General features: G+C 37.1%; 13 protein-coding genes, 5 long non-coding RNA genes and 1 other non-coding gene across 40 annotated transcripts; 9 read left to right on the forward strand and 10 right to left on the reverse strand.

Moving 5' to 3' along the window:
- Nucleotides 1-129,441: 129,441 nt before the first annotated feature.
- LOC126874616 (dual specificity calcium/calmodulin-dependent 3',5'-cyclic nucleotide phosphodiesterase 1-like) lies at nt 129,442-230,624 on the forward strand. Of its 2 annotated transcripts, none has more exons than XM_050636881.1 (12): nt 129,442-133,072; nt 207,746-207,901; nt 208,466-208,676; nt 209,625-209,738; nt 213,723-213,776; nt 217,306-217,555; nt 218,191-218,448; nt 219,500-219,669; nt 221,748-221,993; nt 222,695-222,921; nt 223,009-223,104; nt 223,654-230,624. In XM_050636881.1, the coding sequence occupies exons 1-12, from the start codon at nt 132,889-132,891 to the stop codon at nt 223,776-223,778; spliced, it is 2,091 nt and encodes a 696-aa protein (XP_050492838.1). In that variant the 5' UTR covers nt 129,442-132,888; the 3' UTR covers nt 223,779-230,624. The 2 variants fall into 2 exon arrangements, with proteins under 2 accessions (XP_050492838.1, XP_050492830.1); XM_050636873.1 differs by lacking the exon at nt 213,723-213,776 and adding an exon at nt 211,416-211,568 and having other exon boundaries at nt 129,447-133,072.
- LOC126874631 (maltase 1-like) lies at nt 161,105-171,366 on the reverse strand. The gene is made up of 8 exons (XM_050636905.1): nt 171,176-171,366; nt 167,894-168,081; nt 166,926-167,195; nt 166,244-166,495; nt 165,711-165,896; nt 165,066-165,267; nt 162,480-162,822; nt 161,105-161,915 (listed from the first exon to the last, which is right to left on the reverse strand). The coding sequence occupies exons 1-8, from the start codon at nt 171,333-171,335 to the stop codon at nt 161,780-161,782; spliced, it is 1,737 nt and encodes a 578-aa protein (XP_050492862.1). The 5' UTR covers nt 171,336-171,366; the 3' UTR covers nt 161,105-161,779.
- LOC126874640 (alpha-glucosidase-like) lies at nt 180,068-283,802 on the reverse strand. Of its 2 annotated transcripts, XM_050636918.1 has the most exons (9): nt 194,266-194,410; nt 193,827-193,999; nt 190,658-190,995; nt 188,140-188,265; nt 184,242-184,652; nt 182,632-182,887; nt 181,983-182,178; nt 181,118-181,258; nt 180,068-180,244 (listed from the first exon to the last, which is right to left on the reverse strand). In XM_050636918.1, the coding sequence occupies exons 2-9, from the start codon at nt 193,993-193,995 to the stop codon at nt 180,154-180,156; spliced, it is 1,728 nt and encodes a 575-aa protein (XP_050492875.1). In that variant the 5' UTR covers nt 193,996-193,999; nt 194,266-194,410; the 3' UTR covers nt 180,068-180,153. The 2 variants fall into 2 exon arrangements, with proteins under 2 accessions (XP_050492875.1, XP_050492883.1); XM_050636926.1 differs by lacking the exons at nt 188,140-188,265; nt 190,658-190,995; nt 193,827-193,999; nt 194,266-194,410 and adding an exon at nt 283,796-283,802.
- Trnat-cgu (transfer RNA threonine (anticodon CGU)) lies at nt 210,291-210,362 on the forward strand. The gene has a single exon. It is a non-coding gene; the product is annotated as a tRNA-Thr (tRNA).
- On the reverse strand, nt 227,225-236,725 carry LOC126874738 (uncharacterized). Its single transcript, XR_007692997.1, has 2 exons — nt 232,451-236,725; nt 227,225-232,378 (listed from the first exon to the last, which is right to left on the reverse strand). It is a non-coding gene; the product is annotated as an uncharacterized LOC126874738 (long non-coding RNA).
- LOC126874646 (uncharacterized protein KIAA0513) lies at nt 231,963-245,700 on the forward strand. 5 transcript variants are annotated; one of them, XM_050636967.1, is made up of 10 exons: nt 231,963-232,152; nt 237,309-237,583; nt 239,750-240,033; nt 240,337-240,378; nt 241,836-241,940; nt 242,301-242,461; nt 242,568-242,754; nt 243,202-243,424; nt 243,496-243,590; nt 243,965-245,700. In XM_050636967.1, the coding sequence occupies exons 2-10, from the start codon at nt 237,312-237,314 to the stop codon at nt 244,009-244,011; spliced, it is 1,416 nt and encodes a 471-aa protein (XP_050492924.1). In that variant the 5' UTR covers nt 231,963-232,152; nt 237,309-237,311; the 3' UTR covers nt 244,012-245,700. The 5 variants fall into 5 exon arrangements, with proteins under 5 accessions (XP_050492924.1, XP_050492896.1, XP_050492914.1 ...); XM_050636939.1 differs by having other exon boundaries at nt 231,964-232,152; nt 243,982-245,700; XM_050636957.1 differs by having other exon boundaries at nt 231,964-232,152; nt 237,312-237,583; nt 243,982-245,700.
- On the reverse strand, nt 245,400-249,046 carry LOC126874706 (uncharacterized). Its single transcript, XM_050637058.1, has 5 exons — nt 248,532-249,046; nt 248,352-248,472; nt 247,726-247,874; nt 247,512-247,658; nt 245,400-247,429 (listed from the first exon to the last, which is right to left on the reverse strand). Exons 1-5 carry the CDS (start codon nt 248,619-248,621, stop codon nt 246,122-246,124), a joined length of 1,815 nt encoding a protein of 604 aa, XP_050493015.1. The 5' UTR covers nt 248,622-249,046; the 3' UTR covers nt 245,400-246,121.
- Nucleotides 249,197-315,531, reverse strand: LOC126874626 (LON peptidase N-terminal domain and RING finger protein 3). Its single transcript, XM_050636895.1, has 9 exons — nt 313,215-315,531; nt 268,289-268,407; nt 266,438-266,560; nt 260,411-260,605; nt 258,019-258,118; nt 256,438-256,637; nt 254,234-254,535; nt 253,748-253,955; nt 249,197-253,395 (listed from the first exon to the last, which is right to left on the reverse strand). Exons 1-9 carry the CDS (start codon nt 313,783-313,785, stop codon nt 253,039-253,041), a joined length of 2,175 nt encoding a protein of 724 aa, XP_050492852.1. The 5' UTR covers nt 313,786-315,531; the 3' UTR covers nt 249,197-253,038.
- A 48,108-nt stretch (nt 315,532-363,639) lies between these two features.
- On the forward strand, nt 363,640-364,421 carry LOC126874726 (uncharacterized). 2 transcript variants are annotated; one of them, XR_007692994.1, is made up of 3 exons: nt 363,640-363,787; nt 363,977-364,115; nt 364,237-364,421. It is a non-coding gene; the product is annotated as an uncharacterized LOC126874726 (long non-coding RNA). The 2 variants fall into 2 exon arrangements; XR_007692985.1 differs by having other exon boundaries at nt 363,977-364,421.
- LOC126874679 (uncharacterized) lies at nt 363,738-370,278 on the reverse strand. Of its 3 annotated transcripts, none has more exons than XM_050637000.1 (6): nt 368,986-370,278; nt 368,508-368,914; nt 368,333-368,432; nt 368,148-368,249; nt 364,501-364,656; nt 363,738-364,049 (listed from the first exon to the last, which is right to left on the reverse strand). In XM_050637000.1, exons 1-6 carry the CDS (start codon nt 369,274-369,276, stop codon nt 363,984-363,986), a joined length of 1,122 nt encoding a protein of 373 aa, XP_050492957.1. In that variant the 5' UTR covers nt 369,277-370,278; the 3' UTR covers nt 363,738-363,983. The 3 variants fall into 3 exon arrangements, with proteins under 3 accessions (XP_050492957.1, XP_050492949.1, XP_050492967.1); XM_050636992.1 differs by lacking the exon at nt 364,501-364,656 and adding an exon at nt 367,569-367,724; XM_050637010.1 differs by lacking the exons at nt 363,738-364,049; nt 364,501-364,656 and adding exons at nt 366,997-367,086; nt 367,569-367,724.
- On the forward strand, nt 365,547-371,116 carry LOC126874713 (uncharacterized). 6 transcript variants are annotated; one of them, XR_007692966.1, is made up of 6 exons: nt 365,547-366,239; nt 366,312-366,831; nt 367,021-367,647; nt 367,938-368,011; nt 370,277-370,370; nt 370,447-371,116. It is a non-coding gene; the product is annotated as an uncharacterized LOC126874713 (long non-coding RNA). The 6 variants fall into 6 exon arrangements; XR_007692963.1 differs by having other exon boundaries at nt 366,312-366,405; nt 366,499-366,831; nt 370,277-371,116; XR_007692965.1 differs by having other exon boundaries at nt 366,996-367,647; nt 370,277-371,116.
- Nucleotides 371,085-394,594, reverse strand: LOC126874604 (paramyosin, long form-like). 2 transcript variants are annotated; one of them, XM_050636853.1, is made up of 16 exons: nt 394,141-394,594; nt 392,684-392,740; nt 389,995-390,081; nt 389,700-389,866; nt 384,425-384,662; nt 384,093-384,212; nt 383,844-383,993; nt 383,569-383,715; nt 383,009-383,225; nt 382,284-382,411; nt 381,757-381,869; nt 374,993-375,188; nt 374,410-374,538; nt 373,234-373,605; nt 372,329-372,787; nt 371,085-371,845 (listed from the first exon to the last, which is right to left on the reverse strand). In XM_050636853.1, the coding sequence occupies exons 1-15, from the start codon at nt 394,252-394,254 to the stop codon at nt 372,395-372,397; spliced, it is 2,628 nt and encodes an 875-aa protein (XP_050492810.1). In that variant the 5' UTR covers nt 394,255-394,594; the 3' UTR covers nt 371,085-371,845; nt 372,329-372,394. The 2 variants fall into 2 exon arrangements, with proteins under 2 accessions (XP_050492810.1, XP_050492817.1); XM_050636860.1 differs by having other exon boundaries at nt 371,085-371,864.
- LOC126874731 (uncharacterized) lies at nt 372,794-373,283 on the forward strand. The gene is made up of 2 exons (XR_007692996.1): nt 372,794-373,117; nt 373,201-373,283. It is a non-coding gene; the product is annotated as an uncharacterized LOC126874731 (long non-coding RNA).
- On the reverse strand, nt 375,935-380,009 carry LOC126874695 (paramyosin, short form-like). The gene is made up of 3 exons (XM_050637024.1): nt 379,845-380,009; nt 378,746-379,735; nt 375,935-376,695 (listed from the first exon to the last, which is right to left on the reverse strand). Exons 2-3 carry the CDS (start codon nt 379,061-379,063, stop codon nt 376,117-376,119), a joined length of 897 nt encoding a protein of 298 aa, XP_050492981.1. The 5' UTR covers nt 379,064-379,735; nt 379,845-380,009; the 3' UTR covers nt 375,935-376,116.
- A 12,861-nt stretch (nt 394,595-407,455) lies between the features above and the next one.
- LOC126874566 (treacle protein-like) lies at nt 407,456-445,690 on the forward strand. Of its 3 annotated transcripts, XM_050636804.1 has the most exons (11): nt 407,456-408,038; nt 431,755-431,983; nt 432,499-432,942; nt 433,880-435,152; nt 435,654-436,981; nt 437,816-438,684; nt 439,269-439,491; nt 439,993-440,092; nt 440,170-440,206; nt 442,799-442,914; nt 445,309-445,690. In XM_050636804.1, exons 1-11 carry the CDS (start codon nt 408,018-408,020, stop codon nt 445,487-445,489), a joined length of 4,821 nt encoding a protein of 1,606 aa, XP_050492761.1. In that variant the 5' UTR covers nt 407,456-408,017; the 3' UTR covers nt 445,490-445,690. The 3 variants fall into 3 exon arrangements, with proteins under 3 accessions (XP_050492761.1, XP_050492762.1, XP_050492764.1); XM_050636805.1 differs by lacking the exon at nt 445,309-445,690 and having other exon boundaries at nt 442,799-443,072; XM_050636807.1 differs by lacking the exons at nt 442,799-442,914; nt 445,309-445,690 and adding an exon at nt 440,580-442,072.
- Nucleotides 445,691-445,711: 21 nt separating this feature from the next.
- Nucleotides 445,712-687,647, forward strand: LOC126874592 (FH1/FH2 domain-containing protein 3). 4 transcript variants are annotated; one of them, XM_050636840.1, is made up of 20 exons: nt 445,712-446,149; nt 515,333-515,442; nt 602,925-602,983; nt 617,270-617,337; nt 622,070-622,175; nt 637,314-637,827; nt 639,413-639,675; nt 642,683-642,814; nt 644,327-644,663; nt 645,343-645,973; nt 652,167-652,325; nt 653,371-653,553; nt 655,626-655,745; nt 658,926-659,060; nt 659,971-660,113; nt 661,466-661,733; nt 662,121-662,244; nt 673,215-673,382; nt 680,087-680,173; nt 686,010-687,647. In XM_050636840.1, the coding sequence occupies exons 1-19, from the start codon at nt 445,985-445,987 to the stop codon at nt 680,140-680,142; spliced, it is 3,741 nt and encodes a 1,246-aa protein (XP_050492797.1). In that variant the 5' UTR covers nt 445,712-445,984; the 3' UTR covers nt 680,143-680,173; nt 686,010-687,647. The 4 variants fall into 4 exon arrangements, with proteins under 4 accessions (XP_050492797.1, XP_050492785.1, XP_050492791.1 ...); XM_050636828.1 differs by lacking the exon at nt 680,087-680,173 and having other exon boundaries at nt 645,343-645,974; nt 652,165-652,325; nt 661,463-661,733; XM_050636834.1 differs by lacking the exon at nt 680,087-680,173.
- On the reverse strand, nt 662,259-665,679 carry LOC126874668 (protein mesh-like). Its single transcript, XM_050636988.1, has 5 exons — nt 664,677-665,679; nt 663,832-664,067; nt 663,529-663,716; nt 663,138-663,453; nt 662,259-662,907 (listed from the first exon to the last, which is right to left on the reverse strand). The coding sequence occupies exons 1-5, from the start codon at nt 665,092-665,094 to the stop codon at nt 662,713-662,715; spliced, it is 1,353 nt and encodes a 450-aa protein (XP_050492945.1). The 5' UTR covers nt 665,095-665,679; the 3' UTR covers nt 662,259-662,712.
- Nucleotides 687,648-688,231: 584 nt separating the features above from the next.
- On the reverse strand, nt 688,232-804,098 carry LOC126874697 (FK506-binding protein 2). 2 transcript variants are annotated; one of them, XM_050637039.1, is made up of 4 exons: nt 803,782-804,098; nt 699,805-699,968; nt 692,153-692,277; nt 688,232-690,052 (listed from the first exon to the last, which is right to left on the reverse strand). In XM_050637039.1, the coding sequence occupies exons 1-4, from the start codon at nt 804,012-804,014 to the stop codon at nt 689,864-689,866; spliced, it is 711 nt and encodes a 236-aa protein (XP_050492996.1). In that variant the 5' UTR covers nt 804,015-804,098; the 3' UTR covers nt 688,232-689,863. The 2 variants fall into 2 exon arrangements, with proteins under 2 accessions (XP_050492996.1, XP_050493007.1); XM_050637050.1 differs by having other exon boundaries at nt 692,165-692,277; nt 803,782-804,090.
- LOC126874744 (uncharacterized) lies at nt 800,375-865,382 on the forward strand. Its single transcript, XR_007692998.1, has 3 exons — nt 800,375-800,648; nt 861,433-861,529; nt 863,956-865,382. It is a non-coding gene; the product is annotated as an uncharacterized LOC126874744 (long non-coding RNA).
- Nucleotides 865,383-887,159: the final 21,777 nt, after the last annotated feature.

Below are 887,159 nucleotides of genomic sequence, written 5' to 3' on the forward strand. Positions count from 1 at the left end.
TGAATTTCAACGACGGATAAATACTTTCCAATCCCATAAAAGGGTAGAAGCGAACGAATAGCCAGTCGAACGCATTTTTCGTTCTCTCTGTTGGAAATATATTGTTTAATAAACTGAACATATATATTCCAATATAACAAGTAGAACAACACGTAGACGTAGTTTCTAGGAACGAATGAAATAGTTTATATATATATAAATTTTAATCAAAACATTTGCTGCGATTCAAAAATCATTTTATTTCATAAATTACTCAGAATTTTGCAAGGATACCGTAGATAAATCTGTACGATTAAGGCGCGATTTACGATTAATTTATTAGGATTTATTAATTTATTAGATCGAGATCTATTTAAAATTCGAACGGAGCTAAATTTTCAGCGAAACCTATTGTGTATTCGAAACAATATGCATATATGCAGAAATAAGGAACGTCCCGAAGGGATTTAGTTGCGCGTCGCTTTTCGAGGGAATCTCGTTCAAGGAATTCTTATTAACCTCCTTGCGATCCAATTGCAAGCTTTTAATTACTTTTGCTGGTCTAATATTCAGTTGGCAGCTCACTCAATTTACGGATGCAAATTATTAAACGTTATACGTTTAAGAAGTCCGGCATTAAAATAACGACAAGCAAGATGCCGAGTAATTAATTAAACTCGACTGCGCCTCGCGGTGAGCCGAATTTGCATTTCGTATAAATTTCTTCTGTCTGTAATTGCGGCATTTACGTTAAATTAGGGCATTTAAGTCGTTTTTAAGTGACTGGAATTCTAAGTTCGTCCCTCGGCGAATTTTCTTTGATGATAAATTGTAGTCCATGGTTCGTTGTTTCAGAAGTTTTAGCAGTTCAGTCTTATTTTGTACGTTAGCTTTCCTTGCATACGCGTATGCAGTAGTGTAGGATCTTTACTACAATTAGTTTATTTACAATAAATGGATTAAATAGATGTTGGTTAAACAGGAAACGATGCTTGTTTAACGTGAATTAATCCCAATAACGTATTATAATTAAGACAACTAGATAATTAATTTGCGACTCTCGTTACCACTGATCCACAACACTAGCAACACTATTTCCCTGACTTCTCGATTCACACTCTCTGACTTCTCAACTCACAATCTGACGTCTCAACTAACACTCTGACTGTTAATTCGTCTTTCTCCCTTAGCGTCTTGTCTTTTGTCTTAGCCCCACCACATCGATATCTCTTAGGTCTTTCGTCCACGATATTACAGTAGATGTATATAGTTTACGAAAAATTATTTCTTTATCTTGTTTGAAATTTATTTATAATAATTTGCGAAAAATGCACAGATATTAATTGCTACCGAACTTAGTACTAACCTGAATGTTACTTTACGAGCCTATCTGATCGTGATGGGATCAACGTTATTCCATATAATTCTGCGTATTCTATATACAGGGTGGTTGGTAACTGGCGGCACAAGCGGAAAGAAGTCGAAAATATAAAATAAAAATTTTTCGTTTGAGGCTTTGTTTTCGAGAAAATCGACTTTGAATTTTCGCTCCGCACGCGTGCACTTTATCACGTTTGGTTATAACGGATTTCACTGTAGATCGTTGTCTCGATGGAAAAATGTGAAAAAAAAGAAAAAAAAATTGTTATTCTATATTTTCGGCTTCTTTTTTCGCGTAGAAACACCCCCTTTCCGCTTGTACCGCCAGTTACCAACCACCCTGTATATAATTACAATCAAATGCATCAACATTTTCATTTTCAGCCTCATATTTTTCATGAAATTTTCAAAAATTTCTTCTTTAAGTTTCTAAATACAATTTTTATTACAAGCGCGTAATATTCCCATGCGTTGTTTGTATTTAATACTTTCTATATTAGAATTTATATAAATTTAATCTTCCGAGTTGAATAGCACGCATTTGCAACATTTTACCGTGTGGCCTTATAGAGGATAAAGAGACGACAGCTTGATATCGTGCAAGATAGTTCAGACCGTAATTCGCATTCACGTCGAAAGGACGTGCACAAGTGAGCAATTTTCACTTTCGACGCTTCTTTCTTTCTCTGTGATCCTCTCTCGCCGAGTCCTTTGGTGTGGTGCAATTAATAACACAGGGTCAAGCGGTGGGCTTTAACGAGATCTACCGTGCACGCGTTTTCGCGAATCTTCGCCAAGCAGTCGCAATTTTTTCGGGTGCATAGTATAACACTTTTTCTATCAATTTCACATACTTCCTTTCCTTTCGCGCGAAAGCACACAACGTAAAACTTTGAATATGGAAAACAGGACGCAATGAGATTATTAGAACTTTGATCGCCAGAAAACCGAGTAACTGTAGAGGATTAATCTTACCGGATATCACGAATAACAGTCTAATTGTTTGTGAGCAATTTATTACAGTTATTACTTCGACACAAAGCACAAGTCCAGGTATAATAAGTCTTACGAAATAAATACGCGCGTGTCAAGAAACTCCGTATACGCGTCTGATGCGTCTGTATGCTTATGCTGCGATCGCTGAACTCTCTCGCTCGTCATTTCGTTTGTTTATTTATACTGGTCGGGCGACAGTCGGAAAGTTTGAACTCGACTGCGTTTGACGGTTGAAAGTAGCAGCGACATTGTTTTGCTCGGAGTTCATTACTCCTTGCAATACCTGTGACCTAACGGTCATGGTACTCCGAAACAAAACAACAATAGGATTTGAATTTGTCCTGCTCGCGTGCCACTACGTAACTATGAAAATTATCGATAATATAATATACGTATACAGATATTTGATTTTCAAACACGAGATGCTTTAATATTATACATTGTTTTATTGTATCTTTTTGTTTCTCACGATTCATATTTCTTTCATTCGTTGTAAAAGAATGTACGTACACATATGCGCGATATTACGAGCAGCATGAAGCATGTTTCAGCGAACGCGAGCGTTGAAGTTGTTTGTAAAATACAAATTATCTGAGGGAGCAAGAGGAAATAGCGGCAATAAATAGGACGATTTTTTGATCGAACAAGCGACGAATGAATTGTGTGGAGTGGTTCATATTCCATGATGGAATCTGGAACGCTGGAATTAACTCGAGGAGCATTGATCATCGCTTAATGGGATTTTTTAATTAATTTGTGTATTAAGAGCAATTATAAAAAGCACAAGATATTATAATATAGAATATATACGAATATTGTTTAATATTGTTCTTCTTTTTATATATTTATTTACGTATTTCATTATCATCGTGAGTTCAATATTTACAATTACACTGCAATTTATGCAATTCCATATTTTCATATTAAATTCTATAGTATTTCCCTCGCAAAATGTGATATGGACATATTCGTATACAGGGTGTGAAATTTTTCTATTCTTGCTATTAGACAGACAACTTTTACTGTACCATTTTATTACTATCAGGTTGTCCGGAAAGTTTCGTTCGTTTCATAAGGTGATAATAAATGAGCAACAATTTCTGTTTTATATTATTTTATTGAATTAGGTATGATCCATTTCGTTCTATTTCTATTATCATGTTCGTGTATAATTCAATAAATTAATATAAAACAAAAAACATTGTGAGTGTATTATTTCCTTATAAAACGAAAGAAACTTTTCGGACAATCTAACATATAGAATATTTCAGTGAGTCTTTCTTCGTTTACTCCGTGTCATTTGGTAAGAGTAAATAAATTTGAAAGATTGCAAAAATTGGTAAACCATACATCGAAATAAGGCTGTCACTCGGTCATTGATTTATCTTACAATGACAGGATAAGTGTGAAGAGTTGCCGAGGACGGTAATAGGGTATGCAATTCATACGATCACCTTTTACCATAATTTCACACAAGGGATGTTCTATCAAGGATGAAGAATGATCTCGATATATCGCGGTAGCTGAATTATTGAACGCTGAATACGCGATGCTATTGCATTGGAACGCTACTCGATTGATTGATTGTCGAGCATGTATAGGTCCACAGCTGAATAGTTATAAGAATTTTGAAAATTTATCACCCAATATTTGTCGATCTTGGGTTCACAATTAGACTTGCAATTAAAGAACGACAATCAAACCAGACTATTATTGGAAATCCAGAAATATGAACATCTACGTATCTACTACTTATTGTACTATACTTAATACCATCTAATAAATCCTTTAATTTTAAATTACCTAATTTTTGCTGCTTCTTTGACATTCAGTTTAACGATACTATCTAACTTCTTTTCCACGGTAATTAAGAAAGTAACAAAAATAAGAGAAATAAAAGAAGAAGTATTATATCTTATCACTGTTAATAAAAATCATATTAACATAGTACCTCCACGCTGGTAATATTAAACTTGGCAATTTAAGTTTTAAAGAAACGATATTTCCACACGCATCGATCTAATAATTCATCTTGATACTAATACTAGCGCAAGGAAACGCAATAACGTCCGAATCTCCAAATTTTCTACCAATTCATAAAATATTATTATATTTCCCCAAAGCTCCTAACGAGCAATATCGCGTCTCTCATTCTTTCAGCTCGATCGTCCCGGTTCAGTTACCTCTCGCCTCATGGAACAGAACCTTGCACAGATCTCTTTATTACGTACCCTTCATATTTCATCCTATCAAGGAAAAACGAAGAGAAAGCACGTGCGCTGGTTCGATTAAATCGCAAAAACAGTGAGTATGTGCGGCTATCCGGGTAGGCGGTCGTCGCACGAAAACGAGATACGCGGTAAGCAATCCAATTCGCAAAAAGCTTCATTTATCAGCCATAGTGAGGCCGGTAAGGGAAGAAGGACAATCGCACGGGGAATGAATTAAGGACCATTCGAGTATTTCTTTTTTTTGCTCTGGTTTCAGTCGCCCACCTGTCTCATCGATTTCATTTCACGAGTCATTTAGAAGCTGGCGTTGTTTCGCTCGATCACGAAAAACGGGTCGAGTCAACGCAATTTCTTCTATTGGCGACGAAATCACCATCGATAGATAAGAAATGTAATCGCATCTTATCTATAAGCACTTCTTATCCCTGGTCGGTTGTGTGGTTTTCATATACTGTATCGAGTTAATAGGATGAAATCAATGGATACCATTTAATAACGAACAGTCTTTTCGATTAGAATATTCAATAAGTGTATGAAATATTATTTAGTAGGAACATTTGGAATTATTAATTAGGTTCCATAATTCTTATAAGAAGACTAATTGACTTTATCGTAGCAACTAGAAAGCGAATCTTTTAAATCAAAACGATATATGAAAAATGTGTAATGACGTGCATAACTTTGATTTATATATATACTGTATAGCAGAAACGCAGAAATCATCTGATTCTGATTGAAGATATGAAAATAATGTTACATTAGCTACAGTATCTACTTTTGATGAAACATTCTTTACGTTAATGAATTTCATCGTACAACGAAAGAACATTAACTCCAAAAGTTTCAAGCTTTAATTCGCATAGTGTGATGATGCAACATAATCTCGAAAATAAACCTTATTTGATGCATATTATTTTACTTATTATTATTATTTGAATATAATATGAAACAATATCGTTCAAAAGGAATACCAAAAAACACGAATAAAACAGAACATAACCGAGTTATAATAAAAGTCTAGGAGGCACAAGCTCTTCATTCGCAACCAGGAAACGTGGTTTGGAAAGCTCTGTCCTGAAAATCGATTGACCGCCAAAACATGCACGAAAAGGAATTCTTGGAACGTTCTCTGATTGGTGTTCGTTGCTTCGGCGAGAGTTGCTTTTAATTGAGTGTCGACTTCAAACCGAACTCTTTTGTCGTCGTTTCGAATCCGTTTTCATCCGTTTGCGAATCCAATTTAGGACGGAAAGGGATATTAACGAATGGGTAGGTTTGAAATGTTGCGTCGCGTCGCGTCGTCCTTCTTCTCATTGCGTAACACCTGTCTACGTTATAGAATAGTTGGCTGTAGATTCGAATTTTCTGCCTTTCGATTAGTTTTACGTACAGCCATTATTACAATAATTCTTATAAATAGAATCATTTTTTCGAGATTACTCTATCAACTGAAAAATACATGTTTAAATAACATTCAGGAGGTATCGTTATCTGCTTGAAAATAAATAGAAATATTCATGAATTAATGAAATTTAATTTCGATGTAAATAAGAGAGCAAGTATATATTTTATTACGAAAAAACATACTTTTCCTATCAGTAGTAGTGTTATGCTGTGTTTAAATATTACACAAGAAATCCCAGAATATGTAAGTTAATCAAGTGAGGTCTATTCGTAAAAGTACAATTCTGTGCAAGAGCAGCTGCTTTCCCTCGTGCGAGGAGTTATTTAAATTCACATTTTGCAGCGACATGCAAATAGGCTCACTTTCCCATCCGTGCGTATTCACGTTTCCACCATTGCTGCAAATCTTGTAATTACTCTTCCATGTAGCCGTATACTTTAATCGAACAAAATGCACACTGTACCATTGCTTCGCGACAATTTTTAAATTTCATTCATAAACGTAGCGTTTAATTTCGTTGCAGCATCGTTGTCCAAAAATATTCATTTGGTACAATTAGAACGGATTGATACAAAAGTTTCGTCAAACGTTTCTATACTTGTTTCGCTACTCGACTCGAAATATATGTATTTTTTATTTTTATATATCTTGTTTATTATTTTCATCATATTTCTGCTATACGAAGCATAGGAAACGAAGAAAAAGACGTAATAAAAATCCGACTTAAAATACCTCTTTGTCTTTAATTTTGATCAATCTTTGCCAAGATTAATTTATTCTATTTGTCCGAATAAAATTTTGTTCATTTATTTTAACGAATACCGCATGCCTCTGAATTACTCTTAAATCCCTCTCGCTAGATCATTCTATGTCTGTATCTTTTATTTCGGTATTGATTATGCACTTTAAGGTACCTTTCGCCTGTCTGCATTTTATCAATTTCACATTTTTTTGACATATTGAAATATGCTATCAGGGCTTCAAATTTTTTCCCTGGCTCTTTCAATACCGTGTATCAAAATACATTTTCGAGCACATATTTTATACAAATTGTTTTTACATAAGGGCGAGGGAATAGCTTTATCTGGTTGCTCCATTTCCATTACTTGAAGCGGTATGAAGAATGTTCCCTTGAAAAGTCGTTTAGTACTGAGGAGAGTGTTACGCGATGGGAGCAGCTTGTGTATGGGGACGTGAAAGAAATTCCAAGGTCGGCACCATATTTTTTTAAAACAAGCTGATGTATTTTTATCAATGACACGCGATACCTGTTAGCCGTATATTTTAAGCCCTAACGAATAAACTGAAGTTAATAAATTGGATCCTCCAATGATAGACGTTTATTGAAACGCACGTTGCGCGTTATCTTTTACAACAAAACCTATCTGTGTAAAAATCTTCTAATAACGTCGAATGTTTCAAGCATACACGTATGTTCACCAATATTATTCCAAAGCGTGTAACGTCGAAACTCATTAATTCGACGTAACTCTTCAATTCTCTACTCTTCGATTGTTTCAATTAAAAGTCATCGTCAGGAGCATTAATCTAAAACTCATCTCGTTCATGATATCGTAGCTACCATTTTACAACGCGAGTATCAGCTTTTGGAAATCAAAACGATCTCGTCCTGTTCTCTGCCTCTTCTAAAGGGAACTAGATCATCCGTCTGGTTAGTTAACTTCTCTGTGAATTTGCCAAAACATAGCGGAACGCGATACAAAGCCATCGTCTGGCAAACGCGTCCTTCCGGATCAAAGTAATCCGCCGCTTGGATCTCGCTGGATTTCCAAACGTTTCCTTTCACTCTGTCGCGATGTCGGCGAGAGGGGAAATGCGATATGACTTCAAAACCGTCGTATTCGCAGTCCATTTTTAGCGTTAATAGCACGACTGGAGGTCAGCTGAAATGCATGAAAGAGAGCACTTTCATACGCGAGTCCTGAATACAGGTTCGAACGTTTTGTGAGCCCTCCTTCCATTTCGCGCCTCGTTTTCCCTCTCCCCTTCCTCTCCTTTCATTCTTTTTGTTTTTTTTCCCTTCTCTTCTTCTTTTTTTCTTTTTGTTTTACGTCCCACGCTGTCGCAACGAGATCGCGATCGCGCGTACGACCAATTCCGCGCGTATCCGCTTGGGATGTCATTCAAAAAAAAAAAAAAAAAAAAACCCTCCGTGTCGATTCTCTTCCTCCGTGGAACAAACGAACTAGCGTCGTTATAGATCGACATCACGCAAATCTGATCGAGGAACGGTTCGAATTTACATTCGGGAAATCGTGTTTGTAATTTGCACGAGCGAAACTGTGAGTTCCTTCGATTTTATGTTTGCAAATTCGTTCTTTGTTTGCGCGACACGAACACGTTGTTGATCTTGAACGAGTTGCCGACCATGGGCTTTTCTATTGTGCGCGTAGAGGGTGTTTCGCTCTGCTAAGAATATAAAAGCCACTTGAAGGGGATGGCTTCGGACGGAATCGTCGCTGGAATGCTTTTAGGGAACGTTTTAAGTCTACTGGTATCCAAGTGGATCACGTTCACGTGTTCTAGTTATTCTTAAGTTACTCTTTATCGAAGCAAATATACATCTATTCCAATAAGTGCAATAAGTTCTTGCAAGGGCGAGAATTTGAAGAGTTTATTTTGAAATATTACGCTCTGTGTCACCTGTTGGTATTGTCAGTGCGAATAAAGATAGAGAATTCGCCTCTTCTTAGAGCCGTTGGTTACAGAGACGAAAAAACGCGATACAATGCCTTGTGAATGTATATACGAAAGAAAGTTTTGTTTGAAAATCTTAGGCTGAATTAGAACTGACGTATGTGCCTACGCATGTTGTACGTTTAATTAAAACATGTTGCTCAAGATGATGGTATATAAATATAAAAGAATATACAAGATAACAATATAAATATGAATATAAATATCCATTACATTGTTAAAAAGAACAGACGAAGTCACGATGAAATGCTTTATCATCTAGCGCTTCCCTCTCGATAAAGAAATGTTCTATTTTTAATTAACTCGTTAAAGATAAGTAGCCTATAATTAAAATTATGTGATTATGCACTATTGTATAACTGCTCGTATGACGTACTTGATAAAAAAAAAAAGTATCTGATAATTTTACCATTATTCACATTATTTTGTATAATTTCACCTTATTATTTCATATACAGGTCTATAAATATGTAGGACATTTTTGGAAAATCGATTCTACGTGTCGGGGTGGTGAAAAAATATGTGCAAGATATCGAGAAAGTTATAGTGTCAAATGTCGTTACCAAATACGTACGCGGATTATCATAAGCAATTTTATCCCTAAAAATATTTCTCATGCTTACTAACATTTCGCAGAATTTTTTCTATCTACGAATCTTTCCTTCTATACGAGGAGATATCAAAATACGAGACACGAGGGTCACCTACACTTTTACCTAAACATAACTTTACCTAAGCATAATTTTTCGTATAAAAATTCGGTATACCATTAAATACACTCTATAAACATTTATAAACATCCATAAACGTCTGCAACCTTGCTTCATCAAATTAATTTTAACGTAGTGTACCTCATAAAACCGCGCCTTTATCTACCCTCTTAACCTACTCTCCCTTTCAAGAGAACTATAAAAGAAAATCCTAAAGTCTGGCGGATCGCCGTGGAATCACGCCGGAGACGCGTTTCACTGCCGCAGTTTCGATGATCCGGCTCATTTTAACCGTCCGGTTTTTCGATAGATCGGGAGAGCGCGGGCTCTTTCACGGGCGCGCCTAATCGCGCCGCCCCTTTTGGAAACTCATTGAGCCGGATTTTATGCAGCCGTCCGCCAATGGTCGTTTCATGGTGAGATGCGTGGAATAAAATCGTGGCCCGCCGGAAAAAGAACGAGAAATGAAACGAGAACCAGAATCGTAAAAAAACAAAAAAAAAAAAAAAAAAAGAAAAAAGGGAAAGGAAAAGAAAGTAAAACGAAAAGATAAAACTCGATGAAATTAGAGAGGAAGAAAGAACGGAACAGTGGCTTAGGCTATGGTTACAATGGGTGCGTATTCGGAGGATTTAACATCCTGACGTTGATGTAATTAAATATGTACGCAGTACTCCCATCCTTCAAAAGTCCCAGGATAGTTACTCTATTAACTTCAAAAGTAGAACGAATAAAGTACGTAGTAAAGAGAGACGAAGAAATAACGTTTCTATAATAAAGAAATTATACGCTATTAACGTACTAACGATTTTAGCGAGACACGGGTTTTACTTAAAATTCGCATTTTACGTCACATATGAAAATTTCATTGAAGATAAAAAATGTCCTAAGACTTTTCAAGAAAAATGTACGCACATAGATCTCAATGAGTGAGTACGTTATAGTGTTCGGACGTTTCATTCGTCCGAATATGCATCCCTCGTAACCATAACTCTGTTGGGTAGCAGTTCGTCAATTCGATCAGGTGTTCGCTTTATTTTCTGTCCCCGAAGACACAGAAGATGCGCTTTCACCGGCATCGGTCTAGGAATAGCCAACGGCACCGCGTCATATTATTATCGTTGCCATTAAAACATCCCCTTTAGTTAGCATTTCACCTTGCAACAGGGACAAAGTGTCGTCGGTGTGTGTTGGAGGGTACCCGCGGCAGAGAGCCGATCTTACACGCCACTGCTCGACAAAGTGAACCGGCGTCGTGCACGTATTAATATCTAGGGCCCACGGCTGGCACCCTCTCTCTGTTCCTTTGCCACGGGGTCGCTTCTGACGTTCAGCAATCTTCGTCGTTCGAGATATACGTTTCTCGGGGTGATCGGTAGACGTCGGGGGCGGCGGGCGGGCAAAAGGGCGGCCAACGTGGCCTCGGAATATTATTTCGATTAGAAAATTCGCGTTACACCCGCTCGATCTCTCTCCGCCGTGTCGTTGAGCGTATTTGCGGCGAACCACGATAACCAGGATGCTTCATGTTCTTTTTCTCCCCTCGGTTGGTCGGTTGCTCGATCGGAACGGAATATCAGTCTTCTTGGAGGAAATTGAAAGTGAGAGATGGTCGACCTCTTGGATGATTTAGGATATCGTTTTTCATATGTCGTTCGCACAGGAAATTTCGAATATAACGATTCACGAAAATAGTTGGACACTTGTCATAGGAATTTTTGGCGAATACCGTATACGCGTTGTAGCGATAATTTTTGAAATTTCGTCCACTGTGAGATTATCGCTTTTATATTAGTATTATTTGATACCAATTTTTAAATGCACAGTCGACCCTTCTATGAATTCTACGGTTAAATCGTTCCGCGTTGTATCGGAACCGTGTTTCCGAAATACTGTGTTATGAGAGGGTTGAGCATATGTAAGAGTTACAAGACGTTTATTACAAGCATACACTTAGTAAAAAATTAATATTACGAAGTAGTTGTTATAAATAAAGTTACCTTAAATAGTTGTTCTAAAAGCGGTCCCACTAAATATCAAGGCTCGTTAATATAATGCATAATTGATCGTTTAAATTTAAATAATTATCTGGCCCTCGTGAAGACTATGTTTTATAGCTTCTGCGTACATTTTCGGATTTGTTTCAAATTTTGATAGTTTGACGATGATAATCGTGTAACGTTGCATGTGATACAAAATCCAGCATGCCATTCAGTAAGTCACTGTATACTCGTTTATTTCTTCTTCCATTTCGTGAAGATGATTTTTCACAGTTTAGAAGACAATGTAACATTTAAAGCCACATCTATTTTCCAAATTAAATATTATACGGAAATTTATACGTACAGCTAGTTACTGTTGAAAATATGTAAACTCGTCGATCAAAATTTCATGGATATCGATTTCTAATCCATCTCTCTCGATGTTTGCGTTTGCCCATTCTCCTCGCTTCATTATACATTCTCTTAATCTGTATCTTCGCATCACGATATACATGTCATTTCACGTAATTGGTTTGTGTTATATCGCCAGGAATATTGAAATTATATTATATATTTCGTATATATTTACATATAAAGTTATATAAATATAATAAAATAATACATATAACAGTATACTAGAGTCATGCAACGTTATAATCACAGGAGTAGTTCAATTTTTCGTTGCAATAGCTGTTTTATTAAAAAATTCTTTTAAAGATTCAACCTGGCTCAGTTACGTGGGATAGCCTGTATAGGAGCGCCTTGCAACTTTTTCCAGCATCTTTCACAATCTACGACAGAAAGTCCTTGATACATTTTTTCAAAGAAGTGTGGCGCGCCAGGTATTGGAAAGGTTCGACACTGGTTCAAGTTTGTTCTTTGAAAGTTTCGTCGGTGTTATAAAAGTTGATACAATGATGCGACAGATATATCGAAATACAAGCGCAACGTGTTTCCCGCAACATCGAGTAATTGCGATTCACGAGAAGTGGGTATAAATAGTATGTGTTTTTCGAGCTCATGGACGATTTATCTATCATTGAAAGAACTTTGCATTAACGTCAATTATTAGACAATTTTTGTTATTTTCATCATTTCGTTCTATTAGCACTTAAAGACCATAATGCATTATTTCAGTACGTGTTTTTTCTTTAAATTAGTGCAGACGAACAAGTGGAAAAAATGGAACGTTTTGTTATTGTTTAATACTAGATGAATTGCAAATAATATTACGATATTATTACAGAACGATTACGGGGCGACAATGTGAAAACAAATTTCATCTACGACGATCCTTAAGAGTTCATGCAGTTAGAGAGAAATTAGAGAAATTAAGAATTAACGAAATTAATGTACTTTCAATATAAATATGCTTCAACTTCTTTCACCAGAATTCTTTAATTTTGTAAACGGCGCATAAATTTAAATCACGTTTTGTATTTCACAATTATAAATTATTTGTAACTTAAGGTCAGCTTTGGTAATGTATTCAATTAGTTGATGTTAGTTCCTAGATATGCGTTGCTACAGTATATTTCAGTTTACATTGCCTCTATTATACTCTACGTATTGCATAGCTAACGGTATGTTAAATTTCCCATTATGCCATTCACCGGTTAGTTAGTGCATATATTAACATTGTCATGGAATGTTACTATTGATATCAAACATTTAATATATTCCAAGCTTAACTGACAGCTTTCCAGACACACAAATGTTTCAAAATTTATAGAAATCTCATAAAGAATTCAATATTATATATAATATCGTAATTTATGCATTCGTCATGTCATATCGTGAAATAAAAGTTGCTCGAATGATCGTTGTTTATGCGTTAAATTTCTTAGCTCGTATGAACGCGTACAACCTTCTAACAAGTACGTAACAACTTTCCAATTGGAACCACGTATGACGGCAATTTATTTTTATCGTTGCAATAAATCAAAGAGAAGACCGCTGATAGCGATCAATGATACAGAAATGGCAACGACATGATGTTCCATATTTTGTCAAGTATCAATGATATTCATTGTTAAAGTCGTGATAATTATTTTCAATGTTTTTTTCGTCTAAACGGTTGAAACGTTCGGATATACCGAAAGAAAAAGGTTTGTTCTTCAAACACCATCGTATTTCTGTGACAGAGAAAATCCCTTTTTACGGATATGTGTATCGATTATAAGAAATCCGCTGTCATTGCGTGAACTTCAAAGGGACGGTGAAAGGAAACGACTCGAAAAACGTGAATTGATATTTCGTTTTTCGTATACATTTCATTTGCAGATGTTTAAAAACTGCGTTTCAACGTTTTCAACATTTTTATGTCGTATTCCAGTTCTTCCAGTTTCGCATTAATAATTATTAAACTATCAAATATCAATATACGAACATAGGTAATGAAATTACGTAAGTTACGAAAACTTTCTCCAACCATTCGTGAATAAGTTCGACCGTAACTTACAATTTCCTTGATTTACATATTCCAGTTACCTTTCATACGAGACATTCATTCACAGAGTACAATGCGTATTTGTTCCATACTATTTTTGGCCACAAAGCCCATTGTACGAAGCACAATACCTAATCATAGAATTTTGTTCGCGACTGAACGATTCACCAAACTTTCGTATTTCACTGCGTGGTAATTTCTACCTGGGAGCAGATTAGAGAATTGTTTCGAGTTTTCCCGGTTATAGCCTGACTAAAGCAGGGTTTGGTACACGACAGGTGGTCGGTTTTCCATCTGAATCGGAAAACGACTTTACAATGTGTTACACGGACGACAGCATTTCCGACAGTTGACTTCCATTTGATTTGATTCGCATGTCGTGACAGATTTTGTCGATGAATTTTCAACTACTTGCGCGTTGTACGAATTGATTAAAGGAGCCACGATTCTTCAGCATTCAAGGGCGCGAATTGAATGTCAAGGACGAGGAAGATATCGAGGACTCGAGAGAGCGATATTTTTAGCGAATATTTTTATTGACCTATATGGAACGATCTATTTCCATCTTTATGTGGACTTACTTGGAAATGTTTGTGAAATTGATGAAAGAAAGACGCGGATTTAGACGGATTTTGCAAGAACACATTGAGATTCTACGCGAATAATTTGGAGGATTACTTGCAAATGATGTTTGGAATGGATTTTACACGAAGAAAAATCTATTTCTGTGTGATAATTTCTGTATAATAATAGAACCTTATTTTTAAATTGTTCAATAAAATAAAGTAATATATAATTTAATCATATTTTCGTATCAGTTTCATCTGTGTTTGAAATATAAATTTGAATAACAAAAAAGCGAGAATTAAAATACTGAATTCAATACCAAGTTTTATTCGAAGGATCTTCGGCTTTTAATAAATAAAAAATTCTATTTAATGAATCAAAAATTAATCTAATTGTCATGATTTCAAGAGGAAAAATCACAATTTCAGAAAATTATAAGATGGACCAAACGTACGCTTTATTCGCAATTTACTCAAACACGAGAATGATCTAGCAGCTTTAAACGTATCCTAGTGCCAAATAGGCTTGGAAATGCTTATGCAGTTGTTTCACCGATCGAACGTCCCAGTGTCTCGAGCAAGTAGTTTGACGGAAGCTTATATTCAAAGTATTAAGGAAACTTAAGGAACCACGTGGATTAAACGATTGAATTTTGTTTGACTAGCTTAGAATTTTAGTCCGCTTGTTTCTGTAAAAAGTTCTTGCATAAAGTTCTTATGTGAAATGTTTGGAAGTACACATTGCCAAATATATGTATTTTCTAGCGAAAGTTTCATACGTTCAATATGTTCGCTATTATTTATTTTGTCTACGAATTATGATAGTATAAATAGTATAATTAGCATGTGTATCAAAGTATCGATCTTCTTAACGTTCTACAATAATATTCTAAAATTTAACTACACTGAATTCTATTATTAATTTAAATATCGCCTAACAAAATTTAACGTTTAATAATAATTTTCTTATTCAAATTCAACACTAAAGTGGAAAAACGCGGAACCTTTGGAATTGCAGTTTTGTGTTGTATAGTAGCTTCTACAATACGATGTTTTTACATTCAGTTATTTCCAACTCATTCGAGAAGAAAATCTTCGAGATTCGAAAGGAACGAAAATTTTTTAAAATCTCGTAACTAAGATCGGCTATCCAAAATCCTGTATCGGTGTTACATAGGTACAGGCGGATTAACACAAGTAAATCATATATGTATAAGCTCATCATAGATAGGGCTAGATTCACTGCGGAACACCTGCAACCTAATTATAGCCCAAGTTTCGCTTCGTTATAAATGTACAACCCTGATGTAGACTTCGTGATGTAGTAATCGTGACGCGAATATGTTTAAACAGATCCATTATCTCGATCAAGTTTATGATAATTCACGATCGAATTTGCTACAGATCTCTTGAAGAAAGTATTCAGATCTGCACACCAATATCCTATTAAAATTTAATTTTGCTCTCATATAAGGAAAAAAAAAAGAAAAAGAAGCAAAAAATACAACTTATCACTTTCTTCCCCTACGATTCTGCGCGAAGAGTTACTCGAGGATCGCGGAAAGCTCAAGGAACACGGTGTGAACGAAGCTTTAAACCGATGCGCGTCGCGGCGGCTCAGGTGGAGGCGCGCGTTGCGCACGCACGTCAGATTTTCGCGGGGTTCCCCGCGTCAGCCGCGTTCCGCGCGTCGCGTCGCGTCGCGTCGGCCCCTCAGTAGGCCACTGTCATTCCGTCGAGTTGCATCTTGCCAGCGGAGTACACTTTCTCCCGCCCACGCGAGATCAAACCGCGCGAATCCAAAATCACCGCGAATCAACGGCGACCAAGTCGAAATTTTTCCCGCGCAACTACGCGATCTCCAGAGTCTGATCAACCCTCGGTTCTTCGACTCTGTTGCCATCATCGCCTCCTTTCACCACTGTCTATAATATATATATCGCTTTTTTCGTCCTCGATCGTCGCATCGTTTGCGATACGATACGCGTACATACATGTGGATCCAACAACGGTACCCTTGAATCACTTCCACCGTTGTACGCTCGAGATGTTGCGGTTTACCCCGACCATCCATCGTTACCTCGTGAACTGCTACAACTCTTTGATCGTGTGCCGTACATTGCTTTTCGAAATTCATGCCGTGGACTGAGCCACGCGTTCCACGTTCGCTGCTTTTCTTCCGCGTTGGTGGCTATCACCGGAAATGAAAAAGGACGAAGAAGAACGTTTTTCATTTCGTTTCATCTTGGTCGTCTCTTTTATCTGATCTTTGTTCGAAGAGATTGCTCTTTTTTTAGTTTTGTTGTTGTTGTTCTTCTTCTTATTATTATTTAAGTTGTTATTTAAAATCGTGCGTCTTTTTGAGGATTGTCGTGTCGAGAGACGATTTTTCAAACAGTATGAAAGTGTTGTATACGTAGACTTCTTTGATGATTTCTTATAGTCGTACGAATCGCTTAAAAACTATATTGACTCGATAATTTCATAAACGGAGAAAAAGGTGACGATCTGACGAGCATTATCTTCGAAATTCGCTGTAATTATACTTTACTTCGCGGATATCTTCGATAATCTTCCGTATATAAACTGCTTTAATACAATAGTAATCTCAACTTCATAAGTAAAGAAATAAGAAAATTTATCTTGCGATAAGTAGTTTTATGAAAGTAAGATATTCAGTCTTCGTGATGTGAAAATTGACTGAACGTGAAGTTGATCAATTCGGCTCCTAAGAGTCTTGTACATATATACATGTACATACAATGTACAGACTATCTACAAAATGTCATTTTCCACCTCTTTTATTTAGAAAGACTTACCCTCTATTCGGTTCTCCTTTGTGGCAGCAAAGAACAGAGGCTTTTAACGTTCTCTCGGGACAATAAATTCCTGTGATCCACGTTTACTACGCTTCGGCATTCGTGTAATTAAAGATTCAGAAATTAGACTGCTGCGAGCCATTTCCTAATCCCTGAACGAGTTCACCGGTTCTTCAGTGAAACGCAAAACCTTGTAATTATCCTGTTCCTTAAAAGTGACAGTTCGTATTTGCGCACCGTGGTATTTCAAGGAGAGACTGAAAAGGCTCGAAATATGTAACACAGCTTTAATTAGACAGTGGTTCCTTTGTCTTTGGTTACAAGACGGAAGCTTTTAATCCGTTTATGTTTGTCTTGGATCGGATCGAGTTCTCTCTTTGTTCGCTTTCGCGGAGAAAACTTGCCTAAAAGGGGGAAGATGGATACGAAGAACACCGAAAAATCCGCAGAAACTTTCCTGTCCATTAAACGTGACGCACAGGTTACCCGGCTTCTCCAATTACCGGGTTAAAAACATTCTTTTTAAAAATTTAAAAATTTTCTTTTCTTTCCTGGTTTCTTCATACTCCACAGAGGAATAGAAACGTTTCAACGTATTTCTTTCTATCTTTTTCGTTTCTTTACCCGAGTTCGATTGGTTTAATGCAGAACTTTCGTTTAACCTCTCGATATTAACTTTTATTTGATCCATAGAACTTCGATTACTAGTTTCGATATCCAGTCTCGTTTTCTTCGTGGTCTTCGATGGCTGATAAAAACTTTTCCTCTTTGCTAATCATTAGGTTTCGGATTATTAAATGTCCAATCGTCTAATAGTACTCTTACATAATTAAGTAAATTTAGTGGTGTGAACATTCGAAAGACTCTTTAGGAATATTCTGCTCTGTGGAAATTAGTCATACAACTTTTTCAATTAATATTTGGCTTCCAGTTTAGTCAAATTTCAATCGTACAATAGCGTTTTTACATAATTACAATGGTTTCGTGCCATGACAATTCTGCAGCAATCTCACACGACATTCTGAATTAATATTCGACGTATTTATTTATCGTTACTACTTATGCATATTGGTTACAATACTTTCTCAATAAAACTTTAACGTGTTCATACATCCTTGTTATAATATAAAGTTTGTAAGTCAGTTACGTATAACAAATCGTTTAGTAACTCGTTAACGTGTATAGCATCGAACGAGAAAAGCGAAAATTCTTCGCGAATCCTGAAATTCGCTGAAGTCTTCCTCGAAGAGACAAGCGATTCGAACCGATTTAAATAAACCGAGAAAAAAATTGCTATTTGAAATACGCGAACGAGGATTCTGACAGAGAAACGCGGCTTTCGAAAGTGGCGGACGGGTGGAAGGCGATTCAAGGGTGTCCATTGTTAACGATGTCAACAACTGCTCGAGCAAATCACGAAGACTCGTGTCGCGACGCGCCTCTTTGGCTCTTCCATCGTGCAACGGATCTTGCACGAAACGGGACCGTGTATTCCTTCAATTACTACGATTCTCTCTATTCAACCACTCAGAGAAGTACAAAGGAAACTAAAACAAGCCAGAAACATGAAAAATTCGTCTTAACTGGCGCTTATTCCCCGTGAAAGTGATCCTTCGGTGCACGAGGCTAGCGTAAAGAGGCGTGTAATTTCACTGACTTCTCATTTTTCGTTTGTCGAACAGATATTCGTCGTAGCTAACCTGGATGATTTCGCAGTGAACGCCGAAGTGGAAATTATTGCCATTCGTTCTTTAAAATAAAATATGCGAATTTTCCACAGATACGCACGAATTTAGTCGATGTTGCTGTCGATCGCGGTCCAGTTTCAACAAAATGGGTTCATCGTCGTCGTCGTATAATGATTAACTCCGTCAATTTTTGTTGATCAGACGAAGCTGTTCCTCGTGGATCCTTGCCGCGGTTTGAGCAGCGAATTTCGATAAAAAGAGAAAAGTAAAGAAGTGGCGCCCATTGGGCGTGCTGCAACATTGGCTCGGTCGATTAATTTGATTAGATATAAATATCGCAGGATGTGCGCCGGCTGATCTGCATGATTTTCTGCGCTGCTTGTCAAAGGTGTCGGCTGCCTCCTTTTTCACTGTCTCTTTTTCTCTCCGTCTCTGTCTCACGCTCTCTGTCTTATGTCAGTATCTCTCTGTCTTCCCTTCCCTCCTGGTAAACACGTAAAATTCGTCCCACCTCCGCCACCTGTACGGCCCCGTCCTCTCGATTCCTCGAATACGACAGATGCGCACAACGTTTGGAAATAATTCGTGCGAGCCAGAACGTGCGAGATCCGAGATCGATCGAAGTTGGAAAGTTTCGTGATGCAGTGATCCGAGGGGATCGCGATACCACCACTCTCAGCCGAATCCGAGAGAAATGGACAAGGACAGGCATGGGCAAGGTAAGTGACGTCTCTATCGTATGCGTTTTCCTATCCAACTTTCCACTGTTCTTCCAAAGTTCTTGATTTACTTGCTTAACCCTTAATTACGTTGCAGTTTCATCGTCGAGTATGTAGTTAATTTAGGTTAATTTAGGGATTCTAGCTGCATACATTATGCGTAAAGACGAACTCTGAATGTCAGCTTTCGGTTGATCCAGTATTAATTGTTAGATGAATTATTAGTTCCTGGTGTACTAAGGTTTTTGCATTTTAGAGTTAAGTTTACAGTTACTTCAGCAGCTCTAGAGAAAAAAAGGAAGCACCATCTTTCGCTTTATGTTATATTTGTAGCAGTGATCGTGCATTTCTTGTGTTACAGAGAAAAAAAGAAAATAGATTACTTTCTTATTACACTATTACTTATTACTTATTATACTATACTATACTCAAAGTCCGTAGTTGAGGGTTAAAATGCTTTTGTAATACACAAGCATCGTCGCAGATACTGTCATCCAAAAGTTTGCAGTTGTAAATTATTACGTATATGTAAATTACGTATACGTGTAAATTATTGGTATAATTGTGGTTAAGACGTTATTAGGAGAGTTAAATAATTTTCAACTTCTCCGTTATATAAACTACGCGAGACTCAGGAAGAAGATCTCGTTAACATTATACTCCGACTGCTATGAATTTAGAACAAGAGTAAGTAACTCTAACTTTTTGAATGACGTTATATGTCAGAGAATCGGTAGTTTATCGTTGCAATATAATGTTGCAAATGAAACGCGTAAAAATATATTGCATGTAACTCGCGCATGAGGATCTTAAATTACACGAAAGATGTTTCAACTAAATTACAAGAATCGTTGAATTCATAATGTTTCGAGACGCCACCATTGTTTCTGCTATATTGAATTAAATTACACGTCTGTACCATGTCGAATTAAATTACGTGTTTTTATCACGTCACATGACTGGAACCATAAAATGTAATCTACATAAGAATATACGTACGATCGGCACAGGCTATTGTGCATCTTTTTGCCAAACGACAGCGTAATACATATTGATGATGCGAAAGGCGCTTACGCTTGTTACATGCAGCTCGTAGAAGTATCACGGTGATGCTGGAAATTTTGGTGAAATACAGAAAGATACAGCTGCGGCGGATGCGCTAAATCTAGAGCTCGTTGCGCCGACTGGAAAGTCCTCTTTGCGTTTTAATTGAAAATACGTGTTAAACAAGGGAAAATAATTTCTGTCTCTAGAGACTATTCGGAGCTAGAGGGAGAAATTATTACCATCTTGAATCACGTACCTTTTGTTTGAGAAGCCGACCTTTCAGTTATCGCAACGTGAAGAGTGCATCGTGAAAATATACTGTTATTATCTCGGAGAATGAATTTTTGAAATAAAAATCAATTTTAAACTACGACTCTGATACACAACAATGTGATTATCGGAAATTATTCGTGCAGTATATTAAAAATTTTACATCTCCAATTGTTTTCGCGATATTCTATCATTATAGTTGGAAATGTTTGAAAGAAAAACGACGTATTTATCATTTTTATTACTCGCAAAGACTTTTAACCGATATGAGCAACTAAACGTACAAAATGTAAATCACCGTCATTTCATCGACAGAAACTTTTGGTAATAAAAGAGTTACGATTGTGAATATATATAATTGAGGGTTTGAAAAAGATAATATGGTTTTGAAGGAATTCCAAAGTATCGGGAAATCTCGTTTACGGTTTGAAGAAGTTTGAAACAGCGAGTCGAAGCTCTTTGCTCTAGTAAACAAAATAGTTTAACGCAATAATGCCATCGGAGTAACACGACTAACAGGACAACGTTTGCGTGAAAAAATTCCAATGAAATAAATAACTTCAATTTATATTCCTAACTTCCTTTGACATGGTTATTCGAGAAGAAGTTTCGCTACGGTTCGTTTTTAATTAAATTGAAATACATAACGGTATATGTTGGCATAATTAGAAAAAAGTAGAAATATTCAACTGTTTCTTGTAGGGTCTGGTATTCCACAATTTCTCTTGCGTTTGACACTTTTATAAATATCCACCTCGTGGAAGTTTCAAATAAAAAACTGACTTCGATCGCTCTCGAACTATAACGTGACAGGTTCAACGTGAGTTTATTGAATTCGCAGAATCTCCGATTCCGTTACAAATATTTCAATCACGCTTGTGTGTAGCGCACATTACGCGCGAAAAGCGAACTTTAACCTGCTGTAATTGAAGTTTTATTCGTTTGGGCGGAAACGTAGATAGTTAAACATTTCTCTTAAAAACACGTATGACGGTCAGAGATCAACGAAGAAACTGTTCACTTGGTGACAGTATGACAGTACTAGACGAAATAACATTTAACACGAAGATCTATACAGGGTGGTTGATAACTGATGGTACAAGCGGAAAGGGGGTGATTCTACGCGAAAAAAGAAGTCGAAAATATAGAATAAAAATCTTTTTTTTATACAGTGAGATTCGTTATAACGAGACGCGATAAAGTGCACGCGTACCGAACGAAAATTCAAAGTCGATTTTCTCGAAAACAAAGTCTCAAACGAAAAATTTTTATTCTATATTTTCGACTTCTTTTTTCGCTTAGAATCACCCCCTTTCCGCTTGTACCATCAGTTACCCACCACCCTGTACATGGAGATATAGACGTATGTATTCTTGAAGCATCACCAACGAACGATGTTTTCTTGCACGTCGTATTTATAAAAATCGCATTTACTAAATAACTTAATGGACCTTGAACTTCCAAATAATAAACTGTAAAAAGAACACTAATAACAGTAATAGCAATATAGAGAATACACGTAAACATTAGCGTAGTAGAGTACGTCTTCGAACATCGTACAAATTTCCAAGTCACATGGTATTACTGAGGGGATAAGTTGACCAGGTAATACAATCTTTTTAAGCTCTTCAACTCTAACCCTGTCCCCAATAAGTGCACATAGGTATTCTTTACGTTAAAACATATAGCACAGCTAACAAATTCTGGACAAATTCTTAGACAATTTTAAATTTTACAAATTTTCGACAATGCCAGATTCGTTTAGAAACAATCATTCATGTTGAAACGTGTACGTAGAACATCAACGAATCAATCAGAAATTTCAAAGTCTTCTTAAATCTGTCCCTCAAGTTGTCAGCCACGTTAGATTCGACTAAGAGCAAAAATCATTTTCTCTTGGGTGTATAGTATTTTATAAAGCAAAGTGCATCGATCACGGATGTTTAATTTTTAACTTCGTAATAACTTGACGACTCGAGTCTGGCTCGAGCTGAAATTCTATTCTATGGACGGTACTTCGCGAGAAATCTTTTCCGCGTTGCGAACTTTCTTCGCCTCTTCCTTTACACGTCGTATAGACCTCTGTTATTTACTTCGAAGCTCTAATTCACTTAAACGACGACTCCAGGTTAAACTATTGACCCCGGACCCTTCCACGCGAGATTTCCTATAAATAACCGGTACTTTTTTTTTTTAATCCGATGAAATGCATTTCTTTTGCATTTTTTCCCTCCTTCCATCCTCCTTCCAATCGTGGCTACTTTGTTTTATTTTTTTAACGATGTTTGAAGTTTTGGTTGAGTAGAAGATGCCGTATGTATATCGTTTTTATTCAATTGCGATACAAGTTACACGAAATTATACCAAAATGTAGCTACTATTAATTACGTTAATGCAATTAGTATATATATTAGGCTATCGTTGTTAGATTAGATACCGATGCCACCAATATTACCACATAATTGTTTGTGCAACTGATCCTGTCAATTCTTTATTTAAGAATAAATTTAATAAAATATCTATTGGCTCAAATCCGACATAAATTAAACGATAATACTAAATTATTGTTATCGTACAATAATTAATATTACTACGTAAACGATCGTAATATTAATTATGACACGCTACCCTTAAATGTACAAGATACGTACGTAATTATATGCGTGGCATACGAGTTTGCAATTATATGCATAATACGAGTTTATTATTGTTGGATACTATCGATACTGTTATGTAATTGCTTGTCAAATTTATTATGTGAATTTACGCTGTATATATCTTACTATGCTTCGGTTTATTTTATTAAGGCGAAACTGAAATGCAAGAACGGAAGCAACTACAACAGCAGGATTAAAGAGAACGCAATTCTTTGTAACTTACAACGTTCCTCGAACTTGAAAGATCCGATATACTTGTATTTATCCGGAATATTTTAAACGAAATGATCAATTTGTAATTTAATATTCTTTTTACAACAAGGCCACGTTATTTCCCACACGTCGACTTAATTTATTTCATCTCCAGATAAAACACGGATTTAACCAGAGCATGTAAACGTAAATTAAGATGTAAACCAGTTAACGTCTAGATACGACGGCTGATAAAAGGAACAATGGAACGAGTCAAGCGTAACGCTTTCGAACATACGTACTTGCCATCGGAACTTCGATTCCGACATTAACTTCTCTCGAATCGACGCAATAACGAGTTTGTCCCGTCGAACCAAGATTTAATAGACTAAGGTCAATTCATTAGTCGAACAGTTTAACTCATTCTGGGCAGATGCTGAATGCCGCGCGATGTTAGAAAATCAATTTTCCAATTCTATCGAGAACAGCATAACTCGGCTGTTGGAACTGCGAACTTCCGAGCACAAGCGTACTAACTGGATCGCGTTGAAAAGCTTTCATTTACGATCTTGCGTATAACGTTAGATGCGTTGTGTAATTGCGACTAATGCTTACAAACTAAAAATAAATGAAAGAATCGCTATTACGAACGATCCTATTTATAATTAATTTATAATTAATCAAGCGGATAGAAGCAAGTAAAACGATATTTGTTTGTGCTTTGGAAAAGAATTTAGAAAATATATCATCACGCGATATTTTGTAAAAAATTGTATTAACTCGCGGTTCAAATCTCTCGTCTTAATCCGCAGGTTGATTCGATTTCGCTCGATTCTATCGTTTCACGGTAGCTTAATTGTAATCCAACGAGCTTCGTTAAAAAATTGTTTCAAATTAAATGCAAATATCACGCGTTGTTTAAGTCTAAACGAGGTTTCAAACGTTCTCTCTTCCTTTCACTGCGTACTTTATTTCTGCAATAAACGTAACAAACGTAAAACTACCACGAAACAAATAGCATCTATTTATTCTACTTATGAACATTATTGTACAAATTTTACGTACAAACAGCATCTATCTATTCTACACGAAATCCTAACAAGAAACCTTTAAGTATTCATTAATAATAACAGCTGAACCAGTCAACCTTTAGAAAATATATTAACTTGCTTATGCGAGTTATTGGACGCATGTAACTCGAATAACACAGGATGCATCGTGAAATACGAGCTCAATCACAATGGGGTTGCATCGGAACCGAATAAAAAAGAAAGTTTAGAACATGTTTATTGTGCAAACATTTCTGTTATCTGACCTTGTTCCCAAGTTACAACTGTATTGTGGTAATAAATTTCATTTCGGGCTGCCATAGAGCTTCGTATTTCGTGTCGACTATTTGCGAACGTTCTCATAACGTTCTATGAGGCGTTCCATTCTGTTCTTTTGACGAGGGAGTGCTACGTGTCGAAAATTTCTAATAGCGTCCTCCGGGACTGGTTCAAATAACTCTACCGGCATAAGAAAAGTCGTAACACGGAAATAGGGTGAAGCAGAGTAGACGTTTACGCAGACTTTCCTTCCTTTATTGTTTTTCTAGCGAGGTGAAATTGCTGGACAACTGAAGTTCGCGAAGCACACTGTACGACCGATTAACGCGAATCCTCCACAGTCAAATCGCGTAGAATTGGTTTTAATCCTTGACAATTTGTTAACGCGAGACTCAAACAGAAAGCGAATCGACGCGACGGTAGAATTACGACTGTAGAATTTTAATTCCACTGTTACTTGAATTCTTTTGAAATTCATTCTGGTGGAATCTCTCTTTTTCGAATATTTTCTACCACGTGTGTTGGTTCTTTGATCTACAACAGCGATAAAAAGTAGCGATATTTATCGACCAAACGACAAAATTATTCGATTAGAAGACACTTAGAAGCATTAGAAAACATAGACAACAATGCATTTGGCAGTTACTTGTTCAGAAAGCTGCTCGATTCGTATCTGTGTGTATGAATACGAGTGTACGTATCATTTAGACACTTTTTACCACGTTGGAAATCGTTTCTTCTAAGATATATTTCATAGTTTTGTAAAATAGTACAACAGAACTTCATTTATCTAAACTCGTTGGGAGACAACCAGTTTGCTGTATATAATTCGAGTTCATATAATAAAAGCTCACTAATTGTCCTCTCTAATTATAGTATTTCGTTCGCGTAATAGAAGCTCACGTTCGGACAAGCGAATTCAAGCAGCGAAAGTCCAGCTAATCGGACATTGACTAAAATCTAGTTCCAACGAGTCGAGCTCTAGTCTGTAGCTTTGGGACTTTTCTTCGCTTTACGACTTTCCTCGGAGAACTCGTTCGTTAATTATCGCGACGAGTGGAACGATAAACTGCAACAACTTGCCATCGTCGTGGAGAAAACTACTGGTAAAAGCAACGCGTACTAAAAAAGTCGCCCGGTTGATGGAAAAACTTCGAAGCGAATGTCGTTGCTCACGCGCCACCCGATTTATTTCCGGTCAACGGTCGAACATGCAGAATGGTAAAATCGGCAGTGACAGCCGCTTTCTAAATTCGCTGCAATTCCATTTCGAGTTGGAGGCGAAGTTAAGGCGCTTTTGTCCGACGGTGGTTGAATCATGGTCCATGTTCCACGATAGCTTAGAGTGGATCCGCGAATAAAGACAGGTTCGATCAACGTTCATAAACTTACAGTACTTTCGGCCATCTGGAAAATTTCCTACCGATGGTTTCTCCCTTCTTCGGAAAAGTAATTTACCGGCCAAAAGCGTGCAAGGGCGTATACGTTCGCAGCAGTTACTACGTGCCTGGCATTGAAATTTTTATCTTAACTTTTGAGATTTATGACATCTTTTCTTCCGCGAATTGGCAAACGTCCTCTGTTTCGGCGGTGAACGTGGACAATTTTTGGCTGCGCTCGCTCTGGCGGATGTATTGCTTGAAATAAAACACACAGTAAATGTGAAATGACCTAGTAAGAAGACATCCTAAATCTATAATTTGATGGAAGTTCGGTGTATGGCAGTTCTTAAAAATATTTTATCAGCTATTCTTTCAATGAAATTTGTCGATACAGTAGATACATCTGGACTGATATCTCGAAAATCATCATAGCTGGTGGGTTGGTACGTGGTCGAATTTTGTATTTTTAGATGACAAATTTGATTACGTGGATAGGTTCGAAAAAGAAAAAAAAAAAAACACTTTCGATTAATACGGAAGAAATAACGTTTTTAATTTTTAAAAGATTTGTTGTTAGATATTTATAAATTTTCGTGTTAACTCGTGGGAAGAATTATTGGTTAAACTGAAATATGGAGTGGACATGGAATGATTTAACGAGTCGTCGATTGGTCGTCAATTTTTATGAAAATAAATAGAATTTTATGAAAAATCATGTAGAGAACATATATCTCTTTTTCGTTACCAATCTTTCACATTCAGAGGAGTGAAAATTGCGTTCAAAGTTGCAGATAGCAAATACAAACCTGTTCAGAACATTACAACACTTTTTAGTAGGTAAAAAATTTGAAAATATTGACATTCTCAAAAATAGCTTAGAAAATTATTTTAAAGAAAAACAAGAGAACTTTTATCGAGACGGAATAATGGCCCTACCAGAAAAATGGGAAGAAGTTGTACAACGAGAGGGGGATTACATTTTTTCATGAAACTGAAAGGTATGTAAACAATTTTAACATATATAACCGCTCGAAAAACGGCACGAACTTACGGGATGACCTAATATTTGTCTAGCATTTGGGAAACTATTATAGTTAAAGAAATAATGCGAAGAATCAAACTTGGGAAGTTGGAAGTTCTCCTAACTTTGTTAGCAACGTTCAAGTTGTTGCTTGAGTGGATATGGTTGTTCTCTTTTCTTCGTAAATAGTTAGCATTGCCTTCTTATCTAGAACATCGTTCCAGGAAGGCGCAGAATTTTCTTTCTGGTTAGAAAGAATCGTCGAACTAATGGAAGTATAGTGTGACTCTGAAACGATATAAAAGATCTTTGGGACAAACTTTCTACTTGTGACGTGATATAGAGCGAAGGTTTCGATTTAAGGTACAATTATTCCAATGTTGGCAGCTTTCTTGGGTAAAACAATTCCGCTTAAATTATTGCTTCGTTATACGAGATGTCACATAAGACTTTTATCAATATAATCGACGTAACGTAATCTATGCGTATGAAACTAGAGACGCGTTTTTATTTAATGCACCTTTTTGTAGAGCCAAAGAGAAGCTCTCTTCTCTCTCTAAGATTCTCCGGCGAGATACAGACCACCGCTTAAAAGTATGTGGATAGTTGCTGATTTTTAAAATAATTCAATTACAAATAGATTAATAAATTATCATTATTTTTCCATAACTCTCGCAAATAACTTTTACGTTAGAAACTTATTACAAATTTTGGGATTATTATTTTTTTCTGGAACAAGGATTCGATATATCTCATGTTACGATAGAAATTACAATTTTATATAATACGATTAACTAACTAACATTTTCTACGTATTTTTTCCACTCAATCGCTGATAGATTTTTTACTCACAAGCGAAGGTCTAACGTAGAATAGCTATGTGGTAAGAATATTATTTCTTGTTTTAGAAAATTTTCCGTAGTATTGAAAAACTTTGGAATTAACTGAAATATGAGGCGATTTTAAAACGAAGGGGCAAAGTTCTAGGACGAAGTTCGTATTTGTCACAAAGAGAGAATGAAAAAGTTTCCTTTCCGATTATTTGCAAGTTGAAAGTTCCCTTGGGCAACGTGATTCAATTTCGATCGTTGCTCTAATGAATATTCCTACTTGGATAATATTGATTTATATAAGACTTATCTTAAGAAAATTCAACGTTCCAATTTTTCAAGAGTTCTTTTGTTATTGATAGAATAAATCTGGCATTGTTACAGCGCCATCGTATTTATCGTATTGAAGTGAGCTATAAACGGATGCTGTTACTATTGTCTCGTGCTACAATTACTCCATTTATACGGATAATTGACAGGCGTAATTGCTCATTGTTGGTGAAACAATTAGTTCGATATGTTATTTCATTCTACCGATTACAAGGATTTTTCTAATTGAACATGACTTTTAAATTAAAAATACATGAAAATAAATGATAGATATTATTCGTTTGGTTTAAACGGTTTAATTCCACTTGTGTACCAAGGAAGGTAAAATAGAAACTTGTCTCTTCACGAAATTGTACATTCACACGTTATTAAATTATTTTCTATTTCATTATATATGTTGATAACTCACTACAAACGAAATATTACGAAACGAATATACATGTACGTACACCTACAATTAGTTCCGATTGTGGTAAATCACCAACACGTGTAATAAATAAAGAAAGTTTTAATAATATGCAAATACAATTCGTTGAAATAACATTCAGTTTAAATTTTACTTTTGTAAAACGAAGATCTACGACGAATCTATATGTAGCCGTGCGAGGATCGCGTAAAACATAAAATTCAACGTATTAAAGGTAATCTTTCACGTAAGATATGAAGGTCTTAAAGTATTACCGTTTTTCAGATCCCCTATTCAGCTGCATTGGATATATCGTACGGTAAATAAGTCCTTTTATAATAAAAAGTACACGACATTATTCGTTTCGTGCTTTTGTAATTATTAGCCCCATGCGTAGCGAAGAATATAAAAATATTTTATCTCTAAAATATTCTTTATTCAGATACAATACAATGCCTTCTTGTATTACCATATTCTTTAAATCTTTGTATATTACGAATAATTAATATTACGTTTAAGAGGCGAATTTTTAGAAAATGAGCTCGTAAAACAAAATGATGAATTTATATAACAATTTATGTCAGAAATTTTGGTTCCAATTATTTAATATTAGACACGTCTGTGGGTATGTGAAACGACAATCGAAATTTCCTCCTGATTAAAAACGTGATATATAATTCGAATTTTCTGTATTCCATAGAAAAGCAATTTTAGAATTCGATACGTTGTCAATCAAATTCCAGATCAAAATTATCTTTCTACGGTGGACAACGTGTCGATTACTGTCACATCGTGTCGCGATTAAAAGCGCAGCATCGTTGTACGATTGTTCCGTTCGGCGCTTAATAAAGCCATTATCTCACAGTTTCCTTGTCGTGGTTAAAATCAAGCATTTTTATCTGACCGCTGGCCTGGTCGAAACGATAAATTTGTCCACCGGCGACGAGCAGCTTGGATTCCTTCCTTTCTCCGCTCCGGCCATTTAATGATCGGTTTTCCACCGGGTGGCTCCATTCGCCGCTTCCTTTTCCATTTGGTTTCATTTTCAACCAGGTGGTTATTATCGTCCCGTAGCCGGAGAATTTATGATGCAGACGTTGCCGAGTATGATTTTGATTAATCGCTATCGTACCAACGACGACGTTTAATTTATGAATAGAATGTCCGTACGCGATGAGACATGTAATTGGAACGAGTGATAGACCGCGTTTAATCAAGAACGAGGGAATGCCGGAGGAAAAATTGAATTTAGTATCTCACGATTTGATTGGTTTACGTGGGATATGTACATATATGTGTATATGCTAATTAAATCTTCATATGTAATATGCTAGAGTGTAAAGTATTCGAAGTAAAGTGTTCGCAATAGTATTTCATATTTTATACACTGATAAATATATAACAATTTTATTCGTCTTATACGTTTGGACGAAACGGATCTTCGTTTAGGTTTCTTCGCTTTTTTAATCACGTTTATGAAAATACGAAATTGCATAAAAATCCGTTATTATGAAAATAATACGTTCAAAGTAACATGCTGGTAATAATACTTAACAGATATAGAGATTTGTAATAAAGTGTATTAGATCGAATGGTAATTACACGTATAGTTGGTAATAGCAAATTAGAAACATATAGAAGACATACAGAATTTCAGAAGTTCCATAAAATATCTGAAAGAACTTTCTGAACATCATGCGATCTATGTAAAATTCGTCTACAAAAAGTTACACGATTACATTTCCATGTTTATGAGAGAAACAGAGTTGCAGAAAAATGAGTTTTGTTACCTTTTTCTTATTATCTCTTTTTATCCGCAAGCACGAAACATAAATCGTTTCAACTGATAACTTTATTTTACGCATGACTTTTATTATACTCGATTTCACATCTACTATATATACGTTCATTTGCACACTGCTGCCTTTTAATAATAATTGAACACACAGGAAAAACGAATGCAACGGTTTCACGTGTGCCGTTTAATTAAAATTTGGACAATCATCGATCGAATAACGATATACTATCAATTTTAAATAATATTTGTATGGTATAAAAGTTATTGCCTTATACCGTTTTCATTGTTATTTTACGTCCGTGTATTATACGTTTGTCGATCTGTAAGCACCGTTATATCTTTTATCGATTATCCATGAACTTGGATTACGTAAAACATCCAGTAATCGAATCGTGATTTACGTTCGCTGATAATAATTAGCAAATGATAGTAAAGGATACATAGATAGCTATTGAGTGAATTCCCACGAAATTTCGTGTAGAGGAGACTCGGTGCATTACGCGAAGTTAAGGAGAGATTTTAGATCAGCATATCGATCGGAAACTACGTCATGCAATTTGTTATTTATATTTTATTTTTATTTATTTTCGCCACGTCACTTCAATTTATCCGTTCCAGATTTTCTAATCGAATTTTGTTAATATATTTTACGGGTACAATTAAGAAACGATATTATTAAGGTAAATTGTTTGAAGCTTTATTAAAAAATTACAACAAAACTAGAAAGTACGAAGGAAACGGCAACGGTTATTACGCGAGATAAGAATAGATTGACGATCGATAAATGTTAATGCACCATTTTAAAAGCTACACCATTTTTTCCGATAAAAACTGACAATAAGAAATTGGGGATATTTTCCTGCACAGTTCATTTCAATTTTATTTTGTTTCAATAAATTAATCGACTTTTCATATCAATTCAATACACTCATTAATATTTGTTCTATGTATATACATTCATCGCGTTCTATTCTCCTTGTATTTAGTACGTTCGTTGTAATAAAGTTTCAAACGACGTATTTTTATATAATATTTCCCTTACTAATAGCCATAGAACGTTCGTTGATAAAGTTCGAATGGAAAAATTTACGATATTCTGTATAGATGTGTAGACATTTAAATATACAGCTAACGTTGTAACATTTCAGGAAATTAACGCGAAACTGGCATATTCAACGGTACTTTCGCTCTGGTAATAAGAAACAATTAATATCATCGAGAAATTGCTCTAAACTTGTTCACACAACTCAGATAATTCTCATAGTTTATACGAGAAAATTATGGATGAGACGCTGGAATCTCGAATTTCATGCATCCACAGTTGTATGTACGGTCGTCTCAAGTTACCTCTGCTTTGTGGGAATTTCAACACCACAGTCTAGGTATCATAGGAACTCGATCTTCATAATTCCAAGGATATGAAAACCGCATCAGAACATCACGGAATCGTATCGATATTGGACTAGCACGTAATTTTTGGCTCTAAAATTACCTGTATCCAAACCTCGAAAGTCCTAACGCGCTAGTCCCAAAATCCCAGACGGCAGAACCCGTAGAACGCAAATGCTCAGATCCCAGGCCTTGAATTATTGAACTTTGAAACCTCAGGTCTCGAATTATAGAATCCCCAAATCGCAAATTTCACATGAACCGGATCTTGAATCAAAGGACTTCGGATGTCTGATCTTAAATTATAAATTGTAATTCTTAGATCCGAGATCATAGAATTCGTAGACTATTATTCTGTATCATACACGACTGCTATCCTATCATAGAATCTTCCATAGATTTTCGAGCATACAAGTTTCAAACTTCAGATTCTCAATCATAGAAATTTCAAACTGCGGACTTAAACTTCGTGCCCTAGATAGATAGATCTTTGAAATTTGAAATTTAGAACCACAGAACCTATAAATGTACTTAAACCATAGAATCTTTAAATCCTGGACCACGAGTTGTCAAATTTTCAATTTACTATTACAAGAATCTCGGATTACAAATTTCAGATCAAAGAGCATTTCAAACTCTACGTCCTAAATCACCTAATCGTCCTAAAGAACCTATCGATCACGTATCTTTAATCATATGATCGGGCTGCGAATTTTTATGCAAATTTATATGTTTACGAATAGATACAAGCAAAGAAATAACATCTAAATAAACAATTTCTTCACATCTGCTAAAAATTATGAAGACCGCTGTTCTTTGGATATAAATTGGATTCTATGCACTTTTCTGCACTTTCAAATTTCGCATAAACCCATAGAATCTACGATCTACGTTTAATAATCTTCAAGTTTTTTATTTTAGACTATACGCATGTATATAGTCCTTGGAATTTCGAGTTCCTAAACTACAAAAATTTTAGCAGGTTTAAATTTTACACGTTCTTCAAGAATTTCATATGCAAACTCTGTGGTCCGAAGATCCACAGTCGTGTTGTTTTTTCACGCGTTTTTTTACAACATTTTTCCCATGAATATCAAGGTTCCGCAATATCAGGTTTGCGGCGTTTGAAGTGCAGAACGCCAGAAGTAAGTTAGAAGGGGTCATACGATTCTGAGTAGGTGCATGAAGTTTGAAATGTGCGGTGTGGATTTTACTGCTTTAGTTCTGTACGTAGAGTTTACGCTACAGTTACAGAATCATAAAGTCCAGCCTCATACTGTCTGAAATTATTGATCTTGTATATAAAACAAAATTTTATATTTTTTTATATTTAAATTGCCATATAAAAAGTTTATATAAATTTTATGTAATTTTTTAATTTTATTTTCATAGCATAACCTTATCGCAATTATATGAAATTACTACTGAACGATACAAAATGCAACGTACTATCCAGAGATGGAAAGAAGTCTCGCGGGACGGTGCAGGAGCAAAAGGTTCTACTGTTCTCTATCGTCCACCGTCACGCGATATTACGATGTTTCGTTTGTATATCTGACATTTTCGACCGATACGCGCGCTTAACTTTACCACTGCGTTGAAGACTGTCTATCAAAAACGATGAATCAAGTACGCATTTCTTTCCATCTCTGTGCATGGATCTAATTAATCGCAATATGTAAATATCATAGCGTTCAAATACTTTTTTTAGCCACTGTATATTACAGACGCGAACTAATCTAAAACATTATTCCTAACAACTCACCAATCTGCATAACACAGAAGCGTCGATCACCATCGACGATTTCCATCAAACCGAGAAACAGGAAAGGAAAGGAAAGGAAAGGAAAGGAAAAACCAAATGAAATCCTCGACGAAATGCATTTGGTTTGGTGATCAGTTCGGAAGGTGGAAACGAAAGGAAACTGGCAATATGTTATTCCCATCAGAGACAAACGTAAAGTCATTCCGTTCCCTCGTTTGCACCTCTGCGACCGCCGCAGGCCTTCGCGAATGATCGATACCCTGTATTTGAATACAGTTTGAATCAAGCCGGATTGCGTCTATTAGATTTACAAAGGTTTCAGACTTGCAAATAGAAGGAGAAAAGGAAGAGGTGGAAAGAAGCAGGCGGTTAGAGCAGTCGGCTCGTGCGATTTATTGGATAGTCAGCACTTCTAACGCGACTCGATAAGCCGGAATCAATGGCCGGGCGAACATAGCTGCTGACCATCCGTCGGTGGATGTCGCTCAACGAAATTCGTTTCCGGAATCGGGATCGATTCGACCGAGAGAACGCCTCTTCCCTCGCTGTTTTCGTTCCTATTGTCGACTAAACAGACCGCATTGAGTCAACTATGTCGCACAATTTACAACATGTTGCAACAATGCTGCTTCTGCGCGGTGTACACGACTGGAAATGATTATACCAATTACGAGACAAGAATAGAATGGCGAAGACAAAAGTCCATTTAAAGTGCGAGGAAAAGTCACGTACGCAACCTAAACCGTTAAAAGTCGGTAATCCACTGGAAAGTTAAGCTAAATTATGCCGCGCAATGCCAAGTTTAAAAATACTTGCTTCGATAGTACACGGGTATACCGTGTATATATGTAACGCGACTCGCTATCTTTCTGCAATTTGCGGCCACATAACGAAAGATGTTTTCGACTATACTTTCACAGTGTCGAGTGTAAAGCGACGATAAAAAAGTTTCGAAAATACTTTGTTTCCATAGCGGAACCAAGGCCACCTCTCGTAACGCAAATAGAACCATACGTTGTTTTTCTTTTTTTCATGAGATTGCAGGGATCTTTACGACAAATTCAAAAACCATATTATACGATATTTTGATTAATTCAATATCAAGTTTACGGGTACGCTTTATTTTAACGTTCGTTCAAACCGTATATCGCCTTCCGCGATACAACATTTTGCTCTTTTGCAGAAGTTTGAACGACCTGTCGTTATTATAGTGGCTGAATGTACAACTCTACATGCTGTAGTAATTCTCTCTCTTTGAAATGTAAGTAATTCCGAAATATGTCAACGAGTGAAATATTATTCCCATTATTGTATATCTAGTTTATTAAGTTAATAAAGATGTCATATAATATGCGTTTTGAATTCGCCGTAAAGTCTGCTGCAATCTCACGGACAAAGCATATAGCTCTATTTATGTTATCCGTGGTGATCTTGGTTTTGTTATGGAAACAAAGTATTTCCGAAATTTTTTTTTTTCGCCTGTTTGTAGTACGCCCGATGCTATTAAAATACGGCTCAAAACATTCTTTGTTACGTGGCTGCAGGTGGCAGAAAAATATTGAATCGCGTTACACGGGACGTTCTCTACATACGCAACAGTTTACATTGAAATTTAAGCTTATAGTTTATTACATTCAAGTTTTGGTGTCTCGTGTGCTATACTTTTGTGTATTGTATATTTCTGAACTTATCGTAACACGGCACAGCTTATCTTAGCTGTCCGATGAATCTCCGGCGTAGGCGTCCTCTTATCTGCTAAATTATAGCAAAACCTGAACGTAACTCGGCCCACGATTCGTGGCAATTTTAAGGGAACACCCAACAAATACTCAAATGACAATTTCTTTCGACCGCACGAAGAGGGTGGATTTTTATTTCTCTTTTATCATTTTTTAAATTATAGCAAAACCTACACGTAACTCGGCCTGTGACTCGTGGCAATTTTAAACGAACACCCAACAAATATTCAAATGGCAATTTCTTTCGACTGCACGAAGAGGGTGGATTTTTATTTCTTTTTTTATTATTTTTTAAATTATAGTAAAACCTGGACGTACCTCGGCCCACGACTCGTGGCAATTTTAAACGAACACCCAACAAATACTCAAATGGCAATTTCTTTCGACTGCACGAAGAGGGTGGATTTTTATTTCTTTTTTTATTATTTTTTAAATTATACAAAACCTGAACGTAATTCGGTCCACGACTCGTGGCAATTTTAAACGCACACCCAACAAATACTCAAATGACAATTTCTTTCGACCGCACGGAGAGGGTGGTTTTTATTTCTTTTTTTATTATTTTTTAAATTATAACAAAACCTGGACGTACCTGGACCCACGACTCGTGGCAATTTTAAACGAACACCCAACAAATACTCAAATGGCAATTTCTTTCGACTGCACGAAGAGGGTGGCTTTTTATTTCTTTTTTTATTATTTTTTAAATTATAACAAAACCTGGACGTACCTGGACCCACGACTCGTGGCAATTTTAAACGAACACCCAACAAATACTCAAATGGCAATTTCTTTCGACTGCACGAAGAGGGTGGCTTTTTATTTCTTTTTTTTATTATTTTTTAAATTATAACAAAACCTGGACGTACCTGGACCCACGACTCGTAGCAATTTTAAACGAACACCCAACAAATACTCAAATGGCAATTTCTTTCGACTGCACGAAGAGGGTGGTTTTTATTTCTTTTTTTTAATTTGTAAATTATAGCAAAACCTGAACGTAATTCGGTCCACGACTCGTGGCAATTTTAAACGCACACCCAACAAATACTCAAATGACAATTTCTTTCGACCGCACGGAGAGGGTGGTTTTTATTTCTTTTTTTATTATTTTTTAAATTATAACAAAACCTGGACGTACCTGGACCCACGACTCGTGGCAATTTTAAACGAACACCCAACAAATACTCAAATGGCAATTTCTTTCGACTGCACGAAGAGGGTGGCTTTTTATTTCTTTTTTATAATTTTGTAAATTATAGCAAAACCTGAACGTAATTCGGTCCACGACTCGTGGGAATTTTAAGCGAACACCCAACAAATACTCAAATGGCAATTTCTTCCGAGTGCACGAAGGGAGGTGGTTTTAGCTTTGACAGGTCGCTGGAGATTCTGTGATTGGTAGTCGCGAGGAAAAAAAAGACGCGGAAAGAGAAAAGCGAATCATTTCGTTCTCGAGGTAAAATGGAGAAAATCCTGCAAGGGAAAAGGCAAGTGGTTAACGTTACGTAAAGAGGTTTCTAGACTGGAGAGGTGTTTCCGATTGTAGAAAGACGTACGGAGGATTATTGCATGGTTTTGTTCGGATCTCTCGAGTGTTGTTGCGTTTCAAGTTAGATCGTTGTAAGTTTGAATTTAGGCTGTTGAGAAGATTATCATTTGTCGAAACGTGATCTTCAATTATTAATCCACTACCGTAGATCGATTATAGTTTTCGAATAGTCGTGAGTGGTAATATATTAGTGTCCAAGAAATGTCGGCGATCTTCCAATACCGAGCCTTATGAATTACGCTAAACGAAAGATTCGATCTATCGTAGAATAGAAACATCCAAAACGTTCGAATATTCCGAAGAAACTGCGATTGAGCCATTTTCGATATTACGGTTCAAACGTGTCCCGGTAATAAATTCACGCAGAACTCGGTTTACTATGTTTGAAAACTTTTAAAAGCTCGACAACTTTAGGAAAAACTCAATCAAATCCAAGAATATACCTATTCGCATCTAGATGACGATCGCAGAATCTCAGGAGCGTGGCTTTTTGTTCACGGAAATCAAGAGGACAGCGAACGTGACGAACGTTGTAATTTAATATGACACAATGGACGAGCGTTTAGTATAGAAAAAATGTAATTGAACTATGTTTTGTAACTAACAACGATAATTCAGCTTTTACTTGCGCTTATATCTGCAAGTACCAATTTTAAACTTTTTTCTTCTCTGTTTTCTTATTTATCTTTCTTATCTACCTTTGTACTCTATGTTCTCGCACTTTCGGCTTTCTTTCATGCTTTATCGATATAATATCATCGTAGCCAATATAGCCGGGTATCGTTACAGTGCTAACGCGTTATGCTAATAAAATCCAAAGCGTTTGCAACACAACAGACACAATTTATTCGTAAAGGCTGTCCAAAAGAGTTCGAATACTTCCACGAGCCCCTGTAGAGTCTCCGCAGATGCGATTTCTTCGTAGCAATAGAAAGGTCCATGGTTTTCGTTGGACGTGAAATTGCATTCGATATCTGAGTAGCGCGCGAGGTTTGTCGATGAGGCGAGACGAATAGGATGAATCGAGGTGAATACCGCCGGGAGGGCCGAGCGTAGGACAGAAAAGATTGCGAGGAGAGCGTTAACAATAAAAATAGAGCGTCGCGCCAACAGGGGGAATCGGGGCTACTGGATAGCGATACGAAAAGTAAGATCGATAACTTCTTTTTAAGATTGAATCGAAGTGACGAGTCGTGATACTGTGATAGTGTCCGATCCGGACAACTGGTCAAACGTTTGACGGGAATCTGTCACGGCGAATATGCGAGCGAACGTTCGAGGTCTTCTGGAATAATCAGTTTTCCGGGTTTTACGTCGATGAATCGCGAGTGTTTTAAAGATGGAAAGTTTCTAGAAGTATTGACGTTGTCAGGTCCTTGGAGGTTCGACGAATGGTCGGGTATTTTGTAGTTGGATGTTCGCGATTCGTGTCACAAATACCGGAAAGACATTTGCGTCGTAAGTAGACTAGAAATATTTTTGCGTTTAGGGTAAATCGAAATGTAGTTTCGTATATACAGACGTATAAAAATTCATGCGGATTATGCAGAAATAGTAAGCACGATCCTGCAATATATTTCAGCAATTTAAATCGTCATTTGACCCATGCGTTTTCAATGGCAGGTCCGTATAATTTCACAGCAATTGGATACAAATATGTCGCATGAATGCGTAATTGGGTATTTCGAATTATCGACGATAAGAAGTTATCACGCAATCGCTTGTGCGTCTAACCCGGTATTATTAACGCAGCTGTTATTGTCTCGTATCTATTCACACGGAAAATCTATGAAACTTTTAAATACCAAATACCGTTTGTCGGATAACAGATTTTCATGGGTGTTCTATCGATTGAACAGACGATCGTTAAATAAAATAAAATAAAATTTCATCGGCGAGTGTTAGTCGATTGGTCTGGCTTACATATCGAATAAAATGAAATATAATTCGTTTAAAGTATATCATTCAAGAGAGAAGAAGAATAATGAATTTCCTATGAAACAAGATGTCTGGTTTAGTCGTATTTCCGTATGTCGTGAACTGAACTTCCGTTATCGCGGACCATCTAATGCGCGGCATTTAATCGGAAAAACCTGCGTTGGACAAAGCTGCGATGTGAAATTCTATTTAATGCTTTGAAAGTCGGAGTGCTCGGTCTGTTCGTGTCGCGTTAAATCGATAACTTGTTGAGTTCAAAGTTGGAGTGATTTTATAGATACGAATGCTGTGTATTTTATATTTTGTTTTTAAATATATCGATGTAATCAGTTTTGAAATTTTATCGCTTTAAACGGTTCGAGGCTTTAATCGATATCAGAGTTTAAAAAATAGTCGATGCTTGTACCTCTTTCTATTTTGTAGTTCTACGAAAAATTTTGCTACGATTAGCCCAAACTTGCTACGCGTTTATAGCTAGTCGTTACATTAATTGTTGCATTCTAAAGTTGTTTCTTCTGTTCGTAATTAGGCACACGTTACGTCATTTTACGTTTTACGGAAAGAAAAGTACAATTTACGATAAGGAATACTGTGACTTTACTTTGAGGAATTAATATTACAGTCATAATATACATTGTGAGAGACAGAAATAACATTCTTGATTCACATTATTCTCACTCTCGTGGGATTAATTAATTTTAATTGCCCAATGCAATTAAAGTTCTTCTCTTTCGTCATTACGAGCGATATCTATACTGTTTTACGATGGCCTAAATCTAATTATAAAATGACGATGATACAGTTACACAGACAGATCATACAAGAATATTTAAAATATTTCTGCTACTGAAACCTTCGTCTTTGCGTGAAAATATTTAAAAGAATTCATTTCTACCATTCTGAATCCATTGCTTTAAATATTCAGTTTCACGTTAAAATAATTAAAGGTATCTACTTTTGATACAGAAAATTCATTACTTTTAAGAAGAAACGTTTCATCTTCTTGTTTGTTTATTATAAGAATAAAGACGTATAAGAGTAAAAAGCTAGAAACACGTATTAATGAATACCAGTGATTTCCTTTTTCTTCTGTTTACGAGAGAACTATATCGAATATTTATAGTTTTATATTATTTTTCTTTTCACAAGGAGAGGAAAAAATCTGACGAGAATAAAATAAAAGGACACGTATCGAAAAATATCAATCGTTTCATTTTTTCCATTCGAGAAGCAATTGCATAAAGTACATACATAGCATATATACCAAACGTTTGCTATATTCAAAAAAAAAAAAAAAGAAAAAAACGAAGAGAAAGGATATGTGTCAACACCTTTCGCAATCGCTGTATATCGATAAATATCGATGACTTCATTTGTTCCATTTCTAAGGGAGCTACATAAGATACTTACACAATATCCGTAAGTAGCTTTGCTCTGCCTCTTCTTGTTTTTTCTTTCTTCTTATACGAACTTCACATTTCAATTTCCAGAGTTCAAGAAGCGCTTTCTTCGCGACGAGCGATATATCCACGTCGTATGCAACCATAAAAATCGATTTTAATAAGTCAATCATAAAAGAACAGGTGGTCGTATTTTCAGGGAAGATTGAAAAGCGGCGGCGAAACTGGAAACCGGTGATCTTCCCAACGAATGCGGTGAATACTAGTAATTTCAACTTTCGTTGAGAATTTCCAAGACTTCGCCTCTCGTTCTAGGAAAGAAATCAGGGACGTCGACTGTCGAAAGTTTGATATCGCATGCTTCGATTTCTTAACGATTCTTGCAACTTCATAATTAATGGTTCAACCGTGAATTACTAATTAACGCTCTCTCGCGTATACAGAGTAAGAAATTAAGAGATTCGAGATTAGCGAGAAGAGTTATACTTTCGACATGCCAAATAAATAAAAATAATAAATCATTGATCTCTGTGAAAACGCTGGGTTGCCAGACTTTTATCTTCAATTGTTAGAATTCAATTACTCGCGCTTCTGATTTCATCTTCTATATTTCGAATTTTCACATGGAAATATATATTCCATTACTTTCAAATACATGTTACGTATGATAAACGTTTAATTAAACGTAACACGAGCAAACAGTTAATCAAAAATAACAACGAACGACGATCGTAAACTTGGAACAACGCAAATGCATAGTTTCACAAATCTTTCGTTCAAATTGTCCATCTACGTATTTCTCAAAATTTGTATTTCATCAAGTTACAAACGTTTTAACGCACCGTAAACGATGCCAACGTAACTTTGCGACACCAACGTGTTCCTTTTTCAATTACCGCCACGATACGCGACACTTTACAACTCTATACGCACAATGTTAGCAAGCATATCTTATTATATTACTATACCAATTATTAAAGGGGAAAAGGGACAATTAAAGGGTGCAGAACGTAAAAGGTGCTTTATCGTGAAATATTAACTGGCGACAAAAGACGTAAACCCTGCAATTTTCGGGACACGAAACAGAACGAGCAGCGGAACGACGATCGTCAATCTCCATTAGGAGATGAGGTTACAGCGAGGAGAACGATCTTTCTGCTTGAACTTCACGCGTGGAGTTCAAGGTCGTCTCATTAGCAAACCGAAATGGAACGAACGACACTCAAATCGAGAAGAATCATCGTCGAAGGTTTCGGGATTCAGTGGAAACTCGAGCAATTATTTTCTAATCGAGCACGTCAGGCTGAGATTGAATTACAGTAGAACGGTTCGGAATCGTTCGGAGTTGAATCGAATGGCAGATTAACACGAGAACCAAGGAATCGCTCATAATGAATACCTTCGTTTCATAGATTTCTGTGAAATTCTTAATTATATTCTTAAATATAATGGAAAATACAAACGTTCCATTGCTGTATCTACATCTAAAAGTATTATCACACAATGAAAGTGGTTTTTACAATGCGAACGGTGCAACACTTACGTACGTTGATAACGACGAAGAATACGTAACAGCTGAAACTTCATAATGTGGGATGGTATGACGTCAGGGAAAGACGTGGCTGATTGTTTATAAACGTTGTCAGGATATGTTAATGTTGTCAGGGAATGTTGTGAGCGTTACCAAGGTTTGTTAAGGGGGAAAATAAGCGTGGTAATGCTGTCAGAGTCGAATTAATCGTGTTCGAGAGAAGTTCATCGTGTTGCTGTGACGTAGAAATAGTGATAAGCGAATTCGTGAAGTGTGATGTTATATTCGATTTTGTGAGAGTGTTACAATATTTTGTTTATCATACTGTCTTTTTTGTTAATTTATAATAAACATTCCTACAATAATAATATGATTACTTTGCTTCCAAACATGTGAACAATGAAACATAAATTACGTTTAACCACGATTCTTGTCGGCTTAATAAATTTCATGACAAATATGTAATTGTTTTTCTCTAAGAATCTGTCAATCTTCGTAAAAAGTACCAACGTTGGGCACAATTTTTGTTTACCTACTTTTCCTGCTTATCGAGGAGACTCTTAACGGAAACAGATTATTCTCGAGAAAATGAGAGGAAAGAAAAGCTTGACGCGGCCATCGAATAAACCGGCCAAATTTCTTCTATGGTCCGATGAGAAAGTCTCGTACAGAGATTACTTGACTGAGGATAATTAAAATGTAAAATGAAGAGTTCAAGTAAAAAAAGGCACTAAACAGGATTACTCTACTATTTCGTTCGTATTTAATGAAGAAATCGAGAACGAAACCGTCCCGCTTTCCGAGAAAATTACCTTTTACTCGAATCCGTGATCGTGAAAGCTTTCGAACATTTTCAGTTCGAGCACGTCGTAACGCAATTCGAACGTCCGATGCAAAGCCTGCATTTTAAACACACTCGGCTCGTTATAGTATTTTCTTAAGACAACAGGGATTACCCTTTTCGCTAACGAAACTCGCGATGGAAATTCAGACTCGCGAGCTTTTCAGCCGCAATATGAATAAACATATGTTACCACGGGCTGAAAACAAGCATTTTCTCGCAATCTCCGCAGGTAGTTCAGCTTATGAAACGTCAGTCGATGTTGAAACAGCATTGTAAAGACTCGCTGTCCCTGCTTTTAGTTTCGTCGCACGGCGACAGCTCGATACAGAAATTTATACAGAGATGTTCTTCTCTAACCGAATAGAATTTCAAAACTGATAATAGTTGACTATAAACGTATTGTATTTTACACTGTCTGCCCCATTTCCAGTATAAAATCGATTTTTTTTCATTTGTCATAAATAACAATGAAAATTATTATTATCGTGTTTATGACTTACAGTTTTCCATGATATCGCATTGTTTTATCGTTTACTCCTTAACGAGTACAAAATGATTAGAAATTCTCCAAACGTGATCGAATTACAGTGAAACGTACGCAAAAATTCTTAGCACTTACTTATTCCTTAATCTCTAGCTCGATCTCTTAATTATTGACTTGGCAACTAAGTGATTGCGAATTTTGTCAATACCATCTAATGACAAAATCCGTAACCAGTTAGTTGCCAAGCCAATAATATTCAAGTGGAACGGAATAAAAAGAATCTCTGTTCCGCTGTACAACAATGTAATTCCTGGATTTAGTTGAAATAAAGCAAACAGCCTTAAACGCGCAGCACGACCAACTGTTTTCGCAAACTATTGAAATTGAAACTCGCTATCCGTGTTTGCTCGTATACGTGGTACATAAAACTACAAAGACTGGACGGGCCGTGTTAACGCTGCGAGTACAATTGACGGGTCTGTCATTTCTTTCGTTACGAACCGTTGATTGAATATTAAATAGGCGAACTACAGACAGCTTGTTTTCGAAGGCTCGTTATTTTCGAAGTTGCGTTGACGTTGTGCAACGAAAATATTCGTGCACGATTAATCTCGAACGTGAAAACGAATTGCTCTTTAATCGCGTCGAATTAATCGAATCGAATTGAACTTTAACTGCGTCGAACGTTAACATAAAGTTGCCGGATGAGTTGCAATTTTCGAAGTTTCCATATTATCGCCAGTAATATTACATTCTTTGGCATCTAATTAAGGATTGTTTAACGTGTTTTGCAGGTCAAAGGGAAATTTTTGAACGAGAGGGAATATTTATGAGCTGGTTAGTTTACATAACACGAAGAATAATGTATAGTACGGATATAGAAAATAATGGAAGAACGTAAAACGAAATGGAATGAGTAAACAAGAGAGGACAATGGAAGGCATAGAAAGGATGGTTAGAAATCGTTACATTAATTTGACAAGATAAAATAAGAGAATATGACCAAATAATTAATACGTAATTGATAAAATGATAGGCTATTGATTTTTCTATAAATAATATTTACAATTTTACGTTTGTATCGATTATATTGTCGCGTATTAAATAGGATTTTGATACTAAATACGACACAATCTTCTTACAACCATTGAAATTTTGTCAATGATTATAACGAACGAGCATTATTGAACACACGATGAGTGCATAGAATCGGAAATCATCATTAAATTCCTTGCACAGGCGTTAAATGTACTAGCACACGCGTTAACCAATATAACGTACCTTTTCCAATTAAGGTCGAACAAAAAGCCTTTATTCAACTAGTAATTTCTCTCGTTTCGTTAGTTACAGTCTCCGTAGCGGACAGGATTTTTTTTTTTTTTTAATAAAACGAATATGCGTGCTGAAAGACTTGGAATCTATATCCGAATGCCTTTGATCTCGCGAACATATTCCGTCTATCCTGCAATTTTCAATCCTTACGCTGGTACGAGCTACAAGATACCATAGCGGTATACGAGAATCAAACGTTTAAACTTACGAAAGTTATCTCTATAATTTCATTTTCTTCTATTCCGAATTCTTTTTTTTTTTTTTGCGTAATAAAATATTCTATCTCGCTGGTTCTACAATCACGAAGCAACAGCAAACTACGTAGTTGGTAATATTCGAGCTCTCAGAGGAATCTTTTACATATGTAAAACATTGCGAAATCTCTTTAGCATCGAAGCATGAAAGTCGACATATCGGTACACGATGCAACGTATAAAAATTGAAAGCTTCTCGTTCGTTTTGTAATTACGCGAAGCAGTGCATTTACGAGAGACTACACTATTGTGTGCCAGCGTAAAAGAAACAGTCGCGTTCGATCGATCTCGACAAAAACCGGTGACCACCAGTGATTTCTATTAGCCGTTCCACGTGTTTTGCAACGGTCGTTGGTTGAACAAACGACGCGGTTCGCAACGTTGGCCTTTAATAAATATATGCGCAAAAAAACCAATTAAGCGCATACTGGTTACAGCGATGGAAGCACCCTCGTGTAAAAACTAAGCTTCTTAGGGGGCTAGTCGGCTTTGTTCTACGATTATTGGATTACTTGTGCCGTGTACCATCCATGGCCCAGACCATCCGTATTCATACGTGGCTGATCGTACGTCGAGTTATTCTCCTCGTTGTCGCTTTCCTTCGCTTGTTCTTCCACCCACGTGAATGGCGATTATCGTACTATCGAAACGAGGCTTTGGTAGAGATTCGGAAATTCATCGACGTTCAGCTGACTGATTTTTCGACTTTCATCGTTTCGCGAACGCTCGCACGACGATTTATCGATTAATAATTGGGCCGTGAATCTTGATGCGTTTATGGGAAACTCGAAGCAGCGAAAATACACGGAACGGATATAATATGCAAAAATATGTAAAATATTCAAAGTAACGTGTTCGTTGTAACGTTAAAAATGGAAAACCTCGAGTTAAATTGCAAATGTAAAGATAGTACACGGATGATCGCTTCATATTGGGATTAAATTTCCAACTGAAATTGTAATTCACGTTGAATCGTCTAAGTGGAATACGTTGCATTGAATTCCCTACGTGCAATACGTTACATTGAATTATCTTGCTATAATAGTTCGATGTGCTATAATAGGAATGGATGAAAATTATCTATAGTGAAAGCTCGCTATTGATTGCTTAGAGTAGCAGCCTCTAGGGTTATCTCTCCAACACGTATCTTATGGGACACGATCAATTAGAGACAGTCGTTCACCTGTGACATACACTATCATCGATAGCTTTAACAGAAAAGGCAAAGAATATTTTACGTTCAGAGATAAACATAGAAATCAGAAAATAAATAAATAAATTGCGAACACGAATTCGACCATGCGAATTTGTAATTTCCGTTCTGTTCAAATAGCAGATAGATCACTCGGCCACGATAACGATCCAATTAGTTAAAATTTCTTGCAATCTTAGAATCACATTTTACGATAAAGCGTAAGAATCATATTTCACAGAAAATAGCAGCGGACCTCAATTCGCAGCTTTTCGCACGATTTATGAAACCTACGGAATATAATATCGATCGGTCGATAGAGAAGATTAAACAAATCATCTGCAAATAATTTTCTATTCTAGTTAGCTCTCTCAGATAAAATGACAAATAATTTAGATTGCTAGTTATCGGTGCTAGTTTCGAGTTGTCTATCGTAATGATAATCTAACACGTGCGCCGGTAGTGGTACCGTTTCATTAATAATATAAATCATACGCTGCAAATTGTCGTCGTCCTTGGTCTACAAGTCGATAATACATTCTAATCGGAAGCTGAAGCACACGCGAACTTCCGTGCATTGCGGTTTCCACGTGCTACAATAACTCTATCTGCTTCTCGATGGGTTGGCCACACAACAGTGTTCCGTTATTAAGTTCGGCGAATTATATTATGAGATCGATAATACACCGTCTGTTATTATGGACTAGATAACGAAGCAATTATATCGTATAGAAGAAAGTAGATTTGATGTTTGAAACGATACGCAATTAGCGATATTGCATTGGTCCAGTCGATGGTCGATGCACGTGATGCAGGTTGGTTGGTTCACGGAGCAGCAAGTTGTTTTCTCGAAATATTGCGAGGAGAATCGCGCGAATCCTTATGTTTTCATGGATAAACAGAAAAGCATTTCAAGACTATGACACTATGTCTAATGATATTTAGTATTTATAAATACTTGATTTCATAATACACAGGGTGTACAAAAAAGTTGGGAAGGAATTAGTACTCGTAAAAACAAGCAAGAAAATCTGAGTAAAGCATCAGTTTCGGAATTACGAGACGTTTAATGCATAAAAGTAGAGCGTATAATAAAACAGTTGCTTCGTTGGATGAGGAAACTGCTGCCAAGAGATAAGAGAAATGCCGGAGGACGTATTGAACATACACCGCAATGGTAATGTTCTTACTGATAAAATACCTTGTAACTCGAAAGCTAGTGGCTTTTGAACCCATGTCGAGACATTTTTGTTGCTTCTAGCCAGTGCTATGCGCTCCCAAAGTTTCTGTCCAATTTTTTTATACACGCTATATATATGTAGTTCATGATTCATTTATATTTTAAATAATTAATATTCCCCCAAATATATTGTCTAACTTTTCTAAGTCTCCCAGCAAAGGAAAGATTCTTTTCTGTCCTTTTAATTCAAATCTCTATGCAAACTAATATTCACGAATCATGCAAATCGCAATCTCAAAATAAGAGCGTTACTTGAGCATTCGCGTTTTCAAGGTAAAAGAACAAACGATCTGAATGTTAAGAAATTTTCGATACAATTCAGCGGCACCGATCTGATATGAAATTCAAATGCGCTTTGTGTAAACGCTCGTATCTGTCGTTATTCACGTTTTTCCTGAGACAGTTTATTTCTGAATTAGTTAAAGCTATATCTACACATGTCTCGCTACTATTGGGAAATCTGGGTTAGTAGACTTTCTTTTAAACTTACTACGTACTCGTTATTTAGTCATACAGAAGTACAAAAGATTCAATTTGCATTTTAATTTGATCTAATTTCCAGACGCTGTATAGACGAAGATGTTTATTACTTTTGTCGATCTCTTGAAACTTCGTCTAAACTTTCCATGTAGAATTTAGGTGTATTGCGTTTCTATTTCGAACGTTTAAACGATCTGTAGCTACGACGAAAGTAGAATTTTTTTAATAAATTAAAGGAAACAGTTGTTGAATGAGTATTTGACTTTTACTTATACATATTAGGTTGTCCGGTTCTCCTTCTTTTACAGATACGTCTTTTACAACAACGCATTTCTATACAAACATGAAACCTAAATTATCGAACGTTGTGATCTTTAGTTTGACAGAACAAAATGGATCATACGTAATTCGATAAAATAATATAAAACGGAAAATGCGTCCATTATTTCCTTATAAAACGAAAGACACTTTTCGGACGACCCGATGCATATACTTCGATTACATACGTGCATTTATCCATATCGTGTCTCAGATATTTTAAATAACGGCGTTGTTAAATTCTAAACAAATTGTTGTGTACATTTTACGCACACTTTATTTCTATTTTTAGCCCCTACGTTCTATAAGGTAGAAGTATCGATACGTTAAAGAAAGCAGTCTCCAAAGAATGCTGTATTTTTGTACTATATTTATTACATGCACATTGTATATTTTAATTTACCAGATAAAGTAAATAATACCTAGATAAATATAACACTAGCGTAATACGTTCTTTGCCTATTCATTACGGAACAATAGAAAATTATAATACTGAAATGGAAAGTAAGGAAGCAAAAGGAGGAAGCACAGTAAGATCTTTATTAAGGGGAATATGTAATGTTGAATAACAAGACTGTTATTTAAAATTTAAAACGATTATCTCGCATCTAAGATTCTCTTTGAGGTTGTTCTTCCGTGAATTATACATCTTACACGCACAAAGTGCTAGAAAAAGAGTCAATTCTCGCGTAACCAAGGATATCCTTATATACTAGGATAAGGTGTATAAGGAACAAGGTGGTGCTCCGTCAAAGGCTTTCAGCTTGCAAAAAGATACTCTATTATAACAGTAGCTTTCATCTTCGATAAATTAAAAAAGGTAATATCGTGATCAGAGGTAGCTTAATTATTACGGAAAGTTACGAAACTATTTAACCTTCGGAGAGAAAACGAACAAGACCGAATTGAAATTCATTAAATGTATATAAAAAAAGGACGAAGTAATGTCCAAACGTATAATCGTATAATTATTTCTGATCTTTTGATCAAAGCAACTTTGAAAAATTAACGAATAATGTAAGGTAGGTTAGAAGAACCTGCCACAATGAAGCGCGCCATACATTTCTCCTCATTGTACATCATCTTACTATTTATTGACTGATTATTTCATTTCAATTTTATTATTTTAATAGGAATATTTAATTAGCAGGAAAATAAAAAGAGTTAGGATCATGGAACACAGCGGTACTTATACACTATACATCATCTTATTATTTATTGACTGATTATTTCATTTCAATTTTATTATTTTAATTGCAATATTTAATTAGCAGGAAAATAAGAAGAGTTAGGATCATGGAACACAGTGGTACTTGTACACTATACATCATCTTATTATTTATTGACTGATTATTTCATTTCAATTTTATTATTTTAGTAAGAATATTTAATTAGCAAGAAAATAAGAAGAGTTAGGATCATGGAACACAGTGGTACTTGTTCCAAGGAGTACGATGAATTTATGAAGAATTTATATTCGAATTTCTACGAAATAGTTAAAATATTTTACGCGTAAACTAGGCAAGAATTTATGTAATAACCGCGTTATACGGATAACCACGCGAAAGACGTGGTTTCTTATCGGAAGTTTACGACGTTGTCTCGATGGAACTCTACAAGTTCGACAAGTTCGGTGACATTTCGGGAAATAAGATTGCGTTTATGAAGTCTTCGAAGCGTGGACATTCTTTTAACAAAGAACGTTGATACGTGGAAACACAAAATGCGGAAAGCTCGCATCTGCATCCAAGTTTTCATTCGCTTTGTGAAACCTTGAAAACACGCTTGCCCCACGACATGACGGATTTTCAATGTGTATATCGGTTCGTATCTGAAAGAATTCGATTTCTTTGTTCTTGTGAATAAAGTTATCTCGCGATGTTACGTCGTGTAAAGTAAATTTGAACGAGACGAATTTTGCTTGGTAATATTTTGTGAATTTATCAGAACGATCTGAACTTCCAGGAAGATTAAATCGGCTGAATATGATTTTTACTAGTTTATTAATCGAGAAACTTTTCGAAAAATAGGGCATATAGGCCTATGGGAAATATATATACGCCAAGTGTATTTTCTAGTCAAATAGTTAAATTGTTATGAAGTTCCTATTTATTTCGTACAAAAGAAGATAAAATAAAAAGGATAAAGTTGGTTAAACAACTATTAGTTCGATATTGGTTCTTTTATAGTTAGTTACCAATTCGAACGTTGCTAATATTAAAAAAATTGTATAGAACTAAAACTTCCGATGCAATTTTATCTTATAGAATTTTTTCGTAGACAGCTTTTCAATTAATAGATCTATAAAAAGTCATATTTAATAAATTTAATCTTGTTCAAAGTTCAAACTTTTTGCGGTTTAATAGTTTATCAAAGGTTTATTAAATGCTTTGAGAGTTGATCCATGAATATTCGAGAGCTGCTTGAATATATTAAGATATAATAAAACGTTCTTGTACTATTTTCTTAACAGCCGAGAATGATTCAACATATTCTAAGATCGAAAGAGTACTTTAATATTCTAACGTATAATATTTTCTGAATTTCAAATATTTTCATTGAACAAGTTTTTTTAAGATATTGCTAGTCAATATATACTCGAGACGAAATCTTTTCAACTTCTTTCTGAATACGATAAGAGAATTAACTTAGAACTTCAAGATTTTATTAGAAGAGTTCGATAGAATTGGAAAATATTTATCATATTTCCACATATACGTAGATACTATCTATACAAAAATTTTACCACGATATATTAAAAATCCTGTAATCAATTTCGTAATACTTATTCTATTACAGTAAAATTTCATAGATAAAATAGCACTTCGAAGATTAATTTATCCATTTTAGTGAACATTTTTAGCGAAGGACTACTTTACCAAGATATTTAAAAATTCTTTTCATATATCATCTAAAATATCCATCTAAAATATCAATCCACCAATTATATTTAACATTTTCAATAAATGGCTATCTAATTAAGAGTATAAGCTAACTGGAATTTCTTATTCTATCATCCACGCAGTTTCCAATACTTCCCTTCTTACGGACGAATAATTACTACACAGCCAATTTACGTTACTTCCATTACTTGTAGCGCATCCTTTTGTACCCACTAATGGATACTATCGGCCGATGAAAATCAAACTTTCAACGAAAGCGTGTCCAGTGTCTCTTTTACCAAAGTAGTTACAGCAACTTCCTGTAGTGTAACGAAGCACGAACCTAATTATGGTTAATATCTCTATTAACGTTAGGAGGTTCGATCAGATCGTTCGGGTAACATTCGTTTCGCTTTCATGTTCCGGAACTCGCATGTTTTCGTAAACTTCCGCTTATAATACAGACATAGTATCGAACAGATGCCAGCGAAACTGCGATCAAAGTGACAAAATAAATCTCAAGATGGATACCAGATGGATACAGTCGTAAAATGATCGAGCTAATTCAGAGCAATTTGATGCTTGATACGATCATTAAAGACAGCGGCTGTATCTCGTTGCATCGTACGTTTATCAAAACGTGTTGTCGGGAAAAGTTCATAATCTTGTTTTATCTATGTCAGATCTCTTTAAACTTTGATCTTTTGTTGTACAATTTTTCGTAGGTTTCTAAATATTCAATGTCGAATTGTCCTCGCTCACACACCCAATAAAGAGATAAAACATTCGATGAAATCATTCAGTTTTTCCTCTTGTCTATAGTACACATCGTTATATTTCCATCGTATCTTATTGTTTTAGAAGAACAGCCAATCGCGACAGAAAAGGTATTTCCTCTTAACGAGTCGATCTTTTTCTTCGATTTTCTACGATTTTCTACGAATATCTTAAGAAATGTTCCATTCCTTAGATTTGTACAGAACCAATAAAACGCGGCGAAAATATAATTTTAGATCGTTCAAATTAAGATATCAATTTTCACACTGTAATTTATTCTTCGACGTTCATTTCTTCTTCTAACGCAGATGCTTCCGGGGATAGTTAAGATCGTTTGATATCAACTTGCTTCGCATACGAACGTCACCACCGTCTTATGGAACGTTCTATTCCCTTCGAGGAGATATCCCAATTTCGTAGAATCGTTGTCTAATTTCCATTGTTGAATCTATTTTTGCAAGCAAATTACATCGCCTTCCAGCCAAACGTTTATCGTTACTTTACGGAGTTACTTTACGGAGAAATAAGGAATTTCGAAGGAATCCTCGTTCCACCCTAGAAAATGGGTTTTTAAAGTAATTTCGAAGAACGAGAAACAGAAATATACCGGTAGCAACACGGGATGTGACTTTAACTTCATTACCAACTTAAGTATTCGTTGCTTAAACGGACTGTAATTTGTTTCGACAACCGAGATATACATTGTTCTTGGTAATAAGACGATGGAAATTTGTTCAAGTGTCAAAGTAAAACAGTAACCTGCAGGGAAATAAATTGAAGAACTGTTTTGCTCACTGGAAACAACAGAATTTGATACGCGGTATTTCTACAATATTAAACGCAAGGCTCGTACCCGAGAATTTCCATAAAGATACGTGGGGCTCTGTTGTACTAAGCAATCTCAATTTATTTTTGTATTTACAGAGGAACACGCCTAACGTTTATTCCCGGTACCCTTATCCGCTGAAACAGAATCCTGGATACATTTATAAATGGACGTCGAATAACCTACGATCTATATCTTCGATTATAATATATTAATATACATACTGTTACTAACGACGATCTTTGAAACTTTTCCACTGTTATGCAACGTCTTTGATTCGATGTTTTTTCACCAGAGTCATTAGGATTTGCAGAATGTTAGTTAGAAGAGTTGACTTGAAAAATTCAAGATCGTGGATTTTTTGTTTTCATTACAGAAAATTAATGGAGAAAAAGATGGCAAGCTGTTGTCATCGATGATAACGTTTTAAGAAATGTTAGGAAAAAAGATGAGCGAAAAATAGCAAGAGAAACGACGTTTCAGATGGAAGTCATCCATCCTGCTATTATCCATCATTTGGTTCAAATAGGAAAAATGAAAGAAGTAGACAAATGGATCGTGCACGGGTTCGATAATATAGCGAAGCTTAGAAATATGGAAATAACCACCTTCGTTCGAAGAAATAAACAGGATACATTTTTATTTGTGACGGATTTGACGGATCTCGTACGAAAATCGGGAACGTTGGAAAATAGAACGCCTAGATAAAGATGCAAAATGCAGTATGTGTCAAAATCACTGCTTTCTTCTATTTAGATAGTCATCTGCATAGATTATCCATTATAATTTTCTACAACGTGTAAATGCAGTTGGACCAAAAGTTTGCTGTGAATTAATAGATGAAATTTACAGGTGAAATTAACTGAAGATTTATGCATATACATATATCATATGAATATCGTGATTGAAAAATATGAGTCGTATTTTTTATCTTTCGTACAAGAGCAGCTTTGAAATTCGATATATTGTCAACGTCATTTTAGAATTGCACGTCAACCGTATGGTTATTAACGACAAGAACAGATCATTTCTACTGTACAAAGTTAAATAATTTTTTAATAATTTTAAATCCTTGTATTAAAAACATAACATTTCTCGTAAGAAAACTGATTTCCTTCCGAACGTATTTTTCAGTCCATTTTTGTTTACATTTCAAACACATGATAATTTCGAAGTGAATATAACGATTCGACCAACAAACACGACGTAAAACAAGATCTTCTGAATAAATCTGCAACGATTCCCCCCCATTTTCTATAGCTGCTTTTTAATTTTTCTTACAGGAAGCCCTAAATTTCCTCCTAATCGATATTCCAAGAAACAATCATTCCATCAAATTAAATTCTGATATTCGATATTCCATCCTTGGGGACGATTTTTCTTAAACTTTCCGATCCTGCGTTCCCCTTACTTTATACGCGATCTATTCCGAAACTTTCACACGTAGTCAAACTAAATATACAGAATGTCGGATTGCGCATGTCGTAATCGTTCGTTAGAGCGATCTAATCAGTTTATGGTAATTCCACTTGAACGAAATTCCACTTGCTAGCAGAGGTGAATCGCGAGGTCTGACGATGACGAGTAGACGGGAATAAAGCTCCTTGCTACAATGCTATCCGCGGTGCCGAGCGTTAACGACTATTAAGCATCTAATAGTTTGTACGAAGTAGCTGGCTTTACATAGCGATCTCGTAACGAGTGTTTCCGCTCTTATCTTGGCCACGTCGCGTCGTTCGTTGAAACTTTACCTTTAGCCTGATTCGCTTTATGTTCGAAATTCTCTGGCAGTGTATTTCCCTAGATTTATAGCGGACCGTTGTTGTGCGTAGCTGAAATTCTGCTGAAAGCTCGCCTCTAATTACGAACGAAGGTCGAGATATAGCGATATATCTGACTAGTGTTTCACTGTTACTTGTGAATAGTAAATTGCCATTTGTCGTGTAACGCAGTGGTGTTTAGCAATACGTGAAATCGTGCGGTGAATAATAGTTTGGTGTACTAAACCCTTAACGTCTGTGTGAGACGAGCACAGCCAACCAACTATTTTTCTACTACGTATAAAACTTCGGTTTTCCGTATTTCAGCTGCCTATTTTGTTTAACTCTGCGAAACAAAAGATAGAGAAGATCTATGGTATTGTATAGGATAAGCATCGATCAAGTGTTTTGGCAGTAAAATTTAAGAAATGTTGAAAACTGCAGTTAACCAGAAATCACTTTGATCTGTGAACGACTCATTTATACAAACGCTTGTTTCTTGTCATTTTCACAGATAAAGTTTAATTTATTGTAATTTACATATTCCTTTTAAATGACGTCTTGCGTTAATTAATAACACATTAATTTTGTGTTTATGTACAACATTGTTTAATACACGTGTCTTTATAGAAGAAATCATAGTCCTTACCGTACTACGATAAAATCTTACGCTTCCGTTACCTTTGGTGAGAAAATAATTTTCTTCGTAAGAAAAAATCGATAATTTTCTCTAGGTTTCCTTCCTTGGCTACCTAGCTGGCGCCAGTATTCCTATCAAAGTTTCTGTGCTTGAAGAGTCTCGACAGTAGTTCATGTCGGTAAATTATCAGCTGCCGGACGTCTGACCATGTCTTACCGCTTCTACTAACGTTGCACATTCCTTTAATGTTTGCATTACATGGAACCTAATGTCGAAAGAAATTTGAAAAAATCGCCATCAACGATGATTTATACCGCTATTTACGTTGGAAAAATATTAGAGAAATTCAACGATTACAAAAATTAAGTTGTAGCAGCAAAAGATTTGTATAACATTCTATGCTTAATTTGATGCCATAAACATCATGAAATATGTAGATAAATATGTTATTTCTTATAAATATTTTCTATGGATATCTCGCTCGTTGTAGTTATTTTAATCTACACTCGGAAAAATAAAAAATTACGCGCGTACCAATTCGATAAAACTCTTAATTTCGGAATAGCACAGAATATTATTGGTGTTAATTACGTTTGGGAAATAACGTGAATAGAGATGAAGCGGCGAACCAGACCAAATCAAACGTGAAAATTGTTCAAGAGGGAAATATGAAAGGAGCCAATAGTCGTGGAGCAATTTTAATAAAAGTCACATCGACCATCAACGACGAGTCTCATTTACGGGCTCCGAAGTTTTGAAGTATTCGCCTCGGCTTTTCTTTACGAAACCTTGGCGAACACCAAGGCTGCAATAATCAGATTCTTGAGAGGGTTCCTGTCACCACTCAAGGAATAACCACCTACGTACACAAAGAAGGAACAACCTCAGCCTACATCTCGTTGCACGTCCAATAATATTACTTCAAAGTAGCCTTTACTATCGCCTTTGTAAATTTCAAGCACGAACAAATTATAAGGTATAATTCTCGCATGAAATAATCACGTATTATGTACATTATCAGCACATTTGTTACCAGCCATGATTTAACTTTAAGCTTAAAAGACAGAAAATCTCAGACAGTTATCGTTTATAATAAAAATATACTTAAATGAATGAAGATATATTATTAAATATATTGTACGAGGAAACGTGAAACGCTTTCTGCTTATTCGTTATTCGAATAACTCAATAACCAGAGCGTCGAACACTATGATAGTTCACTTAGCAATACCAAATATCATTTGGTGCATCATGTGACTCACACAGTTTGCTTATCCAGTTGGTAATGCACATGGTACGTGAGTGTACGCGATATTCGCCATACTAATTGCACACGGATACATAAACCTCTGCAATATCAAACTCTACCCATTTGCATCGAATATAATGGTGCATAGTGCATGTTATGGCGCGTATACGCGAGCGAGCGGTGCGTATCTGCCAAGGGGCATACTAGGAAAGTCATATACGTTTGTTTGCGTATTGTAGATCAAATGTGCCTGTATCGTGGAACGTATCACGTTGCGATATCACGAATCGCGAATGTACGGAAGTACGAGAGCTTGTACAGCTTTCAATAGCATTAATAACGCGTCGTGTTGCAAGGTTCACCAATGTATCTATCTTACAGGACGAGTCCTTTCTTCGACAGAAAACGTAGTAGATTCGAATGTTTGAGATGATTTAAGATCGTTTGAAGAATTCATGTGATTGAAGAATGTGATATTATTAGATCGATGAAATTCAGATTCTTCGAGATTTCAATTTCAACTTGTTTTTGTGGAACTTTATTTCGCGTTAAGGATATTTGCAATAATAAAATTTCATGTCCATTGTCAGGCGATAAGTATATGAAAAAGTTCTGACAACGTTACAAATTATAATTACGCGGAAAATTAGCTTAGATTCTAACCGATAACTTCTCTCCATAACTAACTATTCTTAAAAAAAAAAAAGATTATAAGTTAAATGAAAGTACGGTGAGAAGTGCGAATAAAAATGACGGAGGAACAATTATTCGTAAGAGGTTGACAATTTTCCTATTTCATCCGCTGGTTTTCTTAAGCAATTAATCTTTTCCATTATGTAAATGTACTTCGGTTTAAAGTAATTAGTTACTACGATGATAATTGATACTTCTTTGATAATCTGAAATTACCTTCGAACAATGTCCGTGCAAATAAGATTAAGATTGGGAAAGAAACGCACGAAATCCTAGAAAAAGAACAAAAGCGGAACGATCTGCTGGTAACAAGCCGCTTTATAGCTCTTCGAGGAATTACGCGATGTTTATTGCCATTCATTTCCATGCCTTTTCCTCGTTCTGGTTCTTATCTTATTAGTGTCGTCATTCCTTAACGAACGAGAACGAGAAGAAGGAAAAATTACTATGTAAACAACAAGGGCTTAATGGATTCCATCGTCTCGGAGATGAGGAAACTTCAAGTGCAATTAACGTTTTACCGTGAGAGATCCTTTAAGTTTTTCCAAGTACGTTGTACCGCGTGCGTTTCCTCGATAAGTCATTTTACTGATTTCCCAATGTTTCTCACGGACTTTATAATCATTTTTCATTGGTACACGGAGTTTTCGGCAACGTTTCTTCGTTACCATTAAGAAATTAATTTTGCAATTTGAATTGTTCGTTTTCGAAAATGACAGTAACAAGTAACAATAAGTTGCAGATGCGTCAAAGATATTTGCATTTTTGGTTTAGTTTAAACTTGCTATTTTTATTTGTTTCTTAAAGGAAAGGATTATGTGCTTTATGGCTGTGGCAGATTGCTACTCTCGTCTAATTTTTCATCTAATAAACATATTTAACCACGCTTCTCTTTGCCTTCATTTCATATTCCATTTTGCATTATAAATTGCAAAATCATCAATTTACTACAAGAATTCGTCATTTTCTGGATAATGTACGAAATATAAAGTTGTCACGCTTTATAATATGTAACTGTTTGCAGGACTACGGTTCGTTTGCAGAGGAAACAACGTAGGTACACGTCGTTTGCGGGTGTTTTGGAAAAGCAAACAGGATCGGTTGTAGAAATTTTATCGCATTTCGTTGTTGAAATGTCGTTTGCGTGGTGATTGCGTATTTGCAGGATAGAATCGTGTTTCGATGGAGTAAATTTCGCAATTGGTAGTTACCGCGGTTGTTATTGACTGAAGCGATTATTTTAATAACCGCAAGCTTGTTATCTGTTCAGAGAGATTTTATTTCGTTCTATATTATACACACGAATTGTTTTTTCGAAGCTACAAAAATACTAATATTTTTGACAGGGAGAGAAATTAAAAGAATTGAAATTAACAAAAATTGAAAGATTAAAATTTCAGTAGATATTTGTTTCAAATATTACAAAGATTACTCTAACAATAGGTACTTTGAATGCTTCAAACATTTTTGCTTATTATGTGCACTTTTGTATTTTTAAATTTCCTATAAACAACTGCGATCTAGCTATGGGAGTTTCGCGAAAGAATTATTTGTTAAAATCCTTTCGTTTGTAAAAAAGAAACGTTACCATTAAATCGTTGATTCGTTCGAAGTAAACTATCACGCGAACAGCCAATTTCAGCTGCATCCTTTGTGCTCTAAGTAAATAGTTAACACAACCATCTTACACAGCTTCCACTTTAATGTCTTTCAACGCGATAACAGGTGTTTGCTTTTTATCTCTTCTATCTTTACACTCCCACACTGGTTTTCTTGCACGTATAATCATTACAAAATTTTTTAAGCGAAACAAGCTTCAACCGCCAATTATCTGGAAACAATGGAAGTAAGAACGAGAAAAGAACTCACAGAACCAATGAAACGAAAAAGACCAGTAATTCTTCGCGATATCATTAATACGTTATCGATTAGATGGCTCGCGCGAAGAACGCTGGACGCAATTGTTTTTGCTCGCTACAATTCCTCAGGTTGCGCCAATTTTCTTCGCGAAGGATGGAAGGAAAGTCACGCGGAAAATGCAGACAAACTGAATGCACGTCGATAAGTAACAAAGACAGTTAAAAGTCGCTCGAGTGTAATAAGTACAGCGTTTCTTCGCTGTGTTTGGCACTTGTCCGAATCAGAGGAACAACTAGATACGTATGCGTGCAATATGGGTTTCTTGGATGACCTAATTACGGTATTTTCATCTTCTAATGAATTTATTTATGCTTAGGGAGCATTGCTTGAGAAATAGCTTTTAAGAGAAACATTGAGATCTGGCATTGATGAAAGTTTTGTGTTTAAAAATTTATCGGAAAAGAATTTCTCTTCCTTTCGTATATCAATTTTTAATCTTAAAAATTATCTTGTTTAGACTGTGAATAAGGTCTGATTTGTCGTTAAATTGAGACGAATATTGCACTATATATTTTTTAAAATTTCGCGGAACTTGAAAATTTCAGATTTTAAATGTAAATTGTTACATCTGTCGTTGGTCTGTACTTACAGGTGGAGGTGTATATAGAAATAATTTCTTACGATCTCTAGTAATAGAAATAATGTCATCGCACTTTGACTATGTTTAAAATATCGCCGCTACTAAGATAGTCAATAAGGTATTCATACGTGAAATGTTAAGTGAAAGAACGCGTGCCAAGAAAAGTTGCCTTTATGTCGTGTAACAGTCTACTTCGGATCATATGATTTCTGCGTGTAACAGAACGCGAGTCTCACGTTGTCTCCATATTTCATGGTTTCATGGGATAATTTTGACTTTTATTATAGCACGTGTTCTGAACAAGGCGAGAAAAGAGCCACTCAAATACCAAATATTCATGAAAAGTTAAAACGTCAAGTCAAAGGTTCTGGAGCTGCTCCTCGTTTCGAAGCTCTTCTATGTAAATTCTCTGGTCGCGTAAACGAACTGAAGAAGGATCTTATAGGTCACACGAAATGTCAGCTACTCATCGTGCATATCATGGAATCTGTGAGATTTGTTTTTTCCAACGATCAGTTTGATCGAATAATTTTTGCTACTTTCAATTAAGACACAGGGTAGGCTTTTCCCCGAAACTGTAGATTCTTTGCATCGCTATAAAAATATCCGATGCAAGTTTTTTAATTTTTGTGTTTGTTTTTTAATCTTTGTCTTTTGTATTTTATTATTTCACCGTTTATGAATTATCCGTCGTAATTTGTCTGACTGGGGGAAGCATCTTGATGAAAACAATTTAATAACTGCTTTCTTGTCGGTTTTTGAGGAAAACGGAAACGATTTAATAAATCTGATGCATTTTTGAACGAATAATAAAACTACGATTAAGCTCGAATTAGAAAGCGCGTTTCTCTCGTTTCAACGGTTCCGTATATCAGACGCAAAAAATGAAAAAGGAAGAGAACTTAATACCGTAATGGAGCGTAGAAATATATCGTGTAATATATGAAATATAGATACTGTGAAAACCGACGAATTAAAATTTAAATACGAGCTGCTCAAATTAACAAATTGTAGTTTTTAATAATGTCCCAATTTCATTGAAATTTTACTTTCTAATTTATGAAGTTGATTAATATGGCTTGCGTGCATGCCGCATATTAACAAGCAGTCGTTTATTATTCCATCTACCAATAAACATAAAAAATGGAAAAAATGTAATCCTACAATAAAGGCAATATTATACGAAACTCGCGACTATCTTATGCAAATTAATTTTTACAAATTTATTCGCTGATTCTTTCGCAGGATTTAAGTTTCCTTGAACCAACAGATGGTCTGGTTCGAATGTTTGTACGAAACGGAATATCTTAAAATTTCTTTTTCTTAAACCCAAGCATTCTACTGCCAAACGAGAAATTTCACCGCACTGCAACAGCGTGCAATATACCTCGCAAGGGTTAGGAGTACAATGCACTCCACTCTGTTTGACCTAAATTCGCGACTTCGAACGAAAGCGTAAATATGCTGCTCAAAAATAATTAGACGAGCATTCGGCAAGCACTTCGATGATTACTAGGCTAACGATGTACGATACTTGAAATATGAGAATGATATCTAAACGAAGATTAAATAAATATTATAACGAACACTTTGCTTCCAATATTTTATACACTTTCGCATATTATGTGCATTGCATAACGGGTTAAAGAAATAAGAAACAAAAATTTGTATTTTCTATGCGTCATGTTCAATGTTCGTTAAAGATTATACGAATTGAAACACTCGTACTCTTGCACGTTCATCTTTCGTAGAATTACTTTATGCGGCTGAAATATTATAAAAACATCAACAGACGTAATTCTAGCAGTACAACTGCAATCTCAATTCTAATTAACATCCAAGTCTCCGAATAACTCATTCCCTTCTTCTCTGAATCCTTTCAATGTACGAAGCGTAGCCGTACAATCTCTGTAAATATCTACCGACGGACGACCATCGACATTCGTTGTGAAATTATCGCGGCCGTGGATTAAGTAAGAAGAAAGAAAAAAAAAGAAAGAAATAGAAAAATGGGGAAGGAAAAAAGTAAAGGGACGAAGAAAGAAGAACGAAACGGTGACAGTGAACGAAACGAAACGAAACGAACTGGCGCGATACGACGTCCCCGTTGTGGTCGACCCTTAGCCTCGTTGCGGCTTCGAGTCTCCCAACCTCCGGGGTGTAATTTAATTCAAGGGTCGGATGAGTGAAGATAGATATAGGTGCACGAAAATGAGTATACCGAGTGGGCTGAGAAAGGGGATGCTGGAGATTGAGACGTGGTTGAGTCTCAATAGCGAACTAGGCACCAAGCAGTAGGAATAAACTTTTAGATGCATAAAATCTCTTTTCTCAAATTACTTTAGAACGACCAGTCTTTCTTGTTCCAATTTCTTTAAATTTCTTTTTCCCATTTATTTTCCATTTACTTATATATACGTACAAATTTGTCACGGTACTTCCAAAGCAGACGTTACGTACATGTAAATTTTCTTACTCGGGACATGTTAATCTTGTTATCAGAATGTCTGATTCCGTGTTATTTCAGTTATTTGAAAATTGTTTGGTGGAATTTAAATGAGAAAATGATGGGGGCTCGCGTGTAATAATTCGTCGCATTGCTGCAACTCTTGCAAATAGTTTGAATTTTCGCTATCGATCGCTAGCTTTGCTCTGTAAATACAAAACTCTGTCGATTAATTGTTAATTTAATAATTTTGTTTAACTATAGATTATGCGATGAAACAAAAATACAGAAAAATACAGAATATATACAGTTACTAGTTATCGACACATGGTATTTGTTTGCGATTCCAATAAACCGAAATAATTGAAGTGATCGAACCACCATGACCGGAATGTAGCGTATTTTGTGGCACCATAAATAGCCATCGTAGAAAATCGAAGGTAAATAGGAACACCGTTAGGAGAATTTCATCGTCCCTGATGCAATCAAGGAAATTTGATCGGTTCACGGATCGCTTGGGTGTGCAGTTTTTCCAAAGTTTACCAGGAAACATACCTCATGCGGGGTGTCGATTGAACTATTGGTAAAACGAGTAGCCAACAACCGTTTCCAACCAGAAAGTTTCGAGGTTCAGGCTTTCGGGTTAAAGCGTGCCACTTTAAGTTTAACCAAACTAGCAAGTTTTGTTCGAGAACTTCTAGCAAATTTGTCTTTCTTCCTTATATCGATCGATGTTTTATTCATGACGAACCGTCAATCGGAATAGCGTTTCACAAATACTGAAAGATTTCATAGATGGAAGATGAAATTGGTAATTAGAAGAAGAGCAGATTAAGAGGTAAATACAGGCGGTGTTTTACATTTGAGAAGTGTACATTAACATAATTAACGAGCATTCATTCGTATACGATAGATTTTAGATCGACGAATAATACATTTGTTTAATAATTGACAGTTAATATAACCGTTGAAATCGACTATTACATTTAATTGTTAATTTATTTTGAAATAACGAATCTACGTGTAATTTATAGGAAAATGAATTTATTGATTATACAACGATACTCGTAAATACGTAGACACAGATTTATGCATTTGCATGAACAATACGTACGAGTCACTAAATGATACGAATAGACGATAAACTAACGATCAGAAATGATATTTGCTATTTTTTTTTTTTGTGAAATCAACGGATTGTATCGGGTTGTTGGAAAAATTCACAGCGTGTTTAAGGGAGTTAAACTGTCTTGAGAAAGATATGATCAAATAAAATGCTAAATTATAATCTTTATCGGACATTAGAAGAAACTACTGACAAACATCCCGTTAATTATAAAGATTTTGCTGTTGATCTTGTTCAATTTCATTCGCTGAACGTATCACATTTATCGGTTATTTTAGAATTTTTGAAGAAATTCGAGTAAAATGTAGTCGAAGGGAAAAAGAACAAAAAGCTTTACGAAAAAGAGAATTTGAAATTGAATTGAATTTGAAAAAGAAATTGAAAGGGACGATGCATATATATTACTCGATACAATATTAAATTCTTGAATTTCGCTTTGCGAACAATTTAATTTCTGTTTTTATCGATGATCGAGAATTTCGATTCGAGAATGGTACGCGAGTGAAAATATTGATAAACATTACTCGTCTTGCCAAAACGAGATAGTTATTTATCGGAATACTGAAATGAAAAATTAAGACAGGAAGTTCGCTCGAAACCGTAAGTTAATTAAAAGCAGAGTTGTTGCCTGAATTTCAACGCTTTCGAATGGCACAAATAACTGGGCAATACGACAAACGAGTTTATTTTGCGAGGCGTGAGTTCAGACGTGCTTTCAAACTTTAAACAAAGCATATCAAACGATCTTCCGAGTTAGTCGAAATTAAGAGTAGAATTGAATACTAATATAATTAATACGATTTAATATAAAACATTTATGTATGTATTATAAAACATTATGTATAACATTTTGTTTGATTTACAAAAATGGTTTTTCTAAATTATTCTCCTTGGAATAGTATATTTTATCGAACGAAAAGGTACAAAAATGTGTCCATAATCATTTATACATCATTTATAAAGCTAACGCAGTTGTCTGGCATGGAATTAAATTTTTATCAAATCAACATCATCTGTTTTACGTCAAACAAAGTATGTAAATCGCATCGATCGATTCCACGGAGAGTTATCCTTCGCGATTTCATTCTGTTTCCGGTCGCACGGCGTAATATTCGCCTTTTAATACCAGAAACATGAATGAATTCTGGAGTGGTTTCTACCTCGCTTTTTCCTCTTGTACTTCACCTACTAAATTGCTAACGATCTAATCTCAGATAATAGCTCGTTTCTTCGTTTCCCATTAGCAAAGTAGGCACAACACGCTGTTACGGTTAACTTTTTAATATGCATGAACATGCGTGTACATACTCTTATACTCGTATAGAAATATGGTGGAAATACTTAAATAAACGATAATTATTTCGATACAGGAATACGGATCAATCTATATTTCTATGTTTAAGATTAAAATTACGTTTGGATCGACCTCCTTCATCGCCTTTAGCCTTCATCGCCTTCATCACAAAAATATTTCTAGCGATTTATACCATTTTATAATTTAATATTCGGTTCTTAAGGAAGCTAATACCAATATAATCGCGTTAGTGTATATTTCGATAGGCGAATTAAATATTAAATAATTATTAAGGATAACGCAGTTTGGATTTGCTCGGGACGCATTGCAGTCGGAGAACGAAGCCTATAGAAAGAGTGTTTCACTTGCTTTCAAGAAAACTCGAGAAAATAAGAATATCAAACTTCAAACGAACGAGTGCTAGGAGCTAAGAGAAGCCATCGCCGTAAAGCGTTTCTCCTTTCCTATCATGTTCACGATAAGCTACAAACATTTTATTCAATCGTGGGATTTGTCACGATGTCATTAACAGAAGAGCTTCGGGATTCTTGATATATTGATTGATTGATGGAATATGATAAGGTTTCTCATTTACCATGCACCTGTGCCCTTGTGCACGAAGATTTCAAGATTTCACACTACGGAATTCCTGCATTTAGAATTCAAGAGCGAAGAATTCCAAAATCTCGTACTCGGGACTCCAGACTGCAGGATATTAAGATCCCAGATTTCAGTAGAGCGCAAGACCGCAAATTCCAAATCCAAAAATTCGAAGATTTCACCCTAGGGAATCTTTGGATTTGGGATAGAAGACTAGAAACCTTCAACGTTCGAAATTTAGGACCTTTAACAGGATACCGTGAGTCCAAATGCAAAAGTTCATAGCCTGTGAATCGAAATCTTCTATACTTACGATAATTATACCTGAATGCACGTTTCGTGATCCATGACGCGGAATTTAGTATTTAGCGTCAGAAGATGCGAAGGCTGACGGCCAATTTGACGTACATACATGATATATCTTCTAATTTATCTCGAATACCCTTCAAAGGGGCTGTAGAATTCCAGCTGCCACAGCTCGGTGGTGACCTAATTTGAGGTTAATAACTCCATAATTGTAGAATTCAGAGACCGACAGTTGTACGGTTAGTCTGGACATATTGTACGTCTCAGAGTTCAGGAATTCTAGCACCTAGTGGCGGCCACTGATCAATTTTGCGGTTCGAGAACCCTAAAGATCTACATCATGCTGCAGGAGCAGGTGTAGATTCCTGTATATCACAGGATACGTGGTTAACGTTAGCCCTTGTCTCATGACTTTCGAATCAAAATGATCGAGGTTTAAGAAAGTTGCAGCCGCGTCTTATGACCCTAGAGACGTAAAGTTTCTATTCTCCCAGTCCAACAACGAACTTTCATCGGGTGCTCTATCTTTGAATTAATACTTAACCCAGTCACATAGCAATTTCCTCGCATTAAACGTTCTTGCGCATACGTGAATGGATAGTAGCAGGCTTCGTCGAAATTTTTATTCAGACGGTTTGAAATTCAAACTATGTTTCTTAAGTCGAAATTCTCGAAATCGGTCGGCGATATGGTTCAGACACGATTCGCCAAACTGTCGACTAAACCCGTATTGTTCGACAATTTTCAAGGAAACCGATGTTCCGTGAGCTGTAAGAGCTACGCTCCGCCGGTCTTAGGAGCTTTTCCACCTTATCGGTTTGCCACCCTTTTCATTGTCGTTCTCGGCTTGTCTACAAGGTAACGCGCGTTACCTCGTCGATCACGTAAAAACAGAAGCTTCAACATCTTTACGATCCTCCGATGCTCCATAGTTATAGCGTTTACGCGTTGATCGTCACGGCGATCCGAGTTGGTAAATTTTTTACAACGATTGAAACAGGATGAATTTCTTGGATTAAAAGAATGTTCAACGATGTCAATGATCTCGATAATTTATATATATAGATTATGAGAGAAAAATTGTGCAAATATATACGATAGAATATTTTGCACGAATTAAATGTTATGCTGCAATACATTTCAAGCTATCGCGGCTGCCAGGGCAAAATATATATATATATATATATATATATATATATACATATATCTAAAATCGATATAACAGTTAACGTATTAACTAAAGTTCGATGTTGAAATTGTGCAAACATATTTCTCAATGTTGGTAAAATTTATGAATTATAACTTTTGGATCTGCCTTCGTGCAATGTCCACGCAGCCTGAAAGTGTAAATTCGCGATTAATCTGACGCAGCCAGGCGAATAAATTTCTAACGCGGTTTGAAGAGATAGCCTGCGGTTATATGATTTTGTTTGGTATTTCGAGAGCAGCATAAATCGAGAGAATGCATCGTTTAGCAATGCTAGTTTCGATATATTTGGATGAACTTAACGGGAAAATCTACAATCAAGTAATTCTCAAAGAAAATTATTCTAATTATCTCACGTTATAAAAGCTTCAACATCTACATACATACAATCTTATTCAAATTTTCGTAAATCTATTACAAACTAAAACTAAATTTTCCACATCGTTCGACCTTAATCTCCGAAAACAACAGTAAGAGAATTTCCTCGTAACTGCTATTTGAATTTAAAATTCGCCAAGCCGTTTCACAACTTAGTCTAAACTTCTTAGTTTAAATTGTCTTCCCTTTTTGGGGATATTTTTCAGCTGCGAGGAAAGTTATTTCCGATCACAGCGTTTCGAGGCGCCGAGGATCGGTTGGCGCTCTTTATCCGTTCTGCAACCGCACGCGGTTCACCGTGCCAGCGATACTGAAATTTAGTATAGGCGAGTCGCTTAAGTGGCGCGTTTCGTGCGCTGACGGATCGATAGCCCCGAAGATGGAAGATATGCAAAGCGTCGTTCACAATGAAACTACGCCGGAAGGGTGCATATTCCGACCACGGAAATCGCGTATTACGCGACACTGCTTGAAAAAGATAACTACAGAACCGGGATAGACCGATTCTGTGCAATGACGAATGGATCGCGCATAAGTTTATGTATTTATATATAAATTTAGATGCACGGGACGTACATAATACACGAAATGCGTATGATGTGTAAAAGTATACAAAATATTCAAAAAAAAAAAAAAAAATCAACCGTTACAATAAAATTCCATTTATGTGAGTCTGGTGGGGATCAAGTAGTTCATTTAACTGCAGTTCATATAATAGGAGTTCACGTCCAGATAAGTGGATTTAATCGACGGAAATTCGTTTAACCGGGCACTAACCAAAATTTCGTTCAACTAAATGGAGTTCGTATAAAGGCAGTTCTATTGTGCAATATTTATAGCGAAACGAAATAAATCTCTGCTTGGTTGTTTCATAAAAAATATGAATTTGTAGAAATGTTCTACTCGTAGTATACAGGTTTGACTATTGCGTGGGAGATTCGAAATTGAATCTTAAAATATTGAAGCTTAGCTAACCTAATTCACTCTATTTTACGGTGTACTATAAAATTGAAAATTCGCTTAAAAACTAGCAGAATATACGTGCGTGTGAAATTGTATTTCGTTGCTTATGTCGTGGACAACAACAATTTATAACGCTCGAGAAACATCGTATTGCACAGCCATATGCGACAAATCTCCATTTCTACGAAATAAAAGTTCACTTCTTTCCTGGTAGTACGACGTTCGTCATATTTCGTCCATTTATCAAGCGGAAGTTTTCCAATGAATGCTTCTTCGGACGAAATAAGATGCAGACGAATCGGCGTTTTTCTTGGCTCCGAAATAATACACAAACGTCAAGGAGAATTAATTTTTGGCGCTAATGCGCTACTTCACTCGGCACGGCGCCTCTTCAAAGCACACGTTAAATACTGTACATGTATCAGGGTACAAGACGATTGAAGTCGCTTCAAAAAGAGTTTCGTATAACCGGAAGCTGAACAACCGACAGCGCAAACAATGCCAAGAATCGTTCTCGATTCTGCTTTCGTTTCGTCACGAGATATAGGAATTCGACAAATTATTGCATCGACTTCTCTTCGATCTTTCTAGCTCTGTATGGTACAAATTAATTAATTTTTTTATTAATATGATACAGGTTAACTACTAAATAGATTTGTAGAGTTTACAGGTGTTGTAATCTGTTAAGGACGAAGATCATAATATCATAAACGGATTACGGAGTCTTACGCATTTTTATATTTTTATGGACGTAATTAGAGAAACAGGATATAAATAAATAGAAAATTGTTTCATCTACTAAATATCGTAATACCCTACTTTACTTTCAAGATACTATACTTCGAATATTTTACATATTTTTGCATTACAACTCGTGAATTTCTTGGATAAAAAAAATGTTCAACGATGTCAATGATTTAGGTAATTTATTTATATAGATTATAAGAGAAAAATTGTGCAAGTATACGCGACAGAATATTTGGCACGAATTAAATGTTATGCTATAGTATATTACACAATATGCATTATATTGATATCGGTAGTCCAATCATAAGGACCGAACTTACGTTCGTGTACACGAATTGCATATAATTGGAGAATATTGGCGCGTAGATAGAAGGAGACGTCAAAGAGCGAGCCAAATTACAATCAGAGTCGAGTTAAGTATCTCGATTCCGTTCTAATTGATTCTATTGTAAAATATAGAGCCGAGGTTCTATGTGAATGCTAAATCTTAAAGCGAAATGCCACTTACATCCTCCTATTTCGAGAGGTGCGGACGACTGAAACCTGCTTTCATTTCAGTTGAATTTACTGCTTTTGCCATACTCCTTTCACTGGCTAAATATTATATTTTTTCATCATTATAGTAATTATCTTAAATTTTGTAAACCGTTGTTCGTAGAAATTATAATAAATTACTTAATATTTTATCGACTTTATACCGATTTTCGAAAACCCTACGAATTTCTGCTTGCAAGAACAAATTACAAATTACAACAAATCTTTTCGGGAATTCGTTTAATAATGCACTTGGAGACGGATATTAACAAACGAAGTCGATAAAAACGAATAAAGTGTATGTCGTTCGGAAGCGGTAATTATGATGCCAGCTTGACTTGCAAATTATAACGAGGATCGTTTTCCATCGCGCGGTAATCAATTTCAAATTATCTCGGTAGTCTCGAACGATCAATTATTTCACCGAGATACCCACTAAGGACAGAGCGTAAAACTTCCTGCGAATCGAGATATTTGATCGAATTTGGATTTCTCAAAGACTCGGGATTCCGTATAGTAAAGAGAATAACATTACGCTAAATTACATATATTCCGATCGTTTTTTTTAAATAAAAGAAACTCGATCCATTCTTTGTTATAAAATGTTGAAATAAGATTATTATTATTATTATTCTCAAGATAATAATCGAGATCAAGATACAAGATTATATTTATAGTACAATGCGCCTTCTGGCGTAGTTTCTGTTCTAAAGTGCTTGTCTTTATTACGTTGTAAACAAATTTAGACAGTCGTTCAAGTTCAAGTAAAACGTATAAACAGCGTTCGCAAACAAGCATTAAAGTTGTATCGCGAATCGAATTGCAACTCCAAGTGCCACGCTGGGTCGCCGTGTTCTATGAATACGAAACGCTGTAGCCCGCATATCGTGATATTTATTACAGCATCAATCCACGATACAACTGACCAACGTGGCCATAAAACCTATCTAAACCAGAAGAATATAATTTCATATTCGACGGTTTTGTTTGAGATATAAAGGTTTGTCATCGTGCTTACTACACTTGCAATTTTCGCTTTTTATCGCCGTGGTATTAAAGATATCGAGCAAATAAATTCGATAAAGTAAAAGGAGAAATCTCGCTATTTCAAATATCAGTTTTAATCCTATCGGCAAACGGTCTAGATATTTCAGCTTGTGCACGAGTTTGCATTTCGGTTGTTAATCTATCGATCGCGAAGGCCAATTTTCATGGAATGGTGACTTCCGTTCAATTTCAATCATCGCTGTCTTTACACGAAGGAGACTATCCAGCTGGTAAATCGGTTCGGTTAGAGAGCTGCGACAAGGCGGCGGAAACAATACATTTTATTTATCTGTTAATCAAATTTTAATGATTTCGTGATATTTGAAGGATCATCCATTTTTTCTAATCTTACGATTATTGCGGTGTTTAGAGGATCTTTTTTTTTCTTTTTTTAATGAATTATATTTACGGTTAGTTTGAAAATATTGTAATTTTGAAGAAAGATAGAAAAGTAGTTTTTATTACCAATATATATGTTTTTAATTGTACCGAATATAATATCTTGAAAATTAGCGAACGATTTGATGAAATGCTATTGAAATTGAGTTCAAAGCAGTTGCATGTAATTACGATAAATGTCTGCGAGTGCGTCTAAATTTTGTAGCGTCGATTTCAGTTTTGCGATAAAATTAATGGAATTTTACAAATTCTAGTCATCCTTTGATTATCCTGTTTGACGTAGAATCGTAAAAGAGCACTGTGTGACTTATAATTTGTAAGCTAAGAGTTCACTAATATATTTGGTACACATTTCAAAGCTACTCAAAAAGTATACTGCTAGTTTATAATTTATCGCGCAGAAGTCTACGACGTGGAAATTATCACGGAGAACATATTCCTGCAGAAAATTTTTACGTTAGTAGAGGTTCTTTGGAAAGGTTCGTAAAGGAACTTTGCGTTCCCAACGAACAAAGCGATCGTTGCGTCTCACGAATAGGTTCAGCGATTGCATCCGTTCCAAATATCGGGCCTAAAATAATGGTGCCTACGCATTATTTCCGCCAATTGCATCTTTCGTGTGTGCGTCTAAATTTATGTGATACTTATAGTACGATATTGGAAAGCAGCCTACTATCAGTTTCGACTATAGCGTTGGCTCACGAATAATTTATCGTACTGTGAGCTACTAAAATATTATAATACGAGAGAGAGAGAGAGAGAGAGAGAGAGAGAGAGAGGGAGAGGGAGATAAATAATTCATAATGCTTGTACGATGGTTAAGTTTTGATAAAGTATATGGAAATGGACCAAGAAATTTTAAGTGTATTAAAGAGATAAGTTTTCTATCGAATTTTTCACTTTGTTTCGATAGTTTCGAAGAAAAAGTTTCTCGTCGGATCTCTCGTGACTCGTAGCTACGATTTTGTTGATATTAGTTCTAATGCTGGATTTTAAACTGTCGCCTAGGCGATTTACATTCTTCGGATGTTTTTGCATAGTTCTGTGTTTTTCGTGCTTACGAACCTTCATATTAAATTCCCAGCTTTCCACTTCATTCTCCTATTCGCTCTTATTCTGTCCTTCTAGACGCCTTTTTCTAACGGGTGCAAATCTTTACATATAAATTCGGGACTTAATTTATTTATTTAGTATATTATTGGTTTCGCGTCTTCCGCTTCTATCCATCAATCTCGGATCGCTGGTGGTGAATTGTTAATGTGACGAAATAGGTTTGTGATAATAATCCTATTCATGTTATAGAACCCTTCATATTTAATTCGATTCCTGAATTTCTGCTCTCATTTCGACAAGCAAAAAGACTCTTGATATTTTATTTGCGATTGGATTAAAGATAATCGAAATACGACGTAGAATACCATATTTAAGGAAACTCAAAGTTACCAAAAATCCTCAGCACCATCAACAGAGAAAAAGAAATTCATTCGACGCTCATGGACAGCCATAGATCAAGCATCCCACATTTTAATTCCCAAAATCAACAAAATGCTGCGTTAATATGCCGAACATCCACTTCGTACCAATTCAAACGTTTTTACTTTCAGCTGCTCAGAAAGAGTAACATCGTATCGTCGATCACGAAGGACCTAAATCCATTCCATTTCCATCGCACGAAGCCTTACAAATCCAATCATCATCCAACACCAATCATTCTGTCGAACAATTTGCAAAAAAAAGTGAATCAGCGAGCAATCAAGCAAGCTGGCCGAGCGAAGTAAAACGGTTCATCAAACGGTATTTCGCGGGATTGTCCCTGGTGGATTCGTCGAAACGCATACATCGGTTCGGCGAAAAAATAATTATTCAACGGCGCGGTGATCCATTCTGAAAGCGTTTCCCTCTCGATTCCAGGCCGGAACGTACGGAAGCTTTCACGGATTGGCTTTCGCCATCTGACTCGTTGCGCGGCACGCTTGCGCGGCTTTCAAGGCGAGCTTTTGAGCTTTCGAGTCGCACCGCGAGCTGAGACACGTGGAGTCGTCTATCCTTTCGCCGAGCGGATTTCACGTTTTCCGCGTGTCGCTCGAAACCGCCTCGTGAAAACGATCAAAAACCAAAGTAAAACAAACTAAAAGAGAAAAATAGCAATCGAGTGATTTGAGCAAATCGAATCGTTAAACCAGTTCGTTAATTTCTTCTCCATGAATCGTTCGAATAAAAACGCTCCGACGTATTGTTGACATGTGATTCGCGCGCAATCGGTAGGAAATTGTGCCTCGCGATTTTCAGAATCAAGCCAGACGTGAAGTACGAAAAATTGCAGTGAGTGTTTTAATTGGTGAATAAATACGCGGCACGCCAAGTGTGCTGCCAAATTGTGTACTCTTTGGCTGTTCGGTGTATCGTAGCCCTCGTATCTCTCCTCTCGCGTTTCGTTGGCTGTGTTATTTCTCTATGAAACGACGATAAACGTATCCAAGATTCCGCTAGAGAAACGACCGCGTCGTATAAATGTCACATGCGCGCGACTCTGTTTGTCAGAAGATGCGCTCTTCATCTTCAGCATCATCATCTTCTCCCTTTTCTATTTGTTCGTCACTGGAAAGGGGATTTCGCTTTTAAACTGGATCGTTGTCTTCGCGTATTGTATTTCTGATTGCAGGAAATGTAGGTCGATGAAGGTGTTCCTCTTCTCTTTAGCGTCCAATAGCTTTATACAGGCTGTTCGAAAAGTTTACGATTCTCTGTTAAATCGTTTACGCACGTAAACGATCTTCGTTCGAAGGAAATAAAGAGTGTTCGATATACATCGGTGTGAAAATCATGTTTTCTTAAATTATAAAGAATCGTTGCTTATCTATGTTTATTTATGGTGTTGTTTCCAAAGCACGATACATAATTCATTAGCTTAGGTCGTTCTATACGTACGCCTTGGATCTAGGTTGACATATATCTTTGAAACACACGTGTGTTTCCGTCTTGCAAGATGACAGATTGAAATTACGAGATTTTGAATAGAAACTTTCGCAATGCTTCATGTCAATCGCACAAAGTTTCTCAATATAGAAGTAGGTTTTATTTATTAGCACGTAGAATTAGTAACACTACGTAAGGTAAATTTAATCAACGGTGATAAAAGACGCGAGATAAATTAGTACGAAAGTCGTTTAAATTCTAAGTGTATGGATCAATTAAGTTTTCGAGAGTATGATATATTTTGGATGTATACACGTGTTTGAAACAATAGATTTAGCACAGGTTAGACGATTTTTTGGATCAACAGTGAAAGTTGATGATATGTCTGTTGTTGATTTGTTTGGAGTTCGAAAGGTAGGCCATGAATATTAAATAGGTTGATTCTAAGGGAAGGATTCTTTTTAGTCGAACCAGTGATAGAACATGCCAGTAGAATTCTAACTTTTAATCTTCTTGTCCAGCACTCTTAAACCCACTTTTCCATAAATTAGAAGCGTTTAGATATCAGGATCAAGGAATTTAAAGATGACGGAAGGAAGAAAAAGAGAAACGAATAAGGAAGAAAATTAAAAGAAGGGCAAGCCATAAAACGTAGAATTCAGAATGCAAAGTAGTAAAGTGGAAGTAAGCCGTTTGACCTTTCCGCTATGAAAATGCAAATTTCTCATGTAACAGGGCAGCTCGCAAGATTGTAAAATTTCGAAAGGATCTGTAACGAAATTTTTATATTCGTTCAGATCATAGCGCTGTTACGTTTTACGCTTATTTCATGCCTCTTGTCTTAATTTGTAACGCGTGTACCTTTTTACAGACATGCTCCAGTTATTTCTTTCCTTTTTCAGACTATCTGTTCTTTCTTATTGATATTATTAGTATTTTTTTTTTAATATATCGATTAAAAATGTACGTATAAACACTCGAATAAAACAAATAAATTTTTAGATTATTGTACAGTTTTTAGAATATCAATGGTATCGTTTTTATGTATTCTACGACGGGATTTCAGATTACAAATTCTGTTAGCTTTCGTCTTCATTCAGTTTTTTCTACATATTTCTTAATTTTATTCCGTATAATGTTGCAAAAACAGCTTATCCTATAATAGCGAAAGGATTAAATACCGATGCTTCGAATCACATTACCTTCCTTTTCAATTATTCATATTTCGTTGTTTTATTCGTTACCGTGAAATTAATCGATTTACCGCGGACAAAAACCGAATGCAATTTACCAAATGCTTTCAATTAAACAGTGGTATTAGGAGGTTTCATAATTTCAAGAAACGTATCTCATCAAGGTATTTTCCCTCGCTTTTCCTCATTCATTCCCATTTCGAAATTACCTTCTGTACATCCAGCTAATAATATTAAATTACAACTCGAAGTTTCGGAGATCATTTCTGACACGTTGACACATTTTGAATTTATTTGTTAATAATTAAATTAATGTTTCCAGTTATTACGGCGTATTCATTTTCTTTTATGAAATAGTTAAAGCATACAGAATCATAAATATTACGTTGCTACGTGACATGTTAATTAATTTTATCAATTTAAAACTAAACACATCAAATACCAAAGTTTTATTAAAAATAGGAGACGTGCTAAAATTCTTGAACAGAAGCGCAAGAATTTTATTAAAAATGTAGGAATATTTAATATTAATTAAACTTACTGAGATCGCGGTTGTAAAAATTTCTACAAAGATTGTAGCGTATCTGAGACATATACGGTAACTTGAAATCTATGCTGCAGCGCTCATTTTTGCCAAAGGACTGTGTGAAGTCATATTTCTCGTACGACGAGCCTTTAATTATACTAAAATTGATACAAAATATAATACATAGATACATTTACGTTATGTATAAATTACACAATTATTGATTTAACTTCAAAATATCTAGAATTACATTTTACGTATATCTGTATATCTGTTGGATCAACTACGATCTCCGGCGGGTTAAGAGAACAGACAACTGAAAACAATGTATCTTTGACGCATAGCCAACGATACGTATTTGAAAATCCATCAGAAAGAAAGGATAGAATTTGCCCGAAATCAAAATTTATTCTGCGTACTATCGTCAATTTTTTTAATTAAAATATAATACATAGATACATTTACGCTGTGTATAAACTACGGAATTATTTTAAAATTTAACTTAAAAATATCTAGAATTAGATTTTACGTATATCTGTATATCTGTCGGATCAACCGCGATCTCCGACGAGTTAAGAGAACAAACAACTGAAAACAATGTATCTTTGATACATAGCCAACGATACGTATTTGAAAATCCATCAGAAAGAAACGATAGAATTTGCCCGAAATCAAAATTTATTCTGCGCACTATCATCAATTTTTTAATTAAAAGGAAAGAAGAAAATTTGCCATTCTCGTCTATACGGTGTATAATTCACTATTGCTGGACCTCGGGGGCTCACCACGGTAATCTGCTCCACTTAATCGTGGATTTCTACCGAGTTCGGTGAATCAATCGGCACGCCGTAAAACACCGACCTTGTTTCAACGTTCGAGTTTCCCTCGGTGGATCGCGGCACTGATCTACCGATTGAAAGTTTTCGAATCGGTCACTGATGGAAACGAGTCTCGAGTAATTCCACTGGATCGTTTGTAAAGTTGGTAGTAAAATTGGAGAAAAGTTTGGTGATATTTTGTATTTTTAGAATCGGAATGTTGTCAAGTTGTGTATGACTCTTTGCCAGTCATTGAACAGTTTCAAGGATTCGATCGTTTCAAGTAGATTCTTCGAGTACTAAGTTGTTCGGAATTAAAACAATTTTTTAAAACGTAGAATGTACGACTGCCGGATGATACTTGGCGAATGACACGCACGGAGTTGTATATTTCAATTAAATTTCAATACTCTTTTGCCATTTCGTCGATATATTTATTAATCTAGAAATTTTCTCTTTAATCGCTACGTATAATGTTCCAACTAATCCGTGGATTTTTATTCATCAGAATCGAAAAATGCGAAAGCGTACAGAACGTATAGAATATACGAAAGTATGTAAAATGTTAGAGGTATGACAAATATTTCGCGATAAATGGTAACAAATATTTATTGGATAAAAAGAAATATTTATTTGGGTCAAATAAGTACCTGCTTAGGTACCATTTTTTAATTGCGTTCGTAAAAATATAAATCTACATGAACATCCAGCAGTCTAATTGTAACGTTGATTTTACAAATTCCCTTCTTTTTATGTCAAAAACATAATACAATATTAGTATTAATTATCAGAAACTCTTTCCTGGACAACCAAATACTTCGAAAGCGTCTCGCTGTTGTAATCGAAAATCTCGTTTCATTCGATTTTCGTTCTTATCAGAGTCACGAATGAGATATCGAGTTGTTTCGTAGCGGGCTGATAATTCGATGACGCTAAAGTAAATCGATCGAGCCGATATGTAATTCTCGTTCCGATTCCGATCACATTCCTTCAGGAAGGACCGGACATGACTTCTAATATCCTCCGGGTCACGTACACTCCGAGAATTTCACTTCGAAGCTCAATAGGTCGTCCGTTTCGTCCTTGCTAATTGAATAGGTTCCGCGAAAACGAATGATTCGACGATGATCGAGAGTTCGTGAGGATTTTTCGATTAACTCCGACTATCCAGGCAAAGTTAGAAAGGTTAGATTTGACTGGGATATTTACCACGCCAAGGGAAATGGGATTTTTATTGCTAGTTAGCAAGAAGAGATTGAATTTTTGTGTAAATAATGCCAAGCTATTAGATAGGTGATTTTGATAAATAACTGGATTTTTTTTTTTTTATTTATAAGAGACAGACTTACAGTTAATTTCGCTACAGAGTGTTATATTCTGTTTGGGGAAGAAGTAAGTAACAACTGATATAAATAAGTAAATTATTTGTATAGGAAAAATACTGTATACTGTATGTAAATTCTAATTGTAACATGATCTTATACTTTCCAACTATGAATAAAGGTAGTATCTCGTAAATAATTAATCCGTGACAGATCGACGTAAGCTTTTACAGTGATTAACATTTTAATTGATGATATTTTTCAGAAATAAAATTTTTTCTTTTTTTTTACAAATAATAAATCGATAAAAACAATCCGATACATAATGATTATTGAACGTTGAAACATTACGAAAGAAAGAATTTAGCTTCGTATTAATTAAACGAACTTTGTGCAAACACTATAAACAAGATTTCTGCATATATTTAATCGCCTTAACTTACGTAAATTCTCTTAACGCTTGTTGTTTTTCATTACTTATGTATTTCCACTTTCGTATAAACATCTATCCTCTTTTACGAAAAATAAACTTGTTTTGACTCGAAATATCTCCGATCTCGTTAATTAATTTGCAATACACAAACGTAATAGCCATTAAAAGACACGAACACGAAATATGCGATTTAATGGTACAGCAGACATTGTACTCTGGTTTATGTTACTAATAAACACACGTATTGCTTCTTTAATTACGTTGTTTAACAACTCATCAATTATATGGATAGTAATTTAATTTCGTTGAAATTATGACGGTCATTGTGTTATCGAATAAACCAAGTTAAATGGCAACAGACAAGATGCATTATATTATGGAAGCAATAGTGGACACGTAACATCAAAACGTTGACAGTATACTCGACAACTTTGTGACTACGTTTGAAAATTATGTCCGAAACTCAATAATCGCTGATAGATAGCATTAAATATTTCGTTATATCTGTTTCACGTCTCTTTCACACGAATAACATAATCTCTATGGTGATAACGATCCATCGAAAACTAGAACATTCGTTAATTATTCAAGACGAACGTAAAATTAATTTCTATTTGATATCCGCAGCAATCTGAATAATCTCAGATCAACAAATTAGACTCGAATAGGTCGTGTTTCTACGTGTCGTTTAATACGCCTAAAAGTATGAGAAATTTGAAAATAAAACAGAAAAATGTATTGGAAAGAGAAATCGAAAAATTCTTAATATTAAAATGAATAATTCCACCAAGATTTTTGTCGACGGATGAAAAATAATACGCAGAATGGCAAGAACCGCGTCGATGATTCGGAAAGTGTTTGGAACTGGAATCACGGAGTTGTTAATATCAAAACGAATAAATTCCCGAAGATCGAATAATTTACGAGCGAAGATTAATTTGAAGAATGGGAAAGAGTGTGAAGGATCGAAAATGTATTTCTGACAAACGTCACAAAGTTATGTAACATCGAAGTCGATCAATTTTTACGAATATTATATACGCGACAAATGAAAAATAATTTGAAGACTGGAAGAAAATGTATCGATGGTGGACCTTCATAAATTACTTTATTTCACCTTTTTCAAAAAGATAAATGGGATTACCTCAAAAGAAGCAAGAAAGAAGCAAAAGGTCTTTGAGTATAAAATGATCCAATAAAATACTTTCTTGACTATACGAACTACTCCTTTTTACAACGTTTCGCTGTGAAAATATGGCATGTTCCTTGGGAGAAGTTTTATGCTTTTTTTTTTTTTTTCAAGCAGCCGACACTATTACCGCAGATTCAGCGGTTTCGTAAAAATCCAAGCATATTTACCGAGGGACGCTTTTCCTCTTTCTCGCCGGAAGGAAAGAGGATATTTCTGATCTTGTCGATTCTCCGATGAAAAGATGTTTGTACTGCGTTCTGGCTTATTAGATCTCGTTTGTCAACCAGAGTTCTAGCTTCTAACGCAAATCGAGATACGTTGAGATCGGTTTAATTTAATTAACTCTGGTCGACCAGCCACGGTAGATAAGCGGCTCGCTTCTATTTCTCAACCCTTTTCTTATTTTACACCGTCATTTACTAGCGTTTGTTCGAAATTGAATTTCTTTCCTCCTATACCTTTCTTCTTCTTGAATATTCTTTCGTTCAAAGGTTTTCGGATATTCTCTGTTTGTAATAAAATTTTGGGATTCGACATAGGAAGAGATAAATTACACGGATATTGGCTTTGGATCGAACGAAATAGAAATAGATAATAGCAAACTATTATTAAAATAATAGAAAATTTCTATTCAAAAGAAATTTCAAATTTCACGCTTTAAGAGCAAAATCTTTGTTCTGCGAATAGCAAACATGCAGAATAAAAATCTGGAAATTTAGATAAATTCCAACGTAGAAACGTTAAAAAATCCAGCCAGTTGAAGCAATTTCTATAGCTTGGTAATTTAAAGAGAGGCAAGAGTACGAAAGCTAAAGAGCAACGAATCAATTAAATTCTACTTTGTTATTAGCATCGCTAATTAACGCGGCGATAAATTTCGTTGGCAAAGGAATTTCGGAGAACGTTCCACATGCTCGGTATACATTATACATTATAAAATAATCACTTTGTGAATATCAAGCACGAACAGGGAAAAAGACTTGAAATATAAGTAGAAAAATGTAAAAGGAGCGTCTGGTTAAAGCGATTTCTATATCCTCTGTAATTTAAAGCGACACGAGAAAATAGCTCGTTTTTCAAGTTTATTCGTTTTCCGGTTAAAAAGTAACAGGGAACGCAACTTATCTTCTCGAGAGGGAAAGAGATAAAAAAACTTAACTTGGTTGGCGAGTAATTTAACGCTAAGACTGCTTTCACACGAAGATACGCGCATGACAGATACGGACTACACATGTATACAAATGGCAGCGTTCACACGATAATTCTCGCAAGACGTAGTATCGCGATACTCGTTTCGTGTCTCTTGGCAACGATACTTTTCGACAAACGAAATATTAAAACAAACGGCGACATTCACACGGTACGTAGCTCGCCGTACGCGTGTATGTATCTTGATACGCTTATCTCCGTGTGAAATCAACCTAAACGTGGAACCTCCCCTTGCGAGAGAGTTGATGGGCACCGATTAATAATGTCGCATCTACCTGGATATTGCAATTAAAACCGTCATAATAGGCACGGCAAAATGGATTTACACGATCTATCCTGAAATTTACCGCGGCTGATTCAATAAGGCAATCATATAAACCACTAGTACCGGAAGTCCATAGTACGAGTTACGCCTTGTATCGATGAAACATCGAATATTCCTGTTTACTAACGTACAGGGTTCGATGTCTGACCGATGGGAGTGCCACTACATTCCTCCATCTATGTATCCGTGAAACGTATCCTTAATTTTCGATTCGTGGTATACAACGGTTGAACACAACGGTTTCATCGATCAACCTGTTCGAACATGGAATTTCCTCAAATTATTCAGCCTGGAATTTCGTTGTTTTATATTCATCGTAGGCGAATGCTTCTTCAAGAAGAAGTTCAGGGGAAATCGATGAAAGAAACATTTCGCCAATTTAACGTTTGCTACTTGATACGCTCACTTCGACGCAAAATTTACAATTTTTCTTAATCCACCTTTTAGAAAGCTCGTCTATTATCTTTTTCGTTTCGCGTAGAATCTTTTCAGTGTATCTTAGTGACGTTTTCAAAAAATCCACGTAGAATCCGATTCGCCCGAGAAACTTCGTGCAATTGTTGGAAGAAAAATTAAAAACGCGAACTACTCTAGGTAATAGTGCCAATAAGCCAACAAACCGAGAACTTGCGAGTGAAAAGTTTCAATATCGGCGGAAAACTCATCTTGCAAGGTATGCCGAATGCAGTTAGTTTGCGAAGCAAACGTTCCTTGAAATCCATTCTGTGGTTGTTCGATTCGTGGTGACGCGGTTCAAGGACGTTTCTCGATTCCACTCGAGGTGACGGGCGGCATTAATCAAAGAGAGTTTGTGCGATGGAAAGAGATTCGACGGAAGCGACGGCGTCGGCCACTCGTAGGGGCGGAATTTTCGCAATGGTCGATCGAAGACGCGATCGACGCGGCGAAAGGTGAGAAACCAACCGGAGCCAAACCTCGTTCGATGCACCACCGTTTCCCTTCCACGATTCGGATACGTCACGATCGCGGAAGTGCACTCGACGCGGCCACTCGGTTCCGGAGTCACGTATACCACGCGAGCTATTAATTCACCGAGGCCTCTTAAACGACCAGCGAATGGAGAACAGCAAGACCGAGGCAAAGAACGGGGACAGAAAGCGGTGTCGAGCAACGGGGATGAAGATAAAAGCGAGGAACTGGAGGAGCGTAACTAGACAAGGATAAGGAGGATCGTGAAAGAGTTTTAATCAATTTACCAACTGATTCGGTAATTGATAAAATGTGACGGATTTTTTTTAAAGGAAGATTCGTGAATGATCAGTAGACCGCGGATTTTTATGTATTTACAGGGAACTTGAATATGTAAAAATCTACAGAATGTATATTGCAGGATTTTATTATTATTTATTTATTTAAAATGAATTAAATAGGAAACGATGGTTATTTAACGTGAACTAAATACAATAATGTGCTATAACTAAGACAATTAAATAGTTAATTTACAACTGTCTTCACCACAATTCCACACTCTCTCTTGACAACGCTGATAACATTCTGACTTCTCAATTCACATTGATAATGTTAATTCGGCTTTCTCCCTTAAGCATCCCTTTGTCTTTTCTCATAGCCCCACCACGTACGTGTTTCGCAACCGTTTGTGGCCAGGGTCACGTAGACCTTTTTCCCGGATAACTATTCGACTGAAGGATCGACGATACATTGATGGGCCTGTCGGCACTTAGGCTTTCCCGCGACATTGTTTATGGTTCACCCGATATTTCTTAGGTCATTCGTTCACGACACTACAATATGGTATACAAGAATATATAAAATGTTTAAAACGATGTAACGTTTAGTGGGTGAGATAAATCTCTGTTTAGGTTCTATTTCTTTCGTTGAGTATTTTGTTAAAAATAATTTACTTAAAATAACTCTTTATGCGGGGACTGTGACGCGATGACGTTAAACGCGTCAGATACGTTCAAGGTTGGCGAATCTTAATTAAGCAATATTGTCTCGACTATACAATTGTGTTACTAATTTATTTACTACCACTTAATTACTAGCTATTGTAATATTTAGCGGGAGAAACGAGAAGTAGCTTTGTTGATCGGTATTGTACGTCGGTTTCCTCTAACGTTTCTATTTTCGTACTGGAATAAAAATCGATTCGCATTTCTCTTCGAACGTTACCTTTACAAAACCGTCTCTTATCTTCGAAAACGTAAACCGGCCCGTAAGCCGTGTCTGGAAATAACGGGACATCGTTGTCGAATCTGCCATTCCCATCGCGGTAAACGTCAGTTTGGACTTTTTCGTATTAACGTTCGAGGACCAAAATGTCCGTACTTTAATCTAATTTCTGACGAAACTGTTAAGTCACGTAACATTCTAATTTATTATTTGATAACGAGTATTCGATAAATCATAAATAATTGCAAATAATTTTAAATAATAGAAACGATCGTAAAGAATCCCAAATAATGGAAATAATTGCAGTATCTAATTTCTACCTACTAAAAAATTTCACTTAACCGAGTACAAAAATGAGAAGAAAAAAGGAACAGTCAGAAGGAAAGAAAGCTCGATTTTATCAGCAGCTTACTCGAAACGACGAAGAAGAAAGAAGCGAGGGGAAAATTGATTTTTTAAATAGAAAAGAGTTGGCGAATGCAAATTGTCCCAGACTTCGTATCCGATGACATCTCGAGGGACAAAGAGGCGAGGAAAAGACGAAACTTGTTTGCCGATAGAACAAGACGAACAAAGGGAGAGGTATAGAAATTACACGCGAGAGAGATCTGGTTAAATTCGACCTTATGAGCGTCGAAGAAAAATCCAGGATCAAACGAGAAGGAAAGGTAAAAAGGGAAGAAAATCGAGCTTTAGGAACGGACATACTTACGAACGGATACGATTCGAGCAGGAACGTGCAATACGATGAACGAGCAAATGGAAGAAACGAGAGGGAGGTAACCGTTGGGAGGGTGAATCGGAAAAAGCGAAATGCTAGAAAATGGAAGCGGGGAAGAAAGAAAGTAAAAGGTTGAGATACGTTGAAGGAGGGAAAAAGAAAAACTGTGAGGGGATCACTGAGATTGCTGGCAATTTATCGGTGAGACGTCACCGTTGACCGGGATAGGGGTACATAATCGGTCGGATGCACCCGTACAATCGATCAATTTGCAATTTGCAAGAATTGCAGCCCGTTATGTTTGTTTCACGGCGTTGCGGATCGTGATAATTTCCATTAGGCACGCATTACGCGTGAAATTGCTACGACAGCCATGTCCACTGACGACCGCAAATACAACTCGATCGGAGATGAATTTTCAAGTACAATGGCGTGTCGCGTGTATCGAAAACGTGGCCAAATATCCATTATACCCGCTGTTCGATATATCGCGATTGTTTTATATTTGATTAAATTACGATACGTTAAAGATCATGTTACCTATACGTTATGTTATCTGCTTTTAAATTTTAGTAATTTGTTGCTTAAATTTGTATCACTAAAAAGGAAACACCCAGCAGATCTCATAGAGGATATAACCTAACAAACTCGAAGATGCTAGCCCGCTGGGGATAGCCACCCACATGACAATGAAACAGCTAAAAAATTCTACCAAATGTCCAAATTGGACAAATTGTGAATGTGAAATATTAAATAAAAAAAAAAAAAATTTGTATCGAAATGCTCTTTTAAGATTTTCCTATTACAAAACGAAGCATTTCTTGATAAACGTTTGAAACTTCCAACAATTTTGATTATCTTCCGACAAGTTTATAAAATACACCCTATTAAAGTTCTTTTAACTTTAAACGATGCCATCCTATCGCTTTACCAATTTTATTTTCTACTACTAAAATTCCAGGCTGGAATTTGTAAAGATCGTTGCATCATTTCCGAGTAACTCATTTACTTATTTCATCGGGATCTATCCATTTACGAATGAAGAAGATAATCTATAGATCTAAAAGAATTTCTTTTTCACGATGCTTTTCAAAATAACGTTGTTTTCTTCCTGTTTGGTATCTAAATACCAATATTAATTAAGATTTTGTATCACCTCCCATTTTTTTCAATTAGATCTCCTACTCGTATCAATTACTTTGATTATTATCGACTGACGCAAGACACTATAACATTTTGACCAATTCTCTTTTGTTCTCTTTAAAAACTTGACGAAGTTGTCTATCCGTTTAGTATTCGTTTATTGATCCAAACGAAAGAATAGCGTTAAACGCGATACGTACGTTATCGTCCATACGAATTTGCGCAACCAGCGCGATTTGATCGAAAGGATGATACTTTTGTCGTATTTTCAAAGCTATAATTACACGGCGGATGTTTATGCATTTATAGAAATAATACTATAAATATACTAATAATAATAATATACTAATAATAATATACTACTAAAAATCCCAAACCACGATGATTTTGCAATCATCCTTCTAAAAGGATGATAGGCGTATCTGGTTCACCACTTCGTAGTACATATATCATCCGTTAAACCACGCTGACAGCGGAAAATCCAACTTTTATGCCACGGTGTATTTCACCGCGTAATTCACACGAGATATCTAAACGCGTAACGTGCAAACAAATAATAGTTGCACACGTCGAAGTGTGAGTCTAGTCGGAGGTTTCATTGGCGTATCACGGTCCACCAAGCGAGATTGAACTTTACCCTTTGCCGTTTTTGGCAACTATCCGCTACTATTCTCAACGACACAACAAGCTCATCCCCTCCCCGAAGGTCGACCGTGACAAACTGTGCGTCGTTATACCGCGGCGATGCGCTTCGCAGCGATTTTTGCTGCGGCTACTACCGTGGCCCTGTTTCTCGAGAGCAAGTGTGCCACCGGACGATCTCTGGGAATTTAACGCCACCAAAGTTTTCACGGAACAGCGGGAATTTTTCATCCGCTCTCCCTCGTGCTTTCTTCGGTTAACCGCGTGTCACGCGTTCGAACGAACGACTGTGGTATCTGGGTTTCGCGTACGACGTTATTCGAGTTTGCTTTTAAAAATCTGCCCGCTTCGCGTCTTTTTTCTATCGCATACGAAACAGTCGGAAGTTAATCAATTTTTTTGCTCTCTTCTTCTTTCGATCGATTTATGTCGAAATTAATGATCACGGTGACAACCGAGCGAGAGGTTAATAGGCTCGGAATTCTTGAAGGCGTTGGCTTTGTCAGAATGTTCTCGAATATTTATTAGGTGGCTAAGTTAATTTGGCGCTTGCAGATTTACTTGTTCCTAAGGACTTATTTGAAAGTCAAATATTTTCTTGGCTTGGCCGCAGGCGAATGAACGGTAGTAACCAAGATTGGCAAACTAGTCACGTTATGACGTTATTTAAGTTTGTTCCTGAAAATCTTTTGCATACGAAACAGTTCGGAAATTGATCTTTCTAAAATTTTCTCTCGCCTTCTTATTTTTATTATTTTCTTTTTTTTTTTACTTTAATGTTCCACGTAAACATTTATAGTTGCGATAACGATATTGTTTTTGAACTTTCCAATTTATCTGTGTAATGTCAAAAAACTGACATCTCAGTTTTAAAATCGAAGCTCTGAAATATTATCCAGTTATCCTTCACACGCATGCACGTATATTCAATAACATAAATAAAATAGAAACATTGATAGTATTCAAGCGACACCTTAAAATTGCGTATTTTATCACCGTAGTAAATGTTAGCACCTTTAAAGTCTGAAATCGAATGTGGAATTTATTATCGGGCTTCTTACGCGAATTCGCTATTTACGAGCGAGAGGTCGACGTTTCATGCGAAAGTTTGTATTAAAGCTCGCAGGAAGATGGCAATTTTGCTGGCCGCGCTCAAAAAGCTTCTTCAATTTCTCAAAGAGAAACGACGAAACAGAATTTCTAGCAAGTTCACGTACAAGCGTTTCTCTTTTTATCGGAAATAAATTCCAGACTTACCAATTCCACGAATCGGTGGTTTATAAAATTTCCCTCTTCGGTAGACATCTGCCTTGATTCGAAGTTCTTCGACTGCGCTTTAACTTCTCCAACTCTAAGAAAATTCGTCATAGTTGGATTTTCAATATTTCCAGCGTTGTATCTTTCACGGAATTCGCTATGCGTTTGATAATCGAGGTGATATGATCGTGGTTTGAATTTGATCGCGTGTGGTATAGATTAGAGATTGTGTGTACGAGTACTTCATGATCAAAAGTTGAAAGAAAGTGCAAGAGACATCATGAGTGAACAGAAATCAAAGGGGCCACCACCTCCACCGCTTCCGCCCCCGTACCCGCATCAAAAGCTCTTCAAGAAGTGCAAGAGTGCAACTTTTCAACTGGATGGTGCGACGTATACCATAGGTAAATATCGTCGGGAATATGCCAACTTGTTATTTTCTAAATTTGACATTAAGTTATAGAAAATTTGTGAATAATAATTAATATTTATTTCGTAAATTTAGTATGCGTGGAGATTTGAGGTTTTATTCGAATTTTAGTAACAATTATAAAGATACGTTCTTATAAAAGAACGTATCTTTTAAGAAATATTTTAGGACAGAGTTTGTATAGTTTATTATTATTAGCAGTAATAGAAATATACTCTGCGTTTCGTGAAAAGTTTAACGAAAACTGTTTCGAGTAAAAAATGATTGGCACCGAATGAAGAATTTCCTCTAAAAAAATGCAGAAGTACCATGTTCTCGTGAAAATAGAAATCCTTTTGTATTTATACAGGGTGGTTGGTAACTGGTGGTACAAGCGGAAAGGGGGTGATTCTACGCGAAAAAAGAAGTCGAAAATATAGAATAACATTTTTTTCTATTTTTTTTTTTTAATTTTTCCATCGAGGCAACGATGTACAGTGAGATCCGCGATGAAGTGCACGCGTACCGAGCGAAAATTCAAAGTCGATTTTCTCGAAAACAAAGCCTCGAACGAAAAATTTTTATTTTATATTTTCGACTTCTTTTTTCGCGTAGAATCACCCCCTTTCCGCTTATACCACCAGTTACCAACCACCCTGTATACATTTTTATGAGAACATTGATTACTTTATATGGAAAAGATAATAGAATTTTATTATCTCTTGTAAGTAAAATCAACCAATGATAGTCAATGAATATTTCTAAATATTATCAATTAATTTTTATTAAATTTGTATCGCTCTGAGTTGACAAGTATATTGATGCCAAAATGAGATGATGATAATGGCAGGGCAAATATAGAACATCGGGACACTAATGGATTGTTATTGGTTGATTGTATTGTTCGGCAGAATCGCATCGGATTGCTAATGTCGTAAAGAGCTCTTTAAAGTCTTCAGCAATACCATCCAAGCCAATTACATTTTCCTCTTAGCATAAGTACTCGCTTTACTGTGAGTACAGCGTTTTCTTTGTTTGATCAGAACTTTTGTCGTTTTCGACGTACCACTGTTTGGATCATTTGCCATTCTTTATTGCAATTCTTTTGTCTTAACACGTTCCAACAGCTATTCCGTTTGAAGCGCACTATCCAAAGAACCTCAATTCGAAACATTTTGAATGCACGTGTGCCACATTTGCACCAGTTCACGTTATGTAGGAGTGTATCGCGTGTAACTTGACGTTGTGATGTTCCTTACGAAATGATCCGCGGTGAAAAATGTAATAATTTAGAAAACAAGTTGTTGATTAATCAGTTAGAAGATAATTAATTAAATCGAATACGTATATGTAAATACTATAGAAATATTAACCATAGTGAAAAAGCGACGAGTTATATAAATGTGAAAAATATTGAACTGCTTTCGCGAAAGGTAGATATTCAGTTGGTGAAATGAAGCGTGAGATGTGAAAGTTGGGACGTAAGTAATTCGACAGAGATTGGAACACAATCGTCGAACCTTAAAGAGCTATTTGAGACAAAAACGTGATCGACCATTCGTTTTCTCTCCGTTGGATACAAATTGGAAATTTATTATGATTCGAAGTAATAACTTATGAATGCGATTTCTTTCTATTCTTCTCGAGGCTTAAAATTTCAAAACATTCCTTTGTACCTATTAGGATAATTTTTTATGCGTAGAAAATGTTTTAAAAATTCATTACCAAGAATTGACGTCTAAAAAATACAACGAGCGAATAACAAATCTACGTGTTATTTAATATTGAAAAATAATAAAACATTCAATCGCGTTTGTTTCACTTTATTGATCGCTAAAATAAAAAGATACGCGTCGAAGTGAAATTTCATCCACGATATTACACATAAATGTAATTTGCTTTGATAACAGCTTTTAAGTATTAAATAACACAAACAGTAATTCGATAAAAGGAGATAAATTTCAGGTAATTCTAGAAACGAAACGAACCGCGAATCTCGAAAAATTAATTTTTTCTAATTTGAGGAAATCCGAATCTTTCCCGCATTGCGCAGTTGCCCCGTGCAACCGTTGACGCAGGAAGCATGCAAAATCCTGGAAACTTCACGAAAAATTCGCATTGATGTTTTCACGCTCTACTTACGACGCCGCAACGTCATTTCAAAGAATTTCAAAGAACTAATCTCCGTTAATTATGGAGTGCTAATTCTTTCATCATGGATATCTACTTTCAATTCAATTATTTATATCAATAATTACTTAATTAACGAATTCGTACGTATGTTAAAATTATTGTATATTACGCGATATATCCAAAAATAACTTAATTTTAAGTCTCCTTTGAATTATACTAATTATCATTCTTATTAAAGGAGATTCCAAGTTTCCATTTTTTATCACAGTGGAACCTTAATTATTAGAATATTGGTCGATAGAGTGACAATAATCATCGGGATATCGATTAATAAAAAATTTAGGGATCGAGTCCCTTGTAAGAAACATCGAAAGACAAGGACAAAAATTAAAACAAAAGGTTGTTAAATTACCATTAGAAAATCTTTGTTCGCGTTTAATATTACAATTAAAATAATTCAAACTATATAACTTTCAGCGTATCTATCGACCGATTTCTGACAATATTTGTTTCAATTGTTTACCTTGGAAGACTAACCTGGATCGACGATACGATAATGTCCATTTGTTAATGTATGCAATACCGAAGAGACTAGCGATCGCGCGTTTACCCTTTCAATAGAAGCTACGTTTCACCGATTCTAATACCCATAAGACCTCTCTGTCTGTCTCTCGAGGAAATCGTTCCGATTCAATGAATGTGTATCTGCACGTCAGCGAAGAGTATGGCGAGATTCACTACGTTCATTGATCCGTGAACAAAGCCCGCCAAGTCGTTCGGCTTGTTCTTATCGGTCTCACAGCGGGATGTAAGCAAAAGAGAAAGTTAGAAAGAAACATACAAAATGCCGGTATTCTTGAGAGAGATCGATCAGACTTAAGTCACGAGGAATACCGAGTTCGAACAACAACATCTTGATCCGTTGCATCGACGTTTTCTTTTTTATTTCGAAGCTTTGAGCATTGGAAAGAGCGAGATTAATTTTTCTCAATGTAGCAGATGCTTGATTCGTCCGTAAAGGAAATTGTACGAAATATTGAAATTATTACAAACGTGATTAGAAGAATCGTAGATTAAAATTATAGTGGCTCATGGAAGTGTGTTGTTATTTCTGTATTTCGAGATAGGATCGCAATAGCTATTATTTTATTCTTTGGATAAATCTATCATATCATTCTGAACCGAAAAATCTTTATTGCACTTTCTTACATGGACCAGAGATAAAAACAAAAGAATATCTTAAACCTATCGACTATATCTAGAACTATCTTCTAGTTACTATTTATTGTAATCAGCGCATCTGTATATGAATGGCGAGCGCGAACTCACGTTGTCATTTTCAACAATGTGTTTAAGCACTTGTTATGGAAAACTTCTTGATTGGCCCCGTTCGTAGACTATGCGTGTATGTGTAAGCGATAAATAATTATTGATAATTACTGGTGAAGATTAAGATATTTGTATAGCGATGTTTATATTCGATCACGTTTCTGTAATTCGACGTGACAATTGTACGTGAACGTTTAGTGTATAATAAATCTTTTTTCTTATCATGTTTAATATTTATCGACAAATCAGGGAATCCAACGTTGACGTTACGCACCAAGTGAGTGCAGCAGAGCGCACTCTTCAAGTAAGAGGGAACGAGGAGCGAATGTAGAGGATTCAAAGGCAAATAACACGGCGGGGGTTTGTTTATTTTTCTTGGAGGCGAGTCGAGAGCGCAAATAGCATAAATGATCTAACGTTGCATCGAAATTTGCAACAGAACGGAAAATAAGGTGTAGTGAAGCAGCTCGCACAAAAAACCAGCTCTGAACCAGCAGAACTAACGTTTAAACGAATTCATATTTACCTTTGAAATTACTCATGTATAAAAAATGTCATTAGAAAATTCTGGTTCAGTATATCTGCAAAAGTCACATCAAACGTTGAATGTTAAAATTGAAAAAGATTAAAAAAAATGAATACATTATCTTCATTTTTAATTGTTATTTGTTATTCTACACGTTATTATTAATTCTTATATTTTTATAGTTACTGGATTACTACCATCGGTCCAAGTTTCATGACGACAAAACCACTGCCATCCCTAAAAAGAGTCTCCAATTCTTAATTCATTCTCATCTATTTATTGTTTCTATATTTCTACAATTACTAGATTATTGACACAATTAACTTTTAAGAACAATAAATATGTTCCTATCGACAAAATTATTTTTCCAACTTTTAATCCGTTTTTATCTTACTTATCCTTCTTATACTCTCATTATCGCTAGATTATTTGCCAAAATTCAAATTCAATTGTAACGAAACTGTTTCCATTCCTAAAGGGATTTTCCAAAAGAAGTCGAGCTTCGCACAAAGCCGGTTAACCGTGTTAATTGCTAGAAGCTGCACGGTGAAAAGCACACTGGCAATCGCGACAGCAAATTACGCGTGCATGCTAATGCGGTGATAAAATTTCGCGTAGCTTAACCGCAATTTGAAAATGTTCAACGCGACTCCTTTCGGTTGTAATACGATCGTTATCTTAAATTCTCAAGCAAACGCGATCCCACCCTTTGTTCGTCTGACGACCGATGCAACGGAAGCGGAACGGTCGCAATTACGCGGTGCAATAAGCGTGAGACAAAAGATGAAACGGTCCTTTGCAGCCGATGACGATCCACTTGGACGAGATTTCGAAGAGAAACGCCGCCGTGATAACGGGGACTTTTGTACGAGAAACAGAGCAACGAAGGAGTCTTTCAAGTCTTAAGACTCGCGAGATTTTCATCTTGCTCCGTTGGGAAAGAAATGATTTCGACCAGTTGAAAACAAGTTGGACCACGCTACTTCCTCTGGTACTCGTTAGAGAATGTTACGCGTTCCGCTGCTAATGAGTCCGTATTCAGTGGAAAACAAGCTACGAATACGACGCTGAACGCTGATTATTAAAATACCAACTCCTACGACAAAGTTGTAATTTAGTAGTTGGATTCCAGAGTTGCTGTAGTTTTAGAGACATATTTGCTCTGTTGCATTTATTCGCTGCAAAATAATGAGCGTTACATATAACAACGAATATATTACAATACGATTATTATTAAACTGTCATATAAATATATAATAATATTGGAAATTTAACCATTTGCATGTGACATGCAATGATTCTATATTGCGAACAAAGTAATATATAATGCCCTGGTTATAAAAAATGTATATGTATCGGAAATAAATTTGTTGTCCTTCGATTTCTTCCAACGTCGATAAAAATAAATAAAGATCTAACGTTATTCTTATTTGTTCATGATTCGAGGAAAGTAAGCAAAAATATTTAGAAGACGGAAGCCTTTAAAGATGAAAGAGGAAATCATTGGTCTAAGGAAACTTGAATTCTCCACTATATAGACGCGTGTAGCGTGTGCGAATTAAACTATTTGAAAGCTTTACTTTCTTCGCTTCTGACATTCGTTTATTATTTCATCGAGCCTGCGTACGGAAGCGCCTTTTTCGTGAAAACAGTTTGTTGATTTATCAATTCCACGAAAGGCAATTTTATTTTTATGACTAACGATCTTGTAAACTTCCTTTAATTTCACCGAAGGCGTCGTTTCTTCAATCGTACACGATTATTCAATTGATCGACGACACTTGCCGCTTCGTAACGCATAAAGAAATCGTAGAAATTTGTCAGAGTTGTTCGTACATCATGGTGTGTACTTTGCGATAATACACCAACAAGCTGACAATAAATCGCCAGATTAAAAGAACTTTCGAATGTTAATGCATTATGCATACAAGGATACTCGTTAAGCCTGCCACTCTCGTTGACATCGAAGAAATATTGCCAATTAATTATACAAGTTGGAATAGATTTCACGGAAATAAACAGAGAACAAGCGTAACTCTGTTTCGTTTCGCTTTCCAGCTTCGTTTCCTCACGGAATTATAAAAATGATCAATATTTACGGACCAGCTAATTTTAAATTCCACGAAGCGTAGCTTATAAGTCAAACAATTCTACTGGAAGGAATACACGACAGCTACGTTGTCTTTACGTATTAATTAATTGCATGCAAATATATTAATATGATTTCCATATGGTTACAAAAACAGTTAATGATAAAAGAACGTTTCATTGAAAAGTAATGATACGTACAAATAACTTCTGCAGCCACTGTACTCAATGCAAATAAAGATATTCTATCTTTGCCTTAAGTTCAAAGCATGACATTTCAAATATCGATCTAACCTTTAAATTTTGACCTAAATCTTTGAAAGAATTTTGCAGCGAAAAGTTCTCACACTGCTAATCAAATGTCAAAATGATTTATATAATACACACACAGGCGCATCTTGTGTACCGGATATATCCTTAAAATTTTTCATGACAAGTGCCCAAATACTTTCACGAGCCACCATATATGAAAAATATCAATTTTATCTAACCATAAGGCGTATGCACTGCTTTAATTACGATATGTTTTCTTTTTTCTAAGAAGAAATGCGAATCGACAGAAGTGGCCAACAAGCTCTCGAGGTTAAGCTGGTTTTCATCTTTTCCGCGGGTTTCATGATTGAAATTCGCGATGCATGAAACGAGACTCTGCTTTCGTCGTAATTAACACTCGCGTTACCGAGCTGCGCGTTTTCAGATACGTCAAGTTCGAAGTCACTGCCCCCTAACCCTTTCTCACTGTTTTCCGCTTCCGGTTTCAAACGATCATGCGAGAACAAAATTTATCCGGCAATTTCAACTTATTCGATCACTCGTTCCCTTGTATCAGATTCATAGTTTACTAGCGGTGTTAAAAAGTTCATCGCCACGAGAGGGCTCATTGTCCTAATAAACGAAACTTCGTATTACAATGCAGCTACAATTCGTGTTTCGCATTTGACCGCTAGGAATTTGATAATTCTGTGTTACAAATAGCTGAGAACAACGAGTCAGACATGGAAGTAGTAAGAACAGGCGTCCCGCTGCAGTAGTCATTCACTGAGCTGGTCAGACAGTGGTATAAGTTTGCTTTGTTGCATAATTGATGCAGCAACTCTGATCAATGAACGTAAGCGTGGAATATCTGGGTCGTTGTGATGCCAATGAAACTTACCAACATAAATAGGATGAATAGTACTTGTACCATTGAATTAGATTTGAACGATTTCGATTTAAATAAATTACAAGATATTATTTGTATATGCAAAGCTTTCAGATATATCTTAATAAATATCAATGGAGGCTTATTTAATCGAATGATAACTTTTCCAATTTAAATTGCTTTTTATATGACAAGCGAGATATTAGTCTGTAATTTGTTTCATTGGAAATTTTAGAATTTAAATAATAATTAAGAAATGATGGAAACAATCGAATGAAAAATATCATTATTTTTGTGGGCGCATCAATCGCTAGATATAATTGGTTATTATCTAATTATTCTCACAACGTGCTTTCAATTTATTTCTTTTAAAATTAAACAATAATCGAGTTATTGAGAAAAATTTAATTATTTAATCGCTCTTTGCTCGTAATTGTTTGTAATTGTTTAATTTTCTTTATATATTCCGACTGAGCTCTATTATATTCATTAAATATTCATATGTAAGAAATCAGATAAATCCTCTACATCTTTTGACGTAATCGACTATATTTTTAGATTTGTATTCTTTGAGTATTGTTTAAAGACGTTTCTGTAAGGGTCGTAGATTCTCGAACTTATATTAGATGTTCCTCTCAAATGAAGTTTATACAATGAGTGTTCCTAAATATGTCTGACATATACAAAGCATTATTCTAGAATACAACTCTCGTTATCTATTGCTTTCTGCACGCAAATCCAGCCTAGTCACGTCACCTTCAGAATGGGCTTAAATATTGATTTCCAATTCCTCTTGTGAGTACTGCGCTATTCTTAACGTTTATAAATATATCGCGTTACTCTTCTGCTGCACTATGACATAAATTTTTACCAATGAATACGAAAAGATTTCTCCCTACAGCTCTTACGAACGAATCTGGATTTCTTTCGTGTTTGCCTTCGAAATGCCTTCCTTTTCCAATTTCAATTTTATGCAGATATATTTTTATTTCTACATATATTTTCTATACACTGAATCTGCTTCAAGTATATTATCTTATATGCTTGCAGCGATTCACGAATGTGCTTATATAATTAGATAGAACATTTTTATGAATAATAAAAATTGAAATTTCATTAACACAGTAGTGAAACGCAATTATTATAATTAATATTTATTCTTTAAAGTTTCATTAGGAATTAATTTTTCTTAATGGGAAGTAAAAATGTTGGAAAAATCCTTATCTGAATATTCGAAAGGTACTTATTGAAATTATTATTCCGCGTACGCGGTACTAAGTAGTTTTAACGTAAATTATTCGAAATTTTCAAGTTAATATTACGTAAAATGTGTATGATAATTTCGTTTGGAGCACTTTGCACGCAGATTATAAAACACTTTGAATTAATGAGGTATTAAGGTATGATAAACGTACTATGAAATTCACACTTCCATAACAGAGGATCTACCTCCACCAAGCTTAAATCAGTAAAGGTTAATGAAGTACTAAGAATCCGGAGAGGTTTAAATATTAGACGGGCAATCTATCTACCAGGGGCTACGCGCTGAAAAGTCTTTAATAATAGGACCGCTTAATAGACATTACGCGTGAAGGGAAATAACCTCGATAATTAATCGTGAGGTGTACGAATTAATAACTGAAATTCCTGGTAAAAAAGAAAGGAAATTTTATTTCAAGAAAGCGATGTTATAAAATAGTCGATATATCGTAAATTTCTACAAATTTCTCCAATTATTCCAGTACTCGCGTACGTATTTCTTTGATTGCTTCATTTCTAAGAAGAATTGAATATAATAAAATTATGTTATTCGATTATTTGACCATTTCCGGTATCTAAAAGTTGCAGAAAGTATACAAAGTATATTCAAAATGTTTATAAACGTTTCGTTAAAAATTTATGACCGAAATGTGAAAAGTGAATCGCGCGATAATAGTTTTTCCTTTAGTTCGGAGCACAGCAAGAAGAGATGGCGCATGTTTATGTCATCTGTATGTATAAGCTATGTTTACTATTTAATTTGCATAATAATCACGTACGAGCGGAATAAAATCAGTACGCTATACGACAGAGATTATTTCAACATCAATTCAAATGCATCGTCCGGATGAAAATATAAACACTTATAAAATGTAGACATAAAACAATTTCATGGCAGCAGTTTCATGATTATGCAAGCAGAAATTACAGATAGGAAACTTTATATCCTTTACATAAATACGTATTCACGTATTATGGAAATAAAAGTATTACACGCACGAAAATCCTACGTTCTTCTCGGAAAAGATTTGTTTAAATATTTCTAGCGAATTGAATTTCAAAGTAACGACTACATCAGAAAACGAAATGGACAGAAACTTTTGTCTCATTGTTTAAACGTCAATATTATCTGAATAATTAAATACATGTATGATGACTAACAAGAAGAGCAATTAAGAACTATAGAAACAAAAAGAGATTATTAGCCAGAGAAAAACGTTGCTCTTGAAACGTTAATGTTTGTTAGTATGTACAGGACAAGAAGAAAAATGGAACAAAGTAACGTGTTACTGACTAAGTGGCGTGAAAATATACAAACTTAGCCAGCATGAAGAACAAAAAAATGCCTACGTCTTAACTAGCAATGATTATACATATGTTGAGCAATTGCTCAGGAGAAGGGAACATTGCGGCAGTATTAAGCATTAAAATTGCAGGTCGCATTGCCGAGACAAATGAATACCGCCAAGATATCACGATATAAATTATCGCTTAGAAGCAACGCGACTGCAAACCGAGAGTGCAGTTTACGACAGACGCAATATTCAATGCATTGTCAACGGAATAATAGTAATCCATAAGTTGCAAGATTATTCATATCACGTTATTTTGTCACTTTTTATATAAAACATTTCTATCGTTAAAGCTCGATACGATAAAATCGACGATATAATGTTTTGATACAATAATTGAGCGAAGATATCAATTGCCGTTATCAAATCTAAGATTGAAAAACGTATTGGCTATTTATTTGAGAATAGCGATGAAATCGGAATCAAAAGAATAGGAAAGTAAAAAAAGAAAAAAAAAAGTAGAGAAATATTTTAACGAAGAAATTTTCAAGTTTTCTTTAGTTTCGAAATGATAAATGGAAAATTTTAATTAAGCGGGCCAGATGATCTTATTGCGTTTGATAGTTTCGATACTCTTGAAGCTCTTGTTCTTTCCGAAGATTCTGCTCGTGCTTGGTGGCATGATTTATGACCTTGTAACTTAATATGACTTTTAAATGTTCAAGTTTGTTCAAGGTATAAAATAATTTTGCATCAAAATAATTTGTTTCTCTCAATAAGCTCTGTAATTTAATATTTATCGCCAGGAATCACGAGAATCTTATTTACTAATTGCCACTTAATTCTGTGTATAGATGTTGCAGCGCTGAATGCGCTAATAATCTAAATAGAATTTACGAAGTTGGTAGGAGAAAAGTAGTTGCAGAATGCGGTTGTACGAGCAAACCACTTTAACACTACTTGCATGTATATGCGTATCGCTGCAGTCACATCCGCATTTTCGACGAAAGTCGTTATTTTCCCGTTTGAAATTTAAATCTTTTCCTTCGTAATATTCTTTCAACGAGACTTTCTATACGAAGAGAAATATCGCGTACAGAAGCAATACTTGGCATGCAGCTTCTACAAGTATTGATTGGAGCGTATGGAATACGATAAAGTCAATAGGTTCAAACGATCAATATACATCATGAAAATTAATCAGTAAGGTTAAGGGAGTCGAGAATTTGCAATTTTATTCGATACTCGTTTAAATATTTTCTGTCTTTCACAGAAAAATAATGAAAAAATGTGATATGTTGTCAACCAATTCCAAATTATATTACTAATATAATATATTCATAAAAATTGTCCATGGTAAGTGTCTAAACACTCTCGTGAGTAACTGTATTTCATATTAAATTATTTCCTTTTAGCCATCAAGTAATACGAACATCACAAAGTGATCATATTACTCCTATGTGGTTTTCATTCGTAATATAGTTATTCTAATTTGCCATTTTCTTTATGCAGTTCAGTATGGTTTCTATACTGTTCGTATATCGAGAAATTCGCTTCTTTTTTTTGCTTAATTACGCGCCAAAGAATTTTTTGTCTATGTAAGTAATTGGAAGTTGAAAAGATTTTTGCATATTTCCAGCGAAATTTGTTCTGTAATGTGTTCTTTATGCGAGATCGTTAGCGCGAGCTACGTAGTGAGATAAATGTTGGATACGAAAAACGGAGGCGGAGAGGCTATTGAAACAGATGGTACTGTCGTGCCATGGTGCTGGTTCAGCGGGAAAAAAATAGGATAAAAATGACTGGCGGAAGAAAAGTGCAGATTTCTACTATTTTTGAGGCAGCCTACATTACCAGATTTCTCGGCTGTACGATTTATTGTCATCTTCAGGGTAATTTTTCCTCGTGGAAGAAATCGATAATGGTAATAGGCATGAATGATCTTCGAACCTTCGACTGTAACGTATTACACTCAATGACCGTACTTTTCACTGCGTAAATCGGCTACGATTTTGATAAATTGTTATCACACTGACATTCATAGTTGTCAGGAATAATATTTTCAAACACGAAAATACGAGCCGAAATTCTAGAAAGTAAGCGTTATGCATTTGTAATGAACTTTTACCCTTTTGTACTGAAATGTTTTCTACTTTTTAGCGAAATGTGTTGAATCGAAATATTGTTGTTTCTTAATTAAGAGAAACGCATTATGTGTTTTTTTCTGTATAAAATAATTCACTCAGTTAATAGACTTTTCTCTTAAACTTCTCTCTACTTCGAAATTCCTCTTTTCCTTAAATTAGAGGAAATAGATTATTTTAAAGAATAATTTATTTAACCAATAATATAATCTTCGTTTTGCAATGACTCGATCGATATTCAATTTTTTTTTGTTTTAAATAAAACGTTTAAATATATTTTACGTAACGTGGATTGTGACGTCTAGTTAATAAATTTACTGAAAATGTCTTTCAATTTTATGTTTTAAGAATTAAAACGTGTGAACGTATTTCATCGAATTTGTATAATTTTATACAGCTAACAATGTTGATTTGAACGTCGTACTGATAAGTGCGTATCGAGTATCATTTAAGTTTGCGAATTGATATAACCAGCATACGTAGACTAACATTGCGTTCGTAGACTAACTCGAAGATTCGAGATCAATTCACGAACAGAGTGGGTGGTTACTTGAAACTTGCAACTAGTTCAGGAACTGTGTCTGCCCTTGTGGAATAGAGCAGAGGCAAGATATCGTTCAAGTTGGTAACGTCGTTAAATGGACATGATTTTATTATAGATATCTGAAATCGCATGAGTTATCTCTTGTTACAAGCTACGTTGTCAAGTTAGGATTAGCTTCGTGTTACAGATTTCGATTAACTAGTGTACGAGGCCTATAAAAGAGTTTTGATTATATTCTAGATAATATATTTCGTGTGTCTCGCAATTACGAAGTTGCGAATTAAATTTACAATAATTTATCACGCGCACCTACGAAATATGTACGTTCGTAAATACAACAAGTACCTAGTTAATTAATTCAATGCGATGAATTACTTTTCTCCGGACCAGTTAATTTTAAATTAAAATTCAACCAATAATTAAAGTACGCGTTATCCGACAGCCACAATTGTATTATTAAATCTGTTTATATCAGCCGTGTTTAATAGAACCTCTGAAATTAATTTCTGTTCCAAGGCAAATCTATATAATAGAATTATAGAGATCAGATGGTTAGTTGTTTGTTAAATCGCGTGCTTACTTTTACTATTATAATACATTGTACTCTGCTGTCTTACAAGAAACGGTACAACTATCTTTTTATAACAGCAAATGTAATAACATTATATTTCTCGAGTCACGATATATATCACGTTTATGCAGTAAGACTCTATTTACAAAAGTTCATTTTCAGTTCTATTCTCAAAGTAGAACATAACGAACTATATGCTTCTTTTATTATATTTATTATTCAATTCATATCATTTTGTTTAACACTAAAATTACCAACGACTAAATTATAAAACTTGTACCACAGAAATCAAAACGAATGGTAGCTATACAAAAATATACATAACACAGAGAATAAAATGTGCCATTATCCAATATACTATATCAAAGAATATATAAATTGCTGAAAATGCATACATAGTACTAGTATTCTGTTCATTATTATCGAATTTAAAAAACTATCACCTGCGCGGTGCTTATAATGATTTCATGGTTGCAATTAAAAAAAAAAAAAAGAGAGAAAACAAAGAGAATAAAGACACGACTAAACAATATGGTAACGCTTTAGCTTGTACAAATCGATTTTCAGCTGTGTCGAGTTAATTTTTATTTTTAGCAGAAACGTTACTCTTTACAACTTTTGTATCGGCGTTTCATTGAATCTCTATTGATATTCGTCCAACGTGTTAGTCAAGAGTTACTTTGGTCCCTGTGATAGCGAAACCCGGTATAAATTGCAGCGAAATATGATGAAAGTGGTTTGGCTGGGAATCAAGTGGAAATAGAGGTCTACTGACAAGACGAATGGCACTACGTACGACAACTGACGTCATTCCATCTGGACGCTTATGCCCATGATGGATTTTATATAAACGAATTTCAATTAATCCCACGTTTGCTGACGAATGAACGACAATGCATCAACATTGTGTATGAAGCGTAACAGCGAGGTAAAGTGCACGAAAATCGTAGAACTTTTGTCAGTTGGCGCGGCAAGCGCGAGTAACAACGATCACATTAAGCGGTTTTGATATGTAAACTTGTGCTGCTTATTTATGCCATATTTTAACTCACCTGTACTCGGATCGTTGGTTACGTTTCTGTTTCAGAAAATCGAGGAATTAAAATAACAAACGATGTACGTAAGCGCTAACAAAATAAAAAATGATTTTATACATGATAAGGTAATAAAATGGCTTTTTCCTTTCTATTCGAAATTTGTATTTCCGACACTTTATTATTCATTATCTCTAAATTACCTTTTCACGGCGACGAGTAAATTTTCGATGTTAATGTTGAATTTTTTCGTCACGGTCCTTAGTACTCGTTCGCGAGAACGTCTGTTTTAATTATTTACGGTAAGTCGAACGCGAGCTTTAGCGTTCTGTATGCAGGCGAATAAACAAAGTCGCGTCGTTTGCGGGGTATTGTTGTGCGCATCGTTAAATGCAAATGCACAGGAGAAGCACAGATTTATAGGCATGAATGTGACCCCGCGCCTTGAATAAGAATTTCGATGATAAATACGTTTGGTATTATTCCATGCTGATGGCGGGCATCTGTTCTTATTAAAGATACAGGAAATTCCACAAAAATAGAGTCGCAGTTCTATGATCTTGGAAATGCTCTTACTGCTGAAAAATTGTACAATGAGAATCTTCGGATAATATGTAACATGATAAGCGATGTTGATTATGATAATATTTCTTATTGATCTCTTACGAGGTTTATGTAAATCCGGTCAATGAAACGTTTTTAAACATAATTTCTCCACAGTATCTTTTTTAACATCACCAGTTTGCTAGGAAGAAATAATGAATTTTAAGATACGTGCAAGGATCCACCATAAAAGTGAACTATTTTCCAGGATTGAAGTACTATTGTAAAATCAAGCTACTTCTATATATATATTTTTTAATTAAATCTATTTTTATATATATTTTTCTATACCATATCGATCCTCTAAACAATATTATCTTTTATAAATAATTTATGATTCTCGAAATTGACCATCTGATTTGTTAAATCACCGACTGATTTATGCCACGAAATCTCTTCTATCTGGAAAATTCCGTAGAAGAACGTGCAGTCAGAAGTATTTGTGGAAACTTAACTATCGCTTTAATTGACTTATGAGTGTTTGTTAGCCTGAAAGCCGAAACAATTTTAACGACTATAACTTCCTTGTTACGGCAATTTGGGAATCGCAAGAAACTCGAAGCGAAGGGTAGTTTGCTACACATTGGAAAAGATACACAATACACAAGCAGGCAACGTCGTTGTCGCAGCCATAACGACGTTAAACTTTAATGGGCTAATTTACTTCGAACAAAGATGTCTGTTACACCGCAATATACGCTTTACAAATTTCGAATGGGTATCCATCGTCCATGGAATTTATTTTGTAATGGAATCGGTTGTAAAAGATTTTTTGATATGGAAATATTAGATAAAGATATTTGAAATTATTTGTACAGAAGAAAAATCCTATTTTATGGGATTATTCTTGAAAACTTTCGTCTATCGTGATAGAACTTAGAGCGCTATAGAAATTTCTCTTTAGTATCATAGAATTAGAAATGTTATAAACTACAAATTATTGCAATAAGGATATCTATAATTCTTTTTACTTCATGTATTTTTAAAACATTCAACTTTTTTCGCTACTAGTTGCATCTATATATCATCTCGCCAATATAGATGTACGTTTATTCTAATTTTCTTTTTTTTTTTTTTGGAGTACTATTTTGAGTACTAATTTTTGTTTTTATGTTGATGTTATGTCTTATCAGTTCGATTGTATTCAAACGTTTTTTCTAGATCTCTAAGAGAAGTGGAATAGAGTAATTTAGATCTCGAATTCAATCCGTGATTTACTTTCTTTTTGCGACCACGCAATTTGTAAGATCACAGTGAAAGACATGTAAGTTTAAGTTTCATTCAAGACCTACGTTTAGGGGCTTTCAAGCAAAGTTCAATCGTCTTGAAGCATCGAAGTTAAATGTAGATTTTATGCACGCTGGTCACGAAATCTCTGCCAGTTTCCTTTTCCTTACAGAGTTACTAAAATTATACAGAACGTTTCCATATCTTTTTGCTTCTAACTAATTATTAACAATTAAACGATAATTTCTAAATAAATTTCAATGTTTTTCGATAGTTAATTAAATGTATGCATTTAATATTAATATCCGAATCGTTTTAATATATATAGATGTATATAGAAGAAATTAATATACATAATATATATAAATTGATAATAATAACAAGATATAAAACTTTAAGCTTTCGTGGATTATCATTAGAATATTATCTAATTTTTGTCTCACTTGTGGGAAATTTAAAGACGAATGGAATGCACGTAATACGCAAGAATATATAAAATAATAATACGATTCTCAGTACAGTAAATCTACAGTATTCGTTAAATGAAATAAATCTTTGCCAAGACGCTACTCTTTTCATTCTTTTCGTAAGGATATGAATTTGCATAAATAATCGCACTTCGATTACAATAATTTCAGTAGGGAAACGTAAACATTTCAGTGGAAATTCTAAAAAGTAAATTTATCATTGCAACGTCTTTCATCGTAAGACGTCTAAAAATAAAACGTAGTATAAGACACGTAGCGATAGCTACGAATGTCGGGAAAGCTGAAGGATCTTAAATGAAAACGGTCGAGAAGGAACGCCAAATCAAAATGTCGGTAATTGTGCCTCGAAGGGGTAATTTTTCCTTCTTGTTTTCTTATCGACTGTTTTCCTTTCAGCCCTAAGCGGCAAACTTCGCTGTTGGTAATCCTATTTTTGCTACTACAATCGCTTCGAGTACTTTTCTGTCCTTATTTCTTCCAGTTATTGCGTTAACGCAAAGTCCCTAAAGGGCTTCTCCTTCGCAAATAAAATATGTATCAAAGTTTACGATTATTATGCAGCAATAATCGAGATATAAGCAAAGTTATCAATGTTAGATCAAGATAATGAAAAAGTTCAATTTCTAGTACTAATTATTGTAATAAATTTAACTTGTTTTCCTCGCTATCCGTCTGATTTACAATTAATAGATGTATTTCGATAATATAATATTTAATAGTTGAATTCTACGAACGAAATGAACATGCGATGCAAAAGGAAACTAACGCGTCGTGGGATTATCGCGAGTCTTTTCTTATAAAGAAAGTTGCTCGTGTTACTCCGTATACATCTTTGTAGGTCATCGCTACTAGATAGAGTTATTACTTAAATACACTTCTCTGCAATGTGAACAGTCTCATCCTTTTTCTACAAAACGTTTTCATTTTGATTCCGTACATCGATCTTCCTCGTACGATAGAAAGCGTCTGTTTACTTTGCGCTGTTACGTTTCTTTTTATATAAAAATACGTTTAAAAAAATATGTGGAGTATGTGTACGATGACCAGTTGTTAAGTAAAACTCAAATAACGTCTGACATTAAATAAAAATGTATTTAAAAAAAAAAATGTAAAGTAGGATTGGTATACTAAATATTTAAAAAATTCAGCAATAAATCTCGACGTAGCTCTACTTCTCTATTATTTAAAATTAAGGTTTAAGAGTAAAATTTAAGATGCAGATAGAATCTTAAATTTTCATTCACCCTTTTCATACGTACACTCACGATATTTTACATTCTCTCCACTTCTCGAATTATTTTCCTCAACTATTTCTTAGCAGTAATTTAGAATTACAACTGATTACGTAAAGCCATTCATTCTAATTTCTTATGCACATTTTATTCTACTTAATGCCTTGGGTTGCTTGTGCGGGTTACCACCACAAACTCTCATTACTGCCTCGTTTCGTTACTAATATTTTAAATATCTCCGATCGAGTGTCTCAATTCGAAATAAAATCAGAATGTTAATTCAGCGAAAACAAAATTTAAATATATTCATCTCAAGTAGTTTAAAATCTGCACAATGAGAAATATTGGAAATTGATATCTTAGTCTACCAAGACTCATATCTTGGTGTAATTGTTATAATTTAAAAAAGCTAATAACACGAATATATATTTCATTAATAATTTTAATATTCCAACTTATCAAAGTAAAACAAGTCAAAACATGACGTATAAAAGTCAAAATATAAAATCACGATGCTGCCCCTTCTCCACAGACTTCTTCATTTTCCAGCTAACTGCAAGAGACGATGTTTCAACGCCAGATGCCTTATTTGCCGGATATTAAATGAGCCTGATCTCCGATAAGAAAGATCATTCTATCCGGAAACATGGCACAACAGATTTCGATAACGGTTCATTACGGGATTTGATGCGACGTACGGTCGGCCTGTACGTCTTGGAAGGTCTTGACATCTACTTAGTAGGCATTTCACGGAGGCTTTGTCCGATAAACTCTGATGAAGGCCTGAGCACCGCAAATTGACGCTGTTACGTGCAGGTAACAACTATTGACCGAAACAGTAGGGTCGCATCTAATTACCAGAGTGTTCGGAACAAGCTGTATTCGCGGTGCTCTTAGACTAATTAGCGTAATGTACATACTGAACTTAAAGCCGTATCGGGGGGCACATTTTGCGGAGTGGCTTTCGCTTGTCTCGTGTTTTGTATCTGACGTATCTCACGCGATACGCTTTTGTTACAACCGTGTCATTCGCCGCGTTTGTTTCCTCGAACGAATAAAGTACTGTAACCGAAGGAAGCAGCAACGAGCAAGTACAAATGCAAGCCGAGAAAATCAATGAAACGAAATTTGTGGGGCTCTTTTTGTTTCCTATTCAGCAGACTATTTGCAGTTTGTATTTAAAAAGAAAGAAAGAAAAAAGATAGACGTTTACATTTGAAGAATAATTCTGTCGGATATGAGAGAAGTGTTTTTGACAATTTCTCGAAATTAATTTCATTTCTCCTTTTATTTTTGTTCCAAACTTTTCTTAACTGGCTTTTAAAAACATGTAATTTGATGGTAGTAATTATTTGTTTGTTCAAATATCTATTCCACACAAAATTCAATAAAATTCAGATGCATTATGGTAATATCAAAGTCATAATGTCATCGAAGTATCATCGTCTTTGAAGTCGTCCCAGTTAGTATCTCTGCTGATACATAAATCAATGAATCTACATATTTTAGGTATACAAGCACGGTTGAATAATCTCAAATATATTTTCGACCTTCGTTCGTTGATGCTCGAGAAAGAACACAGTAACAGAAAGAAGAAGTGTGCCAGCATACGTAAACACCCTATTATTGCCATTCTTATCTTTCCACTGGAGCGGGTAAGGTATAACAGAAGGCGTCGAAAAATACATAGAAACCTCGTTGATATATCAAAAACTCCCTCAAGAACGGCTACAATAAAATTGTTGAAAACAAGATGCGAGGCAGTATTTTCGTGTACACTTGAAAAGACACGTGTTAGCCGGGAAAAGGGGGTGACTATGGTTGCCTTTAGGCTTACGTTGTCAAAGTTCAAACATGACGGACAGGGGTTAGCCTTTTGCCAGTCGAAGTTTCCTTTCTCCTAACCTCCTATCGCTCTTCAATCGATACCACCCTATATATGTATATTGTTAGTTTCTCCTTCTATCGCGGGATAATGGTTGTATAGAGTTGCATGCAGACAAGCTTCAACTGTTAATAACAGAGTTCTCTGTTCCCTCTCGAGAACTGAAGGACTTAGATACTCGAATAAATACATCAACAGGAATATGTTCGTGTACTGTACAGTACGCGTAGAATGAGAAATTGTATATTTTTTCAGTGATTAGGTATTTAAATATCGATTAGTGCAATCCAAGTAATGAAATACTTTAACCTTTTTCAATCGGTCGCTGCTGATCGAGTTGTTATTAGCTGTTGTATAGAATCTAGTTCTCTATTGGAACATTTTATGTATATGTTTTACATGAATTATTGTAAAAGTTATATTCAACATTTCGATTTTTAATTTATGCTCTAACACATTTAAATAAGTATTACGTGTAGTAAAAATTCTTCCTTTTAAATCATACGGTATGAAATAGTGTTGAAACGTAGGTATTTATTTTTTTTTAACAATTTAAATTTATTATCGCGAATTTGATCACTTTTAATATACCGCTAGAAAATTACCACATTTACAGCTCAGAATCGAAAGGCATTCTTTCCCTCATATGAGGTAGATGCACGGGTTCTAATTATCCTAATATGCATACGGATCAATGAGCAATGACCAGCTACAATTTGATTGCACTAAATTAATCCCCAGAAATAAGACATAAAGCTGAACAAAAAAAGTTAATCGAAGCACAAAATATGAAAATATTTTGAAATCTATTCGCTATAATGTAAAAAACATTAATAAATTAATGTAAGTCATAAAATAAAGAAAAATTGCCAGTGTCGATTCTTCGAAAACTTTGTTATGCAAATACGAAATTATTCTGTATTAATATTTATTTTGTTGGCCATAATCATGTGCAGATGAAGCATGATGCTTGAAGTGACGTTAATCGCGAGTACGATGATTATTCGAAACGAGAAAAGTTGGATTGCCGCGTTGGAGTTTGTTTTAACGAATTTGAATATGCTTTCTCTGGATCATCTAATTATGGCGAAGCAAAAATCTTGACAGTTAGAATAACGTTTAAAATCATACCATAACGCGCTAGAATTTATTCAGGAATATCGTGATTCGTTCTAAATATTGTTTTTCAATTTATACGGTTTTTCAGAAAAGCTGGCTAAACGCATCTTTTTTAATTAACACGTAATGCTCGAATAAATGCAATCGTATTCGGTTGATGAAGAATTCTGCATAATTTCTCATTATACTCAGGAGCAATGATTTATTTTTATTAACTTTTATTATATTTCCTGTGTGCAGATAAATCTCATAAAGGCTTGAATAATTTAAAAATGTATAATACGTATCAAAGTAAACGAGGAAATGTTGTATCAACGTAGATCTACAAATTAAATTTAAAGGGGATGGATCATTCCAGGTCAGACTTTTATTCCATCTTTTATATAAAAATCTTTTGGCTTACAATTAATTTTTTTGCATCCATTTTATTCTTTCTATTTTGTAATTTAGATCAAGTTACTTTGATAAATAAAATAAACGTGTACCTCTACTTTAAAGTTAATTACGAATCTGTGCTTTCATTTATAAACCACCGGACAAATTGCGCTTGTAAGAATAAATTACTCTGCATTTCTGCAATCTTATTAGAAATCTGCCTTAATACACATTTCGTACAATTTATCAAATGTCGAATGATTTACTCATAAAGGTCTATACGAAGTGAACATTTCTCACTTGTCTTATTAATTATTTACTTGCTTCAAAATTAGATGATCCTTTCCCCAGATCATCCGTAGTGTTCCAAAATTAGTTGCGCGTCTTCGATCCGGTCATTGTGTTGCGGAGTAAAAACCACAGGCAATTAAATTTTCAAGAAAATTAAATTCTCTATGTGTATTTTTAAATATAATAAGAATTTTCTTAATCTAAACGTTGATATTTCTACATTCAACTTTACTTGGATATTTATTGAGATAGAAACGAAGCGTATGTAGTATAAGAAAGTGATACTAATGTGTTATCTATCGCCAGATTAATTTCATGCTCTTTTATGTGAAATTATAAAAGATATCTATGCAAATAAAAATTAAACATCGTATCCAATCCATACTAGCGAAATGAAAAGTCAATATTAACAGAAACTGTTCGTTGCAATTATACTTAAACATAGTTCTCAATATTCCAAGTCTATTAACCTGTACAATTAAATCGATCGACACTTGTACTACTTCCTTCGGAGAGTAATTTATGACGAAAGTTTTCCGACTTGTCGAAGAAAAATATAAATTTCCTCAATTCCGACCACATATTTATCTTCATACCATTCATCGAAATTATCGTTAACCGCGTAAATTCCGATAGGAAATCGCTACTAGTATACAAATGATTTCCATTGTAAATGATGTTGAAACACCGCATTATCCGATAAACGCAATAAACTACCGATAAGCGCTATAGATATATTTTGGAATTTACATTATTACTCGGCATTGAATTATACGAATATTAAAACAATAAATACTATTACTTGCTACACAATTTACTCGTAATATATAGGAAACTCTGAATACAGTTAATTTGTGACATAATGTTCGTTCTTGGTATGTTATAACAGTTTCATACCATTTACAAAGGAATTCTACAGAAATTCGATTAATCGTGTTACCTAACGCTCGCTGTGTACGACTTTGTTCATTAATGTCGGTAAAATAACGACACAGTGTCAAAAGTCATGGTTACAACGGCTGAATTTACGAGCCATTACATACTGAGACTTAACGAGTTCGTTATGGTTGGTACTCACATCGAGCGGATTGATTTACAGTGAACGCGAGCTAATTGGAGCCACGAAATTAGTTAGCTGTTTGAGATATAATCCAGAGAAATTACCCTCTCACGGGAGTCAATATTTAGAACAAACGAGTTTTAGTGAAATTCCTTACGTTTATCTCTCGTTATTTTCAATTTATAATTGATAATCTTGTTACTTTATAGTACAGTGAAACGTTGCGTACGAATTTAGTTTTAGTAGACAGAAACAGACTGTTTACACAGAGTTTCCAGTGTGTCTGGTAGTTAATTAGTTAAGTGTGCTGCTTATCCTTAATACGAATGTGAGAAATTATGCATATCGATAACAATTCATTATGATATTATCGTTATGCTAAAAAAGTACTATTGGGTGAAAAATGGCAGTAAAGAACGCAACAAAGTTAACGTTACGTCAATATATGAAATCTTATACAAAGTTTTATTACTTTCTGTCAGATGTACATTTATCGCTTGCAAAATTAGCTGAACACAGGAGAAGAATTACGTCCTTGTAACAAGCAAAGGTTTTATCTTTGTAAAATTATAAAACAAAAAGAGGAGGGGGGGGGGGAAGGCGCGAATATTTTATTCTTAGGGTAAACACTGATTTATTAACAACCTGTTTGACGTTCGGTATACGTTGTTTTTGTTTACTCGACTCGCGTTTAGAGCTTCATTAATCGCGACCCTCTCTTTAAAAAGTTCACGCGAACAATTAATCGCGAAATAAAAGCCATTCTCGCGATAAAATCAACTTCGCCGCATTGAAACTCGTTTCACGACTCCCAGTGTCGAACGTTCTCAATAATCGTTTGCATTTTTAGCAAAGAATAATTTCTGAAAATTACTCTGTGTCATCGAAAACGTTATTATTATACGTTATTATTAAACGTTATTATTTCTATGGTATTTAAATTGTGTCACGTATGCATTGAAAAATGTGTATATAACTGGTTTTCCTTTTGTTACAGGTAATTATTTCTACTTATACACAGCTAGAATTGTTCTGGACTTCTTAGAACCTCGTCAAAATTCATTCAAGTATGTAACACATGATTCCTTTATGTGTTTCACTATGATTTATCGGACTCAAGATATTCTTTCGAATCTCTAGTTACACAGTTATTAATCAAACGATTTTACTTCAATTTCGAGCATCGATTTGAAATCGTTGCAAAGTTGGAAGTAAAATCGAGACGATTTCAACTATTTCTCGACTTGAAAGTTTCTCGATTTTATTTCCATTGTCGTATTTATCGAAATTGGTCCCCTAATTCAATTGACTAATTTGGACGAAGATTGAATATCGTAAATTAATTAGTGTAGTAAAGATTTGGTTTCATTCGCTAATTAATAAAATATTCTGTTAAGAAATAATGACAACACTTAAAGCTCTTTGTTCGTGTTTCAAGAGGTACGGATGGAATTATAAGAAAAACAGCAAGCATAAGTATAATGTTTGCAAGCTCGAGAAGCTACGTATAAAGCGACATTTCCTCGAAAGAGATCTGAGAATCGGAGTACGTTTATTGTCTTATTTTCACTTAAAATACCAGTGAAGGATAATATCTTCTACGTGGAATGAAGAAAGTCGTTAGAAAGATCGAATTGAATGACTGCGACATAACAAGAAACTCCGAAATAAAGCTTTTTACTCTTTACTTTTAGAAATACACGTCGTATCCAACAAATAACAATTCTTACTTCTCATCAACCTGGATTTCTGCTTTTACAGCAACATTATCGTCAGAAAACTAAATACCCTTAAATACATATAGCAGAAATACGTCGTTCTTTCATGGAAAACAATTTGAAACGTTCATATGAATACTAAAAACCAAGTGGAATTACAATTTGCATTGTATCGAAAAAATGAATTATCAGCAAAAGGAAATATCATAGAGATGAATTAAACACAATTAGTATCGTATTATTATTATTATAAGGCGTTGAAGGACGATACATATAATAATAAATATAATGGCAATGAAGTGTTAGTTCGAGGAAATATCTTTTAATTCTTTCCAACTTTCGTATCTCGTTGGCTAATGGCGCAAGATTAACCGGAAATGCTGCAGTCTGTGGTAATTTCCGGTGGAGGTCGGTAAAGAAGAGAGTACGTAGAGATTGATCGTTGCCTCCTGTTTCAATCGTGGTTCTAGTCGGAACCCCGTAGAAATATACGCAACGATATTACAGGGAACTGCATGGAAATTGTTGATAATTTCTCGCAAATTTTCAATCGCATTTAATTAATCACGTTATTCGTTCGAACGCAAAAGCGAATTTTCAAATCGTACTAATTGTATCACGACTGAATCTGAATCACGACTGAAGTTTCATTTTAACGAAACGAACAGAATTTGCATCGAAACGAATTTTTGCGAATTCTAGAAAGTACGTGTCTACGTGAATTAATAATAAAACGTCGGTATAATTCGTTCGATACAATTCTTCTCGTGACTAGTTCTCCTTTCGCTCTATTTTAATTCATAGACGGACATTTTTATGGTGTTACGTATACACGCAACTAGGTGTTGCGTGTACCACTCAAGACTTATCTATTGATTAATGAACCCGCGTAAACGATAACGTAGGAAAGAAAAGCAGAAATGTTGGAGCACGCTAGGGAAGGGACTGGGAACGAGGGAAACAATGCCCCCGCTTTTTATTGAAATTTACAGGCAAAGATACTTCTTACGGTCGTGTAATCGATCTTCATTTAATAGAGAAACGACTTTGAGAAAAATCAGTTCCCTTCGAAGAAAAATTACCGAGCCCACTTGCGACGCGAACAATTTCAATGATTTTAAATGAAGATGTTATTGAGAAATACGTTTCTTATCTTTTTAAGACATTAATTTACTGAATATTGTAACCTTATGCTCTGAGAAACTTAATTTCTCTCTTTACAATATTATCATTATTTATAATATTACTATTATTCATAATCCTATTATCTTATAATATTATTTAAAAACAAATTTTTATCCGCTTAAGAATAAAATAATAAAGTCCGAGATACGTCTCGTATGAATTTACCATAAAGCGAAAATCGAAAATGTCAGTAGTCGAGGAAGAAGTGTATTTGCAATGAAACCTAGAATTTCGTTGTCTAAAAGGTTTCGGATGCGCTATCGAAGATTTCAAGCTAAACGACGGCGGAAGATCAAATTAGACACGCCTGGTATCGACATAATACGATCAGGGTGTACGCTCTGCTCATGGTTTCAAATTATTCGTGCGTTGGCTCGTAATTCTCTGCATGACAAAGATAATAACACGGTACGATCAGCTCAATCTATAACTCTCCGTACAGGAAAGAGATTGACATTCGATCACGCGTAAAAATGTATATCGTTTAATATCATTGGCGATAGAAAATTATACAAATTTATTTGGAATGTTAACAGTTCGTTTCGTTCTATCATATAGCACTAATGGGAACAAATATGAACGCAACTAAGTAGGGCGTTTCAATCTCTAAATATCACATTGTAATAAGCACTTTACTTTCGGTATTTTCCATATTCTCGCCTACTACATATGCATTCTGCATAGTTGTATACATTTAATTTCCTCATAAACGCATAAACATCCTCACATCTGAACGTCTGTTAAACCTACGTTATTTAGTTTCCTTTATTATTCGTAATTAAATGCCTACCTATTCATCCTAGAAAGCTATCGTAAATACATTCCTACGTGTAATTCTATTTCACCGCGTATAAATTCGTTTGTACCTGGAGCGGCCGTTCTACAAAACGCAATTTACATCTAGTACCGCGCTAATTCAAACCGCAAGTTTAAATATTGTCTTTCACCAGCAAAAACAGACGGTATTATCGACTACAAGCACACATTGTTACAACCGTCGCCTTCGATTAATTCGATGTCATCAATACTGTCTCTTGAATACATATAGTAAAATCAGCACAGAGAGGAAACTGCTGTTTTCGAATGACTTCGCGTTTCAATTATTCAAGCCCGACACCTCGGCGAAACTGCGCTCTGTAAATTCAACCATGTGCACATGGAAATCTATCCTTCTGTTTCGTGAACGCGATGAAGAACGCAAGGAATTCGCGTGAAACAAACCGACCAACTCTATCGGGACTATACGTGGTATGATGGCTTGCAGTGGCAACGATGCCGATACACAATAACGCGTTAGGTATGAATGTAACGCGTTATCGTTGAACGAAAGCTCTATCATCGTAGGCGCGCCAATTCCTGCTGTTCTCGTTAATGGAAGTAATCGCGAGTCGAGATACGAATGAAACGCGGACGCTGCTTGACGTTTAATATTTATGGATTCTCATAAAGCTTTGCTCGGTTATAGATTATGATCCTTTTTGTCCAGGACGACTCAGCTCGTCGCGTTTACAACGTTATGATCCAGCGGTATACGAAGGATCGGACGCATACACGACGCCTACGAGGGTGTCGTAACTTGAACGAATCAATGCACCATCGCGCTCGCCTTCCAATGCGACAATCGCTCGCGCGTCACCGCTCTGTCTCGTCTATCCGATGTACGCAATAAAATTTCTATCGGCGGTATCCTGTCGTTGGTCAATAACATCGATTGGCTGTTTCTGGTTGGTCTAACTGAATTTCGACGATGAGAAAGCGCAAACAATTTTTTTCTTCCTACGCTTTTATCGTTTTTTAAAATATATATAGCAAGTTAGAGGGAATGACACGAATATACAGGATGGTTGGTAACTGGTGGTACAAGCGGAAAGGGGGTGATTCTACGCGAAAAAAGAAGTCGAAAATATAGAATAACAATTTTTCTTTTTTTTTCATTTTTTTTTAAATTTTTCGAACGAAAGTGCACGCGTACCGAGCGAAAATTCAAAGTCGATTTTCTCGAAAACAAAGCCTCAGACGAAAAATTTTTATTCTATATTTTCGACTTCTCTTTTCGCGTAGAATCACCCCCTTTCCGCTTGTACCACCAGTTACCAACCACCCTGTATATTGTAGAATCGACGATACATAAAACGTATCACAAGTGGAAAGCGTATCTTTGTTAATTTCTCAAGTTTAATGTCGTTTCGTGATCGAACAGAAGAATTTTAATAGGACGATCGAAAATGAAACGCAGGCTGTTAGGTTTGCACATAGTTGATAAATCGAAGTTAAAAAGAGCGAAACCTGTTATTAATTATACCGTACCTAATTGTACTTGTCCGACGAAATTGAAAGAATCAAATCCGTGAATTTATGGGAGTTATGTCGGCGTAGGCGGCTACCATTTCGGGTATTAAGCTGGGGATACGTTTTCACTGCAGCAAATCTGCACGGTCAGAGGTTTTCGGCTCTGTTTTATGGCAACGACTGGCACGAGAATACTTAAAGCGCGTAAAACCGTAACAAGCCGAGCTTTAACCATAATCGCTTAAAGTTCTTATGATCTAGCGAAGGAAACAAAGTCGCAGAAGCTTCCTAAATTCTAAAGCTTAACTTGCACGATTTTAGCGTAAGCAGTACGTATTTCGGTTGCAATAACCCTTAGGAAAGAGGGATATACATATCTGCTTGATAAATCAACTGATAAATCTTATTTCTCAGGATATTTTCAAGCAACGTTTTAACAAAATTATTCAGACGTCAGAGTCTCGACAAATTAAGAGTGTACGGTATATTTCAATATTTTCTACGGAATTATTCAAAGGTCGTAGTCTCGACAAATTAATTTCTCCCACGATCGCCTTGATATCTCCATCTTACCGATGTCACGAGTTAATCGAACATTACTCAAAAGGGAAATCAATCGAGATCTCTCTCCCACAGTTACATTTAATATTGATGTTGACTGAACGAAAATTAGTGTACATTGGCGAACACATAATCGTAATCGCTTTCACGGACGTACATATACACACAGGTAATATGCCTACTATACACGTAGGGCTGCAGTAAGTGCGTCAATTCCACGTGATTTACATAAATACACGTATTTAAAGCGTTCAATAGAATTAATAAAGTGCAGAAAATCCTGTGTAACTTTACTCGATTATATTTATGAAGCAAACGTTATCGAGAATGTCCAATATTTCAAGTAAGGGAAATAAATTGATATCGTTGATCGAAACGATACCATTCAGATAAAAATTGATCGAAATAAAATGCAAAGGGAAAAAAAAAGAGGAAAATCGTAACCATTCCGTTGATAATTGTTTCGCGTTGTTTGAATCGCAAACAATAACCACTCGTATTTAATTGCAGCACTCGTAAATCACTTACGAGATTTATTTCACGCTTCACGATAGATGAGGCCAATTTGTGTATACCTCTTACCATTTTTATTCTTTTATTTTTTGTATCCTCTTATACCGTAACAATTGTATTTACACCAGGCATATGGTTGCACCAGCACTTATTGTACAAATAATTTCCCTGTATAAATCGATCGTGCCTGCATATTAATTTGTATAACATAAATTATCACACGATAATTACATGTTATTTGTAATTATATCTGGCACACATTTATTGGCAGCATTAATATTCGTATTATTGTTGTTCAATATTATTAGTATGTACATCGCTATACACCTCATTTTGATAAATTAATTTTACCACATTGTTTTAATGCTACATAAATATCTACACCATAATTGTATGATTTATTTTTCACGTTTGTTTTCCTTTCTTTGGTATTCGATATATATATATATATATATATATATACGCTTACCATAAATGCATAAACACGGTACCTGGAGCTATTTCGAAAATGTTCAAGCCTTCAAGCGGATACCCGTACTTAACATGCGAGCAACGAGCCGACATAAACACGTATGCTTATTCTACTTTGAACGGTGCACTCGGAACTCCGCAGATTTGCATGTTGACTCACGTGAAGTCTTGACAGTACAGTAGATTAGCCAGGTCGCCGTCGACCTTACAACATCCACTTGGAAGACACAGGGCGAACGATATTTAGAAACATATTACACGTTTCTTTCTACCTGATGTGTGGATCAATACACGAGATATAAAACGTATCTCGTTAATCTACTCGCGTTCATTTTATTTTGCATATCTTAAATCCGATATCGGGTAGATAAATGGCGCGTAGAACGCGCGAGTTTGTCGCATGCGCATTGAAACGCAAACCTGCTTTTATCGAGCAAAATATGTGTCGATTCCAACGAAATTGGATAATTTATTTTATTTTATTTTATTTTCGGTACCGTTAAGATGAATAGAACAATCAGGATAGACAATAAGACTAAAAGAGGCAAAAGTACCATGTCAAATCGTTTGAATAAAATTAAAAAACAAACAAAATCGACAAGATGATTTTGTTATATCTTTTTATATCTGATTGCATTATTTTTAAAATTACCATTACTCTATTGTAAAGATAATTGGTGATATAAATAGTGAGATACAAATGTAATTGACGTATTCAGTTTGAACTTAGGGTAGGGAAAAATTGTCATTATTTTGACAATCTTTGTAGAAAGAAAATGCAGGATTAAGAGAACTTATAAAATATATATTTCCTGCTTGGCGTTGCAGTATCTATTTGTAGAGGAAATAATTTCAACAACATACATCGACCAAGTAACGAGAAAATGACATTGCAAATATTTTCTGTAGTAAAACCTAGTAAATCTTCGTACTTGACGTACAACCATTATTGCAACACGACAGCTCCAATTAAATAGAAGTAACGACGAGAGAAGACTAGTGATCCTCGTTTGAATTGCGTAAGTGACATGAAATTAGGCCAGAAACCAGCACATCGATGAAATTGTTTGAATCAAGCCGAGCACCATATCCAAAACACGAATATTTAACGAGGCAATACTCTCAGTCTCTGCACGACTTTTTGACATTTTTTTTTTCTTGCGAATAGAGAGAATTCATAAAAGTCTCTACAATTCCTAAGAACATTCGTTAAAACTGTCCCACGTATTTTAGCACGCTCAGCAATGGATAAAGTGGTGACGCGGGAAATTTTAATATCAATGACGCCACATGCTCGTAAATTTATCTTTACGCTTCCCGTTTAGAGAATTAATTACACTTGGAACATCTTTCCTAGTCTAACATATTCGTACATTATTAAAAACACCGATAGATTTGCTAATTACAATATCAACAAAATGTAATCGATAAAACCGTAACTCTAGAGATTCGATCTGTTAATTGAAAAAGACAAATTACTTTTCCCACATATTTTTGTTCTCTTCTTTTAAATGCACCGCTATATATGTACTGGAAACACATTATCGTATTTACCTTCGTTAACCTTTAACATTTTACCAAACAAGGAGTTTCTGATCGATGAATAATCTATTTAACAAGTTAACCCCTTAAGGAAGAAATTGCATTAATATAACGTTACTTTCTAATCGAATTACGTTATTGGATTCTATTGAATGTACATTGTAATTATGCAAAGGAATATCGTAAATTTTGTTAACGAAAAAGCTTCATTTTCTACACAATACCCTCATGTTCTATGGATCAAGAGAAAAAGAAAATAATAAAAGATTACTTAGATAGTTTTTAGCGTTTTGATCATCGATCGATCAATCATTTGCATCCCTTATTTGGAGAATAATACTTTCTACTCCAGGAAAATTTTTCGAAATAAACGCGAAAAAATATTCATCCACATTTCTGTGGTTCTTTGCTGCGTACTTCTCTCGTTTCGAAGCGAGGTGTTGGATTTTATATTAAATTCTCTGGATGTTATTCGCATTTCACGATTTTTTTTCCCCAACCCGTCATTATTCGATATTACTCAGAGTTGGCCATTTGGATCGTTCTTGGCTTGCAAGTTCGCGTTCCTCGGGGTTGATAGGTTGAAAGCACAACAGTCGTTCCGTTTATGGCCTATGCATCAAACGTGAAAGTGCTTTCCGTGCAGACAATATTGTAAGACGGCTTTTAAAGAATATTAGTGTCTCTTGTTTCGCTGGATAAGCCGTGTAGATTTTGAGTGCAGCAAGAATAATGGCAAAGCAACAGATTCGAGGCATCGAATTGTCGAGATGTTATGTAATGAAAAATCGTGAACATAAAATAGAAAGAATGAAGAGATATAAAATAGGAAACAAACTATGCTTAGCTGATATTTTTCTTGTGCAAGAAACACATCTTTTGTCGAATAAAGATAAATGTAGTTCTACTTAAAAAAATGACACTCAGCTCGAGGAAAACTGGAAAAAATGAACTTCGAGAAAAAGATCAGGCATCGTAATATTTGTTGTTTTCCACCAACTAACTTTGTCCTGACAAAATCTGCATTGATAAAAAAAAAAAAAAAAAACAAAAACGAATTCGAGATAAATGTAACAATGTGTATATTTGAAAAAATCGTACTTCTATGCTATGTAGATTTTGTGCTATTTTTTGCACGGACTTCAGAACATCCTAATCTAGCGTAGATGTGTAAATGCTGTGACGCGAAATTTTAGGAAGATGATGCACAATTTTAAACTTACGTAATAAAATACTGCGCGACTAAAATTTCAATTTCAAACTTTCAAGCTAGTCTTTATCTTGATTTCTTTTATCTATATCTCGTATTTTTCCTAATTTAATAATCAAAATGAAAGAACAAACAGTTGTTTGATTCTTCACTAAGCTGACTGCTCGGTTTAATTATCGTAAATTACTAATACTATCGCCCTTTATTTTATTTGTCGTTTCTGCATTTAATTATTCCTTTCCTCCCTTCACCCTTCTTACGACCAGAATAAAAAAGATTATATCCGATTTACTGTACATTATCAAAGATTCGATTTTTAATCCTCCTCGAACAAAGAAAATAGACGTAGACAAGGAGGTTCCGTATAATGGCACGTTTAATCTACATCGCTACGTTTCACTTCCGCTTGTTTAACGAGTATACAGGTATTAATTGATAGGTACATAGTGGCCGCAGTACTTTCCATTAAGCGCGACCTATGATAAATGGAGGAACGATGCATTATCTAGGATCGTGTCTTTTACTGACAGCATAAAAACATTGACGTCGTCATTACCTGGATATCGCGGTGCCTCGGGTTACGATCGTTTGGCGTTTCCAACCTCGAGGATTCCCCGTCTAAAAGGCTAACCTTATTTTTACAAAGCGCAATTCCATGCAATCTATACGATCATACGATTGCATACGGCGATTAGCATATGGAAAAATCGAGAAAACTCAACGTGGTTATGTCACGCTTGTCAGGCTTGTAGAGACGTGTTTAAAATGAATTAGGAATTGTCGAGTGGCAGCAGGAATAGCGTACCGAGGAAATAAGGAGAACTTGGTAATCGGATTTGAAATTGACAATAGAGGAAGAAGTTGGATTTTTTACAAAAATCGTATATGCAAAATATTATAATTGATCGTACAACTGACGGAATCCTTGGACCATTTCTCAATTATCCTATCATGAAGTTTAATCATTTTTCTGTTTGGTAAAATAATAAAATGTAATAGAAAACTCGTAATTTCTAATATAAATAAGGAAGAAACATATTTTATATATATTGATTAATAAAATTTGGAAATCTATCGTTTTGTATCAATAGAGACACAAATGGACAAAATATCCCCAAATACATATGGTGGAGGATTAATTTAAAGAACTTATTACAAAGTAAAATAAACTAATCTAATTCTGATCAAAATCAATATTTATTATATCTTTTGTATGTTGGGCAAACGATATTATTTCCAGACCCTTGAGACAGCTTTGGTAAGCTCAACGGCTTACGCGTAGTTTATTTTACGATCCATTCGTCAGAAGGAAACTCACGCGCAAATATTCGACCATGCTTTTAAATTATTCTACCCTGCGGGAAGCGCAGTTTTCCGCACCCGTTAAACCGAACCCCGAAGATAGTTCCGGTCGATATTTCCACTCGGAGTACCTTTTCACGCGTTCCCAGCTTCGTTAGTAAGGATCTGGGAACTTCATCGCCAGAACCCTGGACCGACCATCGGACAATTAAGGAAACGAGGGCTCGTTTCTTATCCTCATGGGGCAATAACACACCGATGGCGCTTCATTTGTCCACGATACAAAGAACGTTTCTTTCATTTATGATTCAGACATTATTCGTTTCTGTTACAGCCATATACATACTTCGATTTTATTTCTTTCGAAGTGAGCAGCTTTTAGATTGCTCTGCTATCTAAACTTTTGCTATCGGAACAACTCTTTATTATCATTTATGGAATATAATGGCGTAAAAAGATAGTTTTTCATTTCTAAATGGAATGATTATATATGTATATCTTTGTATTTCATTAAAGGATTCAAATGGCTTTAAAGTAATGGAAAGTTAACAGAAGAAAATATCGTAAGAAAACTATAAATAAGTTCGTGTAATTTCTCTCATTCATCTATCAAATAACACATATTTATAGAAATTCTATATGATTTATAACTACAATATATCTAAACTACATACCTAAAAAAAATTAATGTTTCTTCATATGTAGAAAATTAATGTAATTAAGTGGTAGTGTATTTTAGTTCCTAATTCTATCTGCTATACGTTTATTGCGATATTCGAAGAAATAGAGAGCGACCTAACCTTTTATAAATATTTTATAATAAACTATATGCATATTATGGAATATTTATATATTAAATAAAATATTTTATAAGCTATTTTCATTTGTATATATATGTATTCATGAACATATAAGTAATTGTTTTGACATAAGTATTCTTTCCAATAAATATTTTCTGTTCGAGTTGCTATTCATTGCAGCACTCTGTATACTAATCCCATTTATAAGACGCGGAATGATATATGTACACAACGCAATGAACACAATCGGAAGCGAGATCTTAATCTTCAAATTTCTCCGTCTAGTTGTAGTTCTAATAACCTGAATGTGTTACTGTCACGGTGATACATTTCTTATTCACTTCGACGTACACACGAGACATAAACATACAAGTTACATTGTTTATTTTTTCAATCGACCAATGTAGATGCTTCAAATGTGATACTCTTTTAAAAATAGTAACAAGGTCGAGCGTAAGAAAGCAACGAAAGAAACAAACAGTATATACACAGTATACACAAAGGATTTCAATTCTTTTTCGATAACATGCAATCTTACTTATATAAACTTACTCAAACACATTAAATTTTAGCTAATATATATATATAAATATAACATCATTAATGGTGTCGTATTCATCATGTAACTAACTATAAATAAATTTGTAAGAAAATAAGATAAAATATTGTTCAATACCGGACAAAATGGCGAGCTGGTGATCGTGGATATGGAAGGAATATGGAACGTGGAGTACTACGGCTTGGAGCGACGTAACTCGTACTACATTGCACATTAGTCAGTAACTTATTCAGAATAAGACGTATTTTCACACCTCTCGAATAAAAACTTTCGTAAATATGATTCACTGTCAAGTTTAACATAGGCGAACGACGTGACTGGCTTGCCTGAGGACTCGTGTAACAGTGAGATTATTGGCGCGCTTTTCTAAGTTCGGGGCCCCTCGGCTATAGTCGGACGTGACGTCATCGAACTTCGGATTCCTCCGGATTTCGCATCGTAGAAAATGATAGGGCGTTAAATGCACAGTGGTTTATATTATTTAATAATATTCGAAGATTTACCGTACAGGATTGTTATGTATATATTGTATGAACTGTTTAGAATATTTTCATTTCATTAGCACGAGATTTCATTATAACGAGACACGACTGTCATGATGATATTGATAGGATTGAAACCAGCGTGAATATTTATATACAAGTTACAACCTAACCCCAAACATAGTAAAAAATAAACACAAGGTATGAATAGTAATTTTAAATGTAAATTTACAAAATGATCTTACTGAATATTGAGACCTATTAATATACTGAACAACTTTTACGATCTCTGCAAAATGTATATTTACGCTAAATATCTTATATTATAGTTACTATTGGGTTGGCAACTAAGCGATTGCGAATTTTGTCATTAGGTGGTATTGACAAAATCCGCAATCACTTAGTTCTCAACCCAATATGCATACTTTTAGATTTGTTCCCAACTTTATTTATTTTAAGTTAAAATTATTATATCTGTAAAACTTATATAAATTTAATTGTTAACAGTAAATTATCAAGTATCTGCAGATCTACCGGTATTTAAAATGTATAATTAATTGGAATTTGAAGGAAAATATACTTCAACAGTTTGCAACTTTCATAGTAACATTGTCCATGCACATTGAAACGTGGTACGAGATTTAATTAATGCATTACTTCGTTTAATTAATATTAACGTACGTAAATTTTCAGTTATGAAACAGCAAATAATACAACGCTAGCGAAATCCTTAACTGATATTATATTCTGTCATGTTTGAATGTTTTATATGAAAAATATAGTTTTGAGAAGAACGAATGCAACGACCCAAAACAAGTGGAGGATCACGGTAAAGTTATTTCATTTTTAATTTTATCTTGGTTATTGCATTAGTAGAATTGTAGCTGTGTAAACCATTGATTTAACGAATATTATACTGAAACACAAATATATTTTAGGTTACTTGCTACTTGCAATTAACGTCATCAATTATTATTCCACGATAATTTGACCCATCTCTTCATTTTCTTCAAACGATAATGTTACAAATACTACATAAAAGCATTTCGTATTACAAAACCTTGGTAATCGTTAAGTGTAATTAAGAACAGACGTATTCATTTGATATTGAAAATAATTTTTACTTAAAGCTTCGATAGAGGTAAGATTCAATCGTAGAATTTATCTTGAAGAAAAAAACGAGACATTGATACTATTATCGCGAAGAGAAAACCTCCCGTGGCTTAAAGCTCTTTCACAAAGCTTGGAGAAACTCATTTTTCCGAGCTTGTACGCGGCTATCCGACCAGTAGAGATTTCCAAGCTCGATAACTTCTTATTCACATCATTCAGTCACTCTGAAATTCATTATTGACATTATAATAAATTCATGATATTGAAATCTCCTTTTTTCATGTGTTAATCTAGATGCCCGTGTAAAAATGGAAATTCTCTAAAAGGGGAAGTGATCATGATTAATACGTAAAAGCGTAAAAATATACGAAATGTACACTGAATATGAAAATATACAGAATAAAATATTCATTACGATATTCGGTAATCGAGACGAATTTTTGCTTATGTTTAACAAATAACAAATAATGAGGAACTATTCCATTGAAACTGTTGGTTATACCAATGTATTAGATAGATAGACAAATTTTGTCGGTTCTTGCATTACATGAAATAAAATATGATGGTGTTCAATAGAAACTAATTCTACAGAAGAGTAACTACAGACGTCATACTCCAATAATATATAAAAGGACGATGGCTTTTTGTTTATTTTATGCCAATAATCGAAGTGGGGAAATATCAAAGAATGAAATCATGTGTGTCGTCGTACGAGTTCAAGAAAGGTAGAGGTACAAACTTGCAACGGCATTTATCCAGCGTATGGTAAAGCTATAAATAAAAGAACATGCTAGTGATGGTTTATTTGTCATCGCCCTGAGAATATTTCGCTTCAAGACCAATCGTAGCTAAATGTCAAACGTACTTACTGATGACTTCATAAGCTCTAAGGACTAACAATTCTCTGCAGAGGGATCAGTTGAGAAATAGATGGAAAGGAGTCGTAAAATTAAATTGTTAATAAGAAGTATGAGGTCACATTTTTTAAATAATGGAAAAGTTCAATGCAACTTAACTACGATCAACACTAATACAGCGAACAATAAAACATTAACACAATGCATTTTCTTATCGAACTTAATATGACTGTATAATAAGCAAATGTAGCCTAAAGCTACCGCAGTTACCCAAGGTTTATTTGAAAGAAAATTGAAACGAAGTAAGTATGCATATTGTTTGAAGAATAGTATGAGATGCATTTGTTCCATTCACGTGTAAGACTGCAGAAATGAGAAGTTGTGAACCCGACGAAATTAAGCATGAAACGAAAATTTGCTTTGAAAATCAAATATATGGATATGACAGTAAGGAAGGTAAGGTAGACATGTACAAAAATTGATATCAGAAGTTATTATAGTATAATGGAAGAAAGTAAGAGATGAATTAAAGAAAATATTATATTACTTAATACCTTTTTTAGAGGCAGGAAATCTACAAACTTTTATTGATTGGGAGAAATTAGACAGGAAGGTACATTAAACTGGTAGGAAGCTATAAATTATGTATATTAAACCATATATGAATTTACAAGGATCCTTTTAACAGGTTAATTCTTTCCCGTCCTTGATGTTCAATGTCTAACGAAGGAAATTATTCATGAAGCGAGATAAGAAGTAGTTATGAATTAAAACCATGCGTGTGCGATTTTATTCCTGTGGAAGAAGTATTATATGTAGAGACGAATAGAATGTCAGAGACGCATGCGATGAATGTAAAATAATCCTCGCATCTATTTGAATAAGAAATTTTCTGCAGGACTTGGCTAGATTATGACTGACGCAGTTTCTTTTAATTTTCAGAAATATTAAATCATATACTGCAAAAATCAAATAGTTTTGCCCTTCTAGAAAAATAATTTATAATCCACTTGTCATATTATACACTTCAACGCTATTTATATAAATTTATAATCTTCACAACCTACAATTTCTTATAATACAATAAAGTACAAAATATGTGCCAATAAAAACGAATGTAAATACAAATGTGATATGTCAGTATCAGGAATGCATTATATTCGAAGCAAATAACCTCTTCTAGCAGAACAGAATATAGGTACGTAATGGTACAATAAGCTTGATAAAATATTATTCTTCAAATCAACATTAATTGCAACGTAATATTTTCCCAAGCCATTCAGTTTTACCGAGTCACTAACAAACGTTTCGTAATGGAAACAATCGGAATTGAACGACGCTCATGCATATCATGCATATTCAGGACGTAGCGCGATAAAAATGACGAAACATCCCCGGTTCGACGTTACTTATATTCCCAGTACGTCCTACGACGATATATCAACGTCGCTACACCGTTCAACGAATTTTTCACGCGGAAAATTGCTTCCCCTTTTACGCATCTTCCCGATGTTCTTCACGGTGCTTCCTATTTCCAGTCACATAAATACCTTCGCGACCGAATCAGCCATTACTCGAGCGAAACTACTGGAAGCACATCTCTGTCTCACGGTTAGAAGCAGAGTCTTTGCTGACTAATTTACTATCCCTTTGGAGTAAGCTTTATGGATATTTGAAGTCATCTCGCTCACACTCGTCCTAAGGCGTATACTCTAGATCGTGCAAAGATGAAGATGGGCCACAGTATGGAATATAGCATAGAGAGTGTGTGGGGGAAGCATGAGGGATATCCACGATAGCGTCGTTGGTGAGGCATGACGAAGCAAGGGTTTGCCACTCGAGGTTGGAGCTAGTGTCGACGGGGAGTTGGAACGGTTCGTTGGACGCGGTGAGACTCCATATACTTCCCTCTGTGGGCTGAGGTTTCCGCGAGCGTAACGCTACCGTGTAAAACAGATGTAGCTGCGTACTGCGTTTGAATTTGAAATGTTCCCTACTTCAAGTCGTAATATGAAGGGGATTTACGAAAGGCGTCTAACCGAGGTACTCGAATCGAGGATTTTAGGCGGCCGACAGAGAATATCTGAAGCCTCTGTATTGGTAATTACGCGACCCAGGTCGATTTATGTCTGACCTAAATTAAATCCTTCCAAGCGTAAATTTATCTATCGGTATAAGCGGAGGAACGCGACATGTGGAGTGTAAAATACATTCTGCCTTTAAAGGGTTGTTCTGTAGAAAGCGATAGAAGCAAGAGCACTGTCACGTGTCGGTAGATAAAAGATTAAGTTCTTCTGCCGTGTATATTAGAGTACATTAACGGAGGAATCTATAAATGTGACACAGGAATCGAATTAAGGACATTACCCGTGGAAAAAATTCTCGCTGCTAACTCGAACCTTTTATCGAACTCCCCCCCCCTCTCTCCCTCTCTCTTTCTGCAACTTGCAATAAAGTTATTAGCATAAAAAATTTATCCATTAAACGTAGGAAACGCTGTCATTTTTGTCAAAATTGATGAGTTTATAGAAATTTAACAATAGTACTAAAAAATAATACATTAAAAAGATACATTAAAAAGAAACTCAACCGTGTTATATATGCAAATAAGACTAATGATAAAATGTTAGAAAGTTATGGTCCTCGAGGGACCTCGTGTCATGCGGGAGAATTCAATTTCTGTTTCTCATTGAGTTGCTATCCTTCGAAATATGTACCGAATTGTTCGTTATCCGGTCGTTCTGTTTGCATTAGACCTAGAAGGGGAGTTAAGGACACTGACGAAATAGAGTTAATCGCGCTAAATTTACATAAACCAAGAGGATCGGGTGGAAGGAGATGTTAGAGCGCGGTTAGTGGGCGGATAACTATGGCGACCAACGCGAAACATTTTATCGCAACACAGTGCTGAAACTATGGAAGTACATCGGCGCGAAACGTTGGAAGTGTCGAGAAAGTCGATAGCTGCGATCAGATTCACTGCCAAATTTAAATTACATTTGGAAAATTCACTCGATCAATGACGCAGTTTTACAGGGGAGACTGAACGATTGTTAATTTCAATTAAATCGAACGTGACAGACGCCTACAAATGGAACGGAGCATACTGTTAAAGAAGGGAGACAAGAGAAGACAAAGAACACAATTAAATGCTAAACATTTCCCATTACGCGTTTGGAAATAAAGTTCAGTTTTCAGCCCGAAGAGATGGGAATAATTCGCGATAGAAAAAGAGAATGTGGAAGGGTGTTATGAGGCTTAGTGAGTGTCATAGACGTCGAGGCGCAAAGAGAAATCACGATGGCGGAAGTGACGCGTTGAAGGGAAAACTACGATAATGAGAGGAAAAAAGGAAACGAGTAGATGAGAAAAAAAGAATCTCGGTAGGATCGTGGAGCGCAAACAAATAATTGGATGACTGAAATGGGAATGAACTTTTCTAATTATTCATGCGGTTGCGTGTTGCTCGTCTGCGTCGCTTTAGGAATTAATCATTTTTATTTCCACTCGCCGAGCGCACAAGCGATTAACTCTCTTCTTGCGCGTCCTTGTGCATTGCTCTATTTCCCGTTGAAAATTCCCAGACTCGTTTTATGGCGTTCCGAGTGAGCGAAATTTCTAAAAGGTTACGGCGATAGTGGCGGGTTACCTGTCGGCGTAAGATGGGAACAGTAAAGGTGAAAGGGTCAAACGAAGGATAGATATCTATCTAGAGACGATGCTAAGAAAGACCAACGCGAGAAGATCGAACGATCGAATATCGCATAAACGAAAACGTGTAAGGACAGACTTGAATTGTCTTCTCCCTTCTTGTGTTCCGTAACTTCGTCGTGCGTAAAAAAGGTACACTATATGATGATATATGATTAATATACAACGTGTCACAACTTTACCAGCCAAATGTTGATGGAATTTTCTATAGGCATGAATAAAAGAACATGTTGCATAGGTATAGGATGTTTGCCATGTTCATTAAGAAATACGAAATATGAAAAGAATATTGTAAGACAAAGCTAGATCCATTATAAATGTAATCGTTGCTGTTAATACGAAGTTCATTTTAACTTTGCTTCGTCTCAATGAATCGGTCAACTCTTTGTATCAGTTCGTCATGTATATTGATACTTGTTTAGTATATCGCTTTTACAAAATTACTTACACGTAAAAATATAGAGGTACGGAATTAAGAGGAATATTCGCTGACCCAGAAATTATTCTCTCCGTATTTTCAATTTTTGTCAAAAATAATTCCAGTAAAGCTTCAAACGATCTATGTTTATGCAACATCTCCTTAAATCCATAATTCTATGGAACTTCCTGACAAAATTTGATCGAAGAAACTGAAACATCTGGTAGCGTATAAATATATAATACATAATTATTATAAGCATAGTATATAATATATACAGATATATAATAATGCAATTTTCTACGCAAGATCTTTCGCTAAAATATCGAAATCTACCGTCTGTTTCTCAATGTATACGCCAAACACCTGGTTCACGATCAATCATCGCAATATCACTGTTTAATCCTAAAACGAAATAATCGTTCCATGCCATCGAGCTTTCTCCCTTTGGTAAACCGACAATCGGCCGCATTGGCATTTGTTAATTCACTTACGACGGTGCTTCTATGTTAATCAGTGTGCCCGAAACAATCTCCCTCGCTTCGACCAAACATCCCCTATCGAAGTAGTGTTCGCCGTAGGGTAATCGGTGATCCCTACGACTTTTCTCCCAAAGAAACTGTCTTCGATGTTTACCTGGGGGCGAATAGTACTCACGAGGGTAAGGAAACTTGTCGAATTCGCGGATCGAAGAGAAAAAGCGAACGAAGATACGAGCGGAACCGATGACAGAATGAACGAACGGACGAACGAACCAGCAAACAGAAGAACGACAAGGATGACAGAAATGAGAGTAACGATAGAAAAAGAGAGAAATCTGGGAACGGTGAAAGGGAGGGAGAAGAATGATCGACGTGCAATAAGATGGAAAGAGAAGAGAAGAGAGGGGAGAGAGAGAGAGAGAGTAGTGAGAGGGCGACGTAGCGGGTCGACAGGAGGGTTTGGAGCGGCGTGAAGAGCGAGAGGAGGAAACTCGACGAGAGGTGGAGGTTTGGAATGGTTCAGTTGTAGCGGTACCGCGGCTCAGGTCGCACGTGTGTCTCCGTTTTCGCGTAGATCGCGTTCGCGTGTTGGCGTTCGCGCGTGTATCATTCGCTCCGTCCTGCTCGCTCCCTTGCTCGCTTCGCGTCGATCTTTCCCTCGTGGCGTCATTCGTGGGTTCAGCCGGCACGTCCCTCTTGTCACACGAGTCTGCCGCGTGACGTCTGACCAAGCACGCGGTTCTTCCACTCGCGCGTTGCGCACCTCTTCCGTTCAAAGTTCCCTATCACCGAACCGCAATCATCGCCACTTCGATGGCGATGCAGAATTTTTCAAATGTGATTTGATCACCCGGTGGATTGTTCGGGATCTCGTCGAGCTGACACAATCAACGAAGAGAAATCGAGGATAAAGTTTGTTTACCGGTGGTTGGATTTTGACAGGATGGATCGTTTGACGGATTGCCGGGACGACGAGTAACGTGATGTAGAAACGGAGAAGTCAGTCACGTTGAGTCTGCTGTTTGCGAAATTGCGAACGGATTTCCGTGCGAACTGTCGAATAGCGAAAAGGATAATCCTGGACGGGTTATTAATAAAAAGTGACGCAGCCACAGGAAGAGGAAATGCTCGATCGAAGCGGCAACGACGCGGATAATCTTGGATAAAGTATAAATAAATATTATCGAGAAGGCGACCAAACTTGCGTAATCCTCGCGGCTAGAGTTTTCAGGCTCGAGCAGGTGCGTGCGACGGGCGCATCTGGTTAAATGACACCTGTGCGAGCGTAGTCGTGTAGACGCGTGAAACGATCGACGAATGATCGTCTCTGGATCCCGATAATCAGCGAATGCGAAGTGATCGATCGTTGTATGAAAAGGTGCGCGCCGTGCGCGTGCCGGCTTCGCGAGAGTGCCGGCGCGCCGGTGCACGAGCGGGTAAACTGAATTTAACGTTATGGTAACGTGAATCGATCGCAGAATACCTTCACCCCTCGCCATCACGATTTTCCGTGTCCGTGCATGCACGTAACGGCCATCGTAAAAACTCTGCGAAGAAGGCGCAAAGGTAATTGAACTATCGGCCCGTGTTCCCCCTCCCCCTACCATTTCCAGGCTAAATTACCCCGGAGAAACTTTGTCGACTTTCTATTCGTGATAACATCTCCAGCTTGCACGAGCAAATTCGAGTGGTTCACGCGGTCTCTCGCGAAATTTCCCGTGCGTGCACTTCTCAGTGGCGAGATCCATCGGATCGATCCGACCGGTCAGACTTCAAAGACGAGTACGGCAAAGAGAAAGGGGTGAGAACCGCATACACGACCGCACGTTAGGTTCACTCGGAAGAATCCTGGCGACGGACACGTGTTAATACGCTGTCGGTCGTTTGGAGGTGATCAATCAGCTCGAAGAGTCTCTGTACCGGGGAATCGAGTACGTCTATCAAAAGAAGCTGGTAGAAGATTAATGCCTTACCTACTTAAGGTTAACGAGCGGATGTGAACGTGTATATTCAATAGCGCCGATTAAGGTTGAATAGTAATTTGCTTATAATCGTGCATCTATAACGATATAAATAAAATTAATGCCAATAATATATTAAACTTGGAATTCTCGTCGATTCGTCGAATTTATCTTTCATCTATGCGGTATTCAAAGTAGCCAACTTTCACGTACGTCCCTTTGATCGAAGAAAAATCGAGAGATCGTTCGATGCATAACTGATTCCGAGAAGCTGCGCGTATTTGCCAGAAATTTCGGACACGTACGTGTCAGGAAAGATTACCAATCGGTGGAACGAACGAGTAGACTGACGACGAGGATTCTCTTAGGTCGTTTGCTCGCGGGGATCGTTAGCTTGTAATCGACACTGGGGTCAGCGTTCGCGGCATAAATTTTTGTGCTGGCGGAAACCTTATCGAGCTGCGTGCAGCTTGGAACGTTCACGAAGGTGTGAAAAAGAAGGAAAAAGAGAATAAGAAGGAAAGTTGGTCTGTTTGTCTGGTCGATAGAGCTACTGGTATATTTATGTTCCACGAGAGCCCGAAGATTTACTAGAAAAATGATGAAAACTGACATCGATGGCCCTTGTAAAGATAACGTAGCACGTTGCTGGCGCGTTCGAAATGTTTTAGAATCCACAGGTCGATAAATTCAAGATCGACAACTTTGGAAACTAGTAGAAACTTCCTCGAGACCGAAATCATCGGTGGTTGAAGAAATTGGCAGCAGTTGATCGAAGGAGGACGTAAAGAAATTCTATCGAAAAGTAACGAAACGGAGAATCGTATTTATTAGTCGCTGCCTTAGAAAGAAACTTACGTGGTATCGGAATTAAAAGATACCGTGCATTCGCAGGCGTTCCACCAACGTGAAATTAATCGGATTACGAGCCGACGTAGTTAGTAAACGAGGAAAGAACGAATTACGACGATTGTTCAGCGGACAATTGGACTACTTGTTTCGGTGTAATTCGAAGAATCTCGACGTAAAGGGATAGCGAACGGGACGCGAGACGCGTTGAGAAAGTTACCACGGAGAAAAGAGAAGGATGCTCGTAATCCTTCGCTGGAAATCAGCACGGCCGAAAGCAATTCCAGAAGATAAACAAGTTCGCTGGGAAGCACCGGATGCAGCGATTGTCATTGAAGTTGATCAAACCTCGGAATAGTTTAATGGCCACGATATCAGTTAAACGGGCGAAACTCCTCTCAACATCTCGTTGGAAATACACTGTGGTTTAAACTTTTTAATAGAAGTAAACAATCTTTTGAGTAAAAACTAACTAAAATAAAAAGGAGAAAAATCATGCGATAAAATAGAAGCAAGATAAGAATATACAATTAACAATCGAAGCTATCAAATGGTTTTGAGGACACGGGAAATCGGCGTTAAAGAGGAAATCAAATCAAACGCTGGAAAGTATGTGAGAAATACCAAAGAAAATGACACGTGAAACGCGGTAATCCGAACTGGAATAGAAGCTGGCATGCAACAGTGTGCCTGAAGGAGTCTTCTCAAGTCTCTTCAGGGACGTTGAACAAATTACTCGGGCATACACTGGGAACGCTCGAGAGCAAGAGGAAAGCCATTATCAAACAATTGCTCTACAAAGGGGAACCTTCTCTATTTTCTTGTACAAAACCTTCCAGCGTAAACGTGACGTTCGTGTTACGATCGAAATCCGCGAGATCTTATATATACTGAAAGATCAAATAATCCTTTCAATCCCAAACTTTCGAACTTTAAACGACAAGAAGAAAAAGGTAGTCGATTAAAGCTAGGCCGGTTCACGCGAGTTTCGACGATTAACCGCAATTACAGCTACGTAGCTCGTGTTCTAGCGTTTTCAGACGGCCAGCGACGAGTGGAGGATTTCGTGAAACGAGTATATCTACCGGCACGACGTGTTTCATGGCCTGGAAGTAATCCGTGGGAGCTTTTCGAAGCTTCGAGCGCCAGCGGTATTGGTTCGTTAAAGAACCGAAAGAAGTTGGGGCGCAAAGGTAAACAGAGGGGAAAAGGGTAAAATCGAAGTTTCGTTGGAACGTTGGCGAGCAAGGGAAAAATCGTGTGTCACGGACGAGCTATTTTGTACTTTGTCGAGTGAACGGTGTGCAAGTGGAACCGGATGTAACGGGGGTGTCAGTCAACGGCAATGACGAGTATCGAATTCACGTTGTCAGGCTGTCGTGATAAAAACTTGACAACGATAGTAAAAGTCTGTTGGAGATCGTCGCGTGGCTAAGTAGACTAGAGGCGCGGGCATGGTGCGGAAGTAGGTTTTCTTTCTTCCGGCTTCTGCTAGAGAAGCGCAGTACAAGTGGCTCCGAAGAGGACGATGATGTCTAGACAAAGCAAAGATCCCGTGCAGAAGTGCCACTCGGACCCAGGTGCTGCAAGTACCGGCAGTACTCCTTGCAGCCCTGGTAAGCGAATTTCTCGCAGAATAGTGCCAGGAATTCCAAGCTCTTCCAACACACGCAAATGTGTTCTCACCTTGGACGGGTATAGCTACGTGATCGGTAAGTACCGAACCACGATAAGACTCGACTTCTATCGTCCAGCCAGATAGAGCAAGGGCAGGTGGAGAACGAAAGAGGGAAAAGGCTTTGCTTATCTTTCGTTCTTGATGGCGTGGCGCGTACGAGGTATTATCGTCGTTATGTTATACGACCCCGATGGAACCAACTCTTCCATCTAGTCAGAATATTCTTTTCTTTCCTTATTTTTTATAGGCGATATGATTACGGCAAGTCTTCTCGTATTTTTAGTGGTTCGATCGAACGAGCTACAAATCATCCGGGATTTTTTTTTTATTCGATAGCGTCTGGATGTTACGGCGAGTTTCCTCAGGGCGAAAGTCCGCGTAAACTTGGACGACAGTTGTGGGTCAACGAGAATGCCTGTTTTTCTTTATTGCTGTATTCCGTGCTATCACCGGCATTCCTCTGTCGCTGTACAGGCTCATTTGCAAAAATAATCAAAAGTTTATTACTCGGAAAGTACACGCAAGAGCGTCTCGTCCGAGAGTTTTGCTTGTACGAGTGTAATTATTCTCTGGTACCCAGCACGCTCGGTGACTGGTGCAACGTCAACTTCGTGATTTCAACGACCTCGTAAATCGTGTGTTCTTGCTTATACGTAATCGTGCCGCGTCTCGTCTTTTGCCCTAATTAAGCGAAATACCCGTACACACGCTCGAGGTTCAAAACGGGTAACCATGGTCGGAGGAAAAAAGGGAAAAATACCGGGTAAGCTTAATTAATTGAGAAACGCGCGAGTGGCTAAGCAGAGAAGCGCGAACACCTTTGAATTTCGCGAGCCGTGTTTGTACGTGGATTTCTCGTTGAATCGAGGTACGAATACGGCCGGTTTATTATCATCGGCAAAGAAACTCGTTGTTAATCGAACGTTATTATGTGCATTTCAATATTGTACATATTAAATAGAACTGCAGAGATTACGAAAATTCGCAGATTTCGTTCGATCCTGTTTTTATCGGATAAATTATTATTTACTCGGGTTTGTGTAATATTTAGCATTTCATTCTCATATTCTGTCAACTTTTATGCTCCAAATGATATTGCAAGATATGTTTAATTTTGCGGCTCAAAAGAGTGATATCTTTTGTGCACGTTAATGAAAGTTGTCTATTTTCCGATAAATTTTTATGTCATTGTGGATCCCATCATGTCCTTTTATAGTTTACTATAACGAGTATGTTAGTATACGAGTAAGTTAATCATGTCGTTTTATAGTTTACTTCTGATGCACATTCATATCGTTCTTAATTTAAACATTTTTGTTTAAACACGAATACGTAATCTGTCGTAGTAATTAAACATTTATATTTATTTGACCAGTGTGTTCTGACCGGATTTTCTCACATATTTCTTATTTATTATATATTATATTATACATTATACAGATACTTATAAAAATAACAAATAACGCGTCTATACCATTAGCTTCATAAATATTATATTTTATATTTCGTACAATAATAATGATCTAATAATCATAATTATCTTTACTTTTTTCAATTTCAACATCTGTCGAACGCAAACTCTTCGTGAACAATTCGCAACCGAGTTTGAAGATTATTCGGTGTTTCTCCTTAAGTTCGAGAATATTTCCAAACTTTGTGTTCCGCTATTCGTAAATGGAATACGGCTGTTTATAAACACAAATACTCATACACATGGCAAACAGCACGTTTCGGCTTTTTCCCTCTTGCCTTCCATTACGTGACATACGACTTATAAGATAAAACTGTAATGTCACGTCAAAAATAAAAATATTAGGTTGCTCGGAAAGTGCCGTCGCCACATTTTGCTTCTATATTTTCAAAACGAAGTTTCCACAAATCACACGCGGTTGAATCGTATATTTTCACATAAACAACATAAGCTACGAAAAAACGGTATTTCATTTTTGGGTGAAATTATTTCGTCTTGAAAATTTGATTAGCAAATTGTTCCCTCGCACGATACACTGCCGAGAATTATAAATATTATCGTACCGTGAAAAGCTGTATACCAAGTTCTTTCATAATATAGAATTGAAAAATACATTTCCTGACCGATAGATTGCTTCGATTTTTATAGAATTTTTTGTCAGGAGAAACGTTCAACACTTTCAATCAGGCAGTAAATACACTAGGAAAAAGAATATTTGAAAAAGAAAAATGAAAAATTCAGCAGCGATGGAACAAATGAACCGCCAAATAACTGGAACAACGAAGGCTCTAATCGTTGAATACAATAAATGTTACAATAACGAATATTACATGGAAGACTAATCAGTGGAAATTATTGTTGTTAAGTTGAGAGCCAGATTTCCATCTCATCGTATACATTCCTGCCGTCTACATGGTCGCCAAAAAGTACGTACAATACATTTTTCGGCATTGATGCCATCGTACCGTTGCAGTTTAGATCGCCGATCGAATTCAGCCGAATACAGCGACACCCATTGTAACCGAATGACCCATTCTTCCTCGGTGTCAAAAGTTATCGAAGGCGAGTAGAAGGCAACCTCGTTTGTCGAGCTCTTAATTCACTCGGAGTTCATTTACATTGAACTTTGTGTTCGAAGCAAATCTATTTACGACACGGAGCAATGTTGCTGCGATGGTAACAACGTCCTCTCGACTACGACGACCACGACCACGACGATGAACTGCACGTGCTCTTCGTTATAAAACAAGCAAGCAAAGTGGAGACGGGAAACTCGAGACAGAGAAGCAAGAAAGAATAGAAAAAAAAATGCGAAAGAAAGGGGAGGAAGGGACATTTACATCGCGTGCTACGTAGCGCGCGAGAAATTACGGGGAAATATTTTTAACGAAAGAACTTGCAATGCGGCGCACGAAATTACAAAATGCCTGAAAGCAAGTGATTTTATCATTTTTACTGGCTTCAGGTTCTCCCTCTAACACCGTTCTTGTACTTTCTTTTCATCCGTCAACCGTTTGAAATTAACCCACGTTTACACGCCGCATTCACTTCCCTCCGAGAAGAATCACAATCGTGAAGCCCTGTTCGCTTCTCTAATTGTTCAATTTTTTACCTGGTCTACCAAGTACAGAAGTTAGGAACTTTTCTGCTTTACGATTGTTCCGATCGTGAATTATGAATTTATTTCTTCTCACCGAATACCGTACTGTAACTGTAAATATTACGTGGAATAATTTATGTTCAGGTTATAACATTCGACGATGTATTTATCGTTCGCTTTTATCCGCATTTGTATCGATATAATAACAAGAGTTATAACAAAAGAAGTAAAATAAGTACTGTATAACGTAAGAAACATATTGCGATTTACGTGTTTTGTCTGTCGTCCGTCTTAATATTTGTATCGTAAACATTTATTTACGATTGCTGGGATTTAGTATTGTTCCACTCATCTAATTTCACGTATATATTCTAGGAACGTGTTTATGCACAAATTATTCTAATATTGTGTTTTTAATTATTTCATGTGAGCGAAATTTGGTATTTGTCCTATCATGATAAATAATACGATAAATAATAGGATGAATTTCTAATAAAAATGGATATGATTATGCGATTTGTTCTAAACGACTAACGAGGTAATTTACTAAGACATTAGGAAGAATAATACAAGTATAAAACATGGGTAGAAAATTATCAATAACATCGTTAATCATTTATATGAATCCATTTGTCTCATCAACTTAATTTTCTAAACCAACATTGGAAAAATGAATACTTCTAATAATCAATTAACGTATTAGTTAACAATTAACCCCTAATAATCAATTAGATGTAATAAACGTATTACATCTAATTTGTAAATTCCATATTGTTAATTTTTATTTCGTAGGATCCATCCAGATATTTTCAGAAATATTGTGTCAGTTATAATCCATACATCTACCATTAATCGTCTGTTCTTTACGTAACAATGGGAAATTGCGTTCAGTCCTGTGACATTGCTACTTTCGAGACTAGAGTGTTTCCGATAATCTTAGTTCCAGCGGCCGTGATAATGTCAGTACGTCCGAGATTTTTCTCAATACCATTTCTCTTTTGTTTTAGTGGAAAATCTCCCTAGAATCCCCATGGATTTGGAGAATGTCATTGGACGTTTAAAAACTAGCACAGACTGCAAAATCGAGTATTCTTTGCCATTTATTTCCTGTTTTGCTCGTTTTTCTCGATTTTCTCGATTTTCGCAACGACCTTTGTTCCTTTCTTCGCTTCTTCTTTCCCGGAGAGACTTTTCTACCAGCGGAAATCCAAATAGAGTACTCTTCTCCTGGTCGAGAAAGCAACACGCGAATTCACCATATATCCGAATACACCCTATTGCATCCAATTGTTGACGTAAATACAAGTATTTTTCTGCGATGAAAGTTTCGATGGAATAATTAATTGAATTATATAAATTATTATATTCGATATTCTTAGTATTCGATACAATATGCGACGTTATCTAAACATTAATTTTGAAAAGAAGATATTTCAGAGTGCCTTATGACATTAACTTTAAATTTTTCATTCTTTTGCACAATTAGAAATTCAAAGGAATTATGAAAAATCCAAATAGCGCAGCATTCTTAAGAGTTAACGCGTCTGCGATTCGTTACAGTCCGTTTATCCTCGAATAAGTGACAGCATCCGTCATTAGTCGAATGATTACGTTATTACGAATCGTTTCACGAATCGTTCTCGAGGTATTCCTTTCTCGCAGTCGAGTTTGTTCGCCAATGGATTTTTGCAAGTTGAGTCGCTGCAGCTTTTCTTCGAAAAAGCGAGCTTCGTCGTGCATTCTAGCTTCTGGTAATATTATCTCTTCCTTTGCACCGATACTATGTCGTGATATTGCACGTGAAAAGTTCGGTTAGCGTACTCTTACGAAAAGATCTAGAGTCGTGCGACACGGTGAGACAGCCTTGATATATGAATATAATTTCTCTGAGCATGGACGTGGTAGAGAAAAATATTCTTGTATCTTTGATGGATAACGAAAATTCATGTTACGCTAGGATTTATGTAGTTTCTTTTCAACCATGCGTATGCTGGTGGGAACATTTCGTCAAACGTCTATGTTTAGCACGATATAAAGTATCTTTTGCGATTAAATGAACATATCAAACTATCAATCGAGATATATCAATGTATCAAACATCAAAATCGATCGTGAGAACTTTTTCTTACTTTTCTATCATTACACGATGACTTGTGAATTTTATCACGAAGAAATAATCGCGGTTCTGTTTACGAATATCGTTGTTTTATCGCTTATTGTATGGTCCATGGTATACATTTTTTCTTTGAATATATAAACATTTCTGTAACTATTTGAAACTTCCTGCAACCAATTTTCAGAGAAAGAATTTATAAATATTACACCGTTTTTGCTATCGAAGGTAAAAGGGGCAGTATACGAGTACGTGGAATTTACTCAGTTGTTTATTAAGAGTTATATAAGCAAGTGTAATTCTCACGTCATGTATCGTGTACTTGCTTCATTAGTAACCTCATTACAGTAAAAAGTCTATTTCACATATTCTTCGAGTAGTAAGTGTGAGTGAGCTGTCGATGGCGTACTTCGAGTAAACTTCTTCTTAATCAAATAGAACAAATAAAAGAGGAACACCGTGATCTATGAATAAATAAATGAAATTCATGGTTCTTTGCCTCCAGATCATGCGATATGACTATTTAAGGGACAATTAGTTTATTAATATTTTTTACTTTGAGGCAATTTTCATTTAATTAATCATTGTCTCCTGTTCATTGACGTATACATTTAATTGCGAACAAGAACGGGCCAATCTGAATATTTAACGAACTGAGCGAGTAATTCGTTGTCTAAAATGTTTGATTTGCAAAAATTGGATGCCTCCATTTTTGTATAATTAATACAGCTTGTTGATGAAAATTAATTGGTATAAATTAATGCTATGAACTTTTATTTAAAAAAACGTGCCTTAGTTCATGTTTTCTCTGGTACTTGCTTATTATTTTAGTTGCTAGTTTAGTTAATAAAATATTTCCCATTCATGTGTACCCATAAAGCGGAAATAAATTACTATTTATAGTTTATTTAATAAGTTACAAGATTCTATAAAAAATTAGCAGAAACGCGAAACATCTTCTATCTTTGAAATAAAATGAAAACGAGAGAAAAGTTTTAAGGAAATGCAAATTGTAATAAAAATTATTCAGATGCGTGCTGCTTCTTGGAAATTGAAATCGGAGTTTCCAAGTTCCCAAACTGTGGTATCTCTAATTGTTAAATTAAATTTGCACGCCTGGCCATTTCGGGTCACCAAGTTTCTGAAGTTTCAAAGGTGGCACGATCTTCGATCGAATCAGAAGTTCCTCTAAATATATTCGTCAGCTACTTTCAAGTCTTATTATAGTCCTGTCATTATCCGTGTTTCGGCCGGCAGCCGAACATGAAATTTTTATTAATCGTCGTCATTAAATGATACGCGTGTCTTTGAAGAGAGAAAGGAAAAGGCAGTTGGCCTAAACATGTTCAAGAAGGACGCATGTATATGGTTGAAATAATAATTTCTCTACTGGAGGTTCCGCTTTGTCGAAAAACGATTACGTTGCTTACAGCCCTCTTAATTACGCCATATCGTTAAAGAAACCTCCGGGCAATTTCACGTGTGTCGTTCCGATCAACTCTTCGATCGAATTCCTTTTCAGCAATCACGTGATCGGGTTGCGTTTCGAAGTAGAAATATTTTCTTCCTTTCATTAGCAAATAAGCTAAATCAAATCGATCATTCTGATCTATTCTGATCTATCATAATCTTTAATACATTTGTTCGATAGACTACGATTTTTGTTCAGGAAGAATTTGAAGACGAAAAATGCATAGAACGCACATTTGCAAAAAATATATAAAATAATCAAAGTATCGTATTCGTTAGAATCAGACTGCTGGTATTTATGCATTTATGACAAAAGTAAAAATGTGCAGGAATCTAAGCGAATGACAACAGTATGACGAAGGTAAAGTACGTGTCAGTATGTTTAGAAAATAGTACATGCTCTTATATTCTTCAAGTTTCGATGGTTTATCTTCTTACAAAAAAGATAAATTTGAATAAATATCGACAATCTAATAATTAATTTCTAATATTGATCAAGCCCAGCCATTGTTAGCTTATAAACTTTGTACGAGTCAAGCCTTTCGCTAGAAATGTTATTGGATAAATTAGATATTATTTGAAATACGAACAAGCTGAACATGATATAGCAGAATAGATTGAATCTTGAGTTTTTAAAAGCACGCACCATCGTTTTATCATTTTCAAACGTGTTATATATTCTTAAGTGGCTTTAACTTGGCGAATTTGAAACAAGCCTGCGCGAATTGTTATAGATAGTCAAATTGCTATACAGAGAAAAGCAATTAATTAAGATGGTTCGCCAGTGAGAAGTCTTAATAGAAATAAGCGAAATTTGGTAGTCCGAACTTTATTGTGAAATTAAATTATTCACGTTGGAAGGAAGTGGGCTCGCTATAGATACGATCCTGTATCGTTCCATTATTTCTATTCTGTTCTCTAATTTTCGTAATTAACGCTCTCATTTACTTTCACGTGTAACATCGAATTTTCTTCTGTTATGAGAAACGTTATTATGAAACGAGTGGTCATTGTCATACTTGCTACAGAGACATGCAAGAAAGTAATAATAACATCTTGCGATATTAATAAAATAATTACGTAATAATTAATGTAATATTAGTTCAATTGTGTAGGAGGAACCTGAGAAAGAGATCAATGACGAATATTTTACGTGCATGCAAAGTATCTTAAAAATAGAATTATCTAAATATGAATAAATTTCAATACTTAAGAAAATATTGTTACAAATGATGGAAGAATTCCACGGAGAACAAACACGTGCGTTATAGCGTCGAGAGTAACGTCACGATGTCTATGAACAATATCATAATTACAATGAACCAATCGTACATTCCAACATACCTGTAAATCGTGTCTCTTCGTAAAGCGTTTTATTGGATTTCGAAATTTTCAATTGCGTCGCTTTCGCGTCTCTGTGATCTGCGTCGCTCGAAACGTAATATACTAAATATAATACACTGCCGTGTAAAAGCATTCTGCGCAGCATAAAGGAAGGTACAAATGAGAAATATTCCACGTAATACGTAGAATGCTGAGAGGACGCGATATATATTTTTAGAAGAAAAAGGTTCTTCATCAAGAACGGTATCCATGACAATAGAACGCCATGATTTTTCTTGTGTCGGCCAGTCACTTTACAACGTCCACGCAGAAATTGACCATCTTGAAATTGAGTCGCCACCTAATGGTTCCTTAACCCTCCTGGTCGTTCATTCCCTCTCCTTTGGACCTACAAGGGTGTCGATTGGCTGCCAAAAACTTATACCAGTTCCCTCTTCTTTCCTTCCTCTAGGTCGAGTTCTATAAAAAAACGAAGTAGCCCTGGGTGACCCGGCAGTTTCGCTTTCACAAGTAACAGATTATGTCTTCAAGGAGAAGATCCTCAAGAGAGAGGCGTCGTCCCTGATTTGAAAGAAATCTGGCCCCCATTTCGAGCGCCGTCGAATTTCATGTAGATGTTTTGATTATTCCGATTGTCTGGCATTAAGCTGTGCTTACTGTACTCGTATACGATCGCCTTGGAATATCGTGCGCATAACTTCACCTGCTGTACTAAATCGCACAACGATTATACATGACGATAATAGCAACAAACAACGTTGATTACGAGTAACAATAATAGATGATGATTTCTACGAATTTATCAATCGTCAACAATTTGCATATATCGATTAAATTCATACATCGTGACCATCGATTCACTGAATACGTCCGGATACTTACCTATGATCGGCAGTGTATGTTTCTACTTATAGTGTAGGATATACTTTAGCGTCTTGATGAGTGACGCTTCAAGGACAGCGCGATCAATTCACCAAGCAACGAGTATAGACTGATCGGATTAAATTAAAGGCTGGCCTGTTATTCGTGGACAGTTGTCTTGACCCCGGACGTTATCGTCGGATTCAATTTAGAGAGTTGATGCAGTCAAGTGAAACTATGCGCACACAGAGGTTAAGGCTATTAGTCCACAAGGCAGCGTGTACATCGTTATATTCTAGTTTTGATGCTGGCACGAATGCTGTTTCGATGTTAATCGATTTTCGTCGTTCGAAAGTTACATCGATCTAGCAAGTGTAAGTGTAACGTAGATTTAATTATATGTTTGAACTGTTTCTCTATTGAATGGACGGTTCAGCATCGATATTTTGTTGTTGCATAAGAGGGCTGGAATTGTAAATGTTCGACTCGTTAATTTTGATTCATCACTATGGGACGTCGAACGAATCGGAGCCGGGGGAGGAGTTGAGAAAGTTTTAATCAACTTTTCAGATGAACACACGAGAAAGTTTCTATGAAGCGGATTAATCGAGTAGTGTTGCTATAACGCAACGAGATAACTATTAGACTGTAACGTGTGAACGATTGAGAATCATAATGATGTACGTTAGCTACCAATTTCCACAAGGTGGCGTGTTCCACGTTTATGATTATAAAAATTTCATTATATCTTTTCCAAGTTATGAAAATGTATCGGGTCAAAGTTATGACTTAATTGATACTCAAACACGCATTCTGAAATTCTTGAATTATACTACTGTGCTTTTTTAGCCCGTCGCACACGTACGACGACTACAGTGAAACAATATAATAAATTTTCTTTGAGTTTCCGAGATTTATGCCACTTAAGTATCGTAACGTGAAATAGTCGATGAAGGGAATAACTTGATACAATCGAAGATACAAGTCTTTCGAAAATAGATGATAAATAAATGATAAATGTTCTGTTACGTCAAACTGTGATACAGTTTTTGCTTTTTTCGACGCTTAAACAATTTACGATTTCACGCTTCAAGGGTAGCAATCAATTAAGCGCGCGTAGAAATTAGATATGGGACCGAATTAGAAATTCCATCTATTCGCGATGGAAGCGCGGGCAGCATCTCGCGCACGACCATATGACTGTGTCACCGTTTCATTTCCTGGCTACGCGATGAACGCAATATTGCCGAACGCCTGCCCCAAAAAGCGTTATCTGCGGTGACGATTCTAATAATCGAGCATCGATTCGCGATTGCCCGTATATTGTCGCTCGATTGTCCCCGAGATTCCATTTAACGCCAAGTTTGCCACCTATTACTACTACATTTAAATTTCGATAGCTCTACGTGAAAAGCAAGGAATTTTTAATAGCGAGTATTAAAACTTTATTCACTACTTTTATTATTTTTTTGCCTCAACCAGGAAATTAAAATATGAATTTATTCATCTCAGAACATCTTTATTTATGGATCGTCGGTGTTTTAATACCGGTGTTTTAATAGATAATTAATATCTTTATTAAAATGAATTATATCATATTCGTGTCATATTTATGAAAAACACAACGAAATTGCTACAGAATACATTTGAGATTGTTCCCGCCAAATATGTATAATAAATCATTATTGTATTATCTTATCAATTTCTATCATATTTCTCGAGAAAAAGACAGTAGCGAATTTCAGTCTGTGAGTTTTTGCGGCCGCATGTAAATTACAGTTACACTTCTCTTTATTACGATGCGGAGTAAAATAAGAGCAACCGCTAACAACGAAACTTCACGGCGAAATACCAACGAGAAAACGTTCTGCAGATATTGCTTGGTTAAGAAGAAAAAGACACGGAACTGCAGCGGCGTGCAATTCCTAAAGTCACGACTGCATCGTAACTTACAGTCACGTTAGATATAGTGCCTATTCGATAGTAGCTCGCGTAGATTAAATCGTAAAATCGGTATCGCGCGTTAACGAGATATTCGTCAGGGAAGACATCGAATTCCACGTAGAATTTGATACACGTGGATATTGTATTTGACAATATCCCGTACTTCGCCCTTTTTTTAAACGTTACGATGTTCTGTGGTTGGTAGCATGGAATTGCACCGTGTACCTGTGTACAGTGCCTCTTGCAATAAAAGTTATTCCATTGAATGAGACTGCGTGTAGTTAAAAAATTTATTTGAAATTTTTGATACTCTCATGAATAGACTGTGAATGTGTAAAGTTGTTCCATTGAATGAGACTGCGTGTAGTTAAAAAATTTATTTGAAATTTTTGATACTCTCATGAATAGACTGTGAATGTGTATCTATGAAAAAGAAAGTAGGAGTACAAAGATACGCGCGGTATGCTAAAATATGTTAAGTTTCGTGAAAAAGTGGTCGAAGATTCCGATACTTTCGGAGTCATTGAGAAAAATTTATTTTAAAGCGGGTAATAAAAATAAATATTCAATATCCTTCGATATGCTATTGGATACGATATCGAGGAGCTACAAATTTCAAAAACTGTATATATAATCAGATTGCGCGGTTTGTACGAACGTATCTTCCGAGCCGAAATTTTTATCGATCGCGCCCTGATTAAATTTTTGAAATATTATTCGATACATAACGATAATTGCAATTAGCAAACCTATCGACGAAATGAAAATCTATTAATCATTTTCATTATTCCCTTCATTATCCTAATATCGCACTTTCAATTCAAACGATCGATAAAAAATTAGATTTCGCTATAGAATATTGGATGATATAATTATAGCAATGAAATCTCCTTTTATCGTATAAAACACGATAACATCGCTATTTTGCAATTCCGCTAATTCCATCACTTTGTGTTATTTATACTCACTGGATGAATATTCTCGTTAAAAGTGGTTAGAAGGAAAGAATCGTTAGCAAAAATTAGAAACGATAATACAGAAATGTGGCTGTAGATCGTAAGGCTAATGTTAATTCTGTAAGCGTAAAGTCCATTAATTATAGTGTAATTTTATTGAAACGTAGCCAACGTTGAAAAAAGAGATGCATTATGGCAATTTCGTTCGTTAGTTCGTTAAATCATTCTATTATACCGTAATTGTACTGATAACTTCATCCTGCAATTTTCGTTCATCGAATCGTTTGCACTCTTATGCATCCAGTCCTACGCAGGCTAATTTCCTAACCGGAACGTAGTACGATCAGTATACGTTTCCATAATATTGACTCTTCAATTAAATCGCAAGATAATTACTGTTTTTTTTTTTTCGATAATAATAAATAGGAGTATGTCTTCGATCAATTTATTAGAATTGTCACTTCTGACAGATTCCCTTGAATTTTCGAAACAAATAATTTATAGCGGACGCGTACGAAATATTTAAAATTGGAATCGGAGAGAGAAATCAACAATTAGCAACAATCTTTTCTTGAATCTTCCTCTAATTTCTACGTTGCGTAATAATGTTTTCGCGTATTCAATTCAGTTTAATTTCCTTTAATTCTTTGGCGAATCGAAACTCGTTATTGGACCGCGTGGAAGGTAAAATTACCAGGAACTTGATTCCTGAGATTGCCGCTGGTTCGGCTGACTCTGAAGAAGTTTAAGATGTCAAGTATTTTTCAACGATGTTTCTCGAAACTTTGACATTTACTAGTCTTTAATTAACTTTTAAACGAGAAATTGGCGGGTTAGAAAATTGGATATTTATAAAAAATAGCTTAATTTTCCGATAGACAAACTAAAATATTTGCTTGGTAATTGTTTAGAATTTTGTTAGCTATCTATTTGTTGTATTAATATACAATTAGTATTGAAATGTTCTTTCAATTTAACTTAATCCTTTTCGGATTCATTTACATCCTGGCCTAGATTCTAGAAATATACCAGACATGTAGCTAAAGTTACAATTCCCTCGGCATAACGAGTTTAATTTACTTCAAACAAATTATTCGTCGAAAGCTTCGGCGAATGTTCAACAAATATTTTTTAAACTCCAATTTCGCTTTATGCTCTCATACGCGCTAAACGTTATAAAGTAAATCAGCAGATTTAGTTTACCGTTCCCAATGGTAAACTTTCAGTTTCACCAGTTCCATTTGGGTTCGCCATTTTCAATGAATCCTATCGGTCTGTATATTCGTTCTACTCTCTATAGAAGGCAAGCCAAATATATACTTATCGCCACACAAAGTGTTTGCAAGCTTTCACTAATTTTTTAACAGAACCAAGATAAACAGCTGGAAAGTACATGTTACATGATATATTGTAGGCATAAACGATCGTATGAAAAGCACGCGGTTAACGTTCCTGTAAACTAATTAAAGGATAGGGTCTGTACCTTTCATTCGAGTTCCCAATTATACAGGGTGCTTAAAAAAACTTGGCGTCAAATTTCCGTAGCACGTAATACTGATCAAAAAATACTCATCAAAAAATGCTCATTTTTCAAATATTTTATTCGAGAAATGCTCGTGGCCGATTTAGGCCCACGTTCGTTAAGATCCTCTTGCCACGATCCAACTTTTTGAAACAGCCGGTATAGCGCGACGTTTCGTGTTCCATTTCTCGTGGCTCGAGGTGTGGATTGAGGTGTCGACAGAAGCCGGTGAAAAAGTCGAGCGAACGAGAGGAAGACGGAAGGAGAAAAGAAGGAAACCTATAGAATGGAGGAAGTTGCAGAAAAGGGCAGTCGTGTAATCTTTCCCGGCGCAACGTATTTCGTGTATATACATACAGTGAAAAACGCCTTCTGACGTTCTTGCTGCAAAAAAAAGAATGGTATTCGCATTACAATATACTTTAACCCGCGCAGAACCGCCTTTCCCGCCGTAAAAGATTACCAAATTTCTTCCCACCGTAGTTTGATGTTTTTCCTTGCTGTTTAGTGTTTCACATAACAAACGTGTTTTAACAGCTTGCATCGAACCGCGTAAGAGAAGTCACAATGGAGAATACTCCAGCTTCGAACGAGTTTCCGATCGCATGAGAAATAAGCTTTAGTAGTTCGTTTCGCCCTTTTCTCGCGTGCTACTCGATCATCCAAACATTTTCGATGCACCGTGTTCTAATTTGTTGCGGTGTTTGGGGAATTTAGATTGAAATATCGCTGCAATTTGAAGTTCTTATTATTCACGCTTGTATAGACTCGACCGAAAAATAGATCGGAAATTTATGCTAGTGAAAATTACGAGAACGTTAATACGAAATAGTTTTCATGAAACACGTCGGTTTCAACATGACGGATTGGATGATACAATGACGACATGGTTGAATAATTAATAAATACTTTTCGTGTATATGCTTCGATGCGTATACATATTGCATATACAAAGCAACGAAGCATAATGTGGGAATGTAATATGGCATGAGTAATTCCTCTCTTAATTACTTGAAAATAGAGCGTATAAACTTTGTCACATTTCAAATCAAATTACAAAGCCGTGCGATTGTTACTAATTACGGAACTGTGCATTGGAAAAATATAAGTTTCGTGCTAGATTTTACAGGCGAAAGTCTCGTGTTTAATTTAATAATTTGCAACTCACCGATCATATTGTACGTCCATATTCGAGTATTTCGTGATTAACGTCATCAGGAATCTTTTTTAAGCCGCGAGACAAATTTCTTTGTGACAGTTAATGATAATGAGAAAATATATTTTCTAATGTCTTCGCGAAAAAGATATAATGCAGTAAAATGTCTAGGAAAAATTACGAATTGATCGTTTTCCATCATGTTCCAATAATTTCTAACGTTACGAATTATACATATAAAATATAATATACATTATACGGCAGGTGTGGACAATAGCTTTAGTTTCTTTTTATATCAATAACAGTATCGATGTTAATTCAGAAAAATTGAGCGAAACAAATGGATAAAACGTAGATTTTAAAATCGTGTCTGAGTGAAATGAATCGTTACGATATTTGATTATTTTTATTTTCTACATATTCTTTTATTTAATATCCTGTGTAGAATTGGATGTTTGGCCAGGTGGTCCGAAAAACCATATTGTCCGAAAATAATATGTTGCGCGTTTTTAGTAATTTAAACAAACTTTACTTCTCGTTTCGCTCTTTCGACGATACTAGAAATTAATCAACGCAATAAAAATGTTTTATTTTGATTTTAACATTTTCTAAAAACGTTAAACGTGCATATTGTGGTTACTCATTGAGCGTTCATTGCACATATATCGGATAGTTTTACAGAATTTCGATAAAGTTTTAATACAAAGTCTACGTTATTTCACTATTATACTGAATTCACTCTAGAAAGGCCAAAAGCAACGATTAGTTTCGCTGACAATTATAATTCACAAGTTTTTTTACTTCACATAAACTTTTCACTCCGAAGATAGTATTTCTTAAGATAAATGCTATGAAAATTACGCAATATAAACGTATACGTAACAAGTATTCAACGACGAATGAATGGAGTTGGAAAGTATTAGGTGTAAAGTAGATTGAAGAACAATTATTTGAATTTCACTCTGTAGCTAGTATATATTTATATAAACTTGTTTAGTGATTGACAGGCACAACAGACATTGATTGATAAGAGAAAAAGAGAGTTGATTGGAAAGGTAGAGATTGCACGAACGAAGATTGACTGATTGGCAAGATAGAGTGCTGATTAAATACTGACCATCGAGTCTGTCGTTTGGTAGGTTTATTATGTAGATGGAGATGTCTTGCTTTTAAGTATTGTTCTAATTGATGACGCTCCGGAGATGCTAATTAGCCACGCCCTTTGTAAAGATAAACAGAAACTGTTAATTAGCGCTAGATCACTGGAAGGCTACCTTTAAATCTTTATAATTAAATTTTCGTTTACTTGCAAGATCTGCAAGATAGTAACGTATAATCATCTGCAATTCCCATTTTTCTGATTGAAAAAATTAACAATTCTTACAAATAGACTACCTGTTGTATGACTATAACACAGTCGTAAATAAAATACAATAAAACAGCTGCGTGATATAATCTTATAGCGAGATGAGATGATACAAAAAGAATTTATTTTTCTTAGAATAATATATATACAATAATACGTTATATGCGATATACTTACTTGCAATACTATACTTATATCTTGTTAACGCTATACTGAAAAACTACACGTTCCAATTACGATTTCGCTCCTTAGAAGCAGCTAAAACAAGAACGAGTAGAGAATGATCGCTCTGGTATTCTAAAGTTATTCAACAACGTTAAAAGAATAACGCTGCATCTGTCAATTAAACGTTGTGTGGCGATAAAACGATCTCTAAATTTCTCAAAAGATCCTTTATCCTCTCGAAAATTGTGAAAAACAATCCAGCAAATCAACGATGGATAGGAGAATCGCATCCAGATTTGTTTCGTCTAGACTGAAAATAACTTACAAGTAGTTCGGTCTGATGGCGACCGATCGTTTGACCCCGATTCGAATCAGGCTGGATTCTGTTCTCGAAGAGGAGCATCGTCCGCGTGAATCTATCCTCGGTTCGATGCCTCTTTATTATTACAGAAATAACGCGACTGCCAATTTAGCTGTGTCCATTGTGGTTAGACGATGTTTGCCCACCCATTTCCGCGCTTTTCTCGTTAATTGGATAATATTGAATAATGCAAGACCTCGAAGTAGAAAGCTTACGCCATTTCGCCTCTTCGTTTGTTGCTGATCTGTGATGCGTTCAAGAAATCACGAGTATCTCTGACATCGATATTTGTCAATTTCTAGAGTTTTCTCCTGTCGTTCTTTTCATGGAAGCAATTTAGAGCTTTACGAGAAAGTTATTTTGCGATACAAAGGTACTTTATTGGTTAAAGAGAAACCGTAGAATTTTATACCGTAGAATTACGATTTTTCAGGAACGAATAAACGAGATTACTTAACGAAGAGAGAAATTCAGTTCCTAGTTTCTTCTGTCTTTGTAATTAATTTACATCTCTGCAACAACCTGTACGTTATGCAGGACGAGATGTCGGTATCTGGGAATACGTATTAGTATAAATAATATCTGTGTTTTCTTATCTATGACTCGTTTGAAAAATTTTACATTATACGATTAAGATTTTGTCACTTAGATATAACAACACGAATGACGTCGAACTGTGATTAACTTATTACGCGATTAGATCCCGCTTTGCTAATATTCGCGTGGAAAACTTAGTATTTACACGTCTCTGACCTACGATACGTTCAGGAAATCGTTTGTACTTTTAATATTAGCAAATTACAATTGGAAATTTAAAAAAGAAGATTTATGAGAGTTTCCTTTACGAGATTCGTATTTGTTCCCTTCGAATGTTTACGTCTCTATCTCGCTCTCGTTTCAACGAACAAAGCGACTTTCTGAAACAGACAAGATCTTTAACGTAAAAAGAGTTCACGCATATCAATAGTATCCTTTCATATGTTCCTCGATCTTAAGTAAATTAGATAAATTAGAAGAATATTAAATAGAATTTTTTAATTTAAATATTTCTCCGCGTATTTAAAATATCCGTAAATATCTGTAAAAAGTTTTCAATCGATGCATTATTCCTTGTCAGAAGCGTACGATTATAAATATCTGTGCCATCTAAACAAGAACAATATGTGTAATGATGTATCGAAGGTTCAAATCAGAGGACAGTCCCAGAAAAGACACAAAACAGATGGTACATGGCGCAGGAGGATTGTAACGCGAGAGATGCCAGTTGTACGACCGATCGCGATGTGAACAATGCAAGGCACGTAGAATCCTCTTTCAAATTTAGTCGTCGGTCGTCAACGTGTTCGTTTTGTCGGGCAATCAGAGTTCGGAACTTCCGTGGCCGGTTTAAACAACCAACGGAGTCTCTTTCACAGCGGATTCGCATCGAATAACGTGCATTCTTCCTTCGCGTTCAGAAGACTGCGAAATTCGGCTCGTTTGTCTTCGACGACGCCTGGCATGTTGAAGAAAGGAAGCGGATGTGACGGTGGTTGAAAGCGCTGCTTTCAACGAGATCGATCGAAACATCGTCAGGGTGTTCGCGGAAATTTGGAACGATGAAATTTGCCACGGTTTTGCGTTATGAGCGAAGCGAAATAAACTTACGAAGAGCACAGAAACGAAACACGATAAGTATATTTCTGTTGATTTTTCGATTTTAATGTCTTGTAAATTAATTTTATTTCCAATTTATTTTAAGATACCTTATTTCAGTCACAGAGCGTTACAAAAATCGTAAAATGGAAAAATAGAAATTTATCGTGCTTTTCTCGCGTGACATTCGATTAAAACGAATTTCTTTCTATTAACTTTCGCTTTTGCGATTGTAGAATTTCCTGGTTAAGAAATGAATCGATCGACAGGTTAAACATCTCCGTATACTCCTGTGCTCCAAGCTGCGCGGTTCGTTGCATTTTCTTCGTTAGAATTTCGTAAAGACGTTTACATGAACCGAAGATAATTTGCAAATGACTGAGAAACGTTATCTCGCAATCACGCTAAGAATCTCAAAGCGTTCACAAACGTCAGGGGGATAACTCGATCTAAGTAAGTACACCAACACGATCGTTCTCTCCGATCGTTTCTCTCCTTGCGCGGTTGCGAGCTTCGCGAGTTTCCTGTAGTTTTCTTCGAGAATCGCAAACAGTATAGAACTAGTTTCCCGATATTATCGTACGTCAAAAGAAGTATGTGAATAGCGTGCGCTGCCGTTCGTAAGAATATTTCGCTTACGATTTCTCCCGAGAAATTACAATACGAGGAAGCTTCAACGAAAGTCCTTTGAAGCTCACCGAATTGTCCGCGAATGCTATCTCGTGTTTCCTTCAGAGAAAAATTCGTCCGTTTTTAGAGAAAATGAAAAATTCGCTTTGTTCTAGCGATCGTAGTTTCTTAGGAAAATAGAGTTACGTCGGATCAAAGTATATATCTGCATCTGAATCGTGTAAAATACAATGGTTAAGCAAAATGGAAATAAGAATTATAACAGACGTTTTAATTGAAACGAGAGATACTTGTAACAGCTAATAACGGTATCTCTGTGGATGCGAACGCATTAGAATTTCAATGACTTTTCCTATCTTGATCTCAGGATTTCGCTATTTGATCAGGCAAAGTAATTTCGTATTCGATGACGACAGCCTTTTGTTAATCGGTGAAAAAGGGAGAGGGGAGGGGATAAGCTCGACATGCGGACCGAAATTAGTTTCCAATGGAACGCTTTTCCTCGTTCGAATATGAAATGGCCAAGAAATACGAAGGTCCGCGAGAATATATTCGGTTAACATATAGAAATTGGATGAAACTAACTTCCTTTTATCGGTTCCCGAGAGAATTACCTTCTACTTGCCTTTTACTTGCCCTCACCTCGCGGGAATGCTCCGACAGAAAAAGAAACGTCGCGTTCATCAACGCGAAACAGTCCTTCGAACTGCCATGTTACTTCTAATTACTTTCTCGTGGTTACTTTCAACCTTTCCATGACTTTGCCCGCTGTTCGTGTCTACTTTACGTACCAATCATTAGTCAAGAGCCGGCTGAATTTCCACTCGCTTTGGATATTCAGCATTTTAATATTAGTTTGTCATGAGAAGATTTTAAGATTAATTACCCTGGTTTTACATTTATAATCTGATTTTATTATTCGTTATACAAATTTGATTACTGTTTTGATATCTGATTATATTTGATTACAAATTTGATAAATCGTCTGTGCACGAACGAAATTCTCCAAACGTCAATTAACAAATTTTAACGCTTTAGATATATCAGCATAGGGGAAATTGTTTTCTCCAAGCTCGAATTTTATCAATTAATACCAGCCATTAAATTTTATCTCGTCGTCATCGCAAAATCTCAAGCTTGTAATATAATTTTGTAATATAATGTAAACTTTTCGTAACTCATTAAGCTGAGACTTACGTGTGTAATTATTTCAAACCCCCCATCATCGTATACAAGCCCCATTGTAAAAGTTTCTGTCACGTTCAAGACCTTACCCGTTCCAAAGATGATATTGATAAAATTGTTGTTAAACGCGTTGATCCGAATAACATTTTCATACAAACGAGTGCTGAGAAATTCGGGGAAACTTGCGTGATCCTCTTTCAAACGACGGTACGGCTTATAATATGCACCGTAGGTGGTGGCGCAACGAATTGAATTTAGGCTTGCGATGAATGCTCATATCCCGCAATTCATCGGCATTGGTCGATTCGAATAAAAGCCGATGCAGGAAATTATGCTTCCAGAATCGCGGGTACGAAATCATTGATCTACCAGTAAAATGCGTTCGAAACGGGCTCTATTCAGAGATAGCATCGATAGTTCAAACCCGATGCATAATTCATACCACGAAAACAACGCGGTGAACCACACATTCGACAAAAGTCGACACTCTTCGTATTTTCTTTGTCACTTTCGTTTTCATTCTTGACAAAGTGACGCGTCTTTTAAACGTTTCGTGCTGGGAATTCTATCCCAGCACGAAAAAGGATATTTCCTTTCCATTCGGATGTTATGTTAGAAAAATGTATGTTATCGATATTTTTAGTTATTACCTTCGAAAGTTGCGTTTTATGTTCTTAATTACGTTTCGATAATCGGCGCTAAGACTATAAACGGAGTGCCTTCGCAATAAATGGCAATGCTGTTCGAGAGAGAATTGTATTTTTTAAATTAATTAGGATATTTCAATGTACAACGAAAATTTCAACGTAACATTAGTTATGCAGACTGTTAAATCTGCGTAATAACTAAACCAACATTATTCGTTTCCTTCGAAACATTTTGGACTTTTCTCCGATTTTCAAAAAGCTTGTATACCGTCGAATTTATCAGGTTGTTCCCTTTCTCAACTATCTCGCGTTAAAATATTGCATCGAGTATCCATTCGAGATCATATTCTTTCTGCATGATAGAATTTTGATTCTCAGTTATCGTATAATTTCGATATTTTTCAAACTTTATAATACGTACAAGAACGACGGACGAACAAATGGTACGAGATTATTCTCAAATATAAGAGTTAATTAATCGTTACTACGTTACTATACCGATAGAACACCTACGCAAGTTTCAAAATAGTCTCCTAATCCTATGTAAGTACAAAGGATATCTTGACTCGCTGTTCATTTGTCATTGTTGATGTCACCTTGTTAATTTCACCGACGAATTGGCGTGCCTCTTGTTAATCTTTTACTTAAGCATATTTCAAACAAGGATTAGTCGAAGTTACATCTGGAAACTCATCGCCCGCGAAACAGAGAAGCAACGATGAGATCGCTCGAGGTTCCAAACTTGGAACCAAGTGTTCGCAAGTACGGAAACTTTCCCGCTTCTTCCTCGGGTGGCCATTATTTGTTGCGTTCTTCTCCGCGCTCGCCGGTGACCTGTTATTGTTTCGTTGCGCCAGCACACGGCTAGAACTGCGGTGTTTCCCCGCCACAAACCCGATCCACGGTAGAGTTTTACGGGGTATTTAATTACGCGTCGACGTAATTAAGTTATTGATTAATTTCGCCAGGCGTTCTTACTAACAGAGGGGGAGAGAGAGAGAGAGAGAGAGAGAGAGAGAGAGAGAGTAAATCGAGCCATGGATAAATGCGCCTTGAGAACGCAACCGGAGTTACTTAATCGCCTAGTGGCGGGCAAATTTCCGAGCACGACTCGTTACGAATGAAGCCAATTTTTCATTTATTATGAAAACTACGCCGCGTACATCTTTTCATAGCGAAATATTTTATCTTAGTTACAGTAGTTAGATAAATAGAGTTAATCGATGTTAAAAGGTATAGAATTTAAGACAAATGGAAAAATTGGTGAGAAATAATAGTCTTTATATTGGTAATCATTCAATTAAGTGGTAATTGATTTGATTTTGGTGTCAAATATAGGGATGATTATTATAGTGGTTAAGGTCGATTTAACTGATTAATAGGTAGAGATATTAGAAATGAGAATCTCTCTTTCCTGTACTCTCGTATAAAAAAAAAAAAAAAAATAATAAATAAAAGACGCGACCTATACATAATACGTATATCATGTTCCTTTCCTGTAACCTTCAAATATATAATAATTCTTTGTTTATTGTAAATAATTCTTTGTTTAGTATTTTATTATAGGAAATTTATTATATTATTTATTTATCATTATAGGCTATTTATTATAGGAAATTAGGATGTGCATAATATTCAAAAATGTATAAAACATCCAAAACGTAAGTACTCGTAAGATTTAGTAGGTAAAACCAATCTCTATGTAGTTAATTTCTTTTATTATAGATATTCATAAACATGTGAATTTGCATAAGCGTTCGCAGTCTAAATACAAGGTAACTCTGCATCCTTCGAATATTTCTCTGTATTGCCTAGAATGATGCCAGAGATACAAAATATTTCGATACCGAAAGATACTTGAAATATAGAGCTACCGACTCTGAATATTCATTTTTCCATCGTTCGATGCGATACGAGATGTATTTCTTTGTGCCTTTCTCATGCAGGCAACACGTTCCTGTGAACGGCTACGTAGGGTTTTTGATCGCACAGCTCTGAATTCGTACGAATGTCACACGCAACGTTTTCAGTTCGATTTAACATGTTCCAGAGAGAAATTGAAAGCTCGAGGAATATTCGTTCACTGAGAATTTTTCGTGTTATCCGATACACCCAAGCTGGTTCTTTGGCAAACGTTTAGAGCAGTTGCTATCATTTCGTCGATTCTAATGCCGTCTGAGAAACATTCGCGAAATGATCGTTGATAAACTACAGTTACGCGTAGGACTTATCCGACAAAGTAGGAAGGCAAAATAACGATTAACAAAAAACTAGTGAGAGATAAATACGAAATTAGAAAAACAAGCAAAATATAAATGACAATGTGCCTCTATCTCTTGCAAATAGCTTACGTACAAATCGATTAGGGATAAAGTATATCACCGTAGTGTAACAGAATTTATCATGTTGTTAATTAAGATGGTACCCCATTGGGGGTAGCCACCCACATGATAATCAAACAGCTAAAAAATTCTACCAAATGTCCAAATTGGACAAATCGTGAATGTGAAATATTAAATAAAAAAGAAAATGTTGTTAATCGTTACTCATAAAACGATTATTACGTAAAAATTAAATTGTCACGAGAAAATAAATCAATTAATAAGAAAGAGTAATCCATCATGGTAATGTACTTTACCTTTGTAAGATATAAACGTCCATTTAAACATTTAACCTGTGAAATTACTTACATAACTATAGTATGTAATATATTAGGATCTTTGCTACAATTAATTTATTTACAATAAATGGATTAAACAGGTGTTGGTTAAACAGCAAACGATGGTTGTTTAACGTGAATTATATACAATAACGTACTATAATTTACACAACTAAATAGTTAATTTGCAGCTCTCGTCACCAACGCTCTCTCTTACGCGGACCACATTCTCTCGACAACATTAGCAACACTATCTCCCTGATTTCTCGATTCACATTCTTTAGCTTCTCAACTTACAACTCTCTGATTTCTCAACTAACTACTCTTCGACTTCTCCACTAACACTGACAGTTGATTCGTCTTTCTCCCTTAGCATCCCTTTGTATTTTGTCTTAGCCCCACCTCGCACGTGTTCCGCAACCGCTTGTCACGTAAACTTGAGGGTTATATGATGAAAACAAGATAACTGAGCCGTAACACGCACAATTTTTGCACTTAATAGCCACAATTGAGTTTACACTGATGGGTATGTATAAATCAAGTACGCGACTGGTCTAAGGGTAGAAACCGGTAAAGATACGTCGACTATTCTAAGGATAGAGAATAAGTAAGTCTTGTGACGATGTTATGACGGAGGAAAGCTAAGGGTGGGTGTGTCTAAGGACACGGGAGAAAGTTGCTAACGGAAAAAGTGAGAAATACCGAAAAAGTGAGAACAACTAACTTTGCCGTGTTAAACCGTAGTAAATAATAAATGTAAAAGAGCACTTCAAATAAAAGATACTTGTTTGGTCCGAAGAACCTTAACTATGAAAATGCCAAGACCCATGGTGGGTCCTTAAGACTACTAAGGATAAGCGCCAAGGATGTGTAGACATCTAACTACCATCCTGCCCTCCGATGTGGCCTGGTCTCCGATGTGGATTGATGTTACACGCTCGTGGCCAGGGTCACGTTGGTCTTTTCCGCGTAACTATTCCATTAAAGGACCAACGATACACTGTTGGGCCTGTCGGCGCTTGGGCTTTCTCGCGACATTGTTTATAGTTCGTCCGATATCTCTTAGGCCTTTTGTCTACGATACTACAGTATGAATCGTTATTAGAAACGTCAATAAGAAGAAGATGGAAACATACGAATTTATAAATTGTTCGTTAATTTCTGCAAACATACTGCTTGAATTTTCATAATACGTTGTACACGTACAATGAATGGATAACATTAGAAGGCGTTAAAGATCGTTTGGTGGTTTTTTGCATCGTATAGTCGTTTCACGGTTACTGGTAATCGAGCGGGGAATATCGTGGCCGTTCTCAAAGAATCATTAAAGTCTGTTGACATCTAGCCAATGTGAGTGGGTATTAAAATTCTTATGCACGCATTTACGAGCAACGTCGATGGCTGGCAGATCGCGATGGCAAACTCTGCCGCGTTGCTGCCCTCGCGGTATAAGGGCCATAAAAATTTTACGTTGGTTAAAACTCGGATACCAGCGACGCTTTCAATTCCATTCTTATTTGCTCGCTTAACTACTCGCGCGATGAAATCTTTCAATGATTTTGATGCAGCCATGAACATTTTTGATGCCCATATTTTTCAAATACAACGAAAATAACGTAAGTGGCTCTAGAACCAATTAGTTGGAGATTGAAACTGATTGTAGTGTCTGTTTATAAACAAAAAGACATTTGAAAAATATACTTGTCGCATTAAGTAACCTGCTCCTTCACGAAATCGGTTAGAAACTCATAAAACTATAGTTAAAGTTTACAACTTTTTAATATATGAAACGGATTGTATTTCTTGAATACGGTAATAATGAACATAAAGTAATACAGATTGGACTCGAGAATTCAAATGTAATAGTCGAATTAACGTTGAAACAAAAGATTTCCTTCTTTCGATTTTGACTTTTTGATTGGACTGTTTCTTCGAATCGATTGTTTAAATATTTAATTGCAAAGTGACTAAACTACCGATTAACACTAGAACTACCAATAATTAACACGAAACTACTTCTATCAAAAACAGTCAAAATGACTGGTCTTTAAAAAATACGTAATAATAGAATATTTTTATATTTATTGATTTATTACTTTCTTACAGAAGGAATTCCATGTTATGTAGTAGATTTTTGGTATTATTAATCCATCTGCGATCCCTAAATGAGGGTTGGCACATTTATAAAATTCTAGAGCCAGTCAATTTGATTGGTATGGCAGTTCTAGTATTAAGTATCTCTTAAGTTTTATATACAATTTCAGACCTGTTTCTATCACTTTAATCACAATAATTGTATCTCATTATGATGTTAATAAAATTTCAAAATATTTTGTATAACAAGTATAGTATATTATACAATATAATATTTTCATAGAAAGTTTGTATAAGCGTTCACTTTAGCGAACAACTGTGTAATACTATAATCTTATCACAGTAGATAATAAAGTGTAAAAAGCCCAGTAAATTTTTATCGAGTTTCAAAAATCGAACTAAGGCTTGTTTCGGTATTTCGCGTGAAATATAAAACCCGAATGGCTATAAAAGGTTACTACCTCTTCACAATACCAAAGACTGTTCATAAAGCACACACTATAGGGAATTGTCGAATGTACTTTTCCTCTCTACTTACAGTTGAACAATTTGGCAAGGAACGTTGAAATTATCTTGCTGAAAAAGTCGCTTAAATCAGCACATTAAAGAAATGTACATGTTAAATTTTGCGTACGTATTCTTGCTATTTACCAACGATCGACACTCCAAGTCACAATACTTTGAATTTTGACGATTGGTTATACTTTACACGATTGTATTGTATCGATATTACAAAATATTTATATTATATACATTTATTTTGTATACTTTTAATACATATTTTTTACACCAGTGGTTGTACAATGAAATTTCAATTTTCAAGTTTAGCCAACTAGTTGAAATTAAAGTTAATTCATGTAATTTAATTTTGATATATACGTAATTCTAGGCTAAAGCCATAACTACGAACTGTGGGAAAATAACTCGCCAAAGTCTATTTCATACTACCGCATAATCGATAACAACATCTGATAATTCCAGTTTGCAAGGAAATTCTTGAAAGAATGAGAAGCTGAATGTAAGGAAATCACTTGAAGTAAAACGATTCCATCGTTGAAACTCGTGGAAAACTGAGTGAAGATTTAGCGAAAGAAATATCAGGTTTAACAGAAGAGTTTTATCAGGATTCGGTTGGCCGAATTCCAACAACGGAACGGTAACAGTAACAACCGTAATTCCTTCTGTCGCGTATCCCCGTTCGTTCATCGACCATTCTGTCTCAGCAGGTGCGAATCCGGCCACATAAATTTCTGCGTGAACGGACCGAGATACGAGGGCGTAGTGACGTAGGGCGTGGACAGATTGCGGTGGAAATCGGACGAGAGGAGAAGAAGAAGAAGAAGCGGAGAGATCGATAACGGATCGGTTCGATCCGATAGCCGTCCTTTTTCTCGGTTAACGCCGTGGAACTCGATTTTCTTTCCAGCCGATCTTCCTCCTAAGGAAGCGTTGTAAAATGACACGCAACAGGTGTTTAATAAAGTCACAGAGCCGCGATATTATGTATTATTCGCACGCCATCGACGGGATAACGCGCAAATCATGCTCGTTGTTACATACTTGTGTATTCGAAATCGCATCCGAGTGGAGGAGTTTTTTAAGGATCAGGGTAAATTGAGGCATTGAGATGACAAATCTCGGATTGAAAATTATTTCGGTACAAGTCAAGATTCTTGGAATTTGGATTTAGTCGCGTATTTCGCTCATTTTTTTTTAACTATCGTTTCGTTAGTTTCGCATAATTCATTTCGTTATAATTTTATCCTCCGTTGAGATTCGACTGAACGAGGTATAACGAGTTTTTTCAATAATTTTAGAACACTACGTTATGAATGACAATGGCGAATTGATTTACAGCACGAAATTCCAGTCAATAGTCTTTAATTTCAATTATCGTCCTTTCATCTTTTTTTCTTGTTGTCCCATACTACATGAGCATGGCTTTTTGTGAAGCTATGCTCATTGCTGATAATCACTTTTAGTACTTTTCTGGAATAAACTATCAATATCGTAGTTAAGATACTCGAGGTACTCATTGTACAAAAATTAGTGATACATCGACCTTAATAAATAAATAAATAATGTAATAAGTAGTAGTCTGATTTACGTGTTACTCTTCTTTGTACTCTTACGTGGCGTGGTTCGATACAAGTTCTCTCTTTCAAAATCAGATAATCTACGATTGATTTGTCGATAAGTTTTGATTTCTTTGTTTTGCCTTCCCAGGTATATTTATGGGTATGTTTGTGTTCGTAAAGTCCATTTGTTATTCTTAGTTTGTTAAACATACAAATGTCTATTAACGGCTTGCCATTGCCATTTACTTTGTTATTGTTATCATGAAATGGACCAGTTTATCGCCGTCTTTTCATCCTGTGTGTCTATAGAAGCCTCCTAAGACGATGATATCTCTGGTAAATACAATGTCTATTAATTCTTTATCCAATTTCTCAAAGAATTCTTCTCACTAGTCTTTCCTAGGCTCATATGTTCCACGTCGCCCTCTTCGCGAAGTTGAAATGTTCTGTTCAAAGCATTTAATTAATCGTTACGTTGACAATACCTGTCATGTACCTGTATGATTTATTTCTAACGATCGTATGGCCTGTGAGTATTTTAAATTTGTAATAATTATACAACCTGTAAGCATTTTTCAAGCGAAGAAGATCAAAGATGGCAAAAAGAAAATAACAAGACTTCAGTTTTCTCGGACATTTAGAAGCGGTAAATAGAATATTTTACCTGAGAAAATGTAAATGTGTTAATGTGAGTACAGATTTTAAATAATATTCTTCGAATATCATTTCGACAGATACGTTCGGGGAACGTTCCCAAATCTTTTTACTTTCGTTATTACACCATTCAGGGACAATAATGCAACACGATGTAATCGCTGTCCAAATATTTATTTGTATTTCGTAGAGCGTAACATTTTCCAATTTTAAGTGCGTAAGCATCCTTACAATTATCGCATTTACTTTTCAAGTTTATTTACGACAGAAAAACGACGGTCTAATGATGCGGGAAAATTATCGGTAGAATAACTCACTCTACTCTGTCTCGTGTAATCCGCTAATCGGTGTATTACGCTCGACAACGCGAGATCTTATCGCGTTAATCGCAATCGTAATTATTCGTACAATTCAATTACAATTTGATAACATGTTGATCGTTTGGTTGTAATTTTTTTACGCGTTAAATACTTCGCGTTGTTCGATTGTTAAACGTGACAGATATATATCACTTACGTAACATATTTGTACTTCTTCGAATCTCGATTGTGTTTTTAATAACTCGTTACGCTTCGTTCCAGTATTTTCAGTGAACATCGCAGTTCACTTTTATAGAGCAGATCCTGAAGCTGTTTTAGTTGGAATCAAGTCCGTCCTGAAGAAGCGAACTGTAACGTTCATGAAACACGGGAACAAAGTACAACGCGCTAATAAGAACGCGATGAAATTCGGCAAACCACAAATGCATCATCGAATAAGCTTAAAGTCTAAAATTCACATATCACATAAGTCTACGAGTAAGTACAAAGCAGACAAACTGTTTTTATGTTTTACCATGGGAAAAGGGAAAACAACACTGCGAGTAGAAGAGATATGACTGAGTAACTGGCTAAACTAGCACCGGACGAAATCAGAATGACGGCTGCATGTCCAGGAAGTTCGATTACCGAGTTATTAACCTGGGTGCTGAAAAATAAATTATTCTTATGTTACTAATGCTGCATTCGATGATTGAAACAATTAATAACAATCGAAATTAATAAATTGAAATAATTAAAATTAATATACAGCGTAAATAGTGGTCTGAAACATGTAATTAATGCCAAAGATGCCCTCGTTAAATTGACTTACTAACGTAACGAACGATTAGTCATTGACATTGTAAAGTGCAATAAACACATGCGATAAATATCCCGTAATTTCTATATACATTTACAGATACATTCCAAATTTATCGATATAATAACGATACGTGTGTCCCATTGTCATATTAATGAAATTTCAAAATGCTTCGTATGACACACATAATATATTTATAAAAAGTTTCTATAAATTCTCGAAAATTTTCACGAGCCACTATATGTATGTCCTGCTACTTACATTCGTCGAGAATGTTCTGTTCCTCCGGACTTAAATCATACTTATACTTTATTCAAATTATATCGATTGATTAGACTTTATTCAAAATGATCTTAATGTTTGATTAGAATATACAAGCAAAATTCCATTCGAATAATTGTTTTCACTTACCCTGGTTGTTGATTGAAGTTCGTGCTACCGAGTAGTATCTTAGTTGACTTTTCGCTCACCCTAGTTGAGCCCAATTGCGTCAACTTCACCGAAGTTTTGTTATTTGAAATATTGATCAAAAGCGATACAGTTTCTGTTTCGTTTTCTCGCAGGACGGCGAGCACATATTTTGATATATCTTTCGTTATGAGAGAACCATGTTGCAGCACATGATTCTTTCGTAAATCGATTAATTTAGTGTAAAGCTGATAGGGAGAATTCTTCTCTTTCTCCTCTTTCTGTAAATTGACGTCTTTGAAGTTCTTGTTGACGGGTAGCCATGTTTTTGTGGTGTTACTGAAACCTACGAATAGAACTTGAGCTTACCAACTGTTACATACCTACGTTAAGTATAATATCTAATGGCTTAATCTAAGCTTTCTGGATTCAAGTATTTGCTATACTATATATTGTTTCACTCATAAATCCCGTAATAAATAAGTAAATAAAATTTGACAAACGATATTAAATAAAAGTGAACTAATTGATTCTTAACAGAAAATGTCACTGCAATGTAACATTGAAATAATTAAGCAGTTACACATATATGTAATTTCCGCCGATTTGTTTACGAGCTTGTCTAGAAACGAGAAGGATTGACTGCTAAAATAAAAATGCAGCTGCACGTTCCAGTAATTTAAATATATCAACAAAACGCAATTCAAAACGTATTATAAATTCACAGTCTACTAACATTTGCAGTAATAAAACATGCTGCATTTATGAATATGAGACCATTGAATATGAAAGCTATACCTTTCTTTCTCTTGAAATAAATACAATTTAAATATCGGAATTACCCCTCAATCATTATTGAACTGTAGGAAGGAATTTCAAATTCACCGCTAATCCTACAAAACTAAAAATTCTCCTAGCGATAAACGGAAGTAAAAGGTAGTAGATAGAAGAAGTTGTATCACTTCGTTTCTAAATAGATTTTAAACAAAACAAGATCGAACACACACACACACATATATATATAGTGGTAGATCTTATATCCATTAAATTTTATCATGGAACGTTTCATGTCTCAAGAGTGTGTTGTCGTAATAAAAACTTGTTATCAAAATCAATCAGAAAGTGGTAAGAGCCGAGCTCGATTGACTTCCTTGTCCGCTTGATTTAACAATTCTAGATGTTTTCTATGAAAGTATTCGAAGTGGACGTCTGTGAAAATAAATCCACCACAATTAACAAGTGGAGGGACAACATCCCCGAGGAAATTGAACGAACAACGCAACGAATATGTGAAAATATTATGGAAAAGGTAAATGGAAAAAACACATCTGATTTTGATATCATACTTTGCACATAAATACAATAATCCCATGATAAAATATCGATAAAGGGTATGTTAGATATAAGTTTTATCAAAAGTTAAAAATTCGAAATATCTTGCTGCTTTATACTATACTGATCATACGTATACTATTTGTAAGTGAAATATATATGTCGGGTTTACATTAGAATTAGGGTTAGGGGCGTGAAACGAATCTTCGTTTGGGTTACACGTTGTCGTTATGTAATAGAGAAGACACTGACTAGTGCAAATACGATTATTATAGAACCGGACAAGTAACCGTGGTAGTTAGGTACTCGAGAAACTATTGACAATGATCCTAGGTTCAATAACGAATCCGCGGTCGACGCGATGATAGATGAACGTACTCACAAAATCTAAGTCGAACGCGTACTATTCACTGGTCATAAGGGGTTACTCTTTTTCATCGATGAGATCGCGAGCGGGAATGACTTTCTCGTCCCGATGATGCCACAGAGGAAAACTATATTGGGGTGTGTCTAAGGACACGAGATCATCGGATTCGTCGAGAAAAGCCTTCGTTCAGAAAGTAAGGGAAATTGGCGTTGCTGCTAATTGGTCAATCTCCATATCGGTGATTAGAAAAAGATGCTAGCCGCCCTCGAGGGAAAGTTGCTAGTGGGAGACGCCGCTCGTTGAAAAATAGGTCTCCCCTATTTTCCCGTAGTTGGGACAAAAACTGTTTGTCTGTTTGAAGGACTTTAGTTGACTAAATCTTAAGATTTATATCGGGCCCTCGAGCTAGCTGAACATGTACTGCGGAGACGCATCGATATCTGGCAATCATCTTACTCGAAGAATAGGATCTGCGTGTGGCGAGCTTTGTTTACTGTCGAGTGTTACAACTATTTTCTTTTTAAGGAGAGCTATAGAATTATTCCATGCCTTTGTTAGACAAAGTGTTCATCCCGTGACCGCGGCTACGTTCGGCGACTGACTGTCGCCTCGAGCCCAAGCTCATTATCACAACTCTCGAACAATTACAATCTGATTGAATAACTACAATTGTTCAATTACAGCTATAGTAGACTCTAGGTTACAATGTTGCGGGTTTATCCAAAATTCCAAAGGCTCCGGTGTTGTTTCATCTCCGACATATATAAGAGATGTTTTTAAATAATTTCGTTTTTAAATAATTTTTAAACGAAGGAGGATACATATAAATACGTATCTCATCCTATCTTCTTTACATTATCACAATATCATAGACTAAAATGTGTATTCACCTGCACTGGTAGTGTTATCCCATTGGAATGGTGATCGACAGCCATCGCGAACGTCGTATTTTATTTCAGGTATATCCACCATGCCGATTTCTTCTCCATAGTACGTAACCGCAACTCCGGGCAAAATCATCTCCAGCATTATCATTTGATCCGCCCTATCAGGATAACGTGAGCCAAGACGAACTCGATCGTGGTTTCCCATCTATAGAAATATAATTATGTAAATATACTTTCAATGGAATAGACTGGCGCACTAAATCCAACCGGATATTTAACATTCAGCATTTGTTCAATATTCTTTATTCTATGATATTTATCTTCGAACCCTTAAAGTTATACATGCTTTTCAGTGAAAAGCGTCAGTTTCATTTCTGATCAGACGCGACAAAAATTGTACACAGTTGATATTCTTTTATCAGTAGTTAATTCGAAAGTATTACGTAGTCGAAAAAATATTGTTAAAATGACAAATTTAAGCGAATGTTCAGGATTCTAATCGCCTTCTTATCTCTAAATTAACAGAGCAGATTTTCCTTGTTCCCCAACGAATCAGAATTTCTCGTTGTTTGTCTTATTCGTTGGAAACAAGACGCGTATTCAACGTTATTAAAGACTCTTGTGTGACTTGATTAAAAACTTACGTACCACCCAATTTGCGACCGCATTCTGCGGCATTTTATTTATCCAACTATCTATAACGTTCTTCAACTGAGTGGCGTTGGAATTTGCATCGGCGTCCGTTATAAATTTGAAATTGAATGGGACGTGCGAGCCGTAGTTGTAATACTTGATCGTGTTCGATAAAGAAGTATACGCCTCCGTCAGAAGCACCTGTAACATTAAATGTTAACACGGAGACGGGCTACTTGGGTAATAAGGTTTCTGCGATAGGACCAAATTCGAATTAATTGGTTTAAATGTTGAAAATTTTATCCGTGAAGTATTCTACGCTTTCTACATTCTGTTGAAAATAAAAAGGTGCAGGATCGAATATTATCGAAATCTCGGTACCAGCGAAGCTATCGAATCTCATTGACACATTCAAAGATTAAAACTCGGAAGATTAAAACCCGAAAGAAGAAACTAAAATATTAAATATTGCGAATTGGCAAAATTGAAATAGAATATAGTCCTCAAGGCAGATAAAATTATTCAAAAATATATTTGCTTTCTCTTACTATCTCGTCACGATCATTCTTTTCCGCATATTCGTCCACGAAATTTCGCCAGCTCTGTACTAAATAGTAAGTTTCATTCTGGTCCTTTGTATAAATGTGATCGTAATAGGCGTGATTAGTTTCATTGAGGCTGGGATCCACGTGTTCAAGTTTTGGTTCGTTTTTGGTTATGTCATTCAGCTCAAACAAGTGTGGTACAGCATCTATGCGGAACCCGTCAATTCCCTTGTCCAACCAAAATTTCATTATGTCCTGCGAAAATAAGACGACCATATATGTTTCGCGCTGTTAGAAATAATTATTTAAAGATAGAAAAATAGATTCATTGAAATAAAAACGGTAAGCTTATGACAATGACGCGATCGCATCGTTCTTGCTATAATCTAGCAGATACTAATAGCCAACGTGGAAGATTCTCGATTTGTCATGAAAAATATGTTGGATAAAATGACGTAATGATCTTTCTCAATTTCTAAATCTGTGTACAAAAATCAGCCCATCGATCGTCGATATCGATGCCTATCGATCTAGCGTTACTTTCTTTCTATAGACTATAGGTTGTAGTAAAACATAGAATAGCAGAATCGAGAGCTACTAACAAAAACGGTAGTCAGAATGGAAAGAAATTCGCGGTCTCTTCGAATCAATTTGAATTATATTAACGTAATCGATCGAGCTATACCTTCATCTCTTGCTGTACGACCAGGTTTCTGTAGTTCAAGTCTGGTTGTGAGGCTAAGAATTGATGAAAATAGAATTGTTTCCTTTGCTTGTGATACGTCCATGCTGATCCATTGAACACGCTGACCCAGTTGTTAGGCGGTGAAGTCCCGTTTTCTCCTGTTCCATTGACCCATATATAGTAATCCGCATATTCTTTTGTGTTATTGACGCTTTTTTGGAACCAGAGATGCTGGTCAGACGTGTGATTAGGAACAAGATCTAAAATAACCTGAAAAATGAGGAGAAAATTATCCGTATCCTTTACGATTACTAGCGATTTTGTAAGTCCCTATGAATATATCAAATCGACGGATGGATTGTTTATGTTGGAAAAGCTAAAAATCGTGAAGTACCAACTATTATAATTATGACGGTGCACTGTCTTATATTACGCCTATTACATTATACCGTTATATTTTATTATATTATATATATATATCATTTACCAAAGTAATTTTGAATTATTTATATGGATAAAGTGAGACACGAATCGGTAACCGCGATATTTGAACGAGTGCTGATAATTCAACAAACTCGGCTATCAAAGAAATGCTTATTAGCATTGAGACAACTGCTATTCATTGATATTATAATATATTTTGTCTCACCGCTATGATAACAGGTATTTTCAGATTTTGTCAACATAATTTCTATGGTAATATTATTGCTTTATTGTACTATGGTAAATGTTTGTTATTGTCGCGTTGAAAATATGCTGATATGCATCGCAATTCGATGTTATACAAACGAGCAATAAATTACAATCGTTAACGTAACTTGTCTTTAAAACAAACTCTCGTTCTCCACGTTCTTCGCGCGTGTTGTTTAATTGCTTGACACGATTCAACGATGTTGTACGATTCGATTAAGATCAACGATCAAATGTAATTCATTTATCGCCATTCGCAAAATTTCATTTCGCTTTACCTTTAAACCAATTTTATGAGCCTCTACCAAAAGATTCTCGAGATCTTTTAGAGTACCGAAGACTGGAGCGACGTCTCTAAAGTCTGATATGTCATATCCGAAATCATTCATAGGGCTTTTATTGATCGGTGACAGCCAGATCGCTGTTACTCCAGTAGAATTGAAATGCTGAAGTTTGCTGGTAATACCTGTGAGAAAACCAAGTACAATTTTATATCAATTCCAACGATTATAGGAATACAAATGGAGGATATTCTTTCGAACGACACTGGTAATCGATCAGGATGAACTTTGATAGATATCACGGAATGGGGTGGATTTAATTACGTTGATTAATTACATTATGTTAATTAATTAAACGAAATATTAACATAGAAACTACATTAATATCATTCGGTCTTCGAGTTTATCAGACTATACCGTTCTAACATAAAAGTCGTATATTCGTTCAGCGATATAAAAGTCGGAAAATGAACTTATGATATTTTTCTTGCGTAGTCTTCAATCGATATCAATTACTTCCTACCAACAATATCTACTAATTCTAAGTATATATGCAAGACTGTTTGATCAATGTAAGATCAAAGGTCAAAATTAAATTAAAGAACTTCGTTTCAAATACATTTTATATATTGGCAATAATTTAGAATCGTGGAAATATTTATGAACAGTAATGCATGCTCAAGCAACATTTCGATAAATGTTGCGGATAATATGATGAAAAAAATAACATTGTAAAATTCCACCGTTCGATACACAGAATAGTATGAAATCTTTTACCTTTTTCTTTTGCATCGTATGATTAGATAAAGTTGTGAGATATGAGATATCAGTGGATGTTTATATATACAACTATTCGAAAAATGTCATCTTATCTATAAAAATATATTTATGAAATCGATAATACTATAGATACTAATACAATATCGTGTAGACTAAAGACGAGCGATCGGTACATTGATATAGGGAAATTTTTTTCGAAACGTTGACCTTGACATTATATTTTCAAGCTTATCAAAAATGATAAAGTGTATGTTATTCTAAACAATCACCATTGAATAGTTTCTCCATCTTAGTGTCGACTACCAAATATGCATACGTGTTAAAGAAGAAGCTACGTTATAATAATAGCTTTTACTAAATTTTATGTATTTACTATGTCATTTGTATGTATTTTACTATTAATCACATTGATGTAATTTGTTACGATTCCGAGTATCGTTTTAATATTTAAAAAGACACATCCAAACATAATTTATTAATGTCGTAATCGATGTTGTTACAGGTAAGTGAAAGACGCAAATAATCGTGGCGTCATACGGCAAAGTAAGTAACAATTTAATGTAATCTTAGAACTCATTAACGCGTTCTAATCTCTATATAAAATTAGAAACGAACCGATACTTCTGTGTAGTTCGTTGTATGCCGTAAAATCTATCAAATATTATACTTGAAAAATCGAAATTGTTGTATAATGAGAAATTGTAGTATATTAGAACAAAATAAATTGCTTTAAAACGACTAAATTTCGACTGTAGTTAACAGACATTTCTAAATAAAATTTGCTACACTTTATTTTACGTTTTGCCCATTAGCATGATTTATCATTAAACGTCGTACAATTATTGTCGTGTGAATCTCTGATAATTTGCAATCTAAATATCAATATTAAATATATAAATACTGGAAAGCTAGATATTTCGTTAATAGATAGTACATATTTGTAGAAAGATGAAAATGGGAAAAATGCCAACTACAGTCTGACACGCGATTATTTAAATTAATTCGTTTTTTAAATAAATAATCATCGATCCTACCACTATCTCGTTAGTCCACCGTCGTAGGAGACATTTTCTGGGATTCGACACATCCTTTTAATTACTATCGAGCATTCGAAGACCGCACGTTACATCACGTACATGAAAGAAAGGAAGTATGATGCTAGAGGTGCTATTAAATATTACGGAACTGTTTTTATCTTTTGTTATCGTACGCCGTGCTATTCTTGCGAAACGTGTACAGAATTAAAGAATTAAAAGTAAAGGATGTTACTTGAAAAAATACACAAGGATGTTTACAGAGTATTGTTCCATTTATCTAGTAAGAAAAAACTGTTCAACGTATAAATCTCCTAAATATTTTATTGCTTACTACTGCCTCATTCTTATTTCCTTCGTTACTATAGAAAATCACTGTTACTTTTTACTGTTAACTGGGAATAACCGCTGATATCATAGTAATTAGGCGAGGAATCGAAACCTTGGATTGGTTCCAAGTTGCCAACACTGTACACGAGATGCCCAAGTGTTTTATGCATCACTTAAAATATCGTTAACCACTAACGATACTACCGTTAGACACTATAATTAATTTCAATATTAATTGTACGATCAGATGAATCATTAATTTATTTGTTGGTTAATTAAGCGGAACTAACACTAACCATTAACAAAATTATCATCACTATTTATACCAAGAATTCATAATGTAGATTTATACAGTCTTTCGATTTCTCTGTTGGTTTCCACCGACAATTTTTCAAAGGAACACCATTTACACCTGTCAGCTTCGGCCATTGTAGTTTGCAATTATGACGATACAATCCTCAAGAATCTCGTTATTACACTTCGTTAGATGTATATGTCGCGTTACGAAACTTCCTTCCATGAACACTTGAATCGCGATCTTTAAATGACCATGTCTTTTAATAGTTGATTACTTTTTTAGGTAGTTCGCAGTATCGTACACTTAAATATATTTTCTATGGCTTAGACGTTTCAATTTTAGCCTTATTTGCCGGCTTGAAATCTTCTACGAACCTAATTCTTATTCCCTGAGCATAGTGTGTAGATATGGTGTGAATAAAATTAAAAGATGTGACAAGAAATCCGAAATTTTAGTTGTCCAAGCACAGAGTAAAATGATCACGAGAGAACAAATCAAACGTTACAAGAGAGAAGAATGGCTACAGGAAAAAAATCTATAGGAAGACTAATAAACAAGATCGTATAAAAATTTCAGAATATTTCATACACCACTGCGTCCGTATCCAAACTTTTCCACCAGTTAGAGTATATTTCTCATTAATTATCGTTAATAATTAAATCACGAATTTATTCAAATTACATCTTATTTATTCTAGCTTTTCTGAATCGCGATTATTTCACATCTGTCTCGTCTCGATATTCTTTAAACTGTCTGAAATGATGCAACGAACGGTTCGCGTGCCACGGAACGTTACCAGATACCTGAACATCCTAATGTTTCCTACGGATTTCCTACCTTTCAAGTCTCCAATGCCATCGCCGTCTGAATCCTTGAGACTCCGAGGATACACTTGATAGAAAACCGCATTCTTCCACCAACCCTTGTTCTTGATCTCGGCGGCGGCCAGGCCGACCGCAACGAGAAGCACAACCACCACGAAGCTGATGTTCTTCATGATTTGAATGATGCGGCGCGCAATCACTCGGCTTCTTATATGCCAGATTCGATGGTAAAAAAGAGCAGCGTATCGCATGTCCTTATCAACAGAGCATTGAGAAAAGTCGAGATAAATAACATGATACCAAAGAAAAATCGCGCGATGATCGAGCAATTTGAATTATATGACGTTCTACCTCTTCACGGTTCGTGTATCTTTTACAATAGGATATTTTTTGTAATTACATCGATTAGAATTTGTCGAATATTTTCTCCGTCGTGATTCTAAGTAATTTCACTTGGAACTTGCGCTCGGCTTTAGTTTTCGAGATACTCGTAAAAGTGTTTTTCATACTTTTTACTTTGCTGTGTAGCAGGGGAACGGGTAGGTTTGTGGAGGAATGAAAAATAAAAAAGAACGAGAGAAAAGAAAAGAAAGTTAGAGCGAGGTTTATAAATGGACATGAATATGGCTTGCATATGTTTGCACCGCTATGCGTTTAAATATGTATGCATTATTGCGTGTTTGTATAGTTTCAATTTGCAAGTACAGGAAAATAAAGAAGGAAATCGTCGTTCAAATTGGCTTAACTATTCGATAATTTGTACAGTGACTCAGTGACTACAGAAAGTATTTGCACACCACTGTGTTTATTATCGCACTTATATGCTAGTTGATTAGATCCAACTATAGTAAACTTCGTATCATACAATAGTACTTTCATATAATTGCAACAATTTGATACCAAGGAAAGGAAATGTAGAACTTAAGAAAAAAAAATGCTTCGTTAAAAAATACGTGTATGTGCAAAAATATTTTTTTAACCACATACTTCAGTAATCTATACTTTCTTTATTTAATATTTTTTAGTTTGACTTTAGGTTTGGGTTAGCTTGGGTTAGCTTGAATTAGTCTTAACACTAGAATTACCACACCAGTCAAATTGACTGGCTTTACAATTTTATTTTAAAATTCCTACTTCGTGTTATATTTTTTTTCGCAATGATGTAATGACTTTCGCAACGATAACTAAAAGAATAATAGAATGAATTTTATTTTGTTTTTTATGTATTCGAACTGAAAATAATCTTGTATCAAGGCTACTTATATCAATACCAGTCAAAATGACCGGTACTCGTCAAAGTATGAAAGGATCCTGCAATCTGTTTATCGAGCCCCAGTTAATCAATTTCCTCGTTTCGTACAACTTCGCACACGTATTTTTCAAATTTTTACCGCGTATCATTCGATGTGATGATATCAGTTATCAGAAAAATTCCGGATCGATCGCTAGATCGCTAGATACTAACGCTAGAAATATCACAGCAGTCAAAATGACTGGCTCTAGAATTTTATAAATGTGTCAACCCTCATTCAGGGATCCCAGATGGATTAATAATACCAAAAATCTACTACACGACATGGAATTGCTTCTGTAAGAAAGTAATAAATCAATAAAAATAAAAATATTCTATTATTACGTATTTTTTAAGAACCAGTCATTTTCATTGGTTTTGGTAGGAATAGCTTCGTGTTAACTATCGGTAGTTCTAGTGTTAAACATTTAAAGATTATTATTATTAGATACTATCTTAAAAATTAATCTTAGAAATAAAAAATTTAGACACTATTAGGTACGAAGTACGTAAGATGTTTAAAACGTTAGAAAGTTTGAAGGCTGTTAACCTGTGATTGCTACGTCAATTGCAAAGTCGAGCAAGCTTCACATTGTGCACGATTCAGAGAATTTTAGTCGCCCGCCTTACGCTAAATTTCGCAACGAGGAAACAGGAGATTCGAAGCGGGATTCCGCGAAATTCGAAAGAAAAGTTGTGTTGCGCGGAGATTTTATAAAACTTGCACTTGTTGGCGTGTGCCAAGAAAATTGTCGAAGGCGGCAAAGAACGAGAAAAGAAGTTGCCAGCTCTTTTTGCGCGGTGGGTAATTCGAAGTTGTACCAAAGTTTCCTCTGTCCATATTGCAACGAAAGAGCATGTTTTCTATTGCAACCAACGAACCTCGCGTCAAAATTGAGAAGAATATTTGGAATTGTTGAATTTTACAAACAGAAACAAGTAGCAAGCAATTGGAACGTACAGTGGGAAAGACTTGTTATGCCAATTCACGAGCAAAATGCTACTTTATTTTAATTTCTCTCGTTGACATTAGTTGCAAGAGGAATGCGGCTGTTTATGAATTTATGGTAAATTTAGACGTATAAACATATCCGAGATAAAGTGATTACTATAATATTTATTGTGTAAAACAAGCCTTTATTTAGATTCTATTTCTGTACGATCATAAAGATATGAAATTGCACAGACATCTAGTTATAAGTAGCTGTTGATACAGATGGATGATTATGAACTTTTTTAGTTTCCAGTTCTTAGTTATGATTACGTCGTTTTAAAAAAGTCTAGCTCGGATCGGTCAAGTTACTTTAAGCGACTTGAGATCGAGTCACTCGACTAATGAAAACAAGCGTAGGAACTTGAATGAATTTTTTGCATCAAGTAAACAATAATTTGACATCGGTAAAGTGTCTTAATAATTACTTCAACTCATATTGCTACATTATCGTAATATTATTAAGAACAACGATCAGTGTTTACGGATCAAGTAGTTGTAGATCAAATGATAATATAATTTTTTCTACGACTAAAACGAGGAAATCAAAATAGGATATTCGTTGTAGAATATTCTGAGAATCCTAAAATTAATGATAATATACGGCGATTATTGAAAAAAGAATTTTCGATGATTCTTTTCTAAGTTAATCTTGTTTCGTCCTGAACATATGATCAGCCTTCAGAACGAACCTAAACCCAAGAAGCACAAACGTTAAATGGACCAAAATTCGATAACAACGATCGTGTACAAGATTTTATACAAATTTTCTTTTCGTCAAAATGAACAAATTTTTTTACATAAGAAATTCCAAGTTACTAAATACACAAGGAAAAGTTATATTTTATAACGGGCATTAAGTTATTTTCTGAGCTTCTTTAAAAGAGAAATGAAGCTCGTGTATAAAAACGGTAATTGCTTATGACTCAATCAAATGAAACACAAACCTGAGATGAAAGAGAGAAAGGGTAAAAGTTTTTGTCGCTATTCTTTTTTAATACGTAATTCAGAAGGTGGTAGTTATCTTTAACAAGCGATCTTGGAGCCGCAGCAAAAACATATTATACTCTGGAACAAATTACTCGCTGTTCGCTCTTCTATTATATTATAATAACTCAACTTTTTTAACTGGCAATCGGATCCAATGATATTTGCCGGAAGTGGCTTTATAACAAATCCTATAAAAAATAATCAATCGTATCTGCAATGAATATTGCGAATTGATTAAACTGTGAATATTTGTATGTTTATGAGCAATGTGAAAGTGCGAGAACGTACAGAAAAGTCTAGAAATGTATATTGCTGTTTTAAAGGTTGCCATATGTTAGGATTTCAATAGAAATAATGGCTTGCTTAAATAAATAAATATCTCATTCGTTATATTACTCCTTTACAGTATTGAAATTGTAACTGTGGGATCCTGTTTTAAAATTAAACGTTTTAACGATACTATTTCTTCTTCCTCAGGAAAATGTACAAAAACAGTTGTTCCGTTCGAAAAGCAAATTGTGCTGCAAACTTTTAAACGGGTGTATATGCGATATGCAACGATATATAAAATATTTCAAGTAAAATACTATTGTAAAATATTGATTATATTTAGTGTGTGGGACAAATCTATCTTGCATTTTTTTAGCTATATTCAAAAAATCTATATGTATATGTATCTGTAGTCTAATGATAAAGATGACGTCAGTCTGCAATCTATATCTTAAAATTCTATACTAACGGAACACGTGGCAAGCATATTTATTCGTCTATCTTGGCTCTTATTACCTAGAATACACCCTATATAGATTTTACGCTTCTCCCCTTCTTATTAACGCAGAAATGTAGTAAGTTTATTGGTTTTAAAACACACTGCTGATGTAATACTTAATCATACTTGTGCAAGATACTATTTTTAAATTATTAATGATTAGATATGTATAAGCTTTATTGTTTCAATTTCTATAAGACGATCTTTAAACATTTCAGATAGAAGACGGTAAATATATAATGGTGGAAAATGTACAGTTTGAGATGTTTCCAGGAATATAATTTTTTCAATGTTTCTAATGGACAAGATCATTAGAACAATCTAATATTTAGTAACTTTTACACATTTATATTAGGCGTGAGCATTATTTAGATGAAATATTTGAAAAATGATTATTTAAACGGTTATCGTGTTACTTGGGCAGATGTTACTTCGAAATAATTTATTTCAACGAATAAACGATCTTTCTCGGAATAATTTTATCATTTAACTATCATTAAACGAAATAGATTTTTATTTTAGCTAGCATTTATACTTTTGAATAAATATTTCCTGAAATGATTTTCAGGAAATAATTTTCCAATAATTTTCCTACCTATTATCTCACAATCGGATACGTATTACACAAGCATAAGTGAAATTAAAATAATTTCAGGAGTAGAACGTTGTTAACACGCACGAATGTACGCCGATAGTCCTGTCAGGACAAAATAATTTATTCAACATCAGCAAATTTGCAACATAGCGATCATAGTTTCAATGAGTCGAGAAAGTTTGCGATAGCATTCTGAGCACGCTGATGTTTCTGATGTTTCGTCGCTATTAAAAGTATAATGGTGTCACGGTGCTTATGACGGGTAATGGTAGGTTGTATTTCCAAAATTCGAAAATGGAATATCATGTACACGATACTCATGCGTAGTCGAGATACAAAATGATATTCATATGTAGATGAGATAAAAATCGCACAAACGAATTAAACGTACAACGAAATTCCACGATTTTTTATTATAGTCTTCTAGGAAATATACGATAATTTTAAAGTGGATTTTATATCGAAATGATGAAGTCGAACAAACACGCAATGACACTTATAAAAATTAATTGTTGAAACGTATAAAATACGATTTATTTAGTATTTACTTTCGTCAGAAAGGAATTAAAAGAAAATTATCTGTATAGATAACGATCTATTAGATCAATGTACAGGTCTATAGTACGCGTGTTACAGGAAACAGATGCAGATCTTGCAAAGTTTCAATCATTCGTTGTGCATAATCATGAAGCTACAGCGGTGCAAGCATATTCTTTGTTTTATTTTGAACTTGATACGATAGGTAAAGAATTAACAACAGGGAGCCGTTCTCTTGTTATAATTTTGAAAGTATAAAATATTAATTATATTATTTAATATTATAATTAATATTATAATAATTTAATAATAATAATATATAATTTAATATAATAATAATAATATTAATTAGAAAATTTTTAATAATTATTAATTACAAATATTTCGAAAACATATATGTTTCGATTAAATTGCACAATGTGTCAAAATACTTGTGCCTGGTAGTATTTCATTTACTCGCGAAAAGAATACAAATTTCCGAATATTATCATTTTTCTTTGATTCGACGATATGTTATCTTATCGTATCTTTCGAACAATGTTCATTGATATAAAGTAGATACCGAAAGCAATCGAGAAATACGTACATTGAAAACATAATCCAGCGGCGCATATGTATATTTTGGCAAATGACGTAAGTTTATTCAGCAGCGTACTGAAAGTTGTTAAAAATCAGAAAACCGTATAAATGTGCGGGATTACGCCCCATACAAACCATTCGTAGCGAACAGTGATATTTTTTACGTTTTAGCCGGAGAGCAAAAGGATAAACAGGTGATCCTGTTACACGAAATAGAATTTAAGCGAAAATATTGGAGCATCGCGCATGATTTTATCTCTGGCTGGCGAATTTTAGCTTCTGAATAAGAAACTTTTCGATTTGACAAGCGTATGTTAGCAAAGGTAGTGAATATTTATTTTACGACGAATAGTTTATTATGTTATTGATAGGTAGAGCGTGCAGATTTTTCTGCATTTATGTGAAATTCAAAGGTATGAAAATATATAAAATATACAAAGTATTCGTAACAATTTTTAAGTGAAATAAATATTCAAAGTCTATCTGTTCATTAACTTTGATGTAAATATTTCAATGGTAACATTTTCCAAATTTTCTTGTAAACGTTACTATTAAAGTAGCTTTTAATTTTCACCGTTTAGTTTAATTTCTCATCGAAAGTTTAAGAGTTCCAATAGGGAGAAAGAATCGATACGATCGATAAATACTCGATTCGTTACAATATAAAAAATGTGTACGTGCGAGGAATAAAACGAAATTCGTATGCAAACATCGTTTTCCTTTGCTTCGTCTAGATTGCAAGATTGAATCAGTTGTTGCAGCGACTTGCTTCCAAAATTCTCGGTGTTCGTTTCCCAAATGCATTTGCACGAAAGAAACAATCCACTATGTTGCTTGCATTATTAAATTTTTACGTTTCCAACGTTAATTTCCCTTCAACGAAACAGCACACGTGTATAACTCTAAAACGCCCTAATTGTGATTTTCATTTCGTCCTACGATTCATCCTAATTACGACACATTCTATTTTAAAGGTATACTTGTCTGTATTAGAATAAAAAGTAAATTTTCCTTTCTGCGATTCTGGTTTGTTCTCTCTTTTAAAGTTTCTCTGGCGCAAATTAATATAGAGGGAAGAACTCGTTTCATAAAACATAAGAAGCAATTCTAAATAATCAAACAGTCGCGGCAGCTCGATACGTAGGAAACTTTGATACATACACATTGAAGTTGCGACGACGAACGAATGTTATGTCTTTCGCTGCACAGACAAGTTATATAAGAGTTTCGGAAAAAACCAGGCCCAAAATTGGGACATTCTTTAAGTCATTTTTTTTTTTTTTTACGATCTTAACTTATCTTCGTATGTCCAAAAAGTAGTTGGAAACAAGCCATTTTACAAATTCAGATCAGCGGAACCGTATCTGAAACAAAGTATATATCACGTTATGGTATGAAAATTAAGAGGAAATTGCCGAATGTTCTGAAATTTAGCTAAAATTATTTATATTAATAATCGGACAAATTTTGTGCATAAAATGCTGTGTATGTATAAAGAAGAAATATAATTGGCTAAGAGTTGTATTAAAAAGTTATACACAAGAATGGAACAGCTTGTTGCGAAAAGTCAGAAACACCCAGTATAGAATTATAATATCGGTGCTCGGCAGTGATAGTGACACGACTGAAAGTATTTCAAATTCACTGTTACTGAGTTTACATTATGTTTGTACTCTTATCATGTAAAACGGTATATTTATAATTCCATCAGCTTTGCATCAGAATGCAATATTATTGCAAATGTCACTACCAACGTGGTCTTAGTCTTGCAACAACACCGGCTTATCTTCAGTTGTTTTGTGACGCTACAAGTGGAAGGTTGTACTGCATTCGCAAACAGTGGCATACCTTGTGTTAAGTCAGCCTTACAGTGTCGTTGAAATGACTCACGAAGATTTCCTTGTAAATTAAATAAATCCTCTAAAATTTACGTGTTTTGAATTGTACCGCTATCAACGACAAACAGCGACACGATACATCGATATAGATATACAAATTTCGATCGACTTGAAAAGTTTCGTTCGTCTTCCTACTCGACCGTGTTCGCTTTAGGACAGCTTTCTTCGTCGAAACGATGGCGCGTTTTCGAGCACCCAATTTCGCCGGTTGTTTCACCCGGCCTGCATGCGGAATGAAGCTCGAACGGCGAATTTTTTAACGGTGAATTGAAGGAAATGCCCCAAAGCAGCGACCACGGCCGCCTCTCGATCGGTCAGGAATTTTGCGAAAGTTGACGAGTGAAATTCTTACGGGCTGAAACACGAAATCCACCATGGATATTCAGCGACGATTATAATTGGCAAGCTGATTGACGTGGCCACATCGATGGGGGAACCGATACGCGGCCGCTTCCGTTCACGCTCTTAGGCCAGTTTTACCTTCGGGTAAAAAAAAGTGAAAGGCCGGTTAATCGAATCTGGTCCTCGATTCGTATCGTGAATTTCGGCCAATTTAACCTGTGGCTGTCTCTTCGGTGAATGTTTCGACGTGAACGTTGACTTTTTAGCACGTCGACAGTTTGGAATTCGAAGGTTTTTGATTTAATAGACTTTTGGTTGGAGACATTTGAAAGACAATTAAAAGATTCAAAGGGCAAGCGATACGAGTAGGAATATTTTAAATCTGAGGAAATTTTGATGAAAGTTGGGTTTTATCGGAGAAATCGAAAGTATTTGAACATTCATCGAGGAAAACTTTTATGAGCATATAAGTGGAGATCTGTTTCACCTAAGAAATATCTTAACGAGTAATATTATTTTATATGTTTCTTTATGTTGCGCGAGTCCTATATATTTTTCCATGAAATTTTTATATTATTTGATTTAAATTAACGTTAGTTTAAATTAAAAATAAATGTCAATAAAAGCGTAAGCGATCGCAGGCTATTCGTAATAATAATTCTTCTTAATAATCTTTTTAAATAAATCTGTAACTGTTGTTTTCCGTACTTACCTCGTTTCTTGGAAAAATGCACTCGTATTACTTTTCCATTCAGTCTCACGATTAATAGCAGGGTTTATATTTTTATAATAATCGCGATAGGCAACGATAAGTTTAATGGTCGTTAAATCGTGGCTGTGTGATAAATTATTGTAACTGGATTATTTTTGAAACGTTGGCCATTGTACTATTGTTAAGATGTAAATACAACGATTTGCAAGAAAAAAACTATATTTTTCAATTATTTAGAGGTACATGTTTGTATTCGAACTTAGAAATCGTAGGAATCTGTTGTAGATTTATATGTATCCAAATTTGATACCTGGGGCAGTAAGGATTATCACTGCCGTGGCAGGAACCTTTACTTTCTTGATGTCCGTGACCTCGTACCTATATTCCCAACAAACAAACAAATTTACAAAATTAATATCATCGCAACAATGTTTAACAAACGGATGTTTAAAGCATCGATTTAAAGACATCGTCTCTAAAAATAATGCAATAGGAATTTATATATAATAAAATGGAAATTAATTTAAAAGAAAGAAATATAGTCAAGAAAAGAACTAATTTGATAAGATGTCGGAATAAACGTTTCTGCTTAATAAGGTAGCAAGTAATAGGATAATTTAATTAAAAAAAAAATCAGTACATGATAGCAGAAACATGAAATAATTCTGTGGATTAAGAATTTAACAGGGAACAGAATAACATCAGAGTCACTTAATCCAACTGCGCTCCTCGGATTTTCATATTACAATCTTGCTTTCATTTTAGGGGACAGAAAATATTTCGAACGTTTCAAGAAAACGTTTAACATACAATTGTTTGATATAAATCAGCAGTTTTTCATATTTTCTTCGAACTTGAGATATCTTTTAATATTAGAAAAGTACAATTGAATCGAAAATGATTAAAAGAACGCAGCAAGGATTAAGTAAATCTTTTTATTCTCTAATCTCAACAAGTTTGAAAGATGTTACGTTGCTTATTTAATCAATTATTGTTAAATACGCAATTTCTCTTCAAATAATTGAAGACATCTTTCTGTCTCATTCGTTCCCTTTCTACCTTTCCTTTATCTTTTTCTTTCAATTTGAAGAACGACGTTACAGTTTGCGAATTATTTCCAGTGCTTTTCACATTTACCACCGTGTTGGAAGAAGAAAGGAAACTATGAAACGATACTCGACGCAATTGCATAAATTTAACATGGCAGCGACGCAATTTAGATAAATAAAATTGGAGAAATTGTACACTCACTTAGAAAGCACAGCAGAGTTAGCAGTAGCGTAAAACACTTCCAATTTCTTCGGTGCTTTCTCGAATACTGACAGATCCACTACGTCGTCCTTATCCGAGTAGTTTATTATGGTGTAGACAGATCCATCTAACATGGTTTCCCTGAAGAAATTATGATATTCCATATGTACAGTGTATCGTTAAGAAACGAAGGCACTTTTAGTACCATGACTCATCGTATTGCAAACGCCGATGATCGCGATCAAGTAATTGCACGCTATCGATTAAATGGATAAATTAAACCTTAAGAATTTTATATTTTATAATCATCGAAGCTACACATGGCACAATATTCTAACGTGATCGAATCGATTTTCAAAAATCAATACGCGATCGTAAAGTCAGCGTTTGCAATCGTAGAACTTTTATTATTCGTCGAGCTCTTTATTCTCAGATTCTTTAATTTCTGAATTATAAGCTTGACGAAGAAAATTCTTAATTTGACAGAAAGACTTCCGACGTTAATAGAACCTGTGATATTTAAGTAGTAAATTTTAAGTAATAAATGTAGTAGTATACATAATGCTAAATGCTAAAATATATTCTTCTAGTCTTTTAATAGATGACCCAATCGTATAGTCTGGCAATTCCATGAAAATTAGTAAATATTACTGCTAATTATTAGTTCAGCATTATTTTGTAGTGAAATTGAAATATTTGTATTACAAATCGACCAAAATATTTGGACATTTGTAGGTGACAGTGTAGATACATACTGCCACGCTATTAATCATAATTTTCTCGCGTTTAGCAATATATTCGACGAGCGAATCGTGGTATATAATGGTCGTAGTATCATCTTGATTTACATGTTCACTATCCTTACCTGGCAAACGCAAAAACGTTTTCACTCAACAGCTTCGTAGTTAAGTCGGCCTTTTTAAGGAACGGTGACTTCCTCAGCGTTGAGACTTTCTTGTAGAGGGTATAGAACGAGTCCTTGTCCTTCTTTTCGGCAGCCAGATTGACAGTCTTGTAATTATCGTTGACTCTCAGCCAAGTATCGGAGTTCGTGGAGAATCCTACAAATCGAAATACTTGGTCATAGTTTTTGCGATTATTGGTTCTTTTTTTGTTCAGTTAATTGTAGTTAGTTAATTAGAGTTTCTGGAATTGGAGCTTCCTTTTTTGAAATCTCACACGAAGATTCATCTCAAACGTACCAGTATTTACGATATTTGTACAGGCAAAGGATACAATCTACAATTCGCATTTTGCAAAAGATAACATTTTCTTTACTACATTCTGTATTATTATTTTATTACTATGACACGATGAAATTGATTTTAAAATAATTGATAGATGTGGAATGAAATTCCAGTTTCATCTGTGAGAGTGAAACATGTTATGGCACGATGGAGAAATAATATCTCAAAAATGATTCGACAAACGTACCAGGGTTAAAAATGTGAAAATCAAGGCTCATTTGAAAATTTCTTCATTCGCATGAAAGTTATATCTTATTGGAAACTCACCGGCAGAAACGGAGTCATCCCATTGGAACGGTGTCCTCGCGGGATCCCTAGACGCAGTATTGTAGTTTAGTAAACCAGCCATGCAACCCTGCGGGTCCTGTGTCTCTTCCCAAGAGATCCAAGTGTCCGACATACCGATTTCGTCACCGTTATACGTCACACTTACGCCAGGTAATAGAAGCGTCATTACGGTAAGGGCACGAGCTCGTGGTTCTCCTACTTTCGACACTATTCTTCTTTGATCGTGGTTTCCGATCTGCACACAAAATTTTAAGGTATTCAAAAATTTAAAATATCCGTCGTTATTTCTTTTTTTTTTTCTTTTTTTTTTAACTAACGGTAATCGTATTGAGTTGAAGATATTTTAGCTTAAATACATATAATGTTTGGGGATTTTCTACTTTTTTCCTCGATCGTTCTATTTCTTCCAACAAACGCTTTTTGTTGATTTTCCTCGACATAGAAATATCGATTTTAAGGCTTGAAATTTTAGGTTTTCGATCGAATGCCCGATGCACACACGAGTTCGACAAAAGCTCGATGCGCTCATGGAATTCGAAGAACGCGAGCGGAAAGAGGCTCGTTTCGTTCTCTTCCAGGCGTTTTGTGGACATTTTTCAAGCTCGTTCGCGCGTTGCCTCCGCCGTTCAATCGCGCAGCTTCGAATTCGAAACAGTTAGGTGCTATCAACCATTTTTCCAATCGAACGACGTTCGACCAGTTTTATGCGTTTGCTTCCAGAGTAATTTGATTTTCCTTCGATCTACAATCACGTCGTCCAACTTCCCGGCAAGCAAATACAGACGAAGAGAAGCGAATCGAGGAAGGATTTGGCGAAGAAAATTTTCCAGATCCTCGCCGAGGTTGGAGAAGTTAACATCCACAATTGTATGAGCGCGCCCGTACGTGTATGCGTGTGTGTGTGTGTGTGTGCGAGTGAGTGAGAACATAGAAATGCCAAAATGGAAGTTTGTCATCCTGTTACGAATTTAGAAAAATGCGATATGAGCGAATATGATAGGAGTAAAATTATTGAAATAAAAGGAAAATTAGTTATAGAATTAATAAACGATACAGGTGCTGATCAAATTTTAAGAAAGCAACTGTTCTAATTAAATTCTTCTTCTTGAAATAAGCTAGGAGTGATAGGATACTTTCTTGTAATTTTTAATGCTATCATAAGATAGAATTACGATTATAAGGGTTGACTAGATTATGATTGAAAAGGATGAACGTACAAGTATATAAATAGATCATTTTTCCTGATCGTACAATATTTTTCCTCGCTTATTCTTCCTCTAAATTTATGATTATATTATTATATTATATTATATTTCAGCCAGGCAATCTTTCGGTGGATGAATTATTTCGAAAGAAACTGCGAACTATGATAATTCCAGTCCAGAAAATTTTGAATTTCAACATTAATAATTTTAATAAATTTGAAATGATAAAATCACTTAGACATTGATGAAGTGCATTGAACCATGTAGAAATCATTTTGACTGAATGTACAATATTTTGAAGGAAATATATGTGTAAAGTTTTATGGGGATAAATGACAATCTAATAGAAAATTAATCGGCTTTCTGAAAATATTAGTAACTTACCACCCAGTTAGCAATGCTATTTGTCGGCATGTTCATCATCCAAGTATCAACCACAGATTTTAAGGTTGTTGCGTTCGCTGTCGGCTGGACGTTTTGAAACAGGCCAAAATTGAAGGGGAAGTCTGCTCCATATTTATAATACTTTATCGTCATCGACGTGTTTGCGTATGCCTCGATGAACATGTATTTTGGTTGTTTAAATTCATTCAGGACGTTTCTCCATCCAGGGATCAAATCGTAACTTCTTTGCAGATGCATGGTATATATCCTATCGGTGTAGTCAGGGCTATTAGAATCGTTGGTTTTACCTGACAAAGGTTCATCTGGGAAGTTCATGTCCTCGGCAATAAATGGCAAGGCATCTATTCTGAAGCCATCAATGCCTTTCCTTAACCAGTATCTCAAAATTTCCTGTAATATATCAATAAGCACAGAGTTAGACCATGTTATTTGAAAAATATATCATTGGAAATAGTGTTTTTACGTATCCAAGAACGAAAATATTATTATATATATATATGTTAATCTTAAATATTATTACGTGTTGAGATAATATATACATTATGCATGTAGATCACAAATAAAAATCATGATAAATCATGTTTCTAATTTTTACATTGTTTTTTATCGTTTCGTCCAGCTACGACGATGACACTTTTTACGAATTCAAAGTTCCTCCCATCGACGATTATATTAACGACTGTGTCGTACTCTTGAAAGCCATATAGTCCGCCAAATTGTTTCAGCGAAACGATTACGTTGAGCCAGAGAAAAAGGCGAAAACAAATTGGCGTAAAAGAAAAATACGAACCGAACGAACGTTCCTTACCCGTGGAAAGTGCTTTTACAAGCATAAGATGATGATTGTTTTACAGAAACGTGTCCTCTTGGATATAAATCTGCTTTATAAAAATCGACTGTATACATATATCGAAGCTACGATCGTATTCAGCTACGTAAAAGAAGATTCTAATATAAAGAAATAAAATTCTTTTTACTTAGTAAATTCTGTAATTTTTCTAACGCGAGCTGATTTTCTTTTAACACGGCTGATATTAAATAAGTCAGTTTCTGAATGGACAGGTACACGTGCTTACCATCCGATAATTCGATTGATTGTGTTCGTTTCTACCTTTGTACCAATACATTTCCCCGGTATACTTTTATTATTTCTGATTCGCATGACTATTCATGAGTTCAAGTCTCTACACGTTATATTACATTACTTCTATGTTCGTATGTACTTTCGGTACTTCGGTAAATTTCTCCCAATTTATACGTACTCGTAACGTTTCTATAACAAAGATGTCGGGTTCGTTAGATTTCCGCGCTAAAATGTCAATATCGTACTGTTAGACTCTACAAGTAATCATAGGTGAAAGATATAGTAACGTATGGTTGATTCGTATTAGTCAATGGTTGCGAAACATATGTCGATATCCGAAAGATTTCGCGGCGAAATTGGTCATGAGTACTTCTATTATAGATTGCCATTTATTGGCTCTCACATAATATTTACGATCGTATCTATTGTTCATGTTTGCTTTCTTTTATATCAAGCAATTCGATCATATTGATCTATTAACAAGTTAACATAAAAATTAGTTTATTTTCGTTAACGTGTATAATTACCTAAAAGTCTTTGAATTTTGAAAGGACAAATAAATAATTTCATGTACGAAAGCTCAATTATAAATTCGTACGTCTGAAGCTAATAAGGATAAATGAGGTTACACTGTAATAAATATTATTTCTTATTCGAATATCATAAATGATCAATTTTTCATTTAATTACAGATGACTGATATTCAGAATATTTTTTAGCGCATAGTTGAAAAACCTAACTGTATAATGTTCTTGTATGTATTCTACAACTTCTTTCTCGCAATCGCGCCGTGTTTCCCCCTTCGGTTCATTTAAATTCGATGAAGCAAGTACCACGTATCCCTCGATTTCGCATATTTTAAGCCATGGTCGTTCAAACCCGACATAGCTATAACATTCGCAACCGTAGTCAGATTTATATTTTGCTGGATAGTGGAACGAGCGGCTTCAGCCCTACTTGAATTTCAACCGTGGCTGACTGAATTTAACCGACCGTGTTTTCGTGATGTCCGTCGAATTTCATCGAACGAATTTGTGCCCATTAAAATTCAAATTTACCGCGGAATTCCGAAAAAAGTCACGAGACATCGCCGGAATCCTGGATGGATTCGGATTTCATACCAAGTTCAAATATTTTTTCAAAGATTTTCTGTCGTTTCATGCATGAAAGTAGCGAATACTGAAGACGTTGAGGTATAAACGACTCATGAAGCTAATTAGAACAATTACCACATATTATACCTTTACCTACGTGTATTATGTGAAGCTGTTTGAAGTTTAATTAGCAATGCGATGGGACACGACTATCGTGATTGTATATGGCGAAATTTTAGATCAATTTGGAAATGCATACGCTTAATAAAATATATATTTGAAAAATTTCTGATTAAAAATTCCTAACATTAATCATATTCTCTGATAAATTAAAATATGACCAAATATTAAATACTAACAGGAAACATGCAATAAAGATGAAAGAGAAAGGATTTGCTAATTCTATTGAAATGACGTAGACGTCATGAAATTCCACGATGTTGACGAACTGTGACTCATATTCCTTAGAAATCGGTTCGGTTCGTTCGATAAAACAATCGGGATCACGTTGAACCAATGGGTAGCACGTCGAAGCAACGAATATCTTTATTTCTCATCATTTTCTTGTTTTCGAGTGATCGTGCTTCGAAAAACCAGCAACTTCGGCTGAAATGATTGAAGGTTCGGTATTGTCTCGTGGGAAATGATAAAATCAAAGCGGGTAATCGATATCTGTTTGACCGTATCTTGGTCCTTGATTCATTACGATGTTAATTGTTAGGTCTCCGGTTAACGGTTAACGATGACGTTGAACGAGATCTATCATTGTCGTAAATTTGCCAGGCATTAAAACAACGATAAAAATAAAAAGGAGAGAATAGAAGAGCAAAAAACGGAAAATATGTTTGAGGATAAGATCGTCGAGTCGTGTTAAGTTCGTACAATCTTCATACTTGACACACGAAGCATCGTTCGAAGAGATTGGAAACAGCTCGTGTTTATCGTGTACAGACGGAATTTATTTCCCTCTTGTTAACAGTTCCGCGTAATTCATTACTTTTACGAATTTAAGATAATACGATAAAGAGAAAATCCGATATTGTAGCTTCGATGATGCAACATAGATATCACTATCTATAAGTAAATATAGTCATGAAAACGTACATAATAGAAAAACTTCTTATAACTATAAGTATCGATAAAGTGGATAAAAAATGTCTCTATCGGTATAACAACTTCTGTTACAACAAAATCCATTAAAATTATTACAAGTGTAAGAGATAATGGGGTAAACAGATAATGGGAAATTTACTCAGATTTAAACGTAGGTTTAAGGGAAATTACAGACAGTCTATAGTAGCCTACAGTCTACATCTACAGTAAGAGAGACACAGTCTTATTCTGTATCATAGACTACATATAGTTCAATTAAAAAAAAATATATTCTTCTTGTTAAAACTATATTTCAACAAAAATATTGGATAAATTCGCGTTAAATTTGTTTTGGAAGTTGAACGTGTTGGAAATTTTGTATTTCGATGTGTTTACTTCGTTCCAAAATAGTGTTCAACAAAGTTAAAATAAATACTATTAATTCAACTAAAGATATCTGTGATTAAAATTAAAAAAAGATATGTAAATCCTAGTGAAGAATATCGTGATTACTTTAGTAACCGAGAATACTTTATCAACAAGTTCAACAATTTTACCTATAACGATAGATTTAAATAGAACTACGTACTTTTCAAACGATACTCACATGCATCTCCTGTACCACTTGTGGATTAAAGAAGTCCAGATCAGGTTGTTCCTTTGAGAATTGATGCAGATAATACGCCTTACGTTCATCTCGCCATTCCCACATTGAATCACCGAAAACGCTCACCTGCGCGAGAATATGTGTTTGTAAATTTGCAAAGTGCATAGAGGATGAACAAAGATTGCATAAGCTCTTACCACGTTGTGTCGAAACGAGTCGTCAAAAAATTGTTTAATTAAGTTAAATTAAGTGTAAAAAGTAATTTAAATATTTCGAGCAACACCGTGAACATCATAGCCTTCAGCTATGATGCGAGCTTGCCTTTTTCAGAACATGAAATTACATTTTTAAACAAAGATGGAATTCTAAATGTCATACTTGACGAAATTTCCGAATCGCAGTTTGAAAGTACAGCGAATTAAAAATTCTGGTCAATATTACTTTCAAAATTGTTACAGTGATAGATCAGTGGCATTGTACGATCGTAACGAACATTATCGGGAACTTGTCGTTAAAATTGATTATCGTAAAGTTGATCGTTCGAAAGTAACTAGATATTCGTGCCATTGAAGTTTCAAATGCCTAACAAAAGAAAGATTTAATTGTCAGTTTCAATTTCTACGTTGTTTGACTATTTTTATCTCGAAACGAGACACGGCCATTAAATTTTATAACTGCAGGTAACAGCGATACCAATCGATTTGTATCAGTTTTGGTTGTTGTTGAATGATCTTTTCTGGTCGATAACGACAGAATAGAAACGACTGGTAGTTTAATTGAATTCATTCTGCGTTTACAAGCGAAGAAGAAATGTAAATTTCGACGAAAAATGCATTGCTTACGCGATGAAACGATGTAAACAGATCTTTTCACGAGGAAATAACGAGCAACGCGTAGGTACAAAAATTTCTGCAGACTATCGCCGCGCAACATTGTTTTGATATTTTACCATTTCTGTTCCGAGGTTCTTGATATGCAGTGTACTATTTCATACTCTTCACCTACTACGAGTCTACCATAAATCGCGAAATCTTTGGAAAAGTTTCGCTACAAACTTATGAAATTGTCGGCCATCATTTCTACTGTCGCTTCTACTTCCATTTTTCTCTGCCTTCTCAAGATCATTTATATTCAGCTATTCGAAAACTTCTTTACGTTTTTGACAGTGAATATATTCTACGCTGTATTTAATAGTATCGAAAGGGAATTAATTATTACGAATTTTTACCAAATATCAAAATATTAATTTTAACCAAATAGTACTCTTGATTCGGTTCTGAAATTGATTAATTAGAAATGTTTCGTTTAGCCTTTACTGACACAATCAATTTCGCTATGAAGTTTCCGAGCAACCAAATAATATCAAAGTTTCATCTCAATGAAATTGTTAAAAGTAATTATCCTCTAACTTTAATAGATCGTGACAAGACATTCTCACATCGTAAAGTCCATTTCTAAATGAAGTTATAACATATTTTCACCTCTGTTGCAAACATGGAATGAGTGCACTCTATCTGAAACTTTTATCGAGTGTACTTCAAGTTCATTCCTAATCATAAGAAACGCTGCAGATCGGCAAAACTTTTTGACCAAGAAAGTACAAAGGTTTTTTTTATATCTTTTTATGTATATTTTGTCCCGTACAGTTACTAACATTGCAAACATTTTTTTTTTTAAATTCTTCGTTACACGAATCGTACAAAATGTCTCATGAATATTGTTTGCGCGGAAGTAATAGGCGTATCGACGACTGTTTCACGTGAAAATATTTCGACCGCGTTAATTAACGAAGAATGCGACGCAGAAAAATTCGAGAACATGCTTCACTGTATTTCTATTGAAATAATATTAGATAACTATTTATGGGGCAAGCCAATGGGGCAAGTATAAAACCGAGATACGTCGGAACGCGAAATATGTAAATACTAACAATTTAATTTTTTTCGAGTAATTAAAGCGGCTCGAGCATCGAGCAACGAATACCGGCAGTTGTATTTCACGAAAATTACGGGCGCAAAGGTAAGTTTTAAATTGAAAAGTCTGAAACGACGCGACGGGTGTGTTTAAAATTCAACGGGTATTATATCATTATGATAATAAGAAGAAAAAAAACCAGATGGTAAATAATGATAGTCAATATTACTATTCACAATGGTTGTAAATAACTTAACTATAGCATTATCACAAAACAATAATGTTGAAAATGACAACGTGATTTCGTGCTCGCCATTCATATGCAGATGCGTTAGTTATAAGAAATAGTAACTAGAATAGATAGACTTAAGATGCCTTTTTGTTTTTATCCTTAGTTTTTGTAAGCGCGTGCAATAAAGGTTTTTTTGGCTCAGAACGATGTGATAGATTTATCCATTCAATAAGATAATAACTATTGTGATCCTACCTCTGAGTATAGAAATAACAACAAATAATATTCAAATAAAATTTGCGTGTTGCCTATTTGATCCATCGTAGTTTTTGAGGGCTGAAGAACGTTTTAAGTAATTTAAATTGCACTTACCCAATTGGATGGTGGGACACGGGTGCCATTTTCCAATACTTTTCCTGGATGCCAGATATAATAATCACTGTAAGGTTTAATTCCCTTCAAGCTCTTCTGGAACCATTCGTGCTGATCCGACGTGTGGTTCGGGACGAAATCCAGTAAGACCTTTATACCCACTTTGTGCGCTTCTCGGATCAGGTCTTCCAAATCCTTTATAGTACCAAATGTGGGGTAGATGTTCCGGAAATCTGAGATATCGTAACCGAAATCTACCATAGGGCTGCTAAAAATGGGCGATAACCAAATTATGTCAACGTTCGCATCGACCAGATGATCCAACTTCTCTATGACACCTGTAACAGAGAAGATCTCGTTTTCTTGGTCGAACTCTATCGACGAATAAATTATATTCGAAAAGAAGACAATTTGATCGTGTTGAAAATGACAACGTGAGTTCGTGCTCGCTATCCGTATGCAGATGCGTTAGTTATAAGAAATAGTAACTAAAAGATAGTCCTAGTTATAATCGATAGATTTAATCGATAAGCTTAAGATGCTTTTTTGTTTTTATCCCTAGTTTTCGTAAGCACGTGCAATAAAGGTTTTTTGGCTCAGAACGGTGTGATAGATTTATCCATTCAATAAAGTAATAACTATTGTGATAAATTTGATTGTGTAAATTTGATTGAATTATTGACACACAACGATAAATCTGCTACCGTTTTCAAGCTCCTTGCACATAAATGCTTGATACTTTTTGCGAAAAATATTTGATTTCAAGTTTTCTAGAAAGAATTATAAAAGCTACAAGCAAAAAGGTTTCCTCGAGCAGAATTGTTTATAGATAATATACATAAAGATCAATTTCCAATGTTTCCGCAATTCAAGTTACCTTTGAAACATGACATTCGTTAAATGAAACATTGGAAAAATGAAGACTCGACATATCATTTAAGCAGAATGTTTTAGTAACTTTAGGACATTGCTTTTAAGAAAGAAGGAAAATTTAATGAGGATACTTATTAATAACTCAGGTATTACTGATTTCTTTTCGTGTATAAGTAAACATCTACCATGCTTTTACATTATTTCTCTCTTGATTCTTCTTTTCTAACAAACTCTCCACTCTTTTACTATACAGACCTACATCCTTCTGGTCTTGTTATCTGACAGTTGCTCGTTATCAGTGTAGCTTATTTTCCTTTCAAGATTTTTATCCCAAGAAAATATTGTAACAAGAAACATTTCAGTCTACATTTATAATCGTTATTGCTGGTTAAAAAGGAGCTCAGACATACTGAAACAAATTTATCTCAAATTTAAGTTACAATAAAATGTTAAAGTTTATGAAAACAATGTAGATTACTCAGATACCTAGAATAAGAAGCTGAGCTTTGTAGAAAAATATAATACGATTATCTATCGCTTCGTGAATTGAAAATTATCCCAAATATGCCTAAATTCTTTGATGATTTTCAATTATTATCCTTTCCTCTTCGTTTGTAGTCTAAATTCGATATGTCGATTAAATTCTAGTCTTGGTGTTGATCATTTTTGAAATTTTTTTTACGTCATTGAATTCTTCATTCGATAGCAATAAACTTTTTCTCGAAATAATATCTTCGTTGAATTATCAGAATCAGCTTAAATATCGTGACAACAAATAAAAATAAATAGAACAAAAAATTAACGCGGAAAAATATACGTCGAAGTTTCATATATGTAACATTTCATTTAGGAAAATAAAAAGAGAACGTGTTCGTTAAATTTCAACTAACGGGAACTTGAAAATTATTTTCCAATGACGTCGCTTGCGACATTAACTCAGAGAGGTGTAAATCTTTCGTAATGGCTGGAGCATTACAAAAAGGCTGAAACTCTTTTCCGGAACACGTCGCTCTTAAGCCGCGTCAAAGCGACCAGAAGAGGCGAACGCAACGGAAGTTTCGTTAAAATTTATTTTCGCGTTTAAGCGACATTAACTTCTTCCGCAGAGTTCTCCACGTGCGATTGTCGCGCTTCACTTTCCTTTTTCTCGGCTAACGTTTGCATTTTTAGATTTCCTTGTTAATTACATCCGTACCGTACTTGTCTTTGTTCCTTGTGGTTACATAATCGCGCGAACAAATCGAAAGACGACGCAAAAAGGAAAAGCAATTATGCATCTGTTTACGAGCCGTGACATGTAGATCGACCGCGTAACAAAAGTTTCGCCTTCGATTATCCTTTGTAACTAGGGGTACATTCTCTGACTAAAAAATCATTTCCTACGATTACAACAGTTAGATTTCATTTTCGCTTAGGTAGACTTATTTTTACTATAGTAGTAAAATAATACAAAGTTCAATAATCGAGGCTTTTTGAGAAAATAAATTACTAGTAAATACTATTAGTTAATTTCACAAATTCTACCTTGTAAAATTATATATATCGAACAAACGATACTTATTATGTGACCACAAATTTTTAATTTTATCTATATATAATAAAATGATCGACGTATACTTGATTATGATTATATACGTAATAATAAACGGCTTTCTATACTCTTCTAATATTTTCATAATTACGTATTAACATTGAATAATAATAAGTCGGCGAGAGATAGAAAAAGAATTTTCACTTTTTTGAATATACAACGATGCACCGAGACAGTACCACTGTATCCATCTTCTAAATGGAATTTTATAATCTTTTGTTAATCATTCGATAAAATTTTTAATTCCCTAAAAAGAATAAAGTATCGAGGCACTTGGATCGAAAAATGCTTGCTTTTGTAAAACTTTGTAAAGCTTTGCGTACGAGGAACGTATTGTCTTTCATACACTAAATTTCGTGAAATTAAAACTGATATATCTCTTGAACTAAACATCTTTCTGCTCAAGCACCTCAGTACCACTTTTGTAGAGAATCAAAGAATACCTGGTTAATAAAAGATTGTAAAATTCCATTTAAAAGGAGATATTAAGAAAACATGGCAAGGAAAAAGGATCTTATGGCAACGAACATAGAATCTTATCGTATCAGTCAACTTTTCCCTCTACATTTTCTCCTACCTTTATGTACGCCTCTGTATATTAAACAATCAATGGGATCATAAGTAATGAAAGAAAAAGGAACTCGTAATTACAAAATACAAGAACATCTTAAAAACTGAGACTATCAAGAAAAAAGAGGAACGTACCTCTAAGATCACCAACGCCATCTCCATTACTGTCCTTGAAACTTCTGGGATAGATCTGATAGACCGATGCGCCTACCAAACTGTTGCTCAAATATTGTGCGGTCGGTTTCCATGAGTATGAAGCGACCAACGGCAATACCGTTAGGCAGAATACTATTAGCGCCCTCATGTCCCTAAGCACACAAAACGTTGAATATGAAATTAGTCGTCTAATCATTCGCGTGACTTCGAGCTTGGTGCACTCTGCACCACATCGTAAACACGTAGTTCGGTATTCGTAGCGTGATACCGGTTCCGGTTGTTCTCGTGATAAACACGATATATATTGAAGTTTAAATAGTTATTTTTCAGAATAAATTACTTTTTGCAATATGTTGCTTAACAATGTACAATTTGTCGTTTCAATATGGTGTTATTTAGCTTATTTCGAGGTACTCACAGTAATTAAGACACGATCGATTATGTCCGCCTGGAATATTTCGCCAGCGTTATAACGATCGACTGTGATGTAGTGCAGGATAGCTTCCCTTTTATACCACTTCTTGTTATGTAACGCATAATTGTCTAGAGTTTCAGTGGCAGGGTACACACATTCGACGATCAATCGTCCTTGTTAACTTTTATCGAAACGTGGTCGATTTGCTTTTCGTCTGTGGAAACGTCATCTTATCGTGGAAACACACATTTCGTCAATTAGTGAAGTAAGTAAGAATATCCACACGATCTATTTAATAAAATGTTTAGAATGTAAACTTCATACGATAAAAGGGTCGGAATTTCTCTTCATTTTCTTTGTATTGCAACGAAAATGTCCAAACATAATTTACTTATACCGCCAACCAATAAACATTACGATTAGGATTGGGACACCTATTGGATACATTTATTGGAAAATCCTGGAAAATTGTACTTGTATTTACTTAATATTTCACGTTTTAAGTAATAGCAGAGCATTATCACTACTTTTAGTGCTTAGTATGCGTAACAATAGGAGTTTTGAATAAATATCCGTAGTCTATTATTAATAGTTCTATTTGAATACGAACAAAATGTGTGGTTTAATCAGTGTTTGCGTTGCTTTTAAAAGCAAGCGTTAAAAATATTCGTATAATACCGATGCTTAAAATCTTGTTTGTAGAAGGACGATCTTTGACAAGACCATCAATTTATTTTCAAAGTAAAATGTATTTAAATCACTGTTTTGTCCGATGAAAGAGCATACTAATTTAAGAGACAAACCTGCAATTTTAATGTCGAGAGTATTATTATTTCCCATAATATTAAATTTAAGAAGCTTGTTACATCAAAGTGCACACCTATTATGAATATTAAATATAAAAAATATACGTTTTCTAAATGAGATTTTTAATTTACTACGATATTAGTATTACAAAAAAGAAATGCGGCATAAAACCATACACAGCTGTAATAACGGAAGATCAGATAACAAGAAACATAATAAAGTACCTTAAAGAAATAAATATATTCTCCAAAATATAAATAGATTTTAATATAAAATATAGTAGATTTTAAATAGATTTTATCTATTTTCCATCTATATTCATTGATATTCAATATTCTACCTACATTCGATACAACAACCCATTAAATGTTTTTTTAATCTTCTTATTATGATCGCAAAGATTATGTTAATTGTAGGAATATTCACATATTCTAAAATATAAGTATATGTAAACAAAAAAAAAAAAAAAACTAAAAACTATGAATTTTTTATGCATATGTACACATAAATCTGATCTGAATATATTTCGTACTATAGACATCCAAATATTATTATCGTACGATCAAATTGTAAATCAGTTAATTAGCATTTATGATACGCGATGGTCTGTGCGATTCGAGAATTTCGTCAACATAAATTGGAACGACATTAAGATGAGGATTACCAATAGCATCGCGAAATACATTAGAACTCATTGATGTATGCGATGCGTTAGCAGCTCCACGCATGTTCTGTATTTCTAATAAGACAATTCAGGATTTAAGAGAATCCCGATTATTTATTATATTAGCACCGTATGTCAAGTCATAAATTTAGATTCGAGAAATCATAAAATCTTAAAACCTAATTCGCTGTAGAACTCACCAAGTAATCGATATGTTAATTCTATTCAAATTAGAGTTTTATCTTTTTTCAATTTTATGAATTATGTCTTTCGTTCTGTCGACGACGAAGAAAGGAAAGGAAAATTCATACAGGTGGCAATTAATTCTGTAAATACGGTATCTTAGAAAAATATTATTATTCGATAATATTTCGCTTACAAGTTGTTTTCGCTATTAATTAGAGATAACATCTCAAAGATAGGCAATTGTCAAAAAGAAGAGTACCTTTCGACGACGTTGTTCAGAAATTGTGTTAAATATTTTAGTATCGATAACGAACTTATTCGTTTAATTCATTTAAACTTGACATATACATGATATTATCTCTAAAAGAAGATAAAATTGCAAAAGGGAAATTGGTAAATTTTTCATTAAATTCATTAAATTTTTCGTATTACAAAGTCGCAAGAGTCATATTTCGTAACGAAATATTATTATCGCCTTCTGACGATAATAATCGATATTAATAAATCGATGATAATAATTTCGTTACGAAATATGACTCTTGCGATTTTGTAATACGAAAAATTTACGTTACGAAATATTATTATCGTCTTCTAACGATAATAAACTTTATTTTCATTCTTCGCGTGGGTTGATACAATTATGAAACAACGAATTGGATATATAACGTTTTAATGATACAGTTAATTAGGTAGCTAACACTTGGATATCTTTTATATCAATTGTGTTAATCTCGCTATTTCGATTATAGACAATGTCTCGTAATGTTCATACTTATCGTCAACGCAATTATATTCTGTAATTGTCTCACTTTTCTCTTGTCGAATTTTAATTTGCCAGTATTTCATAACAGTAATGCTTTTGTGTTGTACGAAGTACTTCAGGAACAAAGAAATAACATATCGCTTTTCGCTTACTAAATTTTGCACTATACATAGACAAGTAGCCTTACGCTGTATTTGTGTTCATTATGTCCTTCCTTACTATTTAACATATCCAACTGACCGTATTAGAGGTACTTTTAACGATAAGTTAAACGTTGCTTTCCAACAATTTGTCTGTTATCTAAATTACAAAATGTAATTCTGAAGAATAAACATATATGGAATTTACGGTACATTAATTATTACTTTTCAGTAACTTATCTATTCGTACAGAATATCTTACTTACCTGTGTAACATAATTGTTCATATATTATTTATGTTTTCATAGCACGAACATTGTTTAAGATTATTCGGAATTTTTTCAGTATGTTTACAAGATCAGTTAAAGAACACTCGTGATCATATTAAAGTTACATTGGATAATACCTTAGCTTGAACTGATAAAACATCGAAGAGCATGCTGATCTTCGTGTAAACGTGTAATCTGATACATTTAGAAAAGAATTACGGATCATGGCGATCAAATCTGTCTAATACTATATAAACATTTGCTATCACGATTAAATCGCACGAACTTAACGAGATTTTCTAGATAATAATTCTAATAAGTGTCACATATCTATGTATGCACATATGTACCAAACTATTATGCACGTAGATAGAATGTCTAGTTCTACGTAGACTAGATATATAGAATATATACCTAATTTCTTACATAAATAAACGTACATATACGAACGACGTGTAGTTTGGTACAAATATTTGCAAGCAACAATTGGATTATGCGTACTGATTGTGTAAGTACATTTTGTATAACTGTATGCGAACCACCAGAGACATCCACACAAAAGCAATACCCTCAAAAGTCCTCGCTTAACTATCTCGCCCATACAAATACCTTCTCTGACCTGACCTTTACTGTCCAGCGTTTAGTGTGTGCAGATGCTTTACCGATAAGCGTACTAGTCGTACGAAACGCAGCTTCGTTTCATTTTTTTTATCTTTGTGATTCCTCCTTTTTCTTTCTGCGTTACGAAGCTATATATTGTTTAATTTCATCGTTATTTAATCTCGTAAATGGACCGCGGATAATTTTGCAAATTCATATTTTCGTAAATTTTATAATTAGAAAAAAGAAAAAAAAGAAGAATGGAACTTCAATTGAAGTGATACTTGTATTATGCCTGTGTTATTAATTGCCAACACTCCCCTGAACAAAACGAAAATTACATAGTTGATAATTGGAGATGGAACGTCAGTGTCATTACCGAGATCAATTTAGCATGATAACAGAGGAACAAAGGCTTAATAGATGTTATGAACCTGCACAACACATCAATCCTTTACACCAACGACAAAAGGAGTATCCAACAGGCTGTTCATAGCTTATTTACCTTAGCTGTGAGCCTGCTTAATCGAACTGTACGAATGGAGAATTAATTAAACTAGACGCTTTGTCTGCAGTACCCAAAAGACGTCACAATAATAATTACTATTTAGTCACGAGTCATGACTCAACGCGAATGACAAATAATCGAACTTTAAGTCTGCCCCGTGAATAATGACTCATATTCTAAGAAAACAAATAGCTGGAAAAAGAATTGAAAGTTAAAATTGAGAAATATATTGAATACAATGTTGTAGGTTTTCTGATTTTTACGTTATTTAGTGATTTAAAAAAGGTGTACTTCGATATAACTTTTGAAGTTGTATTAAAGTACACCTTTCTAAGGTATAACTTCAAAAGTTATATTAAAGCTGGAAAGAGAATCACCCTATTCGATGATATTTTAGCAATATCGTATTTATGACAGTGTATGTACAAAACTATAGACCAATTTATGTCATGTGTGTCGACGTCGATAATTTTACCATAATTGCGTAACCATAATCGTGTTTCAGTTAAGTCTTAATTTAGTTTGTTTAATCTTAGTTCATCTATTGCAGATCGTTGGCCACATTTTTCAACTAAAAAGGTAGGCATTGAACGATTTGAAAACTTCCGGCCTCTTAAAGGATATTGACTTTCTAATTTTGAAATTGACGGAGATCGATCAATATTTTTTAACGTCTATACTTAAGTCTAAAAGTTTTGAACATGGAAAACTCAGAGAGCTGATATATTTAAGAAATTTGTTAAATCTCACGAGTTTCCCAGTTTCATAAACTTCAGGATTTACGACAGAAGGTCTACGAAACAGGAATGAGAGAAAATAACCTATCTTCGACCCCGCTGCTTAAATCTTCGATCGTCAGGCGCCGAGATTGCGGGACAATGCTCGGTCTGCTCCGTGGTAAAGCCAAGCATTCGCGTATCACCCGAAGCGGTAAGATACGCCACAGACCACCACAATGACCTAGCAATGTCTTGGACAACCCGAGATCGTGGAACCGCAAGCTCACTATCTACAGAGATGCGGAAACCACTTTATATAACTCAGAAGTCGTCAGACGCATCAGTAACCATCCCTATCCATGGAAGTTTGAAATCTATGATTTAGTAGCTTGGTAGTCTTGGAATCTACACTAAACTAAGATCACACAAGAACCTATGGTAAAGAAAGTAACAGGTTACCTTGAAGCTATAAAACCTGCTTTACACAACAACATCTATGAGGCTGTAGAACCTTCAACTTTATCGTGTCGTGAAACTCGCCATAATTAATCCAAGAAGCCTGTGATCTCAGAATTTATTACTTAGAGTTAAAGGACATAGGGCGTGGTTACATACGGTCTTCAAGATGAAAAATCCGCCTGAAATAAATCTAAGAACGTAGTATTTCGAGTTTCACTATAGCAGAATTCCGATTTTCCGAACGTTCGACTCGAAAAATATCAGCTAATAAAAGAAAACAATATACTTAACTATATCGTATAATATATAATACACTTAGAATCTGCACCGATATACGTACATGCATCGTTCAAATTTTCAAGAACTGCGACTGAAACATTTATTATGCCTCACGCTGATCGTACATCATAGCATCATTGATAGCTTGATCTCATTATCCGTCTAGATTTCAGATTAATAATTGATGGATACATTGCTCGATATTATTTGGCAAAATGATTGCTATTTAACTTTAGAATATCTCGTGACGATTATGATTATTATTACAGGGGATTAATAGTAATCCTTTTAGCACATTACTGATGTATCTTCTATGGATACACAGTCCCACACGGTTATGGCGCCAACATTTGTCCATCGATGAATAATCAAATTTGCATTTTGATTACAAGCCACATGTTTCAGCTATTTGAAATGGTTTGCTTTATAAATTAAACTTCCAGCGAACTGTCGTTGTGATCAAAAAGTTAACGTATTCTTTTAGTATAGTATTTAGAAAAACAGAAATTGTGATGTTTGCAGTCATTTTTTTTATTAAAATATGGATTTTATTGTCCGTAATTACATCCTAAGCGATGTAAGAGGAAAATTAGTACCGGGAAATGTTTGCGAAAGAAAGATTTGAACGGTGACTTTTTTTAATCAGAAACTTATTTCAACTCGCTGTTGTGATTAACTCTTAAGAAATATAAGAAAAAATTAGTGAAACGAAATATTTATATAGGAAAGTTCACAACGATTATCTCTCCTATTAATTACAAATTTATTTCAATTCATTACATGGTGTATTCATATTACACCATGTAATGAATTGAAATAAATATATACAACCTGCCAGTTGTTCTACTTTAAGCAGCTTTATATTAAAATTGCCCAGACTTAGTTTCCATGTGATTGTAACAGGAATACGACGTTATTGAGGTCGGTTGAAAGTTACATAGAACAGGCGTAATTAGTTAATCTCATTCGCCGTGTCTGTGAAGCATGGTTTGTCTATGGCTATGCGAACACCACGTAATAAAGCCTAACATATTACTTGTAAATTATCTTTTATTGCGTAACAGTGATTCATACTGAAATACGACTAACAGCTGTTTTATTAACCCCTATAATGCTCTGTGACTTGAAAGTCACGCATGCATCGTCCATGTGCTTTGCAAACAAGATAGGGCTTTACCTTTTACGATTGTTATTTTAATATATTTTGCGTTACATCTCTTCCACATTAATTTCTTCTTATTTCTTTTTGTCATTTTTCTTCAATACCTATCAACACTCTTTGATATCGTAAACACCTAATCTATCAAAAAATATTGTCTTATATTAATCGTCTTATTTGTTCGATTCAATATCTTTGATAATTCTTCTAATACAGTAAAAAATATTTCAAACTTAAAGCATGAATCAAACATAAACTTCAAACTGGAGATGATCAAACTGAAATTTATGCGTTTCAACTTTTTCATCGTTATATGTATTGTTACTATTGCTTGTGTATGTATATATGTATTAAGTTTCTCATTAAAATTTTTATCGGTCTCGTTTCATTAATCGCTGGAAACCGGACCGCGATTGAAAATCATCATAATGGAACTACCTGGTCGAAATATTAAAGTCGCTAATATCGGTCGCTAAATTTTTGTGGTACAGTTGATATTCTTGCATTCTATTCAGTGTGGGACAATGCATAGTGTTATTTAATGTTATTGAGTTATAAACTCAATTCTAATCCCGTTAACAAAATTGTGCTGTCAGTTTCTATTCGTACTGGCAATAAATAAAATGAAATTTCCATAAAATTGCATTAAAGGAAAATATTATACAGGAGCATGAAATTAATATGTAGATGGATTTGACAAGCTCTACGTATAAAATCAATTGTGTTTATATGGTTCCCTCTGTAATCGACGTTTGCAATCAATGTCAAAATTATTACGTATTTACGTATACTTATTTTTAAATACTTCTATTACTTTTAATCGAATAAAAATAATTTCAATCTTCCAGTTGCTTTCAGTATTTGATATCTCTTTTTAAAAATCATAGGGATAATATAATCTTTATTATGCAATAACAATATTGTAACACACTTGGCAATTCTATTATGTAATAATAAGAGGAAATAATTTCCATCGTCTGATATTATTGACCTCTGATATTATTAATATTAAATTTCTTTTTATATTTACTTGTATCGGTTCGATTGCTTGCCTGATATGACAACTGAATAATGGCATTGAAATATAATACACATTTATATCTCTATTTATTTTTACATATCTCCCGTTTGTCATGCTTCAATCGTAGTGTAATACCAAATATGAAGCACAAGGTATGAGATACGATAAATAAAATACATGAGCTAAAACGTGAAAAGTATGTCGTTCGAAACGCTGCGCTGTTGGAAATAATAATTAATTTTCAACTACACAGGCAACGTTGTATTTACCTGCCAAGCAAGCAAAATTCGATAAAGCTTCCTTTATCGAACGATGAAAATCCCATGTGCAAAATATCAGCGCACGCATCGCGAGCCTTAAAAACTTTTCGGTTTTACGAGACATTCGGCACTCTCAAGGGACATAAACGCAACTGACGACGATCCATTAAATCGGTGGACAAACAGATGGGGATACAATTTCACAGTCTTCCTCCTGAAACTAAAATTGAACGGTGGAAGTAAAAGCTGTAATAGCTATTTTTGAAAAAATTAAAAAAGAACTTTTTTCCTCGAAAAGATAGTTTGTATGAAGATCAATATCAGTAAATATGAAGGAAAGTGTTATCACGTGAGAGAACATGTTCGTAGATAAATTATACATTTCGATTATCCCATCAGGTAAGAAAATCTGTACTGACACTTACAGCCTTTTTAAAGAAATTAAATAATGGGCTTACATTCTTGCTTAAAATATATAATTCCTTTTATAGTTTTTTGTAATTTTTTATTGTCAAAAGGTCTTTGAAATATTAAAATAAAAATATCGTAAAGCTATATAAAGTAATATAGTACAGGTAATAAATAAGTTTTGTAATAGTTCGTCAATAAATAACATTTTGGTAAACAAAACCATTGTTTACTATAAAATTTTAGTTTCGTCATTTGTAGCCCTATTTATTTCCATTCCAGCACCTTACAATACAATGGATAATTTTATCTGTGTCGGGCAAATTCGTTCGCAGGATGTTTACTAAATTCTCTTCAAAAGGTATAAAGTATAATGCATCACGTTCTAGTTGCACTTTAGTATCCCTTTAGATACAGATTTTTTACACTGTATTTCCAACTAATGAAACGAACCAAGATTTGGTATTATCAAAATATACTTTTATTCAGATAAATGTTTTGTTCCATTTGTGAAATGAATTGTTACTTAATCTTAAATAATATTATTTGAATAATACTGTATTTGGAAACTAAACTGTCTTGACCTTAGACTTGTAGAAAGTAGTCCGTGAAGTCATGTTCACAGGACTATTAGCTGTTTAAAAACAAAACATGAGAATTTTCACACATTTTCGTTCCACAAAATTTATTAGTCAAATATGTAATTATACTCGTGCAAAAATTGTTTGCCTCGATATAAACGACACTTTTCTCAATTCTACGTAATATATGTAGATATGTATACACGTTAACAACAAACGCATTTTCATTTATATTGTCCGCTGAAATAGTAATATCGGTTTAATTAACGTAACACGCCGAAAGCGCAAATTGTTTAGCATAATACAACGACTAAAGTGTTTTCGACGTACACGTTATAGACTGGTTCTACGTGACGCGTCGAGCTTTAAACCAGATTCACTACGTGCCAATGCACTTTTTTAAACCGCACCTTTTGACAAGATCCCTCTGAAGCTGCACCTTTGAAAATTCAATTTCCTCGACTGTAAAAAAAAAAAAAAGAAAATTGGAAAGAAATACTCGTTTTTGTTTAACGTTCATAAAGTGCAAAAACGTATCTTTTACGCGTGCTATGCCGTTGACAATATAATTATTATTTAAGACTTTGTACATTCATATATTACAATAGAAATTAAAAGTGTCCAAAATTTATTGTAATATATCTGTCAAAAATTTTGAATTTTATGCAAAATTTCATCGATCGATAAAGAAAGTAAACACTGGTCAAAAATTGCAATTTCATGAGGTAGAGGGTTGGCCAATAGATACAGCCGATTACTTCATGCTTTTATACGCAAAAAACGACTGCAGAGAAGCGCAAGGTTAGTTTTAAAGTAGAAGTGAAGTGGCCGTCTCAAGAGTCAACATCCAGCAGACAGAATGTCTGGAAACCATCTTACTCGTCTAGAAATCCTTACGTTCAACTCCAACTAGTATAAGTTCACGTTCACATTTTGTCTTTTCTTTCTCTTAATTACTTACAGCAGAGTGATAGATGTGATATAAACAAGTAATGAAGATGTAACGAACGAGTTTACATAAATTAGATTCTATAATAACACCGAAACTAAATGAGCGAAATTATGTTTATTTGAATTTTAGACTTCGTTACATAATCGAATATTTTAATAAAAAATTTATGCGCCTTATATAGATTCGAAAAATTTGTATATATTTTTTCCCTTTCTTCGCAACCTTAAATCACTGTCCAAAAATTTGCAGATCATTTCAATTTTTAATAATTTGTATTTAAAAAAAATTCGAATAAAAAATCATTTCATTTGTAACAAATTCCGATAAGCACTAAACAAATGTCGTCTATTTGGACGCAATTACACGATTTCAATCACCGATACTAACACAGTCAGTATTGAGAACGTGCATTGATTCGTGATAACTGTAACCGAGGATGCATAATAAGTACTATAGAACCACATAATTGTATTTTCATTACACGTGCCGTAACGGACAGAAATTTGCATGGATCCACGATTCATTGGAGCGGAACTTGATCGGGTCACTATCGTCAGCCATGAATCACGAAATTCAAGCGAGCCATGCTGGCGACTCAATCTTGTCGATTTCCAGTTGGTACAATTTATTGAATGCTTAAGTCGAGAGCGACCTACTGCGTCTTTTCAGTCATATGTTTAGATTTAAAAGCAGTTTGTCTTGATCGCTATCGTGGAAACAATTAAATGTATTTATTACGGTTATTTAAGCGCCAATGAAAATTTACGAAACCCTAGAAGAAACAGGACATCGATAGAAATGCGACGTTTAATTGCCGAAAAGTAAATCTTTAAAAGAACTAGATGTTTATATACTTATATTATTGATAGCATATAGCATTTTTCTAAACTACTGCTTGCTTTTTCTATACTATAATTAATTATACGTAACTTGATACATATTTTTTATTGTAAGTACCGAGATAAGGCTGAAACGTTTACAAAATGAAAATAACATAAAGAAATTCACGTGGAAAATCTTCGAAAATGTTTCTTATCATCGAATAAATATTTTTCAGATTCTATAGGATCAAAGGATATCAGGTTACGGGTTATCGATGCTGCTGGTTTAAATTCAGAATTGATTTTAGAAGAGACTGAAAGAATAACTTTCAAACGAAATATTAAATTCAGAATATTCTAAAAATCGCAGAATCCTTCAGCTTATTTTTAACCAGTTTATTAATAGTTTAATAAAGGAAGATGAATTGAATTACATCGTATACACATATAGCGTATAAAATGTTCGCTCTAATTCTATAAATCTTAGCTTCGTAGAATACGCGTCAGCTGTTTTCAAAATCTCATTCAGAACAAGTTATTTCAACTTGTCTATTTAGGCATTCAGTTTCGATAGAGCTGAATTAATAAACGGATACTGGTTTGTATAGAAAATTTCATTGAAATATCGAAAAGAGTTTCGATTCAACTCAATTTTTAGATTTACACGAGATGTAAATTGAAATGGGCACGTTACTCGTTGACCATCGCACAAAAATTAAATCGATGAGGATTATACTGATTATACTTTGAATGAACATCAAAGTTCATGCACTCGTTGAATCAATGTTAGTATGAATCAAGTGTATCAGTATAATTTATTCATATCAAAAAGAATCAACAATCTTTCTGACAATTTCTTGCAAAGTATTAACATAAAGCACTTGAAACAGAAAGAAAAGGAAACTTAATTATCCAAAAATTCCATTTTCCAAACATTCCTGCTTCTACTATTAATATTCTGTTTAAAATTTTCACCTAAAATCCATGGCATGTTCATTTTAAATAACTTTAGACCAGAACCATAATCGTTGGAACTTTTTTAACTTTTTGAGCATTCCTCTTTGCTCTTCTCCGTTTAAAAGAAAGTAAAGCAACCTAAGACGCTGCGATATGTCAGAGCATTTCTCGTTGCTTTCTTTTAAAAGTTTTGGCATCTTCCAAAATTTATTAACAAATTTTTATTAAAGAAACAAGAACGGGTTAGTTGAAAGTAAAATGAGTTCGCGAGAATGACTCTGATTAATTAGAAACGAAGTAAACGTTATTACGAACATGATTGCGAGTTGCACGCTCCGAAATAGTAATACTTAGGTTGATTAGGTATCCGGCGCGATAAAAGTAACCACACGGGAACCTGGAAAAGTAAAACTGTTAATTAGGTACAGGTAATACATCACTAGAAATGACGCTAGAATTTCATTTCATTGATAGCACAAAGTAACAGCGTAAAGCGATTCTATTTTGCAATACGGTAACTCTTTTGCAGCCCTAAAAATAATCCGGTTATAATGATGTTATCAATTTCTTGTGGCGCGATAAATTTCCTCTGTTATCCATTGCACGATTGCACAAAAGAACATTGTATAACAGGAAATTATGCGATATAACATGTTAGATACTTAACACTTAAGATAATTTCTATATCAAAGATAACAAGTGAAATGTCGCTAGCAATTGTAATAATTCAAAAATATTGTAAGATACGATGATGAAAAGAATAGCAGAATGTTTTCTAGATTTAAAATATCTAATATAATATAAAGATTGCTTTAAATTGTTATATTGATTTAAAGCATTATAACATTCTTAAAATGTTCTATCTAGTATTTTTTCATGTTGAAATACGTTGAAATATTTAAAGTTATAAATATTCTAAATTAAATGAAGAAAAAAATGCACAAAGAAAATGACGAAACCTCAAGTTTCCCTAATTTCTATCATATTTCTACCTAATTTTCCCATAACTACTATCAGATGCAATGTGATAGCATTGTAAGCCGAGCACAATTGATTGGACTGCTGCAGGCCTAATTTGTTATCCACAGACATCCAGCACGAATCGATAGCTCTTCCACCGAATTCCGCTATGCGGACCTGTTGTTTTCACGTCTGTTTGATCAATCAATTAGAGTGATTATCCTGACGGTTTGTCGCTTTCGAATGGACTCCGAATTATCCTTACTTCTACTTAATCATCATTCATTCCTCGCGGAAATATTCCCATTAATTATAATCTTCACTGACTTGCTAGAACGTTTTCCTCTTGATACACGCACCGACAATAAAATGTCGTAAATATTCACTTTCATTCACTTTCAATTCTTTTCTTAGTGGCTTGATATCTAAATAATCTATTTTACTTTATCCCTTTTTCTGTACGTGCGATAACTGCTTTAAGATAAGAATATTGTATTATCAAATATCGAAATATCATGAGCAAGAAATTTTCTAATTATTCTAATAATTAGCGCATAATATATAAACTCTTATAGAAGAGAAAAAAAGTAAATAGATCGATATAACATCTTGAAGTAATCCTTCGTTGTTCAATGATAAAATAAAAAATAGTATCTACGAAAAAGGATATTGCGATAATCATAAAATGAAATTTCAATTTTAAAAGTATTAATTTTCCCCGTCTTTAAATCATCGAGGCTACTATACATATGTATGTTATTCCTGAATTATATAAAATTAGCAGCATCTCCCTCTTGTTATCATTTGAAATAATACTACATACATAATCAATAGGCAACAAAACGAAGACTAAACCGAAATAAATGTACCGTTATAAATTGACGATAAATCGATGAAAATTTACATTAATAAATATATGTTACATTAATATTGCATTAGTAGTAATTTATACTTGTTCATTGAATTGCAGTTGCATCTCCACCGGATCGAAGAGTCACGAGAGACGATATTGCAGTGTCCTCACCCGGTGCAACTCCAAACGTTAATGCAACTACAAGCTGCACTAGTACAACGTCGTCTCGATTGCACAACCCTTCCTCGCCTGGTCGGAATGGCCAGCTATCGAGTAAGTGACTCTATAACACGATTGTTGTATAGTATATTAAGACCTTTATAGGATTACTTTATAAGGTTAATAACATCATAGTGATTAAATAACGAACATTTGCAATAAATTTCAATAAATCTTGCGATGTACATAGAAAGTTCCGATGCTTTAAATTGAATCAGAATTTCTATACAAAATCTACACATTTGATAAATTTTATCACATATGTTAGAGTCGTAAATTTCATTCGATCAAGTATATCGATAATAGATAGATTTTTCATTTGGAATACAGCTTACAATTAGTCTCATTGGATTATGATAATTGAATTACGTAATTAATTTCGATATGACTATTTCTATACGCGTAGGAAATTGCGATAAAATATATTTAAAAGTCGTCGTTCGGCCAAGTTTCAACGAAATTTTTATAATCACATTATCGGAGCTCGTGTTAGATCCAGAAAGGAAAGTCATCTTCCTTCAGCGATGATCAAGCGTTTCGAATGTAGAATTTTTTCCTTTGTGGGATGTACGCAGTATCGTGTAATTATTTAATATATTCGTGTCTTTTATGTTCCAGAACAAGGTACATTAACGATAGTACGTCGAAGTTCTGGTAAGAGTAAGAGTATCGGCGGAAGTTTCGAAAGTTCTCCGCCGCCGCACAGTCCTGACACTCTTTCGTCAAGCCAGTCCGTGGACCTTGATGAGATCCTTGATAATGTCGATCTAACGACGGACTCGCTTCCTGCCGTTGACACCCCCGATGCTTGCGACAAGGCTGCTCTCAGGTATGGCTTCCGCGATACTATTTTCCTCTATGCCAGTGTTCTTCCATCCTTTTCGAAGCGTATCTCATATATTTCTGTTCCATCATTTCGTGTCAATTTACATAATTGCATACGTTCGTAAATATCAAAATACATATGGGAAACGAAATAAAATGTAAAAAGCCATTACAGGTAGAATAACAATTGAATCGAGAGGTAAAATAATATTTAACTGAGTACTTAAAAAACATACAAAAATCGCGTCCTGGAAATTGATGGATTTAATTTAGAAGAATTAAGTTGGAATCTAAAAGGAAATAAAAATAGTTCCTTTTTAAGATGATTTCAACATTTTTTCGTTATTTTATTATTTCGTTATTTCAAGAACGCAATTACTAGAATACACGAAGTACGTTTCGATGTAAAATAGAAATGAATTCAATTTCTCTTTTCCATTTGTATGCAGTATTCTTCTGAAATATCATGGTGCGCGGTTAATATAACTACGCATTGTTTCGATGATACAAAAGTACGAATTTCAAAGCTTATTCCCACTCGTGCAAAATATTAAATAACGCAACATTTTTCAAGCTTTTTCAAGCTTTTGTCTAGAAAATGCTTATATATTTTGAAAACATAGCTACGAATTTACGCACACAATCACAACATTGATTTTTATATTGTGTAGAATTGAATTCAAAATATAACGAATTATGACGTGTTACTTGTGTTTGATATCATTATTTTCATCCTTTTTTTATTGTATACGTTACTCGATACGTTGTATGCATTAAGTAGGATCTCTTACTGTGACAAAATATTATATTTTAAGTAGAATTAGACCATCAGGAGCAAAAGAAGATTGATATAATCGTTTGAAATCTTATCTTCTATAACACGGTAAATTTATTAATAGTAATAGTGATTTTCAAATATTTATAACACGTAAAATATTAATTTCTGTTACAGATTGAGATGCTTACTGAGGCAGCTTCAACATGGCGAAATATCTGCAGAATTACTTCAACGAAATTTACACTACGCGGCACGCGTACTCGAAGCTGTCTTCCTCGATGAAACCAAGTAAGTTTCGTTCAGAATGTTAATTGATAATCTCTTCTGTAAATTTCACCTTTAATAATATCGTGTTAGTTGTTTCCGTTATAGCTACATGCAGACCACAACTTCTTCGCGAAGATTTATATTTATATCTTGTGTGTACCATCAAAAAATTTGAAATTTCATATTAAATTGCGCACATCTACCCCTAAGTATATTCATCTAATCAAATTTAATAATTTGACTTCTAGGCAACACGATTAATCGATCATTGACGAATTTGTAATTTATTCGTTATTATTGCTATAATTATTATTATTGATGTCTAACGATTAATAATATGTTTATCAGGATTTTGTATGATATATGATATTTTGTATGACTCACGACCCTTGAAAACACGACATTATATGAAAAAGTAATAAATTATATCTTTGAATACGTAAGTGTAATGTATTATATTTGTATATTGTATATATTATTTAAAACGATAAGAATAACTATGTATTCGTAATTTTGATAAAAATATAGAATTGTATTATGACTACGGATTCGAGCAGTAAGGATAACAGAAATGCCTCTTTAGCTCAGTGGTAGAGCACTGGTCTCGTAAACCAGGGGTCGTGAGTTCAATCCTCACAGGAGGCAATTGAATTTTTTCTTTTTTTTCTTTCCGTATATCGCAAAAATTTCTCAACATTCGTCGACGAAATATTCATCATTTTTCACAACTGTTTTAACAATTCTTTTTATAAATGTTGTATCATTATTTGAGCTGTTTGTGATCGTATTTCTCACGCAGTTCTATATGTCTTTAACATTCCAAATCGTCCTTTTTACGCTTATATTTACTTCGCATTATCATTACATTGATTTATTACATTACAATGATTTATAGATCGAAGTTGTTTCTTTATATTAGTCAAATAAAAAGTCAATATGTTTCATACTCCTGACGTTCTTTTTCATTCTCTTCTTTTCTCATTTTTCTCATTTCGTTTAAATGTCGAAATTGATAAAATAACAGCGTTACCCACGTCGACAAAGCAGTCAGTCCAACTTGAGGCTCACATTACCGTGAAAGCCATTCCCGTCGAGAAACATCCGCATATTTTTTAAACGATCTATGCAATTTTTCAACACATCCAACAAGACGAGAAAACCATAATACGACGTGCAAACTATTTTTTAATGCGACGTATTTTCTACTAAGATTATCCATGAATTCTTACCATAAACTCGATACTAGCTGGCGACTACGATATAAAAATACTCAATTTAAAATACAGCCATGATAATCTCCTATCTATGTCAATTTCAACTGACGTTCCTCGTTTAATTTGAATATTTGCGTATATCACGATTAACATATTCCAGCAGCAACGACCGACGAGAGGCTTGAAGAATCCTTGAGTCTGCACCAGTCTACAGTTCGAAACTACATAATTCACCTAACCGTGATCTTTCCAGAGTCTATATCGGCGCGACCAGATTCTTGTTAACCCCTCGACCGTGTAATAATTATTTCTTAGAAACAGGTATCCCAAGGGGAATAGCGACATCGATTCGAACCAAGCTAGTCGGCTTATGTCCTCTCCGTATGGCGGCGCTATAATGCTAATGATTATAAATAAAGAAAAAGTGTAATATTCTACTGTTCTGTTCCCTACTTGACACATGCACTAACAAGCAGTACCGCAGGGTGAATTCAGGAGGGGTTGAGTGCTCTCGGTCATCGCGTAGGGGTGCGAGCCTGTCATCTGCATCCCTGGGGAGCGGCTTGGACTCGGATGGACAACAGGGCCACGCGGTGGTAACCCAGAAACGGAAGCTTCGCACCCCCGTATGGGCAAGGTTGCGAAATATTCACATTTCCGACCTCACACGACTTGTTCACCGCCTCTACCCCCGCCCCCTTCTTCGACCCTTCGAAAATCAAACATCCTTCAAGAACCTATCAACCCAGACATCCGCCATGTTTCTGTCGTTCTCTCCCCTTCACGTGTTGACATCTTTTCTCGATCTCATGGAGCTCGTTGTTAAGGGTCACGATCATGCGTCGTCTGCTCTGATCATTAGCGTCTAAGGGGAATCGAACCTTATCCCGTGAACCATACCGAATTCCAGACCGATTCGATCGACCGGTCTCCGATAGTGAAAAATGAAGGCAACGAGGGGGGGGGGGTGAAAGCGAAAAGCTGACACAGAATGTTTTTCTTCGGTCGAAGGATCTTGAGAAACGATTTTCTTATGGGTGTGAAGTTGACTTTGTTTTTTCATGTTTCTCTCTTTTATTCTTTAGTGGTATTATAATTATCTTTTTTAATTATTTTCCATTATATCTTTATAAATAATTGTTATAATTATTGTTTCTTATATATTTCTCATAACTATCTGATTTTTTGTAATTGATTTTTTCACTATATTTTTATATTGTAGTATTTGAGTTCTCGTAACAATGATTCTTCATTTATTTTTTCGAACCTAAAGATAAGAACCCGTAATATACAGAATTATATTTATTTCTCGGAAAGAAGTTTATTCGATGAAAACCGATTTCAATGGTGAAGTTCGCGTTTAAGATATTTTTAATTTACCGCCCGATAATTAAATCCAAAGTGTGAGATTTTCCAATGCGATTTCGCTCCCCCAGCGTTGCACCGCAGATCTATATACATACATACATACTACGTTTTCTTCTAGTCAACATATATGTAGTTTTGGCTTTGTACTAAATAGGTAGTGTAGACATTTTGCACAGGAATTAATGTGTGTCGATCGTTAGTCAAGTTTATAGTATCTTCGGAACTATCGTATCGTTCCTTACCAATTTGCACATATCTGCAATGCACGAATGTTAATATGTGATAAGTTTAGGTTTAGATAAGGTCTAGCGACTATATAGCGAAACTATATCATGCTGCGAAGTTAAAACTGATGACATATTAGTTTTAGATTTTCTGAATAAACACACATGCAAGAAATTACGTTCTACCTCCTACAGCCAAATTTCGATATCGAAAAGAGATCAGTCAAAAAGTAACGATAGACGCGATAATTTTTTTAATTTATTTCATTTTATATCAAAATTAACACTCGTTCGTACATCATTTTAAATAGGATCTCATCGATTTGCAATCGTGTTCAGACTTTTTTTTTTATTAACCAAACATTCGCGAGAACCAGGAAACGTATAAAATAGCTTCTCGAAAATTCATAACGGAGACACAAAAAGAACAGCTGTTCGCTGGTTACGTGGTACACATAATTGGATTGCGAATGATCAAAGTCGGTCTATCACGAGCGTCAAACACATCAAAACACAGCATGACGACTCTCTCTACCTGCCTGGCCTGTCTCTCCCTCTTCTCTAGCCTGTTTTTAGATCTTTCTAGGTGTAACCTGCTCACTTCTTGGATATCTGCCTGTTTACCAGCTGTATGCATCGCTATCTCAAAAAAAAAAAAAAAAAAAAAGAAAAAGAAATATACGTACAATCGAGTTCTTCCCTCTGTCTCTATGTATGTGTTTCCTGCGCCCATCTATATGAGAACGTGCATGCGTGTATCTATATATACATATATAGGGTGATGTGCGTTGAGAAATCACTTGTCGTTTGAAACGAGCTATTTTAATGGAATGCTCGAACGTCCCCTGTACGAACTGGATGACGGAATCGTCATCGAGACGCGACATTGTGTAAGCGCTTCTCAACCGTAAGAGATAAAAAGAGGAAAAAAAAAGAAAAATGAGAGAAAAGAATGAGATGTCGCTGATAGAATGGAACTGTACAAACTTTTGTCATTTTCTTTCTCTCTCTCTCTCTTTCGTCTTCTATTTCCATTACTCTTCTATCTTTCTTTCTTATTTTCTCTCCTCCTTTACTTTACTTCCATGTATCGATATACACGCACGCAGGCGGACGTTCCGTGCTTTAGATACGGCCTGATGAATGTGATCTATCGTTTAATGTGACACACGTTTTTTTCTTCATGTTTCGAATTATAGAGACGCCGAGCGTGTGGAGTCAACCGCTACTCGCCGTCAGGGTATACGACGTAGGTTCGTTCAAATGTTTGAATACAAGAAATCGCTAAGATTTCATTCACGTTCACGATGTGCATCGCTGTCAGACACGTCTTTTCGTTTCGTCACGTTTCTTTTGCGTTTCTCGTAGCGCGGAGACACGGCAATCTTCAAAACTCGCGGTAAGAACGCGTTTGAAAGGGTGACACGACGCCATTCTCTGGATAAATTGAATAGTTCGTTCGAGAACTCGGTTAAAGCGCCGTTCCATTTATTTTCTAATATCTTCCTCGATACCTACGTTTCTCAAGTTCGCGATTTTTTGGAATTTGAAAGAAAATTTCCATTAATGTTTTTATTCCTACTACAAAATATTTCGTATTCCCGATTGGTAGAATATTTAAAGATTAATGTCAGATTTGTTTTAAAAATAATTGTGGTATAAATATATTTATACCGTATCGATATCACAGAAATTTCCTAAAAGAACTATCAAAATGATTTGACGATAATAATAACAGTAATTAGTCTAGCATTCGCCAAAAAATTACATTCGAAGTACGTATAAAAATTAGATATTACAAAATAAATAGTAGTTTCACCGTCGCCCTTTCAATAACTATTAAAACACAGCCATGATCCATATTCTGCATGAATCCTCATCCATCACTATTTGTCTTGTTTTAGTAACAATCGCTCACGTAATATAAATACACTCGCCAAAAGCTTTAATATCACAAGAAATTACCATTTTTACCAAATTACACGATTACCACTTGTTCATGTTAAATTATAGTACGCATGGATATGCCAATTAATCGTATCTGATAAAGGAACTGTTTCCCCATTCGATCAAATGTAAATATTTTTTGATCGTAATATTTCGAACTATCGTAGAAAACCTTTACGCGATAAATGTTACCAGTATTGATAAATCGATATTTTATTATTCCAAAGTTTTCACGCGTCGATACCGTGCAATATGACGTTTCGTTCGATCTTAGACAACAGCATCGGTATTTATTTAATACAAAAAGATTTGTATCGATCCGACGCAAAAGTAATGGGAATCAGCACTCTAAAAAATGAAACACTGAATTGGAAGATTGTTTTTTTTCTTTCAAGGCAGTAACGAGTTTGCGTTCGATATATTTTCCCGCGATTTTCCTTTTATCGTTGATACTTGAACCTAACGAGAAATCGAGTGAGTGTTTCTAGTGTGCTTAATAAATTAAAACCTTTTACGGAGCTCGATCGTTTCGAAGTACAAAAATTTCTTTCAAAAAAATATTGCTTTCTATACTTTGCGATGTTTCTTCGAATTTTAATTGCAACGTTACATCTGCACAGATTGCGTCAATTTCATTATCCAGCAATGAATAACGCAATTTAGGCAGAAAGATTATTGCAAGTCATGATTATAATGAATTGTATCGTTACGATGGATCCAACATTATTCGAACGAACCGATATTCTGATAAACGAAGCAGCTAAAGACTGCGATACACTCATAAAAACCCATATACGTACATATTTGATTACATTGACGTATCTAGTTCGTCAGAATGTCGATTCGTCGATATATGCACCCACTACAACGATAATCCTAGAACAACGAAACAAAAAGCAACGTACCGTGGCGGGGGAATAAATTCTATTATTTAGGATATAAATTCGTAAAATATTGTTTTCAAATTGATATTTTAAAATGTTGCATCGATTTAATAGAAATTGTATTTTAATCAAGGAATTTTTCCGTTATTAAACGCGACAGAACTCTTATTCCTTTATCAAACATAATTCCTCTCTGTTCAGTGTTATATTCTTTGGAGAAGATTCCATCACAGTTCCTATTAACTTTACCGAGCTCCCTCTTAAAAGTATTAAAGACATTAACGACCCACTGTATATAGCACCAGTAACTTATAAAAACTTGCGAGGACTTTCTAATTCCTATAGTTCCCTTGCTGTTTTTGACGTTGAAGAAAACTTCTTATGCTTTAAATAAAACGAGTAGAGATTCCGAAGGTTAGATTCCTAATGCAGTCGATGCAGAAACACATCGTCATCGATATTCAGACGCAGAAATTTCATTAATACCGTACATTGCTCGATTTACACGGATTCACGTCGCCGCTTCATTAAAAATTTATCACTATACATAGCATATTTTTAGCCACTTTGAAACACTAGTGTGTTTGCTTGAACCGCTTTTGCATACTACCGTCTTTTTCCTCGCTGCACATTTTCTCTATTCTACTTAACTATTCAAACAGTTTCGACTGTATTATTCAGAACAAACTCTAGAATTATGTATAAATAATTTGGATCACTTTTGGAAGAGAATAAATAGAACGGAATAGATTTACAACCTTAGAGGCAAATCCTTGGTACAATTAAGCACACTTTCGTTTTAATAATAACGCTATCATAATATCCAAGAGCGAGATAACAATCTGGATTCATTGATCCAGATTCTGTAAGAATAATAAATCGTTCGTAATAATAGAGACGTGAAACCGTATTATATCTGCTTTCAATGTAAATCCCATTATAACCTCGAATTTGAAAATTAGAGTTCCAAGTTGTATCTAAAGAACACTTTGTCCATGAAACAATACTCCCAGCTTACATTGTCCAATGAATATTCGCTAAAAATCCAATGTCTATCGTCACGGAATAATTCGTTGTCGCATCGATCTTCCTCAATCAATATCAAGCACGGGCAAAAGTATGACAGCAAAAACTAATATCTTTTCAGTTCGTTTGTAGGCACATTACGAAAAAAAAGAGTAACAAAAAAACCATAAAACCTAAAAAAAAAAGCCATAAAATCTCTCTAACAGTAGTTTCCAAAAGTACGATAAAACCGATAGAGGTATCCAGGAAATAAAACATTGCATCATAATCAAAGACTGCAAACCACGATGCTCGGTGTATATCTAACGCCCTGTAACAAAATAAAAAATAAAAAGGAAATAAAAGAAAAAGAAAAATTGTGTCATTCACAGCTTCACACGCACCCTGTCGAGCAAGCGTCCCGTCACGATCCGAAGCAGAGATAAGCGTAAGCTACGACTACCATTTGCTGTTTCTTTGCTCCTTGACAAAGTCCGCGAATGGTCGTATCCTTTATAATAATCCAATCGTACGTGTTTCTTATTTCCCCTTTCTTATTAAAGCTACTCGAATGACACATGCGATAAAGAACCAGAAATGGCAAAAGGGAAAGGTACACGGTAGACGGTAAAAATTCGCCAAACGAAAAAAGAGAAAGATATTTAAATAAAATACCGAAACCACAAAAATAGATTGGTATCTAGCAAATTACGCAGAAATTAAGAAAAAAGACAAAAAGAATTAAGAAAAGGTAGGAATTACTAGCAAAAGCGATTATTAGCGGATGTTCGAGCGTAAGCCTACTCTCTGTTCTCTTATGAAAGATTAAAAAAAAAAAGAAAAAGAAATTGTAGGGAAGGTAGGAGTTGTCCACTGTGATTCCAAGTTGTTTCGCGATCGTCTCTGGTCTCGCCGCGTATCACTCAATCAGAAATATTTTCCTTAGGCGGCTAGCGGACGAGGACGACGAACTGTCGGAGGTACAGCCGGATGCAGTGCCACCGGAAGTTCGCGAATGGCTGGCTTCGACCTTTACCAGACAGCTTGCGACCACGAGGCGGAAGGCAGACGAGAAGCCAAAGTTCCGCTCGGTCGCGCACGCCATCAGGGCAGGAATCTTCGTCGATCGGATTTACAGGCGGGTCACCAACATCGCGTTCATGCAGTTCCCGCCGGAAGTGGTTAGAGTGCTCAAGGTATGCCGGGTGCATTCGATACGAGCTTTATCCGACGCCTGTCGTGCGAAATTTGCGCGCAAACATGATTGACGATGAAGCCAGATTTGTCAAGACTTTCACACACTTGTACAGACTTTTGTTCGTACTTTTTCTAACACGTAACGTCGTTTAGGGATCTTTTTTTACAGCTTCGAACGGTAGATTTTTGTATGAAATTGACTTTTTATTTTCTAGCGAGTTTTGATTTTTGATTTTATAACGCGTCTTTGGGCAGAAAGTAGCGTTTTTGCAGAGACACCGATAGATTCTAAAATTTTCTACCATAATGTATTACTCCAGTGCTTTAATTTTTCTTTGCTACGTGCTCAGATTAGTCATTTGCTAAAGCGTATATAGATAGTATAATACTTTCACGGTGTAACACAAGAGAAATTCAGACAAGCCGTTAAATATTTGAGATATAATACATAAATATAGAGTACGAAATTTGACAGCTTCATAGCATCCTGAAACTGATCTCACTAGCTGATCATAGCTATAGGTCGCTTGTCTCTGGAAGAAGTCTGAACTTTTATGTCGTTACCACGATCTGGTAGATGATATTTATTTTTGTGCCGGAAATACCCAGTGAAATTTATATATCTCTGTTTAAGACTTTAGACGATTGGTCCTTTGACGTATTTTCGTTAAACGAAGCCGCAATGGGAGCTCCAGTGAAATATCTCGGCTATGATCTGTTGAATCGATACGGCATGATCCACAAATTTAAAGTCCCTGCAACAGTGTTGGAGTGCTTCTTGGGAAGAGTCGAAGAGGGTTACTGCAGGCATCGAAATCCGTATCATAATAATCTTCACGCAGCTGATGTCGCACAGACTATGCACTATATTTTGTGTCAAGTAGGACTTATGGTAAGTCGATCAATTAAAAAGTGTATCAGTGACTTAACGACATTCCATTGTTTATCATTATATCGCGAGTAGGTATATTGGCATTTAAATTGCGATGAAAATAACTTAGATAACTATTAGTTGAACCAATGTGAATTATTTAAAAACGAAGATGAATTATTATTATTATTTAGTATATCGTTCGAGATGAATATTTCAATATGAAATGAAACAATTTTCGACAGTCTTGTAAGAAGGAAATTCAATATCGCTACTTTGCTTTGATATCGACAGAATTCAAGAAACGTAAATTTTAGGGAAAAGACATTTTAAAATTTATAAAGAAATTTTCGTGAGCCATACCAACGACGTTATAAGGCTGACTTAATACAAAGTATGCCACTATTTGCGAAAGTAGTATAACCGATCACGAAACAACCGATGATGAGCCAGTGTTTCTGTAAAAGTAAGACCATGTTGATAACGATATAAGTAATAACATTGTCCTCTGACGTAAAACTGGGGCGAAATTACAAGAGTTCACACGATAAAAGTACAAACATAATGTAAACTTTGTACGCGAGAAGAGTAAATTTATCGGTTGCGCAAAGCAACTATGAAAGCAAAGTAGCAATATGTGGAATTATTTAATTAGAAATCGCGACATTGCAAACTTACTTCAAGTGGTTTATCGTAAACAGCATTCCACACTGGACCTAACAAAAATCAAACGTAACTAATCAAAAGTTGAAAATCCGAGCCAATTCACGCTCGAACGGAGAAAACCACTTCACCCACTAGTTTCCCACCCCCGTCGAGTTCTCGAACCAGACTACCACTACATCGAGCTGTTTCTAGTTTAAAAGTTAGCTGGCACTTGTGCCGCTTGACGCGCGAGTCACTCGAGAATCTGCGCGCAAAACGAATAAATCGAGGTTTGCGGAGGGTGAGAAACAAATTTCGCTTTCGCTCGATATCCTCGATAACGATTTTCAGATCACTTTCTAGGAAAATTGTTCATTTGCCACGGATTACAGGCGCGCGAACAGTCGAAACGCTTGCTTGTTTGCAGAATTGGCTGACCGACTTGGAGATTTTCGCCACGCTGGTTGCGGCGATTATTCACGACTACGAGCACACTGGGACCACAAACAATTTCCACGTAATGTCCGGTAGCGATACGGCTCTACTCTACAACGATCGAGCCGTCCTGGAAAATCACCACATCTCCGCGAGTTTCCGGTACGTACGCGGAAAACGTTGGTCCCGTGTGTACGTTCGATCCCTTGATGATTGTCGGCTATTTTCGTTGTAATTTGTGCCCCGTTATACCGCGAACAACCGTCCTCCCCTCACACGTAAATCTTGCCATTCGACGAAATTGTAATTGATGCACGACACGAAGTGCGAAACGTTAACGCTTTGCGGTTTAAATTCCACCGGATGCTTTATGCTGATCGATTTGCGTGAAGTTTGACATGTCCTATGGTGTTACGCGGTTTATCGATATTCATGTATAATTTGATATTTGATTCTCTTGAATTATGATTTACCAACCGATAATACGGTAAAGCCTCCCTTGTCCGAAATAACAGGGAGCCAAATCTGTTTGGACGATAGAATCTAATAGAATCCGAATTTTCGGATAATGTAACAATCGGTTCTTTCGTTTGAAATTTCATTGATTCAAATGCAAATTAAGATTAATGGTAAATTAAGATTAGTATCTTTAGACGTTTGTGAATTCCTCCTCTTTTCGACAGCCAAGTCACGTAATTTTCTCGTTATAAATAATCGCATAGAGTTACGTTCTTCTTGTACTTCGAATCATCGAAACTCCTTTTCGAATACCACGAACGCTTTTGCACGAGAAGTCAGCTTTTCATTGCCACTTTCGTTTGCCGTTTCCATTTATGTAAAATCGTTGCTATTATCGTCCTTATCGTAATGAAACTGTTTCATTACGCCAGTATATCTGAGCTTTTTCTACCGTTGCCAGCATCAGAGGACTACGTGCTTTAGATAAATTCCAATTTTTGTTTCGTAATATCCGTAACTGTGGTTTTTCCAACGCCATGTATTTTTATTAATTCCGTTGCATTTACAGCACCTTCGTGTTTTTAATCATGCCGTATTTCGTTTTATTTGTCGTATTACTTTCATATCGCATCCTTATAACCAGAATTCAATCAATCGAATAAAGCAAAGTATACATTGCATGTGAGCACTAATAAAATATGCAAATATTTGAAACGGAACAAACCGTTCATTTACTGGGAAATATTGTGTCCGGATATTAGGGTATTCGGATAAGGGATGTTCGAATATGGGGCGGAGAGAGGCTCTACCGTATTAGCTAAGAATTGACAAGTTACAACTTGTACATTATAGATTTCTCTTTTACAATCTCGTAACTTTTTACTAAATAAAATACTAAAATAACTTGTAATTTGTGAAATGTAATTTTTCTTTGTTAACTATATCACTGTAATGTAAGGGTAGTTTTTGCTACCTGTAAATTACGTAAACTTTGATTTGTAAAATTTTATTAATAATATTGTGTCGATAACGCAAGAGGGTTCACATTGATATATTTTTATTTGTATTCTATGGCTATTGATATAAAAATTTAAACGATTAATGGAATACGGAGAGAGAATTATGAAACGTGTTTTAATTATTTTAAAGTGTATTTTAAAGGAGAGGATATATTGAATCGCTGTTGATAACGTTATAGAGGGTTGAATATCATAATATATTTTCTAATGTACTCAAATCTTAATAAACGCGATATTATTCCGAAATTGTATTTTATGGTCTTCTAGCTGCAGAAATATGCATCTAAATCTTTTTTATCGGGGCTATTACAATAAAACTGTAGTTATCTAAACTCGTCGCTCGGTAAACAATTTATACAATTGCAGTTTATGTAATAGGAGATCACCAATTTTCCACGCTACCAATTATCTATCGTTCACATAATAGCAGTTCACGTTTAGATAAATAAATTTAATTGACCATTAATTAAAATTTTGTTCCAACAAATAGTGCTGTATCGTATATATTTCTTTTCGTGGGAACAACATTTTGATTGTTGCAAATTTGTTACATAACTCAAATTACTCAGAAAACAGCTTAAACATTTAATTATTTATTTTCTTGCAATATCGATGAATTTTTGTAAAAAAAAATGAATTAAAATGGATTAGAATTCTCATAGAAATTAAGAAAAGTAATGGAATTTTGCTGCAGCTGGAAGGTCAGCTAATGATATCAAGAATAATTTAAAAGACAGATAAGTTTATCAAGATATATTTCAGGATATTGAGGGAAGATGAATGCAATATATTACAAAATCTATCGAGGGAGGAATTCCGAGAATTTCGTTCGTTGGTGATCGACATGGTACTCGCAACCGACATGAGCTTTCATTTCCAACAACTGAAAAACATGAAAAACATTCTGAGCTTGGCGGAGCCTAGCGTTGACAAAAGCAAAGCTGTCAGTCTGGTTCTCCATTGTTGCGACATCTCGCATCCGGCCAAAAGATGGGATCTTCATCACAGGTAGAACTTTTGCTCCTATTGTAAGCAACTGAACGATTGTTGTGCAAAAAATTCTTTCCCTGCAATGACGTACAAAATCTATTATGTACAAAACATTATAATGACAGAGATAAGTGTACCCAATTCAATTAAATTTTATTTCTTCGTTATCAATGACAGAAAAGTGCTTCTTTTTCCCTATCTCTTACACAATTTGTTATTTAAAATGGTATTTACAAATTTTCTTTACCAAGAACTTCCAATAGATAATGGGAAGTTTAATTTTTTCTCTAGTATCCAATTCAAGAATTATTTTCTAAATTTCAGAGGATGGAATGAGAAACATTTTTTATTTTCAAACGTTCTAGCGTTGCCTAATATTCGACTGTAAAAAACACCAGTTACTACTTTCAATTGCAAACATTTAAAACTTAGTTTCACGTTACTTGTTTTACAAGTTCGATCTTTTCCAACAATGTTATTTAAATCATTCATATTGTCGAAAATTGTTTACTCCATGAAAATTATCTTACTTTAATCGTTCTAAGAAACTTAGTACTTAACGTGGATGACCATCGCGACAGCCAACGTGTTAAGTAAATACACAGTCGCTTTCTTGAAAATTCCCTCGCAATTCGCCGTTATTTACGAGGGAAGACGTATCGAATAAAATTTTAAAGCTGGGCAAATAAAAAACGATGACGTTGTTTCTTTCCACTCAGATGGACAATGCAACTATTGGAAGAGTTCTTCCGGCAGGGGGATAAAGAGAATGCTCTCGGCTTGCCGTTTTCTCCGCTATGCGACCGTAACAATACCCTGGTAGCTGAATCGCAAATAGGATTCATCGAGTTTATCGTCGAGCCCAGCATGCAGGTGTGCAGCGACATGTTGGAGACGGTTCTCGCTCCGTTGAATATAAAGGAGAATGTGGACGAATCGAACGACGGTGAGCGAAAGCCTATCTATGTCACGCTTTAATGCGTTTCACTTGCCCCACTCTGTGAAATCTATTCAAATGACGAATAATTCATAGGATCCGTTGGAGAAAGCAAGAGATTCAAGATCGGTAAACCTTGGATTCCTTGCCTCGGTGACAACAAGAAAATTTGGAAGGAACAAGCTGTTCGAGGTATCTTCATCAAGATTATTTTTACATTTCTGAGGAAAAGAGCGGCCACGATATCAGGACACGGAGAATTAGGCTCTCTTGTGTATTTTCAAATATTAATCATTAAAATTCCTTCATGGAGCTTCGTAATTTTATGAACGTAAAGGAAAGAAGAGGTTTCCTCTTAAAGACAAATATTATAACGAGTAATTTACTTTGAGTATTTTGTATACTTACGCACGCTATGTATGATGTGAAAATTTGTCACGTTTAAATTTCTCGTAAACATTCATAGTATATCAATAGTAATAGATCTTCTGCGAACACATATCTCGTAAAATTGGTGTCTCGGTAAATACTCAGTAAATATCTATTCATGTAAATATCATTCGTGTATTCAGTAAATATTATTCTTTCTTTCTTTTCTGTTTAATTTGAGGTCGAGGAAGAAATAGAAATAGAGATACATGTGGTAGGATAAAAACAAACAGCGACCTTTTATATCCTTACTGAAATAAATCAAATTTATCATTACTATATCATTTTATTTGTTATTTTACTTGTCTACAGACGCCGAGGCAAGAGCGCAAAAGGAACAAGCGCAGAAGGAGCAAGCGCAGAAGGAGCAAGAGCAAAAGGCGAGCAGCGAGAGCCGCGAGGACAGCGACACGACGCAGCCAGCGTCCGAGGAATGAAAAATCCAGCGGGCCGTTCTATTTTTCAAGAAGATATGTAATTTTAGGCTACGAAGAAGCTCGTGATTCCACACACAGCAGAATATCCACCGCGTTGTGTCTGTCTCAGTGACACGTCTAAACGAATCGCGCGTCGCCAAGAAAGTGATTTCCCTCGACGATCGAGCGAACGCGCGAAAGGTCAAGTGTACGATTAAAAAGAATACTCCCACGACTATTTATACCGTTTGTTCACCACACTACAAACAATTCTTCACCGATTTCGCTGTATTTCGACGATCACTCCACCTTTTTATCGATCGACCAAAAATTATCGATGTCTGTACGCGTCTTCAATTTCTCGTCTTGATTTTTCTCGCGGTCGAACGTAGCCTTTGCATAATCGATGCCATCGACAGTCCTTGCTCTTATTCTCGCTCTTTCGTTGCCGAGAAATCTTCGCGATTTGTAAATACAACAGAAGCTTCGCGGGATTTTTCTTACGCTACGCTACTGTCGAGCAGGTCGCGGTCTTTTCGTAGCTTTTAAGCTTTGAAAGTGACGCCTTAACCAACGATGTTCGATCGTCGAACACGGTGATACTAAACGTAAATCGTCATCGAAAGAAATTCAAATTTTAAGAAGAAGATGGCTCAAAATCTTTTTGTTTCGTTTGTGTGAGTGTCGCTCGTCGTATTTTCTTAAAAGTTTAAAGTACATAAATATCATTCGTGAATTCTTGGAAAATTTACATTAAAAAGGGGTCAATAAAGGGAACATTCCTTCGCAATTGCTCAATGAGAACGAAGATTAATTGTTGACTTTCGATCGATGAAAAATTCAGTAAATGTAGGTCATAGTTGAATTATAATACACAATGGTATGACTTGTACGTTCTTTATAAAGTTAGCATACTATTCGAGGATCGTGAGTTGTCGCTTAGTCACATCAGCTTTTAACAAACGATATCTTTGCGATTTTTGTTGCATCATCATACAAGTAGTTTGTACTATCTTTTGATCGAAGGTAGAGCGTAACGCTCATCAAAAACATCGTGTCAATGTAATTTTACTCCTGAACAAACGTATAATTAAAATTAGAAAATTGTTAGGATTATAACTAACTGTACGATGCGATTCTGTAATGAAAGCAGGAAACCTATACTGACAAATTTAAAGCAGTTTAGTAGCTACATGTTGGATTATAAGGAAAAAAAGAAGCGAGCAAGCGATTAAGGCGTTACTTTCTCAGCTTACTTTACGCGTAAATATTACTATCAAAACGTAGAAATATAGTTGGTCGAGTTTCCATCGTAAGCGTAGCCTAAAGTTACCAGCTGCAATAGGCGGCAAAAATCAAGTACACGTTGACACACACATACATCTACACATGCAGCAAACAAACATACATATATAAAGAAAAGAAAAGAGAAAGAGAAGATCGTAAACGTACTTACAATTAGAAGCACAATTGTCTGTTCGCGATGAAGTGGTAGCGCGTGTGAAAGGACGCTAACATCAACACGTCGACGGGTTTTCCATAGCGTTTCACCATTGGAGCGCTGTCTTTGTCCGTACCTGTTTTTTCTTACAATTAGTGTATAACTAAGAGCATACGTTTTTTCATAGGAACGAAGACTTTCATCTTTGAGGGAAGAAAAGAAATAATATTGAATTCGATCATTGAACGAGCTATACTAACTACTAACTGCTCATAATCCTCGTTTCTCATAAAATCCTTGAAATTCATAGTTTCTTAAAGTATCGATCATTTGCTACGAGCACTGAGCCAATCTCTTGTTCGTAAATAATATTCTACGTTTATAGGGAGGCATGAAATAAAAATTATTTGCTATTTTCATCTTTTTTTACAAAATCTTTGAAATTTCTAATTTATTGAATTTTTTTAAGGATACTATAAACCCTGACTTAAACTCACGAACATCCGTAGATTTGTAAGTGCGAGTGTTTTGCGTATAACATTAGGGTATCTGAGAAATATTACGCAACATCGATCATGCTATTCGAGTTATGTTCAGATCATCTATTCAAATAAAAAAAATAAAAAGGGTAAAAAAAGCTTAGGAGGCTGCTCGCGCTAATTCTAATGGCATACATTTCCTTCTTTGTACTTCGTGGATTTAAAGGATACGATGAAATCTCTAATCGAGATTCAATTTATTAATATATAAATCTAATTCTAATCGTGTTATATGTAAATTCTCTTCGCTAATGACCAAGTCATCATAAGGAAGAATTTTCTTTTTCTTTTTTACAAATACGTAATATTTTTAACGCTGGAACTACCAATAGCTAAAGTATAAAACTCGTACCAAGCAAATCAACATGCAGGATATACAGGGTGGTTGGTAACTGGTGGTACAATCGGAAAGGAGTTGATTCTACGCGAAAAAAGAAGTCGAAAATATAGAATAAAAATTTTTCGTTTGAGGCTTTGTTTTCGAGAAAATCGACTTTGAATTTCCGCTCGGTACGCGTGCGGCACGTTATAACGGATCTCACTGTAGATCGTTGCCTCGATGGAAAAATTAAAAAAAAAAATAAAAAAAAATTTTTATTCTATATTTTCGACTTCTTTCTTCGCTTAGAATCATCCCCTTTCCGCTTGTACCACCAGTTACCAACCACCCTGTATAAAGATAGATATAGCGCAGAAAGACCACTTTATCAAAAATCATTGAAATCCTTCAAAATAAATCATTTTAGATCTATGTATAAAACTATCGTGAAAAATTACGATCCGATCATTTTCACTACTCTGCTAGTTCTTACGCCAAAGACACCCTAATATTTGAGCAAAACATATTTTTCATAGCTTTACCACAAATAACTTGATCGAGATAATAGTACGAAGCTTGTAGGATTGATAGACGCAGGCTGGCTGTCGCACAAGTGTCGAATTCCAAGCGAACTTCATACGAGGAGAACCTGACATTCTTCTCGACGGGATGTCGCGAAGTTAAAAGCCTTCGGGCTGCGCTGAGCCCAATCTTCGATACGCTCGCGCAATACGCGTCAGGTTCCCGCGACCAGAAAAGCTTACACTTGCCTTCTCGAAACTTCGACCGGCCGATTGGCACGGAGAAAGGCGAAAAGTTGCTTCTTTTCCAAGAAGGTCCGATTTCTCCAGTTCGATTCACTCGTGAGTTTGCACTTATAAAGTTTCCGAGAAACTTAGGATCCCTTACGAAATTGCTGAGAGTTTCGTTCGAAATTCGAGACAGATCGCTGCTTTGATTCGACTTCTGCAATATTTCTCTTTTAAAGTAACTTTCATATTATTCCATACATTGATTAATTATCTGTACAGCTTGAAACGCCTTGTTAACTAAAATTGATTAATCGGATCGTGTTTCACAAGTTAGCCGCGTCGAGGTGCTTCTTAGCATTTTTCAATCTTTGCTTCGATCTCTGATATTTACTTACGCTTTACTCGAGAAATTTGGAAAAAAAAAAGAAAAAATACAAGTCCTAGTAAAATTTACACGATATAAACGACTGAAAAATCGAACACCATTTCGAACCACGTGACGTCTAATGGGTAAATAATAAATAAAGCGACCGACGCTTAACGAAAAATAAGAGAATCGATGAAATTGGATGAGAGAACCGATTTTTAAACGCGATAATCGGATAAAAGAAGCGTAACGAGTAGAAATCGGCGATTGAAGGAAACGAACGAAACGAGAACGGACGAGCATCGAATCAGGAAGAATCGGACTTAAATCTAGCTGTGTGAGTTAGATTCATAGGGGTGTAACGTCGTTGTACATACTTACATTAGATGTGTATTCGTATACACGTAAAGGTGCAGCTTTAATGTATGTAAATGTAATGTAAAAGGGATATCACTAGCGTTTACTTAACGTGTGCTATGTTTCGTGTACATGTACATACATACATAAACGAGAAAGGGACGGAGTAGGTGTGTTTCTGCACATTTCAAGCGCAATGTCGCGAGAAACGCGAACTGGTAATTACGAACGCGTCTAGTTTGTACGTTCGATCGAACATATCGGGGAATCGCATCGTTTTATCCTGTTAACTTTGATCGATTGAACGATAAGCGAAGAGAAGAATCCTTTGAAATCGAGGCTCACAACGTTCGTCGAGAACGACGTAATGCGATGTGAACTGCATTATAGGATTTAATAAACGGAGGAACCTTTAGCGCGCGTACATTTGTAAGGAACATAGAGAATGCATAGGACAAAGTCTTTCGCTCGAAGATTAAACATATCCGTCCTGTATTTATTTGATTTCTCTCCTTCGCGTACGTGTCGTGTTTCATTGGCGTAGAATTTGATGCTGCTTGGTACGGATGAGATATCGCATCGCATTCTGCTGAATTTCTCGGATACTATGATCTAAATTATTCAAGATAGCTTGTACCAATGAAAAATAATCGAATTCGACGATATGGAACTAATCGTACGTAATTTCTGAAAATGTACCTGCTTTACAATTCTACAAATGATTTTTGAAATTTACAACTGAAAGTGCTTGTACAGAATTGCATCTAAGATAGTTGAACTAGTGCACGTTACGATTGAATTGAAAATTTCGATCCCTTTCTATTCGAACGTGATGATAAACGATGAAGTCTTACGAACTATATATATCCCACTATAAATATATTTCAAGCCAAGCGAAAACGCTTTAATTTAAAAACTTTCTCGAAGCTTTTTCATAAAGTTTTCTCTTATGACCGTATGGGTAAAAAGAAACGAAAGATTTAAATCTCATCCAGGCAATTAAAACTAATGGCCGTCAAAAGAAAGAAATGTAACATGTTCCAGGAACACGACCCGTATCTCCTTCATGTGCGAGTAAGTTAATTGTACATACGTGGAACAAATCGTGGGCGAGATCAGTTGCCTGTTCGCAACGCAACAAAGGAATATTCGCGTGTTTTTTTCTTTAGGGCGATTTCCCAAGTAAGACTGTGCACGAGGTTCGAATTCGTTGCAGCTGGTCGTTTCGAAAGCCAAGCACGCTGCTCCAGCGATTTTAATGTGTTTGCATGCTCGCATTCGTCGCGACGCGAACGCGACCACGCACTTGCCACTTTTGCGTTACGTGCTCAGCACGAAAGTTCATTTTCCTTACTGCAGCGGACGAGGGGCCAAAACGCGTGATAGAATTTAAAGAGAAACAAAAAAGAAAAAAAAAAACAAAAAAGAGACAGTACATTTGGAACCATGCTCGTACCAAGAGAATATTTCAATAGGAAACGCGCGAGCGAAAACGCTATGTTAAGTAGGTACGCATTGTATGCTGTCTACTCGATGTTTTTGATTTTTGGTTGATCGTAGTACCACGGTAAACAAATTATGATCGTACAAAATTGAATAATAATGGTAAGACACGTAGTTTAAGATGGAGAGAGCTCGATACAGAAATTATCGTAAGGGGAATTAATTCTATCGAACATTAACAGCCATTGTATTTTGTTTTCTCTGAAAGGTGCGTAATGTTTAGAAGGTTAATGCGTTTTAATAAGAAAATTTGTAACGAAATTAATATTTCGTTGGTTACAATTTCAAACTCGATTCGTCGATTATACTTCGAATATTTATTATCTAAATCTTGAATCAAATCTTCGATGAAATTGAATTTACATTATGACGAATACGATGTACGTTTCGCTAACAGCTGTTTCAATTTCTAGCAATCAATTCTAAAATTCCAGCATAATTTTACAAAATTATTTATTTACTTACCGCAGCTGAACATTCCATATCTACTTAGTTTCATAAATTATGATACCACCTGCTAAGAATTTCTCAATACTTTCTTCCAGTTCAGATCAACTTATTTCACCGTGATACAGCCATATCTCCGCGTTAAGACTTCCCGCCTAAATTTATCCTACAAAAATCCATCTCGTTCTTTCGTCAAGTTATTTCATGCACGTTTCTCTATCGAGCTCTTCGAACTCTCGTTAAAACGAGTCCTCTTCAACGTCATTCGTATTCGCGTATTCGCTCGCGTCGCTCAGTCTCACCTTAATCGTCTAACTTTTTTCAAACAAATACTGGCCTTTCCTAGTAGAACAGTGAAAACAAATACGTATCAAGGCCACCTTACGATTCAAAACATAAAACTAAGAGCCGCGTAACGCGTACTTGATACGTATAACCTATTGTAACGCTTTGCTCTAGGTGTACCTAGTAAATAAAATATAAAAAGAAGCGTAAAGAAAACAGAGAAGAAAAAAATATAATAGCCTGAACGCGACACGTGGCTCGTGTACAGGAGGTCGCGAGAGAAGGATCGATATTGCACGGTAAAGAGGCTTGGAACAACAATATTCGACCAATAATCGTAATTCATAAGATAAGCTAACTCAAAGATACACGTACATAAACACTCACACGCATACATACAATGTACACGTACACCGGATGTGCGCATAAAAGAGCACCACTTAAGCCCCAAAGTGTGCAAAAGTTCGATTTCCATTGGTTTTCATAAAGAAACGTTATATAATCGATAATACAATCGATTAAACATACATTATGAGGAGAAAATATGGGAATCGAACGAATATTGTACGCTTTTTATTCTTTCCTCCAGTTTTTTCGTTCGTCGTTCCTCCGTTCAACGTTCGTTTAATCGGCACAATTAACCGCAACAGATGTGTACATAATCGATAAAAGAAACCATACAGCACCGTGTCCGTTTGATGTGATGTAATTAAGTAATAACGTCTAAGTGAAACAAAGATATGGTACGGGAGAATATATATTAATATAAATACAAAATATAAAGTATAAATACACGTCGTGTATAATTAGTACTGTATTCTGCATAAATTCACCGAGAAATAAAAAATACTCGATTACTCATCGTAATTAGTTATTCAGCCCATGAGAACCTTTTCGCCTTGACTTTTTTTTTTTTTTTTTTTTTACTCCACTATCGGCCACGCCGACAACGCGGAAATTCTTTTTTTGTCGGTTTCGCTAGTAAAATATGCAAATACGAGGATGGCGACCGTATCGGTAAATTAACAACTTTCTGCAAAACTTTGCCAGTCGTTGTCAAGAATATTCATCAAAGTGTAAAAGAGTAACACGCTATTTGCGAACGCTATTTTCTGTACAAAATCGTGGACGAAATTTATATTTTGTATAGAGACTCTTGCACCTGTTATATTCGAACTGGAGTTCCACCGAGTTAACTACCGGAGGATAATGAGCAAGATGAAAAGCATCATTATCTTTTAATTAGTTCACTCGACCTCCCCAAGAGGTCCACCGTATCTCTTAAAGGTATCCTCCGCGTAGAAAAAGAAAAAGCAGATAATCTTGATCTCTTCTGATCTTCTTAAATCTTACTTTATCGGCGTGGCTAGAGGCGAATGAAACCCTATAAAACCCTATCCAATGGAAGATGACTTTTATATGGTACAATTGGCTCTTTCGTCTCTCGAGAGTAATCCCATGGATCCCAGATGACATCGCGCGGAGATGAATGGATATGGCTAGAACCGAGCCATCGCAACGTTGAAGTTCCTCGTGCTAGTTAATAGCAAGCGAAGGAGAAACATCGGCTGCGTATCGGTTTTTGACGTACTTGTAACAAATAGAAAATCCCGCACAGTTTGGCCAGCCAATAATTACCAACAGTCGTTTTCTTGCATCTGTATCCACTGTATCGCAGAGAATACTACATTACTCGTAGAATTACTTAACGAAGAAACCAACCCGCAACCGAAATCCACAAAGGAAATCATCCTTCTTCTATTACCAATTTCGAAGATACGAACCTGTCTTTAATTTTCCAAATTGCGAATGCTAGAAGTCCATAAATATTTATTCTGAAAATTAGATTTCACTATCAAACGAATTGTTCAACGTTATGACTAAAATTCTATTGATAATCAGTCAAAATGTAACCAGGCCTGCGCTTTAAGATAAGTAGCTTGGAAGAAAATGTATCAATCTTTCCACAAGAACAGTGCTCTCTCTCTCTCTTCGCGCTTTATAATAATTTACCACCTCCGGTAATCGGTAAAATATTATTTTCAAACTCGATACCATTAGTCGGTGCATTGCCGTCTGTTACCAACAGAATAAGCACTTCGCATCTGTTGTACCGACCATTTCGAGCTACGTAAGAAAGGTAAGTAAAACTGTATTGATCGCGCGGTACGCATGCGTACGCGCTAATCGGATCACATGTTGGAAGAGTAACGCAAGTCGAACGGGCCAGCCAGTGCAAGCAACTGCGCTACGTTCGGTGTGTACGACCGAAAGTTTAAGTAGTAACGGCGTAAAGAACCGTTCGTGATCAGACACGTGTTTCGAAGTGATCGCGGAGGGGAACCGCGTTCGATCAGCAGGCCTAATCGCTCGTGTTACCACACGGTATATTCTTCATTTATTAAATCGTTGAAATATTCGTCGGACACTTCATTAACGCAATGAAAACATCTTTGATGTGGGTGAACGACTAAGCTGCTTCGAACAATCCACTGTTTCTCTCCTTAAATCAATGTGAAGCTCTCGAAATCCTATCCTTTTTCATTTTCATTCATCTCGCGCATCAGACATTCTTCTCATCCCCGTTGTTCATGGCGTGGATAATACTTCGCTGCAATTAGAGAAACAGTAAGTAATTGTTGTTTGATTGCAAATAGTCGATCATCGATGGTAGAACGCTTACTATGTTCGTTATTTAGCTGTTTAAACGAGATCGTGGTAGTTAAAGAGCCGCATTATGGTACACGATGAGTAGATCGAGCTTTGTGAACATATGTTTTCTGGAATCGTAAATCGAGCAATGGCCCGTATGGTGCGGAACAGCCCGGTATAGATAAAGCTGCATTGCGGCGATGTCCCTCCGGAGTGTACTCCTCGACGTGCTTTCATGCATTCGTGAAATCCTACGATCGTTTGTCCCTGATACAAATACGTTTGACGTAACGTTGAAGGTGAACGACGAACGTTTCGTTCATTCGTATCGATCAACGACGTATAGCACCACTTGATCTATACGAATATTCTATAAATGAAACATTTATTGTTAGTACATTTTAAAATAGCGTTTAGTACTGCCTTATGCGTTTTAATTTACATTGTCTATGCCTGAACAAATTTCATTTAATTTTACTGGTCAAATTAAGGCGATATTTTATTGTTATTAACACGAAAATGGTTTACTTTATTTCGTCTTCTATCTATTAATTTCATTTTATTGCCATATGATGTGGTATTGATAGTTGAACAATTTCGAGATGCTCGGACAAAGGAAGCGTCGATCGAAGCATTGGTCAAATTACATCGCTCATACTCCGAGAACCTTGGCGTGCTTGTTGCTCGATATTACATCCGCTTCCACCCCCGCAATTCCTGCTGTCTGCGTAATTTCAAATTCTTGCGGCATCCAACTTTCGATGGAGATGTTGACACGATCGATGATCTACTTTCGCGTTCTGAAAGTGCTCTATCTTCTTTGTGGCATCACGATTTTCAAACAAACCTCACTCGACTGATCTATCAAAAGATACACAGGACGATAATAAAGAAAAGAAAAAAAGGACAGCGTTTAAGAATTTCTATTTTCTATAAACGATTCCATACAGATACAGATTTAAAGGAAAGATCATTTTCTCCGATGTATGAAATTTCCAAAATTCTGTTACACATCCCCTTCCTTATGGAACAAATTTAACAGCAAAGTAGAAAATTTGTTATCGTTTATCTTTGCAACAAAATGTCTTTACATTTAAGGCAACAACATTTTCTACAGATATCGAATATATATTCTTAATTATTGTTTTCTTTTTCTCTATATCATAAACTCCCTGCGATTCGTAACGTGTGCTACTATTAGCATCATTACGTTCTGAATAAATGGAAATCATTAAACATGTGAAAGATATTACGCAAGCGATAGTTAATCAGTTTCCAGATGCGGTTTCGGTCAGAGTGAGCTATCAGCAAGGACATTCGCTATTGTTTCGTATCACGACCGGTAACGGTAAAACGTCTCGTTCATTGTGTAACATCTGTGTATGCATATATAAATTTAATGAGAGCGTGATAAGGAGACTGGAGTAACAGATGGTTGCTGATCTTGCAAGCGCAACACCATAAATATTAAAGGTTAAATCATGCCACGTGTGAAACGTTAAGGATGAGAAAAAAGAAGTTTCCTTCGAAACTTTAAAACTGTATGAAGTTTTACGTAACTTTTATCGTCTCGCCTGTTCATTCGTATTTTCCCTCATTATACGGTTTCTATTTAGAATGAAATCTTACTTCCATTCGTAGAAGCAGAAATACGAGTATCTACTAACCAGAGGTAAGAGAGATACTAACGATAAGAACTGCTTGTGCAGATAATAAATACGTAATGTTCCTTTCTTTTACTATATATAAATATAGTTTTCCACTGTTTTCACAATGAAGAAGTGTATTAATTAAATCGTTTCGCAACATTTCATTAATTAAATTGTATTTTAAATCAAACGTGTAAAATCGAGTGTGTGATATAAAGATCAAAGATTGATTAAATAATTTTTATAGTACGTAGTACGAAATAATTTTGAATCGTATACTTCGATTGGTATAAATTTTCTCTTTGTGGAAAATCCGATTTCATAGGTTTCTATCAAACGTTTGAATCTTTCCACAAACTCCTGTACGTCATCAATCACTTTGAGAATATATTTACGTATTGATTACCGCAGAATAAATTGCATGAATTACTATATGATATGTACGTTTCGTATATCGATGCAATACATGTTACGAATAATAATAATAAAATAATTTATGATAAAAATATAAGCAGTCGATAGTACGACGTTTGTTTATATTTTACTTGTACATTTTTCTCCGTTTATCAAGCCGTGCACTTATTTTATTTATGTTTGCTCGCTTCACGTTTGAAGGTAATCTATCATGAATTTCAAACACATTTATATTTGCCCACGTGCATTTAGTTTGCTTGACGTAAATTCCTATTCAAAGACCTTCCCTTCTTGCAGAAATGATAAATACGTTTATCACCTTTGCACCGATACGACTGATAAAACGATGCTTGTCAATATTCAACATAATAATGTTTTTTTCAGTGTCACTTGTGCGAATTCATATGATACAACCAGGTGCTATTCCAAATAGGAAAATCAATAACACAAATTATTGATACCTGTGTACATATCGGAGCATAATTTTCCTTCAATGATGGATTTCGAGTGAATTTTTTACGGGATACGAAATTTCAATAACGATCGAATAATAAAAAAATATATTAAAAATAAATAACGATAGATTTTGCAATTTATTTGGAATACGTGTTGAATAATCATATTCGAAGAGTTACGTGATTTTCAATCATTAACATGGACACTATAAGAAAAAGTGTTGCAACCAAAACTTGTTATTACGTAACTATACTAAAAAACATGGTTGCATGTTTAACATAATCACAAACAGTTATTACGTGAACCTTGACACAAAATGTGAGAGAAATTCTGACAACCATTAATAATTTTCAAATTATTTTCTTTCTTTCGTTCTTAGCAATAGATAATTATTTTATGCTTTTAATAATTCTTCTCCCCCGTTCCATTGTTTATAAATTACATACAATATCTCTTATTACGTTGATTTTGTAAATTCTGATATCATTTTTTTTACAAAAACAATGTTCGTTTAAGAATAATTTCATTAATCTCGAAAGTACGTATTTCATTCGTTACGAGCTGATGTTACATTTTTCGTACGAAAAGTTCAGCAAATGTTTTCCTGTCGACGTTTATCGGTTCGCGTACGATGCACCGTACGTACCTAGTCGACCTACATACATTTTCAATGAGCTTTTCGCTGCTTGTCAAAATTCAAACAATGCTCATTAGGTGACAATTTTTGTCGAACAGAAGATAATACGCTCGCACAAAGTTGCAGATAACATATTCATGATTTGAGTCGCGAACTTCATTGCTCATTACGAACGCAGATGCTTTTCAATGATATTACGTCAAATTGACTGCAATACGGCTCGATAAAGGCAATGGATTCTTTTGATGATTAGCGATCAACCATCTGGAAAACTGGTATTGATTAAAGTTTGTTACAATGTTCAAATTTAGACGAAGGGTTTTTTGAGTTGTTACAGTTTACCATATCGAATATAGAGAATGTATTCACGTGGTTAATGACACCAAATGGATGTAGATTAATAACGTAAATAGCGTTTTTAATTTCAACTTTATGTACTTGATACTATGTATTAGATTGTATTAGAAGTTTCTTTCGATTTATGAGCAAATAATAGACGCACATCGTTTTTTGTTTTTGTCGAATTACGTACGATCCATTTTGTTACGTTGAGATAAACACCGCGACATTTCACAGACTTGGTTTCACGTTTACATGAAGGTGCACTGTTGTAAAAAACACGTTTACGAAAGAAAGACACTTTTTCGGGCAACCTAATATTATTGTAAAATATTGTTATAAAACATCGCATTATATCAGACATCAGAAGAACGAAGTACACGCTGTTAAACCTGTGGACAGAGCTGAAGAACTGTAATTTTCATGAAATTTGATATTAAATACGTAGAGTGTTTGCTGCAAAGAAACCTTTTTACTTCAAAATTTCAACAATTATCGAAAAACGTCCAAAAGAGAATCTGTTATTTATTTATTGGAAATAAACATTCGGATACTATCAAAGTCATTTATAATTCCATTTGTATATACTTAATTTCGTCAATCCCAATACGTACGTGTTTCGCTTCAAATTCTTCTGGATAAATTTTTCTTCTAGTACCTTTCGTTCGTTCTAATTTGTAGTTTGCAGCCTGCGAAATTAAACTTCTGCAAAATTGAAGAAAAGAGAATTTTCAGAAATTTACGAATACAAAAGCTGACTTGAAAAACAGAACGAAGGATAGTGAAGGTCGAAAGCACAAGCTTCTGTAACGTCAATTCATATCAGAGACCAGGCCATACACAACGGACAGGATGGCACCCAGATACCTGCATATCCCTGGCGCGCACCCTCAATAGTCTTAAGTGCCTACCAGGGGCCTTGGCATTTTTTTATAGTTAAGGTCGTTCGGACCAAGCGAGTATTTCCTGTCGTAAATTCCGTCTCTTGTCCTTAGATACCCCCACCCCTAGTTTTCCTCAAACACAGTATCGTCAGTAAGACTTCACTTATTCTGTATCCTTAGAATAGTCAATATATCTATGTCGGTCTCTACTCTTATAAGTCGCGTACTTAATGTATCGTTGTAACTAACTCTGACATAACATGGTTGGAGTGAATTGTGACTTATGTTAATTCAGTGCGTGTTACATTGTGATTGCTGAATTCATAATAAAGGTTGATTAAAACCAAGTAAATAGTTGTGTTACGACTCAACTATATTTTATTTTCACCAACCAACCCAAAAATTACGTGACACTTCCATCGTTATACTCGTTGGTAGAAGCTGAAGAATTGCAATTTGCATGGAGTCTAATTTAAATACTTACGACATTGTTGTACTTGTCTGTTACAGAAGATGGTGGATGTAACTACGGCTCTGCCATCCACCGGTGGAGCGTCCCTAATTGGACGCACCAGAGGTGCACTCAGATCCGTCAAGTCTGCGTTAGGAGGCAGCGGAGAGTATCTTCAGGGTTTGGGTAGCCGAATAGGATCCGTTCTAAGTAGCAGTTTAGAAGAAAGTGAATTGACCACGACGCCGTCGACGTCGCCATCTTCGCCACAAGCACCACCTCAGACTTCCAATCCGGAAGAACAGTTGGCTAGAAGAAAATTAAGGCTCCCAAGGTAAGCTCCTGTCTCGTGAATCTATTGCTAAATAATTCTACAGCAGCACGAATAAGGTGTATTAGAGGTGTGAAGAGTAATTGGGCATCCTCTAAGCTTACTTTGATTTTATTAATCTTATTATACGTGAGAAATGAGAATATATTACGAGAAATATATATTTTCTTTTACTATTTAATTTTTTTTTTTTTTTTATTTATTTGTTGAAATTACAATCAATTCTCGCGTTGAGAATTTTCAGTAATTTTTCTGGCGTGGCGCAGTGACATGGCTGTTTATTTACAATAAGTTAATACTTATTATAGATAGATATAATTTATAATCTATAAGTATTATAAGTAAGTGCATATGCTTGATTTGGATAATTAAATGAATCTAACGTTTAGGTCTAGCGGGTAGTGCCTCTTCAGCCTGCGAATCTGGTCCGTCGTATCGAGTAGTCCAGTGATTAGGGGGTTTCGGTGTTTGTTGACTCTTTTGCTATATCTGTCGCTATATTTTGCTATTTCCTCTTTGACTGTAGGTATCTTGAGGTCGCGATGGATGGTTTCGTTGGTAACATACCAAGGTGCGTCTATTAAGGCTCTTAGCGTTTTCGATTGGAATCGTTGTAGTATTTCGATGTTGGAGTTGCTTGCTGTTCCCCATAGTTGGATTCCGTAGGTCCAGACAGGTTTTATTACGGTCTTGTAGAGGGTAATTTTATTCTGTATGTTTAGTTTGGAGCGTCGGCCCGTGAGCCAATAGAGTTTTTTTAGTTTGTCCTTTAGTTGCTTCGTTTTATCTGAGATGTGTGTCTTCCACGTTAGTCTCCTGTCCAGGGTCATGCCCATGTATCGGACTGTGTCCCTGCTAGGAACTGTTGCATTGTTGATGGTGACCTGGGGGCAGGTTTGTTTTCGGAGCGTGAAGGTTACATGTGAGGATTTCTTTTCGTTGACTTTGAAGCCCCATTTGTGAAACCACTTTTCCATGGAGTCGAGACTTCGCTGGAGAGTGGATGAGGCGCGCATTAACTGAAATGCAATTTACGATGCATAATAGATGATCGATAAGGTGCACTAGTTTCACGTACAAGAAAATTGGTTTGTTTATCGTTTCTTCTGTACGTGACGGTAACAAGTGACAGCTTGATAAGTATTGCGAATTTAATGTTTCATGCATTTCAAACAGTATCTTTGCTTTTAATCTTCTGAAAAAGTTGTCTTGCGTCAGAGAGACATTTTTTAATAAATTTCAAATAAAATTCTCGTGTATTTGCGTTTGCATTTTATATATTGTATATCGAGGTCATACGGATATCGATATTTTGGAAATTTCCGTTCATATTCCTGATAAATATTCTTGATATCTGTTACGTCACGTACCTAGCCCAGGCCACACGCCGCGGGCAAGATGGCAACTAGATGTCTTCGGATACTCACTGCGTACCCTCAATAGCCTCAAGTACCTTCCATAAATCTCATAGATTTCCTAGTAAAGGTCCTTCAAACCAAACAAACGTCTATTTCCGAAGAATTTCTAAAGACTATTGTCTACCAAGGCTGGATAAGGGAAAGTTAGTTTTTCTCACGTACGCTGCAACTTTCCTCCCACTAACCACTTTCTCTCGAGGGCGGTTAAGACCCTTCGTTTAACCAATTAACAACGAAGCCTATTTCCCTCACTCTCTTAACTAACATCGGCATCAACAAATCCGATGGTCCCGTGCGCTAGACACACCCATCCTTAGCTTTCCTCCGAGACAGCATCGTCTCCCAAGACGGTACTGATTTTACATCCTTCGAACAGTCAACATCCTTTAATCGGGTATACACACCCGCAGATCAGTCACTCGCTCATCTCGTACATACGCACCAGCGTAACTGTCTTCGTTATAAGTTGTTGGAATAAACGGTGAAATATAACTTACTCTACTGTGTCATATTCATTTAACCACCTCTGTTATCTTAACCGAAACAGGGGAACGACTACTTCGCGGCGTCGATTCACCGAATCGTAGCGAGAATTTACGCCTCTCGCTGACGCGTTTTCCTCGCGACCGCGTCTCTCCGCGAACGGTCGTAACAATATCTTTTAAACGTAAAATACCTTCGAGAAATATTCTCGATTTTTTTAAACGTAAAATATTCCTTGAAATCTCACAATTTCTTGTTTTATACGTAGGTTTGGCACAGGATTATCGTACGAAGACTACGAAGCAATCGCGAGGCATAAACTGGAGCGTCAGGGTAGCGCCAATATGTCGAGGTGTATGAGAAAATATCCTCCGGGTATGACCTACGAGGAAATAGCCTCGTCGCGATCAGCCGGAACCAAAAGACAAGAGCATAAAGTAGAGGAAGATAACAGCCCCGATAGGGACAGTGAAGAAAGCATAGAACCTCTTGAAGAAAGAGATATCAAGGCCACAGGGCCTGATCCTTTCGATAAATTGAATTACAGGGGAGGTGAGCAGCTACAAAAATATTCTCTACTTCGTTAAATATTATAAAAAAGATTGTATACACGAATGTTCATTAATTACGTATACTTATATTTTTATGAATTCGGTGTAACATTGAAATTCCCTTCTTTCTAAAAGAATGCATTTTTAGTATTTTTTTTAATCCTTGAAGTAATATAGGTATCTGTTTCTCTAAATTTCGTTATTTCCGAAACGTTTATTTTCGCATGAAAATATATGTACAGTAAGTTTATTTTTAGAAAGAACGTTTTTATATAATATATTTTTGTTTCTCTTTGTCATGAAGCGAGGGCCCCGACCCGCTATCAGACGGTCGTTTTTCGTTTAGGTAAATGAACGTTGAATTGTATGTAAATGTGTATGTGAACCTTCACAGGTTTCGTTCGTTTCTCACAAACCCTCCGTTTCCTTTCGGTGTTTTCACCGTATCGACAGTAAAGTTGCTATTGAAAGCAAGGACGAACCTAGGTTATTCAAACTAAGAGTAATTTACACGCTATTTGAATAATCGAATGACTTTATCTTCGTACGAGAACAGATCGATTATCATTTTTTTTTTTGCGATTTGATTTCTTTTTCAAGAGATTACTTATTTTTAATTACTTATCTCGATTAAACAACAAATTTGTCGAATAAAAATATAACGATATCTTTCTGTTTCTCTTTCGTTTCCAATCTCTGCTGCGCAAGACTATTCTCAAATTTTCCATTAATCGATATTCCGATAATCGATCGTCCCGTTAATCGGCGTTCTGATAACGCAGGTTCCGCTGCACTTCAAACTGTTTTACGCTGTTCCACGATTCATTTTGCACAATATGTATAAGAAATATACGAAACACGAACGAATAACTGACATATCGCAACTTTTCTGTCGGTACAAAAGCAATAATGCAAATAGATCCCTGGCTCCTACAGTTTTGTGTTTCTTGATGGAAAATCGTATCGTTGTACGCTTTCACGTGAACCTTCCTGTGTGTAAATATTTGGTGTCATTTGATATAAAAACTTAGACAGAACCTCGTACGTGCTTTCTAGTTTCCCAGATAAAACTGAGTTTTGACTTTGATAAATTCTGAATATATTAACATTCCAATGAAAATAGGAGATAATGGTTTCCTTTGTAAATTTAGTTACCGAATATATATTATTTAATAATTAATAATTGTTTATTACTCAAGCTTTACCTAAGATACATAATAATCATAGAATATATTTTCTAACGTGTTCTACTTTAAAAAGATCGTTTATTAGAAACTTCTGAACCTATCTATTAATACATTTTCTTTGCCTAGAATTTACATTTTATTCTCCACGATAAAAGATAAAATCTGCTATGTGGTTTTGATAGGAAATTTAATAAAAGTATCTCGAGAAATAAACCAAAGAGACCGTCGTTCGTAATTAATTGTGAAAGTGCGTCTACAATCCTGTTACTTACACGTATTAAATTAAAACACCATCTGACCCAATTGAAACTTAATTGCCTCTTTATTGTGTACCTTTGTATGACTTACCTCTCTGAAATTTAGCTTGTTCGATCAGGTTTAATCCCTATAGTACACCTGTATAGTATATCTGATTACAATTTCTGATAGTACGATAGCATCACTGTATCATCCCTGTGTGTTCCCTGTCTCAAATATTAGATTAGACGTATTCTCAGAAGTGTTGAAGCAATACAATAACGTGGCACACGCACCAGTCTCGAGTATTAATTAGGGGAGCCGTAGATTAACGCTTCCACCAGATTAGGCGATTGTTTCCTGTAGAATATTATTTCAGATATGCCGCCTTGTAGCAGCGACTCCATGAGCGATCAGGATGGTTACGGACCTAGTACGAGTTTAGACTCGAACATGGACGGCCGTAGATTATGGCAGAGATCAGGTAAAATTTATTTGAATACTAACCTGTTGATCTGGTCATCTGTTAACCAGAAATTTCTATAACATTGTAGAATTAAAAGTTAGCAAAGACAGATCTCCATCGAATAGGGTGTTTTTAATAATTCTTTGAAGCATAAATGTAATTACAATTTATAATTCGGTATAAATATAATTTATACTATAATGTACATACAGTAGACGAGTTAAAATATAAAGAAGCCATGAATAAAGAAATTATTATATCTAAGAAATTGGGAATTCGAGCGATGAGTTAACTTACTTTCGTCACCAAGGTTTACGAGTTAATTATCCGAATAATTTGAAATTTAAATAAGAAATAATTTTGGGTCTTGTAATTTAGGTTCGTCGGGATCTGTCCAATCTTGGGCTTCTAGTTTATCAGCTGATAGTCAATCTGAGGAAGCTGCGGCGGATTTTATGAAAGCTTTTGTACCTCTTTTATTCGATGCACCGAATAGCATCGATCAGGAGCAAAAAGCAAGTTTCGGCCAAATGGTTCTTGTACGTGTTCAAATCTATTACGTGTATACATATTATCTGTTAAATTTTATATAAATACAATGGTCGTTAAAGAAAAGGAATAACGTGCCGATTTCATTTCACACAGACAGAATCCGGTAGAATATGGTTCTCCAGAGTGGTGAACGCGAGGAGAGCACGCCCCTGTGTAACAGAAGCATCGTTTTATTCTTTAGCTCAACACTTTGCGGTGGCTCTTTTCGAATGTCACGAGGCGGATGATTTCGCACCTGCCAAAAGTCTCATGAACATGTGCTTTACTTTTTACCACGAAGGTATCTAGATCTGTCTTTTATGTAATTTTCTATATTGCAGACAGTGTAGATTACGAATAGTGAACGTCGCAATTATACATTTCATATATATCAAAGTATACGTTGCAAATAATTTAATCGGATTTAATTAGTCGAAGAGTCAAGATTGCAGCCATATCGCGAATACTTGTACTTGTTGTTGAATTTTCTATACTGCAGACAGCGTAGATTACAAATAGTGAACGTCGCAATTATACATTTCATATATATCAAAGTATACGTTGCAATTAATTTAATCGGATTTAATTAGTCGAAGAGTCACGATTGCAGCCATATCGCGAATACTTGTACTTGTTGTTGAATTTTCTATACTGCAGACAGCGTAGATTACAAATAGCGAACGTCGCAATTATACATTTCATATATATCAAAATATACGTTGCAAATAATTTAATCGGATGTAATTAGTCGAAGTGCCAGGATTGGAGCCATATCGCGAATACTTGTACACACATTTGCGAGTACAACCCATATGGACGTCAATGAGATTCTGGACGGCGGCTTTCTTCGACGCGGTTCAATGTGAAAGAGCTTCGAGGCCAGTTCCTCCGAGGCCTGAGTCTCTGGATCAGGAGGCCATCGCCATCGAGGATCGAAAGTTTCAGGCTAATATCGTCTTTGGACAATTAGGGTAAACAGATTCGACAGAATGTTCGATGAACTCGTGTTTTATGTTATCTTTAAACAATTTCGTTTTTTCAGGACGTTCACGTGTAACATGCACGCCTTTGGCCTGTCACGTACTCTGTGTCTAGAATTTCTTAGGAAACAATGTGTAATCGCTAATCTAACGAAAGGTAAATTCATCAATTAATAAGAACAACGTAGAATCAAAGGACGCTCATTATGAGTACTCTTTATCTGAATTCTAACTTTACAAATACCTGAGGTGTATACTTTGTGCAATTATCGCTTTGACATTATTATGCTTTGAAGTATTACTATTAATAGTACTAAATACCGATGTATGTATGTGTATAGTACCTATTATTACTATAGCATATTACTGTACGTACACGAGTATTTAATAGCCACGATATTAGACGTCAAAGCTATACGACAATGTAGTAGTACGTATTACTATATATGCGTGCTGCTTTATGATAAATAAAATAAAAAATCACTTCTTTCTTTCTGTTCTTCGTAAAAATAGAATATTTCTTTTAAACAGAATGTACATATTTACAGAGCAAGAAAATATGCTTCGTGACAACATAGAGAGAATGTTCGACGAGACCGAGCCCTGGCGGTAGTTTTGCTGAACATGAATCTAAGGATCCATGGAAACACTTTGTTGAAAAGGTATCTACTTATCGAACTGCGATTCGCAGGAGAAAATCGTTGCAAAATTGTCAATTAAAATACCGAATTCAGTGGAGTATAAATGAACAAAGATGTCAATTTTATCATACAACAAACACCAAAACAAATGCGGTTGTGATACCATCTGGCGCAGCTAAACTCAGCGATATATGTAAATTAATGAATTTAAGCTGTATACTGTTCCTACCATTAACTAAACAGAACTTGTAAATCGAATTCTACGAAGACGAGAATCTCCGTGAAACTGTGAGAAGGATTTCGCGATTGAAATAAATCTGCTGCAATTAAAAATGATTTGCTATATTTAAATATTAAAATAATTCTATTATTATTATTATTATTATTATTATTATTATTATTATGTTGTTATCATTGTTATTATTACGGAATCATACTTGCGATTTTGTTTCTAAGTAGTCTCCGAAAATTTCAAATTTCTTCTTCTAGTTCCGATAGGTTAAATCTCTGTAAATATACATATTATAAACAACGTATTTCTCCGTGAAAGTTGAAACGAAATTGTTGAATTTGCTTAGTTTATTTGTCAGGCTTCTATGTCCAAATCGAACTTAAGTCATAAGCGTAAACGGACAATAAATTACGTGGACGAATTCGTGTGATATTGATAATCGGTTTGTAGCGATGATCGACGTGAACGTTATTTCTGTACGGGCAAAGGGAAATTTCTGTAAATTTCGTGATCTTTAAAGGAGATTGCCAAGAGCGCGACATTTGCGTAGCGAATTTTTTCAAGCAACACGTTAACGACAAAAGTCTATTGAAAGCAAGACACTTTTAATGTGGATATATCGCTTGTTTTATAAATTCAAATAGCATTTCTATATGTTACAAAATATCGGAGCTTCCTTGCACGCACACAACTGAACTAATATCATTAGATCGTAATACCGTTAGATCGTCCTACTATATGAAAAATGATAGGCTCGTAAAAAGAGATATTTATGATCTAGAACTTGCAATCTATCGATTTACTAATATTACCTATTAGGTGATAAATAATTGTATTAGTTGACAATATTATTATACTTGAACTGACATTACAAAAAAAGCTGAAGATGAAAAGCTGTAAAACCTATACGAGTACAGAAGTTTATAATTTACTACTTGTCACTTGTGAATTCACTGATGTAATATAGCTAAATTGTGCAAGAAAGCTCGGATCATAGTTAGCAGAGTATTCATAGGCGACGCTTGTAGAACGTTTGGTGAAAAATGTTAGCAGATTTCTCAGTTAAAGATCGCTGATTCTATTCTAGAGTAATAATGTCGCAACTGACGATGAAACGTGTTAAAATGTGAAGATACTTCTCGCTTTACAATTAATCATACGTTCAGACTACTTTACACACGCTATCTTGTATAATTTCTTTTATAGATCTTTATGCGTAGAACAAGCTGCTAAAATTTCGTTCGACGATAACTCATGTAAGTGTGTTTGTATTTAAAAAGACATATCATTAAATACAAGCATCGCTGGATAATTATTTTGTATATCTGTCCGCATTTCCAGTGAAATTGTTAATGCGAGGAAAGATAATAACTAATAAATTTCTTCAACATTGAGATGATTTCTTATGAAAACCGTTTAATTTTACCAAAAACATCAAAGTTCGATACTATAATAAAACTAAATTGACTTACCACGCTGGTCTTAAAATCTCATGGAGGCAAATACGTATAATTTAGCAATTCAGATAATCAGTGAGATTCGATGTTAATTGCTTCGAATATAGTAATATTTTTCAAGTTAAATGCATTGTAAATAAGAAATCATAATTTCTTCCTATTCTATCGTAACACGCTTATAAAAATTCTCTCGTCTTGAAATCATATTATTTGCCGTGTAACAGATTATCGCGTGGTACAATGCTTTTAGACGTGTATTTTAGCTTTCGCTAATATTTATTTTACCAAACATATACACGTACAGTTGTTACAATTTAAAAAATATTCTCCGGAGTAACACGACGACAGTGAACACACATCAATACTTGTAAACGTTATCGATCATTTTCCTCGATTCGTATCGATTTACCTCGGCCGTTGAGTTAGAGCTCACGCTTTTACCACGCAAACTTCTCATTCCCAGCGAACGTAGAATGCTCATCTTATCCATTTCCTTTCCAGGAGGCGATTTCTTCTGTTCTTTATTCGGTAGCCTTGGCGTTGGATATTTGTTATAAATTCCATATCTTTCAAAATGTTCTGCCTTCTCCTCTGGCACGATAACGTTACGATTCTTATTTAACTCTGTCGATTTTTTCAATTCTGAATTCAACGACATTAGAGCATAGTCGGGCGAGACGGATCCATACGATAGTTCGCCTTTGTTGGCAGAATCTATCGATTTCGCGGTGACGGGCTCGGATTTCTCTGATAATCGATCAAGAGCCGCTTTAATGTGACCACTCTTCAAGGCTCTCGGATGGTCTGTCATCTTGCGACTAATCTCTTGCGTGGTCGTGTCACCGCCGCAAGATTTCGTCTTTTCGATACAACTGAAGCTATAATCGAATATACTTCTTGGACTACGAATGTTTTTCAAGCTAGCCTGGATCAGATCTACCAGATCGAAACTGTCATCCTTGATAGGACAATGATCGTTCAAAAGATCAGCGCTCGTACTCAAGATCGTAGACTTGCTATGACCGATTTTCTTCGTTTTCCCCCTGGATTTTGGTTTAACTTGCACCTCCTGGATCGGACGCGCAGCTGGTTTCTCACTTTTATTAACCTTCGGTGTCGTTGAACTTTTCGATTTAACGTTATTTAATTTCTCCTCCAGCGTTTTGAGACTTATGCTACTGGCCTTCGTGTCGATCTTTCTAGCCATTTTATTCTGAACTTTGCTCGATTTCGTTTCTGCAACTTTGTTACCCATCGAATCTTTGCTGTCCACTTTGGAATTGACCTTAGTAGCGACCGAGTAATCTTTCAGCGCCTTTATATTCTTCTGTCCGGTTACTTGCAGCGATTTAATGGCAGAAGTTCTCCTCTCTGAGATTACTTTTTCTTTGTCGATTGTAATTTCGTTAAGACGATTGTCGGACGATTTTCTCGAAACAGAGTTCTGCGCGTTCTTTCTACGAGATACTTCAGCCGTTTTCTTCGTCTGATTTTCTGGCGGAACGATCTTCGATGTTAGTTTGGTATTCGAACCAGAGATTTTCATGGGATTTTCGATTTTTTGATACGCTTTCGGTGAATTCTCCGATCTCGCATTCACTTTCGGTAAATTTTCAATTTTTGGGTTTGCTGGTCTTTGTTTTGCGTTTAAGCGATTTCGGAGCATCTGGAACAACCGATCGTTGCATCGATGATAAATCAAAGATGAATATCGCGCGCTTCAAAATCGGTAACAATGACAAAATTACTTTTTGATCGTTGGTTGATTCTTGCGCTTGAGCCAATTGGAACAATTGTTTCCAGTTATACGTGGTATTAGATCCGTCGTATCTATTCCTTGTTAGTGGTCTGTATTTTTTGTACAGTGTTTGCCACACGCAATTGTCATCGAAGATCTAAATATTTGGGAAGGAAGAAGCAGAAAGGGTAAGGCTGAATATTAATTTCTTTGATTTCTGTTACCTCTTTAGAGACACGCGACAGGGATATTAATTTGATGATGTCTTGTACCGAAAGATATTTGATTAATTTATTAATCAGACACCTTGGCAATGTCAATAACGTGTTTCTCCCGGAAGTGATGTTTCTTACGTGCTTTAGCAAATATTCGCCTAAAATATCGTATATAAATGGTAATACATAGAATTGGAACGACATGGAAAATTAAACTAGTGAAAATAAAATAGAAAATTAAAATAGTGAAACTAATATTTTGTAAAGAATTGTCAAAAAAGAAAAACCGAGACAAGAAGCATTTTACTTTACCTTAATTCGCCGCTTTTCAAACGTTGAAAAAGTCGAGCGATCAAATAATATCAATTTAAACTTAAGTGACATCTTCACGAACGATTCAATGAAAAATTTCACGCTCCTAACCCAATAAATATATTCAACGTATACGAATATCAAACGTCAAACGTTCAAAAACGTCAAAAAAATGAAAAAACTAACAGAGTATTTACAGAGAATAAAATATTTTTTAATGAATTATTCTTTCAAGAGCTACTAAACGTATCAGATAAACATTAAACGTTAAATGACAAATTTTCCACAAAAAGTTACTCAATAATGATTCCTCGACTGTGTACCAAAAATACGTCGAATTTCGTCCTGCAATCGATGGTCTTGCTTGAAATCAACGAAACCGGAGGTTCGTACGATGGGTGTTTTGTGAGGACCGTGCGAGATTCGCCAAAGATAGAGTGTCACCTGCAAAAGGAGCGAAGTTACGAGGCAGAATCGCGAGAACGCGATTTATTCGTCAGCACCTGGTCGTCCAACACTCTTAACCCGTAATAATCTCTGCTTGGTGAAGGCGCTACCGAATACTTTTCCAGGTATTCGAGCTTACCGCTCATACTCGACGTGTCCGAATCCGAAAAGCCACCGCGTTCGCCCTGAAGCTGCTTCGTAATTGACACTTTGTCACGAGTAAAGTTGCAGTCGGAAATAACAATAAAATGAAATTAACCAAAACCAGTTCTTTTCCTCGTGTTTCTACCCAAAGAAAAGATACATCTATCTAGCGATATTTTGAAAAGATTTGTTTGACGAGGTGATAGGCAAACAGAAACTTTTCGTTGGAAATATTCAAGTAATTTATTTATTTTGTTTCATCTTATCTCGTTTTATTCGGTTCTTCTAATTTCTGTAAATAATGTTTCGTAAGGAAAGTGAAGAAGATTTTTCGTTTCTCGCGTTTTATTATTTTCGAGAATTATTGATCAGTGATATCCCATGAAATGTATTCACGTGAAGATTATTTCCAGAAATCTTGTTATTCTTCTTTTATAATCTCTTTTTCTCTTTAAATCAGTCAATCAATGTCATACCGATTATAAGGTTATAGGCGACATTTCGTTCGGTCAGAAACTCGGCCTACGTTGAAAGTCGAACAAACCAGGTCAAGGTAAAACAAAGTATCCTCGAAACATTTTGATTTCATCGATATTTTTATTACAATAATTCCATATGAAGAGATGAAGATAAATATAGAAATGTCGAAGTAAAAATGGAAAGTTGCGTGACATTACATACTATTTTGTAATATTATGTTATAACAATATACAATAGGTAGGCTATACGGTAATATCACAATGCATGATTCACAACTTCGTAAAAGTCTAGAGAAGAGAATATAAATTTAAAGATACCAGGGACACACCATCTCTGCCCCTTCGATTTTTTTTTTCTTGAAGACGAAACGTTACATTATTATTATTATTATATCGATTAGAAAACGTGCGATGAAAAAAGTTGTTCTCCTCTTATTCTTCCTCATCTTCGTCTTCTTCTTCTTCTTCTTTTTCTTCTTCTTTCATACTCACACATACACACATTCTCGAGTGAGAGAAATTGGAAATATATTACGTTAGGTGTATGCGTATCGAATAATGCCAATTTCGCAGTCAATTGTCGTTATTCGCTTTCGATAATATTATTATCGACGATACTAAAAGCTAATAGTGGTGTACTCGCTTCATAGTGATAGTACTCTTCTTAATTTGTAATAATAATTAGAATAATCATAATAGTAATAATAATAATATTAATTCACGATAACAATAAGAATAATCAATTATCATGGACAACAGACGCGTATGATTCTTTTCTTTCTTTTTCATATTTTCTTATTCTCATTTCCTCGTTTCTTCTGTACGTTTGATTGCATGACTGATATGACGTTCCCTAGCTCTTCTGATGATCGTTATATGTGTCTCTCGAATGACATTTAAAAAATTGCATGAAAATAAATTACTATACGCTACCGTAGTCGAGAAGTCTTATGAGCGACGGAATAAACTTAAAGGCTCGTATTCATAACACTGTATTATTACTAAACGATACGCCTTTGTTTCACGGGCAGTTCGCCACTATTGGAAAACCACGTTGGAAATTAATCGTTAAAAATATTATACTCTTGAATATACTCTTCAATTATCGTGCAACGACAGAATAATTTTCAGCTTGGACGCAAATTACAGTTTACTCGATGAGAATAGTTGTGATTATCAACGTTACGCTTCTAATTTTGATTAAGAGATAATTATCAATTCTCAACGATTGCTTATAGTATATAGATCCTCTTTTTAGAATTTCAATCTTTTTCGACAGATTTTTATAAATATAAATCGTTACGTTAAAAACATCAACGACGAGATATTGGAAGAAGATTTAGTCGAAAGAATTTCCTATTAATATTTATGCTAGATTATATTCGTTTTCTTCTTCTTCTTTTTTTCTTTTTTGTGGAAAGAAAAGGAGTATAGTTTGTTCTATTAGAGCGTTCTGAATACAGGCCGGACAGTATAAAAAATTGAGTTTCGTGCCACATGAAGAGCGCTTTGCCACATAAACTGGTCGTTGTTGTAAATTCCTTTTCAACAAGTATGGCTCATTACGAGAAGCTGAGTGAAAATAGAACGTTCCACCTAAAATTTCTCGTTTCTCCGAATTTAACATCACCTAGATCTAACTCGATCGCTATATTTATCAATTTTCCTCGGTATCTATCACCATGGGACGCGTAAAAACATTTCAGTTATCAAACATCATTGGACCCATTAAACGTTAATATAAGTGCAAACAGAATATATGACTCATAATAATTAAAAGATCATTTATTCAAATGGCTCTAATCTTGAATAAAAATTCTATAAGTTTCAAATTATATCAAACTTATTTAGTTTTCTTTCTTTTTGTCAATGAAATTTGTTTCGTTCCGTAAAATTGTAATTTTAGTTTTATACTCGGGCACATGATCCTTTAATTATTTCAAGCAACACATTCGTGCTATCTTTCTCAACGTATGTCAAAGTTTGTCAAGTACAGTTTGCTTACTTCTGATTTAGATACTAGAAAAATTCATTTTGCATAGAAAGAAAAATACGCTGAAAAAAAAAATTATTCGACTTTCGTAAATATCAAAGACAAAAGCTCTTCACGCCCCAAAGCTCAAGATTGGCCAATTCGAACGAGCTAAAACTGGATGCGCGCACGACAGAGTCTAAAACACGCCGCTCTAACCGTGCGTACATCCGACGAACGTTTTGTACTCAGCAAACTCACGACGAAATACATATGTACGTCTCGCTTCTCGTTCTATCATTGTACCATCGTTATGAGTATATATTCGCGCGATTCGTTTCGAAGATAAAAAGTTCTCGTCGGGTACGAACAACATAAGCGTAAACGACGACGACGTGCGTACCTCTGATTGCAACGTATAATATGCTCATGTATACATAAATGTGTGTGTATACATATAGATGTATGTATATATAATATTATCTGGAAGAACAGATTTGCGTATTGCAATAGCGCGAAGAACACGGTCACGCCTTACCGAGGTAAACGATATCCCTCCTTTCGTCTCGGATATGTGACTCTATCGTCTACTTTGGTCGATTCATCGATGATTGGCTAAGAGTTTGAACATCCTCGATTCGATATTCCTATCGACGCTAACGACGACTTTCGAATATAAAACGTGTATTTGTGAGAACCGATCGGCTATCGATAGTCTAGCTAATTTTGTAATAAATATCGAGAATATGATGATCTTGCGTTATAGCTTGCCCGAAATTAACTTATCGTTCAAAAAGTAGGAATGAGTCTCACCGTATTGTTTGACAGGTTCCGTGTCAGCTACACTATCGATGGCACGCGACAGATACGAAAGACAAAGGCTAATAATTTTTAATTTATTGCTAATAGATAGATTTAAAAGTTAGGTAAGTTTAGAAAAGGTTAAAAGATTAGGAATTGCTTACTATCTATAACTAAATTTCCTAGTATAATTTTACCAGATGATTCTGAAATTGTCGTACAGCACGGAACGTGTCAACTCTGTGTTATTTGGTCTATTTCAAAGAGACCAGTGAGAAATCAGTGCTGTCAAGGAACTGAAGCGAAAGCTGTCACTTCGTTCGTTGCTTCTCCCTTGTTATATGCAGTATAGGAACAATAACTGATACCATGTTACACGTATCGTAATGCATACTAGTAAGTATAATCGATTCTCTTAAGGGCATACTGATTTTTATGCGTAGAGAAAAATACGAACAAGTTTCGTTCATTGACAGCACCGGTCCAGCTACACCGTCATCAATCTCTTGTCAGAAAACACAAACGTCACAAAATATGCGTCGAAGCACGTAGCGAGATTGTAAAAGAGCGGGTTGCTTGTAATATTGCTTAGAGTAATCACACGCACGATCGAATTAATTCTGGACGAGCTGTAACGCGCAAATCGACGAGATCAATTTCTTCGTTTACATCTCTCGCTTCAACCCCCCGTTCTAACTAGGTTCCGTTAGTGGAACGTAACGACTACTCGAATGACAACGATGTTACCCTTTGTTCGATCCTAGTCTCGCTTCTTCTAATTGCACCATCATCGTTCCGTCGATAAGGCGCTTGGCTGTGTAAGTTTAACGAGTACCCAATAAAGAGAGAAAGAGAGATAGTACTCGAGTTAAAACGCAACTAACGGGGTTAAGTATAAGAAGAAAAGTGGGGGAATCGATGCACACGGAGAACCTGGTTGCCGATCGACCGAGCTACAGGTTTTCCTCGCCTCACTTCCGGATATAATGCGTGTATATTAAATACCGAGTAAAAAGTAGTAATCTTCGATAAGCTATTCTCCAAGTACTTTGTACATCGAATGAAAGTCGAATCTGATTAAATCACCATTTCATGGCGAAATTATCTGAACGAATTGTCCTGAGAGGACATCTTTCCAATTTCTTCTTATCCTTTGTTCCTTTAACGTTACTGTACCACCGAGACTGTCGTGTCTGCGAGGCCACCCTCGTCTCGACATATGCTGGATGAAGTGGTGGTTTCTTCCGATGGAGCAGGGGCGACAGTTAATTGCCTTTGCTCCATATGATCGAGAGTCTTTTCGATAGCCCTTAATCTCTTCTCCAGACTCGTCGTACCGAGAATTCCCACTTGCAGCTGGGGACCAAGCGGTAAAATCGCCAACAACCACCAGGTCCACGATGGACCGTCCGGCAAGCGCGGCCAATCTTCTTCGGTGTCTGGCATTCGACCGAATACTCGCTGTATTTCTAATTGCTGGGACAATGGCACCGTGTCCCACCATCTTCTTCCTTTCGTTCTCACCTGGAAATATCAAGTTTCAGTAAGCAGAGGCAGTCTATTTTTATCGTTTATAAACTCCTAATTGCCACGATCTATATATTTTCTGATACCGGTGACGACAAAACTGACCGATAATAAATTGAAGAGACGCTCGATAAAATGGCAATTGGAATTAATTTTAGGTTAATTTTAGAATGAAAAATTTTATTGAAGGTTGTATAACGTTAGTACGTGTTATATATTATGTGCATTGTTATTGTATGTATGTTACATATTATATCATTATTATATTACTACGTGAGTTAATAGGTAAGTCTTCGAGCGGTAAGTTATTAACTACGATCGATTCGAACATGAATTATCGATGTTTCACCTTGTCGTGAAGCTCTAAGAGATTCAAAAGTTGGTCCTCCTGAACCATCGCATCCCTCAGGAATTCTACTTGAGCCGTGTCATAACCGTCCCTTTCTCCTCCAGAGAGAACCCTGAATCTTCTGCCTCCGACTGTGCTAAGAATGCTGCAACCATCTTTCAGCAGAACTCTATCTCGAATTTCAAGCATAGTGCCGTATTCCGCGTATCTGTTGCAAACAAAATATCGCTACTAAAATTAAGTTTTCGAACACGATAGATCGAACGGACAATTTGTTTTTTTATTTTAACAAGGACCATTTATCGAACTCAAGAACTGTCTCATAGTGTGGCATTCTTAACGCTTGTTAAGAGAGTAAAAAGGATAAGAAAAGTCTAATCTTCGACTATCCTCTTACTTTGTAAGTAAACAAAATGATCGTTCCACGTTACCACTTCTTCCGCTGAATATAAAAGAAACGAAAAGAAAAACTAAAAGGACAATTACCTCTTCGTCCCCGTCGCTTCTCTGTTGAGACACGCCGCGATACCAAACTGACGAACGCCACTCTCGACGCATCTCCTCACCATCAGCCTGTATCTCGGCTCGTAGACGAACAGGGGACAGGCGACACAAGGAAACGCCGTGGTACAAACAAAAACCGCGATCTGCTCGCTGCCCAGGAGGCCAAGTCCCTGGACCAGTTCTAATCGGTGGCTGGCTGCCCTGGAGGCGTATTCCGCCGGGGCTACGGTCTTCAAAGCCCTCTCGACGAAGTCCGTCACCGTCTTCTGGCTGCTGGCCAAGTACTGAAAAAGCAAAGGACACTCTGCTAAGTCAACCAGAAACCTCGTCGTCCTTCTCCAGAGATGCCATCAACGTCTCGCTGCTGAAATTCGTGATTTTTTCATGAGAATTTCTCAGCACCTTCCTCCTTCGTGACAAGTTTCGTGGCCATCTCCCTGGAGAACTGGCATTAATAAAGAATAGGATGTTTCAGAGAGTTGCACTTAGAGTGTTTTGTTTGAAATTAATCGAATTCCGGTGTCGTTTTGATTAGACTGACTACGTTGATTCGATGCACTGCATCCTTCATCTTTATGAAATTTATATTGAAATTATATTTATTACATTGCATTGTGATAACGGTCGTGTATTAATACGCACGTTGTTGAATAAAGAACATTTTGCTAGAGTAAAGTCGTCGATCGAACTTTATATCGATTGCCGATCTCGAGGGTGTTGTTAAATTTACCTACGTCATAACGTAATAGGAAGAAGCAAACAAGTACCGCATAATGAACGAAACGGTGTATAATTAGAATGACAGGAATCATACTATTCATCAGTGAATGCAATAGCGTTCGCTAAATTGTCAATCGATATAAACAGCCGTGCAGCATATTTGGATATAAAATCACATTTGAATTACAGAAACCCGACAACCAGTGATATCTTAAAACGTCGTAAGGGTATTTATAAAATATTCACTCGTCGTTTCTTGAATTCCAGAATTTTTCCATAAAGGATTAATAACTTCTCCATACATAGACTGTAACAAATATAGACTGTGTTCGATTCTATTAACTCTTCTGAATTACTTGTGTAAATATCACGTAAAAACTTGCGCAAAAAGTATTTATCATGAATCACACCGACCAATTAAATAAAACGAAGCAACACTGATAAACGTTTAGCGTCGCGTTAAGGAAGAAGGAAGGAGAATATGAAAGAAAGAAGCAGTAACAATGCGGGAATAACGGTCGCGGTGTGTTATGTAATAATGTAACGTAATACGAGGTAGGAGGGGATCCAGGAAAGATACGGGATTGCCAGCCGCAAAATTTATTTAACGTCATTAACGACGATGCTCACAGGGACAATTGGTAATGATGCCACGAACGCGGAAGCTCCTAACGGCGGCCCTGGTGACCACAAACAATAATCATTTCAATCTGCAGCATCGTTAACCGCTAGGAAGCATTATATCTCATTTATGGACAGGTGTTCCACGTCCTGACGTTCTTTTGTTCCACGGAACATAATTCGAAATCGACTTTTTGTCTTATGATTCTTTGTACTCGTTATATAGGATGTTTCAAATTTCGTCAGGTAAATTTGTTCAATATATTCTATAGATTTAAACGAGGATATTATACATATAAATACAAGGAAAGAACGACGACACATGCAAACCAGCTGGCTGCTGAAGCGAGCAAAGCTCTGATAGAAAGAAGACTAAAAAGAAAACACCCCACTGGCCTCATTAAAGAAATAAAATAGTCAAACTCGAAGATGGTATCCCGCCGAGGGTAGCCATCCACGTGTTATTTAGCAATTAAGTTAGAACAATTTAGCAAATGTCTAACTGGACAAATTGTAAAGTACAAATTAAATAATAAAAAAAATATTATACATATACAGGCTGGTTGGTAACTGGTGGTACAAGCGGAAAGAGGGTGAAAATATAGAATAAAATTTTTTTTTATTTTTTTTTTAATTTTTTCATCGAGACAACGATCTACAGTGAGATCCGTTATAACGTACCGCACGCGTACCGAGCGAAAATTCAAAGTCGATTTTCTCGAAAACAAAGCCTCAAACGAAAAATTTTTATTCTATATTTTCGACTTCTTTTTTCGCGTAGAATCATCCCCTTTCCGCTTGTACCACCAGTTACCAACCACCCTGTATATTCATACTATACTTACATCGACGAGAGACGTAACGCACAAAGGGCAGGCCGAGGAATAATCCAAGCAACGATCCAAACACATCCAGCAATACGTGTGCCCGCATGGTGTTGTTACGGGTTTCCATAAGAGTCGACAGCACAGAATGCAATCCAACTCGCCTGCCGTGCCACCGGAAAGGGGCGGTAGGAGAATTTCAGCGGGTCTCGCTTCGAGCCCTGTGAAAAACAAACGTTTTGGTTGATTACCGTGTGTTATATTCTTATCGCGTAATTCTATGCTTTAAAAGAATTCTATAATATTATTGAACTCAAAATTATACACAAATGAAACGTTATACGTAATTTTAGAAGAAGAAAAAAGGAATTAGATTTCAACAGAATTGAACAGTATTGTATTATTGTACTATTTCATATTATTATTATTATTATTACATCGCACATCGCATAAGGTTTGTGAGGATTTACACGACATATTTGGACATTCGCGTAAGTTTGAATTTCTGCAATATTTATCGATATCTCGTAAGGATATGATAAAACTTCGGCGAGATAAAAATTTAATATTTCAAAACGGTAAATGTCTTTGGGTAATTGAATTCCTCGAATCAACTTATATCTTTTTAGTTCTTAATTTTACACGATAAGAATTGAATCTTTTAAAAGGGATTAATCGAAAATTTTCGAACGAAAGCTAAAAAGTAAAAGTTTTCGAGATAAATTAATTAGTTAACTAGACAAATAAATGATGCACTTTTGAATCTTTAGACGTGGATAAATGGTAACAAAATTTGAACGAACAGGATGAAGAAAGCGGGAACTTTGCACAAGAAATTAACAAGATCGTAGAAATAAATGAAAGATTTCGTGTCGCGTTGCTCAAGCGTTGAATGAACTTTACTTTTAAATAGCTTGGGGATTCGTTTATCAATGGTAGGCATTCAACCGCACATATCGTGGTAAATGTGCAACGTTAGTTATTAATACGAAATGTCAGATAGAACGTTATCGGGTAACCTTTTCAGGCTGCAATTCATCTTTTATAAAAACATAGCCATATTCGACGATTAAAAATCTGCTCAATTTGTAGAGCATTAAAATTATGTTTCAATACTGACGAAGATACTTGAATAAATAAAATACTGGCAATATTCTAACATTTTAAATCTTACGCAAATTTAAATAATTAAAATATTTCCTTTCTTTTTTCTTCTAGTCGATACTTCTACGTATAAATACTACCGCTACAAATATTATTGTAAATGCTCGAATAATATAAACTACGAACATTCTCACTGAATTATTTGAAGTATCATTATAAAATTTAGATAACATTTAGATTTTTAAATAAGAATCTAACTACGGATACTTATGAGAAATTTAAATGTATATAATTGTTTGCTTATTTAGATAAAACATAAATGTACAAAAAGTAGAAAATACTTCAAATACTCTACATAAAGCAAAGTACTTGCTTACACTATGAAATATGAAACGAGTTTCTATTTAGAATTCGCGTAAACGTCCGCAGCCTATTAACGATTCTCATCATTCTTCTGTAATTTGCACTCGATTTAATGCTACAGCCTTTCCAACTTACTTTTCAGCTTTTCTATGTCTTGGTAAAGACGATCTAGGCCAGCCTGCAGCTTCATGTTGTTTTGTGGTGCTGTGGTTGACAGGAGCCTTCTGCTAACAGTCTGCAATGAATCAACAAGGATAATTGGATTAAGCGCGAACTTTAATCTACAATTATTAGGATTGACACGATTAGAGCTTCTTTTCTTTGAAATACAATTCATCTTTATTCGCAACGGGACGCCGTGAGCTTGCGTAACGTTTAATGGATCGTTACGCAACCCAACAATCTGTTCGGAACTTAATTCCTCGATATTTCGTTTCGCCTGTTTTTCTTCTCGCTGTTGCAATTACATTACCATTCGTGCTTAACTCGAAAACCGTGTTTTCCCCGTATTCACGCGTTCAGGATTTTTATCGAAAATTCCGTTATTTCGTAATCTTGAAACAAAGCATAGGAACAGAGATACAAGAACGAACGTTGCTTTTCTGTTATAAATTTTAGTAATAGAAAGAATATATATATAAAGAGTATAATTTATCTTATCGTAATTTATATAAATCACTATACAAAGTGAGAAAATTCGAGGATTCGTAATTAAACGTGGTGAATGATTATTATTATTGGTTAGCGAACACAGGCTTATCCCGGCCACAAGATTAATAGTAATTGAAACGTCGGATTTATATAAGTTCCAGCCGCCTAGCCGCTTATTAACGCCGCGATATCCGTATTTCTCGTTGATCTATAATAATTGCAAATTGATTGTTAATTACGTGCTTCCCAAGCGGCAAGAAGTGCACGTGTTGTTACAATACAATCGGACGCGAACAGATACAACGACGTCCTCCCAGGAAACAGAACGATTAACCAAGATATCTGAGCGGTAATCGAGAATATGATTAAGATATCGATTGTTGTATTGCTGTAGTACGTGCCAGGAATTAAACGGACAAAAAAATAATTGCAACCTCCTGAAGTAGAACCGTGATTAAATTACTCTGTTTTCTCTATTACGATTTGATATTTGCTTCGGTGAACTATGTGCTTGAGTTGAACATTTGCTTTCGATCAGTTGCTCGTCAACAATTTGATACCACTTTAATTATAAAGGATTACATTCGGGAGATTGAAAATCTAAAATAATTAAATTTCTTACGACGACTGGAAAATTCAGTTCGTTAAAATTGTATCGAGAAACAAGAAGAAATTACACGAACATAAATGACTTTTGTTTCAACATCATGAGTGTATATATATATATATATATATATATGTATATTTTGCTCTTTATTCGTTTTCTTATCTCATCGACGTTTGTCACAAAGCAACGATCATAGAAGGAAAATCCGATTTCGTAAACATAGAACGCAAGAAGAAAAGCACGAAGTTATTTGATAATTCAATCGCAGCTTCGAAGTCAGCATAAAACTGTACCTGAACGATGATGTCACTTTTAAAATGGCCATTCAGTTATCAAGAAGTATATACAGCTGTAAGTACTGTGTATTAAAAGAATGCAACGTCTAAACCATGTTACGTAAATGAAGAATCGTTTAAACGAAGAATAAACACTGTATGAAACGGTTGAAGTTAATTCAATTTTACATCATTTATTTTCATCGATATAGTACGAAGTTAAAGTCACACAATTTTAATTCGGGGCACAACAGCGAATCCTGTATCTTATTAAAAAGTATATTTTATATCTCCATCGTGTGTGTACTGTATCATAAATATTTTTACTACTTTGCTTAAAATCAAACGCAACAATTTTTAAATCGAGCGGAGAAAAATACCGTGAGTTACGAAGAAAATGATTAATAACGTTATAACAAAAAATTGAATTGAACATTAAGGCTGCTGCGATTCCCGGACATTTCTTTCTTTCTTTTTTTTTTATTAGACAGTATTTCGCTAGCATTGCAGCTAGAATCTTATCAAATCTGATAATTCATGAGAATATACCGGTAGTGACACTGCCACGCACACATATGTATGTGTATACTCAACACTTGGACTTCAAATTCTAAGAATTCTTGTTAACGATAAATTCCTGAGAAAAAACTCGAGCATTAGAAAGCTTCAAACGTTTCTCACAGAAACGTTCGCCATTGCGAATAATCTACAAAATCCATATTTTCCGGCGTATTGGAAATCAATCTCGCAAATAGTTCGCATATAATTTAACTTCGAATTTTATTCCACATAAAAATATTCTAATTTTGTACAATTTTTATATCGCGTAAAGAAAGCGAAACTCGTTATTGAAACAGCAAAGAAGGAAGAGGAAATACGCTTACGTTAAACTACTATTTCCCCTCGAATTGAAAGATATTCCATAAAATTGGAAAAATTAAAATAAACCTTAAATTGTCTACCCTTGTTTTCTAAAATCTCACGAGATTCCTACCTGAGTGAACTCCTCTTCGCCACCGCTGCTATTATCCTCACAGTCCGAGGCATTCAATACTGTTCGACGATTCCTCTTCGGGTTCATCAGCTGATGACGACTCCTCGTGCGCGATGCACCCTCGGTTAAATTGTAGGGGGTGCGAGATGGCAGGCCGTAACGACGATGTCCAGATGATAACACTTTGTACAGCACCTGAAGACCATACGAAACAATGCCTTTTGTAATTCTAATGCGATGGAACGATGAAAGCCGCTTCCTCCGCGAATTGTTATCGAGGATTGGCGCGTTGTGCGACGTGCCTTAGACGATAGAGACGTCTCTTTGTTGCAGGCCGATGTTCCATGCAAATGTAGCCCGTAAATCCTTGTAAACGAGATATACGTCTCCTTCGGCGCGAACAAGAAAAATTATGCGACATAATTACAATATTGTCTCCAATGCATGTTGATTGCGCGCAACGACTCACATAAGATAAGGGGATGTCGCTTTGTAAGTACAGTGCGATCCAAAAACATCGAGTCACGAGAGGAATAATACGACAAAGGATAAGAAAATGAATTTAACTATTGTCGTGGATAAATATGTGTGATGGTATTGTGCTATATTCGTAATATAAAAATTAATTTATCAGCAACTTGGTTTTCGTGACATTATCATAAATGAGTAAAAATGATGTGGATCGTTAGAGCGAATATCTGGTATATCTCGTTAGCATTTAATATTATACTTTGAATCGTGCGTAACAAAATGAAGGAAATGATTGTATCGTGGCTTTCAATTAACTGGAATATCGCACTGAATTTTCATCTCCTATTTATGGAAATTGATCGTTGCGGAATCGAATCTTTGCGCGAGATTAAGCGGTTCGTGAACGGTAGTCAACGAGAAACATAATAAATTTTATACTTTGTGTTTCGCCATACAAGTAGAACGTGAGATTTTCTTCGAGTAAACGGCGGTACACTTCGATTTCTGTGATGGATATTATGTAATATATCTCCTACGATTATCCGTAATAACTTCAGAAAAACAATGCACAACAATTGCGCAGCAGCGATTTATTAGATGCGATGGTTCCACGTATTTTACTTTTTCTTCCTCAACTTATACCGTTAAACACAATTTTCTCACACAAACCCAAGTTCAAGTACTTCAATAAATCGAACATTTGCTTTTTTCTGATATCAAAACATTCTCTAACTGAACCTTGACTTCTTATCTGAACATGGTCTAAGAAAAATAAAGAAAAGAAAAAGAAGAACGTTCAAAATAGATTCTTTCCATTAAGGCGATACTCGTTTATCTCGTGGTATATCTTTTCATTCCGCTAAGGCTCTCACGTTTTCACAAAAACAAGATTGCATAATGACGTGCAACACTGTTTTCAAGCATTTACAATCGTTAATTCCTCTGAACGCCTTCGACGAGCGAAGAAAACGCAAGACAAACCAAAAGTACACGATTCGATTCCGGATGATCGAACATCCGCGAGTTACAAAAGAAGAGTAAGATACAAGAAAGAGGTTAGGAGCGAGTCTAGAAAATTTCACGTGCACCTTGTGCAACTTCCTCGTGGTTAAATCGTATCCGGGCACAATAGGAGAACATTTTCAACCAGAAGAAAGTGGCAAACGTGCGGATGTTGCTTGCCATACGGCTCGAACGCCGCGCGAAAAGAATGATTCCTCGATCTTACATAAGTACCGGTGCAGCTTGCGTCAATGATTGTACCAGCCTCTAGGTTACATAATGACCGTTCGAAATTCAATTTGTCGTGCCTCTTCGATTCGTTCGACTCGTTCGACGAATTCTAACCCCAGGTCGCCCCCGTGGCGCCATTAAATCGGACGCTCTGGCGATAGTTGGCTCGATTGCATAGTCCACGGTGGTTTACCGCGCGAGATTAATCTCATGCGGCTGGCATTGTAATTTAGAACTATCCGTATGGGATCTTACGAAATTGTTTGATTAAATATCATGATTGGAACATTTATTAATTAAACTTGTTCGTTATTGTGAAATTTCAGGGTTTTCGGCGCAACGAAAGTTTGGCCATCGTGCTAGCTAGGCTATTTTGTGTAATTTAGAAATGATCTTAGTGGTACGTTTCATATTGATAGCTGATGTTTCGTTAACGCGTGTTATGCTTCGGTATAATCGATGGGAAAATTCTAATGTTATGTTTGCTCAATCGCTTAAAGTATTCTATATAATTACGAAATAGCGTTTTCCAGATGAACCACAGACTGATGGAAAAGAAGCAACGGTGGAATACCCGCGATAAATTTTGATTCTGCAGCTGTACCGGCTTATTCTCGCGTCGGAAAAAACAATAGTCGCGATCCAAAGAGCCAGACGTCTCGAGTTGCTGTGAGTGATTATCGCTGGCCTTGCCTCCAATGTGGACTAGCCTTGGGTCACTCACCTGGAGAGCCTTATTGGAATTATCGGGTTGTCACATGGTCGACTGATATGACGTTCAGGAGGTCAACAGGGAAATAAATTTGTTCTTTTTCTACTTAGTTGAAATTTGTTTTCATTGGACGCGTAGGACGCTCGTAAGTTTATTATATAACGAAGAATCGAATCGTATGCGTGGCTCGGCCTAATGCCCCAAGGTATTCATGAATGTCAATTCACAGAATATTTATCGTCTAACTTAGGCTATTCATCTTCACGCCCACGAGACGTGTGGATGTTTCGTGGAAGAATGATATCGTCGAAATTTACGAGATAATTGTAGAAATCAATTTAGATCAAGACGCAAAGAATCAAACGTCGAATTCATCTTTCGTTGTTTTTCTTTATAGTTTGAATGGTAAAATTCGTATCTTTGGGTACTTCTTTGAAAAAAAGAAAATAATAACACGAAGACAATAGCATTAAAATTGAATCTGTAAAATCGGATCGTTTAAATATCAAGAATGACGAAAAACAAATATTTTTTCCAACTCGCTGCATGCATCGATCTACAGATTATACGTAATTCCTATAAAATGATTTTACGTGAGAAAACTTCGATTCGACCTGAATAAGAAAATTCATTTTTACGATCTTGCTGTTCGAGCATTTTGGCTCGTCCGAACTTTCCAACATAATTTCATTAGTGACTTGATTAATCAGATATTTCTCAGAAAATGGAGAAATGATTGTGTAAAGGCTGCCTAGGAGAGTGGTGTGTGCGTGATGAGGTCTTCGGTTAATGCCACGCGGTATAATTCTTACAGTCATCACGATTCTTTCTCGCGAGAAATCAGATTTAATCGAACTTAATTAACCCGTTGATGCCAGCTTGGACTTGTAAGTTTTTCAGGCGAAGGTGACTTCGTCGACACTCCATTATACTGTAAATTATTATACATCTCGTAAGGTTTTTGCGCTTTTAACCGTACACTTTACACAGACAGAATCCATATTAATTTCATTCAATAAATTTACATAACTTTATTTACAACATATGCGAAATTATTCATCTAATTAGGCCGACTACGTCGCAGAAACAGAACGAAGAACGACCGCCATTGTGACTAATTAAAAATCAATTCATTAGTTCCGTTTTACACTTTCGAAAGAAATATCATTTTATAAATCTGAGAATATTGAGATATTATAATACGTTAAAAGGTGTAAAACCAGTTTCTTTATTATATAATATATTTTATTTAATTTCCAGCCAGTAAATAATGTTCCTCGTATATCTTTGAACTAATCAAATATTCATATATTTGATTAAACGTACGATCCAATAGACATACGAAGTATCCTATTCTACATACGTTTCTGTTGAAAATGACAACGTGAGTTCGTACTCGCCATCCATATGCAGATGCGTTAGTTATAAGAAATAGTAACCAGAGGATGATCCCATTTACAATCGACAGATTTAATCGATAGGCTTAAAATGCTTTTTTGTTTTTGTCTCTAGTTTTTGTAAGCGCGTGTAATAAAGGTTTTTTTTGGCTCAGAACGGTGCGATAGATTTATCCATTCAATAAAATAACAACTATTCTGATCTTACCTCTGAGTATAGAAATAACAACAGTTTCAATTGCAGAGCTTCTTCTTTTTTTTTTTTTTTTTTTTTAAGTTTACAGACTATAGCAAGGATCTTTTCACACTGCTCCGCTTTAAATCTTCTTTATCGCCAGAGCGAGACATTCAATACGTAGAAACTGTTGTTATGCTATAAAGTTACTATAAACATTTACTAGAAAAATTACAGTATTGTGAATTTTATTCTCATAAATCTACGAGACATAAACTTCATATCTATAATAATCACGTTAATACTAGCCGATGTACATTTCTCTTCCAATTATCATATTCTTTGTATTTTCCACGTATTCTCGTGACGCGCGATAGTTTACTAACGACACAAAGGAGAGGGAAGAAAAAACGATACGAGAAGCGAGGAATCGGCATGAAAGTCAGAATCGAGAGGAACACGCGTCACGCAACAAACAGTACGCTCTCCTCGAACAGCGTGTCTATTCGCGAGTAGTTATCATTGCCCCGGTACGGGTCACTCACCTGACGACTATCATACCGAGTCATTAAGCTACACCGCTAGCAGCCGTACCGGAAATGCCGTCGCGCACAGACGTCCATTTCTTTTGTACACGTTCGTGACTTCGTCGCGGTATCTTGATCTCTCTTTTGCTCGTTTGTACTGTTCATCCGCGAATACTTATCCACCGGTCGTGCATCGTTCGCGACCATATTAAAATGAGAATAAACGCTAACGGATCCCTCGCCAAAGGATTTCGTTCCGTGTGGAGAATTACACGCGGATCGAGTCGTTGACTCTTTCGGGTCTAACGTCGGACGCTTTTAAAGCAGTGTTACGCTTTATTTATGCTACTCTTTTCGCGTAGACAACGCAATTTATGTAACATCGTGTCGTAATTTCATATACGAGCGTGCTTGATTAAAGTAATCACTAAATATTGCATTGGAACAATAATTAAGGTAATGTAATCTGAAAACAATTTAGTGCAGTATTAATCTAAATAATTGAATTCAAATAAATCTATGTAAATAAATAATATGGTATTTTATCTAAATAAATGATGGTATTCTTGGATTCTCGTTCAGTGAATATTATTTTTTCTTTCCTGATGTTGAGATGGACATTGTAAATGACTAGTTGAAAGTATTGCATCGTAAAGATAAGACGAATGTAAAAATTCTAGCGATATTTTTAATATTTATATACATTAATTTAATATTATTTACCTATCGATTAATTTCTATGAACGTTACTTTGTGATGTTTTTATATGGAACTACTTTTAGTATGTAGAAAGTTAATTGTATTCGTACGTACGACGGTGGAATTGTTTACAAAAATTTGTCAAAAGTAACTTATCAGTAGAAGTATATAAATATCGTTAACAAATTACAGCAAGAAAATTGTTGCAAGTAACCTTTCTTTATCAATGTCGAAATAAAATTCACTTGTCCTCTGTTGTTACAGCTCATAGTACATGTTATTCTAAGGTTATAAGAAAACGCGTAGAATTAACCGCAGAACATAACGTGATGTTTATCGAAGTTTATCAAGAAAAGCGTGGAAAACGCGTAATAAATTAACTCGATAACAATCAACAGAACGATCGAGATAACAGTGAACGTAGTAAATGAGTTTCTTTTTGTGCATTTTTTTAAATATGTAATAAACAACTTTGTAATTTCATCTTCTATAGCCACTAAAGAAATCACAATTATCACAGAAAAAAATCTAATTTATCTGATAGACTTTGTTGCATCGTTCAAGGATGACTGATTTTATTTGTCAGTCTCCTTCTTCAAATTATCATAAACTCTTCGGCGACGATTGATTGCTAAGATCTCGATATTGAAATAAAAATGATAAGAATGTTATTGCAGCAATTGTACGCTGTTTTTCTCTAACAGAAATTACGTTAAAGGGTCGCGCAGGTTTTCGCAGTGGAACAAGGCGCGAAAGGTGAACGTTATCCGCAGGACGACGTAACATTTAGACTTAATATAAAAATCGACATACCTTGATCAATTCGTGACGCACAGCTTGAGGATTCTTGTCGATAGCTACGCTAATACAAAGGGCAAACAGCGCCTCCTCGTGTCTGCCAAGAGCCGACAAAGCCACCCCTCGTCTGTAATGACCCTGTTGACAAATGACAAAGCAGTAATTAAAATCCGCTCCGTTTTAACTGGTGATTGATATCTCATAAAGTGAAAATCTTATGAAATTTTTATAAAATATTCAGAATATTACTTGATAACCTGTTCTACTCACACGACGAATATCAATAGAAAAATAGGACAATATTATAATAAAAGCTTGTCAAATGCATAATACTTCCTGAGCAAAGTATCTCGAATAAACAGTTATTTTTAATTTCCTCTTTTCACCTTAACGGGACTGACATAAACGCGTAATTTGTGTAGAACGGTACCAACATACAAAACCAACTACAAAGATCTATGAGATGCATAGGCGTAGAAACAGGAAGAACTTTATCGATGAATCAACGTTGTTTTATCGAGGAATTAATGTTGCAAGAATGCACGGCGTGATGTTCATTCATTTTAATTGGTTCGTTCATGCAAATATAAAATCAGTCAGATCTGTTTTTCTCTGAGCTTAAATTATTCAGATGTGTAGAGAGAGAGAGAGAGAGAGAGAGAGAACTACGCATGTAAATTGCTTTACATAAAGGAATACAAATGATTACTTTTATTTCATTATATCGGCGGATGATGCATATGGTTTTTTTCCTTATGCTGCACGATATTTCCATTGTTAGCAACAATGTTATCTCGTGATAATACAAACCGTTATCAATTTACGTCATTACTATAAATGATATAGCTACCGCGGCGTTATCGATCGGAAAAAAATTCGTTCGTCATATCGTATTTTGAGTAACATATTAGCGGATTTAATGGACAGACACAACATTAAAATTGATCGAAGTATTTTTATCTCATGATTATAGGAATAACAGAAAACGGAGGTAAGTTTACATATTAATATCATTTTACGAATAAGAAACATCGAAATATTATTATTTAATAAACTATCTAAACTTTCTAAAAATAATTTTTTATCCTTAACATTACCAAAAGTTAAACTAATGACAATTTTTAATATTTACCATCTGATTCGTATCGTAAAATTAATTCAGTGAAATATACGTAAAATTAATGAAACTGAAAGAAAATTCTTCCTACTTGTCACGTTTCTCAATAGGGTGGTTACTTTGAATCAGACATCTAATCTAACCCTCGGATCTCGGTTGAAAATAATGTGTCACGCGTGGCTTGGTGAGTTTGGGCCAGGATTGGGTTAAGGGTAAAAGGACAATACGTAGCCAGACATCTGATCGAACTGCGTGCCAAGTAGGAGAAACACACTGCCTCTTATGTTACAGTCATGCGAGAAATTTCAATCAAATATGCTTGTACGCAATCGTTATTTTCAATCTTACATGTCACATCTTTTTTAGCTTTCATAGAAATGTTTGAATATTAAAACAGATCGCATGACAAAAGATAAATATGGCGAAAATATCTTCCGACTTATATCAAATAAAATGCACTGCAATTAAATAAACAGCTTTATTCATAATTCAAGAACCATGCGTCATAACTTATTAATATATTATACGTGACACATTATTTTCATTGACTCGAACGTTATCACGCGTTTCTAAAAAGGCGCACGCCAAGAAATCCATCCAATTCTATGACAAGTAAAAACTAAGTTGACATAAAACATCAAATAAATTATTTTCTCGTATACACGCGATACAAATTATTTGCACGTTCACTGCTCCTTTGCACGCTATTCTAACGCGATAATGTACCATGACAAAAAGGTGTTTCTCACCTTGCCCCAGTCCGGTCGTAGCCTAACAGCATGATCAGCATCCGTAAGGGAGGCTTGAGGCCTATTCAGCAGGAGCAAAACGTGAGCCCTGTTGCTAAGATGGAGTGGGCTGTTTGGCGCTGAAACAGGAGGAAACAGGAACGTAAAGCATCGCTAGGATATTGACTCCGATGAGTACAGACGGGAATTCTCTTGGCAACAAGATGGTCCCTTCTGTTTCACCGCAATACCTTTTCTCGCAGATTAAATTTCGGGGAAAGATTTCACCTAACAATCGAGGAAATTCTTGGACGAAACCGATGTTTCTAAAGCCTCTAAAAATTCTGTGGGGAAGTTCAATTTGATTAAACAATTTCCTTGTCACGACAAATATCTTTTTCACTTTTGCATAAGCGTAAAACGATCTCCCGCTGAATACAAATTCGTGCAACTCAATGACGCTCTCCAAATCTCGACATCGTCCTTATTCTTAAATCGCTATTCGATAAGCGTTCGCGTCATTGAGATTTCACGACGAATGTTGATTGCCCGAGAAGCCATTTCAATCGTTTGAATAATGTATAAAGCGGATCGTAAATTAAGAAATTAACCAGCCGTCGCAGAATCGTTAATTATTTTGTACTTTTTCGTAAAGAAAGTAATAGCGTGCTGTAGATTTCTTCGTTGCCATAAAACTACAAATCGCGAATGGAATAGAGTAATGATAATAATCGCCTAAAAAGGCAATTCGTTTATTTATAGGCTATGCCAACGAGGAACATTATGCGATGCAAGCGTCGACGTTTCTCTCCCAATTTATTCGCAGAACATAAAATTGTTTCACAAGTTCTCAGAATGTACCGTATATTTGTAATTTTATCATTCTGATCTGGTTTCTCATTATACGAATATATATTCCGTTTTGAGAGAATATTTAAACAAAAAGTAGAATTTATATCTTTACGACTATCGTGAGTCACATTAAGGTAGAAGCAATCCTATCTGAACATCGACCAAAAGAAATCTTCTCCACGCAAGAAATATATCATCGTTTCTTCGTCGTCCTTAAAGTAACATTTAAATTTGCGTCATTCGAAGATTATTGCTGGACGTTGATGAAAATAAAAAATAAAAAAATAATACAATTTTCTTCGCGTACGTACGATTAATACGAAATTATGGAATTGAGCAGAGGCATTAGACCGACTCGGAATTAAAGAAAACGATTTCGATCGCATTACTCCTCCCATAAGCGCCGATCGAACGAATCAGCCTAATGCAACGTTTCATCCTATAATTTGCTCAAGGTAAAGTTTACTATGAACCAAACGCTCGTGTAAGCCGAATGCGCGTAGTCACGCTGGAACATCGTCATGTAACTTTCTCGAAATAGGTTTGTACGCGGTCACGATTTCGATGGCATCCGTTCCTCTTCGAGACTGTGCGCATATGAACGAAATATTCACCACTATTCCATAATTACGACGGTTCGCTGTGTGATTGAAAGTTCATTTATTACGCGTAAAATATCATTTAAACGAGAGCTACTAGCTACTCCTCTGTCCGTCGTTATAAAATCAAGTGGAATGAAAAACGGTAAATACGGTAAATTAAAATTGAACTTATATGACGCGGTAATATCACTATTTAACTTTGGTCGATAAAAGTATCAACAAATATCTCGCTGTAATCCAACCATTCTGAACTCTCTACTTTCTGATCAATATTCTCAACAATCTTATCTTATAACAGTAGATATATCTCTTTCAATAATAAAAAAAATCTCTTTGCCAACATTGAAGATCATATCAATGCTAAGGTTCCAAGTATTACAATAGCACAGATCATCACACTTGGCGATCAACTTAAAACCAAACCAAATTGCTCATCGTCAAAATTAAATATCACGTTAATTTCGATCTTCCAAATGATACCATAAATCATCATAAAACTCGCTATTGCGGCCATACTAAAACGTGCTACAAAAATTCATCGTCGCGACCCTATTCTGTCTTCATAATCGTAGTAGGTGACAAGGCAATCCGGTGAATAGAGTATTCGTATATCGCAAGACTAAATGTCGCACGCGCGACAATCCGCAAAACGCGTTTAAAGAAGATTTACGATGTCGACAGACCTGCGGTCAGCGTTGATAAATGAAGGTCGATGAATCGGTTCGACTTGGCATTGGTGGTGATGGCGCGTGCCGGAAATTCGTCCTCGACCAGGCAGGGGCCTCTACCCGCGGAGGCAATGACATTGCTCACAATGCCAGGATGCAGTCCCGCCTGTATCGTGCAAATCGCATGCTCGTCACTCGCAACCAACGCTTTTCTTGACGGTACCGTGGCAGCTTGTTGCTCGTTTTCGTTCAACTGACACCGATTATGACAGTGAGGGTTTAGCGTGAAGAATGGCGATTTTACGGTCGAACGATGAAGTAAACTGGCCACCTTGCAATTCTCTTTTTCACGCTGGGTATAAACTTTGCGAGTTTACGAGTTTGCTTCTCGTTTAAAACGTCGTGTTTTAGTAATAAAGCTTAAACCAGAGATTGTTGACTTTTTCGAATTTTTTCGCTAAATTAACGTCCTACTTAGATTTCTGCTTGACAAGAATGAATTTACGTAGAAGGAAGTTGACGCAATGTATTGGCATCGTTGCATTTAAGGAAAATAAGCTTCTAGAAGAAAATATATTTATATATGACTAAAAAGCACGAAAGTTTACAGAAAGATAAATTTAATTAAATCTAAAAACACTTGTTATTATTTATTCACCTCTTAAAGCAAATGTAATAAACGCTGGCAGACCACGTATTCAAGTGATAAATAAATTAAGTATCAAAAGTAACAGAAACGCGTTTCTCAGCTGTGTTGGAAATTTTCATTTTTAGCTCACGTATCATATCAGCAAAATAAGACTGCAATCCGTCGTTCAATTTTCCAAAAATAATATTTTCAGTTATATTTAAGTAATATGTGAATAATATGTAGCAAACAAATTTAAAGACAAATGTGCGAAGTAAAATAACATTTTAATCTTTAATAACGTGATTTATAGAGGGATTAACCTCTCTAAGTGGCGAAATGCATAAAACAACGCTTATACATTGAACAGCGCGTTCCAAATGCGGTTTCGTAGGCAAGAGGAACGTTTACATCCTTAACGAGTGAACGCGGCTCATAAATTCTCCGTTAAAAATTCCATATTCTTCTGAAAAGGAAGAGCCAACATCGAAACGACGTTTACAGCTTTAAAAAGGAAAAATGTTCAACTTCCTGTAGTCTACGGAAAACGATTGAAAAAGAAAGAAAAATACATAAAAGTAGAAAGACATAAAACCATCTTCTTCCATGAGATCATCGTCGAAATTTATTTTCAATCGCTTCTGGAGGTATTCGAGAAATACAACAAGAGCATTACGTTCGAAGCGAACATTTTGACAAAATATTATCACCTTTAATTTTTCTTTTTTTTTTCGACACGATATACCTAATAATCAAACCCCTAAAAATTCAAATGAACATAGAATATTATTTTATTCTTATAAACTCGTGGCGAGAGTGCAACACGATACGGAAAGAAGTCAAAGTCATTAAAAAACAGGGCCAACCAGTTTCGATCTGAACCGCTCTGCTGCGAAGAAAGACAAAGGGCCTTCTGAGCGCGTCGCACGAGAACAGGATGTCGGGTTCAATCGATAGAAGTTCATTCCGAGAACAAGTTACGAGCTGCAATACTCCACAACACTTCCACACAGACGCAAGTAATAATCTGCCCACGCGAGTACCTCCCGAGGAGAGGCAAAAAAGAAAAAAAAAAAAGAAGAAACAGAAAACCAGGTCTGTCTAACCGTTCAACCAAATGCACGGAACATCAGCACGTTTTTTTCCAGACAAATAAGCCCTTATGAATCTTATACGTATCGTTCAAGTGTTCCTCGACTGTGAAACACATGTAAAAGAGATTAAAGGCTGATACAAGCAACAACCTTTACCCTGAACATCTAACGAATAGACACGTGATCGGCCAATGAACGAGATCCAGATGTTCGTTAAATTGGCCCGATGAGTCAGCAAAGGAGCACGTAAAAGTGTCACTGGAATTTTGGACCGTTCTTTGAAGCATTTTTTGTGTGCATGCAAAAATAGAAATTCTGAAATGCCTTCTGATTTACGGATACGAGGAAAATAAATCTTAGTATGGTATTTAGGATGATCTAAAATCGTATTCGCACGTAGCAACGTTAAAGATATATTTATTTTCTTTGCGCGCTGTTTTTAACAGAAGAAGGCTTATGACTTGATTGAAATTGGTCATAAAAATGATCAACTGCTCACAACTAATAAGATTATTCGTTAATTCGACCGATCGTATTACACGGTATTATATCTCTATTTCCTGGCTACAGAATCGAGATGCAGACCGAGTAATCGATTACACACTTATTCCACTTAATCAACTTGATTACAGCTTAAAGAGGTTGCGTTAACGAGTTTAACAACTGCATGTCTGCCGATTTATTTCTTCTCGGAATAACATGTGTCTAGAGGTGCTCGGAAAAAAGAGACAATCTCTATCTTCGTTTAAAGCTACGTCTATGTAACGGCTGAATTGACGTAACTTCATTAGAAAGGAAAGATACAATTTAGAACATAGAAGTAATTCGATCAAAATGTATCCGTCTGCTTTCATCGCTACTGAAATATCCACAGCAAATCGATATTAGTCGATATCGGTATCAATGATTTAGGGCTTCACGGTCCTCGAAGCCTTTCACTGTCACTTTTACAAATTTGCTAAATTTAACCCTATTGAAACTTTAACTGATGATTAACTCATAATAACTAACTCGTAGCTAACGACATATCGCACCCATAAATGTACTCACGTACACTGGATCACGTACATAGTCGGAAAAAGGAGTTAACGTTTGTGAAAAAGAAATTCACTGATAAAAGAAACAAGACATTCGTTGGTCGTGGTTGAGTCAGACAAGAAGAAGCGTCGTTCACAATATTTAAATCGAATGAAGAGCGTGAAAGAAACCTACTGTTGCAAGAAATAAGAAGCAAGAAAACAGAGGAGGCAGTGTCGATAATTAATTAGACGACCACGATATCGATGAAAGTCGAGCTATCGCAGAAGAGTGCGTTCATCGAATAATGGACGCTTCAATAAAAACGCTTTGGTTTATATTAGGAGTGGAATATACATCGCCACGATCAACATCGCCAATAAAACCGTGAAAAAAGTTAAATAAAGGAAATGCAATTGCTTGGAAATGCCGTTAACCGACAACGGTATTATAGCGACGACACAATCTGTAAAAAAAGACAGGAAAATAAAAAATAGTAAGCGGTAGCGGAATAACAAGATATACTTGAACATCGTTAATTAGCATAATGTAAATTTTTATGCACATTTATATTCAGATGAAAACTTGTAGTAGAATCACAATAGAGATTTATTTCATTTATTGAAGATTATAAATACTTTACCTTGGATATTTTATATATCATCGAATATCGTTCACGTTTCACATCTTTGTCGCATTTTTCATCTTTGGATTTCCCGTAAATGCAGCAAAAATCATTTCATTTAAAAATCATTTCATTTATTGAAGATTATGAATACTTTACCTCCGTTTAAAGCTATTTTATATTATATATTTTATATATCATCGAATATCGTTCACGTTTCACATCTTTGTCGCATTTTTCATCTTTGGATTTCCCGTAAATGCAGCAAAAATCATTTCATTTATTGAAGATTATAAATACTTTACCTCCGTTTAAAGCTATTTCATATTATATATTTTATATATCATCGAATATCGTTCACATTTCATGTCTTTGTCGCATTTTTCATCTTTGGATTTCCCGTAAATGCAGCAAAAATCATTTCATTTATTGAAGATTATAAATACTTTACCTCCGTTTAAAGCTATTTTATATTATATATTTTATATATCATCGAATATCGTTTACGTTTCACATCTTTGTCGCATTTTTCATCTTTGGATTTCCCGTAATCACAAAAACATAAACAACAATGTCGACTTCGCACAATGAAGTAACAGCTGCTAAACATTTTAAAAATACAGAAATTAGCAAGGACCAACGCAAAGGGAAACGATCCAAATAAGAGAAGCATAATCGAGTAATAAACTCCTCGAAGCCAAGATATCGAAGCCAAGAGAACAGTCTAAACTACAACAATGCAGTAGAACATGCATCAGGATATTCGAGAACAGCAAGATCCCGAACTACGTGACCTCAAACTTATAGAATACTCTAACCCATTTCTGAACCATCAAACTTCAAAGTCCATACTCCTAAAGTTACGAGATTTACTTTTATAACAGGAACATAGAATTCCAGGTCCACGACCTAGGGATTGTGGCGCGTGTCCCGATAAACCACTGATCCGTGGGACCTAATAATCCATGATCCAAGCGTCATGAGACCTGTCCTGATCTACAATTGAAGCGTGTGACCTCGTAATCCATGCCGTTGGAATCTGCGGCCAATTTCTACAACGTAGAATCTCACGATTCATGACCACATAGTTGTGAGGTCCATCTGAAGCCATTCGTGAGTCAAATATATCCTGTATCTATTCCATCTATTCTTTCTATCCCTGTTCTATGATCGTAATCTCCGAACCTCGACACCAAACTTTGAACCTCGGACATTAAATATAAAGTCCAAGAGTCTGAACTTGTTTTAGATGTCCAGAATCTTGGAAATCTGGAATCTGAGATTCTAAATCCAAATTTAAATTCGACTAGGGACCAATAGCATCTTAGATCCAGAAACCATAGATTCGGATTCATAGATTCAGGATCCATTGTCTGGGATCAAAGTTCAAAATAACGCACATGATCCGACAATAATTTGAGATAACATTACCAGGATGAAAATTTCAAGCGATTTGTATCTCGGAACAAGTCTTATAATAGCGGTGTTGCGAATTTTAGAATTTCATAGCTCAAAGATGTTCCGATATTGGCTGTAAGCCTTCATTGTAATACATGGCGATTCTTGTCACGTTGGATACGTCTGTAGCTACTGACTTGACTGCATAACAGGTCAAATCGAAACACACGAACCGTAGTTTCCTGGATAGGAGTTTCAGTGCAATAAAACTTATTGCATTGTGATTATCATAGAATTCGTCGTAACTCCAATTGTATCTCACTTCGTTGATTATAAACTTCGCCATCGAGTTAAGTAACTCTATGGAAACTTCAAGTTTAATGCAAGTCTATGTGAACTTTGTTTCCAAGTTAATCAACTAGTCAACCAAGTACTGCGTCGTTTCTCCAATCGATAAAATACACTAAATTAATCGAAACACGTAAAGCGCTGCTCTACTATCTGCAAATGCAAACATAGTTGTCCCCATTTTGCACGCAAACGTGTGATTTCAGAAATATCGCATCAAGACGAAACTTTTAAAATCGATCGACGAACGTTAGTATCATTTATACTGAATAATCACCTATTTTACAGTCATTAGAAAAGTGTCATTAGCGTAGTTCTTACATATATTATTTTATCATCGAAGAGAGTAAAATTATTTTCAAAGAAAAGTAAGGCTGGTAAGACCTCGGTTAACGCTCTTGTAATTATACTTGACGATATCACAAAATACACTTAATTGTGCCGAGACTGACGAGGTCAAACGTAGGATGTGTCTTCATTTATCGTGAAGTACGAAGTTCGCTCGATTCAAGATTCTTTGAATCAACCTGTAACGATATTTATTTCTTCCTCCTCAAATAGAATCCTACATCATAGCTTTAATGCCGGATCTATGAAGAATATCTCCTAATGAGCGATGCTTCGTGCAAGTTCTTCAATTTTAAACAAATCCCCTGAAATCGTAATTTCTCAAATAAAAGATACAAAAATTCTCACCACGTTACAATCTAAATTTTCTCATTTCTAATCTCCGAATTTTGACACATGCATGAGAAATTCGAAAGTACGAGGAGATATAAAATGGTCATAATATACAGAAATACGCAAATTATACAAAGTAGAGTACCCGTTTTAATTAGATTCTACTCTTTCGTGTTCGTAAAAATATGAATTTGCATAAATATCCGTAGCGCGGTCGTTACCATGCAGGAAAGTGCAGCTATGAAATATATCGAAGAAAGGGACCACCTTTCAATGGTCGAAAGAATGAGACAAAACGGACAGTCAGAAAGACGTGAGAAAGAGATAAAGGTCGAGTTCGAGAAGCGAGTTAACAAGCCGCCGTACCTCGAGCAACAGCAGCAGCAACGACAAGCACGGCGATGAAGTACGCGGCCGGGTGACCGACCTTTACGTAACGCTTGGCTGTTTGCGCCGGAACGGCTGACGTCCATTCGATCCAACGGCGATGCGTCGCCCGATGCAGCTGCACCAGCGTGTCGAGAGAAGACCAAAAGACCCTGTTTCCCGCGATTTACCCCGTTCCCCGCGGCTATGACCATCGTCTGATCAAACTAGTGGACGACTACCTGCGATCGCGCTCTACTATCGCGAAGGATGCGTTTAACCGTGTCAAATTGTTCTTTTTTTTTTAAATTGTATATCTTTTTATTGTTAACAAATTTCTCGAGCTTGGGAAACGTACTAAAAAAAATTATTATCGATATGCAGTAGATCCAGCATAAATTATGCATGGAACCTGTATACGTAGAACCAGAGTAAACGATGAACGATCAACGCCGTGTGTTGCGTACAACAGCATGCGCAAACGTTTCCTAAAAATATATTCGCCGACCATTACGAGACACGTACATACAATTGATTTAAGGCTTTCGTACGATACCATAATTCAACTTCGACATAACGCGAAAGCAGTAGCAGCAGGTTGGCCGTGCGTAAGACAGTAAGGCGCAGCGTGCATCGTATCAGCGGCACATATGTACTTACTATTCCCTCCTTCCATTCTGGCAACGATCAATAATGCTCCACGTGTCGACCGGTGGAACGTGCGTTGGGACGACGACAGTGTCCCTTGACACGCCACTTGCCAAAGTATTCTCGCGTAATTCTTTTCGCACGCGTCAGTTTGCATCATCCGCGGAAATCGCGCGACGCGCGTACAATGCGTACTCGACGCGCCGTTTTGCATAAGACATCTCCGCGATCTCTGTGAATCGTGTCACCCAGCCAATTTACCCAACGCCACTGGCACCTCCTGTTACGTAGAGGTAGGAATCGCCACGTTTCCCGGATGCTTTCGCGGGCCAAAATAATCGCAAGAAATCGAAAGCCTTACGAAACCGTTGCATACTGGCGGAAACGCGACAAGATTTTGCGATGAATGTGGAGAAGCGTGGTTTCTTCTTTCTTTTGTACAGTTTCGACATATCCGGTGTTGAATTTTAGTTCTACGTCGCTATAAGTAGATCGTGCACTTTCCTGCAAATTTATATTTTTATGCAAGCAACTAAAACGAATAGAATTTACATAGAGATCTGCACTATCGTGTAAATATCAAAGTACTTTATTTTGGGCGTTCTTTACATTTTTACGAGTTATATAGATTCTGTATATTTTTACGTGTTCTTCTATTCATTTAAATAAATATCTGCAGCCTAGTTATGAGATTAGATTCTGTATTCTGATAAGATTAGGTTAATGACAACCTGCTTTATACTCGTTTTTCTTTATACATTTATCTGCTACTCCCAGGGTCATAGATGTATCATGCATTGGAGTACGTGACAAAGATGTATAGTAATGATTATTGGGTCTGTTAATCGTGGATGTCATTGTTATTCTTCCAGTGCAAGGAAATTATATATCGCTTCGCTAAATTTGCTGACGGATAGAAAATGATATTATCGAAACTGACTTGCATTTTTTAACGTTCGAATTACAGAGGTTACAACGTTAGACAATAATTTCAGTGAAAGTTGCTTAAAAACTACTTTATATTGAGCGTGTATTTATAACTAGCAACTCCTAAAGTACATACTTCGTGATAGCAATTATTACGAATAAATATTTTGAAGTAACATCTCGCATCGAGTAATTATGTGTCGTCGTAGCTGGGAAAATTATTAGGTTCAGAGATTAAAAATAGAAAATAAAGAAGAGGTATCTGCTTTTAACTTTAACAATAACAAGTACTTCGAATAAGATGTCACTTGTAGAAATTGTAAATTGTAAATTTTTGAATTAAATAAACAGGATCAAAAGGTCTGCGATATTTGAATTATTTAAAATAAACTGCAGCTGCTCAGAGAGTTGGAAATTGGATCGAATGCTTTCTGCATTTCAAACAACCAGATCAAACTTTCACAAACATAACGAAATGTATGCATAATCAATAAAAATAGCAGAGATTGGCAACGTTGTTGCAACGATGAACGACTATGATCGTGCAATTCCTCGAAGCAAAGCACGGAAATCATTGTTTGCCGTCAGCTGATACGTTTCACCAACGTGTCGTGCTAGTTGTAAACGGTAACATTATGTAACGACACTTTGCAGGTGTAATAACCGATACATTAGCCGACCACGATTGGATGTCTTCTGATCGTTTTACAAATTGAATTCCACTTTACATCATTACGTTTACCACTGAAATAACCCTGGCGACTTCTAGAAGCACGATACTATTTGCTTCCACGTGACGTAGTAGCACTTTCGAAAATTACCGGCGACTTAGCTATTACACCTGACATATTTCTCCCGCCACTTGTATTTTATTTCTCGTGTTTATTTTCTTCCTGTTGAAGTGGTCACCATTTCTAAGAGAAAAAAATCTCTACAACCTAACCCCAATCTGTTTAGTCTTCTAGTAGTTTTTTTTTTTTTTTTTTTGGAATAAATTAATTTGAATGGAAAAGAGAAAGGCGGCTGGCAAATGTATTTGTGAAGGCATTGACAAATTAATTTTCAGATATTTACGACGAGAGTTAGAAAAATATTAAGAGATAATTGTTAGTAGGGATATAGAGTTTTAGGGAGGGTGTTGGAGTGGTCACCATTTCTACAAAAATTCCACATCTGGTCTTTTTAGGTTTTCTCAGGCACTGAAGCCATTGACAGCGTATAGACAAAAGACCGCGACGAAGGCAGACCATAAACGGTAGACAGGCGACGTTGGCTTCGGGGTTTTCAGCTATAGGGTAACACTGCCAGCGTGCGGATCTGGACCAGCTCAAATTGTATTCTTACTTATAATTACACTTCTGTATTAAAATATATTTGCTACCTTATAATTTATCCACGAGTTTCTCTATTTATACATCAAATAACCTCAATACTTCCTATGCCAACAAAAAACCAATTATTTCATAAAGCAAATTGTGAACGATAAAAAGGATACCACCGCCGCCGTTAGCGTACTTCGCGTTCATTTCCAAAAATTACTACGTTTCAACCGATTTGTTTATATCTAAAGAAAGGCGAAAGATAGCTATGTCTTGTAATCTTGCTTTTACTTCTATCGTGAGTCATAAGAATAATACCGAAACACCCCCTGCAACGTCCCATCTAAGAGCATCTATTATTATATTTTCAACTTTTCTTCCACGATATCCTGAAAATCCTATGCAGATAGAAAATTGCCACAATATCATCTGTCGTTTTTCTGCGAGTGTCCTCAAAACAGCGCGATAATCGAGTATTATTTTCACGCGTGTTAGAAGCCAAAGGAATAGAACAGGTAGCTTTCTCCAAGCCAAGAAAGCGACGATATCCGCTGACCGGCCTCGCTGTTTCGCTTTGCACAGACACACGGCCATTTTTCACGGTCAAGTACCGCCCCGCTGATGCTTTCGTTCGATCGAGTTTCCTGGCTGTCTCTGACCTACTCTCCCGGCCTCCTTGACGCCGCCACTTCAGCTGCAGTGTTCTCCACTTCTTCGAAGCAGTCGACGCGCCCAGATAGCCAGCCGGCGAACAAAATGTAAATGAAATAACCTCGTCCTTGCCTTGCCTTCGCGATAGAAACGAACGTTCGTGAAACGATGGATAATTTCAGAGGTGATTCCGGCAACGATTTTAGAAACGATTTCGATGGTAATTTTAGAATCTGTTTTTAGGGAAAATCTCAGAGGTAACTGCGGGGAAGATTTCAGATATGAGGAGAATTATTGAAACGAAAGTAGAAGCTCGTGAAAAGTGGTTAGGCAGCGAGTTAATCGCAGACTCGCCTTAAAGTCACGTAATTCCTTGGAAACCCAGATTACTTCCTATCGGTAATGACTTCCTGAAGAGGGGACTTTTAGGAGTGGTTGGCGACTTTTCATACTACTTGGTAGCAGGCACCTGATTTTTGTAAAATTTCTTTGTTCCTTCGTGTTAAAGACTGAGAGTTCGAGATACAAGAGTCTGTAGGAATAAAGAATCGAGGCTTGAAGAAGCTGTCTGGGATCCTCCTATTTGAGGTTGATAGCTCGAAGTGAAAGAACTTCTAAAAATAAACAAGAATGATGCTCGAAATGAACGAGTTTGAAGTTTAAAGAACTCGAAGAGTTCAGAGCAATAATATAACGTATATGGTCAAAGTGTGCGAACACACGTCGTACTTTTCTAGTTACCTCATTCAGATTTGTTACGATAATTTTCAGCGATCTTTTAATTCGTAAATTGATCTTTCGTAAGGACCTCGTAACGAGTACGTATATTCATACATTATCGTTTTACGATAAATTATTGCGTAGAAACATAGTCGGTGAAAGATTATCGCGCATTTATACCTAATTTGTACGTATAGTTTATTCTGATTTCTAATTAGAAAAACGTGTATTTAGAGAACATTTTGTATTTCATGTAGAACATACATAATTACGTAGAACAGCAATTTGCTTTCACCATAATGTATCTACGTCAAAGAAACGAACATTAAAGCCTCTCTCTTACTAATAGCCTTGGCTTCAAATCTTCTACTACCACACTATTTTCACCCTAAACAGACAGTTTTACGCTTTTTGTTTACAAGCGGTTCTAATTTTACGCTCTTCCATATTCCAATTTAAAGAACAAATCTCCTACGGAATTAACTTTATAAACCACCGCTATTAATCATTTCTCTAATCTTCCAGCAGTCCTCGATCTTCCACTAAATCTGCCCGATAAATTCTGAACGCGGCGCAACCTATCATCTCCCAATCGTCTACCAATTTCCAATTTCTTAGTTACTCCCCGAGGTGTATCGTCCAGAGTAGAAGTCGTAAATCGTCGGAAACTCGCAAGAAACATCGAATGAGATGAAAATTATTTGTTGAAGATTTCGACGTTCTGTCAATTAAAGAGAAATTACATTCGTCGTTCTCACATGTAAAGTTACTTCACCAATTAACATGAAACATGCGTGTTTTTGTAACAGAGACAACACTGTCCTTTAAGTCTCGTGCTATTAACACTAAACACTAAACACTAAACACTAAACACTAAACACTAAACACTAAACACTAAACACTAAACACTAAACACTAAACACTAAACACTAAACACTAAACACTAAACACTAAACACTAAACACTAAACACTAAACACTAAACACTAAACACTAAACACTAAAACTAACACTAACACTAACACTAAACACTAAACACTAACACTAAACACTAAACACTAAACAAAGTGCTTGGTACTTCAGTACTTTAGTACTTAGTACTTAGTGTTTAGTGTTTAGTGTTTAGTGTTTAGTGTTTAGTGTTTAGTGTTTAGTGTTTAGTGTTTAGTGTTTAGTGTTTAGTGTTTAGTGTTTAGTGTTTAGTGTTTAGTGTTTAGTGTTTAGTGTTTAGTGTTTAGTGTTTAGTGTTAATAGCACGAGACTTAAAGGACAGTCTTGTCTCTGTTACAAAAACACGCACGTTTCATGTTAATTGGTGAAGTAACTTTACTTTACTTTGCTTTAGTACTTAGTGGTAGTAAAGCTTCAACGAGATCGTCTGACTCTTCCATGAATACGAGACGGACCTGATATACGTTTATGTTTCTCGATATGGCAGTTGTCAATCGATAATGATAAATTAAGGAGCGCTATAAGTTTATTTACCATTAAGCAGCAGTATTACTTCTATTTGTATACATACACATACGATAGTATAAATAGTATAAATAGAATAGAATGAAAGAACAGAGCGTAAAGGTGAACGCCTTTGTTTACTAGTTACGTTACGAGTGAAAAGCGAGTTCGTAAGATCGAAGCGTATGTCCTCAACCGTCCCTTCATATACAATTTATATACAAAATAATAAAAATTGTGAATTGGTACTTAAGGAACAGGTAATCAAGTCGCGATTATCAACCGATATAATTTTGATACGTAACCTATGTCGATAAATTACAAAATATTGTCTTAAGACTTATTTACCATTAATGAGCAGTATTATTTCTATTTGTATACATACAGATACGATAGTAGTATAAATAGAATAGAATGAAAGAACAGAGTGCAAAGGTGAACGCCTTTGTTTGTTAGTTACGTTACGAGTGAAAAGCGAGTTCGTAATATCGAAGCGTATGTTTTCTACCGTTCCCTTATTACAATTTATATACAAAATAATAAAAATTGTGAATTGGTACTTAAGGAACAGGCAATCAAGTGGCGATTATCAACCGATATAAACTTGATACGTAATCTATGTCGATAAATTACAAAATATTGTCTTAAGGCTGAACTTGCATTTTTTTAATCCCCATTCCATACTCCGTCTTTCATCATGTCGTAAACTAACGATTCAACCAATTACGTTCTAACAATTGCATCCACAGCGAACGTTTCACTAAATCCCCTTGTGTTCGTACAGATGTTGAATAAATTCGAAGCAGCGACAAATGTCGATGACTCGACGAGCTCCAGAGAAGAGTCGCACACGTCCCTTCCACCGTATATCCGCCACTCTAAGATGAAACCGATTAATTCCGTTCGTTCGTCGCCGGGCATACTGGCACTACGTTTTATGCGTAGCGCTCGTCCTTACATAACGCTTTTTATTATGTAATTGACAGAAACGTCGACCCTGCGCGCCTGCGTATATACCACGGGCGAAAGTGTCGCCCGGTGTCGACGTCGATTCGAGGAAATCGCGCTTCTTTTCCAGCCGATCGATCCTCGTGCCAACCTCTCCTACGCTTTCACGCTATGCATCGATATTCGGGGTACATTATCTAAGCATGCGAACCATTGCATATATAATTCACTCAATCTCTTTGATAGCCATCGAACGTATGTTCAGTGCAATATTTTAGATTTTTCGGAGAAGTGGACTTGAAACAATGGGAAGCGAAACAACTGATAGGAAGATGACAAACAATTACGAAAAATTAAAAATTACGAAAATATAGTAATTACTGACAGGTAATTATCTAGACGTATTGTCTATGTATTTTCATCTAACGTATATAATTTATAATCTAAATATATGCATATATCACCTGAAATAGCTGCTTTACTCGTGACACCATAATACGTATTATCGATAGAATCTAAGCATGTACGTGAGTTTCAAGTACATATATCGAACTCGAAATGAATCAGAGACAATAGACCTACATGCATCTGTATAGTGGCCATATCAAGATGGTTCCAAAGAATTTTAACATATCGAACTAAATGAAAATTTGCCCGCGCTAAATTCAAAGAATAGGACGAACAACGTGACAATTGTCGATCGACTCTTTCAATCCATATAATGTTATTTTCGTCGTGCGCGACCGAACGTACTTCGCTTTTCGCTTTTTTGCATAACGATGCTTAAGAAAGAATTGCTGTCAAATTTCAAAAATTCATCGTTAGTGGTCATTCCTGTATCAATGCTAATCGGCAATTTTGCCAGCTATCGTTCTATTTTATCTTAGAAATTCAAAATGGAAAATAAGAGACGACGTTATTTTTGGAACAATATGATACTTTGGTCCGCTCGATGATAACGACGATTAAACGTTCGTGGCAATTTCCTCGGACAGAGGAACAGTAGATCGGACGTACCTCGAAGCGGTGCTCTACGTTAGATAATATAACGATGGCCGAGGCAGCTACGGCTGGGGCTCTAGTGTCAACGTAACCATTTATATAAATCTATCGTTACGTAATCGGCCGGTCGATCTCCACAACCAAATAGATTCGGCCCGTGCTGCCGTTACGCGACGCGCACAGCGCGGCCACGTGGTCTATGCTGCTTCTGCTGTTACCGCTATTCTTTGCTCGATGTTCATCCTTCCGTGTTTTCAGCCTTTTCTACCTTCGATCCATGTTTTCTGTTCTTTTTCTTTCCTCCGCTGCTCTTTATTTTCTTTTCCACACATCGCGGATCGGTGATAAAAGGATCCGAGGAAACGTTCCGAGGAATAAAAATTCCTTTCCTACAGCTGACAGCCTTTGAATCGTAGGCGTAAACCAGGAAGCGTCGTTTGTTTTGAGATAAGCGAAGATAGCATAAAATCGGTGTATGTATTTTTAGAATTCCTGGTATTGTATACAGGAAAATGCGGAATTTTATTTTCTTAGACTTTTATGGATTTTTTTATCGCGCTTGTAAGTTCGAAAGGTAGCTTTAAACAGCATATTTAGCAAATCCTTTGGCATCTGTCTTCAAGCGTATTCTTCGTGATTCTCGATGAATTTGGTTCGTACTTTCTGAATGAATAAATAAATTAGATCTCTGACGAAATACTGAAAGCTCTTTTAAGTTATTAAGGAAAATACGCGCTGTCTTATTTCTATATCGCGACATCCTCTCACCTCCCGCTCCATGTTCAATTTCATGAATGTACACTAAATACAAAAATATATGTTAGAAAGCGGAATATCAAAGAAAATGATCGTATAATTGCCAATGGAATTAAAAATCCTAAAAACTGACTCATCAAATAAACAATTATCGACAAAGAAGTAAGAATAAAATGAAGTTTAAATGGCAAGAGTAACAAAGTTATTCATAAACTTGAAATTCAATTAACGCGGAAATTAAGGGCGGAAATGGGAAGTGCCGAAAAGTGGGAGGCAATAGATACGAAGTCGTCCTATCAAAACAATTTTCATCGATAAAATAAACCGATCATTCCGCTCTGTATATCAGCCGAACGCAACGCCATGAACCTTTGTTCTTCGACGGCGATTAACGACTTAAAATTGATCAATCAAAAATGAATCTCCCGTTACGTGAGACTGGCTTGACAACGCAACGTTATGAAACGTGCTCGAACGCACGGCTCGGCCTTATCGATAATAATCGCGATGCTGCACGTTTCAAATATCGCCGCATGGTCCAGAAAAATCATTCTATAGCTACCGGTTACAGGTGTTTACGTGCCGTAAACTTGGCAACAAGTACATGGAAGCTAGCTATGTATGTACCTACGTGAAACGCGATTTAATCTTGTCAACTAGGGATTTAACGTGAGAACGAATAGACCATAATCGCGTTCAGACATTGCGTTCAGATCGAACGGGAGTTTGGATTTAGGTATTAGACAATTCCGAGAGAAATGTATCGTTTTGAGCATAACGTTAAGTAAGATATATAAAGCATTGGTTTTCAAATAACGATATACACGGATCCTAGCATTAGGTCGTCCGAAAAGTTTCTTTCGTTTTAGAAGGAAATAACGGATGCACAACATTTTATCGAATTACGTATGAGCCACTTTGTTTTATCAAGATAAAAATCACAAGGTTTGACAGATTAGGTTTCATGTCTGTACAAAAATGCGTTGTTGTAAAAGACGTATTTTTAAAGGAAAGACACTTTTCGGACAACCTAATACTTGCGATTGGCGATACATTGGTCGAATGTGGACCACTTGTTTTATACTTACGTTAGTTGAAGATGCCGGCGGTGATAGCGAAAGATCTGTTTCGCTTTAAGGTCTAAGAGTTGGTGTGTTAGACTATTGTTAAGAGATTATTAAGAGACTGTTTGGATTATCGTTAAGAGTACTTGGGAGGTTAAGTCTTTGACAACAAATGCATGTAACGGTTGAGCACCACTGATCTAATATTTACATGCAAAATATTGACGATGCTTATTGCGCATAATTAAGATGACACTCGACTCGAGGCTATCGAATCATCCGCTTATTCAGTGTTTGAATACGCGCGTAAATTTTTCGAACTGGCTATCTTCCAGATTCTGTCCGCTCGAATTTATGCAAACATTTTTTTCTTAAATGCTGATGTAACGGTGCTATCTAGTCTGTCTGTAATTTGTGCTACTGATGGTAGTAAATATAGTCGCCGAGTAACTGGCCAAACCGATATGGTAGAAATCGTGTTTCACTCGTTCTCGTATCGGTGGCAGGGAAATTCATCGGACGAATGAATCGTGGCTAGGATAGAGATATACAACGTTTGCAAATATATCTGACGAATTGCAAATTAATCCCGTCGACCTCATAACGTGGAAATAGATCCTACGTGTAGGGAAATTTACGAGGGTAAGTACGAGCGAATCCGGAGGAATTTAGCTGGCAGCACTCGTGAATTCACGTTGAAACGCCGGAATCGTCCGTAAAACGTTATTAGATACGGTCCAATGATGTTTAATTAATACCGCAGGGAATGCGAAACGATGCATTTCATGTTTTATCGTATGTTTCCCGAAATCTGCTGCATAATCACGAATTTACAGTGAAATATATCGCACGTTCGCGTAAAATTGAAAAGAATTGCCGAACGCTCTAAAAATGGTATTGTTTTCCATTGTTTGACGCATCTTACGTAACACGTGTATCAATAGCCGCGAGGTGTTACAAAAGAAAGGAAAAAGAAATCAGCTTTTATCATAGCCAGCGAGCGGATGATCGGCAACGTGGTTCCGGTTTCGACATTCACGGTTGCAGATACGTATGTACGTAAGTACCTCGACTGCGATATTTCTTTCCGCTCGATGTAACGATAAAAAGGGGAAACGTTATCCACGACGGATGTCGTGGTCGCTCGCACATGCCCCCGAAATGAAAACCACGTCACAACAGACCTCACCCTCTTCTGTCATCCTTTCTCTTGCACACAACTTTTTCTCTGCATCTAGCACACAATTTTTCCAGTCACGTTATCGCGCCATTATCAAAGGGGGTGGAGAAATGCACTATCATAGTCCAAACTATGCTTGCTTAACACCGTTATACGTATAACGTTGCATAAAATTCATTTTTGAAAATGCTTGTAAAAAGAAGTCATCTGGATAAGTCCGAATATCATTGTTTTTATCGGTTATTATATTGCTTTTAAATTTATATTTATTCACTATCGAATAAAAAGGAGAAATTACATTATCGAACGTAATACGATAAATATTATTTGAAATGAAAAATGTTGTGCTACGGAGGTTTCTGGAAAGAAAACAATCACGATCTTTATGCAAATAAAATAATGATTATCATTTATTCGCTTCGAACGCAGCAACGAAACAAAAGAGAAAAGATAGAGGAAAATATACCGAACCCACGAATAGAGAATCTCATCGAGAAAACGAAAAGGAAAAGATTGTAAGTCGTGATAATTTTTTCACTTCAAATATAACAACAAACAATACGAAAAAAAATCAAGAGAAGTAATCTTGAAAGAATAAACCAACACGCGTAATAAAACCAATATGAGCAAATTAAATCGAAATAAAAAAAAAAAAAAAAGAAGGAGAAAGATTGCGTACGAAGAAGTCGCGTGGCCGGGAAATGATTTCCCCCGCGGAGAATGCAACGATAAGGGGAAAAGGAAGGAGCGGTATCCGGCGCGCGTGCTCGCGTCGCCGAAAATAAATCGCAGTCTCCGATGCCGTGGAACCCACGGCCGCCGATAAATGGCAAATCGCCAAGAAAGCGCGAAGTTTACATAACAGAGAAGTTTGACAGCACAACGAGCACGTGACCGCGGCCGGCCTTTATCTTATCTCGGCAAATATGCCTGCACGGCGCGGCGTCTACGACTCTCTCTCTTATTATTCCCTTTTACGTAACTGTCCCGCGTGTATCGACCGGTCACCGGAGTTATTCGCAGATGCTTCGTCCACTATGGACGTTCAGCGCCAACCACCGACAATCCTTCAACCTTTGCTCCTCCAACCGGTTGTTCTCACGGTGAACGCTCGAACCACGTACGACTCAATGAACCGAGTGCTGACAGTGCAAGTTCAAGAACGATTTGTGGAACGTTTGGCAAATATTTTATTAAGTTCTTGGAAAGATATTCGAAACTTGTTGTAGGTTTCGTTGTGACAATTTTCATGCGATTGATCGTTTCGGACTTTTCCATTGAATCGACGATACTTTGAAATTGATAGGATGGAACGAGATCGTCGTTGATTAATAGAAACGCGAAATGTGATAACAGGAGAAGAAATTTGAATTTTATACATGAAATTCAAATAGAAATTTGTTTCACCTACTAGATACGATAACAAGTAGCAATTAATATATTATAACAAGTAGATTATTTATGGAGCGATTATTATAGTAAGTAGAATATCTAATTACTTTTGCATATAATGCACAGTCTATTTTCGCGTCAGTTTCCCATAAATATGTAAACATCCGCAGTGGAACGATAACACGTACGAGAATTTCGTAATCTTTAGGTAACCTTTGATTTATTGCTGTGGTTAATGTTTCATTCAAAATTGGTTGTTTATATTAGCTCAATAATATGTTTAAATGGAACGATACGAAGATGTTCGAAATAATTGGAAAATTTCTTAAAGGAAACTTTAAAGAGTTAACGTTTATATATACAATTCCTAAAATTAATCATGAAATAATACGATTCGAATTTCAACGAGAATACTGTTAAGAAATAAAAGCCGGGGCTGTGTATTAATAACGTATTTCATAATCTTCTTAGATCACTGTTATTATACAACTTTTGTTAAACAATGAACAGTTCAAGAGCACTGTACGAACTTTAGAAGCGGAGTTTACGTAATAGCCGTTTCGGCACTCTGGGCGTTTCCCGCCAAGTTTCGTAATGGACTGTTCCTTCGCTTTTCGTTACAATGCCGTCGAGATTTTCCCTGAATTTTAAGTAACCAATAAAACAAAGTTCACAAATAATAATACAACATACTTTCTTTTATCCTTCAGACAATCTTCTTTACTTACCCTAAATTTTTACCAGCCACGATATATATTCTGCTGCTTTTATGCTAACGTAATGTCGTCCGAAAATTCGAGTGAAACGACTATGAATGAAAGAATTCAAAGACAAACAGCGTCGTGTTATCGATTTCGGTAAATAAGACAATTCGGATGAAACATCTCAAATGAAGAAGCCTTTTTCGCGTCACGCTTTCCTAAAAATAGTAAGAGTTATTGATTTATCATTGTTACGCTTCGTACGATAAATATAATGAATTAAAAGCCAGTTCTTTTTTTTTCATACCGAATCAGCGATTCATATTATTCGTCCTTTATACATTTCGATAAAATCAGCGAGAAAGAATTCGATGAAGTATTTAAATGTCGGAATAATCCGTAGTCGAAACACGAGATCTTATATAATCGTGGAGGTTTTTGAGAACGACGTTAATAATCCGACATGTGATATAATATATGTATAGAACTGTGATCCATTGGAACGACGACGTTTTAGCTGCATCGAGATTTACAGCTAAAAATCACGAGTCGAGTAATAGCTTCTCTTCTAGATCGTTGAAAATCCCTAATGGTTCTCAATTCGGCTTGGCGCGGCACCGATGGGTGTCAGTTCGAGATATCGATTGCGGTCGTATTTATTACCGATTACGTAAAGCCAACGCGGCTTTTCTCTACGCTTGTACGGGTCGTACGAACGAATATCGCGTACAACATCGGCACAAATCTCTTTCGTACCGCTTTTGTCGTCGATGTGACACAGATATGTATAAGAGCGTTTCTGTCTTGTTACTTTTTCTATTCTATTCTATTTTTAGACGATAGAAAAACGCCTCTGTTCCATCATGTATACACGATGTTCCTTTACCTTGTCCTATAAAATTCGTACTTGGCTAACAATCCTGTTATTTGTACAATTTATCAGCTACTTCTCGATATATATTACACTTATCTTTGTTTTAATGTCGGTCAGACGAAAATTAAATTTCACGCTCTAATGCAATTTGTTTTTTAATAATTTAAATTAGACGCAGCAGTTACCTTACATAATACGACAAGCGTGCATATTCTTGTATTTTATCAATTGTATCACGGAGATTTAGCAAGCTAGGAAACGTACACACGTATAATCTACTTAATAGAGTTTATTTCGGTTAAATTTGGTGATCTCCTAAAATAGATATTCTAAAGTGGCGATTCTCCTCGAACTAAAACTGTAATCGCAAGCAATTATAAGTTTGGAGATTATTTTCAAAATTATAGAGATAAAAGTAATATTGGAACCATATCGTAACTACATGTAACTACTAGCTGTCAAGATTCTTTTTTTATGCCCAAACAGAAAGTTATATCTCGAGGTAATTAATCATAGCGATATCATCTATGTTCTAAGACGATAACTTTAGCTTTCATCTCCATTTGAAGTGCTAAGCTTAAGTAACCCTTCAATTTTTATGCTGTTTCGCTATTACCGATTTATTCAATTTCAATTTCCGAAAATTTGAAATCGAAATTTTTTATATACTACGTATAGCTCCGCTATAAATGCATAACAAATTAATTAATACATAATGCAGTATCAACGATTGGAAAAAATGACCAGGCAAACACCTGAATAGCGCGAACTAAATCAAGTCGTTACAACACGTCGTTATAGACATTAATTACCAACCACCTACTTGACTCACTAATTACGCTCGATTTAATTAATTTCTAGAATTGCGCATACATTAGAATCTATGGCAAAAAAAAAAACATCTAAATCATTTCAACCGCTAAACGCGTTAGAAACAGACGAATCTCATTTGTTCCTGTTCACTAGTCGCTTGAAATTGCCATTACACTTTCATCTCGCTACAAATTAACAGCTCGTTCCTCGTTTCCTGCATTCTCGTTCGCCAAAGGAAGTCGCCTAGCAATTTGTGCTCTCGGGCCACGGGGACCCATGTGTTTCACTTACGTAACAAGATACACGTGTTCGAGTTACAAGCTGACCACACGTCGACGAAACGCCTCTGCTAATCGCGACACGTACGTAAAGCGGCTTCGACAATTTCGAGAGTCCCCCCCCCCCCCTCCCCATGTTCCATTTTCCAAAGTTCTCTTTTCGCGTTGATTCCGCGCAAACGCAGGTCCCTTCTCCGTGCAGGTCGCATGTAACGGAGTTGCTCCATGCTGACGGCATATTGCGTCATCGCATCGCCAAAAAGCGCGGAAAATGGGTTAACAGGTGCGTATAGACGAGTTAGACCGATGATATCCACTGTAAACGGAAAGGAAGGACGGTAATGGTCGCTTACGACGAATCGATCTCGAACACGCTGTATTTTTCTATTGCAATAGCGAAGGAACGAGATAATGGAAGAGAAAAAAAAATGACGAGGGAACAGGCAGAATCGCCAATCACGATTGTTGGCACAGTTCTGGTCGAGAAGCGATTGAAAATTGCACGAATCGAGTTCAATCCGAATAGCTTTCGTCCAATCGAATAGCGGTCCTTTCGAAACCGCGAATGCTAATTAAACTCGTCTAATTGATATCGTATCAATTGATTGATCGGTAAACTTTCCTTCGCCATGTGCAGTTTTTCTCGTTGTTTGAACGAAGAGGCTGATGGCGATTCGTTTCGAATATCGGTGATCGATTTGCACGAGAAACGAACACGGTGAATGGTCGGTAGGTTTAATCGACTCCGATGGTTCGGTTTGATGGTTTGGTCCGGATGCGGTCGGTAATTAAACGCTGAATCGGCTGAATGCGTGTTTGACATTGTTTTATATTTAGCTTTCTATGCTTATTCAATTTTCTATTTCCTATGGTAGCAATAGACTTTATCCTGATTTCCTGCTAGCCCTTTCTTAAATTTGTTTCACTCGTTAACTGTCTTTTCATTATACACCGTTTTGCTTCCTTAATTTTCTCCTTTCAGTTGCTCGTAATTTATCATCTCATCAAGCTTCAGAAAGTTTCTCCTTTTCTACAAACGCATTCAAAGGCCCATAATCAGCGAGCTAATGAAGTAACATCATCACCACGAGCTTTCTAGCAATCACCCCAAATACGTATCTCCCTCGTGAATAGTTGGAAAAAGTGATTGTCGCTTCAGTTCTACTCTTCGTAAGTGATTTCCTTGGGTTAGGGCTTCAATTCTTTCAATCATCGAGATTTGTTCGAAGACATGAATGTGCGCGTAAAACGATCCATTGCGTCGGCGGGGAATGTCGATTTTTCATCTCGTTAGAAAAATCAGTTTCAAATGGCTCGTACGTCACAATTTGCGATAATAGTTTCAGAAAGTTGAAGAAATAGTAACGAAGAAAATATGGAGCAAATCCTTGCAATTCCTTCCCATAATGGGAATATGAACTCAGTGGAATTTAACGATACTTACGAATTAAAAAGAAATGACAAACGAATAAATAAATAAATTGAATAACGTGACAATAAAATAATAACATCGTATCAAGTTGATTCATTCTTATCTTCACAAAATCGACGTTATACGCTTTAAAATACCGACCTAATACAAATGACGAATCAGAACAGGGAGAGTATGCGGTTCGTTCTTTTTTATCGTAGGTCAATCGCCCTGGGGTCGCTTCGATTAGAAGGATCAGTCAGGATGTTAGCTTTAAAATAACCCACCGTTATTCACCGTGGACAGCCAGTCATCGGATTAAAAGATGAATCACGCATCAACGCGCGCGCGTTTCGCGACCCGACCAATGAGTAAGAAACTTCCACGGACGTCTTACGTAATTCGATTCGGTTGTAACGAGTGGGCGACACGCGCTCCCACTTTGTCTGACACGTTCGAATCCGAATCGATTTGCTCGTTTCCGCACGGAAAGTCCTACGACGTGTTCTATTATTTGGCTTTCCTCGTGTTTTTCCTTCCCACCCATTACGATATCGTGCCGTACACCGTAGCAGAATGTGAAATTTCGGCTATTCAGAAGTCAATTGTTTAGATCTTTGTTACGTAGGACAGAACGTAAGAAGAAAATACGACAAACGCATTAAAGCACCAATTTGGCCCTCCTTAGTATCGCGTCGTGAAATATTGCGTTCCGTTTGATAGAATTCAGCGCGCTGCTCAAGAATCCCGAGAAAATGTTTATTCCAAGATCAACTACGTGTTACGAAAGCTAAACAAAAATCTTCAGCAATGTTATTAAATCGTACTGACAAAAATAAATGGACGAATGTTATGACAATAATCTTGTTTTGTAAGTGGCTTGATACGGTGTTGACGAAAACTCTTGCATAAGATACACGTTTGTTTCCGCGTGCACAACAATTCTAGTTACGACAAATAGTAACCCGAATCGCATCTGCAGGCACAAACATACCGCGGAGGAACGCCGCAATTGCAATAGAACTCGAGCAAGCTTCGATTAACAAACGGTCCCTTCCCGAACACAACAGAAGATCACGAGCATAGCAATGAATCTTTCGTGTAACCAAGACCTTCGACCGCGTAGTTCAGCCAGGGATATCGATTCATGGATAACGGCTTTAATTCTAAAACTCACGGTATATGTATTTCTACGAAATATGTATTACTTCTTGGAAGCGTCAAAGAAGCATACATCGATTTATTCGGCACGACGAGCAATATTTACGATAATAATATAGAAAAGTTGGAACCACGAATGATCGATACAATCGTAGAGAATTAACGAAGCAGAAGGAATTTGTTATTCCTTTCGCTTTAGAAACGAATATTTTGCGACGCAGTGTCGTTTATGTAAGGCTATACGATAGCGTGCTATGTTATTGAACAAACTAAACATTGGTTACTTAGTATGTACACTGTTCGTAAATATCCGGACGCTATGACCAGTATGGCTATAATAGACAGTTTATAATAACGCGATGATCTGTATTAACAGAATTTGAATATGACCCAAGTACACGAATGAATGTCGAATAACTATAAACAGCATTCGCTAATCTAAATTAATAGTTAAAAAGCATAACAATGATATATGGGCTTATTTGCCAAATAGCTGTAACAGAGGATTTCGAATTTTCTATTTACGCGTTAAAAATGCGTTTCAAATGAACGATACTTGGAATATTTCTCAACCACTATAAAATACTACAATGCTGCGATAGTTCTCGTCTTTCTACACTTTTTTACTTCGATAGAATATTTCACGAGTTTTTACTGCAATTCGTCGATGGTTCGCCTGCCTAGTTTTTTTCTCGTTGGAAAGATCGTAAATAGCAACCGTAGTCTACACACTCGGCATTCAAGAGCTCGGAAATATTCCCTAGAGACGGATAACGATCGACGTCGATTAGAAAATACGCGAATCCATCGTTTAAACGAGCGATGGAAATCTAGAAAAAGCAACATTTGTCTGGTAGCAGCGTGATCAATGGATTCGCGTTCACCGACAATACGCGCTCTTGGTGCACATTTCATAACGCCCTCTCTTGGGTAACAAGCCCCCAGTCTGATTGATCAAGACAATTTTCAGTCTCCTTTTGCGACATCGATCATGAAATACTTGTATGAATATGACACTTCGACGTACAGCTAGCGTTACAGAGTTTAATCGGGTCAACAGTGTACGTTTGTAATGCATACGTTGCATTATTTTATTACTGGTAAAGAATTAACACGTTGTAGATATCGATAATGATTTATCGTGTAACGATTAACTACGAAAGTTAAGTATTGAGATATTTTTCAAATATGTATATTCAGGTAAAATCCTTCGTTCTTGTGTAAAGCTTCAGATAGAAAAAGATTTCTATCCTTTGTAAAGAAAACAGTTCATACGCGTGCTTTTATGCTTTTAAAATGACAAAGAACCTTTGTTTCAAAGTAAATACATATATTTGATGAAAGTACTGAATTATTTTCAGAGTTGTTAAGCGCGTTATGTTTAAAAAATTCATATTATCGATCATTCAATGAACTTGTTTGCAGCGTAACATTCTGTCAATTTCGTCATAATCTCACAAAGCTTAGCCTCGTTTTAAGAGAAACAGGTATATATACAGGCAGAACCGACTTTCGTTTTCTGCCTGAAATTCTTCATTCATGTCTATGTTGCGGTCTATTCGCATTCATATAACTTTACCGCTTACTAATATCATATGTATACATCTGTATAATGTATCACTCACGTAGAATCTCTACATATCTCGCCTTTTAAAACATCTCTTTATTGTTTCGTAATTCTACTCCGGTAGTCAGAAGGCATTGTAGATTTTGTTTCGATATGCTCAACTAATATCCCTTTAAATCTAATTTCTCACTTGCAGCAGCGACTGCTCAGTGACTGATGACTACGTAAGTATTTCTCAAGTAACATATCTTATAAACGAGCGTGTGATATTCGAGATATAGTGTTTTTAATGGATTTACAAATTTAATTCTTCGTGTGATCTTTCAACGTTCAAATCTCACAGAGGACTAACTATTTAAATTAATTAATTCGTTAATTGGACTGTTTTTTTTTTTTTTAACAGGGAACTTCTACGAGTATGAAATTAGAAATTAATTAGAGATAAATCAATTCCAGTTTAGTTTCTGTCAGTAGAATTGCTACTTCGATCGCTGTTTTCCTAGACGATGATTGACATATCAAGATGATTCAGTCTGATAACAGTAGTGGAATAGAAAAATATCTGATATTTATAAGTATTCTATTATTTTCCTTCCATTTAATAAAGAAGATTAAGTCCGAGCGAGCTTAAGATTCGCTGTATCACCCTAACTAGGAAATATTCTTCCTGAAAAACAATCTTATTCATGAACTACACAATTCCCAACTTAATTGGATACCGTCCTTCTATGATATAATCGCAGATAACATTCAACAACGATTATGTAATGCGATGACGTCACTGATGAATATTCTGTTAAAAAGGATTGAAATCAGAACAAAGAAAAGATGCGACGTATTTTTCGCTGTCTTAGAAAAAAAAATCGAAAATTGACCGAGTCGTTTTCGTTACGAACCCTTCAATCCGTAATCATTCGTCAGATTCAGCGAATAAATCGTGACGGATAACCATAATCATTCCGGAAAGATATATCGAGAGAAATTGTACGTACGATCATAGTTTGAAAAAGTCGACGATTTTCTCAACACTTTCGCGAGTAAACGCGCGTTACCTCGAGAGCAGCGGGAAAGCATCGCCGCTACTTTCGCCTTGACACGAATCACGTACGCCGGGACGGATTAATTTCGTTCGATATAATTATATAATCGAAACGCGCTCTCGCGGATTTACAATACCGCGGTTCCGACCGAGCGTGACGCGTGTTTATCGTAGCTACGAAGGCAAAACTCGGCCTGGCTCTCTTGGCCACGTGGGCAATGCTCGTGGGAGAAACCCGTGCACACCAGTTCATCTAGTTGCGCTGCTGCGTCTTAGACTCGAACAGTCGATGATTCGAACACGACTAAATAAACGCTACGACAAACTGGCCAATTAGGTGATATCGCTTGGGACATCAGTTTTCATTGGAATTTTTCGTGCATCTTTATTTGGCAGGTTGGAGAAGAGTCTTCTATATGGAGTACAAAATGTTACGAAAGAGTGGTTTTGAACTTTGTAAGATTTTAGTACTCGTTAAAGCGGATAAAAATTATTAGACTGTATTATCCTGTAGACAGGTTTTTAAAAAGGAAATTGTACGGAAAGTTTATGAAATTTCAATGTTCTGCAATTGATTAAATAAAATACGTCGGAAAGATAGGATTTTAATGACCAAGCATTTTCATTAATATGACATAAAATATAGATTATTCCCATTTCTTTAAAGTAATTTTTACGATCTGAATTAACCTACTGAGCTAACAGGTTGCCATCGATTTATAGTCAATTAATCGATAGGAGATGCGATTCATTTATTCGACTAATCAAAATATGTAGGAAAATGGTACTTGTTAAAGAATTTTATTTGAAATTTCTAATTAACTACATGTGGTCTTTGTAATTATATCTTTTTAAATACATTTTCCATGCCTCAAGTATTTAAACTTAATCCTCGAATGAGATCTGTGGCAAAAAGCCGACTCGGCATAAAAACAAACACAAGAACATAACAATCGCTGTCAACGTTACGAAAGCAAATACAATACCACGAAACATTCGACGCTTCGGTACATTATACGTCCTCGAAGCCTAAATGAACAACTTTCCGATGCAACGAACAAAAGGGCTGAAAATATCAATAACAAGAAACAGCGAACGAACGATAGTTTATTCGTAATAGAACGAAAGCGGCAGAGACAATCGGAGTTTCGATTGACGGATGGGTACCATCGAAGCGGAATCGAGGTCGCGACCTACTTTCGAAGACGGAATCTCGACGAGCGTCTCGAATCTTTTCCTCCTGATCGCTGCTTTGCCATCCAACTTTATTACAGTAAAAATAAACCGCGCTTACAATAGTATCAACCGGCAAACGTTGGTTAAAGATGCCCAAAATTTATTTCATTTCTTGTCTTGCATCACCGAAGTTTTGAACATCGAAGAAATCGAATATCTTTCGAGAGTATTTGTGGATACGAGAGAATAACACAGCGTCATCGTATTATGAACGATGTTACAGCAAGATAATCGAATGCATGTGATCCGAAAATTGCCTATGAGCCGAGATGACAGTTAGTGAACTGCGGATAATGCGTAAGATACAGTGGTGTGCAAAAGTTTTGGACTTTCTTGTGAGCTGGCACAATTTATGTCATGGCGATTAAACGAATCGAGCGTCGATAAAATAAATATGATAGGTGTGTTTGCGGCGTCGAGATTATTATACGTACGCTTTCGAATTACGTACATACAATGAAAAGCACAACGATGGAAAGAATGTTACGGCGTTTTATCATACGCAATCGGAGTTGTTTCTTAACACGAACAGAATCACATTTTTTTTATATTTTTCAGGTTAATGATTTTTAATTCAGATTAGTGACTTTTGTATTTTGGATTTATACTGAATTTATTAGTTAAATGTTAAATATTAGTTTATTAGTTCAATTTTATATTAACTAAACAGAAGGATTATCGCCCTACGTCAATGTAGGTACTACTGCAGAAATCGACAAATAATATTATGTTGTAATCATTCTTTCGAAACGATGATTGACATATGTAGGTTAAAAATATCTTACATACTAACTGGATACGTTGTTATCATGAACAAACTTTTTCTTCTTAATTTTTATTACAATAATTTCTCTATGAAATGGCACGTTTTGTTTATATTTATGAAAAGTTCAAAACCATTAGATATCTTCAGATCTTGCAACAGTTTCTACTCTAAACAATAACTAGTTACAAATTAATTTGTTTTCAAACGTAACAATGGTAACAATGATTAGTCATCTACAATCACTGTAGAGTACCTAATATTTTTAAGATCGATGGACTAAATTTAAAGTTGCGTACATTTGCGAACATACGGCGATCGTGTCCCAATACTTTTGCGCGCCACTGTACATCAAAGAGCGATCCACGCAAGAAAATATCATATACGAGATGTGTTACAGGTTTACATAATGCTATTTGTAGGGACGTGACAAACTTATTGAGAAAACAAAATGAGTCAGAATGCGCGCTACCTCGTTGACTGCACGACGATGAGGTGGCGAAATGTCGTTGGCATGATCCTTTCTTTGCACCAACATGTAAAGTGGAAAGTGGTTTTCTACAGTGATATTCAAACGATTTATTTACGAATCTATGTCGACTGACATTTTTCGTTTGATTGGTTGTCGTAGATCATTGTTTTCAAAAAATAATATGAAAACGTAGTGTGAAATTTTATATACGACCTAATTAGCATATATTCCAATTAAAAAAATGTCATGGAATTTAATTCTTTCAAAGAGGAGGTACAAATTCTTTTATAAATTTATGCTACACTTTCTCGTTTCGATAGGATAATCAGCGTCCTTAAAAGTCCTTAATCCGCTCAACTTTTTTATTTTTTTAAATATTATAACATTTATGCCAGATATGTCAAAAGATATGCACGTCAATGTTGTCATTCTTAAATCAATCCACATCAATTAATTCTTGTGCCTATCTGAATGCGTCTTCGTACGTTCTATTATGTAAAGTCTTACATAAATATCGTGTCTTATATGTTGTGACCGTAGCAAGAAAATTTGTAAACAATTTAGTACGAGATTGCAACTATAGTGACTTTCATGAAGATTACAGAAAAATGATTGTAGAACGAGGTTTGGAGGAAACTCTTCTCGCAAGAAAATATGTGTCGCATTCTTAAGGGCTTATCATATGTTTTTACGACGAAAGAAATTACGTATCAGTCGCAACGTCGCAGTGGGAAACTTATGTAAGTTATCGTCGTATCGTGAAAATCTCATTAGGAAAACCAAATGAGTCAGACCGTATTTTCATGCTCCAACGTACATACGTGCGCATGGCCACATACCACGAAAATACGTTCCGAAGAAACGACTCACTCTTTTCGTATATCGAACGATATTTTCGTGCGATTGCAGATCGACGTTCTATTTGCTGATCACGCAACGGATACCTGCATTGCTAACTATTTCAAACAATTTTTATTCCACGGCTCGATACATAGAATTCGCTTGACAAGCGTTTAGGGATTTGTATTTTCATATAACAGAAGGGAATAGGTAACTTAGTAACAGTTTTCGTATGCTTTTATGGAGATTGTTCCGAGTATGAAAGACGCGAGAACACGACTAAAGGTCGAGTTTCACATCGACATTCTAACTAATTAAATAATCATTCGATTGATTATTTCGCTGCGAAGGACATACGCGTCTTCAATTATCGAGTATAATCGTTTGCTTGATATATTTGCTTGGCAACTAAGTGATTGCGGCTTTTGTCAATACCACTTAATGACAATATCCGCAATCACTTAGTTTCCAACCCAATATGTACGCTTTATCCTACATGCGTTTTCTCAATCAACATAACATCAACAAACATAAAATTATTTTTATCTTTCGTTCATTTAGCACCGTAATTAATTACAGAAAATATGTAAATGTTTTCGTGCGTATCTTTTTCCTATCGATAAAAAGAACGAACACAGACAGACTGGAACAGAATTGCACAGTCATAGTTAAGGTTTACTCCAAAAAATTCCATAACGCGTGAGACAAGTATTCCAAGATTCAACGATAAGAGATTAAATCGAAAGCATAAATTATTCAAAACAACTGTAAACGAAATGAACCTTGATACCCAGAACGAGGCAAAGGTGCAGCCAGAGAAGAATTCCCGTTAGTCGAACTAGAAAAGCTTCTCGAAACGTAAAGATCGCGTTGATCGACGTTGAAAGCCGGATACAAAAGATTAATATCTATAGAGGAGGAGACGGTCGCGAAATTCGCGAGTCCTCGTTTCCATTGTCGGCTGCTCGGCCTCCGGTTGATCGTGGCCCTGACACGACTGTGTCGCGTTCCCGTTGCTCTCTTTGCGAATCACTTGAACACCACGGGTGCGTCCTTGGTCCCTGGCGCTCTTTAGAATTCGCGGCCACGTCCTCCCGCCGCCGTCTTTCCAACCGAGATAAAGGTAAGAAGGAGCAAAGCGTGCCGAATTTGGCAAGGGTCCATACACGCGCGGCCGACTCGCTGCGACTCGCGGCGCGATGAAGTTCCGCGTGCCTTGATTCGTTCCTCGACCGATACCACGAACGAAACATATAGATAGTTATCGATGTTGATGTAACGAAATTGTGAGATATACCGACGAATAACGGCGTCAGGTTACTAATATAATAGTACTTTGGACGCAGTAATTTATTTACATAGATAGCCTCGATTTGATTAATGCGTCATTGTGTTTGTATTAAAAATACAATGACCCAGTGAGAAGGAACATTGCGTTAACGTAACATTACATTTGTCATTTTTATTTCCAATCGATTCATACTATCGAATTCTATTAAGGGGGTATTCTGGTCTAGAGGCATGAATTTCGGGCGATTTTTGAAGCTCTGTACAAGCGAAATAAAAAATATTTTTGCTATCCTTCTTTTTAGCATTTGTTTATTGATATTTCGAGATTACGTAGAAAATTCAACGAAAAAAAAAAACTCAATATTTAAAAAGTTATGAGCTGGCAAAGTGGGTGCTGCCAAAAAAAAATGGGGTGTCGTGGCGTGCATGATATCAACCCTTCTGGTCATCCGAAACAAAAAATGCGAACGGATTCTTAATTAGTATGGATGCCGCTATCGTCTGAATCTTGGAAAAGTCAATACAACATTTTTTCGCAAAATGACGGCCGTTTGAAAAAAAATTTCTTATTTCGCACGTTTTTTTGACAATTCCGAACGTTTAAAAAATAGTAATATTAAAGATTTTGAGCTGAGCGTGGTCCGGACGATAGAGGAGTATATAAGGAATATTCAGACCAAATTTAAAATAAATCGATTCATTAGAACTTCAGATATCGTGGACGCCAATTCGAAAAAAGTAGTTTCGAGAAAAACGTGTTTAAAGTTTTGAGACGTAGGTACTCGGTCAGCGTCTATCGTTCATTGTACATTGGTCCCGGTCGGACCGGAGCAGATGCTGCGTCAGAAAAATGGCTGTGACTCATAAAATAATTGAAATTTTGAAAAATCCTCTTAAGGGCATATTCTTGAATGTCTAAACTTTGGAAATATGGAAAAAAAATTTTTCAATTTTTTCAAATTTCTAGACCAAAATACCTCCTTAAATTCCTATTGTCAATATGGAGAGAAATTTCAAAAATTTGATCAATGTTTCTTTTCGTTACTACTTCTCCTTCTATCTGCGTCTTACAACGTTACGAAGTTCAGAAAAATTGGAACACACATTTCATACTTTTACTCCGAATATTTAGATGACATATGTCACGTTCTAAACAAACACATGAGACATGTCATGATGCCATCCAAAAAGTATAAGCGGATTAGAGATGTTCGTCTAATAAAAACGTTCGCTTCTACTGACTGTTATATCTTGTATCTTTCTATGAAGACTTGTATCTTTTCGTTATATCTCTTCCGTACGTTATATTCGTTTCTCAAAGTCAGCATGTCGTCAAAAGTCATCATCGGGTTTCTTAATTCACACTCACCCAGCTTCCTGCTTTAGTTTGATACATACGCCCTACTCAAGACTCTGAAATGAAATACGCGGTTCCAACGTCGAGTTCAGTCGACGATTCTCTCGTGTCTCGTATTGTGAGAAATGGCTGCAAAGAGCTGCTAGGGAACTGGAGCGAAGAAACGCGTGAAATTGAGCCTCGAACACGATTCCCGCTTTCTATGGAAGGCGCAGCGTGCGTGGAGTAAATGGAGAACGAGTGAATCGGCTTGCGAATTGTATGTCGTAGAAACGCTTGGAATTTTGTACTGAATGCGATGAATTAAATGGCGAAACAGACATAGTATTCGACTATACATGTAGGAATGTTATATTATAAGTAAATAGAAAAGAGTATGATAAATACAATATCGTTGCACTCACACGAAATCGAATATAATACCGCGTTTCGCGTATTCGTTTCTCACTAATTCTACGTCACAACAACACAACGAACTTCATTCGACCACGATAAATTCAACTCTGACAGCATCTTCCATGCTCATTTTTCCCTTGACAAATCTTGGTAACGCTCACAACACTCCTTGACAACATTAACATATCTTGACAACGTTTATAAACAATTACCCCTCACGCCACGTCCTTCCCTGACGTCACACCATCCCACATACATATATCGAAATATTAATGTACATGTAAATAGAAAATTTACTATTCGATATTATAAATAAACTATTTATATTTCTGTTCATATAAAAGTTTGTTGTTTCTAGAAAACAAATCTAAAATAACAGCGAAATTGATTTGCAATAAGGAATTCAATTATCGTGGACAACCCTCGTTGAATGTTTACTTAGTATATGGAAATGGAGCGAAACCGTAGCAGTTGATTGATTGCAGCAAGCGATTCGATACAAAAAACAATCATCGAACGTTAGCCTGCAGTCCAAATATAGATTAGAACTATAGAAATATGTTGATCGTAACAAATGTTTGCACAATAACAGAGAACCATTGTACACTGATCTTATATTTAGCGGGTAGAATAATATTGTGCTACAGAAATGCGTATGTGAGAACTAATTACAGCAGATGGTTTACACAATTTTTTTAGAAAGACTTCCGATAATTTGTTGGGTATCGAAACTAGAACGAAATCAGAAGTGAACTTTCATCAGACTATAAAATTAAATGATACAAACTACAGTAACAGACTGATCATAGCAAATAATTCAACGTCGAAATACGCTTCTCTAAAAGCTGTAATTTAAATCAAACTAATAAATAAATAGCCAATGAAAGATCACAGTTTAATGAACGAATTAGAACTATATATATATACAGGGTGGTTGGTAACTGGTGGTACAAGCGGAAAGGGGGTGATTCTACGAGAAAAAAGAAGTCGAAAATATAGAACAAAATTCGACTTCTTTTTTCGCGTAGAATCAACCTAACCCCAACCTAACTCTTTCCGCTTGTACCACCAGTTACCAACCACCCTGTATATGTATACATGTATGTATGTACTTTTTACTAAAATTCTTTACTCTTCTCTTTTATATTTTTATGTTTCCTCGCGTTTAACATCTCCCGAGCACAAAGTGACCTAAAAAGCGAATCATCCTGTCATAAATCACCTACATAACCATTCGCCAGCTTCCTTCCTAGAAATCCTATCAACGAGCGAGAAAAACATCTCAATAAAAATAGACATTTACTGTATACTATTCCTGATACGTTATTCCCTACACGAATTGGAACAAAGAACACGATTTACGCGGATCGACGCTCTCTCGGCCGCGAAGATACAGTCAGTTCTCACACGATCCACGATTTCGCGAACAATAGCCATCGAGAACGTGCTCGTGTTTACTTTACGCGCAACAAAGTCCGTGGGAACGACGTAGTAATCTTGTACTGCTTATCAACCGCGAAAGAGAGAGAGCAGAGACTGAGAAAAGGAAAGTAAACGTACGATAAACGTATCGAGATTGATTATTGTTATTACATAATAAACCTATGCTTACACCTTTACAGAGTTACGATGTTTCCTCTGTCGTTTAAAATTAAACTGTCAAATCCAAATGACGAATTTCCTTTTTGTAGTTTTATTTCTATGTCGATGTTTTATGGTTCGTTTAATTATTATTACAATAACATAAAAACATATAAGATCACATTTTGTGTGACAAACGTGGGAAGAAAGATAATTTTTTCAGGGAGATGAACTTGTTCTCAAATGGAGTTACGAGATTCCTTCAGATAACTTTAATAATCATTTGTTTTATCAATAACTTAATTCGCTTAATCCGTATTTTATAAAGATAATTCTTCAACGATGACAATCAGTCGGTAATTGTACAAAATTAATAATTACAACAAAATTCGTTCCGTAAGAAATTGTAAAAAGTATGTCATTCGTAATCTCTTTGTGATATTCGATCTTTCAATCTTGCACAATATTTTATATTTATATTTATTTTATATATGTTCTTCAATGATTGTCGTTATTATTGTTGCTAAAAGTAATCTTAGATCTTGTTAGCGCTATCGTTATCTCTTCAGAATCGTTGTTTCATACTTTAAAGGGACAAGATTATCTGAAATTAAATTTTATTTATTCGAGTTTTATATTAAATACTTTTCTTTCATATTTAGGTAAAAAACAATCAAACATTTATTTCTGATATGTCATCGTTCTCTTCACATTTTATCATCAGTTTTGTTCCTATACCAAATATCTCACGTTCGGTATAATTTTTCTGCTTCGAAATAATATGTTTTCCGTGAAAAAACGTGATACCATTCTCCGTTGTTCTCGTCTGTCATCGGACGTGCCACGAGCACATGCTATACACATAAAGTGTACAGCATCCATTTGAACGATAATTATAGCTCACTTTGCAGAAAGGAGATACCACGATTCTTCACGAAAATACTCGCAAGACAATGGTCACTCTTGGCAAATGCTTTTCGTTATGTATCTTCCTTAGAGTTCACGAACAATTTCTTTTCCTTCGATCTAACAACCATCGATCAACCTTATCACAACTAACGAGAGACAATAGTAACTTGAACATTTCACGCGGCAACGTTCGCGGCGATTCGTATTCAAATGATTCGCTTTAATTAGAGTGTGATTGCTGAGAAGCATTCTTTCCTCACGCGATGAAATGTAAATAGTAATTAGCTTCCTTTACTAAAACTACACGCGAACGTAATTGCCTTTTGTGACTCAAATCATAGATAAGTATGATTAGTTTCTTTTGTTCGTTTCATTCGATCGTGAAATATTAAATATACACTTTATAGCGCTACGTTATATATTCAAGGTAGATCAGTTCCAATCGTGAATCAATTGAGATTTAAGAAAAAAGTAATTTATTTCGTTTAAATGCGAAACGTTATTCGAACCTATTTAATTAAACAACACGATCTTTGTAGCTATTTTCTTTTCTCGAATAAAATATTGCCGATCGTTTGACTAGTCAATTAGAAAATAAATTACATCGCATAAAACAATTGGCGTAATTTTACATAATCCTACAGTGATATTTGAAGGAAATGTAAGAAAAGCGATTATCTTATGATTTATAATACGCATAAAGAATTTTACATGATTATATAACTCTCGAAATAATGAACTCATTTCAATAGATAAATGTACCTACACATTTTAAACGTATCACATAATCATATACAAATTACTTCCGACATAAATGAAGTTTCGTTTGCTGATATCTGATTTATTGATTTACTTCTAGGAACGCGAGATAACGTTATTGAGATAAAGAATCTTCCAAGTATTCTGCCACATCAATAACCGATTATATAATATCAAACCATATTCTTGTCATCGAGAAAGTAAGAAGAACAGAGGATTACAAAAATTGTACAATTTCGCACAAAAAGTAAAGAAGAAGAAAAATTATTAAAATTCGTATCAACTTCGTTTACAACTGGTTATACTAAAATGGACTAATTGTAAGACAAAATCGATTTGGCGAGCACGCAACGTCTTCGAAGGAGTTCAAGACGAGTTTCGTTCCTTGTTCATTTGGTGAAGAAGGGAAATTAAAGCGTGCACAACTGAACCAAAAGCCAGGTGGACGGTGCAGGTGCAACCAAGCAAATAAGCTCTCGAAACAACCACTCGCAAATGACTTATGCCTTCGACTACGCGATTCGTTTTTGCTTCTTTAAATTTAGTTTCTGCGTCGTTGGCGCTTACGTAATTTTGACTGCATACCAGCGATCCACAGGTCGACTCTGTCCAGTAATATGACCATACGATGGTTCATCGTGGCCATTAGCCATCGTGTGTCGTGTCTCGGGAATAAATTAAAGGCGCGCTACACATCACACGGTACAGTGTTCAGCATCACTGGTTCAGGGCATACACGGAAAGCTCCTTTTATAGAACGCAGCATATTTCTAGCTTGACACACCACGAATTCGCTTTGCCCCGATCGATACGCTTCGATTGGTACAATATTTCTTTGCTACCTGATACTTTGAGCAAAGTTACTGCGTTTGATTATTTGGCTTGCGATGATAATTTGGAACGAAAGAGTCGATTTGCGAATTTTATATAATGAAATAAAGAAAAACAGAACGTCTATAGGAAAGCCGATGTTTCTAATGTCAAATCGTATTTTCGTTGATGCCGACATTTATGGTATCCGTATTATATATTATATAATTTCTGAGTTCTAAGTAGTATCTACGAATTTGGTTAAACAATGCCTCTTAATGCGCTTTGCTAAAGATTAGTATCCTAGAGGTTAAAGAGATTACGTGTCTCAAGTTGAGACATACCTGTAAACATGTTGCAAAACACTATCGCATATTTTCTTTTCTTACATTACGTAACTAAATCGATTAGCTATATTACTAAATTAAATTTCTTAAATGCGTTTATGTTTAACATCTACCAAATCAATTTGACTTTTTCGAATGAAATGTATGACGCTCTTTCAATATATTATTAAGCTCTCAGATATAAGAAAATAATATTATAATTGGAAAATTATTAGAAAGATTATATGGTAAAATCGCGAATATGCAACATAGAGAAAATTGAATTCTGTTCGACGGAGTGAAAAGTTCCGTTGAAGCGTTGCCTCGTAAAGTGGCAACAGATGTTCGCCGCGCGTTTTCTCACGGTGGTACTTCACAAACCGTGGAACTTCTCTTTCTGATACCGTTGGCAAACGATTACCAAGAACAATGACGCGTAGTCGCGATAACACGTAATCCATGCTCCATGACTAATCGTCCTTGCCGAGATCGTCCTCGTTATCTTCATCATCGTAGATTATCTTTTACACAGAAGATCCCGTGGTACGGACAGTGTGTATATGAAAATAAGAATCGCTTACGATTAAATTCTACATTCCTGGAAATGGAATGCATTTATCAGCATATAAACGATAAATCAATTTTTAATCAATAATACCGGCAAATAAAGAGACCTATCTAATTTTATTCCTACGATATAGATAAGTAATGGATTTATTAAAATTTAGGTTCCTTTTGTTTTACAATTTCATCCACACATATATAGTATGTAATATTGTGCATATATATTGTGCAAAAATCTGGTATAATTTTCTTTTTTAAGTTCCTTGGATTACGTTACGTATACTTTTAGAGAATTCAATCGGGATGTTACATCAGACCTGAAAGAATTAATCTCTTGAAATTTGAAATGTTAATACTTGGTTTATCTTTAAATAACAAAAGATCGATTCTTTAATTCTCTAAAGCATTGCAGGAATCCATTCTATTAGGATTATTCTTAAATTTTCCTGCTTTTTTTTTTCTTCGTCTTCTACATAACGTAACAGGTAACTAATTATTAGAGCGCGGGACATGACCAATAATTATACTGAATACTTTTCTCACAACACCTTATTTTACAATGCAACAAATACATTTGTATTAGATGAATCACTATGGCTTTTTTCTCTCCTTAAGCACGATCATGATAGATTATTATCGTACACTGTTTCTTTTCCCCTTGACTGAGAAGTAACATTTAAATGCCGTCAATGTTTCATACATGTACCAAAGATACTTAGTACTACGAGTACATGTTTCTTTCTCCATAAAAGTCGCTTGATTGCAACAAAAATTTGTCGTTACTTTATTTTCCATTTCTTCTTTAACTGGTAGTTTGGAGTTGCATCTGTGTTGGTCTATTCTCTCAATTCAGTTCAAAGCAGGTTATTTAGATTATTAAGGAAATAGCGAACACACTTTCAAACTTTAATTCTAGAAAAAAGTCGGGAAATTCATTTCTTAGTTGTTAATACGTACTTAGATCACGAGAAAAATGATAAAACGATAAGACAAAAATTAATCACTGTACAAAATTCCGCTTTCCATAATTTAATGTCTCACGGCAATTTTCTATCAAAAGTTTAAGACTTGGTGATTTTTCCCACAATTTTAGAGGAACAGAGCAACATACCTAAAGATTTTACTAAAAATCTGAGTCACGTATTTCTTTTAGCGATATTGACACTCAATTTGAAGAGGTAAAATACTGTACCTCTCCCTCTTCCCTACGCGAGTACATGTGATAATTGCTTTAATAAAAAGAGAGAGCAGAAACAGCGAAAAGATAGCTATTCTTATCGTAAGTTGCGCGATAATGTTATATAAAAGTTTATATATTAAAAAATTTACCAAATAAAAGTTATATAATTACCATTATATAACATTATTGTATTATCTATTTTATTTCGCTTACGAATGAACGAAGATAGTATCACAACGAGACAATTGAGGCTTAATATTCTTCGCTAGTATTCAACCATCATGTTCGAAAACATAAAAAAAAATGTTTTCCATGTCTGCCCCTTTTTAATTATGTTTCATAAATTAACAGTTATCGCCGTTGTTCTAAATAGTAATACGAAAGAGACGTTTTGTTATTTCAAATATAAATTAATTCCCTATTTAAAAAATACAAATCTCTTAAATCTTTATCCCTAAAAATACATTTAAATAAGAAAAGAATCTTTTCTCTCTGCTCTTGTACAACATCCCTGGAAAGATTGATGGGAAATACCAATCCTTACATGTTTTCTATCTTCTACGATATTCACTAGCCACTCCTAATTCATCGCCATCTCTGAAAATATGTATTCACATTCATTCACATTGCTTATTCCTTCCACTAACAATCTACATACATATGTAACATCTATATACTATTTCCTTATATTATTCTTATATTTTCTTCTATATCGGAACTACCGATCTATAATGTGTAGCTAAATATTCTGCAATTAAAAAATATATGTACACAAATACATAATAAAAATAATCCTTTCAAGTTATTATTTAATTTCGTTAAAAAATTAATTCAGTTGACTACAAACCGCTACATACTCAACACGACGTCGACTAATAATCAACTAAATGAGCCAGTTCGTAAACAGGATCGTGTCTGTGTCTTATTAAAAGTCAACATTGACTTGGCCAAAAGCGTCTGCGTATTTTTAGCAACAGCCAGAACAATGAGAATCCGAGATCCGGTTATTTCGACCATTTGTCCGATTTTATTCAGCGTTAAGGAATTTCGAAAACGCGTTACTCCGAAATTACTTCGCGTGCAAGCGATCATCTCGCGGCACGTGTCGCGTCCGTTTCGAATTAACGCGTATACGCGATACGCTAGATTTTCCGTGGATGAGTCGGTTTGTTCCATGCAGAAAGTCTTTGTGTTCGCGGTACATGCACCGTGTCCCACCGAACGGACCGATGCGACGCGACGTTCGGAATAATCCCGACGTTCGCTCTTTCTCTCTCTCTCTCTCTCTCTCTTTCTCTTTCTTTCCCTTGTCTTTGCTCGTCTCCCTTTCGTTCTCTTTCTCTCTCACGTACCCACGTTATATAAGAACCGCCTCAGACTGGCCGTGAACTTACCGACGTCGTCGTCTTCGCATTCGAACGCAGCCGTCTCTCCCTTTCCACGCGCGAGACCGTTCGGTGCACTCGGCATGCACCGAAGAGGGAGAAGGAATGCGATCGATTCAGTTATTCTTTCCAGTGGGATCGAGAGAATCGCTTTACCTGCCTGCTGCAGCCGCCGCTTTATCTTCGCGGGAGAATTCCTTCAACAGGGTTTCACCACGGTGTATTTGCGCTCGCTACGTTCGAAACGTCTTCTTGAGAAGAAATGGAGCGTAAATTGGGCGTTTAATATAATATTGATAAAATTCAGAACGATGCATTTTGACGACTTCGATTGGTTCGCTTAATTTTTCCTTGGACGTATTTTCTTTTCTTTTGGAAATTTATTTATATGTACATTGTATCATTACGGAGAATCGTGCATTTAATCGTTAATTTTACGTTTGCCTATTTGTTAATTTTTATGAAGCATATATATGAAGTATATTGGTGACAATAGATTGAACAGGTTACATAAAATAAATCGATCATTACTCGTCATTTATTTTTAGAGTAACGGATTAGAGGCGAATGCATCCTAGATACAGTTCGAATGAACATGTTCATAAGATGTTTCCTTTTGAAGGGATACTATTGGAAAAATTTCAGGTATCATATGCTTTGTAATTCCACTATTACGTTAAAAGGTATAAATACGAAAGATACAAAGGAAGTGATAACGAGCAAACAAAATAACGTAAAGACGCTATTAAACAATAAAATTTAGAGAGGAAAATATGTTTTTCAAATATTCCTGAAACAACAATCGAAACAATATACCACCCATTGAGAAGAATTTAAAAATGGAATTAGTCAATTCGTATTAAGCAGTGCATGACATAAATTGAGAAATTCCATAAATATCTTTGCTACGTTGTTTTCGAAGAAGACACGACGATCGAAAACATCCTGACTCGACGATTGTCGCAAAGTCGAGACCTACGATGATTATAGCATAACGTCATGGATTAAAAAATAGAAACGAGTCTACGAGACGTTCCGACGTCTGGGAATCTGAACAAAGGACGCGCATTGAGGTCGTCAACCAGAACTTGAATCGGAACGATTAAAATCCACGTATGCGGGACGCGAGAATAAGAACTGCATTTGCCCTTCCTCGTGAATACCTTTCTACGTGGATCGCTATAAGTTAAATCGAGTAGCCAAATGTTTATTTAGACGCGTTTACTCTTCGAACAAAGGCTAATAAATTTATAAATTTGACTGATACAGGCACAATAATTTTTACGAAATTTTAATAGCCGAGAAACAGAAATTTCTTGCTTTGGAAGTTCAAGACAGTTCAAGTCCACCGTGTATTCAAATTAAATAAAACACTGAGTAATCAGCTTATTTTTAGATATCTGATTCACTCTATACCAAAGTCTCTACTTATTTTAAACATCGTAAGTTAAAAATATCTTAACAGCTGCTGATAAATGTATATTATTTTGAAGAAGTGCAGAAAAACCTGCGACATGCTATTTAGAATTTTTCTTACCTTTATGCTAACTGTACTTACGAATTTCTGTCATAAACCATCTTTCTCGAGCACTCTTTTACGAGAGTAAAAGAGAAAAATTGAGCGGTCAAGAATATAAAAGAATAAAATCCGTTCCTCGGGCATTCGAATGCTCAATGAGTTTAAACGACGAAGCGAGAGAAGACGCGGTGTGTCGGTAATTCATGCGCGGAACAAAGAGGATCGTCCGAGTGCATATGATTTACGGCGTTATTTGTAAAAACGTGGAATGCGTTTCTGTCATAAAAAAACTTTCTATAATGGGCGAGTAACACGACCAACGTTATCCACAGATTGAGCACGTAGTAAATATTCGCATATGCGAACGAAATACCATTCATGAAATACCAGCTACGTTTTGTCAAGTTTAAAAAGCATCCGACCGAACCGTATCATTTTCTTCTCTTTCTTTCAAGTCGATCCGTTTAAAACGATCGTGCTTTTATCTTTGCGTATCGTGCTATCTTTGAAATCGGAACATGCAAATTAATTCGATCTTCTGCGGTTCGTAACGCTATCCGGATTCGCTGTTTCGTAATGATCTTTATGTAACTACTTTGTAATCCCTGGTGAGAATTTAGTAGCACGAGTAAACTTTTCTTGTACGCAAATCGCGTGTCTCTGCGACTGATTGCATAAAAAGGGAGACAAAGGACAATCACAGTTACATCGTGCGGCTAAATCGAAACGTGTCTTCCAACTTATTTGGTGTACGTGCCATTTTCTGTATACTAGTGCAGAAAAATCGTTCTTTACATTGAGATAAAAATAATCCACAAAATTGTTACTTGATCGCTATAAATTAAGAACTCGGTAAATACTAATCTGTTTATTTTCGGAACAGCTAATCAACAGTGATTGAACGAGTATTTCGATATAGATAGTTGAAAAGGCTACCTTTTATCAATCCCAATTTTAAACCATTTAAAAATAAATGATAAATCTGTATGAATTATCGACAAAAGAAAGACAGCATAATGAAAAATTAGAAATATTTTTGTAATATCTAAGAAGATTACAGAGACGTACGTTTAATCTTCAAATAAAAAAATGTGTTGCATGTATAGAATTTGTTGACAGTGTGTTGAATTTTAAAATTGTTCTTGTATAGAAAATAAAAAATGTAACTTCAATCTATCCAACTATATTATGATTTACGATACAAGTGTACACTTTTGAGCCACTATTTACGTATACATATATACAGATGCTTTCTCACCCCAAATTTAATTACGCGAAAAGTGTCACGAATAACGATATAAAAAATAACGAAAGAGCTACTTCATATAGAGAGAGACGAGATTCGAGACGCAAGAAATTCCGAAAGAAATACTCACCAAGATGGACTGCGAGGTTGTACCTCTCGAGGGCTTGACCCAGGTGTCCCTCCTTCATCAAAATGTCACCCTCGTGTCTTGCCCTGCTGGCTTCTGCCTCGCGTGGCCACCACTTTTCCACCAGTCTCTGCACCAGCACATTCGTCTCACTCACAGCGACAATTTTTTGTCCGCACACGCGACAGCTCTTGCCCGGTTCCACGCAATTCTTGCAGTATGTATGGCCGCAGTTCGTGGTCACTGGTTGACACAAGATTCCCTCGCAAAGGGGACACGCGAACGACGTCTCTATCTTTTTTCTGAAACCCGTGGCCGTGATCGCGGTTCCAGACAATTCGTCCAGCAAAGCGTTCGCCAGATGTTTTAATCTCTCCGGTAATACGGAACCCTCTGACAAACATCTCGAGTAAACACCGATAGATTCCCTGATTCGACCACACTTGGCCAAGGAATCCCCGTAGCCTACGAGCACTTCAAAACTCGGCGCCTGCTGCTTCAAGCTACGCTCGTACATTTCTACAGCGAGACGATAGTTGCGCGAGGCGAAAGCTTCTTTTGCCAACTCGGTCATATTCGTGGTGATATACGAAGCGCGACAGATTATTGGAAAAATCCTCCTCTGCTCGAGATCGGTCTTGTTGCTTTCGGAGAAACGACGCGCGCGTCCGAACGATTACGTGCACACGTCGATCGCGGGGTAAACTGCCCGGCACGATCCGCTGGTCGATAACTTGGAGAAGAAAATTCTCAGAACGATGCGCATTTTACTTTATCCATCCACTTTGAAAGATCGTACGATCTTTCTCGTTTATTTCGCTCTTGTTTAATCTCTTGCTTTAAAAAAAAAAAAAAAAGACAACGATCGTATCGATCGGTCGACCGAAAAACACGTCCCGATGCAACGAAAACACTTGACGCGGAGGATTATCGGATCAATTTGCGTGTTTATCGGTAGCCGCATCGACGCCTCGTCCGTTTGATAAGTCGGTCGTCGGTCGCACGTTTGACAGCTGGCCGACCACGCGGTAAGAGAATTTACGGCGCACAGAACGCAGAAACGGTGCTACGCACAGCACGACGGCGCACTGAGGACTGCTGGCTCGGCTGTCACCGCTCGCTCGGGCCACTGTCAGAAACGTAAACCAACCGGGCAAGCAGCAGGCGAGGGGTGGCCGGCAGCGGTGGTGGCGGCGTCGCGTCGGTGCAGCCGTGGTGGCAAGCCAAGCGGCGGCGGCGACGACAGCGCCGCACGGCGGTACATACACCTTCGACTCTTCACTGCCTCTACCTCACCAACTGTTTCGTGATAGCACGAATCGTGCTATATCACGGGTCTACGTTCTACGTAGGCGTTCGCGTCGGTGTCGAGCCACACCCCCACTACGAATCTCAGGCATCATCCTGCCGCCACTAAGATCCCCCTTGATTCGTTCGGCTTAACGCCTGGTCTCTTCTTAACCTTATCAGAATGCCCCTGTCTTTTTAAACTGCTCCTCTGATCGATCAAACGTCACGTTCATGTTCGAGAAATTGCAGTTTGAACGAATTCGTTATTCCTGAATGAAATTCGTTATTCTTTATCTCAGGGCGAATATTTTCACACTCGCAGGGTTGGATATCCTTTGAGCAATCATCACCGAGGCAGTGACCGAAGAACCTTCTTTATACAGTCCTTATTATAATATATCGTCGAAGTTGAGTTCATCTCGCGGTCGACATAGTCTCGGAGTATCAACAGGCTCCTCCGAAGCGCGTCTTCGTGGTACTCGAGCGTATCGAGCGGCGTTGCCTGACCGCGCGTCCTGTCCCCTTAGCTACCCGCGCTTCGACGAGCCCGAATACCGCCGAGGCATAAAGCTTCTTCGATAAACGAACGAGCGAACGCGACACGTAACCTTCTACGCAGATCGTACGCTAAAACAGGTTGTGGCTCGTGGCAAGGGCGAAGAGACGCAAGGGTGGTGGGCTGTTTAACCAGGACACTTGTTGTTGGTCGTCGGTTATCTTCCTCTGGATCGTCCAAGGCTTTCGTTCCGTGAAATGGATTCGTCGAAGGGTCTGTCTATTGTGAAGTTACGAACGGTGGCACGAACACACGAGATGTTTGTCGCCGCGGTAAAATCGTGGACGAGGCAGCGGGATGCGCGACCGCGGCGAGCTTACATAAAGAGCGTCGCGTCAGTGCACAAAACGTGGCGGGAGCGAGGCGAGTTTCGATTGGATCAATTATTCCACGGGCGAGCCTCGGCTCTCCGGGCTCTAGGAATCTTACTGAGCATGAGCAGTAACGTTACTTGGTCTACGTCGTGGTATTCCGTTTTACCCAGCACCGAGAGCAGACCTGCGTGCGCTGCTCCCCTCGGTGTGTATCGTGCGTGAGTCGGTGTGCACCGGCCAACCGACCGCTGACTACGCAGACGCGCTATAAACGCATTGCCTGCTTTCTTTCTCTTTCTCTCGCTCTTTCGCGCGCTCGTGGCCACGTTTGCGCGATGCAACCGATGCATTCAAGACTGCCGGGTCCGCACGCGTGTTCTACGAGCCAGAAGCTACGTGCGTAATATGTACATATTGTACAATGCATGCAAAGATCGTACGCTGTCTTTATCTTACCCTTTTTTTTATTTACTCATTCACGATTAAATAATTGTACGATTGAATAATGCAAGAATAATAAAACGTAATGTAAATTTATTTTAATAGTGAAAATGTTATTGATGATCCCGATACCATTCGTACGATCATGATATATATAGAATTGAGTATATCTATTATGCAGCTCTATTTTTTAAACATTACATTCGTAATTGTGTTATCGACGTATAACAGATATAGATGAAAAGTGAGTGAGAAACGTAGGAAAATATTTCGTTATAAGGCGTCTGGCGCTAGCGAAGATACGTATTGGGGAAGAACGGCGTAATTTCGAGCTGCAGCTAATTATTATACTTATCATTGTACCGAGATGCGCTTATGTATAATCAATGTATTAGCCGTGTATAGTTAACGTTCTTAATTATGGGGTAAGCTAAAATCGATTTTGTGTCAGCTATTTGTCACTGGCATGGCAAACAACGAGTTAATGTCTTGAACCTTGCATATGAAAATACGTAAAAGTAACGAAGGTCACTTCAACCTATAAAATCTATAAGAAAGAAAACATTCGCTATAAAAAGCGCATCAAGCAGACATTAAAATTCTCATCATGACAGGATTATGAAGCTATCTATGGAGAATCCTAACAGAATAACGCGCAATGCATAATTTGCCTCTTGTGACGATAAAACCTGAACTCCTGCTCACTTATTGATTGATTTATTTCTTCATTAATTTCCACGCATTGCCGTTATACGATCCGCGAGAAACATAACAATTCACTTTCCGATTATTATCGTTTTCCGCACGAGCGACTAGACTGTTTCATTTATTTAGCATTTTCCTCTCGACCGGGAAGCGATGTTACGCCCGGTTCGTTGCATTCGTTGTCAACTATTGCCGATCGTGCTGAATTTTATTTAATCTTTTATTATTTGATCTTTCTTGTTCGATCTGCAGCTTTCTTTTACGATCTGGCTAATATTACGAACCAAATTTTACAAATCACAAGTTAAAAATTATTAGCGCTAATAAGTTTCTTGGATAACAATAAGAGGTTTAGTAATCTCAAATGAAATTCGACAAATAAATTTTAAGTTCAGAATGTTTACAAGCGCAACATCTGTCGTGTTTGTTTAAAGTTATTTAACATTGTCTGCGCCAGTTTGTGGCAGAAAATGGCGTTAATAGCCGGGACATGCTGGCAAATAAATATCGATAATCGTCTAATGCGGACGACAAACTGTCGCGTCACATTTATGGAAATCACCGCGAGATTCGATCGTCTGCACGAAAGCCATCGGATTTCAAGCGATTTAGGGGAGGATAGTCAGAGTGCATTAATAGGGATCGTCGAGAAAATTGTTTCGAAAGACGAATAAGGCGTTGGCCGATGATTGTTATCTGTACGAAGATACAACATCTCGATTGCTCTACAAACTTTCCAATTTCGAAGCGTGGTTCAGCGATTTATCGCGACTTTTCACACCTTTTAATCCGTCTGCAAACGAAAAACACGAAGTCCACGATATTTACCGTTGTTATCCAATCATATTAATCCTCATACCGCTAAAGATTGGATAAACGTCAATCTTTCATCTAAAAATAGATAAAAATAAACAATTTTTATGAAACTTTTCGATAAATTGAATGAGCATGGACTCGGGTTAAAGTGAATTACACGAGTGCCTTCTTTGTTAGCTCGTAAAAAGTGTAGTTTCAACGAGATGAGCCCTAACCTTCTACCTCTGTTTGTAATTCAGCAGCGCAATTGCGCTTAATGAATCCCGGTCTCCTACGTTACCCACTTTTTCTACGGTCGTAAACACTGCGACACGAACACACTGCAATAGACAAACCCTCAATTTTCTGTCGTAAAAAAATTCACAACCGTGGCTTGGTAACCTTAATTAGCTCTATTTTCTCGCGTCACGCCATTTTTCGCCGACGTGCGGATGCGTCATTGGCTGCTTTCGTCGCGTCCGCAGATCAACGACGATCAAAGTGGAATCGATCGCATTGTAATCGTGTATATTATGATCAGTGCTTACTTAATTTTTAATATTAATTAAGTGCTCTCGTCGTTTAACTATTTTATACCTCCTTTCTGTCATATATATCATTAGCGACATATAGCGAAAAATATCAATCGAAGTAGAATAAAGATTCACCGCTAAAGAATAAAAATCCTTTGTAAAATAAAATTGTACTTTTTTATTATGGAAGATATATTTTACTATTAGATATATTTCTATATCGAAGACTGGACAATTTTGGTCAATATCGATTCTTTTTCCCATTTCTTGTATTCACTGTTTTAGCACAGATCGAATGAATTACTTCTAGAAAGAGCAGTTTAAAATTGGAAGTAGAATCGATTGAAATATATACCGAAGAACGTGACAAAGTTCGCGGCCGGATGTAACTGATAAACATAGTTGAAATGATTTAGACAAGGATTTACATAAATCTATACGCATCAAGATCGCTTATAAATATGTATATGGTCGGGCATAGGTCAATTTCCTTGCAATAGAAAATTCCTAATCAGTATCCTCATTCGCTTGTCCATTCAATTCTCCACAAAGATTGAACGACCAAAAATCTCTGTTGATTCATAAACCACTCACGAATCATCGCCACGTTTTCATATGTTCTTGCTCGAGTAGGTACCGACCAGTCGGCGACGCAGAAATTCGAAAAACGGAATACTTAATCTCCACTTGCATATACGCATTTGTCTGCTGGCTTACGTAAGGTATTTATGTCGTACAAAGAGTCACCTTTGCCGATCGCAAAACAAATTGTTAATCATCGAAATACGGCGTATCTTGGCGTTACGTAAATTGGCGTTTACGCATGACATACACCCGCACACATTTAACGGGGCCGTCGTACGACCGTCTCTTTTGCCGGTATTCTGGAAGGACGACGAATTTTATTATGCGCCTTGCGAACGTCGCTGCCAGAAATCCTACTAGCTCGTGTCTGAACGTGGCCACGCGACTCGAGAATCTATGATTACGTCACGCTATCTCCGCCGTCTGTTCGCTTTCGCGAACCACGATCCTCTCATGAGAATAATAATAAACTTCGTAAGAATGCAACGAGGTCGCTTTCTTTCGGAAAGAAGCACTCAATTTGGAAAAATCGACGACGAGACTTTCCTAGATAATCACTTTTGTTTATCTAATCACTGCGATCCAGGAATTTTCATACTTCGATTATGCTCTTATTTCGATACATAATAGACGCGATCATCGTTCGTTGTTCATTCTTTAATCTATGCAGAGAAATTTTGGAACATTTGAGAAACATTGTATGTACGTATACCTGTGTTGATGTCAGGGATTTTAGTGTAAAAATAGTTGTAATTATTGAGATTGCGATATCTGGTGTCGTATTGCAACATCGAACCGAGACGTGTACGTTTCCATTATTGAACGAGGAAACTTATTTTTCGGAAGATACCTTTGCCTCGTTTCACACGTTTTATGTGTTTTTCTGATTGAATTAATCTTATTCCGAGAAATGTTATCAAAACACCGTTTGTTATTATGTATCTGAGAAAAGCTTGCGTGGACAAAATCGCAATTTATATTATTGCCGGATGTTTACCTACCACTCACGGTTAATTTAGCAATCATTACTCAATTACAAAATCATCGAAAAGTTTTCCGCCAAAGAAGACAGAAGTAAATTATATTATTTAAGAAATGTAACGAACAAAGTATAAGCGAAATTTATTCGCTATCGATGGTTCTTTTAATGATTTTAATCATTGATTACGTATCTCATAAGGAATATATCGTATATCTATTCGCGATCTAAGTTGTTTTTACTATAAAAGATTTAATTATTTTTATTAATAAACCGATGAAAGATTAGCGGATCGAGAGATTGAATTTTTCGAAATGAAAGTAATAAGGATAATTGCGAAAATCTCGCAAAAGAAGAAAAAATGGATCACGAAGGAGCTCGGCCTCTCTTCAAAGCCTCTAATTTATTTCTCTCGCTAAAAAAGTCTAACCGCTATACCAGTTAATTTCTCTCTCTCTCTCTCTTCCTTTCTCTATACTTAGTCATAATGCACCGACTCGTTCGTTTCATCTCCTTTCTCTCCAGTTCCACTCACGAACGAGCAGAAATAACGGGCATCGATCGCGGTATCAATATTTGTTTAATTAGCGGCGGCTGCTACGAACGAGCATTTCCATACTTTTTTCCTTAGCTAAGCGACCAATCGACCACCCCTCTGACGTAATCATGCCGTGAAACTCTCGACATCGTTCCACGACCTCATCGAGAATTTCGCAATTGTGCCTTACTCGTGGCGTACTTACACGCGTCGATTCGCTCGCGATTTATGGAATAGACGCGTCGGTTAACCAGATTCGTGGACGTTTCGCGGCGGATGAGAGAATGTCCGTTCAGCGGACCGACTTTTGGAGAGACGAAGTTGCGACACTTGGCAAAAATGTGGCTAGAACCGCCTCGCTGGACGGCTATGTTTGGAACTGTTACATAAAGTCTCCTCCGTCGACCGATCTATCATGAGGAGGCCTTATTAGATCAACCATGGAAAGCCATCCGTTGTAACGTAACTGCTGGCCAGATATATTTATTTACTTATTTATTTAACGGTCGCCAACCTTTTATATCTAGATGCACGAATGCACGAACTGAAATGTAAAACAGCGAGCACACGATTTTTACAATTTCCTGTCAGCTAATACGCTTTAAAAAAGGTTACGGATAAAGTCGACGGTTTCGCTAACGCTATTCGCAGTAGAACATAGTCTCTTGATAGGATCGAAAGTACCTAAAATAGATCGGTATGAAGCGATATGAAGACGTTTCCTCCTTCTAACGAGTATCCTAGGGGCGTATAATTTAAAAAATTCCACAATTTCTGGACCGTTAACGAACTGATTGAGGTTTTTAAAAATTAGTATCAGGCTCGCTACGATTCCACGGCATTCAAGAACGAGCATATTCAATGTGCTAAAATATTTTCATAGTTATGGCAAATTTTGGTATCGGTTTATTGAACTCGAAGGTGATGTATTTTAAGCGTGTCTTTCCACTCATTTAAATATACGTGTGTATAATAAGTACGCGATTGCTGAATATCATTGTCGTGTCTTGTTTCGACTCATCGGTTTTATATAATTCGTCTTGATATTGAATTGTTTCGATATTCGTCGCGATACAGAATTAGTCCTGCAGCATGAAATCTATGTTTCTATTCACGTAGACTCGTGGAAAATTAAAGTCCTATTAGATTGCGGATTTTTACGAAGAGAATCAAAGAGATAAAAGCTATATAATTTTATCTACTAAAAATTATAACGAGTGCTCCACTTCGAATATTTTATTGAATTTTGAAGAACCTGTTTGAGAGGTTGTTTTTTATACATTTATAAAAAATTTAAATGGAAAAATACAGGGAATACACACGATACGCAAGAATATTCAAAACTTCTTACGGTATTCGAATGGATAGAATAAATTTCTATTTAAGTTCCACTTGTGTAATTAGGTTCATAGAAATACGAGTTTGCATAAAAGTGCGCAGTCTAATTATTAAAGTCACAAACAGTGGATTCTACGCCGGGAAATCCTAATGACGCGGCAAGTTCAACGACTACATAACGCTGTTTATCATCGCGTGACGTAGCGTTTCCTCGAGCGTGCACGAGGAAAAGCGCGAACGGCTCAACGTCGCCGTGCCGATCCACACCAAGAGGAGGGGATCGTCGATCGAGTCTCACGTCGACGCTTAAAAATAAAAGCGGTAAATACCGACAAGCCTTTATGTAATGAATGAGCGTGAATTAACAGAGCAACACGGGATCGAGCGTCGTTGTCGCACGAGGAGTACGCAGAGAGCTTTCAGTGGCGATCGGGTCGAGTCAACGGTGTGGTGCGGCGAGAAGTTTTATTCTCGGCGTGATAAACAATTCGTTTTACTGGGAGCACCGATCGCTGGTGCGCACCACAGCTCGTAGAATCAACGCGCAGCTTATGTAATATATTTCAGATAGAATTCGCACCTTACATAATTGCGTCGCCATAGATCGAGTCAAAAGTTTGCGCGTAGTCTTGATCAATATCCGTCCGTTGTTACGTCGGTGCTTCGGCCACGAGGCTTCAATGAATGCGTAATTTTTCCATGGCGAAATTAATTTCAATTTTTAATTAATCTTTACATACAACTTTTTACGATTCATCGTGTTTACAATGAAGTGGCAGAAGCGTGGAACCAAAGTTGCGAACAGGGATGAAATCGCGTGCTGAGATAAAACGATAAATGGTAGAAGTAGAAGAGTGGGTAGAGGAGCGAGTGTAGGTAGAAAAAGAAAGACGTAGCGGGGAATACGAAGACGAAAACGCGAATCAATCGATAGGAAACGATAGTAAATAATAGTAAAAGAGTAAAGTAGTCGTATGGTAATAAACTGAAAGTATAAAAAGATAAAATTGTAGAATAAGGAAACGATAGAAGCTTCAAACGGCGAACGTATAGGACAATACGAACGAATTGTCGACTCGAACTAATTACAATCGTGATAGATGTTACTTATCTGCGACGTATGTAAATATTCTCGTTTTAAATATTATTTATTCGATAAAAGATAGCATCTGGATACTACGAAAATCGATAAACAGTGAGGATACGTGACACGAAACATGATTGAATCGTTCTAAGAACAGATTGTTTCCTGTGAAAATTAACGCAGTTCGATGCCGTGACGTAACAATAGTTACGTAGATAAAACTCTTTGGCCGGGGACGTGATGTTTAGCGAAACGTAGCTCGTCGAAGTTCCCGATACGTTCGGACAATTTTTTAACATTCTTTGTCTTACGATCGATAAAAGTAAGGTAAATAGGAAACAGTGATCTGAGTAACCAGAAGAATTGCCGCTAAAGCGAATACTACCAGAATTCGATACCGTGCAAAAAGTTGTGCTGAATCACGATTGACTCGAATTCAAAAAAAGGAGAAAAACTGTGGGGTTCGAGGCCAAAAGCACGTGTAACTTTCGCTCGCCAAGTAATTAATTATCAAGGATGCGAGTCTGTTTACGAAACAGCCGGCTTGTCTAATTATAAATTGCGCTTGGATGATATTTGCGTAGGATCTTATGCGTCTCTAGAATTCCGAGTTACGCTATATCAATCTCTTAGAATGCTATATAATCCTGAAATGAACGACAAAAATAGAGTAATCAGAATTATAAAAAGACTTCTGGGAGAACTTCTTTTTCCTATGACCTTATGCAGTTACAAAAACACTTACCAAAGCTTTATGCTTCAAGTAGAATAAATGTCAGAAAAATAATATGTACCGCGATACATAATGCAACACATTATTGCACAATCAAGATCTAAATAAGTGAGCAAATGGATGAATACCGTGCAAAATGAAATTCTGTGACTGTAATAAAGTTTCTATTTCTTCCATAGACAACGACAAGCATGAAACGTTTGAATGCGATACAAGATTCAAGTAATTCAAGCAGATCATAGATTTTATGTATTACATTATATTCGAAACCTTTCACCGTCATCTACAGGACGAATTATAACGCAGCCAAATAATTATTGTAGAAACGCGCGTGAATAATGATTTCGCGAATACTCTCTTACATAAGAGTATCAGTTTTTGTCGACTCGTACTCTATTCTGCATCGCATCGTTTGCCTTGCCTCTATGTACAGCGAAATTACAATGTTTAATATTAATGAAGCGATTATACACGTGATCGAGAAACTCTATTATCGTGCATCGATTTCTCGCTATATTAATCGAATACTCGATATTTATTATATTCGATCATTTGAAATTTTCGATATCGTTGTTAAAACGCGGTCATACCATCGATATCGTAAATATCGCGTCTCGGTACTGACATAATTATCAGTATTAATTGATTCGTCATTATATAATAGGCAGATCACTGTTTACACAGATTCGCTTATATCGGAACGCGAACCACGTTATGCTCTACAAAGCGTACTTTATCGTATCTTTCTTCGGAAATGTTTTCACAATTATATATAAATCCCTTCACAATGTTACTAGCGTACGACACAAACTTCTTATTTAATGTTAGACCAATCAGATTATTTTGATCCATTGACAGCTAGTTTACTCAGTTACAAGCTTGTAGTTTCGAAGAAAAATGAAATTTTTCGTCTTCTTGCTCGGAGGAGACGAGATAACTCGTTACTCGGACTTTTAATGCGTTAAACATAAATCGACCTAAGTGGAACTTATTTGTCTTTATCATCTTTTAATTCTATAATTACGGAAGTTCCTAGTTAAAAAATGACTCGATCGACAGGTTACTAACAACAGGTTATTCTTCGATTATTTTTTTACAGAAGAGAAAATTGTTATTTCTACAGTTAATCGTAACTACTTGGCTTTCCTCGCAACGAAGGAATTACATTGTAATTTTCGAAACCATGGATCTATAAAAATTACTCGCGTTACTCATGTTAATTCACGCGAATCGTAATGATCGACGTGAGATCGAGCATAAAATCAACTAACTGTGAAACGGCGTTGTTGTCGATTATAACCAGCGGCTGGTGTCTCGTCTCTGGAGCTGGAGCTGAAGCTCGCTGACAAGCGGATGCCTCGAATTCCGCGGGCCGCCGTTAGAAACGTTACAAAATTCGCACTTCCTCCGGGTTAAACACGTGCTAGCGTCGCACGCCGATCGCCGGCCCGCTACCGCGACCACGTGCTCGCCTGTGCTCTCAAGACTCTGCTGAACTTTACATAATACGACTTAGCCGCACGCGTGCGCCTTACGCACGTGAGTGAGCCACGTATGTACTTTACTTACATGTAACTAACGCTAAGAACACGATAGGCCGATGTATGACTGTCTAGAGAAGTTGCCGCCCGCCAGTTCGAGTCTTTGGCCCGAGAATCCGACCACGGTTTATGTAATCGGAGATTGTGTTAAACGGAACCCTCTGTTTCTTCTCTTCGTTTTCTTCCTGCGTCGTTGTCGTCGTTTTCTGCTCAATTCGCATTCCATCGTCTTCTACCACCGTGGCGTCGTCTTCGACTTGGATAACCACGAGAGAAGCGAAAAGGGGAACGATCGAATTTTGTATTCCGTAGAAAAGTGGCGAATTAAACTGTAGCAGGAGAATAAGAGAAACATAGATCAGACAGTTTGGTTTTTACGTAAGAGGCACTGCTGTTTGTGGGGGAGTGAACGGGAGAATGATGAAACCGAATGAGTAAACGTTCCTGGGATTAGTCTGACTCTGCGCCGGTGGTTTAGATTGCTGTTTGGCTAGTAGTCATCGTTAGCTATTTGTCTTTCGTATTTCTTGCGATAGAAGGGTGAATTAGTATTCACGTATAAACGTGTAACTATTTATGCCATCAAGTTTTAGATCGAATAGAACAACATTTATTTGGTATAGCCGCCGAAGTGTAAACGTAGAAAATAGTAGTAGTCCTTGAGATTACAATTTTAATTGCATTCCTTACGTTCATAATTTTCCATTTGTAATCGATTTACTGAACGTAGGAATTGTTTTAAGTTTGAAATAAATTTCAATGAAAATCTTCAATTAAAATCTTAAAATCTAATACTCTGCATAGCGATTGCAATAAACTTTTTCTTTAATGCAAGCAATAATAATTGCGACAGATAGAAATTGTTGTGATAATTGTAATAATTTTACCAATGAAAAGAACTGATGAAATGTATTACAGAAACAAGTAATATTCAAAGGAATCGATTGCGTAACATGATCGATTCGAAATTTTGTGCGCGTGTACGCTATCTGGCAGACTATGCCTCCTAGAATAGATAAAAAGAAGCCGCGTCGTTCACTATGTAAGTGTAAGGGTTACATTAATTGCAATTGCATCGTAAATATTGATTTCAATGTTTAAATATTAATTATGCTTATCGAGGCTTATTTGTCAAGACATTTGCTATCTTTCGTTTTCGTCATTTTATCAGTTCAACATTGTAGTTGTTTCGTGTTTTCTGAGAAAACTTTTACTACACTTATCGGTTTCACGGAAATAATACTATTTATATTTGTTTTCTATTTCTGATTCTGCATACACACGATATCGGTCATATATACTACGAAACCTACTGATATTTACTATAAATTAAATACCTTTCACTGATTCTACCTTCTGGTTATTTTACTATAAATTTATCATTAAATTCGCATCATATGTGCTTGATGATGTAGAATCTAAATAAAGTAAGATTTGTTAGCTTTCCAATAATGTAACGCGTAGATACGTATCTTACTACTTATAACCAGTGTATTTATTATGTCAGTATGTGTATATTTCTTTCGTATAGAGTATATACAACCTCTCGTTCCGTCTCGTAATAATAAAGGAAAAGTAATGAAAACGACCTCGACAAAGGAAAAGAATTTTCAAGATGTTTCCTTTAATTTCTGTCGCCCTCCTTTTTCTTTTTTCTTCTTTTTTTTTTTTTCATTTCTTTTACCAAGAGCGATGTCAATATCATTCGATCTATTATACCGATGACAAAGTAACGAACCGCTTCTTTCGTGAAAGTCACGATAATGAAATCTGACTAATTTAAATAATCTCCAGGCTATCTCCTTCGTAATCTGTTATTTCTTCTCTTATCAAGAACTCGATATTTTCCCTCATTTCCTTGCCTCTTTATCATCTTCTTTTTTCAATCTTCTTCTTTGTGGCGATCTGACCTGCCTATTGCTCGCGAGAGAACTATCGATACCGACCTGCTCCATTCGTACGTATAAGTATGATATCGCGATCTTTGCGTCTGACTAGTACAGTAGAATGTGTCACCGGCCGCTTGCAACAATAAGAGTATTCACGCTGAATGGCGTTACGAAACTGGCGCCCACTTTTTCGACTTTCGCTGCCAACGCTGTCATTTTATGATTTTCCATGGAGATGCCTGAGAAAGATACTACTCTGGATCCCTTTCATTGAACGTTCGCTGACTGCTTGTACACGTTGGTTTCGTAGGCTAGACGCATTATTTATGTAATGCCATACATCGTATTGTGAGCGTTACGTAACACCACCGTTACGTAACGTGTTTTCCAAAAGTGAAGAAATAAACTTAGATCACCGTGATTTCAGCAAGAGGACGCTTGAACGCTTTGATCTTCGCTTCTTCTCGTTTCTTTCCCTATTTTCTTCACCGACGCTCGATTTGGAGAACGATCGCGATTCCCGGTTACGCGTACCGTCTCTTTCCACTCGTGTGAACAGCGTAACTCCAAGTTTTCGTTCCGTTTGGAAAAAGGTTTCGAAAAGTCGGATCATTCTAGCGGGGAAAAAGGTGTGCAGGATGTAACGTGTAATTGCACGTTTCATGTTCGAACGTGACTTCCGAGATACGAGGAATTGTTTTAATAAGAGAAAAGGTTTAATTACCGGATGTTTCAATGAAAAAGTTTAGTAACGTTTAAAACAGGCGTATGCATTCACGCGGGATTCTGTTAAGAATATTCTACTTGCGACATAAACCCAGTTTGTTCTTTTTAGTATATATGTATGTTTTATTGCTTAAATTGTGATCCGCTTGATATATGAAACACAAAGAGGACAACCTTGAAGTTTGGTCTCTAAAGAATTAAAAACTAATCATACTATATATAGCAAGATCGAGAAGTTTTCGAAAAGTAAAATAAATCAGTTTGGTTTTTGAATGACTCATACGTAAAATTATACATTCCCTTCTTTGCATCTCTGTTCTCCTGGAATTATTTCCGCAGTAACCTTCCAATTTATTTATATTACCAACAATGAATTATTCTTCATATTTCTTTCAATCGTTCTTACGATCTATCGTTATTTCTGTCTGCAACATTTCTGTAATTTCTCCCGACTCTCAATTCTTATAACGAACAATATACAAAAGAATCAACGTAAAAATCTCACGTTTAAGTAAATATAAGCTTTTTCTGCAACGATTCATAGCCGAACGAGTGAAATATTCGTCGCAATGGAACGAGACAAGAAGCATCGATAACAGTGTTATGTATTAGCGTAGAATTCGCATAACGATTGGGAACACTGAAGCCAATTACGTAAACGACAGTCTGCCAGTTTAAGAAATTTTTCTTGCCGTTATCATTTGTACGTGCATAGATGTACGAGTGAAAAGCAACACAGAGAACGATTATTCGCCTGGGTTCGGCGACGTAACAAATAACCTCGCGGCCGCTTGCACAACAAATAGGTGCCTATACCTATCTTCGTAATAATGCAGTTACGAAAATGGCGCGATTACGTCTCCTTAGGCAACACTGATTTCAGCGTTAACTCTCGATACCATGATATTACGAACATTCTTTTTTACACGCCTCTATTTAGATTGCCTCGGTAGCCGATTTCACGAAATTCGATTGCGTGTACCTGCTATCGTTGTTTTGTTACTAGAGTTTCTTTTTTCTATTATCGTATTGCAGTCACAGGTACGCCAGTTGATGAATCGAGGCAATTGACAAGATATTTTCCTTTTAATTATTTTGTGGCAAAATACTTGTAACAAAGAAACGAATGAGAAATATACAGGCTGGTTGGTAACTGGTGGTACAAGCCGAAAGGGGGTGATTCTACGGGAAAAAAGAAGTCGAAAAATAGAATAAAAAAATTTTTTTTTTAATTTTTCCATCGAGACAACGATCTACAGTGAGATCCGTTATAACGAGACGTGATAAAGTGCACGCGTACCGAGCGAAAATTCAAAGTCGATTTTCTCGAAAACAAAGCCTCGAACGAAAAATGTTTATTCTATATTTTCGACTTCTTTTTTCGCGTAGAATAGCCCCCTTTCCGCTTGTACCACCAGTTACCAACCACCCTGTATATAAATATATCTTTTACAAAAGATCATTTAAATCCACAAATATGCACCGCAGCAGATCAATCAAATTTATATAAAGGATTATAAATTAGCCATTTTGATCGGTCTAGTAAAAAATTGAATTTTCTTTCTTTTAAATAGATATTCGATCCTCCATCGTGCCTGTTAACTTAAGTTAGCAAGGTAGCTAAATTTGTAGAACAATAAATCCTTCGAGTCGTCGACTTATTCTCAGAACTTTTTGGAACGATTGCGTGAGTTTTACGTTAGGCGGTTTTAAGAGGAGACGCGATGCGATTGGAAGCACGCGGTAGAAAATTTCGGCACAGACCAAGAGGAACGTAACAGTCGAAATATATGTCATACATGGGAACCAAGGTCGAAACAAAAATTCCAGGTATGTAGGGTTCATGGTTGTCGTACGGATTGCGCTTAAGTTGCATTGTCGCGACCGCTGAACTTTGCGCAACTTCAATAGGCACACGATACAACATCGACACGACAGAAACGCTTCCTGCTATCTGTGAATAGAACGCAGAGAATTACGTTCGGTCGCTGGAAGTCAACCGCATAGTGCTCGCATTGCACAGGTATACTGGGTGTATCACGATTTAATCGCTGCATTCGCTGATCCGACTTTGTAACTTTTAACGTACCGGTTACATAGATTTATCCGCGTGGACAGAAATTTACGAGAAGTTATCCTAGATTATTGCTATTTCTTTTCTTTTTATCAATATTAAAACGAACAACAGATCGAACGAAAAAGATGATTTAAACATCTTTCGTATCAGTTCAATGCCCTTTCAGACTCGATATATCGAAAGTAAGTGCCCGCCGTACTATTATATAAAACCTGTAAAACAGTCTAGCATCGGTAAACTATCTAGCAATTCGCCATCTAGAACTGTAAGAGCTAAGGACTATAATTATAAACTAGTAAACCAGCAATCTCATCAAAATAATATACAAGAAACTTGACTGCACGTCTCGATGAATGAAGTAGAACATATTACAAACTACCGATAATATTTCTACAATTTTTATTAAACAAGTAATCCGATATTCGATCTGGAACACAGATCGCAAACGCTATAATATCGAGTCATCGACAAGACTTAAGCTTCTCGCATGAATAATGCAACTTACGTGTGGTATCGGTTGTTGTATTTCGCGTGATTTGTATTTATTATATTTACTTGATCGAACACAGTTCGAGAAGATACCGATCGAGGGGCGAAAGAAAACTGTGTAAGATACAACTTTAGAAAATTGAAGAACAGTGAGTAATCTTGAGTTCGATGGTCAGTAAAGGACGATTAAAGAGGTCAAAGTTCACGGATGAATAACGAGCAAGGAACGAGTCAGTGGTCGTCGAAGGTGAAATTTGGGATATTTCCTGTTAATGGTGATGAATTTAGAACGTTATGAATGTAGAATGTTAAAATTAATATTTAAATATGATATAAACAATCCTGGACACAAATTCAACTAAATAAGCATAGTAAAGATCATGTCGATGTACAATATGAATTTTTTACGATCGATGGACTGGTACGCACGCAGCATATCTCTATGTGATTTGCCAACGAATCCGCTGACGTGAATATTTTCACCGCGCGCGGCTTTAATCACGAATTCAAACGGTGTCCGTTGTGGATCGATTCGAATTAGTCAGCGGCGCGACATTTTCCATCATTGTTGTCTACATTATGTCTAGCCATGCCTGTCGATTTTAACGGAGCTTCTTGACGTTCGCCTGTCGTTGTTATCGTCGACTGTTAAGATATAACAAGGTCGATGTTCCACGATCCCCGGGAACGATAACGGTATCGCTGTAGTATCATCCGCTCTATTGGGATCCCGTTATCAGCCGCTAGATCTGATCGTTCGATTCGCTTGATCAAAGTTTGCCAAGGAAACAGAGGAGGTTCGATGTTGGTCGCGCGAACGCCACGCGATAGTGGCCGTGGCTTTCAGCGAAGCTCGTCGCGTTACGTAAAGGTCCGTGACTAGAGGCACGTTGCTCGCGGCTCTTCCACGAATTTTGTGGATCCGAATCATCCAGCCATCCGTGCTCGATTTTAGAAGCCGATCGCTCGATCGTCGCGTCGATCGACCATCGATCGTTGGCGTAACGCGCCGGCTACATGGTTGAGCGACCAAGAAAATACGCAATCTTGTGCAACTCGGTTGCAGTTCTTCGAAAAACGGCTAGCTACCGTTAATCGAGCTCCCTTTGCTTCGACGATCATGCGCTCTTATACAACGCACGGCGCTGATACCGGCCGCGCCGCTCTGCGACTCTTATGTAATCGACCGTTTAATGTTTGAACAAATCGTACGATGTAGATTAAACGTGGCTCATTAGGTGTATTCACCGATGTCTGGCCCGTTTGAAAATAAGCGAATTTGCGGAATCGGTATCGAGTATAGAGGATTAAGGGTGACACCCGAGAATTGAGATTGATTTATTGCCCCCTGATGAACTGCTTCTGCAAGATTCGTGTAATCTCACGATACTCGCACGCTATTGACGGACTAGTATCGATAGTCCGATGAAAATTGCGTTTTCGTTCGCTTTTGTAGTAATGCGATAGGTTAAAGTTAAAACGGGTTACGTCGGCTATCGTGATTAATCATTCCGTCGATTCGGTTTCATAATAAATAACCGTTCCTAATTATAGCTTGGTAACGGAAAAATTCTGTCGGTGTTATACGTTTATTATTGGTAAAGTACACTGTTAATAAGTATACTATGTTAGTATGCATCCAATTCTTTGAAAGGCAAATTGTAAGAGCAACGACGTATTGTGTAACGAAGCGATATGACTTTCTTCCTGCGGCTAGATATTATGTGTACCACTTAATTAAGAGAACTCGCGCCGCGACGAATAGAATGAGATTTAATACACTGAATATCGTTTGTTCGCGATTTTTATTTAGTTTAAGTAACACTAGTTTCACAATATTGAATTCCATGTTCGAGTTACTCAGCAGGAGAGTTATAAAATACGATATAATGTAATCGTCATTTCATAATTGCTAGGGATACGTTTTACCGTTTATGTAACTGGGATGAGCGTCGAGCAATCAAAAATCTTGCGTAAGTCACCGCTTGTATCCCATTTGGACATTTATTCGGGCCGATGAGTTATCTGGATGCTACGATCGACACGCGTAATTTTCTACGTATTATATACCTGAGAGTTCCCATTTCCGACCGAACTTCTCCATTTTTAAATTTACTCGACTCGCCCGACCTTCAGACGAGGACACCAATGAAAAAATTCGCGATAAAATGTGAGCGAATTTTCGTGTGTGGCTCGATCGAAACGAGAAGGTGAGGAATATTAAAACGCCCACGCTCAAGGAAATGTATAAATTACGCTCGACCAGTTAAAACAAGTTTTTAAGGATTACTTGAACTTTGGAAACGAGCACTTCAACCACAAAATTGTATTATTCATCTTCAACTTATCTTTGCATCTACGACGATCTCGTGTCGATTGTTCCTTCTTGTCCAGCCGAGAATTGGTGAAATTTACGTATACTTGATAAATTTTCTCAAAAACGAAGTCTCTGGCGCAGTCATTTTTGTGATTCTCGACTTTCGTCTTATTTCAATCCATAGAATCTCACTGACCGCATTTGGTACCATGAATTACGTTCTGACTACCTCGTATATTATGACGAATATCCAAATACTTTTATGAGCCTACCGTGTCACAGAACATACTCTGCAATCTGCATCAAACGCTCAACGATCGAAACACTGCCGAAACATGTTGGCCCACTTTTGAAGCGAAAATTTCAAACTAGTGGACATCTGACAATTATCCAAACTCCAAATCGCGTGTGTGTCACGAGCAGAGACGGTCGTTCATGCACAGAGTGCAGATGACAAATTCCGGGATCCAGCAGCGGTCACGTAGAAACGATGTGCGAATTCAAAATGCTGTGCGTCTAAAAATAGATTTACGCTGAAAGGAAATGGGATCGGACGAGGGCAGACATAGTGGCTGGCGCATGGAACAATCATTCCAAAGAACAGCCTCCGTGCAAGTTGAAATCCTTTACCGGGAACCAGCCATCACGGTTTAATAAAATACAATGTCCGCGGTGCACGAAACGCGCTGCCAGTGAAGCCGTGCAAGGTGACATTTTAATTAAGGGAAAAGTGCTCTTATTCCCCATTTATTACTCGCTTCGTCACGACGCGATGCGTAAACGGCGTTGCTTTGAGGAAACACGCTACATTTGTGCAGGGATGTTGCTCGGTATTCGCGTTCAAATACGCAAGTATAATATATGCACTCTACTGCACATATGGTGTTTGCATAATGAACGTTCCCTTACTGTCAGTTAGTAAATTATTGTAGGTAATTTCCTTGGTCTACGGTAGTTTGAAATTTTTATACGATACTTTTGTGTACATCTCTATAATTTATAATGTTTGTTAGTACAGTATTTGCAAGTAAGATATGTATGTATATATATATTTAAATATATGTATACACATTGCTGAGATAAAAGGTCCGGAAATAGGAGTTCAAGGAGAATCGTGAAACTATGACATTTATTTCGATTTATAAAATATAGTCCTATTAAACTTACTACTGAACATGTTTTGTAGATAATTTAGACGGAAAAATACCTTCAATGCGATATATTTAAATTATACATTTTTGGTCGAAAACTTTCGATAGTCTCGTATTTAAGCACGCATTTTTATTTTTTGCGACAGAATCGATATCTCTACGTTATCCTATTTAGTTTTATACATTAGTTTTATACACGGTAGATTCTATTTATGGGAACTTGTTGAAGCACAAACAGTTCATATAGTTGCAGATCATATAATATGAGATCACTAATTTTCCCCAATGGTGTTCAAATAAATAAATTCCTACTGTAACAGGATTTTCATATAACACAAGTATTAAATTATTAAATAAAGATGATGCATACACATCAAAAGCGAATATTCGATCAAGTTGTGTTTCACGAAATTCGAATAGAAATCGCAAATGATAATTGGAAAATGTTCATTGATCTGAATTTGGAGCAGCCGTTAATGCTATCATGCTAGAAATAGTATACCATGGCAAATGTTTCTTTACTTTATGGTTTGCTCTATATTACAGGTTTGTGTTGTAATCGTGGAATCGTGTTCTGATGCTAGAATCTATTGTGGGAAAGATTTCAATTTATATAACGAGCAGATATTGCCGGCAGATAAGCGTGGCTCGTAACATTTCGTCTCCCTGCTGGAAATCTTGTTGGGCGGTGGGTGAACGTTGAAGAAGTTGGAGGCGTTTCAAACGGTCGAAGTCGTAATTTTTGTAAAGCTCGACGTAAAAGATTTCCTTTGATGCGTTTAGCTAAGATAACTTCTAACATCGCTATATTATATAATCTCTTTTAATATTTAGATTTTCAACTTATACATTACGCAATAATAATTACTGTGTAACTAATATACGATGCCATTCATCGCATAAGTATTAGTAATATATGTATATGTAATGAAGAACGTATATGTTAAAATGTGCATACAAATTTTCTCAATTTCCGGTGAGACTTGTCTCGCAAATGTCTGGTAAAACTACCTTCACGAATCGTCAAACCGTGTGCTTTTCCTGTCATGATTCTCGATGTAACGCCAGTCGAATTAAATTTACATTGACAGGCCGCGTGGTAACGTTAGTTTTTACGCGGTTGCGGATTTCTTAGCCGATTTCCTCGGTGATAGCGAGACTAGAGAATTGCTCTGTACGCTTAACTCCACCGTGTACCACTGGAGAACGAACAAACCGAACGAACGAACTCGTGCTAAATTGGATCATATTACGTAAGGTTACCCGATTAAAGAACCTCAGGACAAATCCGTGCGTCGACTTTACGAGTTTCAATTACGAACTCCAGTGTAAATGTCGTTCTCCCATGAGAGGCACGAGAAAAAGAAAAAAAAGAAAATCATGAACCGAAACTGTCAGATTGCACTGTTAAATCTTGCAGACGTTTTAATCGCATATTTTAAATTTTGTCCCATTAGTAGCGTGTCAGCGTCAACGTTGACGTTTACTTCGTTAGTCACTTCGTTCAGGCCTGTAGCCTGCTATAACTACGTTTATGATTGCCAAATTTCATAATTGGGACTGACCAACGGTAACTTACTGTTGGTAGCTGTACCAATACAAAAGACATTTTATGACACGAATACATTGATAATTAGATTATATAGATTTCTATACAAATTTGTTATTCTTTTTATGCTCACAATTAAGGAAATAGCACTAGGAAATAGGAATGTGCTTATTAAAAATTATAAGACGTACTCTACTGCGGATATTTTATGCATTCCGTATGCATCCTGTGTTTTGAATACAAATTTACAGTCATGTTACGTCTACCATGAATAGTCTATTCCTAGTCTATTCGTAGTATCCGATTTATTTTCATCTTGAATCGGAGAAACAGCGAGTATTTTTATATCTTGATGCCTAATTTTCCTTTCATAAAACGCAAAGTCTTCGATTTCCATTCATTCGGAGAACCCATTGACCTATTCGACTACGGATTCGAATTCAATTCACGTCATTCGCGCACAATTATGATATAAAACACCGATCATCCACGTTCTGCAGTTTAACGTTCGTGTAAATGTTCTAAATGCGCTTTCTTTTTCTTCCATGCGGATTACCACATCATATTCTTGCGAGTAACAGCAGCGACAGCGACTCGCAATTTTCTTGCGCATTACGTGCTGGCTGCATACCACGCCGGTCTCCCGAATGTAAAGTGTCGTAACTAAAGTCTTTCACCAGCGAGGGAATTAATTTCTTAAGGGGAGCCGTAACTTTTCTATTGTATTAATACTCGAATTTATCATCGCTGGGTGGCTGTGAAAATCGAATTACATCGTTCGGTCGTGGCTGCACGTTACGCAAGTGACAGATATTTTCAGATTATAATACTCGAATACCGATATCAATCAGAATAATTCGAGACAATCTATAAATACACGTAGACTTCAGAACGTGACGCGATGAAAACGATCGCGACGAGTGTATTTTTATGTCGTCGTCGTATTCCCTCGTTCGGATCTTACGAACTCGTTCTTCAGAATTTTCATCGTATTTCTATCAACACGGAATTACTTCGGATCTGGTTCTCTTCGGTGGAAAAGCAGAGCAATCATGGTCAGATTATCGAATTAATTAGTTTCGTTAATGCGTCTGGTTTTAATTTTTTCGCCGTGTGTAATTATCCGATATGCTTCGAGATTGTATATTTTAGCCTTCCAACGAGAAAGTGTTAACGAACTGCTCCTCGTTAGCGAACGAGCGGACATGTTTCGATAGTAACGTTGAAATATCAATTCGATCGAAATTACAATATTGGATGGATTTGTTAGCTGTACATTTATGCAGTGCAATAAAATCACATTGAGATTATCGATAGTGTTGATAAGTAATTAGTAATTAATAGATTTTCTGTGGCAAAATTTGATACCACACACAAAATGATAGTAACAACTTCTTCAAGGATTAATTCAATTCATTTGAAAAATAATATTTTTCTTGTGGTTTAACGAGTAGTCGGTAAATAAACAAAATATATATGGACGATCACGTTCTCAACTTATTTTAAAGAAATCAATTTCACTCGATTTAAGTTTCAGACATTTTTCACAATCTACCAAATACTGGAACATCTTTAGTGACACGAAGACGTTGCGTAGAATTAAAATAGATATCCGTTCGGTCAAACAAAGACGCTATCATTGCTACGTCTGGGGATAGGCGTGTGCACGCGAGCAGAAAGGAAAGAAGAAATCGAGTAGATGCGCATTTTGCAGGCTGCACCGCAAGTGCATCCTGGTGGTTCGATCGTATGACTCTGACCTTGTCTGGATGTTCACCCCACACGTTTGGTTCGTTCGTTCGTTCGTTCGCTCGATCCTGGTCGAGTCGACTTTGGGGCCAAGATAGAGCCGGCTCTCGCTTATGTAATTCGAAACGGGTCACGGCCAGGCACTCGAAAAACCCGCCTTTCTCCGTCGACATTTGAATCGGACGCATTGCAGAACGCTGAATATTAGCGTTTCTACTAGAAACTTTCGCGATGATGTACCGTATCGCGATATTAATCGTTAGATTATCGTGTACATCGAATATGAAAGATCAAAGATCGATGAAGATTTTATTCGAAAGCGAAAAATATTGTGCGAAGTGGGTGATATTTTAAGGAACGATGAAAATAATTGTTAAATGATCGCGTAAGTAACACGAGTATTTTATCCAAGTGAAGGAAGTTAATAAAAAAAAAAATGGAATAAAATTCATACGTTAAGAGATAATATCGTTCGAACTGTTTCAAATAATTACACGCTTCTTTCCACGCTGTAATACAAGCGTCGAAGTAAATTAAAAATCTAACATTTATTAAATTTATAAAATTTATTTAAAATGTAAAATCGCGTAGAACGAACACGGCATCGTAATCTGATGTAAGCAAATAACTACAATACGTAAGAAAAATTTCAGTTAAGTTACGAAACTTTTAACCATTATCATCGGCAAAAATCTAATTTTCTTTACACAACTTCTCTTACCAAACTATCGCACATGCGACAAAAAAGCTTGAAGTTAGCATCGAGCATGAGAAAAGAGAAAATTAATGCAGTAAATTCAAAGCAATTCCCTCGAAGTCGATTATGAACTTCCTTCGTGCCAATGTCATACTGTCGGATTAATTTCACGAAACCTTAATCAAAATTTATCGTTCTTCGACAAAATCGATTTTGTTCTGCTTATCTTAGCAACGCGTACAACATTCAAAACACTGTGTCTACTTTATAAACAGTCTATTTAGCCAACTCGTCCAAGGATACGGCTCCACGTTGTTCTACCGATATGATATGTCACGGTGCTGTTCAACCGCCAGCGACGGGAAATTGCGTTTGTCGACGTCGACAGTCGTTGCGTTAATTCCCCCGCATTGCAGAATCCTTAACGCAACCAGTCGTTTGGCAAGAACGTGTCGGCTGAAAATTAACATTGTGTTACCCGCAATGAGGCATATCGATCGGTGGATACCACGAAACGATCACGATCGTCTTAACATGAAGGCAAGCAGCAACGCAGGAACTGGTTTTACGTTTACGGGATATTATCTGATAAGTGGAAGACAGTAACACACTGGTGAACCTGAGGAACCCTAGATAAGCCTCTATTTTTAGGCTTACGAATTCCGGTTGCGTTATGTAAAGCGTACTTTCTTTTCTTAAAATCTTTAACAAGAGACTACGTGTTATACTTTTTACCAATACTAAGTTTCGGTTGTAAATTTTGAAACGTCGTTGTTTATACTCTGTACTAGATTTCTTCTTTTCATTTATAGTATCGTAATCGTTGTTCAGACATTAATTTTGAAATTTCTTTTGCGATATATCTCCTGCTATGCGATATTACTGTTACTAACGATGACATATCGACGTAAAGTCAAATCTCTGTTAATAGAAATGTTTCTTCAAAATTAAAACGATTTTCAAAATTAAATAATTTTGTCCTCCGTTCATTTTCGATCCAATTAGGGTGTTTCTTTTTCCTCTTTCGACTTTCTAATCTTTAGGAAAATAAAAGGAAATCGTTCGTAGGTCTAAAGAAACGAGATTGCCGTTAGATAAGTACGCCCGTAACACGACCTAATAGATTTTCGAGTATGGAATAAATTAGCGTTTCCCCGAAGAAAACCTATACTCGCTCCTTGACCTGAGCTCGGCCATGAAAGTGGCGCTATCATCGTGGTGGTAGCGCGTTCTCTGTTAGCAGTGTTCCTCGAACAACGGAACTGATTATCCACGTGCATCAAAGCGAGTCGACGATGGTGCCACGCACGATGTTACAGCGAAGGAGCAAATCTTCCACTGAAAAGAAAAGAGATAAAAGCGGTAGGTAAATTGGAGAGCGTCTGGAACCACGCACGGAGCCACGGTGAGGATGATTTTTTAGAACGAAGGGATCGTAAAACGCCGGTTTTACGCTTACGAAATAATTTATGTAATCCAAAGCTGGGGGTCGCGGTAAAATTAGACAACCCCGTGTATGATCATGGCCGGCAACACGGCCACCGTCATCTCTGTATTTACGAACGCATCGTTGCCCTACGAACGGATACAACAAGTAACGTTTTACGATCGAGTTTTGTGGAACAGCGAAACAGACGTGCCGTTTGACACGAGAATAAAAAGAAATTTTCGTACAGCGTAAAAAAGAGAAATTATGAAACAATGAAAGACGAGGTTCGTAGTTTGAAACGAAATTAAGGACAGATCGACTGTATGACACGAGAATAGCAGATTTATTAGCTTTTAACCAATACGTAAGTAGTTAATAAATTTAGATGTATGCATATAATGATTCGCTAGAAATAGATCTATTTCTCGATACATTGATTTAAGCTTTGTTCGCATTATGGCTTCTTCGATCGAATCAAATTAATTTCTATTGGAACAGTTTCCTCTTAACGTTAACCAAACGGATGGTATAACTCACTTTTATAACATATTTTATGCTAATCAAAACCGGGAAGAAGTTTACAACATATAATAAATAACGACAAGTAATGAATCATATGTGCAATTATCCAAGCAGATATTGCATCATAAAAATAGATATTATTACAAGGTAGCGGACATAAAAATTTTATAGTTTCTTTTCAAACGACAATACGACGCTGCATTTCAACATTGTATTTCGCTTGTGCAACGCCAATTCCTAACGCTAAACAATCGAATTATATCACCCACATATTCAATGCGACGAAACGAGCAACATGCAACAAATACACGTACTAAACCAATTTTCTACAAAATTTGCCACTCATCTCCGTGTCAGAGATTAGATAATTGCCTCGGCCGAAGAAACAATCGTATCTTTGCAATAATCTCGATGATAACTGCTTGCGGCGAAACCGCAATTATTCCATGGCGCTAAACACGGCATGGAACCGATCGCCAAATGCCTCGAGTACCTACGACGATCCGTTGCAAGCCATTTAGGGCGCAAAGTCGATTGCAAAGTAGATTTTCTCGCGGACGTGTCCCTCTTTTGCAATTGGGTGGCGTTCGGCGCGAAACAATAGACGACGATCGCCATCGCTTGATATTTTCAGAAAAAGGATCGTGGGTAGATGATCGTGAAGCCCGTTTCTTGCGTCACGACTCTGTTTGTACAATTTTAACGACATCGTCGATAAAACGCCTTGTTACGAAACTATCCAACAACGAATACGAGATATTTCGAATTTTCTCCTCGAATTATAATATTTCATATTAATTGAATTATAATATTACGTTAATTATCTAACGTATCGAATATGGTAGAAGTTCGTTATTTTAGCTCATCAAGGGATATACAGTTTACATAATTGGAATTCCCTGATTCTTTCTGCTACTTACTGATTTTTCTCTTTAAATATCAAAAGTTCGCGCTGGAATAAATGAATTCGTCTCACAAAAACGTCTTAACTGGAATCTCGTTCTAAATAAACGGAGCTATATCGTAGCTTTCTTTTTCCTTAAACAAAGGATCGAAGAATTAATCTACAGACCGTTTCAATTCGAATCTGCGCTTCGTTCGTGATTCCTCCACAACGAAGATCCTGATACCGAATCTCAGTCAACAACGTGGTGGCTTTTACCTTAGACCCTAAGAATACTCCACTCCAGAAGAATATTACAACGCCTCGAATTTCATAACGACTCCCCAACGGTTCCAGCAGCCGTGGCAGAATCCGTTGCACGTAACCTTTCATGCGCGTTTCTATTGTCGACTGTTCGAGGCTCGATGGTGACGAAATCGGCGTGCATTATGCCGACCTGCGAGCGGTTAACCGCGAGTAGGTGCCGCGAACCGAGCCGACCTCGTAGACGAACCTCGCGATTGCCATTACGAAATGTACCAGGATACGCGCTCCCGTGAGAGTCGGCGGGCTCCCTATTTCGTCGCTATGAGTACCTAGGTACTACGAGAAGAGGATTTCGCAATGCCAGCGACATGATCGCGATCGGAGTTAGTCGACTCGCTCAAAAATACCATGATTTGATGGAGCCGTGGGCGATCCACGACGCCGGAGCACGCGAGAGGACTAACCGGGAGAAGGCAATGTGTCGAAACGTTTGGTTACTTTGTAATCTGCGAGAGATGAAAAGGTACGAGAATGGATTTCGGAGTACGCGATCGAGCTCGGCAAGGCTATTATCGAAGATTACTGTTCTAACTACTTGATCTTTGTTCTACTTGATCGATGCGATTTGGTATATTAACGAAAATGATTACCGCTAATTCAGATAATTAGATGAAAGTTATTTCCAGCGAAGATAAAAGTTTTATCCGCGAAACAAGAATTTGCGATACCTGAGGATATCCGTATTATTTGTGAATTTATTGTGTGATACTTTTTAGAGGAGTTTACGAAAATTAATTTACTTTTCCTACTTATTCTTCTTCTTACTTTGATTTTAAAAGATCTTCGAAATTTAATTATAAACTTGTACCATAAATGAGCTATTGAAAGAAAAATATACGATTCTATGCAATTTAAGCTATATCTATGTGTATTTTGATAAAGAAAATCAAGGATCATCGCGTGACATGATAAAATTATCTAGATTCTACGAATGCTGTTAAACGGGGGAATCTTTGACGTAACGTATTGAGGTTGTTTGATGTATAAACAGAGAAACTCGTGGATGAATTGTAAGGTAGCAAATATATTTTAATACAGAAGCGTAATTATAAGTAAAAATACAATTTGAGCTGGTCCAGATCCGCACGCTAGCTGTGTTACCCAATAACTGAGAACCCCGAAGCCAACGTCGCCTGTCTACCGTTTATGGTCTGTCTTCGTCGCAGTCTTTTGTCTATACGCTGTCGATGGCTTCGGTGCTTGAGAAAACTAAAAAGACCAGATGTAGAGTTTTCTTAGAAGTGGTGACCACTTCGACATAACGTTATGTCTACGACCGCTAATGCTAGTTATCTCGTAGGGGTTGTAACGTGAAGTTTCACGAGCAAGCAGACAAGTTATCGAAAATAATAAAACTGTGAATGCTAGAAATTTTTCTACGTCTGCATAGAAACGCTATTTATCATACGAAATTACCATACGAAATTATTAATCAATAACCGCTGCCTAATTTAAACGATTTTTAAGCAAATTTTAAGATTCAGCACCAAGTAATACATATTTTAAACCAACTACGATGTCTCATAAACCACACGAATCACGCGTGTTGCAAATTTTGCAAACTTTCTCTATTTCGAACATCGGGCTGCAGTTCTGACTTACGAAACTGAAGATAATCGTTCGAGATAAGAGCAATCCGCGAGAACTCGCGTGACATGTGTCGCTTTCGATTGCGTATTACACGATCGTAAAAGGGAAATACAGTTGAATGCGTTCAGAATCGCAATGATTATCAGCGGCGACTAATTATACTCGTGACGGATCTTTTCTTTCGGAAAGATGTATCGTCGTTCCCGATGAATGTTAATTGGGGAATGACTGATTAGATATGCTCTTACGTAATACAGCATATGCGTGAACATATGTAAAAGATCCATGATATTTCAGTGGTAGCAGATTGAGATCAGATAAAAGACAAAAGAAAGAAGGAGAAATAAGATTATCTTGCCTTAAATGTCTGATTTTTTGTTCCAGTGTTTCTGTAGACCGTAGACCGCCATTTAGCGGTAGTTTACGGATGATTTCGGAGCTACTTTGTATCATCGTCTCCAGCTATCTTGAGTTACATCATATACGACGTTAAGTGTCAGTGAATCACTTTCCGTCCACTGATCAACGGATGACCTCATTTGACTAACAAGTTTATGAGTCAAACCGTTGTATTAAGGCAATCATGGGATCGCAGACGGTCCTTTTTAATCTTTGTCCGCGAATGTTCGTAGACGGTCGTTCGTTCGAAAAAGAGGAACAAATAAAAAAAAAAAAAAAATTAAAGAAAGAGAATAGAATTCGCGTTGACTGTGTATCGCAGGGATACAATGTTTTCTTCTATGGTTATCTCCAACTTATTGATAATATATTGCCTTTACGTAAGCGTTCGGAAACTTTGGAAAAAATTAGTACACCGCAGACATTGTTTTGTACGTTTTCTGTTTTTAACGTACTGTTATCTTCTTCCTTTATGTAAACACAAATATCGTTCCGATAAAGAGGAGAATTTAGATAAAAAAAAGCATCGAATAAAATTTTTGTTATTCAGACTAAGCCTTCGTTGCGACTAAGTTATGCCCTAATCTCGCGTTTATCTGTTGCAAATATTGTATACTCCGTTATTGAAACGTAACGCATACGACGCATCTATGATAATTGTCTATGAATTAGTCACGTCTGAAGCGTTTCCTCGACGATTAATTAACAGTTATCGAGAGATTCCAATTAATCTCGTTCACTTTTATTAATTCGAAATTATTCATTTCCTATTGCTCTTTTTCCCTCGTTCGCTACTTTTTCCACTTTTCGTTCTATTCGTCAAACGAAAGAATACACAATTATAAAGATATTGTCCAGAATCAGCGCGAACGACGATCTAATTTATAGATCATGCCCGTGCACCTTCGTAATGATGTTCTCGATTTTTTATTACTCGTGTGTCTGTTGCATAATACCATCGAGGTTTCTGATAGCCAGCCAGTTTGTGTATCGCGATGTCTCGCGTACTCCCATGTACCATTATGTAACGTCTATGCCCCACTGAACGTGTGGCATTACCATATTACGAGACTCTCCTGCTCTCCCTTTTTGTTATTCTCTCTCTCTTTCACTCTTTTTCTCTCTCCCTTCTCTGCTTCTTCTTCATTCGCGATTTTTTTGCATTCGCGTTTATTCTCTTTATTTTCTCAAGGAACATTCGTTACAATATTTCGCGTGCCTCTTTTTAGGCACGTACGACGAGTCGAGTGAATTTTAATTAGACTAAACTCGAATTTTTTGCTTCTGGCTGTTTCCTGAAAACTAGCTAAGTAATGTATACATAGCGCCTTTTCGACAATTCAAGCGTACACGTGTTTAATTCTATGCAGACTTCCAACTTCATTTTTTTTTTTTTTTAAGAATCGTAATTGAATTTTATGACACGATAGAGTCGTCGTTGAATTGTGAAGCAGATATGGTCGATTTATCATAGGAACAATTTTTTCCACCACATTCGTTGTATATTGTTGCGATGAATACTTCATTGGTGCGCTTGATGGATATTTGTTGGTTTCGGTAGAAACTTAGAAGGACGATATGATCTAGTTCTATCTTTTACAACTGCAAACGCCAAAACGACCCAGAAAATATTTACACAACAGAATATTAGATCGTCCTTTCAAATACTTTCAATTTTTAGAACGTTTCCATTTTCTTAATTTAACGTTCCCGAACGAAGGTCATATGATTTTCGTAATACTCTTTCCATTCTTCTAATAATACTGTAATAAATATTACAAATAAGACTATTGAGTTTTATCTTTATTTTGAAACCAGAAAATATAAATGTTGTTACTTTAAACTTCCAGTAACTGTTTGACACGAGTACACATTTAATAACCACGTACGAATAAAGCACGTATTATAGTATAAGTTGATTATTTACGTTTTTTGAAATATTTTATACAGGGTGGTTGGTAACTGGTGGTACAAGCGGAAAGTGGCTGATTCTACGCGAAAAAAAAGTCGAAAATATAGAATAAACATTTTTCGTTCGAGGCTTTGTTTTCGAGAAAATCGACTTTGAATTTTCGCTCGGTACGCGTGCACTTTATCACGTCTCGTTATAACGGATCTCACTGTAGATCGTTGCCTCGATGGAAAAGTTAAAAAAAAAATTTTTTATTCTATTTTTCGACTTCTTTTTTCGCGTAGAATCACCCTCTTCCCGTTTGTACCACCAGTTACCAACCACCCTGTATAACTGACTCAAATTGGAAGTTTCTGTAGATTAGTACGTCAAGCAATTTCAATTGGTGCAAAGTCTAGTCAGACTTACTGCAACGAAATGCTCGAGCTAACGCAATTCCGCAGTAAGACTTGTTTTGGAAACATAATTACAATCTACGAATGGCGTACGAGGTTATTTATGTAGTAGCTAATTGATGTTTAGAGGGATTAAAGTATACGAATCGAGACGATTCGTTGTCTGTTTACGACTGAACATTATTCATCTTGTTTATTTATCTGAAGCGAAATCCTTTTCTTTTTCTTCCATTAAATTCCTGTCATTCCTTGGATACAGTTTCTTCGATATAGAATCTTATGAACACCGATCAGGTTTCAACCCGCTGTTATCGATTAATTCTTCACTGAAGTGGAAAATAACCTAACAAAAACAAGGTAAACTGCAACATTGATCGCAGCGATGCCGTTTCACGTTTTTACCCCGCGCTAAGTTCGTCGTTGTAAACACGTTGTTGTCGGAACGTTTAAATAGAAAAACTAAATATTTTTGTAAACTTCGAACAATTTTATACTCGATAACCGGATCGGTCTACGATCAATTTGTTTTTAGAAATGATCTTACATATATACTTCGTCTTAAAGATTTTCTTCTTATAATTATCGTTCTATGTTACAAATTAGAAAAGTTCGACAATTTCTTGCATCGTTTAAAATGTTAATTAAAATAAATAATAACACATATATACATAAAAATAAAAAGTACAAAATATGGAAAATTTCAAATGTTTCGATATATCTTGTGTCGAAGTGGTTATCACTTAAAAAAAAAAAAAAGAAAAAACTCTACATGACCTGCTTAGTCTTCTCGTAGCTTTTTCTAATAAATTAATTTGCATGGAAAAGAGAAAGGCGGCTGACAAATGTACTTGTGAAGGCATTGACAAATTAATTTTCAGATATTTACGACAAGAGCTAGAAAAATATTAAGTGATAATTGTTTGCAGGGATGCAAACCCCTAAAACTCTACATCCCTGCTTGAAAATGACAAAATTGAAAAATGACAAACTTGAAAAATGACAAAATTCTAGAAAGAAAGTTTCAATTAAGAAAGATAGCATTAATAATTAGTAGAAAGTAATATGTATTTCTCATAAAGTAAATAATATCGCTGTTGAACTGCCTTCGTTTCGTGTTAAAAGCTTTTGAGACATTCTTACTGGCCGTGATACGCGGTGAATTTCTTCCCCTCGACGTCGAAAGTTCAAACTGTTGAAAGTCTGCATTCTGCAACGCAACCATTGCCACGCGCATATGTCTATGAATCGTGAGTTTCTCGTATTATTATTGTTGCGTCTATATTTAGTCGCAATTAATCAGCTGTCGGGTGTATCCGCTTCAGCGGTGTTAATTTTTAACAAACCCTTGCAAAGAATGTCGTGCTCTGCTTTGCTCCGTCAACGTACTATGAAACCGCACGATTCACAAGCATTCCAATTAATTATTCCCATTGTGTTTGTGACCGTGATACAGCTCTACGAATAAAAGTAATTGAGAAAATAAGAGTGTTGTCACGTGTGATGTAGTACCGTCGACAAGAAAATAAACATGAATTCCAATAGTATCATATAAGCGTACGAGGAGAACATGAATGAGAAAAGACAACGTTTAAGTTAATTAGTTGTATATATGCAAATACAGTAGCACGTTGATCACGCGGGTTTTCCCTTCTCAGATCGACAGTTTATAGTTGTATGAATCATTATGATAAGTTATTGGCGACTCATGGCCAGATGAATCACAGATTGAATTTTGTAAACCTTGAAATTAATATAAAACAAAAATAACATTTTTTGAATAAGAATGTAATAATTTTGTTCAGCTTTAATTCATTGTTTTCCAATCTTTCTTCTATAAAGTTCAACAAACAACTAACTAAATTTCTAATTATTCCAAATTTTCCATTAATCGATATTTCGTTAATCCGTACTTTGGTAATTAAAGTTCTACTGTACATCTTATACGCGTATAGAATTAATTAATGTACGTGGACAAGGTGTAACTATATGTATCGTAAAATTTCTAGCAATTTCAATATTTCGATGCTCATTTCCAATTGCGTTCTTGATTAATATATCGTGTCATCGAGAAATTATACAATATGTAAAGAGAGTGTAGCGAACAATCGAGTCGTGTTTCTACGGCTTTCGATATCTCTGCTGCACCCCTCTTTATCGAATTTTATCTCAGCCGTGCGCGAATAATGAACTCGATTTCTATTGTTCCTTTAAATGTCCGTAATCTATTGTTCGGGTTCCATGAAAGCACGCGAACGCCTACGCGTTCAAGAACCAGCTATGAGTAATAACAGCCAGGGTGTATTATGTAAAATGACCTATTTCGATCATGGATTTCGTTTCTCCGAATTTCTCCAACGTTTTGCATAGTCCAGTTGATGCATTATAGAATAGTTCTAGTAGCAGTTTGCTTTAATAACTTCGAACGATTAAGTAACCAGAAACATCAGAATAGTCCGTTGTTCGGTTCACCTCTTTCCTTATTTTGTATCATCAGTTTATTAAGACAGTGACAGAATTAAAAAAAGTAAACTTTTTCGGAAAATTGGAAACAGAAATACCTGTAGGACAAAGTGATAAAACACCTGGAATTATGAAAATATCTAATTAAGGAATCGAGAAGTTAATCAGCACTTGTAATCTAAGCTACACCGTGCTAATAAACAGATAACTTTCCAAAGATCACAACTTTGATAATTTTTTAAAACATATCCGACGATTAGCATCGTATTGATCGACTTGATAAAAAGAAAGGAGATTTAATTCACATCGTTCAGCAGTGTAAAGGTCCAAAAAATCGACATGTCACGCCCGAGGAACGAGTCTATGCTGTTGCAAATTGATTAGATCGTTCTTCCGCCTGTCAGTTCCGCGAAGATTCTTGCCTTTATAATCGACGACACATTCACGGACGAAGAGCGAAGTGGATCGCCAGTTGAAGATTAGCAAAGTAGACGATAAACTGTAGGATCGATAAATTCACGGTCGTGGTGTCAGTACGCGCGTTATATAAGCGATACAGGACGTTGCCTCGATCTATCCTTGGCAACTCGACCAAATGGACGTCGAATCGCTAGGCATTGTTCGTTAAGGGAACCGTCGATTTTTGAATCGTAGACGAGTTAGCAATTGAGACGACACGTTCGTTTCTGAATTTCAACTTTCTTTCGCCTCCTTCTCATAACTCGATTTTCATTCAGCGGCCTCGCGAATTGAAAGTTCCAACTAACGGCAGGTACATGTTGTCTGGAATATCGTAATGCAAGGAGAACTTACGTGAGTCCAACGGTAAGTTGTTCGATGTTGTGTTACTATGAATGAAATTTGTTATTTCTCAAAAGTTGAATACTTCATCCTTCTTTATCGATTCTTATAGGGGAGAATTTGATTAACATATAATTTATTCCAAGTAGATAATTTTGTTATGGAAATGTAGAATGCTCGAGAAGGACAAGAGTGCAAAAGAAATATTGTTTATTTGAATATTGTATGAGATTTTATGTAATCTATACCGCGAAGAGAAAAAAGATAATGTCGTAATGTTATCTTCCACCGGAAAAATAGGGCTGAAACGATTATTAAAAATATGATACGTGACCGAAGATAATTTTGTTTCATTTGAATTTATATGCGCACGTAGAAATTATTTATAAAATGTACTAATCTTAAAATATACCTAACTGATCATTTATTACGCAATTATACATATAAATGAATAATTACGTAACAAACTGATCTACAGTTAATTTAAATACATCTCTCGACACTTAATTATATTCCCATTTTTATTCTATGAATTATTTAACAAGTATGCAGTTCACCTTAGCTCTAGTATTAATTTTTTAGGTAACTATTTTCTTTCGCGCCCAATAAATAATCCTTCATTAACATATGCTATTCTAATACATTTCTTATAGTATACTTTTCTTACATAACAAACTTCGAAGAACGTAAAGTATATCTCTGTTCTTCGTCGTACGTAAGAACCCCGAGGCATCGTCTATATAAATACAAAAAGATAAAAATCAATGAAATAAAATTTATGCATAGTAAATAATTGATGGTTGTCAGACGTATCTCGCAAGTTTTAACGCGACACAAACGAAAATAATTGACAGTGGAAGCGAAATTTGGTGCGAAATACGACTTTACTATTTGAATCGTGCCGTGAGTTATTCTCATTGGATAGAGCGTAATTGCAAACCTCTTCGAACAGTAGTCACGACTAGAAATTTGTTACAGTTTCGCAAGAATTTCCGTGGCTCCGTAAACTTTTCAGTCGTGCCGAAGAATGGAAAAGGTTACAAAGCCGAGAGATTACGTAAATTAATCTTCCAGGACGTTGGTCCTATTCGCCATGTTATCCTTGACGACGATTTTATCGATTATTTGACCTTACGGCACATCTTTATCTCTTCACGCCATTGTAATGACCTTTATCGTTGGCCGATGCTTACTACCATCAAACGATTTCTCTCACATAACCTGCGTCTATAGTTACTCGTAATTTACTCCATTCATTATTTATAGACAGGATCAATTAATTCCCTCGTATCCTCTTTCATCTTATTGTACCAGGCGATTGTCTACATCGTAATTAAGCAAATCGTATCTTTTTAAATCCATTGTACAGAGACAATGATGCGCGATATCGTGTTACTTGGCAGCAAAGATTCATCGCATATACATAATATCTTTATTGATTTCTTTGTCTCTTTATTAAAGGCCATTTAATCGGAGATTTAATCCGACACAGTCCGAGTATCTTATCAAGCTATCGATAATCCGTGTAATTTAAGCGATCAACTATCATCGAGAATTCTTTTATATCGATATCGAGTTTCGCTGCAAAACTAATTCGGTGTTAAATAGGAATCTTCGTTTCGTTGCAATACCAAGCCATCGAAATTCATTTCCCAAAGAAAAGCCTTCACCCGTCATTGAAAGAACATTTATTTCGTAGCAGTTATACTGTCGACATAAAGTACTTATTCTGCTTGATAATGGAACACGTGGATACTGACATTAATTAACATATTAATGATTGATTTATGGAATGCGTTCTTTAAGCGAACTAACTACGTGAAATAACTGCGCTCGGTTTGCACGATATTCACACTCTCATAGGCGTTTGGAAATAATGCACATTATTCGCGAATTAACCAGATACGCTGGTATCTTATCCCGTGCAACTTGGATTCGGTCTGCGGCCGATAATCAGCAGAAACAATTTATCGGACATCAACGACGCAATCGATATGGATTGCCGTGCAATCTGTTGCTGTACAGAAACCAAGCTCCTGGAACGAAACTTGGGCAATGAATCCATCGCAATCGCATTGTAACGCTATACACGGGTTTCGCTTGAAGTTGCAACGAAATCGAATGCCATTCAGGTATTGCATCGAGTCCAGTCACAGAGCAATGATTTCGAACTTTTCGCCTTTTCATGAATCTATTCATGAGCCGATCGAAACGATGCGATGGCTGCGATTAAACTCGTTGGCCATGAATCCGTGTAATTGTACCGTTTATACCAAATGCTGCTTAAATATAAACCAATTTCTTTTTTAATTTTATAATTGTAACAGCATACCTTATATGTATTAGCGTCTCTTAAGCAGGTATTATAATTTATCGTTTCGTTGATTGAAAATTGCAGTGGTTTAAAAATCTATTGTTACGTAGTTTTCGTAAACAAATGTTCTGCGTGTGTTATTATGTAAAATTTATCGAATATTTTGCCAGTTAGGAAGATGTATCGCGATAGAAAATAAAATTATAATATAAAATAACGAGATACAGAGTTCAAATAATTAATTGAAATTTTTTAACATAATGAATTTCTAACATATATGCGTAAAAGAAAGGACTTTTCCAAGAGACTATATTTGTTCTATATTCGTATTTCGTTTCAACTTTTTAAGAATATACAGTGAAAAGAATTTCAAAGAGGAAAGTCGAACGATTGCAGGTGTTATTTGAGAAATTGCAAATACAGCTCGACATTTTGATGAAGAAACGTTCTTCTCATTTATCAAGCACTTTTGTAGGTCGACAGAGTTTCAAAACGATATTCCGTACCTGTTAGTTATGGTAGGCGATGAATAACGTGACAGTTCGTGTAACAGTGAATTGCGTCGTTACTCTTCGATAAATATCGATACGATGCTTTAAAATATCACTCGTAATAAGTAAAAGAGAATAGTCTCGATTATGACCTTATAAGGATGGCATGCAAAATATTTTATTTCTCGACAGAACGTTCTTACCACATTATGTAAGATTTCCTTTCGTTTTTATTTATACTCGAATTGAAATTTAATCTGTTTTATACAAATCGATTGCTCCAACGAGCTATTAAATTTCATTCAAAATGGCAAACAAAAAAATACAATTTATATTCGTTCACTGCGTCAATAGCGATTAAGTATAAAAGAGTGTCTCGATGGTCATCGTTTTTTCATAATGTTTAACTCTCTGTTTCTTGTTTTCATATATTACATAAAACCTTTCAATTTTACAATCTCATAGATAACATTTTAACTTCCCGAATGAATAAATCGAAATAAAATGATGCGAATATACTACGCATGTTTCGTGTTTGCGTAATTTGTCCTTCCATATAGTATTGATTTTCCCTCTATCTCCTTCGTTTGACGTTTTATTATCCGCAAATAAATTTATTTTTACCGAACGAAATTTTTATGTTCAACGGAGAAACTCTTCGAAATGAAATACCATTGATCACGTCTAAGCAAGGCATCGTCACTTCCATTCTAACAGCAGTTCCTTCTCTCACAATTTACCAACTCTCACTCAGCAGTTGATGCATTTACAGTAATTATATTCTCAAAAATCGGAATCCAATAGCTCTGACTATTTTCTTAGTTGTAACTTTAAATACTGTGTCTACAACTATTGTGTTGAACGCACACAAACTCCACAAACCTCTACGAAGAAATGTCGTGTGTCTTCCAAATTTCCTATCCGTGAAACACGTCCGCCATTCGTCTTTCACGTTGAAGAATCCTTTTTCACCGAAACTTTCAGAAACGAATCCTGAACATTCAATGCGTTTACGTATACGCGGTAGGTGTGCATAAGATTACGCACCCAGTCCTCGAAGCTTCTGGCAAGGGCGTGGCGCGATTAATTATGGAACACGCATAATGCATGGTATGCTGGTCCAGTCCTTGCTGGACGCGTGCTTCTTCGGTTATCACCTTATCTGAATCAACCACATTTTTACGAATGGTTAGCTTAATTACTCGCATACCTGAAACTTACGTACTGCAGGGCATTTTTATTTCTAAGACTTATTAAGAATTAGAAGCCGGCTATCGAATTACTAGGTTTCTATATAAAAACCTCGACTGCAACTAAAGGCTATATACGTAATCTAATTTGAACTCAATTGAACACTAAATCGTGATTAAGTGTCATACCATTCTATAGGAAACGAATACATATTGTGTATCTATAGATAGAACGAGCTAACTGTTCCTTCTGTACTATTGACCCACAATGAAAACGTGATAATAATAATACTGCATGAATATTTGAAAGGATGGAATCTAAAATGTGAACAAGAATCGTTTGGTCACGGTACCTGGAATTAGAGTACAGTGTATGACTGATTAAACTATGTAGTCAACGTGATTGTGAAATGTTTCAATATTGTCTATGATGTAATTAGATAAGTTTGAAAAAAATAGACAGAATTAAAATAAAATTCGACCAGGATATGGAAACAAGAATTATTGGGAAATCAGAACCGAAATAATTATAAGTGGAATGGGAAAATTGATCGCTTTATGAGATTGAATGTATATTTCATATGTATATGTATATGCTGTATATTTCAAATAATTTTTATCTATAAAGCTACTTGTAGCGTATGTGTGTTACTTAAAAGTTTGCTAAATCATCGTCTAACTAACGCCAGTGAGCAGCAAATAAATTGCTAATAATACGCTTCTGGTTGTCAAAAATTCCAAAGATAAAGTTCCAAAAATAAAATCTCATCGTGAATACGACTTTATATTCTCTGGATTACGAAACTTTTCGAGAGCCATTAATTCTTTCATTCAAATTCTTTCATTCGGACCAATCTTTAATCGCGGCCGTATTTTTTCTCATGTCAGAGAAGTTCACGCGTGAACCAATGGACATGATTCCGTGGCAAGAACCAATCCGTGAAGCAACAAGTAGACGCGGTAAAATTAGAAGATAAATGAAGTAAGGTGAAGGATGATGTGTTAGGTACAATGTTGCGTATCAAAACTGTTCTCGGTTGTTTCGTGTCTCGAGTGAGATACGACCGGCATTTCCTGCACCATGAAAACGATAATGACTGGAATATAAATTTTAATGTTTACGGCGCACGATGATCTCTGTTTCACGAAGAAATGAAGCTTACCTTTATCTTCTTGTCTTTTCTTTGTGTATTACGTGTAAACGATATTTCTTTTGCGTGTTACACGTTATAAACGAATAATCTGCGAGTTGAATTTCTTCCGATCAAGCTAAGATTCTTCGGTTTATTAGAAAGGACGGAGAACTCGGAGAGTTCTCGTTTCCCGAAGTATCTTAAAAGAAGCTACGAGGAAAAAGTGGTTGTACGAGTGATTCTAAAGAGAATTACCTACGATCCAGGTGCAGAAAGAATTGCGCTAGTCTTACATAAATCTGCGAGGAACGGAGAGCGAAGAATTCTCTCTCTGATCTTCTATCATCGGTTACGGGATCGTATTAAGTGTTCGTGGAAATTGATCCATATTCCTCCATGGGTTAACTCGAACAGAAAATCAGCTGTCGTGGCTATCGAACGTAACGTCGATATTTAAGTCACGTCGTTTTGTTTCACGCTTGATCCAACGAATTCGTAACGAGGGACGCTGTAACGCCTTGTTACAGAACTACCGCTCACGTAACAATCAGCAAGCGTGTTGAGTAACACGTTCCTTCGAGTTAGATGTTACGAGGTGAGCTTTACATTGGTGCCCACGGGCGTAAGAGCGACGCGTAACCTGCTTTACGACTATTATCGTCTTACAGAAGAAAAGGAGGGGGGGGGGGGGAAGCGAGAAGAAAAGAGAATTTCGACGATGTTACGGCGGAAACGTTAGAGTCGTTTTCTTGATGCGCTCACGACGATTCTTGGAAGTTACGTAACGCTATAATTCGGTGAAAATACCGTAACCGAATTTGGTGATACGTAATTTCATAATTTTTGCTGCAACGAACAATATTTTTCTGTTACAATGTTTTTCTGTCGTGGAAGAAAGACACAATTATATTCGAACCTAACAGACTCATTTTTCGTATCAGTAGCAGGTAGATTCCCCAATGCCCTTTAGTGAAGAAAATAAAATCGGCATACGATAAAAATATCGTATTTTCTGATTTACTCGTACAATTGCGAGCAATGCAGTGTCACTTTCGAAAGAGAGTGACATGATATAATGTTACTTCCTCCAACCGATAGATAGGAAACATTATCCTCGAAACACGTTGTCGAATTTGCATTTTGCGATAGTACGTTGTCGCGATATTATTTGTCGTGACATTAAGTAAGTTTATATAGATATGGGTTATTGCGTAACGGTATTTAACGACTCTTACGTTATCGTGTATTAGGTGATTTTCAGTTTGTACGTAGAAACGAGCCCGTAAAAATCCTGCCGAGACGCTATTTTGATTCGAGTGATCGAACGAAATATATTCATTCCATAATAACAATTTTCTGTCATGTTGTCAGATAATTACATGGATTAGTGACTTTTAAAAAATATTTCTCTTAGATAACATAATCTATTAGGGTTAAATTCAGAATCCCAATACGTATGAACTCTATACATAAATAAGTGCACAAAGTTCAATAACGTCAAATTCGAACAGATATATGAAATTCGATGAACTAAACACAGTTCTCGACAAATCATTTCGCTGATATTAATTGTACAATATCTCTAGTTTAAGAGACCGCTATCAGTCATCGTCAATAACTAATATTAGCTATCATTCGGAATATTGTATGCTTTGCATGCGTCAAGTATTGCATCAGCGTAAACGCGGTTTAACAGCGATACCCTACGCGTGCATCCGGTGTCGTTTCGAAACCGGTCGCGAGCCGCTCATTACCGTCATTAAAAGGCCTCGTTAATGAGAATCTCCATTGTGCTTCGGTGTGCACGCACAATGCCTTCTCTTTTTGTCGCCGATTTGTCAATCGACGCGACACGACGGCTCGCTTTTTATCGACGTCTCGCGTTGTAGTCGACGGTTATATCAAAACGGATGCGCAATTTACAACTTTTTCAACTTTACGCCGCGATGTCGAAACGCGGCGAGGGAACGCATCGATGGATCGATAGGCGATCGAAAATGCACAAGTACGTTGCCACGCTATCTCTGTGCTTTTCAGTTCCTTCCGATCGTTGCACAATGGCTTTGCGCAATACGATGGATCGACCATTGAACTTTTCGGATCGAATCAAAGACAGAAGCGTAGGCGAACGAACGATTATCACGATCGAGCGTGACTCGATCGAGTTTCTATTTCCAGATGGATTTTAGATTTTTTTTGGATTCCAATGACGTTACATAACGGCGCGTGTCAACGTGGCGTGTTAACTCGATCGAGCAACATTTGTCGCACAATAGAACCGGTGAACATTGTAGACGTTGCTTTTATATTTCCGATCGTAAAAACTTTTACGAATCGTTGCCACTGTTTATTGTGCATAGTCAAGCACGATCGAACACATTTCTGGCAGCGAGTATTAACGTCAATTTTTCAACCGAACCGGTTAAGGTGTCGCAGTGTGCAAGTACACGTGCATATTATATAAATTAAATGGTAATACGTCCATGAATCTTGCTTAGAAATACCATAACAGGTTTTCTTGGATGAGACTAGCAAATGTTGCAACAGGAAAATGTCGGTGATTCGATGTAAAAAGAAATTTTAATTTATTCGTTATTTGTTACGAAAATGATATACGCATGTGTAAAATTGACTGAAGCAATAACGATTAATTGAATAACCATTATGAAATATTTCTAACTCACTAAAATCTTTGTTTAATCAAATAAATCGAAAATACACAAAATATAAACGATCATTTGCTCGGAGGATAATTTGCTTGATCGTAATTTTAGATTTCCATCTATACACGATATAAATACGATTTCAATGTATCTAAATTTGCAATTACGTTCGAAACTAACAGGCTGAGAATAACACCTCTGCTATATCGACAATAACATCTCCACCGTATATCCATAAATACGTGTACTATATGGAACATAATAGGTGCACCCATAATACGTAGTTATAATGTGTACTACCGTAACGATAGGTTAAACGCGTCAATTAGGCGAAACTTTTTCGCGTCGAAGTACATAAATTTTCCTTAAAGGTGAAAAATCACGTTTCGCTTAACGTTAGTTTTCTATCATAAGTCACAGTCTTGTGTACCTACCGTGGACGATATTTTAACGAGTTATCGAGGCGCGGTTGCATGGCGCATAAATCAGGCAAATCGTGCCGATCTCGTCTCTTATCCCGCGTTTACGATGCAGCGAAACGAATTTCAAACGGATCGGATCGTGAGAAGGGCGACGAGCACCGGATTTGCCGCTTGTCGGCTTAGAAAGGATTACGTTATCGTAATTGAACGTTGCTCCAGATATGCTAATAGAGGACTGTTCGTAATTATTTAGCTGTGCTTGCAATAGACTCCTACGTGAATGTTATTCGATCGAGCTATGGATACCGCCATACACCTTTTACGCAAACTATATCTGGTTTAGTTATAAAAATCGAGTATTTAACATACTTAATGCATTTTAACCATCTTCCATTTTTTTTTATATTAATTTATTCTTTTTTCAAAAATTAAACGTAAAATTCAACATTATCATGAAACTACAATTATAATTTTTTAATTTTTTACCCATTATGGGTATCCTAGATATTTTTGTACGTTTACGCGTGTATAAACGTCGGTAGTCTAGTTATAAACAGTCCCTTACAATTTAGATCTGTTATTTATACGCTTGTCTTTCCTTTTTAGAATGCAGTTTTCATATTTGAGTTACAACACTATTGAGCAAAGGAACGATCGTTCGAATTATATATGCGTACGCTACAAGCGTCGTTGGACGTGGAAGCGTGCAATCTATCACTAGTGAAATATTTGTCAGAGTAATTGAACAAAGAACGTAACAGAATTTTTATAGCGATCTCGTAAGAGCCTAGACGTTATCTTCCTATTATAATAGGTCACGTCGCAACAGCTGCCAGTCGCATAGAAAATTATTCACAAAGGACAGATCTGAATCACGAGTTCTCCGGTAGACAATAAAGCAGAAAGATTAACGTGTTACTCATTGCCAGAGATATTAACTCGTTGCTTTATGACCGCAGCCTTTTATTCCTGAAGTATATTACGCTGGTTATCATTGAAAACTAGCCCTTGTCTAGACTTAGGTATTTAGATGTGTAAACATCTTGAGCGGAAAGAACAAAAAGCGTATCGTAATCGCTGTGTACGAAGGCTTAAACGTTTACCTATACGTACGTATGTAAATACGATATAGTGCATTAATGAAGGTAGTATGAATTCTCTATTAGCAAGCTAACACCTTATTACTTTACTGTTACCTTATTAACAAGTATATTATACGACACAAGCTTGTAAAATTGAAAATAGTTGGTAAGTGATACGGACAAGATGATACAGTCACGAAGCTTAACGTAAACTTTAAGAAAATTAGCGGCTGTAGATTGTTCCAAATTGAAAAAATCTTTGAACGATATTCGAAAAGCGTTGAAAACTTTTCTGTAAAATCACAAAATATAGATATTGAGAAGAGAATGCGGTATGAATATAACTCGAGAAATGGGATCTGAATAGAGAATCGTTTGATCTATGCACTTTCTTCAATTTCTCATGAATACATACAAACCCACAGTATTGAATATTCCAACATATCCATGCCGTCATATGACAAGCACAAAAGTGCAAATAACACAATCCAGACAATTATCTTTATTATTCTCTTCTCCTCTCCAGCTTGGAAACTACAGCGTTGAAATCGTAACAGTTTCGTTTTTGCGTAATAAACACGCTTGGTTGTGTAGCAGCGCATGATATCATAGGTAAGTATGCAACGATTGCGTTCTCACAATTGGTCGTGGTTAAACAGTGCAACACACGGTCACAGTTTACTACAATGGGGAGCAAAAATCTGCACGTGAAAGTATCCCGGCTTTGACTTGTCACTTACGTAAGACGAGTGGGAGTAAAGAGCTTTAAAAGCGTACGACTGCGTATTGTTCGGAAAGACACCTATGGCGAATCGATAATAAAAATAACGGAATTATCGTGGCCTCGTTGTCGCGTGGCTGGTTTACCAGTGCTGTCCGACGTTCTTTCAATTAGGTAGAGAATAACTTCCCACATACAATGTGATCAAAAAGTCGAAGACAGACGAAACCGTACGATAAAAATCAAATTGTAAGATTGTTATATAGAGAACGAGATATTAACCCTTAAAGAATGTCACGGAGTAAAATTAGTTAAAAAAACCATCGTTTCATAATAATATGCGAACGATAATATTTCTACTTTACATCTAGTGTTGGATAATAATAAAACGTTTAATTCCACTTGTTTAATTTTACTAATTTTTTAATTAAAAAAACGACACGTTACTGTAAACTTTCGATTATGATAATTTTTAAGGGCTAATATCGATATCGTTTTTTCTGTGTATATTTGGCTTGGATATTTGTGTCACTTTCATAGAGATAGTTGTGTGAGGACGACTTGTTTTTAAAGAACGTTGAATTACTTCTCTTTTCTCGGACTCATCAAAGCGTCTAAGTTTGTAACAGGAAAAGAGGCGCTAAGGGAATGATTTAATGGAGTCTTGGCTCAGAAGGTATACATTTCGCTTTACTCGCAAGGAGGTTCTAGGGGAGCTGTCTTCTATATCAGTCAATTCGGACAGCAGTGATGCAACAATTCAAGAGCTGTTCTAATTGTAAGAAACAAGCAGACACAATACAGTAATGCATCATTGTAATACGAATTCAAATAATTATACGGTGAAACGTAAATGCCCAAAGGTACATCCATAAACCTATCTCGAAGAATAGTGTTCACTGTAAAACTTTTCAACGGGGAAATCATTCTTTTCTTTTTAGCATTTTATCTGCGATACTTTAATACTTATCCATCGTCAATTGACAGAATTAGGTATTATAGCAACGATATACAGACGAAACGATCGTTGGTACGTCCGAGTAATCAGTTTAACTGCGTTGCAATGCAGATTATGGTGGTTGCAGAACCACAGCTTTCGACAAATCCGATTAGAAAACTCTTAACCCCGATGTTCTTGCGACACTCAGCTGCATCCGACGCTGAAATTACACGTAGTCGCATAAATCAGAAGGAACGAGACATTTATAGGAATTATAGAACTTGCCGGTTGATTCGATGAATGATACATCGAGCAATAATTTGGATAATGAAAAGCAATTTACTATCTACGACACTAGCGTTGTATTTAGGAAAATGAAATTTCTGTACATAGCCTCAATCGAATAAATATCTAATCTAATTTATAATTAAAAACGAGAGACTACGATCGTAGATCGCCCGAAAGAACTTTCTACGAACTTCTCGAGCCCGTTAATAAACAATCTTCTTTATCAAAAAATTATTATAAAATAGAAAATACGAAAAAATGTTAAAACAATGAAAGTCATTTCACACGATCGAAGATCTAAGTATCGTTTGATAGAAAAATACAGAGATAATATTTGTTTTGTATCGAATGTATTTATCGAACGAATACTTTATTTGTCGTTTAAATTCAGTAACGCGATGTTTCTATCAGCTGGCATTGACAGCTGCGGTCACTGTTTCATAATGAGAAACACGTAAAACAAAATGAGTTAATTTTTCACTGCGTGTCTCTATTGAATACGTTTCCATATTATGGCGCCTACCTGTTTTATAGACGCCTATGTACGCGAAGATATACGCGGAAAAAAGACAGACAGCGTTCAAGACAGATCGTAAAGTAAAGTAAGGTAAAGATCGCATGTTGTTTTAAATGTCGGTATCGTGTTCTGTCGGGCGGTCGCGTGCATCACTGAGATTAATCAACTCCTACGAGCTCTGCGAGTTTCCAGCCGTGGTAAACGTAATCATTGTCGTGTAAGTTAATGATGGCACAATCATTATCGTGGCAAAGTGGTACCCGCAATGATCATAATTATTCCTTTCGTTGCGATTTCTATCGATATGTCACTTGATCTTGAACGAATTTCGACGATTTGTATTAAATTTGTCGTTGATTTGAATCATTAATAAATTAGAAGCTAGCAGTATATACTGTTCTATGTATGGCCTTTTTAATCCTTGATAAAGTAAACTACGGAAATTACAAAATACTTATGATTAACAAGATGAAGACATTTTGAAGAAAAGCAATATTTTCTTTGTAGACAACGAAAAGAAATTGCGAATAATAAGGAGACCTTTGTATGATATTATAGTTCGTACAGTCTGTTTAACGAATATTAATAAAAGAAGAATGAACATAAAAAGTATGTGTAACATATAATCTCTATAAAGCGAGATAATCTCACTTAATCATTTTACTGTACTTACGTTAAGGCGTTAATCAAACGAATCAAATTTATCCTCGTGATTTTCCGTTTACGACGGAACCTGCTTTCTTTTCATTAGTTACAATCAGCCAGTGCATGTACGACGAATTACGCGTCTGGAATACCCTAGTGCATTTACGTAGACTCAATAAGCAAACAGAATAATATTGTACGCGTTTGCGTTTAGTGCCAAAGAAGCAAGTGGTTCGCTCGAGATATTGAGTGGCGTAGAATTGTTATATAAAGTGACCATTAAGAAGTGTGGACGTCACTTAAACTCATCGCCAGACAGTTTCGTAATGTTTTCCTTTCGTGTTCAGAGTTGATAATTTCGCATTTATCCCCTCGATAAATTTACTATGCAGAAAAACAATGGAATCTCCAAAAATAGATTGCTTATAAAAATAGTATACTATAAGACGTTGTTAAACGTATTGTATAACATAGCAATGAAGCTAGCATATCATAGCGTGAAATCTATTTATTTATTCATATTGCGTATGATATCTATACGTCGATGAATATAATACGTTAAAAATAAATTTTTTAATCAGGAAGAAACCAACTGTATCTTAAGAAAACGTAGATTTTTGTAATTTTCACACAGAGGTCGCTTCTCTTTAGGGAACTATTTCCCCTACTATATCCTACTCGTCTCTATGGTTTGTTTATTTCAAATGTAATTTTTAGGGAACGCTAACCAAACTCGTTTTGCGAATTATCAGTGACCTCTGATTTAAAATACTATTAAACGTATATAATATAACGTTTGTTAATAAATAACATGTTGGATTCTATACAAGTAGTTTATCAATATCGTAAGAGATAAAAATCCTCGCTTCGGAATCACATCATGCAACCAAATAAAAAAGGAACCTATAATCGTTATCCCATTAATCGTTATCAGACGTAAAACAAAGGAATAATTACAAAACGGCGTAATCAACGACGAAGACGCATCGGGTTACGTGATTTCTGTGGTAACATTCATTAAATTCTCGTTACGTATTTACAATGTCTGATCGATCATCCGCGATCGCGTAAAAATCTGTGCTGTAACTTTATTGCATCCGTAACGTGACTCGCTGAGGGGGCACGCGCGAAATCATTAGTCTACATTCAGCTGGGTGAAACAACGAGATTAGAGAACGAATCGAACGCGAGTTCTTTCCTGTAAACTTGCCCTTCTCTATTTGCAAGAAACAAATAAACAAGATTCCTATAAAAAGCACAGGACAGATAATTAGAAGTCTCTTATTCCTATTGTTACGTCACGAGTATCATTCCCCTTTATTTAAAACGTCTTATTATTTCAAGATCGAAGGAAGCTGAGGTTTCGTCATTTTCTTCGTGCTATCTTCGTCTTCCTTCGTTTAACTTCAAACGTTTGCGATATAACCTCATTTAAAAGACAAAAGTCACGAGGAACTTCAAATATCTGAACAGAATGTTCGAAGCAAGGATTCTATGTATCGGGTGAAAAGTTTTAAACTGTTCGAATGTTTCAGATTACGTGGTTTTTCAAATTATACGGATCGTATTCGCGATTTGATAACTACAGACAGACAGATTCATTAACACGCCTGTCGTCGAAACAAGACTCGGGACTCCCTCTATACGTCTTTCTTCGTTGTGCGCATCTCGCGGATCTACTTGTTCCTTCGTCGCTCTAAATTTTTGCTTTCGTCGCATAATCGGAGAACGCAGCGCCGCGTTACCTATCGATCGTCTCCATTAACTAGTCCGTTACACAACGAACTATAACTATTGCCAAACAATAGATTATGCCGTGGCTGTGCGCCGTCAGTCGGCGCGTAGGCAGGGTAGGGGTTTACCTTATGCAAGCGTTACATACATTTGGTTATATTACTGACATTACGTAAACGCTGCTGATTACAAGGCGCGAGAAGGGAGAGAGAAGTGTTACAAATTGTCGATATTCAGGATATTCGTCGATAGCCGGTGTGTATCTGGGTTACGTGAAGAAAATAAACGAAACTGGTCATGGTGCGGCTGACTGTTGCACAATTCGTGGGGTAAAAGTTGACCTCGCGTTTCGCGCGCTCTGTTTTCCCCGCCTGCTAACCGCTATAGGGGACATCTATGATCTAACTATCTAATAACATAATTTCGATGCGTTACAATTTTTAGCGAGTAATTGCTATTATTGGAATATGATGCTCGTTGAAAATTAAAATAAAAGTTACGTTTCTTCGATCACATTATGATCGATTTAATAGGTTAAAATTAACATATCGGAATACTTATAGGACCTAAAGGAATTTCTTAATCTTAGACGGAGACTTTTCCCGAGTATTCGAGGAACGAATAGAAATTATCCGAACGTTATGTAAATTCGAACGAAGACGCGGCTATTAAAATCCCTAATCTACTTTCAGGTATTACGTTTGAGAAAATTCGCGGTTCTTGATAAACGAACAAGCTCATTGGCCAACGTGTATCCTTATTTTTGTTTGGCTTTCGTTGGTAATCAAACATGATGTGCGAGAGGAACGGAATCGCTGACTTTGAAACGTTCACGGCACGTTACGAAACGGGTCTTCTTACCTTGTAGCGTCGCATTATACATATAGGAGAGGGTCGGTACAGCCATTCGCGCGCGTAAGAGGTTGGTTACATGAGCGTGTAAATATTTCGCTTACGACGAACGGTTTATTCGTTGCGTTATGCGCACCTCTCCCGGTGCCTTAAACCTCCAATTACGTAAGCACCGCCGTTTGATGTTTATGTAACATCGTACCACGTTACCGACGAAATCGGTCATCGTCAGCATTGAACGAGGAACAACTATCAGAAATAATACCCGCTTCTGCGCTTCGTTCAACGATCCACTGATCATCCGACTAGCGTCACCTGGTACAACGTACACGTACTAAAGCATCGAACGTATGATAACAAGTATGTTTCTTACCTTTTTCAATTTAATTTTATTTCCACCAGTAGTCATGTATATTTTGCCTGTTTGACATTAGGAACTCGCAGTTTTGTCGCACGTACGTACAGACTTCCTGTCTCAGGTTCTGAAATACCGACGTGCACAAAAATCGCAGTGTTTCTTACGCCCTCTGCATTTTTTACGGTGAACACAAGGCAAAGATGATAAAGTCGGCATAGTCCGGGAAGCAGTAAATATTTAACGACCACTTATTTTCGCATCCTAATTTCGAGGTTATTTAGACAGAATTATTTAAGAAATGAAAAAACTGTCTAAGGCTTTTTACCTTCACCATACCTGGGATCGGTAAGACTAGGAATTGGAGCGTAAAAAAATCGCAAAAGCGTATCGAACAACTATGTTTTACTCGAACTAAATAATTATGTAAAAACGGTAAGGCATGTGACATTTTGCTATATGTGACAACCACTGTGCATACTAACGATTCATACACGTTCGTATGTATTATAAAAAAAGGAAAATTACGTTTAATGTATATTGTCACTGATACAATTAGTTATAAACTTGATTCGTGATTACTATATTGTGACTGCTAATCTTGATTACGTATTATGTTATTAGGACGCACTTATATCGACTCGTCTTGTACCATGGCACGCAAAGCTGTACAGAAGGAGAGGGCGTTGGACACGAACTGAAATGACATCAACTTGTTATTTATATATATAACATTCGTAATTAACCTGTTAATCAGAGAAAGGTATTGTAATCGTTATTCGAATTGGTAATCCCTCGAACATAATACCTTTATTTAGGGCTCTATATATTTTTGTATGCTTTCCGTCAAACTCTAATTACATATGCGACGTTTACATTTGCAGTGTCGAAAACCGAATAAGATGAATTTAGTAAGCTTTAATATTATGATCGTAGGAGTCTTCTGTTCAATGACTACCTGATTAACAGGTTAATTCGTTCCCTTCACAGTTTCTTCTCTGCGGACCAGTGCATATTATATATTTATATCCAAGCAGAGAATAAGAATGCAAAGAAATATAAAAATATATACACTGACAAAACATTACGTAAATATCGATAGTCTATTGACTATTATAATTGACAAAAGAGACATTGATTTCTCTTACCGAACAAAAGAAACGCAAATTAAGTTCCGGCATAAAACAACCGACAGAAAGTGTTACCGGTTTTTGATGAACCAACACGTTGAGCATGTGCTTTCGCACTTCTGAAGACTGTTCGTACCAGTCTATGTCGTATACGCTTTGCGAGACGTTCACACTCTGAAAATTATGCAAGATTAATTATACGCGACAAAAATATAATTTAATTTATAACGCAAGGAATTATGTACAAGATAGAAATATCTTGACGCAACATTGTAATCAATCGAACAGCTTCGACGATGGATATTTTATTGCGTATTTATTATATGGAAGTCTATGTGTTTTAAAGTCCGACGACAGTTGGAAATAATTTCCGGTGAGGAGGACGAGAAGTTCCATTTCGATTCGGCCTGGGTTTGACAATAAGTCTGTGTCGATGTGTTACCGAATAATTCGAAAATATTCACGGGATGTTTTTATCTGATGCATGAAACTTTTTACAGTTACTATCCTTACAATAATCACATACAGATACTTACAGCGTCTTGCAAATAATCAGCTGGCCACGCATACATGAATGTGAGGATGAGACAGAAGGCACTAGAGTTAACGAGCTCCATTTTCGTAGTTATTGGAGAATCCTGTTTACAAATTGAATCACCGATTCCTTATACTATACACAAAACACCAGAAGATTCACATACCATTATCATCAAAATCCCACACAGAGCTATGGTAAACGTTGTCATTCCCAAGACATAAAGTACTATAAAGCGAAAACAACCGACCACTTCCTCCGCGTATCTAGACAGAGAGAAATTACTTAAAACGAAGACAAACTTACATCAAAGACTAACTTACATCAAACAACATAAAACATTATCTTTACCTTCTTAAAAATAATTCTTTCTTAATACAAACGATCAACATACGAATATTCGTAATTTTCTCAATTTCCACGACTAAACATTCGAATCTTGCAGCGGCGAACCACATTAAGAGCGCACCAACTACGCCTATGCATAAGTGTGCAGTGACGGTGAGGCATACGCTGCTGTGATGTAAGTAGATGATAATATTTACTGGTGTATAATTAACTTCAAACGGATATTCTACATTGACCAAGGTTGGAATAGGTAAGACCAAAGGCCCAAACATAAAAAAGGTTAGCGACGTATAAACAGCCACTACATAAGCACTATAAAGGACGTTGCATTTTACTATATGTGCGATGAAAATTTCTCTTTCGAACTGCTGCGCCTCGTTCACACATTTCACCATCTCTCCAATTATACGCTACAACATGTTTCAAACATCAATGCTTCCGACGCGAATTAATTGCTGAAGGGACGCGAGGTTGAACTTACTTGCAGCGAGTCGCGCTTCTTCCAACATATACAAGTCTGAATAACTAGTTGCGTGGTGTATATCGTTAAGGTGATACATTTGAAGAGAGCGTCCAAGTAAAAACTTATATCGTCTAAGTACAAATAAATCGAGTACAACGAAGGCACAAGAATCAGAAAAGCGTTGATGACAATACAAATTTGTGCAATTTTGTAACTGCCGCGGCTTCTGCCGCTATTGTCAGCAGATGGCCAACAAAAGCTTAAAGCTACACTGAGCCGAGTAAACTGGATTACATCTTCCGGTGTTATTTGTTTCGACATAATCTCAACAAACTTTTACATCTAATGAATCGAACTAAACACGTTTCAATTCGCACAGTAGGAAGATATGTCCAGGTTCTTGGGAGCCAGGTAGTTATTACTTTTCTTTGAACGTAACTACGTAATCATACCCTTACTGGTACAACATTACCTTGTATGCAGGTGCGAATCAATAAATGATACTGAAAATACGCAGGAACAACTCGTGTTTATTGGAAAGTACGGAGTTCTTATACTACTGTTAGGTGCTTCGATGGTAAGAATTATTAATTGCATTATGCATTTGCACGTTTCTGGTTACTAGAGAGGCACAAAGGCACGTTATTACGTACAGCCGACAATATTCAAGTTGCAGAACCTTCTTCGAAAATGCAACGTGGCATATGTGCACGATGCCATATATTTAGTATCTTGGGCGATATGTATAGCTAAGACTAAAATAATAACAAAGTTTTCCATCTAAACATCTAGTAGTTGTATCGACTTATATTTCTTTGAGGATGAGTCTGGATGATTTCTCATGACATCGTTGTAAAAAACGGGTGATCTGTGATTACAAGCGTAGTCAACGCGAAGACATTTGATGCGGTCCTCTGTCTGCTCAATACCATCTATGGAAGAAATAATGGACAACCCGTAACCCTACACAACGGGTAATTAGAACACTATCAAAAAGCGTAATGTAAGTAACGTGGCTGTTATAATATCCAAAATTATATTACAGTAATATTAACGGTTTTCTTCGTGCGCATGCATCCTGAAAATAATGAGTTTTAATGTATATTTTCATTGAAACAACTAGTTTGGAATTTCTTTCTTTATGAGTATCCTTTCATCATATTCTAGTCTTCACTACATATTACGTATTTAGGATATACTAGTGGTCTTGTACCATGGTACGCAAAGCAGTACAAAAGGAGAAGGCGTTGGACACGAACTGAAATGATATCAACCCGTTATTTATATACGTATTATTCGTAATTAACCTGTTAATCAGGGGAAACTAGATAACGTGTCACTGACATTGCTAATCTCTTGAACATAATATCTTCATTTAATATTCTCTATATTTTTCCGCGAGCTTTCTTCATATTTCTTCCTATTAACCTTCCTATCAATTATCCTGTATTTACATTTACGCGATCCAAAACCGAACAAAATGACATCATTATGTTTTAATTCCACGACCGTAGACTTTTTTTACTCAGTTACGACCTGATTAACAGGATAATTTATTCATTTCCCAGTTTCTTGCCTTCAGACTCATTACATACTTATAACGGGTGTATGTAAATATGCAACAAGTAAGAATGCACGAAAATGTGTAAATATATACACTGTCAAAACGAATGATAGTACATAAATATCGATAATCTATTCACCATCATGATTGACATTGGAGATATTGATTTGCCTTACCGAACAATAAAAACGTAAATTAAGCTCTGGCATAAAGCAACTGACAGAAAGTGTCACTGGTTTCTGATGGACCAATGCGGTGAGTATGTCCTTTTGCATTTCTAGTGGTTGTTTGTACCATTCCATATAGTATACGCTTCTGGAAACGTTAACGCTCTAAAAATTAGACAATATTATACGTAATTATGTACATAACGAAATACGTAATTATACATAACAAAACATAATTTGTTTGGTATTGTAAGTATTTTTGCAACTGACGTTTCTTGTCGTAAAATTGTAATCAATCGAATGTCCACGACGCCATGATAAGTGGACGTTTACTTACTATTTATCCGTAGAAAAAAATACGTTTCTATATGTTTCCAGGTTCGAAGATCGTTAGTTACAATTTCGAGTGCAAAAAACACGGAGGACAATTTCGTAACAGATTGCATCTCAGAGTGAGTTTGTATCGATATGTTATTAAATTTGGAAATATATTTCTTAACGCAAAAATTCACGTACGAGATGCTTTTATTCGTTTCATAAACTTTTTCTTTGCTACTTGTCATACAATTATCGCACACAAATACTTACAGCGTCTTGCAAATAATCAGCTGGCCACGCATACATGAATGTGAGGATGAGACAGAAGGCACTAGCGTCGAGGAGCTCCACTTTCGTAGTTACTGGTGAATCCTGTAAATGTCCTAATTTAAATTCTACGAAATTGTATCACCGATTCATTATACCGAACAGAAAATACCAAAAGATCCACATACCACTATCAATAAAATCCCACATAGAGTTATAGTAAACGTTGTCATTCCCAACACATAAAGTATTATGAAGCGAAAGCAACCAACCACTTCCTCGGCGTACCTAGATACAGGGAAACTGTTTATAACGAACACAAATGTCTCTGTTAAATCACACATGGTAAAATATTCTTCTTACCTTCTTAAGTGTAATTGTTTTTTAATACAAACAACTAACATACGAATGTTCGTAGTTTTCTGAATTTCCACGACTAAACATTCGAATCTTACGGCAGCGAACCACATTAAAAGCGCACCAAACACACCTATGCATAAATGTGCAGTAACAGCGAGGCACGCGCTGCTGTGATGCAAGTAGATGATAAAATTTACTGGCGTATAATTCACTTGAAACGGATACTCCACTTCCACTAGGGTTGGAATCGGTAAGACTAGAGGTCCAAATATAAAAAAGGTCAGGGTCGCATATATAGCAACTACGTAACCAACGTAAATAATATTGTATTTTACTATATGTGCCATGAAAATATCTCTTTCGAAATTCTGCGCCTCGTTAACGCACTTCACCATCTCATCAATTATACGCTACAACATATTTTAAACATCAATGATTTCGACGCGAATTAATTGACGAAGGGACGCGAGGTCGAACTTACTTGCAGCTTGTCACGCTTTATCCAACATATACAAGTTTGAATAATAAGTTGCGTGGTGTATATCGTTAAGTTGATACATTTGAAGAGAGCCTCCAAGTGAAAGCTTATATCGACTAAATACAAATAAATGGAGTACAACGAAGGCAGGAGGATCAGGAAAGCGTTGATGACAATACAGATTTGTGCTATTTTGTAACTACCGCTGTTGTCAGCAGATGGCCAACAAAAGCTTAAAGCTACACTGAGCCGGGTAAACTGGATTACATCTTCCGGTGTTATTTGTTTCGACATAATCTCAACGAATCCCCTACGTCTAATGAATTCGATTAAACACGTTTCAATTCACACACTAGGAAGAGACGAGTAAATTCTTGGCTGCCAGGAAGTTATTAGTTTTCTTTGAAAGTACCTATAAAAGCACGGTTTTTCCGGTGTAACGTTGTCTTGTATGCACGTGCGAATTAATAAATGATACACATAATATGTAGGAAGACTCGTTTATTGGAAAACAGTTAGTTCTTGCGTTCTTAGATGACTGGATGGTGATTATTGATTGTATTATGCATTGGCACGTGCATACTACTAGACAAAGGGAAGTAATTACATACACGGAGCAATATTCATGTATCAAATTTGTCTTTAAAAATACAAGTTTGCATATGTAAGCCATATATTCAGTATCTTGTGCAGGAGTATTCGCTTCGTGGAAAACTAAATGTAAAACAGAAAAATTCTCTATCTGAGCATCTAAAAATTATATCGATTTGTGTTTTTTTTTTTTGTAAATGATACTGAACGAATTGATTCTTTTTAATGATATTGCTGTGAAAAACAAGTGTTTTGTGATTACATCTACAACTAAACCTGTTCATTACCATAGACGCAACAAATCGACGCATTAAAAAAAAGAATTAAAATTTTTATGTATATTTTCATTAATATAACTGATTACGAACTTCGTTAGTGATTATCTTCTTATGATTTCTAATCTTGAGTACATATTTTGTATTTAGGATACATCTTCTCCAACTCGCCTTATATCATTGTTCGCAAAGGGGTACAGAAGGGAAAAGCTTTGGACACGAAGTGAAATTATATCAATTCGTTATTTATTTATTATTCTTAATTAACCTGTTAATCGAAGAAGATTAGGTGACGATATGGCAATCGCTTGAATATGATATCCATATTTAGTGTTAGGTTTGGATTAGCGATATTTTTATTTTTATGTATTTGTATAATTATTATCGTCAAAGCTGTAAATTTAATAGAATTCTGTTTTTTGTTATAGATTTCGCACTGACACATCACTATGGGGTTCGATGCCATGATAACTTCCTGCAAGCAAAGGATAGCGTTAATAACGATACTTCTTGCATCTAATGGTAAATTGCATACATTTTTATTCCTCCGATCATCCAATCACATTTTTTTAACGAATTTATGTGCTTCATTTATTAGACTAGGATAACGTCTCCTTGCATATCGTGTCTTCGATGTGATTAAAATTTTATATCGATAATATTAATTGATATAATTTGGATAAAATCAGGATTTGCTCAATATCGATATTTGTAAAAGTTGTGAAAATAAAAAATACGAATATGAAATGGCACGAACGTCCATAGGCTAATATTAATAAGGCTATGATAATAGGACAGAATATGTATCTTATACTTTAGTAATTAAAGTTGAGAATTCCATACCACACATGCTGTAGTGTAATAAATAAAATTTGTGTTCTTTATAAATATAGCAACAGTTTATTAATTTCATTCGTAGTTAAAGTTCTATGGTTCGTTAGTTACAGTGATAAAATATTACGATAATTATTAAAATATAAACACGGTATTAGAACGGTATTTTACAATATTTTTTCTTCCTAAGATATTTAGCTTCGAAAAGGTTAAACTTTTCTCTATCAGCATAAAACGTATTAAAAAAGGAGGATAGATTAAAGGATCATCGTAACATTAAGAAATAGAAGAAGAATTACAAAAAAACTCGATACATTTCGATAGGATGTGTTACAGGAATATATCGGTATTAGTGTTTAATCTTTATCTTGCAAACTATGGAAGGAAATGTATTCCATCGGCTTCGTACGTACGTGTTTCAGTTTATTTATTAAATTATTGTTTGACACAGGTTATCGTGTATGTCGTACAGTGAGAGTTGTGTGTATGGGCAATAATACCTATCTATAATATAATAGTAGAAGTAGAATTAAAGTTAATCCATTTAAATACAAGTGCGACACGCGCGATCAAAGAGGCGTAAGGAGAGAGAGAGAGAAAAAGTTAAATCTACGTCTCGCGTTTTTCATTTAATTTCTTTTACTTTTTTCCTTATTTATTTATTTATATATTTATAATATTATATTTCCACTCCTTACGCTTCGTGATGCTGACATAACGGATACAAGGAAGATATAACGAATCGTTGTTGATTTTTTGCGTGTATAATATTGTATAATATGTATGTATGTGTATATATTTTCATTTTTTGGGTTGATAATCCATCTAATCGAATAGCGACGGTGTTATGCGTTTTAAGATGGTTGCTTCCTTCACGTTGCTTGTTCATTAATGCTTATGCCCTTTCGGTTTTTGCATTTATTTGGTTCGTTACGACGGGTACCGCGTTTCGTTGGCCAAGTATTTTGAATTTGCGACGGGTCGTTGGGCGTTGTCATAATACAATTAAATAAGATGATACGACATTTCGATACTGTTTCTTTTCCTCGTTGCTTCTTCCTTACGATGTTCGCGGTACGGCCCGTTGGAAACTCTTCTCGGCTCTTTCAACTAACGATGACGTATAGAGGCTCTTCCTTTTCTTCGTCGTTTGCTCGTGACACCTGTCACACAATCGTGGAACTGTATATTTTCGAAAATATAAATTTACTGAATTATCCGATGATCGTTTGAAATCTCACGATATTTCCTTAATTGTACACTTAGATACGTGGTGTAAGATGATGGTAACATCAACTGGTATTATTGGATTGTAGGTAGGTAATCAAAAAGCAAAGAATCATGAAACAATTTTGTGTAAGTTATTTTTAATTTTTCATGATTTTTATCTTGTAAAATATAGAATACAAAATAAAATCAAATAGTGTAAAATTAATTGATCTAATTGAAATTATGATCATAGGAGTCATAGACGAACATTAAGGTAAATAACAATCGATCAACAATCGTGTATCGTGTATTTGATTATTTCTAAAATATAACTAATAATGTAGTTGAAATGATCCATTGTTTCATCTTATTATCTTTTATCTTTATTTTAGATCACATTCGCCAAAGCTTACATAACTTATTCATCAAGTACGTACGTTTCTAAAGACGACGAGGTGGCGTTCGAAGTGGCAAAGGATGGGGTGTCGATGGCGATGGCGTTTTTACAGGTCAGACCTCGTCTCCTGGACGAGGTACACCTGAGAACCGGGCACGCTGGAGGTGGTGACGAAGCTGCGGTGTTTTGCGCGGATCAGAGTCAAGTTGCTCTCAGCGGTATCAGCACGATCTTCAGCAGCCTCCAATTCCCTTTGGAATCGGCGGACCCTGGTCACGCTCTGCTGGGACATGCCTTCCTGTTCTTGCAGTTGCCTCTTGTAGATGTTCACTTTCTGGCTCGCCTTGTCCAACGATTCTTGTAACAACGCAATGTTCTTCGCGTCCTCCTCTACCTGAATCATCACCTCCTTGATGTTGCGTTCCTTCTTGCGGAGAATCTTCACAGTCTCGGCATGTCGGCGCTTCTCTTCGTCAAGTTCCAGTTCTAAGTCGCGGATCTGTTAGAAGAATAATCGAAAAACGTTGAATTTGCCTCGTAAAAATGAAATATTCGTGTGGCAAGGTAAAGGAATAATTTATAAAAAATTGGATTGCATGCTATAAATGTTTAACTGTTTCTCTGTAGCATAAGTGTAATTAAATAGGTAAATTTTGTAGATATTTCATTAATGCTACTAAAAATATTTGGTACCAATCAAAAAGGATTTTTTTTTAGAATAATAAATTGCAGATGATCTACAAATCTAGTTGGAGTAACCTTTAATTAAAAAAATTGGAACTAGATTCTTACAGCCTATGGAAAAAAGAATGCAAACATTTTTCATACGGTGAATAGTCGTTTATAATTTCTGTTACGTATTTTAATGAGTTTCGTTCTATTGCTTTCTGAAAATAACAATGTCGTCCACAGGAATAAATCAAATGGAAGGAATCTTAAACTCACCCTAGCCTCGAGTTTGCTGATGATACGCTTGCCACCGACGATAGCGTTCGCCTCGACTTCCTCCAATCTCACGGACAGGTTCTTCACTTCAATTTCAAGGGACTTCTTGATGGCCTCGATCTTGACGATACGTTCTTGTTCCTCGTGCAGGATCTCCACGGTGTGCTTCAGTTCGGTTTGTACCCGTTGGTATCGCTCGTCGCTCACTCTCAGCTCCTTCGTCACTTCTTCGTAGTCTCCGGCCAGGGTAGCCAGTTCTTGCTCGAGTTTCGCTTTCGATGAAGCGATGTTCACATTTATGGTAGTCAATTCGTTGATGCGACTAACCGACTCCTCGTATTGCTGCTCGACGGTTCTCTTTGCACGGAGGGCCTTTAAAAATATTGTTAGTTATGTTATCTATTATCATGTGGAGACGAAAGAAGAATAGGCATAGTGCAGACAAGTGGTAATGATACTACATGATTTGGTTTTTTAAGTAAACGATAACTCGTATTGGTAATTGAAGCGTTAAGCAGAATATGCAATTAATTTTCTTCTGATTTATGGATACTGTGTTTGTTCCATTTTTTAAGAAGATCTTTCATATTAGATTAATTTTCCTTGCATTGTTTTGTTATAAATATTGGATCATAATATTAAGAAAATTAAAAATGTCGATTAATTCGTCAAGACCTTTTCAATAATTTCAGTATACAAAGTTTAAGAATAGACGAATCAACTTAGTGGCAGAGGAATCAAAGTTTTATGCAACTGGTTGGTACATTTGAAGTTACTGCTTAGCATCACCGTTTAGTCTGATGTATTTATAACTTGTCTAACATCAATTGCTCATTCAAACTATCGAGTGGAAAATCCTGCCGTTTCGTTTTATCCATTTCATCATTCCATGGTTCGTCTATCTAATCTGAATTTAATTTGTTTTATTCCTTAATTTAGAGATAAAAATATCAAAATAATAATAAAAACGTCGAAAATTTCTTTACAACAGAATGCATTGTGAAAGGAACAGCTGGAGATTTTGAAATTAAATTCAATCAGAATTTTAATTCACTTCGGCCCGAAATCTCTACTTTACCATAAAATTGATTAATTTAGTAAGTAAATATATGTAATGTCAAATGAAAAAATATTGAATTTTTATGATAAATTATTCACAGTAAATACGATACTTACAGATTCGTAATTGCCGCGTACTTCCTCTAGCTCAGCTGTCAACGATTGCAGGCGTCGTTGACTGATACCCAGTTGGTCTAGGGTCACTTGTAATTGGCGTTGAACTTCGTCGTAGTGGGCTTGGAGTTCCTACAAGATAATAACACAGCGTTTAAAATACACAGTATTTTGCCAAATAAGCGTCATTATTTTTTTAACTGCCACCTATCACTCATATAACGCACAAATTTTCGTAAGGATGTCATTACTACAGGTGGGTGAGATTTCCACATATGTATCGACTCAGAACTAATTTTATCGATACATTTCGTGTTAGGAATTAATTTCTTTGGCAAAACTCCAAAACTAAATTAAAAAGACGCATTAGAACATTTTATTAAAAGTATACGCGTAACATTGAATCACCTAAATAGAATGGTTAAATAATCAAATATACCAAGTAAAATTAAATATCACCATTTTGTATTGATAAAAATCTGTTCTTTAACTTCAATTTGTCTCGTCGTATTTAACTCGTTAAATGTCAGATAATCAGCCAACGCATTAACATAAACTTCTTTTTATTCTATCAGGTTCTACTTACAGTCAAAGTGAGCGATTGCTTCTTGATGGTCTTCTGTAAGTCGATGTTGTTCTTGTTGGCAACGTCCAGAGACAGTTCCAGTTCGGTGATCTGGATCTGCATCTTCTTCTTCACGCGCTGCACCTCGGACTTCAATTTCGTCTCCGCCTCAACCACGCGGGCATTCAGCTGCTCGATCTCGATACTGGTCTGTTTGCTAATTTATTTCATTCCGTATGAACAATACGATTACCCCTTTCAATCGTTTTAGAAGGTTCAAACCAGATTATTGTTTCCAGGTGACAACAGCAAGAATTTTGGATCGTCGGAAGATACCACGTCTTTCTCTCGTTGGTATTGTTTGCGAGAAAACCGCATCATCGGTGAATATCCAAGGTTAACACGTTTAGAAATGTTTGACATTTTACCAGTAACGTATTTAGTAATGCAACGAGTGTTAGATTACCGGGATGTTTTGAAACACTTTGGTTGGGCATTCTTTGTGCTTTATCTATTTCGATGCAGGGTTAGTTCGGCTGCTTTAATGCATAGTTAGTTTGGCAACGGATGCAGTGATTTCGGAGGCATTACCATATCACAAGTGGAAAGTGTATTTATGTAACAAGGAAGATGCACGTAATTTACTTTAGTGTTTCTTTGACGTCTAGAAAAGATGATGGTTATTTCATCCGATATCGAAGTCAAAGAGTTACGAATTTGCAACTACTCTAAATAAAAATCGAATTAAAAAATCTCAAAATTGAATAGAAGTCGGAGTCAACGAATCTAAATCTAGAGAATAAAAAATATTTGATGAAAAATTTGATGACGAATATTTGATGAAAAGAGATGATTGTTATCCTGCATAGAGGTGAATTTTTCTTATAAATATGCGCCGATGTTTTAAACAAAGCTTCAATACCTGTAAAGGCATAATGAATAGAGAAAAAAGTAAAACAAAAATTCGTCTAATCAAAACATTTTCTTCTTCAACAAATTGTTACTCGCCTAATCTACAATTACAAGCTTCTGAGAATCAAACGACAGTGCAATTACTTCTCATTTATCGTTTATTCTCTTCATTGTTCCGTGTCACATTACTCTTACCCACACGGTTAAACTAATCTACTAGAATTTCCATCCTTTCAAGCGGGCCTGATTCCCAGGCATCCGTATAATCGTCTCGGTCTGGTCGGGTGTCGATACCTCTTGTCCAGGTAGTAGTTGCTCGACTTCTCTTCGTATCCTTTCAGCTCCCTGCTCAGGCTGTTCAACGGCGCGGTCAATCTATCCTCATCCAACAAATTCCTCGTTCTCTCCTCCATTAACTTCAGATGATCTCTGCAGTCCCACGAATAATTCGCGGAGGCAGTCTCCCTCTGGTACTTTCTAATATCGGCCAATTCTTGACTCTTGTTCAAGTTCTTCAGAGCTTCCGCCGTTAAATGGAACTCAATCGCTCTAGCTGATTTACCACGCAGACTTCTTCCATGATCGAGGGCGTCCTGTACCTCGGACATGTGTTGCACGTCTCTCAGCGATCGGAAATCGATGTCGGCCATTTCACGTTGCAGCTGTCTAGCCTCAGCTTTGGTGCGTGCACTATCCACGAGCAAGGGCAACGGTTTTAGCCGGAAATCTTCAAATTTTCGTGGAAATACTTCTCTAGTCACGTGGCTGGCCTGCGCCGTCTTCGACAAACTGAAGTCGGACCGATTCGCTATCTTTAAGAAGACGAAAGCACCAGGTCAGACCCGTGCTCGCATAAATCACCCCCACGATCTTCGCGGTTGATCGTCGATTTTGATCGTCACGTTCGATCGACGCGATTAATCGCGATGATTAGAAAAAAACAGAAAAATATGTCGAGACGAAGAGCGAAAGCGATTAGAAATCGTGGTTTTCACAAACGCGACCCTTTCCTACGATCGTTCCCTGGTCTGAGGGTAGTCTCGACTGAGCCTAAACTTAGCCGCAGCGGTCCAGAATTCGAAAGTGACCGATGCACACTCTCGATCGACTCTCTCTAGAGACTCGAGAACGACTGCCAATCTGAGCAAGCTGCTAGCTTCCCGGCCCCGGGACACACGGGACGCGAGATGGATTTTTTAATGTACGCGCCGCGAGACTTGGCACCCTTCTGAGTTGCGTCTCGATTCGTTTCATTGCTTCCATTGTGAATTACGGAAAGATCTAACTGCCTGCCAGATGTTACCGCTTCCGCGATATATATCTATTTCCTTACACTGAATCGGTAAATATAAGAGCAATGGCGGAGGCTTAGGTTGCACGGTATTAATAACAATAAGAAATTTAGGAATTCCCGCTTTCTATCGCGCAACTATAATAGGTTTCATTTTACGCCGAAGATTTCTTGCCAATGACTCGCTCTGACCGTGTTAAATTAAGATTTGGTGACAGTGGGGCGGCAATGGAGCGTCACAGGCTCGAGTTATTGGGCTGACAATGAATTATAGAAGACTTTCTAAAACTAGAACTTTCGAGAGTAATACGATCGGTTTCTAATCTATATTTCCGTTTTTATGCTTCGAAATTTTTATTCCAGTGACGATAGGATTTTACCTTTCGGCTGTATATCATGTTCTATTGGATAAAATTTCAAGGATAAACAGAAATGTTAAAGATATATTTTCAAACGGAAGAACATTGAAAAGTGATTTATATAAAAACGTTGACTATATAGGCAGTATATATATGTATTATCGGAAACATATATTATAGAAGCAAATAAATAATATCTGTTTAAATTTATCTCGTGCATTTAGAATTAAACAATAGCGTAAACAGTAACTTATTTGTTGAACAGAATACTGCCAACTCTTCCATTCCACTATATTGCACAGTCTTGAAATCCGAAATACGTCAAACATCACGTTTTAATGTGTTCAAAGATATTGAAGAAAATGGATTGTACCTATAGATATTTGTATCGCAAAAATTATATAACTTAGTCTCTGTAATCGCTATAATATTTACCACTGAATCAATTATTTCAAGATTATTCTGACGTATCTGATTTTTAAAAATTATAAAATTATAATTATGGAATTTTTAAAAATTACGTACTTATATAACTATCTCTGTAACGTTAAGTAATAGTACAAGCAATGCAGTTTTTCCGGTACATATATTAGATGCAAATAATCAACTATCTATCGATCATTATCGATCAATCTTACGTTTTCCTTTATCTTTTATAAACACTTCTAGCTTTTTCTAACTCCAAGTTCCTTGTTCCTCTTTTATAAAACTTGTTATTGCGACGCACTGCGTTACTTCACAGTTTAACTTCAACTTTTAGAAGAATCTCACTGCTTACAGAACGATCGATACGTACGTCTGGCCGCCGGAAGCAAACGTCAAAATCCAAAAACTTAAAACTTAGCTTAAACCAAATCTCATCGTACGCCCGTCACTTCCAAGCCAATTCTCAAACAAAGAAATCCCATTCACTCGAATTACGCATGCCCCACCCAATTCACCAAATCGATTTTCAACGACCGTGACTTTCCTCTCAAGAGGAATTCATTCTTACGCTCGTTCGATTGACAGAAGTATGTTTAAAAGACGGCAGCAGCCTCGCCGAGTATTCAGCGTCGTATAAAGTCCGTCTACGTTGGTGCAGTTCCTTCCGTGACGCCAAATTTAGCGAACGAAAAGGTCAAGCAGTCGCGAAGGCGCCTAACCGCGCGAATCGACCGCTTTTCCACGCTCGAGTCGGCCTAACTTTCGCTCTCCGATCTAGTCTCGTACCTTGAACTGGGACAGATGATCCCTGGCCTCGTCCTCAGCATCGATCGCCCGTCTGATCAGCTCGTGTCTCGAGTATGTTTCGATCGGTTTGCCCTCCCATAACGCTCTACCATCTGACCAGGGTAATTCCGGTGGTTCTGTTTTGCGAGCGCAATAATCGCGTGGCAGCGAGGAACATCGAGCTTGCCGATCGATGTGATCCAGCATCGGTTGATAGAAATTGATCCCGTAATTGTAGTTCTTGTCGTAAATGTAGGTGGGCCAGTGCTTCCATTTTGGCTCCAAAGGCACGTGCATTGGCGGCACGTAGCTTGACATTTTTGTTTGTCGCGGTGTTTTCGGTTTCTCTAGGTAGATAGGTTTTTTTTTTTAATTCACTCGAGGATTGCCTTTAAGCGTTCTTTGGAAATTGTTTTCTCTTTAAAGGATTCTTCACAAGTTTTACTTAAAGAGTTGTTTGAAAGCTTCTTCTGATTGGCAAAGGAGTTCGTACGAAGAGAATTTCTTGGAAGATGATCGACGTCTCTTCTTCTTTTCGAAGCTGTTTTCTCTGTAGGAAAATTTCCGTCAGTTTTTTTCTAAAGCAATTTCTGACAAATTTCTCTCGAGTAGAGTATCATACGATTCCGAAGCTTTTATAGGAAGTGTCTTAAAATATTCTTCGTTTTTATTTTTCTTAGGAGTATTGCTCTCTTCGCTGAAACTTTTGTATTGATCGTCTTGTTTACCGATTAAATCTTTCAATCGAATAAAAATTTGAATTCTAAATTCTCCAAACCTATATTTGAGATTTATCTATGCTTGAATTTCTCCTTCTGCGAATTCTGTCTTTGCTATTATTACAATGTATAATATCACAAGTATCGATCTTCACTGGGAGATATCGACCACCGACAAACTGCTTCTTCGAAATGTACACTTTGACGAATTGGCGGATCTATTTTTTCGAGTATTTGTATGGGTATTGTTAATGTTTCATCCAACATCTACCTTGAATAGAAAGGATTGTCGTATTGTATTTCTTTCGGTGTTTGTGGAGTTAAATGTGTTAGATACAGGACTTCGTTTTTATGGGAGATTCCCTGATTTTTTTACTCACAGATTTTTCATTGTCGAACGATCGGAGGTGACAGTTGCTACGAAACGGTCGAGAAAAATTAGGCCGGTCAAGCGCGCTGCTATCTTTTGTACTTTTTCCTTACGATTGCCACATTGAGAACGGCCAATCAGCACCACTCGGCTAATAATTAGATCGTGACTGATCGGTGTTGAACGATGTTTATTAATAGTAGGATTGCGTACTCTTTATGCATCATCCTCAATTAATGACCCCAAATAATCTTTATGTCATTACAGAACGACGATACTCTTTACGATACCGTTGAAAATGGTTGATAATATCGTTGTCAATTTTTCATGTAGGTAACGTCGTGTTTTTTTCCTTAACGATGTTCTTAATTTTGAGCCTTATTACATAGCGTGGTAATAGCGATATTATTTCTTTGGAGATGTAAATATGTATCTTTTCGAAATAGTCAAATTTTGTAATTGTAATTCTTTTAAACACTCCTTTTGAAAAAATATTTTTCGGTATAGAAAAATAGAATATGTACAGTATACAACATAACTTGTCATAGTATTGTATGTATCTTCTTTTTAAATGATTTACATTTATCGTATTTTGTATTCGTTTCTCCTAAATGTTTTTATTTTTATTAATACTTTTCATCGGATCCCGTTTTCCTCTTCAGGTAAAGAAACATATCGTTTCTTGTTTTGTAGCACGTGGTTCTTACAAACCCCATTCACAATGACATAATCAATATACGTGTGTATCGGGCATTTGGCATTTCGATACCGATGAGACTCGAGCCAAACAGAAACAAAGTTGTCAGGTCTGATCATCGTTCGATGACGAATCCCGTTTGTCGATCCATGCTGATTGAATTTCCATTTTCGTTTAAATAAGTAACTAGATCACAACAGGATATTCACTCGAGTGTTTTCGATCGATACAAAAATACCTTGGATGATTAATCGATGCGGCTGATCGATGACAGAATTAACCGTATCTTTATTAATAGGTGGATATCATTGGTTAGTTATACCGGAAATAAAGCCAACTGCATCAAGGCTAAGTTAAAAATTCGCATATCCGTATAGATACTTTTCAGATCTACGTTCGTACGAAAAGTGTTTTGAAAGTAATATTGGCTTATAGATTTTCTGTAACACTTACATAACTCGTATGCGTGTTAAATAATGGTCGTGCGTAAGTGTGACATAGATCATACAACTTTAGAGGATAACAAATAGTATAATATTTGAGCTGTAATCGAGTTGGAAAATGAGATTTTCGTTTCTACTGGAAATTTGATCTCTGGTTGAAGTATTGAATTCATTTAATTATTAAAAATGATTAAATTTATCATTGATTTTCTAGAATTACCGTTTTATTGCTATAAATAACGCATATGTTTTCTAACTTTATATTTGATCACCGGCTGTGGATATGACCCAGAGATACTTTTAGAACTGCATACTTTGTCAAAAATGTCATAAAATATTGATTTATCGACTTCAAAGAATATGATTTCATTGAATAGAAATAACTCTTTTCTGGCTACTTCTCATTTAAATTCTGGTTTAACCTTCGCTATTTTAGAATTAAAACGTTTCGCATGAATCGGTTGCTCTACTAATAAAAAAGAGGAAGGACTTATGTCGTCTATCATCGTACGTATATGACACGAAAGCGGAGATAAGTCTCTTAATACCAGGGTTCAATATTTTCAACGAAGAGATAAACGGAGATAAACGGAAAGATCATTACGTCACGTTAAATATGTCACCTGGAAACTATATTCTCTATGCGTTTGCAATAATAACATCGTAGAATTAAACATCGGTGTTAGTACCAAAAAATCGTAAATTATTAATATTGCAAATTATAATGAAATTTGAATGGGCAATTTAAGGAGAAGCACAACAAACGCAATTTAATTACTTACCGGATGATTTCGATTTCTTCATCCTTCTCAGTCAGGCGGCGTTCGTAATCGTGACGAAGTTGAGTCAACTCAGCAGACAGTCTTTGAGCGCGCTGTTCTTCGATCTTGCGTCCCTGCGATCAATTTTCTTTTACGAACAATTCTATATTTCGAACTTTTCAACTTCCTACACTATAGCCAAATGATTTCTAGAGGATAATATGGGAAAATGATATTTCTGATTATCATTCCACTACTATTTTGTGAAATTATATCAGGTCGTATAATTTTCTTCTAAATTAATAGAGAAATTATGATTAACTTAATTTCGAAATGGTAATATTTTATATACTGAGAAAATTTATATAGTGAGAAAAATTCGGCTGTAAGATAATAAGCGACGCTTCTAATCATTAATTTCCTACTAATCAAATTTAAGTGCTGCTATTACAAATCCATCAATTATAAGGACAATGTATATTATAAAAAATTTAGAAATTTAAAGATACTGAAATAAATACCGCTTTAAATAAATAAATTCCACTTACTGCTTCGGCTTCTTTGTAGGCGGCAGCGAGTTCCTCACGCTCGTTCTCCAACCGACGGAGTTCGAGTTCCAGTTCGTGAAGTCTGCGGTTCATATCAGACAGCTGGTTCTTGGCATCGTTCAAGTCATCTAAAACAATAACGCAGTAGTTGATGTAAAATTATTTCTATACTTCGTTTATGATATTTTATTTACTTTTTTAAAGGTAAGAAATTAACTACACACACGTTCTTTCCATTTACTTGATACGCAATAGCGGGTAAAAAACAGTTTAAACATAGTATTTGTATAAATATTAACAATTTTGTAACTTTGGTGTATTCTTTCCCTTTTTGATTATACAATCTATTTCGAGATATATGTATATTGCATTTATTTATTATTTTTGTCAAATTACGCTATTCTTTCGTATGTTCAGCGTTTAAACTTTTTTTATCCGCTACTGTAAGTCATCAGACACTTACTATATTTAATTTCAAATATAATACGTGTTACGCTAGATTTACAATAAAATCTTTGAAACCGAGTACAATTTTTTCGTATAATACAAATAGTTAATGGATGCCATCGATATTTTGTATTCTCAGCTTTTACTTATCCCTATTTTAATCTTATTAAGTGCTTGATGATTTACGGACGTGTAATAATATAAATGTCAGATAAATATAAAATAGAGAATAGAAAATGGAAAAATATCGGTCGATTGAATCTTATGAAATTGCTCACCTCCCAATTTCTTGTTTTCACGGGCCAGTTGGTCTTTCAGCTCGCGAGTTTTATCGAGTTCGGCGTTGGTGCGCTGGAGTTCTTGTTGTTTGTTGCGGAGATCACGTTGGCTTTGTTCATACATTGCCACGCTTTCATCCAAGCGAGCCTTGAGTTCGATATTGATCTTCTCCAAGTGTTCCACGCGTTTCTGCAGTTCGCGAGCTGTTCCATTGGCCTTAAAAATTGATAAATTCATAAATAAATAAAATGCTGATGACTGCAATTGGAATATCATGTTACGTACAAGTTGCAAATTGTGAACTTTAAACAGATTAAAATGTATTCAATCTTTTACGAATATTTTCACCTAACTCAACGTTTGCCCCACAACAATGCTTTATTTATACATTTTGTTCCGTGAAAAACTATTCCAAACGAAATCGTGGAGTTATCAGTCGTATTCGACAATTGTATTGAAAAAAGAAAATAATATAATTTAGAAGTTGATTTAGTTTAATTTAAAAGATGATTTATATGTGAAAAAGTAGCATAGAATAGTAGAAGTTTTGAAATTGTACCTTTTCCAAGTCGATGATCAGCACTTCTACTTCAGATTGGAGGCGGGATTTCTGCTTCTCGAGGTTGTTGATCTTGACGAGCAGTGTTTCGATCTGCTCTTCCTGTTCCTGAATGCGAGCTCCGTATTTACGACGTAGTTCCTCTACCTGTAAAATTCAGTCGACCTTTTACTCCAAAGGTCCAAACTAACAGAAACTCCGTCTATATATATTTATGCGCTTCGAAGCAACGATTGCTTTTGCTTCTAAAGTTTCGAGTTGTTCTTTTCAGTTACCTCTTCGGCACGAGCGTTAGCTTCGGTTTCATACTTCGATCTCCAAACTTGCACTTCACCGTTTGCTTTGACCAATTGACGTTCAATGTCCAAACGAGCTTCCGATTCCTCTTCCAACTGAATGCGAACGGATTCCAATTCCGATTCAACCTGTTGACAGTTTTATTACATTAATGAAATACAATTTAAATGTAATTTAAATGTGTCACGTTTATGTGTAATTTTCTAGAGAATTAAAAGAACATATACCTGATGTAAGGAGGCCTCGACCAATGAACGACGACGATCCTCATCCTCGAGACGACGGCGAGCATCTTCGAGCTGACCCGCCAGCTGAGTCTTCAGGTAAACAGCGTTCTCGATGTTAACCTACGATAAGACAAATTATTATCAAATCATTAAAAAAAGCGTAATAAAAAGGAGCTAGAGATACAACACTGATCGTGTTATCGATAGTGCCAGATAATTTTAAATCGTGAGGGCCATTTTCCAGAAGTTCGGAAAACTTCTTTTCTCTTTGTTGAAGCAAGGCTGATGCATTTGTATCAAGTATGAATTTCGATTAATTTGAAATTATTTACCTTCAAGTCTTGCACTTCCTTCGTCAATTCGATATTTTCCTGTGAGATCCTGGTTTTGTGGTTGGTGATGTCGATGACGGTACGATTCAATTCTTCAATTTTCACGTTAAGCTCGGCTACATGCACTTCGAGTTTTTCCACAGTTTTTATTGACATCAATTTTTCTTTCGTCACGTTGTCCAGCTGGGCGAGGAGTTCGTATACCTCTTGTTGGAATTTCGATTTTTCCTTGTCAGCTCTGCAAATATTGCCAAAATAATGTATTAGTAGAATTCTGTCAGACGCAGACAAATTTTTGCCGGAATTTAATCTTTTATTTCTTCGAGCAGCGTTGTTTATATCTTCCAATGGAATGTTTATATTATATTTCTACATATTACATTTCATATTACTACTTTCGTCGACGATAGCTTTCTGACCTGTTTCCCTCAAACTTTTTACGCTATTCTTACATCTATATAAATCATTTCAAACCAGGAGAAATCCAACGAAATTCCACAAGGTGTGATCGTTAATCGCCATACGCCTTACAACAGTGCCAACAAAAGCAACGGCTGGAACCTTTCTCTCTAAACAATGTCCAAGAACAACATCTTACAAAAATACTTCATTGAACGTACCCGACCTAAGATGTATGTTTCGTCCATTTATCTAAATCATCAACCGTTGGTTATTTCGAGCTCAAAACTGACATCTAAACTCTCCATTGATTACCATTAATCTTAGAAAGACGAGAAAGAGACTTTCTCAAACCCCTAAGAAAACTAATAAGAAAATCAAGAAACAAGCAATTTCTTTCTCTTGCGTGTGTAAAACATTTTCCACTCGCATTCCTACGAAACGAATGAAATATTTTTTCGCTCTGCGATTACGCTTAGGATGAATACTTGTCGTCAAATGTCCTTTGCTCGAAACGAAAAGATAGAAAACTGACGTTAGCGTTTATAAATAGAATCACGACTTATGGTACACGAAATATTCGAAGATCGTTTCTATCATTTCAAAAGTATCGATCGATGAATTCGCGTACCATTTTCACTGTCCTACGAATTTCTAAACTTTCTCTAAATTCTCAATAAATACATCGTATCGTTTTCCTTTACATAACGAACTTCTTAGCCAGAGATCAGCCGAATCTTTTACATTTATTTTCGTACGCATGACAAAAGAATAAAACATCATGAACGATATACAGTTGCAACCGTAATCGAATATTACGGTCCACTTAAATGTCCAATTTGTGATCGATATTGCGATCAAATCACCTCGATTGAATCTTCTCCTTTCCTCTCTGATCTTTTAAATACGAAAAGTATCTTGTTCCTCCGCATCCTTCTTCGCGTGTATGTTGACGAATCTCTACGAACAAGATGGAAATAAAATACAGAGACAGACGAAGAGATAGGGAGGATCGGCTAGCGGCGATATCGGTGGTCCACCTACACGTAACACACAGAGGGTGTAAGGTGTCGGCCGATTCCGAGGATAGTGGGGATCCGGGCCGGTCGCCTGTACTAATATGGCGCGGCAACACAGGGTTGTGGATTGCCGCGCGACTCGCACGGTTAAAAATAGTCATAAGCCGAGTAGCGGCCGTGCGAGCAAAGCGTCTCGCGGGGGGAATCAGCAGAATAAAAACGTAAGAGCAAGAGGAAGGGATGTAGCGAGAGCTAGAGAGCGTGAAAAAGGGACAGAGAGGGACGGAGGGATAGAAAGTCGTAAAGGGGAAAGTTGCGAAAGTCAGGGCAAATGGTGGAGGCAGTGGCGAAGAACGAGAAGGAAACGAATAAATAAACTGGCGAGCGTTTATGCATTTATGGGACGTATAAAAATATGGAGAACGCCTATAATACACACAAGTATATACAAGTGGATCATTTCAATTTTTTACTTTTACTCTAACTTTAACTATTCTAATGCAACGTGAGAAAATATCTTGATTCGACTTATGGTAATTAACTTTGCCGTGATTAAAAAAAAAATGCAAGATAAATTGCTTTAGTTTATCTTGATATATTCGTTATAGATACCAAATTAATCTATGACGATGAATAAGTATTTGCTTAGGTTCTGTTTCTTCGGTAATGTTCATGAAGGTATGCGAATTTGCGTAAACGTCTTTGGTATATGAAAAGTTTGAAAAGGGTTAGAAGTTGTAGAATGACAATACAACGACGAGACAATGAAAATAACGACAAGAAACCGAAACGACGACAAGAGAATTAAAGTTACAGTTTCGATTCCGGGATCGGAAAAAAAGTTGGAAGCCAAGGAATTCGTTCAGAAACGAGGTTATACGTTTTGAGAGAACGGCGGAGGGAGTGTACAAATACGACGGGAGAAAGAAGAAACAAGACCGCGTGTGTGTAAGGAAAAGATTGCAATCGAAGTAGTAAAACTAACAGGAGAGGGGTTTATAGGATAGGTAAACGAGAATCATGAACGGAAAGAGTTTACCAAACTGAAAAAGATAGAACGTATATGCAATCTAGGAAAGAAAAAACGAGGAGAAAAAATAAGATTGATGAGAAAAGAGCAGAACAAGCGAATAACAAGAAGATAATGGAAGCTGTGTAATAAAGAGAGCGGCGAAAGCAGCTCGAAAGATGGGGCAGGGCTATTGTAAAAGGCATTTTAAACGCCCTTCTTGTACCAACAGGTGGAAACTTTTTGCAGCGCCATGCAAATACTCTAAATACCTCGTGTTTCCCTTTATCGTTATTTTTTTCTTTTTCTCTCTTCTACGAAGGTAATTGAAAGAAGATCGCAAAAGGAAAAGGAACCGAGGTGGAATTTGCATCTTCCTGAAAAGTCACGGAAGTCGATGAAACGGCCATTTTACGTTTATAACGTCGTAACTAGTCTTCATTTATTATTTTCCAGCGTCGTTAATGGCGACTGGGCTGTTCTATTTCGCTGCTTGAAATATTAAGAGGCAATTAGCTGTTGCTTCGTCGCGATATCGTTGATGTATAAATGTCGTAATTGCTTTCGCTGGAGGGTACATTTAGAACGGAATCCCAGTTGGGCTCTCTAATTTCAGGCCGCATTCTTGATCAACCATTCCACTTGTGCGCGCTAATGCTACAGAAATACGTTCGAAAGAAGCTTCCTGATATTCCACGCCACGGAACATGATTTTTTAATTTCAGAAAGTACGGCGAGGATGCGGTTTCGTCGACTAAACTCGAGGAAAAGAATCGTTTACGTTCTAAGCTCTAAGTTGTGTTTGTTTTTTATTCCTGAAGTATGAGGACACCGACGAATTTTCGAAGAAAATTGTACGATCAGAGTCAGATTTAAATAAGTAATATGCTTCTGAATACAAATTTGTGCTGGAAAGTAGTTTGATTAGAAGTAAAAGTAAACGTGTATATTGAAATTTATATGAAGCGGTGATTGGTTTATTTTTAGTACATTGTGAAACGAGAATAGATGAACTTCCTCAGACATTAATTTACTAATAAAGCGAGATCAGGAAGAGATAATCATTTTTCACTCATCTTTTACGAACAATATATTATCGCGAGCCAAGATTATGTCGTCAATAACGCGTTACTGTGAAAGTATTCTATACGCTCAATAATGTTCATCTTATCTTCTTGAATCGTGATAGAATTAAATAGAAACGAAACGTATACATAGTATCAGTATCATTCAAGAAATAAATGGCGTTTATTCCACGTTACGCGATATATCCGATTTGATAAAATCCCAATGAAGCGTCAGTCTTTGCAATAAAGTCAGATGTTTCTCCATATCAAACTTGTGTCGAATATGTTACATATTTAATATACTCAAAATTGATATGAATTTTACGATCTCTCCTACAAAACTTTGACTTAATTTTCACTCTAATCGTCGAAACATGCTCCCGACTCTAACTTTAAAAAAATTACAACTACATATTACGTGATAATAAGAATACTTTTTCGAAAAACAATCCTCCGCCGTACACTGTAAGACCTTAGTCAAACATTGGCAACCAAAGAGAAGAGATTTAAAAAAGTTTCGATTACTAAGCTTCCTGAGACTCGATAGAGACCACAGACAGCGGACACGAGAAATAATAGACAGCGTCTAGATGACAGCTCGATAAATTCTCGAAACGGAGGCGTCCTTGTAACGAGCGATATCGCGCATTGGGGCGCCGGGACGTCGAAAAGTTGGTTATGTTTAGAAGTGCTGGGGGAACGAGTCTACGCGTATTTCAGGTGCGAGTAACTTCGTTGTTTGGCCAGAGGCCAGTATCGTCGAGCATAATTCCCGCAATTTTCGAATACGCTTTCGTTCCGCGCGATACTTGCTATAATTAACGATCCAACAGTGAATCATCCTTGTTTTCCATTTCGTTTCTTTCCACATTTTAATCCGTCGCCTTTCCCTTCTTCTTCTGTGTTTCTCTATCAGTTCGATAATACACGAGCAACGAAACTGGGTTTCGACGAATCTTCGAACTTCCGGTGAACTGTTTATTGACGCTTTGCACGGCGTTCGCGCGCTTTGACCTCAAAGAGTGGGATCGCGAGGCCGCGATTTTATTTTCACAGGTGTATATAATTAACCACGGTTTATTGGTGTTCCTATTCCAGCGTACCTTACACCCTATCGAGATTCGACGCCTGTTTCGACTCCCTCGGACAGAATGTTATCGCGTTTCGTTTCGTTGCTCGGATTTAATATGGTTTTCAGTGGATTCGTTTCAGCAGAAGGTAACGTGTACTCTCGAAGCGTTTATATGGAACGTATCTGGTCAAATAATGCCTAGTTCGGTCGAGTATCTGTTATTTGATGTTAACTAAAGCTTGGGAATCAAGTTTTTATCGAATGTTTGAAACTATTGAAGTTTCAGATATTAGAGTTATGGAAAATACGCTTTTACGCAGCAGCGATGTAGCTTGGAATTGTGGAAAACGAATTACTAGAAATACACGACCAAGTATATTTTTGGTTAACTTTGGATTATTTTAGAAGCGTCAGGTATAATTTGTATAGTATCTGGTCATGTTTGTGTTCAATATGATGCCGTACTGAAAATAGAACGAAGATATATCAAAGGTAATTGAGTAAATGGTTATGTAACTGTTTTGATGAATGCATTAGACTAATTGCTTTGGTAGGTGCGATGATACGAAGTAGAAGATACGTATTAATATACCGAGGAACAAATATAGAGAATATAATATTTTCTACTAAACTTTTGACTAACCTGTCGTGCTTAGATATATAAAAATAAATTTTTTTGAAGCATTATAACTTTGATTAATTTGCTGACCTGGCGCGTGCTTTCGAAAGTTGGTCGATTTGATCTTGGAAGTCGACAACAACTTCCTGGTGTTTCTTGCGCAGAAGGTGCGCGGTTTCCTCGCTCTCGAGATGAACATCTTCGAGTAGTTTGCGCAGCTTGGCCAGTTCCGTATCCCTCTTTTTGTTAATCTCGAACTGTTTAATTTTAATAGAGATCGTTAATATCGCGCTATTAATGAAATTTAATCGAATGAAAGCTGTAAATCTAAGAATTACACGATTATATTACGTGTTTCGTTGCAATGATTCATTCTGAGACTTACTTGAGATTCGGCGCCACCCTCTGCCTCTTCGAGACGTTCGGACAGCTGGATGACTTGCACGCTCAAATCAGCGCGCTCGCGTTCAATCTGCAAATCAAATAGAAAAGATTGAAATTTGTCAGTTAAGAGACATGGTGATATATAAATGAATATTATAGAGATTTTAATTGTTTTTAATTATTTTACGAGTCAACTAAGCATTAGTATTTAATTAGTTTCTGCGTAATGAGAAACAAAAGCTTGAATTTTGTCCACTTATTTTTGTTGTTTTGCTTTCCCTTTCGTGGTCGTAATCCTCCGTGTCAATAGACGATTTTTCTACCATTATACTTTAAATTCAATTTAAATAAAAGAAAAAACAAATGTTTATAACGTAGCAGAAACTTTGTGAAACTAAAATTTTTTATTGAGAAACGCTTATCATTATCGATTCGGTAATCGTATGGTGAATTTTGATAATCTCTGAAGCTATAGATAGCACAGAATGAAAATTTTCAATTTCTGCAATTCCTTAGCTCGTCTAATATTTAAAAATAACTCTTCGCGTACTGAAATATTCTATTTACGAATTCTTGGACCACTCGATCCAAACATCAAACATCTCTACCACTTCAAAAAGGATCAAGGATCGATCATTCCATTTCTCTGATAATAAACGTAAGAAACCTCGTAAAACGTTCCATAACGCGTCAAGAAACGTACCACTGATGTAAGGAATTCGAACCATTGCTAACTTTTATACGTCGTGTATGAATTCACCGAGATGGCATTCTTGTTGATACACGTCGAGTGTAATCGAGACGCGCGGCATTGTTTTGGAAAGAGGCCTCGAGAAACGATGTGAACAGCTCGGTGCAAGCTTGACGTCAGGTTTCTTTGGACCGCGAATAGAACGATCTAATTTCGTACGGACTGCCTCTATATCGGGAGCTTTATTCATATTACAAACGAGGCGTTTATCGAGAAAAGAGAGTCGCGCGACACCACCATAACTGTTAGTTCTCTAGAAACCATTAACGTTCACCATGGTTCTTGAATGCTGATATTACTTATTGTTAAAATGCGACTTGTTGTCCCGAAGGAACGTGTAGAAAAATATTAAAGGAAAATAAAGAACTTATTTTAACCATGACTCTTTAACCTTGCCTCTGATAATAGAAGATTTATCGATCGTCGATCGGAAAAATAGCTTCCAGTAGGAAAACCTAACTTGATGGAATTTGAAGTTGGGTAAATTTTGGATTGTTCGAGGATAAATGATTAAATTTGTAACTATACAAAGTGGTAGAATTTAATATGAGTTGTTTTGATAAAAAGTGTATTATTAAAAATCTATTATTTGGTAGTTTCAATGTTTAGGAGACTTTATATCCTCGTATCAGGATACTTGTATAATTAACTACACGTGTATGGATATTTGAATATCAGGAAATCAATCCAAACGATAATCGTAATCGAAGTAACAAGAAGTCGCAACATTATGTAATAAGAAACGCGATCTAAGCAACGTGGGCTGTTTATTCTCCACAAGAATAATTAACCGGACACTTCATCGGATGATACGCGTTACATACGATCATAATTTCTAAGTTTTTACGGTTTCGAAGCAGGGAAAATGTCGCTGGCACCGGTTCAAGTCACGTATTACAAATAGCATTACGAATCTGATTTCCTTGAAGTTTGATCGCGCAATGAAACGCAAAGAATCTTCCAATTTAACGCTCTATTTAAACAGGGACTACCATTGTTTCTAGAATATTAAACTCTACTACTCTAAAACGCATCAAAAGTTTACATTCTAAATATCTTTAGAATCTTCCAAATTTTGATACGTAAATAAAGAAATTTATTATCTATAATTAATTTGAAAATTATATTTATCTATTTTGTGTCATGTTGAAAGACAAAATTATTCGATGATTAATCGACGAATGATATTTTACGATTCGAAGTTTTAAGTTTTCTTAGTATCGTCTTTTAGCTTCTTCTCTACGAAGTAAATTTCCGATAAAAGTATCAGGTTTTCTTGGTTCTGTCTTTTTAAACAGGTAGACGTAGATACTTGTTGGCCGAACACGAGAGAGGAATGCGAGTTCGTACGCTGAAGAGGCGCGCATCCCCAAAAATAGCTGCGACTCGAGAGCTGGACATTTCGACCTACTGCTCCCCACTCTATGATGGAGAGCAGGCCAGCCCCGCTTTTTTTGTATCAGTTTCAAAATTCACAATACCCGGATTACATAAAGTCTCAGAATTGACGTTTACTTCTGGCTGTTTTAGTATTTTTATCTATAGAATCTCGACGTGTGCTTAACTCGAATTCCTTTCGATATCTCGATATTCGAGAAAACGGAGAACGTCTTGATCAAAATGTTTTCTCTGTTCTGTAAACTAACCGCGGTAATTATTTACCCACGTGAAAAAATACGAGTTACTTTTTGCATGCTAGGAATTATTCCTCACTATCGGAATAAGAAAAAGGCAAAGAAAGATAATAATCACTCCCCGCTATTAAAAAAGAAAGAAAGACACAAAGATAATAAATAGTATTCTACTCTAATTCGAAGCAAGGAAATCACACGTTTCACTAGAAGAAACGATTCAACATCAAACGATCAATCGATCACCGCTAGAATAAGAGCTCACAGAGGGAAACTACTGGAAGAGGATCGATCGAAAGAAAACTCACCCTCTGACGCAGCTCTCTCTCAGACTCCAGGTCATCCTGCAGCAGGCGGATTTTGTCCTGAAACGAGAGGCAAAAAAGGATTAGAGTGTATCACGGACCACGTTACAGAGGGTCGATGATTTACGTAATCGGCCGACGAGAATATCCAACAGACCGAGGCTCGGAAGGTATTTCAGAAAGACGGACAGCCTCTGAAACGGGCTGACTCGCGGAGGGAACAGGAGGATCTTCGTTTTCAGCGACCGTTCATCGGGGTCGTTTCTCAACCGAGGAACCAAGGAACGTGCACTCGTCTGTACGTGTTCCATAACGAGATCAATGGCAAACGGTTCTTCTCGAGTTGAAAGAAATAAGAAAAAAAAAAAAAAAAAAAATGAACAATCTTACTTGAGTCTATAGACGAATACACGTTTCCTGGTTCTGTTCTTCGAGTTTTCCTCCTTCGTTGAGTTTTTTCGTTGAAGCCACGAGATTGGCATAATCAGGGTAACTGAAGACGAGCCATAATAAGATCCGGATGAGATACATTGATCAAGGTTCTCGATGAGAACGCTTTGTGGATCATTCGAAGATGTCACTCCTTCGTGGCACGATCGTCATTTAGGGCCGATATTTACGACTATTTTCGTACACGAGCAATTTGATAGCTACAGAACCGTCTACGACACTTTCGTTCCTCGTCAGGGTTGGCACTAATATCCCTTATGGTCACTGAACTTTCTCGCGTCTCACTGTCCCCGAAATCGGTCACTGCTCGACATTTCACCTTTTCACCAGCGATCACTTCCTCTACGTGATTCGTCCTTCTTCTTGTTCTTTCGTCGCGTCGTTCAAGGAAACATAAATCGAAGGACTTCCTCTGAGAACCCCGGCGTTTCGATCCTCTTCTCGTTCTTCTGTCTCGCTCTCATCGTGTTGCATCATCTGGCAGACTTGGATGAACATTCTAGGTTCGCTAAAACCTTGGATTCTTCGGATCAACGAATTTAGACCTAACGAGAGGTACGTAAGACGTCCTATCATATATTATATTTCGCAATAGATACTTTCGACTATTACCAGTGAAATACCTTAGCTATTACGTGGATGGAACATTAATAGTTTTGTTCGTATGTTACAGCCATCCTCCCGTTCCCTTCCTATTCTTAGTAACTAGTTGTAAGCGATACTTCTACAACATGGTAACTAACCAGCTTTTCAGAAACTAATCTTTATTAGCGATCTATTATATTAAAAATAAAGAGATGAAATTAAGATAAAAAAAGTTGAATTAAAAGAGATCATATTTGATATATAGAACAGTATCTAAAATAATAATAGTTTAAATAATTATTTATGGTCATCGAAAAGCAACGAAGAAAAACGAGGTATCGTTGTGCTCTTAAACGTCACTGTCTTATATCAAGATAATTTTGAAGAAAAACGAGTAAAATAGCGTTCGTTTCTGCGGAACTTACCTCCAGTCTGGAGAGAGCGCTCAGGTCGGCGCTGTATTCGATGCTGACATCGGCAGTACCACCGCCGGTGGAGCGGTACGTGTACTTGGAAGCTTTAGCGACCGCTGAAGACATCCTGTTCGCTAAATTCACTCGCTATTTTCACCAAGATAATTTGTCCCCGTATGGAGCCGAGAGATTCGTTTCTTCCTCGGTCTTTTCTCGCCTAAAAGCAGCCTCTTACGTCGATGCGTCGGCTGTTACAGTCGTTTAATTTCTTTCAAACAAAAATATAATCGTCGTAATATAATTTTGCTACCACTTTTCTTCCTCCTCGCCGCTTCTTGTTCGGCTTGTTCTTCGTCTTCTTTCTTATTCTGTTCTTCTTCTTCTTCGGGGTTTCGGAGCCGACCAGCGCCCTACTCGTAGTGCGCGACCCGTCGTCGTTCGTATGGCGCGCCGGCGGCTCCATGGCTTCGTCAAAATGACGGTTCCGCGCAGGCGCGTTAGATCAGCGACCCCCACCAGGAACATGCGACGACGACTCGTCATCGTGGTCATTCCTCGTCCTCGTCGTCCGTCGAGGGGAACCACTAACCAACGACCACCACCGTTACTCGAACGCCCACGTTTCCTAGCGTGTCTGCCAAACGGCCTCCTGCTTAGGGAAACGGCTATGCCGTGTTCAATTGCATTTTATCTACCCTTTTCCTTATCTTTCTCTTCTCTTTCTCAGCTTCGTTCTAGAAACGTTACGTGTTTTGAATGTCCTGTTTAGGTTTGCTTGTTCGTTGTTAGGTGTTTCTCGTGTATGAAAGAAATAAAACGGCTGAATTTTATTGGGATATGGATATGAAATGGAATACATTGTAGTGATTATTGAGATTTAAGTGGAACAGCATGGAACGATATATTGTGCGATATATTGCATTATAATCGTTGGTTTGGTATCTGATAAATCTAATGTTATTATCGTCGTTGTTGTCATTATCATTGGGTGGCTTATGATCTTGCACTACATTAATTGAAACATCGTGATTTTACTTTTGTAGAGTTAAATGTTAAGTATTTTTTATAATAAACGACGTATCGACGAACAATGGCGATTAATTAACGAGAATTAATTTCTGTTTTCATTTAGAAAAAGGCAGTCATTTTTAGAATGTAAATAGTTTTATAACTCAAGTTACACATGTATTGATAAGTTCAGAAGGGAATGTTGACAATCATCGATAATAAGGGAACAAAAATGTTATAATGAATTTGTTGTCGAGGAAAGAATTACGATGAAATAGCCAGGATTACCATTCCATAAACATCTCAACTGTTGATATATTAAAAAATAATAATATACATATTTCATGTCAGTAAAAGAATTGATTTAGAGTGTAGCATTTCAGCCAGTCATCGCGCTAAAAACAGTGTTTATAAATCACTTGTTCAGATCTCGTTCAAAAATCGTATTTTTATGAAGTACAGAATATTCCCAGGATGAAAAAGAATAGAAAAATATGTAGTATTGCTGTGTTATTGAGCTCAAGCCAGCAATTTCGTTAATGCAAGGTTGAAGTTTGCATATTATCTTATTTTCAGTTGTAATCTACTTATTATAATACAGTGCGTCACTTTGTAAATTTATTGCGTCTTACGCTTATTGCGTCTCATATTGTTCCAAATATTGAGATATCAATATCTGCTATTTTTCTTGGCATGTTCGCAAAATAACATTCGATAGTTAGATACTATATGTTGTGCCTTTCTCTACTGCAATAAACTGACACTAAAAATAATACCATATAGCGAGAAAAAAGCATTTATCTTTTTTTATAAAACAACGTTTAAGACGATAAAAGATTATCTCTTCCAGAAAAGATTTATTTCAGGTATGGCACAATTTTTCTTTCGTTTCGAAAGCTTTTCGAAATTTAACTAAGAAACATAAATACCAACATTCTGAAAACGTAAACGTGACTAACATTCGGCTTATGTACGAAATATAAATGTTCATCATATACGAAATAATGCAGAACTGTTTTCAGTGCAATGAAGCTTCTAAGCTCAACAGGTGTACCGTCTCCGATCGAAGATTGTTTCTCAGTACGAAATTATCGTAGCTCTGGACGAGTAGAACCAGATTCGTCTCCTAGCGTCCCACGCCTCGCATTTCGTAGAATTATTCGCTTAACGTTCGACCTCTGCAACCGCGTCTCACTTCGTATACCGATTTAGATATGCCGTACTTGAAAAGCTGCAGGGTCATCGGTTTCATTCGTGGATCGATGAGCGAGAGTCGTTGACATGTTCGAATCTATAACAACATGGGCGTAAAAGAAAGTGCTACGTAACAATCGCGCTACGTCACCGACCAGTGTCATATGAAAGCCAAAAATCATTTTAGAATCGTCGAATCATCCACGACTATTTTTACGCGCCCACTCACCGCGTCAGGAGCACGTTTTATAATTTTACTCGCCCTCGAATCAAATCAAAAGCGAATTGTTTTATAAATAACAACGCGTAATAGTTGATTGAACGAGGTTGATCGATCGGTCAACAGGCGATGAGAGAGTTCACGATGCAGAATCGCCGTCTCCAAATCGAATTCTTTAAATCTGTCGAAAGTTCACCTTTATCTCGTACAGCTGCGGTAAAACGTTGAGCTTTTCGTTATTTACACTCACAGCATCGTTGACGTTGCGACGATGCCTAACAAGAATACCGAGCGTGTTTCCATCGACGTTGGCATTGCGATCTCCGGTTCTTGAAATTTGTTTAACATTCCATTTGCACGAGAGATTAAGTAGGAAGAATTTTTTCGATGACGATACAAGAAACGTTATCGATGAATCGTATCTAGTGGTACGTTATTGTTCATATTGATTTACTTGTTTATCAATAATCTTCTAATGAATGGTAGAGTATGAGGTCGAGCAATGTGCGACATTAGTATACCGGTGTTTATCTCTTTATTTTTATATCTTTTACTTACACATGTGTTATTTTTTATATTATTTGGTGAATGAGTCATTTCGTGTAAGGCAAATTTGTGTAGTATAATTAGGTTGTGGATGCTTATACAAATACATACTTTTAGAAAAATAAAGAAAGAAATATAACTGAAATAAGAAATTCTACTTTATATATATATCACCTTTATATTATCTACAAACACACGAACATGTACAATCTAGATATAATAATTCAATAAATATTCTATCTGACTACTGTAGATAGAGTATATTCAGAAATTGTTGCCACATTTGAATCTTTTGTAAACAGAAATTGATAAAAGGGAATTCCAAGGTGAAAGAAGTAAAATAATCGAAGTAACTTTAGAAACTAGAGACACTACTTTAGGCAAATAATAATTAAACCATTAATTTAAGGAAAAGAAAGAAAATAAATATCTTTCTCTGACTTTAGCACTTTTTAATTAATATTACGTAAAACCATATGATCTATAGTGTGTAACATCAAAAAAATGTTTAGATACTCGCCACTAATTTTACATAAACATACATCGACGTGATTCCGTTGTATCGATATCTCTACGCTCAATCATTTACCCATTCTACTAGCCGGCCGTCTGAAACAGGAGCTTCCCATTCTACTAGCGTTTCCCCCACCACCGCCGCGAATTCCTCCCGTATTTATATCTTATAATCCATTTTCCTTCACTCGAAACAGCAACAGGAGACAACTGAACCACCTCCTTTCCCTTCCAAATTCTCCAATTCGATTTTTCTCACTTTCATCCATAAATCATCATCCGCCCATCGTTTTTCCTCGATCGAGAAAGATACGAACAGATTGTGCAGCTAGAAAATACGTTAAAACTCGAGAAATCTTTGTCAACCGAGAAACTTCCAGTTTTCACCAAATTTCCTCGACCTCCCGGCTCCTCCCCCACTCCCGTCGAGTGTCTATAAAAGGTCGCCGGGCAATGGTGGGCAAAGATGTTCGTTCGGCCTAGCCGGGAGCTCACCAAGTAATTTGAGATTGGCCCCTTCTCTTCTGCGTCCTCTTCATCACCTTGCTCCCACTCCGCGTTCTCCGACGATGGCCACGTGGCTCCGCCTGGCGGAGAATTCCAGCCACCATCGAGAAAAGCGCATCGGAAGAGCTTGGACCAGAATAACTGGCTCTCTTTCTCTCTCTGTCTCTGTCTCTCTGTCTCTCTCTCTCTTTCCCACCGCCACCGACTTCTCGCCCCTCCGGCCACTCTTCCATTCGAAAGAGAGTTCCGAAAGCCATCTCAGCGGCCTGCACACTACCTATCGCGTCGAAACTCCCTCGTATCCGTGTTTGCAATTCGCGGCGGCATGTTTCGCCGGATATGCGGCCACGATCCCTACCGACTGTTCCTTTTTACGTCCACTCTGTTTACGGAGGTTGTGGAACGGCGTGGAAAGAGAACGGTATTTATCGAAGAGAAATTTTCGACAGGGACGATACGATCTTTTCGAAGTTTGTAAGTTTTTATCTTTGCATAAACGGGCGAATTAACGAGTTGAGAGTAATTTGGGGAGTAACTCGTCGCAAATAAACTTTTACGATATTTACTAAATTAGCTGACGTGTAATGTGGTCTTTGGGAGAATTGAATTTTAGACAGTAGATATCATCGCAGTAAGGATTTTATGAAAGGGAAATAGAAAACTTAGTTTTCCAGAAATCCTAGAGTAAGGAACGGTAATTTTCTACAACTGAGGCAGGAATTTGAAGGATATTTCAGATATCATACTAGGTATCGTTCGTTATTATTTCACATATCATCTCACATTAATTACGGATTCAAAGGATTCGTAGTTCTTCGAGTTATCCCTTTCAGATCACGTGATTCGCGTGAAAAATTTCTCTGCTTAAGCCTGAAGCAGTCCTTGTGTTGTAACTGTTACCGAAATATAATTGTTGCTATATTCCAAAGACTGTAAACCAAGTTGAGATGAAAACTAGGACACGTAGTTTTCAAACATAACATGTACGCTACAAGATGTAACCAACAAGTCTTTGTTCTTCGTTGTCGATTTTGAAATCACGTGGAAACGAAACCAAGTCTTATCAAACAAATTTTCCAATAAAATTACAACACAACTAGGTTGAAGCTTGTAGTATGATGGAAGAACAATAGTTAGACTGTTACTAACCGGATATTTTTACTTCTAGTGACAAAACTCAGCCTCCTAACCTTCTGCCTAAAGTCTCGCGAATAAACGAACAAATCTTTTATTTTCAACAAAATATTCCCACGAACGCTCAGACCAATTAAAAATAATTTTTACAATTTTATGCATTAAATGGCGATCCACTGGAACCAGTCACAAACCTAATTAATCCTGTCCAGTTAAACGATCGTTGCCCAGCAGGAAGTAAAGTTTGAAATGGAATATAACCCAGCTTCGTGTATCAAATGGACGTACTTCCACAACCTCACTGTTCGGCGCCTAAGGGTTTAATCACTTCGAATTGTGTTTCAGAAAATTATTCGGGGAATCGAAGCGATCTTAGACGTTGTCAACAACGTGATGTATGTCACGCCGAATGGAGTCGTTATGATTTTTCTTGGCCATCATTCGAAAAGCTGGACTCGCATTAATTTCGGTTCGCTGGTACGCGGTTCGGTTATGTAACGGTGTTAACGAATGTCATCGTGATTAATTTGTCACGTTGGTAAATCGCTCGATGTTCCTATTCCTGAATGTTTACGAATTAATTCGAGATCGTGAAAAGAGAACGATAGAAAAATACCGTGTGGTTTCTGTGTTTCGCGTAAAAAAGGTCTATAATGATGTTCGAGTCGTCGGATGAGCACACTGCCCCAATTTTCTAAATATACCCACGGTTTCGCTCTCTCGCTCGACTGAATTCCCTTAAGTATCGCAGGTTGAAAGTTCTTGACTTCTCAATTGTGAGTTTAACGTTTGTAAACAGAGTCGTTGGATAGCTTGGGAAACATTGACCACTTGAGTCGATTATACGGTGATCGATGTTCTCGATGATCGAAACTCTTGGTGCTCCTTTTACACGTTGCTATTGAAGAGCTTGGTACTCACAATGTTGCAAGTATATTTTGTATACTCATAACGTTGAATGTTGTGTTGATGGTAGTTGCCAACTGAATTACGAAACAGACATTATTTGTACCTATCTCTTTTTCTCATTTTTACTAAAACTAAAGCAAGAAAAATAATTTAGGGTTTCAATACTATCGATATTGTTTTGTACCGTTATTCGTAGTTTCACTTTTCTAAATAAAAATTAACCTCTTCCGTGTTAATAAAACGACAACTTTCCGGTTACAAGCTTCAACGTAAAACAATCAGAGTGTTCATCGAGTTTCTCATCGAACTAAGTTTCAGAATTCGATAACATAGCAATAGTTCAATAGCAACCGAACTGAAATATCGTATTCGATATATCTCCGGTTATACCCATTACTATTCTATAATTACGGGCGTCGATCGAGTCAGGAAGAAGGCAACAGGTGGACTTTAAAACGCTCGTTAGAGATTTCTCAGTAACGATCTTGGTACTTTTTACGATTTAGAACAGCGACTTTTGAGGATCCGAATCAAATAGCTGTTCCTCGTTTAAAAAAATATTGTTTGTAAAACTGAAAAAAAATATTAGAAGCCAGAGTAACACTAAATCATGTTCGTTCGGTTAATAGCGTTGAAGATGAAAATTTGTTTATCCGAAGATCGAATTGTTCAGGTGAAAAGCGGATCGATCTTGTCCCATTTCGTTAACGTGAATTACGCAGGGTATCGACACACGGTATTCAGGTCGACAACGATCATTAACTTGTTCCGTTTTGCGCACAATACCATCTCCGAGAATACCTTAGAAAATCCATAAACAATGTGATCTGGCCTGATTCGAAAGATGTAAATAGGAATCGCATTTTGGACGCAGACACATTTGTAATCCCTGTTGTACGCGTTAAATTGATCGCGCATAAAATGTCATTCCCTGAAATAAGGTTATTAATAACAGCTAATTGCTTGAAAATCACACACTCTTTTTACTCAAAAATAAACGAATTTTATCCGAATAGACGAAGAGAACTATTTTGTATGCATCGGGCTAATAGATTTTTGCTCGCGTGAGTGTAGTGTGCCAGAAGGGAAAACATTGTATCCTCAACGCAAAGTGGAAATATGAAAGGCGATACAGAGGCCGGTATCGTCTGCTCGAATTTACTGCCGTGCTACTTTCTGATCGGTTATTTTAAACGATCCGAATTCTGTTCGGGACAGAAGCTTCGGATGTGAAGGAAACTAATACGATTCGGTTTATCATTCGATGAAGATTTATTTTATCTTTACCGCAGGCGACTGATGCGTTTAAGAAATTGGAGGAAGACATTGATACCGATACGTGTCCTTTTATACAGGGTGGTTGGTAACTGGTGGTACAAGCGGAAAGGGGGTGATTCTACGCGAAAAAAGAAGTCGAAAATATAGAATAAAAAAATTTTTTTTTTATTTTTTTATTTTTTTTTAATTTTTCCATCGAGACAACGATCTACAGTGAGATCCGTTATAACGCGTACCGAGCGAAAATTCAAAATCGATTTTCTCGAAAACAAAGTCTCAAACGACAAATTTTTATTTTATATTTTCGACTTCTTTTTTCGCGTAGAATCACCCCCTTTCCGCTTGTACCACCAGTTACCAACCACCCTGTATATCATTGCCTTACGGGGATATAATATATTTACTTTTTAAAGTACATAGTTTAGTTAGATTTTCTATAGGTGGTAAGTATAAATGATGTAGCGTGTGAACTTAATGCTAATAGCATTAATATTTTCAAGTTTAGTTCTTTTTTACCTCTAATTGATATTATGCATGAAAATTGGCCTGAGGGAAATAAGAAGCATATTTTAAAACTGAATGTTATTTCAAAGGTGTGGCGTTCCATTACTTAAACTTTTACTCAGAAAATAATTATGATTATTAAGTGTGTAGAACATCATATATGATATCATTAATCTTAATCACTCAGAACTGTTGATTTCTCAGGTGAAAAGTAAAATAAAAACATTTATCAAAAAGTTGTATTACACTTGACTTTGATTTGCTTGAGAAAATACATTCCCCAAAAATTTCCAATGAATCATCCTAACGTTTCTCCTTTCTGCCAAGAACGACGCTCATAATTTTAATAGAAACTGTATTCGAAACTTATTGTAGTCAAGAATTTTACGACGTTCAGGAAATTTTGTTAAAGATCGATTCTTGTTATTTTTAAGGAAATAAAAAAGGAATAAAAATACCCAAGTAAAATACATATATCTAACTCGTAACATGCAAGGTAATACCGATCGTGAATATTTTATGGGAAACATTTGTAGAAAGTGACGCATATCGAAAGGAATTTTTTTAGCAGCATCCCTTGACTGTTCGAATAAAGAAAGAATCAGAATCAGAAAATATGGAATGAACGGCCGATAAACACGTGACGCGACTTCCGCCCCGTGACAAGGGAAGAAATATATTGACTCATCGTTCGAAATCGTCAGGAAAATTTTTAGTCGATGCTTTTCGACATTACCGGGAGAAACTCAAGATGACTAACTCGCTCTATTCTTGTCCGAACGTTACACACTTGTATCCAATGGGAAAGTGGGCTAGAACGTATGAAATATCAATCCCTCCTCGGTCTCGCGTTAAACTTTGCACCGTGCTTTCTCGGTTTTCATTTGTGTATTTTTTCTTCACTATATCAAGTTTTGTCTCGTCACTTTCGTTATTTTTTGTTTAGTCGTTATTTCGTATCACTAGAATCGTTGAATAATATCGTAATTTGATTTCTGTTCGATATTAAATATTTCAAGTTTCGTCTTTCATCAGAGTAAGAATATGTAAATTAGTGTTTGATTCGTTTTCTCACGCAATTGTTTATTTTTCGCCTTGTACGTTCCCATATTTATTTCAGACCTATTATTGGATTGGCAACTAACTGATTGCGGATTTTGTCATTACCACCTAATGACAAAATCCGCAATCACTTAGTTGCCAACCCAATATATTCATAGTATCTACGTAGCCAAATCAAAGCAAAGCGTTTGCGACAGATTAATCGACGATGCTTTCAATTTATTTTAGATCAACCAATTTCCGTAATACCGAGACGATTTGTTATCATTTTCGATGTTGCTTGCTCATGTCCATTCAATTAATTTCCTTTTTCAATTCACGGTACTTTGGACTAACTTCATCCATAGTTTCGAGTTCATTGATTGTATGCATTTCTCTTCTTATTTCCTCGACAACGTTCCTCGTCCTTCTCACCTTTCACAGAATCCAATAGTGTTCCTTCACTCGATTCCATTCGACTGTCAGTAGAGTCAATAGCATTTGCGATGACAAAGTGCCATCGTCCTAAGTGTACCCCTCCGTGAAAATAGAAAGTGATCGCGGTGTTGTGTCGAGTCCTCGCTCGTCTCTTCTCGAGTGGCTGCTCGTCGATATTTTTATTGCCCGTTCGCTGCGTATTTATACGCCGGTGCTTCTATATCGGGAACGAAAATATTTCTAGGTGGATCTGCGAAGAGTGAACCCATGCAAGAAGCGGTGTTCCGTCGCCGCCTTCCGCGATTTCGGCGACCTGATTAAGATTAATCTGCGACACCGGTCAGACAGCCACGGTTCGTTTTCACTGCCACCGGAAGATTTGACACGATTTGTCAAAGTTGTTACCACGAGTCTGACACGGATCAATATAGATTCGACGCATCAGTTGGGATTAGGATGGCCGTGCAGGCATTGGTATAAGGATAGCTCGATATTAGTAGCGAAAAGGGATAGAAACGCGTGCGTGTATGCGTCTACGTTGATTATTTTTGAGTTGAAATATTAATAGCCACGGTATAAGAGATACGTAAATAGAAAACGTGGAGCGCAACATGGGTAAATACTTTTGAGAATGTTTTCTGAAAACGCTTTTAAAAGCTTTGTCGTGGCGCCACCGTTACCAAGAGTCGTGAATTTAAGCTCCTGGAAGCTTCGATAAAACCTCGACCGATAACTTTGTAGTCGGTCTCTGCTTTTCAGCTACTGGATATGTTGATTACTGTATTCGAGCGAGTCTGGCGCTTATTTTCTAGCGTGTTCTAGCGTGTGTCGAAAGTTGGCAGCACGACACCAGATTCGCGATGTGAGTGCCCGGAGAAAGACTTACTCTTTGCTCTATGTATAGTAGATCTACCGATTTAAGTGAAAAAGCTGATATGTACGTACATAAAGTGAAAATTATAAACAACCGAATATTACAGGGTTATCGTCGTTCACGGCCGATTCATTGTTATTTACAAAAGGAGTTTTAGCAACTGGAAAGTTGTTTTACCTTTTTGTATTGTACTATAATTTTCTAGTTTTCCGCTTTCTCTTGCGATTAATTAATTTTCAGATATACAATTTCAATAAATAATAGTATGTTAATAATTAAATTTGTATATCGTCTAAGATATCGTAAAATCAAGTTTAAATACGCTCGAGTATTTTCATTTCAAATCAACGATCCGCTTAATTCAGTCCCAATACCTACCTCATTTTTCATCTCTGCTTCCGCATCGAAGCTGGAAACAATATAGTAATAATAACAAAAACAACAACGATAACATTAACGTTACGAGATTAATTCCTTATGAAAGGAAGAAGGTATCAATTAGGCAAATCCGACCATCCTACGACCAGCTGATATAGCGGAGCAATTAAAATCCCCGGGAATAATTCAACAATCTGACAACGAGATTTCCTCAGGATACGGGACGTCCCTCGTTATCAACGCCACTTTAATAATCGTTGCTCCTTCAGACTTTAATCAACTCGCATTATGCACTGGCTAATAATGATCTCGATGCACGAGATCCTTCCCTTTCCGTCGAGTGGCGCGGTTGGATTTCCACCTCGGGTCACCGGTTCGGTTTCGAGTAACCCTCGAACTCGAACTGTAATTAGCTTTCGAAATCCAGCGAAAGCTGCAGTCTGACTGGTTCGTACTCGACGAAAAGGAAACGTCCTTCGTCTCCGAGTAAAACAATCGTCGGCGCTTTGATTCGCTCGACTTGCTGCCGGTTGTCGCACGAACTGCCATTTCACTGTCTTTATTTCGTCTTTTTCCCGTTCGTCCGCTTTATCTAGCCAATCCGTGGCTTCATGGTTTCAAGGATACTTCAACCGATTCCTCTGGGCAGAAGTTTCCATTTCGAGGAGCAGTTCCGCGGATCTGTTGTACAAAGAGACAAGGTCTGTAGAATCCAGTCGCCAGAGAAACGTTAACCGTGCCGGCGCTGTCCTCGTTTCCTGGACAAAGACGGCCGTTTTGCCAGCAGTTTGTCTCCACCGTCCGCCGGATTCCTCCGCGGAATCCTTCGGAGAATTCCGGAACCGCCGCGTCCGACCCCTCTCCATCTCAACTCCTCGTGGAATATTATACGCTTGCACGGGCACGCTACTGTAGCCGCGCTTGTACGTGGTTGGCGCCGCTTTCGTTATCGCACGAGAACGCCGTCGACGAGGAAACTTCGCGGTTCACGCTTTGGCGAACGATGATTGGCAGAGGCTGTAGAAGTCTTTGTGTCGCTGGTTGATTGTCTTTGGGTAGCGAGTGAAATTAGGTAGATGGAATTCAATTTCTTCCTAATTTTCAGTTTTACAATACTTGGATAGAAGAGTATACTTAAACGTAAATTTTTATTCAATCGAGGAAAATTTAAATTGATAGAAGAAATAAGAACGATTTTCTTAAATATATAAACTCCTACTACCAAGATATAACGTTACATTTCAATCCATTTACGTGTTATTATCAAATGATACAATATTGTACCATTGTTAAAAGCTAATACACAGCTTGTTCTTCGATATACGTCCAGCGATGCAACCGGTTCCTTCACTTCGAATTCTTATTAAAAGTGTAATCGCTTTTGAGTATCTCCGATACTTCGGAAGAATAATTCCCTTCTCTTCGAAATCCTCTCGAGGAACAACTCGGCCTATACAAAGTGCTTACAAGGAACGATTCCCTTAAAAATATTCTTTCGTAGAATAATTCTCCTCCTTTCGTCAAAGAATAGCTTCGTCTACCGTCGTAAGATATTCTTCCGCGGAATAAACCCCTTACCTACTATCATCCTTTCTCGAAACATTCTCTCAGAGCATGATTTCCTCGATACTTTTAGAGGTACAGGAACGCTCGAGTCGAAGGAAAAGGAGGAATTGTATTGAAAACTAGAAGGTAAACTCCATATTTGACTTGGCAGTCGGTGGATCGTTTGAGTTAACTCGATAATAGCCTCTTTCGTCCGATTCGACGTCAGATAGCATATCACCGACAAAGATCGTTCGCATGCTACTGATTTACCGCGGTCCAGCCTTGTTCGTTCATTTTAAAATTGCGTTGATGCAACTATTCCACGTACAAGATCGATTATACTCACTCGAGAAGATGTCTCGTGGAATGTTTCTTTCATAAGTTCGAGGGTGGTTTTTATTTTGTATTTACTACATACCGCACTTGTTTTCTTATTAGTAAAATAATTGAAATCTCTAAATAATTAAAATAAATTAAACGTTACACATTAAATGTTACAATTAAATGTGAAGATAATTAAAATGTTACACATATACTGCCAAAGCAGATTTGGAGAGATTCGTAAAAGTTACCAGTCCTCAACGTGATTGCAGTTGTATGTATCAAGAAATAATAAATAAAATCTATACGTCTTAATAAATTAAAGCTAAAAATCTAAAGCTAAATTATGTAATCTTAATCATCATTATCATCATTATTAATTAATCGCCATCGACAGACATATCTACACTGTGCGCATAGATATTATACCAATTACTGTTCGGAGAGAAAACCTGCATACGTTCATCGGGAAACAACGTATCGTTGCTATTCAACAACACGCACTTAGCATTCGCAATATAAAGAATCTAACCTAAAGAAAACACCGTAGAATCTGTCGTTCACCATCGAGTTATCATCGAGGTCGGTAAACACCACTTTCCCAAAATTTCTAAACATTCGAGTTTCCTCGCAAGATCGAAGCTGCGACCGTCTCTTTGGGCGGGTACGGAAGCATCAAGGAGCCGACGCGGCCGAACAGCGAGAGGACGTGAAGCTATTCTTAAAATAGGGCTCGACTGAACGAAGCGAATGAACGAGAGAAGCCGATACGTATATACGGAGGGTAGGGCGAGGCGCGGGACGTCAGTACGCGTTAATCAGAGGAAGATGGAAAAGCACGGTCGAAAGAGGAGCGTGTAACGAAGGCTCGGGAAGAGAAGTCGGAGAAAGAGAGGGAACACGGCGTGCCTCGCGGGTCGCCGGCTCTTCTTCAGGGTCCGAGCTTCGTCCGAAACGAAGCGCCTCCGTTCTCCTCCTCTTCTCTTATGAGAACGTGCCGTCGGGGACGACGCTTCGTCGAACCGTTCGTCGTTCGATCGGTTCTCCACGTTTGGCCTCACTCGTCTCTTCTTATCCCTCTTTCGTTTAATCCTTCTCTAGTTTCCTGTATCTCGCTCTATCTGTCTCTTGTGCCTCCGTCTCTTTCTCTCTCGCTTTATCTGTCTGTGTTCTCGCATCTTTCTCCACCTCGATCATTCGATTCACCGGTTTCTTCCTCTTCTTAGCTCCGCAGCTTCCTTCTTCTCTTGTCTTTTCGGCTCGAACCGCGTGTCACGGTGAAGCGAACGTGGTGCACGCTGCGGGTGGTGGTGCTGGTGCTTGGTGTTGGTGGTGGTGGTGGTGCTGGTTGTTTTGGTGTCGTCGATGGTGTCGGTGGTCGATGGTGATCGGTGAATCCGCCTCGAGCGATCAGGAGATCTCACCCTTGGAAACCTTCCGCTTTCGCTCGATCGAGGAGGGGAGGCTGCTCGAATCATGGCGTCCTACAGGAGCTACGTAAGTGTTGAGACTAGGGTTTCAGCGAAGTCGTTTACCGGATATCGTAATTCGTTTATGTGATAATTTCGATGCACGTGCGTACTCGTACAGGCCGAAAACCGTGGGTTTGATCAACGTTTTTGGGCGCGGTAGGTTCGGGAAACGTAATTTTACCGGCGGTTAATTGGGAAGTTCGTTTCGGCCGGGTGAAACGTTGTTTACGCGACGCGGTGTCTTCATTAAATCGACGCCGGTCGCAAAACGACACGAAGTTATAATTGGTGTTCCGCGGTGTCATCGCACGAGATGAATTTTCGCAAACGCGACGCTGAAAAAGAAGCAGAGTAACGCCGCTCGGCTGTACCACGCTGAAACGCGTTCTCCCTAATGTTGTCGAGCGTTTTGGGAACCGGGCAAGTAGAAAACGACGAGTTTCCTCCATTTCGTTGTCGCGTTCTTCCGAGCAAAAGGCTGTTTCTGTTTTTCTTTCCCTTTGCTCCTTTTCCTAGTGAAATTTTTAACGTCTCGTTTATATGGTTTATACGCATTCCACGGTTTCAAAGCGGTATAAAATGTGACGTTTTTAACGATACATCGATGCTGAAAGAAAATGTGAAAAGATGTGAAAGATCGGTACTATTTTTTTTTTTTTTTTTATAAATTCTCTGTATATATCGCTTTCCAACGAATCAAGCCATTCTCGAAGAATGATCCAATATTTTGTTGAAATGCAACTGCAGTCTCTTCAGGTACTTAGTGACGTGTATAACGCGAATTAAAATATAATTGTTCGCTAAAATGTAACTTGAAACCAAATATTTTTATATGCTTATATATTTTTTAGTCAACGCGATGCATCGTCATAATTGCATTCGCGTGCAACGACGCAAAGTGACACTAGTTGCGCGTTATCTCGTATCTAGAACAAGAAACAGCGTTTGCTGACGATGATTCGTGTTATCTTGAAAAAGTAATTGAGAATCTAGCCGGTTCGTCAGATATAATAATTTTAAACTATTCGAAAGCCTAATATTATCGCTCGATTTTGTTGAGAATTTAACTATTGAAGATTGGCGTGACCGTGTCGTATGGTGACCTGCATAAAGAGACGAGATGATGTTTAGTATTTATTGTGCATGGTGCAGATATTATTAACCCGTTGATGACTGTGCTCGTGTCTGAGGCGAGCTATTCGTGATTCGTTTGTAGACAGTGTCGTTTGTCTGGTTTGTTGTCGAACTGGTTGATTAGCTTGGCAATTTACTGCGCTGAGAAGGGAGAATGAAATAGGTTTTATCATAACCAAGGAAATATTTCATTATTTTCTATAAAAAGAATGCAGCTGGAGGAAAAAGAAGAGCTAGAAAAAGAGAATTGAATTTATTATAAAACTTCATGCTTTTAATTAAATGTATTCTTTTAGTTTATATAATACAAGTTAATTTACGTAAAAAATTAATTTACAGTTAAAAACACTGTTTGAAAAATAAATCGTAAACACAGGCATTTATTGCTTCCTTTCGAATAAACACCGAATGAAATTCAATTTAGTTATAACGTTCTATCATTCTCACGATCAGAATGATTTCCTCTTTGTCGATGTTTCACAAGTTTCATTGTCTGACAAAAATATACGAATTTATGCTTATTTCCCTCTTTATCTTCGGTATAATTTATATAAAATTATACTTTTGCCTGGAATTAATAACGCAGTATTTGTCCAATATTTATTACAATATATTACAATTGTTTCGACGACCTGTGCTTGATATGTTCCTTGATATTTTGAGACGATAGTTCAACCATGTCATACAATGATCAACAATAATTGATCTCGATCAAGATGATCTACTATGTACAAATACCCTCTATTTTGCTCCCATCCAATGTTTCAATATATCATACAACTTTATTACTTCGTCAAACTATATCATAAAACTCGAAGACGTTAAATCTTAATATAAAGTAATAAACGAAGTAGCAATAAACCTAACGCAAAACTGATCCAAACTAACAGTAATCCATAATAAACCGAATATAAAACAACGAACATATCGTATTACTCGTATATTCTATGTGCCTCGTATACTAAAGCGAGAAGATTTTGAGAGCCTGCATTTAATCGCGTATTTCGATTCATAGATCATCGTCATTTTAGTTTCACGATTAGTTACGTCATGCGTTTTCATAACCCGAATGTTATACTAAATTTCTTATAACGATAAACCTAAGATACTAGGTTTTATGAAAAATGACAGGCAACCTACAACACTGTGGCCCTCAGTTAATAAAATAATGTATGAAAAATTTAATTTACCAATCGTAAGTAGAAATTCCCAAATTTTAAGCAAAGTAAGCGACGAACAATTATTTTGGATGTATTTGATTCTTTGTGGTCGTTGCACCTCACGCGTAATCTATACGCGACTCGACCGCCCGCTATAATTATGCGATGTAAATGAAGTCCATTAACGTTATCGTCCGAAGGCCGTGGTCGCACGCGATCCTCTGTTTCACGCAGGCCGCGTCGCTGTTTACAAAATACCTAGAATTTAAGACCACCGTTCGCCAGTCACGCCGCTGACGCGACTTTGCCCCTCCGTCGTTTTTCCGATTTCTTTCGACAGTGATCGCTTGCACGTGTTACACATATTCGTGCTTCAGGGATCGAGCACACTGACCTCCCTCATAAGATCATTAAAATCGCGTTTCATTATTGCATGGCAAAAATATTTGGACATACTCCTCAATAAATTTACGGATATCGCTGAATGATTTTCTTGAGAATATCAACAGCATACAGATACGCGCACGTATGTACATACAGTTCGGATCTTATATCGAGTTTTGAATTTTTGATTATTTGCTCTCGAGTTCTCAACGAGAAGTTGCTGGGTTTGTTTTATGATTTCTCGTATGATTACTATTTCCAGGAAGCTGTAAAAATTGATCGGCAGGCTATTTCTTTTCTCATTTGCATAGTCGATGTTCTAGCGAAAAGAAATAACTTTGTTCCAAGTTATGTTTCCTTTTTCTAGTTATATTTGAAGTACAATATAGGACACTATACTTCCTCGGTGGTATATTTCAGCAACTCACAGCAGTCTCTGTGTTTGTATACGTTTGGAAAGATGCTTAACTAAAACGATGAAATATTCCATTTACTATACCATAAAACAGGTAAGCCAATCCCCTTTTCCAAACACACGTTTCCATTAATTTGCCAATTATCTCGAAATATTACTCGAAGCGAAGATCGCCCTAAAAATCAGCAGTCCCATCGTAAATGTCCGAACGCGGATCTTCGTACGTAGATACAGTGTGTAAACCGCGCAGTAGATAGAGTACGGTCGATGGTCAGACGGTGTTGGACGTCGTAAGCCAACTTGCAAGGGTCCGATAATAATACATAGATCGGCTGGCAGCGGCGCAGAGGTAAACATTTACCGAAGAAGCTCGGGCTCGGCAGCCACAGGGCACGAATTCCGGGTGTGCACCTCACGGAAACGCGTTCATACGTCGGCATCAGGTCGCCTGTGCCGTGGCCAGCAAAATTAGCCGGGCCTTTCCCAGACGACGTATGCCTGCCGGCGGTCTACTCATGCTAACCTTTCATCTGCCTATACCTATATGAATACGCACACCATACGCGACACGCATACGCAGTGTTTCATTCAAGCAATTAGCGTGTTTAAGCTTCGCGATGGGTGTTAATGTAATTAATTTTCTTTTTTTACTTGATCGAGTAGAAAGAAAACGAATAGATATGTCTTCTTAACTTATAATTTCGTATAATCCGTTTAGTATGTATAATTGATGTATTTGTATCGAGATATGAATAATTTTGTGTGCTAACTAGATTAGCCGTGTAGTAGTGACACGCGTATGTGAGTATGAATGTATGGAAGTATGTGTGTGCACAGCAACTGTTCCGTTAGCAGTGTGATATGGAAGATGGTGAGACAAAGAGAGCGGTGAGACGCGTGCAAATGTATATCGACGAAGATCCTGCAAATCGTTTATTAAATAAATCTAAAACTATTTTAATATAAATTCTAAGTGTAATCGTAGTGTTCCTTTACTTTTATTTCTGCGATTAAGATCCACAATTCTCAACAACTTGAATCACTTTTTTTAATTTATCATTTCATATCATTTGTTTAATTAGTAGCCTATAAAAATTGAAAGAATGTTACCCGTATAAAACGTGAAACGTGAAAGAGTAAATATCGAAGAAGGAAAATCTAGAAAAAGATTATTGACTAAACGATTGCAATTCCCTAAAGAAACAAATATATTATAACGTATATTTAGTACTTTGTGTACATTTTTGAATATAACATTCGTATCTGATAATAATTTATCCATTATACGTATCTATCATAACGAACACTCCGAAGGGAAGCAGAGAATCAAAAAAATAATCCAGTCAATTGCTTATGTCGCGCGATTTACTCTACCAGTGAAAATATCCTGTATATTGAGTGTGAAGTTTCAAAAAGAGCTGATAGGTACCAACCTATCGACCGTTCCTGTGAGATTTTCGTTGCGAAGCCCGATAAAGAATATCCCTGGTCGTTTCGGCCGACAGCTTTAAGAAAGCTCTCGAGGGAACGAACAGTTTTGCTCTCGTCTATTGGAGTTCTTTAAACACGGCTGCATCAGGGGATGAGCCAAGGGTGTACGATATCTTCTCCTTTTCGAACTTTCCAGAGTGAGAGTCGGTCGAAGAGGATTTCTGCGGACGGGTGAATCTTAATGTGCGCGATGTACTGGCTTTGCTACTGGATCGTAGATGAACTCGCGATATCGAAATTTATTGGATCGGTATATAGCTTTCCCCTTTTCGTCTCTTTCTCTCGATAAAATAAATTAGAAACTTTTCAACTAAATTATTTTCACAGATACACGAATTGAATATTTGAGTAAGGTGATCGTAAAGTAGTTAAAAAATATTTGTTTCAAATATCTCGTGAACTTAACCATTTTCTGACCACTTTGGTCCGATACTATTTACGCAGATCGATGAAAGGATTCTATCCGAAAAGATTATACAGGGTGGTTGGTAACTGGCGGTACAAGTGGAAAGGGGGTGATTCTACGCGAAAAAAGAAGTCGAAAATATAGAATAAAAATTTTTCGTTCGAGGTTTTGTTTTCGAGAAAATCGACTTTGAATTTTCGCTCGGTACGCGTGCGGTACGTTATAACGGATCTCACTGTAGATCGTTGTCTCGATGGAAAAATTAAAAAAAAAAAAAAGAAAATTAAAAAAAATTTGTATTCTATATTTTCGACTTCTTTTTTCGCGTAGAATCACCCCCTTTCCGCTTGTACCACCAGTTACCAACCACCCTGTATATTTCCATTTAAATTAATAATGTAACAGTTGAATACATCGCCGCACTTGTAAAACCTGCACGTATATGCTTGTGTTAATACGCGATTTTTTACACCGACAATGTTTTCTTATAACATTTTTCCTACCTGCGCTAATAAATGTGTTACGACTTTAAAAAGGCGAATGAATTTCTCTGCAGAATTGATTTAGAAACTACTTCGAACCGATACAAAAATACTATAGGATCGATATAAAACCACTTCAAAACCGATATAATAACGGGCTGCAGAATATAACCGGAATCGATATCAGGCAAAATCTTTTTTATTCATAAGAGTTATGACATTATTTCGATTATATAACCGTTTCAAGAAGGAGAATCGATATCACGAGCGTTTGCAATCTCTGCCAGTGGTTGACTTCAATGGAATTATTTTACGTAATAACGACAATTTCGTCGATCGGCGGGCATCTCTAAAACGGCGTAAGTAAACGATGCGAGGTACGTCGACGATGGGACGCATGATAAATTTAGCCGGGGTACAACGTGTTTGCGTTCCACTTCCTAGACGCGAAATCGAACAAGTTGGTCTTTAAGATTGCCCCGCGACATTTACACGCGGCGTGAACTTCGGGCAAATTGAGACATTTCATTTCTTGCGATTCGTCAACATCGTAAACACTCGACTCGGAATTAATTACGATCCCTCATACGTAATTAATAATATTTATGTATTTACGGTGATATTGAATCATCTCGTGTATTTGTTGCGATTTGTAATTCGCAGGTGGAATTAATCGCTACCTTGCAGAGAAAAGAGATAGAAAGTTTCTAAGTAATAGTCGTAAATATCGAATGTATAATTTCTCATTTTTAATTGTCCAATTTTTGTGATATTACGTTTCACGGTACAATATGATACGTTTTTATCGATATCTCGTTATGTGCATATCTCGTGTATCATATTTTGTAAATCATATCGATACAACTTTGTTATCGCGCTTTCTGAATATTTTCAGAACATTTTAGTATTTTTTGTGCCAATTATTAGCTGCAATTGGTTCGAATGAATTTGATTTAATAATTTATTACCTGATTTCGAGATAAATAAAATTTAATACGGAGTTGTTACGCAATGTTGGATATGTAAAACATTTTAAATCCTCTTCTCCATATAGAATTACAGTCACTGGCTTTTCAATTTATTAAATGAATAACAAAATCTAGACAGATAATAAGAAGATAAGTTTACACGTAACTCACTGGGATAGAAGACGCTACTCGATATAATTATTTGTAAATAACGATAATTATTCGCATTATTATCTTCATATTTATGACATTTAACGTTATCAAACTATGTACGTTGAAAGGCGAGTTTCCAAACGAGCTTAGACAACATATTGAAAATATTACAAGCTTGTTGTTCGTGGAAAGAGCAGAAGGTAAGAAACAGCGATAAAAGAAAGAAGGGTGTGTTCGAGGAGGGCGATCTTCATCGCTGTCCCCGAGGCGACGATAAATCTCGCGAATCTGCGGGGGAAAGGGTGACGGTGAGAAAGGCCGGGCATTACAAGGATGAAACAACAAATCGTGTCGCGTTAAAACGCAAAACCCTCGTAATATCGCGTCGAAGCCAACGGCGTCGCTTAAAAATAGTGCAACTGGAACGCACCGTTTATTTCCAAGCTTATTCGAACATCGTTGTGGACGGATGAAACCGGCGATTAAATTAAAGGGAAAGCGAGAAACGAAAGTTGGAAAATCGGTGTCGTCGCTGGGTGGAAAATCATAGGGTAATATCGCTCGTTAATAACTTTCTCTCTTCTTTCAAAAGATAGACACGCGCTTGAAACAGCTTGAACGCGATTAAACGTCAGAAGGAAAATCCAACGTCACGGTGGATAAGAGACGCTTCGAGACGCAAGAATATGAACAGGGGAAACGAAGGGGAGACGAAGGCAAGGGGAGAAGTGGCTCGGGCTGAAGATAGAGAAAAAGATTTAAAGGCTCTTCTGAATATTTCAAGACGAGTTGTTGCCACGGCAAAACGTTGCCGCGGGACGATTTAATTGAGCGTTCTCCTCTTACCCTCTCGACGCTCCGTGCACAGCCCCTCCGGAGGAACGTCAACTGGAAATGCATATGCATCCGTGGCTCGCGAGCAACCGCTGTGCATCCAATTGCAGTCGGCGTTAAATGGAAAAATACACGCTTCCCTGATCGCTTCGATGTTCGTCGGATTCATTCGCACCCCATGGTTTCGGCTGAAATGTCTAGAGGGTTACCTAGGATACGAGCCTGATGTATTTTAAATGCAATTCTGGTACTCCTGGTTAATCCTGTCTTTACGTTACGAGCTAATATCGGGTTGTTTAATTCATATACGTATTTGAGCCGTTGTTGCAACAGTTTCCTAGTACGAACATAGTTTAGGTCTTAATAACAATTTGTCAATCGTGATAGCCGTGCTTTATTAGCCGATGCTAGTGAAATTTCAAAATGTTTCGAACAACGAATAAAATATGTATAAAATGCTGTATGATAAACGTTCAAATATTTTTATGATATAGTACATCATAAAAAGGAATAATTAAAAACAATAACTATATCAACGATATTATCCATCAATAAACGTCAAATTTTCTTCTCCGTTTCTCGAAAAGAACATCGCACGCGGCTCTTCGATCGATAAATCTCAATAAACAAATCGAGGTACCATTATCCCAATTGGCGCGCCATTCCTTAATATTCTAAACGCTAGCACGTTCACCGTGTTACACAGCTTCTGACAAATTGCACGTTAATACTAGATGCTTGTGATAAAAGCGGCATAGTGATAATGCCCGGGCTTTTCATTGCGCCATACCGGGACAATAAATTATGTTCGCCGAGAGGCTGGCCAGTATTTGGCCAGTGCTTTGTGTTCATGTTGAACGTCGACGATGCATAATCGACTAACGAGTCGAGTCGCATCCACATTTGATGCCTCGATGTTGCTATCGGATACAGGTGTTTCCGATAGCCGTGGTGCAGCTCCGATCCGATCGCATACATTTCACCCTACCATGGAATTTACGCGGAACAATATGCTTAGCTAGCATGGTCGCGTGGAAAATATTTTGGCTCGTCCGCCTCGCCGAGTTAGCAGCCATGTTCATTGTCTCTGGTTTTCACAGTAGGGTGGAAGTACACGATGTTCATGCGAGTGGAAGGAACAGGATACAGAATTGTTAAATGATGGTTATTGCGCATCCTTCGATTCGTATTTTATTCAATCATGTTTTCCGTATTATCGTAAAATTTTCTCAAGTTTGAGAGAGGTCTTTTGCCTCATATTTTACGTTGCATATAGGAAATAACATAATGTTTCGTGAAAAATAAATTTTTATCGATAGCTCGTAACTTTTAATTTGCATCTTAAAGTAAAAAGCATTTTAAATTGCATCAAATTACATGTATTAGTTTCGAACGTTGAATCTACAAATTCGAGTTCCAAGGTACACTTTTTTATAAGTACCACACCTAAGAAGAAACACAAGAGTAGCAAGCTTCACATTCATCAAAAATACTCGAAACCACCACTCCAGAGAAGTTATTTTTACGTTGAAAAAAAAAAAAAAAAAAAAAAGAAAAGGAAAGGGAAAGATACATCAAACCTGCCACCTTATGTTCGAAAAATACCAGTTCAGTCTTCAGATAACTTAAGGGAGGAGCATTTGTTGTTTGATTTAATGCATTTCTCCAATCGAGAAAGCGTGCTTCTACCAGGAAGTATCATTTCAAATCCGTTCACTGTATTGTTTAAGGCAGCGCACTATAGTCTGTAGTATTCTAGAAAATATCGTTTCTCCTTCCTTCCGTTTGCTCGTTGTTTCTGTCCGTCCTTGTTTCACTGTTTCTCTCTTCTCGTACGTGTACACTTGAAGAGAGAACATGCCTGTGGATACTCCAGAGGGAACATGGACGAAGACCTCGCGGCTATATTTAAACGGACTCGTAGACATCGCCTCGAGTCTCTTTTTTCCATCCAACATGCCACGAAGAAGCATCTGCAGCTTGGCTTCGAAAAACTGCACAACTATGACAGGTCGCGTCCTCCTGGAAATCGCGGAAAGTCCGCAGAGAAAAATGTGACACAATTTTCTCGCTGTTTCACTCGTGTTCCCTGACTCCAGACGTCATGGAAAGCTGCGAAAATTCTCCTAGCTTTATTTATTCGCTTGTACGTTTCGTTTGCTTTTCGATAGCAATTTGAATTTAACCTTAGGATTAATTTCATTATGAATTGTACATTTTGATGAAACTCTGAACAATTGTTTATTGCATCACCAATTCAAATCAATGATCTTTTCAGAAATTTTCTTCTACAAATTTAGAAGATTTTACAAAGGATACAACATTCGTTTGACTTTTTTTTTTAAGTTTTCTGTCATCTACAATTTGCAATCACTTAAATGGTAGAAGCGATTCGTGATCATGACGAAAGAGAAAAGAAGTTCTTATTTGAAATCACAGTTACTAAAAGGAAAATAATAGAGATCCTTTTGTTATTGCGTTATATTCCTTTATTCTTTGCAACACCGTTTACGTAAATGAAATAAAATTCAAATATACATAAGATGAGAAAGACGTGCCAAATACGATACTGAAATAAGGCAATAAACTCTGATAGTGATCAATCGGATGTACTTACAGCCTACAGCTGTTAAAATTGTATATAAGAAATATTTGTTGCTCAAACAAAAATGTACCTATAATCTTCCCAATCATCGTTAACAATCCAAATTCAGAATTAAATGATTATCTCTCAACGATCATGACAAACTATAATCTAAAATAAATTGCAATTTTATCGAATTACCGTTTCCTCTGTTTCTTTTCAGACAAATAAAGCAATAGAATATGAAAGATAAATATTAATATTACTGCTAGTAGACAATATCTTTCGCGGAAAATTTGACAATTCAGAATTCAACGGGACACAGAACATACAAAACGTAACGTTTTTCTGTGAAATCGGATTGATGCAGTGCAGCGTGCATCGTGCACGTTGGTCGATGAAACAGGCGTTTGAAAACCGTGGCGGAAGAAGCGTTCAAACGTCGCTGTCTTGTTAGCGACGACCAATATTTGCCGCCAGAAACGACAACAACGCGGTCCGCAAACACAGCTGATCTCGCAGATCAATTGCCCGCATTGAAATCAATTTTGAGACTCGGCCCAACTACGGATCGGCCTATTGCGCGATGTCACTGAACCTAGTCGTTTGAATTATTATATCTATCTACCGATGATTTTTCTACTGCACGAATGGTAAACACATTCGAATAAATGGAATTTTCTGAGTGGATTTTCGTAATTGTGATTGGCAATTCGAGATTAAAATAAAGTGGATAAAATTGGAAATGGATAAAGTTGGTGGGCTGTTAACTGAATTGGACACGTTTCGCTAAACTGGTTTGTTGAACTTTTCAATGCATTAATTAAAGATGGACTTTTTCCTTCTTTAAGATCATAATGATATACCAGTATTTATGTATTTATATATTGACACTATCTGTGGTGATCGAACAATTTTTGGTATTTGAATTATATGTGTACAATTTACAAATATAATATATACAGTACACCAGTATCTCCATCATACAAAGCTTAATGTATCCGAGATAGATTTCAAATGTCATTGAGTACACGTGTACTCACCTAATTCGAATTAATGGATCTGGTTATGGATTTACATAGCGTTAGCATAGGATGTGTGAAGTGTTATATAAGTTAATGTAACTCGAGATATCATCTTTGCATAATCTGATTCGCTATTCTTTCTAGTTTTGAATAGCTCGTCGTGTGCTGTTACATGCGCTGGCAAATTTTGTCAAATTAGCTAGAAAACGATTTGATTGATTAAATTCGTTACTCTTCGTGCCACTTTGTAATAGGCAAGGGAAATGAAAATTTGTCCATATTATTCGACATGATAATCATTCTAATTATTAATTACGAGCTTCGTCGGTTGTTATTCGATTTCTTGACGATTACTTGGTCGCACAATTCATTTAATTTACCATGTAAATTTATAGATAATTTATAAAATCTAAGGGACGAAAGGCGGCGAACGTCCAAAAAAGAGAAAAATTGACATCCATAGCAGCGGTAACCAATTTGCAACGAATTCTAGAAAGAGTTCGCGTTTAAATTCCATTAAAAGAGACTTAAGTGCATTTCTATTTATACGCAGATTCTTGTGAACGCCGTGCCGGGGATATTCAATCTTTCGTTTCAGCCTGAGCTTTCAGTTAGTATTAATTAAACTCCAAGCCGTTGTCATTCTGTCGTAAAATAAATAGCCCGAACTAAAAGCTACGCGTGACTGCGCTAGGTGCCACTGAAATTGGCAGAGCACCACGAATCGGTGCGAGTACGTTGCTCTTCCCATGACTCGCCGAAATTCGAGCCGACCACTTTCTATTCGTTAACTGTGCGTTTTGATGGAACACGATACCGTAAGTTTGCCGTTTGCTACGTCTGTTGATTTTCTGCGGGAACAGGATGTGGATGTTGATCCACTCAGCTCTGTATTTCCGACCAAAGGACCTAGTTTCTTTCCGCGTATCTACGATGCATAGTCAGGAGACGTACCATATATTTGCGTATCTTCGAATACCTTAATATGCATATATAATCTACATTTCTAATTTCTAAAAAAAAAAAAAAAAAAAGAATCTCGGTTTCTATCGCACGTACTTTGCGCCTAGTTCTTAATTTGCTTGATCGATATTCGAAGAAAGCTGTATACACCTTTTGACAGTGTAATCAAATGTCAAAGAATTCAGAATGGATGATTCAGAAAATTATTTCTTTGGTCTCATATTCTCTAACTTTTTGCAGATAATGAACACAAATAACTACATCATGTGCAATGGTATTTAAGGTGTGAAAGTCATAGTACTACGTGTGATAATTTATCTGAATTTCTCTCATGCTACGGCAGGAGTTACGTAGCATTCGTAGTCTAGTTTAGACGATCAAATATCTCTAGATGATAGGAGTAAAGTCTAAGCTGGATCGAAGATATTACGTAGCTCTTAGCTGAGTATCGTTTTACAAATATTATTGCAACTAGAAAAACTTAGGTAGACAGTAATTACCAGGTCCCACCACCTAAGGGCAATTACATAAAGAATTCGTAATCCGTATAGTAACTTCTCAATAATAATCCTATGAGGATAATATTGATAACACTATATTTAATGACGTGTATTTCACAATATTTTGGTGACTGACAAAAATTCAACGATGACTGAAAGACTTGTCACGGACACCTTACATTTTTGGCAATTTTGTTTCTTCATATAAATTTTGTTAATTGCACTATAAACTCTTACTTGTATGTTAACAGTATTAACAATATTTATTTTATATAATATTAGCAATAGCATCAAAATCATAGTAACTTATAGTTTTGGTGCATTTTTATTTGTACAAAGTTCTAACATTTTACACCATTTTTATACGAACACCGATTATAATTTCCACATATTTTACTTCTTTTCTAACTTCCCTGTTCTTGCTGTTTTATGGCCCCTATTTTCTCGCTGTTTTCCCTTTTTTATACTCTTCGTTGTTTTATGCAGACGCTTTAATAGACCATGTCTGCAAATATTTGTCCTCGAGAGGTGGATTGCCAGCTACATATCTCCCTGTCTCTCGAATGATCTTGCAAGTGGACAAGTCTCAGATGGTTTTCCCTCGAGTATGATGCGCCACGTTTGTAAATTGCAGATCTCCCTTTGCAGTATCGTGCTAGAATTTTCTTTGCTAACCTTGAATAATAACTGGCCAAAGTAAACGAAACAAGAACGGTGCATACGCCAAAGGCAATAAAAATAAAGCTCCAGGTATAAAAAATTAATTTGTTGGAACTGAGTTGCATAAGAAATATTGTGGGACGTTAAATGTTACAGCGCACAAAGTTGAAAATATGCCGGATAGAGGTGGACGTTATGTTTCTTCTCCTCGTGACAAATAAATAATTCAGAAACGGTAGCAGCAATGGAAACATTGGATAACATTAAATATTAGAGTTCGTGAAGTTGAAAATATTGCGAGATAGAATCGCGGGGAAACTTCTTATCTGCTTTGTTATTTATGAACTCGACCAGGTACGAGATACGATGTATGTTTTCTGCTTTCTTTTTAAGTTATATTCTAACTAACTAGACACTAAATAAATTATACTTTAAATTATTGTCAATAAACGATTAAATTAGTACACAGACGTTTAAGCATTTTAAGCACTAACGTCTACACAAACCTTTTATTGTTTCAAGTATATAATTTAATATAGATATTACACGTAAAAAAACGTTTCCATTTTTCATAATCGATGCGATAGATGCAACATTTCACAATTTGGAAAACTTGTAACGTAAGAGTTCCATATAATATCTGTAATTAATTTTCATATTTTCATTTCATCATAGCGGTTAAGGATTAATCACTTCCCTGCAGTTTCTTATTTAATTTCTACATATCCACGGTTCAATATTTAACAAAAATTAATTGAATTTTTAATACTTTCAAATTTTTTATCTAGTTTCATCGAGCAAAGATCTTTTATAGTTTATAATGTATACCTTCAATTTTAGATCGTAAAACTTTAACTAGGATTAGAAATCCTAAAATATTCATAGAAAGGAGAAACAATTATAACTTAGCAATTATAGAGAATGACAGTATGATCGGGCTCACAATGAGTGATTTATCGGTTTGTAACTGCATCGAGAGACTCGACATCCCTGATAACCGGACTCCATAAGAGTCTTTGGCCGCAACTTCCGGCAACTTATACGGCACCGGAAGTTTTCCAATTACGCGGCGAAGCCGTTGCTGTTTCCCCGTCGAAGCGTTTAGTTCTTGACATTCTCTCGTCGCCACTTTCGCGGCGACGAAGGCTTCTCATTGAAAGACTTTTGCGTCGAGCCACTCGCCAGGATCTCGAGAAACTTCATTAAATATCTTCAGCTTCCGATGACTTGCCACGCAACTTGCGACTGAAATTAATTGGATACACCAATACACGATTTTCGTAATGGATTTGCATGACCACACAGTCAATAAAATTTTCTCTGCAATTGGAAGGATTTTTAACTTTAATATAAAGCTTTATCGCCATTAACGGTTTAGTGGCGAGGCACGTTAGTTGATATTTTCTGTGAAATAATCATACTGTGATATGTAAATTATGATGTATAAAAGATATATGCAGCAATCGAATATAATAATAATTATTATTATTCTTAAATTTTCATATTAATATCTTGATCGATTTAAAAGATACTTCTTTCTTATAACGAAAGAAAACTTTCATTTGCGTACGAACGTACATATTAAACGTGAATATGCTGTAAGATACTAAAAAATTGAATGGAATATAAACTTTAATCTGAAGCTTTAATCGTGATAATGCGTCTGTTTCGATACAGGTGGTTCGTCTATATTTTAGGATTGAAATACGTTTTATTTTGACTAATTTGACTAATTTTCGGGAATCTACTGCGACTGCAGAAAGAGAAACGCATCGATTTATTTTGTTCACAAATAGAGTTAAAGATTGCGTAAGAACGAAGACAAACCAGGAAGTGAAATTGAAGGTGCATACGATTCTTGCCAAAAATACGCTTCGCAAATGTCATACGGGATTCACTTTCGACATACACGTGTCACGCGAACGCCCAGAGAGGCTGAAATCGTTTCCTTGATTCATGCATCGAAATACTGAAAAAGTTGGCCACCACCCAACGCGTAAAACGTGAAATAACAACCCGTTGAAATGGATCGTCGAACCGGCCTAATCGGCATTTTGTAACGTAAACACGTTATCGTTTTCTTCATACGCTATTTTTATTCCGAATGTTTCTTGCATGGAAATAAGATATACCTTTTTGCAATAGAATAATTGCCATTTTCGACCAATACTTTGCATAGATTTCCTGCGAACTCGTCAGCTGTAACAAGTATATAGAATTATAATTATAACGTATCCTGAAATCAAACATCAAAGTGTGCTGCTTAGGAACCCATGAAATTGTGATAGGCAATTTCAGCGTTCATTCAGTCTAAACCCAGAAGAATCACGTATTTTCTTCGGACGAATAATACCGTGGTAAATTAAATTTCCTGCCTTCCCGATCCCATTTCCTCGGTGTTCTTGTGCTCGTAAAACGAAGCATTACTTTCGACATATTAATCCGCGCGTGGTCGGAAACCAGAATGAAATCTGCGAGCGAAATTATTTCTGTAGAGACGACACGAAAATTTTCTTCATTCGTTCACGAACTGTTTTGTATTAAATATGCGACAAATTATATTTTCTGTTTTTTTTGTTTCTTTCGCTTCTTTCGATCGTCGAGCGAGCCATCTCAAAGGGAACTATGAGAATCTCAAAGGCAGAGACGGGACAAAAGCTGTTGAAATGATATTTCTAATGAATATCCACTGCTTAACAGAGAGAAACATCGAAAAAGAAAAGAAAGAGAATCTTTCACTCCTATCAAAAGTTAATTCATAATACTACCGGAAGGACCTTTGAATTTAATCGACAAAAGTTTATACAATTCAATAAATGGAGTCTTACTGTATTTTACCAAATAGCACAGATACTTTAAGGGAAATACGATTTAAATAGAAAATGATGATTGAGATTCTACTTCTTCGCATTTCTTCCTCTCTTCTATTTCTATCGTCGAATAATCCTGCATTTAATACCGTCTAACGTACCCTGTCTGAGGAAAAGATACGAAGAAGCCACGTTGCATCTCGAATTTTTCCTCGTCGCAACATTTCATCGAATTCACCTTTATGATGGAATACATAATGCAATTTCGTGGAGACGAGCCGAAGTTAACATCGGTTGATGAATTACATACGAACCGGTTGACCGAGAAAGACGAATACAATGTTTCCTCGGTATGTTGCATCGAAAGAACAGCAGAATAAATACAAAAGGCAAACTAACGCCAAGCAACGTGATGGTTTGTTATGGAAGAGAACGCGTCTGTCCTGGATAGAAGATAGATTAAATTTATATAACCAGCTTTCTGTATCTGAGTTGTCTGAATACAACCGACTACACTAATAACCCTTTCAACCGTGTGACGTACGTACACGTCGTAATATTAAATTTGCAATTACTTTGGCGCGTTCACGCGTACGCTGTGTACCGGGCAACGAGCTTCCAAGTTTTCATATCGTTCCGCGATACCAAACGGGTAAATTCGATAAAATGCAAATGTTTATTAAATCGTGAAGTGGCACAGTTGCGTTTCTCATACGGAATGCGCGGTGTTTTTGTAAATAACGTTGAACGAATTATAACTGGAGCGTTACATTGCGCAATGTGCTGTAATGTAAAATATATTTCAATGTTCGATGCGTGGAAACGCAGAATTGGTTTGATAAAATATGAATACAGCGTTTATTCGATTATACGTACGTCGCCCAACATCCAGCGATAAGTGGATCTATCATTTTCCATCGTGTTTTTCGTCGTAAATATCGTATCATAATCTTTTTCTTTATAAAAATTAGAATTTGCGTAAAGACCCGCTAGCCGGTCTATCAATAAGAAACAAGAGACATAATATTTTATATACCTTCGTTCGTCCCCTCGTGAACGATGTATTTTTGTCTATGACCATTTACTTTGGCCTTCAACAAGCGCCTGTTATAAATGGTCAAGTATCGACGTCACTTCGTAATTTTAAAAAGACGTAGCGGCGTTTTCGTTCCGCGGAGTTCATGACAACTGGTGGCACGTCGTAAATTATAATAATGCGACCAGTCGACAGAGGTTAAATCAGACTGACACTCTTCAATTAGTCGGCCTCCCCTCGAGCTGCTATCTCTCGAACCGCATCGGGCGCCCACATCCTCATCAGTAACGCGTCGATCGCACAGATCTGATACAAACACAATCCTTGCTTGTTAAAATACAAACATTTGTTTCTGAAAAGTTACACGTGTACAACGCGAATTACGCGATAATTTTCAATATATATATATATAAATTTTAAATATAAAATATTATTGGATGATCATATAGAAGGAAAATAAATGCTCAAATGTTGTCTGGAAATGTTCTCAATTATATTTATTTTACTCATGCCAATAGGCAATCGCAATTTGTACGGATGATGTTGATGGCCTCGTAAAAGCAAATAAACGTGGCTCTTTCTTTTCATTAGCCGGGAAATTGCAACGAATCGAGGTTTCTCTGCTTTTCAGCGGAAAATATCACATCATATCGGTATGATCGTTGAAAGGTAAGTAGTAAATAACACCAGGTAGTTAAATAAATTACGTAAATATTTCTGATGAATATTTATACCTGTTACTTTGTTCCACAACACAAGAAATACAAGCAATGAAATTGAATTCTCTTAATCAAATTATTTTCATTATAAAACGTTTAAATCAAAATTGTAATAGACGTTATAATCAATACTATTCTAAATTAAAAAATTCACGTACTGTAATAATAATTTATATATAATATATTTTATTTATATATATAATAATAATTTATTATCGCAGACTGTACGTGAATTTGTCAGCAATAATTCCACTTTATTCGAAAATATCGCGTGAACGATAGAAATCGGTTTTACTGGCATTTACTCATTCATCGAAGCGTTTTATCAAAACCCATGAATGTCACGAATAGAGATAGAGTTGAGTTAATAGTTCTTGTCTTTTACTAGCGACAAGATGTATTATTATGTCAAGAAACAGTGTCTCGATTGGAGTAGATCCTCTGCCACCCGAACCTCCATTATTCCAGCACTCTATTATTCAAACACACTACTATTTGGAGATTCTATTAGTCGAACATGGTTCCACATAAGTTTCGTTGCAATATAATAGTAATATGTGCAAACTATTCAATGAAAATTTTAATCGTTACAAAAATAAACAACTATCGTAACGTGAGATTATCAAGTAATTTAAATATTTTATGTTTTTAGAGATACGGTAACATCAATTTTTTAATATCTGCGAAACTATTTCTACAGAATGCGCCACGTATGGACATCGGGATATTACCTCACAAGATGACACAAATGTGTACTAACTTTCTTTCTCATTTTTGTACATACAATTCACCCAGCGTGATCGTTCGTAAAAGCAAATTATTACGAAACTCACGTAATCAATCAAGTTTATAAATCTTCGAATAATCCTCCCCTATCCAGCGTTTCCAGAATGTATAAGGGGAAAAGACGATTCTAACGAAAATCTAAAGTTCCAAGAACTATCTCAACCAACTACCCTTATCCCTCTTGAAACACCAAACATTTTAAATATATAACATTGGACTGCACACGATTTGCAAACTCTGCCAATCGATCCTTGTCGTATTAAACGAATCGTCTATCGATACGTGGTTTTCCTTTAAACTAGCAACTTTAACTGGCAAATATTCAATTACACGAAACAAAAGTCGGCCTTTGGCGGTAAAACGACGCGTGAGAAACGATCGTTTCGCGGCCGTACGATTTATCTATCGATAAAGCGGGATCAAGGGTAGAAAGCTGGCGTGCAGGGTTTGAGTAGGGATGGCCAAGCTGTAAACAGCCATTTTTATGGACGATAAAGCAATATCGAAAGATTTCCCGGTCGAGCTGCTTTCAATTCGACCAGCCCAATGGAAAGCTTTTCGCCACGCCGACGAAATATCGAGAAGGCTAAATTGACGGTAGGAAACCCTGGATTTCCGTCAAGGGAGAGAGACAGAATGTAGCTGCTCTGATGGATTAGTTGATGGACGGTGACTATCGATGGATCGTTTATCGATCTTGGACAAATTGGATGAGAACGATTTTGCCGCTCGATTTTCGCTTGATTTTCATCGATTTTCCGTGCAAATTCTACGAACGCCATTCGTATCAATTTTCCACGTTTTACAATTTTCATCCACTTTCATTTTCTTTCATTAAAAGGTTTTTACGTCTTGACTGGTATTTTTTATTCTTCTGCTTCATTCCGTCGATCGTCTCAGTCTTTCGAAAAAATCGTTCATTCGTAAAGAGATCTCGAATTATCATTCCTGTCACACCGAAACTCATCTACTTTTTCGTACGTTCTATCTTTCGGATTTTTCTCCATTCCGGTCACTCCACATCGACCGTTCTCTACCACTTTTTCGTTTATTTTTCCCTTCTCGACGGAAATCCAACGAATTCCCAAGTAGTTCCCGGGGAATTTCCAGAAACCTCGTAAATGAAAATAGAGGCTTGTCGCGTGCGTAATGTGGTCCCACTCGGTTCTTTATCGTTTCTATGCTTCAAAGTTTCTGACAAGGACAAATCGTGTCGTCGTGGCCGGTGGCGCTTGAAATTTTTAGCATTAAGCGTGGTGTAGATATTAGCCGCATATTTCGCCAATGTCCTCGAATATTTTCGGCATAGGAATCGATCTCTAAGCCTGTTTGACAGCAAAAGCTGTATTTCACGGTGATTTGCAAAAGTCGATTGATAGGTGGCTGTCGATCATTTGCTTCGAGAAGACAAGGTTGAAATGAACTTTTCTATTATGGGACGAGGTTAAGAAATAGTAGGCGGATTAGGAAAGGCGTGGATTTAAACGAAGCGTAGTTACATAACTTGTTTTGTCTTACAATAAGAATACGATCAGATACAATAACGATCAGTGAATCACTTCATAAATCATTTAATCGAAGATTAAGGATATGAATAATTCGCGTCTTATATTGTAATATCAAATGTAATTATTTATTATCTGTGACTATGCAATATCTGTTTAATCTGTAAATTATGACAGTGTATTGCACGGTGGTTGCATATTTTTATTTCTCCTACAGGAATTATAAACATATTTAGAATTATATAAGAATTTTTTTAATACTTTTGCAGTATTGTCGTATCCGCTCTGACAGAGCGTGCTTCACACACAAATTGATCAATATTGCTTCGTTCTCCGTATACGTCAACATTTCCTCGTATTCGAGCATGAAAAAGAGAGATTTTACATTCCGTGCAATATCTGTCAAAAAAGAATATTTATTACCTTCCAACTTCAAAGAATATACCATTTGTATTTGCTTTCGTCAAAAATACGGAAACAATGAAAAACAGTGAATTTTTCAGAAAAAATCCTGCATTACTAAGCATTAGAAAATTTATTACAACGAAGAATCCTTTGATAAGCCAATAATATTATACTAATCTGTGAACCTAATAAAATGCAGGAATTTAACATCGCAGAAAGAGAAAGATCGCAAGTTTTTCGTGGAACAATCAGCTTTCGAAATTAAACATCCGTCGTAAATGTATCGTAAACGTTCGTCGAGGGAGGAATGAGCATTGCGAAAATAAATTTCCACAGTTGGTCGAGCACGTCGAAAAAATTTCATAAAAATTTTACCGTGTCCGGTGAAACAAGGTGCTCGCGATTTCTTGCTTCACCTTGCGATCGTCCAGTAAAACCACGGTAAAGCCGATAATGGACGTCGTAACAGGTTCTCGTTCGACTTCTTGGCAAACCTTTGCCTTCTGAATTTAGCCAAAGACCGTCGAGGCTGCTTGCCAAAATGTTTATGGTGACTTCTTGAACTAATATCGAAGTTCGGCAACGAGGCGCAGCCCTGGAACCGTACACGACCGGCATTTTAAGATAGCTAATGAACTGCTGCCACGTAAGAAATTGATGTTTCATCTTGCAAGGTTTGGTTAGTAATAAATATGTATCGATGGAATTTTGATACCGTGTTTTAGAAGGCATTGAATATCTCTCAGTTACGTTTATTTATTCATGAATAGATCTCGAAGCTCGTTCATTATCGATTCTAATTTATTATTATAGAATAAAATGAAACAATTTGAAGTTAAACAACTGTAAGATTAACAGTGAATTTAAGATATGGCTATGTTACATCAGAGATCAATTCCAGTATTATTTTGCAATAGCAAATCGAAGAAACACGAGGCTATAAAAAAAAAGATAAGTTATTGTACTTGAACTTAATTAATTGATATATAAATGCTGTAATAAATACGGTGTTGTACAAATACTTTTTGTAGCCACTGTACATCAGGTATCTAACGTTAACAGGAGAAATAATCGATAGAAGGTAATCATAGCTTCTTTTTCGTAAACGAGACTTAGAATACTCGGTATTAGCAACAGGGGACCGCAAGCCAAAAAGCCGGAGACGCGATAATAAGGCAGATACGAACGAATCGAAAGGAGTTATCGTTTCCGGCCGTTTTCGACACTTCCGCTGAAAAGAATCGGTTTAGCGGTCTTAAGGAGCGTCCGTTGTAATTCCATTATCACTCCCCCCCGAATAGCATTAGCATAATAACGAACGGCACTTTTTAAAAGTTCGAGCACGAAGGCTCCCCTCACCCCTTTCTCATTCTCTTTCAGAGGGGATCTCATCTGAACGCGATAGCGCAAGATGTCGGAGCTTTAGAATGTAATTGAATTTAAATTGAAATTATGATCGCGCGGGTGGTATCGCGTAAGCTCGCTCGAGTCGAGGTTGCGCGGACTCCACGTAAACGCAAACTTGTAAACTGTACGAAAAATAAACATCGGTCCATACCTGCGGGCTCGGACAAGGAATAATTAATTACGCGAACGAGTTTTAATTACGGAAACATCTAGCAACGTTTAGATGCTCCGTTCAACGATCCCTGCACGTGGTTCGTTGGTTCGTCTAAAATGAAAATTTTAAGAAATACGAACAATACGAGAATCGTGTGGTGGAAAATTACTTTCTTTCAACTTCGTGAATGCGGAATGCTTCGTACATGCGAAACACGTTACAGATAAATGATCATGAATCGATCTCGAACCTCCGTATGAATCTTGTTCAGAATAGTTATTGAGCTCGAAGGACTTCGAGTCATGTGATTTGAGTATCGTAGAAGCTTGAAGGACACGAGATATTTCCAGTTAAACAAACAGGTTTGTATTGGTAAAAAGATTTCAACAACAGGTAACGAGTCATTCTGACGATGAGTTTGCGAGTTCTCGAAACTATATTCTTTCTGTTTATGAAACGATTATCGATATTCGCTATCAGCGTCAAACGAAACCGTTGAAATTATTTGTCAAACTTTATACTTATTTCTATTATGTTGCCTTTCTATGCCTCGAGACATACGCAAGTGTAATCTAAAGAATCTCAGTTTGATAAATGAAGAATATGAAGCTATAAAAAGTTTATCTTGGCTATGTTGTGCACAATTAGCTACGATGCTTCGATCAGTACGTAGAATGATTCTGATTATTTTTGAAGAAGTAAGAATAACAGGTTTGCGTTTAACCATTTGTATACAAAGTTTAAATGGTAAAAAAGGATGCGATTATTGACTCACCCGTTATACGACAGAGAAACAGGAAGGTTATTCCTCCCGGTTAGGTCGGGCCATCTATTTCAAGCTTAGGGCAATTCGCCAAATTTATGTTAATTGTACGAATTTTCATTTCTTGACTTCGGCCATCCGTGCATGATGTATATTATCCTCATTCGGGTTACTTAAACATGTTCTTTCTCTGTAAGATGTTCTTTAGATATTCTGTAGATATTCTTCATCAGATGTTTGGCTATTCACAAGTCAGAATGCAGTGTTTTTAATACCATTACTCACTCGAGGTACACTTCACAGTTGTATTTCCCCTGTTAAATTCTTTCATTGTATTTATTCATATTCCGCGAAACATGATCTACATATTACGATTGTCATTCAAATTTTTACGACCGCGTCTCACGTGTATTCTACACGCTTTTCATATTTACATTATTCAATATCTATATCTAATATCTATATCTTTCTAACATTTACTTCCAGTATCTGCATTCATTTGTATCTCAGGAAATGTGAATGTTGCAATTAAAGAAAAAATTACCATTACAAGATAAACTGTCCTTTTTCCGTTTCCTGAAAAAGAATCGCACGTGTTACGCACGCCGCTCCATTGTCATTCACAATACTTCACTGTTTACCAGTTGCGTAATCGATGGCACGCAGTTCAGCAATAAAACGCACGGTGACACGCGATTCTATCGCGGCGACGTACGGCGACGCATAAATCTGTCGTGAAAAAGAAATCGAGCCGTTTGCCGACCAATCTCGATCGGTAATTTTACTTCGCAAGCGGCACCAAGTTCGCCGTAGTCCGATTGTTCCCCGGCTCGTGGAACGGTCGATCGAACCGGCGACGTTTCAAGCATTCGGCCCGCTTTTTCATCGCCTTCGATCGATCGTCGCCGTCGTTGTTGTCGTTCGTATAACGGTGCCGTGGATAAATGCAACGAGATCACGAGCATTCACAGAGAACTGAACGATTCACGGTTTCCAGGGTGACACTGGCGCCTACCGACCCAGAGGCAATGTTGGCATCGCCGCAGGTACATTTGGAAGAACGACCACGTCGACTGGGAGCGGTCTTCCGGGTTGCAGGAACAGCTACTCGTCGTCCATCGGTTCCGGTTCCAGCCGAGTGCACGGCAAGGAGAGGGTTTCTGGCTTCGGAAACGCGTTCCTAAAGAAAGACAAGTTCGAGGAGAAACCTACCTTTAAGTATTCCGGTAAGTTGCTTTGGATATGCTCATTATGACGTGTATCGGTCTTCGCTTTATCGTTTCAGGTTCTTGGCATTTGTTGGCCATTATTATGGTAATTGAGAGAGCGATTTTAGTATTGTTGCTAATATACTTTTTCTCTATCCTACTATGAACGATAAATAAAATAAATCTGCGTAACTTTCCATAGACATTTAGATTTACAACCATACGTTCCCAAAGATTCGAGTAATTTTTTTCTAAAATATTAATCTATAATATATATTCGTTCGATGTTTCCCGAGTTTATATAATAAATACAAAAATAGAACGCGAATTTACGTAACGACCTAACACACGGATAGAAACTTGTTTATTTCCTTATATTGTGTACGTATTTTTTCATATATGTACTTTCATTAAAATTTTTTTTTTGTTTTTTTGGTATAGGTTTTGTATTTCAGTCGCCGATATTTCGCGTGTTAAATAATTGAATAAAGAAAAGTTAGAAAATAAAGAATCACAGGTCGATGGTTTTTCAGCTAACAAGGACGCGGACAAAAACAGACTGCATCCCAGTAGGTCGTCGACGGAGGACGTAGGGGCGAAAAGTCCATTATCGAGCAGCAGATCCTCACTGTTCGAGAAGTACTCGTTTCCAGCTACTAAAGCTTCAGAGAGGCCCGCCTCCGTTTTGGACAGATATAACCGTGCCACTTCCCGCGAGAAGAGCAGAGAGCCAGACGGAGTATCGCGATACGGATCCAACACGTATCCCGGATCGAGCTTGGCTCGAACTTATGGAAACGAAAGTAGAATCGAGAAGAAAGAGAGGTCCGATCATCCGCCGGTTTCCTACCGTGGATTACGGCCGAACTCTGGGAGAAGTTCACGCGAACCTAGCCCGGAAGTCAACGTCGGAAAATCGAACTCCTTCAGAATGTATTCGAGAGCCCCATCCTACGGTCGATCCAGTGCCACTTCTAGTGAGTGAATTTCCTCTTTTTTCCTTACATTTTGTTAGAAATTGGATTTTATTATTCAAGTTGGGAATGGAAAAAGAATGAGTTTCGGAGAAAGTTCTATGGCGGAATATTCTTGGTTTTTATATAAATTTTATTATTACTACGATGATATTATTTTCTGTGTTTAGAGCAAGCAAATACAGTAACATTAGTTACAGGTGAATGATCTAAGACGAGAACCTGAAATATTTTCGAAACCGTTAATTATATCGAAAAATGGTTCGGACAAGAGTCGAACGATTTCAAACGGAACATTGTATCGTATAAGTAACAGTTTTTATATTTCCAGTCTTAGATGACTTATTCTGTATACGTATACATGTAATGCTATTGTATGATAAAATATATGCGTACATGTACAGTGCTATTATACGAAACCAAATTTATGCCCGGTGATTGTTCGAATGCTCGTCTTATAACGTGGAAATAATAAAATTTCTATTACGAGAACGGAGTGTCATTTAAATTCATTTTTGCCGCAGTTTTGTCGTTCTTTAATCGTCGAAGAACGTTTGTTTACGCGAATTCTAAATTTATAGACCTACGATATTGGCAGAAGCACGACAAGAATCGGTAAGTAGTAGTTCTTAAAACGGAATGAGAAGCTTTTCACGCGATATTTATGGCTACAGATTTTCGCATTTGAAAACAATGTATCTCGCGAGAAATGTAACTGATTTGTTCAAAATTAATTTTCCGCTCAAGATCATACTTAAGGTTATATTTAAAGTCTCTATTTTTATTCTGATCATTTAGAATCAAGCATTGCGATTAAAACACATAATTTTAAATACTAAAAAGATCATGGTCCCTCTTATATATGTATTAGTAATGTTAGTAGTTAAGAGAAATATATTTTGCTCAACGAACGATTCTCAACGTACGAAAACATTTGCAGGTGCCTCCGAATCGAGCTCGGCGCCAATCTCCTCGAGATTCGGCTCGACAGCTGGTAGCAGGTTCCTTTCATCGAGAAGCAGCAACGACCGAATACCGGCAGCCATAAGCTACTCCGGATCGGACAGGTTCCGAACTTCAGGCAGTAAGCCTATGCCGGCAAATTTAAAGGACGAAGACACCGTTAAATCCAACGTGGAAAGGAACGCGACTCAAGAAAAACGTTCCACTCCTGTTAAATCGGAAGAATTAAAAGTCGACAACAGACTTCAGGACAATGAGACCGTTACAATGGTTACGAGAGGTACGTCGCCCAGTCTACCGGCTTCTTCGTCCTTTGTGAGGAGCAGAAGAGCCGACATAGGCATCGCGAATCAAAGGGAAGTCGCGCGAGTTCGAAAGAAAACGGAGACGAAGAATCAAGAAGTTCAGAGCGAAAGGCTCGAGGATGCTTCGAGATTTTCGCGATTTGGAGGCGGTGGACGAATCTCGGGGACTCCGTGGTCAACGTATTTGGACAAATTTTCCTCGAATTCGAGCGGAAGTGGCGTGTACGCCAGAGGATTTAACGGAGGCACGACCAACTCCAGAGTAAATAGCTTCGCGTTCTCGAGATCGAACGACGCTTCGAGAAACGACTCGACTTCAAAATTATCGCCTAGTTCTAGTCAAGAAATCCACGGCAATAGGAACCAAAATGAACAGAGTACTAAAGCGTTCGGCGGTTTAGGTTTCGCGGTCACGAAAACGGATTCGAAAGCGTCTACGGGTAACGATCCAAGCAATTCCAATCAGACGGAGGTTAAAGCGCACAATGGCGAGGTTCGTCCATGTAGCGTCGGCAAGATCGAAGTGAAAACCAGTCGTTTAGCGAATCCTTCGGTTTTAAAGAGAGACAACTCACCGCACCAGCCTGGTGTTGTCAAGTCGCCAGATTCCCGCGAAAATACTTCCAAGAGCGAAGAACAGCAAAGTAGTAGAGAAAGTTCGACGTCGAAGAGCGAGGATAGCAGCCAGAGAAGACCATCGATACCGAGATTAGGTCGTATCGCAATGAAGAACGAAGGCAAGGTTACGAAGTCATCATCGAGTTCGTCGACTAAGTCCGATGGATTGCGGGAAAGAAGGAGCTCGACACCTAAATCTGACACTAGCTCGTTATCGAAACTAGATGAATCTTCTAGGATAGTCGAGGGTCACTGCCAAGGACAGAGTAAAGAAGTCTCCGCGTCTAAAAGCGATAGTGTTTCTTCTACGAAAGATTCTTTCCAAAGGTAGTTGTTCAATTTTTCAAACGATTACAATAGGACACACAATTTTTACAATACGTAACATCGTTTCAAATTTATTCGTTTCGAAATATTTTCAATTTTTCATACCGCTGATATGTTTCGATATTGTCAGATAAATAGTAGGAAAGTGAAAAGGTTTTCTCGAAATATTTTGTATTCTTAATGTCAACGAAAATAGTTTACACGGTTCCAAGTTTGAGCGAGGATGCCAAAATTAATTGGTCATTCAAGATATTTCTCTAATATTATATATAGATTTCTTTCTCGATATTATCGTACACAATTGAGGCAAATTTCCACGGAAAAGCAGAATCAACGTAACGATATCAGAAGCCAAACGACGTAGAAGATTTATTTTTGTTGACTTTAGGCGACCAAGTCTTGCACAAATCAATTCTGCTTCTTTGATTCCTCTCCGTTACATCTAAAAATACACTATTTCCACTTTCTGAAACGCTTCTTCTTATTTTTCCGATTAAATAGCAATTCGTCCCAAAGCCGATCCACAACACCCCAGTCGCGAAGCGGCTCTACGAAAAATCTCTGCCGCCAAATGACACGGACCGATTCGTCGGAAGGATCCGCTGTAAATGTGCCAATTGGCAGATCGAAATCGACGTCAGCCAGTTCGGTGACGAGTCAGGGTGCAAAAATAAAGGCGACGCCGCCACCATCGCCAGGGAAATCTTCCGCATCGACTGTCTCTTCAGTGAATCTGAGGCAGGGCGGATCACCGGATGCTCGTGGCAAACCACCTGTACCGAAGAGCGATGCCACATCGGTGTCCGCATCTAAGAGCATCGTGCCAGTTAAGTACGTGAACAAGGATTTTCGAAAGTCGACGTTAAACATGGAGAATGGCGACCCGTCGCAATCAAAGTACAGCAGGAAGAAGAAGAATCAACGAAGCATGTCCGTCAGCTCTCAAGATTCGCAGTCCGAACCGAACTCCGAACCGAATATCCATCGTCCAGCTGCCCCCTCGGAATCGAGCTCGAGTTCCGTGAAATCGAATAGATCGAGGCTGAGAATGCCATCATCCGGTACGTCGTCGAAGAGCATCGGTAGGAAAAGCGAGTCGACTAGTTCGTTGAGGCCGGAAAATTCGAGGAGCAGCTCGAAATCTCCTTCCGGGAAGAGAAGCAAGCAAGACGGAAGCTCGAGTTCCAGCGGCGTTAGCGAGTCGAATTCTTCGAATTCGTCGAGCAGCGAGGAGGAAGACGATAATAAACAGACAAGACCAGGATCGAGACGTCGTAAAAGGAGAACGTCAAAATCTCCTTTCTGCGAGAAAAAAGGGAAGATAAGCGCAGGGTCGTCGAGGACGAGCGTTTTGGCGTCATCCACCGACGAAATGTCTTTGACGATGGACAAACCGCCCAGACCGCCGTCTAGTCCCAGATCGAAAAGCGATCGTTCAGGGAAAACGGAGGAGGCTAAATCATTCCTGATGAGGGCCCTCGCACCAGTGACGAATCTTTTCAAGAATAAGCATCAAGATTCCAGCGAGTCGGGTAAATCAGGTGGTTGGCTGGATTCCAACGAGGAGAGCACGGACGCGAAGAAGTCAGAGCAAAACGGTACGATCGCTTTATCGAAGAGTCTATCGAAGAGCTTCAGTTTCACGAACTCGGAGAAGAACGACGACAAGAGACATTCTAGCGTGAGGATCAGGCGGAATTTTTCCGGGGAGCAACCGTGGTGGATGGATCCGAACTCCGACAATGTTCCTGAAGGCGTCGAAACGGGAAGCGTGTGCAACGAAGATATCAGTCAAGAAACGACCGTCAGTAGTACCTTACCTGACGATGGTAAGTCAGCGTTTCCAAATTTTACATTTGAAATAAATTTTCGGTTAAATGTGGTTTTTTATTTTGATACACGTAAACGAGGGATTTGGTTTGAGAAATTGGATGGAAGCTATATTTATCTGACATATAGTGTTTACGTGCTTACACATACTATTCCGAATCTTATGAGAAAGAGCTTTCAGAATGTAATATATTATTACGATTTCAAAAGAAAAAAAGAGACGGGCGGTTCATTCGAAACTTCGTCTAAACGTTCGTTTTTAACTTCCGTTGCAAGTTTGAGGATTTTATAAATGTTACAAGCGAGTGAAGAAAGATAACACACATTTTCTAAAGTTTCCTTTTCACCTCTGGTCGTATTGGAAAAGCTACTAAGAACCCGCGTTCATAATTAGCGAGGGAAAAGTACAATTATATCAAAATATAATAAACATAACCACGCGGGAAAAATATAACAAATTTATTTCTGTTGAATTGTCTACTTTTACGTTATTTAGTTATTAAACAAAATATATTAACATATTAAATAGTTATTAAATAGCTAAAAAAATGCAAAATCAAATACAGAGATGTGGAATTGGTGGACAGCAAATTGAATTTTTAAGTTGTTCCTTTACAAAAGAGAAGACGTAACTTATTGTTTCTACCTTAGAGGCATTACATATTTTCGCAAACATCGTAAATTACCAATAGTTCGTGTACTCCAAAACGTCTTATTTCTCCCTCTGTAAATCATTTTTAGACGTATAATTCGATCTTCTCAGCTTCGAAAGCAAAAACATAGTTAGTGCGATTCGCGTAGATAAACCACTTCCCCTAATTGTATGTTCCCAGGCAAATTTAAATACAAAGTGTGGAGACAAGAATCAGAGGAACGAGCTTGGTGGTTAGATTCAAACGACAGCGCGGCCTCGGAAGATGCGAGGAAACAGTCGACAACGATTTTAAGACAAGAATCAGGAGAGAAGGCTTGGTGGCTAGATTCCAATGATAACGTCCCGTCGGAAGAAACGCAGAGACAATCTTCCGCAACAGTTTTAAAGCACGATTCGGGAGATAGGGGTCGTTGGTTAGACGGAAATGACAGCGTCCTTTCGGATGATGCCAAAAAACTGTCGCGACCGACGATATGGAGACAAGAATCGGGGGAAAGAGCTTGGTGGTTGGATGCAAACGATAGTGTTCCGTCGGAGGAATCGAAGAAGCAATCGTCTATGGCGTCTCCTGTTTCGAAACGAGAGTCGAGTCGTTCCAGTACTCGGTCCAACGAACGAAGAAATCGACTCAGGCACCAGCAATCCGGCGAACAAGCATGGTGGATGAACGACAATCCTGAGAACGTACCTGAAGGAGTCGAAGTCATTCCTGTCGCTACAACGCCTACGCAAAAAAATAATAGCTACAATGATGAAGTGGACGACAGTCAAACGTACAACAGAAGTATAAATAAAGTCAGGCATATCGAGTCTGGTGAGAAGCCATGGTGGATGGATAGCTCGTCAAACGTTCCTGACGGTGTCGTTAAGATTCCTATAGAAACGTCGAACAGCACCTCCGATTCCTCCGAATCGTTCGAGAAAATCGATATTGGCGTTAACCCTGAACCTGAGATATACGCGAAGAGAAACCTTTCTAGATTCCCTATCGAGTTTCCGCCACCGCCGCCCGATGAGCCGCTTGGGGATCGCGCCAGTCCTGAAGGGGTAAACTGATCATATATCGTATATTATTCATTTAACGGTCCCCTAACTGACGATGCTATAGATATAGAACTCGATAATACGCTACGTCGTAAATCTTTAACGTTGCGTGCCTTACATCGATGAGAGAATGAAGTCTTTAACTTAATTGATCCTTTGATTAAGAAATCAAATGACTTCCGTGAGAGGCTCTAAAAAGGATAATGTGTGAAAATTGTTCTTACATTGTGCCGTCTTTAGGATATGCGCATTAAATTATCGTGTGAATTTCTTCCGTCTAATGTAATATTGTATACATTCGTAAATAATCTTTTCCTTTCTTTTCTTTATATATACTTTAATGTTAAGTATCTTGTTAATTATAATTGCTAATATTCTCGTTAACATTTTCCAAAAGATGAACACTTTCATGATCGAAGCCACTGATAATATACCAATTTCCTAAATTCGCTTCAACAATAACTTCGAGGGCATTTCAACTAAAGTAAAATCAAATTATCAAACAAAATAGCTGGGAAATATTCAATTACCATTCATGAATTAAATGTTACTTTATTTTATTTCAAATAAGCCTATGTATTTTGCAGGTGGAGAATCCTCCAGATCCGCCTGACAACTATGGCGGACGCGATTCGCCTTACGACAATGTTCAGACGACACCCCGAAGATCGTCGCCAAGGAAACGACCTTCCACGTTACCATTGTTCATCGGCCAGCACACCAACATCGACGATTTATTGGGCGACGCGACCACCTTGTGTCCAAGCCCTGTCTTGTCTCGAATTCGTAAACGCGAACGCATCGGCGAGGGTGAGTTCTGAATGAATGTAACACGATTTAGGTTCGATCGTAGACGTATGCGAACGACTGTTATTTGAATTACCGATTGTGTGCCGGATACGGTCGGTGTAGAGTTTAGAGCAGTTTGAGACTAGGGTTGTTAACGAGAGAACGTTGTCCCTTTGAAGAGAAGCAATAGCATCCATCCTTTTGGGAATTGCGGTAAGCTCGATGGATGGGTGCTGAATCGTGGATAAGCCCGTGCACACAGATACGTATACTATTTAAAGGGCAACTGATAGGATTAGAGAGTAGTTGGTACGAACACATTCGGATGATTGTAATTCCCCTGCTGAAAAGAAATTTGGGTTAGCGGGTAGCCAACCGTAGCTGGAGATCGTTCGTAATTGTCAGGGATATTGAAGAAGATAGTTTCAGATCTGCCTCGTGGAAGGCAATTGCAATGTTCTTGTAATATCGACGTACAAAGTACGACGAATGATAGATATATTTGATATATTGTCAGTGTAGATTCGGCAGAAGAGAGTTCAGAATGCGAAGAGATAGACGCCACCCAAGTGATCATCCACGACAGCACTCCGCAGACACCGGTGATACAACGACGACATCGGTACGTTTCATGTCGATAATCGAACGTGAATTCCGAAACTCGTGGATGCTTGATTGTAATTAAGCAATTTTCTTCAGGGACAACGAGAGACCTCAACCCGACGGCTACATTCCGGTAAGTTTTTCTAACAATTTTGTTTCTCTTTCGCTTTGTCAACATTACGACGTCAAATTAGAGGTGACGCTGTACCATCGAACAAATATGGTATTCTTTCATTTACTTTTCTTCATTTCAACCATTTCTCTTATCACGAATTCTTTGGAAAGTTTGAAAAGCGTGCAGGACAATACGGTATACACTATACTGTTTGAAGTTTCATCACTTTGCCGTTCCACGCGAAAGAACGGAAGGGAACGCGAAACAAGCAACAAAACTTCCGTTTCTTCGTTTCTTCTATAGCTTTCCAGCGAGACGCGGTTCTTCGCGCTCGCTATTCGCGTGCAATTCTTTTCATCCTGATCAGTAGCTGAAGGAAAGTGGTGTGTAGGTGGCCGTGGATAGGAGAGCGAGTACTCGAAAAAGCCAGACAAACAAAGACGAGAAGAGGGTAGACGACATCCCGGAGGAGTGTTAGTGCGCGCGACATTATTGTTTCTCATGAGGGATGTGCGAAAAGAGACCCTCCTTTACTCCAGACTCCCTTTCCTTTCCTTTTTTTTCCTTCCGTTTTGCACGCAAAGTGCTAACAACAAAGAGGTCTTCTGGAATCACTTCCCCTTTGCTCGCAACTTTCGTCGGTCGTCTCGGAACAGACCAAATTCTCAATTACGTCGCGGTAATTTGCAAAATTCCGTGAAAGCTTGTAAACTATTTTAAATGCTATTAGAAAAATGATCAGTCTCAAATAATATATAATAATCGAAAAAATAATCCATTTACTTTAAATTTCGAACAAAACTAGAAAGCTTCGCGCATACGTCTTCGAATAACGATATTTTACTCAGACCTTATATAGTGTCTATGCCAAAACCATTGACGTAAAATTCTAAAACTATGGGTTATAGAAAAGAATTAACTTACAACAACAACGAGAACGAGAAATCTTTTGTCCTCTCGTTTCTCAGTCGACGAGTCACTCATATTTTCCCGGAGCACTATAGAGTTTTATCGCAACGGTGGCACCCTCTTGCACGAGCTACCTCCCATCACGTTTCTATAGGTCCAGCAGCCCCTTTTGTGAGCTTGTCACCCTCGTGGGGTTTCGTAGTAGCGGGACAACAATGAGCACAGCCGTACTTACGGTTACGCTCTACGTGCTGCGCCAGCTGATTATTTTTTCACCGCACAATTACCAGCCCTGCCGTTTCATTTGGTTTCTCCGTACCCACGCAAACCTCTGTCTCTCTTTCTCTCATGAAAAGCTCCATCCTTGAAAACAACGAATCGCCGAGTGGACCCATGTTCCCTGACTATCTTTGCGGAAAATCGAAAAGAGAGAGGAAAAGAATAAGATAAGTACAGCTTAAATGGGCTCCATAGAAGACGGGTCAGTCTGACCGGCTGGATAAAGTTTGTTTGACGATAATATTGTCGGTTTTTGGCTGTTTGGGTTAGAAAGTAACGCGTTCGTTTGCTATATGGACGTGTGTTTCTCGGTTTGTTCAGCGCGTCTTAAATGGAATGAACACGCCGTCTGTTTTCTAATTCCCTTCCTTATCGCAGAAATCCGCGATTTTCCTTGCAAAATTTACCTACTCCGTGGTTACTTCTCCTTTTCGAATTGTACACGAATTGGCCGAATTGGCAGAAGTAATTCTACGCGCAAAGAATGTCCACGAGCTTTTGTCAACTGAAGAGCTCATAAGAAAAACGACTTAGGTCCATGCTTGTTTTTCTTCAAGAAATCAGAAAACGATCTAGTATTTTTATTTTCAATTTTTTAAAATAAGATATCCATCATGTTAGGTAATTTTTCCTCTATTCTTGTCGTAATTATATTGTAAAAGAATTATATCCAAATAAATTATGGAGTTCTGGCCTTTTTGTATGAAATACTTTGAAATTACGCAGAGCGCTTATAATCAAATGTTTCTGTGCAATAACTGAAACAGCAATTATATAAAGTGCGATTAAACACATTAAGAATCTTGAAATGAATTTATCTGTATGATTACTGTATTTTTTCTCGCTTGCAATAATATTATTGGAACATTTTCAAGTACCGATAAATTAACGTAATACTGATATTAATCTGCAATTATCTCGAAATTTAGATGTGTGAACGTTTATTTCAAAACATCTAGCACGAATGAAGTATTACTCTATGTATACGTGTATCTAAATTAAACATTACATCAGCGAAATAATGAATCATCGGTTGGTTCATTAAAAAGTAAGATATAAAAGATCATCGTTTAAATTGCTTCTGGACGACGATGATGAATTAATCTTTAATAAAAAATCAATTAATAATAACGATTTGTTAACGTATATCTAAAATTACACTGTCAGTGATAAAAAAACGTAATCATCTACACATAAACAATAACTGAACAAATCGTCTTTCAAACATTTTATATACTTTCACCTTCTGAGAAACGCACATCAATATTCCTGGCCAATCGATATTTACACAATTCATAACAGGAGATTAATTTAAATTATCACACCAAATTGTTATCGGTACATAATTTTATTTATGCAACAGCGGTAAACAGCAATTTTGGTAATAAAGACAGCAAATATTGTCTTACGGCATCGTTCCAGGGTGTCCTTTGTAGCCGGGACGGAATAGGGAGGGGGTTGACCGCACGGCGGCGCCACTGTCGCCTTAGTGGCGACAGGTGTCCGTGGCGTTCAGTGTCGCGGCGGCCGCTCGCGAGGTAAGATACATTGTTGATTGTGTATTTTTTCTCTCATTTTCTCTCTTATCCAGTTTTATGATTCCGCGTTATTTTCGTTCACGTATCGTCGATTAATGTGCATATCTTGACGAGTGTCGTACGCGATTACGGATCAAGGTGACGCGCGTTTCCGTGCGCGGGAAGCGCGCGTGTCGTTCGCGCTCACTCGAGCTGAGTTTTTGTCGCGCAGACTCCGGTTCGACAGTTCGTTTACTGTATATATCGTTGTTCTCCTCCCGGCTCCTGGTGCAGACACTGCTCCAAAAATCGAACATCAACGGCTGGCCGTTACGATCGAGCGATGTCGTTCGATAACTGACCAGTCAGTGCCACAGGTAACGTGAAATTTATTCCATCAATTCGACGTACGTTTGAAAGTGACATTGAAGGAGCTGTCAATTCATTACGAATACCATACGATGATAGCATAAATGAAACTTCTTTGTGAGTCACAAGGGCACTCCAATCGATATTTCTCTGGAATGTCTCGACTAGTTCGGATAGGTTACCGCTGCTACTGGGGCGTGTTATTTATTTTGGAGGTTAGGTTAGTTATGTAGCTTTTAACCACAGGTCTGGTTTACGAAGTTCTCTCGACTTTTTTGTCTGGATCTAACGTGTACGATTGTCAATTAATTGTTGTAGTTCGTAAACACAAGAAACGTATAAATTTGTTGATACGATTTTCGGGGATTTTCGATTGATTTTCGTTTTAACGATCATGTTGTATAAGTTTACCGACCGTTTTAAGTTTCACATTTGTACGTTATAAATCTATTGCGCTTAATTTTTTCTTACATTATTATGAAAGTAGTCGAATCAAGCTCAAACTGTTTACCGTTTCGAATGCTTTCTGGAAACAGTCCGAGTTCCACGGCCGTTCCAGGAATCCTGTCAAAAGAGAATTTGTATTTCTAACGAAAAGTCGACTCGCATATAAAATAGACAGAGAAAGCAACGCCGGGTCGGTGAAATTCCTTTGATAGCGGCATACCGGCGAGCATACCGAAAAGTTGGCACCGGCCGTGGAACGGTCGAGATTGTCGCCGGGTCCGCGCGAAAACATCGGTCCATCGTGGATTTGTTGATGCAGACGAGTTTGGAAATCCTCTTAAGCACGATCTTACGTTACGATCGCATCTTGATCGTGAATCTTTCGTCGACTACAGGCACGATTACATTCGTGGCATGGCGCAGACTCGTTTTCCCTTCTATCTTCCTCCCCCGCGTTTCCCTTCTCCCTTCTCGCCATTTTCTTTCTCTCTTTCTCTTCCCCTCTGTCGTCTTCCATCTCTCTCTTTCCCTAACTACTATCTTTCTTTCTCGCTTATTCGGTATTTCTCTCTCTTTATTCTCCATCTCTCTCCTTTTTTTCTGTCCTGTGAGCACCATCGAGCCGGTTCGCAGAAGAGCTAGCCCATGCAACGGGTAAGAACAATGCGAATAAGAGAGGATGACAAGACTGGTTGGCATGCGTGGATAATTGACACTTCGTAAATTTGTTCCGTACGAACGTTGATTTTCTCGCGATTGCTCCTCGAATTGACTGTCGGTGTGAAACGTAGAGATGAAAACGTGAGAATCGATGTCGTTTGATCCATTTTTGTGACACGAACGAATCGGCGGGGCACGGTATTGCGATTCACTGGACACCGTGTAGAAATTTCGCGTCATGCGCGGAGCGTGGAAGATCGATGTTTTTGTATAATACTTCTCGCGCGCGAGATAGGTAGGACGCGACGAATCTTATATGTTGGTATACGTAGATGTATTTGAATTGTGTATATAGAAAATCCGGGGCAATTAGTGTGTTTCGTAAATATTTTCGTAGATTTTGTTTGTCAACACTGTTCCCTATTATAGCGAAGAAAATGCGTATGATTTATTAATTTTGATGGATATCGGAATTTTATGGGATAATTTGGTTCATCGCGTCGTAAAGTAAGGTTGAAGAACGCACGGTATGTCAGAGCGTTCGTAACCTTGAAGGTAAATGAAAATTACCTCTTCCGATCATTCCACTTTCGGCCGACAAGCCGACAGACGAGTGAAAGGAAAATCTAAAGGTCATCGACCGTTTGAAAACGACGCGGTTTCTTATTCACCTGGTCACCGGAGTCAAAGGTTGTTACAGTTTCTACATTGTCACTTTTGCACGTACGAACCGTAAACGTCGAATACGATTTATTCAGTTTATTTTTTATTATTTCATAACACGTTCTTGAACATGTATTTTTACAAAGAAATTTTAAGAAACTATGTAACTAAAAAAAAAAAAAGAAAGAAGATATAAAACTATTTATATTTTCCTTGTTAATATTTCCATCGTAATGTCAATGATATTCACGTTACCATTAAAAACCCACTTTCCAGATACTCACTTCAAACCGATCGATCGATGGAAGAGCGCGAAAAGCTGCAGGGACAAAATAGCGGCACTTTTTCCTCCGTCACGAATCTCCATCGTCGCTCAGACAAAAATAAATCGGCAGCTTTCCACGGTCGCTCGCGGTGTGCCTCTCTTTTTCTCTCTTTCTCTCTCCTGTTCTCATAAAACAAACTCACGAACGGATGAGAAGTGGTCGGAGTAGAGAAAGAGAATATCGGTTCACCGCGATCAAGGTATTCACGTGAGCCTCTGTTTCGTCGTCGAGCCGGTAGACGCGAATGGAACGTGAGGAGGAAGAAAGAGACACGGGGAAAAAGGAACAGAGGGCTGGCGTGAACGGTGGAGACAGCGCGTTAGAGAAAGAAGGAACGAGAGCAAGGTTCGTTTTCTCGGTTGGTTGTAGCCGGCGACTCGAATGAAAATAAATCGGCGGTACGACGAACTGGTTCGTGCGTTCGCGTAAAGCGGTCGTGCGGTCCGGTAAAACAGAGACAGAAGGAAAGAGAAAGAAAAGACGTGTATAGAGTGCGAGTGAGAAAGAAGGAAAAGGACTCTCGCGACGCGAAACAAGCCTGTGTGTTGCCTTCTTTGGATCGTGGAAAAAAAGACCCTATCGGACAACAATCGGCCGTTACGGTCAAGATACAGAGGGCCCGCGAGATGTCTCTGACGTGCCGAGTGCAGTATCTGAATGACGTCGATCCGTTTGCCTATGCGAGCTCCTATCCGGAGCCACCTAGGCCGCCTGTGCACACCTTCAGCGCGACCTTGCCACTAATTAACCAGCTCGCAGCGGTGCATCGACTTCTACGGGCGCCTCATAGGGTGAGTTCATCTTTCTCGCTCCGCAACGACAGCGTTCCTCTTAATTCATCGTTTATCGAGAGATCGAGAGCGAGGGCGAATTAATGTTCCATCAAGCGGCCCGCGGCGCCGCCATGCGGTATCTATCGCGAAAGTATAATTCATAGGATTTTTTGCGCGCCGCTAACGATGTACTTGATTGCTTAAAAACCAACACTTTTCATTTGCTCTTTTTTCTGTCCTTTCTTTTTCACTCTTTTTCCCCCCTCTTTTAGTTTAATGGTTCGAAGTCTCTTACACGACCATGCTTGCGTTAGATGTTAGACTTAAGCGAGGGGGAATTCAACGACCTACGTAGGTCGGTTAGAACGAACGATGGCAGATCCAGATTCGAGTGGCACTGCTGTGGAAATTTATCAAAAGCGTTGTTCAAATTTCGATGATTCCATAAGGATTGGTATTATGTTCTATATATCTTATGCAGAGTTCTACGTATGACGCTGTCACTTGATAACATATTTGATATTTTAAAAGATGCAACATAGTAAAATTAATTAATTATTCGATTCTCTTTTGTCTAACTGTAAAACGACAACGTTGTCTGTTCCAAACATTAACATCCTGTTAAACGACAAATAGCGTACTGAGAATACATTATCACTACGTAAAAGTGTTAAATTACTATGGTATAAAATGACCACGAACGCAACCATTTGATAAAGTCCATTCACAGCTATTAAAGCGTCTTACAAAGAAATCGTCGAGCATGTTCGTCATCTATCGCTTACGTTCGCCTCGATAAACGACGTAGATGAATAGCTATGGGAAGAATGCCACGGTAGGTGTTTAAACAAATGTTTTACGATAACGGAAAAATATGGCACGGCTGCTGGTATGGTAATGCGAGGAGATCCATCTGTAACGGAACCTCTTTGAGGGCCGGGGGGACAGAAATTATTCTCATCGTCAGACAGGATTCTCGTTTAATGCTGCCACTTGCTGCCAGTATCAAGGATTCTCGAGATCGCAGAAATTTCCCGCCAGGGACAGGTTTCCTTTTTACTCAACCCTCCCTTAACGTCTGCCTCGACGTGTAATACGTACACGGAAATATATTTATATCCCCGGACAAAATCGCGCCGGAGAGGGATGAATTTTCTTTCCTTGATATTAATATTTATGAAATCCGCCCTGATACCAGTCGGCGTAATGTATGCTTGAAAATTTCAAATAGCCCGAGTTACCGCACCACGGTAGCACCGCGGAGGAATAGTCGAATGAATTTTTTCATTGAAGTTCGCGAGGAAGTACTTACCGATAACTCTAGCTCTATCAGGCCATTCCATAGTAATGTTGTTTCTTACTTTGCACTTTGAATTTCTCAGATAGAATGTAACGGTCACTGTATCAGGGTATGCATATTTACAGTTGACGATTAGAAAAATTGCAAATAGCACCAGTATATAAATGCGCAATGCTAATGAATCAAAAAAGAAATTTTGTTCTATCGATGGAATGCAACGATATAGTTCGAAATGGTAGATAGAACGTTTTAACTAAGGAACATGGTAAAGATCATACAAGTATAACAAGAATACGCATTAGATATGGAAATTTCCTTCGGTTAAACTTGAAACAAGTTTTCTTGAGACATAGATTTCAGATTGTACGTTCACATATTTATTTAATCATTTTCTGAAACAATCTTAAATCCTAAAAGAATGTAACAAATACATTACATCCGCGCAATATTATGAACTGTTCGAAAACTTGTGGTGAAATCACTTTCGAAGTATCTCTACTCTCCGATGCCCGGAGCACCGATTAGATTAATTCCCAATCAGAGTACCATTAACCAAACTACCCATCCTGAAACTTTCTTCGAAACCACGTCTCTTGGTATCACGATGCGGCTCCCCGACGATTTAAGACGACTGCTGATATTACATTGAATCAGTGGAACGGAGGAGGGTCGATGCGATAAATTATATCGTCGAGGGAAAAATGGACGGAAAGTGTGGCCGGATGCGAGGCGAACGATCCTCGTGGCGTTTGCCGAACTTCACCTTGGGCCGAGTAATTCTTCAAAATTTATTATTAGATGTTCGTCGCGCGATATCGAGGCAGCGGTTGCACGCTTCTCAAAGTCGTCTGGTCGGCTAACTATTATAAATCGACGTTATTAAGCACCTAGCCAATGGAGAAATATATGCTTGGCGTATTACGACAGTAAAGAGGGATGAGAGAGGGAGAGGGGGAGATCATAAATTTCGCGCGCGTAACTATATTCATTAATGGCCAGGGGATCTTGTGGGATCTTCTCCGGTTGTCGTTCCCTCAGTTGCTGCTGTTTCTCTCTCTCTCTCTCTCTCTCTCTCTCTTTCTCTCTCTCTCTCTCTCTTCCTCTCGCGCACCAAGAGAATCCGATTGCGTATAGCTGCGTGGCGTTCGTGGCTCCGCGACCTGGCACGTTTACGTGTTTCATTCATTGGATCGCGCGAGCGTGCTTTGCGTAAACCCGAACAGCATATATGCACATACATACATACATACATAGATACATGCAGCCGCGATCTCGCGGATAGCTGCGGCTTCGTGCATTCGCCACCGGCTTATCTTTCGGTGATTGTTACTGTTCGCTCGCCGCGTACTGCACGGTAATTAATACCGGTGTAGGCACGCTGAATGTGTAACGAACGATGCCGCACGATTGATGTTGCATAATTTTTGCCACGGTATGCGGAGAGAATTTTAAATTCGTCTAAGTAAGAATTATTATACAGAAAGCGTAAATTAATAAGCAAGAAAGAAAGAGTAATAGAGAGACAATAGGGATAGAGTGTAGTAGACAGCACGCCTTCCAGATTATTGCGATAGAACTTAAAAGAAGAAGTTAGAAGAGAGAAGGACTTAAAAGAAGACAGTACTTGGATCAAAAGAATAAAGGAAGAATGCGTAAGCTTAAAACTGAAAGGAAACAACAAAACGAAGAGGGACAATGGTATCGTTCTTGAAAGAGATCGGTTGTAAGGTACGCGTGACAGCGAAAATAGGATTAAAATGGGGAAAGTCTACAGGGAAAAGATGAAAGTTATGAGAGAGAATAAGAAAAGTCAATACGTCAACTTTTTTACATTTTTCCAAAGGTCCCAACCTATGAGCGTCAGGTCTGTTCGTAAGTATTTACTATGATTCGAACATTCCTCTATTAGAATGTCTCGAAACATTCATAGATCGCGCTATATACTGTCTTTGCATACGGCACAAATGTAACTCATGGACGGAGAATAAAAGATACCAGAACCTTCGATTATTTCGCTCGCGCAATATTCCAAGAGTGGGTCATTAAGTATAAACAGGTTTCCACTCCAATTTATCATCTCGCAAGCGTTTTCTTCCTCCCTCTACAGATAAGATTTGTTCCTATTAAGCATCTACAAACGTTTCGAACGAATAAAACTCCGATATTCTATTACTCTTCTTCGATTGGCCTGGCAATTTTCAGCCCTTCTACAATTACCGAATTCAAAGTTTTTTCTAGTTAGGAAACAAATCTTTCTCTAGTTAACGTCGCAAGAATGTGTTAAAACAGTTGATAATCCAGTTTCTCGGAGACTCTAGATTTCCAAGGTCTCCGAGGCAGCTCATTGTCATCGTACGTAGAACTCGTTGGGCGCTGGTCCGTTACACGGTGTCGCCTATCATTTTGACAGCCAGCGCTGGAACTGAGCTCGTGAGAGGTCCAGGTCGGTCGGCTGTGTCGCGGTCGCGAAAGTGGTTTTACGATCATGTCCAGATAGCTTTGTCGTCGTGACACCTTTGCGGTGCTTGCTTTGACACGCTGACGCGCTTCATTCACCTAATCGTGCACGCGTGCTTTCTGTAAACTGTCCGGTGGGACACGTACATGCACGCGTGTCCATCTGGTGTAGTTAGAATCAGGGACAAACAGCCGGTGACCGAACAATAGACGAAGATATAGACACTATAGACGGTGCTGGAGCGGAGAATGGGCGAACAATGAGAGAAAACGAGAGGGGGAAATGGACGGACAAAGAGAGATAGAATAAAGGAGAAAAAGAGAAGGGTATCCAGAGTAGAGAGAGGTCAGGCGACACGAGCGCAGAAGCGCAGCAAGCGTGCACGTGGTTCCTTTGTTCGTGGCACCGTTTCTGAAACAGCCCTTCAGCCGCAACTATTCTCATAGAGGTCCCGGTGCACGGTTAAATGCACGATTACTGCAGTATCGCTGAAACCTCGGTCGGCCACCTTCGTGACTGCACCACTTTGACCCAATTGCGTCGTCGTGTCGCAATGTTGAACAACACGCGGCTGCCAACGGAGGGACCGGTCGGTCGGTCGCGCGCTATTCCTTCCGCATTCAACGGGCCAGCCACGACCTGTCTCGGGCTACGTTCGTATCCGACTCGAAAACGCCACTCTTCCAGCTTGACGTCCTCCGGATTAACTTGCATGAACTTTCACCGATCATATTTAGCACTTCTCAACAGCGTGCTTTTGGTAATCCTCACGCGTCGACCTTTTGCCGTTAGTCCTGACTTTTTATGGTTTCGAAGCGATTTTCTGTCACGATTGTGAGTAGTTCATTTTGGAAACGTTGTCTTTCGCGATAACTATTTCACTTGTATTTCATAAGATATATGTGCCGTATTATTGCTTTGGTTAGCTGGAAGCCTATGCGCGATTAATTGATGCAGAGATTGGCTGTAATTTCAGTCTTGATCATAATTTTCTGCTACTGCTACCGAAGAATCTGTTACAACTCTTGCGTAATACTATGTAAGACTTTATATTGAAGCGATGATAGACATTTACGTTCTTCAGCAAATACCGTTAAATACATTTCTTCTGAATTCTACTGCAACAATTTTATTAGCGTCATAGAATTTTAATAAAAGACCATTAATGTTACACAATTACTCGTACAATCTGAAGCATAGAGTAATCATCGAACACTTTCTAAATTTTACATTATTCTTTACGAGCAATGATCGAGCAAAAAACTATCGATGTTCTCGCAATCTAGACGCTGCTTTATTTCCACGAAACCTTTTCTCTTCCTCACCTTTTTCTCTCTACACGTCGAAGCGGATTCGATCGTGAAGAAATTACGATGCGGTTAATTTTAAAGCTGTTTCGGACGTAGCCTGGTGCTTCTGAAAGATTCGAGTGTTCCGAAAGATGCTGGTCGGTACTCTTTGGGCCCTCCTTCGGCAGTTCGCCGACATAACGGGACCGAGAAGCGTTACCCTCACGGCAAAGGAATAAAAAGTACGTTTATGGTCTGAGCATTATATACCTATAGGTACCGTGTGCTGGTGTACCGGTTATCTCGCGAACGTTGTTGGGTTCTTTCCGTGTAACTCTTTTACCTGTCCTTTGCTGCGGTTAAATTCGGCCTCGCCCTTTCCAAAGGCATCCTTGACGCAGCTTCACGATGCGTTTAAAGCGGACCGGTTCAGACGCGGCTAAAAAATCCGCGATTCGAACAGAAGAAGTTCTTTCCAACCAGTTTGCGTTGAGACGGAAAGGATAAGTTTTGTTTTCTGTTAATTTATGGCATAGATATTGTCTAAATATATCGATTATTTTGACATCTGTTTCGCATTTTTCATATTTTAATTTGTATTCGTTTCAAAGATTATTACGAATGTAATATAAATAATGTAAATATTTTGTATCATTTCGTTCGTAAGTTTTGCGTTATTTCACGATGAGAAATCCGTGCCCATAAACGGCGTGTATCGAACGGGCTTCGCTTTTTCGCTTATTAAAAGGAAGACGGTTATTTTCTACAGTGTAGAACGGTGGCCACGCATAAATATTTGGTAAACTGACATCCTTAGGAAGAGTCGGTGCAACAGTGTGCACGTACGAGCTGCGAACCGCCTTTTATATTCTTTGACGTTCTCTTTCATAAAAATCCTCTTTACCCTCGCACATTCTGTCGCGCGTATGCTAAAGCAGTGCCGTGCTCCGAATTTATGAGCGAAGCTGTACTCAGGAACCAGAATTTATAGTGCGCATTCTCTCGAATTTATTCCTCGGAAAATGTAACGAGACGCGCCGGTGAATTTACGCGTGTTCTCCGCCGCGATTTTTAACGCGAAACGATAAACATCTTGATCTACGATCGAACGCAAAGGATAACTACGTGGAAAGCCAAACGATCATTTTGCTTTCACCATGATCGATGCACTTTGTCTCCTGTATCGTATTATCCTTGCAACGAGACTCGATGTCCCCCTTGTTAATTATGTCACGATTTCGTTCCATTCGCGGTGGAAGAAAGTTTATCGTTCGTTCGCGACTTAGGCGCTTTATATTCTGTAACTTGCAATGATTCAAACGTTATTTGCTGAAATTACGGATAAGTATTCTTCTTTTTATGGACTCTGCGTGACAAATGTTTTGATTGATTTTTAACGAGGAATTCATATCGAGATTTGACGTGGAGTATTCTTTCAGTATCGTAAAATGCATTTTGTAGTTTCTTTCGATGAGCCAGATTATAAAAAAAAAATTCGTAAAATACGTGTAAACTTTTGTGATCGACTACATAGGTTTCCTTGGATAGTTAGATATTCATTTTTGTAGGTTTACAGATATTATGATTTTAGCGAGTATCAAAATTTTATAGTTAGAAGTAAAGATATTAGTAGATTGATGAAGTAAAACTTCTCGGTTCCTTCACTACGATATCCTTGAAACAAGAACCTCTCACAATCCACTGAATAGGATAATGGTTATTCTGCGCTGATATATTTATGTACGCAGATATTTAGATACTTTATATAGGTAATTACTTGGCAGTTAGTAATGCATATTTATACCGAAAGTTCACTCGGTTAGTCACTTGGTTGGTAGCTGCAATATAATTCAATTCATTACGGTAGTTTACTCTAACAAGCTTAAGACCTTGGATAGTTAATAAAGTAAATTACATTTTCACGTATAATCTTTCGATCTCTAACAATAAGATATGTGCTCGGATTTTAATTAATCCTACTAAATTCATATATTAAACTTTAAGTAATCTAATAGATTAAAATTAATTCTATCTGCTCGTACTACTCCACATACGTAAATACGTTATAATATTATATAATATTTAAGCGATTCGTAATCGCTGACGTCTCTGGAAATTTGTGATATGTACAAAATAGAAAATATCTCACAGTATCTATCTTCCTAAGTATATAAAATTTGGTAAACATTCTTAGTCTAATCTAGATCTCTGCCACTTAAAAAAATACGTAAGGTCTAAGCTTAGTAACTCGAAATGTTCCCGACATTCTAAACCCAAATTAACTTAGACGCGTAACCGCGTTGACTCCTTTCCAACGTACTTACACACGATCACCGGCGATTCAACACCCGAGTCACGGTCACTGAAGTGCTTCAACCTCGAGCAGGCTGCGTATCCACGAGGATCGGCCTTTTTCACGCTACGACAACAGGCGTATCCGCGTTACGTAATATTACAATTAGATCGCGAGTGACGCATTCCAGCGCTTAGCGACTCGCATAACTCGTCGACAGCGAGTAACCTCGACTGCCTCGATTTGGTGGCAAATAGAGCATGCTCGTCTCGTCCCGTGAAGATCAGTACCGGCACACCGGTTTCAGGCAATCCATTTTTACCCTCTGCATTCCTATTGAATGGTAATGGAGAGTTACGATTGCGATTTATGGCGGCGTTATACTTGGGAGGCTGCGAAATTTCGGTTTTATGGTCGACCGGCTTATCGCGCCGCACGGCAATGGACTGCGAAGTGCAGCACTGGTGCCGTCGTGCCACCGAATAACGATACCAGAAAGAGACGTAAATCACCACGGATGCATTGGGACCCGTCCGTCTCAGAGGATCCTCCAGTTTTTTTTTTCTTCTTCATTCCTTTTTCGCTTTGTCTCTCGTCGGTCTACGTACAGCGCAACTACATTGTCGAACTACAATACGTATGCGCCGACTATACAGAAACTTGGCGATCGTTTGTTAGTGTTTGGAGATGTTAGCGGATATAGAGAATTTGTCAACAAATTTGATCAAATATATAACAAGCAATTACGTATTAGCGAAAAACGCACATTTGCATCTATAATCGTTTATGAACGTTTTACGTGATGGACGAATTGTAGTAAAAATTTAGAAACACTGGTGTTCATGCGTATCATCTCTGTTAACTGTTCCAACTGTTCATAAACGTTCGTGCATCATTTCTGTGATGGAGGAAACACCCAACAGATCTCATAAAGGACATAACCTAACAAACACGATGATGGTACCCCGCTGGGGGTAACCACCCACGTGTTATATTATTATACCGCTATAATATTTTACCAAATGTCCTACTGGGCAAATTGTAAAATTTAAATAAATAAATAAAAAAAAAAACTTTTGTGATGGTGCAAATAGCTTCTCGGTAGATACGTAGCTTTAGATGATCAGAAAATGGAATTTTATTCGCTCGCTAATATATTTGTTCTAATTTATTCGAATAACGACAGATGATGAGGCGGGATTTGGGATATTACCTAAATGTAAGTTGGAATGGTTTAATGGTTCTTTTTGGGCGTCGAGTTATTTCGAACGGCTGCGAGTTGCAAGGGAATGCTTGGGGTGGGCACCTACAATTAATGGATGGATGAAAGCAGTCTAGTCGGGGTAATAAAAATTGATTCGGAGCAGTGATTGTGTGTGACAATGGAATTAATAGGCTCAGTTGATGGATTTTTAACACGGGTTAAACGTGATACTTTGAGGGGATTAATTGTTCGCTGAGATCTTTCTCATTCGATGGAGGGTGGCTCGGTGAAACTGGAAAGACTGACGTACTTTATCCACCAGATTATTTCTCCTAATTGAAATCGAGACACTTTAATACGAGGATAGCTTCGACGAAATTAATACGCGACAGGAAGTAATAATACAACCGTCAGGAAAAATGTTCTTCTACGAGATTCGATCAACCTGTATACTTGAAAGAAAACAAATTATTAGAATTCGTAGTGCACAAAATTTCACGAAAGTTAGGTTTCTGCCGATCTATATAGTATACTAAAATTACAAACGAGAAACGGTTCGATGGAACTATAACAATATACAATTTTCTCTCGGAATTTTATGTCAGTACATCGTGCATAGACTGGACGTGCATATAATACTATTTATAAAATTTGACCTAAATATCTTTACCTCAGATCTGGCTTGCTTCAATCGGTGCTAAACAATGAAGCCATTCGGAACGAACAAGCAGACACGAAGAGTTCTTCAGAACTCAGTCGACGATCTACGATATTTCGTTCTTTTATTCTTAGCATCGTACGATCGTTACAAGAGCGATTGTAGTCGCTCGAGTTGATAAAAATGTGACGCGAAAAAAGCAGAAGCTAAAACAAACGTTGCAAAACGGTTCGAGGCGTTGTTTACGAACGACTTTCTCCAGAACAATCGGACCCTACTGCGCGAACCGATCGAGCTCTGTACATCAAGTTCGCGCAGTCACCGTTCCATCATCGTCTGCTGATATTTTTTACAAGAACATCGCGCTCGATCTAACGGACAAAAGGAGTCGCCCTGACGATGAAAAGAAATATCACTTGCACCACGACAAAGAAACTTTCTTTGCTACAATATTGACAATGCCTTGATCACGATTCTTAAGGTGACAAGAAAGAATATAAGTGGAGAACGGAAACTAGAGAATAATGGGCAGAATGGGATGGAATATTGAAATAATGGGATAGAATTATATAAACGAGGATTAAAGAGGATACTTCTGTATTGGAAAATTGGAAAATTGGAATTTTTCTTTTGTTAGAGGTGAACGTCAACTGTATGATTATTATCGATGGAAACGGATATTGTTAGTATATCGTTATATTATTTTCGATTTTATTTTTATTTCGTCCAATGTTTGAGAAATATTCAACGAAATATTTTGATACGATTACGCGTGTCGTTTGTCGGCTCCTGAGAGCATTCGATTTCATAATCGAAACATGGTTTATGTATATTGAAAGAATTTTCAAATTCAATATTTTTTCAACAAAATTTTGAAGAAACGATTCTGCCTTTGGTTTATTTTTGTACATCATTTCGTGCAATATTCCACTATGCCTCTTACTGGGTGATATTAATCCTGTGGGACTATAAAATCAAGTTCTTTTTTATATTCTGCTAGATCATAATAACTTTGCGAATACTCAAGAGATTTGCGAATAGATCTTCTACATAAATAAATAAATATCTGACGGAAAAAATTTATAATTTCTATCATTCTAAATGTTAGAATAGAATTTTGATTATTTAAACTGATCATAATACGTATTGTTCGACTAATTGAATAATTTTGTCTTCGCACTTCGCAAATTTTAAAACGTCTAAAAATTGTCACGTACTAACGAGTATATGTATTTTCGCGCCGACGTAAGGTGAAGAAAAAAGGAAGAAAGGAAAAAGGTGGGTTTAACGCGATAGAAAGACAATGCACTTGCTTTACACAGCCTACGTGAAACTGGGCGCATAAATCGTCGAACGAAGGTGCGCAAAGAACGCAAATAACTTTTCACATGGCTCGCCTCTCTCAGTTTTTCTCAGTTTTTACGTTCTTTCGCGTTTCCCAGTAACAACCCACGGAAAGCCGGATCTCGTTGACTGACAGAACAAACGAAAAGTTCGAGAAACGACGCGCCAAAAGTTTTTCGTGTAACGAAGAAAAGTAATCTCACGGAACGTTGTTTCAATCCGGTTGTTTCGTCGAAATTGTAAATAACGATTTCTCGAAAATTGGCGAAACTTGGTTGGACACCACGCGTTTCCACGGGTCAAATTGATTTAACTTGAGGATATTTATGATACGAGTTAGAACGCCAGCCGGCGTAACTCACGGCTGAGATTTGTTTTCGTTGCGATTTTCGAACTGCACTGTACGATGGTCTTTGTTACGTTGCTTGAAAAATTTGAAACTTGCAAAAATTAAGATTTCTCTTCTTTGTTTAGGAAGTTGTGGATTACTTCGACAAAAATTATCTAAAATAATGTTATTACAATTTTAAATTCTTTTAACATTTTGAACTTGCAAAGATCTTTAATGTATTCGTGACTTCTGAACTTTCGCTTTTCTTCTTATAATTATCATTTTTGCGTAAATCGAAAGTTGAGAACTTAATAATTTCAGACAACTGTATTAATTAACAAATAGTAATATCATACTGTTTCCTCTTTTTAGATATAGTTTACCGATTGAAAATCATACCCCCTCCATGTAGCTGTTCAAAAAATTCACACAATATATTTTCAAAATTTGTTAGCATAATCTGTAGATAAATAACTAGAGAAACTCGCAGAATTTTTAATTCTCAAGTTTCGTAATTACTTTTCTTACTGCGAATATACAATGGAAACGGTTGCCTTATAGTCGATAACTATCATAAATCATGGTAACAAAAGTAACAATTAAAATGCAACTGATTAAAAATTTTTTCAGAAATGTATATTACTGCTTTCGTAATAATATAGTTAGCTATAAATAAACATTAGTCAATGATCCCATATCCCAGCGTATCCTTATCGTTATTAATACTCTTTCAATTCTGGTTTCTAAGAATACAGTCGAAATTTCTACCGGACCAGGACTGTCTGTACAGTCGCGTGACACCTGTGACATCGTTCACAACTATTTTCGTACTACGTTTCACTCTGTGATGTGGGGCTTTCCTCGAAATTTCGGTGCCTGACAATTTCCCTAAAATATCTTAATGTTATCACCGCGATATCTTCTATTGAGAAAGTAGCTCTGTTTGTAGAATAGCCCTCGAAAATCTGTAACTAGCTCAACAATCGGTATTTCTATGAACTTCTAATTAGTGGATAAAACACTCTCGTATGATTCTAATAATTTGATACTGTGAAAATGAAATGTACATGGAATCTAGTTGAAAAAACAATTCATCGGAAAATAAAAGCGTGTGCTAATGCCTTTTGCAGTCGTTGTATTAAATTGTCCGAAAAGTGTCTTTCTTTTACAGACTCGTCTTTTACAACGATGCATCTTTATACAAACGTGAAACATAATCTGTCGAACGTTGTGATCTTTATTTTGATAGAACAAAATGGATCATACGTAATTCGATAAAATAATATAAAACGAAAGATGTTGTGCATCCGTTATTTCCTTATAAAATGAAAGAAACTTTTCGGACGACCTAATATAATTACCTAATTGCCTTAATTACAGTATCAATCGGTGGATTTTTGTATACCTTTAGTCAACTAACTGCTATAGACCTCTGATGTATTCCGAATGTTATTTCTCCTCGTGTACGTACACGCTGCTCTACACGAGTGTCCAGTTTCATTGAAGAGTGTGATTCTTGACGCGACGGTGGAATTTGTTTCGGGAAACGTGTAGAGAATGGACTTTCGGCCGAGCTGTCGCTCGAGCAGACCCTCGTTGCTCGGTTTCGGAGCAAATCGAGTTAACTGCTGGCACTTAACGCGCGGCATTGTTGAAACTGGATAGGGCAACGTTTTCTATGTATTTCAGCTCACTGACTCGCTATACGAGAAAGTATTGTCGGTGTTTTTGTAATTAGATATTACAGTTTTATTTTTGCACTTACTGAAAGTAAAAAAGTATTTGATAATTGAGCCCGCTTAATAAACTCCAACTAGTAGATTTTGATAGAATTTAGCTAAATCGTCTGTGTCTTTCGGGTCACTTTCGACCCAATCGTATTCTTTCGTCGTTAAAAAAGTTCCCTAACTTGGAAAAAAATGTAAAAGAATTGCTATTACCGCGAGATGTTTTACTCCAATTTTACAACAAAATGTTGATTAAAGCGTTAAAAGCTTCATCGAAGCGGAATCTAGATCGAACTAGATAGACCACTGAACGTGCTTTGAACTATCTACGCGTTCCACTAAAACGACAAGGCACCTAAAATTATTCAAACATACTTGAATCTTCGTTATTCTCGATTTCAAGCTAATATTCTCTCGGTATGCGTTGAATCTGGACGAGCAGCGACAGGTAAGAAACAGGCCGCGTGTTTGGTCAAAATGTTTGCCCTGAAAAAACGTCCTCCGAATGACCTTACCTCAGGCTGTTCATAAATATTGATAAAATGCGCTTCCTGCCGAACGACAGGAGTCGAAAGAAAGGGTAGAAAGGGTGGGAGATGCAGAAGGTAGCGGAAAGGAAACGAGCGAAAAAGAGAAGCAAAACCGCGTAGAGTTGCGAGTTGCAACAGAGTCCAGCGACCGATCGAACGATAAAGGCGTTACCGCATTATATTTTCGAGAGCGTGAAATTAATATTCATGAAGAAGCGGTATTGCGAAGGGTAGAGAAGGTAGAAATATGACGGACAGGTTATGATCGAGTAATGCGGTCGTGGAACCGTTCGCGAAATTATTGCAAATTACAGATTTTTGTACGGTTCCTGGCCGAGATCGGTATTTTTGGCACAGTCGCGGTAATAACGACCTTGTTCGATGCGAGTACGCGGTTCTTCGTGTTGGATCGATGACCTCGGTGTGAGATCATTTTTTAAAAAAGTTTTAGTATAATATCGAATCGAGAGAGATCTAATGAATCCTCGCTTTTCTTCGACTGAGTCGTCTTAGCCGTTGATGAAAAAGTTACAGGTTCTCTTAGATTATGCTTACTTCTATTGGTTTATATTGCTTTATATTCCATCGGGTGTTAAGTTGATTTGATAATACTCGGTGTGAGACCTTCTGGAGAAACTTAAGGTTGGGTATAATTTAATGAATTGCGATCTTTTCTAGAACTGGCCTTTCAAGGTGTCTTGTTGTGGGAAAAATGTTAGGTTTTCTAAGATAACGGTTATTTGGATTCTTGTAAATATCTTATCGCGTCGTGTATTTTGTTGAGCGTTAAGTCATCGATTCGGTAACACTTTTATGATACGTTCGCTGTATTCTATATAAATCTTTTATTGCTTTTATACAGAAGAAATTTTTGCATATGATATGATAACGTCTCAGATGTTTCCAATTGTGAAACGTTTTATTCTGATACTAATGATGAAATAGAAACGTACAGAATTATGTGACGATTGTTGTTATCGGATTTTGGTTATTTCGATGAAAAGATTACGTTATCGACACTGAACTCCTATCCGTATTAGTTACAAGGTTACGTCAAAGAAACTACCTTGATCGATATAAATCAAGCAAAGTGTCCTTGAGTTGCTATGGAGTAAGAGTTCTATGAAATAAATGATTTTAAAACTATTCGACATACTCCATTGAACAGAACACATTTCTTCTCAATCATGTTTTTGATAGATAGGATTAGACTCAAAATAGGTATTTATGATATAGTAACATGTACAATAACTTAGTTAGGTAGTGTTATTTAAAACATAGTGTTCTTATTTTTCCCTTTTTTTCCCGGTTAATTTATTTATCGATTTATTGACCAATTAGAAGCTACAGCTATCTGCTAATTCATGACGCAAACATTAATAACCTAAATACATACGTATGTAAATAAATATAGATAACATATTATCAAAGACAAGTTTTAAATTATATTGAGTTATCTTTTTAAAAAGCAGTAGTTTTCTAGTCCAGATTATTTCGATAATTTGTTATACAATTTTTGAAATAATTCTCGAAAGATTTAGATCCTAAAATTACGTGAAGATACAATTGACTTTTCTATTTTCTCTATGAGAAACAAACGAAATATTGGAAATGATCATAAGAAGTGGAACGTACGTACGATATATTGGAATGACAGACTGAATTTCTGTATGCAGTATCGCGGTGGTATTGTGCCAATATTTGAATAAAACATTGGCTGTCAAAAGGATGTCGAAGGAAAGAATGCTGGAAGGAAAGGAAAACAGCAGGAATTGTGTATTGGTTTTCACCTTGGTTCATTCCTCGACTTTATAAGAAGATCACCTTTTTGATTTTATCTTACGAGGTCACTCTCACCTATTGTTAACCCAAGATAACCTGCGCAGGATCATAAACTAATAAGAATTTTCAGAAATACGAATAAGAATCGTATTTAAAAGAGTGAATTTTCGAATCAAAGTTTGTCAGTTAGTAAGATGTTACATACACATGATTACTAGCGCGAAGAGTTATGGTTAACGATTATAGACTTCATTTTTACTTGACAGTAATATCCCAAAAGCATAACTGCGCTTGGAAGCGAAAACTCCTAAAAAAATAATGAGGAAGTGAAACCAAAAACCAGGAGAGAGATCGATGTGATTCGGAAGGCTGTAAACCTTAAAGGCTTTCAACGACTCAGCGGGTTGCATCGTTTATGATTCCTTGCGCCCTAAAAGTCGTTTTATCGTCTTCGACGAACGTGACTCGAAACACATCGGTCGCGTGAACGTTCTTTCCCCGAATGAATATTTCCAATGATCCGTGAAATCTCGGTTGAACCTTTCTACGGTATCGGACGACGATTTTAATAGCTGCCATGAATCTGACCCATCGTTGCCCCGTTTCGTATCCCCGACGTTTCGCCAGGCCGATCGTCCATCGTGGGAATTCCCGTTGATCCGTGAATTTTCTGCAAATCAAGACCAGGGGGATGGCCACGATCGAGATTTATTCCCGCAATAAAACGGCCGGAAAGTCTTCTTTCTCCGAGGTGTTTTCCACGCTCGGCTGATCGACGGGACTCGCGCAGCGATTTCGCTGGAAATTTTACGCGGTTCGTCGGTCCTCTCGATGCCGGTTGCATTGTCTCGTTGTTAGTTCGGGAACACAATTAGCGCACCAGGTCAGGGAGCGTCATGCTGCCTTAATTCAGGTCTAACGTCTGTCCGCCAGATTGTTCTCTTCCTGTACGCTGTACGGTATTCGTGCGTGTTGTTTTGTGTTTGCATTTCCGTGGCCACGGATCGCAATCGTCTGGGCAGCCAGAACGAAGTTTCGCGTGTGGGTTGTATCGTTTGTAACACGATATACGCATGTCGATATGTATTAAGATTTTCTCTTTTTTTTTTTTTTCATTTTCACGTAAATCACCGTGGGGAGAGCTTTACCGTGGTAATTACAACGGTGTAATTGAATCTCGCAATCGGTGGGAAATTTTGATTTAAATCGTATCATCGAGCAGCGATTGCATCGAAAATCGTCGGTGTTCTGGGATCGTTGTTAATTTTCCGAATGTATATTCATTGTACCGGAACGATGTTATTTCAGATAATGACGTGGTTGATAAATCACGCGGGGTCCATCGACGAAGAGGAAGCCATTCGACCAATAATCTAACTTCTTGTCTGATGCAATCTTGTATGATAGAATCTTCTATTTTTGATGTTTAGTTTAGTACGATGGATGGGGCATCATCGTTTTATACTTACGAGACTCACCTTGAAACAGGATGGTCGCCAGATCGGGAAAAAGTTATCGACATAGTTTCACGTGACGACCGGTACGAGCTATAAGAAATCGTACGTATGCCGACACGTGCATTCCACCAGGTAGCACGTGTAAATCGATCGATCGACAATTTCTGTATCGGCATGACTATTTCTCGATAGAAATTTTTTTCTTACGCTTTCTTAGTATTGTTTTGCAAGGCTTCTTTCTCAGTTATCGTTCGATTGTCTATCCTATAAAGAATATTACGGTGTTTCTATCGATATCGTTGAAATATATTCCCATGGAAAGAGGGATCTCTTTTCGTCTCACGTCTCGTTCCCTCAATTCTATCCTTAAAAATCGATTTAATCATTTTTCTTCGGTTGGAATGTTTCTATTGAGAGCGTGCTAACCCTACTACGTTCTTTCGCTCATTTTTCATTCGATTGTATCGGGTTATTCGAAAATCTCGTAACGAAATTGAAGAAACGTTTTTAAGTAATGTTGTGTCCAGCTTCGACATACATATATCGTAATGGCTATCTAGAAATTGCAAAATATTTTATTTTCTCGTCGAATTCGTATATGGAAATTCGTATATGGAAATTTCGAAACACATTTAAAAGGTTAAACACTTTAAGAAAGAAAAAAGTGGGGTAAAGAAAAATCCCTTCGGCACAGAGAATATACAGAAGTGTGTCACAACTCGAAGCTGTAATTTCCATTCTTTTATGTATTACATAAGGGAAAACGAATATACAAGTCACTTCTAGTCGTTGCGTGCACACGTTATTCGCGTGTACGTGCACGTGGTCAGCAGCGTGAAGGCAAAGTCCAATCACAAAGGGTATCGCAATGTTGCGTTGGTGCGTTCGTCGTAATGAAAAATACGACAATGCGTCTATCTTTCTGGCCCTTCAATTAACGTTCCCAATGTGCGCTGCCACATTCGTGTCGCGGTAGCAAATAAAATCTCCTACTACTTGCTCGTTGTAAAATGGATTATAATTGGCACGATTCCGAATTTTCCGGCGTCGTCGTCGAATCGGTTTGAAAACGCGCGCGTGGCCATCGATTTCTAGCGCGGCGCGGCGCATAATTAATGGTAGATTTAATTGGAGCTCTGGCGCGTATCAAAATTACGCGGAGCGTGGAATTTATCGCGCGGTATCATACAAAGTATCGTTATTTTCGCGCATGCTGCAGAGGGACACATTCGTTCGACGTGAAAAATAACGATGAAATATCGAGGCGAGAAGTAAGTAAAATTGGAATAATTCCGTATCCGATAATTAATCGAAATATGCCAGCTTCATTTATCTCTGCAAATTTCTGCAAGTTTTATTTCTTTTCATCCTTTTTTCAATAATACTCGGACCTCTGCACTTTTGTATCTTTTCAGCGATTTTCACATATCAATGTCGTAAATATCGAATTGATGAGAAGTTGATTTTTGTGATTAACCTGTATATACACGCAGCTTTCAATTTTGTTTCGTTCGATTACGTTCCGTAATCGCGTAAAAAGCCAATTTAAAAGGAGTTTGCATATAAGTAGAGGTTAAACTTTGGAATCCTCGTGGACGTGGTCTGTCATAACTAACGCGAATAATCCATACAATTTGCTATTTTATTTCTTTTTACGTTGTCATCCATGTTTATGAATGAAAATAATAAATTACTAAGTGCGAAATAACGTATTCGATAATATGATATATAAATTACTACGATATAATGTATTCGATGGAAAATGTTTTACCACGTAGTCTCGGTTTATTTTTACTTGTATATTCGATTTTTAGCTCTGTTATAAATTACGTCCCACGCTTTACGTACGTATAATATTCGTCATTCGCTCAGAACGTTTCCTGTAACGTTACATATATTGTCTCATCGCTCGAATATTTTCACGCGGTCTAGTTGAAAAAAAAATTGTAATTTATGTAACAAAGAAATTTACGATCCGTAAATTGCGATATTTAAGATCGTTCCGCTAGAGGTTAACAAGAATCTCTAAAAATAGCATTCTTCTAAAGGACAATTGATGCAGCATCGATAACAAACCCATAATACTGACGTCAGGACCAATAAAATCGCCATCCTGTTAAACGGCAAGCACCAGATGCACCAGGTTCCTTCGTCTTTGTCGCTCGGACGGATCAGAGGTGATTGGACATCAAGGTCGATTTATTAAGCTCTTGACTCGCATCATGTTACTTACATGGAGAAAAATCGTTAACAGTACTGTTTGTACATCCGTCTAATCGACGAATTTAGCGTTTATTATATAACGTTTCTCTTCGTTATTTGTCGTGTGTGTAATAATCGTCGAGTCGGCAATTTCATACAAAATTTCACAGTGCTTAATGAATAAATTTAAAATTATAAATAGTATTATCGAAGTACGTAGATCGAATACAATCGTCATAACAAAATTATCATAAACGTTCGTCCGAATACTTTCAATTTCGAAAAATTAAAATTAAAATTCCAGACAAAGTTCAACTGTTCAAAGAATTAACTTGATTTCAACTATAGATATCTACCATCGTCCTGATCAAAATTTATGCGTCGATATTTATAAATATTCGAGGAAAAGTTGTTTCGTATTTAACATAGCGAACTATCCTATTTAAGCGAAAATGTCGGCGGTCATAACGCACGAATATTTGCATAGAGCTCCCTAGAAGGGAATAGATCAATGGACGTTAAGCAGCAAATCGACAAAAGGAAATCCGCAGAAACAGGAATCCGCTTTCGAGTTCTCCCTGTTTCTTTTCAGTAAGAGGTTTACGGAACGACAAGTAATTAGGTTGGCTCGCGAGTTTCAGTAATAGTCGCGGTCTCCATATAGTTTCAACATTTAAGTTTCTCATTACAGCGGACTCGTGGTTAGTCCACTATCGCTCGAGAAGTCCGTGACGTTCTCCAGCATTTGGACACGTCTGGTACATGTAGACACGGACAAGTGTACGGTTATTAAAGCGACGAGTATTCGGACGTTCGAGTATGCAAATAGAAAGGTCCCTTGATAGCAGTGGCTTTCGTCGAATGCATTAAACGTTCATTAAGGAGTTAAATCGTGTAATACGAGATCGGTTGAGCCAAATACGATTTAGTCCAAAGGAAAATTGGAAACAGTTGACAAAAAATTCTCTACTTTTTTCCTTAATGGCATAGATCGACGTGTTTAAATTCTGAAATTCCAAATAATAATTTGTAACTGATGGCACGATCGAAAAAGGACTGATGATATATAAAGAAATAAATAGAATATATGAAATAAAGATTTTCTTATCGGACTTTATGATAAGGATTCGCACAGGTTCGATCGATTGACATGTAATTTATTTAGAAAACTACAAGAAAATACATAATTACATTGATAATACGCTTTGCGTTACCGAGTTTCTCTTTGCTAGATTACCACACACTTTAAACAAGAACGTAGATAATTCAAGGGAAAGAAAATAGAATGCAATCGATTATTCTCAATCGTTCCTGATCATTTTGTTTTTGCACAGCATTGACTTGAAATAACATGTATCGAGAATGATGTTAACGAATCTGGTTATGAAATAACATCACTATTTACGTTTGCACTTATCCTAACAGTTCACAATTTGTATTTTTTTTCTTTTTTTATTTTTTACTGGAAGAAAGAATCGTGTTTTGACAATGAAAAATGTAGAATTTTATCGAGAAGAGATTTTTCTTCTAATTCTTTTTGCACTATAAGAGAAATATCACTAAATGTAGAACACGATATATTCTATGTATATAGTACATGGTTTTTTGACTGTTCCATTTGTGATTGTACATCGTTGTTTTTGGTACACCGACCGAACTGTATCGCCAACTTCGTCTATGGAATTTCACGTCTCGATTTGAAGATTCAGAGCATAATGCATACTACAAATCGTTTCATTTTATGGGAATATTTGTCCATTTTTAGAAACGTATTGTACAAATGCTTTAGATATTACGCATCTGGTAGTCGACCTAAAATTTTTGCACGATACTGTACATTCGAATATCTTGTACGCTGCTGTGCAACAAGATTGTAAGAGACCAAAGATCGAAATGGTCAGGGGATCGAAAAAGTGTCATCTTTTCTGTCCATAGAAGAAAACTGGTTTGGATTTCGTACAGCGATCGCATCGTCAGACGCGAAAGTTGAACAGGTGAAGGCGATCTAATACATCAAAATTCCTTCTCATGTTCGTCCTCCGCTTGGGAATTTCCGCTAAAGCAAGTCCATATCGAACGTGCTCCTTGACCTTCTCCACGTTGTTAGTTTCGTTGGTTTGCCGTCGGCTAGGATCGATCCAATTCACTTTACTTTATTTCCGACTTCTGGGAATGAAATTTCGTTCCTGTATTGTTTCGAAACTGAGGGATTGATATTTAGCCGTCGTTAAATGTCACGGAAGTGTTACGTTGAAACTGTTGAGAATAATGCCAAAGTAGTAAATCGTTTTTGCCCTTACTTGAACGATATCATTTGAATATTTTCTACATGCGAAGACCCAGCAAATCGTGGAGTTAATATTTTTATGAAAAGTTAAATGTCTAATTTTTATGTTAGAAATGGAAATATTTGTATAGTAATCGACAATTACTAAGAGCTTCAAGTTACGTTTAATATACTTATTCGTAAGTTCAGCTACGTAATTATATTATACAAAATTTTATTTCCATCTTTTTCTTGTACTTCGAAGCACCAGAAACACAGATTTTCGAATGTTCACTTCGAATAACAATCGCATACGAAATTCAATCGAATTTGATACAAAGATTTTCCCTATCTATATGCTCACCATTGTGATAATTTATATTACTTTGTAGCGTTACGTAATTAGCTTCTAGCAACTCAAGGACGTACAGAAACAGATGCTATTATAACTACATTTAACACTCTGTGGTGTAAACTTCAAGCAGATGCTGTAAATGAAGTACACGGTAATGGTTATACCGAGTCTCGTTTGTTTAAATAACTTTCGCTCTTTAGAAACCTTGGCTCGCTCGAAGGCCACGGAGCGTGAAATAATCGTGAAATAATCTTGAAAACGTAAGAAACGAATTTCTCTTTCGCTGGTATCTGGAATAACAAATGATGGAGAAAACCGTCATTGCACTTAATTTATTGAATATTATTTTACATCGTTTGAATAGATTTTTACATACATACGCACGGTATATAAACGGTGAAGCATCGTTAAATTAGTAACTTGTTGAAACTTAACCGATGTATTACTTGATCTATTGATCTTAATCTCGTCAAATCATTTCAGCATAAAATCTACTATGTAAAAAAATAATGATAGAAACAATGCAGAGATTTGTTTCATTCATCGAGCGTTGCGATGAATATCGTACAATACTTTGAATATTTCATATAGTTTTACGCGTTATATGAATTCTGTACATTTTTGTAGCTTTAAACGAAACGCAGAAACATCCGCAGTATAATAACGCTATCGTTCAAGTGTCTTAATTTTCTTTCGTTTCCTCGAAAGAGAACTACTTCTGGAATACAAAGAGTAACATCTCTGGTAATGGCAAACATTTAACCAGTTAAACACCTAATTACCTTTTTATGTACCTAACCTGCCATATTTTTACTATACGCTGCCTACATACATATATACAGTCGCAAAGTCTATCAGCATTAAACCTTCTTCATAGCGCTCCGACATATCCCATAAACATCAAATGCCACATTAAAACCTACTTATACTAAATAGGTACATAAAACTCAAAACCTTACCTACCAATCTTTTACATCCTATATACCTTCGTATCTTCGTGCCTCGCTTCAACCCGAACAACCGATCGCTCAAGAAACAGAGTACCATTCGAGGGCAGTTTTACGCGAAGTAATCGACTCGATAACCTCGCAACGTTCCTGGCGAGGCGTAAAAAAGAGGAGGGGTGGTCGTAAAGAACGAGAAGCTCTCGTTGGAATTTCCAATTTTCCCTTATCGTTGCTTCGCGGTGCGACTTTTACTCGTTCCGAGAAATCCGTCCTCCGACGACCTCCCGTGTCGACCTCGATCGTCCTCTGTGGCATCGTGGTAACGTCGCCATTCTGGGGACGTCGCGCGCGTTACACGTAAAAAGAACCGGCCTCGGCTTTAATCTCGTCGATTCGAGGAGCAGCTGGGGATGTACGGGTGCGGGTGCAAAAGGTGCATGCAGCGGCTTGTATACACGATCCTGTACACGAGCGTTTGCGCGGAGGTAAAGAGGCTCGACAGACAGCGGCGTGCCGCTACGTTCTTCGCGATACACGCATCGAGCAGGTTCATAATCACCTGGCCATGCACATACATATCGAGCGACGCGAGTTAGGCCGTTTCTCTCTGGTTTATAGCTAGTTTCGTGTAACCACCAGGGGCGGTGTAAACGTGGTTGGTGCGCCTGGCTGCGGTAGAGGGACTGTCGGGAGAGGATCCACGACGTGTATTCACGGCTGCAAGAGTGCACCGTCGTTCTTACAGCCTGGAATATATTATGTGCACTGTATATCGCTGGCACAATGCCTTCTGTATGGTATAATGCGCGTACGCGATAGAATCGGCGAGCTTACGCGCGCTATATTCAGTGTCATACGGATATAGCGTATTGTTAGTGTAACGCAGGCCGGATCGCTAGGGATGGGATCAAGTTCAACGTGTACTCGCAAATCTAAGTCAATTGCAGGAACCAAATTTTGGTCCATGACTTATGCGGCTAGGTGCAACGACGAAGTGGTGAACTATCGAGCGATCGCTGCCGATTAGTTTTACTTTCTATCGATCGTTCAGCCTCAGTACACGAAATTGGAACGTCTATTCAGATTTAACACGCTAACTCGTTGATAAATTTACGAATTTACACGAATATTCACGGTTCTCATAAAAGATTCTGATATATTTCATAAACTTTTGAAACACAAACGACTTGCACGTTATTCACTGTTCTCCCAATGCTATTTGATCCCATTGCTAGAGCTCGCGGGCAGGTTTCCGTCCCGGCGCAACCGAGCTCGCTATTTTTTTCACGAACGTTGAATGACGATACCGGCGGTGTATTTTAGAAGCATCGTTTTAACCCAGCGACGTATAACGTAACACCTTCGCGCTCGGTGAATCCTCTTGGAGCAAGGCGGATCTAAACGAGCGGCCGGGCTATTTCTAGACCCTACATTTTCACGCAAAATGTGTGCAACGTGCGACTAGCGATGCGCGCGGGGGATCGTTAAATATTCTGAAATAGAACGAATCGAAAGAATAAGGCAGCCCGTATCCGTTGCTCGCGGAATATTCTCGACTCGACGTAGCTTTGGCTATCGATATAGCGTCTTGAATTTCGAAAAGTCTATGGTTCCAATGATTATACGTACAGTAGACATCGCGATGGGTTGGTAAGAAACGTTACATGTTTGTTAGGCGTGAAATTTCGTGTCGATTGGCGTTAGAAAGCAAAGGATAGAATTAAATGGGAAGGAAATGGTAGAAACGTGGAGTTTCTCGTTTTGACAGTGCTAGTGAATTCGTTTGTAGCATATAAGAAATGAATTGATTTAAAGTTATCGAAGAATGAAATTTTTTACATTGTGTGTTTTAATCTATTTTCTTCGTTGTTGATTTTCCGGTTGACAAGATGTTCAACAGGTGGCAATGATTGCAACATCTGTTCTTAAGTTATTTGTGACAAAGCGATATTTCAAATAACGAGGCAAACGTTAGTAGCTTTTAGAGCTATAATAGTACGAACGAAATGATTTTTCCTATCATTTAACTATTTCCTAATTATTTCCTAATCTAAGATTCTCCCTCTAAGCCTCTGAGGTCGTTTAAACGGTCAACGCTGGAAAAGTCCATACCTGTCAGATAATAAACGACGTAAATGTGAAAATTAACAGAAACTTTTATTGTTATCACTCGCGTCGTTTCTATATCTCGATCTATGGAATACAATCTAGCACGAGGTAACCGTCGAAAATCTCACAACCTGTGTTTCAACTGAAAGCGACGAAACGCATTGTGGAAGGGACGTGTTGGCCGTGTACAAGCATTTATTTAAATATATTGGTTACATCGCGGACGAAAGGCTTACAGAAACGTGCCAGCACGGAACGTCACAGGAAGCGGGTCGTTAATCTGTGGCTACGATCTCATTTCCACTAATTGGCTGATAGGGACGCTCGATACGGACGATACCGGGCTACGTACGCGGGCGCACGTGTGCAACCGCCACAAAGGTTCTAACAGAGGGAAAGGCTGCGGAAAAAAGGACGAGTAAGAGGTGCACTTACGTACGCGCGCGTGCTGTACGAGATTTTCAGAGAGCGAAAGAGAGCCCTCCTCTCTCGTTATATTCCTCCTTCTACTCTTCGTGTTCCTGCTTCCCTTCGTCATTCTATTCTCTCAGTCCCTTGATCGTGCAAATTTCCTCGAATCGCCGTTCTATCGTTTCTCTTTTTTTCCCCTCTTGTCGCCAATGCCGCTTTTCATCCGACAGTTTCAACCCCCGCGCGCGCGATATTGCTCGAACGTGGAACACTGATACGCGAAGATGGGAATTGCAAGTCGAAGTCGAGGAGTGCGACGAGAGGACACGATGAACGAAGGCACTACGTGGATGCAGGAAAAAGCAATTAATTTGAGACGTTTGATGTTTTGAACTCGAGTTCTGCTATCTGTTTCGCTTTGCTCGTACTAATCAGGGCTCCTAATTACGGATAGGTTCGGTTCGTTGATAAATTGGAGCTTTCACAAGACGAGAGAAGGTCTTGTTTCTGAATATGCCAATTATCTAGGAAATCGGAAAATCTCGCAAAGACCATTGGGATTTTTGCTACGATGGAACATCAAGTGGAATGGTGTGGTAGAAGGGGAGAATTTCTGCTTTGTGAAAGATTAGTTTCATAGAATATTCGTTGTACAATAGCTAATACGAGTTATTATCAAGGGCTATATATAAGTCTTATTGACATTTGGAAGTTTTCGAAGTCTTATTGGCAGGTGGAAGAGATAGCACTTATTCTAAAAGTTTACTTAAGTCTCCTAGTTTAGCCTATCTTATTCTAGTTTATCTGTAGTTTAAATCTTTCTAATAAAACAGGGACGATTAAAGAAAGCTGGAGACAGTTCCAGCTTTTTATTTAGCGCTGACGCCCGAACACAAAAGAAGCTAGACTTCTATACATCCACTTTTCTTCCATTACCTCCGTTTCTTCTTCCCTCATCTTTGTATCTCTCCCTTATTTCCCTCGCCCATTTCCGCCTGTTTTCCCTTCCTTGGTCCATTGCCTTTCACGCGACTTGTTCCTGTTCCCTTCCACCCTCGAATCCCGACGATCTACTGGTAGATTCGCACCGTGAAAGCCCGTGGGATGAAAGGAGAAGGAGCAAGAGGGAAACAGTTAGCGAAACAGAGAGGGAAGGCGACAAGGGAACACAAAAGGCGAGGCAAAGAGAGAGAGAGAGAGAGAGAGAGTCTCTCAGTCAGTGACGAGGACGTCCTTAAAGGATAATAAGCTCGTGCGACGTTAATAGCTGCCGCACAAGAACTCTCCGCTGAAAGGAGACGTGTCTACGGACGAGTGGATTTTGAACGTCCCTCTGCTAGATTTTGAAGAACGTCCCTAGAAACGGGAGTCAAGCCTGAAGAGACTGATTGTTAAACAGTGGGGTTGAACGACGTGACAAGTTCCGAAAGGGACAGCTAGTCATACAAATTCAACTAATCATTCCTGGTCATTGTTTCACGCCAGATCGACACCTGACGAACACGTGCAGGCACAATGCATACGAGCAATCAAGCTCCGATTCATCTGCGTACCCTAGCATCTGGTGCAATAGCACGAGGAAAATTTAGATTATCTTTGTATATCATATGACATAGCATAGAAATGATAGAGAAATTGATTCTTAAATTGATTGATTTGTAAAAGTACGACGACTAAAAAATATATTTCAAACTATATAGATATTTGTAATAATTGTTACATCTTTTGTCGTAGAATTAATTTTTGCCTCAATATGTTCTCTTAAATGTTACTTATTGAAGGTGGTAAACTTGCGCATGTGTATTAGATAGAACTCGTACGATTTCCCGGTCGATTTCCCGGTCGATTTCCCGTATTGGAAATTCCCGCGTTTCCCTGAAGAAATTTCGCAAGTCGCAGTAAAATCGTAGAGAGACGTGACGATCTGGTTTCTCTGTAGCCAAATTGCCAATTACCGTTAATTGAACGTAATAAAGCAGTGAAATCTTAATCGGCTACGTATTCCCCTGGCATCGTGGCCAGGTGTCACCGATTTGTAAGATAACAAGGAAGAACGCGTGTGCCGCATATTTTTCTCACAGCCAACCACTAGCAACCGACCAAAGTTGACTGACTAGTCAAGCCGATTTCTCGGCTCTCGGCCGATCGATCAGCCGTTCTCGTTCACACGCCGCAATTTTCCTCGCACGTCGCCTTTTTCTCACCTCGTGAAAGGTTAATATATAATCACAGCCGTTTTACCGGTGACTTTTAACTGTACCATGACCAATCACCATACAGGAATTTCTGGTATCAGCGCAGAACTCAGGAACCGCAATTTGTCCCCATTATTTCATACTCGATTCTTCTTGAAATGATTCAAGATCTTGCCGTGTGTTTCCAGCTTCTTGTTCGCTCTTCAAGACTAAAGATAGGCATTTTAGATGAAAAATAAAAATAGGTATTCGGGGATGTGTCATCATTGACAATCTCGAAGTCGTTTCGAAGGAACGAAAGAAACGACGATTTATCAATACGAAAAATCCACGCTGTCGAGATAACATTAACAATAGCGGCCGTCTTCCTACGACGGTTTCTTCTAAATACGCGCTGCTGTTATTTTTGCACTGGTATTTGTCATAATTATACGGTCACGAGTTAAGAGTGACTAACAGTTTCTCAAGAGAGAAAAAGGTCGGGTTCGATCGTCGCTACAGTACCACACTGGCATGCTGCGTTTGTTCAAGTAGAGTACTATTAATTAACAGACGCCGTTTGGTGCTGATGGAGATTCATGCGAACCCGAGAGAAAAGTGTAGCGAATATTGGATTGAATAAATCGTTAGTTTTTCAGAGAGCGATCATCGCTCCTGTTTCGTGCACGCCTGTTTAGAACGAATAAGTATCGCGGCTTAAAAATCTTTTAGCGCGTTGCTTCGCTCGCACTTGTTAGAGATTTATTTCTTACAGGTGCCGAGAGAACGTTTAATTTCCACTGTTCACTGAGTGAATCAATTTACGCGTCGTTACTTTTTACGGTAGAGAAATAGGAGAGATTTTGTTTCATCTATAGCCTCTTGGATTCTCGAACTCATTTAGGAGATCAATTAGGAGATGATTCGATCCGGATAGTAGGAAACTCGTTTCTTGTAAATAGGTGCAAATTAGGATCGAAATGCTGTTTAAAATAGCACAGTAAACTAACTTTCCTTTCTTGAAAAGAAAACCTGTAATTCTTTTCCTCTAATTGCTTCAAGTATTAGATGAAATAACACGTTCCTACGTATACCTACGTTAGCGAATTCTTTCAAGTGCTATACTCGTTCAATAACGATTTTTACAAGCGGAACGAGCGGTTCCGACGAAATTTATTTTTTACGAAATTCAATTATCGCCTGGTTCATTCCGATTTTGGTTGGCGTAATTCGACGCTGTTTTCATTCAAACGGTGGAAAATGCAGGCACAATGTCGACCAAATGAACGTTGTTCCTCTCATTTCGCACGCTGATTTCCTCTTTTCATGGAATTATTTTCTGATAATCCATAGTGACAATAGCACGTGTCGCAACAGAAATAAAATGCTTGGCTTGCATCCTCGGTTTCTATATGTCTCAATTCAGCTCCATTTGACGGACTATTACCCAGGAAGGCTATCATTTTCCATGTTATAAAGAGCTGTCATTCGAAAAACAACATACAACTTACGGAAATTATGGCAATTTTTCAAATTGGATTGCTTCATATCGATCGCCATCGATACCTAAGTGGAAAGTGATTCTGCATTTATTGCGTACGATACGACTACAAGTCCTTGGTGTAACAAAGCTACGTTGAAAGGTAGTAAAGGTTTTAAGTAAATCGCGGGTTTTTACGTATTTATGGAAGATTTAAATATGCAAGAGTGTACAGAATAAATATGATACGATATTAACAAAGTATATACATCAATTACTCGAGGTATATTTAGCAGAAGAAACAGATCTTTGCTTTCCTTAACTCTGTTCCGTAGTCAAGTTACAAGTAATTCACACGTCACGTTAAAGATTTAATGCGGTGAATGGAAAAGTCGAGTTGACTCGTTATTTAATGTGTGAACATCCTGAACGTAATACGTTTAGTTAGTAGCGAGGATTCTCGTGTTTTCGATTTAAAAATGATCCAATTAATACCGTGACACCGTGTTTGTTCGGATTTCTATTAGAATAATCTGTATATCTTGGCATTTACATCGACAAACCGATTTAACCTAAATACGTATGATAGTAAGCATAATGATGTAAGAAAGAAACGTAACTCCGCGGATGCTGCACCGACAATTCGATAAACGTTTGAAAGATTGATTGTTTCTTTTGTAATCAATTATTGATTAGGTTGACGAACGCGTTATTAACTGTCTGTTTGATGAAGTAACAAAAATGTGATTATGCGTTTTGATCGTGTTACTGCAAGAACGCAACAACCTATTAAGAATCGCCTTTCATGAAAATCTGTCCAGTAAAGTTTAATCTCTGCGTGTAAAATATAATCGGAGTCGAAGAATTTGATAGTATCCGAAACACTATTAACGCGTTTTGCTTCGTGTTTGCAATTTCCTGTGGTCGGGTTCGCGCGATGTAAATCAGCGGGAAAACTCCGTAGGGCGAAGGGCCGAGGCAAAGGTTCCTGGGACGTGTTGTCGAGATACAAGTCGACAGCGTAATTTGATTATACAATGGCAAAGGACAGCCGTAGACAAGCATAATTAGATTTTTCAGTAAACCAATTTACTTCAGCTGCAGATTAGTATTGTGTATAAGTGTTCCGGGTCACGGAAATTGTCGCGCGTTCCTCGAAGAAATTTCGCGTCCCGCGTAACTCCGCAGCCAGAAACGGCTCTCGATGTCCGAGTTCCGGCAATCTCTTGAAATCGTGGCGGCGAACTAAACCGGAGTAAATTGAATAGCTCGAGAAATTGCTTAATGCACCGCTGAAAAACGTGATCGATTAAAACGCACACATTGTTAGTTGCCTTTGTACAGCGCGCGCCGTAGTAACGAGAAATTTTGCGATTAATCAGAGTCATATAACATCGAGGCTTTTCTACTTCACTCTGACGAGTGTACTCATCTTCCTCGATATTTCACTCTCCGTCCCTTTGGGTAAAAACGCGAAATACGTCAAATAAGATCTTAATCAACGTAATTCCTATTCGTAGTAAAAATTCTGAATTTGTGGCATAGGAAAATCGACAATTTTTTTGGGCCTCGAGAATATTAATCGTCGAATAAAATTCTCGAGGTCCTAGAAATACATGCAGTTCCGTTATATACAGGGTGGTTGGTAACTGGTGGTACAAGCGGAAAGGGGGTGATTCTACGCGAAAAAAGAAGTCGAAAATATAGAATAAAATTTTTTTTTTTAATTTTTTTAAAAATCTACAGTGAGATCCGTTATAACGAGACGTGATAAAGAGCACGCGTACCGAGCGAAAATTCAAAGTCGATTTTCTCGAAAACAAAGCCTCAAACGAAAAATTTTTATACCCTGTATATAACCCTGTATATAACGTTTCTAAATTTTTAACGTATAGCGTAAATTCAACGAAATGTCAATTGTAAGCAAAACCGAAGCATCTGAGAGTCATCCCACAAATCCTGCTTTTTCGAACGATGAAATTCAACACATTCACCCAGTCTATTGGTATTCCTTTCCCTGTTTCGCAAAAACACGTCGAAAGCGTTTTTCGAGAGGACGAAGAAAAAAAGAGGATCGTTCGTAGACAACGATAAGGCAGATAAACATGATTACTATGTCCGGAGCGTAAGCTAAACAGAGGTCGATTTTTGCGAGCTTCCCGTAAAATAGAAATGGCGCTGTAAGGCGTCCGGATTGTTTCGAGGCCCAGGACTTCGATGTCGATAGTCTGGTGACGCGAGGCGTCTTGAGCGGACGGCCGCGTTTCAATTTGCCGATTTCCAAAGCTCCGGCGGATCGAGTTGCTTGATCTCTGGAAAATTGGATACGTGATGGGACTTCCCGGGATTCACTGGGAAGTTTACGAGCGATCCTTGAATCTTTACTGCTCGCTACGAAGCGGTTCGCCCTGCACCTCGAGCGCCATTCTTCTTCCTTCTTACGGAGAATAGACGAGAACAGGAGAGTAAAGGAGAGCATAATCAGTCGAGGAACGTTCCTCGATTTCCCCGGTTGAGAATTGCGTCTGCATTTTGACGGCGTTACGCTATGGCGGTGGTATCAGTTTGTTTCTTCAACGCGATCCAGGTAAATGTTTTTCGGTAAATGAAACGACGCCTCGTAAATCGAGTATCAAAACCGAAAAAGAGATTTATGTTGCGATAAATTTGCGAAATTGTTTCGGCTATTTAGGGATTGACAATCCTACGGGATCCTAGGAGTACGATTCTACAGTGACTACCAAAAATACTTCCACATTGTTGTATTTCTTATGACGTTTAAATTTAAGTATACGCCGATTAAATACAGAGCAAAATATATTATATTCTGCTTTCGTATGATTCCCAAAATTCGATAATACGAAAGTAAAACAAGAAAAAACACGTTATTGAAAATTAAGGGTATTACGAATCATATATCGTGTATATTTATTTGATAAATAAAAATGAACGAATCGAGAGGTGGGAAGCATTCGCAAGCAACGAAAACAGAACTGAAAAGCAAAACGACAATGCCATCTGTTTCATTCTTCGTTTCTCCCTTTCCCTGGCAACACCTTATCCTCTGTCTGTATCAAACCGCTGTAAACAAATTTCACCTAAACTCACAGTCACGAACGATCTCTTCCGAGAATCGCTCTATCGTTACGCCTTTCTTCGATTTCCAAGACGTGTAGCGAGGAAAACCAACCCCTCGAAGGACAAATCAACAAACCCTGATCGCATCTCTCAGCCAAAAACCTGAAAATCTAGTTGAGGCCTTATAGCTCGACTCCACATCCAATCTCATTCGCAACCAAATTTTACGATCGTTCTGTCAGGAATCGGCACGTTGCGCCGCTCCACGAAACGCCGCGTTGCGCCGGTATGCAATTTCAGACTAATCTCCTAGCGCGTTTTCGAAACGCGTTTCATCCCGTCTAATCAGATTAGTCCGGTTTACCACCAGTGGCTACGTGTGCGTGTACGTGTGCTCCCTTTTGAACAGTTTCATCGTGTGGCTGGGCCAGAGGATATGCGTTGCTACGATGAAATTGGACGAAGATTATTAATTGCCTCTGGTGTACCTGTTTCTTCGGAGCTCTGCGAATATTTAGCTTCTTCGAGTGTTACACGGGCCTGGGTTAGACGAGACGGAACGTCCTTAATGACCGTGGCTGCGCACACATAGCTGCGTTCTTGCACGTTGGATCGCATCGGTCTCGTATTCGGGTCATCTAGTTGGCCGCTTTCTCGCTCGAGCAGCCAGCTAAGGTTCCAGAGAAGGTGTATCGCCGCTATCTTTGCCTCGTTATTCTCTTCTTCTCTTTATCCCTTCGCTTCGTCTCTGTTCCGACTACCTCCATCCTTTGTCTGCTCGCTTGGAGAATCAGAAAACGTTCTCTTGTTCTCTCCTTCTGTTCCGTTTAGTCGGTTGGCTCGTCCTCTCTCGCTCCATCTCTATTCCTCATCGCGAGATTTATTCGCGACCCTGCCGAGCGGATATCTACGAGCAAAGGAAGTCCTTTATTTCTGCGGCACGACGAGTCGAGCGCGCACGTGAATGCGGCTTTAACGTCCTGAAGGGACGCGGTTGTGTTCCCGCGGACATGAATGCGCGCAACATAAACCGGCGGCCAGCTTTCTTTCGTCGCTCTGGGCTTTCCTTCATTTTTATGGCTCCGTTATAATTGTGTAACAGGTTCCGTTCGATTATTATTCTTCTCGATGCGGAACTGTAGCCAACAAGATTCCTTAAATAGCGAAACAAATTGACAATTGTCTCGATCTCTATTTGCATAATGTGAAATGTAATTATCCTGTTCTACAAACATTTCATTATTCAAGTATTTTTATGTTTCTGTTAGTTGAGACGTGGGAAGCTCTACCGCTTCAGATTGCTATTGAGCGCAAGCAGTTCCTTTAACAATGTGACTTTCTTTGACGCCGGAACCCGGTGCAATTTATTCAAAGTTGTGCCAAACGAATTGCTATGAAACAAAGAAACCATTCCGTTTCTCTTCAACGGCGAGTATTGTACGCATGAATGCGAATTTATGCTACTGCCAGACACATTTATATACACCGATGCAAACGCCTCGCGAAGGCCACTGTCACCTCTTCGTTGCCGACTTTGAGGATCATCTTTTGCCTTTGTTTTCTTTTTCTTTAATCCGCTGCGAACTTCAGACATACTAATTTTAAGGTTATTGCCACCTTTCAAGTCGTAGTTTAAAAGGCCGAAAACTTGCCGAGGAAAGAATGCTCGTTTTAAGAATGTTCCCTTTGCGACGAACTGGTTTGTGTCAAAAGGGCGAAGTTGAAACGATTCGCCCATATGATTGAAAAACTTAAATACGTTTTCGAAACGAATTCTTCAGTACGGAATTCTTTACTCCTTTCATTCGTGAAATTTCCTTTCCCTAAGATTACTTTTCCTCGGGGAAATTTGCTTGAGAATCACGGTTTGGAGAATGGTCCGATTTTGCGGACGTCCAACTTGAAATGTTAATACTGTACGAAGCAATCGAATAGGCGTAGTAGATGGGTGATTTGCGTGTGATACGTCGAATATTTTTCAAATAGAACTCTAATCGCGCATAATTCGTTTAAACGGTAGGTACTTAATCAAAGTATGTAATTTCCGTATTATTCGATGCACTTTCTCAACGACTAACTACATTCGTTGTAGGATTTATACGAATGATCGATTTTAGAATTCTGACATTCTTGTAATAAAGCTATTACGGTTCCTTTTGAACAATAATTTATGCATTAAAAAATTACGTAGCTGGATAATAACAGCACTAGGATCGCTAGCGAAATATCAATCTATGACTTTAATTAAAAATTCGGTGCATATTTTAAAAGAACACGAACACGGTGAATGTAGGTCAATCGCTTAATTATGAAAAGCTACGCATATACATGTAGTATAATTTTAAATATAGTCCTTAATTAAATTTACTGAAAATTAGCATACAATCGCATATTAGAACAAAAATTAATTAGAATGATATGGAATTTTTAAGTGCGGATTTTTTAATTAAAAATCAACTCGTAGTAATTTTCATCGAACGTATAAGAGAAATGCATCACTGGAGCTTCGCACTTAAACTTTCATGGAAAGTACAAGAATTCTACCGGAACATTGCTGGTTGGTGCAAGAACGTTGATGAATACACACTTTTAACCGCTTCTAACCATAACAACGTATGTACTGCCACGAGGCTACGAAGGTAAACGATTTACCTGAAATGCCTTCCGTGCATGGTCTTCGATATTACAATATTGCCATGGCACGCAACGATGTTCGCGTTTCAAAATCGTTCGTGAAATCATTTATTCACGCGGTTTCTTGCTCGTGTAAATTAGTCGCAGTTCATGGTCATGCACTCGGCTGTATAGTCTCGTAAAGGACGGATGATTAAACTTCGGTGAAAAATAACGGTGTGGAATGAAATTAAAATATGCGAGACGTTCTCGTTTTATACGTCGGGTATAAAACAAAACTGGGTACGTATTATTAAATTTATCGCTGGACGAATTAATTTGCGAGCCGTGTTCCTCTGCTAAATCCTATTTTGTTTTGTAACTACACTGTTGTTACAAATGCAAATGGCTGGTTCGAAATGCGTATGCAAAATTTATAATTTAGAGACGTAAAAGCTTGTACTTACTCAGCGAATAAATCGTTGTTGTTATTTTCGCTAATGAATTATTGATGGAAATGTTAAATTATAAACATAAGAGCTTTCCCTCTTTGCTATATTTTGTATTTTGTGTGTGTTTTATTTATTGCCTACATATTTAAATAAAATAAGTTCGTATAATATTTTGAATTTATAAAGAATTTTGTATTTATCGAACGTGCAATGTATCGTAAAGTAATCTTTTCATATAGATTCAAATCGTTCCAACAAAGAGAAATTTGTTGTTAAATAGATTTGGATTGTCATCGCGGTAATCGTACAATGCACGATGAAATTTTATTTTATTAAAAAATGTATTAACGAAAAGGTAATCGTGAATAGCGTCTCCTACTTCTCAAAACGCCTAAAACGTATAACTAAAATACAGTAGCTCGTAAAATATCGCTTCGAATAGGTACTCTTATGAATAACTCTACGCACGTATATAATAAAGCGAAGAGATTTAAAGAAATTGAAAATCGTTCTGCACAATTTTGTAATTTTGCTTCGGCATATCGCCACAATCGCACGTGACTTTCCACAATGTACATTATTGAAAATTATTTCAAGTGGTTACGAAATTGCAAGGAAATTCATGGACCGATCGATAACCTTGTGCCGCGGATTGGAAAAGAAAAATGGGGAAAACAATCTGGTTGGGCAAAGATGGACACGTGTACGTTTTAAATTGTGCCAGTAACGTGTCCGGCGGAATTAATGAACTAACTAGCGAGCACAATGGATGGCAGAATGCAGAGTATTTGCCCGCTTATGATGCTAATGCTGCCTCTTTACTTTGCATGACAATTACCTTGCCTAACTCTAGGCTCCCCATGGGGGTAGTATACTGCTCGTTCTATATCATGGCCCGCCTACGCTTCTACTCTGACTACAGTTCTTGCCCTCAAACCCTCGCGTATCCTTGCCGTATTAAGCATTAAAGTAAATATGTACACAGCAAATTTTGTTCTTCTAATTGTCACCATGAATATACACTCTTCGCGAAACGAAAAGACTATTCTGACATTCCTGAATGTTTCTTCATTTTTATATGCTGTTTGACAATTTCTTTTTGTCTAATTTAGTTTTTAATTGGCATCAGCTCTTGGATCATCAGTGATGGTCTTGGTTTAATTTCGTCCTATTTTTGTATCAATTAATGCTAAGTACGATTGACGATTAGAGATATTACTTTGGTATTTTACGAATTAATGGCATCGATGGTTCGACAGATGTTACTTTTGATCAATGGCGAAGGAACGAAATACTATTCGCATGTAACATCGAATATAATATGGCAATCTTCGAACGAGCGAAATCTTGTAGGGAAAACAGGTTAAAAAGTGGAAGAAAAATTATAGAGGAACGAAATGATGCCACAACTTGCACCAGAACAATGCTTCATTTTAAAGATCTCTTAATTTGTGACCTAAGTGAGATGCAATTTATTGCGAATAAAATGAAATTAAATTGCTCGTAAAGTCTGTAGAATTTTATGAGCATTTATTAATTAAGAATGTAATTACGCTTGCGACGTAAGAAAGTCGACTTATGTAAAGATCGCCTTTTGTCTGGGTTCTGCATGAGAGGTAGGCTACGCGGGATGTCAAGATTTACTCCTTTTATACGTGTGATTTTTATTTCCGTCTGACGTTATTATTAATTCCTGAACCGTGTAATTATAGAAAGAAGAAATGTGCAATATCACTAGCGGCGAGATTCATCTTCTCAGCGCATGTATTTACATAGAATTATTAAGAAAATACCAAAAAAAGAGCCGTAAATTGAAGAGAAACAAAAGATATTTTTTTAAATGTTAAATAACAGAGCTTAAAGTGTAATAACGATATAGATTGCTTCGAAAAATAGTCAAGAACGTAATGTAATATATGAGTCGTTCTTTGATCAAAAATTAGTTTAGATACGGTGTTGAAAATCGATAGAAAAATGAAATTCAGTTAGGTAAAATTTAATCTTTGCGATTGTGGACGTAATAGAATGTACTTGAAATACAAGTATAACGATGTATTAAGAAATGGACGTATATAAATATTACAAGGTACCCAACGATCTACGTGCAGAGTTAATCTCATCCTTCTCATTTAACAGGTTAACTAATATTACATCCCTAATTCGATCGATTTCTTTTCTCACCCTAGATAAATCCGCCAACTTTTTTAAAATATAATCATTTCTCACCATGAGACGAGTATCGTTCCACAAATCTACCAACTATAATAGAATATTTCCCGTACGAAACGGTTTCCATTTAATAAAAAGTTAATTCATCCTGATCGACGACGAGAAACTTGGCGAAAGTTTCACGATTTGCTCAACGATTACCAATTGGGAAAGTGATTCGTAAAATCCGCCAGGGACTTGAACAAACGCGTGGCGAAAGATTCGAAAAGTTGCAAAGCGGCTTACACGTCGTACCGGAACTAATTGCGAACGACCGTCGGTACACGGCAAGGAAAGAGAAAGAAAGGTAAAAAGGAAGAGAGAGAGAGAGAGAGAGAGAGAGAGAGAGAGCAGATGGCGTCTGAAAGGAACTGGGTCGTTAGCCCGAGTTTAATGATGCTGAAGGACGAGGGACCCGAAGTATCCTGCGAAGGACGAACGTCGACCGTTCTTTTATTCCTTCGAACAAACCAATGGACGAACGAATGACCTCCGAGCGAATCGATAATTCGGCCCGATATATCCCGACCAGGGTGGAAAGAAAAAGAGAAAAGGGGGGTAGGAAAAGACGGAGAAAGAGGGAATGGAAGACAGAGAAGAGAGGCAAAGTCAAGGAGGATCGTCGGCGTACGAGCACGGGCGAGCAAAACCGACGACGAGAGAATTCGATATCGGTCGATCGTTAAACTTGACTAGAGTTATCGAACCAACAAGATGGGGGAGGAAGAGGATATGAAGGGGTAGGAGAATGGGAGTGCTGCTACTCTCGGTGATTCGATCGATGAATATAATTCGTGATTCGACGTTTTGCTCGTTTCATGGTCGTGATCTTCGAGATTAAACCAGTGTTCGCGAATAGAGAGCGCGAGATGGTTTTTAAAATCGACGATCGTGTGTTCGATGATGCTGGCGTGTTTCACGTTCAAACTTTCGTGGTCGCGTGGAGAAGACCTTTCTTTTTGTCAACGCCCCGAGCGTCGAATTCCCTCTTTTTTTTTTTTTTTTTACATGGTGAAATTATAAAAGCTGGTCGTATCGGGAAGATGGCGAATTGGATACGGTCGCCCATTCGAGAGGGTAATTGATGGGCTCGATACTCGGGGCGATTCGCGGCTTTAAAGCGCCGAGTGTAAGGACTGAACGCGTGTCGCTGGCTTAAGCCGATGATCAGATCGAACGCATCGATCGATGTAACCTTGCTGTCGTTTCGTGTAATGGATCTGTTCGACTTCGTTGCAGGACGATCGAATCGCGATTTATCTCATCAAGATATTTCTGTGTACCAGAATTTCTGTTTCGTATCCCCATTATTAACACGATTAGATCAAACCTTGAAACGTTCGAACTTTAAACGTATGTAAAATAGAAGATGTATTTAAGACTCTGTATGCTGTTTAGGCTATTCATATTTCCTATACTATACACCTATACTTCTTAAATGTTATATTTTACATTCTAGAAACGTTCTTATTGCTCCTATTATGAACATACAATGGATTTCACCTAGAACTTAACCTCGTTTCAGAAGAAAATTATTGGTCTTTGTAGAACGGAAGTATGGATCAATTAATAAATAGCGTAATACTATATTTGAAAGTGTATCGACGTATACCGTGATATTATTGGAGAATTTATTAATTACAAATTATCGTCGTGTTAGTAATTTCCTATACTATATACTTTAGATATTTCTTTTTTCTTCGTTATCTAGAGCAACATCTTTCGCTCGGTACTTTTTCACCCTTTGTCGGTTCTCTTTATTCTATCCAAGTCTTCCCGACCAGAAACCATGAACGACTTCCTTTCTCTTGATCTTTCTCCTTTATCCAATTTAGAAGTTCGAATGTGCCACGAAACTTCTGAAAATTTCCTGTTAAATATTGAACTATTCGGTGAATTTGTTGAATCACTCAGAGACTTGCCTCGAATACGTAAAACTGCACAGTTCCTGGCGGTTACGTTCGAAGGTGAGTTCCTTTGCCACTTGACACGGATACAACAAGCTTCGAAATGAAGGCAAATTTGCTACGTTGCTGGCATAAAGATTTTCGAAAATTCCCCTAGCTTTCTTTCATGCATATTAAAATACCCATTTGAAACTTTCGCGATGAGAAAATCGCGGAGAAAGTAACACTTTAAGTATCCGAATTACACGGCTATGTGTTTCTCTGTTAAATTGATGAGAATAACAGCGAAACTACGATGGAATATTGGTGGCGATAAATCTACAATTTCAAAACAAGCTCGGGGGCACTTCGATATGAAAATTCTTCGTTTATTATCATTGATGCTCTTACGTTGCTACATAGCCGGTGTTTGCTCACACGCAGGCCCGATTTATGGTTTCTCTCAAGGTTTTTCGATGAGATTACGCACGCTTTGGTGAAAGGTTTCGTAATCGATAACACGTTTGCGCCGTATACTTGGCATCATTGTCCTTTCCGCGTATAAGCAACTTTTAAATCAATTTATTAGAAACTAAAGCGATGTTAATTTAAAACGATCAATTTACTTTCTAGCCAGTTTAATTTCAGTCCTAAATACGCAAAACACAGAATTCCAATAACAGTTTTACAAACGATAGATACCAGTATTTCCCTTCTTCGACCACAAATTAACTCGCTTTGTATTCCATTCACACCACGTAGACAGCGTAGAATAATTATCCCACCCTAAGCACGCAATTCTCGCACGCTTCACCAACCTAAATAATTTCATCCGACAGAGGAACGAAAAGAACCTCGTATTCGATCGTATTCTCTGATTCTCCGTGGCAAATTTCTGCACCGTAATGACCAATTTAATTTACCGCGCACGTTACCATCGCGCGATCAGCATACGTTGTAGCCCGATGCATGTTCCCTTTTCTATTCGGCCACGAATCGATTTGTCTCGTATCTGTCCAGTGGCACGTTAGATCTGGCTAATTAGGAATAACGAACGCGAATCCGGTTAACGGTTTGGTTCGCACTTACGCGCCACCACGCTCTTTACGATCGAGTCGCTCTTTCTCTAATTGTTTAACATCGTGCCACGCCGCCAACGAGCCTCGCATAAGTCGAATAAGTCGCGTTATTCGCACGAGTCTCTCGCACCATCTCTTCTACGTGCCCCTAGCCTCTTTGGTTTTCCTTTTCTCCTCTCTCAATACCATGTGCCATTCGTTGGATCCTCGAACGCGACACGTCGTGCATCTTGAATGGTAATTTTCGCGTGAGAAATAATCGCGCGCCCTTTCACCAGATGCTTTCGTGCAAAAGTACTAAACCCTTTCGATCGGGTGGAGAGCACAGGGGTTGAAATGAATTTCCAGCGATGTTTGATGCGGTTGGAATATAGTATGTCGAAGAATGCGTGCCGCATTTGTGGTGTGTGACGTTTAAAGAGGTTTAGTGGAATCTACTTATTACGGTGGCTCGTATAATTATTTCCCTTGTATGAGTCATTTATTGTTCGAGCACAATGGTGCGGTGTCTGCCCCGCCCAAGTTTGTCGCGCGAAATACCTTTGTCTAATGCCTTTAATGGCGTTTAATGACTTCTAGAAAAATGATTTTCGTAGATTTGTATTTTTTCGTTAATTTTTATGGAGAGCTTTCAACAAGCTTGAACGTTCTTGACGTGTATTAACGAAATCGTTCGAGGTATAAAAAATATCGGTATTATCACGTACGCTTGATTCTATCTAATTGATTAATATCACTATCCATAAGAAGTCTCAAATAAATCTTGTTAATTCAAATTAGTCGACCTTTTACCCACGCAATCTAAATTACGTGTCAGATATACCTAAATAAATGTCCATATTTGACAATTCTCCTGAGGCTTCTTGTTGCGAGGATAAAAACAGTTCAACGAAAAACTTATTTCACGCATATGGTAGCGTTCCGCTAGAAGACTGTCAGAGACCAATGGAACAATGTTGATACGGAAAAAAGTGGGAGCTCTTGCGAAGGGAAAGGCAAACGGGGACGTGATTTTCCGAGTATTGTCAGAGACACCAGATACGAGCGAATGATATGGAAAGAAATCTTTTTTGTCTGCTATTAACTTACAATACCTACATTGCGAAGAAACTCTTAAACCTACTAAATAGACATTTTTTATTTTCATGAATTAATTAGGGATACTCGATGTTGTTCCAAATCCTTTATTACAGCTTCATAAATATTTAATTACGAGATTATTGATAATTCAGTACATTACTGTATGTGTGCTGAAAGCACGATTAGTTGTCATTACGAGATCGCTATGATAATTGACTTAAGATCTTCCCACGGTACTGTATGTCTACTCGGTGGCAATGCCGTGTCATTGTTACGCTTCGCAGTCTAGGGGAATTAATTATTTTATGGAACGTCATAGTTTTCGGGTCACATACATAGCAGACGGGTACATGGAAGCGAACGCGACTCCATTGTTCCCCGGTGGCCTCCCGATTCCAATTTGATCTTGTTTTCAACAATGAATGAAAACAACGCCGCAAACCGACGTAATTTCATCCGTTGATAACGGTTCTATTAAAACGAGCATCTTCTAATTACCGCACTGTACGCTATGTAAATAAAGCCCGAAAGTACCGGGGTCGTATCATAAATAAAGAAAATTGTCTGGCGTTGCTTTCAGGAAACTGCAACCTCCAAAGTTGAAGTACCAAGAACAGGAAAATTACTTGGCTGGTAATTACGATTGTTCGAAACGGGCCGGTTGTCACGGGCTTCTTTTTAATTGCGTTTCAATTAAAGTCGACGGAAGTCGTTTTTTCACGCTCTTTCGAGATTTTCAGGAAATTTTACGTTTTAATTCCGCAATAGTCGGAATGGTTAAAATAACCGATTCATAATTTTTCATAATAGATCTCTGTAGAGATTCATAACGGTGTATTTTCGAGAATTAGTGCAACTTTTTATCGTTATCTTTCTCCGCGTTTCAATATACGGATTCGTATAGAATGCGATAGATACAGTGACGTTAAAAAACTACGAAGGTAAGGAAAGAATTTCAATCTTGAGCATGTGAAAGCGAGTAAACTATCATTTGCTTCCTACATGCTTGAAATACCTACCATGCAACGTCTCTCACATGTTTGTCGTACCTTCGGTTGCATTTTTCTTCATGCAAGTTTTATGCTATAGTTGTTAGTAATTCTAATGTTAAACGACGATAAATTACAAGATTATTGGCAAGAATGGCTCTTGTAATGTAAATTTTCTAACGATGTTCACTTAGAATACGCTATGCAACGTTTTTCTCACGCTATGATAACGATATTCTACTATACATAGAATGGAGAACAGCGTTAAGTTTCTGAAGTTCTAAAGTTTGACTTTGATAACAGCGATCTAACTAGAAGAAACTCCGAAGTGCTTAACACGTTTGTTAGGTACGAGTTTAAGGAACCTGTTTAAGAGGATTAAACTTAGTTTTAGAAGCGAACTATGTACGTCGGCTGGTTATCCTAAATGTCAATGTACGGAACTATCCTATTTTACTTTACAATTTTCCCTACTTTAATTTATCCTGCTCTCCGACTTGTGAAATGTACCTTTACTCGGTGGATTTAACCAACGATAAGCTAATGACGTTGATGACTTCCAAGAGAGGTAATATGGGTAAATGAGTATTTTATATTCTGACAAATTTCGCAGAAGCAACTTAACCATGTTTCTTCGGAGTAACGAACGTACGGGTTGACTTGACGAGAGTAAAAGTTGACTGACAACTTACAGAGATTGATCATTCCGAGGTGAAAAGGTTGACTCGGAGGTACCAAGGTTGAAAACAACTTGGTTGACTAATCGCATAGATAAGAGATTACCAACTAAAGCATAGAATACCGATTTTTATCTTCTTCCATACAAAATAGTTCCCATTCGTTTCGTCTTCGTTGACAACAACTTTGCTGCTATTGTTCATATTCAAATTGACACCGTGAGAGATACTAATTACGCATAAATTATTTTTAGCTAGCAGAAATTTCGAAATGGAAACGTGTTACTTTGTTAAATTTTTTGATCATTAGATTCGCAAATTTTTCGTTGCCGCAAAATACAACGAAAAGAGAGAACACGAATGAGAATAATCCACGTCATTAATTATGAAATATTGATTTTTGGGGTTTCGAAATCCCACGAAACTTTGTCTATTGTAACATATAAAGAAAAAACGAAATAACGAAAGATACCTAAACAGGAACTGAATTTCTGCAATTTCGTAGAATTTGTAAAACCTCAACGATCGTGAAACACAAAAAGAAAAGATACAGCAAAAAGATAAGCAACGAAAATCGAAAATAACAACCAAGTTCTATCTCTGAATTTTCGAACTTTCGCCGCAATTTACATTCCTGTCTTTTCTTCTCGCCCACGTGTCGGCGAACTTCCCGTCACGGAGTCACCAGCACCATTCGTCACCCGTGTTGAAAGAATTCTCCGCGTTCTAGGTTTCAGTCCGCCCATTGTCGCGAAACTGGCTGACTGCAACGTTTCTAGTCGCATAGTTTTACGGCCGCATACCGCAACCTAAGTACGTATGATTCGTCGCGAACGCTCAGTCCCGGGTATTATGTAAGGTTCCTTGTAATATCTCGCATAGGCACGGTTCACCTTGAACCGTGCACGCTTCTAAGGGTTTAAGGGTCAAACGCTTCTTCTCCGCCGAAGAATAAGAGCCGTGCCCTCTTTGGTTACGATTCAAGGACCCGTCCGACGACCAGATTGCCGATCCATTTTCTTTCATTACGATCCTTTCATTATGATCCATTTCGCGTCGTTACGTTGTATCCTTTTTTTTTTCTTTCCTTTTATTTTCGTTTGACGAACAAAGGGCGGGAAGTTGAGAATTACCGCGAGATTTGTTGCAGGGATCTTAACCCCTCGGTCGTCTCTGTTGCTTCTTAGTCAAGTTATCGCTTCGGGGGCAGGCGGGGGATTATCTCGAGGAGACTAGTCGTTGAGCAAGAAAGACGTAAATCCTGATAAATTTTATTGGAATTAATTGACGGTATTGTTGTACCTGAACTGATAGTCGTGTGCACGTTTCGATCGGCGGAGAACGTATTAACAAGTTGGCTCTCGTTGTTAGTGGCACTGACTGTGTTTATGAAGTCTGTCGGTTTGATAAATCGCTAATGGTAAAATCGAAGTGTTACAAGTGTTTCGTTGAAACGTAAGTAGTTAGAATATCCCTTGTGTAAGGTGGATTAATCGTGCGAACAATTCTACTCGAAAATATTAAATGTACCGCGATGAAATTTTATTCATGATTTTCTTCAATAATAGCTTTTGAGTTGTGTTAGAAGAACAAAAATCCTTGGTATCTGCTTTGATACCTAGTTTCATTTCCTCTACGATCGCACATTAAAATTGACAATCGATGTTTTTGTAAAGGAATAGGAGCAAAATAAAGCGACTTGAAAGCGTAAAAAAGAAACAAAAAAATTGGGCAATATCGAAACGTTACAAGGATCATTACATATATAACGTGCTACAGAACATGAAAAGCTCAAATATACGGTGCACAATCTGAGACTTTTAAATCGTATACTGGAACAACATTTTGTGCCTGCAGCGATAGGATCGAGCGTGCGGCGCGATATTAAAACTGACAATGGAACAAAACGATGTATGCTGTAGATCGCGTTTCGATTCGGTCGCAATGACTAAGTGACTCGTACGTGTTAATTTATCGCGCGATCTACATCCAGGCTTTTATAGCGCGGCCTTCGTGCATCGATTAATCCCAACTTCGGAAAGTAACACTGGACAATGAACAGGTATTTGTGAGTTTATTTGCATCGAATGAGAGAACACTTAGAAACAGGCGACTGATAACATCGATAACAATTTACCTGCGAATAACATTCTGAAGCGTTAATTATTTCTATTCTACGAACGTTTATCTTCTTACAACTGGTATAAATAGCATAATATATAGCATATGGTAGTATAATAAAAGAACGTAACGTTACAAGTGTTCGACACGTATAGTACAGGGAAATAAATAAAGAAATCATGCGATTTTATTTTGTAATTTTAATTTGTATTTTCTGATTTTTGTATTCGACAAACATTTCAATAGATTAATTGGTTATCAATTATTTGCATCATATATAAAATCTCTTTATCATGTAAATGAATGTGTATTTGTGCAAGTTCGCATTTTCGTGAATACAATTAAAGAAATAAAACATACAGAGACATGTCCCTCCTATTATATATTTATCCTTAAAGGAATCCCACAATTGGTAGTACAAATTTTGCAATATCTGTGAAATCTTTAAATATTGAAATTTTTATGAAATTGTCTTATTATTAGCGCAAAGTTTGCATCGTATTGAGTTTGCATTTTGAGATTTCAATACAAGTATTAAACAAGCTTCTTTCTTTAATCCGTTTCGTTATTCGAAACAACGTCAGTCACTTACATTTGTTAATTTGGAAAAATAAGTACCAAGCAACGTTGATATTCTCTTAATCGTGTTTCTCAATTGTGATAAGCTTAACTTAAGCTGATAAAGCTTCGTTGTTTTTGACATATTATAGCATGACTGTTTTATTCTCACGTTTCCTTCAATTTTATCATCGAAATAGAAGAACGATGTTGCGGATAGTCTTTCATCAAAGTGACTATCGAATTTGTTGGCGGGTGATATTGATTTCGGCGATACGCTTGTATGTTTTCTATCGATTCTACGTTCGTTTCGTATACGTTGTTATCGGTCCCTTAAACAGACCCTAACGAGCTGAACTGCGATATTTGTTATACATTTGCACAAACAGGAAGTAAAATGGAGACCGTGGCCGAATGCTAATACTAGTATAGTTATACCGATATAGGTACTGACAGTTGAATTTTCGATTATCAATATTATCAATATGTACGTTCTAGTATTAATCATATTTCTGATATTCTTGTTTATATTTCAAATTTTCTACAATTATATTTTATTTCTAGTGCTTCTTATTAATTATTTTTATTTATAATTTACATATTATTTCTCTAAATTTTATAATTATTAAATTAAATTAAGTATTAAATACTTTATTTTTATTAATAATACTTAATCGTCAAAGTAACCCACGCGGAATATTTCATAATCTGGGATTAATTACGTAACTTTGATCTCTAGTACTCGAAATCGCTTACCAAGGTTCACAATACATCTTTGAATCTCTTACGCTGCGAAGAGAACAAGGTCATACCTCAGAAGTTCGATCCGAGTCAATCTAAATCGAGCAACTGGAGCAACGAATTTATATTCCGGAAACCGTGTTACCGACCTCTGATCACGATCCTCGATCGCGGAGCTGTTAACAACCTCGATGAACTCGAGAACAAAAGCTACGTCTGTCTTTCTCTCTCTCTCTCTCTCTCTCTAAGATTTCGAGTAAGCGGAGCTCATATAAATGAATAACATCGAACTGCAGGATCGTGCGATGATCCGCGTACACTAGCGTGTGTGCATTGTTCCTGAGAGCCGGGCCAGGGATCAGGAATGAAACGATCAAACGAACGTTGGTTTCACTTCCATATTCATACGATAATAATTTCCTCTCGTATCGACGACTGTCGCCATTGTTGATTCTCTGGATCGACCCTGCCGATTCAATGAAATTTCAGTAAAAGCACGCAATTCTTGTTTATCAATATCGTCGATCGTAAGTATTTGTGTACGTTACTACGTTAATTTGAATCGAATACTCTGCACTGTTTCTGTTTTCTTAATTAGTTTATTATAAATCAGTTAACTCACTCGTATCGTATGTGTCTTACATGTAAAGTACTGTAGCGTCGTAAATATAATAATTAGTTTATCAATAATAAATGGATTAAACAGAAAACAATGGTTACTTAACACGAACTAATCGTAACAACGTATTACAATTAATTAACAACTCTCGTCAACACAGATTCGACTCTCTGTCAACAATGCTAACAACACTATACTGCTCTTACACTTATACTGCTCACTACACTTCTCAACTCATACTGCTGTTAATTCGTTTATGTCTCTTAGCAACCCTTTGTCTTTTGTCTCATATCTTTTGTTTAAGCCCCATCATGCACATGCTCGGCAACCGTTTATAATTCGCACGACACACCCCCCCTCCCCCAGGCCCTTCGTCCACGATGCTACAGTACTAAATATAAAGTAAAATTTATTAGAGTTCTGCGATAATCGTAACGAGCAAATGGCCCAATTTGGTCAACCTACTTAGCAAGTAAGCGATTGCAGAACGGGTTAAGTGATCGTTTACAAGCCGAAATCGTTCTGTGAATATGATAACCGAGATTGTTGCCAGGTGACTGAGACGAGATAAAACGCTGATTTCGGTACATTAAGGCGTTCGTTGGGTATACGCGAGCTCTGTGCCAGCAGCTTTCAAATCTGAATAATTTTTTATTTCTTGTTGTATCGGTCGTAAACGATTTCGTGATATATGTGGCGTTATGATCGTTGGCATATCGTGTAAAAGTGTATGTAGCGTCGGTGGTATTTAATTTATCTGTGGCATTTAATCAGTTTACACACGTATATATCTGCGATATAGACGGGTGTAGATTATTTTAGTCATTGACCTTTATGGATACAAGCTGCGATATCTTATGTTGGAATATGTAAGTACTTATGTATCGTGTAAAAGATAAGCTATAAATATATATTTTCGTTATTAGTCGTTTTATCATATACATATTTAACTCATTTTTACCACTAAAAGAACAATTTGTATATACCTGCCAATATTATCCGTGTTTTCAATGTTCTCTCTGGTTACGGTAAATATTCGTAATTTACTTATCACCACTCGCGTAATACTCTGCTCCACGTTTAATGGAATATTTATGGTATCGTCCGACGATAGTCGCCGCTATTGTTACGATACTTATTACGATACGCGATACCGATTCCAATTCGCTGTTCAACGAAGCAAACCGTGATTTACGCGTTCGTGCGTTTCCACTGACATTGAGTCAAACTGTTAATTAAATTATATTTTTACGCGTATTTCGTAGCTTTGTAAAAGGCACCGCTTCGCGCTTTGCCAGTATCGGAACGTGCTCCTCTATTCATCGTTAAGTTTCATAATGCTAATTAAACCTAATTAACTGCAGCGTATCGTATTTCTATAACATATTCTAAAGGTGGAAACAGAGTCGGTGAACCATAACGCGGAGGTCTTTCGAAGGAACAGGCATAGGGGAAAGGGAGCTGAAAGGGATTCGTAGACGAAATGACAGGTGTTTGGAGATTGTTTTAACCCTTTCATTGCTGCAGCGATACGGTCACTCATTGCGAAACATTCCCTGTATATATTGTAGTTGACTATAGTTACTCGTTTCGAGCTATGATATTTTACGTATCGTCTTCAAAGAGAAAAGGAACAAATTTTACTTTTTATTTTTACAAGTATATAAATATTCTTCTTATACATTGTATGCATTCTGTACACTTTTGTGTATTTATATTTTTCACAAATGCATGCGATTCAATATAAAAGTTTGATGAATTTTACAGACTATTTGACAAGTAATTCGATAAATGTTTCATGAAAATTCTGATATTCGTCGTGTAACTAACACCGGAGCACATTGGAGCGCTTTCGTGCTCCATGGGCCATTGATATCGAATGGCGGGGTTTTAATCACGCGGTATCTCGCGTCCCTTGTAACAGAGACCTTTAAATAAAAAGGAAAACGCTCGAGTTACCCGCGATTTCGCGGGACTAACTTTTGCAATTTAATATTTGTCTTCTACCGTTGCAAGTAGCTCGCCGCTTTTATAATCCCCCGCTAATTACCCCGGGCAAAATAAATCGTGGAAAAAGTTCCCCGTTTTTCCGTCTTACTCGCTGGGATTAAATTAGCATAAAATCTGCCGCGAGAGAAGGCTGCGTTGTTTAATCAGCAAACGGGGAAAATATTTTTCATACCGCGTTTAATAGACACTCGAATGAAATAAGTAACTTCTTCTTCTTCTTCCTCTTCGTCTTCCTCCTGCCCCTTTTTTTCTTCTTCTTCAACGATCGTTCACGGTTCGTTCGGAAATCCGAGAATCATTTAACGAGACGTCTTTTATAAGAGACGATAGTTATTTCTGTGAAAATTGTATATGAATAAATTGATATCGAACTTGCCGAGTACAAGAGTGGATAAAGTTCTCGGATATAAGAGTGGTACTCTTGGTTACTGTATCAGCAAGTGAGAGAAAGAGAACGAGAGAGAGAGAGAGAGAGAGAGAGAGTTATAGGAGGGTTTTTGAGAGTTTTAAAAGTCAGAAGGATACGGCGTGGAGGAAATTGATAGATAGTTGAAAAGTAAGATTATTGTACGTGTGTTGGAGAAAGTATACGTTCAATCATAGGAGTCTTTTAGGTGATCGTGTATGCGCATGAGGCAAGAGTTTTCTTAGACGTGAATGGTGATATAATGATCGAGTAGAATGATCAGGAACAGGACTATGAATTCCTTTTATTATGTAACTCATGGATATAACTTAACGTTCTTCTAAAAAGTGGTGAAAATATACAAGTGATAGAATCTCTTTGATTTTATATAATAAAATTTTCTTAACGAGACTAATCGTAATAAACTGGAAAATAAATAATTACAGAAACGTAGTCTAAATAGACATTTTATATTTTACATTTTTAACTTAAATTGTGTGCGGATTATTCGCATCAAATGTTTATTAAAATATTTATGCCACTTAGTACATCGCATTTATCTAAAATAAATTACTAACACAAAAAAATCGTATTGACATGATATTTTTGGTCTTGGAATTCGGTATTGCTTCTTCAAAATCTAAATTATGCGACAGCTTAAAATCGAAAAGGGAGAGACTCGTGGTATATTAATGACATATGAAGTTTCGTTTGTAGGCGATCGTGCAGCTTGCTTTTCATCCGCTGTAATGTTCGGTGACGACATTATAAACGTATCGTGAATCGGATGGAGATAGCTATCTGCTCGATGGTTCTTCAGGCGAGAAATTAATTAGAACGTCAAAATTAAATTTCGCCAATCGTTCTTGCGATTCTTTTTTTGCCACTAACTCTATTAGATCGTCGGTTGCTCGAACGTCGAAATTAAACGGCACGTTTGATTAATATTCCATCGACTTTAATTAGGTTCATGGCTGTCATGTGTTTTACGTTATTGTTGAAATATTGCTGAAAATAATGATGCGATATAAATAACAATTTTCTAATTGCTTTTCGTTTATCAACTACGTAGCTTGTTACGACTATAGTCTATGGATAACAACGTGATTGTATATTTCGAGTATAACATACCGATATCTTATTAGACACTTTAGAACTCTAGAATCTTAAACTAGATATTTAAATGTGTTTATATTCCATCTTCTGCGTACAAACATTTGCTCTTGTGTATAAGCTAAAATAATAATAAAATGTTATTTTATTAATATTTGTTAAACCTAGAAATTGAAATTGGAAACTTAGAATCTGAGAAACAGAGTTCGTATATCTATTAAATAACCGAAGAAAGTGTGTTTCTTCTACTACTACTAACTTGTCGTAGAAACTAGCAAGATAAGTTAGTTTTCCAATCTCGAGATTTAAAATGAACTAAACTTTTCTTTAAATTTTTCACTTCTTCAACTATAAGCTATCGACTCAGTTTGGCTGGATATTGAACATTATGGATTCTTGAACACTTTAGCAATACTTAACATATCTACCAGCGAAGCATAGTTCGTTTAAAAGTTTCTTTTGAAGCGTATTCGGCCACCCAAAGCGCACGCCAGCTGCATAACGCTCGCTTAGAGTTGGGGCGGAATTACGCTTGGTCCGCGCGCAATGTGAACCGACCGAAAGGCGTTTTGCTCTTCTTCGTCGATCGTCAGTCGCCGAGCGTGAAATTTTCGGACTTCGCCATCGATTATTGTCGAACACCCTCGTCAAGCTTTATAGTTTTACTCCAATGAAATCACTTTAATAAAGAAACTTAAAGAAGAAAGAATTTTGAAATCATATACGTATCTTGTATATTTGGCGTTTATCTATACCTCTAAATTAATATATTCATAAATACATTATTATTTCATTGTTTGGTATATTTATGGTTCGTACAAGAATTACTAATGAACTCTGCTTTAAAAAAATAATATGATATTATATAATTTATGAGTTTCCAATTTTTATTTCTTTTAAGCTACTTAGTTTCTTTTTATAATAATATTCTAAAAGGACGAAGAATTGTAACTTAACGATTTGGAAAATAATTATCTCTTTATCTTTAACATTTCCTGCATTTCCGTTATCAGAAATTATCAGATATTAGTCGATATTGAAATAAGCATTAATAATTGATGCCATTTAAGTTGTCAAGTGTACAGTACCTTGTTCTACTGCTTGCCCGTGTCTCTTCCAGTTCTTCCTTCATATATAACTTCTTTTTAACTTCTTTTTATCCATATTCGAGAAAATAGTTTTGTTTCAAGATCAACGAAAGTTATTCGCTTTCAAAGAGGAAATCGACGCTTTCGAGTATTATAAAACAAATAAAAGCTCCCTATGAAACATTGGACGATTGTCTACGTCTACGGAGCATGAGGGACCTGTGTTCCGATATTACTCGGTATTCGAGACCGGTCGTCATAATCCGCGCGCATGTTGCGGATCGTGTGTCAGGAAACACAAGACGAGAGTCGATCAGACTTTATAATCCCCGGTCACGGTAGCGAGAGAGGCCGATTTGCAGCATCGAGAGAGTCCGATTTAACTTTCCTCCGTGCGGAGTACCAAGGGAAAATCGGCGACTTTCTCGCGCAAGAAATCGTATTCAAACGGCCGATGACAATAAAATGCCACCGTCCGTAAATCGTGCGTTAAGCGATGAACCGACCTTTCTCTAATCGGACGTTTCGCCATTATCCACGCCGTGTTCTTTTCCATATATGGAGAAACCATTGCACCATTATAGAACTCGTTGACGGTACATATATTAAGTTTTTATTCAATTTGTAAGTCTCGTTGGCACTTGAGTGATCAGGTTGTATATCGAACATTGAAAGTGGTTTTTGAACGTAATAGTGGAATATGTATTTTTACTCGAAAAGGATGTCGAAATGTAAGGCAAATTTAAAAATATTACCTATGTCTCTAGGTTCTAATTAATTAGTACGCTAACCATTTTTCCAGGTGATTTTTTTACCATTCTGATTTTTACCATTTAGTTTCCTCGCCATTTAGAGTGCGTAGATAATAAAACGAGGAAGAAAATGAGATGTCTAATTACAGCGATATATAACTACGTAAGTTGAGTTTATCTTTTGACAATGACGATTCTTGCAAATGTAAATAGATTATATAATTTATCTTTAATAAGAATGGAACGCACGTGAAAAGACGGAAATCTCGAAACGGGGAAATTATTACGTACAGGAGATTGCCGATTCAACTGACGGATTAACTCGTCTTGCCCGGGTTCATGGGTTGAAGATAAATTCATCAATTCGTCCTGCGTTTGAAAAAAGGATTACCATTGTTCAGACAAATGTAGTGCGCATCAATTTACTCTCTCCTCGACCCTAACGACGCTACGCCAAGAGTTTCTCCGATTTAAAGAAAGTTTCATGCTTTCGTCGTGTCAACAGTCAAACGATTATTTGTTTGAAAGTTCAAGCGAAATCACAGAAATGATTGGTATTTTGTAACAATTTTGTAATAGGGTGATCGATCGATCGAAATAGACACGACACGTTGCGTTATCGCCACACTTCATTACTTCTTAATAGCTCGTTGATCGAATCACCGATCAAAATTGCTCCTGCGCGGAACAAATTTTTCTTCTTCGTCATAAAATACGATGTAACACGATACGATGATATATCGTTAAAACAATTAAGTATTAACAACTTGTACGAATCGCGCTTAAAATATAAAATATATAAAATGTACCTTTCATACTTGTATTTTTCGTACGATGGTTGAGGTAGGTTAGGGCACTGATGGTTTCTTTTTTGTCGTTAATATAACATAGATGATCAGTTTTTACATCAGTTGGACGTATAAATTTCGATAATTTCCACCTGAAATGTAATTTCTAATTTTATCTCATTAAATTGCAGAGAATACGACAAAACTTTTCAACATTTCCAAGTTTGATATTTCAAGTCGTATGACATGACATCTCATACGATGTTACCTATGTCGTAAGCCGTACCTCGTCCGTAATATTAGACTTTTCTGGATGTATCCGCGGTTTTTGTTTTAACCACACATAAATTCCAAATGCTGCACGAATATGATCGAATATATCTTATATCATTACGTTCTTAATTCCAATAACTACCAGCTAATTTTCTTCTATTCAACGTACATCAAAGAAGTTCAAAGCAAATCTTACAAAAATTGCATCAGTTCGGTATCGATTTGCTACCTTGTAGCATTACTCCAATTCATTTCCAACCTATTTTTTCACCTTCAAACGCTTAAACAACGATTTATGGAATACAGAATGATATCTAAAACATCTTTTTGCGGTTTCTTTCCCTTACAAATTCCGATTGTAATATATACAAAGTCGATACTCCCGTAATATATCACGAAAAACCCGTGTCGAACATTATAGAAATTATTTCACGTAGAAATGTTCACTTTCAAAGGAATTACGTACCTGTGTTCTTTCAAAATAAATGTTTCAAGATCGCAGAAACTTGCATGATGACTTCATGCAATCGTCTACATGCAACAGTTGTCGACAAAACAGTGTACAAGTAGAAAAGAAACGAGCGAAAGGGTGCGTCGAATGGGAATTAATTCGAACCAGGTCACGCTCTAATTTCATATTCAAATCGCCGGTTAAACGAGCCGCGTGGTCTTGGAGATCGTGCCCGATCTCCAACGTCGCGAACTTCGTTTCGCACACCGGTGTATCGCGGCCAACATAATTAAAGTTTCAACGGAAACCGGAGCTCGGATGCAACCGGATCGATGAAAAAAAAATCCTCGCTCCCGGGACGATCGATTTAATTCGTGGAAACCGCGACGGTCCTTGAACCGTTGGCCGCCGGATGTCTTCGTGGAGAGGCCCATCGATCGTCAAGGACACGGCTGGTCGAAAAACTTGTCGTTTCGGCAATGCTTGGTTAGTGCGTAGGAATCGTCCCTCCAGACCCTTAAATCTTTCGACGTTGTGACGCGTCCTGCATACGCATACCATCGGCATCGAGCTCTTAATGCAAAACTTGCATGTTCAGAAAGCGTGAAATAATAAATAACTTTCTTGTGTTTCATCATGAAATTTATTTCGTTAATTTTATTTAAGATTATTTATATATATTTGGAAATTATTATATTTAATATATTGCGATATTAACAACGCGACAAATATTCCAATAATCAGAGATACCGTAAACCTGGATTCGTATTCGTCGTTATAATTTCTGTTGTCGTAAAAGAATCATATAATCCGGCGTGTATAGTAGCATATTTTAATCAAACGATCGTAACATTCATTTTTCCTTCATCGGTGTTATTAAATGGTGTAATTACTATCGGTATTTGTTTTCTATCGAGAAAATTATATATATATAGCTATAGTTATATAACGCGAATGCAATACATTTGACACGACGAATCGACTACAAATATATCCAGAAATAATTGAACATTCAAGAAGCTATAAGTCGACATTAGGCAAGAAATAGTGAGATAGATACGGTTCAGAGTTCAGACAGAGAGACACGCGAGAGAGGCTTGTGAACAGAGGGAAAGAGAGAAAGGGCGAGCGAGAAGAGGACGTGGGTGAAGTGGAGCCTCTCGAGATGAGATGCCATGCCTCTCGAGCCTGTGTTCTTTATCGCGCAAGAACCTGTGAAGTAGGAACAAAGGAATATTCCCGTGGTAAGAATCCTCTTCTCTGGTCGAAATACTCGAGCCAAGAGCCGGAGGATGACGGAAACGATGGTAGGGGGTTGGAGAGTGGCTGGCTGGACGTTTCTAGGATATTATTCCTACCAGTTCTCCGTTTCACCCTGTTTCTTGTTCCGCCACTCCGGTTTCGTCTCTCGTTCGTTTCTGTTTGTTGTCCTCCCCGAATCCTCTCACGTCTCGCAGCAACGAGAAACCGGAGAAACTGTAACGCTCGTTAAATATTTACGAACGATTTACGAGCTTGGAATTTTGCTTATGATTAATTCAATGGTGACAGATTTCTCTTTTTCTCACTTGGAGGAATTGGCGAGATCAGATGAGAAGGAGAAAGATAGATAGCGTGTCGAACACCGACGCGAGATGATTAATGACTTATGGTAATTTGTACGTTCGATTGTGCAATCCTGATAGAATGTAATCGTATTATTTACGCGATGTTACGTAACGGCAATCGCCGTGCGTTATTGCATGGAAATGCTTGTTCCTCGATCGGATCGCTCAGTCGGCTAGCTTTTATCACCGATCTCGAACGCAGATGTGTGGAGTCTGATTAGAAAAGAATCGTATTGCTCTGTCGATGATTGGGTATTTTTGTTAGTGCATCATTTGAATCGATGCGTTTTCCAGGTATAATTACTCAGATGATAAATGTGGTTTATACGTCGCTTAGCTTACTTTCTATTAATCCTTCGATGATGAATCGTTCGCGAATTGAATGCGGACACGTCGTGTTCTAAACAGCTCCGTTTTTCATACGCATTGTTATAAATTTTATTTGTCTGTATTATATTGTACGATTATTTCTTTCTGAACTTTACAAGTCGCGTTACCGACGCTAGAATTACAATAATAAATGCCTCGAAGGAAATTTTGAATACTTCGGACCGCGTTTCTTTAAATCTTCAAATTAAGAACATCGTCTCTTCTGTTTCGTCGATTATTATTTTACAAACGAAGGGAATTCAATATCTTCCGTCAAAGTTCTTTTACAAAATTTTTGTCAGTAAGAACCTATTAAATTTTCAGAGAAACAAGTACATACTTTGAGATCGGTAAAATTTCACAATTGAACAAAATTTAATTGTTCGTTCGTCGAATATTCCACGTTGCGCGTTATGCTGCATTTTTTCTTAAAACTTTCTTTAAATTTTTACAGAAGGGAAATATTGAAATTAAAAGTATTGTATCTTTCCTTCATCGAATATTTGGCCGGCCACGTGATATCGGTGCGTCTTCCCCGAAGACGAGCACACGGATGTCTAATTTTATCTCCACTCGAGACACGGCAAAAAGAACACGACCAGAGATGTCAGTGTAATCGGCAATGCTCGAATCGAGTTCCCGGCACCGTTCAATCATTCATGCGGTAAACAGGTTCCATTGAAGTCAAAAGCAAGCGCGCCATTCTCCGTCCACCGGCCGTGCAAAAATCAAGTCGTATTTATGCAAGCCGGTGCGTGCTGCTACCTCTCGAGAAATCGTCCTTCCTGCAGGTGCTACTTCGAGGAGTAAGGACAAGGGACAAGGGAGGAAACGTTTGATTGGTTTCGCGTAGAATCGACGAACTTTGTTCCTTCAACGGAAAAAACTTGTTGAAATAGCTAGACTACAGGAAATGTAAATTTAAATTGGGAGTTTTTGTGAAAGGCAACGTTGGGAACTTGAAAAGTATACCTCAGTATAGGGCAAATATTAGATAAATGTAATTGGTATACGAACACGTTCTTAGATATAACAAATTTTATTAAATCAACGTAAATACGTTATCGAATTAATAATAATAATATCTTTCCATTGCTTGCACGTTTAATTCACCTTCGATTCATCGCGATAACAAGAAAAGTTTTATTTTCGAAAAAAATTCTCTGCTTCGTCTGCAAAGTAGCATTGCGATAAAACTGCTCGTAACTTGCAGGGCGACATTCGATGCGACACAGAAAAACGAAGCGCTTGAAAAATACTGGTAATTAGGTGAGAATTTTATCGCGAGGTGAACTCACCGCGGTTGGTTAAACAATAAATTTTGTTCGTCGAACTTCATTAAACGTTCTCCGGATCACTTTTTGAGCGCGTCGACGAATAAGTTCTCAAGAACAAGTAACTTTCTATCTCCAGAATTGCTCTATCTAAACCCCAAACCATTCGCTATTTCCAACTCTGCAGTAGCCACCATCTGCAGACGTTTGAAAACAAACTTTTGCCTCGTTCGTTCAAGATCATTTCGTAAGAAGAAATGCAGTTATAACACGGACTCTTCGTACGCTTTTCATCGGATAGGAAATTTTCATTCGAACGCGATCCAGGTCGATCAACTTGGTTTGCTGGGCCGTCCAGCATTTCGTCCCACGCAACTCAGTGTTTCACGCGTGTTTCCGTATCAGCTACGAACCGATATATAGGGATTCCCGGTTCTCTCGACCAAACTTTATCAAGACATTTTACGAATTTACAAGGTGATCCATGCAATTGCTCGAAGCTATGTTCTTTTCTCAGTGCAATTTGAAAAATGTCAGAGCGAAAGTTGAATGGTTCGGAGAGTTATACATTTGTGGGACCATCGTTATTTTGTAAAATATCTCTCTTTCATAAATATTCTCGTCATTCTACGTAAAAAGCCACTCAAGTAGATGTATTATAAATAGGAAAAAATTATTATATGAATATAGCTCGTTGGAAATTTTATTAAAAGAATTATAACAAAAATACGAAATATGAAGTGAATGATAACAGACTTAAGATATCGTAAACTAAATGAAGAAATCGTTATGTTTAAGAGATCGATGATCCACACTGACGAGTTAATTCACCTTCCTCGGTTAACGGGTAAATTAATCTTCAAATAACTTATAAAACTATTCTGATAAAGTTATCCGGATAAACCAGGGACACCCAGTATAACCGAAGATAAAGAAATTAAAAAATGCAGTCACCCAAACGGACGAGCGAACGGATAATTTATGCGGTTTCGCGGTCGCGCGACATTCCGTTTAATTCATCGAAAAATGTTCATAACGACACGCCATTAATTCCAATTCCCGTCATATTATTTACTCGGTCCAAGGATGTATCCGTTCGTTCACGGTACACCGGCTTCCAAGCGAATATCCATCGCCGGAAACATTCGTCGCGGTAAACAACGGCCGGAATTATGGCGCGAAAAGCGGCCAGATACGCGTGGATGCTTTACCGCGAAAATTTTGTTCTCTCACTCGTTCGAAATTGGTCAACCGATAAAACAGTGCTGGAGCTATGGACCACAACTGTCTACCCTCTTTGGTCGTAGTACGTATGTATTTTCAACGGAGTTGTAGGTACACGAACACATCGCCAAAACAGAATTGCCGTTGGCTGTTTCCACAGTTTTCATTATCTCGTACACGTATAATAATTCGGACAGCTTCTGTAGAAGTTTACACGGGCCATGATCGTGTGTAGGTTAAGTTAGCGCGGAGTTACGACTAGCGATAGACTCAAGTATGTGCAAGTAAGTTGAAGCGAGAGGCTTCTATTCTATATGCGTGTATCTAAACGCATGTGTACATACGTGATTAATAGGCATATCCGTGTTTTAATTTGCGCAACCGTGAAATTCATCAGAAATTCTCCGTTACAATGCACAGAATGCACATAATATACAGAAGTATTTAAAGTATTCGCTGATGTATAGCGATATAAAGTATATTTTATTCATCTATTCATGAGTTTATTTTAAGGTGGTCTGATTAACAATAAAATCATTAGCGACTGCCAAAAGTGCGTAATTAGTGGTGATTACATGTTCGTAAGATTAAACGAGTTAATCAGTTACATGCAATCGACTAGGTTTGTCTGTTTAAAAAATCACTACAATGTTCGTTATAATATTCGATATTCAGTGGATGAAACTAATCTATGTGCGTACATTCTACATCTCTAGCTATTTATATTCTCAAAAATATAAATTTGCATAAACAGCCACAGTTTACTTAACGTTCGAATTCTGCGAAGAGAATCTTGAGTATCGCGTTTGATTCGAATTAATAACTATATATTGAAGTTGATTCTATCGTTAGCCATTACCAGCCGGAATCTTCTTCGGTTCTAATGGGAATGCCCATCCTTTTCGTTTCGCCCAACGGGATCACCTCCTGGCGTGGATGCACCGCCAGTTTTCTTCCCTGCTTCTCGAGCAACTGGACTAATTTATCGCGCGATTAAGCGAGTTCTTTGCTCGTACTTCTCTCCTTCCTCTTCTTCTTAGCGTTCCTTCGCTTCGTCGTCTTTTATCTTCACGCGTTTCTACGTGAATTTGCTGCATGAACTTTTGGGGGTTGAGGCTGATCCTCACTAGAATTTCTTTCGGATTTTATTTGGAGCAGGCAGATATTTATCGCGGTTCAAGTTAGTTATTAATGCTAGATTTTGATCCTTCTTTGAATTTACACACGGCCGGATAAAATTGCAAGTTGCAAACGATACTCAGTTTTTATTCACGACCTCCATGAAGTTCTACGTTCCGAGCATCTTAAAATTTCCTCCACACTTTTCTAAATCTCTTCAACCGCAGAATCGTAAAAGGCAAGTTCATTTACGGGTGATTCGGGCAGATGGTTCCATAATTCGTCGAGCAGTTTTCATAGTGACGTTCGCGTGGTAAGACGTACCTATTTCTTTGTTTACGAGTCGAAGGGACAGAATAGTTCATTGCTTGGGCGATTGCGTTTGTCGGTTCTCGTCGCAGAAATCGGGAACATCGTCCGTAATCGTCTGTAATAACAGAGAGGACGTCGTCATAGTTAATCGTAGCGATCGATTACTTCCAAGAAGGTGAAATGTAAAGAACAGTTTATCTCGGTATTGCTTATTTCGTTCAATCCTGCTTAGTCTTGTAAGGTAACAGAGCAAGGAAATAGTCGTCATGGATCATAGTTATAGATTGAAATATTATAGTTTACCGTTGCAAATATGTAAGAAACGGTAGAAATGCAAAAATTACAAAAATAATAGAGCCTTAACCCATTAAGAGGCAACGTTGCGTTAACGCAATATTTCATTTGTCATTTTTTCAATCAGTTGGTATTGTATTATCGAATTCTGTTTTTTAAGCGACTACGAGAAGGAATTTGGCAGTTTTGACAATTTTAAGAAATCGAACTATCTGTAACATTACGATAAGCTGTTTTTAATAAGTTAATATATCACAGTAAATCGTTTTGGAAATATTCGCGACGTTCGAAGGTTCTGGAGCCATTGTGAATAACCGAGGTGTCCAAAAGTTCCATAGATATTTAGAGTATCCAGCAACCATTGAAGCTCTACCTCGAGGAAGATCGACATACCTAAAGAACCTCTGTGGCTCTGAGATTTTAGGATGTCGGTATTGATGTATTATATATATTTACCAAATGTGCAGCTGGTCAAATTGTAAAGTACAAGTTAAATAATAATAATAAAACAAAAATATATTATATATGCGAGACTCTGGTATCTAGCATAGTTTGGTATCATAGTAACACGTATAACTATACTCTGCACGAGAAATTAATCGTTTTGCAGATTATATGCGATTTTATGTATCAAATGTTTTTTCCTAGGTTCCTGATATTTGTCTTTCTCGTATCAATATTTTTTTTATTCTTTAATTTGTACTTAACAGTTTGTCCAGTTGGACATTTGATAAATTTTTCTAACTTAATTGCTAAATAACAAGTGGATGGCTACCCCCAGCGGGATACCATCTTCGAGTCTGACTATTTTACTTCTTTAGTGAAGTCAGGTTCCTTTTTAGTCTTCTTTCTATAAGAGACGTATCAACATATCGACGTTACTCGTTATTGGGTATTTCATTGTTTCTCTCTCTTTTGTATTTTGTATGCTTGATCTTTCGAGAACTTTTACTACGGTTAGTGGTTCGGGTACTTTCTCTTTTACGTTCTTGTGACAACGATACGATGTCTTCCTTTACCGTTCCTCATGATTGAAGAGGAACGCATTCCCGTGCCCACGTGTCGCCCACGTCGCCATTGAACCGTGCTAGGCTCGAACGCTCGCAAGCTGTTCTAGGAATCATTCGCTTATTGGCGATCGTTTCAAATTCAAATCAGTTGCCGTCTGTTTTCCGCGTGGTGACGATTATTAATTACCGACACAACGGCTAGGTTTCAAGCTATTTTTACGCTGCGTTACTCATTTCATCAAAGGAATGATACAGTGTGAATACATTAAGGCTATGAAGGTTTCTATGTTAAATGTAAAATACGGATGTAATATTCAGTGGCTGTGAAACGAACAGGTGTTCGTACGCCATTTGACTCGAACGACTATTTTCTGCTTTAATCGTTTAAATACGATAACGGAGCATTATACATTAGAAAGTTGTGCAAAGAAAATTTTTGAAAAAAGACGATCGTCATAGGTGGAAGATCGATTTATGATTCTATTTTGCTACGTTTTCTTACGTTTGTTTATTACTTATACAGCTGCTTGTTGCAAATTTTACGTGAAATTACGGATATTAAGCACGACCATGTAATACTACATTTAATTTATCAATGATCTTGAATGAATGTTGAATCGCTATTCAACGAGCTTCATTAAAATTTAATTGAAATTTAGCGGAAGCTCGGCGATTCGTTTCCAGTCGATGTAATCTTGCTGTAAAAGTTACTTCATCATAATCGAATCGTAACTCGATCAATTATAACTCGGACTAATTGCCGACAAAATCTGACGAAGTTATTGGCGGTAGTGCGTCGTTGAACAATGGTGGCTGGAAATCGATATTCCCGTATTTCCATGTGTAATTGCTCTACTTCGAATCAACTGTGTGTTACGTAAATCCGTTCATCGAGTTTACGTCAGAAAGGGCTTTTAATAATTAGGCCAGATCGCGACAGTGTTTGATAAACGACAGATTTCTGGCGTAACGACTCAGAACAGTATCGCGAGAGTATAATCGATCGAGGTTGATGTTACGACGATCGTTAAATGGAATAAGAAGCGTCGTTTCAGACTAGAGCTCGCAAATTGATTTCCTGCCTTTACTCCTGGCTGTTAGTAAGAAACATCGAATATTTAAGTATAACGATAGAGAGAGAGAGAGAGAGAGAGAGTAATGGCTCACTAATTTTATACTTCGTAATACAACGTTACAGAATGTTGTAGCACGATACTATAAATGTATACTTCGAAATATTTTAATTATCTGTTTAATTAATTTCGACGATTTCAATCAAAATTTGGTACACTTTAGTGGACAAAGTAAACATTCTAAATTTGAGATTATTTTTTCCAGACTGTTACGATTATTCACGTATCGTATTACAGATACAACAAATATTAGTAACATTGATTAAATAGAACGATAAACTTTATTACCCGGAACACTGGTACGTGTTACACGCTACAATGAAAGCAAAGTAGCATTTTCTATTTCGCCACAAATCTTTACCGACTTAATAGCCTTCAATAGATAAGGTTATTTTCAATATTGAAACTTAGTTATCCGATTTCTGCTATCGATTTATCTATCGACAGGGTAATTGTGTGAATGGCCTGTAACGCGTTATTCCATCGTGTGTACAGTTTCGCAGCAGGTGATGGCGAACAAAAAGAAGCGAATCGTGAAAGTTTCACATAGGCAAACAGAACGGCTCGGCTATCTCGGTTAATTGTCTCGGAAAGCTTTCGTTTATCTTGTCTCGGGGGACTTCCGTCAAATCGCAGGACGTCCGTGAATTTTCATTATGTTTAGCGATATACGGTTCTGCATAAGCTCGCGCGGGTTCTCGGAAACGTTTCGTTATTTCGGTCTCGTGGGAACGAGTCATGCGACCCTGAATTTACATAATGGAATTGTAACGTTTTCGTAACGAATTTAATAGCTCTTTAATTGTGATTAACTTTGTTATAATGATTATATTTGAGTTAATTTAATAAACTAGGCTTTGTTTTGGGATTATTCGTTAATAGTATACAAAGACCATAGAGAAAGAGAGAGAGAGAGAGAGAGAAAACGATTGATAATGATTGGCAATGAGCCACATTTTTTATGTTTCACAAAAAAAAACAATTTTAACATTCAATATATTCTTAGATAATAGTTGTTAACCATTTACTATAGCTTTGGTAATAAGCAAAGTTACCAAAAACCTTTGCTCTGAAAAAGTAACAGGGATAAGTAAATTAATCGTATAAAACTTATTTTTTTTTATATATATATTTTTATTCTATAATCAAATACAGAAATTTCGAAACAGCTTCGTTTGACCTCTCGCAATATCATTTTTGTGTTGTTATTGTTCCCTATATTTCGTGCACGAAACGCGTCGATTACACGGATGAAGAGTGACATTGGGACAGGATATTTGCCAGTTGCTCAAACGAGTTTCTGCAAACAACGCGCTCCCTGAAGGATAGGAAATGGAATCGCGCGAAGCATACGTCAGTCAGGGAAAATCGTAGCAACGTCCAAAAGGGAGGGTCAGACCCTGGTCAGTTTGCCGCATCATCGAGTCGACGCTCAACGGTTCACGCTTCCTGGAGTCGACATGCGTTACGTCAACACGTGTTGCTTGACCACTAGGAGATTCAAGGGTTAATTATTACGCGGCTTATCTGAATTGTATTGTACGCGGAGAGAAAAGTAATTTTAGGGAAGAAAAGGAAAAGAAAAGAAAAGGGTACGATCAAATAAGTGGTTCAAAAGGATAGTTTATATTCGAGGTTTTAATAGAAATTAGTTAAAATTATACGTTCAATACATAACATGCATAATATGTTGATAGAAGACAACATTAAACTAGAAAAACTTTAAGCTAGAAAAATTTACCGAATGTCCAGCTGAACAAATTATAAAGTACAAATTAAATAATAATAATAATAAAAAAAAGACAACATTTCGCGAGTTGATGTAGCTCTTGGGAATCTTAGAGCACAATTTTATAACACGATTTATAGGATTTAAAAACTTCTCAGTGTTTAGATTTCAACAATATTTGTGTTTCAAATACTCTTTGAAAATTTGCAACGTTTTCACGGATCAGAGTTCGAATTTTTATATGTACATCCAGAATGCAAAGATAGAGTCGTAAAAGAAATGTCATTAGGTTATCGAAGATTTCGATCTTTATCGGATTCGTTAATTGTATTTCTAATTTGTTTATAATATGTTTCAAATTTTAATCGCTAGAACTTCCACAATCAAGTGATTGGTCTTTATCCCTGCGTAATTCACATTCCAACGCGGCTCTATCGCGTTAACTTGTAATGGAGATAGCGCGGTTGTGTCATCGTGTGCTACATTACAGTATCGGAAGAAGCCTTACAACTTTCGCCATCGATATCGACATACGACTTAGTTAATATAGAACGGCGAACGCGTAAATCCTATACTATACGAGTAACCATATTCTTACATAAAACTGACGATATAATTCCACGAAGCTAAATTAAATTCTAATCAGCTGTGGATTTGAAACGAAATAAATTCGATAGAAATCCGTATTCGACGTCGTTTTCTTCGGTCGATTAACTTACATCTTTCTATTAATTATTAATCAAAACTAAGTGTCAAATATACAATAAGAATTTCCACGTTGCTCAAATATTTTGTTTTATTTTTTGGTAGTTTATTATCGAATAAACTCGATACAGAATTGATCCGCATCTCTTACTCACAATCTATCAATTATTATTATTTTTTTATTATTACTTAATTTGTACTTTACAATTTGTCCAGCTGGACATTCGGTGAATTTTTCTAGCTTAATTGCTAAATAACATGTAGATAGCGGGATACGATCTTCGAGTAATCTATCAATTATAACAACGAATCTAAAAATCCTGAAGGAAGTTTAGTCGCGTTAGAACGATATTCTCGCGTGGCAGCTATGATTGTAGTTGATCTTTTGATAGAAAACAGACGTTCCGTGTCGCAGCGAAAGAAGCAGTCTGGAGGCTGCCTCCACTTGAAACGCGTCGACGGCGACGCATCCGTGAAAAGTTTCTTCAGCGTAGATTTGCGAGGACGTGTGGCAACATTGAACTGTCCGTAGGGAAGACATACGAGACCCGTGAGACTTTAAGTGGCTAATTAAACAACTTTCCCATGATGCGTAGATCGGATAGGAAACTATCAGAGCGTGGTAAAACTGGATTAATGTTATGATTAATTAGATCCCTGATCTCTCGAAGGATTGACGTGTACCTACGAGGGTACTGTTTTCACTTTGCCATTTGATGTCGGCAATGTATCGATCGTAGAACGCGCTGGATCTTCTTTGACCAGATTTTCTCGTAGAACAGCGATCGAACGTTAATGCAACTGTTTATGTAACCTCGAAGTCGACGTGCTTGGTAACTCGCCTTATAAAAACGTTTATCTCACAAAGAGATTCATCGTCTTACAAACATGTTTTCCTATTGAAAATATTATTTTGGATTGTTATCTCGGATGGATGGGTTATCATCCGTAATGTATTATTATTCTCTATCCGTATTTATAATGATTTTTCATATGGAACACGTAGAAAATTGTTGAAGGTTGTTAATGATGAAAGATAAATTTATCAAAGATATTGAGCGCTCGTTATTTGCTTTAATGTAGCGCGATGTTCATTTTCTTGAAACATAAGAGAAACAGCGACGAAAGAGAAGGACACAGCCAACAAGTAATTTCCTTGTCGAAGCAAGATACTGTTGGCCGTTTTAAAACCATTAATTTACAGACTTCCAATTAATTAAGCATTTCATAGTCGAGTAATTACGTTTAATCGGTATTAATCTCAAACTGCTAAACTAGTTTTTTAAATATTCCGAGTATATTTACTCGGCCCTCGTCCATTCCATTTTTCTTTTAACTCATTCAACAGTTTGTATAAATATATATATATATATATACTTTGTTCGTATACAGAGTATAACAAATCTCTGTTTCTTTAGTTGTATTCATGAAAATCTAAATTTGCATAAACATCTACTTGCAATCTACTTATAATCTAATATTACGATTCATCGTCCTTTCTCTAAATCGATTACATCCGATCACTTAAATCCATCTCACGTTTCCTATCCACCATACAATTTCCTTTTCCCATCAACTCAAAGTTTTACCATCGTTTCCTTTCTCCTTCAGCCCGTTAACATTCTTACGCAAGCGACGCAAGTTCAGCAAGCAGAAACAAGCGGAGTGCCATTGTCCAAGATGACGATGCAGTGGTCGCTTCCGGTTGACCAATTTCGTTGTGGGCTTGAAGGCCAGAGATCGTAGAGAACGCAGCCTCCCGTCACGTGGATTACGTAAGGCAATTCGCTTTCCACCGAATGCGGGACGCCTAGAAACAGGAGAAATGCAGCGCGTGCTCGAACGAGCCTCTGCATTATAACCGGCGCTCCGTTGCCGGCAGACTATTTTGAAGCTGTGATTTTTAGAAATATGGGTCAGCCGCGTGCTTCCTGTCCCCACTTGGCGCACGCCGTGTACACGCACAATTTCGTTCTCTCGTTTTGTTTCAAACTCTCGCTCGTTTCGCTTCGATTTTCTCCTATTTTCGTTCCCCTCGTTCTTCCACTTAGCGAGAACGCAGGTCTGAAAATTTATCGTCAAGGCGATTCTTATTTGTTTTCCGCCTTCGGAGTTCCGTTTTTATCGTAATCGGTTTCCCTTGTATATTTTCTTTTTCTTATCGATATCGGTCTTACGAATTTCACTGTTTATTAACCTATTCATTAACTATTAATTTATTAACTATTTCATTATAGAAAAACGTTCATGAAACTCGAAAATGACAAGCTTAAGCCTACACGATACCAAATTCTTTTGGTGAATAATTTTCACGATACCAATTTCTATTCTTCTGAATAAATTTAAAGCAACAAAAGCTCGTCTTAAAGTAACAATAAAAAAAACCTCATACTATCGATTAGAAACTCAAGTTAATCAGCATCATTCAATTATTCGTTTAAAGAAGCAACATGAAAACAAATCGATTCACGCACAAACGAACGCTCGTCGCCAACTTATTTTGTCATTAGTATAAAAACACTTTCTTCCTTTTACGCTAGTCATTCCAAGACATCCTGTACATTAGAGATCGAGAAGAAAATCTCATTTCAGTCTGATCAATCGTCTCTGAGCTACAGAAAAACCAAAGTGCCACTGAACGTTAATTAGTAGCGTTTAAACGATGGTTCGACGAGACATCGTTGAAAAGAACGCGTTACAGTCGCCGCGGAAGCGGACAACAACTTTTCCAGCGACAACGATCACAAATATGGTGGCCTAGGTAGCTCGACTATTTTTAAAGCGACATTTAGCTTTCGCCTATGGCTTCTCAACTGGCTGCACATTATTTTTCTCTCTCTCGTCTCCTTGTTTTCGGCTTATCCTCTATTACTTTCTCCTCTGCACCCTCCATTTTCCCCCCTTCAACCGTCCTACCTTTTTTCTTCTCTCGCTGCTACGCGTCTGTTTCTATTCCTCCGCATTTCCCGTAATATCTTTCCGTTCGTATCCTCGCGCTGTTATTTCTTCTAGGCTGGCAACATGCCGTGGAAACAGATGGATCTTAATCTTGCAAAGCGGCGATGTCTCGAAGAAAGAATCTACGGCGTAGAAAAGAAAGGCTTCGTTTCAGTTAGGATTATTTACCTTTCAGGATTTATCGTCTGACGATTTGGTGGTTGAAATCGAGAGACAGCGTCGAGACGCGATTCGATGGAAGATTTTCCGTGACGTTTCTCGAGTGCAGCGATTGATTCGTTTATATAGAGAAAAAAAATAATAACACCTGTGTTCATAAATTTTTTGTTTATAAATGTTTATCGATGACCAGTGTTCAGTTATGTACGTAATTATCGTTCGAGAATATTTTTTACGAATTGAATGAAACTTGACTCGGACCATTTAATTGTGTATTTTATTTCAAACCGCAAATATATCGATACACTCAATTAGACTCTGTCTCTGTCTTATTTTTTAACATATAACTGTATATGTCTGTTTTTTTCATATTTCTGTACACATTAAAATATTATATCTCCTTTGATCTACGACAAAATTACAGTTAAAATTAGCATAATTACTTTAAACGTCCCAACGTTTAAATCCCCTTCTTTCAACTTTAATTTCATCTTCGCTTATTTGATCGTTAAAAACCGAATAGATAGGTGAACAAGGAAATAGAAGATATTTCGAACGATTTAACGATTTAATGAAGTGGTATCCATGGTCATTATTAGTCCCGGTATTTCTAATATAATTAAATTATATCTATAATTCACGAGCTTATGGCGTTTCTATTTTCGAGACAACACGATGATGTAACCGGTGATTTAATACGCCGTGTGTCCAGCGAAACGGGACCACCTGATGCCAGATGAAGAGATTATCATGTTGCATAGACGGACACGGAGTGCGTGGACCAAATGATCCGCAGATAAATTTAGCAGATTAGCCGCATTAGCCCGGATTGTTGAACCGTAAGGCGCCCATTCGTTCGTTGAACTCATTCCTTGGATGCTACCAAGAAGCTGGATGATGAGAAAAATCCAGATTCTTCGCTTTAGTAACCCAATAAGGGTTAACGAGACATCGGATACACAATTTTCTCATTTTTCCACTCGATTTATATTGTTGAGATATCTACATTTTCGCAAAAAGATTGCCGATCTTCCAGCTGTTACAATTTCTTCGACCATAATCGTGCAATAGTCGTACGCACAGAGATGCTATTACACTAGGCGGAGCGAGAAAATTAAGTTGGACATTTTCTAAAAAAAAACTTAGAATATCAGACACTTCTACGTAGCTTAATACATTTTTTTACGATTTAAACTCGAGGATCGCATGATTCGCACGAATTTAAAGACCGAAATTCCATTTCTTGAGTCGTAGTCGTTAAAATGCAAATCTGCATAAATATCCTCAGTCCACTGATCAAATGCAAAATTATGTTCCGCTATCGTGGCCTATATCGCGCAGCAATAAACCGTAGACGAATAGTTTTTCGTAGCGTAGTTAAATTTCTGTGGCCGCAAAGTGGCAGCAGTTTAAAATTAGGCGACGAGTACGGGAGCTGTTCCCGCCCCTGGATCGCGAAACATAAAGGCTGCCTCTTTGCTCCAGGCTACTCTTGCAACGACACGTTATTTTGGAAGCGGCAACTGTTACGAGGAAATTGACCGATGCTTAACTGGTTATCATTTCCGACAGCTGGCAACCTTCTAATTTGACGCCACGTCGTAAGTTGTAATGTGGCTATCGTGACATAACGCTGACACGTTGGCTGCTTGTCATGTATTAAGTAGAATTTTGATGTTCTTATTTGCATACGTGCTACGGTAGATACCCAAGTAATTGAAAAAGAAGTCTACCGTTTATATAGATGAAATTTCGTTCGAATGTTAGAATTGTAATAAATGCGTGACGATACCTGTTAGTAAATTTTTGAAACAGTTTACTACTACTAAAGGTTATAAATATAAGTTTGAAAGCTAATGATAAGATATATTGTACAATTGGTAGCGTGCATCGTCTCGAGTTGTACAGTTTGGAAATTGTAAAGAATTCCGTGATTAGTAACACTTTATAGCGACAACGATTATCGAATTCATCGATTTAACGATTTCATTTGTTTATTTGTTTTACAGCTTGATGATACGGCGCTCCAGCTGTATAAAGATGGCGATTACGGCGCTTATTTGGACCTTGAAGCCTCCATCAGCGAGCAACAGGAAGAATTCGAAGGTTTCCAGACCAAGTGAGTCTTCTCGTCATTCGACATCCTTAATAACAAGCATCACGCTTTAATTACTTTAATTACCTACTCCATCCCCTTACAAATGTTCTATAGAATCAGTTAGATAGGGATTTCAATGTAAATTACGATTAAAATTAATACGGATAAGATAGACAAATATTTAGAACATTGTTGTAATTTTATAAGTATACGAAGATCATCGCCTCATATCGTATCATATTTCAAAACAATACAGTAGATGCTAGAACGTAACGTGTTTTATGATTAATCATGAGTAATTAGAGGAACTCTGTCGGAGACAAATATTTTGTCGAGCTTGCAAGATGCATGGAGAACTTGGAGCCCCGTCTCTGGTACCTTTGATCCCGTGGGATTCGATGTGCTTTACCTACCTCGTGTTGGGACAACTGAATTATACAGCAACTGTTCCTAAGATATATGAACAAACTTTGCAGGCATGTTTTTAGTAAGCGTGAGGACGAAAAGATATCGCGTAAATGTAGTAGAGTTAAGGTCTTTTAACGTTGCATATTGAGCTGAATAAACTTTCCCTCCGATATAAACCGAGGAATTCGTATTTAAGGGATCTATTTAAATTGCAAAGTTCCATTGTCTGAAATGATTTGGAATACAATACTCGTAGTTGTGTATCGTTTGAAATAACCAATCTTTCCACTTTCTACATAAAGCACAATCCAAATATGTCAAATGTTTGGACGACCTTTTTATCGGAATAATATAGTTTTCTCTGTATTTGATACTTAAATCAAATACGTTGATTAAATTTTTGTATCGGAGCATCGTTAATTTGAAACGGAAGACGGGCGTACGAGTTCACGAGAAAAGACTTGCAAGACAATGCAATAAGAAAAAGCTCGTTGCCAGGAGCCGTGTTATATGAAATTAAATCAACAACACTAAGGCAGTATGACGAATCGTGTAGATAGGGAACCGTGAGAGATTGATGACACTGATCTCGAGCTAGGCTATTGACATACTACTGTGAATTGGAAAGAACGCCATTGAAGAAAAAGCGGGTTTCATTGCTATTTTGACTTGTTTTCGTCGACATATATTTCATTCAGTCGAACTTAATATGTTCTTTACTCTTGTTTGACACATTTCTTCGCCTTTCTCCTTTTCTTTCTTTCTTATGTCAATCATTAACAGTAACGCGATTGTCAGCAAGAAATCTAGATTTCAAGTTCGTAATTACTTGGGAAAAGATAAATCTGATAGAACAACTTGCCAGCGTAATTAATTTGGACTAATTGTTTGCCAAAAGAGACGTTTAATAGTTTGACGAAAGTAATTTTTAGGATTTCGTTTCTTCGATTCCATTAATCATTGATATATATTATTAGATCGCGAACGTTTTTACATTGACGGGAAATTTAAACACATAATATACAAATATGTCGATTAATATACAAACACAAGTTAACTATGTTCATAAAAATGTGAAATTACATCAATATCCACAGTCTACATACTGCAGTATATTGTAACTACAAAATTGATTAAAATTCAATTCAAATAATTCAGATGTAGCGGAGGTAGAAGAAAAATTAACATAATTTCAATCAAGTCTCTCTATAAAGAAGGATGAAGTTTACTATTCGGACATCTCAAGCCTGTATCTTCCTATTTAACCATGTACAATTAAACTAGTCACGCTCTCCATTTCTTACCAACTCTCTCGTAAAATTAAAACGATAATCTGCCTGGTATTTTCAATTTCCTATATTAATTATCTGTCTCACTGTATATTTCACAATCAGCCGTCATCCGTTGCTTCGATAGTTGACGACGAAGCGTAATTAGGTCGCAGCATGATATTATCCATCTTCGCGTTTCTCCTTTTCGCAGAGAATTAATTCGGAACTTTTTGTTCGTACATCCAGTAGCGGAATACATACCTTTTATTCTTCTTCTTTTTTTTTATCTTTTCTAAGCGAGATTTCGACGCAGACACACACGGAGGTCGGAAATTGCGCGTAGAAGCGAGTCAGGGAAAACCAGGGAAAACGTAGATAAGCATCTAAGATTAATTAAGACCGGCTCGAGAGAAATTAGTCTGTTGGTGTTAATTTCCCATTCTGCCGATACGCGATCTCAGGGACCTTGACTTCACCGATGCTTTAAACACGCTTTCAATAATCGACACAGCTGCCGAATGACGTTCTTAGTTAATTAAGAGCACTTCGAAACACGGGAAACGCGGAATCTCGTTGCTTTCACTTGGCGTTCGAGTTTCTCGGAGCAGATATGACTTGCTGTAATGTTCGTCAAGCAAACGTTCCATTCGAAGTCGATTTCAGGATTGGTTACTAGGCTGAAAAAGGCTTACATCGTAGAATCGCTGTGTGCTGATGAAAATGTTCTATGCCGTGTTAATGACGGGTGTGAAATAGTAGGATGTAGTAACGAGGATTTAAATTGAGCTCTTTGTGTTCTTTGTTCCCCTGAAGTTGTTAAGCGTAATTATTTAGACTATTTTTCTTTTTTAATTACGAACAGCGCTGTAATAAGGGGACCCTTGGGTTAGAAAAAGGTAGATGAGAATTGTAGATTTTTGATACGATTGCGAGTCCTAGTGTAGACGAGAACTATAGATTTTGTAAGATAATCTTAAAGCAATTAGTTTTCACTTAAATACAGTCTTTTCTGACTTTTTGTTTTATACGGTATTTCAATGTCGTTGACGAAACAAGAGGAAATCCAGAAAGCTTGTAGTTAAAAACGAATATAACGTTAGATCGAACGTGACTTGTTGTGTTACGATGTTTAACATTCAAAGTATCATACTGTATACTGTTGTACGAACAAAATCATCGCAGTATCATTTATCCATTATTCGTGCGATTGAAGTGCATTTTGCAAAAAATAAGTAAACGTCCAGACAACCACCAACGACGTGTCTCCGAGTACTACGCGCGAAGTCCACATCGATTTAAAATCTAACGTCGATCCGTAGCTTCCAAACTAATTGGACTTCGTTATAGCTAGTTTGTCAAAAGGAACATTCTCTCTCGATGTTCTTGGGTATCCATGCGAAATGGAAAACTGTTCACCTCCGCGATAAGAAGTCGGTTCGTTCAACGAAAGCATGCCGCTTTAAAATCCGTATCGGATTCGCGTTAACACCGATATCGAGAGGATCGATACGAGCAGAACAAAATTTCGCGAGGTAGACGATCGGCAAGGCATCGCATTTTCGATTATTCTCGTTGCATAGTCCACGGATCGACGACATTTTCAACGGTTTTCTGGCGAAACCTACGCGTTCGTTCATTCCTATATCACAATGGCTGCTGAAAGACGCGCCAGAGAGAAGAAGAGAGATCTATCGTGTTCATTGTGTGCAACACGCTCTATACTCGCGAGGGATTGACTTCCTCCTTGCGGCGAATCGATATGAATTACTCATTGGATGAAAATTACATCCTACGAGGCCGTGTTCTCGCAGAGAACTTGCGCAACCGTGAATCCTCTTCGACTTACCTCACGATTTTCGTGATTGTACCATCTGAATTTCGCATTTTGTCGGTGTAATAAATTTATAAAGCGATTTGTTTCGTAGTGTTTGTAATATAGAGTTACACCAATATCTGATCTTGCGAAGGTTGTCTTGCGATCGGAATGTACGCCTCAGGCTCTACCCTTCAAACAACCGCTTGTCCTTAAAATGTTTTCTATGGATGATCCCAAATTTAGGGTGCTTTCGGGTTGACATGGGTTCACTGTTTCCTTAATAAGTCTTTCGCAACATCACGTTACTTCGATCATTATCGCGTAACTCGAGACTGAAACTTTTATCTACTCTCCATTTGCACAATTACATCTATTTCTTGAAACGCTGAATTTCTCTGAAACGCGTTGTATCCTCTGTTTGTTGATATTCGACGGCAGCATCGTCGGCTGACACTTTGCGGAACACAGGCCAAACGTTTGATACGCAAACAAAATCATATTTATAGCAAGGACGATCGCAGATGCGGCGAAATTGGGAAAATCCGCGCGCAAAAATCTGGCAAATATTATCGGAATAAACAGTATTCGAGACACAAATTTGCAACGCGTGATAGGAAAGGGGTGAAACTAGAGGGTCGATGGCAGACGATTGACGAAAGACCGACGGAAAGAAAGGTAGGAAGGCGAGCTGAGGTTAAGTAAATGTTTGGTCAGTGGTACTCGTTCCAATATTTGAAAGGCCGGAATTTTCACGAACCGCAAAACGACGTCATACGTTTGCCTCCTCGCCACACCTCGCCCCCTTTTTCCCATTCTCTTCCGATACAACGGCACCGAACCGGTCCGATCCTTTTTTTCCCTTTCTCGTCGATGCCTATGCCCATGCCCACGTACACCAGTCGAACCCGGCAACGACACGGTCCATGGCTTGCCCTCGGTCAAATGGAAACGCGTTCCACGGTTTTTCCGGCCGCGACGCCCCGATATTGGCTCCGTGGTTGGAGATTTGTCGACCGGCTGTGATACCGCGTACACCATGCTAGACCGCGCTCGATAACCAACCCTACGACTGATCATCCGCATTTTATTCCGTGTTCAGCCGACCTCGAGAATAACTAGTAGTCAGAGATGGGATCTGAAACTTGCGGATCACCTGGAATCTCTGTACGTTTCCGCTCTTAAGTATTAGGATACTTTCTGGCTTGATACGCAACGCGATAAATAGACTGCGAATGATAATATAAAAGGAAATACATGAAATATCGAAAGTAAAACACAAGTTAGATGATTTAGTAGATGAAACGAATCTTTATTTAAGTTTGGTTCTTTTCTTTTTGTATCGTATCGATAAACGTGCAAAGAATCGTTGGTTCTTGGTGATTGAATCTGAAATATTTTCAATCGCATCGAGTCTGTATTGTACAATATGCGAGGAAAAATTCGAACCACTTGGAACACGATTCGAAGCTTATAACTGTTTGGAATTTGACGATCTGATGCGACGATCCGTTGTACGTCCGATTTTTACGTGTTTTCCAACGAAATGGCAAACTCGTGAAAAGATCGTGCAGGAATGCGGGTTTTCTGGGTGGGGTGTCGTGATTTGTATTGTGTTTAGCGAAAAATGGGGTGGGTTTGGCAAAGGAATGTGGTGGAGTTTCGATGGAGCTTTCGATAGCGATGTTTAAATTGTGGTTTGTTGGAGCTAGGAGCGCAGATTTTATTGCGGTTTTATCTGTGAGATATTTTCCAAACCTTTTATCGTTTTGTTTCATTTTCATGGTTATTTTATTGGGTTTTGTTCATAGTGGTTTTATCGTAAGAATCTTCGTTGTGGAAAGTGGCAGAGTTTGCCAGATCGATGACTTCCATTAATGTCGCTTTTGTGTTACGTTAATACTTTATTTTGTCTACGTTTGAAACAAGTTTCATATTCTAAGATAAACAATTGCTTTGAAGCATCAATGAAATTTAGAGGATATAAGACACAGATTTTATTACGCAACGATTCGTTTTTAAATGTAGTAAATCGTTCTGTGTATATTATTTATTAAGTTTATACGCGGAAAACCGTTATAAATCTTGGCAGCTGTCATATTTCTGATGCAAAGTAGTGCTAAGAAACATCACAGTTTTACTACTAATATACAACATATTACTGTGTCATTTGGCACGAAGTAGACAGAGTTTATTGCACGTAAAATTAGCAAATAACTTATATGAAGATAATACAGTTTCTATTGAAGTAGTTTATACGTTGTCAATATTTTTCGACTATTATCACAAGGTATTCACCTGACCTCCCTTAACATTCGTTGATCAAATCAAAGTATTAGGTTGTCCGGAAAGTGTCTTTCTTTTACAGACACGTCCTTTACAACGACGCATCTTTATACAAACATGAAACATAATCTGTCGAACGTTGTGATCTTTATTTTGATAGAACAAAATGGATCATACGTAATTCGATAAAATAATATAAAATGGAAAATGTTGTGCATCCATTATTTCCTTATGAAACGAAAGAAACTTTTCGGACGACCTAATACAATGCAGTTGCATGCCATTCTCTGTGTAGATTCTAAATATTTCGAATCGAAGGTTTAATTTTACACGGTGACGCTTACGTACTGATTGCGATTCGTCAACGTTGCGTCAGTAATGAAACTCATCTTATAACGAGATAAATCCATCAACAGAATTACGAAGTCTATTTATTCAAAGTTTCAACTAAATCGTTATCTCAACCACAGGAAGATCTTGGACTTCTCTCGTCAGTAGCGATCGTGTAACACAAAATTGCAGGGTCGTGCCCACACACCGCGTCACCCAGTTCCCATGAATCGTTCGTTGCAACACGATTAGCCACCCACGCCGATCCATTCTCTCCTCTGATTTTCCCCGTGAGGCTTTCAGTGAAAATTACGAAAATCGAGAGTTAGTAACGTAGAAAATCCGTGATCTATTCGACGAAGAGGAGAAGATGGCGTGTCTCGCGTAGGTAACCGATCATTTGTCTTCTCGTCGTAACGTTTCGCACCGGACCGCCTACGTTTCAACTCTGCTCGCGATATTCGTCTACTCTCTGACCACCGTGTTTCACGAAAATTAATTCCGCCGAGCGTTGGCTGGTGTTCCGCGCGTATAAAGAGCCGTAACAAATTGCCAGTCATTCACCGTGGCTGAATCCGAAGTTTCTCTGACTCCAGGCTCCCAAGCTGGTACCGGAAGTTGGACGTTTAGGCAGAAACACCAGTGGACACAGTCCGCGCTTTGACAATTTCGAGTTTTTGGGGTTGATGTGGATGACGAAACGAGTTGGGATTAAAAACTTTGATCGTGAATGTTTTTATCGTGCGTGAGTCAGAATTCGTACAGGTGACGAGCAATGGAGAATTGAGAATAGTTTTACGTTAGCTCTTTGGGAATTGAATTTTCCGAGGCGTTGAACGGTTTCTTGGATTAGGTTTCATATTTTTATAATTTTTCAATAAAATCGAAGAGCTTTTTACACGTATACTCTCGACTCTAATATCACGTGTATCAGTTTGTCGTTGATTTTTCAAGCTTTCAAGCAATTATTGAGATTTACTTTCAATTCATAGTAATAAACAGCGATTATAAAACACGCGTGTCCATGCGAGGCACACGAAGACGTAGGTTTGGAACGCCGAAGAGGCGCAACCTATCGTTAGTAGTGGAAGGTCCCGGGAGCCCATCACGAGTTCCAAACAGTTTTCTCCCGTGTCACGTCTGTGCACAGCGCATGGGAATAGGTTGCCGCGAATTTCTGGAACACGCAAGCAACGGAAAATTATGGCGATCAATCTCGCGTGTATTAAGAAGACGCGGAGGGCGACTAGATCCGACGTAGAAAGCGGAAAACTCGGGTCATGATGGGTTAATTAATTACATTTGTCTCGTCGTGCAATCTAGACACGGCGAATTTCAGCCTCTGCCTTCTGTCGCCTAAGATCGTTAACTCATTAACAGATTAACGAACATCGTTGAAGTTCCGAGGCAAGAAATTCACAAGTTAGGCTACTAAAATAGGGCAAGAAGACGGTCTGATCGTGTTACCACTTCGAGCAAGACTAATGCTCGTTGACGGTGAAAACGCGCTTTGTTCTATTCGGAACGCACAAAAGAACGAACAGTGTCTTCGTCGGTGAAGCTTGTAGCAAAGATGTGTTCCTAAGGAAAGGCTATTTCCGAGGTGGAACCTTAAAACTTAAGAGAGTAATAAACAGCATGCTCTTTAGGGCGTTAGTTTTGTTTGTTCTGTATTCAGACTGTAACCAATCCATTTTTTAAACCATTTCATACCCAACAATTTCTCCTTTGAGATTTGTTACCATTAAAAATCATATCAATCGTAATCAACGATACGTGATAGGCATTTAACGAACGAATAAAATTTATCAGTGAACCACTCCCATTGGTAGAATGAATAATCTTAACGTTCACGAATAAAAAAAGAAAAAATTGTTCAAAATACAAAACAGCTGGAAGCTAGAGAAATCCTCAGCTCCTGCATTCGTTGGACCAAACTCAGACTCTACGGTCCCTTCGTTAATAAAGCTCGTGTCATTGTCCTATCTCTTTCTGTTACGTGTTGCGTAACCCGTTTGAATGCACGTAGGTACACTGGCCACGTATAATTATAATGGAAGCTATATATCCGCGGGTTGTGGAAGGGTCGAGAGGGAGAGCAGGGTAGGAGAAGAGCGCGGATAGTGGGTACTCTCCCAGGGGTTCAATAACCAAGCACAATAAGTCGCTAAACGTTCGGCGTAGACGGTACGATGAGTAATCAGCTTCCTACGTATCGGCCCCGGGGATCGTTAAGGTGTGTACAGTGTACACACGTCCTCGAACCGAGATACCTTATATATTATCGGCAAGGGACACGAAGAAAGGAGAAAGGTACATCAGGCGGGAACGATTGTGCGCATCTATGGATTGTTGTTGCGTTTCGCGTGGTCGAGGTATTCATAGGCGGATGTAGTTACTTGGAAATGGAATTTTTGGCAGCTAGAGGATAGGATAATTATTACGAGTATTATTAATGTCGGTTTCGAGAAGTCGAGAATTTGTCCGAAGAACGTTATTGACAGCTTTGTCACTTAAAAGCTACTTTTGGTAAGAAGTTTACTTTATGATAAGTTTACTTTAAGTTTAACTTCGGATAATGAAGTTGTAAATCGAAACATGAAATGGGGTTGCATCTATCGATCTAGCCACGACTAGAGTAAGTATTAGTGTAGTATCGTAAATATAAAAATTAGTTTATTAATAATAAATGGATTAAACAGAAAACAATGGTTATTTAACACGAACTAATCGTAACAACGTATTATAATTAATTAACAACTCTCGTCAACACAGATTCAACTCTCTCAACAACGCTAACAACGCTATCTCGACAACGCAATCCGCACTCTCTGGCTTCTCAACTCATTACTCCCGTTAATTCGTTTATGTCCCTTAGCAACCCCTTGTCTTTTGTCTTAGCCTCATATCTTTTGTTTAAGCCCCATCATGCACATGCTCGGCAACCGTTTATAATTCGCACGACACACCCCCTCCCAGGCCCCTCGTCCATGATACTACATTAGCTCGAAGGGGTCGTAAAACAGAAGCATATTAAATTTCAGATTGCAAACGACATTCACGAATCGATATTTAAAACTTAATATTCTTTTCCTGCTTTTCTTTAACGTGGTTCCTAACAGTTGGACATCGAATAAGATCCAGGGCTTGGGAATCCCGTGTTAATATCGAATATATTGGAAAAATGACATCTCGTATGTATCCACTTGATATGTATTATTCGTCGACTTGGTGCCAACAGATGTTCACATCTTCGAGTCTGCACAACATTCTCGAACGAGAAAAGGACTTTGAAATACGAGTAGAATACATTCTGCACATTCGAAATATTTTTCATCACGAATCCAAGATCCTCACAAGGTGGAATTGATAAGTTGCCAACGAAATGGCAAAATGTCATAGAAAATAATGGCGTACGTTTCCTAGGTTGTGATATTTCATAGACGTAAAGGATATACAGGGTATATGTATACTTATGCAAATCTAAGTATATAGCAGTGAAGTCGAAAATTATTTATGATCTCACTTTATGCGTATACCGTGTATTATGCGCAAGGATTTGTAATAAAAAAAGATTATTCTACGATATTTTGTATATCGTAAAGTAACGGAAAGAATTGCTAATTTACGCTATTTAGTCTGTGCTGGAAATAATGGTTTAAACGTACGACGAAAGAAGACGCTGGAAAAAAAACGGGCTTTGTATGCTCACGGATTACATGGTGATTTCATAGGATTCAAAGAAACGTATATTATATAACATACTTGTTTGCGGTTAAAGGAAGACGAGTTTAATCTTTTTGTAACACGATGACTTCATCATTTGAGATCACGAAGCAAAGTAAAATGTCACGGTTGGAATTAGCACATCAAAGGAATCAAAACAACCTTCTCCCCTAAGCAAAAATCGTTCAAAACAATAATTTGAATATGTTGCTCGAAAAATTGCAAACTGTTTTATCAGAAGCCTACAGTATCATCGTAAAAAAGGAAGTAAAATGCTGTTATCCCGGCAAAAAATAAAAATAAGTCTTCGAATATTTTGTATTTAAGAGTCACTCTGAATCATGAAACTGCAAGTGCGTGTTTTCTATTAAGAAATCTTCATTTCTTGCATACATCGTTTACCATTTGAACTGCTCATTTTGTTTCGGACCTAACGGGAATGTTTCGAATTATTCCCCAAGCAAATTACCATCGTGATTTTCTCGGTTTTTATCCTTTTCGGCGGACGGAAAGAATTCACGGACAAGTCGCGGTTGTTATGGAAATTTTTAAATGGCACGACCACGAGGATATTATTATTTGCGCCGGTACCTAACGAACCGTCTCGAAAAACCTCTAGCTCCGAACAAGGGGCTCGTTTCGTCATTTGCATTGGCATTTTTGTCGCATGTTGGCCGAGGAAACAGTTTTGCATGATAACGGCCGTCCCTTCGGTAGGACACGGTTACCATGATAATCTATAGGAATCGCGTTGTAAAGCAACGTCAATAAATCGGCTCATTAACGTGTATCGTCGTTGTAGAAGGTAAACTCGAGCCGCGTTGTCACGCTAATGTTATTAGCGAGTGTTAACCGAAGGACGTTTCCAACGATTCACGGTTATAATGAATGAATGGCCACGAATTTACGCGCTTCCTCCATTAGCCACTTTGAATCCCCGGCTCGTGGCCGTGTCACTCTAGTTGTAAAATCTCTAACAAGAGAAACACGCGAGACGCGTTAGGTGTTGATTCGAATAAGCCTTTTGTGAGAAACGGTAAATGGATTTTACACTAACTTAAGGTTGACAAGTTAGTATAGTAGGCGGGCAGGTATGCAGGTATTCTTTAAAAAGAATGCATTGGTGGTTTAAAATTGATTTTCAATTTGATTAAAATGCGGGATTTTTGTACAAAAATTTTTATTAGTCTTATTATATAGTATTATATAGTACACTTTATTATATTATGCTATATACACATTATATTATAGTATTATATAGTACACTGATTTTTATGCGACTTTGTACGTATCTTTGCGAACGTAATCAATGAAATTTAATATATATATGTAAGACCATTTCACCTACTAAATATTATGATTAGCACTTTACTTTGAATATTTTAGGTGCAGTAGCTACAGAAGGTTATTTCTCAATGAAGCGTTTTTTAAATCACGTTCTACATTTTATTTTCTATAATAACAAACTTTCGTAGTTATTTGAAAGTACTGGTAAGTAATACGAAATCTACTATATTTAGATTCAATTAATTAGTACGTGAATGTTATAACATATACAACGCTTATCTTATTCGCGAAGCAATTTTTATCGTACAATATATTACAATTGTTAAATCGGCGCAAGACACACCAATACGAGTTCGAATACCTGTTACGAATTTTAAACAAAGTCGTAAAATCATACACGTAATATACTTTTTGTTCCACCGATGGCAACATCTCGCTTTCTCTTCTAACAAGCAATGCGCGTAATATTTTCTCGTCAACTCGCTCGATATTTATTTCATCCAACATCGTATCTGTAGAGGAACGATTTCACGCTGTTGCGTTTACCTAATCGCGTTCCTTCTAACATTCCCCTATTCTGTATCATCCGGCGAGAAAAAGACAAGCAAAAGAAAAACGCGGTCCATAGAAATACATACTTTTAAAGGCGTAGCGATTTGCAAATTGTATTCGTAGACGTTTATAGAGAGCGTGGCTCATTACGATAAACACTATGATCGAGCCAGGCAAAAATTCTGATTTCCGCCTTTCGTGAATACTCTACTTTCTTCGACGGTCACTCGGCATATAACGCGCCATTGGAAAGGGAGCATTCGACTATTGTTCGAACTATGGTTCATTAGTCGGATGGTTTACAGTGATGTACTTATAGCGTGTTTCGCGGAAGTGGAACGAACCTAAGTGGACGATGGCGAATTTTAACGATCGGATCGAATCCTACGATAAGAAGACTGATGGACGAACTATGAATTGGTTAGTTACTACGTTTTGTCAAATAGGTATAACTGGTTACGAATCGACAATTCTTGGACAGCTTAGGATTGGTAACAGAAACGTTTATATTGCAAAAAAGATGTTCATTTTTTTAAAAGTAGAAGGTGTAGCCAAAATAATGGAGTAATTAGATATAGATGGACTTTTTACTTGATTTTATTGATCGAGAAATTTTTGGTAGGGAATATTTTGGAAATTATTATGGAAATTATTATTAAAATATTAAATCAGAAAATAAAAGATTCAGAAACATTTGGATTAACGCTATATGTACATACGTTTCGTCGAGAAAAATTACGGTCCCCGAGCGTTGACTGAGCCGATTATTTCTCAGTTTATATACGATCAGGTTCGCGCCTGTTCTTTCGCTTCTGTTCGTTTCTTTGTCCAGCGATTGGGGAAACGGGGTTTTACAAATTGAGTCCATAAGCGATGGCAAACGGTCTGGAAACGTGAGTAACGATCGGATAGGTGCGACAAGAACCGGGTAATAGAAACGTCGACAGTCAAATGCCACTGTAGTAATTGTCTTCGTTGGAAGAAAAATGTTTCGAGTGTTTGAACCGCTTAATTACTCGTCGTATTGTGTACGTATTTACGGACAATAAATATGGTTTCTAAACACGTTCGTTACTTCCCACTGCGAATGCTATTAAAAATTTTATTAATTTTAAACTCAGCTTAAAAGTGAACAAAAACCTATATATAAAGCTATATCTAAGCCGTATATGATACACCTTTAATTTGTATTTTTGTATACGACAATTTTTATGTACAATGAATATTTTTTCATCGTACTTATGATTAAAGTTTTCACGAAATGATTTGATCTTCAGAATTTGAATTAATCTCAAATTTTCAAAAATTCGATAATATGAAAAATTCGAAATTCGAGTATATGAGTAAGTAAAACTTAGTTTACGATGCTTTATTGCAAAATCAACTTTTATCGAATCTCTTAAATACCTTCACTGTCTCGATTCGTTCGAATACTTCGCGGATAATTCAAAATCGATTCGATTACTGTCTTTGTGAGATATCTAACTCTGGATGGCGACTTGAAGCGCACCGATACACAATAGAGTTAAACGAATTCAGGTAAATAGACTGATCGGAAGGAGATCAGAGTACATGAGAACAGATCGATCTCTCGAGGATCGTTCGGACAAACAACTACCCAAACTATCAGAACTGTCAGTCTAACTGAAGGTTTCATCACTTCTCTGTACAGAATCCGATTATTGGATTTGAGTCGCGGCATAATCGTATTACAGACGCTAATCAAGCGATATCTACGATTGATGTCGATCCCACCACGCTTACGGAAAGCAACTGTATTTTATTTGAGAAGCGAAAGAAATTTCTTTTACACATTTATCATAGTTAAGTAAGCTAATATTCATCCTGAATGGGACACTTTGTGTTATTTAACTCTGATGTGGTCTTTAAATTCTTATATCTAATTAATCATCTTTTTGTTTCACGAGTTAAGACAGGAAGTCATGTATATCGCGATAACAGTCATTTCATATTTTCCACAAATTTAAGAAATTCGTTAACAATCGTTTAAGAAAGCACAGGGAGAAAATCAAACGTTTATAACCCATAAAAAAATTATTTATAAATTCTTGCACTAATTATAAATGAATTAAGTTGAATTGAAAATTATGCTACGTACATTAAGATTGTTCATTAAGATTGAATCCCGCAGTCGATGAATAAAATGAACGAGTGAATTTTTCTATCGTTGTCCAGCAATTCGATCAGCAAATTAAAAAGAAAAATGCGTAATTGATTGTAAACTAGGCGATGTAATTAGTTTCTACGTTAAGTTAGATCGATGTTTATAAAAATTATCGGCGAAATCATTTGCAATCGTGAATAACATTAAACGCTATAAAATTGAGACTTGAGAACGCAAAAGGATTAATGTATAATAAAGATTAATTTATTGTTCATTTTCACAAGAGCAATTGCGATATAACGTTGTTTAAAATCAAAATATGTTAAAGTGGAACTTGTAGTAATCGTATATTCGTGTTTTAAAATTGATATTGCAGGTATACGTTTTGCACGCAAGGATGTAGCTCTAAGTTATCCGGAAATGTATATTATTATGGTTTTCCGATATTCTTGGTGCTGTATTATTTCGATATACATAGTCATACGTTGTTTCGAACCAAGCAGTACTTTGTTATTTTAAAACATGTAGTGCTATGTTATTAGAAAATGCATTATACTACATCGTAGTGAAATATATACGAATAATATTACATTGTACAGACACACGTGATCGAAAGATTTCCATATAAACACGTGTTAGATAAAAGCCTCTAAGGTTAAAAAATTAACTCGACGTTTTTATTAATCGAATGTTTGTAGAAACTTAACAGAAACGTTAAATAAAGATTCTATCGAGCGTTATATAATGCAAGATACACGTTAGTCACTGTGAATAATTATATCATATTATTGGTTTATCAAAGTCTATTAAAGTTGTGCTTACTACGATGCATTATTAATCATCAGCAAAAACTTTCATTAGGCGAACAGGTTGACTTATCGTAGAAGCAAAGTGCGTAATAAAGAAGATCAAAGTATGAAGAAATAATCGTTATAAATCATCGACGTAAATAATCATTATCGTTATTTTTCATTTGTAACTAAAGATTCTCATACCTTTTTTTCCTTTACATTTCATTTTTTCAGCATCCATCTCTCTGATTAAATATTTTAATATCCTTGTTGGTTCTGGTTTAAAATCGAGAAGAAGATAGCGAAGATATTCACAAAACATCAATTGCACAATGTAATTAGCGTAATTAGCTTTTCTCTACATTTCCATTAGATTACATAGCAAGCATGGCACAGAAAATGTCAGGATGCGACGTCTATTCTTTCATATCGATTTTATTCTTCGTTATCCAGCAAAGTAATGAACACCAATTAAGGGCCACACAGCAAGAACATAATAAACCAATTTTTATCGATTTCCTAATTTCCATGCTAGTCGACGGCTAGAAGGGTGTATTTTAATATATTATATTTACAAGCTAAAACAGCTTAAAATTGCTCGTCCATTGTACTTCATTTTTAAATTGGCCGACTTTGCGGCATTAATCGAATCCGGCAAGACTTGGCCGTAATAAGGGTGAAAGTCGATCACGATAAAAATGGATCGTTACCCTAAAAATTCCTCAAGTTTCCGCGGGTTTACGGGCACGTGCATTCCCATGTAAAATGCTCTGACTTTAATTTCGCTGCTGGGAATTCTTTAGCCGGATTACTTGTCCCCGGATATCCTCCGAGATTCGCGGTTTTCTGTCGGTGAACGCGTTCCCAGAAGAGGCATGCATCGTCGATTAAATTAATGAGTTTTGCCGCCCGCGGCACCCGCGGAACGATGACTCACATATACCTGCCTCAAGAATAGATTTTACGTCGCTCGCCAGGCGACGTGTGACGAAACGAAACGAACGACAAATTCGAAAAGTAAATTCGATCCTGGTCTTGGATTCGTAATTTGCCAGTTGATTAGCACCGATGAACGTCAGGAAGTAGACACGTGTGATTTTTACTTCACTTTTTATCAGTTAGTCTGAACGTATGAATGTTTAGCATACGAATATTATATAGGATTATTTGCATAAATATACCTATCTTGAAAAGTAGAAACACATAACAGTATGCTGTTAACAATAAATGTTTGATCCGTGATTAGTATTCTGTTGTTAGTACAAACATTTCTATAGTCAGTGTATTTGTATGTTCAATTAATGTTGCTTTTATAATTTTATAAATACATTTGTTGTAATACAATGTTTTAAATATAAGGTTTTTAGATTTATACATATATATGTATACCAGAAGCTATTTGTGTATTCCTATTAATTTTTTTATTCATAAATCACTTAATGATCAGAGATATTTGTCGATAACTTTTTTACTTACCGCAGGACAAATAATCTATTCATTGAAAAATTGTAACATCTAGAAAACATTGTTTATTTATGAAGGATTTACTTATATGTGTAGTATTATTTACAAATGGAATAATTAGCTTCTAACGAGAATGTTATTCGATGTGCATTTGTGAAAATCGTAAAGATACAGGTTATCGGAAAATATTTGATATTTATAAATTTTATATATCAAAGCAGGGAAAGAAATTCAGATAGATGAATATAATCGACGAGTCTTACTTTTCACGTTACAAACAATTTAATTTTGCGCTAAACGTCTCTACGATAATAATGGAAATCATAGAGTTACATAGAGTTCTCGTAAAATTCTCGATGACTAAATTACCTTCAAAGATTGAATGGTCGAAAGTGAAAATACCCGAAAAATTCTATTTCGATTTCAAACGAACGAAAGTTGGAGGGATCGAATCAAGAGGGAACCTATATGCTATTTCGTGGTTCCTGTTCTTTATTGCAAATGAGAAGGAACGAGACGAAACAAATAACCGGTCATGGGAAACGCGTTTTCGTTCACGAGCTCCTCCTAGTTTCCCTCCGGTGAAAATCGAAGGTTTCCGAATAGCTGGCGATCCGGCTCGGAATAAATCTCATAACTAGGTTTACAGATCTATTCCCAGGAGATCGACCGGCGGTCTGTGCCGTTCGTTTCTCGTTTTATAAATATCTACCCGCATTTCTATCCGTGATCCGAGCGACAATGAGTCAACCTCTATTACCGTTTGTTACCGGATTATCTTAAATATAAAACTAACGAAGAATTCACTTCGCTGTAACTTTCGTAAAACGAAAAATCATTGATAACATTATGATGGTGAAATAATTTCTGCAGTGTAATTCGTAGATCGCAAATGTTTATGCATTTATATATTATATCAGTAACTTATGAATAAATATAGTAATAAACGTGATAATAATGCGTAATGTTGAAGAAAAGAAAAAATGTCGTATCTCTAAAATAATAACGAATAATGTTGATTTAATTATGACAGAATAATACGCTCTTTGCGATAATACTAATTTCCTTGTGTTGTTGCAGTATAATCGATAATTTGATGTATCATTACAAAATAATCAAGATTTAATCAGCACGAAATTCCCTCTTCATAATCCTTTTTCACGATGCTTTTGTTCCACGGTTCATTGCATTTTAATCAACGAATTAACGAGGTGAATCCTCAACGGAATAAAATATCGATATCGCCGATATTGTTTCCTGCGATCATCCTGTCCCATGAAAATACTAAGTATATCAAAATATCAGCCATATCAATGGAAATTATGAATATTTCATTATAAAAATAGAATATTCGCGGAATCTCACGGATATATCATACGTAGACGATAGAAACAAAATTCTAGAGTAATATCAATAACGTGTAAAGTAAGTACATAGTATATAGCGTGTAGTTTGACTTTTATTAAAAATGATAGATTAAATTTAAGAATTTTTACTAATTTATCTCGGTTCGAATAATTTCTTAAATTCGAATAATTCCTATTCGTTTCATTTCCTCTCTTATCTTACTTATGTTTTCTAAAATATTCTAATGCTAATGGACGATATATTCTGTAAATTACGTTTCTGTTAAATGCGCAAAAATCCTTGGTCTACTTACAACCTTATAACACTTAATTTCGCACACGCGTTTTCATACGTTTGATAACTTGAAGCGATTCTGTGCGAGTGTTGCGTTCAACGTGCGCCAATTTAAATTGACCGTGACCAGTTAATTGATGTTTTACAGGGGTGTTACACCGTCACGACTAACACGTGATGCAACGCAATTATACACCTGAGAATATTGCATAATAATAGCGACGGTCGTCACGGTCTGTCGTCTCTTTAATTTAATCCAATTCGATACTGTTACGCTGTTCTTACGCATACGGTCAATGGTAAACACGAAACATCGTCACTGCTTCTTACGATCGTTTAATTACGTAATTCTCGTCTCTTTATTGGTATAGCTACACGTGTACGATGTTTATCGAAAAACGGACGCTTTTTCTTTTTCTGAGAAACTTATACCGTTGCATAGAGTAATAAAAAATATCCGAAATCAGAAAGAATTCGATATTTATCGAGAATGTTTATGAAAGTATGGAAACTTTGTAACGAACATAAAAATACTTTGGTTTACCGGGCAACATAAAAAATTTGTAGAATTTTATATTTTTCGTAGATGAAATTTATAAAGAATTCCCTATCGTATATTGTGCTGAAATTTTGTTAACGTATTCGTTGTTACTGAAATATGATCATCTCCTCATAATAGTTTTCATGGGATAAATCTTTATTCTTCAGAGAATATTCAAAAATATTTAATAGTAATTTTAAAGAATATTTACTGTAACATACGCTGTTTAGCGGTTTGTTTCCCTTCATAAGTCCCTTTTTTCGAAATGCATAAAGTTAAAAATAAAATAGTCGACCCGTTAAATGCATTACCTACAATTTTGCAGTAAACGTAGATATTTGAATTGACGTAAAATGTGCGTCAGTAGCGACGAATGTATTCAGGTATAAAAAAATAATTCCCACCTAACTCGGCCAACGGTTTGTAATATTATTGCAGACATCGTATTTTAGATATTTCATTTATTTTTGTATATTTTATATTATATACATATTTTCATACTTTTCATACAATTTCCCATAAATGTATAAACATCGTCTGTCTCTTTATGACAAATAAATTGACAATTTCAAAATATTTGATTTCCCTCGGGAAAATCATACATTCTCAATTTCTCGGCTCAACTAACTTTTCAATATCGAACGTTTGAATTTAATTTCCGTTTGACACGAGATTCCATAAGTTTGCGCTTGTATACTTTCGACTTCTCGTTAGTACACGTGCGGCCAATATGTTCGACAATGCAGCCACTTAACTGCAGCTGATCAATCGGTCGCTGGAAGTCCAATTTATTTGAGACACGTGCCGTTTTAACTTCACTAGCACTCGATAGGTGGAAGGTCGTCTCTGAAAGTTTGCAGTTTGCAGTATCGCACGGAACTTCCATGGTCGGGTTCAAATCTGTTGAAAAGTTTGAAATCGGAGGAGTTGCCGCATCGGGAGCACACTCCACGCCGGAATTTAACGTCGATTTTGTATACTGGATACTTTCGTGAACTTGCTTCATAAAGCCGTGTCTTTGGTGCGTTTATACGCGCCCGAACGTTTAATACTTCGCGCCTTTGGTGTTTTACAACCGGCTTATATCAACTCCCCTATTATTTTCTTTTCTGTCTGTTTTAACGTGCTTTGCGTGCGCTTTACCAATGCTTGGAATTTTCTTTCAGATATTTGTTTCATGTAAATTTCCTTTAATGAAAATAGTTTGGGCTCTACTCTTCCTTTCGGACGATATCGTTTGAAATTTTAGTTCGCCGTAATTAAATTCTTTGACATCTATATACTTTTCTTAAATTTAAATTTCATATTTACGTATTATAGTATCGTAGATATTCTATACCATTCACCTAAATTCGTGGTAAACGTATAAAGATTCAAAGAAATTATCACTGATATACGAAGTAGGAATATTGCAGGAAAGTGAAGCTAATCATCGTTATTTCGTATTTTTATTCCTATCCCTGTTCACATTTTAAAGAGAAATTGACGACCTTATACTTATATGACGTCATTTTCTAATTTTCATTCGTAAAATATATTCGAATCGTTCTGCAGAGAAAGCTCCGACATTCTGTAGTTTTCAAATTACGATATCCCGGATTATAATCTTACTTCATACTGAATAAATAAACTCTCGTTAGAGGTTCCAACACGTGGGATAAAAATATACAATGGCTGATAAATCTATAATATATATATACATATATTACCTCGTCTACGGCGACACTACGATAAAAAAGTTTATTAGAAGAAATCCAGTAAAAAAAAAAAAAAAAAAGGGAAGAGAATCAAACAATATTTGTTCATAGAACATCAACGTATTAACTTAGTCGCAGAGTAAAAATATTTGAAAACGTGTGAATTATAGAAACTTCATTTTAATCGCGTTTTTTCCGAGCATAGAATAACGTGTTATTAAAAATGTTTAAAAAATCCACTAAATATATAGATTTTATTTAATTATACAGTTGAGCAGCGAAATTGTAAAAAGTGCAGCAGTGCGTAAGACCGTAATTGTAAAAGGCTAATTCAGCCGCTTCTCGAAACATTGAAATATTCCAAGTGGCATTATAACATTAAGTTTCATCCTCATTTGCATCTGCAAGTGGTATAAAAAATAAATAGAGTTATTCTGCGTGCCCGAGTCCCATAACTCTCCTTTACTCGTTTCTTCCTTCTATGCCGTCCCACTTTCTCTCTTATTCCTCTTGATGCCTCTTTTACTTTTCGCTCGCTTTGCCTCCCTTTTATTTCACGCTTCGCGTACATTCTGATCTTGTTTGCATCAAATAAATCCTCGATAATCAACAATTCTTCTCTTGTGCAAATAAGTCTGTGTAAACATCTACATTAACTTTCGGTACGTCCTTTTCTCACGAAAGAGAGAAATCGCTTTATGTTAATTCAAAGTATTTATATTTAATAGTAATTATAGATCGCAGATTATTTTATTATGCAACAAAGCATTATATTAAGTTATACATTATGTGAAATAATAAGCTATTTTAAAACACCGTGTGATAGCGTTTCTTAAATATTTGACGCACGATATTCCTATACCATAACTTAGAAAATATACTGAAAGAGGTAAAATATGGTTTATAAGGTAAGAAGGCAAGCAAAACATCTTTCACGTCGAAGAATACGTATTGACAAAGAAGAAAAGATATGAAAACAACGTTAAAATGATGGATGAAATACTAGAATACTAAAGACTCGACAACTTTACATAAAGCCAGATTACTCGCTTAATCGGTCTTCGTTTACGAACAACGTAAGTTGCAGAATTTTCATGACTACTCTGTTGCGTCACAACAATTTTCCATCGAGACTACTAGAACAAAGTTAAAGTTGTCAGACGTAGACCGAGCACCGACATACGATACAGGTGGAGAAGTTGGAAACTCGAGTGCGCGCGTTGTTTCCGTGTTCTGGTTTTCAAGATTTTTGGATCTTCGTACAGTCGTGGAAATAAATAGTTCTCGGGATCAATGGCTGGCCGCATTGGCCGGTAATTACGAGCTGTTACCACGCGAACGGAATGGTTGGCTTGGTCGGGACGAGCAAAGAGAGACAGAAGAGAGGAGAGGAGAGTAGCGGATCTGCGAACGTTCGCTCGTTACACAATTAAATTTACGATCGAGTCGAACGCGATCGGACGTTACTGTGGCGTGGTTACCCCAGACCGGATATAAATTGCGGACCGCCCTGTTCGGTTGCCTTCGATCGCTGATCGACGATTAAACTCGATGACATGGCTTCTCGTCGTGGGCGAACCCTAAGCATCATCTTGCCGTCTCTTATTACCTATTATTTCAGAGTTATCCGATTCATCGGTTTATACTTCATCGCGCGTTTTCAACCCCCTCGCCGTGTTTCGCTTAATTTGGGGTAACTGATTGTCCTTTATATTTCCTTTTTTAATAGATACTAGAATTATCGACAACAACTAATCACTACATCGTATTAATATAGATGTAAATATTCTTATAAAAAAAAAAATAGTAAATTCGTTAGCTTCAATTATTAAAAGTATAAAATATAAAATAAAAGAGAAATCTAGTTTAATTATTTTCTATATCAGAAATGATAAAACTGTTGCTTGAATTCCGTATTTGAAAGAGTTACATACGCGTAACAGATTAAGAAAATGAATATCACGGACAACGAAATCGATTGCATCGTTACCTCGAGTTACTGTATTGAATGAAATTCAGACGAAATATGGAAAACCGAAGTCGAATTCTATTTTCTCGTTCAACGAGGACTACTGCTTCTTTAGCATTTTCAAACGAACGGAGCAACGAAGAAACAAAAGCCACGGGAATCTTTACATTCATCAAGGCGCTGTTTATCAGCGCCGCGAACGGATGTTCAGAACGTAACGATTTCAAAGGCTGATTCCACGATGAAAGAACAAATACCGGGAACGACTATCCTAAGGGGTTAATTAAAATAAGGAAACTTTGGCGGATCGCATAAGACGAGTGGAGAGAGAGAGAGAGAGAGAGAGAGAGAGAGGGAGGCTGAAAGTTCAACGGAATTTCTTGGTTGCTATCTGTGTAACTTGATGCGCAGTCCCGTGCTATTTTATAAAAACTTATCTAACTGCTCCGAGGTAAAAATGCACGTGAGCGAACGCGAATATTCTCTGATCTCGTTGTATTCGCCCCTTGCGACGAACTTTATCTCGGTATCGGGAAAATTCTATGGTTTTTCGACCTTTTGCAAGCATCTCGACTTTTAAAATTCGATCGTTCCCATGGGACGTCGATATCTCGGTCTCTGCCCGAATTGCTCGTTGTTACGAAATTACGATAGCGGACAATTTATAGTATCGTGGAAATAATTCGGTCGAGGTTTGGAAATGTTGGATACAGTAGGTATTCTTCCTTTTGCACTCCGTTTTAAAAGTTATCCTTTCGTAACCTAAGAGAATCATCTTCTTTCTATGGATATCGAGCGACGTATAGACTTATCTATAAATACACGTAGCAACGTGTAGTAAAATCTGATCATCAATCTTTGATACGCGTTTTAAATTAATCCGGCTTTTCAGAAGTCGAACCGACTAATCTCACTCTTTGTCAGTTCCTCGGTTTTATTATCCAATTTACTGAAATTCTTCCTTTTCCTGAAACACAACCTGCGAGATGGTCTCGTCGTGACTATATAAAAAACACGATAAAAGTGCTGTTTCCAATTGTTAGTTAAGTTATAAATTTACGTACTATTAGCGTAGATTGACCAATATGACCTTACACTTGTACGAGTATAAGCCTTTTATAAGGATTTTAATATGTAACTTTAATTCGTAGTCTATCGATTCCATTAAAAAGATAGCAAGTGCTGCTTCTAATTACTAATTCATCGTTAATTTCTATACTTCGAGCAAATTCGCATATCGTTACTCCAAATCGATCCAAGTATCCACATGCTTCTAAACGATAGTGTATAAATACATCTTCGTCGTTAAATTTTCTTTCGTGTCACGTTGACGTTTAAATCAACTTCGTGAGAATCATCGAGATGTATTTACGTATGTAAATGGCAAGGTCCCTAACTGGATACGGAGGCATGGTTTCGTCTATGATATGTATCCGTGTAAGCCATTGCATTTATGCAGATGTTGTGCTCGGCCTTTGCTGATTATACCTACGTATAGACGCCTGGCTACTTCGCTGATGCGTATTTCGTGTACACACGGACTGGACGTCCGCAAACGGAAACGTACGGTCGCGTGTACGATGGTTTCCACGTATTTATGGGGATGCATGGCCAAATGCATGCCTGTATACATCGCTGTTCATCCAGGGATGTACGGAAGTGGCATTCTGTCTTCGTAAATATCACCTTGCCGAAAAATATTTTCGTGTTTACACCGGTGGACGTTTATTGGTACCGTTGCGGCAAGTATTATATTTCCCATTGGACATTTCGCTTTTATTCTCTCGTCCTATGAATGTTTTGGGTCAGTTTTGTGTTACGAATGAAAGTTTGCTTTTTTTTTTCTTCGTGAAACGACCGTTTTTTATTGCATTGTCTTGTCTCGTGAGAGTTGATTGTTGGACAAAAATTCTGTTTTTTCTCTTTCCTTTTTTTCTTTCTCGTTTCTGCACCGAACTGTCCCGAGTTATTGGAAACGAGGACCGATGGCTGCATTCCGCTTGGATTCTACAGAAAAAAAAAAAATAGTTGCTTCATCGTTACATCCGTCTTTTTGAAAATAAAAGGTGTTTTACGTTTCAGATTTAAAGAATATTCAGGAATGTGTTTCTTGTATTGAAGGTTGGTTATAGCTGGACGTTTAGATATTACTTTTAAAGAATTCTTAATTATTGCAAATAAGAACTACTTTATTAAATACATTTTATCAATCGGTTAACAGTAATATTTTATAATAAAACATTGTTACAAACATAATCACCAATATAATATTTTATTATTTTTTGCAACATTTTATTCAGACATTAAGATAGATACAAATGAACTCATGTGTCTGTAATTATATTCTTCTTAAAGTTTACCAGTAGAATGCGGATATCTGCTTGTTTAAGGAATGAAAATATGTTTTATATGTCAACTGTCGTAAAGTATATTTTAATTTTCATTTTTGTTTATTTTTTACATTTATGCTCATCCTTATACATTTTCATATATTTATATTTGTTATGAAAACATAGAAACCTGCCATTTATTTGTCAGTCGCACACAGTTATTTATTTACTGTATTAAGTCAAGATATCCATGGTTTGCATTTAAACGTCGGATTGGGCTCGTCAATTTTCTATATCGACGTTCTGTTTGCAAATGTCATGTTACGCCGCAGCATACGCAAGAAAAGTTGTTAATTATGCCAACTGTCCGAACAATTCCACGAAAATAGAGTTCTTTGTGAGCTTTTCGAATCAAGTATTGCCACATGATGCTTCTACGTTTGCACAGCATTTATCAAAAAGATTCTTTACAATTTGCGATTATTTATCAAATATTTAGTACACGATTTACATGTAACTTGAAGCGTTTTGAAACTGAAACTAGCCTTGGACTCATATTGTACAAATCGTTCAGAAGCGACATTTATCAACTTCACAAATTAAAAAGCAGAGAAAAATAATCATTATGTATAATGAAACATGTCTACTCAGTATAACGTCATTAAGGAATTAAAAAAAAAAGTGGAATTGATCAGTTTGGCTTTTACGCGATTTATATTTCAATTGTATTGCGACTACTAATTTTCGATATTTTTTCAACGTATTTACATACATTTTAGATATCTTGGTTACTACGTAAAATTTCATTGTACAAATAATGATAATCCTACGTATGATTTGTTTCGCAAGATGCTTGGAAAACTTGTCATAATATTTGAGAAAGATGTAACAAAAATACAAATATTTTAAGCAGCATAACGTTTCCGATAAAATGAGAATTGAAGTAGTAAGCCGAAACTTATCGATAACAGTGCACACGTAAGTACATTGAATTTCGTTCGAAAGTCCCAATAATTGCGCGTCGGTGCAGAGCTTATCGTTCAGAGTCCTGTTAATTGCTGTCAATTTAGTTCCCTTCGCCGTTTTCGATTTTTCTTCCTTTATCCACAAATAGAAAAAAATTGGAACTCTATGTCGTCAGCAGTAAATCCGTTTAAATCATGTTTTTTTCAATTTGCCAAATCTGTTACCCCGTAAATATTAAAAATAACTTTTCATTATCCTATTTGTATTTTATTTCATTCTTTCAGAAGCAATTTCGTTCTACTTTAATACATTTTAAACGCTTTAAACATTTCTTCCATTCAAAAGCCAGTAAAAAGCCGGATTATCCATCGGCTCGGAGGACTCAACTTTAACATCTCACCTTTTTTCTCGCCGAAAATCCTTTGTTCTTCATAGCGTTTACCCTTACTCTTTCCTTCTCTGTTTACATCCCCCTTAACCCGTCGCGTTTTCAATCGGACCGAATATCTCCTCTGAAAAACAAATTCGCCTTTTCTTTGGTTTTCTAACAAACCGCCACGATCGGGGACGCTCTCTCGTCAAACGCGTTCGTTCGTTTCTTTTTCCCACTTTCGACCAAGAGGGAAACACAGCAGGAAAGGCGAAGGGCGAGACGAAAGGAAGTGGAGGGCATCGATGGAAACGAGCCACGCGGGGAGATCGTATCGGCTTCACGCCTCGTAAACGAAAGCTTCACTCTGCCTTTCGTGGTTATCTGACAGATTCGAAGATCGCATACATCCCAAGGATGCTCCTACGTGTTCTCTCGCCTTAAATTGCCACCGTCAATCGACCATTACAAACGCGATACTGCCACTGCAAAAAACTACTATTGTTACATGCTACATTGCTTCTTTCACCAAAGTGTGTTTCGCGATTTATCGACGATGTTCCGTAAAGAAATTGAATTGTCTTTGCAATATTTTATTGTTGTACGTGATTGTCGTAATTGACGTTTTCGTTGTGTGCTCATCGCGAAAAGGATAGACAGCGAGATCCGTTTAACTTTATCGCTCTACGTAATTAATTTCTCCCATTACTTTTAGGTAATTTCAATTTCGAAAGAGAAAACAAATTTTTCAAAGTATAACATCGTAATATTTTTCCCTGTGGTTTCCATACTTCAACGCATCTAAGATTCTCTTTTACTACACTCTGCTCTATTTAGCACACAGATGACACGTTTGTGTTCATTGCACAGCGGACATTTAAGTCTAAATGTAGGTTTAAATAATTTCTACAGGACATAAAACCGCCGGTGACCGGCTGTTTCTCACGATAAAAGACCTAATGAATGTCAAACGAGGTTTTGGCGTTGGTTCTAAACTTGGCTCTATACAGTTCCATGTCTTTGCCAGATTTGCACTCTTGATGAACGTGGGGTTGGTCGACGTTATGGTCGCTAACGTTGTAATCCTCCAGTGCAATTTCCCAGGGAAAAAGGACGCGATTGCGGAGGCAAGAAGAGACTAGGTCACTGCAAGTTCCGCCCTTTAATCCGGCGGTCCTTTGCGAGGGGAACGAACGCCTGGGCTAAACCCTGTCCCGCTAACGGGTTAAAGATATTTCACTCGAGTCCGTGGCAAAATTTCCTCTGTCTTTTTCCTCATTGTTCCATTAAATGACAACATTCCAAACGACTATATTCGTTGCGGCAAATTATATTCCGGTTAAATATTGCAGCAAAACTATTTTTCCTTTTTTCCTTTTATTATTAAATATCAAACAAGGAGACATATTATTATTATTATTAACAAAAACTTGATTAGCAACCGATTTAGCAATGAATAAAGTATATTAAAAAATGTAGTTCTATGTAATAGAAAAGTACAGTATTTCATTTGTAAAGACCTGTACAAGAAACTGTATAGAATTTCTATAATATTTTCTTCTTACTTCACGTTCATTTAAAAAAGATATTATTCTCCTATTGGGTTTAATTTTGAAAATTACAAACGAATTTTCTATGTAATTGAATATAATTTAAAACGATAGGCTGACGTTATAGATTTGAAGAATATAAAAACACACAATGTAACAATACTTTACTATCAATTACATTCATCTGAACCGTCGATAACATGGTGTAACTATGAAACCACATAGCCACGTATCCATAATCTTACTTCCTATATTTGCTTATCGTTATTACAATGTGCGCACTCTACTATAATATTATTCTACTATAATCAAATAAACTATATATCAATCTTCCAGTCATTATTTCTTTCATCAAGGCGGGCAACTGTAATCAATCTCTTAACTTTTCCTTCGAGCAAAGAAAAGTCAAAGAAAAATTGATCGACGGCTAATCGATTAATTCCCGTCGTTAGTTTCGAAACTTGCCGAATAGGTTCATTGTTAAAAAATGATCTCGTTAGCAGCATCGCACGGTGTTTTTACCGAACACGAAAATGGTTCGGCTTTTATTTGCTTTTCATCGCCGAAATATTCAAGCGGCAGTACCTTTAATGAGCGTGATTTTCATCCTTTCATTGTTACCGGGAAAGATTACGCCGGGATGTTGAAACCCACTTAGAGTTGTTCAGGCATTTTTAATTAGTTTAATTTTCAGCCTTTTAATTGGTACAAGAGCGCGGAGCTGTTCCGGAAAATTCTGGAAGTTTGCAGTCTCTGAACTGTCTACTCGGAACGAGTGGTTTCCTCTGCTTCCTACCGGCCTATCTTCGCGTGCCTTTCATTCTTCTCTTTGGCCTCTCCTCTTCGTCGCTTTTATTTCATCCTTGTTGGCGGTTTTCCGCCTCTGAAAATTTGTGTTACGCGGAACTTTCCACCCGAGCAAGAATACCTGTAATTTAAGAAGTTTCTACGTCGATGAGAAGACGATGAAAACAAACGGAGAGAGCGAGACGAAAAGGAGAGAGAGAGAGAACTGGCGCTAGACCTTGCAGAAAAGGTTTCCAAAAAGAAATAAAATTTCCAAGCAAAGTTAAACTCTCTTGTTCTTAAAGTTTCTGCCCGGAATTCGCTATCTCAATCTCGTACCTCTGCTATGTTAATTTTCTTAATTTTCTGTCATACTATTCGTTTTTCAATAAAGAGAACAGACGAGAGTGAAAGACACAGGGTAAAAGTTCGTGTACTCAATGGTGAATTTCGATGGTAAAAGGAATCGACAAGAGTGATTAATCGATAAGTTTGCAGAAGAGAGTTCGTGATTTTTGTAGTTTGAAGAGATATAAACATTCTCTCGAGTAGAAAGGAATATGGTGTTGGCTTTCGACTCTTTAATTAGCCTTTTCGACTTATTTCTATCTTTAAGAGATTCAACTTTTTATTAATAGTAATTTTAATCAGTCTGTAGAGACGTCGCGTTGTTCGAAAGTCTCGTAAAACGAAAAGTTTACGGCGACCTATCGACAATTTCCCGCTGCAATTAAAAGAGCTGTTCTTAAAGTCGCTTGTCGATTCTATGAAAACGAAAACCTAACATCGATTAAAAGTATTACGAACGAAAATTTAATTTATTAAGAAAGTGAACGCGCAAACTGTGATTATCAACTCACTAAGATTTAAGAACACGTGAAAGGGTTAATAACTATTTTTATATGAAAAGCTTCGACCAAGCGGGAAAAATCGAACTGAAACTTCAACTTTTTCCATCTTACTTTCCCCTAATTCTGGTAGTAGGTATAGATCTTAGCGGAAAGATCAGGAAGACAAAGTTCACGAAGGAAAATGCAGGAAGAAGCTCGAAGAGGTAAGAAGAACGCGTACTTGAATTTACGAATGACAATGACAGTAACGCGAGACGCGAAGATTCAATTCGGTTCGAAGTCGTTGAGCTACGTTTCGCTTCTCGGTTTAACGTAAATAATTTTTCCGCGAACGGATGATGCTGACGAAGAGGAAAAGTCGAGAGGAGAACGACAATGAAACGACTCGTACGAAAGTTCCGTGTAACCGGTTCCCAACTAGTTCGAGATATTCACGGCAGACTGTTTGCAAAGTAGTTTCGACAAATTCTCCACACACTTTTTAACGTGATTGCTGTGAAAAGAAGAAAGGAGTAGCGTTAGCTCGAAGCAAAAGTTAGATTTAGGATATTTCGAGCAAGGAGACGCGTTTTATCGAATTAGTTTGAACTTGTTTAACTTTGTTTGACATTTTACATTTCAAACTTTCACGACGATTGGATGACATATTTGTCATTCTTCGGATTTCAATCGTGCTTTTATCACATTGTTGCGCAAGAGTGTAGTGGTGATTAAATGTTCGAGCAATGTATCGAGAAACATTCTCGATATATTTAATAGTCGTTTTTACAAATTAAAAATTTTCTGAAGCCAACTAAAATTAAAATTAATCTGTTGTAAGATTATTTTTGAATGGCAGACGAAAATCGCATAGGTTCTTATTTCTTTGAAGGAGAAGGAACATTTTCCTTTCTACTATCCTCACAGCAATCGAAGTCTTTTTCTAGAACGAGACGTCTAATGGGTTTTCCCGATTTCACGATCAACGATCATCGTAACGTGGCTGTGAGAAAATTCTAAAATGTCTGCCAACGGCAAACAATTGGTATTTTTCTATAGGTCGATAGCTAAGAGCACGTACAGTTAGTCAATAGCGAAACAATCTGGAATTATTCTTAATTGAAAAAAACTAGAATCGTATCTTTTCGAAGAAATGTGACAGGACATTTAATTCATATTTTTTTCAGGTTTGTTAAATTCATAAATGTTCATTATTTAATAATACTGTCTGCGATTATGATAATGTATAATGAATATAATTATACATTTAATTGATCGACGGTTTACCCCAATTTTGGTAAATTTTAATTAAGGCTGGCATTAACGTTGGATTTCGTTATTAATATATTTCATATTTGTTACGTTGAAATCATCTATTGTGCAGCAAATATCAATTTATATCATACGTTAGTAAATTATGTAATGTTTTCTTGCGAAAACAATTTATAACTAAAATGTTATTTAATGAATTTCACTTAATTATTCGATTCGCTGTTTACTGTCTCTATTTTTCATTCGTTGCTCCCTATTTACTTATATTACACTTTTGTCTGTGTCGTAACCTGGACTTTTTCATAATCAAATCATTCAACGATGTATTATATCAAATTAATGTTATACGTCAAACAGCAAAGATCGTTGATTTAATCGAAAATGACTGAAATTGCAATTTTTATCCAGCGGCGAACGAAATTTTCGATTGATGAAAAATCATTTCGTAATAATCGATTCTACTCTCGAGCACTATGCAGTTCTTACATAGTACTATAGAACGTAATAGCACATTCCAAGTTTCTATTGTGCGATAATAATTATTCGTAGATTGATTGTCGAGATTCCGAAAGCAATGAGCACTGCTGAGAAATTAGCCACAATGTCTATTTAACGTTCATCATGGACTTAACTAGAATGGACTCTCGAGTCGCACCATGAAATTACTAGAAATTGGATTTCGAGTCGTACTCGCGGAAACGATTCAAATTGGATTTCGAATTGCATCAGGATGGTCGACCGATACTCGATTTCGAGTCGTGCCGCGAAATTAGCCAAAATCCGTGTTCGGTCACACCGCGAAATTATTCCAAATTCGAGTTCAACTGCCATCGCGAAATTACTCGAAATTATAGGGTAACTGACAGTGCAAAATCGATTAACATACATCGGCGAATCGTATTCTACGTTCACAGTGGTTCTAAGTAGAAGAAATGTATTTTTAAGCTCTGCGCTGCAAACAAGAAATAGAAACAAAACTTTTCAAAGTACAATCAATTGAATTTACGAGTAAACACTTCCATATTTATAAGCTTGTCACCGTACAACATAATTAGTTTAGTTTCACAACCAAAATATTAACTTTTCCAATATTAGCTTTATAAAATGCTCAATAGAAAATTCATTATTCATTGACGACTCACGCAACATGGAACGTGTTAATAAGGATGGAACACTAAATTCAAATATTATTATTATTATTGTCCAAAATTTCTAGTCTTTCTCGATTAATCGATTAAACGAAAAAGAAAACAGTGATATGCGTAATATACCTAATCTCAACCTTTTCTACGTTAATCTAAATTTCACGTTTCATTTATGGCAACGATTAGTCGTGCCATGACAATTTTCATTCACATTCTTAAATTCTTCACTCTCGCAGTCTTAAATTTTTCCCGGTCCTTAAAATTATCCAGGCAAGCAAATTGTTCCAGCAATGTAACAAATCATCAAATGAAATTTATTCGAAGAAAAGTTCTCGCGATATCTACGTTCGTTTGACGCGCCATCCCCGCAGCAATTCCGTCAGGCACAATACGCGATTGTCACGAGTTTTAATTAAATGTGACACGCTGGATGCTACTGATCCTACAGTTTAGTCGGACTTGCACGTTGAAAAAGGGTCTTCTCTTTATCTGCATCCCTCTGTTCCCACGACTGACACTTCATGCAGTCCTTTTCCGAACCGCTTCCGGAAAAACCCTTGCGTTTGAACGCGATATATGTACGTACACTCTTTCTGTATAATGTAGAATAATCCCTCTCCATGTTGTTAGCCCCATGTCGTCTTCCTTCCTCTCCCTCTATACTTTTTTTGTTGCTGTTTTTTTCTATAACTCGTTTTATTCCGTTTCCTTTGCCGTTTGTCCCCCGGGCTTCCGTTTTTTCCCCCGTTCTATCGCAGCTTCGTGTCCCTTTCCTTCCAGTTGTACACTTTCTTTCTCTACTTTGCATTTCGTTCTCAGCTTCTCCTCCTTTTTCTACTCGTTCTCGACGTTAAGTACCAAGAGACTCTCTGTATTTCAATTGAGTTGCAGAGACTGGGTTTCTAGATTTATCCATTAATCGCTCGTCTCGTGTTTGACAGCGAGAAAGAAGTTTATATGGATGTACGCGTTAACGTGTGCTTGTAAGGAAATGACATATCTTGCGCTAGAACTATAAAACTTGATATTATATATAAATTTAAATGGAAGGTATATAAGAATATAGATGTAGTACAACGTAAAGTTTCTGATGTAGATTATATATTTATTTATAAAATAATTACGAATATAGTTACGAATTTTGCTCATGTGTCTATCTACATTCTTATTGTACTGTTTAAATCATTTGTTTGAGATATCGTTATTATGTAATCATTGATACTTTAAATCATTACATTTGTTTGTTTCAGGTAAGTAATTCGAAGTCTTTACTTTCAAATAAACCCACGTTTGGACATTTACATCAGGTATATACAGCTCCAAGTAAGTTCTTATTTCAGATGTTGTAATTGAAGAAATGAAATTTTTTAACACAATACCGATTCGATGACTAGGAACTATACCATTAGAAACTAATACCTGAGGAACAGACACTCTAAGAAACGAAAGGAAACTAAAAAAATGCAAATTTTCTAGCAAACACTTATTCGCTTTACTAAACTACTATTAGAAAAGAATTACTAAGCTACTAATAGAAACAGATATCTAAAAAATAGAAACTATAAAACATGAGTTAATATTATCTCCGTTATAATGCTAAGAATTGAAAAATGTTATTAATCTATTTCTAAAAAAAAAAAAAAAAAAAAAAAAAAATAAAAGTCCAAATTGTCCACCATTAGTTATACGTTTCATCAACCATCACCGTACATTTCATCACACACGCAGGCGCACACATTGTCACGACACCACTATATCTACTGCGGAATATCCAACGAGAATTTCCACGAGAATCGGTGGGAAGTTCATTCATTCACGGACAGCTCGCTCCGTTCTCGGTCGGTCGTTGGTTTTTTTTCCTCCAGGCCACTTTTTGTTACCTTTTTGTCAGGCTCTTTCTCCATTTTCCACGTTGTCCCATGACTCTAATTCGCGCGCACGTCGCCCCGGTGAAATCTCTTTTCCAAGTCTGGCTAGTTCCTCTCATGGCATAATACCCATGGCTGAATTTGCATCGGCCCGACATTTGTGTACACACGGCAGACACCGAGACACCGCAAAAACCGCACGCTCGAATCGGGTTCCACACGTTTTCGCACGCTCCTCCATCTACATTCTATCCCCTTGAAATCTTTACCGAATCAAATCAATTACTTTTCAGGGTAAACACGGCTCCACATTTTTACGAATCTTCTTACATTTCCTTTTCTAAGCTTGTTCGTCTTTCTTCTTGATTACATTAGATCGAAGCACGAGAAAGAATTTGATTGCAGAAACATGTTACGAATTGTACAGTAGTTCTAATCAATGTTTCTGTTATCGGTATATCGTATAGGTTCTGGCTCCGAGATTTTGACAGAACGAGAAACGTATCGAAATGAGAATCGAATAATATTGTATTTTTAAGTGATATTTGACCATTCGGTTCAATCCATCGCATTATACAGAATGCGTGAACTGTAGGTATTTAAATCTATGGGCAAACAATTTATATGTATTGAATCAATTTCTGAATCGATGTGTGCTTGAATATACAATATGTGTATTGAATTTGTACACTTACTATCACTTAATTCCAATCAAATGGTTCTATCACGAATATTATGCACCCGATCCGTTGGTGTCGAGTTAAGCTTGGAAAATTCATATGAACTGGTCTCGTCACACATGTTTCTACACAAAGGGTTAATTACGAATCTAATCCAGCAATAACACAAAATCTACAGTGATAAAATAATTCCAACGAAAGCCATGTAAAAGAAACGATTTCTAAATACTTCATTCTTCTACGATATTAACTTTATTCTGATCGAAAGCGCGATCTGTTAGTATTCCAATTAACGTCCAAGAAAAAACGGTTCTGGACTGATTTTAAGAGCGATACGAAATCATTTTCTCAAGGTTTCCAAGCGAATATCACTAATACGCCAGCGACGTCAACTGGATGACCGATATTCTTGCATATCGTTGAAGCTCCCGAGGGAAATCTCCGCATTCCGACGATCCGTATTACCGTCAAGTTCCACACGCCGCTTTCTCCTATCTCCCCCCTCCCCCTCCCAACCCTTCCTCCTCCATCCGCCCCCGTGTTTCTTCTCTCTTTTTTCGTATTTTTTTTTCCTCGGATCATCTTTCTCTCTCGGCCTCGTGGAATTCATTTGCATGAAATCCTTTTGAAGGACGAATTTTCGACGGAACAGACGCGGAAATATCGCTGGCGAAAAAGACGACTCCTCCCGTAACTTCTTATTTTTGCTCGAGTTTCAGGGACGTGTCTCGAGCCAGTTATCATTTTTATAGAGTTTCTTCTACCTGGGGTGAACGTTGAACGCTGTTTCGATTGGTTTCCTCGCATATATGCTTTGAAACGTTGCTTTTCTTTTTCCCTTTTCCTCTTATATTTTTTTTTTATCTGCAATTTCTATCTTCTTCGTGTTTATCGTGAATGAATGGATCGTCGAGAGACTTCCGTTTAACTGAAAGCTGCGAAACGAGTGGAATTATTTCGCTGATGGGAAGATACTTGTAAATTACTTGGGATTTTCCGGTTGAACGTTCGATTCGATTTGAATTGATTGAAGCTTTATTGGATTTCCAGCCGGAAATTTGCTTTGTGTTACTGTTTGGTTAGATTAAAGTACTTTCGGTACGCTGTAAGCGCTTCACAAGGTTTTGAGTTGAATCCAGTTATCCATTCTATTATTTTCTCTTTCGTTTTCTTCCTTCTTTCTTTTTTCTATTTTTCAAGGGATTATTTTGCCAAAGAAGATTTTTGAAAGTAAACACGAGAAGAGTTTTGCAAAGTATTATTGAATATGTTCGTTGCTGAAGGATGAAGTGCATACGTACGTAGTATTTCACTTTACATTTACCTTCCAAAAGCTGATCCGTAGACTGTGAAAAATGAGATTTCTATGCAATCGCTTCCTATTCACGTCAATTTTGTTGAAGATTCCGACATTTACCAGCAGCTCTTTAAATATGAATTTAATCTCGAAATAAAAATGGACGATCGAATTTATACTCGCAATTACCTAGTCCGAAATGTGATATCGCGATATATCAGAATTTCTAATTACAGTTCCCAGTTTCAATTTGTAGCTTTAAATTTTCTATTATCACTCGTAAATCCATTTTTATAACAAGCAACGCGTTCAAATTTTTTCGTCTTTTGCTTTTTTGATGGAATTAAACGTCCTTGGAATATTTTTATGGTGCTGTATATAAAGTTACTTGTATTCTCAAATATTAAATTAGACGAAAGATGAAGATCTGTAAAACACCACCTGTAGCAACCTATAGACAGTTATGGAAGACCACTGTTTTAACGTTTTATTTCGTCAACAGGAAAGATTTCAGCGAAACATTCGATCTTTTATGTATTTGTTTCGTTGCGCGATTCTTTCTATGTGGCTGGTGGTGGATGTCGCCAATTTTCTGCGATCATCAGTGGTCGGTTAGGGGTTTGGTTGCTAAAAGCTCTTCGAGCTGGCAGAGGTGTCGATAATCGAGCTAGGTAAGGAGGCTGCTTCGGGAAACCGAATGCCGCTGGAAATGCAGAACGTACACGTTTGCGGTGCGCGGTTCGGTTCGCTCAATTTTCGTGGTCGCTCGACTTTCCACCGTTTAGTACTGTTACAAATTGTCTGATTGAAACGTGAGAAGACCTTAAATCAAATTGCAACGATCCATGAGCTAATCAGTACGGGAATTCTGAAATTGTGTCATGATATTTTTACTGTACCGATCTTCATTAGTCGTACTTCTTTCGTTTAATAAAACCTTGATTTATTTAATTAAATAAAGTATTCTTTCGTATATACCAAACAAATACACGATATATAAATTTTCTATGTACAGAAATAGTTACGAGTGTAGTAGCTCGAATTTATATATTGATGCTACCGGTGTTCTTTCGATGCAATTTATCGTTGCAGAGGAATGCTACGAATAGCCGAAAATAAATCGATCACGGGTTAGGTTTAATATGGAAAATTGATTTCGAGCAGCCATATGAATCAATATCCTGTAACAAGTTGACAGTGATCAACAGTCAGGTCTTTTTTCTATCAAACGTAACAGGTGTAAAGCAACGCTTTTTATTACACAAATGGAATTTTTACCTTTGATGGCTATCATTTTGTTAAAATACATATTTCTTCGTTTCATTCCATTACAGGCGATGGCTTCATCCATGGCTTTTTTCATCCATAAAGCAACGTGATGCTATAAAACAAGGCGAATCGTGGAAACCATAGAAAATAACACATTGCGAAATATATGAAATAATTTAAGTAATACAGCACGTAAGAATTATTCAGCATTCTCTCAGAACAACTCTGCACCGCTGAAGCAAGTCACAGATTCGTTCCACCGTATAGTAACAGTTATACTTACAATGGTTGCCAATGATCTACGAGAGGCACCGTTAGATCAGCGAACGGTGTACAGGATTCAGCTTCGAATTACGACACGCAACGGACACGCGTGTACGCTTCGAGGCGGCGTTTTCACGGTTTACTCCCGCGCGAGTGTCCGCTCGTTACTCGTGCGCACCTGCAAGACCGACGAGATTTCGCGGTGGATCGCGCCACACTGTCAGACTATTGGCGTAACAAATTAGATCGTTACACGGTGTTACAATCCTGCTTGGAATTCAATCGGGATACCATTTCCTGCGCTTCGTCACCGACCAGTCCCTGCACCGACCTATTGATCTGAATCCGAGCCATGGCAATGGCTATTTCGCGTCAGATAATTTATCGCCATCGCCATAGTCTGTTTCGCGTCCGCGATACGTTAGTCGAACAGTTTCCACGTCGATGCAAACGAACGTTTTCATTGGGAAGAATTTATGGATTTCGTTGTTTCTCGAGGCTATAGACTGGATGCCACTTCATTAAATTATTCGCCTCGTGCAATTTCACGCTCGATCGATTCCTTACGCGAGTTTCGCGGGTGGCTCGTGTCTCTGGATATCGATACTGTGTGTTTCTAACGGATCGATCAGCGTGAATTAATGTTGAAACTACTGGTTGCCGGCTGTGTTGCTTCTTTTTTCATAGCTTTGTGTCATAACTTGGTTAGGCTGTTAAGCTGTTTCACATGGTTTATGTAAATAGGTATCTACATGTAGGAGTAATGTATCAACGTGCTACCGTATTTCCGATTATTTTCTCGTTTATCTTAGAACTGGTCGTATTTTTTCAAAAAATAATAATGTTTCTTTCGTTAGTATTGCAACGAGACGAGCAAGTTACGATTGTGTGCGTGAAATTTGCAACAACATCGAAAATGTAACACACTTCGTAAAACGGTTTGTAGTAATACGTTTCATAAAACAGTATTATAAACGGAATACTAAGTTCATTCACATTTTCTTAAAAGAGCACACGAGTATCTTATTTCTTTATAAAATCTATCTAATCAAGGAGTAATTTATTTCTCTATAACTATATGTATATCTTCCACAAAAAAATCAAATAAATTTTTATAAATGACAGACTGTTTTCGAAATGATAGACGAACGAAAGACTAACGAGCTTGTTACTCGTCCCAATGTAACAATAATATGGTCCCCAAAAGGTAAAGCAATTTACTGCTCTCGGCCGATACCAGAAGTCTCAGAACATCCTATGTGCCAATAAATCAGCAACAGACACACAGAAATCAAGAAAATGTAACAGACAACGCACAACAATGAACCTTGCATTTCCACGATTCTTCGCAAAGAAATGTCGATTTTCCGGTTACCGCTGCGTCCACTCGATGCCGCGAATCCCGTACATCACGCGCGGCATGCGTTCGCCATAAATCAGCCGAGCTGTTTATCTCGACGATGCCCGGCGACTTTTATATCTCTGGTATCGGACGATCTCGATCTTATCGCGGCGAACGCGCAAAAGTCCGAGCGACGCTTAAATACCCCGCCTCGTATACTTGGTACTCTCCAGGACTCTGCGTCTCGATGTGTGTCTCGACAGTCGTGAAGAAAGAGAGGTATAAGAAGAAGAAGAAGAAGAAGAAGAAGGCACGGAAGGTAGCACGCACACGGCGAACATGCCGGAAGCGAATAGCCCTTTCAGACCTCCGCGATCGATATCAGATCCTCGAGATAATCGGCAATTAAGCTTACGAAAGGACTGTACACCGTGCCGGTGGGTCGTTAGGCTGACCCGAGCGTGGCAGCCAAGGGATTCTGGGAACACAGACCAACGACACGTCTTCATTAGCCTTTCATGAACGTTACTCTCGTACCTCATCCCTTCTGTATATGTACGTGTACACGTATATATGTATACGGGGTGTTTCCAATTTTTCCCAAGGTAAATTTATTTCGACTTATTTTCTCGAAAAGAAGACTTCCAATCAGAAGATTGGATTTTCGATTTTTTCTTTATGGCGAGACTTCAAAATTAAATAATTTCATTGGCACCTTGTTAGACCGAAGAGATCGAGATTTAGGATCGAATATCAATTCTGATAATTGTCTCGCCTACCAAATAACGATATTTTGGATATTTTTTCATGTTTCTGTATATTATGTGTATTCTTTGTATTTTTGCACCTACAAATTTTACGTAAACGCGCGATAATTCGCACTCTGTTCGATGAAGCAGAACATTTTGCTAGATAGCCTGAGACTTTTGCACGGTCCTGTACGCATGTCCTCTCACCCTTTCACCCCATTTGTACGGTTATCCGCGTGTTGCGGTACGCCGAAGCCTACTCGCGTGTCCCACTAGCACATCGTGCCTGTCCACGAGCACGTTGTTCGAACCGGAAGCTAGCAGGAATCGGTCGGCATCGTTGGTGAATCCCCACCGATGGCGATCGAGCTACGCGTGTTATCCGGTCGGCTCCGAAAAATAAATGAGGCTAATGGAAATTGATCGAACCGGGACGTGTTTTGCGATCCTCCGAGCTGTTTTGCGCGGCCTGATAGATGTACCTCGTTAGGCTGGGAAAAGAACATCCGGCCAACAGCGTCGCTGTTTCAGAGAGATATCAGGTGGTGGTAGTTCTCTAGGGACTATGGGTGGCCGAATGGGGCGGAGAACATTGGCTCTTTGGTGAAAAGGTTCCGAGGGAAATCGAGCCATTGCGCGCGCGACCCGAGGGTGCTCGATGTTTGATCAGTGATTTGGGTTAACGAGGAACACCTGCCAAGTGAATCGAGTGGTCGAGTAATGGCGAATGGGTCATTGGTTCCGAACGAAAGCATTGTTCTTGATCGCGTGGAACTATTTTTCGTGATAGGTTTTAGAGTGCTCTTTAATGCAACACTGCAATTTGGATTTAATGTATTCTCTTCGAGTCGAGCTTGTAATTAATTTGCCTGAATTTTCATGTGTCTTTAAATACGATGGTTATATAACTCGTAGAAGTACTAATTCTTTCATTCTCTTAACTCTTTGGGTATACACGTGTATCGCTTTTTCGGTTACAGTTAATTATTTGTTGTAATCTATATCTGGTCAAACGTATTCGCACACGTGTCATTATTTCTTTTACAAATTCGGTATTTAAGAAATTGTACAAATATTATTGAAACAGATATGAATTAGAATTAGTTTGTTAATTAAGTATCCTGAAAATTATATTACGTATAATCGTTTATCTACTTCTATACGTATATTTATTACTTTGATGATGAAATTCGGTCGTCAAATCTTAATTACATAGTATTTAGTAGTTAGAAATAGATTACTCGTAGATATAGTAGCTACAACGTTAATTAAATACTTCCAGAATAATAATTTTCAGTTTCATATATTTGTATTAAATTATCTTCACTTAAGCTTCAATCCCAAATACATTAATTTTCCCATTGCCTTCGATATAAATTCCTGCGCTAACAGCACACGCTTGAAATTAAACAAAATTCCAAGGCACATCGCGCCTACGAACATCCATCGTCGATCAGTAAAAACGAAGCATATCGGAGACGGCTCGTGGACCGGTTCACAGCTGTAATCTAGGCAACGTTTCACGAAACTCGGCCGGTTCTCCGGATGTCGCCATTTGTATCGTTTGTACCTCGGCTCCCTCGGGATTATTCCTGTAGCAGACGAGACTCGGTATTACGGCTGCGTGTCACGATTTATACTGGCACCGATAAGCCGCCTAGCAGATAAGCGACGGCCACGCTTTACCCCCGTTGTTGCGATCTGCTGAAGTTAGGAAGCGCGTTTGACGATTATCGACAGGTGTATCCGATTTTACGGTTCGCCTCTCTGCGAGCGCGTAATCTCGCGCGTCTAGTCGCAACGAATAAAAATGTATCCGTGGCAAGTTTGATCGGACTCGGAGGAGAATTGGTTCTGTCGAAAGATACTGTGAGTTTGGTAGATGGGTCCTGACTTTTCTATCAGTTCCTTAGGAATTCCAATTGGATTCTGATCGTGAAAGCTGAAATCTTTTTGAATAATTGTACACGTTTTATAGTCCATGCTATGTTTTAATCGTTGTATATTACTATCAAAGAGAGGTAAGACATTTATTAATACGTTAAATGGTTTATCCATTATTTAGAATTTTCTCTAATCGTGAAGTTGTGAAGACTGATAGAAACTAATCAATTTTAGATAAGTCGATTTTAAATTACTTTCAATAATTAATATTAATAGTCATTATGTTATTATTAATAATTCTTTTCGATATAGATATGACGTATTACACTTTCAATAAAAATGATACAACGCATTAAGAAACTAGACGTCCATAAGTAAAAAAATCATTATGTCAAAAATATTGGCTATTTGACACTTTTACATCCGATTTTACTTAGGCTTAGGATTTTACTTACGACTGTAACATAAAAAATTATACAAAATAACCAAAGTATTCTTTACAATATTTAGAGAGTGAAAGATATTGATTTAAATTTCTTTTTGTCGCTGATAACCAGAATTCTGAAGAATCCTTCGACCTAAAAACTTCCCCCAAGTGTCCAAAATGTGGACACAACGCCCTATAACATTTTTCGACACTTTCTTGCTCTGACCACTATCAGACGAAAGGCACCGCGTAAAAAAATATTGGCTTATCAGCAGAAATCTCGGGGTGAGTGTTCGGGGCCACTACAGAGTCTCGGTCCAATAATTCCATTGTCGACTGTATCGCAGTGTTTCCTGGTATATCCTCATCGACTCCGGTGTTCTGCACCGGCGATATCCCATAATGGTGGCGTTACGAGAAGACCAAGAGACTGTATGCATCGACAAGCGGCCGTCGGTATCTGGATAACTATATTATATGGCGTATACTTATACGGAGAAAAGTGCTTCGGGATAACGGTTCGTTCTCTGCGATCAGCGGTACCTGCCGTTCGAAAAAGTCATCTTCAGGTGGAATCGAGAGATGCGGTGGTGGCGTGTGAGTCGGAAATCGTCGATGTTATTCCACTATACAGTTAAACCAAACGTTAAACGATTGTGAAACTGTCATCAGCCGAAACTTAATCTTCTAAAATCTTGCAAATCAGTCATTTTAATGAATCGAGAACCTGTTTTTTCATTTTCACCTTTCAAACTTCGTTTTCACTACTTTCTTTCCACTTGTTGGATTCTTCCTATGCTCACCTCGAGGTTTGCTGATCACTTCTACTTTCGTTACCTCCTACAACTTCTAGTACTTATACAATTAGTTTAATTTCATTTTTGAATTATCAAACAATCAGAGTTATATTCAAATCAGGTACGTTCGTTTAAAAAAAACGCAACAGTGACGCAAAATAGTTGCCAAAAGCTGCATCACTCACAAAGGATATAACCTAACAAACACGAAGATGGTACCCCGCTGGGGGTAGCCACCCACATGATAATCAAACAGTCAAAAAATACTACGAAATGTCCAAATCGGACAAATTGTGAATGTAAACAACTAAATAAAAAAAAAAGCTGCATCATATTTGCATTTGTTTAAACGTCGTACCAATTCCCAACGTTGTCTTCGAAGCAGTTACTTTGAAAGTTAATTTCTGAATCTGTAAGTAGCATTTTGTGGTAATAAAACAATTTCCAATATTTTACTGACAACTGATAATTTTACGATCGTTCGGTCTTCGACGTCGTGTCTGCTACAATCAGTAACCATAAAATATCCGGAGCTTAAAAGACGAAACTTGTTGCAAATACAGGTATATATTTGCTTTGACGTAGTATCGTGAGCAGCTAAGCGTTCTTAACGTACAGTATAATAAATATAGCGAACACGATCCCGGAAGCGTCTGTTCAATTTCACTTGACTGCTGTCGGATAGACGTCTGACAGTTGACAGCTTACATTGACGTTTCTGTGCACGTGAATACTATGCAACATTTAGAATAATATTCTATTACATCTTAATACCTTCGACATGCACGTACTTACATGGTTGTTAACTATAAAACTTGCCGCGATATCAGAGATCGTTTTTCTTAGTTTCCCTATCATTTCCTTTTTCTTTCGTTTCTATATTTTAGTTCGCAAGAGATCAATGCAATTTTGAGAAATACATCTGGCAATGATCTTTCTCTTTGGCAACGTCGATATTTGTACGATATTAATCGATATTTGTTCAAATACAAAGAAAACATACAGCGATGAAACCATTAACCTTTTCTTCATCAACGCTGCATGTTTCGTGCAACGAGTAAAATTTTACTTTAATAAAGTAATTCGATTAACCAAACAAATTTTCTGCTTCCTTGATAAAATCATCCGAAGAAATGTGTTCCCGTTGCTCAGAATTAAGGAAAAACCACTCTTTCACGCAGAGTAAACGACATTCGATCTCGAAAGAATTAAAAAATGACCGTAGATAGCAGAGTGTCCAGTCTGCTTTAAACACGATGGAAGTTAACTTTAGAATCAATTAGCTCAAACTTTCCCGCCATGTCTCAACCATCAAAAGCAAACCAAAACTCACTGAACCATGCCCTTGGAATTAGAATAGGTCAACGCCCACTCACCTCTGAAATTATAGTTGCAACGAAAAATTCCATCCTCCCGTATCCCTCGAACATTCCGCAAATATTATATTTCTCGTGGGAACTGCCTCGATCCGGTTTATTGGATCGGAAGAGGTTAAGGGTTACACAAAAGACGAGAGACAGCGAGCAGCGACAAGCATCGGCGGGTAAAATGGAGCAGCAGTTTGCTTCCGGTTGGCAGCGAACGTTGATCCAAGTTTAACGATGGATCGGAACGAGTCGACCGATCGACTCGTCCTTTTCTTTCCTCTCGTCTGTTCTATCGCTCTTTTCCCTTTTCCATTCTTTCCACGACGATTCGCCTCGGTGTTGACCTCCCGTGGCGTGTTCCCACGGTGAACCACGTCTTCTAGGTCTGCACGGCGTTGTTGATTGCGATACCTACGCCTTCGCTCGCAGAGCGCACACTCGTCCGCCTCTAGGCTAGGTCAGTACCGTAAACGGCTTACTTACACGCTGACACGCACTCGCGTGAGCCACGTGTTCCCCAGCGCCGATGACGCTGAACAAGCTGCACGCCAACGCAAGAAAGGGGAGAGGAGAGCCACTGACCTATGACACCGACTCGGTCAGAATGCTTATCGTTAGAGAATGGCAGACCGAGGTTCGACTGTAGGTCGAACGGTGAGGCAAATATTTGCGATTCTGGATGGGATTCTGATGTGAGGATCGATTTAAGGATCCTGTGTTTCGCAGGATGCCACGGTTGACAGTTTTCAGCTGGACCACGAAGATTTTAGACGAGGGTTGTGTGGGTTGTAATGGGGACACGGGGAATTTGAATGTAAGTAGAGGCTGAATGATTGATTGATTTTGGCGAGAATGTTCGGATTCGTGAATGGTAGATCTGAGTTTGGAGAGTTTAGTTTCGCGTTAAAGTCTGACTTTGAAGAATTTTATTTAGCTTTCTAGATTTTCTTTATCTAGATTTCATAGAAAATAATCAGGAGATATTTCTTTATAAAATGCAAGAGATTGTTACCAAATAATGTAGCTAAAGAATAAGGTAAAATAGGTTCAAAAGATGGAATAACGGTATAAAAAGGATCAAAGTATAGAAAATATGGTAGCATGACTGCTACCAAAAAAAAAAAAAAAAAAAAAATAACATTCAGTCTTATAAATAAAAGTCGGGCCATAAATAAAACTACGAATAAAAGATTGTCGTATGATTATTCGTTTTACATTCTTTGTCGGAAACGTGCAACAGGAGAAACCACGAGAGCACCACAAATTTATTACAGAGCACAAAGTCTTTGTACGAACATTGTTGAATCGTACGTTGCGAAATTGTAGCAGAACAAACGTTACCTGTTAAAGATATTTCAAAGGCTGTGGCATTCGGTAAATTCTCGTTTTGGAGTTTTGCTGGTGTAAAGCTGTCACAAGAAAAGGTAAACCTTGGGTGGAGAAACAATGTACCAACGCGCGAAATCCGTGTATGCGAGGGCGTCGTTAACCAAGCCGGTAATCTGCTCGTTTTTATTCATAGCTGCAATGCTCCAGTTATTACTTCGGTAAAATTTGGTTTAAGCAAGACTTAAGAACCAGAATGGTACCTAAGCTAGATTAGTATCGTAAACATAAAGGGTGGCTCGGACCAGCATGGAACATGCGTACCCTTCTACGAGTAACATGTGTACAACACCCTAATGAATAATATTTGCAACATCTGGTAAATGTTGATACACGAAACACACAGTCTTCGATGTTCGTGGTAGCAAAATGCTGTTCATCGTTACGTATTGTGAATACGATTTGATCACTCTGATAATTATTATTTTAATTAAATACGTGTAACTGAGTTTGTGTTAATTCAAAACTAATTCAAAAGTCTTTGAATTTTTCAAATTGCAGAATTTTATTTTACGAAACGAGAGGATAAAACGTGTAATACATTTAATCATGCTACACTTCTCATCATTGGGAAATTCCTTAACTTTGAGATTTTTAACTTCATCGTTGATCTTAATAAAAAGGAATATACCTATTCCTGCATGAAACTGAAGATGTGCGTGTCATAATTTACAATTAGACGGTAGATTCCAATTTAGAAAGTTTAATAAATATAAAACTAAACGCAAGCACTGTATTTCTACGATGCATTAAACGATAACACATAAGGTTTGAAAAAATGAAACAGGATTGCAAAGTTTGACAACACGAATATTCCACGCTATACATCGTAACGAAACGTGCAAACTACGCGACTGGTTAATAAATTTTGTTCGTTACTAATAAAGTTTCCTTATTAATACCAATTCTTTGCTATCGATACGTGCTCGACTATAGGAAAACTGGGTGCGGTGAATATACGCAATTTACCGATTGAAATTTCGCGCTAAAGGTAAAGTTGGAAACCATATAGCTTATCAACTACTTTGAGAAAATTAATTTACTCCACGCGAGATACACTTGCGTTAAACTGAAAAAGAATTATTTCCACCTGCGACTATGTTCATGAATATCTCCGTCCACGTAAATTCCCGTAAATAAAATCCCAACACTGGCGATATATCTTCATTTCCTAGGATTATCCAGAATTCCTGATGTTCTTCTTGCTTACAGCTTTCGCTGCTGGAAAACATAGTCGATGGTAAGGTAAAAGATGCCTAGGAACTCGTTGGCTGTGCGACGACTCGGAATCGTTGGCAAAAAAGCACGTAGCCACGGCTCGGTAGATTTACTCTTATCTGAAACATACACGGTTTATCGATGTTCTAAGTTTCCGTGAACGTGCACGTTGGCAGCACGCGCGTGCATGCAACCCGACCAATTCAAGCCACCCGCGATTGTTACCGAACGTTACGATGCTCGGTCGAGGCATCGTTATCTCCTAAACGCGAGCTTCACCTCGTACGATGCCTTCGAAAAGACCGCTTCCTTGGAATTCTCGCGCGACGTTTTCCATTTCCTTATTTCACACGTCTTCGTATTAGGGATAAGGCGAGGTAGTATCAGAGAAGAAGAAGACGACGTGTAGCGATTGTTTATACAGATCATGTATTTTTATGCAATTAAGTGGAAGATCGAAAGAAGCAAAGAATAAAATGCGTATAATGTACAGTAAATGGCTACAAAAAGGTATTTTTACATAGGTACCGTTATTTTCCAATGAAGCGTTATTCCAATAGGTTCTACGTTTCATTTACACAGTATCATTTTATTTGTAGTTATATGAAAGTATCACTAGATGACACGAGATTTAATACACTTGAACCTAATTAATTAGTGCATGATCTCATGGTTGACGAAAGAACAATAAAAATATCCCTTAACATTAGTGACCTAATTTTTATTCGGAACTCATTCATAACAAGTAAAAACGGTGTTATTGTATTTACATTGTAATTAAGGTTATCTGCACATTTTTCTGTTCTAATTAATATTGCTGCTGCAATATTTTCCCATGTTCGTTCGTCAAACAGCCTCATTAAACAGCCACGATCTCTCTATCGTCTGCATCAGTTTCTCTATTGTAATTAAAATACATTATTCCCACTTTTTGCATTCAGTAATCGCAATATACTCGCGTCAACGCGAAATACAAATAAATCCGCGGCATATATTCGACCTATTTCTCGAATTCCACGTTCTCACTACGTCGGATTTAGTGTTCCTTGTGGTTAAACGCAATCCAGAGTGCAGCTCGCGAAGAACTTGCAGCATAGTTGCAAACGTAACTCCGACAAGGTGGCGTAGCTTTCCGAAGCCCCGAGAAAATCGAAATAGTTCATCGACAGTTTCCTGCCACACCAGGAAACTTTGTTGTAGAAGAGGAACATCCGTGAACGTTCGAACCGATTCGAAATTCGTCTTTCCTGTGTGGGCGTTCTACCTCATTTCGTTGTTTCACGACCATTATCTCATGAAAGTTGCCCGAAATTAAGGCAGAATTGTGCGCTGGCTTTTCCTCTATGTGCAGTTCGTGTTCTTGCTTTCGATTTTCGATTTCTCGCACGAAGATTGATCGATTATGTTTGACGAAAGACAATTATCACGACATTGTACGATCGGTAAAAGCTAAATTTATCGATATCAAGGGACTGGATTTATCAGTGTTAAAGAATTCCAAGGGTCGAGATAAAAAACGTTTAAAAAGCGCGACCCACATTTTATGCAACACAGTTTCCATTAAAAACTTTCGCAATTTAAAAGTCAAAGGACTTTGACATATAGAGCTGCATCAACGAATGTCACTACTTGACGCTTTAAATTGGAACTTTGCTATGCCGATTCCGACGACCATTTCTCAAGCTTCTGGATATTTAGGAAATTTAGGAGAAGGCTTACCCAACAGAAAAGAGATTGAGAATCGCTCACAATTTCGTGTAGCAAGAGTGGAACTTAGAATTCAGTAAATTTCCCAGACCACGATACTGGAGATTTTCGCGGACCAGGTTCTTCGAGTAGGTATATCATATACGACAAAGCTCGCTTGAGTTTCCTCATAGTATAGTTTCCTCTGTCACATGCTGGGAAAACCTAGTTAATTACATCATTCTCATACCACGTTTTATCCGTGTTTACGTATAAAATATTCATGTAACTTAACAAGAGATCATGCAACAAATTCAACTTTACTTTCATCTCGATTAATTCACAATCCTATTTTATGTCCTCGCAAGCCTCGCTTTGAACACTCGCATGCACTATATAAATGTTCCACCAACTTGACAACAGTCGAATTTAGTAACAAATTTATCTCGTTTGTATCACGATCCTATTTTGTAATCTCACATCGAACTCGGCAATGCACAAACATTGTCTATAGGCAGTTCGTGTAAACGGTGTACAATATCGATCAATCGCAACCAAGCTTTGTTACACCCAAGCATGACAGAGACGAGTAAGTCGACTGAATTTACAACTTGTTCGCTGAACGCATTCAACCAACGACTGTCCTATGTACGTATGTACATATGGGCGGTATACGCTTATTTGACATACACTCACTAATAAGAGCAATTAAAGATAAAATCGTGCAAATTGTCGCATGTAAAACACCGCATCGTATATGAACAGTTTAATTACAGCGTACTCATTGTTAGAGAAATAATTGCAGCTTACCTGATCCTCTATTGATCAACCGCTAAACTACAGGTATTTACGCATTTATAGAAAATTTACGACCGCGATTATGCGCAAAATCCACATAATATTAGAAAATTATACAAAATACCCAAAGTATGGTACGTTATTACGACATTTTGGTGAAGAATTGAGAGAAATCTCTATTTAAATTCCACCCTTTTGACCGTGTTAAACATAAAAATATGAATTTACACAAACATTCGCGGTCTACTAATAATCAATTGTTCACCAAAATGGTGCGTTCCATGAAACGACGCATACTACCACCGCAATTCGTAAATCAAAAGTCACTCGAAAGAGCAACCAACAAGGCGAACGATTAATTCTCGCCTCGTGAGATCCTTTTTCCTAAAACATAGGGACAACTGAAGGAAATTAAAGCGAAAACCCAAACGGGCACAAAACCACGGCACGGTTTCGCGGCCGCGTCTCCTCTTCCTGGTATCTGTCGCCGTTGCCCTTGTGGTCGTTTCGCGTCCAGTTCTGTCTCGGTTGTCTGAAGAGAAGCCGTTCCCGTAAGTGGGACAGTCACCTGAATACTTTGTGGCAATCAAGAGACGGTCTTCGGCCACGGGACACACCGCAAGGCACTCTACCACGGAAAGAGACGAAGAGAACCGTGGAACTTGTAAAAGACGACAAGATGCACGGAGGCGAGTTGGCGGAGACGAGAGAAAGAGGAGAAACGGAGGAAAGGGACGCGAGAAACGCGTTCACGGTGCTCCTGTCTGTCAATGTTCAGTCGCCGTTTGGGATTCGCCAGATGTGCCTGGACCACGGAAACCGATTTTCCGCGATCTACGTTGTCGATCTTCGCGCGATAGAAAGGATCGTGAATTCATTGTGCGAAGCTGGCTATGATCGGGCTCAGAGCGGCGAGACCAGGTCCTCTACGTTTTTTGCACTGCGGAAGGGATTTCTGTCGTGTTTGCAGGTATACCTTTAGAATAACGATTCTGTTCCTCCTTCCGATCGATTGTCGTACAGCGATGTATTTCTTGATCTAAAAAGATGATTAAAATTCAAATTTTCAAACGACGATTTAGATCTCCTGCGATCTCCAAATTTTTGTATTTTAATTTTCTTGTTAACGAATAAGGAAGATTTATAATGCTTGAAGATGTTTACTGTAAAACTCGCATCAAAAATCACACCAGTAATAATTTTTTTTAGAAATTGAGATATTCTTTAATGTTAGGGAATAATGTGATTCGGCCGAAAATGATCAAAAGAATACAGCATGGGTAAAAATGAAAAAAAACGAGTGTTTTTTTTGTTATATTATTCGAATTGAAGGATGTGGTGTTCCTTTCTGTATCTTTTATTTGTTTTTCGATCGAATTTTTTTCATTGAAGTTTCGTACTTTAATCGTCGGTAGTTCTAGCGTTAAATGATTTGAGTAGTTGGACAGAAATATGATTATATAATAGTTTGGAAATTACGTTTCTTGGACATCCACTGTTTAGCGGATGAGAAGCACGGTCTCTTGGGGAGCGACTAAGACCGCTGAACGAGACAGAGTTCCTTTTGTGGGAAGCTGAGCCTCTTGCAAAAAGCGCGTCTCTCGACTGCACTCGATTGTGTATTAAGCGATCAAACGATGTAGATGATTGAGACGTTACAGCGATCGTGTTATAGAAGATGGTAAACATCTTTATATTTAAGATTAATAGGTACGATAGGTATCTCGATATTAATTTTAGCCTGTAATTAATTGGTGATCCTCGATAAATACGTATTTCTATTTATTTTCTCTTTAAAATATTCGATAGAACTATGAAAAAGTTCTAGATATAAAATCGAAAATTGATCGCGTTTGTCTTGGCGAAAGCTATCCTTTGGCTTTCAAGCAAAGAGTACTCCATCGATTACGGAGCGTCTGAAAATCGTGAAGGAGCGTTTCAACGAGTAGAAGCATCTCAAGTTCGATGTGCAAGCCATGTTGTAACCGAGCTTGGTGTAACCGGTTATTAAAGCTTACGCTTTAATGCGCGTTTCGAGCCAGAGAAAGACGTAAGGGAGTCGAATGATCGATCACGAAATGGCGTGCTTTCCGATATTGGACGTAGTCGAGGGATCGGACGGGGGCGATTTTCGGGAGAAACAGAGAGAGAAGGAGAGAGGAGAAGAGAGAAAGGGAAAGGAAGACAACGGTTGCGCGTAATCACGTCTAGATCGAGGCTAGAAATAATTAGTTCGGTCGTCATTAGAGATAGATTTATAGAGGCGAAAGGAGCATTTGGTTCCTTGGTTCGAGGCGTTCTTGCTGCTCCCGATTAAACGACCCTGTTGGAAATGCGGAAGAGGCTACGGTTCCATCGATTAATTTGTAAAAAGTACTTTACAAGGCTGATAGATTGCTTCAGGTGAGTGTCAATCAATCAGAACGAGAGATGTATTCGAGATATCGAGACTTCGTTGAGTTCCTTCGTTTGACTCGAACGAGGCTCGTGGAAAAACGCGGTGGCTCTTAAGGCGATTCTTTTTCTTCGTTCGCGAAGCAAGGTGGAACTCTCTGTGATGATTATGAGTTGTTAGCTTTTTTTTTGAAGGAAAAAGAAAACAAAAATAACAAAATGATATAAGATGAGGAAACGTGCGTGATTTCTGCTTTCTGGGAAATTATAGCGTTGCCTGATTAGTGTTTTCTTGGGACTAAATTAATACCGTGTCGAATCATTAGCTTTTTTTATATGTATCTCAGCTTTCTTCCTACACAGATTTTGTCGTTATATCGTTAGTTAACTTTCTAGTTCGAGAATGAAGACCCTACCAAAAGTTTTGATCTATATAATTTCAGTAAGTGTAATCGAAGATCTTCTTTTTCAACTAATATTAAATACATAGGAAAGTATCGTTCATGAAAGTATTTGGCCAATTACTTAGAAGAAGAACAGAAAACAATAGTACGCCCACATTGTATGTTTTATATGAAACGTTATACCGCGCGAAACGCTAGCAACATAGTTAAAAGAAATAAAATTCACGTAGAGATTCGTCTCATTTACCAAATGTTATACCGAGTATTCTACTTTGAATATTCTGTATATTTTTGCACGTTATGTGCATTTCACGCATTTTTGTATCTTCAAGTTTCCCACGAGTGCATAAAAATCACCAGTCTACTTATTACATCTCCTGATTAAGAAGAAAGCAAAAATTTCAAGCTCTTCGTTATAACAAGCTTCGTTTTACAACTTTAACTTTGTCATTTAACTCCTTATCTCGAGAACAGCCAGTCATCTACTTATAATACGGTCTGTCAGGACGTATCTTAAAGTTTCTTGCAATCCATGCTCCATAATCAGGAACTGTCGCTAAAAGATATTCCGCCATTGTACCTGGAACTTCGTTTCCATCCTATCGGTTTCCCACAAGATATTATGTTCATAGTATCTGACATAGCTTCGCATTCGAATGAAACTACGTAGTCATTCTTTCGAATACTTTCTTACAAGTACCAGTACCCGGTAATTTTCGACAAATTACCCTTCTAAAAGCGGCGATGATCGGGGTAAAGTGCGAAATCGTAACTAATATACGTCGTTGTAAGAGGCACGAAATTTGTATAAGAAAAGTCGAAGTCGTGCAATTTTCCCTGGTAAAATGGAGCTATTATCGGATCCTCTGCAGGGATTTCTTTACGGTCACGTAACTACGATCGTTAAGAGAAAACTACTCGTCGAATAGGTATACTTAGACGGTCAAAGGTCGACACGATCGAAGCTGGTACGCGAACGAAACACGTAGTTTCCGCCTGTTAACTTCCGATCGAGTTGAAAAGCCAAGGAATTATTTCTTCGATAGGACGCTTAACAGGCGGCAATCGTAACCTCCAATAATCCTCATATCTCCTCCTCTGTACGATCCTCGGCTATCATCGATCAATCGTTCCACCAGCTACCGTTCCTTTTATGCCTGTCGATCACGGGAACGCATAAACTCACGCTAGCGGATTATTTACGACTAGATAGGACGGCCTATTCCTTGCGATCGCCGACAAGAAGATCGACAAACCTCGATTGTCTATAAATCTGTTTTGAGCGGCGCGTTGCCTCTCTCGTGCTCGCGTACAAGCAAAATAAATCTTTGGAAAATGTAAATGCGATTTTGCTCGCGTTTGCTTCGAAGATTAATTGCGATTCCGTTGGTGAAATTCTGCCCTTCGGCCAATTTACGTATATCATATCACGTAGTTAAATTTTAAGCGGTAAACTGTAGATTATTAACTGTCTATTTCTTTTTATTTCTTTTTGTTATTCTTATAAATTATAACTGTAAATAATGAAATAAATCTTGACAAAGAATTATTCGAGGAAATTGTAGAACGTTTTGTATTAATGATTTACAGTTTAAATTTATTAATTCATGTATAATTATGCTTGTTCTGTTACGTTCGATTATTTTGAATATCTTTGGCAGTACGTCGAGGCAAAATTTAAAGCTGTAAGTTATTAACCATCTATTTTTCTTTTCTCCTGTTAACTTTGTAAATTATAACTGTATATGATAAAGCAACAGTTTAACAAGGAGTTATGTAATAAAATTATGTAGGTAGCTTTGCTCCAATGATTTATACCTTTGACTTATTAATATTCAAGTCTCTGATCTATGTCTGCCTGTTATCAAAATAAGAGCGTCGCTTTGATAAATAAATATAGTTTCATTTTTTCAAATCGGCAACGTTATACATTTTAGAATTCGCTATCAAGCTTCTCCCAAAACAGAACGAAATAATATTTGAATTCTGCCTTGCAATTCGCTGCAAAAATATTTTTGCCAAATGTTTCAAAACAAACAGGCCAGTCGCGTTTAACCAATCCATTCGACGAAATCACACATAACAGTAAGCAATATCGTTCGCAATCAAACCAACCGAATATAAAACTGGTCTACCAACGGAGTTACCAGTACACGGAACAAGCATCGAACTCGTTGACAATATCATGAAGCTAATCGACAGCGTTGCACTCGTTTTTCCGTCACTCTGTAACTTTCGTCCGATTCACTGACGAGCCATGCCGGTTGTTTCTCCATTTTCGACCGCGATCCTGTATCCCATTTAATTCCTATCATCGCGAAACGACATCGCCAATTTCTGCTAGCTGTGTCGTTTGCCGTCGTCGCGCTCGAGGAAGCCAGCTCGTTTCCTCGAATATTTTCAGCCATGCTGTTACACTATTGACAATAAAGTTACCATTAATATCGGACCGTGTCTGTGCGCCGCGATCACGCATAAAACAGAGGCTCGATAATTATTTTCCATCGATAATCGATACGTCTGCCGCGGCTAATCGACTTTCGCGGTGCCTCCGCGTGTCAAATTGTCTCGCGAAGATGGGAAAAAGCTGAAGCTTTTCCAATGGGAACGCGATTCGAGAACGTTTGAAAAGCGAGTCCAAATCTCTTCAACGATTTTTCGTCACTTTTTATAGCTACCTTTTGTTTACGATCCTGTGATTTTTTATTTTGTTTTGCGTAGCAAGTTTGAGGAAATTGTTTCGCAAGGTACATTAGTTCGATAAAATGGACTGTTTCAAAAATTGATTTATTTTTAAATGGAATTTTATATGAAAGGGAAAGAATTATATATTGGATTATTTCTAGAAATCTCGTATCTATTCCGTGGAGTATCGAAATTGTATCGTAATTATTTTATTTTCCACAGCTTTGACCCTATACGCGTTCAAATCGAATATTTGTTTATCAGATTATAAATACATATAAAAATCTCATATCCATTTCTGTGAATTTTTCCAAATTAATTTCCTCAACCAAGTGGAAATTATAACACAAGTAATCAACGTCGAAAATGTGTCGCGATCGTTTTATTTATTTTTTTTTTTCACAGTTTTGATCTTCTACCTACTCGGATAAAATGTTCGTATAATTACCGGTTATAAGTCTGATAATTTCATATCTACTTTGACGAAGTTTTAATCGGAAACGAATATCTCTGACATTTACAAAGTCTCGTCAACCGTATCTTCAGATTTCTAACTTTTACAAATTTTATATCAAGTAAATCGTAACGTTCGTTTTTAATCGTGAAATGATATTAAAAACGAAAAATCAACAACGACGTCCTTATCACGTTTTCTCCTATAATCGCCATATGCATATATAATTATCTCTAGCATAATTCGGCGCAACGTAACTTTTTTACATCGCAATCAACGTTGGATCATTTCCGCGGCATATCACGATAAACCAGTTTTTTCTTTTTACGCGATGCAGCTGCTTTTCCTCTACATGTTTTTCGGGCAAGGTGAAATTAAGTATACGGCCGTGGCGCTTGCAGCGATTAGAATGCATCGTTGGTCGTAAATCAGGCCGATTTTTATCGTTCCTACCAGAGCGAAGATAAGGTGACCGCGGCACGTATCGTTGTAACAATTGAAACGTGCCAGATTATAAATCATCCACGCTTCTGGTTTTTAGACTTATCGAGTAAAGAACATGTTGTTACGAAGAGAGGCGTGACTCGACAGTGCACGCAGCAGGAAGGCATGCATTTCACTGCGACCGTGTTCGTATCGGTGAAATTTTCGTGGCAATCTTATCGTTCTCGCCTTGTACCTCCCTTCTCGTTTCGAGATACGTTACCGTTTCTACGCTAACTTCATTAGCGCAAATGCGTGTAAGGAAACGCACTTGTGTTTCCTTTATTCGCGGCGATGCTGACTTTCGTGAAGCAAAGTACTTTCCTGAAAATGATCTCGTTTAGGTAGAACTTTCTTTTTTACCCTTTGCTTCTACAGTTTTAAAACATACGGAATTATTATTCTCGTGCTTTTTTAACGGGGTTTTCAAATCTTAAGCACGAGCTTGTTAAATAACGAAATAATTCGCCGAGATTTGACAATCGCGAGCGAATTCTTTTTTCAGAAGTTTTCATTCCCTGACATCTCGCGCGAATCTTTTAAATCGATCATTTACTATGCACATCGTCCGCGTTATTTACACGTTTTCAAACCAGAGAAAGGAGCACGGAGAGAAACAGGTCCGTTTCAAATAGTCCTCAGTCTGCCATTCATGAAACACTTTCGCGAAAATAAAGATATACGCTCTTTCTGACGGAAGAAAGTCGCGCGACATCAGAGCGGTTCTCTGTATGGTAATATCTACCTTCCGTGTCGTTGGAGACGTGGTGGCTGGACAGGAAGGTATAAAGAAGGTGCCATTAAAAGAATAGCTACCTTCCGATCTGCCGATTGTTGAACATTACAGGACCAATTCTGAGTTTCTTGATGCATTCTCGTTCACTCGCTTCCTTCTCTTTAACTTGTATATCGGCAACGATGTATATCGCCGAAGCAAAGTGCCTAATCAGCCATCAATATCCCAACGGTCCTTCCGCCGAATGTTCAAGAAGAAGACGTGAGTGGCAACGGTCGCGGACGCCTAATAAACGCGTAGATAGCGGGGATATTGAGGGGCGACAAAAAGAAAAGAATCGAATCCGATCGACAGTCGAGTTTGAACCAGGAAACGAAAAAGTTAAGTTGTAACCGGGCAGAGAGATCGATTAGCAAAACCGAGAGCGATACGCGACGCGATCAAAAGAAAACACTTGTTAATACATATATTGTTGACCTAAACACCGAGTGATTATTTAACGCACTACGATGAACGATGCCTTATTTTCATCGTCAGTTTCAAATAGCTTCAAAGATGATTTATTCGTTTCGAAGGAAAGATTTTTCATAATTTCTTTTATATTGTAATCTTTGAACATGTGAAACTTACATATGGTACCATATTAACTTCGCTATACCTTTCAGAGAGATCATCCGAATATTTTTCTAATTTACGAATATAAAAGCTTCTACAAGCCACGTACATCTCTCGTTACAGAGAAGAATGTATACATATAATAAAATTGTACGACAAAGTTCTGACTGGAACCGTCTTCCACTCATTTTGGTATTCGTGTTCCGCTGCTCGAAAGGACGGAAAACAAGTAGACGGTTCGTGGACGTTACAGTATGAAAGGAAACGAGGTAACTGGGGATTGCAGTGGAGTCGACTAGCCATGGAACGACTGCAAATACGCGAAATTCATTCTGGAGGGCGATCCGCTCGGGGCCAGGTTGCCTCTTGGTTCTCTTCTCCTCGGGAAAATATTCATACGTGGCATCCGGGGACGAGAGGCCGCTAAAAACGCAGACAGACGCCCGATGTGGACGTCAACGTCGACGAAACGTGAAAATATATTTCCTGGGGGGCCTGGTGTCCGACCGCTTTTCATACGCGACTAGTGCTTTCACGACGTTAAACTGGTTTTCGCGGCCATCGGTATCCTTGGTCGTTGCGCTGTCAAGATTCCTTGCCGGCTTCATCTTCTTTTGACTATTTAAATGCACAGCCCGTGTTGGAAATGTCGGTTGGATAGCAGCCATTGGAAGTTGAAAATATGTAGGTGATGTATATTTTGTTACTTCTTTTCGTGGTTCTCTTTCGGTTTGTTGGCGCTCGTGCTCGTAAGACCATTTTTAAGACTGGAACCACCGATAGTTAAGACGAAGCTATTTCTACCAAAACCAGTCAAATGACTGGCCTTTAAAAAATACATAATAATAAAATATTTTCATATTTATTGATTTATTACTTTCTTACAGAAGGAATTCAATGTTATTTAGTACATTTTTCGTATTATTAATCCATTTGGGACCATGATCCTTAAACGAGGGTTGACACATTTATAAAATTGTAGAACCAGTCATTTTGACTGGTGTGGTATCTCTAGCGTTAGTATCTAGCGATCTAGCGATCGATCCGGAATTTTCCTGATAACTGATATCATCGTATCGAATGATACGCGGTAAAAATCTGAAAAACGTGTGGGAAGTTGTACAAAACGAGGAAACTGGTCAATTGGAGTTCGATAAATAGATTGCAGGACCCTTTTACACTTTGACAAGTAACAGTTATTTTGACTGGTATTGGTATAAGTAGCCTTGAGACAAAGTTATTTTCAGCCTGAATACATAAAAGACAAAATAAAATTCATTATATTATTCTTTTAGTTATCGTTGCGAAAGGCATTACATCATTGTGGAAAAGATATAACATGAAATAAGAATTTTAATATAAAATTGCAAAACCAATCAATTTGACTGGTGTGGTATTTCTAGTGTTAACACATCTTTTTTACTTGTAGATAACCACGATTCCGTATTTATGAGAAATTTGTTCTCTTTTACTTCCTACATTGTTTTACAGTTTTGCATCATATCGCATTAGAAACGTAAGATATAGCATTAGAATTTGCAAAAATTGATATTATTATATAACTGAGAAACAATACTAGTGAAACGGGGTACTTTGTACTTTTAGAATAGAACAATAGAAGCTATCAGAAGTTTCTATTCGTTTTTAATGATAGAAGATCATCGATAACCCTACACGTTTTTATAGTACGTAATTTTTACAGCGGTAGCGTGCTACCCACTACTTAAGTGATTTTCTACAACGAAGTGTAACGATAAGATAAATCTTGAACGTTGAGCGTTTGGCGTAATAATTAGCCTTAAAATTCATCAGCTTTTAATTACCGAAAGCTGTTAATATTTTCATCTTCTCGTAAGATTCCCAATTATTTCTTCAAAACTACGCAATTTTTATTCTATTAACCTCTTGTTTTTAATCTGAATACCAATCTTATTTTTTCAAATTTCCGTTCGACGAATTCTCACGAAATCTCGCGCTGCCTATGAATCCGCCGTCTCAACTTCTTTCCGACGCAGATCAGAAACTTCCCGATGCAGTTTTCTTTCGAAAATCCTACTTTGTTTTTTGCAATCACTCGAATTCTCTTTGTTCTGCTGGCCTCTGAAAGAAACCATTCACCTTCTGCTTATTCTCACGATTCTCACGGTTCGTCGGTGATTTTCCTCGGAAAACGATCGGAAATTGAGGGTGCACCGGGCAGCGCGCGTCTGCAACTCGTAACTTTTACCAGTTTGATGAACTTTTCCGGCGCACATCGACGAGTAGCCTGTGAATTTCGTATAATTCGAAAGTTTTTGCGCGTTACCGATGTATTTACACACTGCCTGAGCGCAGTTTGATTTTCGAGGTCGAAAGACGAACAAAGCGTAGATAACACACCCACGCGTTGATGTTGATCGTCCAGTTAGAAAACACGACAGCTATTAAGCACTTTCACACTTAAGATGGATTTTCACATGGAGTTTTCGCGTTTGACAGATGCTCGCTTTGAACGATTTTCTGCGACATTGGCTAGCAGAATGATTAAAATAATCAATTTCGGAGTTCTCATAGAGATATTATAGATTTACAAGAATGAATTTAAAGAATTTCAAAGGAAATTGATTAGATCGAGATCCGTTGAAAATTATCTTTTGACTTACTAGAAGTTCCATTGGTTTAGTAACGTGAAAATTCGACAATTTTCAAGCTTCTCATCAAGTTTCAATAATATTCTGTCAAAAGAAACTCGAGATTGTAATACGAATGGCTTAATTTATTCCGATAAATTTCTGCAACATGATACGTTCGCAAGCGAATGCAATACGATTTATTGATGTGGATAACATCAATTTGAAAAGAATTTCCAGGAACGACGTACATGCGTGTTCTGCCCCTTCAGATTGGACGTTATTCTGAAAATTCTTATAAAAACCATCTTTCTGTTTCCTATGAAAATGATATTGTTGTTTAATCTTGAAACGAGTTAAACGATTTCCAGAAACAGAAAATTGTCCGATTCGTTTATTCGCTTTTATTACGTATTTAAATTAATGGTACGAAATGAATATATTCGTGAAATATAAAATTAAATTCAATTAGTAAATGCAATTATACCTTTCTTCGATTAAACGTGTAAGGATAAAAGTTCAGTTTCAGATAATAAAATATATTATATAATACGATAGCCGTTACAATTCAACTCTAGCGTGAGTATAATTCAAATCAGTATCATCCTTTTAATTATATGTTCATATACATATGAATATCGGTACGCAGTGACCGTTTGAATTTTGCAATTACACTGTGTGTTATAATTTCAAGCGTTAACTTCATTAACCGAAATATTACCATATATTTCAAATGCAAACAGGTAGGCAGCACACAAATGAAAATTTTGGAACGGCGTACGATTTCAATCGTTTAGATCGTGTAACCGTTATTACCGTAAATATCCCGGCGGATGATAATTCGTGCAGAAATCAATTTTGCAAGAATTAAACGCATTTAATTTATTCACTGATACGTTAACTTGCCATGTTTTCAAGCTCGCTGATATTTTTAATTTATTTCTTTTTAAACATTTTCTAACGCAACGAATTCGATAGCGTAAGCTATAATTAAACGTAATTAAGTCGCGAAATACTCAATTAAACCATTGAAAAAGATAATCAAGGTGGATACTATCGGCATTCCTGCTTCTCGTAACATTCGAGAAAGAATCGTCGTTGTTCACGTGAAAGGAAGCAGACTGTCTTAACGCGTAAACCAAACACGTTTACGGGACAGTTAAGTTGTTTTGACTGGTGCTAAAACGATTTCGGTGTTCTTGCGGCGGAAAGACGTGACGGTGAAAGAGACCGGCGCCGATTAAGAGCAGGCTCGCAAGGTTAACCATTGAATTCGACGACTCGCGTCCAGGCTGGTTCACGCGAGAAAAACAAACGCGTCGCGAGAATCCCGTTTCCAACAGCGGATCTCGTGGAACGCGTTTTTAACGCGATTGAATTCCAGTTCGGCTTGTTGAGAAACGGGTTAAGGCCGCGACGTTTCGCGGTGATTGACATATTTTCTGCAATCAGTGCATGAATTTTCTGTTGAATCTTTTAGTGTATGAAAATGGATCGTTTATCGCGCGCATTGACAATTTCCATTAAGTGAAAAAATTCATTCGATCATTAACAAGCAACATGTACATAGTAAACTATTGTACTCGTGAAAGTACTTAAACATTTACCATGCATTTGTATGAATATATTATATCATGTATGTTATACATAGCTTACTGGAAATTCATCAACAGCGCTATGAGACACGATCATCGCGATTAAAATTTGAAATCACTTTGATAATGTATTAGGTTGTCCGAAAAGTTTCTTTCGTTTTGCGAGGAAATAATAGACGCACAACGTTTTTTGTTTTATATTATTTTGTCGAATTACGCACGATCCATTTTGTTCTGTTGAGATAAACACCGCGACATTTCACAGATTTGGTTTCACGAAGGTGCACTGTTGTAAAAAGCACGTTTGCGAAAGAAAGACACTTTTCGGACAACTTAATATATAAAAGTTGCAAGTCACTAATCGCAAGTATATTTGACAGAGAATTAGTTGTCTTAAATATATAATTGGTAGACGTAACAGAATCGTACAAAATTCCTATAAATAATCAAATACTGGTTCGTTCCATAACTAGAAACTGCTATAAATATTAAATCGAAGAAAAGGGACGATTACAAGACATGAAAATATTCCAGGAAATCCGCCTTACATCTTTGATTTCAATTTCGCAAGGAAATGTCTACTTCTTTACGTCGACGACTATATCTTTTTCTTCACTAGCGAAAAGAAGGAAAAAATCAATTTGTCGTCGTTGTCGTTCACAATGCCAACGCAAATTCAACAGTCTGCCTCCGTCACCCTGTCGACACGTCTCGAGTCTACGTTCAACAAGTTGCTTTTCTACGACTTCTTGGTCCCCTCCTCGAAACGCCCTTTCTAATCGTGTCAGCAATTCAAACGTCGAATTTCTTTCGAGGACAAAGAAATTTTGTGGTGAATAGATACGAGTAGATCGCAAGGGGCAATGGCTCGCGTGATAACGGGCTTCGCTAATGGCGCTACATCCGGAACACGTGTTCCGTTCACCGAGCTCTCATCTCCTTTTTGATACCTTCCACGTGTTTAACTGTATGAAAGCATTGAAACCGGAAGGAAGGACGAGCGAGGCGCGTGAGACATCGTCTCGTGGCCAGCTAAGAATAACTCGTAACGTATTGCGATCCAGACCTTGCAATATCGTGCGTGAGATTGAGATTTTCGTGTACGAAAAGACTTTAATACGGGAAGAAGCGTCTACTGATATGACAGATATATTAAGCCGTAGTAAATAAACTTTTTACATTTATTTTATTTATTTATTATGTTATTTATTATTTTTTCTTTTTTTCTAATATAAAGCAATAATATTATACGCACGTATCACGTAATAGATCATTGAGACCTGCTTTTCCAAAATCGTAACATCGAATATAATTAATATTATGTCCAATAACGAGATATTCTCACAGAACCGTCGGATACCGGCATATTTACTTCCGTTCTAAATTTACAAAGAGAAATTTCATTGAAATTAACAGCTACTTGGCAAATTCCAAACGATCCATTGATACATCGTGAATAGAGAATTATCTTTGAAACATCCTTGACCCAGACGTAACACGGCGAACAAGTATTACATACATTGTTCCTGAAAACGATAACTGTAAACCTACGGAGAGAATTGTGGGAAAGATCGCAGAGAATCAGCTTGAGAGCGAACTTGCTAATTGTGATCCTGTCTGTTTATGAGCAGATCCATTTTCATTCTGGTACGTTCAGAGTCTAAAAAATTCCCAATTTCTATTCTATCAGATTTCGTTTGTTAATGGAGGAATTTTGCAGTTTTTATTATATTTTTTACGATTAATTTTATAACTATGATTTTATCCGACATATTAATTCTTATTGTGTTAAACGAATAAACGTTATGAAATTAATTATACGGAGAAAATTTTATGGTAATATTACGTTGAATGGAACAGGTCCATTCGTGATTTTAAAACTTTATACCAATTAAAATCCATCATTCCTTGCACCCTGTGCATTTTGTTCGCCAAATAAATCAAATTATTCGTAAAATATAAAATTCCACGCTATTTCGTAATCGATATTCAAACTTCCCGAAACTCAACCTTGTAAAAGGTTTTTTTTTTTTTCATAAAACGAGCAAATATTGCCTCGGTCCATCGATTTAATTTTCAGTTCCACCTCCGTATTTTCCTTTCTGTTGAAAACGAGTGTATTACCAGCCGCGAGTTTACATTTCGACGGCCAAGTCTTTCGAACATACCGCGCAAGTCAAAGAAAAATGTCGGCCAACAAAAATGAAAAAGTAAAAGCAATACCGAGAAGTTTCTCGCGTTCCTCTGGCTTTCGAGATCAAAGATCTTGATCGTGCGACCTGTATTCGATTTTATTGGCGATCATGCACTCCATTAATTGTCCCTTTCGTCGAATCAGCAAAAGAAAATCTAACAAAGGATACGTTGATCTCTGATTAGAATTTTTTGTCAGTTTTGTATCGAGAGAAAAGACGGACAATACAGAGGACTATAATTTATGGATCAGGTCAGGCCACGGATGTATCGATACCAGGGATTACAGCTGTCAAGTGATTAATTGTCGCTGTATTAGTTACCGCTAGTGCGTAACGGCGTCGATTAATTTCCGGTTCGACGCGCCTCCTCGACTGATGCCCTACCGAAAAACAAGCTTTGGTATATTGATAATGGCGTGCCTTCGAACAGTAATTATCGAAGCTACGCGAATAATCGCCTGGTCTTTGGACAATTTATTAACGACCACGACTCTGCGATTTTTCAACGGGAAATTTCAAGATACAACGTTATTTTATGCCGATAGTAATTTTCGAATATTGTTCGAACGAGCGTAATTTAGCGTCTTTTTATCTCGTTTTACGTTTTATTCGTTTTAGAAATGCAATGCAAAAATTAAGTGCGAATCCTAACGATAGGAAGATTAAAAATTTGATAAGTAAAAAATCGTTGAATTTTAGAATATCTAAAATAATTATTTTGTTTCGTGTTATTGGATTAGTAAGTTCTTAAAGAGGATTATTAACTTTCGAAACTCAAATATTTTCCTTTCCATTGTATGCAAACAATGAAAAGTATGAAGAAAGTTGCTTTTAATACGCTTCTTTTCGTTCACTTCACAAGCAAAATTAAATAGGTCGAAAGATGTTTTTATTGTAGCAGAAAAATTTGCAAACAGAAGAATAACTATTATAAATTGTATTGAACATTACTCTCGAATAATGTCCCAGAAATATCTTAATTTTTATCCGCTTCTTTTCTCCCGAAAACTCTTAAATTTACGATATTCTTCTTCGCTGTTGGAAATATAAACATCGACAGTTCTAAAAATTGTTCTTTCTTCGAAAATCCGTTTAGTACGATCAAACAGATGCAATAGAATTATATAGTTCAATTAAAAAATTAGCGTGTTTCGATCATATTATAAACTCCGTTAAACGACAAACCTTAACAGCGCGACAATTTCTGGAGAATCACCTTCTAAAGTGTCTCGTTTATCTCAGACACCTCTGAAGAAAGGGATCTTTGAAAGATCGAATAGAACCGCGCGATTTGCTGGATTTTGTCCCGAGTGACTCGTTGAAAACGAAGCAGAATTGATTTTGGTTGGATTCGAGGAAACGCTGTTGTTTTCGATAAATAATGTCCTTGGAAGAGCACGCAGTAGCTTGCGTAATTTATTTAAATTGAGATTTCACTTTACACCAGCTTTCTAAAGGAGGTTCAGAGAAACAATTAAAACGTTCAATCAAGTACAAAAATTAAGACGGTAATTATTTCTCTGTTAATTTATTTCGTCGAGCGCTAACGACGTTATAGAAATTAGCCAAATATCATAAATTAAGATTTCATTAAATTCTCATCCTCTCGATCAAAATTATTAAAAAGTGTATTATAAATTTTAGTTTAAGTAGCGTGTGAATTAAAAGACGACAATATTTGCCAATATTAATATCTGAAAAATAAATCAGATGGAACAAAAAAATGATTGGTTTTTTCGTTCGAATTTTATTCGAACAATATCAAGCTAGAATTATCGATGGAATTTATTTGCACGTCCATCCAATTAGAATGATTTATTTGTCAACGCGATGTATTGTCACGGCAGAATGTTAAGAATAAGCTCTGTACTTTACAATAATTCACGCGTTACCGCGTGCTGCACGTTACGTGGGAACCTCTTTTCAGGAACACAAAAGAAGTTTGACACGAGCTCTAAAGTGTAATCGCCTTTTGTGAACGAAAGAACGGCGGGGCGTCGACGTTGAAGCGGTAAATTATCAAAAACAATGAAGGGAAAAGGCGCAGTCGACTCTGGGACTGCGTCCAAAATAAGATCAAAACGTAAAGTTTCCAGAGAAGAGCTGGGAAAAAACGACGAATTAAAAGAGTTAAGAAGTAAAAAATATCTAACAGAGCCCTGGCTAATAGTAGCTAACAAAATATCTCGTTGGAAATATTCATTTAACGTCTTAGAAAATTACTCACAGTAATCAACATCAATTTGACAAGAGACTTGATTAATTGTTTAACATTTAACACTTTTTCCAGGTTCTAAATGAAATAATTCGAAGTTAACTTTTAGACAATTACATTTTATTATAGTATATGTACCATAGCTGAATATTTGTACAACATCCATTAAAAACGAACAATCGTCTTCAATTGCATAGGAAATTGCGTATACATGAATTGCATGATAAAACCGACAAATAAATTTTCGGTTATCCAAAAAGAAAACAAATCTCGCGCTCATCAAAGTGCAGCTAAATCTATTCAGAACTAATTATAATTATTTTCAGACAATCGTCGAGTCAATATCTCCGGGTCTGAAACAGAATTTCTCTGCTATATATCTGTTCGGTCATATAATTCACAAATCGCTAACTAATTGCACTGGATTTATCTCTAATTGAATCTGTGTTGCATCTACATTAGCGATCGAGTTGCGAGAATTTCAAAGCTTACTGTTTAGCAATGTTCGCGCCACTATAATCGTTACTTCAATCTTGCGCTTTGACTCCAAATTTCACGTAGCTGAATGTGATCTTTGCCACTGCTGTTTCTAAGCATAGATACGTTCTATTATCTCTAATGAAACTAATTGCAACATTTTAACTGCAACTTTTAGATATTTTTTCTATGAACATATGCTTTACATCTGTAGAAATATATCTTAACATGCCGAATCTTACTGAAAAGTTAATTACTAATAGCAATATTTGACAGTATTCGATGAAGACGCGATAGAGCGTCTAATCCTTTCTCGTTTTGATACGTCAGTCAGTTTCCTTATTTTTTTTTTAACTACGTTCTGTGTCTTTGTACCCACTGACTCTTCGATTCGACTCAGAAACACTCACTACGATTTCATCTTAGACTAAATATTTATTGTCCATGGCAAAGCTGGGCATAACAAACGTTTCGGCTGCATTAAATGTCACAAGAAATCTCTATGAAACCTGTACTCTAAACTCTAAACGAATCACCCGTCTGCAACAGAAACTCTGAGATACGTATCGCGTCATTTTAGCTAACAACCGAAGATTAACGATTTGTTCTATCCAGAAACATCCGGCTGGCCACAGTGAATGGTCTGTGGCATTTGTCCTTTCGCCGAATCTAAAAATAACATAAAAGGAGATGCACGAGTACAAGTTATTCCATTCAAGTTTGATCTTATTTGAACGAAATATTTGGAAAAAAGGTAATTTGAAAATACATTAAAATTGTTGGTGTAAGTGTGTTCTTCGAGATCGCAGGAAAATTAATGTGACTCGCAGCCAGGTGAATAAAGAGATAAACCTTGTGATTTATGGAGATGCCGTTTGGTGAGTTTGGGAACTGTAATTAGATTCGAGTGTCCCTTGGTTTTTGTCCTTGTTCCTTCTTCTTGACTAGTTTTCGAAATCGAGTAGACTATCTATTTATCTGGATATAATTTGTTAATGAAAACGATTATAACGAAAAATTGATAATTTCTTTAGAATTCAATACGTCGTCGATCAATTCTACGTCGAAACTATGCATCAATCTGATAAATTTACCTTCGTAGACTTTCCGAACAATTAAAAAATATTGATAACGCTGATTATACAGTGTAATTTTAATTAAATTGAATTAATATAACAATTAAGCTAATACTGTTCGTTTTTTAGAAAACATTCTACCCTAGAATCTATTATCTATTTTTTAAAGGCTTGTATCTTCGAATTTATTACGTTATTTTCTTCTTCAACTATTTTATATTACGATGAATTTCTTCAGCCACTAATTAACATAAGAGCGGAATAAAAATTAACAAAAATGAATTTATACAATTTTTCCTGGGTAGTTTTTCTTTGTAATTAATTTTGTGTGTTCTTCCGTTCTGCGGTAATATCTTGTTAAGTACAAAGTCATTTGGGATTCTCTACATTAAGATTATTAAGGAAATGAGACTATGTATCTGGAATGTAGAAAGAAAGCTTTTAACAGTGGAATTGCAATTCGCAAGTAAATTTGTAGTAAACGATATTACTGTATAACGTAATTTCCTCTTGAAATGTAGAATATGTTGAAGCATTATTACGCTGAGAGTAAAATGAATTAGTTCAGTGTGAATCCGTGAACAGGACGGAAAATATTTTTACGCGAAATTTAACTTTCTTTTAGATCTAACTAGATCCGTTGAATCGTCTGCTGACCATGTTCTCGTAAAATATTTTTCGACACGATTTTCAAGTGAATATTCTACTAAAGGAGGAAACGTTGAATCGCGGAAATTCGACGTCGCCAGAGATATAGAAGCAACACAGATTCACGGAATATTCACGGAAATAAAGTTTATTTATATCTTCACAATATCTGAAATAGACTGTTGAGGTGCGATAGATTCTATTATTAATGCAGTTTGCTATAATCTGAATCAGCATAACTACATAAAGCCACGTATTTGTTGAATCTATTTCACCTAACTATGGAATTAAATATAGTTCGAAAAAATGATCGACATCGTTCTTTTACAAAGACCACTTGAATTATAAGTTGTAATACTTTCAGTACGTTTTTCCTATATTTTATTTCTGTTCAACATTTTCCAATTATAAAATGAAAGATACGTTTCGCGTGATACGAATTCCAGTTACGGTATCCACGGTGCAAAAACTAAGATAAATCCCTCTTTGAAGTAACACAATTAATTCTGTATAGTCAGTATATAAAGTCTTGCTGGTTGTACAGAGGTAAATGTATAACTTCGATTTTCGAACTACTTCCTAAATGCACGCATTTACGTGTTACAAATGAGCCAAGCTTGCAACAAAACACAGAAGGCGAATACGGCAGAACAACGACAAAATACTGGTTCTCCACCTCTAACATCTACTGTCACGTAGACGTCTTTTCTAAAGTAATTTCGCAATCGCATTATACGATAACGCGGTAACAATCATCTGACTGTGTTATACGAGTTACGACAATTATATGGAATGGCATTGCAGTTCCATATTCTTTAAAATAACTAATACGTAGCTGGATCACAGCTTAAAATGAAGTAACATTGAAAGCGATGGCACGAAAGCGATAATGGTTTCATTTTCTAAGGTTTAGCTGCGACGAGGTGCGTAGGTATGAATAATACGGATGTAATTATCGGGCAGCCGTAAATTGAGGAAGCAGTAACAGTAAATGTTGCATATTACACGGTATCGTTGTTTGTCACGATCGATCGTCGTACATAATGATGTACTTTCATGGTAATTATTGACTACCCGTTGCCAGTTTGTAAGATTAGGCACGTTACTGATAATTGGTAGCGTTATACCTATAGAATTTCTCTTTCTTAAACAAAGGTTTAAAAATAAACGGCATTCTCTTAATGGTAGAGGATACGTTAGCGCCTTGCTGCGATAAACCTTTCTTCAAAGGCATTTGTAACAGTGTTAAGAATGATCCTGTTAAGACGCGGATGCTAATGAGTTTCCTTTGATTTTCTCGATTTGTAGAACGGCATTTAGGATCTAATATTCATACAGAGCTATAATATCGCTATACGATTTCGTTCCTTTACAGTGTGTAGAGTATTTTATGTTTTCTTTGCAATAGACGCTTCGTTTAAACGTCTTCAATTAAACTGCTTAATTTATAGTTGCGGAAATATGTTTGAGTTTATTAGTTTGTAACTGGAAATGGATTTTAGTTTTATAGACATACCTTTGTATCTTTTTTTTTTTTTTGGAATTATTATTAAAGCGTGAAAGATGTTTACTATCTTTCTTTGTGTATTTATTTAACATTGTGTTTGCAAGATGACTTGAATTTTCTTTAGAGATATCACGACATTGTTTTAATTTATACTTTCGTACAACATTCGTACACTGTTATGGAATTTCGACCCTGAAGAGGATATTCAGCAGTCTGTTTTGACATTTTTCTCTTTGTTTCTTTTAATTATTGTTATTATCAGAATAAAGAGAATTCTTGCTTTTCATTAAATATTTCTTTGATATTTATGTCTGCAAAGTGGAATTTCCCTTCAGAGGCTTCGTGATATTCAATATCTCGGAAGTTTAAAAAGCTTGCGTCTTCGGACTTACATTACGCGACTCCTCAATCTTTCAATTACAGAGCAATTTTTCGAGAAAACACTCATCTCTTAAACGATCTGCCACGAAACGAGACTGAGCTAACAACTTACAAGAAGTTTCTTAGTTTATTAATCTTACGCGGAATTGTTTGCTTCGTCTGTTTGCAAGAAGAAGAACGCGTTGCAACAAACCAATTTTTACCAAAGTTCCCGAGTTTTCCGTTTCACGTCGCAATATCTTTATCGTTTTCAAACTCGATTCCAACAGTTTTATTTCTTATTAACCACGTCGAAGAGACATTAAGCGTAAAAGAAGCATACTCTTGGGATTTTCTAATATTAGCCTTAAATTAATCGTCGCAAAAAATCTAACGAGCTTCATTAATATAATGAACATACTGCATTTCTAAAAAATATTTTTACGATGGATATTTTTTTTTTAATTGATATTCATCGTCGACAGCGCTAATTACGAAAAACTTAGTTCATTTCCAAGACACGCAATTTATTTTTCATTAATTTTTAACGGCAGAATAATAGCAACATATCTTTCACTAATCTTGTTTCTTTAAAAGATCCAAATACTCCGTTAGAAATTAATTGCGCCATTCCAACCAAAGTATCGCTATTAAATAATATATGTTCTTGTGGTGCGTATATCTGTCATCAGCCACGCAAGATTAAATTGGTGCGTGTAGCATAGATTACTGCAACTTACGCAACAGAAAATAGCTCGAGAAAATCAGTGGTTCGAATACATTTACACACATACGTTCACCCTTTCTTACCAAATAGGACACCAGATACATCCTTCTTTAACGAACCATAAAATTCTTAAACAAATCATTCTTGACTGAAGTGCAATCTTATTTTAAAACCTCTGTTCGTGAAAAATACTTGTTGAAATTGATACAGTTGCAAATCATAGAATTATATCACAAACTGATAATAATCGTAACAGATATCGATATTCAGCAAGCTAACGATTGCTGAATTCCATTCATCGTGTCGTAGACGAATAAATCTAATAGATATCGCATGCAAATGATCGCTGAATATATTGATAATAAAAGCTATCAAATAAAAATAAGAAATTTGCATATCTTTTAGAAATGGCTTATTAACGTTATAAAGTACAAAAATCACAATTGTTCACGCATTATTTATAACACTTACACCTGATAAAAATTTAGAACGATGCAGATCATCGTTTTTAAACAGACGATCGATTTCACGGAAAACAATCTTTCATTACAGACTTCATAGTCAGAATTTTAGTAAACTGGGTCGGCGATCGAATCAATTTTTGATGACCATAAATTGCGACCGGTCGTCGCTTGTTCGTACATTTATATTCCTGCTTCAGTCAGGCCTGCATACGGTCGAGAAGCATGGACGATGTTTTATGCTCGATCAATGCCGGCCTGGTCTCGATTCGAAAAGCGAAATTGTTGGGGAGTTGGCGCCGAGAGATCGCTCGACCTCGACGTGCCCTAAGGGCCTTGCAGTGAAATTGCATGCGTAATTACTGGAGCGTGGACGATACCACAGACTGCGTTGCATATCCGTGTTAAGTAAATTAAACGCTGCCACACCGGCGTCGCGTTCGCGCGAATACGCACGTTTATATTATGTTCCCATATTCTCTGTACGCATGATACAGATGCTATAGATGCGATGCATTCGTGGAGAAAGCTATATATGTAGATACGAAGGTGAGAAGTGAATAGTAAACGTGAGCGTGAAACGTTGCTTAGATTTAAACATCGATTAAGAAGGATTGGGAAGAATAACGTTCTCGAAGCAAAGACTCTGATCGTGATTCAACTTATTTAAATGCTAGAATAAGACATTCGGAAGAGATTCATCAATCGATCTCCGAGTTTATAAAAGTTTATAAAACCTCGATAATCTCGAGAACCGGATGACTGAAATTTCGAAAGCTTCAATTTCACATGTTGTTAGCTCCAAAAATTCGACGTTTTAAATTAAGATCTTAAGATTCTGTACTGTAAATGCTTTGCATATTTATATATATCCTGCGAGCTTTAGCATCTTTAAGTTTCCTAAAAATACATAAACAATCGTAGTCTAATTACAAGCTTCTCAATTTCCCGAATGCCGCCCATCGAGCGCAAACTCTCATCTCTGAAGCACACAAAGTGCACCTCGAGCGCCCTTACTCCATCGCCACGATATACCCACACACGATTCAACTGGTAGCGGTGTTCCGTGAATCGATTCATTAGTGCTTCGTTACGCCTCGACTTATTCATTCATCGTAGCACACCGTTATCCTGTTACGCAATCGCGTGTCCACTTACACTTTTGGCAAACTGGCATTCGTTCACCGACCAAGCCTCCTCCAGCTGGATTTTCCGCGAACGACCCACACGTGCATCAAACCGTAGTTGCATTCTCTTGTTCCTTCTCCTCGAGAATGCACGCGTGCACCGACGAACAGACGTCGTGTAGCGCGCGAGCAACGCGTGTAGTGTATATACGCGTACATTAGCGGCCAGTCAGCGTTTTGATCTCCCACCAGTTTCTATTGTGGCGAACGCGGGGACCAGGCCGGCAACAGACCATCTTGGTAGCAGCCAGTCGTTGCCTAGACCTCGAGGACGTCGCGAGTGTTCTCTCTCCTTCAGCGAGGACGTGATCGTGCTCTTGTGTTTTCTCTTCGCTTGTCCTTATTCTTATCTGTCCTTCGAACGGTGATGCTTTGGAAATCTGTGCACAGTGTACGCCGTGATTGAGTAACAGTGATCCAGCTGAGTGCACCGCTGCGTTTGGGTTACTTGGAGGACATGAAACTGCAACCACGGGATGCCACCTTACTGGTAAATTATTCTGGATCGTTGTGCTGACATTGTTTGATCAGTTTGATGGATATATCGCCGGGTTAGGCGATAGGATGTTTCTGCTTGATTGGAAAGTTTGCCCGATGTCTCGAGTTCACGAGAGACTCGTGCTTCCAGGATGAATTAATAAGTAGTTACTGTGTTACTTTGTCGAGGGTTTAGTCTTTGTCGGATATGCCTTGATCTAACATTTGCGTTCATATCGTATGGTGAAAAAAAAGATAGGGTTTACACATTTTTTTGCAAAATTAACGTTCAGTTAATTGCAAAATTTAAACTGAGTTATTGTTTCTTTTCTTAATGAGAAGATCGAGTTAAGTGGTTCCGGAAAATGCTAGGTTCTCTGTAAGAATAAAGTTGTAAGGTACTGTTGAATTTTTTATACGGAATCACTTAGCTAGGATTATGTAATGAGAATTAATTCATGATACACTTTGCGGCATAGAATTATCTACTTGCGGTAATGAATATTCTAAAATATTAAGGAGAATTTTTTTACTTTTTATTGCTTTTATAACACTACATATATAAATTGTTCGACACCTACGTTCTGTAATTTTGTTCTTACGTTCCGAAGCATGCCCTTCATTCCGAATTACTCGTGTTGGCAACAGCGAATATTCTAGTAGTCTGATACCTACGTATATATGTATAAAACATTTCTTAAAATATTCAACTTTTGATCAGTCTAATAACTTCATATCCAGAGCAACAAGATAAATAAATTTACGTAGCCTGAACGACTAATTCGACTAAAGCGATTTAAAATCAGCATAGTACGCAGACTGGCTCAGCTAAATCGAATCACCGAAGTATACGTCTTATTTATTGTTGTATGGGAAAATTTCTCAGGACATAGTCACGCTATTTCAAGGGACACGAGTAATGTTAAAAATACATTTTTCTCGAGCTAATATCCTTACGAGATTCCAAGACCAACGATAAATAAGGCAAATATTTAGCTGATTCCATCTAGCTGGGCCACTCTGTATATTGACTTAAATCTACTATTAATCCATACTGTTCTAACTTCCACTTCCATAACAAAAACATCTCTATATCATAAACCATCACGAAGATCTACCGCTCCGTCGAGCTACTCCAAAATTCCATAACAAAAATATGCTTCCGGCTGGTCGATACGCTAAAGATCGTCGAACGGAATTCCCACGGAGTCCGTGCGTGAAATATTTCCGGCTGCATCCACGGCAATTATTCGGAAAGCGCGCGGGGGCGAAACGGCTCGGCGGCGCGAAACGCGGCGCAGCCTCATCTGCCATGCAACAGGTGCAAGGGTGCATTTGAATAATTGGAACGAACGGACGAATGGTCACGTCGGAGGGGCATCTCGGATGGGATCGATCGAGGTGCTTCAACGAATTCTTCGCGAATATCGAGATCAACGCTGTTCCATAATTTTAATCTCGTTTCGTTGGCTAGGGCTCCTCTTGCACAATTCAATTAATACACCGGTGCTCGCAACCTCACGATCACTTTAATTTTGTAATTTTTATACAGAGATATAGGATAGAACGCGAGAAGAAAGAAGTCTGCAAAATAGAATAGTTCAATTCATGAAAGTTATCGTTATAACATTATTTTATTCTATACGGAATTCACTTTTTGTATAATAAAATATTCCATTACGCTGGTTCTATAATCATGAAACAATCGTAAACGCCAATTTTTTTTATATTATTTTTTTATTTAATAATTTATATATCCTTTTTGTATGGTACAACAATAATAAAAGTAACATTACAAGGTATAAAAGTTGAAGATTTTTCAGTGATGTTACAGTTATGAGACGTAGTTTACCATCAGCGAAATTTGTCAAGTTGCTAGTTAGAAATTGTTAACACCAGTAGATCTTCTTATATAATCGAAAGAAGTCGGATAATAAAACTTTTACAAATTTCACAGTGTCCAATTATCCTACTTGACGTAAAATTACAAAATTATAAAAGACGTAAGATGATATAAATTGACAGTTATTTGATCATTCCATGCAGTATGGAATTCCAAAGTTGTAAAACAAAAATCTGTAGCTTACTATTTGTCGCTTATCGATTCAATAGTATTACCAGTTGATAAATGATTGGGTAAGGGAGCTTTAAGTTCGAAAAATTATCGCCAGTGAAATTATTTCTTGGAATTGTACTTTCCTTCTTTCGTCCGTGAAAAATTTATTTAGAGGAATCGAGGCTACATTTTTCTTGCCAAGAAGCGGCGCAACTAGTTTCAACCGATTTGGAATTTGTTCCCTGGCCCGGTTTCCGTGACTTTCAGTCGATCGATCGAAACGTTCCTGAATGGAACGGATCGATCATTTTCCTGCGTTCGATATGATGGATATAATACGAGCAACCGACTGACAGTTTTGATTTAGAGAGTACTCTCTTTCTCTTTTTCTCTCTCTTGTGTCACGCTCTTTTTATCGGACTAGTCGGGGAAAGTCGATCGCTTTAGATAAAATCTTTGAATACCTTTTTATTTCCTTTTATTGAAATTGTTGTCGAGATATTTAGTAAATTTTACGTAAAGAATCTTGGTTCATTAAGGATCAAACATAGGAATAATGCGACAAAGTTGCGTATGCTACATGCAACGGTATCGAGGGATGTAAATGAAATAACTTATACATCATTTTGTCGAAGTATCAAAGAGATATTGCAATATTTTAGATAAAATATCTTTTAGGAATTAAAGATATTTAATTACGCGATATAATATAAGATACGAACCAAGATATACAAAATATTTTCTCGATCGAAGGATAAGTACGTACGTATGTATTTAGTTTTTAAAAGTACATTATCTCTTTTTACAAGTACATCATTGCATAAATTTTAGATTTACATTTGCCCAATAATTTGACGATGCGAAAATATTCTTCAAAATACATCTTCATGATTTTGTAGATACTAAACAATAAAGCACCTATTCGACAATCTTCAAATATTTTCTTGAATATATTTTTCTGAACATTGTTCTCAAGCTTTCACCTCTTGCCAAACCCTATACACACCTATACATCGAAGCAACTTATATTCGAAAAAGGACCTCATATCGCACCATAAACAAGCTAAGAAGGCAACAAGATCGTTTCGAAAGGAAAGTTCCCATTGTGTCAACCCTCCGAGCCGAAACTTGACGATACTCGCAATCACGAAACGGTTCACGATTCGATGACACCCGGCCACGATTGTTCGTTCCTTGACTTTCACTCGCGTGTGTATCGTCGATCACGAACCGTGACTCGACTCTTCGAAAACTCGCCGAACAGTATTATTCGTTCCTCGTTTTTCATGAGATTCGCCGAAGTCGTACGAATGCCGGGTTTTCTGCAACGTCGTCGAAAACGGAACGGAAGCGTGCCGTCACGAGCACGCGTCGATCGATCATCGATCAGGTAGCCGCGCTATCCGTTGAATCCTGATGATCGAACGATGAATCGAATGAACTACCGGGTAGCATCGGATTTGTCCCAGGTAACAGTGACAATAATTACGCTGCGCTTGAAAAATCAATCGCGATGATGAGTTTCGCGACAGGTAATGAATATTGATGTCCGTTTCGTATCGATGCGGAAATGCATACATACTTTTTGCGATTCTAAGATTTGATTGCCGAAAGATCGTTGCTGGATAAAAGGAAGTTTCGCGCTGTCGAAGTGTAATGCGAGTTCTTTCAAATTGAAACTGTTTGGAAGGTAAAATTGTGAAATTTACGAAAGAAAAGTCTATACTTAATTCGTAATTTCTAACTAGTCGATTCATTAATACAATATTATTAGTTAGTAAGTGATTGTGCGAAAAAATCCAGGTCAGCTTTCTACTAATGAGAAAATGATAATAAAAAGTTGGCTCGGAAGAGTAAATTTAATTATCATGAAGCGAATCCTCGAAAGTTAATAATACGTGGCGAGACGACAGGGAATAACGTCTGTGCAAGCATAAATCCACGGTAATCGCCATTTTCTAGCGTTCGATTCTTTTCAACGCGATCACGGGCCGATCGAGTGCAAAAGAAAACCCCAGCGTCGCCCGTTTCTACTTCGATCGTCCATTATTCGATTCCAATCCGCCGTGATTGTTGCTTTTGAACGAGCTGGAAATCTTTTCACGTATCACCGTCGCGTTTCGTTCGTCACCAACGACTTAAATTGACGTGAATTGTCATCGAGCCGGCGTTCGAATCGATACTCGTGGTACTCGGCTCTGGTCGTGTGCACGTGGCAATTAAATTTTAAAAGTTCCATCATATTTTTCAAACATTCTCTGTAAAATTCATCAGAAACTAGAAACACTTTTATTACTTGTGAAATAACGAGAATTCGATGACAGATTCGTCGAGTACTCTGCATTCGAGATTTAGGAGTTTCAGAATTTAAACGATGTAGATAGGTAACGGAGTAAATTGTTCATCTTCTGAATGACCTAGTTTACCTACGAACGATTAATCTTCCTCGCTAATTAACAAAAAAAACCATACAAATTCTGTACGAATGTCTCGGAATAGCTCGTAAATCATTTTCTCCGAAATCATTCTTTCCTTACTTCGACGAGAGCCACAAACCAAAGCCGCAAACATCTTCCTACATCGCACGACCGTCGTTACCTTAACTTTATCTTTCGCGATAAATATTTCCATCTGCAGATGATACGCTGAAAGCTCGAATTATCGCCGTTGACGATCCCAGAATCCAGCTGGTGGTGTCGACCGGGAGGCGTCGACTAATTATAAACGAGGGAATTAAATCGACCGCGTAAAAACATGTCCTCGGTGCTCGGGGGCAGACGCGTGTGCGCCCGTTTTCCACGCACGTCCGCATTCTCCTCGTCCACGGTAGCGACCGAGCGTCGTCGATTTAAATACCGCCGTACCAATTAGAGGGATTAATTCCTAAGTGATTTATGGGCTGAAAAGGGGAAAGACAGAGGTGACCTTACGCGCGCGTTGCCTGGCCTAGGATTCTTGCGTAATCGTTCGTTCATCACCGGCGATTATTTATTCCCGCGCGTTAATCGACCGTGTCCTCTGTTCGTGCCGGTGAATTCCGGATATTCGAGGGATTTGAACCGACTGGTTCGTCCTAACGATAATTAATTCGTCGTTCGACGGTGTGTAAATCAGTGACTACGGCCTTGTTCGAAACCGACCGGTTCGTTCTGCACCAGGTTGTGCCAAGTAAAATTGTTTCTAGAGGCAGTTGAGGTAGTTTTTGATATTTAGCGTACTGAATATTTCTAAGTTGTCCGTAAGTAAGACAGTTGTTTAGGGATGAAAATAGCTGAAAATAGATGGAATTCATTGCCATGGGAGTTTTATAAACAGAAAAGAGAATATTCTCTGCCATTATAGTAGCATGATGGTAAATGCTCGCGAAAAATGGGAGGAAATATGTCCTCTGACTGATTATTGGCATCTGCGTACAAATCTAGGGCTTCCGAACTAATATCGTATCGTCGAACGAAGTCGCTGACACTATGAAGGCCGATACTCGTGAGCAAAGAATGGAATGTGGAATCTTGTTTTCAAGCGCTAACTCTTGGCAGATCTTGTAAAACGCTTTATTTCAGTGCTTTGTTGTCTTACATAATTTGACGCGTAAAGGTGAAATGAGAGAAGCTACTCGAATAGTGATCGTTTCGTAATCGAAGTGAAGATCGTGGAAGTGATACGAGATAAATAATTCAAATTCATGGCTTATCTTTGAATTTATGAAGCGTTAGTTTACTCTATCTTGGTTTTCTGGTCTACGTGCTAGGCTTACTCAGAGTAGTTGGAGATTCTGAAGTAAAAATGTTAAAACTTATCTTGGAAATCAATCTAAAGGTGAGTTTGTTAAGATTTCAGCATACCTGATATATCTACTCTTAAAAAATATCTTGAATAATTTTTTAGATTAAAAAACTGCGTCCCTGAAAAGTTGAATATCTTTCCATTTTTAATATCGAAGGAATTTACATCATTTATCTCTTTCAATTTTTAACTTCAACGCTGAAGAAATTTGCATATTTTATTTTTCTTTATTTTACGTTTTAATATTGAAGAAATGTTTAATGTTGAAGAATGAATTTTCAGATTATTTCATGCAATTCAAATACCGAAGATGATATTTTTTTAAGAATTATAATGTATTCAATAATAAAACGTAATACAAGACTATGTGTTATTTTCAAAATAAATCTGTCCAACTGTCGTAAATGTCGCTTCAAGTATCGTGATCCTAATTAACATTTAACGGAGCCAACATCCTTGCTCACGTAATATCAAAAAATTGCCAGAACATAACGAGTTTCTGTAACGTCTACCGAGTTGTTTTTCTCGATGATTCTAATTCATGCAATAGTATAGCATTTCCATGCGTTTAACACGGCTAACGGGATGGCAATAGCCAATTGGCAGGTTCACGCCGTGACAAAGGGTTACGAATTGGCCGAGGTTCAAGAGCCTTCGTCGAATTTTGTCGAAAGTTTGTTGAATAACACACACGAGAATTCTTCGCACTTTGACTGTTTTCCTCACTGACAATGAGTCAAATTATAATTTGAGTTTTGAGCAAAATTCATATTGAATCAGCGTTGCTTAAATTATCCGCGCGATAGGTGTAACGTATGATTTTCGCGGTCTCCGCAAATTCGAGTTGATTCAAGAACAGAGCTACGACATGCCTCGAACGTGACTCAGGTTTCGCTTAAATTTAGCCCAACTTGCACTTAACTCGGGTTTAACCTAAATACTCGGATTCAGACTTAATTCGAAGATACTTGAACTTCGACTGAAATTTAGATAGCGAATGAAGGAACTCGGCGAGCACGAAGCGAGTTTAAGCCGATTTACGACGAAATTTTCATGACGATTGTTCCACAGATTCGTTAAATGTGGCATTAAACAGGAAAACCTGTCATTTCATTGGCTTATATGGCCTGCAGCGAAATTGTATTGTACGATAGCATAGAGACAAATAATAATAGCGTATTTTATTAAGAAGTCTTATAATATCTATATTCCCTACCAATTTATTTACAGAATTTTACAACTTTAATTGAAACAGTCTGGATTTGGAAATTTTCATCGTACAACGGAATCCTAAAGATTTTTGCAAACCGATCGTTTTGAAACTATAGCAAGAGGTTACTCGAAACTTTCAGGAATAAATGTTAGAATATCGAGGCCGTTCTGCTGGAAATTTCTCTCCCTTCGATAAGTTTCGAGTAGTTACATTATAGTTTCCGATAGGCCAATTAGCCCCTGATCCTCGAAAGTTCTGGCTGCTCCAGGTAATTCTGCACGACGCAGCGTGCTTCATGCAGTTTGTATTCGCCTGCGGTTTGACAGCTTGGCATTTTTAATCACCAACGAAATTATGCTCGACTCGTTGAACACACCGTGTGCCTGATAGCTGGGTGGCTTGTTCATGGCCTGAGCTTCCGGTCCGCCTTTCTTCTCACTTCTTACGAGTTCGAAACAAGGGCGTTGAACCGTTTCGGTCGATTCTGTAAAGCACGGATAGGGTCAACGATGATTAATTTATCGATCTGTTTAATTGTTATATCGATGATTCGGTCTTACAGGACTATGTAGAACTTATTGATTATAATATTTATTGCTCTTTGTGAAATTTGTTTTCATATGTATGGTATTGTATTGGAAGATTTGAAACACTCGTTGATTGATAATTGCTTGTCGTTCAAACTTAAATTTATGCAAAGAACGAGTCGTTCGATTTATGAAATTTTTATTTAATAGCAATCTGGCTTGTGAAAGTTAGAATTACTTTTAGAGCTTTCTTTCGCAGTAATCCACCAATTACATAATAATATTAGTAAATTAATAAGTTACAAATAGTGAATTGTATGTTATAGCGCATAATTTTACAATTCACAACTTGCTGTAATTCTATAAAAACAATTAATTTGTTTTAATTTGTTAAAATTACAAAGAAATTACAAGTTTTTTTATTATAGAACTTGTTATTGCGACGCGAAAATGTATTAATTTGTAATTCGTGATTTCTAACGTTTCACTAATAATATTTATTCAGTTGTTTGTGCGAGGAAAAGTGTTCGGGAAGTATAAAGAATTTAATTTATATTTCAAGAGTCTAGAACTTAAGACGTAGAGCCTAGTCTCTAAGTAACTTTCTTCACGCTACTTTTGCTATTACTAGCTAGAAGTGCCGATGAATATGATTGTTATTGACAAGAATGAGTTAATTTTCTATCTCCTTTCTTTCCTATTCGTTACAGGACACTTAAACGTATTACGAAGAATGCGGTATAGACGGTCTAAAAAATATAGATATATCTATAAAAATAAAATACTCGATATGGTTTGATAATTTAAAGATGAATTTAAAGAAAAGAATATCACGAAAAAAAAGAGTAGCGAAATCACAGAATTAGTCGCGACATAAAAAAATGGTAACAGAAAGTTCTTATGAATATGATTGATAATAGACTAGATACCAATTACGCAAAGTGGTACATATAAATATCGACAGTGGTTTTGAAAAAGAATACAATTGAAACGAAGCATTTCTAGTCACTAACTTATAGCTGCATCCTTAGTTTCTCTCAGATATACCTTGAATTATGTACATATGTTCTAACGCTTTCCTTTAGATTATAATAAATTATATTTACGTATACGTGCATGCTATTTATAAAACGGGCATAAGTATTTGTGGGAAATAGACAGGAAATAACAGATTCTTACAATCTAAGGCAAAGTATTTCTACATTTATTATTGTAAGAACACGTTACGGTTTATAAAAATGGGAGAAAAGAACTCATTTATTTGATTCTTATCTAATTGGATTAACATCGTTATAGCGGTTCCTTTTACATACATACATACATACATACACGTGTTATGTACTTAAAATGCTTGTATTTCATGTTGTAATATGATTATTCCACGTACGGGACCGTCCTTATTTCTACGTGTGAACCAATAAATCTCAGCTCCAAGCCACTATAAACCCATAAGAGACATCGTCTTAATATCACCTGAAGTAGCTCTCGCAACATGTAGTCACCTGATCTCTCTTAACCGTTAACATCTCGCCCAAGCATCCCGCGACTCATCCCGGTAAAAAGACGCTTCTGCCGCGTCTATTTAACGCCACTTCATAACGCTGAAGAGAAATTGGCGCGCGGCAAAGCCGTCGCTCGACGCAAGAGTATCGATAATCGGTACTGGGTGGAAACTTCGCAGACTATCGGTCGCTCCGTTGTCAATTGAAAACCGCTTCGATCCGGAGGTTATCGCGACGAACCTCTTCCTTCGTTCGTTTCTTTTCTCTTTCCCAACCCGTTTCCCTCGATTCCTCCATCGTCGCAGCTTTTTCTTTTTTCCCCTCTCTTTTCTCTCTTCTGGTCCAGTTGCGTCCCCTCGGCAGAGTCGCGATTAATGCGCCATTAAAGGAGATTGGAAATCCTTTCGTCGGGGACTTTCGTCGTCGTGCTTACGGACGGCAAAGTTCCCACGAGCATCGACACACACCGTCCAGGATTTTGCATTCCATTTGCAAGGGAACGTTTCCCCACGGCCACTTTTCATTCTCTCGCGGGTGCACTCGGTGCTGGCGAGCTGCGCCGCACCGTCGAGAGGGTGAGATCGCATTTACATGGAATCTCGAGTCGATCTCGAGGAGCCGAGGCAGCGATACGATCGGCTTGTTTTTCCGGGGCAACCGCAGCTCAACGAGGTTTGTTCGAGAGTCGACCGGAGATCGTTGCCAGCCGGATCGAGCACGCAACAACTCGTCGTCGCTACTCGTACAGAAATTTGAGAATGAACCGTGAATGGAGTTGCGGGCGATTTTCGGCGGCTCGAGCAGTTCCATTGTTCGCGTGTAGTTTACGTTTGTGGAGTGTCGAGAAATGGTGGATTACGTTTGTTCGGTTTGCGGGACAGCTGAAACAATTAACGAGGATTTTATGTCGAGCTGATTGCCTGTAAATTGGCTGGTTTGCGCCAAGGTGGAGTAGATGTGTTTCGCTAAAGAGTTGTTTGGTCAGTGTTTACACGTCAATTGAATTTACATACAGCGCTATAAAGAAGAAGACCGCATCGAATTGATAAGACAAATGAAACGACGTTCGTTTTGTTAACAATTTGTCGTACAATTAAACGTTGCCTGTAGGCAGAAATTCTTTACGTATTTTTAAGCTACGATAAATGGTTCATGTTGTCAAATAAACATCAGGAGGTTTAAACGATCCTCTCGTATACAAAGCAACAATTACGGAGATAGTGCTGCGTCCGAATATTAATGTGTGTAACTGTATTTGATACGTTCACTGGGGCAATTTCATTCTTACTTTACAAGGAAATGAATCGTATCAGATTTGAAAGTACAGGAAGTTAGGGAAGATTCCTTGCCTATATCTGTAACTATCATTGATCAAGTAATAACCCCGGCGAAAATGCAATCTACTTACCAAGCTTGACAGGTTACCATTAATTTCAGGTAAAACCTTCATTCTGAATTTAAATGAAATTTAGATCTCGCGTGCGGCCGGTCTATTCGATTATGATCAAACTTCAAAGTCTTACGTGAACAGACGTGGCAAAGTTCTGCTAGAGAAATTCCCGTGATATGCTCCTTTGGAAGGGATATTTGATGGGGTCTTAAGGAGAACGAGACGGTTAATGACATCGTTTGAAAATTGAGATGATATTTGCTAAAGGCGGTGCATCTAAGGATAAGGAAGTGTATTATAATTGTAAAAGAGAAGGTTATATGATCCTACAGCTTCTAGCTTATCGATTTTATATCGTATTATAATTTATCAACATTGTCGATTAGTAAATTATTATGTAACAGAGCGTAGAATATTAAAAACTAATAATATAAAAAGCAAGTTTAAGTTAGTATAAAATTAAATTTTGGTACGGTTCTTTTTAAAGACGATCCCATATTCTTCACATACTTTTTACCGAAATTTGCCATAAGAACGACTATATGAAAATCGAATTTGTTTAACCAAGCAAGAACCAAGACGTCTTTTACTCTGTACATTATTTACATAAGGTCTCCGAAGCTTGAACCACTTGCCTCTGTAAAGAAGTATTCAACAGTCTGAGATCGTTCGAAGGTCACTGTATGTGTTTGCGCATTCCTTTTCCTGGTATCGATACGAAAATACACCATTTTATTCAAAGATAAAGAATCTGTTTCTCGATGTAAAGAACGTTTCTTGTATCCCTTCATAGTCAGAAAGAGGAAAGAAATTTTTTCAAATACCACGACTACGAGGATTTATTCAATTTTTATTCATCACCGTAGAAACGGTACGAAATAACATGTGCCACGTTTCTAATGAAAATGATAAAACAACGTAACACATGAAAGTATAACCAGCTACTATCAACGTCCATGAAGTGAACTTTTATAAATCTGTAATCTAATCTATAAACCAGAACTTCGCAAATCTGTTTTTAACACTTTCGTCCATTTCGTCTCGAAACGACTAGACTCAACGACCATTTTCCTTTCGTCTTTTTCGCTGGAGAGAAATCTTAGTACGTTTATACTTCGCCGTTCCGCAAAGCCCACGTTAAATTCAATCCGATTCTTCCCCTACCCTCCACCTACGTATCTTTCGAATAACTTTCGAAACTTCCATCTCGATTCTCGCGAGATCGAGATTCTACTTTCCACGAGCACACGAGCTTGCCCTGTTCGTCCATTGACGTCTGTTGTCGGCCAATTACCGCGGAACAATACGCGGCAATTACGCGAGCGAAGATTGAACGCAACGCGAAAAAGAGAACGAAACCGCGGTCTGTTTACGTGGAAACGTAAATGGCGGCGAGGATGTCGTCGGAAGCGAGTCGACTGCCGACATTGAACTTGGCCCCGTGCCGGAAAGTTTTTAATTTATTCGAGCAACCCCTGTCCCCGTGAGTCAACTCTCTTAAGGGAATCCAAGGAGTCGTTCCACGGCTTCTTTTCCCTCGATTCACATGGAAATGGTTTGTTTACGGGATAACCGGGGCCGCGAGGCAAGAACCAAGCTAGGATCAAAAGTTTTGCTGCTGGGCGCGGTTATGATCTCCGGGATTGCTTAAAACTTTGTGATATTTTTCAATCGCGTCTCACCGAACTCCGTAATTCGTGTATTAACGACGCGCCTTTAATCTTCAACGGGTCGATGCTCTTTGATACGGAATAAATCGAGAAATGGAGATTGAATCTTTTGAATTATCTATGCTCGTGATTTAGGATGGATTTTTCTAAATGCGAAGAACATTTTTTAATCTATATTTTTGTCCATAATTTCTTAAGATATGTTTCATGGTTTTCGTATAAGACAACTTCTTTCCAAATATATCTGTAATTATTTCGAATCCCGTTGATTCTGTATGGGGTAGGCGTTTTTAGGTGTCAACAATCTATGGTATAGTCTTTTAAAAGATGCTGATAGTTTCAATGCGGGAAAGATTTTTCTAGATGTAGAATATATACGCACAAGATGTGGAATACATGTATATATAAATATTATGGTTAAATTTCTGCTTAGAAAACGACATTCCATATACATCAGTCTGGTAGATTATTCTACATAAATTCTATGCTCTTGAAAGCAACGATTCGAAATTAGGTGGAGATGCACTTGTGAGATATGTAAATCGCTATTGGAATGATTTATTTATGAAGTATGTAATGCATGCATCATTGTGATTTGTTTCTTATTAATTAACTTGTGATATTCTTAATTATTAACTTCGATATGCTCGTTTATGGAATACTATAGCTCTGTTATGAGTAAAGGAAACGAGTAATTATTCTTTCACGTTGCACACACTTTCCTGAAAAAGAGAGTAGGCACTTTAATTCGTGGAAATTCATTTAATTAGGTAACCTATACTTGCACTCGTTTGAAATCAAAAAAAAGGAAAAATTATTCGCATTTTTCTCATTTAAATATATGTGTCCATAAATAGAGATATCTCTGATTAGTAGAACACGGTGCAGCGAATTTTTAGAAACTTACAGTGATGATCATAAAATATTAAATTACATTTGAAAATTAAATTAAATTAAATTAGATTGAAAAATCAGATTACAAAGATCATTATCAAACTCGGGAAAACGAATATGTTGCAAGGATAGAATGGTCTACGATATATAATACGATATAGAACTTATTCTTTAATTCTATTTATTCCATTTATTTAATCATTTGCATAATCCTCTTTATATGGGCATTGAAATTTTGGCCAGATTTTTTATACCCGATGAAAGAGATCTATTTCTTTCAATGGCTAGCTCTAAGGACTAAACTTTAGTACGTAACAAATCTAAATCACACATAGCTTCAAAGTCTTAATGTACTGCAGATGCAAGTGTCTCCAAGGACCGAGAGCTAATATTGGAATTTGTAGATTGGAAATTCTACAGGTGCTGGAGGTATTTGGAGTCACCGGAGGTATCAAAGCTACGAGAGGCATTTAGGATGTACGCAAGTTCTACCCGTACCTATGTGAGCCATCCAGAATGTGTTCAGATTCCAGGATTATTAAACCTCTATGAAATATCGAAATATTTCTGCTGTCGTGGAAAGAAGGCTGGTCGCAGCTTTAAACGTTGCAAGATTAATAAGTAGCCAGCATTTTTAGAATCACGAAGGATTTAGGTTTCAGGAAGCATTAGAGTCTCCCAAATTCTCCAAATTCAAAGGTTGTCGAGAAAGGTTTCCAGAGTCTAGCGACGCAAAGGAGCCATAGTCTTCAAGGTTCCAGGGTACCAAGGTATGCCAAGGGTGCTCGAGATCCTAGGATCGTTGAAGCATTAATATTGCTAAGATTACAATGTACTTGAGAATTTTGATGCTTGAGAAACAAACGTTAATGCCTTCGTTACTCTCGATTATTGACGATCATGGATGTTTCTGACCCCCGAATATTAGAACTTCCGTGATCCACTTGGATCGGACTTGGAGAGCCTGAAATCTGGGAATACCTGATACAATCTCGCAATTAGTAGAAGTTGTGTTGACCCGTGATGAGAGTAATCTGTGATTCACATACGTCTATTATATTCTACGAATATATCAAATTATATTATGTCTATTTTATTCCTGAATTTTGGTATTGCTACGATCAAACTTTACTTGGAATTGGACTAGCGATAAAATGTTACTTTCTGCAAACTCGCGTACATACAACACTACTAGACAAAACCATGGAATTATTTTCTTAATTGTACTTGTACTAAATTTCCCGCTAATCTGTATTAATTCAAAATTAATGTTATAGTATAAATTTCAATAGTAACTTTCTTTAATTTGATAGATTCTCGTCGAACAAGTTGCCTAAGGTGATAAAAAATCTATGCTGTCTTCTCGTTAAATTTTTCAATTTTATACTGTACGTATCCAATGCTTCCAAACTTCTGACTAACAGAGAAATTAAGAAAATGAAAAAGAATCAAAATCTCAATTAAGAAACTTTTCCTTTCTTATTAATTAACGATAATAAAACCACTACTTCCCCAATATTTCTGTAAATAATATCTTTGACATTACACACTAGAATTTGGACCAGTTTTACATACGCAACGTCAAACGAAATACATATGCAAGAAGTTAACCAAATGTAATTCCTAAGCACAATGCACACAGCTTTACTTTTGTCTCGCAAGAATCTCACCCCCTTCCTAAACACTCCAACGTTTCTAGTATGTACAGTTGCGGCGATGCACACAGCTCGGCATTAGAAAAACGATTTCTCATCACGGCTTTGAAATTTTCATGAAGACAGCGTACACAATCGCGCTTAATCGGGGATCGATCTCCGGAGACCCTCGCGCTCGCGCTAGAATCGCGGCCGGTGCAGCGTGTTCCGCGAACGACGGGGCATTTGCACACGACCACGTCGCCCCGTGTCTCGGTCTTCGCTACGTACGTGTTTAGCTTGTGGGAAAAGCAAAACGCGTAATCGCGCTCCGTCTCGCTCGTTTAACGAGCGGAAACATTATTAACGCGCGCGTACGTAGCCGACTTTTTTGCCCCGGATGTGTTTGACGCTCGCTCATGCCGCCGCGCCGGTGTCTTCGTCTTCTCTCTTTTCTGGTCTCCTCTTCGTTCTCCCTGGCACCCCTCGTTCTTTTTTCCTTGTTCTTCTTTCTCGTCTTCTCGTCCTCGTCTGAAATCCTTTGTGCACGCGGTCGCCGTAGTTTCTCAGGGACGCGTGGCGTGGGAAGGTTCGCAGGGCCTTAAAGTTCGCCGCGACTAGCCAAGGTGCACGAGGCAGATTCCGAGCGGAGCCACTCTAACCCAATTCGTGTCGCGCCGAGTCGCGCGTTCTATACGCCGCGCCGGTGCAAGCGTTGTGCAAGCGCTCACGCAGCCTCAATTAAGTAATTACCGACCGGCAGGCTCGATTAATTCACAACGAATAATTAGTATCGGCCTATCGTCTAAGAGGTAATTACACGATGTCCCGATGATTTTTCAGCCACGGGCACCCGCGGCGTTCTTCGAATGCTTAACCCATTTTTTGACGGGCGTGTTATTGGTTAGTACTACTGGATCAGGAAATGGCCAAGAACGTGTTGAAAATTGAGACACAGTTGGCCGATATGAAAGATTTGCTAATATGGTGACGCATAAAAGTACTTGGTCGCTTGAAAAATACACGGGGAAAACGTAACAAGTCTATTTTTGTTGACTTTATGATTCTGACATCACCTCGCTATGATTAGGTTCATCCATTAAGTTCAGAAAGTACAATTCTCCTAAAAGTAAATGACGCATTTATGAAATTTTGCGAACGATATCAATTTTATAACAATCGACGTTTATTTAATTATTCATAATTCTAATTCAAAGAACAGCGTTTGCTTATACTATTTAAATTATAAATATATAATATACAAATTTTGAATAGTTAATCCTCTGTCAGTTTTGCATTTGCGACTACACGATGATTAATGCCATTCTCTATTTTTCTCTGTTACAGCCGAAAAAATTCGATCGTCCTCAGGACACAGCTGTCTGTGAGGGTGCATACTATCATAGGTGAGTACATCCGAGACTCGATTCGAATCTAGCCACAGGCTCCCACGATCCACTTGGATGGATCATCCGATTCACGACGATTCACCGACCTCTAACCAGCATCGCTGGGTCAAATCTTGCTCCACTTACTGCGTTTCGGTCCGATGATCGATAAAGAATCGTTAGCCACATAGGAAATATCATTTTCTCGAATCATTGACACTGATTCATGAATCGTCCATATAATAATGATCAAACGTGAGAGGTTAGATGTACATAGATATATCCGAGGTTCAAGAGATTGGGATTATTAGTTGTAAAAATAATTAAAAATTCTTTTAGGAATATAAAAGTGAAACTGTTTAGGAAATGGAATATTTTTTGTTTTTTTACTATTTGTTTGAATATTTTTTTTAGTTTTATTGAAAATATTAATATCCCCGATAAAATATAGTCTTTATTCATCTTAACTTTTGACATTTTATTAAAAAGTATTAAGTTACGATTTTAATGAAAGTTCATTTAATATAACTCCAGTCAAATTTTACCATACAAGAACGGTGAAATATTTCGCTGATAAATTTGAAAACAATATATCTTTTATTCAAGTTGTACGTGATTTCAATTTTTTGATCATAAAATTCATATCACGTTACAATAAATAGGTATATTTATGTTAGTCATGTATATTACACGGATAAATATATATCATATTAATACATTGCAATAGGTAATTTATAATTACATAGAAAAGTTATACGAATCGATAATTTTAACCGTATGATTATCGCTAGGTTTCTGCAAACGATTTTCCTGCCATGTTAAATCCAACTAATTATCGCGTAAAGGATATCGTATGAAACAACATCGAATAAGCTTTCGTTCGTTTTTACTCGAGCATTTGCAATATACTAGACGATAAACATTGTATATGGATTCAGTGACAGTCGCAGTGAATTTTATTGAATCAGGATCGAAGGATCATTAACTGAAACGTTTTGTCCTTTCGTCATTCATAAATAGCGGATAAACAAATTACACGTCTGAAATCCGCGTTCGTCAACAACCAATGACACGGATCGTATCATATTGTGTGATTATCGTCCACCAAGGAGACCCGAATCAATTTTCGAAAGAGAACGAGTCACGAACCCCTATAGCCGGCTCGAGGAAAGATCTAATGTAACGTTACTGTCCGAGATATGTAATTCTTTTTGATGAAAACGTCGCACAGAGTAATGACCAGTGTATAAAGTGCAGAACAGTGTAGCGGCGACAAAAATCGGCCTAGGGCTTCGCTAGAGAGTACAAGCCATTAATCACCGTGACAGGTGATGGTTAACCACGCAATGTCGAATAAAAACTGTGCCCGCTGACCGCGATGCAGTTTCTTTTTCAACCCGCGACTCATGCAGCGAATGTGACTTCGCAATGGAGAATAATTGTGTAAAGGCAATCGTTGATTATATGAACACTTTTCATTTTGAATACGTGATCATACAGTTGATATTAACATTCTTCTTTCATTGTCGTTGATGGAATAATTCGATGGGAAAATAGAGTGGTAGATACGATATATAGTTAGATATATTAACCGCTGTAATTTATAATTCGTCATAGCAATTTATTTTTATATAATATACCGCACGGATTTATTTATGCAAGCATAAACTGTATTAAATAAGCGGAATAAATAATAAAATATAATATTAATCGTTAACTAATGTGTCGAAATTAAATATCGCTAAAAATTGTATGTCGAAGTTTCAATAAGAAATTGAGTATTTCGATCATAATATTTCATCTTTTAATTATTGTTAGATTAAACTGATTGTCATGGTCTCAACGATCTCATTGTTGTTTCGATAAGTAAAAAGATTTTCATTTTCTATATGTAATTGCCGAGCAGAATTTTGATTTAATCTAAATAGAAGTGAAACTACATTTTCTCGTTGTCAAAAGCCAACCTCTTTCATTTCCTAGCAGTTCGAAAAAAAGGTAGAGGAGAAATAACAAAAAGCAGAGAACCCGTACCTTCCCCAATCACAGGATGACTCGCGAATCCAATTTAACGTTCTTTTCACCATTACAAAGCATTACGTACCAACGACGAATCCTTTTTCCCGATTCAACCAGGAAAAGTATGTCGGAAGGCCGAGTGCTTAACAATACACCCCGTTGAAACGTAATTGGAAAAGCGATTACACGAAGTTAACCTCGTCGAAATTACTAATTCCATTAAGCAATTACAAACATTCTCGAATCGTTTCCGCACATTCTACGCGATATAATATTTTTGTGGCAACGCATTCGTAATTATTTCGGATTTGTCGCTATCGTTGTCTACGTCATCTTCGTCGTCGGGAGCGTCGTCGTGGAACGACTGAGGAGAGGCGTTCTCGACGCTCGGGGCGGTTGGTCGGCCCCGTTAAATCATAATATTACCGAGGAAAATTGAATCGTGCGGCACGCGACGAGATTTCCCGCTAAAATCACCGTGAAAATGGGTCTTCGCCGGTTCTTCGTGCTGTCGACGAAAACGTAGCCGTGTCGCCTTTTTCTGGCGCACAGAGAAAGAGGGGAAAAAAAGATTGATCGCCGCGAGGCGATCAAGCCAGCACCGGCGAAACATCTTATTTTGTCAATCCCCGGGAAAAGACGGCGGCCGGTCGGTCGAGTTGAAATTCAACGAGGCGGGAGGAAAAAAATGTAATAAATGATCGGTTGTTACGACGGCGCCTGGCGATGCAGAAGCGTGATTCTATGTTACTTTTTGTCCATGTTAAAACATTTTCTCTCCACCAGATTTAAATATTAAATCGCAAATGTAGAGACGTTGGATTACCTTTAGATGTTAAACGTAGAAGTTTTTGTACGTTTTGTATATGATTTTATCTTCAACATTTTTTTTTTTTTTTTGTTAGTATTTTATATAATTCGAGCTTGATTTATGTAAGATCGTCGCGGTATGTTTTTTTTCTCTCCCTCTTCATACATCTTTTCTTATGGAAATTTGAATATTCCATTTCGTACATATTATATTCATATAATTTTTAAATATTGCACGTAGAATCTTTTACACATATAGTATGTATTTTTATTTCCAACTTACCTCTTATTCGATTTCCATTATCGGTGATCATTATCATTCATCTTTGTCTCATTTGTACGTTCTTACAAATTACATAACACTTTAAACCGAAAATCGAACTGCACGAACTTTCCTTCCATCTACTGTATATACATATATTCATTAATCTGTTTTTACAACACAAAAACGAGTAATTAAAGGAACGGAGGCGAGATGTTTCCCAAACGAGCGTCGTAATCTCGCAATTTGGAGTTCGTAAAATTCGGTTAAGTGAATTCTGGTTTCTTTTGAAACACAACGCTCACAATAGCCGATTCTCCTCATTATTTTTTAACGAACAGAGAGAGATTTATTTCCCAATATATTCCGTACGAGCTCCTGATCGTCGATAAAAAGTTGTGGCGCGAATTTTATCGCAACGCGTTGTTATTTCAGTCGAGAGCGTGACTGCGTTGCCTTTCGTGCTGTAGCATATTGTGCCGATCTATGTGTGTGCTTGTACAAGTGTAACCGATCTAACTAAGTGTAATCGTGATTGTCCTCATATTCGAGTGCATTCAATCTTGAGTATGTTGTTGCATCAAGCGCGTGCGTCGTGAAATTTAAGTCTGTCGAATAAGAATTACTCAAACGAACCTTTATACATACGTATCGCGTTTTCCTTTACACCAAAACCGTCATCTTGAATCTTGAGTTAAGAACGCTATTTAAATACTGTTAGTAACTGATTATTATTCGATAATATACGATTGACAATGTGTTAAGACTGCTGCGTTCGTTGGTTCATTTCTGATTGACAATTGCGTTCTTCTATGTTGAAATATCTTTTAGGCTTGAAAATGAAATGGAAAACTCTTCATTAATATATATATATATATATATATATATATATATATATATATATTAATATATATATTAATATATATATATATATATATATATATATATATATTTTGAAATCATTAAAAGCCTTTGTTGAAACGAGAGTAAGAACGTGACGTAAAAGTCAAAGAGCGCAGCAGGTTTAAAACGGATCTTTGATGAAACATTTCGAAATTTCTAATAGAATGCATAATAGGAGAATATTCTTTGATTTTTATTAATTGTAAATTTAAAACATAGAACTATCTCCGTGTAAATGACGAATCTTGGAAATGCAAATTTGAAAAATAATTCTGTAACAAGTACTAGTTGCAATCTTCATATATGGTGATGAAAATCTCAATTCTACTATCTTGACTTATTTATAAAGATAAGATAAACGTACAAAGATTTTAAAAAAAAACGCCCAAAGCATATGCACGCAAAATTTGTTGTTTTAAATTTACTATCGATGTAAGCAGGAATGTACACATAAATTCCAGATTTAAACGTTTGAAAATCTATTTACTAGAATCATTTTTATTTTGAACAAACTTAAACTGAACGATCGAAAAATGTAAAAGTTCGTTTACGATGAAAATATCAAAATAACACACTAATATATCGTTTGTCGGTCTTTTGTCACAGCGTTACGCGCATTGACTCGTGGAGAAGTTGACTCAACGGCAACGTTGCGTTTTTAGTAGAAAAATTCTTTCCTCTGAAACAGACGGTAATTAAACGGACGTTAAAACGTGATAGAGTTTCTTAGCGGGTGCTCGTTCAGCTTGTTATTACGTTTGAAATCGGTCGTCCGGCTACCTCTAATTACATGCGTCCGTCTGAGAGAAGCTAAGGAGGTGACGAGTAATTAAAAGTGATGAAGTTGTTGTCTAGAATGTCGGCGACGAGATGGACGTACGGGTTTTTGCAAATTGAGTCGAAGCATCTGTCGCTGTAATGAAAAGAAACGTGTTAAGTTACGAACAGTTTGATATGTACAATGAAGCAATCTTAGCAAGAATCTAAAGGAAACTTGATGACTTTCTTTCCCGTAGCACTTGTTGCTAGTTAGAATATATATATATATATATATTGAAAATTCTTATTACAATTTTCAAATGGAATAACTTTATTGTAACAAAATACTCGTTAATTTAAATAATTTTCTACTGTTGTTTAAGGACTTTAAATTTAGATGTTTGGTTTTCTTTCTTATTTATTAAATGTAATAAAATAATTTATCATCATGGCCTTCTTGCACAATTGAAGTAACATCACTCGTAAAATTTTACAAATTGCAGATTGTTAGGTTACAATAAATGAAATTACGAGTGTATAAATGCTCTCGCCGTAGCAGTGACAATTTAATAAAACAAATAAAGCTTTACACGTTAATTTTACAAATTACAAACCATCTAATTGCCCTGTTGTTCCATTTACTATAAAACAGCAAAATTGTGCAATAGAAATTTATAACTTGGATACAATTTATCGATCCTTGAATGTTATTAGTCATTGTATAAGAGAGTCCAGCATTGCATTGTAATCCAAACAAACAAGGTTGTTGACTTGTTCAAATTCAATATACAGAAATAAACAATTATCCTTTCCCTATAAATTAACAAGAAAAATACACAATATCTTTGGCATTTATCTTTACAATATATATAAATAATCGCTAAACTTTCGAGTAACTGATTGAAATAACTGGCTATCTCAAATAACTCTATCGTTGGTTGATACAATTATTATCTGCGCAAGCAAAAAACCACAGAGTATCGACGACAAAGAATCCTTCAGAATGAAATTGCTCAATCGAACAACTGGAACCGAGTTCCCAATCGCTTTCCACGGTCCGGGAACAAAAAATCGTTCAATTATCGTAGAATTCGATCCTGCACGCGGTCTCGCTAAACCAATTAAGCAACGCTGGGAAATGAGTCTACCATGTCGATCGCAGAAACAGAAAACGCTAACTAACCGCTGCGCGATTCAAGTTTGGCAAATCGAACGACACGAAAACCTCGGGCTCGCGTCTGGTCGTCCCGCAGAATTCACCTGCGGGCCGTAGCCGTTCGTTGAACCCTACGAAGTTGGTGGAGGAGAGATGATCGAAGGTCCAGAATAAGCGGCTGAAAAAAAGAGGAGAACGAAAAAAGAAAAGGGCTGAGGAAGGAGGAGCGGAAGCCGACGTGGACTGTGTCGCTTTACATATTTTAACGGTGCTTCGTGTACCTTCGTCTCTCGCGAAACCTGTCGGCCCTTTCGCTTATTCTCGATATTTCGTCGTTTCCTGGCCGCGTCTATATTTCAACGGCACCACGGCCTGTCCACCCTCGATGAGGGGAACGGCTGTCTTTAATACGGATGATTAAAGCAACGTAAATCATCGGAGGCGTGTCTACTGCAATTGTTCGATTTCTTTAATTGCTGATTCGTGACACACGGGATTGAATAATTCCAGTGCCTTCGAGCAAATTGAATCCTTTAATTCGCGAGTTGTGCAACTTTCTTCGTCTTCGTATTTAAGATATAGCATGGTGTACTTGCATTCTACCTTGTGGAACTTGTTCAGATTTATTGTATTATACTTGTATTCTTATAATTGAAAGATTTGTAATAATGCAAACATAGGCTCAATATTTAAATAATATCTGTTAGAAGAGAAAGAAAAGTATCGATGTCAGATTTAAAAGCGCAAAGGTTTATTACTACGAATATTAGTTGTCTATAAATTTCAAGTACGTTTGAGTCAGTAATTTGATTTTCATTGATTTTGAATTGATTCTTCTTGGTTTACACAAGTTTTATTTAGAAATTAGTGAGTTTCGCAAGACTAGTCTGAAAGGAAATTGAAATTGAAATTAAATTGAAATTTACAGAATTTATTCCCGAGTACTTTATTTTTTCGTCCTTTCGAAAGATCTTCTTTAATACTTCGCTCCCTTCTTTTCGGTCGCAGAAAAAAAGGATATAAAATATATTTGTGCGGTTCTACTAATTGAGTACACCATTCATTTTCTCTTTCGCACGTTCCAGATTCAATTTTCTATCATTCCGTTTTTTTGTACGTTTCATAATTATAGGACAAATATTTTTTTCTCGCGCAAATTACACAGAAGTTCCTTATAGGCAATAAATTGGACATACTTTTTTTCTCTCCTTAATTCGTCCGTTGGGCAAAAACAATCGTTTCACTGGTCATCGATCGACGAGTGGGCAAAATGGCCTCGTGTAATGATTTGCTCGTTTTAATTTTGCCCTGGAGCAACGCCAGTTCCTCTTGTAAAATTTTCGATCCCGTTATTAGTAATTCGCTCGTTAATAATCGAGTTCTCTGCGGTCTCGTCCATTGGACAAGGCCACGGAATTTAGCGTGTTCGCCAAACTCATGTTCAAACAAAATTTTCTTAAATCTAAATACGAACCACTATACACATCAGAAACCAGATAGAATCATCGATTCCTAATTAATGAGCAAACTTAGAACACCTTTGATACGAACGACTAACTAAGATAATAATCGTAAAAACCGCGAATCTTTCGTTGAAAATGATGATAGTCGATATGGATTATCATAATTACTAAGGAGAAATTTTGATCCTTTAGAAAGTTAGTACGATATTAGTGGTGTTAGTTGTAAAGAAGCACAGATCCTCCGCTGGAGATTACGTTAATGTAATTTTAATATCGTTATAATCGCATAAATGAATTGTATAAGTGGTGGTTTCGATAGGTTTGCCGTTAATATTAGTAATTATAAAAATTGTAGATCTCCAGTAGAGATTACGGTAATCGCCGGCAATTAATGCAAGAACAGAAGAAGACTCGCTGTAGGAAACGCTTCCAAAGTGAGCTATGTTTCGCACGCATCACGCGACACGTGGAATCGGATTTCGTACACCCTCAGCAACTCTAGTCTGGTCTATCCGGCCTTGAAATAGACTTCATCTTTACCGTTTTCTTGGCATTCTCTTTGCATGTTAAAATTCTCGTCAATTACGGAGATACTTTGCGAATTTATTTGTCTTCGCTGTCGTAAAGCTCCGCGTCGTTTGGATATGCGATGTTAGCGATTTAATTTATTCATTTTCTTTGCTTTTTCTTCCACGTGGATTTGGATAGTTGATTTCAAAAATATAAATAATTACAACCAATTGAATATCGATCTACATATTCCAGCTATTTTTACACTAGAAGATTTCAAAATATAAAACGATTAATCGATCCTGAAAATTTAATTTTTTTTTCTTAAGTTGTCTTCCATTTTACCGAATCATTTTCCATGAAAATTCTTATAGTATACTCTTTTTCGTTTTCCTCTTTATCATAGTATCTTCCTGTAACTTAATTTTTTTACATTTTATCTTTATTAGAAAATTTGTTGGGAAATACTTGAATATTTATTCAGTTTGTTCGAAAATGTTTAAAATATTCCTGTCTTAATTTGAATAATTCTTTTTGCAACTGCCTCTCCTTTGTATTTTAGTCTTCAAAAATTTATTTGAACATACTACAATTTTAAAATTAGGGCTATATTCTTGTATCAATACATTCGATTAATTAAAACCTTGTGTGGTATAATTACGGAGTTGGTAACTGGTCGTTTAAGTGAGCAACGAGCATGTTCGCCGCTGCTTAAGATCACACCAAGCGTAACATAGTCGACACCTCGCGTTTTGCGCGCCATTTTCTTCCTAGCGCCACTCGCAAAATTCTTCGTCTTACAGGCAAATAACTGCTATAGAAGTTCTCCATTTTTTGCGTTTTCGACATACTTAGCCTCCTCCGACAGAAATAGTCCGTTTGAAATCATCGTTCTTTCTTTAAAAATACGAACATGATTATAGAGAATGATAGTAATATCAGTCGAGAATTTGACGATTTCTGGTAAACATCTTTATCGCCATATTTTCCATGTTGAAAATTTTCCTATTTGAAAGAAATTTTAGAAATTTCGGCATACACCTGTCGGATGAAATTGTAATCTCCGACTTTTCTTATTCTTTTGAGTATTAATAGCGACGAATTAAAAACCGAGTGACGTTAACCAAAGTGAATTAGTCATAGCGAATTAATGAAACTACGCAATAAAAACCGTGATTCGACGTCCTTTTCAGCTTCACCTGTAATTATCATCGACTAGCTAATTCAACAATATCAAAGGAAATCAGAAAACTCGCGGAGACCATAACGATTACCCCAAACTCGTATACAAGGACGTTCTCGCTTTCTCGATTTTTAGTGTCGTAACGACGCACTGCACTGGCACACGCTACCTAACGTAGAAACTCAATGGAAAAAGGATCCAGCGGAGTTGCAACGCGGCGTTACGAACCAGTGAGCTTGCTTAACGTCTCGAACAGAGAGGAACCGACGTTCGTAGGGTAAAAAGAGACAGGTTTCTGCTTATATGGTCACTGATTACGAAGGGGCCAAGGGCCCGAGGGCCTTGGGACCGCTATTCTTAGAAGATGGGTCCTTCCACCTCTCTTTCTCGAACTCGTTGCTTCCTTATCTTCCTTCTTCTTCGTCCTCTTGCCTTATGCTCCTGTCTACTTTTCTCTCTCGAGCTACTCCCTCGGCACACTGCTCGATTCTGACTCTTTCGTCTCGTACGCGGCCCCTACAGCGATTCCTAATTACTTGTGCTCGCATACGTCCGTCTCTGTTTCACCCTTTACCTCTCCCCTTTAGGCCGTAACAGGCCGGCATGCATAATGCATTTAAAGATCGCGTGATAGCAGTCGATTATGCGGTCGCGCGGGTCTCCTTTTCCGCGAAAGGAGTCGCGAATTGGGATCCGTAAACCGTGAGTCGAAGAACACGAGGGCGTGGTCGCGCGAAAGAAAGAAACACAGACGAGCAGATAAGACCGTATGAATGAAAACGATATTTTCTTTCGTTCGAGCAAACGAGACCGGTGATACGCTTTGTGTCGCGAGCTGCCGCCGTTGCAATTGAATTTTTGCGGTTGAATTTTTCTCGAATCGCGCGTATACGGGTATAGCGTGGATTTTAATTCGAGAAAGAACCGAACCGAAGGAATAAAATAAAATAGAACACGTTTAGATAAAGGCAATGTAAAAACGAGAAATGCCAACTGGGTGAAATTCGAGATTAGAATCAGAAAATCTTTTTACCACGGATATTTAAAAAGCTGAGCGGTGTGCGCCGACGACACGATGGAAGTTTTGTATTTGCGGTTAAAATGCGCGGTTACGTGAGTTCGATGAAATTTCTACACACAAATAGTTAGTTACGTCAATTGGACGAAAGTTTAGTCGGAATTGTTCGGTTAAGTCTGTCGGATGGAAATTCTACTGCTAATGTTATGTCGATTTGACGGGAAGTTCTGCTTGGAAATGTTCGGTTGCGACGTTCGACGAAAGTTCTGCTCACAGATCCTTAGCAGCCGTTTCAATTTGGCAGAAATTCTACTTACATTCCAGTGGTTGCGTCGCTTGTCATCAAGTTTTGCTTACAGATGTTTCGTTACCGTGACATAAAGAATATTTCGCTGATAGTTGTTTAATCATATAGTTCGACAAGATCTTACGTTACTCCGATAAATCAATAATAATAATTTCATTCTCGTAACACGCGTAATATCGTAACTGATCGTTTGGAATCAAATTCTAAACGAGAAATTCGTTTTTTTACGGATATTCGTTGAAACTTCCATAAAACAGAAATACCCGTTTCAAAATATGCAAATCGAGTACATTTGTCAAGAACGTCCGAGATTTTCACGCGTTAATCCGTGACGGCACTTCCTGTTTCGCGATAAACGTTCACGTCCCGTTATTTTGTCAAGCGTTCACAAAAATTCAAAGGAATCTACACGGTCGATAACGCGATGTATATCTAACGCGTAAGCTTCACGGTCGGTTCTATGGTAATTCATGCCGTATCGTTGGAGAGATAGCCAAAGTCGAGGACGAAAACCGATAAATTCTCAGAGTCGAAATCCTTGAACGGGGCGACTCGTCCTTGCGAGTTTGCGAAATTACGCAGAGTCGTGGGTATGGAAATTAGCTCAATTGCACGACCGGCTCGGGTTTCATAAAAATCCGGCAAGGTTCGCGGTTTGCGTTTCCCTGTTCCTTTTGCACGCCACTTTCCATTCCACGTCTTTTTCTCCGACGCTTTTTGTCACTTTATGGCGGCTGTCGCATACCATTGACGATTTTATTTAATCGAGAGCGAACGACGCTGAAAGATATTCCTCGCCGGCTCTAGAAGAAATAATCAAATAATCTGTGCGTTAGGAAAAACACTCTACGTGAGAATTTATTCGATGAATTTATGTTAAATTATATTTTCTTAATAATTTGGATCGTTCTCGTCGCTAGATTAATTTTAATCTCTCCCAAACAACTAGAAAATATTTGAATCTTAATTAATTTTAGTTTTACACGTTGATTTCACGTACGAGTGATCGAACTTTGAAACGTATTTTCGAATTGTAATGCAAACCACGGATTTATTTGTTTCGTTCTTTCTTCCTCGGGATCTTTTCTTTTTTAATATGAACGTACTTTTCTTAGCATGAATGTGATATCGAACGTTGAATAAGTCATTGAATCTTAATGACTTTTTCACGCCTGTGGAATTAATCAACGTCTATTTTTTCTCGTTCGAATATGCGAAGTAATTCTGCATCCGTATAATTCTCGCATTAATTTTGCCAAACATTAATCACCCTATGCCATCTGTCGTAATCCTTCTTTGACATAAAATCGTATTAACGACAACTTTTAATATCAATAAAAAGAAACCAATTCATCAAGTCAGAAACAAAATAAGATTTTCAACGTGCACGATAGAATTACAGATTTCTAAACGATTCTTTTTATTAAGCGTTTAAAACCTCATACAGAGATTATTTCAACTGTACAAGGATTTTGCAGAAAAATTTGATCCCTGTCAATATTTTTGTTCGTCGCTGTACCGATTTGGATACCGGCCAATCGATTACTACACCGTATCGTAATCGTTATACTTCTCTCTGTTCTCTCGCACAATTTATCACAAACGTAAAATATTCTCCTGCTAATTATAATCGCTATTAAGTAGCTCGTAATCAGCGTTCGTAGCTCGTAGTTGCAGTTCACGATAATCGAACAGCAACCAGATTGTAACAAGCTTGCGTCCGGTATAATGGAACGGTCAACGCGTCGCAGATGAAATTATTCGCCCATTGACACCGATACAAGCAATTATCAACATTCGTGCTGTTCGATAGAGCGTGCATCCGAGCATGCACTGCTCGAAACCGTAGAATCAGTGTATCACGAAGCGAGAATGGAGATTGGACGCGTAAAATTGACACGGACAGTTTCCGGTTTTCCTTTCTTTATTCCACGACGTCGTGTATTTCTTCGATTTTTCCCAGAGATAATGTATTTTCCGATTTTTCGCCGTACGAACACCGAGTAACACGGTCTCTGTATCCCTCTCTGCCTCTTCCTCTCTCCTTCTCTCTTCACCCTCTCTTTTATGCACGTTTATTCTTACTTCTTTTAACCTGTTTTCCCTCTTGCTCGCACTTCCTCTGGATTTCCAGCAGGCTGGAAAATCTCTCGGCGACCGCCGAGTCCCGTGAAATTCAATTTAGTGCGCCGCTGGTGAAATGGAATTCAATTAGTATTAGTAATACGGTCGAGCCACGATTGAAAAAGGATGATAGAAGCTCGACGAAAGAGCGTGAAACGGCGAGTGGGGGTATAGCTGGATAATAGAGGCGGAACAGTGAATTCGTCGTGTAAAATTAATCGCGGACTTAATTACCGGTTTTCCTCTAATTAAACCCGATAAATGATTTCAACCGAGGAGAGGAATGGTCCCCATTGAATTATTGTGCGACGATGTGAAATCGTCCGTTGAGATCTTCTTGGGAAAGTTTAAGCCGGCTCCGCGTAAATTATTTATCCGTGTTTTTCCTTTTGTCAGTTTCTCCGCGGGATACATTTTTCTTCTATTTCGTTCGTAGGTAGTTTTCTTTCGCTTAGATCGGATTAGAGATCGAGTAAAGCAGGGAAAAGGATTTGGGAGAATGATAATACGAAGGGAAGAAAAGCGCGTTCAGAAACCTAGCGAATGATTTAATCGGACGCGAAGAGAAGTTGATAATTAACGGGTCCCTACGGCGCGTCGACAATGCTTAACGTTGGAAACAAAAGCGCCGCCGGTGTACCTAGCTGTTCCTGATCTTCCTACGCTAAACGAACTTCCGGGTGGCTTGTTCGCTTTTGCGCGCGCCTTCAGCGCAAACCGTCGACCACTTTCGAGGCACCGTTAGAGCGTAAGCAGCTGCAGTCAATTTCCTTATCGACCCCGTAGAAGAACAATCACATCGTTTTTATAAAAAAAAGAAAAAATGGGAGAGAAATTTTCATCCTTTATAGAAGTATCGAAAAATAAGTCGAGAAACAGAAAGCTAACTGTATGGGTGTAAATATTAGGTCGTTCGAAAAGTTTCTTTCGTTTTATAAGGAAATAATGGATGCACAACATTTTCCGTTTTATATTATTTTATCGAATTACGTATGATCCATTTTGTCCTATCAAGATGAAGATTACAACGTTCGACAGATTAGATTTCATGTTCGCATAAAGATGCGTCGTTGCAAAAGACGTGTCTGTAAAAGAGACTTTTCGGACAACCTAACGGTACATATTTTCAGGTTAAGTTCGTGATATTTTCTAGTGGAGAAGTACTTGCTTGAAATGGGGAAAGAACGTGATTCATAGAAAATTAATGTAAATTAAGTATAATATACGACGATCTATTTCTCAAGATATATTATTGTGAATTTGAATGATCTGGTAACGTCTGGTTAATGTATAGTTGCTGAAGTATATAATACGGTGTTTCGTTAACGTCTCTATTGTTCTCGCTAATAAATGTTCAAAGGAAAGAAGAAGGTGATTCACATATAAATTTGTAAAACGTAACATAAAATACTCGCTCCTTTATATCTCAACTTACTTTTCTTCGACCTCAAACAATCTACAGAACAATTATTCTCTCATTAACGCTTCTTATATCGATGTTATCTCCTTCTTACGAATTTTGCATTTTTCAACGTGCAGCCGTTCTGATAGTACTCGATCGCAACCATGTTAACAAGTGCCTAGTTGTTTAAAACGTAACTACCAGTCTCCCACAACATCATCACTACGAGAAGCAAAGTACAATAAGAAAAGAGCGGAATAACCGTTTGCGCTAAAAAAGAAGGCCGACTGACCGACTCCCACCCAATACCCATCCTCCAGAGCCGCAACAATGCTGTCCGACCGTACGGTATTATTATAATAAATGGTTGCGTGTTACTTGTCTGTTGCAGAAAAATTGCTGAACAGCGAGGGCCGCGAGCTACGACGAGCTCTCTTCTCCCTCAAGCAAATCTTTCAGGTGAGTTTACAATTCGCGATACCTGCGGGAACGCGGTAGGAAGAAAGACGGGGTAAGAATACGAGAACAGAAAAGAGAGGGCGATAGGAAGGGAATTGCCAACAGATGGGAGACGAGCAGAGATAGAAGAACGAGCGAAACAAGGAGGAAGAGAGATACGAGAAGGAAGAAGATGTAACTAGAGGGAGAAAGAGAGAAACAGGGGCTATTTTTGCACGATCTACTCGCTCCATGAGTAAATATTTGCATGGCGGTTTGAGCGAGTGCATTCTCTCCTTCCTTCTCTGTTTCTTTCTCTCGTTGGTTCTTCTACTTTCTCGTTTCCTTTCTATTCTTTCTATCTTGACAACCGTGGCTCCTTGTCTCGCAAATTCGTCGTACCTCGCTGTAGGACATATGCACGGCGAATTTCAATAGACTTTTCCACTGTGACTGTAATCTAATTTTGGCATCTGATGTTTACTCAGGTAACTATGTATAGTTAACAGATATTGGCGGAGACAACAGCTACTAAGGTAGAAGGCGATAAAATAATTTTGCAACACCACGATTTTGTTTTAGCCAAGATACCAGATTTTCATATAAATTTATTTTTTCCTTCGAAATTTATTAGATGTAATAGTAAATACGTTTCCTTATTATGTACTGTTAGTTAGTGAGACACGAGATACAATGCGAAATATGGTAGTGCGTAGAAAATATTATTCGTAAATATTAGGAGAAACATAAGGTTTTTGGTTGTAGGGATAGAAATGTTTGCAACTGATGGAGAATTGGTGAGTCGATTTGTTGTTCCGTGTCGATTCAGTGAAAATTTGGTCGGATACGTTTTAACCGGTGCATTCATCAGGAAAGATGCGATTGGTGGCATTTAATTAGAGGTAACTTCGTGCCGATGATTTATCGAGTTTTAATTTATCATGTATGAAACGGTTCGTAACTGCTACTATGTAAGTTAAATCACCATGAATATGTATGGAAGAACGAAGTGAAAAAATATAACGAATTTTTTTCTGTTGGACGTTTTTCGCATTTATTATTTATTTTCTAACTAGAGGAATGGAAGGTGAAGAGAAATTATTTTCGCTCGTTAAATATTATACTGTTCTTTATTCAATTATTAATACAATATATAGCATTAATATTACAATATTTTAATTATTTTACTTTATTACGCGCATCTTACAAATATTTGTACCTTCGAATTTTTCATAAATGCATAAACATGTATTAAAATATTTATCGTACCTATTCGAAATCTCCATAATTTGAAAATCTCCAAGACATAAAGAATTCTTCTATACAGAAAATTCTATATTTCTTTCTGTACGATAAATTGTCCAAGTTAATAAAAAAGGAAAATATTATAATCTCTAAACAAAAAAATTATTGTTTCTAGGAAAACTATAAATCTAATTACGGACCACTGATCGTAAATTTGAAATATAAGAGAAAAATTTGGTTCATTAGCGATGTCAACGTTAAATCGATTGTAATAGGAGAATAGCTTGACTATCGTGCTTTATGAAACAAATCGTATCTGCGAATCCGTTCGTTTTTTGAACGTGGACCGTTTCAACTTTCGCGACGATCCTTTTTCTTCCGCTTCCGGAACAGCAAGGGCAAACTGGACGTTGGTAGAGCGTGTTTATTCGAGTCGGACTTTTCTTAACTTTGTTCGCTGTAATTAAATCTCGCAATTAGCCGAGCGGGAAAGGAATTTTTCTCCGTGACTGCAAGTCAGAAGACCGTTCGTTAAAAGAAATCGCATTATACCGGAAAGTATCATTCCTTCCTCGTAAATGATGGATGAGTTTATCATTAAATTATATTAGAGAATGGTGAAGAATGGAGCGGATATCAAGCACGTGGATAATAGACAAGGTAGATCCTATTAGGAGCTATCCTGATTGTCTTATCGATTACGTGTCTTCGTTTCATTTAGATTCTATTTTCTTTTCACTTGCGTCGCAATTGCAAACATGTACTCTGTAATGTACGTATATTAATGACATTAATTAGTACCAATAACAATATATTTATTGATAGGAATTTTGGTGAAATATTATGACAACGGCAATCGGTATTATTACGTACCTATTAGATCCCAAATTTATTGGTAAAATTATTGAGAAGGATATTATATTAGCGTTGATTGACAAATGTGTTAATAATAGAGAGAAAATTGTGTTATTAGGTGACTGACAACAGCACAATGACCTGTAAGTGAATAACGACAGATTGTTCGATTGCAAATGTATTTTATATTTATCGTGAAACGACTGTCAGAGTGGTAGCTAGAACTACAGCGAGAATCAATAAAAATTGATTCATTGTTTTTTTTTTTTTCTATGTGGCTTTCAAATTAAAGTGGCTGAAAAAGGTATTTGCACACTGCTGTATTTATTATAGCATTTACAAATCACAATTCATTGAGAAATAAAAGTACGTACAATTGCCTTTCGCGGACATCGTATACGAAATAGTCCTTCACCAAAATGTTCTGTTTCCTCCAACATCTGCAAATGGCAAGAATTTCAAAGCGAATGGTCTCACCGTAAGACCAAACTTAAAACAAATCTCACCCCCAAATCAAATTTCGCGAAACGCGTTCTTCAAAGGGCAACGTTTAATTATACAATAAGATTATCATATCGTAAAGATAAATTGCTGCAGCCGAAGGCTGACGCACTGGAACGAGAAGGTGCCTAAAAACAATCCTCCGACTCTTCCTCAAAGCTATACCTTATCGTTTCAATTATCGAGCCAGCTAGCTACGAAATTAATTACAATGATCCTTCCTTTACCCAGATAGTCCCTGGTATCCTGCCGTCGAACGAGATCTCCACCTCGACCGACGAACTTTATCCGTTGAAATCGCCACGGCAACGTTCAATTTCGTTTCTTAATCTTGGCTAATCGGCTCAGCGTGTTGCGTTCGATGGACGACGCGAAATTCCACCATCCGGGAATCCGAAGGTCTGAAACGTGGCCACGAGCACGATCGGGCTTCGACAAGATCGCGAAACGATCCACCGGCAAGCGAAAACGCTCGCACCGATCAGTTTAATCAAACTTTGTAGATTTTCCATTATGTCCGCGACTTGCTCCCTCCAACACCGTAACTAACTCCATTTACCTCGTCTGACCTGCGACTGGCTTAGATGGAAATGCGGATAAATCGCCCAAGCTCCTTCGTAATCGGCTATCGGAAGTTCCAGTCGTTTTATTTCTTATCGTTTTGGTGGATCTCTTGTTCACTTGCATCACCGGATCGCTTAATTGTCAATACTATCGGTTGTGGTTCGGATGATAAAGTGATACGATAGTGGACACGTGAAATGTAGCAAAACAAAATTTAGGTAGTTAGAAGATTGAAATGACTTATTGTAGAGTGCACATATATACAGGGTGGTTGGTAACTGGTGGTACAAGCGGGAAGGGGGTGATTCTACGCGAAAAAAGAAGTCGAAAATATAGAATAAAATTTTTTTTTTTTAATTTTCCATCGAGACAACGATCTACAGTGAGATCCGTTATAACGAGACGTGATAAAGTGCACGCGTACCGAGCGAAAATTCAAAGTCGATTTTCTCGAAAACAAAGCCTCAAACGAAAAATTTTTATTCTATATTTTCGACTTCTTTTTTCGCGTAGAATCACCCCCTTTCCGCTTGTACCACCAGTTACCAGCCACCCTGTATATATAGTATCGTTCACGTTCATTCGTACGATAGGTACAATCTTTGTGCTTTGGCTCGTTTCTACTGTAAAAATTAAATAAGAGTTCCTTATCGTTGTTAACCCATATGATTCTTCATTGGAACAACGAACAATGTTTCGTGAGGTAAAAATTGTAGCTGGTTGAAATTTAAATTATTCGAGCAACGTTATTCGTCTTTAAAAATCGGTCGAATAATTATAAATGATGGTATATACATGTACGTATTCGGTAATTGAACGTGGAATGTTTGAAATTGTGAAACAGCATTTTTGGAGATTGAAGTTAAAGAGAGTGGAAATATCAGTGTGCATCTTTCCGAAAACAAATTACTCGTACTTATGGTTACTTATCACAAGAAAATGGCATAAATAATCATTAATTTAATATTAGAATCGCAAAATCGATGGAAATGACTGGCATTGAATTTTTCATTTTTACAACGAGTAAAAACAAGCAAGTGTTTTTGACAATGTTAATGCTTACTTTTATTAAGATCGAAGCATAATTACATGTATTTGTATATTTTCACTATATTGTTTGAATTCTGTTTAACTACGCATAATATATTTAGGGATACATGTTAATGACCGATAATTCCAATGTTAATGACAAATTTCGTAATATTTGAAGAACTTTACTCTTCTAGCTAATGGAATTGTTTTGAATAAACTCGTTTCTCATTTCAGTTTTTTCTTTCAACGAAGATGTTATTGAACAGGATTCATTTTACACTTTTCGCGAATAAAGTCATTGAAACTTGTATCGAAAATGTTGGTCGTTAAATACGATGCTATCTGAAGGATTATCCTTATCCGCGATGTATCATAAATCAAGCCGTGAAACGTTCGAACATTTCCCAAAAGATGGACCATAAATCCAGAGACGCCGAGCCATCGATTAGGTGCTTCGTTTCAGGTTGAATAAATTAGAGATAAGCGATGATCAGAGGTATAACGGACATCTATTCGGCTGGTCGAATGCTATTTACCATAAACTTTGGTTTTGCAGGAGGACAAGGACCTGGTGCACGAGTTTGTACAAAATGATGGGCTTGCTTGCCTCATCAAGGTTGGCAGCGAGGCCGACCAGAATTATCAAAATTATATACTACGAGGTGAGTATACTGACAATTTGTCGATAGACCTGCAACGTGTTTTTGTGCACAGCGTGGCTTAGGCTTCTAATAGCGTATGAAGGTTCCTCCGTGTATCATCCAGGCTATACTTTTCGCGGGAATTCGAGTCGACTACAACCATAAATATTTACGATGCAAAAAATCAGATTTTTTACGAATTCTTCTAAGCCCGCCGTATCTTACCTTTGATCAGACTGAAGCTTTCTTTTTCTTCTCTTTTTTTTTCTCTTTTTGTTAAATTAGGTGTACCGACTAAGTTTTGTGTTCTATTTTTCCGTAATGATTTGCCCCATGAAACAAAGACACGAGTTATTTTAACATTTGAATTATTTGAGATATTTGAAATTGTTAGACATTGTTCACATAGAAGATTAATCAATATGCACATATATGTATCATCAATGATTTCTTTGTAAGAGGAGCTAGTGAACTAAGAGACGAACATTTTGACGATCTAACAATTCATTATAGCAAGCTGAATCTCAGACGCGACCAGGTCTCGACATTTCTCGCTAAACACGAGAACATGGTACGTCTGCGACGCATCCGTAAACAGTGATAAGATAATACCTGGGTAATGCAACTAACACTTAACGAGCTAACATCAACGGATTCGCGAAACCGAGCCCCAAGCGAGCGACAACATCGTCTTCTCTCGTTTTCCTCTTCTCGCCTTAGAACATTCTGTCGAAAGACGCGCATTTTCGCGTAATACGTGTCGTGGTTTGAGGAGGAAGCTGTAGTATTAGCTCGAATTTAGACTCAGAGACAGTTTCCTTGATGTTAAAATTCAATTCATTTTTGCATTTGCATTTGGTAATTACACTTTAACGCATATGTGTACGCGTGAACGATAAAGTTAGTCGTTGGGGAAATTAATTACTAACAAAAGCAAAGGAAAGCAGACCAATTTAGTTTTCTAAGAAAATGTGTATTTAATTCTAGAATCAAGTAGAGGTTCAGTTTTCCATTAACGATTAGGGTACATAGTATTAAAAGAGACGAGAGGAGACATTTTCAAATTAGCATATGTCCTATAACAAGGATCAATTATAGTCCTTATATTATCCAAAATGTTTCTGATCACTTGTTTCTATCATTGTTAATACTCGTTGAATCCACATACTTCAACGTGAATTTGTACCAACGAAAAATCATACGTATTAGGTTGTCCGAAAAGTGTCTTTCTTTTACAGACACGTCTTTATACAAACATGAAACCTAATCTGTCGAACGTTGTAATCTTTATCTTGATAATACAAAATGGATCATACGTAATTCGATAAAATAATATAAAACGAAAAATGTTATGTATCCATTATTTCCCTATAAAACGAAAGAAACTTTTCGGACGACCTAATAGAAGAGAGAATCTATTTACATCTATTATTTACACCTATTACATGAACTTCGCTATATAGTTTCCACCAAGTACGTCGTAACTGAGTGATAAAAACTCCATAATACTCCATAATAAGTGATAAATATAGTCAGATAGCTGCGACAATGGACGTCCACACGCGAAATTGCGCTGTTAACGTAGACTGTTTACAAAAGCATCTGCGCACGGATTCGTCTGCAAAACCGCGACGCGTAGCAGATTATGAATGCACCCTTTGATCGTGTTTCGAGTGGTTCGCCGCGGCGCAGGCCGGCTCGAGTGCTTCGTAAACCTTCGCTTCGGGCGAACAACACCGCGAGAAGACCAATTCCGCGTCAGCTGGCTGCTCGGAACGGAACGCAGTCCACTTGTGCCCTTCTCGCTCTTTTCCCGGCTCCGATAACGAACCAAAGTCGCCTCTCGTCTTCGATTACCGCGGGACTTGTCGAGTGCATTGTATACCGAACGAGTCCTCCGGGAGTCCTCGAGAGACCTTCCACAAGAAACTGAAACTCGTGCTATCCGGAGATACTGCTCGCACGGGAGGGATGATTCTTCTTCGTCTCCGTAAGCTGTTTCTTTTTGAAGGGGAAAACTGTAGTCTGATTCGATTCCGGGAAATCAGTAGAAACTGTATTGCAAGTGATTTTCTAACGTTTAGCTCGATGATCGAAATAAAAGTACGCTTGTTAAGCGTAACGATATTACGTCGATTCCTACTAATGGACGTATTACTTTTATGAAAATGAAATCTCTCAGAAGAACCTTGTTTATTACTATCGTTATGTGCCGAATAAGAGAATACATCGTAGCAAGTTTGTACGAGAGTCAGTGAATTGTTTCCAAAAACTGAAAATCTAGTGTGCTGTGTCTAGTTTGCTATGCTGTGTACTTGGTGCATAGATATACAGGTACAAAGTACAATAGCATCGTAGAGAAAGGAAAGAGCTATGAACGGACACTTTTACCGTATTAGAAAACTGAAACACCGTTCTAAAAGTCGAAGTTCTATGTTCTTTTACCTCTCACAAACATCGACGCAATTATTCCTGGCCCTCCGTGCAATTCTCCTTTAATTTACGTTGTTCCTTATACCACTTCGCAATTATTCCATATTTATCAACAGACGTCTGTCCTTTTATTTTATTCTTTTCTACCGATTAACCGTGGTAGCGTCCTTATAGACGACTTCCTTCCTTCGAAGCGAGTTAAATTAGGTTCGCAGCGATCCTTTTACGACTGTTTTCAAGAAGAAGGAACACGGTGGAAGAGAGAAAGGGGGACAAAGTGGCTCGGTAGTTGTTCGGCCGGGTCAATTAAGATTAAACGAGTATCGAGCAACAGAGGGCGCCCGGATAAGTAGCAGGAGTGGCAGATAAAGTAATTCATAAAACAATTTGGCAGTTAGGTTTATCACGCGCGTAAATCAGGCCTTGGTTTCACCCGTGTCTCTGACGCTTGGAGGAAGCCACTTGGGAGGGCAATGTTACCTGTCTAATTTAAAGGGTGGGGGCCTTATTGCGTGTTCCTTATCTCTTGGTAAACAGGAAATTTATTACGAGCAGGCTTGAACGAACATCCAATCTTCTAATCCACGATGCTCGTGGAACGCGAGCACTATGTCGGCATCTCGGCGTGTCAGTCTTGGTTGATTACAGCGACGCTTCGCCACGCTATTGGCTCGTTAAAGTGCCGACTCTCTGACAGTTTCGGTTTGCTCGGAAACGTTCCAATGGTAACTTTGATAAGATGCTCGCTCAACTCAGGTATAACAGATAGCAAGCTCTACTCATATGTGGAATGGATATCTGTGTTAGTCAGTTTTGAAGTCTTCCATTCAGGTCACTGATGACCCTTAACTTATTCATCGCAAAGATCAGCTAAATCTTCATTCAGTTGGATTATTTCTGAGATATAAATATTTCTTTCTTTACGGGTCTTCTGTCTTTTAACTTGGGATTTAGGTTATAATAAATCATCGTGACTTTTGTCAAATACAAGTATATTTAGTATTCTTGTGAGAGATAGTAATTGCGTAAGTGAGTAATGATAAACTGCTTTGAAAATTATTTGCAGCGTATTAAGGACAATTAACTGAGATAATAAGTACGCAATTAAGGACGCAAATGATTACTACATCTAAATAAAGTACCTGTCGCTATAGAAAATTACCGTTAATTATTAAATAGTTGTTCTCAACGTAGAAACTGATGTCTAAAAGAATTAATACTTGTGCGTTGTAAAGAGTAATAATAAATATGGTAACTTCATAGCCTCAAACGGAAACGTTTGTGAAATTTCATAATTTATCGTATTAGGATTATTAAAGAATATCTTTACGACCAACTTAATACTCAACTCAACAACTCAACAAAGCGCGAAAAGCAATTATTATATCGTTTATCATAAATTATAAATTATAGTTCAGTAATTTATATCATTTCATATATCATATCTTTATATCTTTATATCTTTATATTATATTTATATCATATCTTTCTCAGATTTTAGTTTAAAAATATCAAATATTTTAGAAGATTCCATCGCATGAAAGTCAAATCTAATAAATAAGCAAGAAACCAGAATTAATAAACCAACGTTAGTTAATTTCGATATTAAAACACTTCGATCAATACAAACGTAAAATTATACATACCTTCAAAGGATATTCACATGTTCAAAGAATTTTACATTCGAAGGGTGACATGCCCTTAGCCAACACATATTTCTGTCATCTAAATGCGGCAACAATTCAGAATAATAGAACAAGTAGATCGTTTATAACGTAGTCAGCCAAAGCGTATCAAATCTTTTGGAATAAAATCTTTTTTGCGAGCCTTCGTCTGAGCAGTAATTCCCTACTGAAATTCACTGAATTCCGTCAAGAGGAGCTTGAAAATGTAGAATTTTGCGACGATCGTTGCTTTAAATCACAGCCGCGCGTTCTCACAGCGACAGCAGCATATAAATCAAAAGACATGTTCGCGATAAAACGAAAATAGGAATTCATCGAACCGATCGACGCGATGAACGTAAAATCCCGTGACTCCATGGCACATTTGCATATCTGCATTCGCATGGCGTTCCCGATATCGATCACTTTGATATTTGGAAGCAGATGAAGTATCCAAACTTGAAGGAACCAAGATTCTAGAACTGTGATTTTGGCTCAAATTGTTATTGTCTATTGTGTATTAAATATCTGTTTTGCAATCATTCTCAATGAATAGCTGTAAAAAATCGAAGAAAATTTAATCTCTAATAACGAACAAAATTCTTTAGTAGAAAACGAAAAGATTACTGGAAGTAATTTTTTTTCTTTTTTTTAGCATAACACGAAAGAAAAATTAATGGCCAAAAGTAGTATCCGTTATCTTCTTATAGAATGTCATCTTTTACAAAATATTTTATTATAAATTATATCCGAAAAGTATGCCCCAATTTGTTTTAGTCTTACAGAGACCAATGTTTCATCGCGTGTCTATAACAAAATCAATTTCGTCGTATCATAGTAATGATATAGTACACGCTCTAATTATATAATTGTTACTCGCAACTCTATAATTAAATTATATTCTGTCAAAAATAAGCAAGCGTTTCTCAGTGTTTCATATACCTTTTAAAGCATTCTATCTACTGCAATTTAGTTTTCGTCTGTAGCAGTATTTAATTGCTCGTATTTAAATGAAAAGATAATCCGCACGAAGAACACCATGTAAAGTAAATTACTCGGAGATAAGCGAAATTTCAGAAGTACTTGTTTTCACGTTCGCTCGAAACGTTCATTATAAATAATTATTACGGTAAACGGAGTTAAATGATAAAATGTTAAACGCATTTTATTCCGTATTATTTCGTACACAAATTCACTGGAACCATTATAATTTGTAACCACATAATACAATCTCCCTCGCGTTTCGTTCTCTCAACTGCTCGTTACACGTTCATCTAACCTTATCGCAATCTAATAAATTCTACCGCTAAGTGCAATTTCAGTCAAAGTAACTTAATATACGCTACATCCTCCGTACCATACATCGCTGGTACCCAGCCACTTGTTATCCTTCGTTACTTTATATAAATCGCGATAAAGAGATTCCTTTAAATGTCAGCGAAACAAGATTTCTCTTGCATAGACTTTAAAGTTCTGAACACCACGTGATGAATATTTTTATTGTAGTTATATAAAGAATACAAAACGTTCGTTAAAATGAAAATCTCTGTAGCTGTTATTTGAACGACAGAAGAAAGCCGAGTATGGAATGAAACTGTATATGAAAATATTTGTGAAACTGTATTTAAAACTGTAAGGCTGTCGCAGAGCGTGGATGAATCGGTAGACAGCGGTTTTCGAAGTGACGCGGTTCCTACGTTTTTCCGCATCTTCAAGCCTGCGATGTACTGGTGCAGGTTAGCAAGGAAGGAACTTACGTACACTTACATACCAAAGATATTGCGTGTATATGTGCACGCTATCGATGGAATTGCAACACCGCATAATGCGTAACATTCACCTACTTTTCTGCCAGGGAACAGATTTTTATCGATCCCCTTGTTTGATTCGAGAGATGCGTCCGCGACAGGAGAAACCAAGTTTCCGGGACGCGCGCACCTGGATTATGATTCTAAATCACCTGGGAAAACGTTTTCTGTGCCGTTGGACGCAATGTCGTCGCAGTTCCCACCTATATTTTTTCCTTTCTTCTGCTACTCCGCCAGCTTTTTGCTTTCATTTTTTCGTTCTTCCTCGTTTTTTCTTTTCTCTCTCTCTCTCTCTCTCTCTCTCTTGCCTGTTTTTCGTTTTGTTTTGCTTCCGTTGCCGACGAGAGGAAAAACGGGTAACACGAGGGTGCTTCGCCCAACGACTGGACGCTGTCGCTAGATTTTTCGCGCGGAAAATTATGGCTGCTCTTTGGATATATGCTGATGAAATTGTATAACATACGCGACTAACTAGTACTCTTGTACGTTTTAAATGGTTGTTTTCTCGAGGAGCACATCGACGTCGTTTGTAGAGCACCTATTTTTATGTACGAGAATTGAAGGAGATAATCGAATATTGCTTTTTACGATGTCAAACTTGGGATTAAAATAAAGAGAAAAATTCATAAGTATATACATATATGGTATAATATAATTAAATTCATATAGTCAACATAATAAATGTATTGAAACATTTTTAAAAAATTGTTCTATTTAGGAATATGCTTACGTCAATGTATATTATAATGTATAATGACGTCTATATCGTTATAATGCATAATAATTTATTATCTCAAATAATGAACGATATATTTCCTAGAAATGTCGCCTATAATCAAAATAATAATTTTATGACCAGTTAACCAGAATCATGAGAAACTGATTCTACACCCTTATGGCATTACCTGTTGAACTACAATCACACTACAGTGTGTAAAAAGTCGTGTGATTCCGTGAATCATCGATCGTTGATTATAATATCCCCATAGAGCTATACCGATAGTCGATGATTACGCGCGCGATCTACGCTCCCGTACACGCTTCTAATTAGATTTCGCGGCGTAACTTATGGCCGGTGTAATGATAACGGGCCGGATAATGCCCGCAACCGTGGCGCGCTTAAATCGCTTTACAATTATTGTCATTACCGGCGCGATTGTGCCGATGAAGCGGCGCGACGTTACGATTGCGACGTCGATGCTTGAAACGTGACGTTAACCCGTGCCAGTGCTTCTCAAATTCTTCGGCACATTTAGTTTTTTGCCATTGCGTTTGCAAGCTCTTGGGATCAAGTTAACGAGATGGGAAACAATAGAATTATACAAAAACAACGGATTTTTTATACTACAGGCTTTAGAATTATTACACTTTTTAAGAATTAACATTTTTTTCAAAATCGATTTACGACTTCTTAAACACCGATTAGTTGTAGAATTATCAAACTCGTCAAAACGACGGATTTCAGACTATCGTTTTTACGATTATCAGGAATATGCAGATTTTCTTCGTAAAATTGATGCTGACTTTTTTTGAGAATAAACAATGGGATAGAAATACAACTGTACGTATCTGTATTTTGTAATTCGTAACGTTGTAATTTTTTATCGTTTATATATAATATATTTCGATGCACATAAAGGGGGTAGTTTTTTTCTTTCTTTAGTGAAACGTTTCTAAACAATTGCGATAACAGAAGTATCCCCCACGGCCACAAAAGCCTGGTTTTCCCAAATTTCTGTGTGAGAGACACTGTTCCAAATGGTCAATATAGTTACATGTTAACGTTAGCTTAATATTCGACACGACATGCATATAAATGCTCATTATAGATCGGCCCTTTATCTTTTTATCCATTAACGCGGCTTCTGGCCGGCTTGCATTAGCTTGGCCTATTTTTCCATCGCACGCAAAACGATTTTCAGACGGATTGGATTAAAAGCGGCGACATAACTCCCACTAACAGGAAGACAGTCGAGAAATAACGCGGCACCATGCAAATTGCTAAATTTACGCGGTCGTGTTGTTACGTTAAATCACCACGGTCTACCAGGCCTCGGACTAGCGAGGGTGTTAAACGCGTAATGTCGTGTAACGTTTATTATTAGCATAATTACCGCATTAGCATACTCTTTTTTATTGGCTGGCCCAACAATAAATCTCCGGCTAAAACCAGCACCACGACAGATAACCACGATCATCGGGTTATCGCGTACGAACGATATATTCTAAATGACGTTCCTCTTTTCTTATTCTTCCTTTTTTCTCTTTGTCGGTCGGGTGTCGCGTGAAACGCGAGACTGGAAGCGGTCGCGGAATTAAATTTTGCTAACGTGCCGTGTTTCTTATCGGCGGAATTTATGAGTGGCCACCCTGGACCGTGATAAATTTTCTTTCGAGATTATGCGCGTTTTCTTGCTCCTTGCGCCGGCACAGCTTGCGGAACAATTTCGATTTCGTGAATGGATCATAAACGTCGTTCGTGTATTTATTCGAACCTGGTTCAATTAGCATCGGTTTCTAATTGGAGAACATAAAGACAGGTCCATGTTGCAGAAATTAACGGCAGTTCGAAAGAAAGTCAGTTCCGCTCGAAAATACTCTCGGTATCTGCTGAAAAATTTTCATCGACTGTAAGTTGGCTGTCTCTCGCTTTTCCACGGAGTTACTTCGATACGAATGCCCGATACGTTACGGAAGTTTCGTTTGAATTGCTAAACGTTTCAAACGCTTATTACCGCACTGATCGTAACTGGTAATAAAGTCTGATGACTTTAGATTAGATTAGAACTTTAGATTATTTGCGGATAAATGCAATTCGTTATATGCGAATATCGCTCGAGCACTTGCAACGTTCGTGCTAAAATCAGAAACGTATCCTTCGTTTTTTTTGTGTTAAAAATATGTTTAATTTCGTGGTTTCGTAATTTTAATATACCGAGTAAATGCTTGTACAAGGCAATACAAATTTTCGGGGAAAGAATTTAATATTATAATTGATGAAATTCTTATTACAACATGCTGTTATATATGGATTCTTCATAAATCGCGAAATAGTAATCATAAAACTTTTAATGGCTCCTAATGATATTTCAAGTTTATTTCATTTGCTCTAGGTGTGTTAACATTTGTGGACGAGAATTTATGTACAAAGTGTGTGCAGATCTTTATCGTCATACATAAATTTATAGTACGTAAAGCATTTTGTTTGTCGTGTTCTTCGCAATTTGATAAATGTCCATTGAAGTTCGATTTTTGGATTTACGTGGGAAGAAAAGCCACTCTTTATAGTCGTACAAACTTCGTCTTTCGATGTAGCACTAAACAGGCAGCCAACCGGTACTCCGAACTTCCTGATGTTTAATTTAACAGTCGCCCTACCGAAACTTTCGCCCGAACGAATTTCACGAGCTGCTTTTCATGCCATCGCGTACTCTGTTACAGCAGTGAACAAATCTAAATTTAATACCGTAGCCAGCCGCGAAAAAACAAAAGAAATGTGAAATCTACGAAATGAAAATTGAATTTTTATTGCATACCGTATAGAAAAGTGTATAGTATTACCAGGGTAAAATTTTATGTTCTCGCTGAAACATCTATTCGTTTCAGCACGTATAAAAGTAATATTATAATATTATACGCACAATACGAATCGACGATATTGATTGTTAATTTTCTCTGCAAATTACATTCTATACGATTTTATCGAAAAAATATTACAATTTTATTATATTATCGATAATGCTATACCATTGAAAGAACATCATAATTTTAGAAAAATGGAAAACTCGTTTCTCTCCTGGGACTTTTTAAATTTAGGTAATTGGTTCGCGGTGAATATTCAACAAGTAATTCTTTCAAATACGTACGGAGTTTAAGCAATGTTTTAACGTTATTAACTTAACGTAATTTGATTTGCATATCGTGTACATTTTTTACATTTTTAACAATTAAGAGAGAGAACTACTTTCTTAACAACTAGTATGGACTACTTTTTATAAAGACAGTTACATTTATAATACACTGCTCAGAGCAATTAGAAGATCGTTCTCCGCGTCACTTTGATTGTTATATTCACCTTGAGGATATAAAACGTTTGAAATTACGTATAATTTTATAACAAATTATATGACGATACAGAATATGTATAACGTTTTACGAGAGACACGATCGATTTTTCGAAGAAACTTGAAGATTCATCAGTCAAGAACTCGTTCATTAGAGATCATTACAATTGACGGATAATTAGTTGAAAAAGTACGATGGGCCAAGTGGTATGAATGCCGAGTTCGAGCAATCGGTCAGAATAGATTAAAGGGAAATTACCGGCTGGCTGATCTTTCTACGGAAGAAAAGTTTCATTCGATCGACACAATAGTTCCATTATCCGACAGTTCACTAACGCATTTTCGCTGATTTAACCCATTTACATCGGAAAACGCGGTCAGTTGCCCAACACGAAGTGTCCTATGTAGTGGTAAATGTGCATTAGTTTCCATACATTCACGAATCCATCAAAGATTACATTTCCAGCTGTGGATGATAATGGATTTCTTATCAAATTTACATATAGCAATTTGAAGATATTCCGAAATAGTTGTTTCAAATAAGTTTTTATGTCTTTGTTTTAATACTTTTTAATATAATATGGTTAGCTGAGGATTATATCCATGTAATTCTGTTCACTGTTATTCTTCAGAAAATATTACTTAGAGTTTATTATTATAAGACATTTCAAATTATTATACATAATAAGATTATGACTTAATTCATTATAAAATAAAAGGGGCTTGTAAGAATTTAAATACCTGACTAAATTCAAATTCTTATGATCTTGATTTATACTACTATAATTTTCAGTTCACTATATAAAGGTATATATACATGTTAGTCCTTTTAGTGTTCACTGAAATAAGAAAATGTAATCGAAAAAGACACTAATCGTTTATGATTTGAACTAGGATATGTATGTTTTACGTATAATTTTATTTCTCTTATCACTCTTTCATTAATTCTCTGAACAATATCTTGTTTCTTTTGTTTGGTTCCAATTACATTTGTATTTAATACAACAAATAAATCACTGTTTTTATTTTTTTTGGCTTTGATGGTGAAATTCCTACGATAAAAATCTTATTAAACATAGATTTTATTCTCTGTGGAATGTTCAATAATTGAGTTATATGTTTTTGTTTGAGATCGAAAACAATATTAGCAGTAATATTGTTGTATATATTGGAAAAGTTAACCAGCGAAATATTTACGATATTGCTGTGAATTCTTGTCTCTCTGTGGCTCTTCACGAAGTCGAATTATAACGTGAAACATCCTACTGTGCAGTCCAGAAAGAAATAAAAAACTCCGGATTTACACGAATTTTTCATTGTTGTAATTTAATATTTCATTCGGTGACTTTATTGGTATACCAAGTTCTTTTCAATACAATCCAATTCAATCATAAAGCTGCAATAATATTTCTCATATTCTGTCGATGGGAAACGTTGCATAGAAACTGGAAAAATATACTGGAAAATAATCAAGAGTAGTTTATCTTGCAAACTTCTCATGTAATTACTTTCTAGGTTCATTTACATTGCTGTAGCGAACTGAGCAATTTCAACATTCAGTTTTATGCAGAATCAGCAGCTAAAGGATGGTTAAAATGAAAAGGAGCTGCGCTAAAAACCCACATCATCGTGTATGTGTGCGCTATTTTTCATTGATAAAGATAAAGTCGGTAAGGGATGTTATATAAATATGTCAATGTGAGACTTTGTTTGGAAAATATTCTGAATATTTTGCATCGGTAAAATTAAAAGATCCGGCTCCAGATGGGCTGTGAGACTTTGATAATAACAGAGTCAAAAAATCATAAAGTCCAATGAGATCTTGGAATTTCAGCGATCCCAGAACCGACAGAACTTTGACATTATGCGCAACGTGTATCTTACAACCTTGGCAATTTCAGAATCAAAGAGACTTTCGTGTCATCTGATTTTTAGGGTCTTGGTGATTTGAAGATTTATGCGAGACTCGCTGTTAGGTGAATCTAGTAATAATGGTGAATCTGGCAGTGATAATAATTTCGTTAGTTTTATGGCCAAGACAAGTCCAAATGGAACAAATGACTATCGTCAAATTTTTTGTTAATCGATGTTCTCATAACTGATTGTTCTATCAATCAGCGTTCTGATAATTGTGGTTTTATTGTATTATATTACAAATAAGGTGTATCCTACCATTTTTGATCGTAGTATCTTTTCAAATATTGCTGTAATGCCGGAAAAATGGACTCGACTACCGTTTTCAGTTTTCATTTTATTTACACACGTCATGTTCAGGATTATCAATGAAATTTAATGTAACCGTTACATCGTGTGATAGGGGATATTCGTTTCCTTCACTCGCAATATTTTTGCTACGTACATGAAATGTCGATATCTAATACGATACGTAGATACATAAATATCAGTGAGGAAAATCGAGTCCAGTATTTTATGAAAACATTGCGTTTCGAACGGGTATCGATACTTGCAACTAACAGAATAACGACGCGACCCGACGTCGGGACTCTATTTTCATAAAGTACACTGCGCTCCTATCTCGCTTTGCACCTATCTTTCGTTTCCATTTTTCAAACGCAGCAGCGAATCTCGTAAACAAAGGAAAATCTCCTTTTTCATGTCGCATCGTGTCCTACGTTTACGATTTTGACATTTTTATAATTATCATCGAATATTTGTATCGCTCACTTTGTCAGAACTGATATATTTAAAACAGTGAAAGTAAATTCCGCACCAACTTTGTTCACGGTTATGAAATTTTATAGATATTCGATGTTTAAAACAAAATTCGAAAAAATTAATATTAATCTCCTGTCAATAAATATATTTTTCCACAGTGTTTAGGCAAATCATGTTGTTTTTGTGCAAGTCTAACTTTTTTTTATCAATCTCATAGTTCGATAGATTCGAAGACAAACATATATATAACATAAACATATATAAACAAACATATATAAACAAACATATATAAACAAATAAACACATTATAAACAGCTCGTCAAATCAGATATTTCATACCTCTTTCAATAAGAATAAAAATTCTTATCGAAGAAATTCGAGAGTAAAATTTCGTTTGATTAAATAAGATTATTCTCGGTATCTGTAATATAACAACAATAGAAGAAAAATTATCGAAGAAATAGCAAATACTTGCCCATCGAGTGAACATTGCTTTGTCGTCGATAAGGCCACGATTAGCTGCGCTTCTATCACTTGTACACTTCGACAGAGAACTAGTTATACCACCATGACCCAATAATTAATTGTCGCACAGCAATGCACCGAGCTCAATTAGAACTCGTACTAGTTATACAGCAAGTAAATTACAACTTTTGACATGACCACGTAACGTTCGTTGCACGAGTTGATAATTTGTTCGCGGCTAGTTATTATTGTGTAATTTACCGGATTTCCGGCGCGACTACCTTCTATAACAGGTGGCGGGTAATTTTTGAACAGAATAGGAGTCGCGATCAATAACGAAGCAGATTTTAGTAATTCTAATCCTAATTTCGTCTAAGAAAAAAGAAGAATCACAACACAGTTCATTGAAATTTGCCACTTCCTCTTTCGTATGATTTTATCTCTAGATTTTGCAATTAGTTATGACTTATGGACCAATTAACGCCCGCTGTATCGAAAGAAGTACTCTCGATATATAGCATCGCAATAATTCCAAAGTTCAAATGAAACTTGGTAATTTAATGACGTAGAATCTTTGTAAGTAAATTCGTGGATTTTAAGATCGATAGTTTTATAAAGAAAGTAACGTTTGATAAAACAGCAATGTTTCCTTTTCAAACATTGGAAGATAGTAAAATATACCGAAAGATATTTTAATTTTCAAGATTCTGAAACTTGACATTTCTTTTTAATTACCCAATTTATTTATGTCGTAACTATAGCCTCAGAGATTATTATACATCAATATCCTTCGAATTAAAGTAAAAGCTTAAAGAAATATTTCTCTCCCACCATTATCTAAGTAATTCGCCGAACTTTGTAAATATACACTGCAAACTTGGCAACGACATGAACTAATTTCAAGTCGCTCTGAGGCACGCGTTAAACCGGTGGTAAACGTGGGCCGCGAAATCCGGTAGCACGAGTCAGGCGAAAAATCAATTTCGCGGACAACACGAGGCGTCGCCTGGCAAGTGGAAAAGAGAAAAATGACAAAAGTCGATCTGAACCGTTCGGAGATTGATGGATTTCATCCTGGTGGTCGCGAGAGTGGCGGCGGAGAATGCGACAAAAGCTTCTCATTGGATATTTGCATCGGCTGTCAGAGATGTGGCGATGCTTTTCCTGCGCTCCCGTCGAAAACCAAACAAAAAGGAGAGAAAAAAGGATTAACGTAAAAGGGGAAAATGGAAAGGGTGAAGGGGTGAGAGCGTGAGAAAGTTCCGTTGTTCTAGGAAACAAAAGAACTCTCCGCCGTCCTGAAGATTATGATTCATGCGAAATTGATGAACCGCGAACGACTACGCGCGCGTGTATATTTAACTCGCGCGCAGGGTGCCAGATATTACGCGAGCGTTAGGGTCGTTCAGGCGAACCTTTGTTTCATTCATGAACTTTCCAATTTTTCGGACGAAAACCGCAGATGGAAAATGTACGGAAAGTTTGTTCGTTTATGGAATTGTTTTACGTTGAATATGGATTTGGCTGCAGGGACTAAAATTGTTTTCCGTATCGTGCTATAGGTTTTCATATAGGTATGTCGGGTCGTTTTGGGAAGGCTGTAGTTCTCCGTTGTTTCTGTAAATGTTTCGTTTTTGTTTGTTTGTATATCTGTGAAAGTAGACATATGAATAGAATAATACGAGGGAATACATTTTCAGCATTTTATTGGCACAAATAAGAACAAAGCTTGAGAGTGAATTTAATAAACAGATAGTTTAGTGAAAATTTATTTACTATAGGAATTTGATGTTGGATATTTGTCTATATAAGTTAGAGTTGTCCAATGGTAAAAGACAAGAACTCTGATATTAAAAATCATTTGGTATTTAACTACTTGTATATCTCGGTACCTCTAAACAGGATTTACAAACGCGGAAACTAATTCAACTTTATCTTTAATTCTTCTCCATTTGACACTTCTCCATCGTCTTCAAACAAACATTCTTCTCTTTCAAATTCTTACACAAATATAAGCTAATTAACAGTTTTATGCTTTTAATCGTACAGCTCTCGGTCAGGTGATGCTCTATGTGGACGGCATGAATGGAGTGATGGAACACGGTCAGACGGTTCAGTGGTTATACACGTTAATAGCCAGCCGCTTCCGATTAGTGGTGAAGACTGCACTGAAGCTGTTGCTGGTATTCGTCGAATATGTGGAGACGAACAGTCTGCTGCTGGTCAGGGCCGTTAGATCGGTCGATACATCCAGGGGTATGATACCCTGGACGAACGTGATGAAGTTGCTGAAGGATTACGACGCCGCCGACACGGAATTATTGATCTACGCGACGACGTTGGTCAACAAGTGTTTGAACGGTATACCGGACCAGGACACTTATTACGATCAGGTGGACTGTTTGGAGGAGCAGGGGATCGAGGGCATCATCCAGAGGTACATGTCGAAGCAAGGCACCGATCTTGATCTACTCAGACAATTCCAGATCTACGAGGCTGTGCTGCATCACGAGGACGGGAACGATAGGGGCTCGCCTATTCGTCAGCTGGACGATAACATCAGGTATCGATTTGAGGCCTTCGATCGCTTCGTTTGCCCTTCTCCCTTCAGCAACTTTGTTGATTTTGGTATGTAACGTGTTCTGGATAATACAGGTAGAGAAATTTCGTGTGGTCTAAGTTGCAAGTTCCGGAGGATTACGTGCAGATAGAATCTTCGAAAGACCGAGTATGACAATCTTAAATGATCTTACTCGCTCATGTAATATATAGAACATAGTTTTTGAAGATAAAACGATCATGTTTCCAAAATATAACGGAATATCAATCTGTACGAGTAAAAGCAGTTGAACTCGCAGTATATGTAGTGGTAGAACTCTCGGACTATTCAGACAAAATCGCATTCGCGGGCATGTGTTTGGATTAGTGCCTAATCATCGTTTTACCGCAATAAATTTCAAGTTCCGTTTTATCCGAGCACGCTAACAAGTTGACCTTTATGACTCTCATAATTCTCGCATTAGCTCGCTCTTCTAGTTCTCGTTTATTAATTCAATAACCGTACATCTACCTATTAAAGAAAAGGATAGATTTGAATCATTTATTTTAAAATTGTAATATTCTTAAGTCAATGCGTGTCATCTATCGTTCCTCTTAACGTATGAACGATCACGTTGTTATACCGAAATCCCTTGTTCCTATACGTGATAATAAATGACTCTTCTAAATGATCGATTGGTCATCGCGAGGTGGATGAAGCAAATTGAGAGCAAGGTATCCATCATTGTAGGTCGCGTTCGTGTGAAGAAGTCAGTTGTTCCAAAGTAGCCCCTAAACTAGAATACAATCACTAGATATATCGCATGTCCATAGTTGATTGAATGTTCAAACGCAGATAGGTATATTGCTTTGAATTCTCCAGTGAGTAAAAATTGCTTCATTTTACTCTATAGACTGTGCAGTCTGAATTTTCAATTTTCACTCGTAGTGGAAAACGAGTGGCAAATATATTGTATTTAATGTTTTGTCCATTATCGTATAAATGAAAAATCATGATATGTAAATACAATAAATAAATTAAATTTTCAAGAATATCCTTTGTCGATTCTGAATGGTATTTAATATCATTATTTTATACCTGGAAAATGGTATTTCATACACAAAGTATTTTATGTCTCGATTTTAATGTTTTAAAAAATTTGTTTTTCTATAAAATGGCGTTACCTTAAAGCTTCGAAATCCAAATATATTGTTCTGCTCAAATAACGTCATGACCAAAGAAGCTATTTCGACGACAAAATCACAAAGTTGGAAAAAGATTAACAAATTATGCAGTTTTTCTGGTTAGATTATATCCCAATATATATGTCACTTAAATTCGAAGAGCGACTGGTAAATTTTCATTTTTCGCTTGGCATAACACCATGTAAATTGGCGAGTTACGACGATCAATATATTCCAAGTGGATTACACAAATATCGCGACTCGTATCGCCAATCAAGTAGTACGAATCAATGACTAGGCAATGTAAACGTCAAAATAGAAACTCGCTCAAGATCCATCGTATAATATTTCAAATTCACGACACAACATCGAAACATGAAAATCGTGAACATAATAATTCACTCTGAGACACTTTTCTCTCGCAGGAAAACGCTACGAAACCGGAAGTCCCTGGTGGATTCTCACGAACGGCGAAAATCCCGGCGACACTCGACGGGCACGTCTCCATTGTCGATGTCCTTGAACGCGCGCCTAAGTCCGCGGCTCAACCACTCCTTGGGTATAAGCTCACTGAACAACACGCTAAACTCAAGTTTGCCCGACGACGACGACGAGTCGAGCAGTTCTCAGAGTTCGCAGGGTCATCTCGGCGAAGTTCAATTGAATGGCAGCTACAAGGAGAACAAAGGTGAGACACCTTTTTTCGTATTATTTTACGTTGACTTTCCTAGATCGGTGCTGACCATCGATAAGATATCTCACTTCGTCTTTATCTCTGTTTTCATGATAATATTCTATAGCATTGACATTTCACGCGTCCTTTGTCTTTACGTATGTCTATCCTGCTATCATATTTTTATCACGTGTATCATATACGCTACATATTTTTTATTTTATATTCCATTCAGTAACATACGTATACTATATTTGAGTACTTAACTGCACTTGCTGTCTGTACGTGCAGTATTTATTCTAGTTAATTCGTCGTATTTTCGTACGTTATTATCGTCTTTTTAAATCTTTCTGTCAAAAAATATTTGAAGAATAGAAAAATTCAGTTGGAGGAAAATGATCCAAAGAACGTAGAATTTGTAAATGTTATCCAATGCGATACAGCGATGTCGATACTTGTACAGGCTTCTGACAGCTGCAGTAACGAGTCGAAGAGATTGCAAGTTTCTTTAATTACGCGAACTAAAAGCAATCAATTACGTTTTCAAGTCGTACATATTTCAAAACATAGTACAAAATTCGCGCAAAGATCATACAATGCTCTCAGCATTTTCTTTCAATTAAGTGTCAGTAAGATTCACTATACGTGAACAAGATACATTTTTAAAACATTTGTTTTAATCTTGTCGCTTACAGTTTTATTTATCTCTTTAAATCTTTTTTCTAAAATGTCTAAAAACAAATCAACAGCCGCGTTTGTAATTATTTCCAGAAGTCTAGCAACTAAGTTTCACATCATTAAATTGTGCAGTTCTGCACCCTTGCTAAAGATTAGTTTTGTAGAACCATTTAATCTTCATTTGGCTATAAGTCAGGGCACAGACTATTCTTCATAATACCGACTCTACCATGTTGGGAGTCTCTCTCCTGACAACTGTAACGCATTATTACCTAAAAAATCAAAAAATTTGACAAGGGTCATTTTCGTTACGAGTCTCTCAATTGGTCAGCATCGTTCCAGTATGATTTCTCCTTCTCTCTCTCTCTCTCTCTCTCCCTCCTCTCTCTCTCTCTCTCTCTTTCTCTCTCTTTCTCTGTTATCCCGAATGAAACACATTTTCACTTTCGTTTGGCGTGTATACGCATACGGGTAGTCGATGTACGTCGCAAATCCGCTCGTTAACGATTCGACCGCGCGATGAATACGAACTTCGACGCCCACGAGCGGCGATTTCCGCGTTAACGGATCGTCCCTCTCTCGGGAGAGAGACCTTGCGGTTTTCAGTTCCCCCGTGCGTTTCGTTGCGGATGCAGCACGCGGCGAATGCGAACTGCACGCTAGAGACCGAGCGAAAAGCGTAGTTTCGCTCGAAGGGGGCCGTGATTGAGCACGTTTAGATCGTCGCATCGTCGCGGAAAACGACTAGTACGGATCCACGCCGATCGGGTCAAGTACGCCGCGTGAACTCGCTTCACCGGAAACGGAATGTCGATGTCGCGGCCATGAGTAATCGGCTGATTCAAACGGTTATGTTTTCACCGTTTTCATCGTTTTGTGTGCACGTTTATCGCTATTCCGAGGAAGTTGCCTTCTAACGCGTCCTATATCGATACAACGTATTTATTACATTTTTATAATTTTACTTTACCTTATTACGTTTTTATAACGTTTTATCACTTGCATTCGTTGTTGTTAGTAGAAGAAGGTTTAGCACTCTCGTTGCTACCGACGCATAAATTAAATTTTGTTAATTGTATTGCATTACAAAATTTCAATTCAATCGATGATCCAACGTTCTTGGGTTTTTCTTGTAAGTGCAAAAACAATTCCGATAAAGAAGATACTTACATTTGTATATAGCTTCTGAGGAAGGAATAAAGAAACGAGGTTAAAGAAGGTATTAGATTGCTGCGTAAGTTGTGTTTGTTAAATTTTTTTATACAGACGTGTTAAAAATTTGTACACATGCTAGAAGATATTTGGTAGAAACATTGTCTTTGTTATTTTTATTATTTTATTACTAAGAAGATATTTGCATAAAAAGACACAAATGATCGAAGCAGGAACTGTAGTAACATTATACGAAGTGAAATCGGTACAGTAAAACATTTTTATTCGGCATTCACGATTGGTGTAGGTGTTACGAGTGTTTGAACCTGATATTATTGATTTGTAAAGTTCTGTAGAGAAGATAGCAATCTTGAAGACGATACTGGAGGAGGACATCGGACAATGATTAATAGCGTTGAAATAATCTGGTGGATCGAAAAAATTCTGCCATTCGCCATTTGTAAGATTGCATCGAAGCTTGGAATTTACAGTTGAAACGTTGTGATTTATCTTCGTAAAGAATGATTTGCATCAAGACTGTCAAGAATGTATATGAGTAGGCAATATTTTCATCCGCGTTTATCTTTATTATGCTTCAACTTCATCCACAATTTTCAAACTAAAAATTGTCACTCGTACCACTTTCTCCCTAAGCCGCTCGTATATCGCCGTTTATATAAGCCACTAACGAGGAATGTTCTTCGTTATACAGAACTTACACGGCAATCGAATAAAATTGCACAGAACGGCAAAGTGAAACAGCGTTATACGAACGTTCACAAAATTCTGCGTGAAATTTTCCAACCGATTCGCCGGCAGTAACGTGCATGGAATAATCGAGGATACGGTGTCGAGCGTCGCATCAACTATAGGGTCGACGAAATAATTGATACACCGCGTATTTTTGGCGCGAGCTCGAACCGCGAAGAAATGACACGCGTGACGAGCAGAATTTATCGTGACTGTCGTCGAGGGACGTTTCGATTCGTATCGCGATCGATAAATCAAAATGAAAGTTCGGCGGTAGTGTGATTCGACGCGAACGAAAACGATCGCGCGATAAGCGGTTCGGTGTCGCGTAACCACGCGCCTGGTAAATAGTAAATTATAGTTCGACGCGGAAAATGATCGGCCGCGTGTATGTATTGGCGGCGAACGGGCCAGGAAAGAAGTGATTTATTGCGGCTTTCAGTGGACGTTGGCGTGACACCGGCGTTAAGACGTCGAAGGGAACGAGCTGAGAGGCAGAGGAGCTTTATCAGGGAGCAGCAAGAGGCCACGGCGACTATGCGAGCATCCGTGGTACCCTCGGACGATCAGGAAAGTCAGTAATAGATTATTATCGTTTCACTATTACCATTAATGGGGAAGTAATGAGAATTTCGTTTAACGTGTTCGCTTTATCGGATTTTCACGGTATACGAATTTCTTGTATGATAAAACGAATAATATTCGTACAAAGTTTACGTCTCTATACTTTTATTGAAGTTTACGGGAGAATTTTTGCTTCTCGGAGGAAATTGATTTAAATGAATGATTCGATGATTATATAACAGCTAGGTAGATACAGAATTTAGCAAAAACATGTGGAAGAGAAAATAATCTGATTGAGATTTTATGTGAATAGATATCGTAGATTTTATATCTTAGATCATCGAACTTTTACATAAACATTTACCAAACTGAAACACAATTTGGTAATTTTTACGAGAGTCTGAAATGGATTTTTAAGCTAACAGATTTTATTGGAAACTTATTATAATCGTAGGTTTTATAATGGAAGATAGGTTCCATGTCATTCATCGTAAAAGATTAAGGAATGTTAGAAAAGCGCGAATTTGGGAGATTTCTGAACAGATGCGAGAAAGTTAAGAAAGATGTTATGAGGATAGGTCAAGGTTATAAAGCGCAGTGTATCGGCAGGAAGTAATCGATACACGCAATTTATGAGATACGCTGCTGTAATTCTGTTTTAAACGCTATATACTGACCAGTGTTATAACGATCAATTCTACACACTTATAAAACAATAAAAATATCTAGACTCAATTTTGTTGCTAATTTTATTTCTATCCAAAATTTTATTTCAATTAAAATTTCATTAAATACATATTATAATTGGGATTTTGTATCAATGATTATATTTGAAGAAATGAAAGATATATTTTGATCGATTATTAATTTATTTATCTAGTTATTAATCTTATTTCAATTACAATTTTATTACATACTATGATCGAGATTCTTTATCGAGAACCTAATCTGAAGAAATAAATCACGTAGAATTTAACCGATAGTTTGAGAAATTGTTCATTTTCCGTTCAACAGAAAATGGTAGCAAGCGTTAACGAGTTATAAACGAGTCTTGGTATCGTTTTAACTCGTGAGAAACCCATGTTTTCAGTTGTGTAACTTTACCAGGCTTTTAAAGATGTTTGTGTATAGTTCTCATGGGCTGTTTGAAGTTTCTCTCGACTAGTTTCTCGGGTGGTAGTTGGAGGATCAGTTTCTGTTTGCATTTTTAAGCGATCCTCGTCAAACCTAAGCTTTCGATTCTCTCCGCGTAACTCGGTGAACATCGATTCTACAATTTTTCGAAGATTCGACTGTAGAAGCTTTCGAAACTTATGATCTCTGACTTCAAAACAAAACAACGAAGTTAGAACACTTTAGAATTGCAAAGAAATATACCTGTAAACAAGTTAATATAGTACGCGTATAGTCAAACTATTGTCTGCAATTCCAAACAAATTATCTACTAAAACGGTAATAAGCAACGTAGAGAGTAATAAATTAATTAATTGGAAATAATTGAACGGCTTTTCGGTTGCTGAAGGTCCCTATGCGACGAACGGCCTGCGTTACACTAACGGCACGTCGTACGAAAGAAATGCGGACTCGCCGTCGAATAAGTTATCCAGGACAAACAGCAGGAAAGACTTGACGCCTCTGATGAATGCTGCGAACAAGCTTGACTCCGAGGAGAAGAAACCATGGTACGGCAAGAGCCCGGACGAGGGTGTCGAGTGCGACGAGGGTAATCACACCGACGAGGATGAGGATCGTCGAGTGGTTCTACAACTGAAGAGGGAAGGAACCGTCAAGGATCTCACACAAAAGCTGGCCGCTCAAAATCTTATACCGAGCAGCCCGGTCGAGGAGAAGGTTTCCAGGTAATTTCACTGTACGATACGTAGAAAAGATTAAGACTCGTTAAGGAAACACTGTTCGTACGTTTCGCTTTAAGATGGATCAGAATCCGTGATTTCTTCTTTCTCCTATCAGGAAGATAAATATCGTTTTGTTAACATTTTCCTGAATACTACAGACCCATATCGAAATTAGGTCTATGTACATAAATTAGAATTAAAACTTTTCAAAAAGGATCTTGAATCAAAATTTCGAAGCTGATTAAAAATTAATATACGAACAGAAGGATGAAGTATTTAATAAATTAATCCTTGCGAGTCTAGTGGAACAATACACCCAAAGATAACTTTTAGAAAGATTGCTAGATTGTTATAATCTTTCTGGTATTAACGAAATCTCCTGGTATATACGATAATAAATGGGATTATATATTCTGTTTTAAAGATTATGCTTAACCCATCTTTTCTTTCAAACTTCAGTGAACTACCATTGATGTTATTCTATTACCGTGGTCTCTTCTAAAAGAAAAACATATCTTTAAATAGCGAAACCTACAGACGTCTTAAAACATAACGTCCGCGTTCGATAAAGAAAAGAGAACGAGTGGAACTCGATCTTCTCGACGTTTCAAGCCTCACCACCTAACGTATCCCCAGAATTCAAACCCTTCGTCATCGCAATGTTCTTCTTCTTCACCCTCAGGATAGGGGACATGAGCGGTCTGATCTCGAAGGCGAAGGAGGGTCTAGCGAAGTCCAAGTCAAAAGCGGACGTGCTGAAGTCTCCTACCGGCGACAGCCTGCCGAAACTGCAAGAAGCGAAGAAATCCGAGAACGAGCTGCATTGGGAGGAGTTGGTTAAGAAACTGAAGCGGCCACTCGAACTCTGCGACCTCGACTTCACCGATCTGAATTCCGACGACGAAGTTGACGTTCTTGGACCTGTGAACGTGACCAACGGCGTACCACCGCCACCACCGCCCATGGTTCCGACTCCTGGTGGCGCACGGGCACCACCGCCACCGCCTCTAGGGGCGAGGCTACCGCCACCCGTACCGCAAGCGCCTCCACCGTTGTTCGGCGTGAATCTCAAGTCGCCGAGGTCACCGACCGCGGTCGACTCCAGCAACGCTCCAAAGAGTCCACTGCCGACCTTCACTAAGAAGAGTAAGAAGACGGTGAAGCTGTTCTGGAAGGAGGTTAGGGATGACCCCATCATACTGTCGAGGCTCGACAAAAACAAAATGATATGGGACGAGCTGTCGCCAGTACCTGTTGACACGCAGAAGCTCGAACACCTGTTCGAGAGCCGCGCTAAGGATCTCATCACGAAGGTGAGCAGCTCTCGTTCTTTGAGCTTCGTCGTTGCTCTTTTCTGAGAGAGCTTGTTTCCTGCGGGTACGGCTATCTATACGGGATTTTCCCTCTGGGGAGATCTTATATTTCTTCCTCGCGTCGGTGTTTCATATGTATGTAGGGTGATTCACGACAGTATTTGGACACTTGTCATAAAGAACTTTTAGGGATATAATGCGTGGTTTATACAAAACTTCTTGGAACCTTAGTAGCTGAACGTGTTTTGTATAACTCGCGTAACATGTTCATGAAAAGTTTCCAGAAGTGTTCAAATACTTTCAATACTGTGCTTCGAATATTAGAACGGCATGCGGACGTCTCGTGGGCTCTGCAGTTCTAGAAGTACGTATATGAAGATGCTACTTTCGAAATAAAAGAGGAAGATAAATATCGAAGTGTAAGTAAGGGCACGACCGAACTGTCAGGAATTAGAAAATAAATTTAGAATAGAAAATAAATTTAGCGCTAGATGTAAGATCTTTTCGTGGCAACAATTTGTCTATGATTTAACATGGAAATGGTCAGTGTATCTTACCTGTGTATATTCTTGTTTGTTGTATGTATAGAACAATTTTGTTGGTGAATACTAAACAAAACAAAGGATTAACACAGTGTAACTATAATAACATTAGAAGGATTTTATCGAAACACGCGTTACTCTTAAATCAATTGAGCCTCTCGTTCGCTTTGAAATCTGTCAGGCCAAACATACTATATGCAAAAAAAAAGACAATACTAGTTCACAGCAAGCGGTTTCCACCAATACAAAGCGACTGGGAAAAAAGAGAGCCTTTTCAACCTTTCAACTGAGCACTATCGAAACTGATGTGCCGAATCCCCCTTCTGCCAACAAAAAGTAATTGAATTTCCATCGAGCTTCATAACTTCGCCATTTTCAACAATACCTTCTATACGGTTTATTTTCGTTATTTCTGTCGACGAAAAGCTGCGGCATCGTCCTTCTAGTTCGCGGTTCCACAAAATTTCACCGCGCCACGCCATCAGACAGGAAATTTAATTACCGCGCGGGTATTCGATGGAAAAAGCGACACCTTTCCGACGTCCCATGAATCTTCTTGCTTTTTCGTTTCGTTCCCGCCGTTGTCCCGACGAGAGGAAGCGAACGTTGCCCGACGTCGACGATGTTAATCATTCCCCGACGCCTGATTCTTGAGGCACACGTGGTGAACGGTGAACGTTCAGCATCCGGTTCGCTTGTCTCTACCGCGAGAAGCTTTTCATCGCGCAGAAATTCCACAGGCAGCCTATGCACAATCCAAAATACACAAAGCTACGTGGTTGGTTAACCGGCTGCTTCTGCCACCGTTAAAGGGGATGAATCCTTTGAAGTAGCGAAGTCAGGGAGTTTTTGGGCTACTCGATCCTTGATTTTGATGATTTTCTCTTGGAGATTCGTTGATTTTAGGGCTCGACGAAGTCATTGCGTGTATCCGTGCGTGGTTTTCCACAATATCTTTAACGCGTGTAAAATTGAAACAATTGTTTCTGTCAATTGAAGCTGTTTCTCTTATTTTTTACATCATTTTTTTCCAACGAAATTGGCTTATTTCTCTTATCTTAGTAATTTTTTAGTATTTACCAATTTTGATAGCTATTCACTGTTACGATATTATATCCGATCGGTATCAATACAAAATATTGGAACATTGCACCTAACTTGCATTTTACAGATTTGTATTTTGAAAAATTAAAGTCAGAATCACGGTTGAAACTAAATTTTGTCGAATCATGACCATAAGTTTAAGCTACGACCAGACACGATGTTATAAAATGATGTGTTAAAAAACAACTAACTCGAGAACTATCTTTCGCAACTAAATTCTCCGCCACTCGTTTACAAGACTTTCAGCTGCACTTGCTTAAAATAGAATCTTTTATTCTCACCCGGGAATTCATTTAATTCGTGACCGTTGCTTTAATTAGCAAACATTTGCCGAAATTTTCATCCAGCCATTATCCAATCCCAAGAAACTTACTCTCCGTTCCCCATACGCCAGTAATTATTGTCTCGTTAACCTCTAGTCGAGAATTCTTCTTTTATTTTCTTCCTTTTTTTCAAACAGTTTCTTTCGAGATATTTTTGAATAAAGAGCACCTACTAACCACGGAGCCAACCGTTAAATACAGTGGAGGAACGTTTCGGTCGGAATAGAGCGCTGCGAATTGCATTAAATACACAGTTCTTCTTCGTTTTTTCTCGACCTCTTTCGTACGTGTCTCGGCGATAACGGAAGGAATTAAAGGCTTGGTGAACTTCGTTCGGCTTCTCTTTTTTCGTCTTCCTTTAGGCGTTAAAATCACAGGGCACCGTTCAAACCGTGGCGTTTAGACGTTTGAACGCGTTCACGGACCACGTGCTTTAAAGAGAATTTTAAAGGATCAAGAATAGTTAGTTATTGCGTGGAGAAACGTACGATGTACTTGATTCAACTGTGCTACTTAAATGTAATTAGAAAATCGTTTGTGGATGAATCGAGTATCTTTATAGTATTCAATTTATACAACACATACAATTAACATGTTTAACTATTTCAACTATCTTTCGTTGTTACTTCAGTAAAAGAGACGTGTGATCGAGGAAAATCATCTTCTTATTATGCTTTAAACCCGTTGTTTGTTATAATATGCTTGTATGTTCTAAGATAGAGATTTTAAATACTCGGATACACGTGTCATTTTTAAAAGAAGGTAAACAAAAATTTCATTTATGAAAATGAAGCACATTTCTACAGTAGCATTTAATAACGCCAGTTCTTTGAAGTTTTTCTCTTTATTCGTTGACAATAAACTCATAAATTTTGCTATAAGAAGAAAGCATTTGTTAAACGTTACAATTTAGCACAAACGAAACTGCTGCAACAGAATATAACAATCTGCCTTTTGCACAAAGATATTTACGCGTGTCTCCAGGTTCCATTCATTAGAAGTGTATCATTTTGCTTTTTTCTTCATATATTTTGTATATCCATATGTGACATCTCACGATATAAATATCTGTCTCTTATTTATGCTCGTAGAATATAGCGACAGAGTTTAATCGGAGAAAACTAGGACAATGTCTATAACATTGCATTCTATTTTCATTTCATTCATCATAACATAGTGTAGTAGGCACATCTTTGCATCTTTAGCACCATGTCGATCCCACCGAAGATAGTTACACTCTCTACCAGCATTTAACCATCTAGTAGAACGCGACAGGGGTCCCGCTTCGGCTTCTCCGGATGCCTTTGACACGGATTACGCGTTTAATCCGGCACCGTTTGCAACAGAGTTACTCTCCGCCGGTCCTTTAAACCGCTTTACCCTAAACGGCTTTATTTTCGATCGCGTACGGAGCAACAGAACAGAACCGAGACTGGCTGTCTGTCGCGGTGTCGCGGAATCCTCGTATCTGTCGATCCCTACGGGAGCTTTCGTGTTTTACCAAGCAAAAGGCAGATAAAAAGAGAAGGTTTTTCGAAACTTTAAGAAAATAAAAATCCCTTTGCACGTTCGTATTTCCTTCTCACCCTTCCTCGCCTTTCATTCGCCGTTTTCACGCGTGTTTTTCGTTCGATTTGCCGACTTGATAGACAAAGCTTGTTGCTGCAACTTGTATTCTGATACGACGACAGTTCTCGATCTTTGTTCCTTTTTCTTCTTTATTAAAATCGATCGTTTGACGAATCGTTAGGAAGAGACGATCTTGCGGTATATTGTACATTTTATATTATTAATCAAATTTTTCCTCGTGAAAAGCCTCGTGGAAATTCTTCTCAACGATCACTGAAAGATTCCACGTGAACGACACGGCCGTCGCTAATTGCTGACGTAATTACATGCCGGGTTTATCAGCTTTGCCCGGCCGCGTTCCACGTTTTGAATCGCGTCGCGAGCCAATGGACACGCACCGCGCCGACATAATGTGATCCGCCGCTTCTTCAGACGCCTCCGTTTCCTTCCATCCTTTTCTTTCGTCGTGCTTTCTCCGAGCCTTTTCCTTTTTGTCAGCCCGACTCTTTTGAACCTTTACATCTACCTCGCGGAATCCGGCAATAATTAGTGCCGGATAAAGCGTCCGTTGAGACTTCCGTAAAGACGAACGAGACAGAATGAAGGACAGCTTTGAAAAAGGAGATGTGAATCGGGAAAAATTATAGGATGTTGAAAGTTTAAGAAAATAGACGTTGGATAGATTAGGCGGGAAGATTTTGGATATGCTTCAGTGGATTAATTGTTTCTTCTCTGTTTTAATTTTATGGAAATAATTTAACGAAGCTCGATGGATATAAACGTTTTCGTCGGTAAGAAAGTGTTAGTGAACACGTTGGCTGCCAAGCGAATTTTACATGTCTGGCATTGGTTATTACTCGTAAACCTCATGACGTTACTGACAAGTTCGCGTAATGCCAATCGCTCTTGACCTTTTCATGGCGTTCAACGTGTTAAGTAATGGTAATTTTCTTGCAAATAACCATTTATTCTAAAGCGGCTATTTCCTTGATAATTGAAGTTTCTGGTAAATGGTTTTCCGTTGTTGACGAAGGCTGGAATTTGCAGAAACACAAGTTGCACTTTTATCAATTATGAACGACTATATGAATTATTTCAGGCAGTTATTCATAAAGATAAAAAGTTCTTTCACCACGAATGGAACAATGGAACAAGTATGAAACGAAATTACGTTACTTACGAACTCGTGGTAAGAATGCATTACTAATTGAAATTCTTATCAATATTCCTTATAAAATCTACGAAGTTAGAAGACACTATGAAGATTATTCTAGTTGACAGAGATCAATTACCGGGAAAATTGATATTCGCCTTAAATATTGATAAAGAGAGTTCCATTTTTTAATTTCCACGGTTAAATTGTAAGCACCGAGGTCATATATCCCAATGATTTGCTGTGAAAAGAGAGAGAAAATGCTCATAAAAAATAATAACTGCGTTCACGCTGCGTTCTATCTTCATGTTACATCATGTTAAACGCGCGCTTGCCACGAGCGATTTCACGAGACGATCATGCACACGAATGATTACGATCTTGATACAATATAATATTACAGGCTCCATTAGTCTAATGAGAAGTAACTTTAACAATAACACGTCGTAAATTAATACCGTTCGCAACAGTAACGAAATATCGTGATAACGATCGCGCGCAATAATAATAATAATAATAATAATAATAATAATAATAATAATAATAATAATAATAATAATAATAATAATACGGTGAATAGTGGTTGGGTGGTGGTGATGGTGGTTTAATGCAATACGACTAATCTTTTCTTGTATTATTTGCAATATTCTTGGTGCTCGCACGAAAAATGAACGAAATGGCATGCTGGAATTTTACAGGAGGTGAGTCCTAATTTCTTAACTTCACTTAACGCCGGTTTTTGCTAACTCCAAACTTCGTTTCTACGCGCTTTTTCATTTTTCTCCGCGTCTCCTACCATTTTCTTCGTTTTCTCCACTTTTTTATTTCCTTTTTAATTTACGCTTGGTACTAATGAACGCGGTAATGTAAATTCATTTACACATTACTACGATCGAATCACTGAAATAAAATTATCCGTTGTGTGTATGCTGGTACTTCAATTCTGTGCAGATTGTTAATTGCTAATTGGCTTTCCTTCAAGGGGTATTTCAAGTGATTAATCTCGGCGCGGTAGCTATTGGATCGCCTCGTCTCTGCTAATTATAACGCTCTTTTTCGATTTCTCTTCACCCTGTATTTCACCTCTGTTTATCCTTTCGCGTAATTTACAGCGGTAACGTAACAGTAACCGGTGGTGTTTGCTTTGAACTCGTTCTACTAATTCCGTTTCCGCTGACGGTGTACGATATTTTTATATTTTACCGATTGATCAGCATCAACAGCAAATACGTTTTCAGCGCATTTTCATCCACCTGCGCGCTTCTCTTTCCCTTTCCTTAGCGAGCAAATATTTGACCTGCACTGGTTTGTTAATGTATAAAATTTCAGCTGGAAATCGCGTTTCTCCTTTATTCGTTCCAAAACCATTATGTGCACGGTGTTTAATTAAATTTTATGATTTTTGAGTGTTCAGACATGACCATCGAACGTCATTTAAGTTGTAGCAATGCGAGCATTATTCTTTACCAGTGGCTAATTTGTTTATTTTTGTCGTCGAATAGAAACAGCAAGAGATGAACAAAAACAAGGAGATCATCGTGTTGGACCATAAACGATCAAACGCCATCAATATCGGGATGACCAAATTGCCTCCACCAAGATCTATTAAAACCGCGATCTTGAAAATGGACGCAACAATTATGAACAGAGAGGGTATCGAGGTAAGGTCGCATGATTTATTTATTTTTTTTTTTTGTTTGTTTCTTCTCATTCCTTTTATTTAATGAACGTTTGCAGCATTTACAATAGTTTCAGTATCTCGTTCTTTTGGCTATTACGTTCAAATAATATGATAAATAACGAAGAACATACAAGATACCGATCCCTGTTAGTGTGACATTGAGCCAAATTGATTATTAGCAGATTTCTTTTTATCACAAGATTTTTCAAGTTACACGAATTAATATTTCATAATTTTGAATGAAAATAAGTAAAAGGAATTTTATCCTAGACTTAATAGTATTCTGTTCTATCAAGCATGGATCGAAATATTAGAGATTATTGTCAGAGATTGGTTTCAGTGTGTTTGCAATTATGACAAGATAGTAGATAAAATATGCTTGGAAACGACCTCTGAAGCATTCTATACGATATCTAGTACAATTAACTCGATATAATTCGATCTGAATCGATTCAAACAGGCATGATCATTACATTCGATTCGCTATCATTTCACGAATCTAGTCTTTAATAAACATTAATAGATATTTATTAATTTATAGAGATGTATATATTAGAATTCAATATAGTAATTTTTAGTAAATTATCTGCACAGTCTTATTTATAAATAATTTATTTTCTTCGTAAGAATGTTTCCTTTTTGTTGAGTTACGTTCAAATAAGTTACACGAACAAAATAATATAAGCTATTTTCTCTATAAGAATATTATTACTTATACGAAGAGCAATTTATTTAAAAATATTATATGGTATTGTGTCCAAATCGAAAGTATTTTAACATTTCCCCATTGATTTCTTAATTTTTTCCTCGAAATGAAATGTACTTCAGAATCCCGATTTCGTTAAAAATCTCCCTTAAAATTATGACTGTAAAAGTCAAAATTCTTAGTTCACGGTCGACCCTGTGATTCAGTTGAAACACACGTACGTTCTTTTTTCGATGGTTTTTCTAATTTCTCTAATTTCCTGTTCATTTCTCTTCTTCGTTCGTTTCCTATCCTTTGTCCTCGGATCCATTCGCAACAGAAACTCTTAACGATGCTGCCAACTGAGGAGGAGAGGTCCAGGATACAAGAGGCGCAGGCCGCCAATCCTGACCTACCTTTGGGATCGGCCGAGCAGTTTCTTCTAACTTTGGCCTCTATCTCGGAGTTGCCTGCCAGGCTGAAACTTTGGGCGTTCAAGTTGGACTTTGAGAATTCGGAGAAGGTGAGTCTTTCGAGCTTAACGACTGCTTATCGATGACCAAGTGGTTCGTTGGCTCGCTCAGCTGCAAATCGTAATTCCTCCAATGATCAGCAATTTTCACATAAATTGGACATTTTGGATTTAAATTAATCCTATAAATAATACCATATTGAACAAATATTTAGAAAAAATGACAGACTATTAGAAATATACGAAATTAAGGATATACAATAATGTTTAGAAATGAAAAATATTGAAATTTAAACGTATAAATTTTATCAACATACCGGTTGAAGTCTTTGAAGATGATTGAATGGTATTCATTCGTATAGGTCATCGAACATCAATTTTGAAGAAAAAATAGGCTGTCGAAAATTGAGGCGGAATTTAAAAATGTTGAACTTTAAGTACGTATAATTCCTTTTCCATGTACAAAAATAAACCATAAGTAGTACCTTAATTTCTTCAACGCCTCCGATATCATTTCGTCTTCTTTAAAAGGCCGCGAAAAAGATCTTCAATCTTATATGATAATTCATTTAACGAGTTCGTCTATTTTAAAACGATCATGCACTTAGAACGACGGAACCTACTAACGTTTATAAAAGATCCAACGAGCTCGTTAACGTATTGAAAACACTCGATTTTAATGATAGGAATAATAAGAGATGCATAAGCAATGATTAACAAGGAGACAGGCTACTCGAAATACGGATCGGTTGATTATTGGTCTGCGGCTTGTCGAATCTAGTCGTCAGACGTACCATAAATACGTTTCACCGTGAGAAACTGCATGACATTTCGAATGCAGATTCTATTAAGCATCGTCGAATACGAATGCGTGTAATAGCGTTCGAATTGGCCCGTTATTTCTCACGAATCTCGTCTCGAATTCCGCGGGGATAGTCGCGAGACCGCGACGAGGAAAAACGCCAGGTATGCGGGGAAGGAAGTCGCGGGGAACGTTCCTCGCATAATCACGTGATTTCTTCGCTGGGAACACGGCGAATTCCGATACACGATCGTGTGCCGCATCGAACGTGTGCGCCGCTTCCTTGAAAAGCAGCAGACTGACACCAGCCTGCAAAACGCCTTGACCGTGACAGAGCAAGAATTTTATTTCTCTGTTAGTTCGTCACGTATTATTTCATATTTCCATTTTTCATATTTTAATCGTATTTTCTTTTTTCTTCGTTCTTTCTCTCGCTATTTTCGTTCTTCGTTTCGTTGAATGTATTTTTGACAACGCAAATACCTACTTCATCTTTTATCAAGTTTTTTGTACTGTTGTCTAATGAAGTGTATGAGAAATTGTTCGTTGCTTTCGTTCGTAAAATTTGTTCGATTTTCTTTTGTCTCTTGCACGACTTCTTTTAATGCAGGTATTTTTAAATTTGATTCGATTTTTAGAAATCTAATTTCCGCTGAAACAGACAATCACAATCGTATTTGTCTGTATTACGCGTTATTAATAAAGATTATATTATAAAATTATCAAATTATCGAGAAAAATATTTCATGGGAAGGAATATATCTAATGGAATCTTGTAGTTCTTTCAAAATTCATATGATTGTCAAATCATACCTGTAACTAGATATATCTGTAACCATCGGTAGAGGATCAAGATCGATGTCATATTTCTATATTAATAGTATAAATCCTTTGAGTTTTTAATATCATAATTCAATGATACTTTTGAATCTTTCTCATAATGATTTCCAACTCCATGTGAATTCTTACGGGTAACCAATTTCTTCCTTTCACAATACAGACTTACTCTACTTTTTGTACTTTCTCACAACATTGCATCCCAAATACAATACATATCTTTACATATTTAACAAGTATTACGCTCACCTTACTTCTGTAAATACCCTTCAAAAAAAAAAAAAAAAAAAAAAGAAAAAAGAAAACGCAAACACTCGTATGTCACATTCGTAAAAAGAACAAAAAGGACCAAAAAATATGCAAGAAGCTTACTATTTGACGAATGCACAAAAATGGAACCGCAGACGAGCACAACGAACCAGCCAGCGTGCCAGAGAACTCGCGGCTCGAAAGAAATAATCGCGAACCACCTTTGTGACTTCAGGAAATTGCGGACCCTTTGATGGATCTGAAGCAGGGAATGGAGACCCTGCGAGTGAATAAAACGTTCCGCGGGATTCTGAGCACGCTCCTTTCGATCGGGATATTCCTCAACGGAAATGAGGTAGGTATTGAATGCCAGCCAAATGATATCCGCTTAATCCGTCAGTCGGAATCAGTCGTTCGCGCCGAATCGATATCCATCAGCGTCGATGATTTTCGTGTGATCGTTGTTCGATGATTTGGAAAAAGGGGCGAGTATCGGTTTAAACACTTTTCTTGGACAGATGCCGTGTTCCTCAAATATTGTAAACACTTGTAAATAATCTTATTTGACCCCCCCCCCCGCCCTATCCCTCTCATCCAACCCCCCCCCCCCCCCCAAAGTTACACAGCACTCAAAAAGCAAGCTACCGAAGCGTCCTGTTTTGCAACCAAGTTTTCAGGACAGAAAAAACAAACAAAAACAAAATCACATAGAAGCTCCGCTCCCCCAGCGGCTTAAACCTAAAAATCATATTAAACACGAAAAAGGTAAAGCGCCGACACATATTATAGCATGGCTACGTCGTACCGTTGCGTATCGGTACTTTTGCCTAAAATATCACTACAAAAATTCACCGTTTATTGTGAACACCAAAAGGTATTTAAAAATTTGTATCTTGGGTTTAATAAACATCTTTAAAAAAAAAAAAAAAAAGATGCCGTGTTCCTCAATATGACCACCATTGGTCAGTTGTTTAGATCTTGTTCTTTCACACCAGTGTTTATGGATGATGGTCGATGTACTTTGTAACATCATGCTGATATTACGAGTTTACATAAGTTTTTCCTATTTTATTATTTATTTGTTATTACCCGAAATATGAAAGTTAGCATTCTTTGTTATGTTCATGTACCTCTGTTGTGGACATTTAATTCCTTTAGAATTTCTTCTTGTCATCAATAGTAACACTGTTATTCCAGGGACTCGATCCTTATGCAGTTTGATAATTATTATTTCAAGTAATTAATATAAATATCCAGCCAAATCATCCTTAAGTATTTGCTTCAAGCGATTATAATCACAGATATCAAACATATGAAACAATTCGTACGCACAATTTTATGAAAATGCATCGATCTACCTTCGAAGCACCCAAATATAAAAAGTAATAAATTTCAAAATTGAATGCTACAAACATATCGTTGCGATATCTACAAAAAAACAAAAAAAAAGGAAAAACGAGGTAAAAAATATTATTTGAAGTAGATAAACGATGCTTCTAGCCACACGAGGCCGTTTTCATGTTCCGGATAGCCGGGCATACGATATGAAATATAAAAATGGAGCATTCGCACGAATATTCGTGACGAACACTTTGCGATTCTATTTCGATCTTGGACGATTTCTTTTCACTCGTCATCGTTTGCTTCCGTTCGAATATATTAAAACCGTGGTTCTTTGAATGGTGCACTAATCATTTCTTATCAGCCGCTCTCGAGCGTGTTTTTGCACGACACGCTCGATCATCGAAATTGTCGCGTGGCTCAGATATTTGCCTCTCACGTGAATTCGACTCCTTCTCTCACGTTTTACAGTGAATTAACGGGGGAAATTATGAGTGAAATGAAACTCGTTGCTCGAAATTAGGATCGTCGTGATGCAAATAATATGAATTTAATCGCGATAATATTAGCATGCAAATTCATAGAAAGTAGCTAATTACAAATGCTATGCTGCAGATTAATGTCCATAATGAAAGTTTATTTATTCGCTAATTTTTCAGTCACAGAGCTGGAACATTATACAGTGGAACTTTACTTATCTAACTTGTCATTTATGTAAACGAACTTGCGGTGGTTTTGTTCTTTGTAATAGAATTTATATCTTGCAATTTTATTTGTAAATAATACAAGATTGATAGACGAAATATAAATATAAAAACGTATAATATTGCGACACGATTAAACTGATTTTTGAAAACCAATATGCAACAATAAAAATAGCTGATAATCTTGTGTTCTTCGAATTCCTCAATTTCTAGATTATAAATCAAATTTAAAGTACTTTTTAAACTGACGAGAAATAACAGTATATATAATATGTATATGAACGAAACATTACACCTAATAACAGGAGTCAATGAACTTTTATCGTATTATACGTATATTTTATTCTACACGTACTACAAAACTTCCGGAATTTTTCACACGTTTGTTTATCTACGTTTCATGGAGGAGTATTATAACTACACCAAAGAGTATCTTATTCATACGATTGAAAAGAGTTTACATTTATAATTAACGAAATAACGTGCTCGTAAATTTTGTTTGATTCTACCTTAATAATATGTTACAGACGAATAACATCGGAACTTTTAAAAATTTCACAGTCAATCAGCAATTCGCATTCCAAAGAGCTGGAATTCTCATTTGATTTTGTAATAAACAAGTCACAAACGTTCGCATTGATTAGTTACACTTTGATTCTCGAAGCGAAAAATCGTAAATTAATTATCGTGCTAACAAGCATCCAGTCGTCAGGTAACGTGCACTCGTACTTTACCTTCGCAACGAGATCTCTCAAATCGATCCGTCATTCTATTTTACTACGATTTAAATAAATCAGTCTAGCGTAAATTATCGGATAACCGCGAGTTATTCGATAACAACCCCGGGGATTCGACATAAATATTCTACAGATATTATTTGATTTTCCAGCAGCATACGAAATTCCATTAATTATTAAAATTAATTGATTACATTTCGGTCTGTAATCGCGATCGTTCTACGATGTTGTTACAATAAAATTGTAGTTACAAAGAGGCAGTGAAATTTGATCGAAGGAAATAATAAAGAAAAGTTCAACGCAAAAATATAAAAAGCTAGAATTTAACCTGAAACCCTTTTATCGCTTCACGGACAATCACAATTTGACACCAAATTAAATCTAACGGAAAAAAGGCTAAAAAGAATCTGGCCAAAGAATCTAAACAAGCCAGAATCTCATTCAATTGTATCCGCTCGTCGTTTCCATCGAATCAAAAACGAAAAAAGGAAAAGAAATAAAAACAAAGTATAAACGAAAAAGTAACGGCAAGTTGAAAGGAAGGAATCGACGTGGCAGAATTGGATATGCCGTCCTCGTCGAGTTAGAAGCGCGTGGTCAACATCGATTCCGGGTTTTCGCAGCAATCACGTTACGCGCGAAAGTGGCCAGAAGCGTCGGGTGGAAAGCCTGTACTAGCGAGAACGTAGAAGTTAGCCAGAACGATATTCCGTACGTTGTGTAACGCTGAAACGTCGCTTCGTTCTTTTTTAGGTGAAGGGCTTTCAGCTGGAATACCTCGCCAAAGTACCTGAAGTAAAGGATACGGTTCACAAGCACTCGCTGCTTCATCACCTTTGCCACATGGTGATGGAGAAGTTTCCGGATTCCACGGATCTCTATTCGGAGGTGAGAGGCAGCTTACTTCCGCGTCGAAGGAACCGGATAAAACTTTAGTCTCGTCGCTTCGTCGCTATGCACGTTCGCTAGAAACCGAATAACCAGCGCTACATTTGCGAAATCGCGAACGGGAACTTCGTGTCCCAGACGAACTTCTTCTTCGACTCCGGAAACTATTACGAATGGTGTTTCGTGAAATTGTAGCGCTCCCCAGGAATTTCGGATTTCCGGTGTAATTGCGGTCGCAAATAATTTATAATTGATGTTTGTTGTTGTTACCGAAGTAAAGTTATTTTAAGCAATTTGAGTATACTGGTATTCGGAAGTGTAGCTTCGATATTTTTTTTTTTTTTTATTCTGTTAAAACGAACGCAACATGGCTGAAAAGTTTAACCAGGCTGGTTCGATACATTAAAGACATTTTTACAGGCTGTCTTGCGCAATGGAAGTAGAACTAATGAAGTTCCATAAATTACAAGTTGCAAATTACGAGCATCAATGAACGCTTTGCCTTTATGTAGCACTAACGAGTTTAACGACAAAACAAAATTAATTATAGAAGCAAATTTCATAAATTCGAAGCTATTTAATTATCTTATTTGTTGCGCAATTATACAATTATAAAAGAAAAGTCTTTTACATAGAAATCATATTTTGTCAATTTTCTAATATCATTAGTCACATTATCGTGCAAGTGAATCCAGATATAATTATTCGCAAGTTCTCGATTACTAAAGGAAGATAAAAGTCTTCCTGCGTTTTCTTTAAAACTTTTTCTCCTATGTAGCGCATTTCCTAAGAGAAATTGTATTTGTATCACTTTTCCACCGAGTCGTTCGTATATTTATTTCATGCAGAATAATTCATACACGTGTCGTTTGAAAATCGAAACCAAGGAAAGTCTATGAATCTTGTTCAGATCGGCGCTGTGACAAGAGCATCGAAAATCGACTTCGACGAGCTCGCGGCGAACATCGGGAAACTAGAGAGCGAGTGCAAGGCATCCTGGGACCACCTGAAGCTCATCGCGAAGCATGATGGTTCCACGATGATGAAAGTCAAGTAAGTACCAAAGTCGAAATTGTATGTCGTCAGACGAGATCGATTCGATCTAGGGAGATCGTATTTCCTCGCTGGCCTTTAGAAGGGAACTTCGTTCCACGAAGTTTTGAAGTTTCCGAAGATTCGTACAATGTTCGATAAATTCGCGGCAGACTTTTTTTCTCGTGGCAAAACTGGCACAGTTCCAAATGGCACCGCCATTAATTACCTAAAACGTATTTCTTCCTTCCATACTCCTGCTTCCTGCTGGTCCCCTTTAACCTTCCTCCTCCTTCTATTTTTCCCCCTTTTTTTTATTTTATTTCATCTTATCCCGTTTCTACTTCGTGGTAGATTTTCGGAGCCTTTATCTGTTCATCCCCCTCCATCGAGCTTGTCCTTATCTAAGTCGGTTATATTCGGTAAGCTCTTCCTCGCACTTTTTATTATTTTCTTTTACCCTTAGTTAAGGTTATTAACTTGTGCGTTGCTGGCGAGGCAAGATATTGATAGAAATGGAATAGAGTTCGTACAGATCGATATAACATTATACGATATGATAAGAATTTATTTGAAAAATTTATTTTAAAAAACGTAATATCTACCGGAAGATAGAATCAACCGATTGCTAATTCAATTAATTGCTACAGCTTTTTAACACAAATCAATTCACCGTATAGTTAAGTTTATATCGATAAAAAAATTCTGCAGTAAGTGTCCGAGTACTTTCCTCAGCTACTGTGTATCGCAGTGATATTTTGTTCAACGGTGAAGCATCTGGTTAACGTTGGTTGGCGTGGCCGCTGCGTTAATTAAGTGTAACGGGACGGCCTAAATGTCGGGCCGGGTTAATTCGTTTTTGCCTGAAACTCGTTTAAGCGATCGTCTACGCTGATCTCCAGTCTTCTCGAACGTACTGGAGTAATGGAAATGTTTCATGTAAAAAATGATCGTCGGTGATTGCCTTTTTGCGAACCTTGATATTCGATGCTGTCAGAACACGATGATTCGTCGGAACGATGGGACGGGAAAATCCGCGAATTCAGCGTATCAAAATTATCGACGTCGCGTTTTCGTTCATTTCGATCAACATGATTTAGAAACATGAGTTCTGCTATTCAAATGCAAAGATACATGTACATGTAGTTAAAATTCATTTTTCGTTTCAAATGCATCTTCACGATACAAGATATTGATTAGAATTCTTCTATCCCGCACCTATTTCATCGAAGCATAGAAACTATCGATATGGTAAACATAGCAATAACAATAGTCTCATAAATCAATATAAAAAAACTTATTTCATTGTATACGATGCAGCAAGTTACACATGGCATTAATCTCCGATTTCTGAATACTGTTTGTCGAAGCAGAATGTCAGACTTCCTGGCGGACTGTGCGGAGAGGATAATCGTGCTGGGCATCGTGCACAGGCGGATCATAAATCGATTCCACAAATTCATCTTATGGCTGGGAATCCCGCTGCACAGGGTGCAAGACACGAAGCCGAATGAGTTTTGCCGGATCGTGTCCGAGTTCGCGCTCGAGTACAGAACCACCCGGGAGCGGGTGATACAACAACTGGAGAAAAAAGCCAATCACCGTGAAAGAAATAAGACCAGGGGAAAGATGATCACAGAGGTGAGTTACAAGCGGTGCCTCGGCTCCCGGTGCTCGTATTTTTCTTGGACCGGCGGCAGAGGCGGCGACGGTGGCCGCTGAAAATCTTTCAGAAGGGCCGGCCCCACTTTCCTCTCTCATCAAATACAGTTATCGGAGCGTGAACGGCATTATGGTGCGCTCCGGCGAGGGGAATAAATTGCTTTTTTGCCGCGGGGAGAATCAATTTCTTTTCTTGCCTACCGTTGCATTAATATCCCGCTTGTCTCCGTTTTCATTTCTGTCGCGATATCGTCGAACGTACGCGGATCTCTTACCCAACTGACGCCCCTCTCCTTCTTTCCATCCCTCGTTTTTCAACCACTCAGCCTGTTCACGTGAATTCGACATCCACTCTGATCGTTACAGGTTGGTAAATTCAGGACGAAAGAGGATCGCGCGGACGCGGAGCTCAGGCAACTGCTCGGAAGCGATATCTCCGACGTCGAGAGTATTCACGGTACCCTACCATGGAGGAGACAGAGGAAAGACGGTGAGTTTCCTTTCTACTGTTGCTTGCCTTTCTTCTTCTCCTTCTTCTTCTTCTTCGAGCTCGCTTGTTCTTTCTTTTCTTTTTTTTACCGCCTAACCCATATCTTTCTTTTTCTTTTATTTGGTAGATGTATGCTATTTTATTTGCTTACTGGGAATTCTTTCGATGTTTCTAATCTGTGATCATGCTGAATGTCGAAAGAATAATCGGAGTTGTTTTTTCATAAGTTACTTGCATTTTATGAATTATCGAACGAACCCTCCACGCGAAGGTTCAGTTTCGCGAAGTTAGTTACAGAAGTTCCATTTTCAAAAAGGTAATTTTTGCAAAAGGTAGATACCTACGTACACTCCGTTTCATAACTCAGTGGATATTTATTAATTTTAGGAGCAATGTTTATTTAGATAAATGTTATACAAGGTGTTACTTGCATTACCAGTTAGCAACCAACTTAGTAATTCGTTTAACTTAATAGCCTAAGTTGCAGGACCTTTGTGGCCTCGAACCGAATGCCGAAGGCATTATGTTGTCATCTATCTTAAACATATGACGTCCTGGAAAACCATTCACACATCCTCTTCTGGTTAAATCGCGGATCATCCACGTTTGTGAGTAGGGTTCGTATTCGTAGCTTCCTGTGCCATTTCCGGCATTGAAACCCACCTATACGTAGGTTACAATGATTAATTAATTTCAACCGATTAATTATGAAATAGAAACTTTTCGAGTTACGACAATAAATCTATCTTTAGCTAATAAGCAATTATGTTCTTGAATAAATAATGAAATTTTTATACCAAAGAATAACAGAAGATTCGTCTAATGTATCAATATGTATTTAGCGCAGTCCTAAAAAGCGAAACGTGTATAAAAATTGATTCGAATGAACTTACGAATGCCGAGATTCCGCCTTCTCCATTCACAGTATCACCGCCAGCTTCCGTGTGGCTGGTCCATTGAATATTCAGATAATTAAATATCACGTAAGTGTTCACTTCGTCTGTGGCCAAGACCATTTGGAACGTATTCGTTTTGTAGAGGGAATTATCGATACCACCGACGAACGACACATTTTTCCATGTTACTACGACTGCGTGTTTAGGGTCGAAGGCTTCGGCTCCAATCATTCCTTCGCGAATATCCCATTTGAGACGTTCGCGCATTTCCACGCCAAATTGATCTGCTCTGTTTTGCAAATCTTCTTCCACTCTAAAATTCATTTTCGTAATCGATTCCTACGTTATTCAATGTTTTATTTAATAATTTTTGTAATTTTGAACCTACCTAAAGTATACGCCAGGTCTCCTCTGGTCTATGTCTGTTGGTGGAATTTTTCCTATGCGACATTTACTGAAAAATATTCCTATAAAACTAGGATCGTTCTCCTTTGGCCAATTTCTGACCGGAAACACCAGAGGGTAAGTATAATGCATCGGAGGATCGGTAAATTCTAAGTAACCATTCACTGATACCTGTAACGTGTGATGTATTCTTTAGACGAACACTTGGGGATTTATTAATATTGGCAGGTTAGGTTAGCTATTAATTACTGATACTTTGATAAGCAGATGACAAAGAGCAACGTACTCTGGTGTAATTGAATCTGAGCCCGAAGAATGGTAATTGAAAATTGAAATTCTTGTGTACTTGTGGCATCGAAGCTTGGATTTCCCTTTGATAATCGCCATCGTCATTGTTACCACCCTTGTCGACGTACCAATACATGAATTTTGATCGAATTTCTTTCAATCTAGTCTCCGTTAAAACATAATTTAGAACTGAACCATCCGAATGAGGCGCGTATCTGTCTGCTTCCGATAAATCTGTAAGGATACAGGAGTTCTGATATTTTGGTATCGATGTTTGATGTCACGTGCGATAATCTCGAACATTTGCATCGTTTAATAGTTTAATTAATAATTTTGTACGAAAATGAAAATACTGTTACTGGCTTTTGTAGATTTTCTGTTAATGTCGCTATTATGTCTTTAGAAACAAAAGTCGTAGAAACAAAAACGAGATGTATCCGTGTGGATCATAACGCGATCATCTAGCTTAAGCCAATTGTAATAGTAGAAAAAAGGGAATAATTTTAATTCAGATATCATAAATATATCATAAATATATGTGGAAGGAAGATTGAAAAAGCGTGTTACGAAACTGACAACGATACGATCCAATGATTTATCTGATAAAACAGATAAGATTTGATTCGTTAATTGAATTAAATAGCAAAATTACGTATAGTACATCTATCAATCAGGTATTATACCTCTAAGAGAAAAATGTGCCTGGGTTACGTGCAACTTTTCTTCACGGAAAAATTCTCTTAAAATTTTAAAGATATCCTGTCTTGATTTATTTTTTCATATTTTTTACACAAATAAAAAAAAACAAATAGTGGTCACGCCCATTGGTATCGAGACACCTACCGTATCTCGCATACTTTCTATTTCTTCTTCCGGCTATTTTTTCGGAGAAGCCATCGGAAAGTGTGATTTCATTCTCAGGTTTATTTTTTTGGTCAGAATTGTTAACGGCATTGAACGAAACTTCTTCTACCCCTTTCTTCGTTTCGTCCTTGTCATCGTGATTACCTTCATCTTCGTTCACATCCACTTGTCCGGATAAACTTTGCTTTCTTATCGGAGATATCTGTCCGGTATACTTATTACTTTCGGCGTTCGATTTTTTATTATCCATAGATTGGATCTCATCCAGACCGAACGCATTCTCGAACGATTCATTCTCAGTTTGCGCTGATATCTGACTGCTCAGTAAAAGGAAGAGACAGCAGAAAACGATCGACTTTGGAAAAGCAAAAACACCGATACAAAACTCGTTTCGCATTTTTAGCAGAAGTAGATTGCACCGATTTGTTTAATTTACTAAAAGAGACTGAACCTGAACTCAGGTAGCGACTAGTAATAACGGAACTGATATCAGTAATATTGTGATAAAGCGCGTTTATCTTCTTGCTACAAGTGGATAAGGTAAGGTTGAAACTCGAACGATTGAAACGAACGAAGTCGGTAGTTTCTTTATTATTTGCCGACTCGGAATGTCTTTTTTCTTGTTTTTTTCTTTTTTGCGTAGTGTTGTTATTTAATTCCATAGTCTTAATTAAAAATCACAAAGTTATTATACACAATGTTTATTGTATTTTTGGAACGATGTGTTATTTGTGAAATAAATGTGTTTCAGGGCACTCACTTTTAAAGTGTGGCAAAAAATCATGCTACTATTAGTTTCGTAACGTAAATGCGTTTACAATAAAAAATGGGTATAATAGCACGCGTAGGTACTACGTGAAAAATAACGTAAAAATAAAGAAGAGAAAATTGCTTGCTAATTGGATTCTCTACAAAATGAGATAACAGAATTATAAAATATATTTCTCAAATACCATGTAATTTATCGCGTTGATATAAAATTGCACAATGCCTAATTTTCATGAATATTTATTAAAACACTAAATACAAGAAATTATCAGGCTTCAAATGTATTGATCTATACATGCATTGTATAAGTATACTTAAACAATACAGTCTTTCATTTTCTTTCCTTAATCTTTTTATTTTTTGCATTCTAATTCTAATTCTCATCTTCTATATTGCAATAAGGGTTTTACAAAAACCTTAAAAATATATTTGTTTATTTTTTTTTCTATTGTTACTGTATCTTGTATACCAGTATTTTCACAAATGCTCGTGAAAGAACTATGTTATATATTTTATGTTGCACAGTATTCTAAATATTTTCGATTAATAGCGCGTACTACAAAAAGAAGAATCTACGAAATACTTAAATTGTAGGATACAGAAAAATATTCCTATAGTTTTATTTTCAAGTTATGATGACATTTTATAATCCACCTAAGTGATTTGAGTATAATATTGCGGAGACGATGCGCTCGATCATTGAACTGAAACATTATTCAGAGCATTTTATTTGTAATAAAATAATCTGTTCCGACTGATATGTAGTATTTTTCAGTATTACAAAAAGCATGCAGATCGTCTTAAGAAGTTCTTTGAAAAGTACATTGAAAACCCGCACTTAATAATTGATAAAACGATTGATACGCGTATTACTGTTATTGATATGTTATACTATAGCAACAAAATGTAACAAACAAGCACAGAAAAACAAAGAGAAAGGTGTTCTACAGGAAAACTCTTGCAATTTCTGTTGCTATATCATTCGACAAAGATGGACCGTGTGCTAAATAACGTAGTATCACGCGAAATATTTGCTCGATTCGTTCTTCCATCGGACATCAAAGCGCAATTTGCAACATAAATCCGTTTTCTGTGTGTCGCATCGTTCATCGATCGAAACATTCTAATATCCTGCCACCGACAAGTTTCATATTTCTACATTACGCGACGTCTGGCTCCGCGATACCGTAGAATACAGAACGGGGCAATAGAACGAAATAATACCGTCGCTTGTTGTGCTCGATCGAAGAGCAGAAATCACTGCTACGTTTTCATATTTCTTCTTTTTTTTCCCCTCTGTTCTTTCGCCGAGCCCCATGGAACAAGCTACTAATTTCATTTGCATGTACGATAGAGAAATTTATTGCGCTCGTGTGTAACTCGCACTATCATACGAGCTCGTTACGCCTTCGATGGCGAATTAATGGCGTTGAAAAGTGATGAAAGTGGAAAAGAACGTAAAACTAAATGAATGGCACTGCGCTTACGGGTTTTATGGTAGTAATTGCGGATAAATAAAGTACATTTTATCTACGGAGTTAATTTTCTCCCGGTACTTTATAATTTCAGAGTTTCCTGCGATAAACGATTAATCATTTCATTGCTTAATCGATGTGCAGAAAATATAGGAGGATTTAATTGCTTTGAGATAGAACAAGGAAGTCTGTTTAATTTGCACGACATTAAAGAATATCCACACGTGGAATACATAGTCGTATAATTTAAATGAAAATAAAATATAAATATAATTTACGAATATATTTCGAAATACTTTGAAATCATAAATTAATTCGCGAATTCCATAAGCGTCTCTTAGTAAACTGTACCCTCAAAAAGCAAAATTCTGCTTCAATTCTTTTTACCTAAAAAATGAACATTTTCTTTCCATCTCGATAATATCCTTTCTTTTCTCAATGACGCATTCTAAACAGAGAGGGGAAAAAATTCTCATTTTCAGGACCTTTCGGATTTAGTTGGCCCAGGTGAAAGAATGGCTAGCTAGCCAAAACTCTCGTGGTCCTCCTTAGCGGTCGGAAATATAACGCGTCGCCTTAAAAGGGTGGCTCCGCGGCGCAGATAAGAACAAAGTGCGAAAATTTCTCCTCGTTTCTGTAGCGTTGGAACCGGTGGCGGCACACGAGATAAATGCCCTCCTTAAGCAAACGCTCTCGAGGCTAGATTCGAGGATAGCGTCGGCTCGTTTGACGGTGTTACCGGAAAATGAAAAGTAACGGCATCGAGATTTCAGAACGCCGCGCACTCTGCGCCTCGAAAGAAACGGCGAGGATCGCGTTTAGAAGATAATCCCGCGTGAAAGGGGTTTACGTTGTTTCCCTGCCCACCTTCAATATTTTCCTTCGTCTCGCATTTTTGTCTCATTCCTTTTTGCCTGCTCTTTCTTCGAGAAAGCTTTCCGCTGAGTCTTGTTTATGACAAATCGTCTAGAATTTCGTTATCTCGCCTTGAGATGAGTTACGTGATATTATATTTTCGGATGTATTGATACATACTACTTGCAAATGAAATTATTCGCGTAATTAATATGGGTTTTTGTGTACGTAGAACTTGTTGTCGATTAAAAAATCTTGTTCGTATGGATCGTGCGTTTATGCGCTTACGAATACGAGAGAAGAAAATACGCTGTGCTGAAGTCTTACGCCAACTACATCAGAAATTCTGTTTATGGTGTTGCTTATTTATGGTTGCTCCTGATTCGCAAATTTGAAACTACTGCAATAAATAGAGCCTCGTTCTAAATCTTATAAAATACGCATGGAGATAAGCCAGGAGAGAAAAGAAGCGAAACGAGAAGCGGCTTCCTGAAATATTAATAAGAAAATAGCAGAGAGTGCGAAGTTAAGCGATTAAAAACTTATTCGTTGATGTTTCTGAAAGAGTTATTACTTTTGGAAACAAACGAAGAACTTGTTAAAGGTATGAATTATTTCAAATTATGAGTTTTTAACTAAATACTTCTTTAAAAAAACGACCAACGAGTCGATGAAAATTAACATAATACCAAACGTTTCTCAACGCGTTCGTAAAACTGTAATATTTCTTCTCGATGAGCCACGTAAGATTTTAGTACAGCACTGTACATATAAAAGAGATATTATTTGAACGCAATATGCAAAAAAATGCCAGTATCGTATACTTCGATGATATCTGCTGCAAGAGACAGCCAGAGTAGCACTTGTCTGACTAGATATTGGTATATACTACTGTCGTTCTATCTTATCGGAGATATATGCAGCGTTTGTAACATATTGCAAAAATTCTTCGCAACAGCTTTGCGTTTTTTTACATTTTCATGTTTTCGTTAGCGTATGTGGAAATGAGAAAAGAAAATATGCATAGCAAAAGTAATAGCAAGATTAATTAGACAGCTGCCAAGTGCATAGGATGTTGAGAATGTGGAAAACGGGATGAAGTTGTCGCATTCGTGATGAAATTTTTTTAAATCATACAATATATTACGGAAGCGACGAGATAACTTAGTCGACGAGATGGAATTCGGAGTTAGTTGTAGATAAAGCTACGTAAAATTTGAGCATTCCTGAAACAAGGAAGAATGTATAACAAGACATAAAGGGTTGCCGCAAATATGACATTATCATTTTGCTATATCAAGAGGAACGTAGAAAAGCGTAATTTTCAGACATAACTGTTTACGCCCTCTCAGCGAAATTAATTAAAGAAGTGAAATTTAGTTTGGGCAACTAATTTCAAACTACAATCAATTTTAATGCAGTTTATACAATTTTCAAGTTGAGAGTTTCGTTATTAAAGTTAGAAAACCATTTATAGCGTACTGTCGTTATCCATTCGTAGCTCTAAGAACATGTCTATACTTGTTACTGATAATAATCATTTATTAATACATATTATCGTATTATCCACATAATGACACAACTTATACTTGTATTCTCAATTATCTTTATCCGACTATATACTAGTTATTTGAAATACGATTCTTAAAATGAGTTACCAAACATTTTCCCGTGACAAATCTGAAATTCTGTACAAAACAAATTATCTTCCTATTATTATACTCGATATACGCTAGAAAATTCTAAACGTCATTATTCGCAATTTCATCCTAGGCACTTTTCCACGCACTATTACACGTAAAACGGCACAAAAATTCCCATAAAATATCAGGACCTGTTGTTTACGAAGCAATTTCGTGGGACAAATTCCAAATTCTATACAACTCGACGAAGCAATTTCGATTACCTTGCGGGTGCACCGGGCCGAGCAATGCTATTTCCGTGTCGATTGCGTGGCTGTTTTATGGCAACTTCCAATATTTCAGTTACGGAATTAGCTCTCGGGATACACCACAGAAGATGATCACAACAGTTTTTGTGGAAATCGATGAATAACGAAAAGCAGATATCTTGCAGGTCACGGAAAATCATCTCGTATTGTCATCGCATCTTCTTCCCCTTCTACCTTCAAAAAAAAAAGGCGTTGAAATTCTTATGCTTACCGTGAACTGTACACATATAAGGGTCTTAGAGGGTGGAACCACCTCTTTACGGCTCGTAAACTTGCCAATGCCCGTGCATTACCTGAGATCCGCAGCCATCATAACTTTCCTTCCTTTTATTCCCTTGTATGCTCCTCTATAAAATATCTAAACGCCCCCGTCTAAGTCGAGCCGCTACTTCACTACGTGGACAACATCCCCTCTGTCGCCTATGACCCCGCGAGTTGAACACCTAGATATATCATGTGAATTTTTCCACGTGGTCCTCTGCCGCTTCAAGGATCACGATTTGTCGCGGCAGATTCTCTCTCAGACGGGTATCTTCCGACCCGTTATTGCATTCATATCCGCGGTTTCCTTGAGAGGGTTGTATTTACGTCGAGATTGCTGAAAATGAAAAGCTAAGGGAAAGGTAAGGGTAGCAACCGTGGCTTTTCTTTCCTCTTTTTGTAGATATACCTTTTGCTGCTATATACAGTTATAACGGTTCAGGTAGACCCGAGGAATTTGGGAGATTTTTTAATACGGTACACGAGGTGCAGAATTCAAGGAAGGAGGAGAAGATAATACGAAAAATTTAATTGGTATTATTTAATTAATGTATGAATACGGAACTTTTATCCGGTCACCTGGAGGCAGACAGTAGATTCCATTTCCAAAGTGATCGTACCGGTTCATGTATTCTGATGTATTCGAGGAATAAATTTTTGTAGAATTAAATCTTAGATTTGTGTTTTGAAAGTATCGGGGACAGAAGGTTTGTGTCCATCAATAGGTACTAAATAGACCTAAGTTGTAGGTATAAAATTGAATAAAAATACGTATGGATTTATAAAATGAAAAACAAATATTCACAGAAGTTTTATTGATCGTATAAGTTCTATTTCGTCATTTTAAAGTTTTCAAAATCCCAAGAGTCGTACCGTACGAATCGTTTTAATCCTAGGATTATCGAAGTCTTCAAGATGCTATAGTGGACAAGGTCCTAAGACCACTGACGCGCCATGATATTCGAGATCTCACGGTTCTCGAAGTGTCTGGATGCCCGAGATTCCTAGATACACAAGGCGTCAGGAAACACTCAGCAAATAAGCAGAGGTTTACCAGTTTCCTAATTCTCTGGTTTCCTAGTCTCTTATTTGGCGTATTCATAGTTCTAAGTATCATTATAAAAAAGCTAAAAAATTCTGCAAACACTATGGTAAATGATGTTGATGTTGATGATAAAATACTGTTTCCATGAAAAGATAGTAGATGCTAATTACTAACTAGCCATTACTTTTTGGTAAAATTCTCAGATTGATATCGCAAGTTCACCAATGTTTGGCTTTATAAACAGTAGCATGTATGCACACAATACTTGATAGAAAAATTTACGTATCATCAACCGTCATTAGAAATTCTCGCAGTTATGTCACTGCAAGGATGAAATAGTAGACAATTTCCTGCTAGATAGTTGTAAAGTTAAAATCGTTTAACCTCCTCGAAAATAAACAGAGTGACGAAAGTCCAGTAATCTGCGACATTGAAGACCCACATCGGGTTGACCACATCGCAAAACTTGGCCCTTCCTTTGACCCTGCTTCATGGGAATTCCCACTGCCTTCTCATCTCCTTCTTTACGGTTCTTCTCGTGAGCAACCTTCGTATCGGATTTACACAGCCGCCGAGACCGCCAATGGAAGCTTCTTTCAGGCGAGTTTCAAAGAAGCTCTCAAAGGAACTCACCGTGCTTTTGACGGTTCCGAAGTTTCTGCCCCGTGGACCGACAGTATAGAGAGACTGTTCCGCCAAGAGTTGACCGGAGAGCCACTACGAAAGAAAAATGACTTCGTCTCCTTGTATCGACTGTTCGAGTAAACGTCGCGGTACCTCTGTGTTCGACGAAAATATGTGTCGAGAATCGTTAATAACAGAGAAGGTTTAAGAACGTTGGCATATAACATTTTAGTATTTCGACTTTCGATGGATTGTGATATTGCGAAGATTGGGACATGTTTGTGATGTGGGACATATTTTGAGATTCGATGATCAGGATGGAACCTTTCTTTAGGTCTTCAGGTGTGTTTGTACGTCTTCCTTAGATGTATAACGTAATACAACGAGAATATTGAAATAAAAGAGAAGTATAAAGAATAGAAGATTCGAAATATCAATGAAACTTGAATAAATTTACATTAATTAAGATTTACATTTACAATCATCTATGGTACTAGCTGAGATTTAGAATAAATTTTCTGACGGTAGAATTTGGAAGTGGAAGTAGTACGAATGTAAAATTGAAACGACAGACTACGACAGACTAAGAACTTACTGTTTATGTTATCTTCTTAAGATAAATGTATTTTGAGAATCGAATATTAATTATGTACTTACACGTATGTTGCGAGATTGAGAAATTTATAACAAGTAGAGTTGATCAATTAAACCTCTATGAAACGTACATATTAAACGTTAATATTGTTTTCGATGAATGAAAACCTCGTTATTATTAATTCCCGCATAAATCATCGGTTCCTCTATAATTGCATCTTTAAACAACCCCGTTTCGATGACGTAATTTTCCACATGGTGACACATTTACCCAGAATCTATCTTTCATCGTTCGTTCCATAGGAAGTTCGCCAGAAATATTCCACTCCCTAATCGGATTATTCTCAGTTTGCATTCGACGCAGTTCGCAGGCCTGAGGTTTTAGCCACGAACTTTCTTCCTATCGGAAGTTCATCGCGTGCGCTAATGCCGAATCTTTCTAACTAAAGGAACAGCGTTTACCTTATGATTAATTATAAAGTAATAAAAAATGATAATCTTTCGTGTAATTAAATTTCATTCTTAAAGAAAATGGAAATTAACTTTTGTAAATAAAATTGCTACACTAATGAAATTAACTGTCCTTTGAACTAATTTTCATCTGCATTACTTTTAATATGAAATATTTATTATTTGAGTCGTTCCCCAAGATTTTCTCTTATAATATTCAAATAAATTTTACAGATTTAAATAAAGATTAAACTTATAATAGTTTATGAACTATTAATACGTATTATTGTTATATCTAGTACTTTTCGGAAGAGATAACAACAAATAGACAAAGCAACGATTCTTTAAGCCCGTTAACTAATATAAAACAATTTATAACTCCTTAAACTCTTTAAATGAAATATTAACAAAGGATTGGGATTCCGCTGTTTTACGAATTAAGTTCAAAATTCCAACGTCGAAATTGTAAAGAGAACACGAAATGTGGATTTCAGGTCGCACATCGCTGGCCCCGTTGCTTCGCGACGAAAACACCAACGGGAATCTGACTGATGGTGACGACGAGTTGCTGGAATCGCTGGTGAAAACAGCAACGAAGACACCGGCAACGAGAACAACGCCGAGGGAACGCAAGAGGACCAGACACGCCGATCGTAAGTCTTGTAAGTGTGATCCCCGCACCCTGCACTTACCCTCCATTCTTCCGCGCTGATCGATCTATCCATGTTCTTTCTTAACAAGATCGATCGTTTAATCGGTTCCTTGCCGATTCATTTTCGGCGTCTTCGCGTGACGTATTTATGGACCAATCTTTTCGAGGACTTCTTCGCGTAGAGATCCATTTTGAAAACGATCGGTATTTTGCGTACTGTACACGCGTTGTTGTTGAACTCGTTTAAACGATGATGATTAAGAAATAATTATACGTGGGTCGACGAGAATCTGTTGACAATTTTCGCATTACATTGGAAAATATCCAAATATCCTAAAAAATTATCCTAACTAATTCAAAGGATTAACTTAGAAGCAAAAAATATCTATATAATTTTTTATCTGCGTAATTAATTGTTCATAAAGTGTACAAACAACTTAAGTTTCATCGAAGAGTATTAATATAGAGTTTCCAGATGATGTACGTGTTATCTTTGCGTCTCATTTCAAAACTCGTTACTTCTGCGTTGTTATTCTGTGTGTTATTCTTAAATTTTCTCACGAAGCATCGATCTCATACTCGTATTTATCGAGTTAGGAGGCGTTAGGCGATTTCTAAAGATATCTACGAGGTTCGATTGAGCGGAAGGTTCGATGAGCAGGTTCATCGATTGGAAATCTTCCGAAGCGGGAATTCATTTTTCATCAGGAGATCGTGAAGCTCGATTTACTGGTTGGGTTGATTAATCGCTCCCCGGATTTGAGAAGCGTTTTCCCGGAGATTCTAGTTTTCTAGCGGAAAACGCAGATTTCGATACGATCGACCGTTGTTTGCAGATAAATAATTGGCAGGTTCGGGAAGTGATTTCTGGAAACTCGACCAGCGATTAATCTACCGGGATTCGACCAACGAGACAGTAATTCGTTGACAACTTCCTCGTTGTATTGGAATTATGGCGTCATTTGTCATTTTCATCTCTTTTATTGTGAATTTTGAATTAAATATATTACAAAATCTGAACGCTTAAATTTTTATTAGAATTGTGTTTTTAATAAAATAGAATTTTTTAAAAAATATTTGTTCAAGTTGATCGATTGTCGATGTTTAAGCATAGGAATAACTTGTCGAGTAAAAGATGAGAAATAGAATAATTTCTCGTACATTGGATTATGGCGTGTCCATTTGAATGCTAAATTTTTTATCTATTTAGATTATATCAAAAGGTATGTCGAGAATTAAATGTTGATTTTTCTTTATTTTTTGTTTTTTTGCCACATGTGAAATTTTTTTTTTTATTTAGTTGTTTACATTCACAATTTGTCCGATTTGGACATTTGGTAGAATTTTTTGACTGTTTGATTATCATGAGGGTGGCTACCCCCAGCAGGAACATGTGAAATTGTAATGAAAATGAAACCTGTGAGAAAATGAAAATTTTTTGAAATGGTCGATTTGTCTGAATCTGATTTCTCATATCCAGTGACGATACGATCTATCACAGACAACAACAGACACGGGCTTGAAGTTGCACTAACATTAATTAAGAAAATATCATAGAAGTTCGTAATCCTCCTCGGGATTCCTTCATTTGTATCCTCGGAGCAATACTTCTCCGTTGAACTGTTCTTCTTGATCATGTTTATACATGATTACTAGAAAGTCAATTTGTGACTATTTAATTTAAAAAACAATTTCATTTACTATTTCTATTACTTAAGCAATATAGAAATATTTATTCGACGTATTATATTCGATCTGTTTTTGCTGATTAACTAGGGAATTAACTCATCGATCATGTTACCAATCTTTTGAACATAATAATTGTTTTATTTAAAAATATTTTTTTAAACGTTGTTTTATTTGCGTTGAAAATAAATTATATTTATATCTGTTGACACAAAAGTTTCAACACGTTAATATTTATGAAATAGAAGAAGAATTTTCTCCGAATATTCGAGAAATTTTCATTCAGATATTAATTCGTAAACAAAGGAAACAAATTGATTTCTAATACTAATAACGTTTCCTGATTTTTCATGACAGAAGCACTCTATTAATTTCTGTTGTAACCAGAAAACAGACAACGCCAATCATAATTTCGTGAGAGAAGTTATCTGTTTGTGAAATCAAATAAATCTGTCTCCAGGTTTAATGCCGAGCTTTTAATCCTTAAAAGCGTCCGGTAAGGCAGGCAGGTGTTGACAAGTCGAAGTGAAACAGTAACGAAATCGATTCCTGAAAATGTTAGCGCCAGTATTATTCCTGCTTTATCCGTGGAATAATTTATACGTCTGCAAATGGAATCCTCGAGTAAATTCCTCTAAAACGATCTAGAACGATCGGTCCATAAATAAAGATTCGCGAGACGCATCGATCTGTAAGCGGAAGTTCGGAGGCGAAATTCGAAACGCCCGCGATCGAAGACAACATTAACATTAAACAAACTTCGATCGTTCGTTCAATTTTCTTCGAGCACCTTATTGGCACCGATCTTCCTTCATCTTTCCTTTCAATCTCGCGTAACTGTACATATACGGGGTATGAAAAAGTTTCAGCCATATTTATAAGGTGTGATTTTACGCATCAAGGTAATGAAAAAGGTTCAGGTATTTATACGCAGCAATTCAGTTACGACCAAGTTGTAATTGTAAATTAAAAAGCAGACACCCCATATTGGAGAAAATGGATAAACCACAGAAAGGATATTTATCTCTAATTATTTGTTGCAGTCGTCGAAAATTAGAAATTCTGATCACTGAACGATTTATGGCCCTAGCTAGATACACTGGCTCGTGAAAGAATTTCAACACTTATCACAGTATCAAACTTTTATATATTGCATCATATAAAATATTTTGAAATTTCCTTAATGACATGATTGTATGGATGTTTGAAACCAATCTGGAAATGCATACAGAAGTTACAAGACATTCATTGTAAATATATATTGAGTAAAATAATTATTCTACGACATAAATAATAATTTTAAGCATATAATAACCATTAAAGATAGTCCCACGTAAAATATCGAGGTTATTGAAGTAACTGTTTAAATACTTTTACCATCTCTGCTAAATCTATACTTTCAGATTTCTTTCAAACTCTATCAATATAATCGTTTGGTCTCGTTACAACGTTAATGAAATATCAAAATGTTTCGCATAATACACATAATACGTATATTTAGAAGAGATGTCTGTAAGTGTTCAGATACTTTCACGTACCGTTGTATATCGTTTCCAATTATAAAAGATATTCGAAGAAATTGTTTGTTAAGAAGTTTGAGTAAAACTTGTATATTTCCACCGGTGGGAATAAATAATCCCAGTTACGACAAAGTTTTGATCACCATGCGTCATGCAAGCCACGTAGGTTTCGCAAGTTTTTCAAGCAACATCTGCGGTGGCAGTTTTTTAAACGGCTTTCCACGAAAATGAGACGCCCCCACAGTTTGGTGAAAGTGTCATTTGCATTTTATATTGCGGCCATTCACAGTTTCGGGACACACGGTTCCCGGAGCGTGCTGGTCGCACCGTTTTTATAGTTGAACGCGTCAACGTTTGAAAAATCCACCGAATTTTCCTCGTATCTCTGTTGAAAACGTCTTTTTTCGGTTTATTGCCGGGTGTTTTAAGAATTTCGTTTTCGACGTTACAAACGAGTCTGCGAAAAAAGAAAAAGAAATGTAACGAAAAGGAACGTAATGCGAAGTGGCGAATAAAATGTTAAAATGTCTTTCGAGGTGTGACATTTTTTGCTGTGAAAATGAAATATAACCGTGACACTGGCCACGCGAATCAGTTTTTGGTATTCTCGATTTTTATGAAACTTCATATAGAAAATAGAGAAATATTTGACTTCCTTCTAACGCTTGTATTCGAACGATGCTGATAAAATATCATTCCCGGCAGTTTTTAAACAACTTTTTTTTATGTCCAGTTATTACATCAAAGTTGGAATATTTACACCGTTGAAAAATATTGTGTAAATTAGTATTCGTATAATAAGTATTTGCATATAGTATATTCGTAATTCCTACATAGTTTATACAGAAAAATTAAAAAACTTAGAAACAAACTCATATAGAAATATTTACATTATCAATATTGTTATAGTAACACCGGTAGCGTATACAGAATTAACCTTCGTAGTAGTAGATTCATAAAAATGAAAGATTCTAAAGACTCAGATAATTCAGCAATACGTTAAACACGATAGACTATGCGTAGAAAGATGTAACCCCAGACAAATATTCTGATTCTTTTCTTTTCCACAAAGAAGATTCAATTATTATTACCATATATCACCGATCAATACTGTAATTTTTTAATCGAAAACAAGGGTAGATTTTTACCAACGAAACGTATAAACGTTTCCAGCATCGTATAACGAGGTATTTGCTGCATGCACGCGAGGGTGCAAAAGGATAGAAGATAACGATTAAACATTGCATACATACCGCAGTAAAATAAAAAAAAAAAAAATGCAGACATATCGGCATAGAGAGAAGTTCGTAGTGCGTGCTTTCTGTGAAAAGGATATACGGGAGGAAAGCAAATAGGCTACGATTTCAATTCCTATGCCACACGTCGCGCCGTTTCGAACGATCGATGGAAGAATGAATCTCGTTCGTGCCACTCATAATAAAGTCAGGATTTACACTTTATGGATCTGTCTCTTCTTTTTTTTCTTTTTTTCTTTCACTGTGCAGCCGACAGACGCATAGTTTGGATTTTTTTCCCGTTTCTACAAATATTTGTTCGTATATCTGAGGGAAAAGCGACAAACATTTCAATCAGAAGTATCGTTTGGTACTTGAGTCGCATTTATAGATGCTTTAAGCAAAAGAGTTTAGTGGAGCGGAAATTAAACGTACGTGTTCCTGGAACTTTAACCTATTTACCGTTGATACGTTCGTAATAGAATATAACGCGGAGTTGATTTGATAACATTTCGTTACGCGAACTATTTTCTCTCGTTTATTACGTGTGTAATTTTTTATCAGTTACTTTCATTTGATGTTGATATTATAAAAATTATCGAGATCTTTCTTACATAATAACCCTTTTAACAGAGTAAATATTATATAGTTGTATAACATATATGTTATCGCAAAATAATGTCCAGTTTTTAAATTGAAAAGGAAAGTATTGTAACAATAATATCAGTCTATAAAAAATATAGTTGAAATGTTAAAAGCATTGATACGATATATATAATTTCATAAAACACGTAAAAGGAAGAAAATGATATTATTTCGAAATAATTTGCATTTTTTAAATTGAAAAGAAACGTATTATAGCAATGATATTATTTCCTAAAAAATGCAGTTAAAATGCAAAAGGCATTGATACAATAAATATAGTGTATTCATAAAATATATAGAAGGAAGAAAATAATATTCTCTCGAAATAATTTCCAGCTTCTAAATTGGAAAGAAAAATTTAATAACAACGATACTAGTTTTCATAAGAAGTTAAAAACGCAACGATTTAATGTAAGCAGCAGTCATTAGAATACACAGCGTATTTGGTCTTGTTCGAGTTAAGCTCGGGGCTTACGGAGGTTTCTGCGCCCCATCTCCATTGGCGTAATATAAAAACACCACTGAAAACCTCGTTATACAAGGAAACATACATTAGCGAATATATTTCCCGTGGAAACGTGTTGATTCTCTCCATCCGGCAGCAAAACACAGAAAATTACAAACATACGCAAAAGACTTGGTCCATAATGCATCAACGATGTTGCATTAACAGTGAACACGTTAGGGGTAGTTGCCGCACGTACAACACATAGAGTATTAAATAAAGTAAATGATATAATAAGCTAAGAAGAGAAAAAGAGTCAGATTGGGGAAAAAAGAATGAGACAAGGAAACTAGTTGCGTTGAGGGAAAATAACTATTGCCATTGTGTTAGCATGCGTATATGTAATTCAGGAGGCGTGCTTTACACCCGGTGAAACCTCCATCCTCGTTTCCCCTTTTTTTCCTCATTTCCTTCCCTTTGTCCCGAATTATCCAGTTTAAGGTGGCGTAGCAAGGGGTGTGGTGATGGCTTGACTACACGTACACACGTACAGGCACAAACGCACGCAAATACTAACTGTGCGAAAGTTTTAACTCGAATCTACCAAAAGGAAATATTTTAATTTTCCGAATGGATATAAAAATTCTCATTAAATGCTATAATTTGAAACATAAAAAGTATTATTGATTTGAATAATTATTGTAATATTTTTTCTCACTCTTTTGTCGTTCTCTTGAGTAAGATAAGTCTACCTTCTCGTCTCTTGATTTCGATGTTAAAATATTTAAGAAAGAAACTTTAATATGAGTTTCGCCAATATAAGTTTCCTAATAAATCAAATAAAGAATCATTTTTGGAACTTTCGATAGAGTACAGAAATACATTCTTCCAACCAAATAAAGGAATAGTTTTGGTGACACACAATATTACAACGTGGAATATTTGCTGTCATTGTTTTCGTCTATGGTCTTTAAATATAATTAGCTGCTATTGTATCTCTATCACTACATGAACCGAGGCTTTTGTACAGCGTAATATACAATATACAAGTGTATAAATAGCCGCGTGTATGTGTTTGCGCGCGTGTGTAAGGTACGTACGTACGTGTATAAATATAAACTGGTGGCGGTTGCTAACGGGGTGGCCTAGCCTTCTTCCCTTCCTCTTTTTTTCTGTCTGACAGTGAAGCGGTCGCGCACCCGGGAGAACAACACCACACCGGAAGGGTACCAACCCTGAAGGGCTACCGATCGTGACCGACGCGATGAAGGTTCGCTGGTTTTTCGATTAAACGCAACTTTCTTTTTCTTTATTTTTCATCCTCTGCGTGTAACGCGTGTCTCTGTATCTATCATCCGTTCTTCTCTTTTCAACCGCGTGTTTCATATTTTCTTTCCTTTCGCCTTGGAATGCCTTCTTGCTTCTTTCTGTCTGGGTATGCTTTGCTTGTCCTTTGCAGCATGCGACACGAACGCAATATTTTAAGGTTGACGTTTTATCTGTTGATTGGAACGTCTCTTGGCGAGACTCGCGATTTATTCACGGTTACTCTTCGTTTGCTTTGTGTTCGATGACGATATAATTTTGCTGGGCATGCCGAATGAAACTTTTAATCGAGATATCGAGGTCTGTTTGAAATTAATGGTAGATGGACAGAAACGAAGGTCGCGATATTTATCGAAGGTATATTGGCATTACACGGCGGATGTTTATGCAATCTCATATTTTTATAAACGTAATTAAGGAAATGAAATATAAATCGAAATTTATTTCGTCTTCTTATAATTTTATATATTGTTATACATTATATATTGTATACATTTCTATTTTATAAATGCGTGAAAATCTGCAGTCTATTCGTGACCGTTCATTTAGATCAGTTGATTTTGAACAGACCTTAGGATCTATTAATATTCGAGATGTTCTGTCGGAGATATTTTGCATGTGCTACATATACATACATGTTACGTTCGTACAATTTCATCGTATTGATCGTACGATCTACATTTAGATGACTTTAAATATATTGGAAAATTTGGTTAAACGTAGTGACGTCCGATTACTCGTAGACGTCCGTCTGTCTCTCGAATTAAGTCAAAAATATACTTTTTGAAGATTAAAATTCATGTTCCATAATTTTGTGGAGGATGATTAAACGTGTTGGTATATAGTGACGTCAAATGTATTTAAAAATATTTTAAATATGTAATACAGAATACAAAATCAACCATAGTTCGCTGGATACTGGTCGATATAAAATGCTCGATACTAACCAACTGATTACAGATTGATTCGCTCTAAACTGTTTCCAAAGACTGATTACCGATCACTATACATCACCAACACGTTTAATCATCCTACAATAATTGGTGACCCCAATGTGATTCATGTGCCACTACAATTTTAATTTTCACAACTACATCTCAAGACCTATCATCCTGTAATTTAAATCACAAAGACGAGTAAGCCTGTTACTCATTCGAAGGTTAAGTAAAAAGTTGAACCGCCATGTGTTACACCTACGCCTTTGTGGCAGAAGTTTCTTTGGCTTGTAGGGGAATTGCGCGACCTAAATGCATTTACCTCGGACGGACTTTTGCCCTAACCAAGGCAGTTCTTGCCTTTGCAAATTCACCTCGAAGAACAACCTTATCGGTAAAAACTGTTCGGTATCCTTAATTAATTAATAATCCTGTCCAAAGCAAAGTAAAATATTGCATACTTCTTACTGAGATTAATCGAAAGTGAGATACTCGATCATAATGTTGATCATGGAGTAGTAAAAGGTTTCGTTATCGTTTCAATTTATTTGTAAATTGCATGTCGAATGCGTTATTGCTTCGTGTTCGTGTTCAGACACGTACTTAGAAATACTTCGAAATACGAGTATGGATATTTCATGTTCCAATAATTAAGTTGGTTCGAAAGACAGGATAAATTGAAATAAACGACAGAAGAGCGATTCGATCTTAATTTATCTGAGTGTACGTGATGAATTCTTGTTTCGATGGCTCCTTTTAGTCGCACCGTATGATTACATACGTTGCACGCGCTTCTATCATGCATTTGTATAGAGAGAAAGTGATAAACCCGTGGAATGTTGAATAATTCAAGCGGCGCGCTTGTCGAAGATGTTTTCAACGACGTTTGATTTACACAGGCAGGAAACGATGTTAAAACATACTTATCTGCTTGAATTTCATTCTAACAAAACATCAACAATAGCGCCTAAAAGCGATAATAAGTTTAGAGAGAAAAGTAGACGCCTCAGTTTACCTTAAGAAAATCAGAAAGCAATTATAGTAATCGAAAAAATCATTGAAAAATATTACGATAACGTCGTTTCGTTGGAGCAACGACAGCGATGAGTATCAAGAAATAAGGGGAACAAATTGTCTATATCTGTATATACAGGGTGGTTGGTAACTGGTGGTACAAACGGAAAGGTGGTGATTCTACGCGAAAAAAGAAGTCGAAAATATAGAATAAAAATTTGTCGTTTGAGGCTTTGTTTTCGAGAAAATCGACTTTGAATTTTCGCTCGGTACGCGTGCGGTACGTTATAACGGATCTCACTGTAGATCGTTGTCTCGATGAAAAAATTTGAAAAAAAAATAAAAAAAAATTTTTATTCTATATTTTCGACTTCTTTTTTCGCGTAGAATCACCCCCTTTCCGCTTGTACCACCAGTTACCAACCACCCTGTATATAGAATTATATTTCACCATAAGCTACATTGCTTTTATAATGAAGCAAATATTGAACTCAATTACCAATGAATCAATCAATCCACTTAGGGTAAATGTGGTTTAACATTATCAATAGCTGGATTACGTAGTTATCTTATGTAATGCGATTCGTATTGCCATTCGTATATTTATGCAATGTTAATATACAATGTAATACGGCGTTCGTATAACTATCAGTTTTACCTTCTAATCATTTCATGAAATAATTCTGCTTGTGAATTACGTAATAAGCGTCACGTACGAACCCGAGGGAATATATTACGGAGTCTGTTGATACCCCTAGTTCTGATTAATCCTTACAGTGTATTTGTTGCGAAAGGGAATAATGAATCGTTGGAAAAGGAGATCGGTCGCCGGGAAACGCGACGAAAGCAACGACGATACGATGATGCGAAGAGAATCTCGTTCGAAGATGCCATCCGCGTGTTGATTAATTTCAGACTTCGTGTTAATTACTTTCGGAACTGATAATTAAATTTTAACTAGCTTTATTTATGGTGGTAACCAGAAGAAAGTAATATAGGTACGAGAGAAAATAGGTCTCGAATAAATATTAAACAAAGTAAAATAAACTTTCAATTATTTTGTGAAATCACGATAATCAATTACACGACGATTAAATTGATCGACCGTACATATTTTACGTTCTTTGATCAAAGAAATAGAATAAGATCTCTGATCAAAGAAAAGAATAAATACCAAACAAAGTAAAATAAACTTTCAATTATTTTGTGAAATCACGATAATCAATTACACGACGATTAAATTGATCGATCGTACGTATTTTACGTTCTTTGATCAAAGAAATTTATCATTATGATCTACATCTGATCAATGGTCCTAAGTATTCGGACACTTTAGTCGTTACATATATGTTAGTAAAATATATAAATTAATGAAAGTAACATTTATCATCTCACAAATTCACCAGAAATCTATGAAAATAACTTGGAAAAGTAATAACACTCTGTATATCAAATTAAATGTTCCCAACCTTATTACCTCATTAAATGGCATTGCACATTGTTGTTGAAGAACATAGCAAAATATCGGGGAGTTTTCGCCTAGAGCTGTGTACATCACTCGTACAACGCACACGCACACACACAATCAATCGAATTACCATCGTTGTATGATACGATGGTGCACACTTTTGACACACATACACATACATATACGTATTATGCACATACAGGCATATCGAAAGAAGCAGCGAGCGAACTAATTTCGTTGGTATCGATCCTCCTTCCCTGTCGCGACAAATATTTGCTAAGTAGCTCGGATGGAGTGCGGCCGTGGACCGATATACACGATAAACACGGTTCGGCGGTGTCTCGTTAATAACGTGATCACGGAGCGTTCTGGTGCGTCCCGACGCGCGCGGCACACGCGTTACGCCGAATAAATCGGAGTTATATGGATCCCGTGTTTGTCAGACGATCGAAGCACTAGCGATTCGCCCGAGCAACATTAAATTGGAAGTCAACGACGCGCGAAAATCGGCCAATTCGGCCGATCACAGGACCTATTATTACGAAAAGAATGAATCTACGAATTGACATTCTCTAAAGAGTCACTGTTGAACGTGTTGTGTGGTTATTGTTGGCGGTAATATGGTGTTCTGTTTCATGTACATTAGCCATTAGGTGAGATTCGACGTGTACTCATGAATCCGAATCAATTTCAATGGCATCGCTTCGAAAAGTTTATTTTATGGGATTGGATGATCGCTGGCACAAAGTAACGTTTCGTCTCATTTTTGTATTACAAATGAGCAGCTATTGTACTACTAGGAAGAAGCAACGTATGCACGTTATATTGTATATAACTGAATAATTTGCAGTAAATTCGATTTTTCTCATTCGAGTTACGCAATGCGTTTGTCTAGATGTCTATCGATAGTTGCATGGTTACCTTTCGTTTCTTTATTCGATTAGTTCCTATGTTATTTCATCGTGCCATCGTGGATAGAATCGATCGACTTGCCCAAACGAATTTCAGATTTCGTGTTTGGAATGCATTGAGAATAGAAGAAGTGAAAGCAGCTACTGTTGATCAATCAAATTGGTTATACTCAGGAAGTGATTACTTTTTCAGTATAATCTTCGTTCGAAATTTTGACAAAATTTTAGGAAAATAATACTTCCATGGAATTATACAGGTATGTCTTTAATCGTAAAGCAAATACATAATATCGCATCAAATTCTCTTCGAATGTTCATTAGTAGAATAAATTTGAAAATGTCGATAATAATTCCAGTGCTGTTGGTATGAATATTTGGAATGACAATTTTGATTATGACAAAATTATTAAAATATTTTGTGCACGCGAAATCAAAAGAAACCTTTCGTATAATTTCAACGATTTAAATTAACGTCAAATTCATTATAATATATTTAGTAGGAAATTCATTTTCCAAATTCAGAGAATACCTACATCTGGTATACTCGATGAAATCGTGTTTCTTTGATAAAATATTAAATATTTCAAGCGATATCTCGATAATAACAATCGTCAGCTTTGAATTTGAAAATTATTCGATTCATAGGTGGCGAACGCGCGTCATAATTTTCTAAATGCATTAACCAGCATTCGTAATTATATATGCAAGTGCGAGTTGTTCATTTTCATTCCGTTAACTGCGAGTTCGCGTCATGTTAATAACAAATGTCACTCACACTAACACACATGAATCAATTTTCGCTTGATCAATTATTGTGTGAAACGATTAAATATCTAATATTATAATAATACTTCCTAGTTGTAGCACTAGCACATATTATGGTATGGATCGTGATTATCAAAGACACGTAGGTATCGTTAATAACCATTCGTTTCTTCCATTAAACGCTTGTGTCATGCAAGGTACTTCAGCCAAACCTACGAGATAGGATCCTCGGCGATCTGGAATGCCTTTGACCCATGGTGTAAATAATGGCGTGAAATGTTAGCTTAATTATTACTATTTCCTTTGGTTCTATCGCATGCAAAACTATTATTTGGAATGATATTTTACGTGACTTGTACAGCATTATAGTTTGAATGTTTTAAATTGACGAACATTACGTGTAAAGTAAGATTAAAATACTTTTCCTCCATAAATACTATTCAAGTATATGAAAATAATGATATTGATAATACTGACGTATTGAACGACATGTACGGCTGTTATGACGCTTGAAAAATGTACATTTATTAGAATAAAATGTAAAAATTCTAAATGTAAAAATATCTATGTATAATAAAAAGTTACACGAAATGTTCTAATATTTAAAATTACCTGCATCTTTTGAACTTACTTCTAACGATACTACTGCTTCGATGTAGACAAATATCAATTGTGTATAATTCACAGTGCGTAGAACGCTGAAGAACGGCCTCTCGGAAGAGGAGAAGAAACACATCGCCACCTACATCAAGGGCTACTGACTGTGATAAAACTCGAAACCTGTAGCTCGTCCACGAGAAGAAAGGAGGGATAGTAACACGATCATCGAATGTTCGGTCGGACGTTGATCACACGACCAGAACATTGTGATTTCACGGAGGCGCAACCAACGAACACGATGAAACAAAAAGCCTCTCTATGGAAATCGCATACACCAAGGTTATATGTTAAAAGAATTATATATACATATACATATATAGATATATATACACGCTTATATATATATATTTCTATCGAACTTTCTGTACGTTGGCAGAAAGCTATCGTTTTTATGAAATTCGTCGGTGAAGACGAAACTCGAGGCCTTCCATTCTATTTTTCGATCTTATCGCTTCAAATGTCGTTCGTACTTTTCCAAATACGATCAAATACCGTAGTTGAGCAAACCGTACTGGCCTAAAGCTTTATAGTTACAGACGATCAGAGTTGAATTTCGCAATTTTGATACCAAAAGGTGTTTTCTAACCAATTAAATTGGTCAAGTTTTATCAATTTAATAGATTTTTGATTGTACGAATGGTGAAAGATGACGAATAAAAGTAACAAGTTTTCTATCGGTTCATAAGTTGATACGTGCATATGCGTTAAATGGTAAATCATATAATTTTCGTTATGTATATTTTTTAAGAATTTTCCTTAAGAAGATGTACACATATCGAGAAATATTTTATGCACTCAACTGTTCGCAATCGCTAAAAATGACCGATGGTGTAGCACAACGAAAGAGAAACAGATCAGGATGATCAGTCAGACGGCTCACATCTCGTTTAGTACGACTGCTGGCTTGTAGGCGACGAAGCGACGAGCTTACGGGTCAGCGTTTCGCATCGCGAACGAATGCAACGACTTTTGAAACTTATATCCTCTCCATCTTCTTTGCGCGGAAAAAAGCGGCATGAAAGAAGGAAAAAAAATGGAGAGAGAAGTTTTCAGATGCATCTTCCGCGGTGACAGTTTCTCGCGAATAAATGCTCGTACGCGAAGAGGAGAAAGCATTTCTCGAAGCAATTCGCTTTTGCAACATGGAACGAGAAGATTATTGAAATACCCGCTGAGATGTTTCTGCATTCGAGCAAACACTTGAAAGTTCGAACGACAGCGATGAAAAATCGGACAATCTTATCGAAACGTGCCTCAAACGACACTTTTGATCCGTCGATGAAAAACTTTGAGTTCTCTCTTCAGGTTTAAAGAAAGTTCCGAACGAAATTCAATGAACCATTCGATGATACGAAACCGTATCTTTCGTACGTATTTCTTTTTCTCTCTTTTTTTTCTGTCGACGAAGGAAGAAACTAGGAAACGAACACGAGAGAGTTTATGAACGTGAATAGCGATTTTATTTCTGCCGATATCGTAGGTAGTGAATTTTGGATACCTAGACGGCGAAAATTTGTAAACGGTGTGATTTGTTCGGCGAGAGGAGAAACTTAATTAATTTAATCATCACCTTATTATCGCGCTGCGTGATGTTGCGCATGCGCTATTACTGTAATTTTCTGCGGAAATGATTCTTGAAATAAAATTGAAAGCAGCAATAATGAATCGTCTTGTTTATTTGGTGTTCCCCATTTTTGTTCCTATCCTTCCATGCAATTTGCGAAATTGACCCTCGATTAATGTAGCATAGGATTCCATCATAGATGATCTACAACGGTTTGGATCGAGTTAATTAATTCTCGAGTACTTCGTTTTAATTTGTATTTTATTTCCAACAAAAAAGGTCGATGTTTACGTAACGTTTCTTCGTTGTATGGCTCCAGTCACCAAAACGTGCAAATTAAAAATAATTCTGCATCGGTGTTCTTACATTCTTTATCTTTATTTATCCTTATTTGACTTGTATCTTATTTATCCTTATTTACCTTCAAAAGCGGACGAAATAAAAATAATTTCAGAACAGTTGCATGATACCTTCAAGCACGTACTAACAAAAATTTTCTGTATAATCATAACGTTCGTAATAAAGAATTTACGAATTTCTCGAAACGAAAAAAGAAAGGAATAATTTCATTCGATTCGTCGATACAAGAGGTAAGACAAAATTCAGAATCGAATGACGATCCCTTTTGCTAAAATCTACTGACTAGAAAAAGGAAAAGGTTGGTGCGGTATACGAATCAAACAAATTCTTTTATATAACAAACTGTGCTCGAGACACACGATTTATTATTAACCTTCGTCCAACTTTAACAATATACAATATAATGTAGTAATAAAAACGTATCAGTTAAAAGTGTAATAATGATAGATCGTCGATCATGGGAGAAAAAAGATCGCGTTGCTTTGCGACCGCCACTCATCTCCACCACGTAACATCCTCGAGGTTATCTCGCGGCTTCTACTCTATCGAGTTCCTCTCCACCAGTCTTGGATACGTTTCTCGCGTGAAATTCGTGGCTGAGAATGCCGGCGGGGCTTGTCGATGCTGGTGAAAAAGGGGGTAACTGTGTGTATGTGTGTACAATTAAATGTGTGTCGTGTGTGATACGGCATAAAAGGCGGGTAGGGGCGGGGGTGGACAAAAAGGAAGAAGCTTTTTGAGAGAGGGACAGAACGTTTTCGCGTGTGATTTTTAGCACCGTTACATCGATGCGCTTAATTAATACGCTAACATCTATAGTCGTGTAGAAAAAACACTTTCTCTGTCTCTTTCACATTATATCACCCTTCTTCTCTTTCTCTCACTCCCTGCCGTTCTTTCCCTTCGTTTCTTTCTATCTATATTTGTATAATTATATTACGTTAGAACAGCCTCGCTTCGTGTCAGGTTTTCGATCGCTCGACCAGTCATGTCTTTACGCCACTCGCGAGTTATCACTCTCGGAAACGTAAATTCCCGGTTTATATAGTTGGAACGTGTCCCTGAAAGCCGTATATCTCCGATGAAAAATGCGCCAGAGCATCCTGAAAACATCCTTAACACGCTCGTCCTTTTCTCTTCTGTCTTATTTCTTCGTCTCTTTCCCATTCTTTTACTCGCGCGTTATTATTGCGTTGACAGATTATTTCGTCTTTTCTTAGAAAACGTGTTCATCGACAGAGGGATAAACGTCCCGAAAATACAAGAACATTCGAGGACATAGTCGACACATCGCAAGAGGTAGTTTTCTTCCTCCTTTACCTCCACCGATTCTCTTAGAACTTGGTTTCGTTCGTGTAGAAAGAATGTGCGACATTCTAAGCCTGGCTTTGCGATTAATTCTCGCAATCCTTCCAATTACTCGAGCAAGCTCGTACAGACTCGTAATCTTCGAGTTTCTTCCTTGGACAAGAAGAGGAATCTTAGTAAGACGAACTGAACTGCCTTTGCACTTTTGATACTCTTTCGGTCAATTTCTCGGTCGAGTCCCTCTATGGAGTTCCTATGGATACGGAGTTCTCAGACGCTTTCCTTCGTTCCTTCGATCGACGACTGGCCACTGTCCTCCTTTCACGAGAGAAATTCCCTAGCGAAGAAGAGATCCGTCCGCGCTTCTCTTTTTTTTTTTTCTTCCTCAAGCTTGAAAGATTCGCGTGCACCGCGCAGCAGACGCGTCGAAAAAGCGGATGTTCGTGTTTCAACACAGTCCACGGGACAAACGATCGATCAATCGATCGATATGACACGGCTGCAAAGGGTTCCGTGTTCAGAGGTATTCCTCGCGGATCGGACAAGGCTCGACGAGATGATTCCGCGCGGATGTGAACACGTGGTGGCGCGAGACACGATGCCGTCGGCGACGCGGTGCTCGGAGACGCGGCGACGCGGTACGAAAACTTCAGAGCTCATCGTGCTTCGGCCCACTGAACTCGTCGTGGGAGATGAAGCCGTTCTTGTCTTTGTCCTCGTGCTGGAAGATCTCCTCGACCAGCTTGTCGTGGTCAACCAGCATCTTCTTCATCTCCTCGTTGTCGCTGGCTCCGCCCTGCTCCGCCTCGATCATTTGTTTCCTCAGGTACTCGCTCACCTGTACACAAACAAACATGTCAGCATCGAGCGGTAACGCAGTCATTTAGACTCTGGTTTTCTTTTGCTTTTGCGATGTTAGTAAAGAGAAACGATCGTGCGAAGTTCTTTTTGAATCACTCAGAAATTGGAACGATCAATTCTATTTTTTATAAGTTTCACAAGTTGAAGTGATTTTAATAATAAGGTCCAAGGTAAATTAAAAAAATTTTGTTTAAATACTTGTAACGTTATTATGTTTCTTCATTCTCATATTTTGGACGTGACCGATATGGCTTCTGGATGATTTGTACGACGCAATATTTTATATATATATCTCATACATAGAATCCAAAATTCTGCTTTTTTTTAAATGTATTTGTTATATAAGGCAGATAAGCCTATTTTTATCGATTTCATGAGTTTTATATTGCTTGGTTACTAAAAGGTACTATTTCAATTAAACATAGTAATAATCAATATATTTGGAACATTCAAGAGAATGGTAAATGTATATTGAATTTTAGTTGGTAATATGGAATGCGAATTGACAGTGTATCGAATTCTAAGTTCTTCTAGAAAGGATGTAAAATTTGATTCATCACGTCTTAATTTTCCAATCTCCAATTTTCTATTAATGAGTCATGTCGGAAAGAAGCTAAGCGTTTTCAGCGGATGTTGAGTTAATAAATGAAATAAAGATAAATTAGCGTATTCAATTAGAAAGAAGCATGTATATCGAGTTTCTTGTGTCGAAGTTAGATTTTTTCTTAGAAGATTGAATTTTTGTTTTCTGTGATACGAAACACGTTAAGCAATTAAATATAGCTTCGAAATGCACTGATTACTTCTAATTAAGTCATTTAAAAATTTATATTCAAATTTTTCACTAGTATTTTTTTATCGTTATTTAATGATTTCAATACGTAGCAAAAATAATTCAAAGGAATAAATGGGAAGAGGAGAATTTATCAGTCGTCAAAGGGATTTATTCGCTCCAACATTTCTCTACATAAAATACAATTTGAAGCTTTATAACAGTGCATTTCAAGCTGTCTTAAACAGGGTAAGCATATAAATTCGGTGCGCGAGCGTGCTTTTATTTATTTAAAAACTCTTTTCTTCAGCAATAAGCCAAAAGGGATGAAAAATGCTCGGAACTATGTTTTTAAATGTACTTTGACGCAATATATCCACGGCTAAAAAGTTGTCAGTCGCACAATATTTTTAAATGATTAAAACGTATCTATATACGCAAGGGAATAAAATACGAAAAAAGGTAGCAAAGGATTAGTCGCGCACGTTTGTTACACGTTGAAAACAGTAGGGCAAAAAAAAAAAAAGAATATAACGTTACGAGCTTTACATCCCTTTCCCTCGACACAATGCGCACATGTTAATCCTTTGCACTTGCACGCCAGAGATAAAGCCAGCAGCAAGCGATGCCCGTGATTGGCCTTTGATCCATACAAATTTTATGAGACAAGTGGAATCGTCGAAACTATTTTTTCCATCAAATTGTTCCAGCATATTTCGAATAGGATTCGATAATCCTCGACCATCGCATTATTGATTTAGCAGAATCCCCTACAACTCGAGATGCGTTTCGTATTATACGAATTCCGTATTATACAGGGTCCATGGTGTAAGGATTACAACAAGTATGAAAAGAGTTTCGATATTATATTAGTATTAATATATATAATTTTAGTTATAGATTAACTATCGTGAATTACGAGCACGAAAAGAATGTAATATTTCAGTATTTAGTGAGTGAAAGGAATCTCTCCTTAAATATCATTTGAGCTTTTAGCTGGATCTAAAGAGTATGAATTTACAGAAACATTTGCAGCCTAATAATTGGAAAGTGAGAAAAATCTACAGTTTAGATTTACTATCTCAAGATATTATATGCACGTTGCTTGCTTTAACGAATAGAACAAACAAATCAGTGGTAAAACTATATCCATTACATAGTTCACGCGAAATACGAGCTTGCGCGTTAAGAAGTTAATCTATAAATTGAATTTATCGTTTTAGTAGATTTGTTAAATATTTTATTCTATTTATATTAAAGCCATCACCATGAATAACCCTTAGAAAAAAATGAAAGAGATCTTGCCATTGCTCTCACCTCCTCGCGGGACAATTGGTTGTCATGGTCGCTGTCGATCTCTTTGAACACGTTTGCGGTTGGTGGAGAGTCGCTGATATTGATCAGTTCAACTTCGAATAGCAAAGTAGCACCTGCAGTCAGAAATAAATGATTTCGTTAACGATATGTTATGTGATCTTTCAATTGAAATTTTATCATGCAATTTCATTCTTCTTTTTAGTGGAACTCCAAAGCGAACACACCTTAAACACACTAAAAAAAACATATCGATTCCTTTCTAAATAACACGTTATCGTCTTCACCGATTGAATGAATACAACAAATGGTCGATTTTATGTTCGCACGAGAAAATCATCTAAACATTCTGATTATTTATGACGATCAATAACGAAATTCTTACATTTTTTTATTAGAAATCTCCTTAATATCGAATATATGTAATTTGTAGCAAATTTCTTCTTTTTTAACGTGGTTGATACCAATCGACGATATGACAAAATTTATTAGCCGAGTAACGTTTCACTTCCTCTAATTTGATATCAACCTTTAATTATTTCAATTTCTTTCGTTTTGCTTGATTCGTTTCTATTATTACCCCTTTAACCATTTTGTTCTCAAATACACAAATTGTATCAATTTACAACAGGGCAAACAAAACGTAGGAACTCCTCCACGACGTTAAACAGTTGCTCTTAAATAAAACCGGGACTTCGACTATTTTCCGAGACTGGAGCCTCTAAATTCCCTTCGATACGACACTGCACTCAGAGAGGCCCTTTCCTCGAGCCTATAGAGCGCAGACCTGCTAATAAAATATTTCACGATACTGCTAGAGTAACAGCCCTCGTTGTCGAACACGTTCCAAGAGGTTTCCACTCAGACTTGCAAACGCCTCGTTGGCAGACGGTAGCATCCGTTTCGAGGACACCGGAAACTATCGACGAAATTCTCATCCGTGATACCGAATTTTTGGCTAATATCGTTTAAACGTTCTTGACGTTTAAAACCAAGATAGAAATGGAAGACGATAAAAGTAGAAGATGAAAAAGAGGAATGAGATTTCTCCAAATCAGTCGCCTTGATCTTCCATTATATTTCACTGATCCCGTGCAATCACCGACATACCTTGACCGCATTGATTGACCGAAACCCAATAAAAATCCAATACGTCTCTGTCAATACTGACGAAAGACGATTGCCGTGGATTTTCTATTATTTGTTCGTCCACAATCTATACGCTTCCACGTGGATGAAAAATCTGTCTCGTGTCTCTTTCCTCCGGATGATGTATAACGGATACCTTACTTTTGACGTGTATTACTAATTTCGTTCAAACGAAGATTGAAGCCAAATTCAGAAGTGGGTTGCGACCTTATGTCAAATCAGAAGTATTATTTGCGAATAAGCCGAAATGGGCAAAGATAATCGAACTTTAAATAACTGATATATGTATATAATAACATTAACAATAGAATGCGTAATAATACAGATACCAAAATTAGTTGAAACAGCGAGAAAGATATATATACCAGAAAAGCATTCAATTTTACTATTTATGAGATTCGTGTTATAACGTAGAATATGTTGTGGATTCTTCGTAACTTTTAGGACCAAACAAGATAAACATGAAGCTTTCGGTAAGATACTAATGGTTTTCCAAATTGACCACATTTTCTCTAAGTATCCAAATATTAGGTTATCCGAGAAGTGTCTTTCTTTTACAGACACGTCTTTTACGACGCATCTTTATACAAACATGAAACCTAATCTGTCGAACGTTGTGATCTCTATTTTGATAGAACAAGTGGATTATACGTAATTCGATAAAATAATATAAAACGGAAAATGTTGTGCATCCATTATTTTCTTATAAAACGAATGAAACTTTTCGGACGACCTGATATCCATAGGATGTCCATCCTGTACAATTTTTGCACGTTCAAATTTTTCACAAATGCATAAACATTCCCAGTTACGCTATACAACGCTATATTATCAACGTGACAAAATATTCACCATTCCACTAACAGATTAAGCTATTTACGATGTACATCATTTTTATTAAATAAGAAATTCCTCTCTCTGATCGTTTAATCGTTATATCTCAATAAATAACCTATCGGTTATGAAACGTCTTATGAACGTTTCCGTTTACGGGATCGTCTGTTGTAACGCGATCATGTAATAAAACCGATATTAGAAAAGGAAAATGAGCTCGTTAACAGTGGCGTGCACTTAATTCTCAGAGTAGAACGACACGACCGATCAATTTCATCTTGACGATTCTTACGCAACCACCGTTGACCCGAGCGAACCGTGTCGACGATAAGAACGACAAATCTGTCCGTGTTATAATACAACGTTCTGAAACTGACAAAGTGGTACGATTATTCGTTACTACGTTATAACGCTTGTATGTACAATAAGATTATAGTTAAGGATAATTTGTAATTAGTAGCCTGTGCACGTCTCTGCATTTATGAGAAATTTAGAAGTGTAAAAATTTACAGAATGAACATAATACGAAGAAATGTATCAGATATGCAGAGTGAAGCATACGTTCTAATATTTCGTAGGTGAAACGAATCGCTGGTTAACTTTCATTTTTTATCGCTGGTAAAAATATGAATATGCATGAACATCGGCAGTCTACTGATTAGTTAACAAGATTTATAACTACAAGAGCCATTAGTTTGAGGAGTAAATTTATTTCAACTGTGCGTGTTTGCAGTACCTGAGATCAATTACATATTGTAAAAATAAACGTGAACGATTTTTGGCAATAAACGCGTTTAAACAAGTATATAAATATATAATGTCCTGAATGGTAATGTAATTTCACCGATAACGATATGATCTGTTATGCGGCGAATTCCCACGAAATTCAACGAACACCCAGCACGCGGTACACTCGCCTGCATCAGCGCATATTTCGTATTAATTATACACGGTCCTATCGTGATTAAACCGTAACCTAATGAAATATACCGCTTAATTATTCACTACTTAAACTGGTTGTAATTAATACAGCAGACAATGTATCTCGTCTAGTGGTGAGCCCCGTGGAAATTTAGTATTTAGTGACTGAGCGGATTGATCAGTTAGAATTAGTGAAATAATGGATTAGAGCTCAAGGAAAATTTACCGAACGACCACAATCGCTTCTCCCATGACTAAAATATGTAAAGAACCTGTAATAAAAACGTATATCCGAGATTCAAATTTTTCTTAATTCACTATCCATGCAATAATAAGGACAAATTTTTCTTAACTTAATAATGTCCACTTAATAATAAAATTTCATCGAGAAGCCTGTTCCACGTTTTATATCAAGTTGTCTTTTTACACGGAATTAGTAGGTGCACAACATGTTTTGTTTTATATTATTTTATCGAATTATGTATCTATTTTGTAATAACAGAACAAAGTGGATCATATACAATTCAATAAAATAATATAAAAAGAAAAATGTTGTGCATCTATCGTTTCCTCATAAAACGAAAGGAATTTTTCGGACAATCTAATACGATTTCCACGTGGAGCGTAATCTTCTGCGAACCTTTCCAACGTTAATTCACCGAAAGAGACACTTGCGTAGAAACGATAGGTTTCAGAACCTTGCTCATTTTCCATATAACCCTAATAAACTCTTGAAAAGTTCCTTTTATTTTCTGTAGCAGCAACATCGACGACAGATGGAATCAAATTCCTTTTCTTTGTACGCAACTTCCTCCTTTTCGTTTTTGCCCTTCGGCGTTCCTCGTGCCGGGAGAAAACGATTTTCTTTCTGAATCCAAGAAATCTGAAACCTCTTTTTACCTTCCGAACAATACTAGGGCAAACTATTTTCGTTCGCGGCTTTCATCCTCCCGGAAAACTGAAATACGAGTTAATGTTATATGGTAACCAGACAGAAATAACGGAAAAGTTAATCATTCCATTGTTGTACTGCAGGGAAAAGAAACGGAGGTAAAAAGGGAACGGTTCAAATTAATCTGTGCTTAAACGAGTTCAATGGCGCGCGACTGACCGTTTAAATTGTTCAACATTTTTATCGCAGCGTGAAAAGAGAGTATCGTTGCGATAGGATTGTTCTCTGGCTCGTGGTCAAATTTACGAGGGATCGCTATTATCCTGGTTGGAGATTAAAATGGAATTGTAAATTTATGAAAGACCTCAGGCGTTACAGTTAGGTAGTCTACTGAACAATATATACCGACCTATTCCCTCCTTGGTATATAATCTTAAAACTAGCTATTAGACCAAAGAACATATTCTTTGTTTAATCTTAGATTACCGTTGAAAAATAAAAAGTGAAGAACTGTTCGTGATATTGTATTTTTTTTCCTCATAATATTTAGATTATATACATATATTTACGCAAGAACAATTAATAAAACAGCGATTAAGTTTGTTATTCCAATGTAGCTACATACTTTTAGGAGGATCCCGGAAGAGATCCAAGTGATTCGATTCGGTTATTGAATATCAATATTCCAATGAAGATCCTTTTCTTGATTCTGACATGACACAATCTTGTCGTTCTACAATAGCGATTGTATAAAGCCTCGTTCATATTAATCGACTTGCGTGAATTCAAGTTCTGTACACGTCAAGTAATTTGAGTCAAACTGTTTGAATTTAAGTGAACTTAGTTCAAATATTAACCTGAAATCGTGCCAAAGAAGATGATACTTATTGGAGTATCGTTATTAATAAGTAAAACCTCGATTTAGCTTGGAAGAAAGGATATTTCTAATCGATTAAAATAAGTTCTCGTTAGTAAAATTAGTTTCGAGCTATTAATTCAATTAAACCGACTCGATACAAATAATTTCAGGTTTAACGAGAACAAACAGTAGGAATTTTAAAGTACATAAACGATAGATCTAAACTGGTGAAGGAAGTTGAGTAATCTGGACGAGACATAATATTTTCTTGTAATAACTAAAACAAATATTAGACATTCTATATTTTTCTATGACTATTAAAAGTGAAGGTTTCATTTCGAAATTTCGGTATCGTTATGTCTCGTTCAGATTAGTCAACTTCTTCACCAATTTAGATCTATCGTTTATGTATTTTAAAATTCCTACCGTTCGTTCTCATTAAACCTGAAATTATTTATATCAAGTCAGTACATCTCGTAATATCTCCCATAATGTATAACAATATCAAGAACATCATTGTAGTATCGTAAATCTCGTCGAAATATAATGATCTTCTTGAATTGGTTAATCGCGAGTACTAATCGCGATACTTATTCCATGTCTACCTGCACCTAATTAGCTTTCCCTTTCCGTAGAAGATAATCGTCTCGAATGTTCATTGAATCGCGTCGAATATACTGAGAAACGTTGAAAAATTGAAACGAAGCGACTATGAAGAGGTTCGACAAATATTCCGGTCTCGCCCTGCTATGCCGCCAACGCAAACGTCGTGTTGCGCAAATATTTTTCACAAAGGAGACGAGTGAACCCGTGTTGGCCGGCGAAGAAGTTAATTAACCATAAAACGCATAAACCGCAGTTAACCCACCCGCGTTGCAAAGCCCTCGAACATTGTAACTTCTCATTACACGTTCTTCCGCAACAAAGAACCACAGACAACAGTCTGACTGGGAGAAACCATGAAAAATTCGCGTGGTAAATGAACGAGGAGTCTGCGTCGTTTCCAGAACGATTACGGAACCCTTTCAATTTTCGTTCTGGAAATTTAAAATATAGCATAAACGTGAAAAAGCGAACAAAATTTTTCATAATATAAAATATATTCACACTTGAGTCGGAATAAACCATCTCCACTTTGCCATTTTTTTCAAAATTCAGTATACACTTTCTTTTATATCAGAATAATAGGACTCTGTTTGCATTATCTTGTAAAACTTTAAAACTGATTTCTCATAAAGAATAAAAAATAATGTGACTCTTCGCGTTCCTTCTTTTGCAGTCTTTATCCACAAATCATCAAATAGAATATATCTATGTATTTAATTGTGACACAGGTTTGGTATATACAGGATGGTTGGTAACTGGTGGTACAAGCGGAAAGGGGGTGATTCTACGCGAAAAAAGAAGTCGAAAATATGGAATAAAAATTTTTCGTTTGAGACTTTGCTTTATCACGTCTCGTTATAACGGATCTCACTGTAGATCGTTGTCTCGATGGAAAAATTAAAAAAAATTTTTGTTTAATTTTTATTCTATATTTTCGACTTCTTTTTTCGCGTAGAATCACCCCCTTTCCGCCTGTACCATCAGTACCAACCACCCTGTATATTCATTGTGAATGGGATATAAAAAGTAAATAATTATTTTAGTAATTAGGAACTTGTAAAAAAGCTCAGGCGAAGTACAAGCCATCTAGGGTTAAAAGTCTTGATCGAGTTATGATAAAACAGATTTAATGAATGAGCAGGAACCACGGTAATAACCCTAATAGCTTCCTTTCCTTGCTTCCTTCCTTACTTCATCCCTGGCTTTTTTTCTTTCTCCTTCCATCTCCTCGTCCTTCTTCTACTTTCTCTCCGTTATAAGTTAAATTTTCATTTTTCTAATCGCTTCGACGAATTTAAATTTTGAAATATTTTTCCATATAATGAGCTCAGTATCACCGAGGATAGTTACTGCGCAGAAAAAATTATCTGCCCGCATCGAAACCTTTTCCACCGAATATTATCGAGTGAACTTCATTCTTCGCCAATAAAAGCCCTCCATAAAACATGGGATCAGGATCGAAGGTATATGCATATTCGGGGCTAACTTTCGATTTATCTAACGCGAGAACGTTCGCAAAGAAGAAAAGAAAAAAATGAGCGAACGAGCGTCGCTGTTGATCCAGCCGGGTCAACTGCGATGGCTAGTGCTCGATTTAATGGTTGACGTTTTATTGGATTTCCGTGCAATTGCATTTTTTAGTCTGATTTCGTTACTAACGATCCCCTTTTGTATCGATTCGTCCGTTGGTCTCGTTCGTTTACCTCCGAGAATCGATGGGACCCACGGATAATTTGAGGAGAGTTAGCATTAAACTGCAACTTCTCGCCGTGAAACCGTTGCAATTTCGTCCTTTTTATGTTCGCCCTTGTTTCTCGTTGACAAGCCTTTATCGTGAGTTGCTGAACGATAGAATTGATGCAATCAATTTCAGCTCCCGATACTTTTTACTTTATCTACCGCCAAATGACACGAAAGATGATCGATATAAATTTACGTGCTTTCGTATTGACAATTTTTATTAGTCGTTTTTAATACACGAATATTAAATGAAACAAATATACGTTTGATTTTTGGTGTTTGGTAGGTTTCCGAATTATTCTGATAAAAAATGTAATTACTGAAACTAGGCGAATTCACGTATACTTGATAAATTTTCAAATTCGGTTTTCTAGAAAATGGACCTTCCAACGCAATTTTGTTATATCCGATTTTTCACTCGTTTCGCCCCCAGAATCTTTCTAATTCCACTTGTATCAGAAATTTAGACTCGCCGTGTATTTTACTCGTACGCGAGTTCCCATATTGGATATCGAATATCTATTAAAACGATTGTTTATCGTGACCTTGGAGAAAAGTAATTTCTATCCGATAGAACGAAGATGATAAGAAACTTCAGACACAGCGAACGTCGTAAGAACGTCGACGAAGAAACAATCTTACCTCCAGGAATTACGTTTCCGGCTCCTTTCTCCCCGTATCCGAATTCCGGCGGTATGGTCAACTTCCTCTTTTCGCCCACGCACATATCCACCAATCCTTGGTCCCAGCCTTTAATAACTTGGCCAACTCCCAGCTGGAATGTGAACGGCTGATCTCTGTCCAAACTGTAACAGACAATAAACGAAGTACGTTTTAAATATTGTTTCGCTAAAAGTTCACGACGGAATGTGAACGATTCTTTTTATCGAAAGTCATAATCGAACACGTTGGTGGCATTTCAGCTCGTTTATCTTTGTTTCGTAACTCTTATTAACGTAAAACTTATTAACGACATTTTCTTAAAAGCCATATTCATTAACTCCACCTGTCATAAATTTTTCACTCTTATTTTTTTCATTATGTGATAGCGTTTAGGTTCGTAAAAGTAAGTAACTGGCTTAATTCCATGTTTATTCTCTCTTCTAGAAAAATGAAAAATCTTTCTTATTATTCTCGATTCTTTAAAAAAAAAAAATTGATACCCATAACGATCCTGTCTGATTGTGGTTAAAGATAATGATCGTTATTTCAGATTAAATTCACTGGAGATTCGATATAGATTTTCATAGTAACATAATATGCTGAATTTACGCTGAATTTCAAGGTCTTCGATACCGGGAGGCAGGTGTATGCCTGTCTACCATCGATATTTCCCGTGAAAGAGATCGCGTCGTGGAAGTGCAATCCGATGCAGTCTCGTAAAATCGGGTTCACGTATGCCAGCCGATCGTTTCACGCGTTCCGGCAACGAAAATTGACAAGTTCATCGGCTGACTGACGCAGGAAGGCGGAAAAAGCGGAATAGAAAAGCGGAGACCGTGAGAGGGAGAGAGAAATTCGTCGAAACGAACACGAGAACTCAACGCAACGATTGTGTGGAAAACGAGGTAACGATGCTGTAACGTGAGAAAAAACGAAACCTATTAATATTAAAATGTGTTATTAACGAAAAAAGAAAAGAGCAACGTATTTCACGATAATTAATTTTCACTACATGGCTGTTTACGTATAGCGATAAAATTGGAAGTTAAGAGCCTACTTTTAAATTTAAAATTATTTACGAAATAAATCCGAATGAATGTGAAATATCGTTCGAATATGCGAACAACCTGTGTGACGATTAATTCCAATATCCATAGATCGTACTATATTTACGTAAAAAATGTCTTTGAATTAATTTCTACGTAAAATATGGCAAAGAAAAATGTACAAAGAATCGAAAAATTGATCGAATATTGATACAACAAGGTCGAAATAAAAAAATTTTAAAGAAGAAAGAGAAATGCGTAGGTTGACGGAGCTCGGTATAAAAAATCGATGGAACATAAGGGAGGAACACGTCCTCGGACTCGTTTGAGGCGTCTCGACGTGCGTCTCTGCCACTGACTCGAAGGGTTGCAACGACGTCGCGCGCACACGCGAATGCGGATGAAGTTCTATGTGCAACGAGTAACTATGTTGTGTCACGAGAAGAATTTCAAGCAGAGAACTACGTTGATATGCAGATATGTCGCTACGAGCTGAATGTCTACACACGCGTGTATAATGTTAGAAATACTTCAGCAACGTTTCTTCCGCTTTATTTTCTCTTCCTCTTTCTGTTCTTGTTGTTTATGAAGTTTTAACCAAGAAGAAGACAGGCTTTTAGGAAATTACAGGACATTGCAAAAAGAAACAAAAATTTGCAAACTACTAATAATTTTGAAAACTTTACTTTTTATAATTACGTCACTTTTTCAATAAATTAACGATATTATAAATATGACTCTATCGTTGATATCAGAATAACTGAAGGCGTAAAAATAACAAGATGGGTCCATATAAAGAATAGAAATAATAATTAACTTTAGTGAAGGTATCAAGACATGGACATTTTTATACAAATTTTTCTTTCTATCTATAAATTTCTATGAGTAGATGAATTACTCGAATAAACGAGGATTAATGATTGTATCAGTCTATGTTCCAGCGATCTGACGACATTTAAATTTCGTTCAACAAATTTAAAATGAAACTCTATCCTCATTACGAGCATTCAATCTCCATCGATCAATCAAATCATAGTTATTATCACATTTACCTTGGCTTTCCAATGAAAAGTTACGATAATCCTAACGATAACTATCGTTCCTGCAGTAACTTCAGCTACATCGAGCCGGAACGTTGTTCGACTATCGACACGACTCCCATAAACTCTCTTCGAACTCAAATAAAACTAATCGCGTCAAGTGTCAGCTGTTTGCTTCTTTTTCGATTTTCGTTTGCTTCTCGCTTTACATTACAGTTTTCCATTAAACGAAAATCCAAGTAAAGATCGAGGATTTCGATTTGAAATTAATGGCGCGACATTTCGAACGATATTGATTCTCTTCTTTGCTGAATCCTGTCAGGGAATGAATTTTCTGATCCACAAGATTTACAAGATCACAGCGTTTCCGGTTTCCCTGATTCATCCTGGTTCATGTTGGAAGATTGAAGCTCGAAATTTTTATCCAAGTAACGAAAACTCGTCATGAGGCCTGTACTTTATCGAGAAACGTGAGATAACTAAATCGCAAAAGATATAGAACCGTTGATCTCGTTAGCTGGAAAGTTTTCAAGAGAAATGAAGTTGAGTGAAATTTTTGAGTATCAAGCGATCCAAATACGCCACTAGTAATGGAGAATGGTCAATTTTGAACTTTTTAAATGTGTTTTATTCCACTTTTTTTTTATAACACACAGTCGTCAAACTTGTGAAAAATGTAGTCCAAATGCAACAAAAAATTTAATTAATTTTTTTTACAAAATTACTCAATGCAAGATAATTGACAGTTTAATTATATAACGATAATAATTGTATAGCCTCGGTATTCTAAAATCTCTAAGGAAATTTTAAGATATAAAATCACGTACATCGATTCTAACGTAGCAGATAAACAGCAAAACATGATTGATTATTGGAGAATCGAGGTATCATCGAAAAGAAAATATCGAACACGTCGCTGGGTAAGAATAGATAGCACGCGTTTATTCCTGGTAAAAAATAGGTGACACGAAAAGAATGTCTCGATGAAAGGAACTTCGAGATCGTTGGTTTTATGCATCGAAAGTTCCGTTTAGCGACGAGGAAAATAGAGTTTCTGAGAAGAGATCCAAGACAATTTCGTTCAAATATTAATAGGTTATTTGATATGACAAGTTGGACCAACAAATTCTTAGTCTATTTATGAACAAGTATGAATTTAGCAAAATTTTAAATATACCTCCACTGATCAATTTGTACAGATAAAATATACTTCGAAATAATTAAGTAAAAATGAAAAATTGTAAAGATATTCAAGCATTAAATTAAAATATTCAATATGTTATCGTTCTCTTTTATAGAACGAAATAATCTTTATGTCGATACTTCCAGGCAGAAAATAAAATCCAAGATCGCATTATGATTACATATTTGTTAACTTAAAAGCTAAAAGTTTATATGCTCGAAAACGATTATATTCTGCTGCTCTTATCTTTATTTGCATAGTACTATCGTTGTTAATTAGCGAGCCCAGCTCCACTGGAACCTATTAATAATTCAAAGAGCAAATATCAACAGTAATGAGCATTTACGGTTTACACGAAGTTCTATTACGACATGACTCGTACAAAATTTGAATTGGTCAATATTTATGGAAATCATAAATTCATGTAAACGATATTTTAATCGAAGCTTTTATTTTCGATGAATTTTATTAGAATTCAAAATAATTCTTTTTCAAAAATTCTCCTGTAAAACCCGAATCCCACATACGAACTTCATCTCTTTACTTAAAAAATTAATGGTTATTTACCGCGTCGACATTAAATAATCGTAAATTGCAAAATAAATTAAAAAAATAGTCCGTGTAACCTTGTCGCGTTTCTCCATTTCTCAATTTAGATAATTGGTGATTAATCGTTGATGTTCTAAACGAAATCAAATAATTTCCAAATAGTTGTATGATCTTGAAATAACGAAGACCTTCGCAATCTCAACCTTCCTTTCATAAAATCAAAATCGCGTGCTTTAACACGAAAGAAAAAAGGAAACCATTAATCAACGTCCTCGAAAATTTTCTGCTTATTAGGCTTTATAAAGGTTTCACGTGAACGAATTGCCAGTCATTCGCGAAACAACGTTCGCGGGTTAACTTATCGGAAGTTCGTTAGGGAGTGTAATTTTATTCGCGAAAGTTTTGTTCTACTAACCAACCACGTCCGATATCTCGTCGGTGTTCTTACGCGTGAACAAACATATTATGCGCTCGAGACATAATCAGTCGGAATCCTTCTAACGCAACTCGTTACCGCTCGGCGTCGCGACGCCGGGCGTGCAGAATAATGTGGCCCAAGTTTCGAGGATAATTATGTTGCGTAAGGGTAATTACACCGTGCCGCGTGGGGAATTTCAAGTTTCCTGCACTTTCGCGTATCCACGTCGTAACAGCGTGCGTTCATGCATACAACCACGCGAAGAATATATTTCGGAGGGATCGTAAAGGGTAGCAGTCATTTCTATGAACACAGGAGAAACATCTATTTAAAAAAGCGCAAAGTACAAAGCAAAATAACACGATTTACTACGAATGTATGTAGTATCGTAACGTTTAGGCTGTATAGATGTCGCTGCTGGGTACGGCCGCTTTTCTTCTCATTTTTGTATCGTGGAAGAAAAATCGGAATCCGGTCACCGGGAATTCGAACCCGGGTTCCGAACGTTCGTAACCTAGAGCGCTAACCACTGCGCTGCCGTCGTCCGACATTAGTTAGTGTCGAGTGGTGATATTTGTTATCGGGTGCCACCACAGGCCTTTTTTCCACAATACTACATGTATATGTTAAGTAAAAATATATTATGATTAGTTCAGGTAAGACAATAATTAGAGTTACGTGGTGTGCAATTCATTTATTTATTACACGTAATGCATTTAAAATTGAACAATAGCGCTCTTTTAAATTTATTCCTCATTATTCGTGAAACCTTATTACGTTAATTACGTAATTTTTAACGAATTTCGTGCTGCTTCAATTGTTTTCCCAATTTTGTTAACCATTCAAATCCTTCACAATGAACCAACCTTACCGATAGCTTCCACATTTCCGTATAATTATTATAATGAATTATTCCAATGAATCTGATTCCTGATACTGTTTTGTTCGCTCAATATCGTTTCTATATTAACTGATAATAATACGAACAAGAACAAAAGAAATTTTTACGTTGCGTCATAGGGAAACGCGAATTTCACGCCGAACGTATTATATTGTCGAAAATCGAATGACATGCATTGTATTTAATACCATGTGCAATGGTTCATTAAAGAGTATGCATAATAAACGTAGCTTCCCAAAATACGCGTAATTATTTATCAGCGCGATGCACTGACCCCCGTGTTAAATTTGTATCGGCAGCTGATTTCCATGAAAAACTAATAATTTGCTTCCTGCCTCTCGATAATAAAACTAACGCGTTATCGAAACTTCCGATTTCCTGTTCAAGCAACGAATTTAATAAACACTCAGCCTTTCTATAAACTGCATCCTAGTTTGTACCGCTCAATACTTGGGCTTCAGACTTGGCTATATAGTATTTGTACGATTTAATCGTTCACATCTTTTATCATTTCGTTTATCAAAGACGACAAAACACTGTCGCAATTCTTGAAATTAAACTAAAAATAACTACAAATATCCCGCGAAAACGATCATTCTTACGAGATCCACAACTTCGTAATTTAATTAGATACGCTTCTTCCACCACGTAATTACAAGATACGTAGCAATTGTAACGAATGTTTTATTCCCAAAAATTGGAAGAGTCGTTTTTGTTTTTAACCCTTCGATTTGTTAACACTTTGCCATTCGCAGAAGCTGGAGAGAAAATCTATTGAGTTACTTTCCACTTGTTCGATAGTCACCATTCGTGAAGTCATTACGTGCCAACCCAACAATTCTTCCGTGTAACTGAAATCTTGTTGCCCAGTTCCTGTAATAAACAGCAATCTGGTCAAAAGCACGTTATCAGTTACCGCTACTCGACGACAGGAAGTTGGTCAGTGATCAGCAGACCCCAATGGGCGCGATAGATTCAAGTACCGACGACCGTTTAATTATTTCATTAACAAGTAACGTTTTACGACCTCTCGACCAGAGTAGACCGCCACCACAGGTTTACTACAGTGCTCTTCGTAATTACTGACTTTTACTATCGTGACAGCGGATCGCATATTGAACTGCCGGCGACAAGAGACGATTTCGTTGGTCACGTTTGTCGTTATCTGCCACGTTTTACACAGTAATTTCGCGAAACTTCAAACCGCACTTAACCGTGCTTTAAAGGAGTTGTTACGTCGCGTCGCAGGGAGAAGCTCGTGAAACCGGGCAAAGTGTTTGAAGTAACATCGAAACGATTTTAAATTAAAGTTTCCTTAGGGATCGATGTACGTTATTACTTTTTATAAATATCGAGAAACTTCGATCGATTTGTAATATCGATATGTGAATTTTATCAAAGTATTCGAAGTAACGATGAAGTAGAAATTAGACTCATTTTATAATTTATTTTACTATCAACTATATGTACTATTGTATACATGTAACATAACCCAACCTTTTATTATTATTAAGTACACGATTAATATCCAATTCCCATGAAAAAAAAGACTTATTTCCATAAGCATATTTATCCTAAGAAAATGACACAAACAGAGATAAATTCTAAGATAAGCAGCAGAATGAATTTAAAATAATAAATTTTAATGTCATGTTCTAAATTTTTTGTTTAAATATCATTGGTTGTGTTAACATCAGATTTTTTTCTGTAGGTTTAGAAAACCCTTCTTCGTTTGTCTTATCAAAAGTCAAAGAATCCGGAGATAACAAGTTTGTCAAGTAACAGTAGAATTAAGTATATCTCCTCTAGAATAAACAAGTATCCGGATATTTACGAACGTTATTGTAGTTCTAAAAAAACGTTGTTCGACTGCTGATAGCCGAATGGCGTTTTTCTTTTGTCCGTATACGTTACTTCGAATATTGGAATTGTTTCCTCGCAGCGAGGTTCCTGCAAATCTTTTTATACTATTTACAATATTTCTGTTGGGTAGAGTTAATTGGTTTTGGATTGAATTCGTTAATCCGATAGGAATTAATACGATTGCTTGGAAACAACAGCGATCCAACGGACAAATAAGAATATAAGGCGTTTTCATTTGGAGAAAAGAATTATTGAATGTTCGACGAAACTTGATAAGTTTGCTCGTGTTTTTCGTTAGCGTCCCGAAGAATTTCTCAATTTCACATCATCATGACTTCGTACCTTTGTGGTCCAATCTTCGTCTCAATGTGAATTGTTTCATCGTAAAAGATAAAAAGCTATTTATTGTTTCAGGAAAGACTTCGGCATAATACGTAAATTAAATCAGGTACATGTCAAGCAAGAAATCACGCATACCGACAACGATGTTTTTATGTTTTTTTGAAAGCGCGGAAAGTTTTTGACGATAAAAGAACACGACTGAATGAAAAATAATTCAAAGAAGGGTTAGTATGCAAAGGGTACGTAAAATGTGCAAAATAAAGCCCTTCTTATTATAGTTAATAGGTGAAATAAATCCATTTTCATGTGTCACTTAACATTCATAAAAATATCAAATTGCGTGAACATCCACTATCTATTAATTATCAGATAAATCCAACCATAGATTTATTGTATTACTTATTAGGTTGTCCCAAAAGTTCCTTTCGTTCTTAAAGAAAGTAGTACACAACATTTTTATTTTGTGTTATTTTATTGAATTATATTTGGTCCATTTTATTCTATTACTACAAAACATACTTAATCCATAAAATAATACAAAATAAAATATGTGCATCTATTATTTCACTTATGAAAGGAAAGAAACTTTTGAGACAACCTAATACATATACACATCGTGGTCAATCAAACTCCAAAACGCGACAAGAACATAGTTAATTAATTATACGAGATTTCCACATGAGAATAGACAACCCATAGACGCACACACGGAGCGTGTTCTTGTAACGTGGTGCTCGGTCGGTGAAAAATGAAAAATAATGAAGCTAGGAAGAAAAGGGTTCGATCGACAATGGAGCGGCAGAGAAAAGGGAAAGTCATAATGGGGGAGGAAAGGGAGAAGGAAGGATACAATGAGGCGGCGGAGAAAAGGAGAAACCGCGATGGAATCGCGGAAACGAAGAACTATGTTCCAATGAGGAGCAAATATCTCGAAACTAATTTCTGCGACTTCTTTCTATCGAGCATGCGTCTCGCTTCGAGACGCGACAACCGAGATGATGCGACCGTCGATTCAGTGTGAGATAGAAACGACATTGATATCGATAATTATGTTTATCCTGTATGTTCTGACTTATTCAGGATAAAAGTAAACTGATCAATAATCTCATATCCTCTTAGCGTTTTCTTGATCATATTAACGATTTATATGTCGTTTCTGATGGTAATTTTAAGTAGGTAATTTATATATCTTTTCCACTTTGCTACGAGATATTTTATATCTTCAATATCAAGAAAAATGAAACAAATAAAAAACATTTAATTTCTAAATCTAAAACATTCCACCGACGATCGTGCAAGTGTTGATGTACGATATATCGAACAATTTCTTTCATGTGTGTTTAGAAATATTGAATTACGGTCTATTTGTAATAGCAATAATAATGATAATAATTATACTTTTACTTATAATTCTCAATGAGAATTAATTGTAAAATTCATTCAAATAAAAACAAATCGAATTATACACTAAAGCATGATTACCTGGTGCAACTGATAAAATGGTCGAGTTAGTAAAACTGTAGCATGATTAAAAGGCGACCAACATATCTGTGATATGCAAGATTTCAAGAGTATTTGGAATTTTATATGAACACGCACACGTAGAACTATTGTTCTTTGACACGCGACAACGATGATGATTCGACCGTTAAAAAAAAAAAAAGAAAAAATAAAGGATAGCAATTGGTGGATGAATAAATGAAAAATACAACGACTCATCCGTGTGCCACGATGAAAAATCGTAAACGTTTCAATGGATGCTAGAAACCTTTTTTCTGTCGATTTGCTCGTCGAATTAAATGTAATTGGAACTTCTATAAATCATCTACGCTATCGTGCAAATAACGTGCACGTAATAAAATTATGTACCTTGCTCGAAATGTGTTGATATGCGTACGCAAATTTGGTATCACGTGCATCAGGATTACGATATGATATATCTATGTGTATTTAATCCGTGTACGTAGTTCAATCGGCGTGCTTTAACGTTCATTAATATTTAACATATCGAGTATCTTTAATATCATTACTGCAAAACTAGCCTAAAATTGTCAATCCCAAGATATAACAAAAATATACAAGAAAATCTGAAAAGAACGTTTCAGGAAAATAACCTTCCAATTAATTGAAATAATCAATCCGTGCATAGAAAATGAATAAGAAGAACCACATTTTTTTTTTTTTACCAAAATCAAATTGCGAATTGACTTCATACTGCAATGATCGCATTTTCTTCTATTAATAAATACAGATATTATCTACCTTTAAGCATTCGAGAGTTATACTGAGTCGAGTTTCATCAGTCAAGGACGAAGTACAAGAGGCAAGAAAAGATGGAAGAAGGCGAGACACGTCCAAGATCTTGACGTGCAACGAATGAACATCCTTCTTGTCGGTGGATGTACCAAGAAGCAAGCTATGCGAAGTCACAGAGAGAAGGGAGAAGCAAAAAGAACAAGCGAGAGACGAAGAAATCCAGCAAGAAGAAGAAACAATTGCTCTGGGACAGTTAACTGTAGCAGAAACAAAAAATATCCAAGAATCAACCCTCGACGAAGTCCTTCGCTTCGTCTCGAATATCCTTTTGCGTATGAGCTCCGGCGGATAGAAAAGTTTCCCGCGTATCGCGGTACGCTCTTTAAATATTCAAATGGAAGCACCGCTAGCAGCTGCTATACGCGGGATATTGCCAGTTTACGAAACCCTCTATTCGCTGAAGCAAGTCCTATGAGACGCTCGATGTTTTTCACGCGAAACTTTCGAAACTGCCGTTTTCCCGACATACCGTGTTTCACCGAGATCAGACCCTGTCATACGGGTTATATAAATCGATGTTAATAATAAATACGTCGAGATTAGACGCGTTCTAATAGACTATTTCCAGGAGCAACTTGAAAATGGACACGTGCTTTTAAGATAAGATAGGATTATTCGAGTCAAAAGGATATGTCAGTTAAGCTCGAGAGTAGTAAATTTAATTTTAAGAGTTCATTGGCTCGAGAAAACAAATAAATGCTTACCGTAGAAATCTTCTATGTTCATATCGCGTATGTCATGTAAAACATTTTGAAATTTTACTAGCAGTGTAACGAGGTACCAGTTAAACTAGGTAAAACTTGAAACTAGTCTGAAATGTATATGAAAAATACGAAATATTTATCATAAATATAAGATAAAGATAAAGATTGAAATTTAAAATGTTGAAGCTCTAGTGGCTCAAATAATTGTAGCTTACTATGTTTTCTATTAGCAGAAATTAAATATTCAAGTCCTTAAAAGTAGCAAATATTTTTATCCGTACCTTTAGTTATTCTTCGTAACTTTGGAATGCTTTATCCGTTATATGAGTTGATGAGCATGAATTATATATGAGAGTTTAAATAAACTACCCGGGAAACAATAATATAAATAGCTGGCAAACAATTGGAATGATGGATTAGAACTGCGCTTTAAATGCAGGGAAATAAATTGGTATTTATGTTTCGTGAGTGAAGTTGTTATTATGCTACGTTTGTAAGTATAGATTATGATTAAGAGTAAATTATGGACGCGATATAATAAATACTTGTATTAAACGTAAATAAGCTTTTAAGTTTTGGTAAGTTTATGAAACGATACAGAAGAGATTGAATCATTGTTTAGTAACTTAACAGTAACTTAATACTACACGTAAGAGCTTAGAATATATACATATAATAAAACGTTTAATTACAAAAGAAACTGAACTTATTTCTATAGGAGTTCTCGAATTTTTCCGTTCCAATTTTACTCTAATTTTGCTTTAACGTAATCTTACTTTACAATCAGACAATTAAAATGCGTGTAAAAATGTTTTCACTCGAATTAAATCATTGTAACTCAAATTAGCTTCGTGAATATCCATTTATTGTTTCATAAAATCTTTTTTTCTTTAAGTCACGCAAAGAAAAATTGTGTTACCGTAAACGTGGAAGTATTAAAAGGAACAACTACGAAGCGGTATTCGAATTATTCTCGATGGATCGTGAAGCGTCGTCGCGATTCAGTTGCGCCTGCTAGCATTGATACGAGCCGGAGTGGAAGAAAAGTATGTCGTAAAAACAACTTTACCGTGGGTGTATATGACGCAACTCGGTAAATGGAATCGTCGTTAACGATGGGAATGTCATGCTTTTAAAAACGTCAATGCGCTCGACCTAATTCTCTCCTTATTCATTGTAAACCCGTTGTCTCACCCCCCTTTAATTAGAACTGTTTGAGTCTGCAAATGACATCGACCAGACTAACAGTACACCGGTGTTTATGGTGCGGCGTGCCACTCACAAACTTCACATGCATTTCTACGAGAAACATACAGATAATTCTGATAAACTCGTTCCTAGTTTTATATCTGCAGTAGTTTATTCGTGCTTTATATTGGAGTTTTGTTGCGCGTTGACAATTGATGATCGATATGGTACTCGTTGCTAGACGAGAGCAATAGGAAATTGGAAAATTGATTATTCTTTTGTGGAATTTTAATTGAGTGGACTTTTATAATTTGCTGTTCCGCAAGATTTTAGAACGTAAACTAAATTGTCTACTTACATGCTACAGGAGTTCTGTAGTATGTTTTACAGGTAAACATGGAACTAAATGCTTCGTTGAGAAGTCATTACAGAAATGTAGAATATGCAGGATATGTAAAAATATTATAATCTTGTAAGCAATATTTTTTACGACAATTGCCGTAGGATGGTGATTAATAAAATGTCACTAAGTAGCTTGTAGTTCGTTAATAACAATTTTAAACTAACAATAAGACACCTGTCTGGTTAATACAACTGCTGTACTACTGAAACAGTCGTCGCCTAAGTAGCTTAAGTCTGTTTCCAGACAGACATACACAAACACCGTGAATACTACGTATCACGAAGACGCAAAAACTCTTAGCCCTGTGCTTACTTGCTCTGACAATTCAGACATTAAAGCGCTCGCGAAATCCCTTAAAATACGGACAGACTTTTCGAACAGAACTTACAAGCACTGTTTTCACTTTACTGCCTATGTGTACTTTGTCACTAATAAAGCGAGAGTTTTAATACTGAGCATTTATTTTTATCGTACCATGTCCTTATCGCTTCTAATTAATATTTCAATCAATTCCATGTATCAGACAAAATAATTATTACAAGACAAATTTTAATTCCATTGTCTGATGATTTTCTGAAACTACGTAATAAGTTCGCAATTAGATCGAAAATCACATTCTACTGTAACATGTGTGTATATTCTTCTATTTCTTCCAGCGAAATGTATTTTCTTCATTCCACTTTCCTTTATAAAGATTTTTGTCATTACGATTAAAATTATCTTTATATTAGAAAAAAGAAAATGTCAAATATGCTTGAATTACCACTATATCTTTTCAGTGCACGTAACACACATATCGTATCTACGTTTCAAACCTTTGTAGTCCACGAATGGGCGCACGAATAAAGAACGAATGCACATACGCTTCGCTCTGTACGGTGAATTTATTTCGCTTGAAATTCCACTTACAACGAGACTTCGCTACACGCATGGCGTCGTCATTAATTTCACGATTAAACAACTGACCATCTTCTGGGCAAAGTTGGAAAAGAGGGAGAGGAGACAATGTCGCAGAGTCGCGGAGAAATATTGAAATGGGGGCAAGGACGAACATGCGGAAAATCAGTCGAGTTCCTCTGCGATGGCATTTGCATACACTCGTGCGCACAGGTGGACCGTGTAACGCTTCGAAAAACATAAATCGTCCCGTACATGGTCGAAGGAGGAAAATTACACCGTAGGTAAAGTGAAACGAAAGAAAAGAAAAGAGAGAAAGAGGACAAAGAGCAAAGGGAAAATGGATTTAAACGTATTTGTACTTTAGAGTGGGTATTGCGAGTGCGTAATCCTTCCACGTTTCTACGACTTTTGTGATATTTGATTTATATATCGTATACAGTAGAGAGTATACTAATTCAACTAATTAAGCACATAATAATTCCATGTAAAGTGGCGATTGGAGTAGGTACTATCTATATGAAAACACAATAATTTCCTTTGCTCTGCAAGATATTGCTGTATTCGTGTATTCAATGACCATTTTGATATGGAACGTAAAAACTTTGGACAGAATTTCTTTGAATGTTTGTACGAATTCAAACAGTTCAGATTGTAAAATCTCTCGAAACGTCATCACTGTAATATGAATGTAAACAGCTGAACGCCAAACTCATCTAACGCAACATACACGTGTACGTTCAATACATAAATCCATATAATGACACTAAAATACTTTTGTTCGAAAGAAGTCCCAGAATCGCTCTCACAGCTCACTCGTATTTGTCCTCATGCTACGTTAAAAGTTACAATCCAAGAACAAAGGATTACGAGAAACGAAAGAATGAATCGGAGGAAGAAAGGAAGAAAAAGGTGAGTGGTGAATAAAAAGGAGATATTACGAAATACGATCTTAAATTGTAAAGGACGAAGCGATAAGGAATCAAGAAAGTAAAAGAAAAAACTATCAAAGAATTCCGTTCTGCCGGGCCATTCGTTGGCCGTCCTACGACTATCGTTGTTAACATATCAAAGAGCTTGCAGCGATATTTAAATTTATTCCTCCTACCTTACCCGTTTAGGGCATACAGCCCCCATTCGATGCTCTTACGTATCGAAAGCATGCTACAAGCATCTATAGTTGGCCGGTATATTCATAGGAAGATGGCTAGGACGTTCGAGCTTTTCATAAAGAGCCAAACGGTTTCAGTGTGTTTCAGCCAAAAGCTCGTTTCTCTCGCGATATCCAACCCCCGTTTCACTCTATGCGCTATACCACCCCCTCGTACACCATACTCGTGTGTGCGGATCGGCTGAAACGGACCAGGTGCATTTTCCATTGTCCTCGAGCGTATGATAGATTGGCTAGAAACGAGGGCAAGTGTTCTATCTCGTGCATTCTCTTTTTTCCGAGCTCGGATAAAATGTCTTGCATATCTTCGAAATATTTTTAAACCCGGAAGAACTTCGTTTTTTGCGACTTTCCGGCTTAGTTTTCAACAGAGGACTTTATAAAGCCAGGATATTCTAATTTGCATAGATACTGGGACACGATATGTATTTGATTTGAGCTGTAACGTCAGTTAACTCTTAGGGTAGGCAATCAAATTGCAGCCGTTATCCAATAAGAGTATAATTAAGTTTGAAGTTCTAATATCGGGCATTTTTATCGATATTTCGATATGAAAATATTCAAGTAACGAGAATCGGAGCGTTTTTCTAATATTTTCAATTGGAGATAAACTTGCTGAAACAAATATGAACGAATACGTGCGTACAAAATCTAAAAGATCGTATATTTTTAATAGAATTTTCATAATAACGAAAATATCAGCGTCCTATGGTTGAAGAAACGGCGATCAAGCATGTGATATACTTCTAACTAATCGTCATAAATATTTCGCAGTATCGTAAAGCGTTTAATTAAAAACCACTCGAATTCAATAAAGAGTCGGCAAAAATTCCAACCACCGTTATTACCAATTATTATCAATTTCGAGCAGTTCCAGCTTCATCGAGTTGCAACCCTTCAAAATTTACCAAACATTAAATTACCCCCGAAAAAAAAGAGTAAAGCAGAAAAAGCAACGAAATCTCAATTATCTCACATTACCGTGTACACGTTTTTCTGTTACATTCCACTAGACTCCTTGCGCCACGTATTTCTCCTCTCGAACACGGTTTCGCCTCTCGGCATAAATTATTTTCAAGCAGCATCCACGGATACTGGTGGATGGGGGTTGGTCGAAGCGCGTAGGACGGACGCGAACGAAAATTGAGCGCGTGTAAAAGTGGCGCAACGTTGGTCGCGCGTATTTCCGCGGCACGCAGAAATTGCATTTCAGCCGGTCGTCAATTACAGCGGAAACGAGGTCGAAATTTTAAAAGCTTCGAAACAGCCGAGGGACGTCAATGGCGGGGTTAGGTGTAACGAAATAAAGGCGAATAATTAACGCCAGTCGACGTCACTCGACGTACGTTAAACAGGTTATATCGCTTACAACGAGCCGGGACGTTGTTACATCATTTTTAACATCCACTCGAGAGCCTATCGACTTCCTCAAGGGATCCGGCTGCCCGACCGTTCTTCGCAGCAAGAAACGACCGGCAACGAAGGAATTTACTGCGCCATTAAGTGTCGCGCACAATGCTGAGCCGACCAATAACGCTACACGGTACAGGTCATCAAGCTTTCCGCCTTTCCGGTCGCGAGTCTTGGAAAATATTCCGCGAACTCGCGTAGGCCGCGATCCCTGACATTTCCAGACGGTTCGACTGTTAACGTCGAATGTCCCGTAAATTCCTTCGCTCGTGTAATATCGCATTATCGTTTAACATTCGAGAACACCCCTGCAACGACGCGTCGCCTGGCGACTGCACGTCTCTCGCTTACGCTTTCGATTAAAATTCTGATTCTGTCGTGAGGCGTCGTTGCGTTTCACACGATTAGAATAATGGCCCGCCGTTACGGGTCGGCTCTTTGCAACGAGTCACTCGTAGAATTACACTGCCACGGCAAACGGTCGCTGTTTTGCCGGAGTGCGTTGTGGAATATTTTAGAAGCAACGAGCATTACCGTTTCTCCTCTGCGGAAGCTAATGTTGATTCGGATAAATTTAAATAAAAATTGTTCTTGGTTTATTTTTAGAATGGCGAGTTTTGTAATCTTCGGTTATCGAATCGAAATTTCTTTCGAAACTTTCAATTTTTTATTTTTTTTATTTTTTTTTATTTTTTATTTTTTTATTTTTTTTTTTTTTTTTTTTGTTGAATCGATGGACGAATTCCGTGTATAAGCAGAATGTATTTATTATTCAGGTGTCGTATATATACATATGAATTATTCTCCTCTCTTTCCATCTTCCACTCTTCCAACCATTCTCCACTCGTTTTGCTTTGATTGGAACTCGTATACCTAACGACATGCTTAGTATGCATTGTTCAGTGTACGTGTAACATGTCTACGTTGTTTCTCCAAACATTTCGAATTTTATTTTCAAATGGGACAATTGGCGATCAGGAATGAGCAGCATAAGTGATTTTAATTATGCTTCATTTTTAATAGCGTTTAACTAGAGTGAATTGCCCGGTTATGTTAATATATATATGCGGATATTCTTCGATCAAATCAGTACAGACAGCTACGGACAATTTGCTATTTATCACACACTGTTGCAGTTAGAAAACTAAAATTTCCGTGGTGAAAGGTTATAGTGCACGATGTAAAGGAAAATAATATAGCGACAAATGGTCTGTCTGAATGAATTCTATTTATGATCGACGAATTACCGATGACTTTTCCTAAGATGACAAGCAATTTCGGCGGCAGTATATTCTAAACGGCAATAACAGAATCTTAGCGCAGCAAACTGGATTTGTGACTAATCGATGCGATGTACTTGTCTGGGCAAACATCGCGCCAGCTTAATCCTAACGGAAATATAAATAAGAATAAGAAACATGCCTTGGAAAGAACAATGCGATTCTATATCTTGCGTTCGTCGCTAAAGAACCATCCATTAGTTTCTGTTCCCACGAATTCTCAAACGACTCAGAATTTCTTTAAATAGGAACGATCCCTTAGAATCAATCTCCTCTTGGTGCTGCAACTATAGAATCACTCGGCTAAGTAGTTTTCCTGAAGAGCCCAACTAAATGCATTCCTTTCATTCGTCTTCTCCTCGATTCTTCCTTTATCCTCATTGAGAACAGCTGTCGTGTCGAGCAAAATCAGCGAAGAATTAAATTTCTGTATTTTCGGGTCTAATCGGGATTGCGTGAAATGACTGAGATAAACTGAGTTCATATTAAATCGCGATAAACATTGTTAATTTACAGCCCCGTAAAAACATCGACAGTTCCTGTGACGTTATAACGATCGTCTTCAGAAGAAACCTGCTTCTTCCAGACTGTCGACTTTTCTTAATGCTCTTCAATCGTGGAAAGTCGCTGGAACCTCTTAAAGAAAAATTGTTCTCCTATAATTTCCAATGTACTTCCTTCAACGACGACCAGCCATCGGAAACTTTTTTCACGAGGACAAACTTGTATAGGAATTAACGATAGCATCAAACTTAATAATGTACGCTTCTCTTGATATGTATTGGGACATTTACAGAAACTGAAGTAAATCTTAAAAATTATTCGGAAATTGTAAAAACTTTTTAGAATTATTATTTGATTTAAAATGTTAGACTGTAGATAATCATAATACTTTATATATAATTATTCTAATTATAATTACTCTAATATATAATAATTTTAATGCAATAATAATTAATAATAATTTTTCTTGTTACATATGTCCATCATTATTTAAATCAATCTCGACATTCACGTTATTACTGTATTTATACATGTTACAAACGATCTTACAGTACAGAATTGAACGTTTCCAATTTAATTCGTGTCAAATTGTTCCAATAGAATTGTTAAGGCATAATTATGTATTCTGATTTGTTATAAACATTTTAAGCAAGACGATCCTATCCAAGAACGTCATAAACATTCGGAAATATTCAAAAATATATATCAAAATCGAAATGACAAGCAATATAACTTGGTGAAACGGAGAAAAACCGCGACGACGACAGTCACGACTAGGACCGGTCGATCGCAACGACGTGAAGCGCAAAAAGCAAAGCAACGCGTAACGACCATCGTATCGCGAGGATGAGAGGCGAGAAAAGCGTAACTTATCGAGTTTTCCGGTAATTAAGTTGAAAATCGTTTTCATTCGCCGTGCACGAGGCCACGGTTTAACGTTTGACCCGGTTGAATAATTCCTTCGATTCCAGTGTCGCGTCGGACAAATTGCGAGACAGGATTTAGAACGACCCGCTGTGTATATCGCGATGCTGGGACGTTAACGCTTCACGGCTCTCTTCCCCTCTCGCTTTTTCTCTTTTTTCAATCAATATCTGCAAGCCAGGGAAACAATCATTTGCCGCGCTCGTCACCGGACCCATTTTTACACCTGTTCCGAAACGCGCGCACCTGGAAAATCGGCGACCGACGAATTTGTTAGTCCAGTCTGAATACGGCGATGAATTCATTATTCGATTTACCTTTGCCAAATACCGGCAAATATAGCAAAGGAACGAGCTATTAACGAGCGGCAATAACGAGTCGAGTTCTGCAGGCTTCTCTACCCTTTGCACCCCTTTTTCGCGCCAAGCAGTGGCGGGAAAATTCGATTTGCAGCATAGTTTTGTTAGTAATTATACGAGCCACACAGCGGTTGATTACGAACTTCGCGTTAACGTAATGAGTTTTGAATGATTCCCAGGAAACCGTGCGACAAGTCGCAGAAACTACAAACTGGTAGATCTACCGTCAGTGGAGTGGAAACAGAATCATCCCCCCAAGGGAATGGAACGAATTTTAAGTCGTCGTTTCTACGCCGATGACAACGTGGCGCGCTCGTGAAGCTCGGAAACTCTCTCTCTCTCTCTCTCTCTCTCTCTCATCTTTGCTTTGGCGAGATGGCTTTGTGAGCTTCGAATCAGACGTCGCGCCGAGACATGACAGACACGATGGTCTCTGTACCGACGTACGGGGATGAAGCTTTTGGACCTGGTCAAAGCGCACTTGTCGGAACCTATGTACACATAGAAAGGGAACGGATAATGGGCAGGAAGATTGGGAACGTAATAGGGATTTATTTAAATCGGATGACATCGACCAACCATCGCAAGAAATATTTCCTACATAATTTATCTTCCTTTATCTACTTTTAAATACATGTGTCCTTTCGCTGATCCAACAATAATATCATCCACTCTCTACTTTTAATCTCAAACTTTTTAACTACTTTTAAATATCTTTCATTATCTATCTAACAATATAATTACCTATTTTCTACTATCTGTAAGTAATATACGTTTAACTATTTTTAAATATATTCTTTCGATGCCCTAATGATAAAAATATCAATTTCTTACTGTGTTTAAGAGTTCGGCATTTTTACCTACCTTTAAATATCCTGCTTTTACTATTCTAAGATTATCCACCTTCTACGTTATCCTTCCGACTCATTTCTAGTCCCTTTATCACATTACAATAGCTGCAGGAAATTCCAACGATAAAATCCACCATTTACAAAGACGGGGCAGATGCCACGAGCACCGAGGAGTATTTCCAATATGAAGAAAGACGGTCTTCCAAAGCATTCCGGTATAAGCTAAATTGCATTTGCAAAGCGTCTACCAGCTGTTATGCCGTTCCCTTCTGCTCGTGGACGCCTTCCTGCAGGAAAAGGAAACTCGCACACGTACTTCGTACAGACTTGACGTACGTGTTCCACGTGACTATGCCGTTGCTCGCGGATCTGCGATTCGTACGTGAATATTGCGTTGCAACGCCGAGTCTGACGTGCGTCACAAAGCGATCGTTCAGCGTCGACCGTACGACAGAAATACTTATCATCACCTCCTCAACCCTCGAATAACCGACTCTAGCGAGTCACGCACGACGTCGCGATACAACTTAGCGGGTTGAGCTACAATCTCAAGCTCGCTATTAACTGCTCCGTTTCAAGCAAACGCGTGTATACTCGAGTTGCTATTTCCCCATTTGTTTCCAGCAAACGCGTATGTGCAATGGCGAAGAAATCGTCGGGGAACGTTATTACGAACGCGATCTTGGGAATCTGGATGATATTACGGTGATTTAACGTTCGAAGTGCTTAAGCGATACAATTAAGAATTCATTGTGAACTTCTCGTGGTTGAGAAGGGAATTCTTTGCATGCAAAATATTTGGAGGTTTTGGAAGAAATTTGTAGAAAAATCTTTCTTAACTGTTGAGAAACGACCTGCTTTTCATTCGATGTTCATTTCGAAGGAGTTTCATGCAAAAGTGCATAATAAACGATTGTCGTTAAACCTCATGAAATATATAGATATATATCTAAATTCATCCAATTTCTAAGTGACCCTCAGAAATATTAACAAGGAGGAAAAATAAGCACCAAAAATATATTCATTTTTTTTTTTTTTTTTTTCATGAAATATCCTTCTGTGTATCGGAAAATTTGTCATCCTAAATCTTTGCCCTAAAATCCAAGATCACTGCAATCCACGCGTCACTTTTGTTCATATTTAACTCGCATGTGTTGTCCTTTTTCAAACACAAACGACCATCGTATTTAAAACTCAAACCACGAGAGTCATAAAACAATAATCTTCATCATACCAATACAGCTGCAGACACAAGATTTTGTTCGACGAATCAAATATAAGTCGTCACCTGTCGGTTGGCCGCCATAAATCCGCTAATAATTTAAACCGGGCTAATTTTTGCCACCCAAGCAAAAATTCAGCACGCTCCGCGCCGGCTGGCGATGAAAAATAAAACAGACGCCGAGCCGTTATAACGCTCCTCCTCAGTCGCGACACATTGGGTGGCGATGAATTTCACGTTAATATAACGACAAAAGCTGTGACGCCTCTCGTCCCTCTGGCTCGGCGTTAAGCGTAGATTAGATTCTCCACCTACTTCGTACTAACTGTAACGCGTGATAAAGTGAAAATATCTCAGGCGTCGAGAGGATTGGTCCTATCAGGGCGCTGCTAGGATAAGGAAAAAGAGACCATTTCTCAGCGGCCACCTCTTGTTATCTGCTAAGACTCCTGGAACGGCGACACCGTGTAATAACCGTGGCAGAAGCTTCTATGTATTTATAAGATATTCATAAGCGCGTCATCTCGATTTCTGTAGTCGACAAAAGGCGGACCTATGATTATCCCGATGGCCGCATAAAGAATTCCGGATACTGCGACGCGCGAGAAAAGCTTCTTTGTTTGGTATATCTGTTCGACGAACCATCGATATTTTCGTCTTTATAATTGATCTTTTAATAGTGCAGTCTGTCACTGTCAGATTATTCCCGAGATAACTGTCACGCGAAACTAGGACTTAAGAAATAATAGAAATTCGCTGAATCAAAATTCGCGCCGGTTGTATCGTATTATGGTAAAAATAATTTTTAATTAAGAGTCAAGATTTACGTGGGAAATTTAATTATGCGTATACTGTTTTCTCTTACCAAGTAGTGCTGCATTTTTAATTAAATTGAATAGTAATTTATGCACACAACGGCGAATGTTGGTCCGCGGGTAATGGAATTTGTTCTGCATGAATTTTTAATTTCGTTTTAAACAATCTACGCGTTCATGGATTCTCTTGAAAGTCGCAAGAAATTCGAAGACATTTTTGATTGATACGAATATATACCACATTATATTGTGTTAATTAAAAAATAATCATCTCTCATAAATACGTTGATATATCTGTACTTTACCACATTCCTTATAAAGGAAAATTCTTGTAAAGTGGCCTACCTAAAGGAAATTAGAGTCCAAAATTCTCCCAACTTTTGCTCGAAAGTGAATTCTAAACGGGAAACTGCAGCTATCCACAAAGAGAAAATAGTCGAAGAAGCCCATCTAAAATGTCAGAATAAAAACAAAAGGAAAAAGTAGCCTAGCAAAAGCTGGCAGGCAGTTAACGGCACTGCGGCAGAACTCGCGGTAAGAGACAAAGGCCTGGGCAAACGACTGAGTGGCACGCTGTAAATTTCGCCTACGCTCGGTAGGTGGTTTAATGCAGATTTAGATAGGTCGACCGGGCGCGCATGCGGCTTTCAGGTCTTGGAGACTTAGCCTAATTAATTTATAGACTGCTCCCTTATCTGTTGCTGCCGACGTTGTTGCCAGCTGCATCGCGTTGTTCAACACGCGGCCATATACAAGGTGTTTCAGAAATTTGGTACTAAACTTGGGCAACGCGTATTACTCTGCATACTGACAAAAAAGTCGTAATGAACATGAGTCCAAGTATCATAATTATCTACGAGTATCTGATCGTCTTCCACCGTGTGTAGATAATAATTTAATTACAACATTATTTACTTTCTTTCTTGTTGTTTCCACTTAATTTAAAAATAAAAAACACAAATCTACGGATACAAATATCATTTTTATTCTAAATGTAAATGTCGAAAAGCTAAATTACAGGACTCCTGAACACAACTTTCAATTGAAGGAAGTTTCTGAAGCGCCCTGTATACGCTGAAGATACCTGCAAGCTAAAGGGCACACGAAGTGAGCCCTCTGTGAAGTAATCGTACCAGTTACTTCACCCCCTCTTCACCCCTCGAGATAACATCCAGCTTGATGCATCCCTTCAACGGAACGTGTCTCGCGTAACCAGAAATTCCGGCACGTTACCCGTCCATCCGTGCATTCGCTGGATTTTGTTGCAGTTATTTGCCGAAAGCAAGGCGAACTAGTCCGTATGGCGTGTAAGATGAAAGTTGCACGAGAATCGTGTAACAGTTTGATGGGACTGTGTACCAAAGCGAAGGTTCTTGGGTAATGAGGTTTTGAATACAAAGAGAATTAAATTAGTTCGAACGGTTAAATATTGGACTGGTGAGAAAGTAATAGTTTTAGAAGAAAGGATTTCGTGAAACAGTTTCACAGTTCAAAATAACATATCACTTTCTAAGTATGATACTCTGATAATTTATACGTTTGAACGTTGTTGGAGATAAATTTTGAAAAGAAAAAGCCTTCCTGATTTCCTACGTGCGTGTAAGAAGATTATATTCTTATACGTGAGAACGTGTCGACTTTTCTGTATTTAGCAACGATGCTTAGGAGAGGATGAAGTCGCACGAGAGGCTTCTCTCGGTGAATTGAATTAATAGAAGGCTGTTGACACCTGATTGCCTCCAGGTTTCGCTAGAAATTTAATTGGATCTGACTAGTCTTAGTTGATTGGCGATTGTCACCTGTTAAATTCGATTCCTGGTTCACTGACTCGTATATCACTCGTTTAAAAATACCCATCTTCCAATCTATACTGTTTTGGTAATATTATTTAAAAAACATGGTATTTCAATGTCTCTATGAACTTTTCCATTTCTTTTTTGCTTAATAAATTTCTAAATTCATTTATCGAAAAAGAGCTATATGTAGATTACTGTACCTAACAATTAATTGCGAAGATAAACGTAAAATATATTTTCAGTAGGTAGTTGTGATCTTCGTGTTATTTGTATTACTGTCGCATAAGCTCTAATACGTTGATTGTAGGCAAATATAATTGGATTTATCGGCAAATCTAGTAGATTCGTGCCTGAGATGTAGGAGTGGGTATTTGCTATTAACACAGTGATCTAGCTGAAGGAATCGATGATTAGACATGGAAATTGCTTGAAATAGACGTTTCATGGTGTAGGTGGAAACTGCCCGTTGGCGAATGTGCATGATTTTATCGGAATTATGCACTTCTCAAGTGTTCCACTTCTCGGCTCTTGTCATGAGTAATTATAGACTTCGGTCGTTCAAACTTTTCATACTTCTGAGATTCGCATTGTCCGGCCAGTATCAAAGACTTGGAGTGATTTTAATCTTTAGTACGAAAGAGAAAAATTAAGGAAGTCAAAATGAAAGTTATATGAAAGAAAATATGTTGATTATCTTAGTAGCTCTAATGTTAATGTAATTTAAAATATATTTACAAACATTTGTTATTTTCTTTAAGGCTATAGTGTACGATGATCGAGCTTCGAACAAATTCAAGTTTGTATGTATTTTCTACGTGTGTATGTGTATTTTAGAAAGCTGGAATATTACATTAGAGTCAGGCAATCGAGTAACACTCAATGTTATTGATCGTTTAACGCTTAATACAGAAGTCAGATGACGGAATCTATCCATTTCACCGGTAAATCGAATGGGGGCGATGGTATCTCTGTTTTGCAATATCTCTTGCTAGCTTTGGCCGAATCGATACCCATGTTTAGTACTAAATTGAGAGTAATTTGTGTGACGTGTCAACGTGTTTAAGTCAAATTTACGGTAACTAGACTCTTCAAATCAAAACTCGTAGTAATTTCTTTCTCTCTATGATATGTTACCTTACTCGCATTTGTAATGACGATTGTAGTATAAAGCGACAACAGTTGAAAAGGCAATTGATAACATGTTGAATTAAAAAAATTGCTCTTCCATAAAAGATGAGTAAATTTTTCAATTACAAACCAAATTGAATTGAACTTCTTATAATAATTTACACATAAGCTCGCCAATGTACATACGAAAAAGGCAATAAATAAACTATGACGAGAGATTCATCGGTCTAACTGATTTTCATCGATCTAAGCTTTACCGGCTCCTTTTAATATTCCTCGATTATTGGCGTCGCAGTGGCAAGTGACAAGCCTTAAGTAACGAAGCTCGTTAGATCATCCTGACTCCTCGTTGAACGCTGTTAATTACATCGCACAGGTAAACACACGAGCAAATGATTTAGTTTATCGTTCAACGTAGGCGACGACGACGACGATATCCTCGTTCCCGTCGATATAATTGTGCCTCGATGTTGATGTATCACGACAGGATGCAAGGAAGTGGAAGCGGATGAAAAGAGGGAAGGATTTCGAACGACGTCAGTCCTACGGGCAATCGAATTTCCTCGGCGAATCTTGACGTCGCCGGATAGACTGGCTCCAGGCAAAACAGCTACTCAAAAGCCTCAACACAGGGAAACACGAGGGTGTGAACGTGGCTGCACAGCTCTTGGAATTGAGTTTTTAATTGGCGAAGAGACTGGCCTCGACGCGACCTACTTAAACTTTCGCCTGGCGTTTAAGTTTGAATGAAAAGCATTTTAGACCTTCGCTCCTCTTAGGTGTCTTAGGTTTATTGTTCCTTTAGCAAGGTTTTCTCGTAGCATCGAGCGGAGTTCAGAATTTGTTGAATCACGTTTTTGGGGAGCATTACTAGCGAGAAATTAAGTACGATGTTTCGATAAATATTGCTTCGAAGAATTGCATAGTAACTGGAGTAACTGGAACAGGTTATGAAGATCCAAGGGAGAAAATAACAGCGAGATTCTTTCAATATAATTATGAAGTAAATAAACGGACAAAAATGTGTTTTAATCGATTCTCCCGCATTTTTGATATTGATAATTGTGACACGTATAATGACGCTTGAAATATCAAATGTGTAGTACCATAATTGACAACTAAACGATTAATACGCTTACTAATAATTTCAACGTATCTGTTCGAACTTTCCTTCTTGCAATGTGCTAAACAAATTACTATAGAAATTTATACAAGTCAAAGCAACTTCTCACCTTCTCCGTGAAACCAACCATTAATTCTCACACATGTGATAACAAAGACACAAAGAAATTGATCATAGAAAGGGTTCGTTATTCCGTATCGATCCAGACGACGAATCCTGGAAACGAATAGTCGACGATCGATGGAGAAATAGCAGAAAATTGGTCGGTTCCCGCGAAACCGTCGCGTACCTCGTTACGGGTAATTTTGGTCCGGAGTCAAATTCTCTGGCGTCGATAAAGGAAACAGTAGGGGGAAATGGTAACGATCTTGGTCGATACGGTTTCTCGATCGCGTTGGATCCTCGATTTCGAAGCCACGACGTGGCCAAGTGGCTCGTGCATAGGAAGCAGTCGGCTCGGAAATAGGGTGCGGACCGTCGTCGTAGCGTTGCGGCCATACCAGCAGATAGCGTTGCATATTTCATGGTGCACCGTAACGTAATGTACGCCTCGCATGGGAAATCCTAACGCGGCCGCGATGCCCAGTTTCCATCGCCATGTCCCGTAATCTAATCTGTTTTGTCCTGCGGAGAACGTCGGCGTGAACTTTATACCAATCTACCTGCTTACTTGGTAAACTTGTTCCCTTTAACGTGTCTACACACCGTAGGTCAATCTACTTTCGTTGAAGTTTTTCTAAGAATTTTTCAGGAATATTAATGTTGCGCGAGGTAGCTTATGGTTGCATGATAATAGATTGCGTGAGATTCATACTTAGGATTTTCACGAGGTTAATTTGAATTTAAAAATAATTTTCATTACGATATGAGCAAATAAGTAAGATACTTAGCGCGTTCGTTATTCAGATCATGAAATTCGATCGGAGTATTGCTTATATCGTTCCTTCGTTATATTTCTTAATGTAAATTTTAGAATTGTAAAAGTATTAATGTCGTTAATATGCTGAAAGATATATTACCTGTTTGCGCGTAATGTTTCCCTTCGAGTATGATAAATAGAACTCTACAAATAATCAGGAATTTTCAAGAGTAATAAAGGTATTTTCATATAATAATAAACATAGATGTATAGAAATTATTAGATGTGCTGTAATTTATATGAACAAACATAATAATATTACAGTGAATGACAATTATTGTATATCGTAGAAATACGGGTACAGAGAAGACATACGATAGAGAACAATGTTAAGCAAATTGTCCATAACTTTGTAACAGTATAGAAATGATAAATTTGCACAATAAGATGCTAATTGCCAGCTTTGGAAAGATATAAAAAATGTACCTGATTGTTGATTATTTGATTGATTATTTTGCACTTCGATTATTTGATTAATAATTTCTATCCTGTATCACTGTGTACCAAAACTAATTCTTATATTTATATCAGATGCAAATTTACTTCTGACACGTTACGTGGATTCGTTCAGTGTTAATGATTTGAAAAGATTGCTCAAAATACACGGTTCAAAGATCGGCGCTACCCTTTGCACTTATTGCATACAATACCAACTCCGACTAAACCTAATCGCTTTGTTCATCCTTAAGGCGGAATCGCAATACCGCATTTCCAAGGCCACAATGGGGCAAACTGTCTCCAAACTCGGCTCTTTCTCTACTCAACAGCCCTACACAATGCCTGCAGCGTCTTTTGTCCAACCCAACAATGATCAAACACCTTCAATTGACTTCCAGCCGAATTTCCCCGACCCTGAACGTATTCTAAACCCCGGTTCCTCTCCCTTATTTTCTCCCTTTGCCGGTGATTCCCGCGTGCTTTTAAAGTAACGGGGTAAGATCTAGGCGGTGGCACGCGAAAGTCAGTCACTCGGATTCCTTTAGGTAAAACGATGCTGTTCATCGTAAATCGAGAGCAAGAGATCCAATTTCCACACGCAGCATGGCCAAGCATTTCTAGTTTCGTCTTGAGGACGAACGATAGCCGGCCCCCGATACGAAAGCTCGGTTGGTCTGGTTGAATTTACGACGCGAGCGTGCCGGCGTTTAATCTCGCCAATTGAATGTAATCTTGTAGCCTCTTTATAAGCGGTTGCCGGAGATTCGACGAATCGAAGCCGCTCGAGACGCGGCCCCGAGAATCTCGTAGCTACGTTTCCCCGGGGATCATCGGCCCCTTTTCGTCTCGATATCAAATTGTAACGACGGCTCCGGCGAAGAAAAGGGAACCGGTAATGGATTTCTGAAAAGTTTCCGCCCTACCATCGACGAGAAGCTAGAGTAGGAGCGGCGGGCGGAGGCCTTTGTTCACGCCGGGCCAAGTTTCGACTCGCAGAATTAGTGGCCCTTTAATGGGTCCCGTGCGAGCTACGCGGAACTTTTCCTCATTCACGGCAAAGGAAAAATCCGAGACGGCAAGTTTCGCCGGCCGATCGAACGGTTACGACTGGCAAAAGACGAGAGGCGAGATATGGTAAAGGAGGGAAGAACGCCAGATATTCCAGGGACGGCACGGCAGTAGCATGAGCCGTTTTTGATCGGACGAACAGCGTAATATGGGTTTTATTAAAACATGAATGTAACGTGGAATTTTTAATATTTTCTACATTTGGATATTTATTCATTTATTTGCTTCGGTGAGAAATCAGTATATTTGGTTTATTGTGAGACATCGTAAAGTGTTCTATTTAATCACGTGTTTATAATTAAATGAAATTAGTATTCTTATGTCGCAATTCAAAATAAAAATTGCACGTTATCTGTTAATATAATTTTCAACGTGGTAAAAATCTGTATTCGAGTTCACGTGTGCGAACGTTTCAAACGCGTCTACCTTCCCAGTCGCAGAGATCTTCAAGAACTCGATTTTCTTGTCGCTTATTTATTGCCATGAATTTTGAACGAGATTGCTCGACGCCCTGGCGAAGTCTATCTTCCTATCATGAATATTTGAAATTCAATTCGTGTTAATAAGTGTTACACAATTTCGTTTCAAACGGCTATGTATGTTAGAAAATTTACAATCAGAAACGTTTTAGCAAACTGGTTTTCGATCAACGTATTCGATACAACAAATCGTTGTTGCGAATTTTTATCGAATTCTTTGATTATCTATCGGTTAGTACGTTCCAATCGAAACGAGTTTCAAACAAACAGGTGTCAAGGATCGTTCATGTAACTGGAAAGGGAGAAAGCACGACGTCGAATGCGATGAACAATTTGAAGCTATATTCTCGAACGACTGAATCCCCGATTTTGTATTACGTCAGAATTGATACGCGTACGATATGCGAGTTTCTGAATTGTAATTTAATAGTTTATTGTTCCAAGCTTGAATGCAATTTACCATCACGCCTCGTTACATTATGAAACGTGCTCATCTTTTGTAGCCGCAAAGCCGATATCGCGCGCTGAATTTCAAGCTTATCGGGGATGAATACGAACGAATCCATTCCAAGTCTTTTTCAATTCACGGAAGTCTTTTCGCTTCTCAGTAAGCCTTGAATTTATTAGCTTTCGTAGACTGCTTTTCATAAGAGTGTATTGAAACGACAGCACTTATCAGTCTATAAAACACGGTTTTCTACTTTTAAGACAAGTAAACATGTAAATTCCTCTTATTCAAATATTACATTCATATTAGGTTTCCCCTTATTTATGTAATAATTTATTTTATAAATTCCTCTTATTTATTACGATAATAATATACAAACGTGAATTTTTATCGGATTATACATGTATAATGGTGAATTGCAAATTTTAATCCGTAATGTTTCTGTATTCACTACGTGCACGTGTATTCTGAATGAAAATATAGATTGCATGGTTTGGATTTGCAAGAGAGTCTTTTTAGATTTGTCCACACTCGTTGAAAGCTTTTATTGTTCAAAATTATACAGCGGAACGTCCCAACAAATATTTCACGAGTTATAGTACTATAGATTGTAAATATATAACAATGGCAACAGTCTACATTTAGCACAAAACTTTAAACGCGATATTTTTATTTTAAGAATTTATTAAATTATTATTAATTATTAAATTATTTATTAAATTATTAAAAGAGCAATAGAACATTCTTTTTTTAGTTGTCCACGCTTATCGAATCGCACAAAATTTCCTATAATTCTCAATACTAATAAAACAGATTAATTCGACAGATACTTTAGGAATTCCAAAATACACTCATAATACAAAATGTTAAATACAATGCAAGTTTTAAATTTAACGATCAGAAATGACACATATTCTTTTTATATATCTTAATATAATAATCTTTTTCTATACGATCATTTCGCTTTTACCACACAGCCGCATTAAATTTCACGAGCAGAATCTCTATTTCCTTCAAAATTAACAGCACAATCCCAACAAATATTTCACGGTTTACAGTACCTACGATAAACTGGAAAAACACATCTCGTACAAAAACGCGGAACACAATACGCCTTTCAAATTTTACGCTCGAAAAAGCTTCTAAACTTTCTCATTGAACATTTCTCGAATGCTTGAAGATAAATTTCGCATAACATAGTGAAACGCGGAACGTACAAGAACGCAAAGAGGCAAACGCGTGAAATTTTTACTCGCTGTGAAAAACTGCTGGTAAACAGCCGCTTTTTATTTGTACGGCCACGATCCGGCACCGGAGAAAGCTCGCGTTCGGTTTCTCACAAAACAAATCGTGCGCGCGTTTCCAGAATTTGTCAACTCTTTTGTCTATTTGTTTTCATTGGGCCGGCAGAAACGGAACAGCCGGTGAATTTCATAAAGCTGACTGATGCGTGGTTTCCTCCCCTTCATTCAACTTCAACCCCTCGCCGTCCTTTATCGCATCATTAAATTTATATTTACCGCGATGACCACACCGGAGGAAGGCAACTATACAACGTCGTTTTCACGCGACGAAACAGCCACCAAACGAGATCGGTTTGCACACCGAACCAAACATTGGCTTTCGCTTGAAAAGCGAGCCACGCCGTTCGTTTTGGCCGCGTTCGTTTCCCAGAATAAAACTACGTTTCCTCTACATCCTCGTATCGTGTTTTCCTCTTACGCCTAGATTCGGCTTTAGCGAATGTTTCGACCTTTCGGATACGCGGCTCGGATGCTCGACTATAACGTGCTTCGATGGCGACACGCGAAATGGTATTGACTCGCTTTTGTCCTTGCTAAGTGTTGGCTTTACGGCTGCTATAGGACACAATGGGGTGCAGCATTTTTTGACTACGGATGCTTCGGTTGTTAGCAATTGTATCGGGTTTGCTCGAGTTTTAACTGTCGAGCACGAGTATTTTCATGGATTAATTCCATGCATTTATTATGCACGTTGTTCTGTTGGGAATCGTGTTAAGAGTAGAGTTATTTTCATTTCTGCAAATGAAATATTCGTGAAATTTGAAAAGATTTTTATCAAAACGGGAAGAATGATCGTCATAAAATTTATTGTGTTTGTTGTAAATTATTCTTCGATCTAATTTTAACAAATATTTGTAGGAATAATAAAAACGAATAAATGAAATGTGTACTCTTCGAAATAAGAAAAACGTCAGATTTTATCAATAACGAAAATTCGCAATGATAAGCTTCATTTTCAAACAGCAATGATACGTAAAATCAAACACAATGATATATACACGAAACCAAATAACAACGATACACTAATTACTCAAATTTGTTTGCGGATATAATTATACGCAATAATTACATTGTATAGTTAAATAGATAACAGCAAGTTATAACAATATAACAAGCAATAGCAAGATATTTACATTGGAAAATTGACTTTCGTCTACAAGTATTTCACACAAACGGACCACACTACCAAACTGCAAAAAGCCTTAATAATTGCCCTGTAAGTACGTAAACTTTTGAAACCCCACGTCATCGGAATCCAAACATCGTGTTCACGTTCAATACACAATTTGCTTAATATATGCACGACCGCGTGCACATAATGCTATGTCGTCAATTGATGCGCGTATGCTTTTGCCGCAGAAGCATCTCAAAAGAATTTGATCGTATTTCTCTTATCTCGTGACGATCGACAGCGTTTCATCGAACATCGTATAAATAGCTTGATAATATTTTCTTCTAGAAATTTTTCTATTTTTCGCGATCGAATTTTTCTATTTTCTTTTCTAAAAGACACGAATATTGTTTACAATAACTTTACTGTTTTCTTTATCAAGTTTGTGAATATACGAGGTGCCGAAACCGAATACGTATCTTACTTATAATTTTTCAATACCAAGAAAAACCAACGTCGATAATAAATTTTTATTATTCTCTGATTTTTTCCCTTTCGAATGTCTTCCCTGGGCTAAAGCTAATAAAACTAACTAACCAATTCGTTCGGTCACAAAGCACATTATGAAAAGTACAAATGCATCGCAACAGAGCTTTATTGGACAAGCCGATAGTAGAAAAATAGAAACATAGATTTTTCAGTCATTTACTTGGTCCAATTTGTCTGTTCCAATCGGGTGAGATTTAAAATTCATCGAGTGAAAAGAAACTCATTCATCTTTAGAGAATAGAATTATTTTGTCGTATGATTTTTCAAAGAGAAGGGAAATTACGAATTAATTATCGCGGATGGATAACAGCGATCTTCGGGAAAAGAGAACGTTTGAAACAAAATATATCAAGCCGCTACGTAGATCCCATAATCAATGCATCGCGCTTCGAAACGGAGCATCGTGAAAATTTTAAACGTTCGCACCATTAAACCGAATAGCAATCGAATAAATTCTACACACTCCCTTGGCTCTCTGCCTCCCTCATCTCCAACGAATATTATTGTAGGAGAAACTGGGAACTCATATTAATTAGTATATATCACGATGATATATAAAAGACGGGCAATTAAACGAGAATTGTTGAAATGTTTTTAATCGCTGTGCGCTCGTTCCTATTTGAAATGTCGATCGCTTTTGATTCGATCGTATCCGTCGATTAAAAAAATAATAAAAAATTATAATCGTCGAACGTCCGATAAAAATAATCTTGTAAATCAACCCATTTACGACCATCATTATTAATCGAACGTATTTTGTCGCTTGTCGATTTGGTTTCAAAGCAATTCGCAAACGTTTCTGCGTTTCAACCACCGTCGAACATAAATCCAGATAAAATCGTGTGTATCGCAAAGGCTTCCTTCTCACTCAACTACGTCGCCTCTAAAATGTCCATTAAGCAAATGATTATTGCCAATTCAACGCAAGCGTGGTCGCTCGGTGTGTTTCAATGACGTAACGTAGTGTTCAGGATGGACCACTATTTATGGTGACTAGAACTGTACGTTACAAACGTAACCACGATGGATGGGAGGTAAAATTTGTAGTCGACGAATGAACTGAATTTGCAGTAGCTATATGGAAAGAAGATTCTAATTATCGTCATGTTGATATATAACGATGAACTGGTGTAGTTTAATTGGTAACATCGATCGGTATAGGTTCTTGATGAAACAATTGGAAATTCGTGACGGTGCATTACCTTCCCAACATATGGCTAGGATTATTTTTCAAAAGGAAGAAATTGAAGAACGTATAACGAAAACAGCTGTGGTCCAAGTTTGTCTTTTTTCCAGGAAATCGATAGAATACTTTAGCATTTTTAATCGTCCAATAGACTTTTTCTTAAACGAAACATTTTGCAATAGCTACAAAAAGTATTGGCATATATCTTCCTTTCCAATAAAGCCATCTTCTATCAGTTCTCTTCTTCTTCGTATTCTGTTGCAGTTTCACGCTATCAAATGTAACGTTGCGCCAATAATTTTTCTAGCCGCTGTAACAAGTAAAATTCGTCTTTAATCCATACAACAGATAAAAATATCTACCAGCAGATCCAAATCGTCAATTCTTTCTTAAGTGAATCGTCTTGAAAGTGGTGAAATCGCCACCACTGTCATTGTATAAGGGAGAATATTAATAATCTCTGTTTAATATTGACGACATCCGTGAAGACCATTGGGCGCGTTCAGAATGGACTGCGTGAATGTGCGCGCGTCCGGAACAATGGCGATTTAAGCGCGAAAAATGATATTCCTCCAGACACCGTAAGTCAAGGTATCCGTGAGAAACGCAAGGCGCAATTTCGCCCGGTAAATCTGCGACGCTCGTAAATCGCTTTATGGGGAACTGCCGGCCGTGCTTCAACCAGGGATCCGCGATCTGGCGAACGCCTCGTCTGATATACGGATACTTAATATACCCGATCTTACGACAAACTATACGTTCACGTCGATAGACACGCGCTCGTTATTAACTTCGATGAAAGGGCCCCGCGTGGGTAGGAAATAAAGCCGTCTTTCGACCTCCAATATCCGATAACGATCGTTCGTTTAGTGACCACGGTTGTTACGGCGAGAACAAACATTTCTTCGGTGACTGAAACGTATGCAAATTCACAGGTGGTCGCGATTTCGCGAAGAGTGTATCGAAAGCGCTATGATTAACTCTTTGTAGCCTCTCAGCCAAGCATTTTAACGTTACATTCGACTAAAGTCGATAATTAAAAAGAGAATTTACGAAGGGAAATGTATAATTATATGCTTGTTTGTCATGATTGAGGAGCGTTGATTTTTATTACATTTATATTTACATTTTATAGTTTTTGTAATATCGTAAGGCGTGGTATTTCTTGAAACGGCTGTCGTAATTGCTTGGAATGATAATTATGATGAAAAATTCATTCTTTGAGTGACTCGTTAAAATTACTGAACCTTTTTCTCAGAATGAAATGTTCTTGCAGGGTCTCTTACAAAGTAAAAGAAGAAAGTCGTCGATTATTTCGAAACCTTGTTCCCACCTTCATGTTTGGCGCTTGATTTCTTTTTAACTGTATCAATGTTCAAGAAGATGTACATAAATCGACTATATGAGAATATCTTAGGGAAAAAGAAGATATTATTGAATATAAAGTTTCTGCTTTTTTGTATACGGCCTTTTTATATGCTGCGAAAGACTGTCTATTTTTGGATATCTAAATTTCCCGTAAACGCAGAAAAATTCGCAATCTACATATTACGAAATAACTAGATCAAATAAGCTGCTGGCTTAGAAGTCGAAGAAATTGTTAACACTCGTAAGAAACTTAAACACGACGAGATCTGTTTAAGAATATTTTTTCAGAAGCTCGGCAATCCATAACGGAAGATCACATTATAAATACGATGTCAAATAAGAATTCTTTCGCGGACCTGGGTATCGAAAAATACACTTGGACGGATCGGGATATCCTACGAAAACCGTTCGAGATATTTCCCCTCAAACATCGTAAATCCTTCCCGAAGTGAAACGGCAAGGAGAACTTTACGAGTCCATCGTCGTAGAAAAGGACAGTGCCAGTGAAATAACGTGAAATATCAAAGATGGCCTCGATACGAACGCAATAAGTCGGCCCAAGAAATTGCATTATCTCTAAAGAAGAGGTCCCGGGTACGTAGTACCGACACCGTTCCACCAAAATGGTGCAGTATGGCGTATATGAAATTTCCATATCCACGGCGAAAAGTGCCATTGCATCGTATTGGAGGGAACGAGAGACCGAAACCGGGAACAAGAAACAGAAGGAAAGAGTGCAACGAGGGAGATGGAACGGCTAGAGGCATAGAAGAGCATAGTCGTCGAGGGAGAAGGGAGGGTGGCGAAACATTTGCAATTCTCAGGGACTTTCGCGGAATATCCGACGGGAAAAGGTAGCGAGCACAACCTCTGCCGTATGAAATCTCCCTGGAGATCGTGTATCAGACATGGATGCGAGACTGGTACGTTCCAGCTGCTTCTGTCTTCGAAAGGGTAATAATCGCGAGGGAATCAACCTAGACGAGACGAAGCTAAAATATATAAATCTGATTTTGTGCAGAGAGAAAGAGGAAAGAAAGATCGTGTACACCATCGTTCATAAATATGTGGACAATTTTTAATTATTGTAAATGTAGAATGTCCTGTATACGCGATTATTTTACAAACCTTGTTATTTATTTTATTTATTTATTATCCTAAGAAATATTTGAAATAAGGCTAGCAACGGGTAATGTTCGTAAGTCTTATCGAGTGCCTGCGAGATTTCGAGATGAACTTTATTTCCCTTCGCATCCGTAACTTTAGGCAATAAAATGTACTTCCTCGCATGAAATCATTGACGCTAGTTTCGGCATCTGTTCCTGCCCGGATAATCATATTACAATTGGTAGACATTGATCGAAAGAGGAATTTGTCGTTTCTTTTTAGGCAATTCGCACGATCGAGTTCTATTTAATCCGCACTGAAATTAGGAATATTGAAACTATGAAAGAATTTGCTCCAGTCCTCTAGATCTAGATTCCACGATATTATGAAACTTGAAGGAACCGAAGTATTTTATACTAAGTAGCTTGATAATATAAAAATTTAATTTGTATAATGAACTTCTGCAATCTACCTCTCTATTATTCATAAAGTTTATGAAGTTTCAGCTGTTTCTTACAGATAAACGCGAAACTCTCTAGACAAACGACGCAGATATACTCTTTGTTTCGGTTTAAATTTAGCAGAGCAGTTGATTCCGGTTATGACAAGAAGCAGACAATCGTCGTTAGAGAAACGTTTCATAATTTTGAAAATATAGCAAAAATACCTATCAACCTCATACTTACTGATTTACAATACTTATGAACGATAGCGTACAACTAGCAAGAATCACGATCCATGCTCTTGCTTCCTTCGAGGAGGCTGCGTTTTTTTAGCTCTGCCAGGTTTCTATTGTCGCGTATCAGGAGGAACACGTTCATAAATAATATGAAGGTTGTCGTACAAACGATGAATCGCCTCTTGTCGATGGATCGCAGGGGCGACAGTACGTTTACGACTGACACTCGAGTAGATTGTACCTTCTGAAGGATTGGCTCTAGCGAAGGGTTGAAGGCGGTGACGAACGACCATTTTGACGCGGGTTCGAAATGATCAGCCACTGGATCATTACTTACGCCAAAAGGTGGCATGAGGAATCACTGCGTAAAACCCGGGCTTACCTGTAACAAAAAGACAGAAAGGGGTTAGCGATAGCTCGTAATGCAGTGGGTTATATATGAAATTAGTTTATATGTAGGGGTAGACAAAGGTAAAATTAAAATCTGTAGATATTTCTGTGCCACCAGAGTATCGTTAATTTTCGTAATGTTACACATATAAAATATATGTCACAATAATCCCTAGTTCTTGTAAAATATGATTTCACCTTGTAGGATTATGAAGTTCTTTCGTATTCTCTCTTACCTTTCAAAGCTTTTTTCGTCTGCCGACAAGCCTCGTACAAAGATAGATCGGAAGAGAATTTATTTTCGTTAAACTTTGTAAGTGTATTTTATGCGTATAAATAAAAAATGTGACACATAGGCATAGATTGTTTAAAGAAACTTTTATTAAAAAGTCAGAGTGAAACTATGTTATATTTGAGATCCGAAGAGAATAATACTTTAATCTTCGACATGATTTGATGTATGCATATGAAACTTCGGAAGGAAAGGTATAACAAAGAAATACGTAACGAATACTGACAGAGTTTGACAGATTAAAAAATGCTCGATATCGTTTTAAAATAGTTACAAATTTTACTGTAAAATTTTCTATTTCATATTAAACTACCGAATATTCTTCCTAAATTGCACACGCATATCGAACCTAAATTGAACCGCATATGTAAATTTGGCTGGCTTCGTTCGATATTGTCAACAAATACATATTGCCATGATTCTATATTATTACATTCAATTAAATTATCAATTAATTTCAGTATTGACCAGGAAATTCGAGTTCCATTTAATTACGTACAACTGTTACTCGAATGAGATCCAAATCTAACAAACCGAGTAAAAGATTCGATTAAAGTCAAACGCAATATGATTTCCACAAACACGATGAAATTTCACACATTTTGGCGATAATTTAGAAATTGTTAAATCGCGTTTTAAAGCCGTGAAAGCATATGACGATATCAAAGATCATCCGACATCGTCTAAACAAGAATACTTCAAGAATTTGGATTTAGAGGCTCGTTATAATGTAACCGTAGTCTAGCCCAGTGAAATGAGAAATACGTTATCCGAGTGGTTCCAAGGACCGTTAATTAGGAATACGGTAATAAGGGATATTAAGATTTCATATGCCCCCCGGGACACGAAGAGCTCTGAGAAGCAGCCATTAAGTTACTCTCTCGCTGCTTTCAACGACATCGTGGTCGCTGCAGCTGCGTCTTTTCCCAACTTGTGATCAAGCGCGATTATCATGTTCAAGGCAAGTCGACTAATTGTAAGTGAACGAACGAAAGAGCTGCATCAATTTTCTATAGTTATATTATAGGAGTATTCGTGCGAATATGTTATAGTATATGTACGTATACTAAGATACTTTTAGAAATCTAACAAAATCGTTATAAAGTTAGGAAATTCTCATAAACGAACGTCGCAATTTTATATCGTATAAATGTCCCATAAGATGCCTACTATGCGTGCAAAACCTGGCCAATGCACAATGGCTGTAGAAAAATTCTAATTTCATAGTCGGCCGAATAAAGCAATTTTCGCTGACACTCAACGTCGACGAATAACACAACAGAATTGAAATAAATTATAACGTTCGAGTGGACGATGTTTTCTCCATTAAACCTCGCCATTTCTGCGTAGCCGGCTCGCAGCTTTATTTCTGCGCGTCGCTTTATTACGAGGGAAACGAACGATGTTTTATAGCCTGGCTAACATTTTTTGTCATCTGCAATTTTGCGAACAATAAGTGCACCGATGGTCCAACGTAGAATGTAAATCGCAGCATGGAAACTTTACGGGATTAAACGGTGCTTTGTATCGTTTCGCTTTCCGTCCACACGAGCATCGCAGTTTTCTAAACGGCTCGCCTATTCCTCTCTCCTTTTACTTCTCTTCTCTTTTCTTCTCTCTCTTTCTCTCTCTTTCTATGTTTCACTCTACGACCAGAATTCACCGTTTCAGAGTTCATTTAGCCGCTTTAGAAAGCGTGGCTTTCGCACGCGTGGCTGGAATTTTATAATCGACCCATTACGATTCACGACCGTCGGAAAATATGAAGTACCGTTTTTAAACTGCAATGCAGGATTTTTATGAAAAAATCTTGCCTTACGTTGGTTACAACGTGGCACGCGTTTTCGATGAAATTTCCACGTTTCTCACGTGAAATCGTAAATTACGATCGTCGATGATCACTCGTGGAAATTCGATGAAAACATTTCTCTTAGTGTTAAAGCGTGTTTCGGATCAAATTTCACCGGCTGTAAATGGGAATTCGACGAAAAAACCTTCCCCTAAGGTTTACTCGAAACGTACGATGTAAGCTTTCGACGAAATTTCACTGTTTCGCGGGTGAAACGCTGCCATAAATGATCGGTAATGCAGTTTCAGAGAAAAATATTCTTCTTACGTCTGTTCGAAAGACAAAGAAATATCATAGCTGGCGTGTGTGTTTCGAGCGAAATTTCGCGTGCGAAACGGCAATGTTACGGTTGTCGATAGCCCGAAGTAATTTGCATTGAAAGCTAGGAAGAGTAACGATACGAGCATGGTACACGTTTTTATCTCGAATTACAAGTGCTTCTACAAAACGATGGGTTGTAATTCACGTAGAGGGTGGATGCCAACGTAAACATTTTCTTTCGAATACTTGCATTTTAGTTGGCAATTGTACATTTTACAACAAACGTTTGCACGCACGTATTACATATATACACGTATATATATATATACATATATTTTATATGTATCGTGTCCATGTTATGTATATCACGTATCATTAGTATGTATGTTGTATTAGGTTGTCCGAAAAGTTTCTTTCGTTTTATGAGAAAATAATAGACGCACAACGTTTTTTGTTTTATATTATTTTGTCGAATTACGTACGATCCATTTTGTTCTGTTGAGATAAACACCGCGACATTTCACAGACTTCGTTTCACGTTTGTGCGAAGGTGCACTGTTTTCAAAAACACGTTTGCAAAAGAAAGATACTGTGCGGACAACCTAATATTATTTCACATGCAAGCAACGAGATTTCTTAAGAGATAACTCACAGTACATTGAAAGATGTCAAGAAAAGCTAACGGAGATTGTATTAGTATCCAAGATGGTAGAATCGCAAAAATTTTCGATACAACCTAATAATATTAATAATATTTAAATCGCATGGAAAAGTAACGTCTCTAGCTTGGAAATGAATATTAACAGAATAAAAAATATATATTAGAGTCACGTGCAAAGGTTCCAGCACCCCAACTCAAAATTATCTCAAAACATCCGTGGCTAATCGTTGCAGAGGCAATCGAGCCGCTTCTTATTTGAAAGCATAAACTTTATACCGCGTTTCATTTCCAACTGGAAGAGCATCTCGTCTACAGTATGATGGGTCGCGTGACGAGCGTTTAGTTTCCGCTACGAAGTCTCGCGACTACCGACAATTCGACGTTCATCTCGAGACCCTCGACCGGTCTCCGTCGAAACTTCTCAATTTAACTTTCCACCTGACTGTCGATTCAACTTTCTGTCGCGTCATAACGAACGCAAAAGAAGATCGGAAGAGTGAGGAGAGCGGAGTGGAAAATCCGTTTTCGAGGGCAGATGGTTAGGAGGGGGCGTCGCGATTAAACGCGCGTTAATTCGCTACGATCGTTCACCAGCCTTTGTGCCCGCGAAGCGAGCAATTCGTTTCTAAAAGGTGGCGGCCCGAAAATGATCGAATTACTACACCTTAATTATGGCCGCTGGAACCATGAGACGAGAAGGGAACAAAGAGAGAGAGAGAGAGAGAGAATGAGAGAGAGGCTGGAATAAGACGCGAGACGAGACGAGCTGGAACGTGGAACAAGCACAGTCAATCTTCTTGCCGCGCGTTTGTGCAGCTCGGTTAATTAGCAGGGAAATAATTTCTCGGCCATTAACCAAGTGGTCGCTTCGGTAAAGGAGGTGCGAGATCGTGGATTGTCTACGAGAAGACAATGGCGGCTGTCGTTCGCTCCGACATATGGCGAAAGATAGATAGATAGATAGATAGATAGCGAGATAAAGGAAGAGAGAGACGGAGAGAGGAAGACAATAGCGATGGTTGAGAGAGCTGAATCGATCTCCGTCGACTTCGTCCTGCTGATGCGTCGTCTCGTTCCTTGCGGCTCGACAGCTATTAATGCCGAAGTCCGGTAGACGCGTTCTTGTCACGCTGGACATTCAACTTGTAATTGCATTGCCGAATGCATCCATGGACGTCCGACTGGATTGATTGCCCCGAATGGTCGCTTGCAGCGAAAGTTGAAAAGTTGATAGAAAAAATATCTGGCCGTGATATGATCTTTCATGGCGAATATAGGTTTGATATTGAGACCGATAGAATTGATGGATATCGTGTGAAAAGCGATAAAGATATTTTCCGATAGAAAGTAATATAATAAAATTGTAGTGACCTATTGGAGAGCATGAAGAATAGTAAATGTAAATATAGATTTGATGTTGATATTGGTAAAAATGATGTATGACATAGTAAGGACATCTTTTATTGGAAAATAATATGATAAAACGTTTCTGGGATGACGAAAAATAATAGATGGAAGCAGAAAATATAGCGTCTATCGTTTTAGCGATTTATTGGGCTGATTATCGAAGAGAAATATGGAAGTGAAATATTGGATAGAAAAATTGGAATATTACTGTTACTGGATAAATTCAGGTGAAATTCAGTCGTCCGCATCAAAGAATTCATGAAAATTCGACTGAAATAGCTTTCCTTCTGGATAGACACTCGCTAATTTCTAAAAGCTAAATATTTTCGTTTTACGTTCGACGTTTTACGAAGGAAGCGGAATATCACGTCTGACTATTACCGGATGAATCTATTAGAATCTTTTCTACGTATAATATGATTAGTTACAAACACATTCTCAAAGCGTTTCTTAGTTTATAAGTGAAATTTCCGTTTAACTTGGCTAATAGAAATAGGAATACTTCTTCGTATGAATTTCCTTTCGTAATAGCGTTAAATTTATATTTGTGGAATGTAAAGAAGAATAGAGAGCAAACGAAAGATTCGTCGAGTCATCCGACATGCTTTCGTAGAATTTTAAAATGCCAAAGATTCCTCGAGACGAAAGAGGTCCGTTTTAAAAAATACGGTCTCTCAAAGTCGGGAATTATGTGCAGATCCTAAGTTTGTCCGTTTCTCATGCGGTTAGATGCAATCTTCGAAATATCAGTAGCAAACTACGTACCTTCTTCTGACTGCGCTTTGGTTTACGATACGTAAGAGTTGTTCATGAGTGAACGGACGTTTGAAGTCGAGCTCAACGAAAAGTAGGTCAACCTTTGATGTCGAGCAAGACAGGCTACCTACTTCTTAAAGCTCGGTGTTAGTTAACGTATAATTTACTTAATTATGATATGTCAAAGAAGGTAGATATTCTGTAATATTTCTACTTGGTATATATTTATTGGTAATATAATTCTATTAAATCTAATTTAAATAAATATTGGGGTTAGGTAGTAAAGTAAATAACCCTTTACCAGAGACAAACATATAATGTTGAATCAGTGAGATCATTAAGCAGTTATATCGTAGTTCGCTATAAATTTAAATTACATACGTCACGTTATTATCAATACAAATATCTCAAAAAGTAATTGCTCCTAAGCAGCAACATTTTAACGAAGCATATTCTATGCGAAACACATTTCAATTCGAAACACGATTCATTTCATATTTCAGTATGTAACGTGTACGAGGCGTAAGTATTTCAAACAACATACGTAATAATAATCAGAGTCTCTCTAATATACCAAACCTGTTCAATTTTTATATTAATACTTGTATTAATCCAAATCAATATTCACAGTAAAATCTCCCTGTCGATAAGATGTTTACTACCAATCAAAAGATACTCATTCAATCGGTTTCATCGCAAAGTTTGACATTTCGTTTGATCAATGCATTTGACACGTAATGTTACGTTGCGTAACACTCTACCTAGCCCAGGCCACACACCACGGGCAAGATGGCAACCAGATGTCTTCGGATACTCACTGCGTACCCTCAACAGTCTCAAGTACCTTCCATAAATCTCATAGATTTCCTAGTAGAGGTCCTTCAAACCAAACAAACGTCTGTTTCCGAAGAATTTCCAAAGACTATTGTCTACCACGGCTTGACAAGGGAAAGTTAGTTTTTCTCACGTACGCTGCAACTTTCGTCCCACTAACCATTTTCTCTCGAGGGCGGTTAAGACCCTTCGTTTAACCAATTAACAACGAAACCTATTTCCCTCACTCTCTTAACTAAAATCGTCACCAACAAATCCGATGGTCCCGTGCGCTAGACACACCCATCCTTCCAAGACACATCATCCAAGACAGTACTGATTTTACATCCTTCGAACGGTCAACATCCTTCGACCGGGTATACACACCCGTAGATCAGTCACTCACTCATCTCGTACATACGCACCAGCGTAACTGCCTTCGTTATAAGTTGTTGGAATAAACGGTGAAATACAACTTACTAGACTGTGTCATATTCATTCAACCACCTCTGTTATCTTAACCGAAACAGGGGAACGACTACTTCGTGGCGTCGATTAAACGAATCGTAGCGAGAATTTACGCCTCTCGCTGACGCGTTTTCCTCGCGACCGCGTCTCTCCGCGAACGGTCGTAACACGTAAGAAAGTATGGTCGTACGTTTAACCCGCATGCGGCGTTGTTCGAATACAGCGCATTTCACCAAGAGTGTAAAACGTGTTCTCCGAGAGAGTACAAATTCTTGTCTCCGAGCTAACGTGGTCTTTGCGGCGAAAATTTCGACCTTGATAGCTTGGCTTGCCGGAAGAACTTTTGAAATCTCGAGAGAAAGCAATTTCCGGAGATAGCCGGAAAAAGAAGTCCACCGACCCTTCTTCATCGTTTGCTGCTTGTTGTGCGCTTGGATTTCCCACTCTTGGGAACATATATTCCCGAGGATATTGATGTCCACCGAGCTTTAAGCCAGCCTTTTAAACGACGATTGCTAAACCGGCCATCGTCTCTTAACACCCTCGGATACCAAAATCGCGGCGGTAACCTGGCAATCCCACAAATGCTACGATTTCCTACGATTTCCTTGCAACGCAATCATGTGGTCCGATCATTCGTTCCAATTTATTTCCTATTTCAAGCAATTTTGTTTGTCTTCTACTATGTCAAGATAGTTAATATAATGGAAAATTGGAACGATCAAATATAAAAATGGTCTGATCTTAATGTAAACTTTACAGGCTCAGTTATAGGCTTATTTATAGCAGATTAGAATTAAAATTTCATTAAAATAAGATTAACTACAGATACTTTCTTTGTCGAGATCTGTCAACTGATTGGCACTCCAGACTGACCGTAAACAATTCAAAACTTGATAAGAAAATCATGAGCGTGTCTCTCAACAGTTCAAACTGATACGCTAGGGGACACGAGAACACTTACCGTCTATAACTTTTTCAGTACATACGTAGCACTCGATAGTGGCACGCTTTTATTCCATCTGTTGTCTTTTAGTTCTATCCTACATCGCGATTATTATCATCTTTTCTTTTTTCCGTGCCAGTAAAAAAGGAAAGAAAGGGAAAAAGCTAGGAAAGAAGAAAATCCATTGAAAAGGTTAAAAAATCTGCGAGAAGTGGGGGAAAAAATGAAAAGAAAAATGAGAAGGGAATCGATGAAAGTAAGAGCAACGTGAAGCGTTGGGGAAAAAGTGTTAATGACGAATGTAGCAGCTTTGCAATCTGCATAGGAATCGTGCAACTTTTGTGCGAACAGTTTCCATTGAAAAGAAACGCGCTGCTCGTATGTTCCGAAACTGCTGCTCCTCGAGAATTCCTATCGAAATACACGCGAGAGATGAATCGACCTCGATGACCGAATAGAAACGCGTTTGCGTAAAACGAAACGTATTCACACTATCGCGAAACACCGAGCGACCATGTGCTCCTACATCGTTCCTGCCTTTTTCTCTTCGTGTTTCCGTTCTACATGGTTTCCCTTCTTTTTCTTTTTTCTTACTTTGAATATTCTCTCGAAATATTCCGTCTGCCGGGATTCTGCCGTATCTCGCTCTATGAGATCGTAAGTTCGAATTCAGTGGCATTGAAGATGAAAAGAAAATTGTTTGCTGGAGATAATCCACTTTGAAAAATAGTACTGGTATCAGTTTTCTTGGAATCCAAGATTATTTTCGTACGATGTTTATGATTTATGATATATTTAACTTTTTACCTTGTTGAGGGACAAATCTATAGAACTCATATCGTAAGAGGAAGAAAAATAAATTTATATAAGATAAAATAATCATTCGTAGATAATATGTACGCCAGTTATTAAACGTCGAAGTTTCGCCAAAGGAGTTCATACACACAGTAACAACTTGTTGTATCCTTTGAAAGATTAAATATGCGAAAATAACACGTTCGTATTGTGTTATTAAAATACAAACGGTACAATTCATATTTTCTTATAATATCATTTCGTAACGAACAATTTTTTAAAGAGGCTATGAAGCGAATATTTAATTAATTGTACAATTTCGCGGAAGACAAGTATTTATAATCTCCCTCAGTCTCAGTTACGTGGAACCACAGCGTCCGCAATTCCATAATACACTATAAACCTAAGTCATGGTCCTAAGACGTAGCCGTAGAACATAAACAGAAGCGACATCCAAAATCCCCGTTAGTCTCCATAGAACTAGCGGATTGTGCATAAACTCGAATCTCAACAGTCTTTGGCACGTATCCCGAATCTCCTAGATACATTTGGACAACAATGTTGTATTGTTGAAGCACAGTATGCGAAAGCACGATTCGGATCTTCCATAGTCTATAGAGTTGCGCTATATACAATCTTTGTTCCCTGGTCGTCGTAAAATGCTTACAACCTCCTTCGCTAATCATCTTAAGCCATCAAAAAATATATAGAAATACATGCAAATATCTTCATGATTCACTCCGATTGTAACATGAATGATTTTAAGAACGAAATTTTTAATTATTTCCGTTACGATACATAAAGAAATTGTTGAAATTTATCAACCATAGAAGATCGAAAGTAAGTAATTTTTTACATCAGAAGCGTAATAAATTTTGACGATAAAGAAATAATTACATATTTCCTAAGATGTCTGCATTAAAACCAGTATTTTATTATTGGCTTGGCAACTAAGTGATTGCGGATTTTGTCAATACCACGTAATGACAAAACCAGCAATCACTTAGTTTCCAAGCCAATATATTGTGAAAGAGTTAATTATCATTCGTCAAATTATGATCGTTCGTCTTTAACCTAACAGAATCCTGTTGGTTTTAACTTACAACTAGATCAAACAGATAGAGAATTGGGAACGAATAATCGAATTGAGCGTTGGAAAATCGATATAGAGAACAACGCGATCGAGAGTAGAAAACTGGTAAAGCTGCTCGGCTAAAAGACGAGAACAGGCTGCACGAAGATCAATAGAGCAAAGGAAAGAAGGGAAAAAAGAGAATGCCTAACGCGGAAAGAAAGAACCTTTGCTCGACGTTTTAAAGAGCATCACATTTTTTAGAAAGTCGCGTAATTTCTCAAATACCGGCCGTGTTTCACGGATCGACAGAGCATAGAAGGGAAGTGCGATCGCGAAAGCTCGTTTTCAACGCGTTACTCAAAGGAGACTGGTTGAACTAGTAGTCGAATGCGTCAGCCGGGAATCCTTTCCGCGAAATTGTACTCCTTTGGAGATTTCATTCGACTTACGCGGGAAGAAACGCAATGCTTTCGACGAAGGAACGTTCACGCGTCGCTGTACCACTTTGTGAAGTTCTCTGTAACGAGTTTTCACCGCATCGTCGTTGCGTTTCTGCATATTTCTTATATTTCGTATCGAATTTGATGACTTGCGTGTCCATCGTAATGTAAAATCTGTATTTTAAATTTCACAGAAGTTTCGAGAAAGTTTCGAGCGAACAATGCACGAAGTATCAAAAAATTCCGACTATAAACAACGCTTAAACTTTGAAAAATAATAGAAATTCATAGAATTTCGATTAGAACAGCGATAGTTGTCTTACGTTGGTCGCTAGAGAGACTGAAACTGACACAATCCTCGAAAGTCCTTATCCAACTATTCCTTTTATGCAAATACGATCTCTGACCTGACCTCCGCTACCCTGAAGCAGGAACTTGCCAGGAAACTTAACTCATGAGTCCATCTGGAGATCTTACAGCAAATGAAACGCATTCCTTTTGCCTTTTCTCGCCTTCTTTTTTCTCCTTTCGTTTCTTTCATTACGACCATATCCATGATGTAATTATATACTTATTTGATTAGGTTCTGTCAAATATATCGAATTTATATGTAAATAATACTCGTATACTTTGGCATACGACATCAGAAGTCAGCTGCTTTGTAGTATTACACTTTAATTACTGTCTGCCATCAGACGCGTTCGTTAGCAATTATTGACGAAACGTGACTACCCGAAGGCACTGATTCGCTTTAGCTACGCAGCCCGCTTAATGATCCGATCGATTATTGTCGTTTGGTACTCGCGGTGATTTTGATACGGCAACTCAGTGTACCAAGTGAATTTTAAACTTTTGGAAGTTCCGGAGTCCTGTAGAAGTGTGTACATGTAATATCAAGATTTATCTCGAATAGATACATGTAATATTAAATGCACCGGAATTTGAAATAAAGCGAGAAACATAAAGCGAAACATTTTTCGTTGTTTCGATTTAAGCTACAACGTTGTTAAAAGAGTGATACAACTAGGCAAAGTGTTTTCAGGACAACAGTTGAGAACAGAAAGTTCGGAAATTATTAACTCGAGCATTTAGCGATGAGAACACTTTGTTTCGCTTTACAATATGCACGATATTCTTCCGTTTTTGAGTAACAATTGCGTGAATTACTTGAATTAACGTAAATAATATAGAATACCTACGTTTGTAAAGACGAATATCATGGAAAGTTCATTAATCTTTCACTACGAATTACAAACATTAGCTTTCGAGCGTAATTTGATAATTAATAACCGTACAGATCAATGGATACATAATAAATATGCTAAACATTCTTAATTGCTTTTGCCATTTATAGCTTATTACAGAATATTACGTGTGTATAAATTTCGAAAATTCAGTAACAAGTAATTTTACGCGTATGAGGTAACCGGCAATATATTAAAGCAATACTCTCAGAGGAATTCCACAGCAGCGACACATTTAAAGCAGATATCAATATTTGAAAGATGTGCTTCCAAATTTGCATTGGAAACGATCAACTTTTAAGCACTTAGCTCGTTTGAATTCCGGATGGCAGGTAGCAATCCTCGAATGTTAATTTACAAATGGACAGAAAAGGGGACGATCGATCGTCAAAACTTTTGCATTTCTAGCGTGTCCTAAGATCCAATATTACTTTCCATCCGCGGTTTTAGTTTCTTTCCACATTTGATCATCAGCCGTTAGACGTTTCGAATTCGAATCAGCGAATCAGCGGGGTTAAACTTAATCGAAGAAAAAAGCAATAAATTTATCTCGTATACTATATTGGATTGGCAACTAGGTGATTGCGGATTTTGTCGTTAGATGATATTGACAAAATCCGCAATCGCTTAGTTACCAACCCAATAAAATCAAATAGAAAATGAGTTAAATACTTGTCCCTTTTTCCTTAACGCGCGTACAAATCAGAAACTTTCGTACCTCGCGTAAAATATGCTACTTAATTCTAAATTAATGTCACTTTACAAAGCATAAAGAAAGTATCACGAGCGAAACTTCATCTCAACATATCACTTTATTTTAGAAATCAATAAAACATTTCGCTTAAAATCGTGAAATCACAAGAGGGTTAATAGCTGAACGTGTTATTTGCTTAATAATCCATAAACAAGTATATCATTTGCGACAAATGAAAGTTTTGTAAGTTGTGAAAATTACAAATGCACGTGTACTGGAATTAAATGGCAAATAAATTCCGGCGTGACGCCGGCGTCAGTATTCAAAATAGCCCCGCAACGAAAAATTAATACCGCACGATGGGAACATTAATCGCGGTTGCAGCTGCAACTGCGGCTGTACAGCTGCGATCGCAGCGCGATATACTGCCATACATATATCTAGTCGATCGATCGATTGTAACGTCATACTTTGACTCGATCCGATCTTCCGACGCGTAGCGAGCCGAGAAAGGCGATCGCTCGACCGATCGCTGAATTACACGGCGAAACATGCGGTAACAAGGCCATGCGATTATGAACATCGTGTTCCTTGCAACACGAGGATAATGAGAGGGTTGATACGCGAAGGAAATCTCGATGGGCATAAGTCAGTCAGCGATTACTAGCTTGTAGTACAATCTTTGTCCAGGTAGATTTCCTGTCAGATTTCAGAAAGATGATGTAACGATATGTCGGATTTAATTGTTCGTTAACGAACAATTCTATCTTGCAATGGTAAACGCGTACTAACAAACGGGAAATATGTAACGCGTAATGGTAAATCGCGTAATAGAAGATTTTCCAAAGATGAATATAGGCTGTCTCTCGTAATTGGACCAAATATAATTTCAGATGGTAGAAGATAGACGATGATCTCATTAGAAAAATTTAAATTACCTTGAACGGTGTATTATGTGATATATGTGTATGCAATATCTCCTTTAAAGATTCTAAAGTCAATCTTTTAAATGAGACTATGAGTTTTTGTATGCAGCAATCGCGAATCTGTTTATTCTTCTCCAAAGTAACAGCGTTCGAAGATGATCAGCTCATCAAGATATTTTAACCTTAACATTGTAGAATTTGTTACATGGAAATCTTCGAAATATCGCTTAGGTGTTTAGATGAACGCGTACATGCAATAGAAAGTTGAAGGATAAAAGCATAAAGATAGAACAGCTGGATTTTCACTTTAAAGAACAATGCAATTACGAAATGCCTACGAAAGAAATATGGTCTTAAAAATATAATAGTACTCTATGAACCATTCATCTTTCCCTGACATTTCTTCGTTGTAATTTTCTGCGGGCCACTTTATATGAGCAATATCGATCATAATCACCTACAAGAATAACAATTCTTTAATTCAAAGTAAGAATGAGACTAACGCGCGAGAAAGTCATCGATGAACATCTTAAAGTGGATTAAAACGTACTTCGTGATTCTTTCGAAGCGAATTACGTTAGCTTCGACCATTATACCTTCAAAGAGTACCAAAAATCTCGCGCGGGATACCCTCTTCGTTAACAGCCCTTAATCGGCCAGCTATTTTTTCCGAAGCCATTAAGGATAACTGGCAATCACTGGAAACGAGAAAAACGCGTTGCTCGTTGGAAACGATAAAACGAAAAAAAAAAAAGGAGAAAGAAGGAAAAATACTCTATCAATCCTCCTCCTCCTCCTCCCCCCCTCGTTTTTGTTTCCAATTAACTTCGATCGCTTTCACGCAAATTCAATTGCTCCCATCATCAACGCGATTGTTGCATCGAGTAAAACGCCATCCGAATGTATTCGTACAAGCGTTATCTCGATCGTGCGCCACCTCGATTTCGCAGCGGCTTCACGCCATGATCCAACGAATTAACGCCATTGATTTTCACCAATCACGACCGTTATCTGATCAGATATTCCAACGATAACTTGTCTCGTATCGAAAAGAAGCGACGCGCATCGATGAAATTCGCGAACCATTATCTAAATTGTATCGAGCCGGTGGAAACGTGGACGGATGGTTGACATTGTTTTCGTATACGTGTGCCTGTTTAATTAAAGCCCAAGTATTTAATTAAGTAGAGCTCCGTACGTGATTTGGAACGTATAGCAACTGGTATAAGTGTAGCTGCGAGCGATTAAGCGAAATTGTACGTGCAGCGTGATAAACTACAGGCAATGTAGAATGCACGAGGTTGAGATGAATCAATCGTGGTGAGTAGACTGTAGATTTTTCTCTGTATGTTACAAATGTAAATATGCAAAAATGTGTCAGAAAGGATGGTTACTGGTATGCGTGATTTCTTGTTTCAGTTTTATATTAAAATTTCTTGTACAAGCAAGAGTTAAGAGCAGAGTGATTGAGACATGAAAATTTGAGGGTCAGGGGTTAATTATGTAAGAAAGGGTCTCTGTTATCTGCACATAATGTATGTGTTTGATAATGTATCGATATTATCGATATTGTGAACTATTTGGTATTAAAACCTGGAAACACGAATTCCCCAAACCTACGGATTATCATAGTTTGAATCAAGAATGAAACAATCCAGAATTTAGCAGGTCAAACTCGAATTCACCTGAATGCTAAACAATTCACAATGATTACCGAAACGAGGCTACGCATAGATAACTATGCGTAACTGAATATGGAAAATTTGTATCAGCCGCAACACGTGACATTTCTATCGAATATGTTTCATTTTCTATCTTCAATCGTTTCAACGTTTCTAACATTCGATCGGTAATTTTTCATTACGTTGAAAGACAAACGGTTGGGAAAAAAGTGGAAGGAAGATCGAGAGATTTCACACCATGAAAGAATTTTTCTCTGTCGTTTCTGACGATTGACGTTATAAAAATATATTCGCGAACGGCAACAAAGTATCAACGAGCTGACGCACGATACAAGTAAAATCGCAAAAATTTCCATGAAAATGGAAAAATCTCGGTGACAGGAAAGGTCCAGCCCCGTTATACACTTCCCTTATTTCCGTGCTGGTGATTGTTGTTACTTTTCGATACTGGTCGTTTGATTATAGAAAATAATATCAGAATTTACGAATAAACAGACAGCGCCCTTTGACGTTCGATTCGAGTTAACAAAACGAAAAATTTGAAACGCGAAGCACAATTATATAGCCGAGGCAAAAGGCGCTTCCATTATTTTCGGATGAAACGTTACCATAGCGATTAATACGGTGAAACAATCGATCATTATACAGGGTGGTTGGTAATTGGTGGTACAAGCGGAAAGGGGGTGATTCTACGCGAAAAAAGAAGTCAAAAATATAGAATAAAAATTTTTTTTTTAATTTTTCCATCGAAACAACGATCTACAGTGAGATCCGTTATAACGTACCGCACGCGTACCGAGCGAAAATTCAAAGTCGATTTTCTCGAAAACAAAGCCTCAAACGAAAAATTTTTATTCTATATTTTCGACTTCTTTTTTCGCGTAGAATCACCCCATTTTCGCTTGTACCACCAGTTACCAACCACCCTGTATATATTCACAGGTATATAGGGTCGTCAAAATGTTATGGAAAAAAAGGATTCTTGAGATCATTGGTATCGTATTATTTTGCATTAGACTGACATTTCTGAGTTCTTTTCACATAGTACACAGACATTAGCACAAGTTGCTATAATATGACAGTAAGATGGTATAATATGGCTGTTTAATTATATACATAGTTAATTTTATTGTTTATAGATAAATGTTTATAAACGTTTTTATTGCCTTCTTAATTTTTAACATAATGAAATAGGAAGGAACAGAGACTTGAAATCAAAACAACTTACGAACTTCCATCGATCTATACATTAAGATAACTAAGGGAATTTTATGTACGTAGAATATCGAAGAAATAAAGCAACAGGAAAAACTGAAAGAGAATACTGTTTACTTTGTAGTAGTTCTCAATCGCATATTCAGAGTTTTAATAGATGAAATATTTCCAAGTCGTAGATTCTCGAAAGAAAATTTCAAACAGACTCGAGAACGTTCTCAGCATGATAACTTACTAATGGAATCGCTAATGTGTGTACATATTTCGGAAATGTTTAACGATCCGAATAACTTTTCCTCGAAGGAACTTTTGCCGCGATTCAAATTATCTCCAACTTATCGAAAAGTATAATGGGTTTCATTTCGTCTGGAAATGCGCCTGGTAACAGGCAGCCCGCAATACTTGAAAGGCCGTGTGTGGAAGTCGGTCGCGAATCAGTTTTGCAAATTATACAAATGTACATCTTGCCTGCAACGTTACGTCGTTTGAGAATTATCTTAAAGTATTCCCTTTGTTCGAAACTTCTATTAAATGTATATACTTGTAGAGAAAAGTATGTATAAAAGCTAGAAACATTTTTTTCATAGTACGAGATTAAAGAAATCGTAATAACACTTATTTTAAACTTCTCGCAATAAAATGCAGAACACAGATAAAGCAATATATTTATTACTTGTTTATTACTTCGACCTTTTGTCTTCTGATATCCATTATCGTCTTCAAAGATATTGAGAATGTTCTCGAATCGTGACTTCCAATTTTAGATTATTTAAAGATCACGCTCGAACATCATTTCAGTAAAAGCGCTTACGTGAATTGATAATCATGAGAACGTTAACTTGTACTGAAATATGGTGACTGACCAAAGTATTTGAATATATCGTTACGTTACGAATAAATCGTATCATGTACCTTATATGAACCTTCTTGAAACTTCGGCAATATTCCTAGATTAATTTCAAATATGAATGTAATCGTAATAGTTGTGTGCCATTATGGTGCTAGGAAAATTTCAAACAGTTTTATACAGTACATAAATCTAGATTTAATTCCACGTTTAATGTTTTCACTCTTTTTCGCAAATGATGTACGAGTTACCACGTAAGCAAACATTATCAGCAGGCTAAACGAGTAGTTTTTCGTAATGAAACGAATCGCAGTTTCACGGCGATCAAACGGCAGGTCACTATAATGGCGTACATACACGGACACGTTGTTCGATTTGGGCAGCCGGCGTGCTGCGCGATATCGGTTCGTGGCTCGAAATTCGCGCGAACATCAACGAAAATTATTGCTCGGCCACGACACCCGGTGGTACCGAACACTCGCGAAACGAATCGTCTGGTCCCCGCTGTTACCGTACACGCGTTTCCGTTTTGTCGAATCCTGGCCGTCGCGTCGATTCGGTATTTTCCGTTCGTGCGATCGCGTGAGCCACCAGTTAACCGAATCGAATCAACGATTTTTGTCTCTCGTATCCACACAAGCCGACACATACCCCTGTTTACGACGCGGACAATTACGCGGAAATTTTGCGCACCGCGAAATACGCTGCGACCGGTTTCCACTGTTTCCCCGTTGATAGCCGCGAGCACGCCGATGCCAAAGTGTCGCGGAGATTTTTGCGGCGTAACGCGAAATCGTCGCCCGTCACCGGTCGATGGGTGTTTAAACTACGGCGTTGTAGGATTTGCGGATTTCCATGGTCTCGAATTCGACGATGAAAATTATATATGGCTTTTACATTTGAATTTAACCCCCTAACTTTTGTCGACATAACCGGCCATACGTGCACAATTCTGTTTTTAGCGGGATCGTTCCTTGGTTATACAGGCTGGTTGGTAACTGGTGGTAGAAGCGGAAAGGGGGTGATTCTATGTGAAAAAAGAAGTCGAAAATATAGAATAAAAATTTCTTTTTTTAAATTTTTTTTTAAATTTTTCCATCGAGAGAACGATCTACAGTGAGATCCGTTATAACGAGACACGATAAAGTGTACGTGTACCGAGCGAAAATTCAAAGTCGATTTTCTCGAAAACAAAGCCTCAAATGAAAAATTTTTATTCTATATTTTCGACTTCTTTTTTCGCGTGGAATCACCCCCTTTCCGCTTGTACCATCAGTTACCAACCACCCTGTATAATAATATAGCTTTTTGTAGTCCTAATGCTATTATCTTGCGTTTTTAACGCGTATATAACAAGATGCGATAATAAGATGTAATACGCAAGATGGACGATGAAATAAGGTTGTATTTTTACAAATACAAGGACGTGATTTTTGGTTATTACGAAAAGTGGTGGGTTGATAAAGATCCGAATCGGGATCGTCGGAATACGAATCCTGTTTCAACTACTAATTGAATGTTTCATTGGCCGGGAGATTAAAATTGAAATTTAGTTGGTGGTTTCATTTCGATTTGATTTTGAAAATTTAAATTTAAACCTTGAAAGATTTAGCTCCTCGCTACTCTGCGTCAAACTAGACGGACATTTTATTCGATTATTCTTAGCTTTTACATATTCTTATGCATTGGAAGAAATTGTATGTAAAAGTACTCCGATGTAAATTATTGATTACGAATTAATAGAAGTAAGATGTCAAACGGTGCACGATCTGCAAAGGATTGAATTTCAATTTCAACTCGAGACAGAATCGAAGTTTGAATTCTTTGACATTTGAATCTTAAATTAAATTTCTTTTTATAGCTACTACATCGCATTTATCGTTATTAGATAAAATTCAATATCATTGCGATTTTTACTATCATCCTTCTTCTATCTTTACAATCTCGAGAGAAGAGAATATTACGGATATCAATTTTCAAGTTCTTATTTAGATCTTGTTACCTCTCTTACAAATCATCTTCCTAAAAGAATATAACCAGGACTGGATTGATAACATAATTCGTACACTCATATACCTACGTAATATTACACATATAAATATGTTCATGTAAACAGAAATGAACTTGCATCGAGGTTTCAAACGTTCAATAAGGAAAGAATTTAAAAAGACAGAAATATGGAATCAGAGATTGTAGAAAGCAGAACCTACCGTATGGTCTTATCAATATTTGGAAGAGCACCGTAATCCGGACCGGGAACAAGGAGAAACGATGCGATGTAGCCATCCAATAAGACCGCGACCGTTTCATTACAGCCACGAATAACCTCGGCCGCGTTCTACCGCAAAATTGCGGCGTAAAAAGCGAAATACAACAGGAGCAGCAGTCGCGTGGAAAACTGTCAATGTCAGAATGCCAGTTACGCGTAAAGGAACGAATCGACCCGGACGACCATCGTCCGACGAATCCGCGCAAAATCCCGAGCGGGATTCTTCGAATGGTTGATACTTTTTTCCATCGTCGACGAAGGAACAAGCCCGATAACGATATGGTCATCGAGAAAAGCGAACTTTCGTCACGGCCAATAGCGCTTCCTCGCAATTTGGTTCCATCAGCTATTCGATAGTCGGTGTTCCCAAGGACGTGGAAGCCCGAGGGCTAACAATCCAGCTCCATCGGCGCGTCCATAACGCGATTTGCCAGCTTCTGCGGCTGGTTCGCTCGCCCTTCGTTTTCTTTCGTTTCGTCGATCGGTTTTTTCCGTAGGCGAACCACATCGGCGACTTTCTTTCGACTGGATCTTCCCTTAGGACTTGATCGGTCAGCGTTCCAACGTGCGTCCTTTGAGAACGATCTCCTCTCCCTCGCTGTTGAGATTAATCGCCGTGAAGCTGGTCTAGTCGCGCGAGATGACGAAGATCGGTCGGACGTCCTTTGAGACCACGTTCATGGCTGTAACATCTTGTCTAGGAGAGTGGCTGAAGCTCGACGGAACAGCCAGATTACGATGCTTGTTTTTAGTGGTGTGAGATCGTCTACAGGGTCTACGTTATACAGCAGATTGCATTTCGATGTATATGTATAGGGCGAAAGTCGGAAGTTTCTGGCTAAAGTGTAATTAAAATAGTAGAGTGTTTAGAGATAAAGAGTTTTCGGAAATAAAGATTGATTATACAAGCGTGGCATATATGTACTGTAGTTGTTTTAGTTTATGCTCGAAAGTGACCGAAGATCTGCTTATTTTTGGCAAGATATACTTTAATTACAAAATTACGGTGCATCGAGCTAATAATAATTTTCTAGCTTATAAATGACTTCTTCAGAAATGTTACAGCGTATTAATACAGCGTTTGCTTATCAAGTTAGATAAGCACAGGATGATGTAACACGAAGAGAATTTATATCTGAAAGTTTCCACGTTCTCGTGTTCATCTAACTGTACACGCTAACCGTGTCCAAATGTACCTTAACTTTAGTTTCAGGCGAAAACAAGGATTTTTTCTATTCAGTACCACCATTTAAATACATGTTTCCAATTGTATCTCGAGATAACTTTATTTAACAATATAGATAAAACTTTGAGATATTTTTTCATTTGATTAAAGTGAACGAAGCTGTTAAAAGATCGAAGAAAATCGATTGAGGAATGATCATAGCAAATTAAATCCGCTGCATATTCGCGTACAAATTCCATACGTATACCTGTAATTTTTGTTGCAAATAATGTATTATCTCTTACTTACTTTCGCGAATATCGCTTTTATTAGAATTTTCGCTATAAAACGCGCAGCATTTCATGTAGCCTGCGTTCAGGACAGCAAGCTATTTTCATCAGGAACTTGATTCAATGAATTTTGAAAAATGCGGGCAATATACGATGGAAATTTCTTTTCATCATCATTCGTCATTCTTCCTATCCTTCTAGAGAATGTTTCGAATAATGAGAAAAAGCTCACAATCCAAAACATTTCGCATTTAACTATTTCTACGTGCAAAAAGGATAATAAAAAAATTTTCAAATAACACTGATAGCAATTTTGCAAACTCTATGGCACAAGAGTCGTTTGGATTTGCTATGTACAGACATGACAAAAGTTTGTACAAAACAACTGATACTGTATATGCAACATTGATTAAATGGATTTAGCGCAGAATTTATTTGGCAATGATGTTTCATTTAAGCTTCGTTAAAAGTATTTATTATTTAATAATAATAATATTATTATTATTTGATAATTAATGAAATAATACACTACCGTTCATAAATATTTAGAAACTTTGTTGGAATAATATAAACTTTATCAAAATGTACAAATTAATTGCAAATTAATAATTAAAACCTATACTTTCCTTTCCTTTATACAGTTAACAAACTATAAATCTAAATTATTTTAATAAATAAATAGTTTTTAATAAAACTAGCAATAGTACACACGATTAATATTTTTGTATGCAATGAAATACACGATGACGTTAATGGATCCATCGAATGTAATAGATACCACTACTAAACTTCAAACGAACTTCCTTATCTAACTTCATAATTTAGAAATTAAGCAATCTGAAGAGAAAGAACTTTTTAAACAACGAGATAGTTACATAATCTTTGATAATTACGTACACCGAGTCTGTCGTTGCATATGAGCTTCTAAAAGTCACTTTTATCGCTATAACGTTTCATATATAAACTTGAAACGACAATGTGAAAGATAAAATTATCAGAGATTACGTATAAAAAATAATGAACGAACAGCTTTGTCCGTTATATTATATCGTTCTACTATTAAGTCTTCGTATAATGAATAACTATATTATTAATTCTAACTTTTAAATTACACTTTAAAACGCAGTGGATTATGATTATCTTAAAGCATTAAAGATAATAAACGATTCGTTTGAAGATTATTCTCGCGAATACTGGCAATGAAGCAATGGCAAGCATTTATCGCGTGTCAGATTCGAAATTTCTAAGAGGGTCAACCAGATGCACGTGACAACGTTAAATGAAGTATCGTAACGCGAGGAATGCAATTAACGCGATAGGACTTCTATAGCTTTTGTTAGGAATACATATTAGACACGCTGCAAACTATCTGCATCGAGTTTACGTAAATTTGAGCGTGAATAGGAATTTTCGACATTCCGGTTGTTATCGACCCCAAGTAGTTTCAGACGCAGCTCCCATTAATTTATTGCATCTCTAGACACCTAGTGTTACTGGCATAATGCATTCCATAGATAACAATGAAATATCTATTTTGCTTTTCCGAATAGTTCACTCTGAATTTATCAATAGAACGTTCGATGCTTAAGAGGTAATATCGATTGTTTCGAATAATTATCACGATGATTATGGAACAGATTCTAAACTGTTGCACGTTTAACGTTTCAGATTTCATATAGCTCTTATTACATTGTAAATAGACGTGAACTTCAAAACTCTCTCACCACTCTGAATAAATTACCATGAAAAACAGTTTATTTGTAATATGTAACAAACTCTGCCAAGTGTGTGTTTTAACCAAACATCGTTAACTTACAATATAATTTCTCTGTTTAAAACAGTTACTTTATAGCGAATTCTCGTTACTTGTAGAATAATAATTTCCAGGCTTGAAATTCATTTTAAATGATAAGATAAACAGTTATCGTAATTTATTCTTTTTTCGTTTCGATTTTACGTTGCACCGTCACTTGGCTCGCAGCATCGCGATTATTTAACAGGAAAAAATCGTCGCAAATATAAACCGCTGACAATGACCAAGATTTCTCTTGAATTTCCTTCGAGTTTCTCTTTAGTGAGAAACGAAAAATGATGAAATTATAACTATAAAACATTGGCTGGTAACACGCGAGGCAATCGAAACATGCGATGTAGCATCGAATACAGATTGAATTGCGTATCAGAAAACATAATAAACAGGTAATTCCCAGTTCGAAGGCGAAATCTTTCGAGTGAGACGCCGTCGGCATTAAGAATCACCGGCGGACATCCGGTCGGCAGTGTATCTGAATCGCGCAATCACGAAATATCGATTGGCCGATTTAATTAAGCGCGAGTGCACTTCAAACACAACCGGCACATGGCAAACTAATCAAGACTATGCGCTGTCCATTTAAAGTGATTATAATAAATTAATATTGATATTTTCTTAATTGCAACGACTAATTCGAATAAATTGAATGCCGTGCCGAATCTGCATACGTCGATATCTATCAAAGTTCGCGATCCTACATGAAATTATTTATAATGGCTCGCGAAAAAACTTGGATATCTCCTAGAACAAATTTTCATGTATATATGTATCGCGTATATTATAAAGCGTACATAAAATAGGACAAGTCCTCATATCGAATTCAATTTGAATTAATTTATAATTTAATCGCGAAGACCGTTTTATATTAGAGCGTTTTAAATAAAACATTTTATAATATTATTATAGAAAAATAGAAATACGTCAAATTTTTGACATGAATTTATGAGTACGTCTTTCTCTATTTATACACTTGTCACTTTATTTATGGCATACCATCAAAATGGATTCTATTGAGATTGAAAATAATTTACGACATATTATAACAGTTCTGCGATGTGTAGTTAGCTGAATATGTATTTTTGGTATACGAATAGTTTCCTTTTTCTCGCAAATATGCAAAAGTATATTATATTATATATTATACTTATATAAGTATAGTATATTACCCGATAATTTACGTATATCTGACCATGTATACATTTATGCAGCTATACTGTCGTCGAAATAGAAAAGTTGGCTGCTGTCTAATATCTAAAGCATGGTATCGGCAAAACGACAATTATGGGCGTTGAAAATCTGCAACGTGATAGCGTGTCAATTGCTGTACGTAAATGCAAGGAACGGCAGCGGTAGAAAATTTCCAACTGGTCTGATTTTGTCTATATCCGAACATCTTTTTTTAACTCACGCGAGTATGTTAAATCTGTGCATTTGTAAAAAATCGAACTACCATTCTTCGAAGAGCAACGAACTTTTACATCCGCAACAAACATTCGGTCTTACCAAATCCAATCCAATTCAAACCAATCCAATGCAAACCCATCGTATCTCCAAACAATTTTTCCCATCTATCCTGGATACAAGAACGAAGAGGTTGCTTTCCGATTCTCAACACGTCATCGATAAAGAACACCTTTATCGCGGAACTGATCACCGGAAGAACAATTAAGAAGGCTACGTGTATCGACAGCTTGAACTTTCGACACGAACAGCCGCGGCGCCACGAATCGTGGCCAAATTCGACCGCTAATTCGAGGCGGTAGACACTCGTTAAGGCTTGCGGATTTTCGTTACGGCGACCTTTTACCCCAAGCTACGAACTTCAATCGGGTTATTAATGACGAGCTCGACGATAGGCGAGGAGTATACGAAGCCAGCAAAAGGTATATGTATATACCGAGCAGCAAGCCGGTAATCACTTTCGTGGCAGACTTTAAGCTTTCAGACACGATCGCCCGTTATCCCGTCAATTTAACCCGTCTCACGACGTGATCCGGCGCGTCTAGCCCAGCGAAATCCTTTACCTTCTTCTCCTTTAGCCTGGCTGCGCGGCCGTCTGTCCGCATTCTCGCTAGGAAAAGGATATAAGGAAGGATATTATGCCCATCACCACCAGACGACGTCCTTATCCAGCGGATTTAGTTACGGTATCTATCGCGAACGATTGTCGATCACCGATCACCGGTTTATTAATTTTCCTCGTCATGAAATTACCTCAACGTGTCTCTGTCATCGTTTCGTGATGGATCGACAGCTTTCCAGCATTTGGCTTGTCTTGGAAATTTGTATGAGAAGAAAAGAACGACGGAATATGATACCGTTGTTCTTTGTTTGAGAAAATTTCAAGTTCTATTTTCTAGATAAAGGATCTCAAAGTTTTATGTCTTGTGATATCAAAACTAGCGAACCAATTGAGAAGACTAACATTTAATTAAATTTTTTTTTTCTTTGTAATAGCTAAAAACTGATGTTCACTTTTATCGAGACAGAGTCTCGACATTCGACGATGTTACTTGGTTTTTTGTAACTTTTTTTTGCTTCTAATTAACTATACATATATTAATTAATAATATATTCCAACGTACAACTTCCAAATGAAAATTATTTGAAAATTCTTAAATATAATCCCCTTTATTTCACGTACATAATCTATATATTTATATAATTCACTGTAATTATATTCATATAAACAGTGAATTCATTTTACAAAATAAATTACATTTAAAAAACATCATTTTTCGTAAAGCTGATAAAATCGAAAAACATTTAACGAGGCGAACGCGTCGATAAACTGTCAAAAATAATTTTGTTAAACGGTGATGAAAACCAAGGTGAATAAAAGTTTATCACATTTCCGACAGGAACATACGCATATATTGTCATAGGTGAGTAAATAATTATCGAGCGACATTGGATTAACACTTCATAATTCCCTGTGACATACGTGAATTGTCGGGGCAAGCGAATAAATCGCACATAATATTCCGTGTTTAACAGTCGGTCGGGATTCAAGGTAAACATAATATTGACGCGGCCGACGATGATGATAAATCTCGTTATTTATTAAACCCTTCGGCAAACTGCATAGATTATGCATGCTCCTTTGTAACTCCCCGTCATAAATAACTAATTACAAGTTAAATTTTGGTGCGTTAGATATCACGCGCCACCGGATAGCCGGTCTCTCGATGATAACTATTTATAAACTTCCGTTTCGTATCCAGCAACTATTAAGCGTCAATCGTATTATTTGGGCAAACAAGCTGGATAGGATAATACAGGCGTTTCTTCCTCTAATTAATTAGTCACCCCCCTGATGGATTGTTGTTACATCCAGTAAATTTCGTTACGGGGATAACCGTGATAAATCTCTGTCATGGCTCGATAGATAGACGTATAATTTATGGTCGGACACGAGCCCACGTATTTCAACGAGCGTCGAATCAATATAAAAATACAGGGAAAAAAGGAAGAGACACGAAGAGGACCAAAGAGAGAGAAAGAGAGACAAACGTGCTGCAGCGAACGTCTAAAAACGAACCCGATCGAATCGAACCGATCCCGTCCAGTGCACTTTGAAAATAATCCATGATAATAATCACGAAAGGAAGAAGAATTTCTGCTCGACGAAATTTAATCGCGATTTTGTATCCATGGTACAAGTTTTTATTGTTCGTTTTATTGAGAAAAGTCACGATACGTTTAGCGTACATCCACGTTAAAGTTGATCGCTATTTGCTGCAACTAGGGAACGACGCCAGAGAGGGTAGTTTGAAACGAAGCTTCAAGATCGTCCGCCATTCTCTCTTTTTAAAGAAGCGAGGCGCAATATCGGTCGGGAGGTTTCCACGATTCGTCAGAGCGACGTGGCGAGCATATTTTCACGCTGATATAGCAACGTTATACGGGATAGATATAGTAACGTTAATATCTTTTCAGCCGGTAAAAAGGCGGCTCGCTCGAGAAGTTATGGCCAGTTTATCAGCGGCTAATCCAGATTAATCTGCGGCAATTTTTTTTATCGGCAACGACATTCCTCTGGCCGCGACTGCATCGTGTTCGCGCGAGTCGCCGGAGCTTAGGCGTAAAATTTATGGAACCGCGTAGACACGCTCACCCCCGCGGGGAATATTCGTCTTTCTACCCTGCACCCAGCCGCTTCCTCCGCGTTCTCGTGCCGTTTTCTCTCGTCCCACCTAACCCGGAAAGGGTCTTCTCTTCCCTCCGTTCATAATATAATATGCAGGGGCGCACGTTACACACGCTCACGGGCCAACAACCACGAAGATGCGGTGCACCGATGTGTCAGGCCAGCCTGGCAATAGATCTGCCATGGCTGCGCGAGTTCGGCGCCCGGAATACGGATGAAGATGGCCAAGCGACGCGCTTAACCGGTCCGATCGCGACACCTGTGCCAGCCGGTCTTTTGCGTTGCACCCCGAGTTTCCCTTTAAACGAAGGTTCATACGAAATTGCACATTTGACTGTTTCATAAAAATTGGCGCGCGGGGAGATTGAATGGAGCAGACTCGTTGGGGAGATCAATCGTGGAACTTGAAGGGTGCAAGAGGAGTAATTCGATGATACGGTGAGATGAAGGGAGCTTTGACTTTCGACTCTTAGTTTTAAATATCTGTCAGAGGTATGATGTCTCTTAAACTATTACGGATCAACGTTGCCTTAACACGGCAATTTATTTTTAATATTTTTATATTTACAACCCAAGTTACGTTACTGAATTCCATTCCTTGACTTTATGATTATAGACAGGAATATCAAGGATTTGTTTGATTCTTTTTTTCTCGTCGCTATTTCTTCTTCTCTTTAGATTTTACAATTCTATGGAATTTACATATTTATGATACTACGATAAAAAGATATACTTTTCTAAATCGAAAAAATCCCGCTTACTTATCCGGTTTGTTTAATGGGAATCTGTAAATTATGAACTTCGAATATGGCCACTCACCCTCGCTTATTCTCAAATGGAAGTAACGCACTGCGGGTGCTGCTTACTCACCTGTAACAAAAAATAAAAGAAAGTCATTAATTAATGAGTTTCCTATATCGTGTGTACTGATTAGTCCTGAAAAAGTATGAAAAGCTCACACCTATATCAAAGAATTAAAACAGCAACTAGTCTTTGAACCAATTTAAAGCTAAATATTCACACCAATAAACATATTTTACCTAGCAAAATGTTATATAAATTCTGTCTACCATTATCATCTATCAGCATCATCCAGAAAAACACACCGAATATCTCAAATAACGAACAAACATCTCTCAATACCCAACATTTTCATTGTGTAAAACTTTCTATCCCCGCATTCCATACATGGCCGTGCTCCAGAAACACAATCGCATTCTTCGATGACTATAAATGAAAATGAGAACAACGATCCCAACCGGACACACGAAGACGTCATCGTTTAGTCGAAAACTCGCACGATGGACCGTAAAAGAAATGTGAAAGCGGAACAAGGAATGCGGATCCCTGGGTCGCAGGTGCGCGTGAGTCTCTCGGCGTGGTTGAACGGTTCTCGATTATCCTAATTCACGGACGAACGAGCAGAAAAAATGAAAGTTCCGGAAGGCGGTCGTGCGACCGGCTTTAAGTTGTCGTAGAAAGCGTGGCCGCGTGTACGACCCAGAAACGCGTTCAGACGTATTTACGCTATTGCTCAAAAGCGTACAGACTTTTGTTTATTTCCAATATCATGTGATTTATTTGATTATCTCATAATTAACGTAGTCGTTAGTTTTTGTATACTGGATGAAGATAAGGAGTTACCTGCTGGTAACTTATCGGTGCTAGATTTTGCCACATCTTTATCATTTTTTATTCTTTTTCTATTGAGTTTTCTATTGTCATTTTACAAAACTTTCATCGCACAGTAACAACTTTTATTGTTGTAAATTTAACTATCAGTAAAACCGCATTACTCGTAAGATAATAGCACCAAGGGCGATTTTACTATTTGTTAGAGTTGTCGCGGAATCTTATAACGCGATCAAATTTACAGTAAGTGTTAAATACTATGGAGCAATTTTGTTATTCAAAAAGTTAGTTATCGTCGGTATATTTCGTTGTCAAGTTATAAATAAAATAGAGAAGGTTCTTGAAGGCAAAATGATACGAAAACAGTCACGATTAATTTCAGGAATAATATTTAAATCCAATTAAAGCTTCGATAACTCTTGTATTTAATATTAACTAGTTTTAAAAAAATAAACACTGGTTTTGATCATTAGTTTTGCCATTAATTCATATATTTTGGTAATATCGATGTATAATATTTTCAATTTATAATCGAACAATCCGTCCACGTACTTATAAACAGTAATGTAACCCATACACGACAATTAAATCAGCTTTTCTGGAGAAAGTATTGTATTTAATATGCAAAACGGTATTTTCTCTCGAGCAGTGACTCGCATTTGCCATCGCTCATGAATGACAAACCTTCGAAGTCATTCGCTAATTGCACTGTACACTCTTCTTTTTTTTCTTCCACGTTATGAAATCATTTACAACTACAACGTATCGTGTTTTCACTCTGGCTATCCATAACTGAAATTTCTACCATGTCCGAAAGGTACGGAATTTTCGTTTTTCTGCTCGTTACTTTTCCTATTTTCGCGGATGTTTTGAGATTGGCGAACGGGCCTGAATCACGCAGCTGCGTTGTAATTATCGCGATTGAAGCTGGTAAGAGCAACGCGCGCGCTATCCGTGAAATTTTCATGGTGTTGTAACTACGATGAAACTATAGCGAAGAAAATCTGTGATTACGCGCTATTTCCAGACGTAATATGAAACGAGATTGTAACGACCGTTTGCAAAAAAATTGATTCTATTCGATATTGAACATTTATTAGAATTCATTATTACATAGAATTATTAATTATTAAAAACTGGTGGAAATGTTATGTCGATCAAATCTACCTAATTATCAGGTTGTCCGAAGAGTGTCTTTCTTTTACAGACCCGTCTTTTACAACGACGCATCTTTATACAAACATGAAACCTAATCCGTCGAACATCGTAATCTTTATCCTGATAGAACAAAATGGATCATGCGTAATTCGATAAAATAGTATAAAAGGAAAAATGTTGTGCATCCATTATTTCCTTAGAAAACGAAAGAAACTCTTCGAACGACCTAATATTAATCACATTCTACGTCAAGTTTCCTTCGAATTAATCAAACATTAGAAAGTAAATGCAACATAATATATACATATATATCGACAACATATATCGACAATGTTTAATAAAAATCAAACCTCGAATAATTGCGATCGAGCGACGTATTTATCACGGCGCGACTTTTGCCCAGGCGTAAGCGGTGCAAGCCAGTTGGTGCACGGACCCCACACGGCAGCTTTCAAACGTGTATCTTACGGCAACGGACGCTTTCCCCTCGTTAGATAGTCGACCGGTGTCGGATTCGAGGGAACTTCGGGGAAAGTCCCATAGTTTGCAGTCACCGATGGAAAATGCTTGGCTACCAGGAACAGCTTCTAACTTTCGCGATTTTACGGGCGGGAAGAGTTTATGCTCGGCGCACGGTCGACGTTCCCGTGAAATCTGCTGACGCAGATACGAGCTTCTTTATCGCGTCCTCGATTAGTTGGATATTTTCGATCATAAGAACGTCTACAAGAGGTCTGTTCCATTAGGATCTTGCTTGATCCTTTTTAACGGCATGGATGCTCGAATCGAAGAGAGTGATTCGTTTAAATCGCTTCCATCTGATACCACTATTCCATATCGAGATGTGGAAAATTTTACCTTATTTCGTATGATAACGTTTGTGCAATATGCAGTGGAAGTTGCAAGGATGTGTAGATTACTTTCTTCGAAATGATTTCCCTCGTGTACGAATCTACGTGTCTGCATTAGGTGCTATGTTATTTGTTGTTGGTAATACAATGGGTAGGTTTGTATGCGATTACTCACAGAACTTTGAAAACTGTTATTTTCGTAAACGATAGCAAGATAAAGAACCTAACGTAGACTTTATTAAGTTCCCTATGAAGAATTCTTATAATCACTTAAATTAGAGTACAGATTGTATTATTTGTATTAATTGTAGATTGCAATAAGAGTATAAGAGGAGCATGTGTTTATTGAGATATGTATAATTTTATGTGCTAGACTAGGTTAGCTGCGTGGTAGTGATACTTGTATGTGAATATCAGTGTGTGGAAGTACGTGTGTGCGCGGCGTCTCGAAAACAAAGGAATGTAAACTGTTTAGTTAACAGTCTGGTATGGAAGAAAGTGCTGAGACGCGTGCAAGTGTGTATCGATGAATATCTTTGAAATCGATTATCCAATAAATATACAGGGTGGTTAGTAACTGGTGGTACAAGCGGAAAGGGGGTGATTCTACGCGAAAAAAGAAGTCGAAAATATAGAACAAAAAAAAATTTTTTTTTTTTTTAATTTTTCCATCGAGACAACGATCTACAGTGAGATCCGTTATAACGTACCGCACGCGTACCGAGCGAAAATTCAAAGTCGATTTTCTCGAAAACAAAGCCTCAAACGAAAAATTTTTATTCTATATTTTCGACTTCTTTTTTCGCGTAGAATCACCCCCTTTCCGCTTGTACCACCAGTTACCAACCACCCTGTATAACTACTCTAATATAAATTCTAAGTGTAAATTTAGCGTTCCTATACCATTATTTCGGCTATTAAGATCCAAAATTCTCAACAGTGTTTTATAGTAGTTGATAATAAAATTGTAATATATAAGCGACAAAATATATGTATCATGTACGTAGAAATTTTAACGATCATTTTTTAATATAGCAAATTCTGTCGATTCATCGTTAAAAAATTCATTTCTCGTTCTTTGCGTAATATCAGTATCGTTATCCTAAAGCTACATTTCAACAGATATAGAGGTGAAAATTATTATCGTTCGATCTTCTAGGATATTCTTACTAAAATTGCAACGCGATGTGGGACCCAGTATATCAGGATATAGCAATTTAATGGGATGTAGTAACTTGGATGGCTTATATTGAAACCATAGGGAAACTCGGGCTAACTAGTACGAAGACTAGAATAGATTTATCTAGTTAAACAGCTAAAACTTTCGCGAAGGACGTCGTTCAAAATCGTGATTATAATTTCAAAAATGTTTTCTTTAATATTTACATAAGAAATTCTTATCGAATAAAAACATCTCGAAACGTTTCGTTTATAATAAATCGCAAATTGCACGTTATACATTGCAGTTATACAATTATTTGTTACCGAAACAAAATAATATTATATTCAAGAGAGCAAAGCAGTAAATTATAAATTGAACATATATTTGTAAAGTTCAATATATTTCCAATCGCGTATACGTATAAATCCGAGGAATTATTTGTTTATTTCTCCCCTAGCGTCCAATATTAACAATTTTTCGTTGGTATTGCGTTTAATTATAATAAATAAACATTGTCCAGGAAATTCGTTGTCACATTATAAAAATTAGACATTGTGGAATCACAGTCTCTTTATTTAGAGACATCAGTTACTAAACTTACTGAAAATCGACAACGCGGTAGAAAAAGTCTTTCCATTGTCTCCTTCATAAAGCGTGTGAGTTACAATTTCAAAATTCGTTTGAATATTAATAATTTTATCGTACACGTGCAATGAAATTGGAATTCAAATGATATAAAATGAATTAAAAATATTCAATTTTAAATTCGTTTATATCAGAATTAAATTCATTAGACCCAGCAACTATATAAACTTTTTAATTAAGAATATCATAATTAAAATCCTTAAGCAACGGTTTCAGAGAAGGCTTTGCTAATGAAGTAACCTAGAAACTAACTCAATCGCGTAACTGACACTTTGCTTGTTAATTTTTCTTAAGACGGCATCTACGACTAAAGAGTCGATGTTCTTTGCCCTTTAACCTAGGGGCTACGGGCCACGTCTAGAACAACGGCGTTCTTCATCTGTCAACAAGTTCTACTACAGTCTTAACAAGTTTCTACACTAACAACAAGATAAATAGTTTGTTCAACTAGTTCGCAGCAGTAGACAATTTCCACAAGTACGTTGGTGACTGTAACTGCAGTTTCGCTTGGTAAAATAGTGGTATCTTACTCTGTATTCACCTAATTTACGTAATTATATCATTCAATTACCTAATTGTATCAAATTAACTCGTATTCATATCTTTAAAATGATGATAAAAATTAGAAAAATTCTGCGAGTACTTCTGTGTATGTTTTTGGCATCTTCACAATGTTCCTCTAGGGTTTCGATACATTAATTTACGTCCAAAGATTCGTAATAACGTAATAATATCTCAATATGCATTTACCAACAAAATTCTTCTTACAGCTAATAAAAAAAGGCCAATTGTATAGATAAAACATGCACGTATATATAACGATGAATTTATTTCTTATAATAGCTCGCATAAATATATTTATTCTGTGACTGTTGGCATAGAACGGAGTAACTTTGCAATAAAAATCGTTGGTATTCTATTTTAATGAAAATGGCCTTTTAAAAACATATACAAAGACCGTTATAAATAACCATATAAGAACATTAATATCGCCTAATTCACCAATTGCCCATAGTAATCTCTACCGTAACACAAACTCACTCGAGCATTGCCCCATTCAAAACCAGCATGGAAAACCGCAAGAATCTAAAAAATTCCTCTCTGCCGATATCGAAGCTATTTCACGGCGGTACCGTCGATTAAATTTCCGCACGGACGACCTGTTTGTGCAGATTCACTTCGAAATCATCGCGGACGAGAGTTTCGAGTGGCCGAGATGCGGGGCTAAAATTTCGAGAGCAACTCAGGCTCTCTCAGAGGTGCGGATCGTCACAAGCACGAGAGTTGTTAATTATTTCACGCGAGTTCCACAGTCACCAGAGATGCCTACTTCGTTGGCAACGTGTGTGGAGCCACGGGAGCGTCGAATGTGCGGTGAACGAAAGCGGAAGCGCATATATCAAGCAGAGGATCAACGGTGCTCGGTTGCATCGAAATGTCGAATCCCACGAAGCGGTTTTCAATGCATCAGCGATCAAAGAAACCAAAAGGATCACGACCCTTGCCCTTCTTCCTCGTTCTCCTCTTCGATGGCCGTGTGTCGTTTGCATCGCGCACTCGTGCGTTTTTCAACGCATCGGTTACGCCGCACAAGCTGGTCCGCACGCACACGTTTCGCTTGGCGAAACCGACCAACGAGAACACGCGTAGAACCGCCTAATCGTGCGGCAAGACGTGCTCACTCGTCTCAAACAGTCAATTGCTGGATGAATTTATTGCGACGAATGAACGTGAAGGAGATGCATTTGCGATTGCTTGGGTCTTAGAGGAAGACCTTCGGATGAATTTTTCGAGCAATGTTCCTTCGAATAAAATACATATAGATTTCTGTGAAAATGAATCGATCTTTGGCAACAAAAGTAACATAAATATGTTATTTTTTACTATACTTTTTAAATATTCAGCTTCTCAATGTATGAGTCACGATGTCACGACTTCACCATGGTTACTTTTAATGGAGAACTTTTGGCATTGATGAAATATTAAATTGAAATTATATTCCGAAATGCTTATTCTTAATGTATTTTCTATACATTAATATTTTTTTGTATAATCATATAAATATAACGTTCTAATTTAACCCTAGCGTAACACTCAAACGTCGGACAACAATACAGCGATTCGATATAACATGCTACGAGCTCCGAGCATTTGCCATTTATGTACTTGCCAACGACGGAGGCATCAAACTGTCGGGTAAATCGAGGACAGCCATTCTCTCCCTCGTCAACGCTTTACCAAATTATTCACGTTCCAGTGGCCGGGGTAAGTCGAGCGAAAGAAGCCGAAATAAGAGACTACAATTTGCCGATTCAAATTTTCACCTGACAATTGGACATCGTTCGCATACGTAAAGCTGCGTTCGCACTGAAACAACGAGCAACATTATGACCATGTGTCGTATTTCTTGAAAAAGTTTCTTCCATTTTTCTTCGGGTTTTTGTTTACCTGCTTCTGATCGAAATGGTAAAAATCAAAGAAAAATACAAAATACGCGATAACATGTCGCGACAGAAACAAATGCTCGTTCAGTGTACACCGACTGCATACTTCACAACAATTTGTTGCTACACAGTGTGTACACCGTTACCAGAGATCAATTATAGTAAAAAGAACAATTGCGTCATCGACAGTAGTTACCGGAAACCAAACGAATTTTGATCATTTACAATGATTATTCCTAATCGGAACACTAAAAAGTTAATATCTTTCAATCGTTAAATTTTCTGAGAAGTCTCTTCAAAAATTTAGTGACCATTTAAGTAAAGATTAATAATTATATTTTGTTCTAATGTTATATTTAGTAATTATATTTGATAAATGTTATACTTGGTCCCTGGTTCTCACAAATTCAAAATTCGCTGACTACCCTGTCTCGACCGTGCAGACAACGAAAAGTTGTTGCTGCTTGTTGCTTCAGTGAGAACGTAGCTTAAGGAATGATCGAAGGAACGAAATCGATGAGTTGCAGCAAGAAAGATCACGTTATAAACTCACCGCGAAGTGGAACGAAGAAGCTCGATATCTCGTGGGAGCGAACTCAGCGGGTCGCAGCTATTTTTCCTTCCTTAACCTGAACCGGCGTTATCCTGACGTTTCCTTCTACTCTACTCCCCTCCTACACGTTACCGATCTTAGCCACCGTTAACTCGCTCTCTATTTTCGGTCTTCACAGCCAATTCTTGCTGTCGTTGCATTTTGCCGCCACTTCTAATTCCCCTTCGCCGAGTGCATTGTTACTGGATCCACGACAGGAAACGTGAAAAATTGCGACGAACATAACGTGCCTGGAGAACGTTTCGAGAGCCCTTCGATCCTGACCTTCCTCTAAAATCCTTCGTTACCGCAATCCATAGCTCAACGAATCGCGAATCGAAATAATCGATCGACAGGCGTAAGACGTCCGGTTCACGGAATATGCAGACCAAGTTGCTCAAAGTTGAGGTGACTAGATCGGATGATGCCAGGAATTAATCATGAAACGGCTGACGAGTGTAACCCAATAGGGCCAATCGTGAATTTAACAGAAGAGCTGGGATTTGGAAGATTGGAAAGCTGTTGACAGGGAATACGAAGATCTATTTAAACGATAGCGGTTTTTGGATGGAATGTTGAATAATCGAGAGCATCCGAGGTTATCGTTTCCACGGTCCATTCCACGACCATCCGGATTTCTTGAATGGAAGTTTGTCTTTTGAGTGGAATTTCCTTTGGAACTGTTGACTCCGATAGAAGCTCTCATAACTATATATTTTGAGTCTAAAAATTCCATATGTCAGTCAGTCGGTGAAAATTATTTGAAATTTTTACCCTGCGATATATTTTTTCAATTTAAAAATTCTCTTATTTCCTGAGAAATTCTATTCTTTGGGTATTAGTAAGATCTCCGATAAGAGATGAAAAATTATTGAATTAATAGAAATCAAATCAATTTTTATATTTCGTTTTTTTCTCTCAAGAGCGTCCAACTTGTATCCTGAAGCTTGTAGCTTTGTTCTAAAATCACGAAACCTAGAAATTCAAATTCGAGCGCGCTGTTCCAAGATGTAAAAATTACAAGAAAAGCAGGTAATATAATCTTCTCGAGTAGCCAATCGAGCATCAAAGTCTAGAAACTGTTCGCCTTGATTTATTGCGGCAAGTTGTCCCGAATAATCAACTTTCTGACGCGCATCTGCGGCCCTCGGAGGCGACTAGAGAAAAATTAATAATTTATGAGCCGTGGAGATGGTAAGCCTTAAGAAGCACTGTCACTCGCAGCTGCATACAAAATCAACAGTGACTCGCGATTTCCAACTTTTTCTCCTCGATTCCACGTGTACTCTATCCTTTGCTCTGCCCCTCTCTGTCCCTTCGCGAAAGCTTCACGGTCGTGAATCACCGGAAAAGAGGGAAGCTAAGTAAACAGTTTGAGTTTCGTGTCCCGACGCCAACTCTCTCGAAATTCAATTTCGATGCTTCGCTTCAATCGACATTGTCATCCAACATTCACGCGCAGCGACCACGAACTTTAATTCAAAGACGACCGCGCACGAGCGAATCGACTAGCAGCCAAAAGTGGCGGATCATCGGCTCAACCGAGCTTGGGAAGCGGTAGAAATCGACCGAAGCAGCTTCGTTTCTCGTTTCTATCCTACGTCCATTCGTAGAGCTTCGCCAGCCATCGACACATAAATTAACAAGGAGCTTTCGTCGAATCAAAGAAACTTTCTCGATCCTCCTTGCGGTGGCTGATGCGCGGATACGCGGACGGAAGTTCCAGTAACGCGTCGAAACGTGTCTCGAATTGCTTTGCTACGAGTTGTTCGCTTCGTGAGAGCTAACAGAGACACCATGTGGTGAGTGAGTATCCTTCGTTGGTGGATCGACCGCGAGAGCCTTAAACTTTAATCGTTCTGGCCGCATACGTGCTGCAGAACCGGCTCGTCTAAAGTCAAAGTGACATCTGGTTTGTGCAGAACAGAGAACGTCGGGAACACCGAGTAACTTTCGGTGGAAAAGGGTAGGAAGGGACAATTAAAGGAATGGAAGAAATAGATGAGAAACGAAAAGAAGGGAGGGGGAGAAACGAGATACTTCGATTCTCCAACGGAAAACGACTGAATCTTTTATTCGTGTACCACTCCACTTTGTCGCATAGCCTATCCGTTCGTAGAGGAAGTTGAAGAAGGTCACGAAGCTTCTCTCGTTCAGACGATTTTTCGATGCGAATCCCCATCGATCGGTACGAATCGATTATCGTACGACATTTCCGCACGAACTCGGTTCGACCACCGGAGTCACGTGTCCCGCAACGATCCTCTTTTCGTGGCCCTCGACTGGCAACGGACGTGACATCCGACTTGTTCCGATCGAAAGCGACGCGACGTCCTCGTTGTTACAGAATTGACAAGACGACGGGGAATAGAAAATGTTACATCTCCGGTCGTCGGTGAAACCGAGACATCGAAATCGTGAAAAATCAGAGCTTCGACGGCGACGAGCAGCACGACAATACCAATTTTACGATCACGTTTCGTACTATATCTGCTTGGTTGATCGTATCAAGTATACCGAGTCAATTAGCTGGTTGAACTTACGCGCATCGTTGTATAAATTCACCTGACGAAGCATGGTTTAATTAAACGGAAGCGCGGAGAACAGTAGAATGTGTAATAATGAACCGAAGGTTCAAAGAGGCTTGGAAAACGATTTGGTAGGAATTATAGCGATTACGTGGCCTGTTCGCTGCCTTCGTTTCGAACGACAATTTTCTACCGGGTACGTATCGAGGAGGCTTGAATAGGTAGTATTGGATTGCGACAATAATACCTTTTCAGATCTAGTCCCATATCTAGTGCAAGTTCGAGTGAAATTGAACTTTTCTTGGATTATGTGGAAGTTGAATTACTAACATGAAGTTACATGAAAACCGATGACTACTTTCCTGTCGGATGTTAAATGATATTGGGTCAGCCGGAATATTCGTTCCGATTTTTAAGGCACTTGGTCGACATGAAAGATCATATTGAAAAGTTTTTCGCCGAAAAGTCTGAGAGGTTCTGCAAGGATATTCAAGAATATTCAAGTTGCGTAAAAGACGGGGAAAGGTTGTGGAACAAAATGGCACTTTGTTGCTAATTCAATAAATGTATATCGAATCAAGATGTAAATCGGAACGAACTTTCAAAGCGACCCAATATTTGCTCGTGCATTTCATAATTCGAAAAAAAGATTGATTTTATTATTTCGATATCGATTATCTATTATATCTAATAGGTATATTGAGATATGTGTGATTTTCTGTGCTAGACTAGACTAACCGCGTAGTAGTGACACACGTATGTTAGTATAAGTGTGTGGAAGTATGTGCGTACACAGCGAATGCAACTGTTCCGTTAGTAGTGTGGCATAGGAGATACTAAGACGCGTGCAAATGTTTATCCAAGAAGATCTTGTAAATCACAAATTAAATAAATCTGAAACTATTTTGATATGAATTTCAAGTGTAATCTAAGTGTTCCTATACTTTTATTTCGGCGATTAAGATCCACAATTCACAACAAGATATATAAGTTCGTTATAAGCTACGAAGCAACTTTAGAAAGTTTCAAAAATTTCCTAGTGATTTTTCAGCTTTATTGCACGAAACAAAAGAAAGATCACCCAGGATCACACGACTAAAAATGATTTCAAAACTTAAGAACCTGAAACATCGAAGGAAACTAAGCTCCAGGATCGCAACATCTTGAAACCAATTTCTCGAAACGAACGACCCGCTTCTGAAACATTTTGCCACGCCGTCCATAACACCGAAGACGTTCCAAATGGCCAGAGGGATCCTAACCTGGACAGTCGGTACACGATCCGAGTGAAATGCACGATTTACGAGAACGCGAGCGAAGCGTTCCCGTTTCGAGCATAGGAAAACGTTTTAGAGAGCTGGTAGCCAACGGACGATTCACGTAACGCCTCCTCCGCGACTGCGAATGTTTTCCAGTTTGTAGGACAGGGGAAAAAGAACGGGCCGGTTGATGAGGTCACGTTGCATCCTTAGACTAGCCCTCGTCCTGCATATCAAAGCATACTAGATGCAGTTGAACCGTGCCCGCGTCCGTGCTTTCGTAGCTTCATCTCATTCGCCTTCGTTGCACGAGACACGGAGGATTGGGCTTTTTATTTCCTCGCGAGGATATAGCGGTGAATCATGATCCTAAAAGAGTGTAGGGATCTTCTAGACTCGCGTTGTCTGGACGAAAAATTTCGGGACAACGTAGCGTTGAGTAAAAAAGTTAATGAATTTATTTATAGGATAAGTTAATTTATTTATTTATAGGATTATTTATAGGATAGGTTCCTTTTTTCTTTGTTAAAACGTTAGGGACAGTTATAGTTTTGAATCGAATTTTCGTAAGTTTTATATTTTCCATCCATATTTTTGCCTATTTCGTTTTATTTTTATTGATTATCTAGGAAACGTCCAATTTTCGCCGATTGACGAAGAAATTGGTACCTGATAAGTACAAGGCTGTGGAAATATTTTTTTCTCATCACTGTAAATCATACGGTTTATTTGCAAGTCGCAGAGAACAGAGATACTCGTGCGAGGATTCATGCGACGCAGTCTTCTTCCTTTCCTCCCTTTTTCGATAACGATTTTAAAATCGAAAAGCTCGTCAAGCCTATCGAACAGGAAAATTTTATGTTCTTTGCCGCACCAGACACAGTTAGCTTTACTTTTGAAAGGTCCGTATTTCCAGAACGATTGATCGTGAGCCTAGCTGTACGCATTTGTCGAAAAATCGAACGGTGTTTACGAGCCACCTTTTATGCGACCGATATCTACAGGCGACAAAAATGGATTTCACGTAGCATGGTTTTACGTGCGTAACTTCGCCGTTTGTTTTTGCCCTTTTTCGTGGAATGTACAACCACCGCTATAAAATTCCCTGCCTCGTTGCTTGCACTATTTTCAACAAACAAAAGATACGTATACATAAAAAGACGAGCAAAAAGGAAAAGGATGGAAATTGAAATTCGAAGTTCCCAAAATCTCCCTTACGAAACTTGTACGTGTGGTCCTCTAATTTACTAATTGTAAGATCAAATTTGTAGATTATCTAAGAACTTCAAAATTTGAATTTATTTCATCTTAAAACAAAAAGGGAATAAATATTTCCTATATTTGTTACAAGTTGAAATACATTCAAATTTTATCTATAAAACAAGTAATAAACAGAATAAACCTCCAAATTATTAGATACAAAATAGTGACTTGATCAGTCAAAGAAATTGTAAAGAAAAAGTTAATAACTTACAACTTCTAACTTATCAATTTACTAGTATCATTGACATAGAAAATTATTTTCAAAAAGCATCTACACTTTCCCCTAAATACATAAAACATCCGCAGTCTGATTATTGTACAATTACCAATTTATCAAGCTATCGAGTGAATACACACCTCTATCCCCTAAAGTATCAAGAAATGTTTCCTGCGTCAAAGCAACGTTGTCGCCCGACCGTAAGCTTCATCCTAATGAGTATAGATCATCCTAAGTGTGGTAACAGGGGTGTACGAGCATTAATCGTATCAGTCTGTCTAGCCGTGGCGCGAAGTGCCGCGTTAAGGCGAGTAAATTAGCGTCTGAGAGGGTCGGTACGGCCAACTGGGAAGCCGGGGCACGTTCGTCCAATGTTGAGCGTTTCGCGGACGAGCAAAGCCGAGAACCGGAGGGCGTAAATTGGCGGCGGGAGACACCGCTGATGGAAATATGTCTCGCCTCAAGAACGTCAGGGACTTGTTGAATGGCGGAAGACCCCGCGCCATCGTGAACAACGCGGCTTAATCGAAGAACGCGCATACTTCGCGCAACGTCCCCCAAGCTCGTTCGTTTACGCGTGCCGTTTCGAGAACGAAATACGAAATTTATGCGATTCCAACGGAGCGATACGCACGCGATGCAATGTCTGATTTCTGGGACGCGTTCGAAAGTCCGTGACGGAAACTCTCGACGAGCGTTTCCGACGACCTCGACTGGCGAAAAGCGGCAGATCGAGAAATCGTCCGAGGCGATCTATGAATGGAGTTGAACATCGAAGAGTTGGAGCGATAAACGTAAATGTAAATGCAAATGTCAAGATTTCTAACAGGATTATAAAAATTAGCATATCTGTTAATCTTGTCATACTTACGTCTTATCATACTTTATGCTTTCGTAGCGACCTTCCGTCCCTTTCACGTATACAGATTTTGTTTACTAAACATTTTTCTTGCGTTCCATGTTTTCTAATTGATGTATCGTATTTTCTGAAAAAATTCTCGTTTACAATAATTTTGACAAAAGATATTCTAAATTTCTAATTCTTCAAACATTCTCGATGTTTAATAAAATTCTAATTTAATCCTTTCGTACATACGTGCACTTATAGGAAATTGATCATTTTTTTTAAATCAAATAAGCTTCATAATTGTAGTAACATTTGTATATTACCTAGATTCGTAAATTGATAGCAGCATCGATTTTATGAGACGCGAGGTCCTTCCAACGGGTGAAAGATACGGAGTTCGATTCACGTTCGATCGAGGTATGATAGGCGACGTAGAACGATGAAGCTGTTATGCTAATGACGAAGTTCGATCGATACTTGGAACAAGCTACTCTAAACGAGAACAACCATCCAAGTTATAAACAGGTTTATTACGTGTGTAATTAATTAATTAACTTAGGCAGTGTAAGCGGGTGTATGTTAATTAATGGTCGCATGTAATAGTATCAAGTAAATACATATCGACGTTAAATATGGAAAAAGGAAACTTCGTGAAGGGAACGCTACACGAGGTTCTGTTTACTTTCGACAGACTGAAGATCATTTTCTAATTAAACCCTGAACACGATACGAATCGAAATAGAAAGAATACGGTACAGTGTATAGAAAACGAATTATCAGACAATTACGCGTTTAATTGAAATCGTTTAAACCGCGTCAAACTACAGCACAGTTTCATGGAAACGAGTTTTTAAGCATCGCTTGAAAAGTAAATAAAAAAATTCTTTTTTATTGAGCATTTGCAACTTCGTGTTAATGTTTTTGATATTTGATTGACTTTTTTGATGTTTTACATTTTTACAGACTGTACTTTTTTTTAAAAAGGTTCGAAATATACGAGCTAATGTATTTACTTCGAGACAAGTAAAATTTACTCTCCTGAAGTCGTCTAATTAACTTGTATATTATATTTTACATTATTTTGCTATTAAATTAAATAGTACAGCCATTGATATTTGAAAATGGGTGCCATGCATGTTATTCCCAAGTTATGTTGTTTAAGCGAACATCGTAATTTACCTTTTAATGTTTGAACACCTGAGTCCTTCGCATAAACAAAATAATAATGTGTATGGAATTTATGGAAGCTTCTACAAATGTATCCGAAATTAGAGTTTTATCGATATATGTACAGCGAAATAACGCACCATAAAATTTTACAACAGCTACAAAAATACGAAATCATATTCTAAGGTAAAGCGTCTGATTTACGACAGTTGGTCTATCGCGAGTGACATGTGTGAAGTCTGTAAAATTCAAACTATCCTGCCCCGTAAGGTATATCGCTGAAATACAGCGATATCAAAATTCACTTAACCTGCTTTACGTGTCCAATTTTATACCGCGGAAGTGCTGCCATCGAATTCGAGGACAAATCGATTTTTGTACTGATATTTCTTTAGAAATTAAAACGGGTATTCTTAAAGAATGTTTTATGCGGATTAGACGATACGGCTACTTAAAAAGGTTAAAATATGCGTCGATTCATTACGATTCGAATGATTCGATAAAATATAAAACCTAATTTCAAAAGAATGTTTAATATCTGCCTTGAGCTAATTTTTATAAGATCTAATATTCCAAAAAATTATCGTCACATTTTATTTCTGTAGATTCAAGTACTCTTTTAAACGATTTAATAATTATTAAAAAGCTGTTCCAATCGTGTTTTCTATTAACGTTATCGTTTCCATATCTGGTTAATAATTAAAGAAAGTAATGTATCTATCAGTGTAGTGAAATAATCTCTTTATGGAGATTCAAATTGTCTCGACAAAAAGGAATCTCATCTCCCATGAACAACATGGGGACAATGAAAAACAGCCACCGGACAAAACTATATAAATACCAGCGCTCGCCTGTCAAATCAGTCAACTTTATAGCCTGAGAAGCATCCTAGAACCATTATCGGCCAGTTAAATTGCGTTTTATACGCTTTTCATTAAGGCTCATTGGATATGCGACAAGCGCACGTGGCCTGACACGCTGGAAACGTTGGCTCCTCTTGCATCTCCTTTTATTCTCTAGTTGCTGGCCGCTGGAGCCACGACAACCTTTTAGGCGAGTTTTCCCCATGAGGAGAAACATTTACCATCGACTATACAGTCCAGCGATCTCACTCTCCTTACTCCACCTCCTTTCTTTCTGTCCCTTCGCTCGCCTGCTTCCCCGACTTCTTCCTTTCTGCCCCTGGCTTCTTCCCCCGGCTTTTTTCATTTACCCGAGATAGAGAGCGAGAAACGAGAGCCAGTACTAATTAAATCCAGTACCGTTGCGCAAGGAAACGAGCTAACGTCCCCGCATTTTTCTACCGACCCCGCTTACAGAACCTAAGCCTTGTTTCTTAATTAAAAATACAGTGCGCTGGAGGACGTTCGATTACACACCGGAATCGACACCCCTTGTCAACGAGGATAACGAAGCCCGACTACTCCGAGCTGATTGCGAACGCCAGACCGCTCTACAATGCGGCAAATAAAAGGTTTAAAGCCTACCTTCCGATGCCTTGATCGATACATTCTTTTAGACATCCGAGAAGGACGCTCGTTCTTTAAGATAGGAAATTTGCATAACGACGCTAGAAACGCAATACGAATGGACGAAGCAAAGATAAATGTACAGAGAGTAGAATGACAAAATAAGACCAATGAAAATAACGTCACTTATAGAATAACGTCAGACAAATCTAACTGAGATCGTATTGTTCCTTAGATTTCTCATCAAATTGTTTAAAGATACGTTCACGAATCCAAAGTATGTCATGACGCGCACTTCCTCTCTCACGTGCAAACGTGTCTTAAAGATGAATACGTAACTCGAGCCAGGGACTAAGTTTCCGAAAAATGTTCGAAAGAGACCAGAGATGAATGAGGATACCACACGAGAGAGAGAGAGAGAGAGAGAGAGAGAGAGAGAGAGAGAGAAAGCGAAAAGAGGGTGGGAGTGGCAACGACCCTTATAATCGAGCTCTAAGCCGGGGCAGTTTATCTCGCTTCACCGAATGAATAATACAGCGGCCAGAAATGTAATTGGACGAACTCGTATAAAGCTAGAAAGGCCGAAAGTAGAAACGGACACGCAAAGGAAACAAGCTACCACTGGTAAAAATACGAACAGGCTGAAGGGCTGAAGAGTCGAGCGCGGTCAGAATGTATGGTTCCTAATTATTTCGCAAGCGTTCACCTTCCCCCTCGCCCCTATAATTCACTCTGCCCGTCTCCCTCTCCCCCTCTCTCTTTCTCTCGTTGCTCATGATTCTTCGCGTTGAAATAGATTTCAATGTTAAAAAAAAAAGAAGAAAAAGAAGAGGGTGGATAGAGAAGGAAGAACGTAGGTTCATGGCAAACGAGGCACGTGTAACCGGAGAGCCTACGGACGCGGAAGAATATTTCCTCGCGCAAGAACAGCCTTGGCTGGGAGAAAAAGTGGCACCGGGCAGCGCGGTTACGGGGAATGAAATACTGGAACAGTTTTACGGGACCTCGTAGACGTGGATGCAAGCGGTTCTGGCTGCCTCCTGTTTATGGGCTTACACCGTGCAGTTTTCACTTGGTATCGAGGTCGGGTCGAGTATTTTCCGACGCCGTTAATAACGGAAAAAGCACTTGCCCGGGACCAAGTCTGCCCGGTGGATGTTACAACGGACGTTCATAATCTCGCCAGAGGGAAAATTGCGATGCAACCCCGAAGACGCGAACACCAAAAATTCTGCGCACGATCTCACGCGGCCCATCTGATTAATTCTACCGCCCCGCAGATGAATTCTAGATTACTCCGATACGAATTTCAACGCACGCTGATCTGTTTGATCTATCAGCGTAACATTGATTTTACGGCAAACGGATATATTAGCTTGGGTTTCAGCTTCAATTAGTTTTGTTGGCATTTCTTCTAAAAAGTATCAAAACTGTATGTATTATTTTGTTCCAACAAGTGAAGTTAAGGAAGCTGGAAATTCAAGAAGATTGTGGAATTTTATGAGCAAGCGTGCGTTTGTGCCACGATGCATTTACAAGCAATATTTTATCCATACTACGTATGTATAATATGAAAGGGTGAGAGGACTTATTAAATAAGCTAGTAGATATTGTGTGAATTCATTGGAAAAGTTTACTTAATGCGATATAAAAAATATGTATGCATAATAAGATGCATATATAGTAAATAAAAAAAAATGATATATTTTACGAATGACAAGATTATAAGAGTCGCGCATTCTGTAAATAAGTAAATGTCATTTCAATCCATATAAGAAAAATATCTCTACAGTGGTTTTCCCGAGTACTGAATATGCGATGAGACGATGAAATCCATTAAATACGATTAAATCTATTTCGACTTAAAATTATCTTTCTTGAAAATTGCTCTGCAAAGATTGATGGTTGCAGAGGTTAAGGCGCTGTCCATCAAACTAATTTTAACGATGATGAGACGTTTGGTAACCTCGCGTGCTTCACTCGATCTTCGCTTTTAATTTCGCGTCTGTCGTAACGTATAATCCAGTATTTTTCAGAAATATGGTCGATCTAAATTTTACATCTTGTTAGATTCCTCTATTTAACGCAACAGTCCCATAAAATTCTTCGGTAACGTCTACGATATCGATGACAGTCTTTGTACGCTGCTGGAATCTGGATATAATGCGGCGAGACGAAATCAAATTTCAAGAAGGGAGGGAACGAAATCAAGAACAGGGACGTGATCGCGAGCGCACGCGTGCGGTATAGTCGACAAAGGGTTCTGTTGATGGGGTGCGAGGGTTGAATGAATATTGCAAATTGCGTTTAATGTAACGCTCACCGCAGGCGAATATGTACAGTTCATACTAATGCAAACGTATCGTAATATCACATCTGCACTTCCGACTACAAATTGGCTCTTTAAGCCAATACCGCCCTATTACCGTCTGAGTAACGGTGCTCGTGATTATTCCTCGACAATTAGAAACTATAACGCGTCTTATCACCGTGGAAATTCTACAAATTCGCCAGTACCGCGGAACTTTACTGCTTCTCGAAATACAAAACAGCTTGGTCGGACCGGATTATCATGTTGAATAATCCGTTTCTATCCATGCGCCACCACGTATCCACTCAGCAGCAAGGTCAGCTTCCATTTGCAAATTTTATCGCGCGTGGCCGCGATAAATAAATAATACCACCCTTTCTCCGCCGTAAAAGATATCCTTTCCCGTGCTAAGGAAAGTCAAGTCTCTAACATTGCATGCGATGTTAAGTTATAAAAGCTTGGTTGAGTCACGAATTTAGAACAAGCTGGTATATGATCAAAATTATGCCGACGATGCAGCTATGAATGTTCGCGATGTATGGAAATTAATTAGTTGGATATATTCGTTTTCGTATGAGATTTCCAATTTTTTTTTTTTTTTTTTTTGCAATGGTACGTAATAATAAGATATTTTGTATATAATGAAACGAATATGATATTTATTCATCGAGTAGTTTTTTAGAGAATAAATTGCTAAGAAAAGTTCATTCTTCCGGGCGCTCAAAGATATGAAAGGATATCTGATAAGAGTTAATGACACTTTACAGATTGATTACTCAGTCGAAACAAACCACTGGAAATAATTGAAACTGGAACGAACTACAATGTCCAATTAAGGTTCTGTGAACTCTAACGATATTAGCACCGAGACAATGAAATCTTAATTTTTAAGTCCTTGATTGCCGTAAAACGCCATAAGAAATGTATAGCAACTGATGCAGTCCATCTGATACCGTAGAATCTGAAATTTCCTGACTCTAGAACTATGGGATTCGCCACGAAGCGCACAATAAACATCAGTAGAGAAACAGTTTAACCGTGAGAGCAGAAGCTTCCTGGCGTCGGAATCGCGAGGGAGGCTTCTAATGGCCCATAGAAAGTAGGATTTTCCGATTTCGGAGTCACACAACGTTCTAACTAGCACTTCAAACGAACTTACCGTACTAATCTATTGGAAAGCTTCAAACTCGATAAGAAAAAAAAAAGACAATTATGTGACTTACAAAGAAAAGAAAACAAAAGGTTGGTAAACATTAAATCGTCTTACTTCATATCTATAAGCTTTTTTGATCGTTCTCGTTGCGATTGTGGAATAATTGAATCCCAAGAGTTAGTTTTTCTACAACTCGATCATTATCATAAATACTTATTCTATAACATCTATTAACGTTCATGACAAAGAGATCGATTTATAACGTTCAATAAATGCTATTCTAAGAAGAAATTCCTCAAAGTTGGATTTTTTACTTCCACTATCTTGTAATTATCCAAAGCATAGTCATTATCTCTATAAACCGCAACAGAATTTACAGTTTACAAACAATTAAATTATTTTCTTTAAAAAGGGACATCCCTGTGTTACCGCGTGGCCGATATAATGGCAATAAAATATTAGTACAAAACGTGATCGTAAGAACTTAAGTTAGCTCAACTTGGGCAAAGTTACAATCGAAGATTAGGTAAATTCATTTCACGGCGTCGCGTCGTAATTATCTTGTCACGCTCAGGACTAGGTCTTGGGAGCGGAATACACGTCGTAAAGTACACAGTGCTGCCACGTAGAATATTCTGACGATCGTACTTACTGATGGCCCGTGCTTTACTACGTAGGTACTCTATTATGTTGATAGAAGGACAATTAGCCCTTGCATGACGTTGACATCGTAAGCAACCGAGAAATTAATTGCGAGACTAATGCCGGCAACAAGGCGACCCCTTGACAAAAAGACAGCTCGCGTTTATATCGTTTAATTGCAAAATGCAAACGCACGTTGACAAACTGTTCGAACACGACTGCACAATTTGAAACACACATTTACATGCCTGTCTTTCATAAATATGAAAGCAGACACACTGGCAAATAACGCCTGTTTCCATTTTACCGCTCGTAAAATGGAAATTTGTGCAACGGTGTTTCTGTTTCGCCGGAGTATTACGATTATGATGCATGATAGCCTGTGCGTTATCGCAACGTTCGCTCCTTGACGGCCACGGATCGGTTAATTGAAATTTGCGCCGAATTGACAACAACGAAACAAAGTGCATCGAATGGTCGTTCGATGCATGTATCTAGATGAGAACCGTTATCGCACGCCGGGATTACTGTCATGCTGGATGAACTTATTTTAGTATGTATGTTTGTATATATATATATATGTATACTTGATTTAATTAAACGCAGTTCTTCTATGATATAGTTACAGATACAACAATTATATAATATGACAAATATCTTCTTCAAAACATTCAAATATATTGAGTAGAAATTAAAGACGCCAGCTAGACTATTCTTTCGTGTTCTCCCAAGAAAACGTGACTAAGAATCATTTTTATTACGTACCTTTCGATTTTTATAAACAACTAAAAACCAATAGATTAATTATTCAACGAACAAAGTATTCGACAAATTCGATAAACAGTCCAACGAATATGCCAAGTAAAACTAACGTTAGAATAAATTTCATTGCCATGGGTATCGGAGGAAAATAGATATCAGCTACGACGAAACAGAAAAGAGGATGTGGACCAGATAGAAATAAAAGGTCGCGTGTCGATAAAGGACATATCCTTCGATAAAGGACACGATGACCAGCTTTCTGCAATGTATCGGCACGTGGTTGGTGGTCGATGCTAGGCTTCAGCCAGGAAGCCGTGCACAACGAGATAACGGGTGCACGCTACGAAGCACACTTCACAACGAGTCCACGCCACCGAGGCCGAAGGTTTACTAAGAACGATAACGTTATCGTACCTTGCCTCCTCGTTATCGGCCCTTCGGAGCCGCCACTCCTGCGTTCACGAATGAACTTTCAAGGTAATCGACTAGGGGACTCGTGGTCTGCACGCTAAACAGCTCGTGCGCGCACGTACGCCACCCTTCGAACACGCTGTTGCTTCGGCTACGTTGCGGTTAGAACAAACATGGGAAAATTATGGGCCTGCGTCGACCAACTTGCTCGCGCGCGAATAATTGATCTCGTGAATGGGAACGGAGTTACGTGCATCGGTTTCCTAATGCAACCAGGGTGAAAGGGTAACCGAGAAGTTTTTAATGCTACTGCGTGACTACGGAGGTAACGCGACTTCTACGAGTGATGAGAATATAACATTCTTTTTTTTTCGTTAAGTTTTCCGTATAATTTGCGAGTATAAAGATTACAATGCCTCTTAGTAATATTTGAATGTTACGGTGTTTGAGAGATTGTCGCTCTATACATTCGTTTTAATAGTATTATCGAGTACTAATTGTGTTTAATTATATTAAAGATAATTATCGTAGTTAGTAAAGACATCAATTTTAATTATTTAATACGCACAAAGAATTCTATTATATATATATATATATATATATATTTCAAATAAATATAGCATTTACGTAATTATTAAAAATGATAAGAGAATATAAAATAATGTATACCACTCGTCGTAATATACCTCTGTATAATATGTGAAAAGCCTCGTATGAAAGGCAAAAATGGCTAAAAGTACTCTGCAATGTAAGAGTTGGTTTACTCTTTACCAGACATATTTTCTTCTCCTTGCTTTCACTTTTATTACTCTTATTTACTGTTGTACAGTAAGATACAATGAAATTATCGCTGCGAAAGAAAGGAAGAAATATTTTAATGAAAGAGAACGACAACAAACGGGTTCGCTGCGTTGGTTTAAATTTAACGCCGGCTTTTATTGTTTAATCAAATGAATTCTCTTTCGAACGTGAAAGGTCGTGCTTTTGTGCGAATCCCGTTTGATGGAGATGGTACCAGCGCAGCGCGAGAAAAGCATGTCAAATTTTTATAGTACGCCTGCCAGCAGAAAAAAATACCAATATAAAAAAAAAGGGATCGTTTCAGGAAAATTCTTCTGACACTTCGACAAAAAGCTCCGAAAGTTCCACCAGTTTCCCAATGAATTGTTAATTTAAGATCTGACAGTCCATTATTCCAAAATCGTATTGTTCACTTTTCGAAAAAGACAAAAAACGCTAGCGCGCTTTTAACGGAGGATTTTTTTCTTCGACTTTGGATTAGGTTTTCGTTCCGCTTTGAAATACGTGACGAGAATATGTACGTTTTTCACGACTACGACTAGGATTATTTTCTTAATCTTTTTCAGGTGAATTCTTCTTTCCAACAATGAATGCGATATTATCTTTTTAATAATATCCATTCTCAACGTTCATGGCTCTACATTTATATGACATTTTTTCTTTACTTCTGTTCATAGAATATGCCAGTATCGTTCCGTGAAAAAATAACCGGGACACTCTTTATAATCCCATTTGTTGTCTATAACAGTATCATATATTCCAAAAAAGTGTCATTATTAGTGATAGCATGAAAAATGATAAAAATCCAAGAACTTTCGTAAAGCATATTTTGAAAAACGTATTTCTATCAATTTGAAAAGAATTAAGTCGAAATAAACTGTAAGACTTGCGTCCTTCCATGAAATCTCTTTATTAGTTAAAAGCAAGGTTATAGTAGAAAAGTGCGGTGGAACTATAACTTTGCGTGTTCGAGAGTGTATCCAACTGAACTTACTTTCCGGGCATAAATCACATTGCAATAACAGTTCCCGTGCTGCGTACTACTTCTCGATTGAGATATCGATTTTGTCTGAGGTTTGTAAACACATTCTTTATTTATTCTTATTTCGCGTCGAATATCGTGTAAAATTAGAACTTTCAGTATCTAACTTCATTTGATAAAAACTGCATCCTTTTACGTGAATTCCGCATCGAAATAAATTGCCGTTTACTATCCGTTTTTCATTTTTATAGAATCTTCAAAACCTTAATATCGTAAGTATTATTTTCTAGAGTATAAAAAACAGGCATTTTATTGCAAACCAAATAAACGGACAATATCGATAACATGATATTGATCGGAAGTGTACTGAATTTTAAGGATTCTTCCCTGTAAAAAGTAGGAAATTCAATTTATCGCCAGCATTCTTCCATAGTCTTCGTGTGGTTCTCTATATTCATCTTGTCCTCGGAAAATTATGTATCGCGTTTCCTTTGAGACCCTAAAATAATAACTCAGGAATATTACCCTAACGTAACACTTGCTCTGTTATGCGCCTAATCTGAATGTATCTGGATGCTGCGTTGCGGGCCAGCCGCAGGCAGGATGTTGTTAATTCAAACAGTTTACTTAATTTATGAATCCCATCTACACGCGTGTTCCGTTTACACGCGCTGGTGCTTCTATTTCGCGGGCACCGCTAATGATTTCGACTGGCGCTGGGCCTCGGCTCTGTCTTTCCGGGAAAGTTGAAGTTTCCGGAAGTAGCGCGCAGCTACTGGCGTGTTTTAGTTAAATACGTGAGATATGTAACGTAGGAGGAGGTGACTGCGGCAACGGCGGCGGTGGTGGCTAAATTAATGCGGAATACGTCTGTTCTCTGCGGCTGGGCTGTCTCTCAAGTGCACGCTCGACGAATACAGCCGTTCGCATAAAATACGTACGCTGGGTGTACCGACAGACAACCAGACAGTCAGACACACCGTGAATTCCGCTTGATGCCAGATACGCCGCCGTGAAATTAGATTGTTAGACGGGCATCGATTATTGACAAACGGGATACTATGTATTCAAAGCTTCCAGTGAACGCCCCGCTTTTCAGAAACTGCCTATGAATTGAGATGCAAACGGTGGTTGCAAGGTTCTATGGACTAAAACATGGTGATTTCTCTCATTGTTGGAAGATATTATAATTTCTGAAATCTTATCAATAGATAGCGCCTTGCAGACTTGATTGTATTTAGTAAACACAAAGAGTCTGTTTTATCTTCCAAATTTGTACAGGTAAAAGGTTGGTAACTTTTCTGTTTGAAAGCGTACATTTCCCTATAAGAGTTTCGCTTCATCCACTATTTTTGTAAGTTGAAGATTTTGTTACTCCTATCGCATTTCCATTAAAACCATCTTTCGATAATTCGCTGTGCGATTTTTATGATACTCGAATTTTATTCCACCTTCGTTTTAGCAGATGGTCGTTTAATCTAAATCCTTTTCCTATTCTATACATTTTGTGTTCCTCGAATCTTGGACTGATTCAATCTGCATATAATAGATCCTGAATCAAACTTTAGTCGAGATCGTTTGAAGAACGAGTGACAAGGGAAAATACGAAAGATAACAAAGAAGCGTCAAAGACATTAATCAACACAAAGATTGTTAGAGGTCCGAGTGTAAAGTTACCTGCCCAACGTGTCTAAATCGTAGAATTAAACATAGAATCGTAGAGAACCTCCATAATAAATCAAAAATGAAGATTTTTATTCTTGCCAAAGGTATTAAAATCGCCGGTGTATCCTATTCTGGTACGAATTTTATAAGACAGGATATTGCGAGGGCGGACTGAAAAGTTTCCGGAATGACAATAAAGCAGTAAGAAATAAAGCAACTGCTGGCGGCGATTCCGGGAACTTTTCAATCTGTCCTCGTAGAGTCATGATTCAATGACTAAAGCGTAATAAAAAATGTTACTTTATATTCTTCGAATCAATCAAAAACTTTATACATTTCGCCAGAGATCCAATAACGTTCTTATCAAAGGACTCGGTACATCGTCCGTTTCTCGTTCCCATTACACGTGTCATATACCAAGGATCATTCTTATTAAACGAAAGTACGGTCTTCGAGATTACAGTCAAAATATCAACGTGCACATAGGGGTTAGCAACTTGGCACAACGCAGTGACCGTACGATTATGAGAGGAAAAAAGTTGCCAGAGTCATAAAGGGGAAAAGGTCGAAAAGCAGGGGCGCGATGATATCCAAGCTGTTATGGAATTCTCGTCACGCTATCGTACATACATCATCCAGCTGTTTAGATTGACTTCGATGTTTTCATGGTATTTCTAATGGACACTCGAAGCTCGATCGAACGGCTGACAAGAACGGCCGGTTTTTGCGGAAAGTTGAACCGTGGATCACGAAACTTTCGTCATTACGACCATCCACTGGGCAAATAGGTCGTGCGATATGTAGAGGGTCGCTTGTATCGCGACAGATGCAAGAAGATAATCAATTACATCGTAAAACAAAGAATACGAATCGTTGAAAGGCTAACTTTTATTCGCGTGCATCGATTCGTTTGGTCCATCGTGCGTTATCTTCCGTGACGAAAACTTTTCTTCTCCGAGAGAAGACGCGAACAATGGAGTGTGCGAGTTATAATGTTCTCGGCAGAGAGCGGATCGTTAAAGTACCATTAATAATTTCAAAAAGCCACCGTTTCCATCGTAGTTGCAAAACGCGCTGGTCGACGATTCTTTCTGACTACGAACAGATCACACACATTAATTCACGTTTGCTTATTGATAATGATATCGCGCGTGCGTCGCAACTTGCTTGCACATGAAATTCCAGGGTGTAAGTTATACTTTAAGACGCTCTACTTAATTCACTCTTACTCGTAATCTTGAAAAAATTCGCGTTTTTACTCGTAATTGACCAAATTCGAATATCATAAATTAAAGAGCAGAGTAGTATGTGTCTAGATGTTAATGACGCGATAAACAATGAAATATATCTTACACATTAAGAGCTCGATGATTATTGTTTTCTACAAATGACTTGTAATTTAATCTTCCAATATAGCTTCAGCAGACAAGATGTTCCCAACCGATAACAACGTTAATATTCCCACAAATTATCAACAGCCTAGATTACACAACGCTGTATGTGTACATCATTTTTATTTCTCGAAATTATTCTTTGTCCTTATATAATACCTCCTCATTTTCGGTACTCTTCTTTACTACACCTAAAGCGCGCAACGCTTTCTCATTCTTTCATTACGATATCGGAGAATAATGCTATCTCGCAATATACAACAAACTTGATTATTCCGTACAAAGTGGAAAATTGAATTTTAATGTATTGAAACTAACTAACTCGGATGACCCAACTCCATTTTATTCAAATTTCTCAAGTCTAAATCAGCTTTTTGTCATTTTAATACCATTTCTACCTCAAACGAATAACTTCAGCAACTTGGTAGAATCTTAGGTAACAACGCAACAATGAGTCGCAACCGAGAACTCGATCAACGAAAATTAATATTCGTTCTCAGGGAAATTCCGCGAACGCGCTGCTCGAAATTCCGGAAACACTTTGTTCGAAGGTACCGCTGCCCTCTGCAAGTTTCCCTTCACCAATTATTCGAGACATGCTTCGTTAATTTTCTATCACCGCGAGCCCTCGTTACCGCTCGTCCCCAAACAAGGCAACACCGCTAACAACTGGTCAACTCGATCAACCCACCGGGGAGCGCTACGCAAAATTGATACGACCCATTTCCAAACGGCGCGGCGGTCAACCTTCATCGATCACTGCTGAATTTCTATGATACACGGCCTGCCAATTACAAGAACGAGTTATCTTCGGTGGAACACGAACCACCCAGCTGTTCGATACCCACCAATTCGATGAATATCCATTCCCTCTAGATAGAATCGGATCTAATCTGTCGAATCGTGGCCGATAACCGTGCGGGATAAAATCAGATAATGTGCATTGTGTAACAGAATAAGCTTCGGATTCCCTTTAATATCCGCTCCGATTCTCCTGTTATGCTTCGTCCAGCTACACGGTTTCACTTGGCATTATATATTCGTAGAACGACTACCAAATAATCTAAACTATGGATCGTGTATCGTGTAACGAGAGTGTGCTGGAACGATACTCGAGTATTTACGGAAATATCGTGGAATGGATGAGTTAGCAGTAGAGAACATCTCTTTTATCGTTATTTTATCCCTATTGAACAGACCAGTTTCCATTGAATTCATTAAGATTGATGGAATGCGATGAAAATGAAGAAAATAATAGATACAAGCATTTTAGGTATTTAATGTAGTCGATCTTTGTATCGTTTTTAAGGAAGATAATAACGTAGAAACTGTTCCTTGCATTATTTTATGTTTTACGTAATTGAGACGCGTTAATTAAATATGAAAGTGTAACAAGACCATAGGCAAGTGTTCGGAGAGGAAGGAATTCAACGAAATTCCAAACATAGCAGAGAAGCTTCTGATCACGGAATTTTAATTACTGCATTTTACTGAATCTTAAATCACGCTAAAACTATATTCTCTTCGCGAACAATGAAACAAGATTCGTTCGATGTTGAGCAAAAGTATGGTATAGATCACAAAGATTCATCAAATCGAGTAATACTTATCGACTTCGTCAATCATGATACTTTACGTATGTTCAAAATGCGTGACTCGTTTAATTAAAAAAAGGGGCACAATACAGCTAAAAGTAATAAAGCACGAGCGATAAAATAATAAAGTAAGATCTATATATCCATGTATATGTGGGATAGTGTGACGTCAGGGAAGGACGTCAAGATATGTTAATGTTGTCAAGGAGTGTTGTGAGCGTTACCAAAGTATATTAAGGGAAAAATGAGCATGAAAAATACTATCAGAGTTGAATTTATCGTGGTCGTGTGAAGTTTGTTGTGTTGTTGTGTCGCAGAATTAGTGAGAAACGAATACGCGAAACGCGGTATTATATTCGATTTCGTGCGAGTGCAACGATATTGTATTTATCATGCTGTTTTCTATAAATTTATAAACAAACATTCCTACATATACAGTATAGTTTTCAAAAGTTATAATTAAAGAATCTGTTCTGTTCGTCGATCACAGAACGTGAAATTCGAAACACGCGATCGAAGGAGCCAGATTAAATCGTTTATCTTCGAATGGTTCGCGTTTTAGTTACACGCTGTAATCTCGTCCTAGATTTAATCGCACCGTGGCGCCGTGACGAATCAAACAAGAAGATAAGGTCCGTCGCGTACGCAGCAATCTCGACGAATAGCAAAGCAACGAACGGATTCCCCTGAATCCTGGTTATCTGGTTTCGTTTCGTTCGACACGTTTCATTCTTCCGATATATTTCGAATCAGATAGTAACGCACTAGTACAATTAAAATCTGGCGATACTCAGCTCACGTTTAAATCGATAAGAGAAGCCTACAGGTACGCGACAGATACGATTAGATAAACTAGGTACATCTCGATACACAAATAGCATTCTAAACGTAGTACTGGCATTATGGTTCATCTTTTTACTCACGCGTACTTCTTATTTGATCGTTTAATAAAACCATTTTCAAATTCAATGATTTTATTAGCCATTCGCTTTAATAATTTTTATTAGTTAATCTTCGCTTCGATAATTTTGATTAAAAGTATCATTCTGGAGAAGCTTTACGCAAGTATACATATTGTCAAAGACAAACGACTTGTGTGCGTTCGATATACGCGTGGACCGCAAGACCAGACAGATAGAACCCGAGGGAACTAAGAAACGGACGACTGTGCAGTATAAACTGAGATAGGTACAACCTCAATAAAGCAGAACTTTAACTTGACAGTCGTTCGAGCAAACAGGGAAGAAGGAAACGAACAAGAGAAAAAAAAAAACGGCAATACTAAAACGAGCAGATACAGAAAGCGTAACGCTGCTGGAATCAAAGAAAGAATGGACCTCGATGTGTTTCAGTATCGAACTTCTTTGCACCACTCGAAGAACGTTACATGCAACGATCGTGTAATTTACGTATTTATTCAGAATAAATCGATAACATCATCGATTGATAGATATTCGAAATGTAGTAGCTGAGAGAGCATGCATATACAAAAAGTTATGCTTTCCACTCGTGAATATTTCAAAGATATTTGTCGCTTTGATAAAACCGTAAACTCAAAAGAGCTTCCTTTTACTACACGATAAGAAATGCAATGGGGTGGCTTTTTGATACAATAGAGCGTCGTGTATCTTGTTCGGGATTTTGAGTGGCCGTCTGGTAATTACCGCGGCGCCTTATATGAACCAGATGCGATCCTCGGGCAGGACGACCGTCAAGGGTCTACGCTACCCTAGTGCGGACCCATCATAAACAGTGGGCCTATTGTACAGTCAAGGTACTTTAGGACCCTACGGAAAAAACCCATAAGGCACGTAACTTCTTTATTTTATGGTACATCTCAGGAAGACCGGAAACGCGAGTTTTCTCCAAGTGTAAGGTCACCCGCGCGCGAGCCTTCATGAAGGCGGCCAGCCCGTCCTCAAACATACTTCTTTACCCAATGATCAGTTTGAACAGACTTAAGACACACATACCACGAATTTTCCTCTACGACAGCAACATCCTCAAGACTCACTCTTGCACCAGTATTCTAAGAGTCAACACGTAACAGTATTCAGTCAGTGACAATTATATTTAACAGTATAACCAGTGAACTAAAAGATAGTTGTATTCAGAGTATCGAGTGGAATAGGATAGTCAGTGAACTAAAAGACAGTTGTATTCAGAGTACTGAGTGGAATAAATAAGGTGAACTAAACCTCGCTCCTTACATTTATTATAATCCTCCACCTTGGACACTAATAACGTTCAAGGCTCGCAATACCAAGCGATCAGTTGTGCCTGACTCATCGCTAGTTAGTTGAGTGTCGCAACATATCTTTAGTTCGCTATTTCCACGCGCGGCATTTAGCGGAAATTCGTTCGTTAGAGATTGATCATTGTTCGTTTCCTTCCTAAAGCCGGATCACCTTGTTGCCAAACCACCGTCCACCAGCGACTAACTACTTTACCCCCGTTCAAGTGTGTATCTATAGTTAGTCGTTGGTTGTCATCCTTAGTTGATATTCTCATTCGTAGTCGTCACTTGTCATATCTAGTCCTTAGCAATCCTTTCAATAGTTATTTCTCACGATAATGGATGGTCTTATGGGCTAGTTAGATAGCTTTTAGTAATCGGCACAGTACGTGGTAATACCAACCAACTGCGAACGAACAACACTCGATCAGCAAAAGGGATCGAACAAAACAATTAGGTTTGTTCGATTAATAACATATTAAGGCAAAGATTTGAGGTGATCGTCGGTGAACCTGTCCACGAGGAAATACCCTTGATTTTCGACAATAACGTTTATTAGACTCTTAACAATTAACAACAAATAACGTTTAACCACGATTAACGATTAACAACGATTAACAACGGTTAACGTTTAACAACGATTAATAACAAGTAACGATTAAAACTGAACTCTCAAGAGTAGACGACTCGTTTCTCTAATTGTGTTTGCTTCTCTTAACCTTTCGCACTTCGCAGCTCGGGGCAGAATGAATCTTTTGGTTCAAAACCAAACAGATTGTTCCCTTTATTGCCCCTTGATATCCCCACTACGCGCGCGTTTGTTAGAAGTCCGCGACGGTTGCCGCGTATGCATTCTACCGAATATTCGGCGAAAGAACCGTAGGGATATCGATGGTACATTAGGCCTCTCGGCCTTATGCTTTGAAGGTATAGCGCTTTGTGCCGCGAAGCCGTTGGAAATTTCCGTGGTCGAGTGCCGCCACAAATTTAAAACGTACTTTAGATAAAATTAGAAAATCCATATTTAGTTCGACATGTATCGATGCAACATAGAATCTTACTACACTTTATAAAATGATTCTCTGTTACTTTGGTTAATAAAAATTATGTAATAGACAATATCAGTTTGTCGTTGAAATCTTTAATCGCCCGATTTAAAGTTTAATAGCGAAAAAAACCATCGTGGGCTTTACCAACTTCTTACAGTGAATAAAACCATAAGAGCAGTATCAACATTGAAATGACAATTCTGAATGAATTCTGTGTACCATCACCTCAATCTGCCACAATCACAGCGTTCACTATCGCCAACATTATCATCCTAAACATATCACGCGTTGCATCCCGTGAAACCTGAACACGAGCAATCTAAACGTCTGCTAGTCGGCTGAGAAGCACTCGAGCAATCCAACAGACTGACGCAGATTCCGTGGCACTTTTTGCAGCGACCGATGCGTCGCGTGTCTGCCTTTATTTCCATAGCCGTCGACAACATTCACGAGCCGTGTGTTCACCGAGCTCCGATTCACAGAACGCCTTCAGAAAGTCGACGCATTGCTCGGTACGCGTCGCGAGAAATACGCCGTGAACGATGGAAAAGGGAGGACGAGATAAACGAACGGGTGCGAGTGTGTGTCGAGGCGGAAGGGTTGAGGACAGAGTTGGAGGGAGGGAGTGTTGGAAAGAGTGCATTAAAGCGTCGACACAGAACGGGAATGTTCGCGGAACAAAAACCGACACGACCGAAGATTTGCTTTGGGAATGGCGGAACCTGGCCCGGAGAACTCGCTGTGCCGGGCGAGAACTCGACTCATGAACGAAGAAGCTAAGCCCTTTAGCGAGGACGCGGCAAATGGAGTCGACGTTTTCGCTCATGGATGGTCGACAACCGTCGTGAAATTCTGTATACAGACAGGAACCACCTAAACGGAGCACAATAAACAGCTGCTCGGAGCGACCGCGAAGCTTATTGATGAAAAGAGACGGAATTTGGATAGGCGAGTAAGACGAAGAAGAAGCGGAACGAGTGGCAATCGACAAGCAAAGAGCATCCGGAATGAAAGTTCCGCGACACTTTTAATCATCGCGCCAACTCGTCGTTTGCCTCGCTTTCTTTTTCGCGTTGCGATCTGAAAACGACGGAATTGTGGTTCCTTTTGACGAAGAAACTAAGAAAGGTTTTAGACTAGTTTTGTGATAAAATTGCGTTTAAAATATATTTATATGTAAAGTGAGATATTTGTATATTTATACCGCTTGATGCGAGGCCGGTATATCTAAAGATAGACGTTCTCTATAGAAAGTAGTTAAGATTTAGTCTTCGTAATGGAAAAAGTACCTTTATAAAAATAAAATAAAATGTCTCAAATACCCCAAAATAATGTAATTACTATCAATGTTGAATTTCCGCATTCAATAATATTTATCGTTCAGAATTTTCTGCCAATTATAATAAGTGTTTCGATATATCAGAAGGTAACTCCATAACAATATTACGAATAAAATATGTATAGAGCAACAATTTCTGGAACATCGTAGTGTCCGAATATATATTAACGACAGTCATTGAAAGCTCTTCCGGCCCTACGTAATTCAGTTGCTGTAATTGGCTATTAAGACGCTGCAGATTCGTTAGTGCACGCTTTAAATTCGTCATTAAAGATTCGAAAAGTTAAAGCTTTAATCAGTGATGCCGTCAAAACGTTTTCGGTGGTAGGGTTGGCAATTTCATTCGGCGAACGTTGCTCCCAAAAAGGAAGTTTAATCGCCACGCGTAATTAGGAAATTAACAAGGCAGAAAATAGCTTGCACGAGTTTACAACTGTACATGTATGCGTTACGACAGGAGAAGGCTATACGACAGTTGATGTTTTATGGAGATAAATGAAATTCAAATTTATGCTGTAAATATATGAGCATCCTGAATTTAGACATGGATTAAGCATTTTTTAATTTTATTCGTCTTGTTTTCGAACGGTTCTACCAGACTTTACGGAGCTACCAGCTCCAATTTTACGAGTAACTAGTTCTATATCTAAAGCGTTTTCTTTTGTTATATTTCGTAAAACCATAATAATCTATAGAGTAATTGAAAACTACAAGTAAAAAGACATGATAATTTAAATATTCAAGTTGAAAAACGTTACTTTGCTGGATAAATTGTACGAATAACGGATTTAAAATCATTCGACTTACTTTTATGTAATATTCTTCTACAAAAACAAGACAAAACGGTAAAATACTCGCTTGATCTTCCACCATTTGGAAGCCATAGCATGCCATAGCATGCAGCACTGCTCTCATTCGTACATTTTTCACTTATTTTATCGCGTAGACTCGTGATAAAAAGACAGAAGTATTGTTGCACATTCACGGACTGCCCTGTATTATTTCCAACACCCGCATTCAACGACGACCAATCTTTTTCCCACTTCTCGTTAACCGTTGTTTACGCGTGAAAATAAGTACAATGCCGGCGGAATCACAGCCCGGTGAAAAGGTTATAAAACGCGGAACCAATTTTTCTATGGCAGTTAGTAACATTGTTTGCGAAACAAACAACACTTTGTTGAAAGGTCGAATTACTTCGTGAACAAAAGACAAATGAATTCGTCGTATGTTTCGTACAAATCCCTCGTTGCTATTTTTTTAAAGTGGATCTCACGATAAAATGTGGACATTACACATATATTGAACAGAACGAATTATCCTATAAACGGATTAATTCAAGTACGCGAGGTAATCACAGATGTTACACAGTTTCATTTTCGTGTTTTCCATCAAATTTTTACGAACTTTTAATGGAACTGCTTGGTAGAAAACTGTAAAAGAGTAAAAATCTATCACGACGGACGCCTTTATCGCGTGGCTTAATCGTAATCCCTCTGTAAACGAACGCTTTACAGACAACCTGATTGAAAGGTATCTGTAAAACTTTCCCCGTTTCAAAGGATTTTTTAAACGTTTGTTTGACTTTGAATCAACTGGAATTGAACGTCGAATTAAATGACATTATATTTGAGGGGAAATTATTGTTATTGTAAATTCAGGGATTATTATAAAAAATATTCTAACAGGGTACACTGGCACATTTACTTTGCAGAATAAATACGAATTAAAAATAAATGATTCATGCAATAAAACGTGATCCATTAAGACATGCATTATGAAAACTATTACGAAAACACTGAAAGCTATAAGTCATTCAGTCTTGAATTCTACATTCCGTAACCGTACGATAATCAATTCTTAAAAATTAACAAAATATCTATATTAAATATATAGTATTTGTAATATTTGATACCAGAGAATAGACTATCTTTAGATTCAAGTATAACTGAATATTAGAAAGAAGCAAGAAATATTTTATACGCAAGATATCGTGCTGTGTTCAAGGTATCATACATATGCAGCGAAATGATTCATCGCCTTTCTTCGTATTGACCTCAAAAGTGGCTATTAACTTTTCGTGGCGCAATGTGTTGACTCCGCGATTAACGGTACCAGTAACGGCCCCACGAAACAATTTTAAAACACGTCAGGACGGTCAACTTGGTCGAATATCATTATCGTTTGATCTATCGTAATCATCAAAAGAGCCGGTTACTGAGCGCGTAATCTTCAACCTGGGAAGAAATTACCATTTCTTATTTATGTAAATGTTAACCTGTTTCTTTTAAGGCTACTAGCCATTTTTCTTATTTCACAGTTAATCTTATTCCCACTTACACTCTTTTATTAATATGAATGAAACGATTTGTTGCAAAGTATCGTATTATCAATGGGTATACGTATAATATGTTATGAAATATATGCAACTGAAATAATTGTAGATTATAAAATCGATTCAATCAGTTGCTATAAATCTGATTGTAAAATATATTCTATTTCGTAAAGAGGTGTTCTCTCTGGCAATTATAAATCTCATTCCAATTAGCAAATATCTAAATCAATTAAATTACAGAAAATGGATCTCTCTCTTTCACTCTAGTCTCGAACTGTATAATAGTAACGATTTGTAACTTGGTTTGTTCATTTTTAAAAAATTATATTTTAATAATTAAACACAATTATAATTGTAATTATATTTATTTTTTGATATACGATAATACTAACTAATAACTAATCATAACTAGCTAATAAAAAAAAAGACATTGTAAATCTGTTCATTTTCTTCTAACTAAAATTATCCTCAAGCTCGTGTCACGTTTCTCATTTTAAACGCTTAAAATTACAACTCACACCGAAGAAAGTTGAACGTGATAAATGTTCAAACGCGATACGTCACGCTCGGGAAAGTATCCGTGCGTACAAAGGGAAATTCGTCTGCTTGGTGTATACAGTTTTTTACGTTTTAATTAATACGAGGATCAAAGCAACGTGCATGAGAGCGAGTTCGAAGCACCTGTCGGATAAAGAAAGAAATAGAAACGTTCAAACGGGACATGAAAACGTCCCGACGAGAAGCCAACGTGAAATTTTTAACGAGCGATGATTTCAGATCCACGAAATTATGAAAACACGCTAAAACCCGTCAACAAGATTTATCCAATCGCGACACAATTTTGCGACATATTACAAGCTCAAAAGACCTGTTTCCAGCTAGTACTTCCTCGTAGTATCGAATTTAGATCACAAAGAGCTGCTCGATGATGCCCGCTCGCGTGAATAACTCGATATATAGAAAAATGACATTTCCTTGAGGTATCTTTCGAGATACAGGAAGATTCTCTGATACTGAAACGATATTTGTCTCTGGATTTAACATTCGACCGAGCAGAAAATACGCAAGAGATCGGTAAAAGCGGTGTTTTTGTGTAATAAACGCTCGACTAACTTGGCTTTGTTCTTTAGCAAATCCTCTTGGAAATACATGTTTTAAACATCTAACGATGTGCAATCCATCATACAGACGACTTTGTGCACGTAATCCGTTGCAATTCACTTGTCAAACTGGAAAAAATATTCTGACTGATCGCATTACTACAAAAATTTATATGTGAAAATCTACCTGATCTAACTTCTCCAATGACATTTCTTCAAATCTTACAGAAACCATTATTTGAGAAAATAATCGTAAGATTAATACATGGTAGATAGAAAGAAAGAGACATTTGGATGCGTCTAGGTGTTGCTAAATATCATAAAGACATTTCAAAGAAAATCACGTATTAAAGAGGAATTTCTGCGGAACCGATGTAAAACAAGTACCTTATGTAATATGTCAACGTAATTCCTTTTATTAATGATCATTGAATTCATTGCCAAAGTAGATATCCGCAATAATAATAATAATACACCTCGTATGTAAGAACTCATGTCATATTATCTCACGCAATTAGACTCAAACAACAATTTTATCAGCAGATATTAAGCTATCAGAAGTCGTCAGAGGCATTGAAAAACAACATTATATTAAAATATCTTTCCATGACCAATCTATGACCTTTTCCTTACCATTTATATATTTAAAGTAAAATATAGATCTTTTAATTAATCTAACAACAGCAAATTAAGCTGATAATATACGTTGCTTCCATAAAATACCAACACGCTGCATCAAACCCAGTATCGTCTGCTCTTAGATTAATCCAAGGACGATCCTCATTTTCTTTTCTGTAGTCTCTAGGGGCCATCGTTATTAATAATCCGACATTTCGCTGACAATCACTCAAGAGATAACCAGCAACGAAAGGAAGTGCGATTGCTTAATTTATCATCGAATAGAGGTCACCGGTGAACGCGATAACTAGTCTTATTTACTCGCGAAAATATATTTAACATCGTTTATCGTGAATAGTTATCAGTTACGTTAGTCGAAGACCAGGGCTGTTGGTGGAAAGCGAAGTTACTTTTGACTTTTGTAAAATAGGTATTCGTAAAAAAATAAGTAGCCTGAGAACGAACGGCTGTCGGTTCTCTTGATCGAAAGTTCGCCTCTTTAATTTCTGTAAAATACAATATTAGGAAGCATTTGACGTTCAGCAGGAGATGTCACTAGACCACGATATTGTCATCGATCAACCGGCTGGAGAGTTTGTCACCTCTGGATCGAGGAGCAATTAATTCTGGCGAACGACTTCATGGATCGGACAGCGGAGCACGTAAGTAAACCGACTGTCAAATCCGATTTCTGACGCGGTCGAGAGCCTGAATTCGAATGAGGCCGTTCCGCCGAGATTTCTCACTACCGATAATCAGCTAAGATTCTATTCTAGATGGTGGGAACGCGCCTGTTTCGTATTATCATAACGGAATCGGCGAAACACGCTTTCGCAGAGTAATTAACTTTTCGCGTTCACCACTGGTTTTCAATGCTTGCCTGCTATATACCGTTGGAAAGAAAACAAGAGGTATAAAAATACTTGAACCTCGAACTAGTCCCGTTGTAACATTAGCAACGTCATTATCAGAACATTACGTTTAATTAATATTTACTTGGGTTTTACCTCTACGTAACAATCTGCAATATTCACTGTTTGTTAAGAATTTCTGTTCAGTTTTTATAGACTGTACGGCATGTAATTCATTACATTTAAATTCACTTAAATACAAATTCATTGCCAATATATATATATATATAAACATATATCTACTTCACATGCACGTATCGATTACAGATAGATTAATGCATAGAATTTCCATTCCAAATATTATACGTTATACTGACGAGGAAACTTGATTCGACGCATATTATTCCAAAAGAAATATTTGAAATAATTTCCATTGGCTGCTTATTTCCAATATCTCACAATCGATAATTTTTTATTCCTGCGGAAAGTTAACTCTGTTGCAATCCTCGAATATTCTCTATGTCTCAAACTCGCTCGAATTTCAACCGAGAAAAGGCTATTCGTTGTTTTAGGAAAATCATTAGTAATAAAAAAGATTCTCTCCTGGTTCATCGTTAACGATCGTTTCCATACTAATAGCATTTGCAATCGTTTCAATCGTTGAATGTAACTTTTCTAAATTGGTTACCTTTTAATTTTATCAGACAGAATATGACAGAACGTTACTTGTGAAATGATATACCAAGCGCTATACTTGCACCGGATGTTTTTCTTTTCATATATGCATATTATGCATATATGAAATGCATATGCATATATTTTGCATATTATGTACTGTTAAAGTGGTTACCACTTCTAAAAAAACTCTACATCTGGTCTTTTTAGTTTTCTCAAGCACCGAAGCCATCGACAACGTGTAGACAAAAGACTGCGACGAAGATAGACCATAAACAGTAGACAGGCGACGTTGGCTTCGGGGTTTTCAGTTATTGGGTAACACAGCTAGCGTGTGGATCTGGACCAGTTCAAATTGTATTCTTACTTATAATTACACTTCTATTTAAATATATTTTCTGCCTTACAATTTATCCACGAGTTTTCTCTGTTTACACATCGAACAACCTTAACATGTACGTTCCGTGTATTTCTGTACCTTGAAGTGTTATAGATACAAAGTCCGCAGTCATAAATAACATCATAAATAATAATCAATACGCTACATATAGAAATTCTGTGAGGATATTACCAGATTATTGCTAAGATTATCTGTTTGTGCCTGTTTCTCGTACAGACGCCGCGTTGGCAGATCGTTCGTTCCAATCGCGTTCGAATGAATCATCGACGTGTAAACCTTTCCCGCCCAACGATACCGAAGATTCAAACGGAGCTACATTGACGCTATTATCAACTATACGGGCGAACTTTGATCACGAAAATACATGTTTTAATGATTCCAGAGTTGAACGGTCTGACTAGTCTTTGACAATGTTCCCTAATCCCTTGATGTAAATGCAAAATCGATATAAATATGTATAGCGATAACGAGCGATCGAAATATGTATGCGAATATAATCGAAGTTTAAGAAGGCTGTGAATCGATTCGAAACACTTTTTGCTGCAACAAGATAAATTCCAAGCACGTCGTCTGGAATGCGTACGACTTTAGGAGTGTTCTAACTTTAAGCTATTCGGGGCGCTTGTACTACGTGACATCGATTCTATGTAATATCTACTCGAGGATACAGTCTAGTTAATTATTTTCGCGTAGGGTTTGCGATGCAAATTCGCGTTAATACGAGGAAACTTAATGGAAGATTCTCGTCAGATCAGATTAGTCTGACAATATATTTAATAAGACATCGTAGGATCCCTAAAACTGCTTGTTGACTATTGATATTTACCTAAATGCTTTGTGTATTTAGTTTAGTATTTATATAGGATAGTAATTCTTTTTGATACCAATAGACGATTAGTATTTATTTCTATACGGTGAGATAGTTGTTAAAAGATTGCAAATAAAATGAAAATATTGCTACATATGATACTTTAATTTGCATTTCGTTATTTCAATTTGTCGATAGAATTTAAAAGCTAGTTGCAAATCAAAAGCACTCTGATATCAAACTGCTGTATAGCGATCATTGGAATATCTTACGTAATGTCATGACGAAAGGGAAAATCTTCATGGAGACATGATTAATTCAAGATAGTTGGTCAAGTTTAGCATCGCTGCAAAGAAAAACTATGACAACAGCGCGAATCTTTTTTGCGCGACATAATGTTCCAGAAGAAACAGAGAATTATATACAAAACTTATTACGTTCAAGCAATGTTTCCTTAGCCTATATCAAACAACGTAATTCCAGAAATATACGTTTCTTTCTACATTTCTCTATATTATAATTTTTTACAAGATATTACATACAGATATAGTTAGCTTTCTAAACTCACATTGATGTGACTTATTTCATTTCACGAAGATATCATTTTATATAGACTATAACGAACTAATCTAGCAGAGAAGATTACGACAGGAGAAAATCTTACAAACCTTATACAACAATTGCCCCTAATCTTTCATCGTTGACATCATCCTAACCTACATGGAGATACAGACGCTTACATTTGAATCTGGCATGCCAGAAGCCACTGGCGAGACCAGATGCCCAGCCGTTAAAACAGATGTTTATTTACCGAATGAAAGAACCTTTTGACCGCTTGACGAAAAAAAACCATATGGCAGTACAAATACGTCGGCCACGTAATCAGCGTAATACATTGCGTTCCGTGACACGTGTGCCACCGACCGTCGAACTAACCTCTCAACGAGAGACGATCAAATAAATCGGAACAAAGAAATCACATTCTATTACACGTGGAATCTAACGTAAAATCTATCTGTTTCTCTGTTATACGTATATCGTATTGGTAAAGTGTCACTGACCTTGAGTCGAACTTGGTACCATCCACCAATGTGCCGGTGTAATGCATCGTCAACTGGTCACCGATCTTCGATTTCGCGTCGCATACTTCCGGTACATACAGCTTTTCGACCTTCAGTCCCGACTGGTTCTGATCGGCATTTGCAAGAACAAGAACGGCGACGAACACGAGAAGCACCGTACGGCACGTCGCGAGCACGACACCCGCGTTATTATTTTCTAAACGGACAGCCATGACTCGGTTCGTTCGTTGGCAAATGCTCGTAAGCAACTGAGTCGGTGTAGCGCTCTACTCCACCGAGCTACCTTCGTTTCCCACTCCCTGTGGCCGCTGGCTGCGCTGTACTTCGTTCCGAGATCAGGCGAACGCGTTGGAAAAGGACGAGAGCACCGTGCCGCCACATTGCGCCGTCTCATTGGCCCCACGAAATATGTAGGTCTCTGCCTCGGCCTCTTTTCCTCCTTCCTTTCCCTCTCTCTCGCTCCCATTTACTCTCTTTTTCGCTCTCCTTTTCCCTCCTACGCTCTCGCGTGCCAATCCTCTCTCGCGTCTCCTTTTTCCCTTCCGTCTCGTTTTCTCTCCCTCCAGCCAAACACTTCCTCTCGCGCATTTCCTTTCTCACTCGCCCGCGCAAAGTCCCTTCTTGTCTTTTCCTTGTTTCTTCCTCGTCACGGCTCCGTTCCACGGTACGGTTCGGCAATGTCGACCTTCCTTTCCTATTGCACGCATGCCGTGGCTACGTCGCTATACCTAGCATCCCGGCTCTCTCTTTCTTCGAATCTAACCCGCGTGTCCTTCTTTCGAACAACCATTCGCGCCTCTTTCTTCCTTCTTTGCGCTAACAAACATCTTTCGAATCTCTCGTGATGAACCGAGTCGCGTCTCGTGGCATCTTCGTATGGCGTCTTCGTCTCAATTCGGGTCACTTTGTAATTTAGCCTTGCAGGCAGTTTCTTGGTCCTGTACAAGAAGCGCAGAGCATCGTTAGTACAGTGACGCGTTGGTTAGAATTTCTTGTGCGATACACGCTTGCTAAATGAGATTATATCGACCGATCGCGTTATTGTTTATTATTATTTATTATTCTCTCGTTGTTGTTTATTACCGAGCGATTGAGTAATTTAACAAAATATTCTAAGATTATGGAGACAGGAGTTATACCGAAGCACAAATTGCAGTGTACCGCGCACCATTGAACCGCGATAGGGGGGACAATAATATGTTGCAGGTTATAGTAAAACCTCAAAATCGATCAGTAACGGATTTTTATTGGCATTTGAACTCCTCGTTTCGCATGATGTAGCATGATTATGGCATTATGTACTACATAATACTGATATTATTCAAAGCAGTATCATATTATATGGCACTAGAGGATTATGTCGATCGATCGATTTTAAACGATGAAATATTGTGGCCCAGAAACGCCATTCTCCGCGTTATCGGATGGCAAAATTTGAATAAGAAAATTGTGCGGTAACATAGATCAATGAGAAGGAAAGCTAGCAATTAGGATATCTTTTTCTTTCAATTATTATTCCTCCTCGAGAGAAACCTGCCCAATACAACCTCTTGAGATAAAATAATATGAATGCAATTTTTACAGCATATTGTTACCGTTTCTGCAAGACTATAAGAATTCTTACAAACATCTAAAAAAACAAAGATCAACCACGTCGACAGAACCGCGCCTGATATACCAAAACATAGAAAGATACACAATTACTGTTGGTGTATTGAAACTGTAGAGGAAAACAGCGCAAAGTTCCTTAAACGCGTGAGACTAAAGCTCCCTAAAAACATTAACGAAGAGATAAACGAATTGTGACAGAATACGGTGGTATTATAAAAAAAAAAAAAAAAAATAATGAACGCTGTTTCGTTTCATTGTACAAAGAACAACCTGAAATATTATCGTTCTCGGACTTCGCTCTTTGTTTTCAACGGAAGTTCCAACGTTAGTAGCGCAACTTTTACATCAAAGAAAAACAAACTGCGTTGACGTTCGTCTCCGCTAACAATTCTGCCAGGTTGCCGGTCGCTGTCGTAATTAATTTCCCTTTACCTGTCCACTCGTTTTTCAACCCTTTTCGTACCCCGTCCTACTTACCCATTTACCGACAGTCTCACGCAGCGTCTTCCAAGCCTCGTTCAAACCCTTTGCTCCTTTCCTCGAACGTAATCCTTTTTTTTTCCAGGGCTTCTTTCACTTTGACGACGTGCGATATCTTTGCTCTTTGGCATTACATCGTCGTTGTTTTTTCTTCTTTCTCGCATCTTTCGTTGCTCTTCCGCTCGTTTCCATGCAACAGATATCGTTATGATGCGTGTATAGCTCTTTCTGTAAGTTTTCTTCTTCGTGTTCTTCTGCACGTTCGGTAACTACGTGTCCATTTCCAACCCTTTCTCTTTCACACTGCTCGCCGTCCTACTTTCTTCGTTTGCCAGCCGTGTCACAGCCGCAGCCAAGCGGACTGCAACATCGCAATACGTCTCTTCTTGCACGGAACCGCGTGCATCAACGCTGCCAGCAATGTTCAAAGTTACACGCGTATCTCGCAACTCGCGAATGCCTCGCTGCATCCCGTCGCTCACCAGCAAGAAATCCATCCTACCGATTAACGAGGTTTGCGAATTATACGCGAAAATTAGGCGCACGAGTATCACTCGGTGAACACTCGACTTGGTTTTTAGAATTTCACGGCTCGATGATACGATCCTTTCGAGATTTCCACGAGTTTTCAATTGATGCTGTTTAACACTCGTGTCGAGTGTATTTCTTGAGAGTTGTGTTGACATGTAATATACAGGGTCGTGTTGGAAATTTTACATGGAAAGTTAATACATAGAGAAACTTAAAGCTATAATCGTATTGTCGATATAAGTTATTAAAATAATTAAAAATTGTTGGTCAAAGATCGTTCTGTTTAGAAATGTATTTTATGCAGATTAATTGTTATGTAGGAAAGATATTCTTTATGCTTTTAAAATTAATTTCTTTATGTTACATAACCTTGAAATAACAAGAAAATATTAGGAAGATACATATTTTGATTTACTATACGTAAGTCGATGACGAATTTGTATATGTTGCGCTAACGATAAAAACAAAATATTTGTTATTATCAAAAAATATGTAGACATTCATTATCATATATTTGGGAGAAACAATATTATATATTTATGACAAATATCTTCAAAACATTCATCGTAATATGTTTAGCTGCATGTGATGTAAAATATTTGATCGTCTCTATTTTGTTGGAAAGTAAACCTGACAAATTATTCCAAATTATTCCATAGGTACATCCGCTCCATCGTGTTGAATTTGCGTTCCATCAAATTATCAAATATAAATTTATACCTACAGAGTGTTGGCCGATGATTGTCAAGTTTTACGTCATGTAAAATAAACTCATTATATAAATAAACTTAAAATCCTCTTTCGTGATAATTTCGTCCCAATCAGAGATAATTTATTTTTTCCTATCGACGGAAATATTAACGAACACAATTCCACTGTGTAACTCGGAATTTATTATTCGCAAAGCGAAATACAATTTATCGACAAGAAACTTCACAACACTGGCCATTGAAATATCGAGACTAAGATATCTGCTGAACCAATAGTTTTTCGGCATGAATCGTTTCGTATATTATTACGGGAAATATCTAACTTCTAATATCTAAAAACATCTAAGTATAAAATATAATTACATCAGATTATGTCACTCTCGAAATCACTCGGTTCTTCTCTGAACAATTTTTTCATACAGGTAATTTACGAGTAATTTGTAATTACAAAGCCGTACAAAATCAGATGGAATTTTATCATGTTGGGAATACATAATATGAAAAACTACGTATACCACTAACCAATACTGTTCAAGTTTCCGACTATTCTGAATAAATACGAGGAACGATGATCAAGGATGGAATAAAAATTCCAGTTTCAAATATTGGCTCACCACCACCATGAAAGCAAGCACTTGCCTATCTAGATATTCTGCGGATTCTAATCCCCGGAAATACTATTTTTTATTTACCCAACCACATGTACCGATCGTTTCAAATTGCACATTCGAATCGCGCGGATTTTGCCGAATCGCGTGTTAAATTAAAACGTTCGTCACGAACGCTTCTCGTACGATCAATCCTTGCTGTCCTTTTTCTTTGACGTACAGTAGCTCTCATAAGTACTTACATGGACATCTTGGTCGATTTCTATTAATATTATACAGGGTGGTTGGTAACTGGTGGTACAAGCGGAAAGGGGGTGATTCTACGCGAAAAAAAGAAGTCGAAAATATAGAATAAAAATTTTTCGTTTGACACTTTGTTTTCGAGAAAATCGACTTTCAATCTTCGCTCGGTACGCGTGCGGCACGTTATAACGGATTTCACTGTAGATCGTTGTCTCGATGGAAAAATTAAAAAAAAAAGAATTTTTTTATTCTATATTTTCGACTTCTTTTTTCGCGTAGAATCACCCCCTTTCGACTTGTACCACCAGTTACCAATCACCCTGTATACGTCCATACGTTAAATTTAACATCGTTAATAAATTGTTAATACTGAAGAAAAAACAGCAAACTAATGATAAAAAGCAGTAGTTGTATACTATCTCCATTAAATCAACAAAAATATACGAGATTTAGATTATTTATTTAAAACCTTATCGGTAATATGTTAAAATTAAATACACGACTCGGCGAAGTAGCTACTAAATGGTACTGAATTTTAAATATAATAGAGTCGATCGGAGTAATCTCTCTGTTAAATTGAAGAAAGTTTTTCCATCTCAACCGTAACTTGACAATCAAACAAATTACTTCCATGATGTTTAGCACTTACGGATATCACATTTTTATCGCATATCGACATTTAGAAACAGATTTTGTCGTGTAGTAACATTCTGTAAAAATTGTATCAAGGAAAAATAAAATCGCCTCAAATCCTCGTATTTATAACTTTGTTGCTATGCACTACACTTTTGAAAGGTAGCGTACAACGTACATATTACAGTACCGCGACAGTTCGTAAAGTTTCTACATTATCACGAATAAACTCGTTCCAATTACAACGTTCGTAACTTTGCACATTGCACATGCTTCTTTCCGTCCAAGGACTAATTCATCGGTGGGATTCATCGAAGCGCAATGACGCTGCTGCCTCGAAATGGAAAACTCGAGTTCAGAGTTGTTTTCCTACCTCGATCCGACGAAACGCGCTGCTCTAGATGAATTTCATTTATTCTTAAATAAATGCAATTAAACGGGTTACGACTGAAACGAATGTAGAACGGGAGAACATCGCTTGAAGAGTCGCGCAGAATTATAATTCGCGCGTTTACGTAGCTCGCGACCGCGAAAAGAAATGATCTTCGAGTGTTTGTTGAAATGGGATAAATGAAGCCCCTTTATTGCGCGAGTAATTTGAAAGTAAGAAATGGGAGCGTTGTGAAAGGGTTAGATTAAAATTTTTATCTCGCTGAATTATTGAAGATGTCGCCACCAAGCTAAATTTCATTTACATGATTCTTTCAATTTTCACCATCTGCCGCTAGACTACGGATGTTTATACATTTGGGTAAAAATTTAGAGATACAAAAATGCATAGAATACATATATTAAGTTGTCCAAAAAGTGTCTTTTTTTTACAGACACGTCTTTTACAACGACGCATCTTTATACAAACATGAAACCTTATCTGTCTAACGTTGTAATCTTTATCTTGATAGAACAAAATGGATCATACGTAATTCGATATAATAATGTATGTGCATATATTATTTCTTTATGAAACAAAAGAAACTTTTCGGACGACCTAATGGTGTAGCACAATACTATATTTAGGGGGTAGAACACATCTCTACGTTTCTTTTATTTCTTCGCTTGTATTTGTAAAAGTATGAAATTGCATAAACACATTCGTTGATGTTTATCATTATGTTACTGATACGCGCGTGTGCATTTTCGCGTACAAATGCGCAGAACATTTATTTCACAGGAAATTTTTAATTGGCGATTCGCCGATAGATCCGTTCCGGGAAAAATATGGCTCTATTAACTCATAAAATAACATTTCTATTATCCCTGTTTTATGATTGAATGTAGCGGAGCGAAGAGTAGTCGTAAAATAAGTTTCTAATAGACTCGGCACCTTAAAGGAGGGATATAGGTATCACGGTCCCACTGCGGACGATATCAATAGCATTGGAATGACCTATCTTTCGTTACAAGCAACAAAAGATCGAATTTCATAAAATACGGAGAACTTGAAATATTTGGACGTTATGAACACTGGACGATGCCAAGCAAATTCGTCAGAATTTCTTCTCTATTCGTCAACGAGCATGACCTCTTTCGCAGGCTTTTAACAAGAAGAAACACGAGAGCCGGGATCCGCGAGGGAGATGTTTCGTCGAATCGTCCACAAGCTTGAACTCGTATAACGTCGAGGGAGAAAACGCGAAACGTTGAACTGTCTGCGTGGTTGTTCGTTACACGAACGGGTCACGACGTTCGGCCAGAAGTGAATTTGCGTCTGGCTCGCAGGAATCTCGGCGAGCCGTGACTTTGGCCGTACCATCGCAACGCGTCTACATTCCGACTTCATGCATACAAATTATGTGATTTGTGGGGGATCCGGGCCTTTTGAAAGTTTCCAAGTCTGTTGAACAAGGAGAGGATCACAGAGTGCTCTATCGTCGATCCTCGGGGAGGAGAGTATCGCGTTCGATCGCGTTAAACCGAACACCGAAAAGGGAACGAGAAACGAGAAAGTTTTTCGATCCTGGCCGCGTGTACGCTGACTTAATTTCAACGTGGGTTCGTTCGACAAAATTCTCCGTTCCTTCTAACCTTTCTGTGTAACTTGCTCGTTTTATCCGCGACGTGTACGACGTTTTGTTGTCTGACGACGTTCACTGTTAACGAACTTACGAACGAAAGCATCGTGAGAACCGGTGTCCGCCGTGTTGGACAGGACCTTTTATTTCCAGAGAATACAGTATTTCCTGGTAATAAGCTCGTTTCCACAGTTACGGTTTGTCGCAAAAATATTCGCGCCATCCTGAGCGGAGGCAAGAAATAGGATGTAATACTTCGGGCTAGACAATTGTTTCGAAGAAACAGTAACACCAGAGTTCATCTTATCGATGTATCTCTTTTATTGTCCTTTATTCACATTATTACACATGTCATTGTTTGTCAAAGAGGTAAATACGAGGAAAACCGCGGCGAAAGTAGAGTACAGGCATACGACTTTCATTGCGGAGCGGTTAAATATGGAAGTGACCTCCAGGTGAAATGGAGACTCTGTTATGCTAATTTATATTCATGCCGGATAGAATTGTTGAATGAGAGTTAAAAGGAAAATTAATTTTGATATTTATGTTTGTAGTTCATCGTCGAGTTGATGATTACTTTCAGTTTTACGTGGTTTTAATATACATGTCGCTCAGGGAGATACTTTTTTGGCTTTATTTTCAAGGAAACAATTTGTTTCTCTTTTGACGGTTGATTGATATTTCGTATTTTAATTACTCGTACCCGTACAACTTTAATTTCCCATTTCAACTTCAGTTAGAACTATTTTCAGACATTTAATTGTACGTAGAAATTTTATTAGCTTGCCAATAACGCGTTTTATTCGAATCTTTGCAAAACGGAATCATCGGTGTGAAATAAATTATCAATGAGAGACCGAGACAAAAGTATAAAAGCAAGGCATATTACAATGACGAATGCACGAAAAGTTGGTGCAAACCATTTGTTAGTCGGCACTGTATTTCCTCCAAGAATAATTACATCGCGAAATCAATGGAGCCCCATAGAAATGCGGTAGTTCCGTTGGCTCGTGTAACGACGCTACCAACTAATCCCAGTCGCGGCTGCTTAACGCATGGAAATTAATAATGAGACAGAATGGAAATCCTGGAGCGATAAGCCCTGGATCTACATAACTCAGCTCGTGGATTATACAGCGACGCAACGGTGCCGGTGCGAATTGAACGAACGATCGAGAAACAAACATGGAACCGGTTCATTTAATCCGGCGCGAACGCAACCCGCTTAACTTGAAAATTTCTATGCCCGTTATGACGCGGAAGCGCGGCAAATTAATTGCCTACCCGCGACAGACACTCCGTATTGTTCCAGGGAAATTTCTATGGTGCGCAAACTCAAATTATTTATTTCGCATTAAACTTAGAATTGTGGTCTTAGCCGTAGGACGAAGTAAATCAAATGAGTCTAGCTACGGTGTATGGTAGATTTTGTTACGTAAAGGACGAGAATAAATTTCCGATGTTTTCGTGCGTGCACTGAATTTAAAATGCAAAGTAAACGGTACATGAAACACGAAACCGTGAGGGCGGAGGAAAGGAAGAGACGAAATATATTATAGTTTATCTGGAATATATAGAAAATTAATTGCATGGAATGATTTAATATTTTTGATATTATTTTGCTTTTTTAACTCTTCATGCTCCACCGGCATGATACTGATAACATCAAACTGTTTCTTACATTGTTCGCATGAGATAAGAAATGGAAGGGCGTAGAGAACCATCGTATAGATAAATTTACAAATATTTATTTTATTCTTGCAGCAAAATTCTTGATTTCGTCAAAAATCTTCAAAGTGCAAATATTTTATAGTTATACTATGTTTTCCCATAAAAGATTAACACACATTAAAAATCATCGAATTATACGATACGATGTATAATTTGTAATTTTGTTCGCAGCTTAAAAACGTCGAAATACATGGTGTTTTGCGAATCTTGTCGCAATTGGATCAACAGATTCCGTTTCCTCGTATTCTTTCCGCGCATAAGGAATCCGCTTTGCAAATTACATGGCAAACAGATTCTGAAAGAGCGCTGTTATCATTTATTTTCTTGTCGTTAGAGAGGCGGGAGGCGGCATTAGGCAAATAATAACGGTTCGCAGGCCATTGCTCCTCTCTCCTTGAATCTCCGCAGACAGTTAAGGCCGTATCGCTGGAGCGAATTCTCGGGGCAAAGGAATTTTCGTATTCGCGTCACGTCGCCGTTTCTATACGTACCTACCTGCTGCATACCGTTCGATTTAGTGCGGTACCAGTGTTGTCCCGCCGTTGTTCCGCCGCTATCGATATATTAAAGCGAACACAAATAGACCGATTTGTTCTGTTTATTACGAATACCGAGCATTAACACAGGTGAAACTTGACAAATTTATTAAAATTCTAACACACGATATACTTCAAACGTAGAAAAAAACAATGCGATTTTACTATTACTTATCGTGTCAGCGTGAGCAAAAATATGTATTTTAAACGACAAGTGTCTAAATTTTGATATCAAATATTAAAACGCTTCGTCTTTGTCGTGATAGGAATTACCTTAACTGCTTCGATAAATTTCTAAAGTATCTCGATAAATAATCTAAATTTCAATTTATATGTTATAATTATATGGATCGAGGTAATTGACGATTAACATGGTATGTTGCTTAAAAGCAAAATAATATTATGTATACGAATTAGTAATTGTAAGCCAGATCGAACGAAAGAACACCGAACATGCATCGAAAAACGCCGATGAAATTGAAATTTCGAGAAATTTTCTTATCTGGGTACGCTCGTGCTTTGAAAGTGATACAACTGAAAGCACGCAGGAATTATGTCTTTGAACATAGCAAAATCTTCCTTCGTTGATTAAATTTATGAATAAGAAGAACTGCTCATAAAACAGAGCGGAGTACGTCCTTGTCATCTGCAAATTATAAATTTAAAGAATCGCATAAAGAACTTTCTCGTAATAATAATGTTGATAGATTCTCTATTTCTCATAGATCCAGTCACGTTTTTACACAATTTGATGAATGTATCTTCGTAATTATTCTGGTTGCGCCTCTATCGAGTGCAGTGAATTCGATATTGCGTAGCTTGTTTGATCGGTTTGGTTCGATTCGTAGCGCGTGGCAGTTATTCTTGTCTGTATTCTGTCAGATTAGCTCGCTCATATCTATGCCATGCCTGCTAGTACCGCTGTTATATATTACTACATGTCTTATGCTTGTGAATCACGTTTGTCTATTTTCTGTGACGCCGTGTCTTCCTATTTTATCTCGCACTTTCTTTCATTCCGTTTGCTCAAAGTGCTATTTGTGAGGTTGATACCTGTCTGAATCTAAGGGTAAAACAGAATTAAACTACTGAACTAAGCTTCAAATTCAATCTCAAAGGCCTTGAACATTGCACGGGATAATCAAACTTGTTATCTCACTTGATATAATAATGAAAAAATGAGAAGATATTGTACACTTTAGGTCCGATAAAAAAAGATATTAGCACATCTGCCGAAAACTCGAAATGAATTCGACGGCAAATCCTACAACTGAAATCTGAATCTGACTTGTGGAATCATTTACAAAATCCATGGAACCAAATGACTTCATCCGACAACGCTCCATTTAATTTACAAAAGGAGACGCGATGTTATGTATTTTGTTTCTTTCACAAGAGCTTTCGGAAAGAGTTTCTACGAAAGTAAAAGATATAAACTCTCAGATTCGTCTGAGAGAAAAGAAACGCTGGAAAGATAACGCCGCGATAATCCACGGTGTTCGCCATTTAATAGTCGATTTTCCGATATCATAGTGATCGATATTACCTGTATTTGAAAATGAAACGGCTATACATAGGAGAATGGCCGCGGAAGCCTGATCTCACGAACGCTTAAGCGGCAAATGGCTCGAGCTTAATAGCGGCTCGTTTCCAGTGGGCACTGGTAGTTGGTTAAACGCGCGTAGTTTCGACAGGAAAGCTCGAAAGCAGGAGCGTACGTAACGCGAGCTTCAACCACTTTGAATGCCGGAGATAACTAAACTGGTACTCTTGTCCGCGGATGAGTTCGGGGTTAAGGGAAATACCGCGGCCTGCGGTGTGCTCGATTGTTCATCCAAAGGTTCTATCGCGTTACGCATTACATATATTAACAATTAGCTAGATAAACATGCGCGAGATAGACTACACCCCTGAGTTACATTCCGAGTTACCTTTCCTTTCTGGCAATCGGTATTTTCTTGATAATACGTTTCTTGATAGCGTGAGACGCGAAACGCTCAAGATAGAATCGGTTCTAAACAAATACAAACTCAGCAAACTTATGTTTGCCTTTGGATAATTTCAACCTTTCCAAAATTCGATTGTTTTCAGAATGTGGAAAAAATTGACAATTGTCAGAAATAGAAACACGTCTTTTGACGATTTTCTCGTTGCGTGGTTTTATAAAGAAAATACGATACAGTAAAATTTGAGATCAGTTTTATCGAAAAGAAATATATCTGTTATTTAGCGAATTAACAACTTTAAAAGCACAATAGAGCGTGGCAAGGTCAATATAATTCTCCGTAATTGAAATTTCACTTTCGAAAGAAAAGAAATTTTGCTTCTACCGACGAAGGAATCAAATACACAGTTTGACTTTCTAATTACAATAAGACGTGCTCTATAGATTTCATCGTATCTGATTATCACGAACTACTATACCGAAGATACTACGTTTAAGAAATACTTCTAAAGATAGTATGACAATTCATAAGATCAACACGAAAGAGCTACGTACTACTCGTATTCGCGACAAATTTAATTCATAGAAGAAACAGTTCTTCTGTATCTTAGTCACCAATCGCGTCAAATGTTATCAAAATATTGCTTTCTCTGTTGCGGCAAACGCGTTTCTCGCACTTTTGCAACGTCGTTAGCAACAGGCTTATGGACTTTGTTATCGTCTAATGTTGACAACTGTTAAGCGTCTGCGGCAGACAGTACCAGGCTCGGTCGTGCTACGCGATATTTAAAGGTGTCAACGATACGCGTACCGTTGATATACTTTCGCCTGATTGATACATCTCGTCGAAAATTTACCAGTTTTATCGTGCACTGCTTGATCGATCAGTTTCTTGTTTGCCTATACGCAACAATTTCAACGACGAATTCTATGAATATTGAAGAAGCTGCTCGTTAAACGCAACGCTGTGGGCAATATGGAGGACCACTCGATTACTAGAATTTCCAACACAAGGTACGTTATCGCGAGAAACGACTCGAGGAACTGATTCGTCACGATTGCAACGCGGTTATAGTCGAGATTTGCTCCTTGGTGAGAATGTTTCGGGCCCTTCGGGGCAAAACAATTCCAGACTGAATTTGCAAATGATGCTTCTCGGAGAAGTTTATGGCTGATAGACGCTTTCCTGTGTAATGATTTAGAAACTAGCGGTATTAGTAAACCGAATCACAAGTTACCAGGATTATAAATGTTTCTTTCACAGTTTCGATATGACCCTAGAAAGATTGACCTGCTAAATACAGGCCAAGCACAATTCTCATTGAAATAATTTCCAATACGAGATGACGATATTTTTGTCGTCAATAATAACAATTTTAATATTCACGGTACCATGTTGAAAATAATACGTCTGTGCAATATTAATATTATATTTGGAATTAACACAGTTCTGAAAGTCATATTTCGAATTGCTTGCCGCTTCCATTCAACGGGCTAAGCGATCGAATATTTATGGAAATTAATTGGATAGTACAGGTATGTTTTTGAGATTGGAATCATCTGTGGAAGGATAACGCGAGATATGAATAACCGCATACTACTCGATCTTAGGGAAATCGTATGAAATAAACTTGAACTTGAAAAATAGGATGTCAATGAAACGCAAGCTAAATATGATTGATGCTTAGGAGTTGTATGAATCATAATCGAAATTCTTAAATACTAGAAAATCCTTGATATAGATATATATTGTGGTAGGTAGAGTGCGGATGTTTATACAAACTCAAACTTTTATAAACACAATTGAGATAAAGGAAATAACGATATATGATAATTAAGAATGATATTATCCAAATGATAAACAAATGACCAATTCAACAACCTAAATATATAAATGTTTCATCTATTAAATATTGTTATGAGTACTACATTTCGAATATTTCATGTATTTTGGCATATTCTGAGCATGCTGTGTATTTTTGCGTCTATCCATTTTTCGTAAACGCATAAACATCCGCGTTTTAGCTATGACAAATATTTCCTTTATTTTCCATTCTTTCGTTTTCAATTTTCCTTTCTTTCATTCAATAACTTTCTTTTATTCGATAATAGTCAAATTTATTATATTTAATTAGTATCGAAAGAGAGTTATTACTTTTGCGAGGCTCAAAATTCGGAACAATACATGGTCTTTGGCAATCTCGTTAACGAATAGGTGAAAATTAGAATGCCAGATCGAGGCAGAACAGCTCTTTTGGAAATGACCAAAGGATCATATCGATCCATTGTAATTCTTGAGAGAGTGCGCGAGCTTTGAAATTTGTGCGGTGCCCCGCGGGAATGCGGATCTATTTGGATCGCTAATTTCGCCAGTTAATTTTAGGGAGGCTAACCATAGTAATGGAGTTTGCGGTGTGGGCCAAGCTTCTCATCCGTTATCGATAACGTCGATGGCTGAACTCCGTGTACCGGATGTCAGAGGGAATTGGACGTGTACCGAACACGTTTGAAATTCCTACAGAAAGTTCGGAGTACCGTTTGGCATTCCTACCCCAAACAATCGGCTACTTCCGACTCGGTCAAGAGATCCTGAACCTTTCGGCGCCAAGAACATGCGTTTCTCTGTAACTCAACCGCAATCGAAGGTTGATTCATTTCCTGCCCAGATTAATTCGCATTTACTCACGATTACTGTGACTAGTGACACCGCATCGGCTCAAACGATCGAATCACCTTGCCGGAATATGTAATTGTACAATGTTGGTCGACTTGCTCGCGCGCATAATGTGTTGGAATTTTGGAAAATTCAAAGGAAGATCTGCGCGAATGGTAGAACAATTCTTAAATGCAGCTCGTTCATTCTATACCGATACTCTGACCAACTCCCTCCACTTTTTATGGCATTCCCTATTGTGGGTCAGGTCACTTGTAACATCGTAGCCTCTGGAACTCTGTCTTTTTTCTTTTTATATTCATGCCTTTGCCTGAATTTTAATCTTGAATTTTTCACACGTTTTTATCTACGGTATAGTTATTAATTTATTTCGACGAATCTGAATCATTTGTTATGAATCGTAATCAATGTATTCAAACATACCTTTAGTTTAAATTTTAGCAATTTGGTAATTATACAAGTATGTGTATTATACAATATTTAACTCTTGAAAGCCATAGTCAAAGAGAATCACGTTCAATCCATCATGTTTATTCTAGATATCAATAAAATCAAGCAAGCGCAATTAAATGTTCTATTGTTACCCGATATTCGATTTTCTATAGAAAATATATAGTTTCCAATGGATGTATGTCGGTAGTATTATTACGAAACAATAGTATGACAACAAAATGGGGCGGAAATTGCATCCATGATAACTTTTAAGGATAAAATTTACCGCTTTTAAAAAAGGGAAAATTTTACCTATAAATGTGAAAAATTTCTAAATTGTAATTTAGAATCCAAATTAATCGAATGATAAAGCTTCAGGTGACATTAAAAATAAGCTGAAAATTCTATTACGCCTTGACAATATATGAAATGAATATCAACATCCTCGCCCTGGGAACAATAAAGAAACGAATGATAATCACGCTTAAAATTCGTTGCGTTCCCATTGTTTTTCATACGAACGGACTAATCACGCGATGGACGTTTGAAAACAGAACTCCCATATTGCACGGACGGAATAAACGAACGATTCGGGCTGCGAAATTAAAATCTTTTCCCGAATTCCTTTCTCGACTCTCGGTCCGTGGAATCGCGTAATGAGCTTTTTGTTGCGTCCCGCGTTATTACAAAGTCGAAAATAATCACGAGAAATAGCGGAATTCGTAATATCACGAACGACAATCGGCCATGTCGGCCTCGAATCCCTCTTTTTCGTAGCTGGTTTTGAAATAAAGTTGTTGCAATTTTTTTCTTCTCAACGTGTCATTTACTTTGGAAACGAATTTTTATGAACCGAAAAAATTATTCCGATAGATGAAAAAAAAAAAGGAAGTGGAACGAAGAACACAACGAATAACAAACAGCATCGTTTAGTATCTTTTGTCGTCCTGTTCGTTTCGATGCATCCCAGAAACCTGTGTGAATGTGCTCGGTACCGTTGTGAACATGATCACGTCTAGGCAGACAACAAAAGCTACTTGAACAGATCTCTGCTCCGCCAACGATTCTTCTTGCTATATTTCTCGTGAAAAACGCGCGTGGAAATAAGCCACGCTTATCGGACGTGATAATTCCACCAAGCATCAGAGATACGTGCACGATTTTTTACTTGGCCGCTCGAGTGATTAATGAATCTGCCCGCGAGATCATATCTTTCCAGTCGGTTCACTATGGCTGAAACAGCGACCGCGTTCGAGCGAATTCGTTGCCCCCAAAATGAACTTGGAACTTGAATTGTACGATACCTTCGTACGTGTTGGTTTCAGTTATACATATTTAAATTCTGTGATTTTTTCGATTGCGCCGCGATTATTACGGTTGAATAAAAGATTTCTTAATTTAACATTTAAAATTTCAAATAAAGAATTAAAGACTTACGATTAACGATTTCGAATTATAACATTAATATTTTATATGAGAAGTTTATAAATATATTAATGAGATTACTAAATGTAAGTTGCTACTTCGTAGTGATGGAATCAACTTTTTATCGTTCGATTTAAAATTTGGATATAGCCATAGTCTGTATGAGTTCATTGAACTCTTCCTCGACCTCGAATCGGTATAAACCCAAATTACGAAAGTCGTTCCACCTTTACTCTGGAAGTTTCTGATTTAAGGAAATCGAAGTGGCACGAAAAACAGTTCTTCTCGAAGTAGGTTAATTTTAGCCTGACACATTATCATTATCGGTCAATATCGATACAAATGAAATAATAATCACTGATACGTTATAGATATCAAACGTGTAAAATATCATCCTGTGGAAAAAGTGAATTCAAATGCGTGATATTAAAAAGAGAAGATTAAAAACATCCATATTAATACGAAATATCTTATTATAGCATGAAATTACCTTGTCTAAAAAAGGAAAGAAATCAATTGGTTGAATTCGTAACAAAGTAAAATCAGATAGTGTCTCATTAGTCGACGATACTGTTTGTTGTTTCGCTAATTTAATGGTCCTTATACGTTATACGTTAATTGCACTAACCGTGTGATATCGTTCGAACGAGTTTCGTCAATTAAAAGCATTAGATTTCGATTAGCAACAGCGACTCTCCTCGTTGCTTTTCAGCGATTTCATCCCGTTATGATACAACGCTTTTTCGTCCTTTTTCACCATCGATCTAGTTTGTACGATGAAAGGCCTTTGAACGTTTCGAACATTGCGAAATAATTTCCTGCTTGACTGCACGCTTTGATAGTTCATCGTGTAATCTTCAGCACGTAAGTCGTTGCATCAAAAATCCTTTGAATGCTATGTTAAATCGATTAGTTCAAGTGAGAGTCTGTATCATCTGCCATGCTTTATTTATCATCCACTTATTATATATATGCCTTTAAACATCTAGGATAAAATTCTTATAGCAGATACGCTGAATATTGAATATTTAATTATTTCGTAATTTTTGTAGAATGGCTCGCGAATTGATCGCCATAATACTTGTACCTATTCCGGTAGAACGTAGAATATAACTTGAATGTTCACTCTAATTACTGTTATGTATGCAAGTACTATAATTACATGGTGTTGGAAATTTATTTGTTTACGAGTCGTTAATTTTATGTATCGGGGATGAAGTTGTGGATTTAGAAACTGTAATTTAGAAACTAATTTAAACACACATTACAATGTACATGATGTTATTGCGGTGCCCATCTATATTAATTATATTATCGCGATATCAGAAAATTAATATAATACACGTTATCAGGCCACTGAATTCGTATTATTGTGCAGTTTAAAAACATGGTGATAAAAATATACGTCGTTATTTAGAAAGTCGAAAAATCCTGTTTTTGTACAAAAATTATTGAAATTTCCTTTTACGTCAGCAAATTAAATACCAATGAACTTTTGCTTGAATGTTCATCTAAACGTTAAATGAATTATTTAATTAGAATTACGAACCTTTAATACCAGTATATAAATATACTTACTGCACGTACTGTGGCGCGTATGTATCACATAATAAGGCAAATACCGTTTGAGATTAGAAAGCCTCACGAGTAGAGTAGACGTTTAAGGATGAGATGAGAGTACTTAGTACACAGGCCGGATTCGAAATGTGACAAGAATAACGGTTCTTCAAGGCTGAAGAGAAGAGTACCCAAAAGGTTGATGACTCGTTGAAATCGCCCAGAACATGGTATACCACTCGATCTACAGCCATTAAGTTGTATTTAGTTAGCGTGATCCATCCAAGTACCATGGTTCCCAGGTACCATTCGAAATGCATGTGCTGTTCGCGTGACGATAGTCTCTTTTTCTAACGACAAGATACGACGAGCGAATTTCGTGGGATTTAAATGGAAACGTTTTGTCGAAACTCTCTTCGACGAAGCTTTGGTATCGCGAGCGGAAATCGAGAGAGTGTTGTCTATTTTAATGAAAGATGATCGACGACGTGGCTCCCTTCGCGTCACGATCTCTCGAAACTGCATCCGCGGTGTACGTAGAAAGTTCTCCAGAGGTCAACTTTCACCGTCCGAAACCTGTTCCGCGAAAGAAGATGCGCCGCGATGGAAAAGATTTCCAGTTGCATTCTTGGAAATTGTACGTTCGAGAAAATGTCGTGACGTATTTATACTTGTTTAAGCACATTTATCATTGGATGAGTTAGAAATCGAAAGGTTGCACAGGTTGTTTGCTTAGTCAGAGTGTGTTCGCTTTAACGGTGGAATTAGTAATATTGACATTTTTATTAGATATTTCCACAACGTCGTCCGAATCCATTCTACCTATAATAAATATGTACTAGCGTAGTATACGAGTATCTAAATAGGAAAAATCCTAGAATATGACTTGAAAAGCCTATTTCAGCATGTGAAAATATAAAACTATAACACTCAGCGGACAAGATCGATGATCTTTTTGTTATGCTTTTCACTATCCAATCTTATGTCTAATTCGCGCATAAAATTCTATTTAAACTACGCGTGCGATGTATTTCTCATAGAAACTGAGTCTTTCAATTTGTTTCGGTCTGTAAAGAAAGCAAGGGAATTTTTTTCTATAACTAATTGTTCTACTGAAGTGCTTTCAGTGCAAGATTTCTAATATATCGTGTATGGCCTCGTTATCTATACCTATAACCACTTTTACTGTTTCATAGCGTATAATCTATTGTATTGTACGTGGTACGTACATACTATACTTAACGCGCATTAATGCCATCAAGATTTACTTGCAAGTGTAAGGTAATTATTTTAAGTAAAGATAAATGGATGATAATAGACGAAATGTGTAAGAAATGATATTTAATTCATAGTCGAAGTATGTAATTTCGTAATGTAACGAAAAAGAACGCGATCTTCTGTGTTTCCGTGAGTTTTCAAGTTTCACAGAAATGATATTCTAGATGGCTTTGCCGACGATAAACTACGCCATTGTAGAAGTGCTGTATCGAAAGATGCACTTAGCTCCTTTCACCATAAGGTTCTTTGAAACTACCAGTCGCGTCACACACGAGAAGTATATTTCTAAATTGGTCGAAGAACATCAATTTATTTAACAATGTAAAATTTGTCAAAAAATGTTGTATTTTGCCCTTAACTATATGACAAATCAGAGCTAGATATTTTATTGTACCTATTATACCGAGACGATAGACACAGATACGGATGTTATAAAATATATTTCTTGATGTTCTACTATCTTTTATTAATTTAATATCTCAAAAGTGTATACGATACCAACAGTTTCAAGCTTCAACAGGATTCACAAAACAACACAAAGAACAGGTAAAAGCGAGTAACGAAACATTTTCAAATTCCTCTCGATCTCTTGCAAAGCTTTATACTACGTGTTTTGTACAAAGCAAACACGTTTGTTTTTATTTTTATAACAGTTACAATTGGCAACCGGACCGATTTATAGGAATTTGGATTTAAAACAAATAAAATACAGATCTCTCTCGATATATCGAAGAACCATGAGCACGCTCGTACATAAATATTTTTTCCCAGTCAATTTTTTAAAAATCTCCATCGATTTCATATAAACTTCCATTACACCGACATCTTTAACAAACTGCAGTAATTCCATCCTCCCCAATTTCAAAAATATCAATTTAAAATTGAACAATCTTTATCAAGATTGCGCGACTTCGTGATTTAATTAAACACGATTCCTCCATGATATAATTACAGATACGCTCACAGAGTTACGATATTCATCAATTACGCAAACATGTTTCAAAGAAATACAACCATAATAATTAATAAGTCTAAGAATAATTGCGAATCCTGCAAGATTAATTATCGCGCTGACAAACATTATACATAAATATCTCTTTCCCAGTCAGTTTTCCAACATCTTTATCGATTATTATTTTATACAAACTTCCTTCATAAAATGTAATAACTCTAATTTTCCCTGTTTAAAAAATATCGATACACTTATGCACACAAACATATGCTCTTCAAACATGTTGCAGCAAAATACGATCGTATAAATAAATAAGTGTGAGAGTCATCGCGAATCGTACGGGATTAATTAGCGTCCTGACGATTGCTAGATACTCGTTAGCGAGCTTCGGATCCGCGAACCACGATCCACATGGATCGGAGTAATTAGGTGATGCGTTCGGTCGCATTTCGATACTGGCGTCGTATCTGCACGTATTTTTCCATAGATTTTCGCGTTCTTGACACAAGGGTGTCCCTTTAGCCAATAGGTGATATTGAAATATAGGTAAAAGGAATCAAAGACAGGTGCGCGCCACTGACGAGAACATCAAGTGGTCGTATGGTCGTGGCTTTTCCAGCGACAAAAATCCTCGCTCCCATTCGTTCGTTCGCTTCTCTCCCCCTCTCTTTCTTTCTTTTTTACATTTCCCACGTACTGGTCGCGTATTTCAACGTTTTCATCGATGTCAATCATGATCGCGGAACGACAGACAGCTCGTAATCATCGGGCCTCCCATAAACTGGTTAGAGGGACGCTTTTAAAATCCAATTCAACCGAAATATTATTTACTGCGTCGTGTCTTGCCGCTTCTGTTTTGTCGCTGTTCGAGCACCAGAGATTCGTAGGCCGACTAGCAGGTAAATATTTACGTGCGAAATGAAATGCAAATTTTCATTCGTGACGGGCCACGCTTCATCGCCGGCTTATTTGTTCCAAGAAGAACAAAATTTCGTCGATTCGCCCCTGTGATATGTATTACGACGATCCAGCGTACTGATGCGGCACGACTTGACAAAATAACGATTGTATATTCGAACGTCAATTGCACCTGGAAATTCGATGTCGCTAACGTTACGCACTGCTGCGTATTGTCTATTTTATTGTTCGTTCCATATTTTTCTTTCCATTTTCCATTCTCTTTCGTTGTGTGGATCGAATGAGTACTGTGCAACGAGAACACATACGAAGATTATCAGTGTTATGGAAAGAAGTGAGCGCATCGATTAAACAATCCTTTCTATCGACATGGGTGTAATTTCATGGGCGGCGTTCATTAATTCGAATGGTATCCCGTTAACCCCTTTATGTTCCTATCGTTTTCCTGTTAAAGAACTACCGAGCTCTCCGTATTTCGCCTTCGTATGGAATTTTCAGGAAATACTTGATAACGGATAGCTGCGCGAATGTTCGGTAATAACGAGGCGCGTAATTTCTTGTTTTGTCGGGTTAACAAGTACAGAATGTGTTAGGGAAAAAGGAAGTAATATAAAATGTATGTAAAAATTAACTGAACACGGAAAACGCGAGAATTGAAACAATTCATGAGCCGATGAAATGCGATAAAACTTAATTTTTGGTTAAAAATGTCCCCTTTATTTACTCGTCAACTTCACTGACATATTGCGATGATTACACTGCGATAAATGATGTAAATATTCATTATTTAAATAGTCACAAAATTCGAGTTAATAACTTCCGCGTTACGAGAAACAAATATTTATTAATTTTCATGAATTGAGAAGACTGGGAATCAATATTGAATTGCGGCGAAGATATCAAAACTGGTTTGTCGCGTGAGTTTACATTGGAAACACATACGCACGGTATTAGAGCACATTGCTTCGTTCCCATGTAGAACGAATAGACAGCTAATCAACATTAAATGCGTCAAAGTACGGACGTCAGTGATTGAAATTATGATAGTGGTTCTATGTTAATGGTCGACTAATTTGACAACGATATGGACAGCGTATTAAATACTTCTTCGTGCGATTGAAAACGATTTAGTAGACGTGAAAGTGTCATATCGTCGTTATTGACGTTTAAACGTATACGATAAAATAGTATTAAATTTTTGCTTTCAATTTCGTATATAAGTCGGACCAGATCCGCAGGCTGAAGAGACATTACCCATTAGACCTAAACACTAGATTTAATTAGATATTTATATTAAGTAATATTTACTTATTTATAACACCTACTTATAAATTATACTTATCTATAATAAGTATTAACTTATTATAAATAATTAGCCATGTCACTGCGACACGTCAGAAAAAATTACTGAAAATTCTCAATGCGAGAATTGATTGTAAATATTAACAAATAAAAAAAAAAATTTCGTATATATATTAGGTTGTCCGAAAAGCGTCTTTCTTTCGCAAACATGTTTTTTACAACAGTGCACCTTCATACAAACGTGAAACCAAGTCTGTGAAATATCACAGCGTTTATCTCATCAGAACAAAATGGATCGTACGCAATTCACGACAAAATAATATAAAACAAAAAACGTTGTGCGTCTATTATTTGCTCATAAAACGAAAGAAACTTTTCGGACAAGCTAATATATAGGTATATAAATTTACAAGAGTGAAACATCCATCCTGCAGAAACAGATGATCAATAACAACCATGTATTAAAACAAAAACCAAAGATACAATTTTCAGAAAATTAACCCGAGACCTGTTAATGAAACAAATATTCTTATTACGTCGTTCTATCTGTCTAATAAGTAGTTATCACAATTAGAATCGTCAGGGCATGCCGGCTGAAACGATGTGAGAGTTTTTTGCGTATCATAGTAGACCGGGATGCGGACAATAATGCGATTTCTCAGCTCTCTCCACCTGCTTTTTCGAGGGGTCAGTGATCTACAATCGTATGCTTATACGAGGCCAGCCCGCATGTGTGCACGTGTACAGTGCTATGCAAACGTGCCGTTACTCTGGGACCGTCGTTCTAAATCATAAATAATTTTCCCTCGTTTTACCAATATTGTTCACTGGCCGACGGAATTCACGAAGACTTGTAATATTGTAATTTTAACATTTCCAAATGTATGTCAAGGAGAGAAAAAGGCACAAAAATGTGAGCTACAAAGTTTGGATCGAGTAATAAGTTCTTGCGCATTTCGACGAATGTTATACAAATTGTTTGGAAAGAGCAAGGGGACATGTACTTGAATTTGTTGGCAAAAAGTATATATCGTATTTATGAAACGACGGAATAAGCAAGTTACTCCTTGGTTAGATAGATTTTATATGAAAGTAATAATACTTGCAACGTGTTCTTTTAAAAAGAGCGTGAATGAACTTACTGATCAACTTAATATGATGTTACGTGTCATTGATCCATAGGTTTGTGTCATTTTCAGAAGTATAGAAATTTCACTTTTTTCCTGATTATTTGGTGAGTTAATCAATTACCTATTTTTCAACATTATTTACAAATTGCCACCAATGTTTCTATAGTTTCTGCGTTTCTTACTGGAAGAATTCCTTCAATGAAAGTATATGATATTGTATAGTAATAAATTAATTGCTATGCGAGTGTCTACGTATCGAATAATAATTTGGATAGCCAAGAAATATTTGCTATTTATTACTATCAACTATTTATTAGTATAATAGTTTGAAAAATGACATTTTTCCACGGCAATTGAATTCCATGGCCAGGGATTGTATAAATACTACATACAAATGCTCGCATTTAATACGAAATGAAAACCACGCAAACTTATGTGCCAACCTAATACAGAATTAGGAAAGAAAGAAAATAAGGAAGGGAAACGTTACGAACGACGATTTAGCTTGAAATTGGACAAATATTTGGGAATGTTATTAAAAGGTGAATGAAACTCTGTGTGGATAGAGAAAGGGGCGATGGGAAGGCCGGGCCAACGGACAAAGCACGATTTCAAACTTTTTTTTAATCAAAAAACTTTCAGACGACGTCGAGCAACGATGACGGTTTAATTGCATGCGATGCAACGGCAAGTTCCGGTGAACAATAAAATGGAGAAAACGCGATATGTGAATGAAGATTTTTTTATTAAAAACCGGATGAGTCGGGCCTGCTTCTGTGAAACTGTTCCCAGACGCGTGGGCGAGGGAAAATACGTTGTTACGCGCCACCGCGAGATTTTTGCGGAATAAAAAGCTTTAATAGCGCGTGCCGTGAAATTTGAATCTACGAGAACGGAGTATGACAAAAAAGTGGCGTATGCAGGTGAAAGTTTAAATAGAAATATAAAAAGGAAAAGAAGAAAGATCATAGGTGGAAAGAAAATTGATACGAGAGAGTAACGACTCTATTGTATATTGATAATTAACAATAGCCCTATTAAAATAAATCAATATATTATTAATATATTATGCTAGAACGCATGAATGTATAACACGTTGTATGAAACATGCTGTCTGAATTACGGAGCATGATGCTTCAATTAACCTACCGATTGTCATTTGAATATACATGGGAATTATATATCATAACGTATTGTGCAGTTAATTACAAGAAATTATTTATCCGTATGTTCGCTAATTATGTTGTTTCAATTTGTTGCCTTATTTTGAATGTCTCTGAAAATAATAACGTATTGTACATGCACTCATTTATATAATTATTATCGAGACAACTCCTGGTTTTATACGAAATATGCTAATTAGCTTAAATTATCACGACGAAGATTAGTCAATCGTGACTTTGTACTCATGTTGAGTGAGGGTACGAAAATTTGTTAAAACTGTTTGTAGGGATTACAAGAGCGTTCGTTCCTACAATTCTCTAACTTAATTGTCATTAATAAAATTTTCTACAAATTAAACGCAAAACTCAAAGAAGCTTCTAAACTCTAAAATCACAATCGAGAATCGCAACGAGAAATGTCAACGATATTGAATAGAAATGCAACAGTTTCTTTCAACATGTATTCCTGTTTTCCAATCTTTCTTACAAGGGATCATCCCAACATTTTCCATTAGTCTGTGTTATAATCGAAGTTTTATCATAGTTTAAAGTAGAAAATATCCTCTCATACGAGAATAAAGTTATTCGTTTATACAAATAAGATACTCGTGATTATTTGAAACAATCAAGATGCCATTTCAGTATGTAACCTGCGAATATTTATGCAAATTCGTCTTTTTGTAAATATGATTTACAAAATAGAACTTAGATAGAAAACTCTTTTATCTATTAAATATCGTAAGAGGCACTGAACTTTGACAAATTTTCTGCATATTATACGTATTCTGTGCATTCGTATATCTTCTCCCACGAATGCATAAGAATCCGCAGTATAGCAAATAATAAGTAAACGAAGAAGTGGAAAAATGTAACCCTTTCGCGACTCTGTCGAGAATAGTGAGTTAATAAAGTGACTACTCGGTGCTGTTAACGTCGTTCAGTGATCCCTGTCTGAGGCTACAGGAAGCGTAATTACAGGTAAAATCGAACAATACGCGGATCGGCGAAGGTTCGGCTGGCGCCTCGATTATACGTTAACAGCGACGCGCATTTCCGAGGCAATTAAATGCGCGCCTAGCAAAGTGTCGTTAATATTAAATTAGATTTCGTGTCGCTCGGACACGCGTAAATTACCAGATTAAACTAAACGTTAAATTAACGCTAAATTAATTAATACGCGAGTAAGAGCCCGCGAACCGATTTCCGATGACGTTCTAATTAATTTGCGAAGTATGGGAACGTCGTTAAGAACCATACCAAGAGATATCGTAACGTGTCCTAATTGAATTGCCCTTTTCTTCTTCGTACTACTTTTTGGAATTGTAAATTATGCCCTTACAGTGACTTACGAAGCCATTTGAATATTTATCATAGAAAAGTACTTACACTAACTAACTCTACCTTATCCTCGGTGATTTTTCGAAGATCGTTATTAACATTTTGATCGTCGGTCAGATATCGTTCGTTAACTAATTCGTATCATGCGAAGCACATAGAATCGTTTTATTTTTCAAATTCGTTTAACGTATGTTACCATGTACAATTAAGTTGTACAATTAATTAAGTACAATTAATTAAGTATTAATTAATCAAGTACAATTAGCAAGTTAATTAATTCGTATCAAGCGAAGCACATAAAATCATTTCATTTTTCAAATTCGTTTAACGTGTGTTATCAAGTACATTAAAGTATATCGAAATATTTTGTAACATCACCAACGCCATTTCCATCGATTCCCGCCTCACTAACTCTAAAAATAACCTGCCGCCGACGACTAACCCGTGAGAGGATACGTAAAAAAAAAGGAAAAATAAGTACACATTTCACAAGTTCTAATGGACGTTACGAAGCAGAGGAGCGAGGTCATTGCGTTAGAAAGAGGAATTCGATGTAAACCCGCGGGCGAAAGTGGTGCGACATCGAAGACGCTGTCCGGTCGGCGAGATTTATTTTCAATCGAGGAACGTCGCGATTCGTCGAAACGTACGGGTTGCCGTGTCCGTGACGGTTTGCCGGGCTGTGTTGTCAAAAGCCGCCGGTAGAATACGTGCTCGTAGCGAGAAAGAGCGGCACTCACCCACGTGGCCAATTTTCTTCCGACAATATTGACCTTCCCTGTACTCCGGATGGAGGACCAAAAATTCCTGCGGATTTCACGTCGCCCGGAGACGGAACAATGTAGATACCGGACGAGTGGCTAATCCGGGATGTTCGACGCGAAGACTCGATTACACTGCGGATTTATCGAAGGCATTGAGTGCTCTAAGCCCCCGGACGACGCTCCGAGGAAATCGAGATTTATATTCCGGTCGCGAGCGACCTCCACTGTCCGGGAAAAAATTCTTTCGCTGCTGCACCACAACCAGACTCTCTTTCCCTTCCCTCTGTCTCGCTATTTTCTTTTCATCGGAAAAAATTAAGAATTATACGCGTTTCCGCGCGCACGATAGCGGAAATACACGCTGATTTACTGGAAGAAAGATTTCCGTTGTTTTGCTTGCGTAATGATACTCTGTTGGGGATTTAGCTCGTCGGTGAGATCGAGGATTTTCAGTAGAATAAAGTGAAACAGAATTCAGGAGACAAACTACCGTGAAAGTAGATCTCGATGAGAGATAAATAGTGAATAAGTCGCGAATAATGCGAAGCTGAGATATATTAACTCCTTCACTCTGGATTAAAGCGATAATATGCTCCAATAACCACATCGTAAAGTTATTAAATTCAACACAAATATACAGTGTTAATAAAATTTTGGTATCAATCGAACGTCCATTCGTACATAACGATATTAATTTGTCTGTGTGTAATGCTCTTTCTGTCTCTCTCTCCCTTTTTCGTAAGAAAATTATCTTTCCATTCCTATTAAAAGCTCATCTTAGTGCGCAAACTCTCAAAGACGTTCAACTCCGTTCGTGCGAGAGATAAGGAAATTATTTTCGGTCGATGCAGATTGCCCTGTAATACGGAAGTTGGAAGGCAAGGACGGATGCAAAGAGCCACGTCGGTCAATAAACTGAATTAAAATAGCTCCGGAAATTACACATCCGAGGATGTCCGACGATGAAACGTTCTGTCCGTCTCGACGCAACGCAAACCTCGTAAGCCTACAATTTCTTGCTTATCTATTTGATGGGCAGACCTTGCTCGAACTTTACATTTCTAACATAGCCTTATCAAAGAGCGTTTATGACACTTAAATCAACTGGATTTCACGAGAAAGCATTTTCAAGAAGAATTCGTTATGACGATAAAAAGTATTTATAAGTGCGTATAATTTCTATTCTTTCGTAAAATACGAGCGATAGTGATCCGAACCTTGTCATTTATTATTAATTACATTTATTTATACACGAAAGAAAGGAACGAGAAAATTAGTTTGAAATTAAATTTTCTATGCTTCTAAAAAGAGAGATATTTTTTTAACAAGAATGAAAAAAAGATGACGATGGAATTCATGGTATATTCTTGTACCTGCTATAGAATGCTATTAGCAGTCAGATTTCCTTGTATAGTCAATTTTCTTAATCGAAATAGATGCCCTGATAAGAAGCACTGATAATTACGATCGGAGGTAATTATATAGCAATTTATAAAGTAAATATAGTAAGTATATTTATTAAGAGAAAATTTAGATTTATAATTCGCCGATTGCATAAAAGGATAGAAACTACTACTTCGAATTATCGATACGTCGCCAATTTATACACTTTGATGGAATTAAAAAATTGTCGTTACGAATCGCTAAAACTGTCTGTATATCTATGAATTAGAGTGTACATATTTACCAATGCGTAATACTTTCAAGATTTTACAACCTTTCTATCTCCACGCAAAATAACGACACCGAAGTAATCTCGTAACCACATTCTCTAACAGCTACTAGTCACTCGGTCGTAATTCTAAATAAGTCGAACACGGATTCGTCGTCTCGTTAATCGCTTTCACGAATCGTTTTCCGCTGTATGTCGAACGACAGTGAGAGCGACCGGTGAAAGCTGTGCGTTGGCAAAAGTTCGAAAGCTCGATGGTAGCGCGATGTCATCGACCGCTTTCGCGGGAACCATGTAAACGATGACACGGCGCTTTTCGACGGCAGCGTGAAGCAAGAAAGCGTCTACAATGAAAAATGATTCATCGGGGAGAAAGCTGATGTTTCATCGCGCGAGAAAAGGGTTGAACCGATTCGATCGGATTAGAACATAAATTATGGGATATCTGTTACTGAGATGAATTAAAGACGAACACTGCGATCGATCTAGTTCGACCATTCTTGAGATTGTTAAATCTCAATGCTGTAAAGTATATTTTGTTTACGATTTCGCGAAATAATATCGTAGACTCGCGAGAATAACACGATAAGGAAAAATACATTTTTAACGAAACTCGAGTAAACAGATTGAAATAGAAAATGTATTAATAACTGTTAGAATTTAATCTCGAAATTAAGATTAATAATCTGTGGAAGACACAATGTTTGTGTTGAAATAATATTATGCGATATTCATTAAACAAAATTACAGAAAATATAAGTGAGTGTTGTGGAATGTTGACAGTTTGCTAGTTATTCTCAGACTGACTGACTTAGTGACTCATGGCCCCTGAAAAGATTTTGAACCCCACTCGCACAAACGCACGCTAGTGGGGATATCGCTGGCCAACGAAGGGAAGAATCCGTTCGATCAATCATCTCATCTGTATGAGACAAATATCGTTGTATTCCAACAATAACTCGGTCGTTTAACCATAAAAATATTTTGTCTGTTTGCCATAGCTTAGCTAATGTTGTCTAAGCTCGGATTTATTGTTGTCAAAAATTAACGCGTTAACTATCACGAAAATATACAGCTTTCCCTAGAAATCACAATAGACTGAAACGTATTACCGCGTTAATATTTATTACGTGACAAAACGCGTTAAGTTTTGCAAAATATTATGTTGTATTTGCGCTCTTTTTCTCTGGTTCTAGTAGGTTTCACTTTCACGACCTTCCACGACCGTGCATTCGTATCCTCTATTTGCATTTACCTTTCGAACTAAAGAGCAAGCGAAGCTGGCTTATTTACGCGTCAATAACCTCGAAGTGAACTCCTGAAGAAGATTTCTTTGAAGGGTAAAGGTCTCGTTACGCGGCTAATGGGACTCACGACTGCGAGATTACTACAGGGCAACGGTTTTTGCAATTCCACAGAGGAAGAGTGCACCGTCTTCCTAAAATGCACTTAATTAGCCGGAAGATCGGCTTCTTATCGCGCTCTCCGAGGACAGTCAACTCTTTTTAAGTACCCATAAACTTACAAAGGATCACACCTTAGTGACTCTCAGTAGTAACATAAAAAGCTTAAAACAGATAGCTGTTTCTCGGTCGCCACGTATCGATCGTATGTAGAGAAAGTTAGTGAGTGATATAAACTAACACTAAGCACTAAATGGATGCATTAGTCGTTTTAACTAGATTTATCGTGCTTTCATAACGAAAGACGTAAATCTTTCGACCTGGACACCATTGTTCGACAAATATAAATTTCTTGTCCGTTTAATATTAGATTGTTCGAAAAGTATCGCTTTCTTTCGCAAACGTGTCTTTTTTACAACATTGCACCATCGTACAAACGTTAAACCAAGTCTGTGAAATGTCGCGGTGTTTATCTCAACAGAATAAAATGAACCGTACGTAATTCGACAAAATAATATAAAACAAAAAAAAGAAACTTTTCGGAAAACCTAGTACGTATTCGGTGATACGAGCAAATCAATTCGAACGAGTTATAATTTTCATACTTGGAGAGAAATAAAGTTTTCTTCTTTAGCGTCTTTTAATTAACTTTGATTGCTGCGAGCTATACGTATAGCATTGCAAGGTAGCTACGTATTTTGAAAAAGCTACTTCGAATAAAAATAAAGTTTATTACACAATATCGTAATTGAAAATGAAAGAAAAAAAAAATGTTGGTCCGCTGTGTACAACTCTAACCGATGAAACACGTAAATTCTGAAAGTCACTATAAGCTAAGTGGAAAACACGTGCGCGGAAACAAGGTGCTTCGCTGTATCTGAAAATTAGAAACAAGTAGGTAGTGGTTTTAGAGCTACCTAAAGCCGAAAGAATTAGGGAGCATTGCAGCAACCGATTAAACTGTTCGAAACTAGGTAAAGATACGCTGTTTAATAGAAAAATACGCGAGTGACCATTTTGTGCAACAATACGTGACAAATGCATCTGGATACAAAATAACTGAAAAGCTTTCTGAAAAAGTGATCTATACGACTATAATTATAAAATTATAATTATAAAAATTACGACTATTATTACAAAATTTTTATTTATTTTGTAAATACAAAACAATGAGGTTCTTCGAGAGTTATACAACTAACAATTCAAATGTAGCTAATTATTGGCCGTTTCTTTAAAATATTTCTGCCCAATAGGGTACGCATGAAGAATGTTCGTAAACTATGTATTATCTAGCTATTTTGTATTGTTTGTTTATTAACGTCTTACTTATTCCCCAATGCGTCCAAAAATCTAAACAAAAAATTTCAGTGACCAAAAGCGATAGAGCAGTTCCGATGAAAGAAAGAAATACGTTTCAATTAAAATCGTTTCTCTATCGATCTAGTCACAGCGTAAACGAAACTACTCGGAAATGCATACGATGATGCTGCATAGTTTTATGAAACACGGGCGAACACATCCGAACAATAAGTGCGTGGACGATCGAACGTAAGGGAATGCTTACACCGTCGTTTCCGTGATATCCAAACGAAAACAATGTTACGATATTTTAACGACAAAAAATACGCGATAAACACAGCGTAATGCAACGCAATCAGACTACAGGCTGCAACGGGATACAACCTAACCACATACAAATTCATATCTACAAACGAACGCACACTTGATCTCAATCCCTGCTTCCTCTTGCAGTTTAGCAGACGGTATTGTTCGTGTGTGACAATAGATGAAATTGAAGTTGGACCGGTGTGTGTTTGTAATTTCAATGTAGGAAGGATTTCGCGGTAAATCGCGTCCTCTCCCTTTTCATCTCTTCCTCGTCATATTCTAAAAAAACGATTAACTACATTCCATACAGAAATCAATTTCCAGAGAGAATTACATCCTTCTTGTTAATCATCCTAGTGATTGCTGTTAAATGTTACAGTTTCCAGACAGCAAATTTTAGCGCAATTTAGAAATGGCGAGAAAGAGAAGATGGTTGAAATAATCAAGCCACGTGATATACGCCACTGCACAGATTGCGCTACATCTTTTTCACCACACAATTGCCAAATTAATAAAACTAAACATTTCTCGTGTATTTTTATTGTCTCTTCTTCCCATTTTTAATTTAATCAGCTCTTTGGTACAAATTTGAAATTTTTTTTAGACACGTCGTGACTTACGATAAATCTTTGGGGGCAGCTCCAATCCAATGTCTAAATTGTCCTGATAAGAGATATCAGTTAAAAACAAGTTATTAAGTTAAAAATTTGCAGGGTAGCTATTTTCTTCTTGATTACACAGCTAAGATTACTAATTTCAAATACATAGTCCGTAGCATAGTCTGCAACGAAGGCAGTTTCGTACGTGAGAGCAATTAAGCAAGTAACACGTAGTTCAGCAATGTTTATTTTCGTTCCTGACGCCATTAAAGCAAATTAACCGTGAAATTGTGACGGTCATTATAACGGCGTGGGCCACGAGGCAAAAATTATCCGGCCGCGTTCGCGGGCAACGATAGAATTTAAAGGGCGCGTTAGTATTCGAGATTACGACGATCCTAAGCTCGCGCTATAGGCGCTTAGCGGCCATTTTAAACTTCCAACGACCCGCTAAAGTCTGTTCACCTCATTGAATTCATAAAACCCTTTGAACTACTTACCGGATTGCAATAATTAATAAGCGGGCAACTTTAATCGCGAGACCTTTCAATCGAACCATCTTAAAATACTTAAATAATTCCTATCGAGGAAGCATCGTTCGAATTGACGAAATTATCTGCACTCGAGCAATTTTCATAACGATTATTTATACTGTAGATAGAATCGCTATAGCGTGACGGAGCACGATGACATTTTTCGGGAAGAAAATTGTACGTCGAAATTTTGAAAAAAATATTGATTAAAAGGAAAGAAGGTACAAGATCTTTGTCAAATAGTAGTATCGTATGTGTAAATCGATTAAGCGCTCGCTTTTAAATAACGCGTGTCATACCTGATGATTATCTCGAGCCAAAAGTGAGTTGTATCTGCCACTCTGTCCCGTGTTTTAAGCTTTTTATTTGAACAACTACGTTACGCGTGTTTTATTGTCGTTATCAGATGCCGTTAAAACGTACATTATTTTGGATATAACTTAACCATGCTACGATAATATCGTGCGGAAGAAATATTTGGCTCAGGTGGTCGCCTATTAAATTCCAAGCCAACTGTTTAGCAGAAAGTCTTCCGCTAAATTTCCTTCCAAGTAAATATACTATAAACTAGAATTATAAATTTTAGAAAGAACGGTAAGGAACTGTACACGAGAAGCTAGTAGAGTCGTTTTGGTACATTAACGAGACAGACAAATTATTACTTTTATGAACAAATACAATTATTTCAACGATTCTAACCTTTAAAAAAGAAAACAGCAAGACTTTCGTGTCGATTTATAGATTTAGGTTTAATAACTACCGAGCAACACCGTACGATATAAGATAGTAAATAATTATATGTAACACGAGTAACGTGGAATTTAAGGCAATTTCCATTATCAATTCGCAGATTATAATAATCGAGAGAGAGATTACCTCGCATCGTATTTATCACGGCAGTCGCGAACAGCCAGCAAACCATTTACGTGTTCTATGCATTTCACGATGCTACTGCCTTATTAATGAAAGCTATTTATTATCGACCTAGTATTTGTCAGATCAACGCGATTAAGCGCATGATCCTATTAACGTGCGTAACGTTCATTCGCAAGTTGAATGAATAATAGAAAAGAAAACGAGCACACTATATTTTTTGTCGAAAAATAATGCTGTCGAGTTTGTAAAATACTCGACTGACAAGTCTTAGCAAAACAGCTTGTTCGACGAATGTAAAACGAGTAAAGTGCTTGACATCTGGATTCCCTTGCACAATCATTTACCTTCTTTGTCAAACTCCTTTTTCATAATTTTACTGTTTTGAAATTACTGACATAATCGGTTGACTTATAGTTTTCAATTTTTTCTAAATTTTGCTTCTTTTATCATTTACCTTCTTTGTCAAACTCCTTTTTCATAATTTTACTGTTTTGAAATTACTGATATAATCGGTTGACTTTTAATTCTCAATCTCATCTGAATTTTGCTTCTTTTATCATTTACCTTCTTTGTCAAACTCCTTTTTCATAATTTTACTGTTTTGAAATTACTGATATAATCGGTTGACTTTTAATTCTCAATCTCATCTGAATTTTGCTTCTTTTATCATTTACCTTCTTTGTCAAACTCCTTTTTCATAATTTTACTGTTTTGAAATTACTGATATAATCGGTTCACTTGTAATTCTCAATTTCATCTACATTTTCTTTTTTTTTATCTCAAAATCAGGTATCTAATCGATTTATGAAAGAAAACAAGTAGGAATTTTATGAAAGGATTGTCGAGTTTATTGGTCTGTTAAGGAGATAATTCGTAAAGGTCGTAAACGGATCTTGGACAAATAGATCAGAGAGGTTTACGAAAAAATGTTGTCGATACTGCGATACGATGTTTCTTCGCTGCTTTCAGAATCGTTCGTGAGTACAAGGAATACATTTTACGATGCATGAAGATCGTGTCCTCGCGATTAAAGCGAATCTGCCGTCTTTATCGCTTGCCAGGGAAAGCTGGATTTCCTTTTATGGCAAAGAGAAAATTTGCATCGACACTACCAATAAAATAATTCTTGAAATTTGTAATTTATATAATGATGAAACATTGAAAGCAAGTTTATATTCGCTAAAACGTTTTACACGTGTTTTCCCTTCATGCTTCAGTAGAAAAATATTATTGATTTCCCGTTACAAATATTAAGTTCTTTTGTTTACGACGTCATTCATGTATTTTTATTATATATTCGTATCTTCTGCTATGAAATAAACTTTTTCTGAGGCAAACAGATTATCGAAATAAACGTAAAAGTAAGAACGTAGCGTACCGCGTACATAAATCGTTTATTAGATTCGCATACGCTTTTAGAACACGGTGCCATTAGTTCGACGATATTCACTTATCCCACGAGCGGAAATTAAATTTTTCGCTTACTTTGCCAATGATATCACTGATATTTTCCATGTTATTGACGGCTTGCTACATTTTGATATCGATACTGTTTGTATATTTAACGCGCTCACTACGCCAAATAAAAAAAAGCAAATTCGAGAAATAAAATGGTTTACACATTTCATGCCACAAAGGTGATTTCGATCGAAATAGCATTGAAGTATCAGGCTACGAAATTAATCTATGCACATCTATCGCGTTTAGATCGAGCGGATTGAAAACACGGTGAAATGAAAATTTAGTTTCCTCCGGCGATCAAATAAATTTTAGTCGGGCGCAACTCGAACGAACTGTTCCCTCTACAATTTTGCAATGCGTGCGTATGTCACTTGGAAAAGTTGCAGAATTGCAGGACGTAATAAAACAAATCTATTTTCACGTGGAATCCATTTCATTCGATCGCCTAAATATCAGACAATGAGTAAGTATATTTTTCTATTGTATTTTCTTGGTATATTTTAACATGAAGCTAATTTCTTTCACATTGGTCCTACGTTTATTTTATAATTGATGACGTTTCTGGAAAAAGATTCTATAGAGTTACGAGCCCATTTTCGACAAGTCGTTTTTAGCTAACTGTCCAAAAAGGCTTTTTGTTCGTGTTGCTCGAAAACCGCGAAAATTTCTGCCGTAATTTACTCGATTCGCCGTCTCGACTTATGGGACCTTTTTCCAGAAACGTCCTCAATTAGAACGTTTTCAATTTAGAAGTTAAACGAAACTTGTTCTCTAGTCGAAGAAGTTCAAATACTCCAATCCAACGCAACATTTCTCGGATAACTCCGTTTAAGTAAATTTCAAGCAGCAGTAATGTGTTAATGGCGTTTAATACTTGAGAATATTTTGAAATTCTAATATTCGGAAACATTCTTCTACGGTTAACGTCCGAAGGGATTTATTTTTGAGCCAAGCTCTTATTCTCGTAATTAAAACACATCCTATGAAAAATAGGCAAACGTCCAGATACTGCACAAAATTACCCAGTAATTATATCAGACTTCATCGATATCTATTTTCCTGTAACATCAAGCCGCAAACATACGCTATGTATACCAATAATACTATACGTAATATTATCCAAATCGGAAAATCTGAAAATCGCCTCGAATAAAGAGGAGAAAATTCAAGCCAGCCGTCGCTCGCCCCTCTTGATGTTTCTCGCGAAACACGCAAAACCACATTGCCACGATAATTGCGATAATTGCAACGAGCTGGCACGCAGTCGTTCCAAGCGAACCGCCGTGTGTCCTGATAACTAATAATTGACCGAAGTTTTCAGCGCGCAACTTTTCGACGCGGAATATTTCGGCAGCTAACCGTTGCTCCGTTCGGTGGATTTTAATGCGTACGCATCGGCGATCCGCGGCGGAGGGTGGCATTTCCGTTTTTAATTGGCACCGCTAATTGCAACAGCTTTAACGCACGATTCCCGGATATCCGAAAGCGTGAAGATTTACGCAGCTAATTGGTGGCCTCCTCGTGCCGGTTTCTCGTGACGATGAACGTTGACAAGCAGAGATGTACACGGACGTGATGTACGCTCGTCGACGTTAACAAGCCGCTTTGACTCGAGCACAGATTGTCGTTGGAAACTATCATTTTGGTTCGAACGAGAGCGTAGAACGCATTGACGTTGCGTATACGATGAAAGTTCGTCGTAGCACCCCCTTAATGGAAGCCTTTCGCGAAAGAAGCCCGAGAGAACTACTTCGCCACAGCGTTATTTTTATTAAATTATCGTCGTATTACGTGGATGCTTTCATCGTGATGAAACGATAAGCATCGATTTTGCCTGCATACGTTCTCATCGATAAGTATTAGGGCTATAAAGTCTCGGAAGAAATTTAAAGGCGAGCGAAAGAAAATATTTAATTGGAACCGAATGGTGCTTCCGTTGGATTTTTAATATCGACTTTTTGCTTATATTCGCGTTACCAGAACGATATTGTACCATGGAATATCCGTATTCGCTTACTTTGAAATTTAGCTTTCCAGGGATCTGAGAGACAGTCACGGAATAATTAAATGTTTTCTATATTAAAATTTGAATTTCTTTTGTATCTAGCCACACAGAAATTCAATGCATTTATAGTGAAACGATTTGTTCATTGCAGCGAGAGTATCGAGAAGTTACACGGTCGTGTGTGTCTCGTCTGTCGGAAGATTCCGATACGAAGCTGCACTCGAAACGCAAAAGGATGCCGAGTGAAAAGGAGACCAGCATGAAATCGAACAGATCGATTCGTTCACCGTGTCTTTCAAACTTTGTAGAATCTTCGTTCGAATGAATTTTTATGTATCGCGTATAAATATTCACAAGCGGATATTAAATTTGCAAGGAGGCGGGGTTCCTCATTGCCACGTTCCCGCGAACCCTCGACCCATTTCATATCGACTACTAACCGGTGTTGGTATCGAGGGAAATAGCTGGCCCGATAATTAAACCAACGGTCGATCGGTCTGTATATGAAAACGCAATTTCCATAGGCACTCGATACACGGCTATGCATCTTACGGGTGCACAGAGGACAATTGATTCTTGACGAACGTATGTACGTCGACCGCGACGTATTATTGCTTTTTCCTCCTGGTTGGCTGATTCCTCCTCTCTGTGTCTCATGCCTGTGTTACAATTCATCCTTTTTACCATTTCGCTCCACTCGTATACAGAAAAACCTTTCGTACAAAGTAGAAATAGCGAACGACGTTCTCGTAATCGATCGCGAAACTGAATTATCGCGTGTCCTCGCGGTACGTGGGCCGGGAATATGAACGTTTATTATTTACGATAAATATTCGTATCAGATAACGGACGATAACGACTAGCCGAATGTACATGGGCGCGACACCCGGTCTATTCCATTCTGATTTCGCGATATCGAGGAATATATCGAGACTAGTAATTAAACCATTGGCCGATCGCCGCGCAGGAAACGCAATTTCCATGGCCGCCGTTCTGAACGCGTCTACGTGCACGGTTTATACGTATATTTCCTCTTTGCGTCGTCGATCGATGCGCCGAGGGAACAAAGAGCAGAGAGGAGAAGGAGGTCAAATAAAGCATGTCGACCAGGATGCCGGAATTGCGCGGTTGTCGTTATAGTTTCAGTAGCCACCGCCACGGGAAATGGAACAACTATAACCCTGAAGACGCAACTCTCCGCTGCGGACTTTCCCTTTCGCCTCACGAGCGTTTAACTGTACGCTACTCATTTCACAACTGTGTTTAGAGCTGTGATGCCAAATGGATCGCCCATCTTTGAAATTCGTTAACGTAATCGTATGGATATTAATGTGTTATGACAACGAACGTATTAGCGCAGCTACACCAAGCATATTTGACGCTTTAAGAGATTAGAACGTTATTCTAAACGCTGTTACTGTCGAAATATGCAAGTATTATACAATATTAGTGTTGGTATTATAAATATTTTATTGGTATATTAGCGTGTAAAATATGGATATGTTTAAAGTATACTAGTTATTTTTCTTCCATAAAATGTAATTCAATTATGAATTTGCGGAAATATATTTGTAGTTATTTTGTTCCTTATCATCGTTTTAATTAAATATGTAGACATCGTAAAATATTATATTTTATATAAATTGATTCTTGAAATCTATTACGTATACGATAATAAAATTGGCACTTGTCGAAGTTTCCAGAACATTCGTTCTCGAAAAGCTCTCTATCTTCGGGTCGTTTAATTTTTTCAATTATAAATCGAAACATTTTTCATTTACCGATACAAAGACAAACATCCTTGACGACTATAATTGGTATATTTCATAAGAAAATAAAAAATATCGCTTCCAGTAGTGAATTTGCTGTCGGTTTAAGAATTCGATAAAATTCATATATGCATTATATATTACCACAAGTATCAAAGTGTCCAGACCCTCATGAGCGATAGCGTGTGTGGTCATTCGTGGTCGTTTGTGATTTATGAAAGTCTCCGAGACTATACGGTTACGTTCGTACGACATGGACAGGATTTGTGTTAAAAGTTGAAAACGCTTCTTTTAGTATCTAGATTTTTTGTAATTTATACGTGTGAATTCTGTATCGTTGAAACATAGATATAAGGACAGTTTGTATCTTTGTATTTGTAAAAAAAAATATCTCTTGATTTATTACGGCAAATTCATCAGTTAATATATACGGATTAAAAATTTCACATTTCAACGCGAGAGATCGACACGATAAAATTAATTACATACGAGCTTACCAAAAGTATAAAACTAAAAAATCTTGTAATTACTAACATCGACAGGGCTATCGTATTTTACAACATAACACGGAATTTGTCGATCATTATAAATCACCGTGTAATTCCCCAATCGATAAATTCTACACTCGACTGCAGCTCGGGCAACAGAACGTCAAGCGCAAACCTTCCAAACTATCCATTTACATCTTCTGCTTCAAAAAATTTCAAATATTAACAACTGCTTAAACTCTTCTTTCCTGTCAGATGCTTTAGATCTCCCACTTTGTTACGTTACTATCGTTAAAACCTCGTTTCAATTTACCTTCCGAACTAACAATCTACATGCACCAACTTCATAGATTTCAAATGTTAAAAATTACTCGTTGAGATAAATTCTCTGTTTCTCCATGATTTCTAAAATCTTGCACCCCGTTGTAGCGTATTATCATCGAAACATCAAACTTCTTCCAACTTACGCTACAAACCATCAATCCACATCGTCAACTACAAATATTTTAAATATCTGGAATTGCTCCAAATCTTCTCCATCAGATTCTTCGAATCTCGCATCTCGTTATCGTAGTATCGTCGAGAGAAAAGAAAAATGAACGCGCATCAGGCTCGCACGAAACGCATCGAACGTAGCAACGAAGTAACGTAATTGTCGTTATAGTTCCAGCAACAAGGAGAGTAACGAAGGTTACGTGGAGAAGAGAGGAGAGAGGGAGGAGAGAGTGAGATCATAACGATACACGGTCGAACTATTAACGGATCCTCGGTCAAAGGGCGGCTTAACCCTGCAATGGGGAAACACAGCGCGTCGGTTGAACGGTGAAACACGCTGGAAATTGTGGCAACGGTAACAACGCCGCTATCAGCAACGACAGTTACATGATGGCCGGGGCGCGGACAACATCCGGCCCAGGCTTTCCTCGCGTATTCGTATCCCAAGCAGAATTGCACGTAGCCAACCCCTTGACGTTACAATCCCATCTTAAGCGGGCAGCTCCGTGGTCGCGATTAATTTTCCAGCCAGAGAGGAAACGCGCTCCAGTTGATTTCTTGCCATTGTGAAACGGTTGGGAACCGTTGGCGTTTTGCTAGAACGCAATTTTATTGGAAAACTGTTTTTGGAACTCGACTCTTCCATCGATCTAAAAAAAAAAAAAAAAAAAAAAACAAAACAGGCGATATGAAGTGGCCAAACGCCACGTGAAAAGAGAATCCTGAAATTGAATTTTGAAGTAGGTTGCTGTCAAATTAATATGGCAAAAGGTTGTGCTTGTGCGAGTGTGTGCGTACGTTGTTCCACGTGGTTGTTTCGCTCGATCGTTTATGGTAATGAGGTAAATAGAAATAGTCGATTCTCTCCGTTTTGCTTTCTTTTTCTCGATCAGATTGGCAGATTTTGAGATCTGATTTTGTTTTGAGCACAATGTACGAACTAGATTTCGGTGTGCGATGTTTATAGAATGCGTGTAAATGTTTGAATTTGGAAGGACTGCTTCGAGTTTAAGGCTACGTACGATGGTAAACAATTAATTCTCCAACGAACACATTGTACAGTAAATATGAACAAGTAACGGAGTGTTAACGAGTAAAACGTAATAAATTAATAGAGAGACGCGCTGTTGTTCTAATAAAAAAACGGGTTTAGTATTAAAAAAGAAATATTTCTTTCACGGAGTGCGAGGCTTTCGCAAACACATTTCGCAAGACTACGCGTACATCCTGTAGCGCGTAAAATTAACTTTCACAGCTTCGGTAGCTAGGCCGTGTTAACTCGCAAGCTTCGCTTAAATACTCCGCTCTCCTCGTCGCTTAACGTTTTCATTTGACATTTCGGACTGTCGTGGAGGCAGCACGGCTTTCGAGCTAAAAGACTCTCGAGCATATTCAAAGAGCAAAAAGACCGAAAGAACGACGTTTCCTGGTCGCAAAGAATTCATGAAATATGACTGATTTGCCGGCGAAACGAGACGACAACGCGTAAAAAAGAGACGGCAGAAGCTTAGGAGAAATGGACATACCAGGCGAAATTCCTCTGGAAACTCGATTTCTGCTCGAGCATCGCGTCCTTTTCTTCGTGCGGAGCCGAGTTCAAGACGCGTTAAAAGTTTCAACCCGCCTCGGGATGCCTCTGGCATGATATCGACGCTCAACTTTGTCGAAGGGCTCTGCCTGTTTCACGTCCCCTCTCCCACGAATTCCCCCATTCTTACCCCTCTTTCTTCTGTCCCCGGCTGATCTCACAGAAATCGCACATCGGGGACGAATTTCCGCGGAAAATTTGTTAATATTGCAGGCTCACCGGGCTCGTGAAAGCTCGTGACACAAAAAGTCACTCGGCAGCTTCTGAGAAGGAAGTTCATAAACGACAAGGGCGGCCGCTGGTGAGGCGACGATAGGAGCGTCGGGTGTAAAAATTAAAAACTTGCCGCGACCGTACATAGCGGACGTCGAGAAGAAACATTCCTGCGCTCGTTTCGCTCTCTTCCTCTTTCTCCCAGCTGGGTCTCCTCCCGCGATAAAAGCCGAGAACTTTATACCCTCTGCCATATAAAGTTCCTCCAGCATTCTGTCTACGCACTTTCCGGAACTTTAAATTGAATTAACCTAATAAAGTGCCGGCTTAAGCCGGCGACTGGCGTATCTTTGCGCGAACCGTGAGACGCTGACGCGTTTGTTTGCAGATTTTCCAGATTTTTGCGATACCGTACATACACGTACACCGGTATTGGTTGCTTTCTGTTTCAAACTCTTAAGCACGACGAATCGCGCAAACAGGTTTTAGAGAAAACCATTCGCCTGCTTCGTGAAATAACGTGCAGAAGGTTGATAGCTTTTTGGAGAGTTTTGCTCGGTTCTTGTGATTATCGATACCGGCGAATTTAACTGCTTCTTTTTAGAGAGAAGTGCTTAATGAATTGTTTATTGTTAGTGGAATCTCTTTCGATGTTTTATACTTCAGTTTGTTGGCAAACAAAATTCTAGTTGCTACGATGCTGTACTTTTTTTCTGGTAAATAAACAAGTGAAGAGAAATCTGGTCTTAAGGTGCTTGAATTAAATTATAAGCAGCTAGTTTGTTTTTTTTTTTTTAAATATTACGTTTTATTTTCTACGCAGTGGATGTTACGAAATTTATAATTCGTCACTATGCAGCTAATAGCGAAACGTGTTTATCTGATATTATACTGCGAATTTTTATGTATTTGTAACAAGTATGCCTAAATATACGAAAATATATAAAAACAAGGACAAATGCAAAAAGTTAGCGAAACATTAGAAGTAAAATATATTTTTCAACGTTTAAAAGCCAAGATATTCTATTTTCCTCGAGTTTGATTTGTTTACGAATGGGTACGAAAATACAACTCTGCTTAAATATTCGCAGTATATTTATTACACGGCCTAAAATTTCCCAGCGAAATGAATCGAATAAACCACGCAGGCAGCGTTAACAACACGGATGTTACTTTTAATTTCGCTTCGATGTCTTTCTCGGCTAATACGCCGCAGACTATGTAGCCAAACGAGGAATTAGAGGATCGACGAAAATCCCGGCGTGGCCATTTCCAACGTTGCAGAATCGAGCCTTCGTCTAGGTGTATCCAGCATTTACGATACTGTTATGGCTCGCTGCGATTAAGGAGAACTGGCAGATGGAAAACGGAAGCGTCTCGCTCAAACCCATAGCCTTAAGCCCCGGCCACTCGTTTGCGCCGCAAGCTGTTCGCGGAGAGGTGAAAATCCGATGAACGAGAAACGTTGTTACTCACATGGTAATGGACCGTTTCTCTTTTTCGAATTTTTTTCTATAGTCTGAAAAATGGCAATTATGAGCTAGCGTCTGGCTCTTAATATGTTTGTACGTTCCGATCGACATTTCCTTTTGGACGAATTGAGAAATTTAATTTAGTTAAAGCGGCTGGCGCTTCTATTTGTTTGTCAAATATATCGAACTTTTAACTTGCTTTTAGTGGAATTAAAATTAGCATAAATCTGATTGAACGTCGGAATATATCAGGATTGAATACAATTTTTAATATGGACGTTTTAATAATTCTCCATAGTTATCGTAAGTAAGTTTTCAAATATATATTTTCTAAACAACAAAGTTACAGTAATTTCAGCAACTTCACTCTGTAACTTGAATTTTTCACTTTTAGCGGCAGAGCGTATGATTAATTTTTCATAAACCTGGGTTTATCTCGGTACAATTAATTAACTTTATCCAGACTACATTTATTTAAAACACGCTCAATTTTATCGCAAACATCCATTTCTCTCAACTTCTGCGTTCCAATCAACGTTTGTTACATTATTTCTCAAACGTTGCCTTCTCTCAATTTCCTTTTTCACGTGGAAAAAGCTCAATGAGATTTTTAATCTATACCTTCTGGTCCACTTTGTTTCAGCTCGCACGTCGTAAAAACGTTCGGTGACACGGAAACCGAGAAAACCACGCGTACCTTTTCCTATAACCTGGTTTACATTTCGAAACGGAACCATCGAAAGAGAAAAAGAAACGAAAAAGATCGACGTGAGGTTTTCGCTGTATAAAATTCAACAGACATATGTGTACATACATCCTTCTAGTATATCCAGATATTAGGTAACACAAATTTTGGCGATTCGCGATCGTTAGTCACGATACACGCATTAATCAACGTTTAATTTATCCAATTACGTCGATCTGATTTCAATTAAAGTTGCGATTGAATCGCAACCGGAATTACTTTACCGATTGAGCGTTGAATTTATAACTGGCACGTCGCTAAATATTAGTATGCACGAACGTCCTAATCAAAACACCGACACGCGCCACTTTAATTATTCCATTTAACTCGGTTTGTAAAAGTAATATTTCCGTGCTGCGTTTTGGTGACCGCCACCCTATTAATTCGCTGGCTTGACAGGGGTTGCATTACTCGGGAAATTTCGAGGAGAGAAAGCTTAATTACCGATTTGAAGTACTGTAAAGTTCGATAAACTATTTGCCAATTGCGTACTGCGAGTAGAGGGTAGAATTTGATGATTATCCAGAATTTGATTCAGAACAACATACTGTTCGACACTTGACTGGTAAAACTGTGACGAGCTTCTATTTTAATAGAAAACTGTGTTAACGTTCTTTAATTTCAATCTGTGGTTTCAATCTCAGAATCCAATAAAATTACCTCAGTTAAGAGGATCACGTTATTAATAATATTCCAAATCAAATTTTCTATGTCAAAACTATTTTCGAAAAAATTTATTTCTCCCGTATATTTATAAAACTGGCGGATACTGATGGAAAATAGCTTAATGTTATTATTTTGATTAGGTTGTTAGACGTATTTACCCCCCAAAAATGGTAGATTATTAATTCGCGGTATCTGCTTTTAGCTAGATCTCCCTCTAAAAACGTACCTGTATGTAGATAATATCTTTCTCGGTAACGATCTACCGTCCCGAAATTTATTTCGATTCCTTTACACTTACGATTATTTTAATCTGAATAAGTTAATAATAGTAACAAAAGAATTAAATAATAAAAAGACAGTATTAGTAAAAATGTTATATACTTTCGCGTGTATAAATAAAAAATATCTATAACTGCGAATTTTTTAACAAAACAAATATCGAACGCGTCAATATGAACATCTTGTGAAATGCTTTCACAGAGTAATGGAAAAAAACGATAATAAAATAATAAAAATAATATACGATGTAATAGTTGTGTAATATCGTGGACGGGGGGGGGCTAGGGGGTGTCGTGCGAATTGTAAACGAGCAGTTGCTGAGCGTGTGCATGATGGGGCTTAAACAAAAGATATCAGACAAAAGACAAAGGGTTGCTAAGAGACATAAACGAATTAACGGCAGTATGTTGTTGAGAGTATGTTGTTGAGAGAGAGTTGAATCTGTGTTGACGAGAGTTGTTAATTAATTATAATACGTTGTTACGATTAGTTCATGTTAAATAACCATTATTTCCTGTTTAATCCATTTATTATTAAGAAACTAATGTAAGAATGTTTATTATAAATTAACAGAAAAGACAGTATGATTAACACAATATTGTAACACTCTCACAAAATTGAATATAATATCGCACTTCACGAATACGCTTAACGCTATTTCTACGTCACAGCAACACGATGAACTTCTCTCGATCACGATTAATTCAACTCTGGCAGCATTACCACGCTCATTTTTCCTGTAACAAACCTTGGTAACGCTCACAACACTCCTTGACAACATTAACATATCTTAACAACGTTTATAAACAATCAGCCATGTCTTTCGCTAACGTCACACCATCCCACACTAATTATTATTATAATTACGATACTACTGTTGCATATAGTATACGCGCTTTCTATAGTTCAGTGATTTAAGAATGCCTTATGATTTTCTATCTGTTTACTAACAATGAGTCCTTCAATGAAATCTCGCTTCTGACATAAGCGGTTCCAGTAATTTCACGAATTCTGTACGGGATAACGCGATTTCCAGTTTATCACGTCACGAGGCAAGTTCATCTTCCGAGAATGATGACCGTCCGGATACCGTTAGCGGACCGTGTATTCCATTAGTCGCACGGACAATTTCGGCAAATAGAAGACAAAACCTATTCAATGCCGTAGCATCAGCATTTTAGAACTAAAACGAGTTTCCTGCATTCGTAGTTGAAAGTTGTTATTAACACTGGATTAAAGCGTAAAATATAAAGAAAACGAGATGAAAAGATTATAACGCAAGGACTTATTATTGCATTATACACACACGGTGCAATAACTTGTTAGCTGTACATTCTGCAAAAAATCACTCAAGTTCCTAGAAATGTTCTGTGGCGAGTCTATAAAATTCCTAATCCAAAAGATACGTGGAGGAATAATCCAACAATGTTCGAAATAATTTACGATAACGGCATTCTGATATTTCCTGCTTAAAAGATTCGCTGATTGCGTAATACCATAAACGCAAAATATATAGAAATAAATTGCAAGGACATTTATCGTAAAGCGATGGAACGTTAAAATACGCGTACCCATTCAGGAATTACAAATTAAGAGGATTCACGAGTAACGAGTAACGAGCATAGATATGCTTTAAACGCAGAAACTGTAACGAGGAAAACGCTGTGAAGCGAAAATCGAAGGATTACTTGTTATTTCCCAAATCTCGAATCTTTCTAAAACACAATATCCGAGTACAGTACGTTTACCGTATCGCGTTACTTAAAATATTCTACGAAATTCTAAATTGAATGTAACGTTTACAAAAATTCGCGAAACAATCTGATGGATTGCTTATTATTTCTGGAAATAACTGAAAAACAGAAACAACGCAGCGCGTACTTCTTACGGAAATCCCTTTATCGCGTTTGTTGACTGTGCCGTAATTTAAAGAAGCGAAGGATCACCGAATCGCCGAACTAAATCTCTTTCCTTGTCTTATCTAACGTTCCCCTATCCGGAATAAGATTGATACTTAATTCATCGATTTCCAGGGCTAGATTTGCAACAGCTCGGAACCAATCTACTCCCAGAGCAAGGGAAAATGTCCGACCCGAATCACTGTTCTTCGTTTTCGTAGTAAACTACCGATCCTAGATGAACCGACTGCTTACGCGTTTCTCACCGTCAACATCCAGCTTCTTCCACTGGCTACATTCGCCTGGTTGCATTTAATCGTTTTCGCTTCAATTTCTTCGTTAATGTTTTAAGCGTTATTTCTCTTCGAATAATACAGCATTTCTTCCAGCGTCTTCCGTTTCGTTGCACTCACGTAGAAGATTAATGAACGAGTATCTGACTTTGAGGTTTGAATTATATAATTAATTTGTAATATTAAACGTTTAAGAAATTATAGCGCTTTATTGTTAAAATATTTTACGATATAATACTATTTGAAATAAAAATTACTGACGAAGTATAAAGATATGAAAAATACGTGACGAAATTACTTTACTAATTGACAGGTCTTATAAAATCGTTAATTTAAGTAATTAATTCGGGCAGTTTCGCATTCGATTTCGACCTTTGTACTATATATACGATATTGTATATATGCTCTATTCTACGTTCGGAGATTCCATTTCGATAATTCAATTCATTAAATGAATTTAATTATTCACTGCGTGGTTAAATATGTATCGACGTTTATTGTTTGATTGACGTTTACTCGAAAATTCTATTACGACACAACCATTACCAACCTACTGCGAAAAGAACGTAGCAAAAGCAACAACTCTCCAATCAATCTGTGGTGATCGAGAAGCCATGCAAATACTCGTCACAGACACGGTTAAGCAACGTAACGACTCTCAGAGTAAATCCTTTCATAATGTAAAATAATGTAAATCGATGAATAGCATTAAAGGTTCGGTCGAATGGTTCGTCAAACAACGTGTTTCATACGCGGCTATGCGCCACACGTCGCCCATAAAAATTCGTCTGAGCGACGAAATTACGTCCGCGCGGTTGCGTATAAGCGCGCGTTAAAGGCGGAAAATAAACGAGCTCGGCAGAAAATTCCCGGCGAATTTGAGATCGGCTAAGCGAAGCGACAGCCAACAAAATCCTGGCCGCGTGCACGGCGTTCAGCCTATTCGCGTGAGCGTTCAACCTTGCTCGTTAACTCTCGCTAAACTGTACTTGACCGAATCACCGAGCCGGCGGCGATTTCCGGCTGCCCCGGGCAACAGTTTTCCCTCGTTTCATCGCCACCTTTTCTACGGATTTCACGGGCTCCCGCCTTTTTCCTTGCGCACCAAAAGAGCCGCACGCCATGACGACTTTCCTCGTAGGCGTTCGTTGAAATGGCTAGGCTCGGACGGAAGGCGATTACGAGCCGAGAGAAGAGTCTGGACAATGGAAGATAAAAATGTGGCAAAAGCCAGGATGAGAGGAAGAGAAAAGTTGAAACAACTGACGGAAAATTCGGAAAGCCGTTTCGGTTGAAAACGCAGCATTGTGGAGTCGATGATATATTATGACACGATTGCATCAATAACGATTCTTCTGTTTTACTTTCAAACTTCAGAAATGTTCTAAAAATGATAAAGAAATTAGATGGAAAATGATGTAAACTGCACAGCAAGGTAAACTCTATCTCCGATTGATTAACCGATAGACGAACTCATTATACCTAAAAATGTATTTGGTAATCCATCCTCTGATGGCACGATAATTTCAACCGATCAATCCAAATGCTCTTCCTAAAACGTATATGTAACTACCTAAATCAAATATCTGTACATCCATCATTCGTACGTGTATCGTTCTGTTTCCAAATATACTGACCCGTATGATAAAACCGTATCACTTCGACATATATTTAACGAATCGGCGAATTTGTATGTTTCGAAACGTATGCACAAGTCACCATATTCTGCTATCAATTATCGAAACTGTATTTCCGTGTTTCGATATTTTTCGCCCTCTACTCTGATATTTTTTTTATCCACCGTTCATTTCCGCTCTTCCTTTTCCGGCAAATAATTGGCATTGTTAGAAGCGCTACGGAGAAGAATGAACTTTCTATACATTATAGAGATCCAGTGATTGAACGTGGAAATCGATTGTAACGAAGGAGATTGAGCGAATGTTCAGATAAGAATATATCGATTTTCGTAAATTAAAGTAACTGTTTGTCTACATAGTATTACCATTTATTTATCTTATTTATTTAGCTTATTTTATCTCTTAGGGTTTCCGTTTTATAACTTGTAACTTTACTCTCACTCGTCTCCGAAAGGAATCCGAATTTTGATTTCATTACTTCAACCCTCTCATGAAGTAACGAATCTTAGATACAGTACTTGTCTATTTTCAATCGTTAAACGAAACAATGATATCAGATTCGTTTTTATAACAACCAGTGAGTCGATAGCTGTATAACGAATAAAGTGTGATTTTCTAAATAAATTTTAAAAACCAAAGTAATTTAGAACAAAGAAGACTACTCTTCTTCTCTAATGATCTGTAATAAAAACAGTTGAGGGTTGGCCATGATAGAGAACTAAATTAAATATTACCAATATTTCGACAAATCACGTTGTTTGTTACATGTTGGATTTACTAATATTTTGTAAAATTTTATACAAGTAAATGAAAAATATATGGTATGCATATAATACTTAATTGCCAAAAGAAATAATAATTTTTTACGACGTTCGAATAATTTCGTGATTTTTGCGAAGTTTATGTTTGCAATAAATATAACGTAATTTCTATATACATATATTTTCGTGTTGTTTGAAAATTTTCCACAATCTTCTTCTGCCAAATGATTACACACCATAGTAGCTCGCTGAATGGGAAAACACTGAATAGTGTTGCGACTTGGAAAGTATCAATGTTTGCTAACAACGGCAATTTTCGAGTCGGAAAGAGAATTAAACGATTCCGCGATAAAATTTTTAGTTTCGAAACGCGGAGCACGGTTCATTTAGCTCTGCACAATGTTTTATTTAATCACCTGTTCCTGAAATTTAATTGTCCCGCTTTAACGACGTGTTCGTATTAATTTCGCAAGGTCGCTTGAAATCCTGCACAGCCGTATTTCGATTTTACGAGTGCGCCTCGCGTGCTTTGTTTTTACGCCCCTTGTGCACCTTTCGACGGGAAACAAATTTGCTAGTGTGAATCACGACGCACGCGAACCGCGCGCACACCTATCAAGAAAATAAGCGAATGAGAACCGTAAATGCAGAGAACTATTTGTTGATTGCACGTTGCTACGTAACGGATCAATGAAATACGAAGACAAACAAGATTTTTCTTCGTTAGTTCACTTTTATCAATATAAGTTAATAAAAACAAAATAATAACTTTTATTAAAATTAAGAATTATTCCGTTAAGAAGCAAGCAACGAGATAATGGTAAATCATTGTCAATGTCGGAGAATAAACCGAGAATTATTACATTTCCCTCTCGTCGAAATGACACGAGGAATCGTATTGTTTACGCATCTCTGGTACAGTAACGTATGAAATATATATGCGTCTGACGTTAAAACGTTTATTCCACTTGATGAAGCTTCTACCGTAATTTTTCGTTTTTTTCCATACCTGCATCGACTTTTCCCTTCGAATACTGAAAAAATATTTTTATGAAATTTGTAACGTGGCTCAGAATTTAATTTAAGTATACATACATTATGAGTTTATCTATACTGAAACTTATCCACGCAAAAGCATATACATGTTCGCACATTGTTAACTTCGTATATTAAGAATATCAACGCTTGTGGCTTGTGCACAACGTGACATCAGTTGCACGTTTATTCTCGTAAGGTAAAAAGACATGCGCAGCCCCCGATATCTGGCGAGTAAATATGAATCAGCAGACGCGTAGATAATACGCAGCCAGCCATATTTTTGATAGTAATGAATACGTGCTGCATACCAGGAGCTGTCTGCTATACAACGCTCGAGAGGACCGACCAGGTTTTGTTTTAAATGTTTTCCCCGTTGGAATAACGCCAGCCTGTGTCGTGCTACACCCCCGCCGCATCCGACTCCCTGTTACTCCATCGAATCCTCGGAAAAACGACAATGCCACGCTAACTCTACCATCCCATCCTACCTCTAACCACACCACCCTCCCCCTTCTAAATCGTTCGACTCATTCCCAAACCCTCGCCTACCGACATCCGTGCTCGTATTCCACGCTGGCGGAACGCGCGTGAACGCCAGAAATTTGCAGCGCTACCCAAAAAACTGCGATAGTCATTGCTTTCGCGGGGATAAATCGCCCTGTTAACCGAAGTAAAAGTAGGGCGTACATATGGCGCGAAAAACTACTTTTCCATTCGATCCTTCTCTGTTAGGCTGCGCTCTGACGTTCTCGGTAACGCTTCGCTGAATTAGCGAAAGTCGGAATTATCGTAGGCAAGATGACCGAGTTTCGATCAAAATTCTTTTTATCTTCGGTAATATCTTTTGAACGTTTCTTAAGATACGGAAAGTCGGGAAATACGTGGTCACGTATGCGATGAGTATTTGTTCGATTTTAAAGAACAAAACGAGAAAAAAGGGTCGGATGTGTACAATTGTCGTTCGAGATATATCTTCTAAAGTTATAAACAGTTCTGTTACATTGAATAATTTATTTTGCGTCATTTCACAACGATGTCGGAAATTTATCCTACAAATGAGTACGCCAGAAGCCAAGTCGATTGATTCTACGTTTTGTCCATTTCTCGATTTCATTGTCGAGAAACAAATACCTGAAGAAGGTGACATACACATAGGTAATAGTAAATTCTAAAGTAAATTAAAGAAACGACGTTTGCAATATCATCGATTTTCTGTAGTTGTCGATTTATGGAATCGATCGATCAAATATCAAATGTCCCTCGTACATGTCGTGAGTCAAAACAACTTGTGACATCCTGTATCTGTATAGTTTCACGGAGATCTTTATGTTAACTCTTCACGATCGTATTTTAATGGAAGTTTTCTGTGATTTCGAGCATTTGCGTACAAACGGGAAACGAAACGTAATACCAGATTAATTAGAAGGGTAACTGGACGAGATCAGTTTTCAATGGAGATCGATGGGTTGAAATGATCTCGAAAAAGTTGCTGACACTAGTCACATTTCACGTTATCCACGAACCAGCGAGCATTCGTTCGAACGTGCCAGCGATATTTTACGACGACAAAATGACACGGTCGGATCTTCTTTCGCAACCATTGTCAAAAATACCATCGCACCTGGAATAGACTACAAATTTGTACGGTCGTTACATTCGCGAAAAATAAATCAATACGTTAATCTAAATATAACAAACCGGACGTATGAAAGCGAAAACTCGTGTTTTTGTCCGAACGGTTCACAGCGAAATGAATTGATGAGAGTTCGAATTGTCGGGCGTCGCAGGCTGAATGTATTACGGGAAAAAGTTTGCTCGATTGAACGGAACTATTTCCCGAACAAAAAGCGCATTACACGACGCATTTGTGTATAATGCTCGTGTACCACAATCGTTACCACTTAGAAGTTGGTGTTTCGTTCGAACGTTTTGAACTTCAGAATTCATTGAACTAAATTTCTATCCATTTATATCGTTTAATTAGTCAATGGTATCATTACGCTATCAATCTTTCAGAGAACGATACTTTGCGAACGAATTGTAAAGAATTCCTTTCAAGGAAAATAAAAGAATACTCCTTTTAATTCATTTAACAAATCATTCGATAAATTTTAGATACGATAGTTATAATTTTGACAAATAATATATCCTACAGGTTTTGAAGCCCATAAATTTCAGATTTTAAACTTTCACGGTGATTAAATTTACGCATTTGTGGTTGTTCCGGTTTCGATCGTGTTTATTAACGCGTTGCGCTTTGTTCCGACAGGCAGATTTGAAAAATGTTTTTAACGCAGCGAATTGGAATGTTTGAAAGGAAACCCGAAAAGCTACAAATATGAAATCCATAAAGTTTAACACGTTCGATAAATTTCCTCCGAGTAAAATCTAAATCGAAAGAAGTCTTGCACTGACAATAGCGAACGCTGACTGTCGACTACGTGCTCAAGGTACTTAGGTACCTTTCATTCGAGAAAGCAAAGTTGTTTGGAACGCAGGAAACTCTCAAGCGGCAAGGACCGTCGAGAAATCTCCAAAGCGGATCAGCGGCAATGTTTATATTCATTTTAGCATCCATTAGTGACGGCATTAAAACTGAAGATCCGTTCTGACGCAAACTGCTTGCAAATAGTAATCAGACTTCAGTCGCTCTCTGTGCTACACGCGGGTTCTCCCGGTGAGATCTCACGGCAAAGAAGTGGTGGAAGAACATCGAACTCGCGGCAGAGGAATCCATTCAACTGGATTAAAAGGAAAAGAAATGAAAATCTACATCGAATGCTCGAGGATTGAAGCGAATCGAATCAACGCGAGACATTGATTTATCTGGAATTATCGGTCGATATATCGCAATTTAATACAATATTAAAACTGTCTAGAAACGTACATTGACTGTTTCAGACATTTATATCGATTACTGTAACTGCATGGGTTATTATTGCACGTTCCAAGTGATATAGAAACGCTATATTTGTCTCAGAAGAAATATAATCTTGGTACTTGGCATATTTTATTCAACACATACGTAAACTTTTTTACTTACTTCAAAATTATCTTCCGACACGTGTCGGAAGTAGAAATTAATAAAATTTCCAATATACGTATCGTCATAAAGACAGTAAAATATTACGCGGAGACTTTGCAAAAATAACTTGTAACTTCTGCATATTTTATTTCCAATGAAATACGGAATTTGCACGTTGCACTGTTCGTTGATAAACTGGGTCGCTGATAATTCCAGCACGACCCCTGAGTTCTTTTCCTTGAATTTCTATTTCTATTCAAAGAGTTTCAAACGTTTGTTAGAACTGAATATTCTAGAATTTTTACAGATTTTTTGAAAGCCTAGAACAGAAAAAGAATTTGGTTTACAGCTGACCCAGTTTGTTTACGAAGTGTGAAAAAATACGTTTACCTGCCAACAGTTAAATTCCTTGAAACCGGCTCAGCTGCGATATTTAAAGGCAGTATTTTTTAAGCAACGAAGTGTACCGAGTAGCTAACGTTAAACGCGAACGCTTTATCAATCACAGCAATTATTTAAACGAGCGTTTACACGTAAACTCAGAAATCAACGCGTGCATCGAGCGGGCGCGGCTCATTAATTAAACGCAATGCGCCGCTGATTTGTAGTTAAGCGAATCAGTCAATTATCGCTTAACACATTCGCTCGTTTCGAGCGTTTCCCGTGAAATAAAAGGAACTTTGCTGTTTCATGATAATTGCGCGTCGTTTCACACCTTCTCGTGTCATGCTCAAATTATACTATCAAACAGAACTTCTCTGCCATCTACTGGTATAATTATTTTTTTACTTTTACAGGAAATATCTTGAATCGATTGCGATTGTTTCGTGCTGTTTAAAGATATGTAAATGCCGACTGTTTCTGTAATGTCTTCAATTTTTATTCATCTTTACGCAATCGACACGAGTATATAAATACATATAATATATTCTTTCGTAAATATCGTTGAATATTCGTAATTATTATACCGTTTTATACGACGAGTTATCTACGTATATTGCTTCCCACGTGTATTAGGGCGAATTGCATTTTCCTCGGATTGTGAACGTGTTAATTGCAAATTAACTTCTCACACCCATAATATCAAGCGAAGCTCGCACCAAAGATAATGATCAAAGTGTAACAAAGGAAAGAGGGGATGGCTGCGCGTCCAATCCCGGTTCACAAAGGATAATGCAAGGATGAACGCAAACGAACAGGCTTGAACACCCACACTTTCGACCGTGTGGAAACCGCGAGAGTAAACCGGACTATCGAGTAACGGGGAAATAGACGAGGTAAGACGAAAGGGAGTCTGGAATAAGGGTGGTTAAAGGACTCGGGGAACAAGGATAAAATAGAAGGCGAGAAGAAGACGGGTGGACGAAGTATCTCGCGCACGACTTGAAGATAAGACGAGCGTCTTTCACGGTTCGTCGCATCTCAACAAACTCAGTATGCGACCGGAGCGAAACAGAAAGGTCGAAGGAGAGGATATTTGCCTTAACATCTCCATCACTTTGCCAGGCTTTCTTTTTCTTTTATTTCGCTCTCGAGCCAGTAAAATAACACCGGCTGCCGGAATTGCGCGGAAAAAGTGCTCATTTGCAGATCCCACGCCTCCGGACCAGACCGACCGCCATATCATCTCCCTCTTTGTATGAATATCGTTAAACTTTTCGTCCCGAAATGCAAAGACCGACCGCCATAAGCTGGAATCACCGACAAAGGAACCCTTAATAAGGGGTCACCTTTCCTCTGTTCCCTGCTCTACTACCTTGTCACAACGAGAGACGTAGCCATTAGACGCTGCCAGATTCTTGCTCGATCAAGCAAATACCACCTACTTCTGATCTTCTATCTTTTATCTTTTCATTGTTGTACCTCGTGATTGTTATTTCTTGTATACTTATTTATAATTTTATTACAATACGAATACTTAGACGTATAAAGTGGACAATTAGATAATTCTATGGGGAAAGATACATATGTCATTCTATGCGTTAATGGAACTTGACGAGTGTTCCTAAGTTAATTTATTTCACCTAACCGACACCGACACGCACCACGAAATTCTACAAAGTACGACTTATCGACATTCTAATTTAGTCGCGCGAACTTCGAAGGGCAAGGGTAAAGATTGGAAAGGCGAGTCCCTAGAGTTTGATATTTCTTCAAGGTCGTTACGAAGAGTTTCCGCAAAGACAAATGAACCGGAATCCCCCTGATTTTACACGACCACGGGACTTTAACGAGAGGATTTCCTTCGATGCTTCAACGTACCTGTTCGTCGTCCCTTTCGCCGCACACGGTTCTCGCAATTACTGCGATTAAATCGAGTTAACCAATTACATCGCTCTTTCCAGCCTGGATCGAAAATCTTGCAAACTTTGTACGAATCTTGTCTCGTCAAGTTCTTTCATAGTGCGAGTTATTTCATTGATCGATGTTTACATATTGAAACGATATTAAGCGACGATGAATTGTGATGTAAGTTTAATATTAAGAGAGAAGCATTTCCTTTCGTTTAAATATGAAATTCTAGTAGAAGGGTCGCTCGATAGAATGCTGGAACAGGATAATAATTGATGAAATCGTGTACACTACGTTATAACGCGTGATAAATGTTCTTCAATATTAATACAGAATACTAATTGCGATAATAATGGCATTAAACGCATGTTAAAGCGAGGGCAGCATGTGTAATTATCAAATTTCCTCGTGCTTTCGTAACGATGTGGAATAATTGTATTCGAAAGTATCTAATACAAACGTTCGAAGCGATAAAGAGTATTTAAATTGGATCGTTTAAAATTAACGATAAATTGTAAATAATAAATTATTCAAAATACGAAAGGAACAATTTACAGTGCTCGTTAAGCACTGTGTAACATAATATTTCAACATACAATGATACGTTCACATGTCCCGAAAATTATTATTCACATCAGTTTACATGAAACCTATTACGACGTAATAATACAAAATTATATTCAACAACAGCGTACATACTATATCTTCCTCTTGTTTAGTCCTCTCCCGTTTCATTCAAAAAATTCATATCTCTTTGTATAAATAAAATTTTCTTTACTAGCATATTACGTTCAACAGCAAATTAAATCTAACTTATTAATGCTATTCTTCTCGCCTATAATCTACCTAGACGCAAAATAACGTTAATATAATGGTCGAAGCGTACAAACAACAAAAGCAACAAGCGGACGCTTCGTGCATCCTCTAACGAGCAGACGATTAAAACGAAAATCCACGTGACCGCAAACGCTAACGTTATAATCCATTCAATGTCCGCGTACGCTTATTAGGGGTGCACGGGGTTGCAGTTTTGCAACGTGGCAGTTATAAACGCATGAACGTTCGCCATATTCAAGGAAGCAGAGCTGCGAGAGACAGGTATACGAGGACGTATCCGACAAATTATCGCGTTTCGTTGCACGAGACCGCGCACGGCCGCTCGTATTTATACGCGAAGAATAGGCAAACTGAATTGACAAGAAACAGAATCGACGTCGAATCGGACGGAACAGACGTCGGTGGAAATAATGACTCAAAGGCTCTGTTCTCGGCTTCTCACCAGTCGTTTCTATTGAGAGGGATCAGCTCGTCTGAAGCGTAATTACGTCGGAGAACGTCTCCAGAAGCCAGAGAGAGATTATCAACGTAACATGAAAGCAGACAAAAGCGTGTCGATTTTGTCGAGAATTAACCCGGTTAGGATATACGTATTCTGGCTTAAGGGAATGTCGATGTGGAGCAGAGACTCGTCGGCTCGATCAGCTAGTCTGGTATGAGCAGAATTACACGGATGATCAAGTGGTACGTGTATACGACGACACTTGATATACTTGATTAATTATGGTTGATATAACGGATGTTAAACTTGCCATTTGTACTGGCAAGGAATACCATGCGATTGATGATATATTATGTATAAATATAGTGGAAATATTATAAAACTGTCGATTTTGTGATCTTCAGTCTGGGAAATAGTATCTATAAAATTATGTACAACAGTAGGTGTTATCAAGATTAACATCTCGCGTGTTAACTATCTTAAATACATTTTCATAAAGTTGATTTAAGGAGTAAAACTAGAATAGCAACTGTTATTTCTTTCAAGTAAAAGAATAGTTGAGGAGACCTCGATTTTGTTTGACACGAGCCAGGTAAACTAACAGATTCGCATGGATAAGATTTTTCAAATTATTCATTTAACTACCGATAATAAGTAGAAATAAATAAATTTTAAAGGATATTTCAAATCGGATGACTGTCAATTTCACGCTGTCTATGAGATTTCAAGTTACTTACAATTTAGATTGCTTGAATTCAGGAAACTCGACCGATCCGAACGAAGTTTCGAACTTGCTTATACACTCGTTAAATAATTCGTAACGATTAAGTAACAGCTGCTAAATAAAAGCAGTTGTATGGATATTCCAATCCACGAACGTCGCAGTCTGGATTTATTCGAGAGTTATTATCGGTACTGGTTTCAAAATCGCTGTAACAATCAAACTGTCGTTTCGGACGTTCGCAGTCCGCGCGGAAGAACCCGTGACGTTTGAAAAGAGTCGAGAACGATACGAGTTCACGTTGACAGGGACTACGCCGCAAATTTTCCACGCTGCAACAGGTATTTGGGTGCTGTTTGCACGCGACCGTCCGCGGGTAAAGTTATACCCGTTGTCTAAGCATTTAGGCAATTCTTCGACCAGGCGAAACTTTTTTTAACCGTTCTGTCATGGACATTCGTCGAGAACAATTGAAGCGAACGAACGTGGGAATATTTGTTACTCGTTGTTTGTTACTTGTCGTCGGGAAAATCTGAAAACGAGAACGTGTACCCGTTTCGATTTAACAGAGGGAAGAAACCAGAGGAATTCAACGAAACTACACGCGTCGCACGCTAAAGTCGTATCGAAGACGAAAACGGTCTCTTTGAATCTAAAATGCGGGAGTAACTGGAAAAGGTACGTGACACTCCGTACAATATGTATCGAATGGTTTCGTTTCCCTGCGGAGAATACGGAAGTGGTGAACGCGAAATTCAGGACACGATCTCCTTCATAGTTCCGATCTCCGGAGACGCCGCCACATTAAACTTACATAATTTGCTTGCGTTATGTTTTCCAGAATTCACCGTCAAATCAAACATGAGAACACCACGAACATAGGAATGCCCTCCGATGGAGCGAGTAAAATGGATTCTTCCGTGGAACATGGACGGTGAGTTAGCAAAACTTTTGTTACGCTTTTAAAGCGAAATTGATGTTCATATTTTACTATCGATCGACTCTATACTCTATATTCAACGAGACAAGCTCGATTTCCACTAATATTTAGAAGATTTATAATTTTTGTGTAATTTGTAAATCGTACAATTTGCTCGTAATATAATAGTACGCTACGTTTAAACAATTTCGCAATGTTTTACGATCTGTTGTGAACATAAAACCATGGAGATAGAAATTGTTTTACTATTTTTGATTCAAACGAAGCAAATGAAAATACTCGAATTTACCATCAAGAATATCGTCATTGTATTTAGTATCTTGAAATAATTTCTGTATTTTAATACAATTTTTAATCGACAAATTTCATAATCTCTTAATCGTTCGAAACCCAGCCAAAGTTAGTCTAGTTTAGTATACGGTGCTTTCAATGTCTACTGATATTCCTGAACTGAAACTGGTGGATAAAGGGAAAGAGAATCCTCGTGAAATTTTAGTAACCCTATAAAAGCGAATGTGTCCTCGCAAATCCGTATGCTCTTGGTCCCCTTCGATTCTTCGGGGCCTCAGATTTATCAAAGAACTTGTACGGTTCGATCCTTAGCCACCCTCGTAGTGTCTTTCTTAACGACGGTGCGATAGAATCAAAGCGTCCCGATCATCCGTTTTATTCCGGAATTCACTTGGCCGAATCACTTCGCAAATTTTCCCACTTCACCGAGCCGAGCGAAAACTCTGCTCGCAGCGATTCTCGCCGCTTCTTATCGACTATTCTTTCTTAAACCAATTTAATTCCCATCCCATTTTCGTTCCGATGCGATATAAAGCATTTGGTACGATATAAAATTCTGATAATTCCGATCTATTACGAATACTTATAACGGAGTACGAATGAGTGGTTGAGGACGATAAATCGATCAATTCTGGCAATATGGATTCGCAAAAGAAAGTAAAAGGCAATATTTTGCTTCAATTATATTCGGTTATTAAATTTTACGAGTCAATAATTCGGCAATTTCGATATTGAATACGTAAATTACACAGAGAGCGATTCCTTTACAAAAAGGATTTTGTAAATTTAAAATTATTTTTATCGATGTGATGAAACGATCGCGGAAATCTCGATTGACGTAACGTAACGATAAAGTCGCTGACAGACTGTGGATGTTTACGCGGATTTATATTTTTATTAACGCAACTAATAGTATTTAAATGAAGATCTGTCTCGCACGCTGCACGTAACCTATAACAAGTGCTTCACTTTGTATCTATGGTATATTTTTACATATTGCATTCCGCGTTTTACATATTTTTACATACATTTGAATTTTCCATAAACGTTCATATTCTTTTCATAGAAATCTATCGTTTGGCAAAGAAAGTAAGAAAGAATAACGTATAATATCGCAGACAATTCTATTCTATTCGTCTTTCTCTACGTTTAATCAACGAAGTATTCCGGAAGAAAAGGATGAAATTAAATTTTGCAGCTAAGGCCGCAAATAATCGTTAAACGATATAAGTCGAAACTTGGACGAGAAATACGTTGAAACTTTATCCAACCGTTACTATCACAGATGTCGGAGAAGAAAAGATAGTCGTGCAAAGTTCAACGTGTGGACATCTTCGAATAGAAGCGGATAAAGCTGATCCAAGCAGGCAGAGCTTCGCGTAGGAGATCAGAAATCGGCTTAAACCTCGATATTCCAGCGCGTTTCGATGAAAAGTGCAAAGCGTAGTACGTGCTATGCGAGAGAGGGTACCTAAGAATCCTAAAAGGATCCGAAGATCTCCAGGAATTCGGATACATTTTCGTATATGTCTCTTGAAGCCTCGGGTAGAAATTCCCTTAATGTGTCGGTTCTTAAGGAAATTCTTTCTAAACGATTTTACCTACAGTCCCTAGCCATCCAATCGAAGGATCACACGGAGAAATTTCCCTATTTTTGACTACCATATATTGTATACATACGTAGCACGTTGACCTAACGAAGAAACTTGATACATTTTTTCTCGATAAAGATTCTAAGAATTTCGAAATTGAATCAAATAATAGAATCGAATCAAACGCTAGAACGATACCAGTACATGAAAACAAATTCCTTTCATATACGCAATCATCGACTGACAATTTGATAATTATAACTATTTTTACGCATTTGTAAGAAATTGAAATTATTTAAATTACAAAAATATATAGATTACATAGAAAGATATATGTATGTATTAAATATTTTGAAAGTATTCACAGCAGTGCCTTGAGCGAATCAAGATAAATTAAAATATTATTAGTGAATTAACTCTCTGTCATATTTCTTCACTCGTATTAATAAAAATGTGAAATAATCACATAAACGTCTACAGTATATCAATAACTGTACGCAATTAAATATTCCTCTCTCTTTATCTCTGTTTCTCCAAAAAGCATTCTAATTTCAAGTCACCCAATCGGTTCCAACGTACAAAAAATTCGATTGGCAATGCAAAGCATCCCGAAAGCGAAGCTAAAGAACAATCTTCGCCGAAGCAAAAGAAGAATTTAGTTTGAATCTGAGGCAGCATATCAATTTTCGTTCTGCCAGTGATCTTTGACTCTGTGATCAAAACGATCGCCCCATCTTCCACGAAGATATTTTAGCAGGCGATGCTATGGTCGAGTTAGAGGATTTTGGAACGTGACCCGATTTCTGACCCTCTAGTCTCGGGATGTAATCATCGTTTGATGCCCGGGGGACGAGAACGAAGGAAGACAACAAAGAAGGGAAAGGATTATGGACAGAATGGACGAAGAACCGTGGTCGAGAATGAGATTTAGTCGGAGTCCGGGAATGCAGGGCAACAATCACGGACGATTGAATCGGCCGCACGAGAGATATCGATTGGCAGGACCAGTCGATACCATCTTGTTTCGAACAGCGCCGACGAAAAAGGAAGCACAGGCCGTTTGTAATTCGTTGTAATTGGTTCTTTCGCTTCGGTTGACTCCAGTTCTTTGCGAGTCTTCGGATTTAAGAGCCCCGCTTGCGACCAGCGATTGCGACGACGATGCTATTGTCCTCGAGTTTTAATCCCCGATCCGTTAGATTCCAAGGAATTTCGAATAATTGGATGAAATTAACTTTACAGAGAAATCGATTAGCGATCGTTTAACAAAATCTCGAGATTGATAAGCGTGTCTGAAAGATACGAAAGAAGTTCCAAACGAGTATTTGTAATTTCTTGGTGTAATATCGAACTTTTTTGTTGCATAGTTGGGATTAGGTTGGGGTTAGGTTTGTGGGGTTAGGGAACTGTTTTTTTTTTTTTTTTTTAATAAATTTTATATCGTAAATACGATCGTAAAACTTAATCGCAATGATTTATGGCACGTAATATGGTTATAGTTCTCTGGTTACAAGCAATATTTTGTAGCAATACTTTGAAGTGTATTGACTCACCACAACGATATTTCGCTTCAAACGACTGCTTTTGATAATTTTGTTTGACTAAATCACGTTGTTGAATTCCGATATTACGTTAGTAGAAAATACAGGTAGAATAATGAACGCCATTGATTGGTCGATCAAGTAGAATTCTAGAATCAAATAAATTACATTGAATTCGGTACCGAGAGACATTTAAAGGTACGGGAGGAAATAAAATGAGCAAGAACCGCTAACTAATTTACCAAAGCAGCCAATATGTATCACAATCCGTATATCCGGCTTGTGTGTACAATAATTGTATGTGTTCTCGATTCACGCGTACTCGTATTTACAACGTTGTAATACAAAACCAGGATATACTATCTTTAGTAACAGCCAAGTCTTGTACACTACGTATAATCCACTACTAATATACTTTGTAATGTCATATCGTAGTACCTTTATAGCACCATATCATAGCTTTACACACCGGAAGATATATCCATACACGCATTCTCCCAAATATACTGCTTTACATTTGCATACGTCAGACGCAGATCCGCCTCTCTCACATTTTACAAAGAATTTTGGCACCATTCTCTGTTATCTTATGCTCCACCGTTTAAAATGCTTATCCTCTACAGGAAGATCACACAGAGAAAACGTAATAGCTCTATTTTTGTTGACTTTTCAACTTGTATGCCATTTAGCTAAGTCTTCGTACGATGAAATAATATTCGATTAAACTTCTTCTCCCCTTAAAATGGTAGTGTTTATTTAAAAATAGTGGTCCACAGAAAATTTAAAAACAGTGGTACGTGTCCATAGAGAAAGAATAGAAGAGAAATTCTTAAGATACTGTTTTAATAATATATATTGATATTTACAACTTGTTTCACTTGTTATCTTCAATTGCTATTATTTAAGTAAAAAATTACAGCCGGAGAATTCAAGAATTCCCGGAACGAGACAAAGGGGCGGAATGAGAAGGGAATTGAAGATCGAGGCAAAGAAAACAGGAGAACGAGGCAGAAGGAAGTTTCTCGTCTGTGTGGCAATGGGCGAGAGACGCACGAATGTATTTGGGAGTTTACGAACTTAGAGAAGGGTTTTACTTATGTATTAGTTCATCACAGAAACGACTATTGCCGAGACGGATCCAGCTGCGCCCTTTTTACACCAACCTTTCTTTCCCTTGCTCTTTTCCACTCTGTTGTTTTAAGTATTTATGAAAAACATTAAAGCCCTGAAACATAGGCTCGAATACGAACGTTGACGAAAATGTCGACGATAATATATCGAATGAGTTCACGCTGGGATATACCCAATGGATATTACAGTAGAACTCCATTTATCCGATCTTGTCAGGGGACAAACAATTTATATACAATAATTGGAGTTTCTGTAACAGAAACGTACCATTTTTCGTTTACATAATACGAGCTCGCGTTCAGATAAGTGAATTGAAGCAGCAAAAGTGCAGTTAATCAGGCATTAACTAAAATTTCGTTCAAATAAATACAGTTCTACCATACTCGATTCTGAAAGTTAATTTGCGCCCCATCATTGTTTTCTCTGTTTATCGATAACTCAGCGTGTGTATGTAAAATTCTTCATACGTGAACGAATTTGAAAGAAACACTTTATACGATCATACAGCAGGTATTTACAAAACAGCAGAGTTTAAATGAAACGTGTTTAACATGGGTTTCGAGATGAATTACGAGCTCGTATTTCCAACGTGAAGGAAACCGTACAAGATAATTAAGTACATGTAATTGCTCTGGAAAATGATGTAGATTTCCCGTGCGTTATACAAGTTTCAAAGCTTTTCATTGCAATTACGCAAGAAAGCACGCCTCGAGCACGTGAAACGTGTAAATTTCATAGACGTTATTCCAATCTTCCAGTTCTAATCTTCTAATTTTGAATATCTCACAAAACGTGCCTTCTGTTTTTCGTCTCACTATGACTTTCATGTTCATGTGAGGTGGTACTAATTAACAAAACGATCGCCAGAAATAAAATACACACGCTACTAAATTACGCTTACTAAATTATTAATAAATAACGGTTATTCTCGCAGTTTACAAATATTCCGTTGACTATTCCAACGTAATTTTCATCGCGTAAGCATCAAACGCGTGTTTTCATCCAGAGCAGAGGTGAAAAAAGCCGTATGCGGGAAGAGTGACAATTGCGAGGAATTCCTGGGACGTTAAGGCGTCGCGTCAGTGGCAAAGCTCGTAAACGAGCGACGAGATAATAGATTAGATTGCTGGCGATGCGTTTAACGCGAAGTCCGGTCACGTTGGCGTTAAACGTATAGCGAATGCCATTTTATGCACGCGGCTATGCAACGAACGAACTCGACGAACGTTCTAGAAAATCGTGAGCAGTGCCGGTCGTCGAAACTCTTGAAGGTTCATCTTCAAATATTTAATGAAGCCTCGCACGGGCCTATTACATTTTTAACGCTCGCCGCCCACTCCAAACTCGTATCCGTGACGAGAAGGATTTATAAGCTTCTCAACGACGAATAAGACAAAAAAATGTAAAAGCTGGAAGGGAGAAATGGAAATTTCCGAACAACCGCATAATTAGGTGGGAAAGATAAATTCGGAGACGTCTAACAGTGCGTACTCGAGTCGACACCGTCCAGATGTTAACATAATAATACGTCGTTTGGGATCAAATTTCTTTTGCGTCACCAGCTCCTTTTTTTTCTTTCACCGTAACATCCTTTCCGTGTACCGAGATTTTTTTCATTTTATAACGGATTCGCCTATCCACGCTGTCCTGTGACCTTTCTTTGTGCCACATACGTATCAATTTTTCGCTCTCTTTCTCTTTCTTTGACGATATGAATTTACATTACCGATTATAATAATCCGGATAGTTTAATCAAATTCTAGTAACAATATAATACAAATTTGTAACATCGCGTACAAATTAATGGCGGATTGAGATAGTTTTCATGTGAAATTAATTGACAGTATATTACATTTTTTAAATGAAAAGCAAAATCGGAGAGACGTGACTTATATTTTTCATTTTTGTATCAAAAATGAATCGATGTTTTAAATATTTTTGACTTATGCACGTATTCAGATTTAGCTATTAGCATTTTCGTTTTTATATTCATAGTGGGCGATAGCCTATCGCCGCGTGCTATAAAAAATGATGAGTCATATCGGACTAGAATCTGATAGAAAGCAATCCAGTGAGTAACAGTCGAAAAGTTTTTATTTCGTTCTAACATCTTTACTACGTACGAAGAAATTGAAGTTTATAATATTTCCAGTAGCATTTCCGTCTGCTGGTTAAATCTGCATATTTCACGGGTAAAATTCTCGAATGCTGTTAGGGCGGTTTCACGATCGAAGTTCCGTGGCAAAAGGAAAGCCGGACCAGGGAAAAGGGGAGAGTAGAAAACGCTGTTAGCCTGTGTTCCCTGCACGAGAAAACGTAATTTCACGTATTAACCGCCAACAAGGTTGTTCCTCTCAACTATCTAACCAGCTGCAGATATACCCGCGTAAAGACAGAAAGAAGTTCCAAGCCACGGACTTTTACACGCTTCGTTATGATTTCAACTCGAAGAACCAGCACCGAGACCGCTTTATTTTCTTAAGTCTTCGCGTCGCTTTCATTCCCTGTTTTTACCGCATAAAGCACAAGATTCAACGGAATGAAAAGATATACAGCAAGTCCCGACCATGCTCCAAACCATCTCTTATTTTCAATATTTACCTCCGTTTTGCCGGCAAATAAACATTTCAGTTTCAACGCGTACTAAATTTCATTCCTGTACAAAATATATAATTGTTTCGCCGTACTCCTTATAGTTAGCTCCGGTAGTAAGAAAAAGTAGATTTCCCCTTAGACAAACGTAACTTTCCGTTGCCGGTGTAACGAGATTGCGTTCGCTTCATACAACACGTTAATCGCGACTTTCTTATATAGCCTATCCAGATCCGAAAAACACGCGCGCCATAGCCAAGGTAGAAAATGCGTTTTCCACCGTAGCTCCTCGCGCGGAACGCCTCCATTTATTCGTAAGATGGTCACGTTTTACTTTAGTCGGCTGGTAGCCGTGTTACCTCGGGCCGCGGTAAATCAACTAAGCGTTTCCGTGTACATATATTTCGATGTTTATGGCCTCGCGTTATCCATCGAATTTCTTTTACCTTCTTTTTTACTCCCTTTGCTTTCCTCGCCTTGTACTTCCGCAGTATCGTCGGCTTATTTTCCGCCTGATGTAAGCTCGCTGCCGCTTGCATCCGCCTACGCGCGGAAGAGCCATGGAACCAACTACGCCCGCGTTTACTCGCTTAGCGTGGTGGCTAGTAAACGGACCGCGTGCTCGTAAAATGCGGCGATCGCAAGACCGCAATAAAGACTTCGAGTTGGTCGTGTGTTGGAGATAGAAGCGCGAAAGCGAGCAACGCTAGGTATGCGGGCAGAGGGATGAAGGGAAGAGAAGGGTTGGAGGATCCTGCAGAAGTGCACCCCGTGGACCGGTGCCAGAGGCCGGCAGCCACTCTCGTGCTCATTGCATCGAATCTCCAGTCGTACGTAAAGGGATCGGTATTTATGGTACTGCCACATTGATTCGTGTAAAGCCGACGGTACTTGACCTCTTCAGCGTAAAGTAGTAGCCGGTCGAAACCACGAATGAATTCGGTTTACTTGCCGTCTACCGGTGGATACGTTGCACGTGTTGGCCCTCCGTGGATAGAGACATTAGCAAGGGTTACTTTATGTACAAGCCGATCCGGCCGCGTTGAAAATTTCATCTGGAACGCGAATTTGCGGCCGACCCAAACTGCGAGCGCATCCTCTGCAATACATAAGCTAATGGCTGAATGTATCTTGCTTTCTGCTTCTATTTTTTTTTTTTTTTTTTGTTTTTTTGCTTCCTCTTTGTTATTGGCTTTTAATATCGGGCTAGAAAAATGGTTGCCTCTGTTGCGTTCTTTCGGTCGTTTTCCACTCGATTGCAAATTTTCTAACGTTCAAAGATATCTCCAGTTTGAATAGAATATGAGATAATTCTTATTGGTATGCAGGGTTCCTCGTTTCAATTTAACATCTTCGTCAAACATCTTCGTGACATCTGGTGTTGAAGTATATCAGTCTTTAGAGAAGAATTGATATCCGAAGGGAGAATAATTATTCGAGGATTTGATTACTCGATCGATACGAAACGTTAATGTGATACGATGAAATGTAAATAACGCGTAGCTGGGTTAAGAATGCTGTTTTTACCTTATCCTATTACGGTAATTTTGTTACATTCGTTTAATACGACCCCTCGCGCAGGTGATACACTCCCGAAACTCCCATACGTGTCATAATAAATTCCGGTAATTTGTGCGCCGGCCGCAATGAATTTCACGCGTGTTATTTCCATAGCCGCGTCTCCGGAAAAATATGGCGATGCGAGATAACGAGCGAACAAAATATGCACACCGTCCGGTAGAAACGGTTCCCACGCTTGGAAAATTGTTCGATCGACAAGACCGATTTTAGAGCCGATTAATCTTCCGCTCGATACCAGTTAATAGAGAACTAGATTCTACCCAATAGAGTCTACCAGTTTCTCTAGCAAAACCGAGTAGGATCAACGACTTTATTCCGATATACCGACAGTTATCTGTAATTTTGTTATTAAATTATATCTTCACAAAAATAAATAAGTGTTTCAAAGATGCTTGTAAGCGATAACGTAGTCGCGATAATGCAGTTCCTCGAATATAATTTTCAATTAAATATCGATCAATTTCTCTTCCTTTTTTCATCGTCTTTCATCGTCTTTTTCAGCGAAGAGAACATTTTTGAAAAATATCCATCTAGAGTTTTCCTAACTTGGGTTTTAGAACGAGACTCTCTGTATTTGAAACAGTTCAAGAAAATATATTTGGCGATAAATCGGCAACTACAAATGTCACAAATTAATGTTAAATCTTTGTTGAAAAATCCTTTCTTGGTGAGATCAGGTTTGCTGATACGAATAACTTGAATTCGAGTAATTCGAATAAACAGAACGAAGCTGGAGAATGAAAAATAATATGAAACACGTTCAACGAAGCAGATATTTCGTAAGTAAAGATGAAGGCAAGCGGGAAAGGGTCGTCACAGGTGGCGTTGACATAGAAACGGGATATAAACGAAACAATCTACGTGGTTCGTTCGGTGATAGATGGTTGCCGTGGAAATCTGGCCAGAAGCCGACGGAGAGGAGAAAATTGGTAGGGGATGGAAAATTATATGTTAGCCGGCCAAATATCTGACGCGATTATAACTTGATCTAAGTTGAGCCCGGCATGGTACCTGCGTGATCTCCGTGGCAACTAACACAGCCGAGAAATCTACAAGTGCACCGACGTGCTTCCGCTTCGTAGGAGACAATTCGATCTGGCCCCGAGGACTCTTGCCCAGAAACAGCACACCCAACCCTGACTGGATATCCTTATTAATTACAACACCGGGTTAAGTTGAATTGTCTCCGTTCCCATTTGCGGTTACCAAGGACGGACTAATTACCGGCAAGTTACATCTCTCGCAGCCGACACCTTCTTAGTTCCAATTATTAAGACATCACGATTTTTGTCGACAGCTGGCTAAACTAGTATAAAGGAATAGTTATCGTTATACGAAATTTAACCACTTAGGAAATTATTACTTGTCGAAGGTATCGAGTTTTAAATTCGAATGTTTCAACTGTCGAGTTTTTACATCTGAAAAGTGGAAAATGTCTGTCTTGCACTTGGTTCAATACAAACGCGCTTCAATCTAGGAAATTACTATTTAAGATATATTAAAGGATATAAGAGAATATAAAATTGAAAACTGGAAAATCGAAACTATCGGGCTTCTAGGTTTGAAAATCGAGGAATTTCCTGCATTTCGTGCATTTCGATAGGAAGATTTCAAAAGAGGAACAAGATAGTAAGCTAAAATATATCTGGCTGCTTGAAGTACAAATCTTTCTAATGAAGAAGAGTCTAAGTTATATTTTAATAATAGCGTTAACAGCGCAACCTAAATGAAACACGAGCAAACTATGAAATATTGATATTTATTTCTTACAAAAAGATTGAAAGTATGTATTTTTTATATAGAATGCCAAAAATACAGGTGACCCTGAGAATAAAGAGATACTTATATTCTAAATCATTAATTTTGGATTCTTTGTTATTTCATCACGCTATCGAAGGATAGTAAATTTTATGTTTCCGATCATCTACCGATACGTATTCTATTTTTAAATACAGAATATTTCAATATTCAAAGATCAGCAACTCGAAGCAAGTACTTACACACACATCGAGGTAGGAATATCTTCGCAATATGTGCACTTCAGTTTTTGGCGATGTATATAACATTGTGTATGATTTTCCATTGTGGAAATTAGTTTCGAAGTGAAATTAATCTTGTGATGAGAAAGTTATTAATTGCAGCAAGCCTGTTCCATCCCATAAATATAAAACGGAATAAGTTTCGTGGTAGCAGTTTGCAACAAGGGCCTATCTTGTATCCTTGGTGTTCAATTTTTCGGCCGTTTATCCTAAATGTTCGATACGTTAAAAGTTCTCATATCGAGTCGCTTTTCTATTTTCGGTTCACTGAAAGTGACGCGATTGACGCCTCCCTATCCATCTCGTCAACGTTTTGTAGAGGTCTTCTCGCGCACAGTATAGAATCCCTTTATCCCTCATCGAAACGACTTCAAATCTCTTCCCTCTCTTCCTTTGAAAACGACTTTTGGATATGCGTCTTATAAATCTCGAGAATACGCTTAGTCAGTGGAAATTGTTACGATATGTCAGTTTGATCGCGTCCGAAATATGTCAAAAATCACACGGATACCAGATTTATTAAGAAATATTTTGGTATGCTGCGCTCGATGTGATATTTCGCTTTACAGGGGCAATATCGTGAAATTAATTTTAAGTATACTATGCCTGACATGTGACTGAAATTAAATTCGTAAGGTGTGCAGCAAAATAGAATAGCAATATTGGATTTAACATAAATTATATATGAGGTGAATTATTATTAAACGTGTTGGTCTATTAAAGAGACGAGTGATAAAATTGTAATTGTCAATTATATTAAAATCACTTTAAGTACAAGTACAGACATAGTGTACGCCGGTCGTAATCGTCGCTCTCTCAATGCTACTGTTCAACTATACGCTCGCTATTCGACTCTATGACTCGCTATAATGACTGTCCTAGAGAGCACGTTCGTCTATTTGTATCGACCGGTGTTGTTACAAAAAGTTCAAGGGTAACTCCGATTGACGATTACAAAGAACGACGATAATATTTTGTCCGCAGTTTGTTTACGTTTGAACTTAGCAAGCCAAAACAACGTTGGCACTCCAAGGCACAACAATACGAGTCTTTTCCGATTCGAATCTTCCATTGACTCATGTGCCGCTACATATATGTAGTATGTATATCGGTCGAAAATGTACAAAACATGGAAATTTTTTCAGAAATTTTATTAACATCGTGATGAGACATGGCTATTATAATTATACTGGTAATATTTAAAATCAATCTGAAAATGTATATTTTCGTTCACAAGTGTCGGAGTACCATTATCATCAGGTACGATAGTCGGTTTAAATTACTAAGAAAATGATTTATCGATCATAATTTTTCATTTGCACAACATAACGATGCAAATCTTTACGAAGATTATTCGTATATGTTAGAAGATGAATACGTGTTAAAAATCGCAAGTGTTGATCCTTGCGATTCCCTAACTTTTTAAATAAAATAAAAAGCGTATGATGTAAATACTAGTGAGCGATAGTAAGTATATGTAGAAAAATTTCTAGAGGATCGAACAACATTAATCAAACCATCCGCAAGATTTCTCGAACGAGACATGCCGCAAGAAGCAACGTCTTCGAAACTTCGAAGTAACACGAATATCGCGTGAACAGTAGCGAGAATATAGCTGATAGCAAAGGAAGAAACTTTATGCAATAATACTATTTGTAAGGAAATAAACTTCGGTCGGATAATTATCAGGATCGCTGCCTTACGAATACTTGAACACAATTTATTTTGTATCACGTTGAACACAGATGCGTAATATTGCGGTTTCAACAAGTTTCGCGGCTATCCGCAAAGCGTATAATTTACCTATGGATAATCGAGAGTTTACCGTTTCTGTGACGGGTGGAGGAAACCACTGCATCCCCTCTCTTTCTCTTCCCAGCATGTTAATAGAACGAGTAAACGGCTAAGTTCGTTCTCGCGTACAAACGACAGGGGGTGGAAGAGATAGATACGTTTAACATTACCGTACTAACAAAAAGTTTTATTCAGAGAGAAATTTCCATGTTTCGAGCGATGTGATCCGTGTCGCAGCAGGATTCGAGTGCTTACTCGTGTTTAGTGCGGAACAGAGCCCCGTGGAATCCATTAAAGCACAAAACACACGATTAACCGCCTTCTGCTACAACATAATTCAATCTTCCTGCTGTATTCCAGACGCTTATAAAAACTTAATTTAATTTATGAAGCGAACATAAACCGACCCATAAATAGACTCCTTTCTAATTATAGCTCGTCAAACAGTCACCTGATAATGGGTTCCATTTGTATCTGTTGTATCAAATTTGGAAATACAGTTTGTTGACGCGAGGACGCGGCTTCCAGGATGAATCAAATAACAAAGTTTTATTATTTGATATTTGTCTTCGTGCCGTTTTCAGGTTATAACTTTGTGTGAATGCGCAGTGTACATAGTATTGTACATAAGGAAATATCAGTATCCTCAATTAGTAATTTCGACAGACTTTGAAGTACATAACCATATATAACGTAATTCTAGCAAAGGCTCCTAGAATATCATGCAAATCCCTCCAATCCGTTAATATGCTTGCTTAATAACAGCAAACCGAATGAAAAATTCATAACGGAGTTTGATAATGGTTTCCAATTAAACTGATAATGAACGCTTACGTAAATAGATCCACCGTACTGGGTCACCTTAACCAAAAGTACGGAAGTCCAGTGACGTTGAAAGCACACGTAACTGGGGCATAAAATCAGGTAAAACGAGATCTCTACAGATTCGTCCCATTGTTTCTACCTGTCATCCTGATTTTAATATTATACGAATCCATTATCCATTGCATCGCTCACGAGTGTCTCTCTTGGCCAAAAAAAAAACTCATCCTCCGTAGCTTTCATCCCGACTACTCCATAGTATTCATATCGGTTCCGTAACGAGATTTCCATTTTTCGATTCTGTCTTTTCCGGCTGCACTATGGTCGAGGGTAACCAGATGAAGCGAAAGGGACAACAGAATCTCCATAATTTCCCTAGGTCTGTCTCAAGAGCCGAGTTCTCGCGCTATCGTAACAAAGGCAACAAGAGGAACTCTCCAAGTACACTCGCAAACCAAAACAGAACTCCAAAAGCTATGGCAGGGTTCGAAGGGCCAGCCAGCATGACGACGGCGTTGTCAAGTCTCGGTGACAAACTTCTTACCGTCTGGAGGCTGTGTGATCCACCCTCTCTCTGTCTCTCTCTCTCTCTCTCTCTGGTGCAAAGCTTGCCTCTCGTTTGCGATTACGTTTCCTCTTGGTCCAGGTCTAGTTTCGCCACTGGTCTCGAATACGTACACAGCAGTGGCCTCGTCACGATCTGGTCTTAGTCATGAGAGTTGCCACGTGTTAGGTGGCAGACACGATAGCGTTGGATGCAGGGAAAGCGGAAGAACGAAGGAGGGAGATGGTAGCTAGAGTACACCAAGGGTTTTCGTTGCGCGATCCCTAAACTTGAGAAATCCACGGCGATCCCGTTCCATCTTTGTCGGACGAACCACCGTGTTGAAGCTCATGAATTTCAGACGCATTCGTGCCCAACTACCTCAGGCTTGCGTTAATACATAGGCCAACGCGAATGGACTACACGGACGTGAACGCACGGCCATGTTTGCGGAAAAGGATACGCGTAATTACCGCCCTGGCATCGCTAGCATCTGCTATGAATCTTTTTCCATGGCACATGTGGCTTTCCTCTAATTCGTTTGAATGGCTGTACTGACGCGTGGAGACCTGGTACAACGCTTCAGTTATTCTACATAGTGGTTCGTTAGTTTTTTTAACTTTGAGGGAGGTTTTCTAATTACTTCGTAAGGGATGAATTTATGATAATATATGTAACATAATTTATGATGTACGACATTCTATACTATAATACTATAATGTATGCACGGTGTAGATTAATGCAATGTAAATACATTATAATATAATTTTTTTTATTTAGTTGTTTACATTCACAATTTGTCCGATTTGGACATTTGGTAGAATTTTCTGGCTGTTTGATTATCATGTGGGTGGCTACCCCCAGCGGGGTACCATCTTCGTGTTTGTTAGGTTATATCCTTTGTGAAATCTGTTGGGTGTTTCCTTTTTAGTCTTCTTTCTATGCTTGATGTGTTGATCGTTTCCGCTGCCAGCCGGTTCGAGTGCGTTGCTATTCTTTCTCTGTACCTTCTTGCACATCTGCTAATCTCCTCCTTGACCGTTGGTATTCCCAGGTCTTTCCGATAATATAATGTGAAGCAAACACTGTGTCACTATCTGTTTGATACTTGAAAAGTCTTTCCGTGCTGATTATAATTGTACAGTAAAGATCAATTACATTTCTATAATACATTCTTTTGACTAAACAATAATAAGAATTTTAAGAAGTAGCTCTATGCAAATTCAGTGTACTTCGATAACGCTACTTATGTAAATTTTGATTAAGGACGCGTGCAAATAGTAACGTCAGTTTAGCTGTCGACATGGAACGTTCAAAGTATTTCATCTAGGCTAGCTTTAAACTGTCGCGTTTAATTTCTCCTGATTAAAGAGAAAAGTACAGGATATATTTTTTGAAAAAATTGTGCGTCTCTTGTAAAAGATAAGGATGGAAGAGGTATAAAAGTTAAATGTTATAATTTAATTGTCGCTCGTGCATCTTTTTCGTGCTTCATGGCTATATGCCGGAAGAAATATGCGATGATGGATGTAAAAGTCAAGAGATACAAAGCGAAATTCCCGGTACTGTCCAGGAAAACGAATGCGTATGAGAAAATGGACGTAATAATATGTACGTGTATTTCAAAGGAGAATTACGTCGCCATTAGGAATACAAATGGTAGCGTCGCGGTCGTGTTTTATCTCTACTGTTATTTTTCGTGTTTATTTTCTAATATTTCGACGGACCACCGTCCACATCCGAACGTAATCCCAATTAGAAATGTAATATTTGCGCGAGCAAAACGAAGGTTGCGTTTACACGAGTACCACAGCACGTACGATCATGGCAGAAATATAGTCACATCGTAAAATGGTCAAGCACTAAAGCTTACATGTTTCGAAAACTGAAATTACAATTGAAAACATTATCAGGGGATGTGATAAGGAATTCGAGTTTCATTTAGAATTTATTTAGGACCGTACGATTTCAAATCAGAATTATTGCTTCCGCTGTATTAGCTGTATGGAAATGTATATTTCCGTTGACAAAGGAACCGTCTGAAAGGATAATCTACACATATGTAATAAACTGCAAATTTTATAAACATATATTTAAAGAGAAATGTAAATTTCGCATAAATTTTAATCAAATAGTACGAATACTTAAAAAATATCTTGTATAACGTCTAATTTAACGAACAGATCCTAGAAATACATAATTTGTTACATTTCACGCGAGCCACGCACATCGTATAAAAATTTGAAATATATTAAATTGTATGTGGCTTTTGCAATTTGATATTCAAAATACTTCTATAAAACGTGTACAGCTCTGAGAACGATTGCATTAATCGATATCACCACTTAATATTTTAATTCATAACCTTGCTACGTCGGTTCCTCCAATATCTGCACGTGTCTGTATCGAAGTCAGAAGGACGCAAATTGCTGTTGCAGTCAAGCGCAACGTAAAATCCCGGCTATTAAATTGAAATCGTAAAACGTTTTCGTAAAAAGACGTGCAAAAACTTGGTCGTTTATAGCGAACGTAAATTGTCCGATTGTTTCTAAGTAAAATACAGGTGGAGAAACAAATACGTTGCAAACCTTGTCTACAAGTATTAAAACACTTATAGGAAATGAAATAAATCTGGAAGATCATTGAAAACTTACTACAATTTTTTATAATTATTATCTTGTTTGGGACTATGAGCTATAAAGAATCTATTTTGAATCTGAATACGTAGAATGATTCTCTAAGATAATATATTTCTTTTATCGAAGGTTTTATACACTACTTCTACGCTATAATTTTATAATACGAGTTTTAAAGCGATGTATCAAAATGCGTTCCCACGGAAACCAAAAAAAAAAAAAAAAAAAAATCACTAACGCAGAAATACAGCGATCAATAAGAAAAGCGACTGATTGATGCCAATAGCTGTCTATTAACGTTGCGAAGCTTCACCTTGTTGTCGACACGTACAGAGGCGTGTTTATCGGAAACGTATTATTTCGCTGATATACTGACTCTGGTGACACGTGGTAGTACAAACACGCTAATAAGCTTTGTTCGGTGATTACAACCTACCTTACATTTAAATGAAATTAATAACTTGTATTTAACCTGCGAGTCTTAATAAAAATTTCATGCAAATTCTTAATCTTTCTCAAACAACTAGCTAAACGTAATTATTTTAATCGTTTTGTGTCATAAAACACATCGGAAATATTATTGCACGATTTAATATCTAATAGGTTTCCTTGTGTATAACGCGAGTCAAATTCGAAAATTATAATACACAACGCATTCCTCGATATCGAACTTTCGATAATTGGTGTCGTTCGATCTCTGAAGACATAAAAAAATTTATTCGTAGAATAATACACTCGTCTGGATAGCTTTCGATGATGGAACCTGGATCGTCGATATCGTTCGGGATCGCAAACAAAGAAAGAACAAATGTTTGAAAAATTTCAACTGTAAAGAACTGTGATACCACTGTAAGTCGAAAGGATGAAAGACGCGAAATAGCGGGCACAAAGATAACAAAATATACTCACGCCTACCTTCCCTTACTTTCCGTCGGTCTATCGTGTACTTTATGCTAACCCAAATTCAAGAGCTAACGTTGTATCTTCCTTTCCACGGGTACATTCGAGGCAACGGTGATCGTAGAACGGCGAACAGACAGAGCATTTCAATTGGTTGCTTTTATGCGTTTGGTTATACTTTCAAAAGTCCTACCCACCCTCTCCATCCCTTCATCCCTCGTACAATTCGAGAATTTGCAATTCCCGACGTCGACGCGTGTGTGCGCGCCAGAGAGAAGTCTGATGCCGTTATCTCTACATACTTGCACGAATCTCTGGCTCGTACGACGTGTCTGCATTCCTTTCGTCCTCGAAACGGGAATTAGAAGGCGCGAAATTCGTGGAAAGCTTGATAACGTTAAGAAAACGAAGAAGGAGGAAATTGAAACGTTGCTATAAAATTCGTGGAAGGAAAAGGACCGTTTACTCCGAAAATTCGACAAAACGTCTCTGGTTTATGACAGGGAAATGTAATAGTGACAACGTAGAAACGAGGAAATAAATATATCCCTTGAAAGTTCACGATAAATATCATTTATTTCCTTTGCATTTTCAATCGATCGATCGATTACTCGTCCTCGTTGAATGCACGTTCGAAATTCGATCAATGGAGGATCAAAGAAGATTTTCTATTTTAGTGTCACTTTAAAAATCAAGAAGGAATATCTTAATACAAAATATACGATTATTCAATTTTGTAGGAGTCAATGCTATATAACATTTAACGCAGATTATATTAATATATTGACAAGCAACATTTTTAACATTATTAACGAAGTAAAAAATAGAAAATGTAATTTGTCCTGTTCCCCTACTGTGGTCTTTAATTATTTTCCTATAAAAGACAAAAGTCATATTTCTCCTGTACAATCTTGAAATATTTTATTCAAATCTATATTTAACAACGTTTAATTACTAAATCCTGACTAATTACTAAATTTTACACGTTTGTGAAACCAGTCATTTCACGTGCAACAATTTTAATATTCCTTACTCCTCCGATTAATAAACCAAGAAACAGATGCAGGTGCTCCTGGTTGAAAATAGAGCTTTAATTTTCATCGAAGTAAAAAATCCTAACGCGAAAACTTATTTTACACAGTGTGGTCGTCTCTGCTCAGGCAGCAATAAATGCTCTTGGACAAGACCGTCCTCGCGGTTTTCTTTCACCAGCGAGTGGCTCAGTCGTAGGGAAGTCTTCTCGAGCCAAGGATTTCCTTTTCTAAAGAGTCGTTGGGGCTAGCTCGCGATACAAGAGCTTATATAACGCGCGTTTTCTCGGCATGTTTCTCTCTCCTGCTGGCACAGCCAGGCTTTTCAAACCTGTTTTTAAGGTGGATAGAGCGCGCCAATAATGCCGTACGTACGTGCATGCGTTCATTTGCGCTCACCTCGCCGTAACGAAATCATTAACCTGTGTCTAGCGGACCCTCCCAACGATAACGTAATCGCGCCATTTGTTGGTCCACCGTTGTGTTATTTAGCAGAGGATCGTACGAAAGGCGAGCTCAGTCGAGACTGCACTGTACGTAATTCGGGACGAAACGCGTCCAACAGAGCATTTACCGTGAGGTTATTCAGGAAATTAAAGTGCAAGTGCGATTCTACGTTCCGATCTTCTTTTGTTTTGCGTTTCGTCGTGATAGTGTCTTGTTTAATTTAGTTTAAATTCGTTTCGTTTTGTTAAATCAAGTGCTCTTCAAGAACGTGTACCATGATAAAAAATATGCCAGTAAATGGTAAACCGAAGATATGGTGTCCAAAAGAGGATTACCAGACGCACGATGGCGATGGTATCTCTATGTCCACGACATCCGGTTCATCAAGCTGGAAGAACATCGCGGAAATCGAGACTGTGATGTATCAGGGCACCAGGGTGAAACAACGAGGAAACCTTTTTGTCTTAGAGCCCTCGAGGATGGTTATCGTCGATTCTAGACAGTCCAGGTATCGACTTGACACGAATAATTTGGCGCTTTAATGTTGAGAGTTAATACAATTTCGTGCAAACGAAGGGGAGATTTCGTTCAAAGGCAATTACGTAAAATGTGAATAATTTTGGACACGGGAAACTTGCATATGAATTTTGTCAATATGTGAATTTTATAAAGCAAATATTTACACACGAAATATTGTATGAGTTGGCATTTTCTTTTGCCGCTTTTTTAGCTTCTACAGTTGTACAAACATGGTTCTGTTCGGGAACGCGTATATATTCTGTTTTGTGTACATAATTCAAATTAAACCGGCGATATACATATATATTGAAAGAGCAGAGGTTTTCAACGTTAGAGATACTTTAATAGATCTGTTCTGTTTCAAAGAATATTGTCAGCTGAGAAAATTTCAATTTGCATAAATATATCGATTTATTCACATTTATTAGAAATAGAAGCGTAATAAGAAATATCTTTGTGGATACAAACTACGATACAAAATTTCATTATATATATTACACACAATAACAAAACAAGGATGATCAAGGATGTTCAAAATGTTTGTGTGCGCAATGACGTCGAAACAGAATTTTAATCAGAAATATCATGGTTAAAATTAACACGAAGAGCATGAATAAGAAACTTGGCCACACGTATTAACATAAAACGATAAAACGAGAATAATATATTAATCGTTCATGAATATATTCATAAGTACAAAATCTTTTAAACGAAATTATCGATCGCGAAATTGTTAGTACCGTTGGACGATATGAAATCACCAAAAACCTCAAAATAATGAAAAAAACAACCAAAATAACAAGCAACGAAATTTCCAACAAGATAAACCTATATTACCAATCCACCTAACTAGCGTTTCAATCGTAGAAACGCTACTAAATCACGTATTCTATTTTTTTATACCAAGCTAAAATACCACGTGCTTGAAAATTTTCTAAAACGACAGAGTACGACATGTACGCGTCTGATAATAATAATCTGGTTTGGGTGAGGTAGGTAGAGCATAAAGAATCAAACGTTCGACCTGGAAAATTGAATTGAGCTAGTCGGGAATAAGATCTCGTTCGTGGAAAACTATTTGAATGCATTCGGGGTAGTTGGAAAAAATACCCGGGTAGCATCTGTTGGTAGTCGGCTTTCATTCTAGAAGACGTTCACGTTGCTGCTTCTTGTAAACCTCATTGCCCGGAACTTGCAAACGCATGCACGTGCGTGCCATTCGTTCGGACCCTGTGTCTACGAAAGTATAAGGTACAGGTGCAAGGGAGGAAGTGACGACTGCAATTGCGACTCGGAACTACTGGCCACGAATACATTCTCGCAGCGCACGTGATCTACTATACGTTGTTTCTTTAGTAAGCGTAGTATTCTTCCGCTTTGTTTCGACCATTCCGATCGGATAACGTTCCATGAAAGCACATAAACAAATGCCCTTGCTTCCACGCATTAATTTTTAATGCCGTTCCCTTGACATCGATGCCAATATTTCTTTATTAGGAAAGATTTATTAGAATACTACTTACATAAAAAATCTTGCAGCATGTTGCTTAAAATGACAGATTTAAATTTGTACTTAAATTAACACAACCGTCTTCTAAGGCAACGAAATTTCTATAAATTGATTTATTAAAATTTTTGCGAGATATAAGGACACTTACAGGTACAGTTTGACACTTTTACCGATTACATTGCGAATATGCATTCAACGGGGACAAGTAAGCAATTAATCAATCGAAAACGGGGGACAAAAAGAATGACATTTATCACCCGCTTTCAAAGGAGCGATATACGATAAATATATTGATAAACGACTAATCGAAAGGAGATTTTATTCGCATTACCATATTGCGTTATTTAATCGCGCGATACTCGCGTGAAAAAAAAGTGTAATATAGTGGCATCTGCAAGAGTTACGCATTTGTAAAGAATTAAAATGAGGCTTACGTAATAACTGTAGAGTATTCTAAAAAAATATGTACTTGTTATATCATTATCCAAAGGTAATTTTATATTTTACCTGTGAAAATTCAGTTATCTTTCGATTTCACTAATTAAACGATCGATAAATCTCTTATCGTGTGATAGATCCATTTAAAAAAATAACTTTTACCTTAATAACTCTTTTTCTATTGCTCGCAATTTAATTTAGTAAGTAAAATCTAAAAATAGCCGAATTTTCAATGGTTAACCCTCATTCCATAGCGTGAATTTAGGTGTCGAAAATTTACGTAATGTATACCTACGTACGCCTTATATGACCCCGAAGAATATTAAAAAAGTAATTGGCCAATTTTCAGTAAGATCGAAAGCACAAACTTCAGCAGCTGTATTCCAGGTATATAAATTCTTTTGGCAAAAGAGGTAAAAGCCATAATACGGGAGGCTGCTCGACGGGCAAAAGTCAGTCGAAGGCAAATAATTCGAAGAGCGTTTTCATCAAAACGCCAATACATTCGACGACAGGAGCGATCGAAGTCAACCAAGCATATCAAAAGAGACCAGGACGATGGGTTAGGTTTTCTAGCAACGTATAAGCTCGGTCTTCCGTTAACGTCGAAAAAGGCATCGACGTCGGTGACGACCCAACAGTCGAAGCTCTTTCCATTTGGTCAAAAATAAATTACAAGGAAAAGAGTTTTATCCTGCATGATTTTCGATCCTCTTCTCTTTCGAGGAAGATCCGAAAGAGGAGAAACTGCTCCATGCCTGTTCAGAAGCTAGTCGACCAAAAGGAGGTTTACATTGATCGGCAAATCCCAATCGGTTTCGTCATTAAATATTTACAGCCAGGGGCCAGAAGTCCAGGGATGAAGTTGTATCCTCGTGGAAGCTCGCGTTTACGTAAGTGAACGCAAGTAAAGCACCAAAGCTACGCCGCCGCTGTGTCCTTATTATATGCAGAGAGTTTCATGGTAAACGGATTCGATAAATAGATTCCAGTTCAGATTATCGACACAACCGAATCAAGTAATCGGCCGCGTTCAATTTCCCGTTACCACGATATTTACGTTGCGTAATGGTTAATAAGCTTCTGCAAATACGCCAAGTTAGAGTCGGTTAACCAATACATATAACGTGCAATGTAAAATATTCGATTTACAAGAGGCGAACGAGTTTCGTGAAAGTAACTTAACCTGTTGTTGTTGCAAGGAAACGATTTATGCTTTATACGCGTTAACCGTAATCATCTCGCGATGCAGCGGTTTCTAACGAGACAACTCGACGATGTAACATTCCTATTGCAGTAAATGGCCATTGAATTAGGAACATACGGAAACATTTTTATTTATAACGATACTATTTCATAAGCGATAAACTACTCTTAGGAAAAGTAATATATGTAAGTACACATGTATATACATACTGAGATCGCTTCGATGTTTCAACTCTACCACAAAAATAAAAAGTGTCGAAAATTTTGAATAATCCTAATTTAATACAACAACCGCAATTATTAGGTTTACTCGAATTGCACTTACATATCGATTTTCGACCATTAAAAGCCTTCCGATTATTTGAATATCCAGAAGAAAATCCCGGAACAATTACCGTTTAATCGAGTGTCGTCTTTATCGGAGTAGCAAAATGAACGAGTGGCGAAGTCGCGAATACTAGCACGCGACGTAACCTCGATTTGCAAGAATCGGTGTGAGAACAACTCGATCGAAGAATGATTCTAATTAAGTCGAATCCCTTTTATGTTAATGCACCGGCGCCGTACAGTTTCTCCAAACTTGTCGCCAAGACCCGCGAACTCTTTGAGACTTTATCGGATCTTTAAGCGCCTGTCTTAGCATTCGCTCATTTCGAAGTACGGGCGCGCGCTTTGCCGCGCAAGTACCGACGTCGGGAATATTTATTCAGCCGAGCTCCCTTTCGAGGACCGCTCGATTTGTCAAGATTACGCGAAATCGAGTCTTCTCTAGTTCGAGGAAACTAGAGGCTGTCACGTATAGCTACCGTACGGTTTTACGTATACTCTTGCAACGGGACGATGGGAGCACGCGAGCGCGTAATTCGACTCTACCGAGAATGCCGATGCATTTGCATAATTGTGCGTACAAATTTCGAACTTTGCCAGAAGGATTTGCCTGGCTCACCGCGAGCCGTCGCGGGGCGAAGCTGAGCGACTCCGCGCGTCTACGCCACTGTGCAGCTGCGGTTCCTCGTTCGTAGATTCCGAATTCTATCCGATGAATTATTTATGCGAATACGCGTCATTTTAAAAGCAGCCGTAATTTCCGAGCGAGTTCCATCGCGTCTGCATTTCGGTGCTCCGTGCCGGAAACGTGTACGACGCTACTCTGCTCCAACGAAATATTTCACCTTAATTTCTCTGTATCTTTACGGCCCATGTATCATAGAAATATAGCGAATAAATGCAGGATGTTTTTCTTGAATTACGTTTTATATCGGTTAAGATAAACATCTTACAATTAGTTAGCTGCATCGATAGAGAACATCCTGTTAGGACGAGTTGAGTTGATTCAGAATGACGAATATTCTGACTTATGATCTTCTTTCCTCAAAAATTTTTTTTTTTTTTTTGTTAAATTTTGATGCTCATATTTGTATGTAGGTTGAACTGAATATTTGATAAACACGACGTTCCTTATGAAAAGGCCTAATACTTATCATTAAGATATGTCGCGCAATCAAGTTTAAAAAGAAATATGTACATATTCAGAAATTTCAAAAACTTGTGCATCATAGTCCGCATTATTGAACAAGACAGCGCATTCATATCACTGCAGAGTTTTGTGGGAGTTTAATATTAATACACAATTTCGCTTGAAACTGTCTTGAAAGCTCCGGTACACGCGCGTATTTCTAGCATGAAATATTTATATGATCATACGGTAAGGATACAAATGAGAATAACGCACCTGTTTCTTATCTTTTCTACGCGTCGGTATACACATGTGAAAGTAGAATCGGCATCGGAAGCTTTCCCAGTGTGAGCAATGATAGAACGAGGTAACCAACCTCCCTTACGCTCGATCGAAGCACACCCCAGTGTCTCGTTGCTATATCTTTTACTCTGTGAGATTTCTGCAATGCAACCCGGCACGAGTATCATCGACAAACGTGTAAAAAATACCCAAGGGACGTGTACTAATTCAAGAACCCTGGTTTAACGATTTTCAGATACCTTCGCAATCGTAAAATCAAGAAATATAAGAAAAGAAGAAACACGGCCGATCTTGATCGAATATTATGCAAAACAGAACTGTCTTAGAAATCTTACTACCTATAAAATGTCACGTAATATCTCACTGAAACATCTTAGCATCTTAGAGATTTTATTCCAAGAGAAGCGATTGAATCTGAACAGCTTTTTCAAGAATCGAGTGAAGTTCACGAGTTTGCAATAACGAGTTACATCGCTTCAAAGTACCGATCATTTGAAACAGGGGAACATTCCCGTCAAGAATAATATTTGCAACATTGCGCGAACTTATCCAATTTCCGGCGAGTTAAAAAATGTACATTAATCTTATCCCTGACGCGAACTTCGTTCGAAGCTCATTCTCGTTTAATACGTTGCATACGTATTCATTCAAAAGTTCTCCGGCGTAGCTCGATTCAGTTTTTTATCCATCAGAGAGATTAACAGCCGACCATTCAATAATTTAATAGCAAACTACAAACTTTGCTCGCAACCGAATTTCTTCTTACACATTATTAAACGCTACTTTTATATCGGTAATAATCCTTAACGGGTTTCATAATAATCTTCTAATGATATTTCGAGCTTTCCTATGTTTTCTTCAAGTATCTTAATGCTTACGAACGACAAATCGATCTTAGGTTCTATGACGATACGTAAAAAGGTGATCAGCAAAGGAAGAAGCGACAAATAGAAAGACATCAAACGAATAGAACAGAGAGAAAGGGAGGAGAACATCAGCGAGTAATATCGATCAGTATTCAAGTTTTCCAAGCAAAAAAAAGAGCTACGTGAAGTAGCTTTAAACCTGGCCCCTCTGCAACGCTCACAGCGATTCTTCACAACGGTTGACAGACTAAATACCGTTCCTTGACAACTTTTTATACAAGAGCTTGGCCTCCTCCAGCGAAGAGTTTCCGGCGCCAGAAGCACGTCGACTACAGGGGTGGATGTAAGATGGAAAGAAACGTAAGAAAAAATATGTAGCTGACGTTGCA

The sequence above is a fragment of the Bombus huntii genome, chromosome 2, assembly GCF_024542735.1.
Source record: "Bombus huntii isolate Logan2020A chromosome 2, iyBomHunt1.1, whole genome shotgun sequence".
NCBI classification, from domain to species: domain Eukaryota; kingdom Metazoa; phylum Arthropoda; class Insecta; order Hymenoptera; family Apidae; genus Bombus; species Bombus huntii.

What these genes read in the sequence shown, in the direction of transcription:
- LOC126874616 (XM_050636873.1), top strand. Translation starts at nt 132,889, where the DNA reads ATGATGTCTAGACAAAGCAAAGATCCCGTGCAGAAGTGCCACTCGGAC. An exon ending in AAGTGGTTAGAGTGCTCAAG is followed by an intron (nt 217,556 to 218,190) that starts GTATGCCGGGTG and finishes TCTCTGTTTAAG; the next exon opens with ACTTTAGACGATTGGTCCTT. An exon ending in TGTGGACGAATCGAACGACG is followed by an intron (nt 222,922 to 223,008) that starts GTGAGCGAAAGC and finishes AATAATTCATAG; the next exon opens with GATCCGTTGGAGAAAGCAAG.
- LOC126874631 (XM_050636905.1), bottom strand. Translation starts at nt 171,335, where the DNA reads ATGAAGAACATCAGCTTCGTGGTGGTTGTGCTTCTCGTTGCGGTCGGC. An exon ending in CTCATAAAATTGGTTTAAAG is followed by an intron (nt 167,196 to 167,893) that starts GTAAAGCGAAAT and finishes CTCATTTTTCAG; the next exon opens with GTTATTTTAGATCTTGTTCC. An exon ending in AACTTCAATCAACAACCAGG is followed by an intron (nt 161,916 to 162,479) that starts GTAAGTGAAAAC and finishes TTTATTTTTCAG; the next exon opens with CACCCAGGTTAATAACTCGG.
- LOC126874640 (XM_050636918.1), bottom strand. Translation starts at nt 193,995, where the DNA reads ATGAGGGCGCTAATAGTATTCTGCCTAACGGTATTGCCGTTGGTCGCT. An exon ending in GTGTCCCACCATCCAATTGG is followed by an intron (nt 188,266 to 190,657) that starts GTAAGTGCAATT and finishes ATTCTCGCGCAG; the next exon opens with GTGAGCGTTTTCGGTGATTC. An exon ending in AACTCTGCTGTGCTTTCTAA is followed by an intron (nt 180,245 to 181,117) that starts GTGAGTGTACAA and finishes TTGGGAATATAG; the next exon opens with GTACGAGGTCACGGACATCA.
- LOC126874646 (XM_050636939.1), top strand. Translation starts at nt 237,312, where the DNA reads ATGGTGGATGTAACTACGGCTCTGCCATCCACCGGTGGAGCGTCCCTA. An exon ending in GACGGTCGTTTTTCGTTTAG is followed by an intron (nt 240,379 to 241,835) that starts GTAAATGAACGT and finishes ATATTATTTCAG; the next exon opens with ATATGCCGCCTTGTAGCAGC. An exon ending in GTTTCGGCCAAATGGTTCTT is followed by an intron (nt 242,462 to 242,567) that starts GTACGTGTTCAA and finishes CATTTCACACAG; the next exon opens with ACAGAATCCGGTAGAATATG.
- LOC126874706 (XM_050637058.1), bottom strand. Translation starts at nt 248,621, where the DNA reads ATGAGCGGTAAGCTCGAATACCTGGAAAAGTATTCGGTAGCGCCTTCA. An exon ending in TAAGAGTGTTGGACGACCAG is followed by an intron (nt 248,473 to 248,531) that starts GTGCTGACGAAT and finishes CTCCTTTTGCAG; the next exon opens with GTGACACTCTATCTTTGGCG. An exon ending in TGTCGCGTGTCTCTAAAGAG is followed by an intron (nt 247,659 to 247,725) that starts GTAACAGAAATC and finishes CCAAATATTTAG; the next exon opens with ATCTTCGATGACAATTGCGT.
- LOC126874626 (XM_050636895.1), bottom strand. Translation starts at nt 313,785, where the DNA reads ATGACCGAGTTGGCAAAAGAAGCTTTCGCCTCGCGCAACTATCGTCTC. An exon ending in TGCGTCACGAATTGATCAAG is followed by an intron (nt 260,606 to 266,437) that starts GTATGTCGATTT and finishes TATGGTCTTCAG; the next exon opens with GTGCTGTACAAAGTGTTATC. An exon ending in GCGAAGAGGAGTTCACTCAG is followed by an intron (nt 258,119 to 260,410) that starts GTAGGAATCTCG and finishes GATTCATTGCAG; the next exon opens with ACTGTTAGCAGAAGGCTCCT.
- LOC126874679 (XM_050637000.1), bottom strand. Translation starts at nt 369,276, where the DNA reads ATGTCGAAACAAATAACACCGGAAGATGTAATCCAGTTTACCCGGCTC. An exon ending in AAACAATTACACTTAAGAAG is followed by an intron (nt 368,433 to 368,507) that starts GTAAGAAGAATA and finishes CCCTGTATCTAG; the next exon opens with GTACGCCGAGGAAGTGGTTG. An exon ending in ATTTGCGTTTCTTTTGTTCG is followed by an intron (nt 364,050 to 364,500) that starts GTAAGAGAAATC and finishes ATGTCATTTCAG; the next exon opens with TTCGTGTCCAACGCCCTCTC.
- LOC126874695 (XM_050637024.1), bottom strand. Translation starts at nt 379,063, where the DNA reads ATGTCAAGCTACGTGCCGCCAATGCACGTGCCTTTGGAGCCAAAATGG. An exon ending in ATCATCTGTCCCAGTTCAAG is followed by an intron (nt 376,696 to 378,745) that starts GTACGAGACTAG and finishes GTCTTCTTAAAG; the next exon opens with ATAGCGAATCGGTCCGACTT.
- LOC126874604 (XM_050636853.1), bottom strand. Translation starts at nt 394,254, where the DNA reads ATGTCTTCAGCGGTCGCTAAAGCTTCCAAGTACACGTACCGCTCCACC. An exon ending in CTAACGCTCGTGCCGAAGAG is followed by an intron (nt 383,716 to 383,843) that starts GTAACTGAAAAG and finishes TGAATTTTACAG; the next exon opens with GTAGAGGAACTACGTCGTAA. An exon ending in TGATCATCGACTTGGAAAAG is followed by an intron (nt 383,226 to 383,568) that starts GTACAATTTCAA and finishes TCAATTTTTAAG; the next exon opens with GCCAATGGAACAGCTCGCGA.
- LOC126874566 (XM_050636804.1), top strand. Translation starts at nt 408,018, where the DNA reads ATGGCGTCCTACAGGAGCTAC. An exon ending in ACCTACCTTTAAGTATTCCG is followed by an intron (nt 431,984 to 432,498) that starts GTAAGTTGCTTT and finishes ATGGTTTTTCAG; the next exon opens with CTAACAAGGACGCGGACAAA. An exon ending in GTGATACAACGACGACATCG is followed by an intron (nt 440,093 to 440,169) that starts GTACGTTTCATG and finishes AATTTTCTTCAG; the next exon opens with GGACAACGAGAGACCTCAAC.
- LOC126874592 (XM_050636828.1), top strand. Translation starts at nt 445,985, where the DNA reads ATGTCTCTGACGTGCCGAGTGCAGTATCTGAATGACGTCGATCCGTTT. An exon ending in TAAGGATCTCATCACGAAGG is followed by an intron (nt 645,975 to 652,164) that starts TGAGCAGCTCTC and finishes TTGTCGTCGAAT; the next exon opens with AGAAACAGCAAGAGATGAAC. An exon ending in TGAACAGAGAGGGTATCGAG is followed by an intron (nt 652,326 to 653,370) that starts GTAAGGTCGCAT and finishes CATTCGCAACAG; the next exon opens with AAACTCTTAACGATGCTGCC.
- LOC126874668 (XM_050636988.1), bottom strand. Translation starts at nt 665,094, where the DNA reads ATGCGAAACGAGTTTTGTATCGGTGTTTTTGCTTTTCCAAAGTCGATC. An exon ending in AGACCTGGCGTATACTTTAG is followed by an intron (nt 663,454 to 663,528) that starts GTAGGTTCAAAA and finishes AATGAATTTTAG; the next exon opens with AGTGGAAGAAGATTTGCAAA. An exon ending in AAGGCGGAATCTCGGCATTC is followed by an intron (nt 662,908 to 663,137) that starts GTAAGTTCATTC and finishes ACCTACGTATAG; the next exon opens with GTGGGTTTCAATGCCGGAAA.
- LOC126874697 (XM_050637039.1), bottom strand. Translation starts at nt 804,014, where the DNA reads ATGGCTGTCCGTTTAGAAAATAATAACGCGGGTGTCGTGCTCGCGACG. An exon ending in CGGAAACGTAATTCCTGGAG is followed by an intron (nt 692,278 to 699,804) that starts GTAAGATTGTTT and finishes TTCTGACTGCAG; the next exon opens with GTGCTACTTTGCTATTCGAA. An exon ending in GCGAGGAGGTGAGAGCAATG is followed by an intron (nt 690,053 to 692,152) that starts GCAAGATCTCTT and finishes GTTTGTGTACAG; the next exon opens with GTGAGCGAGTACCTGAGGAA.